Source organism: Thalassophryne amazonica, chromosome 7, assembly GCF_902500255.1.
Source record: "Thalassophryne amazonica chromosome 7, fThaAma1.1, whole genome shotgun sequence".
Taxonomy (NCBI): domain Eukaryota; kingdom Metazoa; phylum Chordata; class Actinopteri; order Batrachoidiformes; family Batrachoididae; genus Thalassophryne; species Thalassophryne amazonica.
Window position 1 is genome coordinate 62020316 of NC_047109.1, and position 1153433 is coordinate 63173748.

At 42.1% G+C, this 1153433-nt stretch overlaps 7 protein-coding genes, 3 long non-coding RNA genes and 1 other non-coding gene across 18 annotated transcripts in view; 5 read left to right on the forward strand and 6 right to left on the reverse strand.

Annotated features, from left to right (window-relative positions):
- Nucleotides 1-21824, forward strand: part of LOC117514026 (glucocorticoid-induced transcript 1 protein) — a 114636-nt gene extending 92812 nt beyond the window's left edge. For all 3 annotated transcript variants that reach the window (XM_034174307.1, XM_034174308.1, XM_034174306.1), the window contains exons 6-8: nt 7006-7195; nt 13209-13329; nt 21448-21824. In XM_034174307.1, the coding sequence (XP_034030198.1) occupies nt 7006-7195; nt 13209-13329; nt 21448-21787 (651 nt within the window). In that variant the 3' untranslated portion in view covers nt 21788-21824. The remainder of the gene's footprint in view (nt 1-7005; nt 7196-13208; nt 13330-21447) is intronic.
- LOC117514028 lies at nt 17509-24105 on the reverse strand. Its single transcript, XR_004561776.1, has 3 exons — nt 23811-24105; nt 23294-23301; nt 17509-17521 (listed from the first exon to the last, which is right to left on the reverse strand). It is a non-coding gene; the product is annotated as an uncharacterized LOC117514028 (long non-coding RNA).
- A 1686-nt stretch (nt 24106-25791) lies between these two features.
- Nucleotides 25792-67167, reverse strand: ica1 (islet cell autoantigen 1). Of its 2 annotated transcripts, none has more exons than XM_034174310.1 (13): nt 67049-67167; nt 63166-63192; nt 62881-63052; nt 60595-60667; nt 59819-59942; nt 45465-45663; nt 36197-36322; nt 35878-35976; nt 35696-35793; nt 35497-35543; nt 35018-35263; nt 27521-27610; nt 25792-27324 (listed from the first exon to the last, which is right to left on the reverse strand). In XM_034174310.1, exons 2-13 carry the CDS (start codon nt 63180-63182, stop codon nt 27203-27205), a joined length of 1413 nt encoding a protein of 470 aa, XP_034030201.1. In that variant the 5' UTR covers nt 63183-63192; nt 67049-67167; the 3' UTR covers nt 25792-27202. The 2 variants fall into 2 exon arrangements, with proteins under 2 accessions (XP_034030201.1, XP_034030200.1); XM_034174309.1 differs by having other exon boundaries at nt 35018-35284; nt 67049-67166.
- A 67965-nt stretch (nt 67168-135132) lies between these two features.
- Nucleotides 135133-182656, reverse strand: LOC117514030 (neurexophilin-1). Its single transcript, XM_034174311.1, has 3 exons — nt 182388-182656; nt 151746-152555; nt 135133-135143 (listed from the first exon to the last, which is right to left on the reverse strand). Exons 1-2 carry the CDS (start codon nt 182466-182468, stop codon nt 151752-151754), a joined length of 885 nt encoding a protein of 294 aa, XP_034030202.1. The 5' UTR covers nt 182469-182656; the 3' UTR covers nt 135133-135143; nt 151746-151751.
- Nucleotides 182657-327446: 144790 nt separating this feature from the next.
- On the reverse strand, nt 327447-929484 carry LOC117514031 (thrombospondin type-1 domain-containing protein 7A). 5 transcript variants are annotated; one of them, XM_034174317.1, is made up of 31 exons: nt 928725-929483; nt 750811-751645; nt 720552-720800; nt 711536-711720; nt 697115-697183; nt 676223-676378; nt 672716-672919; nt 633013-633207; nt 625899-626145; nt 574514-574629; nt 573310-573445; nt 568014-568117; nt 562373-562567; nt 560147-560413; nt 523566-523744; nt 523009-523014; nt 522428-522561; nt 507936-508089; nt 504959-505100; nt 464748-464863; nt 464076-464193; nt 452715-452860; nt 449606-449780; nt 391711-391884; nt 378309-378417; nt 373161-373239; nt 360622-360835; nt 358639-358726; nt 352642-353094; nt 332107-332111; nt 327447-327457 (listed from the first exon to the last, which is right to left on the reverse strand). In XM_034174317.1, the coding sequence occupies exons 1-29, from the start codon at nt 928873-928875 to the stop codon at nt 353004-353006; spliced, it is 5034 nt and encodes a 1677-aa protein (XP_034030208.1). In that variant the 5' UTR covers nt 928876-929483; the 3' UTR covers nt 327447-327457; nt 332107-332111; nt 352642-353003. The 5 variants fall into 5 exon arrangements, with proteins under 5 accessions (XP_034030208.1, XP_034030207.1, XP_034030203.1 ...); XM_034174316.1 differs by lacking the exons at nt 358639-358726; nt 523009-523014 and having other exon boundaries at nt 373161-373242; nt 378319-378417; nt 522428-522566; ... (1 more) ...; nt 697115-697180; nt 928725-929484; XM_034174312.1 differs by lacking the exons at nt 358639-358726; nt 523009-523014 and having other exon boundaries at nt 373161-373242; nt 378319-378417; nt 522428-522566; nt 523565-523744.
- On the forward strand, nt 360934-373977 carry LOC117514035. The gene is made up of 4 exons (XR_004561778.1): nt 360934-361069; nt 365127-365129; nt 366913-366922; nt 373966-373977. It is a non-coding gene; the product is annotated as an uncharacterized LOC117514035 (long non-coding RNA).
- On the forward strand, nt 481879-491913 carry LOC117514034. The gene is made up of 3 exons (XR_004561777.1): nt 481879-481889; nt 482336-482339; nt 491832-491913. It is a non-coding gene; the product is annotated as an uncharacterized LOC117514034 (long non-coding RNA).
- Nucleotides 929485-1078928: 149444 nt separating the features above from the next.
- trnag-gcc lies at nt 1078929-1079000 on the reverse strand. The gene has a single exon. It is a non-coding gene; the product is annotated as a tRNA-Gly (tRNA).
- Nucleotides 1079001-1103283: 24283 nt separating this feature from the next.
- Nucleotides 1103284-1126768, forward strand: tmem106ba (transmembrane protein 106Ba). The gene is made up of 8 exons (XM_034174318.1): nt 1103284-1103432; nt 1105322-1105532; nt 1114430-1114493; nt 1114644-1114803; nt 1116066-1116206; nt 1116570-1116619; nt 1116699-1116752; nt 1124243-1126768. Exons 2-8 carry the CDS (start codon nt 1105334-1105336, stop codon nt 1124361-1124363), a joined length of 789 nt encoding a protein of 262 aa, XP_034030209.1. The 5' UTR covers nt 1103284-1103432; nt 1105322-1105333; the 3' UTR covers nt 1124364-1126768.
- Nucleotides 1126769-1137034: 10266 nt separating this feature from the next.
- Nucleotides 1137035-1142996, forward strand: LOC117514033 (von Willebrand factor D and EGF domains). The gene is given in 7 exon segments (XM_034174319.1): nt 1137035-1138544; nt 1139411-1139433; nt 1139436-1139521; nt 1141202-1141263; nt 1141266-1141295; nt 1142259-1142354; nt 1142469-1142996. Coding segments are annotated over 7 exon segments (621 nt in total). The 5' UTR covers nt 1137035-1138333; the 3' UTR covers nt 1142582-1142996.
- Nucleotides 1142997-1152016: 9020 nt separating this feature from the next.
- Nucleotides 1152017-1153433, reverse strand: part of LOC117513304 (carcinoembryonic antigen-related cell adhesion molecule 6-like) — a 4045-nt gene continuing 2628 nt past the window's right edge. Inside the window, exons 4-5 of the mRNA XM_034173545.1 lie at nt 1152412-1152660; nt 1152017-1152242 (exon numbers count right to left, since the gene is read on the reverse strand). Coding sequence (XP_034029436.1) covers nt 1152160-1152242; nt 1152412-1152660 — 332 coding nt within the window. The 3' untranslated portion in view covers nt 1152017-1152159. The remainder of the gene's footprint in view (nt 1152243-1152411; nt 1152661-1153433) is intronic.

Below are 1153433 nucleotides of genomic sequence, written 5' to 3' on the forward strand. Positions count from 1 at the left end.
AAGCTACGACCTGACAAATAAGAGATGAACCACGCTAGAACAGTCCCTGACAAACCAACCGAATTGCGTAGTCTTGTTTGCAGGATTTTATGATGGAGAGGTCTAATAGGACTAGAACGGTGCATTTTCCACAATCCGCAGACATCAGAATATCACTAGATACTTTGAGTAGGGTGGTTTCCATAGAGTGATGCCTGCGGAAACCAGACTGATAGGTGTCAAACATGTTGGAAGTCACTAAGAAGGAAATTAGCTGATCATAAACCACCTTCTCCAAGACTTTGGACAGGAATGGAAGTTTGGAGATAGGTCAGAAGTTTTTCAGATCATAAGGGTCCAGATTAGACTTTTTGAGAAGTGGTTCCACAAATGCATGTTTAAAAGAGCTGGGAAAAACACCAGAAGACAGGGAGACATTTATCAACTTGGTAACCCAGGGGCCAATAACATCAAACACATTAACAAGGAGTCTACACGGTAGAACATCAGAAGGACACACAGAGGGCTTCATCCTGGTTATCAAAGCTGAGACATCAGCCTGTGTTACAGGATTAAAAGAGGACCATGTACGAGGAGCAGGCTCAACAACATCAGGGACACTGTATGTGTGCAAAGCCACTTTGACACTGTGATTCCACTTTTAACTTTGTGTTTGTCCATTATTGACTACAAAATCAATCTTTTGAGAGCTGGCGTTGTGCTTAAATGGTTGTTTTGCGCACGAGTCATTGTGTTAGTGCGCACACACAGCGGACCTCAATCTAATCCATTAACAAGAAATTAAATCTATCATAGACATACTTTTACAGCTAGGAATGAACATGCAACTGTTTTACCAAGCTATAAAAACATTAAAAATAGTTACCTTTAAGTTGTTCCAAAATACGTTCTTCATGGAGCAGGAGAGAGAGGGGAAAAAAGCATCCAGATGAAACGGTCTTCTGTGATTCCAGAAGTGATTAGAGGTGTATTCAATGTCCAAGGTTTGACAGAAAATGATTCATCCTCTACAAAATAATTATTTTATATACAGTGTCCGGCGCACAGAGCAGGTGGAATTGTGTATGCAAGATGGCTGAAGCTAAATTTTGAACATCTTGAAATTAGCGCCACGCTCAGAGATGAGCCTCGTTAACCGAAGATACTGCCTCTAAGAGCCTCTCAGAGCCACTATTCTCCCACGATAGTTGAAGAAATCCTCTCATAGCAAAAAACATGCTGCATGGCTCATTATTCATCCTTCATGATTTGGTGAGACCAGGGCTTTACAATGTGAGTGGTGGATACATGGAGCAGCTTCCGGCAGGATGTAGTAATATACTGGGCCAGGGAACCCAGATTTAGCAGGGGCATCCCAGTGGTGCCACCAAAAACCATCACTTCAGTTTTCTTGTCATGAAAATTTAAACAATTCAAAGCCATACAGACTTTTGTGTCATCAAGACACCTGGCTAATAAAATGACTGTGTGCATCATTCTTTTTAATAGGCACATACATCTGACAGTCATCCTCATAACAGTGGAAAGGAATACCATGCTTCCTAATTATAGAACAGAATGGAGAGAAAGAGAGAAAAGGAGATGGCCTAGACCAGTGCTTTGTGGGACCTCAGATGAGAGCGGAGCAGAGGAAGACACAGTCACCACAACTGACACAGAATGTTCAGTCTGCCAAGTACGACCTGAACCACTCCAGTAGGGATGTGAATCGTACAACTCACGATTCAATTCGATTCCCATACTTGGGGTGACGATTCGATTCAGAATCGATTTTTCGATTCAAAGAGCTCTGAGAAATAGTTATATTACTTAAAAAATGTTTATGTTTAAGCTACAGCCACTGAACTCTGCAGCGCACAAGTGTTTGAAGCACGACGGACACCCCCCCCCACGGGGACACTGTAGTACAGAAGCCGTTGCCTGACAAACAGTACACGCAGCGAGTAAGCAAGATTATGTTTAAAAAATGCTTTTAAAAATCGATTCTTGGACATTTTGGATCAATTCAGAATCGTAATAAATAAGAATCGCGATTCGGACGTGAATCAATTTTTTTTTTTTTTTTCCCCGACACCCTTACACTCCAGTGCTATGCCCCTGATGCCCACCCACTGCTCCAAGCGAGAGATCAGGATTTCATGGTCCACTGTGTCAGATGTAGCACAAGAATAACACAGTCACCAGAGTCTGTAGCTATAAAAATATCATTAAAACTCTTAATAGAGCTGACTCTGTGCTGTGCAGGGTTTTAAAACTGGATTGGAAAACCTCAAGAATGCTGTGTTCGTCCAAAAACGCCATTAATTGACTGTAAACTATCTTAAGGATTTTATAAAGAAAAGGCACATTGGAGATAGGCCTGAAATCGGCAAGAACTGCAGGATCTAGCCCAGGCTTTTTAATTAGAGGTCTCACTGCTGCCTGTTTAAAATTTTCAGGGACCACACCTGAGGACAGACTGCTGTTAATAACTGCAAGAACATGTGGTGCTACAGTGTGGGAAAACCTGTTTAAATAGTCAAGGAGGGACAGCATCATTTTGAGAACCTGGGGGCTACAAATGGCCAACAGTCACCTCTAAAAAGGACAGTCACAAGCTCAAACTGGTCAAAGACAGCAGAGCAGGGGACAGAGATTGTGGGGTCATAAGCAGAGGGTGAAATAAGAGCCCTACAACCCTTGGCAAAAATTATGGAATCACTGGCCTCGGAGGATGTTCATTCAGTTAATTTTGTAGAAAAAAAGCAGATCACAGACATGACACAAAACAAAAGTCATTTCGAATGGCAACTATCTGGCTTTAAGAAACACTATAAGAAATCAAGAAAAAAAATTGTGGCAGTCAGTAAAGATGTTGGTTGTTCACAGTCAGCTGTGTCTAAACTCTGGACCAAATACAGACAACATGGGAAGGTTGTTAAAGGCAAACATACTGGTAGACCAAGGAAGACATCAAAGCTTCAAGACAGAAAAGTTAAAGCAATAACTCTCAAAAATCGAAAATGCACAACAAAACAAATGAGGAACGAATGGGAGGAAACTGGAGTCAACGTCTGTGACCGAACTTTAAGAAACCGCCTAAAGGAAATGGGATTTACATACAGAAAAGCTAAACGAAAGCCATCATTAACACCTAAACAGAAAAAAACAAGGTTACAATGGGCTAAGGAAAAGCAATTGTGGACTGTGGATGACGGGATGAAAGTCATATTCAGTGATGAAGCTCGAATCTGCATTGGGCAAGGTGATGATGCTGGAACTTTTGTTTGGTGCTGTTCCAATGAGATTTATAAAGATGACTGCCTGACTGCCTGAAGAGAACATGTAAATTTCCACAGTCATTGATGATATGGGGCTACATGTCAGGTAAAGGCACTGGGGAGATGGCTGTCATTACATCATCAGTAAATGCACAAGTTTACGTTGATATTTTGGACACTTTTCTTATCCCATCAATTGAAAGGATGTTTGGGGATGATGAAATCATTTTTCAAGATGATAATGCATCTTGCCATAGAGCAAAAACTGTGAAAACATTCCTTGCAAAAAGACACATAGGGTCAATGTCATGGCCCGCAAATAGTCCGGATCTTAATCCAATTGAAAATCTTTGGTAGAAGTTGAAGAAAATGGTCCATGACAAGGCTCCAACCTGCAAAGCTGATCTGGCAACAGCAATCAGAGAAAGTTGGAGCCAGATTGATGAAGAGTACTGTTTGTCACTCATTAAGTCCATGCCTCAGAGACTGCAAGCTGTTATAAAAGCCAGAGGTGGTGCAACAAAATACTAGTGATGTGTTGGAGCGTTCTTTTGTTTTTCATGATTCCATAATTTTTCCTCAGAATTGAGTGATTCCATATTTTTTTCCCTCTGCTTGGTCTAAAAAAGTAACCGTTACTGACTGCCACAATTTTTTTCCTGATTTCTTATAGTGTTTCTTAAAGCCAGAAAGTTGCCATTTGAAATGACTTTAGTTTTGTGTCATGTCTGTGATCTGCTTTTTTTCTACAAAATTAAACAACTAAATGAACATCCTCCGAGGCCGGTGATTCCATAATTTTTGCCAGGGGTTGTAATAGAAATGAGCTTGTCAATAAAAAAGTGAAAGTTTTCACAGACAGCAGGGGAGGTCTCCATACAAACAGTCTGCGGGGCATTAAGAGCAGAGTCGATAGTCTTGAACAAAACAGTTTGACAGAATATCAGATAAATGCTTTCTTTTAGCATTTTTCACAGTTGCTTGATAATGACGCCAGCAGTCCCTTAGCATTTGAAAAGGTGCCTGCACTATGTCCTTGTTCCACTTGAGTTCAGCTCTATGGCACTTGCGTCTAACAGCACGAGTCATGTCATTTAGCCAGGGCTCAGATTTAGTTTTAGGCCGCCTGATTTTTAAAGGCACCACAGCATCTAAAACAGTCTGGCAGGTGGAGTGAATCCATGAGCTCAGCTCCTCTGTACTACACACAAACTCAGGAATGACACAGTTGTGATTAAGAGGCTGAGAACTGAACCACAGTGGAAGAGTTAATGATCTGAGCAGCAGTGGCAGGTTTAACTGTATTACAGGACAGAGCAACCTCAAATAATACAGGCATGTGATCAGAAAACACTGCATCACACGTTTCTAAGGTAACAACGGGCAAACCGTCACCCGGTTTGATAAAGTGTTCTAATCTTTTAGTCTACTAAACTTACTTAGTCCACTACGGTTAGTCACTACCGAGCTAGCATTTACCTGGCAGGAACGCAACAGGTCCACAGCGTTAGCTGTCCAGGGAGCCTGACACAGAGGCTGCAGGTTGCGGTGATTGACCCTGCGGCAGCATGGATGAGGACAGTTGGAGCCGTGGGGAACACCCCCACCAGGCTGACGACAGGTGTCAAACAGGAGTCAACAGGGCATAGCAAGTGCCGGGGAATAGAGGCTAGACACCACACCAAACTCAGACAAAGAAGTGCTCACCAGCTGACCGCTGCATTTACTCTGGCAGCGGGTGCACTTACGGCGAAGAGGTAGAGCCGAGGTGCGACACACACACAGCAATGACAGATGGCAGGCCGCACATACTGGCGCCATCTTGGTCCAGTTGACTTGTGCTCTGACTGTGAAATACTCTTGTGCAAGAAACAGAAAGCTAATGTGGCTGGCTTTGTGCAAGCCCAGTCACACGGTGAAGGAACTACTTTGAGTTGCTTTTTGTTTTTGTTGGACAAAAGTTATTTTTACATCTGCAAAATGAGTTCCTTGGCAGCTGATGTCTGCAAAGTTCTGCAAAGTTTGTGTGTTTTCAAAATTTTGAGCGGAGATGAGGCAGAGACTGCGGAGGCTGTTTACTACTTTGTGTTGTGCTTGTTTTTGTTTTTTTTTTTGTTTTGTTTTTTGGACACGATTGGACATCACAGGGCGTGAGATCAGACATCACAGCCCCACAGTAGCTGCGCACGATCAGACACCACAGCCGCATGGGGCTGCTGTGCAGTACGGTTGCAGATGTGAGTGCGATCTGCTTCTCATGTGCCGTTCTCGGGGGAGTCTGCATGTCCAGGATGCCATAAACACCACCATGACGTATATACAACCCCTGGCAAAAATTATGGAATCACCGGCCTCAGAGGATGTTCATTCAGTTGTTTAATTTTGTAGAAAAAAAGCAGATCACAGACATGACACAAAACTAAAGTCATTTCAAATGGCAACTTTCTGGCTTTAAGAAACACTATAAGAAATCAAGAAAAAAAGATTGTGGCAGTCAGTAACGGTTACTTTTTTAGACCAAGCAGAGGAAAAAAATATGGAATCACTCAATTCTGAGGAAAAAATTATGGAATCACCCTGTAAATTTTCATCCCCCAAATTAACACCTGCATCAAATCAGATCTGCTCATTGACATTGACCCTATGCCATGACATTGACCCTATGTGTCTTTTTGCAAGGAATGTTTTTGCAGTTTTTGCTCTATGGCAAGATGCATTATCATCTTGAAAAATGGTCTACCAGTATGTTTGCCTTTAACAACCTTCCCATGTTGTTTGTATTTGGTCCAGAGTTTAGACACAGCTGACTGTGAACAACCAACATCTTTTGCAACATTGCGTGATGATTTACTCTCTTTTAAGAGTTTGATAATCCTCTCCTTTGTTTCAATTGACATCTCTCGTGTTGGAGCCATGATTCATGTCAGTCCACTTGGTGCAACAGCTCTCCAAGGTGTGTTCACTCCTTTTTAGATGCAGACTAATGAGCAGATCTGATATGATGCAGGTGTTAGTTTTGGGGATGAAAATTTACAGGGTGATTCCATAATTTTTTCCTCAGAATTGAGTGATTCCATATTTTTTTCCTCTGCTTGGTCTAAAAAAGTAACCGTTACTGACTGCCACAATCTTTTTTTCGTGATTTCTTATAGTGTTTCTTAAAGCCAGAAAGTTGCCATTTGAAATGACTTTAGTTTTGTGTCATGTCTGTGATCTGCTTTTTTTCTACAAAATTAAACAACTGAATGAACATCCTCCGAGGCCGGTGATTCCATAATTTTTGCCAGGGGTTGTACAGTAGGTAATATGCAGTACACATTACCGGAGGCACTGTGGGTCAGCCTGACTCAGTCTGGGCAAGTTCTTGCTAATGCTGTCCAGCAGCTCCGTGCCACAATCGGTACATGCCAGCAGGATTTGATGTGCCTGACCATGGCGAATTTCCCTCGAACGTGATCAGACCATTTGAAATGCTAGTTTGATGCCATCAGAACATTTAATACACAGTCAGATTGCGGTTAGACTGCACATCAACTGCCGTTGATTATAGAAAACTCAGCCCCCTTTGCACACTGAGGCACTAAACAGCAGCCCTAGTATGTAGATTTTTTTTTAACAGGAACAATTCAAAAGTTTTCATATTTCCAAAAGTCATGGCCTCTTTCTACGCATCACCACATTACCATGTTAAGGCCCATTTACACTAATGACCATCCTTCACCTCCTCCCCACTCTGACCTTACAGGCTATGGATGTGTTGGATGGCCGCCGTGCACCCTTCCCTCCACATCGCTGCAGCAACAACGGGGAAACGCGTGACACAGACACACAGGCCCCTTCCAGTGGTGAGTCCAGCCCATCGCCCCGCCCCTGCAGCTCAGACCATCTTCACTCCCATGATGGAAGCCCATGCTCTGCAGAAGAAATCGACAAAGGTGCTCATCTTTTATTTGACAAAGTCCTGTTGTTCACATTCTGCTTTTGTGATGCAGCATAAAATGTTCAGTTTTCAGCCTGATGTAGATTTGACATTAGACACCACCCCCACCCCATCATACTAGTCACTTGCATCCATCCATCCATCCACCCATTTTCTGTACCCACTTACTCCAGTTAAGGTTCACGTGGAGATGTTGATGGCTCGGCCCTCTTCAACCAAAGTCATCTTGTGGTTTTCTCTTGGCCCTTTTCTTGGCCACTCCAGTGATTTTGCAGAGTGAACATCCTGCAGATACAACCCCTGGCAAAAATTATGTAATCACCGGCCTCGGAGGATGTTCATTCAGTTGTTTATTTTTGTAGAAAAAAAGCAGATCACAGACATGACACAAAACTAAAGTCATTTCAAATGGCAACTTTCTGGCTTTAAGAAACACTATAAGAAATCAGGAAAAAAAATTGTGGCAGTCAGTAACGGTTACTTTTTTAGACCAAGCAGAGGGAAAAAAATATGGAATCACTCAGTTCTGAGGAAAAAATTATGGAATCATGAAAAACAAAAGAACGCTCCAACACATCACTAGTATTTTGTTGCAGCACCTCTGGCTTTTATAACAGCTTGCAGTCTCTGAGGCATGGACTTAATGAGTGACAAACAGTACTCTTCATCAGTCTGGCTCCAACTTTCTCTGATTGCTGTTGCCAGATCAGCTTTGTAGGTTGGAGCCTTGTCATGGACCATTTTCTTCAACTTCCACCAAAGATTTTCAATTGGATTAAGATCCAGACTATTTGCAGGCCATGACGTTGACCCTATGTGTCTTTTTGCAAGGAATGTTTTCACAGTTTTTGCTCTATGGCAAGATGCATTATCATCTTGAAAAATGATTTCATCATCCCCAAACATCCTTTCAATTGATGGGATAAGAAAAGTGTCCAAAATATCAACGTAAACTTGTGCATTTATTGATGATGTAATGACAGCCATCTCCCCAGTGCCTTTACCTGACATGCAGCCCCATATCATCAATGACTGTGGAAATTTACATGTTCTCTTCAGGCAGTCATCTTTATAAATCTCATTGGAACGGCACCAAACAAAAGTTCCAGCATCGTCACCTTGCCCAATGCAGATTCGAGATTCATCACTGAATACGACTTTCATCCAGTCATCCACAGTCCACGATTGCTTTTCCTTAGCCCATTGTAACCTTGTTTTTTTCTGTTTAGGTGTTAATGATGGCTTTTGTTTAGCTTTTCTGTATGTAAATCCCATTTCCTTTAGGCGGTTTCTTACAGTTCGGTCACAGACGTTGACTCCAGTTTCCTCCCATTCGTTCCTCATTTGTTTTGTTGTGCATTTTCAATTTTTGAGACATATTGCTTTAAGCTTTCTGTCTTGACGCTTTGATGTCTTCCTTGGTCTACCAGTATGTTTGCCTTTAACAACCTTCCCATGTTGTTTGTATTTGGTCCAGAGTTTAGACACAGCTGACTGTGAACAACCAACATCTTTTGCAACATTGCGTGATGATTTACCCTCTTTTAAGAGTTTGATAATCCTCTCCTTTGTTTTAATTGACATCTCTCATGTTTGAGCCATGATTCATGTCAGTCCACTTGGTGCAACAGCTCTCCAAGGTGTGATCACTCCTTTTTAGATGCAGACTAACGAGCAGATCTGATTTGATGCAGGTGTTAGTTTTGGGGATGAAAATTTACAGGGTGATTCCATCATTTATTCCTCAGAATTGAGTGAGTCCATATTTTTTTCCCTCTGCTTGGTCTAAAAAAGTAACCGTTACTGACTGCCACAATTTTTTTCCTGATTTCTTATAGTGTTTCTTAAAGCCAGAAAGTTGCCATTTGAAATGACTTTAGTTTTGTGTCATGTCTGTGATCTGCTTTTTTTCTACAAAATTAAACAACTGAATGAACATCCTCCGAGGCCAGTGATTCCATAATTATTGCCAGGGATTGTACAACTGCGGAGAAGGATATTCTTTCACCAAAACAGATCCAGGCTTGCATCTCAGACGTACCTTCTGGTAGTTTGTAGCTAAACTTTCAGGTCTTCTTGTTAAGAAAATCCTCCTCTATACCACTTCATCTTCAAGCTGTATAACGTGATACAAAATGCAAAATCTGTACTGTGCACAATTTCTCCAATCACAGCCACATAAGCTTATAAATTCTTGTGAGTTGTCTGGGTGTCTTTCTTCACTCTTCTCCTTCTTGCACATTCAAGTCAGTTTTTGAGAACTCTCTACTCCACACAGATTTACCATAGAGTGCCATACTGTTTGTATTTCTTCGTAATTTATGTAAATGCAATCCAAGACATATTCAGTGGCAGCTTTACTTCAGAGAGCCTCTTCCACAACTTCCACAAAAGACTCCAAGTTGTCATTGATTTTAAAGGGGACAACACATGGTAATAAGAACAGGCGTATGTAAACTTTAATCAGGATCATTTGGATTATTTCTATTGTCATTATGATTTAAAAAGAGAAAACTGTTGTTTGACAGTAAATGGCTTCACCCAACTGCTAACTATGAGTGGAAAAAAGTGTCTGTGTTAGCATTCATGTTCTCTGCAAAATAGGCAAAAAATAATAATAAAAATTCTGCCACTGTATGTAGACTTTTGAGCGTTACTATGTCCTGACATTTTAAGTTTAACTTAAATACCATTTCCTGAAAAAAACGTTTTTATAAAACATGAAATAAAGTCAGTCTTTCTTGACTTCAATGCACACTAATACTTGTTTTATAAAAAATAAAATAAACACATCTTTCTTTACCTCATATTTAACTGTTGACAGCATTGTAACAGTAAAACTTTCAATTTATAATCTACATTGTTTATAAATGTAACAATTAAATTATTTCTAAACATTTTAGTTGTTGAAATTGTTATTGTTGTTATTATTATTATTATAAGTAGTAGTATTGGGGAAAAAAATGTCTTCACAAGTGGATCTTTAATCTAGGGGTGTTGTGGGGGCCGCGACTCCTGCCCCATGCCCCCTTTCTGTCTGGATTCATCCCCCGGTTTGCTGTCTGAGCAGGAAGAATGGATGACGTGTGTTTATGCAGAAAGCACAAACAGATTGACAGATAAGAAAGTTTTATCACATTTGTTTACGTCATGTCCTCAGAAAAAGACTTTTAAGCACATTTAGTTGGAAAAACAGTGTTCGTATATGCGAACATGTCGCAGGTCTTCAACTGTTTTCAGCGAGGACACTCGCAGAGCAGCACACAGTTTTCAAGGAAAAAGCTTAAAAATGTCTTAGGAACTCAGTGCAAGTGTGCTGCCGTCACCATGCTTTGAGAGACGACAACTGTGTTTTTTTGTTGTTTTTTTTTTTTGTAGTTTGGAGCTCCTCTGCCTATGTGCCAGTTTTAATGCGGCGATCGACCCACGCTATCTCTGCAATTGACCGGTTGGACACCCCTGATTTATACTGAATAAAAATACTAAATAATAGTAACGTGCAGTGACTTAGAGAATCTGATTACTGATTTGGAAATATTAACACATTCCACTACTCATTACTGGGAAAAAAACAAAACAAAAAAGGTCAGATTAGAGTAATGCATTACCGGCATCCCTGCTCTTCAGCATGTCATGCCCATAGCTTGGCTTCACATACAGTGGGGAAAATAAGCATTTGACCCCCTGTCAGTTTTGCAGGTTTTCCCACCTATACAAGTATTTGACCCCCGAGAAAAACAGAGCATAACAATTGGTACAGAAACATTTGTCTGCCATTACAGAGGTCAGACATTTCCTGTAGTTCTTGACCAAGTTTTCACACACTGCGACAGGGATTTTGGTCCACTCCTCCATACAGATCTTCTCCAAATCTTTCAGGTTTGGAGTTTCAGCTCCCTCCAAAGATTTTCTATTGAGTTCAGGTCTGGAGACTGGCCAGGCCACTCCAGGACCTTGAAATGCTTCTTACGGAGCCCCTCCTTAGTTGCCCTGGATGTGTGTTTGGGGTCATTGTTATGCTGGAAGACCCAGCCATGACGCATCTTCAATGCTGTTATTGAGAGAAGGAGGTTGTTTGCCAAAATCTCGCAGTACATAACCCCATCCATCCTCCCTTCAATACGGTGCAGTTGTTCTGTCCCCTTTGCAGAAGAGCACCCCCCAGAGTATGATGTTTCCACCCCCATGCTTCATGGCTGGGATGGTTTTCTTGGGGTTGTTCTCATCCTCTAAACATGGTAAGTGGAGTTGATTCCAAAAAGCTCTATTTTGGGCTAATCTGACCACATGACCTTCTCCCTTGCCTCCTCTGGGTCATCCAGATGGTCACTGGTGAACTTCAAACGGGCCTGGACATGTGTTGGCTTGAGCAGGGGGACCTTGCTGCCCTGCAGGATTTTAAACCATGACAGCATCATGTGTTACTAATGTAATCTTTGTGACTGTGGTCCCAGCTCTCTTCAGGTCATTGACCATTGTCTTCCTGTGTAGTTCTGAGCTTTCTCAGAATCATCCTTACCCCACAAAGTGAGATCTTCCATGGAATCCCAGACCGAGGGAGATTGACAGTCATTTTGTGTTTTTTATACTTTCTAATAAATAATCATAACAGTTGTTGTCTTCTTGCCTGTTGTCCTGTAGTCCATCCTAGCCTTGTGCAGGTCTACAGTTTTGTCCGTGGTGTCCTTAGACAGCTCTTTGGTCTTGGCTATGGTGGACATGTTGGAGTGTGATTGATTGTGTGAACAGGTGTCTTTTATACAGGTAATGAGTTCAAACAGGTGCATTTAATACATTTAAGAGTGCAGAATAAGAGGACTTCTTAAAGAAAAATTAACAGGTCTGTGAGAGCCAGAATTCTTGCTGGCTGGTAGGGGGGGTCAAATACTTATTTTATGCAATAAAATGCAAATTAAGTATTTAAAAATCATACAATGTGATTTTCTGGCCTTTTTTTTTTAGATTCTGTCTCTCACAGTTGAAGTGTACCTACGATATAAATTACAGACCTCTCCATTCTTTGTAGGTGGGAAAACCTGCAAAACTGACAGGGGGTCAAATATTTATTTTTCCCACTGTAGGTGTCTTCTAATAGTTACACAGGTAACTTTATACCTTCTTTGATCACCCTGGAGCTAATCACTGGCTGGGTTTTTGCCATTCTGGCTATTCTTCAGTCTATTTGAATGGAGGTTTTCTATTTTCTTCCACATCTTTCTGGCTTTGGTTGCTATTTTAAAGCATTTCAGATCATTTTAGCTGAGCAACCTGTTATTTTTTGCAGTTCTTGTTACGTTTCCCCCTCTCCAATCAACTTTTTAATCAAACTATGCCATTCTTCTGAACAATGTCTGGAATTACCCATTTTATTCAGATTTTAGAGAGAAATCACACATTTGCTGCCTTCATCCTTAAATAAGGGCCACCAGTAAGAATGTAATAGGGGTCACAGAAAGAAAAATGCAGACACTGCTATTTTATTATTGATTTATTTTTTTGAACAGCATAATATTTGTTTTTCTTCACTTTCTATAAAGTAATAACAAATTTGATTAATTTTTCTTCATGTTTTGATTTGGAATACAAAGTACAGTGTTCCCAATGCTTTTGCATGTATGGAAATAAAAATTATTTTAAGGATTTTGAGCTTTACTCACTTTTTTAAACACACTATTATTTTGAACACAACTGTATGTCTTTATCTCTTGACAATAGGTGTTGTTTTCCTTTGTGGATCACTGGAGCTGGTCACAGTTGTCCACACTGCCAGTTAAAATAATGTCACTCACTTGTTCCCACTGTCACCGGGTGCATATGTGTCAAGTAGCATCAGGGTCATTTCACTGATGATCAGTACAACCCCCCCAAAAAACATTCTCAACATATATCATAGATAGTAACTGTACACTTACAACATGATATCCTGTAAAATGTCTGTTACTGCTATTCTGTGATTTTGTGTTTTCCAGTCACAAGTAAAGCCATATTACCACTCTAATCTATTTCAGACAGTGTGTGCAGTTCTCCACTTCCAAAATTTGCCACTTCTCCTAAACCTAACAACAGCTACATGTTCAAACGGGAGCCTCCAGAGGGTTGTGAGAGGGTGAAAGTGTTTGAGGAGTTGGTGTAAGTACTTTATAATATATATATATATACACACACACACACACACACACACACACACCTTGTACATACATACAGCGGGTAAAATAAATACTGAACATGTCACCATTTTTCTCAGGAAATATTTTAACCTTTATTTAACCAGATTAGTCCCATTGAGATTGAGACATGGGCAGTTATAAAGTTTCCAATTCACCTAACCTGCATGTCTTTAACCCTCTGGAGTCTTGGGTATTATTGGGCATTTTTTACTACTTTTGGTTTTTGCTCCATACAAAACCACAATTTTCTCAGCAACCAAATTACTTGGATTGAGGATCATTGATAAGATAAGACTTTATTGATCTCACAGTGGAGAAATTCACGTTACGTCAGCTCTTAAAAAAAACACACAAGATGGGTGCGAGTAGAGGAAAATGTGCATCGAACAGCGTGTGCAAGGATAAGCAATAATAATAATAGTACTTGTAACAATACAATAAAATAAGACAGTGAGGTAGAAATAGAATATATATATATATATATATATATATATATATATATACACACACACACAAGTACATAAGCATACATAAACATGATTGGAATTGAAAAAGACAGGAGCATCTTAGTGGAATTTAGATGTGATAAGGTGACATTAGTGCTGGGATTTGTAATCGAGTTGTTATTGCACATGATTTGTGGACATATTATTACATGTGATTATTTCACAGTGTTATTGTATAGTCTGACAGCAGCAGGGAGGAACGACCTGTGGTGTCGTTCCTTCTTGCACTGAGGGTGCCACAGCCTGTCACTGAACGAGCTGCTCAGCTCCACTACAGTCCAGTGCAGAGGGTGAGAGGAGTTGTCCATGATGGATTTGAACTTGGCTAACACCCTCCTCTCAGCCACCTCCTCCAGACAGTCCAGAGGACAGCCTAGGACAGAGCTGGATTTCCTGACCAGCTTATTCAGTCTCTTTCTCTCCCACTCTGTGCTGCCTGGGGCCCAACAGATGACAGCATAGAGGAGAGCAGAGGCCACAACAGAGTCGTCGAAGGTCTTAAGCAGAGGCCTGCTCACTCCAAAGGATCTCAGTCTCCTCAGGAGGTGAAGGCGACTCTGGCCTTTCTTGTACAGGGCATCAGTGTTGTGAGTCCAGTCCAGTTTGTTGTTGAGGTGAACACCCAGGTATTTGAAACTATCCACGGTCTCTATGTTCTCCCCCTGGATGTTCACCGGTGGGTGAGGTGGTGGTTTCCTCCTGAAGTCGATCACCATCTCCTTCGTCTTACAGGTGTTGAGACACAAGTGATTGCGCTCACACCAGTCCACAAAGTCTGTGATGACCGACCGGTACTCCAGCTTGTTCCCCTCAGACACACGACCCACAATGGCGAAGTCATCAGAGAACTGCTGGAGATGGCAGCTGTCCATGTTGTAGGTGAAGTCCAAGGTGTAAAGGGTGAAGAGGAAAGGCGAGAGGACGGTGCCCTGGGGGGCCCCAGTGCTGCACCTTACCACCTCAGACTGACAGCCGCTCAGCCGCACGTACTGTGGGCGGTCAGTGAGGTAGTCGATGGTCCAGGCGGCAAGATGTCCATCCACACCTGCGTCCTCCAGCTTCTTCCACAGCAGCGCCGGTCTGATGGTTTTTTTACTTGTTGGCTGTCACATACAGAGATGGAAGGAAAGTCCTGTTCGCAAAGCGCGTGCGCACACACACACACACACACACAAGCACAGCCACATGGGGTTTGTGGGTTGTCATCAACCACATGTGGAGTTGGTGATTTGGATTGGTTAGCGCCTGAGTTTTATACCAGTGGCAAACACCCCTTTCTCCTGCTGCAGATTCAAGATTAGTTTATTTGCCATTTGTAGTTAAAAAAAAAAAAAAAAACACATAGGAAATGATTGTGCAAAAAGCTCAGTGCATCACACACAAAGAAAACATTAGATAGACGTGGAACAAATAATCACATAAGACACATTGACACTGTGAAATGCGAAGTACAGAGATCAAGTTAAGTTAAGATCAGATAAATAAATAAAATAAGGTGCTGTAGTCAGGCTTAAAGTGCACTGTTCAGGCTGATCATAGCTTGTGGGAAGAAGCTCCTTGCATGACGAGAGGTCTTACACCTAATAGAGCGGTACCTTCTTCCAGAGGGAAGAAGCTCGAACATGTCTCTTCCAGGGTGGCCAGAAAGATCATTTATGATCTGAAAAGCTCGATTTAAGACTCTACTTTTGTACAGAGCCTCCAGCACAGGCAGGTCACAGTTCACACTTTTGTTTTGTTTTTTTTGGCCGAGCGGACCACCTTATATAGCGCTCTCTTGTCTTTGGCAGTAATGTTTCCAAACCAGACAGTGATAGAGCTAACAAGAAGACTTTCAATAGTGGACCCATAAAAATTCACAAGGATTTTAGAGTTCATGGTGAATTCTCTAAGTTTCCGCAAGAAGAAGAGACGCTGACGAGCCTTTTTGACAATATTTGTGGTGTTTTTGTTCCAACTGAGATCATTAGACAACGTCAGCCCAAGAAATTTACATTCTTCCACAATTTCAACTTTAGAGTCCTCAATAACAAGAGGTGAATGGCTGTTATTTTGACCGAAGTCAACAAGTTCAGAAGTTTTAGAAGTGTTCAGGAGCAGATTATTTTCTTTGCTCCAATCCACAACTTTCTGTACCCCTGCTCTGTAGCAGGAATCATCATTTGCACTGATCAACCCAATGATAGTTGTGTCATCAGCGTATTTAACTATGTGATTACTGTCATGGGAAGCCACACAGTCGTGAGTGTACAGTGTAAAAAGAATGGGACTAAGGATACATCCTTGAGGGGAACCAGTGCTCACAAACATTTCATCAGAAAGACGGCCATTAATTTTCACTCTCTGAGATCTGTTGGTTAAAAAAACTAAAAATCCACTTACAAATGGCATCACCCAAACCAAGAGTCTTAAGTTTTTGAACAAGTCTGGATGGAACAAGAGTTAAAAGCCGAACTGTAATCAATGAACAACATTCTAGCATAAGTATTACTAGAGTCCAGGTGGCTATAAATACAGTTCAAGGCAAAGGAGATTGCGTCCTCAACACTCCTGTTCTGTCTGTATGCAAACTGGAGCGGGTCCACAGACACTGGGATCTGGCCTTTAATAAAATCCAGCACCAGACGTTCAAAGCATTTCATTAAAACAGAAGTGAGTGCCACCGGTCTATAATCATTCAAACATGTCACAGGTGTTTTTTTTGGCACTGGAATGATGATAGATTTCTTAAAACTTTCTGGGACAGTACAATTCCTGAGTGACATATTAAAAAGATCCATAAGAAGAGGAGCCAATTGCTCCGAGCATAGTTTGAGGACACGAGGAGGGACATTATCAGGGCGAGGGGCCTTACGAATCTTGGTCCTAGATAGGGCACGCTGCACATCCTCCTGCCTCACAGTCAAACTGCTGTAATCCAAGCTTTCAGGGAAAACAACAGGCTCAAGATCAGCAGACTTGAAACGACAATAGAAATTAAAATTATGGAATCACCGGCCTCGGAGGATGTTCATTCAGTTGTTTAATTTTGTAGGAAAAAAAGCAGATCACAGACATGACACAAAACTAAAGTCATTTCAAATGGCAACTTTCTGGCTTTAAGAAACACTATAAGAAATCAGGAAAAATAATTGTGGCAGTCAGTAACGGTTACTTTTTTAGACCAAGCAGAGGGGAAAAAAATATGGACTCACTCAATTCTGAGGAATAAATTATGGAATCACCCTGTAAATTTTCATCCCCAAAAATAACACCTGCATCAAATCAGATCTGCTCGTTAGTCTGCATCTAAAAAGGAGTGATCACACCTTGGAGAGCTGTTGCACCAAGTGGACTGACATGAATCATGGCTCCAACACGAGAGATGTCAATTGAAACAAAGGAGAGGATTGTCAAACTCTTAAGAGTGTAAATCATCACGCAATGTTGCAAAAGATGTTGGTTGTTCACAGTCAGCTGTGTCTAAACTCTGGACCAAATACAAACAACATGGGAAGGTTGTTAAAGGCAAACATACTGGTAGACCAAGGAAGACATCAAAGCGTCAAGACAGAAAACTTAAAGCAATATGTCTCAAAAATCGAAAATGCACAACAAAACAAATGAGGAACGAATGGGAGGAAACTGGAGTCAACATCTGTGACCAAACTGTAAGAAACCGCCTAAAGAAAATGGGATTTACATACAGAAAAGCTAAACGAAAGCCATCATTAACACCTAAACAGAAAAAAACAAGCTTACAATGGGCTAAGGAAAAGCAATTGTGGACTGTGGATGACTAGATGAAAGTCGTATTCGGTGATGAATCTCGAATCTGCATTGGGCAAGGTGATGGTGCTGGAACTTTTGTTTGGTGCCGTTCCAGTGAGATTTATAAAGATGACTGCCTGAAGAGAACGTAAATTTCCACAGTCATTGATGATATGGGGCTGCATGTCAGGTAAAGGCACTGGGGAGATGGCTGTCATTACATCATCAATAAATGCACAAGTTTACATTGATATTTTGGACACTTTTCTTATCCCATCAATTGAAAGGATGTTTGTGGATGATGAAATCATTTTTCAAGATGATAATGCATCTTGCCATAGAGCAAAAACTGTGAAAACATTCCTTGCAAAAAGACACATAGGGTCAATGTCATGGCCTGCAAATAGTCCAGATCTTAATCCAATTGAAAATCTTTGGTGGAAGTTGAAGAAAATGGTCCATGACAAGGCTCCAACCTGCAAAGCTGATCTGGCAACAGCAATCAGAGAAAGTTGGAGCCAGATTGATGAAGAGTACTGTTTGTCACTCATTAAGTCCATGCCTCAGAGACTGCAAGCTGTTATAAAAGCCAGAGGTGGTGCAACAAAATACTAGTGGTGTTGGAGCGTTCTTTTGTTTTTCATGATTCCATAATTTTTTTCCTCAGAATTGAGTGATTCCATATTTTTTCCCTCTGCTTGGTCTAAAAAAGTTTTTCCTGATTTCTTATAGTGTTTCTTAAAGCCAGAAAGTTGCCATTTGAAATGACTTTAGTTTTGTGTCATGTCTGTGATCTGCTTTTTTTTCTACAAAATTAAGCAACTAAATGAACATCCTCCGAGGCCAGTAATTCCATAATTTTTGCCAGGGGTTGTATTCAGATCATTAGGCAAGGCCTGGTCAGTGGATACTATGTTCCCTGCTTTAGGTTTCCATGAAGTGATGGAATTGAGTCCTTTCCACATCAGCCGGGGGTTATCCTCTTTAAAGTAGTCTTCCATCCTTTCTCCATATGACCGTTTGGCCACTTTAATTGACCGCTCAAGAGAATATCTGGATTGTCTGTAAGCAGTAATGTCCCCAGATTTAAATGCTGAATTTTGTTCCTTCATCTTCATTCTAACATCTGAATTGAACCACGGGTTCTGACTATTGTATACTTTAATGACCTTCTTTGGGATACAACAGTCAGTGCAAAAGTTTATGTAATCAGTCACCGACTCACAGTATTCATTCAGATTATCAGACTGAAAAACAGACCAGTCTGTAGCGTCAAAGCAGTCCTGTAGTTTTAGACTGCCCTCTTGTGACCAGCATTGTACAGTGCGTGCTGTATGTTTGACCTGTATGCTCCTTTGAGTGTAAGAGGGGAGCAGGAGGACTGAAGAGTGGTCTGATTTCCCAAAAGCAGGTCTAAGACTTGATTTATATGCTGCCTTTAAGTTACTGTAGCAGGGGTCAAGAGTTTGATGAGAGAGTCTTTTTTCTTCCCAGCCTGCTCTCTCCTGCAGTAGAATGAGGAAATCACTCAGTTTTGCTGCGGGTGTCTGCAAAACGCACAGCAAATATGAGAACATTGTCCAGGCAAAAAAGTCTCTCAGAAATTATTAATCATAATTCAAGTCATATTTGGCCTATTAACAAAATTTAAAAAGTGGTGTACAGGTTGAATTCAACACATTCAACACACAGTCAAACAGAGACTCAAAGTGGAGCAGATTGTGTGCTACGTCCGCTTAATTAGGTCATGTGACTTTTGACGTGGAGGCATGTCAGTGGACTCCAGAGGGTTAAATCTGGGAGGAAACCGGAGCACCTGGAAGAAACCCACCCAAACACGTGCAGAACATGCAAACTCCACGCAGAGAGGGCACAGGCGAGAATCAAACCCATGACCTTCTTGCTGTGAGGCAACAGTGCTAACCACTAAGCCACTGTGGTAAAGGTAAACAGATGTTGGTAACAACCCAAGTAATCCATAGATGCAAAGAAACAAATATGTATAAAAATTAAGTTGTGTGTAATAAAATGCAATGAGACAGAGAAAAAATATTGAACACACTTGCTGAAATTTATTTAATACTTCATATTAAATAATGGCTGGTAATGACAACTTAAAGATGCGTCCTGTATGAAGAAAATAGTTACATGCATTGCTCAGGTGTGATTCATGGCCCATTCTTCCACAAAAACAGTCTTCAAATCTTGAAGGTTCCGTGGACCTGTTTTGTGATCTTGACTTATATTTCTTTCCATAGATTTTCTGTTGGATTCTAGTCAGTTGATTGGCTGGGCCATTTGAGCAGCTTTGTTTTCATTCTCTGAAACCAATTGAGAGTTTCCTTGACTGTGTATTTGGGATCATTGTCTTGCTGAAATGTCCATCCTCATTTAATTTTCATCATCCTGGTAGATTTTTTTTTTTTTCAAGAATGTCTTTGTACTTTTTTCCATTCATCCTTCCTTCAGTTATATGAACTTTGCCATTGCCAGATGCTGAAAAACAGCCCCACACCATGATTTTCCCACCTCCAAACTTCAGTGTTGGTATGGTGTTTTTAGGGTGATGTGTAGTGCCATTTATGGTGTGTATTATGGCATCCAAAAAGTTAAATTTTGGTCTCATCTCACCAGACTATATTCTCCCAGTATTTTACAGGCTTGTCTAAACGCTGTGCAGTAAACTTTAAATGAGCTTCAACATGCTTTTTCTTCTAGTGGAGTCTTGCATGGTGAGCAGACATGGTGGTTGAGTGCATTACTTATTGTTTTCTTCAAAATAATTGAACCTCCCAATTCTGTGTCTCTCTAAAGTGGTCCTTGGCTCTTGGACAACACTTCTGATAATTGTTTTCACTCCTCTGTCAGAAATCTTGTGAAGAGCACCTGGTCATGGTCAGTTTATAGTGAAATGATGTTCCTTCCACATTCAGATTATGGCCCTCACAGTGCTCACTGGAACATTCAGAAATTTAGAAATCCTTCTGTGCTATCAGTATGCTTTACAACAGTAAGGTTGCAAAGATCTTGAAAAAGTTCTTAGCTTTTACCCATCATGAGATGTTTCTTATGTGACACCTTGGTAATGAGACACCTTTTTATAGGCCATCAGTTGGGACTGAACCAGCTGATATTAATGTGCACTGACAAGGGACAGGACTGGCTTATAATTACTAATAGATTTCTGCTGGTGCCTTGGCTTTCCATGTCTTTTTGTGCCTACCTTTCTTCAGGTGTCAGTACTTTTTCCTGTGTCATTTCACATTACACATAATTTCACATTACACATAATTTATAGATATCTATAGATTTCTTTTTATGTATGGATCAATTGGGTTGTTACTAACATCTCGTAGAACATTTCATGTCAGTAGCATCTTCAGGGATATATTTACTGAGAAAAATGGTGACATGTTTAATATTTATTTACCCACTGTCTGTGTGTGTGTGTATGTATGTATATATATATATATATATATATATATATATATATATATATATATATATATATATATATATATATATATATATATATATATATATATATATATATATATATATAATATACACACACACCTGGCTATGCATCGGTTTGATCTTGCGCATTTTCATAATAGAAGTGAAAATTAATTGACGAGAAAGACACACATTGCACTTTATTTGGTCTTTGTGAACTTGTTGCATAACACTGTCCATGCTAACAAAGTTATTTACATTGGGGTTCTGGCAGCTGTCAGGGCAAACAGCTTAGTGGGATCAACAGTCAAAGCAGCCTTATAGATGGAAAAGAAGCAAATAATGATCTTGGCTTCTTTTGCCTTCAGGTCTCACAAATCAAAAGGCTTCCCTCTCTTCTCATGCCCTGACAAAAACAAGGTAAACTTCATTCCCAGAGGTTCTGCATTCTGCCCTGTCAAACTCCTTTGCTCCTCCCTCTTCTCACCCATCTCCTCATCATCATGCTCCTCCGCCAGTCTTGGTCTCCATGGCAATGACAACCTGGGGCCTCAGGTGACCCCAGCACTGCCCAGTGCATCTCCACCAACCTTTATGGTACCTACTGACCGGAGCACAACCTCAACCACAGGCATAAGCACAGACAGCCAGGGCCCTGATCCAGATTTGGGAAAAGATGGCTCAGCAAAACTACTTCTTACCAGCTAGTCTTTAAGTATACATGACCAAACCACCTAAAGTGAAAGAATTTGAACTAGTCAGTCAGTATGGTTTTATTAAAAACAAAAAATAAATAAAATTATTTGCACTCCATTAACTCACATTAGCCAGCAGAGTGTCCAAGGTCTAGAAATGATGAACAGAATGGAGGATAGTGGTACCAGTTTCCTGCTGCACGTTTGTTTGATTCCATTGTTTGTGTTATAGAGCTTTGATATTTTTTGTCTTTGAGAGTGTGACCTTGGACACAGCCTTCCCTCGCCCATCACTAACCTAGTGATCTGGGGCCTCATGTACAAAGTGTGTGTATGCACACAAACCTGGCGTACACCCATCTCCACATCCACGTGCAGATGTATCAAAAGTGACATGAGCATGGAAATGTGCGGTGCATCACGCAGACGTCCTGGCTGGCATACGCACGTTTCTACAGCTATTGTGCCATCTCCGACATGTAAAGGTGACGCAGGGAACCGTTAATAGTGTGAAAACAAGAAATCATCAGAGTGATGTGCACATCAGAGACACACTGATGAGCATTTAACACACCCACGTGTTTGCAGTTATATGGATGGATATAAAAGCATGCGCAAAGTGATGCATGAAATGGCACTAACAATGGCTGCGTTAGTGTTGTTAGAGGACCTTGCAAATGGTGCAATCCAATGTGAGCGTGTATTCGGGGAACACGAGGACTTGCTTCAAAATGAGGATAATTGACTCTGAAACCGATTTTGATTACCAAGGCCACAGTTACTGGAGTTGCACACAGAACTGCCGTCGGCCCAAAGCGCAATATGGCGAGGAACCAGGGGTTGTCTGTGCCTACACAGATGCTGAGCACGCAGGGCTTCCTGGCATCATGGGCATTCCAGCATGAGCTGGCTTATCGATCAAGAGTGTGCCAGTCAACCTTACGCCGAGCCACCAGCTGTGTGGAATGCAGTCATCTGAATGTCATCCAGGTAGATTCCAACATGACAGCGCATTTTGCAGCGAGAGCCGGTTTCCCAAATGTAATCGGAGCTATTAACTGCACACATTTTGCTATAAAGGCGCCATCACATGATGAATTTGTTTTTGTTAATAGGAAACATTTTCATTCTGTCAATGTTCAAACCATATGTGATGTGCAAATGTGCATCAGGCAGCTGGCACGGTGAGCCATGGGGGGGCTGCTTGCGTTAAAACAGTTTATTCATGTAATTGTTCTGAACGAAAACCAGACCGTACACATTTGGGCATGTTTTATTGTTATTATTAATGTCTTTTTTTATTTTTGCTTGATGGTGAGCTGCAGAGCTTCTTAACAGGCTTCCTGTGCTCAGTATTTGTCAATAAATGTGTGTAAATTGTGAATGTCACACTGTCAACAGAGGCGCGCCTCACCTTTTTAACATAAGTGTGTGCGCTGTCCTGTATGTCGGCCTCACACACTCACTCTCCGTAGCTCCCATTTTTCCAGTTTCATGATTAATCCGTTTAACAGTGTACCGGATAAACTGTCCCTGCATGTCTCCACGTAATTTCCAGTCATCTATAGTATAATTTCTATTCTGTTTTCATGTTGTCTGATGTGATGTCGCGGGGAATCCCTGCTCCAAGGTCTTATTTACATGAAATTGCATATTTAAATAGGGCGTGGCCAGGGAGGAGTTTGGTTCCACACTCACTTCCACGTTCAGTGGGATGTACAAACGGAACGTGCGTGAATTCATGCCTACGCACACTTTCATACATCTGAATATATTTGTGCTTACGCCAGATTCAGGGATTTGGCATAGAAAGTCCTCTTTGTACATGAGGCCCCTGCTCTATACTGTGACAGCACCCATCACAGAAATACCTTTGCTCTCTTTTAACTAGAACAGAATGAGAAATTATCATTATGTAGTTTTTAAAAGAAATCCAAAATTGTCATGACAACTTCAAGAGAATCGTGTTCAGTTTTCTTTCTAACCATCTTATTAGATGTTCATTGTTCCACTAGCTAACATCTAAAGTCTTATACATGGTTGTTTCATATTAATACACTGATGGCTGCTGCCAGAATATTGACCCAAATTTGTATTTGTACTTTAGAATATAACAGCCCATGCAAACCCAGTCTGTGCTCATGTTCAGACTCCACCCACCAACCTTACATACAAGCCCAGAGTTAGATCTGCCTTAAACTCCAATCATCATTAACTCTTGGGAATGATCAGCTGTTTTACAGTCAGCTACAAAGCACACAACATTCACAAGGCATAGGCCTTGGTTTATTGTCCCACAGCACCCAAAACATTATCTCAGGTCACGTGAAATCGACTTACTTGGACTGCGTTGCTCTTGCCCAGTGTTTGACTTTCTCACAGAGAAAGATATTCCAGTCTTTCCAGTCCATGCTTTCCTCTGGATGGACATTTATTCAAGACTGAACTGATTCATGTTACAGCTTGTGACAGATGACTTTTTTTTCTTTCATTAACCTGTTCAGCTTAGGCTTTCAGGTGCTACGACACATTCCAGAGAACGCTGTTGCTTCAGTCAGCTGCAGGTTCTCATAAACTAAACTAGCCACATAAGCTTCACCGTTCCATATACAGCGGTAGCAGATTAGCATCGTGTCCACGCATTTCTTAAGCAAGTACCAAAGCAAATCATAAACAAAGGTAATACCCGTCATGTATATTGGGGGAAGAAACACGTTTGTGCAATGTTAGTGTCAGAGAAACAGCTGAAAAATTAGTGTCTCCAGACATGTCCACTAATTACTAAACCAACACTTAGCACTTAGCTGTGTATGAGATAATCAGTATTTATGTTTGAGAGCCATCTTGAAGTTATAACAATCAAAACTTTGCTTTAAAAGTAAAGGTACACTAGCATTTGTGACAAAAACCAAGATAGGTATAATTGTGCTTCTACATGTCACCCACATAAGATTATCATGATCTATAAAAAGAAATGAAGTGACCTGGCAGACTCTGAATAGAACAATTATGCTTTTCATTCCAAAAGTATGAACTCTTTATACAGTATACATAAATATGAACATATGAATGCATTCCACTCAAATTAAGTTGAACTATTATTTTGCTAGCAGCGCCTAGAAGTTTAAATTGTTTCTGATTTTATTCACGTTCATTGTGCTGTTAAGAAATGGTTACCCTGTTTGGCAAAAATGAGTCAACGCTCTTGTGTTTTATGCATTTTATGTAGATCTTGTCTGTTTTTCAATAAAGCAAATATACATTTGGACTGGTGTGCAGTCTTATTTTTACAGGCTGTGAGTAGCAAGAGTTTTCATTCACACAAAAATTCCAGTGGAAGTAAAGGAAACCAATGTATCTGAAGACAAATGATACAAGGCTGAGTTACAAAATAAATTTTGTATTCAAAAGACTGAGATGAGTTGGTCATTTGTGAAGATATTAAGACATTTACTTTGGTATGTATTGATGTATATAGCACTGTAATCACCATTACTAATATGAGATTATGGCATAGGTTTGGTTAGAAAGAAATGCATGGGAAACTCCATGCATTACTAGGTGTTTACAGCAGCTGGCATTCTTACTATCAAGATGTTTCACCACTCGTCTGAGTGACCTATTCAGATAAAAAGACCAAATTTGGTGGTATCCCCACTGTGCCCCTGTGTGTGTGTTGGGGGATCTCTTGATTTGTTAGTCTACTTTGTCTCCAGAGGATCAGTGGGTGTTTTCACTGACTGATAATTTCACACACATGGCTTCTTTCACGCCCCTCTCGGTCTGCGTGTGACTTTCATTTTTTGAGATGAAGGGGAACTTAATTTAGTCCTGACCTGAGGTGTTGCTCCTTCTGTGCTGGGCCATTTTTGCAGTAGATATTTACCAGTAGTTTCTCTATTGTAATGGCCCTCACTTCACCAAACTTTATGCTTCCTGTGGTATTTGACCCTTAGGGTGCATGAGAATCCACTGCAGTGTGTTATTGGGTTTGAAGCCATCCAGTACTCTGTTTTCCAAAGATCACGTTCTTGGATATTCTAGCCAAATATGGGACTAGCAAGATTCTTAATCTGGTCATGAACTTGTCATCTGTTCCTTTGCTGCAGCTATCTGAAAATTTTAGAAATACCCAATGTGGATATCCAGAAACGACTCTATAATTCCAAATTCATATGACCATTTTCACCCAGGTGGCATTCTGTCCCAGTCATTCCAAGCTTATGGTGTAGTGTATGAGAGGAATCAAATGAGATGTTTGTTTGGCTGTGTGCAAATTTCCTTTAGATCGCTATGTTGATGTTCTCACAATAATTTGTGGGCACTGCAGTCCAGGAAGTTCAAGATTTCTTTATGTTGGGAATTCGATGATGCTATCCATTTCACTCAAGTCCTACACTTCCTGAATTTTGGCATCACTGACACGTCTGAAGCATGACTTTGACTCAAACAAATCAGTTATATGATAGGAAAGCATATAAGAAAAAAAATCACTGGGATGTGTGGCAAAACGTCTTAAAGACAAGTACAATTGCAGTTTAGAAAACTTCTAGATATGGCCTACCTGGATTACCGAGAATCTTAATAGACAGATGCATACAATATTGTTGCCTATGAAAGTGAAACATCTAAATAATAAATCGATTCAAACCATTAATGAAGAATCTCAATAATATAGATTTAAAAAAAATCAATGGATAACAAATCATGCAACATGCAATAAATGTATATTTCTAAGTTTAAAAGTCTTAGCTTGGAATTGTACTGTATACAAATGTGAGCACTAGCAAACAAATAAAAACACACTGGTTGTAGCCGTGGCTGAAGAAAGACAACCTCAGGTTGCAGTTAGTGCACTCTTCCAGATGTCAGGAGACCCATCCATTGTTGAGGATTTGACTGCAACTTACTTTTTACACTATTTAAGAAAAATATGTGAGCCATTATACTGCTGTCCTTTCCTTCCACTCTCACTTCTTAGAGTAGTTTGACCTGTTTCAGCCTTCACTAAGAATCAGAAATAAAGCTTGTGTGCAACAACAAACAAAGGCAAACCATACTGAGGTATCCATGCTAAACCTGAAAACTGAACTCCATGAACTTGTTGGCAAGCTGAGCAGCATTGTCCTGTCAGTGTTTACTTTCTTTGACTGTGGAAAGAGGTGCTGATGACTTAGTTATATTGGCGTAATGCTGCCACCTTAAGAGAAAAAACCTGGTCAGGTTCTTATTTGTTCAAGTCACCCCCCGGCCCCAAAATGCTTCTATGATAAATACCAGTTTATCTTGTTCCAATTAGTCTCTCACTGTGGTATAACAAACTTTCAGATATTTCTCACAAGACCCAGATTTTCTTTTTTCCATTTAAACTTTGTCATGTAATGATGCCAGTCCCCATTTTAAGAGTTCAGTTGACACACAGGAAGAACTATGCATTGTGAAGTTCGTGCTCTTTGTCAGTTTTGCCCACTGCATCGGGATTGGACAGGGGATCCAAATCAGCAAATAAGTTGAACCATGCAGAGAGGTCTTTGGAAGTCCTTGCCATGTCTGTAAAACAAGTTAAATGTCACAAGACATACTACATGTTAATAAAATACAAAAGCCTCCATTTGCGTGGGAAAGAATTGCATCTTGCTGAGGTCCCTAATCATTAATGGAAAAACACCCCATGAGAGCTTCAAAATACATTTCAGTTCATGAGTCAGTATTTTCAATTGTTTTACATGTTTTACTTTGATCTTACCTTTAATGGCTGGTCTAGATGAATTCCGATTGGTTCCTGATGAGTGTTCTGTTGCGTGGGAGACTGGGTGTGGAATGTTCCTGGTCCACTCTTTAAAAAAAAGAAATACAACTGACTTGTACTAATTGGAAAGGAACATTAAATGTACCAAACATGAAAGAATAAACAGTTTTTTACACACTTAAGTCATGTAGAAACACACATGCTGCAATTATCACAGCATCACTGTAAATTACATACAATGCTGTTGGTTCCATAAACCACCCAACTACTTTGAGCTTTTGGTAAAAGGGAATTTTTTTAGTTTTTGTACTTTCAAGAAAATGCATCATGCAGCAACATCAGGATACTTTTGGGGATTTATTTCCCTTGATTTCAGCTTTGTATCAGTGTTTTTCATTTTGACTGTGTAGTTAGTCATTAAAATTCCACAAGGCTCTTTTCAGGATTTGACTCTGGGGCGTGGGGTGGTCTGCTCCTGGTTAAAATGATCAACTGTTTTTTGCACACCCTTGTGCCTTTTCAAATTATATTGCACTTAAGGACATGGTCCTGGTATGCTGTAATATTTTGATATACTGGTATTCAAATTTGCTTTGTGCTCCTTCAGCACTTTAAATTGCTTAACACTTTCTGTCTGTTGTAAATATTGACACAGTTCAGCTTGATTCTGATAATGGTTGCTTGGACAACACTGTCGTTTCTGATAACTGTGTCCTTATCTTAACTGTGAGTTCAGGTTGCACAACAAACTTGCAGAAAAACTATAGTAGGTTTAAATTTATTCTACCCCAGCTTTTCTTAAGTTCAGTTAGAATTACATGTGCGTCATCGACTAACTGAACAATATAAGCCCTGGTACCACCAAATAATGAACAATGAGTATTGACCCACCTAGCATTTGTTTTTTTTTTGGGGGGGGGGGGGGGGGGGGTACAAGTTCATTTATTCAACAAACGTGGGAGAATAGTGGCTCTTAGAGGCAGAATATTCAGCTAACAAGGCTCATCTCTGAGCGTGGTGCTAATTTCAAGAAGTTCAAAATTTAGCAACAACAGCGTGGGGCAGTTTGTGTACAGGTTACTACGAAGACAAATGAGGATTTTAGAGGCATGTTTGTGCTGAGGACAAGGCTGTTAAAAGCCCATTATCCGAGCACGTGGCGGCTACGAGAACCGGACTGGCTATTTTAGACAGGCTCAGCCCTCTTTTGCACTACAATCCCACCTGCTTTGTGCGCCGGACGCTGTATATAAAATAATTATTTTGTAGCAGATTAATCATTTTCTGTCAGAGTTTAGATGCTGAAAACACTTCTAATCCTTTCTGGATTCACAGAGGACTGTTCCACCGGGACCCTTTTTTTTTCCCTGTCTCTCTCTCGTGTGCTCCATGAGGTGGAGAACGGATTTGGAACAGCCTAAAAGTAATTATTTGCTATGTTTACATTGTATGAGCTTGGTAAAACAGTTGCATGTTCATTCCTTCTTTATAAGCAGCTGTAAAAGTATGTTTATGATAGGTTTAACATTATAATGGATCACATAAGTGCCGCTGTGTGATCCATTATAATGTGTGTCATTATTCAAATAATCACTGAAATTTCTGGCAAATCCATACATGGCTCGTTATTCATGGCTTTATTATTCGGTGGGACCGAGGCTTTACCTGCTAATGACCCCATAGACCCAATTCTTCCTTGATCAGATCTGATATTTATGCTGACAAAGTGCTGGACTCATTTATTTTTCAAATACTCTACTTCATCACTGGCTGGCTGTTTTGACCACCTGTATGAGGCTGATCCTCATCCCAGGCTGTTGGACATCTCTAGTATCGAGGGCCTGGTGGCTGATCCTCCAGTCAGCTGTGAACCACGATTCGCAGTGAGATGTCAAAGGTGGGGAAACAGCTGCGTGTGTGTGGTTGGGTTGGGGGGGGGGGGGGGGGGGTGTTGTAGGCTCTGTGCTGTCACATTTTCCAGGCAGTTGGAGATGTTGAAAAGTGTGGGAGAAGGTACTGTATCATTCCAACAGACCGGAACATAGGACTTGTCCCTCTCTGAAACCGTGATTGTCTGGATTGCAGCAGCAACAGGTGTATTACACTGCTTTCTGTGTTGGGCAAGGGTTACAGTTAATGGGATACAGTGCCAGCAGCCTGGTTTCACACCGAACAAGTCAACCACTGCTCACATCTGAGCTCCGAGTACTCATTGAACACAAGCTTGAATATCAACAGGACTTCTTTGCAGCCTATGCAGACTTTCACTGAGTGTTTTACATACTTGGTTGATTACGCTGATTTGGGGGACATTCTGAGAATTCACAAGATCCCCAGTAAGTTGCTGTAACATCAAAGCCAGCGTATAGCCAGTGAATTCTGGTGTTAAGTAGGGATGTGTCCTGGCTCCTGCTCTGTTTAGTGTTTGCACGGATGTGGCAGTGGATAAGGTTGTGGAATCTTGTTGTGGGTGCCTTTGTTGGTGAGGATAGGTTTGCTGTAGGGACGATACTATGATCTTTGTGGAATCCTTTGAAAAGCTGAGTGAGGAGTCAGTGTCTGGTTTGCGATCATGATGAAAATCCAGGCTTTCAATGACTTCTTGGACTCAAGTCATCAGAAGTGTAGTAGTTTCTGGTGAAAGTTTCAAACTTGAGAGATTCACATCACTGCAATGACATTCAGGTCTTTGAGAGGTCAGCCTTTGTGGTTGTGAAACATCTGAGAAGCCCTCTCGGAATTATGAGGCTGCCAGACAAAGGTGTTTGGCAATGGCTGTATCTTCACAGGAGAATGGAGGTCCAAGTCTTCAAGGTCATGGTGCCTCTAGCCTCTTACTTTATGCTCATAAGGCTTGGATTCAAACTAGTCACCAAACCCTATAGCTACAAACAGCAGAAAGCAACATAGGCAGAGCGATGACTTAGATCAGAGTGGGCGTTTTGCAGTGGTGAGACAATGGTCGCTCAGCTGCCAGCAAGGTGGGGCCAAAATAGACCAGAAATCTGTTTGATGCAAATACTGAGGGACGCGACAGCCACTGCTAATTGGAGTAAAAAAGGCTGCGTGACATCAGTTGGTTGTTCGCTCAAACACAATATATCAAAATAATGTAATTCACCCTAAACAGCTGTGCTTCTGTATAAATTAACATTTCTCATATATTTTGTAAAAGAGCAAGAAATAAACACTTCCACATCTAAAAAGTTGTTTTTTGAATCAGATAATACCTCTGACATGATTTACAAGACATTGTACAGAGATGTAGCAGGCGCGTCCCTCAAGCGGCGAAGCTTGTTGCTGTCATTTGCAGCTAAAGTAACCGTAGGATATGACGTTGACTGACTGCCTTTAGCTCCAGGGCCCGGTTTCATAAAGCGGTCTAATCTTCTTTAGTTGACTCAACTCAGTCAACTAATCTTTTGACATTAGTTGTTGCACAAAGCACTTAGTAGGCTAAAGTTTTACGTTAACAGACTAAAGTTTTTAAACTGCTACAGAGGAGGCTAATTTTATTTTATTCAGCAAAACCTCAGTGCCTTCCTTACCTCAAAAATGGCAGCTATCATGGACCACCACTTGATGTAAGAGGAAGGAAGGCTAGCAAGTGTTCCGGGACTGGGATAATCCATTTTTCTGCCTGTCACAGTCCACTCCTGCCTATTTTTTTTTGGGGGGGGGGGGCATTGTGGAAATGCGCTCTGTTCTCAAAACAGTACATGGACCCAGGACCTGTTGCTGCTGTTCTCTAGATTTTGAAAGAAATCCAGTTGATGAATTGAAAGAGTGTAACCATGTTTTCTCATTATTGGATTACTGAAGTGCATAAACTGATGCATCCCGGCCACAGACTGGCTCATGCACACGCAATGGCTCATTCAGCCATTTTGATCACCTATTGCACAGGCGGTGTGGGCTGTGTGTATCATTTCACCACACACTCACACACAGATTAGATTACCTGTTCTGAGCACACACATCCACCCGCCCATTCGATCACCTGTTGTAAGCGGGCACAGGCGATGTGGGCTGTGTGGATCATGCAGTCACATGCACGCTTGCGGGTTTCGATTACCTGTTCTGAGAACACACACCTCCACCAGTTCGATCACCTGTTGTCAGCACGTACATGCGCTGCGTGGATCATGCAGCCACACACATGCGCTACAACTTGTTTAAAAACTGCATACTTTCTGCGTCCAGTGCTCTACACAGAAAAAATTTAACAAGTTTAATTTCTTGTGTCCGCCTCGCATACCCCTCAGCATACTGCTGCATAGGGGAGCAAAAACCTGGCGTAGAGCTGCATAACTCCACGTAGTTGATACGCCACAATACGCAACTCTACGTTGACCCTGGTATGAAAGGGGCTTAAGTCTATTTTAGATGATCAGTGTGGACCCTCTTTCTCTTAAAAGGCTTCATTTTACTCTGAATGCCGCATTGTTGACAGTTGTAGCTTCTGGTGCTACATTGATTAGCTTTTACATGGCTTATGCGCATGTTCTTCTGTTTTTGTCTGGGGATGTTACAGCACCACACATGCAGCTAGTCTGCTGTGTCAGCCTGATCCCATCAGATCTCAAGCTAAGCAGTGCAGGATCTGGTTAATACTTGGATGGGAGACCTCTTAGGAACACCAGTGGATGCATGTGTTTCTTCAGGTGAAACTGGAGTTGCGTCAGGAAAGGCATCCGGCGTAAAACCTGTACCAAATACCGATGCGGATCTGGCTGTTTCTGCTGTGGCGACCCCAAACAAAAACGGGAGCAGTCAAATGGACAACAATGTTACAGCACCACACACAGGCCTGGCATATGTACAACATTAAACAGACCTTCGAGATGCAGAATTTGCCTCAAACATTTTTTGTAATCGAATTATTCGAGTTGCTTCACTAATCGTTTCAGCCCCAGACATGGTAGCTCCACACATCCACCACCAAGCGAGGAGGAAGAACACCCTGCCAGCCCTTCTTCAGGTTTTGATTGCACTGAGGTTTTACGCCTGTGGGACCTTTCAGCAAGTTGTCGGCGACACCATCCATGTCTCCAAGTCGACCGTGTGCCAAACTTGGCCATGGTTGTAGCAGATGACCAACCAGGAAGTAAACAAAACTTGTGCACTGGAGGTGTTTCTAGGCAAGAGCACTCGCGAGGCTGCTTATGCCAATGAAAATCGTCAACTAATGTTAGATGGCTAATCTACAAGTTTAGGCTAATGTTGGGCAAATAAGTAAGTTTAGTAGACGAAAAGATTAGACAGCTGTACGAAACCGGGCCCAGGTGTCTCTGGATGCCGTGACTGGCAGTGCCAAGCAAGCTCCCAGAGCTGACTTTCCTTAATGAAAGCAACTCAGGAAGATGCATTTATTACTTTTTATATGTATTTTTAAAACTTTTCACTTGCATCTGCTTGGTTTGTTAGCGCACCAATTTTCATGCAACTTGATGAGAAGGTTGTGTCTAACATGGAATGTTTGTGTGGATGTACAAAAATCAATAAATGGGGGAGGGGTGAAAAACATTTCTAGACATCTAGGAGGGAAAAAAAACTTGAGACATTATCCATTTCGCTCATGAAGAAGTTTGTGGTTGAGTCCGGTAGTTTCAAATATGTATGAAGTGAGGGAAAACGTCTGTGCAATTTAATATATGCAGATACTGCAGTCATTCGTTTGCTCTCAATCATTCAACACGTGCAGCTGTTGACCTAAAGTGAAGTTGTGTTTCTCTAATTTTTGCGTGGGGTTACACCCGTTTAGTCATTTATCTATATTATAATGGCCGAGTGGCCTCTTGTGTGTGTGCATGCGTGTGCATGGCTTTGATCACGCAGAAACCGGTGAGAGCTGACATTTGCCGTTTGGTATGCTTCTGTATTTTGGGTCAAGGATGATCACTACGAAAACAGAAAGTTGATAGGACTAATTTTTTTGGAAAAATTAGCAATTACTGCTAAACAGTAAAAATGGACATTGTGCTGCATTGTACCATGGGAGTTGTGTGTTTTGGGGGTTGTAAATGTTATTGTTGTTCATGTTAGGTTAACAGTGTTGTTAGTGTTATTGATTTATTGTGTTTTTGTAGTGCAACTGGTTTAGTCAGTTTACTTAAGTGTCATGTTGTCGTTACCATGAGTGAAAAGAGTATTGTTTTTGATGTCTTCCACCACTGTCTGTGTGTGTGTGTAGCGGCTGCACTCTGCGTTGTGTTGTTCTTGACTCCGCCCATTCGCTCCCCTCGGGACGCGAACTCACGAGCTCCGGCATGGGAGTCGGACTCTCTAACCAGAAGGCTAAAACCCAGGGCTCTGGCCTTGTGACCAGAGAATCCTTTTGAGCTGTTGGGAGTGAGGTTTACTAACTACATCTGCACAGCAACACCTGCTGGCCTCCGTTACACTCACCCCCCTAAACTCACTCCCATCCGGGTACACGGCACCATTATAGCGGCTGCACTCTGCGTTGTGTTGGTATTGACTCCGCCCATTCGCTCCCCTCGGGACGCGAACTCACGAGCTCCGGCATGGGAGTCGGACTCTCTAACCAGAAGGCCAAAACCCAGGGCTCTGGCCTTGTGACCAGAGAATCCTTTTGAGCTGTTGGGAGTGAGGTTTACTAACTACATCTGCACAGCGACACCTGCTGGCCTCCGTTACACTCACCCCCCTAAACTCACTCCCATCCGGGTACACGGCACCATTGTAGCGGCTGCACTCTGCGTTGTTGTTCTTGACTCCGCCCATTCGCTCCCCTCGGGACGCGAACTCACGAGCTCCGGCATGGGAGGCGGACTCTCTAACCAGAAGGCTAAAACCCAGGGCTCTGGCCTTGTGACCAGAGAATCCTTTTGAGCTGTTGGGAGTGAGGTTTACTAACTACATCTGCACAGCGACACCTGCTGGCCTCCGTTACATGTGCGTATGTAAAAATTAAAAGCATAATTTTTACATCATTTTGATGTACTTCAAAAATTCAACATAACTCCAGCTCATCTACTCATTTTGTATGATTTCAGTTATGACAATATCTAAGCTCTAGCTACTATGACTCCTGGACATAATGAGAAGCTTGACTATCTGGGAGGGACTCAGTAAAGCCGCTGCTTCTCCACATCAAAGGGATCCAGCTGAGATGGTTCGGGCATCTGGTGAAGATGTCCCCTAGTAGTCTCCCTGGAGAGGTCTTCCAGGCATGTACAACTGGGAAGACGAAGGCCAAGCACATGCTCAAAAGATTATATTTCCCAGCTGGCTTTGGAACACCTCGAGATTCCCCGGGAAGAGTTACGGGACTTGGCTGAGGATAGGGAAGTGTGGTATGAACTGCTTGGTCTGCTGCCACCGCAACTGAATGAATGTGACAAATGGTGAATTTATCACGTTTGTATCACAAAATTGTGCAACTATATAAGTTTTCTAGACAAATTTAAACATGACCCAGGGCACGGGTGCACATACAGACACGCACAGATCAGCTAGTGCATCCCTGACCTGAGAGGGAAGACTGTAGATTATTTAAATTTTGGTCCAGCAGCTGAGATGGTAGAAAGAAGGCCCTTTCTGTTTGTGGGCCATCCTCTGGACCTCCTCCATCGGACACCGCACTTGTTCCCTCTTCTCTCTGCCCGAACACTTCTGTCCACTCCAGAGAAAATTCATCCTCGTCCATCGACACACTGCCCAGGATCTCACTCAGTAAGGCCATGCTGTCCTTCTCTTCTTGCAACTCTGGAGCAGCTGAGAGAGCATCACTGTTTGCTAGAAAGACCACAAGGAGCAAAAATGAATAATTACTTAATGCTGGATTATTTCCTGTTCAGTTAGTCTCTTATCTGTATCGTATTTTAACTCACAGGGATTCTGATGATTATAGTATAATTCTAAGCAAAGCCAGTTAATCTGCAAGAATAAAAATGTGATATGGATAGGGCACAGGCTTAACAGCGTTGTATTTTTTTAATTTTTTTTACCTTCTGCAGGCTGACTGTCACAGTTTTCATTTGTCAGTGAGATGAGTCTGTAAATATGGCAAAGAGAAGATTGGTTGCAACACATGCACATGAGGCAACAGGTGTGTGAAAATGCAACAAGTTCTGTATTGTTCAGCATTTGTACATTTGGAATGCAATGAGGTTTGTGTAACTGTGTACAGATCACGCATATCCTCACTGGTCAGCTGTGGTCTCAGCTTGCTGTATTTCCATCTCTGTTTTTATTTTCTTCTTGCCTTTCTTCTTAACCAGCTTGTCCATGGGATCCTGCAGGCTCTGCAGGATTATCAGTTATTGCTTATTTCTTCCAGATGTACAACATAGACTGACAAAACTCAAGAGGCCAAGATCCTCTCTGACCTTCAGTGTGGAGAACTCATAATGCTGACAGCCCTTGAAGCTCTCATGAATGGCTGCCATAGTGTGGGATGTCTTCTCCCAGAAGTGCAAAAGTGTTGTCTGGAAATCATGGAAAAACAACTTAGGATGCATCTTTAGCTGTTTGTAGTAGCGGCTCACCTAAACCATGTTTTCGTTATGAGCAGTGGCTGCTCGTGTTGGCCTGAAATAAAATTGTTCAGCAGTTGTTGTGTATAGCTTGGAGTTTTCTGCCTTCCTGGCTCGGCCACGTGTTGAAGCCATCAAACAGCCTGTTTGGGCTCAGTGTTGCTGGCTTTACCTGGTATGTGGTTAACACGTGAGAGAAGAGGTTGCATCGACTGGCTCCCAGCAGGTCGACCTTTTGGCAGACATCATTTTTCAGTTTGTCGAACCTTCCTTTGGTAGTGCGCACCTGAGCTTGAACCTGAGATAAATCAAATGCAGATAAACACAGTTTCAAGTGTGGATTGTGAAAACGCTGCAGCTCCAGTTTGTATCTGTGTGAGGAAACATGTTTGGTTCTGTCCCTTGTACTTAAGGCTTTAGAACCACTATGAGATGGTGTGTGCTGCCCTCTAGGGAGTATTTTGGTAGTTTGTTGCTTTACATGCATTTGTGATCCTGGGTATTTTTTGCATGTAACTTTGTCGTATATTCAAAGGATCCTTTTAATGCTGTCTTGTTAAATTTCTGGTATTACTGGTTTTATTTGGCTCGGAGAAAAACCACAAAGGATAGCGCAGAATAAACAATGTCAAATGTTTCACAAAGACAGTAATGTATTGAGTCTGTGTCTACTGCTCGGCATTGTGGGACAGGCTAGACTGTGTCATTTCAAACTGCTTTTATAGGCGCGTGTCGTAGAATTTCGAACGTCTGATATTCTTCCCAGGCTATCTTTGGTTACAAGAGTTGGACGACTGTCCCTGAATCTGTCACTCAGTGCGACATGAGACCACCTTTAGGAGCCATGACCAACAAAAACGCCACCTTTCTTTCATGATGCTAGTCTTTCGTCTGGGACAGCCAAAAATCACACAGTGTATACCGGGCTGTAATACCATTATTTGATAGGACAATTAGGCTTTTCAGGACTATCCAGTATTCCGTTTACTTGTAGAATGCTCAACAACAATGGTGCATAATGGCGGATCCTCACCTCCCCCAATCATTCCCACAATGCAACACCAGGCTCATTTGTTTACAGAAGTGACACCATAACGGGTTAGGCCCATTACACTGAGGAAGCTGACCCTTGGTTTATAGTGCTGATAAATTTATGATTCACTGTTTCTCTGCTGTTTTCTTGGGCTGGAAACTTAACAAGACTGCATTATAGTCTGTGATGGTAGTGGTTAAGCATTGGGCTTAAAACCAGAGGATCCTCTGTTCAAACCTCAGCCTGACCGGAAACTCGCAAAGGACCCTTGGGCAGGGTCCTTAATCCCTATGTTGCCCCTGGTGTGTAGTGAGCGCTTTGTATGGCAGCACCCTGGCATCGGTGTGTGAGTCTGTTTGTGTGAATGGGTGAATGTAAGGCGTAATTGTAAAGCGCTTTGAGTGTCTGATGCAGATGGAAAAGCACTATATAAATGCAGTCCATTTACCATTTAAAGTGGCACTCAGAGTGTGTATGAGGTATGCCGTCCTCCTTGGGAGATATGACTCATGATGATATGAGCATTTCACTGACTTTCACGTGCTGTGACTGAACATTCGGCAATAAATCAGGCGAAAGTTAAGTAGGTTTATCCAGTGCTGTATCCACAAATGAAATAATGGCTGAAGGTTTATCAAGAATTTGCTTAGCTGACCTGTGACCTTGAAAAGTGAGTCAAGGTCAGCCATATGCAAATATATGTGAGGTCATCACCATAGACTGTATATACACTGTCATCACGTGAGCCATCTATATACCAATCCAGTGAACTTGCTATTATACTCAACAAAAATATAAACGCAACACTTTTGGTTTTGCTCCCATTTTATATGAGATGAACTCAAAGATCTAAAACTTTTTCCACATACACAATATCACCATTTCCCTCAAATATTGTTCACAAACCAGTCGAAATCTGTGACAGTGAGCACTTCTTCTTTGCTGAGATAATTCATCCCACCTCACAGGTGTGCCATATCAAGATGCTGATTAGACACCATGATTAGTGCACAGGTGTGCCTTAGACTGTCCACAATAAAAGGCCACTCTGAAAGGTGCAGTTTTGTTTTATTGGGGGGGGGGGGGGGGATACCAGTCAGTATCTGGTGTGACCACCATTTGCCTCATGCAGTGCAACACATCTCCTTCGTATAGAGTTGATCAGGTTGTCAATTGTGGCCTGTGAAATGTTGTTCCACTCCTCTTCAATGGCTGTGCGAAGTTGCTGGATATTAGCAGGAACTGGTACACGCTGTCGTATACGCCGGTCCAGAGCATCCCAAACATGCTCAATGGGTGACATGTCCGGTGAGTATGCCGGCCATGCAAGAACTGGGACATTTTCAGCTTCCAAGAATTGTGTACAGATCCTTGCAACATGGGGCGTGCATTATCCTGCTGCAACATGAGGTGATGTTCTTGGATGTATGGCACAACAATGGACCTCAGGATCTCGTCACGGTATCTCTGTGCATTCAAAATGCCATCAATAAAATGCACCTGTGTTCTTCGTCCATAACAGATGCCTGCCCATACCATAACCCCACCACCACCATGGGCCACTCCATCCACAACCATTGACATCAGAAAACCGCTCACCCACACGACGCCACACACGCTGTCTGCCATCTGCCCTGAACAGTGTGAACCGGGATTCATCCGTGAAGAGAACACCTCTCCAACGTGCCAAACCCCAGCAAATGTGAGCATTTGCCCACTCAAGTCAGTTACGACGACGAACTGGAGTCAGGTCGAGACCCCGATGAGGACGACGAGCATGCAGATGAGCTTCCCTGAGATGGTTTCTGACAGTTTGTGCAGAAATTCTTTGGTTATGCAAACTGATTGTTTCAGCAGCTGTCCGAGTGGCTGGTCTCAAACGATCTTGGAGGTGAACATGCTGGATGTGGAGGTCCTGGGCTGGTATGGTTAAACGTGGTCTGCGGTTGTGAGGCTGGTTGGATGTACTGCCAAATTCTCTGAAACACCTTTGGAGACGGCTTATGGTAGAGAAATGAACATTCAATACACGAGCAACAGCTCTGGTTGACATTCCTGCTGTCAGCATGCCAGTTGCACGCTCCCTCAAATCTTACGACATCTGTGGCATTGTGCTGTGTGATAAAACTGCACATTTCAGAGTGGCCTTTTATTGTGGGCAGTCTAAGGCACACCTGTGCACTAATCATGGTGTCTAATCAGCATCTTGATATGGCACACCTGTGAGGTGGGATGGATTAGACTGCCCCTCCCTGAGCCTGGTTCTGCTGGAGGTTTCTTCCTGTTAAAAGGGAGTTTTTCCTTCCCACTGTAGCCAAGTGCTTGCTCACAGGGGGTCGTTTTGACCGTTGGGGTTTTACATAATTATTGTATGGCCTTGCCTTACAATATAAAGCGCCTTGGGGCAACTGTTTGTTGTGATTTGGCGCTATATAAAAAAATTGATTGATTGATTGATTATCTCAGCAAAGGAGAAGTGCTCACTATCACAGATTTAGACTGGTTTGTGAAGAATATTTGAGGGAAATGGAGATATTGTGTATGTGGAAAAAGTTTTAGATCTTAGAGTTCATCTCATACAAAATGGGAGCAAAACCAAAAGTGTTGCATTTATATTTCTGTTGTGTATTTGTTCGCAAGTTATGTTCAAGAATTTCCTGAGTTGACATCTATGACCTTGAAAAGCAGGTCAGGGCAACCCATATGCACTCATCTGAGGTCTTCAGAGGGATCTGTCATGTTCACAAGCTGTCTGACAGATTAATAGTGTATACATGTATTTGGTTTACAGACATGTAAGCTACAACCCCAATTTCAATGAAGTTGGGACGTTGTGTAAAATGTAAATAAAAACAAATACAATGACTTGCAAATCCTCTTCAACCTATATTCAACTGAATGCACCACAGAGACAAGCTATTTAATGTTCAAACTGACAAACTTTGTTTTTGTGCATATATATTTGCTCATTATGAAATGGATGCCTGCAACACATTTCAAAAAAGCTGGGACAGTGGTATGTTTACCACTGTGTTACATCGCCTTTCCTTCTAACAACACTCAATAAGCATTTGGGACCTGAGGACACTAATTGTTGAAGCTTTGTAGGTGGAATTCTTTTCCATTCTTGCTTGATGTCTCCATTGTCGTATGTTGCGCGTCATAATGCACCACACATTTTCAATGGGCGACAGGTCTGGACTGCAGGCAGGCCAGTCTAGTACCTGCACTCTTTTACTACGAAGCCACGCTGTTGTATCACGTGCAGAATGTGGCTTGGCATTGTCTTGCTGAAATAAGCAGAGACGTCCCTGAAAAAGACATTGCTTGGATGGCAGCATGTGTTGCTCTAAAACCTGGATGTACCTTTCAGCATTGATGTGCCATCACAGATGTGTAAGTTGCCCATGCCATGGGCACTAACATACCCCCATACCGTCACAGATGCTGGCTTTTGAACTATGCGCTGGTAATAATCTGGATGGTCTTTTTCCTCTTTTGTCTGGAGGACATGATGTCCATGATTTACAAAAACAATTTGAAATGTGGACTCATCACACCACAGCACACACTTTTCCACTTTGCATCTGTCCATTTCAAATGAGCCTGGGCCCATAGAAGGTGACGGCGTTTCTGGATGTTGTTGATTTATGGCTTTCGCTTTGCAAGGTAGAGTTTTAACTTGCATTTGTTGATGTAGTGACAAACTGTGTTAACTGACAATGGTTTTCTGAAGTGTTCCTGAGCCCACACGGTAAGATCCTTTACACAATTATGTTGGTTTGTAATGCAGTGCCGTCTGAAGGATCACGAAGGTCACGGGCATTCAATGTTGGTTTTCGGCCTTGCCGCTTACGTGTTGAAAGTTCTCCAGATTCTCTGAATCTTCTGATTATATTATGGACTGGAGATGAAGGAATCACTAAATTCCTTGCAATTGAACATTGAGAAACATTGTTCTTAAACTGTTGGACTATTCTTTTCATGCAGTTGTTCACAAAATGGTGATCCTCGCCCCATCTTTGCTTGTAAATGGCTAAGACTTTTGGGGATGCTCCTTTTATACCCAGTCATGACACTCACCTGTTTTCAATTAACCTGTTCACCTGTGGAATGTTCCAAACAGGTGTTCTTTGAGCATTCATCAACTTCCCCAGTCTTTTGTTGCCCCTGTCCCAGCTTTTTTGAAATGTGTTGCAGGCATCCATTTCAAAATGAGCAAATATTTGCACAAAAACAACAAAGTTTATCAGTTTGAACATTAAATATCTTGTCTTTGTGGTGTATTCAATTGAATATAGGTTGAAGAGGATTTGCAAATCGTATTTTGTTTTTATTTATATTTCACACAATGTTCCAACTTCATTGGAATTTGGGTTGTAGTAATAGCTTGTTCATGGGGCTTTCAAACTGAGTTGATTGGAATAAGGTCAATAAAGACAAAGCAGAGACAGAAGAGCCACTCTGCCCTCCTCTGATTGCACTCCTGTGGATTCTTTTTTTTTTTCTTTTTTTTGCTCGTTATATATTGTATGATATGCATTTTATTTTTGTCTCAGGCAGAATTTACCACAGCTCTAATCTGCTCCCACACATTTTTTTCTCATCATTTGTCAAACCATTGTTGACAATTCCAAAAATTGTTTTGCTTCCACTTTGTTGATTTCTGTGCCCAACAGTTTTGAGTGTTTTTTTTCTTTGCCTTTTTTCTCCATGTTGCTGAACAGATATTAGTGACAGTTCTGCAAGCGCTGAAGGAAAGGTTTAAGATAATAAATGGTAATTTAGGGCAGTTCTTTACTTGCACCAGCATGGTGTTTTAGAACAGGTCTAATTTATAAAGGCAGAATATGTACAAGTGTGTACAACAAGGGCACAAACATTTGATAATATTGTTTTTTAAACATGTAAATTTTCTTAATTTGAATGTGTTTAGGTTTTCTAAACATAGTTGGTAAACTGGGGTTGTTCGTTTCTTCAGTCAAATTCTGACAAGGCTGAGATGATAGTCATTGGTCCTGAGACACACAGACACCAATTTGATTAGCTAATGTTAATGTTGGATTTGTGTGTTATTCATCAGTGATGAAGCAAAAAATCCCAGGGTGACCTTTGACAGCACATTGTCCTTTGACCAACACACGAGCGGATTTTCAGCGATTGCTTTCTTTCACTTCTGTGTTATTGGAAAGATTCTGATAGATTGTGCTCAGGAGCTCATAGAGGTGTTTATGGACATTTTTATCTTTTCACTTTCCAAAACTGTGATGCCTGTTTGTCTCAAGATGTCCATGATCATTCCGGTGCCCAAACATTCAGCTGTGGGAAGCATGAATGACTATCGTCCTGTGGCACTCACCCAGATAGTCATGAAATGCTTTGTACGGCTGGTTTTGACTCTCATAAAGGACACTATAAACATCAATGGGGACCCCCATCACTATGTTTTACAGGAGGAATCTGTCTGTATCACAGTGTCAGCTGTTGTCGACTCGCCTGTCATCTACATGGATAGCAGGGAATTCATGTATCAAGCTGTTCTTCCTGGATTTTAGTTCCCATTATTGTGCAGTCTTTAGTCACATAATTGTTAATACTGCAATGAAAACTTTGATGTTTTTACAAACAGCCTACAGTCTGTCAAGATCCATGGCCTATCATCTTACACCAGCACACCTGTCCTGAGGCCCCTGCTGTTCACACTGCTAAAATATGATTGCTCTGCAAGGTACCTAAGGAATCATACAGTGATGTTTGCAGATGACACAGCTGTACCAGGACTGATCTCCAACAACAATGACTCTGTACAGTCAGGAGGTGGAAGAACTTGTGAACTGATGCAGAGCAAACAATATCTGCATCAATGTTGAAGATTAAAGAGATGGCTGTGGACTTAAGGAGGACACCCCCGCCTCCCACTTCATCGGAGGAGCAGCTGTGGAGATGATGTCCACCTCCAAATACCTGGGCCTGCACATCTCCAGTGACTTCACATGGGCCACCAACAAAGCCAGCATTATAAGGAAAGCACACTCATGTCTGTACTTTTTCAGGAGGCTAAAGCAGCCAGCCTCAGTCCTGGTGTACTGGCCTCTTTTGACTTGTGGTGGAGAGCATAATGACATCCTCCACCACTGTTTGGCATGGGAACTGTTCTGCAGCTGACAACAAGGTACTGCAACGGGAGGCTAAGACTGCTTAAAAAACAATCAAGCAGCCTCCCTTCCTTGGATGACATTTATGTCAGCAGGTGTAGACGCAGAGGGCCATCTCTCATGTAAGACCCCACCCACCTTGTACAACACGCCTCTCCCCTCAGGCAGGAGGCTGCCCAGCTTCAAAGCCAGAACAATGAGATGAAAGTGCATCTTCTTACAAGAGGCTGATGAACTGTCCTCTGCACTTGTACTGCTGCAGTGTCCATCTAGTGGTCCCCTGTCTGAGCATGTGGTGTGTGGACCCCAGTCACATTATGATGAGCTTTGCCACTTGTGATGAACTGTGGGTCCCTTTGCCACTCTGGATTTTTTTTATCTGGATGCTTAGTTTTATAATCTCTGTTTTGCACATACTTTATTTATTTGATCTTTGTTATCGTTATTATTTGTATTGTTGTTAATATGGCTAAAAGAGATGGGTTTTTTTTTCCTCTGATTCTGGCCTAATTTATAATTTAAATCATTTCATTTATATGGCGCCAAATCACAACAAAGCTGCCTCAAGGTGCTTCACACAAGTAAGGACTAACCATACCAACCCCTACAGCAAGCACACAGGCGACAGTGGTAAGGACAGTGGTCTGCTTGAGGTTTTCTTCCTCAAGATACAGCTGAGGGAGTTTTTTTCCATACTGCTGTTGCCTACACGCTTGCTCGGAGTGGGTAAAGTTCGATTTTACCATTATGAATCACCTTGTGGGCAACTTATGTTGTGATTTGGCGCTGCAAAAATAAATTGAAATTTAAACTGAATTTAATAGTTGTCTAACATTGTATCCTTTTTGAAAATTACCGTACTCATGCATTGGAATCTCGAGGGAGTTCCGCACGATATTCTGCCTGAAAAGGGGGTGGGCCAGTGCACGAGCACGGCCAATATTACGTTTGTCGGTACGCCCATTTCACTACATCAGATTTCCTCAAAAATAAAAAATAAGTGACAAATAACTCACTCCTTTGTGTCCATTTTTGTCCTTTACACATCATTTCCTGATTTCTGTGTTCCTGGTCAGCTAACATCTGTCGGAAAGTTGTGTATATGCTCAAAACGTCAGAGCGGACATCAGACAGAACTTTCACGATGATTGCACATCATAGCTTGCCAGTGGACATCCAGATGATGTTCAGCTGCTTTCTAATGTCTGCAGCAGAAAAACCGTCACAGCAGAATTCCTAAAGCGGCAGACTGCAGAAGGTGACGTGAAGGGCGGCCATTTTTCAATTATAATGACACGGACAATAACTTACTTCATAGAAGCCTTCTGCACAGCATTATATTAAAACAGGAAACCGTGGCTCTGCTGGGAACATAAAAACGTAACTTTTTGTGAGGTTATGAATGATTTCCTTTCTGAAATATCACATTGTTATTCCTAGCTGTTTAAAGCCAGGCGACTCTCTGCAATTAAATAATGTCTCTTTTTTCCTCATTGTTAAAACTACATCCATTTGCAACAACAGGAGGTGGAATATTTCCCATCAACCTCTCACTTAAAACAATGGAACATCCAGTTTGTCCTGCTGCTGAATGCTGACATGTGAAGGCAGATTTATCGGTGAGTTATCAGTTTATCTTCTGTTTGCTTCCAAAACCATTGCACACTCGCAGTCAGTGTTTGTTTACTCATTCCATCAAAGCCTGGAATCCACTGAAAACTGATGCATTCGATGACTTTTGCAACCAAACAAAATATTAATTCAGTCCCTTCTAATCAGTTTACTCAATCCATCATATACTCTCAGACTGCAAACTTTCAAATTGACATCATTGTCATACGACTACTACCAGCGCACACTGATGAAGTTGTCACAGGTAAGACATGAAAGAGATGAGGAAAAACATCATGAAAAGTCATTATTTTTTGCTGTTCACAATATGTTAGCGTTACAAAATTAATTTATTTTAGGATGGGCGTTTAATAGACTTTAATAAAGAAAATAATTTAATTTCAGGTGGGTATTTAACCAACTTTAAAAAAAAAAAAAAAAAAAAAAGTGGGGGGAGGCTAATGCTCAGCCAGGGGCAGTCCAGCGCACCAATAAGAAAACTTAATATTTCAAAATCAATGTTTTACTGACATACTAATTAAGAAAATAAAACATCTATAATCCACATTATACAGAAACACTCTGGTGCCGAAGAATTTTGCTTAATTCCAGCTATTTCTGTGATATAATCCTTGACAAACCTTGCGGAATTTCTCCATCTGTTTATGTGTGTCAGGATCTAGTTCGTGGGAAACATCCTTCATCCAAAGCAGGGCTCCACGGTACTCTGTCCTGGACTGTTCCATCCGATTTACTGTTAGCCACGTGTCCGAGATAGCTCGATAGCGAAATGTTTCAACCTCTTGGTACAGGCGGAACAGTGGATTCCGCAGAGCTAACCTGCAGGATACAGCATTAATTCAGGATTACAATCCTGCATGTGACAACTTCACCTAAAATGAATCATGAACAGATTTGTTTTTGCATGAAAAGCCATTGGCAACTGTAAATGTTTTCCTCTGTGTATTTGTGATGTTTGCGGTGGTAAAACATCTTTTCGAAAACCAGTAGCCTCTAAACCTTCTCAGTCCATCATTTATGCAATAGTTATTCATAATAGCATGAAAGTTATGTTGAGGATCAAACAAGTCACATCAAAATATTTTCAAATATTTTATCAGTGATCACACTTATTCAGATTTATCATAATTATAAATGTCACATAATAATATCTAACATAAATATGTTGCACAGTGTACAGCAGTGTCACTAACATTCAGCATTTAAAAGTTCTGTCTGACTTTTCTTGCTGAGGGTTACTTGGTCAAATGGGACATTCTTGGCTTACATGATATGAAGTGATAAAATTTCTGTTTATTTTCTAGTGCTGCAGCAGTTTTAATATCAACTATAGACTAGTCATAAGGCACTTGACACTTGCACGAATTTAGTTCCCGCACTACAACACAATTTGTCATGCCAATGTGCCCCACTTTGTTCTGCTTGACGCCACGCTATATAATCCTTTCGTAGCCAATGATAGAGGAAATCTGAGCTCAGATTCAGTACCCCAAAATTTGCCTAAATCGGATCTCAGTCCATGCAAGAAATTTTTTTTGACCAGTGTAGTGTATTATGTTATGTTAAATTATGTTTATTATAGATGTAATATCCCGTCATAATCATTAAGATGCCTTGCATGCACTGACAGTGTTTTCGAATAGGTTGCACAATGTTTATGACTAGTTCACAAAATTAATGATGCGTGGCAAAAGTTTTGAACATTTCAAAATTTGCTTTGCACACTCGCATGCAGCTGCAAACAGTCCACACACAATTTACAACCTTTTACAATGAATAACAGCAATGGACAAACGCTGACGAGTAGAGAGTCCTTTGTGGAAAGAGCTGCAAGAATGAGAAGGGCTTAAAGATCCATCAAACAAAGATGAAATATAAGGAGCATCTGCAAGTACCCCAATGCACAGGTTTAGCACCTGGTGAGACAGAGGAGGAGCTGGGCCAGGAAGCACCCCACAGAGCCCAGAGCCTCCAAGTGGTGAGAACAGTCCCTCCAAACAGGCAGTCTGAGAAGAGAAGGATCAGATAGCCCCAAGCCTCTAAAACAGCAGAGTGGCAGAAGTTTGATGAGGATGCAGACAAGGTGCTGGATGTAACAGCCAAAGTGGATGTTGAGCGTAGGCTTCAGACTATGACGACCATCATAGTGAGCATGGCTGCTGAGAGGTTTGGTGTTGAGAGGAAAGGGCAGCCAAGTAGCCTTACACCAAGAACCAGAGGGCAGTTAAAATCTACAACATCAGGAAAGAACTGAAAGCCCTGAAGAAACAGCACAAGGCAGCCAGTGACGAGGAGCGTGTGCCACTGGCAAAGCTCCATCTCATTCTCAGGAAGAGTCTCCTAATCCTGCGCAGAGCAGAACAACACAGGAGATGGCAGTGGGAGAGGGCTAGGGAGTAGGCTACTTTCATCAACACCCCATTCGGCTTCATGAAGGGGCTCCTCAGACAGAAACGCGGTGGAGGCCTGGCCTGCTCAAAGGAGGAAGTCAACAAATACCTCCACGACACCTTCAGTGACCCCAACCGAGACCAAGAGCTAGGACAGTGGAAGGCTGTCATAACACCACCAGAGCCTGCTGAGGCCTTTGATCTGAGGGAGCCACTCCTGAAAGAAATTCAGGAGGTAGTGCAGACAGCAAGGTCCAGGTCAGCCCCAGGACCAAGCGAAACACCCTACAAGGTCTATAAGCACTGTCCCAAGTTGCTACACTGGCTCTGGAAGATCTTGAGGGTCATCTGGAGAAGGGGGGAAGCCAGCGCAGCAGTGGCGGTTTGTAGAGGGTGTGTGGATCCCTAAAGAGCAGAACTCCAAGAACATCAGCCAGTTCAGAATAATCTCGCTCCTCATTGTCAAAGGGAAGATTTTCTTCAGCATTGTAGCTAAGTGACTGGCTGATATCCTCCTCAAGAACGGATACGTAGACACCTCCGTGTAGAAAGGCGGCATCCCCGGGGTACTAGGATGCTTACAACACTGGTGTGGTCACAGAGCTCCTCAGAGAGGCAAGGGAGAATAAGGGTAATCTGGTGGTGCTGTGGCTAGATCTGGCCAATGCCTATGGCTCAATGCCCCACAAGCTGGTCCTTGAAACCCTGAAGAGGCACCATGTTCCAGCTGCAGTAAGAGACCTCTTCCTACTTTACTACGGTGACTTCAGCCTGAGGGTCTGAGCAGGATCAACAATATCTGAGTGGCACAGATTGGACATGGGAATCATCACAGGCTGCACCATCTCAGTGATCCTGTTCGCTCTGGCGATGAACATGATAGTGAAATCTGCAGACCCAGAGTGCAGAGGTCCCAAGTCTTTGTGTGGGATCTGCCAACCGCCAGTCCATGCCTTCATGGATGACCTGACAGTGACCACCAGGCCATCCTGGCAGATGGATCTTGATGGGGCTGGAGAGGCTAATGGGATGGGCCAGGATGTAATTCAAGCCTGCAAAATCAAGATCCTTGGTCTTGAAAAAGGGCAGAGTGGCAGACAAGTTCCACTTCTCTATTGCAGGAACACCGATCCCTACCATCTCTGAGAAGCCGATAGAGCTTGGGAAAGTTCTTCGATAGCAGCCTCAGGGATACAGCCTCCATCAAGAACAACTGCAAGGACCTAGATGGATGGCTGAAGGTTGTGGACAAGACTGGCCTTCCAGGAAAATTCAAGGCGTGGATTTATCAGCACAGGATTCTGCCAAGGATACTGTGGCCTCTGCTCCTCTATGAGTTCCCGATCATTACCATCTCAGATCTGGAAAGGAGAGTCAGTCGCTACTTGAGGAGATGGTTAGGGCTGCCGAGGAGCTTGAGCAACATCGCCCTCTATGGAAATACCTGCAAACTGTCACTCCCCTTGAAATCCATGGACGAGAAGTCCAAGGTCTTGCGTGTAAGAGAGGTGCTGCAATTCCATGAGTCAGCGGACCCAAAAGTATCCGGGGCAAGAGTAGCAGTCAAGACTGGCAGGAAATGGAGAGTGGAGGTGGCAGTGGAGCAGGCAGAGTCTCGACTACAGCACAGAGTCCTGGTGGGAACAGTGGCCAGAGGCACGGCCAGACTAGGGGCTACTGCACCCCCGCTCCCCTTTTTAACAAGGCTCTGAGACAGGAGAGGAGGCAACTAGTCCAGAATGACGTGAGAGCAGTGGTGGAGGAGGAGAGATGCAGCAGAGCAGTGGGAATGAGACAGCAAGGCACCTGGACGGGATGGGAGCATGTTGCGGAGAGGAAGATCTCGTGGACTGACCCCTGGTGGGCAGAGCCACACCGCATCAAGTTCTTGGCCCAGGCTGTCTATGATGTACTTCCCAACCCATCCAACCTGCACTGCTGGGGTTTGGTTGAGACACCAGCATGCCCCCTTTGCCAGAGAAAGGGGACCCTTGAGCACATACTCAGTTACTGCCAAAAAGCTCTGGGGGAAGTCAGATATCGATAGCGTCACGATCAGGTGCTCAAGACCATTGCAGAGAGCATTTGTAGTGGCATTGCCAACTTTTGGAGGTCAGAGCCCACAAAGAAAGCCATCAACTTAATCAGAGCTGGGGAGAAACCAAAAACAACATCAAGAGCAACATCAGGGCTTCTCAACACTGCACAGGACTGGCAGCTGTCACTGGACCTGGGCAGCCAACTCAAGTTCCCCCAGCATGTTGCTAAGACCACCCTCAGACCTGACATCATTCTGGTGTCAGAGGCAATGAAGAATGTTGTCATGCTGGAGCTCACTGTAGCGTGGGAAGAATGAATGGGAGAGGCCTTTGAGCGGAAGAGGGAGAAGTATGACAGCCTAGTCAGCAACTGCCACAGACAAGGCCGGAAGGCTAGGTGCTTGCCTGTGGAGGTAGAGTGCAGAGGCTTTGCCGGACAGTCTCTGTACAGGGCCCACACAGCACTCGGCATCATAGGAGAGAGGAGGAGGGGGGCCATCCATAACAACACAGAGGCAGCAGAGAAAGCCTCAAGGTGGCTCTGGATAAAGAGGGCGGATCTGTGGTCGAGTGCTGCTAGGGCACAAGTTGAGGTCTGATCAACCTCAGCTGGGTCGCCTGAGAGAGGGTGTCTGATGTTCGAAAGACCTGAAACACCCACTGACCTCAGGTACATCACTGATGATGTGCCCTAGCTATGGCAAGATTGCGTGCCAGTGCGGGAATCAAATTTATGCAAGTGTCAAGGTGCCTATAGACTGTGTACTTCCACCAAGAGTCAACAGTCCTCTGTTTTTCTTTCCTTAAGGCTTTTGGATTTTTCAACTTGGGCACTAAAGATGTTTTTGGGTTAAACATTTCATTCTGAACATAAAGTATATTAATCCATCCCGTAGTGAATTAAAATGCGAGATAGGGGCTCATTCTTCTGTTTACCACAGGCACAAGCCCCTCATTGACAAGCCATTTTTAATGACTTAGTGTAGTGTGACGTCAGTAAAACAGAAGAAGGCTAAGACGAGCCATTAACTGTGGTATCAGTCATTTCGAAAACTTTCTTTACATTTACTGAGATAAACATGCAGATGTGTATCTCCATCATGATCCTCTCCATGTTATCAAACGCTAATTGGGGAATAACCCTGTTGTGTCTGATGATTTGCGGACATTAATGCCTTTATTTTATGGTTGCAAATTGAGTTTTAGTAAAACGGATATTTGTGACCATAATCCAGCATTAGCATCCCCAAATCATCGGACACAAGGGGACTATTCCCATTATAATCCAATTCCATCGTTTACATGGTTTATTTTTCTGTAAGTAATTCAGTCAGCGAAGCTTACCGTAGCAACAGCGTCTTCATACCAAACTAGAAATTCTGTGAGCAGACCCACAGATTTCTCCATCTCGTCAACTGCGTTGAGTTAAATCCAGGGGAAAATCCATCAATCAATCCAGTTAAATCCATGCATTTCGGCATCATCGTCGCACATTCAGTTTCTCTCGCTCTCAGCTGACAGTGCCATTATTGACACCTGCGTAACAATGCGGTCAGGACACGGAGTAATACATCAAATGTGAAACGGTTGAATATTTTGCCAGCGTCACAGTGATATTCTATAGTCTGAAATTTCAAATGATTAACAAATCAGATTTGCGGAACAAATGTAGTAGGATTAGAATTATATTTTCACATATATAGTGACAACAAGAAGTGGTTTATTATGAAGTTTCTAGTTTGCTCCACAACCTTACATTTTTTAACTGTTTAGCCTGTAATGGTGTTTGAATTCTAAATCAATAGTGGACCAACTGAAATAGATTTTGTCCCAAGTGACAGGTTTAACCGAAAACATTATATATATATAATGTTTATTTTTCATTCATCAGACTGCTGGTTGGCTCTCACTGCGGTATTGTATCACTTCCTGTTCCGGAGCACAGCTGTGTTTTGCTGTATCTGTTAGCTGTTTAATCTGCGCAGTTAGATTTATCTAGTTAACTAGATAACGATTTGTTTCACAGTGTAATCTTCACGTGCCTTAACTAAAGCACTCCCTCTGCTGAATCACCTCTAAATTATTTACACATTATTCACTTTGCGTGTTTTTAGGAATCCGCTAGCTTAGCGCCGCTACTAGCTCTTAGCCGGTTTAGCATGGCGGCTTCTCCTGTCTCTCCTGCACTTTTCTGCTCTGGGTGTGAAATGTTTAGTTATTCCTCGGCCTCCTTTAGCAGTAATGGTACTTGTAATAAGTGTAGCTTATTCGTATCTTTGGAGGCCAGGCTGGGCGAATTGGAGACTCTGCTCCGCACCTTGGAAAATCCTACAGCTAGCCAGGCCCCTGTAGTCGGTGCGGACCAAGGTAGCTTAGCTGCCGTTAGTGCCCTCCCGGCAGATCCCGAGCAGCTGGGAAAGCAGGCCGACTGGGTGAGGAGGAGGAAGCGTAGCCCTAAACAGAAGCCCCGTGTACACCGCCAACCCGTTCACATCTCTAACCGTTTTTCCCCACTCGGCGACACACCCACTGAGGGTCAGACTCTGGTTATTGGCGACTCTGTTTTGAGAAATGTGAAGTTAGCGACACCAGCAACCATAGTCAATTGTCTTCCGGGGCCAGAGCAGGTGACATTGAAGGAAATTTGAAACTGCTGGCTAAGGCTAAGTGTAAATTTGGTAAGATTGTAATTCACGTCGGCAGTAATAACACCCGGTTACGCCAATCGGAGGTCACTAAAATTAATATTGAATCGGTGTGTAACTTTGCAAAAACAATGTCGGACTCTGTAGTTTTCTCTGGGCCCCTCCCCAATCGGACCGGGAGTGACATGTTTAGCCGCATGTTCTCCTTGAATTGCTGGCTGTCTGAGTGGTGTCCAAAAAATAAGGTGGGCTTCACAGATAATTGGCAAAGCTTCTGGGGAAAACCTGGTCTTGTTAGGAGAGACGGCATCCATCCCACTTTGGATGGAGCAGCTCTCATTTCTAGAAATCTGGCCAATTTTCTTAAATCCTCCAAACCGTGACTATCCAGGGTTGGGACCAGGAAGCAGAGTTGTAGTCTTACACACCTCTCTGCAGCTTCTCTCCCCCTGCCATCCCCTCATTACCCCATCCCCGTAGAGACGGTGCCTGCTCCCAGACCACCAACAACCAGTAAAAATCTATTTAAGCATAAAAATTCAAAAAGAAAAAATAATATAGCACCTTCAACTGCACCACAGACTAAAACAGTTAAATGTGGTCTATTAAACATTAGGTCTCTCTCTTCTAAGTCCCTGTTAGTAAATGATATAATAATGGATCAACATATTGATTTATTCTGCCTTACAGAAACCTGGTTACAGCAGGATGAATATGTTAGTTTAAATGAGTCAACACCCCCGAGTCACACTAACTGCCAGAATGCTCGTAGCACGGGCCGAGGCGGAGGATTAGCAGCAATCTTCCACTCCAGCTTATTAATTAATCAAAAACCCAGACAGAGCTTTAATTCATTTGAAAGCTTGTCTCTTAGTCTTGTCCATCCAAATTGGAAGTCCCAAAAACCAGTTTTATTTGTTGTTATCTATTGTCCTCCTGGTTGTTACTGTGAGTTTCTCTGTGAATTTTCGGACCTTTTGTCTGACTTAGTGCTTAGCTCAGATAATTATAGTGGGCGATTTTAACATCCACACAGATGCTGAGAATGACAGCCTCAACACGGCATTTAATCTATTGTTAGACTCGATTGGCTTTGCTCAAAATGTAAATGAGTCCACCCACCACTTTAATCATATCTTAGATCTTGTTCTGACTTATGGTATGGAAATTGAAGACTTAACAGTATTCCCTGAAAACCCCCTTCTGTCTGATCATTTCTTAATAAATTTACATTTACTCTGATGGACTACCCAGTAGTGGGGAATAAGTTTCATTACACTAGAAGTCTTTCAGAAAGCGCTGTAATTAGGTTTAAGGATATGATTCCTTCTTTATGTTCTCCAATGCCATATACCAACACAGGGCAGAGTAGCTACCTAAACTCTGTGAGTGAGATAGATTATCTTGTCAATAGCTTTATATCCTCATTGAGGACAACTTTGGATGCTGTAGCTCCTCTGAAAAGAGAGCCTTAAATCAGAAGTGCCTGACTCCGTGGTATAACTCACAAACTTGCAGCTTAAAGCAGATAACCTGTAAGTTGGAGAGGAAATGGCGTCTCACTAATTTAGAAGATCTTCACTTAGCCTGGAAAAAGAGTCTGTTGCTCTATAAAAAAGCCCTCCGTAAAGCTAGGACATCTTACTACTCATCACTAATTGAAGAAAATAAGAACAACCCCAGGTTTCTTTTCAGCACTGTAGCCAGGCTGACAAAGAGTCAGAGCTCTAATGAGCCGAGTATTCCTTTAACTTTAACTAGTAATGACTTCATGACTTTCTTTGCTAATAAAATTTTAACTATTAGAGAAAAAATTACTCATAACCATCCCAAAGACATATCGTTATCTTTGGCTGCTTTCAGTGATGCCGGTATTTGGTTAGACTCTTTCTCTCCGATTGTTCTGTCTGAATTATTTTCATTAGTTACTTCATCCAAACCATCAACATGTCTATTAGACCCCATTCCTAAAAGGCTGCTCAAGGAAGCCCTACCATTATTAATGCTTCGATCTTAAATATGATCAATCTATCTTTATTAGTTGGCTATGTACCACAAGCTTTTAAGGTGGCAGTAATTAAACCATTACTTAAAAAGCCATCACTTGACCCAGCTATCTTAGCTAATTATAGGCCAATCTCCAACCTTCCTTTTCTCTCAAAAATTCTTGAAAGGGTAGTTGTAAAACAGCTAACTGATCATCTGCAGAGGAATGGTCTATTTGAAGAGTTTCAGTCAGGTTTTAGAATTCATCATAGTACAGAAACAGCATTAGTGAAGGTTACAAATGATCTTCTTATGGCCTCAGACAGTGGACTCATCTCTGTGCTTGTTCTGTTAGACCTCAGTGCTGCTTTTGATACTGTTGACCATAAAATTTTATTACAGAGATTAGAGCATGCCATAGGTATTAAAGGCACTGCGCTGTGGTGGTTTGAATCATATTTATCTAATAGATTACAATTTGTTCATGTAAATGGGGAATCTTCTTCACAGACCAAGGTTAATTATGGAGTTCCACAAGGTTCTGTGCTAGGACCAATTTTATTCACTTTATACATGCTTCCCTTAGGCAGTATTATTAGACGGCATTGCTTAAATTTTCATTGTTACGCAGATGATACCCAGCTTTATCTATCCATGAAGCCAGAGGACACACACCAATTAGCTAAACTGCAGGATTGTCTTACAGACATAAAGACATGGATGACCTCTAATTTCCTGCTTTTAAACTCAGATAAAACTGAAGTTATTGTACTTGGCCCCACAAATCTTAGAAACATGGTGTCTAACCAGATCCTTACTCATTACCCTGAGTATGGCATTACCCTGACCTCTAGTAATATTGTGAGAAATCTTGGAGTCATTTTTGATCAGGATATGTCATTCAATGTGCATATTAAACAAATATGTAGGACTGCTTTTTTGCATTTACGCAATATCTCTAAAATTAGAAAGGTCTTGTCTCAGAGTGATGCTGAAAAACTAATTCATGCATTTATTTCCTCTAGGCTGGACTATTGTAATTCATTATTATCAGGTTGTCCTAAAAGTTCCCTGAAAAGCCTTCAGTTAATTCAAAATGCTGCAGCTAGAGTACTAACGGGGACTAGAAGGAGAGAGCATATCTCACCCATATTGGCCTCTCTTCATTGGCTTCCTGTTAATTCTAGAATAGAATTTAAAATTCTTCTTCTTATAAGGTTTTGAATAATCAGGTCCCATCTTATCTTAGGGACCTCATAGTACCATATCACCACAATAGAGCGCTTCGCTCTCAGACTGCAGGCTTACTTGTAGTTCCTAGGGTTTGTAAGAGTAGAATGGGAGGCAGAGCCTTCAGCTTTCAGGCTCCTCTCCTGTGGAACCAGCTCCCAATTCAGATCAGGGAGACAGACACCCTCTCTACTTTTAAGATTAGGCTTAAAACTTTCCTTTTTGCTAAAGCTTATAGTTAGGGCTGGATCAGGTGACCCTGAACCATCCCTTAGTTATGCTGCTATAGACTTAGACTGCTGGGGGGTTCCCATGATGCACTGAGTGTTTCTTTCTCTTTTTGCTCTGTATGCACCACTCTGCATTTAATCATTAGTGATTGATCTCTGCTCCCCTCCACAGCATGTCTTTTTCCTGGTTCTCTCCCTTAGCCCCAACCAGTTCCACTGCCCCTCCCTGAGCCTGGTTCTGCTGGAGGTTTCTTACTGTTAAAAGGGAGTTTTTCCTTCCCACTGTCGCCAAGTGCTTGCTCACAGGGGGTCGTTTTGACCGTTGGGGTTTTTACATAATTATTGTATGGCCTTGCCTTACAATATAAAGCGCCTTGGGGCAACTATTTGTTGTGATTTGGCGCTATATAAATAAAATTGATTGATTGATTGGTTGACCTTAAAAGCCTGTGGTACATAGCCAACTAATAAAGATAGATTGATCATATTTAAGATCGAAGCATTAATTAATGGTAGGGCTTCCTTGAGCAGCCTGGTAGGAATGGGGTCTAATAGACATGTTGATGGTTTGGAGGAAGTAACTAATGAAAATAACTCAGACAGACAATCTGAGAGAAAGAGTCTAACCAAATACCGGCATCACTGAAAGCAGCCAAAGATAACGATATGTCTTTGGGATGGTTATGAGTAATTTTTTCTCTAATAGTTAGAATTTTATTAGCAAAGAAAGTCATGAAGTCATTACTAGTTAAAGTTAAAGGAATACTCGGCTCAATAGAGCTCTGACTCTTTGTCAGCCTGGCTACAGTGCTGAAAAGAAACCTGGGGTTGTTCTTATTTTCTTCAATTAGTAGTAAGATGTCCTAGCTTTACGGAGGGCTTTTTTATAGAGCAACAGACTCTTTTTCCAGGCTAAGTGAAGATCTTCTAAATTAGTGAGACGCCTTTTCCTCTCCAACTTACGGGTTATCTGCTTTAAGCTGCGAGTTTGTGAGTTATACCACGGAGTCAGGCACTTCTGATTTAAGGCTCTCTTTTTCAGAGGAGCTACAGCATCCAAAGTTGTCTTCAATGAGGATGTAAAACTATTGACGAGATACTCTATCTCACTCACAGAGTTTAGGTAGCTACTCTGCACTGTGCTGGTATATGGCATTAGAGAACATAAAGAAGGAATCATATCCTTAAACCTAGTTACAGCGCTTTCTGAAAGACTTCTAGTGTAATGAAACTTACTCCCCACTGCTGGGTAGTCCATCAGAGTAAATGTAAATGTTATTAAGAAATGATCAGACAGAAGGGAGTTTTCAGGGAATACTGTTAAGTCTTCAATTTCCATACCATAAGTCAGAACAAGATCTAAGATATGATTAAAGTGGTGGGTGGACTCATTTACATTTGAGCAAAGCCAATTGAGTCTAATAATAGATTAAATGCAGTGTTGAGGCTGTCATTCTCAGCATCTGTGTGGATGTTAAAATCGCCCACTATAATTATCTTATCTGAGCTAAGCACTAAATCAGACAAAAGGTCTGAAAATTCACAGAGAAACTCACAGTAACGACCAGGTGGACGATAGATAATAACAAATAAATTGGGACTTCCAATTTGGATGGACAAGACTAAGAGTCAAGCTTTCAAATGAATTAAAGCTCTGTCTGGGTTTTGGATTAATTAATAAGGTGGAATGGAAGATTGCTGCTAATCCTCCGCCTCGGTCCGTGCTACGAGCGTTCTGGCAGTTAGTGTGACTCGGGGTTGTTGACTCATTTAAACTAACATATTCATCCTGCTGTAACCAGGTTTCTGTAAGGCAGAATAAATCAATATGTTGATCAATTATTATATCATTTACTAACAGGGACTTAGAAGAGAGAGATCTAATGTTTAATAGACCACATTTAACTGTTTTAGTCTGTGGTGCAGTTGAAGGTGCTATATTATTTTTTCTTTTTGAATTTTTATGCTTAAATAGATTTTTTACTGGTTGTTGGTGGTCTGAGAGCAGGCACCGTCTCTACGGGGATGGGGTAATGAGGGGATGGCAGGGGGAGAGAAGCTGCAGAGAGGTGTGTAAGACTAGAACTCTGCTTCCTGGTCCCAACCCTGGATAGTCACGGTTTGGAGGATTTAAGAAAATTGGCCAGATTTCTAGAAATGAGAGCTGCTCCATCCAAAGTGGGATGGATGCTGTCTCTCCTAACAAGACCAGGTTTTCCCCAGAAGCTTTGCCAATTATCTATGAAGCCCACCTCATTTTTTGGACACCACTCAGACAGCCAGCAATTCAGGGAGAACATGCGGCTAAACATGTCACTCCTGGTCCGATTGGGGAGGGGCCCAGAGAAAACTACAGAGTCCGACATTGTTTTTGCAAAGTTACACACCGATTCAATGTTAACTTTAGTGACCTCCGATTGGCGTAACCGGGTGTCATTACCGCCGACGTGAATTACAATCTTACCAAATTTACGCTTAGCCTTAGCCAGCAGTTTCAAATTTCCTTCAATGTCGCCTGCTCTGGCCCCCGGAAGACAATTGACTATGGTTGCTGGTGTCGCTATCTTCACATTTCTCAAAACAGAGTCGCCAATAACCAGAGTTTGATCCTCAGCGGGTGTGTCGCCGAGTGGGGAAAAACGGTTAGAGATGTGAACGGGTTGGCGGTGTACACGGGGCTTCTGTTTAGGACTACGCTTCCTCCTCACAGTCACCCAGTCGGCCTGCTTTCCCGGCTGCTCGAGATCTGCTGGAAGGGAACTAACGGCGGCTAAGCTACCTTGGTCCGCACCGACTACAGGGGCCTGGCTAGCTGTAGAATTTTCCACGGTGCGGAGCCGAATCTCCAATTCGCCCAGCCTGGCCTCCAAAGCTACGAATAAGCTACACTTATTACAAGTACCATTACTGCTAAAGGAGGCCGAGGAATAACTAAACATTTCACACCCAGAGCAGAAAAGTGCGGGAGAGACAGGAGAAGCCGCCATGCTAAATCGGCTAAGTGCTAGTAGCTGCGCTAAGCTAGCGGATTCCTAAAAACACACAAAGTGAATAATGTGCAAATAATTTAGAGGTCATTCAGCAGACGGAGTGCTTTAGTTAAGGCACGTGAAGATTACACTGTGAAACAAATCGTTATCTAGATCAATCTAACTGCGCAGATTAAACAGCTAACAGATACAGCAAAACACCGCTGTGCTCTGGAACAGGAAGTGATACAATACTGCCGTGAGAGCCAACCACCAGTAGAGAGTATGTGTATATATATATATATATATATATATATATATATATACACATTTAAAAACCCTGAAGTTTGTTTTTAAAGGTTATGTTCAAAATTAGCTGAAAAACATTAAGGTGATGCATCCTGAAATAATCCTTTTTTAAAGAGTCAATCTGTTTCTGTACCTGTTGCTTTAAATATAAAGGCACTGCTGCTTGCTATGCCCTGGACCCTTCAGGGGGAATTCAATGGTAGGTGGAGGGTGGACTGTCTCAGCGGGTGTGTTCTGAGAGAGTGCTGATGGTATATTCCCTATATGCTTCAGAAATATCAAAACATTTTAGGCTGACATTTTATTTACAATATTTCAATTTATTCATGTAGTCACAGAATGGTGTGAATTTGAGAATGCTTAACATTAATCCCTTACTAATATTTCCATGTGAAAGATGCAGAAGGATAACATTATACAAATAATGGATGGTAAGGAGAAAAGTTATACTGGACAAGGCGTAGCCGAGTCCAATATAACTTTTCTTCATCCAGTATTTCTCTATATTGGACAACTTGCCATCCATCGTTATGTTCTCCACCCCCCTCCCAAATTAAGCAAACAACAAAGAGTCAAGTAAATTAGATCAATTTATTTTGTTGTGAACAGCATATGAATGCTTCTAAAACGTCAGTAGCGTGCTTGTCTACCTTCTTAGTGTTTTTGGCATCCTTGGAGTTCAATATTTCCACCAGTTCCTCCTCTGTGAACTCAGCAAACCTCGCTGGCGGACGATTTTCTGCTGTTGTTGACATGTTTGTTGCCATTTTTTCCAACCAGCGTCTGTCAGCTAGTTCCTGACCTACGTATGCCGTGCTCTGATTGGCTAGCTGTTGGCAGTAAGCTCTAACGCTATTGGTGAGTGGGAACCGATCCAATAGAACTTTTGATCCTAGCCTTTTTGGATCCTTTAGGATCCAACATAACTTTCTGGTGCCAAGCATACCAAAATACAGGTAAATGATCGACAGAAAGGCTAATCTGTGACTGGCTATTTCAATCTGAGTGGAGAACATATATATATATATATATATATATATATATATATATCTCCTACTAACACACAAACAAATTAGCCCCAAAACACAAGCTTTTTGGTGGATGCAATTACACTTCCTGGGGGTGTTACAAAGATGTAGCGCTCATGTTTTACACTGACATTGGAACATTGCTTACCTCTGTTGCGAGGAGAAGCACAGTGCTTTCCCCGTGGCCTGCATGATCTTCCCAGCTCTGGTTTTATCCTGCGAGCCCTGACAGCGCAGGAACTGACCCAACTCATTCTCCTCTTGGGAAAGAACTGCACAATACACATGGTCATTGTTGTCAGGAGATCCATTGTCCTTGAATAAACTTTAGAGTATACAACTTGAAATTCTGCCAAGTGCATGTTTATATACAGAACAAAACTTCCAACACAACTCTGTGATGTCATCTTGATGGCCAAGTAGTGCTCGTGCAACCTACTGCTCTGACATTTCACCAGTGAGCATGCTAATTACCTTTGTTGTAATTTCGATATTACCATACCATCACATAATTTGTGTCAAGATGATCCAAATCAGTAGTGAATGTGAATCATCTTCTCGGTATTCATTCATGAATTTTTTTTAAAGGAAAGGCCAATGACCAAAACCATGGACAAACGGAAGAACATCAATGAATTATATTCATTGCAACATCTACTGAAAGTACTACTTTATTATTAGCAACATAAATTAAGAGATGTTCATATGTATTGAAAGGATCATTATGCAAAATCAATATGTTATATTCCTGACTCAGTGTGTTGGCATGTTTGTACTTTTGGGGATTTTTTGTTTGCTGAACCCCACCCGGTAGTTTTATGTGGTGAGCGAACTCTTCTACTGTTGCTCTTGGAGGATTTGCTCGGTATAATTTTCATTCATGGCAATCATCAGTATTTGCACAGTACATATGGTGAAACGTACAGCAGATCCTTCTTTGGTACTGCTCGATCACCTTCAGCAGCTCCATACATGTCCTCTGGATGGAATGAAAGACCTGCAGAGAGGGTTAAAATGAATGCAAACACACACACACACACACACAAAAAGTCTGAAAAATATCTAACGGCAGTCGACGTGCTGTCTGACTGCATTCTAAACAATCGGATGGCATGAAATCGGTATTTGTGACATTCAGATCGCGTCCGGGGATACGTTCGGTACGTTTCCACCAAGTCGATCCCTGGCCGAATGTCCTGAATGTGCCTGAACGCACCACGAGTGCATGGCAAGTGCTGCTGGATTATTTCCTGATGAACCGCAATCGTACGACTTGTAAGTGCATTCTTATTGTTCTTACTGCAGTCTGGCAGCTGTTCAGGTACTCTAATGCCGCGTTCACACCGGGCGCGACGCGAGCAACAGCAGCGACAGGTTGCCATGTAATCCCTATGGAACGACGCGTTTTGGCGCCAAGTCACGCAGCGTGACGCAATGGATGCGAATGAAGTGACGCGAGTGAAGCGATTTTGAGCGATTGGCACATTTGTGGTGCGATATTGCGTCGCGCCACGTTGCATTGCCCTCCTCCCCAAGTTGAAAAATCTGAACTTTTTCGTCTTGTCGCACCGCGATGACCAATCAGGGACTGAATATGTAGTGACGTGGAGATGTCTGAAGTTTGACTGAAGATGTGAACATGTCCTGTCTCTGGTAGCAGCCTGTGAGCAGGACTTATGTCTCTTTTGTCCTTTATTTCACAATTACGACAGAGTTTTTGGAGCGAGCAGCAGCCCCACTGCAGGGGGAGTGGAGTTTCTTTCTCTTTTTATTTTACATGCGCGTGCGAGCGAATCGTCCATGGAGATTATTTTACTTATTAACTACACAGATGTATAATAAAACAAATGGTGACTGGTTTCTAAACACAATTATGACAGAGTTTTTTGAGGAAGAGCGAGGAGCAGCCCCACAGCAGGGGGAGCGGAGTTTCTTTCTTTTTTTTTTTAATTGTTTACATGTGCGCGCGTGAACAGGACAGGAGGTCCTCAAACTGGTTCCCGCAGAGGTGGAAGGACCACTGAAAGCAGCCGTCATCCAGACGCAGCTCCTGCAGCAAATAATGATACTCCCCAAATTGGGAACGTCTCATGACGTTTGTCAGCTTTCCGCAACAACTCGCTCCGTGTGATCAGGGTCAGTCATGTTAACTTGACTGACAACCGGAGCCGGCGAGCGGAATGGAAGCTCCTCCTATTTGATGACGCACCGGGGCGAATTTTCGCAGCAAAAGCAGAGCGACACACCGGGCGACAGAGGCGCGTCCGTCGCCACGCAACCCCCGCGAATTTGTGGTGTCTGGTCGCGCCCGGTGTGAACGCAGCATAACAGTGTTCCACCTACAGTTGTATTGTGTTCGGATGCTCAGGCATGTGCACATATCAGTTGGAGCGGGTCAGAGCCCATCCTGGGTTTACGGCTGTCCTCCGCAATTCTTATTCTCTCCCAAATTTTGGCACAAATTTCTTTTTTTTTTTTTTTTTGACGTTCCACCTGATTCAGCTTGGCTCTTGCTCATTCGTACGAAGTGTGATGGGGCCTTTCATAAATTTCTCCTGAAATCTCCCTCGGTTGTCTGTAGTGGCTTTCTCTTGCCGCGGTTAATTGCAGAAACAACTTTCTTCAGTCTCTGGAGGATCGGATTCCCACCCACCGAGAAATGCGTGTGCTTAGCTCAGCACAGAAACGATACAGCGCACACTTACTAATCTGAATGATCTCAAAGATGCATAGCCAAGATTATCTCCATTACAAGTTTTTTTTTTTCCCTGTGGAAAAAGGCCAAATATTAAGCATTTTACAGACATTGGATATAAAACCTGTAAATACATGCAATTTACTGAATTAGTTACAAGGTAATATCTCCTAGAAGCAAGTTAGTTGGAACTTACCTCTATCAGATCCTTTTTCTTGACTTTTAAACTTGCAATTCTGCACTTTAACCATCTTATTAGTTCTGCTATTGTTGCTGCCTCAAATGGTGAGTTAATAACAGCTCCAGGTACATCTTCTTCTGGGTCCAAAATTGGCTTAAAAGTACCACATCTCTTTCTTTACAATCACAGACAACGGCTGTAGGCATTAAGACTATCCCATGATGCATAATATGAGGGCTACTTCCAGGCATGCACACTGACATGTGCAATCCCCTGATTTTTTTTTTGTGTGATCTGACCGAAGTCTACATGAAATTCCTAATCTAGTCCTCACCTCCAGTTTGGCATCCAGGTCTGCGTCTGATGCCACCACATGTTCATCCTCTTTCTTCCCAGTGACTTTGATGAGTGTCTGTTTGGTTTTCCAGTACCTCTGCTGGAACTTATTTACCACTGATGAGTCTTGGCTGTGGATAAAGCGGTCCAGATTGTCCCGGGAGTAGCCGCTGCAACAGCACAAGTTAGATCAATCCTGTTACTGCTGCTCTGGAGAACAAACATCCCTAGATAAAGCCAGTGAGCAGAGTCAGGAATCTGTGGACACAGCTGGTGTACTTACAAATTTCCTCCATCCATCTTTGAAGGCCTGTGGATGGAACACAGCAAATTACAGCAAAGCCGTATTGAGCAATACAGTAAAGGAAATTGGGGTCAGATGTAGCTTTTTTTTTTTTTTTTTTTAATGCTATGATCTTTTTGTAATCAATGGATGACCTGATTGTGGCACTTGAGAAGTAGTGGGAGGAATGGTCAAATTTGTTGAGAAATTAATTTAATCTGGCAGTATATCATTCATGGCTTTGGGACCTCTGCCTTTAAGACTGAGAGATGTCTTTGAAGAACTTATCAAGTCATCATAAAGTCTCTGAACAGAGGTGTTTGGCGTTGCCAATACCTTTGTAAGAGAATGAAGGTCCAAGTCTTTGTAATTCTGGAAGTACCAGGACCTTAATGTGGCTGTGAGATGTGGGCACCATTCACTGACCTAAGGCATCAACTGGATGTCTTTGGCATCAGGTCTCTCCAGAACATCCTTGGGTACTGATGGAATGACGGCATTCTGCTTGCATTTTGAGGGGACATAAGCAATGACATTATAGCCATGTGACACTATTCAGGCGGTATAGATGACTTGTTTGCCTCTCTGGGTGGTTGCCATCCAGGACCCAGGGTGGTTCCGTATTGTGATGAATGCTGTGACCCATGGCGCCAGCGCATGCTCCCAGACCTGCCTGACCTCATTTTTCTCAGCCAGATAAAACGTTTTTCTATTACTACATCCTGTATTGCATAACATGTACTGCATGGTGATACAAAGATGCTATATCACAAGCAGAGACACACATACAGTAGCACGCGCACATACACATTTACAGCTGAACTAAACAGGAACAGCCAAAAGAAACAAACTACTATAATGATGCTCTATAAAATGAAGGTGTGCTCCTTTAAAGGACTCTACTTTCAAAGAGTGCACAATGTCCAAGGACTGATGGAGCAGCCACAGAAATGACAAAATAGAAAAATTTCCATACTTCAATTAATTTACTCGCATTAAGTTAATACTTTAATAATTGCGGCAGCACATGTGGCCACTGGAAAAAGCCAGATGATGTTTTCTCTCTCAGTAAACAAAATCTATTCTGTGGTTAATAAATGTATTTCAGTGTTTTTATTAGCCACATTAGCACTGTGCCAAATCTCTGTCAGAGATTTGGCACAGTGCACACATACTGTGTGTGCATACACTAATCAAATGTGGAAATAATTCTATCTTTTGCACACAGCATTATTATTTACTTCTCTCTTAAATTGGAGCTCTGCATCAGCCACAGATGGGACAACATGTGCAGCATTGCACACCGTACTCTCCTGCTCGTGTTTCGCTGCGTGGAACAGGTGCACACTGTAATAAAGCTGTGCACTGCAGTTTTAAGACCTTTCTGCTTTGCACTGATGCAGTGCTGTGTTACACTGATCAGGCACAAGCGCATCATATCATACATCAGCCACTGTCCCCAACTTCAAAGACTCAAATTTAAATGTGAAGAGCAGGCGAGTGAGTGTTGAGCATACCGAGTGTGTAGGGCATGTCGCACGAGCGCCTATCACAGGTCCATGCTCATGGGACTGGCAACTGTGCGCATGGAGGAAGAATACTCACTAAGATGATTTTCTTCTTGGTGAGATTCTTCTGCATGCTCACATTTTATGGCTTTTTGGTGTGTGATTTCGATACTAAATTATATCCCTGTATTAGTAATAATACATATGTTCCACTGAGTTTGTGAACCGGAGCAACGTGGGATGTTTTTTTTTTTTTTTTTGGCCAAGATGTCGTAGCTGTTAAACGGTTATCGAAAGCAACACTCTCCATAGCTGGCAATCAGTTCACCCTATTGCGGTTTCAAATTCTGAAACCGCAATCTTGTGAGATCTCACAAGATCTCAGAGACGTGGCTTTCACTGTGGGATGTATATTAAAGGATTATTATCGATTGGTATATATTGGATATATACCAAGTGAGTTCTGTACTGGAGTACATTCATGTTTAACTTGGTTTTTCTAATCGTGCTTTTAGCTTCCTGGTTTGTACATGCCGATAACTGCGGGAAATCTCACTCCCATAAAGTCCTTGGTGGACTGCCTTCTATCATTGAGAAGTTGGATGTCTAGTAACTTCCTACTTTTAAACTTTGATAAGACTGCAATGATGGTTCTTCGTCCAGCGAGACATCAGCATCAGTTTGACCAGCTGGCGCTCAGCCTGGGTTCCTGTGTCATACAGCATACGGACAAAATGAGGAACCTTGGGGTAATTTTTGATCCCACGTTGTCTTTTGACCTCCACATCAGGGATGTTACTAGGACTGCTTTTTCCCAGCTGAGAAATATAGTGAGGATCCGCCCCATCCTGTCCATGGCTGATGCTGAGGCCCTGATTCATGCTTTTGTTTCTTCTAGACTAGATTATTGTAATGTTCTATTTTCAGGGTTAGCACAGTCCAGCATTAGGGGTCTTCAGCTGGTTCAGAACACTGCCGCCAGACTTCTGACACGTAGCAGAAGGTCTGAACATATCACACCCATTTTGGCATCTTGGCACTGGCTCCCTGTCTCTGTGAGAGCAGATTTTAAGGTTTTGTTATTGACTTATAAGGTTGTTCATGGACTGGCGCCATCTTATCTTGCTGATCTGGTGGAACTCTACGTGCCGGCCAGGGCTTTGCGGTCACAGGATGCGGGACTTCTCTGTGTTCCCAGGGTGAAGAAGAAGTCAGCAGGTCAAAGAGCCTTTTCATATCGAGCACCCACCCTGTGCAACAGTCTTCCTGCGACCGTGAGGCAGTCTGAGTCTGTGGACATTTTTAAGTCAACACTCAAAACCTATTTTTATTCTCTTTCTTATGGATAGTTTTTATTTTTGTTTTTTTCTTTTACTTCTGTTTTTATTTATGTATTTGAATTTCTTGTTCATTTTTAATTATTTATTCAATTTTATGTTGACTTGTTTTATGTAAAGCGCCTTGAGACGGCTTTTGCTGTGATTTGGTTCATTATAAGATAATTAAATTAAATTAAATTGTAATGAAAATGTGCGTTGCGACGGATTGTCATGGTAACTGGTCTGGATATGGAAAATACCAACCGGTAATCAGTCAATCAGTGCGTGTAGCGTTGCAACCGTATAATAATGTATTACTGTATACATTATATATATAATTTTATTATTATTATGGTTTTACTTTATTAAGAATATGATTGACATTTCTGGAAGCCTCTTTGGTGTCAGAACAAGGTTCAAAATCTCTGTCAGTTGCCAAATAACCGGAATTTAGTTAGCTGGTTTAAAATAAAAATATAGGTTTGAGTATATTTTTTGTAAAATACACAAAATGTTGGTTGCCGGCTTCTGGAAATCTTGCGCAGTGGCACCATTCTAATGTGATCCAGATTCGCAAAATGTGCGAAACACATACATTATTTTTTATTTTACTGTGAGTTTTTGGACTGAAGTTAACTGAACCTGCTCTCCCTTAAAGCAAAGTCATAATAAGGTGTGACAGTTTATTTGCATTTGCATTTCCCCACAAGTGGCTCCTCTGCAGGATGATTTAATAATCAAACATTTTCCCCACAGCTCGTCACGACTCTCGCTTTAATGTGACGCCATTGTACCACAACAGTAACAAAGACGCAGTGAAGATGCATAATAATAATAATAATAATAACAATAATAATAATAAAATAGAAGCGAATGAAACAGTGAAGTTACATATTTGTGTCAAGACTTTAGGGTTATTCTGCGCGCTGCAGAAGAATCAACAACCTGACTCATGGTTTGGAAACGTTTCTGTTTTCAGCTCACAACAGAGACCACAAACGCCGAAATGTTAAAATAAAAAAACGTGAAATAAGCCGCAGCCTGTTACAGACGTACCTCGCTGTGATGAGTGCAGAAAATGTTGTTTTATTGTGTATCCGTGGCGGCACGGAGGCAGGCAGACCGCAGCACCGTGTTTACACAGCTGCTGCAAACCAGCGCCGCATCCGGGTCACACACCGGTGACGTCACTCAGCCTGCGCTCGCTTCTGTACGCGGTTTAAAATTTGATATCGATATGTATGTGAAGCACATCGAAACAAAAATATGACATGATTAAAGTCCTCATTATTTTAGCATTTTGCTGAAAGTAAATTACGTGATCATAAGCATAAACTTACATTAATTCAATTTAAAAGTTGTGACCCTGAAAGCTCGACGTTTTTTTTTTTTTTATTTTCACAAAACTGAAATTTAAACCAAAAACTAAATTTAGTTTCTACTGAAATCCAAGCATTAATACTTAAGGCAAAGCCTTGACCGAACATTGAGGTAGGTTGATGAAAATATATTGTGTCGATTGTATGCTCAAAATTGCTTGGATGCAGGTCTTTGAGATGAAGGTATTTTAAATAGACTGACAGGATTTATTAATGATAAGCTATTGTAGGCTTTAATGGTACACATGAGTTTATTAATGGTATTCATGAAAATATCACTGCTAAGTAGAATATGAAGAACAGAAACTTCTATATTCTCAAGATCAGTAGATTTATCAAATGATCAATGTAATTTACAGCAACAGTAAATAATATGTTTATGTCGCCGACATTAATGAGCAAAGCTCCTTACCATCTTACCATGTCATTTAGATCCTTCAGACTTTTTTTTCCAGTAAAATGGTTCTGGGGAGCATTAGCATGGCTAAAGCTCTTCAGCTGGGGTTTGACTCCCAGACACCCCAACCAGGGCCCTCTTGACCCCCCACCATTTTAAGCATACAAAACACACATACAATAAAGTTAAAACAGCACATAAAAAAAACATGTCATGGCACAACTAGGCATTAAAACCTAGCTTTATTATTATTGTTATTATTTTGGTTTTTGCTCAAATTTAAAAATGTCTGGGCACTACCCACTACCAGTGGTGGCTGCTGAAAAAAAAAAATCTTGGTGGGGCTGGTGTGCCAATAGATTTCCCTGCCTAGTCCAGTACAGGCATTCAAATGAACAGTTGTAAAATTACTACATTTCCACAATAATAATTTAATGTCCATCTCAAAATCAGCAGTTTCACAGTTGACCACTGACATATATTAGGCCTCATTTATACTTTGGAAAGGAACAGTATCAAATACAATGCAACACTCAAGTTCTTGAGCAAGGAACATTTCACCATTTTATACCAATTACACACATAGTACACCAAACTGTACTGCACTGCCATTATCTACAGCCAAACAGATCAGAGGTTTTTCACAGCGACACCCCCTTAACAGAACAGAAAATATCACTAAATTTAGACTTTCAAAATATGGAAAAAGTCCTCAATTGACAAAAGAACATTATGTACTTACTACAATGTTCACACCACCTTCTAAAAAAGAGAGAGAGAGTATGTGTGTGTGATTGAATGAATGATTTTGGGGGGTTATAAGATGAGTGGGGGTCTGGGGGACTGAGTGATTGTATGAAAAGAGAGAAACAGCGTTGTGTAAGAGAAAGAGAGAATGTGTGTGTGAATTAGGACTGAAAGATTAGTCGAGTAACTCGAGTAAATTAGTTGAGTAATTCCAATAATTCGATTACAAAAAATGTTTGAGGCAAATTCTGTGCCTCAAAGCTCCATTTAACATTGTAGTACATATGCCAGGCATGTGTGTGGCGCTGTAACGTCCCCAGAAAACAAAACAAAACAGAAGACTAGAGCATGCGCATAAGCTGTGTAAGAGCTAATCAATGTAGCATCAAAAGCTACAGCTTTCCAACGTGACACAGAATGAAATAAAGCCTTTTAAGAGAAAGAGGATCCACGCTGAAATCATCTGAAGTAGACTGACTGTGCATTTAAAGCGAAGCAGTGTGTTTGCCTATTTAAAAAAAACACACGGTTTGGTCCACTGGCTGCTCTCCGCTCTACGTGCACTTTAAATCAATCAAGTTTATTCAAAAACTGCCTTTATTTATCCGAGATTCGATGTAGAAACGTTTTTCCAATCCTCACACCTTGTCCGTGTTACAACAGTCGCCCCGCTCCAGACTATTCAGCGATGCAGTTTGCACATTTTTTTCTCGCAGACCCAAGTGCAAGTGTGACCACACGCCTCTGTAAAAAAACAAACAAACTCAAAACTCAAACAGATTTGGCTCCATTTCTAAGAAGTGAGTCTGAGAGCTGGTTTTATTTGGCGTTGTGCTGCTTCTTTTCCACCTACCAAACTCCAAGCCAGAGCCGCCTACGTGAGCGCAGCCAGTGTGCGGCAGTTTGTGGTCGCTCCTTTATCCAAGGGTCCCCTCTCACCCCCCACAAACTGTGTCCCAAAGTGTTGGTGCTAATTTTTCATCTTTAAAAGCCGTTTTGGGTGCCATAAAGTCGTTTGAATCGGAACAGGAAATCACCTACTGGCAGAGGGATTCTCGGATGCTAAAAGCAGCTCAAAAATGTGGCATAGCCGTGCCCGAAATTATTTCCACCGTGTGGCGAAAATTATTTACACCGTGCCCGAAATTATTTCCACCGCCGCACCCAAAATTATTTCCAGCGGCGCTTTTCGTCATGTGGTGGAAATAATTTCCGGTACGGTGGAAATAATTTTTGCAGTCTTGGTAATTCTGTGTGTAGGGTGGGGATGATAAACAAAACCTGCAAATTGAAGACAGAATAAAAACGAAAATACAGAAGTTCACGTCGGCACATGTGTTTATCCTGTTTTTTCTCTGTCAGTGTCATATCTACAAAACCTTCGATCAGTCCACTCCTGAAAATAGTGAATGATAAAATATGCCAATTTTCAATAATGAAAATCACCAATATCGAGCAACTATCATGAATGTGAAATAAGGAGATCTTAAACTCCAATCACCTTTAAGTTCCTGCCCGACCGAGGCCGTTCCGTTGTGAATAAATTTAGACGGCCGGCAAAATGGCGCAAGCCGCGTACGATGAAATATCGTCCAGTTCATCTTTGCCAGAGCTGATTTCATCACAGGTTCTGGAACAGATGATGTCATTTGAATTAGTCAGTCAGATAGGAGATCTGGCAAAACATCGCTAGCTGTAAGTTTGCTGGGTCCGGTAAAATGTACACTGCCAAATAAGTAACCCAAACTTCGGTGGGTTTTTTGTTTCTGGCAAAAACAGCAGCACTTTCAGGGCGACCCAAGCCATTAAATTTGACAGTGCTGGTTGGCCAGATATTTATTATTTTTCCTTAGCAACCATAGACAATTGGCCATTTCACTGCACTTCAAGGGGCTCTTTGAGTGATCGCCCAAGAAGAGAAATGATGCATTCTGTTGGTGGAAATGCACTGCTGAATGAGCGTCAGTTGGTGGAAATGTTGTTTTAATAATTCAGAATCCATGTAGGCACATACTATTAAGTAAAACTAAATGACATTAATAATACTTTATATATATATATATATATATATATATATATATATATATATATATATATATAATAATTTTTCCGCTCCACATCTGGGAGGGTAGCGCCCGAGCGCCCCCTAATGGGCCAGCTGCCCCTGCCCACTATTTACTTTGAAATCTGAGACGCGTTTTCGATCTATTGAATCTGATGCACATCCGGTCACTTCGTCTGTGAAGTTTTAGCAATGTGCTTAGCAATGTGGATGACTGATCTGATGTGGAAGCAAACTGGAAGTGACATTGCTGTGACCAAATCTGTTTTTTTTGTTTTTTGTTTGTTTGTTTGCCGCAATTGAATCAGTTCTTCACCCCTGCTATTTATCATGTGACCTTCATGATATATATTACTCTGGAACAAACAGCACAAACAGTGTTGTCAAGGTCAATAAGCAGGGTGTTAAGAGAACATACTTCACCTTCACCCACTATGACAAAAACAGGATGAGATTGTGGCTCACAGCAATTTTCATTGTAAATAATGGCGAAATAATGAGATGCTTGTGTGTTTACATAAAACAAACACAATAACATTGATAAACCCAGATAATATATTCATGAGAGTTTTAGGTACAATATATGAGTTTAACCTTGCAATGTTGATGCTGCTGTCTGTGTCCAGTGGTTTAATTGCAGCGTTATCTGAACATCTCAATGCAGTTCTCAGTGTTGTTTACATCTTACAGAGCAGCAAACTCTAAGATTTTGCAGATTTTGTGAAACCTCAATAGGGCGAATGGTGATTGAACGGATACTGATCTAACGCAGAAGCAAACCGGAAATGACACCGCCGTGACCAATTCTTCTTCTTTCTTTTTTTTTGCTGCAACCAAATCCATTCTAACCCCACACTATTTTAGATCACATTATGTGACTTTCAGTTCTAGAGGTCGTCATGGTGGATGAAGCCGACACTGATCTGACGCGGAAGCAAACCGGAAGTGACTTTTCTGTGACCAAATCTTTTTTTTTGCCATGACCGAATCAGTTGTTCCCCACCCCTGTTTTAGATCATATCATGTGACCTTCGGTTGTAGGGGGTCCTTCATGGTGGATGAGGCGGATACTGATCTGACATGGAAGCAAAGCAGAAGTGACGTTCCCACCACCAGGTCCACATGGAGGACGAGGCGGATACTGAACTGACGTGGAAGCAAACCGAAAGTGACGTTGCTGCGACTAGGTCATCGTGGCAAGTGAAGCAGATGAAGCATGTGAACATTCAAAATGGCAGCACCCTTTGGTTCTAGGAGTCATCATGGCAGATGACACGGATGGCCTAGTTGGATTTATTTATTTTTGTCATCACCCTCAGTCAATGCTTGGTATAATGTCACTTCTTTTTTGGAACATGTTGCAAAATTACAGCTCATGTTAATGAAGAGGACATTATCTGGGGGTAATATTTTCTTTTTAAGACCATCTAAAGTACTGCGTGTGTGCGCAGCATGATGTTTTGAGATTGCCTGTGACTTGACTCACTTGCTTGATGCGTGTTCCCAGGACGTGCACCTGTAGTGGCTGCACTCTGCATTGTTGTTATGACTCCGCCCATTCACCCCCATCGGGGCGCAAACTCACGATCTCCAGCATGGGAGTCTCTCTAACCAGAAGGCTAAAACCCAGGGCTCTGGCCTTATGACCAGAGAATCCTTTTGAGCTGTTGGGAGTGAGATTTACTAACTACATATGCACAGCGACACCTGCTGGCCTCTGTTACATGCGCTAACATCCATAAATCAAGACTTTGAACTGGTTTGTGGAATGAAAACAAAAACTAGAAGCTTTTGGTATTTTGCTAGGAATGAAAATGAAACCAGAAATTTTATATTTTTTATGATCTGGAACAGAACCCTGTATTTTTTTCATTCTTGAAAATGTTTCCGTTTACAATGGCCCGGTGAGGATGTCGAACCCCATTAATGCTCCACACCCAAACAGCTGGTGGAGGTAATTCACTATGTCAGTTTGCAAACCACTTCTGCCTGTCATTTATTCTGGTTGTTGTTGGCAGGATAAAGCACTGCCATCCTGTGTTTCACGCTGAGAAACGCACCCGGAGCAGACAAACAGTGATGGATGTCTTTAAATACATTTATTCGGTCATTATTCTGCTTTTTCTTTTTGTCTTGGTGGATCAAATGGGCTTTATTTTCATTGCAAGCAGAATGCTGGTGGGAATATATTTCTACATTTAAAATAACTTATTTTGTGGGTTTGCACTTGGTCCATTATTTTGGTACCACAGGCTTCTCGTTGAGGCGGACAGCACAGAGCCCTGTCTTTTGAAAATACACAAATACACTGCTTGGTGATTTCGCCCCCTGGTGATGAGAAGCTGTATAGCCACAGAGGCACAAACAAGGCTCCACACAGGTACAAATCGCTGCACAAATGTGTGGTTCTTCCGTGGCAGGAGTGTAGCAAACATCACATGTAAGAACACATCCAATACACACATGGATTTTTTTTTTTACACATTTGTGGATCTGGTTACACATGCACAGATTGAAATACACACGCACAGATTTTTTTTTTTTTACACATTTGTGGATTTGTTCACACACAGAATTTTTTTTTACACATTTGTGGATCTGGTTACACACACATGGATTGAAATACACACACACAGATTTTTTATTTTTATTATTATTTTTTTTTACACATTTGTGGATCTGGTTACACACACAGAGATCGAAATACACATTTGCAAATACTTTTGCTGAAATAATGGCCCCATGTCTCTGCACTTCCATGAAAATGAAACTATTGTCCCACCATAAACTTGACAGGGAAATAGGTCTGTGCATGTGTGATTGTGTCTGTGACCGTGTCAAAATTGAGTATCCATTGCATGATCTGTGTCCAAATACAACTGACAAGTGTCCGAATGCTCGGGATAGACAACATGCCTCCTGTGTTATTGAAATGTTGGTCATGTGTCAGGAAGACAAACCAACAGCCTCAACACATCAGGGGTTCCCAGCACACTGTTGCTGTTATACAGTATGTCGAGAAATGTGCCTTAATTACTGTCACACTGATGATCAGGTGGGTGGGTTCGCACCTTCATTTTCAAGAGGTGGATGGGCCGGTGGTCTGCCTGAATGGATGCCATCCAGGACCCAAAACAGTACTGTAGTGTTGTGAATGCATGATGAACAGCATCAGCAGACATTATATACGTAGACAGGTGATTCTTAGACTACGGGCACTTTTATGTCCCTTGATCATATTTTATGAAAAAAAGAAAAAAGGGGAAATTTCACACTTTTATAGTTATCTTTACAATGAAAGTGTTTGAAGAAATTTGTCCTAGTAGTCTATGATGACTTTTTCACCTTTTTTCAGCATCATTATATGCAAATATTGCCGTTTTGTGCTTGTCCCACACCCAGACTTATGATCTTCAATGATAAAAATGAATAGTAAACAAACGTTTTTTTCTAATGTTTTAAAATATCTCTGAATAAAATCTCAGTAAAATAATCAAAACATAATTGGGGTATTCAATGTCATACAACTGTTGTGAATTTTTTAAACAAAATGTAGTTGTCCCACACTATTGCCGTAATTTCCACCACAACAATAATGTCCCTTTAAAAAGTTTGTATGAAAGATTATGTGGGTAGTTTCTATGGAGATAAACAGTAACATCAGAGCACATGTATATAGCGCCAAATCACAACAAACAGTTGCCCCAAGGCACTTTATATTGTAAGGCAATGGTGTGGTGGAAATTACATTTACAAGGCCAATAGTGCCCGTAGTTAAAGAATCACCCAGACGCCTCATGGACTGCCGCTGTAGAGTTGGCGTATCTTGGATGGGCCACTATTGCGCCCCCAGTGCATTTATTTGTACTGAGAAAGGTATGTCCCCAACTACAACAATCTGTAACTCCCCAAATTTTTACCTGATTTTCCCACAGTTTGGTTTGTTACAAACAGCATAAATTCAGTTATGATAGAGGATGCTGTCACACATTAAAAATATGTACTTTCCTGCTGAAAGACTTTGGGTTATGCTCTTTAACAAAGACATACAGTATGGCATATACATAAATGTATAAATTAATTTTATAGTTTAATAAAGAAACAAGTTTGGATTGGATTGTTCATTTGAATTTATTTCTCTCTCTCTCACTCACACTACACAGGACATCAATTTAATTTTCTCTGCTTTGCTCACCTGGTTTTGTTACAAAGATGAATCAAAAAGACACACATACCCAAGATGTGTAAAACCGTGTGCTGGATCAAGGTGAGACAAATATTAAAGCAAAAATCCTAAAGCAAAAAATAAACAAAATAAAATAAAAAATATTAGACACCTGTAATAAAAAAAAAAATAATTGTTTTGTTTTGTTTTTTGTGCGGATTTTTGCTTTAATATTTGTTACAAAGGTGAACATTTTTTTCAAGGCCAGGAAAAGAAAGATCCAGGTCATTCCAGGGTCTTAAACAACCTTGTTAGGCTTTTGACTCGGGCTGGAGAGCTAACCTTGAAAAAGAACTGTGTTGCACAGCTTCTTGTGTGTGCTGGCACTCTGTAACTCCAGTGGAGTTAATTTTGCGATGTGCTGCAGCCTTACTTTGTGAAATACAGACACCACTCAATTCCAAAGAATTGTGAAACAAAAGATGGAAGTGTGCACAAATGCACTCTTTTTGCCGCATTAACGAAAATTTACTTGAGTTGCTATCCTAGTTGGATGGAAACACAGTTAATGAGAGAGAGTACCAGTTCCTGCTGTAATAACGTTACATGTAAGTACCATTTGTTACCATGACATATTACAAATGGTAAAATAACCAAAATTATTATTCAGTGTTATTTATGAAAGGTAATCCCACGCAGTCTGGTTTCTATACTGCGCCTGTTATTGCAACCGTAAGCAGCACAAAATACCAGCAAATTTGCTCACTCTCCATTAACTCTGGTTGACTGGTGCGAGCCTATTGTGAAGAGACCCATCAATATGGCGGTGACGCTGGATTACGTTGCAGCAAGTTATGAGGCGTCTACGTACATAATGTCTATGAGCACCAGTTCATGCTACCTAACCTCGGCTGATGTTATCTGATGGTGGACAGCAAAAACAACAAAAACTCCTCAATGTGTAAATATTTATGGCTCTGAGAAAGGTCTGATAACTTGTTTGCTCAATAAATTACTATTTAAAAAATATATATTGTTTATTCAGGATGTATCTGTATAAACTAAGATTGCATAATCAAAGCATGTGATGTAATTAAGTTGGGAAAGGAGTTAAACCTTCACTGCACTGCAGTTAAATTTAAAAACAGCTCACTATTATCCAACATAAAGATATTAAGAAATTCATGCCTTAACAGTCATAACTGTAATACAAACAGAAACTGTAATAGCTAATACTCTGAAAGGGATCATTTTGTAAAATGAGGGCATATACAGTGCATCAGAAAACTATTCATGGCTCTTCACTTTTTCCACATTTTATGTTACTCTTATTCCATAATGGAGTAAACTCAGTTTTTCCCTCAAAATTCTGCACACCCCATAATGACAACATGAAAAGTTTATTAAAACAAAAAACTAAGAAATCATATGTACATAAGTTTTATAATTAGGAGCCAAGAACAGTCACTTCAAACCCCAATAGCAGGACAGCCAGGACACAGAAGATGTGTTCCAAAATACAATGTGCTTTAAAGTCCACAGGTTAATCAAAAACTACACAAACTGGAGTAGAGAAATGACAGCAAAAATACACTCAACAAAAATATAAACGCAACACTTTTGGTTTTGCTCCCATTTTGTATGAGATGAACTCAAAGATCTAAAACTTTTTCCACATACACAATATCACCATTTCCCTCAAATATTGTTCACAAACCAGTCTAAATCTGTGATAGTGAGCACTTCTCCTTTGCTGAGATAATCCGTCCCACCTCACAGGTGTGCCATATCAAGATGCTGATTAGACACCATGATTAGTGCACAGGTGTGCCTTAGACTGCCCACAATAAAAGGCCACTCTGAAAGGTGCAGTTTATCACACAGCACAATGCCACAGATGTCGCAAGATTTGAGGGAGCATGCAATTGGCATGCTGACAGCAGGAATGTCAACCAGAGCTGTTGCTCGTGTATTGAATGTTCATTTCTCTACCATAAGCCATCTCCAAAGGCGTTTCAGAGAATTTGGCAGTACATCCAACCAGCCTCACAACCGCAGACCATGTGTAACCACACCAGCCCAGGACCTCCACATCCAGCATGTTCACCTCCAAGATCGTCTGAGACCAGCCACTCGGACAGCTGCTGAAACAATCGGTTTGCGTAACCAAAGAATTTCTGCACAAACTGTCAGAAACCATCTCAGGGAAGCTCATCTGCATGCTCGTCGTCCTCATCGGGGTCTCGACCTGACTCCAGTTCGTCGTCGTAACTGACTTGAGTGGGCAAATGCTCACATTCGCTGGCGTTTGGCACGTTGGAGAAGTGTTCTCATCACGGATGAATCCCGGTTCACACTGTCCAGGGCAGATGGCAGACAGCGTGTGTGGTGTCGTGTGGGTGAGCGGTTTTCTGATGTCAATGTTGTGGATCGAGTGGCTCATGGTGGCGGTGGGGTTATGGTATGGGCAGGCATCTGTTATGGACGAAGAACACCTGTGAGGTGGGATGGATTATCTCAGCAAAGGAGAAGTGCTCACTATCACAGATTTAGACTGGTTTGTGAACAATATTTGAGGGAAATGGTGATATTGTGTATGTGGAAAAAGTTTTAGATCTTTGAGTTCATCTCATACAAAATGGGAGCAAAACCAAAAGTGTTGCGTTTATATTTTTGTTGAGTGTACAATATCCAATCCTAGCTCTGGGTGGAGGAATCATGGGGGAGAGAATGTCAGGAGATTACTCAAAAACAGCTGTAGACAAAAAGAGTGAATAACAAAAATTGGGATACTTATAAACACCTGATATAACGAAGAGAAAACAAGAAACATGACACTGCTAACAGTTGAGACATGTAATGAAAGGTAATGGACCTGCAAAGCAAAGAAAAATGGAGTGGTTTAAATAAACAGACTAATGATCAACAGGTGCAATAACCAGGGCAGACAAGAACATGTGAATAATGAAAGGAACACAAGGTGGCAGCAAACGACATTCATAAAGTGACTGAAAATAAAGCATAACAATGACACATAACAAAAATACACCTCAAGTAATAAAATTCAAACAAAATAACTGATACACTCTCGATACTGATAAACTGATGAACCAAAAGACAAATACAAGTAACCAAAATATAAAATCATTAGGAAGGTGACAAATCGCAGAGAGACACACCCACAAATGAGACACACATGAGTGACAGATGCTGGAGAGATCCACACAACACACACATGCACAAGATTCACACAGGACTCTGACACGAAGCAGGAAGGCAAAACACAATATCACACACCTCAGACAGACAGCAGGGGCACATCCACACACAGACCGGAGAAAGTGTACACCAGGTACAGACATGAACAACAGACATGACACTGGACGGCATGTGTGCGCAAACACACACACATATACAACACAGGACAGCAGGTGCACACGAGTGCGCACACACACATGCAGACAACACAAGGCCGCAGGTGCACACAAACATATAGACACACCCAGATAACACAAGATGGCAGGTGGACACGAACACAGACAGACACGCAGACAACACAGGATGGCATGGGTGCGCAAACACACACACACATACAACACAGGACGGCAGGTGCACACGAATATACACACATGCAGACAACACAGGACGGCATGGGTGCGCAAACACACACACATACAACCCAGGACGGCATGGGTGCGCAAACACACACACATACAACCCAGGACGACATGGGTGCGCAAACACACACACACATACAACACAGGACGGCAGGTGCACACGAATACAGACACATACGCAGACAACACAGCTGACAAGAGGGACATGCACCCAGGAGACATTAACTAACGGGGCAAGCCCACGACACATAGGTGCTCAATACTTTGTTGATACACCTTTGGCAGCAATTACAGCCTCATGTCTTCTTGAATATGATGCCACAAGCTTGGTGCACCTATATTTGGGCAGTTGTACCCATCCCTTTTTGCAGCACCTCTCAAGCGTCATCAGGTTGGATGGGGAGCAGCAGTGCACAGTCATTTTCAGATCTCTCTAGAGATGTTCAATTGGATTCAGGTCTGAGCTCTGGCTGGGCCACTCAAGGACATTCACAAAGTTGGAGCATGAGAAACACATAAGAGTGATGGACTCTATACAACCAGAAACCGAGGAAGGAAAATGGACTGAAAGATTGAAAATAAACAAGAACATTGTGACTTAAACTGGACACAGGTGCAGACTGCAATGCAATGTCAGTTAAAACCTTGATTCCGCTGGATGTCAGAGGAATGTTCAGTGTTAGAAAACAGCAAACTTGTTGCCTTCTTTGGCCACAAGTTGGCACCACTAGGCAAAAGTGCATTAATATGTCAATACAAAGGACAAAAGCACAAGATTGAGTTTGAAATCACACAAGATGTTCCAGCTATACTGGGAGGAGCCACATGTGTGAAACTAGGCATAGTGAAGAGGATGCATGATGTTGGAAAGGAAAATGGCATCCTTAAAGACTATGAGGATCTTTTCACTGGACTAGGTTGCGTACTTGGTCAACATCATATGGGTGATTCTTAGACTACGGGCACTTATTATGTCCTTTGATCATATTTTATGAAAAAAAGAAAAAAGGGGAAATTTCACACTTTTATAGTTCTATAAAAGTGTGAAATTTCCCCTTTTTTCTGTTTTTCATACAATATGATCAAGGGACATAAAAGTGCCCGTAGTCTAAGAATCACCCACATGTATATAGCGCCAAATCACAACAAACAGTTGCCCCAAGGCGCTTTATATTGTAATGCAATGGTATGGTGGAAATTACATTTACAAGGCCAATAGTGCCCGTAGTTAAAGAATCACCCATATACAGATTGACCACACTGTTATGCCTCTCGTGCATGCTCCCAGAAAGATTCCTGTGGCACTCAGAGATGGAGTAATTGAGGAACTACAGCGTATGGAGAAATTGGGAGTGCTAACCAGGCAGATGGAGCCAACACAGTGGGTTAACATTGATTACACCCAAGAAAATTTGGACCCAAAAGACTTAAACCAAGCAATTAAATGGGAGCATCGCCCATTACTCAGAGTAGAGGAGGTTATTTTCCATATGCCAAATGCTAAGTACTTCTCAGTACTAGATGCCAATCAGGGTTTTTGGCAGATAAAACTTGATGATGAAAGCTCAAAGCTCTTCACATTTAATACCCCCATTGGAAGATACAGATTCCTACATTTACCGTTTGGGATCTCATCGGCACCAGAGGTGATTCAGAGGGCGATTGCACTGATGATTGAAGGGCTGGATGGTGGTGTGAACATCTCTGATGACTTACTTGTCTGGGGAGACTGTGACAGAGCACAACCACAGATTGAAGTTGCTGCAGAGAGCAAAAGAGAATAACTTGAAACGGAACAAAAACAAGTGCGTTATCAGGACAAAAGAAATTAAATACATCGGACCCACACTCAGTGCCAGTGGACTGAGACCAGATGAGGAAAAAGTGAGAGCAGTGACACAGCTCCCGGACCCACAGAATAAGCAGGAACCGCTGAGGTTCATGGGGATGATTCAATACCTCGCAAAGTTCATTCCAAACCTGTCAGACATCAGCGCAGCTTTAAGGAAGCTGCTTGAAGGTGACACAGAGTGGCACTGGGAAGAAACACAAAAGAGGTGTTTGGAGCATCTTAAACAGCTGGTCACCAACACTCCAACCCTGAAGTTTTATGATGGTAACAAACCACTGGCACTGTCAATAGATGCCAGCTCAGAAGGCATTGGTGCAGTCATATTGCAGGATGGACAATTGGTAGCTTACGTGTCAAGGGCTCTCGGTGACTGTCAGCTATGTCAGATATGTGCAAATTGTAAAAGAGCTACTCACCATTGTCTATGGATGTGAGAAATTCTATCAGTATGTGTATGGAAAAAAAAAACATTCAGGTTGAGAGTGACCACAAACCACTTGCACCAAGCTCCCATGAGACGTCAGAGAATGCTGCTTAGGCTGCAAAGAACCAGCCTTAATAGTGCAGCAGATAACTGAAACAGTCCTTCACTTGGTGATACAAGCATCAGATTTGGCATGAATGTTCTTCATAAATCAGTGTTTGAGATTAATAAATTGAATAGTTTTGACTGTGTTGAATGCTTGGTTTGCAAAGTACATGTCAAACAATGTCAATGTATATTGGATTCTATGGTATGTGACATATGTTACCCTGAAATGTGACAACTGAGCATAACACATGGTGCAAACTATTCCTTTTTAAAACCCTATTAACTCAACCAATAATTTGCATCACATTTTACAAAGACTGGAGCAAATTTAACTTTTGACTCCTGTACAAACTGAAACTGACCTTTGTCACCATTCTTGCTGTTTTTACCCCATAACTCCATAACATTCAGTCATAAATAATCCAAACTATATCTTTTTGGAATGTCAATGATCAGACAAATAATGTGTTATACTTTTCAATATGATTGGAGTATTTTAAAATTTTGACCCCTGTGTAATTCTTCTTTGACCCCTACCTGGCCGCCATATTGGATTTTCAAGTGGCCCGCACTTTTTTCTCAAACACTGATTTATGAAGAACATTCATACCAAATCTGATGCTTGTATCACCAAGTGAACAATTCTGGCCAAAAATCAAACTCATCTGCTCCACTATAAAGTCACCTATTGACAGGGTCGGACTGGGAACAAATTTCGGCCCTGGCATTTTTCCTCTGGACCAGCCCACTATTGGCCCAACGAATCCACCCCCAAACATGCACACCCACCCGTCCATACCGAACCCCCAATGAACAAATACTATACACCTAAACACCATGAACACACACCTAAAGACACACTTTCACTGTCATTTCACCTTGATCAAAACGCGGACCCGGCGCCACGAGGGGGCGTCCCGATAACATTAAAGGCAATTACATATTTTGACGAAATTACAAGTTTAAATGACTATATATATAAAAAACATCATGAGGTTTATGTCACAGAAATCCTACTTTACAATCACACTGCAGTCATTGTTAAATCATTTCCTTTTGCATTTATAATAAACACTTGTATTTATTTAGTGTTTGTTTTTCTGGTTGAAATAAGATATAAATAATCTACCAGACTTAAAAAAATATACAAGTTTCCATGTTATTTTGTCTAAAAATAAATGTCTGAGGTTCCTTATGTTAAACAAGAAATTATCTAATCTGAAATAACAGGTGGTTTTAATTTACAGATGAAAGGTTTCTAAATAACCATTTATTGATTTATTTACCTATTTTAATTACAAGTGTTCTAAACTTTTTTTTAACAGTAATCAGAAATTTTGAGGTAACAACAACAAAAAAACATTTCCAATGATTTTTCTTCAGAAAACTGCTCTCTAAATGAGCAGTCCTGTCACACGTTAATGTTTTGTACAGATCAGTGATTTCTGCACCAATCAGATTGGTCCAATCCATTTTGTACAGATCAGTGGTTTCTGCACCAATCGGATTGGTCCAATCCATTTTGTAGAGATCAGTGGTTTCTGCCACGAGTCTTCCGTGTTTTGGCCCGACGCGTCGTTCCTATTGGACAATGTGAAGGTACGTCACAACTCAGAGTGTCGAAAGTTGGCGCATCTCATCTCGACAGAACACCGGCTGTGTGGTATGCAGGAGATCACTTGACCGAGCGTCTATACGTTCAAATAATAATTTTAAAAAATACTGTCATCACTCTTCACTCTTAGTCAGTCTCTTACAACGGTGCAGCGTAAATACACGAGCTTTCCAGGAGCACACGTCTCCTCAGGTGTGCACTATTTTCTTTGGGGAGGGGGGCGCCCCCTCCCCTGTGATAAACTCATCGCCCCCTTAATATATTTTTTTTTCTGGCGCCGGGTCTGACAAAACGGAAGCAAATGCACACAAGCGGAAAAAAGTTTTTGTGTCTCCAAAGTGTGTGAGTGAGTGAGAGAGAGAGAGAGAGAGAGAGAGAGAGGGGTAATGTGTAACCACTGCTAGGATTCACACAGCAGCAAATTAAGGAGCTGAAGTCCGTAGCTGTTGCATTTAAAGATTAACAAAAGTAAAGCACAGTTAATTAAGATAAAAGAAATGATTCCAACCTTGTATCAGTAGAAGAGCGGAGAGAAGTCCAGGCGCCGAGGACTCAATCCATTCACAGGGGTGGGAGCGGCCGCCTGCTCTTCCTGCAATCTGATTGGCCACCCTGTACGCTTCTTCATTGTCATTGGCTGTTGGTCATGTCAATCATTGTGCTTGATGTAAGTCTCCGTTGTGTGATCAAATGGAAACAAAACTGAAACCTAGAATAAGACTGTGCCGTGTATGAAACACTACAGAACTTTTATTCTGACACAAATGCAGGAAGTGGCTCTGCAGCTGCGCTGATTAAATGCTGTAGCTTCACCGATCACGGACTTTCTTCGTCTATATTTCCATAATCTCTATAAATATGGGAGGGCCGGCCCACACACGTCTAAACGTGCAGCGGCCCACCGGGCAAATGCCCAAAATCACAGATTATCAGTCCGAGCCTGCCTATCGACCAGGCGAGGAACTGCACATTGCAGATGCACTGAGTCGAGTGTTCCTCAATGAGAAGAATGAAGAGCTGCTGGAGAAAGATGACACATCATCTACCCGTGTGAGACAAAACACTGTACAAGTTCAGGGTAGCAACAGCGGACGACACCGAAATGCAATTACTGAAAGACATTACATTAAGAGGTTGGTCGAAAGAAAAAAGTTAAGTACCAAAAGAAATTCAACCCTACTGAACATTTAGAGATGAAATCACACACATCTGGGCTGATGTTCAAAGCAGCAAAGCTCATTGTTCCAAATCAGCTGAGACAAGATATGCTAAATAAATCCATGAATCACACTTAGGAAATTGATAAGTGCAAAGAAAGAGCCAGAGATGGTTTGTATTGGTCACACACACGTCTACACACATTGAAGAGATGGTGTCACAGTGTCCCACTTGCAATGAGAACCGTAACAGCAACCCAAGAAAGCCGCTACTCTCACACCCTGTAGCAGAGAGACGGTGGGAGAAAGTAGGGACGCATCTCTATCACTTCAAAGGATTTGAGTTTCTGCTTTGTGTTGATTATTATAAGTTCCCAGAAAAGCAAAGTTGAAAGACGCCACCAGTAGTAGTGTATTAGTTGCACTGAAATCAATGTTTGCAAGGCGTGGCATTCCTGATGTTGTCATTTCTGTCATCAGTACGCCCATGCTGAGTTCAAATGCTCAGTCAAATGGTCAAGCAGAGAAGGACAGAGGATTAAAAATCTGCTAAAATCAGAAGTAAATGGTGACTCCCACATTTCACTACTGGAGTATCACACCACATCGCTGGAAGGAGTAGGATTATCACCAGCCCAGATAATAAAAGACGACGGCTAAAAGGGAAACTGTCAATTTCAGCCTCACTCCTTACTCCCGAAGGTGCTGGCCGAGTACACAGTCAGCTGAAAGAAAAGCAGGAGAAACTAAAACTATACTTTGACAGACAAACCAAGACACTGTCTTACCTGCAGGCAGGAGAAAATGTCAGGGTGCAAAAAGGAGGAACCTGGCAGCCAGCGTGACTCTGACACATACATGACCAACCGCAATCTGTTGTGGTTCGTACACCTGATGCGAGACTGTACAGCGGAAACAGAAAGTATCTGCAGAAAAATGATGAGAAAACCTTTCATGTCACAGATGCACAGGACCTCAACCTGAAGACTCGATTGAAACCCTGCGACACAAATGACAGGCACGAAAAACACACACGTTCATCTGAGCAAACTGTCACTGCAGACAGAAAAGAGACACCGAATGAACAATCTGATACACTCTCATATCCAACCAGATCTGGTGTCACTGACTGAACGGTCCCCCATAAAAACTGGTCCACCCTGCCTTCACTGTGCCTTCACCGCGCATGCCTCTGAGACTGACTCTGAGTCTGACTCTCTGAGTCTGACTCTCTACACCCAAAGCAATCAAAGGGAATAATGTGATTATTAACCATCAGATGACAAATTAAAAACCTCTTAGAATAGATTAAGTAAATGCATAAGTTAGTGAATGTATATTGTTCTACTTGTTATGATTTCAGAGATGTTGAAGTACATGGTTCTCTAAATGACAGCTATTTTCACAGTAGATGCAAACTTTTCAGTGTGTAAAATGTTTGGGTACATTTTATGTTGGTAAAGTGTTTATGTTTAATAAGACAAGTTCTCACAAGTAAAGTCAACAAAGTAACTGACTCTCATGCACATTAAAAAATGCATAAAAAAGGGGGTGTAATGTAATAGGCTTGTGAGCCTTAGAGGTACCTGTAGGTGTGGCGCATTGCGGAAAAATGTGTTATGGCTGTGAATTATGTAGATGAACAGTAAAGTTACATTTATAAATGAAGTCCATGGTCAAGCCTCATCAATATAACAGCACTGGTGCATGTTCCTAGACTTGACTTGACTTGACTTGGACTGGGATGATCCCAGGATACACACAGATAGCATGAAGCACAGACCTGGAGTACAATCCTGGTCTATATATTGGTAGTCCATCACCTATCCCACACAGCCACCTGTAGTCCATAGGCCAAGCAGGTTTGCGGTACCACTTACGGTGACGAAACAACACTTAAAATCCAGCCTCAGTGCACCATGGCCGACACAAAAATGTATGATAGCCATTCCAGGGTAGTAGTTATAGAAAGGTAGGGGTCAATGAAGAATTACACAGAGGTCAAAATGTAAAAATACTCCAATCATGTTAAAAACTATATCACATTATTTGTCTGATTACCAAGATTCCAAAAACTTATAGTTTGGACTATCAATGTTTGACTGTTAAAGGGTAAAAACAGCAAAAATAGTGACAAAGGTCAGTTTCAGTTTATACAGGGGTCAAAAGTTAAAGTTGCTCCAATTTCAGTAAAGAATTATGCAAATTGTTTGGGTTAATAGGGTTCTAAAAGGGAATAGTTTACACCATCTGTCATGCTTAGTTATCATGTTACAGGGTAACATATGCCACATGGTGGCATATGGTGCCACATGGCCTCTACTGGTGGTTGGCTCTCACTGCGGTATTGTATCACTTCCTGTTCCGGAGCACAGCGGTGTTTTTCTGTATCTGTTAGCTGTTTAATCTGCGCAGTTAGATTGATCTAGTTATCTAGATTACGATTTGTTTCCCAGTGTAATCTTTACGTGCCTTAACTAAAGCACTCCTTCTGCTGAATCACCTCTAAATTATTTACACATTATTCACTTTGCGTGTTTTTAGGAATCCGCTAGCTTAGCGTAGCTACTAGCTCTTAGCCGATTTAGCATGGCGGCTTCTCCTGTCTCTCCCGCACTTTTCTGCTCTGGGTGTGAAATGTTTAGTTATTCCTCGGCCTCCTTTAGCAGTAATGGTACTTGTAATAAGTGTAGCTTATTCGTAGCTTTGGAGGCCAGGCTGGGCGAATTGGAGACTCGGCTCCGCACCGTGGAAAATTCTACAGCTAGCCAGGCCCCTGTAGTCGGTGCGGACCAAGGTAGCTTAGCCGCCGTTAGTTCCCCCCTGGCAGATCCCGAGCAGCCGGGAAAGCAGGCTGACTGGGTGACTGTGAGGAGGAAGCGTAGCCCTAAACAGAAGCCCCGTGTACACTGCCAACCCGTTCACATTTCTAACCGTTTTTCCCCACTCGACGACACACCCGCCGAGGATCAAACTCTGGTTATTGGCGACTCTGTTTTGAGAAATGTGAAGTTAGCGACACCAGCAACCATAGTCAATTGTCTTCCGGGGGCCAGAGCAGGCGACATTGAAGGAAATTTGAAACTGCTGGTTAAGGCTAAGCGTAAATTTGGTAAGATTGTAATTCACGTCGGCAGTAATGACACCCGGTTACGCCAATCAGAGGTCACTAAAATTAACATTAAATCGGTGTGTAACTTTGCAAAAACATTGTCGGACTCTGTAGTTTTCTCTGGGCCCCTCCCCAATCAGACTGGGAGTGACATGTTTAGCCGCATGTTCTCCTTGAATTGCTGGCTGTCTGAGTGGTGTCCAAAAAATGAGGTGGGCTTCATAGATAATTGGCAAAGCTTCTGGGGAAAACCTGGTCTTGTTAGGAGAGACGGCATCCATCCCACTTTGGATGGAGCAGCTCTCATTTCTAGAAATCTGGCTAATTTTCTTAAATCCTCCAAACCGTGACTATCCAGGGTTGGGACCAGGAAGCAGAGTTGTAGTCTTACACACCTCTCTGCAGCTTCTCTCCCCCTGCCATCCCCTCATTACCCCATCCCCGTAGAGACGGTGCCTGCTCCCAGACTACCAATAACCAGCAAAAGTCTATTAAGCATAAAAATTCAAAAAGAAAAAATAATATAGCACCTTCAACTGCACCACAGACTAAAACAGTTAAATGTGGTCTATTAAACATTAGGTCTCTCTCTTCTAAGTCCCTGTTGGTAAATGATATAATAATTGATCAACATATTGATTTATTCTGCCTAACAGAAACCTGGTTACAGCAGGATGAATATGTTAGTTTAAATGAGTCAACACCCCCGAGTCACACTAACTGTCAGAATGCTCGTAGCACGGGCCGGGGCGGTGGATTAGCAGCAATCTTCCTTCCAGCTTATTAATTAATCAAAAACCCAGACAGAGCTTTAATTCATTTGAAAGCTTGTCTCTTAGTCTTGTCCATCCAAATTGGAAGTCCCAAAAACCAGTTTTATTTGTTATTATCTATCGTCCACCTGGTCGTTACTGTGAGTTTCTCTGTGAATTTTCAGACCTTTTGTCTGACTTAGTGCTAGCTCAGATAAGATAATTATAGTGGGCGATTTTAACATCCACACAGATGCTGAGAATGACAGCCTCAACACTGCATTTAATCTATTATTAGACTCTATTGGCTTTGCTCAAAAAGTAAATGAGTCCACCCACCACTTTAATCATATCTTAGATCTTGTTCTGACTTATGGTATGGAAATAGAAGACTTAACAGTATTCCCTGAAAACTCCCTTCTGTCTGATCATTTTTTAATAACATTTACATTTACTCTGATGGACTACCCAGCAGTAGGGAATAAGTTTCATTACACTAGAAGTCTTTCAGAAAGCGCTGTAACTAGGTTTAAGGATATGATTCCTTCTTTATGTTCTCTAATGCCATATAACAACACAGTGCAGAGTAGCTACTAAACTCTGTAAGGGAGATAGAGTATCTCGTCAATAGTTTTACATCCTCATTGAAGACAACTTTGGATGCTGTAGCTCCTCTGAAAAAGAGAGCTTTAAATCAGAAGTGTCTGACTCCATGGTATAACTCTCAAACTCGTAGCTTAAAGCAGATAACCCGTAAGTTGGAGAGGAAATGGCGTCTCACTAATTTAGAAGATCTTCACTTAGCCTGGAAAAAGAGTCTGTTGCTCTATAAAAAAAGCCCTCCGTAAAGCTAGGACATCTTTCTACTCATCACTAATTGAAGAAAATAAGAACAACCCCAGGTTTCTTTTCAGCACTGTAGCCAGGCTGACAAAGAGTCAGAGCTCTATTGAGCTGAGTATTCCATTATCTTTAACTAGTAATGAGTTCATGACTTTCTTTGCTAACAAAATTTTAACTATTAGAGAAAAAATTACTCATAACCATCCCAAAGACGTATCGTTATCTTTGGCTGCTTTCAGTGATGCCGGTATTTGGTTAGACTCTTTCTCTCCGATTGTTCTGTCTGAGTTATTTTCATTAGTTACTTCATCCAAACCATCAACATGTTTATTAGACCCCATTCCTACCAGGCTGCTCAAGGAAGCCCTACCATTATTTAATGCTTCGATCTTAAATATGATCAATCTATCTTTGTTAGTTGGCTATGTACCACAGGCTTTTAAGGTGGCAGTAATTAAACCATTACTTAAAAAGCCATCACTTGACCCAGCTATCTTAGCTAATTATAGGCCAATCTCCAACCTTCCTTTTCTCTCAAAATTCTTGAAAGGGTAGTTGTAAAACAGCTAACTGATCATCTGCAGAGGAATGGTCTATTTGAAGAGTTTCAGTCAGGTTTTAGAATTCATCATAGTACAGAAACAGCATTAGTGAAGGTTACAAATGATCTTCTTATGGCCTCGGACAGTGGACTCATCTCTGTGCTTGTTCTGTTAGACCTCAGTGCTGCTTTTGATACTGTTGACCATAAATTTTATTACAGAGATTAGAGCATGCCATAGGTATTAAAGGCACTGCACTGCGGTGGTTTGAATCATATTTATCTAATAGATTACAATTTGTTCATGTAAATGGGGAATCTTCTTCACAGACTAAAGTTAATTATGGAGTTCCACAAGGTTCTGTGCTAGGACCAATTTTATTCACTTTATATATGCTTCCCTTAGGCAGTATTATTAGACGGTCTTGCTTAAATTTTCATTGTTACGCAGATGATACCCAGCTTTATCTATCCATGAAGCCAGAGGACACACACCAATTAGCTAAACTGCAGGATTGTCTTACAGACATAAAGACATGGATGACCTCTAATTTCCTGCTTTTAAACTCAGATAAAACTGAAGTTATTGTACTTGGCCCCACAAATCTTAGAAACATGGTGTCTAACCAGATCCTTACTCTGGATGGCATTACCCTGACCTCTAGTAATACTGTGAGAAATCTTGGAGTCATTTTGATCAGGATATGTCATTCAAAGCGCATATTAAACAAATATGTAGGACTGCTTTTTTGCATTTACGCAATATCTCTAAAATCAGAAAGGTCTTGTCTCAGAGTGATGCTGAAAAACTAATTCATGCATTATTTCCTCTAGGCTGGACTATTGTAATTCATTATTATCAGGTTGTCCTAAAAGTTCCCTAAAAAGCCTTCAGTTAATTCAAAATGCTGCAGCTAGAGTGCTGACGGGGACTAGGAGAGCATATCTCACCCATATTGGCCTCTCTTCATTGGCTTCCTGTTAATTCTAGAATAGAATTTAAAATTCTTCTTCTTACTTATAAGGTTTTGAATAATCAGGTCCCATCTTATCTTAGGGACCTCGTAGTACCATATCACCCAATAGAGCGCTTCGCTCTCAGACTGCAGGCTTACTTGTAGTTCCTAGGGTTTGTAAGAGTAGAATGGGAGGCAGAGCCTTCAGCTTTCAGGCTCCTCTCCTGTGGAACCAGCTCCCAATTCAGATCAGGGAGACAGACACCCTCTCTACTTTTAAGATTAGGCTTAAAACTTTCCTTTTTGCTAAAGCTTATAGTTAGGGCTGGATCAGGTGACCCTGAACCATCCCTTAGTTATGCTGCTATAGACGTAGACTGCTGGGGGGTTCCCATGATGCACTGTTTCTTTCTCTTTTTGCTCTGTATGCACCACTCTGCATTTAATCATTAGTGATCGATCTCTGCTTCCCCTCCACAGCATGTCTTTTTCCTGGTTCTCTCCCTCAGCCCCAACCAGTCCCAGCAGAAGACTGCCCCTCCCTGAGCCTGGTTCTGCTGGAGGTTTCTTCCTGTTAAAAGGGAGTTTTTCCTTCCCACTGTAGCCAAGTGCTTGCTCACAGGGGGTCGTTTTGACCGTTGGGGTTTTACATCATTATTGTATGGCCTTGCCTTACAATATAAAGCGCCTTGGGGCAACTGTTTGTTGTGATTTGGCGCTATATAAAAAAAAAAATTGATTGAATTGATTGATTGACATGTCATAGAATCTAATGCACATCGACCTTGTTTGACCTTTACTTTGGAGACCAAACATTCAACACAGTCAAAACTATTTCATTTATTAATCGTTTTATTTCAACCAATAATTTGCAGAATTTTTTTTTTTCTGAAATTGGAGCAACTTTAACTTTTGACCCCTGTTCAAACTGAAACTGACCTTTGTCACCATTTTTGCAGTTTTTACCCCATAACTCCAGAACATTCAGTCATAGATAGTACAAACTATACCTTTTTGAAATTGTTATGATCAGAAAAATAATGTGGTATAGTTTTTAACATTATCGGAGCATTTTTACATTTTGACCTCTGTGTAATTCTTCATTGACCCCTACCTGGCTATAGCTACCACCCTGGAATGGTTATCATACATTTTTGTGTAGGCCATGTTACAAGTGTCGTTCCTAGACTGTGCCACATAAGTGTCACCTTATGTGGTACAGATTAGGTCAAAATTGATGACTGGCTCACAGATTACTGCTCTTTTTGCAAATGTACACAATCCAAAATTTGCAGAGCTGCTTAGTTCTGCACGTGACCATAGGGTGGCAGTGTAGCACAAAGAAAGGTAGCACTCTCTCCTCTGTTTAGGGCCCCGGAGCTTTCATCTGCTGGCTTCAATTTATTTCATCACACTGTACTGCAGTTGCTTTAATAGCATGTTCATTTTGTTGTCACCTAAAGGGAGTTTCTTGTCATGCTCCAAATTGATGTACCTGTTTGTAGCCTTGGACAGTATTTGTGCTGCATGCTCACAAGATGTGCACGTGCATCTGCAGTATTCATTTCACACAGGTTTATAGCTCACCACACAGATTCATTTAAACATAGAATTATGGGTTTATTTCTGGAAAGAGACTTTTTGGTCTTATCTTAATTTGATTATCAGGAAGCATCAAAGCCTTTGATCCTTGCACAACCTGAAGTCACATGCCAAACAGCATGGTCTGTTTCCACCTATGTGCCATATGCATACATGCATATGTCCATAACATACCCTAACCCACCCCGGTAATATTGCTCTCTGTCAAATATCTGATTTCCAAAAAGAAATTCTTCAGCATACTATGGCTAAACACAAATGTCTGAATCACCTCAAGGCTTTGGATGAGAGACAGAATTTCCTCTTGGAGGATACAATCTCCATTAAGACAGATGTCCTTCACCCCATCTGATCCTCCTCCTTCACTTACTGACCTTATCTTCAGCTCAAAGATGGTATCTAACCAATTTGACTTTACTTAAATAAAACAGGAAAACAATTAGGCTCTCAAATTAAGTGATGTTGTTTAGGGTTAATTCAATCAGGACAGAGTCAGAGAAATTCCCTTCCGATATTGATCAGGAACATGCATCACTGTTGACTTTGTCTGACATTTGCTTGTGTTTTAATGTCCTGTCATTCCTTTGAGATTCCTCACAGTCAAACAGGGATTTTGTTCATATTTCGCAGTTGTTACCTGTAGACCAGGAAAAGCTCAAATGGCCGACGCACAGACTCACAAGATGAACCCAAACTTGGGTGCTTTTGAACGTGGCATCATTACAGGAGGTTGAAACCTTTTGAAAGAAATGACCCCAAAAATTGCTCAATTGACTTTTCCCATCTGCAGTTATGTGCAATGATGGGGAACCATAACATTTACATTTGCACCACTCCAATATGATCCCTTGCTCTGTGTTTTTGACAGCGGCCATTGCTCAAAACAGGTCACAGGATCAAAAGGGTCTTTGCCTGGAGGAGACACTGAGTGGACCCTTTCTATTTCTGCAGCCAAGTGGTGTCCCCCCCCCCCCCCCCCCTTGCCCTCTCTCTCCCTCTCTCTTTCTCTCTCTCTCTCTCTCTCTCTCTCTCTCACCGCTAACTTGCTGGAACACATTTAGATCCTGAGTAAACTCCTCAGTGCCCACTCATCACTCTGGTGGCTGTTTGAAGATTACTACGCTCAGAGACATCCTCACTGGGCATCCAGGGAGCTTAGAGGCCAAAAATCCATATCCCTTACCCTTCATGGAATTCTCCATGCACTTCACATGCTGAATACAGCCCCGCTGCAGCAGCCACTCATGGTCGAGGAACTACTGCAGCCGGAGGCCGAGATAGATGGATGACATGTCTCAACGAATGTGGAGGAAGCTGGATTTAAAAAATAAGTTATACTCCCGATAGATTCTCCAAAGCACGCTCATTAGCATTAGAAATCTTTGTGGTTGTTATTGCGAATGTATGCACGCTATTCCGATCAGTCCATTTTCAAAATCATAACAGTCAGAAGACGTTTACTGAAAATATGGGCTGTAGGATTCAGAAATGACTCGCAGCTACAAACCCATTCCACCAGGAGTCACAGTGATGGATTTCTCAGACACATTAATGTCATGTTAAAAATCATAAATAAGCGCACTTCCTTGATTTAGTAATCTGCATGAACAAGTAAAATGTAAAGTTCAGCTGTTGTGGCTGAAGGAACTGCTGGGATTTGCTTTTTCCTCCTCAAGGCAACAGTCTTAACTCTGTTAGTGTGATGAGCTACAACCCATGTAATAGCTTGGGAGTTTGTCTCGTCACAAACGAGAATAATAAGAAAAAAGTAATCTCAAACACACATATTCCAATATGAAAGAACTCTTGTCCTAAAGCATTCTTTTAAAATGTTCAAAAATTAGAAGAGAGAAGTAAGTACCTTAGACAGTGACACATTTTTGTGTTATTGCCTGTGTACACCACAACAATGGAAGTGAAATAAAACATGTTCTTGTAGTGCAGACAATTAATTTTAATAAAATATAACAGGTTTAACAAAAATATTGCAGTAACTGTTTAGGAAAATAGTCATTTTTTTAAATGTACACATTCTCTTTATTTCAGAGGCCATAAATATGAACAAACGAAATATAAGCACTGTTGTTCTGACAATTTTACAGTCAGTTTTCATTTTCAATATGTACGGAGCTGACTATCATGCTAACTGAAAAGCTTGGTGAATGTGAAACTAAACAAATACACTGTTAACACAAATCAAACTAACTGGACACCAAGCTAACAGAAAAGCTAGGTGTAAAACAATGAATATGCAGTTTACATAAACAAACTAATATGAAGTCTAGCATCAAAGAGAATGTAGTGCCAAGAGGGTGAAGCTCAGTAGAACGCCCCGTAGCAACAGATTCCTCCCAAGGCTTCATTCTGCCGCCGCCATGTTGGACTGTTTAAACCCGTCAGATCCACACAGTCTGTGGTCAGACTGCATGATGTGGTTGACGAAAGAAGCCAAGATCACCACAGCTGCTACAAATGGGAACTCTTTTTGTTTTTTCCACATACTTTGACACTTTGAATAAGTAAGATATGTACATTTAGGCAGCCTTAACATGTTCATAACATGTAATGAGCCCCCAACACCACAGTCAAACCAAACTATCAGTGTGTACACATCCATAAAATGATGTTTAGAGAAACTGCACTGTGAAACTTTCTCAGAAATCAAAAGACATCGAAATATTACGCTTTACTTTGCGTTTGTGTTGCTTTGCGTTAGCTTGACATGTCGAATATGTGGTCATTAAGTGCTGTTCAGGCCTCATATTTCTGTCTGAACCCGACCCAACGCAACACTGGTTAATGTCTCTATTACATTCTAAACAAATCCCTGGCCATGGAACAGGAAGAATTGCTGTCAGACCCTGTATTTCGTTTATTTTTAATTAACAAAATTAAGTTTGCATCATTTGAGGCAGACCTGTTGGCAGCACGCAGAGTAAAGTAATTTTTTAATCCGACCTGTTGGCCTTCTTCTCCTGGAGTAACCACAGCCTGACAAAAACTTATCCACATAAGATGTTTGGGACGAAGACGACTGTAAATAGTTTAATTCCTTATTGTGGAAATGCTTGTGAATAACTGCAGAGTTTTAAGAAGTCCCTCGGTGTTTGCTCCAGGTGCATTTCTCAGTTGCCAACAAGAAGAAAAAGCTCTTTATTTATGAAAGCTTAGTCTTTTCTGGAACTTCCACAGCGCCGCCAGTGGCTGTTGTCTAAAATGCATTGGCGCGTCGCCTCTTGGTACTACACTCTCTTTGGTAAAATGACAGAAATCTAGTGTAATTCATCTAAATCAAAGTAAATATAAATGTAACTTCACATGAACAAACTGACCAGTAAGCATACAGTAGTGTTCAGAATAATAGTAGTGCCATGTGAGTAAAAAGATTAATCCAGGTTTGAGTATATTTCTTATTGTTACATGGGAAAACAAGGTACCAGTAGATTCAGTAGATTCTCACAATCCAACAAGACAAGCATTCATGATATGCACACTCTTAAGGCTATAAAATTGGGCTATTAGTAAAAAAAGTAGAAAAGGGGGTGTTCACAATAATAGTAGTGTGACATTCAGTCAGTGATTCATCAGTTTTGTGGAACAAACAGGTTGTGAATCAGGTGTCCCTATTTAAGGATGAAGCCCCAGCACTGTTGAACATGCTTTTCTCTTTGAAAGCCTGAGGAAAATGGGACGTTCAGACATTGTTCAGAAGAACAGTGTAGTTTGATTTAAAGTTGATTGGAGAGGGGAAAACTTATGCGCAGGTGCAAAAAATTATAGGCTGTTCATCTACAATGATCTCCAAGCTTTAAATGGACAAAAAAAACCCAGAGACGCGTTGGAAGAAGAAATGGAAAACAACATCAAATGGATAGAAGAATAACCAGAATGGCAACGGCCTCACCCATTGATCATCTCCAGGATGAACAAAGACAATCTGGAGTGACCTGTAAGTGCTGTGACAGTTAGAAGATGCCTGTGTGAAGCTAATTTATTTGCAAGAATCCCCGCAAAGTCCCTCTGTTAAATAAAAGACGTTGCAGAAGAGGTTACAATTTGCCAAAGAACACATCAACTGGCCTAAAGAGCACATGGAGGAATATTTTGTGGACTGATGAGAGTAAAATTGTTCTTTTTGGGTCCAAGGGCTGCAGACCAGTTTGTGGACGACCCCCAAACTCTGAATTCAAGCCACAGTTTCACAGTGAAGACAGTGAGGCATGGTGGTGCAAGCATCATGATATGGGCATGTTTCTCCTACTATGGTTGTTGGGCCTATATATCGCATACCACGTATCATGGATCAGTTTGGATATGTCAAATACTTGAAGAGGTCATGTTGCCTTATGCTGAAGAGGACATGCCTTGAAATGGGTGTTCAGCAAGACAATGACCCCAAGCACACTAGTAAACGAGCAAACTCTTGGTTCCAAACCAACAAAATTAATGCCTCGCAGATGTGAAGAAATCATGAAAAACTGTGGTTATACAACTAAATACTAGTTTAGTGATTCACAGGATTGTTAAAAAAGCAGTTTGAACATAATAGTTTTGAATTTGTAGCGTCAACAGCAGATGCTACTATTACTGTGAACACCCCCTTTTCTACTTTTTTACTAATAGCCCAATTTCATAGCCTTAAGAGTGTGCATATCATGAATGCTTGGTCTTGTTGGATTTGTGAGAATCTACTGAATCTACTGGTACCTTGTTTCCCATGTAACAATAAGAAATATACTCAGAACCTGGATTAATCTTTTTAGTCACCTAGCACTGCTATTATTCTGAACACTACTGTAACAATATAAAGGAAAACTGAAATGCTAACTGTATCTAAATCCAAAGGAAAATACAGTAAAACAAACACAAAACTAACAGTATATGAAGTGAGTGTAGCATACAGTATAATCTAACTGAAAAGCTACATGTAGCAAAGTGAAACACCAACTGAACTGGACATAAACCTAATTGAACATAAAACAAATTGGAAAGCTCAGTGAATTTCAAGCTAATTTCATATGAGGCTAACTGACTGCAATGCTAACACAGGTGGGGGACACAGATGTAGGAAGAAGTGAGGAACAAGTTGTTTTTATTACCAACTTTTCTGAGGAACTTTGTTTCATTATTTAGATGAGTGTTAGCCTGCAACATGTTGAGCTTTGGCTTCGGTGTGAATGTCCTTGGTCAGTAAGGGGCTGGACTGTGACCCAACACTCCCGGTCTGTGACCCGTATCAGCGTACTGCAGCTCTCTCCCTGCTGTTCAGCATGCTCCGTGTCGCAGAGCGCTGAGGGCACAGCATGTCACTGAGCTGGCACGAGACGGAACCCCTTCAAGGTTACTCTTTGATTTAATGTTGATGCATTTTTTAAAACTGCATCATCCTTCTCTCTCTTGCCATCACGCCTAGTCCATCTCTGTCACAAACACTGGCTGTGCATCTCACCTTTAGCTGTGAAAGCACCAGGAGAGGTTGTTGAAGAAATAAATCAAAAGGAAAATAAGCCACAGTTCAGTTCGAGACAGACCTGATTGTTTTACTGGCCAGCCTGCATTAAAGGCAGGACAGCAATGTAAACCTTCCCATATACTTACTAGGACACGGGAACATGGTCTACTCATCATTTCAACGGCTTATTTTGTAGGTACTTAATATTAATATGAAGTAAAAAGCTCTGATATTTGTAGATTAAATAGCTATTTGCCCCCCTTTTCTGTGCTGATTTTTATTCAAGGCAGTGTTCTTTTTAGTGATAAAATAAAATAAAGGAAGTGGCTGTTTGTACGTCACCATATTAACAGCGTTCGTACGTATAGTGGAGCCTTGTTATGGTTATGAGTTATGGTAATGCTTAGGGATTGTGGTTAATGTAGTTTAGGGATCCATGTATCAATTTGGCACTGTAGTCTCGTTTGAGGGTGGGTGATAAAGAGTTTAAATTAAAGAGCACATGACGCCAAAAAAAATATACTTCTGGGGACAGCCTCGTTATCGCCCATTCACTCGTGTCCCCATCAGAAACATGGCAGTTTCTATGAATTTTTGGGCAGATTACATGGCAAACAAAGTGAAAATGCAAAGAAAAGGTGGAGATGTGGTAGAAAGTGGACATTCGTTGCGGTTTGTTTATAGCCCAGAGCTCAAACATGTTGAGGTGGTTGTGAAGGCGAGAGACCACAGCTACTCTGTCCTCTTTCAACTCATTATTAAATCTCGCTACAACTTACCGACACAACCGTTCCCATTTGCCTTGTCTTCTCTTCTCCACTGGGAACTGAAAAAAAAAAAATCATGTTTCATAACTGCTTTGGTTATTGCGAAAACAAAACAGTACAACATCTTTCCGTGTGAAGTGATGCTGCGTTTGTGTTGTGCAATGAATTGAACTTGTTACCTGTTTAAAAGACACCTGTCCACACACAATCAATCACGCTTCAACCTATCCACCATGGCCAAGACCAAAGAGCTGTCTAAGGACACCAGGGACAAACTGTAGACCTGCACAAGGCTGGGATAGCAGTCAATTACTGTTCACATTCTCTGTTAGCTTTAGGCTGTCTGGTGGTTTCAAACCATCCATTATCATGTCACTTTTAATGCACTTCACTCCTTGTAGTTTGGATACTCACAGTAGACGTTTGTTCATTGAGTGATCATGGTAATCATAATATTTATGAATTTGTATAGCACCATCAAACAAATACGCAATGCGTCACACGGTAAAATTACAGAACAAATTTACAGTTAAAAATAATTGCAAAATGCAACAATATAAATTGAGTTAATAAAACCAGGAATAGGAATTATATTTTAAAAAATCAGAACATCATAGTTAACAATTCCTAATGTTAAAGATGATAGAGAGCCAAGAACAACAAAGTCTTGAGTCTAGGTTTAAAGACCTCAGTTCAGTTCAACTGAAAACTTTAATTCTGTGAGGTATTTCCCCCGATGCAATCATGAAAGGGAAAGGTTCTACCACCTGCTGTTTACTTCCAAACCTTAGGGAGATACATCAGGCTGGTCACCTGAGATCACAGGGTACAAACTCAACTCAAAACCCAGCTGTGTCAGCCACATAAGATGGAAACAACCAGTTAAAACTCAGGCTGCCATATCTTCAATCATCTGCAGACGTCTTTCCATAGTAGAACAGAAAATAGGCCCACCTTTGCAATAATCATGTTGTTTAATCAGCTTCTTGATATACCACACCTTCGATAGATGATCTTAGCAAAGGTGACATGCTTATTAAAATGGATATTAAATAATCTTTGATGAAACTTTGAGAGAAATAAACCCTTTATGTGCAAAAGAAGTCTTCAATCTATAAGTAATTAAAAATTGGAGCAAAACCAAAAAAAGTGTTGTGTTTATGTTTTTGTTGAGTGCATATCTGCAAGTCATCTACATAACAGTGGAAGTCAATCCTGTGGTATGTATAATCTTATCAAGAGGTCCAGTGTTAAGTGAGGATACAGTGAACCCAAAAGAGAGCCTTGGGGTACCCCATACTTCCTTACTGAACACGCAGATTATTTCTCATTAAGTATAATACACACACTGATATTGACATGAGAAGATCTCAGCCATGAAGGTACCTGACCATCATTTCTCTCCAACAGCATATAGTGATCTGTTGTGGGCTGTTTGGCTGGCTTGGTTTTTGTTTTCTGTTTCTCCCACCAGGTGGTATGCATTCAGGACTGAGTGGCTGAGCATTAGGACCTCACCTGAACACCTGAGGCTTGTTTCACGTGCAGGTCATCAGGACTCACAGCTGTGGTGTATTCTGTCTTGATCAGAGATTGCTGCATTTAAACCTTGAATGCACAGTGTGTGATTGCCAGAGACCCGACCTTGTGAGCAGACATGTGAGATCGACGTCAGGAGAACAATCTCACCATCACGGACGCAGAGACCGCTCCAGGTTTGACGCCACAGTCTGTGAAGGAGGATTGGGTGAGGTCTCACGCTCTTCAGCATACTTCCTGAGGTAATTTGGTTTTGGTGACTTTTATGAAGTAATGACTGGATTTGGTGTCCCTCACACCTTGTTGTATCGAGCTGTCACGTTATGCTAATTGTCTAATCAGCTTCTGCTGCAGTGGAGATTTGAACTGAGTTGTTCCGTGCCTGCAGGTTGAGAAGCTGATGTATAGATTTAAGCCAGGAAGTGTTTGCTGATTGCGTGCACCTTTGAGTTGTGTCTCTCTGTGTGGAGTTGGACTCACCTCCATGTTTTCTTTCTTCACAGACTTGGTTTGTCGCGGCCACCTGGGGGGTGTCGGCGGGGTCCCTGGGTCCGAACTGCTGTGGCTCCGGACCGTTTGCGCTGTTGAGAGCGCGCCGTGTTTCCACCTCACCAGACCGCGGACTTTTTAGTTGTTTAGCACTTCACTCACTGTTATGTTTATTAAATTCTGTTACCTTTTGAACCGTGCTTTGCTTATTTTATGCTGGGTCTTGTCAAACGCTGGGTTGGTGCTCCGACCGTGTCCGAAACATAACAGTGATCAACCGTATACTGGGACTTAGCTCCAGCAATAGCAACACCAAAGTGGATCATTCACCACTTTAGTGAGTGCAGTCTCTGTGGAATGATGTACTTTAATTGCCAATTTCAAAGGCTCAAAAAGATTATTATCAGACAAGTCTTGTTTTCTACTGCCGGCGCATTAAAGATATAGAGTTGGTAGTCCTGGAGAGCTAGCAAGAGAGCTAGGAAGATTTGAAAATAGCACCTCCTCCAGGTTCCACCCCCTCCCCTACCCCGTCAGTGCTCCCTCCGAAGCCACGCCCCCCACAAATCTGACTGTGGGACTCAGCGGGGCAGAGAAGAGCTGACTAAAGGCCCTGACACGAACATGTCTTTGATTCACGCAGTAGCATGCACGTCATCGTGATGATCCCACCTGCTGTGATAACAGCTGGACACCATTTTTTGTTCTAACGGCTGTCAGGTGCTCTGTGCTGGATGCTGTGTATATAAAATAATTATTTTGTGTCAGATTAATCATTTTGTCTGCAAATTGGCTGTTGAAAATGGCTGTAATCACTTCCTGAATCACAGAGGGCTGCTCCAGCTTCAGCCATTCACGCACGCGTGCCTAACAAGCTGCAGAAAGCATTTTGAGCTGTCTAAAAAGGTAATTATTTGTCATATTTACATTGTCATGGCTTGGTAAAAGAGTTGTGCGTTCTCTCCTTGTGTGCAGCTGTTAAAGTATGTTTATAACAGATTTAACTTCTTGTTATAATTGTTCAGACAAGCTGCACTCTGATGCGATCTGCTGACGCACCTCTTGCTCTTTACTCCATTTGACGAGCTAGACATCATGTTGGCGATTAGATCGTGCCACAAGGAGGAAAGAACACACAACTGTTTTACCAAGCCATGACAATGTAAACATGACAAATAGTTACCTTTTTTGACGGCTCAAAATGCTTTCTGCAGCTTGTTAGACGCGCGCATGCACACGGTTGAAGCTGGAGCAGTCCTCTGTGATTCAGGAAGTGATTACAGCCGTTTTCAATAGCCAATTTGCAGAGAAAATGATTAATCTGACATGGCACAATCCGGTGGAAGTGGTAGTTTTGGCTGTTTCCCTCTGCCATTGTACCGAAGTGAACTTCTTTGGTGAAACGAGATGAGTGTGCACACAGAGGAGGGAGGGACAGAGGAGGGCATTGAGCCTTGTGACTTGAGCAGGAAGAACTAGACATAAAGGCATCTCATTGTTTTTTTGTTTTTTTTGAGAGCGCACCGCGGGGCTTATACTGGTCGGAGTTTTATTGAACCTACAGCTGCTACAGACATCTGATTTTTTTTTTTTTTGTTCCTTTTTCTGAATACATAATGTATTGACTACTGTTAGGATAGATGGAATATTTCACCCAATATAACAAAAGTGTTTCTGAACAGAGTTACCTACCCTAGCCTTAATGCCACCAACTGGACAGGAGTGTGTACCATGACTTTGTCTTCTATCCTGCCACGCATTCAACTAGCATTACGAGGTAATTATGAGTAGTAAAATACCATAATCATCACATTCCCCCTTTATTTGAAATGAATACTACTATAATGCTGCACTAATTGGAATTGATGAGCCATTTAAAAATTACATTGGTTATTACATTATTCAGATTAGATTGCAAGTAGGTTTATTTTTCTTAACTCCTGATCACTTTCCAAGTACAGGTATATGCATTGGACTGACTTTAATTTGTTTGCAGTGTGCTCTGTGCAAGTGTATGATCTGGGAAAATGCAACTATCAGATCAGGACTCAGTATTGGCTGATACTCAGTATTAAATGACTCAGATTTGGATTGGGGCAAAAGAATTTGATCACAGTACCCCTATTGGAAACACTTTAGAATTGATTCTGGCCCAAGGTGTAGATGTTTGCACTTTGAAGTGTGTCCTCTTTCTTTCTTTTATCCTCCAATCATTTGACATGCAAGTGCCAGAGGATGGAACATCTATGGCTTTACTGAAAGTTAGAGTCACTACACTGAAGGTAGCACGATTGTTTAACTGACTATAAAGATGCTTTGTCAGCTGCAAGGAGAGCCTAAAATTGTCAGTTAATTAGTAATAATAATGACAACTCCAGATCATTGTTCAAAACATTGTCAAATCTTAGGAGGGACCAGAAATCAGAAACCTATCTAAATGTTTCAGATGATGATTTTTTTTGTAAACAGTAAAAATAAAATAACCCAACCTCCTTTAGCCTTTGCCATGCCAAATACCATATATACATATATCATATTTTTAATTTATGACCATTTACTATCTACATACATCAGGTTTTCATATAAGTACCATTCAGCAGTTATACATGTCATTTATACATGCATTAATCTGGAGTATATGTGTGTTTCCTGAATCTGGCATGACAGGTATGTATGAGCCCATTGTACATTAAGAGGTAGAAGAAATTTAAGACATCTTTACGACAATGTTCTTGCATGAGACTCGTGTCCTTTGATTTGCAGTGAGTGTATGTATTATAAGGAAAATCATCGAGTGTTCAGTAATGAAGTATGGGGAACACCATGGTTCTCTTTGAGTCCACTGCTACTCTCACTTAACACTCGAGTGCGATGGCTAAGATAGCCCACTTTCACTTGTGAACATTGTAATGTAACCAGTAGCCACTCCCATGCCCCACCCACACCCTCTCCCTGACTGCAGCCATCTCTCCTTCTTCCCTCAGGCCCCCCTCTCCCAAGACATCACAGCAGCAGCCCCCCTCCTCCTTCTTTCCCACCTCAACACATCCTCCTCCATACATCACTGTGGAGCAGGTCAGAGGACAGCTGAGGAAGCTGCATCCCAGGAAAGCTGCAGGCCAGGACAAGGTGTGTCCCTGATTGCTGATGACCTGTGCAGCTGAACTGGGAGAACAACTACAACGTATCTTCAATCTTAGCCTGCAGCTAGGGAGAGTGCCCACCCTCTGGAAGACATCATGCTTCGTTCTAGTTCCTAAGAAGAACTGGCCCAGCAAGCTGAATAACTTCTGACTACTGACACTCACTTCACACCTGATGAAGGTGTTGGAGTGGCTCTTCCTTGGCCTACTCAGACACCAGGTGCAATGTGCCCAGGACTGTCTACAGTTTGCATACCGGGCAGGTGTTGGTGTGAAGGATGCCATCCTTGATGTGCTACACTGAGCCCACGTGAACGTGGATAAGGGAAACAGCACAGTGAGGATTTTCTTCCTGGACTTCCTGAGCACCTTCAACACCATCCATCCCCTTGTGCTTCAGGACAAACTGAACAGGATGCAGGTGGACCCCTGCCTGGTCTGTTGTGAAAGTGTAGTGACACGGACCCACAACAGGGGGCGCAAATGAATGGTCAATAGATGAGCCAAAAAGTAACAATTTAATGTTGTGAAATGTGCACAACGAAATACAGACAATCTCAGAATATAATTACAGTCAAATCACAAAGGTGACGTGTGGGCAGGCTCGAGGATAGAAGACGTCTGTCCTGAGAAGAGCCGGAACCACACGATTTCCGCCGCCACCGAACCTGGTGAATACTGGAGCCGCCAAGTCCCGAATTCCCAGGTGATCACTGTCCCCGACTGTCGGATCTGGTACTGAGTGATCCCTCAGAGGAAAAGAGTGCCATCCTGCACTCACTCAGCCTCCACAGGAAGAGGGGCCGGTACTCCTGCAAACACTCACAATATACAGCTTATAAGTAACACAAATGGTTGAGGATATTACCTCCAATGAAGTACGATATCTCGGCAACGAGGTGGAGATGACGTCTGGTCTTTATGGAGTGAGATGATGTTGAGTAGATGAGTGACAGCTGTCAAGAGATAATGAGTGACAGCTGTCACCCCCGGCTGTGACCGTGGCGGCAGCGCCCTCTCGTGCCTGAAGCCCGCACTTCAGGCAGGGCGCCTACTGGTGGTGGGCCAGCAGTACCTCCTCTTCTGGCGGCCCACACACAACAGGACCCCCCCCTCAACGGGCGCCTCCTGGCGCCCGACCAGGCTTGTTCGGGTGACGGTGGTAGAAGTCGGCCAGGAGGGCCGGATCCAGGATGAAGCTCCTCTTCACCCAGGAGCGTTCTTCGGGTCCATACCCCTCCCAGTCCACCAAGTACTGGAACCCCCGGCCCATCCAACGGACATCCAGGAGCCGGCGCACCGTCCAAGCCGGCTCCCCGTCGATGATCCGAGCAGGAGGCAGCGCCGGTCCGGGAGCACAGAGGGGTGAGGTGTGGTGAGGCTTGATTCGTGACACGTGAAAAACCGGATGGATCCGCAGTGAAGCCGGGAGTTGGAGCTTCACTGCGGCAGGACTGAGGACTTTGAGGATCTTGAATGGTCCGATATATCTGTCCTGAAGTTTCGGGGAGTCCACCTGGAGGGGGATGTCCTTTGTGGAAAGCCACACCTCCTGCCCGGGCTGGTAAGCAGGGGCCAGGGATCGCCGGCGGTCTGCATGGGTCTTCGCCCTTGTCCGGGCCTTCAACAAGGCAGAACGGGCGGAGCGCCACACCCGACGGCACTTCCGCAGGTGGGCCTGGACCGAGGGCACACCGACCTCTCCCTCCACCATGGGAAACAACGGGGGCTGATACCCCAAACACACCTCAAATGGGGAGAGGCCGGTGGCAGAGGACACCTGGCTGTTATGCGCATACTCGATCCAGGCCAGATGTTTACTCCAGGCCGTCGGGTGTGCGGACGTCACACAGCGTAGAGCTTGCTCCAATTCCTGATTGGCCCGTTCTGCCTGTCCATTGGTCTGCGGATGATACCCGGACGAGAGGCTCACAGTAGCCCCCAGTTCCCAGCAGAAGCTCCTCCAGACGTGTGAGGAGAACTGGGGACCACGATCTGAGACGATGTCGGTGGGTATCCCATGCAGACGGACGACGTGGTGGACCAGGAGGTCTGCTGTCTCCTTGGCTGTTGGGAGCTTCGGGAGGGCCATGAAGTGGGCCGCCTTCGAGAATCGGTCCACTATCGTGAAGATGGTGGTGTTGCCCTGGGACAGCGGGAGGCCCGTGACGAAATCCAGGCCGATGTGGGACCAGGGGCGATGAGGCACAGGTAATGGCTGGAGAAGTCCTTGGGACCTTTTATGGTCTGCCTTGCCCCTGGCACAGGTGGTGCAGGCCTGGATGTACTCCCGGACGTCGGCCTCCATAGACGCCCACCAGAAGCGCTGCCGGACAACTGCCACGGTCCTTCGCACCCCTGGATGACAGGAGAGCTTGGAACCATGACAGAAGTCCAAGACTGCAGCTCTGGCCTCTGGTGGGACGTACAACCGGTTCTTCGGACCTGTTCCTGGGTCCGGGCTCCGTGCCAGGGCCTCCCGGACGATCTTCTCCACGTCCCAGGTGAGGGTGGCCACGATAGTGGACTCAGGCAGGATGGGCTCCGGTGGATCCGACATTGCAGTCTTGACCTCCTCTTCGTGTACCCGGGACAAGGCATCCGTCCTCTGGTTCTTGGTCCCGGGGCGATAGGTGATCCGGAAGTCAAAACGCCCGAAGAACAGTGACCAGCGGGCTTGCCTGGGGTTCAGCCGCTTGGCGGTCCTGATATACTCCAGGTTCCGATGGTCAGTGAAAACCGTGAACGGCACAGACGCTCCCTCCAACAGGTGTCTCCACTCCTCAAGAGCCTCTTTCACCGCAAGGAGTTCTCGATTGCCGACGTCATAGTTCCGTTCAGCCGGGGTCAACCTGCGTGAAAAGTAGGCACACGGGTGAAGAACCTTATCGGTCTCTCCGCTCTGGGATAGCACGGCTCCTATCCCTGAGTCAGAGGCATCCACTTCAACCACGAACTGGCAGCTAGGGTCGGGCTGCACCAAAACTGGCGCAGTAGAGAACCGTCGTTTCAACTCCTTGAACGCGGCTTCGCACCGATCCGACCAGGTGAAGGGGACTTTTGGAGAGGTCAGGGCTGTCAGGGGGCTAACTACCTGACTGTAGCCCTTACTGAACCTCCTATAGAAATTAGCGAAGCCGAGGAACTGTTGCAGCTTCCTACGGCTTGTTGGTTGGGGCCAATCTCTCACCGCCGCAACCTTGGCCGGATCAGGGGCGACAGAGTTAGAGGAGATGATAAACCCCAGGAAGGACAAAGACGTGCGGTGAAACTCGCACTTCTCGCCCTTCACAAACAGTCGGTTCTCTAATAACCGCTGCAGGACCTGACGTACATGCTGGACATGGGTCTCAGGATCCGGAGAAAAGATGAGAATATCGTCCAGATATACGAAGACGAATCGGTGCAGGAAGTCCCGCAAGACGTCGTTAACCAAGGCTTGGAACGTCGCGGGGGCGTTGGTGAGGCCGAACGGCATGACCAGGTACTCAAAGTGACCTAACGGGGTGTTAAATGCCGTCTTCCATTCGTCTCCCTTCCGGATCCGAACCAGGTGATACGCATTTCTAAGATCCAGCTTAGTAAAGATTTTGGCTCCATGCAGGGGGGTGAACACTGAATCCAACAATGGCAACGGGTATCGGTTGCGAACCGTAATCTCATTCAGCCCCCTGTAATCAATGCATGGATGGAGTCCGCCATCTTTCTTGCCCACAAAAAAGAAACCTGCCCCCATCGGGGAGGTGGAGTTCCGGATCAGCCCGGCAGCTAATGAGTCCCGGATGTAGGTCTCCATTGATTCGCGCTCAGGTCGTGAGAGGTTGTACAGCCTGCTGGACGGGAACTCAGCGCCTGGAACCAAATCAATGGCACAATCGTACGGACGGTGCGGGGGAAGGGTGAGTGCCAGATCCTTGCTGAAGACGTCAGCAAGATCATGGTACTCAACCGGCACTGCCGTCAGATTGGGAGGGACTTTGACCTCCTCCTTAGCCTGTAAACCGGGAGGAACCGAGGATCCTAAACACACCCGATGGCAGGTTTCGCTCCACTGAACCACCACCAGACGGCCAATCAATCCGGGGATTGTGCTTCAACATCCATGGAAAGCCCAAAATCACGCGGGAGGTAGAAGGAGTTACAAAAAACTCAATCTCCTCCCGATGGTTTCCAGACACCACCAGAGTTACTGGTTGTGTCTTGTGTGTGATTAAAGGGAGGAGGGTGCCATCTAGTGCCCGCAACTGCAATGGCGAAGGAAGCGCCACCAGAGGGAGCCCTACCTCTCTTGCCCATCTGCTGTCTAGCAAATTCCCTTCTGACCCCGTGTCCACCAGTGCTGGGGCTTGAAGGGTTAAATCCCCGCTCAGGATTGTAACTGGGAGTCGTGTGGCAATCTGTGTGTGTCTCACGTGAATGTTTTGACCCCCCCTTAGCCCAGTCTCTGAGGGCGGTTGTTGTTGTGGCCGTTTGGGGCAGTTTTTGTGTGTGTGCTCCTTTGAGCTGCAGAGAAAACACTCCCCGCGGATCAGCCTCCTCATTTTGGCCCTGTGCGTTTCCCTAACAACGTCAGCAGGGGGAGCTGTTGCCCCACAGAGTGCTGCGGCTGTGGAGCGTGGGGAGGGCGGCCCCTTTTCGAACCCGGAAGGGAGAGGGACGGCGCGTATCCGGCCACGTCCTTCGCCTCGCTCCCGACGGCGTTCCTCCAACCGATTGTCTAACCGTATAACGAGATCGATAAGCCCTTCTAAATCCCGCGGTTCCTCCTTAGCTACCTGATGCTCCTTCAGGACCAACGACAGTCCGTTTATGAAGGCGGCGCGGAGCGCAATGTCATTCCAGCCGGACCTCGCAGCCGCGATGCGGAAGTTGACTGCATATTCGGCTGCACACCGGCTCCCCTGTCACATTGACAGCAGCATTGTTGAAGCGGTCTCTCCTCTGTTAGGGTGATCAAACACTGTTCTGAACTCCCCCACAAACCCAGTGTATGCTGATAACAACCGTGAGTTCTGTTCCAAGAGCGCCGTAGCCCAGGCGCATGCCTTACCCCGAAGCAGAGCAATCACATAAGCTATTTTACTAGCATCTGACGCGTACATGACGGGACGTTGTGCGAAGACGAGCGAACACTGCATGAGAAAGTCCGCGCACGTCTCCACACAACCTCCGTACGGCTCAGGAGGGCTTATGTATGCTTCAGGGGATGGTGGGAGGGGTTGATGAACCACCACTGGAACGTTCATCTCCTGCACAGGGTCGGCAGGAGGAGGAGCTGCAGCAGCGCCCTGAGCGCTCGCCGCCACCTGCGCGGAGAGAGCCTCCACCCTGCGGTTCAGGAGGATGTTTTGCTCGGTCATTTGATCCAACCGAGTCGTAAAGGCGGTGAGAATGTGCTGCAGCTCAACAATCACGCCTCCTGCAGACGCCTGTGCTCCCTGCTCTCCCATTGGTCGTTCAACAGCCAGGTGACGCCCCTCGGAGTCCATGACGCTGGCCGAGATATCCTGTTGTGAAAGTGTAGTGACACGGACCCACAACAGGGGGCGCAAATGAACGGTCAATAGATGAGCCAAAAAGTAACAATTTAATGTTGTGAAATGTGCACAACGAAATACAGACAATCTCAGAATATAATTACAGTCAAATCACAAAGGTGACGTGTGGGCAGGCTCGAGGATAGAAGACGTCTGTCCTGAGAAGAGCCGGAACCGCACAATTTCCGCCACCACCGAACCTGGTGAATACTGGAGCCGCCAAGTCCTGAATTCCCAGGTGATCACCGTCCCCGACTGTCGGATCTGGTACTGAGTGATCCCTCAGAGGAAAAGAGTGCCGTCCTGCACTCACTCAGCCTCCACAGGAAGAGGGGCCGGTACTCCTGCAAACACTCACAATATACAGCTTATAAGTAACACAAATGGCTGAGGATATTACCTCCAATGAAGTACGATATCTCGGCAACGAGGTGGAGATGACGTCTGGTCTTTATGGAGTGAGATGATGTTGAGTAGATGGGTGACAGCTGTCAAGAGATAATGAGTGACAGGATACATACACAAGGTGTGTTGTGTGTGTGCTGATAAGTGCTGGTTACCAGGGGAGGGGTATACAATTAACGTTTTACCCCCGAACCCCCCCGGCAGTTTCCTCTCCCAGCAGGCCCACGAACGCAGTGGAGGCAGCGCACGGAGCCACACGGAGCTATACGGAGCCACACAGGGCCGGAGCTATGCGGAGCCCTAAGGACACGCCGAAAGCCTCCCTCACGTTTTAAATTATTTATGTTTTTGCCTTCTAGCCCTTGCCTTTTAATTGAACATTTTAGCAGGTTTATATATATATGTATGTATATATATATATATATATATATATATATATATATATATATATATATATATATATATATATGCGTGTATTTGTTTATGGATATTTTTTATGGTATTTTTGTTGTAATAAATATGTTAAACTTTTATTCTCTGGGTTTTAACTCACTGCTCACCCCAGTGTTTTGAACCTGTGTGCTTTTAACTGGGTCCTAGTTCCTTCACTAAGTGGTGTTGTCGACAACAATTTTAATATATTTCTTTTCCTTTGCTCTTAATTATTCTTAATACCCCAACTCGGCCACACTATGCCAGTCACCCTCTGCACACCGTCATCAGCAACCAGAAGAGCCTCTTCAGCCACAGACTGCTCCTCCCCAAGTGCAGGACAACCAGACTGAAAAACTGCTTTGTCCCTCAGGCCATCAGACTGTACAACTCCTCAGTCAGGGGGAGGAGGAGTAACAGGAAGACAGAGGATGGGAAAGAGAGGAACAGTATTAGCCAGTAAACCAGTATTCTGGTATTTACTTTTTGCAAATTGTTTCTTTCTTCTACTTTTGATACTCAGTATGCTCTTACCCCGTGTACTACTGTCCTATGCTGCTGGAACATTAATTTCCCTGAGGGAGTCTTTCCAAGGGATTAATAGAATTCTATCTAATCTAATGTAATCTAATCTATGTAATCTAATGATTACACCCAGGCCCGGATCCAGACTGGTTTGGACTGATGCAGTTGCATCGGTCAATTTTTTTTATGCATCGTTCGTCATCGGTAAAAAAAAAAAAACTTGAATAATCCCGAACGTGTCCCCGCGGTGACCACAGCTTTTCTGTGGTTTTCATGTCAACCTATAGTCCGTAAATTATAAGGATTTTTCCGAGTTTCAGAGTCATACGGACGTACAAATAAAGTCGGATATTTAGGGTTTGGTCTGCAGCGGCTCTGTAATCAACTGTTTCTGCAGCGCGGCTCCACTTTGAAGCCGTGAACCATTGAAGCAATGCTTCGATCTACTAGCTCGTTGGTTCTTTGATTCGCTGCTCTTCAGAAACAGCAAGTCCGCTTCTTAACCCCTCTCAAAGCCATTTAAATACTGTGAGTCACTTTTGTGTGGATTAAAGTCACTAACTGGGACTCTTGTCTTGTTGCTGTCAAGAAACGAGAATTGTCCTCTGTTCAGTTGTCACAGCTCGAAACGCTGTGCGGCTCTCTGCTGAGACAAAGTCCAGTCGGAAAAACTTCAAAACGAATTGCCTCTTTAAATAAAGTTGTAATACAGACAAGAAACTACAATCGACTAAAATGTTTTTTCCTCCCAAAATGAGATGTGCTGTATTTCTTTACAAATTACATCCTGAAGTGAAGCACAGCAGCTGTAAGAGCTCAGCTCAGATACATGGAAACACTTTCATGCCAATAATGTCTGAAAGGAAATGCTTTTGACAAAAACTACAGATTTTGTTTATTCCTATTTATGTCCAGAGATCAAGGATCCACCATGTAAATTTTATTATGTCCAAAGTTTAAGGATCCAGTGACAATTTCATATGTATTTACTTTAAGACTCAATAAAATGTTCAATTTCAATTCAATTTCAATTTAACTGCCTGTGAAGTGCCAAATCACAACAAAATCTAAATATACCAAAACAAATACATCACAATTGTACACATATCACAATGGTGATATGTGTACAATGTAACTGTCTGTATCTCGATATATTATTATTAAGAATATATGCAGTCATATTTTTATTGATTTTATCAATTGAAAAAAAATCACATATAGATTCAGGTATAATTGAAAGATTTTGGCAATAAATTTGATCCTGTTTACAGTCAATTTTTGTTATAGTGTTTTTTTAGGACATCATATTTATACAAATGAGAAGTGTTCACTATGGTCCATGAAATATAATAAATATATTAAAAGAAGTGTGACAGTGTATGCTGCACACGAATAAAAGAATGAGGATTATTGAATCAATCAATCAATTAATCAATCAATTTTTTATATAGCGACAAATCACAACAAACAGTTGCCCCAAGGCGCTTTATATTGTAAGGCAAGGCCATACAATAATTATGTAAAACCCCAACGGTCAAAACGACCCCCTGTGAGCAAGCACTTGGCTACAGTGGGAAGGAAAAACTCCCTTTTAACAGGAAGAAACCTCCAGCAGAACCAGGCTCAGGGAGGGGCAGTCTTCTGCTGGGACTGGTTGGGGCTGAGGGAGAGAACCAGGAAAAAGACATGCTGTGGAGGGGAGCAGAGATCGATCACTAATGATTAAATGCAGAGTAGTGCATACAGAGCAAAAAGAGAAAGAAACAGTGCATCATGGGAACCCCCCAGCAGTCTACGTCTATAGCAGCATAACTAAGGGATGGTTCAGGGTCACCTGATCCAGCCCTAACTATAAGCTTTAGCAAAAAGGAAAGTTTTAAGCCTAATCTTAAAAGTAGAGAGGGTGTCTGTCTCCCTGATCTGAATTGGGAGCTGGTTCCACAGGAGAGGAGCCTGAAAGCTGAAGACTCTGCCTCCCATTCTACTCTTACAAACCCTAGGAACTACAAGTAAGCCTGCAGTCTGAGAGCGAAGCGCTCTATTGGGGTGATATGGTACTACGAGGTCCCTAAGATAAGATGGGACCTGATTATTCAAAACCTTATAAGTAAGAAGAAGAAATTTAAATTCTATTCTAGAATTAACAGGAAGCCAATGAAGAGAAGCCAATATGGGTGAGATATGCTCTCTCCTTCTAGTCCCCGTTAGTACTCTAGCTGCAGCATTTTGAATTAACTGAAGGCTTTTTAGGGAACTTTAGGACAACCTGATAATAATGAATTACAATAGTCCAGCCTAGAGGAAATAAATGCATGAATTAGTTTTTCAGCATCACTCTGAGACAAGACCTTTCTGATTTTAGAGATATTGCATAAATGCAAAAAAGCAGTCCTACATATTTGTTTAATATGCGCTTTGAATGACATATCCTGATCAAAAATGACTCCAAGATTTCTCACAGTATTACTAGAGGTCAGGGTAATGCCATCCAGAGTAAGGATCTGGTTAGACACCATGTTTCTAAGATTTGTGGGGCCAAGTACAATAACTTCAGTTTTATCTGAGTTTAAAAGCAGGAAATTAGAGGTCATCCATGTCTTTATGTCTGTAAGACAATCCTGCAGTTTAGCTAATTGGTGTGTGTCCTCTGGCTTCATGGATAGATAAAGCTGGGTATCATCTGCATAACAATGAAAATTTAAGCAATACCGTCTAATAATACTGCCTAAGGGAAGCATGAATAAAGTGAATAAAATTGGTCCTAGCACAGAACCTTGTGGAACTCCATAATTAACTTTAGTCTGTGAAGAAGATTCCCCATTTACATGAACAAATTGTAATCTATTAGACAAATATGATTCAAACCACCGCAGCGCAGTGCCTTTAATACCTATGGCATGCTCTAATCTCTGTAATAAAATTTTATGGTCAACAGTATCAAAAGCAGCACTGAGGTCTAACAGAACAAGCACAGAGATGAGTCCACTGTCCGAGGCCATAAGAAGATCATTTGTAACCTTCACTAATGCTGTTTCTGTACTATGATGAATTCTAAAACCTGACTGAAACTCTTCAAATAGACCATTCCTCTGCAGATGATCAGTTAGCTGTTTTACAACTACCCTTTCAAGAATTTTTGAGAGAAAAGGAAGGTTGGAGATTGGCCTATAATTAGCTAAGATAGCTGGGTCAAGTGATGGCTTTTTAAGTAATGGTTTAATTACTGCCACCTTAAAAGCCTGTGGTACATAGCCAACTAACAAAGATAGATTGATCATATTTAAGATCGAAGCATTAAATAATGGTAGGGCTTCCTTGAGCAGCCTGGTAGGAATGGGGTCTAATAAACATGTTGACTAAAGAAAACTAAAGAAAATAACTCAGACAGAACAATCGGAGAGAAAGAGTCTAACCAAATACCGGCATCACTGAAAGCAGCCAAAGATAACGATACGTCTTTGGGATGGTTATGAGTAATTTTTCTCTAATAGTTAAAATTTTGTTAGCAAAGAAAGTCATGAAGTCATTACTAGTTAAAGTTAATGGAATACTCAGCTCAATAGAGCTCTGACTCTTTGTCAGCCTGGCTACAGTGCTGAAAAGAAACCTGGGGTTGTTCTTATTTTCTTCAATTAGTAATGAGTAGAAAGATGTCCTAGCTTTACGGAGGGCTTTTTTTTTTATAGAGCAACAGACTCTTTTTCCAGGCTAAGTGAAGATCTTCTAAATTAGTGAGACGCCATTTCCTCTCCAACTTACAGGTTGTCTGCTTTAATCTACGAGTTTGTGAGTTATACCACAGAGTCAGGCACTTCTGATTTAAAGCTCTCTTTTTCAGAGGAGCTACAGCATCCAAAGTTGTCTTCAATGAGGATGTAAAACTTGACGAGATACTCTATCTCACTTACAGAGTTTAGGTAGCTACTCTGCACTGTGTTGGTATATGGCATTAGAGAACATAAAGAAGGAATCATATCCTTAAACCTAGTTACAGCGCTTTCTGAAAGACTTCTAGTGTAATGAAACTTATTCCCCACTGCTGGGTAGTCCATCAGAGTAAATGTAAATGTTATTAAGAAATGATCAGACAGAAGGGAGTTTTCAGGGAATACTGTTAAGTCTTCTATTTCCATACCATAAGTCAGAACAAGATCTAAGATATGATTAAAGTGGTGGGTGGACTCATTTACTTTTTGAGCAAAGCCAATAGAGTCTAATAATAGATTAAATGCAGTGTTGAGGCTGTCATTCTCAGCATCTGTGTGGATGTTAAAATCGCCCACTATAATTATCTTATCTGAGCTAAGCACTAAGTCAGACAAAAGGTCTGAAAATTCACAGAGAAACTCACAGTAACGACCAGGTGGACGATAGATAATAACAAATAAAACTGGTTTTTGGGACTTCCAATTTGGATGGACAAGACTAAGAGTCAAGCTTTCAAATGAATTAAAGCTCTGTCTGGGTTTTTGATTAATTAATAAGCTGGAATGGAAGATTGCTGCTAATCCTCCGCCCCGGCCTGTGCTACGAGCGTTCTGACAGTTAGTGTGACTCGGGGGTGTTGACTCATTTAAACTAACATATTCATCCTGCTGTAACCAGGTTTCTGTAAGGCAGAATAAATCAATATGTTGATCAAATATTATATCATTTACCAACAGGGACTTAGAAGAGAGAGACCTAATGTTTAATAGACCACATTTAACTGTTTTAGTCTGTGGTGCAGTTGAAGGTGCTATATTATTTTTTCTTTTTGAATTTTTATGCTTAAATAGATTTTTGCTGGTTATTGGTGGTCTGGGAGCAGACACCGTCTCTACGGGGATGGGGTAATGAGGGGATGGCAGGGGGAGAAAAGCTGCAGAGAGGTGTGTAAGACTACAACTCTGCTTCCTGGTCCCAACCCTGGATAGTCACGGTTTGGAGGATTTAAGAAAATTGGCCAGATTTCTAGAAATGAGAGCTGCTCCATCCAAAGTGGGATGGATGCCGTCTCTCCTAACAAGACCAGGTTTTCCCCAGAAGCTTTGCCAATTATCTGTGAAGCCCATCTCATTTTTTCATTTATTCATGAATAACAAGATGCGTACGATTTTTATTTTATCATTGGACAAAAATGCATCTGTCAGATTTTCATTCTGGATCCAGCCCTGACACCTACTACCTGACATAATCATTGACAGCCCAGAGCCCAGGTGAGGAATACTTACCAAGTTGTAAGCATTTTTGTAAAAAAAAAAAAATTAAATACACCATGTAATCAAAGCGGTGATTTGTAGACTGTAAATAAACTACAGCACTCAGAGTGTGCTCTTGTTCAGTCTTTTAAAAGTGCTGTAAGATTATGCTAAAGCTATCAAACTTGCCTGCCACGATATGATACAACATGTGACACTTCATGATATTCCCAGAATGTTAGGTGCATTAATTGGCCCAGTCAGCTCGATCACTCGCTGGAATAAAGTGGCGAGTGCTCCATTGAGAAATACAGCTCAGATTCCCAGCACTAACCCATGTGCAAAGAAATACAGCATTTTACAACGGAAAATTAATCAGCAGGTTTTTGTCCTTTGTTACACTAACAATATATATGTTATAAATGCCAACCAGGCTACATTACATTCAACTGCAAGATCCTTAGAACCAAGTATCTGCTCGAGGAGTGATGGTGGCCTCCATACGGGCTTATTTGAGAGTATTTGTTTAATTTTATGATAACGAAGAGCACAAACCATTTTTTTTATTGTACCAGGTTTTCTGTTGGTCACCAATATGAAGTCCAGCAGTGCTCAGCTTGGCGATGATAAAGCCACTTTAAGCCATATGATCCAGCTCATGCCCTGTGGTCTGAGGCTGCAGATTTACTCCGTGTTTCTTGGGTTAAACAAGTGCCAATGCAACGGGATAATCTGCCAGTAGATGTCAAAAAGACAAGTTGTTTTTCTGTTGTATATAGTCAATATATATAATTTTTGTAAACTTTATTAATTTTAAGTTTGCACTGTGTGTATAATCAGTTTGACTGCGTCTCTTTTTGATTTTTACTGCACTGTTTTAATGTGTTGTACTTTGATATTTCACAGGATGTATTACCCTGAGAGTGCTATACAGATAATGTTATTAATATGAGTAGTAGTAGTAGTAGTTTTAGTATTAGTGGTAGTGGTAGTTTTAGTATTAGTGCAATAGTGGACAAAGTTACAGACATAAAAACTTCAATGATATTAGTGAAGACTAAGGAGGTTTCCAAGGCCAGAGAGAAAAGATACACATGATGACACAGAAATCCATCTTCAGCTCTTGTAGTATAGTTTTGGCAACATGTCACAGGTTTCTGCAGACTGTATCAGCTTTTTTTAAATTTTTTTTTTTTTTTTTTACTGTTTCATGGTTGTTTTGCATAACTGCAAATTTTATGTTTTTCCTGTCTGCCAAAAATCTCTCTTTTGGACTCAGAACACAAGCCCTTGTTCACTCTTTTCCACATTGCTTGTGGCTCTGGCATTTCGATATGACAGATAGAGATTCAAAGGTTTATAAGACTTTATATGACTTTTTTTTTCTTTTTTAATCTCCCTAGGCCAGTGTCATCCCCAGGGCATCAAGTCTTGATGCACTGTCAGAGCCCTCAGTGTTACTCACTTTGAATAAGACCTTCTGCAACTGCACAGTACTGTTCAGCTTTTGAAGTTGACACTCAGCCTAGGCTCGTGTGTCATACATCACAGTGACAAAGTGAGGAACCTTGGGGTAATTTTTGATCCTTCGTTGTCCTTTGACCTCCACATTAGAAATATTACAAGGACTGCTTTCTTCCACCTGCAAAATATAGCGAAGATTCGTCCCATCCTGTCAATGGCTGATGCTGAGACCCTGATCCATGCATTTATCTCTTCTAGATTGGACTACTGCAATGTTCTATTTTCTGGTTTACTGCAGTCTAGCATTAGGGCTCTCCAATTGGTTCAAAATGCTGCAGCCAGACTTTTGACACGAAGCAGAAAGTACAACCACATTACACCCATTTTGGCATCTCTTCACTGGCTTCCTGTCTCAGTGAGATCAGATTTTAAGGTTCTGCTACTAACCTATAAAATTATTCATGGACTGGCACCTCCCTACCTAGCTGACCTAATTAAACCTTACGTACCGGCCCGGGCTTTACGTTCTCAGGGTGCAGGACTACTTTGTGTCCCTCGGGTGAATAAGAAGTCTGCGGGTCACAGAGCTTTCTCTTATCATGCTCCTGTTCTGTGGAATGTGGAATCTCCCTGTGTCAATAAAACAGTCAGATTCTGTGGAGACTTTCAAGTCCAGACTTAAGATGCACTTCTTTTCCCTTTCGTATGGCTAGCAGTTTTGTTTTACGCTTTTTACTTTTTTAATTCATTTTTTAGTAAACAGAGCATGTCACGGCCTCAACTTTACCTAAATTCTGGGTCTTTTAGTGAAGCTTAAGGCTAGTGGTAGGCGATCACCTTAGTATTTCTTCTGTTTTTCTTGTTGATTAATGCTGGCAAATTATACACTATTTTTTGTCTTTCTGATGCCTGATTCTGTTTTTTCTCTGTGTTTAAGGTGCAGCTCCATCCAGTGATGGGAGTTGTATTTGTGTTGGCGACCCTCCTGTCCTGTGCACCAACAGCATTTCTTGTATATTCGTCTGTGAATTGTTCTGTAGTTTATGTTTGTAGCATGGCCCAAGCAGAGTGTCACCCTTTTGAGTCTGGTCTGCTTGAGGTTTCTTCCTCAGAGGGAGTTTTTCCTTACCACTGTTGCTCTGGGGGTTGGTAAGGTTAAACCTTACCTGTGTGAAGCGCCTTGAGGCAACTCTGTTGTGATTTGGCGCTATATAAATGAAAATAAATTGAAAATTGAAACTGAAATTGAAGTTGACCGGTCCTTGGCAATTTTACAATTGTCATGCTATTTAGTGACATTGAATGAATGAATGAATTTATTCAGCACACACACACGTCACAAAAAAATCTCATCAAACAAAAACAAAAAAACTCAACAATTTCAGTTTTGTGCAGCCGAAAGCGTGCAGGCAGAAGCAAAAGCTTATGAACACCCACCCCTTTTATATATGTACACACTCATAACAACAAATACCAAAAAACAAACAAACAAACAAAAAAACCAACCACAGACAATATAGATTAACTAAAATGTCTTAGCACAACAGAGCAAACAATAGTGCACAATGAAAAACAATAACAAACTCAGTTAACCTAATTCTTCATAGTATAACAATTAATTATATTGTTTTTATAAAGTATTTTAAGCCAACTAAGGTACCAGATCATTTAATGCTATCAGAACAGTTATTCCAAATATTTACACTTTTTACAGAAACACAATGACTTTTTACAGTAGTTCGAGTCTTTAATTTATCAAATACTAATGTTCCTCTCAAAATTTAGTTGGACTCCCTCATTTTGAACAGATCCTGCACATGTTGAGGCAAAAGTTTATTTTTAACTTTATAGATGATTTGTATCATGATATAATCAACCAAGTCCCAGAATTTCAAAATGTGTAAACAGACAAATAGTGGGTTTGTTGGCTCATGATATGGTTTACTGCTAACTCTTATAGCTTTCTTTTGTAATACAAATATTAGATTTGGATTTGTTTTATATGTGTTTCCCCAAACCTCAATGCAATAGGTCATATATGGAACAAATAATCAATGATATAACGTATATCATCGGCAAACAAAATACTGACTGAACCCTGGGGCACCCCACATGTAATCGTTAAAAATTCAGAAAAAAACTCAGTGACTTGGAAATTTTTTACGGAAGTGTATTGCATTCACTGGATAAAAAAAAAAAAAAAAAAAAATAGACCACTGATCTCGTAATTTCGAGATAAGATCTCGTAATCGAGATCTTATCTCGAAAGAGATCTTATCTCGAAATTACGAGATCAGTGGTCTATTTTTTTTTCTTTCTCATAATTACGAGAAAAGATCTCGTAATTACGAGATCAGGTGTCTCCAGCTTCTCCGTATGCGCGCTTCCTCAATGATAAGCGGGCATGATGGCGCTGTCGCAATTAATCTGCTGTTACCACCTTCTCGGTCTGAGACACTGGGAAATACTGATATTTCTTCAAAATGAGGATGATATTAATATTAGTATGTCAACACTGCAGGCATCTCAAGTCGTTGGGATTGTTCCGGCGGAAAGCCCAGTCTGATGTGCTGGACGTCGCTCTCTTTCTTACGTACGGAAGCTCTGAGCTGCCAAGCCCTAATATATATTTGGCTCAGTATCATGCACTTACGTGAAAATTTTCATCTTATAACGTGATATTTATCATGTTATAACATGATACTTATCACGTTATTTTGTCATATGAAATTATCATGTTATTTCATAATGTGGTATTTTCACATTATAACGAGAAATTATCACATTATAACAAGAAATTATGCTCCACGTCGCTGTAATTATGAGATCAAGCTATTGTTTTTATTTATTTATTTTCTGTGTGTGTGTGTGTGTGTGTGTGTGTGTGTGTAATCGCTTCCGTACTTCCAGTCCAAGCGTGAGAATGCCCGAGTCATAATCGAAAATAGGCCAATTTGTAACCTCTGACACTGCATTGTGATCCACACCACGGCGCGCACAAAGTGTGGATTTCCCACTAAACTGTTGCTGGATGAATGAAACTCCTCCAGTGAGGCGAGGCACAGCTCGGGCACACAGACTGGCATGTGCCCGGGTGGGAGTGAGCCCCGCTGTGTCCCTCAGTGGTCGGTGGGTCTGTGTGAGTGAAAGCTGGAAGTCGCCCCGTGCTCCTACCTGGACATTCATCCAGGAGCACTTTAGGGGAAAAATCCACACTTTGTGTTTGATTATAATGTGTTATCATCGGCTGAGCTCAGCTCACTTCTGTGCTGAGGGATTGGAAGTATGGAAGTATATACATAAAACTATTTAGACACCTGATCTCTTCTCATAATTACGAGATCAGGATCTCGTAATTACGAGAAAAGATCTCGTAATTATGAGATATTTTCTCATAATTATGAGATCCTGATGTCGTAATTACGAGAAAAGATCTCATAGTGGTCAAAAAAAATTTTATCCAGTGAATGCAATACGCTTCCGTAATTTTTTGTATCTTTCCTCAGACTTATGCTTTTCAACAACCTTTTCATAGCTTGCAGTGTATCTTTATTTTCTGTTGCATCGCTTGTTGCATTTGCTATAAAAGGTTACTCACCTCAAGCTGGACCACTCAAATACAGGTGGATTTTATGCTGGAAAATCAGACAGTTGACATGAAGGAAGAATTGGCTAAAACCATCTGGCTGTACCAGTGACTTTGTAGTTATGTTGTGTTAAATGGGATAAATACTTAAGCATAAGGTCTGCTTCCAAGAGGCTAAAGACCTTCATTACCTGCTGTTGGAAATTAAACTGCTTTTGTAACCTTGAACATTTGGAGATATTATTATTATTTTTTGGAGGTGTATGAGAGCACAAAAATGTCCCATTCAGTTGAACCAAACATTACAAGGACTTTAAGTTGCCAGCTCTGGAGTACAAAGTCAGCGTAATGTCCAGTTCTTCAGCTGTTTAAATTGCATAGGCCACTGTCTGGGAGATTTACTGTGGACCAATTTGCTGATTGTGTTTCATGTGACTACCATGAAACTGGAACATCAGCAACATCTGATGGTGACCAAGAAGGGTCATTTACTTGAAATTGCCAGTGGAAATGTCTAACTAGACGGGACATGAAATTCAGCAACCTCTGTTGGTAAACATCAGTGCAAATATCATTTTCACAAATTTTGAGTCCTCATCTGCTCCCTGCACACTCTAACCAGGTGCCACGTCTCACCTAAACCAACCAACAGGAGTATTTCCAGTATTATTGGTGGGCACAGATAACCAAAAAATTAGCTTTAATAACAGATAATCAGATAACTGAAAAGTTATCTTTGATAAAGTTAAAACAATAAACCACCCAAAAATGTATCATAAGTTACAGATAACCGATAAATTCCAGTATTGTCTCTGTTACACTTGCAACTACTAACAAGCTGATTTTGAGTTTTAACACCACGATCGCTTCTGAAAGCATCAAAGGCGACCACAGACCCAAACAATAAGCTTACACCTCTGTCTTTGAACATCTTGCCCCCTGCTGGAAACTCCAGTTTACTACATGGCTTCCAGCACAGAAGCAACTGCGAGGCACAACAAAGCTCAACTCTCTACCCAATCACAGCACTGCTGTCAGGCCGAGGTCTTTGAAAATAAAGCAGTGCTGAGTTATGGTTTGGTATATAAATAAAATGAATACTGATAGAATAACTCCATTAATGTCAATTCTGTCATTTGTGCAAAGTTAAGCTATAACATATATCTTTTAATGTTGAATAATGCACTAATTCTGAAGTTCTGTAACAAACACAGACGGATGGAATTCTGGGTAAAATGTGCCTCTGCTCACTGATTGGTTGATTCATTCTACGTAAACCAACATGTTAATGTGAGGTGTGTCGTGTGTTGGTGTTTACAGATAAATGTGCTTTTGTAAAATATGCCAAAAAAAAGTCATTTTCAAAAAAAAAAAAGAAAAGCCAAGTTGTAATTAGATAACCATCTGATATAACCGGTGTCACAATAAATAGAACACTGCCATGATCTACTGGTGCCAGTGCGAGTTTTGGCCCTTTTTCAGTTGATTTTTCATTGGTGTGAGAATTTTTTGGATTGCACCGAGTTTCAGGTTAATTACGCGTCCTGCATCGTTTAGTATACGTGAAATAACGAGCTGCGTTTAACATCTCACGACCACCTCTCGCACTGTGCCTGTGTAAACACCGCAGACCTGTCTTGTAATGTTTTTTGTTTGTTTGTTTTGTTTTTTTAACTTTGATGTCTCCCATCGAGAGTTTTTGTAAATTAAGTTTGAAAAAAAGCTTCTGTTTACGTTTTGCTTCTGGAAACACAAGTCCGACATGTGGTTTTTGAATGTAGAATGTGTGTGAGAACATAAATCGTGTGCTCTGAACTTTTACACCGTGCTGTTCTGTCGTACAGCTGACCTGGAACCGAGTACTGTGATTGAAAATATCAGCCCAGCTTCAGTTTGAATACTGCCATGAACACTACTGTAGGGTAATCTCAGTACGTCCACGACATGAAAAATGCATTTGAGACACTCTGATCAGGCTCCACGGATAACAGCATTAAACTCTAGTACCTAAAACTCTTGTGAATATATTCTCTGGGTTTATAGACGTTATTGTGTTTGCGTTTATTAAATTCCACACATCTTAAACGTAGCAGAGTAGCAGCAGACACAGATTATCTGGAATTTTGTTTTGGCAAGTCTCTACTGCCATCTAGAGACTTGAGATTACCCTATTCTACCCATAAGGCACTGGGACACAGCATGTCTACACTAAAACCTTAAAAATTAGCACATTACTTTAAAACTAAAACATATATGTATATACGTATGTATATGTATATACGTGCGTGCAAATTCGCCGAGTCGTCACGGAAATGACTCGGCGAATCTGTGTGCGCCGCGACAGGAAAAACACCTCCGTGTTGAAAACCATTTGTAAAATTCAGGGAGCTTTTGATGGCTTTCAACAAGTGAGTAACTGAGAAATTGTTTAACAGCTTGGGCATGTTCCAACTTGCCCGTTAAGGTTTCCAACGGAGGTGTTTTTCCTGTCGCGACCCCCCGCGGTCGGGTCCGGCCCGACATGTGACTCTGCCCGCACGTTCTTTCATTACAAAATGTGCGTTAACAATGGAATGTCCGAATAAACTCCTCATGCCGACTTCTTCTGAAAGTTCTCTGTTCTCTGACGACTTACTGGGTCAACAGAGCCTGAAATGTGGAAGTTTTCAACTTGAAATGGCGAGACGCTGCCGCCTCAAAGCGCAGATCGTCGTCAGGCACCATGGGCCGTCCTTACGGCGACACTACCAGACCAAAATCTCTCATCAGCCGTTAAAATGTTTTACCAAAAACCAGCTGAATTTATCGAATGGTGTCCACTCAGTTGTGCCTTACAGTTTTGAAAAAATTTTGATCAAACAAAGCAGCAGTCTCTGAGCCATTCCTAAACAATGAAAACATCGATGAGAGGGTGGACGACTCCTCACTCAAAGACTGCCCACAGGTGAATGACGTAACCGACAGGCGTGAAAAAACTCTCGCATGCCCACGAGGGTTCAAGCATGTCTGATGTAATCACACGTGATTCAAATCCATATGGTTTTTGAAAAAAATAATAAGGTCGGATACTTTTCTAATAGACCTCGTATATGCCTCTGGAGGACTTGGGTGATATTGCCATTGTATCAGTATGCGGTTAAAAGAAATGAGGTTTTTTTTTTTTGGTGACCAGTTCTTTGCCTGCAGAGGACAGAGCAGTTTCTTCCAGAAGCAGCTCTCCTCTTTTTGCAGAGAGCAGAACTACACATCTGCTACAAAACATTTAACAGGTAGGTGTTCAACTGATTTTACAGTTTATAAGAGTTTATAGCTGTTCAGCTTTGTTTACCACGTTATCGGTCTAAAAATTATCGGACAAAAATTTTACGTAAGATACGAATTAGTCCGATAATGGTTTTCAAAGTTATCTGAAAAGAAAATCAGATAATAAAAACATTATCTTCGATAATTATCAGATTATAGGAACTGTGCCCACCACTGTCCAGTATACAGAGAGAAATCATCTGACATCAACAAGCTCCTGTTGTGTGCTGCATGTGTGAAATGACAATACCCAGAGCACCATTTATCAGCAAAATAAATACATATTGCCTTCTAAACGTGCAAGCAGATGATGTCATTAACATAAAAATTTTGCATGGGATTAAATCTCTGTGGTGTGATGATTTCTGGATGAGACTGTGTTGTTGGTTCCTCACCTCTGTTTATTTATTTTAGTGTTTGTGGTTACATTTACTGCACAAATCACTTTTTGTGGGTTAAAAAAACGTGTCTTTTTTAATGGGGGGAAAAAAACCTAGATTAGTTTTGCAACTCAAGGCTTGTTTTCACTCTCCTGTTGTTGCATGGCTGCGTTGCTTCTGGCCAAAGCAAAGAAGAGCATAATGGGTAATATAGTGATGCAGAGGCTTTTTGATGCGCACCTCTGCAAACTCATTCCAGTGCATCATCTCTGCTGCACGATGGGCTTTAACTGAAAAATGTAATGGATGAAATTGAGGAGCTCTGTTTACATCAAACATCAAGATGGAAGTCAGACAGAAATAAGATGCAATGAGGAATAAGACGAGGATAAGAGGCTGAAAACTTTTAGCTACTTCTTCTGGACATCAGCACCGCCCCACTGGGGAACTGTACAGGTAAATAGACATACACCTGTCTGCCCACATCAGTAAAAGGCTTGAGTTGCCTCATTAGGTTAAAGATAGGCAAGACTTAAGTTAAGATTAGTTTAAACTTAATGTTAGTGACAGTAATGCTTGGAGTATTTCTTCTCTTGTTTTTGAAAATGTTCCATTTTAAATATTTTCCTGCATATACTCATGCTGAAATAGCATCAACACTATAAGCAACAGCTGGACCTGAAATGACCAATACTGTTTGAAATCAGAAGTACATCACAAACCCTACACTGTTAAAAGTGTAACATGCAGTTGTTCATTCGAACTAAAAACTGTCATTTAAAACAAGATAAAAATATTGATTTGATTGTGAAACTTATTTTCTTTACAATTAGTGACATCAAGTTTGATTTGAATTGAACTAAACATATATTTAATGGACTCAAAACAAAATTTTGTAGTTCGCTCAATTGCTTTCTTCTTCTTTATGACCTGCAATTAATATTTTTAGTTTGACTCAAATGTGAATTGCGCCTGCACATTGCACTGGTCTCATTTGCCGTCGGGGAGCCGGCCAGACGTGGATGCACTGGGTGGATTTCGTCCATCAATAAACGTAAGTAGCAAAGCTGTTGCTGATAATTAAAGTTTAAGTGTTTTGTATTGTCAGAATTGCAAAAATAATAGCTATATTTAAGTTAGCTACATCAATTTATTAATTTGATTCACTAACAAAAACATTGATAATTTGGTTCAAGGCAAAGAATTTAGATTGAGTCAATTGAAATATTGTTTACATCAACATAAAATAATCAGGTCATAAGGAGTTAAATAATTTAGATTCTGTGAAATGAAATAATTTAGATTATGTGAAGTCAAATATATTAGATCTGATATCTGAACATCAATTTTTTTTAGTTTAAGCAGGGTTATACTTTTTCCAGTGCATGTAGTTCATTCGCCGCATTTGTCCAATAACGCATGATGTAAAGGAAAAAAACATGCATATGTTGCACAGTTCTATAAGTTGTATTTATTTTTGAAACATGGTACTATTTTTTTCATGCAACAACAAGAAAAATGGATTTAATTGGCACATTATTTATTTACAATGCAAACACCATGATAACAAGCAGAGGCTAATGGGGCTAATTTATGCTTTTTGTAGCAGGCACAAAGAACTCTAAGCAAACTGCTTCTTGTGGACAGTGGCTTTGTTCAGAGGTAATCTTGCAGGTGTTTACTTCACTAAATGTAATTTAAAAACTCCTATACATTTTTTAAAAACAATAGTCTTACCTTAGCCTAACTGCCCTTTGTATTGTCCCACAAAGTGCCAACAAGTGGAGTGTCAAATAGTGTGAAAGTTATATTCTCTGTTTTATTCAAGAGCAAGGTCTTTCAGTTGGAAAGCATGATTCATTTCACTCATTCTTTAAGACATAAGACTTCCTCCTCATTCAGATCTTATGTGGTTGGCATCTAGCTTAATGGTACATTATCACTACCTTCTGCTCTGGAGTGTGAATAACTGTACCTCTTTCAGATCAGTATACACAGACTATGTTTACATGCCGTTAATATTTGGGTTAAGGTCAATATTCCGGTTTCTGAATCATTAGGAATAACCCGTTTACATGCTTAAGCAGACAGAGTTACTCCTGTATACATGGCCATTGGTATCATTTGGGATATCCCCATCTAAACAGCGACGCATGTCTTCCACCGGTGCTTGATTTGGTCTGGCGTTCGTGCAAATCCTGCTTCGTGTAATCCTGCTTCGTGTAAAACCCCTCACTACACACTTTATACACTTTTCTCAAACAGGCATTAACATTTTCTCACTTTTCTCTCCTGTGTAAACACTCTTTTTTCTTCTGTGCAAGAAGATTCTAAACAGACACACGCAGAACACAATGCGTGTGCTCTCCCTTCGCTCTCTGCCTCGATCCGGGGGTACGGATGCGGGACCCGCAAAGAATCCAAGTCATGGCCATGGAGCTCTGCAGCTGAGGTTACCGAGACCCTGCGGCGCTGTGGATTTTTCCGCAAATGCCGGAGTGGTCCGCATCAAAACAGCGAGTGTAGTCTCTGGACCTGTTGCCAGAGTTGACGCAGCTCCACACAGCAGAGAGGGGGGTGGTGTGAGTGGCCCGCTGTGGCGTTTACTGAGCCCGCAGACTCAGTAAGCGCATCGGAGGCAGTGAGAGCAATCGCAGTGTTGCCGACCGGTGACGCGACCGGCCCGCCTGATACGGACGCAGAACACAATGTGCTGTTTAGATCTGTTTCTGTAGTGTCCGGTGTGTTGCGCGCGCCGCATACAAGTAGTTGCCATACTCAAAAGACGTATAGGACATGTGCAGAACACAAAATAATGTTCCTTTCTATTCCGATGTGCGTTTACATGACCTGATATTCGGGTTAGAAAAGGAGTAACCCAGGGGTCTTATTCGGGTTTTTAAAAAACGGAATATGAGCATATTCGAGTTTTTGCGGGTGTTTACATGGCCGTGCGCACCCGGGTTATTGCTAATTCAGCACTTTTCCATCTGCATCAGACGCTCAAAGCGCTTTACACATCAATGCCTCACATTCACCCCGATGTCAGGGTGCTGCAATGCAAGGCGCCCACTACACACCAGGAGCAACTAGGGCTTTTAAGGACCTTGCCCAAGGGCCCTTAGTGATTTTCTGGTCAGGCTGGGATTTGAATCGAGGATCCTCTGGTCTCAAGCCCAACGCTTATCCACTAGAACATCACCTTCCTGGCATGCACATAACTGGCACTCATCGTGCTTGTGCGTGCTAAAAATAAATTATTCAAAATATAAGTTACTGAACCAGCAAAACAAATAAAAAGACTGGGACTCATAGTTTGGAAAATACACTATGCTGTGGTCCTTTGTAGCGGATAGAAGGTCGGGTCTGTTGTGTCTCTGGGGATGGTGGAGGGCCACATTACCCGCATGCAGGGGCTAATATGCAAGTCAGGGTGCAGCTGCCACTGCTGTCATAATAACCTCACTCTTCATGTTAGTAATATTTTCATGAGGTGATGTTCCCTTTGTTGTCACCTCTCACTCCTGTTTCAGAATTTGCAAAAAGGCTGTTATCACCATACTCACTCAAATATGTGCAGATGATCAGAAAAAAGCAGTTAACTGAAATGAAATGTGAGCTCTTCAGACATGTGAACATTAGCCTTTGTGTGGTGTGACAGTCTATAATGGATAGAGATTCTGATAAAGATCTGATAAGTCACAACATGACAAAGAGCTGTGTTTGCGAGCTGTATAATCCTCTTATATCTGTCATTTTGAAACACACACAGACCTTTGCCATCATCGTGTGTGGTTTGATAAAACTACTGTATTTTCAGGTGTGTAAGTTTCACTGGTGTGTAAGTCACACTTTTTTTCTGTATTATCAGCGCTTTAATTTCAGATTTTTGTGATTTTTTTGTCATGCATTTGTTATTATTGGTATTTATTCTTTTATTATTTGAGTTTATTTTGTTCCTGTGAAAGTTCTATATCAACTGCTATAAGTATTATTATTTTTAAAAAACAAATGTGATTTTTCAGTAAGTTGCAGTACTTCCAAAACTAGTTTAAAAAAACCCCTGTGACGTATGCTCCTAAAAATACAGTACTTCTCACTAAAGTTAAAAATGACATTTTGGGTGGTGTTATACAAAAACTACAAAACACATTTGTACAGAGGGTACAACGCTTCCAAATTAAGACAACACAAGCAAACACGATAACAGGTGGGTAACTTTTTTAAAAAGTTTCGAAAATGACAAAATGCTTGCAAACTCAGAGAACATGAACAAATATAACCTGCAATACATGCAACAATTTAATATCATAATGTGTCTGCTGCAAATTCACACAAAGAACCGATGCTCTGAAAGTAGCTACAACATAACAGAAGTGCTGGTATCACAAAAAGAGGTTTCTGCATGGATGACTTTAAAAGACCATTTAGTGCATTGGGACACTCTGTTAGTGTGTAGGCTCTCAGTTGTCCAGGTGGTTTCCATAGTAGAGAAGCTTGAATCTTCAACTGGACTGGGTTGCTTGACGCGAGGACGTTTCGCTTCAAATCGCAGAAGCTTCCTCAGCTAAAATTCTTGCTCTGGAAGTCTGACTTCTGTCTGACTCTTGTAGAGAAGAATAAAACAGAAGCCAACAAAAGCTGGAGTTTTAAACCTAACCAGACCCCTTCTACTGAGAGGCTGACTGCTATAGGCTAGTGACTAAACAATAGCTCTAATTAGCAACTATTGTGCTCTAGTTAGCACACCTAATGACAGGACAGCTGTCCCTCTAATGATGGAATGGATGCCTTTCTGATGGCTCCCTTGATGACATGAATGACTCATTACCATGAACAAAAGACTGAAACTCCTTTGACCTGAGTACCCCATTGTAAACAGGGGATAAAGTGTGTCTCAGACCCCCTCCCCGGTTAAGGCTGGGTTTCAAACGTTTCACAAAGAATGCTTCCTTGACCCCTCTCTCAAACCATTTCTTCTCTCTGGCTAATATTTTAACTTCCTTGTGCTCAAACGTGTGGTTAGTGTCTTTAAGGTGCAGATGAACCGCAGACTGAGGTCCACTGGTGCCCTCTCTGCGGTGCTGGTATAGCCTTTTGTGTAAAGGTTGCTTCGTTTCAGCAGTTTCAGCTTCGTTTTAGCATACTCCTGCTAAATAAGGGAGAGACACTCCTCTTCTTCTTGTCTCCGTCTCCTGTCTGTCTGGTCTCTTTGTTCTCTGGGACTTCTGCACTTTGTCCAGGGACCATCGTGGGTACCCACATACTGTGAGGGCTTTCTGGACACGTTGTTGTTCTTTAGCCCTTCCCTCTGCAGTTGTGGGCACCTGTAGGGCTGTGTTAAACACAGAGTAGGGGAAAAACTACAGAGGATCTTCAGACAGCACAAAATCCCAGTTTACTTTAAACTGGTTAACACCTTGAGACAGAAATTAGTTCACCCTGAGGACATGATCCCTAGTTACAAACAGAGCAATGTAGTGTATTCTATCAGATGTCAGGAAAACTGTAACGAACACTACATAGGTGAAACGAAGCAACCTTTACACAAAAGGCTATACCAGCACCGCAGAGAGGGTGCCAGTGGACCTCAGTCTGCGGTTCATCTCCACCTTAAAGACACTAACCACACGTTTGAGGACAAGGAAGTTAAAATATTAGCCAGAGAGAAGAAATGGTTTGAGAGAGGGGTCAAGGAGGCATTCTTTGTGTTTGGGGAGGGGGTCTGAGACACACTTTATCCCCTGTTTACAATGGGGTACTCAGGTTAAAGGAGTTTCAGTCTTTTGTTCATGGTAATGAGTCATTCACGTCATCAAGGGAGCCATCAGAAAGGCATCCATCCCATCATTAGAGGGACAGCTGTCCTGTCATTAGGTGTGCTAACTAGAGCACAATAGTTGCTAATTAGAGCTATTGTTTAGTCACTAGCCTATAGCAGTCAGCCTCTCAGTAGGATTGGTCTGGTTAGGTTTAAAACTCCAGCTTTTCAATCAATCAATCAATTTTTTTATATAGCGCCAAATCACAACAAACAGTTGCCCCAAGGCGCTTTATATTGTAAGGCAAGGCCATACAATAATTATGTAAAACCCCAACGGTCAAAACGACCCCCTGTGAGCAAGCACTTGGCTACAGTTGTTGGCTTCTGTTTTATTCTTCTCTACAAGAGTCAGACAGAAGTCAGACTTCCAGAGCAAGAATTTTAGCTGAGGAAGCTTCTGCGATTTGAAGCAAAATGTTCTCGCGTCAAGCAACCCAGTCCAGTCGAAGATTCAAGCTTCTCTACGACACTCTGTTAGCTTTATCTCTACTTGAGTAAAGCTGAGTAAATTTATTTATTTGATTTATTGATAATTTTACACATAATTATTGATTTATTTATTTCAGCATTTTGTTTGTTATGTGTCGACGCGGGTTGAGGAGCGGACCTGCGTCAGACAGAACCCAGCGCTACAAATAACCAGAAAAGCGGTTCCAAAAACAATATATTTATTACACCCACTGTGCATAAAAGGTGTAAAAACAAAAATAGCGTCCTTCTGGTGGAGTGACTGTTGGCACGCTCTCCAGCGCCCGCAAGGATCAAAGCCCGGCGCTCCTGGACTCACTACCACCGCCAAACACCCCCCAGGTGGACACGACAAACTGACTCTCTGTGAAGCAAAGAAGAGGTGAGGTAAGTCAGCAGTTACAACAATATCTTTCAAAAGACACACGCTATCAGCAACACATTCAGGTCTGTATCTTTTTTAACTTTATGCAAATGAGCAGCTTCTCACAACAGGTGGAGGATCACTTATCCGCACGCCACAGCAGTGAGAAGCAAGCTGCACAATTCTCATCACAATTCAAGTATACTGTGTAACAAAACACCAAGTTACTATCAACAATTAATCAAACACTTAATCACCTTTGATGTGTGCTGACGCCATGTGTCCTCACCCTTCCTTGCTTCACGGGCTCGATGTGTCAAACCCAGGCGCGGTCCTCAGCGTCTCACAAACGAACATCACAAGGTCGAGTTCCCGGCAGTTCTGCTTGAATCACACATGACTTAAATGCAGAACGCCATCCAATTATCTGCTTCAGCTGAAAGTCTTTAAGGTTGCATGTGAGCACCCGTCACAGGTGCTACACATGATGTTGATAAGGGTGAGGACTCTTCAGCCAGCACCCTCTCCACAGACAAATCAGTTTCCATGCCACCTGAAGAGCAAAGAAAAGAAAAGAACACCAAAATATCCAGCCACACCCCCCAACACACAACATTGTTGTTGCATTTGCAGGCAGAAGCCTCATTATTTGCAAAATGTCTGAGCACTTTGTAACATGTCATCAAATTAAATTGTTGCATATGCTGCCTGCAGGTTATATTTGTTTGTTCTTTGTGGTTGCAGGTGGGTTTTGTTTTTTGCTTGTGTTTTTAAAGCATTTTCTGCATTTGCTAATGTTCTCTTAATTTGCTAATGTCTTAATTTGGAAGTATTTTGACCTTGATTGGCAACTGTGGATTTACTGTCTTATCAGTCAGAAGTGTGTGAGCTCCTTAGAAGTAAATTATTGGTAAAATACTGAAGCTGATTTTGGAAGCAGAAAACAGAATATTTACAGAGGAATCTTTCAAATGGTGATACAAGCACCAAATTCAGCACAAATAGACATTACTCGTGGCCACTTAAATTTTCAATAGTCAGCCAGGTAGGGGTCAACTGAAGAATTAGAATTCAACCCCATAAAAAACAATCAAACATTAGGTTATCATCCTTGACATCAGAAAAAAGTGATGAGTGTTTTTTTTCTTAGAAAAAGGTAGCTACATACAATAACATTTTAAACCTGAAAAATGACACATGCAGCACCTGCATACCAAGTGAGGAACTGAAAATATCAGCTTTTTTTAAAAATAAGTCTTGTTTCCTTGTTGAAAACAGTCAGTGTACTGCACGCTAGTAGTCTGCTAAACATGCATACTGTGTGTGAGTGAGACGGAGCAACTAACTGCGTGGTTGTTAATGACAACAAACTGCATGTTCCGGGCCTGGCTTCGTCCGTCTTTGGCCAAAGCATACTCACCACCTAGTGAATGTGCCGGTTCTTGCATCAGCTGTACTGCAGTGTGTACTGTAATGTGTTTTTCAACCTGGAAATTTGTTTTCTGACATGTAAATTTGGTTTGCACTTCCCAGCCAGCACATGCACGCACAGAGGTGTTTACATTTTTATTTTAATCTTGTCACTATTGTATTTTTTGGTTCTTCACTAATGGTTTGCATCACTCTAATGTAGTCTACTCATATTCTAAATGTTCTATAATAATGTGAAATGATGTTGACTCCCTCTGAAAGGGAGACCAATCCAATGCAGGTTACCTCTCCAGCCAAGACGGGTACGCATTTACAGCTGGGTGGACTGAAACAATGCAGATGAAGTGCCTTGCACAAGGACACAGACAGGTAGCACAAGCGGGATTCGAACCCAGGTCTACATATTGACAGGTCAGCTCCTCATTCACAGTTACCTGTTCCATTTTCAAAATCCATAAATAATTGGACACATAAGAATTATTATTAAAACAATAAGTAACAGTAAACAATATTGGGAAAACTGCACAGTGCAACTTATGTCTGTTGCACCACCATTCATACCATCATGCTTCAAGGGGGGCAAAGAAGGATTTTATTACAAGAAAACAGACCAAATCTAGGCTCAGTTCTCCTCTGTGAATTCTGGTAAACTGCAGCAGAAATTTCATATTTTCTTTTGAAGAAAATCCTGTTCCACTCCAACATGAAGCTGTATAACTAGATATGTAAATCACAGCTGTGCTGTATATAAAATGGCTACAATTCTTAAATGGTAAATATGTTTTTTTTTTAAACCTCTTGAATTAACGCTGAAACTCTATACTACAAGTGCATCATGACTGTTTCCTTCCACCTCCGTCATGGTGCCGTACAGAGGTAAAATTACCAGAGGTGTCAAATCTGCCTTCAGAAAGTAAAAACCCTCCCATGTGTTGCTTCTACCTGTGCACCAAAAACAGGTGATCTCAATAATTACCTCATCCACCTGCCTGAAGAGCTGAACTAATTACAATCAGCTGGTTTATTGGGAAGATGGAACAAATATGTAGCTGGACTTTTACTTTCTGAAGATGGATTTGACACCTCTGAAAATTACACAATTTATGTCAATGTTCAGATACTTATGGACCCAACTGTAACTACTCTATTTAATAGTTTAATCTAGTACAATGCATATTATAATGAAGACCGTAATAGAAAGGAACAGGACATTGGCCGCTATCAGCCATTACTCACTGCCATCACATTAGATGTTAGACTAACATCCATTAGTACCATTAGCCCACAGTCCTCTGCTTTTCAGTCTGTCCTAAATGTACGGCCTTTTTAAAAGCATCGCAGTATAGTCTCAATTTCCACCAGTTTTCAAACAAAATTTTGTGTATCAAACATAATGTAAGCAGCAGGACAGGATTAAATAGAGCATAAAGTTAATTTGTTGTTGCCACAATGCATTCGATTCATACAGCTTTAATAGTATTGTTCATTTTGCTGCATATTTAGGGGCGAAGTGTTCGTACCTGGTTATGTCTGGGGGGCATTAAGTCTGACTAATGAAATGACTCTATCCTCTGTGGTGTTTTAATCTATTCACTGGGAAGGTAATTGAGGAGCCCACAGTATGTGCATTAAGACAGCTCCAAAGGACAGCTGTCACTAAAGCAATTATAATGACAAAGGTTAATTAATTCTCTCACTTTTTACCTGATACCAGACATTCACAATAACTGAGTTTTCATTTCCAGAGGAGTAATGGTGTTTTTCAGGAGAGTAATTTATTTGTTATTTTAAAAAACAACACAACGACCATTTTCTGATAGAGCTTTTTAACGTCAGTACCTCACACAAAGTGACACTTTGCGATGGGTTCACTTCCAGATTTGTAATGATATGATCTGAAATGACAATTTGTTGGATTTCTAAAATGGATACTTGCTGGAATCTTATTCCATGCTGCAGGTTTGGTCGGTCAGAAGTCACTTGAGATTTGTTTTTTTTTGTTTGTTTGTTTGTTTTTTACAAATTCATTTCAGACCTCATGTTTTATACCTATAGGACAAGTGCACTTTTTTTTTTTTACAACCTGACTGATGTTCAGCCGTCAGCAACCAATTGGCCTCTGGGTGCTTGACTCTCATTCAGCGATTTCACTTTACAGGAGAAATCCCAATTCCTACAAATTGCTGCAATGAAAATACATGGGCATCAGTGGGACACCTAGAGTTCTAAATGAACTCAAACCACCTTTTCAAACCCTTAGAACTGCACAGGGTCATTATTAACATCTTCATTTAATTAATATTTACATGGCATGGCAGCATGTGTTGCTGATGATCTTATGAAATTTTGTTGGGGATGTTGACTTTGTGACAGATACTTGGGGAGACTCTATGTTGCTTTTTTTCTGGCAGAAAAGTGCCAAGAGGGCACACAGAAGTGCTTCATCTCAACACATTCTTTAAAAAAGCAATCGTCCTGGGATTTGCTTCTACAGTATGACAACAATAAACAGCTAACAATTAACTTATAATGTGTATGCGATAAAAGCACTTACCCTCAGCAGGAACATAGCAGCTGCAAACACAGATGAGCTTTTTTGTATGTATTTTGATAGATTTTTTGTGTGACGTATCAATTGTCTGTAGACAGAAATGACAAAAACAACCTTCTACTTCTGTTTTCTTGGTTGTCAGGGTGATGAATTTAACCCCATCTGATTGGTTGCAGCAGACACAGCAATGGCATAACCAACTCCTTTCTGATCACTTCAGAGATTTTCAACTGAAAGAGCTCAGAGCAGCTGCACAAAAAAGACAGAGTGCAATGAAATGAAATGGGACTGGTGTCCTATCCAGGAGAGTCCTAGACTCTCATCTTCTTCATGCTGTGGAATCTGGATGTAAGCATCGGTGTCTCAGGATTTAGTTATTCTATTATGAGCATATGACAGGTTTTTATAACTTTTGTGACAGCCGCTCTGCTCACTCTCAACCATTCTTTCATAAACTCATTTTATCATAAAAGGATTCCTCGCAAATGAGGCATTCGTCAAAGATGAGTAGACACTCAGAGGTTTGACTGTGAATGTAGCAAGAAACAGTCCAAAGCTAAATGTGATCCTTCTAGCTTTTCAAGCAGATGCTCCCCCTTTGGCTGGTAGAGCGTAATTCTCATAAGCAAGACGTTAGGAGACCAACTCCTACCAGAAGCAATATATTCGCTTGGTTACATAACAATTATTTTAATATGATTATGGTTGTAAAAATGTGAACTTATTCTTTAAACCTAATATCTAAGGAAACATCTATGATTAGAAAAATGAAGCTCTTCTTTTTTCCAGCATATCTGGGGTCAAGCGGAAGAAAAGAACACATAATAATTACCATGCCACCCACCTCAGACAACATGAGCAGAACCAGAGAACTTTCTAATCCACCTAAATGTCAGCACAGCCTTCACAGCCCTCCCTCCGTGTGGCTCTCCACAGACTGCCAAAAGGCCAGTGGTTAGTCATCTGTTTACTGCTGCAGCTGCTGGGTGTCATTGGGACTCTGAAGGAGAAATCCCATGATTCTCTTTGCCATTTCTGACAGCTCCTGCCCAGACCACATTAATCAGGGATTGTGGGTGAGCTGAGGGACAGACAGCAGGCACAGACCAGGATGACTGAACTGAGGGAGAAGATCTGGGCCCAAAGATAACTTAAACACTGAGACTCTACTGGGTCACGATGATGTTTCCTTGCACAAACAGAGCTTGTTAAATGGACATCTTCTCTGAGGGAATAAGGTAACATATTCACTCAGTAAAAATTTTATACACACAGTGAAACACATATTTTTAGTATTTTTAAATACTGTGCTGGACAAGTAATAAAATTGGAAGTAGATGTTCAAATGTGAGGCATTAAACTCCTCTACTGACCAGTCTCCTCCATATGCACAAACCCAGTGCTTTGAGAAATGGGAGAAAAACACAAAGAAAGAAAGAAGCAAGCAAATATTGCAGTCAAATGTTTGGTTTGGCTTAAGTTTGTTTTTCATTCTACCACCATAAAATCTCAAAAAATAAAAACTGTAAAAGCAACATGGAATCAAAACCACATAAAACAACCGTTGACGATTAAAAACATGAAATAAAAACAAGCAAAACTTACATGTGGCCAAGTTTCAGACCCTCATTGACCAAACATTCATAACACAGCTACTGTTTGACTTTCAGTCTAGAAAAAAAACAAAAACCTGGAAGCTAGCTGGAAGATTAGTTTTGGGGATACACACACACACACACACACACACACACACACACACACACACACACACACACACACACACACACACACACACACACACACACACACACACACACACACACACACACACACACACACACACACACACACGACATGTCTAACACATTAAATACCCTAAAACGCCATAAGCGTCAGTTTTTTCTGGACTACTCTGTATGTCTCAGTCTCAGCAAAATTTCAAAGCATAACTTAAGCACATCTTAAAAGAACTAAGTAATTATACGTATATATGAAAATATTTGAGTTGACTTATTGAACACCTTAGCAGGGATCGTGGCCATGTGGTTAGTGCTCTTGGTTTCGGTGCAGAAGGCTCTCGGTTCAAACCCCACCCCTGCCACATTTCCCCATGTAATGTGGAGTTGTGCCAGGAAGAACATCCAATGTAAAACGTGACAGTTCAACATACAGATCCGCCTCAGATCTGCTGTGGCGACCTTGAGTGAAAAATAAATGAGCAGCTAAAGGAACTTACTTACTTAATGAACACTTTAATTTAATTGTAATCATGAGGTACAAGTAGCATATCATCAAAACTCTTAAGTTCTAGGAGCAAGTGACATTTAAGTTCATGAACTCAAAAATTTTGTGGCAGTTGATTGCCTCAATATTTTTGAGTTCTGCTAACTTGTTCGGCTGTACAGTGCAACAGGAAGAAACCTCAAGCAGACTAGACTCAGTGGGATGACCAGCTGCTTTGGCCATACTACCAATAACTTGTTTGACCTTTACCTTGGAGACCAAACATTCAACACAGTCAAAACTATTCCATTTATTAATCATTTTATTTCATCCAATAATTTGCATCATTTTGTACTGAAATTGAAGCAACTTTAAATTTTGACCCCTGTACAAACTGAAATTGACCTTTGTCACCATTTTTGCTGTTTTTACCCCATAACTCCGGACCATTCCAACACAGATAGTCCAAACTATACCTTTTTGGAATCGTTATGATCAGACAAGTAATGTGATAGTGTTTTCAGGATGATTGGAGCATTTTAAAAGTTTGACCTCTGTGTAATTCTTCATTGACCCCTACCTAGCTAGAGCTACCACCCTGGGATGGCTATCATGCATTTTTGTGTAGGCCATGATACACTGAGGCTGGATTCAAAGCGTTGTTTATTCCCCTTTAATGGTACCGATTTGGTCAAAATTGATGAGTGGCTCATGGACTACCTGTAGCCCTCACATGCCCCATTCCTGGAAGGATCTCGGAGGATGGCTGATGGATGGACCGAAGGCTCTATGATGCTCCAAACTGCGATGTCAGCGCCCAGGTCCTGGTTACTGGTTGCCCTTCTCCTCATCAGCAACTTGACCTCGGACAGAGAACAAAGCAGAAATCAGTCAGCCAGAAGAGTAACAATCAACTAACAAACAGTGCGAACATGTTTTCCTGCACAGAGTCCTCTTCAATAACATTCCCAGAATTTATATGTGAAGAGACAGAGTTGTTCTCTGCCATTAAAGGCAGCTATTGAAGTTGGAGGGAAAGACATTGATTCAGTACAACTAAATCTGTGTTCATTATAAGACAGAGAGAACAGATTAGTTTTTAATATGGATTTAAATAACTCCACGGAATCAGACTGTTTTATATCAGTGGGCAGACTATTCCACAGAAAAGATGTACAATAAGAAAAAGCTCTGTGACTTCTTTACCTTTGGAACACACAGTAATCCTGCATCCTTAGAACGCAGGCCGTGTGCTGGCATATGCTGTTTAATTAGATCTGCTACAATGGGAGGCACCCATTCAGGGTCTCCACAGTAGAACCAGCACAGATCTGCATTGGGATTTGTCAGAAGTTTTACACCAGATGCTCTTCTTGTCATATTTCTAGTTTTAGCTGGAGAAACACACACAGCCCCATGTCATCCAAAGAGGTCTCCCATCCAAGTAACAGCCACCACCCACTCTGCTGAGTTTCTGACAGGATCAGATTTAGACAGAGCAAAGTAGCTGCAGTGAAAAACCAAGAATAATATGGTCAGACTTTCATCTTCTGTCTAGAATTCACTCATTTGGATCCTTTGAAGACCTTTGATGCTTGTTTGTGGCAAGCCAGAAAATAAGACATTACAATAATCAATTCTAGATGAAACAAAGGCATAAGACATTGTTTCTGCATCCGCCATAGATATAATAGGGCAGATCTTTGTGAAATTATGTAGATGACAATAAGAATTCTTTGTCATTTCTTTCATGAGCTCTAATGATCCACCATATCAAAAGATCCCACACCTAATATCCTTTATTTTTTTCAAAGTACTTCAAAAATTGTATTGGGCAGTAAATGCAAACAACTTGTGGATGATTACGCTTGAAGACATTTGGCCACAGTATCAAATAGGAGTTTTGGATTATGCTTATTTTGCTGATTAGATCATAATAATAATAATAGTAATTATAAGCCCTCTTTGCAGATGATAATGCATGTTTTTACTCTAATAAAAACTTCTCATTTTGAGCTACGCCATTTACACTCCAGACTCCAACACTTACACTTGAGATGTGGTAGGTGTTTGTTAATCCAAGGCATTTCCAAGCTGATATGGAGCAATTTTGCAGTAAGTGGAGCAATCGAAACCAATAGATTAGTCTGCCTTGTATTCAGGCTAGATGAACTAATGTGATGCTTAGATGATGTGCTGGCATCTAGTCTCACTGGGCAAGATAATGATACTTCCAACCTAATAATTGAAGGATTCGAAACTGCCGACATTAGAGAGGCCATATCAGTATCTGAAATGGTAATACTATGAGCCAGGTCCATATCCAAAGAATTACCACTGCACTATTTTGATCCTTGGACAAAATCCAAACATTTCTAAAACACCCAAAAACACTTTGTTCGGGGATCCAAAGGCTTATTAACATGATGGTTAAAATTGGCAACAAACAAGATCTTATTAGCATGAGTCGCCAAATCATGAAATAGATCACTGAATTTCTGAAAGAATTTGGAATAACGGCCAGAAGGCCTATGACAAAATAATACAACTGACGTCCGATTGACCATTGCTCCTAGCGGCCTGAGAATTGAGCATGCCAGTAAGCCATTAAAAAAAAGGTTTTAGATTACATCTGCCTTGTTTAGTACCATGGGCAAAATGAGTAAACATGTACGCAGATGGACAAACTTTAATTAAAGACAGGTGTCCATTTGGTTGCAACCACATTTCATATAACTGGGAGGATAACATAAAAAGGCTGTTCCAAAATTATAATAGTTATCAGCAATTCAAAGCATGTCTGCTTGAAATCTGATGTCACTGATTGATGGTCCATATTATATATTGCAATTGATAAGATTTCGGTGTCCTTACTGTCGTCTTCATCTCCAGTTTAATCCACATTGGTTGCTATTGTAATGAAAGTCACACTTGGCATGTGTCAGACACATGATGGCTGTTCAGTGTCTGAATGCTGCAACTGCAGAGCTCTGACTCCTGGGAATATAATAAAATCTCTTGATTTTATGTGTATTCATGTAATTTATATTTATTAGTTTATATATTAAAAAATGACACAAGGTGTGCTGGTAGATGACAGCTTGTTCAGCCAAACAAACCATTATAAAAAACATGCATGCACATACATAAAAGTTCACACTGAATGTGCACTTTAAAAGTCATGTCCAAAACAGTCACTCAAAATGCAATGTGTAGTAAAAGGCTTTAACAAAGACAGATGATGTGGATATACTCAGCAGCAGCCAAAACGCTACCATGCAAATATATGCTTGCAAGACTCCTGCGCGTGATGCATGCGCATGTTTGACATGATGTGTAGTGTGTTTCAGGTGGGATGAGTCATCTGAGTTTACTTTTTGGAGGTGATTTACAGATTAATTTAGACTTGTATGTGTCTGCGAGTGTTTTTACTTTCTGTCAATCAGCTGCTCAGAAGGTAACAAAAGGAGAGTCACCACAGATCTTTTTGCATAACCCCACAGAGGGAGCTTTACGTACCTGACGTGAAAAGTCATAGACGTAACAAAACACAGTCGGAATCCAATCTGAGCAATTAGACCAAAACAGATTTGCAAAAATCCAATTTGAATCACATTTGAAACTACTGTCAGATCCTGCACACGCTCCTTATACAGTCGCGTACCAGCTCTCCTTCACAAGGGTCCGACCCTCGAACTCCCTACGGGTATCACCCGGCGGGGCCGCTCAAAGGCTGGTTAAGCTGATGGTGAGGAGATTCGTCTAGCTGCTCACTGCCTCCATCCGGACATCCACCCTGCTGAAGCTGGACTTGCACCCCGGTTGAATAGCCTCCACTGGAACCAGGATACAAGCCAGCCACGTCCGTTAACGGCAGCTCTCACTCTAATGGATCAGGGCTCTTGGAAAGCTAGAATTATGTTTTAGCGGTCCGTACAAGGGACCTCAGGGATGTGTTTATTTTCGTTAACCCAGATCAACCTTTAAGAGCGGTTTGATGTTGTACACCCAATGTACTTCATTTTTACACCTTAAGGAGATTTAATAATCCAATGTCCAGAATCGGCACTTTAACTGCAGTATAGGAATTTATTGCAGAATATGCAAGTGCAGATAACATAGTTACAATGGATTATATTTCAAATGATAATACAAAACTGATTAGAATATAATTAGAAATTTGATTGGCAGATAATCATTTAATTCTAACACACTAACCTAATCACTCACTTTAATGGGGATTGACCTAATCTCCTAAAAGTCCTTTTGAGGTGAGAGTATGAGGATCTGAGATCGTGCTCCCTGGCCATGGGATTTTGATCTCGGCTGCGAATGAGGTTTGAAATGGATTTGGAAAAATGGATGACATGCGATTTTTGACTGTCCAGACCTGCAGCATGGAATCAGATTCAAATGGGACATTCACATAAATCGGGTATTTGCCGGCAGTCTGCACAAGGACCTACTGGATTTGCCAGATAAAACATTGGAACCAGGAATTGCCTTTTTTTTTGGATGTGTTGCGAGATCTGCTTGTGCAAATTGATCACTTATGAGGTGAGAGTATGAGGATCTGAGATCGTGCTCCCTGGCCATGGGATCTTGATCTCGGTTGCGAATGAGGTTTGAAATGGATTTGGAAAAATGGATGACATGCGATTTTTGACTGTCCAGACCTGCAGCATGGAATCAGATTCAAATGGGACATTCACATAAATCAGGTATTTGCCGGCAGTCTGCACAAGGACTTACTGGATTTGCCAGATAAAACATTGGAACCAGGAATTGCCTTTTTTTTTGGATGTGTTGCGAGATCTGCTTGTGCAAATTGATCACTTATGATATTATCCAAAGTGTTAATGAGCACTAACTTTTTATAACATGAACCTCTAAAGGTTTTATGAGTGCGCTGATGGGGACAGGACGCACTCTCAGTATGAGACATTTCCCTCCCTTTCACACATTACCATCACCATAGTTGTCTTGCCTCAGTTTCATCTATTGGATTCCACACTCACATTAGGTGTCTCTCATCATCTGCTCCACGGTGATGTGGTACACTTAAAAATACATAATTTCTATTCAGTATTAGAACGACATACGAGGTCTATTAGAAAAGTACCCGACCTTATTATTTTTTTCAAAAACCATATGGATTTGAATCACGTGTGATTGCGTCAGACAAGCTTGAACCTTCGGGCGCATGCGTGAGTTTTTTCACGCCTGTCGGTTGCATCATTTGCCTGTGAGCAGGCTTTGAGTGAGGAGTGGTCCAGCCCCCTCGTCGTTGTTTCATTGCCAGGAAATGGCGGAATGATTTGGGCTTTTTTTCCATCAGAATTTTTTCAGAAACTGTTAGAGACTGGCAGCTGGAAACCATTAGAAAAGTTTATCTGGCTTTCGGTGAAAATGTTACGGGCTTAGTAGAGAATAAGGAGTGTTACTGTCGCTTTAAGGACGGCCCCGAGTGGCTGTGGGGTGCGCTGCACTCCGAAGCCGCCATTGACAGGCTGAACGAGCATTTCATTTCTAAACGGATGGCTGTCTGGATCCGTGACCATCGTGTGCACTTTCTCTGGTTATCACAAGAGCTGGACATCAACCATTTTCCGGCAGATTTCACTTTTAACAAGAGATTTTGTCATGGAAAGCCGAGCGGAGGCTTTGCGCGTCACGATGGATTCGCTACTGGAGCGAGACAAAACCACCTCCGTTTTGGTCTCACAGGACGGCTTTGAGATGGCGTTCAGACAGCTGTCGGTGGTTTTTCCATTGAGTGATTATCCGAGAAATTGTGGATGAGCCTGGACATGCCAGAACATGTCCTGTGAGGCTTCATCACGGTGTTGCTGTGCGCCATGCGGCACCGCCGCGACGCGCGAAGCCTCTGCTCCTCTTTCCATGACAAAAACTCCTGTAACAGTGGAATGTGCCATTCATTTCCAAACTGGACGCTGTGTTTTATCCGGGACGTCGTCTGACTAGCACAGGAATTGTGAAAAGACGTGGACATCAGCACTTTTTCGGCACATTGAGACAGACGTGCAGAGGAATTCCGCACGTCGCGGCGGTGCCGCATGGCGCAAAGCAACGCCGTGATGAAGCCTCACAGGATATGTTCTGGCATGTCCAGGCACATCCACAATTTCTCAGATAATCACTCGATGGAAAAACCACCGACAGCTGTCTGAACGCCATCTCAAAGCCGTCCTGTGAGACCAAAACGGAGGTGGTTTTGTCTCGCTCCAGTAGCGAATCCATCGTGACGCGCGAAGCCTCCGCTCGGCTTTCCATGACAAAATCTCTTGTTAAAAGTGAAATCTGCCGGAAAATGGTTGATGTCCAGCTCTTGTGATAACCAGAGAAATGGTACACGATGGTCACGGATCCATACAGCCATCTGTTTAGAAATGAAATGGTCATTCAGCCTGTCGATGGCGGCTTTGGAGCGCGGTGCGCCCCACAGCTGCTGGGGGCCGTCCTTAAAGCGACAGTAACACTCCTTATTCTCTACTAAGCCCGTAACATTTTCACCAAAAGCCAGATAAATTTTTCTAATGGTTTCCAGCTGCCAGTCTCTAACAGTTTCTGAAAAAATTCTGATGGAAAAAAAGCCCAAATCATTCCGCCATTTCCTGGCAATGAAACAACGACGAGGGGGCTGGACCACTCCCCACTCAAAGCCTGCTCACAGGCGAATGACGCACCCGACAGGCGTGAAAAAACTCACGCATGCGCATGAGGGTTCAAGCTTGTCTGACGCGATCACACGTGATTCAAATCCATATGGTTTTTGAAAAAAATAATAAGGTCGGATACTTTTCTAATAGACCTCGTATATGTTTTTGTTGCTAAAGCTATGTAACTTTTTTAGAAGGGTCTGACAATTTATAACGTAACACTAATAAACACGTTTTTTCTTGCATGGAGTTTTTCAAAAGATTTTGGGTAATTTGGGGGCGCTGAATCCGAATCTGGTGTTAGTTTTTTGCCAATCACATCACGTTTTTGAGATTTGAAAACATATTTTTCGTCTCAAGCATTGAAGCAAAAGCTGCAGTCTCTTCAGGGCCATAAACTTTATTACGGCTCTTGTTCACATTTCGTGAAGCTGGTTTGAAAACTATGCTTTTTAAGCTGCTTTTGTGTGTGATTAGTGGTGTCAAACTCATGAGTGAATGAGCAACTTTTGCAAAATCCATCAATATAGAACATGCAGACTGCAAAGAAACATGATATGATAGAGGAAATCTGAGCTCTGATTTGGATTCAGCACCCCAAAATTACCCTAAATCAGTTCTCAATGTCCATGCAGTGTAATCATTTAATGAGATTTCAGTACGACATGATTTAATGTTTCATTATTGATTGAATGTCAGAAACTCTGTTTACATTGTCATGTACCAGGAAGTACACCTGAAGAGATGAATTTATATATTTCTAAACAACCACCAGCACTGAACACAGCCATGGAGAGCTACTCTGGGAACTCAGCTGAGCTGTGCCAAGTTGTACACGGTGTGAAACGGCATCGAAATCTGCCAGGTGTGAGAGCGGCTTTACAACTATATTTCCATGTGTAATTTCTCATGCATATCCACAATTTGTCATGATTGTACTTTTTCAAAATCCTCTGCTGAACATTTCGAAGCACATTTGAAATATGAGTTCCTCGTGAATACATATTAACCTGATTTGCTGGAACACAAATTTGGACAGGTCGATTACAGGGTTGATGTGGGATCTTGAGGACTGGATCACTTGCTCCAGTATGTGTCAGTGAGCCCGTTTAAATACACACTAAAAACCGATCATTATCTGATTACTGGAGTTATCGGATTATTCAAGTGGCCATGTTATCCGCAAAATGTGTTATCCTTTATTGGCTAACAAGTGTTATCTATTATGAGAAATCTGATTCACACATCTCATTTTCTCCCCAGTACGCCAATTTCTTTGGTACATGCATACCATTAATCTAATTTTATTTTGTTCTTTTACATCTGCGCATGTGTAAAAGCAATTGGGACTCACATTTCCAGAGGTACAGCAGGATGCACTGTTGTTTCGTCTGGGCTCATAACATCCTTCTTCAAAGTTCCATGAATGCTGTCCGAGACATTCTGAAGTTTTTTTCTCCATTGTGCGGCTGTGAATTCCTTGAGCACCACTCTCACCTATCAGTCCTTACTCTAAACATGGATCCAGCTGGCTCCCTTACATTGGACAGAGTCCTTTGACAGTCCGTTATGCATCCCAAAAATTTGTCAGGATGCACAAGGGATGCAAAAAACACCTTTATGTGTTGTTTCCGCATTCTAAACAGCAAATTTCTTGGCGATCTATGTGGTTTATAGATATATATGCCGGATTTGAGTGGAGTTTGCCATGATCTGAAAGCACAACGTCATATTTCCCCACTTTTCGTATGACGAGACATCAAACAACTCTGCCGCAGCTCCTCGCTGAGACGAGCGTGAGCGCTGTCTTTTTCAACTCAGTGTGTGTGTGTGTGTGTGTGTTAGCAAAAACCTTAATATGTGTTTATGATCCATGTGATAACTGATGGCATTTTAGCTCACTGAAATAGTGTATAATATGACCCCTTTAAAATGCCGTTTTAATAATGTTTTAAAATTTGAGTAGTATATTAGTTTGGACATTTCTGTGTTCAGATTCTGGCAAATTTTAAGTTTGTTCATGTTTTCTTTTTTTTTTGTTAAAATGTGATCAGTTCAGATATTACATTTGACCTGCAAGATATCAAGATGCTGCAGAAAAAGCTGATCGCCGTTGTTCTGAGTCCTTATGGATTATCTCACCATCACTAAGTGCATCTTTACATCTGATGCACAATAACACATTGAAGGTTCCTTCAGATGACACCAGCTAGTGCACAAATTTGTGCATGTTTACACTTGTAAGATTTTGTGCATAATGAGGCGGCATTGTCTCAGCCGCTTTAATTCTGTGAAGCAGAACAAACTCTCCCTGGCACATTTGGGTAGGGGTGGAGACGTATCAGAGTCACTTTATTGAGATGAAAGAACTGGCCCAAACAGCAAACGGAGACATTAGTCATTCCTTCTTCTCGCTGACAGAAACATGCTCTCAATTTACGAGTCAGGTGCTTCCAGTGGTTTCTGCCAGCCTTGTTCCTGCACATCATAAATTCCTCTTTATGCTCAACCATCCCACAGGCACGCCCCTCTATTCTTTGACCCGCCTTGTCGCAAAATACACCCCGTGTCGACATATTGAATGTCATCCCGGCTGCCATTAACAGTTACTGTGCTACATATGCCGTCGTGCACTCTCTGGAAAAGCACTGAATTTAAATAGACAGCAGTGATTGCACCCCTAGGTGCACATTTGTACTTTTTACAGGTTTTCTGTCGGCACTTTAATTTATTCTTTCAGTGATGTTGACTCTACAGAGCTCTCACTTACGTTGTGCTCATTTCCTCTAAACGTTTCATGTAGAGCCACTGGCTCCCAATTTATGTAATGAAGGTTTAATAGCCAATTGAAACATCCAATATCATTAGCAGCCAGTGTTACCCTGTGCAGAATATGGCTTTTTGATAACGAGAGGTGAAACTGTTTGATAGAAGAAATGCATGATTTGCACCTGCTGTTTAGTGCCAAGAACTTGTACATTTTAACCATATCTGTTCTCTTTCTGTCTCTTAAAATGATAAGTTCAGGGAGTTAGCTGCTTTATTTTGCCTTTGTCTCATTTTTCCATTTGTCAGAAACAGCTTTAATTCGTGAAGGATGATAACTGCAGGGTGTACAGACATTGTTTTGCCGTTACCAGGGCACTGTGGCTGTCATAATTCCTAAGCTTTGGACAAACTCATTAAATTTTTTTGAACTTTGATGCACCAGTTCACTCAAAACAGCAATATACGTGTCTGCTCCCTACTAGATGGTTAATGGATGTGGTTGTTACTGAGAGAAACAATCCATTTCCACACAGAAATGTACTAAATCAGAGAAATAAACAATTTTCTTTTGAGCTGTTTAACAACAGTTACGTACTAAAGCTCAAATTACCCAGTCAGAACTCCACCCAACACTGCAGAAAGGATCTGATATGATTGTATCTGAAGCAGACACTTCTTCATTCTCTCTCTGGTTTTGTCAACATACTGTATGTTTGATTTTGAAGTTGTATGTAACTTTAAATTTGCTTGTCTTTTTGTTTCATTTCCAAAGTCGAGGTCTGGTGACCATCAAGGCCTGAAATATATTTGTTTTTGTAAGTGTGCCCAATGAGCTCCCCATTTCCTGATTGGTGTCTTTTCATTCTCTCCTGGTTGCTCCCATAGTCCAAAATATATGCCGACTGACGCAAACATAACTATAGAGGTGGGACCATAATAGGATGGGTCTACCTATGACACCTTATTTGATGGGAGAGTCTCTAACCTCTCTGTAACCCTTAATGAGATAAGTGGATGGGACTTGAACTTTTGCATAAAACCGGATGTCAATGTGTCTTCCAGTAGTCTGAATCATATCTCTAGAATTTATCTGGATGATCCTTTTTGCTATCCAGGTAAGTTTGTCTTCATATATCTATGGTTTAAACAAACAAACAACAACCAGTCAATCAATCAATCAATTTTATTTATATAGCGCCAAATCACAACAAACAGTTGCCCCAAGGCGCTTTATATTGTAAGGCAAGGCCATACAATAATTACATAAAAACCCCAACGGTCAAAATGACCCCCTGTGAGCAAGCACTTGGCGACAGTGGGAAGGAAAAACTCCCTTTTAACAGGAAGAAACCTCCAGCAGACTGTAGCAGAGACTGTTTTTAACAGGCTGTGTTCACAGTGAACATGCACATGCACTTAGTTTTCTCACAGTGGACAGCGGTTGCTGCCTTTACTGTGACTGCATCAAAATGAACAGTTATCACTTAATTTATTAGATTTTTCACAGTTATATCAATGACAACACTTATAAATGTGCACAAAACTGAGCATCCAGCAGAGACTAACATGCTGTGTGAAGAAATCAAGTGCATACCCATGTCTTCTTCTATGGCTGTCAACGGCAGCTGGCATCATTATTGTTGCATTGCTGCCACCTTCTGCACCAGTCTGTTATAGCAGTATTAAGTCCTCTCGATGAGTCCAGTGTCCTTCAAGTCTTTTAAAAGCTAACACTTCCCCCTCCCACTTGACAATATGTCTAAAATACTTCCTACAGAAACTTCTTTCAGACCTATTCTTCTAAATTCTGAGAGAAGCGCTTGCCTTTCTCTGGAATATTTATTACATGAGAACATGCTGCACTGTGTCTGGCTATGAACATTCCAAACATAGTCCATCCTGATGCTTGAAGAGAGTACTGTTCAAGAAAGTATGGCCAATTCTCTGTCTAGCAAAAGTGACTTCATCGTTTCTTTTCCACCCCTTTCTTCTACAACTATTTACTGAATCTGTCACTCTACTAGCTATTGAAAATAAATGCCTACCCTTAGTCTCCTGCCATTGTGTTAATTTCCCTCCATATAATACACTTGCCTTCTGCTTTGAAAAGATTGATACTGATGTTTACGAGGTCTGTCCATAAAGTATAGGTCCTTTTTATTTTTTTCAAAAACTATATGGATTTCATTCATATGTTTTTACGTCAGACATGCTTGAACCCTCGTGCGCATGCGTGAGTTTTTCCACGCCTGTCGGTGACGTCATTCGCCTGTGAGCACTCCTTGTGGGAGGAGTCATCCAGCCCCTCGTCGGAATTCCTTTGTCTGAGAAGTTGCTGAGAGACTGACGCTTTGTTTGATCAAAATTTTTTCTAAACCTGTGAGACACATCGAAGTGGACACGGTTCGAAAAATTAAGCTGGTTTTCAGTGAAAATTTTAACGGCTGATGAGAGATTTTGAGCTGATACTGTCGCTTTAAGGACTTCCCACGGTGCGAGACGTCGCTCAGCGCTCTCAGGCGGCGTCATCAGCCTGTTTCAAGCTGAAAACCTCCACATTTCAGGCTCTATTGATCCAGGACGTCGTGGGAGAACAGAGAAGTTTCAGAAGAAGTCGGTTTCAGCATTTTATCCGGATATTCCACTGTTAAAGGAGATTTTTTTAATGAAAGACGTGCGGACGGGTCCGCGCATCGGCTCGCAGCCGCCGCGACGCTCCGCCACAGGAAAAACACCTCTGTTGGAAGCCTTAAGGACAAGTTGGAACATGTCCAGCTGTTAAACAATTTCTCATATACTCACTCCACTGAAAGCCATCAAAAGCCGCCAGGATTTTACAAATGGTTATCAACACGGAGGTGTTTTTCCTGTGCCGCCGCACCGCATCGGCTGCGTCCCGACGCGCGGACCCGTCCGCACGTCTTTCATTAAAAAAATCTCCTTTAACAGTGGAATATCCGGATAAAATGCTGAAACCGACTTCTTCTGAAACTTCTCTGTTCTCTCACGACGTCCTGGATCAATAGAGCCTGAAATGTGGAGGTTTTCAGCTTGAAACAGGCTGATGACGCCGCCTGAGAGCGCTGAGCGACGTCTCGCACCGTGGGAAGTCCTTAAAGCGACAGTATCACCTCAAAATCTCTCATCAGCCGTTAAAATTTTCACTGAAAACCAGCTTAATTTTTCGAATCATGTCCACTTCGATGTGTCTCACAGGTTTAGAAAAAAATTTGATCAAACAAAGCGCCAGTCTCTCAGCAACTTCTGAGACAAAGGAATTCCGACGAGGGGCTGGACGACTCCTCCCACAAGGAGTGCTCACAGGCGAATGACGTCACCGACAGGCATGGAAAAACTCACGCATGCGCACGAGGGTTCAAGCATGACTGACGTAAAAACATATGAATGAAATCCATATAGTTTTTGAAAAAAATAAAAAGGACCTATACTTTATGGACAGCCCTTGTATGTTTTCATTTGTCACAGCTTTTGTGGCTAACCTATCCACCTTCTCATTTGTTGGGATACCTATATGCGATGGAACCCACAACAATGTTATCTCAACCCCTTTCCCTGACACATCCCTAATCGCCAAAAGAATGTCGTAAATGAGGTCTTGCTGACTCCTGGATGAACATGTCCCAATACTATTGATAGCTGACAGTCAATTCAGTGTGCACTGTTTTGCACTGCATTTTGTTAAATGTATTTAAGTAATGTCACTGTGTGTGCGTGTTTGTGTGTGTCTCGGTGGGGGAGAGGGGCACCGTGTCATGGTGGGTGCGCTGTATATTTTCCTGCTTTTTTGTCCTTTGCCAATCATACCTTTGGGCACTATATCGCACCATTAGGAGCTATATGGCACCAGCTATATGGAGCAATAAGGTAATATGTAGCACCAAAGGTGGTTCCCCTGTGATTTTAAGCCAAAATAAATAATAAATATACGGCGCATCCGGAAAGTATTCACGGCGCTTCACTTTTTCCACATTTTATGTTACAGCCTTATTCCAAAATGGATGAAATTCATTTTTTCCCCTCAAAATTCTCCACACAATACCCCATAATGACAATGTGAAAAACTTTTCTTTTTTAGATTTTTGCAAATTTATTAAAAAAACAAACAAACAAAACAAAACTAAGAAATCACATGTACGTAAGCATCCACACCTGTTAGAGCTTGAGAGGTGCTGCAAAGAGGAATGGACAGAACTACCTAAAGATAGGTGTGCCAAGCTTGTGGCAAGAAGACTTGAGGCTGTAATTGCTGCCAAAGGTGCATCAACAAAGTACTGAGCAAAGGGTGTGAATACTTATGTACATGTGATTTCTTAGTTCTTTTTATTAGGACGCCAAGGGTGTAATAAAATCATCTGTCTGTCTTCTAGCAAGATTACATCTAAACTACTGCACAGATTTTTATGGAATTTTCACCACAGTTAGATATTAGAACAAGGAAGACTCCATTAAATTCTGGAGGTGATCTGGATCCAGATTCTGGATCAAGTTTCACTTTATATTGGCTTTGAAGGATTACACAAAAACTACCTCTCACCAAATTTGCACCACAGATTGATATAGGGCATGGAAGACTCCACTGAATTTTGGAGGTGATCCAGACCTGGATTGGCAGATGTCAGAAATCTCTGATTGCTCCTGTTTTTTAATAAATTTGCAAAACAACAAAAACCCCAAACTATTTTCATGCTGTCATTATGGGGTATTGTGAGTAGAAAAAAAAAAATTTACTCCATTTTGGAATAAGGCTGTAACATAAAAAAATGTGGAAAAAGTGAAGCACTATGAATACTTTAAGGAAGCACTGTACATTTTAGTGCTATTTTCCACCATTTGCTTTTTTTGTGTGTGTGATCTATTTCTCCATGTGTAAGGTTTTTTTTTTAATCTTAATTTTAAGTTGGCATCAGTATGCTGCTCTTTTTTTGAGGAGGATGTAAAGATATGAGTATCATTTAAATATCTAAGGTGGAACTGTGCAGCTGAAAAGAAGCAGAGTTATGTTTATTTTAAAGGTAGCAGTGCAGAAAATGATGTGCATCTCAGTCTTAACTGAAGGTTTTATTTACAGTATTGCAGCAAATATTTGCTTAAATTCGATTCTGATGGGAGTCTCCACAGACATGACTTACCAAGCACCATCAGATACCTCAAAACTTCTAACACAACACAGAATTAAAACAGAAGTATTGTTATTCCACTTTTCCTCCCACAACAATCGAGACTTGATGAAGATTGTTTGTGGCAGCTGCAGTAATAAGAAAATATCGATGGACGTCATTTCGTTGTTTACCACAGTAGGTTCATGCATAGACATGGATGTGATTCCAACAACACTATCAGAGAGGTATATTCACTGGAACAATCCCACTGCAGAGAACACCATTCAAAACATGTCTGCTTATTCCATTACGCCCTCTAATGCACACTGACAGATTCATCTTATTTGCATTGACATTTACGTGTTTGCAATGATTACCAGAGACTGATTGAAAAAGACAGAAAGCAAGATTGAGATGGAAATGCACTATCAAAAAAACAAAAACAACAACAACAAAAAAACTAAATTAGCAAGAGAAAACATTAATAAAATTCTTTTCTGGTCCTTGTGTGGGATCCACTGTATTTACATAAATACAATCAGTACATTTTATGTCTGGCTGTCAATGTTAGAAGCTATGCATATAATACGAGTATTGCAAGCCAATAAATGCTCTCATAAAGACCTTGATCTGCTCATTGGAGCAGTATCAGCCTCACGACAAGGACATGTTAATTGTAATAATGCCTGTCAACACTTCAGCGTGGAAGTGTCTCTTCTCTATATTTGTTCAAAAATCTGACATTAGTCAGGACCCCGTGCCCTGTCTCTACATTTTTTTTTTAACTTCAACTCGTGATCACCCAGTGGGAAGATAGGGGGTGTCACTGTGGTAGTTGTAGTCTGGACACACCTTCTGCACCAGCTTGTAGTCAGTGCTGTAGAAGGTAATGAAGATGCAGATGACTTTGAAGGGTTTGGAGCACAGCCAGGAAACGTGGCTCTGGGTCTGCTCCTGGGGACAGCTCTGCGATGGGTCGTGGGCACACAGTGAGTTCCTGGTGCCCTTCTCCACCTTCTCGTACTCCACCCTGCAGTTGAACAGCTTGGTGTCTTTGGACTCCAGAGCTGTCTGCTGCTGCTGCTGAAGCTGGTGATGGTGGTAGTACTGCTGGTGGCGCTGCTGGTGGACTTGGAACTCCACAGCTTTGGTCGGTGGAACGAGCCCCACAGACACATTGCCCTGGCCAGTGGAGTTATGGCGGAAATAGACACTAAATGTCCCGTTGCCATGATCCACAATTTTTCCTGTGATGAGAAGGTTGAGCTTCACTGTCTTGATGTTGGAATGAAAGTCACCCCAACCAAACATCTTCTTAAACTTGCCAGTCTTGACGATGGGCCTCCGTTTTGTCCTGGACCGAGGGTCATGGGGGTTTGAAGTGTTGTAAAGCCAGTTCCAGTGTTCCTGTTTGGAGAACCCATCTGCATCATCATAGTTCAGGTCCAAAGAGGTGATATTTTCTTTGGTGTAATGGCTCTGAGACAACAGGCGGCTGAAGGAGAAGGCCTTGCTGCTTTCAGTCCAGTAGGTCTTCACTTTTGGTTTTGAGCTTTCCCTCAAGTCTGAGCTTCTTGAAGTTGAAGATTCAGCACTGGTAACCTACACAAACAAAGAAAATGACCAAAAGTTAATATAGCAGTAGAAACCACTCCACATGCAGACCACTGAGGGTACAGAATCATCTACAGTTACCTCTGTTTGAATTATACTGTGGTGATTTTGGAAGAATATTTAAACTGTCTCTGCTAAGAGCAGGAGCTTGCACAAAAATAAACACAAGTGAGCCAGATTGACCCTCAGTTATGGCCTAATTAAATTTTCCAGAATTGCCCACATTTGATGTACAGCAGTGCACAAAAAATTATTATTTTAAAATAAAATTATTACTGGTCAACACTATTTTTCTTGCATAGAGTGTTTTCAACAGATTTTGGGTAATATGGGGGCACTAAATCCAAATTGGGTGTTAGATTTTGCCAGTCACATTACATTTTTGAGATATGAAAACATATTTCTTGTTTCGCATTGAAGCAAAACCTGTGGTGTCGCACACCTCTTCAGCACCATAAACGATATTACGGCTCTTGTTCACATTTCGCGAACCTGGTTTAAAAACTATGCTTTTGAAGCTGCTTTTGTGCATGATTAGTGGCATCAAACTCATGAGTGAATGAGCAACTTTTGTGTAATCCATCAATATGAAACATGCAGATTGCAAAACAATGTGATGTGATAGAGGAAATCTGAGCTCAGATTCAGCACCCCAAAGAAATGCAAGAAAAAAAATCTTTTTTTTTTTTTTTTGTTGTTGTTGACCAGTGATGATGATGATGTTGATGATGATTACTGTTATTAATATGCATATGTCACGGACATGAATGAGCGAAGCTCGTCAGCATCTCACCATGTCATTTAGGATCTTCAGACTTTATTTTGAGTAAATGCTTCAGGGGACCCAGACCCCCCGCCTTTTTAAGCATTTTTCTTTATTTGCCTCTCACATGCCTGGAAAAGCTCCTCGCCATCTAACCATGTCATTTAGGTCCTTAAGACTTTTTTCAGTAAAATGGTTCTTGGGAGCATGAGCCTGACTAAAACCTTTTAACTTTTAGGGGAGCTCCCCCCCCACACCCCCACCTTTTCCTTAAACATTTTCCATATTTTGCCTTTCAGCTTCTAGAGGGGCTCTTCCCCCCATACTCCACCTTTTTAAGCATTTTTCTTTTTTTTACTTTTCAGCTGACCCCCTAATTACAGCCCTCTTAACCCCCTGCCACTTTAAGCATTTTTTTTTTAATGTAGATGTAAATTAATAAAATTCAAAGTTTTCAGCTAGTTGACAATAGGGCTGTATAATATGGCCAAATTATCATATCTCAATATTGTCATATAAATTGTCATGTAAATGTAACTTGTGTACATGCTATCCATATTCTTGAGCCGCTTAGGTGGGTAAGGAGAGTTCCCATTGGATAAAAAAACTTTTCAACCTACCATCCCTGGTTCTCAAGAACAGGCGCCTAAGTGGCTCTACTATTTTTTTTTTAATAAGATATTTAGGTGTATCTTAGTAAACACGAGTAGAGTTCCACCTTAGATTTGGAATGTATAATAGAAGATATACCTTACTGAATTTTCATATCAATATGATATACAATATGACTATGATTTGACACAAAGTGCAGCAACAGTGAAAATTAAACATTCTTAAACAAAACAGTAATAATACCACACTCATTTTACACTCATCATAAGGTTAGGATACTGTGCCCTCAACAAGTATTGGAACACTTGGAATTTCACACATTTTAATTTGTTTATGCCATTTTAAATACAAGAAATACAAAAAAAAATAAATAATTAAAATTTATAAAATTATCTTCCTCAAACTCAGACTGAAAGCAAATCTCTAAAACTTGATAATAGCTGTAAATAATAATCAGTTTTATTGCCAGTTTTCTTTAGACAAGTCAGGGGATGGAGGCATGAACATTTCCAAGGCACTGAATATGTCTTGGACTTTATTTACATCAATTATGAAGAAATACAAAAGTTTCTTTCACCAAAACATCAAATCTAGGCTTTCATCTCAAATGTACTTTCTGTCAAATTGGAGCTGAACTTTCAGGTCTTCTTTTTAAGAAAATCCTCCTCTACACCACTTCATCAGGAAGCTGGATTTTATGTTTTTAATTAATTTATATCAAGTTGAAGAGATTTGCTTTCAGTTTTAGTTAAAGAAGATAATTTTAGAAAAAAAAATCTATTTGAAATGGAATAAACAAATTAAAATGTGTGAAATACCAAGTGTTCCAATACTGTTGAGGGCAATTGAGAAACACTGAGGAGCAGCATCTTACATCTCATATATAGTGCAGCAGATAGAATATTTAGAGTGGAATCCTGCAAATGGTGATACAAACATCAAATTTGGCACAAATAATCCATAGACATGAACTCTTTTGAAAAAATCTGATTGGCCACTTGAATTTTCAATAGGCAGCCAGGTAGGGGTCAAATGAAGAATTACACAGTGGTCTAAATCAGATGATTGGAGCATCTTTTAATTTAGACTCTAAATTAAAAGATGCTCCAATCATATAGAAAACTACACCACATTATTTGCCTGATCATAAAGATTCCAAAAAAGGTATAGTTTGGACAATCTGAGACTGAATGTTATGGAGTTATGAGGTAAAAGCAGCAAGAATGGTGACAAAGGTCAGTTTCAGTTTGTACAGGGGTCAAAAGTTAAAGTTGCTCCATTAAATTTGCTCCAGCTGTATTTGTGCTGAATTTGATGTTTGTATCACCATCTGAAGGATTGTTTCAGTTATCTGCTGCACTAATAAGCCAACAGAGCATGAACCAGCTGCTGTCTGTTAGCTTAAACATGTGTATATAAGGCAACCTGAATTAAAGGAGAAATGCTGCTTTGAACAACCTGGACCTCATTTCTGGCATAAAATATGGTCGTTTACTCACCAATATAAGTTTGGTGTCATTAGAAGTCCTTACTTCAAATGACATGTTCAGTTCAAATCAAATCAAATCAATTTTATTTATATAGCGCCAAATCACAACAAACAGTTGCCCCAAGGCGCTTTATATTGTAAGGCAAAGCCATACAATAATTACGGAAAAACCCCAACGGTCAAAACGACCCCCTGTGAGCAAGCACTTGGCGACAGTGGGAAGGAAAAACTCCCTTTTAACAGGAAGAAACCTCCAGCAGAACCAGGCTCAGAGAGGGGCAGTCTTCTGCTGGGACTGGTTGGGGCTGAGGGAGAGAATCAGGAAAAAGACATGCTGTGGAGGGGAGCCGAGATCAATCACTAATGATTAAATGCAGAGTGGTGCATACAGAGCAAAAAGAGAAAGAAACACACAGTGCATCATGGGAACCCCCCAGCAGTCTAAGTCTATAGCAGCATAACTAAGGGATGGTTCAGGGTCACCTGATCCAGCCCTAACTATAAGCTTTAGCAAAAAGGAAAGTTTTAAGCCTAATCTTAAAAGTAGAGAGGATGTCTGTCTCCCTGATCTGAATTGGGAGCTGGTTCCACAGGAGAGGAGCCTGAAAGCTGAAGGCTCTGCCTCCCATTCTACTCTTAAAACCCTAGGAACTACAAGTAAGCCTGCAGTCTGAGAGCGAAGCGCTCTATTGGGGTGATATGGTACTATGAGGTCCCTAAGATAAGATGGGACCTGATTATTCAAAACCTTATAAGTAAGAATAAGAGTTTTAAATTCTATTCTAGAATTAACAGGAAGCCAATGAAGAGAAGCCAATATGGGTGAAATATGCTCTCTCCTTCTAGTCCCCGTCAGTACTCTAGCTGCAGCATTTTGACTTAACTGAAGGCTTTTCAGGGAACTTTTAGGACAACCTGATAATAATGAATTACAATAGTCCAGCCTAGAGGAAATAAATGCACGAATTAGTTTTTCAGCATCACTCTGAGACAAGACCTTTCTAATTTTAGAGATATTGCGCAAATGCAAAAAAGCAGTCCTACATATTTGTTTAATATGCACATTGAATGACATATCCTGATCAAAAATGACTCCAAGATTTCTCACAGTATTACTAGAGGTCAGGGTAATGCCATCCAGAGTAAGGATCTGGTTAGACACCATGTTTCTAAGATTTGTGGGAATGACAGCCTCAACACTGCATTTAATCTATTGTTAGACTCGACTGGCTTTGCTCAAAATGTAAATGAGTCCACCCACCACTTTAATCATACCTTAGATCTTGTTCTGACTTATGGTATGGAAATTGAAGACTTAACAGTATTCCCTGAAAACCCCTTTCTGTCTGATCAAATCAGGAGCAAACATTTTTTTTCTTCTGCTAAGGTGGATTAGAACTTTTTGTGGTACACAGCACAAACTACTGGACAGGAGGAACCTCGCAGTCAATGTGACTCATTTGAAAATACAGCTTTTTCAACCAGACGTGTGGTGCTGTGACATGTCAATCATCTGTGTCCAATCAGATTTCGAGAGAGTACAGTGAAACCCCGGCCTTGTCTCTAGCTCCACCCATGCCAGGAAGTGTTTGACATTTGAACATTTCCTGTTTCACTGTGACTGATAAATTGGCACTTCTTTTTTGAGTGTGAGCTTGCCACTGAGTTCCCTCGAGATTCCATGGGATCTCGTCTGTCAATCCAGGAATTGTTTGACATTTGAACATTTCCTGTTTTACTGTGGACTTGAAAATTGGCACTTCCTGTTTAGGATGCTCCGTACCATGAGTGAGCTTTGTGCCGCTGCGCAACGCTTTGCTCATATTATTACTTTTGATATTTTCTTTTATTGAGAGTTCAGGGGGAGTCAAAGCAGCTACATGGTCAAATATATATATGAACTAAAATCATAACTTCTTTGGAAAACTATACACCACTTTTCTCCAGCTTTATGTTTTTAGTGCAGTTCATTTGACTGAATTTTATGCTGCAGAATAAGAAAGAAAGTTTAGATGCTAAGATTAAACCTTTAACATTTGGTGTGGATCTCCATTCAATAACACTACATAACCATATGTTGCTATTTGCATTTTGTTCATGCAGTAACTCAGAGAATTAATAAGATCTATAGCACATGCTGCTCTTACAGTGTGCGAAACATCTTGTGCAGTGTGTCTTAATCAAGATTAAAGGTAATCCTGCCATGCATCGAGATGAATGAAGCACTTCTTTGGTGCCAACATGATCTAACACCAGACTATTACCTGTTGAATGTGCCCTGAATGGATGATTGATGATTCATTTTATCTCTGTCCTCTAACAATCACACAGATGAGAGTGAGCTAAGATTCTCTGTGCAACCCGCTGAGCTCCGTGACAGTGATGTCCAAACCCGGCCCGAGGAATGCGACAGCAGATCTATCTGGCTGAAGCGTTTACATTTTGTACCTTGGCCCCGATCAATACTCTGAAAATAAAGGCTTGTCTCATTCACAAAGTTCACTGAGTGACATTGGGCTACTGTAGGCCAGGCTAAGTGTGTGGCATTTTATGCATTTTGGCTTCGGATTGGAGGACTTTGAGAAGATGGCCTCAGGTTGTTTTTGAAGAGAACACGATGATGAATCACTTAATGTGAACGTGCCGTTAGTGACACGGACAATGTCAGCTTTGCAGCTGTTAGAGCTCTCCCTTCGAATTCAGCACCATATCCGTGAGTGCTTTTTATAATTAATGCGACATGATATGCAAAGACACATTGGAGACTTTTGGAGACAGTTGTCATTCAAATCTTTGAGGCTACTTATCTTTACACACACTATAAAACTATGTTTGCATTGAAATATGAAGCAGTCAGGTAGTTTTCCTGTGCACCGAGGCAGTTAAACTGTATTAATGAACATCTCTTTTTGTCTCCCAGAAACAAAAGTGTCTGTCATGCTGCCCAACCGGTGATGTATTGTAATAAGATAAAGTGCGTGTGCGGAGAAGGAAGGATTCCTATTCAGGATTTATTGCGCCTATTATAGTCCAGCATAAAGCTCCTTAGGATGTAAAAGTTCAGTGAAACAGTTTCTTATAGACTGCCAGCCAAGCAGCTCGAAACTGGATTAAGGTGACAGTTCAGTCTTCATTCTTGGGTTTAAGAATAGTTCCTGTTTCATCATGTTTTTGTGGCTGATGTTCATTAGTACCTCAGGCACAAACATTTGGAGGAGTATTGTCATATCCACTTGTCATAAATCAAGCTTTGCCTTTCAAATTCCTCATGTTTGAGCACATCTGGTAATTAAAGATGCACAATATGCACAACAGCTCAATATGTGGTGTTTTGATCTACCGCTTTATAACAAAGGTCAAAGAAAATGACGTTAATACTTTTAGAAAACAAAAAAACATAAAACCAAGTTATATTTATTTCAAGTCATATCAGGTCAGTTAGAGGAGAATGTGCTGTAACTGCACTGTGCAGCATCTCTGAGGGGTGACACTGGAGCACCATACTATCACACTCATGCTTTTGAACTGGGTGAATGTTTCTGTGGCAGTGGGACTACAAATCCTACAAACAACCTTGTGGGGTACTTTTCTGCAGGCTGGATTATATCAAATAAATACTACCTAACTATAAATATACAGTATATGCATAAAAATACAATGACAAATTCCAGTTGTTTGCAGTCTGTATAACAAATATCTATGATCTACAACAAATATTTATATATATTATCTACTGAAAATATATATGCATAAAAATATGTGACAAATACCAAATGTTTACAATAAATACGAGGTCTGTTAGAAAAGTATCGGACCTTTTTATTTTTTTGCAAAAACCTGATGGATTTGAATCGTGTGCTTGCATGAGCAAACCTTGAACCTTCGTACGCATGCGTGAACTTCATTTCCTGGTAAGCAGCATTTGTGTGAGGTGTGTGTCGTGCGCTCGGCGGATTTTCATTGCAAGGAAAAAGATGGAACGACTGGAGCAGCGCAGCATCAAATTTTGCCAGAAACTGGGCGGCAGCCAGGTGGAAACCATTCGGATGATTCAGACAGCTTTTGGTGACTTTTCAGTCATGTGACTATCACAGCATGTCCTGTGAGACTTCAACACGGAGGTGCTTTTGCTCCGCTGTCAGCAGCAGCACGAATTTCACCGCCACTCTTTTCATGGCCAAATCTTCTGTCACAATGGAATGTGCCGAAAAGTGCTGATGTCCACCTCTTCCGCAATTTTTCGGATAGTCACACGACGGTCCCGCATCACCACAGCGTTCACTTTGCAAATGATCTGGTCATTTCAGCATGTTGATGGCCGACCGGAGCGTGGCTTGCTCTTCACCGTTGTGCGGACGTCTTTAAACTGGTTGTATTGCTCCTTAATCTGTGTGACGCCCATAGCATCGTCACCGAAAGCCATCTGAATCATCCGAATGGTTTCCACCTGGCTGTCGCCCAATTTCTGGCAAAATTTGATGCGGCGCTGCTCCAGTCGTTCCCCCATTTTCCTTGCAATGAAAATCCGCTGAGCGCACAACACACACCTCACACAAAGGCTGCTTACCAGTAAATGATGCAGTCGACAGGCGTGAAAAAATTCACGCATGCGCACGAAGGTTCAAGGTTTGCTCATGCAAGCACACGTGATTCAAATCCATCAGGTTTTTGCAAAAAATAAAAAGGTCCAATACTTTTCTAACAGACCTCGTATATATCGATGACAGATATTCTATGAAAAGTAGCATTTATCGTATCACAGAAACAAATATGTATCACTGGCAAATATCTATCATTTGTGGCAAATATTTATAGTGAAGTATCTGTCATTTACAATATGTACCATTGACATCTATTGGAAATATTTATCACTGACACATAAATTTGTCAGTATCTTCTGTAAATATTTTAACAAATATTTCATATATGGCAAACATTTATGATTGACAAAAATCTCCTGTATAAAAAGTATTTACCACTGGAGCCTATTGCCGTAGTTGTTGGGTGAGAGGTGGGGTCGACCCTGGACAGGCTGCCAGTCTCCAGGGGCGTCGGACTGGGGGGGCATTAAATACATTTTTGTGTTGCATGTCATTAATGTCCAGACAGTTCATGTTGTAAAGAATATATAATCAGAATGAATGTATAAATGTTGTGAAACATAATTCTGCTCTAACAATAATATTGAAAGATCTCTGAGGGCCCTTCCTACCCCTGCACAGTTGTGCAATGTTTAGTCCAGGCGCACAGGCGGCACACTGCACCCACTGAACTCTACACTATGTGGCTGCACCACACGCACACATCCCAAACAGGAGCTCACAGAAAGAGGAGGTGTTTAGTAGTGCTGAAACAACTAATCGATTTAATCAATTATTAAAATAGTTGTCAACTAATTTAGTCATTGATTAGTTGTTAAATAACTTTGTTTTACCTCAAATGTTTCGTTTCTTCCATATAAATCAACCGTTTCTACAGTGCGGCTTTGCTTTGAACCTTGAACCAGTCGAAGCAATGATTCGCAGATCGAAGCAGCTTTGTTGATTCATTCATTTTTTATCCCACTTTATCTTACTTTTCCCCACTAAAACCCAAAGAGCATATGTCTGTGAGTAATATTTACCTTTTTATGTTAATCTGACCTGTTCTGGTCTTCTGAAACAGTTGATAGATGTATTTTTAAAGCCATCACTTGACCCAGCTATCTCAGCTAATTATAGGCCAATCTCCAACCTTCCTTTTCTCTCAAAAATTCTTGAAAGGGTAGTTGTAAAACAGCTATCTGATCATCTGCAGAGGAATGGTTTATTTGAAGAGTTTCAGTCAGGTTTCAGAATTCATCATAGTACAGAAACAGCATTAGTGAAGGTTGCAAATGATCATCTTATGGCCTCAGACAGTGAACTCATCTCTGTGCTCGTCCTGTTAGACCTCAATGCTGCTTTTGATACTGTTGACCATAAAATTTTATTACAGAGATTAGAGCATGCCATAGGTATTAAAGGCACTGCGCTGCAGTGGTTTGAATCATATTTATCTAATAGATTACAATTTGTTCATGTAAATGGGGAGTCTTCTTCACAGACTAAGGTTAATTATGGAGTTCCACAAGGTTCTGTGCTAGGACCAATTTTATTCACTTTATACATGCTTCCCTTAGGCAGTATTATTAGAAAGCATTGCTTAAATTTTCATTGTTATGCAGATGATACCCAGCTTTATCTATCCATGAAGCCAGAGGACACACACCAATTAGTTAAACTGCAGGAATGTCTTACAGACATAAAGACATGGATGACCTCTAATTTCCTGCTTTTAAATTCAGATAAAACTGAAGTTATTGTACTTGGCCCCACAAATCTTAGAAACATGGTGTCTAACCAGATCCTTACTCTGGATGGCATTACCCTGACCTCTAGTAATACTGTGAGAAATCTTGGAGTCATTTTTGATCAGGATATGTCCTTCAATGCGCATATTAAGCAAATATGTAGGACTGTTTTTTGCATTTGCGCAATATCTCTAAAATTAGAAAGGTCTTGTCTCAGAGTGATGCTGAAAAACTAATTCATGCATTTATTTCCTCTAGGCTGGACTATTGTAATTCATTATTATCAGGTTGTCCTAAAAGTTCCCTGAAAAGCCTTCAGTTAATTCAAAATGCTGCAGCTAGAGTACTGACGGGGACTAGAAGGAGAGAGCATATTTCACCCATATGGCCTCTCTTCATTGGCTTCCTGTTAATTCTAGAATAGAATTTAAAATTCTTCTTCTTACTTATAAGGTTTTGAATAATCAGGTCCCATCTTATCTTAGGGACCTCATATTACCATATCACCCCAATAGAGCGCTTCGCTCTCAGACTGCAGGCTTACTTGTAGTTCCTAGGGTTTTTAAGAGTAGAATGGGAGGCAGAGCCTTCAGCTTTCAGGCTCCTCTCCTATGGAACCAGCTCCCAATTCGGATCAGGGAGACAGACACCCTCTCTACTTTTAAGATTAGGCTTAAAACTTTCCTTTTTGCCAAAGCTTATAGTTAGGGCTGGATCAGGTGATCCTGAACCATCCCTTAGTGTGCTGCTATAGACTTAGACTGCTGGGGGGTTCCCATGATGCACTGAGTGTTTCTTTCTCTTTTGCTCTGTATGCACCACTCTGCATTTAATCATTAGTGATTGATCTCTGCTCTCTTCCACAGCATGTCTTTTTCCTGATTCTCTCCCCTCAGCCCCAACCAGTCCCAGCAGAAGACTACCCCTCCCTGAGCCTGGTTCTGCTGGAGGTTTCTTCCTGTTAAAGGGAGTTTTTCCTTCCCACTGTCGCCAAGTGCTTGCTCACAGGGGGTCGTTTTGACCGTTGGGGTTTTTCCGTAATTATTGTATGGCTTTGCCTTACAATATAAAGCGCCTTGGGGCAACTGTTTGTTGTGATTTGGCGCTATATAAAAAAAATTGATTTCATTTCATTTTATAACATAAAAACGGGACACATGCTAACACGTTAGCATGTCTATGGCGTTTTCAATGTTAAAAGTTAGCATTAAGCGGTTGCAGCTGTCAGCACATTTGTGTGCTGAAAGAGTCAAATATATTACAAATTGTAATATTTTTTAATTTATTTTTTATTTATATATTAGTAATAATAGCAACAACAATAACAGTAATAATAACCAGTAATGCTACAATACAATTTTAGAGAAAGAAACAAAAGAACCTGATTAAACACAACAGAAAAGATAAATCCAATTAACAATGAACATAAATAAATACATATAGAAATAAATAACTGTTTCCTGTGAACACATAGTGACTCTTAAACCTCCACTTCACCCCTGTTTTATTTAAGTTTAATGACAATTTGTTTAGGTCAAACCACATCTAAGCTGTGTTTTTACACAACAAAAAATAAAATGCAGTTAACTGCACATTTGTGTCTTTTTTCATGAAAATATGTTTTTGAAGATCACATATTACACTTTAGTCAGGTCTTTAAAAAGGTCTTTCATGGACTCTTGCTGTAATATGTTGTCAGTGGTTGAGATACTTGCTGTAGGCATCTAAAAATGCTCATAATCGGGTGAAACCTGATGGAAATTTCTTTTTGGTGTGTCGTAATGTATATGTGCAAAATAAAACACTACTCCAGGTATGTTTTTGACGAGAATATAACATCATAACTTTGTTACAAGCTCAAACGATGATGTTGCATGATAAATGACTTTTAATAATAACTCACTTAAAGAAATAATGGCAAAAAATAATCGACTGATGAACTGATTACTAAAATAATCGTTAGTTGCAGCCCTAGTGTTTAGGCTGAAATAAAATATGTCTTTCCTAAAAAAATCAAAGTCCGGATTTAAAAAAAGAAGAGAAAAAAAGGACAGGGAAAGAAAACTAAATGAGGGAAAGCAGCTGCTAACCAAATTCTTTGAAAAGAGAGGTGAGCTTGAAAGCTAGCTATATTGAGTTGGGGAGTCTGGGGGACCAAATTGCACCATTTGGTCCTCCAGACCCCCCAACTCAATATTGCTCCCCCAACTTTAAAAAGGGTTCTGACTCCCAGGTGTGATCTAAGGTATACATGATTTAGACCTGGTTTGACGACACATTAGAAATTTGGTGTTTGCGTTATAGACGTCCGTCCTAGTCGAACCGGAACCACCCAGATTTCCTCTGCCACCGAAACCCAGAAGTACTGGAACCGCCAAGTCCCGAATTCCCAGGTGGCCACTGCCTTCGCTCGTCGGATCCGGTACTGCTGGCGGGAAAGAACACAAACACACAGGTTGGGATGCGACCGCACCCAGTAGATGAGAGGGGCAAGCCGCCTCCACCTCTTGTCACAATAAGCAGGAAGGTGAGTACTTATCCGATCACTCGGCTTTCGGTAGTCAGCTGTCCTGAAAGGTTTAACAAGTATTATAGGATTATACTTAAATAAGCTGCAGAGAAGATTACCTTAGGCTCAAGGCGATATCTCGGCACTGAGGTGGAGACGCTGTCCTGCTGATATACCTCCGTCCTGAGTGCAGTCAGCTGTGTCCAGTAATGGGTGACAGCTGTCACCCTGGCAGCCTTCGTTGGCGGCAGCGCCCTCTGGTGCCTGGAGCTGTAAGTGTATATGTGGTGTGTGTGTGGGGGGGGGGGGGGGGGGGGGGGGGGGGGGGGGGGGTCTTCAATATGGCTAGTACTTAGGGCCCAGAATTTGGTGCTACGCCCCTGCCAGTCTCTCACAGGGCTGACACACACATAGGCAGACAAACACATTCATGCACTCACTCACACCTAAATATCATATTTGTTTTATCAGTTTGTTTGTAGCTTAACATCCAATTGCAAAACAAACAAAAACATGATAATAATTAAATACAACACATGTAATGTACACAGAATTTTCATATTGTTTCTTCAGATTTCCCTGACAGTCCAATGACTTTTCCTGTATACTGCAAATGCAACCAACAAAATATAACTACAAGAAACAAACAAATGACCAAACCAATCTCGAAAGTCTAACGTGTATTTGATTTCTAGCACTGATATTGCATATTTTTTTCTACATCTTATTTTATAACTATATAGATTATTAAAGCATATTTTCAAAGAACAAACTAGAAGGAGTTACAACATTGTTCAGCCAATATTTATATTAGGAATGAAGAGGTAAAGCTGAAGTTATTATTATTATGATTATTATTATTAAATGAAACTGGAATTTTTGGTCAAATTGATGCCTTTGTATGAGATTTAATTAAGTTAGATGTGTGCAACAAGGTGCTGAGATAGGCTCCATCTCCCCTGTGAACCTTAACTGGCACAAACAGGTTTTGAAAATGAATGAAAATAAATGAATTAATGTTTATAGTGGGCAGTACGGTGGCTTGGTGGATAGCACTGTTGCCTCACAGCAAGAAGGTCATGGGATCGATTCCCACCTGTGGCCCTGCAACAGACTGGAGTCCTGTCCAGGGTGCACCCCGCCTCACACCTATGACTGCTGGGATAGGCTCCAGTTTGTAGTATGAACAAATAATAATTGTTTAACTGACCTAAAACACAAACTCTTATTCTGAAATGTTCTTCAAAGTGTGGCTCTCTAAAGCTGCCCTCCCTCAGCTGGGTTCCAGAGTCTTGAAACCACATACCAGAGGTATTTGCAAGTACGTAGTTTTGATCTGCTTTAGATGACTGTCAGATAAGCTGTCAGATAATATGTGTCCGCCATTTATATATGTAGATGTAAAGAATATTTCCTAAGCAGTGTAAATCTGAACAGGTTTAGAGTCAAGATTGGTAAATTTGATCACTTTGTCAACCACAAACTCAGAACACACACTGAGTGAGATGTTTTTTTTTAAACCCCGGATGTTGTAATTTCATTCTATCAGCGATTTCTCCACAATAATCTAACGGTAAATTATGCAGCAGATAACATGCATATCGAGTCATCATCAGAACTGATTGTTTGGATTGAGGGAAGTTGCTCTGTTGTCATTGGAGTTATGGCCCCAATCTATGACATGCAATTAGCTTTCATCTAAAGCACCTGACAGTTGGTGGATTAGTGCACATTCACAGAGACCCCACTTGGCGGATTAGAACCCAACCTGTAATCCAGCCCTGAGAGATTAGGCAGATCAGAGGCAAGCCAAATGACTGCACCAACAGTCAGATTTACCTCTGACGTGCTTCAGAAACATGCATTTGATGACTGTATGTGACTGTAACATACTGCAGAGAGACACAAGGGGACAACTGTCAAATAAAAGACAGAAAACATGGTGTACTAGTCAATAGTCATCCTTTGATAATGCTGGATTGACAGTGTAGGGCTTGTAGAGCTAAAATGAACATGGGTAGGTTGGATTAGTTTCTCTCAGGCAGTTTGTATGTCTCCATTTTAAAAGACCATATAACACCAACAAACTAATTTAAGTCTCGCCGTGGAACAATCGACCAGCTCTTCACTCTCACAAGGATCCCGGAGGGGGGCCTGGGAGTATGCCCATCCAGTCTACATGTGTTTTCTGGACTTGGAGAAGACGTATGTTCGGGTACCCTGGGACGTGCTGTGGAAGATGCTGTGGGAGTATGGAGTGAGGGGGGTCCCTTTTCAGGGCCATCCAATTTCTGTACTCACAAAGCGAGAGCTGTGTTCAGGTCTTCGGAAGTAAGTCGGACTCGTTTCTGGTGGGGGTTGGCCTCCTCCAGGGCTGCACCTTGTTGCCATCCTGCTTGTGATATTCATGGACTGGATACCGAGGCGTAGTCGGGAGGAGGAGGGTCTTCAGGTTGGTGGGCTCAGGGTCTCATCATTGCTTTTTGCAGATGATGCGATCCTGTTGGCTTCATCAACTGGTGACCTCCAACACTCACTGGGTCGGTTCACAGCCGAGTGTGGAGCAGCTGGGATGAGGATCAGCACCTCTAAATCTGAGGCCATGGTTCGCAGCAGGAAACCGATGGACTGCCTACTTCAGGTAAGGAATGAGGTCTTTCTTGTCCCAATTAGTAATTCAGGGTCTTGTTCACGAGTGAGGGGAGAATGGAGCGTGACAATGGCTGGAGAATTTGTGTATTCGCTCTACCATACTGTTGTGATGAAAAGGGAGTTGAGCCAAAAGATGAAGCTCTCGATCTACCTACTATTCCTACTCTCACCTATGGTCATGAGGGTTGGGTCATGACTGAAAGTACTAGATCCTCAGGAGGAGTGAGAATCTCAGTCAATCGTGAGGAGCTCAAGTAAAGCTGCTGCTCCTTTGTGTTGAAAGGAGCCAGCTGAGGTGGTTCGGGCATCTGGTACCTCCTGGGCACCTTCCTAGGGAGGTTTTCCAGGCATGTTCAGCTGGGAGGAGTCCCCGGGGAAGACCCAGTACTAGTTGGAGAGATTATATTTCCACACTGGCCTAGGAATGCCTCAGGATCCCCCAGTCAGAGGTGATTCATGTGGCCCAGGAAAGGGAAGTTTGGGGTACCCTGCTGAAGCTGTTGCCCCTGCGACCTGATCCCAGATAAGCGGTTGAAGATGCTGAGTGAACTATGATGCACCAGATGATTCGGAAAAGCAGCTTTGTTCCATAGAAGTGTTGGCCACTCAGCTGGAGGAGGCACCCGCCTTCACTTGAGTGAACATTTTAAAATAGGAACTGCGTGGCAAAACATAATCCCCACTACTACATCACCAAATACTTTATTTTTGCCTTTCTTCTTTACCTCCATCAGCTGTCAGAGGAAGGCAGAGATTATGTGACTGCCCCTATTTTTTTTTAAATATGATTACTCTAAAAGTGACTTTCAGATTACAATAAAATTTTACAGATGGGCTGTCTATGGGTTGAGGAACAGTTGAGCAAATGTTCATGGTGGCATAGTCTTTTTCATTTTCATCTCACTTCAGTATTTTTTAACATGACAAAATACTGTTTTCCTTGTATCTCATTCTTTAATATTTTGGCAATATGATGTCTGATGATGATAAAAGTCAGACTTCTGACTGCCATAATCTGTTGCTTGGCAGCGTTTAAGAATAACTGGTCATATTCTAATCTTTTCAGAAGTCAAATATGGGTCACCAGGAGTTGTACAATAGGAAAAAAAAAATCCCCATACCCAGTGTGGTGATGCATCCAAAAAAGGTCACTCCTAAATAACCAGATTGTGTTACTTCTAAATGGAAATAAGGTTCTGCCTGGAGGGGGGCATCTCACTGGCTTAGTGGATAATTTGCACAAAGCAAGCATATGTCACACAAGTCTAACATGAGTCATTTCAGACTTAAATTTTGCTTTTGGTAGCTTTTACATATGTGACTTTGAACATATTAACAATGAAACTAAACCCCGACTAATACGTATTTTTTTTGGCAGACCGATACAGTTAACAATATTATGGAGTAAAAAATTCATGATACCAATACATCTGCTGTTATATAACGGCTGAGTGGATCCTTGTCATTTGATTGGTGCTTTCTATGTCACATGACATGGATTAATTCATCTGATTTGTGTTGCATTGCATTTAGAGTGCAGTTTGGTTCCATTTAGAGTGCAAATTTGGTTCCATACGTTTGGTACCATTGCACACTGCACACACACGCAGACATGCACGTGTGCACACACAACGTGTGCCCGTACGCACACACAAAACAAATCCACTGCGCTGTCTGGAGGCTGTTAGCAGGAAGAAAGAATGAAAAGCTGGACTAATTTCTGAAGAGATTTTTTTTTGCACTGCACTGAGGATGTACACAGTCTTTTTTTGGTAGTACACGCGCGCACAAGCGCCGACCTAGTTGCGTTTGTGTGGGTGCGCGCACGGGGGGCAACAACTCTGACTATGATTTGATTGAGCTAACTGACACTGCTAATTCTTGTAACACAAACACATACACACACACACAAAATCCACTCCGCTGTAAGCCATCTGGATGCACGAAGTGCTGTTCAGATGAAAAGCTGACATGATTTTTGGCTGGACTGAGGAACTACACAAAGTCTTTTTTTAATGGAAGTCCGAAGTCAGTGCACAGCATCACTGGACTACACGTCAGAATTTGTACTTTAGCAGTGGAACACCAAAATGTAAGTCCCTTTTCTGTTCTTTAGAAATTAATAAAATATCAAATGACAAGGATCTATTTTAGCCGTTATATAAAAGAAATAATGAATGTTTTTGCATTCTTTCAATGGAACAAATATTTAATTCGGTGAAAGCTGGAACAAACCATTCAACTCAGCTTTGCCTCGTTGAACGGAATGTTGCAGCTTTCACCTCATGAAATATTTGTACCATTGAACTCATAAACATTCATTATTGGTATAATATATACATTAAAAATGGCAATGATTACGAACACTTCCTTATCAAACCCTTATGACAAAGAAATGCAATTGCGGTTTGGTGTTTTACAGTTTCAACATTAAGTTTATTATAAATAACTATAAATATAACCAATGACAAACCAACGTACTCCACTTTGTCTTCACTCGGATTGGCAGTCACTGTGTCGCATTGCTCAGCATTTGCATAAAATAGACAAGAGACAACCACTTGTCTCTTGTTGCTGGAAAACACTTACTGACTGAAAATGAACGGCAGCTGATCACTTCATCTAATGTCCCTTGCAGCTAATGTGATCAAAGGGTGATGGGGGTCTCATTCAACACTCTTTGCTGGACAAACTATGCAGTGGCAATTTTCTAACAGTTTTCTAATTTCTGGAAGTGGTGATGGACTGGTTGTCTGCCTGGGTGGTAGCACCGGGTGAAGGTAGCAGCACCCGGTGCAATTCTATTGCATGGTGGATTTGGTGACCCCAGCGTATATTCTCACACCTGACCTGACCTGATATGAAAATGTGTTGACCACTATTTCAGACAAATGTTTTTTGTTTTGATGAAAATCAATTAATTATGTTTGAACCAGTCCTGCCAACCAACCAACCAACCAACCAACCAACCAATAACAAACACTTGAGGTATTGTTATGGCTTATACAATTTTTAAGTTTCATGAACCTGCAAATTTATTTTCCTATCACATAGCTTCTGACAAATGTTGAAAGAAAGAAAGAAAGAAAAGTCAAGCGCATGCAGTTTAAAGTGGTGAACAAAGTATATGTGGCTGTGGGAAAGGAGCAAAAATTTGATCTTTAAGTGCTGCAGACCCTGAAATAATTTCATTAGTTTGGGTTTTAATGTAATGTCAGAGTAAATGTCATCCTGACAGCAGATAAATTCTTCAGTTTCAGGTCAGAACACCAGCTCAGATTTTACAGAAAAGAACAAGATACAGATTATCAACAGCTTTTTGTGAGCAGCTGTATAAACAGTTAGTGATTTATAATTGGCAAACTATATTAAACTGAACATTTTCTTTGGAAGATATTCAAACATATCTCAGCTTTCATTTCACTGCTCAGACTTTTCTCAACTTTTCCACCAGAAATTTGTTATGCAGTAGTCTCCCACCCTAACCCCATTAAGGCACCTGTTAATATTATTCCAAAGCCGCGTATATGAAGCAGAATTCCTCGACAAGATAACACAAACGGCGCGGAGCGTACACGAGTCCTTTAAGAAACCACTCTCAGATTGCCAGATGCAGCATATTGGCATTTGGTCAACGTTAAATGCTATCTACTCTTGGCAAGGCTGTGATAAGGTGCAGGCGTCCGCTCTTTGAAAACAGCCAGATAAACAACCCCGACTTCCCTCGGGAGTTCGGAGGATATTCTATGGGATGGACCCCCCGAATAGCTGACAAATTCTACCTTTAATAGAAGCGGCACGGAAGGCAGATGACTGCGTGTTGGGTTTATACACAAAACCTTGCGAGGGAAGAATGAGAGTGTGTCAGCTTTCATTTAGCTGAAAGCTGCAGCTGCTGTACGCTGGGAGGATTTGTGAGTGTGACAGTTTTGGTTTAACAGAGTTAGAATTGAAAGCGAGCAGGCTGATAAAAGATGTCGGCCCGCCTACTACTTTACAATCTTGATAGAGTTCAGATTAACATCAGGAATGAGTCATTTTTGGTCGGCGCCGATCCAGTGCAAAACCCAGTTTGACAAACAGCACTTTAGAGTTTCACTCTTTATATATATATTTTACTTGAAACTTAAAATGAATCACTTAGAGCAAAGGTCTAATACTGATGGCCTGAGGGCCAGACACTATGTCGTATTACCTCACCATCCTCGCACAACAATTTTCTATCTTGGTGTTTTGTTCTGCTAACATTTGAATACCCACAGAAACAAAATATTTGATGGGCTTGTAGGACAACCTTGTAAGTGTAGCGCCTCCTAAACTGTGGATGTCGATCAGATGCCACACAGTGGTAGTACATCATATGAATTTATTTATTTATTTATTTATTTGGCACACACAAGGCAGAACAGCAAAAAAAAAAAAAAAAAAAAAAAAAAAAAAAAATACAAAGAAAGAAAATAATCCCACCATGCACCCATGTGTCCAAAAGGGTATAGGCAGAAGCAAAAGCTTGTGAACGCCTACCCCTTTAACCAAAAATAAAAACTATACATATGTATATAAAATTATACATATAGTCATCATAACTAATACACTACTACTATACACTGATCCATGAGTTTGAAGCAAGCAGCAGTGCACCAAAAAACAAAACAGAATCAATAAACCTAATTTAGCATGCTGTAGCAAGTAATCAAATAATTTTTATAGAGCCTTTTAAAAGCAACCAAACTACTGAGTGATTTTATGTTCTCCAGATAATTATTCCAAATATTTACACCTTTAACAGAAATACAGTGACTTTTTGTGGTAGTTTGAATCTTTGATTTCTGAAATAATAATGTTCCTCGTAAATTATAACTGGAGTCCCTCATTTTAAACAGGTCCTGGACACGTTGTGGCAGAAGTCTATTTTTCACTTTGAACATAATTTGTATCATGATGTAATCAATCAAGTCACAAAATTTCAAAGTATACAAACAGACAAACAAAGGATTAGTTGGCTCACAATAAGGTTTCTTACTGATTGTATTAGCTTTCCTTTGAAGTAAAAATAGAGGATTTGTCTTAGTTTTGTAGGTGTTTCCCCAAACTTTAATACAGTAGGTCATGTATGGAACAAGTAATAATACAATAACATGCTTTTGGAGGGCGGTATGCATTTTCAAGAGGCCCGACGTACACACCCAGTCGCCCAAACGAGGGCGAATAGCTGTCATTTTGGGCGATGGGATGGACGGAGGGACTCAGAAAATGCATACCGCACGACAACAGCATGTTATTTGCATTATTATCACTTTTTACTGAGATACACAACACGTAACCATACATAAAAAGTTGGCGGCTCACATAACTTCTGCCTTGTCACCTGGCGCGTGCGCTGCTGTTCAAATTCAGCAGTGCGTCCTCATCAAGCTGGCTGCTTTAGCTGCTGTTCATTGTCGTACTATCCATGAGAAAATCATCCGGAATATCCATACTGGGACCAAAACACACTTCTCGCCTTTTCATGTTTTCTTCTGCGGACTGTTTTTTTTTTCCCCTCTGCGGACAGTTCTTGGGCTGTGCGCGCTATGACGTCATTTGTTTACACACAGCAGGCGGGTATAGCCAGATACCGTCGACGTAAATCTATGATACCGGCCTAGCAACGCCCCGGCAAGGTGATAATAATGAATAATATAAGGTAACTAATGAGCGTTGGGGAAGGAAGTCTTGTGCTTTATACAATATGGCAAGTGCCATATCTCTCCAGGTGCTCCGGCTTCCTCCCACATCCAAAGACATGCAGATTAGATGGATTGGAAACTTTAAAATTGTCCGTAGGTGTGCATGCAGGTGTGAATGTGTTTGTTTGTCTATATGTAGCCCTGTGACAGACTGGCGTTCTGTCCTGTGTGCACCCCGCCTCACACCCTATGACTGCTGGGATACATTCCAGCCCCCCCCACCCCCCATCCCACCCATGACCCTTAACTGGAGTAAGTGGTTGGAGATGACTGAGTGAGTGTTGATACTGATTTCACAAGTGCAACTCTTCTAAATCGTGTTATGGATTTCAATGAAAACTAGAAGCACTCGGGGAGCGCAAACCTCTGCAAAGGCCATAGGGTCACTGACGTCACATGGAATATCCTTTGGCAAAGAGACATTCCACGTCATTTCACGCATCTACCGTCATGTTTCAGATTCAGTGGTTAAACACTTAGATCTGTATTTATAAAGAGAAACTGCATGAACTACACGTTTTTTATTTTTATTTTCTAATAAGTTTATTCAGTGAGGAGAAACAAATGCTAAATTATTGTTGTGTCGTAACTTAATTTTTGTTCAGCCTTTGTGACCTGTCTTCATGAAGTTAGATGCAAAAATGTTGAAACTGGCCCTATCCTGCAATGATAAAGAATCCGTAAAATAATTACTGGATCCGGATCATGTTCTGGATCATTACCAAAATTTTATGACTTCTAAATTAGGCCAAGTTACACCCCTGGTAAAATTTCATTGAAATCCATTGAGGATTTTTTGAGTAATCCTGCTAACAAACCAACCAACCAACAAACAAACGGACGCGACTGAAAACATAACCTCCTTGGCGGAGGTAATTAATGAAATGGTAGAACACCTTATGAACAGTGTTGCCACAGTTACTTTGAAAAGTTACTTTATTATTTACTTTTTACAGTTACATTTTACAGTTACTTCATGCAGTTATTTTATTAGCAGCTGTGGACAACTTCTTGGCAGCTGCTGAATGTAACTTATAAAGTAATTTGTAATCTAACTTTTATTGATTAAATACTCAGAAAAGTACTTAATCAGAGTAATTATTATTTACTTTGCTGATTAGTTACTATGCTGATTACGCAATCTTAAGAGTAACCAAGTTACATTACTAGTTATCTTATTAGTTACATTCTTGGCAGCTGCTGAATGTAACTAATAAAGTAACTCGTAATCTAACTTGGTGATTTTTTTATTGATTAAATATTCAGAAAAGTACTTAATCAGAGTAATTATTAGTTACTTTGCTGATTAGTTACTTTGCTGATTACTCAATCTTAAGAGTAACCAAGTTAGATTACTAGTTATCTTATTAGTTACATTATTTATGAGTTACAAATTGTCAGCAGCTGCTAATAAAGTAACTGCATAAGGTAACTAAAAAAGGAACTAATAAAGTAACTTTCAAAGTAACTGGCAACACTGCTTATGAAGATGCGCATGAAGGATAATAATTTCTCTCCATTTTTTATAAAAGGGAGGCAAGTGGAATTTCCTCCACCTTGTTAATTCAGGTGTTACTTTATAACCTTAGTCAATAATAGGTTGCATCTGGGGAGTTGGTGCTGACATTTTTCTGTCAGTGATGCAGAGAAAAATTGGAATTGTACTTCAATCAAACATAGATGGAGAAAAGACAATATTGTATTGTATCATATTTCTGTTTGTCATTATCTCATGAAAACACTCAACGCTAAATGCTTACAATTTAAATTGTTTAAACAGTCATCAATGGTGAAATGCATTTATGACATCACATGGGAGGCTTTACAGCATCACTGATATTGTGCTTTGCTGGAGAACGTTTACACAAAATATGATTACTGTGTATGCCCATACTTTAATAAAATACTTTTTCCTTTCAGATCACCCCCCAGCATCCCTTCCCTGAGAGGACAGAACGTTGCCCGTGGCCCTCGGATAATTTGAGACTGCTGTCTTACAGACTTAACGTGTGGCAGCTATTAGCAGTTAGAGCTTCACCCCAAGGACATGTGGATGCCGTGGCATCAAACCTGTGACCTGCTGGATATGAGACACTTACTCTAACCTCTAGCTACACCTCCAAGTATCTTATTCTAATTTATGACTCTGAGCCACCACGGCCATGCATGAATCACATCCTGCAAGGCAGCTCAAGTACAGGAAAGTATTCAGAGTAAGACAGAACAGATATGGTGGTTTATGTGTTGTCCTCTTTGATGCCGATCGGCTTTTCTGTTCCTTCAGACCATTTTATCAGTCAGCCTTGATGGAAAAACAAGGGCGCTCACTCACGCCAACTTCTTTCCTCAGGGAAATTCCACATTTTCAGCCCTTACTTGCTGCATTTTTTCCCATCTCAGGATCGATGTCTGTGCCCAAACCACTACTATTTTTCTCATGAACACAGAGAAAAGCCCAATTCATACCATTATAATATACAAATATCTCTTAGACCAATTAAATTTTACTTAGGTAGTGCGTCACTATTTTCCATGCCCATGCTATAACATTCGCTGACGTCACTTGAGCTGTTAGAGCCCTGTGATTAGCGTAATAAAGTATTTTGCTAAATAGACAAGTCTACCACTACAAGTTCCAACCAACTAAGATCACTTTTTATTACAGAATTTGATCTTAGAAATTGAGATGGAGAGCTGTAAACACACACAAGTCTGTCCAATGTCACGATAGGCTGATATAGAACACCATATCTGAAGATGAATCATATAATATATATCATCGGCATAAATCATCAGCGTTCATTTATTTGTCTGTCTGTCTGTTAGCAGGATTATGTCAAAACTACTACACAGATTTTGATGACATTAAACCACAGATAGATATTAGACCATGGAAGACTTCATTAAATTTTGGAGCTGATCCGGATCCAGATTCTGGATCAAGATTTCACTTTATATAGACTTTGAAGGATTACGTCAAGCAAACAAACAAACAAACAAACAAACAAAACTACTTCAAGGATTCTCACCAAATTTGCACCACTCATAGATATTAGGCCATGGAAAACACCATTAAAAGTTCGGCAGTGATCCGGATTCACTTTATATAGGCTTTGAAGGATTGCATCAAACAAACAAACGAACAAAAACAAACAAAACTACTTCAAGGATTCTCACCAAATTTGCACCACTCATAGATATTAGGCCATGGAAAACACCATTAAAAGTTCGGCAGTGATCCGGATTCACTTTATATAGGCTTTGAAGGATTGCATCAAACAAACAAACGAACAAAAACAAACAAAACTACTTCAAGGATTCTCACCAAATTTGCACCACTCATAGATATTAGGCCATGGAAAACACCATTAAAAGTTTGGAGGTGATCCGGATTCTGGGTCAAGGTTTCACTTTATATAGGCTTTTAATGATTACATCAAAACTACTAAACGGATTCTCACCAAATTTACACCACAGAAACATATTAGGCCATGGAAGACTCCACTGAATTTTGGAGGTGATCTGGATCCAGATTCTGGATCAGAATTTCAATTTGTACGCTTCACTTTGTCAGATTTTGAGGATTACGTCATAACTACTTAACAGATTTTCACCAAATTTTCACCACACATTGGTGTTAGGCCTTGAGTTGATCTGGATCCAGATCCAGATTCAGGATCAGGTCTACCACAATCTACCACTTTGTAGATTTTTAAGGGTTACGTCATGGATATGACGTGATGTAAAACCAAGATCAGGAAGACACTATTTTGTTTCAGCTTGTGAATTAAATATCAGATTGCAACATCTTGATCAGTTGGACCATTCTGGATCAGCATGCAATCATTGGATTGTGTTGTGGAATCCGGAGCCAGGTAAAGTCCATGTCATGATGTGAATCACTGATCTTTTGTTTTGAGTCCTTGTCAAACCTTGGCGGACATCAGAAATCTGAGATTACTCTTGTTTGAACATGAAATACTGATCTAGATCATTTTGTATGGTTGTCTATGTATGAATTTTGTCTGTAATTGGTGTTAAACGCAACATGTTAAAAATGACATGTTATGTCTTCAAGCCAGACGTAACAAATGCTTTTTGGTCTTGAGGTAGAATTGTTATTTGGGGTGAAAGATATCCGGGGTTCATTTCCCCATATGTGTTATGGTCCAGCAAGACATAACAAATGAATGGAAATACACAGAATGACACATTTCAAATAATTTATTTATGTATCACTAAAATACAAAATGTAAATAAATAGTAAGAAGTGGAGAGTCTCAGCTGTAGAGAAAACTGCTGACCCTTTTATAACTGAACCTGAAGAAATGGACCCAAGTGCCCCCACTCAGCCAATCAGCTGATCTCTCCTCACGGCAGCTGAACACAAGCCTATCAGAGCAGTTAGAGACTGCAGGGCCATTACACACATCACCTTAATAGTAAAGAATATGAATATTTTTAGAGTCTGAATCTGGATCACGCTGAGCATAGCAGATAACTGAGTGAAGGTGACACCCTAGCTTATGCAAAATATTGATGTCAATTTAGTCAGTGTGGGCCAGCTGGGTGGCTTAGAGGTTAGCACTGTTGCCTCACAGCAAGAAGGTCCTGTGATCACATCCCACCTGACCCTTTCTGTGTGGAGTTTGCATGTTTTCTCCATATTTGTGTGGGTTCACTCCTGGTCCTCCGGCTTCTTCCCACTTACAAACACAAGCAGGTTATAGGTGAATTGGAAACTTTAAATTGAGAGGTGTGTATGTGTTTGTCTGTCTATATATGGCCCTGTGATAGAATGTAGCGGCCTGTCCAAGGTGTACCCTGCCTCTTGACCGTTGACCACTGGCATAGGCTCCAACTCCCTGTGATCCTTAACAGGAACAGGTGTGGAGAATGAATGAATCAGTGTGAACAGACATACACTGAAAAGAAATTGGAATAATATTTACTTGAAAAAACTTAGGAAAGTTTTTTTTCACTCAGAAATTCCAAGTAAATTTTATAAGGGGAATTCTTAAGTAAATTTTACTTGCATATATTAGTTTTTCAAAAAGAATAACTCAAGTAACATTTAGTAGCAATCATCAATTCAATATTTATTTAATATATCCAATTTGTATCTGCATGTTGATTTGGCACAAATTCTACACGGGATGCCCTTCCTGATGCACCTACACATTACATGGAGAAATGTGGCAATGGTGGGGTTTGAACCGGGAACCTTTTGCACTGAAACCAAGTGCACTAATCACTTGGCCACCACCCCTGTGCTGAGTACATATAAGTACTTTTGGCTCCTCCCTTGTTTTCACTCAGGGTTGCCACAGCAGATCTTGGATCATTAGTTCATGAATGTGTTCATTATAAAACAACCATCGATGAATCTTGATGCATCTTTTTTCTAAACAGAATTTCTTTTGTCTCACTGTCTGACAAATTTAAGTATTTTTTTATAATCCATAATAGGCAGAGGTGAAGCCAAGTGGTTAATGTGCTTAGTTTCAGTCCGGAAGGTTCCTGGTTCAAACCCCCACCCCTGCCACATTTCTCCATGTAATGTCGAGGTGCATCAGGAAGGGCACCCAGCGTAGAATTTTTGCCAAATCAACATGCAGATCCAAATTGGATCTGCTGTGAAAACAAGGGGAACAGCTGAAAAGTTTTAGTTTTAATGAATAAAGAGAGAGTAAAATACAATGAAAATATTGAATTGGTGATTGCTCGTAAATGTTACTTGAGTTAGCCATTTAGAAAAACTAAGAAAAATTTACTTAAGAATTCTCCTTGTAAAATTTACTTGGAATTTCTGAGTGGAAAAAAAAAAAAAAAACTTTCCTAGGTTTTTAAAGCAAATAACACTCCAGATTTTTTCAGTGTACAAATGGAATACCCCCCCCCCCTTCAAAAAACAAACAAACAACAACAACAAAAAAAACAGAATCATGCCATAATGTGTGTGTTATGGGGGTATGATGCAAATTTGCAATATTTACATGTACCTGAATGGTGGGCTGTGCACCATTTAAAAAAAAATTGTACGGTGCCAATATTGATTATAAATTATATTGTCATGTTCACATTTGTTTTTAATGTGATAGTGCAAAATGCAGTGTAATAAATTCAGGCAGAATGTCAGTCAATTGTTGAATATATATTTTTTCTACAGGCAGATCAGGTAGCTCAGTGGATTAAAGTGTTGGCCTACCAATATTCAATTTGACTTCTGGTCTTGCTACCTGTCTGTGTCCTTGGACAAGACACTTAATTTGCATTGTCACAGTTTACCCAACTGTACACAGGCTCTGGTTTTGGCTGGCAAAGTAACCTGTGATGGATTGGCGACCCGTCCAAATGGAGTTTTAGACTCTCATCGGCTTCACGTTACAGAATTTGCATTTATGTAGGTCTTACTGTGTTGTTTTTTTTCTGTATTAGTATGAGGAAACGTGACAGGAATCTACCATGATTAGAAGTCAGAACCATACCGAGACCTTGAAATTGTGATTTGTACCAAAATATGAGGGAGGTGAGCTATACTGTCCCGCTGTGTTCATACTGCAGGATATTCTAACCAGTGTATGGTGACACGTTCCATTTTACGAGGGCTGTCCGTAAAGTATAGGTCCTTTTTATTTTTTTCAAAAACTATATGGATTTCATTCATATGTTTTTACGTCAGACATGCTTGAACCCTCGTGCGCATGCGTGAGTTTTTCCACGCCTGTCGGTGACGTCATTCGCCTGTGAGCACTCCTTGTGGGAGGAGTCATCGGAATTCCTTTGTCTGAGAAGTTGCTGAGAGACTGGCGCGTTGTTTGATCAAAATTTTTTCTAAACCTGTGAGACACATCGAAGTGGACACGGTTCGAAAAATTAAGCTGGTTTTCAGTGAAACTTTTAACGGCTGATGAGAGATTTTGAGGTGATTCTGTCGCTTTAAGGACTTTTCACGGTGCGAGACGTCGCGCAGCGCTCTCAGGCGGCGTCATCAGCCTGTTTCGAGCTTAAAACCTCCACATTTCAGGCTCTATTGATCCAGGACGTCGTGAGAGAACAGAGAAGTTTCAGAAGAAGTCGGTTTCAGCGTTTTATCCGGATATTCCACTGTTAAAGGAGATTTTTTTAATGAAAGACGTGCGGGCGGATTGCAGCGTCGGCTCGCAGCCGCCGCGACGCTCCGTCACAGGAAAAACACCTCTGCTGGAAGCCTTAAGGACAAGTTGGAACATCTCCAGCTGATAAACAATTTCTCATATACTCACTCCACTGAAAGCCATCAAAAGCCAACTGGATTTTAACAAATGGTTATCAACACGGAGGTGTTTTTCCTGTGCCGCCGCGCTGCGTCGGCTGCGTCCCGACGCGCGGACCCGTCCGCACGTCTTTCATTAAAAAAATCTCCTTTAACAGTGGAATATCCGGATAAAATGCTGAAACCGACTTCTTCTGAAACGTCTCTGTTCTCTCACGACGTCCTGGATCAATAGAGCCTGAAATGTGGAGGTTTTAAGCTTGAAACAGGCTGATGACGCCGCCTGAGAGCGCTGCGCGACGTCTCGCACCGTGAAAAGTCCTTAAAGCGACAGAATCACCTCAAAATCTCTCATCAGCTGTTAAAATTTTCACTGAAAACCAGCTTAATTTTTCGAACCATGTCCACTTCGATGTGTCTCACAGGTTTAGAAAAAATTTTGATCAAACAAAGCGCCAGTCTCTCAGCAACTTCTCAGACAAAGGAATTCCAACGAGGGGCTGGACGACTCCTCCCACAAGGAGTGCTCACAGGCGAATGACGTCACCGACAGGCGTGGAAAAACTCACGCATGCGCACGAGGGTTCAAGCATGTCTGACGTAAAAACATATGAATGAAATCCATATCGTTTTTGAAAAAAATAAAAAGGACCGTTACTTTACGGACAGCCCTCGTAGTTCACAGACCTAAATTTGTTGAAAAATAAATTGCGTGTTAAGCAAAAAGTTATTGTTGGGAAGTAAAGAATAACATGACATGAAGTGTCATCTTGTTTGCTGAGACAAAACTGGCTTGAATTGAGAACTCTGGACTTTCAGCTGTTTTAAACCAGATACTTTGACTGTTCTTCTATGTTGGGGGGGGGGGGGCATGGATTTCAGTGGTCTTAACCGAGCCTGAAGTGTGTTTTCCCCCACAGAGTCCACTGATGCAGTTTTTAAAGAATATTTTCAAAGTGGGCACTTGGGATATGATTGTTGTCATAGTCAATTACAGTGAATTTAACTTGCCTCGCTTCGTGAGGTCCCCCGTAGTTGAGCTGATGGATCAACTCAAGAGAATTTGATACCCTCTAAGAGCAAGGTCTATACCCTCTTACTGATATCAAAGTGTTACCTGGAGGGAGTCGGAGATGATGACAAATCACAAAGTGTGTCAGGACATCACAGGCAGCTGCAGATGGAGTCCAACCCTATCACTGCACCACTACTGACAGACCAGGGCACAATTAATACCATGACTTCTGAGGAGGATAAATATTGTATGCAGACAGACTGCAGGATATTAGCGCAGCACAGTTTAAAGGAAGAAGGAAAAAAAATCCTAGCCACCAGTTTTTCAACTTACCCACAGGAAAAATGCATAATCAAATTATTTCACACACGACTTGGTTCAAAGGCGGCCAAAATAAATCTGTGAGGTTCCCATGGGTCTGTCAATCTGTTGAAGGAGCTCCAGGCGAAAGCTTAGGATGCACCGGGTACAAAACAATTATGATCATCCCATTAAAGCATAGCGAAGCAATTTGGCAACCCAGTCTGGTAACACGGTCACATCAAGTGATGCTATAAGATCAGTGAGTACTATTATGATGCTATACTTTAAAAAAATAATAGTCATAGACTTGACATGTTTCTACATTGTCACAATCAGGGATTCTGCGACTTTACTTCAAGAATCAAAGGATTCTGATGTTCCTTCAAACTCAAAAGGCTCAGCAATGTTTTAGAAAAAGAGGAGAGAAATGATTACTGTGGTTAGTCAGCTGTGAAATTGAGTTTATGGTTTTCAAGACGCTGAATTCAGTTCGATAATGGGTATTAAGTCGTAGAGAATAATTAATAGTAATTTACTTCTTTCCATCACTATGCAAATTAAACACAGATAACACCGCAGGAGCTTTTTAAGGACAGTCAAGTTTGGGTGGATTAAATTTATGGATTTTTTTTTTTTGGGGGGGGTGGCTCATGCTCAGCCATGATTGCTTTGTTGACACGTTTATCAGTGGGTGAGGGGTTACAGTCTCCCGGAGGATTAAAGCAATTGGGTTGTCACAAAGTGTCAAGGCACTGAGTTTTTAGGAGCATTCTGCTGTGTTTGTCATAATGGGCCCAGGCTGTTCTGTCAAACGTCTTATTGAAGTGTAAACAGGAGAAAGGAGAGAAATGCAAAGCACAAGAAGTGCACGGATGGAGCTCTCCAGGGAGGCTGTGTGTCACCTCGGGGAGCACCTTTGGATCTGGAAAGACTTGGGTTAAGGGAAGGATCAGCTTCTAATGCAGCTGGAAGACGTCATAAACAGAATTTAAAAACAGGCTGACAATAAAACAATAAAGTGATCCAGTACTTAATGCATCAGCAAAACATTGGAGATGTCCTTGATCGATCTCAAACAAACATCTCCACATTTCTTGGAGAATTTAAAGAGGGGGTAAAACTGCCTTATGCACAGACGCATCAGAAGTGACATTGAACTCACCAGAGAGATGATTGACAGCAGCAGGGCAGCAGCCCACAGACATGTGGTCTTCATGCTTCTTCGTGGAGCGTCTCCCCTCATGTCAGCCTGCGCTTGATCTTCTCACCCGCTCATCAACAACCGAACGTCTGCTCCACTGGAGACAATTCTGAGATATTAGCTGCACAACTTGAGCACAAAGAAAGAGCGAGCGAGCGAGTCCAGAGGCAGCAGAGCAGAAACGAGTCTGATGGAGCTCATTCAGGAGGACCAGTCGTCTGCTGGGCTGAAGACAGACGTGTTTGTACATCTAAGTGTCAGTGTGGTGGGATGTCTTATACAGAGAGAGAGTGAGAGAGAGAGAGGGAGAGAGAGAGAGAGGGAGAGACAGAGAGAGAGAGCAGAGGAGCAGTTTGACATTGTGGACTTTTCAGGAGCAACTTTTTCTTTCACAGTGTCAGGGGCTGACATCTAGTGGTGTTCAACTGCAGTGGATATTTTTAAGACTGATTCACAATCTGGGATCCACAAAAACAAAATCTTTACTGGCAACAGCATAATACAGTCTGCAACATCACCATTAGATGGCACTAAACTCTCCACATGTTCACTTTAAATATTTGTACCTCTGCCAACGAAGTTGGTGGGGGTAATGTTTTTGCCCCTGTTTGCCTGTTTGTAAGCAACCTGGAGCCCACAATTTCTCATATATTGTTATGAAATTATGACTGAAGATTCATATCCTGATAGGCAAGGTCAAAGGGCAAAGTCAGGAAAAATCTGGAAAATTGAAGAAACCCCTGAACGAATTTTCATAAATTTGTAACTGTCACAAAAGATCAAATTTCTTTCATATTTGAAAGCTTTATGTAGGATGGTATTCTTTATTGACTGATAAAGTTTGATCGGGATCTGATCCAGTTTACAGATTTTGTGGCCATTTAAATTTAACATTGAAAACCCAGTTTAATGTATATTTTACATTATATCTTAAACATGTGTAACAGGGTCAGTTATGCAGCAACAATGTGTGTATACAAAAATATGCTGTACATTAGTTATTGGTATAATTACACAAAATCTGTGTAACCTTGATTTTATTTTTATTCATTTATTTTAGCTAATACCTGACAGGTTGGGCCTCCAGGTCAGTATGTGGAACTTCAATATGCACCTGTCCCCTTACGTTCACATTTTAATGTGACACCGCTCTCTATAAGTATCGTTTTCGCGCCTTTCCTCTCCCCTTTTGTTACTGATGTCCGAGGGAGAGGTAAGTCGTCTTGCACTCGGGAGGGAATTTCTGTTTTAGCCTTGGTTAATTGCATTTTTTAAGTTTATCGGCTAGTTTAGGTTTGTTATAAAGTACCTACGATATGCTGAAACATATCTGTGTCATTTGTGTAGGGGCATGTTGTGTTGAAGCCACTGACTGGAGGATTTTTATTTTTTATTTCATTGTTTGTCAGTTATGTTATATCCTGTTAAATGATTTAATGTATTATTTGCCCTTTTGTTACTGATGTCCGAGGGAGAGGGGCATGTTGTGTTGAAGCCACTGACTGGAGGATTTTTATTTTTTATTTCATTGTTTGTCAGAAATTAAATGGAGACGACCTCCGAAGATACCCACGTCTGAGACTCTTCTTCAAACACAACGCAGAGTCAGTCACTACCGGTTACACATGGTGCCGTTACGACCCCTTGAATCTCCGATCAGCGTCCGTCTGGTCCCCGGGGTGTGGCTGCTGACACCTGGCTCCTCCCTGTTCATCTCTGCCTCGGAGAGCTGCGCTCGCTCCCGCGGGCGCGCGAGGTAGAATGGCCAGTTAACGAGCTCGTTGTGGACGCACTCGCGCACAGTTCTGGAGTGTGGCTTTTGTTCTTTTTCTTTTTTCTTTCTCCGTGTTTGATTTCATTTTGGTCTGTGCTGGTGACAGTGCTGTGACCAGCCATAATTGAGACAGAGAAAAAAACGGGAAAAAATGGAGTGAATGTTAAAAAAAAAAGGGAAAAACGCCCTGAGAAAACAGGTTAATGGCATTACATTTTGTATTGATCAAGTATTTGGTGAACTGAGCCTGTTTTACATAAGTTTTAAAGTTTTAGATGATTTTTTTTTTTCATCCTTTACAGGTGATTGTGTGCATGTGCATTTTAGTTGCATTTTGGGGGGATTTAATGCTCTTACTTGTGCTGGCCTGATGTTGAATTGTGCATAGCTGTTATAGTGCGCCTTAAGTTCAAGGTGTTTATTTTATCTTTTTTTTTTTCCTTTTTGCCAGTATTGCACTTATTGCCATTTTTGTTTAGCTGTTTGTGTTGTCAGGGGTGGAAATTTTCAAGGCTTGTGATATGGATGAACGTAATGTCACATTTGGGGTGGGGAGGGGCCAACAGGTTGCTGGTAGGGGTTGGTTGATGTCCCCTGGTGTTCCCAAATATACAGCTGATCAGACAGTTGACCCACCTTTGACCCCCACTGCTAGTTCCACGCCAATTACCCAGCCAGACCCCAATCCCACACGAGTCATATCTGTTGATTATTTTGGAGACATGATTACAAATTTGTCCAAACAAATTGGGGAAAATATCTCAGCCAGCCTTAACACTACGCACCAGTCTAGTACCATCCAGCCTCAGTCTCCCACTACAAGTCAGTCATCCAGTGATGCTGGTCTGTCACAGTTGAAAGTTGTTGTGCAGTCAGATGTTAAAGTTCCACCTTACTTCAGGGGTGATCATGCTGATGTGTTCTCTGTTCATGAATGGGAGGACATGATGAGATGTTACCTGAATAGGGTGAAATGTGACACTCATGCTGAAATGGTTGACCTGATAATGTCGAGACTTACAGGCAAAGCTATGGATGTGGTGAAGGTGTCGTTCCGTAGCTGTCCTGAACTGAGTTCAGCTGACCTGCCCACAGCTGTGTTTGATATATTGAAATGTAACTTTAGTGAGTTGTCATACTCTAACTTGCCCATGAAAGATTTTTACAGCACTGTTCCCCGTGCTGGTGAGAGTGTTATGGACTATTGGATCCGCCTTAACAAGTCAATTGATGCTGCTGATGAGTGTCTCCGGAGGAAAGGTATATCTGTGGAGGACCCCAGTGCTGAGGTGGTCTTGATGTTCATTAATCATTGTCCTGATCCCAGGCTTGCCATGTCATTCCAACTGAAGGCGCCTGAGCAGTGGACTGCAGCTGAGGTTCAAGAGCATCTGGATGCTCACATGAGAAATATGAGAGTCAGCAGCCCAGTCCCAACACACAGTGGGTTTGTCAGCCTACAGTCAAAGCCCTGTAGCAGATTCTTTTCACCCTCTTGATTTTAGCGTGTCCCAGGCTGCTTTGGTAGCACAGCAGCCAAAGTTCCCTCCTAACTCTTTACCGGCCTCTGCCCTGGCCTGCTGCCAGCCCCAGTCAAACAATGTAATAGTGAATTCCCATGAGCCTGTTTCTTGATCCCTATCTCCTGCTGTGTCTGACCCGGTTTATGCTGCCGTAGGCTCACCTTCTAACAACTCTGGTGTTCAACAGGTTGTGGCTATGTTTGGTAAAGTTCTGTCTTTGTGCAATGCTTCTCTTGCAACGAATCAAAAGCCAGTCAGCCATCAGCCAGTCAGTCGTCCAGCCCACCGTCAAGCTGGTCAACCACGTATCCCGCAGGTTTCTGAGCCCTTTGCATGCAAGGTCTGTGGCTCCAGGGACCACTCTACCCATGCACACTGTAGGCTTTACAGATTGTGCCTCAACTGTTTCAGTCCTGGTCACATAAGAAGTCAGTGCCTGTGAGTCTCTCTTTCCCCAGCCATGCCACCACCTTCTCCCACCAATGCTGATTTAAACTAACCCGCCTGTGTAGTGAGAGGGGTAACATGGGCGGTGCTGGTGACACCCTCACTGTGGATAATGACTTGCAATCGCTCTATGTGAACAGTTGTAGTAAATTTCCTGATGACAAAACAGTTATTGTCGTGGGTTCACATAAAGTAGAAGGAGCTAGTGACTTGTTTTATGCTCCAGTGTCTGTCGGGGGTCAGTCTAGCTTGAGAGGGATGCTTGATTCAGGGAGCATGTCATGCACTCTGTGTAGAGGCAGAGTCCAAGCTTGGAGCTGCTGGTGCTCTTCCTAGTCCTCAACCTGTGCCTGACATGGTGGTCCTTGTTGGCTGCGGTGGCCTAACAACACAACCCAGTTGTATCTATGACCTGGAAATTGAGGTTTATGGGTCCAAATTCGTTGTGCCGACTTTCCTTGTCCCGGGACAGAGAGACGAGTTCATCATTGGCAGCAATGTCATTAGGCCAGTAATACAGAGGATGAAGTCTGATGATAAATACTGGGAGATTATCCACTCCAACACTTCAGACCCTGAGTGTGAGCAGTTCCTTCAGTTGCTCAGCTGCATTACTTGTTGGTCTGGTCCAGAACTGCCTGACAGAGTTGGTACTGTCAAGCTGCGGCAGGCAGTCACTCTTGCACCACAGATGGAGTATCTGGTGTGGGGAAAGTTACCCAGTGGTGCTCCTGTGTCACCTGGGAGCACTATCATTGTGGAGCCCACCTCTTCTCGTTCAGCTCCTAAAGACATCATTGTTGGTCGGGTTGTAGCACCCATGTGGGGAGATCGTTGCGTCCCGATGAAGGTCCTTAACCCAACAATGAGACCCGTAACACTGCGCTGCAATGCAAAAGTGGCAGATGTTTCCTTGTGTGGCAGTGGAGGACCTCCCCCTTTCCCAGGGTGTGAGTAGGCCACAGACCTGTCAGTCAACGGACTCTAACCCCAAATCAGATGCCAACTCTACCCCCTTTCAGAGGCTTAAGGACTGTGGATTGGCAGACATCAACCTTGAGGGCTGTGAGGTGTCAGATGAATGGAAAGAGCAGATAGCTGAACTTGTGCTTACTTACCAGGATGTCTTTTCTAAAGACAAGCTGGACTGCGGGGAAGCAAAGGAGATTGTCCACCGAATTCACCTCACTGATGATCGCCCCTTCAGGCTTCCCTATCGCCGTGTCCCTCCAGCACACTATCATAAACTGAGAGAGGTGCTGTCTGAGATGGAGTTGAAGGGAATTATCAGTAAGTCAGTCAGTGAATATGCTTCTCCGCTGGTCCTTGTCTGGAAGAAGTCAGGGGAATTGAGGATCTGCACTGACTTTCGCTGGCTTAATGTCAAAACTGTCAAGGACGCCCATCCACTGCCTCACCAGGCCGACTGTCTTGCTGCCCTTGGTGGTAACGCCTTTTTCAGCACCATGGACCTCACATCGGGGTTCTACAACATCCCTCTCCATGAGTCTGACACGGCCTTTACGACACCCTTAGGCCTGTACGAGTACAACAGACTTCCCCAGGGCTTATGCAACAGTCCTGCATTATTTATGCGGATGATGATCAGCGTGTTCGGTGACTTGAACTTCTCCAGCCTCCTCTGTTATCTGGGCGACCTACTCGTCTTTGCTCCATCCGAGGAGGAAGCCCTGAAACGGCTGGAGGTGGTCTTCTTGCGTCTCAGAGCCAACAACCTGAAGCTGGTGCAGAAGAAGTGCTACTTCTTACGCAGATCTGTGAGGTTTCTTGGCCATATGGTGGACAGTAATGGTGTCTCAGTCGATGAGGAGAAAGTGAAGGCTATCTCTGCTTTCAGGAGGGCGGACCTCATGAATAATGATGGCCGCACCCCATCTCAGCGGAGTGTCTAGTCCTTCCTTGGGATCGTGCTGTATTATCAGCACTTCATTCCTGACTGTTCTTCCATCGCCAAGCCACTCTACACCTTGACTGCAGGGCAGAAGAGGAGGGCTAAAAGCTCCTTTGGTCGGAGGCGGGCTGGCACCTTCCGAGAACTGACTCCTCAAGATTAGACTCCCGCCTGTGAGAAAGCATTTGAAGATTTGAAAAGTGCACTCATCAACAGTGTGGTGTTGGCACACCCAGACTTTGATAGGCCTTTCATTCTCTCCACCGATGCTTCCTTTGATGGTCTGGGTGCGGTTCTGTCACAGGTGTCTGCTGGTGAGAAGGCAAGACCTATTGCCTTTGCGAGTAAAACTCTGTCGCAGTCAAGCCAACTATCCTGCTCACAGACTGGAATTTTTGGCTCTGAAGTGGGTGGTTTGTGATAAGTTTAGCCACTGGCTCAAGGGTCACAGGTTCACTGTTTGGTCTGTCAATAATCCCCTCACATATATCTTAACAAAGCCAAAACTTGGTGCATGTGAGCAGCGGTGGGTCTCCAAGCTGGCTCCATATTCATTTGAGATCAAACACATTCCCAGCAGGCTGAATGTGGTGGCAGATGCCCTCAGCAGAGATCCATTTGTGAAGCCTTTGAGGCAGCAGCTGTTGAGCGAACCTTACTCGGAGCTGCTAGACCAGGTGTGTGATGTCAGTGATGGGTGTGTGCAGGATGCCTTCCGTCTCACTTGCCAGCCACAGTCACTGATGGGTCCCTCTCACTCTTCTGCTGTTGAAGGCTCAATGTCCGAAGAGGATTTCTCCTCACTCCTCTCCTCTTTAGACGAATGGGACTCTGCTCCCAGGCAACGTGCGGCCTCCATGGCTGACCACCTCACCACCCTGAGACCTCCTGGCCAAGACATGTTGCCCTCCTTGTCTCTTGCTGAGCTTCAGTCACACCAGCAGCAGGACCCAGTCATCTCAAGAGTCACTCACTACGTTGACAGGAAACGGAGACCTTCCAGGCGTGAACGCTGCAATGAGACTCCTCCAACTCTGAGATTGCTGAAGCAATGGGATACGTAAAACTGCTTTGTTATTGTGGTTTCATGTTGCTATATTGTGCCCTTTTCTTTCTTACTCACTCACCTCGTCGGCCTGTGTGTGTGGTGTATACGGCACCTCATCTTGTCTGTAGAGTACTGTGAGTTCTTGCTAGGCGCCAATCATTGCTCACATTCTCTTATCCTTTCAATAGGAAGCTCATATTGCTGGTTCATGTCGTTCAGTTATTTTCTTGATGGCCAGGTTGCTTATGTGGATTATTTGTTACCCAGAATGTGTGTAATTCTAGGGGGGTGAGTGTAACAGGGTCAGTTATGCAGCAACAATGTGTGTATGCAAAAATATGCTGTACATTAGTTATTGGTATAATTACACAATCTGTGTAACCTTGATTTTATTTTTATTCATTTATTTTAGCTAATACCTGACAGGTTGGGCCTCCAGGTAGTATGTGGAACTTCAGTATGCACCTGTCCCCTTACGTTCACATTTTAATGTGACATCGCCCTCTATAAGTAGCGTTTTCGCACCTTTCCTCTCCCCTTTTGTTACTGATGTCCGAGGGAGAGGTAAGTCGTCTTGCACTCGGGAGGGAATTTCTGTTTTAGCCTTGGTTAATTGCATTTTTTTTAAGTTTATCAGCTAGTTTAGGTTTGTTATAAAGTACCTACGATATGCTGAAACATATGTCATTTGTGTAGGGGCATGTTGTGTTGAAGCCACTGACTGGAGGATTTTTATTTTTTATTTCATTGTTTGTCAGTTATGTTATATCCTGTTAAATGATTTAATGTATTATTTGCCCTTTTGTTACTGATGTCCAAGGGAGAGGGGCATGTTGTGTTGAAGCCACTGACTGGAGGATTTTTATTTTTTATTTCATTGTTTGTCAGAAATTAAATGGAGACGACCTCCGAAGATACCCACGTCTGAGACTCTTCTTCAAACACAACGCAGAGTCAGTCACTACCGGTTACACATGTCCCAATCACTCTCATATTTGAAAGTGAGGTGCAGACTGGCACTCACTGTCTCCTGACAAAGTTTGATCTCGATCTGATCCAGATTGTGGATTTTGTGGCCATTTGAATTTAACATTGAAAATGTTATGGTTAGAGGTCCGGACAGGACCGGTACAGGTGATGGAATCAAACGCTGGGAGCAAGAACCAGAGCAGGTTGTGAACGAGAAGTGCTTTATTAACAATAATAAATAACTGAGGTGCTGAGCTGGAGAAAGCCTGCTGAGCAGAGACGGGGCCTACCGCGTGCTGGGTAATCGGGAGAGTCGGGAGTTTTCCCGGTGGGCTGGTCCAACCTGGGGCCGTTGTGAGGGGGTGTTAATATATGCATACATATATGACCACCACTGTTAGGCTACACAGCAAGACACTTGGGCTGCTGTATCTTAAAGAGAAGACATTAAGTGTTATAAATGTTTTACTATCATGAAAATTCACAAGAAAATAACTTTAGACTGCTATTTTTGCAGCGCTGTTATCTTTTCCAGGTAGGGACATACCATTACACGTTTAACACCCCTATGCATTCATTACAGTTAGTTCAGTCCATTCAAGCCCTGTGCGCTCAGATGGGACTTGCGCTACTAGCAAGTATAGGAGGAGTGGCCCGTGAGTGAAAAGATGGACAGAAAAAAGCCAGGTGGAGCTGAAAAAGCTAGATTAAGAAAAAAAAAGCTTTGGAGGAAGATGCTGCCAAGTGTGCAAAGCTCAGATATTTTTTCAAGAAGACAGAGTGAAGAGGGAAATGGTAAATAGGGCCAGGCAGAACAGGCTACGTGCCTGTTGATGCCAGGATGTCAGCCGTATCAACATTTGTAGTACAGTACCACCTCTTCCAGCTACTTAGACTTCACTGACTTAAGCTGGGCATACACTGTACAATATTTTCAATCGTTGTACTTAGCTCCAGCTCAAACTTTACATGAGATCACTGTTTCCTCTCTCCGGTGTTTGCACATGCACAGTGCGCGACGTAATCAGCGCGTAGACACCTGTAGCACTGCTTCAACAGCGCAGAACCCTCATGAGTCACGACGGCTGACCAAAATATCAAACAGGTTTGATTTTCATCCGACCATATGATTCCCCATCGGGAGGTGGTCATGAGATTTTAAATGCAGCTCGTTACTCCATGTAGACCCACGACGCAGGATGCACGATTAAGCTCAAACTCGGCGAGATCCAAAAAAATTCTCGCACGAGTGAAAAATCGGCTGAAAAAGGGCCAAAAATTGCACAGTGTAAGCCCAGGTGGTGCACTGGTGAGTTAACAGTACCATTCTTGTTTTAACTAACTTTTTCTTTCTATTATAAGCCACCCAATTTTCACAGTCAGTCAGCACATAAATGCTGGATTTAAATGCCACAGCAGAACTCTTATCCTTGTGCGCTGGCGGTTTGTGGGTCGGTTGGATATGAAACTCCCGGGCTGAAAAATGCTCCCAGCACCCCCCTGGACCGGGCCCACATATTGTGGTGGGTGTTCGGGAGCTGCAGTGCACACAGGGCCAGACTTGGGAGTCTGAGAATGAGCTGGAGTATATGGAGCTGGAACCGGAGCCAGGTGGCATGCAGAGAGCCGAGGAATTAGGAGGACGGAGGCGAACAGAGGTGAGTGATTGCACTCATAACACTGGAAGCCGTTAACCACAAACAATTCACTGTAAGCAGGAACGTTCACACTTCATGAAGATCAGATGCTGCGTGTCTTATGATGCAGTTTCAATTAAGCAGAACCTGGCTTTAGAAACAACTCGGAAAGTTCTTAGTTGTCCTGCATCAGAGCTCATACAGTTCTTGGAAAACAGTTCTTGGAATTAGTTCTTGAATACAGTTCTTAGTCACACACAGTTACAAACAGGAGCAACGTGAGAGCGGGACCTCAGAGACATGCAGGAACTTAGCTGAACGTTGGCAGAGCTACGCGCTCTGAGGCAGAGAGCAGATGAGTTCCAAAGTGACGTAGTTCAGAGACTGCCGTGGGAGCCAGGAGCAGGCAGTGTGAGAGCTGTGCAGGAAAGCTCTGGAAACACCAAAAGATCAACAAGCTCGAATATGGAAATTAGAGATGGCCAGGTTACCTTGAAATGAGCTGCAGAAAGCTCAGATGTCAGAGTGAATTGAAGCGTCAGCGTAGACAAGGTCATGGATTTCTCATGGAAGGCTCATGGATTATCATGGAAATTCACGGAAGACTCTCGCTCATCGGTGTCACCGAAGACGGACTGAGCTCAGAGCCGGGGTTTAAGTACTCAGCTCCTGATCCAGAGCATCAGCTGTGAGGAGAAGATGAGCTGCAGGTGTTCGTTACCTCTGCAGCGCACCCTCTAGAGGGAAAACAGCACGAGGTTATAAATGGCAAGGACAAAGGCAGACCATGACAGTACCCACCCTCAAAGGGTGCCTCCTGGCCACTAAACGGGGCAGTACGGAACCACCCACAGTCCATGGCAGAGAACACAGAGGCCGTGCAACTATACAGAGTCCATGATGGAACCCCAGGGACTGAGTCAAGCGACTCTTCTAAGCTCACGGCGGAGAACACGGAGGCCGTGCAACTATTAGGAGTCCAAAAAAAAAAAACAATCCTGTTTGGAGGTTAGGTCAGCTGAATGAATGAGGTCCAGGGTCCAGAATTACAGACAGTCTACAGGAATGAAAGTTCACATGAGGTTACGGTGGAGTCCGAAAAAAAAAAAACAGCCCACACTAAGAAATACACTGCAGCACTCACCAGCCAATGTCTCAACTCATCAGGACCCCCAAACAAAACATAAACTGGTCTGGGAACCGGGGACATAAACCAGGAAACTGCTACATTTTTTATTTTTTAAGAAACTAAAGACAGAAAAATGCGGACCTAGAATTAATGCCACGATTACTGCGAGGGTCTCTGGGGAAAAAACAAAAGAACACTGCATCAAAAAAAAAAAAAAACTGCACACGTTTCTACACGACCAGCATAAGGTTCTGAAAGACCAACATATGGCTCGGAAGCTGGACTAACTGATGTGGATGAGGGAACTACTTACATGGCGGATGGAGACACAGAAGCCGGTGTGGCGGAGGAGTCCGAGAGTTGTGCAGCTAGCTGAGTGAGCTGTGTGATGCGAGTGTCTGACTGGGTGAATTGAGCAGCGAGTTGTGAAATGAGTGTGTCAGAGTGTGAAACCTGGGCTGAAAGTTTCTGAACTCGGTGCCCAATGGAATCCATGGATTGCTGTATTTCTCCCAGGAATCTACCTTGAAGGCTGAGAGCCTGCTGGACTGGTTCTACTCCCGCTGAGTCCATATTTATGGCCAGAGTCTTCTGTTATGGTTAGCAGTCCGGACGGGGCCGGTACAGGTGATGGACTCAAACGCTGGGCGCAAGAACCAGAACAGGTTGTGAACAAAAAGAGCTTTATTTACAACACTAAATAACAGGTGCTGAGCTGGAGGAAGCCTGCTGAGCCGAGACTGGGCCCACATATAGTGGTGGAAGTTTTGGAGCCGCAGTGCACACAGGGCCAGACTTGGGAGTCTGAGAACGAGCTGGAGTCCTGGAGTATATGGAGCTGGAACTGGAGCCAGGTGGGATGCAGAGAGCCGAGGATGGAGGAGAACAGAGGTGAGTGATTGCATGTATGTTTTACATAATATCTTATCCGAACGTGCCCCAATCACTCTCATATTTGGAAGTGAGGTGTAGACAGGCGCTCACTATCGCCTGACAAAGTTTGATCCGGATCTGATCCAGATTGTGGATTTTGTGGACATTTAAATTTAACATTGAAAACCTCATTTAATGTATATTTTACATTATATCTTAATCAAACACGCCTCAATCACTCTCATTTGTGACAATGAGGTGAAAACTGGCACTCTCAATGAACAGACTAAGTTTGATCCACATCTGATCTGTATTGCGGATTTAGCAGATATTTGATTGAAAAGCTGTTTTGATCTATATTTTTTGTATTATATTTTAGTTTATGAAAAGCAATTTCTAACAGGACTTTGTCCTTGAAAATGTTTTCCAAGGTAAAAATTTGTAATTGTAAATGGAAACTAATGTTGGTGGAGGGTTGCGCTCTACAAGTGCAGTCCTCTAGTTTTGATATTGTAACACAGCTATTTTGGTTTATGACAATTTTGTGTTACACAGAAGTCACCTCTTATCCCCTCAGGGGTCAGTGTTGGTGCTGGAGCCTATCCCAGCATGCACTGGGTGAGAGGCAGGGGGCATAGTGGGTGGCGTGCCACTTTTGTAATCATATTGGCATTTTTAACAAAAAGATGAAAGTATTTGAAAGCTCATTTAGTGAACATTAACTTCTAATTATAGTAGGCAGGCATAGTATAAATGATTAAAACATTTTTTAAAATATGAGAACAAATTAACACTTACAGAGACGAACACGAATGGGAAGCCGAACGTATTTTCTTGCAGTCACATTAAGGACTGACTATGTGAATTTTTGAAAGACTGTTGTCATAGCTACCTTGTAATTGTGGTGCTAATTTACACAAATATGTAAACGGTACAACTGAAAGGTTGAACAGTTTAATAATATAAAGTACTGGGTAGCAACCTGATGTCAAATAACATATGAGCAGACAGGGACAGAAATTTTGTAATTTTGCCTCTGTACACCACCACAATGGAGTTAAAAGGAAACAGTGAAGATGAACTTGCAATGTGGACTTAATTCAAGGTGTTTACAAAAATACTGCATAAACTATTTAGGAATTATGGCCATTTTACAGTCCATATACAGTCCATCCATTGTAAGAGCCCATAGGTCATCGTCATGGCTATCCCTCTGTCTCTTGATTCATTCTCAGACAGGATGGTGGACGCGGCGATGACTGAACAGGCCCAGTCTTGATGTGCACTGTTTCTTACAGATGTTGCACATGGTTACAGCGGGAAGCTTCTGTGGCCAGGATCTTGCTCTTTCTTTCCTCTTTCTCCCTGTATTGTTCATTCATATTTTTTTGAAGACTTCGACTCCAGTGTGGATCATTGCTTGCCAGCTGGCTCTGCCCCTTATGTGTTCTTCCCAGGTCTTCCAGTCGATGGAACAGCTCTTGAGGTTGTGCTTCATAAGGTTATTGTAACATTTCTTCTACCCTACTCTGGACCATTTTTCTATGCTCAGCTGAGAATAGAAGATCTGCTTGGGACGTTGGCCATCATCCATAGTAACGACGTGTCCCACCCACCGAAGCTGGTGCTTGATGATGACACACTCAATGCTCTGGGGCTTGGCTTCAGCCAGGACTCTCATGTTGGTATAGTAGGCTTCCCACCGGATGCAGAGGATACTCCTTGGGCAGCTTTGGTGGAATTACTTGAGGGTCTTCCACAGTTAGACTTGTCTCCTTTCTGCTTGTAGATGGTGACAGTCATTGAGTCTTTCAGGTCTTGTGGGTATTTCTTCTTGAGTCCAGATTTTGACGATGAGTTGGTGAGTTGGAGAAAGGGACCTCATTCTTTAACAACCTCAATGGAAATGTTGGTTTCCGCAGGTACGTTGTTGTTTTCATGGCTTTGAGGGTGACGAGTTTCTTTGAGAGATGGGGTTCGGCTAAGTTCATCATCTTGTGTTGGTAAACGACTAGCATTTCCTCCTCCACAACTGGGTTAGTGTTCAGGAGGTCTTCAAAGGTTTCTTTCCATTGAGCACTGATGCCATCTCTGGCCTCCTTCTGGCTCAGACCATTTTTGCTTCGAAGAGGTGCTTGTCCTTGGGTGGAGGAGCCATAGATTTCTTTGGTGGCACTGAAAAACTTCTATCATTCTGTCTGCGAAGGCTTGGATTTCAGCAGCCTTGTTGAAAGGTGATGTAAGACAGTGATAAACATACCACTGTATCAGCTTTTTTGAAATGTATTGCAGGCATCCATTTTAAATTAAGCAAATATTTGCAAAAAACAAATCTCTGCTTTCTGCTTTAACCTTCAAGTCCCTACTTCACCACACTGTGAATTCCTCAAATTATATTGGATACTGGATCTATTGGACTACTATTGGATTTACCATGGAATTGATCAGCTGGTCGCTGAACGCTATTGACACCATTTTTTCGACAAGAAGGTCAGAACCGGGGGATCCTACCTGCCCAGATGGAACGTATCCTGCATATGTTCTCGATTCCTGGAGCTCTTGGCGTGTGGCATGCTTGGCGCCTTTCTCCGTTGAGGACGTCAAGGATTTATTCATTTTTGGTCTTATGGTAGCAGGGCTGTTACTTTTTGGCCTATGTGCTGCCCTGATCTACCGGAAAATTGGCAAGACGGTGGCATCAAGAACCATGGCCCCTCGCTTGTCCGTCATGATTAACAAGTTTGGCAAGGCAGTGCATTCTCAGACTGCGATGACTCTTGAACTCAGACGCAAATTGGATGACATCTTGAAGCAGATGCGTGCCTTGCAGTTGAAGTTGAAGGTTTCGGAGGCCGGTGAATATTCTTAATTCATAATTGGGAATATTCATAATTGGGATTTAGTTATTCAAGTGAGCCTGAAGGCCTGTATCGAGCCTGAAGGACAAATTGCCCACTGTTTACCTCCAGAGGAATTTATTCAGGCCTTGGTGAGATTATTCGGCTCCATTCTTATCTCAACCCACAAAGACAATAAACTGACAGACTTACACATGGACAAGACTGAAGCATGCTCCATTTTTCCCTTCCTGCTCCACCCATCACACACCCCATCCCGGCCACCGCTCACGCCACCCCTTCCCCTGTGGGGGCTGCGCGGTTTTTAGCTGTGGCAGGTCCCCGTTCCCCCCAAGCTGGCGGCAGCACGACTCCGGTTGCAGCGGCTACCACACACTCACATCGCCTCAATTTGGAAAACTGACTGTTTCAAGTTTAGTGCACATAAACAATGTCAAATGTATATGTGTTGTCTTAATTCTGATGAGTGCCATTATTACGGTAAACAAGTAATAACTGTGGATTAATTGCTGTTTGTCTGTGGAATGTGAGTGTGGAAATCCCGTTGTTGTAATTCATTCATTCATCTTCTACCGCTTAGTCCAGTTATGGGTTGCGGGGGGCTGGGGCCTATCCCAGCAGTCATAGAGCGCAAGGCGGGGTACACCCAGGACAGACGCCAGTCTGTCGCAGGGCTACAAACAGACAAACAAACACAGACACACCCACACACCTATGGACAATTTCCAATCCACCTAACCCGCAGGGGGTCACGACAGGAAAAACACCTCCGTTGGAAACCTTAACGAGTAAGTTGGAACATGCCCAAGCTGTTAAACAATTTCTCAGTTACTCACTTGTTGAAAGCCATCAAAAGCCACCTGAATTTTACAAATGGTTTTCAACACGGAGGTGTTTTTCCTGTCGCGGCGCACACAGATTTGCCGAGTCGTCACGGAAACGACTCGGCGAATTTGCGCGCACGTCTTTCATTAAAAAATGTCCTTAAACAGTGGAATGTCCGCATAAAGTCCTCATGCTGGCCTCTTCTGAATGAATCTTCTCTGTTCTCTCACGATGTCCTGGGTGAATTAAGCCTTAAATAAGGATGTTTTCAGGTCGAAACAGGCCGACGACGGCGCCTGGAAGCGCTGCACGACGTCCCGCTCCGTGGGAAGTCCTTACACCGACAGAAACACCCCATAATCTCTCATCAGCCATTAAACCTTTCACCGAAAACCACCTTAATTTCTCGAATAGTGTCCACTCGGATATTCCTCACAGATCCAGAAAAAATTTTGATAAAGCAACGCGCGCCGTCTCAAGCAGCGTGTGAAACAAAGGAATTCAGCCGAGAGGGCAGGACCACATCTCACTCAAGGCCTGCCCACAAGGAAATGACATCACTGACACGCGTGAAAAAACTCACGCATGCGCACGAGGGTTCAAGCATGATTGGTGTAATCGCACGTCACTCAAATCCATATAGTTAAAAAAAAATAAAAGGGTCGGTTTATTATCTAATAGACCTCGTAAACTGTTTAGTGTTTCTTTATATTTAAAGAAATATTTTTATTTGTCCCAATCAGGAACATTTGCCGTGCAGACAACCAAACTTCCATTGATGAGCTGAACACCATGAAGTCCAGTCGAAAGAAAACATCTCTGCTCTTCAAAATAGGACAAAAGTGTCTTCAGCAACACCACCAGAGTTCAAAGCTGCAGAAGAGACCTTCATCTGGTCCTGAGAATCCAACATAAAATCACCTGCTTCTAAACAAAAGACTCTTTCAACAGCAACTATTTTATTATTTTTTAAAAAGCTGTTTCGTTTTATATTTTAACAATAAATGAACGGATCATTAAAAATGTCCACGAATCAAAGTCCAAAGACATTTGCACAAGTAGAAGCTCTCCACTTATTGTGCTCAAATTCATATTTTAGAAATGACTCTGTCCTGATAACAACATTAAAGGCACTTACATATTTTGATGAAATTACAAGTTGAAATGACCATTAAAAAAAATGAGGTTTATGTCACAGAAATCCTACTTTACAATCACACTGCAGTCATTGTTAAATTATTTCCTGTTGCATTTATATTAAACATTTGTATTTATTTACAGTGTCTGTTTTTCTGGTTGAAATGAGATATAAATAATCTACCAGACTTAAAAAAAAATGTTCAAATTTCCATGTTAGTTTGTCTAAAAATGTATGTCTGAGGTTCCTTATATTAAGAAATTATCTAATCTGAAATAACAGGTGGTTTTAATTTACAGATGAAAGGTTTCTAACGATCCATTTATTGATTTTATTTAGCTATTTTAATTACAAGTGTTCTAAACTTTTTTTTTAACAGTAATCAGAAATTCTGAGGGAACAAACAACAAAAAACATTTGAAGGATTTTTCTTCAGAAAACTGCTCCATAAATGAGCAGTCCTGTGACACGTATGTTTCTGCACAGATCAGTGGTTTCTGTACTGACCCATTTTGTAGAGATCAGTGGTTTCTGCACCAATCCGTTTTGTAGAGATCAGTGGTTTCTACACCGATCCATTTTGTAGAGATCAGTGGTTTCTGCCACTAGTCTTCCGTGTTTTGGCCCGACGCATCGTTCCTATTGGACAACGCAAAGGTACGTCACAGCTCAGAGCATCGAAAGTTGGATTGGATTGAACTTTGCTGACAAGCGGCAATGCGCGCTCCCGTCAGAAGTGTCGGTTTAGCTCGGCTTTTGATGCGACGCTTCTGATAATTAATGTAAATAATGTAATAAAATAATAAAGTAATAAAATAATGCTTTTTAGACCGATTTTTGACGCATCTGACGTATTCAGTGTGAAAGGCCTATTACCCCTCAAACATGTTAGGTCATGCTAAAAAAGAAAGACTGATACAGAGTTTTTAACAAAACATGGACAACTAAGTACAAACCCCAATTCCAATGAAGTTGTAACATTTTGCACAATAGTAGACAAGCTTGAATCTTCGACTGGACTGGGTTGCTTGACGTGAGGACGTTTCGCTCCAAATCGCAGAAGCTTCCTCAGCTAAAATTCTTGCTCTGGTAGTCTGACTGGTAGAGTCAGACTACCAGAGCAAGTAGTAGTAGTAGTAGTAGTAGGGGACAGCAAGTCCTGTCCCCTTTGCAGAAGAGCACCCCCAGAGTATGATGTTTCCACCCCCATGCTTCAAGGTTGGGATGGTTTTCTTGGGGTTGTTCTCATCCTCTAAACATGGTAAGTGGAGTTGATTCCAAAAAGCTCTATTCTGGTCTCATCTGACCACATGACCTTTTCCCATGCCTCCTCTGGATTATCCAGATGGTCACTGGTGAATTTCAAACAGGCCTGGACATGTGCTGGCTTGAGCAGGGGGACCTCACTGCCCTGCAGGATTTTAAACCATGACACCATCATGTGTTACTAATGTAATCTTTGTGACTGTGGTCCCAGCTCTCTTCAGGTCATTGACCAGGTCCTCCTGTGTAGTTCTGAGCTTTCTCAGAATCATCCTTACCCTACATAGTGAGATCTTGCATGGAATCCCAGACCGAGGGAGATTGACAGTCATCTTGTTTCTTCCACTTTCTAATAAATAATCATAACAGTTGTTGTCTTCTACCAAGCTGCTTGCCTGTTGCCTGTAGTCCATCCCAGCCTTGTGCGGGTCTACAGTTTTGTCCCTGGTATCCTTAGACAGCTCTTTGGTCTTGGCTATGGTGGACAGGTTGGAGTGTGATTGATTGAGTGTGTGAACAGCGGTCTTTTATACAGTTAACAAGTTCAAACAGGTGCAGTTAATACAGGTAAAGAGTGCAGAATAAGAGGGCTTCTTAAAGAAAAATTAACAGGTCTGTGTGAGCCAGAATTCTTGCTGGTTGGTAGGTGTTCAAATATTTATTTGCAGCAGTAACATACAAATAAATTATTAAAAAATCATACATTGTGCTTTCCGGATTTTTTTTTTTTTTTTAGATTATGTCTCTCACATTGGACATGCAACTAAGATGAAAATTTCAGACCCCTCCATGATTTCTAAGTGGGAGAACTTGCAAAATCGCAGGGTGTTCAAATACTTATTTTCCTCACTGTATATATATATATATATATATATATATATATATATATACACACACACGAGGTCTGTTCAAAAAGTATCAGACCTTTTTATTTTTTTTCAAAAACCGTATGGATTCGAATCACGTGTGCTTGCATGAGCCAACCTTGAACCTTCGTGTGCATGTGAGATTTTTCACGCCTGTCGGTTGCGTCATTCGGCTGTGAGCAGGCTTTGAGTGAGCACTGGTCCTCCCCCTCGTTGGATTTTCATTTTGAGGAAAATGTCTGAACGATTGGAGCAGCGCTGAATCAAATTTTTCTAGAAACTGTGAGAGACAGCCAGGTGGAAACCATTCGGAAGATTCAAATGGCTTTCGGTGGCTTTTCAGTTGAGTGAGTATCCGAGGAATTGTGTAAGAGCTGGACATGTCACAACATGTCCTGTGAGACTTCCAACTTCCGCACGTCTTTCATTACAAAATCTCCTGTAACAGTGGAATGTGCTGATGTCCACCTCTTCTGCAATTTCTCTGGTAGTCAGACGACGTGCCGGATCAACACAGCATTCACTTTGGAAATGATCTGGTCGTTTCAGCCTGTCGATGGCCGCTCGGAGTGCGGCGCACCCTCTGCCATTGTGCGCCGTCTTTAAACTGGTTGTAACACTCCTTAATCTGTGTGATGCCCATAGGATCGTCACAGAAAGCCTTCTGAATCTTCCGAATGGTTTCCACCTGGCTGTCTCTCACAGTTTCTGGAAAAATTTGATGCAGCAAAGCTCCAAATCATTCCACCTCGCAATGAAAATCCAACGAGAGGGGAGGACCAGTGCTCACACAAAGCCTGCTCACAGGCGAATGATGCAACCGACGGGCGTGAAAAAAATCACGCATGCGCACGAAGGTTCAAGGTTGGCTCATGCAAGCACACATATTCAAATCCATATGGTTTTTGAAAAAAATAAAAAGGTCTGATACTTTTTGGACAGACCTCGTGTGTGTGTGTGTGTATATGTATGTATGTATATATATATATATATGTATATATATATATATATATATATATACACACACACACACACTGTGAGCAACCTTAGCGATTTTCCAGTCTGGCTGCGTTTTGAACCGAGGATCCTCTGATCTCAAGCCCAACGTTTAACCACGAGACCATCACTTCACATTCATGATCAGTTAACGTTATTTCTAGATGACTCAGTGATTTGTTGGCAACACGGTGACTTCGTGGTTAGCACTACTGACCTGGGTTTTCCTCAGACCTGGTGCTTTGTATCTGGAGCTTCCATGTTCTCTCTGTGTTTCCATGGATTTCCTTTGGGTGCTCTGACTTCCTTCCACTTCCAAATACATGCAGATTAATTTAATTTGTTACTTTAAACTGACTCCAGATGTGAATGAGTTTTTCTGTCTGTGTGTGTTGGCACTGCTATAGACTGGCAGCCTCTCCAGAGTGAACCCCACCTCTGGCCCAATGACTGCTGGGACTGGTTCTAGTCCTCATGACTGTTAACTGGAAGAAGGCAGTTTAGACAATGGATGGAGTGATGGATGGATGAGTGATTTGTCACAATGAAGAGTGATTTTTAAGGAAATGTTTTTGTTTTTTAACCTGCTTCCAATTAGTAGGTCAATAATCATGTTTATATTAAATTACTGTATTTATATTTTAACTCTTCTTAAATATGTTTACTTGGTTTTATTTATGTGCATTTTTTTTCTATTAGGTTTTTGGTATTATAATGCATTCTAATCCAATAACATTTTTTCCACAGATACAGAATTACTGTTTCACATTTGATGGATTTTCACATTTGATAGATTTGATTTGGAGTGACACTGCCTCACGGTAAACCTCACTGAATTATCGACAGAAAACTAAACCGTGCAAATGATGGAATTGGATCAGAATGGAAATAACCCCCTTGTGTTTGATGATTTGCTGACGTTCATGCTTGTTATATGGTCGCAAATATCCGTTTTACTAGCTCTGCTAACACGTCGCTGGGAAAGCTCAATTTGCGACCATATAAACCAGCATGAACATCCGCAAATCATCAGACACAAGAGGTTATTCCCTAATTGAACATGTTTAATACATTTATTGTTGTTATTATTATTAACTCCAGAATGGAGTGTTATGACCCTGCGGTCATATTAGTGTGTGGTGCATAGGTGTGTTTACCCTCCCCACCTAGGTGAGGTGCTGTTCATTCAGTGTGCTGTGTGTGTCTTTTTTTTTCCCCCAGATGAGCTCCTTACAGATGGCACCAGCTGATTGGCCCAGTAATGGAGGCACCCACTATAAAAGGAAAGCAGAACCCAACTTCAAGGGCTCCATGTTCTTCCTGCTCCCAACCAGATGCTGTGTGTGTTTGAGGACAATTTGATTTTGAAAATCTTTTTTTGTAAATATTTTAACTATTTGTTTAGAAAAGCAGTCCAAACCGTCTTTACCTTTTGACCCCTGTACAAACTGAAATTGACCTTTGTCACCATTCTTGCCATTTTTACCCCAAAACTCCATAACATTCAGTCATAGATAGCCCAAAATATACCTTTTTGGAATCTTTATAATCAGACAAGTAACATGATGTAGTTTTCAATGGCCGCCTATTGAAAATTCAAGTGGGCAGTCATTTTTTTTTTAAAGTGTAGTGTCTAAGCTGTATTTGTGCTGAATTTGATGCTTGTATCACCATTTGAAGGATTGTTTCAGTTATCTGCTGCATGAATAAGCCAACAGAGCATGAACCTGCTGCTGTCTGTTCGCTTAAACGTGTATATAAGGTAACCCAAATTAAAGGAGAAATGCTGCTTTTAACAACCTGGACCTCATTTCTGGCATAAAATATGGTCGTTTACTCAACAATATAAGTTTGGTATGATTAGAAGTCCATAGTTCAAACGATGTGTTCAGTTCATATCTGAGGTAAATATTTTTCTTCTTCTGCTAAGGTGGATTAGAACTTTTTGTGGTACACAGCACAAACTACTGGACAGGAGGAACCTAGCAGTCAATGTGACTCACTAATTTCAAAATGCAGCTCTTTCAACCAGATGTGCGGTGGCGTGACATGTCAATCATCTGTGTCAAATCAGATTTCAGGGGTGTCCAGTGAAACACTGGCCTCCGCTCTAGCTCCACCCATGCCAGGAAGTGTTCAACATTTGACATTTCCTGTTTCACGTTGACTGAAAATTTGGCACTTCCAATGTGTTGTAAGCCTGTATGCTTTGTTTGTTGTTATTAATAAAAAAAAGAAAAAAATTGGCACTTCCTGTTTTAGTGTGAGCTTGCCACTGAGTTCCAGCGAGATTCCATGGGATCTCGTCTGTCAATCCAGGAAGTGTTTGACATTTGAACATTGCCAAATTTTGAATCCACAATAAATGTGGATTCAAAATTTGGCACTTCCTGTTTAGGAGTCCAAGCCCAAAGAATACAGGATGAGAGTCCACCTCTTTGGAGCGGCCTCATCCCCAGGATGTGCCAATTATGGCATGAAGTATCTCGCTAACCAGAATCAGAGCGAATACCCTTTAGTAGCAGACTTAATCCGAAAAAACTTTTATGTTGATGATGGCATCAAAAGCCTCGCACCTGCCGATGCGGCCATCAAGTTGGTGGAAGTAGCTCAAGCTGTGTGTGCTAAGGGAAAATTACGCCTTCATAAATTCATCTCAAACAACCGAGAGGTTCTGGATTCAGTCTGCGAAAGCGAGACAGCCAATGGAGTAAAAGATGTGGATCTCCCATTCCAAACAGTACTCGGAGTGCGATGGAATGTAGAGACAAACACTTTCTCCTTTAAGGTCTTACTGGCTGAGAAACCAATGACACAGCGTGGCATCCTTTCAACTGTAGCATCTGTTTATGACCCCACTGGGGTTTCTGGCTTCATTTCTTCTCTCAGGAAAGCAAGTACTTCAGCAGATGTGTTGGAAAGGCATTGGCTGGGATGAATCACTTCCAGAAGAGTTGAATCCAAGGTGGGAGTGCTGGGTCAATGACCTTAAGAACCTGGAACTGATTCAAATCCCAAGATGTTACTCACCTGAGAACTTTGGAACCATCCTGAGAACGGAGCTGCATCATTTCTCAGATGCTAGCAGTCAAGGCTATGGTCAGTGCACATACATAAGATTTGTGAGCGAAGAAAAGGTACATTGCGCCCTGGTAGTGGGCAAAGCAAGGGTGTCACCCACAAAGGTAGTTACAATTCCCCAACTAGAGTTATCTGCTGCAGTGATCTCTGCCGCTGTGAGCAGTATGCTGAGAGAGGAATTAGAGCTCACTGTTGATGAAGAGCACTTTTGGACAGACTCACAAGTAGTCCTGGGTTATGTCAGCAACGAAGCACAATGGTTTCATGTCTTTGTGGCAAATCGAGTCCAGAGAATTCGTGAAACAACCAATCCACAACAGTGGAATTATGCTGACACCAGTGAGAACCCTGCTGATCATGCTTCAAGAGGACTGACTGTATCAGAGCTCATCAATTCGAACTGGTTCCAAGGACCCAAGTTCCTATGGCAAAGAGCTTGATATCAAGCAAGGAACGGCAGGGCTGATGGTGGGAGACCCTGAGGTCAAGTCAACACAGGTGCTGAACACATTGGCTGTAAAGCATGACCGCTTTCTGGAGTGACTCTCACGGTTCTCAAAATGGACCACTGCTGTGAATGTTGTGGCTCGTATCCAACGATTGGCTGAGAGGCCTAGGAAGAAAGAATCTCCAAATGTGGAAGAAAGAAGGTGAGCTTCATTTATGCTCATCAAGCTTGTGCAGCAAGACTTCTTCAAAGAAGAGCTGCTCATCCTGAGCCAGAAACCAAGAATGCTGTCACACAATAATCCAATGTACAACCTTGACCCAGAGCTCCATGATGGCATACTCAGAGTCGGAGGATGTTTGAGGAAAGCATCCTCACCTTTTGATGTGAGGCACCCAATAATCCTGCCAAGCAAAGGTCATGTAACACGCCTCATTCTCAGCCATTACCATCAAAAGACACAGCACCAAGGAAGAGGGCAAACCCTCAATGAAATTAGAGCCAATGGTTACTGGATCCTTGGAGGAAGTAAAGCTGAGAAGAGAATGCGCCTTCTGCAGAAAGGCTTGAAGGCCCACAGAACAGCAAAGGATGGCAGATCTTCCTATAGGTTGCATCGAACCAGCGCCACCATTTTCTTTCTGTGGCATGGACTGTTTTGGTCCCTTTTTCACCAAACAGGGCCACGATGAACAAAACCGGTACGGTCTTCTATTTACATGTCTCTGTTCCAGAGCGGTACACATAGAAATGCTCGAAGACCTGACAACTAATGTCTTCATCAATGGCTTAAGATGTTTCGTAGCCATCCGAGGGGCAGTGAGACAAACAAGATCAGATAAGGGATCAAACTTTGTTGGTGCACAGAACGAACTAAGGAAAGCCCTTCAAGAACTTGATGAAGAGAGAATTGCAGCAGTTCTGGTGGAAAGACAATGTCTGCATGAATGTTCCAGATACAAGTCACGTTGGAGGTGTCTGGGAGAGGCAAATACGTACAGTGAGGAATGTATTGAGTTCAGTACTTGCACAGAGCGCTGGAAGATTGGATGATGCCTCTCTCAGGGCATTCTTTTACGAGACCATGTCCATCATAAACAACCGTCCACTCACTGTAGGCAGTATGAATGACCCCAAAAGCCTTGAACCATTAACCCCAAACCATCTGCTCACAATGAAATCCTCTATCCCACTGCCCCCACCTGGCAAATTTATTAGAGAAGACTTATATGCCAGGAAAAGATGGAGGCGGGTGCAGTATCTATCAGAGCAGTTTTGGTGCAGATGGAAAAGAGAGTATCTTGCTGGGATCACTCTCAGGCAGAAGTGGCACATCCCAAAACGGAACATACAAGTTGATGACATCGTTATCGTTCAAGAAGATGTGCCTCGCAATGAGTAAGCTGGGAAGGGTTGTGAATGTGTGTAAAGATGACGATGGACTCGTCCGCAAGGTTACCATACAGTTAGGCGAGCGAAAGCTGAGGAAAGGAGAGCGCAAGCCATCTGTTGTTGAACGTCCAATCCAGAAGTTAGTTGTCTTAGTCAAAAAGGAGCTAAACTCCTAATCTCAAGATAGAAGCTTTATGAGCGCACAGTAGTGAAATTACCATTGATTTATTCAGTTAAGCGTGTGTCAGGCCTAATGTTTGTGTAAGTCATAAATCAAATGGTAATTGATGGGAGTGTAAATGACACCACCGACTTTTATTTTGATAAATGAGTTCCCTCGGATGTTGTGCACGCAAGCGGAAGCAGTTCAGATGGCGCAAACGATAAAAAGGAGGGACAGAAGCTAGAGAAAACAGAACGTGAAAGAGTTTATTATTCTACTGCTGGTCAAGGGCGCACACATTAAAAAAAACAAACAAAAAAAAACCTTTCTTTGTCCTGTTGTGAGTTCTGTGTGATGTTACATACTGAGTGTTTTGAGGTGTGAATCGCTAATTAGCATAACAGTGCTTCGTTTGCATTCAGTGCATTGCTGTGTATGAGCCAGCTAGCACTTTATCACAGTGCTTTTCTTGAGATGATCGTTCGTGCTCTATTGAATGTTTCTTTTCTTACAGTGCACCTTAATTGATTGACATACGGTCTTAATGTTTTAAGCCTGTTTTCTCTCAACATAAATATTCACTCAAACTTTATTTTCTCACTCTTTAGTGTTCACAGTGTTCAATGAAGAAATACAACTTGTCAAGAAAATAAATGCACTTTATTGACATCAGTATGGATTGTGGACTCAATGATTGACCAGGAAGTAGTTACAGTGAGGAAATGGAAGACAACAGGTACAGTATAAGCGAAGTGCGCAACGCATCTGCGCATGTGTGGGCCACACATGGTCAGAAATTCCAGCTACCAAACTCAGACCCCTCCCATTGGATTTCGTATACAGTAGCATTAGCGGACTACAAAAGTTAAGGCTTACAGGGATTGTTTCAAAGGCTTTAAGCGACGCATATAATAATGACTGGTGCGCATTGTGCTATTTTCAACTGCTCGAACGGATTTTATCGGCTTGAAAGGTGGCTGAAAACACACGAATGCAAGGCCCTGCCAAGTCCACCCAAAGATGGAATGAAGAAGAAATGTGGCTGTAAACCTCCCTTCATTCTCTACAATTTCCCCACCAGACGGACGTAAAAGATGGACTAAAACTGTAAGTTTCTTGCGCAAATCTATTTTGTTAATATCATGAAACCGTGTCGAATTAATGTGGTTAATGGTGCGGTTTTCGTGTATCGGCTTATGACTGTAATGTCGCACCACTGACTGTAAAATGACACAGACTACGTAGCTCTACATATGTTTAAAATAGATCTAATGGAAAACATTCAAACATAAAATTGATTTAAGCTGCAGACCAATATACAGAGCCTGCCTGGGGACATGACGGTAATTTTTTTTGGGCCCAGATTATTGCGTTCCCACGCAATATAGCGTTCCTGCGCAATATTATTGCGTTCCCTCGTAATAGTTTTTGTGTTCCCTCGCAATAACCTTATATCATATTACAGCTCATGTTTATCAGAGCCCACAGAGAGTGAAATCAGGTGTGGGGTGAGACGGAACGCAATGCGCGCGCAGACATCAACAGGATTCACAAGAGGACGGTAAAAAAAGAAAAGCATAAATGTTCATAAGCCACTAACAGGTGTTGGTGTAAGTTTCTTGCACACATCTATTTTGTTAATGTCATGAAACTGTGCCGAATTAATGTGGTTAATGGTGCCGTTTTCGTGTATCGGCTTATGACTGTAATGTTGCGCCACTGACTGTAAAATGACACAGACTACGTAGCTCTACATATGTTTAAAATAGATCTAATGGAAAACATTCAAACATAAAATTTACTTAAGCTGCAGACCCATATACGGAGCCTGCCTGGGGACATGGCGGTAATTTTTTTTTGGCCCAAATTATTGCGTTCGCACGCAATATAGCGTTCCCCCGCAATATTATTGCGTTCCCTCGTAATAACCTTATATCATATTACAGCTCATGTCTATCAGAGCCCACAGAGAGTGAAATCGGGTGCGGGGTGAGACAATGCAATGCGCGTGCAGACATCAACAGAATTCACGAGAGGACGGTAAAAAAGAAAAGCATAAACGTTCATAAGGCACTAAAAGGTGTTGCTACTTACTACCACTGTTGTATAAATCTATATTTCATACGGAGTCTTAGAGCTGTGCAAGTTGTAGCAACTTACACAGCTCATCTCTTGTGAATCCTGTTGCTGTCTGCTGCATCTGTGTGCGTGTGCATGCATATGCGTTCAGTCCCCCCCCACCTGATTCCACTCACTGTGTGCTCTGATAGGCATGAGCTTTAATATGATATTGGGTTATTGCGAGGGAACGCAAGAATCTGGGCCCCAAAAAATAAAAATAAATAACCATGTCCACAGGCAGGCTCCGTACCTATAGTGTTCAGATTTCTGATTAACAACTCGTACTTTGCATGTCAACCGCCGACTGCCCCAGACAGGCAAACCAGCAAAGCCTTGGGAGCCAACAAAGAATAACAATTTGTTCTGAACATTTCCTTGGTGGAGCACCTTCAAGTATCCAGATCCATGCTTGAATCTAGGTATGCATTAAATATTTCTTAAAAGTTATCTGAGGCAAACAGACCTACAGTCAGACTTGTTTTGTCACATTCCCATAAATGTATACAGGAATAATTTTCTCATTTTTTACAGGTTATCATAATATTCGCAGTCTAAGCAGCTCTAAGAAGCGAAAAGCACCCACAGTCAGAACAACTCCAACCCCAGCACCTCTAAGCAAGCGGCTGCATCCGGAAGACCTTGGTGAGTGCATCAAAATGTGTAATTTAAAATTTTAATTTAAATTTAAATTAAAAATTTAAAAAAAGCTCTAACTTAAAAAATAAAGGAAATTTTTAAATTACACATTAAAAATTTCCTTTTTATTTTTTAAGTTAGAGCTGTAACAGAATTTTTTTGGACTGATAACATCAGCATTATGGATGTGGATGTGTGAAACTGTTTTTCAGCAACAAGTAATAGTTACTTGACAACATTTTGTCTCTGGGGAACAAGCATGCTTATGTTTTCACCACAAATTTATGGTGAATTGATAGACTTTTTTGTCTCTTGGGCACAACTATATGTTATAGTTGTTACTCATCAAGTTATGGTGAATTGACAGTATCCGATTATTCTCTGGGGGGACAACTATACGTTAAAGTTGTTAACATTTCTGTCAATCATATGTTCACTGTTAATTTCTTTTTCCAATCTAACTTTTCTTTCCCAGAATCGACACTCCAGGAAATCCAGCAAGAGCCAGAGAACTTGTTTTTCATGGATCACAACTACACGCAGCAAGAGAATAAACCTGCATCTGGGTCCGAACATGATCCTGAGTGCACGCCCAAGTGTGAATCAGTGCGTGAGCCTAAACATGGGGTTGAGTCTGCCACGGACGATGCATGTCAAGCATGTGCTACGAAACAAATTGAAATTGATCAACTAGCTGCTAAGGTTAAAGTCTTGACAATTAAGTCTAAGCAAAACTACAACAGATGAGATAGTTTGATAAACACGGATTCTAAAGTGCGGTGACACACTGGGCTGGAAACTTGTGATGTGTTCAATACAATGATGGAATTTTTGACACCCAAGGCTAGTCGTATGCGTTATTGGGAGGGCCCGAAAAGAGTTCTTGCAAGTAAGATTAGGAGATACAAGAAAACCCCAACAAAATCAGGACCAAAAAGGAAATTGTCTGTTAAAGAAGAGTTTCTAATGGTGCTTATGAAGTTGAGGGTGAGTCTAAAAAATAAGTTGCTTGCTGCCATTTTTAACACAACGGAGTCCAGTTGTTCTCGAGTGATATACACATGGGTTAGGTTCCTGGCACATGAGTTGAAGAATCTCGTATTCTGGCCTGGAAAAGAACACATCAAACAGATGATGCCAGCAGCCCTTGCACATGCATACCCCAACCTGTGCTGCATAATAGACTGCAGCGAAACCTTCCTGGAGACACCACGTGACCTTAAACTCCAGTCTGCAACTTGGTCTGATTACAAGCACAGTAACACTTTGAAATACCTAGTAGCCATAGCCCCTAATGGGCATATTTCATTCATTTCACAGGCATGGGGAGGGAGAACTACAGATAGATTCATAGTTCAAAATTCTAAATTTCTGGACCTGATTGAACCGTATGATATGGTCATGGCTGATCGTGGTTTTCCTATACAGGAAGACTTGCTATTCAGGAGGGCATCTCTTGTAATACCACCAGCCAGTTCAGGAAAAGATCAGATGTGCAAAACAAATGTGGCAAAAACCAAAAAAATAGCCAACACATGCATACATGTTGAACGGGACATCAATCGATTAAAGTGGTTTAAAATCATTAGCAGAAAAGTCCCCATCACTACGGCATATCTGTTTGATGACATACTGCTCATCTGTGCAGCTCTGTGTAACCCTCTCCCTGAAAACTCTCATTTCACAATGTGTTAAGCTAATTAATATTTTTTTCAATTTTATAGTTCCATAGTCTTCTACAGGCTGTACTGGCCTCTGAAAAGCCATACAATGATTATTTTAAAAGGGGACTATTACATTAGGCCACACTCTTTCATTTTCTACTTCACAGGCCAATTTGTAACTGCATGTCACTTTGCAATACTGATTTGTACTTTGTAGTAAGGTTAAATACATTTTGTACACATGGTTATTTCATAAGGATGTTGCTTAAATAAATGTACATTATGCAATACAGGTGTGCCTTGCAGTTACTAAACTATTATGTACGGTCTCAAGAAACCATACGCTTGCATGTTCTCTGAAAAAATTCAGTTAAAACATAAATAAAACAGTCTAACTTAATGGGTTTTAAATGCTCCAGTTCAGGTTAAGTTGAACACTTCTTTACAGATAGTAAATAAGTGGACTTGTAATAAGGATGACTCAGGTTACAACCAGTACTGTGGAAATAATTGATTCTTTTTTATTCAACAGTGGTAAAATATTTTATATTAAACTGTGTAATATGTTGTACATCACTTATTGCTTATGAACTATTTTGCTTACAATATTTCCAGACGTATTTTTTAAAAAACAACTCGTCATTGTATTATTTGTTTCAAACAGTAATTATATAACATTGCATACACAACAGATCGCAGTCTTGTAGTAAGTCATGAGTTCAATCGCTGTAATATTATTTTTGAAACCACATTTCTAATTACAAATACACAAGTTCTTGGTTGTGAAAATGGTGAAAATTCTACAAGATTGAGAGACAGAGTTCCCCCCCCCCCCAAAAAAACCCTCTGTAAAGAACACGTTATGTTTTTGTAACAGGAGCTGGAGCCACAACATGTCTGAAGTAGAACTCTGATGCCTGAAAGGCTTCATGCCAGAGCTCCTCCTTGAAAGGAATCCTTTCAATATGAATGTCTTGTCCAAGATAAATAAAATCACACCAAAACCTCTTGGTCACTCCCATTTGTACTTGCACTTGGGTGAAGTACTTGTGGTTTGTTTTCAGTTTACCATCCTTAAAGTAGTCTAACTCCATTTCTGAGACAGTCTTGCCAGCTTGTTTGTGTGGACACTTAACCTCCAAAATGCCCAATCCACAGCAGTCACATGACACTAGTCTGTCCAGTGAAGCTGCAATGAAACATGCATCTGGCAATAAGAAAATTCCACATTTTTCGACTTTCATGTTTTGGTGAAACTGTTTCTGGGAAGCAATGTAGCAGTCCACAGCTGCAGGTTCAGTTTTCCGAGCATATTTGAGCTGGATGATGTCTGGGTTTAGTTGTTTTTTCCCCCAAATGGTATTTTTAGAGATTCAGAAACCAGTGCATTTAGGCTCCTGTGTCCAGTCAAGACACTGTGTGCATTAGATGCAGTGACTCTCCGCTGTCTGTTTAGAAACCGCAATTCTGAGGTAGTCTGGTCTTGTGTTGCCTCTTGGAGTGCATTTACTTCTTGCAATGAGTACACTGGCAGCTGCTGAAACATTTCAGAGGCTGAGCTGTACTGTTTGGCAAGCTCAGGGAGGGTGAGTGGCAAAGGAGGTTCTGATTCAACCTCAACAGTGTGTGCAACATTGACATCAGTTTCTGGTGTGTATGTCGGTTCAACATCTGCTAGTGCATACTGAAATGCAGTGGCCCAAGTACATACAGGGTACAAAACTGCTGCTATCTCATCCAGATCTGGGCTTTCACAGTCCTTCGAACTCCTCACAGGAGAAAGAGAGCCCTAGATGCCTTAGCAGCTTCTGCGGACTTGGTGGAATTAGGTTTCCTGAAATGAGGTTTTACAAAAAACATGTCCTGGCACTGTACATTCTCAAGGTTCTTTAGAGCAGGTGCATTCCACACATTGGGTTTCGAAGTGCAAGGGATGACATTACCAGTAGTTAGACCATTCTGCCAGGCATAATCCACTTTGAAGAGCAGCGCAGCTACATGACTACATGTTGCACCCAAACTGGAAAACATCTTAAGTTGCTCATTAATTACACATATACAAATATAAATACCATATTAGAAAATGTGTATGTATTACTTGCATGCATTTATAGTTTTTTGAAGTCCATACCTTTGTTGAACAAAGGTATGGACAGACCAGGGTTAGGAAAGAATCACGAGTTTCTTTAAAAATAATGAAAATCTTTTATTTGATCAGATTAAATATGTTTTTTTGGAGTTTGGATTAGCTTTAATATGTGAACTGAACACTATGTTATGTGTCGGACGCAGCTCGGAGAACCGACCAGCGTTTGAAGGACCCAGTATGAAATAAGCAGAGCACGGTACAAAGGCTAACTGAATTTAATACATAACAGTGATAATATAACAACAAAAAGGTGCGGCCTGGCGTGGTGCGCTCCCCAGCAGCGCTAACGGTCCGGAGCCAGAAGCTGTTTCGGACCCAAGGACCCCGCCACGACAACCCCCAGGTGGCCGCAACAACCGAGTCTGTGAAAGAAGGAACCATTATGTGAGTCCACCTCTACACACAGAACACTTAAAGGTTGTACAAACAGCAAACACTTCCTGGCTTGATTACTGATCAGCTTCCCAACCTGCAGGCATGGAACATCCCGTTCACAAAACTCCACTGCAGTGGAAGCTGATACATGACTAACAAACAGCTCAATACAATAAGGTGTGAGGGACACCACATTTACTGACTGTATAACTGTTAGTCACAAAATCTAACGTACCTCAGGAAGTGTGCTGACGAGCGTGAGACCTCACCCCCTCCTCTTTCACAGACTGTGCATCAAACCTGGACGTTCTCAGCATCCGCTGCTGATGAGATGGCTCCCGAGACGACGATCTCACCCGTCTGGTCACAAGGTCGAGTCTCTGGCAAATACACACTGTGCACTCCAGTCTTAAATGCCAACATGTTCCAATCCATCCAGATGCACCACAGCTGTGAGTCCTGACGAGTCGCAGGTGATCAGGGTGAGGTCCTGACAGCCTCAGCAACACAGCCACTCAGTCCCAAACGCACGCCACCTGGGAGGAAAACCAAAAAACAGAAACAAACCGGCAGCCAGGCCCCCCCAGCCATATAACACACTAGAAGGGAAATTACTTTGTATACTGCACAGAAAATGATAACATTACCTTTGGTCTGTACCTGGTCATTTTTTTGTTCTATTAGATTTTTACAGGTTAATAAAAAGCTGAACAATGTACTTACCCAGCAAAACATGAACAATATGCACTGCAAATTGCCCCAGTCTTCTTCTGGAAACACACCCATAACTTATGTGGCACTGCTCTGACGTTTTGTGAAGGTGTGCATGTTGTCTTCAGCACACAAAGGTCTGGATAAGCATCTCGGTAGAACACTTGTATCCATGACTCTTGTGACGTGAAATAACTGAATGCCTTCCCTAAAGAAAAAAACAAAGATAAACTCAATTTAAATGTCAAATCAATGTGGGTAGATGGTTCTACTGAAAAAGGCTCACAGTCAACTAAACACATCTAAATCACAACTAAAAAGATTTTGTTTCCTGTCCACCTCCCCATTGACACATAAAGGATTGTGTTTTGAAAATTTATTTCAATGCTTAGTTTAAATTTTTCTTTTGTTTTCACATTAAAAAGCAAAGATTTCAGTAAATAAAAAATAATTTCCTTGATCCCTCACTACTTAGATTTACCTTTATTATCCACTGGACAGGAAGCATTCTAGTCATAATGTCCACAAGCCAAAAAGTCCACAGCCAGAACGACCAAAAATACACCAAAACATCCACGAGATGTGTTGAAATTACATGAACACGTATACTCTCTTATTACTGCAAAAATGTTATCTTGTCAGACATTAACGTAATAAAATTGTTGAGTACTGTATGATAGGTGTGTTGCTGTTCTGTGATGTGTGAAAGCACAAAGAAAGGGATTTTGACTGAAAATAATTCTATAATTCCTACATGCCTTATGTGAAACGGTAATAAATAATTATATTCTATTACCAGGAATTTTGACTGAAAATAATGGTTGTCTGTTTTATTGCATGTATTTCCACAGGTCACTATTTTATCAAAATTGTATAATTTCTACATGCCTTATGTGAAAATGTAACAGTAGACTGTGGACATTTTGGTTTGTGGACTTTTTGACTGTGGAGCTTATGACCAGCACCCAACAGGAAACAAATTTCTGTTTAGGGATGCGTGGCCTCTGACATATTTTTATTATTAGAGAGTGTAATAGTGACATGCTTTAAATTTCTTTTTAGAGATGCGTGGCCTCTGACATATTTTTATTAATAGAGAGTGTAATATTGACATGCTTTATAAACAAACTGCATGCATGCACATATTGTATGTCTGTCTACTTATCAAAACAAACGTGACACCAAAGAGGTTATATGTGAGACCCACCTTCTTTGTAGTCATTCTGAAGCCGGTGGAGTAGCGATCTCTCATCCCTGCTTAGCAAATATTCTGCAATATCGGCTAACATGCACGGCGGCCACAGTTTCAGACCCTGGACTTCGCCGAACCATCCGTCGGTTGCATTCAAGTGGTCAGAAATGTGTTTGTCTCCATCTATCAACAAGGACCGGTAATCTTTTTCAACAGTAGCTCTCTCTTCCTCCTTTGTCAGCAACAACGGCAGTTTCTGTACCGATGCAGCATACGCGAGGGCAGCCAGCTCGTCTTTCCTTTTCTCTCTACTGCCGTACTCAGTCCTGGTTGTAACAGGCAATCCGTGGAGCTTACAAAAACGCTTTAAATCGTTCAACTTTCCAGCGGTGGAAATGATCCAATCATAGCACTCCTCGCTGCTTTCCGCCATCTTAGAATGTGGGTTGGTAGTGGAAAAATTTAGCGTTCCCATAATGCACCGCGCGGCCCGAGATGCGCACTTCGCTTATTAGTTCAGGCCCGAAGTGGCAGGCCAAGAAAAATCTCAGATAAGCTGAAGCGAAGGATGGTGAGAACAGTCATAGTCAACCCACAGACCTGCTCCAAAGACGTACAACATGATCTTGCAGCAGATGTGCATCACAGTGCCTCTGTGCATCGTTCAACTATACAGTACACTTTGCACAAAGAGATGCTGTATGATGCTGTAATGCAGAGGAAGCCTTTTCTCCGTACACGTCATAAACAGAGTTGTTTGAGGTATGCTAAAGCACATTTGGACAAGCCAGCTTCATTTTGGAATAAGGTGCTGTGGACTGATGAAACTAAAATTGAGTTATTTGGACATAAGGGGCGGTAGGAAGCCAGGGTACAGTGGATCAGAAATGTTGTTTTGTGGCAGCATAAACACATTATGCATAGGTTTAGGTCATTCTATTGTGATTTAATACAGCAAGTTATTGTTAATAAGGCTGTGTTATTTATGTCTCCCCAAGTGTAATTTACAAGTGTTTACAATCAATTTTAAAATGTTTGATTCACTGTGCCCCAGACACTAATTCACAGGGAACAGTAAATCAACTTCGAATATAATAAAAAAACACGATTATAAAGATTTCTTCAAAATTATTAAATATATGCTGATGCATATGCAAACTATAATCCAGCAAACCAGATATGTAATGTGTGAATGTCTTATATAGGGATACAGTATAAATCCTTCAGAAACTATTATAAATACAACTGTCATAATTTCTGTTCAAACATGAAAACAGTTGTTTATATACACAAATTATAGAAATAATTCATGGAAAAATAATGAATAAGGTTCAACAAGTAATATTTGTCATCCACAAATGGTTCGGGTGGGGGGAAGGAGCAGGATTAGTAGGGTGGTCCCGGAAAACAAACTGAAAAATATTAACCACTGCCGCCCTGGCCCCTGTTTTTTTTTTTTTTTGGACGTGTGAGTGACATTTGAGCCATGGACTAGATCCATTAGTTCATTAACAGAAGATTTTGTTACATCTGCCTCAGGTTGCATTCTTGAGACATTCAACGTCAACATGGACGTCCCTCATCAAGGACCCCTCAGAGGGGAGGATGACCATCATTCCAGTCGTCACAACAGGTCCTGGATAACATTTTGCTGAGCGAGGAGTTGCACCTATCCAGGGTTATATTCAGATTCTAACGAAGGATGAACAGCAGCGCCAATACCTTCTCCAAGTTGTTGAGTAGCATCGAGGTCAATTCACGGAGGTGAAGAAAACTGGAACCAAACGCCACTCCCCATGACTGTTTGTTTTCACCAAATAGGTGGACAGTGACAGTGATGCTGGTAATGCGTTACTTAGTAATGTGTTACCCCCCCAACAACACCCCTAGATTAAAGGTCAGTTTTGAAACCTTTTTTTACTACAACTACTAATACTACTTATAATAATAATAATTTTGACAAGTAAAATGTTTAGAGAGAATTTAAATGTTAGAAAATGTTAGAAAGAATTTAATACTTACATTTATAAACAATGTAGGTTAGAAATTGCAAGTTTTACTGTTACAGTGCTGTCAGCAGTTAAATATGAGGTCAAGAAAGAGGTCTTTATTTTACTTTTTATAAAACAAATATTTATTTTCATTGATGTCAAGAAAGGGTGACTATAAAGTGAGTTTTGGCAAAACAAGTATCATTGTCATGTTGAGGTGGCAGAGGGTTGTTGTCTGCAGCTGAGGAAAGTAACTAAAAAAGTAACTAGTAATCTAACTTAGTTACTTTTACAATTGAGTAATCAGTAAAGTAACTAAGTTACTTTTTCAAGGAGTAATCAGTAATTGGATTACTTTTTCAAAGTAACTGTGGCAACACTGGACAGTGACATGTCACTTGTTTATCTCTCCTGTATGGTCAGTTAAAGGAGAAAGGATTGTTGTTTCAATTTATATTTCATTTGTGAACAGGTACATTACTCTTGATAGTTTCACTGATATGCTCAACAACTGCAATTTCTACACCATGTGCGGCAGTGGTTAGAATAGCTGTATTGAAATAAAATTTTGCACAAAATGTTTTCTCATCAAGATGAACAATTTTGTCAGGAAGCACCTAAAGAAAGTCACATTTTTATTTTTGGCATTCTGTAGAGGGCCACCCTAAGGATTAGGTTATGGTTAAGGTTAGGGTGGGGGTAGGAGTAGGGTTAGTGAGTTTTAAAAAACCCAGTCATGAAAATTTGACCTCATTTCGTGAGGGGAGCACGAAAAAACCCCAAAACAAACAACATGAGACTGGGCTATCTATCTATCTTTTCCTATCTATCTATCTAGGGCATGGGTTAAAGCAATACATTTTCATCTGACTGAATTTTTTTCTTGGCAAAAATCAATGCCAGCAATTCCCTAAAATGTGGCATAGTGGGGGCTCACACTCTTTTTTTCCTAAAAAAAATGACCAATAAACACATTATACAGCATACAAATCTATTCTAAATAGCCTCTAAGGAGAGACAGGACAAAGCATTAAAAAGAACACAATACCTGAACATAAAGGTACATAAACGGGTGGTGGGGGGCAGGGTGTAGTCTTGATTCTGGAGGTGCTCCCCCAGAAATTTTATAAAAGTGCAAGTCAGATTTTGTATATTCTGGTGAATTTTAATGGGTATGAAGCCCTCTGAAACAAATAAAAGTGACTTCAAAGTGTGAAGTAAAAACACAGTATTGATTATAGGGGGTCTGGAGGTGCTCCCCCAGAAATGTTTTAAAGAGCAAGTCAAATTTTGTATATTCTAGTGAATTTTAATGAGTATGAAGTCCTCTGAAACGAAGAAAACTCACTTCAAACTGTCAAGTAAAAATTCTTTGTCTTCTGTAATATTTTGGTTGGTTCTAATCCAGTAAATGTGCCAAAAGGGTGCTGTGTTGCTGGCTGTACAGTCAATAAAATACAAAATTAGGGCCTAAAGCAACTGACAACGTTGTTCTGCTGTGCACAAAGTAACAGTCACCAGTTTTGAAAATGAATGCGCACTGAGAAACTCAAAACTGGCTTATTCACATTTAATCAGTAAAATGCTCTCCCTCGTAAAACAAACTAGGGCTGCAATTAACGATTATTTTAGTAATCGATTAATCTTTTTTTTTTTTTTTTTTTTTTTTTTTTTTAACTTACGTGTGAGTTTTGCAGCCGATCTGCTCTGTGTAAGCCTGATCCTATCAGATCTCAGAAGCTAAGCAGTGCGGGGCCTGGTTAGTACTTGGATGGGAGACCACTTTGGAACACCAGCGGCTGTGTGTGTTTCTCCAGGTTACACTGGAGTTGCATCAGGAAGGGCATCCGGCGTAAAACTTGTGCCAAATGCCTATGCGGATCTGGCTATATCTGCTGTGGCGACCCCATACAAAATGGGAGCAGCCAAATGGACAACAACAACTTACATGTGTTTTGACATTATTTCTTTAAGTGAGTTATTATTAAAAGGCCTTTATCACAAAACATCAACGTTTAAGCTTCTAACAAAGTTACGATGTTATATTCTCATCAAAAACATACCTGGAGTAGTATTTTGTTTTATTTTGCACATACATACATCACCGACACACCACAAAGAGATTTCCATCAGGTTTCACCCGATTATGAGCATTTTTAGATGCCTGCAGCAACTATCTCAACCACTGACAACATATTACAGCAAGAGTCCACAAAAAGTATTTTAAAAGCCAGACTAAAGTGTAATATGTGATCTTTAATAAGGTATTTTTATGAAAAAAGACACAAATGTGCAGTTTACTGCATTTTATTTTTTTCTTGTGTAAAAACACAGCTTAGATGTGGTTTAACCAAAACAAATTGTCATTAAACTTAAATAAAACAGGGATGAAGTGGAGGTGTAAGAGTCAGGTGTTCACAGGAAACATTATTTATTTATGTTCATTGTTAGTTGGTTTTACCTTTTCTGTTGTGTTTTGTTTTATCAGGTTCTTTTTGTCTGTTTCTCTAAAATTGTATTGTAGCATTATTATTATTAGTATTACTTTTGTTGTTGTTGCTATTATTGTTATTAATATATAAATAAAATAAATAAAAAAAATATTACAATTTGTAATACATTTGACTCTTTTACGACAACAAACGCTGAGCCATTAATTATACAGAATTGCACACAAACTGTGCTGAGATGCAAACAGCTTAATGCTAACTTTAACATTGAAAATGCCATAGACATGCTAACGCCTTGGCATCGGTCCCGTTTTTAAGTTATAAAATACATTTATCAACTGTTTCAGAAGACAATAACAGGTCGGTTTAACATAAATATTACTCACAGACATATGCTCTTTAGGGTTTTAGCGGGGCAAAACTAAGATAAAGCGAAATAAAACAACGAACCATCGAAGTAGTGAGTCGGATCAATGCTTCATTGGTTCAAAGCAAAGCCACACCCCGCTCTATTTGGGGAAGGTCTGTCAATGTTCCCACAAAGACAGGGAGAAGAAGACCCATGGCCCATGGCAAGCAGTAAAAACAGCGGAGAGGAGTGAAAATTCACACAGTCCCTTCCTTCGCCGTGCGGCGCCATACTCGCTGACATTGCTGCTGCTTTGATTAGCACAGAATGGAACGTTGCTTTGACAATGAGAGTATCATATTTCGGCCCCAAAACACGCATGACACCACGTGCGCGCGCGTATGTGTGGTTAAATTTTCCAAATGATGGAAATCCGTTGTAGTGATGGAGAACTTTAACCCATGATTTAGGGTGTCTCAAAAAAAATAAAAAAATAAAAAATATTTTGAGCACAGAAACACCAATCAATATTTTCAATAGCATATAATTTTTCTCCCCAATGCACAGTTTTTAGTTCAGTCTTTCCTTTTTGATGTTTTAACCCTTTATCTTTTACGACACATGTTGCACAGAACTCAACAAGTTTTTTTCTCTGAATTAAGGTCAACTGTGGCATTTGTCCTGGACTTTAATGTCTTGCAGAACAAATTTTAGGGTTCCTGAAATGAAAAAAGCACCATTATTTCCAAGTAAAAACTTTTCCTGCTATTCATATTTCAGAGTACTTTTGGGTACAGTTTTTGAGACACCCTGTGTGTGTGTGTGTGTGTGTGTGTGTGTGTACTCAGGCTACTTGTAGATAATATGACATGAGTCTATAGTGCAAAATCTGATAGTTTTGCACATATTTACCTTCATTTGGCCACCCAGTACACAAGGGCTTTCATGAAAATAGAAGTGAAAAATATGAACAATCAGCTTTATTAGTACTACAGTAATCTCATGAAACAGTGACTATGTTTACATACCGTTAATATTCCGGTTAAGGTCAAAATTCCGGTTTCTGAATCATTAGGAATAACCCTAACTCTGTCTGCTTACATGCTTAAGCAGACAGAGTTACTCCTGTATACATGGTCATTGGTATAATTTGGAATATTCCCATCTAAACAGCGACGCATGTCTTCCACCAGTGCTTGATTTGGTCTGGCGTTCGTGCTAATCCTGCTTCGTGTCATCCTGCTTCGTGTAAAACCCCTCACTACACACTTTATACACTTTTCTCAAACAGGCATTAACATTTTCTCACTTTTCTCTCCTATGTAAACACTCTCTTTTTTTCTTCTGGGCGAGAAGATTATAACAGACACATGCAAAATACAATGCGCATGCTCTCCCTTCTCTCACTGCCTCTGGGGGTACGGTTGCGGGACCTGCAACGAGTCCAAGTCATGGCCATGGAGCTCTGCGGCTGCGGTATACCGAGACCCTGCAGTGCTGTGGATTTTTTCCGCAAGAAATCTATCCTTGCGGGCTGCCTCCGCATCAAAACAGCGAGCGTAGTCTCTGGACCTGTTGCCAGAGTGGGCGCAGCTACGCACAGCAGAGAGGGGGCGGTGTGAGTGGCATTTACCAAGCCCGCAGACTTAGTAAGCGCATCCGAGGCAGAGCAATCACGGTGATGCCGACCGTTGCTGCGACCGGCCCGCCTGATAAGGACGCAGAACACAATGCTCTGTTTATCTCTGCTTCTGTGGTGTCCGGTGGGTTGAGCGCGCCGCGTACAAGTAATTGCCGTACTCAAAAGACCAAGATTCCTTGCAGATAGGACATGCGCAGAACACAAAATAATGTTCCTTTCTATGGGGATATCCTGATGCGCATTTATATGACCTGATATTCGGGTTAGAAATATTCGGTTAAAAACCGGAATATGAGCATATTCGGGTTTTTGCAGGTGTTTACATGGCCATGCGCAACCAGGTTATTGCTAATATTCCGGTTATGAAAGGGTTATTGGCTGCATGTAAACGTAGTCACAATTACAGATTAAGGATAGAGTAACAATATTAAAGACAGCTCATGAATGAAAGTAAAAACAATGCATGCAAAACAGTTGATGAAAAGACAAATGACAGCTACTAAAATAATAATTTCAATAATATTAGCTAGAAAAAAATGTAAGCGCTATTTGCTCACAATGTAACAACAACAAAGGGAGATGCTGGTGGTATTTAATACAGCAAAATACATCATATGATATTTGGATATATTTGTGTCCCACTACTTTCTTTGTATAGATAATTGAATAAATTATATGCAGGAAAAATAAACAAACAATGCATTCTCAAACAAGTATGCTTCTAAGAAAAGCTATATTGCACAGATTCCTGGCAGGTCTTCAAAAAAAAAAAAAAGAAAGAAAAGACAGAAAACTAGTTCAGCAACAATGTCAAGACATAAATTTCTATGTGATAATCTCATACACACTTTTGTCAAAATCAACTACGTGCCTTGCAACATCTCGCATGTATGGCAGCATACTGGGGATCATGTTGAGCATCTGTGTCAGATGTAAATGGTAAATCGAGTGCATTTATATAGTGCTTTTCCATCTGCATCAGATACTCAAAGCGCTTTACAAATAATGCCTCAAGTTCACCCCGAAGGACAAAGGATCCTCTGATCCATTTGGTCCAAAATGTAGTTCATTTATTGATTGATTTCAAGCAGCATCTGGGGGGGTGTCAGTCCAGTTATACATGAATAAAAAAAGAGAAACATAAAACGCATCCATGCATTTGTAAATACAGTGGTCCCTCGCTATAACGCGGTTCACCTTTCACGGCCTCACAGTTTCGCATATTTTTTTTAGTGCAATTTTGCATGCTTTTTTTTTTTTTTAACAGCGCATTGTGTTCTGTGTCCTTATCAGGCGAGCCGGTCGCGGCACCGGTCACCGCGATTGCTCTCACTGCCTCCGATGCGCTTACTGAGTCTGCGGGCTCGGTAAACGCAGCAGCGGGCCACTCACACCTCCATCCTGTCTGCTGTGTGGAGCTGCGCCAAATCTGGCAACATGTCCAGAGACTACGCTTGCTGTTTTGATGCGGATGTTGACTGCAGCCGCAGAGCTCCGTGGCCACCGAGAGAGGACTTGGATTCTTTGCGGGTCCCGCATCTGTACTTCCGGAGGCAGCGAGCGAAGGGAGAGTTCTGTGTGTGTCTGTTTAGAATCTTCTCGCCCAGAAGAAAAAAGAGTGTTTACACAGGAGAGAAAAGTGAGAAAATGTTAATGCATGTTTGAGAAAAGTGTATAAATTGTGTAGTGAGGGGTTTTACAGCCTCAAAACATCTATAATAATTGCAAAAAATAGCGCTGACTACTTCGCGGATTTCGCTTATCGCGGGTTATTTTTAGAACGTAACTCCCACGATAAACGAGAGACCACTGTACATCATACATGTATCAGACATACAGCTGCCAGGTGTGACTGTGAAATGAAACATGTAGATGTACATGTTGACACATAATACAGGGTAGGTGGACTAACTAACCTGTTCTGACTTGGAAATGTTTATAGTTACCAATAACACATCAAAACCAAAAGAAATTGAAAGGATAATCAGGGTGAGGTGAAAGGGTCAACCTTTTCATACAAACCTCTACAGCTCTGTGAAGACGTTTAGTCAAGTCTTCATGTTTGGAAGCATTAATTGGATTTTTTTCTGTAACCATAACTGATTTATTTATTAATTTACTTTTTCTTTTACCCTGAAGATGGATTAGAAAATGTCTGGCATATACATACACACATTCTGCATACAAATTAACAAACTAATACATTTATAATGCTGTTAACGTTTTTTTTTTTTTAGAAAATAACATATCTCTGATTATTTTTTCATCTTTTTATTTTTTCAACATTACACAGAAGTACAGAACTTTTTTTTAAAATGTCATTCCCAAGCTGTCATTTAATTGGGATAGTAACTTTATCCAGTCACAAGAAGCAAGCTGCCAGTTTAATTGCTGTCACCATGACAACAGATCCTGCAGTTTCCCATTACATTGAAAAAGTTTCTCATGAAACTATACTTTGTGTGTGTGTGTGTGTGCGCGTGTGTGTGTGTTACAGGATGTTTTTCACATTATTGCTACGTCTCAAATTATTTAGCTTGAAAGGCCTCTTATGTGCAAAATCTGTTGTCCACCATCCTCAAATGCAGTTATTTTAGATGGATCAATACACCACTTCTGTGTCTATTATTATTAATACAGTTGATATTGAAGTTGTTGTTGTGATCGTGTTTGGGGGGCATTTGCAAATTTTGATAACTGTTTTGAGGACACCTGGAGACCTACTGTATTTTGCATGCTGAAAGGTTAATAAACAAAAATCAGTTTTTCTTGGAATGTATTCCAGAATACTTAAAGCGGATGTGACAGTTAAAAACAACATAGTCTTATTACATGTAACAAAGGTTATATAATTCAGTCAACCTAAGCGTTTTGGGAAAATGGACGCGATTCTCCCATTATATATAACATTTGAATGTCCCGCCACTGAAAAATGTGCACGCCCCATGACCAGCTTCCTGCTGAGCACCAAGCCTAAAATACGTCACTACGTGTAGACTGTATTGGCTTGCGCGCCTGGCGGCTGTTGTTTACACTTTTTTTAGCGGTAGAAACTTTGATTAAACACAGCTCTCAGGGACTTGTTTGTCGATATGCCTGACCAGTGTGTCACAGCATATTGCACAAACACAAGGGCGAAAGGTTTAAGCCTTTTCAAGTCCCGGCAGATTGATCGAAAGCTGCAGTGTTGTGTGATGCACGAAATGTCCAGCTGCCGCTCGCTCCGTTCGCACACACGCATTTGCTCCAGACACTTTCCTCTACTGTCTCCAGGTTCTCATCGCTCACAGGAACATCTAAAATGTCAACCCCAAATAATATGATCACAATAATCTTGAAATGGTCAAGGAACGTACGTAGTAAACACGGCGGCGGCATGTAAACACGGCGGCGGCATGTAAACACGACGGCGGCATGTTCACTGTTGTTTTTGGCGATCCCTTTTGAAATTTTCGCAGTTTATTTCCTATTCTTTCATGAAAATAACGTAACTAAACACGGATTAATGCAATGCCAGGCACTCGAAAACGGCAAAAGCCCGACTGTAATGACGGTGGTCCGCAAGTAATAGCTACACTATCACGGCTCTGGAACAATAACAAAGGCAGTAAACAGATGCTCAAATCAAAAATGCTATACAGTGGTCCCTCGCTATAATGCGGTTCACCTTTCGTGGCCTCGCAGTTTTGTGGATTTTTTTGGTGCAATTTTGCATGCTTTTTTTTTTTTTTTTTAACAGCGCATTGTGTTCTGCGTCCTTATCAGGTGGGCCGGTCGCGGCACCAGTCGGCATCACCGCGATTGCTCTCACTGCTTCCGATGCCTCCGGGCCACTCACACTGCCCTCCTGTCTGCTGTGTGGAGCTGCGCCAAATCTGGTGTATAAAGTGTGTAGTGAGGGGTTTTACAGCCTTAAAACATCTATAATAATTGCAAAAAATAGCGCTGACTACTTCGCGGATTTCGCTTATCGCGGGTTATTTTTAGAATGTAACTCCCACGATAAATGAGGGACCACTATAATTAGAGTGTTATAAACAGCAACAACAAAAATCAAAGCCTCCCTTGCCATTCCGTATTCTGCAGCCTTTCAAAATCCACCAGAATTGGCACGTCTCTTGCCTCTGCTTCGGCTCTGCCATAAACACCATCGGCATTATTTTCGCTGCCAGAATGCTCCTGTTTTGAATGTTCGTCCAAAAGATATGGTTCCAATCTGTAGGGTGTAATCACTGCTGCGACATCCTCAGGATCTGAGTCAGAAATAATTCACACTTGAAGAGGAGTCAGAAAAGTTCTTGATCTCGTCACTGTCCATGCTGAGGTCCATCTGTTCCTGTTGTTAAGTTGACAAAGACGGGACTCTACACGCTGTGACATCATGGCATCACGTGACCGCTGATGGAACACTACCAGCGCACTTTCCAAGAAACACACTTTTGAGAAACTGTACAAACTTTATTTCTCAGGGATAATAATTAAAACCACTTTCAACTTACTATACTGTATGTATATTTTGATATTTATATCAGTTTTACCTAATATTTTATATCCACTTTAAAGTACTTATAACTTTTTCACTCATTTCATTATGATGGGTAATAGGTAGATGGATGATGGGTAGTATGTCCCTGGTGGCGTAACTGGTGAACAAAAGGTGGAGACAAAAAAGCGCCAAAACAGGCAAAAGGTGACAACTTTTTCATGTGGAATCTTACCAAATTGGTCCTTCTGTCATAATCACGCACAGCGGCTGACTGTGTGCTGAATGCTGCACAACGTAGAGGTGAAAATATGGCCACAAATCTCAAGTAGCCCACACACATATTGCGCGAGCGTCAGACATGCAGCGCAGCACACACGTGAAAGTTGAGCGGCACTGGCACAGCCTTTGCAGGTGCAAGGATTTGCATGTGAATGCCGCATGGCACTCTCATGAATGTTGACGTTCACTTGCGCGGCTGAAAAGATGACACACTTGTGCTCACAGTGCTCAGGATGGCTGAGGACTATTACATTGTTATTATGTAAAAGAGGCTATGAACAAAGGCACTGTTAATAAAATAAAATAATGATTTAATAATAATAAAAAAATACAAGAAGAGAAGTGTGGACAGCCATCCACAGACTTACAGAATGATGTCCAGGAGCTGTGTCTCTCAACTTCAACTTCCACTGACATCCTCACAAACAATGAAAATAAATATAATAAATCCTTCCACATTCTCCCACTGGCCCTCAGTACACGAGGGTTGTCACAGGCCTGGCCACATTAGACTTATTTCCACTGAAGAAAAAATAAATGAACAGAAAACAAATAAATGAAAACATAAAAACACAATAAATCTGGATTGTGCGACTCCTCCGTGACCAGACAGAATGCATCCAGCAGGCTGATGCATGTGCACAGTTAAGCCACGCATAAAAATTCCATTGGATGTCACAGCTCCTCCAGGGTCAGACAGAACACGTGGGCTCCATGGGTCCTTGGAAGCACGTCAATAAAAATAGAATAAAAGAATGAAGCTGGCGCACTTTCATCATCCTCATGCCCTACACAGGTGGCATCCAGGACACTGTCCACTTGTGCACGGAGGTCATCACCAGCACCACTAAACATATTTCCACTGTGGTCCTCGTACGTTCATGTTGTTCTCAAGACCAGGCACCTAAGTGGCTCTACTCTTTTCTGCTCTTCTGTTGTACTCTTCCTTTTTAGATATTTAAGTATACCTTAGTATACTAGCATAGTTCCACCTTAGAATTGGAATATAATATATAAGATATACCTTACTGAATTTTCATGTACATGACGTGCATGTGTACGTGTTGGCCCGGCTGCAGAGCCAGGTGGCTGGAGGCTCCTGGACTCGTTCAGCCACTTCCAGAAAAGCTGTTCTTCTCCGATCATATAAAACAAAAAGTGTGTGTGTCAACACCTCACAAGTTGTCCCACATGTTCCGCACATTCTGAGTCACATGGAGAGGGTGTACAAGATGGCCACCTGGAGATTTGGTGAGGAACTTTGTTGTGCAAATTTCCCGGACTGTTCAAAAATCAGACAAAACGTGGCCTCCACCCAAAACTCAGGTGAGGAGATAGCGAAGGGCTGCGACTGTTGCACAAAATTGTATGAATTCCATCGCAGATGCTGTTCACAAGCTTTCGCAGCCCAGTGAAATGCTACAGTGAGAAGGATTACACAAATTCTTATATCTCCACAGCCCCAAACTCTTCTGTCCACACATTTATTAGTGTTATAAAAATTTTTACAGGCATAATATATTTCAATATGTCTCATCCCCAGCATGCGATGAAATAAATTAAAATTTGAATAAATCATTTTAATAAATTAAAATAAATCACACAAAAATGCCTGATGTAAGCCCTTTCATTGGAATAGTCTTTGAATGGAACATTTTTAAATTACTTATCATGAGGAAAGTCTCCACGTTTACCAACACAAACCTCAGTTTTATGTAGAAATGTGTTTCTTGGTTACACAAGCTATTTTGGGAGAACATTTTTCTTTTTAGAATGGACCCTTTTTAGCAGCAAAGAGGGTGCAGGATTTCTTTGCAGCCACTGACTCCAGCAGTGGCTGCAAACTCATCCCACCTGCTCAAAGTGATGTTAATCAGTGAAATCACCTGCCGAAGTCAGTGGCTGCAAAGAAAATCTGCACCCTCTTGGCCCTTTCTGGAATATTTTGGACACCACTGCTTTAGACAGACGTCATGATGCTGCTTATTTTGTCCTCCAACGTGCGTGCCTACCATGCACAAGTTGACAGATAGCTAAACAGTCAGTATAGTGCAGCAGATAAGTGAATATTTACTGAGGGATCCTTCAAATGGTGATGCAAGCACCAAATTTGGCACACATACTCCTTAGACAATACTCTTTTAAAAATGCCTGGTACCCACGTGAACTTTCAATAGGCGGCCAAGATGGGGTCAATTGAAGTATTACACAGGGTCAAAATTTAAAAATGCTCCAATCATATTGAAAGGTATTCCATTTTATTTGTCTGATCATAAAGATTCCAAAAAGGTAGTATAGTTTGGACTAGCTGTGAATGAATGTTCCGGAGTTATGGGGTAAAAACAGCAAGAACAGTGACAACGGTCAATTTCAATTTGTACAGGGGTCAAAAGTTAAAGTTGCTCCAATTTTGGTAAAAAGTGATGCAAATTATTAGTTGGGTGAATACAAAAGCACATTTATCTGTAAACACCAACACACGACACACGTCACATTAACGTGTTGGTTTACATAATGAACGACTGAACCAATCAGTGTTTAGCAGAGGCACTTTTACCCAGAATCCTTTGCGATCTGTCTGTGTTTGTTACAAAACCTCAGAATTAGTGCATTATTCAACATTAAAAGATATATGTTATATTTTAACTTTGTACAAATGACAGAATTGACATTAATGGAGTTATTCTATCAGTATTCACACCAAACCATAAGTCAGCATGACTTTATTTTCCAAGACCTCCGCCTGACTGGAGCATTGTGATCAGTAGAGAGCTGGGCTTTGTGGCTGCGCTTAGCTTGCTTCTGTGCTGTAAGTTGTGTAGTAAACAAGAGCTTCCAGCAGGGGACAGGATATTAAAACATTGAAGTGCGGGCTCATTGTTTGGGTCTTTTATCGCTTTTGATGCTTCCAAAAGCAATTGTGGTGTTCAAATTCAGTTTAACAGTAGTTGCAAATGTACCAGAGACAATACTGGAATTTATCGGTTATTGGTTATCTGTAACTTCCGATACATTTTTGGGTGGTTTATCGGTTTATCTTTATCAAAGATAAATTTTCAGTTATCTGATTATCTGTTATCAAAGTTAATTTTTTGGTTATCTGTGCCCACCACTGCATTTCAACATATATAACTATGAGATACAATGTTCAAATTGTTCCAGATAACATGAGCAGTTAAATCTAGTTGAAAGAAATGACCAAATCTTATCATATCAGAGTCTTATGGGCCTGACATGTTCATTCATAGTCAGTGTCACTGTCTGTGACATCAGCATAATCGGAATCATCGCTTTCACTTTCTGTATCACTGTCATAGTTAGATGCCACATCTTCTTGCTGGCTACAAATCTCCTGTAGGTCATACCGTCATCTGCCATCACCCATCCATGACCCTGAGCTGGAGATGGAACAGTAGGATTTGTTTGTGCTTGCGGTTATGGGATCTCTATCCCAACAATAAACTTCATCAACATCAACTGCTCATTGAATCGCTTAATCTTCTACCACTAGCTAAGCGACGGGAAGACACTGTGTTGACCTGCGCTCGTATAGGTCATTCACACTTGACACATGCATATTTAGTTGCAGCGGGCGCCCTGCCTTATTGTTTATCATGTAACTGCATACTTACAGTGAAATATGTCCTGCTTGAATGTGTTGATTTTGCTCACATTCGGATGAATTTTTATGACGTCCCTGATCTTAAGACATTGTTTATAGATGTTTCACATTCCCGCATTATAAGTTTTCTTAAGCTGCGTTAGGGTCTTACGACAAGGAGGCAGAGCAGACATACAACCCCAATTCCAATGAAGTTGGGACGATGTGAAAATGTAAATAAAAACAGAATACAATGATTTGCAAATCCTCTTCAACCTATATTCAATTGAATAGACCACAAAGACAAGATATTTAATGTTCAAACTGATAAACTTTATTGTTTTTGTGCATACACCCTGAGGCTTCATTTTGAAATGGATGCCTGCAACATGTTTCAAAAAAGCTGGGACAGTGTGTTACATCACCTTTCCTTCTAACAACACTCAATAAGTGTTTGGGAACTGAGGACACTAATGGCTGAAGTTTTGTAGGTGGAATTCTTTCCCATTCTTGCTTGATGTATGACTTCAATTGTTCCAACAGTCCGTTGTTGTATTTTGCGCTTCATAATGCGCCACACATTTTCAATGGGCGACAGGTCTGGACTGCAGGCAGGCCAGTCTATTACCCGTACCCTTTTACTACGAAGCCATGCTGTTGTAACATGTGTAGAATGTGGCTTGGCATTGTCTTGCTGAAAAAAGCAGGGACGTCCCTGAAAAAGACATTGCTTGGATGGCAGCATATGTTGCTCCAAAACCTGGATGTACCTTTCAGCATTGATGGTGCCATCACAGATGTGTAAGTTGCCCATGCCATGGGCACTAATACACCCCCATACTATCACAGATGCTGGCTTTTGAACTTTGTGCTGGTAACAATCTGGATGGTCATTTTTCTCTTTTGTTCGGAGGACACAACGTCCATGATTTCCAAAAACCAATTTGAAATGTGGACTCATCATATCCCTTTTTTTTTTTCGTGCTCCCGTGATGAAATGAGTCAAAGTTTGGTGACAGGGTTTTTTTAAACTCACTATTACTAACCTTACTCCTACCCCCGACCCTAACCTTAACCATAACCTAATCTTACTTTTTCCTCTTTTGTCAGGAGGACACGACGTCCATGTTTTCCAAAAACAGTTTGAAATGTGGACTCATCAGACCACAGCACACTTTTCCACTTTGTGTCTGTCCATTTCAAATGACTTTGGGCCCAGACAAGGCAGTGGCATTTCTGGATGTTGTTGATGTATGGCTTTCCCTTTCCATGGTAGAGTTTTAACTTACACTTGTAGATGTAGCAACGAACTGTAACTGACAATGGTTTTCTGAAGTGTTCCTGAGCCCACGCGGTAAGATCCTTTACACAATGATGTTGGTTTTTAATGCACTGCCACCTGAGGGATCAAAGGTCACGGGCATTCAGTGTTGGTTTTTGGCCTTGCCGCTTACGTGTAGAAAGTTCTCCAGATTCTCTGCATCTTCTGATTATATTATGGACTGTAGATGATGGAATCCCTAAATCCTTGCAATTGAACACAGAAACATTGTTTTTTTTTAACATGAAAAAAAGATTTTTTATTCTTGCAAAATTATATATATATATATATATATATATATATATATATATATATATATATATATATATATAAACAACTAACAAATCACGTATTCCTAAGTATTCACACCCTTTGTTCAATACTTTGTTGATGCACCTTTAGTGGCAATGACAACCTTAAGTTTTCTTGAATATGATGCCACAAGATTGGCGCATAAATTGTCCAATCAGCTCTCCGAGGCTCAGATTAAAATCACTGTATGTTAGTTTACATTTACACTCTGTCTCACGGTGTTACAGTAACTTTAATCTGAGCCTCAGGGAGCACATCGGACACTTTGTTTAGATTTACACTCTGTCACACGGTGTTAAAAGTGCTCTCTGAGGCTCAGATTAAAGTTACTTTGTGTAGATTTATTTTACAAAACAACAGATAGCACAATCATACAACATGACAGAAACACAAGAAATACAGGGATACAGAAGGTATATGGAGGAATGTGCATGTGTGTAGCGTGTGTGTGTGCGTGTGTGTGCACAGAGTAAGTACAGGAGTGTTATTTCACAACAAATTTAGCATCTGGGAGAATAAACAATTAATAACAGATCATAAATGTGCAGAAAATAGGGACAAACAATAACAGGCCCTTGGCAACAGATATAAATAAAAATAAAGGCAAGAGGACAAAGACAACATGACAACATAAAACGAAACAGGCAATAACGAGCACTGGCAACAACGGTAATATAAAAAAATAAATGCAAGAGGATCATAACTGTCAATAAAGTTACGGTCCTTTTTATTTTTTTCAAAAACTATATGGATTTCATTCATATGTTTTTACGTCAGACATGCTTGAACCCTCGTGCGCATGCGTGAGTTTTTCCACGCCTGTCGGTGACGTCATTCGCCTGTGAGCACTCCTGTGGGAGGAGTCGTCCAGCCCCTCGTCGGAATTCCTTTGTCTGAGAAGTTGCTGAGAGACTGGCGCGTTGTTTGATCAAAATTTTTTCTAAACCTGTGAGACACATCGAAGTGGACATGGTTCGAAAAATTAAGATGGTTTTCAGTGAAAATTTTAACAGCTGATGAGAGATTTTGAGGTGATTCTGTCGCTTTAAGGACTTTTCACGGTGTGAGACGTCGCTCAGCGCTCTCAGGCGGCGTCATCAGCCTGTTCAAGCTGAAAACCTCCACATTTCAGGCTCTACTGATCCAGGACGTCGTGAGAGAACAGAGAAGTTTCAGAAGAAGTCGGTTTCAGCATTTTATCCGGATATTCCACTGTTAAAGGAGATTTTTTTAATGAAAGACGTGCGGACGGATCCGCGCGTCGGGACGCAGCCGACGCGGTGCGGCGGCACAGGAAAAACACCTCCGTGTTGATAACCATTTGTAAAATCCAGGCGGCTTTTGATGGCTTTCAGTGGAGTGTGTATATGAGAAATTGTTTAACAGGCAGGACATGTTCCAACTTGTCCTTAAGGCTTTCAACAGAGGTGTTTTTCCTGTGGCGGAGCGTCGCGGCGGCTGCGTCCCGACGCGCGGACCCGTCCGCACGTCTTTCATTAAAAAAATCTCCTTTAACAGTGGAATATCCGGATAAAATGCTGAAACCAACTTCTTCTGAAACTTCTCTGTTCTCTCACGACGTCCTGGATCACCTCAAAATCTCTCATCAGCCGTTAAAATTTTCACTGAAAACCAGCTTAATTTTTCGAACCGTGTCCACTTCGATGTGTCTCACAGGTTTAGAAAAAATTTTGATCAAACAACGCGCCAGTCTCTCAGCAACTTCTCAGACAAAGGAATTCCGACGAGGGGCTGGACGACTCCTCCCACAAGGCGTGCTCACAGGCGAATGACGTCACCGACAGGCGTGGAAAAACTCACGCATGTGCACGAGGGTTCAAGCATGTCTGACGTAAAAACATATGAATGAAATCCATATAGTTTTTGAAAAAAATAAAAAGGACCGTAACTTTATTGACAGCCCTCGTATATATATATGTACACATACATACATACATACCCTCACACACACACACACATATATAAGAAACTTTGTTCTTAAACCTTTGAACTATTTTTTCATGCAGTTGTTCACAAAGTGGTGATCCTCACCCCATCTTTGCTTGTGAACAGCTGAGCCTTTTGGGGATGCTCCTTTTATACCCAATCATGACACTCACCTATTTCCAATTACGTGTTCTTTGAGCATTCATCAACTTTCCCAGTGTTTTGTTGCCCCGTCCCAACTTTTTTGAAAATTGAATATAGGTTGAAGAGGATTTGTAAATCATTGTATTCTGTTTTTATTTACATTTTACACATCGTCCCAACTTCATTGGAATTGGGGTTGTATCTATATTGTATCATCATTCTAGAATTGTCTATGAGTAAAACACTGCAAAACCTTATAGCTTTGGACATGTCACAGAGAAGGTAAATGCATTTTCTTAGTAAATTTCACTGTATATGATATGTGCCATGAACGTGTTCAACACAAGGCAAACAGCATCCAAGTCAGTAGTTCATCATTCAGTCAATACTTCGCCTTTCACCATAGTTTTGGTCTTAAATGAAAGCTAATGATTTGTAGTTGTAATATTAGTGCTTAATCTAGGCGCTGATATTTCAGTTTTTATTACAAAAAAAACTACTCATAAAATTTGACATTTTTTGGTCCAGGTAAGGGATGTGTATTGGACTGTAAGCCATATAGAGAAGTGTCATTTTATGTTACAGAAATGAGATGGGTATCATATTAAAGTAGAGAAAATGGGCTTTTTAGAAATATATAGACGGATATGGCTGATATTATATGTATAGGTATTTAAAGAAGGTGATAAACTGCAAAAATTCAGCCCACGTACAGCACTCACGAGTAGCTTTTAACCTTTAGGTGAATATTGCGCCAAAAGGTACAACAGGAATGAGTTATTTTCCTGTTACCACTCAAATTTCCAATAAGGACATTATAGAGGTTGAAAACAACCAAGTGGCATTTTGTTGTTGGGGGGTGTAGCATGGTAGGCTATCTCAGCTCCCGGTCTATAATTGCAGGTTGAATAATGAGCCAGACAAGGGGAATAAAGTTCAGTCTTCTTTACTCTGTCTTGGACACAGCTTCTGAATTACTGAATCTGTGAAACTAATCAGAAAATAAAATTTCACTGTAGCATAATTAGCCCCTTTGTTAGTACAAATAACGTAATTCTCATACAGAGACACAGCAAATCACATAAATAAAGTCAGAAGATAAAAAACAAAATCCTGAGTGAGACTGGTAAATAAATCACTTCATAGCTACAACATATAACCTGACAACACGGCAAAGCTAATGGGGTGAACTGCTTATGTTACGCAGCATCACAAAGTGTACAAAAATACACAATACTCAGAAACACTGAATCATTAAACTTAGATTAACGACATTACTTACAAGCAATGCTTCTAGAAGGCGTCAAACAAGCAGATGGTTCAAGAATGCACAGGCATTAAAATGCTCTCCAGTGTATCTAAACCAAGTGGCTGAACAGGAAGTTGACTCAAGACCACCTGACCACTCTCAGCCAATGAACTGGTGGCTTCTTACAGACCAGGAACTGTGCTGCTATGTTAAAAATGACCACCGGATGTCACTATAAAACCAGAACAATTTTCTTACTGTTACCATTACACTGCTGCAGTGAAGGACGCGGGTGTTTACAGCCCGAACTAACACATCACCGAGACCGAGCAGTGAAATTACAGGAAATAACCTCTTAGCAGAGACGCTTGTGGTGTTTAATCATTTCAAGTACTTTGAGTCGCTCCTTTTATGTCTTTTTTGGCTAACATCTTGTTGGCCTCCATCGGGTTGAGTGAAACACCCCGTTAAGGCCGGTGTAGAAGACAGAGATGGCTCTTCTCTGGCTGCCTCTGAACACTCGGCCCCCGTGCTTTTCTGCTTGTCCCTAAAACGCTGAGTATCCAGAGGTTTAGGATGATGGTCTGTACGTTGCCAAAAGTCACCATGGAGAAGAGCAGGAGGGAGAGCAAAATCCCCACAGAAAGGTTTGGATTCATTCTCTCAATCCTCATCCAGGTTTGGATTCAAATCTCTTTTCCACTCTTGAACAAAGGGAGGCATTTTTGTTTGCTTGCTTGATTCAGAGGCCTGTATTGAGGGATAGATCGATGCTGTGTGTGTGTGTGTGTGTGTGTGTGTGTGTGTGTGTGTGTGTGTGTGTGTGTGTATATATATATATATATATATATATATATATATATATATATATATATATATATATATATGAATAAAACGCTTGTTTTTGTATTTCTTGTGTCCCTTTACCTGATGTGGAAGTGTTGAGTAAAGCTAAGACCTCCAGTGCAGAGGCACTGATAACTGCATCACAGCTACGCTGGGCTGGGCATGTCCGATGCATGTCTGACTCCAGACTCCCTATAATGGTCTTCTATGGAGAGCTTTGTGATGGAAAGGGGAGGCAAGGAGGGCAAAAACTTTGCCTCAAAGATGTTTTGAAGAGACACATGAAGAACAGAGGAATTAGTCGTGACACATGGGAGCAAGCTGCTGATGTCAAGCACAACTGGAGAGCATTGGTGAGGAGGTCAATAAGAAGCATCAAGGATAAACGGCTCAAGGAATACCAACGAGCCTATGAAAGACGACAGGCAACTGCAACATTATCTGGACACGCATGTAATGCTTGTGGACGGCTCTGTCGCTCACGTGCAGGCCTTGCGGCTTATCTGAGAGCATGCAGTAAATAAATACCTCCTTCCATAACAGTCAATCGAAACCAATAGACTGCCGAAGACTATATCCCTGCACAATAAAATCACCAGTGTAAAACTAACACTGACAGTGTTAAATTAACACTGACAGTGAACAATAAAGTAGGGCCACATATGTTCACTGTCAGTGTTAATTTAACGCTGGTGATTTTACTGTGTGTATTGGTTGTTGACAGAGTGTACACATGGGAAGACTCTGCGTCCAGGACAGCTTGGTTTCCAGTACAGTGAGGTGTTCATCCCACTTACATTTGTATACTGTAGATCTTGATCCCCAATATACAAGTGCTAGTACTTGGCGATGTGCAAACTGTCAGAGGAGCAAGGATTATGGGCCGTGTGTATGATCCAGCAGTTACCCGAGTGGCAGGCAGTATGGGCCATCTTCATCCTCTGCACCACAGCAGCCTCAACCAGATTGTCCCTTTTGTGTGACAGTTCATGATGCGTTCTGTACGGCCGGTTGAATGTCTGTGGCTCCTTGTCATACTCCTCAACAGCATTCCAGGCTTTAAGGACCTTGTTCCTCTCCTCAGTTGTTGGAGAGAGCTTGTCATCTGTCAGGTCAGTCTCCATCAGCATAGAGCAGAATCTTTCCAGCTGTTCAAAACCAGCAAGAAAATTTGCACTGCAAGCGTCCTCCTGTTGCAGGGAAATACAAGTGCATTACGTTCACTGTGGGTTTTCTTTCCAGTAACAGTTACACTGACTGTAATTCATTCTTGCAGACACAAAGCTACTCACAGAGCCAGAGGGTGAACAGTGGTGGTCACTTCACAGGTGACTGTGATGTGAGGCAGCACAGCATCCAGGACATCACCATGTGTTTCTTCATCACTTAGGTATACCTCATCTGGATCAGGATGCCTGAGTTGTATCACTTCTTCCTCTGGTCCTTCTCCATCTTCAGGAACACCTTGAAGTAAAAAGGGCCCAGATTCACCTGGCCTTCTCTTCTTCTCTTTGGATGCTGCTAGGACTGCCTGCTGACAGTGCAGAGGGGCTTCCAGGTTCACTACAGGACTTGCCATCTTCATGTGATTCTGTACTTGTTACATAGTACAGAAAATAAATATGAATAAGAAATACACCTGAGTTACACACAATTATAAGACAGACAGAAAAAAAGGAGACTTGAAGCTTCATTTATTCTTGCCCAAGTACATGTGGGACTCACCTCATGTTTGACAATGTATTAAATAATGAAAGTTTTTTTTTTTTTTTAAAGGCAAGAGACTTTAAGCTTCATTTATTCTTGCCCAAATTCTTATGGGCGTCATGTTATATTTCTAGCTTTGCGCATGTTTTATTCCAACATGATGAAGGTGAGAAATATGTAAAAATTGTGTTCATCCATGATGTAATAAATACAAGATAAAACGCAGAAAAAAAGGAAGAGAGTATATTTATGGGCCTCACGGCGATAAAAAAAAAAAAAAACACTTATTAAAAACTCTTGTATATTCAGGATAAAAGATTATAAAAGATGTAAATTAAAGGCATTTTTCATTCAAACGCAAAGAGAAAATACTTCTGGTAAGCCACAACGTAATAAATCATCCATGACAAAAGATGATAAAACATTCATTCTACTGTAAAAAGACAAAACACTGACAAAAGATGAGACAACATGTATTCTACCATAAAAGATAAAATGCTGAAAAAGATGATCAAACATTCAAGATTATAATGAATAATAATAATAATAATAATTAATAATAATAATAATAATAATAATTAATATCATTATTGGAAAGAAAATGTAGTGGAATGGATTGTTCTGCTCTTCCTCCACAAGAGGGCAGCACTAAACCGTGATGACGAGGCGCATTCTGGAACACAAACGTCTAATATCCATGCATTCATCCATTTTCTATACCCCTTCCTCCAGTTAAGGGTCATGGGTGGCTGGAGCCCATCCCAGCAGTGGGGGCCACAAGCAAAATGGACTTGGAGGCCCCCCTACGCCTCAGTACCCCGCCCCGTCTGCCCAAAGCCTATACAAACCACAGCATAGACACACTGTTTAAGGTCACACTTTATATCAATAAAATATTTGTTTGGCAGTGCATTTGAACATTTGCAAAACCCCCACCACCATCCCATAATAACCAACATATTAAAGGAGTGCAAATTGTGTACTAGTAACTACAAAATCCAAAATACTTCAAAAAATGTGTGCAGTAACTAAATCAAACATACTTTAAAAATGTTATTAAGAATAAGTTATTATCAAAAGTAATATTTAAATGTGAACAGGTATAATCTGTTAACAAGGGGGAGGACATATCATCAATATTATGTTTGTTTGTCTACGTGAGTCCTTGGGTGTTATGCTCATAAGAGTCCAGCAGAGGGTGAGGTGAAACCAAGGAAGTGGTTCAGTCGGTTACTTTTTGGGAAACTCAGTTCAGAGTGGACACCCAGGTAACACACAACGTAAATGCAATGTTGCTGGAAGGTTGCCGACAACGTTGTAGCAACATGAATTTGTAGACTCCCCACAACGTTGCTGACAACACTGCAGCAACGTTGTGGGGAGTCTACAAATTCACGTTGCTACAATGTTGCAACACAATGTCGCTGCAACTTCTGTGCAACGTTCAGACAACGTTGTGCCAGTGTCAAATTGTTAGCTGGGCATTAATCATTTATGAAGATACAACACTGTTAATGTAACACAGCCAGGCAGGTAGCTAACATAAACATTATATTTTGTTTTTTCCCTTACTCTTCCTTTCTCTTCTTTCTTTTCTGGGTTCCTGACAGATAACTCCGCTTTATGATTGCTGAAGTCTTGTATTTTGTCGGTGTCCCAAGTTCAGTATGAACTAGTACTTGTTGAGATGAGCTCCACCGTGCAACTGCCTGGGGCCCCCGAGGCAATTGATTGGTTGCTTGCTTTGTTACAATGAGCCTGCCCAGTAGTCATAGGGTGTAAGGCGGGGTACACACTGGACAGGACATCAGTCTGTCACAAGGCCAATGTCATATATTAATATTAAATATACTAATGTACTTATTTCTGTTTAGGTCATCATCTTATAAGTGTTATTAGACTGTTGGTTTGTACATTAAAATTGAAAAAGTATTCATAAAAACTTAAAATGGCTTAAATTCAATACAAATGCAATGATGATATAACTTTGTAGATTTGATATCATAACGTCTGCAGACTTTTGAGCAATATAAAGAAGCGTTAACACTTGCACGCATTTTGGCTCCGCACTCTTGTGCACTTCTTACTGGCAATGCCACCCACTGTGCTCCCAACACTTTGTGCGCTGGACGCTGAGTATATAAAATAATTATTTTGTGGTGGTTTAATCATTTTCTTTGGCTGTTGAAAACACCTCTAATCGCTTCCGGAATCACAGAGGACCGTTCCAGTTTTTTTTTGTCTCTCTCTCTCGTGTGCTCCTCATGAGGTTGAGAATGCATTTGGAATTATTTGTAATGTTTATATTGCAATAGCTTAGTAAAACAGTTGCATGCTCATTCCTTCTCATGAGTAGCTGTAGACACAATCACTCGGACTCACGCAGTGTTTTTTTAATTGTTTGCACAATGTTCACGTGATGTTCACATAATTAATGTGTAACAAAGATTTTGAACGTTTCAGAGTTTACTTTGCGCACTTGCATGAAGCCGCGGACAGTTTACAATGGTTTGTGACAAGTTTACTCTCTTGCATGGCAGGGTGCGTGCAAGTGCGCCAATCAAATTTGTGCAAGTGTCAAGGTGCCTTTGTGTTTATCATAGCATGTGTGCTTATTAGGGTTGCCAATTCCCTTAAATGAAAACAAGGAACACTTATGTGCTTAGTCAGCCAACCTGCAGGTGACCTTTACCCAGACAGGCCGGCTGAAAAATTTGAACTTTTTTTAAATTTTCGATTTTCCACACTACTTGAGCTATTTAGGGGCAGAGTGTTTCAAGTCCTATCCATTCCATCCCATAATCATAAGGAAATGCAATGGCTTCAAATGCAATAGGCTTATACTAAGGGCCCTGTCCCACTGGCGTTTAGGAGGATTTGTGCATGAAATGAGGAGACAAAAGCTGAGCGTCCGCAACAAAGGTGGGCGGAAATAACAAATGTCCCAGGGTGGATCAGCGAATACATGAGGAAGAAAAGCGGATATAACAGGGAACAGAAGTGAAGGCGACCACAGAGGCGCCCCCATGAGGGGCACAGCGGCCGTGATGCACTCGCTTCATCCATGCCCACTCTGTCTGCATGCGCGACATACCATTTGCGACCGTGATGTGGCCGTGCTGGGCACACGTCATATCTGTTTTTCACGCTGTCCCGGTCCACCGCCAAGCCGCGCCAACCCGTCGGTTGCGGATATCAGCGGATGACAGGGGATATGCAGCACGTTGGTTGTGTATGTCCTGCGTATGTCTTCAGTATGTGTTCAGGCAGTGATGCGGATCTCATCCGCAGCCAGGATTTTTGAGCCGCTCAAAAATCCTGGCTGCGGACATGCGTGCCTCTGCGGATGATCACTGACGTGTTTTTATGGCGGCCGACTCATACAGGAATGTTACACGGTTATTGCGGTTGTTTGGCGAATGTGGGCCACTTTTTTGCGCATTCCATCTGCAAATCCTCCTAAACGTCAGTGGGACAGGGGTTAAAATGCCACATTCTGTTTAAATCAGTTTTGTTTTTGAGTGGAAAGCATGACAGCCAATCAGAGTAGAGCTGAACTGTGATGTCAGTGGCTAGTCTCTCCAAAATCACTTTGTTTTGTGTGTTTATACATGTTTCTGCTATATTATATAAAAACTAGCCATAAATAAACACTTCTCAAACTGAAAATACTGTTTTTGGAACCGAATAACACCTCTGAACTTACTTACAAGCCATTTTGCAGATGTTAGCATGGTGACATCACAGTCTGGTAGCTAGCTGCAAAACTCTGTTTTGTTTGTGTGTAAATATCCTCTTTGCCATATATTATGTAAAAGCTAACAAAAAATAAACACTTCTAAAACTGAAAATGTTGTGATGACACCTCTGGAGTCATTTACAAGACATTTTGCAGATGTTAGCGTGGTGACATCACAGTCTGGTAGCTAGCTGCAAAACTCTGTTTTGTTTGTGTGTAAATATCCTCTTTGCCATATATTATGTAAAAGCTAACAAAAAATAAACACTTCTAAAACTGAAAATGTTGTGATGACACCTCTGGAGTCATTTACAAGACATTTTGCAGATGTTAGCGTGGTGACATCACAGTCTGGTAGCTAGCTGCAAAACTCTGTTTTGTTTGTGTGTAAATATCCTCTTTGCCATATATTATGTAAAAGCTAACAAAAAATAAATACTTCTAAAACTGAAAATGTTGTGATGACACCTCTGGAGTCATTTACAAGACATTTTGCAGATGTTAGCGTGCATGCTAACTCCGCTAACTCAAAGGTAAATTGTATACTTATACATGCTTATACTTGTATGTATATTAATCATCATCCATTGTGTTTGCTTATTAAATTAGATGAATCATATTAATAAATTATTTTCAGCCATGAAATGCTGAAATTCATTGCACTTTCCCATATGGCCAAACCTCTCTATTAGGGAAAGGATTACAAAATACCTTACTTTTTTATACATACCATATCTGCCTCTGGAGTTGCCCCGATTTTCTTTAAAAGAAGACCTGAAAGTTCAGATACAATTTACCCAAAGGTACATCTGAGATGCAAGCCTAGATTTGATGCTTTGGTTAAAGAAAATCCTCCTCTATACCACTTCATCATGAAGCTGTATAACTGCAGAACATGCATTATGCACAATTTCTCCAATCGCAGCCACATAAGCCTATAACGTCTGCAGGGTAGCCTGGGTGTCTGTCCTCACTCATCTCCTTCTTGCACAATCACTCAGTTTTTGAGAAATGTCTACTCCATGCAGATTTGCCATAGATTGCCATACTGTTTGTATTTCTTCATTGATGTAAATAAAGTCCAAAACATATTCAGTGACTTGAAAATGTTCTTGTATCCATCCTTTAACCAGTCTGAAGAAAACTGGCAAAAAATTGATTATTTACAGGTTTTACACCAAAGACTTCTATTACTTATACAACCCAATCTTGACTTTTTTTTATTTTAAATTAATTTATACTTTATATTAATTAATACTTATTTATTCCATTTCAAATACAATTTTTTTTCTAAAATGATCTTCCTTAACTAAAACTGATTAAGTGGTGTAGAGGAGGATTTTCGTAAAAAGAAGACCTGAAAGTTCAGCTACAATTTGCCAGAAAGTACATTTGAGATGAAAGCCTAGATTTGATGTTTTGGTGAAAGAAACTTTTGTATTTCTTCATAATTGATGTAAATAAAGTCCGAGACATATTCAGTGACTTGGAAATGTTCATGTTTCCATCCCCTGACTTGTCTGAAGGAAACTGGCAATAAAACTATTATTTACAGGTTTTATCAAGTTTTAGAGATTTACTTTCAGCTTGAGTTTGAGGAAGATAATTTTAGAAATTTTTATTCTTTATTTTTTTTTTGTCTTTCTTGTATTTAACAAGAAAGGCATAATAAACTAAAATGTGTGAAATTCCAAGTGTTCCAATACTTTTGGAGGGCACTTTTGGAGGGCACAGTATCCTAACCAGTGTTGCCACAGTTACTTTGAAAAAGTAATCCAATTACTGATTACTCCTTGAAAAAGTAACTTAGTTACTTTACTGATTACTCAGTTGTAAAAGTAACTAAGTTAGATTACTAGTTACTTTTTTAGTTACTTTCCCCAGCTGTCGACAACAACCCTCTGCCACCTCAACATGACAATGATACTTGTTTAGCCAAAACTCGCTTTATAGTCACCCTTTCTTGACTTCAGTGAAAATAACTACTTGTTTTATAAAAAGTAAAATAAAGACCTCTTTCTTGATCTCATATTTAACTGTTGACAGCACTGTAACAGTAAAACTTGCAATTTAGCCTACATTGCTTATAAATGTAACTATTAAATTCTTTCTAACATTTTTCTAACATTTAAATTCTCTCTAAACATTTTACTTGTCGAAATTATTATCATTATAAGTAGTATTAGTAGTTGTAGTAAAAAAAAAGGCTTCAAAACTGGACCTTTAATCTAGGGGTGTTGTGGGGGGGGGGCACATCCTTGCCCCACGCCCCCATTCCATCTGGATTCGCCCCTGCTTTGGTGGTTGAGCACAAAGAATGGATAACATTTATTTATGCAGAAAACATGACCAGATTTACAGGTAAGAAAGTTTTATATATATATATATATATATATATATATATACGGAGCGGCTCAGCTCAGAATTCTAAATAAAGGAGAAAAAAACATAAAAATGTCTTTGTAAAGCTCAGTGCAGGTGTGCTGTTGTCACCGTGCTTTAAGAGGTGAGGACGAGCTGCTGCAGAAAACCGCAGATGAAAAGCTCACAGCTCGCTTAAAGTGGGCAGTTCAGTCGAACCCCGACCTCCTGCCCACGGAACAAGTTTAATGCTGCTATTGACCCCCAATGCAAAAATAATAGTAACGCACAGTGACTTGGAGAAGTAACTTTAATCTGATTACTGATTTGGAAAGATTAACGCGTTAGATTACTCGTTACTAAAAAAAGTGGTCAGATTAGAGTAACGTGTTACCAAGTAATGCGTTACTGGCATCACTGATCCTAACCTTATGATGAGTGAAAAATGAGTGTGGTATTACTGTTTTGTTTAAGAATGTTTAATTTTCACTGTTGCTGCACTTTGTGTCAAATCATAGTCATATCGTATATCATATTGCTATGACAATACTGAAATACAATATTTTGGACATATTCAATCAATCAATTTTATTTATATAGCACCAAATCACAACAAACAGTTGCCCCAAGGCGCTTTATATTGTAAGGCAAGGCCATACAATAATTATGTAAAACCCCCAATGGTCAAAACGACCCACTGTGAGCAAGCACTTGGAGACAGTGGGAAGGAAAAACTCCCTTTTAACAGGAAGAAACCTCCAGCAGAACCAGGCTTAGGGAGGGGCAGTCTTCTGCTGGGACTGGTTGGGGCTGAGGGAGAGAACCAGGAAAAAGACATGCTGTGGAGGAGAGCAGAGACCAATCACTAATGATTAAATGCAGAGTGGTGCATACAGAGCAAAAAGAGAAAGAAACACTCAGTGCATCATGGGAACCCCCCAGCAGTCTAAGTCTATAGCAGCATAACTAAGGGATGGTTCAGGGTCACCTGATCCAGCCCTAACTATAAGCTTTAGCAAAAAGGAAAGTTTTAAGCCTAATCTTAAAAGTAGAGAGGGTGTCTGTCTCCCTGATCCGAATTGGGAGCTGGTTCCACAGGAGAGGAGCCTGAAAGCTGAAGGCTCTGCCTCCCATTCTACTCTTACAAACCCTAGGAACTACAAGTAAGCCTGCAGTCTGAGAGCGAAGCGCTCTATTGGGGTGATATGGTACTATGAGGTCCCTAAAATAAGATGGGACCTGATTATTCAAAACCTTATAAGTAAGAAGAAGAATTTTAAATTCTATTCTAGAATTAACAGGAAGCCAATGAAGAGAGGCCAATATGGGTGAGATATGCTCTCTCCTTCTAGTCCCCGTTAGTACTCTAGCTGCAGCATTTTGAATTAACTGAAGGCTTTTCAGGGAACTTTTAGGACAACCTGATAATAATGAATTACAATAGTCCAGCCTAGAGGAAATAAATGCATGAATTGGTTTTTCAGCATCACTCTGAGACAAGACCTTTCTAATTTTAGAGATATTGCGTAAATGCAAAAAAGCAGTCCTACATATTTGTTTAATATGCGCTTTGAATGACATATCCTGATCAAAAATGACTCCAAGATTTCTCACAGTATTACTAGAGGTCAGGGTAATGACATCCAGAGTAAGGATCTGGTTAGACACCAAGTTTCTAAGATTTGTGGGGCCAAGTACAATAACTTCAGTTTTATCTGAGTTTAAAAGCAGGAAATTAGAGGTCATCCATGTCTTTATGTCTGTAAGACAATCCTGCAGTTTAGCTAATTGGTGTGTGTCCTCTGGCTTCATGGATAGATAAAGCTGGGTATCATCTGCGTAACAATGAAAATTTAAGCAATGCCGTCTAATAATACTGCCTAAGGGAAGCATGTATAAAGTGAATAAAATTGGTCCTAGCACAGAACCTTGTGGAACTCCATAATTAACCTTAGTCTGTGAAGAAGATTCCCCATTTACATGAACAAATTGTAATCTATTAGATAAATATGATTCAAACCACCGCAGCGCAGTGCCTTTAATACCTATGGCATGCTCTAATCTCTGTAATAAAATTTATGGTCAACAGTATCAAAAGCAGCACTGAGGTCTAACAGAACAAGCACAGAGATGAGTCCACTGTCTGAGGCCATAAGAAGATCATTTGTAACCTTCACTAATGCTGTTTCTGTACTATGATGAATTCTAAAACCTGACTGAAACTCTTCAAATAGACCATTCCTCTGCAGATGATCAGTTAGCTCTTTCACAACTACCCTTTCAAGAATTTTTGAGAGAAAAGGAAGGTTGGAGATTGGCCTATAATTAGCTAAGATAGCTGGGTCAAGTGATGGCTTTTTAAGTAATGGTTTAATTACTGCCACCTTAAAAGCCTGTGGTACATAGCCAACTAATAAAGATAGATTGATCATATTTAAGATTGAAGCATTAAATAATGGTAGGGCTTCCTTGAGCAGCCTGGTAGGAATGGGGTCTAATAGACATGTTGATGGTTTGGATGAAGTAACTAATGAAAATAACTCAGACAGAACAATCTGAGAGAAAGAGTCTAACCAAATATCGGCATCACTGAAAGCAGCCAAAGATAACGATACGTCTTTGGGATGGTTATGAGTAATTTTTTCTCTAATAGTTAAAATTTTATTAGCAAAGAAAGTCATGAAGTCATTACTAGTTAAAGGAATAATCGGCTCAATAGAGCTCTGACTCTTTGTCAGCCTGGCTACAGTGCTGAAAAGAAACCTGGGGTTGTTCTTATTTTCTTCAATTAGTGATGAGTAGTAAGATGTCCTAGCTTTACGGAGGGCTTTTTTTTATAGAGCAACAGACTCTTTTTCCAGGCTAAGTGAAGATCTTCTAAATTAGTGAGACGCCATTTCCTCTCCAACTTACGGGTTATCTGCTTTAAGCTGCGAGTTTGTGAGTTATACCACAGAGTCAGGCACTTCTGATTTAAAGCTCTCTTTTTCAGAGGAGCTACAGCACCCAAAGTTGTCTTCAATGAGGATGTAAAACTATTGACGAGATACTCTATCTCACTTACAGAGTTTAGGTAGCTACTCTGCACTGTGTTGGTATATGGCATTAGAGAACATAAAGAAGGAATCAAATCCTTAAACCTAGTTACAGCGCTTTCTGAAAGACTTCTAGTGTAATGAAACTTATTCCCCACTGCTGGGTAGTCCATCAGAGTAAATGTAAATGTTATTAAGAAATGATCAGACAGAAGGGAGTTTTCAGGGAATACTGTTAAGTCTTCAATTTCCATACCATAAGTCAGAACAAGATCTAAGATATGATTAAAGTGGTGGGTGGACTCATTTACATTTTGAGCAAAGCCAATTGAGTCTAATAATAGATTAAATGCAGTGTTGAGGCTGTCATTCTCAGCATCTGTGTGGATTTTAAAATTGCCCACTATAATTATCTTATCTGAGCTAAGCACTAAGTCAGACAAAAGTTCTGAAAATTCACAGAGAAACTCACAGTAACGACCAGGAGGACAATAGATAACAACAAATAAAACTGGTTTTTGGGACTTCCAATTTGGATGGACAAGACTAAGAGTCAAGCTTTCAAATGAATTAAAGCTCTGTCTGGGTTTTTGATTAATTAATAAGCTGGAATGGAAGATTGCTGCTAATCCTCCGCCTCGGCCTGTGCTACGAGCGTTCTGGCAGTTAGTGTGACTCGGGGGTGTTGACTCATTTAAACTAACATATTCATCCTGCTGTAACCAGGTTTCTGTAAGGCAGAATAAATCAATATGTTGATCAATTATTATATCATTTACTAACAGGGACTTAGAAGAGAGAGACCTAATGTTTAATAGACCACATTTAACTGTTTTAGTCTGTGGTGCAGCTGAAGGTGCTATATTATTTTTTCTTTTTGAATTTTTATGCTTAAATAGATTTTTGCTGGTTATTGGTGGTCTGGGAGCAGGCACCGTCTCTACGGGGATGGGGTAATGAGGGGGTGGCAGGGGGAGAGAAGCTGCAGAGAGGTGTGTAAGACTACAACTCTGCTTCCTGGTCCCAACCCTGGATAGTCACGGTTTGGAGGATTTAAGAAAATTGGCCAGATTTCTAGAAATGAGAGCTGCTCCATCCAAAGTGGGATGGATGGTGTCTCTCCTAACAAGACCAGGTTTTCCCCAGAAGCTTTGCCAATTATCTATGAAGCCCACCTCATTTTTTGGACACCACTCAGACAGCCAGCAATTCAAGGAGAACATGCGGCTAAACATGTCACTCCCGGTCCGATTGGGGAGGGGCCCAGAGAAAACTACAGAGTCCGACATATTGTACAAGCTCTGTCCATAAAGTATCGTACCTTTTTATTTTTTTCAAAAAGTATATGGATTTCATTCACATGTTTTTACGTCAGACATGCTTGAACCCTCGTGCGCATGCGTGAGTCTTTCCACGCCTGTCGGTGACGTCATTCGCCTGTGAGTACGCCTTGTGGAAGGAGTGGTCCCGCCCCCTCGTCGGATTTTCATTGTCTGGAAATGGCGGAATGAAAAGGACTTTTTTTCCATCAGAATTTTTTCAGAAGCTGTTAGAGACTGGCACCTAGAAACCATTCGAAAAATTTATCTGGCTTTCAGTGAAAATTTTACGGGCTTCACAGAGAATAAGGACTTTAACTACAGCTTTAAGGACCCCTTTAAGGACGGTCGGTGCGCCGCGCTGCGAGCTGCGACGATGCGGCACAAACCACTGGATCATTTCTAAGCTGATGGCTCTGTGGATACGAGACCATCGTGTGCTCTTTCTCTGGTTATCACAAGACCTGGACATCAACCATTTTCCGGCAGATTTCACTTTTAACAAGAGATTTTGTCATGGAAAGCCGCGCGGAGGCTTCGCGCGTCACGACCGATTCGCTGATGAAGCGAGACAAAGGAACACTTCCGTTTCGGAGTGTTAGAGGACAAGTTGGGACATGTCTATCTCGGCTTTCAGTGCTTACCAGTCGAGTGAGTATAAAAGAACTTGTGGAGAGCAGGATTCGGCTTCAGATTGTAATGAATTTTTAATAAAGATTGTAAACCACTTCATATGAACATTACTCTCAGTTGTTTTTATGACCAATTTCTAATTTGTGGGGGCGGGGGTGAAGAAAGGTCAGCAAACACAATACGGTCCTGGACCCACAAGGTACTTTTAACAAATGACATTGAAAATTTGTAGTAAAAACACAATTAGCCAATAAGCCGGCTTTCTAAAACATTTGAAGCAATGTTAACTTCTTTTCATGGAAGTTTACAGTTCACTCACATAGATCATAACTTTTTTCAGCAGTTCACTCAAAAAATAAGAAACTGTCACTGTGTCTTCTTGGTAGAACCACTTTAAAAGGATCGTCCAGCCAGAGAGAATGTGGACGCTGGAAGTTTTTCCCGAATATCTGCTGATATTGAGACAATAATGAAGCAGTGTAGAGAAGAACTTTAATCTGGATCAGCGCGAGCTACAGGACAGTCTGTTGAGATGCAAAACTCCAACTTCACTTGGTCCATGGTTCTGTTGACCCAGTATGCAGTGACTAAATCAAAACATCAGGCCGTCCCTCCTGAAGAGATCCATCTGGTCCAAAGAGAGGATCAGTGTGTTGGGACTGTTTGGTGTCTGTTGCCAACACTGACTCCACCAGCTGAGGTCATTCTGTGTGCAAACTAGACGACTGTTACATGAATGAGGCAGACTTACGCTGGATGATGATGGTATTCTGAATCACAAAACAGCTGTGAGCACTTAACTTGCATTTTGCACAAGTTATACGTCATGATGAAGCAGTTTTGAGGATATTTTTTTTTTTCGTTTAAAGGCTTGAACGTTCAGCTCCAGTTTGCCAGAAGGCACATGTGAACTCCAAGCTCAGATTTGATCTGTTTTGTTCTTTGAAAATCCTCTGCTGCACTCCCATCATGGACCTGAGAGTGGTGATGCAACATGCAAACTTGCAGTGTGCACATTTTTTTCCATTCGCAATGACAGAAGTCCAGAACTTCTTCAGGGTTGTCTGGGTGTCTTGGTGGCTTTCCTCACTTGTCTCCTTCTTGCACAATGACTCAGTTTTTGAGAATGACCTACTTAGCACAGATTTTCCACACAGTTTGTATTTCTTAATGACTGATTTAAATGAAGTTCAAGACACATTCAGTGACTTGGAAAGGTTCTTGTATCCATCCCCACTTGTTTGAAGAAAACTGGCTGTCAAAGTGAAGATTTACTTTTTACAATAAAGGATGTGATTACTTATGCAATTCATCATTTTGGCTTTGATATTTCTATTTCATTTATGACATGTTGCAGAGATGAGTTTTCACTGAGTTTAAAGGGCATCATTTCAGAAATTTTTGCAGATAGAAGTCAGATTTTTTTAAATTCTAACATTCCATACATGTAACTTGAAATTTTTGTTAAATTGTAGACGTCTGTGTGTCAGGATGGTACCTGGGACAAAGCTAACCAAACTCCACATACTGTGTTTGTGACAGTTTCCTGGTCAGCGTCTGTTGAAGCCTAAATCTATGTTCGTTAAGCCCTGGCCAAAGACCACTGTGACATTTTGTTAAAAAAAAACAACAACAAAAAAAAAAACACAACAACAACACACACAACTTAGCTGCAGAATGTATTTGAGTCAGATGAAAAAACACATTTTAGTTATTTCTTAAATTTATTTGAAAACACAGCTAAACAAACATAATAACTTTATAAAAGTGGTTTAATTTACATTTCATTCATATATTATTTGTATAAAAACAAGAATAAAAATTGATAATCTATTTTAACAGTTCAAAATGAAATAATTTTCATCTTGGCAGGGAGGTGTGGTGTTTAAAATATCCAGTGCCATTGACATAGCTGTCCACAAGCTGTGAGGAGACAGAAAGACAACAAAGGGAAAGGTGTCAGTGTATTTCTATAATAAAGCTGAAACACTGATCAGACACATGAACAATCAAGTGCAACAAAAACATCCCAAATGGGATCTAATCCCACTAATAACACATGTTGTCACGTGTGCACATAGAACAGATGTGGCTGTGGGAAATCCAAAGTCTGAATTCAAAATCACATTAAAAGCATTGTGTAAACGCAGCCAGAAAGAGCATGTGGATTCATCGAACACTCACCTTTTGCACGTAGACATTGGCCACCACGGCAAGGGGAGCGACCAAACTGTGACAGGCCGGACACTCGGACTGCTCTGAATCCAAGAGAGCATCTTGGATACCTGTGAAGGAGACAAAAAAAAAAAGTTTCAGCTGAAGTCTGAAGTGTGACGACTCATAAGTACACTGGGGATCAAAAAGTGCCTGCAGTTAAATACAAATCAAAGTGCTTATTTCCACACCACACATGACATCAGCAGCTTTAACTGCTCTGATTAACTGATTCCATCTGCTCAAAGTGGTGGAACTTTGGGATTTTTCTTTGATAAACAACTTGCACATTTTGCGGAGTTGAGGATGAATTTGTGTGAGGGGCACCGACTCTGTTCTTACCTGTTTGGTGGGACAGTCTCTGATGTGGTGACCGCGTTGTCCACAACGATAACAGACGTAGGAGTCTGGCAGAGGAGGAGCGACCTGCTGGTAACTATGAAGGAGAAGAAAAGAGCAAAGGTCAAAGGCGAATTGTAATTTCATCAGACGAGAGGAAATATTTTTGTCAACGACCATTTTTTTCATGACGAAGATGAGACGAGGGCGATACTACATCAGTGTTCTAAAACACTGACAGACGAAGTTAACACGCGTTATTGTTGACGTAAAAAGACAAGACTAAAATGCTCCGCATGAAATAAAAACTGAAATAAAAGCCATGCAACTTGTCAAAAATAAATAAATAATAAATATTCTGCAGAGTTAATCCATCTGATGCCAAATATGTAATGAAAAATGGTTTGCATTTACACTCTGTCACATGGTGTTAAAGTGTCTGATCAGCTCCCTGAGGTTCAGATTAAAGATATTGTGTGTAGATTTTTGAACACAGCAGCAAACACTGCATCCATTCTACATCATTTTTTAAACATTATTTATGTCTAATATTTAACAAATGACATTAAATGTAAAAAATAATGAAATATGAAGTCTGTGTCATATTGAAATGAAATTGGCTCAAGTTGTGGCTCTTACAATAGCTAAAAACATGAGAAATCTTAAATGGGCTTTTATTTTATTATGCTTTGCTTTGACAAATTTCCAGCCAATTTTGAACATGCCAATAGAATAATTACATCCAACAAATGTTTGATTTCAAAACACCCGTATCCCTACAGCACTGTGGATTTACAAGAAAACCAAATGTCTGATTGTATCTGACAGGAAGCCTTACAGATTTAAAATATCAGGGAAAAACACCACAAACTTTCAACAATTCAACAAATGTATTTTATCAGGTCATGATAAAATACAGTGTTTGAGATATGTGAAACACTATATTGACTGAAATGGTAATCAGAAAAAAAAATCTAATGTATGCTTTATGAAAAAGACTAAAATGTCTCACCTGAAACTACACTAAAATTAACAGACTTTTAGTCGACTATAACATGACGGAATACAAATGTATGTGAATCACTGAATATGACTAAAACTAATAAGGACAGTTGACACAAGACAGACTAAATTAAAAAACAGTTGACAAAAATAACATTAAAGGTGACAAACTATAGTCCACCAGGGTGGTGATGAAAGAATGAATATACAGGATGTATGAAAGTGAAAAAGCAAGGACAGAGTTCTGACACACAGCTGCGGATGAAGGATGATACGTGAAATCTAAACAGAAGTGACTCACTGTGTGGACCCGTAGCAGGAGTAAGACACTAGGACTTTAATTTTTTCTTCCTCCGTCATGTCCTCAGTGAAATTCTGAAAGAGAACACACGAATGTTAACTTCATAACAAAGAAATATTTATCCTCGAATTTTAGCAAGTAAGCAGTGGTGCAGGACAAAACGTGCAGTGGGACTGGGTTTGGTTCCTTACTGGTTCAAAGGGTCCGAGTGGTTCCTGGATTTGCTTGGCATCACTGATTGCACTGAAACACACAAAAACAAATAATTTACAACCAAGACGCTTCATGGTTCTGCAACACTAATGCACACAGTTCAGGAAATTTTTCCATGTATGTGTTCCATAAAGAGTCGACATTGACATTGCAGTCACAGAGCGCTTGCAGAGAAATGCTAAAGTCTGCTCACAGTTCACCAAACTGTTCAATATCCTTGTCATATTTAAAATCTGATGGGGAGATTCTGACCATATTTATAAGAACTGACATGAATTGTCTTCATTGTTCAGTCACAAGTCACGTTTGGCCCCACCTCCTTTCATGTGGACATGGTTATCGCGGTGTCTGGAGTTAAATTTTGAAGAAAAAAGACTAGCTGACATTGATTGAGGGCACTCTGACCATTCACGTGTCGGGACGAAGCTGCAATGGTGTTAGGTCTTCCACCATTCAGAAGATTCAGATGGCTTTCAGTGGCTTTTTAGTCGAGTGAGTATCCAAGAAATTGTGGAGAGCTGGGCATGTCACAACATGTCCCGTGAGACTTCCAACACGGACTTGCTTTTGTTCTCCGCCATTGCGGCTTCGTCCTCACGCGCGAATGCCTCCGCACGTCTTTCATTACAAAATCTCCTGTAACAATGGAATCTGACGAAAATGGCTGATTGTCCACCTTTTCTGCCATTTCTCTGGTAGTCACACGATGTCCTGGATCAACACAGCCTTCACTTTGGAAATGATGTGGTCATTTCAGCCTGTCGATGGCCGCTCGAAGCACGGCGCGCCCTCAGCCGCTGTGGGCCATCTTTAATCCGGTTATAATGCTCCTTAATCTGTGTGATGCCCATAGGATTTTCACCGAAAGCCATCTGAATTTTCCGAATGGTTTCCACCTGGCTGTCTCACACAGTTTCTTGAAAAATTTGATGCAGCACTGCTCCAGCCGTTCAGACATTTTCCTGACAATGAAAATCCGATGAGGGGGTGGACCAGTGCTCACGGAAAGCGTGCTCACAGGCGAATGACGCAACCGAAAAGGCGTGAAAAAACTCATGCATGCGGACGAAGGTTCAAGCTTGGCTGATGCAATCACACGATTCAAATCCATATAGTTTTTGCAAAAAATAAAAAGGTCCGATACTTTTCTCACAGACCTCGTATGTTGCAGGAATATGGTGAGATTGCATCAGTAACGAGCATATCGGTTGTCTTTAGCTCTTTGGTTCTGAGCGCCTCACATTCACATTTCACATCACTTTTCTGAGGAGTGGGAAACACTGACTTCCATATACAGTGAGCTCCACCTAAAGCTGATGTAGTATAACGTTATTCCCTTTACATTATTGTTTTATTTAGTTACTGAGTGAGCGAACAGTTAAAAAGCATCATGCAGTCAATACATTGGCCTACAAACCCAGTCACCTTAACTACGTAGCTTGTAGATTGGTGAAAAACAAACATGCTAAAGAACTTTGCAACGTTATGCTGCGTTTACACATAACGACGACAAGTCACGAATGCCACGAAGTATACATTCTTGGCCGCTGATCACGAATGTGATGATTCAGGGCAGAGGCGTCAGGTGTCCTCAGGAACTGCTGCAACCTCTTACCACATGTTATGATTAATGGCATGTGTTGCTGGAGAATTATCAGGAACCATTCCGCACAGTCAAGAATAGTGTTCCGTGTTGTTGCACGCTATTGCGCGCTTTTGCGCGTAACAGCGCATCATTAAGTTCTGTCACGTTGTGAACGAGGTGAATTGTCTCCACTCACACACACACACACACACACACACACACACACACACACACACACACACACACACACACACACACACACACACACACATATTTATCCAACCAAATTCAGATTGCTCCAGTTTTTCAGAAGAACTTTGTGACTGCGTGCATAGTTGGGCTCTGTGCCATGGAGTGGCCAGAGACGAGGAGGAGGAGGACAGAGCCGGATGTGTGGCTTCATGCGGGTCTCGTCTCACGTATTTTCCCAAACATCAGGCACATGCAGCAGGTGGAACACCTGCAGGAGCGCGCTGAGGAGCACTGATATTAGACTTTTAGCCAATTTGGTGTCAGCAATCAAACTGAATGCGATGCAGCACAGGATTTAATTGTGCACACGCTTCTTCCTCTGCCGGACTGGAGGAGGTGCAGAGATGTCTGGCTGCACGCGAATCTCCTCTCGCTCCTCTGGCTCAGACTCGTTCTCCCGCTCATCGGTTACAACAGCAGGTGGAACACCTGCAGGAGCGTCCTGAGGAGCTTCAGCAGGAACTGTGGAACAACACTTGGAGCCGAGTTTAATTGTGCGCACGTGACAGAAAACTGATCTGTCATGGCGCGCAGTGAAATGTGACACCGCATTACAAGTCGTGTCAAAACCTGACAGTTTCCGTGTCACTTCGTAATAATGCGTGACAGTTTGGGCTCCAAGAACCATCACAGGAACCACTACGAACGTTGTCACGTTCTATTAAGGATCAATACTCATCAAGACGGATCAACAGGCTTAGTTGCGACCTCCACGATGTGAGACAAAATGAGGGTGGTGTGTGACATTTGTGGAAGATTTTTTGACAGGCAAAAACATGCTCCACGAATATCAACAATATCACGCATCAACACGCACTATTAAGAAACCTATTCAGATGCGTTAAGTCACATTAAGAATGTCAGGAATGTGTCATGAATGACAGAAAAATGACATTCGTAACGTGTCTTGGTTATGTGTAAATGCACCTTTAACATACTCTTTTTAAGTGTCCAGGCTGTATACTTTTATCTTGATCCAACAAAGTTTAATGGTTAAAAAGGAAACAGCAGCAAATAAATTAAAAACATTAGTTACATGTTGCGCTTTCTGCTTGAGGAGGCGTGGCCTTGAATGGAGATTCTGAAAGCCATCCTGGATCTTGCACTGATCAGACTGTTGTTTGTGGAAGCTGAAAGAGATGAAGAAAGAAAGTATTTTAACATATTTAGGGATGATATTATTCATCCCTTAATATAAATTTACATAAAAATATACAAATTATACAAAACAATTTTGTTTGTATTTATTTTGGCACCACCACCAGTCCCAGATGGCCAATCAAAAGCCACTGAGTGGGTATTTAGTATTTCAGATATAAACCAGTAAACCGGTGTCCTTAAGTGTTAACAAATGGTTTCCAGAGCCTGAAAGAATTTCTCACATTTATGACTGAGTGAATTTCTCCAGTGGTACAATGTATTTACGACTAAAATTTAAATATTTGTCAGATTAATTTATTTTACAGAATCAAACAGACAGAGATTTGGTTTAAAGTAAACACATTGTTTTCTCGGAATCTCTTGAATCACAGAATGAATTTATTTCCAGAACCTTTGGATCAAATGTGCTTTGGCAACAGCTGTCTGGCAACAATGTCCAAAGGTATAAATGAGTGAAAAACATTATTATTTTTTTTTCATGTGGAGAAATGGAATATTTTGCTCATAAAATCCCATTGTACATCTTCAGGATGAAATGGGAACACATAGCATGTTCCCAAACCAGTTTCAAATACTGATTAAATCAAATCAGGATTTTTAAAAAATGATTCTTATTCTTTTACAACAGTGAATAAGCTAAAAACAACAACAAAAAAAAACCTTAGACCTTCCTATAAATTAATTGTTAAACAGTTTGTCACAGATGTTTAGCATGTAGATTGACAGTAAACAGCTTTAAAACATTAGTTCAGCAAAGCCATGATTTGGACATAGTGAAGTCAATATATTTTGTATTTTCTGAATTTTAAAGATTAACTGATAAGTGGTTAGCTTAAAAAAGGAGTTAGGAAAATAACATAATAAAAAAATTCAAAAATGGTTCTTACCAGATCGTTCACAAAAAATAAAGCTTTCTACTTCTCAGACAAAAACAATTTACGACTGAATTCAATATCAACTGAACTTCAACTGACAGCTCCTGCAACTCCTTGTGCTCCAAACACAAAGTGGCTGCTGCTATGATACGGCGTGACGACGTAAGAGCGCCTAACGTTTTTTTTTTTAAGCGAGGGGAGGGGGAGCAAGAGAGCAAGCCAGGCAGTGCGGCCGCCATATTGGGAAGGACTCAGCAGTTGGCGAGAGCGGCAGCCATCTTGGTAAGGGCACTGCTTTGAGGTCATACTATTGAGATCAAACACACACATAAAGCAAAGCTAAAATCAAATTCGCAAATGTATAAATTTACAAATGTAATTCAATTAATTGGCAATGATTGAAAACTTTATAAACATAGTTTGCAAAATAAAATAAAAAAGACCTCAGATATATCCAGTATAATCTGAACTCTCTATTTATACCAGGACATTAAATTACTGCTCAAAATTTTGAATTACATTGAAAAAGTGCTGAAATAACATTATCATTGCTTTTTCATGACTATGACTAACAGTTGCAGAATGCTCATGTCTGTGAGTAACTTTAAATTAAATATATGACAATGAAATAAAACCAATACAGTGTGCAATGTATATTACATTGTTACATTGCCCCCCCACAATCTCACACACACACACACACACACACACACACACACACACACACACACACACACACACACACACACACACACACACACACACACACACACACACACACACACACACACACACACACACACACACACACACACACACACACACAACAAACTCATCACAGTCTGCACACTCCCTCTGCACTTCACATTTTCACCTTTATGGTCACTTTGATAACACCAGGCAGAATTTTACTGAACTTATTGTGATGCTTTGCAGCTTGTTAATCATCTCCTCTGTGAAAAAGACATTCAAATATAATTTCATTGCACTGCAGACATTCAGTTCACAGACTGAGTGTTGGGATGTGGAAACCAGTGACTTGGATGCTTTTGTTAATTCACATAAAAATTAACAAAGGCACAAGTGAAAAGTTTGATTTTAAACTGCACGTCCTATGAAGTTGAAATACTCTGTTGTGAGAAAATTTATTAGTTCAATAAAGTTACTTTTAACATTTAAACTTAGACAAGATTTATCCAACAAATGAGTTTTTAAAACAGATATGTAAAATGGATGTACAGTAGTGTTCAGAATAATAGTAGTGCCATGTGACTAAAAAGATTAATCCAGGTTTTGAGTATATTTCTTATTGTTACATGGGAAACAAGGTACCAGTAGATTCAGTAGATTCTCACAAATCCAACAAGACCAAGCATTCATGATATGCACACTCTTAAGGCTATGAAATTGGGCTATTAGTAAAAAAAAAAAGTAGAAAAGGGGTTCTTCACAATAATAGTAGTGTGGCATTCAGTCACTGAGTTTGTCAGTTTTGTGGAACAAACAGGTGTGAATCAGGTGTCCCCCTATGTAAGGATGAAGCCAGCACCTGTTGAACATGCTTTTCTCTTTGAAAGCCTGAGGAAAATGGGACATTCAAGACATTGTTCAGAAGACCAGCGTAGTTTGATTAAAAGTTGATTGTAGAGGGGAAAACTTATACGCAGGTGCAAAAAATTATAGGCTGTTCATCTACAATGATCTCCAATGCTTTAAAATGGAAAACCAGAGAGACGTGGAAGAAAACGGAAAACAACCATCAAAATGATAGAAGAATAACCAGAATGGCAAAGGCTCACCCATTGATCAGCTCCAGGATGATCAAAGACAGTCTGGAGTTACCTGTAAGTGCTGTGACAGTTAGAAGACACCTGTGTGAAGCTAATTTATTTGCAAGAACAGCAGATGCTACTATTATTGTGAACACCCCCCTTTTCTATATATATATTTTTTTTTTTACTAACAGCCCAATTTCATAGCCTTAAGAGTGTGCATATCATGAATGCTTGGTCTTGTTGGATTTGTGAGAATCTACTGAATCTACTGGTACCTTGTTTCCCATGTAACAATAAGAAATATACTCAAAACCTGGATTAATCTTTTTAGTCACATAGCACTACTATTCTGAACACTACTGTATGCAACTGTGGCTTTTGTGAGATTGGAGCTGAAGACCTGGACCAACTTTTCTTTTTGTGTGAAATAGTGCAAAACGTTTGATTTGACCTTAAACAATGGATTGTCTTAAAAGGAATTTGAATTGGCTGCCCTTTTTTGCACTCGGGGTCGCCACAGCAAATCCAAGATGGATCTGTATGTTGAATTGGCACAGGTTTTACGCCGGATGCCCTTCCTGACACAACTCCACATTACATGGAGAAATGTGGCAGGGGTGTGATTTGAACCTGGAACCTTCTGCACTGAAACCAGTGCGCTAACCACTTAGCCACCACCCCTGCACATTTGTAAATAATATACATTATTATATGGCTATTATATGGCCTCTGTTTTTTTTGTACTAACACCTCGGTCTGATATTTCCCCGTACAGACCTCTCACTCTGTTAATAATCCTTTAGTATGTAGCTTATGTTCTTTTATTTATTTCATGTGCAGCTATTTGAAGATTTTGTACAGAACTAGTTTTGTTTGTATTTGATTCATAAATGAATAATTAAAAAAAAAAAAGCTTCATGAAGGAGTTAAGATGTGTAATACCACCTGCTGGATCTGACTGCTCATTAAACTTCCATAAACCTTCAGAAAACAAATAATAATAAGTAAATAAATAGCATGTGTTTAGCATAACACATCCACCACTGGTCTATGACACTGTTTCATGGCCTCATCTCCCTGATCCAGATTGTCTTTCTCGTGCCAAATTAAAACTCTTAAATAGACAAGATAAACAGCTGCTATGATCCATGCGGTCAAGATCATCGAGGGACAAGATTTACTCTAATGGAACATGTGGAGTTATTGCCTGCTTATGAGCATCAGTGTTACTCTGTCCTTGAGTCAGAGGAGTAAAGCTAAACACACACACACACACACACACACACTGGACAGTGTTGGTTAAAACACAACTGTGCACAGATGACAAGCCAGATCCATTCGAGATTTTCTGAGGCAAATAATCAGAAAATCTTTCATATAAAGATACCTCAAATACAAAACACATTAAAATACACATTCAAAAGAGATGATGCATGATGCTTCTGTCATCAATAATCCGTATTACAATACAGACACTCGTCAGGGACTGACAACAGTGGCAGCTGGTTTATAATTTTTGGCACATTCAGCCAGAGCACAAAATACGTAGTACACTTTTTTTTTTTTTTTGTCCAGTTTGAGCACTGAATCAACCTATTTGAAGAACCTCATAGGACAGAAGCCTACCCCCCCACACACACACACAGGTAGAGACAGAAAATGTAAAATCAATATGAAAACTTTAATGTTGCTGAAACATTGGCAACACAAATCTTTAATAAACACAAACACAACAACTGGGACATTTGTTCACTGCCTGCTGGAAGGTTGCACTACGAATACAGGAACTTTGCTCTCCTTTCTTTTTGTCTGGGAGATGAAAGAAAAACTCAGTGGGAAAAACTTTACAAGTTTCTGACTGAAGTCAGTCGTCTCAGTTAGCAGCTTCTTGTCCATTCAACCGATCCTGGGTCACGTACACAATGGCAAAGCAAGATGTGGATGGTGTTGATTTAGCGAGTTCACGGGCAGTTATGATGATAGGTTCTCCCAAGTTGAGAGGGTTATCTAGAGGAGGTGTAGCACCTATGATGGACTTCTGCTGTGCCCCGATGTTGTTGTTGTTGTTGTCCATACTTCACGAAATGTGTTTACACTGTGAGTGCTGAGCTCCTGACACAGGAACTCTGCTCAAACTGACCTCTTGCGTGAGTTACGGACCACAAGACGGCACGAGATTCACAGCTGCGAAACGCTGAATAAGCAGCTGTAAGAGATCCACAGCAACACCACAGGATTTGAAGTCTTCCTTGCTGCTGATGAGACTAAACTCTGCTTCTGAGCTTCAGATTCACTTTTGACATGCTACTCTGTGCATCCTCATTGAACACCATGTTGTCCTCAACAAAACCGTTCACCCTGCAGCAAGATGGAGCTGACGAGGTGGTCTGTGAAGGAGAAGCGTTCCTCAGTGTGTCCCAGTGTGGTATCACAGACAAAGAGACAGACAAAAACAAGATGATGTTGAGATGAAATATTCAGATCAGATCACCACATACTATACAGTGAGGAAAATAAGTATTTGAACACGCTGCGATTTTGCAAGTTCTCCCACTTACAAATCATGGAGGGGTCTGAAATTTTCATCTTTGGTGCATGTCCACTGTGAGAGACATAATCTAAAAAAAAAAAAAAAAATCCAGAAATCACAATGTATGATTTTTTTAATAATTTATTTGTATGTTATTGCTGCAAATAAGTATTTGAACACCTGTGAAAATCAATGTTAATATTTGGTACAGTAGCCTTTGTTTGCAATTACAGAGGTCAAACGTTTCCTGTAGTTTTTCACCAGGTTTGCACACAATGCAGCAGGGATTTTGGTCCACTCCTTACAGATCTTCTCTAGATCTTTCAGGCTTAGAGTTTCAGCTCCCTCCAAAGATTTTCTATTGAGTTCAGGTCTGGAGACTGGCCAGGCCACACCAGGACCTTGAAATGCTTCTTACGGAGCCCCTCCTTAGTAGCCCTGGCTGTGTGTTTGGGGTCATTGTCATGCTGGAAGACCCAGCCATGACCCATCTTCAATGCTCTTACTGAGGGAAGGAGGTTGTTTGCCAAAATCTCACAATACATGACCCCATCCATCCTCCCTTCAATACGGTACAGTCGTCCTGTCCCCTTTGCAGAAGAGCACCCCCAGAGTATGATGTTTCCACACCCATGCTTCACGGTTGGGATGGTTTTCTTGGGGTTGTTCTCATCCTCTACACAAAAAGTTCTATTCTGGTCTCATCTGACCACATGACCTTCTCCCATGCCTCCTCTAGATCATTCAGATGGCAACTGGTGAACTTCAAACGGGCCTGGACATGTGCTGACTTGAGCTGGGGGACCTTGCTGCCCTGCAGGATTTTAAACCATGACAGCATCATGTCTTACTAATGTAATCTTTGTGACTGTGGTCCCAGCTCTCTTCAGGTCATTGACCTCCTGTGTAGTTCTGAGCTTTCTCAGAATCATCCTTACCCCACAAAGTGAGAACTTGCATGGAATCCCAGACCAAGGGAGATTGACAGTCATCTTGTGTTTCTTCCACTTTCTAATAAATAATCATAACAGTTGTTGTCGTCTACCAAGCTGCTTGCCTGTTGTCCTGTAGTCCATCCCAGCCTTGTGCAGATCTACAGTTTTGTCCCTGGTGTCTTTAGACAGCTCTTTGGTCTTGGCTATGGTGGACAGGTTGGAGTGTGATTGATTGAGTGTGTGAACAGGTGTCAAGTTCAAACAGGTGCAGTTAATACAGGTAAAGAGTGCAGAATAAGAGGCCTTCTTAAAGAAAAATTAACAGGTCTGTGTGAGCCAGAATTCTTCCTGGTTGGTAGGTGTTCAAATACTTATTTGCAACAGTAACATACTAATAAATTATTTAAAAAAAATCATACATTGTGATTTCTGGATTTTTTTTTTTTTTTTAGATTATGTTTCTCACAGTGGACATGCTCCTAAGATGAAAATTTCAGACACCTCCATGATTTCTAAGTGGGAGAACTTGCAAAACCGCAGGGTGTTCAAATACTTATTTTCCTCACTGTAGTTGTAGCAACAGTACAAGGTGGTGAAGGCAGCTCCGATTTTACACGTATTGCATACGATTCCTGCTTCGTGTGCAATTCAGCCACATTCATACTATGTGTGAAGGGGTCCTATATGTGTTTCTCCAGTGATTTTAAACAAGCAGGCAGCTGTTGATTGATGAGATATAATGTGAAGACGCTCAGGCTGAACTCAAACCCGAACCCTAAACTCAAACTGAAAGCAAATCTCTACAACTTGATATAAATTAATGATAAATATAAAATCCAGCTTGTTGTGTGGGCCGCTGAAGAGGAGGTACTGCTGGCCCACCACCACAAGATGGCGCCCTGCTTGAAGTGCGGGCTTCAAGCACGAGAGGGCGTCGGAGCAACCAGGAGTGACAGCTGTCACTCATCATCCGTCCCAGCTGTCACTCATCCACTACTCATCACCACCACGATAAAGGCCGGACTGCAACTCCACCTCCCTGCCGAGAAATCAGCTACCATTCAGGTAACTTTCTCTGCTGACTCAAATCATTGAGTGATAACCTGAACTTCTTTTGCAGCCGTTATCCTGTGGTGTTCTGCCTTATCTGTGGGATTGGCGTTTGGTGTGATCAGCGACGGCTTCGCCTCACACCCCAAACCAAGATAAGTGGTTAAACAGGAGCTGCACGAGTGTGTGATTGGAGGTGGAGGTTCTCCCTCCTTTACTGAACACTGACTGTGGGATTACTGAGTGTGCGAACTCACACTCATCAGGACTGTCTCTGTTTTCTGCCAGCAGTACCGGGTCTGACTGCTGAAGACAGCGGTCACCTGGGGCGCAGGGCTTGGCGGCTCCGGTGTTCTTCAGCTCCGTTGGTGGTGGAAGCTGTGTGGGGATCCAGCTCTTCTCTCGCCAGGCGTCTTCTATCGTCGAGCCTGCCCACACGTCACCTGGTGTATGATTGACAGTCCACCATATTGTTATTGTCTGTACGTCGTTGTGCGATTCACAACATTAAATTGTTACTTTTGGCTTATCCATTGTCCGTTCATTACCGCCCCCTGTTGTGGGTCCGTGTCACGTCACTTTCACAACAGGATTTCTCGGCCAGCGTCATGGATCCCGAGGGGCGTCAACCATCGCTTGAACAGCCAATGGAAGAGCGAGGTGCACGGGCGCCAGCAGGAGGCGTGTTGGGTGAGCTGCAGCACATCTTAACCGCCTTTACCGCTCGCTTGGACTTAGTTACCGAGCAGAGCAGTGTTCTCAATCGTAGGATAGAGGCTCTCACCGCCCAGGTGCGGGCGCGTGCTCAGGGCGCTGCTGCAGCACCTCCTCCTGCTGACCGTGTGCCAGAAACAGACATTCTGCTGGTCGTTCAATGAACCCCCCCACCGTCCCCTGAAGCATACATAAGCCCTCCGGAGCCGTATGGAGGCTGTGTGGAGACGTGTGCGGACTTCTTGATGCAGTGCTCGCTCGTCTTTTCACAGCGTCCCGTCATGTACGCAGCAGACGCCAGCCGGGTGGCTTATGTGATCAATTTGCTTCGAGGAGAGGCACACGCCTGGGCTACGGCGCTTTGGGAGCAGAATTCACGGCTCCTAATGGTTTATACTGAGTTTGTGAGGGAGTTCCGACAGGTGTTCGACCACCCTCATAGAGGCGAGACCACTTCAAGTGTGCTGCTGTCGATACAGCAGGGGCGTCGGAGCGCAGCGAAGTATGCAGTCGACTTCCGCATCGCGGCAGCGCGAGCCGGCTGGAATGCTGTTGCGCTCCGCGCCGCCTTTGTAAACGGACTGTCTCTGGTCCTTAAGGAGCACCTGGTGGCGAAGGATGAGCCGCGGGATTTAGATGGGCTTATCGACCTGGTTATACGGTTAGACAACCGATTAACGGAACACCGACGGCAGTGAGACGAGAGGCGTGGACAAGTACACGCCGTCCCTCTTCCTCCCGGGTCTGAAAGGGAGCCGACTTCCCCACGCTCCACTGCCAAGGCTCTCCACGTGACAACAGCTCCCCCTGCTGACGTTGCTATGGAGACGAGCAGGGCCAAAAAACGATCAGATCAGAGACAAAGGAGGCTGATCTGTGGAGAGTGTTTTCTCCGCAGCTCTACTGAGCACACACAGAGAGAATGCCCCAAACGGTCAAAACAGCAGCACTCGTCCTTAGAGACTGGGCTAACACCCACGTGGGGAAACCCCGACGATCTGCATGAATCCCAGTCACGATCCTGAGTGGGGATCTAACCCTTTATGCCCCAGCACTGGTGGACACGTGGTCGGAGGGGAATCTGCTGGATAGCAGTTGGGCAAAGGAGGTTGGGCTCCCTCTAGTGGCCTTACCGTCACCATTGTCGGTGCGGGCACTAGATGGCACCCTTCTTCCACTAATCACACACCAGACTCAGCCAGTGACATTGGTGGTGTCTGGGAATCACAGGGAGGAGATTGTGTTTTATGTAACACCTTCTACCTCCCGAGTGATTTTGGGTTTTCCATGGGTGTTAAAACACAATCCCCGGATTGATTGGCCGTCTGGGGTTGTGGTTCAGTGGAGCGAAACCTGCCACCAGGAGTGTTTAGGATCCTCGGTTCCACCCGGTGTGACAGCTAAGGAGGAGGTTTTAGTCCCCCCCAATCTGGCGGCGGTGCCAGCTGAGTACCACGACCTTGCTGACGTCTTCAGCAAGGATCTGGCACTCACGCTGCCCCCGCACCGTCCATACGATTGTGCCATTGATTTGATACCGGGCGCTGAGTACCCGTCCAGCAGGCTGTACAACCTCTCACGTCCGGAATGCGAATCAATGGAGACCTACATCCGGGACTCGTTAGCTGCCGGGTTGATCCGGAACTCCACCTCCCCGATGGGTGCTGGTTTCTTTTTTGTGGGCAAGAAGGACGGCGGACTCCGTCCATGCATTGATTACAGAGGGCTGAACGAGATCACGGTTCGCAACCGATATCCGTTACCTCTGTTGGATTCAGTGTTCACGCCCCTGCATGGAGCCCAAATTTTCAAGAAATTGGATCTTAGGAATGCTTATCACCTGGTTCGGATCTGGGAGGGAGACGAGTGGAAGACGGCATTTAACACCCCGTTAGGTCACTTTGAGTACCTGGTCATGCCGTTCGGCCTCACCAATGCGCCCGCGACGTTCCAAGCATTGGTTAATGACGTCTTGCGGGACTTCCTGCATCGGTTTGTCTTCGTATATCTAGACGATATACTCATCTTTTCTCCGGATCCTGAGACCCATGTCAAGCATGTACGTCAGGTCCTACAGCGGTTGTTGGAGAACCGGCTGTTTGTGAAGGGCGAGAAGTGTGAGTTCCACCACACTTCTTTGTCCTTCTTGGGGTTCATCATCTCCTCCAACTCCGTCGCCCCTGATCCGGCCAAGGTTGCGGCGGTGAGAGATTGGCCCCAACCAACGAACCGTAGGAAACTACAACAGTTCCTCGGTTTTGCAAATTTCTACCGGAGGTTCATCAAGGGCTACAGTCAGGTAGTTAGCCCCCTGACAGCCCTGACCTCCACAAAAGTCCCCTTCACCTGGTCGGATCGGTGCGAAGCCGCGTTTAGGGAGTTGAAACGCCGGTTCTCGACTGCACCGGTTCTGGTGCAGCCCGATCCCAAGCGCCAGTTTGTTGTTGAAGTGGATGCCTCTGACTCAGGGATAGGAGCCGTGCTATCCCAGAGCGGGGAGTCCGACAAGGTTCTCCATCCATGTGCCTACTTTTCCCGCAGGTTGACCCCAGCTGAACGGAACTATGACGTCGGCAATCGGGAACTTCTTGCAGTGAAGGAGGCTCTTGAGGAGTGGAGACACCTGTTGGAGGGAGCATCGGTACCATTTACGGTTTTCACGGACCATCGGAACCTGGAGTACATCCGGACCGCGAAGCGTCTGAACCCCAGGCAAGCCTGCTGGTTGCTGTTCTTCGGGCGTTTTGACTTCCGGATCACCTACCGCCCCGGGACAAAGAACCAACGATCTGACGCCCTGTCCCAGGTGCACGAAGAGGAGGTCAAGACCGAGCTGTCAGACCCCCCTGAAACCATCATCCCCGAGTCCACTGTCGTGGCCGCCCTTACCTGGGACGTGGAGAAGACCGTCCGGGAGGCCCTGACACGGAGCCCAGACCCGGGGACCGGTCCGAAGAACAAACTGTACGTCCCACCAGAGGCCAGGGCTGCGGTCCTTGACTTCTGTCACGGTTCCAAGCTCTCCTGTCACCCAGGAGTGCGAAGGACCGTGGCAGTGGTCCGGCAGCGCTTCTGGTGGGCGTCTATGGAAGCCGACATCCGGGAGTATGTCCAGGCCTTCACCACCTGTGCCAGGGGCAAAGCCGACCACCACAAGGCCCAAGGCCTCCTCCAGCCTCTGCCTGTGCCTCGTCGCCCCTGGTCTCATATCGGCCTGGACTTTGTCACGGGCCTCCCGCCGTCCCAGGGAAACACCACCATCTTAACGATAGTGGACCGGTTCTCCAAGGCGGCCCACTTCGTGGCCCTCCGGAAGCTCCCGACGGCCCAGGAGACTGCAGACCTCCTGGTCCACCACGTCGTGCGTCTGCATGGGATTCCATCAGACATTGTCTCGGATCGTGGTCCTCAGTTCTCCTCCCAGGTCTGGCGGAGTTTCTGTAGGGAACTGGGGGCCACCGTCAGTCTCTCGTCTGGGTACCACCCCCAGACAAACGGGCAGGCAGAGCGGACTAACCAGGAACTGGAGCAGGCCCTCCGTTGCGTGACCTCCGTGCACCCGACGACCTGGAGTGACCATCTGGCCTGGATCGAGTACGTTCATAACAGCCAAGTCTCATCTGCCACCGGCCTCTCCCCATTTGAAGTGTGTTTGGGGTACCAGCCCCCATTGTTCCCACTAGTGGAGGGAGAGGTCGGGGTGCCCTCGGTCCAGGCCTATCTGAGAAGGTGCCGTCGGGTGTGGCGTACCGCCCGCTCTGCCCTGCTCAAAGCCCGGACGAGGGCCAAGAACCATGCAGACCGCCGGCGTGCCCCGGCCCCTGCGTATCAGCCTGGGCAGGAGGTTTGGCTTTCCACGAAGGACATTCCCCTGCAAGTGGAATCCCAAAAGTTGAAGGACAGATACATTGGACCTTTCCCCATCCTCAAAGTCCTCAGTCCAGCCGCAGTGAAGCTGAAGCTGCCAGCTTCACTGCGGATCCACCCGGTTTCCATGTGTCACACATCAAACCTCACCACGTTTCACCCCTCTGTACCCCCGGACCGGCGCCGCCTCCTGCCCGGATCATCGACGGGGAGCCGGCTTGGACTGTGCGCCGGCTCCTGGATGTCCGTCGGAAGGGCCGGGGGTTCCAGTATTTGGTGGACTGGGAGGGGTATGGACCCGAAGAACGCTCCTGGGTGAAGAGGAGCTTCATCCTGGACCCGGCCTTCCTGGCCGACTTCTACCGGCGGCACCCGGACAAGCCTGGTCGAGTGCCAGGAGGCGCCCGTTGAGGGGGGGGTCCTGTTGTGTGGGCCGCTGAAGAGGAGGTATTGCTGGCCCACCACCACAAGATGGCGCCCTGCTTGAAGTGCGGGCTTCAAGCACGAGAGGGCGTCAGAGCAACCAGGAGTGACAGCTATCACTCATCATCCGTACCAGCTGTCACTCATCCACTACTCATCACCACCACGATAAAGGCCGGACTGCAACTCCACCTCCCCGCCGAGAAATCAGCTACCATTCAGGTAACTTTCTCTGCTGACTCATATCATTGAGTGATAACCTGAACTTTTTTTGCAGCCGTTATCCTGTGGTGTTCTGCCTTATCTGTGGGATTGGCATTTGGTGTGATCAGCGACGGCTTCGCCTCACACCCCAAACCAAGATAAGTGGTTAAACAGGAGCTGCACGAGTGTGTGATTGGAGGTGGAGGTTCTCCCTCCTTTACTGAACACTGACTGTGGGATTACTGAGTGTGCGAACTCACACTCATCAGGACTGTCTCTGTTTTCTGCCAGCAGTACCGGGTCTGACTGCTGAAGACAGCGGCCACCTGGGGCGCAGGGCTTGGCGGCTCCGGTGTTCTTCAGCTCCGTTGGTGGTGGAAGCTGTGTGGGGATCCAGCTCTTCTCTCGCCAGGCGTCTTCTATCGTCGAGCCTGCCCACACGTCACCTGGTGTATGATTGACAGTCCATCATATTGTTATTGTCTGTACGTCGTTGTGCGATTCACAACATTAAATTGTTACTTTTGTGTTATCCATTGTCCGTTCATTACCGCCCCCTGTTGTGGGTCCGTGTCACGTCACTTTCACAACACAGCTTCCTGATTAAGTGGTGTAGAGGAGGATTTTCTTAAACCTGAAAGTTCAGCTACAATTTGCCACAAAGTACATCTGAGATGCAAGCCTAGATTTGATGTTTTGGTGAAAGAAATTTTTGAATTTCTTCATAATTGATGTAAATAAAGTCCAAGACATATTCAGTGATTTGGAAATGTTCATGTTTCCATCCCCTGACTTGTCTCAGAGATTGTCCCACAACCAGTAGTATTTTGGGGTCTACCTCACCGTCCACTCGGTCCCAGTTCGCAGTGGATGCTCCTGACCTGGGTCCGTAGGGTCTTCATCTTGGGGTGGGGGTCTTTAGCTCAGAGTCCACTCGGTGTGGCTGGTAGTGGAGGGCTGTGTCTGTTTGTTTGGGGTATTTTACTGTATGTACAATGACAACAATAAGGGCCACTTTACACATATTGCAAAGCTTGGACAAAGTGCACACTTAGTGCATATGTTGCCGGAATCGTGTACAAACCGTGTATTGTCATCCCTGCCTCCAATGCCTCGTACACCTGTTGCTACAACTATTTGCCCACACAAGCGCCTGAAATACAAAGTGTGCGCTGTGTGAACCAATTGCACCCTTTCACTGCAGGTGCCAGCCAAATTCCAGGTGACACGCACGAACACCTAGCACCGTTTGCATGGCACTTAGAGAATGCGTGGCCAGTTGCACTTTTGGCAGACGACCACTGTCGTACTGCTGTGAAATTTGTCTAAGTTTCCCACAAGTGTGACTTTGCAAACACACACACTGATATGTAGGTGTGTGCGCTCCACTCACAGGAAGCGTGGCTTCCGACAGAAGCAGCTGTGGTGATCTGTCATTCTGGACATTCCAGCTACACAACACCTACTGTGTTTGGACAGTCATGGACAAACAACTGTCCACTGTGAAGTGCATGTGTCTGATTGTGGTATCTACATTAACATAAATAAAAACATATCGCCGTGGTGGCGACAAGCTACAGCAAGCAAGCACGTGCACGGAGATCAGATCAGAACATGCAGGGGGTGATCTGACCGTCACGTCACCCATGTGAGCTCTGTTCCACATGACGCGGTGTCTGGGCTATGGTGCAACGTCCACAAGACACACGCTTTGGACAGAACACGCGCGGCCGACTGGATGCACCTGACCAGTAGATGTGCACATGATCAGAGCACACTGCTTCTCATACATGTCATTTCATGACTGTATGTCTGTGACCATGGGTCATCACCAGAGGAACAGATGGATCATATTTGTATTGCTCGCTTGATAAATGCAGTGTTTTTATATGGTGTGGGATTTAATTTTTTTTTGTAATACTTCCATGTCCTTCCTAATATGAAGCAGATTTCTGCAGCTTTCAAAGAACAGCTCCGTAGCTCAGTGGTAAAGTCTCTGACTGCAGATCAGAGATTTTGAAAGGCGTGAGTACACTCACCACTGCAGCTTCTGCCGATCTTGGTGGCTGTGGCCTCCTTCTGCTTCAGCTTCTTCTTCCTGTTGAGCAAGTTTCAGCTGCTCTTGTTGTACAGGCAGGAGTGTTTCCTGCTGTCACTCCAGCAGCCTGTCCAGCTCATTTTCTGTGAAGTGGAAAAGGTCCTCATCCTGGGACCTCTTTTTCAGTGTCCCTCTCATAGGCACCTCTGAATAGAAGCTACCCAAGCAGCCAGATGATGGTTGGAGCAGCTTCATACTTCCTGAGGAGGATGAAGTCTCACAAACTGCAGAGATCCTACAAAATACAACACACAGAGAGATGGACAGAGGCAGAAAACAGAAAGAATGAATTATATCTGACAGATATGAATCAGAGATCATCAAACATGGAGAGAGCAGAAGAAACAGACTCTTTGTAAGAACCGTCCACTTCCAGGCTGCCATAACCAAAGTCACTTTCACGGTTTCACTTCTTCATGTCTCAGTGGAAAAGCCTCATGATCAGACCATTATGAGGCACCACAGCTGCTTTCACACGAGAAATGCTCTGGAGAGCCGACCTCAGCCAGCAGCCAGAGTGGAACTACAGCCTCAGACAACTCTCTGAGTGACTCTGATTCCTCAACTTTCATGACAGAAGATGAAGCAAACCCTGAGGCAGCCTTAATACATGAGATATCTTCTAATGATCTCAGCTAGTCAGTCTAACATGTATTTTATGAACCCCTTTCTGCAGTCAGGAATCTGCACGCAAAGGACCAGAACCATATTTTACCTGCCCCCATGTCCTTCTGTGTAGGTGGTGGACCTTCAGCAGTGGGCTCAAAGTTGCTCTAGAAAGGGCACACAGAGTGCACGTTTTGACCAGCTACATCACTGGATGGTTTCACTCACTAACTCCTCCCTCTGACCTCTGTGGGTCTACAGCAGGTTCATTGGTGCTGTACGTGATCAGCTTGAGTCCACCTGGGCCTCATGCAAATCAGCCCATCAACCAGACTGACAAACTCCCCTCCAAAGCCTGGTACCAGCAAGGGCCTCCAGTGTCCCCCGGGTTCTGCAACATTATTTAGCTGATCCTTGATCATTTTCAAGGCTGAGGAACACACAGAGGGTTAGAGTGGAACCACTGCTGTTTGACATAAAAGAAGAATCAGCTGATCAGGTAAGTTCTTTATTCCACTGCAATAAGTTCCTGTCCTATCTTCAGACAGCCTGCAAATTTTATTTTGAGTCTCAAAATGATCTTCTGGATGGTCACACAACTATTCAGATCAAACCTTGAAGAATAACAAGAAAATAAACAACCACCACTGTTCAGCCCATTTCAGCTTCTGTTATGTCGTTCTTCTTATTCCTTGTTGTGCAATCAGCGACCGGTGCTACGCAATGAAAATACTTACTTTTCTATTCTTAATTTTTGCATATATGTTTGCAGACTGCGCTAATATTGAGGGAAACACAGGACAGTTCTTCAGCTGTGGGCATACCAACACCTGGGCCGTTCTGGTGTGTACATCTAGATTCTGGTTCAACTATTGACATGTAGCCAAAACTCTGTGAACAGAAGTGTTAAGAAACTGGGCATCCCTGATAGCCACATAGTTCTGATGGTGGATAGTCGACTAGTCAATGTTTATTTTTGCAATTAGTCGACTTGTGGGATCATACGTAAAATGCAGCTTATCACATTTTATTGATACCATTATTGATTCCGCTTATCAATCCAATTCCTTATCAGTTCCCTTATCGATACCTCCTTTGAATTTTCTGTGTGCTACAAGTAGGCTTTACAGGTTTTCTATGTCAACAACATTTTATTGAGTCTTGTAGTAAATAAATATGAAATTGGGCACTGGATCCTTGATCTCTAGACATAGATAGAAAAAAATCTGCAGTTTTTATCAAAAGCATTTCCTTTCAGACATTAACGGCATAGATGTCTCCCCATACATCTGAGCTGAGCTCAGCTGGCTGCTGGAGTCTGCAGGTCTGCAGCTATACAGTCTTGGGCTGCTGCACGTCAGCCAGGACGTCTCATTTTGGGAAGAAAAAAACCCCCATTTTGATCGATAACAGTTTATTGTTTGTAATAAAACATTTGGAAAGAGGTGTTATTTGATTTAAACGACAATTCGCTTTGAAGTTATTAATTCTGAGGGGACTCTATCTTTCTAACTTGACTCGGCGTCGCAGCGTTTGGAGCAACGGAACGGAGGACGATTCTCTTTCTCTCTCACAACAAAACTGGAGTCCCAGTTAGTCACTTTAATCCGCACAAAAGTGACTCATGATTGACATATTTTAATGGCTTTGAGAGGGGATAAGAAGCAGAGTTCCTGCTTCTGAAGAGCAAAGATCCAACGAAGCAGCAGATCGAAGCACTGCTTCATTGGTTCAAGATTCAAAGCAAATGACTCGTCAACTGCTAAATTAGTTGTCGACGGTTTCAGTAGTCGACGTAGTCGTGACTAGTCGACTAGTCGTTGCAGCCCTATTGTCTTTAACTACAAAATGTCAATTTTATTGAGAAAGATAATCAACAATGTGTGCCATGAATGTACTACTTTTAAATTGACAATAGCAGATGATTTAAACAACACACATCTAATGTGAGTTTGCAACAACGCAAAAATGGTGATGATGTGCCACCACCAAGCAGCCGCATGTTTGGGCAGCTCTATAAAAGCTGATATGAGTGTTACTGTGTGTTCGGCACAAGCTGACCTCTGCTGGTGTTGTCCTCTGCTGAGGACATAGATGAGGCATCTCTGAACCCAGAGTTCTTCATCTTCTTGGCGGGATGGACAGTCTCAGGGCCCCCCCATGTGTCGACCAGCTCACTGTGAGGACAGATGGTGGAGGATCCAGCTGTGTTCTCACTCTGCAACACAAAACAGTGGAACATCATTGCTGACTGCAGCATCCAACTGCAGCTCTGACAGCACAAAATAACATTTTTATCAAATCCCACCCCAGAGTTATGCACATCCAACATACCCTGTTACTAATGTGCACTGTATTTAAAGTTTACTGAAGCAAAGCTGCATGTATTGCAGTCGTCTAACTGTCATGATGTATTTCGTGGATCATCATGAAGGAAAGATTAAGGTCTTAACATTTCACAGACAAATCATAATTTGGGAGCAGAATTTAGAAGATTCATCCCACTTGTTATCATCTCGACATAACGGTCGGGGGATTAGTTTATTGAGAAATTGTCAGATATGTTGTACAGTTTCACTTGCACGTCATAAACAGTATATGTACAACAGTTTAAGGTTAAAGGGGAACAACCTAACTCATGGACCTTAGTTTTTATACTTTGGGGGTAATTCTAATGGTTAAATGACTTGTTTTGAGGAGAATGGGGGTTCTCTTTCCCCTATCAGGCTCTCATAGCAGAAAATCAGCCTTGAAACTTCAGAGACACTGGCCCAGAGTCATGTGAATGAGAGTCTCGGGTCTTGCAAGAAACAGGAACTGCTTTACAACACGAGAACAACAACAATACACACACGCTCCCCTGTTGAGTAGTGGTTGTGTGATACAGCAAGATTTGGTATCAATCTGATACCAAGTAAATACAGGGTCAACATCACCAATATCAATAGTGATACTTTTTAATAATTAAAGGAGGATGCATCATCAAATTGCTAATTCTGAATAAATGGACTGCATTTATATAGCGCTTTTCCATCTGCATCAGACGCTCAAAGCGCTTTACAATTATGCCTCACATTCACCCCAATGTTAGGGTGCTGCCATACAAGGCACTCACTACACACCGGGAGCAATAGGGGATTAAAGGCCTTGCCCAAGGGCCCTGAGTGATGCTCACTACACACCGGGAGCAATAGGGGATTAAAGGCCTTGCCCAAGGGCCCTGAGTGATTTTCCAGTTAGGCGGGGATTTGAACCCATGATCTTCTGGACTCAAGCCCAACACCTTAACCACTAGACCATCACCTCCCCTACATGGCCATTAAGGGTTCATGGCCATTAAGGGTTTTTCTGATTTCTCCTTTGGATTATTAATTACTTAAAGCCCAGGACAGAATTTGGGCAAAGTTTATATGTAAATAAGAAATACTTTATATCATAATAAAAGTTTTTGTTTAGAAATAACAGAACAGTAATAAAAAAATTATTGCCATACATTGTCATGCCTGGATTTTTCATCACTAAACAAAGTGCACAAAATTATCACTTGGAACCAATTTAAACTTTTTTTTAGGTAGAGTGTTGAGAAACTACAATACAAACATTTCTCCCTTCATTACAATGCTTTTCTGGATTTTTTTCTTCAATGAACAAAGTGTACAAAATTATCACTCCACAACAAATGTCATAAAACAAGTAAATTTTCAAGCAGAATGTGTGTTCAGGAAATACAATCCATCCATACTATTTCAGAAAAACACATTCATATTGGACTGTTACTGTTCTTTCACGATATTTATCTAAACATTTGACTTCAGGAATTTGTGGTTTTCTAACAACTGATAGTGTCCTAACATTAACAAAAATAAAATATGATACAAGGAAAGCTGCACCTAAAACACGAAGTCCCTTTGACTACTTCTTTGTTTGCACTCGGGGTCACTAAAGCAAGTCCGAGGTGGATATGCATGTTGAATTGTCACAAGTTTAACACTGGATGCCCTTCCTGACAGAACTCCACATTACAAGGAGGAGTGTGGCAGGGGCGGGGGTTTGAACTAGGAACCACTGAAACCAATCACTTGGTTCAGTCCCAACTGATGGCCTATAAAAACCTGTCACACAAGAAAAATTTCAGGAGTAAAAGCTAAAAGCTCTTTCAAGATCTTTGAAACCTAATTGTTGCAAAACATACTGACGACCTTGGTTACAGAAGTTTTTCTAAACTTCTGAATGGTCCAGTGAGCACTGTGGGGGTCATAATCTGAAAGTGGAAAGAACATCATTTCGCCATAAACCAGCCATGACCAGGTGCTCCTTGCAAGATTTCAGACAGGGGACTGAAAAAAAAAAAATCATCAGAAGAGTTGTCCAAGAGGTGGAACTAAGTGAGGCACTCAACTACCATGGACTGTATGTACGCTCACCACACAAGACTCCATTGCTGAAGAAAAAGCATGATTTAGCTTGTTGTAAGTTTGCTGAACAACATTTAGACAAGTTGTTACAGCACATATTGTCGCAGGGCATATATTGTCGCCACAACAATATATGCTGACGTTCATGGCCCCACTGTGGCACATATGGTCACCAGGGACCATATGTGCCAGGTGTATTACTACATACAATCCACTTAACCAGCCATGAACATTGGCACATATTGTCACCGATATGCCGCTGCTCCCGTTTTGCTTGAGGTCGACACAGCGGATACAGCCAGAGCCGCATTGGTATTTGACACAGGTTTTAAGCTGGATACCCTTCCTGATGCAACTCCAGTTTTACCTAGAGAAACACACACAGCCGCCGGTGTTCCAAAGAGGTCTCCCATTCAATTTTCAATTTTTCAAATCATTTTCATTTATATAGCGCCAAATCACAACAAGGTTGCCTTAAGGCATTTCACACAAGTAAGGTCTAACCATACCAACCCCCAGAGCAACAGCGTTAAGGAAAAACTCCCTCTGAGGAAGAAACCTCAAGCAGACCAGGCGCAAAGGGGTGACCCTCTGCTTGGGCCATGCTACAGACACAAATTACAGAACAATTCACAAAACGAACATACAGGAAATGTTGCCGGTGCACAGGACAGGAGGGTTTCCGAAACAGACACCACATCCATCTCTGGATGGAGTTGCACCTCAAACAGAGAGAAAAGAAAAATAAGCAGAATCAAGCATCAGAAAGACAACAAATACAGTTTAATTTGTCAGCATTAAACAACAAGAAAAACAGAAGAAATACTAAGGGGATCACTGGCCACTAGCCCTAAGTAGTGTTGCAGCTATCAATTATTTTAGTAATCGAGTATTCTATCAATTGTTCTGTGATTAATCGGGTAATCAGATAAAAAGTACTTCTGCATTTTTAAACAACATCAATTGTCCAGGGATCTCACTAAGCAATGGCACAATGTCTCTGCGCCAAAATCCTAGTAAATCAGAAGAGACACACACATCCAAGATGTGTAAAGAAGGTGTACTGGATCAAAAAAGAGACAAATATCAAAGCAAAAAACCGCACAACCTGAGCGCTCCCATGCAAAAAGCTTTATTTGGACACAAATAGCAAAATAGCTGCACCAAAATCTTGACATTTTTCTGAAATTGTGATGGGATGTGGTTTCTGTTTTGTTTTTTCTTGTATTTTTTTTAAGATTGGTGGACTGGATCCCAGCGTTTTTTTAATCCCTCTTTCGCTGCAATTCAGCAGATGCATTTCAGCTGGATGTTGAACGTGCAAGTCTTGCAGTCAGTTTTTTATTATTTTATTTAAGTAACCGCGTTTGTGAAGTGCTGTGTGTTTTGTGCAAAAATTAAAAAGTGAAACACTCAGTGCGAGTCTGAACAAAACACAGAAGAAAGAGTGTACTTTTGCTGAGACTATTTTTCAGAAACTGTTTGTCAGTGTAGCCAGGGACGGAGCTGTGACTCGTCCAGCCTCTCACACCGAGCAGAGAGAGAAACAGCAGCCGGCCGCCCATTCAATAGTCACTCCCCTGTATTTTTTAAAAATAAACAAACACACAGCTTTACTTTATATGCACAGTCAGTCTATTTCAGATCATCAACGTGGACCCGCTTTCTCTTAAAAGGCTTAATTTTACTCTGTGTGTCACATTGGAAAGCAGTAGCTTTAGGCGCTAATTTGATTAGCATTTACACGGCTTATAGGCGTCTCCTAGTCTTCTTCTGTTTTTTTCTGGGGATGTTACAGCGACACACACAGGCCTGCCATATGTACTACGAAGCTTCGAGGCACAAAATTAGCCTTGAACATTTTTTGTAATTGAATTATTCGAGTTACTTGACTAATCGTTTCGTTCTAGCCCTAAGCCTCACTAAAAGACCCAGAAATTAGATAAAGTTGAGGCTGCGGCATGCACTGTTTCCTAATAAAATTAATTCAAAGAGTAAAAAGCATAGTAACATACTATGCCAGTGTGCTAGCTATACAAAAGGGAAAATAAGTGCGTCTTAAGTCTGGACTTGAAAGTCTCTACAGAATCTGACTGTTTTATTGATGCAGGGAGATCACTCCACAGAACAGGGGCACGATAAGAGAAAGCTCTGTGACCTGCAGACTTTTTATTCACCCTAGGGACACTAAGTAGTCCTGCACCCTAAGAACGCAAAGTCTTTGCTGGGACGTAGGGTTTACAGTGAGGAAAATAAGTATTTGAACACCCTGAGATTTTCCAAGTCCCACTTAGAAATCATGGAGGGGTCTGAAATTTTCATCTTAGGTGCATGTTCACTGTGAGAGACATAATCTAAAAAAAAAAAAAAAAAAAAATCCGGAAATCACAATGTATGATTTTTTAATAATTTATTTTTATGTTACTGCTGCAAATAAGTATTTGAACACCTGTGAAAATCAATATTAATATTTGGTACAGTAGCCTTTGCAATTATAGAGGTCAAACGTTTCCTGTAGTTTTTCACCAGGTTTGCACACATAGCAGCAGGGATTTTGGTCCACTCCTGCATACAGATCTCCAAATCTTTCAGGTTTGGAGTTTCAGCTCCCTCCAAAGATTTTCTATTGAATTCAGGTCTGGAGACTGGCCAGGCCAATCCAGGACCTTGAAATGCTTCTTATGGAGCCCCTCCTTAGTTGCTCTGGCTGTGTGTTTGGGGTCATTGTCATGCTGGAAGACTCAGCCATGACCCATTTTCAATGCTCTTACTGAGGGAAGGAAGTTGTTTGCCAAAATCTCGCAATACATGACCCCATCCATCCTCCCTTCAATACGGTGCAGTCGTCCTGTCCCTTTTGCAGAAGAGCACCGCCCGAGTATGATGTTTCCACCCCCATGCTTCACGGTTGGGATGGTTTTCTTGGGGTTGTTCTCATCCTCAAAACATGGTAAGTGGAGTTGATTGCAAAAAGCTCTATTCTGCTCTCATCTGACCACATGACCTTCTCCCATACCTCCTCTGGATCATCCAGATGGTCACTGGTGAACTTTAAATGGGCCTGGACTTGTGCTGGCTTGAGCAGGAGGACCTTGCTGCCCTGCAGGATTTTAAACCATGACATCATCATGTGTTACCAATGTAATGTTTGTGACTGTGGTCCCAGCTCTCTTCAGGTCATTGACCAGGTCATCCTGTGTAGTTCTGCGCTTTCTCAGAATCATCCTTACCCCACAAAGTGAGATCTTGCATGGAATCCCAGACCAAGGGAGATTGACAGTCATTTTGTGTTTCTTCCACTTTCTAATAAATAATCATAACAGTTGTTGTCTTCTACCAAGCTGCTTGCCTGTTGTCCTGTAGTCCATCCCAGCCTTGTGCAGGTCTACAGTTTTGTCCCTGGTGTCCCTAGACAGCTCTTTGGTGTTGCTATGGTGGACAGGTTGGAGTGTGATTGCTTGAGTGTGTGAACAGGTGTCTTTTATACAGGTAACCAGTTCAAACAGGTGCAATTGATACAGGTAAAGAGTGCAGAATAAGAGGGCTTCTTAAAGAAAAATTAACAGGTCTGTGTGAGCCAGAATTCTTGCTGGTTGGTAGGGGATCAAATACTTATTTGCAGCAGTAACATACAAATAAATTATTAAAAAATCATACATTGTGATTTCCTCCACACCTGGATCGGGATGTCTGGGCGGCTTTGCTTGAGCTGCTGCCCCTGTGACCCGACTTCGGATAAAGCGGAAGAAAATGGATGGATGGATGGATGGATGGATGGATGGATGGACATTGTGATTTCCGGATTTTTTTTTTAGATTATGTCTCTCACAGTGGACATGCACCTAAGATGAAAATTTCAGACCCCTCCATGATTTCTAAGTGGGAGAACTTGCAAAATCGCAGGGTGTTCAAATACTTATTTTCCTCACTGTATCAATGATCCAAAGAAAGGTGAGGAATCAGCCCAGAACTGCACGGGAGGAGCTGGTCAATGACCTGAAGAGAGCTGGCACCACTGTTTCCAAGGTTACTGTTTCCAAGCCAAAGAAGTTGTTCGATTTTTCTGAAACCATACTGCTGTTCATTAAGTATATGATGTTTTTCTATAAAATCGTTCAGCCTCTTCACAAATATTTTTTCCAGAATTTTAGAAAACTGTGGTAACAAAGAGATTGGCCTATAATTTGAAAAAACATGTTTATCACCAGATTTAAACAATGGTATCACCTTAGCAATGTTCATTCTGGAGGGAAATTTCCCAGTCACGAGTGGCAGGTTACAAATATATGTTAAGGGTTTGATTATACAGTCAATAATGTTCTTAATCAAAACCATATCAAAGCTATCAATGTCAGTGGATTTTTTCCCATAATTTTATGAACTATGTTAAAAATTTCTTTTTCATCAGTTTCTCTAATAAACATTGAATCCTGAATTTTATTAATTAATTTATGAGGTCTGTCCAAAAAGTAACGGGCCTTTTTATTTTTTCAAAAACTATATGGATTTGAATCATGTGCACTTGCATCAGCCAAGCTTGAACCTTCGTGCGCATCCGTGAGTTTTTTTCGCGCCTGTCGGTTGCGTCATTCACCTGTGGGCAGGCTTTGAGTGAGCACTGGTCCAGCCCCCTCGTCGGATTTTCATTGTCAGGGAAATGGCTGAGCGACTGCCGCTTTGCTCCATGAAAATTTTTTCAGAAACTGTGTGAGACAGCCAGGTGGAAACCATTCGGAAAATTCAGATGGCTTTCGGTGAAGATTCTATCGGCGTCACACAGATTAAGGACCATTACAACCGGATTAAAGACGGCCCAGCGCTCCGAGCGGCCATCAACAGGCTGAAACGACCAGGGCGCGCTTGGAAACCATTCGGAAGATTCAGACGGCTTTTGGCGGCTTTTCAGTCGAGTGAGTATCTGAGAAATTGTGTAACAGCTGGGCATGCCACAACATGTCCTGTGAGACTTCCAACACGGAGGTGTGTTTTATTGTGCGCCATGAGCGGCTCCATCCTGACGTGCGAATTCCTACGCACGTCTTTCATTACAAAATCTCCTGTAACAGTGGAATGTGCTGCAAAAGTGCTGATGTCCACATTTTCTGCCATTTCTCTGGTAGTCACACAACGTCCCGGATCAACACAGCCTTCACTTTGGAAATGATCTGGTCGTTTCAGCCTGTCGATGGCCGCTCGGAGCGCAGCACGCCCTCCGCCGGTGTGGGCCGTCTTTAATCTGGTTGTAATGGTCCTTAATCTGTGTGACGCCGATAGAATCTTCACCGAAAGCCATCTGAATTTTCCGAATGGTTTCCACCTGGCTGTCTCACTCAGTTTCTGAAAACATTTTCATGGAGCAAAGCGACAGTCGCTCAGCCATTTCCCTGACAATGAAAATCCGATGAGGGGGCTGGACCAGTGCTCACTCAAAGCCTGCCCACAGGCGAATGACGCAACCGACAGGCGTGAAAAAACTCACGCATGCTCACGAAGGTTCAAGCTTGGCTGATGCAAGCGCACATGATTCGAATCCATATCGTTTTTGAAAGGTCAGTTACTTTTGGACAGACGTCGTACAGTTGTCGATAGAACAACACTTTGCCGTAGTTACAATTGAGTTTGATAAATTTTTACCAACATTAACAAAATAATCATTAAAATAATCAGCAATAATTTTATATCCTTTTACAATTTTATCAGAGTCTATATAAAAGTAAGATGGATAATCTTTAACAACTTTTTTCTTTTTAATGATTTCACGCAAGAGCTTCCAGGTTCCCCTAATGTGAGTTTTATTTTTCTCCAACAAATCGCAGTAATACTGCTTCTTACACAATTGCATAATGTTTGTTAATTTATTTTTATATGTCTTATATTTCCTATTGGCTTCATTAGTTCTAAATTTTAAAAACTGCTTATACAATAAATTTTTCTTTTTACATGCATTCAGGAGTCCCTTTGTTACCCAAGGTTTATCAGTCCTTTGCGTATCTCAGGTGTTAGGCACCCACGGACAATGTTTATCATACAGATTAGATACAATAGAAATAAATGATGAAGGTAATCTCAAAAACGTGCCCAGGGGGTGCTATATAAAGGGAGAAAAGCAGGGGGCCTAAGACATACCCCTGTGGAACCTCAAATTTCATGTCATTAAGATTGGAGGTACTGTTATTTTACAAAACACAGTGAGAATGACTGGTCAGGTATGACATCAACCATGCAAGGACATTTCCAGTAATCCTAAAATGATTCTCTAGGCTATCGAGTAGAATATGATGATCCATAGTATCAAACGCAGCACTGAGATCTAACAGCACCAGAACTGTAGTGGTGTCCGAATCCATTGCAAGCAGAAGATCATTCACCACTTTAGTGAGAGCCGTCTCTGTGGAATGATAAAAGCAGACTGCAGTGGCTCAAAAAGATTATTCTCAGTAAGGTAGTCCACAAGGTGCCGTGAAACCAATTTTTTTCCAGAATTTTAGTGCAAAATGACAGATTTGATATCGGCCTATAGTTTTTCAATACACTAGGGTCAAGATTACATTTCTTAAGTCAGGGTTTAATCACTGCAGATTTTAAACATTTAGGTACAGATCCAGAAGTTAATGAGAGATTAATAATTTCCAGTAGAGTCGGCCCAAGAGTGGGCCACAGATACTTAAACAGTTTTGTTGGTATAGGATCAAATAAGCAGGTTGTGCTTTTTGTAGATGTTGTGAATTTTGTCAGCACATCTAGTGAGACACTATCAAATTATGTAAATCTAGGTAATACCTCAGTAATGGCACCCACCTCAATAGCAGGGTGTAGTGGGTGGGTTAAGGCATGCCGGGATATGTTTAACCTAATGTCTTCTACAAGTATTTTCTTCTCAAAGTAATCCAGGAAATCTTGTGGTATAAAAGCAGACTAAACTACAGGTGGTTGTCCATGAATAAGTGTTGCCACTGTGTTGAACAAGAACTTTGAGTTATGCTTGTTTTTGTTGATCAAATCAGAGTAATCGGTCCACTTTGTAGCCAGTAATGCATGCTTATAGTTTCAGATAGCATCACGCCACGCAAGGTGGAATACTCTAATTTTGAACTACGCCATTTACATTCTAGACCTCTAGCCTCATGCTTGAGGTCACGAAAGTAGTCATTGAACCAAGGTGACTGTGTTTTGGGGGGCATGGTTTTAACAAAGGTGGCGCAATTATGTCCAGTGTTGTTTTGAGCACTGAGTTTAAACTATCCACTAGATTGTCTACTGATTAGACATTTGCCAAACGTGAAGCTATCAGACAGTCTAGCTTTGAGGTCAGTCGTAGTTGAGGAGTTGATGATAAATAAGGTTGTTGTTCCACTAGACACGGCAACAAAACTGTAAACCTAATAAGCGAGTGATCAGAGACCACTAAAGCAAGAGGCATAATGTCAATATTCATGACAGCAATACCACGTGCGAGAACCAAATCCAGGGTATTTCCACTAATGTGTGTCGAGTCCTGAATCCATTGCTGAAAACCGTAATGCATCCACAATTTTCATAAATGATTTGCAGACTGGATCAGAAGGCTTATTTATATGAATGTTAAAGTCACCAGCAATCAGAAAGTTATCTGCACTCATTGACAAGTTAGAGATGAATGCACAAAATTCATCTAAGAATTCAGAGTACGGGCCAGGAGACCTATATACAGTGACAAAGTAATATGGCTGATTTGTATTCTTCTGACCTTGGCAATACGTAGCATTGGGGCAAAGCAGAGAATCAGATGCTCAAACGAGTTATATTTGTGACCCCCAACAGCTAATAAGCTAAACCTACATTTATAAATAAGAGCAACATCCCCGCCTTGCTTCGCATCACGAGGGATGTGACTAAATGTGTACGTCGGTGGGCAGGCCTCATTTAAGAGGAGGACAGCTGTAGGTTTAATCTAGGTTTAACATAACCCAATCATATCTAAGTGATGATCCATAATTAGCTCATTAATCAACAATGATTTTTGAGGATAGTGATCTTATGTTAATGAGACCCAGACTAAGGACCTCAGTGGGGTTGATGGTTGGACTGTTTGGGTTTAGGTGTGGTTCCAGAGTAGCATATATATGATGCCTGGAAGTGGATTTAGGTTTGAGACATTCCACACAAGTTGTAGGTAGCAGACACGAAATCTTTGATATTGGAACAGCCAACGGGCTATCCTCAATTTCAAGATCATCCAATGTAGTAATGGGTATTAAGTTTACAAAGCATATCCTTCTGTGATTTTTATTGACACGTCTACGGAAGCAGACCACAGTCTCAACTTGTTGAATTTTCCTCCCTGGCAGATAAACTGCACTATCACCATAGTGGATTTTCTGCACTAATTCCCCCACTAAGCTAATGGATTCCACACCCATATTTGTCATGAACCTTGCAGAATCTGTAATCACCTGCTCCATGGCCTGCTGTGAAATCCTAATGTTACCCTCCCTGTAGAGCTCTATCTATGTTTACAGACAAGATGACAGCCCCTTCCCCTGTAGGGTGAAGGCTGTCTGGCATCAGCAAGCCATGGCAGCCCCAGAACGAAGGCCAGTTATCAATAAAACTAAAGCCTTGCTGCCTACAAAACTGTGCCAGCCACCTATTCAACTATGTCAGCCTGCTAAATGCCTCATCATTACCCCGGAAGGGGAGGGAACCAGAGAATATTAATTGATGCTGACGCATCTTTCTGGCAAGGTCACAAGTCCTCTCTATGTCCCTTTATGTCACCTCTGAGTGCTTCATCCTGAGATCATTGGTGCCGACGTGAATATCTACGTGACTGTATCTCATGCCATGTTCCTTAGTCTGTCTACCCTTCTGGAGCGTCAGCACCCTAAGATGGGAAGCAATGTCGGGAGCCGGCCCGCCTGATAAGGATGCAGAACACAATGCGCTGCTAAAAAAAAGAAGCATGCAAAATTGCACTAAAAAAATCCACGAAACTGTGAGGCCGCGAAAGGTTATAGCGTTATAGCGAGGGATCACTGTACATGTAATTTGGTCATTTTTCAAAGGGGTCAGACTCGTCAAAAAAAATCAATTTAATGTACAATGGCTCAGTTCAGGTCAGCTTGTTGTAAAAATCTCATCGTTTCAGGCAGTGAGAGCTATCAGCTGGCTGTTAGAAGCAAGTTAAGGCCCCCTGAAACAAGCATGCCTTTGACTCACGCACTAGCATGACCTGTGTCACGCTGGAGAATAATTTCGTCTTTAACAGGTGCAGAACACTGATCTCTATATAATACTGGATCGCTCATTGCCCAATATTTTTGAAGCAAACCGGCTGCCATATTACCACTCCAGTGTCCTGCTCCTCTTTTCTGTTGATCTTTAATGAGGCACATGCAACTTTATTCTTTGTAATTAAAAAAAAAATCTTCATGTGCATCTATGAACTGTGCAAATCGCCAGATCAAAGGCTGTGGACGAACATTTCACCTCACAGGTGAAATGTTCGTCATATGACTGAAATGGGAAGTAATGAACAATAATTTGAAGAGTTCTCCCCCTTATTCCAGCATAGACAAAGATAATAAGAATAACTAGGACTGCAAGCAGTCATATACGGGCCCTCATTCCGCGCGACCGCCTACCCAGGCCAGTGGGTGCTATTGTGACCACATGTGGGCATGTGCATGCAGGGGCAACCACTCATCACACAGTTAAAATTTTAAACAAATCACACAATGCATCAAGGAGTTATGACATGTTGATTGTTCATCCACTAGGGGGCGCTCAGTGTACAAACAGAGGGGCTGGGTGTGTTCAGGGGCCAACCGTCATCATACATGTGAAGTTTCAAGTCAATCAGGCAAAGCAAGAAGGAGTTATCATGACTTGATGTTCCATGGCAAAGGGTGAAAATGGCGGCACCATAGCGGCCACACCCTTCAACATAGAGAAAACCTTTCGATAACTTTTGGTCAGTATCATCTTTGGATGCTGTCAAAGAAATTGGAAGTGCATTGGACAAAATCCCTAGGAGGAGTTCGTTTAAATACAACATGTGGAAATCATTTCAAAATGATAAGAAAATTCAAAATGGCCGACTTCCTGTTTGGAGTAGACTCATGGTGTAAGAGACTTTTTTGTACGTCTATGCAACACACACTTGTGTACCAATTTTCATCTCCCTACTCCAAAAAAACCCCTATGGGGAGGGGTTTTTGAAAGTTTCAAGCGGGCGCTATTGAGGCATTTTGCCCCGCTCATGGGCGACGCCCCTATGAATTGTAAGAGGTTGTCGTGCTCGACCTGTGTATGAATTTTCATGATGATGTGACAAAATTAAAGCCGTCAAAAGGAAGAATGTAATTTCATGGCGAATGGGCAATATTCGGCACGCCACCACACAGACACCTTTACTCGTAACTTCACGGTGTTCATTGCCTACGTTCACCAATTTGTTCTGCATGTTTTAGAAGTGGAATGAAGTTGATTGGGTTAAGTATGTGACATCAGGACCTCTTAAAGTAAAAATAGGACCTTTCCCGCCACCACCGGGGGCGCTATGGCGCAGGTGGGAACTTAAGATATGTAGACGTTCAGGGCGGAGCCCTCATTATGTCCAGCAAGTTTGAAGGATCTACGATGAAGTATGTGGGCGTGACAGCCGTTCGAAGTGAAATGGTGTGCTCCGAAAAGCTTGCCAAAGTTTGATGACCCGTGGCAGCCACGCCTTTTGACTTAATTAGAATCTTTTGTTAAATTTTGATCACCATTGTGTTGTGATGATTTTGACCAAATTTGAAGACGATCGGATGAAATCCCTAGGACGAGTTCGTTCAAATGTAAGTAGTGGAAATGGCCAAAAATGGCAAAAATGTGCTCAAAATCGAAACTTTAAATCAAAAAGGCCGACTTCCTGTCGATATTTCACCATGACAGTAAGAGACTTTTTTGTGCGTCCTGGCATGGTAAATATGTGTACCGAATTTCGTGAGGCTACGACGAAAAAAGCCCAATGCGGAGGGGTTTTTGAAAATTTCTATGGGGCGCTATTTCGAGATTTCGCTGCGACCATGTGCGAAGCCCCTAAAATATCGAATTTCGGATCCGGCCGGACGACTTTGGAAAGTTTGGTGAGTTTTTGAGTATGTGAAGAGGCCGAAATTTCGATTTCAAAAGTGAGAATAATAATAATAATAAATAATAATAATAATAATAATAATAAACAGCGCAATTACAATAGGGTCCTCGTAGGACGTTGCCTACTCGGGCCCTAATAAGTAGCTTATTAACTCAACGTGTTAGGCTGAAGCTCATCAAGCTGTGTGTAATAAATGTCAATGCAGAGAAAACCAACTCTCCCGTAACTACTGAAGTGGTGTTTTATTCTTTTAGTGCAACTATTTAAAAAAAATCCACTATTTCTGTATTATCCATCATGATTTTTGCTATCCATTTAACAAAAATCAATAAAAAAAAATCAATCAATCACACTCCAACCTGTCCACCATAGCCAAGACCAAAGAGCTGTCTAAGGACACCAGGGACAAAACTGTAGGCCTGTACAAGGCTGGGATGGACTACAGGACAACAGACAAGCAGCTTGGTAGAAGACAACAACTGTTATGATTATTTATTAGAAAGTGGAAGAAACACAATCTCCCTCGGTCTGGGATTCCATGCAAGATCTCACTTTGTGGGGTAAGGATGATTCTGAGAAAGCTCAGAACTACACAGGAGGACCTGGTCAATGACCTGAAGAGAGCTGGGACCACAGTCACAAAGATTACATTAGTAACACATGATGCTGTCATGGTTTAAAATCCTGCAGGGCAGCAAGGTCCCCCTGCTCAAGCCAGCACATGTCCAGGCCCGTTTGAAGTTCACCAGTGACCATCTGGATGATCCACAGGAGGCATGGGAGAAGGTCATGTAGTCACATGAGACCAGAATAGAGCTTTTTGGAATCAACTCCACTTACCATGTTTAGAGGATGAGAACAACCCCAAGAAAACCATCCCAACCGTGAAGCATGGGGGTGGAAACATGATACTCTGGTGGTGCTCTTCTGCAAAGGGGACAGGACAACTGCACCGTATTGAAGGGAGGATGGATGGGGTCATGTATTGTGAGATTTTGGCAAACAACCTCCTTCCCTCAGTAAGAGCATTGAAGATGGGTCATGGCTGGGTCTTCCAGCATGACAATGACCCCAAACACACAGCCAGGGCTACTAAGGAGGGGCTCCGTAAGAAGCATTTCAAGGTCCTGGAGTGGCCTGGCCAGTCTCTAAGACCTGAACTCAATAGAAAATCTTTGGAAGGAGTTGAAACTCCAAACCTGAAAGATATGGAGAAGATCTTTATGGAGGAGTTCAGCAAAATCCCTGCTGCAGTGTGTGCAAACCTGGTGAGTAACTATAGGGAACGTCAATGTTAATACTTGGTACAGTAGCCTTTGTTTGCAATTACAGAGGTCAAATGTTTCCTATAGTTATTCACCAGGTTTTCACACACTGCAGCAGGGATTTTGGTCCACTCCTCCATACAGATCTTCTCCAAATCTTTCAGGTTTGGAGTTTCAGCTCCCCCCAAAGATGATTGATTGAGTGTTTGAACAGACATCTTTTATACAGGTAACAACTTCAAACAGGTGCAATTGATACAGGTAAAGAGTGCAGAATAAGAGGGCTTCTATATGAACACTGATGTTGGAACGCGTACTGATGATCTTCAAAGTGCCTTCTGTCGGTAGTGAGCTGCAATATGCTGCACACACATGGTGGGACTCCTTTTATACTCACTCCTGGTTTGTGTCACACGCTAGTCAGGAGTGATTAGCACGTGCTGACCATGTGCCTCACAATGGTGGCTCCTACTCCTTGCTTACTGAAGTGAATATTTACAAGTCACACATACTACTCTTTCCCAAACCTTCACCCTGATTCTTGCGGCACGACTGTGAGTGACCATACCCACCTGTGTGTGTGTCCAGAATATGTAAGATGGGTTGTGAGTGATGCTTTTTGGAGTCAGCAGCTGACTGCAGTGACACATGAATTAAACAGCTGTGCACACCTGATCACCAACTGCGCCAGTTGGTGATTCTCAGGTCAGGTGGAACGATCATTGATGGGAAGTAAACAGTGCAAAAAAAGAGAGAGCGAGAGAGAGAGAGAAAAAAAAGGTAAATATGTGCGGCCTTGAACAAATTATTCTTCAAGGCCGAACAAGACATCCAAATCCTGGCCTCGAGACCTCCAGCACTGTTCGTGACACGGGCAGCACACGGTTTGGATGACATAACAGAAGCAGAGAGAAAACATTAAAAATTCACTCCTCCGTGGTCATCTCAGGGCCCAGATGGGATCGTTCCTCTTCAGTCACAGCCAATGATTGCTCCTCTCTGGTGTGTTGGCCAGAGCGTTAATAATAATAACAATAATAATAACTTCTTTTGTTGTCATTGTATATACAGTAAAAGACCCCAAACAAACACACACAGCGCTCCACTACCATCCACATCTGAGCTAAAGACGCTCTGAGAGACGGAGACGCTGAGCTGTCTCTCAACGTGACCACGCCACCAAACTTGCAGAACGTCATGGCTTAAAAAAAATCTTAAACTGAGTTAGAAACAAGTTCACACCCCCATACAGTCATGGAGGAGAAATCTATCAATAGAGACCAAAGGCTTTTTTTGCACAAGGCTGTAAACGTGTACATTTCAGCTCAAAGGTTTTATTTTTGCACATGAAAGTGCTCTGTTTTTGAGCCACAGTCAAGCGGCCAGTCAAGGAACTGCATTTCCAGGAAGGCTTCATCCAACACCATCAAAGTTTACTGCTCGTCTGTGACCTGTGTAAGCACATGTGACATATTGAGTGTGTTTCTCATTTCAGAAAAAGAGAAAAAGACATCCAACACAACATCATTGCAAGATGAAGACCCTACGGACCCAGGTCAGGAGCATCCATTGTGGACTGGGACCGAGTACACAGGGAGGTAGACCCCAAAAAACTACTGGTTGTGGGACAATCTCTGCTTCATATTGTTACACATACAGCTGAAGGAGAGCCCCAGCACAGGTAATGCAGAACATAAGAGGTGTGTGCACGGCAAATCAGGTTTGATCAGTCAGAAAGGCCAAGACATTGCATTTAAAAATATAATTCAATGAAAGCCTCTTGTAACACTACACAAATCAAGATAGTGAAAATAAATTATTTTGTTTGCTGCCAGAATGCTGAGAACAGAGACTCTTGAAGTGTAAATTTGATGAAAATGGGCTTTTCAGGGAAGATTTTGCAGCGTGGTTTGAACCACGAACCATAGTTTATGTTACAACAAATTCTTCACCAAATTTCTCCTAAACCTTCAACCATTTGAATCCCCCCCCCCCCTTCATTTTTTGATTATTGTAACTTTGGCCTCAGATTTTATTCTGTCTTGCATTTTAAAAAATGTCATCTATCTATCTAGGCTACAAATCTGTCTAGGCTAAAGCTGTAGGACCCCTGGTGAGTGGACTCACTGTTTGACATAAGTCACCTTGTCTTGGGCTGTATGTCTGTATACCACTTTGGCAGGATCCCAACAGCATTCTCCACAGAGAAACGTGCCAAATGGCTTAAATGATGAAGCTGATATTCCCTCACAATGCACGTTTTAGTCCTCATCTCAGTCTCTCTGTGTAACCGCTCATTTGACACAGTGTCGTTCCAGTGGTACCCAAGGATCCTCCAAGGAGTGTTGTGGCTGGGGTGCCTGGCGTGCCTGGCTGGCTTTTGTTTGTCTTCTGTTTTCTGTCTTTTGTTTTTCCTTCCAGGTGGTACGCGTTTAGGACTGAGTGGCTGTGTGGCTGATTCATCAGGACCTCACCCTGATCACCTGAGGCTGATCATGTGCAGCTCGTCAGGACTCACAGCTGTGGTGCATCTACACGGATTGGAGCATGGTGGCATTTAAGTCTGGAGTACACAGTTTGTATTTGCCAGAGACTCGACCTTGTGACCAGACGGGTGAGATCGTCGTCTTGAGAGCCATCTCATCATTATGGATGCAGAGAACGTCCAGGTTTGATGCCATGGTCTGTGAAAGGGGAGGGGGTGAGGTCTCACGCTCGTCAGCACACTTCCTGAGGTACGTCAGGTTTTGTGACTAACATTTGTACAGTCAGTAAATGTGGTGTCCCTCACACCTTATTATATTCAGCTGTTATGTTGGTCGTTTAATCAGCTTCCACTGCAGTGAGTAATGTGAACGGGGTGTTCCATGCCTGCAGGGTGGGAAGCTGATTAGTGATTAAGCCAGGAAGTGTTTGCTGTTTGTGTACACCTTTGAGCGGTCTCTCTGTGTGTGGAGTGTGGACTCACATGATGATTTCTTCTTTCACAGACTCGGTTTGTCGCGGCCACCTGGGGGGTGTCGGCGGGGTCCTTGGGTCCGAACTGTTTCTGGCTCCGGACCGTTTGTGCAGCTGGGAGCGCACCGTATATCCACCTCGCCAGTCCGCGCACTAATTTGTTATACTTTTGCATCGCACTGTTATGTCATTAAATTTTGTTATCCTTTGTACCGTGCTCTGCTTATTTCATACTGGGTCCTTCAAACGCTGGTCGGTTCTCCGTCCTGCGTCCAACACATAACAAGGAGACTGAGTACCAAAGACATCAAATTGTCCCCTTCAGTAAGTGGTTAGCATCCACGTCTCAACCGTACAGAAAGACAGGTAGCACCATGGCCCCAAATACTTGGACCTTTGTTCTGCTGCAAAGATATCATTCCCACCTGCGTCCAGTGGCGTCATGACTCCATGAGCTCTTCCAAGGTGTCTCTGAATCTCAGAGGCTGAAGACCAAGACACATGAATGTGACTGCTGAAATAAGTAAATACAAGGTGCTTGTAAAAAAATATGCAATGGTATTTTAACAAACAAATGATTTTGTCATTTGGTGGGGAGGTGTAGGAACCCTCTTGAGCATATCTGAATTTTTCTCATCTGGAGAGCACATCAGACATGAGCACAACTCCAAAGAGTAAACACCTGTGCTGCACCTCCATCAGATTTTAACATGACGGAACGACTTGAGGTGGAGACGTTTGACAGAGGATTTGCACATGCGTAGAGCTCATTGAGGCTTTTCTGGCCAATCACAACACTCCAGCAATTCATTAGGCCTCTCGCTCTGATATGACTCTCTCTAATGTTTGGCTGTTCAAAATGACTCTTAAAGGGACTCATTTTAAGACATCATGCAGAACACGATGGTCCAGCTGGTTACCATTCCAAAAGAGGACATGCAGAAATGTAAGTTCTGCCAGCAAGACTCAGGTTTCAGCTTCCCTCACATTCACTATTTGATAACACATGAGACCCGTTTTCAAATACTATCATTTTCGGCTGCCCAAAATGCTGTTTGCATGTGGATGAAATGCCAAAATGTGACAAAACCTATGCAGGTACATCTAAATCTGTTCCTGTGTGGATGGGGCCTAAGGGAATTGCATGCATGTTAATTTTACTGGTGGGCTATATAGGAGCATAATATGTACATGTTGCAGATATGAACGAGCGAAGAGCTTCAGCATCTTACTATGTCATTTAGGTCCTTCACACTTTTTTTTTGAGCAAATGCTTCAGGGGGGCATTAGCATGGCTAATTTTGCACTAGGCATAAGGTTAGGATACTGTGCCCTCCAAAAGTATTGGAACGCTTGGTATTTCACACATTTTAATTTGTTTATGCCATTATAAATACAAGAACTACAAAAAATATAAAGAATAAAATTATAAAATTATCTTCCTCAAACTCAAACTGAAAACAAATCACTAAAACCTGATAATACCTGTAAATAATAATCAGTTTTATGGCCAGTTTTCTTCAGACAAGTCAGGGGATGGAAACATGAACATTTCCAAGTCACTGAATATGTCTTGGACTTTGTTAGATCAATTATGAAGAAATACAAAAATTTCTTTCACCAAAACATCAAATCTAGACTTTCATCTCAAATGTACTTTATGGCAAATTGTAGCTGTACTACCGTGTCTTCTTTTTAAGAAAATCCTCCTCTACACCACTTCATCAGGAAGCTGCATTTTATATTTTTAATTAATTTATATCAAGTTGTAGAATTTTGCTTTCAGTTTGAGTTTAAGGAAGATAACTTTAGATTTATTTATCTGAAGTTGTGTCACTGGTGTGTCACTCAGACAGCAAAATTAAGAGGTTATTTAAAAATAAGTCCTTCAGAGAGCAAAATTAAGAGGTTACACAGGTTTTATACAGAACAGAGGAGGAGTAAATTACCTGTGTTTCTTTCAGCCTGAGCATCTTCACGTTATATCTCATGAATCAACAGGTGCCTGCTCGTTTAAAATCGCTGGAGAAACACGTATCAATAAGGCAACCAGAATTAAAGGAGAAATGCTGCTTTTAACAACCTGGACCTCATTTCTTGCATAAAATACGGTCGTTTACTCACCAATACATCTTTGGTGTCATTATGAGTCCATGGTTCAAACGACGTGTTCAGTTCAAATCTGAGTCAAATGCTTTTCTTCTTCTACTAAAGTGGATTAGAACTTTTTTGTGGTACACAACACCAACTACTGGACAGGAGGAACCTAGCAGTCAATATGTGTCACTGATTTCAAAATGCAGCTCTTTTCAACCAGACTTGCGGTGCCGTGACATGTCAATCATCTATGTCCAGTCAGATTTCAGGGGAGTCCAGTGCAAACTTGGCCTCTGCTTTAGCTCTGCCCATGCCAGGAAGTGTTAAACATTTGGCATTTCCTGTTTCACTGTGGACTCAAAATTTGGTATTTGCTGTTTCAGTCTCAACTTACCACCGAATTCCCGCGAGATCACATGAGATGTCAGCTCGTGGGATCCAGGAAGTGTTTAACATTTGACATTTCCTTTATCATTGTGGACTCAAAATTTGGCACTTCCTGTTTGGGACTCCATGTACCATGAGCAAGCTTTGCGCTGTTGCGTGTCGCTTCGCTCATATTAACCATGTTTGAACTGTTGAAATGCTTTAAAATCCCTTGTCAGCAATTCTAAGGCTGCATACTGTTAAACTCTGGCTTTACATTTGTGGCACTCAGCAACTCTCGCTTTGAGCAGATGCTTCAGGATCTTGAGTCATAATATTAGCTCACATCACATGCTGTCCCACACGGGTATTACACACCACAAGTGGCACAACATTTCAGTTTCTAGCTGCATTGATCTTTTGAACTACTACTTTTACAGTGGATTCTTGGGTTACATTGGCAGCATCTAGTCATGAGGTTTTGACTCAGAGTTTCCGTGGTATTATCCTCTGGATGCCAGTCATTTTCTTTAGTTTAATGAACCTATATTGTAGTTGGATGGTGCCCATACTGCCACATATGCTCTCCTGCAGTGCTGGATAATTGACTTACTATAAGGCCCAACCACAGAGCCGTATATAAGAACTAGAGAGTGCAGTTGCAATGCTGCCTACGTAATGTGTATGAGAATGAGCCACCATTTACAAACTGGGTAAAATATTGACGAAGTGCCCGGATGTGAAATATATTTGTGTGTATTTTCAGTGCAGAAGTAAATACGGAAGTGAACACACATGGAAAAAAGGATATCGAGCCGGTAAAATTAAATTACCTTAAATTATGTAAGGAAAGTATCAAACTTACCCTGACACCCACACATTCTGAAATATTAGTGTTGAAAGTTTACACGGATCTAATCTGTTCCAGCTTCCAAATTCTGCAGACATGACAAGGTACAGTATCGTGATACACACAATCCAGACTATGCACACAGGCCCCAGTAGTTTCATACAGTAAATCCATTTTTGTATCGTGCTGAATTAATTCACCTTTGAGGAAAATTCCATTCCAGGTGGTTTCTAAATCCTCAGACTGGGTACAGGTGTTGTGAAAGTGTAGTGACACGGACCCACAACAGGGGGCGCAAATGAACGGCCAATAGATGAGCCAAAAAGTAACAATTTAATGTTGTGAAATGTGCACAACAAAATACAGACAATCTCAGAATATAATTACAGTCAATCCACAAAGGTGACGTGTGGGCAGGCTCGAGGATAGAAGACGTCTGTCCTGAGAAGAGCTGGAACCACACGATTTCCACCGCCACAGAACCTGGTGAATACTGGAGCCGCCAAGTCCCGAATTCCCAGGTGATCACCGTCCCCGACTGTCGGATCTGGTACTGCTGGCGAGAACAAAGACAGTCAAGTGTAGGTGTGTGCACACCCAGTAACAACAACGGTGGGAATGCCACCTCCACCTCTCACTCAATATGTGTTGCAGCGATCCCTCAGAGGAAAAGGAGTGCCGTCCTGCACAGCCTCCACAAACAAAGGACCGGTACTCCTGCAAACACTCACAATAGACAGATTCAGAAAATACCACAAAGGCTGAGGATATTACCTCCAACGAAGTACGATATCTCGGCGATGAGGTGGAGATGACGTCTGGGTTTTATGGACTGCGATGATGAAGAATGAGTGACAGCTGTCAGGAGTTAATGAGTGACAGCTGTCACTCCCGGCTGTGTCCGTGGCGGCAGCGCCCTCTCGTGCCTGAAGCCCGCACTTCAGGCAGGGCGCCCTTTGGTGGTGGGCCAGCAGTACCCTCCTCTTCTGGCGGCCCACACAACCGGACCCCCCCCCTCAACAGGCGCCTCCTGGCGCCTGACCAGGCTTATCTGGGTGTCGACGGTAGAAATCGGTCAGGGGGGCCGGATCCAGGATGAAGCTCCTCTTCACCCAGGAGCGTTCTTCGGGGCCATACCCCTCCCAGTCCACCAAATACTGGAACCCCCGGTCCATTCGACGGACGTCCAGGAGCCAGCGCACTGTCCAAGCCGGCTCCCCGTCAATGATCCGGGCAGGAGGCGGTGCCGGACCGGGAGCACAGAGGGGTGAGGTGTGGTGAGGCTTGATTCTGGACACATGAAAAACCGGGTGGATCCGCAGTGAAGCTGGGAGTCGGAGCTTCACTGCGGCAGGACTGAGGATTTTGTGGATCTTGAATGGTCCAATGTAACGGTCCTTCAACTTAGGGGAGTCCACTTGGAGGGGGATGTCCTTCGTGGACAGCCACACCTCCTGCTGGTAAGCAGGGGCCGGGGATCGCCGGCGGTCCGCATGGGTCTTCGCCCTCGTCCGGGCCTTCAACAAGGCAGAACGGGCGGAGCGCCACACCCGACGGCACTTCCGCAGGTGGGCCTGGACCGAGGGCACACCGACCTCTCCCTCCACCATGGGAAACAATGGGGGCTGATACCCCAAACACACCTCAAACGGTGAGAGGCCGGTGGCAGAGGACACCTGGCTGTTATGTGCATACTCGATCCAGGCCAGATGTTCACTCCAGGCCGTCGGGTGTGCGGACGTTACGCAGCGCAGGGCTTGCTCCAATTCCTGATTGGCCCGTTCTGCCTGTCCATTGGTCTGCGGGTGATACCCGGACGAGAGGCTCACAGTGGCCCCCAGTTCCCGGCAGAAGCTCCTCCAGACGTGTGAGGAGAACTGGGGACCACGATCAGAGACGATGTTGGTGGGTATCCCATGCAGACGGACGACGTGGTGGACCAGGAGGTCTGCTGTCTCCTGGGCTGTTGGGAGCTTCGGGAGGGCCACGAAGTGGGCCGCCTTGGAGAATCGGTCCACTATCGTGAAGATGGTGGTGTTGCCCTGGGACGGCGGGAGGCCCGTGATGAAATCCAGGCCGATATGGGACCAGGGGCGATGAGGCACAGGAAGTGGCTGGAGAAGCCCTTGGGACCTCTTGTGGTCTGCCTTGCCCCTGGCACAGGTGGTGCAGGCCTGGATGTACTCCCGGACGTCGGCCTCCATAGACGCCCACCAGAAGCGCTGCCGGACAACTGCCACGGCCCTTCACACCCCTGGATGACAGGAGAGCTTGGAACCGTGACAGAAGTCCAAGACTGCAGCTCTGGCCTCTGGTGGGACGTATAGACGGTTCTTCTGACCGGTTCCGGGGTCTGGGCTCCGTGCCAGGGCCTCCCGGACGGTCTTCTCCACGTCCCAGGTGAGGGTGGCCACGATAGTGGACTCCGGAATGATGGGCACCGGTGGATCCGACAGCACCGTTTTGACTTCGTCTTCAGGTACCCGGGACAAGGCATCCGATCTCTGGTTCTTGGTCCCGGGGCGATAGGTGATCCGGAAGTCAAAACGTCCGAAGAACAGTGACCAGCGGGCTTGCCTGGGGTTCAGCCGCTTGGCGGCCCTGATATACTCCAGGTTCCGATGGTCAGTGAAAACCGTGAACGGCACAGACGCTCCCTCCAACAGGTGTCTCCACTCCTCAAGAGCCTCTTTCACCGCAAGGAGTTCTCAATTGCCGACGTCATAGTTCCGTTCAGCTGGGGTCAACCTGCGAGAAAAGTAGGCACACGGGTGAAGAACCTTATCGGTCTCTCCGCTCTGGGATAGCACGGCTCCTATCCCTGAGTCAGAGGCGTCCACTTCAACCACGAACTGGCGGCTAGGGTCGGGCTGCACCAAAACTGGCGCAGTAGAGAACCGTCGTTTCAACTCCTTGAACGCGGCTTCGCACCGATCTGACCAGGTGAAGGGGACTTTTGGAGAGGTCAGGGCTGTCAGGGGGCTAACTACCTGACTGTAGCCCTTAATGAACCTCCTATAGAAATTAGCGAAGCCAAGGAACTGTTGCAGCTTCCTACGGCTTGTTGGTTGGGGCCAATCTCTCACCGCCGCAACCTTGGCCGGATCAGGGGCGACGGAGTTAGAGGAGATGATAAACCCCAGGAAGGACAAAGACTTGCGGTGAAACTCGCACTTCTCGCCCTTCACAAACAGTCGGTTCTCTAATAACCGCTGCAGGACCTGATGTACATGCTGGACATGGGTCTCAGGATCCGGAGAAAAGATGAGAATATCGTCCAGATATACGAAGACGAATCGGTGCAGGAAGTCCCGCAAGACGTCGTTAACCAAGGCTTGGAACGTCGCGGGGGCGTTGGTGAGGCCGAACGGCATGACCAGGTACTCAAAGTGACCTAACAGGGTGTTAAATGTCGTCTTCCATTCGTCTCCCTTCCGGATCCGAACCAGGTGATACGCATTTCTAAGATCCAGCTTAGTAAAGATTTTGGCTCCATGCAAGGGGGTGAACACGGAATCCAACAATGGCAACAGGTATTGGTTGCGAACCGTAATCTCATTCAGCCCCCTGTAATCAATGCATGGACGGAGTCCGCCATCTTTCTTGCCCACAAAAAAGAAACCTGCCCCCATCGGGGAGGTGGAGTTCCGGATCAGCCCGGCAGCTAATGAGTCCCGGATGTAGGTCTCCATTGATTCGCGCTCAGGTCATGAGAGGTTGTACAGCCTGCTGGACGGGAACTCAGCGCCTGGAATCAAATCAATGGCACAATCATACGGACGGTGCAGGGGAAGGGTGAGTGCCAGATCCTTGCTGAAGACGTCAGCAAGATCGTGGTACTCAACCGACACTGCCGTCAGATTGGGAGGGACTTTGACCTCCTCCTTAGCCTGTAAACCGGGAGGAACCGAGGATCCTAAACACACCCAATGGCAGGTTTCGCTCCACTGAACCACCACCCCAGACGGCCAATCAATCCAGGGATTGTGCTTCAACATCCATGGGAAGCGCAAAATCACGCGGGAGGTAGAAGGAGTTACAAAAAACTCAATCTCCTCCCGATGGTTTCCAGACACCACCAGAGTTACTGGTTGTATCTTGTGTGTGATTAAAGGGAGGAGGGTGCCATCTAGTGCCCGCACCTGCAATGGTGAAGGAAGCACCACCAGAGGGAGCCCTACCTCCCTTGCCCATCTGCTGTCTAGCAGATTCCCTTCTGACCCCGTGTCCACCAGTGCTGGGGCTTGAAGGGTTAAATCCCCGCTCAGGATTGTAACTGGGAGTCGTGTGGCAATCTGTGTGTGTCTCACGTGAATGTTTTGACCCCCCTTAGCCCAGTCTCTGAGGGCGGTTGTTGTTGTGGCCGTTTGGGGCAGTTTTTCTGTGTGTGCTCCTTTGAGCTGCAGAGAAAATACTCCCCGCGGATCAGCCTCCTCATTTTGGCCCTGTGCGTTTCCCTAACAACGTCAGCAGGGGGAGCTGTTGCCCCACAGAGCGCTGCGGCTGTGGAGCGTGGGGAGGGCGGCCCCTTTTCGAACCCGGAAGGGAGAGGGGTGGCGCGTATCCGGCCACGTCCTTCGCCTCGCTCCCGACGGCGTTCCTCCAACCGATTGTCTAACCGTATAACGAGATCGATAAGCCATCTAAATCCCGCGGTTCCTCCTTAGCTACCAGATGCTCCTTCAGGACCAACGACAGTCCGTTTATGAAGGCGGCGCGGAGCGCAACGTTATTCCAGCCGGACCTCGCAGCCGCGATGCGGAAGTCGACTGCATATTCTTCGGCTGCACACTGGCGCCCCTGTCGCATTGACAGCAGCATTGTTGAAGCGGTTCTCTCCTCTGTAGGGTGATCAAACACTGTTCTGAACTCCCCCACAAACCCAGTGTATGCTGATAACAACCGTGAGTTCTGTTCCCAGAGCGCCGTAGCCGACGCGTGCCTTACCCCGAAGCAGAGCAATCACATAAGCTATTTTACTAGCATCTGACGCGTACATGACGGGACATTGTGCGAAGACCGAGTGAACACTGCATGAGAAAGTCCCGCGCACGTCTCCACACAACCTCCGTACGGCTCAGGAGGGCTTATGTATGCTTCAGGGGATGGTGGGAGGGGTTGTTGAAACCACCACTGGAACGTTCATATCCTGCACAGGGGTCGGCAGGAGGAGGAGCTGCAGCAGCGCCCTGAGCGCTCGCCGCCACCTGCGCGGAGAGAGCCTCCACCCTGCGGTTCAGGAGGATGTTTTGCCTCGGTCATTTGATCCCAACCGAGCCGTAAAGGCGGTGAGAATGTGCTGCAGCTCACCAATCACGCCTCCTGCAGATGCCATGCGCTCCCTGCTCTCCATTGGTCGTTCAACAGCTGGGTGACGCCCCTCGGAGTCCCATGACGCTGGCCGAGATATCCTGTGTGAAAGTGTAGTGACACGGACCCACAACAGGGGGCGCAAATGAATGGCCAATAGATGAGCCAAAAAGTAACAATTTAATGTTGTGAAATGTGCACAACGAAATACAGACAATCTCAGAATATAATTACAGTCAATCCACAAAGGTGACGTGTGGGCAGGCTCGAGGATAGAAGACGTCTGTCCTGAGAAGATCTGGAACCACACGATTTCCACCGCCACAGAACCTGGTGATACTGGAGCCGCCAAGTCCCGAATTCCCAGGTGATCACCGTCCCCGACTGTCGGATCTGTACTGCTGTCGAGAACAAAGAAGTCAAGTGTAGGTGTGTGCACACCCAGTAACAACAACGGTGGGAATGCCACCTCCACCTCTCACTCAATATGTGTTGCAGCGATCCCTCAGAGGAAAAGAGTGCCGTCCTGCACAGCCTCCACAAACGAAGGACCGGTACTCTGCAACACTCACAATAGACAGATTCAGAAAATACCACAAAGGCTGAGGATATTACCTCCACGAAGTACGATATCTCGGCGATGAGGTGGAGATGACGTCTGGGTTTTATGGAGTGCAATGATGAAGAATGAGTGACAGCTGTCAGGAGTTAATGAGTGACAGCTGTCACTCCCGGCTGTGTCCGTGGCGGCAGTGCCCTCTCGTGCCTGAAGCCCGCACTTCAGGCAGGGCGCCCTTTGGTGGTGGGCCAGCAGTACCTCCTCTTCTGGCGGCCCACACAACAACAGGCCCTTCAAAAGTTACAGTAAAAATCCAATAATCAATTCCTTTGCGGATGATCAGTGGCAGTTCTACAGTAAAATAATCCCTGGGCGAGACCCCCTCCAAGGGCTCCCCCCCCCCCGCCAAAAAACCCCACAAAATTTTATGCAAACAGCCATTTTTTAAATTATTTTATTATTTTTAATATTTTAGATGTACACCTGAAATTGCAAATGCAGTTGACATCAAAAGACCACAGGCGAGAATATATCTCTGATACAAAAGATCCATAAATTGTGAATTTGAATCATTTTTAATTTCAATTTATTTCCTTTATATAAACATGCCCTTACATGATAAATCTCTGCCATTAGACTCTACATTAATCTGTCTTTCAGGAAGGAACAATTAGCTCCTTGGTTACTGCCTCGAATTCTATACTTGGCACACTTTTATGACTGGTTAAACTATGCTTTGTCACAAAATAGAGTGGCAAATGTTTATCTTTGAAACGATCTACAGAGATGAAATTTCATTGGCTAATTACGGGACCCAACATTAACCCAAATGATGGATATAAAGAATAATCGTGTAACAGTTTTGTTGCAAAGTACAATTTTTATTGTGAAATTAGATCTCGTGTTTGTGGTATAACAAATGTGTTAAACCACCAGTTAACATTCGCTCTTCATTCATGACATGGGCATCATAATCATACAGAGAGAACACAGTTGCATATCTTTATCCTTTGCTTGTTTCTCCTTTTCTACTTTTATTTTGTCCTGAATTGGGAACCTGATGGCATTGACCTTTTTCTGTCCATGTTTATTTGGCACTCGAAATTCAACAGATTTCCCATCCCCGCCATACTCACCACCAGAAGTCAAGACTAAACCAGTTCACCTGGGCAAGCACATAATTGTTTTGAATCACCCATTTTTATTAGCAATTTCACACAACACAGAAAAACACGCAGGATTTATAGGCCTGTCGTTAAAATATTAGGAATGAGATGTGCGTTATTTGGAAGGAAGTCGAGGTGCAACTGACTTCCACACACTAATTCCATCCCCCGTCCCCCCTCCTTCCATTAGAAAAACCCAAAGGTGAACTGTCCCCCGTGCTGCACACCCCTCCTCTCCCCTTTCTTTCCCCTTTCTCACTGCTTCTGTGCACTCTCAGTAGGCAGGGGTGCCTGCAGCTGCAGGGGGCACCAATTTCACACACAATGATATGATACTGATACATAATAGAAGGCCGTTTTGCAGCACAGATGATTATTATTATTTTTTTAAGTGAGCATGTCACTCCCATGTGTTATGAAAAAAATGCAGCGCCAGGCAGCTGCTCGGTTCGCCTAAGCTGTGGGTGATCAGGCCCAATTGCTACATATTTGAACCAGGGCCAAGAATCGGCAGCGTGAGATCTGGTAACAAATGAAATGAAGTTGAAATATGTTGGGTTCATCCTGTTTGCAACAAAACAGAAGACAAAGTAAATGTCAGGATCACTGTCTTTGCTTTCTTTTTTCCATTTTCCATATCATTGCAACTTTTTCTGATTTGGGGTTTTATGAGCTGAGATCTCTCTCTCTCTCTCTCTCTCTCTCTCTCTCTCTCTCTCTCTCTCTCTCTCTCTCTCTCCTCTCCTCTCTCTCTCTCTCTCTCTCTCTCTCTCTCTCTCTCTCTATGTGTACTTCATAGAATGACTTGTTTTATATTTTGGAAGTGAAATGTTGCCTGTATATAGTACGACATGTGATGATGTGATCTGAACATTTCATCTCAACATCATCTTGTTTTTGTCATCACCACACTCATGAGGCCATGGTGTGTGACAGTCTCTTGTCCAGACTCTGCAGAATATCAGAGGTGCTTCTCCACGTTAAAACGGATCCAAACATTTAGGAGAAACACCGTGACCCAGGATAGGCTGAATGGACAAGAAGCTGCTGACTGAGACGACTGACTTCAGTCAGAAACTCAGTGGAAAATTTTTCCCAGATAAAGGAGAGCAAAGTTCCTGTATTCATAGAGCAAACTTCCAGCAGCCAGTGAACAAATGTCCCAGTTGTGTTTATAGCCTGGGTCCCACTGAATAATGAGCCACGCAGTCTGTTTTTTTTTTTTTTTGCTGTGTGAGGTATTGTGGGAGTTTTGTGGCTCTGAGTGGCTCTTGGAGGCATTATCTTCAGTTAACGAGGCTCCTCTCTGAGTGTGGCACTAATTTCAAGATGTTCAAAATTTAGCAACAACAGTGTGGCGCAGTTTGTGTACGAGTTACTACGATGATTATAGAGGCATATGCGTGGCAGTTGCGGGACTATAGATGCTCCTTATCTGAACTACCTGGAGCCTATGTGGGCTAGCATGCTTCACTATATCTCGTATTTGCCCCGCCCAAACCTCACATGGGCCAGGATAGAGCACATATTACCCACGCATTGCACACATGTGGCGGTTCCTCGTAGGTGTGGTGCATCGGCCATGATGTGCCACATAGAGCCACGCCGGATCCACGCAGGCACCATGTAGCTAACAGATACAGCAAAACACCGCTGTGCTCCGGAACAGGAAATTATACAATACCGCAGTGAGAGCCAACCACCAGTAGAGGCAAGCCTACTTACACCTACGCTTGTACTACGTACAAGACTACGAGAAGGATGGTTGGAAAAAAAACAACCCAGAAAAGTGGAACCTGTGCAACAGGTGCAGCTTCACCTCCATCACCTGTGCCATCCAAGCCTGGTTCCCCAGCGCTAACGTCGGAGGAAGCCCCCGAGATGACCGTGGATGTCTCGTTCAGGCCCACCCCAGCAGCTGGGCAGCCAAGCCGGACTCAGGAGGAGCGGGAGTGTGGGGGTGCCAAACCCAAGAAAGAGAAGGCATCCGTTATTCTGCCGGGGGAAACGCGGCTAAGTTGGCTGACTGGTGGCGCGGTGCAGCCTACTTGTACAACAGGCGGGACGTGCGGTACCACCACATTGAGTGGAAGAGGGCCGAGATAGGCAAGAAAGCGCAGGAGCATGGGCCTGACGTGAGTCTGGCATTACCGTGCTTTTGTATTTTTTTTTTGTTGTTTTCTAATGTTTTGCAGCGTGTTTTCACACATCACTACACACCCATGCGTGTCTCATTATTCATGGATTATTATTCTGTGGGACCCAGGCTTCATTCTTCGAATAATCACTACACACCCATGCGTGTCTCATTATTCATCCTTCATTATTCGCTGGGACCCAGGCTTATGTTTATTTAAGATTTGTGTTGCCAATGTTTCAGCAACATTAAAGTGTTCACGTTGATTTGACATTTCTGTGTGTGTGCGGTTGGAGGGAGGCTTCTGTCCTATGAGGTTGTTCCAGTAGTTTGATTCAGTGTTCAAACTGGAGAAAAAAGTATACTATTTTGTGCTTTGGCTGAATGTACCAAAAATTATAAACCAGCTGCTACTGTTGTCAGTCCCTGACGAGTGTCTGTATATGTATCCATGTAATATTGGATTATTGATGACAGAGCATCATGGATCATCTCTTTTGAATGTGTATTTTAATGTGTTTTGTATCTCAGGTATCTTTATATGAAAGATTTTCTGATTATTTGGCTCAGAAGACAAGTTGGTATGTCTTCCTACTGTCTTCTTCACAGAAATGATTAACAAGCTGCACAGCATCACAGTAATTTAGTAATATTCTCTCTGCTGTTATGAAAGTGACCATAAAGGTGAAAATGTGGAGTGCAGAGGGATTGTGCAGACTGACGAGTTGTTGCGTGTGTGTGTGTGTGTGTGTTGTGTGTGTGTGTGTGTGTGTGTGTGTGTGTGTGTGGTGTGTGTGTGTGTGTGTGTGTGTGTGTGTGTTATATGTTGGGGTGGGGGCAAGGTAATAATGCAATATTGCATACAATTGTGTGAAGCACACTCCACATATATTGCACACTGTATTGGTTTTATTTCATTGTCATATATTTAATTTAAAGTGATTCACAGGCATGACCTTTCTGCAACTGTTAGTCATAGGCATGAAAAACCAACGATAACATTATTTTAGCACTTTTTCAATGTAATTCAAAATTTTGAGCAGTCATTTAATGTCCTGGCATAAATGGAGAGTTCAGATTACACTGGACATATCTGAGGTCTTTGTTATTTTATTTTGCAAACTATGTTAATAAAGGTTTCAGTCTTTACCAATGAATTGAATTACATTTGTAAATTTATACATTTGTGAATTTGATTTTAGCTTTGCTTTATATATGTGTGTGTGTATGCATGTGTTCGTGGTTGAATTCAATAGTATGACTTCACAGCACTGCCCTTACCAAAATGGCCGCTGCTCTCTCCAACTGCCGATTCTTTCTCAATATGGCCACCGCGAGCTCTCCTTAGAGTGCTCCCCCCTCCCCTCTCTTAAAAAAAAAAAAGTTAGGCGCTCTTACCATCATGCCATATCGTAGCAGCACGTCCAGCAGCGCAAGGAGTTGCAGGAGCCATCAGTTGAAATTCAGTTGATCTTAAATTCAGTCGTAAATTGTTTTTGTCTGAGAAGTAGAAAGCTTTATTTGTGTGAACGATCTGGTAAGAACCGTTTTTGTATGTTTTTATTTTATTTCATTTAGCTAACCCCTCTTTAAGCTAACACTTCTTATCAGTTAATCTTTAAAATTCAGAAAACACAAAATATATTGACTTCACTATGTCCAAATCATGGCTTTGCTGAACTAATATTTTTAAAGTGGGGTATTGTAGATCTGCATACTAAACATCTGTGACAAGCTCTTTAACAATTAATTCATTCAAACTAAGTTTTTTTTTTTTTTTTTTTTTAGCTTGCTCACTGTTGTAAAAGAATAAGAATTATTAAAAAAAAAAAAAAATCCTGACTTGATTTAATCAGTATTTGAAACCGGTTTGGGAACATAATCTGTGTTCCCATTTAGTCCTGAAGATGTAACAATGGATTTATGACCAAAATATTCATTTTATCAACATGATTTTTTTTTAACCTTCATTTTTACCTTTGGACATTGTTGCCAGACAGCTGCTGTCTAAGCACTTTACATCCAAAGCTTCTGAAAAATACATAAATTAATTCTGTGATTCAAGAGATGCCCAAAAACAATCTGTTTACTTTGTTATGTAAATCAAATGGCTGTCGGTTTGATTCTGTAAAATAAAGTAATGTGACAAATATTTTAATTTTAGTCACAAATACATTCCACCACTGGAGAAATTCCTTCAGGCTCTGGAAATCATTTGTTGACACTTGGACACTGGTTTACTGGTTTATATCTGAAATACTCAATATGCACTCAATGGATTTTGATTAGCCATCTGGGATTGGGGGTGGTGCCAACACAAATAAAACTGTTATGGATAATTTGTATATTTATATGTGAACACATTTCACTTCCTCAAAGGCCCAGGATTACGACAAAAAACTGTGATATGCAGAATGAAAACTGCTTCATCACAGACACAACACAACCACAATGAAAGTGATAAACCCTTTTGAAAATACTTTGTAGTGCCACAATAAGTCCTGCTCAGTGTGTTACTGAAGCAGCATTTTTGTAAAGTTCAAAGATTGCACAGTTTATTTTTGATACATTAAAACATTTTTGTAATTGCTTTTAATAATAAATAATTATAACATTTTTGTTCATTGATTTTAAATTTCTGATATCTAATATTTGCACGCTGTGCACCTTGCAAATGACATTTACAAAAAAAAAAATCATGCATGCAATTAAATGTGATTATTTAGATTAAATTACAAGCATTGTGATTAATTATTAAAATATTTTTTTTAAATTTTATATATATAATAAATACCTGTGTATCAGTTGCCATTAAGTGAGTGTTTGTGGAAATCATTTCATAGAATTAACTTTGATGTTGTTACTAGTTTGGGGACCTCATTATGTTATAATTACAATAATGTTCATTTTTGACATCGAACTGATCCACTGAATAATCCCTAAATATGTTGAAACACTTTCTATCTTCATCTCTTTCAGCCTCCACAAACAACAGTCTGATCAGTGCAAGATCCAGGATGGCTTTCAGAATCCCCATTCAAGGCCACGCCTCCTCAAGCAGGAAGCGCAACATGTAACTAATGTTTTTCATTTATTTGCTGATGTTTCTTTTTTAAACCATTAAACTTTGTTGGATCTAGATAAAAGTATACAGCCTGGACACTTTAAAAGAATATCTGAACATTGCAAAGTTCTTTAACATGTTTGCTTTTCATCAAGCTACAAGCTACGTAGTTAAGCTAACTGGGTTTGTTGGCCATTGTATTGACTTGATGATGCTTTTTAATCATTAGCTCACTCAGTAACTAAATAAAACAATAATTATGTGAAGGGAATAACGTTATACTGCATCAGCTTTAGGTGGAACTTACTGCAAACTATATGGTAGTTAGTACCACCCCATCAAAAAAAAGTGACATGCTTTGCCTCTGTGACCCAGATAAGCAGCTGCAAACGAATGAATGAATGTATTGCGCTGAACAATGTGTTGTCGCTCAAAAAGAACGAAAGATAACTGATGTGCTTGTTATTTATGCAATCTTGCAAAGCTTGGTCATTAATTCAAAAAACTATTTTTTCCCAGAAAAATATAAAAGTATTTTTCATATTAAAGCATGTCCAAAAACTTGGATCACTCAGCTTCCTTGATGGTCAGTGTCGACTCTTTAAAACATGGAAAGATTTCCTGAACTGTGTGCTTTAGTGTTGCAGAACCATGAAGCGTCTCAGTTGTAAATGATTTGTTTTTGTGTGTTTCAGTGCGATCAGTGATACCAAGCAAATCCAGGAACCACTCGGACCCTTTGAACCAGTAAGGAACCAAACCCAGTCCCACTGCACCTTTTTTCCAGCACCACCTCTTATTTGCTAGGTTAAATATTTGTTTGTTATGAAGTTAACATTCGTGTGTTCTCTTTCAGAATTTCACTGATGACATGACCAAGGAGGAAAGAATTAAAGCTCTGGTCTCTTATTACTGCTACGGGTCCACACAGTGAGTCACTTCTGTTTAGATTTCACGTCTTGTCCTTCATCCACAGCTGTGTGTCAGAACTCTGTCCCTGCTTTTTCACTTTCACACATTCTGTATATTCATTCTTTCATTTCATTACCACCCTGGTGGATGAAAGTTTGTCACCTTTGACCTTTGCTCTTTTCTTCTCCTCCATAGTTACCAGCAGGTCACTCCTCCTCTGCCAGACTCCTACGTCTGTTATCGTTGTGGACAACGCGGTCACCACATCAGAGACTGTCCCACCAAACAGGTAAGAACAGAGTCGGTGCCCCTCACACAAATTCATCCTCAACTCCACAAAATGTGCAAGTTGTTTATCAAAGAAAATCCCAAAGTTCCAACAATATTCCACTGTAATTCTCATCCTGCCATCATTCTAATAAGTGGCTCCAAAGTGCTGCTGTGCAGCAAATCATCTAATAAACACACTATGGATTGATGTTTCATACGTTCATGCTGAGCATTGAAGCCACACCCTCGAGTCAGGATGTGTGTGGAATCACTGCTTCTTCTGTTTGATGGAAAACTTCCTGGAGCTGAAAGAATTTGTCAAACAACATAAAAACAATCACTGATTGTTTTATTGTTGTTTTGTTAACAATTCCAAACAGTTAAATGTTCCTTCACGTGAGCATTTGTTCATTTTTCTTTTATTTGAACTGTTTGGAGCAGATTTAATCTGTTCACACTGAGGACAGACAGATTTAAACTCTAAAGCAGCAGCAGAATGTCTTAAAGGGGCTTTAATCTGCTCCTTTATCTGCTTCCTGGAGACCAGAGACAATCTTTGGCCCAAATGTTTGTCAGCAGTCAGCAGTTCTGCTCTGATTTTGCACAAACACACAGAAAGAAATCGGCGAGGTCGTCACATCAAATGTCATGTGTTCGCTCGTCGTCACCTTCAGGAAAACCATCATCTGATGCTGTGAAGAGTGTGGGATAAAACATATTGTGTATGTTTGTGTGTGTGTGTGTCTGCAGTGAGGCCTCCTTTCCTTCCACAGGTCCCACCCACCCCACAGAAGAAAGAGGAGCCCATACCTGAGCTACTCTGCTGTCCCATCTGCCGTGAGCTGCTGCGAGAGGCAGCGATCGTGCCGTGCTGCGGAAGGACCTTCTGTGACCACTGTGAGTGTGTGCAGCACAACGCACTGATCCTGACACACACACACACACACACACACACACGTTCACAGTGGACCAACAACGCTTCAGTTCAAACTCCAAAACAATCACAGTGTGGATCCACAAGATCATTAGTTTGTTACAACATTTCAAGACATTTTAATTGACCTTGTTTGCACTCATCAGTGTTGTCTCCAACACTGTCACGGGGCCTTTTGGCTTTGGCTTTTTGGCCTTTTGACATTGACATTTAAAGCTTCCTTCTTCTCAAGAAAATTCAGGTCACTTTAATGGCACATGGAATTTTGTTCCTTATATGTTCAAACAGTTTGCCTGCTTTGTGTGACCACGCCACATCATGAAGCTCATATGAGTTGATGGTAAACAGAAAAAAATCTTAACAATGAAAGCATGAATCGTTGAACAATATGACCTATAAAAGGTGCAGATGTATTCGCCCTATTGCCGTTTCAAATCCCGCAAACCTCGGAGAGGTCGCCGTTCCGCGAGATCTCAGTAACATTGAGATCTGCACTGAGACGCTCTGATCACGCTGCACTTTAACCGCTGCACACAGACAACACCATTAACATCGCAACATAAAACTATTTTTATATTTTGCCTAAAACTCTCATGAATATATTCTCTGGGTTTATAGATGTTGTTATTGTGTTTGTTTTATGTAAACATGAGAGAATCACAGGCTGTCTCTCCGTTATTTTCAGTGGGAGCTGCTGTGAGCTACGCTCGCTTCCTGTTCATGTCGTTCTGGGGGAAAGTGAAGTTTGCTCTTTAACGTCTTGATTATTGTTCTTTACAACACTGTTTGTCCTCTTTGTTCCAGACTAATATATGTAATATGTCTGAAATTCGGTTTGCGTTTATTAAATTCCACGCAGATTAAACGCAGCAGACACAGATTATTTGTTATAATTGTTTTAGCAAGTTTTCAGGGTATCATGCATGCGGCCTCTTATTAATGTGATGAAATGCATAAAAATACATTTTTGTAGTATAATATTAATTTACAATTGTCATTATGTCGATTCTCTATATGTTGTTTGACTGCAGCGTCTCTCTGGCGCGCAAGGGATTATGGGATACGCCAATAGGGCGAAAATGATAGTGACTCAACAGAAATGTACTGTTGTGTGTCTTTCTTTGTAGATTTTATATATTTCAAACAAAATATTGAAGTTTTTCTTAATTATTGTCAAAGGCTTCTGTTATTTACATTTTGTGGTTATAAACAATAAAATGCATTAAAGTGGTGGCCAAATGATTATTGCGCTTGGTTCCAGTGCAGAAGGTTACCAGTTCCAACCCCACCTCCATGTAATGTGGAGCTGCATCAGGAAGGGCATCTGGTGTAAAAATCTGTGCCAGTTCAACATGCAGATGTACCTGTTATTTGCTGTGGTGACCCTAAGTGCAAACAAGAGAACAGCCAACGTGACTTACTAGTCCACCACTTATGTTTTGATAAATATTGTCACTTGTTCACATCATGTTGTCTGTCACATGTTGGTCACATGATTCCTGCTGGAATAAAGTTTATTCAGATCAGTTTCCAGCTCTGCACATAGTTTGCAGAATATGTGATCTAAACTTGATTCATTCTTGATTTTTGATTTAATTTAACCTCAGACGTTAAGAATATGAGCAAATTTCTGCACAACTGCAAAGACTGCAACTTGAATTCGACATATTTATAATCTGATAGGAAGTTAATCAACAGGAGTCTCATTTATCAACCGTTCGTGCGCATAGATTTGTGCATGAACCGTGCATGCTAATATTTCTCTCCAACGTGTGGAGTTTATCAACTTGTACTTGTTTTTAGAAATGTGTTCATGCGTATATACAGCTTTGACGATGTGAACACACAGCATCTAGTGGTAGAACAGGGAAACTGCATCTAGAAACCATTGCTGTCATCACAGTATGAAACCTCAGACATATATCCTTTTTTCCTTAAATTAATGAGGACACATTTAGTATTGATGTTGTGAGAAGCAGACCACCTGTGTGAACAAAACAGCAGCTTTTGAGCTCAGCAACAAACATCTCGATCTCCGCCTGCCACAACAATGCCTGAATCAAATAGTTTCCCTCCTGCAATTTTATACAAAAAATGGGCCCATGTTATTTTTCTGCTAAAATTTTATTAGGAGAGATTTTATCTTAATAAAGACAGCAGCATGGTGACATCACAGGAGCACACAGGATTCTGGGGCAACTCTAACATTAAGTCATTGTGTACTTATTCTATTAAATGGATAGTTTTGTGCCGGTGTTGCTGACCAAACGGTCCCCACTAAAAATCGGTCCGCCCTGCCTTCACTGCACATGCGTCATTAGCCGCAGTTCACGGATTATCACCTTGTTTCTGTTTAAAACTGCACTCCAGTCATCATCTATCTCAGCGACAGATATCTGAAGCTGATGTACAACAATGATTTCGACATAAATTCAGCATTATTTCATCATAACAGTCAAAGGAAACAGAGCGCTGCAGCTACACGTGCTGCTAGCTGATGCGTTCACTGCGTGAAGGTCATTTCAGAGCATCACAGAGTATTGCCTCGTTTCTGCATAAAATGGCCTAGTTTCTGCTGAAAAATTAACTTTAGAATGATTTAAGAGGTTTTACCTTGTCATCTGATGGTTAATAATCCCATTAATCCATTTGATCGCTTTGGGTGAAGAGACTCTGTCTTAGACGAGCGGCTGAGCTCCGAAATGATGCATGCGCAGTGGAGGCGGGGCGGACCGTTTGGTTTGCGACACCGGTTCTTGCGGTGAATCTGTGAAAGGTCAAAGCTTGTTCAAATTATGTCCATAAGTAACTTATGTCTAAATTAAGAGACAGCATGACACCATGATGAATGGTTGTTATGGATAGTTGGATTAAAAACTACTGGGGGACTCACTGTCACCACCTAGTGTTGCCTGTTGCTACATTTGCAGTATCTTTGTCATCCCACTGCCGTAACCACGTCAGTCTCCCTTTCACAAAAGTTGATTTGCTTTGCACTCTTTGCTGTTACTCTGGTGAGGAATACAAACAAGGTGCATAAGTAATCACACCCTTTATTGTAAAAAGTAAATCTGGGGATGGATACAAGAACCTTTGCAAGTCACTGAATGTGTCTTGAACTTCATTTAAACCAGTCATTAATAAATACAAACTGTGTGGAAAATCTGTGCTAAGTAGGTTATTCTCAAAAACTGAGTCATTGTGCAAGAAGGAAACGAATGAGGAAAGCCACCAAGACACCCACCCAACCCTGAAGAAGTTCTGGACTTCTGTCGCTGCATGTTGCATCACCACCCTCAGCTCCATGGTGGAGCGCAGCAGAGAAGGATTTTCAAACAACCAGACAGATCAAATCTGGGCTTGGAGTTCCCATGTGCCTACTGCCAAACTGCAGCTGAACTTTCAAGTCTTCATTTTCAAGAAAATCCTCAAAACCGCTTCATCATGACGTATAAATGGTGGTGCAAAATGCAAGTTGAGGTCTCACAGCTGTGTTGAGATACAGAATACCATCATCAGCCAGTGCAAGTCTGCCTCATTCATGTAACAGTCAACTAGTTTGCACACTGAATGATGTCAGTTGGTGGAGTCAGTGTTTGTCACCAGACACCAAACATTCAATCCCACATGATCGTTCTGATTTAGTCATGATTTAGTCATTGCATCCTGTGTCAGCAGAACCATGGACCATGTGATGTTGACGTTTTGCACCTCAACAGACTGTCCTGTAGCTCACATTGATCCAGATGAAAGTTCTTCTAGACACTGCTTCATATTTGGCATTTGGGAAAGACTTCCAGCATCCACATTCTCTCTGCCTGGATGGTCCTTAAAGTGGTGGGAAATCTGCCATTTTGCTTTTAACAGCACACAAGTGAGCTGATTATTACAGTGCAAAAGGAGCCAATCAGATATTCTCTAAATTTTTCACATATAACCTGCTTAAGAGTGAGGAATTCTTATTCTTCAGAATGAAAGTGGTCATTCTGCCAAGAACACAGTGACACTTTATTTTTTGAGCGAACTGCTGAAAACAGTTATGATCTATGTTACCTGAGTGAACTGCAAACTTCTGATAAAAAAAGTTAATGTTGCTTCACGAGAATGCACGAGAAAACTGGCTTCTACGGTAAATATTTTTTTCCTGCAAAGTTTCAATATTGTTTGTTAAAGGTACCTTGTGGGTCCAGCTCTGTATTGTGTTTGCCAACTTTCTTTAACACCTCTGACAAACTTACAAATTGATCATAAACACAACTGAATGAAAAGTTCTTCTGAAGTGGGTTACAATCTTTAATGAAAGTTCATTACGATCTAAAGCTGAATCCTGCTTTCAGCATCCAGGTGTACATAGGTGGACATGGTATTCTAATACCTGTGGTGTTGTCAAGGAGATTGACCATGTCTTCGTGGAAAGATGTTGCAGAATTCTGAAGAACTGTAGAGTCGACAGAAGTGCCCAGTTTGTGAATTCTTGACTGTGGAAAACCCCTCGTCACATCACTCTTGACATTATTTGTTACTTTTACGTTACTCAGAAACAGACTATAGCTAAACCTTTAAAGGGTATATCACTAGTAAATAAAATGTCAAATGAGAAGACTATTCAAAATAAATAAAGATTTATGAAAACATTGATGTATTGCATTTTATTTTTTGGTGCCATATGTCCTGAAAAATTCAGCCATAAACTTTGGGAATTTAGGCTGATTTCACCTGCTGCTGACAAATGCTCAGAAACATCAAGCTGTGAGCTTTGATGTCATGTATGGTAACGCCCCCTCCAGGCCCTCTATTTAAATGTATGGGGAAAACAGTGAAAGTGTTTTGTAGAGTTTGACAGTGAATGCATCAGAATGGTTAAACTCTGTGTTTTATGGCGTTGCATTAAAACAAAAAGTTGGTTAATTAGGTGGACAGGTTTTCCAAAGATAATATTTTGAGGAGGAAAGTGAGAGTTTTTAATTTTTTTTTATAGTGCATCTCATACAAACAGCACAAGTGAAGCCCAGCACAGTGTGAGAATGGTCTTCAAAACATGGATTTAACCACAGATTGTATCCTTTCCTTTCTGGTTGCCATCAGAAATTCATAACAAAGCCTGTTTTTCTTCTCCTGAAAGTGTAGAATCAGCCGTGTTTGTGCTGCAGTGTCACGTCGTGCTATGCTAAACTAAACTGCTATGTGCAGGACACTGACCAGACTCACTGAGGAAACCGCTTCTGTGATCATAGAATGGGACACAACGTGACAACAAGTGGCCGCTTGTAACAAGAGCGCCAAAGTCGCAGACCGAACGGTCCGCCCTGCTTCCACTGCGCATGCACCATTTCGGAGCTCAGCCGCTCGTCTGAGACAGAGTCTCTTCACCCAAAGCGATCAAATGGATTAATGGGATTATTAACCATCAGATGACAAGGTAAAACCTCTTAAATCATTCTAATGTCAGTTTTAAGCAAAAAAGGAGGCGATACTCTGTGACACTTTGAAATGACCGACCAAGCTGAGCTAAACCGATGACTAAGCTAAGCTACCTGAAGCCTGTGAGTCTGGTGGAGCAACACTGTTTTCCTGTGGACAAAAGACAGCAGCACCACACAGTGGAACAATAATTCTACATGGCTCTGTATGTGAACACAGCAGGAGGGAAATCAGAGACACCACCTTCACAGTATGCAATTATTATTGTTATTCAGTCTTATTGAGATAAATGCAAGGTTGTTGATTTTTTTTGTTTTTTGTTAATATACCTTAGGTAAGAAAGAGGTGGAGACGTCGGAATGTTGATCACAAAATACAAGAATTTGAATTGAAAGCCAAATCAAAGCCATATTAAAACCATATTACATTCGGAGACCAAAAACAAACAAACAAACAAACAAACAAACAAAAAAAAACAACCTAGATTGACTGTGTGTACTGTAGTAAGTTATGAAGTGGACACAGGTGGAGTGACCTTCAGGCAGCACCTGATGTTACATCACATTTATGGCTAAACGAAACTCTGAATCTGTGTGCATTTTTCAGATGCTGTATGGCAAATTTTAGTTTTATCAGCTATATCAGGAGTTACACAATTGAAGAGTTTGAAGTAGCTACCAAATGCCTTTTTTAATGATAGTGCTGATTGGAGTGTGATATGCCCTTTAACCCATGTGTACTGCACACAACAAATTCCTGCTGTTGTAACCCTACGGTCACATTAGCTACAGTAAAAGTGTCAGAGGCAAAGCAGTAATGTGCCATTCATTTTCAGTCGAAGTGGCCGTTTCATAGCGGCAAGGGATAATGGTCACACTCCCGCCAGTGACAGGAGGCCAAAATAGACGTAAAGTCTATTTCATTCAAATACTGAGCAATGTGACACAGCCAGTCAGAGTGAATAGGCAGCATGATGTCAGCTGCTTGTTGGCTTGAACAAAATAATCCAAGATGGTGGAATACATGCCAAAACAGGTGTGCTTTTATATGAATCTTTCATATATGTATAGTGTGCTTGTTTGCAGTGCCCAATGCCCACACAATGGAGCTGCATCAGGAAGGGGCATCTGGCATAAAAATTGGAAGGGGCTTTAGTGGACTTCAAGTGGAGAAAGCGATGGTGTCTTGCTAATTGGGAAGTAAAAGCTGTAACCTCCATTTGTGTAGAGCAGTGTTGCCACAGTAACTTTGAAAAGTTACTTTATTAGTTACTTTATAAAGTTTAAGTGATTAACATCACTTTGAGCAGATGGGATGAGTTCAATAGTGAAATCACCTGCTGGAGTCAGTGGGTGCAAAGAAAACCTGCTGCCTCTTGGCCCTTTCTGGAGTACTTTGGACACCATACAGTTACTTCATTAGCAGCTGTGGACAACTTGTCGGCAGCTGCTGAATGTAATTAATGAAGTAACTACAAATCTAAATTGGTTATTTTTAAAATTGAGTACTCAGAAAAGTAACTATTAGTTACTTTGCTTATAATTTACTCAATCTTAACCAAGTTAGATTACTAGTTACCTTATTAGTTACATTACTTATTAATTACAAGTTTTTGGGACCTGCAAATAAAGTAACTGCATAAAGCTGCCTATGACGGAACTGTATAAAGTAACTAAAAAGGTAACTTTTCAAAGTAATTGTGGCAACACTGGTGTAGAGGTGTATCACTTGTAAGGGCTAGAGCAGGGGTGGGCAGGCAGTCTTTCTCAGAGGGCCACATGAGTAACATAAAATATTGTGGAGGACTGGACCAACAGACTGAACTCAGTTATGGTCAATATTCATTTTGTCTCTTATAAGGAAAAAAAAAAGCAAATTGTTTGACAAGCTGCAACTGGTAGGAGTACATTTTATGATTAAGCAATGATAAAAGGAAGTAGGCTTAGTAAAAACAGCAACATTATATAATTTATTCTGGTTCAATTCCCCAAAAAACAATAGTGAACAAAATGTGTCAGTCAGCTTTATACAAAGTGCTGTTACATTCTATTTGTTGTCTAATCACCTCATTTGCTGTTTTCAGATCTTTTTTCCTTGTTCAGTGAGACAAATCTAGTCCCCGTTGGGCTTGAACAAGTGTATTAAATTCAGGTTGAATGTTTGAAGTGGACATGTGAAGGACAGCTGAGAGATGATCACCAGTAAAAGAGAGGATCTATACCTGGATTTGTTAAACTTCATCATTTAGAATATTTGCTCACGTATGTAGGAAAAGCCAAAGAGAACAAACATCCTCTGATCATGTCTCCTCACAGTGGTGGCTGGTAAAAAAAGAAAAATCCTGGTGGGGCTGCTGTGCCAATAGAGTTCCCTGCCTAGTCCAGTACAGGCATTCAAATGAACAGTCAGAAAATTACTACAATTCCACAATAATCATTTAATGTCCTTCTCAAAATCAGCAGTTTCACAGATAAAGTTGACCATTTACAGCTATATTAGGCCTCATTTATACTTTGGAAAGGAACAGTATCAAATACAGTACAACACTCATTTCATCATTTGACACCAATTACACACATAGTACAGCAAACTGTACTGCACTGCCATTATCTTCAACCAAACAGATCAGGGGTTTCACAATGACACCCCCTGAGCAGAATAGAAAACATCACCAAATTTAGACTCTTTCAAAATATGGAAAATGGTATAACGGAAAATTTTAGTGGTTTTGATACCGTGGCTTTTTCATACCGTGGTATACCGTGAAACCGGTTATCAGTCCATGTTAGGGTGGTCCCGAAAAACAAACTTCAACTTTTTCAAGGTGCTTGTTCGTTTTTTGGTTCCTTTAGGGGTAAAAATAAATTGAGTGAAATTTCACGAGATTTGAAAAAATATTAACCACTGCCGCCTGGCCCCTGTTTTCTTTTCTTTTTTTTTTGTGACGTGTGAGTGACATTTTGAGCTATGGACTAGATCCATTAGTTCATTAACAGAAGATTTTGTTACATCTGCTTCAGGTTGCACTCTTGAGACATTCAACGTCAACATGGACGTCCTCATCAAGGACCCCTCAGAGGGGGAGGATGACCCATCATTCCAGTCGTCACAACAGGTCCTGGATAATATTTTGCTGTGCGAGGAGTTGCACCTATCGAGGATTATAATCAGATCCTAATGAAGGATGAACAGCAGCGCCAATACCTTCTGCAAGTTGTTGAGTAGCATTGAGGTCAATTCACGGAGGTGAAGAAAACTGGAACCAAACGCCACTCCCCATGACTGTTTGTTTTCACCAAATAGGTGGACAGTGACAGTGATGCTGGTAACGTGTTACTTAGTTATGGGTGATTCTTTAACTATGGGCACTATTGGCCTTGTAAATGTAATTTCCACCACACCATTGCCTTACAATATAAAGCGCCTTGGGGCAACTGTTTGTTGTGATTTACATGTGCTATACACATGTGCTCTGATGTCACTGTTTATCTCCATAGAAACTACCGAAACAGTCTTTCATACAAACTGTTTAAAGGGACATTACAGTGTTGTGGTGGAAATTACGGCAATAGTGTGGGACAACTACATTTTGTTTAAAAAAATCACAACAGTTGTATGACATTGAATACCCCAATTATGTTTTGATTATTTTACTGATATTTTATTCAGAGATATTTTAAAACATTAGAAAAAACGTTTCTTTACCATTCATTTTTATCATTGAAGATCAAAAGTCTGTGTGTGGGACAAGCAGAAAACGGCAATATTTGCATATAATGATGCTGAAAAAAGGTGAAAAAGTCATCATAGACTACTAGAACAAATTTCTTAACACACTTTCATTGTAAAGATAACTATAAAAGTGTGAAATTTCCCCTTTTTTTCTGTTTTTCATACAATATGATCAAAGGACATAATAAGTGCCCGTAGTCTAAGAATCACCCTTATGCGTTACCCCCCCCCCCCCCCCACAACACCCCTAGATTAAAGGTCCAGTTTTCAAGCCTTTTGTTTTACTATAACTACTAATACTACTTATAATAATAATAATTTCGACCAGTAAAATGTTACGGAGAATTTAAATGTTAGAAAAATGTTAGAAAGAATTTAATAGTTACATTTAGAAACAATGTAGGTTAGAAATGGCAAATTTTACTGTTACAGTGCTGTCAACAGTTAAATATGAGGTCAAGAAAGAGGTCTTTATTTTACTTTTTATAAAACAAGTATTTATTCTCATTGAAGTCAAGAAAGGGTGACTATAAAGTGAGTTTTGGCAAAACAAGTATCATTGTCATGTTGAGGTGGCAGAGGGTTGTTGTCGGCAGCTGAGGAAAGTAACTAAAAAAGTAACTAGTAATCTAACTTAGTTACTTTTACAATTGAGTAATCAGTAAAGTAACTAAGTTACTTTTTCAAGGAGCAATCAGTAATCAGTAATTGGATTACTTTTTCAAAGTAACTGTGGCAACACTGGACAGTGACATGTCATACTTGTTTATCTCTCCTGTATGGTCAGTTAAAGGAGAAAGGATTGTTGTTTCAATTTATATTTCATTTGTGAACAGGTACATTACGCTTGATAGTTTCACTGATATGCTCAACAACTGCAATTTCTACGCCACGTGCGGCAGTGGTTAGAATAGTTGTATTGAAATAAAATTTTGCACAAAACGTTTTCTCATCAAGATGAACAATTTTGTCAGGAAGCACCTAAAGAAAGTCACATTTTTATTTTTGGCATACTGTAGAGGGCCACCCTAGACCATGTCTAGAGCTGTCAAACAGTCAAATCCACAGCCGAGACTTGATCCAGAAAACTTTTCTACTAATCCTCACACCTTGTTCCGGTTACAACAGTTGTTCCGCTCCGAACTATTCAGTGAATGTTTTTTCATTCTTTCAATGGAACGAATTCGCCTCATTGAATGGAACATTCCATCTTTCACCTCATGAAATATTTGTACCATTGAACTCATAAACATTCATTATTTACATACGAGTGGTGAGGTTGCAGACTGCATTATACTGTCGCCAGTAAAGATTTTGTTTTTCATCATATTTTCGCTTCTTTGACATTAGGGCAACCAGCAGACAGCAGATCAGGGAGGAACCAGTCCTGTTGCAAAATGCAAAAGGTGGCGCATGTACAGTGAGGAAATTAAGTATTTGAACACGCTGCGATTTTGCAAGTTCTCCCACTCAGAAATCATGGAGGGGTCTGAAATTTTCATCTTAGGTGCATGTCTACTGTGAGAGACAATCTAAAAAAAAAAAAAAAATAAAATTCCGGAAATCACAATGTATGATTTTTTTTAATCATTTATTTGTATGTTACTGCTGCAAATAAGTATTTGACCCCCTACCAACCAGCAAGAATTCTGGCTCACACAGACCTGTTCATTTTTCTTTAAGAACCCTCTTATTCTGCACTCTTTACCTGTATTAATTGCACCTGTTTGAACTTGTTACCTGTATAAAAGACACCTGTTCACACAATCAATCACATTCCAACCTGTCCACCATAGCCAAGACCAAAGAGCTGTCTAAGGACACCAGGGACAAAGCAAGGTCCTCCTGCTCAAGCCAACACAAGTCCAGGCCCGTTTGATGTTCACCAGTGACTATCTGGATGATCCAGAACTTCAACTTCAACATCATCAGCTTCACTTACCATGTTTATAGGATGAGAACAACCCCAAGAAAACCATCCCAATCGTGAAGCATGGGGGTGGAAACATCATACTCTGGGGGTGCTCTTCTGCAAAGGGGACAGGATGACTGCACCGTATTGAAGGGAGGATGGATGGGGTCATGTATTGCGAGATTTTGGCAAACAACCTCCTTCCCTTAGTAAGAGCATTGAAGATGGGTCATGGCTGGGTCTTCCAGCATGACAATGACCCCAAACACACAGCCAGGGCAACTAAAGAGGGGCTCTGTAAGAAGCATTTCAAGGTCCTGGGGTGGCCTGGCCAGTCTCCAGACCTGAACTCAATAGAAAATCTTTGGAGGGAGCTGAAACTCCAAACCTGAAAGATTTGGAGAAGATCTGTATGAAGGAGTGGACCAAAATCCCTGCTGCAGTGTGTGCAAACCTGGTGAAAAACTAGAGGAAATGGTTGACCTCTAATTGCAAACAAAGGCTACTGTACCAAATATTAACATTGATTTTCACAGGTGTTCAAATACTTATTTGCAGCAATAACATACAAATAAATTATAAAAAAAAATGTGATTTCCGGATTTTTTTTTAGATTATGTCTCTCACAGTGGACATGCACCTAAGATGTCATAGTCTCTACAAAAATGTCATTTAGTTTTAGTCATAAATTAATCATTTAGTCTAGTTTCGGTTGACTATTTATTGTAAGCTTTTAGTCAACTAAAGCTCCTGTAGATTTTAGTCAAGACTATGATGACTAAATATACTGTCAAAATTATCATTGGCAGCAGTGCAACATGGTGGCCTCCATGAGGGGGCCGCTCCCACGTAGATGTGAAGGGCTCATTGTAAGTTTATGTTAACATGTATTTATTGTTGCAGGTAATACACAATACATGTAAAATGCTAGAATACATACTAAAGATGGCTATCAATGAGATATGCCACTTCTGAGAGTAAACTTTCTTAAATCCTACATACTGTGGCTTTAAAAAGCATGTTTTTGTGGCTTTGTGTCATCTTACTTGGAATAAGTGAGAAATAAATTAAAAAGCACAACAAGCTGTGTTGTTCATATGGCACCTTAAAAACAGTGATAACGTTTCCTTGAACCCACCAACTTATATATAATAAAAAAAAATTGAGCACACACACCCCCCCCCCCCCCCATTTGTCTTTGGTTCATCCACAGAAAAGAAAAGTTCTAATCAATTTTGATCATCCAGGAATTACATTATTATGACTTTATTTAACATTTATCATTTTGAGAACCTCAGAGCTGACAAAAGCTCAGGACATCTAGGGTGTGTTTGTGTGTGTGTGTATGTGTGGTGGGGGGGATCCCAGATTGTGAATCAGTCTTAAAAATGTCCACTGCAGCTGAAAACCACTAGATGTCAGCACCCGACACTGTGAAGGAAAAAGTTGCTTCTGAAATGTCAACCTGCTCCTCTGTTGTCTCTCTGTCTGTCTGTCTCTCCCTCTCTCTCTCTCTCTCCCTCTCTCTCGCTCTGTCACTCTCTCTCTGTATAAGACATCCCTCCACACTGACACTTAGATGTACAAACACGTCCGTCTTCAGCCCAGCAGACGACTGGTCCTCCTGAATGAGCTCCATCAGACTCGTTTCTGCTCTGCTGCCTCTGGACTTGCTCGCTCTGTTTGTGCTCAAGTTGTGCAGCTAATATCTCAGAATTGTCTCCGGTGGAGCAGACGTTCGATCATTGATGAGCGGGTGAGAAGATCAAGTGCAGGCTGACATGAGGGGAGACGCTCCACCAATAAGCATGAAGACCACATGTCTGTGGGCTGCTGCCCTGCTGCTGTCAGTCATCTCTCTGGTGAGTTCAATGTCACTTCTGATGCGTCTGTGCATGAGGCAGTTTTACCCCCTCTTTAAATTCTTCAAGAACTGTAGAGATGTTTGTGTGAGATCGATCAAGGACATCTCCAATGTTTTGCTGATGCATTAAGTACTGGATCACTTTATTGTTTTATTGTCAGCCTGTTTTGAAATTCCGTTTCTGACATCTTCCACCTGCATTAGAAACTGATCCTTCCATTAACCCAAGTCTTTCCAAATTTCCAAATCAATACGACATTTGACAGAACAGCCTGAGCCCATTATGACAAACACACCAGAATGCAACTCAAACAGACTGAGACTCAAACTCACTTTATTGTCACTCAGTCCTTACAGGCAGAACGAAATGCAGTTTCTCCAGGTCTTGGTGTAGTTAACTAGTGACAATTTAACCTAACCTTAATCTAAACTTTTACAATGTACAATATACTCACCCCTGTGGCCATAGAATATGTATACAAGGCACAGGGTCGGCAGCAGCAGCGTTAGAGCATTAAGAAAAGTGATAATGTGCATGTCAGTGCAATGTTCACAGCTCGGTGGTGGATGTTGAACTGTTCAACAGTCTGACAGCTTTCAGGTAGAAGCTGTTTCTCAGTCTGGACGTTGTTGCCCCGATGCTGCGCAGCCTCCTTCCAGAGGGAAGGGGTGTGAACAGACTGTGTGCAGGGTGGGTGGAATCTCGGACACTCTCCACTGCACAGCTGTAGAAGGCCCTGAGGACGTCTGTGTTCAGTCTGGCCCTTCCCAATTTCCTCAAAAAATAGAGGCGTTGGTGGGCTTTCTTGATGACAGCCGTGGTGTTTGTGTGCCAGGTGAGAGTGTTGGAGAGGTGGACTCCAAGGTACCTGATGGAGGAGACGATCTCCACCGCTGCTCCACTGATGTAGAGGGGGGAGGGGGTGGTGGGGGCTGACCTGCAGAAGTCAACAACTATCTCCTTGGTCTTCTGGGTATTGAGGATGAGGTTGTTTGTTCCACACCACCGTGTCAGGTTCTCCACTTCTTGCCTGTACGCTGTCTCGTCCCCTTGGCTAATGAGCCCGATCACTGCTGTGTCATCTGCAAACTTAACAAGATTATTCTCGTGTTGGGCTCTGCAGTCGAAAGTCATCAATGTGTACAGCAGTGGACGGAGCACACAACCCTGGGGCGAGCCGGTGTTCAGGATGATGGTGGAGGATGAGGTGGTGTTGATCCTAACACTCTGTGGCCTCCCAGTCAGGAAGTCCAGGACCCAGTTGCGCAGTGCTGAGGGGGCTCCTAGTTCAGCCAGCTTGGAAACCAGTTTCTGCGGGATGATGGTGTTAAACGCAGAAATGAAGTCCAGGAACAGCAGCCTCGCATAAGAGTCCTTGTTCTCTGTGTGAGAGAAGGCATCTGCTGTGGACCGGTTTTGCCTGTACGCGTACTGGTGCTCGTCTACAGTCATATCAATGGTCTGCTTCAGGCACCTCATCACCAGCCTCTCAAAGCACTTTATGGTGATGGGGGTGAGTGCAAGTGGCCTGTAGTCGTTGACACAGGATGGTGCAGAGGTCTTTGGCACAGGGATGATCTTTGATGTCTTGAGGCACAGTGGAACTCTGGCTTGGGACAGAGAGGTGTTGAATATATCTGCCAGTATCTCAGACAGCTGGTGTGCACAATCTTTTAGGACCCTCCCTGGTAGTCTGTCAGGGCCCGGGGCCTTTCAGGGGTTGATCCTCTGCAGCACATTCCTCACCTCAGGTGTAGTGATGTGGCTGACTGCGGGGTCTTTGGGGGAGGGAGGGATTCGGGAGGGGGTGGTGGTGTTGGACGCCTCAAAACACGCAACAAAGGCGTTCAGAGTGTCCGGGAGCGCTAGGTCTGCAGAGCACTGTGCTACATTGTTTTTGTAGACTGTGATGCATTTGATGCCCCTCCACATGCTCCGTGGGCCGTTGGATTGGAGGTGGCCTTGAACCTTGAGGGCATATGTGGACTTAGCTCTTTTTATTTCCACCGACAGGTTCCTTCTGGCTGCTCTGAGTGCTCCTGCATCGCTGTCTTGGAATGCAGCATCACAAATTTTCAGTAGGGAGCGCTCCTTTCTGGTCGTCCAGGGTTTCTGGTTTGGCCTGATGGTGATGGTCTTGGAGGTGGTCACATTGTCTAGCTGTGCACAGTCGATGAGTATTCCTCCAGGTCCACACTGCTCCCCATTTTTGCAGCTGTGCTGAACATTTGCCAGTCGGTGGTCTCAAAGCAGTCTTGAAGCATGGACACAGCATCAGTTGGCCACACAGAGATGGTCTTTGTGATGGTGTCCCTGCTTTTCGACACTGTAAGTAAGCAGGAAGCATGAGGAGTGAGATGTGGTCTGAGGTGCCTGAGATGGGGGCGGGGGGCTGCTCTGTAAGCTTCACGTATGTGAATGCTGCTGTGTAAGCTTCATGTAAGTGGCTCCTGTTCACGTGAGCAGGAGCCATCCCCCCCAAAAAAATCCAGAAATTTAAACCACAGAAACGTGACTGTCCTTAAAAAGTTCCTGTGGTGTTATCTCTGTTATTTATTTTTGCATAATGATGGAAGGAAGTCAATTACTGTCAATTATTCTCTACAACTTAATACCCATGATCAAATTTAATTCAGTGTCTTGAAAACCATAAACAACAACAATTTCACAGCTGACTAACCGCAAATAATCATTTTATAATTTATCCTTTATTTAACCAGGTTGGTGTCTATGTGTTCTGTCCACTGTCACTGTGGTTATGACATTCCCCCAGTCTCAGGTTCATCATGTCTTATGGGTCTGTTTGTGTCTTTATGTGTTAGGGTTTTCATGTTGTGCACTCCTATCTTTTTGAGTCCATATGTCTTTACGTGTGTTCTGGGACTGACTTTTTGATTACTGTTTTCTTCATATGGCAGTTTTGGTTTTTGATTTCCTTCTTGTTTATTTTGAGTATTCTCGTCAGTGTCACCTTGGCTGCACCTGCACTTTTGTACCACGGTTGTTTTGCATTTTGTTTCTTGATGTGTATTTTGGTTGTATGTCATTGTTATGCTTTATTTTTCAGTCACCTGTTGATGTCTTAGTTTGCTGCCCCTTGTGCTCCTTTAATTATCTTGTGGTTCTGTCTGCCCTGATTATTGCACCTGTTGTTCATTAGTCTGTTTATTTAAACGTCTCCCTCGTCACTTTTGGTTGCAGGTCAATTGTATCTTTCTGGTGATTGTTGTTTGAGATCATGTTCAGTGTTAGACATTTCCCTGTAGCGCCTCGTTTTTAAGTATTTTCTGTGTTTCCTGTCCCTGTGATATTTTGGCTTTTGTTATTCCACGACTCTTGGTTCGCTTGCAGTTTGTCAAGTTGTCTCTGTACCCTGTTTGATTTTTGCATCCCTACATCTGTGTCCTGCATCTGGGGTTCTTTGACTTTGCTCCAGGCTCGTTACCATAACATGCTGAGTCTTTCGAGTTTGAAGGAACATCAGAATCCTTTGATTCTTAAAGTAATGTCACAGAATCCCTGATTGTGACAATGTAGAAACACATCAAGTCTATGACTAATATTTTTTTTTAAAGTATAGCATCATAATAGTACTCACTGATCTTATAGCATCACTTGATGTGACAATGTTACAAGACTGGGTTGCCAAATTGCTTCGCTATGCTTTAATGGGATGATCATAATTGTTTCGTACCCGGTGCATATTGTAAGCTTTCACCTGGAGCTCCTTCAACAGATTGACAAACCCATGGGAACCTCACAAACTTATTTTGGCTCTCCTTTGAACCAAGTCGTATGTGAAATAATTTGATTATGCATTTTTCCTCTGGGTAAGTTGAAAAACTGGTGGCTAGGATTTTTTTTCCTTCTTCCTTTAAACTGCGCTGCTCTAATATCCTGCAGTCTGTCTGCATACAGTATTTATCCTCCTCAGAAGTCATGGTATTAATTGTGTCCTGGTCTGTCAGTAGTGCTGCAGTGATAGGGTTGGACTCCATCTGCAGCTGCCTGTGATGTCCTGACACACTTTGTGATTTGTCATCATCTCTGACTCCCTCCAGGTAACACTTTGATATCAGTAAGAGGGTATTATATAGACCTCACTCTTAGAGGGTATCAAATTCTCTTAAGTTGATCCATCAGCTCAACTACGGGGGACCTCACAACGCGAGGCAAGTTAAATTCACTGTAATTGACTGTGACAACAATCACATCCCAAGTGCCCACTTTGAAAATGTTCTTTAAAAACTACATCAGTAGATTTTGTGGGGGGGAAACATACGTCAGACTTGGTTAAGACCAGTAAATTCCATGCCCCCAACATGGAATTGCATTTTGGTTACAAAATAAATTATTTGAAACACTTCATTCTGTGTATTTCCATTATGTCTTGCTGGACATAACACATATGGGGAATCCTACCTCAAGACCAAAACCATTTGTTATGTTTGGCTTGAAGACATATGATAATCACAGGGCTCTAACAGCTCAAGTGACGTCACCGAATGTTTTAGCATGGGCATGAAAAATAGTGACGCACTATCTAAGTAAAATTTAATTGGTCTAAGAGATATTTGTATAATATAATGGTATGAATTGGGCTTTTCTCTGTGTTCATGAGAAAAATAGTTTGGGCACAAACATTGATCCTGAGATGGGAAAAATGCAGCAAGTAAGGGCTGAAAATGTGGAATTTCCCTGAGGAAAGAAGTTGGAGTGAGTGAGTGCCCTTGTTTTTCCATCAAGGCTGATTGATAAAATGGTCTGAAGGAAAAGAAAAGCGGATCGGCATCAAAGAGGACAACACATAAACCACCATATCTGCTCTGTCTTACTCGGAATACTTTCCTGTACTTGAGCTGCCTTCCAGGATGTGATTCATGCATGGGCGTGGTGGCTCAGAGTCATAAATTAGAATAAGATACTTGGAGGTGTAGCTAGAGGTTAGAGTAAGTGTCTCATATCCAGCAGGTCACAGGTTTGATGCCACGGTATCCACATGTCCTTGGGGTGAAGCTCTAACTGCTAATAGCTGCCACACGTTAAGTCTGTAAGACAGCGGTCTCAAATTATCTGTGGGCCATGGGCAACGTTCTGTCCTCTCAGGGAGGGGATGCTGGGGGGTGATCTGAAAGGAAAAATATTTCATGGTGTGGATATATGGCATACGGCATATAGTATATGGAAATACACAGGAAATTTTGCTGAATAAAATTTACTCTGCTGGGATAACATTTGGTCCCGAACTAAATAGAGTGAAATACGAGGTCTGTGAGAAAAGTATCTGACCTTTTTATTTTTTTCAAAAACTATATGGATTTGAATCATGTACACTTGCATCAGACAAGCTTGAACCTTCGTGTGCATGCGTGACTTTTTTCACGCCTGTCGGTTGCGTCATTCGCCTGTGGGCAGGCTTTGAGTGAGCACTGGTCCACCCCCCTTGTCGGATTTTTATTGTCAGTGAAATGGCTGAGAGGCTGCCGCTTTTCTCCATGAATTTTTTTTCAGAAACCGTTAGAGACAGCCAGTTGGAAACCATTCGAAAGATTCAGATGGATTTTGGTGAAGATTCTGTCGGTATCACATGGATTAAGGACCATTAAAACTGGATTAAAAACGGCCCACGGTGGCGGAGGGCGCACCGCGCCCTGAGCGGCCATCAACAGGCTGGAACGAGCAGATCACTTCCAAATTTAAGGCTCTGTTGATGCAGGACGTCGTGTGATTAGCAGAGAAGTTTCAGAAGAGGTCGGGATCAGCACTTTATCGGCACATTCCACTGTTAAAGGAGATTTTGTAATGAAAGACGTGCGGATGGATTCGCGGGTCGGGATGCAGCCGCTCACAGCCGCTGGACAAACAACACCTCCGTCTTGGAAGTCTCACAGGACAAGTTGGAACATGCCCAGCTGTTAAACAATTTCTCGGAAACTCACTCGACTGAAAAGCCATCAAAAGCCGTCTGAATCTTCTGAATGGTTTCCAACACGGAGGTGTTTTTTTTTTTTGTTGCGCGCAATGAGCCAACGCGCGAAATCCTCCACACGTCTTTCATTACATAATCTCCTGTAACAGTGGAATGTGCCACAAAAGTGCTATGTCCAGCTCTCTTGCCATTTCTGTGGTAGTCACACGATGTCCCGGATCAACACAGCGTTCAGTTTAGAAATGATCTGGTCGTTCCAGCCTGTCGATGGCCGCTCGGTGCGCCGCGCGCCCTCCGCCGCTGTGGGCCATCTTTAAAAAGGTTTTAACACTCCTTAATCCGTGTGACGCCAACAGAACCTTCACCGAAATCCATCTGAATCTTTCGAATGGTTTCCAACTGGCTGTCTCTAACAGTTTCTGAAAAAAAATTCATGGAGCAAAGCGGCAGCCTCTTAGCCATTTCACTGACAATAAAAATCCGACGAGGGGGGTGGACCAGTGCTCACTCAAAGCCTGCCCACAGGCGAATGACGCAACTGACAGGCGTGAAAAAACTCATGCATGCGCACGAAGGTTCAAGCTTGTCTGATGCAAGCGCACATGATTCAAATCCATATAGTTTTTGAAAAAAATAAAAAGGTCGGATAGTTTTCTCACAGACCTTGTATACTCTACCACAGGGTTAAATCAACTCTTATTGGAGTAAAACCACTTGCATTGACTGGACGGTATCGAGGACCGAACGGTCCACCCTAAAATTCTGTCAGCCCTGCCTTCACTGCGCATGTGCCATCAGCCGCGGTTCATTGATTAACAGTGGCGGCTGGTGAAAAAAAATCTTGGTGGAGCTGGTGTGCCAATAGATTTCCCTGCCTAGTCCAGTACAGGCATTCAAATGAACAGTCGGAAAATTACAATTCCGCAATAATCAATTCTTATCATATACCTATAAATGATATGCTAATATGATTGGATAAAACACTAAAGAATAAATAGCAATACACCCTTTTCATGAACAGGTAATATTTTTCACACCACCCGAGTAATCAGCCAATCCGGACAGTGGAGCGGCACCACGACGAAGAGGCGCAGTCAGAGGAACTGGTGAGTCACTTAACAGTGGTGGGCACACTTCCGATAATCCGATAACAGATCATTATCGGATTATCTTTTTAGATAAATTTAGAAACCATCATCGGACTAATTATCTTCCGATGAATTACCGTCCCATAACGTACTAAACTAAGCTGAACAGTGAAAAACATTTTCAAAACTGTTAAAGCTGTTGAAACCTACCTGTTAAAAGTTTCTTAATAAGCATGTTCTACCCTCTGCAAACAGAAACCACTCTATTGTCTATAAGCAAAGGCGAACCGGTCACCAAAAAAAAGAGCCATTTCCTTTAACACCATACTAATATAATTGCAATGTCACCAAGTCATCCAGAGGCATACATGTTTAACGTATGGTTCAAATTTTAACCACTCATTTTAGACAAGTTATTTAAAATTATTGTCATGTCTGAAGTTTATAAAGTGCAAATATCAGGTATATGTTTTTGTTTTAAAGTAATGTGCTAATTTTTAAGGTTTTGTGAGCACATGTTGTGCCAGGCAGCAATGCATTATGGGTAGCATAAGGTAATCTCAGACGTTCACGACAGGACAAATGCATTTCAGACACTCTGTTCACAGATAACAGCATTAAACTCTAGTGCCTAAAACTCTCGTGAATATATTCTCTGGGTTTATAGACGTTAGTGTATTTGTGTTTGTTAAATTCCATGCATCTTAAATGTAGCAGACACGGATTATCTGGAATTTTGTTTGACATTTTTTCAAGGCGGCTACTGCCATCTACTGGCCAGGAATGTTCATGGCAGTATTAAATGTCTGGGTACCTGGCTGCTCTCAAAGTGTTGGTATTGTCCATTGTCCAGGCGCTTTTTGTGTGCATATATTTGTTAACTTTGTATTCTAAAACTACGGTTAGAAGTAATTCCAACTCTTTATCGGTCCACACAAACGAGGTTGGCGCCATGTTTTTAGTTTTTGTGGAAGTGACGACAAGGGAATAAGGCTCCTGATTGGATAGAATTTTAATCAGTACCGCCACCCAAAGGTTTGGCAGACTAATTACAACACATTTATATGGTTTGATGTGGATGGATTTTTTTTAAACGACGTAGTGTGGATGAAGTTTTTTCCCCAAACTGAAAGGGTAAGACATTCGGTTTTACAAATACCCGACAACGTGTGTACATGGCCTTATGTCTGTGAAAGGCACTATATAAATAAATTTACTTACTTACTTACTAATATTGAGTGCACGTTTTACAACATCATAAAAGTTTTAAAACATGCAATTGCGATAGACACTTCCAGGGCTCCGTAAAAATGCCTGTTTTTACGAATAAAAATGGAATATTTTACAAAAGCACATTTATCTTTAAACTAACACACGACACACGTCACATTAACGTGTTGGTTTACATAATGGATTACTGAACCAATCACTGTTTAGCACTTTTACCCAGAATGCTTTGCGGTCTGTGTTTGTTACAAAACCTCAGAATTAGTGCCTTATTCAACATTAAAAGATATATGTTATATTTTAACTTTGTACAAATGACAGAATTGACATTAATGGAGTTATTCTATCAGTATTTTCAAAAAACCATAAGATAGTATGACTTTATTTTTCAAGACCTCCGCCTGACTGGAGTGTTGAAATTGATAAAGAGCTGGCCTTATGGCTGTTCTCAGTGTGCCTCTGTGATGTGAGCGCTGTTGTAAACAAGAGCTTCCAGCAGCGGCAGAATGTTGAAAGAAAAATGATTATGATTAGTAAAGAGTTGATTTCGTGGGTGCTCTCAGGATTTGTCTGTGCTGTTTCCTGCAGGAGGCAGCATAGTCAAACATTCTTGATTATTCTTTAGGTCTTTTACTGCTTTAGACGCTTTCAAAAACGATTGTGTTAAAAATCAATTTCAGCTCTTTAGTAACTGCAAATGTCCCATAGACAACACCGGAATTTATCGATTATCTGTAACTTCCGATACATTTTTGGGTGGTTTATCGGTTTATCTTTATCAAAGATAACTTTTCAGTTATCTGTTATCAAAGTTAATTTTTTGGTTATCTGTGCCCACCACTGACTATTAATAATTTCTTACGTGTCCAACCTCGTAGATTGATCGTTAAAATTGAATTCGTTAGTTCTAAAAGCCATTATAATTATTTATAGGAATACGTTCTTTTTTTCTACTAAGGTTTGAACTTTGAGTGTTTACACAGGAGAGAAAAGTGAGAAAATGTTAATGCCTGTTTGAGAAAAGTGTATAAAGTGTGTAGTGAGGGGTTTTACAGCCTTAAAACATCTACGTATAATAAACTGTAAAAAATAACGCTGACTACTTCGCGGATTTCACCTATCGCGGGTTATTTTTAGAACGTAACTCCCTTTCGCGGCCTCGCAGTTTTGCAGATTTTTTTTTTTGTGCAATTTTGCATGCTTTTTTTTTTTTTTTTTAACAGCACATTGTGTTCTGCGTCCTTATCAGGCAGGCTGGTCACGGCATCGCAATTGCTTTCACTGCCTCCGATGCGCTTACTGAGTCTGCGGGCTCGGTTAGCGCCACAGCGGGCGACTCACACCGCCCACCTGTCTGCTGTGCCGAGCTGCATCCAACTCCAGCACTAGGTCCAGAGACTACTCTCGCTGTTTTGATGTGCAGCGCCCACTGCATGGTCTCGGTAACTGCAGAGCTCCTTGGCCATGACTTGGATTCTTTGCGGGTCCCGCATCCGTACCCCCGGAGGCAGTGAGCGAAGGGAGAGCACGTGCATTGAGTTCTGCATGCATTTATCATTTATAGGTATATGATGAAATCGTTATCAAGTTGTTTTACAGTTATCAAGGTGAACAACTTGATAACTGATAATATCCTTCTCAAAATCAACAGTTTCACAGATAAAGTTAACCATTTACAGCTATATTAGGCCTCTTTTATAATTTGGAAAAGAATAGTATCAAATACAGTACAACACTCAAATTCTTGAGCAAGGAACATTTCACCATAGTACACCAAACTGTACTGCACTGCCATTATCTTCAGTCAAACAGATCATAGGGTTCACAATGATACCCCCTGAACAGAATAGAAAACATCACCAAACCTGATCAAAAGACAAAACAAGACAGGACATGCAGGCTGGAAAGTGAAATACATTCAACAATCTGGCAGCGAGCTGTGAGACTGTGAGGGCTTAAATACCTGGTGGTGTAATTAGTGGAACAATATGCAGGTGTCACTGAAAGTTCTGGAGGCGGGTGTAACTAGTGAACAAAGATTACGCATGGTGCAAGATAGTGAAGGCAGGAAAACACAGAGTGGAATGATGAAAGAGACAAAGACACGTGAGCGGGTGCAATTGTGGAAGTGGATGAAAACACAGAGCAGACAGAAACAAAGAGAGAGACAAAGAGACAATGGCAGGTGCAGTGATGTGGAATGGGAACACATGATTCAAAACCCGAAGACAGAATAAAATGCAACTATGAACTCGACCAGGACAGAGCATGAACATGAGAACTAAAAGTGGACCAAAATATAATAAGTACAAACACAAGATTACATGAGAACTGAAAACAAAACCTGACATTATAGCATAACTGAAATAACAAATGAATTGAGCAAAATAAACAAGTGATAAACTAAAGATCAAAAAGACAAACTGGCTGAACAAAACTAGAATGGAACTGAACAATGGCTAAAGTATGAAAAGTAACAAAGAAACAAAGTGACAAAGCAAGATGGAACAGAATAAACACATCCAGTGACTACAGAATAGTACAATAAATAAAATGAGATACTGAAGGTAAATAATAACAAAAACCTGTGACTAAAGCATAATACAAAAATGTAATAAACAGAACTAAACTAAGACTGGAGTAACTAAGTGCACTGAATAAAGAGAATGTTTGAACCAACTTTAATAAGTGTTACAATTTGTAAAAACCTGAATGAATTAAGTTGTTTGAACTTAAGTTATTCAGGTTTTTACAAATTGTAACACTATTTTAAGTTTTAAGTTTTAAGTCAAACATTCTCTTTTTTCAGTGTGACCAAGAGTGAACAAATACAAAGATGAACAGAAACAAAACCAATGATAACATGAGCATGACAAGACATGGATAAAACACAGAAGGCTCAGAATACAAACATGGATACGAGTCCATACCTATGACAGACGGTCCTAAGGGCTGGATCATGACAGCTGCATACGATGTCTGTAGCGATTGATGGGAGATATGACTAAAAATGTCATGATATATTTTCTATATTAAATTGGTATTGACATATATCATGAGACATAATTTAACAATAATGGTGCCAGTTTGAAAATGATCCTGTTAAAGACAGAAATGCTAAAATACCAGAGGGTTCATAGTTGAGCTGTTGACCTTTATTGTATTTTTTATTTTTGGAAGTGCTTTGTATATAAAGTTAGAAAGTGTTACAAAAAAGTGTTGCACTTGTTAAAATAATAATAATTAATTATTATTATTAACAACTGCAAGTTGTATTTGTGAGAAATTCCTTCCTTCCTTACTTAAAACTCAAAAACTGTGAAACACTCAAAATCAATTTTTTTATACATTAGTACTGGGAGGTCAAAGCTCTGCATGCCAAAATAAATAAATAAATAAATAAATAAATAAATAAATAAATAAAATTTAAAAAATCATCCATTATTGACATTTATAAATGCCTTTTTTTTTTTCCATCTTTTTTTTGAAAAGTGAATTTTGGGGGTTTCAAATAGGAAATGTACCAGAAGCCCTGAAATGCTCACAGCACCCTCAAGATGGCAAAATAAGCTACTCAAATGCACAGCAAAGTCTCACCAATTTATTCATATGAAAACTTATCCGGTTGTTAAGCTCTGACATAACGCATCACGTGAAAAACTGTTTCTGGGTCCAAAGACCTGCGAGTTTACAATTAAAGTTACGTCTGTATGATCCTTTTAAGGATCTACAGTTTAAGTTTAGTTTATGTTTACAGTGTGCGCAAACCTCCGTCCCGCCGTTCTCCACCTCCACCTCCGTTAACCGCATTCGTTTTCTAAGGTAAGAAACTCTTAATAAAACTTTTTTTCCTTTTAATTTATATATTTTATTATGCACAGGTAAAATATACATGTCTGTTTGTTCATAAAAAAAAAAATACTACAATAAACAGGATGTTAAAGTGCAAACTTCACTTTCCTCCCAAACGACATGAACAGCAAGTGATCGCAGCTCACAGCAACTCCCATTGAAAATAACGGAGAAATAACCTGAGCTTCTGGCATTTTTACATAAAACAAATGCAATAACATGTAAAAACCCAGTTAATATATCCAGGAGAGTTTTAGGCACAATATACAGTACAAAGAGTTTTATGTTGCGATGTTAATGCTGTTGTCCGTATGCAACAGTTTAAGTGCAGCCTGATCAGAGCGTTTCAGTGCAGTTCTCAATGTTAATGGCAGCGCACCTTTTTTGTTTGGAGCCGGAAGTTGAAAATCACATGATGCGTTACATCACACTTAACATCTGGATAGCTTTTGGTAAAAATAAGATGGGCTGACAGCCAAAAGTCAACTTACAGTTGTGTCCCTTGCCTGTATGGAAATCTTACTTATTATTGTTATTATTATTATTACTGTAGCAGTAAAGCATATATAGGGCTTCTACTATTAAAATTCAGGCTGTTTCTTCTTGCGTATTGGTCAATGGCGTCATCGGTGTGTGGAAAAGATATGCCAAACTCTGCTCACACAACAGTCTCCATGTATTTTGTTGCACTGCTGCAAGCATCAGCATGACTGTAACCTAAGTCAGAATTTCAATACATCCACTTGGGGAATGATTCACAATATTAATACCAGCATTTTGGCATCAAAATTAATCCTATATCTTGAAAATAACCCCCCACCCCTTGAATGTAACAAAGTATGGTCTATTTTCAATTATCAGGCTATTCCGCCATGTGTAAAGTTTGCCCATGCTCTTCAAAAACTTTATAAACACAATTCTTTCACAAAGGTTTTATTTCAGTCACACTGTGTGAATAACAGAACTTAGGAGGATGCCATGCTCTTCAAAAACTTTAAAAACATAAACCACTGTCAAATTCTTTAGCCTGAGATCTTGTTTTTGACTTGGTTATGACACTTGATTTACTACAACTTGCCATGCTGTGACTTGAAATTACATGTGTAATTGCATGATCACTGTAATAATATCAGTACTTACACTCAACAAAAATATAAACGCAACACTTTTGGTTTTGCTCCCATTTTGTATGAGATGAACTCAAAGATCTAAAACTTTTTCCACATACACAATATCACCATTTCTCTCAAATATTGTTCACAAACCAGTCTAAATCTGTGATAGTGAGCACTTCTCCTTTGCTGAGATAATCCATCCCACCTGTGCCATACCAAGATGCTGATTAGACACCATGATTAGTGCACAGGTGTGCCTTAGACTGTCCACAATAAAAGGCCACTCTGAAAGGTGTAGTTTTATCACACAGCACAATGCCACAGATGTCGCAAGATTTGAGGGAGCGTGCAATTGGCATGCTGACAGCAGGAATGTCAACCAGAGCTGTTGCTTGTGTATTGAATGTTCATGTCTCTACCATAAGCCATCTCCAAAGTTGTTTCAGAGAATTTGGCAGTACATCCAACCAGCCTCACAACCGCAGACCACGTGTAACCACACCAGCCCAGGACCTCCACATCCAGCATGTTCACCTCAAAGATCGTCTGAGACCAGCCACTCGGACAGCTGCTGAAACAATCGGTTTGCATAACCAAAGAATTTCTGCACAAACTGTCAGAAGCCGTCTCTGGGAAGCTCATCTGCATGCTCGTCTTCCTCATCGGGGTCTTGACCTGACTCCAGTTCGTCGTCGTAACCAACTTGAGTGGGCAAATGCTCACATTCGCTGGCGCTTGGCACGTTGGAGAGGTGTTCTCTTCACGGATGATGCGAAGGAGATGTGTTGCACTGCATGAGGCAAATGGTGGTCACACCAGATACTGACTGGTATCCCTTTCAGAGTGGCCTTTTATTGTGGGCAGTCTAAGGCACACCTGTGCACTAATCATGGTGTCTAATCAGCATCTTGATATGGCACACCTGTGAGGTGGGATGGATTATCTGAGCAAAGGAGAAGTGCTCACTATCACAGATTTCGACTGGTTTGTGAACAATATTTGAGGGAAATGGTGATACTGTGTATATGGAAAAAGTTTTAGATCTTTGAGTTCATCTCATACAAAATGGGAGCAAAACCAAAAGTGTTGCGTTTATATTTTTGTTGAGTATATGTAGCTTTTGTGACTTCTCTAAAACAAGTACTACCAAGTCAGGAGCATTATATATCATAAACCTGAATGTTGTGTTCACTGCAGGGTTCATCAAAACTAATCATGAAGTCAAAACAATTACATTCTAATATTTTGAAAGATGTTAAAATTACAGTATATATTGCAGTTTTCTTTTTTGCATAGGGTGGGGCTTTTTGTCATGGTAGACACCCACTTCCTATATGAAATATCTCCCAAATTACACAATGCACAATCTCTGAAGTGGATGTAAGCATATTTGGGGAAAAAAAAATTTTCTACCATTACCACCTCCTGCTACTAAGATAACCTTTTTTGTCAATAATTTCCTCAGCTTTGGAGAATGATGCAAGCTTACTTTCACAGTTGCTTTTCTGTGCCCCTCGGCCCCCCCCCCCCCCCCCCCCTCGCTACACATGACATCGGCACCCGGTTGGCTTAGTTGTTTGTTGGGAGCTCCTGGGGCGTGCACACTAACATTCCCATGTCTTGTAAATCACTTCAGAGCTGTTATCTGGTTACAAAAACATCATTTCTAATTTTAGAAGTGTTTATTTTTTGCTAACTTCTACAAAACATATGAGAAGCATATTAGACTCATATAGAAACACAAATGTTTCAAAGTATTTTCATTTATGTGAAATCATTTTGTTTGAGCAAACAACAAGCTGCCTATTCACTTGGATTGGCAGTCGCCGTGTCGCATTGCTCAGTATTTGCATAAAATGGACTTCAAGTCAGACCGACTGTTGTCTTTTGCCACTGCAAAATGCACACTCTGAAATTGAATAAGCAAGTCGTCACGTCCTGTCGCATGCAACCCATGTGACCGTAGCTTTATCTATGAATAGACTGCATTTATATAGCGCTTTCCATTTGCATCAGACGCTCAAAGTGCTTTACAATAATGCCTCACATTCACCTCAGTGTCAGGCTGCTGCCATGCAAGGTGCCCACTACATACCGGGAGCAACTAGGGGATTAAGGACCTTGCCCAAGGGCCCTTAGTGATTTTCTGGTCAGGCTGGGATTTGAACCAACAATATTCTGGTCTCAAGCCCAATGCTTAACCACTAACCATCACCAACCACCTTAACCATCACCTCCTTTAGGAAGGTGATGGTCCTCTCTCTCTCTCTCTCTCTCAGTTTTAAGCTTGCAATTTGATGTTAACCTCAGAGACAAAACTCAACTATTTAGCACCACCTAGAGGATCTGGTGTATATAAGCATCAACCAATGAGCTGTACAGAGCTTGAAGGCACTTTTTCTGCTATATTCTGTCATAGATACAAACATTTTCCCATTTAATTTAAATAGAGTTAATCCAGAGATTCTTCTGTTTCTTTGTTTTTTCCCACTCTTTCTTTGTCTTTGGTGGTGCATGGAGGCTGGACAGCTTGAATGCATCGCTGAAGATCAAAAATCCTAAGAAGGTAGTTGTCTAGAAGAGCGACAAGATAAACACCTTCATGAGGATGTCACCTAAAAAAGTCAACCAGAAGATGGAGGCGAATAAAGAGAAGTGCACGGCACAAGTGGAAGCTCAGACTGAGAAATTCAAAGATAAGGTAAAGTTACAGCGGTGCATGTCACATTCATATTTAATGCTGAGGAATCTCAAATCACTAACGATAGACGTGTGAGTCTTGTCTTTTAAATGATGCTAACAGAGGAAGAAGTGAAAGAGAACAGGAAGGTGGTAGAAGAAGAGGATCTGATTTGTTACTCATCGTTGGCAAAGATTTGCTATATTCTTTCCTTCTTGATGGTGTTTGTTGTGTAAAATGTGAATATATTTTTCAGTCACCATTAATAATCATGTGTTACATTTGTTGTCTATAGGTGGATGTTTGTCCGGGACCCTTAACTGGAGTAAGCAGTTGACAATGACTGAGTGAGTGAGGTTGACATTTGTTCTCTTCTGGATTTGTCTTTGTCAGCTGGCATTTTGTGGTTATGGAATTTCATTTGTGGGTTTTATGTTGGAGGATCATTCATTGAAGGCTGTGGTTAGATTTTAATCGTTTCTGTTATGATGTGTGAGGAATTGCTCAAATTTTAATTTTAATTTACTTTTACATTTAATGAAATATAATGAGGTCATATTGTGCCAATGGAACATTACTTAACTCATTGAGTGCCAGCCATTTTCAAAGTTCAGAACATCCCAGTGCCAGGATTTCTTCAGCATTTGAGTATTTTTTCAAGACCCATAGAAAATTGAGTTCTATGTCCATGTCAACAACAAACATACCACAAGAAAAGAAAAGAGAAGAAAAGAAAGGGGCTCAGTGATGCGTCTTTGGTGCGGGGCGTTACTATCGGAAAAGACGCGTTTTAGAGTCAGTGGCATCGAGTGAGTTAAAAACGTAAAGCTGTACTGCCTTTCAAATTTCACAAAACTGACAAAATTTAGTTTCTACTGAAATACAAGCATTATAATATTGGTTTGTTTTTGAAATGTGTTTCGAAATTATAGCTCATTTTAATGATGACAGCACAATTATGTGGGGGGAATTCCATCCATCCATCCATCCATCCATTTTCTTCCGCTTGCCACAGGGTGTGCACGCTAAGATCCATAAGATGTCTTGTAAATCACTTCAGAGGTATTATCTGGTTACAAAAACAGCATTTGTAGATTTAGAAGTCATCATTTCTTTTAAACCTTTCCAAAGTGTATATGAAACATATTGGATTTATACCAAAGTAAACAGTTTTGGAGCGTTTTCTGCCATGTTGGATTGTTTAATTTGCGCGAGCAGCCAGCACAGATGACCATGCATCTCTACTCTGATTGGCTGTTGCCATGTGCTTCACAGCATTGGCTGTTGCCATGTGCTTCCCAGCATCACTCATGTAAGTTGGGGGAAACCCCGACGTAATCTGTGATGTCACAATCACAGACGTGATGTGTCGCTGCCATAGGTAGTTCAAACATGTTCTGTTCTTTTGAAAGTTTCCCCATTCAGGAGAACCATTATTTTTTTAGACAACATGAATTTTGATGATATTGGCAATGTCATATTATGAATCCCCTATTTAAAGGCTGATACATAAAATGATAGTGGTGCCAAAGAAATTTTAAATGTGGTCAGAATTTTATCATAAATATAACCAAAATCTCACAATTAGGCCCCATGAAAAAACATTAGTTTATCATCCTTCTTGTTGTTGTCCATGCGGCTGCTCCTGTTTTGTTTGGGGTCACCAAAGCGGATAGAACCAGATCTGCATTGGTATTTGGCACAAATGCCGGATGCCCTTCCTGACGCAACACCAGTGTTACCTGGAGAAACAGACCGGCTGCTTAGTTTATCATCCTTGACATCAGAAAAAAGTGATGAGGGCGGGCAGTTTTTATTTTTTCTTATAAACAGGTACATATCCACAGCAGTACAGAGTGAGGGGTGGTGATGCCTGATGAGCTGGCAGAAGGAATTATTTGAGCCGTCGTATGCATTGTTCATCCTATCTTCTTCCTGCAATGTGACCTGATGCATGTTCCAGATGGAGATGCTGAACATTGGTGGAATGCTGCGGACAAGCAGTGGTGGCGAAGGGGCTCCAGGCTGTACTGGTCCTTCCTGAACACGCCGGAAGGTTCCGCTTGCGTACACTGAATCGAAGTAGTCGATGAAGTCCTCCATCCCGTCTGGTGTGTGCTCCTTCAGATAAGCCATGCCATCTTACACCTTGTCTTCTGGAAGGATGACCAGCCCATCAAGCATCCCACAGAAGTGATATTTAATGTTTTATGTAATATAACAGGCTTTATATATATATATATATATATATATATACACGTATATATATATATATATATACACTCAACAAAAATATAAACGCAACACTTTTGGTTTTGCTCCCATTTTGTATGAGATGAACTCAAAGATCTAAAACTTTTTCCACATACACAATATCACCATTTCCCTCAAATATTGTTCACAAACCAGTCTAAATCTGTGATAGTGAGCACTTCTCCTTTGCTGAGATAATCCATCCCACCTCACAGGTGTGCCATATCAAGATGCTGATTAGACACCATGATTAGTGCACAGGTGTGCCTTAGACTGTCCACAATAAAAGGCCACTCTGAAAGGTGCAGTTTTATCACACAGCACAATGCCACAGATGTCGCAGGATTTGAGGGAGCGTGCAATTGGCATGCTGACAGCAGGAATGTCAACCAGAGCTGTTGCTCGTGTATTGAATGTTCATTTCTCTACCATAAGCCGTCTCCAAAGGTGTTTCAGAGAATTTGGCAGTACATCCAACCAGCCTCACAACCGCAGACCACACCAGCCCAGGACCTCCACATCCAGCATGTTCACCTCCAAGATCGTCTGAGACCAGCCACTCGGACAGCTGCTGAAACAATCGGTTTGCATAACCAAAGAATTTCTGCACAAACTGTCAGAAACCGTCTCAGGGAAGCTCATCTGCATGCTCGTCGTCCTCATTGGGGTCTCGACCTGACTCCAGTTCGTCGTTGTAACCGACTTGAGTGGGCAAATGCTCACATTTGCTGGCGTTTGGCACGTTGGAGAGGTGTTCTCTTCACGGATGAATCCTGGTTCACACTGTCCAGGGCAGATGGCAGACAGCGTGTGTGGCGTCGTGTGGGTGAGCGGTTTTCTGATGTCAATGTTGTGGATCGAGTGGCCCATGGTGGCGGTGGGGTTATGGTATGGGCAGGTGTCTGTTATGGACGAAGAACACAGGTGCATTTTATTGATGGCATTTTGAATGCACAGAGATACCGTGACGAGATCCTGAGGCCCATTGTTGTGCCATACATCCAAGATCTGTTGTATGGCTGGCTGGGGGGCCTGGCTGCCTTTTTGTTTTTCCTTCCAGGTGGCTTGCATTTGGGACTGAGTGGCTGTGTTGCTGAGGTTATCAGGACCTCACCCTGATCACCTGCGGCTCGTCAGGACTCACAGCTGTGGTGCATCTATATGGATTGGAACATGGTGGCATTTAAGACTGGAGTATACAGTGTGTATTTGCCAGAGACTCGACCTTGTGACCAGACGGGTGAGATCGTCGTCTCGGGAGCCATCTCATCATCAGTGGATGCAGAGAACGTCCAGGGTTTGATGCACGGTCTGTGAAAGAGGAGGGGGTGAGGTCTCACGCTCGTCAGCACACTTCCTGAGGTACGTTAGATTTTGTGACTAACGTTTATACAGTCAGTAAATGTGGTGTCCCTCACACCTTATTATATTGAGCTGTACGTTAGTCAAGTATCGGCTTCCACTGCAGTGGAGTTTTGTGAACTGGATGTTCCATGCCTGCAGGTTGGGAAGTTGATTAGTAATTAAGCCAGGAAGTGTTTGCTGTTTATGTACACCTTTGAGTGGTCTCTCTGTGTGTAGAGTGTGGACTCACATAATGGTTCCTTCTTTCACAGACTCGGTTTGTTGCGGCCACCTGGGGGGTGTCGGCGGGGTCCTTGGGTCCGAACGGCTTCTGGCTCCGGACCGTTAGCACTGCTGGGAGCGCACCGTATCACCACCACACCAGACCGCACACTCTTTTGTTGTTTTGTATCACATCACTGTTATGTATTAAATTCAGTTAGCCTTTGTACCATGCTCTGCTTATTTCATACTGGGTCCTTCAAACGCTGGTCGGTTCTCCGAGCTGCGTCCGACACATAACAGTAGTCTCTGGCCAAACATCACGGACCCAGCGGTAGCAGAGACGGTAACGCGCCGGGAAGGCGGCAGCAGACGTTCAGTAGTTATCCGGATCAGTTGCGGGTGCTCTCCGCCCGGATGGTGTGTGTTTGAGACCCATTGCTGAATACTGATTTGTGCTCTCTTGCAGCCGTGTTCCTGTGTTGTGCCTTAAACGTGGGTCGTGGTGGAGTGTGACTGGCGACGGCTTCGCGTCACGCTCCGACCGGATAAGAGGTTTAAACGGGAGCTGCAAGAGTGTGTCTGTAATGGGTGCACGCACACGGCGGAGCTCTGTGGCACGGGTCGCTGAGCTTCCTGTGTTACAGTTGTAGCCCCGTTTCCCCGGATAAAGATAACTACTGCGTCTGTTGTATCAGCTCCGGCGTTATTTAGTTGAGCACATTTTGGTTGTGTGTTGCACACAGCTGCGCACGGAGATGCAGCTCGTTTGTTTTTTGTCACCAAAGGGGTTTTTTTTCATTGTTAGCACTTTGGCTCCCTCTTTTGGTGACTTAGTCACATTACCGTTAAGCTCTTAAGTTAGAACAGGTGTGTTCGATTTGTTTGAGCTTAACGGTATACGTCACTGATTTGTTTTGTGTTAGTTCATTTCGTGTGGGTGTTTTTTGAGTTGGTTTTTGTGTGGGATTTATTTTTTTCTTTTCCACTGTTTGTGTCTGGGGTTGTGACCCTGCAGCCTGTCTAAGAAAAAAAAAAAAAAAAAAAAAAGACCCAAACAACTGTATGTTGGTCTGTTAGTCTTTCTTTTTATTTCTTTTTGTTTCACCTCCCCAGGGTTTGATGGGACGGTCCCCTGGGGGGTGATGGGGTGGTACTTGGGTCTTTTTTTCTTTTTTTTTGTTTGTTTTTGTTATGCCCTCTCTTCTCCTCTGACTCCAGCCGGGTGAGCCGTAGTGTCGGCGTTGCTGGAGGGGTGCAGTTTGGTTGTGCTGGGCATTTCCCAGGTAGCCTCTGCACCCGGGAGGGGGAGGGGGGGTTTGGGGTATTTTCTTTTTCTTCCCTCTCTTCTCCTCTGGCTCCAGCCGGGTGAGCCGTAGTGTCGGCGTTGCTGGAGTGGTGCAGTTTGGTTATACTGGGCGTTTCCCGGGTAACCTCTGCACCTGGGGGGGGGGGTGTTTTTTGATTCCCTGTTCCACCTCCGGCTTCAGCACGCCTTTGGCCGTCTGCCATCGGCGTGGCTGAGGTTTGGGGCAGTGGGATATACCCGCAGCTAGTGGCTGGTGTAGAAGTCGGAGGAGTGGCGCCGTTTGTGCCGTTTGCCATAACCGCTGTTCCACTCCTCCCGGTTGGCTTCTGGGGTATAGTCACGGTTGGTGACACTGGACGTGCTTCCAGTTTCCACTGCGCCAAGGGGGTGGGGTTGGGGTTGTTTTGTTTGTATGTTTTTTTTTTCTCTCTTCTTGTTTTTCCCCCCAGTTTCCGCCCTCAGGGTTTGACTGTGGTGTCCTCTGGGGGGGAAAGGGCTGTGGGTCCATCTAGCCATAGACGGCCGGGGCTGGGTCCGTTGGTCATGAGGGGAGGCATCTCCTGGGGTTGACGAGTGGTCCTCTGGGAGGCGCTGGGAGTCCCCGTGGGTGACGTTGGATCCCAGAGGGACCTCGGCTGTGGTTATTACTCCTGGAGCTGGCGGGAAGTCCTCTCGGGGGTATTGGTCCCTACATGTCGTTTGGGGGGGGGGGGGGTTTAGCACTTTTATTTGTAAGCTTAAGTTTGGGGTTTTTCTTTTCTCCTCTTCCCGGGGTTTGATGGGACGGTCCCCTGGGGAGGGGGGGTGTTTTGGTTGTTTGTGTTTGTCTTTTTGTTTTATGACTAAAGACCGAACATGGTTGGATAAAGGCTGACCGCACAGGTTTAAGAACTCCTGGCCACACCTGTGCTAAGTGACTGACTGAAACAAAGGCAAGGATGCAGCCAGAGGAGAGGACATCAACCATTCTGTTGGAAGACGAATGCAGATGCGGTTTCCAGCCATGGTCCCTGGAGGGGGGTGTTTCTCCTGGGCCAGGTTTGTGTGGTCGCCGGGAGGCTTCCCGTGAGGGTGGGGTACTGTTGTATGGCTGGGGGGCCTGGCTGCCTTTTTGTTTCTGTCTTTTGTTTTTCCTTCCAGGTGGCTTGCATTTGGGACTGAGTGGCTGTGTTGCTGAGGTTATCAGGACCTCACCCTGATCACCTGCGGCTCGTCAGGACTCACAGCTGTGGTGCATCTATATGGATTGGAACATGGTGGCATTTACGACTGGAGTATACAGTGTGTATTTGCCAGAGACTCGACCTTGTGACCAGACGGGTGAGATCGTCGTCTCGGGAGCCATCTCATCATCAGTGGATGCAGAGAACGTCCAGGGTTTGATGCACGGTCTGTGAAAGAGGAGGGGGTGAGGTCTCACGCTCGTCAGCACACTTCCTGAGGTACGTTAGATTTTGTGACTAACGTTTATACAGTCAGTAAATGTGGTGTCCCTCACACCTTATTATATTGAGCTGTACGTTAGTCATGTATCAGCTTCCACTGCAGTGGAGTTTTGTGAACTGGATGTTCCATGCCTGCAGGTTGGGAAGCTGATTAGTAATTAAGCCAGGAAGTGTTTGCTGTTTATGTACACCTTTGAGTGGTCTCTCTGTGTGTAGAGTGTGGACTCACATAATAGTTCCTTCTTTCACAGACTCGGTTTGTTGCGGCCACCTGGGGGGTGTCGGCGGGGTCCTTGGGTCCGAACGGCTTCTGGCTCCGGACCGTTAGCGCTGCTGGGAGCGCACCGTATCACCACCACACCAGACCGCACACTCTTTTGTTGTTTTGTATCACATCACTGTTATGTATTAAATTCAGTTAGCCTTTGTACCGTGCTCTGCTTATTTCATACTGGGTCCTTCAAATGCTGGTCGGTTCTCCGAGCTGCGTCCGACACATAACAAGAACATCACCTCATGTTGCAGCAGGATAATGCATGCCCCATGTTGCAAAGATCTGTACACAATTCTTGGAAGCTGAAAATGTCCCAATTCGTGCATGGCCGGCATACTCACCGGACATGTCACCCATTGAGCATGTTTGGGATGCTCTGGACCGGCGTATACGACAGCGTGTACCAGTTCCTGCCAATATCCAGCAACTTCGCACAGCCATTGAAGAGGAGTGGACCAACATTCCACAGGCCACAATTGACAACCTGATCAACTCTATGCGAAGGAGATGTGTTGTACTGCATGAGGCAAATGGTGGTCACACCAGATACTGACTGGTATCCCCCCCCAATAAAACAAAACTGCACCTTTCAGAGTGGCCTTTTATTGTGGACAGTCTAAGGCACACCTGTGCACTAATCATGGTGTCTAATCAGCATCTTGATATGGTACACCTGTAAGGTGGGATGGATTATCTCAGCAAAGGAGAAGTGCTCACTATCACAGATTTAGACTGGTTTGTGAACAATATTTGAGGGAAATGGTGATATTGTGTATGTGGAAAAAGTTTTAGATCTTTGAGTTCATCTCATACAAAATGGGAGCAAAATCAATCAATCAATCAATCAATTTTATTTATATAGCGCCAAATCACAACAAACAGTTGCCCCAAGGCACTTTATATTGTAAGGCAAGGCCATACAGTAATTACGTAAAAACCCCAATGGTCAAAACGACCCCCTGTGAGCAAGCACTTGGCGACAGTGGGAAGGAAAAACTCCCTTTTAACAGGAAGAAACCTCCAGCAGAACCAGGCTCAGGGAGGGGCAGTCTTCTGCTGGGACTGGTTGGGGCTGAGGGAGAGAACCAGGAAAAAGACATGCTGTGGAGGGGAGCAGAGATCAATCACTAATGATTAAATGCAGAGTGGTGCATACAGAGCAAAAAGAGAAAGAAACACTCAGTGCATCATGGGAACCCCCCAGCAGTCTAAGTCTATAGCAGCATAACTAAGGGATGGTTCAGGGTCACCCGATCCAGCCCTAACTATAAGCTTTAGCAAAAAGGAAAGTTTTAAGCCTAATCTTAAAAGTAGAGAGGGTGTCTGTCTCCCTGATCCGAATTGGGAGCTGGTTCCACAGGAGAGGAGCCTGAAAGCTGAAGGCTCTGCCTCCCATTCTACTCTTACAAACCCTAGGAACTACAAGTAAGCCTGCAGTCTGAGAGTGAAGCGCTCTATTGGGGTGATATGCGCTTTGAATGACATATCCTGATCAAAATGACTCCAAGATTTCTCACAGTATTACTAGAGGTCAGGGTAATGCCATCCAGAGTAAGGATCTGGTTAGACACCATGTTTCTAAGATTTGTGGGGCCAAGTACAATAACTTCAGTTTTATCTGAGTTTAAAAGCAGGAAATTAGAGGTCATCCATGTCCTTATGTCTGTAAGACAATCCTGCAGTTTAGCTAATTGGTGTGTGTCCTCTGGCTTCATGGATAGATAAAGCTGGGTATCATCTGCGTAACAATGAAAATTTAAGCAATGCCGTCTAATAATACTGCCTAAGGGAAGCATGTATAAAGTGAATAAAATTGGTCCTAGCACAGAACCTTGTGGAACTCCATAATTAACCTTAGTCTGTGAAGAAGATTCCCCATTTACATGAACAAATTGTAATCTATTAGATAAATATGATTCAAACCACCGCAGCGCAGTGCCTTTAATACCTATGGCATGCTCTAATCTCTGTAATAAAATTTTATGGTCAACAGTATCAAAAGCAGCACTGAGGTCTAACAGAACAAACACAGAGAAGAGTCCACTGTCTGAGGCCATAAGAAGATCATTTGTAACCTTCACTAATGCTGTTTCTGTACTATGATGAATTCTAAAACCTGACTGAAACTCTTCAAATAGACCATTCCTGGTCTGTTTTAGCTGTTTAGCTGTTTTACAACTACCCTTTCAAGCAAAAACAAAAGTGTTGCGTTTATATTTTTGTTAAGTGTGTGTGTGTATATATATATATATATATATATATATATATATATATATATATATATATATATATATATATATATATATATATATATATGATAATGTGAGATAAGTCTAATGTGATATGTAAATGGTTGAGTATAATAAACAAAATAAACATTTTGTGATGTGAGCTTTTGTCTGTGCACCCACTTCGGTTGGTTGAGTCCAGGAATTCATTTAAATCCTGGATTTTAGTCTTGATCCAGGACAATCAAACCAAATCACTGATTCCTCTTTCAGCTTCTCAACAGCTGCAATCAGAGTATCCATTCACTTTGTAAAGATCACAGCATTATCCGCAAAGTCAAGGCCAGTCCACCTTTCCTTGCCAGCAAAGGCACCTAAGTTGTTGGTTTCCGGAACCCTACCAAGGACCGAGTCCAAGAAAGCACTGAACATTGTGGGAACCAGAACATCCCTGACAAAGCAAGTTTTCTCCTGGAAAAATTCTGTCCATAAACAGGAATAGACTTTGTCTAAACTTTAATAATTTTTAAGACACCTGGTAATGCACATTGGCTTTATGAAAAACTATAATTGCACGACTCATTTAGGATAAATATTTCCAAAGTACAGAAAAACACCCAAGCTTCTTGTCTGTATGGCACATGGTGTTTATCTTTGCTGACACCTAGTGGTGATTATTCATCATTGGGATCACCCCTGGATGGGTTAGTCGTTCCCCTTAACCAGTACTGAGATCTTTTCTGTGATTCAACAACCATCACTTAGTAGAGGAGGTGGATTATAACACCATCTGTCCCCCATCTACAGTGCAGTCCTGAAATCCCTTCCCAGGTCCAGTCAGTTCAGTCGCCCTTTTTCAAGCTCCAAAGAAGATTCATATTTATTTTAATCCTATTTAATGTCACCTGATATTTGACTCAATCCATAAAATATATGAAAAAGTATTATATTGTAATTAAATTATAATTCCAATATGAAATATTTGAACAAATTAGGTACATTAATGTGACTGAAAATACTAGTAAATGCTGTTTTAAATTTAAAAAATGATCAAAGTTATATACAGAGAACTTTGTAATTAAATTTTTATTTTGAAGTTTACACTGAAATATTTACATATTATGTACATTCATACATATCAATAATTATCTTTGGATTTTAACTCTCAAGAATAGTGTTCCCAGTGGCCTTTACATTCCCTCCTCTTTTTTTTTTTTTTAAATATAATAATAAACATCAACAAAAACAAAGAAAAAATAAAAATAAACAGGCAAATGAAAATATTAAGGGAGTAGCAGTAGAACAGTGGGTGTCATTATGTTGTTCCTTTTCAAATGTTCATGAAGTCCGTCCATGGTTTCCAGTGGCCCTCAAATTTGTTGTGGTTGTGTCTCAATGCAAATGTCAGTTTTTCCATCTGAGCAATGTCTTTGACAATATCTGTCCATTCTTCTGTGGTGGGTAATTTATCAGACATCCACTTCCTAGTTATTGTTTTCTTACAAGCAACCAACATATTCCACATATATTTTTTACAAATTCCCATAACACAATCAGGCCTTTTCCCTAAAAACATTAAAATTCAAAATTTAAAGGAGTCATTCCTAAGACTTTGTCAATAGTGCTCTTAATGTTTACAATAGTTTGGGACAACTCCAAAAAACATGATGGTGTCGAGCTTTTTTCATCCCACATATCCTCCAACATGATGTGTTGGAGGATATGAACCTCTTTGTGCTGGTGTTTTAAAGAAACGAATCACCCCTTCCATGCAAATTCCCTCCAAGTGACTGATGATGTACTTTTCCATAAAATGTCTAGGACTTTAGACCATTCGTCCATGTTCAATTCAAAATTACCTTCTTTTCCCCATTTTTCTTTAACATACATAGTGTTTTCACCTTTGATGTTTTGCAACTCATTATATAAATTTGAGACTAGTTTATCATTTGGAAGTGATTTATAAGATTTGAGTTAAATTGTTATAATTCAACATAGTGGTGTATAAGCATCTAGTTTGTTCATTTTGTCTACGTAGTGACAAATTTGTAAGAATCTATAGAAATCTTTGTTGTCAAGGTTTTATGTCTGTTTTAGATCTTGAAAGCTTTGCAGGCAGCCTTTACTGTATAAATCATCAAATTTTACTAACCCCCTTCCAATCCATGCCTTAAGGTTTTTGTCAGTCTTTGATGGGGTGAAGTCTTTGTCATATGCTATCCACCTAATCCTTAAACAAGTTTCATTCCAAGTCCTAAGTGCCGATTCTGTTCAAGTATTAATTTTATTCAAAAGATCTACATTTCCTATTACAGCCTGTATGGGAATATTATTTTGATATTCTATTTCTTTCCATTTAGCTACATATGATGGATTGCAAATGTCAATCAGTTGGTTTATTTGAGCTGCTCTGTAGTAATTTGTAACATTTGGAGTTTTTCCTTACCGCTGTTGCTCTGGGGGTTAGTAAGGTTAGAACTTACCTGTGTGAAGCGCCTTGAAGCAACTCTGTTGTGATCTGGCCCCTCCCTGAGCCTGGTTCTGCTGGAGGTTTCTTCCTGTTAAAAGGGAGGTTTTCCTTCCCACTGTAGAGAAGCTTGAATCTTCGACTGGACTGGGTTGCTTGACGCGAGGACGTTTTGCTTCAAATCGCAGAAGCTTCCTCAGCTAAAATTCTTGCTCTGGTGGTCTGACTTCTGTCTTGACTCTTGTAGAGAAGAATAATCAAAAAGTCACAAAAGCTGGAGCTTTAAACCTAACCAGACCCCTCCTACCGAGAGGCAGACTGCTATAGGCTAGTGACTAACCAATAGCTCTAATTAGCACCTATTGTGCTCTAGTTAGCACCCTCCTAATTACAGGGCACCTGCTTCCTTCCCACTGTCACCAAGTGTTTGCTCATAGGGGGTCGTTTTGACCGTTGGGGTTTTTCTGTAATTATTGTATGGCTTTTGCCTTACAATATAAAGCGCATTGGGGCAACTGTTTGTTGTGATTTGGCGCTATATAAATAAAATTGATTTGATTTGGCGCTATATAAATGAAAATATATTGAAAAAATTGAAATTGAAAAATTTGGAATCGAGAGGCCCCCTTTATTTTTTGGCCAATTGTAAAGTTTTATATTTAATCTTGGGCTTCTTCACCTGTCATATAAATCTAGAAAATAATTATCTATTTCTTGAAACAGTGTTTGGAGGTTCTGCAGGTACCATCTGAAATAAGTATAATAATTTAGGCAGTACAATCATCATTATTGCTTCGATCCTTTGCATAATGCCAAGGAAAGGAACCAGGTTCCACCTGTCTAAATCACTTTTAATTTTAGTCATAAGTGGGTCATAGTTAGCCGGAATTAGATCGTTCATGTCTTTTGGAATAATAATTCCCAGGTGGGAAATTGATTCCATCCCACAATTTATTTTGAAATGTTTCTTAATGGACTCATCAGGTATATAATTGAAGGCTATCACTTGGGATTTATGAGAATTTCATTTGTAGCCTGAAACTGTGCCAAATTCTATTAAGGTTTTATGTCGTTCTGGGAGGGATTCATAGGGTCTTGCCATGTAAATCAAAACATCGTCTGCAAAGAGGGCTATCTTCTGGTCTATGTTATTTACTGTCACACCATGTATTCTGGGGTTCTGTCTGATTGACTGTGCCAAAGCCTCAATAAACATACTAAAGAGAAGTGGTGAGAGATTACATCCCTGTCTACAGCCCTATTCAATTTTTAGAGCATCTGACAGGCCTTCAACGTAAAAATAAAGTTGCATTTATGTCACCTGTGGCAGGGACCCTTGCAGTTCATGTCATCCTCACAGCAGTTGGAAAGTTTCTGCAGAACACAGCATCCTGATACACAATATATGGAGTTTAAAAGAATCTGAGTAATCGGGGTAATCTTCCTCCCATAATTCCTGAAGAAGTCTTTCACAGGTGCCAGGTCTGACCCACTATCTCCTCTCCATCCTTTGTCCCAGACACATATCCCGATTCTTGATAAGCTGCAAAGCTTCACCACACAAGGCAAGACGCCTTCTCCATATCAAATAAGAAAACAAAAATAGAATTAACTGTGAAAAAGTTCTGAGTTGGTTTCACTGTGCAGTGTTGTTATAAAAATGTTATTAAAATTTGTAACCCCCCTCCAATACATGCAATACAGACTCAATGGCTCTAAGACATATTGGGTTTCTGCTCTGTTGTAACATACAGTGTAAACACAGTTGTGATACAGTATATAGTATATGGCTAGCTTTTGTGTCAGCAGTTCCAGAACATAATTTCACAGAAACTGACTTGATAAAGTGATAAATATATATAATTATAGATAATATATATTTCAGTCTTTCTTTTATTACATCTTGGGGTGCATTTGAAAGTCAGTCATGTATTTTTTTGAAAATAATTTTGGCATCTAGTCAATACTCTCTTGGATTAGCTTGGACGTGTCAGTTTGATTGCAGTGTTGAGGTTGTTTTTTTTTTTGTCATAACAGTACTCCTTCTGCATTTTGTGCAGAGTGGAGTAGAACCCCAGGTTTGGGGTTAGGGTTACTATATTAATAAAGGTGTTATATGTGTACAAACATAATTTTAGGACTTTGAGGATGCTTAATATGAAACTCTATTCATGTTTCCTCTGTATATGTTGCACAATATGACCCCTACAATGAGATTTGTTCTCCAAAGCAGGTAAAGAAAAATGTCAAAAAAAGACTTCAGAGTCCATAAAGTAATCTTTGTGTTTACAACCGTTCATCTTTTATTAGTCAGTAGTTCTTCCACACATACAAACACCCTGTACAAAATGGCCAAGCCTTCCACTGTTTTCTTGTTTCTCTTTTTTACAACATACAGCTTGCATCATGATAACAACAATCAGCAATATCTTACACCCACTGTGCAACAGTCAAACTAAACATTTTCTGTGCAATACAAAATAAATATACACATAGTTAAATTTGTTCCAAAAAATAAAAAAATTGCCGTTATTTACAAATCCAAAAACAAACAAAAGGTAAACATTCTCCACACCATTTTGCTTTAGCGTGTTAAAGCAGGTTTTGTTACTGTTAATACGTTGTGTTTGTACAGATTGTTAGAGAGCACCTACGATGTTAGCTATTACAGGAAGCTTCAAAAGTTCATCTTTTGCAATGAATTCTGCTTCAGTGATGCTCGCTATGTGAGACTTGACAGTGCTCGCAAGATGTTTAGTCCTGAAAAGTGGTATTACAGGACTGTTAGTACTTATATATTTGTAAGTAAGGCAGAAATGGAAGTAAATTGGTTTGTTTTGAATCACTGCTAAGTTTCCCACAATGATTTAGTGGAGGTAAAAAGAGACATTTATTGTTCAACAGTATATATATAAATTTATCTTGTTTTTTTCAAAAGCATGAAGTGAGCAACAATTTGTAGGTGAGAAACGTTTGGGTTCATTTCTTAAATTTAGCAAATGTTTTAGCTAAAGCTGACAGGTCTTCATGTGAAAAGCCTTGAAATTGACCAAATTGATGCTCAGTCCTTGTAAGCTTCAGAGCACCGCCCCCCCCAATCCGATTCCATAGTTAAGCCTTCACTTGCATCTGGTCAAAAATAAAGTTAAAACACCAGACGAAGTCTACAAACCACAAAAGGTATCAGACCACAACCAAAAATCAGTTGTGAGAAAGAAAATCTATACATGTATTTACTTTGGATTCACACCTGTTTGGTAGAACGTGACATGTGGAAACACAGTCCTGTTGCTGTGGTTTTACTTTGAGTGGGCTTCAGTCCTCACGTCGATTCCGCTTCGTGGATTCGTCTGGAAGAGGCAGTGCTGTATGGCAATAGAACTTAGAAGTCACATGTGCATATCATGCTGCACTAATATAGTGCAATGTAACAAAACAAGGGCGGAGGCAGGCAGCAGTTCCAACAATGGGCTACTCCTCCATCAGCATCACTTTATCCCCCAACACAGGCCTCTGAATCAAGCACGAAAACAAAAATTCCTCCCTTTGATCAAGAGTGGAAAAGAGATTTGAGTCCAAACCCGATGAGGATTGAGAGAATGAATCCAAACCTTTTTTTTTTTTTTTTTTTTTTTAATGGGGATTGTGCTCCCCCTCCTCCTCATGGTGACTTTTGGCAACGTACAAACCGTCATCCTAAACCTCTGGATACTCAGCGTTTTCGGGACAAGCAGAAAAGCACGAGAGCCGAGTTTTCAGAGGCAGCCAGAGAAGAGCCGTCTCTGTCTTCTACATCGGCCTAACAGGGCGTTTCACTCAACACGATGGAGGTCAACAAGACGTTAGCCAAAAACAAACGAACAAACAAAAAAAGGAGCGACTCAAAGTACTTGAAATGGTTTAAACACCACAAGTGTCTCTGGTAAGAGGTTATTTCCTGTAATTTCACTGCTTGGTCTCGGTGACGTGTCCGTTCCGGCTGCAAACACGCGCGTCCTTCACTTGCAGCGGCATCGTGACGTCTGTCTAAAAGCATGTCCTGGACGACTACATGTCAGTGTCTCCGTCGTAGGCCAGGGTCAGAGGTTTTAGTCGATTGTTTTGCTGCCTCTGTCTCTGAGGTCTCTTTGGCTTTTTGCTGTGTGATAAAACAGAATCACAGTCAGAAAAAAAAAAAAAATCTGGAAAAAAGCCCCATCCCGACTATAAATAGTTTTCTCCTGACAGACTTTTGTTAAACTGCGTTTTTCTTGAAGTTATTCTGTTTTAGCCCTCTGACGTCTGTTGGTGGTGTTATTTAACACCAACCCTCTTGGCTGCTAAGAAAAGTCATTTCCAAGAAGAAAAAGCTTGCTCTCCCAAAATAACTTGTGTAACCAAGAAACACATTTCTACTTAAAACTGAGGTTTGTCTTGGTGAACAAGAAGACTTTCCTCATGATAGGTTGTTGTAAAAGTAATAATATCAAAATGTTCAATTCAAAGACCTTCCAATGAAAGAGCTTACATCAAGGAAACTGTCTGGTGATTTTTTTTTTATTTCATTTCATGCTGGGAATGAGACATAGTGAAATATGGCCAAATAATTTTATAGAACTAATAAATGTGTGGACAGAAGAACCTTGGGGCTGTAGCGATGTAAGAAAGCTGTTATAAGTACTGTAAGTGTTTTGGAATCCAAAATAACGTGACTCAGTCACATTAATGTTTCAGCATGTAAAATACAGTAGGTCCCCAGGTGTCTTATAAACAGTCATCAAAATTGCAGCCCCCCCCCCCCAAACAGCAGGAACAACACCAACAACAACGTCAGTATCTACTGTAATAATAATAATAATTGACACAGACATGATGTATTGATCCATGTGAAATAACTGCATAGAGGTGAGTGTGGGACTTTGAGGATCGTGGACAACAGATTTTTCACATAAGACCACTTTCAAGCTACATAATTTGAGCAATAATGTGAAAAACATCCTGTAAAAACACACACACGAGAAATCTTTCTTATTATAACGGGAAACTGCAGGATCTGTTGTCATGGTGACAGCAATTAAACAGGCGGATCGCTCCTTGTGACTGGATAAAGTTACTATCCTAATTAAATGACAGGTTTTAAAAAAAGAATTCTGTACTTCTGTGTAATGATGAAAAATAATGAGATATGTTCGTTTCCAAACAGCCGTTAACAGCATTAAATGTATTAGTTTGTTAATTTGCATGCAGAATTTGTGTAAGTACATGCCAGACGTTTTGTAACCCAGCTTCAGGGTAAAAGAAGAAAAAAAAAAAAAATCAGTTATGCTCACAAGTCCAATGAATACGTTTGCTGAAATGCCCTCAAAAAGCTGCAGAGGTTTTCACTTGTGCCATAAGAACCTCTGGAAAACTGACAAGCTGGAATGTGCTGGAAAGAAGGTGAAGACAATCAGAAGAGCAGCCAGGAGAGTTTTCTTTGGATAATCTCCGCAAAGGAATAAAGACATGCCAATGAAAAACAGCAAATAAATTCTACTCCCACGAAAAGCAGCAATTCTTTTCTCTGTGGCCTTTGGTAAATTAGTCAACAAATCTGGACACACTTCCTGTTATTTCCTGGTGTGTATTTAATGTATAAGGATCAGGTGATCTACATAAAGCTGAATACAGAAAAATGTATATGTAGCTGAAAAAGGATGGTGATATTAAAATAATAATAATAGTAATAATAATAGTAATATTGGTGGAAATTTAGTGGAATGGGTTGTCCTGCTCTTCCTCCACCAGAGGGCAGCACTAAGCCATAATCATGAGCAGCTTTCTGGAACACAGAAATGTCTAATATCCATCTATCCATCCATTTTCTATACCCGCTTACCCAGTTAAGGGTCATGGGGGACTGGAGCCTATACCAGCAGTCACAGGGCATGAGGCAGCCACACCTTGGACAAGAATCTTGTCAGCAAACTGACAGCCAAAGTAGGTGTTGTATGGCGTTATCTGATTGGTCGTTATCGATAGAAGGCGTCGCTCGATTGGCTAGTGCTACGCTGCATGCAGGGTGTACTCGGCTCCACCAGCGGTCAACTCCGCATGTGGTACAGCTCAGAAAGTGGCGAATGGGCCAATCAGAAGTTGGCAAAATCACATACCATATAATAATTTAAAATGTACAACGTATTCATAAAAACTTAAAATGGTTTAACTCCAGTACAAATGCAGTGCTGATATAAATGGAGATTTGATATCATAATGTCTGCAGACTTTTGAGCGATATTATGTTTATCATTGCATGTGTGCTTAAGGTGAATAGCTACATGCTAATGTTCAGAATGTCAGAGTGCTGAATCACACTTCCTGGTCAAAGGACTCAGATTTGATTACCACATGCCCCAAATGGAATAGGTCTTACACATATTTTTGGAGAAAGCAACTATTATTTGGGCCACTTCACATTCACATAGAAATACTTGAATAGTGAAGCCACAAGCTAGCACTAAATCTGATGCTTGGTCCTGCCTGTGTTTTCTATATCAACAACATTTAATTGAGTTTTAAAGTAAATAAATATGAAATTGGTCACTGGATCCTTGATCTCTGGACTTAAATAAAATCTACATTGTGGATATTTTATCTTTGGACAAATAAAAATAAATACAATCTGTAGTTGTTGTCAAAAGCACTTCCTGTCAGACATTAATGGCATGAATGTCACTCCATACCTCTGAGCTGAGCTCAGCCAGCTACATGTCAGCATCAGTGTAATTCATAAAAAAACAAAAACAAAACAAAACAAAACAAAAAAACACAGAACGTCCCATTTTGGGAGGAAAACACATTTTTTCTATTGTAGTTAATTGTTTGTATTAGAACATTTGGAAAGCGGTGTCATTTGATTTAAAATGGTGATTCGCTTTGAAGTTATTTATTCTGACTAACTTTACTCGGCAGAGAGCAGCACAGCTATGGAGCTGTGCGAACGGAACAGAGGACAATTCTTGTTTCTTGCCTGCAACAACACAAGAGTCCCAGTTAGTGACTTTAATCCGCACAAAAATGACTCACGATTGACATTTTTAAATGGCTATCGGAAGGGTTACGAAGTGGAGTTGCCCTTTCTGAAAACCAGTGAAGCAATGAACCAATGAAGCAGTGGGTCGGTGCACTGCTTCGCTGTTTCAAGCTTCAAGAACAGCCGCTGCAGAAGCGGTTGATTACACACCTGCTGCAGGGTCTGCAATCAACGTAGAGAAATGATCATTTTCCTGACAAACACCCTCAAAAACAGCGGCTGCTCTGAAGGATCGATAAGGGATTTGTTAAGCAAAAAGGCTATTGATGTCGGTGGATCAAATCATTCCGTGCCATTTCCAGTTTGCGGCTTCGTTTACTAATCCCATCTGCTCATCTCATCTGCTGTTAATCAGTGAAATCACCTGATGGAGTTGGTGGTTACAAAGAAACCTGCACCCTCTTTGTCCTTTCTGGAATCAGGTCGACACCTATGGATGCCTGAACACGTTCCTGTCTTAAAAGTTTGAACCGCCTAGCTGCTAAAAGCGCTAACACTGTTAGCATGTAGCATGAAGTCCGACAAGAATTTCACTCGGCAGAAATGTTGCAACAGAGAGTCTTAGATGATCCGGTAGGATGTTTCACCTCACAATAAGATATTATTTCAGGCATTTGTTACAAAATACTACAAGACAATAAACAGCCCTCCACAACGGAGCTGACTCTGAACTGAAGACGAGACATGGAGACGCTGAGCTCAGCTGCTGTCACTCAAAGTGACCACGCCCCCAAATTTACAGAACTGTATGGCTTAAAATATCTTTAAGTTAGAAAAAAAAATCACTCCTATATAGTTGTCACGGATGAGGAAACTATTTATAGAGAACAAGGCCATTTTATATTGTACCATGCTGTAAACGTGTTTATTTCTGCTGTAAAGTTGGACATTTTAACATTGAGTCCTATGGGAATGTGCTCTCTTTTGGAGCCAGCCTCAAGCGGCCAGTCAAGGAACTGCACTTCTGCGTTGGCTTCATCTGATGCCCTTGGGGTTTGCCAATTGGTATGCGCTAGCCATGCTAAGTTTTAGCTACCTATCACGGCTAAACCACGAGAATGGCTCGCCATGCTAATTTATGGTAATAGTACGAGGTCTGTCCGTAAACTATAGGTCCTTTTTATTTTTTGTAAAAACCATATGGATTTGAATCACGTGTGATTGCATCAGCCAAGGTTGAACCCTCGTGCGCATGCGTGAGTTTCCCCACGCCTGTCGGTGACGTCATTCGCAAGAGACCGGAGTTGTGGGCCGGAGGAAATTGGCGCCTCCACCACGACAACGCGCCAGCTCATTCCTCTCATTTAATTCAGACTTATTTGACCAAAAACCAGACTCCGGTGGTTCAACAGGCGCCTTACTCCCCTGACATGGCCCCTTGTGACTTTTGGCTCTTCCCAAAACTTAAAATACCATTAAAAGGAACCCGATTTGAGACAAGAGAGGACATTATGGCTGCGATGACGGCGGAGCTGCGCGCCATCCTGAAAAAGGCATTTTTGGAATGCTTTCAACAGTGGCGACAACGCTGGGAGAAGTGTGTGGAGTCCCAAGGAGAGTACTTCGAGGGTGATTAGGTTTCCAACCCTCCAGGTAAGCCAGTTTTTTTTTCCCAGCCAATGGTCCGATACTTTTCGGACAGACCTCGTATATTGAAGAATGTAAAAGACCTTTTCAAATTAATAAACACATGATCACTTTGTGTTTTACAACCAATGCATGATTTCAGCATGTTAATAACAACTTTAATAATTTATAAATAATTAATTTTAATAATGATTTGTATTACACTTTGATTTTAGCTTGTTAATTTTCATTTACTGAATTATACACATCACAAAATAAACAGGTTTCAAGATTTGCCTTAAAAGATTCAACTGAAGTGTTGTTTTTAAAGCTTAGTCTTCAACTTTAAAATATTTGATGTTTAGAAACTTATGATTATTACTATTATTGTATAGTACTGTACACACAACTAATTGAGTGTACATTTACTTAAAGAATCCATTCAGGATTAAAAACTTGGTAAAAGTTGTGGCACTCTGTGGTATAAACAAATCTTTTTTTTCTTTCGAACTAAACAGGGTTAAACACTATGATGTGGTCTAGACCTTCTAAAAGTCTCTACGGGGACTACAAACTGTTGGGTGGTTTGGTCTCACCTGCACCAGCAGCCTCGCTCAGAGAATTGGACAGGATGTGTGGCATTATGAGAGAGGTCACAGCGAAAGGCCAAAGACTGCAGGTGCTTAAATAGGAGAGGGTTTTTCTTTTGAGGGGATGGGACAGTCTTCCACTTCCTCATTACATGGTGCTTTGAGCCGACTCTTTGCAATGCGGACAGGTGTAAATGGTCTGAGTGTTTAGGGCCCGTCCGACCACCGTTCCATTAGCGGCAAACTCTTGGGCTTTAAGGGATTGATGCACCATGGCACAGTAGCTGCTGCTCTTGCAAAGACAAGGCATGAAGGAAGCAACCAAAAAAAAAAAGGGTGAAAAAAGGACAAACAGTGATATGAGGGGGGCGAGGATCCGTCAAATGAAATCAGGCAGGGAAAACTGAGGATGGTGCGTTTGATTTTCATGAATGATGAAGAGCATGATGATAAAAAGGGGGAAGCGTCAACTCACCAAGCTAGGTATATCATAGACACTATGAATATGAGGAGCACAAATGCTCCGGCTGCTACACCGTACACCCACATCTTCAGCTTCCCATCTGTGGAGGAGGAGGCGGGAGTTTGTCAGTCTGCTTCAACACGGCACCAGCAGCCACCACAAGCTGCACTCATTCATTTTGTTAAAGCTTGACAAAGCGATTATCTTGTTCAAAAGGCACAAACATGTTGTAGCACTACTCTAATGAAGTCTAAGAACAGGGAGGATGAGGCACTCGCACTTTAACACTACAGGGACGACATGATGGCTGCTCCTGACAGACGTGAACTCAAAGTGATCTGTGCTCCTGCATCCCAAATGTTTTGCCGTCATGTAGCATCAGTCATAACGCTCTGAGCAGATGCAGCTCGCAAAATGTTAATGCATCAGCGGGTCACATCAGGTAGCAGAGATCACACATGCATCTGAGCAGTTTCTGCAAACACCTTCATGCATTATCAAATAGAAATATGTTAAATATTAACGTAAGTTAGTTGTCTTGTTTTTGAGTTTGAGCTTCACTGCAAAGACGCCACAAATGATGGCTTTGTAAAAAAAATGAAACAAACCAAAAACTCAGGGGCTTCACAAATAAATTTGACACAAGCCCTTCTGATACATACAACGGCGTTCACATTGAATTTTTTTTTTCCTTTTTAGACTTTGAGAAAGTCCTAATATTATGGGAATAAAGTCGTAATTTCATGAGAAAAAAGCTTGTCATTTTCTGAGAAAAACCTTGTAATATTACGAGAATAAAGTTGTAATATTACGAGAATAAAGTTATAATTTTATGAGTAAAAGCTCGTAATATTACGAGAATTAAGTCATAATATTACAAGAATAAAGTCGTATTTATACGAGAAGCAATAACCCTGCAGACTATGGTTCCAGCCATCTCCTCCTCCACGAAAGAGGCGATTTTGCGAGCTACTAATCGCCAGAACTACAGGCGAAGTCCGTGTGGTTCCTCCTATGGAATAAACACATTTTCTTGGATATTCTTTTCAAAGTTCTGATACTAATGATAATGTGGTGCAGATGGTCCAAAAGATGAAGTATTTCTTTCTTTTAAAAAACCAACACTGAAGTACAACTTCACAAAGAACTCCACAGTTTTTTCTCTCATAAAATATCTTTATTCTCATAATATTACAACTTTATTCTTGTAATATTCCAACTTTATACTCATAATATTACAAGTTTTTCTCATAAAATTATGACTTTATTCTCGTAATATTACAAGTTATTCTCGAAGTCTAAAAACTCAATTTGGCCCCAAAACACCATTGTAGATACAGTATTTTGTGTCTGACGGACCTGTAAATTTTTTAAAAATTTTGTCAAGGTGGGCTTGAAAGCCTACAGCCAGCGTAGACCCCAGTTATCTTGATTTCCTCTCTAACTGCTATATAAATGTATATTGTATAATTTAGAGGTAAAATAACACTGTCACACTAACATTTGCCAAAATGAGTAAACATCTGTTTATTGCTCACTTGTTTAAGTGGTTTTTATAATTCAGAGCTGAACGCTAGAAGGATGCAGTGCTGTGCAAATGTTTAAACCAAGTTGGAATTTTGACAAAAATGTGGTATTGGCCTTTTTTTGCCTTCCTCAGCAAGTTAACAAAAATAGTGTAGCTTAAAATGTCCAAACATTATTATTTGAAGTTGAAAACTCTGCTTTCAAAATAAATAACTAATTGTGTGTAGGTGCATTGACAATTATATAACCACAAAAAGTTTAACAAAAAGTGTTTCATTATTTCCTTTTATATTCATTATTGAAGGTTTTAGGGATATGAATGTGACTAAAACTTTGCACAGTACTACACGTTCTTGGGACGAGAACATGAAAGTGGGTTGCTGCAGGTGGGTGCTGTGAGACAAATAAAATCTTGTCTGTTTTTTGCAATAAAAGCTACTTTGTCCTGGTGGTGTCATGTGATTCGACCTGGTCCGTAGGGCTGCAGGTACCAGGTCCGACCATTGCGTCCAGGTTGGATGGTTGCAGGCTGGGTAGGGTTAATGGCACGGCTGGTTTTCACATCTGCCTTCTTGTCCCCTGCGGTGGGGATCTCCAGGATCGGGATTGGGGCGCACTGGTCCAACCTCCCAATAGATGACAGTACCTCTGTGTATCCCTCCTCACATATGCACACTCCATCCTGTAGGGGGCAGTGTAGAATTATGTTTAGTTTGAGCTGCTTGTACAGTTCCCCCAAGAATATTGGTACACATTGACGCAGGCAAATTGATGTAGATAGGTTATATGGCAGGGGCAGATCTGGGGTGGGGGGTTTCATGGACCGAATGCTGTTTCTGAACCTTCTATTCAGCAACAAGTGACTCAGGTAGATTCATAGGTACCACACCATGATTCAGCAAGGTGTAGCAAAGTTGTTCATTTTTTAACCAGACATTTCAAATATTCTCTGTTACTTGTCATCAACACTTCATCACATTCAAGACTGTGCAATACAAGTTCAAATGAAAAAAAAAAAGTTAATTATCTTTTCTCTGTGGTTGTATTTTGTGGTAAAATATGCACCAAAATTTAGGAAATGGCACCTAAAAATCCAAAATTTTCCCACACCCTTTACAAAATCCTCCCTCTGCCCCTGGATGGAGAGGTGCAGACTTTGATTTGATAGTGTAGGCTAGCAGAAACCTGTCACTGATTGTTTCAAGGTCAATCCCTACAAAAGCAGGTCGAGCTCTCTTATTCATACTATCTCAATCTAGAAAAAAAGCATCTGCTTCTAGAAAAACCAAAGCATGTTGACGACCTGTTGGCCTCATCTTGATACACTGCATTTTCTACATGAACTGTGTATGGGGTTTATGTACAAATATTTATGTATTTCATCCTGGATGAAAACCTGCTGCAGAGCGCTCTTGACCTCAGACTGGGGTGACGATTCATCTTTCAGCAATGACAATGACCCTAAGAACACAGCCAAGATGTCAAAGAAGTGGCTTCAGGACAACCCTGTGAATGACCTTGAGTGGCCCAGCCAGAGCCCAGACCTGAATCCGACCTGAACACCTCTGGAGAGATCTGAAAATGGCTGTGAACTGACGCTCTCCATCCAACCCGATGGAGCTTGAGAGATGCTGCAAAGAGAAATGGGCAAAACTGCCCAAAGATAGGCGCACTAAGATTGTGGCATCATATTCTGGAAGACTTGAGACTGTAATTGCTGCCAAAGGTGCTTCAACAAAGTACTGAGCAAATGATGTGAATACACAGTAAAATTAGCAGTGTAAAACTAACACTGACAGTGTTAAATTAACACTGCCAGTGTACATATGGTTCTACTTTTGTTGTGTGGGCCGCTGAAGAGGAGGTACTGCTGGCCCACCACCACCAGAGGGCACCCTGCCTGGAGTGCGGGCTCCAGGCACCAGAGGGCGCTGCCATCTCACAGGAGCAGCCCGGGTGACAGCTGTCACCCACGGACAAGCCTGTTACCAATCATCTGATCCGCAGCGGTATATCTGCAAGACGTCATCTCCACTTCTCTGCCAAGATATCGCTCTACCAAGGAGGGTAACGATCTCAGCTGACTGTGTTGATTCTCTGACAGGAATATCTATTGCTTGTGTGTGTTGGACAGCAGATATTCTGTTTCTTTTTTCAACGAGAGGGGGAGGTGGCATTCCCACCATACGTGTTGCTGGGTGCACCCGCACCCCAATCTAACTGTTTTTGTTCCTCGCCAGCAAGTACCAGATCCGACAAGCGGAGGCAGTGGCCACCTGGGTGTTCGGGACTTGGCGGCTCCAGTATTCCCGGGGTTCGGTGGCGGAGGAATCGTGTGGTTCCGGTTCTGCTTTGGACGGACGTCTCTTATCTTCGAGCCTGGCCCACACGTCACCCTTGTAATTGACTGACTGTTAAATTTCACATTCGCCGTGTTTGGTTGTGTTTTTTCACAACAGTAAAGTGTTGTTATTTGACTTCCTTCATTGTCCGTTCATTTGCGCCCCTGTTGTGGGTCCGTGTTCCTACACTTTCACAACAGGATATCTCGGCCAGCGTCATGGACCCCGAGGGGCATCAACCGGCTGTTGAACGGCCAATGGAAGAACCGGGCGCACAGGCGTCTGCAGGAGGAATGATCGGTGAGTTGCAGCGAATCCTCACCGCCTTTACGGCTCGGTTGGATCTAATGACCGAGCAGAACGTCCTCCTTAACCGCAGGGTGGAGGCTCTCGCCGCTCAGGTGGTAGCGCGCCCTCAGGGCGCTGCTGCGGCTCTCCCTCCTGTCGATCCTGTGCGCAACGTTGACATTCCACAGGTCGTTCAACGACCCCTCCCACCTTCCCCTGAAGCATACATAAGCCGTCCAGAGCCATACGGGGGTTGTGTGGAGACGTGCGCGGACTTTCTTATGCAGTGTTCGCCTCGTCTTCGCACAACGTCCCGTCATGTACGCGACTGATGCTAGTAAGGTAGCTTATGTGATTAATCTGCTTCGCGGTAAGGCACGCGCTTGGGCTACAGCGCTCTGGGAGCAAAATTCACGGCTCCTTCAGACATATGATGGTTTGTGAGGAGTTCAGAACAGTGTTCGATCACCCAAATAGAGGAGAGACCGCTTCAGCCGTGCTGCTGTCAATGAGACAGGGGCGCCGGAGCGCAGCTGCTTATGCAGTCGACTTCCGCATCGCGGCGGCGAGGTCCGGCTGGAATAGCACTGCCCTCCGTGCCGCCTTCGTAAACGGACTGTCGTTGGTCCTGAAGGAGCTCCTGGTGGCTAAGGACGAAACCGCGGGATTAGACGGCTTATTGATGTGGTTATACGATTAGACAATCGGTTAGAAGAACGCCGTCGTGAACGAGATGAAAGGCGTGGCCGGGCACGCGCCGTCCCTCTCCCTTCCGGTTCCAACCGAGCTCCGCCCTCCCCACGCTCCACGGCCTCTACGCTCCGTGTGGTTACAGCTCCCCCTGCTGATGAAGCTATGGACACGAGCAGGGCCACATTTAAACCCCGGATAGACAGAGGAGGCTGGTCCGCGGAGCGTGCTTGTTTGTGGCTCGATAGAGCATCAAGTGAGGGACTGCCCCCGAGCGGTTAAACAACCAACGCCCGCCCCTAGAAACTGGGCTAGGGTGGGCCAAGACATTCACGTGGGACACACCCATATTGCCACACGACTCCCGGTTACAATCCTTTATGAGGATTTAACCCTTCAGGCCCCAGCACTGGTGGACACAGGGCTCAGAAGGGATTTGCTAGACAGCAAATGGGCCAGGGAGGCAGGGCTCCCTCTGGTGGCACTTACTTCACCTGTGCAAGTACGGGCACTAGATGGCTCCCTACTCCCTTTAATCACACATAAGACACCTCCCGTAACTCTGGTGGTGTCAGGGAACCACCGGGAGGAGATCGGTTTTTTGTGACTCCTGCCACCTCCCGCGTGATTCTAGGGTTCCCCTGGATGTTAAAACACAATCCCCGGATCGATTGGCCGTCCGGGGTAGTGGTTCAGTGGAGCGAGACCTGCCATCGGGTATGTTTAGTTTCCTCGGTTCCTCCCGGTTCCCAGGCTAAGGAGGAGGTCAGAGTCCCGCCCAATCTCGGGACAGTGCCGGTGGAGTACCATGACCTTGTTGGACGTGTTCAGGCAAGGATCTGGCGCTCACCCTTCCCCCCGCGCCGCCCGTACGATTGTGCCATTGATTTGGTTCCAGGCGTTGAGTTCCCGTCCAGCAGGCTGTACAACCTCTCACGACCTGAGCGCGAATCAATGGAGACCTACATCCGGGACTCTCTAGCTGCCGGGTTGATCCGGAATTCCACCTCCCCGATGGGTGCAGGTTCTTTTTTGTGGGGAAAAAGGATGGCGGACTACGTCCATGCATTGATTACAGGGGGCTGAACGAAATCACGGTTCGTAACCGATACCATTGCCCTTGTTGGATTCAGTATTCACGCCCCTGCATGGAGCCAAATGTTCACTAAACTAGATCTTAGAAATGCGTATCACCTGGTTCGGATCCAGAAGGGAGACGAGTGGAAGACGGCATTTAACACCCCCTTAGGTCATTTTGAGTACTGGTCATGCCGTTCGGTCTTACAAACGCCCCCGCGACGTTCCAAGCATTGGTTAATGATGTCTTGCGGGATTTCCTGCACCGATTCATCTTCGTATATCTGGACGATATACTCATCTTTTCTCCCGGATCCTGAGACTCATGTCCGGCATGTACGTCAGGTCCTGCAGCGGTTGTTGGAGAACCGGCTGTTTGTGAAGGCGAGAAGTGCGAGTTCCACCGCACTTCTTGTCCTTCCTGGGGTTTATCATCTCCCCTAACTCCGTCGCTCCTGATCCGGCCAAGGTCGCGGCGGTGAGAGGACTGGCCCCAAACCCACCAGCCGTAGGAAGCTGCAACAGTTCCTCGGCTTTGCTAATTTCTACAGGAGGTTCATTAAGGGCTACAGTCAGGTAGTTAGCCCCCTGACCAGCCCTGACCTCACCAAAAGTCCCCTTCACCTGGTCGGATCGTTGCGATGCCAGCGTTCAAGGAGTTGAAACGGCGCTTCTCGTCTGCACCACGTTCTGGTGCAGCCCGATCCTAGTCGCCAGTTAGTGGTTGAAGTGGACGCCTCGGAATCAGGGGATAGGAGCGGTGCTTTCCCAGAGCGGGAAGACCGATAAGGTCCTTCCCCAGTGTGCCTATTTTTCCCCGCAGGTTGGCCCCGGTCCGAACGGAACTATGACGTCGGCAATCGAGAACTCCTTGCGGTGAAAGAGGCTCTTGAAGAGTGGAGACATCTGTTGGATGGAACGTCCGTGCCATTCACGGTTTTCACGGACCACCGGAACCTGGAGTATATCAGGACCGCCAAGCGGCTGAACCCCAGGCAAGCCCGCTGGTCACTGTTATTCGGCCGTTTTGACTTCCGGATCACCTACCGTCCCGGGACCAAAAACCAGAGATCAGATGCCTTGTCCCGGGTACATGAAGATGAAGTCAAAGCGGAGTTGTCGGATCCACCGGAACCCATCATCCCGGAGTCCACTATCGTGGCCACCCTCACCTGGGAGTAGAGAGAACCGGCCGGGAGGCCCTGGCACGAAGCCCGGACCCCGGAATGGGCTGAAGAACAGACTCTACGTCCCACCAGAGGCTAGGGCTGCAGTCCTGGACTTCTGTCACGGCTCCAAGCTCTCCTGTCATCCAGGGGTGCGAAGAACTGTGGCAGTTGTCCGGCAGCGCTTCTGGTGGGCGTCCCTAGAGGCTGACGTCTGGGATTATATCCAGGCCTGCACCACCTGCGCCAGGGGCAAGGCTGATCATCGCAGGGCTTCGGGACTGCTCCAGCCGCTGCCCGTGCCTCATCGCCCCTGGTCACACATCGGCCTGGATTTTGTCATGGGCCTCCCGCCGTCCCAGGGCAACACCACCATCCTCACAATAGTGGACCGATTCTCCAAGGCGGCCCACTTCGTGGCCCTCCCGAAGCTCCCGACGGCCCAGGAGACAGCGGACCTCCTGGTCCACCACGTCGTCCGGCTGCATGGGATTCCAACAGACATTGTCTCCGATCGCGGTCCCCAGTTCTCCTCGGCAAGTCTGGAGGAGCTTCTGCCGGGAACTGGGGGCCACGGTGAGTCTCTTATCCGGGTATCATCCCAGACCAACGGGCAAGCAGAACGGGCCAATCAGGAGGTGGAACAGGCCCTGCGTTGCGTGACAGCCGCACACCCGGTGGCCTGGAGTACTCATTTGGCCTGGATCGAGTACGCCCATAACAGCCAGGTGTCGTCAGCCACCGGCCTCTCCCCTTTCGAGGTGTGTCTGGGGTACCAGCCTCCTTTGTTTCCGGTGGTTGAGGGAGAGGTTGGTGTGCCCTCGGTCCAGGCCCACCTGCGGAAGTGCCGTCGGGTGTGGCGTGCCGCCCATTCTGCTTTGCTGAGGGCCCGGATGAGGACGAAGGCCCATGCAGACCGTCGGCGGACCCCGGCTCCTACGTATCGGCCAGGGCAGGAAGTGTGGTTGTCAACTAAGGACATTCCCCTCCAAGTGGTCTCCCCTAAATTGCAGGATCGGTATATCGGTCCGTTTAGGATCCTCAAGGTCATCAGTCCAGCCGCAGTGAGGCTTCAGCTTCCGGCCTCACTGCGGATCCATCCTGTTTTCCATGTGTCCCGACTTAAGCCACATCACACTTCACCCCTCTGTACTCCGGGTCCGGCACCACCTCCTGCCCAGATCATCGATGGCGAGCCGGCTTGGAGTGTGCGCCGGCTTTTGGATGTCCGAAGGATGGGCCGGGGCTTCCAGTATTTGGTGGACTGGAGGGGTATGGCCCCGAAGAACGCTCCTGGGTGAAGAGGAGCTTCATCCTGGACCCGGCCCTCCTGGCCCGATTTCTACCGCCCGCCACCCGGACAAGCCTGGTCGGGCGCCAGGAGGCGCCCGTTGAGGGGGGGGTCCTGTTGTGTGGGCCGCTGAAGAGGAGGTACTGCTGGCCCACCACCACCAGAGGGCACCCTGCCTGGAGTGCGGGCTCCAGGCACCAGAGGGCGCTGCCATCTCACAGGAGCAGCCGGGGTGACAGCTGTCACCCACGACAGCTGTTACCAATCATCTGATCCGCAGCGGTATATCTGCAAGACGTCATCTCCACTTCTCTGCCGAGATATCGCTCTACCAAGGAGGTAACGATCTCAGCTGACTGTGTTGATTCTCTGACAGGGATATCTATTGCTTGTGTGTGTTGGACAGCAGATATTCTGTTTCTTTTTTCGACGAGAGGTGGAGGTGGCATTCCCACCATACGTGTTGCTGGGTGCACACGCACCCACATCTAACTGTTTTTGTTCCTCGCCAGCAGTACCAGATCCGACAAGCGGAGGCAGTGGCCACCTGGGTGTTCGGGACTTGGCGGCTCCAGTATTCCCGGGGTTCGGTGGCGGAGGAAATCGTGTGGTTCCGGTTCTGCTTTGGACGGACGTCTCTTATCTTCGAGCCTGCCACACGTCACCCTTGTAATTGACTGACTGTTAAATTTCACATTCGCCGTGTTGGTTGTGTTTTTCACAACAGTAAAGTGTTGTTATTTGACTTCCTCATTGTCCGTTCATTTGCACCCCTGTTGTGGGTCCGTGTTCCTACACTTTCACAACAACTTGTCCAGACTGGGACTATATGTTCCACTGTCAGTGTTAATTTAACAGTGGGGATTTTACTGTGTACTTATGTACATGTGATTTCTTAGTTTTATTTTTAATAAATGTTGTCATTATTGGGTGTTGTGTGCAGAATTCTGAGAGGAAAAATTAATTTACTCTATTTTATAAAATTAAGCCGCTGTGAAAACTTTCCGGATGCACCGTATGTACACACACACACGCACACACAACACACACAACACAACACACACCACACACACACACACACAACACACACACACACACACACACACACACACACACACACACACACACACACACACACACACACTTTTTATGCCAAACAAGGAAAAAAGGTCACCTGAGATGTCCGAGTTAGGCTGTCTGATGCGACGTGGCACTTCAGAAAGTGTTTTATTTATTTAACTGCCAACTATGTAGTATGATTCTCCAGAAAAATAAAATATATAAACAAAATATTTGGTTTTTGTAAATATGACTCATGATATAATGTATACAAGTGTATTACTGACCTTTTTGTCATAGTGTAGTGCTACTAAACGTAAACAAAAACCACAATATATTATAATACTGAATCACAACAGTTGTAGAATGGCATTTCTTAAGAATCGTGATGCCAATCGGGAGGTTAGGGTCTAGTCTCTTTAATTATGTAGACCAAATGTTGATTTTCTTTGTTGTTGTTGTGTTTTTATTTATTTATTTATTTATTTATTGGCTGATTCATTATGATATGATATAAAAGCACAGCTGATGCTGATGAACCATAAATAAACAAATAAAAAGAAAAAGCTGCTGGGGGTGGGGAGTAATAAATATTGTCCATGTTCATGGCCAATCATACTCAAATTAGAAACTGCCTGAGAGTACATTTCATTTTAGACCATTAGAATGGTCTTGTGGTGAAAGCCAGTGATGTTCAAATTCAAAACTAATTTGACATGAACTCATTTGGGATGTTGAATTTTACCAGCTAAAACTTTAAAACATGCACCAACTGTAATAACATTTAGTAATACCTAAAATGGAACGATATTCTGAAGGGTGACATTTGGTATAAAAAGTATTCATGATTGGGCTGGTTTTGAATGTAGGACTTTCAGTTGACACATGGTAAGATTCTGATTTTTAGTGAGATACAGCATCTGAAGACTTGTTCCAGCACAGCGGTACTCATAAAAGATCTTAAAGTGCTGCTCTTCCACACTCACGTTCATCCTGCCAGACCCTGTGACCATACAGGGTCAAAGGGTTCTTCCTCTTCACACACGTCTCTCAGCAATACCAACCACTTCACTACACACCCACCCGTCACTGCTCAATCAAATCCAATACAGGTTTTATTCTCTGGTATTGAAATAGATGCAGATACAGCAGCTGCTGTGTCTTCTGATGAAAACAGATTTTGATTCTGATTCAGTTCTGCTGAGTGACAGCTTGAAAAACATGGGGCTTTACGAGTTTATCTTCTTGCTGTCATTTTTATTCCAGCTGGATTAAAAACTTAATTTTAGCAGCGGTGTGCCACAGTGAGCTCACACTCTGGCATTCATCAAGAGGACATGTGCTTTCAGTTATGTCCTTATGTTGTTTGTATTCAGTTTAAATTGTTGTTATTGTAAAATTCTGTCTCCAAACTCTGTTTCGACTCCACGAGATTTGTTTTTCATTACTTGCACCAAAGAGGTTGTGTGTAGATATAAAGTATGTTTGTCTATGGAAAACCATCAGCTCTGTCGTGAAGATCTATAGCACACGGTCTAAGGAGCATAGGTTAAGTCAGGGGTAGGCAACCTGTTCCAGAAAGAGCCATGAGGGTGCAGGTTTTCTTTGCAGCCACTGACTCCACCAGGTGATTTTACTGATTAATATCACTTTGAGCAGATGGAATCAGTTAATCAGTGAAATCACCTGGTGGAGTCAGTGGCTGCAAAGAAAACCTGCACCCTCATGGCTTTTTCTGGAACAGGTTGCCTACCCCTGGGTTAAGTGAACTTGGGGTATGTCCATCTCCACTTTGCTATAGATGTTGAGTAATCTGTATTGTGATCTATGTAACGTGAGGCACAAAGGGGTTGCAAGTAGTATGAGTATGTTTGTGCATAGCATAAAAGATTCACAGATTCAGATTCATAGCATGAAAAGGTCAGATTGGTCAGTATTTTGGCAGCAGGTGCAAAAAGGTTTTGTGGCATGTCCACGGTCTATTGCTATTGAGAGGTTGTAAAAACAGAGGACAAATATGGCGAACAGGTGCAAAGTAGTTGGATTTCCAATATCCATGAGGCACAACCATGCTGTAGTCCTGCACTATATTCAACCAATCAGAGTGGCACCTGTCTTTCCCTTTAAACCAGACTTCACCAGATATAGAATTCTGTGGTATGAGAAAGCAGACTTAAATGACCCGAGGTGAAGCAATTAAGCAGTCAGGTTATTCATTCATTTTCTGTTCTTCCATCCATCTTCTATACTCGCTACTCCAATTAAGGGCCACGGGGGCTGGAACCTATCCTAGCAGTCATAGGGCATAAGGGCGGGGTACATCTTGGACAGTTTGCCAGTCTATTGCAGGGAGGGCACACCCAGGTAAAGTTTTGTATTTTTCCATTTCTGTTTTGTATGTTTGGTTGTCTTCAATTAGTTTTCATTGTGTATGCTACAGACCCCAGCTGGTGGGAAAAGCTGAGGAGGTGCCCACGTTTCACCTGGCTGAGACAGACAGGTTACTTTTCAGAGGTGGGGATGGACCGGATGTCTGCCTTCGACCCAAGGTGGTTCCATGGTGTGGTGGATGCTGAAAACATGCGGCACCAGTGATTTTCCCACACGTGTCCCGATCTTTGTGTATTAGGGCACATAATAGTGGGGCTGTGAGACTGAACACTTCACTTTATAACCTCACATCACTGATGCTGCATGCCAGCTGCATAGGTAGGGCCCCTTCACACATAGTATGAATAGGTACAGTCAGGATGGCTTACAGTGGAAACAACCCATATGAGCGAACAACGAAAACATTGTGCCAATGGGCAGGCGTGCACAATGCCGCTGCGACAGTTCATGCATGCAGGAACACAGTGCGAAGCATCTGTGCGATGTGCGATGATACATGCCACCCACTTTGAACCTGCACTTTCCAAAAGCTCTGATTGCCAGCCAGAAACTTTACCACTGAGCTACCATCACTGGCCTGTAATCTGTGCAGAAAAATGCCTGAAATCAACAAGGACACGGAGGAAGTGCACTGTGTCCAGCTGCTGCAGCCCAGCGCAAAGGCGAAAGATGTTTAATATATTTCCACATGAGGACAGCAGGCAGAGACACGCGCCTCATGGAGGAATGTTGTAAGTTCATGTCCTTCCAAACACAGAATGTGTCCACCAACTGAGACGTCCAGAAGCAGAGATCTTTACAACCACAGCTGTGAGCGGACACGTGTGGATTTTTGCAAAGCCACACTCCCGGGCACTTAAACAATTCACATCCAGCTCGACAGTGATTGTCTGCTGACTGTTTTCATGAGATAGTGAGAATGACCCACATTGTTGAAGTGCCAAGTGAGCAGTGTTAGATGTTCATGCGTGTCAGCTGGAATTTGGCCGACACTTGCCGCGAGAGGGTTCGATGGGCTCTCACAGCGCACACTCTGTCTTTCAGCTGCTGGGCGTGCGCAAATAGTTGTAGCAACAGGGTGTACGAGGTGTTGGAGGCAGCTACGATTTTACAGGTGTTGCATACGATTCCTGCTTCATGCTCACTTCGACCAAATTCGCACTATGTGTGAAGGGGCCCTGAGTGAGGTGCCATATCTTAACCTGTGGCTGGAGGTGCTTTTTTCACCATAGAACAATACTGTTTAACAGACGCGAATGTTAAAATGCAAATACTAGTACAATGTCACAACTTTCAACATGGCTGCATATTAAAATTGTGGAAAATAGAGTCCTGAGTAATCCACATTCCCTCTTAAGAGTTTTGGTGCATCTCTGTTTTGATGATGGACTAAAATGCAGGTTTTCTGACAGTTAGACGATCTGCACACAACACCCCAAAGAATGTGAAGCACTGACATGATGCGGAAAGGTGAAGTTTTGTCCTTTTCCCTCTGAATGTTTACTTTATGTGCTTTAAACTGCTGTTTTCAATTCATATTGTTTGAATAATGCGCAGTATGCAGCACATAGCAGGGAAAATGCGCTCTCAGCCACTTCAGATCAGGAGTTGGGTGGGTCTGTGACACAATCACTTTCTGCTGCTTCATGACAGCATTGCACCATTGTCTCTGACCACACCTCATTTAATCACCAATAGCCCATGGGTGCACAGATGAGCTCAAATAACTTCAGTAAAAACAGACATTGGGTGGACAACTGCACTATCTGCTTAGGTGTTGGTAGATGATATGCCAAGGAAGTGAGGACAGATTGTCAAACCTTGTTCTTGGAGCTGGTGATTTGGAGGCAGGAACGTGATTAGATTTTGGGGTGATCCTGATTCAATTACATTTTTTAAAGATGTGTTTGCTCCTTGGATAAGGCAGGCAAGTGAAAGCTGGCTGTTTAGCTCTACGGCAGATTTTCAGATTACTACAAAGAGAAGGAAGCCCTCATTTTGAGACTGTAAAACAAAAGGCATGTTTGTATGGTCACAGAATATGCAAAAAAAGAAAAAAAAAAGAAAAAGAAAAAAGAAACTGAATATTTGTAGCCCAATTTGTTAACATGCCTAATAAATGCACCCCCTTAAAATCCAGCTCTTTATTGGGATCTGCACAATTGAAAAATATCACATACTGTGAATACCTGATTGTTTTTATGATGATCTATGTATTAATTCCCACAAAATTGACAGAAATCTGCAAAACCATCCCTTATTGGCACATAAAATTTTTGAATTATTTGGCAAAACAACAAACAAAAAAACATATGTAAAATGATACAGAATATAAAAATTGCAGAGAATAGCACAATAAGGCATTAAATGTATTTAAATTGTGGTCCTGGAAGAAAGTGAAAAGGAAAAAAAAAAATCCACCCCTTTAATCACATTTGGTCCAAAAATTTATTATTTCCTCCTTGTGGCCCATATCCCACCCTTCCACCAAGATTCACAAAATAACTGTTTGAGTAATCTTGACCAGCAGACACAAACAGCACTGAAAGGATGACCTCCATAGGACAGGCAATTAAACATTTCCATGACAACACTCATTTGTCCAACAGCAAAAAAGTGCAGCCAGTCATACAAACATCAATGCTTTCTGACTCAGTATTCATCGCTTTTGTTTGAAGACACTATAGCCAAAGGGCAGCTCACCTCACTGCAGAAAGACTTTGGCATCAGACAGGGAGGGTCACAGGAGCTGTTGTCCACTGGAGTATTCACAGGAGGACGCCTCCTGTGAGACAAGGCACAAACAAACATTCCTGCATCATGCTGCACGCAATATTTCAAAGCACTGTGGTGATCAAAGCTCAGACAGACAGTCATGCCATCATCGTGTTTTCTCTTTTGTTGTCTTCTCTTTTCTGACCTTAGAAGAATGACCTTTCAAATAAAAATGTTATCTGTGGTTTTATTAAATGATTTTACACTCACCTATTTTTTAAATTAACCCTCTGGGGTCCGGGGCATTTCTGGACAGTTCACTCACCTGGCATAAATTTCATTATTGCTGTCAACAGCTCTCCCTGTATCCCACAATCAAGTTTTCTATCTCTTTTTCAGGACAACCTGTGCTTTCAGATATATATATAGTATATATATATAATATAGATCTATATAATATATAATATATATATATAATATATATATAATATATTTGTTGTGTTTTATAAGTGTAATAAAGGTTTACAATCAAAATATGCAAGGAAAAATAAAGCGAAAAATAATTTTCCACACATTTATTCAAAACACACAGCAAACTACTCGTATAATAAATACTGTTTGACACTTTATAAGGTAACGGGACGTCTTCTATGAAAGACTGTACAACAAAAAGGTTCAAACAATAAACACAAATGCACATTTTGAACAATATATACAAAATGGTCTGTGCGTTTTGTTGTCCATTGATATGGAAAACAGTTCTTTACACAGAGAAAGCAACAGAGTTATCCAGTAACATTCACATGCAAAGTAGTGGAGCAATCCTGATAGTTACACTCTTTGTTTGAGCACGTGAGATTGTCATCAGAGGCTCTCCGTCTGCTTTCAGTGATTGCTGTGCGTAATGGCGCAGGGCGCTTTGGAGCCCAATAGTATGTAGTCATTGGAGCACCCAGGGGGCTATTCAAACGGGCCAACTAGTAACATATCACTCCTGAAAACAATCTTTGGCTTTTCAGATGAGATAAATGTGACGGTGAACCAATTCCGAATGGACACTCACATTGCGCACGTCATCACACAGCTTCTATAAGGAGTATAAAGATGGCCGATGGTTGGCTCGAAAGTCAGCGGAGTTAACTTTTCAGCAAAAAAAAAAAAAAAAAAAAAGTAAGTTTCTATCTCATATCATTAAAAAGTTATTTATAATTTAGTAAGCTTGGTCTTAGCCGTCGTATATACGATGGCGTCGGTCCCAGAGGGTTAAGTATCTCTAACTGCAGTCTTCTGAAACTAAATTTGATGCACAACAACAAATTCAGATGCTATTCTAAGAATATCAGTTTGAAATTAGACCTTTGTTTTCAGGCAGTGTTATGTTTCTGCTGCATTCCTGTTGAGACTGCCTCTTGCATAAATGTGATCCCACTGACTGATTCAAAATCACTACCTTTTAGTTTCTTATTTAAGAAACAAACTCAGCCTCAATGCCATCAGTATGTGCTTTGTGCATGAGTGGGTGTGTAAAAGTAAGTCTGTATAGGTTCCTGAGGCCCACTGGTGTCATAGCAGCTGCACAATTGCTGCCTTTGGAATAGTAGGTTGTGGGTTCAAACCCACTCAGTACACATATGGAGGAACGGTCCATAGCCTAGACCCCTCCCACCCCAGGCTACCCCCCAGCCTACCTCAGAATGAGAACCAACATAAATATAGCCATACCGGCTCGGCCGCCGCTTGGGTTAACATGGTCTGTGTCAGCTGTTGACAAACCAGGACACAAAAAATCATTATATTTCACTGTTTTGCAAAGAAGCATAGCCAACAGACCAAGAATAGCAAATTGACAGCTGCACAAGCACTGAGACTGATTCTTGATGTCCAGAGTGAGGATGAAAACAGATTGTTACAAAGGATGACTGATGGGTTCATTGAGATTTGTGTTAAAGTACTGGCATATTTGCTAGTCACCGGTTCTTCTATATTTGATGCTACACTTTCCTACCATATTTGTCACTAAAGTAGCTTGGTCGCTGGAGGGTTAAAATGGGTAGATTTGTGTTTGTGCTTTGCATTCTGATTGTAATAAGACTATTCTAGCACTATTCTTGCCTATACTTGAGTGAATTTAGCATTTCTTTTCGATTAAAAATGGTGATGTCAGCACTGAAGGTCACAGCCTGCACAGTCCTCAAAAATCTAAATGATGTGTGGTGTTGTAATGCATAATGTAGAGCACCACAGTGAACAATGTGATAATTTCATGTTCATGTACATTTATAGGATGAGTTCAATCATCAATCAATCAATTTATTTATTATAGCGCCAAATCACAACAAACAGTTGCCCCAAGGCGCTTTATATTGTAAGGCAAGGCCATACAATAATTACGTAAAACCCCAATGGTCAAACGACCCCCTGTGAGCAAGCACTTGGCGACAGTGGGAAGGAAAAAACTCCCTTTTAACAGGAAGAAACCTCCAGCAGAACCAGGCTCAGGGAGGGGGCAGTCTTCTGCTGGGACTGGTTGGGGCTGAGGGAGAGAACCAGGAAAAAGACATGCTGTGGAGGGGAGCAGAGATCAATCACTAATGATTAAATGCAGAGTGTGCATACAGAGCAAAAAGAGAAAGAAACACTCAGTGCATCATGGGAATCCCCCAGCAGTCTAAGTCTATAGCAGCATAACCTAAGGGATGGTTCAGGGTCACCTGACCAGCCCTAACTATAAGCTTTAGCAAAAAGGAAAGTTTTAAGCCTAATCTTAAAAGTAGAGAGGGTGTCTGTCTCCCTGATCCGAATTGGGAGCTGGTTCCACAGGAGAGGAGCCTGAAAGCTGAAGGCTCTGCTCCCATTCTACTCTTACAAACCCTAGGAACTACAAGTAAGCCTGCAGTCTGAGAGCGAAGCACTCTATTGGGGTGATATGGTACTATGAGGTCCCTAAGATAAGATGGGATCTGATTATTCAAGACCTTATAAGTAAGAAGAAGAATTTTAAATTCTATTCTAGAATTAACAGGAAGCCAATGAAGAGAGGCCAATATGGGTGAGATATGCTCTCTCCTTCTAGTCCCCGTCAGTACTCTAGCTGCAGCATTTTGAGTTAACTGAAGGCTTTTCAGGGAACTTTAGGACAACTGATAATGGCTTATCATCTGCGTAACAAATGAAAATTTAAGCAATGGCGTCTAATAATACTGCCTAAGGGAAGCATGTATAAAGTGAATAAAATTGGTCCTAGCACAGAACCTTGTGGACCTCCATAATTAACCTTAGTCTGTGAAGAAGATTCCCCATTTACATGAACAAATTGTAATCTATTAGATAAATATGATTCAAACCACCACAGCGCAGTGCCTTTATACCTACGGCATGCTCTAATCTCTGTAATAAATTTATGGTCAACAGTATCAAAAGCAGCACTGAGGTCTAACAGAACAAGCACAGAGATGAGTCCACTGTCTGAGGCCATAAAAGATCATTTGTAACCTTCACTAATGCTGTTTCTGTACTATGATGAATTCTAAAACCTGACTGAAACTCTTCAAATAGACCATTCTCTGCAGATGATCAGTTAGCTGTTTTACAACTACCCTTTCAGAATTTTTGAGAGAAAAGGAAGGTTGGAGATTGGCCTATAATTAGCTAAGATAGCTGGGTCATGTGATGGGCTTTTTAAGTAATGGTTTAATTACTGCCCACCTTAAAAGCCTGTGGTACATAGCCAACTAATAAAGATAGATTGATCATATTTAAGATCGAAGCATTAAATAATGGTAGGGCTTCCTTGAGCAGCCTGGTAGGAAATGGGGTCTAATAGACATGTTGATGGTTTGGATGAAGTAACTATGAAAATAACTCAGACAGAACAATCTGAGAGAAAGAGTCTACACCAACTGGCATCACTGAAAGCAGCCAAAGATAACGATACGTCTTTGGGATGGTTATGAGTAATTTTTTCTCTAATAGTTAAAATTTTATAGCAAAGAAAGTCATGAAGTCATTACTAGTTAAAGTTAAAGGAATACTCGGCTCAATAGAGCTCGACTCTGTCAGCCTGGCTACAGTGCTGAAAAGAAACCTGGGGGTTGTTCTTATTTTCTTCAATTAGTGATGAGTAGTAAGATGTCCTAGCTTTACGGAGGGCTTTTTTTTATAGAGCAACAGACTCTTTTTCCAGGCTAAGTGAAGATCTTCTAAATTAGTGAGACGCCATTTCGTCTCCAAATTACGGTTTATCTGCTTTAAGCTGCGAGTTTGTGAGTTATACCATGGAGTCAGGCACTTCTGATTTAAAGCTCTCTTTTTCAGAGGAGCTACAGCATCCAAAGTTATCTTAATTATCTTATCTGAGCTAAGCACTAAGTCAGACAAAGTTCTGAAAATTCACAGAGAACTCACAGTAACGACCAGGAGGACGATAGATAACAACAAATAAAACTGGTTTTGGGGACTTCCAATTTGGATGGACAAGACTAAGAGTCAAGCTTTCAAATGAATTAAAGCTCTGTCTGGGTTTTTGATTAATTAATAAGCTGGAATGGAAGATTGCTGCTACTCCTCCGCCTCGGCCCATGCTACGAGCGTTCTGGCAGTTAGTGTGACTCGGGGGTGTTGACTCATTTAAACTAACATATTCATCCTGCTGTAACCAGTTTCTGTAAGGCAGATAAATCAATATGTTGATCATTATTATATATTTACTAACAGGGACTTAGAAGAGAGAGACCTAATGTTTAATAGACCACATTTACTGTTTTAGTCTGTGGTGCAGTTGAAGGTGCTATATTATTTTTTCTTTTGAATTTTATGCTTAATAGATTTTTGCTGGTATTGGTGGTCTGGGAGCAGGTACCGTCTCTACGGGGATGGGGTAATGAGGGGATGGCAGGGGGAGAGAAGCTGCAGAGAGGTGTGTAAGACTACAACTCTGCTTCCTGGTCCCAACCCTGGATAGTCACGGTTTGGAGGATTTAAGAAAATTGGCCAGATTTCTAGAAATGAGAGCTGCTCCATCCAAAGTGGGATGGATGCCGTCTCTCCTAACAAGACCAGGTTTTCCCCAGAAGCTTTGCCAATTATCTATGAAGCCCACCTTTTTGACAAAATGATCATTCGAGCACAAAAACCCACAGTTCCTCACCAGTAACATTAAGCCCATCGGAACGTTGGCACCAGATGGAGGGGCGGTTGGAGTTTAACTGAGTGCTGCTGACCCACTTGTACTCGTAACATTCGCCACCTGATACAAACAACAAACAACAACAAACAAATAAATAGAGTCTGCAATGAAAACCAATAACTGCATAAGTGTGGAGTTAATAAAAAAAAACACAACTCTTGGCAAGGATCATGTAGAAGACGTTCAAATAGCTATTTGAACAAACAGAAGAAAAGAAATCACAAGTCTAAGACAAAATGTTCGTTCAGTAGCTAAACATTTTGATTTTGTGATACATACATGAACAAAATGGGAGCACCCAAAAGAAACAGGTATTTGAATTAATAACATATTGTTTCCCAGAAGAGAAAAATTCTGCAATCATTCAATGATGAGTAAACATTCTTAGAATGATTAATACTTTGTCAGGCCAGACGTGCACCAGCAGGCGGGTTGTGACCACAGTTTAGAGCGTTCACTCTAGTCAAACAGAGCAGACGTTGGCGTGATCCAGACTACAGCATGTGTCTATGAGACAAATATGTCGAGGCGCATCACAGATAAACTGCACCAGCATGTGACTGTGTGTGCTGTATAGTGTGTTATCCTATACACACGGTGGTACCATGCACGTGTTGCCGCAGACGCGGACATTTTGTGGCAGATGTGTCCTCCGTCCGCTTTGAAAAACAGCTCTACAGTTCAGCACCAAGGACAGCTCCCACAAGAGTGACACCAAAAAGGAAGACAGACTTATTAATCTGTTCCATATTCACACTGCCGTCGCACAACAGTGTTGCCACCATCATACATATGTGTGCATCAGTGCCTTTCACAAATATACGAGGTCTATTAGAAAAGTATCCGACCTTATTATTTTTTTCCAAAACCATATGGATTTGAATCACGTGTGATTGCGTCAGACAAGCTTGAACCCTCATGCGCATGCGTGAGTTTTTCCACGCCTTTCGGTTGCGTCATTCGCCTGTGAGCAGGCTTTGAGTGAGGAGTGGCCCAGCCCCCTTGTCGGATTTTCATTGCCAGGAAATGGCAGAATGAATTGGGCTTTTTTTCCCATCAGAATTTTTTCAGAAACTGTTAGAGACTGGCAGCTGGAAACCATTAAAAAAATTTATCTGGCTTTCGGTGAAAATGTTACGGGCCTGGTAGAGAATAAGGAGTGTTACTGTTGCTTTAAGGATGGCCCCCAGCGGCTGTGGGGCGCGCCGCGCTCCGAAGCCGCCATTGACAGGCTGAACGACCATTTCATTTCTAAATGGATGGCTGTCTGGATCCGTGACCATCGTGTGCCATTTCTCTGGTTATCACAAGAGCTGGACATCAACCATTTTCCGGCAGATTTCACTTTTAACAAGAATGTAATGATTCCATAATTTGTTGCCAGGCATGGTATGTTATAAAAGCATGTAGTTATATCATGTCAGTATCAACACCTCTGCACACAGTACTTCATTCCAGTGTATTATTATTCAGTAAAACCATGACTTAATGACTTTGTATCAATGCTATTAGACTGTGACTGTATCAACATGGCAAATATTTCCTGGTGAAATTTTGTAAGGCCAATTATTGCCCAAACCATTTGTCAAGTAAAAATGAACAGTTTTAACCTTGAATAAAGAGAGATCCATTCTCCACAGAGCTGCATACACTGACTGCTTCATTCAAGTTCTTTCTTGCAGCATCACAGGATTATTCATCTCTGAATAGAAACACTTCCACCTTCATATTCTTCATTGTTCCTTTTTTAATGCTGCAGTACAGCCCATGCGTCATTTCTTTCCCATGTACACATCTATCACTCACTCAGTCATTCCTTTCCCTTCTGCACTTCCCACCTTTTATGAGCAGGTTGGAAATTTAACTTCTGTCAAACGTATCAGAGCTTTAGTCACTTAACATTTAACTGAATAGTTTTCATGGTGTAAAAGTACATTTCAGGTTATTGTTCAATGATTTGACTTTTTTCTTTTTACACTGCTATTTTAGCTCTGCATTAAAAGCAACAATAGGCTTTAAGTGGGAGAACTCAAATGATTTCTGTGGCTACTCTTATGCTGTCATCAGCAGTTTCTTCAAAATCTAAATCTTGGCTATTTATTAGCATTTCAGTGGTAATGGTTATGTTTACATTGATAAGTGAGCAGTACATTACTTCATGGTTGGATTTGAAGTCACGTAAAGTTTTATTATGCTAAGCTACTAAAATACGTTTGGTCACTGTATTGAATGTGCCATTGTTATGGTCAGATTCCCTGAAAGTGAGTCTCTCACAATGCATCGCACACCTTATAGGACATGTCGCACCAAATCATAACAATTTAGATTTCAGCTGTTCATGACCATACAACGATACATTGGGATTACTTTGTTAAGAATGCTGTATACTTTGAAACCGGTCATGGAATTGAACAAACAGCTACGGACACTGCTGAAAACAAAGCACTTGAGAGTACCGAGTGTTTCCGACAGCGGTGACGTAGCTTTGAAGAAAACGTCCCAGCGCACACTTGAATGGAATGTAGCTGCTAATGTCAAAGACCTGAGCCACAAATTAATTTCAAAGTTTACATAGTATGATGTCGTGTTATGACGACTTGTTTTTACGTGATAACTGTTAATTTTGATGCAGTCACGGTAAAAGCAGCAGCTGTGAGAAGATTTAGTACACTGGCACAGCCATTAGTCATAAACACAGTCTGTTAAAAACAATCTCCGCTCCAGGCTCAGCTTTGCTCATGCTTATAAGTGTTGTCATCAGTACTGTACAAAAATGAAAAATCTAAAAAAATCCATCTGTGTGATCAGATAGCCTGTGAAAAACAATGTCGTGGAGACAGCCGCAGAACAGTGTGCAGCTTGGTCCACGATAATCCTCATACACGGATCGCTAGCCAAAGAACATGTCCAAGTCCACTATAAGTCCTGACACATGGATCACCCACAATCGCCAGCCAGAGAACATGTCCAGATCCACTATAAGTTCTCATACATGATCACCTGAGATCACGGGTCGGACACTAATGTCTGACTGCAGCTGCGCTGTCAGCTCCTCAAGTTGTCTCATGATTCTGGTGTATTAAATAGAAAGTCCATTATCTCCTAAAAATAAGGTCTTCCGACTTTTTCCAATGTAGAAATACACCTGCATTTTCAACCCATCTGTAAAAGTGGCAGTCCACATCCATGTTCACAGCAGCAGCAAAACAGCATCCTGGGACACAAACAGCAGTGTCACCACGTTAGGTGAAAAAATTAAGAGTTTTGGGGCAAAGTGTGTCCTCTCTTGTCTATATATCCTCTGTAATTCTGAGCCATCACTTTCAAATGAAAGCTCAGAAGCTTTGTTATTGGACATAGCACTCTGTCAGTCATCAGGACATTTCTGCTTTTTCTAAAATGTACATCACACACCGAGAAATGCCAAGAATTGCTGACTAACACGTTTTCTGGAAATGCTCAGAGTGAGAGGAATAATTACCAATAAATACATCAGCGACCACTAATTATTAGCGCATGTGTGCGGAGAGACTTACAATCATAAATACTTTGATGTTGTGTTGCTAACTTTGATGCTAAACAATGTGCAACATGTCCTTTAATGAAAGTGAAGGGAAAAACAAACACAGTATGATGAATAGGATGAACAGGACTGAACAGACATAGTGGAGTTAAACTACGGTAAAAAACAAAAAACTGTAGTCACAGGGCTGGTGACTAAAGGGCCATAGGGTGCCACCCCCCTCCAACTATTGAGGTGGAAAATATACTACACCATAACTAATAAGAAATAAGTATAGTTTACTCAAAGTCAGAGTATGCAAGTGTGCCCTCTTAAAATCAGTACTACCTGCTGCTACTGACTGTAGCACTATTGGACTTCCATGCAACAGTGTAACAAGGATGACATCTTCAGAAATGCAGCAATGATTTGTTTTTAGTTTGTAGCTAACGTAGGGGATGACAAAAGGGAACTACTGTACATACGGGACATCAACTGATTCTCTCATAGTCTACTCCAGCCACATGGGTTGAGCTTTGGGATTTCTCGTGCCTCACTCACCGATCTGATATCAGTTACATACAGTAGTGTTCAGAATAATAGTAGTGCTATGTGACTAAAAAGATTGATCCAGGTTTTGAGTATATTTCTTATTGTTACATGGGAAACAAGGTACCAGTAGATTCAGTAGATTCTCACAAATCCAACAAGACCAAGCATTCATGATATGCACACTCTTAAGGCTATGAAATTGGGCTATTAGTAAAAAAAAGTAGAAAAGGGGGGTGTTCACAATAATAGTAGTGTGGCATTCAGTCAGTGAGTTCGTCAATTTTGTGGAACAAACAGGTGTGAATCAGGTGTCCCTTATTTAAGGATGAAGCCAGCACCTGTTGACATGCGTTTCTCTTTGACAGCCTGAGGAAAATGGGACGTTCCAAGACATTGTTCAGAAGAATCAAATGAAATCAAATCAACTTTATTTATATAGCGCCAAATCACAACAAACAGCTGCCCCAAGGCGCTTTATTTGTAAGGCAAGGCCATACAATAATTACGGAAAAAGCCTGAAAGCTGAAGGCTCTGCCTCCCATTCTACTCTTACAAACCCTAGGAATTACAAGTAAAGCCTGCAGTCTGAGAGCAAAGCGCTCTATTGGGGTATATGGTACTATGAGGTCCCTAAGATAAGATGGGACCTGATTATTCAAACCTAATAAGTAAGAAGAAGAATTGTAAATTCTATTCTAGAATTAACAGGAAGCCAATGAAGAGAGGCCAATATGGGTGAGATATGCTCTCTCCTTCTAGTCCCTGTCAGTACTCTAGCTGCAGCATTTTGAATTAACTGAAGGCTTTTCAGGGAACTTTTAGGACAACCTGATAATAATGAATTACAATAGTCCAGCCTAGAGGAAATAAATGCATGAATTAGTTTTTTCAGCATCACTCTGAGACAAGACCTTTCTAATTTTAAAGATATTGCGCAAATGCAAAAAAGCAGTCCTACATATTTGTTTAATATGCGCATTGAATGACATATCCTGATCAAAAATGACTCCAAGATTTCTCACAGTATTACTAGAGGTCAGGGTAATGCCATCCAGAGTAAGGATCTGGTTAGACACCATGTTTCTAAGATTTGTGGGGCCAAGTACAATAACTTCAGTTTATCTGAGTTTAAAGCAGGAAATTAGAGGTCATCCATGTCTTTATGTCTGTAAGACAATCCTGCAGTTTAGCTATTGGTGTGTGTCCTCTGGCTTCATGGATAGATAAAGCTGGGTATCATCTGCGTAACAATGAAAATTTAAGCAATGCTGTCTAATAATACTGCCTAAGGGAAACATGTATAAAGTGAATAAAATTGATCCTAGCACAGACCTTGTGGAACTCCATATTAACCTTAGTTTGTGAAGAAGATTCCCCATTTACATGAAAAAATTGCAATCTATTAGATAAATATGATTCAAACCACCGCAGCGCAGTGCCTTTAATACCTATGGCATGCTCTAATCTCTGTAATAAATTTTATGGTCAACAGTATCAAAAGCAGCACTGAGGTCTAACAGAACAAGCACAGAGATGAGTCCACTGTCTGAGGCCATAAGAAGATCATTTGTAACTTCACTAATGCTGTTCTGTACTATGATGGATTCTAAAACCTGACTGAAACTCTTCAAATAGACCATTCCTCTGCAGATGATCAGTTAGCTGTTTTACAACTACCCTTTCAAGAATTTTTGAGAGAAAAGGAAGGTTGGAGATTGGCCTATAATTAGCTAAGATAGCTGGGTCAAGTGATGGCTTTTAAGTAATGGTTTAATTACTGCCACCTTAAACGCCAGTGGTACATAGCCAACTAATAAAGATAGACTGATCATATTTAAGATCGAAGCATTAATTAATGGTAGGGCTTCCTTGAGCAGCCTGGTAGGAATGGGGTCTAATAGACATGTTGATGGTTTGGAGGAAGTAACTAATGAAAATAACTCAGACAGAACAATCGGAGAGAAGAGTCTAACCAAATACCGCATCACTGAAAGCAGCCAAAGATAACGATATGTCTTTGGGATGGTTATGAGTAATTTTTTCTCTAATAGTTAGAATTTTATTAGCAAAGAAGTCATGAAGTCATTACTAGTTAAAGTTAAAGGAATACTCGGCTCAATAGAGCTCTGACTCTTTGTCAGCCTGGCTACAGTGTTGAAAAGAAACCTGGGGTTGTTCTTATTTTCTTCAATTAGTGATGAGTAGTAAGATGTCCTAGCTTTACGGAGGGCTTTTTTATAGAGCAACAGACTCTTTTTCCAGGCTAAGTGAAGATCTTCTAAATTAGTGAGACGCCATTTCCTCTCCAACGTACGGGTTATCTGCTTTAAGCTGCGAGTTGTGAGTTATACCACGGAGTCAGGCACTTCTGATTTAAGGCTCTCTTTTTCAGAGGAGCTACAGCATCCAAAGTTGTCTTCAATGAGGATGTAAAACTATTGACGAGATACTCTATCTCACTCACAGAGTTTAGGTAGCTACTCTGCACTGTGTTGGTATATGGCATTAGAAGACATAAAGAAGGAATCATATCCTTAAACCTAGTTACAGCGCTTTCTGAAAGACTTCTAGTGTAATGAAACTTATTCCCCACTGCTGGGTAGTCCATCAGAGTAAATGTAAATGTTATTAAGAATGATCAGACAGAAGGGAGTTTTCAGGGAATACTGTTAAGTCTTCATTTCCATACCATAAGTCAGAACAAGATCTAAGATATGATTAAAGTGGTGGGTGACTCATTTACATTTTGAGCAAAGCCAATTGAGTCTAATAATAGATTAAATGCAGTGTTGAGGCTGTCATTCTCAGCATCTGTGTGGATGTTAAAAATCGCCCACTATAATTATCTTATCTGAGGTAAGCACTAAGTCAGACAAAAGGTCTGAAAATTCACAGAGAAACTCACAGTAACGACCAGGTGGACGATAGATAATAATAATAATAATAATAATAATAATAATAATAATAATAACAAACAAATAAAACTGGTTTTGGGACGTCCAATTTGGATGGACAAGACTAAGAGTCAAGCTTTCAAATGAATTAAAGCTCTGTCTGGGTTTTTGATTAATTAATAAGCTGGAATGGAAGATTGCTGCTAATCCTCCGCCTCGGCCCGTGCTACGAGCGTTCTGGCAGTTAGTGTGACTCGGGGGTGTTGACTCATTTAAACTAACATATTCATCCTGCTGTAACCAGGTTTCTGTAAGGCAGAATAAATCAATATGTTGATCAATTATTATATCATTTACTAACAGGGACTTAGAAGAGAGAGACCTAATGTTTAATAGACCACATTTAACTGTTTTAGTCTGAACAGCGTAGTTTGATTAAAAAGTTGATTGGCAAGGGGAAAACTTATACGCAGGTGCAAAAAATTATAGGCTGTTCATCTACAATGATCTTCAATGCTTAAAATGGAGATAAAAAAAAACAGAGATGTGTGGAAGAAAAATGGAAAACAACCATCAAAATGGATAGAAGAATAACCAGAATGGCAAAGGCTCACCCATTGATCAGCTCCAGGATGATCAATGTCTGGAGTTACCTGTAAGTGCTGTGACAGTTAGAAGACACCTGTGTGAAGCTAATTTATTTGCAAGAAATCCCACGCAAAGTCTCTCTGTTAAATAAAAGACATGCAGAATAGGTTACAATTTGCCAAAGAACACATCAACTGGCCTAAAGAGAATGGAGGAATATTTTGTGGACTGTTGAGAGTAAAATTGTTCTTTTTGGGTCCAAGGGCCGCAGACAGACAGTTTGTGAGATGACCCCCAAACTCTGAATTCAAGCCACAGTTCACAGTGAAGACAGTGAAGCATGGTGGTGCAAGCATCATGATATGGGCATGTTTCTCCTACTATGGTGTTGGGCCTATATATCGCATACCAGGTATCATGGATCAGTTTGGATATGTCAAAATACTTGAAGAGGTCATATTGCCTTATGCTGAAGAGTACATGCCCTTGAAATGGGTGTTTCAACAAGACAATGACCACAAGCACACTAGTAACCAGCAAAATCTTGGTTCCAACCACAAAATGAATGCCTCGCAGATCTGAAGAAATCATGAAAAACTGTGGTTATACAACTAAATACTAGTTTAGTGATTCACAGGATTGCTAAAAAAGCAGTTTGAACATAATAGTTTTCAGGCTTGGGGAGTAACGGAATACATGTAACGGCGTTACGTAATTAGGATACAAAAAAAGGTAACTGTATTCCGCTACAGTTACAGAAAAAAAGACGTATTCAGATTACAGATATATTTAGTAAAAATGGGGATTAGTTCGCAGGATTACAATTTAATGCATTTTATACACTCAACAAAATATAAACGCAACACTTTTGGTTTTGCTCCCATTTTGTATGAGATGAACTCAAAGATCTAAAACTTTTGAACATACACAATATCACCATTTCCCTCAAATATTGTTCACAAACCAGTCTAAATCTGTGATAGTGAGCACTTCTCCTTTGCTGAGATAATCCATCCCACCTCACAGGTGTGCCATATCAAGATGCGATTAGACACCATGATTAGTGCACAGGTGTGCCTTAGACTGTCCACAATAAAAGGCCACTCTAAAAGGTGCAGTTTTGTTTTATTGGGGGGGGGGGGATACCAGTCAGTATCTGGTGTGACCACCATTTGCCTCATGCAGTGCAACACATCTCCTTCGCATAGAGTTGATCAGGTTGTCAATTGTGGCCTGTGGAATGTTGGTCCACTCCTCTTCAATGGCTGTGCGAAGTTGCTGGAATTGGCAGGAACTGGTACACACTGTCGTATACACAGTCCAGAGCATCCCAAACATGCTCAATGGGTGACATGTCCGGTGAGTATGCCGGCCATGCAAGAACTGGGACATTTTCAGCTTCCAAGAATTGTGTACAGATCCTTGCAACATGGGGCCATGCATTATTCTGCTGCAAACATGAGGTGATGTTCTTGGATGTATGGCACAACAATGGGCCTCAGGATCTCGTCACGGTAATCTCTGTGCATTCAAAATGCCATCAATAAAATGCACCTGTGTTCTTCGTCCATAACAGACGCCTGCCCATACCATAACCCCACCGCCACCATGGGCCACTCGATCCACAACACTGACATCAGAAAACCGCTCACCCACACACGCTGTCTGCCATCTGCCCAGTGTGACAGTGACAGACACAACAGTGTGAACCGAGATTCATCCGTGAAGAGAACACCTCTCCAACGTGCCAAACGGCAGCAAATGTGAGCATTTGCCCACTCAAGTCGGTTACGACGACGAACTGGAGTCAGGTCGAGACCCCGATGAGGACGACGAGCATGCAGATGAGCTTCCCTGAGATGGTTTCTGGCAGTTTGTGCAGAAATTCTTTGGTTATGCAAAACCGATTGTTTCAGCAGCTGTCCGAGTGGCTGGTCTCAGACGATCTTGGAGGTGAACATGCTGGATGTGGAGGTCCTGGGCTGGTGTGGTTACACGTGGTCTGTGGTTGTGAGGCTGGTTGGATGTACTGCCAAATTCTCTGAAACGCCTTTGGAGACGGCTTATGGTAGAGAAATGACATTCAATACACGAGCAACAGCTCTGGTTGACATTCCTGCTGTCAGCATGCCAACTGCACGCTCCCTCAAATCTTGCGACATCTGTGGCATTGTGCTGTGTGATAAAACTGCACCTTTCAGAGTGGCCTTTTATTGTGGGCAGATAAAGAAAGAGAAATATTCCCAAATGCAGACATCATAATGTTTGTCTTGATCTTAGCTTCCTTTTACTGGACAAAACTGTACTAGAAAATGAATCTTCCTGAGTGTTCTGATGTGGCACAAAAAGAGGAAAAAAGCATGTAAGCATAAACAAAGAACATTACAGTAATTTGCATTCGACAATATACTTTTACTGAATTATGGCAATAAAGTATGTAACAGAAATATACATGAAAATGTGTATTCATAGTATTTACCAAGGCTTAAATTTGCTTCCATAGAGAAATGCACTCAAACAAGTGTAGCATTTGCTGCCTGTTAAACCATGTGCATCCAACACAACACTCACACATTGTATCATTCTTCCAGTGTGAATGATTTGTAAGGCAGAAAAGATGCATAAATTAGGATACAATACAGTGTTCAACTGGGACACAACTCTGGATTTCCTCTCCCCCCCTTGACTGGGCCCACTCCTTCCCCAGTGGCTTGAGTGATGCTATGAAACCGGGTCAGGGCAGTGAAAACTGCTGTGAGGCTGTATACAGTAGCCAGACAGGAGGTAGGAAGAAAGAGGGAGAGGAAGCGCGGGAGGCAAAGGGTAAAGTGATGGAGGGTGACTGTGGCTGCTGTACAGACTGAGCCTATGGCTGCGGTAGTGGTGCTGGTGTTGATTCACACTCCGTGGCTCGCTGTGCCTCCTGTAGCCTGACTAATGTGCCTGGGGATCCACACAGATCACAACAGTAAATGGGAATAAGGGTTTCCACCGTTTGTGGATCTGACTCACATTTCCCTTTTGGGAGAGCACCAACTGACCCAGTGAACAGTAAAGAATAACAAAGTAACACCACCAGTAACCAGTTCAACTCAATCCTCAAACAGCAGCTGTGACCTTTATTTTCTGTGAGAGCCACAAAAGTATTTAGTTCTAACTTCCCCATTTTTTAATGATGTATATTTCATCATAGTGCAGTAAGAATTGTCACTATTTTCAGCTTTGACAATGATGCTTCTCACTTTAACATTTACTAAATGCAAAATAAGATACGAGGCCAAAAGAGAAAAACTGCTGGTGTTTCAAAACAAACAATTAGAATATGATTTGTTGACTGAATAAAACAGAATTAACTAATCAACACTCATTTAACAATTTTCAGCCACTGCGGCTCGAATAGTAGAGCAGGTTGTATGAAAATTAAAAGGTTGATGGGTTTGACAGTGCCAAAACCTGATATCTCTGTGAAGAGAAGTAAGGCTGAGATGATAAATATCATACTCGCCAGCCAGACTTTGCAGGACAACAGTGAAACCCCTGAACTGAGTCTGGAATCAGCAGCAGCAGATCCCTTATGCGTCAACAGGCTACTTCCTCCAAACTTATGCTATTCAGTGATGCGGTGATGAAAGTTGCAAGCCGTGATAACAAATGTCTAGTTTCAGTTCCCAGTGTGGCCTTTCTCCAATTTTATAATTACTTCTGTGGGGACCAAGGAAACATTCAAGGCATAAGGTAGCCAGGGAAGTTAGTGACCTTAACGTTAGTCCAGTGAATGCATGTTATGTCTAAGAGTAGTCTCACAGAACATTTAGAAAGACTGGGAAAGAAAAAACAATTTAATTAAAGAATAAAAATAATTTGTGATAAAGTAAAGCTAAGAAAATGGGAAGTAGTACCCTAAAGATTAGAGGGCGGACTTGGTACCAGAGAGTCTAGGTTCCATTTTATTCAGATAGCAAATGACTACTGTGCCCTTAACAAGGTCCTTCATTCTCAACTTGCTCCCAGTGTGTTCCTGAGTGCCTCACATGGCAGCATCCTAACACTGGTGTGTGATTGTGTGTGAATGGGTGAATAAACATCACCATTGTAAAGTACATCTACTAACCAAGATCATACTTGTCAAATATGTGGGTGAAGAAAATTAAAAATGAATTATTTTGGGCTGCCTGACTGCTGCAATTAAATCAATAAAGACAAAAAGTTAATCAGACAAAGACACATAGCTTCTGAAAAATAGGCTAGTATTTAGCACTGAATGTAGTTAAAATGAAGTCTCATGCAAGCAGTGGCAGAGTGACAGACTGCCAAAGAGATGAAGATACCCGGACAACTGTTAGAAAAAATAGACAGTATTCTGAGTAGTAATACTGATAGAGAGAGGCCGTTACATATTACATATTACATAGACTTTGTTGCACACCACTGTTGAGGGGCAGGCTTGGCCTGGGACCCACCAGATGCCATAAATGTGATACTGATGTGGGTACATATGTTTTGGAAATATGTAAAGATACAAAAGATTGGGAAGAACTGAAGGATGAAGTCGCTTCCCTTTATTGAGCATGATTTGGAGCAAAACCTGGATGTACCTTTCAGCATTGATGGTGCCATCACCGATGTGTAAGTTGCCCATGCCATGGACACTAACACACCCCCATACCATCATCACAGATGCTGGCTTTTGAACTTTGCACTGGTAACAGTCTGGATGGTGTTTTTCCTCTTTGGTCCAGAGGACATGACCTCCATGATTTCCAAAAACAATCTGAAATGTGGACTCATCAGACCACAGCACACTTTTCCACTTTGCATCTGTCCATTTCAAATGAGCTCGGGCCCAGAGAAGGCGGTGGCATTTCTGGATGTTGTTGATATATAGCTTTCGCTTTGCATGGTAGAGTTTTAACTTGCACTTGTAGATGTAGCGACAAACTGTGTTAACTGACAATGGTTTTCTGAAGTGTTCCTGAGCCCACGTGGTAAGATCCTTTACACAATGATGTCAGTTTTAATGCAGTGCCGCCTGAGGGATCGAAGGTCATGGGCATTCAATGTTGGTTCAGCCTTGCCACTTACGTGTAGAAGGTTCTCCAGATTCTTTGAATCTTCTGATTATATTATGGACTGTAGATGATGGAATCCCTAAATTCCTTGCAACTGAACATTGAGAAACATTGTTCTTAAACTGTTGGACTATTTTTTCATGCAGTTGTTCACAAAGTGGTAATCCTCGCCGCATCTTTGCTTGTGAATGACAGCCTTTTGGGGATGCTCCTTTTATACCCAATCATGACACTCGCCTGTTTCCAATTAGGTGTTCTTTGAGCATTCATCAACTTTCCCAGTCTTTTGTCGCCCAACTTTTTTGAAATGTGTTGCAGGCATCCATTTCAAAATGAGCAATACATTTTACACAATGTCCAAACTTCACTGGAATTGGGGCTGTACCACCTCTGGAAAAACTGACCTACACCCTTCATGATAATATTAAGGGTTTTGTCAAAACATGGCAACCACTTCTGGAGTAAGTGGACCCAGATGGACTGAACTTTGTCTTACCTAATTAACAACATGGAAAATGCAATATGGGAATCATTATGTCAGCCTGGCTGTGTGTGGATCTTGCCGGTTATATTAGTTTTTGTTTCTCCCTTTTATTACAATTTAATGTATTGTTTCTGCTCAGTGTGTCCTGCTGCACTTTGTTTGAAAAAATGTTCAAAAAAATGGTTCTATAATTGCATTGAACTGACAGATACATACATTGTCTGTCAGAACCTCAATAAAATAAAATAAAAAATGCAGTCTCACCAGTGCAGGTCTGAGACTCCCACACCTGATCCGGACAGAGCTGCAGGTTTTCGGGTTCCTGGGCCAACACAGCTCGTGAGCGGACCTGTACTGAGCCAAAGTCCACACCCACCTCTTTCAAACAGATGCTCACACAAGGGCTCCAGTCTGACCACTCCATCAGGTAGCATTCACCTGTAAAGGTAAAAAGATCAGACATATCACCATCACTGTAAATGGCTTTTGAAGACATAACACCTTAAACCTTTTCCCAGAGGACTGTGAACTGTCATAATGAGTGCCTTTTATGGTGTCTGTCTACCTACAACAGAAACTCTTAAACTGACTCTTACGTGCAACCATGCAAACATTTAATTTGTTCAACTGAAATATTTGAAATTGATATCAATCTAAACTCTGTTCAGTGGCACTTGTTTTGAAATTATATATAAATAACACTCAGATCTGGTCCATGGCCACATGGCAGATCTTTTAGTTTCTTGTGTGCAGGCTCAGATCCTCAGACTGGCCACTCTGGTCATTTACAGTTTATGAATAAGGTAACCAACCTTTGGGCATCTGTGTCTCTTTTTTTAAAAGACCTCTCCCAGAAGCTGTGACTGACAGGGTCATAAAATTATACATTTATGTTTCACATTCTCGTTTACGTTAGTTGTGCCCTCTCTCTCTGTTGTGGTGCGTAAATAATTGTTGAAACTCAGGGTGTCCATATGTTGATCATCATTTCACTATGATTTGTGTGTATATATGTGGAACAGGTGGCTCTGGGACATAGGACTGGGACTGCCAACCTCTAGAGTAGACTCAGACTAGTGTCCCTTTAATGCTACAGTATCTGTGATGGGCCTCAAGGCCTGTATAGGACTTCTACTTATGTTTCTATGCTGTCTTTTGGACAGCTAAACACATGCAATTTAAATGTCATCTTTTGTTCTGCAGCAGTCTTTCCATCAGTAAGGTAAAGTTTAGGAAATTCATAAATTCTCTGACATTAGAAGGGGAGGTGATGGTCTAGTGGTTAAGTGTTGGGCTTGAGACCAGAGGATGCTCGGTTCAAATCCCAGCCTGACTGGAAAATTACTAAGGGCCCTCGGGCAAGGTCCTTAATCTCAGAGTTGCTCCTGGTGTATAGTGAGTACCTTCTATGGCAGCACCTTCACATTGGGGTGAATGTGAGGTGTTATTTTTAAAGCGCTTTGAGCGTCTGATGCAGATGGAAAAGTGCTATATAAATGCAGTCCATTTAGTCCATTTCTTTTGATTCTACCTATCATTTTCCAATTTTGGCATTGTTCAGGATCTGTATATGGATTCAGGAACTTTTAATTTTACAGTATATTACACAAAAAAGTTGGTATTTCTTCAACTTCAATATATATATATATATATATATATATATATATATATATATATAAATGAGCCATTGCATGTATTCAGCTGAAAATATATGTAATTGCCACCCATGTTGTCTTCAATTTCATGGATGTTTACATCAGTGAAACTGCAGTAAGTAAGAGTAGATAATGAATTTTGTTTTTTAAAGTTGTGTTTGAAAAAGAGAAAAAAAAATTGCTAACGTTCTTTCATAATGAAATATGGTTATTAGCTCGATATGGAGTAGCCATTTAACATTTAAAATGTTTCATAGTGACAATCTAATTATATTACAGATATTTGAAAGAATGGCCTAAACATGAAAATGTTAACAGTATTAAAAGAATAAGATCTAGTGGGGTCCACAATGACCCCGGGTGTACAGATTAGTACGTTCACGTGTACTGATGAGGGTTAAACATTTCAATCAGAATAAGAAAAGCTAATACAAAGCTCTCGACATATCTAAACCAGAGCTCTAGTTATATCCCATATGATATCAAACAAGTGCAGGCTATATTCAAATACTGATACACCACTATTCAGTACAACTGTACACTGAGGAAAAAGAGTCAACTCTAGGAAATACAACAAACACAAACCAGAAAAAAATGTTTGCACTCTCATCAGAGTCACTTGTTTGGACAGAGGTAATGAGTCGCTGTTGTAAATCCCAGTGCATAATTCAAAGACTGTTCAACCTCAGCAGAGGACCTCTCTCTCTGGTTGCCCTTCTAGTTCATGTACTATAGTGAACTAGGTACTGCAGTACCTAAAGCTAGCACTGAAATCACCTCAGCAGTTCCTGAAGGTACTTCACAATAAAAGCATTTGAATATAAAAGTGATGGCGCAGAGGTTAGAGATGTGAACTTGTGACCAGAAAGTCATAACTTTAATCCCCTACACATCCAGGGAAATGTGGATAAGGAAGGTTAAATGCAATTCATTTAGGTTGTTTAATATGGTCTTTAATGTCCAAGTTGTTCCTGGTGTGCAGCTCAGCCTGACATTACTGTTTGAATGGGTGAATCTGAGCATCTGCCACAGATGGAAAAGTTGCTTCTGTACGTAAATACAGTCCATTTATAATGTGAACGTCTTCATTTTGGAATCAGAAAAGCTGGTTATAGTATGCACTGCAGATCCCATACTTTACCAAACATTGACATTCATCATTCATTTTCAAAACTCGTTTACTCCAGTCTTCGGTCACAGGGTGCAGAAACCTATCCCAGTAGTCATAGGGCAAGAAGATACACCCTGGACAGGATGACAGGCTTTTGCAGGGCCAACTACAACCCCTGGCAAAAATTATGGAATCACCGGCCTTGGAGGATGTTCATTCTGTTGTTTAATTTTGTAGAAAAAAAGCAGATCACAGACATGACACAAAACTAAAGTCATTTCAAATGGAACTTTCTGGCTTTAAGAAACACTATAAGAAATCAAGAAAAAAAGATTGTGGCAGTCAGTAATGGTTACTTTTTTAGACCAAGCAGAGGAAAAAAATATGGACTCACTCAATTCTGAGGAATAAATTATGGAATCACCCTGTAAATTTCCATCCCTCAAACTAAAACCTGCATCAAATCAGATCTGCTCGTTGACCCTATGTCATGAAATTGACCCTATGTGTCTTTTTGCAAGGAATGTTTTCACAGTTTTTGCTCTATGGCAAGATGCATTATCTTCTTGAAAAATGATTTCATCATCCTCAAACATCAGAAAAGTGTCCAAAATATCAATGTAAACTTGTGCATTTATTGATGATGTAATGACAGCCATCTCCCCAGTGCCTTTACATGACATGCAGCCCCATATCATCAATGACTGTGGAAATTTACATGTTCTCTTCAGGCAGTCATCTTTATAAATCTCATTGGAACGGCACCAAACAAAAGTTCCAGCATCATCACCTTGCCCAATGCAGATTCGAGATTCATCACTGAATATGACTTTCATCCAGTCATCCACAGTCCACGATTGCTTTTCTTTAGCCCATTGTAACCTTGTTTTTTTCTGTTTAGGTGTTAATGATGGCTTTCGTTTAGCTTTTCTGTATGTAAATCCCATTTCCTTTAGGCGGTTTCTTACAGTTCGGTCACAGACGTTGACTCCAGTTTCCTCCCATTCGTTCCTCATTTGTTTTGTTGTGCATTTTCCATTTTTGAGACATATTGCTTTAAGTTTTCTGTCTTGATGCTTTGATGTCTTCCTTGGTCTACCAGTATGTTTGCCTTTAACAACCTTCCCATGTTGTTTGTATTTGGTCCAGAGTTTAGACACAACTGACTGTGAACAACCAACATCTTTCCAACATTGTGTGATGATTTACCCTCTTTTAAGAGTTTGATAATCCTCTCCTTTGTTTCAATTGACAGCTCTCGTGTTGGAGCCATGATTCATGTCAGTCCACTTGGTGCAACAGCTCTCCAAGGTGTGATCACTCCTTTTTAGATGCAGACTAACAAGCAGATGTGATTTGATGCAGGTGTTAGTTTTGGGGATGAAAGTTTAGAGGGGTGATTCCATAATTTATTCCTCAGAATTGAGTGAGTCCATATTTTTTCCTCTGCTTGGTCTAAAAAAGTAACCGTTACTGACTACCACAATCTTTTTTTCTTGATTTCTTATAGTGTTTCTTAAAGCCAGAAAGTTGCCATTTGAAATTACTTTAGTTTTGTGTCATGTCTGTGATCTGCTTTTTTTCTACAAAATTAAACAACTGAATGAACATCCTCCAAGGCCGGTGATTCCATAATTTTTGCCAGGGGTTGTATACAGGCAGAGAAACGCATTCACACATGCGTGCACAGCTACGGACAATGTAGAGTAATCAATTCACCTGCATGTCCTTGGAAGTGGGAGGAAGTTGGACCACCTGGAGGGAAAGCACACAAACAATGGAGAGAACATACAAACTCCTCACAGAAAGGGCCTGGAGGGACATGATCCCACATCCCTCTTGGTGTGAGGACAAGAGTGCTAACCACTAAGCCACTGTGCTGCCCAAACACTGACACTTAAAGTGAATATTGTTTTAATTGTGAGTTGCTTCTCTTAAACATACAGGTGTGATAAACATCAAAGATGCTTAGCTACAAGCAGAAACTGCTGGAGCTACGAGGATATGATGGTGTTACAGTGCAGCAAGATTCTCCCTGTGCCAGTGGTCCTTTATGAGAGGGCGGTCTGAGCTTCAACAATGTTGAGAACCCTTCTGCATCTTCAGCAGGTGCCTCAGACTCACTAGCGTTTCAGCCCTTATGCTGCACGGCTGAGTGGAGCAGGGAAATGATGGTTGACCTTCACCTGCAGATGAGTTCCAGCTTTGGGCTCTCTTCAACCACAGGTGTCTTGAGCTAGTCTCAGCTGCCAGGGCTATTTCCCTGATGGCCTTTCTTCATGTGCTTCAGTTATAAGCTGTGCTTTTGCAGGAAATAGCGCACAGATATTGCTGGAAAACCTCGGGAGCCCACTTCGATGGGAAAAATGTTTGTGTGAGTTTGCATAGAACATCATAGGTATTTTAAAATCTTTCATAGGGGACCGTGCTTCAGTTTGGGTTGCTTTTGATCACAGATGACAACTACACCTGATCAAACAGAGCACACATCAAATGGTGGCAAAGCATGAAACACTGTGCAAACCTGACAAAATTCCAAGATGCTCTAGGTACAACTTAAACACGCCTGGAATGTCCACCCAAAACAACATGACAGTACTTTGTTGTACAAAAAAACAAACAAACAAACAAAAAAAAAAACAGTCTGTGCTGCAGATGGCTGTTTGAAAAAGCAATGCTGCAGCAGTTTGGCAAAATAAGTTGGACTCCCTCGTTATTTCGGACAGGTCTTCCAGTGCTCTTCTATCTCTAACATCTAATGAGTTTATTTCTTCCAAAATGAGATCCAGCCCAGCTGGCAAACCTTGGTCATTCTTGTACATGTTGTGACATGTTAAATAAGAGGTTAGAAATGTGTGACTTGAAAAGGGGTTGATGTTGTTGTTTAACAATATTGTAATAGAAAAAGACAACAATCAATGTAACCAAAGTAGCGTAATATTTATGAAATAGACTCTAAACTGATGGGCTTTCTTTTGGAAGCAATAAGGAACAATAATCAGAGATACTAACACTGAAAATTCCAGTTCTTTATTTAAACTGTTCAAAAATACATGGCAATATAAATTTGGGATGTTGATGCCCCTTTTTCTTCTTAAGGAAATGTGGATTATTTTGAATAATCTTTGGAGTGGTGATTGACTTTGAGCTTTTGTATATGTACACAGCTACAGTCAGGTGCCCAGCAGGGACCAACTCCAGATGTGGAGGCACTGCCTTGGTCAAGAGCAGAGAAAGGAACAGACACTAAATAAGCATGTTTTTGATTGTGTAAGGAAACTGGAGTGCCTGGAGGAAACCCACACTGACACAGGGAGAACTCTACACAGAAAGGGAGGAAAGTGATCCCACGACCTCCTAAAAATGCTCAAATGACCCACATTTCATGGAGAGAAATTCGACGTACCATTGGTTTGAGGTTGATGATTGTATAAAGAAGTGGAGTTCGTTGAGGGCCAAATTAATCCATAAAAAGATGCTATTCTTGCTGTAAATTGCTTGAAGATGCGATGGAGAACTTTAAAAAGGGTCACCCGCATGTCTATGTCATTGCATAGCCATGGAGTTGGAAAGGCATAAATCAGGCTTTAGGATTTTAAAAGGTACCACTCCGCAGTGGACTTAGAAAAAAGAGTAATGGGCCTTTCACACTGAACACGTCAGAAGCGTCAAATGCGTCAAAAATCGGTCTAAAAAGCATTATTTTCAATGAGACGCATTGGTTTTTAGATGCGTCAGAAGCATCGCGTCAAAAGCCGAGCTAAAGCGACGCTTTTGACGGGAGTGCGCATTGCAGTTTGTCGGCAGGCTGACGCGGTCAGAGTTCAACCCAATCCAACTTTTGACACTCTGAGCTGTGACGTACCTTCGCACTGTCCAACAGGAACGAAACATCGGGCCAAAACACGGAAGACTAGTGGCAGAAACCACGGATCTGTACAAAACAGAAATGTGTCACAGGACTGCTGTTTTCTGAAGAAAAATCCTTGGAAATGTTTTTTTGTTGTTGTTGTTTGTTACCTCAAAATTTCTGATTACTGTTGAAAAAGGGTTTAGAACACTTGTAATTAAGACAGCTAAATAAATCAATAAATTGTTCTTTATAAACCTTTCATCTGTAAATTAAAACCACTTGTTATTTCAGATTAGATAATTTCTTGTTTAACATAAGGAACCTCGGACATTTATTTTTAGACAAATAAAATAACATGGAAATTTGTACATTATTTTAAGTCTGGTAGATTATTTATATCTCATTTCAACCAGAAAAACAGACACTGTAAATAAATACAAATGTTTATTATAAATGCAACAGGAAATAATTTAACAATGACTGCAGTGTGATTGTAAAGTAGGATTTCTGTGACATAAACCTCATGATGATTTTTTATATAGTCATTTCAACTTGTAATTTTGTCAAAATATGTAATTGCCTTTAATGTTGTTATCAGGACAGAGTCAATTCTAAAATATGAATTTGAGCACAATAAGTGGAGAGCTTCTACTTTTTTCAGATTGTGGAAACAGCCAGAGTGTGACGTAGCAATCTCCGCCCCTTGCAGCTTCCGAAGCGAAGCGTCTGACGTCACGCGCCAGATGCGTCGGAAACGCATCCAACAAATTGGAAGGTGTTGACGGACTGGCCTGATGTGTAATCCAAATGTAATCCTTTTTTAATGCACATAATGCCTGGCGCTTATTTAAAGCAGGTCTTTATTTTTTGCAGATGAAGTTTTGACTTGGGCATTAAATGAGGCAGGTCCCGATTCAAGGTCAGGCGTTTAATCAAGGAAATACGTAAGCCTAATTAGAGCTGGAGATTCCCCATAGATTGTTTGGCATCTCCTGACTGTAACTAATCCATTACATACAGTGAGGAAAATAAGTATTTGACCCCCTGTCAATTTTGCAGGTTTTCCCGCCTACAAAGAATGGAGAGGTCTGTAATTTTATCGTAGGTACTCTTCAACTGTGAGAGACAGAATCTTAAAAAAAAAAAAAAATCCAGTAAAACACATTGTATGATTTTTAAATAATTAATTTGCATTTTATTGCATAAAATACCCCCTTGAAAACGACCTTAACATGGTACAGAAACATTTGTCTGCCATTACAGAGGTCAGACATTTTCTGTAGTTTTTCACCAGGTTTGCACACACTGCAACAGGGATTTTGGTCCACTCCTCCATACAGATCTTCTCCAAATCTTTCAGGTTTGGAGTTTCAGCTCCCTCCAAAGATTTTCTATTGAGTTCAGGTCTGGAGACTGGCCAGGCCACTCCAGGACCTTGAAATGCTTCTTACGGAGCCCCTCCTTAGTTGCTCTGGCTGTGTGTTTGGGGTCATTGTCATGCTGGAAGACCCAGCCATGACCCATCTTCAATGCTCTTACTGAGGGAAGGCGGTTGTTTGCCAAAGTCTTGCAATACATAACCCCATCCACCCTCTGTTCAATACGGTGCAGTCGTCCTGTCCCCTTTGCAGAAGAGCACCCCCAGAGTATGATGTTTCCACCCCCATGCTTCACGGTTGGGATGGTTTTCTTGGGGTTGTTCTCATCCTCTAAACATGGTAAAGGGAGTTGATTCCAAAAAGCTCTATTTTGGTGTCATCTGACCACATGACCTTCTCCCACGCCTCCTCTGGATCATCCAGATGGTCACTGGTGAACTTCAAACAGGCCTGGACATGTGCTGGCTTGTGCAGGGGGACCTTGCTGCCCTGCAGGATTTTAAACCATGACAGCATCATGTGTTACTAATGTAATCTTTGTGACTGTGGTCCCAGCTCTCTTCAGGTCACTGACCAGGTCCTCCTGTGTAGTTCTGAGCTTTCTCAGAATCATCCTTAAGCCACAAAGTGAGATCTTGCATGGAATCCCAGACCGAGGGAGATTGACAGTCATCTTGTGTTTCTTCCACTTTCTAATAAATAATCATAACAGTTGTTGTCTTCTACCAAGCTGCTTGCCCATTGTCCTGTAGTCCATCCCAGCCTTGTGCAGGTCTACAGTTTTGTCCCTGGTGTCCTTAGACAGCTCTTTGCTCTTGGCTATGGTGGACAGGTTGGAGTGTGATTGATTGATTGTGTGAACAGGTGTCTTTTATACAGGTAAAAAGTTCAAACAGGTGCAATTAATACAGCTAAAGAGTGCAGAATAAGAGGACTTCTTAAAGAAAAATTAACTGGTCTGTGACAGCCAGAATTCTTGCTGGTTGGTAGGGGGTCAAATACTTATTTTACGCAATAAAATGCAAATAAATTATTAAAAACCATACAATGTGATTTTCTGGATTTTGTTTTTAGATTCTGTCTCTCACAGTTGAAGTGTACCTACGATAAAAATTACAGACCTCTCCATTCTTTGTAGGTGGGAAAACCTGCAAAACTGACAGGAGGCCAAATACTTATTTTCCCCACTGTACATAAGGGATTTTGTCTGTTTTATACATAACAGACTGTGATAATGAACAAAATTCACTAGTCCACAAATATTACATATGAGTTTTACTGTATATGTGTTTAAGAAAAATCAGACATATTTTTAAAATGCTGCAGCAGCTGCAAAATAACACACAGTGACAGAGACAACACAAAAGACAAAAACACAAACAATTAAAAGATCAAGACAGAGTACCTGCCCCAAAACAGCTTAAAAGGTTGTGAAAATGAATTCAATTCCCTACTAATATAACCCATGATTCAAAAGCAATATAAATAATGCATTAAATACCTGTGTAAAGAGTACAAAATCAAATAAATAAATGTGAACCATCGACTTCCTCACCAACAGACCACAGTATGTGAGGCTTTGTGACTGTGTGTCTGATGTGGTAGTATGTAGCACGAAGGCTACAGTAGTCTCTCCTTTCGTCTTCATGCTGTACACATCAGACTTCAGTCAACACATGTACAAGATGTCACCTCCAGACGTTATTGGATGACACAGCGTCTGAGGGTAACGATCTGGAGTACAGGGAGGTCATCACCAACTTTGTGGCCTGGTGTGAATGGAACCACCTGTGCATCAACGTCAGCAAGACAAAGGAAGTGGTGATTGAGTTCAGAAGGAAGGCTCCTTAGTTTGTGACGTCACGCAATCCCATGCTTGACGTCACATGGGATTGCAGGATTGATGACTGCAGACCGCAGGGTGCTGGACTGACCGTGAAGTGCCATGCCTGAAGCTGATACAGCACACTGCAGTATATGTTTGGAATGGACTCTGCCGCGGGATCAGGCCCACTGATGGCATGAGGAATGCTGGATGACCCCTGCCCGTGGAATGAATGCCTGCATGGACTTCTCATCAAATGCTGCATGTTCCTCATTGACTTGGGACGTCTCAAGGATTTTGTACGTCCCAAAGTCACCAGCCTTGCCGTCACCATAGACAGCGATTTTAAATTTGATAAACAAATCAATGGTGTTTTGAAATCATGCTTTTATCATCTTCGTCTTCTATCAAAGGTAAAACCGTTTTTATCTTTTAACCTTTTTGAACAAGTTGTACACTCTTTTATTTCAAGTTGTCTGGACTACTGTAACGCACTTTATTTCGGCATCAGCCAACGGGCTCTTTCCCGTTTGCAGTTAGTCTAGAACGCTGCAGCGCGACTTTTAACAGGGGCCTGGAAGCGTGATCACATAACCCCAATTCTTGCATCTTTGCACTGGCTTCCTATTAATTTTAGAATTGATTTGAAGATTTTATTGTTTGTTTTTAAAGCTTTGAATGGAATGGCCCCTCAATACATCATTGACTTCCTACAAATTTACTCTCCGGAGCATGCTCTGACCACGAGCTGGAAATGGCCCTAAGACAAAACTTAAAACCAGGGGGGACAGGGCTTTCCCTGTGGCTGGCCCAGACTTTGGAACGCTCTGCCCCTCCATGTCTGAACAGCCCCCACAGTGGAATGTTTTAAGTCTCATCTGAAGACCCACTTTTATTCTCTGGTTTTTAACACTGCCTGAGTTGGTGGTCCTGTTTTATTTTTATTTTGGTAGATTTTATTGGTTTTATCTTTTGTATGCTGTATGAATTTATTTATCTTGCATATTCTACTTATTTTTATTGTTAATTTTCTTATTTTTAATTTATTTCTTGACTATTGGGGTTTTATCTATCGTGATTCCATGTGCAGCCCTTTGGAACGTCTTGTTGTAAATGTGCTATATAAATAAAGTGGATTGGATTGGATGTTTTGTTATGTTCTGTAAACTTTGCTAAAACCTTGTAACTGTTAGAATGGCCTAAGCAGTGGGTCACCCCTCTGACTCTGGTCTGCGCTTGAGGTTTCTTCATCAATATCAGAGGGAGTTTTTATGACCACTGTCGCCTGTGTGCTTGCTCTAGGGGTTGGTAAGGTTCAACCTTACTGTGTGAAGCGCCTTGAGGCAGCTTTGTTGTGATTTGACACTGTATAAACAAAATAAATTGAACCGATTGTGCCTGTGAACATCCAGGGCTTAGACATAGAGATTGTGGAGAAGTACAGTTACCAGGGTGTTCACCTTCACAACAAACCTGGACACACAACACACATGTCCTGTACAAGAAGGGCCAAAGTTGTCTTCACCTGCTGAGGGGACTGAGGTCCTTTGCCATGTGCAGGACACTGCTGAAAACCTATTATAACTCTGTGGTGGCATCAGCCACACTTTATGCTGTGGTCTGCTGGGCTGTGGAAGTTCTGAGAGGGACAGGAAGAGACTCAGCAAATTGGTCAGAAGGGTAAGCTCTGTCCTGGAATGTATGTACTCTGGACCCCATAGAGGTGGTGAGTGAGAGGAGAATGTTCACTAAACTGACAAATTATGGACAACCCCTCTTATCTTCTACATGAGACTGTTGGAGCCTTAAGCAGCTCCTTCAGTAATAGACTGCTGCACCCTGGGTGGAAAACAGAACGTCTCCGCTGGTCAATTTATTCCAACTGCAGTCAGACTGTATAATATCTCAAAATGGTTTTCGCACCATAACCACCTGCTGATTTTGCACTTTTAATTCCATCTTCCATCACCTTTTGTGCTTCATTACATGCACAACTGTTCAACTTATCCTGTGCAATAATTTTACCATACCTACTGTATATATACTTATACATATAGCATACACACAACGCACTTATATTCTGTTTTTTCATATAATCTGTTCACTTAGTATTTATGCACCCACCAGCAAACACTGCAAAATACTTTAGTCACCTTTCTTTAATATAAATATTTTTCTTTTCTTTACTACTGCACGACTCTTGCTGCTGCAACAAGCGATTTTCCCCACTGTGAGATCAATAAAGTTGATCTTATCTTAAAATACAAATGCAAGAGTAAAGTGCCAAATCAGTGGGAGAGCCTATTGAGGTGCATCTGTTACTTTAGTGAGTCGTGTGATCGGTGCTGGGATGAGTGAGATTTAAAGATGATTATTTTTGCACCTGACTTAACATCTGCCTGAAGGAAAGTCAGAGAACAAAGTCAGAAACAGAATGTGTGATGGATCATTTAAGATCCCGTGTGCCAGCTTAATTGTGGAACCGTCATAGATGGTCTGAACTTTCATGTTCTCGATTTTTGATTTGAACTGCACAGTGAGAGTGCCGCACTGTGCTGCCATGCTGTATCTGATAATACTTTCAAGCACAGCAGAGTGAAATGTTAGCACGATGGGAGCGCTCACACCAAACAACCTGAGTCTGCAAAGGAAATACAGCTTTTGAGCCAACCTCCCACACACAAATTCCACGTGGGCACTCCATTTTAGACAAAACTTTCTTCACTCACATCCACAGAAGCCCTATAATTCTTTGAAAGCTGTCATTGTCTTGGTGGCTTTCCTCATGAGTCTTCTTCCAGCATGTTCACTTCATTTTTGAGAATTGCCTTCTTGACAAGATTACATTACCATAGTGTTTTACCATTGATGTTACTAATGTTCAAAACATATTCATACTCCCTGCATCCATCCATTCCCTTGTCTTTAGAAACTGGCAATAAAGTGATGATTGGTCTTTGTTTCAACTTTTTTGGAGCGTGTTGCAGGGCTGAAATGAACGCATACTAAGAAATGAAATGAAGGTGACCAATAGAAGAATCACTGTAGTTCCTCAAATTTATTTATTTAATTTTGGCATTTTTCAAGTTGTCCCAAATTTTTCTGATTTTCTGTTGTAAAACAAGTGTTAATTTCATCAGACAAGACAAAATATATTCGTCAACAACAATTTTTCTTCATGGCGACGACGATGACACTGCGTCAATGATGAAATTAATATGCTTTACTGCAAAAAGATGAGACAAAAATGTTTGAAAAAAACAAAAAACAAAAAAAACAACTGTAATAAAATATCTCTCCATCTACAAGTTCTATGCTTTGAAAACTTTCCAAAATTGGGTTGCATTCTGCAGAGTTTGAGCTGACACCATTCTGATGCAAAATCAATCAGGCTAGATGCAATATATAAAATGTATCACAGGCACATTTGAGAATGTGCAGGACATCCAAGTTTTTAAATAATATTTCCATTTTGCTTGATTCTCCTTGCTGCTGATAGCTCCTCCGTCTCCTGTCTGCAGGAGTGGCGGTGGGTCATCCTGCCGTGTTTGAGCATAGATCTGTAAAGGCCACTAGAGTGGACACCATCCTCCAGAAAGTTTGATTAACTTACATTTTCTTATGAACTAGGAACCTAAAAGCCAAACAATTGTGTTTAATAACTGCGCATTTAAGTAGACAACTGCACTACTTACATTACGTCATGGGACCAGTAAAAATAGAACAATGCTAAAATACCATCGCTCATATGTACATGTACCTTTTTAACAGCGTATGCAAGAGGGTGTGCATGTGCACATACATGAGCTTTTGAAAACAAGCTGAAGTTACCTTTGACCACATGTGATGCACTTCCACGCTGATGTCTGCGGGATGTGTTGTAAATCACTCAAGAGGTTTCAGTTTTAGTCATGTTTATTTCTCACTAGCTTTTACATACTATGAGAACATGTTAGATTACACGAAATACAGTGGTTTTTGGAGCAGATTTCGCCATGTTGGATTAGCAGCCAGAGAGAGACGAAGCAATTGACATGCCTCTTTAGTCTGACTGACTGTCCGCCCCCACTCCCCCAAAAGTGAATTTGCATAACTAATTGCATAAAAAACCCATCTCTTAAAATAGGTCAAGGTTAGCCAACTCTGAACTTGCCCAAGGTCTGTGTCCAAGAATGCCCTGTGAATGTGAAGACTCTGGCAGTAACAGGACTGGACTTATGCTGAGTACAGACAGACGGACCGACAGACAGACGGACGCAAAGCCTTCGCAATACCCAATAACCATATTTTGATGGCCTCTGGTAAAAATAAATAACATGCTGCAAAGTAGAAATTCAACTGACGCGAATTACAAACATTTAAAGAAAAAAAGTTTACATTTACACTCTGTCTCATGGTGTTAAAGTGTCTGATCACTGGATACACATGCTGGAATAGATGATTTCTGTAACAGATGCTGAATGGACTCTGCTGCAAGAACAGAGGAACTGCTTGAGGTTTCTTCCTCAATATCAGAGAGTTTTTCCTTACCACTTTTGCCTGTGTACTTGTTCTAGGGGTTAGTAAGGTTAGACCTGACTTGCGTGAAGTGCACTGAGGCAGCTTTGTTGTGATTTGATGCTATATCAACTAAATAAATTGAAATTGATCAGCTCTTTGAGGGTCAGATTCAAGCTATTGGGCCTAATGGGCCCAATGTTGCGCACTTGTGGCGTAAATTTACGTCGTAAATTTGAAATACACCAAAGTCGCCGTGACATGTATCCAGCAGTGCGCACCTGCCCATTTCTGGCGTACGCCTGACGTGATCTTGATAAATGCGGCGGGTGGAAACGATCGTAATTATAATAAACATGCCCATAAATATTCAGACTCCGCTTCAGACACACCCTCATTTTACGACATGGAAGCCGGGAAGACGGCAATGAAAAAGAACTCCACCAATCACGACGCATGCCAATAGAGCGTCAAAAGCGGCTGTCGTATCAATTGTTTTGTAGTATATAATCAATAAAGTGTTACAGTGTTCCCTCGTTTATCACTGGAGTTACGTTCTAAAAAAATAGCCCGTAATACGCGAAACCGCGACATAGTCAGCGTTATTTTTTACAATTATTATAGACGTTTCAAAGCTGTAAAACCCCTCACTACACAGTTTATACACTTTCTCAATCAGACATGAACATTTTCTCACTTTTCTCTCTTGTGTATACACTCTCAAAGTTCAAACCTTAGTAGGAAAATAATACCAAACTGTTTCAGGCCAAAACATTTGTTTGAGAAATAAAAATAGAACGTTTTCCTATAAATAATTATGATGGCATTTAGAACTAACGAATTCATTTTAACTATCAATGAACGAGGTTGGACACATAAGAAATTATTAATAGTGACTCACCAGTATTTCACAGATCGCTCCTCTGCGTCCTGGCGCTGCGCCTTTTCCCACTCACACCTGGCTACAGCAGGTGTTTGTTTCCGTGTGACAAACACAGTTATGAGTAGTTGTTGGTGCTCTTTTCTCTTCTGGGCAACAAGATTCTTATAAACAGATACGCAGAACACAGAACACTGTAAAAAAAAAAAAAAGGCATGCAAAACTGGACTAAATACTCCGCGAGACTCAGAGGCCAGGACAGGTGAACGGCGTTATAGCGAGGGACCACTGTATTCTCTTTTCACATGTCAATAATTCTTGATCAATCAATCAATCAATCAATTTTTTTATATAGCGCCAAATCACAACAAACAGTTGCCCCAAGGTGCTTTATATTGTAAGGCAAGGCCATACAATAATTATGTAAAACCCCAACGGTCAAAAACGACCCCCCCTGTGAGCAAGCACTTGGCTACAGTGGCAAGGAAAACTCCCTTTTAACAGGAAGAAACCTCCAGCAGAACCAGGCTCAGGGAGGGGCAGTCTTCTGCTGGGACTGGTTGGGGCTGAGGGAGAGAACCGGGAAAAAAGACATGCTGTGGAGGGGAGCAGAGATCGATCCTAATGATTAAATGCAGAGTGGTGCATACAGAGCAAAAAGAAATGAAACAGTGCATCATGAGTCTACGTCTATGGCAGCATAACTAAGGGATGGTTCAGGGTCACCTGATCCAGCCCTAACTATAAGCTTTAGCAAAAAGGAAAGTTTTAAGCCTAATCTTAAAAGTAGAGAGGGTGTCTGTCTCCCTGATCTGAATTGGGAGCTGGTTCCACAGGAGAGGAGCCTGAAAGCTGAAGGCTCTGCCTCCCATTCTACTCTTACAAACCCTAGGAACTACAAGTAAGCCTGCAGTCTGAGAGCGAAGCGCTCTATTGGGTGATATGGTACTACGAGGTCCCTAAGATAAGATGGGACCTGATTATTCAAAACCTTATAAGTAAGAAGAAGAATTTTAATTCTATTCTAGAAGTTAACAGGAAGCCAATGAAGAGAGGCCATATGGGTGAGATATGCTCTCTCCTTCTAGTCCCCGTCAGTACTCTAGCTGCAGCATTTTGAATTAACTGAAGGCTTTTTAGGGAACTTTTAGGACAACCTGGATAATAATGAATTACAATAGTCCAGCCTAGAGGAAATAATGCATGAATTAGTTTTTCAGCATCACTCTGAGACAAGACCTTTCTGATTTTAGAGATATTGCGTAAATGCAAAAAAGCAGTCCTACATATTTGTTTATATGCGCTTGAATGACATATCCTGATCAAAAATGACTCCAAGATTTCTCACAGTATTACTAGAGGTCAGGGTAATGCCATCCAGAGTAAGGATCTGGTTAGACACATGTTTCTAAGATTTGTGGGGCCAAGTACAATACTTCAGTTTTAGGTCATCCTAGTCTTTATGTCTGTAAGACAATCCTGCAGTTTAGCTAATTGGTGTGTGTCTCTGGCTTCATGGATAGATAAAGCTGGGTATCATCTGCGTAACAATGAAAATTAGCAATACCGTCTAATAATACCGCCTAAGGGAAGCATGTATAAAGTGAATAAAATTGGTCCTAGCACAGAACCTTGTGGAAACTCCATAATTAACTTTAGTCTGTGAAGAAGATTCCCCATTTACATGAACAAATTGTAATCTATTAGACAAATATGATTCAAACCACCGCAGCGCAGTGCCTTTAATACCTATGGCATGCTCTAATCTCTGTAATAAAATTTTATGGTCAACAGTATCAAAAGCATATCATATCTTGATGTGGATATTTGCTCGCTCAATTAATAAGGACACGCCTAATCTGTCAGATTTCTTTATTTTTTAAATGTATTTCTGTATTCATTTTATTGTGACAACCGAATGGAGACGACAAAACCTGGTTGCACCACGGGCGAATAAGGGAAGGACGAAACTACAGTTTTATTATCAATTTCATTGTCTAAAACGATCACACCACATGAGGGTTAAGCTCACTTTCTTTGCAGTCAGCGCTGTGGCCCACAGATCGTGCTCCATAACAATCCCGCAAAGGTTGGGATGTGTATTGATTATTATGTAGTATTAATCAGGAAAGTGTTATTTATGTAACATATGCATTGATTTGTATAATGGCACTGTTTATCATGTTGATCATCTTCATTTTTATGTGGATTCCGCGCTGGTTCATTTTGGTGTATAATTTACGTCCACCTCTCGACCTGGTGTATATTTTCAGCGCAGCGTATGCCAACGACCACATTGATAATGCCAAGTAACGCAGTAATTGGTCCAGTAATGGTTTTAAGTTATCTAAAAAGTTAATCTGATAATCAAACATTATCTTTGATAATTATCTGTTATCGGACTATTGGAACTGTGCCCACCACTGCATCCATCCAATATCAATGTGTTTTAGCTTATTTGTGACAAATAAAATCAAATCAATTTTATTTATATAGCGCCAAATCACAACAAACAGTTGCCCAAGGCGCTTTATATTGTAAGGCAAAGCCATACAATAATTACGGAAAAACCCCACAGTCAAAACGACCCCCTGTGAGCAAGCACTTGGCGACAGTGGGAAGGAAAAACTCCCTTTTAACAGGAAGAAACCTCCAGCAGAACCAGGCTCAGGGAGGGGCAACTCTTCTGCTGGGACTGGTTAGGGCTGAGGAGAGAACCAGGAAAAAGACATGCTGTGGAGGGGGAGCAGAGATCAATCACTATGATTAAATGCAGAGTGGTGCATACAGAGCAAAAAGAGGAAAGAAACAGTGCATCACGGGAACCCCCCAGCAGTCTAAGTCTATAGCAGACTCCAAGATTCTCACAGTATTACTAGAGGACCGGTAATGCCATCCAGAGTAAGGATCTGGTTAGACACCATGTTCTAAGATTGTGGGGCCAAGTACAATAACTTCAGTTTATCTGAGTTAAAAGCAGGAAATTAGAGGTCATCCATGTCTTATGTCTGTAAGACAATCCTGCAGTTTAGCTAACTGGTGTGTGTCCTCTGGCTTCATGGATAGATAAAGCTGGGTAACATCTGCGTAACAATGAACATTTAAGCAATGCTGTCTAATAATACTGCCTAAGGGAAACATGTATAAAGTGAATAAAATAGGTCCTAGCACATAACCTTGTGGAACACCATAATTAACCTTAGTTTGTGAAGAAGATTCCCCATTTACATGAACAAATTGTAATCTATTAGATAAATATGATTCAAACCACTGCAGCGCAGTGCCTTTAATACCTATGGCATGCTCTAATCTCTGTAATACATTTTATGGTCAACAGTATCAAAAGCAGCACTGAGGTCTAACAGAACAAGCACAGAGATGAGTCCACTGTCTGAGGCCAAAAGAAGATCATTTGTAACCTTCACTAATGCTGTTTCTGTACTATGATTAATTCTAAAACCTGACTGAAACTCTTCAAATAGACCATTCCTCTGCAGATGATCAATTAGCTGTTTTACAACTACCCTTTCAAGAATTTTTGAGAGAAAGGAAGGTTGGAGATTGCCTATAATTAGCTAAGATAGCTGGGTCAAGTGATGGCTTTTAAGTAATGGTTTAATTACTGCCACCTTAAAGGCCTGTGGTACATAGCCAGCTAATAAAGATAGATTGCTCATATTTAAGATCGAAGCATTAATTAATGGTAGGGCTTCCTTGAGCAGCCTGGTAGGAATGGCGTCTAATAGACATGTTGATGGTTTGGAGGAAGTAACTAATGAAAATAAGTCAGACAGAACAATCGGAGAGAAAGAGTCTAACCAACTTACGGGTTATCTGCTTTAAGCTGCGAGTTTGTGAGTTATACGACGGAGTCAGGCACTTCTAATTTAAGGCTCTCTTTTTCAGAGGAGCTACAGCATCCAAAGTTGTCTTCAATGAGGATGTAAAACTATTGACGAGATACTCTATCTCACTCACGGAGTTTAGGTAGCTACTCTGCATCGTGTTGGTATATGACATTAGAGAACATAAAGAAGGAATCATATCCTTAAACCTAGTTACAGCACTTTCTGAAAGACTTCTAGTGTAATGAAACTTATTCCCCACTGCTGGGTAGTCCATCAGAGTAAATGTAAATGTTATTAAGAAATGATCAGACAGAAGGGAGTTTTCAGGAATACTGTTAAGTCTTCAATTTCCATACCATAAGTCAGAACAAGATCTAAGATATGATTAAAGTGGTGGGTGGACTCATTTACATTTTGAGCAAAGCCAATTGAGTCTAATAATAGATTAAATGCAGTGTTGAGGCTGTCATTCTCAGCATCTATGTGGATGTTAAAATCGCCCGCTATAATTATCTTATCTGAGCTAAGCACTAAGTCAGACAAAAGGTCTGAAAATTCACAGAGAAACTCACAGTAACGACCAGGTGGATGATAGATAATAACAAATAAAACTGGTTTTTGGGACTTCCAATTTGGATGGACAAGACTAAGAGTCAAGCTTTCAAATGAATAAAGCTCTGTCTGGGTTTTGGATTAATTAATAAGCTGGAATGAAGACTGCTGCTAATCCTCCGCCTCGGCCCGTGCTACGAGCGTTCTGGCAGTTAGTGTGACTCGGGGGTGTTGACTCATTTAAACTACATATTCATCCTGCTGTAACCAGGTTTCTGTAAGGCAGAATAAATCAATATGTTGATCAATTATTATATCATTTACTAACAGGGACTTAGAAGAGAGAGACCTAATGTTTAACAGACCACATTTAACTGTTTTAGTCTGTGGTGCAGTTGAAGGTGCTATATTATTTTTTCTTTTGAATTTTTATGCTTAATAGATTTTTACTGGTTATTGGTGGTCTGGGAGCAGGCACCGTCTCTACGGGGATGGGGGTAATGAGGGGGAGAGAAGCTGCAGAGAGGTGTGTAAGACTACAAACTCTGCTTCCTGGTCCCAAACCTGGATAGTCACGGTTTGGAGGATTTAAGAAAATTGGCCAGATTTCTAGAAATGAGAGCTGCTCCATCCAAAGTGGGATGGATGCCGTCTCTCCTAACAAGACCAGGTTTTCCCCAGAAGCTTTGCCAATTATCTATGAAGCCCACCTCATTTTTTGGACACCACTCAGACAGCCAGCAATTCAAGGAGAACATGCGGCTAAACATGTCCACTCCCGGTCCGATTGGGGAGGGGCCCCAGAGAAAACTACAGAGTCCGACATTGTTTTTCAAAGTTACACACCGATTCAATGTTAATTTTAGTGACCTCCGATTGGCGTAACCGGGTGTCATTACTGCCGACGTGAATTACAATCTTACTAAATTTACGCTTAGCCTTAGCCAGCAGTTTCAAATTACCTTCAATGTCACCTGCTCTGGCCCCCGGAAGACAATTGACTATGGTTGCTGGTGTCGCTAACTTTACATTTCTCAAAACAGAGTCGCCAATAACCAGAGTTTGATCCTCGGCGGGTGTGTCGCCGAGTGGGGAAAAATGGTTAGAAATGTGAACGGGTTGGCGGTGTACACGGGGCTTCTGTTTAGGGCTACGCTTCCTCCTCACAGTCACCCAGTCGGCCTGCTTTCCCAGCTGCTCGGGATCTGCTGGAAGGGAACTAACGGCGGCTAAGCTACCTTGGTCCGCACCGACTACAGGGGCCTGGAATTTTCCACGGTGCGGAGCCGAGTCTCCAATTCACCCAGCCTGGCCTCCAAAGCTATGAATAAGCTACACTTATTACAAGTACCATTACTGCTAAAGGAGGCCGAGGAATAACTAAACATTTCACACCCAGAGCAGAAAAGTGCGGGAGAGACAGGACAAGCCGCCATGCTAAACCGGCTAAGAGCTAGTAGCTGCGCTAAGCTAGCGGATTCCTAAAAACACACAAAGTGAATAATGTGTGAATAATTTAGAGGTGATTCAGCAGAGGGAGTGCTTAGTTAAGGCACGTGAAGATTACACTGTGAAACAAATCGTTATCTAGTTAACTAGATCAATCTAACTGCGCAGATTAAACAGCTAACAGATAGAGCAAAACACTGCTGTGCTCCGGAACAGGAAGTGATACAATACCGCAGTGAGAGCCAACCACCAGTAGAGGCAAGCAAGAGACTGAAATCAACAAATATATAACAATGTTATTTTATTCTGCTTTGCTTAAACAAATTTTGCAAACAGAATAATTAGATCCAACAAATGTTTCATTTAAAAAACCTGCATCCCTACAGCATTGAAGATAAGAAAACCAACTGTTTAATTGTATCTGACAGGAAGCCTTGCAGATTTAAAATATCAGGGAAAAACACCACAAACCTTCAATAATTCAACAAGTGTATTTTGTCAGGTCAGGGTAGTATTTGAGATGTGTCAAACACTATTGACTGAAATGGTAATCAGAAAAAAAAAATCGAATGTGTGTTTTATCAAAAAGGCTAAAATGTTTTGGCTGAAACAAGACTAAAATACATTCAGCTCTCTTTTGACTAAAATTAACTTTTAGTCGAATAAATAAAAATGGCATGTGAATGACAAACTAAAAATGACATGTGAGAAAAGACTAAATTAATACTATTGTAAACAAATATCCAAACAAAAGAATAAAGCTCAGTTTACACACACACACACACACACACACACACACACACACACACACACACACACACACACACACACACAAAAAACCCAATTCCAATGAAGTTGTGGGTGACGTGTAAAATGTAAGTAAAAACAGAATACAATGATGTGCAAATCCTCTTGAATTCTATTCAACTGAATACACCACAAAAGACAAAATATTAATGTTCAAACTGATAGACTTTTTTGTTTTTGTGCAAATATTTGCTTATTTTGAAATGGATGCCTGCAACACGTTTTGAAAAAGTTGGGACGGGGCAACAAAAGACTGTGAAAGCTGATGAACGCTCAAACACCACGTAACTGGAAACAGGTGAGTGTCATGATTGAGTATAAAAAGGAGCATCCCCAAAAGATTCAGCCATTCACAAGATGGGGCAAGGATCACCACTTTGTGAACAACTGCGTGAAAAAAAGTCTAAGTTTAAGAACAATGTTTTTCAATGTTCAATCGCAATAAATTTAGTGATTCCATCATCTACAGTCCATAATATAATCACAAGATTCAGAGAATCTGGAGAACTTTCCACATGTAAGCGGCAAGGCCGAAAACCAACATTGAATGCCCGTGACCTTCGATCCCTCAGGCGGCACTGCATTAAAACCCGAGATCATTGTCTAAAGGATCTTACCGCGTAGGCTCAGGAACACTTCAGAAAACCATTGTCAGTTAACACAGTTCGTCACTACATCTACAAGTACAAGTTAAAACTCTACCATGCAAAGCGAAAGCCATACATCAACAAAATCCAAAAATGGCGCCACCTTCTCTGGGCCTGAGCTCATTTGAAATGGACAGACGCAAAGTGGAACAGTGTGCTGTGGTCTGATGAGTTAAGATTTCAAATTGTTTTTGGGAATCATGGACGTGTCCAGATTGTTACCAGAGCAAACTTCAAAAGCCAGCATCTGTGATGTGTGGGGGTGTGTTAGTGCCCATGGCATAGGCAACTTACATGTCTGTGATGGCACAATTAATGCTGAAAGGTACATCCAGGTTTTGGAGCAACACATGCTACCATCCAAGTAACGCATTTTTCAGGGACATCCCTGCTTATTTCAGCAAGACAATGCCAAGCCACATTCTGCACGTGTTACAACAGTGTGGCTTCATAGTAAAAGAGTGCAGGTATTAGACTGGCCTACCTGCAGTCCAGACCTGTCACCCACTGAAAATGTGTGGTGCATTATGAAGCACAAAATACGACAACTTAGACCCCGGACTGTTGAACAACTGAAGTTGTACTTCAAGCAAGAATGGGAAAGAATTTCAACTACAAAGCTTTGTGTCCTCAGTTCCCAAACGCTTATCAAGTGTTGCTAGAAGGAAAGGTGATGTAACACAGTGGTAAACATACCACTGTCCCACCTTTTGAAACGTATTGAAGGCATCCATTTCAAAATGAGCAAGTATTTGCACAAAAACAATAAAGTTTATCAGTTTGAACATGAAATATCTTGTCTTTGTGGTGTATTCAGTTGAATATAGGTTGAAGAGGATTTGCATATCATTGTATTCTGTGGCACAGGAAAGGGAAGCCTGGGGTCCCCTGTTGCAGCTGTTGCCCCTGCGATCTGAACCCGGAAAAGTGGTTGAAGATGAGTGAGTAAGTGGATTCTGTTTTTATTTACATTTTACACAATGTCCCAACTTCACTGGAATTGGGGTTTATATATACAGTGGTCCCTCGTTTATCGCGGGAGTTACGTTCTAAAAATAACCCTCAATAGGCGAAATCCGTGAAGTAGTCCGTTATTTTTTACAATTATTATAGACGTTTTAAGGCTGTAAAACTCCTCACTACACACTATATACACTTTTCTCAAACAGGCATTAACATTTTCTTACCGGCAGATTTCACTTTTAACAAGAGATTTTGTCATGGAAAGCCGCGTGGAGGCTTCGCGCATCACGACGGATTCGCTGATGGAGCGAGACAAAGAACACCTCCGTTTTGGAGTGTCAGAGGACAAGTTGGGACATGTCTATCTCGGCTTTCAGTGGTTTACCAGTCGAGTCAGTATAAGAGAAATTGTGGAGAGCTGGGCATGTTCCAACTTGTCCTTTGACATTCCAAAACGGAGGTGTTCTTTGTCTCGCTCCATCAGCGAATCCGTCGTGACGAGCGAAGCCTCTGCACGGCTTTCCATGACAAAATCTCTTGTTAAAAGTGAAATCTGCTGGAAAATGGCTGATGTCCAGCTCTTGTGATAACCAGAGAAATTGCACACGACGGTCCCGGATCGACACAGACATCCGTTTAGAAATGATCTGGTGGTTCGTGCCTGTCGATCGTGGCGCGCCGTGCGCCATTGTGGGCCGTCCTTAAAGCGGTAGTTAACACTCCTTAATCTCTGTGAAGCCCATAAAATTTTCACCGAAAGCCATGTCAAATTTCCAAATGGTTTCCAGCTGCCTGTCTCTAACAGTTTCTGAAAAAATTCTGATGGAACAAAGCCCAAATAATTCCGCCATTTCCTCGCAATGAAAAAACGACAAGAGGGGTGGACCAGTGCTCACGCAAAGCCTGCCCACAGGCGAATGACGCAACCGACAGGTGTGAAAAAACTCACGCATGCGCACGAAGGTTCAAGCTTGGCTGACGTAAAAACATATGAATCAAATCCATATACTTTTTGCATAAAATAAAAAGGTCCGATACTTTTCTCACAGACCTCATATATATATATATATATATATATATATATATATATATATATATATATATATATATATATATTATATATATATATATATATATATATATATATATATATATACACACACACACCTTTATGAACTGTTATCTTTATTCCTTCATTTTACAAAGGTCAAATATATTTTGAAACTCCACACAAATTTTATTTGGGTGATAGGGTAAACAAAAAAAAAATTATATTAGAGATTGTAGACCCCCTTGTCTTTGTAAAGAAAAGTCATGTCCGATTTCAAATGAGTTGAAGCTCTATTGATTAGAAATGATATTGACATTAGGAATGCAAAAAGCAACAACAAGCCTACAATATGAAATACATACTATAAAAGAAAGAAAATGGCTCCTCAAGGAAAAGCTTTTTGTAACAGCTTTATATGTCCTGCTGAATGGCAGAGGGGATTGCTAGCATATAAATTCCTAGCAATTAGGAGGGCAAACAGGCCGGATGGAGTCAGTTAGCAAAATTTTCCATCATTTGTATTCAGAGAGGACCAAAGAACTTCCATTTTAGGCCAAGTTGGTATCTCTTTAACATAATAAATTGCAGTTATTCTTTATGTTAGTTTCAATATGAATGCTGTTGCTTGTTCTGTCTTCCAACATGTTCATTGTCATTTTGCATATTATTTGTATTACATTTTTATAATTACATGTTTGTTTGAAATGTATTTTTCTAATGTTGATTGTATATTCACTTGCTAATTCAAAATGTATTTGTATGTCTGATTCCCAAAATGCAACCTCCAATGCGATTTATTACATAGTAATAAACTTTATTTTCAGATGAAGCCTGCAGCTGTTTAGAAGGCAACACCTGTCTGTCTGTTTTTACTGGAAAACAACATCAAATCCAGGTGCTGACATGCTGTCTGTCACAAAATCCAACAACTGCTCAGCTCCCGTGTTTAAAGTGATAATCCGATCCATGAGATTCTCTCTGGTGCTGGGCTTATATCAAACTCTTCTCACCACTGCTTAGACATGAGCTGTCAGTCAAAGAGGTCAAAAAGATGCCATAGCATCTTTTTTCTTTGCACTGTCAAGAAACAAAAACCTTTGGAACTATAGAAGTCACCACTGTTGATATTCAACTACTGTCAACAATTCTGACATATGTGCCTAAAAAGATTTCTCATTAATAAGACCTGCCATGCTGAATGGTGTCATTTGCAAAGAGCATATATTAAAGGTTTTATAAGCTGTGCAAACAACCGAGTCATCATTGGGTTATATTAATCAGCGACAGAGCAGCAAAACTCTTTTCATATGAAAATATCATGGATTATGACTTTAAAGACAGGTAGCTCTGCACACAGACACAGCTCAGAGTGTATAATGTGGTGGAGAAAACGTCTATCACTCAAGGCAAAAAGAATGTTTGTAACATACAGAAGTCACATTATTTTACTTTCCACACTACCAACAAAAGAACTTGGAGGATTTAAATAAAACCATATATCTATGTTTGACACAGATGTTACCCCACATGGTTGTACATTATATCATACAATTCCCAATAAATGTCCAGCTCAGCATAAAAACTGATCACCAAAATTATAGCTGAAATTAAATAATTAAGATGTGCTTGTGACTATTAGCATTAAATGAAGAGGTTTAACAACAAATCAAAACATATCACATTAACCAGGTACTATGTTCATTTTCATAAGCAATGCTTCCATATTGAGAAGAAAAATCAAACTACATCGAATCCTTAGATTTCGTAGCGTGACACAGATAAGAGTCTGTGAATTCCCCTGGATGGGATTGAACCCCTTGAATTAAAGCTAACAGTCAACACTACAAGCACATTTTGATTGTTTCATTTCAGGTCCGTTGTGGTGGTGCACAGAGGAAAGCATACAATACTTACATAGATATATCTCACTGGGGTGACCCATGTTGTGTGTGCATATATAGTACACTAACAAGATTTGGATGGAAGCAGCCACCAACTGGCATATGGCACAAGCTTGTTTTCAGCTTTGTTTTACTCTGTACCTGATTTTTCTTTCGTGCCAAATATCGCAGTGTTAAAGAAATGAGACTAAATAATTAAATGGAAATCACAGCCACATGTTCAACTGCATCTTTGACAGCAATTACAGCCTCAAGTCTTCTTGAATATGATGCCACAAGCTTGGTACGCCTATCTTTGGGCAGTTTTGCCCATTCCTCTTTGCAACACCTCTCAGGCTCCATCAGGTTGGATGGAGTGTATTGGTGCACAGTAACGTCCAGATCTCTCCAGAGATGCTCAATAGGTTTCAGGTCTGAGCTCTGGCTGGGCCACTCGAGGATATTTACAGAGTTGTCTTGAAGTCACTCTTGATATCTTGGCTGTGTGCTTAGAGTCATTGTCCTGCTGAAAGATGAATCCTTGCTCCAGTCTGAGTTCAAGAGCGCTCTGGAGCAGGTTTTCATCCAGGATGTCTCTGGATATTGCTACATTCATCTTTCTTTCAATCCTGACTAGTCCTCCAGTTCTGCCACTGAAAAACATCCCCACAGCATGATGCTGTCACCACATGCTTCATTGTAGGATGTGCCTGGTTTCCTCCGAACATGACACCTGGCATTCATGCCAAAGAGTACAATCTTTGTCTAATCAGACCAGAGAATTTTGATTTCTATGTCTGAGAGGCCCTGCAGGTGCCTTTTGGCAAACTCCAAGGGGGCTGCAATGTGCCTTTAACTAAGGAGTGGCTTCCTTTGTGGCCACGCTATCATACAGGCATGATTGTTGGATTGCTGCAGAGATGGTTAACCTTCTGGAAGGTGCTCCTCTCTCCACAGAGGAATGCTGGAGCTCTGACAGAGTGACCATCTGGTTCGTGGTTCTCCCTCAATCGTGCAGTTTAGACGGGCAGCCAGCTCTAAGAAAGAGTCCTGGTGGATCATAACTTCTTCCATTTATGGATGATAGAGGCCACTGTGCTCACTGGGATCTTCAAAGCAGCAGAAATGCTTCTGTACCCTTCCCCAGATCTGTACGCCACATAATATTCTCTTAGAGTTCTACAGACAATTCCTTTGACTTCATACTTGGTTTGTACTCTGACATGCAATATTAACTGTGGGACCATACATGTAGACAGGTTGTGCCTTTCCAAATATGTTCAGTGGAAACAGAATCAACTGAACTCATTTGAGCTTCATGTCCAAGGCTGTGAATACTTATGTACGTGATTTCTTAGTTTTTAATAAATTTACAAAATCTTTTTTTCACAGTGTCATTATGGGGTATTGTGTGTAGAATTTTGAGGAAAAGAAATTTAATCCATTTTGGAATAAAGCTGTAACACAATAAAATGTCGAAAAGGTGAAGCAGTGTAAATGCTTTCCATATGCACTGTAAGTGGCTCTGAAAGTGGTAGGCCTGTTGGTGCTCAATGAGTTGATTTTAGTATTCAACAAGCCCCTGATCTGTGACTTAAAAAAAAAATAAATAAATAAAATCTCTTGAATTAATGCTAAAAGGTCAACACTACACGCACATCTTCCATTTCATTCCATTGTGATGGTGAACAGCTATGCATTTACAAAAGTTCAGTAAATGTCCAAATACCTGACTATATATATCAATATTCAGATAAATTTTTACCTTGGCCTGTGATCTTGCCTTTTAACTGATTTTTCTCAAAGTGAAATAAATTTGTCCTTGGCTGCCCCTCAAACATTTTACCAGCTTTGTTTCAAATCAGACTGAAACTCTTTAGGCACTATCTTGAGCATCTACGGTGCACAGTTTAAAATGCAAAACAAAAACAGTCTTATGGTTTTCAGCAAAAGTCAGATTTAACACGATATGCAGAGCAGTCTCAAACACGAGGTATTACATGTACCCAAAACCATACACAGGAAAGACACAAACTATTATTTAGAACTATTGACAGCGGCAGAGCGAGTAGAAGCATAAATGTTCATCATATTCAAAAGTCTTGGAAATAACCAGCAGTAACAGACATGAGCCAATATAAGTGTAACCCTAGTCCCACGTAGCTATAGTTATCTAGAGTGGGTAGTACAATGGGATCGGGCCTGAGTTCGTTGATGAACTGTTTTATGTTTTATTACCCTTTAAGGTACCTCCCTTCAAGTTTTACTAAATCTTGATCTCTGAGTTTTCCTACTAAAATTAATAAGGACACCATACAACGGTAGTTTAAATACAATAATCCTTGTGCAGGCATTTATTTACACAACTTGAAGAAGAAAAAAAAACTTTTGGTAAAGTAAAAATAATATAAACAAAACTAAAAATGTTATAACCGAAAATGTGCAAGTTGAACTGAGGTTTCTTCTGCTTTCAAGTTTTTTTCTTTAGTATACAAAAAAAAAAAAATCTTTTACACATTTATATGAGATAACATTATCTTCCTGTTCTTGAGCTGCGCTAATATAAAGTGACCTGTCTTTCTTTATAAAAAATATATATATATAAAAAATATATATATATAAAAATATATATATATAAAAAAACCCTCAATAACTCCAAATCTTCAGTGGGCCCACACACACACTCAATTTTTACTCCTTAATCAAAAGTTGCAGGCCTGAGTTGAAGCTAGGGTGCGATGGGGCCTAAAACTTTATGGCCGCTTCACTCCGACACAAGCAGAACAAAAAAAAAAAGCACGTGCAGTTCAGTTGATTCACTTAATACTCACAAATCCCAAATGAATTGATAGGGGAGCTAACAGTCACCAGGGCAATGGCAGTAAGACCGGAGCAGCTAGTACCAGGAACCACCGGAGCTGTCGGGACCTCAGGAACCACCAGGAAGAATGAGCACGAAACAGCACCAGGAAAACAGCAGAGTCCATCCACTGGGAAGACTGGGAAAACCGCTCCAAACCTCTCTCTCTCTCGTCTCCTTTAAGCATATTAACTCAGTTGAGTCACAATACCAACACTTATTTCGTGATGAAATACGTGAAATCTGTTTCAACTAGCAAGCATTTCAATACTACAGGAACAGTATGGTATCAAGGCACATGTTCATGGTATGCTACGCTAATTAGCAGACCGCTAACTAACACCACACATGAATTATCACTATAACTGTTCGTTACAACACAGAACGAATGGCACATGGTTTTTCTTTACCTTTAAGTTACAAACAAGTTATTATCAGGCCCACGAGTAGTCGACCGTGCAGATAAAACTTGAAGAACGCTCTGTTACACACCGATTGACTCTTTCCCTCCGACCCTCAGTACGTCTAAAAAAAAAACGACACTCTGGCTCACGTCACTTGTTCTGCCCCTTTTTAGGAAAAACTTGGGATTGGCTGTTACTTCAGTAAAATCCAATAGCAATACTTAAAACAAACTGACTGACATTAAATTGTTAACAGGTTAGATTGCACAGACCTTTTGCTCAAACAAACTCATATTCTCCTAAGTTCGGGATTTTAAAGGACCATGGCACATTTTAGAAATGTGTAGCTTAACTTTTAAACAGTACATATGTTATTTATGCAAATGTATCTAATGCACCTTCTAACCAGTTTTAATATCATGAACTTTTGGTGTATCCTACAACTATTTACATATGTTACTGGTTACTGATTTTATATACTGTAGTCAGTGACTTTAGACAGGGCTACACCCTCCCCCTTCTGAATGTGTAGATGTCCTCATCACACTTTTTCTCACTTCGACATGTGCTCTTTCGTTTGTTCCCTGACATCCTTTTGGACGTTCTAGGATTTTGTCTCAGTTCAGGGCCAGTTTGATCTGGTGGGTTTAGCTTGAGTTGAATGACCATACCATGATGCATTATGGTCACTGGCTCACTAGATGGGTAACCAGGTTTGTCATAGGTCAATCTAATGGCTGGTTTTGGTTCTCTCTGAGATCTTCGGACAGCGAAGGACTTTTCACTCCCACTTCTTGTACTTTTAACTGATCTTTCACTTCTGACTTGGGTTGAAAAGGGTGAGCTTGCTCTCCCTTCTGAAACCTGATCTTCTACCAAATCATAATTTGTCTCTTGGTCATCAGAATCCATCACAGCAGATGTATCATCTATGGAAGATCCTTCACTCTCTGATTCTATAACTGGTTGAATTTCCTCCTCTTCAGAGCCTTCACTGTCTTCTCCAGAGCTTTCCTCCTCTTCAGAGCTTCCACGGTTCTCATTCTCTCGTGACTCTTGCTTTGGTGATGCGTTTTGTTTCCTGACCTCATCCACAACAAAACCTTGAGGATTCTGGACAGTATCAAATTCTGTATCTGTTGACACTGTCACTTTCTTCAACTGGATCAGTAAGCTTAGTTCTTGGACATGGCCGGGGATGTTGTGATCTGGTGACAGGTCTCTGAGTCGTTCCTGCAACATCTGGGGGGTTAGACATCCTGACCAAGTAACCTATGGGCAATAGATGGTCTCGATGCAAGGTTTTGACTACTCCTGGACCATGTTCTGGTTTAACCTTGTACACTGGCAGGTTAGACAATTTCTCCGCAACAACATACGGTGTCGATTTCCAACGATCTTGTAACTTATGCTTGCCTTTTTGTCCAACATTCTGAACGAGGACTCTGTCACCTTTCTCCAAAGGTAAATCTCTCACTCGATGGTCATAGTAGGCTTTGTTTCGCAGATGACTTTTGGTGGCGGCATCAGATGCCAATTGGTATCCTTTCTGTAACTCTTTCCTCATTCTGGCAATGTATTGCTGGTAGGAGGATTCACTTTCACCATTTGGTGAAATTCCAAAACAGATGTCAATGGGGAGCCTTGCTTCTCTTCCAAACATGAGACAATATGGTGAGTATCCAGTGGCATCATTTTTTGTACAATTGTACGCATGTACCAGGTAGGTGATATGCTGACTCCAGCATTGTTTCTTTACTGTGTCCAGGGTACCAAGCATTGCCAGGAGAGTTCGATTGAATCTTTCTGGTTGTGCGTCACTTTGCGGGTGGTAGGGGGATGTTCGTGACTTTCGTACTCCCAGCATGGACAAAAGCTCCTTGATAAGTCGACTCTCAAAGTCTCTGCCCTGATCAGAGTGTATCCGTGCAGGCAGACCGTAGTGCACAAAATACTTTTCCCACAGTACTTTTGCAACGGTGACAGCTCTTTGGTCCTTGGTGGGAAATGCCTGTGCATACCGTGTGTAGTGATCAGTCACTACTAACACATTAGCAACGCCTTTGAAATCTGGCTCTATCTGTAGAAAGTCAATACAGACTAGATCCAAGGGGCCATTACTGGTTATTTGGTTCAAGGGCGAGGCACGCTGTGGGAGGGTCTTTCTAGAAATACATCTCCCACAGGTTTGAATGTACTGCGCTACCTCAGCTGCCAGCCGGGGCCAGTAAAACCGGTCTTTGATCAGTTCAGTACTTCTTTCCACTCCCAGGTGTCCACACTCATCATGCAAGGATCTTAGCACCATAGGTCGGTATCTTTTTGGCAAGATGAGCTGTCTGATTGGTTTTCCACATGGTCTTTCTTTTACTCTGTAGAGCAATCCATCCTTTGACTCCAGTTTGCGGCTTTCGCGGAGAAGCAGAACAGTCTCAGGTGAGTCATTCTTAGAGCGACTCAAACCTTTATTGCTTTCGATTGCTCTCTTTAAGGGTCCAATGGTTGGGTCCATATCTTGTGAGGTCTGGATGTCCTTTGAGCTCAGTTGGTCAAGAGTGGTTATACTGAGGTTGACTGGGAACACATACGCTTCAGGTATTACTGTAGCAGGAGCTCCTAACTGATCAACAAATCTGTCAGTTACAACTGCTTCATCTCTGTTACAGGCTCGTTTGCAAAGGACTTTAATGCCATCAGGTGGAACATTAATCCATTCTTTGTCCTCTTCTGGTGCATACTGTCGAGACAGCAAGTCCGCATCGATGTTATGTCGACCAGGGCGATACTGGATGCTGAAATCGTATGTGGCTAGAGCAGCTAGCCAGCGATGCCCAACTGCGCTGAGCTTTGCTGAGGTCAACACATACGTTAATGGGTTGTTGTCAGTTCTTACAATAAACTTTGCACCGTACAAGTAATCATGGAATTTGTCCACAACTGCCCACTTTAGTGCCAAAAATTCCAGTTGGTGGACTGGGTAGTTGTGCTCTGAGTCTTTAAGCTTTCGACTTGCAAAAGCTACTGGCCTAAGTCCCTCAGGGTACTCCTGGTTCAGGACAGCACCAAGGCCATTCATACTGGCGTCCACATGCAAGATGTACGTTTTTGTGGGGTCAGCAAATGCTAACACTGGGGCATTCATCAGACAGTCACGGATTCTCTCAAAAGCATGCTGACAGGCTTGTGTCCACCGTTCTCCAAAGGGCTCTGATGCTTTTAGGTAGACTTTGTTTTGGCCCATGCTCTTCTTGGATTTGGGATCTTCCAAGTGGGTTCATAACCTTTGGTGAGCTCGGAGAGGGGACGGACAATGGCGAGTAGTTTGCAATAAACCTGCGGTAATAACTGCAAAATCCAAGGAATGACCTGAGAGGTTTCAAGTGAGTAGGTGCTTTCCAGTGTTTCACCACTTCCACTTTTTCTGGATCAGTGGCTATACCATTCATGGAGACAATGTGGCCGATGTACTTCACTTGAGGCTGACAGAATTGGCATTTGTCAATGGAAACTTTCAAGCCAATCTCCTCTAATCTGTCCAACACCTTGAGGAGACGCCGCTCATGCTCTTCAAGCGTTTTGCCAAAGACGATGATATCATCCAAGTACACAATGACTTCCAGGAGATGCATGTCGCCAACAGCTTTCTCCATCAAGCATTGAAATGTTGCAGGGGCTCCAGTAATTCCCTGTGGCATGCGTTCAAACTGATAGAACCCGAGGGGACAAATGAATGCTGTCTTTTCTTTGTCCTCTTCGGCCATCTGTATCTGGTAGTAGCCACTACGCAGATCTAATACAGAGAACCATTTACTGCCAGATAAAGAGTCCAAGGCATCATCAATGCGTGGCATTGTGTACTGGTCTGGTGTAGTGCGGTTGTTGAGTGTTCTGTAATCAATACAGATTCTTATAGTCCCATTCTTTTCCGTACTACAACGATTGGGGAGGCATAGGGGCTACGGGACTCTGTTATAATTCCAGCGGCCAGCAACTGTTGTATGTGCCGCCTCACATCGTCAATGTCTGCTGGGGCTACTCTTCTTGATCTTTCTCTGAACGGTCTGGTGTCATGCAGGCGTATGTGGTGCTCGACTCCTTTGGCCAAACCAACATCCACTCATGTAGTGAGAAAACGTTCCGCCTCTCAGCCAATTTCTGCTTAAGCCGGCTCTTCCACTCCTCGGGGATAGGGGAATCTCCAAAATCGAAAGGCTTGGGTCTACAGTCTCAGCTATGCAGTCAGATGGGTGGATTGCGGTAACTGTGTCAACAGTATACATTTCAGCAACGACAGTTCCCACTGGTATGGAAGTTGTCTTTTTGGACTCATTCTGAATGAGCACAGTGAAACTGTTACTGTCTATGTCAGCATCTGGAAGCACTCCGGGGTGAACCAGCACACCTGCTGGGAGTGGCTGGGCAGTGGAGGCGTCAATCAACACCAAATCTTTAGAGGGGGCTGCATATCTGTCTAATTTGCATGTTGCGTAATACTTTGCACCTGAGGGATGGACAGCGGATCGGGTCCTTTCCATTTGATCTGGCCCAGAACTTCCTCCTTTTCCAGCTTGTCTTTAACTAGCTCCTCTTGTTCTCTGACTGAGCATATACAGACTGATTCTCATTGAGTGAACAGCATTCTTGTTGCTCTCTATCTTCACAATTTCCCATAAACGACGGAACAGAGATGTATTGGTGCCAACAAGCACAGGAGTTTGCTGCGGGTAGTTGGGCTCACAACAAATCAATGCGAGTACTTCTACTTTCCCAGACACGCCAGTGATCTCCTCAGTAAACTCCATCTCTACCACAACATAGCCTTTATAAGGAAATTCTGTGTCGGAGAGGCCCCAGAGTCCAAGTCTAGAGAAAGGTACTATTGGAACATCTGTCAAGTGCTCGTTATACCAGCTTTCGAAGATGATAGTCACATTGGACCCACTGTCAATGAGAGCGTCGCAAGGTACATCATTCCTTTGATGGTATAAATGAATGATGGGCCCACAAGACCCTCAGGTAGGTCAGTGTCATTTTCTGGGACTTCAACCTTGCGGATCCTAGCCACACATTGCTCTTCTGCAGTGGGCTCTGGCTTCCCTTTGGTGGGATCAGGTGCTCTTCGCAACGAACGTATAAGCTTACTTATGACTTTCTGGGGGTTCTCTGGCCCAGTACATCTCGTAGCTATATGACCATTTTCTCCACACCTGTAACAGAAATATTCATCGCAGTCTTTGGGAGAGGTTTCTTTGAACAGCGCAGACTTGTAACTGGGGCTGATTTGTTTTGGCTGGGCTGTGTCCTGTGTTCTCGCTGGGGGGCCGAGGTGTATTTCACTGCCATTACACTCATTTTGTTTCTAGTGCTTTCACTTGTTTCTTAGTGACTGTGGTTCACCCTGTGTCTCAGTTTTCAGTTTCTTTTTTTCTTTCGGACTCTTGCAATGCCAATCGGACAGAGACTGAGGTTGTGGATGGTTTCTTTCCTCCAACAGCTCTCTCAACTCTTTAATCTGAGCTCGTAGTTCATCCTTAGAGGCTGAATCAGGTTCTTTCTCCTTTTGCATGTGAATGGTACGTACACGCTGATGGCGCATAGGTGTAATTTGACTTTGTCTAACTGACTGGCGACTTTCCTCTTCAATCACTTCTCGCAGCAGATTCAAGAATGTAGGGGGGTTATCTCTCCGCTCCCTTATTTTCAATTGAAGCAGCATGAGGTCTGAGGTGGATCCTTTTATGAGCTGCTCTACTCGGGCTTTGTTAGCATCACTAACAGATAACCCACCTCTCTGCACACTTTGACAAGAGACCTCTCCAATCTTCGCAGGAAATCAGACATGCACTCACCAGGCTGTTGGTGGAGAGCTCTGAATGACAAATAGAGTTCCTCTCCTGACTCTGCTGTACCAAAAATGCTATCTATGGCCTCTATGTAGTCATGGGGACTAGCATCAGGTTGAGTCATACGCACTGCTTGAATGATCTCCAAGGCGGGCCCTTTGAGACTTTCCAGTATTCGCCTTCGTTTCTCTTTATTAGAGCATTCACCTTCATCTACTAGAAGTGAGGCTTTCTCCAACCAGCTGTCTAGTGACTCTTCTCCAGTAGGGGTGGGACTGATACCAGAAAATGTCCTTAAACATCTGTAAGAGTGGTTGTCGGGCGGTTTGTTCGTTCTGACCATTATATCACCAACTGCACGGATGATGGCCTCAGGATTACTGTTCTCTTCTCTAACGGTGCTCAAACCCTGGATATCTTCTAAGGTTTTCCCTTCCTTCTGTAAAAATGCACGTAGCTTTTCTTCAAACTCATCCAACTGGGGCTCAGTATAATACACTGCTTTCCATCCACTTCCACCACTTATCGGCGTTATTTCTGGGGGAATCTTGGTGGGGTCTACCACTTCACGACATTCACATAACACCATTACAGACTGTAATGAAGGGTTAAAATTTTTCCCCTAACTACAACTTTTCCCAGGGTTTGATAGACTCTGCTGTTTCTTTTATCTCTTCTTTGGTTACACCTTCAGGCACTCCATATAACAGGAGGGCATGTCTTATGTCTACTGATTCTCCTTTGCAACCAATTAACCAACTCATTTTGGGATGGACTGCTCATTTGGTTTGCCATCATTGCTATGGTTACAGTTCTTGCAGCACGTTATAACTGTAATATTGCCTTAAAGGTTGTGGGGTCCAGCTACTTTTGACTGAGAAATATTTTAATTTATTCTAATGCAATCCCTGCGGTGCCTCCATTTATGTACCCTAGTCCCACGTAGCTATAGTTATCTAGAGTGGGTAGTACAATGGGAATCGGGCCTGAGTTCGTTGATGAACTGTTTATGTTTTATTACCCTTTAAGGTACCTCCCTTCAAGTTTACTAAATCTTGATCTCGGAGTTTTCCTACTAAAATTAATAAGGACACCATACAACGGTAGTTTAAATACAATAATCCTTGTGCAGACATTTATTTACACAACTTGAAGAAGAAAAAAAAACTTTTGGTAAAGTAAAAAATAATAAACAAACTAAATGTTATAACCGAAAATGTGCAAGTTGAACTGAGGTTCTTCTGCTTTCAAGTTTTTTTCATTAGTATACAACAAAAAAAAAAAATCTTTTACACATTTAATATGAGATAACATTATCTTCCTGTTCTTGAGCTGCGCTAATATAAAGGACCTGTCCTTCTTTATAAAAAATATATATATATATAAAAAAAAATATATATAAAAATATATATATATAAATATATGATATAAAAAAAACCTCAATAACTCCAAATCTTCAGTGGGCCCACACACACACTCAATTGTTACTCCTTAATCAAAAGTTGCAGGCCTGAGTTGAAGCTAGGGTGCGATGGGGCCTAAAACTTATGGCCGCTTCACTCCGACACAAGCAGAAACAAAAAAAAAGCACGTGCAGTTCAGTTGATTCACTTAATACTCACAAATCCCAAATGAATTGATAGGGGAGCTAACAGTCACCAGGGCAATGGCAGTAAGACCGGAGCAGCTAGTACCAGGAACCACCGGAGCTGTCGGGACCTCAGGAACCACCAGGAAGAATGAGCACGAAACAGCACCAGGAAAACAGCAGAGTCCATCCACTGGGAAGACTGGGAAAACCGCTCCAAACCTCTCTCTCCCTCGTCTCCTTTAAGCATATTAACTCAGTTGAGTCACAATACCACACTTATTTCGTGATGAAATACGTGAAATCTGTTTCAACTAGCAAGCATTTCAATACTACAGGAACAGTATGTATCAAGGCACATGTCATGGTATGCTACGCTAATTAGCAGACCGCTACTAACCACCACACATGAATTATCACTATAACTGTTCGTTACAACACAGAACGAATGGCACATGGTTTTCTTTACCTTTAAGTTACAAACAAGTATTATCAGCCCACGAGTAGTCAACCGTGCGATAAAACTTGAAGAACGCTCTTTACACACCGATTGACTCTTTCCCTCCGACCCTCAGTACGTCTAAAAAAAAAATGACACTGGCCACGGCACTTGTTCTGCCCCTTTGTAGAAAAAACTTGGGATGTGGCTTGTTACTTCAGTAAAATCCAATAGCAATACTTAAAACAAACTGACTGACATTAAATTGTTAACAGTTAGATTGCACAGACCTTTTGCTCAACAAACTCTATTCTCCTAAGTTCGGATTTTAAAGGACCATGGCACATTTTAGAAATGTGTACTTAACTTTTAAACGTACATATGTTATTTATGCAAATGTATCTAATGGCACCTTCGTAACCAGTTTTAATATCATGAACTTTGGTGTATCCTACAACTATTTACAGATGTTACTGGTTACTGATTTTATATACTGTAGTCAGGTGACTTTAGACAGGGCTACATAAGGAACCCACAAACCGACATGGTGAAAAACACAGGCTTAAATACACAGAGGAACTAATGAACAAATGACTGACAGGTGTGGGAAAATTACTAACGCTGGGGAGTGACACAGGAAGAAGTTCCTGTGTCCAGACAATCCATCCAATGAAAGACTTGTTAGCAGGCTTTTAATGAGCCTTTCATTAGATTCAGGTGTGTTGGAGCAGGGAGACAACTAAGAGTGTCGAAAGGGTAGCTCTCGAGGACCGAACTTGGGCACCCCCTGGTCTACAGCTTGGTGTTGGATGTCTGCCTGTCTGCCTTACCCTCTGACCTCCCCTGGTGATGGTTCCTAGTGTTGTCTGTGTCTAAGTGTCTGTGAGGCTTCATTCACGAAGACCAACCCAGAAAGACACAGACCGTGATACAGACATGCGCACAACAGACAAGCCTTTTGCTATTAGTGGAGCAGATAAGGGGAAAAAATCTTTCAAATCTGGAAGCAAGCACCAAAATTGCATGGGTAATACATCTTGGGCCACTTATTTGAAAAAAAATGTTAGCCACTTGAAATTTCAAAATGGCACCATTTTCAAGATGGCTGCCATGTCGAGTATACGAAACACCTTTTTTGCTATAGAATTGGAATCCCTGGACAGATTTGGATGATTTTAGTATTGAATCCTATGTTTTGTGACCATGGGGAATTTGATTTCATAGCTCTAAATTCATTTGAGGGCTTCATTGTACCAATTTTAACCAAAAAAAGTTGAAAAAATACAGACAAACCATAGAATATTTCAACAAAACATTTATTATGTAACGTATGCCAATACAAAAGGTATGTTCACATTTAGTATGAACAGTGAGGATGTTTGGATATTAAATTCTAATTCTAATTGAGAAACATGATAAGAAAGGATAATGTCCATAGCACATGTGTCATCAGTCCAAATCACAGCATGTCAATGCAGGTGCGTTCAATAAGTTTTGAGACTTTTTTCTTAAAGACAGTTTTTCCCAGGACAAGCACAAAACTTCAGCTGCAATTAACTTGTTGCATCATTCCAACAATTTCTGGAGGTCTTCATGTGTGAACATGTCGATGACCCTCACCACATCCTCTTTTATTCACTCATTGGTTTCAAAACTGCCTGAGGATTTCCTTAAGCTTGGGAAACAACCAAAAGTCACACAGAGCTAGGTTTTGACTGTAGAGATGGTGTAGAACCGTCTTGATGCCAATCCCAGTCAAATATTTGGAAAGATGGATGGAATTATGGACTGGTGCATTGTCATGGTGGAAATGCCACCAGCTGGATTTTGAAGAGTGCTGGCCATTCCTGATGAATTCTCTTTTGGAACTCCCTCAAGAACTCTCATAGTACTCATTGTTGACTGTTTGTCCAGAGGGAAACCATTCGAATCAAATGCCTCCACTGGAACCAATAAAGACAGCTGTGATGAGCATAGTTTAGTAGGATCCAATTAACATCCATGTATAGCCATATCTTTCAACTTAGATTGACCAAAAATGGAATGGCATCTCATTATACATCTGTTAATAACATATATCTAAATTACCATAGTATCAATTCAATTTTATTTATATATCGCCAAATCACAACAAACAGTTGCCCCAAGGCGCTTTATATTGTAAGGCAAAGCCATACAATAATTACGGAAAAACCCCAACGGTCAAAACGACCCCCTGTGAGCAAGCACTTGGCGACAGTTGAAGGAAAAACTCCCTTTTAACAGGAAGAAACCTCCAGCAGAACCAGGCTCAGGGAGGGGCAGTCTTCTGCTGGGACTGGTTGGGGCTGAGTGAGAGAACCAGGAAAAAGACATGCTGTGGAGGGGAGCAGAGATCAATCACTAATGATTAAATGCAGAGTGGTGCATACAGAGCAAAAAGAGAAAGAAACACTCAGTGCACCTGATCCAGCCCTAACTATAAGCTTTAGCAAAAAGGAAAGTTTTAAGCCTAATCTTAAAAGTAGAGAGGGTGTCTGTCTCCCTGATCCGAATTGGGAGCTGGTTTCACAGGAGAGGAGCCTGAAAGCTGAAGGCTCTGCCTCCCATTCTACTCTTAAAAACCCTAGGAACTACAAGTAAGCCTGCAGTCTGCAGTCTATTGGGGTGATATGGTACTATGAGGTCCCTAAGATAAGATGGGACCTGATTATTCAAAACCTTATAAGTAAGAAGAAGAATTTTAAATTCTATTCTAGAATTAACAGGAAACCAATGAAGAGAGGCCAATATGGGTGAAATATGCTCTCTCCTTCTAGTCCCCGTCAGTACTCTAGTTGCAGCATTTTGAATTAACTGAAGGCTTTTCAGGGAACTTTTAGGACAACCTGATAATAATGAATTACAATAGTCCAGCTTAGAGGAAATAAATGCATGAATTAGTTTTTCAGCATCACTCTGAGACAAGACCTTTCTAATTTTAGAGATATTGCGCAAATGCAAAAAAGCAGTCCTACATATTTGTTTAATATGCACATTGAATGAAATATCCTGATCAAAATGACTCCAAGATTTCTCACAGTATTACTAGAGGTCAGGGTAATGCCATCCAGAGTAAGGATCTGGTTAGACACCATGTTTCTAAGATTTGTGGGGCCAAGTACAATAACTTCAGTTTTATCTGAGTTTAAAAACAGGAAATTAGAGGTCATCCATGTCTTTATGTGTCCTCTGGCTTCATGGATAGATAAAGCTGGGTATCATCTGCGTAACAATGAAAATTTAAGCAATGCTGTCTAATAATACTGCCTAAGGGAAGCATGTATAAAGTGAATAAAATTGGTCCTAGCACAGAACCTTGTGGAACTCCATAATTAACCTTAGTCTGTGAAGAAGATTCCCCATTTACATGAACAAATTGTAATCTGTTAGATAAATATGATTCAAACCACCGCAGCACAGTGCCTTTAATACCCATGGCATGCTCTAATCTCTGTAATAAAGTTTTCATTCATTTTCAATCATTTGTAACCTTCACTAATGCTGTTTCTGTACTATGATGAATTCTAAAACCTGACTGAAACTCTTCAAATAGACCATTCCTCTGCAGATGATCAGTTAGCTGTTTTACAACTACCCTTTCAAGACTTTTTGAGAGAAAAGGAAGGTTGGCGATTGGCCTATAATTAGCTAAGATAGCTGGGTCAAGTGATGGCTTTTTAAGTAATGGTTTAATTACTGCCACCTTAAAAGCCTGTGGTACATAGCCAACTGATAAAGATAGATTGATCATATTTAAGATCGAAGCATTAATTAATGGTAGGGCTTCCTTGAGCAGCCTGGTAGGAATGGGGTCTAATAGACATGTTGATGGTTTGGAGGAAGTAACTAATGAAAATAACTCAGACAGAACAATCAGAGAGAAAGAGTCTAACCAAATACCGGCATCACTGAAAGCAGCCAAAGATAACGATATGTCTTTGGGATGGTTATGAGTAATTTTTTCTCTAAGTTAAAATTTTATTAGCAAAGAAAGTCATGAAGTCATTACTAGTTAAAGTTAAAGGACTACTCGGCTCAGTAGAGCTCTGACTCTGTCAGCCTGGCTACAGTGCTGAAAAGAAACCTGGGGTTGTTCTTATTTTCTTCAATTAGTGATGAGTAGTAAGATGTCCTAGCTTTACGGAGGGCTTTTTTTATAGAGCAACAGACTCTTTCCAGGCTAAGTGAAGTTCTTCTAAATTAGTGAGATGCCATTTCCTCTCCAACTTACGGGTTATCTGCTTTAAGCTGCGAGTTTGTGAGTTATACCATGAAGTCAGGCACTTCTGATTTAAGGCTTTCTTTTTCAGAGGAGCTACAGCATCCAAAGTTGTCCTCAATGAGGATGTAAAACTATTGACGAGATAATCTATCTCACTCACAGAGTTTAGGTAGCTACTCTGCCCTGTGTTGGTATATGGCATTGGAGAACATAAAGAAGGAATCATATCCTTAAACCTAGTTACAGCGCTTTCTGAAAGACTTCTACTGTAATGAAACTTATTCCCCACTGCTGGGTAGTCCATCAGAGTAAATGTAAATGTTATTAATAAATGATCAGGCAGAAGGGGTTTTCAGGGAATACTGTTAAGTCTTCAATTTCCATACGGGGACTAGCAGGAGAGAGCATATCTCACCCGTGTAGGCCTCTCTTCATTGGCTTCCTGTTAATTCTAGAATAGAATTTAAAATTCTTCTTCTTACTTATAAGGTTTTGAATAATCAGGTCCCATCTTATCTTAGGGACCTCGTAGTACCATATTACCCCATTAGAGCGCTTCGCTCTCAGACTGCGGGCTTACTTGTGTTCCTAGGGTTTGTAAGAGTAGAATGGGAGGCAGAGCCTTCAGCTTTCAGGCTCCTCTCCTGTGGAACCAGCTCCCAATTCAGATCAGGGAGACAGATACCCTCTCTACTTTTAAGATTAGGCTTAAAACTTTCCTTTTCACTAAGGCTTATAGTTAGGGCTGGATCGGGTGACCCTGGACCATCCCTTGGTTATGTTGCTTTAGACGTAGACTGTGGGGGGGTTCCCATGATGCACTGTTTCTTTCTCTTTTTGCTCCGTTGGGGTTTTTCATAATTATTGTATGGCCTTGCCTTACAATGTGGAGCGCCTTGGGGCAACTGTTTGTTGTGATTTGGCGCTATATAAGAAAAAAAGTTGATTGATTGATTGATTGATACCATAAGTCAGAACAAGATCTAAGATATGATTAAAGTGGTGGGTGGACTCATTTACATTTTGAGCAAAGCCAATCGAGTCTAATAATAGATTAAATGCTGTGTTGAGACTGTCATTCTCAGCATCTGTGTGGATGTTAAAATCGCCCACTATAATTATCTTATCTGAGCTAAGCACTAAGTCAGACAAAAGGTCCGAAAATTCACAGAGAACTCACAGTAACGACCGGTGGACATAGCTAACACAAATAAAACTGTTTTTTGGGACTTGGATTGACAAGACTAAGAGTCAACCTTTCAAATGAATTAAAGCTCTGTCTGGGTTTTTGATTAATTAATAAGCTGGAGGGAAGATTGCTGGCTAATCCTCCACCTCGGCCCGTGCTACGAGCATTCTGATAGTTAGTGTGACTGGTATGGGATGATTACAACTTCTCCTGTGGGATGATTACAACTTCTCCTATGGGATGATTACAACTTCTCCTGTGAAAAAAGTCTCACACCTTAGTTGAATACACCTCGTATATGTGCTAATGCAAGTCTACATGGAACTCTTGGAATTATTGGAACTCTTATACATCACATCTACAAATTGCACAGTCCAGTACAGGTCAGACCAAAGCGGACATTTGCATCGCCTAAGGCATTCTGATTTGCATCCACACTTGGTCAGTTGCTGACAGCTCTCTGCAGTAGGTGGAAGCTCAGTCCAGAAGATCTGCCAGAGATCAGCTTCCTCAGTCCAGCCCCAGTCGGCAGGACTCTGTGTTTCTGGCTGCCATACCAATGACTGACCCCATATGCAGCCTGCGTGGTAGGCAGCGCGCTTCACATGCTGCAGTAGAGCTGCTCGAGTAGGAGGAATTGCCTCATATGGTCTCTGCTTCCAAAGCAAACATGTCTAACCTAGCATAATCTACAACCATCAGCTGTACTGGATCTGTCATACACCATGACCACAAACCTCTGCAAGGTCTTGAGGTCAGCATCTTCTACTGCTGGTGGGTACTGGCTGAGTTTCCTGAAGACATCAGAAGCCTCCTCACACACACCCAGGTTTGCCAAGCAGTCTTCTTCCCCCTTCCCATGGAATGCCGAGACAACATCGCAGCCAGTGAAGGCATGGAAGAAGAGAATTCCTTTGGTCTTCTCCTGTGCAAGGGAGTGGCAGAGGTCATGTACTGGAATCCACCTAGTTTTCTGTACTTGGCAAAGGCAATCCACAGCTGCTGAAGACCATCTCCTGGAGAGTTGGCAGAATACTCACTGCTACAACCAGAACATCTGGTCCAGGACTTGCTGCCCTTCTACTGCTGCGTGCTTGGCATGCACAAATATCCGGGTGTCGGCTTCTTTCATGGCTACATGGAGTCATCTCAGCCAGTAGATGGGGTGGCTGCTGACAGCATCATCTTCTTTGGTCACAATGAACAGGTTTGGAGCTGCCATCTGTGCAATCTTGTCAGCCAGGAAGTTCAACAACTCTGTTTTTGGTGTCATTGTCTCAGAGGAAGTTCTGCCAGTTTGAGGGGACTTGGGCCATTCTCTGTCACCCTGCGTCTGACTCCCCGTCCTCGCTTTGACCTAGCTTCAGCTTTCAGACTCGATGGCTGGTACACATCAAACACAATGTCTACAAAGTGATTTTTGGTAGAGGGATGGTGGCCATCTGAAAAAACAGCCACCATCTTGATTTTCAAGTGCTAACGTTTTTTTCAAAGAGTAACCCCCAATGAGTATTTGTACCAATTTTGATGCTTGCTTCCGGAAGTGAAAGATTCCTGTGAAAAAAATGCCCTTATCTGCTCCACTATATGTTCTGGAGTGTATAAACAGAGCAAAATGTGGGCAGAGTTTATAAAGGGGTGGGGTTGTCTTGTTCAATATGCATGGGTTTTTGTAGACATATCATGAAATCAACCAGAGTGTCTACTGTCAAACCAGAGAGCTAGGTACACAGTGCTGGTGGCACTGAAGAAATGCAAATGAAAGTCATGGAGAGGTATTAATTGAGTAAAAACAGATCCAGATGCAAGGAGTCCAACTGAAAAAGAGATCATGTGTGGTTTTATTTTTTTAATACATCCTGTCCTTTGTTTTATCAGGCACTTTCCCCACAGCTTTCACAGGACAGTGACAGTCACTCAGTGGTAAAGTTTCTGCCTGGAATGAGAGCTTTTGGAAGGTGCGGGTTCGATTCCCTTGGGTGGCATGTCATTTTTATTTTTTTTATTTTCACAGCAGCTGTGTGATGTGGAAAGCTGCTGTGAAAAGCTGCTGTGTTCCCATGTACATGGAAACAGTCGCAGCATGTATTTTTTTATTTTTTCTTCACAGCAGTAACCACATTGCACAGCTGCTGGCACTGTGTTCCTGCGTGCACAAACTGTTGCACCGGCATTGTGCACGCCTGCCCATCGGTGCAATGTTTCGTCACTGCCATAAGTCATCCTGGAGTTGTACGTATTCGCACTATGTGTGAAGGGGCCCTTAACCCCTTAACGCCTATTGTCGCATATATGCTACAATATTTGACTCAAATATGCAACATACCAAATTGACCAGTATGCCTGTTGTCGCAAATTTGCAACATAACCAGTATTATTATTATTATAACATTATAACATAAATTATTACCAAATACCAAAATTACTATTTATTTTTGTGCAAAGTGAAATTAATATGTCAACATTATTGACCATCTACTTAAAGGCAAAAACACACACAAAACATTTTTTATATACAGCTATATAAATTCAGGCGTTAACAATGAATTGTAAACAACAAGTAAAGAAAATGATTTTTTGTGATTAATATTTTGTGTGTTGGGCTTTACAGGACAGAAAAATAGTTCTTCAAACTGTCAATCAGCTGTAATACTGAAATGAAAAATGGATGAAATGACTTGTTTTTCAAGGCAGTGTTATCTGTTTGCCATCTTGTCAAATACAAGTTTATTTTTTGTTATCGCACCCCCTCACATGATTTAGATTAATTGGGCCTCTTTTTCATGTTGGGTTTATCGCTGGCGGTATGTGTACATTTTAATCAGCCTGCTGTTTAGTGCACAAACAGAACAAATTGAATTGCAGGGTCACAGCTTTCACTCTAAATCACATCTCTATTTCACTCAAGCAGCAGGTGGTCCAAATAGTTTGTGTTTGTGAATAAAAGAGAAAACAGTCCTTGACAGCGGTGCCTCTGGCTCGGCGAGTCAATAAGCACCATAAACAGGTAAGCAGTGTTCTCTGGCGGGAGACCTGAGAGCAATTGGTGTGTTGACTGCTGCACTGGTGAAAGTTGTGTGTGCTTGGGAAAAGCACAGGGAGCTTAAAATGATTATACCATAAATTCTCTCAGAGTAGCTACCTCAGCTCCACATATTGGAGACAGGGTTATTACGAAAATCTTCTTTAAGGAAAGATGATTTACAGTGTTTGAGATTCCTCCCTGGTTTCTGAGGGCACATTAGCAGTTTTTCCACAGCATAAGCAGACGAGTCATATAAAAGTCAAAGGGAGAGAGAAAAAGGAAAGTGAAACTCCTATTTTGCTGTTTTAATTGAAAAGAGAGTACAGCAAAAAAAAAAAAAAAAAAAGAGAGGCAAATATAACAGCATAAAACAAAGCAAAAATAGCAAGACATACGTCCCAAGCTGCCCGTAGAGCACAATTCAGCAGCTTTAATGATTTACCACATGGGTAGAGTGCTCTCTGAGGCACTAAATATTATGCACTTAAAATGGCAAAGACATCATTATGAGTGGCTATAATTTAGTCCAGTTATGCTTGCTTTAAGAAAGCTACAAGTTCTGATTTTATAGGTCACGTATCATGATGCTCAAAGCTAACTTACCATCGACTGTGCAAAATCATTTTGAACTGATATAAAGTAGAGATCTGCTACCACAAAATGTTTGTTACAAAAATCGACAAAAATGAACAAACTGCTAATCATTTTAAAATGTTACATTATAGGCTTTTTATATTCAGTAATTAGCTTAGTGTGGTCAATATGCTTGAAAACTCAGCATTATTGGGATTGGGCTTTTAGGTTTGAAAAACAAATCAATACAATTGTAAAATCTATTTTTTTTTCTTCTACCTCAGGGTAATACAGTGGGTCCTTGGATAGCAGTCTTGCCTCATAGCAAAAAGGTCTTGGGTTTGAGTCCACTCATGAGTTTCATGCACACTGGAATCATGCTCCTTTCTCTACCCTTGACCAAGGCACTGTGTATAGATCTGGAATTGGCCCCTGGGTGCCGGTCAGAGGTTTGCCCACTACTCCTAGTGGTAGGATTTTGTCTCACTGGAATTTTGAAGGGTTAAACGCACAGGACAAATTTTGTTGTGTATACAAGGTCTATTAGAAAAGAAACCGACCTTTTTATTTTTTCAAAAACTATACGGATTTGAATCACGTGTGATTACATCAGACAAGCTTGAACCCTCGTGGGCATGCGTGAGTTTTTTCATGCCTGTCGGTTGCGTCATTCGCCTGTGGGCAGGCTTTGAGTGAGGAGTGGTCCACCCCTCCCGTCTAGTTTTTCATTGTTTAGGAATGGCTCAGAGACTGCCGCTCTTGCATGCCCACGAGGGTTCAAGCTTGTCTGATGTAATCGCACGTGATTCAAATCCATATAGTTTTTGAAAAAAATAATAAGGTTGGATACTTTTCTAATAGACCTCATAAAATGACAATAAAGGCCTTTCTTCAGAAGTAAGTTCTCTGTAGGTCCTGTTGCCCATTGGCACTGGTGTTTAGTGGACAAGAGTTTACCACACAGTTTACTTCTCCAGGCAAGGCTTTTACCTGTTTGCTGTTTGGTGGATCTGGGCAATGCATATGAAGTGTCTTGTCCAAGAACACAAACAGATAGCATGACTGGGAATCAAACCCAGGTCCACAGATTGGTAACCCAACTGACCAACCTGTTCGCTCATTCTAACTCAAGACCATCACTAAAATCAAAGAGCTTCTTTCATTTGCAGATGCAAAAAAAAAAAAAAAAAAGGCTTCTGTGCATTTATATCCTCAAGGCTTGCATCCTGCTGGAATATACATATACATCCTTGTTGGAATATACAAGCTGCGCCTGCCTGTAGCTTGTCTAAAATGCCACTGCCATGCTGCTGAGTGGGGCAAAAAAAAACAAACAAAAAAGTGTCACATTACAACTGTCATGGGCTCACTGCTATCTTTGTGTGCAGTTAAGAATTTAATTCAAGATTCCCATGTTTGTTTACAAAAGCACTTTGTGGTCACACTCCATCTTCCACTCATGGTCAGCGTTACTGGCGCCTTTGAATTTTAAAGGCAGAATTTGAAAGATGTTCAGGAATTAATGCAAAAGAACAGTTTTTTTTTAAATAATGAGAATATTTTTAAAAAAATCATCAAATTACTAAACAAGAACAAAATGAGTTACATAGATTGAAATAAAAAATCCAGACATAAAATGTATTTGTAACACAACTGTTACAAATACAGTACGCCCCTTGGATGACAGAGCCTCCTCTTATTGTACAGCTGCCCTGTGGACTAGAAATAAAAGTTAGATTCCAAAGAGACATTCAAGTCCAGACTAAAGACACATCTATTCTCCCTCTCATATGACTAGCACACTGGTGTAGAATAGATTTATCCTTCCTCTCCCTTTAATTTTTTATATAACGGCTGAGTGGATCCTTGTCATTTGATTGGTGCCTTGTATGTCACGTGGCATGGATGACCACCGCCCATACATACCGTGGGCGCACACACTAGAGCAGGGGTAGGCAACCTGTTCCAGAAAGAGCCATGCGGGTGCAGGTTTTCTTTGCAGCCACTGACTCCACCAGGTGATTTCACTGATTAACTGATTCCATCTGCTCAAAGTGATATTAATCAGTAAAATCACCTGGTGGAGTCAGCGGCTGCAAAGAAAACCTGCACCCTCATGGCTCTTTCTGGAAGAGGTTGCCTACCCCTGCACTAGAGGGTGCGACATTTAGCTAAACATGACAGAGTTTGGTTTGCTGACAAACGACGATTTGAAAGAGCTAATTGACAGTACTAATTCTTCTAACACAATAAACCAAATCCACTACACCGTAAGCCATCTGGAGGCGTGAAGAGCTGTTAGGATGAAGTTAGGATGAAAAGATGAACAAATTTCTGACGCACTTTTTTGCTTAGTGAGAAAAGCAGACGGCAGTCTGTATATGAAGTCGGTGCATGACATCACGGACTACATCGTCAGAATGTTTTTTTGCAAGTTGACTAAGAACAATTTTGGACTCCTATTTAAAGTTCGTGCTGGACTGTTGACATCAAAGCAATGCACTCCAAAATGTAAGTCCTTTTTCTGTTGTTTATAAATAAATAAAATATCAAATGGCAAGGCTCTACTTTCACCGTTATATAAAACAAATAATGACTGTTTTTCATGTTTTCAATGGAACAAATATTTCATGAGGTTTGCCTCGTTGAATGGCACATTGCATATTTCACCTCATGAAACATTCGTACCATTGAACTCCTAAACATTCATCCATCCATCCATTTTCTTCTGCTTTATCCGGAGTCGGGTCGCGGGGGCAGCTGCTCAAGCAAAGCCGCCCAGACCTCCGGATCCACACACACCTCCCCCAGCTCCTCCGGGGGAACCCCAAGGCGTTCCCAAGCCAGCCGAGAGATGTAGTACCTCCAGCGTGTCCTGGGTCTTCCCCGGGGCCTTCTCCCAATAGGACATGCCCGGAACACCTCTCCAGCGAGGCGTCCAGGGGGCATCCGGAAAAGATGCCTGAGCCACCTCAACTGACTCCTTTCGACGTGGAGGAGCAGCGGCTCGACTCCGAGCTCCTCCTGAGTGACCGAGCTCCTCACCCTATCACTAAGGGAGCGCCCAGCCACCCTGCAGAGGAAACTCATCTCGGCCGCTTGTACTCGCGATCTCGTTTTTTCGGTCATGAGCCAAATCTCATGACCATAGGTGAGGATCGGAACGTAGATCAAGAGCTTTGCCACCCTACTCAGCTCTCTGTTCACCACGACGGTCCGATACAGTGACCGCATCACTGCAGATGCTGCACCGATCCGTCTATCGATCTCACGCTCCATCCGTCCCTCACTCGTGAACAAGACCCCGAGATACTTAAACTCCTCCACTTGAGGCAAGGACACTCCACCGACCTGAAGAGGGCAAAGCACCTTTTTCCGGTCGAGAACCATGCCCTCAGATTTGGAGGTGCTGATTTTCATCCCGGATGCTTCACACTCAGCTGCAAACCGCCCCAGTGCACGCTGAAGGTCCTGATTTGACGAAGCCAACAGAATCACAAACAGCAGAGACGAGATTCTGTGGTTCCCAAACCAGACGCCCTCTACACCCTGGCTGCGCCTAGAAATTCTGTCCATAAAAATAATGAACAGAACTGGTGACAAAGGGCAGCCCTGGCGGAGGCCATCGTGCACTGAAAACAGGTTTGACTTACTACCGGCAATGCGAACCAAGCTCCCTGCTGTGGTCGTACAGGGACCGGATAGCCCTTAGCAAAGGACCCCGGACCCCATACTCCCAGAGCACTCCCCACAGGGTGCCCCGAGGGACATGGTCAAATGCTTCTCTCCAGAGCCACAAACACATGTGGACTGGATGAGCGAACTCCCATGAACCCTTGAGCACCCGATGGAGCGTGTAGAGCTGGTCCAGTGTGCCGCGACCAGGACGAAAACCACACTGCTCCTCCTGAATCCGAGGTTCGACCATCAGTCGAATTCTCCTCTCCAGTACTCTGGAATAGACCTTACCGGGGAGGCTGAGGAGTGTGATCCCCCTATAGTTGGAACACACCCCCCAGAGGCGTGTCAGCCAAGACAGCCCACAACATCCAGAGACTTAAGGTACTCAGGACGGATTTCATCCACCCCAGGAGCCTTGCTACCGAGGAGCTTTCAAACCACCTTGGTGACTTCGGCTGGGTAATGGATGAGTCTGCCTCTGAGTCCCCAGTCTTTGCTTCCTCTTTGGAAGACGTGACGATGGGATTGAGGAGATCCTCGAAGTACTCCTTCCACCGCCCGACAACATCCCCAGTCAGGGTCAACAGCTCCCCACCTGCTTCCGCCTCCTGAGGCGTCGGACGGTTTGCCAGAATCTCTTCGAGGCCGACCGATAGTCTTCCTCCATGGCCTCCCCGAACTCCTCCCAGACTTGAGTTTTTGCCTCTGTGACCACACGGGCTGAGGCACGCTTGGCCTGCCGGTACCTGTCAGCTGCCTCTGGGGTCCCACCTACCAACAAAGATAAGTAGGACTCCTTCTTCAGCTTGACAGCATCCCTTACTTCCGGTGTCCACCACCGGGATTGGGGATTGCCGCCGCGACAGGCACCAGAGACCTTGTGACCACAGCTACGAGCGGCTGCATCGACAATGGAGGTGGAGAACATGGTCCACTCGGACTCCATGTCTCCAACCTCCCCCGGGATCTGGGAGAAGCTCTTCTGGAGGTGGGAGTTAAAGACCTCGCTGACAGAGGGTTTCCGCCAGTCATTCCCAGCAGACCCTCATGATACGTTTGGGCCTGCCAGGTCTGACCGGCTTCCTCCCCTCCCAGCAGATCCAACTCATCACCCGGTGGTGATCGGTCAACAGCTCTGCCCCTCTCTTCACTCGAGTGTCCCAGACACGTGGCCGAAGGTCAGATGATACTACAGATGAGACTACAAAGTCGATCATCGACTTCCGGCTCAGGGTGTCCTGGTGCCATGTGCACTTATGGACATCCTTGTGCTCAAACATGGTGTGACTAGCACAGAAAGTCCAACAACTGAACACCACTCGGGTTCAGATCGGGGAGGCCGTGCTTCCCGATCACCCCCCTCCAGGTCTCACTGTCGCCGCCCACGCGGGCGTTGAAATCCCCCAGGAGACAATGGAGTCCCCAGTCGGAGCGGTATCTAGTACCCCTCCCAGGGACTCCAGGAAGGTCGGGTACTCTGCACTGCTGCTTGGCCCGTAGTCCGAGACAATGGTGAGAGACCTGTCCCCGACCTGAAGGCGTAGGGACGCGACCCTCTCATTCACCGGAGTGAACTCCAACACATGGCGACTGAGCTGGGGAGCAATAAGCAATGCGACCCCAGCTCTCCGCCTCTCCCCGTGGGCAACGCCAGGAAAAATGAAGTGTCCAGCCCCTCTCCAGGAGTTGGGTACCAGAGCCCAAGCTGTGCGTGGAGGTGAGCCTGACTATCTCTAGTCGGTATCTCTCAACCTCCCGCACAAGCTCAGGCTCCTTCCCCACCAGTGAGGTGACATTCCACGTCCAACAGCCAGGGGCCATGAGCATGGACCGGGCTGCCGGACCACCCGCCCCTTGACCGCCACCCAGTCCTCTCTGCACCCAACCCCCCATGCCCCCCTCTGCAGGTGGTGAACCCACATGAGGGTGGCATTCATTATTTGTATAATATTAACAATGGAACAGGTCTCAGTCTCACTATATCTAAAGTCTGTGCCTGTTAGTGAAGCACAGGGCTAGCTGCTGACGACCGTCTTAGTAATTTCTCTGCTTCTCTGTTGACTTACTGCTGGTGAACTAATGCCTTAGGTGCAGTTATTTCAGCCAACTGATTCTGCTCTTTTGCTCTCTGTGCATGGCACCTGCGAGACCTTTAATGGATGCTGGCCCTGCAGCCCAGATATTCGACTGAGGCCTTACACTTCCAAGACTTACCTATTCGACTGCCTAATGATCCATGATGGACTGTTCTTATTCCAGCTAAGGGACTTTAGTTCCTCTTCTGTTTTTGTTTTCTGTTCTTTTTTTGTCAGGAAATTCTTGCAAGATTTGTTAAAAAAATAAATAAATCTTTTAACTGTTAGAATAGCCTAAGCAATGGGTCATCCCTCTGAGTGTGGTCTGCTTGAAATTTCTTCCGCATTATCTTAAGAGGGAGTTTTTCCTCACGACTTTCACCTGTGTGCTTGGGAGGTTGGTAATTTTAGACCTTACTCTCTGAAGCACCTTGAAGTAGCAATGTTGTGATTTGGCACCATATAAACAAAATAAATTGAACTGAAATTGAATTTAGACCCTTAATTGTAGTAAGCTGGTATAGGAAATAAATGGATGGATTTGAATTTACAGCAAAACCTCAATTTCACAGCTAGTTTTGTTTGACACATCACGGGATGAACATTTCCAAGCTCCTGAAAATGTCTTGGAAGCTAACCAAGTGATGACTGGATTTTTTTGGGGGGGCCTTAGTTTCTGCAGGCTTTCATTGACCTCTTGGACCTGGCCAAAATGGTGAACTTGTAAAGGCATTCACTTATTTCAGCAGTGCCATTCATGTCTCTGGGTCCCCAGCGTTTGAGAAGGAGAGAACCCTGTAAAGACCTCATGGAGTCATGAGGTCAATTGTTGTTTGGTGATGCTGATATCTTTGCAGGAGAATGAAGGACCAAGTCTTGAGGTTCCTGGTGCTTACCGTCTTAGGGCAGTATCTCACAGGGCTGCTCCAGCTTGTGAACAGCATCCGTGAGGGATTTTGTGAAATTTCACATGACTTTAAGGGGGTTTTGTATTCTCCTCATGTGAGTTGCAGTGTCGCTCTCAAGTTGTTTGAATTTTGAACAAACCAAAAATTTTGCAGTGACAAATCTTTTCTCTAAATAATCACAGAATCCTCATGGACATTGCGACCCTTTCTCATGTAGTTTCCATGAATCAGAAAGAAAGAAGTCAGATTGTGTTATCCTCGGCACTTGTGGAGAGGTAGCCATTCCACAGCATCAAGGAGGCTTCCAGAGGATCCCGGAGCCCATGCGTGAGTCAAGGAGCATTTCAAGCAGATCCCACAGCCTGGCCATCATTCTGTAAGTCGTGAGTCCACAGTCCATACTTTTCTTCCTTTTGTTTAAAATTATTCTTTATTATTTGTTAATATTTCATTATTTATTTTTATTAGGGCAGTGGCTAGACTTGCTTGGAGTTGATCTAGAATGGAGAAGTAAGGTACCTCCTTCCCTCCACCAGCCTTGGTGTACAACTTAGGCAAGTTTTAATACCCTTGGCCTCCCTTGGCCATGGATACGACCTGGCTACACTCTTTTCAGCGGTTCTGCAAGTCAACTTAGCAGCATTTCCCCACAACTTGGCAGCTCTGTTAGTCAGGCTTAAAGTTCCCAACGGTAGAACACTTGGTAGATGGGCAGCAACTCTACTGGCTGTATGCGAGCAAGACCTGCACAACCTGTAGGCACCATCTGAAAAGCCTAGAAAAGTACAATCAACATTGCCTTCTCAAAATCCTAGGTACCAAAGGGCAAGATAGACATACAAATGTTAAGCTGTTGGACGGAGCAAACATTACCAGCATTGAAACCATGGCTGTCTATAATCAGCTGCGTTGGACAGGCACATTCTTAATGATCAAGCAACTTTTATATTCTTAGTTATAATATAGCAAAAGGATACAGGGTAGTCAATGCAAACATTTTAAAGACAATCTCAAGTATAATTTAAAGAGATGTGGTATTGATGGAGGAAAAGTGGGAAGCTCTACCCACAGAACATTCCGTCTGGAGACATGTAGGTAGGCAATGGCACTGAACATTATGAGGCAAGTCTTTGCCAAGATGCTATGAAGAGAGAGAGACATGGAAAGTGCGGGAAAACAGTGCCTTCTTGCTGAAACCACGACCAGCTGTCCAGTATGCCGCACAATATGTCAATTGAGGATTGGCCTCATCAGTCACCTATGGGCCCACAAATAGGAGGACAATCCTACTTGTTTCAGTTGATCGCCAATGATGAGGACTTATTTTTATCTTATTTATAGTGCCTTTTCATTTGTGCCTACAGTCGGGGGAACTTTCACAGAGTCTTTTCATATAATTGCAAAATAATAACGTGTCATCATTTCAGTCATGTGTGGTACTCAACATCCATTAGAGTGCCTTTCCTTTCCTTTCCCTATATCTATGCAATCATTTGAGATTCCTATGTCACGACTGAGACAAAGAGATGACTGAGCCTTCCCTGTTTTGGCCCCTGTACTGTGGTTCAGCATGCCCTAGGTAATTAAACAACACTCCTCCATTCACATATTCAAGTTTGTATTAAAAACTCATTTTTATTTTTTTAACAAATGAACCCTCCTGCAACACCTAGCTATTCCAGATAACATGCTACTGATGTCACTTTGTGTGGGACTTTTTATTTATTTATTTTTAGCTCTAGTTGTTTTAAAGGTGCTACAAAAATCTATTATTCTGAGCTATAAAGCGAGACTCTTGATTTACCAGTCGATTTTACACTCCTATCCCTCACTTATGGTCACAAACTGTGGGTAATGACGGAAAGAACAAGGTCACGGATACAAGCAGTGAAAATGAGATTCCTCTGTCGGGTATCTGGCCTTACACTCAGGGGCAGGGTGAGAAGCATCGGAGTAGAGCCACTGCTTCTTTGTTTTGAAAGGAGACAACTGAGGTGGTTTGGGCACCTGGTGAGGATGCCCCTGCTTCTCTCCCTAGGAGGACTTCCAGGCACATCCAACAGGGACAAGGCTCTAGGGAAGGGCCAGGACACACTGGAGGAACATGCATTTCCTATCTGGCTTAGAAACACCTCATAATCCCCCAAGAAGAGTTAGAAGACTTGGCTGAGAAGAGGAAAGTTTGGAATAAGCTGCTTGGTCAGCTGCCACTGCAACCTGGACCCGGACAAACGGCAAAAAATGAATGCATGTATGTTTGAGCTGCACCTTATTTTCTCCTGACCCCATGTCACAACTACTGGATATCAACTTAAGAAACGCAACTCGTATAACTCTGGTCCATCATTCTTGACTTATCAACTCCATCTGCTTGTCCATTGTCGTGTTGGCACAATTACCAGTTCAGGCAGGTTGCATTAAGTCTGTATTTTTGTGCTATCAAATCATCCTCAGCATACCTGTTTGATGAATATGCAAAGTGTATGACACAGGAGAGGTGCAAGAGAGTGGGATTTAAAAATTTACAAGAAGCAAGGCACTGAGAGGTTTTGCTACTTTGATGAAATTTGTGACATAGTGCTGAAACCATACTCACATATATTCTTAGTACAGGTAGTGTTCAGAATAATAGTAGTGCTATGTGACTAAAAAGTTTAATCCAGGTTTTGAGTATAGTTTCTTATTGTTACATGGGAAACAAGGTACCAGTAGATTCAGTAGATTCTCACAAATCCAACAAGACCAAGCATTCATGATATGCACACTCTTATGGCTATGAAATTGGGCTCTTAGTAAAAAAAAGTAGAAAAGGGGGTGTTCACAATAATAGTAGCATCTGCTGTTGATGCTACAAACTCAAAACTATTATGTTCAAACTGCTTTTTTAGCAATCCTGTGAATCACTAAACTAGTATTTAGTTGTATAACCACAGTTTTTCATGATTTCTTCACATCTGCGAGGCATTAATTTTGTTGGTTTGGAACCAAGAGTTTGCACGTTTACTAGTGTGCTTGGGGTCATTGTCTTGTTGAAACACCCATTTCAAGGGCATGTCCTCTTCAGCATAAGGCAACATGACCTCTTCAAGTATTTTGACATATCCAAACTGATCCATGATACCTGGTATGCGATATCTCTGTTTTTTGGTCCATTTTAAAGCATTGGAGATCATTGTAGATGAACAGCCTACAATTTTTTGCACCTGCGTATAAGTTTTCCCCTCTCCAATCAACTTTTAATCAAACTACGCTGTTCTTCGTAGGAAGAACACAGACCTGTTCTTCAATGTCTTGAACGTCCCATTTTCCTCAGGCTTTCAAAGAGAAAAGCATGTTCAACAGGTGCTGGCTTCATCCTTAAATAGGGAACACCTGATTCACACCTGTTTTTTCCACAAAATTGCTGAACTCACTGACTGAACGCCACGCTACTATTATTGTGAACACCCCCTTTTCTACTGTTTTTTTTTTTTACTAATAACCCAATTTCATAGCCTTAAGAGTGTGCATATCATGAATGCTTGGTCTTATTGGATTTGTGAGAATCTACTGAATCTACTGGTACCTTGTTTCCCATGTAACAATAAGACATATACTCAAAACCTGGATTAATCTTTTTAGTCACATAACACTACTATTATTCTGAACACTACTGTATATATATATATTATATAAACATTTCCAGATGAAAGGGGAGAATGAACAAACTGACATAAACACAAATCTCTCACAGACTGATCTAGAAAAGTGTTTGTTCCATGACTCATCCGAGATGCTTGAGCTAATTTCTATCAAACTTTCTGAATGTAGTTTGACCCCTGATGTACCCTTCAGGGGTGTTTTGACAAAGGTCAAGTTCATTAACACATTCAGTTATGTGGCAGAGTTCATCTAGAACAAAATGCAAGGTGCACAGCTGTAAGAGGCAGACTGAATTTCATTTGGTGCTTATGGCTCGTTACGTGCAAAATCCTCATTAACATGTGCAAAATCCTCACTGACATGCTGCTGTCTACCCACTATCGACTGCACAATTACTCTTAGTAAATCACCCACAAAATTGTATCCACACCAACATGAAAATGTTGGGATTGCCCACGCAATTTAGCACCTATTAACTATGATCTCAGCCCCTACATGTCCCTAAAACCGATAAATTGCGACTGCCTTCTTTGCAGAATGACATCTGTGCTCAGGAACTTCAGCAGGTTTTGCATTGTATCCGAGAATCACAATGGCTGAAGCCCCCCCCACGCCCCTAACACTCACCTTTCGTGAGGCATCCACACAAGTTGTTTTTGATCATTTGGTTGCCTGGATTTGTTCAAATACATCTGCAGTGAATCTTGGGGTTCTTGCCAGCGCAGTTGAGCATAGGGGGCCCCTATGCTGTGATTTGGGCCCCTATGCTGTGATTTAAACCAGCATAGGGGGGCTTTTCTGTTTTTTTTTTTTTTAAAGGACATGTCGCATGTTATTTAACATGCCACTTAGCAACACAAAGTGGTCTTCAAAATGCAGAAAATAGTGTGTCAAAGGGTTAAAATTTCAATATTTTCTTGGGGGGATGCCCCGGACTCTCCTACAATAGTCATGCCTGCAACACTCATTGCGCGCCTTTGCCCCACTAAGTTCTCTCCTATGCTGTGAAAAAATCCTGGTGAGAACCCTGAATCTGTTCCTAATACAGCTGCACTCTGATTTAAAACTGTGTCCAGTGATGCACCATTGGCGGTGAATCCAATCTAATCTTAACCCATGGGCGTATCTGTCAAAGCCTCTATAATGACAATAAAGTTATAAAATAAACATATATCCTGATAGTGTTTCTCTTCCCTCCAGGGTTTTAACATTTCATTGTGTTGTTGCTAAGACAGCACACTCAGTCCATAATTTCCCATATTTTGCTAAGCAATTGAAGGCAGCATTATTACCTGGGCAGGGGAGGGTGCAGGCCTCCTTTAGCATGATCTGCTTGTCTCCACTGACAGCTAACTCCAGGCTGCTGCACAGCTCCTCATCCACCAAGCTGCTCTCACCGTCGCTGGAGCCGTCAGAAACAAAGCAGGACAGGTTCCTGTATCGCGTGCCATGTCCACACACCACACTCTGAAGTGGACAGGAGCACCACAGAGGGATCAGGAGGAGTTAACACAGTGAGAGAGCAGCTACACAGATCAGCCAGCACAACCACAGAATACAGATCAGGTTTGACTATACAACAGTACATTTTGTTGACCGGTAATTACAGACACACAACAGTCAATATACATTTTGTACGCTGATGAGGTGAAACAATGAAACCACTCTAGTGAGTGCAAAGCTCACTGCCATGAGGATACTGTATCAGTGGGGAAGGTATAGTCCAAAACAGTCTAACACCCAAGTCACCACATTTTGATGCAAATGGCTCATTTTGACAGAATGCCAACCTGTGACGACTTGGGTATCTCCACTGCACCACTGTGTGACGTGCTGGGAAATGCTAAACCTAACCCTAACCACAACGCTAACCATCACCCAACCATAACAAAACATACATGAATGATCCCTGATGACATGGAAGTGAAGATAGATAGATACTTTATTAATCCCAAAGGAAATTGTGTGGCGGTCTGCCACTCCCATTCTCACAAGTAAAAGTTAACAGATATTAAAAGTACATATAAAAAATAGATAACGTACATATATATAAAAAAAATGTAACAATAAATAAAACAAAAATGTAGCAATAAATATAAAACACAAACAAATCAAAGTGAAATGAGTTAAGGCACTAGAGATGATGCTTGGGACATTTCCGTCTCACTTCTCCTGCTCCTGGCTGAAGTGGCTGCATGATACAGCCTGATGGCACGAGGGACAAAAGAGTTCTTCAGTCTCTCAGTGGAGCACCTCAGAGAGAGGAATCTGTTGCTCACAGAGCTTTTTGGGTGGGAGAAGACCGAGTTCATGGGGTGGCTCAGATTGGACAGGATCTCCCTGATCTTGGAGAGCATTGGGGAGCTCCATCACCTTCTCCACAGATTCCAGCCCGACTTCTTAATGAGCCGGTTCAGCCTCAGAATGTCCTTTTTCTTAGTACTGCCCCTCCAACACACAACACCATAAAAAGGACACTGGAAACAATGGACTGATAAAACATGTACTAAAGGAGATTGTTCTGGCAAATGCTGCTTTACTACAAGATAACATTTCAAGGTACGTGACAGCTGATGCCAGAATGTAGACACCAACTCATGAAACTGGCAGTGTCTAAGTTTATTACAGGCCCCTTCACACATAACACAATTAAAGCCGACTAGCGCACGAAGAAGGAATTGCATGCCATTTGTGAAAAATCGGAGCTGCAACGCTTCGTACAACTGTCGCTACAATTATTCGCACACACCAGCGGCTGAAAGAGTGTGCACTGTGAGAGCCCATTCGATCCCTCTCATGGCAGGTGTAAGCCAAATTCCAGGTGACACACACAAACATCCAATACCGCTCGCTTGACAACTTAGAAAATGTGTGGCCATTCGCGCTGTCAACACGAAAATAGTGTGCAGATGATCACTTTCAGACTGGATGTGGAATTTGTCTAAGTGCACCCACGAGTGTGGCATTGCAAAAAGTATCGCATGTGGTTCGCCCCCCCCAAACACATGTGGCGTGCAGGGATCTAGATCAGTCTGTGAGGGATTCTCTCTTTTTTCTTTTTTCTTTTTTGCCAAGTGGGCCATTTATATCTTCAAAGGTTCACTTTTTTAATTGCTTTGGTTCAAATCTCTGCAAGTATTGATCTCAGCTAAACAATATAGTTGATAAATTGTTACCTTTGTAGCTGAAACAGGTGGCTGAAATCATTAACCCCTTATTATTTTCACCTACATCCCTGTCTGACGTAGATGAAACTAATAAGGGGTTAATGATTTCATCCACCTGTTTCAGCTACAAAGGAAACAATTTTGTATTTTTACCCGAGGCCAGAATGTGGCCATCGGGTATTGCGAAGATTTTTCATCCGTCCATCTGTCTGTACTCAACATAACTCCAGTCCTATTACTGCCAAGTTCTTCAAATTCACATGGAGCATTCTTGGGACACAGACTTTAGACATGTTCAAAGATGGCTAACCTTGACCTATTCTAAGGGATCAAAAGGTCACATTCTTTCTTTCATTAATTACATGCTCATACAGCCAAGGGTATTTTAGCATTGCACTATATTTTATTTTGTACACCTGCATCCCTGTCTAACAGACATATCTCAAGAACCAATGGATAGATTTCACTTAAATAACATTTTTACCAAGGACTGATTCCATTAACGTTTGAGGTTTATGGGTCAAGGATTAAAGTCACAGCGCAAGGTCAAACGTTGAGCCCAAAGCAACTAGACAAATGGAAGTTTCCACAGACTTGTAACTCCTGACCAATAGTTAATATTGGATATGAATGGGAAGTCAAAAGTGAACTTTAAAAAAGATTTGACCCTTTCTCACTACTGAACATGAGAACAAAGTCATCTGAGTTTAAAATATAACAATGCATTTGACTTTGAGTAGCCTTATACAATCAAGGTCAAACAATATCTGACAGCTTATTATGGTTAAATGTGCAAGACAGGGCCATAGTTACTACAGAATATGAGTAGAAGGTCACATGCGGGCTTTCAAAATACAATATGCCACTGTATTTCAACTTGAGTGGTTTTGGAGACTGAAATCACAGTAACTCAAACTCTAACCACATACAGAAGGTAAATGTGCCCAATACAGCCTTTTTTATTACTGAGCATGAATGCAAAGTAATTTGGGGTTTAAAATATATCAATGAATTTGACCTTGAGTAGCCTTGAAGGTCACAATCAAGGTTAAGCAATGTTTGATAGCTTATTATGACAAAATAGTAAGAGATAGGGTCATGGTCAGCATTGAACATAGGAGTTTGGAACATGTGAGTTTTCAGACAGCGATCACATAGCAAGGGCTTTGTATTTGTTCAAGATTCCTGTGTAGCTAATGCTTCTGTCCTACAGCATCATGTTTTATTGACAGACCTCCACTCGACACTCTGACCAGGCGCTGTACTGCCAACGGTAGCAGGGTCTGACAGGACATGGTTTCCACTGCTCCATCTGTGAAGGGCACGGTCGCCCGTCACCCTGCGATGCCTGAACCACCGAACGCCAACGCCACATCTTCCCTGGAATAAACACACAGGAAGCACATCGTCACTCATGACAACACAACATGATATTCCATTTGATGTTCAAACGTCTTGGTCTGTCCCTTTAAGTTAAATCTCATTTTTGGGAAAAATAAAGAATAATTCCTTTCCTTGTGCAAAGTGTCTTCATATTTTCTAAATAATAAACTAAAAGCAAACACATTTGTCACACAAAGTGACCATTTGCGGTGAGTGCACCACAGTCTTTCACTGAGTGTGTAAACAGCTCACTTAAACTTTAAATGCTTGTGTTCGTGTTTGTTTTCAGTGCCTCAGATTAATCTTACTGTGTGAAACTGCGCTGCACTTAGCAGAGCAGAATGTTTTAAATAGCCTGAAGTGCTTCTGCTGCCTGTTTTGGAGCATTTTGATTGGTTCTTGGTCCACTTGAGTATAAAGGGGTTTTTTCCCCCATCGTAATCAGTGATCTGTCTCTAAATAAACGGAACACATAAGAGCAGGTGGCATCTCATGAGACTGTGATTTGTTGAAAGAGTAGAATTGATGCAATGAGTGAGCTAAAACAGCCACCACGGAACAACCGCCACTGGAATAAGAGCACACACGTCCGCTTGCTCACTCAAATAGAAATTTATTACCTGTCTGATGTTCTTTCATACAGTGTGCCTCACCTTCAGGGGTGGCTGTAGCCATTTAGGTGTCATGGGTGGCATTGGGCTCTGCACAGCACTTTGTTTGTTGTTGTTTCAGTTGTGATTGTTCTAAGGTGCTTTATAAATAAAGCTGAGTTGAGATATAGAAAATTACCATTCCAGATCTGAACTAAAATTACAAAATAATAAATTAACTCATCTTTAATCTGCTCATCAGGGCCTGAAAAAAACAAAACAACTTTCTCTTGTCGTGTACAGAACCCGGGAGAGGTCACTTAATGTGATTTTTTTTTCTGGCCATGATAATTTGTGCGCATGTTTTCCTTTAATTGAGCCCTCGAATTAATAAAACGAGTGCACGTTTTCCTTTCGTTCAAAATGAACTCCATAATATGACCTAAATTGTCATCCTCACGATGGGGAGATGCTTAATTCGCCCTCAGCATCCTTTTTAATGTGCTTAAACTCCAGATGATGTCATGCTGGGCAACTGGAGTTCTCTGTATGTCCTTGTGCGCCCAAACCATTATGATATACCCTGACCACATCCATTTCTAATAGGGAAATGTATCACACTGTCGCCTGGTTTGTTGACTAATAGACCAACATTTATGTGTCACGACAATAAAGAGTGCACATTTTACAAATTGTGGCCACGTTTAAGTAGATCGTGGCTTTGTTTTACTCAAACAATGCTTAAAATGTGCGCACAACATAATAAAACGTGCACACAATATAACAAAACGTGCGCACAATACAATAAAACATGCGCACGTTCTCTCCACATGCAAAACATTTTGCGATGACACTTCCAGGGCTCCGTAGTCGTGAGACACCACTGGAATTATTTCACATTGCATCTTTATAAATGTGTGACTTTTTTAACCAAACATAACACAAACCAACCTTTTGACCCACAGTCATACTATAAATATTCAAACACAAAAAGTATCCTGCTGACACACAGTCCTGCAATGAAATGCTGATTTTTGGGTGAACCTTGTTTTGGCGTACCACCAAACTTTTTTTTGCAGTTCTGATATCCTTGGGTGGTGCATATGAAGATCCTGGGTAATGCCCCTCTTGTACCCTTTGTTGTGTGTTGGGGGGTGTGGCTGGATGTTTTGGTGTTCTTTTCTTTTCTTTGCTCTTCAGGTGGCATGGAAACTGATTTGTCTGTGGAGAAGGTGCTGGCTGAAGAGTCCTCACCCTCATCAACATCATGTGTAGCACCTGTGACTGGTGCTCATATGCAACCTTAAAGACTTTCAGCTGAAGCAGATAATTGGATGGCGTTCTGCATTTAAGTCATGTGTGATTCAAGCAGAACTGCCGGGAACTCGACCTTGTGATGTCCGTTTGTGAGACGCTGAGGGCCGTGCCTGGGTTTGACACATCGAGCCCGTGAAGCAAGGAAGGGTGAGGACACTTGTTGTCAGCACACATTAAAGGTGATTAAGTGTTTGACTAATTGTTGATAGTAACTTGGTGTTTTGTTACGCAGTATACTGGAATTGTGATGAGAATTGTGCAGTTTGCTTCTCACTGCTGTGGCGTGCAGGATAAGTGATCCTCCACTTGTTGTGAGAAGCTGCTCATTTGCATAAAGTTAAAAAATACAGACCTGAATGTGTTGCTGATAGCGTGTCTTTTTTTAAAAATTTTTTTTGATATTTATTTCATTCATTTAAAAGAAAAACAGAAAAGCAAAAAAACAAAAGCACCACAATACCAGAATGAAAAGGAGCAGAAAGAAGAACAAGTCTTATGATTTCTGCCCCTTTTAACAATACAATCTTTCAATATACAGCATCATAGTCAACATTATTTAACAGATTGCATTTCTTTAACTTGTCACATACCACTGACCCATTTCATAATTATGACCATTAGTTAATATATTACATCACTGATAGGTTACATTTAAACTTAAGACACTCCAAACATTATTAAGTTTACTTTTTTTTTTTTTGACTTTCTTGCAGCCCACTGACTTACTTCATAGTTTCATACTTACTTAATACATCTAATTTAATATGTTTTTTAAATAATTTAAGCAACCTTAATTCTTTAATTTCTTTATTAAGATTGTTCCATAATTGACACCATTTACTGCAATACTCCTTTCCTTTACTTTGGTTCTAAATCTTGGTTTTTTAAAGACTTCTATTCCTTTCAATTTATAACTACTTACTCTTTTTTCAAACATATTTTGAATGTTTGTTGGTAAAGTATTTTTATTAACTTGGTACATCATTTGTAATATTTTCAAATCGACTAAATCATGAAATTTAAGTACCCTATACTTAATAAACAATGGATTAGATGGATCTCTAAAACCACTGTTACTAATCACTTTTAAAGCTCTTTTCTGCAAAATAAATAAAGGTTGTATATAGGTTGTATATGTTGATCCCCAGATTTCTACACAGTAAGTTAAATATGGGACAATCAATGAATTGTACAATGTTAATAAACCATAACTATTTAATGAATATTTTACTTTATGCAAAACAGCAATGGCTTTCGCTATTTTTCCTTTTATGTAATTTATGTGACTTCCATGTAAGATCTTCATCAATCATGACTCCTAAAAATGTCATTTCTTTTACCCTTTGTATATCCATTCCATCTATTTGTAATGACACATTATTTTTTTTTGCTCTATCATTAAACAATATGAAATTTGTCTTATTAATATTTAGTGACAATCTGTTTATATCAAACCAATGTTTAACTTTTTCCAACTCTGTATTTATCACTTGTGCTACTTCCTGTATATCTGATCCAGAGTAAAACAGCGTTGTATCATCAGCAAATAAAATGCTGCCAAGCACATTGGATACATTCACAAAATCATTGATATACAAAATAAACAGTTTGGGTCCAAGTACCGATCCTTGTGGTACTCCATAAATAATGTTACACAATTCTGATTTGGTATTATTTATCTGAACAAACTGTTTTCTATTTTCTAAGTAGCTTTTTACCCACTGATGTGCAACACCTCTTATTCCATATTGTTGTAACTTGTGGAGCAATCTTGAGTGGTCTATAACATCAAAAGCCTTTTTCAGGTCAATAAAAATACTTACAAAATAATCCTTATTATCTATTGTTGATATTTTCTCTATTAGTTCCATAATTGCCATAGCTGTCGAATGTTTTGTTCTGAATCCATACTGAGCATTATTTAAAATACGATGTTTCTCAATAAATTTATCCAATCTTGTTACAAAAACTTTTTCCATAATTTTAGAAAACTGTGGAAGCAATGATACTGGCCTGAAAGATATTGTTGTAACTGCTGACTTACCTCACCTCTTCTTTGCTTCACAGAGAGTCAGTTTGTCGTGTCCACCTGGGGGGTGTTTGTCTGGTGGTTGTGGGTCCAGGAACGCCGGGCTTCTATCCTTTTGGGCGCTTAAGAGCGTGCCAACAGTCACTCCACCAGAAGGACATTGTTTCAGTTTTGTACACATTATTATGCACAGGTGAAAAATAAATTGTTTCTGTTGTTGGAACCGCTTTCTGGTTATTTTTAGCGCTGGGTTCTGTCTGACGCAGGTCCGCTCCTCAACTCGCGTCGACACATAACACCCTTGGGAAATTTGCATAATATGCAAATGAAGTCGGCCATTACAGAAAATCTGTTATCCATGGATTAAGATGTTAAATAATGGAATAATGAAGGGGAAACTTATTTGCGCTCTATGGAACGATTACCAAAAGATATTCTGAACCATTTCATGAAAGGCCATCACGTAATGAGGCACAAGCCTGGATTGTGGAATGCAATTTGGTCAGATATGTACATTGAAAGTACATTTATGCGTTATGGTCATAGCGCTGGGGGCATCATCGGCATTACACTGAAACCATCTGCCTTGAAGAAGTGGGCTTTCAGCATGCATATCTGCTCAAAGTTAGAAGAAGATGTTACCGAGATGACAAGTAGTAACAAGGAGACAGAAGTCATAACACACAAAGAAGAAAAACCGTCTCGAATTTGAGCTGATAACCAGGATCGAGCCAAAATTAAAGACAAACTTCAATTGTCCATAGATCCTTTGGATTCATCAGACCATCCAGATGGCATAGTCAATATTGTGACTGGACTTATTGCTCCATCTGTTGTGAACGTAGAGCAGGCCTTAGAAATAGGAACAGCCCAGATGGTTTCTTTCGAGAATTCTCTGCCCGACAGATTCAATGGACCAATTAGCAAGGAGGTGGTCACAATGAATACAACAAAAAAGTCGATAAAGGTGGGAGGCAAAGATGTCTACGATGTGAATCTAATATATTCAAGGGTGTTGGGCATTCAGCAATCTTGTGACATTGATTTCACAGATGTACTTAGACATGAACTTGCACCATTGCCAACCTCAATGTTTAAAGACACTGGCGATATGCACACTGCCACTGGAAAATCCTCTTTGAAAAAGAAACTTAAAGTTACTCTGTCTTCACTTCATGTACATGATGCCCAGGTAACTATCATTGATGGCTGTGCTATTCTCTGGTGCATACATTGGCCTTGCAAGGGAACTGTGCAGGATTACATTGACAATTTCTGTACCTTTGTGATCAACAAAACAAAGGTTTCAGATGTCTATGTTGTGTTTGATTGCTACTATGAGTACAATATTAAAAGTGTCACAAGATCAAATCGGTCAGGTCAAACTGCTAGCCGACGCCATCGCCTCAACTTCACAAGTCCTCTTCCCCCACAGAAAGTGGTTCTCACTGTAGTGGAGAATAAAACTCAGATAATTGATCTCATTTGTGCAGAACTAGTGAGGAAGGAGCTGTGCGGTCCCCACAAACTTGTGGTTACTGGAAAGGATTCCAAACCAGTTGAAGTCACCAAAGATGTGCTGGGAGAGGTCGGATTTGGAAACATTTCATGAAGAGGCTGATGTGATAATGGTGCAGCAGATGGCTAGATTGGCACAATCTGGGGTTAAAAGTATTTCAGTTGTGTCTGACAATACAGATGTATTCATCTTACTGTTGCATTATTATGCAGATCTTCACCTCACATGCAACCTTACAACGGAAGCAACGGGAAGTGACCGAACAGTCACCGATATTGCAGAAACTGTTAAGGAACATTCACACATAGTAGCCAACTTGCTCGCCATGCACTGCTTGTCTGGCTGTAACACTGTAGCCCAACTGTTTGGGATAGGCAAAGGATCAGCTTTGAAAACCTTGAAGGCAGGACATTCTCTTACCAAGCTTGGATACCTGCATATTCCACTGGCAGAAGTGATTGCAGAGGCTACAGTGTTCATGGCACAGTGCTATGGATCAAACAAGGAATTTATGTCTGATGTTAGAGTGGAATTGTGGTCAAAGAAGACGTCGAAAAAACGTGTGACATCAGCACCTGATCTGAAATGCCTTCCACCCACAATGGAAGCATTTGCACAAAATGTCAGCAGGGTTCACCTTCAGGCTGCAATTTGGAGATCAGTGTTATCACCACACCCGCCAAGCAATGAGGTTACACAGTATGGCTGGAGTAAGGATGAACATTCTAAGACTCTCATACCTGTTACAACCCCCTCAGATGTTGCACTAGCACCACCATATGTTCTGAAAATGATCAGGTGTGGTTGTGCATCAGATGAACCAAGTCAAAATGCACAGTGTGGATGTAAAGCTGCTCATCTACCATATACATTCTTCTGTACATGTCATGGTCAGCCAAATGTCTGTAGGAATCCGTTTAACAAACAGAGGAAGCTGATGAAGGCTCTGTTAATGATGATGATATTCTCAGCCCTTAGACTGGCAGAAAGAGCTGAATTATTTACCCAGAATTCCAATTCAACTTTCTTGTAACTTTTGACACTGAATTACTTTTCCCTCAGCAAACACATATTTGAAACAGTGGTTGAATTTACTTATCTTGTGATCAGTTTGGAAATGGCTTTATCTTAATCCCTCATCCTTGAAAGGATAGGTGTAGATAGACTCTGTTTTTACTATTTTACCTTGTATAATAAAAGTGCCATAACGAATGAATTAAATTTTGGTAATTAATGCCTTCATTTACATGATTTGCATATGCAAATTAACACTAGATTAACAAAGAAATTGCATTTTTGTAACCAAACCCAATAGGCCTGGATATATGCATTGTTATTGTGTTTATATCATTTCCGTTCATGTATATATGGACAAATAAACAGTAATTTTGCATAATGTTGGTACTAATTTGCATAATTTTGCATATGCAAAACACCTGATCATTTCGGAAATTGGTTTATCTGTACCGCAAACCCTGAAAACATGGGTATAAACACCATTTTTATTCTGTTAGCTAGTATATTACCCGAATTACTGCCGAAAAAAGAAATTTTGGTAATGGCTGCCTTCATTTGCATGTTATGCAAATTGCCCAAGGGTGCTAGAGGGGCATTACCCAGACTGGTTAAAGACACCCCCTATAAATTTCAGAACTGCAAAAAAACTTTGGTGGTACGCCAAAACAAGGTTATGTCACATACCGCAGGACTAAGACAGATAAATGAAGGTATCCTCCGGCTCGTTTAGCCTTTCTTAAAATGTATTTTGTTCCTCGTGATTTAGCAGGTTTGTTGTTGTGCCTCGTTTTCCCTCAGGAGCAGCAAGATGTGATGGGACAGAATGAATTATGTGAAATTGTAGAACAAGTAATTTGGCAACAGAAGAAAAAAACCCTGCTTTTTCTTAAATATGTCTTCTCTTTTCTGGACAAACACCTAAGCGCAGGAAGTGCCAAAATTGGGAGCTTTGATTAAAAAGAAAAAACATATGTAAGTTGTCCAAGTACGTTACTGAGTTCCTGCTGAGCTTGCAGGTTATTTCTCAGCTGCAGTGTGCTTCAGCGCTTTGGTGTGCAGTCACACGTGCACTCCATACAGACAACCATGGGAGTACTTTTTAAATCTTTTACGTCTCTGCTGGCATGTCCAGATCTGCAGGCTCTCATTAGCACCTCGCTCATGCATGCACACTGAGAAACTGCTGTGTTGTCAACTGCAGATGTCAAACAGATTCTGTTGATTTTCTATATTTAATGCCTAGAACAATAAGGAATTATTGTTCTTTGATTTGTCATTTACTGTTTGAAGAAAATATTCCAAAACATTTATGGAGCTGTATGCAAAGGTTGGTGTGTACTTTTATTACATATTTGGGCTTAACAAATGCTTGATAAATTGAGGAATCATGATTTTCCATATTCACGTGCCATTTATCTGAACTAAAATGTTGGTAATTGTCATCGTAGAATTTTGCTTGTGTTTGCATTTGCCTTCTGTCTTTTTGTTCTTATACCCATTGCAGGTCAAAACTTGATGTGTGGACGAGTCAAGTCCAGAATTCTCCTTAAAAGATTTGTATTGGCAAAATGTCATATCTATTGGGGTCAAAGATCAAAATTTAGATTTTTCACTTCTACGTCCACCACACCTTGCACACATATTTAGGTGGGTTCTGACACTGCCCAAGTGAGATCAAATTTTCCCAAAATTAATTATTAGGGTCATGTTCATTAAGTCAAAATTTTAAATTTTCACTTTGATTCAACACTAGTGTTTGATCCTGCAAAGAGAGGGTGTGCAAAAATAAATAGGTAAATAAATAAATAAATAAATAAATAAAGCCTGTTTGGCTCACTATAGAAATATGTATCAAAAAAAAAAAAGTTTCACGACGTGTGACATCACATGTCATGACAGTCAACACTAACTGTGCAATGACAGTCAGTTTCTGCTTTTGTTGGTAGAGCTAACAGTATAATACTAAGCAGATCTCATTATACAACATCATAAGTATTACTGCAAACACGACAGATAAACGGCGATTTTATGCTGTTTATCAAACCAATGATTGCAAATGACAACAACACTGATGATAAAACAGACAAATTATTTCAAAATCAATGGGCACTTTCTGTTCTTGTCACAGTTTTTATTATGAGAGGGTAATTAAGCTGCTACAAAACCACTATCGAGTTTGGTGCGCCACAAACCAGAACCTGCTTTTGAAAGTCTGAGATTTGAATGAGACTTTGAAATGTTGGAACCCAGAATCATAATTTGTGCTGGCAGCTCTCAAATGAGCTAGCCATTGCACATTATCAAATCTGACTTACCAAAGTATAAAATGTTCAAATTTCAGAAAAAAAAAAATACTGCTTGCAGTGTTTTATAAAACAAGACTGAATAGTACAAATACACTCCTTTGATTTAATTATTACTTATTATTGGTAGCAGTAACACACGCTAGCTAACTAGCCTAACACATTCATGAATGTAATTCTAAATACACATCAGTCATTGACACTAATGGCACTGCAACAAGTCTAGATGGGTACAGTGTCATTTTCTGGGGATCAAGCAGAGTTGACCTTGTAGATAGAATGATGAGTTACTATTGCATGAATGGCTGTACAAAGAAGTGGACACTGCGGATGCTAATGCACTTCACGGATATGGCTTTAGCCAGCGGCTGGCTACTGTACCACAAAGACCTCATCGTACGTGGCACAGCAAACAGGAAAATCATGTAGTTCCTTGAATTTTGAATGTAAGTAGCCAGGACCTTCTTGGCTCAGCATGACAATGACAACTCTGAACTTTTAGAGCAGGAAGATGACCAGGAAGTCCAAGGGAAAAGGCATCCAGTAAAGGCAGTGCCCCATGTGTCAGTCCACAGGCAGGATAATGCACATATGCCAGAGATGGTGACCATGAAAAATGTAGCGCGCTGCAGAGCAAAAGGCTACTCCGGGAAAACTCAAGTGCAGTGTATTACATGCAAGGTGTTCCTCTGCTTACAGGCAGATTGCAACTGTTACAGAGCCTTTCACACATAGATGCAAACATTTTCCCATGGGTGGAAAAAAACTTTGAAGAAGCAGTTTTGGAGTGAAAGAGAATTCTGCCTTGTCCAGCGAATTGAAATTAACAGTTTGAAACGGTAACAATGCAAAATGTTGTTGTTTGTTGTTGCACCTATTATATGAGCCAATTTGCATTATTGTTTCTCATGTTTTTGCACTCAGGACTAATGCTGGTGTGTTCAGACAACAAATAGAGTTTTCCACATAATTACTCAATTGTCACTTTATTGTGTTTTACTGGAATTTAAAATGAATGTCCACATATATGGGCATCATTTTTCTCAGAAACTACATAATGTCAAAAGATAAATCTTTTTTTTTTTTTTTTTACACTCATCACATCCCAATAACCCCAAATAGTAAAGAGAAATTAAAAATGCTTGCCATACAATAGTCCAGGTCTTAGGAGGTTAATCTTATTTGATGCAGTAGTCACAGCTTTAACACACAAATTGATGGTATTTAGGTGTTATCAGTGAATATCATTGTTGTGTTCCAATATTATTTTTATGTTTAATCTTCATTTGATTTTGTTTGCATCTAACTGGTGGATTGCCATGGTGATAGCTGATGCATTGTGTCAGACTGCTGTCATGTGCACCTTGCAGTCATGTTGTGTGCGTTTTACTAAATAAGTTGTACACTTTTCATCCAAATACATACTGTTGGATCCTCTTACAAAACATGCTATCAAGTTAAAAATAATATTAAAAAAACAAGAGCAATCAGAGATTTCTGACGTCTGCCAATCTGGATCCAGATCACCTCCAAAATTCAGTGGAGTCTTCCATTCCTAATATCTATCTGTCGTGCAAATTTGGTGAGAATCAGTGAAGTAGTATTGACGTAATCCTACAAAGCATATATAAAGTGAAATCTTGATGGAGAATCTGGATCCAGACGACCTCTAAAATTCAGTGGCATCTTTCATGTCCTAATTTATGTCTGTGGTGCAAATTTGATGAGAATCCGTGAAGTAGTTTTGACGTAATCCTTCAAAATGTATATCAAGTGAAATCTTGATCCATAATCTGGTTCCCTCCAAAATGTAGTGGAGTCTTCCATGCCCTAATACCTATCTGTCGGGCAAATTTGGTGAGAATCCGTGAAGTAGTTTTGACGTAATCCTTGAAAGTGTATATCAAGTGAAATCTTGATCCATAATCTGGTTCCCTCCAAAATGTAGTCGAGTCTTCCATGCCCTAATATCTATCTGCCATGCAAATTTGGCAAGAATCCGTGAAGTAGTTTTGACGTAATCCTTCAAATCCTATATAAAGTGAAATCTTGATCCAGAATCCGGATCACCTCTAAAATTCAGTTGAGTCTTCCATGTCCTAATTTCTGTATGTGCTGCAAATTTGGTGAGAATCCATGAAGTAGTTTTAACGTAATCCTTCAAAGCCTAAATAAAGTGAAATCTTTATCCAGAATCGGGATCAACTCCAAAATTTAATGGCGTCTTCCATGGCATAATATCTATCTGTGGTGAAAGTTTTGTCAAAATCTGTGCCGTAGTTTTGACATAATCCTGCTAACAGACAGACAGACAAATAAATAAACGCAGATGATTTTATTACATCCTTGTTGGACGTAAAAATCTCCAATAATATCAAACAAATAGGGTCAGTTCATGGGCTTTTTTTGGGTCAGTACAAAATATTTCTAGTCCTACCTTCCAGACCACAGGTCTGAGAACACTCTGACCAGGATGACCACTCCGACAGCTGACAGTTGACGGGACACTCGACCACACAGGTGATGTTCATCTGCCACTTCTTGTCCAAATTCAGCTGCAGAACGTACAATAGTTAAAGATGGACTAATCCACTGATCGAACAGCTGCAACACACTCAATTCCATCTGCTGCAGCCAGATGGTACCATGACCTATCAGCACTACATATCCCAGAAGCCTTTGCTCTGGCAGGTAAACAGAATGGTGCTGGGCATCATCCGGCCATCGAGTAGGAACACTGAAGCTGCTCTGGAAGCCATTATAACATCATTTGTTTGTGTGAATGAGTCAGATGATGAAGTGGGCCAGAGGTTAAATAGCTGTGGGGACGACTGTGGTGCAGCCCGCCGGCTATAATTATACACAGCTCAGACACATTATGAATGAATGAAGCAAAGACAACAATCTCTGAACACTGCTGAATATTTCATGTAGCTACGGGCCTAATAGCACAGGAAAGACGTGGTAATGTATTATAATGAGTAAAATGATTAAGTCATTCAGAAAAATGTGGATGTCAAAGAAAGACAGTGAAAAGCACATCATCTGAGAAGAATGATGAAAGGAAGGAAGCACAAAAGGAGACAGCAGGTGTTTTTCCTCATCTCACCTCTTCACAGAATTTCAGATCGACTGATTTGCTGTCACTGCGAACGCAGTCAAGCATCCGTGTCTTGATGCCGCTCCCACACACAGCGTTAGGACTTAGCTGACATGTGCTCCAGTCTGTAGGGAAACAATATTTTTACATTTACATTGCTGACAACTGATCTTCATAAAACTGCAAACATTAATGCAACGCTTAGTGAATAATTACTAACACAGCAGAGGCTTGTGGGTAAGGCCAATTTAATTACAATGTACAAGGTCTGTTAGTAAACTATCCAACCTTTTTATTTTTTTTTCAAAAACTATATGGCTTTGAATCACGTGTGATTGCATCAGCCAAGCTTGAACCTTTGTGCGCATGCGTGAGTTTTTTCACGCCTGTCGGTTGCGTTATTCACCTGTGGGCAGGCTTCGAGTGAGCACTGGTCCACACCCCGCGTCGGATTTTCATTGTCAGGAAAATGGCTGAGTGATTGGAACAGCGCTGAATCAAATTTTTCCAGAAACTGCGCTGAAAATATACACCAGGTCGAGAGGTGGTGTAAATATACACCAAATTGAACCAGCGCTGGAATCCACATAAAAATGAAGATGATCAACATGATAAACAGTGCCATTATACAAATCAATGCATATGTTACATAAATAACACTTTCCTGATTATACTACATAATAATTAATACAAATCCCGCTTTTGCACGATCCGTGGCTACAGCGCTGACTGCAAAGAAAGCGCTGCTCGCCTTTTTCTCCAGACGTCGAGCCTGGAGCCAGAGCAGCGCTGAGCTTACTTCATGTGGTGTGATCGTTTTAGACAATGAAATTGATAAAAACAACTGTAGTGTTGTCATTCCCTTCGCCCGTGCTGCAACCAGGTTTTGTCGCCTCCATTCGTTTGTCACAATACAATAAATAAAGAGGTATATTTTAAAAATAAAGAAATCTGACAGATAATGAGTGTCTTATTGAGCGAGCAAATATCCACATGTCAAGAATTATTGACGTGAAAAGAAAATACAGTGGTCCCTCGCTATAACGCGGTTCACCTGTCGTGGCCTCGGAGTCTCACTGGGTATTTAGTCCAATTTTGCATGCCCTTTTTTTTTTACAGTGTTCTGTGTTCTGCGTATCTGCTTATAAAAATCTTCTCGCCCAGAAGAGAAAAGAGCGCCAACAACTACTCATAACTGTATGTCACTCGGAAACACACACCTACTGCAGCGAGATGTGAGTGGGAAAAGGCGCAGCGGCGCCGCACGACGAAGAGGCCCAATCTGTGACATACTGGCGAGTCACTATTAATAATTTCTTATGTGTCCGACCTCGTTCGTTGATCGTTAAAATTAAATTCGTTAGTTCTAAATGCCATCATAATTATTTATAGGAATACGTTCTATTTTTGTTTCTCAAACAAATGTTTGGGCCTGAAAACAGTTTTTCCTACTAAGGTTTGGACTTTGAGAGTGTTTACACACGAGAGAAAAGTGAGAGAATGTTCATGCCTGATTGTGAAGGTGTATAAAGTGTGTTTATAGGGGTTTTACAGCTTTGAAACGTCTATAATAATTGTAAAAAATGACGCTGACTACGTCGCGGTTTCGCGTATTACGGGCTATTTTTTAGAACGTAACTCCAGCGATAAACGAGGGAACACTGTAACACTTTATTGATCATACTACAAAACAATTGATGCGACGGCCGCTTTTGACGCTCTATTGGCATGCGTCGTGATTGGTGGAGTTCTTTTTCTTTGCTGTCTTCCCGGCTTCCATGTCGTAACTGAAACCAAGAGCTCTAACCACTTGGCCACCACTCATACTATACCTCATCACAATACTAATACACCTAAAATTTGTCAGTTCCAATATTACACATCTAGAATTCCAAAAATGAACATTATCAGACTCCTTCCAGTCATCTTTTTAAAAGCGCATATGACCTTGCCTTTATAATACTCACCTGTCAGTCTGAGGAGTACATGTTTAACACTTTTAGCAAATATTTGCCAGCCTTCAGCTGGATGCTGCTGTTGATTTTAGCACCCAGGGTGCAAGGAGGGTAGGAGAGTGGAGAGAGGGAGGCATGGTATAATGGCAGAAGGAAGAGAAAGGAGACAAGGTTGTATTGAAGTCATGCATTTCACTCTTTTTTTGACATCTGTAGGTTGAGGTATTTCCAGGACAATGTGGCGAGACAAAGCTTGTCACATTGTTCAAATACTTCAGCTGTCACAATGTCCTCACATTTCAAAAGGAATAAATTCACTGTGCAGGGAAACAAGTGCAGTGTACCTTACGGCCCCTTCACACAGGACGAATAAGTACAAATCAGGGTGAATCAGGGCGGAACAGCTTGTACAACCCCAATTCCAATGAAGTTGGGACATTGTGTGAATATTAATTGCACCTGTTTGAACTTGTTACCTGTATAAAAGACACCTGTTCACACACTCAATCACACTCCAACCTGTCAACCATAGCCAAGACCAAAGAGCTGTCTAAGGACACCAGGGACAAAACTGTGGACCTGCACAAGGCTGGGATGGACTACAGGACAACAGGCAAGCAGCTTGGTAGAAGACAACAAGTGTTATGATTATTTATTAGAAAGTGGAAGAAACACAAGATGACTGTTAATCTCCCTCAACCTGGGATTCCATGCAAGATCTCACTTTGTGGGGTAAGGATCATTCTGAGAAAGCTCAGAACTACACAGGAGGACCCGGCCAATGACCTGAAGAGAGCTGGGACCACAGTCACAAAGATTACATTAGTAACACATGATCCTGTCATGGTTTAAAATCCTGCAGGGCAGCAAGGTCCCCCTGCTCAAGCCAGCACATGTCCAGGCCCGTTTGAAGTTCACCAGTGACCATCTGGATGATCCAGAGGAGGCAAGGGAGAAGGTCATGTGGTCAGATGAGACCAGAATAGAGCTTTTTGGAATCAGCTCTACTTACCATGTTTAGAGGATGAGAACAACCCCAAGAAAACCATCCCAACTGTGAAGCATGGGGGTGGAAACATCATACTCTGGGGGTGCTCTTCTGCAAAGGGGACAGGACGACTGCACCGTATTGAAGGGAGGATGGATGGGGTCATGTATTGCGAGATTTTGGCAAACAACCTCCTTCCCTCAGTAAAAGCATTGAAGATGGGTCATGGCTGGGTCTTCCAGCATGACAATGACCCCAAACACACAGCCAGGGCAAATAAGGAGGGGCTCCATAAGAAGCATTTCAAGGTCCTGGAGTGGCCTGGCCATTCTCCAGACCTGAACTCAATAGAAAATCTTTGGAGGGAGCTGAAACTCCAAACCTGAAAGATTTGGAGAAGATCTGTATGGAGGAGTGGACCAAAATCCCTGCTGCAGTGTGTGAAAACCTGGTGAAAAACTACAGGAAACATTTGACCTCTGTAACTGCAAACAAAGGCTACTGTACCAAATATTAACATTGATTTCCACACGGGTTGAAATACTTATTTGCAGCAGTAACATACAAATAAATTATATATATATATATATATATATATATATATATATATATAAATCATACATTGTGATTTCCGGATTTTTTTTTTTTTTTTTTTAGATTATCTCTCTAGTATTCCATCTACAAAGCTTCAACAATTTAGTGTCCTCAGTTCCCACACGCTTATTGAGTGTTGTTAGAAGGAAAGGTGATGTAACACATACCACTGTCCCAGCTTTTTTGAAACATGTTGCAGGTATCCATTTCAAAATGAGCAAATATTTGCACAAAAACAATAAAGTTTATGAGTTTGAACATTAAATATCTTGTCTTTGTGGTGTATTCAATTGAATATAGGTTGAAGAGGATTTGCAAATCATTGTATTCTGTTTTCATTTACATTTTACACAGTGTCCAAACTTCATTGGAACTGGGGTTGTATGAGTGAACGATGAAAACATTGAGCCGACGTGCAGGTGTGAACAATCTCACTGCAATGGTTTTGCATGAAATCGTTGCAGCAGGAGCACAGTGCGAGGGGTTGGTAATGTTAGACATTACTTGTTTGAAACACCTTGAGGCAACTTTGTTGTAATTTGGTGACATAAATGAAAATAAATTGAAGCCAGGGTGTAGAGGGGAACCACGGAATCTCGTCTCTGCTGTTTGCGGACGATGTGGTTCTGTTGGCTTCATCAAATCAGGACCTTCAGCGTGCACTGGGGCGGTTTGCAGCCGAGTGTGAAGCGTCCGGGATGAAAATCAGCACCTCCAAATCCGAGGCCATGGTTCTCGACCGGAAAAAGGTGCTTTGCCCTCTTCAGGTCGGTGGAGTGTCCTTGCCTCAAGTGGAGGAGTTTAAGTATCTCGGGGTCTTGTTTGTGAGGGACGGATGGAGCGTGAGATCGATAGACGGATCGGTGCAGCATCTGCAGTGATGCGGTCGCTGTATCGGACCGTCGTGGTGAAGAGAGAGCTGAGTAGGGGGTCAAAGCTCTCGATTTACGTTCCGATCCTCACCTATGGTCATGAGATTTGGCTCATAACCGAAAGAATGAGATCGCGAGTACAAGCGGCCGAGATGAGTTTCCTCCGCAGGGTGGCTGGGCGCTCCCTTAGAGATAGGGTGAGGAGATCGGTCACTCGGGAGGAGCTCGGAGTCGAGCCGCTGCTCCTCCACATTGAAAGGAGTCAGTTGAGGTGGCTCGGGAATCTTTTCCGGATGCCCCTTGGACGCCTCGCTGGAGAGGTGTTCCGGGCACGTCCCACTGGGAGGAGGCCCCGGGGAAGACCCAGGACATGCTGGAGGGATTACATCTCTCAGCTGGCTTGGGAACGCCTTGGGGTTCCCCCGGAGGAGCTGGAGGAGGTGTGTGTGGATCGGGAGGTCTGGGCGGCTTTGCTTGAGCTGCTGCCCCCGCGACCCGACTCCGGATAAAGCAGAAGAAAATGGATGGATGGATGGATGAAATTGATATTGAGCAGCTGCAGCATGTGTAACCACATCCCGCAGCTGCTGTGAAAAAAAGACATGCCACCCACTGGATTCGAACCTGGAATTTACAAAAGTTCTGATTGCCAGCCAGAAACTTTACCACTGCATTACCATCACTGACCTGTAAAAGGTGTGGAAAAATGCCTGAAATCAACAAAGACAAACTTTTTTTTTTTAAAGAGAAAAAAACACCATAACTGACCAAATTGTGTTTGTTACAGCGTTTTTGTGTTGATATATTACTGAAAGTGGCGTATTTGTCACACTGTTGGCTTGTCATATAGTCCTGCGGCACGCAACACACAGGACACACATGTCCTGTCAGGCAGATGTGACATTCAGATCTCCTGCTGCGTGTCCACATGAACTGACGGTCCATTTCAGCTGGGAGCCTGGGACAGCCTGTCAATGTGTGCGTTCTCCAGCCGATCGTAAAAGTGATTTATGTTTTCATGTATTTCCACGTGAGGACAGCAAGCACACGCACGCTTGTCTGTCAAAACACGGTACGTGTTCTGCAGCTGTGACATCCAGGACCAGAGTTGGCAACAGCCACTGCTGTTGGCAGCCAGCCATGCCCCATTCAGCGCACAGACCAAGGTGTCATTCTGTAATCAGATGAGAGGCGGGCGCAAACCACATGCACGTGGTGGGGGGAGGGGCGGGGGAGCGGGGCAGAGCGTGCAAAACACATGCACACATGTTGTGGGGGGAGCTGACACTCTGGCATGCCACATGTATACTTGGAAACTCCAAAGTCGTGGGGGCACTTAGACAAAGTGATCGTCAGATGACTGTTTTTGTGCTAATAGTGTGAATGGCCACACATTTTCTAAGTACCAAGCAAGCGGTGTTAGATGTTCGTGTGTGTCACCTGGGATCTGGCTGACACCAGAAGGGAGGGGTCAAAAGGGCTCTCACAGTGCACATTCAGTCTTTCGGCCGCGGGTATGCACAAATAGTTGTAGCAACAGGTGTACGAGGCATTGGAGGCAGCTCCGATTTTACACACATTGCATACAATTCCTACTTCATGCCCAATTCGACCACATTCGTACTATGTGTGGAGGGGCCCTTAACATTTGAAGTGCAAACAGAAGAAAAGAAAATGTCACTCCATATAGCCCCATGTTGTTTTATATACACTGTTAAGATGAAGGGTGTGACTGAATGGTGAGGCAAAGAAGTTGGGTTGAAGTTTCTTGTGACCTCTCTTAAACATAAAGAGCTCTTACCAGTTTTGGATGTTGAACTCAACTTTACAACTCAACTTGTAAAGTTGAGTTCAACATCCAAAACTTGTAAGAGCTCTTTATGTTAAGAGAGGTAGCAAGTGGACATAACTAAACACAGCTGCAATGTTTTAGAGTATATGTGTAGTCATATGACATATTTTCCACAAAGCATAATACCTTAAAATTTAATAGTCTTTTGTTTGGGTCAGACATCAATTCTTCACCACGTTTTGCAATAAACAGTCCAATTTCTACAATGTAATATAATATAATATTGTACAAATAATGAATGTTTGAGACTTGGCTTTGCCTTGTTGAATGGTTTGTTCCAGCTTTCACCAAAATAAATATTCATTCCATTGAAAGAATGTAAACACATTCATTATTTTTTTTTTTTTATAAAACAGCTAAAATACAACCCCAATTCCAATGAAGTTGGGACATTGTGTAAAATGTAAATTAAAAACAGAATACAATGATTTGTAAATCCTCTTCAGCCTATATTCAATTGAAGACACCACAAAGACAAGATAGTTAATGTTCAAACTGATAAACTTTATTGTTTTTGTGCAAATATTTGCTCATTTTGAAATGGATGCCTGCAACACGTTTCAAAAACCTGGGATAGTGGTATATTTACCACTGTGTTACATCACCTTTCCTTGGGAACTGAGGACACTAATTGTTGAAGCTTTGTAGATGGAATTCTTTCCCATTCTTGCTTGATGTACACCTTCACTTGTTCAATAGTCTGGGGTCTCCGTTGTCGTATTTTGCGCTTCATAATGCGCCACACATTTTCAATGAGCGACAGGTCTGGACTGCAGGCAGGCAAGTCTAGTACCCGCACTCTTTTACTACGAAGCCACACTGTTGTAACGTGCAGAATGTTGCGTGGCATTGTCTTGCTGAAATAAGCAGGGACGTCCCTGAAAAAGACGTTGCTTGGATGGCAGCATGTGTTGCTCCAAAACCTGGATGTTCCTTTCTTCATTGATGGTGCCATGGCCACTAACACATCCCCATACCTTCACAGATGCTGGCTTTTGAACTTTGCGCTGGTAACAATCTGAATGGTCTTTTTCCTCTTTTGTCCAGAGGACACAATGTCCATGATTTCCAAAAACAATTTGAAACGTGGATTCAACAGACCACAGCACACTTTTCCACTTTGCGTCTGTTCTTTTCAAATGAGCTCAGACCCAGAGAAGGCAGCGGCACTTCTGGATGTTGTTGATGTATGGCTTTACTTGCATGGTAGAATTTTAACTTTCACTTGTAGATGCAGCGAAGAATTGTGTTAAGTGACAATGGTTTTCTGAAGTGTTCTTGAGCCCACGTGGTAAGATCCTTTACACAATGATGTCGGTTTTTAATGCAGTGCTGCCTGAGGGATCGAAAGTCACGGGCGTTCAATGTTGGTTTTTGGCCTTGCCTGTCATGGTTTAGTCCCCAAAGAAGGCAGGTTTGGACCCCAAATGCAGGTAACCAAAAGACACAAGAGATGATGGCAAATATACACTTACTTATTGAACTCCAGAATAATAGTGAACATCAAATCCAAGAAACATCCAAAAATTTGAAAAAAACAGGACAGACTCCAAAAGACAAAAATGTTCACCAAAAATCTCAAACCCAATGTGACTGAGATCAAAAAGCAAACTGCAGGATAATAAGCAACTCAAGACTACTGTCAAAAAGGGAGACAGTGAGGATGAAAACAAAACTCTTCTAAAAGCCAAACTGCAAGTGGTTGAAAAGACTAACAAAGTTACAACCAAATGACTAGAATCAACTGTCAAAAAGGACAGTGTGAATTACTTACTAAGAGCTGAAGCAGGACATGTGGAGGAGAACCTGGATGAAACATCTAATCAACCGGCAACTAACAAACACAAGGGCGTGGCTTATAAAGCCAAAACCAAATTACACACAGCTGAGAATAATGACCTGAACCAAGGGCGCAAGTGGAAGGAAACCAATGAGTGGACAAGAAACAATTAACACAAACAGTCTGAGAAAATAAAACCTGAACATGAATAAACTAACATGGTAGAGAACAAAATCCAATCACTGTAAGGAGAAACAAAAAGACATGAAAACCCTGGAAGACTTAAACACAAGATGCATGAGGGGGCGGGGCCCCTCGCATAGCTGTCAAATACCGCTCGGCAGAGAACTAATTGCGGCTACACTAGGAGCAACAAGAGAAAGTTTAACTAACAAACAACCCACATCACAGACGAACATATAAGAAAGATCAGAACCGGGGGGAACATGACAGGTGTTGCGCACAACTGGCTCACTCGCACACATATGTGTGTCAGTGGTGAAACTCGTGTTCATCACACCTACGCCACCTATGCCAGCACGCACAGAGAAAGCGGTACAACGGAGGGATGGCAGTCTCATTCACACTTGTACCTACAAAAGACAGGCACCAGGAAACACATGCATCCACATTCTCTCACAAACGCACGCTAACACACATCCACACATGCACCCATTGGATACAAGCACACACACACATCCACATTCTCTGACACAAGCACCCACAGACAACGAGAGGAAAAGCCTTAGAACAAAGCCCCATAACCCAGCCCACAGGCCCCGACCACAACACTTGCCGCTTACATGTAGAAAGTTCTCCAGATTCTCTGAATCTTCTGATTATATTATGGCCTGTAGATGATGGAATCCCTAAATTCCTTGCAATTGAACATTGAGAAACATTGTTCTTAAACTGTTGGACTATTTTTTCACGCAGTTGTTCACAAAGTGGTGATCCCCGGCCCTTCTTTGCTTGAGAACAGCTGAGCCTTTTGGGGATGCTCCTTTTATATCCTCACCTGTTTCCAATTAACCTGTTCACCTGTGGAATTTTCCAAACAGGTGTTCTTTGAGCATTCATCAACTTTCCCAGTCTTTTGTTGCCCCTGCCCCAGCTTTTTTGAAATGTGTTGCAGGCATGCATTTCAAAATGAGCAAATATTTTCACAAAAATAAAAAAGTCTATCAGTTTGAACATTAAATATCTTATATTTGTGGTATATTCAATTGAATATAGGTTGAAGAGGATTTGCAAATCATTGTGTTCTGTTTTATTTACATTTCACACAATGCCCCAACTTCACTGGAATTGGGGTTGTACAAGCTGTTCCGCCGTGTGTGTGTGTTACAAGAATTAGCAGCGTCAGTTAGCTCAAGCAAATCATGTCTCGGCAGACTCGTTGTCCCGTGTACATCCTCAGTGCAGCGAAAAAAATCATGTCAGAAATTAGTCCAGCTTTTCATTCCAACTTTCTGCCAACAGCCTCCATATAGTGCAGTGGATTTGTTTTGTGTGTGCGCACACATGTGGGTGCGTGTGCGTGCACGAGGATGTATGCGTGTGTGTGTGCACCTGTGCAGAGTGCAATGGTACCAAACGTATGGAATCAAATTTGCACTCTAAATGGAACGAAACTGCATTTTAAATGCAATGCAACACAAATGGGATGAATTAATCCATGTCATGTGACATACAAAGCACCAATCAAATGACAAGGATCCACTCAGCCGTTTTATATAATATAATATTTTTGCATTTGTATCTTCTAACTGCATGTATCATCTAACTCTGGCAAATATCTATCATTTTTGGCGACTGGGCATGGACGTCGGGCCTCTGAAAATGCATACCGCCCTCCAAAAGCATGTTATTGTATTAATATAATATTTTTGCAGTTCTGAATGTAAATGTACTCTTGGCCTGGCAAAGAAACATTTACATTACCTTTTGTAAAATCATAACTGCAATGTTTAATTTATATATGATGGTAGGCTGAAAGGTTTTGCTTCCTATGGCATGAATTCATTAACAAGCAAGCTACTCACATGAATCACATATCTGCTTAAAGGTTGCAATGTTCTCTGTCAAGCAGTGTCACTAACTTTCTAAGTAGACACCTTCCCTTTTATGTGGTCACTCCCTTCTCTTCCCTTCCCTCCACTTCACCATCCTGTTGGGGAAGAAATCACGTGTCTTCTCGCCTAAAATCTGAACCGATGCAATGCATCCTGTGTTTTCTTGACTCATACGTGGACAAACATCATCATTCTGAAAAACTGTATCGTTTCCAGGATGACCCTTGTTGAAGCGTGCATGCAGGTTTTCCAAAGTGCCCAAAGTGGTACTTTATCAAGACCAACCTCAAAATGTAACATCATTTTGTACAGTGAGAAGATCATATCCTATTATGCATCTTCATTTTCCAGGCAGATTTGACACATCTGATCATTTTTGGGCCAGATCAGATAAAGGGGTGGGGCCAGTATAAAAAAAAACAAAAAACTGTTATTCTTTGATAGAAGTAGTGTATGAATACTATTAAGGTGCTTACACTTATTTAAAGTTAGGTAAATTAGTATTTGGACACTGACACTAATTTTTATTATTTTGCCTCTGTTCATCACATCAGTGGAAATGAAATAAAACAATCAAGTTGTGCTTTCATCTTTAATTCATGGGATAAAAAAAAAATAAAAAATAAAAAATCACATTAACCATTAGAGCAATTACAGCCCTTTTTATACACAGTCTCTCCCTTTGAAGAGGGTAAAAGCATTTGGACAAACTACATAAGTATTATTAACTATCACTTTTACAACCAGTGTTCTTGAAATGACTCAGTGGATAGATATATGAATATTTATACGTCACTGAACAGAGCTTAGATGTTGTTAACATTGGTAATTAAGAAATATAAACAGAATGCAGGGCTCTCCCCAGAAATTTAGAGCACGATGGTGCTAGAGGTTAGGCATGGGGGGGGGGGTCCTGGAGGGAGAAGTCCTCCCTTCATCGAGGAGAAGCCTTTTTTAAATACCAATGGAAGCCATTTCCTGCAACTTCAGCTTTACATCTTCTCTAAGACTACAAACTGAGGCCTTGTCCATATGGAAACGGATGCAATCTTTTTCTTTGTCATTCTCAAAAACTGTTCCAAGAACACGCCACCATTTCAAGAAATGTCTGCACACACACACACACACACACACACACACACACACACACACACACACACACACACACACACACACACACACAAATCCACTGAAAATGGCATAGTATATAGACCAGGCCTGCATGTGGCGCTATAACGCTGCCACAAAAAATGGAGAACACGTGGAGCATGCACATATACGTGTAAGGAGCTAATCAATGAAGCAGCAGAAATGAGAACTTTAAAAAGTTGGCACACTGAGTGAATATGAAAACTTTAAATCTGACCTGTTGTGCTCTTTCAGCTGGATTCATCGTCACAGCTGAAAACCTCTGTCCACATAACACACCCTTCTTTTGGAAGACAGCATCTGGAAATGGTTTAATTCCTTAGTGTGGAAATTGCTTGTGAATAAATCCAGGATGGAGGTGTTTTTAAAAAGTCTCTGTGTTTATTTTTCCTCTTGATTTTTGCCATTGATGCTAGAGGACTGGAACCTGACAGATGAGCAGTCTGCTCTGGGTCTACTTCTCAACAGGAGCGAGAGGAAACTAGTACTTGCCCCAACACCAAGAAGTAAAAGTAACTTATTTTAAAAGCTGAATGTCTTTTTTGCAATTATTTTATTAGTGTCCCTTTGGTTATGCCAGAATTCACCACAGCCATTCTTTGTCTCTTCAGCATTCTGCTTCTGCATGCTGTCCATTATGAGCGACTGAAACCGGTAAAATTCATTACAAAAAACATTTTTTGTTGTTATTATATGATGTTTTGTGGCCATGTCTGAGGTTAGAGAGCTGGGTCTATGAGACGTAGAAACTTCGCAAGATGATGCCACTTCAAGACATTTCACAGGAAAACAATGGCGGTGAGGAAAATGAAGACACATGGCAAAGCGATGAATTACCTGAGAATACACCCAGGATCAGCTGCTTGGACTAAGAGACTCTATGTATAGTGGGCCGGGTCCCCACTACACTGAGCACCTGGACATACAAAGGAGACAGAGAGGCTGCAGAGGCAGCCGGATGAAGTGGAGAAGGACTTCTATTCCGTCTGTGATCATGGGCAATGTCATTTCTCTCCGCAAAAAGACAGAGGAGCTAGCAGCACGAACCTGTTTCCAGAGGCTGTATAGGGGCTGCAGTCTCATGTGCTTCACGGAGATGTGGTTGGATGAACATGTACCGGACTCTGTTACTGACATGGACGGCTTCACACTTGTCCACGCAGACAGGACGTGGGAAGAAAAGAGGGGGGCTCGCTGTTTATGTGAGTGAGAGATGGTGTAATGCAGCTCATGTTCACGTGAAGGATCAGATCTGCTCCTCATACGTGGAGGTACTCACGGTGACCATGAGGCCGTACTATCTCCCACGGGAGTTTGGGAGTGTGATTGTGCTCTGCGTGTATATTCCTCCCTCTGCAGATGCCACCACTGCCTGTGAGCGAATTCACAGTGCAGTGACACGGCTGCAGACACAACACCGCCGCGCTCTCCTCCTCATCACTGGGGAATTTAACCGCACCTCCCTCTCCGCCACCCTCCCTACGTTCACCCAGTACATCACGTGTAAAACCAGGAACAATAGAATACTGGACCTTTTCTATGCTAATGTGGAGGACGCTTACACCTCTGCCCCCCTCCCCCCACTCAGACGCTCGGATCACAACCTCGTCTACCTGCTCCCCCAATACACACCCAGGGTGAGAAGAGAGCCAGTGCAGAGAAGGTCAGTGAAACTCTGGACTGAAGAGGTCACTGAGAGGCTGAGGGACTGTTTCAGAACCACAGACTGGAGCATGTTTCAAAACTCTCACGTTCAGACATCAACGGCCTGACCCAGTGTGTCACTGACTACGTGAACTTCTGTGTGGAGAGCACTGTGCCTACCCGGAGGGTACGGTGCTTTCCCAACAACCACCCCTGGGTGACACCCGAGCTGAAGATCCTGATGAACCAGAAGAAGAAGGCTTTCAACTCGGGAGACAGAGAGGAGCAGCGTAGAGTTCAACAGGAACTCCAGTGGCGGATCCGGCAGACAAGAAGGAGTATGGAAGGAAGACGGAGGAGCAGTTGGCCCAGAATAACATCAGGGACATGTGGAGATGCCTCAAGACTGCCTCTGGATTTGGACAGGGTGCCAGCAGGACTGCAGATGGAGATTCTCAGTTTGCAGAGGAGCTAAACAGTAACTTTAACCATTTTGGCTCCTCCACACCTGCCCCCCTGCCTGCTCCCGGCTCTCCACATGTCTCCAGCAGCCAGCCCTCCAGCCACTCTGACCCCCCACCTTCTTCCCCCTGACCACCTCCACTGCACCCCAGACCTTGTCCCTCCTCTCCCCGGACTGTAATCAGCACCAACCCACCACAGGTCACACCTCAGCTCCCCCCTCCCTCCCCCTCACTGTAACTCATGAGGTGAGAAGCCAGCTCCTGCGGCTGAAGCAGAGGAAAGCAGCAGAACCTGATGAGATCTCCCCGAGGCTGCTGAGGACCTGTGCAGATGAGCTCTGTGAGGTCCTCAGCCACATCTTCGGCAAGAGCCTCAGCCTGGGGGTGGTCCCCACCCTGTGGAAGACCTCCTGTGTGGTTCCGGTTCCCAAAACACCGCATGCCAAGGAACCAGCCCACTACAGACCAGTTGCCCTGACCACCCCCCTCATGAAGACAATGGAGTGGCTCGTCCTGTCTCACCTCCGCACCGCGGTGAGTGACATCCTGGACCCACTGCAGTTCGCCTACAGGCACAACATCGCTGTCATCTACCTGCTGCAGCAGGCGCTCACCCACCTGGAGACCGGTGGGAGCGCTGTGAGAGTCATGTTCTTTCATTTCTCCAGTGCTTTCAACACCATCAGACCGGCACTGCTGCGGGGGAAGCTGGAAGATGCAGGTATGGATGGACATCTCGCCGCCTGGACCATCGACTACCTCACTGACTGCCCGCAGTACGTGCGGCTGCGCAGCTGTCAGTCTGAGGTGGTAAGGTGCAGCACCGGGGCCCCCCAGGGCACCGACCTCTTGCCTTTCCTCTTCACCCTTTACACCTCAGACTTCACCTACAACACAGACAGCTGCCATCTCCAGCAGTTCTCTGATGACTCCATCATTGTGGGTCATGTGTCTGAGGGGAATGAGCTGGAGTACCGGTCGGTCATCACGGACTTTGTGGACTGGTGTGAGCGCAACCACTTGTGTCTCAATACCAGTAAGACGAAGGAGATGGTGATCGACTTCAAGAGGAAACCACCACCTCACTCACCAGTGAACATCCACGGGGAGAACATAGAGACTGTGGACAGTTTTAAATATCTGGGTGTTCACCTCAACAACAAACTGGACTGGACTCACAACACTGACACCCTGTACAAAAAACACCAGAGTTGCCTCCACCTCCTGAGGAGACTGAGATCCTTTGGAGTGATCAGACCTCTGCTTAAGACTTTCTATGACTGTGTTGTAGCCTCTGCTCTCCTCTATACTGTCGTCTGTTGGGCCACGGGCAGCACAGAGCGGGATAGAAAGAGACTGAACAAACTGGTCAGGAAGTCCAGCTCTGTCCTGGGCTGTCCTCTGGACTCCATGGAGGAGGTGGCTGAGAGGAGGGTGTTAACCAAGCTCAAATCCATCATGAACAACTCCTCTCACCCTCTGCACCGGACTGTAGTGGAGCTGAGCAGCTCCTTCAGTGACAGACTGAGGGACCCTCAGTGCAAGAAGGAACGATACCGCAGGTCGTTCCTCCCTGCTGCTGTCAGACTGTAAAATCTTCTTCTTTGTCTTTCGGCTGTTCCCGTTAGGGGTCGCCACAGCAGATCAATCGTTTCCATCTCACCCTGTCCTCTGTATCTTCCTCTGTCACACCAACCACCTGCATGTCCTCTCTCAGCACATCCATGAACCTCCTCTTTGGTCTCCCTCTTCTCCTCCTGCCTGGTGGCTCCATCCTCAGCATCCTTCTCCCTATATACACTGGGTCCCTCCTCTGCACATGTCCAAACCATCTCAATCTCGCCTCTCTGACTTTGTCTCCAAACCGTCCCACCTGAGCTGTCCCTCTGATATGTTCATTCCTAATCTTGTCCATTCTTGTCACTCCCAAAGAGAATCTCAACATCTTCAGCTCTGCCACCTCCAGCTCTGCCTCCTGTCTTTTTGTTAGTGCCACCGTCTCTAAACCATACAACATAGCTGGTCTCACTACTGTTTTGTAAACTTTCCCCTTTATTCTTGCTGATATTCTTTGGTCACAAATCACTCCTGCCACCTTTCTCCACCCTGCCTGCACGCTCTTCTTCACCTATCTACCATACTCTCCATTACTTTGAACAGTTGACCCCAAATATTTAAACTCATCTACTTTCACCACTTCTACTCCTTGTAACTGCACTATTCCACTGGGCTCCCTCGCATTCACACACATGTACTCAGTCTTGCTTCTACTGACTTTCATTCCCCTTCTCTCCAAAGCATATCTCCACTTCTCCAGACTAGACTCAACTTGCTATCTACTCTCACTACAGATCACAATGTCATCTGCAAACATCATAGTCCATGGGGACTCCTGTCTGATCTCATCCGTCAACCTGTCCATCACCACTGCAAACAAGAAAGGACTCAGAGCTGATCCTTGGTGTAATCCCACCTCCACCTTGAATGAGTCTGTCATTCCGACTGCGCATCTCACCGCTGTCACACTATTCTTGTACATGTCCTGCACTACCCTAAAATACTTCTCTGCCACTCCAGACTTCCTCATACAATACCACAACTCTTCTCTTGGCACCCTATCATAAGCTTTTTCTAAGTCCACAAACACACAATGTAACTCTTTCTGTCCTTCTCTGTACTTTTCCAACAGTATTCTCAGAGCAAACATTGCATCTGTAGTGCTCTTTCTCGGCATGAAACCATATTGCTGCTCACAGATCTTCACCTGTTTTCTAAGACTAGCTTCTACTACTCTTTCCCATAACTTCATGCTGTGGCTGATCAGCTTTATGCCTCTGTAGTTACTGCAGCTCTGCACATCACCCTTGTTCTTGAAAATAGGAACCAGCACACTTCGTCTCCACTCCTCAGGCATGCTCTCACTTTCCAAGATTTTATTAAACAATCTGGTTAGAAACTCTACTGCCATCTCTCCTAGACATTTCCATGCCTCCACTGGAATGTCATCTGGACCGACTGCCTTTCCACTCTTCATCCTCTTCATTTGCTTGCTTGCCTCTACTGGTGGTTGGCTCTCACTGCGGTATTGTATCACTTCCTGTTCCGGAGCACAGCGGTGTTTTTCTGTATCTGTTAGCTGTTTAATCTGCGCAGTTAGATTGATCTAGTTATCTAGATTACGATTTGTTTCCCAGTGTAATCTTTACGTGCCTTAACTAAAGCACTCCTTCTGCTGAATCACCTCTAAATTATTTACACATTATTCACTTTGCGTGTTTTTAGGAATCCGCTAGCTTAGCGTAGCTACTAGCTCTTAGCCGATTTAGCATGGCGGCTTCTCCTGTCTCTCCCGCACTTTTCTGCTCTGGGTGTGAAATGTTTAGTTATTCCTCGGCCTCCTTTAGCAGTAATGGTACTTGTAATAAGTGTAGCTTATTCGTAGATTTGGAGGCCAGGCTGGGCGAATTGGAGACTCGGCTCCGCACCGTGGAAAATTCTACAGCTAGCCAGGCCCCTGTAGTCGGTGCGGACCAAGGTAGCTTAGCCGCCGTTAGTTCCCCCCTGGCAGATCCCGAGCAGCCGGGAAAGCAGGCTGACTGGGTGACTGTGAGGAGGAAGCGTAGCCCTAAACAGAAGCCCCGTGTACACCGCCAACCCGTTCACATTTCTAACCGTTTTTCCCCACTCGACGACACACCCGCCGAGGATCAAACTCTGGTTATTGGCGACTCTGTTTTGAGAAATGTGAAGTTAGCGACACCAGCAACCATAGTCAATTGTCTTCCGGGGGCCAGAGCAGGCGACATTGAAGGAAATTTGAAACTGCTGGTTAAGGCTAAGCGTAAATTTGGTAAGATTGTAATTCACGTCGGCAGTAATGACACCCGGTTACGCCAATCGGAGGTCACTAAAATTAACATTAAATCGGTGTGTAACTTTGCAAAAACAATGTCGGACTCTGTAGTTTTCTCTGGGCCCCTCCCCAATCAGACCGGGAGTGACATGTTTAGCCGCATGTTCTCCTTGAATTGCTGGCTGTCTGAGTGGTGTCCAAAAAATGAGGTGGGCTTCATAGATAATTGGCAAAGCTTCTGGGGAAAACCTGGTCTTGTTAGGAGAGACGGCATCCATCCCACTTTGGATGGAGCAGCTCTCATTTCTAGAAATCTGGCTAATTTTCTTAAATCCTCCAAACCGTGACTATCCAGGGTTGGGACCAGGAAGCAGAGTTGTAGTCTTACACACCTCTCTGCAGCTTCACTCCCCCTGCCATCCCCTCATTACCCCATCCCCGTAGAGACGGTGCCTGCTCCCAGACTACCAATAACCAGCAAAAATCTATTTAAGCATAAAAATTCAAAAGAAAAAATAATATAGCACCTTCAACTGCACCACAGACTAAAACAGTTAAATGTGGTCTATTAAACATTAGGTCTCTCTCTTCTAAGTTCCTGTTGGTAAATGATATAATAATTGATCAACATATTGATTTATTCTGCCTAACAGAAACCTGGTTACAGCAGGATGAATATGTTAGTTTAAATGAGTCAACACCCCCGAGTCACACTAACTGTCAGAATGCTCGTAGCACGGGCCGGGGCGGTGGATTAGCAGCAATCTTCCATTCCAGCTTATTAATTAATCAAAAACCCAGACAGAGCTTTAATTCATTTGAAAGCTTGTCTCTTAGTCTTGTCCATCCAAATTGGAAGTCCCAAAAACCAGTTTTATTTGTTATTATCTATCGTCCACCTGGTCGTTACTGTGAGTTTCTCTGTGAATTTTCAGACCTTTTGTCTGACTTAGTGCTTAGCTCAGATAAGATAATTATAGTGGGCGATTTTAACATCCACACAGATGCTGAGAATGACAGCCTCAACACTGCATTTAATCTATTATTAGACTCTATTGGCTTTGCTCAAAAAGTAATGAGTCCACCCACCACTTTAATCATATCTTAGATCTTGTTCTGACTTATGGTATGGAAATAGAAGACTTAACAGTATTCCCTGAAAACTCCCTTCTGTCTGATCATTTTTTAATAACATTTACATTTACTCTGATGGACTACCCAGCAGTAGGGAATAAGTTTCATTACACTAGAAGTCTTTCAGAAAGCGCTGTAACTAGGTTTAAGGATATGATTCCTTCTTTATGTTCTCTAATGCCATATAACAACACAGTGCAGAATAGCTACCTAAACTCTGTAAGGGAGATAGAGTATCTCGTCAATAGTTTTACATCCTCATTGAAGACAGCTTTGGATGCTGTAGCTCCTCTGAAAAAGAGAGCTTTAAATCAGAAGTGTCTGACTCCATGGTATAACTCTCAAACTCGTAGCTTAAAGCAGATAACCCGTAAGTTGGAGAGGAAATGGCGTCTCACTAATTTAGAAGATCTTCACTTAGCCTGGAAAAAGAGTCTGTTGCTCTATAAAAAAGCCCTCCGTAAAGCTAGGACATCTTTCTACTCATCACTAATTGAAGAAAATAAGAACAACCCCAGGTTTCTTTTCAGCACTGTAGCCAGGCTGACAAAGAGTCAGAGCTCTATTGAGCTGAGTATTCCATTAACTTTAACTAGTAATGAGTTCATGACTTTCTTTGCTAACAAAATTTTAACTATTAGAGAAAAAATTACTCATAACCATCCCAAAGACGTATCGTTATCTTTGGCTGCTTTCAGTGATGCCGGTATTTGGTTAGACTCTTTCTCTCCGATTGTTCTGTCTGAGTTATTTTCATTAGTTACTTCATCCAAACCATCAACATGTTTATTAGACCCCATTCCTACCAGGCTGCTCAAGGAAGCCCTACCATTATTTAATGCTTCGATCTTAAATATGATCAATCTATCTTTGTTAGTTGGCTATGTACCACAGGCTTTTAAGGTGGCAGTAATTAAACCATTACTTAAAAAGCCATCACTTGACCCAGCTATCTTAGCTAATTATAGGCCAATCTCCAACCTTCCTTTTCTCTCAAAAATTCTTGAAAGGGTAGTTGTAAAACAGCTAACTGATCATCTGCAGAGGAATGGTCTATTTGAAGAGGTTCAGTCAGGTTTTAGAATTCATCATAGTACAGAAACAGCATTAGTGAAGGTTACAAATGATCTTCTTATGGCCTCGGACAGTGGACTCATCTCTGTGCTTGTTCTGTTAGACCTCAGTGCTGCTTTTGATACTGTTGACCATAAAATTTTATTACAGAGATTAGAGCATGCCATAGGTATTAAAGGCACTGCGCTGCGGTGGTTTGAATCATATTTGTCTAATAGATTACAATTTGTTCATGTAAATGGGGAATCTTCTTCACAGACTAAAGTTAATTATGGAGTTCCACAAGGTTCTGTGCTAGGACCAATTTTATTCACTTTATATATGCTTCCCTTAGGCAGTATTATTAGACGGTATTGCTTAAATTTTCATTGTTACGCAGATGATACCCAGCTTTATCTATCCATGAAGCCAGACGACACACACCAATTAGCTAAACTGCAGGATTGTCTTACAGACATAAAGACATGGATGACCTCTAATTTCCTGCTTTTAAACTCAGATAAAACTGAAGTTATTGTACTTGGCCCCACAAATCTTAGAAACATGGTGTCTAACCAGATCCTTACTCTGGATGGCATTACCCTGACCTCTAGTAATACTGTGAGAAATCTTGGAGTCATTTTTGATCAGGATATGTCATTCAAAGCGCATATTAAACAAATATGTAGGACTGCTTTTTTGCATTTACGCAATATCTCTAAAATCAGAAAGGTCTTGTCTCAGAGTGATGCTGAAAAACTAATTCATGCATTTATTTCCTCTAGGCTGGACTATTGTAATTCATTATTATCAGGTTGTCCTAAAAGTTCCCTAAAAAGCCTTCAGTTAATTCAAAATGCTGCAGCTAGAGTGCTGACGGGGACTAGAAGGAGAGAGCATATCTCACCCATATTGGCCTCTCTTCATTGGCTTCCTGTTAATTCTAGAATAGAATTTAAAATTCTTCTTCTTACTTATAAGGTTTTGAATAATCAGGTCCCATCTTATCTTAGGGACCTCGTAGTACCATATCACCCCAATAGAGCGCTTCGCTCTCAGACTGCAGGCTTACTTGTAGTTCCTAGGGTTTGTAAGAGTAGAATGGGAGGCAGAGCCTTCAGCTTTCAGGCTCCTCTCCTGTGGAACCAGCTCCCAATTCAGATCAGGGAGACAGACACCCTCTCTACTTTTAAGATTAGGCTTAAAACTTTCCTTTTTGCTAAAGCTTATAGTTAGGGCTGGATCAGGTGACCCTGAACCATCCCTTAGTTATGCTGCTATAGACGTAGACTGCTGGGGGGTTCCCATGATGCACTGTTTCTTTCTCTTTTTGCTCTGTATGCACCACTCTGCATTTAATCATTAGTGATCGATCTCTGCTCCCCTCCACAGCATGTCTTTTTCCTGGTTCTCTCCCTCAGCCCCAACCAGTCCCAGCAGAAGACTGCCCCTCCCTGAGCCTGGTTCTGCTGGAGGTTTCTTCCTGTTAAAAGGGAGTTTTTCCTTCCCACTGTAGCCAAGTGCTTGCTCACAGGGGGGTCGTTTTGACCGTTGGGGTTTTACATCATTATTGTATGGCCTTGCCTTACAATATAAAGCACCTTGGGGCAACTGTTTGTTGTGATTTGGCGCTATATAAAAAAAAAATTGATTGATTGATTGATTGATAGCAGCCCTCACTTCTTCCTTGCTAATCTCTTGTACTTCCTGATTTACTCTCACCACATCATCCAGCCTTTTCTCTCACTCATTTTCTTTATTCATCAACTATGCAAAATATTCCCTCCACCTTCTCAGCACACACTCCTCACTTGTCAGCACATTACCATGTGCATCTTTTACCACCCTAACCTGCTGCACATCCTTTCCAGCTCTGTCCCTTTGTCTGGCCAATCGGTACAAGTCATTTTCTCCTTCCTTACTATTCAACTTCTTGTACAGCTCGCAATATGCCTTTTCCTTTGATTTGCCACTTCTCTTTTCGCCTTACGCCGCATCTCCTTGTACTCCTGTCTACTTTCTTCATCTCTCCGACTATCCCAAAACTTTTTCGCCAACCTCTTTCTCCTTATGCTTTCCTGGACCTCTTCATTCCACCACCAAGTCTTCTTGTCTTCCTTCCACTGTCCAGATGTCATACCCAGTACTGTCCTAGCTGTCTCCCTCACCACATCTGCAGTACTTTTCCAGTTGTCCAAAATTGCTTCCCCTCCAACCAGTGCTTCTCTCACCTGCTCGCTAAATTTCACACAACAGTCTTCCTCCTTCAGCTTCCACCATCTGATCCTTTGTTGAGCTCTCACTCTCTTCTTCTTCTTCTTTACCTCTAAAGTCATCCTACAAACAACCATCCTGTGCTGTCTAGTGACACTCTCTCCTGCTACCACCTTACAGTCTCTGATTTCTTTTAGCTTGCATCTCCTATAAAGAATGTAGTCCACCTGTGTGCACCTTTCTCCACTCTTATATGTTACCCTGTGCTCCTCCCTTTTCTTAAAGTAGGTATTCACCACAGCCATTTCCATCCTTTTTGCAAAATCAACTACCATCTGTCCTTCCCCATTCCTATCTTTGATACCATATCTACCCATTACTTCCTCATCACCTCTGTTCCCTTCACCAACATGCCCATTGACATCTGCTCCTATCACCACTCTTTCATGCTTGGGCACACTTTCCACCACCTCATCTAACACACTCCAGAAATCTTTTTTCTCCTTCATCTCACAACCAACCTGTGGGGCATATGCACTGATGATATTCATCATCACCCCTTCAATTTCCAACTTCACACTCATCACCCTGTCAGACACTCGCTTAACCTCCAACACACTGTTAACATACTCTTCCTTTAAAATGACCCTAACACCATTTCTCTTCCTGTCCACACCATGGTACAACAACTTGTACCCACCGCCGATGCTCCTGCTCTTACTTCCCTTCCACTTGGTCTCTTGCACACACAATATGTTTACCTTTCTCCTCTCCATCATATCAGCCAGCTCTCTCCCTTTACCAGTCATACTACCAACATTCAAAGTCCCCACTCTCATTTCCACCCTTCTAGTTTTCTTCTTCTCCCGCTGTTCGTGGCAACGTTTTCCTCCTCTTCTTCGTCGTCTTCATCCAGCAGTAGCCCAATTTCCACCGGCACCCTGTTGGGCAATAGCACCGGTGGCGGACGTTGTTAACCCGGGCCGCGACCGATCCGGTATGGGAATTCGATTCTGAGTCTGCATAGTTCGGTTGGCTTGTTTTACGCCGGATGCCCTTCCTGACGCAACCCTCCTCATTTATCCGGGCTTTGGACCGGCACTCAGAATGTACTGGCTGCACACCCCATGTGGCTGAGTTCAGACTGTAAAATAACACTGTGAAATAACCATATGCAAGAATATGTCCACAAATAATGTGCAATAATAATCTGTCTATAAATCATGTGCAGTAACAACTTGTTTACTAATTCCAGCACTAGTGTCACCTTATCACATCTAAACTCCACTACACATATTGTAAATAAGATGCTCCTATTTTTAATTCCAATCATGTTTATATATGCATATATACTTATATCTATGTATATATATATTATTTCTACCTCATTTTCTTATTTTATTGTATTGTTACAAGTATTATTATTATTGCTTATCTTTGCACACGCTGTTTGATGCACATTTTCTTCTACTCGCACTCATCTTGTGTGTTTATTAAGAGCTGACGTAACGTGAATTTCTCCACTGAGAGATTAATAAAGTCTTATCTTATCTTATCTTATATGGAAAGGAAACACTCTACATCTGAAAATCAGCATGATGGCACTGAGAATGTAGCATGACAGGGCAGTGCCATTATTCCGTTACTTAGGGAAAGTCCTGGAATGGTACTGCATTGTCAATCTGCATGAATAGTGCAGCAGATATCTGAACAATCCTCCAAATGGTGTTAGAAGCACAAACACCAGCAGAAATACTCCTTAGACATTACTCTTTTGAATAAACTGATTGGCCACTTGAATTTTCACTAGGCAGCCAGGTAGGGGTCAATTGAAGAATTACACAGGGGTCAAAATTACAAGATGCTCCATTCATATTGAAAACTATACCACATTATTTGTCTGGTCATAAATATTCCAAAAAAGGTATAGTTTGGACTATCTATGACTGAATGTTCTGGAGTTATGGTGTAAAAACAGCAAGAATGGTGACAAAGGTCAATTTCAGTTTGTACAGGGGTCAAAAGTTAAAGCTTCTCCAATTTGAGTAAAAGTGATGCAAATTATTGGTTGAATTAATAGGATTAATAAATTGAATAATTTTGACTGTGCTGAATGTTTAGTCTGCAAAGTAAAGGACAAACAATGTCAACGTCCATTGGATTCTATGACATGTGACATATATTACCCCATAACAAGTTAACTAAGCTGACACATGGTGCAAACTATTCCTTTTTAAAACCCTATGCCGAATTTGGTGCTTCTATCACCATTTGCAGGATTCCTCTGTAAATGTCCTGTTATCTGCTGCACTGGAAGAAGGTATTTCTCAAAACCTGAGTGATTGTTCATGAAGTTGACAAGTGGAGGAAGCCACTCTGAAAGAGTTATAGACTTCTGTGGCTGTGACTGTAGAAAGTGTGCAAATCGCAACTTTTGTCGGTCGCACCCGTTTCATGGTGAAAGAACACTGAGAAGAATTGTCATACAAAAAAAATACATCAAATCTCAGCTCACATTGCCCAAAATAGGAGATTCAACAGTCCTTGCCTGTATGTATCAGAACCCAAAATTTCAGAGAAAATTAGTTAAGGGACATTATTGTGGATGCACTCACTGGCTGACTCCATTAATCCTGTGCTTGCCCTGCTAATCGCAATGAAAAATTGACTGTGTTAAATGTGGCTTTAGTATCCGATCATTAATAGATTTCCAGAAAAGGGCTGTATCAGACTGTTAAGAGACTTCCACAGATGACTGTCTTTTGTATTATGTCTCCTCTGGGAAACCGCCTCATGCTCTGAGCGCCAATAAGACAAATGGAACATCCTTCATAATGGCACAGGTGATCAATTTCCAGGATACTCAAGAGAAAAGGAGCATATGAGAAATCAGATAAGAAAGCTGAGATGTAATTTGGTAGTGACCATGGAAGGAGACAGTCACACTACATTCTGTGCTTTGCAGGATTTTCCACTTCTTACTTTTCTCTGGTCATAGAGCAATGTGTAGGATTTAGGGGTGTTTCTTATCAGAATCAGAATACAACATTCTTAACCTTCCCTGCATTAATGTATAATTATCTGCAATCAATGTACTTCATATGCACATGGGAGTGGGCCCTCTCATGGAGGCCACCATGTTGCACCACCGTGCAATACTGCTGCCCAAAACGAACAAATTTACTCTACCTTTTACATTTTGCATCATGGCCGGAAGACTAAAAGAAAAAGAAGATGAATCCGTGGTTGCTCTCCTCGTACACTGTCACCGTCTATTGTTGCTATTGCAGCCAAACAAGTTTGAAAATCCTACTTTTTGTGAAATAGAGGATGATCTACGAGGTTTGTCCATAAAGTATTGTACCTTTTTATTTTTTTTTTAAACTATATGGATTTGATTCATATGTTTTCACGTCAGACAAGCTTGAACCCTTGTGTGCATGCGTGAGTTTTTCCACGCCTGTCGGTGACGTCATTTGCCTGTGAGCACGCCTTGTGGAAGGAGTGGTCCCGCCCCGTCGTCGGATTTTCATTGTCTGGAAATGGCGGAATGATTTGGGGTTTTATTCCATCAGAATTTTTTCAGAAGCTGTTAGAGACTGGCACCTGGAAACTATTCGAAAAATTTATCTGGCTTTCGGTGAAAATTTTACGGGCTTCACAGAGAATAAGGTCTGTTAGTACAGCTTTAAGGACCCCTTTAAGGACGCTCAGCGCGCCGCGCTCTGAGCTGCGACGACACGGCACAAGCCACCGGACCATTTCTGAGCTGATGGCTCTGTGGATACAAGACCGTCGTGTGCTCTTTCTCTGGTTATCACAAGAGCTGGACATCAGCCATTTTCCAGCAGATTTCACTTTTAACAAGAGATTTTGTCATGGAAAGCTGCGCGGAGGCTTCGCGCGTCACGACCGATTCCCTTTGGAAGCGAGACAAAGGAACACCTCCGTTTCGGCGTGTCAGAGGACAGGTTTGGACATGTCTATCTCGGCTTTCAATGCTTACCAGTCCAGTAAGTATCAGTGAAATTGTGGAGAGCTGGACATGTCCAAACTTGTCCTCTGACACGCCGAAACGGAGGTGTTCCTTTGTCTCGCTTCTAAAGCGAATCTCCAGTCTCTAACAGCTTCTGAAAAATTCTGATGGAAAAAAACCCCCAAATCATTCCGCCATTTCCAGACAATGAAAATCCGATGACGGGGCGGGACCACTCCTTCCACAAGGCGTGCTCACAGGCAAATGACATCACCGACAGGCATGGAAAAACTCACGCATGCGCACAATGGTTCAAGCTTGTCTGACGTCAAAACATATGAATCAAATCCATATAGTTTAAAAAATAAATAAAAGGTATGATACTTTATGGACAGACCTCGTATATTGGACTTCAGAAGGTCCGGGCCCACTCTGCAGCCAGTCTCCATTGAGGGGGTCGATGTGGAGGTGGTCCAGACTTACAAATATCTGGGGACACTTATGGACGATAGGTTGGATTGGTCAGCCAATACTGACACCCTCTACAGGAAGGGACAGAGCAGACTGTACTTCCTGAGGAGGTTAGGGTCCTTCAGGATCTGCCATAAACTCCTTCGAATGTTCTACCAGTCTGTGGTAGCCAGTGTCCTCTTCTCTGTGGTGGTCTGCTGGGGGGGAGCAGCATGAAGAGGAGGGACGCCGGACGACTGGACAGGCTGGTGAGGAAAGCTGGTTTAGTGCTGGGAACAGAGCTGGAGACACTAACATCAGTGGCAGAGAGAAGGACCCTCTGTAAACTGCTGGTCATCATGGACAATGTTGAGCACCCTCTGCACAGCGCCATCATCAGGCAGAGGAACTTATTCAGCGGCAGACTGCTGTCCCAGTCCTGCCACATGGACAGATTCAGGAAGTCTTTTGTCCCTCAGGCCATCAGACTGTTCAACTCTTCCCATCTCAGTAAGAAATAATCCTGTGACACATCTGTTTGACCTTTTATTGCTTTCTTTTGCACTACCAACACTGTTTACACTGCTTACTTCTTTGCACAACCTACACTGTTCACATTGTGTACTGTTTACATCTGTGCTACCTCCTCACTACTGCACTACTACATTTACTCCTCCGTCATATTCTCTGAGACTGGATGCTGCACTTTATTTTATTTTCAGTTAGTAGCTTTTATTGATTAGTCCATTTTTCGTTTATTTACTTAACCCCATTTTGTGTGTCTGGTGCAATGTGTGTGTGTTGTCTAATGTGTACCCTTGATCGATCGATCAATCAATCAATCAATCAATCAATCAATCAATCAATCAATCAATCTATCTATCTATCTATCTATCTATCTATCTATCTATCTATCTATCTATCTATCTATCGCGTATCACACGTGAAGTTAAGGGAGCATTAACTCCACAGTGATACATCAAGGTTCGGTTTCATAAAGCAATATAATCTTTCAGTCTATTAAACTTAGTCGACTATAGTTAGTCATCCCAACATTATTCATCTAATCACTGTTTCATATCGACGGCTAAACTTGTAGATTGGCTGCCTTACATTAGTTGACAGTTTTCATGGGCATAACGGCCTTGTGCGTGTCGTTGCCAAGAGACAGCTCCAATGGGTGACAGTTTTGTTTACTTCTAGGTTGGTTGTTGTCATGAAGTATCCAGCCTTTGCTTCATTAACTGGCTTTATTAGCATTTATGGACCCATACAAACTGCTGCTGAGCACTTAGCCTAGCAGTTTCACTCTTCAATTTCTTCTTCTAAACTTCCATCAATCCTTTTTGTGCACACAACACTGCTCTGTGTAACAGCAACGCCCGGTGGCTAATGTGAGAACTGTCACAAACACATCAAGATTGTTGTCATCTGCTACAACGATGGCCAAAAATGGAGGAAGTTCTCCTTTTGAAGGAATACAAGTGACGTAGAAGTGCTCTTGTGTGTTTTATCAAATGATGGTACATGATAGCCACCATTTTTTGTGGTAGGACACTGTCAGAGTGTTCCATGATGCATATTACAAAATGGCTGAGGCAGTGTCCTTGTGTTTGGCACAACTATCTGATCCTTTTATAGCTGTCTAATTGATAAAACTATCTGATCCTTTTATAGCTGTCTCATTGATAAAACTATCTGATCTTTTGATAGCTGTCTAATAGGGAATAATGGGACACTCTGATTTATTGCGTGACACGCAGACATACAGTATAAGATTTTTACATATAGCCTTAACGCAACATGAGCAGACACCCGCTTATAACTGCCTACTTCACGTTTGCAGCCAATCACATAGCCGCTGATCCACAACAGGCTAAGGACCACCCACATGGGGCTGGCTGGAGGAATAAAAGTTAGCATAGAGAGGAAATCTATACTGTAAATGCTAACATACAAATTAAGTATGATAAGTTAACCAAACTCAGTTTTCATCAACCTGTTATGAACACTCATTTTAAATAAGTAAGGAGTACTTTGAGATTGGAAGACATTTTACTTGATGTATCCCATTTAAGCTATATTAGAAAAATGTATTTTTCGTACCCAGTGTTCTTCGAGGCGTTCTTTCAGACATGCAGAGATCTGCCTCATTTACTTTAATCATTCCCGCCTGCACACGTACATGGTGAGCCCATGTTTGGACTACCAGTGCTCTCTCCAACCTGTTTTTCACTCATTGTTGATAAACTGTCCGGAATTAGTTTGGTTTAGAAATCAAAACCATAAGTCAAAACTGCTTTGCTTTTAATGTCTTCTGCCACACATCTGTGCTGTTCCATGTTGAAAGTAAATGACTTTTCCTTACAGCAGTGGACAGGGTGCTCAAAGACAGAAGCTCTGACTTGTTGTTTGTGTTGGGTTTGTGAGCGCCTTTGTTTTTACTCAGAAGCTTTGGTGGTGCTTAAATGCAAAACTGGCTTGCAGTGATGGGCACACTTCCGATAATCCGATAACAGATAATTATCGAAGATAATGTTTTCATTATGGGATTATCTTTTTAGATAAATTTAAAAACCATCATCGGACTAATTATCTTCCGATGAATTACCGTCCGATAACGTACTAAACTAAGCTGAACAGTGAAAAACATTTTTAAAACTGTTAAAGCTGTTGAGACCTACCTGTTAAAAGTTTCCTAATAGACATGTTGTATGTTGTCTATCCTCTGCAATCAGAAACCACTCTATTGTCTGTAAGCAAAGGAAAACTGGTGACCAAAAAAAAAAAAAAGTCATTTCTGTTATGTGCAGACGCAGGTTGAGGAGCGGACCAACATCTGACCGAACCCAGCACTAAATAACCAGAAAGCGGTTCCACAAACAAAACGGTTTTATTTCCCCTCCAGTGCAATAATTAGTGTACAACATAAATATTTGGTTTGTCTGGCGGAGTGAAGGACGGTGCGCTCTCCAGCGCCCAAAAGGATCGAAGCCTCGGCGCTTCTGGACTCAGATTCACCGCCAAACACCCCCCCAGGTGGACACGACAAACTGACTCTGTGAAGGATGGAAAAAGGTGAGGTAAGTCAACAGAGCTACAGCAAGTATCCTTCAGAGGCACACACTATCAGCAACACATTCAGGTCTGAATTTAAGCTTTATGTAAATGAGCAGCTTCTCACAACAGGTGGAGGATCATCAGTCCGTAGTACACCACGGCAGTGAGAAGCAAACTGCACAATTCTCATCAATGTTCAAATATACTGCGTAACAGAATGCCAAATTACTATTAACGATCATTCAGACAATAATCACCTCTGATGTGTGCTGACAGCATGTGTCCCTCACCCGTCCTCCTTCACAGGCATGATGTGTCAAACCCTGGCGCGGTCCTCAGCGTCTCACAAACAAACGTCACAAGGTCGAGTTCCCGGCAATTCTGCTTGAACCACTCATGGCTTAAATGCAGAACGCCATCTCATTATCTGCTTCAGCTGAAAGTCTTTAAGTTTGCACGTGAGCATCATCCACAGGTGCTGCGAGTCAGTAGGTCTGCATGTGAACATCCTCCACAGGTGCAGCTAATAATGCTGATGAGAGTGAAGGACTCTTCTGCCAGCACCTTCTCCACAGACAAAAACCAGTTTGCATACCACCTGGAGAGCAAAGAAAAGAAAACAACACAAAAACATCCAGCCAAACCCCCCCCCAACACACAACAATTTCTTTTAACACCATACTAATATAATCGCAATGTCACCATGTCATCCAGAGGCATACATGTTTAACTTATGGTTCAAATTTTAACCACTCATTTTAGACAAGTTATTTAAAATTATTGTCATGTCTGAAGTTTATAAAGTGAAAATATGTTTCAATATGTTCAATATGTTTTCGTTTTAAAGTAATTTTTAAGGTTTTGTGAGCACATGCTGTGCCAGGCAGCAATGCATTATGGGTAGCATAAGGTAATCTCAGACGTTCACGACAGGACAAATGCATTTCAGACACTCTGTTCAGGGTCCACAGATAACAGCATTAAACTCTAGTGCCTAAAACTCTTGTGAATATATTCTCTGGGTTTATAGACGTTAGTGTATTTGCGTTTGTTAAATTCCACGCATCTTAAATGTAGCAGACACAGATTATCTGGAATTTTGTTTGACATTTTTTCAAGGCCGCTACTGCCATCTACTGGCCAGGAGTGTTCATGGCAGTATTAAATGTCTGGGTACATGGCTGCTCTCAAAGTGTTGGTATTGTCCATTGTCCAGGCGCTTTCTGTGTGCATATATGTTAACTTTGTATTCTAAAACTACGGTTAGAAATAATTCCGACTCCTTATCGGTCCACACGAACGAGGTTGGCGCCATGTTTTTAGTTTTTGTGGAAGTGACGACAAGGGAATAAGGCTCCTGATTGGATAGAATTTTAATCAGTACCGCCACCCAAACCCAAGGTTTGGCAGACTAATTACAACACATTTATACGGTTCGATGTGGATGGATTTTTTTTTAAACGACGTAGGTTGGATGAAGTTTTTTCCCCAAACTGAAAGGGTAAGATATTCGGTTTTACAAATACCCGACAACGTGTGTACATGGCCTTATGTCTGTGAAAGGCACTATATAAATAAATTTACTTACTTACTTACTAATATTGAGTGCATGTTTTACAACATCATAAAAGTTTTAAAACATGCAACTGCGATGACACTTCCAGGGCTCCGTAAAAATGCCTGTTTTTACAAATAAAAATGGAATATTTTACAAAAGCACATTTATCTTTAAACCAACACACGACACACGTCACATTAACGTGTTGGTTTACATAATGGATTACTGAACCAATCACTGTTTAGCACTTTTACCCAGAATGCTTTGTGGTCTGTGTTTGTTACAAAACCTCAGAATTAGTGCCTTATTCAACATTAAAAGATATATGTTATATTTTAACTTTGTACAAATGACAGAATTGACATTAATGGAGTTATTCTATCAGTATTTTTAAAAAACCATAAGTTAGTATGACTTTATTTTTCAAGACCTCCGCCTGACCGGAGTGTTGAAATTGATAAGGAGTTGGCCTTATGGCTGCTCTTGGTGTGCGTCTGTGGTGGGAGTACTGTTGTAAACAAGAGCTTCCAGCAGGAGCAGAATGTTGAAAGAAAAATGATTATGATTAGCAAAGAGTTGATTTTGTGGGTGCTCAGGATTTGTCTGTGCTGCTTCCTGCAGGAGGCAGCATGGTCAAACATTCTTGCTTATTCTTTAGGTCTTTTACCGCTTTTGATGCTTTCAAAAGCGATCGTGTTAAAAATCTATTTCAGCTCTTTAGTAACTGCAAATTTCCCATAGACAACACTGGAATTTATCGGTTATCGATTATCTGTAACTTCCGATACATTTTTGGGTGGTTTATCGGTTTATCTTTATCAAAGATAATTTTTCAGTTATCTTATTATCTGTTATCGAAGTTAATTTTTTGGTTATCTGTGCCCACCACTGCTGGCTTGTCAGTAGCTGACAGTGTACCGGAGTCAATACTAAAAGTTAGCGGTTAGCTGTAGCTTCCACTGTAGCGTCGTTAACCTGAATATGAATGAATGAGCAAAACTAAAGAGAATTAAGCTGTCACTTGAGTACTGGATGCTCACAATAAATACGTTACTGTAATCTAATTTATTTCAGTACTGTAAACGCAAAATAAACAAGTCTAGGTTTTTAAGTTTGAGTACTGCTAAATCAAAATGAACAAGTTACTATTATCCAGTTATTTAAATAAATTTTAGTACTGTACACTCACAATAATTAAGTCAATCAAATCTGATTAATTTAAGCCCTATCCCTATCATCCATTTCCCAGTCATTTACCATAATGCTGTAATTCTTTCAAGCCAACTCTTCACACAGGCTGTTTTAATTCAGGGCTGCATCTTTTGAAGGATGTGTTCTACAAATCCAAGACCATGGCGCTAAAGGTTTCAGATGGTCTTGCCCATGGAGCATTTTGCAATTGCATCATTAGCTTATCCCGACCCTTTGCCCTGTCACCTAGCAACCTTGAAAGCTGCACGTGACAAGCTATCATAGTGAGCATAAGCCATAGATAAGTAATAATTTTTTAATACTTATTTATACTTTATTTATAAACATTATTTGTTTATAATTATAAATTTTGAGCTTTTGGGTTGTCCTTTTGCTACTTCTTTTATTTACCAACTGTTTCATCATGGAAAAAAAAAGCGTAATGACTCTTGCAATTGTTTAGGCTGTGAAGGATGCAGCTGTTGTATCCTTTGTTTTCAGGGGAAAGAAGGCTGCATTTATCAGCTGAATTCCAAGCAACCTTCAGAATGAGACAGCCTAGTCATGCCACTGTGATGCATGCAGTCAACAAATGCAGCCTTCACTGTAAGGGGTGGCACTATTTTGCAAAATTAAATGTTGCGTTGTATTGCCCCCTTAAAAATATAGGGACGGTTATGATGAACAAGAAAATTCATATCATTGACCAATTGATGTAGTTTAACCTGCTTGCCCCCTGAATATGCTCAAGATACTTTTTCCTTTCCGAAATGGAATGACCTTTTTCGCCTCATGAAGGACGGACCAACACATTCAGAAATGAACCACTATGGACATAAATGCTCATATTATTCAGACCTCACAATATCTACAATGTTCCTGTAATATTATTTTGTGTGTGATAAAAGAAAATGCTAAAAAAAAAAAAAAAAAAAAAAAAAAAAGCTTTCTTTATTGGTTTACAGGTCTTTGTCATTGTCATTTTTAACTCCAAAATGCTGCCTGATTTGGGGTTTTTGACTTCAGGGTGTATATACGGGGGGGTAGACTAGATCATTTGGTCAATGATTTGCATTGTCTTGTTCATAACTGTCTCTGTATTTTTAAAGGGGTATTTCCAAATATTTGTGCTAAAACCAACCCCTATGCACAGGAAGTGACCACTGAATTGGGACATAGCCACAATTTGTTGTTAATTAAAGTAAGTTTCCACATGATCAGCTTAGTCATCACTTCAGAGTTCTGTCTCTGTCACCAAAGAAGCCAGAATATGTACAGAAAACTAAATCATGACAGGTAACAGCATAATGTAATCTGCAACCTCACCACTAGATGACACTGAACCCTACACATTATAGCTTTAAGTTGCTCCAACATTCTCCATCAACAAAATCTTCCTTTAATTGACATTTTCTGAAATAGAGAGGACTTAAAGGCAGCATCAATACAATGCTTTCAGAACATGAACACCAGCAGAACTATTCATTACTGTAAGAGGCTGATCTTGTGCTGTGAAGTGAAACCACTACATTGTATTCCAGTCCTCCAGAGGCAGCTCATTTAAAAACCTCAGCGTGTGCTGTGGTTTAATAACACTGTGCAGCAATATCAAGCCTGAGGTATCACTCCTGAAGTGTGCCACCTTCTGACAAAGATGAGCGACTTTTCTTTCTTTCTTATTATTTATTTATTTTTAGTTGCAGCAAGCTCTTTGCAGGCTCAACTTGGGAAATTGTCTTGTTCTGCTGAGAAGCTTTGTGGCACTCTGGGGACTAAAAGAGGGAGATTGCTTGAAGAAAAGGGCAGAAAAAAAGCAGAAATGGTGACAGAAGGTGTAGCTCCTATGGTCTCAGCATCAACAATGAAAAAGGAGCTTTTCCTCCCAATAATCACTGCATATATTATGTACATGTACACTGGGAAGCCTGTAAGTGAACCCAGTGCAAATTATATGCTCACAGTAAACCAACAAAGACTACATGAGAGGGAAAACACAGAAAAGGGGGCAAAATGGTAAAAAAAAGTAGGACAGCACACCAAATCCAATGAAATATAAGAACACTGCCTTGTAATGAAAATTTCTGAATAAGCAGCATAGAAAAGATGAAAGAGCTTTCTGTTGGAGGTACGATATCCTGCAGATCCGAGAGGAAGGAAGTTGGAAAGGAAGTCAGCTCACATTTCTGAGTAGCTCTGGAAATCTTTCTGCTTAAAGTACTACTTCTTCATATCTCATGAGTTTAAAAAAATGTGATTTTTGCTTTTTAAATCAGGGAAAGAAGCTGTCTTGCCAAAAATGGAGACAGAGCAGAATACTAATTTATGAAGCTGTTTCAGTTTTGGGCCAGAGTGCAATCTGGATGTGGGAGCGCAAGACTGGTAGCAGCACAAACCATATTATATATATATATATATATATATATATATATATATATATATATATATATATATATATATATATATATATATATATATATATATACACACACACACACACACACACACTGGACAAACCCCCTTGATGTCACCTGTAGGTTTTTTTTGAAGAGCAGTTTTGAAACTCAAATGTGGCAGCACCAGATGTCACCATCTTGGTAACACCTGACGCTGCCTAAGTCCCAGCCAACCCACAAATGGGTAACTCGGTGGACAAGAGCAATGTAACCTGGGCAGCATGAATAAAGTCCAAACACACCCCCATTCCAGATTTAGGAAACAAGATCAAGCTAACAGGTTAACATTGGTTTTGGCATTTTAGGTGGTGATGAATTTCATGACGGGTGGCTTGGGTGCGGGTATTTCAATTTCAATTAAATTTATTTTGATTTATATAGCGCCAAATCACAACAAAGTTGTGTCATGGCGCTTCACACAAGTAAGGTCTAACCTTACCAACCCCTACAGCAAGCACACAGGCGACAATGGTAAGGAAAAACTCCCTCTGATGATTTGAGGAAGAAACCTCAAGCAGACCAGACTCAAAGGGGTGACCCCTCTGCTTGGGCCATGCTACGACACACTTCACAATACAACTATACAGGAAATTTTTGTATTAAAAATTACTATTATTAAAAATTATATTCAGCTTTTTGCCTCAGTAACCATGGTGTAACAGTGGCGCTATGAGGGGCAAATGAGAAGTTTTGTGCCTGACCCTGAAAAAATAGGGTGTGGTGCTCCATTAATTACATTCTGAGAATCTAACATTTCTCGAGTATGTGTGAAGTTTTGACTCAATGGGTGCAACACTGAGAAATGTTGCTATCTGGTTGAGCTGGATACAAAACAATCCAGCTTCAATCCAATGTGTACTTTTCAGATTCAGAAAAAACTTACCCGTCTCGAGTGGGATTCGGGCCGAATCCTGACTCAAGCCAGATTGCCATCTCCAGTCTTAATGGGGTTTTAATGGGTCTGCAAGTTGGAGCTTGATTGGGAGAGGACATGGACCTCCAGAAACCTAAATATACACTGTCAATTTTTTTGTTAAACTGAAGACTGTGACATTTACATGGGTGTTCAATGTGGTCACAGTAAGTCCCTGACCACCTGAGGACATAGTTTAGCTAATTGGATCAAGATCTGTCCTCAGCGTATTTCGGGTACATTTTACATCTGTTCTGTCATGTGGTCAAACACTATCCAATAACCATAAATATATTTTAATGCCAGGTATAAATGGTACACCAGACTATTATAGTCAATCAATCAATCAATCAATTTTTTTATATAGCGCCAAATCACAACAAACAGTTGCCCCAAGGCGCTTTATATTGCAAGGCAAGGCCATACAATAATTATGTAAAACCCCAACGGTCAAAACGACCCCCTGTGAGCAAGCACTTGGCTACAGTGGCAAGGAAAAACTCCCTTTTAACAGGAAGAAACCTCCAGCAGAACCAGGCTCAGGGAGGGGCAGTCTTCTGCTGGGACTGGTTGGGGCTGAGGGAGAGAACCAGGAAAAAGACATGCTGTGGAGGGGAGCAGAGATCGATCACTAATGATTAAATGCAGAGTGGTGCATACAGAGCAAAAAGAGAAAGAAACAGTGCATCATGGGAACCCCCCAGCAGTCTACGTCTATAGCAGCATAACTAAGGGATGGTTCAGGGTCACCTGATCCAGCCCTAACTATAAGCTTTAGCAAAAAGGAAAGTTTTAAGCCTAATCTTAAAAGTAGAGAGGGTGTCTGTCTCCCTGATCTGAATTGGGAGCTGGTTCCACAGGAGAGGAGCCTGAAAGCTGAAGGCTCTGCCTCCCATTCTACTCTTACAAACCCTAGGAACTACAAGTAAGCCTGCAGTCTGAGAGCGAAGCGCTCTATTGGGGTGATATGGTACTACGAGGTCCCTAAGATAAGATGGGACCTGATTATTCAAAACCTTATAAGTAAGAAGAAGAATTTTAAATTCTATTCTAGAATTAACAGGAAGCCAATGAAGAGAGGTCAATATGGGTGAGATATGCTCTCTCCTTCTAGTCCCCGTTAGTGCTCTAGCTGCAGCATTTTGAATTAACTGAAGGCTTTTTAGGGAACTTTTAGGACAACCTGATAATAATGAATTACAATAGTCCAGCCTAGAGGAAATAAATGCATGAATTTGTTTTTCAGCATCACTCTGAGACAAGACCTTTCTGATTTTAGAGATATTGCGTAAATGCAAAAAAGCAGTCCTACATATTTGTTTAACATGCGCTTTGAATGACATATCCTGATCAAAAATGACTCCAAGATTTCTCACAGTATTACTAGAGGCCAGGGTAATGCCATCCAGAGTAAGGATCTGGTTAGACACCATGTTTCTAAGATTTGTGGGGCCAAGTACAATAACTTCTGTTTTATCTGAGTTTAAAAGCAGGAAATTAGAGGTCATCCATGTCTTTATGTCTGTAAGACAATCCTGCAGTTTAGCTAATTGGTGTGTGTCCTCTGGACAATAGTGTCAATCCATATGTGTTTCTGCTTGAATTATGAAGAAAGATACATTTAAGAAGAAACAAAAATATTTTCACCACAAAGCTGCTTTTGAGCAAGGCACTAACCCACAGCAGGTTAACATACAACTGTTTGAACTGCACAGGCCCCTTCTCTGTTATGATTCTATAGTTTGATGTAACTTAAAGAAGTCTTGTGAGTGGAAGTGAAAGAGCCCAAGGAGCATTACCTCACTGTAGTAATTACATAACACAAGCTTTGACAACACCTTCAGGTTCTGTTTAATTGCTTTTCTCGAAAACACAAGTGTGACAGCAATGCTGAAAAAAAGATGAAGCGCTTGTTCTGCCCATCTTTCAAACAGATGATTAATCCACTCTGATAAGAAGAATAGATAATGTCATGCAGAAAACCTCAGCTTGCACAGTAAAAGTTATATTCATGATATTTCAATTAAAGACGAGCATGGTGCCTTTGCAGAAACCCAAAACAAGAAACACGTACTGTTATTTTCTAAAAGTAATTGGCTCTTTTTGTGACCAAATGGTGAAGAGCAGCAGTGGACACAGCTAAAATAAAACTTAGCATCAATAACTACTAATCCTCAAAGTGAAAAGTTAACTGTGAAAATGTAAATTAATAAACCACATAAAATAAATAAATAAAAATGAGCTGAAGGTACTGCGGACCACTAAATGTTAATTGTATATTTGGACTGGATTTTAGGCATTACAACAGACCTAAAGAGCAGAAATCTATCTAATAAGATACAACTCTATGTATATATGTATATATATATATATATGTGTGTGTGTGTGTGTGTGTGTCCGTCCCTCTCCTGTCCAAACGGCCCCTTGGAATTGAGCCATACTTGGTACACATACACTTTGACATATGTGAAGTGACATGGACTATTGAGCATCTTAGTAGCAGTAGTAGTAGTAGGTAAGGGCAGAGACACTTTTGCGACCCCAAGGTCGCCATAACTGCCCGGTGTTGGAGTTTCACCCAAGTACCCCCTTATGCTAAATATGAATGAAATTTGTCAGCTGCTTCTTGAGACATTGCGCTAAAAAGGGTGGCAATGACAATATATTGAATATGTCGCTGTGACCTTGAAAGGAACTCCAAGGTGACCGTCATTGACTAGTGTCGGGGGATCATCCAAGTACACGCTTATGCTAAATATGAATGAAATTTGTCAGCTGGTTCTTGAGACATTGTGCTAAAAAGGGTGGCAATGACAATACATTGAATATCTCACTGTGACCTTGAAATTGACCCCAAGGTCACCGTATTTGACTGGTGATGGGGGATCATCGAAGTACACCCTTATGCTAAATATGAATAAAATTGGGCAACTGGTTCTTGAGATATTACGCAAACAATTGAAAACGGACAGACATACTAATTGCTGTATCCCCCCATATTTCTTATTGGAGGGATAATAAATTACATTTAACAGTAGTTTCCATTCAACATGCAGATTTTTTTCAGTACAGAAAGCATCAAACTAAGAAGAAATATTCAGGAATAAAATTACACAAGAGAAACAATTTTAATAACAAAACTTTGTTGGTGACACCCAGTCAGTAGCAGCAAGATTAAATATAAAAGATAAAATAAATAAAAATAAAATATAACCACAATAATTTGCAGTGGCTTGAACTCCTGTTCCTCCATTTCCTTCAGGTGATGCTTGATCCCTTCGTGTAAAGTGTCTATTTCACCCAGCGGACTACAGCTCCGGCAGAAACAAACATGCATGAGTTTACAAAGCGGCTACTCATTCATGAACATATTAGTAATATAAAATTCTATTTGTACGTAGTAGCACAGCAGTGTTTGGGTAAAGGTTATGGTAAGGACAGTTGGTGGTCTGGTTGGGGATAGGAGCTAGGTTCAGGGTTAAGGTTATGTTTAAAATTAGGTTTTGTGGTTTGGGGAATTAGTCTGGGTCCTGTTTTGTTTTTCTTCCCTCCTTCCTGTGTTTTCCTGCCAGTGGAGCTGATCAGCAACAACACCTATGGCTGCGGCACACCTGCACCAAATTAGCGGTGCGCCGGCGCCTACTTAAGTCTCAGCTGAACAGAAGGACGCTGCCAGATAATTCCATTTCAAGGAGTGTTAATACTGGCCTCCAGTTGTATTCTGTGTCTTCTTGAAAGAATTTGTGACCTGTGTTTTTTTTTTCCCTAGCTTTGGAGTGAATTCTAATTTTGTGTTTGTTCTTGTGGAGTCCACAGCCACCACCAGTTCTACTAGCCTGCCTGGTTTCCCTGCACCTGCAGCCTGTCCTCCAGTGTCTCTGTCACCTGGTCTCCGTCATTCGCAGCATGACTATGGGACTGTTGAGTTAAGACGTAACACATCACGTGATAAATCTGTTTCCGGGTCCAAACAAAACACTAATGGTTATGTAAATTGATGAGATTCATTTCATAAATAGTCAGTACAGCCGCTACAGTATCAGCAATCAAAACAAAAAGGCCAGGGTAGGGGGCCTACCTGATCAATTGTAGCCACTCCTGTTTCTGTTTGTCATTGGCTGGGAATCTATAAAACGACAGCTCCGGTGATGTTTCCAACCTATTGAGTCGGTCGCACATCCGGGAACTCCGGGAACTGCCCGTGAGGTCTTAGCTTCGAAAGAAGTGCAGCTGATGCAGACGACCAACGACCACAAACAGCTGACAAAGCGCGCATTTTTTGTGTTTGGACCCAGAAGTTGAAAATCACATGATGCGTTAAGTCACAATTAACAACCGAAATTGGTTGTCCAGCAGTATTATAATAAACCATTTTTCTTTAACACCTGCCTTGCAGCATCTTGAGTTTGCTTCTAGTTTCCTGTACTACCACAACAGTGAGATGTCATGGCCTAAGTCATAGGGATTCAGACTTCTAAACCATTGTCATGGGTTTACATCCCAATCATGTGAGAGACTTAGTTTTTCTTCAAGAATGAAATGATTGTGGTAAAGTTAGAAAGATGGATCATTCAACTATTTTGGAACCACAGAAAGTGTTTAAGATTATATGTTCAAAAGGTAATTTGGCCCAACACAAGAATGCAAAGCAAGTAAAGGTGTGTGCATCACATGACCCAGACTGACCAATCAGAAGCATTACATACAAATAAAATGTTGCATTATTAATATGGCTACAAATGGATAGCCTCTGCCATGCATTTACTAGTTTAGGAATGTTTTTGATGGTTAAACTTTGTTTAAAAATGCTTGCTGAATTAAAGTTAATGTAACTAAACTTTGTGGAAGCTTACTGGTGTTCAAAGCTAGCTGAAAGGCAAATCTGCTAATGAAAATGTTAGGTTTGCTAATTAGCTGTGATTGATTAGCTTGACTGTGTGCACCCCTGACAATAAGCTTATGAAATACACCTGTCTGGGGTATTTTGCGTACCTGTGATGTTGTAGAAGTAGTTGAAACAGTTGAGATTCAGGCTGCAGGGCTCATGGTCAGTCGTGTTGGGACATTGCCTCCCTGCACTGGGGGAGCGGAGGATGTACGCCGTCCGCACTCGATTACTGGTTCTAGTACACGGCTGAAAGAGAAATATCCAAATAAAAAAGCTGCAACTTATACAAAAAAAGTAGTTACTGATACAAAGGGAATAAAACAAATCCCACTTTGTTTGCACAAAGCTTCTATTGCATTTGTTAAAATCAATTACACTATGGGAATTTGTCTACTTTTGGATATTTTTGTAGGTTTACTATCTCCCTGAAGTGAAACTTTCATCTTCATTCTCATTTCCCTTCTGTCTTGGAATTCCCAAAACAAGATGTTTGTACATTATCTTCCCCGCAGCACAACTGAAATGGATGTTCAATGATACATGACCTGCACGTAGAGGGAGACTTGTGGGAAAATGACAGTCTTTTGAATAACTTCAGCAATGCCACAATGAATAAAACATGCGAGTGGCTCCGCCGGTGCCACTGCAGACTGCATGTTGAGGTTGGAATTGTGGGAAGTTTGTGTTTCTAACACTTTGGGACTTTGGTGAGGGTGCTGCTATGAGAACAGCAAGTGAATCCACAGCAGTTAAAATAGCTTTTCTACCATTGAAGCAGAGGTGTCAGAGGCAGAAAAGTTGAACACAATGTTCTGACACCTTAAATGTTTTTTTTTTTAGAAAACGAAAGGCGGAAGAAAGACATTGTTAATGCAGCAGCCTGCAAGTCGGTGCTTTCTAACTATGATTTAATTCCACTCAGTGTCTCTTAATCAAAATCCATTAATTATTTCCACATTTCAAAGTAGGTTGTCATGTAATACAAGATCACTTTACTGTACACTTTGAAGCTGAAATAAATGAATATTCATGAATAGAATAGAATATTTATTGTCATTGTAACATGTACAATGAAATTAAAAATGCTTGTTGTACATGTTAACAATGACAATAAAGATAAGCTAAATTTGTAGTTTGCAGTATCGATCATCTTTTCAAGGGAAAATTGTTACATTAGTGTTTTCTGAATGTATGTACTTCAATATTCTCTCTGTTAGTGATTATGTGGAAATGATTATTAAACTCTGGGTGTAATAGCTTGAAGATTGCAACTACAGTACATCACAAAAAATGCTAATTTGGTACTGTGCTCATGAGATTCTTATCAAAAATCGCTTCCCTTCCTGCTTAATCACAATCAGTACAACGTGACAGAGGTTATATAGAAACTTCACACAGTATGGGCCCTATCTTACACCCGGGACAAAGTGGCGCACAGCAAAGTGGAAGTGTCATTGGTAGTGTACAATTGATGCATCAAGTGCCCAAGTCATGTAAACACCAAGTATAACTATGCTCATATGTGCATCCATGGGTGTGCAGTTCTAAAAATGTGTGGTCAGGTGCACTGCACATGCATTGCCAGTGTGTGGCAGCAGAAAGCAATTTCACTTTTGACAAGCATAAACTTGGTCTAAAGTCAAGCACACAGTTTTCCCTCGTATTTTGAAGACACAGCAAGTCAATACCTCATGTAGGTAGGTTCATGATGTGTATACACTGTGCCTGTACACACACAGGGGTGCACATTAGCGATGCATACTCCCATAATACTGAATTGAAAACAACAATTAAAAGCAAAATCAAAATGAAATATTACGCAATGCTAATAAAATACTTGTATTTAAGGCCATGGTTCTCAGCAGGAAACTGATGGATTGACTACCCCGTGTAGGGAATGCAGTCTTGCCCCAAGTGAAGGAGTTCAAGTACCTCAGGGTCTTGTTCACAAGTGAGGGGACAATGGAACATGGGATTGGCCGAAAAATCGGTGCAGAAGAGGCGGTATTACATTTGCTCTGCCGTAATGTTGTGACAAGAAGGGAACTGAGCCACAACGCAAAGCTCTCGCTCTACTGATCAATCTTCATTCCAACTCTCACCTATGGTCATGAGGGTTGGGTCATGACTGAAAGATCTAGATCGCGGGTACAAGTGGCCGAAATGGGTTTCCTCAGTAGGGTGGCTGGTGTCTCCCTTGGAGATAAGGTGAAAAGCTCGGTCATCCGTGGTGAGCTCGGAGTAGAGCCAATACTCCTTCACGTTGAGATGAGCCAGCTGAGGTGGTTCGGACATCTGGTAAGGATGCCCCCTGGGTGCGGTGTTTCAGGCATGTCCATCTGGGAGGAGACCCCGGGGAAAATCCAGGACGAGATGGAGAGATTATATCTTCACACTGGCCTGGGAATGCCTCTGTATCCGCAGAAAGAAGTGGTTAATGTGGCCTGGGAAAGGGAAATTTGGGGTCCCTATATTTGTTGCCAGTGCAATGAAATGCTGTATGATAAAACTGTAAATTTTAGAGTGGCCTTTTATTGTGGCCAGCCTAAGGCAAACCTGTGCAATAATCATGCTGTCTAATTAGCATCTTGATATGCCACACCTGTGAGGTGAGATTATCTCGGCAAAGGAGAAGTGCTCACTAACACAGATTTAGACAGATTTGTGAACAATATTTGAGAGAAATAGGTCTTTTTTGTAGACAGAAAATGTTTTAGATCTTTGATTTCAGCTCATGAAAAAAGGGAACAAAAACAAAAGTGCTGCATTTATATTTATGTTCAGCGTAGTAATGCGAAGTTGGGTATGCCCCAAATGCACTTGTACTGTGCATTGTTGACTGCATACCATAAATCATCTAGCTAGGGTCCCATTTCTCCTTTGTTCCTCCACAATGCTTGAAAAAGAACCTGTTGACAAAGATCCATGCACTGCAGATTTGAGCTCTTGAGCTATACAGAAACTATTTCGGAGGATTAAAGGAAAACGGAGACAAGAGCCAATTAATTTTAAAGGAATTCTATCAGTCTGCTTTGTGCAAGTTACTAAGCTGCTGCTTTCTGATCCGGGTTCAGCTCTCACCATGCTGCAGCGACTCCAGGGGCCCCAGTCATTAAGGACACAATCCTCCGGGCAAGGTAACCGGCTCTCCCTGGCCCCGAGAGGCATCTCCTCCGGGTCACACAGGTAGTCCTCCACGGCCTCTGATGGCCCATCTATCGTGTTGAGCATGCACCTGTGGGATCAGTGCAAGCATATAATAAATTCAACATTAAAGCTAAGACTGCTGCTCATACAGGACTAAGTGATAATAACTGAAGACATACACTCAATGAAATACAAACTGCAGTTGCAGTAAGTGAGTGGAAAAAAAAAGATGTTTTAATACTTTTCAAATGAATTCTCCAACTATAGTGTTTTATCAGCACTTTGACTAGCAAATAGAAATGGGGATGACCGTTTCTCACACACACACACACACACACACACACACACACACACACACACACACACACACACACACACACACACACACACACACACACACACACACACACACACACACACACACACACACACACACACCTTCAACAGCTTAGTCCAATTAAGGGTCACGGGGGGCTGGAGCCTATCCTAGCAGTCATAGGGTGTGAGGCGGGTCTGTCACAGGGCCACATATAGACAAACAAACACATCCACACCCGCGCACACACATACAGACAATTTAAAGTTCCCAGTCCACCTAACCCGAGTGTCTTTGGATGTAGGAGGAAGCCGGAGCACCCGGAGAGAACCCAAGCAAACATGGGGTGAACACGCAAACTCCACATAGAAAGGCCACAGATAGGAATCAAACCCATCACTTTCTCGCTGTGAGGCAACAATGCTAACCACTAAGCCACCGTGGTGCTGGGATGGCCATTTCTTGTTAGAATAATCATTGTATTGATGGAGACTTTTACTTTGAAGGGTGAACACAAGTAATTCCTGTGTAATGAATTTCACTTCAGTGGCATAGATGTTGGTGGGCAGAAATCAATCACACCTCATCAAAGTAAAGAAGGATTTTCTCAAAAAAAAACTTCCCTCGGTATGCCTCATGGTTACACTGGTGTTGAAATGAGCAAAAGTTGCGTTATTCCAGCTTTCTCCAATCACTATGCACAGTTTCCGCAGCCACAGCCACAGATGGCTGTAACTCCTTCAAAGTTGCCATGGGTGGCTTCCCTCACTCATCTCCTTCTTGCACGTTCACTCGGTTTTTGAGAACTATCCAAGAATGGAACATATTTGCAAGGCAACTATGGAAATCCGGAGCATGCTGAAGACTTATGGAAGCATCATATGGACAAAATCTGGGGAATGTTTTTTGCACAGTGACTGATCTGGCATTGCTGGCTGACTCACCAATTATATTCCATTTACTGAGGATTTGCTCTTCACCATTTGGATGTCTTTTGGGCCATTGATAGTTACAACCATTGGACTCTATATGTACATGGTTGCTTGCTTGTTGTGCTTTGTTTTATTTATTATATAGTTATTGTTAGCGTGGTCAAAGCAGATGGTCACCCCATTGAATCAGGTTTGCTGGAGGTTTCTTAAAAAAATTAAAACACCTGAGGGAGTTTTTCCTTACCACCTTATTTGTGTGTGAAATGCCTTGTGGCAATTTAACTTGTGATTTAGCAATTGTATAAATAAATTGAACAGATAATTGACAAAAACCAAAATGAAGTATTTACTCCAGACCGATTTACCATACAGTACCATATTGTTTGAATTCCTTAATGACTGATTTAAATGAAGTCCAAGACATACTCAGCAACTTAGGGCCCCTTCACACAGAGTACGAATGTGGTCGAATTGCGCATGAATTGCGCAAGAAGCAGAAATCATATGCAATACGTGTAAAACCGTAGCTGCCTCCAACACCTCGTACACCTGTTGCTACAACTATTTGTGCACACCAACAGCTGAAAGACAGAGTGTGCGCTGTGAGAGACCATTCAACCCCTCTCGAGGCAGGTGTCAGCCAAATTCCAGGTGACACACACGAACATCCACACCGCTTGCGTGGCACTTAGAAAATGTGTGGCCATTTGTGCTATTAGCATGAAAACAGTCAGCAGGATCACTTTCGTGCTGGTGGTGAAATTTGTCTAAGTTTCCCCCATGACTGTGGAGTTGCCAAGTACACATGTGGTGGGCCACAGTGTTGGCTCCCCCCCCAACACGTGTGTGCATGTGGTTCACGCGCCCCCCGCAGGTGAGACGCCTTTCACATCATCACAGAGTGACACCTTGGTCTGTGCGCTGAATGGATGGGGGTGTGGCTGGCAGTCTCTGGTCCTGGACCTCACAGCTGCAGAACATGTACCGTGTTTTGAAGGACACATGCATGTGTGTGCTTGCTGTCCTCTCGTGGACATACATAAAAACATATATCGCTTTTACGACAGGCTGGAGAGTGCGCGCATTGACAGGCTGTCCCAGGCTCGCAAATGAAATGGATCATCAATTCATGTGGATGCAACCCACAGGAAAAATATTTATTATAAATATAAATGAATTCCATTTTCTGTGTGTGTGACCTAAAATGTGTCTGTCATGTAACGTCATCACGCACGTACTGCGTACAGCCAATCATGCGCTTCGGTTGAGTATGTAAGTTCTCCGCTTCCTCCCACTGCAGATGCGGGGAGAGGAAGTTAGTGTATGGCTCCTACAGGTATGCTTCGGTAATTTTTAATCTTATTTAAATTATTTTTGTACATTTTTATTAAGTTACATGCCTCTTTCAGGCCTTGGACTATATCTGCCTCTAGAACATCGGGTTTCGCGGTGAGGGATCTCTGAGAGGAATTGGTGAGTCTGTTTGTTGGTGCTATGGTTAGCATGTTGCTTAGCTGGGTGTTAGCTGCGCCCATTCAAAGCGGTGTATTTTAATACTAACTGTAGCCAAAGTTTATAGGATGTGTTTACATGCTGCATCGGCTAAATCTCTGAATGTTTACATATTGTTACTTTACTATGCATTTTTCTTTTATTAATGGAGATGTTGTGAATGTGTACACTGAACTGGAATGACATTGGTGAAGAAGCTAGTTAGTAGTATTTGTTTAGTGATCTGTGGTCCTGTTGTTTACATGTAGGCCAGGTCCTTTTGGGTACCCCATGATGGCGAGCTGAGCCCGAACCTGAAATAGCAACAACTTAAAGAACTTTTCCAATCCATCAGTGCGGTAGGAGGCTGGATGGCCTAACCTCTCCCACTCTCATTTGTGCAGGTTTTTATTGCACAACCTTGAAGACTGCGTTGAATTGTGCCACGCATATGAATTATTACTTTTGCACAAATTCTGTGCTCTGGACTCTTGCGATTTTGCACAAATTAAAACTGGTGCTTATGGACTTTTAGAAAGAAATGCACTTTACTGTCAGAATGGCGGATTTATTGGAAAATGCAGTGAACTTTATTTTGTATTGCTGTTGATTGATATTGTGTTGGAAGACATTTTGTGATCTACGAATGAACTATAACACCAGTGCACTTGGTAATGAAAGAGCTGTGTGAAACCTGGGTAACATGTCTGAACTATTCAATGTTTGTTAGTATAATATCTGCAGAATTGTAAATATTGTAAATATATTCTTGCACTCTCAATAATAAGGCAACAGCCACTAAAAGAAGGTATTTGTCACTCTCTTTATTTCATTGCATCGCACCTCCCAGAGTCGAGTCTATAACTTCTGATATTGGCCTATCAGTTCTATTAAATTTTTCCATTTCCTTTTTCCCCTGTAGCATTATATAATCATATCTGCTACATAAGAGAAAACATGGCAATTAGCCAGCCAGGAGGTTGATTGCAGTGAAGTAAATTGTGGTTACATTCAGGCTCACCAATTTTTAAACATGGACTTGTTGGAGTCTCTAGGTATAAAAATACCAAATGCAGTGTTGGTCAGCGGCGTTCCAAAATATGATGCTGATGAAGTTGAAGATTTTCTCCTTCAGTTTGGTGCCATTGAGCGTTCTTTACCGATAAACTCACCAGATTCTGAATTTCATAATATGATGATTGTTGAGTTTAAAACTGGTTCAGCTTTTGAATCACTGGGTCCTATTCTGCCGTATAAATTTAAGCCTAAAGATAATGAATATTGCATTAAAAATTTGTCTAAAATTTATGCTGCTAATATTGGGTGCTCAAAGACTAAGACTTATTTTGCTGACTAAAAGCAAGTAGCAAAATTGTCTGGTCAAGATTTTTCAGAAGTTTTACAAGTACTGATGACCCAAATCAATGAAGCTATGGCTGAGCTCCACACTGGAAAAGCTGAAGACGCCAAAGATAAAGATCTCACTTCACTGGAAAACAAAATGACTGCTTCCTTCACTCCAGAACAGCATGAAATGGCTGCTGCTTCTTCCGCACCTTTACCTTCAACATATTTGGGTATGAGTGCAACAGAAAGACATGCAATAAATCTACCTCTGCTGATTTGAATCTGCCACAAATTCAAAAATATGTTGTGGAGCATGTAATGAAAAGTGATGATATTAACATCCGTGCATCTCACAGACTGCGTATGTTTTCTGGAAGAGTTCCTAGACCGCCGCATGAGATGGATTATGACACGTGGCGCTCCGGTGTGGATCTGAGTTTAAAGGATCCAGCCATTTCTGAACTTCAAAGAGCCAGGCTCATCCTTGAGAGCCTTTTGCCACCAGCAGCTGATATTGTAAAGCACCTCAGTCAGGACTTGCCTGCAGAGATGTACATACAACATCTTGATTCAGCCTATATGACTGTACAGGATGGAGAGGAGCTTTTTGTGAAGTTTATGGACATACTGCAAGATTTAGGTGAAAAACCATCTGTTTATTTACAATGACTGCAAGTAGCCCTGAATCTGGCTGTCAAGCAAGGAGGTGTGAAGCCCAGTGAGGTGAACAAGAATTTGCTTAGTCAATTTTGCAGGGGATGCTGGGATAACGGTCTTATCTCTGAGCTCCAGCTCAAGCAGAAAAAAACAAACCCGCCTTCATTTGCTGAACTGCTGCTCCTGTTAAGAACTGAGGAAGACCGTGAAGCAAATAAAGCTCTCAGGATGAAGCAACACCTGGGAACATCTAAGCAGAGAGTGACTGCTCAGGCCCAGTTCGCAATTGAAGAGGAGAAAGGAGTTTCTGCGACTCTGTTGTCCCTCACAAAGCAAATGGCTGACATACAGAAACAACTTGCTGCTCTAACCGCTTCCCAGCCTCACCATTCCCGTGCTTCAGTTGAAAAGCCACAATATAAACAAAGAACTGCTCTAAATAAAAATGCTTCACCCTCCAGCCCAAAGCCTGGGTTCTGTTTCCGTTGTGGAGAAGATGGACATATTAGACCTCAGTGTGAAAACAGTCCTAATCCAGCACTTGTAAATGAAAAACGAAAACAGTTCAGTGAAAAGAAACAGAAGTGGCAGAAATGCAATTCAAACTCCACTGAACATTTAAACTAAATCCAGTTCCTGTAGTGGGACATACAGGAGCTGTGCTGGATCCATATCGTCCCGCAAAGATTATTCACTGCGCAGACCAACAAATCCATCCTGGATCAACCATAAAGTTGCCTTGTGGGTTAGTTGGGTCAAGGTGCACAGCAGAAGTGGAGATTGCAGGTCATATTCACCGATGCCTGCTTGACACAGGTTCACAAGTCACTACTGTACCTGTGTCATTTTATAATGAACATCTTTATGAGCAACCGATTCAGCCTCTTCAAGATCTCCTACAAATTGAAGGTGCTGCAGGTCAAACAGTCCCATATCTTGGCTTTGTTGAAATTCCTGTTAAATTTCCCAAAGACTTTGTTGGTGATGAACTTGAAATAGCCACACTAGCATTAGTGGTTCCAGACACACATCCTAATTGTCCCAACAGCATTCTCGTTGGCATGAATACTTTGGAGCCACTGTATGAGCAGTATCTTAATAAACATTTAGCATTCCAGCCCAGTGCTCATGGTTATGGAGCTGTGTTGAAGATACTCCAGCTGTTGCACCAGAAGGACAATGGCGACGTGGGAGTTGTGAGGCTCCAAAGCAAAGTCCCGGTGTGTGTTCCGGCCGGCCGCACTGTTGTCATCGAAGGCTCTGCAAAGGTCCCTCCCTCATTGTCCAGCTTAAGTGTCCTCCTACAACATCCTGCCTGGCAGTTTATTCGTCAGCAGTTATGTTATTACTCTCCCAGCTCTATTGCCGCACAAGGTTCCAGTGGTTATTTCCAACAAGTCTGAGCAAGACACCTACATTCCACCGCACAGTGTCATCGCAGATCTTACAACTCATTATTGTATTTTATCTGAACAGCGTGTGACCCATTCATCGGTTACAAAAACACCATCTAGTTTGAATTTTAATTTTGGTGAATCCCCACTGCCGTTTGAATGGAAGAAGAGGGTCACGGAAAAGTTGAATGATATTTCGGAGGTCTTTTCCCATCATGACCTGGACTTTGGCTGCACAACGGCTGTTAAACACCGTATCCCACTTCATGACAATACACCATTCAAACAACGCGCCCGGCCAATCCATCCACAAGACATTGAAGCTGTCCAACGTCATTTGCGTGAGCTTCTGGAAGCTGGAGTAATAAGGGAATCATCATCTCCCTTTGCTTCTCCTCTTGTGGTGGTGAGAAAGAAAAATGGTGAAGTCCGAAAGTGCATCGATTATCGCAAGTTAAATCTTCAGACAATTAAAGATGCCTACCCGTTACCTAACTTGGAAGAATCATTTTCAGCTCTAACTGGTTCAAAGTGGTTTTCGGTACTTGACCTGAAGTCTGGCTAATACCAGATCCAGATGGAAGAGGACGATAAGCCAAAGACCGCTTTTGTCACTCCCCTTGGCTTCTGGGAGTTTAACTAGATGCCCCAGGGTGTTACCAATGCACCAAGTACATTTCAGCATTTGATGGAACGGTGTATGAGGGATCTCCATCTGAAGGAAGTACTGGTGTTCCTCGATGATTTAATAATTTTTTCTAAGACACTGGAGGAGCATGAGCAAAGGCTGTTGAGAGTCCTCAACCGCTTGAGAGAGTATGGGCTGAAGTTGTCCCCAGCGAAATGCTGTTTCGTTCAAACATCTGTTCGTTATTTGGGCCACATTGTTTTGGAAAAAGGAGTGCAAACAGATCCAGAGAAAATAAATACCATCAAAACCTGGCCAATTCCACAAACATTGAAGCAACTCCGATCATTCTTGGGATTTGCAGGATATTATCGTCGTTTCATCAAGGACTATTCCATTACAGCTAAACCACTGAATGATTTGACTCATGGTTATCCATCTGTTCGCAAGTCAAAAAATCGGAAGCTTCACAAACTATCTACTTACAGTTTGAATCAGCCGTTTGGTGAGAGATGGACTCAAACGTGTCAAAATGCATTTGAAACGTTAATTGGAAAGCTTATCACTGCCCCAGTTCTTGGTTTTGCAGACCCCTCTCGCCCATATATTGTCCATACGGATGCTAGTGTGATGGGACTTGGTGCTGCCTTGTATCAGGAGCAAGAAGGAAATTTGAGGGTTATAGCCTACGCCAGCCGTGGACTATCGCAGAGTGAGAGTCATTACCCAGCCCACAAGCTGGAATTTCTCGCCCTTAAATGGAGTGTCACCGAGAAATTCCAGGATTATTTGTACGGAGCTGAGTTTACGGTAGTGACTGACAGCAATCTGCTGACGTACATTCTCACAACAGCTAAACTGGATGCGACTGGACATCGCTGGTTGGCATACTCCTTCAAGCTGCTTTATCGGGCTGGTAAACAAAACTATGACACCGATGCTCTCTCTCGACGCCCTCACCCGTGTTCCTCTGATCAATCTTTACAAGACCATGAATTCATCAACCAATTTGTTTCCCGCCACACGGCGGATTCCACTGCTGTCTCACAAGAGATCGGAAGTGCCATCTGCCAGAGTCACCTTGTTCGGGCTGTTTGTCCAGATGACCAAGATCAGCCAGGTCTCACTCTTTTTGAATCCCAGTCAATGACAACTGATATCATTTCTGACTATTTCGGTTCTGAAGACCTCCACCAGCTCCCACTCATTCCAGCACTTGACATCAAGGAGAAACAACTTGCCGACTCTTGCATTCGAGAGCTTATCCATCAGCTACAAACAGGGGAGAAGATCCCACCGACCGCAAGGGCTGAGCTCCCAGAACTCCCACTTTTGTTGCGAGAATGGTCCAGGTTGGAGTTGGTGAATGGAGTTTTGTACCGGCGGAGACGAGACAATGACAATCTCTTATATCAACTCATTCTCCCAAAAGAACTGCGACCCTTGGTCTTGAAAAGTCTCCACAATGACATGGGCCATATGGGAATTGAACGTACACTTGATCTTGTGCGTACAAGATTCTTTTGGCCCAAAATGGCAATGGATGTGGAGAGGAAAATTAAGACTTGTGGCCGATGTGTTCGCCGAAAGGCTTTGCCGGAGAGAGCTGCACCACTTGTTACTATTAAAACATCACGACCACTTCAGCTCCTGTGTATGGATTTCCTTAGCCTTGAACCTGATTCCAGCAACACTCGAGATATCTTAGTCCTTACTGACCACTTTACAAAATTTGCCGTTGCCATACCCACACCCAATCAAAAAGCAAGAACTGTTGCAAAATGTCTGTGGGAAAATTACATCGTTTACTATGGCATCCCAGAGCGGATCCATACCAACCAAGGACAAGATTTTGAGTCAAAATAAATCAAAGAACTTTGTGAAGTTGCAGGAATTCAGAAAAGTAGGACGACGTCATATCATCCTCAAGGGAATCCAGTGGAGTGTTTTAATCGCACACTGCTGGCAATGTTGGGAACATTGGAACAGAAACAGAAGAGCAAATGGAAAGATCATGTAAAACCACTGGTCCACGCATATAACTGTACTAAGAACGAGGTTACGGGATACACCCCGTATGAACTAATGTTTGGTAGAACACCTCGGTTGCCTGTGGACATAGCTTTTAACCTTCCCGTGCATGAAGCCAGACAGAAAAATCATTCTCAGTATGTCAAGTCTCTGAAATTAAGATTGGAAGAAAGCTTCAAAATTGCTGCTAGCAATGCTGTGAAATCTGCTGACCGGAATAAAGCTCGTTTTGATAAACGTTTGATACCATCTGCACTGGAACCAGGAGATCGTGTGTTGGTGCGAAATGTCCGCCTTCGCGGGAAACATAAGTTGTCCGATAAATGGGAAGAAGTGGTTTATATCCTGGTCCATCGAGCTGGAGATCTGCCAGTTTATAAAGTAAAACCCGAAAGTGGTAATGGACCTATGCGGACTTTGCACCGTGACCTCCTCCTTCCATGTGAATTTTTTACAGACAGTGGTGAGAACCTGTCATCTTCTGAATATTTAACTGTCCGTTGACCGGGAACTCATCGGGAAAGAAGTAATCAAGAGCCTTCTACAGACCCTCCTGCTGAGGATGAGGATTCAGAGAATTTTGTCACATTCAACTTTGGTTCACCCACCTTGCATTTTGAAGTAGAAAAACTTCATAATTCTGATCCATCTATTGAAGGTGCGAACCAAAGTACGCTATCTAAGTCTCAAATTGAAACTGAAGAACAGAGAGAACAAAAATCCATCATGTCTGATGCTCTACCGTCAGTCGTAGAGTCCAGCAGTGAGCAGTCTGAATCTGAGAACTTACCTGAACTTGAAGAAATATCCACCAAAATACTTACTGAAGACCTTGTCAGTTCCATTGAAATTCTTCATGAAGAATCCAGTCCGGTTGAGGCACTTGAAACTGACACTGACATAGTTGACGTTTTACTCAGACGTTCACAACGACAAAGAGCACCTCCGCAACGACTCCAATATTCCTCTCGTGGTAACCCGTTGATTTCCGTCGTCCAATCCATGTTACATAGTCTGTCCGATGAATTAGGTGTTACAACTACCAAGGACACTAATTGTATTTTGTCCGTTCACGTTGTCTAATTTTTACATGCAACGGGACGTGCATGATTTTAGGCGGGGAGGATGTAACCCACAGGAAAATATTTATTATAAATATAAATTAATTCCATTTTTTGTGTGTGTGACCTAAAATGTGTCTGTCATGTAACGTCATCACGCACGTACTGCGTACAGCCAATCATGCGCTTCGGTTGAGTATGTAAGTTCTCCGCTTCCTCCCACTGCAGATGCGGGGAGAGGAAGTTAGTGTATGGCTCCTACAGGTATGCTTCGGTAATTTTTAATCTTATTTAAATTATTTTTGTACATTTTTATTAAGTTACATGCCTCTTTCAGGCCTTGGACTATATCTGCCTCTAGAACATCGGGTTTCGCGGGGAGGGATCTCTGAGAGGAATTGGTGAGTCTGTTTGTTGGTGCTATGGTTAGCATGTTGCTTAGCTGGGTGTTAGCTGCGCCCATTCAAAGCGGTGTATTTTAATAATAACTGTAGCCAAAGTTTATAGGATGTGTTTACAAGCCGCATCGGCTAAATGTCTGAATGTTTACATATTGTTACTTTACTATGCATTTTTCTTTTATTAATGGAGATGTTGTGAATGTGTACACTGAACTGGAATGACATTGGTGAAGAAGCTAGCTAGTAGTATTTGTTTAGTGATCTGTGGTCCTGTTGTTTACATGTAGGCCAGGTCCTTTTGGGTACCCCATGATGGCGAGCTGAGCCCGAACCTGAAATAGTAACAACTTAAAGAACTTTTCCAATCCATCAGTGCGGTAGGAGGCTGGATGGCCTAACCTCTCCCACTCTCATTTGTGCGGGTTTTTATTGCACAACCTTGAAGACTGCGTTAAATTGTGCCGCGCATATAAATTATTACTTTTGCACAAATTCTGTGCTCTGGACTCTTGCGATTTTGCACAAATTAAAACTGGTGCTTATGGACTTTTAGAAAGAAATGCACTTTACTGTCAGAATGGCGGATTTATTGGAAAATGCAGTGAACTTTATTTTGTATTGCTGTTGATTGATACTGTGGTGGAAGATATTTTGTGATCTACGAATGAACTATAACACCAGTGCACTTGGTAATGAAAGAGCTGTGTGAAACCTGGGTAACATGTCTGAACTATTCAATGTTTGTTAGTATAATATCTGCAGAATTGTAAATATTGTAAATATATTCTTGCACTCTCAATAATAAAGCAATAGCCACTAAAAGAAGGTATTTGTCACTCTCTTTATTTCATTGCATCGCACCTCCCAGAGTCGAGTCTATAACTTCTGATATTGGCCTATCAGTTCTATAAAATTTTTCCATTTCCTTTTTCCCCTGTAGCATTATATAATCATATCTGCTACATGGACACGCAGCAGGTGATCTGAATGTCACCTGTGTCTGACAGACACACGTGTCCTGTGAGCGGCGTGCTGCAGGACTATATGACAAGCCAACAGTGCAACAAATACACCACTTTCAGTCACGTATCAGCAGAAATACACCGTAACAAATGCTGTTTGGTTAGTTATCATGGCGCTTTTTCTCTTTTTTAAAAAATATGTTTATGTCCTTGTTGATTTCAGGCATTTTTCAGCACCTTTTATAGGACAGCGATGGTTGCACAGTAATAAAGTTTCTGGCTGGCAATCAGAGCTTTTGTAAATTGCAAGTTCGAATCCCGTGGGTGGCATGTATTTTTATTTTTTTACAGCAGCTGTGTGATGTGGTTACACATACTCCAGCTCCTTGCACTGTGTTTCTGCTGTGACAGTTTCGTGCAGGCTCATGTACGACACTGTCGCAGGCACAAAACCGTTGCAGTGGGTTTGTTCACGCTTGCCCATCGGCTCGATGTTCTCATATGAGCTGTTCCTCCGTGATTCGCCGTAATTTGTACTTATTCATACTATGTGTGAAGGGGCCCTTAGAAATGTTCATGTATCCATTCCCTGATTTGTCTAAAGAAAAATGGCTGTAAAAGTGGTGATTTGCATTCACTATAATGCTATATTTTGCTGGTTCAATTACTTATGGCATCTGAAAATGGGGTGACTATGTATGCACATGGATGCAATTCTTAATGGTTAATGAAATATTTTGTTAAATCCCTTGGATTAAAACTGAAAATTTATACTACAAGCACATAGTTATTGTTTCAATTCACATCTATTTCCATGGTATACAGAGGGAAAAATACAAAACAAAAAAGATGCCACTGTCCCAACAACCAGATTGACTGGCTAACAAGAGCCCAGCAACTACCCCGCTTTGGAAGGTCTTTAGGTACCACTGGAATGATTTTGTGTCAAGCAGACAGTTACTTAGGGAGACTCAGATCAGGAGCATCACTTGCACTTTGAAGGAACATCAGCTACAACATTCTGGCTCCATGTAGCATGCTTTTCTCTGCGTGGTCCAGCGCAGACACCCATGTATCATCTGAGTGTGGTAGATGGTTACTTTTGGGGGATGGGGATAGACTAGTTGTTTGCCTGGATGATTGACATGTGGGATCGAAGGTGGTTTCACAATGTGGAGGATGAAGTGACAGTCACATACTCTCAAACTCCATCTGACCTGCTCCTCATTTTCTTTCTGTTACTGAAATGGGAGCTCTTTTCAACAAGCTGTCACACTGACTATGCATCACTGTTTATCACTTTAAAACTTTATACAAAATCATTTATTGAAAATAATTTAAATGCATAAAAAGTTCTTAACCTTTATAAAAAGAGAAACAGGAGCAATATAGCTGATATGTGAAATTTCAACAGTGTATATTTTGTCAACAATGTAGATTTTATTGTTTTTGTACCACTCAAGAATAATAAAGGTCAATAAATTGTCATTTGAGCTGCTCACAGCACTGCAATATGACATTTAGAAAATAAATGCCGAAATGCCCCGTTACACAGCAGAACACACAGACAAAAGTCTTCAGTGGAACTACTTTCCACAGACAAGAGTCCCTCTAAAACTGTTGACATTGTGTTCTTTTGGCGTAACAGGGAAAGTCTCTCAGGAAAGAGATATGAATGTTGAATTGTTTTAAATGTCATTTTTTTATTGCTGCAAAGCACAACACACAAAACTCCATCACTCCTTAATCTGCTGGGATGCCAGCAGGAATGTCAGAGAGTCAGAGACATAAAGCCAGCATAACTTTCATAGCTATGGGAAGAAGACGTAAGACCTATCCAGGTCCTGGCACTTATTGGTGCTGGAGTTTCTCCCCAGACTCTGTAGTGTGAAATAGATGAGAGATGATCCCACTCCATCACAAGTTGCTTCTCCAGCTAAGGCCAGTACCCATTTACAGTGCACTGAGACAAAGCAGATAAAGTGTCTTGCATCTTACATGCAGGCACAGGGTGCAAAGAGGTTGGACTTATTTGCTTGATTAGTCATGGGTGTCCTTTGGACACAACATAAGTACCAGAACTTGCTACACTGCTACTTAGAGAGTTGAGCATGAGCCTTCTGAAAAGTTAATGCTCTGCACCAAAGCATCATAACAAGCTAGCATATAGAAGCCGCCAAGCTCCCTGAGGTGAAGCAGTGAAGCAGTATGGTAAAGCTTTAGATTTGTCCATTTTTATTTGCTTCCATTTTCTTTGATGGTTTTGGTCAGTTAAGTTTCCTTTTGTATGCATGCAGAGTGTATGTACATTGTGAACCAGCTTATGGGATTCACATCTGGATATTCCGCCAATAGCTTGATAGATAACAGGATGGTATTTACTATACCCTGGTTAATGCACTTTGGGGACATTCTGAATGTTGTTGGAATGTTCCATGACGCATGCCCAAATGTCCTCAGACCACTTAATGTTCCAAACTGGATTTGACCAGACTGCTTTACATACAGTCATGACGCACACCCAAATGTCATCATTTTTGTGCAGTCTAAACTGATAAAACCAAGTGTTTCATATCTGTCTGGGACAAACCAGGGCACCTGATTGAACTTTCTGTTATTGCTTATCATGCTGACACAAACACATTCATCACAAAGTTTTGATATGGCACATGCTGCTTGAACCAACAATGCAATCTCATCACTCGCTTAACATGTCAATGCACCAGTATTTGGAGCCAATCACATAGCTCCACTGATACACACACAGGGCAAAGACCACTCACCTGGGGACAGGTGGATTCGGGAATAAGAACAGCTGAACCCTAATGTTGAGGCTGTGACATTTTGCTTCTGGAAGACCCCAGCGCTTTCTTAGTAACTCTGTTATCAGTGTAGGCATCTCTTAATCCGACATCTGTTTTTGAAGTCCATCTCCTGTCAGTTACTGATTTTGTTCACCACATAAACTACCAGGTGGGGTTCAGGCAGACAGAAAAACCCCAACAATGTTGTTGCTGATCTTTCCTATTATAGTACAAACACTTTCCTTGTTCATTTTTGCTGAATACCAATTGGCAAGCCATGTAAATTATATTCAAGGACTTAAAATCAACATCAAAGCAATATTTACTAAGAGGCCAGACATTTGATATGTGGTATGATGAAATGTCTTCATAAATCAAACATGGAGATGGCTTGATTCATACCTGACTTTTCTGGTCTGGACACCTTCCCCACAGTTCTCTTTTAAATCCACATTGCTGACCTTCCACACACTCCAGGGTTCGGCCACCCACACATACTGATTGCAGTCGCTCTGACACGGCACAACTTCATACACCTGAGGACAGCAAAATCTTCTATTACGATTAAAACTGTTGGAGCAGCAAGCTGTTATTTTTCCTCACTTACAAGTAACACCAGTGGGGTCCAACAAAATCATAACCGTCACACTATAGTTGTGCACAAATATAAGAGTCACTGCTATGAAGTGGTTATTGCAATTTATATATTTCCACTTTGAACAGCTTCCTCTTAACTGGCAAACTTAGGTTTTGCTTGGTCAACAGTTTTTCTTTGGGTTTCTGAGGTTTAATGAGATTCATTTTTGCCTTAAGAGCAGCTTTGCCTTTGAGAGATGTCTGTATAAGTAAAACTCCATTCTGCCGGCGCATCTTGTTTACTTACAGTCAGGATATTGTACATCTATTTGTCAGTGACCCGCTGACATGAGTGATGCTTAACATCTGTGACTACATTTCAAATGGCTGAGCAGAGCAGGTCTTACCTGGGCCTGGAGCAGTGAGTCATATCCAGCAAGCATTGGGGTGGGTTAAAAAGAGACAGATGGATTAATGAGCACAAGCTAACTGTTCATATAGTGCATAATTTATGATTAATGCAACATTTGAGAGGCCATAATCAGAAAAGCCTCTGGCATAAATACCCGTGTGAACTTAGCAGATACATACGACCAAGCACAGATCAACACAGGCTTAATCTGCATCTGCTGATCCTCCAAGGTCTGGAAAGCATTTCATTTTTGCAAATCAAGGCACCCTTAAGGAATGAACTGATGCACATCAGGGCATAAATGTAGTGGATGGAATCCATTTATAACATCCGCTACTTTTTCTTTTTTTGCACAGTCTGCGCTCAGCAATAAATGAGTCTTACAATAATGAGAGGGCCGGTAAAAGAAAGCTCAGTGCTCTCAAGTTTATCATTCATTAATAATTTAGCTTCAGTGTCTGATGCTTCTAATGTGTATCGCACTTGTAAGAAGCACACATCTTGCAGAATGAGTCATTCAAGCTCACGCTTAGCGCCGAGGAGAGGCAGTACCTGATTAATGTGGTCCAGTTTGGGGCAGGGTCGACCTCCGTTGTAAGGCTTTTCGCGTAGCCATTTGGAGCGAACTTTCACTCCTGTGCCGCAGGACTTGCTACAGCGCGACCAGTTTGACCATTCACTGAGTTTACAATCTGAAGGACAGGGGATGATGCATGCCTCCTCGATGTAGCCTGAAAGCAAGAACAGACAGAAAGGAGATGATCCACTCAATGAAACACATCATTATGGCAGTGTCAGAAAAAAGAGGCAGTCCTGCATACACCAACTGAAGACTCTATCTAGACCAGTGGTGTCCAAAACTATGCCAGAAAGGGCTGAGAGGGTGTAGGTTTTCCTTGCAGCCACTGATTTCAGCAGGTGATTTCACTGATGAACAGCCCTTTGAACAGGTGGAATGAGTTCATCAGTGAAATCACCTGCTGGAGTGAGTGGCTACAAGGAAAACCTGCACCCGCTCAGCCCTTTCTGGAATAGTTTGGACACCACTGGTCTAGAGAATGACTGTAATTGCTCAGTGTTACTGGTACACAGAAACTGCACTATGTACAGTCCAGCTTTAATATTACTACACACATGCTCTTTGCTATTGCATTAGTAGTTATTATATAACGGCTGAGTGGATCCTTGTCATTTGATTGGTGCTTTGTATGTCACATGACATGGATGAATTCATCCCATTTGTGTTGCATTGCATTTAGAGTGCAGTTTGGTTCCATTTAGAGTGCACATTTGGTTCCATACGTTTGGTACCATTGTACTCTGCACGCACACACGCACACACGTCCTCGTGCACGCATGCACACGTAATCATGCATGCGCATGCGCCCACACACACGCGCGCATGCACACACAAAACAAATCCACTGTGCGACTCTCCCAAGACATAATTTGATTGCGCTAACTGACGCTGCTAATTCTTGTAAGACACACATACACACACACACAGACACAAACAAATCCACTGTGCTGTCCGGAGGCTATTAGCAGGAAGAAAGAAAGAAAAGCTGGACTCATTTCTGACGTGATTTTTTTTCACTACACTGAGGACGTACACAGTCGACTGAGCCGGTTGCATGTGTGTGCGTGCGCAGGGGGGACAAAGACATGATGATTTGATTGAGCTAACTGACGCTGCTAATTCTTGTAACATACATAGATACACACACAAAATCCACTGTAAGCCATCTGGATACATGAAGAACTGTTCACATGAAACGCTGACGTTATTTTTGGCTGGACTGAGGAACTACACAAAGTCTTTTTTTATGGAAGTCCGAAGTCAGTGCACAGCATCACTGGACAACACGTTACAGTGGAACACTAAAATGTAAGTCCCTTTTCTGTTGTTTATAAATGAATAAAATATCAAATGACAAGGATCTATTTTAAAGAATGAATGTTTTTATATTCTTTCAATGGAACAAATATTTCATTCGGTGAAAGCTGGAACAAACCATTCAACGAGGCAAAGCTGAGTTGAATGGTTTGTTCCAGCTTTCACCTTATGAAATATTGGTACCATTGAACTCATAAACATTCATTATTTGTATATTATATAATGGCTGAGTGGCTCCTTATCATTTGATTGGTGGCCTGTATGCCATGTGACATGGATTATTTGTACCATTTGCCATTCTGTTCTATTGACCGTGCAATAGTTCTTTTTAGCGTGCAAGTTTGGTACTATAGAAAATGTGCTATTGCACGGCACAACCACCGCACATGCTCACACTAGTGGGGGGCAGCGTTTAGCTAAACATGGCGGAGTTTGTTTTGCTGGCAGGTGATGATTTGTAGGAGCTAATTGATAGTGCTAATTCTTCTAACACACACACACACACACAAAAAAACAAATCCACCACACTGTAAGCTGTCTGGAGGCATGAAGACCTGTTAGGATGAAGAGGATGAAGTTAAGATGAAAAGCTGGACATTTTTCGCTGGAGCGAGGAAAGCAGACGGCAGTCTGTACACAAATTCAGTGGACAGCATCACGGACTACTAAGAACAATTCTGGACTCCTATTTAAAGTTCGTGTTGGACTGATAAGCACCAGTAACAAACACCAAAATCAAAGTCCCTTTTCTGTTGTTTATAAATGAATAAAATATCAGAGCTATTTTAGCCATTATATAAAACAAATAATGAATGTTTTTCCATTCTTTCAAAGAAACGAATATTTAATTCAGTGAAAGCTGGAACAAACCATTCAACTCAGCTTTGCCTCGTTGAATGGTACATTCCATCTTTCTCTTCATGAAATATTTGTACCATTGAACTCATAAACATTCATTATTTGTATATTAATGTGCTATTGAGTAAGGCTTCAAGTAATGAAGTCTTTGGTGAAGGCACTGGCTTGCAGGATACAACATTTCAATGCTATTCTGTTTGAGGTTTTTTTCCATTGGATAAGTTATTGTTTATAGCCAGTGCATTGTGGCTAGAAGTCCCTAGCTATGTTGCAGGTCCTAGCCGTATGTTACTAGTGCCGGCTCATGACACACTTGGGTTCTGCAACTACAAGATCCAAACATAGTACAGTCTTTGAGATGGATGTTGCACTGCTTTTAGTGTTTGATCAGTTTTGATGAGCAATCTGAATTGAAGTTAATTAGCTTCCGATATACACTCTGCCCATCCTCTTTGACTTTTCTATAGTGAAGGTACAATTTTGACTGTTACCCGCCTTTCATCTTTGACATTGTTGTGACGTTAGCATGCATGGTAGCTAATGTTACCCAGGCTGCTCCAACCCTGCTCCTGGAAGACACCTGCCCACCATATTTTACAATTCTCCAGACTCCAGCTACAGCTAATTAACTCAGTCAGGTGTGCTCAGCTCTATTAGAGCAGGTAGACATGGAAAATATGCAGGGCAGGTGCCCTCCAGGAGCAGGGTTGGAGCAACCTAATGTAAACAGTCATGTTGTTACATTAATGCATGACAATAGAATGACCAGCACTGGGGACCAAAGTTGCTGGTGGCCTTAACACACTCAACAGATTTGTATGGGATCAGGTACTTTTAACCCTGAATGTCGATTCAAAAGGTGCAGCACAATTTTAAAGAGCAGTTCTGAGGGTTGAGTGCAGAAATTCTCACAATCTGTATGTCTTGGTTTCATGTTACTCATCAAAGCCTTATATGAGCAAATTCAACTCTGGAAAAACTTGTTCTGGATTTCCATGTCACATGTCACAGAAATCCATATCTTGAATCCTGCTTACTCAGTAAGGAACAGCCACTGAGCCAGGCTGTGCTTTGCAGATGTCCACGTGGTCTGTGAGATGAACATATTGTTTTCCAGGAGAAAAATAATGTGCTATGTTTTTCATTTGAACATATTCATTTTTCACTGAACATAAATTGCACTCATGATGTGAAAGCAAACAAATAAAAAACATTGTTTCTGATTAAATTGTTTTGCTGTTGTCCACTACATATAGTTAACATTGGGAAGCACAACACATCATGTTTGGATGCCTGAAAGCACTACCCTCTACCTTATCCTCACAGCAAACTATAATTGCTCGTAAAACAAATCAATCAATCAATCAATCAATCAATCAATCAATAAATAATGCTACTGAAAAGCCCTGAACAATTTTTGTACTACTTTCATGTTCTGCTTTTGAGGCTCTCCATATATTAATTGCCAGTGTCAAGTGACTTTTGGTGATGACTGAATGTCTTTGGATCTACACAAGCAAATGGAGATGGCCAAGGGGACGCCCACATTTCAGTTAATGTTGGCAGACAGATGGCTACTTTTGAGAGGACGGGATAGATCTGTTGTCTGGTTGGTTGACCTTTTTGTCAGGACTATGCACTTTGGTTTTGTTTGCAAGGAATTCCTCCTTGAAAAGGTGGTGCCCACCCACCCCTTGGTTTCACAATGTTGCATGTACGGTGCATCCAGAAAGTATTCACAGCGCTGCACTTTTCCACATTTTATGTTACACCCCTATTCCAAAATAGATGAAATTCATTTTCCTCAAACTTCTACTGACAATACCCCACAATGGCCATGTGAAAAAAAGTTTTAGTGAGATTTTTGCAAATTTATAAAAAAAAAAAATAAGAAGTAGAAATCTTATGTACATAAGTCTTCACAGACTTTGCCATGAAGCTCAAAATTGAGCTCAGGTGCATCCTGTTTCCACTGATCATCCTTGAGATGTTTCTACAGCTTAATTGTAGTCCACCTGGGGTAGATTCAGTTGATTGGACATGATTTGGAAGGCACACACTTGTCTACATATAAAGTCCCACAGTTGATAGTGCATGTCAGAGCACAAACCAAGCATGAAGTCAAAGGAATTGTCTGTAGACCTCTGAAACATGATTGTCTTGAGGAACAGATCTTGGAAAGGGTACAGAAACATTTCTGCTGCTTTGACGGTCCCATCTCTGCTTTGACGGACAACCATCTCTGCAGCAATCCACCAATCAGGCCTGTATGGTAGAGTGGCCAGACAGAAGCCACTCCTTAGTAAAAGGAACATGGCAGCCCGCCTGGAGTTTGCCAAGAGGCACCTGAAGGACTCTCAGACAAAGAGAAACAAAACTGTCTATCAGGCTGGATGGTCAGGAATTGTTGGACACAAATGCACGGTTCGAACAAATAGCTCTGTTTTTTAGAAGGCTTTACTGAAGTGGTTAGCACAGGTCAGCACACAAGTTGGCAGTCAAAGAAAAGCAGCAGTACAAAAATCATCAGGCAAAAAGTCGTGGTCGTTGCAACAGACTGGATGTCAGGAATACACAAGGAGGCAGGCAGAACTATGGAATGCAAGTACAGAGCTGGAATGAAGGCACAAGGCACGACAAACTGGCGAGGAACTAACACACCCAGTGAGCCTATATAACCCCAGGTGATAATCAGCAAATCAGAAACAGGTGTGCATGGAAAGCACCAGAACAAGGACATGGCCAGAGAGAGGGAAACAGCTATCACAAAGAACCAAGAGAAAGGCAAGAGAACCAGAGACAGACAGACCCAAGCAAAGCTCAGCGAATAAACAAACAAAAGAGAATAAACAAACAAAAACAATGAAATACAAAAAATAAACAGATCAAAAGAAAGAAATAAAAACAGATAACCAAACAAAACTCAAACCCTGACAATGTCTGATCTGATGAGACACAGATTAAACTCTTTGATGTGAATGACAGGTATCATGTTTGGAGGAAACCAGGTGCCGCTCCCCACCTAGTCAATCCCATCTCTACAGTGAACAATATTGGTTTCAGCATCCTGTTGTGGGGATATTTTTCAGTGGCAGGCACTAGAAGACTAGTCAGGAATGAGGAAAGATGACTGCAGACATCCTGGATGAAAACCTGCTCCAGAGCGCTCTTGACCTCAGACTGGGGCGACAGTTCATCTTTCAGCAGGAAAATGACCCTACGCACACAGCCAAGATATCAAAGGAGTGGCTTCAGGACAACTCTGTGAATGTCCTTGAGTGGCCCAGCCAGAGCCCAGACCTGAATCCGATTGAACATCTCTGGAGAGATCTGAAAATGGCTGTGCACCGACACTCCCCATCCAACCTGATGGAGCTTGAGGGGTGCTGCAAAGAGGAATGGACAAAACTGCCCAAAGATAGGTGCATCAAGCTTGTGGGATCATATTCAAGAAGATTTGAGACTGTAATTACTGCCAAAGGTGCATCAACAAAGTATTGAGCAAAGGGTGTCAATTCCTGTGTATATGTAATTTCTTAAGTTTTTTTTATTTTTATTAAATTTGCAAAAAATTCAATAAATATTTTTTCATGTTGTCATTATGGAGTGTTGTGAGTAAAAGTTTGATGGAAAAAATGAATTTACTTCATTTTGTAATAATGTCAGGGCATGGCACAAATTGAGTGGACACAAATGCGAACTCTCACAGCAGATGCAGTTAGAATAAGGTTTAATGATAGTAACAGGCAGAGATTTGGTACACGGATGTTCCAGCAGTGAAGCAAAGGTACAGACAGACGTAAGGCTGAGGCTTGGTCGAAAAAACAGGCTGAGGTCAAAATACACGGCGTGGTGGCAATCAGAGGCAGAGACAAAAAATGTGGTCAAAGGCAAAACAAGGTCAAATACCAGCAGGCAGATCAACAAGCAAAACAAGGCAGGACGTGAGATCTGGAAAATGGTAAATGGACTGCATTTATATAGCGCTTTTCCATCTGCATCAGACGCTCAAAGCGCTTTACAATTATGCCTCACATTCACCCCGATGTCAGGGTGCTGCCATACAAGGCGCTCACTACACACCGGGAGCAATAGGGGATTAAAGGCCTTGCCCAAGGACGACTCTGAGTGATTTTCCAGTCAGGCGAGGATTTGAACCCATGATCTTCTGGACTCAAGCCCAACACCTTAACCACTAGACCATCACCTCCCCTGTGAAATACATTCGACAACTGAGTGAGGGACTGTGAGACTGTGAGGGCTTATATAACTGGTGATGTAATTAGTGCAACAAGACACAGGTGTCGTGAAGGTTCTGGAAGGGGGCGTGACCAGGGAAAACAAAGGTAAGTGCAAGAGAATGAAGGCAGGAAGACACAGAGTGAAGTGATGAAAGAGACAAAGACACGTGAGCAAGTGCAAGAGTGGGAGTGAACGAAAATACAAAGCAGACAGAAAAGAGTGAGACAAAGACACAATGGCTGGTGTAGTGAGTGAACACAAACAAATGAGGATGATGTGAGAACAGAGCTAAAACAGAATATGATACTAGGGGACCAGGACAGAGCAAGAATCATGGGAACTAAAAGCAGACCAAGATATAATAAGTACAAAAGAAAAACTACATGAGAACTGATCAGAAAATCAATACTGAAGCAAAACTCAACAGGAACTGACTAATTAACAGAAAGCAAAACCCAATATAAAAGCACAACAGAAATGAGAACAGCCGATAAACAAAAATGATGACTATAGAATAGTGCAATAAATAAAAGAACTAACTGATGAGCAATAAGTGACAAACAGAACATAATCAGAAGAAACATTTGAAGATAAATAATAACCAAAACCTGTGACTAGGGTATAATACAAAAATGTGATAAACAGAACTAAGCTAAGAATATAAGATGTTCAAAAGAAAACTGAACTGGTGACCAAAGCATAATACAAGAAACGAAGTAAACAGAATCAAACTAAGACTGGAGGGACTAAGTGACCAAGAGTGAACTAATGATAACATATAACAAAGCATGGATAAAACACAGAAGGCACAGAATACAAATGTGGATACAGATCCATACTAATAACAGATGGCCTGAAAGGGGCCAGATCATGACAAATAAGGCTGTAACATAATAAAATGTGGAAAAAGTGAAGCGCTGTGAAAACCTTCCAGATGCGCTGTATGGTATATCTGCCTGGCAACATAATTCTACCTGAAATATTTGCAAATTCATTGTTACCAGGTAATTTTATGTTTTCAGTTCTTGCCAGATAGCAGTGTACAGGCTATGTTGGTGATGTCTGATGGATGACTGAGATAAGTGAATGTCTCTACAAGTTAAATACTTTCACTGCATACAGATACACTTCTGATGGCTGAGTCCAAGAAATCCCTGAAAGCCTGGATCTTCGTCTTGATCCAGGACAGTTGCAAACCCAGATACCCCGATTCCTCACTCAGATTCTCAAATGCTGCAATCAGAGCATCCATTGATGCTGCAAAGATCACAGCATCGTCCACAAAATTCAAGGCAAGTAAAGTAACACCCCTATTCCATAGGGCGCCATTTGACTACGATCATCCATGAGCCAAAAAAAGTATAAACAGGATGAAACGGCTTAATCTGGTTTATAAAGTGCCAACTCGGTGTCGTCGATTGAACGGTCCACCCTACAGCCGCATGTCTGAGTCTGACTCTCTACACCCAAAGCGATCAAAGGGAATAATGTGATTTTTAACCATCATATGACAAAGTAAAACCTCTCAAATCATTCTAAATGTTGTGTGGGCCGCTGAAGAGGAGGTACTGCTGGCCCACCACCACCAGAGGGCGCCCTGCCTGGAGTGCGGGCTCCAGGTACCAGAGGGCGCTGCCGCCTTATGGGAGCAGCCTGGGTGACAGCTGTCACCCATCACTGGACACAGCTGTTCCACTCAGCACAGAGGTATATCAGGAGGACGGCGTCTCCACCTCAGTGCCGAGATATCGCCTTTAGACTGAGGTAACGTTCTCTGCATTTATATTCTGACTAACTAGCTAAAAGATTTGTTAAACCTTTTCAGGACAGCTGATTACTGTAAGCTAAATTGCTTGGATAAGTACTCACCTGCCTGCCATATTGTGACTAGAGGTGGAGGCGGCTTCTCCCCTCTCCGTTACTGGGTGCTGTCGCATCCACGCCTGTGTTGTTGCTCTCTCCCGCCAGCAGTACCGGATCCGACGAGCGGAGGCAGTGGCCACCTGGGAATTCGGGACTTGGCGGTTCCAGTATTTCCAGGGTTCGGTGGCAGAGGAGATCTGGGTGGTTTCGGTTCGACTGAGACGGACGTCTCCTACCTTCGAGCCTGCCCACACGACACCAGCGGATTCGACCCCAAATTGTGATTGTTGTATTCATTGTGCTCGTTTCACAATAGTAAACCTTGTTATTCACCTTCCTCCATTGTCCGTTCATTGCGCCCCCTGTTGTGGGTCCGTGTTCCTACACTTTCACAACACTAAAGTCACTTTGAAGCAGAAACGACACCATTTTATGCAGAACCAAGACGGTAATTGGTGAGTCACTACTGACTCTGAAATGACATATGCGAAGTGAAGGCAGGACAGTCCGATTTTTAGGGGGGACTGTTCAGTCGGTGACACCAGCAACGCACCTGAAACCAAAAGTAAGGTGCTACACCCTCGGCCAGAACTGCAACAAACACTGCTTTGGCTTCAAAATTTTACCTTGATGGAGCATGATCAAACAATTTGCAAGCTGTACTCATCATGTTTGAACATGATTGAAACACCCAGAAGATAGTGTTACATCACTTTCTGGTTTCATTAGCTGCCAACCTCGCTTTGTTTTTGGCTAGAAATAACACCTTTCTCATATGTTATGTAAAAGCTAGTGAGAAATAAACACTACTAAATCTGAAAATGCTGTTTTTGGAACCTATTAACACCTCTGAACTGATTTACAAGACAATTCATGGATGTTAGCGTGCATGCTAACGTCCCCTAACTCAAAGCTAACTTCTTACAGAGTTAAATTTGTCTCATTAATACCTGCAGATGCACAGACGGTGATCTACAAATATTCCTTGATTTGCACAACTTCCCCGCTTCTCAAAAGCTCATATATTTGCACACGCAAGGCCTCCTGCAGATGCCGTTAAAACGTAAATATTGTTTTTGATTGATTGATGGATAGAGGTGTTTTATTGATCATGTACAAATTGTATGTAAGACAATAGGATCTAATGCAATTAATTAAACAACTGCAAATTATAAAGAACACAACCCTCATACGGCCAAGGGTATTTTAGCGTTGTGTTATATTTAAAAATGTGCTTATGAAAACATGGTTGCGCTCTGATTTGACATACTAATGTCAAAAACATTCTAGCCAACTGTAAGAGCAGTATAAAATATTCACCAAAACTTCACAAACTAATCTAAAAGCACTTACTGTTATTCAGCTCAGTGGAATGAAAATGGGGCTTGTAAAGGCCCAGTTTTATAGACCGTTATATACAGTATAAGTATCAGAATCCAGTAAAACATTGGCGGGGACTTGCAGAGCTTCATTATTTCAATCTGTTTTTCCTCAGCTCATGGTGCCGTTACACAGTCAACAGCGTTTCTGCTTGTTTTGCTTGTTTATTTCATCATCTGTGGGCAGTAATTTTCTCAGTTGTGCTGCACAAAGGCAAAGATTCAGCCAGATGGTGAAAGAGAATATTCTGCTGACCCTTTGGCTCTGCCCTTTATGCTGTTTGCTTGTTCACCACACATTTTTAGTGTAACATCACTGGTGGTGAATCAGTTTAGTTTTTGATTAACAAAATCAATGAGGTAAACATCTACACGCTTCCATGTCTCTCGTCTAGTTTCCTCCACATGGCCTGAATTTCACTGAGGCGTGTGGTGTTGCAGTGACTGACAGCTTTGCTGAACACATCCTCCCACAATTTTAAACAACAAGCGTGCCACAAATCGCACATCTGTCAATAAGACTCTTGACAAATCTCTTTGGCTAGTGTAGTTGTATTTTCTCACTTTTTTGACACTGGAGAAGTCTTGCTGAGAACATAGTTTCTTCTGCCACACTATCATGCTTCACACTGAGGGGCAACAACTCTTCAATGCTGGCCAATCAATTCATTACCAGACTCATATCAGTGATGCCACTGCCTTCAAACAGCAGGAGTGTCAAAGGCACAGCAAAAACAAACAAACAAAAAGTTCTGCCTAGCTCAGCTGATACAATGCAGTTTTGTCTATTTGTGTCACTAAAGAATGAAGAACAAATTCCACAGTCGAGCAGAGAGTATGGTGATTGCCTTTTTCACAAATGCTCTTCTTGTTGGAATTTACTTATCATAAACTCTATATATACACTAGGCAAACCCCTCACTGTAGGTTTTCTTATGAGCTGGTTTGACGCCGAAATGAATCTGTTCCAAACGTCACCATATTGGCAGTGTTCTGACCCCGCCTAACTCTTGGTCAACCCATAAACGAGTAAAGAGGAGGAGTGTGGGCAAGAACAAGATAACCTGGACAGGACAAATTAAGCCTGAATATGCTCCCATCTTGTACTTACAAAACAAGCAGAAGCTAACAGGCTATTATTGGTGTAGGTGTTTTATTCAAGCATATTTTTTGCAGCTTGGGTGGTAGTTTCCATAACTGGTGACTTGGGTGTAGTTATTAAAAATTATGACTGGCATACTGCATTGCACTGCAATTTCTGCTCAACCTTTTTTTTTTTTTAGAAGTGTCAATATCGAAATACAAGCTTTGAGTGTGATCATGCTTTTGTTGTAGCTGGCCCCAAACTGGAACAAGTTATCCCTTGATTTATGTACAATTATCATATGGCTACGACGCTACGCGCGCTCTAATCGGCTGATTTCCGGTCTGATGTATTTCCATATCAGACCATTACCATGACAATCAGTCCCGGAGCACGTATCAGATTTGCGACTTTGTTTACAATTTTCACGGCGCAAAATAAAACAAAGCAAAAAGTGAACAAAGAAAATGGAGGAATTAACAGCAAGCGAGCTTGAAGTGGATGTGCAAAATGAAATGTAACGAGATGAAAACACAGCTCCGAACAGTCAAGAACAGATTGAAAACTTTGTTACAAACCAGAAGGCTAAAAATACAATTAGATAAAAAGCCAAGTTGGACATTTTAATGCAATTCAATTTAATTTAATTTATACAGTACCAAATCACAACAGAGTTGCCCCAAGGCGCTTCACACAAGTAAGGTCCAACCTTACCAACCCCCAGAGTAACAGTGGTAAGGAAAAACTCCCTCTGAGGAAGAAACCTCAAGCAGACCAGACTCAAAGGGGTGACCCTCTGCTTGGGCCATGCTGCAAACATAAATTCCAGAACATTTCACAAAATGAATATACAGGAAATGCTGTTGGTGTACAGGACAGGAGGATCGCCAGCACAAATACAACTCCCATCTCTGGATGGAGCTTCACCTTAAACAGAGAGAAAAACAGAATCAGGCATCAGAAAGACAAGAAATACAGTATAATTTGCCAGCATTAAACAACAAGAAAACAGAAGAAATACTAAAGTGATTGCTGGCCACTAGCCCCAAGCTTCACTAAAAGACCCAGAATTTAGGTAAAGTTGAGGCCGCGGCACGCTCCGTTTCCTAATAAAATGAATTAAAAGAGTAAAAAGCGTAAAACAAAACTATACCAGTATGCTAGCCATACGAAAGGGAAAATAAGTGAGTCTTAAGTCTGGACTTGAAACTCCCCCAGAATCTGACTGTTTAATTGATGCATGGAGATCATTCCACAGAGCAGGGGCATGATAAGAGAAAGCTCTATGACCTGGAGACTTCTTATACACCCTAGGAACACAAAGTAGACCTGCACCCTGAGAATGCAAAGCCCGGGCCGGTACGTAAGGTTTAATTAGGTCAGCTAGGTAGGGAGGTGCCTGTCCATGAACAATTTCATAGACTAGTAGCAGAACCTTAAAATCTGATCTCAATGGGGCAGGAAGCCAGTGAAGGGGTCCCAAAATGGGTGTAATGTGGTCGAACTTTCTGCTTTGTGTCAAAAGTCTGGCTGCAGTATTTTGAACCAATTGGAGAGCCCTAATGCTATACCGCGGTAAACCAGAAAATAGAACATTGCAGTAGTCCAATCTAGAAGAGATAAATGCATGGATCCGGGTCTCAGCATCAGCCATAGACAGGATGGGACAAATATTCACTATATTTTGCAGGTGGAAGAAAGCAGTCCTCGTAATATTTCTAATGTGGAGGTCAAAGGACAATGTAGGGTCAAAAATTACCCCAAGGTTCCTCACTTTGTCAGTGTGATGTATGACACACGAGCCTAGGCTAAGCGTTAACTGGTCAAATTGATGCCGATGTCTCACTGGACCAAGAACCATCATTTCAGTCTTGTCAGAGTTTAAAAGTAGGAAGTTTCTAGACATCCAACTTCTCACTGATGCAAGGCAATCTTCTAAGGATTTCATATGAACGAGATTACTAGCAGTTATCTGCATGTATAACTGAGTATTATCAGCATAGCAGTGAAAGGTAATCCCAAAACGCCACAATATGTACCCAAGGGGTGCTATATAAAGGGAGAAAAGCAAAGGGCCTAAGACGGACCCCTGTGGAACCCCAAATTTCATGTCACTAAGGTTAGAGGTAGTGTTACTGTACAAAACACAGTGAGAACGACTGGTCAGGTATGACGTCAGCCATGCAAGGGCACTCCCAGTAATCCCAAAATGATTTTCCAGCCTATCAAGTAGAATATGATGATCCACAGTATCAAATGCAGCACTGAGATCTAACAGCACCAGAAGCGTAGTGGTGTCCGAATCCATTGTAAGCAGAAGATCATTCACCACTTTAGTGAGAGCCGTCCCTGTGGAATGATATTTTCTAAGAGCAGACTGCAGTGGCTCAAAGAGATTATTCTCAGTAAGACAGTCTACGAGTTGCCGTGACACCACTTTTTCCAGAATTTTAGAGCAAAATGAAAGATTTGATATCGGCCGATAGTTTTTCAATACACTAGGGTCAAGATTAGGTTTCTTAAGTAATGGTTTAATCACTGCAGATCTGAAACATTTAGGAACAGATCCAGAAGTTAAAGAAAGATTAATAATTTCCAGCACAGTCGGCCTAAGAGTGGGCCACAAGTCCTTAAACATTTTTGTTGGTATAGGATCAAATAAACAGGTTGTGCTTTTTGTTGACATTACGAGTTTCATCAGCATGCCTAGAGAGATACTATCAAATTCTATAAATCTAGGTAATAACTCAGTATTGGTGTACACCTCAATAGCAGGGTGTAGTGGCTGGGTTAAGCCATGCTGGGATATGTTTAAACTAATGTCTTCTATTTTCTTCTCAAAGTAATCCAGGAAATCTTGTGCTGTAAAAGGAGAGTGAACTACAGGTGGTTGTCCATGAATAAGTGTTGCCACCATGTCGAACAAGAACTTTGAGTTATGCTTGTTGGACATAAACACACTCCATAAATATCTAAACAGCATCGGAAAAAAAAACAAAAAAAAAACAGATTGAAAGCTTTAATTTTTTTAATGTTTATTTAACCAAGTTAGTCCCATTGAGATCGAGATCTCTTTTGCAAGGGAGACCTGAACAATTCTAAAGTTTCCAATTCACCTAACCAGCATTTCTTTAAATGTGGGGGGAAGCCGGAGCACCTGGAGAGAAACCACAAAAACACGGGGAGAACATGCAAATGCCACACAGAAAGGCAACAGGTGGGAATCGATCCCTTGACCTGCTGTGAGGTGAGGCAACAGTGCTAAATGCGAATCCACCATGGTGCTGAAAGCTAATGATCTTGACCATCTGCTAAGCAAGTTCTTTGTGGTGGTAAAGAAAGCGAACTGGTCTGACTACAATCCCAACACCATCAGCAGCTTTCATATTCGGCATGTACGGGAATATCAGACCTCTGTGTTTTGTTTTGGGTTTTTTTTGCATTTTGCGGGTGAGGAGCCCTGTCACTCGGGAGGAGCTCGGAGTCGAGCCTCTGCTCCTCCATGTCGAAAGGAGCCAGCTGAGGTGGCTCGGGCATCTTTTTCGGATGCCCCCTGGGCCTCTCTAGAGAGGTGTTCCGGGCATGTCCCATTGGGAGGAGGCCCCGGGTTGACCCAGGACACGCTGGAGGGACTACGTCTCGCAGCTGGCTTGGGAACGCCTCGGGGTTCCCCTAGAGGAGCAGGGGGAGGTGTGTGTGGATCGGGAAGTCTGGGTGGCTTTGCTTGAGCTGCTGCCCCCGCGACCCGACCTCGGATGAAGTGGAAGAAAATGGATGGATGGATGATTGCTGTTCTGTGTGTATTAGCTGTGTCTGTCGTCTTTCTGTTTCCATTTTGCACACTATTTTTTTTTCAGTTTATTTTCAATTTCAGTTGGAATTGAAGGTTGACCATGTTTTTTCGACTCAATGCACACATGTAGTGCAACAATTTGCCCCTCAAATGTTAAACTGTGAAATTCAGTTTCCCAGTGTGTCCTTGGAATCTTGTCACTGTATTTTAACCAGTATGGGTCAATATCTTAAACTCTTTCCAGAAAAGGAGAATCTAGTTCAGACTGAAGGGCAGCATGGTGGCTTAGTGGTTAGCACTGGTGCCTCACAGGGAGAAGGTCATGGGTTCAATTCACACCTGTGGCCTTTCTGTGTGGAGTTTGCATGTTCTCCCCGTGTTTGCGTGGGTTTCCTCCGGGGGCTCCGGTTTCCTCCCACATCCAAAAACATGCGGGTTAGGTGGATTGGAATCTTTAAATAGTCCGAGCGTGTGGGTGTGTCTGTGTTTGTTTGTGGCCCTGTGACAGACTGGCGTCCTGTCCTGGGTGTACCCCGCCTCACGCTGTATGACTGCTGGGATAGGCTCCAGCCTCCCGTGACCCTTAATTGGAGCAAGCGGTTGAAGATGAGAGAGAGAGAGTTCAGACTGAAACAGTAAAAATTTAAAGAAAATACAGGTTTAAGATTGCTGTACAGTAATCAAAGTGCAACAACATTTTACATCTGATAAGTCTCCAGGCTCGTATGTCATTCAGCCATCAGAGCCCACAAGAACTCAAAACACTACAAACAGTTGGTGGGCTGAGAACATCGTTACAGCTAGGTAAGAATGAGATCTGCCTGAACATCTATTTCTGTTTGTCATCAGCAGAATAATCATTTGATCCAACTAATTTCAAGCAGACTGATAAATAAAACTCTTTTTTTTATTTAAAGTGTGCACTGAAAAAAAAAGTCTGTTGGATTTATCTGATTGGATTCTGATCATTTACAACTGATGCACATATTTTAGTCATGTTTCCTTTTTCAGTGTGGGAATAAAACTGCAGAAGATAGACTAAGATAGCATGTTATGAAAGAAAATGAAAAAAAGTGTGATCTTGTTACTTCCTTTATGTTTCTATACCATTCAAACCCACATTCTGAGATTTAATTAGGTTGTCCTGTGGACACAGTTTCTCTTGAGTTCTGCTTTGACTGCCTGATTTAATGCCCGCTATTCATTCTTGCACTGGGGACTGTAAATTAATTACATTTGAATTTGTTGTTGCTGTAATATTGTTAAATGACATTTTTAAAGTATATTTTTCAGGTTTTATTGCCTTTATTATGCAAAATCTTTTTCTTCTCCTTCCGGCTGCTCCCATTAGGGGTCGCCACAGCATATCAATCATCTCCATCTCACCCTGTCCTCTGTATCTTCCTCTGTCACAATAACCCCCTGCATGTCCTCCCTCAACACATCCATTAACCTTCTCTTTCGTCTCCCTCTTCTTCTCCTCCTCAGCATCCTTCTCCTGTATACGCTGGGTCCCTCCTCTGCATATGTCCAAACCACCTCAATCTTGCGTCTCTGATTTTGCCTCCAAACCGTTCCACCTGAGCTGTCCCTCTGATGTTCATTCCTAATTCTGTTCATTCTCTTCACCCCCAAAGAGAATCACAAAATCTTCAGCACTGCCACCTTCAGCTCTGCCTCCTGTCTGTTAGTGCTACTGTCTATGAGCTGCATAACATTACTGGTCTCACTACTGTCTTGTAGATTTTCATCTTCACTCTTGCAGATATCCCTCAATCACAAATCACTCCTGCCACCTTTCTCCACCCTGCCTGCACTCTCTTCTTCACCTCTCTACCACACTCTCCATTACTTTGGGCAGCTGACCCAAAGTATTTACACTCATCTACTTTCACCACTTGTAACCACACTATTCCGCTGGGCTCCCTTTCATTCACATTCATGTACTCAGTCTTGCTCTGACTGACTTTCATTCCCCTTCTCTCCAGAGCATATCTCCACCTCATCAGGTTAGGCTCAACCTGCTCTCTACACTCACTACAGATCACAATGTCATCTGCAAACATCATAGTCCATGGAGACTCCTGTCTGATCTCATCCGTTAACCTGTCCATCGCTACTGTGAACACGAAAGGACTCAGAGCTGATCCTTGGTGTAATCCCACCTCCACCTTGAATGAATCATTCCTACTTCCTCATACAATACCAAAACTCTTGGCACCCTGTCATAAGGTTTCTCTAAATCCACAAACACATAATGTAACTCCTTCTGACCTTGTCGATACTTCTCCATCAGTAGTCTCAGAGCAAATATTGCATCTGTTTTGCTCTTTCTCAGCATGAAACCATATCTCCAGTCACAGATCTTCACCAGTTTTCTATGTTTAGCTTCAATGCTGTTTCCCATAACTTCATGCTCTGGCTGATCAGCTTAATGCCTCTGTAGTTACTGCAACTTTGTACATCACCCTTGTTTTTAAAAATAGAAACCAGCACACTTCATCTCCACTGCCTAGGCATCCTCTTACTTTCCAAGATTTTATTAAATCTGTTGCACTTCCTGATTTACTCTCTCCACATCATCCAGCCTTTTCACACTCTCATTTTCTTTATTCATCAGCTCTTCAAAATTCTAAGCACAGGCTGATGGACTGACAGACAGATTCTTTAAAACAGATCCTTTATCCTTTAAAAAGCAGACTGGACAATGAAATCAGTCCAGGTTCAGCTCTTGTTCAAATAAGACAATTATTAAAGGGGTTGTATTAAAAAAAAAAAAAAAAGACCATATTTTCCAGAGTCACAGTTTTTTGTTTTTGTTTTTTATACTAGTTTTGGAGGCCCTGCAACTTATACTCCAGTGCGACTTATATACCAAAAATTCACAAGTTTGTTATTAATAACAGTAATTATACTTTCCTAAGAATCAAAGTGCTAAACAAAATAAACTCCAATAATAAAAGAATAAATGTCAGTAATAAAATATACACTACAACAATGCACAAAATCCCAAATTAAAGACCTCATAACACCAGACTGAACAGTCCAGTGTGATTTATACTCCAGTGCAACTTATGTATGTTTTTTTCCTCTTCAAGAGGCATTTTTTGACAGGTGTGACTTATACTTAAGTAAGTATAAGTCATATCACGAATCGTCAGCAGTACATTTATATAAACAGAATAAATTCGGATTGTAGAGAGGTTAAATGTGGAGTGCCACAAGGATTAGTTTTAGGGCCTTTGCTTTTTCTTTTGTTTATTAATGACATATCTGAAGCTTCTAAAATGCTAAATTTTTTGTTGTTTGCTGATGATACCAGTATATATTATTCAGGAAGTAATCTGTTGGAAATAACAGAAGTAATAGGGAAAGAAATGATAAAAGTGAGAAATTGGTTTAATGAAAATAAGTTGGCTTTAAACTGGGATAAAACAAACCATATGCTATTTGGCAGTCGAAGGAAGAATGATGATGTGAAAATTACCATTGATGGAGTTAATATCGAAAGAGTTAATGAAGTTAAGTTTCTTGTTGTTGTGCTGGATGAGAAATTAAGTTGGAAAGCCCACATAGGCTACATAACAAAGAAAGTTAATAAAAGCATTGGTATTTTATTTAGAGTAAAGAATTTGTTTGAATGTAATTTGTTGTATGTGTTGTATTGCTCAGTGATTCTCACATACTGCAGTTATTGTGCTGAGGTCTGGGGAAATGCATATAACAGTACCACTAAGCCATTATTTTTGCGACAAAAGAGAGCCATTAGAATAGTCAACAGAAAAGGTTACAGAGAACATACTAACAATCTGTTTATTGCAGACAATCAGTTAAAATTTAAAGACTTTGTTGACTTAAAAATTGCACTTATTTTGTGGAAAGCTAAGCGTGGTATTTTGCCAGATGAAGTCCAGAGTTTGTTTAGTTTTGTTACACAGGCCGTTTGCCATAGAAGAAAATATAACTTTCACGTTAAGTACTCACGAACTACTGTGAAACAGAAGTGTCCCTCTGTGTACGAAGTTAGGCTTTGGAATGCACTGACTGAAGAAATTAAATGTTGTACAAAAGTTCAAAAAAATGTATAAGGATAAAACTATGAGAGAATTCATTAAACTCAAAGAAAAATGAATGCAGCTGCTAAAATGTAAGAGTTATGTCATTGTTGATGTTTATTTGAGGTTTGGTGACTGACAAGGAGATGGTGCTGGGATTGAAATTGTGGAAGTTTATGGATGTTTTTATGAATTTATGTTATAAGGGACAATGTTTACAATATTTATCTTCTGTTGTTCCTTGTTCATGGAAATTTTTGTTCATGAATGAATAAAGTAAAGTAATACTCCAGTGTGACTCTGGAAAATACGGTAATGCAATCATACTCAAAAATGAAAGAAAAAAAAAAAAACATTGTCAAGATGACAGAACAACTCTGCCTGACACAGCTCTCTTCCTCACTGGATTAAAGCACTGTGTGTCACTTTTGAAGAAGGGAGCAAGTACTGTGTCCAACAAATATTAATGTGCTTTTAACCTTTTAAACATCATTTATGACCAACACATAACATAAAATTATATGAAATATAACAGAAATTTGAAATATGAAATTTGCATCATATTCATCAAATTTAAATTAAACTGCCCCAGGCTGTGGATCTTAGAGTAGATTACAAAACATTACAAATCTTGAGTTGCTATAATTTCTTCAGCTTCACACAGGCCCACTGATGTGTGAGAAGGGCACATCACAATGTATCAAATGGCCCCTTACTTCAAGCACTGAGGGGCTATTAACCGATACTGTTCTTTTAAAATATGAGTTGCTGCTTTCTGGTTTGTTGCAAAGTCCTGCCCCCAGCACTACTTGATTTGTTTGACATCCCAAATTTAGCCTGTCAGTGTTGAAGGTGCTGTCCGACAGACTGGCATAGAGCAGCACTGTGCAGACTGGAGCTGCTTCAGCTATACAGTAAAATTCACCTAAACCATCATTGTATACTTACACTCACTGGACAAATGCAAAAGTCCCAATGCTTCTGTATGATTTTCCATGTAATAAACATGGTATATACTGGATTTTGTACAACAGATTTTCACTCACATCGGACAAACGTCCCATCCTATCCCAATGTATTTGTTGACATTGTGCGTTGTATTGTGGACTACTTTTCCAACGAGTGGTGTCTGGTGGTGTCAGGAAATCACCGGGAGGAGATCGAGCTTTTTGTGACTCCTGCTACCTCCCGTGTGATTTTAGGGTTTTCCCCTGGATGTTAAAACACAATCCCCGGATCGATTGGCCGTCCGGGGTAGTGGTTCAGTGGAGCGAGACCTGCCATCGGGTATGTTTAGGTTCCTCGGTTCCTCCCGGTTCCCAGGCTAAGGAGGAGGTCAGAGTCCCGCCCAATCTAGGGACGGTGCCGGTGGAGTACCATGACCTTGTGGATGTGTTCAGTAAGGATCTGGCGCTCACCCTTCCCCCCCCACCGTCCGTACGATTGTGCCATTGATTTGGTTCCAGGCGTTGAGTTCCCGTCCAGCAGGTTGTACAACCTCTCACGACCTGAACGCGAATCAATGGAGACCTACATCCGGGACTCTTTAGCTGCCGGGTTGATCCGGAATTCCACTTCCTCGATGGGTGCAGGTTTCTTTTTTGTGGGAAAAAAGGATGGCGGACTACGTCCATGCATTGATTACAGGGGGCTGAACGAAATCACGGTTCGTAATCGATACCCATTGCCCTTGTTGGATTCAGTGTTCACGCCCCTGCATGGAGCCCAAATGTTCACCAAGCTCGATCTTAGGAATGCGTATCACCTGGTTCGGATCCGGAAGGGAGACGAGTGGAAGACGGCATTTAACACCCCGTTAGGTCACTTTGAGTACCTGGTCATGCCGTTCGGTCTTACAAACGCCCCCGCAACGTTCCAAGCATTGGTTAATGATGTCTTGTGGGATTTCCTGCACCGATTCGTCTTCGTATATCTGGATGACATACTCATCTTTTCTCCGGATCCTGAGACCCATGTCCGGCATGTACGTCAGGTCCTGTAGCGGTTATTAGAGAACCGGCTGTTTGTGAAGGGCGAGAAGTGCGAGTTTCACCGCACTTCTTTGTCCTGGGGTTTATCATCTCCCCTAACTCCGTCGCTCCTGATCCGGCCAAGGTCGCGGCGGTGAGAGACTGGCCCCAACCCACCAGCAATAGGAAGCTGCAACAGTTCCTCGGCTTTGCTAATTTTTACAGGAGGTTCATTAAGGGCTACAGTCAGGTAGTTAGCCCCCTGACAGCCCTGACCTCACCAAAAGTCCCCTTCACCTGGTCGGATCGTTGCGATGCCGCGTTCAAGGAGTTGAAACGGCGCTTCTCGTCTGCACCCATTCTGGTGCAGCCCGATCCTAGTCGCCAGTTAGTGGTTGAAGTGGACGCCTCGGACTCAGGGAAGAACAGACTCTATGTCCCACCAGAAGCTAGGGCTGCAGTCCTGGACTTCTTCACGTCGTCCGGCTGCATGGGATCCTAACAGACATCGTCTCCGATCGCGGTCCCCAGTTCTCCTCGCAAGTCTGGAGGACCTTCTGCCGGGAACTGGGGGCCACGGTGAGTGTCTCATCCGGGTATCATCCCCAGACCAACGGGCAAGCAGAACGGGCCAATCAGGAGGTGGAGCAGGCCCTGCGTTGCGTGACAGCCGCGCACCCGGCGGCCTGGAGTACCCATCTGGCCTGGATCGAGTATGCCCATAACAGCCAGGTGTCGTCAGCCACCGGCCTCTCCCCTTTCGAGGTGTGTCTGGGGTACCAACCTCCTTTGTTTCCGGTGGTTGAGGGAGAGGTCGGTGTGCCCTCGGTCCAGGCCCACCTACGGAAGTGCCGTCGGGTGTGGCGTGCCGCCCGTTCTGCCTTGCTGAGGGCCCGGATGAGGACGAAGGCCCATGCAGACCGTCGGCGGACCCCAGCCCCTACGTACCGGCCAGGGCAGGCAGTGTGGTTGTCTACTAAGGACATTCCCCTTCAAGTGGACTCCCCTAAACTGCAGGACCGGTATATCGGTCCGTTTAAGATCATCAAGGTACTCAGTCCAGCCGCAGTGAGGCTTCAGCTTCCGGCCTCACTGCGGATCCATCCCGTTTTCCACGTGTCCCGGATCAAGCCCCATCACACCTCACCCCTCTGTACTCCGGGTCCGGCACCACCTCCTGCCCGGATCATCGATGGCGAGCCGGCTTGGACTGTGCGCCGGCTCTTAGATGTCCGTAGGATGGGCCGGGGCTTCCAGTATTTGGTGGACTGGGAGGGGTACGGACCTGAAGAATGCTCCTGGGTGAAGAGGAGCTTCATCCAGGACCCGGCCCTCCTGGCCGATTTCTACCGCCGCCACCCGGACAAGCCTGGTCGGGCACCAGGAGGTGCCCGTTGAGGGGGGGGTCCTCTTGTGTGGGCCGCTGAAGAGGAGGTACTGCTGGCCCACCACCACCAGAGGGCACCCTGCCTGGAGTGCGGGCTCCAGGCACCAGAGGGCGCTGCCGCCTCACAGGAGCAGCCGGGGTGACAGCTGACACTCATCACCCATGACAGCTGTCACCACTCATCGGATCAGCATCGGTATATCAGCAAGACGTCATCTCCACCTCTTTGCCGAGATATCGTTCTACCTGGAAGGTAACGTACCTCAGCTGACTGTTTGACAGTATTCTTTTGTGACTTTGTGTGTGACAAACCAATGAGAACTGCTTTAGATCAGAGCCCTATGTGTGGCTGTGAACCCTCTCCATAGCCTGACGGGCACCTGCTAAATGACTGTGGGCTGTGATTAGACATTTTTACATTTTCATTCCTTCCTCTACTGTCATATTTTAATAGTTTTTGCAGTGCACACACCGATTACATCTCAATTATGGATCAAATACTAATGGCAGAAAAGTCCGCAGATATGACAAATGGTAAAGATGCTCAAATGACCTGCAATTCATGGAGACAATTTTACATAGCATACCATTGGCTTGGAGGTTGACGATTGTATAAAGAAGTGGAGCTAGTGGAGGGACAGAAAAAGCTCCTGTTCCTGTGGAAAACTGCAGCCACGCCCACCAACATGACAGAAAACTTTAAAGGGTCATGCGCACGTCAACATCATTGCATCTCCACAGATGTGTAAGTAGGCCCATTACATGGGTACTAACACACCCCCATACCATTACAGATGTTGGCTTTTGAACTTTGCACTGGTAACAGTCTGGATGGTCTTTTTCCTCTTTTGTCTGGAGGACACGACAAATTGAAATGTGGACTCATCAGACCACAGCACACTTTTCCACTCTGCATATGTCCAGGGATTGAAGGTCAAGGTCATTCAATGTTGGTTTTTGGCCTTGCCGCTTACGTGTAGAAAGTTCTCCAGATTCTCTGAATCTTCTGATTATATTATGGACTGTAGATGATAGAATCCCTAAATTCCTTGCAATTGAACATTGAAAAACATTGTTCTTAAACTGTTGGACTATTTTTTCATGCAGTTGTTCGCAAAGTGGTGATCCTCGCCCCATCTTTGCTTGTGAACGGCTGAGCCTTTTGGGGATGCTCCTTTTATACCCAGTCATGACACTCACAATTAGTGTCCTCAGTTCCCAAATGCTTATTGAGTGTTGTTAGAATGAAAGGTGATGTAACAAAGTGGTAAACATACCACTGTCCCAGCATTTTTGAAATGTGTTGCAGGCATCCATTTCAAAATGAGCAATTATTTGCACAAAACAATAAAGATTATCAGTTTGAACATTCAATATCTTGTCTTTATGTGTATTCAGTTGAATATAGGTTGAAGAGAATTTGCAAATCATTATATTCTGTTTTTATTTACAATTCACACAACATCCCAACTTCATTGGAATTGAGGTTGTAATCTTTTTAATGCACATAATGTCCAACGCTTGTTTAAGGCAGGTGTTTAATTTTGTCAGACAAGTTTTGACCTGGCCATAAAATGAGGCAGACCCTATTCAAGGTCAGGCATTTAATCAAGAAAATATGTAAGCCTAATTGGTGCAAGGTCAGGCATTTAATCAAGAAAATATGTAAGCCTAATTGGTGCAAGGTCAGGCATTTAATCAAGGTTAAATTTTAAGAATGAGTATCATTTGAAAATCCATATGGAGTGACCTATATCACCTATCAAGTTGCTTGTAGGCATTTTTGCTAATCACAAGGTCCTGGAGGCCACTGTTACTTCTTGCTGGAGGATACTGAAAGAAATACATGAAACTCAGCCACTTACGATTAAAGCAGTGCTATTATGAGCCATGCAACAAAGTCTGCGTGAGCCCATCAACCTGTCACCCAGAAACCACACAATTAAACTAACCCGACAGTCTATTGATTGCTAAAGTTTTTTATGCTCCCTTTCACTCAGTGTACAGACCACTGGAGCCAGAGCTGGCATCGTCTTGCGCCAAGAGTCTTAAGCAAGATGAATACTTACCGACATGAAAGTCAAAGCTGGCTCAGTTGAAAAAAAGACAGTTGAGAGGGGATGCTGCTAAATATCCCCAAAATAAGCAGGAAGGTTTCTTAATGCTAATATGATTGGATAATAAAACGCTTCCTTAATCCAGGCAAGGCTTAAGAGCATGTGACATTATGACACAGCTAAAGCCCTAGTGACATATCAGTCACGCCCACATACCTCAAGAGACAAGAGTTCCTGACCTCTCTGCACTGCACAGCTTAAGCTCAGATCGACGTCTGTTCTTCAGCCCATTAAGCATAGTCTGTGTAATCAGCTTGGTCACCGTTGACCTTTGACTGTCAATCCCGCAGTCATGTTCAGTGAGTTCATAGATTGTGCTCAGTCGTCATTCAGTGTGTTCAGACCTTACATCAACATCTACCCCCCTTCTATTGATGATACTACCTGAGCTGACAGACAGCACAAATGCTGCAGAACCTCTTCTTGCAGTTCACCTGGACTACAAGGGTAGGCTGAAAAGTTCTAAGGCTCACTAAGACTCACCCTTGTATAGTTCACATGGTAAAAGCATATAAATTAAAAGATGATGCCACAACTGCAGGAAGCTATCTTTGTCATCTTTTCAGAGCTTATAGAGTCATGGGGTCACTGGACAGAGGTGTGATCTTTGCAGAAGAACAAAGGTCCAAGCATTTGGTGTAGTGGTTCCAACTGGTGTCCCATGAAGGTAGTGCAGATGGGCCATGAGAGGTCATTAAAGTTAAATTTTAAAAAACATTATTCCTTTAAAATGGCCTGCAAATATCTGATTATTTAAAAAATGTAGTCAGAAGAAATAAAACAAGGCCATGGTATTTAAATTATGTTATTCTTTATTTATATGACATAGTTTAACAAACTGTATATATTGAAACACATCTGATAGTGCTAAGCAATGTGGAAGTATAAATGCACCCAGGATCGATGTTGGCAGAAGAGGTGAGAGAAGCGAAACCATCACACTGTTCACAACAGACGCAAACTACATACTCACTGCTAATGAGTGCCAAAAATACTCAGAACTAATCAGATTTTTTTGTCAACCATTCAGTATAATTGCCATAACAGAAACTTGGCTTGCAGAGGGTGATGAAACAAACTATGGGTTGGAGGGTTATGAATTCAATTATCTGAATAAACGAAACAGAGGAGGAGGAGTGGCTTTGTATGTTGACAAAAGGATTAACTACAAAATTAAAGATCAGATGACTATGGCTGTGGAAAATCTTTTGGAATCCATCACAATCAAAACAGGTATGGAAAAAGGTAAAAATAGAATTATTAGCTGCATATATAGAGCTCCAAGAGTTTCAAAACTGGACAGAGAAGTTTTTTGACAGATGTGTTATAAGCGAGTATTTATCTGTGGAGATTTAAACATTTATCTCTTTAACTCGTATCAGCATAAAGTGACAGAGGATTTCATTAATACTATGTACAGTTTAAATCTATATCCAAAAATTACTAAGCCTTCAAGAATCACTTCACATTCAGCTACTCTCATTGATAATGTACTTACAAATGATATTGATACTGAAACATTAAGTGGCTTATTAATTAATTATATTAGTGACCATTTACCAATTTTTATAGTAACTGATCTGAATTTCAATAAAAAAAATGTACTGAGAAAATACAATTTTGTAGGCGCCTGCAATCTGAAGAATCTATCACTACCTTAAAAAATGATTTACTTTTACAAGATTGGAATCTGATTTATGAGAAGCAAGATGTGAATTTAGCATATTCCGAATTTGAAAACATATTTCTCAATACATACAACAAAAACTGTCCAATTATAAAGTATAATAAAAATAACCCATGGATAACAAATGGTCTTCAAAAGGCTTGTAAGAAGAAAAATATGCTATACAGAGAATTCATTAAAAGTAAATTGAGAGGCAGCGATTAAATATAAGGATTATAAAAATAAACTGACTATTATGCAGAACTGTAAAAAAAATCACACTTTAGAAAAATACTAAACGATAATAAAAACATCATAAAGGAAACATGGAAAATACTGAATAGTATTATTGCAAATAAACCCAAATCAAATAACTACCCAACATGCTTTACTTATAACAATAAAGAATAATATAACATGAGTCAAGTAGTGAATAGCTTGAATAAATTTTTTGCTAATGTTGAGCCAGATCAGGCAGCTGAAATCCCACACAGCCCATGGGAAAATCAGCAATTAATCACCAGGAATCCGCACACAATGTTTCTTGGCCCAGTAGATGAAATTATTAATGTAGTTAGTACATGTAAAAGTAAAAAGTAGATGGATCATAATGAGGTACATAGGTCCTTAGTAAAGCAAATAATTACTGCAATTGCAAAACCATTATCATATATTTTTTATAAATCATTTCAAACTGGAATTGTTCCTAACGGCATGAAAGTGGCAAAAGCAATCAGTTTAAAAAGCAATATAAAGACATGATGTTTTCAAGATATGTATCTGCTGAAGAAGGATGAGTTTTGTGTGTTGCCAATTGTAAATGTAAATTTGTAAATGTAACTTTGTAAATGTAAATATGTTTGGTAGCATTCGGATTTTGTCTTTTAAGCTGAAGAGTTTTAAGTGGTTGAAAATGGGAGTGGGAATAGATGGGTTTTTTTACTTCCCCCCACTCTTTTGGGCTAGATAATTTTATTTTTGGTTAAAGGGGTAGGCGTTAATAAGCTTTGCTTCTGCCTATACCCTTTCAGTCACATGGATGCATTGTTAATCCATTTTTTTTTTTCTTCGTTGTAAGTTTTTTTTTGGACTGTGTGTGCTGAATAAATTCATTATTCATAAATACCTTCTTCAAGTGTAGAAGAACACGGTACAAGGTTTTTTCACCCTAGATTTTACTATACTTTCAGATATTCCCATTTTAAGATACTTTTTATAGTATAATTCACGTGTTGCATTTAAAAATGTTCACATCAACCTCAGCACTCAGAATGTGTGTCACATATTTGTCTAGAACACTGTAGGTAGCAATATTTTGGCTCAAAATCTGAAAAAATTAAAAGCATTTTTCAGAAATTTTTCAAATCTTCATTCAAAATACACCTTTATGCATGTGAATGAACTGTTTTGGTGTTAGGAATGGATTTCCCAAAGTCTTTGGCTCACAAATTAATAGAATATTTGAAGCAAGTTACATATCAATGGAAATAAAAATGAAAATTCCTCATCAAATTACTCATCAGATCCACCAAGATGTTTTTGGTCTTCCCAGAAATGTCCACAAATATCCATCAATGGATGAAAAGTGGAAAGGCTGTCATTTAGCCAGAGAGAGAGAGAGAGAGAGACAGACAGACAGACAGACAGACAGACAGACAGACAGACAGACAGACAGATAGACAGGCCCATGTGACCGTCTTCGGGCTCTAGGATTGACTGTGAGGCAGACATCATCGACAACAGGGATGGAAACTACAGGTGACACTCTGTAGTTCCAAGAAGTAGATGAATGAAGTCTCTGTGATGTTCAGTCAGATGATTTATTAATAGAAACGTAAAAAAACAAAACAAAAAAGAGCTGGATGCGTCAGCGCGTACATAAACCTCAGGGGGTTAAAGGGAAGGACAGGTGCCACTGTGACTGGCTGATTTTAGATCTGGACTGCAAAACACCAAAGACTAATGAACACAGTAAACCAAACTGTTTTGTGCACAATTCCAGTATTTCCTGCAAAGTATGTTTAGACGTGCTTCAAATGGCCTTCCACCCTCTGTGTGAGTCCTTTTTGCATCTGCCATCAAAATTTTGAACTTGTGGTTTTATATAGGAGATATTTTCAATGGCTACTTCGAGGAAGTGTTTAAAGATACACCTATGATACTACTAACTATGACATCTATATTATAATAGCCAAGTGGCCTTTGTATGTGTGCATGCAGGCCTGCGTGTGTATGGCTTTGATCACGCAAAAACTGGAGAGAGCTGACATTTGCCATTTGGTATGCTTATGCATTTTGGGTCAAGGATGAATGCTGCAAAAATGGAAAGTTGATGGGACAAATAATTTTGGAGAAATTAGCAATTTTAGCTAACCAGTAAACAATGGGCATTGTGCTGTGATGCATCATGGGAGTTCGGGGTTTGGGGGTTGTAAATGTTGTTTTTGTGGTTCATGTTAGTTTAACTGTATTGTTAGTGTTATTGATTTATTGTGTTTTTGTAGTTCAGTTGGTTTAGTCAGTATAGTTAAGTGTCATGTTGCTGTTACCATGAGTTCAAGTTCAAGTAGTTTTATTGTCATTTCAACCATATGCACAGTGAAACGAAATGTTCCTCCAGGACCAAAGGTGCTACAAAGAATATCATTAGTTTATCATGATAAACAATAATAAATACAGGTTAGCAGTAAAGTGCGGTTGTGACCATTTTTTATAAATGAAAAGCATAGCAGCAGTTATTGACCATAACATTGCACTCTTAAAAGATGAGATTGTGTGTGTGTGTGTGTGTGTGTGTGTGTGTGTGTGTGTGTGTGTGTGTGTGTGTGTGTGTGTGTGTGTGTGTGTGTGTGTGTGTGTGTGTGTGTGTGTGTGTGTGTTCAGTCCAGTCACTGAAATATATATGACTGTTCAGACCAGACTCTGATTGTTGAGGAGTCTGATTATTTGGGGAAAGATGCTGTTGCACAGTCTGGACGTGAGGGCCCGGATGCTTTGGTACCTTTTTCCAGACGGTAGGAGGGTGAAGAGTGAGTGTGAGGGGTGTGTATGATCATCCACAATACTGGTTGCTTTGCGGATGCAGCGTGTGGTGTAAATGTCTGTGATGGTGGGAATAGAGACACCGCTGATCTTCTCAGCCATCCTCACTACTCGCTGCAGGGAGTTGCGATCCGATACGGTGCAGTTCCCAAACCAGGCAGTGATACAGCTGCTCAGGATGCTCTTGATGGTTCCTCTGTAGAATGTGGTGAGGATGGGAGGTGGGAGATGTGCCTTCTTCAGCCTTCGCAGGAAGTAGAGACGCTGCTGGGCTTATTTGGTTATGGTGCTAGTGTTGAGGGACCAGGTGAGATCCTCTGCCAGGTGAACTCCAAGAAACTTGGTGTTCTTGACAATCTCCACAGCAGAGCCATCAATGTGCAGTGGAGAGTGATCACGCCTTGTCCTTCTGAAGTCAACAACCATCTCTTTGGTCTTGTCTACGTTCAGAGACAGGTTGTTGGTTCTGCACCAGTCCATTAACCGTAGCACTTCCTCTCTGTATACTGACTCGTCATTCTTGCTGATGAGACCCACCACAATCGTATCATCTGCAAACTTGATGATGTAGTTAAGTGTCATGCTCCCGGGACCATAAGTGAAAAATGTTGTGCTTTTAATGTCTTCCGCTACAGCGTCTGTCAAATTTAAAAGCATCTGCTTACGACAGGATACAGAAAAGACAAAAAGCTCTGTGTGCGTGCATGCAATATTGATCAAGCAGAAACTGGGGACAGCTGATATCTGCCATTTGGTATGTTATATATTTTGGGTCAAGGATGAACGGTGCTAATACCGAACGTTGATAGGACTAATATTTTTAGAGAAGCTACATATATTGAATGACAATGAAACTGAACAATGGCTATTGATATTTACATTCTGGACTCACACGCCAATTCAGGAGGGGGTGGTAAATTATCTAAATATTAGTTGTAAAAGTGCTAGTGCATGTGTGCATGATTTTATTTATTAAGCACAGTGTAAGAAGACGGGAAAGGAAAAAAGGACAGAAACACAAAGGACAAGTGAATAATGGCCACATATTTGTAATAAAAGAACAATGTATACTATCTACATTATAATAACTAAGTGGCTTCTGTGTGCGTGTATGCATGTGTGAGTGCATATGGCTTCAATCACGGAGGAACTGGGGAGAGCTGACATTTGCTGTTTGGTATGCTTATGTATTTTGAGTCAAGGATGAATGCTGCGAAAATGGAAAGTTTATAAGACCAATGTTTTTGGAGAAAACATTAATGATGATTATTATTATTATTGCAAATGCATAAGAACATTAGTAGGAATGTGCATGAAGTATAGTTTTTACCTTTTAATGGTTTATCACATGAAATGTGTCAAGAGAATATACTGATATGAAGCAATATATTAATTTTATCTTTGGCCATGAAATGTCAAAGTCAGTGGAATAACTGTTTGGAACCAAGCTGGATAAAATACGATGGAATGGGTTGCGTTTTGGACAGAACTGATCAAATATCAAGGCCACACAGAACTATTATTGTGTCATGACAAAGAATTAATTTGTATGAATCTGTGTCCAACAGGAAAGGGGCCAATGTTGCACCCACTGAGTGTCTTTTCCAGTTATATTCACTGAGTGAAAAAGTAACCAAAATTGATGGTAATTGGATTAAATTTTGCCCTCAATGAGTTCACAGACCAACCACAGTTTTAGTCACTAGGCTGAGCTGGTGTACCATTTTGCTTGATCGGTATTGTCATAAAATTAGATTCTCAAATTGTCAATCATAACTTTACCTTGATTATGGTAAAAGGACAATAATAGTAATTAGATACATTTGTTGCTGATTGTAATTATTGCTGTGAAGTAAGATAATCAGGAATATGCCATTTGGGTGCCATTGTACTTCTTGTGGTGTTGATTATTAGCTCAATGTGAATGTAGCCAAGTTGAACACTGATCATTTGTGCAATTTAAAAAATTATATATATATATATATATATATATATATATATATATATATATATATATATATCATGCGCATTCTTGAATAAGAGAGCTCATTTATAGAGAACAGTTGCACATAATGACACTCCAAAAATTAAGTGTTATCTCCCATGATAAGATTTGCTCCCTGTCACAGAGGAACGAGGCAGAAAAGTGAGCAACAGCACAATGCTTAGATCAACGTGCACTTTCATAGATAATCCCATTTTCTGCCGATGTCTGTGGAATACAGAGATAAGGGTGGCACGGTTTGCCTGATCACCATCATAGCCAGGGGCACTGTGTCAGCTGCAGAGTGGTGGAAGGACTGCGACTCCTCCTCTATCAAGATCAAAAACTATGATGGCCTGAGATGAAGAGAACGGCAGAAAAAATGATGAAAGAGAGCGGCAGGAAGAGTGGAGAAAGAACAACTGAGGGGGGAGGATATTTAAAGATATCTGTGAGATTCCTATGCAGCGCCGCCAATCCTCATCAATGTGTTTTTGTTTACGAGTCAGGGAGCACTCTTTTTCTAAAAATGATCTTGCAGCTGAATGCATGGGTGCACCCATAGGTGTAAAAATACACACAATGCGTCCTTGTCACACCCACACCCAGATTAACTGATGCATATGCAAAACTGTGACTCACTCAGGAAACAAAAACCATGTTTACATATGCACAGTGCTGATATATTCATTTGAACATATCCTACATTCAATTTCACAACAAGTTTTTGAGCCCACGTTCTTTGCATGAAGTGTTTTGGCTCTAAGATAGACCTTAAGATGAGGAGACAAATGAATTTGACGGCAACACGCCAGAAAAACACAGACTTCAGTGAAAATCTGGATTCAAAATGAGTCACAAGCCTCCACAGGAAGGGCTTTCACATGTGCACAAACACAAACCTCCATTCCAGATGAATATTTAACAGTTTATCCCCACATGTGCAGGGTTCTATATCAGTATATTTTTACCTAAACCCAACAAAGCTGTGGCTAGAGAGGAAAAGCAAGTCAGATTTGTTTTATCCAGCTCCGCAAGACTTGTATCTCCAAGTTTTAACCGTCTGGGGTCCGAGGGCATTTTTTTGGACAGTTCACTCGCCTGGCGTAAATGTTTTATTGTTGCTGTTAACAGCTCTCCCTGCATCTCACAATCAAGTTTTATGTCTCTTTTTTTAGGACAACCTGTGCTTTCAGAATATATATGTTTTTGTTGTGTTTTATAAGTGTAATAAAGGTTTACAAACAAAAATAAGAAAGAAAAAAGAGAAGCGGAAAATAATTTTCCACACACATTTATTCAAAACACACAGCAAACTATAATAAACAGTTGTTTTGACACTTTATAAAGGTAATTTGTGTGAAAGACTGTGCAACAAAAAGGTTCAAACAATAAACACAAATGCACATTTTGAACAATATATACAAAATGGTCTATGCATTTTTTTTTGTCTTCATCTCAAAGCAATTTCTGTCTGATATTACACAAAGGTTACAACACAAACTTCTACTTCGACTGTGTTTTGGAGTGTTCTGTGCTGCTCCTAAAGCAACTTTCACATGAGATTGTCATCAGAGGTTCTCCGTCTGCTTTCACTGATTGCTGTGCGTAATGGCGCAGGCGCATGGAGACCAATAGTATGTACTCATTGGAGCACCCAGGGGGCTATTCAAACAGGCCAACTAGTAATATATCACTCCTGAAAACGATCTTTGGCTTTTCACGTGAGGTAAATCTGCCCTACAATTGGATTTTGTAAAACCATGTGACGGTGAACCAATTCCGATTGGACACTCACATTGCGCACGTCATCACACAGCTTCTATGAGGAGTACAAAGATGGCCGATGGCTGGCTCGAAGGTTTGCTGAGTTAACTTTTCAGCAAAAAAAGAGTAAGTTTCTATCTCATATCATTAAAAGTTATTTATAATTTAGTAAAGCTTGGTCTTAGCCGTCATATACGACGGCGTCGGCCCCAGAAGGTTAAATGAGATTTGTGTCAGATCTGCAGACGCGCATAAAGGAAAACTTTTTGTATCATTTTCACAGCTTTGGTGTAATTTAGAATTACTGAGATCTAATGCCTAGTCTATACTGGCAAACCTGACCAAACTTTTGTTTGCAAACATTACCAAACACCGCGTTTGCTTATGTTTGGCTTGGGCGTCCATACTATGAAACAGTACCAAACATTACTAAACAAATGTTTGGTAATGTTTTCCAATGTTTTGTACTTTCCCTCTAAAAATGATCAGAAACAATGGCAAAATTCAAGAGAGAAGTCATCAGGGCATCTGCAGCAGTAATATGTGTAATTGCTGTGGAACGTCGCCGCCGCCAAAAACAACACAAGCCTCGCTTGTAGTGCAGATCCTGGATTAAGAAAAGACACAAGTATGGGGCCTACAATTGCCTTCTTAAAGAAATACAGTCCTCAGACAAACCAAGTTATAAGAACTTTCTGAGGATGGATGAGGCATCTTTCAAGGAACTCCTTCAGAAGGTGGAGCCACTGATACAAAAGCAAGACACACACTTGATTATGATGTTGTATAGGATGGATGTTTCTCATATTCCTCAATTAAATTTTGTATCTCTTCAAATCCCCACACTCTTTCCTTCTTGGAGGCTGCCATTTTGTCCAACTAACTATCACCAGCTCTTCTCTGATTGGCTGTTTGTTGGCAAACATGTTTTCAAGAATGAACATGTCCAAACTTTTGCAAACTAGTTTGGTGGTGTTTGGCAATACATCCACACTACCAAACTCGGGCAAACTTTTCATGGCAAGTTTGGTGGTGTTTGCAAACAAATGTTTGCTAGTGTAGACTAGGCTTAATAGCTTAAAGGTGCAGGTGGTGCAAAACACCAGACCACCTGTGACAGCAAAATTTATAGCGCTAGAAAAAAAGCCACATGTGTATCAGCAAATGTGAAGTCATAGAGATCTTTTTCTTTTGCACAGCCAGAAAGAGATGTTTCTTCTCAAATTCATTATTACAGGTGTACAAATCTTGCACTTGAAATTAAGAAAAATCATACATTCACAATTTTGCAATACTTGCTGCAATAAATATAGTGTAAAACACATTCACACACCAGGATCAAAATATAGTGTTGAGAGACCCAGATGTTCTTTGGAAAGAGATGTGCCATTAAGTAAGTCATGTGTGTTTGACTGAAACTGGAAAGGCCAACTTACCATGACCACATAGTGACTGAAGGAATGTCATCTGTACAAACTTTCAGGAACAAAATTATTGAAAAGTTTTTAAGAAAATCTGTGGACAACTTCTTTTTACCCTTCTGGGGGAGCATGAGGCCTATAAAACATACAAGGTCAATGAAAATATTTGTGTAGGTTGGTATTGATTAAATGACACATATGCAGAATTACAGGAAAAAAATGTTTTTCAACAATAAATTGAGAAGTGTGCAATATGTCAATTATTGGCTGTATTGCCATGGGGGGGAAGATTAGAATGATTCAAGGACAGTGAAGTTGTTCTTCCCTATGGGCAGATTCCAAAAAATCTTTATGAAAAATTAGAGAAAAAGGTATTCAACAGATTTTTTGAAATAATAATTTCAATTTGAATAATAATTTCAATTTTCAATAATTTCAATTTGCAGCCGTATAACCAGCATGAACGTCTGCAAATCATCAGACACAACAGGGTTATTCCCTAATACTAGTATTATTTTACATGAATTTGTGTAATTATAAGCCAATTAATTTCCTCATTCACAAGGGAGATGGCGTGTACACAAATGTGGGAAATCTGTGAGCTAGTCAGCCAGTCAACTAGAGTTGTGTTGCCAAATTCATCTATGGGCAAGTCCACAGTCTGGAGCACATATCGTATGCATCCTTGGTGTTTGACAGTTTAAGTTGTCAAAATGCTGTTCATACTTTGTTGTGCCATTACCTCTGCAATAACAACTCCCACTGCAAACACAGACACAGCCTCCACTGCTGCCACTTGCTTAGCATTTAAGTCACTGGTGTACACCAAACAATGGAAGACAAAAGGACAAAAGAACGGGCTGGAGAAATTGCCTGAGCAGGCAGTGTTGTCAGATTTGTACAACAATAGAGCCCTTTGTACAATCCCAAAATGTACAGTACTTTTGGCACATCTTCATAATCCACACTGTTATAATTGAGAGCCAGTGTAAATATTGAATTTTTAAAAGTATGGCAGTAGTGTCAAAGAGATAATTGATCCAGGATCTTATCTAACAACCAGAACATGTCCTAAGGTCATGAAACAGCGCTGGCATCATGCGATGACAACATGTTGGTGGGCAGCACAGTTTGAAGTATATCTTTTTGGAAACTGTTGCTCTGGAGACACCACTGTCTGTTTAAAAGTGTGATTGTGTGCATGATTCATTGGCTGTTCCATGGTTTTGCTCAGGGTTGCCACAGCAGATCTACATAGTATGGCACATGTATTATGCAGGATGCAATTACTGGCACACAGAGCTGGTCCTATCCTCTCAGGGACCTGAAGCAAAACTCTGCTAAGGAGCCCACCTACCTGACTGATCAAAAATTGAATCCATTTGCAATGACATCATTAACATTGTGCTGAAAAGTAAAAACCATTTGTGAGCAGTGAGCTGACCAGTTACATTTTGACATTAAATCAGGGCTGTAAAATGAAAATTGTAAAATCCAAGAAAAATTTACAAGGGGTCTGGGGAGGCGCAGCTAAATTAATTTTGTATCTAATGATACATTTTCAGCATCTCCTGGAAGAAAAAAATCTCAAAAGAAGTGCAGATTTAAATGACCCTAGAATAGATTCAACCTTTCATTTGAACTGTAAACGATAATGTTCATCATTGATAACGAAGTGTTCTATGAGGGACATGTAACCAGCCAATTACTTTATAATGTCTCTTATTAGGTTGCACCTACGATGTGACTATATATATATATATATATATATATGCCACTGTATCAATTTTATTGTATCAATCAATTTTACGCAAGGTGGCTGAAAATGATAAGCACGGAAAGTCAAAGCTATGCCAGGACGTTGGTCATAAAAGAACCCACCTGACATTTACAGGCATTTTTATGTTTTTCTTTACTCTTTCATGTAATCTAAAATAAGCTAAAACTGAAGTTACTTTGAGCCTTGTGATGTACTACTGTGATGTACACACACTGTAGCAGTTTGTAAAACTGCCAATTACTTGTAGTAATTTAAGTCAACTCAATGATAATAACAGTCGAGCCATAAAAAATATTTATCTAATTAAAAATTATTTCGAACACATAATAAATATGTTATTCAGTCTACAGTGACATTATGACTTTTTCCATGGTGTTTTTGTGACTTCATCTTGATGACAAATGAGAAGCTGATTGATATGAGCTTTGAGTCACTTCTTTAACCCTATTTGTTGGATATCCTGGAAAAAGTGCTTTTTATTTCATAGTGCCTTTGTGATGCTATCATATAATAACACATATAACACATATAATTTGACTACACTGTCAAATGATTCATACAGGCTTTGCATTGGATCTAAATGCAGAAAACATGTTTTTAACGCTACATTTTTGACCACCTTGACCTTTGACCAGTCTGCTCCAACGGTCATCTGGAGATACTCACCCAAGGAATGCTCCTACCAAGATTTGCAAAAATTTGCTCACCCAACTCCAAGTTATTTTGTACACAGACAGACTACAATACGCTGCACTCCAACAGACAGCGGTGCAGGTAACAAAGCCACAACATGGTAACAAAACCACAAAGACACATGTGTGTTCCTACCATGACTGTTGCAGCGTGAGGTCTCCACTAGCCTGTTGTCCTGGTCGTAACACACCATGGCCTGGTAGCGGTAGCCCTGACCACACTCCTTAATGTCTCCTTGTACCTTCATTCCCAGGATGTTCTCCACCCTGCTTCCCTCAGGCAGGATGCAGTCCGACCAGTTGCCCACCGGCTGGGCATTGTACTTGTCACAGGGACAGTACTGGGTCTCGCTCAGAGGGTACATCTGCGTATTCTTACATTTGTCTTTCTTCTTACTCCTCCCTAACAGCAGAAAATCCAAAAAAAGGAGACGATTATTTTGAGGAAGGTGAGTCACCATAACTCCTGCTGTTGGTGGATTTGTTAAGTCTGAAGTTTAAATTTCATTGTGACATACTGGAGCAAATTTTAAGGCTGAGGCTGTTAGTCAATTAGTTATAAATCAGTAATCCACAATCTTGATCCAAATTGGGCTCTTACACAGCAATATGTGTTAAAAGAGCTCTATTACTGAAACAGTTTTTAATATTCAGATATGTGAAGCAAGCCTTGATCAAAGAGAAGAAACATTTTTGAAGCATTCATTAGGAGCGGTTTCCTGTGACAGCAACAGATTTAACTTCGGATGGCTTTCTTCCAGTTCATTCCCCCAGCACATCCTCTCACTTCACCTGTCAGTGTCCTCATAATGGTGCTCTGAGTGCACGTCACCATGGCTTTTCCACTAAAATTATATTAAAAATCCTCTTAGGTGAACTTATCCCGCTGAGTGACCATAGCTGTTTTTAGCTGATTGCATCTTAGCAGAATGCTGCTGTGCAGCGCACTATAATTTCTCTGTCAAGGTCAGAGCTACACAACAGGCATCAGAAGACCAATAATATTTTCTTCAAACTAATCATCCAAATTAATGTCTTTACTTGAAGCCACATGTTGACTTGAGAAAAGGTTGCAACGATTGAAATTAAAAGACATGAATGGCTACCGGCGGCATATTATGCCCATTTTCTAATGAACCACTACAAGTCTACAAGAAAACAATCTACACTGAAGAGAAATGAACATCCCTCAGGCATTGAGAAGTCATTTTAGAAGCGTTGTACAATTTGTCAGTAAAGCATATTTAATGCGCCCACCAAGGATGTAATAAGATCATCAACATTTATTTATTTATTTGTCTGTCTGTCTGTTAGCAGGATTACGTTAAAACTACTGCACAAATTTTGACGGCATTTTCACCACAAATAGATATTAGGGCATGGAAGACTCCATTAAATTTTGGAGGTGATCAGATCCGGATGCTGGATCAAGATTTTACTTTATATAGGCTTTGAAGAATTACGTCAAAACTACTGCACAGATTCTCACCACATTTGCACCACAGATAGATATTAGGCCAAGACTCCACTGAATTTGGAGGTGATCTGGATCAGGATTGGCGGATGTCAGAAATCTTATTAAAATTATGTTGGAGGATTTTCTTCCCAAACAAGATGGTCCAGAATTTAGAATAAATAACAATAATTAATTGTTTACTGAATGCATAATAACAACAAAAGAATTATATAATTATGTTTATTAGTAATTGATATTTGATTGAATCAACTCAGTGTCTTGATCACTGGTTTAGTTGAGGGTCTGCCTGCTTGCAAAACCAACTAAAACACACAACCCTGGTTATGGTATTGTTTAGACATACGTAGTACCAAGCACCAGTGGAAATATGACATGAAGCATTTTTTTGCCTGCACTCTTCAAATGGAGTTTCGAGACACTCTACGTTAGATTGTTGGATAGGTGAGCATGACACTGTTAAATGAAATTCAACTTCCACATCAAAGAGATTGAAAAAAAAGCCAATTTGCTCACTTTTTTCACAGTTTGAAGTTGAGTTTTTACTGCATATTGCTCAGTAATCTCTTGTGGCAGTTCATTAATGCCTTACAACGCTCTTGTCCTTTTGATTTTATGACTTTGACACTGGGAAAATGTACGGGGACACTGATGGATAACAACTGCTGAGGACTCAGATTTCAATCCCACATCTGACAAGAAGCACACAAACAGATTTATAACAGTGTGTTTCGTTTTATGGCTCATCTCTTGGAGCTTGGCCCATAAACATTACCCTCTAAATTGCCCGGTGCCTCACTAACACTTAAACTACAATGCAAATAACCTTGTGTGAAAAGGACTGAAACAGCACTGTATTGTTGGTGCTGTGCTGCTGTGCATCCTTACCGATCAATGCCCTCTTTCTTGTGCGGACCCCGGCACAGTCAGCTGTGCAGGAGGAGAACTTAGACCAGTTGGTCAGCTGGCAGTCATCCTGACAGGGGAGCTGACAGTGTTGAGTGATGGCAGGCATCGCCTTGGCGAATTTCAGACACTCGCCGATGTCAGCCTGCGTCCCGTCCAGCTGACGACACGACACAGCTGGAAGAATCAGAGGAAGTCAGGGCAAGAAGGCTTCATTAGCAGGACTAAGAGAGCTCTCAGAGGTTTGGTGTCTTGTGATTCACCACACTGATTGCTAGTCATAGAAGGTACTGCAAAATACCAGACAACATGGCAATAAAATAGGAAACAATGAGCTTTATTACATCAGACAGACAGTTTATGACCTTCTGGTGGGCTCAGGATGAACAGAGCAAACACACCGTACATACAAATGCAGCTCAATTTGGTTTGAAGCTCCACAAGTCAATTTGTGTTGACTTGCATCATTCCGTGTCTTATACTTTCAATAGAAGGTATCACTGGAGTAGCTGCAAATTGCATTTTCTTCAGGTACAGATGTTCTGCAGGGCCAAAGAGAAATCAATCTCTAAACACATTTGTGCAGAACCCCTGAGGGCAGCTATGATTGTTTTGGTTTGGTGTGCGAAGTCAGGTTTTATAAGGTCTGTGTGTGTGTGTGTGTGTGTGTTTGTGTTTGTGAAAAGCGAGATCAACTATGTGACAATATCAGCAATGACAATCAGTAGCCATTAGCTTTTTTCCCCCTCTAAAGCACAACTAATTTATTACAGAGTCCACGACATTACCGATTTTGTCCAAGTTAAAGCTACAGTGTATAAGATTTAGTGTCATCTGTGGGTGAAGTTACAGATTGCATTATGCCATTATCTGTCTTGTTTAACAAAACATCCTGTTTTCCCAGGAATGTCCTGTTTTCAAGTCCTGTCCTGGCCTTCCTGGGATTTTTTTAGAAAGTTATGAAAATGTCCTGGTTTTCATGTTTTTCATTGCGCCATTTCATCATACTCATCTTCAACCATTTTTTCAGGTTCAGGTCACAGGGGCAACAGCATCAGCAGGGGACCCCAAGCTTCCCATTCCCATGCCACATTGACCACCTCTGACTGGGGGATCCTGAGGTGTTCCCAGGGCAATGTGGAGATATAATCTCTCCGCCTAGTCCTGGGTCTTCCCCAGGGTCTCCTCCCAGATGGACATGCCTGGAACACCTCCCTAGAGAGGTGCCCAGAAGGCATCCTTACCAGATGCCCGAACCACCTCAGCTGGCTCCTTTCAATGCGAAGGAGCAGCGACTCCACTCCGAGCTCCCCACGGATGACCGAACTTCTCACCCTATCTCTTCTCACCCTCCTGAGGAAGCCCATTTTGACCGCTTGTACCTGCGATCTAGTTCTTTCGGTCGTGGCTCAACCCTCATGACCACAGGTGAGAGTTGGAGCAAAGATTGACCAGTAGATCGAGAGCTTCGCCTTTTGGCTCAGCTCCCTTTCTGCGCCACTTCAATTTCAATTTATTTCATTTATAAAGTGCCAAATCACAACAAAGTTGCCTCAAGGCGCTTCACACAAGTAAGGTCTAACCTTACAACCCCCAGAGCAAGCACACAAGTGACAATGGTAAGGAAAAAAACTCTCTTTTATGATTTGAGGAAGATACCTCAAGCAGACCAAACTCAAAGGGGTGACCCTCTGCTTGGGCCATGCTACAGACACAATTTACAAAACAATTCACAAAACAACTTGACATATTACATTGAGTAAACTTTGAGTATCACATGAGTGTCCTGGTTTTTGGTAATCAAAATATGGTCACCCTAGTTGACAGTGTTTTGGGGAGAAACCACTCATTTCTCTTCTTTTTCTTGTGAAAAGCAGAGGACTCATTCTTATCTTATGAAAACATATTGATTTATTGAACTGATGATTATGAATGCTAATAAACATCCCAAAATCCTACAAACTGCACCTTTAAAGGCCAAAATATTTTGTTCAGTAAAAAGTGTCATAAGTGTGAAAACCAGTGTAAGAAGGCTTGCATATCAAGTGCTGTATGCTATTAAATTAAATTACTGAATGTTGTTGAGGAAATGTATGATGGTTTAGTTTAAACTACAATAGTGTTTTGGCAATAACTTTTCAAGGCACATTTAATTCAATTTAGAGATCGGTGTGCTTTTGTGCCTAGGATTTGAAAACCCATGACATGTACGCTGGGAGATGTAATACGTGAACAGAGACAAATGCGTCCACTTGCTCAACTTCAATTACTCAATAATTCACTACATTTGAGCTGGCGGTGTGAATGGGCCTGGCTGTTGAAAGTGCACTGCAACTGCTGTTGGAGGACTTTGGATTGCACGTGGACTTTGGCCGACTGTGGGTCGATTGGCCATTGAGGTGCCATTCACCCTCATTTGCCCAGCAGCGTGAAGGCTGGCTCGATCGTGAGTTTCGGCCAGGAATCAATGTGGCCAAACATTTTTTACAGCCCAACTGCATTCTGAATGGTCCGACTTGCGTCCGACTTGCCATACGAATGTTGCAACTGCAGTTAGATGGCAATACGACCTCATCTCAACCACCGTTCGATTGGGTTTGCAATGCGAGTGCACTGTGACTGTGGTGTGTATGTGCTGTGGCTGAACAGTTGTGCTGACTGCTGTATGAGGCATTCCAACCTGGTCTCATGGCAAGTCGTGATTCAGCAACACGAAATATACATTAATCTATTGGTTCGTGATATTATGATGAAAAGCGCCTCATTTTCATCACGGCAGCACAGATTCATTCTCATTCATTCCGTGATGGCTGCACGAAATTAAAAGTGAAGCGGGGGGGTTGGGGTGGTTATGGTTAGGGTTGGGGGAAGGAGTAGGGTTAGGTTATGGCTAAGGTTAGGGTTGGGGGTAGGAGTAGGGTTAGTAATAGTGAGTTAAAAAATTTTTGATTAAAAAAAACATGAGACTAGGCTGGCCATTCGAATGTGTGAAGAGGTCTAAACTATCGTCGTCTCTCAAAGCGCAGTGATGACAGCACACTTGCACTGAGCTTTACACATTTTTATGCTTTTTTTTAAACTCTGGGCCGGTCTGTGTGTCCTCGCTAAAAACAGCTGATCTGTGACGCGTTAACAACAAACACTAACGCTTTTTCTTCTGCCCAAATGCATTTAAAGTCTCTTTCTGAGGACGACACAAGATAAAACATGCCAATAAAACTTTACCTGTCAATCTGGTTGTGCTACACCTTATCCATTCTTCGTGCTCAGTGTTCAGTGTTCGTGTTCAGTGTGTGTGTGTGTGGGGGGGGGGGGTATGGCTCCCCACAACACCCCTATTTAAAGGTTCACTTTTGAAGGCAATTTTTCATACTACTGCTACTAATACTACTTAATAATAATAATTCAATAACTAAATGTTCAGAAAGAATTTAAATGTTAAAAAAATGTGAGAAAGAATTAAATAGTTACATTTATAAACAATGTAGGTACTGTCAACAGTTAAATATGAGATCAAGAAAGCTGTCTTTATTTTATGTTTTATAAAACAAGCTTTTATGTTCACTGAAGTCAAGTTGTAAAGTGAATATTGGTAAACGGGTCATCACTTTCATGTTGAGTTGGCAGGGGGGTGTTGTCGGCAGCTGCTGAAAGTAACTGAAAGTAACTCGTAATCTAACTTAGTTACTTTTAAAATTGGGTAATCAGTAAAGTAACTAAGTTACTTTTTCAAGGAATAATTAGTAATTGGATTATTTTTTCAAAGTAACTGTGGCATCACTGGCCATCACACAGTTGAAATGTGTCCTGTGGTCAGACAAATTAGTATTCCAGATCTTTTTCTGTGTGCTCAAGACTGTTTTCAGCAACAAGTTCAAAAGCCAGGCTCTGTCATGTTATGGGGTTGTGTCACTGCCACTGGCAAAGGCCATTTACACTTTTGTGATTGCAGCATTAATGCAGAAAAGGACCATGAGATTTTAGACAAGCAACTTATGCTGCTTCAAAACATCTTTTCCATGGACATCCATGGATTTGTCAATACAATGCAAAACCACTTTCTATGGACATTACAAAAGCATTGCTGCAGATGAATAGGGTAAGAGTACTGGACTGGCTTGCCTGCAGTCCTGACTTGTTCCCAATAGGGAATATTTAGAGAACTTTGACACACAAAATATGACAATGATGAACCTGTACTTTTGCACACTTTAAGATAATGGCAACCTTACAAAGTGGTAAATGTTTTTATTTCCCAATTTTTTTTTTCAAATGTCTCACAGGCTTTAAATGCAGGAATAGATGTGTATTAACAAATTAAATGAAGTTGACCAGAAAGCAGCAAACATGAAATATGTTGCATTCATACTGTCTACAAAGACAGTATGAATGTTTGTTTGTTCGTGTACGAGTGATTTTTGTTAAGCATATGTGTGTCAAATAAGTTCAATTCAGTTCAATTCAAAAGAAATAAAAGTCAAAGTAAATGCAAGAATCACAGCTTTTTTTGGGGGGGGGGGGGGGGTGGTATTTGCATTTTCCATACATCCCAATTTTCCTGATTTAGGGTTGTTGGTGGATTCCAAAAGTGCTCTGGAAATGTCAGCCAGAGGTCAATCATTTGGGTGAAGTTCAAGGTCATTAGGGACAAATGTCAGCTTGTCAGATAGACTTTATTATCTCTACGCCCACATGTACAACTATTACCTAGTTCACTGAAAAGATACAACCAATAACATGAATAAATTTGCATAGTATTATATTGAATGTTCTGTATATATACAGTAAGTCTGCAAATACAAAGCCAGCGATGTAGGCACTAATAGTCACTGCATGCAACATAATGAAACTGATTATTTCATGTGACCTGTTGAAATTGGATTTTTATTAAAGCCTCCCAGAAGTGCATGATGCAGCCACCATCCAAAAATGTGGAAATGTGTTTTAATAGAGGGAGAACCACAGTTTGTCCAAAGTATTTATCACTTATTGTTTGATTAAAATGCACAAACAAGAGGTTATGCTGTCATGTGATATTGGCAAGGTACTTTATCTTGTAAGTAAGTAAGTCCCTTTGGCTGCTCCCTTGTTTGCACTCGGGGTCGCCACAGCAAATCCAAGGTGGATCTGCATGTTGAATTGGCACAGGTTTTACGCCGGATGCCCTTCCTGATGCAACTCCACATTACATGGAGAAATGTGGCAGGGGTGGATTTTGAACCCGGAACCTTCTGCACTGAAACCAAGCGCATTAACCACTTGGCCACCACCCCTGCAAGGTACTTTATCTTGTCACAAATTTAAACAAGAGATGGTCTGTTAAAACTGCATGACAAGAGTCTGTGGTATAGAAAGCAGCAGTCATGAAATCTCAACTGTCATATGTTTTTCAAGCTGCCTGGTGAGTGTGAACATATTTTCTTTACAAACCCAAAGATTATTACAAAGTGGGGAATTATTATAATAAATAAATAATTTTTTTAAAAGCTCAAAATCTTATCTTCAGTTTGGGTAGTGTGTTGGGTTTGGTGAAACTGGACTTTTTTATAAAACTTTCTGTAAGCTCCCTGGTGACTGGATTCCAAATGTACCACAATTTTCAACAAATATATTTGCCTTCTACCTCTGGTTTGAAGTCCAGGTCCACAGGTCTCCTGAGCCCCAGGACTATCTTGTCTTAAAAACCATGGGACCAGCTGGCACTTCCTCCATTTGTGGGTCTTCCACCTGGAATGAATCAGGATAGTTCAGCCACATCAAATGTACTCAAGACACCACACCCCTTTCTCTGCACTATGTAATACAGTATGCTAGTTTTATAGTATAGTTTCTGTGAATTTTCCATCAGTTTTGCACTCAAGACAAACCCGGATATGAGAAACTAGTTTTTAATCATCTTGATGCCAAGTAAATTAAAATATATACAGTTACTGTTTTTGCTTGATAACTTCACTTCCATGCCCTTTATCACTATTCTTGTAATTATTAAAACATAAGCTTTCATTCATTCATTATCTGCCTCATAACTGGGTTCCCGGTGGCAGCAAACTGAAGAAGATCCAAGGGTGTAGGCCAAAGGCATGCGACAAGACACTGTGAAAGGAGGTCAATTCTGATCTCTACAACATCTTGGAAGGGATCAGAGGCACCACCATGAAGAAGTTGGAAAAAATGGGTGATCTAATCTATGCCGATGGAGAGGAATGGTTTGGAGTGGTCAAAGGCAAACGAGCTACTCGGCTAATTCCCATTAAGTCCAGAAGGCAGACAGAAATAGACCGCCTAGTCAGAGCGAGGAGGCAGCTGAAGAAGCAATGGAGGAAGGCCACAGAGGAGGAGAAGGAGGGGAGAGGCCTGCTTTAGGAACACTGAGGAGAACTGAAAACCTTCCAAGAAAGCGCAGAAAGAAGGAGCAAACAACTTCACGCTTCTACAAAGGTCCCTTCAAGTTTGTGAAGACTCTATTCATGAAAGAGAAGAACAGAAGTCCCTCAATGTCAAAGGCTGACTTGGAAGAACACCTGAAAGAATCCTGCACAGATGACCGACACCAGGAAGAAGTCATGCTCCCACCTGACATGCCACCAGTTAATCCACCAGATCACGAACTAGATCTCAGTCCATCCAGGTGAAGTGGGCAAAACTGTGCATAGAGCAAGGGCCACATTATCTCCATGTCCCAACGGGATTCCATACAGGCTCTACAAAAGCGCACCAGATGTTCTGCAATTCCTCTGGAAGCTGATGCGAGTTGTGTGGCAAAAGAAGGAGATACCAATGTCCTGGTGGAAAGCCGGAAGGATCCTTATCCCTAAGGAAAAGGACTCATCGGAGATCGGCCAGTTCTGCCAGATCAGTCTTCTAAATGTCGAGGGAAGAATCTTCTTCAGCGTGGTCACCCACAGGTTGGCAGGTTACCTGCAAAGAAATGGTCTGATTGACACATCAATACAGGAAATATGCATATCAGGCTTCTCCAGGTGTGTGGAACATGCCAGTGTCATCTGGCATCAGACGAGGTCACCAAGAAGGAGGACACAGATCTCCATCTGGTGTTCCTGGAGCTCGCAAATGCTTTTGGCTCAGTCCCTCACAACCTCCTGTGGACAGCCTTTGACTACTTCAGAGTCCCGGCAGCTCTCACATCCCTCATCAAGGCCTACTTCCCAGACATCCAGCTGTGTTTGACAACAGCAGGGTACACTACAGCATGGCAACACCTGGAAGTGGGACTCACGGCTGGTTGCACCATCTTCCCACTGGCCTTTACTCTTGCCATGGAGGTCATCATCTGGGTCTCTCTATGTGTCGTTGGTGGACAGCGGAGAAGACCAGGGCTGAGGCTGCCACCGGTGAGAGCCTATATGGACAACCTCACAACACTCACCACGACCAAGGCCTGCACTGTATGGCTACTTAGAAAGCTCCAAGGAACCATAGAATTGACTCACATGAAGCGCAATCCGAGCAATTCCGGTAGCATCTCCATTGTCAAGGGAAGACTGTCAGACCACTGCTTTCACATTGCCAAGGAACCCATTGCAATGGTTTCTAAGAAGCCAGTGAAGAGCCTAGGTCAGTGGTATGACGCCTACCTCAAAGACAAAGAGCAAGTACAGCAGCTCAGGAAGGAGGTAGCTAGTGGCCTGGAGAACATCGATAGAACCCTGCTTCCTGGCAAGTTGAAGCTCTGATGTATGCAGTATGGACTACTCCCATGTCTTCTGTGGCCTCTTACCTTATATGAAGTCCCACTCTCAATGGTGGAAAAGCTGGAGAAACTGGTTAGCTCATACATAAGGAAGTGGCTTGGCCTTCCCAGGTGCTTATTGGACTATATGGCAAAAGGATGTTACACCTGCCCATTTCCAGCCTGGCAGAGGAGTACAAGTGTGTCAAAGTCAGACTAGAGATAATTCTACTGGATTTGAGTGATCTAGCTGTAGTCCAAACTGCCTCCACCCTGAACACCGGGAGGAAAAATGGTAAATGGACTGCATTTATATAGCGCTTTTCCCTCTGCATCACATGCTAAAGCGTCTTGAGGAATGTCAAAGGACAAGAGTGAACACCCTTCCTCCCTCGCATCCCATTGGGAATTAGCACAATTTGTCCAGGAGGGCAAGGGGTAAGCTACCATCGCCACCATAAGTCTAGATACTGGGCAGCTGGGCAGAGCACTGGACTGGAAGGTGTAGGCAGACTTGGACAAGAAACTCTGCTTTCCAGCTGAGATGGCAGTTACCAACTTGCGATCAGACCTTGTTCTGTGGTCAGCCTTGCTGAAGCTCTTCTACTTCATTGAGCTCACAGTGCCCTGGGAGAGTGCAGTGGAGGAGGCCTATGAATGAAAGAAGCTGAGGTATACAGAACTTGCAGCCGACATGCAACAACATGGCTGGAAGGCGAAGATATTCCCAGTGGCAGGAGGCTGCAGAGGTTCCATAGCCATCTCAACATCCAGGCTACTCAGGCGTACTCAGGCTACTCAGAGTGCGAGGGAAGGTCCACAGGCAGGCAGTCAAAGACCTCTCCAGGGCTGCTGAGAAGGGGAGCCAGTGGCTGTGGATGAAGAGAAATGACTCTATCTGGGCCTTCAAATGAGTTAATGGCATCTAGGGAGTGAACCTGGGATGCTGGGATTCACTGCTGAACCCTCTGGAAGTGCCATGGGCCTATCAGTAAAACACTTAATAAGGAGGGTGCCCACTTGACAACCCAAAGGATGCCATCACCCAATTGGCTACCCCACAGAGTCTCATTGGTGCCTCAAGTAATTTTTGAGGAATAGTAACATCTTGTCCTATGCAACAGATCTGAGCTCAGCCCACATGTCCCTATCTTCAGCCAAGTCATTTAACACTTCCTGGGGGATCCTGAGGCATTCCTAATCCAGCTGGGAAATATAAACCCTGCAGCATGTCCTGGGTCTTCCCCGGAGCCTCCTCCCAGTTGGATGTGTCATGATAATGAGAGAGCATCCTCACCAGATTCCAGAATCACCTCAGCTGTGAGGTTTCAATGCAAAGGCTTTGCTCCCAGTCCATCCTGGATAGCCAAGCTTTCCACCTGAGTGTTCCACATCTGACTGTCATGTATAACTATTAAGACTCCACTAATGATGTTATCAATAGATTGAAGGTGACTTCACATAATGTTTTAAAGGGTTCATTCTTCTGAGGCATAAAATAATATTGTAATAAGAGAATCTTTCATATCCAAGACAGGTAGAAATTTAGTGAAAACATGTCCATATTTAATATGGTGAACCAGAGTTGACTTGGAAGCATTTATTGATGACCAAAAGTTCACTGACATTAGCTGTACATGATGCTGGGAGCTGGTTTCACATTTTCTACAACCTGTGAGTGAGGAGTCATATAGTGGACATTGTCTGGTATCAAGACTATGATCCAGGGTTTCAGTGCCTTCTTGGGCTCAGCTATCGGCACAGTTTCTGTATGTGGTGAGGGTGTTGAAGTCTTTAGGAGATTCACATACCTCAGCAGTGACATTTAAGTCAGTGGGAGCTTATGCTATGTGATGTAAAATGTTGAAGTCACTGGACAGAGGTGACTGGTGCTTGCTGGAGGACAGAGTTCTAAATTTTCAGAGTCTTAGTGCACTAGTTCCTTGTAAGACTTAGACACTAACCAATGCCTTATGACAATGACTGGATATCTTTGGCTCTATGTATTTCTGAAGAATCCTTTGGTACTGCTGTAATTATGTTTTTATCAGATGGGCAGTTCCTTCAGGTGATGGACATGATTCAAATTATACAGATGGTGGCATACAGTAGCATCACTTCTGACCCTAAAACCATGTAGCACATCTTATCAAACACAGTCCAACACACAGGTGCCTTACTGCTGAGAGAGTCCAGTGACTACACCAGGCTAATGGGACACCCACATAACACCTAGATTTGGAAGATAGGTGATTATGTTTGGGAATTGCTAAAATTTCACCGGCCTGGTGACATCACACAAGGACAAAGTGCTGTTAAAAAAAAAGAGATACTGTGTTTGGACATATGTCATTGTGTCTGTTGGCCTCATAAAAAATGTACTGTGGCAGTTCAGGCACAAAGCTGCCATTTTTTCCTCAGTCTTTCTCACTGATAAAACACATGCTTTCTTTTCACATTATCATTTCTATAACCCTCCAAGCTTTTTTTGCACTAACCTTGACTTTAAATTCCTCCAAACATGCAGGTCAGCACCTTACATGACATTCTTGGCACTGGTGCATAAGTGAATGTGAGAAAGGATTGTTAAGCAGTGTTATAGTGCCTTTATGCTTTGCCTTAGCCTTAGGGTGCCTTTAGGCTTATTTTTACAGGCCTTGGCCTTGCTTTTGCATACTTTGGCCTTGACTTTACTCTTCCATGCCTTTGCCTTACCCTTGAGGGTTCAAAGCCTTGGTCTTCTCAATAAAATTTAAGGCATTTTTAAGGCATATGAAATTCTGCAATTTTTTCCGAGTACCATGTTCATACCAAGTCACATCTGTCCAAAAATACAACATGAATAGTAAAAAAGATATATAACTCACACTGGTCTATAAGTCACAGTTGTTATTTTTGTTCATTATTTATTTAAAAACCAAACAATGCATTCATAATCAGAAGCAAATGGACTAATTAATGTTATACTAGGCACAAAAGGTTCATAGTAAACTGCTTTTTGTGGCCACTAAACAGACAATCATAGGTGAGGTAAATGTGCAATGCAATTAAACATTTGAAAATGTGGGCCATTTATAATGCAAACACTGTAAGTAAGCAGAAGCTAACAGGCTAATTCATGTTATTCTACCAGCCACAAAAATCTGAGCGTAAACTGCATTGATCAGATGTTTTGAACTGGGATGGCTTGCTTTTAACTTAGCCAATCTATAGTTAATGTAGCATTTACCTGAAGCCTGGACAGATTTTAGGGATCTCACAGTCCTTCTCCTCCTCCAGTACCTCAGGACAGTCTTGACCTCCATTGGATGGCAGCTGGATGATAAGACGCTTCCTTCTTTGCTTTTGCCTCATAGTGTTACCAGCTGACACACACACACACACACACACACACACACACACACACACACACACACACACACACACACACACACACACACACACACACACACACACACACACACACAACAATTATTTGATTTAAAAAAAAAATCATGTGAAAGCATTCAAATGACAAGCAAGGCAAATTATCTAATCAGCCTTTAAGAACAGACTTGGAGATGACTACTGCCAAATACAATCGGAGGTATACTGGGAAAAAGTAGTAAAAAAAGATCAAGAAACTGTTGACGTGCTAAAAATGATGTAGCAAATTTCAGAATTGACTTTGAATGTACTTTTACTACTTAGAGTACATATGTGGCAATGCCCTGAAGTTGTTTATGATCAAATGATCCTCCAAATTGTCCTGATCTGAACCTTTAAGTCGGGGTGGTATAGAATCCAATGCATAAGGTAAAGATATTAACTGCACTAAAATTAAAATGCATGACCACAGTGTGCTTGGATCAAAGAGATTTATGCACATCCATCACATGAAAAGATGATCTAACTATGAATTTGCACCATAAATCAATTTAATTCTTTTGTCACTACTTGAACAAAGCCAGTGTGACAAAGGTGACCTCATCTTGGCAACATTTTTCATTCACAGCAAGACAACATCAACAGCACAACAAACGTATCGACACTTGTATCCATGGGCGAGTTGTCTTCCCAGGGACACTAACAGAGGTCGCCCAGAGGTTGTCGAGCATGTCAATCTGTCAAATTAATTATCTGTAACGAGACGTAAGTGCAAGTCGGCAGACTGAATTCTCGATGGGCAGTAATATGTCACTAAGAGCAGCAGTTCACCCGTGTAGTTTCCTTGCAGTATATAGAACCTTAACTTTTTTGTCTAGTTCTTAACTGTAATAACAAGCATCATGTAAAATGACACTAAATGCATTACAGAAATCTAGCAAACCATTTTAAAAAAACATTGAAGTTATTCAAAAAGCCTACTGTTACTTTCTTCCAGTGATCTGGAACAGAGGGTAACATTACTACAAATAAGCTTTACAGGCAGATTTATTTTTTTATTTTTGTACCTGCATCACACGTAACAGGGCAGGGCGTCCAGTCACTGAAAGGGGTCATGGTACAGTCTTTCTTACAGAGCAGCTGACAGGGCCGGACTGCACTAGGACGAGGTCCATCTGGACACCTAGAAAATAAAAACACACACAGAGGGGCTGCAGAGGAAAGGTGGTGGAAATGCATTACACATCTTCAAAAATACAACACATATGTGAATATTTCACCTAAAAGAACAAACAACAGAATAAGTTTGTACAGCAGCAATAATTGAGTGGGAGACACAGATATCACTCGTATATGAAATTCGCTTCAGCTTTTGTGTTATGTGGTTATAATGTGGTAGTCCTAAAGTCATATGTAGGGTCTGTGGCCCATTGGTGCCAGTGTTTATCCTCAGATAGCATAGCATGAAGTGGATGAGAGTCTATGACTCCCTATAGATTGGACGCCAGTCTATCACAGATGAATTTCCGGGCCAAGACCATTTCCTATTTACAGATGCGTGGACTGGGACAGCGCAGATGAAATGTCTTGAGTGGGACAACTGATATGTAATGTGGTAGTGACCATTGTGAACTGGAAAAGAAGGAGACTGGATGTGAGTAGGTTATAATCAAGGTAATCTAATACATGTTCCAATCCTTGAATCTTGGCTTTCAAGTTCCAGGTAACTGTGATCTCAAATCATCTGGTGATGCAATAAAACCTGCTTGTGAAGTAACAAAATAAAATAACCCTGCAAGCTTTTTATTTCATGTTAATTAGTATTTTCTCTGTAGACATTAATTACATTTTGATGTTGTTTTTTGGGCACATTTCCACCTACAAGAGGTAACAATTTAAATATTAATAGGTAAATCTGAAAAGGAATCTCAACAAAAATCTCAACAAAACACATCCCCATAATTCACTATCTCATAAGCGTTCAGTTGGGTTCGGTATATCTTCCGTACACAATGAATCAGATCAGTAAACAGTCTTTCCAGAATTGTATTATTATTGTTATTATTATTATAATACATTTATACACTTGATATTTTCTGTTTAAAGATTTTGCTTTGCTTGAATGCCTTTATAACTTCCTTTTGCTTTAAATTCAAATGCCTTTGTATGTTTTTGTAAAGCAACATGAATGGCCTTTGTGTCTGACTGTCGGTATGAAAGTTTACCTTAGCTATAACACCTCAAAGAAGCCAGAATGTTTCAACAACATTCTGTATATATATAATTAGTGGACACTTGCATCCTAAACTTGTGTTCACAGTTGCACATGAGATCATATTTATTTAAGACTAATACATTACTACGATATGACAGAAATATTTTTTTACGCCTGTCTTTAACAAAATTAAAGATTTTGTTAAAGACAGGCGTAATTCAACAAAATTGTTGAATTTTGTTAAAATTCAACAATGAAAATTGTTGAATTTTCATTTGCTATAACAGTATGGAACGACTTGAGACAAGGTATTGCATCAAATTTTCCCAAAGCTTTATGATACCCAAGCAGAACCCATTATCAAGATTCAGCAGGCTCATGATGATGATGATGATGCCTTGAGCATAACACAAATAAAAGAGAGGTATAACCGTTTCAGAAATGGGAGCACATCATTGGAGAGTGAATCATGTTCCGCTAGGCCATCCACAAGCCAAAACAACCAAGTGATGGACAGAATACGGACTTTGTCATGGATGGCTGTCATGTCATCATCCAAGGACTTGTGGAGGAGGTGGGGTTAAGCACAGGTTCCGTATACTTCATTTTCATGGAGGATTTGAGCTTGTGGAGAGCGTCAGTGAGACTTTTACCAAAGCTGCTGATGGTGGAGCAGAAGCAACTGCTGCAATGTGCAAACAGCAAAAACCGACTTCTTAAACACTGTTGTCACTAGTGACGAGACATGGGTTTACAGGTACGACCCAGAAACCAAATTTCAGTCATCACAATGGAAACATCCAATATCACAGAGGCCAAAGAAAACACAGCAGGTGTGCAGCAATGTCAAAGTCACGTTGACAGTTTTCTTTGCCTCCCATGGAGTGGTGCATCATGAGTATGCACCAGGAGGCCAAAGTATAAATAGTACAACTGCCAGGCTCCCTACTCTCCTGTCATGGCTCCCTTTGATTTTTGGCTGGTCCCCAGGATCAAAACGATACTAAAAGGGACTCGATTTGAGTTGAAAGAAAACATCATATAGAATGCGACAGCCCATCTGGACACCATTCCAAAAGAGGCCTTCCACAAATGTTTTCAGCAATGGCAGAACCGCTGGGAAAAGTGTGTGCAGTCCCAAGGAGACTACTTCGAACATGATTAGGAATTCAGACCCACAGGTGAGTAGCTGTGTTTTTTGCAGCCAAAGGTTAGATACTTTTTGAATGCACCTTGTATTTTTAAATAAAAACAATATTCCTGTCATACTTTTAATCAGATTTATTCACAAATATAAGCTATTTAGCAGATTTGAATGATTTTCTGAACTGTTTGGAAAATGAAATGTACATAATGCTTTTACACAGCATTACAACTGAGAAAATATATCTTGCACATGTAAAATATAAAGTCTCAAACAAATAATAAATAAATAAGCCTAGTGCCTCTCTCTCCCCTTGGCTTTAACCTTTGACAGGAGGTCAAACTATGGCTTCATAAACAGATGTTTGGATAATAATCAGTCATTTAAATATTAATGGTCCACTGTGCACTGTGCAGGACCGGGGTGGCTGCGTAACTTGACTGCAGTATCCTCAGAGTCAGGTTTCATGTTGCTAAGAACGGTCCCTCTCTTCAGGGCGTCCAGTACTTGTGAGCATGGTGTTATTGAGGAAGTGATAGGTAGCCTCATAGGCACAACGTAACAATGTGACACAAGGTGTGATTTATTTTTAATATATATAGAGTGTGATCACTCTTGAGGGCAAAAAAATACTCTGGTGCCTTCAGCCAAATCTATGGTCCTCAGGGCTGAGTGAGGGCAGCTGATGGATGCAGCAAGGGAGCATTTCTAGCACTCGTTTTCTGATGTTCATGTCTTCATAGACATAGGGTGGGGAGATGGTGGTTAAGTGGTTTAAGTGGTGGGCTTGTAATCCTCGGTTCAAATCCCTGCTAGACTGGAAAATCATTCAGGGCCTTTGGTTCTATGAGGCATCACTGTAAAGCAATTTGACCATAAAATTGCTATATAAATGCAGACCACTTACAAAAAACACGTCTTGCTCCAGGACACTTCAAGATGACACAAAGGGCCCAGTGTTGATGATCTGTAGTGCACAGTTTAAGGGCCCCATCACAATTAAACAAAGGCCACACACCATGTCACCATGCACCGGGGGTGTGGTCAAAATCGCTAACTGTGCCATTTTCAAGTCCTTGCCCTGTCCTGATTACATCCCTGCCATATTCTCACAGTGTCCAACATGTTCTTCATTAATTTCTTACCATGCACAGGAGCAGAGGCATAAAATGTGCAATTCCTTCTTACAATGTTCTTACTACGTACAAACAGTTGCATCACACACTCGCTTGCCACATTCTCGCTGCATCTGTCCTGTCCTTATCGATACTGCATCAGGTGTTGTGCCTTTTCATTCATTCTGCAAGCTTTTGTGTCCACGTGTACAATCTCCTGTCTTTATTATAAACACACACTCCAATGTGCTTCGTGTGGGCAGGCACACATGCTTTGGGACAAACCTCGATTTGTACAAGAGATGGGGAGAATGCTTGTGTGTGGGTTATTTTGGCTGCGTATAAACACACACTTAACTATTCCCTGTACTTGTGGGCACGTGAGCGCACATGCTTTGAGGTCAACCTGGATTCCACAGGTGATGGGAAGATTTTTTTTCCCTTCTGACAATCCATGGACAGTGATCAGCACATTTCTTTCAGTCTGCAGACGGGTACTGTAAAAGCCTGTCTGTACCACACTGGTACTGCGGTAGTGAAGTCCCTACTAGGGTTGATTAAATTGTCCTCATTACAGTTGTTAATACATCCTTATTTACCTCTGAAGGGCCTTTTACACTGAGCGCACAAATGCAGCACGCATGGCTGTAAAACCCATTATTTTCAAATAGAAGCACTGCGCAAACGCCATGTTGCGGCGCTACGCCTGACCGGAAAATCACTAAGGGCCCTTGGGCAAGGTCCTTAATCCCCTGGTTGCTCCCGGTGTGTAGTGGGTGCCTTGCATGGCAACAGCCTGACATTGGGGTGAATGTGAGGCACTGATGTGTAAAGCGCTTTGAGTGTCTGATGCTATATAAATGCAGTCCATTTACCATTTATGTGCAAAAACCAGACTTGCACAATGCTCCATTGGGAGCACACACCGCTGCTTGACAACAACCTCACTGCAGTCAAAGTTCAACTCTATGTAACTTTCAATGCTACACGCTGTGATGCAGTTTCACATGTCCACTAGAAATGAGGCATCAGGCCAAGTTTTCTAAAGAAAATCCTTACAAATGTTTTCTTTTTCTTTTGACTCTAGATTAATTTCTGATTACTGCACATTTTGAAATAAATAAAAAAAAAACATTTCTTACATTAGTAAACTTGAAATTAAAATGGTTTTAAGCCTTTGATGCACAACATATGCACACAACCTTCTAATGCACAACATGGGCCAAAAATGACCCACATTCAATTTCCCAGGTTATTTCAAACTGACTGAATTTTTTTGTTCTATCTTTTGAAATCAATTTATTTTATAATTGAATATTCCAAGTATTCTGTAAATATTTTGCTTTTGATTCCCACCAATCATTATTTAAACATTTCCTTCCATACTTCCATACAAAAATAGAGTTTATACATCAAGTTTGCACACATGGCTCAAAATGACCTATTCATCCAAGTGTGATTTAAAATTAAATGACTTAATACTATAATAATAATAATAATAATAATAATTTGTTTCAAGTAATTACTTTAGCAGTGAGAGGGACCAAACGTGTATGTATTTAATATTTGCAACATGTTTATCTCATTTTGTCACGTGTTACCTGTTATCACGGCTGTTGAACTGAACTGTATCTGTAGTTTAACAATTGTAAACTGGTGAAATGTGACCAAACAAAATAAAATATAATTGAACACATCACTTGTGCACAAACTGCCATGGAGGAACCATTTCGACATGGCAAATATTGCCATAAACCGACACAGTCGGGAGGAAAAGAGGCGTGCCCAGGCGTGGCCAGCCGTGGTCTGAACACATCCGACCTGCCTCGTGCACACCTGCAGGATGCCGCCCAAACATATTTCATACAACATTCAGATGACACAGACTGCTGTCAGACGCACTGACATTGGAGCTGTCACTCACCCACTTACTCACCCACGCAATCAAATCTCCACTCGTCCTCACATTCCCAGCACTAAACTGACCTCTCATCGGTGTGTGTCTCACATGACGGAGTGCGCACGTTTACATGCGTAGAACAGGTGATACGAGTGATGAGTGTGTGTCCACTCAGCTGCACGCGTGTTTACAATGGCTGAACGAGCCGTTACCTGTTCAGGTGATCAAAGCAGTGTGTGAGTGTGTGGCCAAAATGTTCGCTCAGCTGCATGTATATGTGTTCATAAACACTGTACCAGCCACTCCGTGTGCGGACGCAAGCAGAGGAGCTGTCCAGAGTGCACAAACAGGTTGACAGCTGTCAGTGATTGCCTGCTGTTGTACAGTCCAGTGAAAAATCCCTTGAGGTGTTTGATCAGTACTTGCATTGCTAGATTTTATTCATTCAGCTGGACTCCATAACTGCTGTTGGACTGTGCTGGCAGTGCGCCCAACTTCCCACATGTGCGTAACGTTCAGATGCAGCCACTGTACTTTCTCTTTTCTCTTTTTTAAACTCTTTTTTGTTGTCATTTTACTTGATAAGTATCTTAACACAACTGTAGTTGAATTATCCTTGTGGGATGGCACTTCACATGGGATTTATTTATACGAGAGATGGATTATGCTTTTGTCATCTGATCGACACTGTCAGCACACAGCGCAGCCAAGTGAAAGGGACTTGACCAGCTGTTTGCACTGCGCTGTGGAACGCGGGGTACCAGAGGTGAGTTACATGTTTATTTATGTCATCATGTGCTGGGCAAACATTTCCACACCCTACCTGGTACAGACTTAGGAGGTGTACGTGTAAATAATACCTGCGTTACAGCTGTGACATCCCATTCAGCTGCGTTGCGGGGAGCTGCACCAAGCCTCTGACATGTGCACAGTGCCACATATATGTTATTACATAACATTTCCTTCGCCCTCACTGGCCGAGGTCCAGTGGAGGTGGACAAATGTGGCACAGCATGTCAGCAGGCTTCGCTGTGACCGATCGATCTCGGCTTCATCAACCACAATCAGATCATCTTAGATGCTGTATTGATGCTGTCAGAATATGTAAATTGTGGTTAGATGGTCATCACCTTATACATGGACCGCCGTCGGATAGGTGCCCCATCTCGACAGCGTCCAGAGAGTTTTGAACATGTACGTCACACTCGAGGCCGCCGGCCGATTTTGACCAACTGTGGCAACTTCCGCAGATGGCGGTCAGAATGTTTTGGAACTGAAATCCAACACTTTTCAGATGTGCGCCGATTCATAATTCTGACACCACTCTGCGTGATTACGGCTATGTGTGATGGGGGTATAAGAGTTAGTGCTTCTTGTACACAGCCCTGGTGCACTGGCAACACCAACTGCTGACTTTTCTGTTTTTGGAAACTGGGCAGATCACACAACTCTTTCTCTTCCTTTGGATCTCCCGTCGGATGTCCTCTTGTGGTTGTGATTTGTTTTTTGATTTTTTTTTTAACCCACATCTTCCCATTGCCTCAATAATATGCTTTTGGAGTTTAGGCGTGCCCAGGTGCTGTTTGCCCAGCTACTTGATTTAATAGCCAGCATACAATGTTTACGCCACCCATATAACCAGGGTGTGATGCAGTGAAGTTGGTGCACTCAAAAAACTGATGAATTCAATTCAATTATGAACAGGATTTCCAGCTAATAAATATATGTAGCCCCAACCCAAATAAAGTGCATCCATGCAAGATAATTTGTCTTCAGCCCAGGCAAAATTATAATCTTTTTTTTTTTTTTTACACATTTTACAAACGTCATGTCTTGACAGTAGCAAGGCTCCCATTTTGACTTAAATGGGAACTGGTTGGTAATTCATGCAGATACAGTTTGTCCACAGTAGGTTCTGTGATTAATGATATGTGCACAACTTAATCATCTTAATGGGAGGGAGATTATTAATTTAATTTAGTTGGGACTGTAGATAGAAATCATCCCCATAATTAAATTGAGTTCATCCAGTGAGTCATTTATTTGAGTGATACACTCAAAAAATTGACTCAATGGATTGTATTCCACCTAATAAATATATGTAGTTCCAACTAAATTAAATTACATTATCTTGCATGGATGTGTTTTATTTGAGTCAGGGCTACATATATTTATTACATGGAAATCCTGCACATAATTTAATTGAGTTCATCCAAAGAGCCATTTTTTGAGTGTGTAGGCATTGAGGATGGCAACATCCAGAGACCATGTACCAGAGAACCATGGGTTACCTTGAGGTTCTCCGCTTATATGAGTAGTTGCTAATCATCTAATCCGTTGTGTCCACTCCTTTTGTATTGTTGCAGTACTGGATCACTTCTGTTTTCTCCTTCTGACTGTTGTCATCCACTGCTTTGTGATCATGCATAGTGTTCAGGAGGACAAGCGTCTTTGTCTTCTTCTACACATACCTCACAATGGTCATGTTGGCATCGAATCCAAATTTGGCATTGAATCCGAATTCCAAATTCTCCTGTGATTTAGATGGATTCATGATAGCTGAGCTTGTAGAGAAGAATGATATTATTTAATTTTTTTTTTTTTGTTTTTTGAGTGAATGTTCCCTCATCAGTTGCCTCAGTGCATGGGTTGGACTCACTCATCAGGTTTTACAGCACCAACATTACCTTCAGCTGCTGTACGGATTTCATTTACAGCTGTGTTTGTGATGCATGTGAACTGTTCTTCCCTCATTAAACTTGGAGAATTACCACTATCCATTTAACTGATTAATAATTAGATTTATTGTCTGACTGTGTGTACTCTGATCTCACTCTGTGGAACTTGGCAAAATTGCTGGAGGCTGAAATAACTGATCTGTTTAGGTGAATCTAAGTAATAGCTAAAAGATGGATAAAAATGAATAGTTGTGACAATTTTGTCTTGTTTTGTATTGTTTTTAACTCTCTCTTCTGCACTGAGGAGAAAGAACACCACCCTTAGCATCCATATGGTCTTTTTAGATTCTAGTCTGAACAAAATCTTGGTCAAAGGCCTTTTAAGCCTCACTATTTCTTGGGGGTCTGTATTTCCAGAAAGCTAGTACAGTAGTGATATTTGTGCAAGAGTGTGTGTGAGTGTGTGTGTGTGTGGGGGGGGGGGGGGGTGTGGGCAGGACTCATGCACTGACCATGCATGTGCAGTTGGTGCAGTGATGGAGACAATGAATAGAATAACGCCAAATGTATTTAGTCACCAAGATTTGATGGAAAAATACCACCAACTCTGGCTGTGGGTGCAGCAACTGCGGACCATGACACCACTTGTCATCAAAAATTTTACATTTTTGACTTTGACTACATGCTGCATTGACAAGGACAAACAGGAAGTTATTTCATCTTTACTGGAGTGAAAAGATGGGCAGCAAGAGATGGATTATTTAAGTGCGGAGTCCTGGTTTACACATAACGACGACAAGTCACGAATGACACGAAGTATACATTCTTGGCCGCTGATCACAAATGTGATGATTCGGTGCAGAAGTGTCAGGTGCCCCCAGGAACTGTTAGGACCTGTTAAGACGCGTTAGGATTAATGGCACGTGTCACTGGCAAATTATTACGAGCCATTATGCACGGTCAAGAATATTGTCCCGCGCTATGGCGCGCAGCAACGCAATGTTATGTTCTGTCACAATCTGTCAGGAATGTTTTGAATTTGGCGAATTGTCTCCACACACCACAACATATTCTACCGTATACAAATGACATTCGTAGCACATCTTGCTTATGTGTAAACACACCATTAATAAGGTAAATGTGATATTACAGAGCAGAATCACAAAAAAGGCCTTTTAAGCTACCATCAGAACCAGAGCTTCCTGTTTGAATATAATGCTGTGCAAAATGCTAAATCTGTTGTATCATTCAGTTTAGCAAATTACTGTTAATATTCTTAATACTGAAAAATGACTGTGCCTCACATCATCATTAACAGTCTTCTGCTGTAGATGACAGGAATTCCACTGATCATGATCACCAATATGATGTTTGTTTGTTTTTTTCTACTGCCAACAGGTGAATACAGCATTATGTTGTAAGAAATGTGCTGCCATCCAATCATTTATTGCCATCCAGGACCCAAGGTGGTTCAGTGGTGTCGTGGGTGTGGCAAACCGCGCCAGTGCATGCTCCCAGATTTGACTAGAATTTTTTAATGTCAAAAGATTTCATTAAAACTGTTAATTTGGTTGTGTTGTTTGGTTTAAATGACAAGTACAACTGAATATTATCTGTGTAACAGTGATACAAAATACCTTTAAGGTGCTCAACTAACTGTCCAATAGGAAGCTTACAGTATACAGGGCAATCAAAAATAGGACCAAGGACAGAACCTTGCAGCACACCACAAAACAGAGTTTTAGATGATTATGCAAAACTGCCTCCAGAAATGACAAACACTCCTATGAAAGAGGTAGGAGGAAACCAACTGCAAGGCCGACCCACTGCTCAAGTGTAACCATGAAGATATGGAGAGCTGCAGTACTGAGCTCCAATAGCAACAGTGACCTATACTGATTTGCTTTTTTTTAACCTCCCAGTGCACATAGGAGCAAGTGCATGGCAGCAGAGAATTTAAATCTAAAGAACTAACAGGTTTTAAAATAACTGAATGATTAGTTAATTTATGTGGCCAATATGTAAGAAGTAAATAGTGTTTGGACAGATACACCAAACTTCAAAACTTTTCTTTATGTTACACATAATAACTGAGCTTACAGTAAGTTTTCAATGTCTGTTTTTCCTTCAGTTTTATTATATGGGGTGTTTGCATTTTGGCATTTCACTATTTAACACCTTTATGTTTATTGCAGTCATTTCTCAGTTTTATTCTCCCGTCTTTGCTTGTCATGTTTTCCTACTTGCATTAAGAATGCAATATTTATTTCTTTGAAGACACTTGTTCTTTTCTTTAGTCCCGTCATTTATCACTGTGCAAATAAGCAGCAGGAAAATGAACAAAGCCACTCAGCAGAGAAATGTTTTTTTTTTTTTTGTTTTTTACTGCCTGATTCCAGACAATGCCCCAATCTCATAATGTTCTTTAAATGTCACGATTTGCAGGGAAGACAAGAAGGTGCGCAGTGGCCCTGGGAGCTTATCCCTCAGCACAACATTAGGATGAACAGCCCGGCTAATGCTTATGTTTTGCTTGTTGCTATTAGCATGTTGACTAATCTGTTCGGTGAGAGCGCTGGTTTGAAAACAGAGCAGATGGCTGCACGGGATGAAGAGAGGAGAGTCAAAGTAAAGAACTCTCAGTAGTTTTAAGGGAATGCAGAAAAACAAAACAAGGTCTGGTGGGGAAAGATAAGGCCTAATTAATGTGATTACCCAAAATTACCAATGACAAAGCAAGACCATTGTATGTTTAATTCAGTGTAAAGCTGCTGCGGTTTTTCAAGGACCCTTACAGCAGCATCTTTGGACTGTGTTTCAAAGGCTTTTGGGAACTGTCCGTCAAAAATAGTAAATAAACACGTTAGAAAACACACTGCAGATGTGTCTGACTGGGTGTAATAGAGACAAACTTCATAACCATGAATCATTCAGCTGTCTTATTCGTGAAAATCCACAGCATCACTGTGATTATACAAATGCAGATGTGGGGTCCATTCACCACTCAGGCTGCCAGAATCAATAAGCACACACTGTTTTTTTTCACACAACACCTTTCTCGAAAAGACGACAGCAGACCTAGCCTAAAGCGCTGACATATTTGTCTCTGTTGTGTCTCTCTGTGTCAGGTGGGCTTTGACACTCACTATATGTGTATGTGTGTGTTTGTGGCATGCGCCCGGTGATGTTTACCGCTTCAGGCTGTGTGAGGAGGACAGCTCTGATCCATCTGTGAATGAGATGGGGCCCATCTGCATATGCAGGGTACATGTGGCTATGTTTGTTTGTTCTGTTCAGCACCCACAGGTGGCATGATCAAAAATACCTGGCAGGTAGGTTGCGCCAGATGCAGACACATAGAGCAGAAATAACAACCATATCAAGTCTCTCCTCATTAATGACTAGCAAATGCCACATTATAGCTTGGGGGAGGTGATGGTCTTGTGGTTAAAGTGTTGGGCCTGAGACCAGAGGATCCTCAGTTCAAATCCCAGCCTGACTGGAAAATCATTAAGGGACATTTGGGCAAGGTCCTTCATCTCCTAGTTGCTCCTGGTGTGTAGTGAGTACCTTGTATGGCAGTACCCTCACATCGGGGTGAATGTGTGTAAAGCGCTTTGAGCGTCTGATGCAAATGGAAAAGCTAAATGCTATATAAATGCAGTCCATTTACCATTTATAGGTACACATAGCCAGCAGACTATTAGCACCGAGTTTCCCACATTGCTTTGGGTGGGGGCGGGAGTTAAGGGAGCGTAAGTCATATGAGCATAGCTGACAGAGTTTTATTAAACTTGAACTCTTGGCTTATTACCAGAGGAGCCTCTCAGCCTCTCTCTTCCTATCAGACTGGAAAATCTCAAAGGCCCTTGGGCAAGGTCCTTAATCACTTAATAAGTGCAGTTGAGAACCTTGCATGGCAGCATCCTATCATTAGTGTGTGTGTGTGCTTGTGTGCATGTGAGTAAGAAAGAGAGAATGTGAGGCGTCATTGAGAAGCACTTTGATCATCTGCATCAGATTGATATTCGTCTTTGAATGCATTCCCTTTAACCCTGACTAGTACACACTCATCATATTCTATAGACATCAAACACAAGGTGCCTTTTACACAAACTCCTGAACTAAAACCCCCACCACTAACAGTGTCACATTAACCATCTGGGGTCCAGGGACTGGCATGTCCAGGTCATGTTACCATACCTTTAGAAATTCCACTTTTAAAGTACTTGCATATAGTATAAAGTCTATGTTTTGCACATCAAAATATTCAGAACACGCTCAGCTTTCTGAATGTGAAACATATATTTGTCTGGAACAGTGTGTACAAGATTTAATTTTGACTCTAAAACTGATAATATAAAATGTATTTAAATCTTGAGCGCCTTGGGGCAACTGTTTGTTGTGATTTGGCGCTATATAAGAAAAAAGTTGATTGATTGATTGATTGATCTTTAGTGAATATACACCTTTATCCACTTGGACAAGCTGTATGAAGGTATGGCAGAATTGAAAACATGTCCTTGCACCCCAGAGGTTTAGGACATTAACAAAGGGTCAATTGTCAAATCAGTTACAGTAGTCGTACAGCATATAGTGTGCAGCAATATTTCTCAACTGTGGTCCTCAGGAGGCAAAGTAGTGCACATTTTCTTTTTCTCTCTGCTCTCCCACAAATAATGAGCCAAATCAGGTGTGTTCCATTATTCAGCAAGCTGTTAACTGGCTGAACATACCTGACTGACTGGATGTAGTCTGAGTGGATAAGGGAAAAAAACAGAAATCATGCAGTACTTAGGTCCCAAGGATCAGGATTGGGAAACAGTGGTATGCAGTATACAGATAATTAGCGTGGCAGTGTGTGTATATGGTCCCATTAAAAATAGTGACAAATCAACCCAAACATACTGTAAATTTATTATATTAGAACTGATCACTTTTGGGCAGGGTGGTATCCAAATGGTTAGTGTACTTGCTTCCAAAACAGAAGGTTCCTGAGTTCAAGACCACCCATATCCATTCTCTGTGTAATGTGGAGTTAGGTCAGGAAGGGCATCCCATGGAATAACTGTGCCAGATCCATATGCATATCAATAGCGAATCTGCACTGGTTGACCCCAAGCAAAAAGTAAGAAGTTGTACAAACATTTTAGTATTGATCAACTTGATTGAAAATGCTAATAAAGCAATTTTAACGCTACAATAGCGTAATTGTGGCAAGCTATAACCCTGCTCCAAGAATAATGTACACATGTGGCTCACCTAGGCTCCACAAAAAGACTTTCTTGGAGTTATCTACCACTTTGTTAGACAATCATGATCTGCTCTAGTGTACACCAGAGTGGCCACACCCTACTGTGGCTTACCATTGTACAAAATGCCATTGTGAACTTCTTAACTGCCAAACAACATCAATCTAAGGACAGTGAATGAGGGAATTAAGAATGTCCTTCAGATCTGTGCCTGAAAACCAGAGATAACACCCATGTTCTGGCTCACTAACACCCAGAACAAGTGCATCAGTGGCCTGAACCTGCTATCCTGGTGGGAAGCCAGCACCAATGTGTCACCATCGCCCACTGCAGCACTTCACTGACAAAGGCCAGATAGTTCACCTAGGATCACAACTGTGCCAATGCTTCTACCAGGCACAAGACAACTGTCATGAAGTTCCCAGTGCTGGCACACCCCAGTAGGGCTGGTGTCTGATCATTGTGGAGACTGATGCCAGCAATGTATGGTGTGGGACTGTGTTCATCCATCATGGGAAGACAGAAGAAGCTGTGGTAGCTGACTTTACCTGCATCGTGAGAGGGCTGAGAGAGACTATTACATCATCCAGTGAGAACTACTGGCTATATTTAGCACCAAGTATTAATTGGTGCTTTAGTAATAACTGGTTGGATAGCCAATATTCCTCTGAATGGACCATACTTCCTTGGCCTGTGTTTTGCACTGTAATCCAGATAGCTTGGTGGCTGGATGCAATGCAAAAGTATGACTTTGATATCCAGCACTGATCCAGGAGACAGCAAGGCCAGGCAGGCAAACTCTCCTTGCAGGCCTTCGTGGTGTTGGTGTATCACTATTAGGGCTCACCCCAGAAACTTAGAGCATGATGGCGCTAGAGGTCAGGCGCAGGGGGCTGCTGCCCTCCAGACCCCCATCATTGGAGAGAAGCGCTAACATTTTGCCTTTTTCAAATACCAAAAGCCATTTCCTGCAACTTCAGCTTTACATGTTATCTAAAATTACAAACTAAGGCCTTATCCACATGGAAATGGATACAATCTTTTTTACTTGTCATTTTAAAAAGTGTTCCGTAAACACATGGTACTATATATGCCAGGCGTATATGTACTGCTGTAGCGCTCCCACAAAAAATGGAGAAGACATGGAACATGTGCGTAACCTTTGTAAGGAACCAGTCAATGTAGCAGCAGAAGCTAGAACTTCACAAAGCAGCACACAGAGTAAAAAAAAAAAGGCTTTGAAGAGAAAGAGGGTTCATGCTGACCATTTGAAATAGACTCTCTGTGTATTTTAAGCAGTGTGTTTGAGTTTTTTTTTTTTTTTTTTAACACGGCACTGTGTGTTGGTCCACTGGCTGTTCTACACCTTACAGATGAAGTGAAAGGATGTGCACTTTCAGTAAATCAAGTTGAACTATTCAAAAAAATGCCTTGATTCAGATCAGTTTTCATGTGTTCATCAACAGGGTGCACAACAGATTTATCAATGCGGCTTTTGCAGAAAAGCTGCACTCCACAGCACAGTTTTTCACAGGCTGTGTTAATGCACACACGCAGCCCTCCATTGATAGCCAAGCTCCATTGGTGCTAAGACCCACCATGATGGCAGAGCACCATTGTGCCATTGCTTAGGGAGAGCCCTCATTATTGTACATGTCAGGAGAAGTGAGAAAGCAAAACACCATGGTGGCCACCCTTCAAGCTGACTGCAAAAGACACAGGTGGCTACCATGCACACCACAGCAGCTGAGACAGGAGTAACAGAAAGACACATCCCTGGCATGAGTGAAAGAGTTGCTGGAGTTGAAATGTCGACAGCATTGGGCTGAGGTGTCAGAAACAGGTGTTGAAGGCTGGTTTTACTGATGGTGGCTGGCAGCTGTATGAGGAAGTGACATCCTGCAGCTGTTGGTTCGAAGACCAATCCATCCCTAAGTACTTCAGATGACTCATGGCATGATGGTGGCCTGACACTGTGGAAATGCTAAAATGCTCCATTGCCTAAGGGGACAGTTTTATTTGGTGAGATCATGGACTCCTGTAACTGCTATGTCCTTGTGGCTATGGATTACTTCACAGTGTGGCCTGAGGGCTGTACAGTGGAATCCACAATGTCACCATCATCTCAGAGAGCATGGTAGTGGACATGCTGAGCTCCACATTGACCAGAAGCAAGACTTGGAGTCCCAGATCTTTTGGGGATGACCTGCACAACGTCTCTACATCCCACAGCAACAGACAGGTACAGCATTTTAATCAGACTCGAGCAACCTACCTTGGAAAACACAGCCAGCATTAACTCTTTAATGTTCAGCTCAACATTGTGGTAGAGCATGTTGATACCTACAGAGTGTCCCAAATAAGTGCCATAAAATCATTTGACTCTAACTCTGCAACAGCTAATTTGAAATTTGTTTGTTTGTTTTTTTCAGTCATCTGATGTAGTTTGAGACTGATCTAATGAGGATGCCACTTACAATCGAGCAAAAGGGGAAACTGGTGGAATTCTACTTTGAGACCAAATCGACTGTGCAAACCCAATGACAATATCAACATAATTTTGCAGCTGCAAAAGCTCCAGACAAAAAGACAATATGGAGGATTGTAAAGAAGTTAGAAGAATTATCCTTGGTTATTTTGACGTCAACTGGGATGACAAACAAGAAAGGAAAAAACTTAACGGAAAATTTTAGCCTCGAACAGCTAATAGACAAACAAACCAGACTGATTACTAAATCACAAACAAGAATAGACCTTTTATTTACAAATAAGCCTGTTAGAATTGCAAAGACATATAATTTTCTTACTGGCATTTCAGATCACAATTGCATATTTTTGTCTAGGAAGCTCACCAATTCAAGATTTTCAAGATTACTTAAAACCTCCTCTCCCTCCTATGTTAATGTAATACCAAAAAATCAATAGCAAAATTTTAGTGAAGCAATAAACTCTCATATCATGTACCATAGACACTAGCAGTGATTTTTTTTTATTAACAAAATCAAAAATGTAATATCTGCTTTTACTAGGAAGTTCAACTTCAGGGTCAAGAAAGGTCAAAACAACTCACATGGTTAGATCAAACTTAAGCAGCTTAAGCTCTATCTGAAAACTCGACTGCTCACTAAAATTCACTCATCTGTGGAACAAAGTTATTCAAACTTTTAAGGAAAGCCAAAGCCAATTTTTTCATCTCAGTTATTGAGGATTCAAAGGGTAATGGGAAGAAAGTTTGGCAGACACTAAATAAATTATTTGGTAAAAATAGCAAATATGACAATAACACTTTTGAGTTAGATATTGATAATGTTCTGGAGAAGGATCCTAAAAAAATAGCAAATACTTTGAATGACTACTTTTTAATTAGTGTGCTCAATATAACAAATCAGTTTTCCCCCCACTTCTGTTGCACCTTGTTTTCTAAACTGTGACCATCCCATTTTTCAACTGGACAAAATAACTGAAGACAAAGTATTAAAAATTATTAAAGGACTTAAATGTTCCAAAGCCAAATATGTACATGGTACTGATACCAACTTTATAAAAACAGTCCCAACAGCCTGGAAAGTTGCTTCAGTGACTCTCAATTTTTTATTATTTTCATTATACATAAAGGACCTTCCAGAGGTATGCTGTGATCTCAATGCTCAAATGTATGCAGATGATGCAGTCATTTACACCTATGGTTCTACAACTGATATAATATCTTACAAACTTACCAATATTTTAAACAAGGTACAAGACTGGCTTAATGATAACTGCCTTATGCTTAACACAACTAAAACAGTTTGTATGACATTTTCAAAAATACCAGTAGAGCAGAACAGTCTCAAAGTGTTGATAGGTGGACAGGTACTTGAAACAGTATCCCATTTCAAGTACCTTGGAATCATCTTGGACCCTAATCTTTCCTTCAAAAACATGTGAAAAAGTTGTCAATGCTGTAAAATTTAACCTTCAAAACTTTAAACAAATCAGGCTTTGTATTTCGACTGATGCTGCTAGATCGTACCTTCATTGTATGATCCTATCTCATATTGAATATTGGTGCACAATATGGTCATTTGCTGGTATGAAAGTACTAAAACCTTTAGAGCAACTTTATAAAAAAAACATCAAAGTGTTTGCCAAAAAGCCATATTCCACTCATTACTGTGAAATTCTAGAGAAATACCATCTTTTAAGTTTTAACAATTTTATAATTTTTAAGTGTGCTTGTCTCATCTACAAAACTCTCCATGGGCCTAGCCCCTCCTCCTCTGGAGGAATTTAATAGACATAGAGATTGTAACCTCAGGACTAGGTCTGTTTCTAGAGGGGGCTGTGAGGTGCCCTTTAGAATTGCCACAGGACAAAACACCATTTTTGGGAATGGTTGTACAAACTGGATCAGCCTTCCAACAACTATACGAGACAGTCCCACCCTGAGTGTTTTTAAAAATGAGCTTACAAAATGGCTCAAAAACAATCAAACCTGTCAACACAAGTGAGATGTATTGTACATAATTTAATGTTTTGTATTTATTGTAATTATTGTTTGTTGTTGTGTGTCTGAATACTACAGATGGAAAGCAGCTTTTAGATAAATCATATTTACACTATGGCATGAAAATGTACAGTGTTCATGAATGTACATTGTCCTCATCAAATAAACAATAAAGAAAAGAAAAGAAGAAAGAAGTTTCAAACTGATAGAACTGTTCACAATGTTAACAAAGGAAGATCTGGCTGAACCTGAGAAGCAGTGCACATATTGAGCACATCTTGTGAATGCCAAAACTCTTACAAACTGAGGTGAAATAAGAAATAAACACCAGAGATAAAACTCCCTGAGATATGCTTTAAGATGACATATGACAGATATCAGTATCCAAAAGTACATCGATTTTTTATGGCTTTATTTTTGTGGCGCTTTTTTTGGGACACCCTGTATTATATTCTGTTGAAAAATGGGCTGGGACCACTAACTGCCTCAGTTTCTGTGGTGGTACATTAATGTAGTGTAGGATTCCAGCTGGAACTCTGTTCATCCAGGATGTGCACAAGTTTGAGATCACTGAATGGAAATGAAATGAATTATTTTGCCTGCAGGTGGTGAAGTCAGTCTGAGAGATTGCACTAGTGTTGCATGTAACTGCATCCAAGTGAAGCGTGGGCTTCCCCTTGGCCTTCTCAAGCCATTGGGGTCCTGCAGTTAGTGCATGACTTTATACTGTATGTCAGACTCAGAACAATGCTAGACTGCCTCAAAAACGGGCCTTCAACCAACCCAGTCTCACTGCAAGTCATGATTCAGCAGCATGGAATATACATTAATCTACTGGTTCGTGATATTGCGATGAAAAGCGCCTCATTTTCATCACAGCAGCACAAATTCATTCTAATTCATTCCGTTATGGCTGCACGAAATTAAAAGTGAAGCGGGGGGGGGGGGGGGGGGTGGTTATGGTTAGGGTGGGGGCTAGGAGTAAGATTACGTTATGGTTAAGATTAGGGTTGGGGGTAGGAGTAGGGTTAGTAAGAGTGAGTTAAAAAAAAAAACGTAATGAAAATTTGACTCATTTCATGACGGAGCATGGAAAAAAACAACAACAACAACAAAAAAACAAAACGTGAAACTGGGATGCTTCAACACTTAGTGTCAGGTGAAAGTTTTTGAGCCTGAGGACAGAGTGTGAGTTTATATCCGTCCCACAAGAACTCTGCAGCCAGTGGCAGGGGCTGGTTGAGAGATGACCTGGCTGTTGCACATTATGTAACGGGTTGGTCTGCCAGCTGGGGTTGCATAGTGGTACTGCTCCTGGACACAAAGTCACAAAGGCTACTTCTTTTACGTTCATTTCACTTGTAAGAAAACAATAACTCAGGTTGTTGCTGGTGTGGTCGGTAAGCATTGTTCTGTTCTGCAGTTTTAATGAACAGGGCCCATTCATTGTTCATATAGAGGATGATTAAAGTTACTTACAAGACCTGTCCTGAACATCTGAGTGGGTATTTACTCATTTACTGCTTTAACATTTGCATGTAGCACTGGTGCTATCCAATGGGATGGAAATCCTTACTATGTTTAATTTTTTTTTTTGACATTTTTTCATAGACAATGTCAGGATGAATATGAATACTATTACATTTAGACACTATCACACTTGAGATTAAATATATAGATATTGTATAAGTATTCACTCTTGTGTTACAGTATGTGTGAATAAAAGACTATAATAAATAACTATTACACAAAACTCTATCCTGTTTTCCCAATTTCCAAGCTAGTGACAAAATCAGAATGTTTTACCTGAAAAGACAGATGATGTTCGTAGTGTTTGACAACGTTGACCAGTAAAGAATGCACCACAGTGCAGCGTGCGCAACATGCACTGAGAAAAGGTGATGACATGAATGTGATCAGATGATTTCAGAGACTAGATCTGCAATATGTGATCAAAGACTATGTAACAATAGTTCAAGTGTTACTGTCAAATTTATGCCGCTTCTATTTTGGGAGAACCTTATCAAACCGAGGCCATCTGCAGGATATGAAAAGTGCACAGCACAGCACAAATCTAAACATAACATTTTTTTAAAAAGCTCAGCTAAAGGATGATTGATGGATTTAAAAAAATTATTGTACATCCTTCAATGTAGAGCTGGGTGGATGCACATCACCACACAGTTGTTGCACATCAGCACATTCATATGGAACAGCACTTTAGCACTGTCATGTGGTATTGAGCTGGATGAATGTTTTTACAAGAAAGTTAAGTACGAATCATGACTGACTGGCAAATCATAATTGTTTGATCATACCTACAAGTTTCCACCTGCAGTTCAAGTCTCAGTTCATTTTTTTGTTTTGTTTTGTTTTGCTATGAGTAATCATACTGTATACGAGGGCTGTCAATAAAGTAACGGTCCTTTTTATTTTTTTCAAAAACGATATGGATTTCATTCATATGTTTTTACGTCAGACATGCTTGAACCCTCGTGCGCATGCGTGAGTTTTTCCACGCCTGTCGGTGACGTCATTCGCCTGTGAGCACTCCTTGTGGGAGGAGTCATCCAGCCCCTCGTCGGAATTCCTTTGTCTGAGAAGTTGCTGAGAGACTGGCGCGTTGTTTGATCAAAATTTTTTCTAAACCTGTGAGACACATCGAAGTGGACACGGTTCGAAAAATTAAGCTGGTTTTCAGTGAAAATTTTAACGGCTGATGAGAGATTTTGAGGTAATTCTGTCGCTTTAAGGACTTCCCACGGTGCGAGACGTCGCTCAGCGCTCTCAGCCGCCGTTGTCAGCCTGTTCAAGCTGAAAACCTCCACATTTCAGGCTCTATTGATCCAGGACGTCGTGAGAGAACAGAGAAGTTTCAGAAGAAGTCGGTTTCAGCATTTTATCCGGATATTCCACTGTTAAAGGAGATTTTTTTAATGAAAGACTTGCGGACGGGTCCGCGCGTCGCTCCGCCACAGGAAAAACACCTCTGTTGAAAGCCTTAAGGACAAGTTGGAACATGTCCTGCTGTTAAACAATTTCTCATATACTCACTCCACTGAAAGCCATCAAAAGCCGCCTGGATTTTACAAATGGTTATCAACACGGAGGTGTTTTTCCTGTGCCGCCGCACCGCGTCGGCTGCGTCCCGACGCGCGGACCCGTCCGCACGTCTTTCATTAAAAAAATCTCCTTTAACAGTGGAATATCCGGATAAAATGCTGAAACCGACTTCTTCTGAAACTTCTCTGTTCTCTCACGATGTCCTGGATCAATAGAGCCTGAAATGTGGAGGTTTTCAGCTTGAACAGGCTGACGACGGCGGCTGAGAGCGCTGAGCGACGTCTCGCACCGTGGGAAGTCCTTAAAGCGACAGAATCACCTCAAAATCTCTCATCAGCCGTTAAAATTTTCACTGAAAACCAGCTTAATTTTTCGAACCGTGTCCACTTCGATGTGTCTCACAGGTTTAGAAAAAATTTTGATCAAACAACGTGCCAGTCTCTCAGCAACTTCTCAGACAAAGGAATTCCGACGAGGGGCTGGACGACTCCTCCCACAAGGAGTGCTCACAGGCGAATGACGTCACCGACAGGTGTGGAAAAACTCACGCATGCGCACGAGGGTTCACGCAAGTCTGACGTAAAAACATATGAATGAAATCCATATAGTTTTTGAAAAAAATAAAAAGGACCGTTGCTTTATTGACAGACCTCGTATCTTTGAATATCATGTGTGCATGTTTGTGCTTGCTCTGGGCTAGAACAGGAACTTTTACAATCAGCTATATATTTCTTTTTGCAGTGAGGTGAACATCAAACTGTGGGTTCATGACACATTACTGCACCAATTTTTTTAAAACATCATGAGGAGATTACAATAGGATACTGTCGCAGAGCCAGGGAAGTCTTTTCAGCACCACGGACAGCTCCACTGTACATATAATGCAGGTTACAGAATCTATTGTTGGGTTGCACTTGCAGGAGTTTTCATATTATTTATGTACCTCCAGGCAGCAGAAAACATGCACCATATTCACACCCACCATTATTTTCGTGCAACCCAAACTGCAGTTGGCATTTTTACTTTTTTACATTTGGTTCATTTAAGTTCAGTCAGAGCATACTTTAACATCCCAAACAGCTTAAGACTTAAGACAAATCTACTTTTAAAATAACAGGTTTGCTAGGTTAAGGGTTTTTTTATATAAAGGGTAGGTTGAATTAGTATTACACATATTTCCATCCTTTTGCAAGTTATGCCTGGTATGCCAGTTGAGTAACGGTGTCACCATCCCACACAAAACCAACCGAGTACATCCATCCTCCCACAAGGGCTGATCCTCTCTTACCACACATGGACAAGAAGCATGGTTCATGTTGAAGCATTGATTCTCTTACATGCTGCTTTCATAAATGATTAACCACTTTAAAGTCATTTAAGTCCCCCTTGCTCCCCCTCCAAAAAATGCCAAAATTGCCCTATTACAAGTTTCTTATAAAATCACATCATTCACCTTTTCAGTGAGCAAGTGAAAACCACTTACTGTCTTTAAAAGACAATAAATTTGTCATCCAAAAGTAACCCATAGAGAGACAATGACAAAAAGTAACATTTTCACCTTGAGCCTTTTTAAGAGCCTGTTATTTTAAAGCTACATTTTGGGAAAGTGTAGTGACACGGACCCACAACAGGGGGCGCAAATGAACGGTCAATAGATGAGCCAAAATATAACAATTTAATGTTGTGAATGTGCACAACGAACATACAGACAATCTCAGAATATCATAACAGTCAATACACAAAGGTGACGTGTGGGCAGGCTCGAGGATAGAAGACGTCCGTCCCAAGAAGAGCCGGAACCACACGATTTCCGCCGCCCCAGAACCTGGTGAATACTGGAGCCGCCAAGTCCCGAATTCCCAGGTGATCACCGTCCCCGACTGTCGGATCTGGTACTGCTGGCGAAGAACAAAGACAGTCAAGTGTGGGTGTGTGTACACCCAGTAACAACAACGGTGGGAATGCCACCTCCACCTCTCACTCAGAATGCTGAGGTATTTACAGTGATCCCTCAGAGGAAAAGAGTGCCGTCCTGCACTCACTCAGCCTCCACAAGAAGAGGGACCAGTACTCCTGCAAACACTCACAATATACAGCTTATTAGAAACACAAATGGCTGAGGATATTACCTCCAATGAAGTATGATATCTCAGCAACGAGGTGGAGATGACGTCTGGTCTTTATGGAGTGAGATGAGTAGATGGGTGACAGCTGTCAAGAGGTAATGAGCGACAGTTGTCACCCCCGGCTGTGTCCATGGCGGCAGCGCCCTCTCGTGCCTGAAGCCCGCACTTCAGGCAGGGCGCCCTCTGGTGGTGGGCCAGCAGTACCTCCTCTTCTGGCGGCCCACACAACAGGACCCCCCCCCCTCAATGGGCGCCTCCTGGTGCCCGACCGGGTTTGTCGGGGTGTCGGCGGTAGAAGTCGGCCAGGAGGGCCGGATCCAGGATGAAGCTCCTCTTCACCCAGGAGCGTTCTTCGCGTCCATACCCCTCCCAGTCCACCAAGTACTGGAACCCCCGACCCATCCGACGGACGTCCAGGAGCCGGCGCACCGTCCAAGCCGGCCCCCCGTCGATGATCCGAGCAGGAGGGGGCGCCGGTCCGGGAGCACAGAGGGGTGAGGTGTGATGAGGTTTGAGACGTGACACGTGGAAAACCGGATGGATCCGCAGTGAAGCCGGGAGTTGGAGCTTCACTGCGGCAGGACTGAGGACTTTGAGGATCTTGAAGGGGCCAATGTACCTGTCCTGGAGTTTCGGGGAGTCCACCTGGAGGGGGATGTCCTTCGTGGAAAGCCACACCTCCTGCCCGGGCTGGTAAGCAGGGGCCGGGGATCGCCGGCGGTCTGCATGGGTCTTCGCCCTCGTCCGGGCCTTCAACAAGGCAGAGCGGGCGGAGCGCCACACCCGACGGCACTTCCGCAGGTGGGCCTGGACCGAGGGCACACCGACCTCTCCCTCCACCACGGGAAACAATGGGGGCTGATACCCCAAACACACCTCAAATGGGGAGAGGCCGGTGGCCGAAGACACCTGGCTGTTATGCGCATACTCGATCCAGGCCAGATGGTTACTCCAGGCCATCGGGTGCGCGGATGTGACGCAGCGGAGGGTCTGTTCCAGTTCCTGGTTGACCCGCTCTGCCTGTCCGTTCGTCTGTGGATGGTACCCGGACGAGAGGCTCACGGTGGCCCCCAGTTCCCTGCAGAAGCTCCTCCAGACGTGCGAGGAGAACTGGGGACCACGATCTGAGATGATGTCGGAGGGTATCCCATGCAGACGGACAACGTGGTGGACCAGGAGGTCTGCGTCTCCTGGGCTGTTGGGAGCTTCGGGAGGGCCACGAAGTGGGCCACCTTGGAGAAACGGTCCACTATCGTGAAGATGGTGGTGTTGCCCTGGGACGGCGGGGGCCCGTGACAAAATCCAGGCCGATGTGGGACCAGGGGCGATGAGGCACCGGCAGAGGCTGGAGGAGTCCTTGGGCCTTTGTGTGTACTGCCTTGCCTCTGGCACAGGTGGTGCAGGCCTGGATATATTCCCGGACGTCTGCCTCCATAGACGCCCACCAGAAGTGCTGCCGGACAACTGCCACGGTCCTTCGCACCCCTGGATGACAGGAGAGCTTGGAACCATGACAGAAGTCCAAGACTGCAGCTCTGGCCTCTGGTGGGACGTACAGACGGTTCTTCGGACCTGTTCCTGGGTCCGGGCTCTGTGCCAGGGCCTCCCGGACGGTCTTCTCCACGTCCCAGGTGAGGATGGCCACGATAGTGGACTCAGGCAGGATGGGCTCCGGTGGATCCGACAGTGCAGTTTTGACCTCCTCTTCGTGTACCCGGGACAAGGCATCCGACCTCTGGTTCTTGGTCCCGGGGCGATAGGTGATCCGGAAGTCAAAACGCCCGAAGAACAGTGACCAGCGGGCTTGCCTGGGGTTCAGCCGCTTGGCGGTCCTGATATACTCCAGGTTCCGATGGTCAGTGAAAACCGTGAATGGCACAGACGCTCCCTCCAACAGGTGTCTCCACTCCTCAAGAGCCTCTTTCACCGCAAGGAGTTCTCGATTGCCGACGTCATAGTTCCGTTCAGCCGGGGTCAACCTGCGTGAAAAGTAGGCACATGGGTGAAGTACCTTATCGGTCTCTCCGCTCTGGGACAGCACGGCTCCTATCCCTGAGTCAGAGGCGTCCACTTCAACCATGAACTGGCGGCTAGGGTCGGGCTGCACCAAAACTGGCGCAGTAGAGAACCGTCGTTTCAACTCCTTGAACGCGGCTTCGCACCGATCCGACCAGGTGAAGGGGACTTTTGGAGAGGTCAGGGCTGTCAGGGGGCTAACTACCTGACTGTAGCCCTTAATGAACCTCCTATAGAAATTAGCGAAGCCGAGGAACTGTTGCAGCTTCCTACGGCTTGTTGGTTGGGGCCAATCTCTCACCGCCGCAACCTTGGCCGGATAGGGGCGACGGAGTTAGAGGAGATGATAAACCCCAGGAAGGACAAAGACGTGCGGTGAAACTCGCACTTCTCGCCCTTCACAAACAGTCGGTTCTCTAACAACCGCTGCAGGACCTGACGTACATGCTGGACATGGGTCTCAGGATCCGGAGAAAAGATGAGAATATCGTCCAGATATACGAAGACGAATCGGTGCAGGAAGTCCCGCAAGACGTCGTTAACCAAGGCTTGGAACGTCGCGGGGGCATTGGTGAGGCCGAACGGCATGACCAGGTACTCAAAGTGACCTAATGGGGTGTTCAATGCCGTCTTCCATTCGTCTCCCTTCCGGATCCGAACCAGGTGATACGCATTTCTAAGATCCAGCTTAGTAAAGATTTTGGCTCCATGCAGGGGGGTGAACACGGAATCTAACAATGGCAACGGGTATCGGTTGCGAACCGTAATCTCATTCAGCCCCCTGTAATCAATACATGGACGAAGTCCGCCATCTTTCTTGCCCACAAAAAAGAAACCTGCCCCCATCGGGGAGGTGGAGTTCCGGATCAGCCCGGCAGCTAATGAGTCCCGGATGTAGGTCTCCATTGATTCGCGCTCAGGTCGTGAGAGGTTGTACAGCCTGCTGGACGGGAACTCAGCGCCTGGAACCAAATCAATGGCACAATCGTACGGACGGTGCGGGGGAAGGGTGAGTGCCAGATCCTTACTGAAGACGTCAGCAAGATCGTGGTACTCAACCGGCACTGCCGTCAGATTGGGAGGGACTTTGACCTCCTCCTTAGCCTGTGAACCGGGAGGAACCGAGGATCCTAAACACCCCCGATGGCAGGTTTCGCTCCACTGAACCACCACCCCAGACGGCCAATCTATCCGGGGATTGTGCTTCAACATCCATGGGATGCCCAAAATCACGCGGGAGGTAGAAGGAGTTACAAAAAACTCAATCTCCTCCCGGTGGTTTACAGACACCACCAGAGTTACTGGTTGTGTCTTGTGTGTGAGTAAAGGGAGGAGGGTGCCATCTAGTGCCCGCACCTGCAACGGCGAAGGAAGCGCCACCAGAGGGAGCCCTACCTCCCTTGCCCATCTGCTGTCTAGCAGATTCCCTTCTGACCCCGTGTCCACCAGTGCTCAGGCTTGAAGGGTTAAATCCCCGCTCAGGATTGTGACTGGGAGTCGTGTGGCAATTTGTGTGTGTCTCACTTGAATGTTTTGACCCCCCTTAGCCCAGTCTCTAAGGGCGAGTGTTGTCGTTTTGGCCGTTTGGGGCAGTTTTTCTGTGTGTGCTCAGTTGAGCTGCAGAGAAAACACTCTCCACGGATCAGCCTCCCCATTTTGGCCCTGTGCATTTCCCTAACAACGTCAGCAGGGGGAGCTGTTGCCCCACAAAGCGCTGCGGCTGTGGAGCGTGGGGAGGGCGGCCCCTTTTCGAACCCGGAAGGGAGAGGGGCGGCGCGTATCCAGTCACGTCCTTCGCCTCGCTCCCGACGGCGTTCCTCCAACCGATTGTCTAACCGTATAACGAGATCGATAAGCCCATCTAAATCCCACGGTTCCTCCTTAGCTACCAGCTGCTCCTTCAGAACCAACGACAGTCCGTTTATGAAGGCGGCGCGGAGCGCAACGTTATTCCAGCCGGACCTCGCAGCCGCGATGCGGAAGTTGACTGCATAAGCGGCTGCGCTCTCGCGTCCCTGTCTCATTGACAGCAGCACGGTTGAAGCGGTCTCTCCTCTGTTAGGGTGATCAAACACTGTTCTGAACTCCCCCACAAACCCAGTGTATGCTGATAACAACCGTGAGTTCTGTTCCCAGAGCGCCGTAGCCCAGGCGCGTGCTTTACCCCGAAGCAGAGCAAACACATAAGCTATTTTACTAGCATCTGACGCGTACATGACGGGACGTTGTGCGAAGATGAGCGAACACTGCATAAGAAAATCCACGCACGTCTCCACACAACCTCCGTACGGCTCAGGAGGGCTTATGTATGCTTCAGGGGATGGTGGGAGGGGTTGTTGAACCACCACTGGAACGTTTATATCCTGCACAGGGTCGGCAGGAGGACGAGCTGCAGCAGCGCCCTGAGCGCTCGCCGCCATCTGTGCGGAGAGAGCCTCCACCCTGCGGTTCAGGAGGATGTTTTGCTCAGTCATTTGATCCAACCGAGCCGTAAAGGCGGTGAGAATGTGCTGCAGCTCACCAATCACGTCTCCTGCAGACGCCTGCGCTCCCTGCTCTCCCATTGGTCGTTCAACAGCCGGGTGACGCCCCTCGGAGTCCATGACGCTGGCCGAGATATCCTGTTGGGAAAGTGTAGTGACACGGACCCACAACAGGGGGCGCAAATGAACGGTCAATAGATGAGCCAAAATATAACAATTTAATGTTGTGAATGTGCACAACGAACATACAGACAATCTCAGAATATCATAACAGTCAATACACAAAGGTGACGTGTGGGCAGGCTCGAGGATAGAAGACGTCCGTCCCAAGAAGAGCCGGAACCACACGATTTCCGCCGCCCCAGAACCTGGTGAATACTGGAGCCGCCAAGTCCCGAATTCCCAGGTGATCACCGTCCCCGACTGTCAGATCTGGTACTGCTGGCGAAGAACAAAGACAGTCAAGTGTGGGTGTGTGTACACCCAGTAACAACAACGGTGGGAATGCCACCTCCACCTCTCACTCAGAATGCTGAGGTATTTACAGTGATCCCTCAGAGGAAAAGAGTACCGTCCTGCACTCACTCAGCCTCCACAAGAAGAGGGACCAGTACTCCTGCAAACACTCACAATATACAGCTTATTAGAAACACAAATGGCTGAGGATATTACCTCCAATGAAGTATGATATCTCGGCAACGAGGTGGAGATGACGTCTGGTCTTTATGGAGTGAGATGAGTAGATGGGTGACAGCTGTCAAGAGGTAATGAGTGACAGCTGTCACCCCCGGCTGTGTCCATGGCGGCAGCGCCCTCTCGTGCCTGAAGCCCGCACTTCAGGCAGGGCGCCCTCTGGTGGTGGGCCAGCAGTACCTCCTCTTCTGGCGGCCCACACAACACTACAGTTTGTATGATGTATTATCATATACCTATAAATGATACGCCAATATGATTGGATAAAACACTAAAGAATAAATAGCGATACACCCTTGTGATATTTTTCGCAGACTGGTAATCTTTTTCATACCACCCAAGTAAAACCCACAAAATGAATGTCACCTTGGTAATCAGCCAATCTATGCATATGTTGTGACGTCATGGCACGTGTGATTGTTGTTGTTTACTCAGACAACACGATGGCCACCGACAAGGGTGGACGCCCTCAGCAATTTGCCTTACATTCATGGCTTTTTACACCCTTCAGAAAACCATACAACATTTAACATTTATAGGTATATGATAAAATTGTTATCAAGTTGTTCACCAATGAATTTGGCTTTATACACCTTGAAGAAAACCATACACCCTGAGGCCGAAGATATATGATAATATCATATACCTATAAATGATACGCCAATATGATTGGATAAAACACTAAAGAATAAATAGGTTTCAGCATTTTATCTGGATATTCCACTGTTAAAGGATATTTTTTTAATGAAAGACGTGCGGACGGGTCCGCGCGTCGGGACGCAGCCGACGCGGTGCGGCGGCACAGGAAAAACACCTCCGTGTTGATAACCATTTGTTAAAATCCAGTTGGCTTTTGATGGCTTTCAGTGGAGTGAGTATATGAGAAATTGTTTATCAGCTGGAGATGTTCCAACTTGTCCTCAAGGCTTCCAACAGAGGTGTTTTTCCTGTGGTGGAGCGTCGCGGCGGCTGCGAGCCGACGCTGCAATCCGCCCGCACGTCTTTCATTAAAAAAATCTCCTTTAACAGTGGAATATCCGGATAAAATGCTGAAACCGACTTCTTCTGAAGCTTCTCTGTTCTCTCACGACGTCCTGGATCAATAGAGCCTGAAATGTGGAGGTTTTAAGCTTGAAACAGGCTGATGACACCGCCTGAGAGCGCTGCGCGACGTCTCACACCGTGAAAAGTCCTTAAAGCGACAGAATCACCTCAAAATCTCTCATCAGCTGTTAAAATTTTCACTGAAGACCAGCTTAATTTTTCGAACCATGTCCACTTCGATGTGTCTCACAGGTTTAGAAAAAATTTTGATCAAACAAAGCGCCAGTCTCTCAGCAACTTCTGAGACAAAGGAATTCCGACGAGGGGCTGGACGACTCCTCCCACAAGGAGTGATCACAGGCGAATGACGTCACCGACAGGCATGGAAAAACTCACGCATGCGCACGAGGGTTCAAGCATGTCTGACGTAAAAACATATGAATGAAATCCATATAGTTTTTGAAAAAAATAAAAAGGACCTATACTTTACGGACAGCCCTCGTACAAGTTAGCCTTTCAGTTAGCAGTTTAATCATTACCAAAGCTAACTTTTCGATCAGCTGTGCCCACCACTGGTTGCAGGTAAGTATACACTAATGAACCAATTTCTATGAATGCTATTTTTACTTTATGCTAATAAATACCCCTAAATCTTACACAATGTAGCTTTACGTGGAAAAGAATTGTCATTTACCCCTCCCTCTCTCCCTCTGGAGTGGAGGTGGAGGTGGATATCTTCTTTTCACAAACTCTGCACATATGTCACTCAGAATAAGGACTGGCTCCACTCGGCATATCTCCACATAGGAATTCTTGCTTTTCTCTGACATATTTTACATAGTTATGAAGTTTGCTTCTCCAAGAGTTTGTATCTGCACACAAATGGAACTGGGGACACTGAGGAAGTTTTGACATAAAACCTCAAACATATGTAGCTGTGCAATTTGATGAACTGTTTTGTGTAATGTTGCCCAATTAAAGATTCATTACTACAGACATAAGTACTTTAATTAGGCATTTTTTCCCCTTTGTTGACCTTAAAGATTTCATGAGGCAAGTATTCACCTAGGGCAGCAAGGTTTAACATGTGCTGCCATGTGCTGAACACGTTGAATGCATGAACACAGAGAACACAAATACAATGTATAGCACAAGTAGCAATTAAATTTAATATTGTGTCACGCCCGTGTTTGGACCCAAAATGCAAACTCTCGGACTACTGGATGTAGAAGTACTCATGGTCTTTAATTCAGGCTCTGGTTCGGTACACAGGTGATTAGTCGGCGAGGCAGAAGCACAAACAGGGTCAGGCAAAAACGCAGTCATGGGCAAGCAGGGTTCAAAGGCACGAGCAGACACAGACATCATGGGCAAGGCAAAAGGCGCAGTCAAAAAACACAAGGCAGGATCTGGATACACGGCAAAAACAGGACTAGATACAGAGCTGGTGAGTGTACAAAGACAACAAACGAGCAAGGGTGTGGTGGCTGGGTGGAGATTAAATAAGACAGGAGTTAACTAAGTGCACATGAAGGAACAATCAAGAAGGGGGCGTGGCTGAACAGAGATAGGCATGAGACAAGATAGTGAAGGCAGGAAGACAAAGTGGGGTGATGAAACAGACAAAGATGTGTGAGCAGGTGCAAGAGCGGGAGTGAGTGAAAGAAGACAAAGCAGACAGAGTTAAAGTGAGAGAAAAACATGACAGGTGCAGGATGTGAAGTGAACATAACTAACTGGGCATGAGACATGTTAAGTGCACATAAATAACAGGGTGTGAGACAAGGACATGAAAGCAGGTGCAGGATGTGAAGTGGGAACAAGAGGCAAAAACAAAACTGAATCATATTTCCGTGAACAGGAATCAGACATGAACAAGAGACTAGACTAAACATGAACTGGCGAGACAGACTTAATCAAGACAGAAAAGCAGACCGGAGATAAACTAGATAAAACTGCTCAGAGAATAATAAGAAATTAAACACCATGACAGAACTAATACTGAAACAGGCAGACATAAACTCTAAATAGAAAAGAAACAAAACAAAGTGCAAACAGAAATGAGAACAGCATAAATGAGCAAATGATAACTAAATAATCAACTATGAAAACACACATTAATAGAAAGGAACTGAGACATGATCTGAATATAAATGTAACAAGGAAAGTGACAAAGCAAAATTAGAACATAGAATAAACACATGATGAAAGTAACAAAAACAGAACTGAGAATAACCATATGATGAAAATAATATGACTAGTGAATAGTAACAAGAACAAAGTGACAAGAAAAACTTGACAGAATAAATCATGATGAAAATAAATTGTAATAAATCAAAGCTGCAGCAGACGGGAAACCATGAAAAGAGGAAAATCAAGGGCTTAGCGCCCTGACCGCGCCCAGTCCCTGACATATTGTGTCTATTCCAAATTCACATGACACACTCAAAAACACAGATGTGCTACAAAATCTCCACAACAGAGGGCTTTTACTGACAGGCTGTTCAGCGCAATGTGGTGTGTTGCATTTTACCTGGTTGGCATAGCAGATTAACTTTAATGATTTACTTTATTGATAATTTTACTCTTAAGGTAGCTATATTTTCATATTTGTTTTGATTTTTTTTAATATGTGTATGTCGCAGAATGAACAAGCGAAGCTCTTCAGCATCTCACCATGTCATTTAGGTCCTTCAGACATTTGAGCAAATGCTTCAGGGGAGCATTAGCATAGCTAAAACTTTCAGTTCCAACCCCGCCTTTTTAAGCATTTTTTCCCCTATCTGCATATATAGTAATGGTAAATGCCACACTGACAGAACCATTTATTAACATTAATACACATATATGCAATTTATGCTTGCAAGACAGAAGGTATGTAGTGCATGAGTGAACGTGGCGTGCGTGTGACCCCCATCTGCCCTTCCCGATCAGCCTACAACATCCTACTCAAAGCCAACCAACAACTTCTATCAGGAAGGGCCAACCACCAAAACAACACAAAGACAGACAAGAACTAGAGACAAGTCGTGAAGACAGTAACTGTGACGTGAAACACTGAGGAGACGGGGCCCCAACCATACAACATACCAGGACAAAAAACCACACATGAACAAGTAATGACAGCAACGGTCTGTTGTCTAATTAGTGAGCATCCATACACTAATCTAGGACACCAGAGTCTTGAGAGCACCCAAAACGGAATTGTCGTGATGGCCACAAACACACAACCATCCACACACAGAGACCCATATCACAGCTAAATATCCGATCACTACTGTGGCTGGTGTGTTGGGCCAAGACAAAAGTACAGAACCTTACCATATGACATGGACCACTCCGGCATGTCAGAAGCCACACGGCTGACTGCAAGCCACAACGGAAATGGGTCCAGGATACAGAGCCCCAGGAGAAACCAGGAGAAAAAGGGCAGCGGAAGGGCACAGGGGCCCAGAAGGGCAGCCACCAAAGCCACCCAGGCAGCACGATGGACCAACAGAGGAACGGCCCGGCTGCACCAGAATGCACCCCCCGCACGGAGGCACAGGAAGCAACCCCATACCCAAGGGAAGCATGCAGGGCTCCGGCATGGGCCCACCAAAAGGGGGGGCTCCGGAACCACACCACCCGGGCCACGGTCCCCGAAGGGTGGAGCGAGCGGCAGTGGCTAAAAGGGGGGCAAAGGAGCCACTGCAACTGAACCCAAAGTGCATTTTTCTTTTTTTGCCTTTCAGCTTCTGACCCCCTGCCACTTTAAGCATTTTTTTCATGTAGATGTAAATTAATATTCAAAGTTTTCTTGTAGTTGACAGGAGGGCTGTACAATATAGCCAAATTATTGTATCTCAATATTGTCTTCAATGAGTATGATATACGATATGACTATGATTTCAAACAAAGTGCAGCAACAGTGAAAATTAAACATTCTTAAACAAGTCAGGGGATGGAAAAATGAATATTTCCAAGTCACTGAATATGTCTTGGACTTTATTTACAGATAATTTTAGATTTATTTATCTAAAGTTATGTCACTGGTGTGTCACTCAGACAGCAAAATTAAAAGGTTATTTAAAAGTACATCCTTCAGAGAGCAAAACTAAGATGTTACACAGGTTTTATACAGAACAGAGGAAGAGTAAATTACCTATATTTCTTTCAGCCTGAGTGTCTTCTGTCAGGGCTGAGCGGAGGCAAGGCACAGACAGAGGCTGGACACAAATGCACGCTCTCAAATAGGACGTAAAAAAGGATGGTCTTTATTAAAGCAGGGGCGAGACAGAGGACGTGGTCAAAAACTAGCAGGGTCAGTACACGAGCAAACTGGGTTTTCCGAGCTGAGGCAAAAGCAGGGTACACAGAGCAGAATCAAAACACGGCAAGAGCAAAAACAGAACGAGCCAAAGCACTGGTAAGTGATGGACATCATCAACAAACGAGCAGTGAGGGAGTGAACAGACCCAGTTTAAATAAGGAAGGCGGTGACAGGAAAACAAGGTGCACGTGAGGAAGAAGGATCTGGAAAGGGGGTGTGGCTGGCAAATGAGGAACAGGTGCAAGAGGGTGAGGGAGGAAAACGCAATGCAGACAAACCAAAAGAATTAAGTGACTGGAAAATTAACAGAGAAAAATAAGACGTGCTTAAGGCAGACAATAATAAATGTGAGCAAAACAAAAGGGGAAAAAACCAGGAGATAATGTGACTAAGCAAAGTGGAAAACCAGGAGCTCAATAATAATAAACACAAAACTGGAACAGAACTGACACTGAATAAAATATAGAAATAAATGCAATGACAATACAAAATACTAATAAGAAATAAATCACAAAGAACATAATCAGATACTAAACACTGAAGATGAACAATAAGCAAAACCTGTGACTAAGCATAATGTAAAGAATGTGAAAAGCTAAACTAATACATACATGACTAATAAAATAAAAGATAACCAAGAATGAAACTAGTGACAAAGAAAAGCAATGCATGACTAAACCAAAAGTGCAATACATGAGAACCAAGACCGGAAACACAGAATAACACATAAACATGAATAATAAGACACAGACAAGAATGAAAATAATCAAGCAGCCAAACATAAAAACAAAGTCAAGAATGGACTGAACTGGAAGAAAAGAAAAGGGGACGAAGACAGGAACCCAAATAGGACAGAAGTATGACAGGCTTCACGTTATAGCTCATGAATCAACAGCTGCCTGCTCATTTAAAAAAATCACTGGAGACACATGCATATATAAAGGCAACTCGAATAAAAAAGAGAAATGCCGCTTTTAACAACCTGGAGCTCATTTCTGGCATAAAATAAAGGTGGCTTACTCACCAATACAAATAACTTTGGTGTCATTATTGGTCCGTGGTTCAAATGATGTGTTCAGTGCAAATCTAAGTAAACACTAAATCTAAGTAAACACTAAACATTTTTCTTCTTTTTTTGTTACTGTTGAGTTTGTGTGCCAAATAAATTCATTAATTAATTCATTCATTCATTCATTCTTCTACTAAGGTGGATTAGAACTTTTTGTGGTACACAGCACTCACTACTGTACAGGAGGAACATAGCAGTCAGTATGTGTCACTGATTTCAAAAGGCAGCTCTTTTCAACCAGACGTGTGGTGCTGTGAAATGTCAATCATGTGTCCAATCAGATTTCAGGGGAGTCCAGTGAAACCCTGGCCTCCGCTCTAGCTCCACTCATGCCAGGAAGTGTTCAACATTTGACATTTCCTGTTTCACTGTGTAGTCAAAATTTGGCATTTCCTGTTTCAGTCTCAACTTACCGTTCAATTCCTGCGATATCCCATGAGATCTGTTCTTGTGGGATCCAGGAAGTGTTCAACATTTGACATTTCCTGTTTCACTGTGGACTTAAAATTTGGCCCTTCCTGTTTCAGTGTGAACTTGCCACTGTATTCCTGTGAGATTCAATGAGATCTCATCTGTTAATCCAGGAAGTGTTCATCCAGGAAGTGTTTGACATTTCCTGTTTTACTGTGGACTCAACATTTGGCACTTCCTGTTTGGGACTCAGTGGACCACGATTATTTGTCAGAAGTCAGTAAAAGTCTTCTGGGCAGAAACTTCTGCTCGTATTGAGATTACTTCCATTCTGATGTGGGATGCATTGTCTGAATTTACATTACACACAGTATCAAATTAAATTGTATTGTGCTGCAGATTATACTTGATTGTGTCCTGTCTTTGCAGAATTTTTCCAATCTGCAATACCTTTTTGATGCATCTAACTGTTGCAGAATCGATGCAGTTTTTTTTTTTTTGTGCTGTTTTGTTCTGCATTTGACAGTGTTCTTTGGAATTGCTGGTGCCTCAACCACCACAAGTGTTGGTTTGAACCAGGAACCTAGCACACCACAACCAAGCACACAAACCACTTATCCACCACCTCCACTTTAACAGATGTTTATTTTTGGCTGTATCTCCCCAAATAACGCCAAGTACTGGAATTCGCTAGAGCAAAAGAAATTTAAAGGTGAATAATTGTGTCTGTGTATTGCAGGTTTGAAAGCAACATGCTAACTGTTGCAGAATTGCAAACATGCATGAATCTGACCCAAAGTAACTTCCTGTAAGCTGTGTGGTGTATGCATATTTTATTTTCATTCAATGATCTTCTTTAAGATAGAAAATGCCATGATTAAACATTAATTGACCATGGCCTATTTATAAAGAAAGAAAACTACACACAGAAGCACCATTCACACTGACATAAAGACTGCACTGACAAGAAGCCTCTGAATGCAGCAAGACATACTTGAGAGCTCTGGAGCTTTCCGCGGTGCTGTCAGCAAAAGTACACAATTGCACCGCTGTTGACATATGGCCCACTGTTCCACCTCTGTGGTACCACTATGACACATATCTTTCATTTCCCCCCCGGCGCCACTCACCCACAATTAATCAGAAAGTAATGTTTTTTTACTCAGCCTGTCTGACCTGCAGGTTATCCACAGGGTCCACAGATATATCTACAATCTGTGAAACTCTAATACAGATACAAGGAATGGACACTGAGTCTATTTACAACAGCAGGGTAATTGAAATTAATATAATCAAAATAATCTTTATCATGGAGGGATTTCTAGGGCAGTGACACTTGATCCAGGCTTGTGCCACGCACTTTGCAACTCCCATGAAATAGAAGACAAACCATTTTAAAGGCAGATTTATTTTTGATTTGGAAAATGTTCAATATTTTCAGTTAAAATGTGTGTGCTTGTTTAATTCTGTGCAAACCTAGAAGTGGCTGATTGAATTTCATTTTGCGCTTAAGATCATTAACACGTGCAAGATCCTTATTTACATACTGCTGTTTATCAGAATCAGAATGTCTTTATTGTCATTGTTTTCTTAAAAACCATACAACAAAATCTGGCATGCTACTCCTGCAAGGTGCCATAAGTTAAAAACACATCCTCCACACATACAATCAGTCTTCCACATTCCATCAATCATATATGACTCCTAAAATAAATTAATGAATAATAAATAAATAAATACCCTTCATAAATATAGCAGCTAAAGCTATTATAGATAAAGTAAGTCCTTTCAGTTTCTCCCTTGTTTCACTTGGGGTCACCACAGCAGATCTAAGGTGGATTTGCATGTTGATTTGGCACATGTTTTATGACAGATGCCCTTCCTGATGCAACTCCACATTACATGGAGAATGGGCAGGGGTGGCCTTGACTTTGCATGTTGTGAATTTGAGTTCAATCATGTGGAATTAGTATCAGTGCTCCCCATTTTTTTTTTTTTTTGCCTCCTTGCTCTCGGCCGAGACGGTCGCATTTTTCTCTTCTCCCTCCCTCCTTATCTTTCCTGCTTCTGTGGCGTGTTGTCTGTGAGGCTGCCAGCTTTGCTCTTCTGGAAACAGCAAAGTGGTTAAAGTGGTCTCTGAATGCAACTGACACTATTTTTTCTACAAGACACTCGGGAGCGGAGGACCCGACCTGTCCTGCCGGGACACGTGATGGGTTATGTGATGGACAGTTGGAGGAAATGGCAGGTCATGTGCCTTTACACGCTGTCTGTGGAGGACGTCGAAGATGTGTATATATTTGGCATGGTGGTGACCGGGTTCCTGCTGTGTGGAGCGGGCATAGCGCTGGTTTACTGGAAAATTAAGAAAGTGGAAGCGGCAATAATTGGCCCGTCCAGGCTGCCCCACATGATTGATTCGATTGGAAGGGCAGTGTCATCTCTGGTAGGATGGCTGCACTGGAAAACCGCATTGATCGTCAATAATGACCACATCTCCTCTCCTAATTCAGATGTATTGGAAGCCACTCTGTCTCAGACTGTGGAATCTTTCAGGCGTCTGCTAATCTGGATTTTCATTCGGCTTCCCAAAACACAGCTGCACTTCAAGGCCGCTGTGATAAAAACATCCTGGAGAAGAACAATGCTCATGCCTCATTCCCCCTGGTCTTCACCCGCCCTCAGCTTCTCCAGCTCTAATGTTGACTGTGGACAGTGGACTGTTCAGAGCTGGGCCCTTCCTCCCTCCAGAACGGACGAACAAGGGCACTGATGGCGCCTAAAGGCGGCCTCCAGGTGTTCTGTCTGATAACTGGACTCTTACAAATCTCGGTCGTCGTCTCTTGTCCTGTTGTTGTGTGTGATCATTGTTCATTGTGCTGATGGGTTTTTTCCTGCATTGCTGCTGCATGATTCAATGCAGCAGCAATGAAGGTTTTTCTTTCCCAAGTTTTACCTTGTGTGTGCTTTTTATATGTGTTCATGTACCGGGCCGGCTTATGTGTGTTGTTTGTGTGTGTCGTCTGTCGTCATGAGGCCGGTCATGGTTTGCTCAGCCCTGCTGTTGACCTAAGGCAGGACATAGATCTGGAGCTGGTCCCCGGGCGCCTAAAGGCGACTTCTGCTCCTAACTGGCAATTAGGATGGGTTAAATGCAGTAAACACATTTCATTGTGCAGGGAACATGTTCCTTTGTGCATATGACAATAAAATTCTTTTGAATCCTTTGAATCCTTTGAATCCTTGAAACGCCATCAACATGTCAAATGTGCCACAAGAGGAGCAAATACACTGGACAACGTTTACACCAATACTAAGCAAAGCTACAGGGCCAGACCTGCACCACATATAGGCAAGTCAGACCACATGTCTCTGCAACTCATCCCTGCATCTACCTCCCTCTGGAAATCCACCCCCACCACCATTAAGACAGTCAAAACATGGCCAGATGGTGCTTCTCAGCAGCTGCAGGACTGCTTCAACAGCAATGACTGGGACATCTTTGAGGATGAGGACCTGGATGTGTTTACAGACACTGTACTGTGTTACATTAAGAACTCTGTAGATATGGTCACAGTGGAAAAACACATACAGATTTACCCCAATCAGAAACCCTGGATGTCCAGGGAGGTGAAGCAGCTGTTTAAGGAGAGAAACTCCACCTTCAATGCTGGTAATAGGGCTCTCTACAGCACAGCCTGCTCCAACCTGAAGAGAGGCATCAGGAAGGCCAAGGAGGTTTTCAGGAGGAGGATCGATGACTACCTGCTAACAACAACAGCAGGTAGGCATGGATGGTGGTCCAGCACCTCAACAAATATAAACCCGGCATCAGAGCTGCTGAAGGTGATGCTGCATTGGCAGAAGAGTTCAATCTCTTCTTTGCTCGCTTTGAGACTGTGACACCAGGAACAGCTATTGCTCCAGCAGCCTGGAGTAACTTCACAGTGGGGGAGCACGAGGTAAGGTGCACACTGAGGGGTGTCAACCCATGCATAGCAACAGGCCTTGACGCCGTCTTCGGATGGGTGCTGAAAGACTGTGCAGACCAGCTTGCTGGGATTTTCACCAAAATCTTCAACTGGTCCATGACACAGTCTGCTGTCCTGTCATGCCTGAAGACCTCCACTATAGTCCCCCTATCCAAGAAATCCCCCATAACCAGCCTCAATGACTATGGGCCTGTTGCACTACACCAATGGTGATGAAGTCTTTTGAAAAACTGGTTAGAAGTCACATGTCATTCATAACCCCCACTCAAGACCCATACTAATTCGCTTACAAGGGCAGCAGGTCAACAGAGGATGCTGTGACTGCTGCCCTCCACACCATGCTGACCCACCTGGAGCAACAGGGTAACTATGCCCGTCTTTTCTTTGTGGATTATAGTTCAGTATTCAACACCATCCTCCCCCATGGCCTTGTGAGGAAACTACTGAACCTTGGTCAAGGTCATTCCACGTCTTTGGATTATGGACTTTCTGTCAGATCAGGATTGGCCCCCAACATATCCACAGCTGTCACACTCAGCACTGGTTACCTCTCAAGCCTGTATTATGAGCCCGCTGCTTTTGACTCTACACCTCTGGCTGCACCCCTATCCACACCAGCAACACCTTCATTAAGTATGCGGATGACACCACAGTAGTAGGCCATATCACTGGAGGAGATGAGTCCACCTAATGGGATGAGGTGGAACAGCTGATGGGGTGGTGTAAAGAAAATAACCTGCTTCTGAACACACCCCAAACCAAGGAGCTAATCATAGACTTCAGGAGAAATAAAACAGACATTCAGCCCATTGTCATTGTGGGGACCTGTGTGGAAAGGGTCAGGGACTTCCGTTTCCTGGGAGTCCACATAAATGAGAAACTGACCTGGGACAAGAACACCACACACTTTGTAAAGAAGGCACAGCAAAGACTCCACTTTCTGAGAATCCTCAGGAAAAATAACATAAACCAGTGATTGCTCGTGTCTTTTTACCACTCTACCATGGACAACATCATCACATACTGCCTCTGTATGTGGTTTGCCATCTGCACAGGGACAAACAGGAAAGAGCTCCAGAGGGTTACCAAAATGGCAGAGAAGATCACTGGGTGTCCTCTACCCACACCGGGGGACCTTATGGCTCTCATTGTTTCAGGAGAACCAACACCATCCTAAAGGACTCATCCCAACCTTGGTCAACCTCTGTTTGAGCTCCTGCCATCAGCCAGACGGTACAGAGCCATTAGAGCAAGTACAAATAGATTGAAAACCAGTTTCTACCCAACTGCTGTTAGAGCTGTGAATGTCACTGGAACCAAAATAGTCAGGTTACATGCCACACTTGAAATGAGTTCAGTATTTATAGTAGAGAAGCTTGAATCTTCGACTGGACTGGGTTGCTTGACGTGAGTACGTACTTGCTTCAAGCAACCCAGTCCAGTCGAAGATTCAAGCTTCTCTACTATGGAAACCACCTGGACAACTGAGAGCCTTCACAGAAACAAGTGTGTATTTGTTTATGTGCAATATCCATTGCCACTGAAATATCCACAATTTTCTTTTGTTAATTTTGCACTCTGTACATACTTCTTTCATTCAGTTAAATGTTATGTTTATTTTTCTTTTCTTTTCCAGACCTTTCAAGTCTGCATGTGGTTTACTCAGGTTGCACTGAAAGTTGGGTGACCATATTTTGATTTCCAAAAAACAAGACACTCGGCCCAGCAATGAGATACTCTAATGATATTCGAAGTTTACTCAATTTAATGGCCCAATGAAAACAATGAAAACCAGGACATTTTCACAACTTTCAAAAAAAAAACAAAAAACCTCAGGATAGCCAGGACAGGACGTGAAAACAGTACATGTCCTGTGAAAACAGAACGTTTGATCACCATAACTGAAAGGCTTGAACCTTACCTTTCGTTGTACTTGTTATAATGACTATGAAGAATCTGTATCTGTATTTAAGTTGTGTATTGTTGTTGAGAAGAAGCTATGGTTGAGATTGTTAGTCCAGTTTTGAGTGATCAGTAGTGCCTGTGTGAGGGCAATAGGTCAGATAGACAGTGTCCTTGATGAGTGCAGTACTTGATGATGGCTGAGGCTCTACAGAGGAAGCGGGTGTTAGCAATCTCTTCCAGGGAGGGGAGAGCACAGCCAATTATTTTTTGAGTTGTCTTTATTACCCTCTGCAGAGCTTCCTGTCTCCTGCTGAACAGCCAAACTGTAATGCAGTACACCAAGAGGCCAGGACACTCGATGCCAGTGATGTTCATTCAAACCATTCTTTTTCAACAGGTTCAAGAATTGCAGATATTGCTGTGTTTTTCCTACAGCAGCTGAGGTTTTGAAGAGGAACTATGCAACTCTGGTCAGTTTTTAGCTGTTTTGCCTGGTTTTTTTTTTGTTTTGTTTTTTTGTTTTTTTCTTCTCTAGTAAGATTCCCTGTAGCTCGGGAGTACATGTTGTAAAAACTCACTGACACCCCTGCCCCCTGACCTCTTGTTCCGCTGCCCATGTGTATTTTTCAACGGAGCTGTCATGTCTGTGGAGTCATGTTAAGAAAATGACAGTACATAGGAATACATAGAGAACAGAGAATCCATCTCAATATACTTATGAGAGCAGCACCATGAATGCCAGGTTTGTATCCATTTTGCACGCTTCTTCACGACAGCATTTTTTTTTCCTTCTTTTCCAGCTCTGCCATAAAAATGACCAGGTAAGGAATAAATCCTTCATTGGCTTCTTCTTATAGCTGCCAGCTCGCCAGTGCCTTGACAGGGGGCATGTATGTGTTGTTGTGCATTACTCCCAAAAATCAAGGTAAAAATGATGCTTAGTTCTTTAACAGACCAGGTCAGGTTTCAGAAATGTAGCCTGATAAATTTGAAGTTTCACACCCATTCAACAAATTCCCTGTCTACAAGTAGTGTGTGGAGTCTGTGCTGTGCCTCCTGAAATCAGAGAAGAGTTCTATGTGTTGTGGCTGGGGTGCCTGGCGTGCCTGGCTGGCTTTTGTTTGTCTTCTGTTTCTGTCTTTTGTTTTTCCTTCCAGGTGGCATGCGTTTAGGACTGAGTGGCTGTGTGGCTGAGTTATCAGGACCTCACCCTGATCACCTGAGGCTGATCATGTGCAGCTCGTCAGGACTCACAGCTGTGGTGCAGCTACACGGATTGGAACATGGTGGCATTTAAATCTGGAGTACACAGTGTGTATTTGCCAGAGACTCGACCTTGTGACCAGACGGGTGAGATCGTCGTCTCGAGAGCCATCTCATCATCAGTGGATGCAGAGAACGTCCAGGTTTGATGCATGGTCTGTGAAAGAGGAGGGGGTGAGGTCTCACGCTCGTCAGCACACTTCCTGAGGTACGTTACGGTTTGTGACTAACATTAGTACAGTCAGTAAATGTGGTGTCCCTCACACCTTATTATATTGAGCTGTTATGTTAGTCGTTTATTCAGCTTCCACTGCAGTGGATAATGTGAACTGGGTGTTCCATGCCTGCAGGGTGGGAAACTGATTAGTGATTAAGCCGGGAAGTGTTTGCTGTTTATGTACACCTTTGAGTGGTCTCTCTGTGTGTGGAGTGTGGACTCACATGATGGTTTCTTCTTTCACAGACTTGGTTTGTCGCGGCCACCTGGGGGGCGTCGGCGGGGTCCTTGGGTCCGAACTGGTTCTGGCTCCGGACCGTTTGTGCTGCTAGGAGCGCACCACGCCAGACCACGCACTTATTTGTTTGTATTATCACATCACTGTTATGTTATTAAATTTTGTTATCCTTTGTACTGTGCTCTGCTTATTTCATACTGGGTCCTTCAAACGCTGGTCGGTTCTCCGCCCTGCGTCCAACACATAACACTATGGGGTCGTTGGGTTTTAATGTCAAATTGTTGGCACATCTACTACATCATCTCACCACCCATTGTCATTTGCATACTTATTGGAAGTAAATCACTCACAAAACACTCTTCAAACAACTGTGCAACATTTTAGTTCTCGTTATATAGGATTTTGGTCAATCAGGCCCTTGTGTTAGGGTATGGTCTGAGTTTGGGTTTTTGAGTGTTCTCTGTGTCTTTTTTGTGAGTCCTTGTCACCTGTCATGTTCTGTCTCACGGTTGCATGTGTGTGTAGGTATATGTGAATGCGTATTTCTGTGTCCCGTGTCCTTTGTTGGTCCTGTATGCATGCGGCCCTGATGTCCTTCTGTCTGCATCAGTTGTCATGTCTGTGTCATGTGTGAGGATAGGTGAGGGTGCATGCTCTGTGCCTGGAGTGTGGGCACCCTCCCCCCATTTCTGGGTGTGTGTTCGTACATGTCCAAGTCCTATGTGCGAGTGTGTGTCTACCTTCCTTGTCATTCCTGAGCGTGCGTGTCTGGGTATGACTCCCACTCGCATGTCCCAAGTCTTGTGCGTGTATGGAGGGGACCCTCTCTGGCTGTTGGTCATGTGTGGTTGTGGACCTGTCATTTGTCGTGTTTGCTTCTGGGTGTGGGTGTGTTGTTTAAGATGTCTGTTTTTGGGCCATTATGTTTTCCCCGCTCTCTGGTCTTTATATTTTGTGCTGTTTTGGTTCTTTCTGTAGTTCTTAGGACTGTCTTATTATTACTTTGTTCCAGTTTGAGTCCCACGTGTATATCTGTGTGTAATCATAACACTAGATTTCAGGTCTGTTGTTCTGTTCATTGTTGTTCCACATTTGAGTTATTTATCTGTGATTCGATTGTCTGTATGTTCCATGTTGGATTTTGCAGTTTGTGCACTTTTTGTTTTGGTTTGTCATTTCATGATTTGGTGTTATTTTTCACAGTTTTTGAGTTGTCCATTTATTTTTAATCTCTGTGCATTCCTTTATCTTTCCCACATGTCCCGGCTTTTCCATTGGCCATTGTTGCACCTGTTGTTAATCAGTTGAGTATTTAAGCCTCTTCCTCCTCATTGTTAGTTGCTGGTTGATTACGTTTCCCAGTGTCATCACGTCAGTTTCAGCTCATCGTCTCCTGCCTCATGCACCGTCCATCTGCACCTGGTTGTCGTTGTCAGTAAGTTTATACCTAGCTGTCGGTTTTGGATGGCACACCTAGACTGTGTGGTTTTTGGTTCTTTGTCACGTGGGATGCTCCTGTCACTATTGTATTATCACTGTCACCTTGGAACACTAAACACTTTGTTTTTTTGCACTTAACCATTTGTGTCCTGGCTGCCGTGCATTGTGGGGTCCACTCCCTGCTCCGAGTGGTTCAAACTGTAACGCCTTGGTGTTTTAATTCCAGTTAACTGTTTAACCTTTCACAAGTGCTCCTTGCACTACATCAAGGGTCACCAACCCTGTTCCTGGAGGGCACCTGCCCTGCACGTTTTCCACTTCTGCCTACTCAAGTCACACCTGATTTTTTTTAAAGTCGTGTTTTCCAGCTCTTGATTGGCTGAACACACCTGATACAGTTAACTGCCTGGGAGTGGAACAGGGAGAGTTAGAAAACACGTAGGATAGGTGCCCTCCACAAACAGGGTTGGTGGCCCCTGCACTACATTATCCCAGTTCAATAACAATAACCGCCTTCTCAGTTTAACAGATGAGTTGGTCATTAATGTGAATAGCTGGGTTTGATTTAATATTAAACACTTACCACAGATTTCATGTAGAAAACTTGTTTTTTCTCTACTCATTACTGACGCATCATTAGTGATGCTGTTACGTTTTCCCCCTTATGGCAACATAATGGAAGGAAATCGACCTAAACGCCTTTTGTCAGTTACTAAGTGTTTTTACTCTCTATGCTGCTGCCTCCTAACTCTGCAAAACTGTTTTTTTTTTTGTTTTTTTTGTCATTCCAACTCCATCAGTTTGTCTTTAAAATTAAAATAGAGGTGATTAAAAAAAATCTTGTCTTTCAACTGTTTCCTCCAATCTGGTAAGTGGTGCTGCTGTGTCTGGGTCAGCTGCTGAAAGAGCCACTGCTGAAGTAGACATTAATTTTTCTTTTATTACAGGGTGTTCACTGTGAAACCCATTTGCGTTGTACACAGCATGCTTTCACCATTTGAATAATTGATATGCTTGTCCTTCCCTCATCACCCATCTACATACATTTGGGATGTGGGCGGCTCTGTAGTTTGAGTTATCCTTGACGCAAATTTGAAAACACACAACCACAATGCTGGAAAACATAAAGGAAATTTTATTATTTTGGCCACACTGAATGAAGAATGCTTCACTCACTCTGCTCTAACACTGTGTTTACCTCAGTAGGCTGTTTTCAGTCTGTGCAGTCTTAACAGCTAACCACAAACATCTTGTCTCTCATCTGCCTTGTGATTAAACCACCCAGAAGTATCAATCCCATTTAATTACCGTCATTATCATCAATGAAAAATTACGGGCACTGAAAACATCAGGGTTAATTAGGCTTTCAGGGACACAGATTATTTATTTATCCGTGGTTGCCTGCAAAGTAAAGATATGAACTGGGAGCTGTCTTCCTGTAGAATTTGATCAGCCCTGTTCTTGTGTTCTTGTTTTTTCTTCTGTGAATCTGTTTTCTTTCCCGCTGTCACTTTCTTCCCCAACACTGTTGTCTTTCTCATCTATGTGCCCTTCTGCTTTTCTCTGTTTAATGTCTCCTGTTATAGATGTCACATGCACCACAGGAGCACTGATGTCTTTGAAGGAAAAACATAAAAACAAAACAAACCAAAAAAATTCATTTCATGTTATTTGCAGCAGTTTCAGATAAATTCATGTTTTGTTTGGGAATGTCTCGTCAGTTTAATGTTTTAAGTCTTGGTGGTATGAGTACTCATCCAACAGGTGCTCACAAATCATCATCTGACCAAGCAACAGGATCAAAGTGTAATTTTACAGTGTGTGATGTGGGAGTGTTTGTCGTGGGAGTATATATATATATATATATATATATATATATATATATATATATATATATATATATATATGTGACGAGAAATTTCCCTCTGCTTATTTGCACTGAAATATTGCTGTGTTGCTACCAGCATCATTTTGCTTCAGCAGTCATGTTCTGAAGGATCAGAGAGTTTTGTCTTAAAAAAGGAAGATGTGTGTGTGTGTGTGTGTGTGTGTGTGTGTGTGTGTGTGTGTGTGTGTGTGTGTGTGTGTGTGTGTGTGTGTGTGTGTACCTGGCCAAATAATGACTACGAGGTCTGTCAATAAAGTAACGGTCCTTTTTAGTTTTTTCAAAAACTATATGGATTTCATTCATATGTTTTTACGTCAGACATGCTTGAACCCTCGTGCGCATGCGTGAGTTTTTCCACGCCTGTCGGTTACGTCATTCGCCTGTGAGCATGCCTTGGGAAGGAGTGGTCCCGCCCCCTCGTCGGATTTTCATTGTCTGGAAATGGCGGAATGAAAAGGACTTTTTTTCCATCAGAATTTTTTCAGAAGCTGTTAGAAACTGGCACCTTCGAAAAATTTATCTGGCTTTCGGTGAAAATTTTACGGGCTTCACAGAGAGTAAGGACTGTTACGACAGCTTTAAGGACCCCTTTAAGGACGCTCGGCACGCCGTGCTCCGAGCTGCGACGACGCGGCACAAGCCACCGGACCATTTCTAAACGGATGGCTCTGTGGATATGAGACCGTCGTGTGCTCTTTCTCTGGTTATCACAAGAGCTGGACATCAGCCATGTTCCGGCAGATTTCACTTTTAACAAGAGATTTTGTCATGGAAAGCCGCGCGGAGGCTTCGCGCGTAAAGACCGATTTGCTTTGGAAGCGAGACAAAGGAACACCTCCGTTTCGGCGTGTCAGAGGACAAGTTTGGACATGTCCAGCTCTCCACAATTTTTCTGATACTTACTGGACTGGTAAGCATTGAAAGCCGAGATAGGCCCTCTTTAGGACCCTAAAGACTTGGATTTCCTTCTCCTGCAAAGATACAGTGGCTTGCAAAAGTATTCAGCCCCTTGGTATTTCACATATTTTAATTTGTTTATGGCATTTCAAATACAAAAAGTAAACCAGGCTTCTCAATATAAAAATTTCTAAAATTATCTTTCTTAAACTCAACTGAAAACAAATCTCTACAACCTGACATAAATTAATTAAAAATATAAAAGCCAAGATGATGGGTTGCATAAGTAATCAGCCCCTTTGGTATAATACCTGTAAATAATCAGTTTTATTGCCAGTTTTCTTCAGACAAGTCAGGGGATGGATACATGAACATTTCTAAGTCACTGAATATGTCTTGAACTTTATTTACATCAGTTATGAAGAAATACAAACAGTATGGAACTCTCTGGTAAATCTATGTGGAGTAGACAGTTCTCAAAAACTCAGTGACTGTGCAAGAATGAGAAGAGTGAGGAAAACCACCAAGACACCCAGACAACCCAGAAGAAGTTACAGGCTTCTGTGGCTGTGATTCGAGAAATTTTGCACAGTGCAAGTTTTGATTTTATATCCCCAGTTATACAGCTTCATGATGAAGTGGAGCAGAGGAGGATTTTCTTACAAAGAAGACCTGAAAGTTCACCTACAATTTGCCAGAAGGTACATTTGAGATGCAAGCCAAGATTAGATGTTTCAGTGAAAGAAGACCCTCGTCTATACCACTTCATCATGAAGCTGTATAACTGGAGATACAAAACACAGAATTTGCACTGTGCACAATTTGTCCAATCACAGCCACAGAAGCCTGTAACTTCTTCTGGGTTGTCTGGATGTCTTGGTGGCTTTCCTCACTGTTCTCCTTCTTGCACAGTCACTCAGTTTTTGAGAACTGTCTACTCCACACAGATTTACCACAGAGTGCCATAGTGTTTGTATTTCTTCATAGCTGAAATAAATAAAGTTCAAGACACATTCAGTGACGTGGAAATGTTCATGTATCCATCTCCTGACTTGTCTGAAGAAAACTGGCAATTAGCTGATTATTTATAGGTATTATACCAAAGGGGCTGATTACTTATGCAGCCCATCATCTTGGCTTTTATATTTTTAAGTATTTTATATCAAGTTGTAGAGATTTGTTTTCAGTTTGAGTCTAAGGAAGATCACTTTAGAAATTTTTATATTGAGAAGCATAATTTACTTTTTGTTTTTAAAATGCCATTAACAAATTAAAATATGTGAAATACCAAGGGGCTGAATACTTTTGCAACCCACTGTATCAGCATCACCAAACACTTCTGTCCAGTGACCTCATGACTCCTTTTCTTTTTCCGAGGCATCTCTCAGACTCAAAGACTGAGGGCCCATAGTCAGAAAATTCAATTTATAGATAAATGAATGTCAATGATACTTTAACACTTTCTGCATAAAAAATACAGTTCTGATGGCTGAGTCCAGTAAGTCATTGAAATCCTTGATCTTACTCACAAACCCAAACACTTTGATTCCTTACTCAGTGCATCCATTATTCTGCAATGATCACAGCATCATCTGCAAAGTCAAGGTCAGTAAACGTTTCCTCACCAACCTAAGCCAATGTTTTCTAAAACCCTGCAGCTTAGCTTACAGGTAATGCAGAGAAAATGCAGCACATGCAAGAGCAAGAAACTGCAGCAGCCTCAACCCAGAATGGAGTCCTATCAGCCAGACGTAAGGGCTGCACTGGTCACTGCACTGTACACAAGCCAAGTATGAATGTTGATTTTCACTGACGATGATATCAGAGGAATCCCTGTTCTGCCGCAAATTCTACTGTGGCCTTAAAAATTATTTTATTAGCTATAAAACTGATGAGCAGGAGCACATGGCATATCAGAACAAGTGAGAAAGTCAGAGGCTCAACAAAATTACATGATAATGTGTAAATATCTGCTGTAGTACCAAAGAGACATTACTGATTACTTACAAGAAAATACAAACATTATAATTTAGTTCATTATTATTATTATTAATATGCATGAGCAACGAGCTTCAGCATGTCACCATGCCATTTAGGTCCTTCAGACTTTTTATTTGAGTAAATGATTCAGTGGAGCATTAGCATGCCTAAAACCTTAAAGCTTCTGGGGGGCTCCACCCCACAGAGCCCCCAAATTACAGTTCTCTTAACCCACTGCCACATTAAGCATTTTCTTTAATGTAGATGTAAATTAATAATCAAAGTTTTCAGCTAGTTGACAGTAGGGCTGTACAATTTGGCCAAATTATCATTTCTCAATATTTTCATATCAGTATGATAAACGATATGACTATGATTTCACACAAAGTGCAGCAATAGTGAAAGTTAAATGTTCTTAAACAAAACCATAATAATACCACGCTCATTTTGCACTCATCATAAGGTTAGGATACAGTGCCCTCCAAAAGTATTGGAACACTTGGTATTTCACACTTTCTAATTTGTTTATGCCATTTCAAATACAAGAAATACAAAAAAATATCAAGACTAAAAAATTCTAAAATTGTCTTCCTCAAACTAGAACTGAAGGCAAATCTCTAAAACTTGATAAAACCTGTAAATAATAATCAGTTGTATTGCCAGTTTTCTTCAGACGAGTCAGGGGATGGAAACATGAACATTTCCAAGTCACTAAATAGTTCTTGGACTATATTTACATCAATTATGAAGAAATACAAAGGTTTCTCTCACCAAAACATAAAATCTAGGCTTGCATCTCAGATGTACTTTCTGGCAAATTGTAGCTGAACATTCAGGTCTTCTTTTTAATGTTGCCTTATGCTGAAGAGAACATGACCTTGAAATGGGTGTTTCAACAAGACAATGACCCCAAGCACACTAGTAAATGAGCAAAATCTTGGTTCCAAACCAAGAAAATTAATGCCTCGCAGATGTGAAGAAATCATGAAAAACTGTGGTTATACAACTAAATACTAGTTTAGTGATTCACAGGATTGCTAAAAAAGCAGTTTGAACATAATAGTTTTGAGTTTGTAGCGTCAGCAGATGCTAGTATTATTGTGAACACCCCCTTTTCTACTGTTTTTTTACTAATAGTCCAATTTCATAGCCTTAAGAGTGTGCATATCATGAATGCTTGGTCTTGTTAGATTTGTGAGAATCTACTGAATCTACTGGTACCTTGTTTCCCATGTAACAATAAGAAATATACTCAAAACCTGGATTAATCTTTTTAGTCACATAGCACTACTATTATTCTGAACACTACTGTATGTAAGGCACATATGAAATGAACTTCATTTATACAACACTTTTCCGCTTGAATCAGAAATGCTTTACACTAAGGCATCACACTCAACCATTCACACACACCAATTCAGTGTGCTGCCATACAAGGCACTCAAGTATGCACTGGGAGGACCTCAGTGGGAATAAAGACCTTGCCCCTTTCGTGATTTGCTGTTGTAATGGGGAGTTGAGGATCCTCTGGTCCCAATCCCATTGTTTTAAGCACTAGACCATCAACCTCTCACCTGAGTGTCACATTGTTTATTTAGCATAACACATTTCTGCACTTTAGACCTGGTTTTGGGTGGTCTAAGGTGAAACCTTCCTTCTTGTGATAGACGATATCAGCATACCACTTTTGCACCTGATACACATGAGATCAAGTAGGTGAGCATGAGGGTGCTGGGTTTAAAAATTGCAACTGCATTGGCTGGAAACTAGCAAAGTCCAAAAAGGCAAAAACACAAGGAGACAGTTTGATATATTAATTAATATATATGTTAGCACTGTTGGATCACAGTAAGATAGTCAAGGGATCACTTCCTACTTGGTCCATTCTGTCTGGACTTTGTGTGGGTTCCCTCGGAATGCTGCAGCTTCCTCACACTTCCAAAGACATGCAGGTTAGATAAACTTGTGACTCTAAACTTACTGTAAGTGTGAATGAGAGTGTGAAAGTGTTTGTCTGTCTCTCCATTGTGTACCTTGCCTCTTGCCCAGTGTCTTCTGGGACAGGCTCCAGCCCTCCATGATCATTAATTGGAATTAGAGTGCATAGAAAATGAATGAATGAATGTTACCACTGTTAGTACTGTGGAATGGGTAGCTCAGTGCATAAGGAATTGGTCCACCAGTATGTGCAGTATGTCCAGTCCTACTCATGCTATCTGTCTGTACACTTGGACTAGACATTTAATTGGCATTGTCTAAGTGCGCCCAGCGGTAAATGGGTACCGGTCTTGGCATGAGAAGTAACCTGCATCAGACTGGTGGATCTGCATCCAACATCTTCTTCACACTGTTAGCACTAATTGGCAAGCAGCTTGGCGACACTGATGGTGCAACAGTTACGATATGTTAATTCTATAGCCAAACCATTGGTTATGATTACCACCATCCAGTCCACAAAAATATGTCAATCAAATACATAAACCAAAGGTAGCTTATTAGCCTTAGCTTAGCATTGCTTGTTTGGGAACTGTGAGATCAGGTCATGTTTGGCTTAATTCGTTCTGCCCAGGTCACACTGGTGTTGCCTATCTAAAGATGCATCAAAATGTAAAAAAATAAACTTACTTCTTGGGTGGCACCTGTCCCACATTGACTCGAACGCAGATGACCTTGCGAGTCTGCAGTCCCATAGAGCAGGGACCATCACGAATGTTGGTGGCACCAAAGGAAGTGGATATGTTTAGGACAGAAGAAGACGGATCTTCAGTGCAAGGTCCCCATGGCCCCGTCTGCCAGTGGTACACTGTACAGGCATGTTCATTGCAGTTCCTGACCTCTTGAAGAGCACTGATGTTTGGACAAAGGGCACCACCTAAAAACACCGAAGCACAGTGATGCTGATTAGTACCTTCAACAAAACACATTTTAATTCCCAACTCTCCCATCAGTCTCAATAATATGCAAATAAATGCCTCAAGCAACTCTAAAATCTAACTAGGTCACCCACTCCCCAGAAAATACATTTGGTGTGATTGTCAAGTGATTGTCAAGTGTTCAACGCGTTGTTGTTGTTGACATATTGGGTTAACAATAGCATAATGAGATAATGTCCCAGAAAATGTTTGTGCACCCCAGAACTTTTACATTAGATTTTTTTTATCATGACATGAAGAAAAAAGAAAAGAAAAAAAAAAAATCAGGCTTCTTTATATTTAAATTTCTAAAATAATGCCTGCTAAACTCGCACTGAAAATGCAACATGACATAAATTAAATAACATTCTAAATGTCCAAAGAATGAGCTGCATAACTATGGAAACCTTAATTATAACAAACACAAAATCATTATTTTTACAGCCCCATTTCTACTATCATTATCCTATAACACACACACGCACACACACACACACACACACACACACACACACACACACACACACACACACACACACACACACACACACCCCTTTAACTGCATATAGATGTGTCTGCATGTTTAGTAAATGTGTTCATCTGATCCATCATCTATTGTTAAGAGTACACAGCACAAGGAATTTTAATCAGGCAGGTGGCTATTACCAGCAACAACATTTTGTGATACTGGGTGGCGGGGTAGCACATGGGCCAAGGAAGAACAATTTTTGGAACAGATGAAGATAATTGAACAGGTCTGGGAGAATGTGCCCGTGTTGGATGGTAACTATCCGAGCAGCTGTCCATCAAACCTGCTCAAAAGTAAACATCTAAGTGCTGCAACCAGGTGAAACATGAGCATCCTGTTGGCCTTGACAGTCTGCTTATGCAGCTGAAGACTGAGGCACGTATGCGGATCACACCCAGAGAAATAGTCCACATGGCCAAAATGTTAGAGTTGACATTCCCTCACAGTGCAAGTAATACTCCTCATCTGAGTCTGCGGAAGTAACCAATCTTTGACACAAAGTCATTCAACTGATACTCAATCTCATGAAGAGAGTTGGTGCTAGTGCTGGTACAATTTAGGCCACGAGTTACTGTCCAAGTCTTTAAAAATAAAGTTGTAATGTCAACACATCCAGCATTTTGTATTTTGACTTCTTTCCACTAGCAGCACCATAGCTTATTCTCATAAAAAATAATAGTAAAACATGAAAAATTGGTGCACAAAAAAATCTAAACTACTCGTATGTATTTTTTTTTGTACATATCCCGCATATTTAGGTGATGATATCACCAACAATAAAGATGATGGAGCAATCCAAGTGAAAAAAAACTGTAAAATAGTGTTTTATGTATTTTATTACTATTGTACTTCTAACTCTAAACTTCCACCTAAGCCTAAGGGCCTGGTCACGTGGCACATGGTGATAGCTGAACAACAGATAAAAACAAAAAAAAAGTCACAAATTGTTGAGAAAAGGTGGATGAATGATCCTACACCTTCCCCATCACTAAAAACCTGCAAAACAAGAGTGCAAAAAGGAACACAACAAAACCGAAACTAACACAAGAAAAACGAAGTGAACGTCAACCTCAACGCTTTAAATAAAGTCAAAACGTAACATTCACAATGACGTGACCGACAGCGGGTATGAGACCGAGCACAGCTAGCCTTGTCCTCATGTCTGCAGTACTTGCAGGGGCAGGATTTGGTTGTCTTCACAACAGGTGAGAGATGCTGCTTGCCTTCAAACAATAACAAAAACAACAGCAACGTGTGTGCACACAGGCCAGTCACAAACGGTTAGAACGTGCGTAGTTAAAGTAGTTGATAAAACATTCTTGCCGCTATTGTTTCTATATGACAACATTGCTTTTTGTCCCACACATGGACGAGTCATCAGTGATACGAGGATGTTACTCGCAGCTTGTCGGCGCTTTGGTTATTGATCCGATCAGATATCGTCAATGTTTGTGCCAGACGTCGGACTTGGGAGGCTGGATGAAGTTGGACGACAGTCAAATGGAAAACTGACATCACAGAAACTATGAAAACGATGAGGAATCATCAAGGCAGAAAAGGAATATGGATGAATGGAAGTTGTCGTCGGGATTCGTTCACATTTTTCAACAGTTTGAAAATTCTGACAAAGCGCCAGCTACAGGAACCAAGCTGGGCAACGGTTAAACGATGCCGAAAGTCAATGTTAGTCCTGATTTCTTGTTTCGTTTGGACTTTAGTGCCCTTTGCTTGTGCCGTATAACCGGGGCTTAACTTTAACCAAAATGCAAACGTGTTTCACTGAACATCAAATCTGACATGCACAATGTGCATGTGTACGGGAATTCTTGAGTTTATGCACAAACTCTAACCCTTAATTTTTCGTATTGTATTATACAAAATGTCTAATGAGAATATCCTGCACACACTTGATGGGCTCACTGGTCCTCACCTGTACCTATCAGCTCCAAGAATTTCAGAACTGAATATGGAGATTTTGCTGATCCGCCTACTAACTGACTGACTGACTCCATTAATCCTGTGCTTGCTCTGCTAATCGTAGGGAATTTGTTACCTGCTGACAGCTTCAATGTGTGCTTTCTAGAGTAACTTGTAATAAGAAGCTCAACATAAATATCAAACCATATGCATTAGGAACAGTTAACATATGTCCTCGCGCTTATGGAAGGATTTTTGTTTTCTTCATGCCTATGACAGGATTCCAAATGATTGATGACTTCTACAACCCACCAATCACAAACGCAATGCATTACTTTGGTGTGTACAACCACAATCTACAGCATTTTCTAAATCCATCCCATTGGTATCTTTCTCTCGCTTTGTTGCCCTCTCATTTCTCGTGTGAGACGGCAGTCATTCAGCCGTTGTGTTGATGCACTGCGAGTGCCCGCTTCGTGGTTGAGTAATTGCCAACACTTAGAGCTTTCAGCAAAGACCGAGAATCAGTGCGAGGTGTGAGTCCTTCACACCTGTATTTCCCTGCCTGGGTTGACAGAGAGCCAGTTTCATAATGAGCGGCAAAGCGCAAACAGGCTGAATCACAGAATGCCAACTCAGACAAATGTCACCCTAATGCTAACTGAGAGTGACTTCCTCTCTGCAGACTGCTCCATGCCAGCTCAGTAAAGCTGCATCCAGCACACATAACACAGTGCCTCAAATGAGCCAGAGCTGTTGCAGAACAGTGACCTACAAAAAGCTTTGTGCTGAACAACCAGCAAAACAGGAAACGGGCTTAAGCACAAATGGGGCGGGGACTCAGCATGTTTGAGTTACCCAACTATATTCAGGTTTGCAGGATGAAACATACTGGAGCATTTGTTATTCTGCCCACATCTTAAAATGACACCATTCAACAAAATGATGGGTGGTAAACACTGAAAGGCATTTAGATGTCAAAATGTCCCACCATAATCACCGTGGCATTAAATGAAACCTGTTATGCTAAAAAGGGTATTAAATAAGCTAATTAATGTATTAATGAGCACATATTTCTCTGTCAACATGTTGGTGTTGCATGTAAATGGGAAATGTGTATACAAAAACATTACAGAATTCTCAGGGTTTCAACATCTTCCCCCATTAATATTCAAAACAGTAGAGTCTAAATCTGGCAAGGACCGCCAAATCGAGATAATCTAGTCTAGAGGGGGAATCTATGGTAAAGAGACAAAGCTGCACAGGTGTATCTATACAGAGCAACTCTCTTCCTCCCCTCCAAAAAACCCATATATATATATATATATATATATATATATATATATATATATATATATATATATACACACACAGTATATATGGGTATACGGTAGAGCCTGTTCACAATGAGGTACACACAAGCACATACTTAAAAACACGTGAAATTCAACCATCAACCACATCCCAGCTCTACGAATACTCCTTAAATGCAAGAGTGGATAAATTGTTTGGGCTGCTCTGTGGACATCTTGAGAATGCACACAATCCCCAATAAGCTGTGTCAAAGCCAGACTATACACAGGCACTGTGAGTGCTGTGTAGAATGGAAGCAGAGTCTCTGATTTCTTTTGTTTGGACCCCTACATAGTATAGAAGAAGTATAGTATATATAACCCTTATGACGAAGAAACATAATCGAGCCTATATAGCTTATACATGAACTTTATTATCAATCCCTATAAATATAATCAACAACCAACCAACACACATCACGCTACCGTCACTCCACAGTCACTCACAGTCACAGATTGGCAGGTGCTGTGTCTTATCATTCAGTATTTGCATGAAATAGACTTCTCCTCTATTTTGGCCCCTCCTAGCTGTTGGCACAGTGTCTATTTGCAACCTGCTATTTGTCGACTGCTGCTGTAAAACACCCACTATGATTGAAACTGAACAGTAGTTGGTCATTTTGCCTCTGCCACTCGCAGCTAATGTGACCAAGGGGTGATGGGAGTCCCAGCCATGCTTGCCAGCATTATGAGCTCTGTAATCAGACCGCCCCCCTGTTGGACACACTATGTAATGACACAATTTATACATCCAAAATAACAAGTTTTCATATCAGCAAAAATAACACAGATACATTTGTGAAAGGCTCACTCTGGCCAATAATATTGACCATTCAATGTATGTGTCTGGCTCTAGAAATGTTTTCTGGTTTTTCAGATCCCCCGTACAGTTTCAAGATCAAATCCAGTCCCTGAATAATGTCAGAATGAGCTCTCATTATGAAATCTAATGATACTGTGCCATTTCCTTGTATCTTTAACACAATTGTAATATTTTTAACCACCAACATGATCATGATCACTAATTCAACTAAATGCTCAAATGTTTACCAAAAAGTTCCAGAAACTTCAACACCTGTGACAGACCTTTAACAAATGCAATTATGTGATAAATTAACATGGTAGGTGTGACATACAAAACACAAATGAACAAAACTGCTGATTATTTTGCACTACTAACACACCATCTGTCACCCGGTGCAAAGCACTGCAGAGAACAACACAAGTGCTGCTGGTAGTGTACAACCGACACACTTGTGGATTTCATTCCCAATGCCCTAGTCTTTTAAACTGCAAATCTACTTGCACTTGTCTGCATAACCTTGTCCTCATTGGTCTATAGATAAGGTTTGGACAAGGGCAGTGCAGGTGGATTAGGATCATATAAAAAGTAGAAAGCGACTGTTCCATAGGCCAGTAAAAATTTGATTTAAAGTCCAGCACAATGTATTTGGAGTATTTAAAAGTGTGCAACATTCACATATGCCTTACATGATGGCTTCAGCACATCCATACACCGTGCTTGTAAACATGTGCATGTGGACAGTGCAACTCAATTTAAAACATAATAAAAAAAGTACAAAATTTTAATAACCCTGGTTTGTACTATATTTTTATGTTACTTTTCTTCCTCCCCAGGTTGGCTAATAGACAGCCCCAGAATGGCACTGAGTATGGCAGATGCTTTGTAGAAATTGTGTAGTCGGATGGGGGACTGTTTCAGTTTTCACAGGGGTAAGCACATTAAACATGAATTGAACATAAAATGTACAATAACGATCATACATCAGTAAAAAACACATCGGAACTCATGTTTTGAGACAAAAATTAATCAGAAACAATTATCACACACTCTACCTGTAACAGATAAAGGTACTCCTCCACTCCATAACTGTGCTAAAATGAATTAATTATTAATGTGCCAAATTTTCAGTTTGAGTCTGAGCAAACAGTTTTTATCTTCCCATTCAAAGCGCTGCAGGCAATGCACCTCCTTGGGGAATTGTCCTTCCATTTTGGTTTTTGCCTTTAAAACCCCTCTCTAATGTGCATGCAACATGGACTGACAGCTGTCCGTGAAGACAGTCCACAATAATGAGAATGAATAGCAGTGGATGCAGTAAGTGGCAATCCAAGTTTCAGAGCAATCACGACCCTTGCAACATAACAGGTTGTGTATGATATTGTATGGAAAGTTAAGTGCAATAGTCTATATCTATATATATATATATATATATATATATTCCGTACCGGAACCTTATCATATATTTCATTTTGCAAAACCTTGAATGGGTTTGTGCTGTCCACATCACTTTTTCCTGTGCATCAGTCCCTAAGTGTGCACACAAGTTTGTTCTCTGAATACCAATGTATCAGATACTGGGAAATGTGAGTTTTAAAGGGCATGAAATATGATATTCTGCTTTGTTTCATGGTATGACCAAAATATAGTCTGCATGCTGCACCCTAGTTTGTGCTCAGATTTGACACTGCAATGTGGAGTTATACATGCACCAAAAGCACTTGTGCTATGCACCTTTGACAGGGCAACACAGATCGTCAAGATAGGGCCCTATAGCTATTTTACACATTGACAAATGCGGCTGAATCTAATGGCCGAATAAATTCTAAGAGCTACGAGCAAACATGTGTTACCCTCCATCACTGTGATCCATGCCACTACCATCGTGGTAACTGTGAGGAAAACACACATCCAGATGACACACAACAAAAAACATTGACAAGGAGACACATAAACACAGAGATTTAAAGAGGAAAGAACAAGTGCATGCAGGGAAAAGATCTTAGCACAGATTAAAAAAAGTGTCAGGCAAGGAGACAGACTGAAAAGAAATAATCATCCACACAGATAAGGAGGCTGTTTGAGATAAGGACAATGCACATTCAGACAAGTGTGAAATCCAGACATTCAGTGAGTGACAGTAAAGGATGACTTAAAAGGCCATGATGAAGCTAGTGATCAGGCCTCACCTGCATTTATTCCACACAGCATGGTGCAGCAGACTCACCTTCTCCAGCATTGTATGCCAGAATGGAACGGGTCCTCATCTGTTTTCCCTCAATAGTCTTACTGGAGCAAGTCTGCGAACAAGTGGACCATAGAGTCCAACCACTGAGAACACAGTCCCTTGAGCAAGGCATTTCACAGGGCACAGGCGCTGGAGCTGGAGATGATGAACACAGACTTCTATCCACCTCTTCACCTGAAATAAACCACAGAATCTACTGAGGGAGGAAGGTCAGCTCATTTGAAGTTGCACTTTAATGTAAAAATCATAGACGATGTGCAAAGATGGAGGGAAAAACAGCTCCTTACAATGAAATGCTAAGAAACAGATAAAAGGAAAAGACAATTTTAAAATAGATTTTCTTGAAATTTAATCAGCTTTTCCAACTTTTTGTTTAATTGTTTATAGAAACACACAAACAGACACAAACATAACTATCACAAACTCCCTTCTTGCTTTGTGGAAGAAATTGGGATAAAATATCCTCCTTGCCCTCGTAGCTGGAGCAGAATAGGTTATTAAGGACTTGACAAAGGGTCAAAATGAAAAGTTCATGAACAACCTACTGTTTTGAAATCCATGATAAGGTGGTTGTGCCACAATATCTGTCTTTGAGATGACTCAGTGTTTAAACAGTTATTAGCTGGCAAGAGGCCACCAAGAACCTGCATTCAGCAACAAGCCTTCATAAAGTGCATGATAAAAGGTGGATGCAGTAGGTGCGTACGAGGTCTGTCCATAAAGTATAGATCCTTTTTATTTTTTCAAAAACTATATGGATTTAATTCATATGTTTTTACGTCAGACATGCTTGAACCCTCGTGCGCATGAGTAAGTTTTTCCACGCCTGTCGGTGACGTCATTCGCCTGTGAGCACTCCTTGTGGGAGGAGTCGTCCAGCCCCTCGTCGGAATTCCTTTGTCTGGGAAGTTGCTGAGAGACTGGCGCTTTGTTTGATCAAAATTTTTTCTAAACCTGTGAGACACATCGAAGTGGACACGGTTCGAAAAATTAAGCTGGTTTTCAGTGAAAATTTTAACAGCTGATGAGAGATTTTGAGGTGATACTGTCGCTTTAAGGACTTCCCACAGTGCGAGACGTCGTGCAGCACTCCCAGGCGCCGTCGTCAGCCTGTTTCAAGCTGAAAACCTCCACATTTCAGGCTCTATTGATCCAGGACGTCGTGAGAGAACAGAGAAGTTTCAGAAGAAGTCGGTTTCAGCATTTTATCCGGATATTCCACTGTTAAAGGAGATTTTTTTAATGAAAGACGTGCGGACCCGTCCGCACGTCGGGACGCAGCCGGCGCGGTGCGGCAGCACAGGAAAAACACCTCCGTGTTGATAACCATTTGTAAAATCCAGGCGGCTTTTGATGGCTTTCAGTGGAGTGAGTATATGAGAAATTGTTTAACAGCTGGACATGTTCCAAGTTGTCCTTAAGGCTTCCAACAGAGGTGTTTTTCCTGTGGCGGAGCGTCGCGGCGGCCGCGTGCCGACGCTGCAATCCGCCCGGACGTCTTTCATTAAAAATCTCCTTTAACAGTGGAATATCCAGATAAAATGCTGAAACCGACTTCTTCTGAAACTTCTCTGTTCTCTCACGACGTCCTGGATCAATAGAGCCTGAAATGTGGAGGTTTTCAGCTTGAAACAGGCTGATGACGGCGCCTGAGAGCGCTGCATTTTTCAAACCGTGTCCACTTCGATGTGTCTCACAGGTTTAGAAAAAATTTTGATCAAACAAAGCGCCAGTCTCTCAGCAACTTCTCAGACAAAGGAATTCCGACGAGGGGCTGGACGAGTATATACGAGGTCTCTTAGATAATAAACCGACCCTTTTATTTTATTTTTTAACTATATGGATTTGAATGACATGCGATTACACCAATCATGCTTGAACCCTCGTGCGCATGCGTGAGTTTTTTCACGCGTGTTGGTGACGTCATTTCCCTGTGGGCAGGCCTTGAGTGAGATGTGGTCCCGCCCTCTCGGCTGAATTCCTTTGTTTCACACGCTGCTCCAGACGGCGCGCGTTGCTTTATCAAAATTTTTTCTGGACCTGTGAGGAATATCCGAGTGGACACTATTCGAGAAATTAAGCTGGTTTTCTGTGAAAAGTTTAACGGCTGATGAGAGATTATGGGGTGTTTCTGTCGGTGTAAGGACTTCCCACGGAGCGGGACGTCGCGCAGCGCTTCCAGGCGACGTTGTCTGGCTGTTTCGAGCTGAAATCATCCTAATTTAAGGTTCTGTTGACCCAGGACGTCGTGAGAGAACAGAGAAGATTCAGAAGAGGCCGGCATGAGGAGTTTATGTGGACATTCCACTGTTAAAGGTCATTTTGTAATGAAAGAACGTGCGCGCAAATTCGCCGAGTCGTTTCTGTGACGACGACGCAAATCTGTGTGCGCCGCGACCAGAAAAACACCTCCGTGTTGAAAACCATTTGTAAAATTCAGGCGGCTTTTGATGGCTTTCAACAAGTGAGTAACTGAGAAATTGTTTAACAGCTTGGACATGTTCCAACTTGCCCGTTAAGATTTCCAATAGAGGTGTTTTTCCTGCCGCAACCCCCCGCGGTCGGGTCCAGCCTGACATGCGACTCTGCCCGCACGTTCTTTCATTACAAAATGACCGTTAACAATGGAATGTCCGAATAAACTCCTCATGCCGACTTCTTCTGAAAGTTCTCTGTTCTCTGATGACTTACTGCGTCAACAGAGCCTGAAATGTGGAAGTTTTCAACTTGAAACGGCGAGACGCTGCCGCCTCGAAGCGCAGATCGCCGTCAGGCGCCGTGGACCGTCCTTAAAGCGACAGTTACAGACCAAAATCTCTCATCAGCCGTTAAAATTTTTACCGAAAACCAGCTGAATTTATTGAATGGTGTCCACTCAGTTGTGCCTTACAGTTTTGAAAAAATTTTTATCAAACAAAGCAACAGTCTCTGAGCCATTCCTAAACAATGAAAAAAATCGACGAGCGTGTGGACGACTCCTCACTCAAAGACTGCCCACAGGCGAATGACGTAACCGACAGGCGTGAAAAAACTCTTGCATGCCCACGAGGGTTCAAGCATGTCTGATGTAATCACGTGATTCAAATCCATATGGTTTTTGAAAAAATAATAAGGTCGGATACTTTTCTAATAGACCTCGTGTATATATATATATATATATATATATATTTATATATATATATATATATAATCATTAAACAACAAGCCATGCATTATACGGTTTGAATGCATGACGCGGAGCGGAGTGGTGTTACTCCGCGAAGTGCATTCAAATCAAATCAAATCAATTTTATTTATATAGCGCCAAATCACAACAAACAGTTGCCCCAAAGCACTTTATATTGTAAGGCAAAACCCATACAATAATTACAGAAAAACCCCAACGGTCAAAACGACCCCCTATGAGCAAGCACTTGGCGACAGTGGGAAGGAAAAACTCCCTTTTAACAGGAAGAAACCTCCAGCAGAACCAGGCTCAGGGAGGGGCAGTCTTCTGCTGGGACTGGTTGGGGCTGAGGGGAGAGAATCAAGAAAAAGACATGCTGTGGAAGAGAGCAGAGATCAATCACCAATGATTAAAAGCAGAGTGGTGCATACAGAGCAAAAAGAGGTGAATAAAAAGAAACACTGGGTGCATCATGGGAAACCCCCCAGCAGTCTAACTCTATAGCAGCATAACTAAGGGATGGTTCAGGGTCACCTGATCCAGCCCTAACTATAAGTTTTTTCAAAAAGGAAAGTTTTAAGCTTAATCTTAAAAGTAGAGAGGGTGTCTGTCTCCCTAATCCGAATTGGGAGCTGGTTCCACAGGAGAGGAGCCTGAAAGCTGAAGGCTCTGCCTCCCTTTCTACTCTTACAAAGCCTAGGAACTACAAGTAAGCCTGCAGTCAGAGCGAAGCGCTCTATTGGGGTGATATGGTACTAAGAGGTCCCTAAGATAAGATGGGACCTGATTATTCAAAACCTTCTAAGTAAGAAGAAGAATTTTAAGCTCTGTTCTGGAATTAACAGGGAGCCAATGAAGAGAGGCCAATATGGGTGAAATATGCTCTCTCCTTCTAGTCCCTGTCAGTACTCTAGCTGCAGCATTTTGAATTAACTTAAGGCTTTTCAGGGAACTTTTAGGACAACCTGATAATAATGAATTACAATAGTCCAGCCTAGAAGAAATAAATGCATGAATTACCTTTTCAGCATCACTCTGAGACAAGACCTTTCTAATTTTAGAGATATTGCGCAAATGCAAAAAAGCAGTCCTACATATTTGCTTAATATGCGCATTGAAGGACATATCCTGATCAAAAATGTCTCCAAGATTTCTCACAGTATTACTGGAGGTCAGGGTAATGCCATCCAGAGTAAGGATCTGGTTAGACACCATGTTTCTAAGATTTGTGGGACCAAGTATAATAACTTCAGTTTTATCTGAGTTTAAAAGCAGGAAATTAGAGGTCATCCATGTCTGTATGTCTGAAAGACATTCCTGCAGTTTAACTAATTGGTGTGTGTCCTCTGGCTTCATGGATAGATAAAGCTGGGTATCATCTGCATAACAATGAAAATTTAAGCAATGCTTTCTAATAATACTGCCTAAGGGAAGCATGTATAAAGTGAATAAAATTGGTCCTAGCACAGAACCTTGTGGAACTCCATAATTAACTTTAGTCTGTGAAGAAGACTCCCCATTTACATGAACAAATTGTAATCTATTAGATAAATATGATTCAAACCACTGCAGTGCAGTGCCTTTAATACCTATGGCATGCTCTAATCTCTGTAATAAAATTTTATGGTCAACAGTATCAAAAGCTGCACTGAGGTCTAACAGGACAAGCACAGAGATGAGTCCACTGTCTGAGGCCATAAGAAGATCATTTGTAACCTTCACTAATGCTGTTTCTGTACTATGATGAATTCTGAAACCTGACTGAAACTCTTCAAATAGACCATTCCTCTGCAGATGGTCAGTTAGCTGTTTTACAAATACCCTTTCAAGAATTTTTGAGAGAAAAGGAAGGTTGGAGATTGGCCTATAATTAGCTAAGATAGCTGGATCAAGTGATGGCTTTTTAAGTAATGGTTTAATTACTGCCACCTTAAAAGCCTGTGGTACATAGCCAACTAATAAAGATAGATTGATCATATTTAAAATCGAAGCATTAACTAATGGTAGGGCTTCCTTGAGCAGCCTGGTAGGAATGGGGACTTGTGTAATAAAAATGTTATTGTGCTGTTTTGCACCTGTCTTAAAGTAACCCTGAGAATGTATTTGTTATTTAATTTTGTTTTAGCACTCTGGGGTCAGTCTGAACTGGGAGCGAAGAGCTGGATGTACTTGTTACACTGATAGCACGACTTTGTTTTCGTAACCACTAACGACTGGGAGTGAAGCATGCTGGGATCATTCTGAACTGGGAGTGAAGAACTGCTTTTATTATATCTTTGAAATAACTTTCAGATGCCTGTTGATTAAAGAAATTATGTGCGCCAGGGAGGTTGAGTTGGCCACTCACCCTCCCTTCGCGGACACACTAGAAAAGAGGGAGTAGAACCATGCTTCAACAGAGTCTGCTGCGGGTTAACGTACGAACGCCCAGCCGGTTGACAGGCGCACTCTGCTGAAGGTGTTGGCTCTCCACCTTAAAGGCGTCACGGTAAGAGAAAAATGCGCTGCAACCACTTGTGTTTGATGTAACTGCTTTTGTGGGGAATAAATATACGCCTTTTTATTCTAGCAAAATGCAGTCTGTGTGATCATTTCTGTGTGCCGATCTGACCGAACCTTGTGTTTCAAAACATTTTTGGCGTTGTCGGCAGGATACGGTTACGCTCAGACTACACACAGAAATGTCTTGCTTTAGATTGGGAAAGAGAGATGCGGAGGTGGCATCTCAGCAGGAGTCTTGCTTTAGATTGGGAAAGAGAGATGCGGAGGTGGCATCTCAGCAGGAAGAAGTGGTCCCGGGGTGGGATGGGATCACTTTTAAGGAAATAGGCCAGCTTCTACGGCGACGTGGGGGATGCCCTGGGCCGTGGACTGGAGCGATTCCCACCGCGACTCCGCCAGTTTTATGTGAAATGTTAAAACGGGTGGAGGTTAAAGAGAAAGCTCCGTTGGGAGGTATTCATGAAATGATGTGGATTTGTGCAGAAGCCTGGAAAGAGCGGGTTTTAACTTTAGATACAGTCCGCTCATCAGAATGTGCTAAATCACAAAAGGTGACAAGATTAGAACAACAAGTGAAGCAATTGGAAATTCAAGCCGAAGAAATAGACGGTGTACCAACTTCCTTCTTGGCTGAAAAATGTAAACAAAAAGGATTGAAAGTGACTTGTGTGTCAGGGATGCGCCCTGATATGTTTGAATTGGCCTCATTGTTGAAAGAAATTGTGCAGGGAGAAAAAGGAGTGAAACCTAGTGCCCCTCCCCTACAGGAGGAGGAGGAGGAGGACTCTGATGATGATCAGCTGCAAATAGCTGCAGTCCGGAAAGGAAAGAAAGACAAAAAGAAGGGGAAAAATAAAGAAAGGCGTTCTTGGAGCTTTGACCCTTGCGAGGAAGATTAGGATGATGGTCAAACTCTTGTGGCCCGCCGAGAATTAAAACAATGGTTCACAAGTGATATTAGACCCCATGTGTGATTGGAAATATTTTGGAAAAAATCAGTTCAAGTCACCTCGGCTTTAGTGGACACAGGAGCGGAGGCCTCATTGATTCATGGAAATCCAGAGAAAATGAAGGGACCTATAGTTCCCTTAACTGGATTAGGCGGACAATTGGTGTATGGAAAAAATATATCGATACCGCTTAAAATTGGAAATATGCCAATTAAAGTGTACACTGTAATAGTGACTCCAATTAATGAATGGATAATTGGCATGGATATTTTAGCTGGAATGACTTTGCATTTAGAACAGGGTAAATTTCAATTTGGGATAGCAAACATAAGAATGATTCTGGTGGGAAAAGTAAAAATGAAACCTTTTCCCATTCCAGAGGCTACATGTGTGATTAATCAGAAACAATATCGTATTCCTGGAGGACAAGCAGAAATTACTGCAACCATAAAAGACTACTTGGAGGCAGGAGTTTTGAAACCAGTGACAACAAAATGGAATAATCCATTGTGGCCAGTCCGTAAATCGGATGGTACATGGAGAATGACTGTAGACTTTAGAGGTCTAAATAAACATACACCGGCTTTGACTTCAGCTGTACCTGATGCTGTGAGTATAATTGAACGAGTGCAACATCATAGTGGTACGTGGTATGCTGTTATAGATTTGGCCAATGCATTCTTTACCATACCAATCCCAGAGGATAGGATGGAACAGTTTGCATTTACGTGGGAAGGACGGCAATATACATTCACAAGATTGCCACAAGGATATTTACACAGTCCCACTATTTGTCATAGAGTGGTGGCGGAGCATTTGGAACAGTTCCAGGTTCCAATGAGAATGATGATCTCACATTACATTGATGACATTATGCTTCAAGAAGATACAGAAGCAGAAGTAGTGGAATATCTACCGAAATTAGTGACTCATATGAAATCATTTGGCTGGGAAATTAATCCAGCAAAGATTCAGGGACCAGCTCAAACAGTGAAATTCTTAGGAATAGTTTGGAATAAAGGAGAGAGGGAAATCACACAAAAAGCTAAAGAGAAAATAGCTAACTTTCCAGTACCTCACAGTAAGACAGATGCACAACGATATATTGGTTTATTTGGATTTTGGAGACATCATATTCCACATTTAGGACAGATTTTGCAGCCTTTATATCGATGCACTAGAAAGAAAGAAGCGTTTGTATGGGGAGAGGAACAACAATGCTCATTTGATATGGCAAAGGAAGCCATACAGCAGGCTGTGTCCTTAGGAAAAATGCAATCAGGACCAGTAGAACTTCAAGTGTCTGCTCTAAATGATTATGCTAATTGGAGCTTATGGCAAAAACAAAACAGGATACGAAAACCTTTAGGATTCTGGTCGAGAAAACTCCCGGACGCAGGTATGCGTTATACACCTTTTGAAAAACAGCTTTTAGCATGCTATTGGGCGTTGATTGAAACTGAATCACAAACGGTGGGACATGAAGTAATGATGAGGACACAGATACCTATTCTCTCATGGGTGATGAGTAATCCCACCACTCACCGAATAGGGACAGCTCAGGAGGCTAGTGTAATAAAATGGAAATGGTATGTGTCAGAGCGTGTAAAACCAGGTGAAAAAGGGGTGTCATTGCTGCATGAACAAGTAGCTGATGCTCCTGAGGAAGATGAGGAACCTTTTGAAGTTCAACCATTGGAGGAATTTCCTGTTAAAGCAGGAAAAAGGTGGGATGATTTGTTAGATGATGAGAAAAGTCGAGCATGGTTTACTGATGGTTCCTGTCAATATCAAGCAGGAAAAAGGCAATGGAAAGCAGGAGCTTTTAATCCACAATTAGGTCAGTCTCTGGAAGAATTAGGAGAAGGAAAAGCAGTCAGTGGGCGGAGTTGAAGGCCGTGCATATGGTGGTCATGCAGGGAGGACCACAGGGCCTCCATATTTATACAGACTCATGGTCAGTGACCCAAGGACTACTTACCTGGATGCCTACATGGCATGCCACTAATTGGAAAATACATTCTAAAGAAGTTTGGGGAAGAGAATTGTGGGAAGACATTTAGGAAAAGGCTAAAACAATTCCTATTACTGTGACGCATGTAGATGCACACACTAATGGACAAGACTCAGAAGCTTTATATAATAAAGCTGCAGATCAATTAGTAAAAGTAATGATTGAATTAAGACAATCCAGCCCAGGATTGGCTAGATGGGCTCATGTCAAAGCAGGATATTGGGGGGTTCAAGGTACCCTAAAATGGGCCAGAGATCGAGGTATTGATCTAAAATTGGATGATGTGAAAACAGCAATCACTGAGTGTGAACAATGTCAACACCACCGGAAGGGTGTTCCTCAACATTTGCATGGGCAGTTAAATCGTGGAAAAAGTCCTGGTCAAATTTGGCAGTTAGATTTTATTGGACCACTGCCCATGTCTAAGGGATGTAGACATGCATGCACTGCTGTAGATACATTTTCTGGGGTCTTGGTAGTGCATCCATGTAAATTTGCAAATCAAATGGCCACACTTAAGTGTTTAAAAATAATACAGCAGTATTATGGTTTGCCAGTACAGATTCAAACTGATAATGGCACTCACTTTACAGGAAATAAAGTGAAAGAGTGGGCCCAAGAACATCATGTTGAATGGATTTATCATATTCCCTATTACCCGCAAGCGGCGGGGTTAATAGAGCGAATGAACGGGCTTCTTAAAGAGACCCTACGGAAGCTGTCAAAAGATCGCACTATGCGACAATGGAAACAGGATTTGACCACTGCTGTGGATCAGCTGAACAATCGACCTTTAGGGTCAGGATCCACACCCTTGATAAGAATGATTTCAGGAGAAATGATAGAGCATACTACAGAAAGCATCAAAATGTGGAAAATTGATCCACAAGCGGAATTAAGGACATTGACAACCGTTCAGGGCTAGGTTTACAGTGTCCAAAAGGGACATATGGGCATGTCCTGCCACGTAGTGGTCTATCACTCAAAGGGCTAACTATTCAAGCCGGAGTGATAGATGCAGATTATCAAGGTGAGATTGGAGTGGTTTGTAGATTGTTTGGAGAACAACCCCTGATATTGAACAAAGGGGACAAAATTGCTAATAATTAAACCCTGTGAAATGGGGTTGGTACAGGAGATACCAAAACCCGTAGTAATAACTACACGAGGAACACAAGGTTTTGGTTCCTCAGATCAAGCAGGTGCCAAAGTTTGGGTGAAACAACCTAATGGACCGCCTAAGGCGGCAGAAATTATAGCTCAAGGGAATGATGCAACTGTTAGTATACTCTATCAGGGTGAAGAAAAATGGGTAAATGTGCCTGTATCAAAGTGTTATGTAAGAGAAGACTAATCGTTGTCATTCTACCCGTAGTTACACTTGTGTTGTCTAGGCTCGGATTGATGCCCTGCTGGGAGTTGCTGATCGGGCGATCGAGGACCACAAGAGGCGGGCGTCGCTATGGCAACCAGTGGAAGCCCCGGGATTGGAGGTGTCGGCTGCTGGGTCATACTCCTCCTTGTAGGTGGTGCCATGGTCTCCGGTTGTTGGGGAATGACGGAAGGACATCAAGTGAGAGAAGTCCAACCACGAGTGGAGCTCGTCTGGAGAAATCTCACTAAAACAAGTCAACAGGACAATTTTACTTGTGCCACAAGCAACAGTGAAGACAAAGGTATACTGGCAAGTTACCTTTCCAAAAATTCCAATTTGCAGAAGACGTCGAAGGGCGTGGTATGACACTCTATTAGGAGGAACAGGAACTGTCCTGGGGGTGTCGAATACAGTAGATAATGAGGTAACTAGAACAATGCTATCTAATACTGGACAATATTCGTCTCAAGCGCTCCATCAGGTTGGAGAGTGGTTACCAACCACATTGGTGGGGCAATTACAAAATGCTAATTTATGGCAAAAAAGTTTTCAATGGCAATTGAAATTATGGAATGAAACTTATGATGCATTTAAAAATATTTCGCATATGGGAAATTGGACAGCATGTACATTACAAACCATTCATGCAGAGGCTCAAAAGGAAAGATTTCAGCGAATAGTTACTACAGGGAACTATCATGATTGGAGAAGGATTTGGAACATTAGCAACACCTTATGGTTAAAGCTACATCCAGAATATACACAATGTAATGAAACAGTATGTACTGGGTATTGGACCCAGTACAATGTGACACAACCAAAGGTTGTTTGTAAATATCAAGTGTTACCTGTGATAACGACTAATGGCTATTGGTTCTTGCATATGGATGGAGAGTGGTTAGAACCAAAAACTAATACGACTTTTGATACCAAAATGTGTGACAAAACAGATAAAGGTATGGCCTGTGTGCTGCAAACGGGATATGCCAATCCATGTCTAACCGACTCAGAGGTTGTACTTTGTGACTGGACTAGGGAAACACCAAGAGAAATGTTGTGGCAGATCGGCCCACATGCTCTGTGTGTTGCAACAATGAAAATAATTCACAAGTACCTTCGGTTCCGTTTACTGGCTGCCTGAACAATGTGCACTTATGGCATTGGGGAGACCGGACGTATCGTTTGACTAATTATTCTGTATCAAGTCGGCTGACTTCGGTACAATGGGATGTATTGCATTCCCCATGGAGTCTTTCCCTGGAGCGTTTCAAATGCGCATTGGAACAATCTACGGAAATTCAGCAATTAATAGAGTCACATACGTCCAACATCTCCAGTCTCATGGTGTCTACATTGATAGCTAGTGACCGGGTAAAACATGTGGCAAAATTAGTACAGCAAGCATCAGCACATCATTGGTGGGATATCTTTTCAGGGATGTCTGTCATTGCCAGGAGTACCTTAGTGCCACCTTTGATATAGCAATATGTGTGATGACTTTTTGTAACACTTTTATCTATGTTACGTTTAAGGCGAAAGGTGGAATGGGTAATAGTTCAACGAATGCGATGAAATTGACACTGTTAATTCATGATCCTTTTGGAGTAAACCAATATAATGTTACATTAGACCCCACAACATCGGGTTTTGTATGAGTATATTGTTTGGGACAGGTATAATCACGACTATATTACTCAAAATTTTGTTTGTGAATCACTAGAAGAAATGTGGGAAATGCTATGGCAGGACATAATCGTTGGAATAGGCTGGAGCCCAGCCTTACCTGAATCTGTTGGTGGTTACATAAATTGACTGGTGCAAAACACCAAGAGTGGAATGTGTAATAAAAATGTTATTGTGCTGTTTTGCACCTGTCTTAAAGTAACCCTGAGAATGTATTTGTTATTTAATTTTGTTTTAGCACTCTGGGGTCAGTCTGAACTGGGAGCGAAGAGCTGGATGTACTTGTTACACTGATAGCACGACTTTGTTTTCGTAACCACTAACGACTGGGAGTGAAGCATGCTGGGATCATTCTGAACTGGGAGTGAAGAACTGCTTTTATTATATCTTTGAAATAACTTTCAGATGCCTGTTGATTAAAGAAATTATGTGCGCCAGGGAGGTTGAGTTGGCCACTCACCCTCCCTTCGCGGACACACTAGAAAAGAGGGAGTAGAACCATGCTTCAACAGAGTCTGCTGCGGGTTAACGTACGAACGCCCAGCCGGTTGACAGGCGCACTCTGCTGAAGGTGTTGGCTCTCCACCTTAAAGGCGTCACGGTAAGAGAAAAATGCGCTGCAACCACTTGTGTTTGATGTAACTGCTTTTGTGGGGAATAAATATACGCCTTTTTATTCTAGCAAAATGCAGTCTGTGTGATCATTTCTGTGTGCCGATCTGACCGAACCTTGTGTTTCAAAACAGGACTATTAGACATGTTGATGGTTTGGAGGAAGTAACTTATGAAAATAACTCAGAACAATCAGAGAGAAAGACTCTAGCCAAATACCAGCATTACTGAAGGCAGCCGAACATAAAGATATGTCTTTGGGATGGTTATGAATAATTCTAATAGTTAAAATTTTATTTGCAAATAAAGTCATGAAGTCATTACTAGTTAAAGTTAAAGGAATACTTGGCTCAAAGAGCTCTGACTCTTTGTCAGCCTGGCTACAGTGCTGAAAACAAACCTGGGGTTGTTCTTATTTGTTTCAATTAGTGATGAATAGTAAGATGTCCTAGCTTTACGGAGGGCTTTTTTATAGAGCAACAGACTCTTTGTCCAGGCTAAATGAAGATCTTCTAAATTAGTGAGACGCCATTTCTTCTCCAGCTTACGGGTTATGTGCTTTAAGCTGCGAGTTTGTGGGTTATACCAAGGAGTCAAGCATTTCTGATTTAAGGCTCTCTTTTTCAGAGGAGCTACAGCATCCAAAGTTGTGCTCAATGAGAATGTAAAGCTATTGACGAGATAATCTATCTCACTCACAGAGTTTAGGTAGCTACTCTGCACTGTGTTGGTATATGGCATTGAAGAACATAACAAAGAAGGAATCATATTCTTAAACCTAGTTACAGCACTTTCAGAAAGACTTCTACTGTAATGAAACTTATTCCGCACTGCTGGGTAGTCCATTAAAGTAAATGTAAATGTTATTAAGAAATGATCAGACAACAGGGGTTTTCAGGGAATACTGTTAAGTCTTCAATTTCTATGCCATATGTCAGAACAAGATCTAAAGTGTGGTTAAAATGGTGGGTGGGCTCATTTACATTTTGAGCAAAGCCAACTGAATCTAATAATAGATTAAATGCAGTGTTGAGGCTGTCATTCTCAGCATCTATGTGGATGTTAAAATCACCCACTATAATTATCTTATCTGAGCTAAGCACTAAGTCAGACAAATGGTCTGAAAATTCACAGAGAAACTCACAGTAACAATCAGGTGGACGATAGATAATAACAAATAAAACTGGTTTTTGAGACTTCCAATTTGGATGGACAAGACTAAGAGTCAAGCTTTCAAATGAATTAAAGCTCTGTCTGGGTCTTTGATCAATTAATAAGCTGGAGTGGAAGATTGCTGCTAATCCTCATCCTTGACCCATGCTTTGAGCATTCTGACAGTTAGTGTGACTCGGGGGTGTTGACTCATTTAAACTAACATAATTATCCTGCTGTAACCAGGTTTCTGTAAGGCAGAATAAATCAATATGTTGATCAATTATTATATCATTTACTAACAGGGACTTAGAAGAGAGAGACCTAATATTTAATAAACCACATTTAACTGTTTTAGTCTGTGGTGCAGTTGAAGGTGCTATATTATTTTTTCTTTTTGAATTTTTATGCTTAAATAGATTTTTACTGGTTATTGGTGGTCTAGGAGCAGGCACTGTCTCTACAGGGATGGGGTATTGGGGGGATGGCAGGGGGAGAGAACCTGCAGAAAGGTGTGTAAGACTACAACTCTGCTTCCTGGTCCCAACCCTGGATAGTGGGTTAGAGGGTTTAATAAAATTGGCCAGATTTCTAGAGATGAGAGCTGCTCCATCCAAAGTGGGATGGATGCCCTCTCTCCTAACAAGACCAGGTTTTCCCCAGAAACTTTGCCAATTATCTATGAAGCCCACCTCATTTCTTGGACACCACTCAGACAGCCAGCAATTCAAGGAGAACACGTGGCTAAACATGTCACTCCCGGTCCGATTGGGGAGGGGCCCAGAGAAAACTACAGAGTCCGACATTGTTTGTCAAACTGTATAATGCACGGCTTCTCATTGTTTAATCCGCTTATACCATGGTCCAACACAGTGAGCTAACACACAAATATTTATTTAAGTTAACAGAACTTGATAAAAATGTGTGAGTGTCTGGGACTATTTTATGCCAGTCTCAAGATATTTTGGTTCTGATGCACTTACTGAGTCTGCGGGCTCGCGCCGCAGCGGGCCACTCACACCGCCCCCCTCTCTGCTGTGTTGAGCTGCGGCCAACTCTGGCAACAGGTCCAGAAACTACACTCGCTGTTTTGATGCAGAGCCCGCAAGGATAAAACTGTTCTTCAATCTTGTCCAGTTCATCTGATGTTAAATTTTGACGCCGTTGCTTTTGCTGTTCTTCTTCCACCATTCGGAAGATTCAGACGGCTTTCAGTGGCTTTTCAGTCGTGTGACTATCCGAGAAATTGTGGAAGAGCTGGGCATGTCACAACATGTCCTGTGAGGCTTCAACACGGTGGCGCTTTTGCTGCGCCATCTGCTTCGTGCCAAAACCATCGGCATGAATTTCACTGCAACTCTTTTCATGGCAAAATCTTCTTTCACAGTGGAATGTGCCAAAAAAGTGCTGATGTCCACCTCTTCCACAATTTCTCGGCTAGTCACACGACGGTCCCGCATCACCACAGCGTTCACTCTGGAAATGATCCGGTCATTTCAGCATGTTGATGGCCAACCGGAGCCCGGCTCGCTCTCCACCGTTGTGCGGCCGTCTTTAAACTGGTTGTACCGCTCCTTAATCTGTGTGATGCCCATAGGATCGTCACCGAAAGCCGTCTGTAACTTCCGAATGGTTTCCACCTGGCTGTCGCCCAGTTTCTGGCAAAATTTGATGCAGTCGCGCTGCTCCAGTCGTTCCTCCATTTCCTTGCAAAGAAAAAACGACGAGAGACTCCACCCATCCTCACACAAAGGCTGCTTACAAGCAAATGACGCAATCGACAGGCATGAAAAAACTCACGCATGCGCACGAAGGTTCAAGGTTGGCTCATGGAAGCACATGTGATTCAAATCCATCAGGTTTTTGAAAAAAATAAAAAAGTTGGATACTTTTCTAACAGACCTCGTATATATATATATATATATATATATATATATATATATATATATATATATATATATATACACACACACACAAGCAGTGCATCTAGACAGTACTCACAGAGCTTCACTTTTTTCATATTTTGTTATGTTGCATATGTACATAAGTATTCACACCCTTTGCTCAATGCTTTGTTGATGCACCTTTGGCAGCAATTGAAGCCTCATGTCTTCTTGAAAATGATGCTTGGAGCACCTATCTTTGGGCAGTTTTGTCCATTCCTCTTTGCAGCACCTCTGAAGCTCCATCAGGTTGGATGGGGAGCGTCAGTGCACAGCCATTTTCAGATCTCTCCAGAGATGTTCAATCAGATTCAGGTCTGAACTCTGGTTGGGCCACTCAAGGACATTCACAGAGTTGTCCTGAAGCCACTCATTTGATATCTTGGCTGTGTTCTTAGGGTCATTGTCCTGCTGAAAGATGAACCATCGCCCCAGTCTGAGGTCAAGAGTGCTCTGGTGCAGGTTTTCATCCAGGATGTCTGTACATTTCTGAATTCATCTTTCCCTCAATCCTGACTAGTCTCCCAGTTCCTGCCACTGAAAAACATCCCCACAGCATGATGCTGCCACCACCATGCTTCACTGTAGGGATGGTGCCTTCTTCCTCCAAACATGATGCCTGGCATTCACACCAAAGTGTTCAATCTTTGTCTCATCAGAATACAGAATTTTGTTTCTCAGGGTCTCAGCGTCCTTCAGGTGCCTTTTGGCAAAACTCCAGGTGGGCTGCCATGTGCCTTTTACTAAGGAGTGGCTTCCATCTGGCCACTCTACCATACAGGCCTAATTGGAGGATTGCTGCAGAGATGGTTGTCCTTATGGAAGGTTCTTCCCTCTACTTCTCCCTTGATCGCTCAATTTAGACAGGCAGCAAGCTCCAGGAAGAGTCCTGGTGGATCTGAACTTCTTCCATTTACAGATGATGGAGGCCACTGTGCTCATTGGGACCTTCAAAGCAGCAGAAATGTTTATGTACACTTCCTCAGATTTGTGCCTGTCTCATGGCATGTTGTGATTCAGCAGCATGAAATGTACATTAATCTACTGGTTACGGGGAGAACATGCAAACTCCACAGAAAGGCCACAGGTGGGAATCGATCACATGACCTTCTTGCTATGAGGCAACCACTAAGCCGCCGGATAGGTGAACTGTAATTCTTTAACTGACCATGAATGTAATTGCGAGTGTGAATGGGTCTGTCTATAGACCGCAATAGCCTGCCTTCCTGTCCAAAGTGTACCCTGCATCACGCCCTATGACTGCTGGGATAGGCTCCAGCCCCCCTGAGACCTATAAATGGAGTTAAATTATAGAGGCATCAGTGGTGGGCACAGCTAACCAAAAAAATTAGCTTCGATAACAGATAATAAGCTAACTGAAAAGTTATCTTTTATAAAGCTAAACCAATAAACCACCCATAAATTTATCGGAAGCTACAGAGAACCAATAACTTCCAGTATTGTCTCCGGTACACTTGCAACTACTAACAAGCTGATTTTGAGTTTTAACACCACGATCGCTTCTGCTAGCATCAAAGGCGACAACAGACCCAAACAATGATTCAGAATTTCTGTCTTTGTGTGCCCTGCGCACTGCTGGAAGTTCCTGTTTACTACATGGCTTCCAGCAGCGAAGCAGTTGAGAGGAGCAGCGAAGCTCAACTTTCTACTCACTAACAGTGTTGCCATGAGGCAGAGGTCTTCAAAAATAAAGCAGTGCTGACTTATGGTTTGGTTTATAAATAAAATTAATACTGACAGAATAACTCCATTAATGTCAATTCTGTCATTTGTACAAAGTTAAAAAAAGTCCCTTCGGCTGCTCCCTTGTTTGCACTCGGGGTCGCTACAGCAAATCCAAGGTGGATATGCATGTTTAATTGGCTCAGGTTTTACGCCGGATGCCCTTCCTGATGCAATTCCACATTACATGGAGAAATGTGGCAGGTGTGGGATTTGAACCCGGAGCCTTCTGAACTGAAACCAAGTGCATTAACCACTTGGCCACCACTCCTGCTATTTGTACAAAGTTAAAATATAACATATATTTTTTAATGTCGAAGTTTTGTAACAAACACAGACCAATGCCGAAGGGATTATGGGTAAAATGTGCCTCCGCTAACACTGATTGGTTGACACATTCATTCTATGTAAACTAACACATTAATGTGAGGTGTGTTGTGTGTTGGTGTTTACAAATAAATGTGCTTTTGTAAAATATGCCATTTTTTTATTTGTAAAAAAAGGCATTTTCAAAAAAAAAAAAAAGCCAAGTTGTAATTAGATAAGTGTCTGATATAACCAGTATCAAAATAAATACAACACTGCCAACTACTGGTGCCCAGACGCTCAGTACTCAAGCTGGGCTTACACTGTGCAAGTTTTGGCCATTTTTCAGCTGATTTTTCACTCGTGCGAGAATTTTTTAGATCTCACCGAGTTTCAGCTTAATCACGCATCCTGCATCGTGCAGTATACAGTGGAGTAAAAAAGTATTTAGTCAGTCCCTGATTGTGCAAGTTCTCCTACTTAGAAAGTTGAGAGAGGTCTGCAATTTTCAACATAAGTACACTTCAAAATTTTTAAACCAGGTTCATGAAATGTGAACAAGAGCTGTAATATCGTTACGAGAAATATGTTTTCATATTTTCATATCTGAAAAACATAATGTACAGTGGGGCAAAACAGTATTTAGTCAGCCCCTGATTGTGCAAGTACTCTGACTTAGGAAGATGAGAGAGGTATGTAATTTTCAACATAGGTACACTTCAACTATGAGAGACAAAATGAGAAAAAAATTCCAGAAAATCACATTGTAGGATTTTTAAAGAATTTATTTGTAAATGATGGTGGAAAATAAGTATTAGGTCACCCACAGACCTGTAACTTCTTCTTTGAGAAGCTCTTCTGTCCTCCAACCTGTATTAATGCACCTGTTAGAACTTGTTATCTGTATAAAAGACACCTATCCACAGCCTCAAACAGTCAGACTCCAAACTCAACTATGGCCAAGACCAAAGAGCTGTTGAAGGACACCAGGAAGAAAATTGTGGATGTGCACCAGGCTGGGAAGAGTGAATCTACAATAGTCAAGGAGGTTGGTGTGAATAAATCAACTGTGGGAGCAAGCGTAAGAAAATGGAAGACATACAAGACCATTGATAATCTCCCTCGATCTGGGGCTCCACGCAAGATGTCATCTCGTGGGGTCAAAATGATCATGAGAACAGTGAGCAAAAATCCCAGAACTACACGGAGGGACCTGATGAATGACCTGCAGAGAGCTGGGACCAAAGTAACAAAGGCTACACACTATGCAGAGAGGGACTCAAATCCTGCAGTGCCAGGCGTGTCCCCCTGCTTAAGCCAGTATGTGTCCAGGCCCATCTGAAGTTTGCCAGAGAGCATATGGATGATCCAGAAGAGGACTGGGAGAATATCATGTGGTCAGATGAAATCAAAATAGAACTTTTTAGTAAAAACTCAACTGGTGAAGACTTACAGGAAACGTTTGACCTCTGTCATTGCCAACAAAGATCATGTTACAAAGTATTGAGTTGAACTTTTGCTATTGACCAAATACTTATTTTCCACCAAAATTTACAAATAAACTCTTTAAAAATCCTACAATGTGATTTTCTGGATTTTTTTTCTCATTTTGTCTCTCACAGTTGAAGTGTACCTATGATGAAAATTGCAGACCTCTCAGACTGACTAAATACTTTTTTGCTCCACTGTACATGGAGTAACGAGCTGCATTTAACCTCTCACGACCACCTCCTGATCGGATGGCTGAATGAAAATCAAACCTGTTTGATATCATGGTCAGCCGTCATGAGGGTATCCTGCTGCTGAACGCTACAAATGTCCAACCTCTCGCACTGTGCATGTGCAAACACTGATGCGGAATTGGAGAGAGCATAAACAGTGATCATCTCTTTGGGAGAGCAGCTTCTATTTCTTTTTCCTCCTTTCTTCAACTCATGTAAAGTCTTATATTGTTTTTTTTTGTGTGTTAAAACGCTCATGTCTCCCATCAAGAGTTTTGGTAAAAATAAGAAATATAAATAAAGTTTGAAAAAAAGTTTCTGTTTACATCTTGCTTCTGGAAACACTAGGCTGATGTGTGGTTTTTGAACGTACAATGTGAGCAGTCAGATCACATCAGAGCATCGGGCCATATAGTGTGAGAACATAAATCGTGCGCTCTGAACTTTTACATCATGCGATTTTATCATACAGTTTGAGCTGGAGCCGACTACAATGAGTGAAAATATTGTAGTGTCTGCCCAGCTTTAAGGTGAATACTGCCATGAACACTACTGGCCAGTAGATGGCAGTAGAGACCATGAAAACTTGCAAAAACAAAATTCCAGATAATCCGTGTCTGCTACGTTTAAGATGCATGGAATTTAATAAATGCCAACTGAATTTCAGACATCTTATATAAATTACTCTGGAACAAAGACAACAGACAGTGTCTGACATAAGCAGGAGGATGTTAAAGAGCAAACAGGAATCGATTGCAATGATTTCAATTGAAAATAATGGAGGAGCAACCTGGGCTTCTTCTGACATTTTTACATAAAACCAACAAGCACATAAATGCATTGTCTAAAAAAAGAAAAAAAAGCCCTGTGATAACTGACCAAACATCTTTTGGTACGGTGTATTTCTGCTGATACGTGACTGAAAGTGGCGTATTTGTCATACTGTTGGATTGTCCTGGTCCTGCGTTGCACCGCTCACAGTCCTCATGGCCCAACACGCGTGTCCTGTAAGATGTGACATTCAGATTGCCTGCTGCGTATCCAAATGAACTAATGGTCCATTTTTATTTATTTCCACACAAGCACACACACGTGCGTGTCCATCAAAACACGGGATGTGTGCTGCAGCTGTGATGTCCAGAACTGGAGATGTCTCAACAGCTATGGGCTGCTAGCCACGCCCCCTGTCCTGTCAGCACACAGTGACATCTTGGTCTGTGCGCTTTCAGGCTCCTCTCCTCTGGAACCAGCTCCCAATTCGGATCAGGGAGACAGACACCCTCTCTACTTTTAAGATTAGGTTTAAAACTTTCCTTTTTGCTAAAGCTTATAGTTAGGGCTGGATCAGGTGACCCTGAACCATCCCTTAGTTATGCTGCTATAGACTTAGACTGCTGGGGGGTTCCCATGATGCACTGAGTGTTTCTTTCTCTTTTTGCTCTGTCTGCACCACTCTGCATTTAATCATTAGTGACTGATCTCTGCTCCCCTCCACAGCATGTCTTTTTCCTGATTCTCTCCCTCAGCCCCAACCAGTCCCAGCAGAAGACTGCCCCTGCCTGAGCCTGGTTCTGCTGGAGGTTTCTTCCTGTTAAAAGGGAGTTTTTCCTTCCCACTGTCGCCAAGTGCTTGCTCACAGGGGGTCATTTTGACCGTTGGGGTTTTTCCGTAATTATTGTATGGCTTTGCCTTACAATATAAAGCGCCTTGGGGCAACTGTTTGTTGTGATTTGGCGCTATATAAATAAAATAGATTTGATTTGATTGGATGAGAGATGCCTCCCCTGAACCACACGTCTACATGTTGGGGGGATTGGGGTTGAGCGGGGGGAGCGTGTGTTGTGGGGGGAGCCAACACTCTGGCACGCCACATGTGCAACTTCACACTCGTGGGGCTCTTAGACAAATTTCACTGCCAGCTCAACAGTCATTGTCTGGTGACTGTTGTCATGTTAATAGTACAGATGACCACACATTTTCTAAGTGCCAAACAAGTGGTGTTAGATGTTTGTGTGTGTCACCTGGAATTTGGCTGACACCTGCTGCGAGAGGGATCAGTGGGTTTGCACAGCGCACACTGGCTTTCAGCTGCTGGTGTGTGCAAACAGATGTAGCAACAGGTGTACGAGACAGCTACTGTATGATTTTACACATTTTGCACACGATTCCTGCTTCATGCACACTTTATGTGCAAATCAACCAAATTTGCACTATGTGTGAAGGGGCCCGTACTGATGCACCGTTTGTCAGAAATCAGCAAAAGGAACATGGAGGAGTAGACCAACAAACAGCGAAGAAAACATAACTTTGATTGACCATTGCCAAATTTGAACTTGCTAGGCAATTCCAGAACCCACTTCCACATGTGAGCCAATTTTGGTGCAAATCAGAGATAAAAATACATTTCCACCTTTGACCCCAATTACTTTTACCCCAGCGATTGATGTTTAACAAATTTGATCTTGGTAAGGCAATTCCAGAACCCACCTACATATGTATCCCAAGTTTGATGCCAGGTAGAGGGAAACTCAAATTTTAACCACTGATCGCAATGACCTTGACCTTTGCAAAAACAAACACTTTAAAGGCAACTCTGGGTTCTGTCTTCATCTGAATACCAATATAGGTGATAATCTGGCTGCAGAGGTGGTAAGGTGGTTCAGTGGTTAGCACTGGTGCCTCACAACAAGAAGGTTGTGGGATCACTTCCTGCCCTTCCTGTGTGGAGTCTGCATGTTCTCCCTGTGTCTGTTTGGATTTCCTCTGGGCACTCCGGTTTCCTCCCACAATCAAAACATGCTTCTTTAGGGTCTGCTCTTTTCTCTGCCCTTGACAAAGGCAGCGTCTCTACATCTGGAGTTAGTCCCTGGACACTGGACTGTCGCTGCCCACTGTTCCTAGTGGTTGGATTGTGTTTCTAACTGTAATTTAGATGGGTTAAATGCAGAGGACAAATCTCATTAGACTTCATTGTCGTATTGTATGTACAGCCCAGTCTCACGTTTTTTTCATGCTCCCCTGACGAAATTAGTCAAATTTTCGTGACAGGGCTTTTTTTTACTCACTATTCCTAACCCTACTCCTACCCCCGACCCTAATCTTAACCATAATCTAATCCTACTCCTTCCCCTCACCCTAACCATAACCACCCCCTGACCCCCCGCTTCACTTTTAATTTCGTGCAGCCATCACGGAATGAATTAGAATTAATTTGAGCTTCCATGACGAAAATGAGGTGCTTTTCGTTACAATATCATGAACCAATAGATTAATGTATATTTCGTGCTGTTGAATCACGACTTGCCATGAGACTGGGTTGGTATGTATTTACAATGACAATAAAGGCTCTTCTTCAATGACCTGGGCATGATTGTTCAGTGTATAAAGAGACCACAATACAATATCTTGACTTGCCCAGTCACGAGTCAAAATCCCAGACATTTTAAATGAAATGTCTGGGATTTTCTAATTTTAGAGTCATTCATTTTTTTCTTGATTTATCACTTAATATTATGTTATTTTCCATATTATGTTAGATGATGATTTTCTGTCACTCCACAATTAGAGTTCCATTATACTTAAACTGTTGTGAAAGTGTAGGAACACGGACCCACAACAGGGGGCGCAAATGAACGGACAATGGAGGAAGTCAAATAACAACTCTTTACTGTTGTGAATAAGCACAACAAACATGGCGAATTACAATAATAGAAAAGAAGTCAATTCACAAAATGTGTCACGTGGGCAGGCTCGAAGATAAGAGACGTCTGTCCAAAGCAGAACCGGAACCACACGATTTCCTCCGCCACCGAACCCCGGGAATACTGGAGCCGCCAAGTCCCGAACTCCCAGGTGGCCACTGCCTCCGCTTGTCGGATCTGGTACTGCTGGCGAGGAACAAAAACAGTTAGATGTGGGTGCGTTTGCACCCAGTAACACGTATGGTGGGAAAACACCTCCACCTCTCGTCGGAAGAAAACAACACAATATCTGTTATCCAAACACACAAAGCAACAGGTATTCCTGTCAGGAAGACAATATAGTCGGCTGAGAACGTTACCTCCTCGGTAGAGCGATATCTCGGCGAAGAGGTGGAAATGTCGTCTTGCTGATATACCACTGATGATCAGATGATTTGTGACAGCTGTCATAGGTGATAAGTGACAGCTGTCACCCCGGCTGCTCTTGTGAGGCGGCAGCGCCCTCTGGTGCCTGGAGCCCGCACTCCAGGCAGGGTGCCCTCTGGTGGTGGTGGGCCAGCAGTACCTCCTCTTCAGCGGCCCACACAACATAAACTATATTTAAAGCAAAGTCATACTCATTGCTGGCCTCTATTTTATGGAGTGTTGCTTTGTTTCCTCACTTTTCAAAGCTATAGTTATCAGGGTCTATGACACAAAATGGCTAGACACAAATGCAAAGCTCAGACACAGATAGGTTACATTTAACAGCTTTTACTGAAGGTACTGGCAGGGTTCGGTACACAAGAAGGCAGTCTAAAATCAGCAACAGTATCAGAAAATTAGGCAAAAGTGTGGTCCAAAAAGCAAGCAGGCAGTTCAAAAACACAGCAGGGCAATCAAGACAAAACTCAGAAGAAACTGGCTGGAACCGAAGGTGATAAGGCACAACGATCTGGCAGGGAAAGAGTGAACAAGTTGAGGCTTAAATACAGAGAGGTAGAAGATGAGGAACAGGTGTGAGGGAAAGATCCAGGGTGTGGGTGTTTAAAGACAGAGGGAAACACCCACCACCAAGCACCAAGTGACAGACAAGAGAAAGCGGTGAAGCAGAAACCCAAGCCTTAAAATAACAGAAAAACATCACACAAGACATTGTAATCCCAATCCTGAGAAATAGTGCCATTTAAAGCATTAATCACAATTACTATTTCACAGCTTCTTCAAATATAATCTTTTATGCTGGCGTGCATTATTGTGCGCTACCTTTGTTGAATTGCTGAAAATGTCTGTTGATCAACCAAATAAATTAAAAATTGTAAACACTGTCAAAGTCTGTACAAAGAGTGGATAAAATGAACAGCCATGTGTCTTAACTGATGATGTGATGTTGAGCACAAAGCCGGTTTGTTGCTGCAGAGAGACTAAACTGTTTTCTTCACAACAACTTACAAACAATCAGCACAAGTAGAAGTGAGAAAAATAACTATGGTATTTTCTGGAATATTTCGTTAACTAGCTTGGGAGGTCCTGTGACTTATACTCCGGTGTGACTTATATGCAAAAATAAATAAATAAATAAATCACACACTTGTTATTAATAATAACAACAATAATAACTCTGACAATTAATATCACACTTTCCCAGGAATCAATGCACTAGACAATGTAAACTCGTCAATGTAAATAATAAATCACAATAATAAAAAGTATACTACAACAAACAATACACACAAATCCCAAATTAAAGAGGTGATAATACAGAAAAAGGTGAAATTTAAACTCCAGTGTGATTTATACTGAGGTGTGACTTATACTCTAGAAAATACAGTAATTTTACGAAAATTTACTATTTTTAACTATATTTAAAACTATATTTGCTTTACCTGTGTTGCATTACCAGCAAGTAAGTAAGTGAAAGTGGAGAAGTCATGTGGTAAATAATATTTAATTAAAGTTGGATGAAAACGTACAAATAATTTACAGGCCAGGCATCAGAACTCGTCTTCAAATATATTGTTGGTAGTTTTTTAATATATCCCCATCCATTCATTCTACATTTATTACATTTCATTATGTGACATTAAATGGTAAATGGACTGCATTTGTATAAGGCTTTTCCATCTGTATCAGAAGCTCAAAGCACATTCTCACACACACACACACACACACACCAATGTCAGGGAAACATTAATTACGTTCAGTTTGTTTATTTCTTTTGGCTGATCTTTTTTTTTTTTTTTTTCTGGTACAACTAAACAGTTTTTATGCCTGAAACTATGTAAACATAGGTTTTCCAAACAATAGCTGTCACCAGTCATGTTTGATTTGCCAAGTGTTCTACGCCAAGCTACTTGTTCTGTCCTGGGTATATTTGTCCATAAATGGACTATCTCTTAGGGACATGTAAAAAGAGCATATTGTCTCCAGGAGGGTGTCTTTGACATTTTGTCTTTCGCCTTTTTTGGTCTTCGTCTTTTGTCAACTTCTTTTTGCCTTTGTCTTTCGTCTCTGTTTTTTTGTTTGTTTTTTGTCCTTTTGATATATCAGATCATGTTATCTGTTTTCTTCATGTCACACACATTTGAGCAATTAAAAACAAGACCACAGTTGTCCTTTTGTCACCAAAATATTTACGTACATCACACCGAAAATTTATGTCATGCAATGAAATGTAATAAATGAATAATGAATGGATGTATATATGAAAAAATGAACAACAATATCACTTCCACACCAGTGTTGTTACAACACTTCCAACGAGCCTGGATTAAAGGTTCCTTAAGTAACAGTAACTAGAGACATTCGTCACGAAATGCCCTGCGCGCAGTACTATTTTCCATGTAAAGTGCAGTAATATGTACATGTGTGGGGTAGGTATTTGGTTGAACCCTCATGTGTTTGATGCAAACTGGGATACACAGTGGAAAAATTGGAGACTGACATTATATTTATTTAGAGGATGTGGCCAACAGTGACTATAAAAAGTTGGTAGCCTTCAAACAAGTGCAACTATTGTTAATTTTTTAAAAGTAAGTCAAGGTCACCGGCCTTCGAACCAATGTGAAGTACTCCTCCAAGGCAAGTACCCACCAAATATGAAGTTTCTGCGAGCAATAGGTGCCGAGGTACATTGCGGTGAACAAATTTCAGGCGAAGGATTTGACAGTTGTGACCACTGGTGACCAGGAAAAGTAGGTCAAGGTTACCACCCTTCAAACCCATGCAAAGTACTCCTCCAAGGCATGTACCCACCAACTATGAAGTTTCTGCAAGCAATAGTGACCTTGAAAAGTAGGTCAAGGTCACCGGCCTTTGAACCCACCAAATGTGAAGTTTCTGTAAGCAATAGGTGCCGAGCTACGTTGCGGCGAAGGACTGGACAGTTGTGACCATTGGTGACCTTGAAAAGTAGGTCAAGGTCACCGGCCTTTGAAACCAAGTGAAATACTCCTCCAAGGTATGTACCCACCAAATATGAAGTTTTTGCAAGCAATAGGTGCCGAGGTATATTGCGGCGATCAAATTTCAGGTGAATGATTTGACAGTTGTGACCACTGGTGACCTTGAAAAGTAGGTCAAGGCCACTGACCTTCAAACCCATGCAAAGTACTCCTCCAAGGCATGTACCCATCAAAGATGAAGTTTCTGTGAGCAATAGGTGCTGAGCTACGTTGCGGAAAAGGATTTGGCATTTGTGACCATTGTGACCTTCAAAAGTAGGTCAAGGTCACTGGCCTCTGAACCCATGTGACGTACTCCTCCAAGGCATGTACCCACCAAATATGAAGTTTTTGCGAGCAATAGGTGCCGAGCTACGTTGCGGCGAACGAATTGTGGCCGGACGGCCGGACGGACAACTCGGATGCTATATGCCTGGGGCATAAAAACTGCAGCTTATCTGGATGTGAAGTTCTGGAGTCTGAGACATACAGGTCAGCACCAGTGATGTTCCTATTTTGGGCCAGAATGGTATCTTGTAACATGCACAATAAACATAAATAAAAGACAGAAAGACCTATTAAGTGGTTTGTGAAGCATCCTTGTTAATACCAAGGTCCTGGTAAGACCACTCTTAACCGTTTTAAGTTACAATGATTATGACCCTTTAATGGATTAGCTGTTGAATAGTCTCACTCGGCTGAAGGCCGTTTCTACATGGAAGTGGCACTGAACTTGGAAGAAGCAATGTATTTTCACACACACTGAATGCAATATTGATAAGCTCCTAGCATCAGCTGAGAGTGGAAAATAAAGCCCCACAATTTATCTGTGACGTGCCATGTGCCACAGTATTTTTCTTTCTGCAAACACCCAGGAAAATGTCACCCTTTCAATGGCTGACTTTCCAATTTCAAGCAGGGAAGAATCACCTGAACTTCAAACGCAAAAGTGGGTCCGACTTTGCATTAAGATGTCACTCTGACAGATTTGTGGGGAACCAATCACAACTGAACTGAGAAGGCATGAAAATAAGAAGTGACATCAGAGCCCTGCCATTTTCAGGCTAACATCAAGAAAAAATGAATGAACACAACAGCCATTGTGAGAGGAAAACCTGCACAGACAAGAAACATCTATAAATGGACAGACGGTCAGCATGGGGAACATCAACAGCCAGTTCCAATAACATTTGTATCGACCTTCGCTTGGTGTCTCGGGCCAGGCTGTGTGGCCTTTTCTTTTATGATTGGGACACACTCAAATAAAATATACAGCTGACATTGCAGTGAAAAAGCTCTGGAGCGAAAAGCGCAGTGCGAACCCAAACAGAACAAATCAATTTTCATCCGATGGGGGAGTGAAGGTGGGGGAGATCAATCAAACAAAGTCACAGGGGAAAAAATAAGAGAACGGCGCAGAGTATCTGTTTCTGCAGTACCAGAGGAGTATTCACAGGGCTTCTGCTGCTCATTCATGCCGTCTGATTTACAGGAGATCATATCAAGTTCTCCACTGGGGAATACATCAAAAAAGTTACCCCACTGAATCATAAAATAAAGATTTAGTGAGCACATTTGGGTGATAAATGGACTGCATTTATACAGCGCTTTTGCATCTGCATCAAAAGCTTAAAGTGCTTTACAATTATGCCTCACATTCACCCTTTCACACACACACACACACACACACACACACACACACACACTGATGTCAGGGTGCTGCCATGCAAGGTGCTCACTACACACCGCGAGCAACTAGGGGATCAAGGACCTTGCCCAAGGGCCCTTTTCCAGTCTGGCTGGGTTTTGAACCAAGAATCCTCAGGTCGGAAGCCCAACGCTTAACCACTAGACCATCACCTCCACCCTGTTTGAGATCCCTACAGCAGCAGCACTTTCTACAATTACATCCTGAAGTAGAGCACCACGCTTGTAGAGCATAAACCTCTGTCAACACTAGTTTACAATTCCACGCATTTTTACCTTGGAAAAATTTTTCAAGGTCAACGTTCCTTCAGAAGTGAGTTTCATAAGATAAATTAGATGTGATCAAATGTCGAGTATGTATTTAGTTCATGCACTTGAATCGAAGTTGTTTTTGTGGTGGGTTTTTTTTTTGTGACTTTTTCAGTTTCTGAATTCTTTTTCAGATATTTTTACACAACATTGGTTATCTTTGCTATGCACAATGTGTCGCTACTTTTTGGCAGTTGGTTTCTGACTGATAACTGGAATATAGACAAACAGGCATTGGAACCTCAGTTCAATTTTGGTGGTGTAGGTGAATCCATAACAGAAAAATGAGAGTGATTGAGGCACTTTTGATTGTGATATAATGCAAAATGTACACCAAATGGGCTTAGTGTAATGCCCCCTTTAATGTTGGGAAAGTGTAGTGACACGGACCCACAACAGGGGGCGTAAATGAACGGACAATGGAGGAAGTCAAATATGAACACTTTACTGTTGTGAATAGCACAACTCAACACAGTAGATTACAGAATAGGTGCAAAAATCAATTAACAAAGGTGTCGTGTGGGCAGGCTCGAGGATAGAAGACGCCTGTCCTTAGAAGAACCGGAACCACACGATTTCCTCCGCCACCGAACCTGGAAAATACTGGAGCCGCCAAGTTCCGAGTCCCCAGGTGACCACCGTCTCCGCGTGTCGGATCTGGTATTGCTGGCGAGGAACAGAAACAATCAGATGTGGGTGTGTGAACACCCAGTAACACTTATGGTGGATATTCCACCTCCACCTCTAACACAGTAAGAGACTGAGGGCTACTTAGGTTGACATGCGTCACTCGTCACGTTTCCCCAAACGTAGCGTCCCATTATCAGTAGGCTCCTCAGGAACTCCTGCAACAACTCAGAGAATTACGTGTTTTTAGAATAACAACGGCTGAGAGTATTACCTCCTTAGGTAGATGATATCTCGGCAACGAGGTGGAGATGACGTCCGGTCTTTATGGAGTGAGATGATGTAGTGTAGATGGGTGACAGCTGTCAAGAGATAATGAGTGACAGCTGTCACCCCCGGCTGTGTCCGTGGTGGCAGCGCCCTCTCGTGCCTGAAGCCCGCACTTCAGGCAGGGCGCCTTCTGGTGGTGGGCCAGCAGTACCTCCTCTTCTGGCGGCCCACACAACATTTAACCCATTTTTCCCCACTGGCAACAATTGTTGCTGAAGTTTATCACTGTCATTTTCTACTCACAATGAAAAATCTCAAAGGTACTAATGCAACTTTTTCCACTTTAAAAAAAAAAAAAAAAAAAAAAAAAATCTCAGCATAAACGGGTTAACATCAATGACAATGACAGCTTGAAGTCTTTTGTGGTAGTTGTGGACTAGCGGATCTTTATGTTCTCTGATGGTAAAGCTGCCCATTCTTCTTGGCAAAAAGTTCCTGTGAATTCCTGGGCTGTCAAGCATGAACTGCACATTTGAGATCTCCCCAGAGTGGCTCAATGATACTGAGGTCAGGAGACTGAGATGGCAGCTCCAGCACCTACACTTTATTCTGCTGTAGCCAACGACAGGTCGACTTGGCCTTGTGTTTTTGATCATTGTCATGTTGGAACATCCAGGTATGTCCCATGCACAGCTTCCAGGCTGATGAGTGCAAATTCTCCTCCAGTATTTTCTCATAACATGATGCATTCATCCAGGCATGAATTGTGATCAAGTTTCCTGTTCCTTTGTAGCTCACACATCCCCAAAACATCAGTGATCCACCTCCATGCTTCACAGTAGGAATGGTGTACCTTTCATCAACAGCCTTGCTGACTCCTCTCCAAATGTAATGTTTATGGTTGTGGACAAAAAAGTTGGTGTATTGTAAACGGGATACTTTGTGGCATTTGCGTAGTAATGGCTTTCTTCTGGCGACTCGATCATGCAGCACACTTTTCTTCAAATGCCTCGTTATTGTGCATCTTGAAACAGTCACACCAGAGTCCTGTATTTCAGCTGAAGTTATTTATGGATTTTTCTTTGCATCCGAACAATTTTCCTGGTAGTTGTTGCTGAAATTTTTGTTGGTCTACCTGACCGTGATTTAGTTCCAACACAATCCCTCATTTTCCACTTCTTAATTAGAGTTTGAACACTGCTGATTGGCATTCTCAGTCCCTTGGACATCTTTTTATATCCGTTTCCTGTTTTATACAGTTCAGTTATCATTTCTTTGGCAATTATTTTTCTTTCCCTGTGACTCAGACACCAGAAATGTCAGTGTAGCACTGGATGAAAGATGCAAGGGTCTGTCATGAGCCCAGAACCTCACTGACCTTTTATACACATACACTGATTACAAGCAAACAAATGACAGGTGAGGATGGTTACCTTTTGTAGCCATTCAAACCTGTTTGTGTCAACTTGTGTGCATGCAATCAGGCCAAAATCAGCAGGGTATGTAAACACAGTTGTTTGACAATAAATGGCTTCCCACAACCAATAAGCATGAGTGAAAAAAGTTTTTGTTGTCATATTGTTTTCATATTCTCTGAAAAATGGACAAAAAAGTCAAAAATTCTCCCAGGGTATGTAAGCTTTTGAGCACAACTGTAATTCTCTCAAATATGAAAGATAATGGATTTTTTTGACAGTTAAGAATTTTTGAAAATTAATTAAAAGGATGGGATTTTTCCTGACTTTGACCTTTGACCTATGACCTTGAAAACTGAATCAGTTTCTGCCTATCAGGATATGAATCCTCTGTAAAAATTTCATAATGATATATGAAAAATTGTGGGTTCCAGGCTGTTCACAAACAGACAGACGAACAGGGGTGACAGACAAACAGGGTGAAAACATGACCACATAATACATAAACACAAAGGAAAAACCACTGAGAAATTCAATATTTTTGATGCAGCTTATTTTCATCCAACATTTCTCCACCAGCTGAAGGTTACAGTATGGAAGGTGATTGGGGCCCCAACACTTCCAAATTAAGACAACACCAGCAAAAGCAGGACAACACAAATGGAAAGAATATCAGCATCAATTCAACATGATGTAGTTGTGTTAAAAAGCCTTTTGTAATTTGAAAAACACCCACAAACATAAAATTAAATCATTGCACATGCTGTGGTTTATATTTCTTTGTTCTGTGTTTGCAAGTGCTTTTTTAAAAAATTTGCAAGATATTTTTAATGCAGGTGTAATTCCAGAAAGCATCTCTGCCCCAACGTTTTGGATATTAAAGATTTACAATAGCAAAAAGCAGCAGTAGGAGTCAGGAGCAGCAATGGGTACAAGATAGTCCCAAGACAACGGGCCACTGAGGATTGACGTAATTAAGTGAGAGTAAGGTTTAATTGTGAGGAAGAGAGGGAGAGCTCTATTAGAGCAACAGTATGAGAGACAGGTGTGCAATGGGGAATCAAGCATTAAAAGTAGGAATGCACCCATCCACATTTTTTCACTTCCAATCTGATCCCGATACCTAAATATGGATACCTGCAGATAATGATATTATTTTGATACCAGAGCTCTGTTTGCTTTAATATTATTAATATCCTTACTGCTGAGTTTATATAAGGATATTTTGTATCCCCAGTTATACAGTTTCATGGTTAAGCGGGGTAGAGGAGGGTTTTCTTAAAACAAAGACCTGAAAATTCAGCTACAATTTGCCAGAAGGTACATCTAAGATACAAGCCTAGATTTGATGTTTTGGTGAAAGAATTAAGTACTTTCAGTTATTGTTGGGTCAGTGGCTGAAGTTTCATCTTTTGAACACCAGATGGCACACCCAGCCCCGAGTACATGTACCGTTTTTAGGATGAAAATCTATTTAAGCATAAAAATTCAAAAAGAAAAAATAATATAGCACCTTCAACTGCACCACAGACTAAAACAGTTAAATGTGGTCTATTAAACATTAGGTCTCTCTCTTCTAAGTCCCTGTTGGTAAATGATATAATAATTGATCAACATATTGATTTATTCTGCCTAACAGAAACCTGGTTACAGCAGGATGAATATGTTAGTTTAAATGAGTCAACACCCCCGAGTCACACTAACTGTCAGAATGCTCGTAGCACGGGCCGGGGTGGAGGATTAGCAGCAATCTTCCATTCCAGCTTATTAATTAATCCAAAACCCAGACAGAGCTTTAATTCATTTGAAAGCTTGTCTCTTAGTCTTGTCCATCCAAATTGGAAGTCCCAAAAAACAGTTTTATTTGTTATTATCTATCGTCCACCTGGTCGTTACTGTGAGTTTCTCTGTGAATTTTCAGACCTTTTGTCTGACTTAGTGCTTAGCTCAGATAAGATAATTATAGTGGGCGATTTTAACATCCACACAGATGCTGAGAATGACAGCCTCAACACTGCATTTAATCTATTATTAGACTCTATTGGCTTTGCTCAAAAAGTAAATGAGTCACCCACCACTTTAATCATATCTTAGATCTTGTTCTGACTTATGGTATGGAAATAGAAGACTTAACAGTATTCCCTGAAAACTCCCTTCTGTCTGATCATTTCTTAATAACATTTACATTTACTCTGATGGACTACCCAGCAGTGGGGAATAAGTTTCATTACACTAGAAGTCTTTCAGAAAGCGCTGTAACTAGGTTTAAGGATATGATTCCTTCTTTATGTTCTCTAATGCCATATACCAACACAGTGCAGAGTAGCTACCTAAACTCTGTAAGGGAGATAGAGTATCTCGTCAATAGTTTTACATCCTCATTGAAGACAACTTTGGATGCTGTAGCTCCTCTGAAAAAGAGAGCTTTAAATCAGAAGTGTCTGACTCCGTGGTATAACTCACAAACTCGTAGCTTAAAGCAGATAACCCGTAAGTTGGAGAGGAAATGGCGTCTCACTAATTTAGAAGATCTTCACTTAGCCTGGAAAAAGAGTCTGTTGCTCTATAAAAAAGCCCTCCGTAAAGCTAGGACATCTTTCTACTCATCACTAATTGAAGAAAATAAGAACAACCCCAGGTTTCTTTTCAGCACTGTAGCCAGGCTGACAAAGAGTCAGAGCTCTATTGAGCTGAGTATTCCATTAACTTTAACTAGTAATGACTTCATGACTTTCTTTGCTAACAAAATTTTAACTATTAGAGAAAAATTACTCATAACCATCCCAAAGACGTATCGTTATCTTTGGCTGCTTTCAGTGATGCCGGTATTTGGTTAGACTCTTTCTCTCCGATTGTTCTGTCTGAGTTATTCTCATTAGTTACTTCATCCAAACCATCAACATGTTTATTAGACCCCATTCCTACCAGGCTGCTCAAGGAAGCCCTACCATTATTTAATGCTTCGATCTTAAATATGATCAATCTATCTTTGTTAGTTGGCTATGTACCACAGGCTTTTAAGGTGGCAGTAATTAAACCATTACTTAAAAAGCCATCACTTGACCCAGCTATCTTAGCTAATTATAGGCCAATCTCCAACCTTCCTTTTCTCTCAAAAATTCTTGAAAGGGTAGTTGTAAAACAGCTAACTGATCATCTGCAGAGGAATGGTCTATTTGAAGAGTTTCAGTCAGGTTTTAGAATTCATCATAGTACAGAAACAGCATTAGTGAAGGTTACAAATGATCTTCTTATGGCCTCGGACAGTGGACTCATCTCTGTGCTTGTTCTGTTAGACCTCAGTGCTGCTTTTGATACTGTTGACCATAAAATTTTATTACAGAGATTAGAGCATGCCATAGGTATTAAAGGCACTGCGCTGCGGTGGTTTGAATCATATTTGTCTAATAGATTACAATTTGTTCATGTAAATGGGGAATCTTCTTCACAGACTAAAGTTAATTATGGAGTTCCACAAGGTTCTGTGCTAGGACCAATTTTATTTACTTTATACATGCTTCCCTTAGGCAGTATTATTAGACGGTATTGCTTAAATTTTCATTGTTACGCAGATGATACCCAGCTTTATCTATCCATGAAGCCAGAGGACACACACCAATTAGCTAAACTGCAGGATTGTCTTACAGACATAAAGACATGGATGACCTCTAATTTCCTGCTTTTAAACTCAGATAAAACTGAAGTTATTGTACTTGGCCCCACAAATCTTAGAAACATGGTGTCTAACCAGATCCTTACTCTGGATGGCATTACCCTGACCTCTAGTAATACTGTGAGAAATCTTGGAGTCATTTTTGATCAGGATATGTCATTCAAAGCGCATATTAAACAAATATGTAGGACTGCTTTTTTGCATTTACGCAATATCTCTAAAATCAGAAAGGTCTTGTCTCAGAGTGATGCTGAAAAACTAATTCATGCATTTATTTCCTCTAGGCTGGACTATTGTAATTCATTATTATCAGGTTGTCCTAAAAGTTCCCTAAAAAGCCTTCAGTTAATTCAAAATGCTGCAGCTAGAGTACTGACGGGGACTAGAAGGAGAGAGCATATCTCACCCATATTGGCCTCTCTTCATTGGCTTCCTGTTAATTCTAGAATAGAATTTAAAATTCTTCTTCTTACTTATAAGGTTTTGAATAATCAGGTCCCATCTTATCTTAGGGACCTCGTAGTACCATATCACCCCAATAGAGCGCTTCGCTCTCAGACTGCAGGCTTACTTGTAGTTCCTAGGGTTTGTAAGAGTAGAATGGGAGGCAGAGCCTTCAGCTTTCAGGCTCCTCTCCTGTGGAACCAGCTCCCAATTCAGATCAGGGAGACAGACACCCTCTCTACTTTTAAGATTAGGCTTAAAACTTTCCTTTTTGCTAAAGCTTATAGTTAGGGCTGGATCAGGTGACCCTGAACCATCCCTTAGTTATGCTGCTATAGACGTAGACTGCTGGGGGGTTCCCATGATGCACTGTTTCTTTCTCTTTTTGCTCTGTATGCACCACTCTGCATTTAATCATTAGTGATCGATCTCTGCTCCCCTCCACAGCATGTCTTTTTCTTGGTTCTCTCCCTCAGCCCCAACCAGTCCCAGCAGAAGACTGCCCCTCCCTGAGCCTGGTTCTGCTGGAGGTTTCTTCCTGTTAAAAGGGAGTTTTTCCTTCCCACTGTAGCCAAGTGCTTGCTCACAGGGGGTCGTTTTGACCGTTGGGGTTTTACATAATTATTGTATGGCCTTGCCTTACAATATAAAGCGCCTTGGGGCAACTGTTTGTTGTGATTTGGCGCTATATAAAAAAATTGATTGATTGATTGATTGATTGATGAATTTCAAAAATGCAACAAGAAACCATCAAAACATTAATAAAAATACTTAATTTGCTCATATTTGGAGTCAGTTTGGGTCCGTCTGGGTAAATCGTCACATCATTCCGGCCACCTCCTTTTGTCTTTCTGGTCCCGGCTAAAAAAGAAAAATCCTTGTGCTGTTTAATTTGGCACTTTTTCAAATGTTTAAGTTCGCTGTAAAGTAGGTCATGATAGAGCTTTTGCCTCTCAGTTTAACGGCTTTGCAAACATTGCACGTTGCTGTCTTGCTTTGTGGTGTTTAATGTAAAATAAAATTGTTGTGATGAAAATTATCAGCTACAGGACTGCTTAAATTTTGCCTGCTAGCTGGCTGCAAACTGTGGAAGGGATTTCCTGAATGGAGGTGTGTCTCATTACCCCGCATGTCATTTACACACGCCTCTGTTCAGGGAATTCATTCCGCATTGCACAGCCAGTGAGCAGAGCAGCCAGCAGGGAAACCCTTTTGGAGACTTTTCAGCAGAAAACACACACACACAGACAGACGCTCCTGGATCGGAAATCACTGCAGGTTGGAAAAGAATTTTCCGATCCGTAAATTATGTTGGTATCGGAATCCAGTACCGATAGTGGACTGGATCGGTCTCATCCCTAATTAAAAGAAAGGCTTTGAATCAGAATTTTTTTTCCCCACTGTTTCATTCTGAACAGAAACTGTATTTATTGTTTCTGGTTTTAGGTTCTGCGCCAAAAGTGATGTTCCTGAACCAGTTACTAACAATCCAAGTCAGCTGTGGTACACTGAAAACACTGTATATGTCCTGTATGTGGCACTGTAACGCTCCCACGAAAAACAGAAGACTACAATACACTGTTCTGTAGCAGGCAACAGAAGTGGGACACTGACTAAAATAAAGTCTTTTAAGAGGAAGAGGGTGCATGCTGATCATCTGAAATAGACTTGCTGTGTATTTAATGTGAAGTAGTGTGTTTGGGTATTTTTGCAGGGGTGGTGGCCAAGTGGTTAATGCGCTTGGTTTCAGTTCAGAAGGTTCCGGGTTCAAATCCCACCCCTGCCACATTTCTCCATGTAATGTGGAGTTGCGTCAGGAAGGGCATCCGGCGTAAAACTTGTGCCAATTCAACATGCAGATCCACCTTGGATTTGCTGTGGCGACCCCAACTGCAAACAAGGGAGCAGCCGAAGGGACTTAAGTGTGTTTGGGTATTTTTAAAAGACACTGCGCCATTCACACACTGAGTAAATATAAAGTCTTAATCTGACCTGTTGGTGGTAATCTGACCTGTCGCTGGTTTCAGTGGGATTCATCGTCACAGCCTGATAAGATGTCCTCATTTTGGAAGACCATGTCTTGGAAATATTTTAATTCCTTATCGTGGAAATTATTGAAGAACCACAGCGTTTTTAAAGAAGTCCCTTGTCACAGTGCTCCATTCAGACATCTGTGCACAGTACAACAGCACAAGTGTTACTAGTTTCCACCCAACGTAGTTTTTGTTTTCATGTCCACTGCCCACCTTCCATGCTCAGCTGTGTAACAACCAGCATCTTAGTCTTCCAATGAGGCACAATCACATGCACTGGTGGCACATTGGTATTGTGATGCGTTAGAAAGCAACCTCATCACAGACTTCCAAAACCTGGTCTAAAGTTCAGCATGCTAAAGTTCATAGATTTACGCTAGTTATATAGCATAATATTTGGATACATTTTACATAGGCGGTTTCATGATGCACTTACACTTGCTTGTACCTGCAGGGATGCCCACTGAAACTCAAATGGTAATAAAAATAAAAGTGACATAACAGGAAAAACTAATGGAAACAGACTAAATTTTAATAACTCTGGTATGTAACAACAGAGTGGCATCCTGTCTGGGGTGTGCCCTGCCTCAGGCCCTATGGCTGCTGGGATAGACATAATTAGAGTAAGTGGGTATAGGAAATGGGTCGATGGATGGTTTGTAACATTCTTATTCTGGTTTTCTTTCACCCTGGGTTTGTCAGTGGGTAGGACCAAAACAGCAGGATATGGAGGAGACTGTGTTTTCAGAAGAGGCTTCACTTTAGGGCAGGGGTGGGCAATCGTGTGCCATGAAGGGCCGAAGCACTGCAGGTTTTCCTTGCTACCAATCACCTCAGCAGGTGATTTCATTAATGTTCAGGTGTTTCAGCAGGTGATTTCATTGACAACCAGGTGTTTATGTTCAAGGGAGAAGCTCATCAGCAACCCACCTGCTGAGGTGATTGGTTGCAAGGAAAACCTGCAGCGTCTCGGCCCTCGTTGCCCACCCCTGCTTTAGGGAGATGTGGTGGTGGTGGTGGAGTGTTTCTCCCCCTTTCCTTGCCTATAAACATTTTTATTTAGAGTTTGCCATCTAAGTAGCAATGTGCGAGTTGGTGTTGCACCTGTCTCTTCAAGTGAAAAACTAATGATAGTGTGATTGATTTATTTCACGTCATGTCCAATACATGCTAATGACTAATTAAGAGATCAGACACAACCCCTTTGTGCACCCTGCTTCTCAAAACATACTGGAAATAGCAACGTAAAGTTAGCTGAGCCCAAAATGCACTTGCACTATCAGCTGTTGATTGTGTGCCATAGATCTTCAAGTTAAGGCCTATAGACAACAAAGAAGCCCTGATAAAACTCAAATCTTTGTTTAATGATGACCCAAACAGTTTGGATGCAGTCAGTCGTTAATTTCTTGAGTGTGAAACCAGACTGCTCTGATAGGTGAGCATGAACCAGCTGAATCCTGTAGGGAATGATGCAAGAACCTGTTCCTGCACAGAGAATCTGTATGTAGATATATAGATATGGGTAGGTGTATATGTATATAAGTGACTGTGTATATGTATGTATATATTTATGTTTGTAAAGTATATACGTATGTATATAGGTATATATGGCACAGCCCAAGCAGAGGGTCACCCCCAAGAGCCTGGTCTGCTTGCGGTTTCTTCCTTATAGGGAGTTTTTCCTCACCACAGTTGCCTAGTGCTCGCTCTGGGGGTTGGTAAGGTTAGTCCTTACTGGCGTAAAGTGCCTTGATTCGACTTTCTTGTGATCTGGTACTATATAAATATAATTATAAGTGAATAGTATATTGATGTGTATGTCTGTGTGTCAACATGTAGTAGTGAATTTGTATTTATGTAAATATGACTGATTAGAATTGTTGGACTTGTACTAGCAGGGGTGGGCGCTAATAAGCTTTGCTTCAGCCCACACCCTTTCGGACTCACTAGTTTTGTCTGTGTTTGTTTGTGGAATTGATCATTTTTTTCTATTTGAATATTTTGTGTGCCTAATAAAAAACTTTGTCACATTAAAAAAAAAAAGAAAAAGAAAAAAAAAAAAGAACAGTGAAATACCCCTGTAGTTGTAGCAAACCAAATAATCACCCTGTTGAGTGGGTCAGCAATGCCTTTCTTTCAGAAAATGTTATAAATATTCCTATGAAATGCATGGAGGACAGCACCCCCCTCCCCCCCACCCCCTGCATTAAAAAGTCAAGCCTGATTTCAGCAGATCTCATCAGCTTTCCTGGATTCAGTTGTTCCACCACCTTGGGAATCTCACTTACACATAGGTGAAGACTGTCAACAGAAATTAAAAAAAAATAAACCTTAAACAGCTAACACAGGGGTATTCAACTCATTCCAGAAAGAGTTGAGACGGTGCAAGTGCAGATTTTCTTTGTACCCACCCACTCCACCAGGTGATTTCACTGATTAACATCACTTTGAGCAGATGGAGTCAGTTAATCAGAGTGGGTGGGTACAAGGAAAACCTGCACCCTCTCGGCCTTTTCTGGAACGAGTTGAATACCCCTGAGCTAACAGCTCAACGGAGATATCCGTAAGAACCATGTTACTGCATTGCAGTGACATGAGGCAAAAATTTGGACCCATTAAATAAATTAATTCAAATATCTGTGGAAGTAGAAATACCAATGGATCTTGTGAGAAAGCTGGTGTTTTAACGACAAATAAGGCTAAGTTAATGATTTATGATATGAATGAGCTTGACTGAAATAGATAGATGGTATTGCAAAATACAAATGAAGCAACCGTCGCAGATAAGGAAACCAGCTCAACAATTGCGGTAAACTAACAGGTTATGAATACAACTAATATTTGTGCTCATCATATTCATTCAGGACAATACTGACATCAGTTTGAACAATGGTACGCCTTTCCTTTGGCTCACCATTGCTGTTGATGCACTGGACCTGTGGGAGCTGTGTGCCTGGGCCGCACAGTCTGCCATCCTCAGGAATGCACTGATCCAAACTGACCACCCGCCAATTGTAACAGCTGGGTTCATCACAAGGCACCGCCTCCACCAAGTGTGGACAGTTTCCAGGCCCTCCTGTCGGCTCATTGGTGATCTGCCGTTTTCTCAGTTTAAAACCTGCACAATAAAAGGAAAAAACTCACATATCTTGGGAAATTTGCTGTTGAGCGATGATAAGATTTCACTCATCTCTTTCATACATAATTAGCTTTCTTTGGTTTGATGGCTCATTAATGTTGGTGGAACATTAGGTCCTTGCAGAAGTTTCAGTCCCACGTGGAGATTAATCCTGCCATTTGGAATCCTGTTTTTCTCTATCTTGTTCTCTTGTGAGCTATTACTTTGAGTCAGAATGCAAACATTTGTACAGTAGTGTTCAGAATAATAGTAGTGCTATGTGAATAAAAAGATTAATCCAGGTTTTGATTATATTTCTTATTGTTACATGGGAAACAAGGTACCAGTAGATTCAATAGATTCTCACAAATCCAACAAGACCAAGCATTCATGATATGCACACTCTTAAGGCTATGAAACTGGGCTATTAGTAAAAAAAAAAAAAAAAAAAAGTAGAAAAGGGGGTGTTCACAATAATAGTAGTGTGGCATTCAGTCAGTGAGTTTGTCAATTTTGTGGAACAAACAGGTGTGAATCCTATTTAAGGATGAAGCCAGCACCTGTTGAACATGCTTTTCTCTTTGAAAGCCTGAGGAAAATGGGACGTTCAAGACATTGATCAGAAGAACAGCGTAGTTTGACTAAAAAATTGATTGGAGAGGGGAAAACTTATACGCAGGTGCAAAAAAAGTATAGGCTGTTCATCTACAATGATCTCCAATGCTTTAAAATGGACAAAAAAAAAAAAAAAAAACCAGACGCGTGGAAGAAAACGGAAAACAACCATCAAAATGGATAGAAGAATAACCAGAATGGCATGAACAAAAACAATCTGGAGTGACCTGTAAGTGCTGTGACAGTTAGAAGATGCCTGTGCGAAGCTAATTTATTTGCAAGAATCCCCTGCAAAGTCCCTCTGTCAAATAAAATACATGTGCAGAAGAGGTTACAATTTGCCAAACAACACATCAACTGGCCTAAAGAGAAATGGAGGAATATTTTGTGGACTGATGAGAGTAAAATTGTTCTTTTTGGGTCCAAGGGCCACAGACAGTTTGTGAGATGACCCCCAAACTCTGAATTCAAGCCACAGTTCACAGTGAAGACAGTGAAGCATGGTGGTGCAAGCATCATGATATGGGCATGTTTCTCCTACTATGGTGTTGGGCCTTTATATCGCATACCAGGTATCATGGATCAGTTTGGATATGTCAAAATACTTGAAGAGGTCATGTTGCCTTATGCTGAAGAGGACATGCCCTTGAAATGCGTGTTTCAACAAGACAATGACCCCAACCACACTAGTAAACAAGCAAAATCTTGGTTCCAAACCAACAAAATTAATGCCTCGCAGATGTGAAGAAAAACTGTGGTTATACAATTTAATACTAGATTAGTGATTCACAGGATTGCTAAAAAAGCAGTTTGAGCATAATAGTTTTGAGTTTGTAGCGTCAACAGCAGATGCTACTGTTATTGTGAACACCCCCTTTTCTACTTTTTTTTTTTTACTAATAGCCCAATTTCATAGCCTTAAGAGTGTGCATATCATGAATGCTTGGTCTTGTTGGATTTGTGAGAATCTACTGAATCTACTGGTACCTTGTTTCCCATGTAACAATAAGAAATATACTCAAAACCTGGATTAATCTTTTTAGTCACATAGCACTACTATTATTCTGAACACTCCTGTATGCATGTATAATAATAATAATAATAATAATAATAATAATACAAAACACCTTACGCATCTATGTGTGGTTCCTCAAAACTCGAATATATTGCTGACAATAATTATTCATAATTCATGAACTTGTATTTTAGTATACACAGTGCATGTGTCAGCTCTCTGATTACTTTCATTATCATTATGTTACACAGTAAATTTTTCTGAGTAAAATTTACTCTGCCGGGATAACATTTGGTCCCAGTCTAAATAGAGTAAAATATACTCTATTATAGAGTGAAATCAGCTCAACCGTCTTGTCAAATCAAGTGTTTCTACTCCAAGAGTTGATTTTACACTGAGATAGAGTTGATTTAGCACTGTGATAGAGCATATTTAACTGTGTTTGGACTGGGACCAAATGTTACCCCAGCAGAGTAAATTTTACTCTGCAAAATTTACTGTGTAGCTAAGCTGACATCAATTATGGACAACCCCTCTCACCCCTTACGTGAGACTGTGGGAGCCTTAAGCAGCTCCTTCAGTAATAGACTGTTCCACCCTCAGTGCAAAACAGGTCATTTATTCCAACTGCAGTCAGACCATAATCACTTGCTGAATTTGCTACTACATGTACCATCACCTTTTGTGCTTTATTACATGCACAACTGTGCAATCTATCCTGTGCACTACTTTTTCCATATCTGTACATACTTATACTGACTATGTTCTATTTTTGATGTAATCTGTTCACATCAATATTTATGCACCCACCAGCAAACATTGCGATGTACTTTAGTCACTTTTCTTTCATGTAAATATTTTTATTTTTCTTTAATACTGTATGACTCTTGCTGCTGCAACAAGTGATTTTCCCTGCTGTGGGATCAATAAAGTTCATCTTATCTTATTTTATGTGAATGTGTATATTAAGGTTGAAGTATTATTGTAAAGATGACAGTATTGCACATACATGCAATGAAGATGATACACAGAGAAAAAGAATACCATTTATTATATATTTCTTACTTCACATTATCCCTATAAAATAAATAAAGCAAATAAAGTAAAAGGTCAGACAATAGACAGTAATCATGAAATTTCTCCTGGGTCGTTTTTCCTAGGAGGTTGTTGCAGTTACTACTGTTGAGTCATACACATTTTTTCCAGCAAGTTTATATGCTGCAGGATCCAAGAAGCTAACTTGATGTTTCCTTAGAAACAGTCATATTCCTAAGAAATAACTTGTGTCTGTGCCTGTTGCTTTACATGCAAACGAGCTGGAAAAGGAGTAAACATATGACCTTCCTTGATAGAGTGTGTGTCACAAAAGTGTACAGTGTATTATTTCAGGCCTGCTGTGTTTGCACAGAAAAAGAACGATAGATAAATTTACTGGTTTCTAAAAATCAGATTTTGTAGACCCAGAAATATCATGATGCACATAAGTTCCAGAGAGTGAGTAAGAGAAAATGGCTTCATTGATAAATAATACCACCAGTGGCATGAGATCATAGTTATTAGTTTTTTCTTTTTCCTAAATTTTCCTGTTCAAAATACTTCTACTTTTAGAAAAATAAAATACAATGTGGCACATTTTCATTATTAGGCAATCCATATCTGCCATGTCTTTGTACCTTTCTTTGCACCTTGTTCCTCACAGTTCTCAAAGGTGCATGGACCCCAGGCTCCCCATGGTGACACATGGCAGTCAGTCGGACAGGGAATGTGGCACAGCTGGGACCTGTTGGGGATCAGACCCTCACACAGCCTGTTTTCCACTGGGTGGGATGCTGAGTGAATAGGGAAAAAGACACTTAAAATTAATATATCCTTGTTAGAATAGATGAATGATACATAGGCCATGGTCATGTCATACCTCACTAGCCATGAAAATCATCCTGCAACACTGTCCACTGACTCTTAACTGAGACAAACAAAAGCCTACAACTGGACAACAGAGACAAAGTTTCATATCCGTTCACCGAGTTGTAATGTCTGCGTTCCTTATTAAAATCCCTGTTGATGTGTCTGCACAAACTACCACTGAGGAGCACGCAGTAGATATATGAAGCTGGAATGCTATCATTGTACAGGACACAGCTCTGTGACAATGACGCAGAATACATTTGGAGAGATCTACTGAACCATGCCACAATAAATAAATGTGATGAATGCAGCTGCCAGAGATTTTACATTTATGCATTCACATGTCAACACAAGAGTCCCATTAAAGAAATGTGCCTTCTGCAGCTACAGTAAGTAGGTATTTGTTTTATCTGATACTAAAAATTAGATATTTAAAGAAAGTATGAGAATAAAGATGGAGGAGAAACAATAGTCTCTGACCAGACTGAAGCAGTGGTCGTAACTGGTGAACCTTATGTTTTCATGTTGTCCTTCTAAGTAAGTGGAGTCATTCATTTTATATATATATATATATATATATATAGATATATATATAGATATATAGATATAGAGATATAGAGAGAGAGAGAGAGAGAGAGAGAGAGAGAGAGAGAGAGAGAGAGAGAGAGAGAGATCTATATACAGAGCTTAATTTGAGAGGGAGCAAGCCGGAGCGCGCGTCCGAACCTCTGACGTTGGCTCCACCAGCTATTTATCCCTTTATCTACGGCGATGGTGCCCACGCCATATTTTCCATATGCGTATTTTTTTTAACCGTACCTCCGCCATAGTTTGTCCAATCCGAATGATTCAAAGGGCATTGTAAAGCTAACACCAAGGGCTTTCCAATGATATATGGTGTATTACGGTAAACATAGCCTGTGATGTCATAACGCAGAGGAAAATCACAGAAGTTTCACAGTAGTGCGCCGCTGATTCTCATTACCGTACGTTCTCATGTAAGCCCTCAATCTGAAAAATTTCAACACTGACAGCAAGCCAAGAACCCGTGCTCTCCAACAGTATGCTATATGTTGCATATATTATGGTAAAGTGCGTTCAGTGACTTTTGAAATGAGGGAAAAGTATGAAAAAGAGCGCAAAAGTGGCAGAAAAGTACAGAGACAGACAGCAAACATAAATGTAGTAATTTTTGAGGAAAAGGCAGGGTGTTAGTGTCATTTGTGAAGGTGTGTGTGCGTGTTTGTGTGGGTGTGCAGTTTATTTTAAGTGTGACGCACAGCATTGTTCGCAAGAAACCCCCCCCCGCCCTTCTTTTTTTTCTGCACCGGAGCCACCCATCCTCTGCGCTCCGGGACCTCCCACTTTACAAATTAAGCACTTATATATATATACACACTCAAAAAACCCAACATCGGTGTTGCTGGTTTTCATGTTACATGAACAAAAGTCTAACATGTTGCTTCTACGAAAGTACCAGCCCTGCTACCATAAGACCAAATATGAATAAATCCTCGATGTCCTCAACGGAGTAAGGCGCCAAGCATGCAAAATGCTAAGACCCCCAGGAGTTGAGAACATAGCCCGCAGGATATGTTCCATCTGGGGAGGTAGGATCCCCCGGTCCTGACCTTCTTGTAGAAAAGATGGTGTCAATAGCGTTCAGAAACCAGCTGATCAATTCCATGGTTAATCCAATAGTAGTCCAATAGAACCAGTATCCAATATAATTTGAAGAATTCACAGTCTGGTGAAGTAGGGACTTGAAGGTTAAAGCAGAGAGCAGAGATAAGGGAGAGTGGAGGAGATGCGACTGCCCTCGTCGGAGTCCCAAGCTGACCTAAATGTAAATTTGTTGGGTCGACATGATGAATTGCGTTACTGTTACTTAATTACCATGGGTAAGGCCAACTACACTTGAAAAGATAAATACAAAAAAAAAAAAAACAACAACAAAAAAAACAGTAAGTCCCTTTGGCTGCTCCAAGGTGGATCCGCATAAATTGTGCTGATCCAACCCAGCAAAGTTAAGCTGATATGTAACTGTACTATTTTAAAAGTAGTTGTAAGCACTTACAGGGCAGGAGTGAGTGGCCAAGTGGTTAGTGCACTTGCTATCAGTACAAAAGGTTCCCGGTTCAATCACACCCCTGCCACATTTCTCCATGAAAATTCAGTAAGGTATATCTTATATATTATATTCCAATTCTAAGGTGGAACTATGTCAGTATACAAAGGTATCTAAATATCTAAAAAGGAAGAGTAAAATAGGAGAGTAGAAAAGAGTAGAGTAGAGCCATTTAGGTGCCTGGTCTTGAGAACCAGGGATGGTAGGTTAAAAAGCTTTTTCATCCCATGGGAACTCCCCCTACCCACCCAAGCAGCTCAAAAAAAGGGTATATATAATATAATAAGTAATAAGACATAAGAAGGACAAGACATCACAGGAGAGGATTGTAGTATAGGCAACTAGTATGTAGACTAGTAGTAAAATCAAATATAGTTAGTAGGCTAAGCTATAGAAGCAGAAGCTGTGAATGTGTGAGTGTACTGGTATCTATCTAAAGTAACTCTGTTAGCATACTATAGGAAAATAAAAAGTATAATCATTATGCTATCAAATGGAAACCTAAGAACATAGGTACTATATGTTGAGAAGGAACACATAAACTGATGAATCATTAAAAATCTACACCATGTAAAATAGAATTATAAATGCCAAAAAAAAGCTAGTGGAAGAGCTAAATTAGCCGTGAATAAGCCAACAGTACCCAGCAAGCTAACACGATAAACAAAAACGGTAATTAGTGTATAAAGTATAATAGCGTAGTTAAACCTACAGTAACGGTATTAACAAATACATATGGAGTATACAGTGTGTATTTGCCAGAGACTCGACCTTGTGACCAGACGGGTGAGATCGTCGTCTCGGGAGCCATCTCATCATCAGTAGATGCAGAGAATGTCCAGGGTTTGATGCACGGTCTGTGAAAGAGGAGGGGGTGAGGTCTCACGCTCGTCAGCACACTTCCTGAGGTACGTTAGATTTTGTGACTAACATTTATACAGTCAGTAAATGTGGTGTCCCTCACACCTTTTTATATTGAGCTGTATGTTAGTCATGTATCGGCTTCCACTGCAGTGGAGTTTTGTGAACTGGATGTTCCATGCCTGCAGGTTGGGAAGCTGATTAGTAATCAAGCCAGGAAGTGTTGCTGTTTGTACACCTTTAAGTGTTCTCTCTGTGTGTAGAGTGTGGACTCACATTATGGTTCCTTCTTTCACAGACTCGGTTTGTTGCGGCCACCTGGGGGGTGTCGGCGGGGTCCTTGGGTCCGAACAGCTTCTGGCTCCGGACCGTTAGCGCTGCTGGGAGCGCACCACGCCAGACCGCACTTTCTTTTGTATTTTTTGTATCACTGTTATGTATTAAATTCAGTTAGCCTTTGAACCGTGCTCTGCTTATTTCATACTGGGTCCTTCAAACGCTGGTCGGTTCTCCGAGCTGCGTCCGACACAACAGTAGTCTCTGGCCAAACATCACGGACCCAGCGGTAGCAGAGACGGTAACGCGCCGGGAAGGCGGCAGCAGACGTTCAGAAGTTATCCGGATCAGTTGCGGGTGCTCTCCGCCCGGATGGTGCGCGTTGGAGAACTCATTACCGAATACTGATTTGAGCGCTCATGCAGCCGTGTTCCTGTGTTTGTGCCTTATCCGAGGGTCGTGGTGGAGTGTGACTGGCGACGGCTTCGCGTCACGCTCCGACCGGATAAGAGGTTTAAAGGGGAGCTGCAAGAGTGTGTCTGTAATGGGTGCATGCGCACGGCGGAGCTCTGTGGCACGGGTCGCTGAGCTTCCTGTTGTTACAGTTGTAGCCCCGTTTCCCCGGATGAAGATAACTACTGCGTCTGTTGTGTCAGCTCCGGTGTTATTTAGTTGAATCACATTTTTGGTTGTGTGTTGCTCACAGCTGCGCACAGAAAAGCAGCTCGTTTGTTTTCTCTGTCACCAAAGGGGGTTCTTTATTTTTAGCACTCTGGCTCCCTCTGTTGGTGACCGAGTCACATTACCGTCAAGCTCTTAAGTTGGAACAGGTGTGTTCCATTTGTTTGAGCTTGACGGTATAAATCACTTATTTGTTTTGTGTTAGTTCATTTTGTGTGGGTGTTTTTTGAGTTGGTTTTTGTGTGGGATTTTATTTTTTGTTTTTCACTATTTAGTGTCTGGGGTTGTGACCCTGCAGTTCTGCCAAAAAAAAAAAAGGACCCAAGCAACCTTATGTCAGTCTGTTAGTCTTTCTTTTTGTTTTTTTTTTCAGTTTCACCTCCCAGGGTTTGATGGGACGGTCCCCTGGGGGGTCATGGGGGGGGGGGGGGGTATTTGGGTTGTTGTTTTTTCTTTCTTTTTTTTTGTTTTGTTTTTTGTTATGCCCTCTCTTCTCCTCTGACTCCAGCCGTGTGAGCCGTAGTGTCGGCGTTGCTGGAGTGGTGCAGTTAGGTTGTGCTGGGCGTTTTCCAGGTAACCTCTGCACCCGGGAGGGGAGGGGGGGGTTTGGGGTATTTTCTTTTTGTTCCCTCTCTTCTCCTTTGGCTCCAGCCATGTGAGCTGTAGTGTCGGCGTTGCTGGAGTGGTGTAGTGTGGTTATGCTGGGCGTTTCCCAGGTAACCTCTGCACCTGGGGGGGGGGTGTTTTCCCCCCAGTTTCCGCCCTCAGGGTTTGACTGTGGTGTCCTCTGGGGGGGAAAGGGCTGTGGGTCCATCTAGCCATAGACGGCCGGGGCTGGGTCCGTTGGTCATGAGGGGAGGCGTCTCCTGGGGTTGACGAGTGGTCCTCTGGGAGTCGCTGGGAGTCCCCGTGGGTGACGTTGGATCCCAGAGGGACCTCGGCTGTGGTTATTACTCCTGGAGCTGGCGGGAAGTCCTCTGGGGGGTGTTGGTCCCTACATGTCGTTTGGGGGGGGGGGTGTTTTAGCGCTTTTATTTGTAGGCTTAAGTTTGGGGTTTTTCTTTTCTCCTCATCCCGGGGTTTGATGGGACGGTCCCCTGGGGAGGGGGGGGGGGGGTGGTTTGGTTGTTTGTGTTTGTCTTTTTTGTTTTATGACTAATGACCGCACATGGTTGGATAAAGGCTGACCGCACAGGTTTAAGAACTCCTGGCCACACCTGTGCTAAGTGACTGACTGAAACAAAGGCAAGGATGCAGCCAGAGGTGAGGACATCAACCATTCTATTGGAAGACGAATGCAGATGCGGTTTCCAGCCATGGTCCCTGGAGGGGGGTGTTTCTCCTGGGCCAGGTTTGTGTGGTCGCCGGGAGGCTTCCCGTGAGGGTGGGGTACTGTTGTATGGCTGGGGGGCCTGGCTGCCTTTTTGTTTCTGTCTTTTGTTTTTCCTTCCAGGTGGCTTGCATTTGGGACTGAGTGGCTGTGTTGCTGAGGTTATCAGGACCTCACCCTGATCACCTGTGGCTCGTCATGACTCACAGCTGAGGTGCATCTATATGGATTGGAACATGGTGGCATTTAAGACTGGAGTATACAGTGTGTATTTGCCAGAGACTCGACCTTGTGACCAGACGGGTGAGATCGTCGTCTCGGGAGCCATCTCATCATCAGTGGATGCAGAGAACGTCCAGGGTTTGATGCACGGTCTGTGAAAGAGGAGGGGGTGAGGTCTCACGCTCGTCAGCACACTTCCTGAGGTACGTTAGATTTTGTGACTAACATTTATACAGTCAGTAAATGTGGTGTCCCTCACACCTTTTTATATTGAGCTGTATGTTAGTCATGTATCGGCTTCCACTGCAGTGGAGTTTTGTGAACTGGATGTTCCATGCCTGCAGGTTGGGAAGCTGATTAGTAATCAAGCCAGGAAGTGTTTGCTGTTTATGTACACCTTTAAGTGTTCTCTCTGTGTGTAGAGTGTGGACTCACATAATGGTTCCTTCTTTCACAGACTCGGTTTGTTGCGGCCACCTGGGGGGTGTCGGCGGGGTCCTTGGGTCCGAACAGCTTCTGGCTCCGGACCGTTAGCGCTGCTGGGAGCGCACCACGCCAGACCGCACTTTCTTTTGTATTTTTTGTATCACTGTTATGTATTAAATTCAGTTAGCCTTTGTACCGTGCTCTGCTTATTTCATACTGGGTCCTTCAAACGCTGGTCGGTTCTCCGAGCTGCGTCCGACACATAACACATGCATGCTTTTTGTGAGTGTTGTCCTCTTTCTGCACATTATAAGAGATGCAAACCTTTAGTAAACCAGGCCTGTATATGTTACTAAAAGTAGCATATAATATGTGTTGTGTTTTTTTAACCGAGCAAGAAAGTAGCATTTATGACAAACATATTTTAACTTTGAACCCTGTCATTCTTTAATTGACCCCTACCTGGCTGCCTATTGAAAATTCAAGTGGCTAATCTGCTTCTTCCAAAGAGTAATGTCTGAGTATTTTTGCTGAATTTGGCGCTTCTATCACCATTTGCAGGATTGTTTCAGTTATCTGCTGCACTATTGAAGCAACTTTAACTTTTGACCCCTGCACAAACTGAAATAGACCTCTGTCACAATTTTTGCTGTTTTTACCTCATAACTCCATAACATACAGTCATAGATAGTTCATACTATACCTTTTTAGAATCATTATGATCAGACAAATAATGTGGTATAGTTTTCAACGTGATTGGAGCATTTTTAAATTTTGACCTCTGTGGAACCCTTCATTGACCCCTACCTGGTTACAGTTACCACTCTGGGATGGCTATCATAGATTTTTGAGTGTGTGGTACAGATTAAGTCAAAATTGATGACTGACTCGTGAACTATAATGTGGAATCATACATTAGAATGTTGTTGTAAATTATTAATGTTGTGAGCACAAATTACTAATGCATGGCCATGAATTATTATTATTCAATGATAATCAGATATTATTCTGTGACAATCTATAATTAGTGGGTGGCCATCACTTGTTAATTCTTGGCCACAAGCTCTGAATGCATGGGCATGAGTTAGGCCCAACGTATTAATGATTGTCTATGAATTATTAATGTGGAGCCAGAAGCTATTTATCAGTGGCCAAGAATTTCTAATGTATAACCATATGTTATTAATGTGTGGCTACAAGTTGTTCATGGACACCATGCCCTCACTGCATACACACATCGGATGATTGAAAAGTTTTGTGTCTGACCAAGACAGAAACCAAAACTGAATTAATATAATGCTTTAATTTTCACCATAATCCCAGTGTTGGCCCAAACATTTTTCCAGCGTCATTGCAGTGCCTTAATACCGTTCTCATATAAGTCCCTTTGGATGCCACCTTGTTTCCATTCAGAGTCACCACAGCAGATCTGAGATGGATCTGCTTATTGATTTGGCCCATGTTTTACACCAGATACCCTTCCTGATGCAGGTCCACATTACTTGGATGTGGGGTTTGAACAGGGAGCATTCTCCACTGAAACCCAGTGCAGTAACCACTCGCCACCACCACCATTCACATAGAAGGTCTTATTCTGGAGCTAAAGGAAGTCATCCACTGCAGATATGACATCATTAACCATATTATAATGAGTTCCAGCGAGATGCCTTTTCACGTTGGGAAACAGATAGAAGTCTAAAGCAGTCAAAACAGAACAAGCAGAAGAAGGTCAAAGCCACATTCATGAATGGTAGCAATTGCAATGGCTGACGTTGTGGACCAGAGCATTGTCCTTGTTGTGGTGGTGCAGCCCAGGCACTCTATCTCATTGCAACCGTTTTTGCTGCTGCTGCTGTTTGAGCATCAACTCCACCTACATTAGGCCTGTGTACCCTCATCTCTATCTGCCTGCACCCTGACTGTTTTGACCCCGAAATGTGACCCTGAGTTCTGCTTCGTCCTTTTGTGTTGCCTGAATTGTTTGGATTCCCTTGTTCTGACCTCTGGCCTGACTGTTGCCTGCCACACCCTGCCTGACAATTCAAGTGAGTAATGAGCGCCTTGGGGCAACTGTTTGTTGTGATTTGGCGCTATACAAGAAAAAAGTTGATTGATTGATTGATTGATTAATCTTTTTATTGCTTAGTCCCAATTGCAGTGAAGCAGATTATTATTGATTGTAGAACTACCCACAAGCCCACACATTTGGTGAAAAGGAGTAACCTTTTCTTGTGCAGAGGCTTGCCACTCAGTGGCTCCCTGAAAAGTGTGGCTCAGCCCTCAGCCCCTGCCTGTCTCCAACCATTGTCTGCACATTTCAAGTCCATTTGCATCTGGTCAATAATCCTACTGCTTGTGTTCTGTGATCTGCTTTTGGGTTGTCCTAGCATTATCATTACAATACGATCAAGCCAATATGAACAGTGCAGACACAGACACTGTGCAGAAGGCCTTAGTCAGTCAGGGAGCTCTTGTGAGCCAACATGAACAATCCCTCAGGGAGGTCATGGGTGGTCTTCAGTCTCTGGTAGATCATGTCAACCAGCTTGAATTCCAGGTTGAGATGATCTTGGACAACCTCACTCACTCCATGCCTGACAATCCATTCCTACCTCCATGAGCTGACACGCCTCCTCGGACCCCAGTCTTTCCATTCTGTGAACCACATCCTGGTATGGGACCTCGTGGTCACCTCTTCATCCCAGATTCCGTCCGTTTCCAAGTCTTACAGTAGGGCTACTCCTCTGATATAGCATGTCATTAAATTTCAATTTATTTTATTTATATAGCACCAAATCACAAGACACCTCAAGGCACTTCACGTAAGTAAGGTCTAACCTTACCAACCCCTAGAGCAAGCACACAGACGACACTGGTAACGAAAAACATCCTCTGATGATTTGAGGAAGAAACCTCAAGCAGACCAGACTCAAAGGGCTGACCCTCTGTTTAGGCCATGCTACCAACACAATTGACAATACAGATATACAGCTAATAAGATACTATCAAATTCTCAACCCAGTCTCACGGCAAGTCGTGATTCAGCAGCAGGAAATATACATTAATCTATTGGTTTATGATATTGTGATGAAAAGCACCTCATTTTCGTCACGGCAGCATAAAATCATTCTAATTCATGGCAGTGCAAAATTAAAAGTTAAGCGGGGGGGGGGGGGGGGGTTGGGGTGGTTATGGTTAGGGTGGGGGGAAGGAGTAGGATTAGGTTATGGTTAAGGTTAGACTTGGGGATACAGTCTGCTAGAGCATGCAGGTCTGGTAGATGAGCAGTTTTTTTAATAACTGCTGCTGCCTTTGCAATCCTGCTGTTTATCTCTGCATCAATGGAGAGTGAGTTAGAAATGGTTGACCTAAGGTAAGTGAAGTGCTCCTCGACTTCCAAACTATACCCATCAATGTCAATGTTATGGGGAGCAACTGTGCCCTCTGCCATGCTGTTTGTCTTCTTTAGATTTATGGTCAGTCCAATCCAAGTTGAAAGCCTTGGTCGGGTCGATGAAGGCAATGTAGAGTGGCATTTGCTGCTCTTGACACTTCTCCTTCAGCTGGCATATTGAAAAGATCATGTCCACGTTAGACCTCTCAGCTCGAAAGCCACACTGGGACTCTGGGTAAACATGCTAGGCCAAGGTCTGTAGGTGCGATAAGGCAACACAGGTGAAGGCCTTCTTAACGGCGCTGAGAAGATCAATGCCTCCGTAATTATTGCAGCTGCTTCTGTCTCCTTTGTTCTTATACAAGGTGACGATGCTCGCACCTCGCATGTCCTGGGAAATGTCCACGAGGGAGTGATCCGTATCGCAGTCTGCACTATGGTAGCTGCGGGTGAGGAGAACACTGGCAAGGTCTGCACACTTGCTGATGACTAGATCCAACTGGTGCCAGTGGCAGGACAACAGGTGTCTCCAATACATCTGGTGGATATCCTTGCATTTGAAGAAGGTGTTGGTCCACTGTTGCCCATGAAGCAGGTCCCCCCTCTCAATGCTGTCACTGTGGTCCAAAGGAAAGGCAGAAGTCAATGCAGCTTGGCAGTGGCAGTGTCAAAAGTGCAGAAGTTTAGCAACAGACCACCTTAGGGACTCCGACTCCTCATTTTTTCTTGAGGTTTATTCCTGAATGACTTGTCCAAGACTGGATATAACCACAAGGCAGTGGAGGTTTGAGAACAGAGTTTCCATCCTCTAGATGAACTGCCTTCCTAGGCTGACAAGTTCCATCTACCTGAAGCAACTGGTTTTGAGGCACCAGGGACCTGCCTTCACCCTTTCTTCTATCAGTAGAAGCATTTCCACAAGCCTTAGAAGCTAAGCCATCCAAGCAAACCAGAAGGTGAACTTGTTTGCCAGAGTCCATTTGAGACTCACGCCATATGGGAGCACTTTTTAGGTAGTGGGAGCTTGTCCCCACTACCACCCCAGGCTGTAACAACCATGGAACCAAAGGGCTCAAAGGACTAACAATAGGTATATCCAAGGGAGAAAACCAGTTCAGATTTTGCAGTGGCGAGTGTGATTGGGGTACCGCATCCGGGTACCAAGCACCTGGTGACTTCCGCCGCCTAACCATGATCCGATAGCTATCATCCACAGCCATTGTTTCTAGGCTAATGCTAATGGGCATGTTAGTCGGCCCAGCACTAACCTCGTCTGGAGTGCCCGTAACATCTAACTCCACTGAACTAAGAAGCTGTTCTAGGTTACGGACATGGCTCTTTAAAAGAGCCACCCTGTCTGCCAGCATCATGCAGGTTTAATGTAAAGTGTAAAGTAGTGTACTTTGTGCACCAGAAAATCCAAGAGTGTAACCAAGCTAGTGCAAGCTAACCACTAACAAAATGCTAACCACTCCTAATATTCACACAGGAGTAAAATAATGAGCTACAATTCACAGCAGTTACACTGAAAAACAGAAGTATTTGACTGGTAACAGTAACAAAAGAAATGAAAAGAAAGGAGTGATTACAAAAAAGTGCAGCTGACCTAGTGCAAGCTAACCACTAACGAAACACTAACCACTCCTAAGATTCATAAGAGGAGAAATTTAGTTAAATAAGATTCACAATAGATGCACTTAAAAACTAAAAGAAGTGTTAAACAGAAATAGAAGAAATGAATACATCCTTGTAGTGATTAGAAGGGCATCAATTCAGCACACAGTCCATCTGAAACAAGATGCCAGATCTGTGAAGTGTCATCCTGAAAGTGCTCGAAGCTTGTCCTTTCTTAAGAGTCATTTATGGTGGCCCACTATGGAGAGTGACATCCAATGCTGCCTCGACCTTCTGTGCACGAGGAAAGGCTTCACAAATGGCCCCTGCTGCCCTGCTCTTCCCACTCTGGATTCCAAGTCAACCCTGATCACATATCACCAAGGATTTTATTACTGGTCTGCTCCCCTCCCAATGTCACTGCCATCCTAACGATCACTGACCAGTTCTCCAAGGCAGTTCATTTCATTGCCCTTCCTAAGCTCCGATCTGCCCAAGAGACATCAGGCCTACTAACAACCTGTGATTTCAGACTCCATGAAATCCTCTCTGATATTTTATCTAATTGGAGCCCCCAATTCATATCCCAGGTGTGGGGGGACTTTTTGTAGTGCTGTTGATGCCACTGACAGTTTGTCCTCTGAATTCCACATCCAGACAAATAGAAAAACGGAGAGTGCAAACCAAGACTTTGAAGAAGCTTTGTGCTGTGTCTGTCAGAACAACCTGCCCTCATGGAGGACTCATCTCCTTTGGGTGGAATATGCCCATAAACCACTGACAAGCTCAGCCACAGGGTTGTCCCCCTATGAATGTTTCCTGGGTTACCAGCCTCCACTCTTGAGTGACCTAGAGATAGAGGTCTCCATTCCTCCGTTCAGGTCCATCTACATTGCAGTCACAGGATATGGAGGTCAGTCCAGTCAGTACTGCTTAGGTCAGTGGATTGATCTGATGGGTGGCTGACAGGTGTCGCATCCCTGTTCCTCAGTACCAGCCTGGGCAGCAGGCTTGGCTGTCCACTGTGGACATTCCTCTCAGATCTGAGTCCAGGAAGCTTGCTCTCCACTACAATGGACCTTTCCCCATCCGGTCGGTTCCCCATCCCTTTGCCGTTCACGTGCAGCTTGAGCCTTCTATGATGTTCAATCCTATTTTCTACTTTTCACACTTGAAGTCAGTCCAGACTAGCCTGTCGTGCCCTGCATTCTAGGACCATCCTCCCAGCCCAACTCGAGGATGGGCTTCCCGCCTTTATGGTGTGATGGGTATTAGACATTCATTACCGGGGTTGTAGCCTTCAGTACCTGGTCGACTGGGGGATTCTGGTCCTGAGGGGTGTTTTTGGATCCCTTGTCGCCTCTTCTTTTACTCCGCTGTGGTCCAGGCTTTCTATCGTGCCTATCCACTCTGACCTGGTCACTCACCAGGGTTTCGTGTTGGCGGAGGTGTACTGTGGTGGTGCTACCTCCCAGGCACTCTCACTAACTCAGTGCGACTCCCGCAGTTGTCTTAAAAGGGAAGTACAATTGGTCACATTGATGGTCTGTCCCATGTGGAGATAGTCCACCATTATGATCCCCTCAGCATCCCAGAAGACAGAGGTCATGACCTTTCCAGCAAATGAGACAGTGTTGGCTTTCTTTGGTTGGGAGAGAACCTACATTTCCATTGCTTTGACTGTTGATTGAACTCCAGTTCAAAGTGATGGACCCAGGTCTTGTCCATGGTCACAAATTGTCACAAATAGTTATTTGGATCTGCCTCAAAATGCCAAAGATTTTGCCTGGATATCTGGAACCTCATGCATTTCTGATTGACCGTGAGAAGCCTTGGGAGCCATTGTACTGAAAGCGCCATCATTCGCAGTTCTTCTGTCAGAAGCAAATGACACTCACATACTCTTTTGTCAGCGAGGAACATATCATGGATCTTCTGAATCATATTGGTCAAGGTGGCAGTTCTGGGTCTTCCTGATATTGCTCTGTCTTTGATGCTTGTTCTGCCCTCTTGACTTCAGCTAGCCAGTGTTTAACTGTAGCATAACACGGAACATCCCCTAATGTGATTACCATGTCCTGATGATCTCCTTTGAAGACATCCCCTTTTTTTGTGAGATTCTGAATCACAGCACACCCACCAGCTTTGTCCATTTTGCCAACCTGACACACCCCTCTCACCTCACTGAAATATTGTGTCTGCAATATTGCACCCAGTGAGTCAAAATTTCACACATTCTCAAGAGAAATGTTGGTTTCTCAGAGTGCAAAAGATGGAGAACCACACCCTGCCTGTTAATCTTGACTCTGAACTGTACTTTTGTGCCAGGGCAGAATGACTGTACAGCATACATCATGAATGAATTAAAAAAATATATTTTGGATCTTCTCTCATCCACACAGGGTCAAAATTGAACATACATGCTCAAATATATACATGTACCCAACTAATAATTGGTTAAATGTCTCTTAGGAAACTATACCTTCGACCAGACATTTTGGTAGCCATCAGCAAGCTTCTGGAATAAATTCTTATGCTTAGCTTGGGTTCATTTGTTATACATCATACGGACAAAGTGAGGAATCTTGGGGTAATTTTTAATCCTATGTTGTCTTTTGACCTCCATATTAGAGACATTACGAGAACTGCTTTCTTCCATTTGCAAAATATAATGAAGATGTCCATGGCTGATGCTAAAACTTTGATACATGCATTTGTTTCTTCAAGACTGGACTATGGAATGCTCTATTTTCTGGTTTGCGGCAGTCCAGCATTAGGGGTCTTCAACTGGTTTAAAATGCTGCTGCCAGGCTTTTGACTTGAGGCAGAAAGTTTGACCATATTACACCCATTTTGGTATACCTTCACTGGCTTCCTGATGCTGCAAGATCAGATCTTAAGGTTCTGTTATTGGCTTTTAAAATTGTTCATGGACTTGCACCACCCTATCTGGCTTACCTGGTCAAGCCCTACGTACCAGCTCGGGTCCTGCGCTTGCAGGGTGCAGGACTTTTGGGTGTTTCTAGAGTGAATAAATAGTCTGCCGGTCACAGAGCTTTCTCCTGCCATGCCCCAGCTCTGTGGAATGATCTCCTGGCACATATACGGCAGTCAGATAATGTGGAGACTTTTAAATTGAGACTGAAAACCTATTTGTTTTCCTTGTTTCATCATTAGTTTTATTGTGTTATTATGTGTTTTTATTCTTGTCCTCTTTTATGTTTTGTCTTTTTTATTGTGTTATTAGCTTGTTATTCAATTTTTTCTGTTTTTGTATTGTGTTGTGTAAAGCACCTTGAGGCAATTATGAGTTGGTGTAATTGAAATGATTAAATTGATTTGATTTGATTCTGGCTGGATATTTGACCACTTGTCTTGGCAGAATTGGTAAAAATTAAGTCAAATTGGTTGGTTTCCTGGCAAGGACCCAGGTTTTAAGCATAGTGCAACATTTTTCTACACTTGTTTGTTACAATGTATCATGAAAGCTTGTCCTCCATTTTCCAGACATTTACACTCTTTTAATATACACATATTCCCAGAAAAAAAGGCTCCTTACATGTTCATCCTGCATTTTTAGAAGACAGCAACAGATTGAAGTCATAAAATTGGAGACTTGAATCTTAACACTGTCACAACAAAAACCTTTTGAAATGTAAAAAATCTTCTTGCAAATACATTGAAAATCAAATACTTAGCTTGCTGAGTTGCCCACATCAGTTTAACCCGCATCTTTTATTTATTTATTTTTTCCCATAATACATCACTTGCTTTGTGAATACAAAACTGAGCACCAACACAGTCTTGGTCACTATGTGATAAAGAAAATATTTTTCTATTTTGTGCTGCAGTACGAGTCGATTTGTGCTTTTATATACCAAACTGAGAACTGTGAAAAATATCCCTAATGTGAGTGTGGCTTTCAGGCTGTGATGGTGAAAAATGTTTCACTTGATATTCATATTTTCTTTGTAAGAAAAGAATATTTTTCACACAGTTGCTTCAAAGCTTCCATTTTCATGTTTTTAAGAAACAACCCATTTCTATTGTTGCTTTAAAGGCAAACAAACTGTTGTTTACCTGATCTCTTCTGTATTCTGTCTGTGTGTCACAAAGTGTACAGACACGCTCAGTGGATCTATGGATTTCTGTGACATATGTAATAAGCTAAAATGGGCCTTCATTTTGCTTGTAGCAGGGCACTTACACAAGAAGCCAAGAATTGCATGACTTTGTGCATGAAACCCAATGCAACACTGCTATTCCACAGGACACCATTCTATTACGATCCCCCACCATCCAGAAAAAGCACAAAAATGGGATGAAATGGCTTACTTCAACATGCTCCTATCAGATTGGCTTATAAATTGAAGACAAGGCAACCCAGTCGAAAATGAAAGTGAAGCTGCGCCTGGCTGCATTCTCAGGTAGAAGTGCAACAAACGCCACTTTGCTTCAAATTTTTATCCCGATGGAGCACAATCAAGTTTCAAGCTGTACTCACTAGGACTACCCTCTTTAAAGATGTTTGAACATGACTGAAGCTGTTATGATTACAAACATCCACAAGTGATGCCGATTTGTCGAATTGGGATGAAATTTTTTAACAGTTCGAAAATTTCATCTCAATTTTAAAACTGGTGTTGATGACGGCCATAACTAAATTGTATACCAAGTTTATTTAAGATTAACCAAAGATGGATCAAGGAGTTATCGTGATGCTTCAGAACACACACCTGTTATTCTTTGGAATAGGGGTACAGTTGTGCTCAAAAGTTTACATACCATGGCAGAATATTAAATTTTGGCCATTTTTCAGAGAATATGAATGATAACACAAAAACCTTTTCTTCACTTGTGGTTAGTGGTTGGTTGAAGCCATTTATTGTCAAACACTGATCAAAAGTTTACATACCCCTGTTCTTAATGCCATGCATTGCCCCTTTTAATATCAATGACAGCTTGGAGTCTTTTGTGGTACTTGTGGACGAGGCTTTCTAATGGTAAAACTGCCACTGAATATGTCTTGGACTGTATTTACATCAGTTATGAAGAAATAGAAACAGTATGGCACTCTATGGTAAATCTGCATGGAGCAGACAGTTCTCAAATACTGAGTGACTTTTTAAGGAGAAGAGTGAGGAAAGGCTCTAGCCCCCATGGGTCAGTGATAACTATTTTCATAATAGTTTAATAAGCAGTTTGGCGGATTTTGAACTGCTTTTGTCATAGAAACCCTCAGCTATGTCTGGCAGCACTGATGATGATCATGCTTGAGTACTGGTCAAAGAACATGATCAAGTTTGTCAATCAAAAAAAATCTTAAGACCCACAATGCTTGCCACATTTAATAATTCACCAAAATCTATGGCACCAAAAGATATGTATATGTATGCTGGAATGGGGCTCAAAAATATTGTTAACTACAAAAGGGTTACCCTGCAGAAAAAGTTTGGGAACCACTGGTCTTATTAGCATGTCATCATTATGGTATTTTCTTTAGTATTAGAGCAGATGATAAAAGGAAAATCATGCAAATATGTATAAAAGCATTAAATATGACACAATAGATGTTCGTTGCAAATTTGATCAATTGGCCACTCAAAAATCCAAGATGGTGGCTATTTTGCAAGATACCCAACAACATGAACTGTAGAATTATGATGTTCCCCCCTTTAGGGCCCCTTCACACATAGTGCAAATTTGGTCGAAGTGCGCACGAAGCAGGAATCATATGCAAAATGTGTAAATTCGTAACTGCCTCGAACGCCTTGTACACCTGTTGCGACAACTATTTGCACACACCAGCGGCTGAAAGACAGAGTGTGCGCTGTCCATCGGACCCTCTCGCGACATGTGTTGGCCAAATTCCAGCTGACACGCACGAACATCTAACACCGCTTGTGTGGCACAAACATCTAACAACGCTTGTGTAGCACTTAGAAAATGTGTGGCCATTTGCACTATCATCAGGAAAACAGTCAGGAGACAGTCACTGTTGAGCTGGCAGTAAAATTTGTCTAAGTGCCTCACGAATGTGGCTTTGCAAAACAGCAACACACATGTGACGTGCCAGGGTATCAGTTCCCCCCGCACACATGTGCCGTTCGTGTGAATCGCACGTGTGTTGTGCTCCCCATCCATAAACATGTGGTGCTGGGGGGGGGGGAGCACACTTGCATGAGCTGCTGATATATGGATGTAAAGATCATGTGTTGCCGTGTGCGCTGAACTGACGGGGTGCGTTGGATCTCTGGTTCTGGACGTCACGGCTGGGAAACACGTATTGTGTTTGGATGGGCATGAACTTTCAACTGTTCACTGTGACATGCATGTGTCTGCTTGCTGTCTTAACGTGGACATACATAAAAACATATATCGCTGTTGCAACGGGCTGCGGCGAGTGCTTGCACAGTGTGCACATTGACAGGCTGCCCCAGGTGACAATGGACCATCAGATCATAACACACAGCGGGCGATCTGACTGTCACGTCACCCACGTGAGCTCTGTTCCACATGGACACGTGTGCAGGGCCGGCTGGACACACCGGACCAGTAGATGTGGACATGATCACAGCACACTGTTCCATTCATGTCATTTCATGACTGTACATCTGTGACCACATGGGTCATCTACAGAGGAACAGACGGTTCATACTTGATAAGAGGGTTTTTTATGGTGTGTGGTTTTATTTTTTTTAAATGCGTCCATCTTATTGATTTCAGGCATTTTCCCGCACTGTTTACAGGCCAGTGATAGTAGCGCAGTGGTAAGGTTTCTGGCTGGCAATCAGTAAAGTGCAGGTTTGAATCCCGTGGGTGGCATATGTATTTTTTTTTCCCCACAGCAGTGGCAAGATGTGGTTCCACACGGTCCAGCTGGTTTTTATTTTTTATTTATTCCACAGCAGCAGCACAATGTGGTTCCACATGTACCGGCTGGTTTTAATTATTTTTATTTATTCCACAGCAGCGGCACAATGTGGTTCCACATGTACCAGCTGTTTTTTTTGTTTTTTTTTATTCCACAGCAGCGGTGCAATGTGGTTACACATGCTCCAGTTGCTCGTACTGTTTGTGCACGAGCATGCACAAAACCTTCGCAGCTGGATTGTACATGCCTGCCCATTGGCACAACATTTTTGTGGTTCGCTAATTCAAACTGTTTCGCGCTGTTTCTCCATAATTCGTCCAATGTAATTTTCAACAATTGTAATTGTTGAAGTATTTAGAACAAGCAAATTAATATTAATTTAAATTAGAGATGACTTGCTATCATAATTGGAAGCCTAAAAGTACCTTTGCTATGGCTTTTTGTAAAGTTATAGATGAATAAACACTAAATATGTTGAAAAAGATTTATTTCCTGAGCTCTCTCCTCTCTCTAATGCAAACATTTAGTATGCAATTGCTACACCTTGTTGATGTAATATGTAAATTAAAAAAAAAAATCTTGGAATCCCAAAGGCAGAATAATAGATCTACAGAAATTGCTTCCATTTATCATGATGAGTGGAGACTTTAATGCCATAAGAGAACCTTGACATTGCATTTGAACAATAAATGAACAATGAAGAAGAAATACTGCTGTCTAAATGAAGACCCTGGTGCTAACAGTACTGAACTCATAAAATGCCTATTTTGACAAAATCAAATCCAAAAATATCATGGAGTCATCAAATCACCCATTAAAAGTTCTCTGTTTTAAGGTACTGCAAAGTAATTCTTGATATTTTAAGTGTCTGCAGGCAGGATATTAACATTTTGAAACCTCACCGATTTTAACATAGAGGCATTTTTGTACTTGAACATTTTGCACCTGGCTAGGACGCTGATACTCCTGGCATAAAAAATGAGAACGAACTCCATCACTTATGACTTAGAAAGCTATTTATTTAGACAAAAATTTTGTCTGGAGTAAATACAGTGGCTTGCCAAAGTATTTGGCCCATTGCATTGCTTTTCACATATTTGAATATGTTTATGCCATTTCAAATACAAAAAGCAAATCAGGCTTTTCAATATAAAAATTTCTAAAATGATTTTCCTTAAACTCAAACTGAAAGCAAATCTCTACAAATTGATCTAAATTAATTAAAAATATAAAAGCCAAGGATGATAGGTTGCATAAGTAATGGGCCCCTTTGGTATAATACCTATAAATACTCAACTTTATTGCCAGTTTTCTTCAGACAAGTCAGGGGATGGATACATGAGCATTTCCAAGTCACTGAATATGTTTTGAATTTTATTTACATCAATTATAAAGAAATACAAACAGTATGGCACTCTATGGTAAATCTGTGTGGAGTAGACAGTTCTCAAAAACTGATTGACTGAGCAAGAAGAAGAGTGAGGAAAGACACCAAGACACCCAGACAACCCAGAAGAAGTTTCAGGCTTCTCTGGCTGTGATTGGAGAAATTGTGCACAATGCATGTTTTGCATTTTAGAGGAGGGTTTATTATTTATTAAAAAGAAGACCTGAAAGTTCAGCTACAATTTGCCAGAAGGTACATCTGACATGGAAGCCTAGATTTAATGCTTTGGTAAAAGAAAATCCACCTCTATACCACTGTATCTCTAAAAGCCAACACCACATGAAAATTGGTTTCTCACATACAGCTGTGGCAGCCATCTTGAAAAATGGCTGTCATGATGGATTTTAAAGTAGTCAAACAATCAGAATGTTTAAATATAGCCTAGGGAACACAAATTTCAGTGCTTTTATCCACAATGAACCTCATTGCTCCACTATAATAGTCGCATCAGAGAAGAAGTACAACCTCTTAAGAAATGTTAGTGGAAGATGAAAAACCCACATATACCAGAGTATAAGTCATGTACTATTGTACTATTTGTTATTGTTTATTGCTTAAATTCCTGTGAAAGTTCTGGACAAATAGTCATTATAATTATTATCATTAATAAGGAATGTGTGATTTTTTTCGTATATAAGACTTACCAAACTAGTAAAAAAATACCTAACATATACAGTACTATAAAAAATGTGGTATATGCACTTTTAAGTTGGTGAGTAACAAGATGTTAGCATTTATTGATTTATTCCACAATGAATAGATTAGACTTATCTAAGCATCTGAACAAAAACAAATCACTCTAATCCGCACCTTCAAGTTTCTTGTGCAATATCTGTAAACCATGTGCAATATTCCTGTGCAATATGATTCCACAGTTGTATATGTTTCACGTTTTACATTACTTAGTCCACATTTCATTTTATTTTACCTTATGTTTATATTCGTTGTACACATACTCTGAATAATTTACTGTTAAATTTCACTCTCTTTTATTTGGCTAAAAATTACTTGCACCATGGAACGCACCTTTTTGGAGTTGCACTCAAATCTCGTTGTAATGCAAATTACAATAATGATAAAGGAAATTCTGATTCTGATTCTAAGCAATTCATTCACTCACTTCATTTTACAATTTTCCTAAGGCCTAGGAATGCTTTTTGCTCAATTTCACCTCTTTAATATCATTGTAAATGTAAAGCATTGCAGTGGTGAAACAATCCAGTAAATTGTGGTTCAAATCAATGTAATAATGATTATCTTTTGACTTTTTTATTATGGTCCATTGTTGAATAGAGGGAAGAGAAGGGTAAGAGAAGAAAAGAGGGATGTATTCTATTAGGAGACCGTGCAGGCAGAAAGCAGCAGGATACGCTCTGGCATGATTATCAGCCTGATGGCAACACCTACCTGTAATCTGGAAGGTGATGGAGAGGAGAGGGGGGATGCTGGGCTTCTGCTGTCTTTGGGTCTGACCTGCTGCAATTACAGAGAAGATAGTGCTATTAGCTACGCACTCACCAGGGAGGCGCTATCAAGGTAACGCAGACAAATGGGAAGCGGCACACCAGAGACAGGCACAGAAACCAAAGCAAGGACAACATGGGACAAAGAGAACATGGAATCAAAACTGTTTTATTTTCTACAGTTAGATGCTTAAAAAAATTATGAAATATGTCTTTAATTGCTGCTATTCTGAAAAACAATTTAAGCATATATTTGTTGTTTTATTTTAGCACAAACAAATGAAAGCCAGAACTAAAGCTTACACATTCAAAAAATGACTGTAGTGCCAGAAAACATGAAATGTGGTAAATCAATTGAATTTCAATGTTTTCATCTGATGTAGAGAGCCAAAGTGCTTTACAATGATGCCTTATATTCACCAATTCTCACACAAGCACCCACCCATCAGTGACATGTAAAGCTGGGCTTATACTGTGTTTTGGCCCCTCTTCAGCTGATTTTTCACTCATGCGAGAATTTTTTGGATTGTGCAGAGTTTCAGCTTAATCGCGCGTCCTGCATCGTGTACGTAGTATACATGGAGTAACGAGTTGCGTTTCACCTCTCATGCCCACCTCCCGATCGGCAACCGTATGGCTGGATGAAAATCAAACCTGTTTGATATTCTGGTCGGCTCTCGTGAGGGTATCACACTGTTGAAGCAGCACTACAAGCGTCAACGAGCTGATGTGCAAACACCGGAGAGAGCATAAACAGTGATCATCTCTTTGGAAGAGCAGCTTCTGTTGCCTTTTTCCCCCTTCAACTCATGTAAAGTCTTGTATTGTGTGTTTTTTTTTTTTTGTAAAAATAAGAAATGTAAATGAAGTTTGAAAAAAAAAAAAGAAAAAAGTTTCTGTTTACGTTTTGCTTCCAGAAACACGAGTCCGACGTGTGGTTTTTGAACGTACGTGAGTAGTCAGATCGCATCAGAGCATCGGGCTGTATAGTGTGAGAACATAAATCGTCCGCTCTGAACTTTTACACCCTGCGGTTTTGTCGTGCAGTTTGAGCTGGAGCCGAGTACAACGATTGAAAATATTGTACAGTGTCTGCCCAGTTTAAGTCTCTGATATGCATGCCAGGGGCAAATTGGGGATTAAAAACATTGCTGAAGGGTACTTTTCCAATCTGACAGAGAATAAAACAAGTCTACCTCTTCCACCACCAGCCCACTGCCTTTTCACATAAATTATTTCTTGATGGTGGTTCAAAAAAAACAGATTCAAAGAGGGAGCAAACCCATTTTGGAGCATGTCTGAGCTCAGATGAAGAGGCAGGAAGCATCACCGCAAAGCTGAATACTGGTGCAAAAGGGTTGGAAATCAATGTGCAGTTGTGTCAGGAAGGGCATCCGGTGTAAAACCTGTGCCAATTCAACACGCAGATCCACCTTGGATTTACTGTGGCGACCACAAGTGCAAACAAGGGAGCAGCTCTAAAACTAGCTCATCTTTTCCTCAGTAGCAGTGACCAGCGAATTTGGCCCGGTGTTGAATAAGCCACTTGCTTAGTGGTGGAATGACCCTGTATATTTGCCTGAGTGTGGGAGGTGAGGACCATGAAATGTTCTGTATCCTTCTGAGGAGATTTCTGTAGCAGCCATCCACACATTTGTGGTATTAAGCGTCCAGGTTTCTGAACCATACATCAAAACTGGTTCTATGACCGTCCTGAATAGATCAATTTTAAGCTCATTTGGGATATCTGATCGCCAGATTTGGTCCATCTTATTACAGGATACCCATGCCTGTGCCTTGTGGGTCTTAAAGTCCTTCCCAGAATCCAGAATCCATGAGCCTAGGTTTGAAGTCGTCACCATGCTTGTTTGACACAGATTTAACAGGGATGAAGAAAGAGTTACTTGGAGGAGAAATAAATTCTGTCTTTCTATTAATAGAGAATCGATGGAATGTCACAGAGACTTCATTCAGCCACTTCCAGAAACGACACAGTGTCACATCTTGTTTCAGTCCCTGTGGTAGACAGTGTTTGATTCACAGCCATTTCTCAAAGCTGAAGAAGGTCACATGGGTTTGTGTCTCTCACTATTACAATTTGATATACACTACTTGGTAGTATACTAAAAGTAAGTACCTTAAAACAGGAATTACTGAAATGACGGTAAAACTGAGAAAATAATCCTGGCCCCAAGACAGTTAACAGATTACACATTGCACATTGCCTGCATGAGGGAAGTGTCCCACACATTGTGGCTGCCTAACCCTAGCCCTACCACTGGTGGTATGCCGAGTCAACCGAATAAACTCATTTTTATGCCGTAATTAAGTCAGCTGCTGTATTTCAAATAAGATGAAGGCTAACTCAACAACTTTTCATTGAATCAATACAAACAAGCAAACAAATATTAAATCCTTCATTATGAAGGATTTAATGGCTTTGACACTTAAACACCACGCTCTGCTGAAAGCAAAGCAAAAATGTCAGAATCAGCAAACGAAGCAAAATTAAGCAATGCTTCTAATAATAATAATTTTATATATATATATATATATATATATATATATATATATAGTATACCACCATCTTGCAGTACTCCATACAGTATATATACAGTATACAGTACATATTTCATATTTAAGCTATTTTTGTCTCTAAACAATGTTTGTTTTTGTTTCTACAATGCCAATAAAGACTATTCTATTCTATTTTGAAATGAAATTCAATGTAAATATGATAGTAAAGAATTTTTTTGTAGTTCCTTCCATTTTACTCAGGGTCATCACAGAAGATCCAGTATGGATTCAGATGTTGATTTGGAACAGCTTTTAAGCTGGATACATCCCCAGATGTACATGGGGAATGGGGCACAGCTAGTCTTGGTCCAGGATCTGTTTTGCTGGATGCCAAGCATGCTCAGATGACAATTAAAAGCTATTTTCACTTCTAGAATTGTCAGTTTTTAAAAGTCAAGTTTATGTCTTTCTAAATAAACTCACTCCTAATTTACTCATTGCACCTTAAAAGACTTTAAAGTCAATCTGCTTGTCAAATAATGTCTAAGATGAGCAAAAAGTCAATTCTGACTGAGTTTGATGAGTGATGGTTTCAAGATACACATGTAGATCCAGCTGAGAAACTGATCACCATTCCCTGTTCTCGCATGTGTGATTAGATGAGGAAGTGCTGCGTGACATGATTTTGGCTGTGATACTGATCTCAGGTCAGTATCACAGCCAATCTTCCATAAAGATTAAGGTTAGCTTTTGATAGGTGGTGAGCTGATTCCTGATCTTTCTCCCAGGGGTGTCTTCCACCGATTTGCATTCTGAGATTTATGCAAGTGACTGGGCAAATTGAGAGCAGCAGTTGCAGCAATCTTTAATAAGAGTCTGCTTCTCCATCTCAGTGGTATCCTGGGAGATTACCCCCAATCACAACCCCTCCCCCCCACACACACGCAATGAAGGGAGAAGAAATCCTGCACAGAGAAGATAAGAACTTTGAGCATGTGTGTACTTGAGTGTGCACACAAACACATTCTGCACACATACAAGTATATGTACCAGAATATCAGAATACCTGAATATATCTCCAGAACCAAACAATTTCACACTGTCTCACTCACACACACATGCATCCCACATTGAACCAATTAACCTCTATGAGAAGAGAGAAATTACAACATCAGAAAGTATAGAGTCATGCTATTATATGATTTAAAACTGGTAATTAAAGTATTATTGAAAAATTCATATTCTTAGAGGCAGTGTCTCAGGGCCCCTTCACACATAGTGCGAAGTTTGGACGAAGTGCACACTTAGTGTGCATGATGCAGGAATTGTGTGCAAACCGTGTAATGTCGTCCCTGCCTCCAACACCTCGTACACCTGTTACTACAACTATTTGTGGACACAAGCGCCTGAAAGACAAAGTGTGCACTGTGCAAACCCATCGTACCCTCTTGCGGCAGGTGCTGGCCAAATTCAGGTTGCACTCTTGGCACGACAACAGACTGCAGACGACCACTGTCGTACTGCTGTGAAATTTGTTCCAACGATTGTGACTTTATTTTAACTGTTGATTCTGGTCATTCTTTGTTTTAATCCTTTTAGATTTAATGGCAGCGTTTGACACAGTTGACCATACAATTCTGCTGTTGCGCCTTGAAAACCATGTTGGCATTAAAGGTACTGCCTTACGTTGGTTTATATCCTATTTGGAAAATTGGTCGTTTGCTGTGCGCCTTGGCCATTATTCGTCTGATGTTGCCCCACTTAAATGCGGAGTACCACAGGGTTCCATTTTGGGCCCTTTACTGTTTTCTCTGTATATGCTGCCACTCGAGTCAGTTTTTAGAAAATATAATATTTCTTTTCACTGCTTTGCAGATGAAATGCAAATTTATCTTCCGCTGTATCCGGGCAGAGACAATTTTAAACTTTTGAGTAATTGTTTGAAGGAAGTGAAGGACTGGATGACCCATAACTGTCTTAATCTGAATGACTCTAAAACCGAGATTGTTTTATTTGGGAACTCATTTAATGCCACTGCTCTGGGCTCGCTGAGTAATCACTGCCACCAGTTTTTAAGGAATCTTGATGTCATCTTTGACAGTTCTTTTAAATTTGAAAAGCAAATTAACTCTGTAATCAAGTCTAGCTTTTTCAGCTTCGTCTCCTGGGTAAAGTTAAACCCTATTTGCCTCGAGCTGACTTGGAGAGAGTGATTCATGCTTTTATCACCTGTCATTTGGACTATTGTAATTCCCTGTACTGTGGGCTAGATCAAACATCCATTTATCGTCTGCAACTGGTCCAAAATGCTACAGCGCGGTTGCTTACAGGCACCAGAAAGCGGGACCACATAACTCCTGTACTGGCCTCTCTGCACTGGCTTCCAGTCAGTTACAGGATTCATTTTAAGTTGTTGTTGTTGGTTTTTAAATGTTTAAATGGATTGGCTCCCTCCTACCTCTCTGAGCTTCTGTTGGTTCAGGCTCCAGGTAGAACTATGAGATCGGCCAATCAACTGACTCTGGAAGTCCCGAGATCCCGGTTGAAAACCAGGGGAGACCGTGCATTTTCAGTGGCGGCTCCGAGACTCTGGAATGGGCTTCCTTTGAATGTTCGTATGGCCCTGTCTTTAAACATCTTCAAGTCTTTGTTAAAAACTCACTTGTTTGCTCTGGCCTTCGACTCAAGCTAGTCGATTTCTGATTTGGTTGTGATCATCATTTTACTCATTTTGTTCATGTTGTGTTTTTTTATTAGTACTATTATTATCTTTTGGGTGTGTGCAGCACTTTGGGCAGTATTTCTGTATTAAATGTGTTATATAAATAAATTTGACATTGACATTATCTTTGCAAACACACACAATGGCATGTGGGTGTGTGCTCCACTCATGGGAGGCATGGCTTCCAACAGAAGCAGCTGTGGTGATCTGTCATTCTGGACATTCCAGCTACATAACACCTACTGTGTTTGGACAGTCATGGACTAACAGCTGTCCACTGTGAGGCGCGTGTGTCTGATTGCTGTATTTATGTAAACATAAATAAACACATATATCGCCGTGGTGGCGACAAGTTGCAGCAACCGAGCGCGTGCACAGAGTGGACATTGACAGCCCCCCAGATTGAAATGGACCATCAGATCAGAACACGCAACGGGCGATCTGAACATCACGTCACCCACGTGAGGTCTGTTCCACATGACGCGGTGTCTGTGCTGTGGCGCACCATCCACAAGACATGAGTGTCGGGCAGAATGCACACGGCCGACTCGACGCACCTGACCAGTAGATGTGGACATGATCAGAGCACACTGCTTCTCATACATGTCATTTCATGACTGTATGTCTGTGACCATGGGTCATCACCAGAGGAACAGACGGATCATATTTGTATTGCTCACTTGATAAATGCGGTGTTTTTATATGGTGTGGGATTTTAATATATATATATTTTTTGTAATACTTCCATGTCCTTCCTGATATGAGGCAGCTTCCCGCAGCTTTCAAAGAACAGCTCCGTACCTCAGTGGTAAAGTCTCTGACTGGGAATGAGAGGTTTTGAAAGGCACAAGGTCGCGTCCTGGATGGTGTGTTTTTTCTTTTTTTTTTTTTTTATTTATTTCACATAAGCAGTGCGATGTGGTTCCACAGGTAACAGCTGGTTTTTATTTCGGCGCAATGTTTTGTGGGCTAATTTCGAACTGTTCCGCACAGTTTTGTTGTTTTCGTCCAAATGCCGTCCAAACTATGTGTGAAGGGGCCATCAGCATGGTTAAACTGTGTACTAGAATGTTGTCCGTGGGGATCCATGGGCTCCAGACTGGGTAGTGTTTGTAAAATAGATATCTAATATTTTCAAGGGTGTTTTTAGAACTGTAGACCTCGACAGTTTTCAGAAGAAATACTCAGTCCTTTTTTTTCCTGTTAATTACATTTTTGCTGTTGTTAATTTATTGTCTTAATATACTTATAACTTGTTTAGGTTCTTGTTGTCATATCTTCTATTTTGTAATTTGATTTTTAAATGGACCACAATGGAAATAAGTGTTTTCACTTTCTAACATATTTACAAATATATTATGTACTTACATTGAACTTACTAAATAAAATCACACACGAATGCTTTTATATAATATGCATATGTCGCGGACATGAATGAGCGAAGCTCGTCAGCATCTCACCATGTCATTTAGGTCCTTCAGACTTTATTTTGAGTAAATGCTTCAGCAGAGCATTAGCATAGCAAAAACATCCCCCCCCCCACCCAGACCCCCGCCTTTTTAAGCATTTTTTTTTTTATTTGCCTCTCACATGCCTGGAAAAGCTCCTCGCCATCTAACCATGTCATTTAGGTCCTTCAGACTTTTTTTTCAGTAAAATGGTTCTTGGGAACATGAGCATGACTAGAACCTTTCAGCTTCTGGGGGAGCTCTGCCCCCAGACCCCTGCCTTTTTAAGCATTTTCCTTATTTTGCCTTTCAGCTTGTGGTGGAGCTCTGCCCCCCATACTCTCCACATGTTTAAGCATTTTTCTTTTTTTGCTTTTCAGCTGACCCCCCTAATTACAGCCCCCCTGCCACTTTAAGCATTTTTTATTGTACAAGGTCTGTTAGAAAACTACCCGACCTTTTTATTTTTTTGCAAAAACTATATGGATTTGAATCATGTGCACTTGCATCAGCCAAGCTTGAACCTTCGTGCGCATGCGTGAGTTTTTTCACGCCTGTCGGTTGCGTCATTCGTCTGTGAGCACGCTTTGAGTGAGCAGTGGTCCACCCCCCGAGTCGGATTTTTATTGTGAGGAAAATGTCTGAACGATTTGGAGCTTTGCTGCATCAAATTTTTCCAGAAACTGTGAGAGACAGCCAGGCGGAAACCATTCGGAAGATTCAGACGGCTTTCAGGGATGATTCTATGGGGATCACACAGATTAAGGAGTGTTACAACCGGTTTAAAGACGGCGCACGATGGCGGAGGGCGCACCGCGCTCCAAGCGGTGATTGACAGGCTGAAACGACCAGATCATTTCCAAACTGAACGCTGTGTTGATATGGAACGTCGTCTGACTACTACAGAAATGGCAGAAGAGGAGGACATACCACTTTTTTGGCACATTCCATTGTTACAGGAGTTTTTGTCATGGAAAGAGGAGTGGAGGAATTCGCCACGAAGCTGATAATGCCGCGGGACAAAAGCACCTCCGTGTTGGTCTCACAGGACATGTTGTAACATGCCCAGCTCTTGCACCATTCGGAAGATTCAGACGGCTTTCGGTGGCTTTTCAGTCGTGTGACTATCCGAGAAATTGTGGACGAGCTGGACATGCCACAACATGTCCTGTGAGGCTTCATCACGGCGTTGCTTTTTGTCCCGCGCCATTAGCGGCTCCGTCACGACGCGCGAATTCCTCCGCACGTCTTTTCATGACAAAAACTCCCGTAACAGTGGAATGTGCCAAAAAAGTGGTATGTCCACCTCTTCTGCCATTTCTGTAGTAGTCAGACAACGTCCCGGATCAACACAGTGTTCAGTTTGGAAATGATCTGGTCGTTTCAGCCTGTCGATCGCCGCTCGGAGCGCGGTGCACCATCCGCCATTGTGTGCCGTCTTTAACCCGGTTGTAACACTCCTTAATCTGTGTGATCCCCATAGAATCGTCCCTGAAAGCTGTCTGAATCTTCCGAATGGTGTCCACCTGGCTGTCTCTCACAGTTTCTGAAAAAAATTGATGCAGCAAAGCTCCAAATCGTTCAGACATTTTTCTCACAATAAAAATCCGACGAGGGGGGTGGACCACTGCTCACTCAAAGCGTGCTCACAGGCGAATGACGCAACCGACAGGCGTGAAAAACCATGCGCACGAAGGTTCAAGCTTGGCTGATGCAAGTGCACATGATTCAAATCTATATAGTTTTTGCAAAAAATAAAAAGGTCGGATAGTTTTCTAACAGACCTCGTAGATGTAAACTAGAAGCACTTGGAGAGACTTATTCCACATCGTTTCATGCATCTACCGTCATGTTTCAGATTTAGTGGTTAACCCTCTGAGGTCCGAGGGCATTTTTTTGGACAGTTCACTCACCTGGCATACATGTTTTATTATTGCTGTTAACAGCTCTCCCTGCATCCCACAGTTTTATGTCTCTTTTTTCAGGACAACCTGTACTTTCAAAATATGTATGCTATAGTTGTGTTTTATAAGTGTAATAAAGGTTTACAATCAGAAATAAGAAAGGAAAAAGCAGAAAATAATTTTCCACACACATTTATTCAAAACACACAGGAAACTATAATAAACTAGTAACATATCACTCCTAATAACAATCTTTGGTGTGTCACGTGAGGTGAATCTGTCCTACGATTGGATTTTGGAAAACCATGTGACAGTGAACCAATTCCGATTGGACACTCACATTGCTCACGTCATCACACAGCTTCTATGAGGAGTACAAAGATGGTGGACGGTGGTTCGAAAGTCCGCAGAGTTAACTTTTCAGCAAAAAAAAAAAAAAGTACGTTTCTATCTCATATCATTAAAAAGTTATTTATATCTTAGTAAAGCTTGGTCTCAGCCGTCGTATATGACGGCATCGGCCCCAGGGGTTTAAAACCTTAGATCTTCAGCAAATGCATTTATAAAGAGAAACTGAATGAACTACACAAGTTTTTTTTCTAATAAAAAGTTTATTCAATGAGGAGAAACAAAAAATTACTGGATCCGGATCGTGTTCCGGATCATTACCAAAATTTAATGACTTCTAAGTTAGGCCAAGATACAGCCCTGGTAAAAATTTCATTGAAATCCGTTGAGGATTTTTGAGTAATCCTGCTAACCAACCAACCAACAAACAAACGGACATGACCGAAAACATAACTTCCTTGGCGGAGTTAATTAATATTCAATGTTTTCAGCTAGTATGACTGACAGTAGGGCTGTACAATATGGCCAAATTATCAAATCTCAATATTGTCATATAAATTGTCATGTAAATGTCACTAATATGTGTGAATTTGCTGTCCATATTCTTGAGCTGCTTAGGTGGGTAGGGAAAGTTCCCATGGGATAAAAAGCTTTTCAACCTACCATCCCTGGTTCTCAAGACCAGGCACCCAAGTGGCTCTACTCTCTTGCTCTCTTTTTTCTTAAAGATACTTATAAAGATATGTATAATAAAAGATATATCTTACTGAATTTTCATATCAATATGATATATGATATGATTATGATTCGATGCAAAGTGCAGCAACAGTGAAAATTAAACATTCTTAAACAAAACAGCAATAATACCACACTAATTTTGCACTCATCATAAGGTTAGGATACTGTGCCCTCCAAAAGTACTGGAACACTTGGAATTTCACACATTTTAATAAACAAAAAATAAATAATAAAATTTTCTAAAATTATCTTCCTCAAACAAACTCAAACTGAAAGCAAATCTCTAAAACATGATACAACCTGTAAATAATAATCAGTTTTATTGACAGTTTTCTTTAGACAAGTCAGGGGATGGAAACATGATAAGTGGTGAGAATGATAAATGATAAGAATGGTGACAAAGGTCAGTTTCAGTTTGTACAGGGGTCAAAAGTTAAAGTTGCTCCATTAATTTTGCTCCAGCTGTATTTGTGCTGAATTTTATGCTTGTATCACCATTTGAAGGATTGTCTCAGTTATCTGCTGCACTAATAAGCCAACAGAACCACCTGTTGTCTGTTAGTTTAAACATGTTTGCACTCTTAAACAGTTAACAGACAAACATGGCAACCTGAATTGAAGGAGAAATGCTGCTTTTAACAACCTGGACCTCATTTCTGGCATAAAATACAGTCGTTTACTTACCAATATAAGTTTGGTGTCATTAGAAGTCCATAGTTCAAACGACGTGTTCAGTTCAAATCGGAAGCAAATATTTTTCTTCTTTTACTAAGGTGAATAAGAACTTTTTGTGGTACACAGCACAAACTACTGTACAGGAGGAACCTAGCAGTCAGTGTGACTCACTGATGTGAAAATGCAGGTCTTTCAACCAGACGTGTGGTGCCATGACATGTCAATCATCTGTGTCCAATCAGATTTCAGGAGAGTCCAGTGAAACCCTGGCTTCTGCTCTAGCTCCACCCATGTCAGGAAGTGTTTGACATTTGAACATTTCCTGTTTCACTGTGACTGATAAATTGGCACTTCGTGTTTGAGTGTGAGCTTGCCACTGAGTTCCCGTGAGATTCCATGGGATCTCATCTGTCAATCCAGAAAGTGTTTGACATTTGAACATTTCCTGTTTTACTGTGGATTTAAAAATTGGCACTTCCTGTTTAGGATGCCCTGTACCATGAGTGAGCTTTGCGCCGCTGCGCGACGCTTCACTCTTTTTATTTTTTTCAAAAACCATATGGATTTGAATCACTAAGGTTTGAACTTTGAGAGTGTTTACACACGAGAGAAAAGTGAGAAAATGTTAATGCCTGTTTGAGAAAAGTATATAAAGTGTGTAGTGAGGGGTTTTACAGCTTTAAAACGTCTATAATAATTGTAAAAAAATAACGCTGACTACTTCGCGGATTTTGCCTATTGCGGGCTATTTTTAGAACGTAACTCCTGCAATAAACGAGGGACACCTGTATTGTTCAAATTCAGCTAGAAGTCCTTGTAAATTCCTTTTCAGTCCTCTGCATTTATGAATATGGAATTTACCAAACAATATTAAAAGGTTGGGTTGATAATGTGTTCAATGATCTCTCCCATTTTTTTTCTCCCTACATCTGTCATGACATCAGAATATACAAATAATATGCCAATCAGCCGATGACATCATTTAGCAACTTCTGCTGACTTTTAGAACAACCAATAGCTACTTTTCTTACTGAGGAGTTGGCAACACTGTTAATCCGTCCATCTTCCATGTAGGACATTGAATGCATTGTCACTGACCACTGCTTTATTTCATCCGTATTCCATTTTCTAGGGCAAAAACATTCATAGATTCCAAATCTGCCATCACATTTGTGCCAGCTATTATGGTTCGGGCCGTACGGCCCCATTTTGATGTCGAAAATAGTGCTCAGGCAAACCACTCCACCCCCACCCCCCAAAAAATGCATAAAAGCAGTATAGTTTTGTAAAAGCATTGTTTCTTAATTATTGCAAACAAATGTCAGCATGTTTTCATTTCACTCTCATTCCAGTCTTGCCTTGAATTTCGTGCATTCTCATAATTTATTATAATCTGTCATTCCCATCATACTTCACTATACACTAGGTGGTGCTGTTACTGCTGCAAATGTCTTTTACTGCCACCTGGTGATGTGATAGATAGATTTTATTGACAACTTCATAACATAATCAGAAAAAAAAGTTACATCAATTTTCATTACAATACAGAGTCAGTCATTTCATAATTATTAGGATTTTAAAAAAAGATGAAGTTTAACCTTCTTAAATAAGGGCTCAGTGTGTCTGTTATAGCTGCTACTTCAAAATGCTTTGAAAGCTTTCTTTTGGAAGCTAATACGTTGTCTCAGTACACTGCTGCACACTTTCCCAGGTCAAGGACTCACAATTAGTACACTCTTTCTTCACCATCCGAAGGACGGGTATTTTGCTAGTATCTGATAAGATTATCTTTACAGCCATCACAATAGTTGGGGCTTCCTTAAGCTTGTTGAAAGGGGAAGATCAGGTCAAAAATAATTATCTTACATAATTATCTTGCCATGTGAACCAGGCATTTGTCTACAAGTACAGCCACCAAGGCAGACAGCTCTTTTTCCTGTACTACTACCACCAAGGAGTCAGAATGTCTGGATTTGTGACTGTCCGGGATCATCACCAAGAATTAATTATCAATTTTTTTTAAAAGATTCATTAACTCCAGCAATGGAGAAAAAGGTAATGAGATGTACACATATCACATGGCTATGACAGTTACAGCCCTGCTACAGACTGGAGTTCTGTCCAGGGTGTACACCCCCTTCTCCCCATGCCCCATGACTGCTGGGATAGATTCCACCCCCACACACCCCGCAGACCCTTAATTGGAAAAAGCAGTTATAGAAAATGGATAGATAGATAGAAGTAACAGTTAGATGGCTAATTTCATAAATAAAAGATGGACGAGTGATCCGCCTTTGTTGTTGCCAAATAGGACTTGTGATTCCATAGCGTGATGGGGGTGGCTAGATTCGATGCCAGCACATGCTCACCAGACCTGGCCTCATTGGAATTATATGTTGTAAGTAATCATAAAAGAAGTAAACTGTGCAAATTTAGGTCTTGGGCTTTTGTGTTAAATTACAGGTCTACTACTGGATACCTAAATTTTATAGCTTTTTTTTTTTTTTTTTGGAATCAGAATTTCTCTCATGCGATGCAAATGCCATGTCTGAGGAAAACATGCAGAGGCTTCATTGCCAGCAATGTTTTTCTATGACCAAATATTGAAATATTGAAATTCTCCATTGTTTTGCAGTAGCCAAATTGCTTTGCTTGTATTAAACAGAACATGCATTTAACTAACTGAAGGTAAATCTAGAGACCAAAACACATTGAAAACAGGCATGGAAAACGACGACAGACTAGAACAGCACCTGCAGGGAAGAAACGCAAACTCTGGAAAGGTCTACTATTTCCAGACTTCATGCAGACTGCAAAGCCTGTACAACCAAGTATTCAAAATAAATTGCTAATCTAAGTGGACCGTGCAGACGAATCACAGCAACATGCCAGGTCTGCCATGCCTGAGTTGTTTAGTTTGGAAGTAGCTGAAATGCTGCATGATATCATGGGATTTGACCACTTATGGGAACAGCTGCTCCCGTTGTGCAATATATACACAGCATAACTTCACATGGGAAAATGGTGTACATTTTTGTTTTTGGCTGTAATCACCGAAGCAGTTGCGAAAAGTGCAGGTTTTTTGGTTTCCAGTGGAGAAAGGAGGGCAAGGCAAATGTGAAAGGTTGTGTAAGTGTTAGCCTACACAGTTAACCAGAGTAGCTGTGTTTGTTCGCCTGCAAAAATCACCTCGACACGTTTCCGCTCCGGGTCATTAACAAACTGCAACACATGTCCATTTTCCACCGCATCATCACTTTTTCTTTGCATTTTCACTTTGCGTGTAATTTGCCCAAAAACTCAGAGAAAGTGACATGTTTCTCTCCCTGAAAGGAGAGAAATTACTTCATATGCGTCATATTTTACCCCTTTATTGCCGTCCTAAAACGAGACTGTGGTGCCCAATTGTGGCCATGAGCCCTGACAAAATAACTACATGGAATGTGAACAGTAACAGAACTTAAGTTTCATTTCTTGGGTGCAACTATGGTCATGGCAGTGCTTAAAAACTGAACAACAAACATCTGTACTAGAATTCTGCATCCTAATCCCCTTATTGTGCAGTTATCCATGGTTTGTATTGTATTCTGAGTAGTTTTTGATATAATTCCTTTATTATTTGTAGACTTTGGGGCTGCAGAAAGAAGAATGACATTCAGCATTTGCGCTGAATGTGCATAAAGAGAAAGAGAGAGACAGTACGGGAGGTGATGGTCTTGTGGTTAAAGCATTGAGCTTGAGACCAGAGGATCCTCGGTTCAAATCCCAGCATAACCCTTGGGCAAGGTCCTTAATCCCCTAGTTGCTCCCGGTGTGTAGTGAGTACCTTGTATGACAGCACCCTCACACTGGGGTGAATGTGAGGCATTATTTGTAAAGCGCTTTGAGCATCTGATACAGATGGGAAAGTGCTATATAAATGCAGTCAGTTTACCATTTAGTCCATTTAGAGATGAAGAAAACATGCAGACCAACAACCATATTTAGGCTCAACATTTATTTTTCCTTTTCACCTTTTTCCTTGTCTCTGAGGTTGTTGAGGTACAATAGGAGCTCCGCATTGGCTTGGACACAATAAACCTCTCTGGTCTGCATGCCTCCCCCACACAGCCCTGTTAGGTTGCTCCGCCGACGGTCCTGTTGGCTGAGCAGAAGGTCGACTCGACAGTCACTCCACTCTGTGGTTCTCCACGTGTAACTGGAAAAGAAGAGGACACGGAAGAGGAGAGCTGAAAGGCAGGAGGGAAAGATGTGTGTGGGTGTAATGTCATGTCAGAGTGCAGCTCTAAGTATAGTACATTCAAAATGTGCTGGAACAAATTTTGTTTGCTCACTTCCTTGTAAACCACTCTTCACCCTTCACTTTAACGTGCCAGCAAGAATTGTAAGTGATACACCAGACAGTAAAAACCCATTTGCAGTAACGCTTGGAAGAGTTTGTAAAAAAAGGTTGAGTGCTGAAGTGGTGGATAATGTTGCCAGATTTGTTAAATTGCTTGTCTTCTGTATGATGAATTTCACTGGCCGCCCAGTGAAGGACGAAGAGGTTACAAAGAGCCAATCGGTGGTGCTCATTTATCCTCCATTTACATACTTAAATATATCTGTGAATTAGACCAGGCACAGCACCAGCGCATACTCCCAGACAAAGCAGAGACACAGCAGTTTATTTACTTTGTCGATGATTTCTAAGTAAGCTATATTTTCATGTTTTACTATTCAGCCTTTTCTTGTGGAAAATTTGCAGTCAAACGTATGACAAAAGTCACTCACAAAACTTTGTATATATGTGTTTATATTTTTTGTATAAAATTCATACACATTGCACATATTTTCCACCAGAAGGCACTGATGACATCACCAACACAAAGCTGGTGGACAATCTGAGTGACAGCAATAAGTGGTTAGTTATCTTTTGCTAATTATTATTATTATTATTATAACCCAGTGTCGCTGTCCTAACAGTCCCCCCTAAAAAATCGGTCCACCCTGCTGTCACTGCGCATGCATCATTTCGGTGCATCAGCAGTGTGATTTCTGAGCGTTGGCAGCAATTCACCGATTATCACCTCGTTTCTCCTTAAAACTGCACTCCAGTCATCATCTATCTCAGCGACAGATATCTGAAGCTTTTGTACAACAATCATTTCCACATAAATTCAGCATTATTTCATAATAAAAGACAAGGGGTCATTCAGAGCACCACAGCAGCACGTCTGAGTCTGATGTGCTGCTGTACCTAGTACATCATTTCGGAGCATCAGCAGCATTTCAACCGTTATCGCCTTGTTTCTGCTTAAAACTGACTTTAGAATGATTTAAGAGGTTTTAATTTGTTATCTGTGGTTAATAATAACATTATTCCCTTTGATTGCTTTGGGTGTAGAGAGTCAGACTCAGAGTCCTTGTCAGACGCATGCGCAGGGGGTTGGTACTGGGGGGTTGGCGGCTGCTGGGGGGATGGAGGCTGTGGTCTCCGTGGGATGGGCCCCGCTCTCGCTCGGGCGGTCTCCTGATCATGGGCTTTCGGGTGGGATCCGGGGTGAGGGGCCCTGCTGGCTGCGCTGGGGGCCTGGCTGTTGGGGGGCCTTGTGCTCTTCCTGGCCCCAGGGTTGGGCCTCGCCTCTTGTCTGGCTCGGTGGTTCCTAACTTGTGCTTTGGATTCGGTTGCGGTGGCTCCTTTGATCCCCGTCCTTGCCGCCGCTCGCTCCTGCCCTCGGGGGCCTTGGCCCTGGTGGTGTGGTTCTGGGGCTCCCCCTATTGGTGGGCCTATGCCGGCACCCTGTGCACTTCCCTTGGGTATGGGGCTGCTCTCTGCACCTCTGTGGGGAGGGGTGGTGTCGAGGGTGCGTTCCGGCGCCATCGGGCTGCTCCCCTGTTGGTTTGCTGTACTGCCCGGTGGCTCTGGGGGCTGCCTTTCCTGGCCCCTGTGCACTTCCGCTGCCCCTTTTCTCCTGGTTCCCCCGGGGCACTGCGTCCTGGACCCACTTCCGTCGGTGCTCGCAGCCGGCCACAGTTAAAAATACATAAATAAATAATAATAATAAAAAACCTAGAGACAGTTAAACTGCCCACCTTACATTAAGCTCTGTATCACACATTGATTGCAGCATTTACATATGTGCTGTTATTCTGTTTTTTTTTTCCCCTACGCTGACATTTAAATGCTTCACATTGCAGAACATCATGTGTTCCACAGCTGATCAGCACCATGGACAGCTCATCTGAAAAAACTCCTAGCATAGACTGTACATCCTTATACAATTACACTCAACAAAAATATAAACGCAACACTTTTGGTTTTGCTCCCATTTTGTATGAGATGAACTCAAAGATCTAAAACTTTTTCCACATACACAATATCACCATTTCCCTCAAATATTGTTCACAAACCAGTCTAAATCTGTGATAGCGAGCACTTCTCCTTTGCTGAGATAATCCATCCCACCTCACAGGTGTGCCATATCAAGATGCTGATTAGACACCACGATTAGTGCACAGGTGTGCCTTAGACTGTCCACAATAAAAGGCCACTCTGAAAGGTGCAGTTTAGTTTTATTGGGGGGGGGGGGGATACCAGTCAGTATCTGGTGTGACCACCATTTGCCTCATGCAGTGCAACACATCTCCTTTGCATAGAGTTGATCAGGTTGTCAATTGTGGCCTGTGGAATGTTGGTCCACTCCTCTTCAATGGCTGTGCGAAGTTGCTGGATATTGGCAGGAACTGGTACACGCTGTCGTATACGCCGGTCCAGAGCATCCCAATCATGCTCAATGGGTCCAGTGAGTATGTCGGCCATGCAAGAACTGGGACATTTTCAGCTTCCAAGTACTGTGTACAGATCCTTGCAACATGGGGCCATGCATTATCCCGCTGCAACATGAGGTGATGTTCTTGGATTGGCACAACAATGGGCCTCAGGATCTCGTCACGGTATCTCTGTGCATTCAAAATGCCATCAATAAAATGCACCTGTTTTCTTTGTCCATAACAGACGCCTGCCCATACCATAACCCCACCGCCACCATGGGCCACTCGATCCACAACATTGACATCAGAAAACCGCTCACCCACACGATGCCACACACGCTGTCTGCCATCTGCCCTGAACAGTGTGAACCGGGATTCATCCGTGAAGAGAAGACCTTTCCAGCGTGCCAAACGCCAGCGAATGTGAGCATTTGCCCACTCAAGTCGGTTATGACGACGAACTGGAGTCAGGTCGAGACCCCGATGAGGATGACGAGCATGCAGATGAGCTTCCCTGAGACGGTTTCTGACAGTTTGTGCAGAAATTCTTTGGTTATGCAAACCGATTGTTTCAGCAGCTGTCCGAGTGGCTGGTCTCAGACGATCTTGGAGGTGAACCGCTGGATGTGGAGGTCCTGGGCTGGTGTGGTTACACGTGGTCTGCGGTTGTGAGGCTGGTTGGATGTACTGCCAAATTCTCTGAAACGCCTTTGGAGATGGTTTATGGTAGAGAAATGAACATTCAATACATGAGCAACAGCTCTGGTTGACATTCCTGCTGTCAGCATGCCAATTGCACGCTCCCTCAAATCTTGCGACATCTGTGGCATTGTGCTGTGTGATAAAACTGCACCTTTCAGAGTGGCCTTTTATTGTGGGCAGTCTAAGGCACACCTGTGCACTAATCATGGTGTCTAATCAGCATCTTGATATGGCACACCTGTGAGGTGGGATGGATTATCTCAGCAAAGGAAAAGTGCTCACTATCACAGATTTAGACTGGTTTGTGAATAATATTTGAGGGAAATGGTGATATTGTGTATGTGGAAAAAGTTTTAGATCTTTGAGTTCATCTCATACAAAATGGGAGCAAAACCAAAAGTGTTGCGTTTATATTTTTGTTGAGTGTGTATATATACACGAGGTCTATTAGAAAAGAAACCAACCTTTTTATTTTTTTTAAAAACTACATGGATTTGAATCACGTGCGATTACGTCAGACAAGCTTGAACCCTCGTGCGCATGCGTGAGTTTTTTCACACCTGTCGGTTGCGTCATTCGCCTGTGGGCAGGCTTTGAGTGAGCACTGGTCCACCCCCTCGTCGGAATTCCTTTGTCTGACTTCTTCCTGAGAGACTGGCGCTTTGCTTGATCAAAATTTTTTCAGAAACTGTGAGACACATCCAAGTGGACACCATTCGAGAAATTCAGATGGTTTTCTGTGAAAATTTTAACGGCTGATGAGAGATTATGGAGTGTTACTGTCGCTTTAAGGACTGCCCACGGAGCCGGACGGCGCGCCGCGCCCCGAGCCGCCGTCATCAGCCTGTTTCAAGCTGAAAACTTCCAAATTTAAGTCTCTGTTGACCCAGGATGTCGTGAGAGAACAGAGAAGTTTCAGAAGAGCTCGGGATCAGCAGTTTATCCGGACATTCCACTGTTAAAGGAGATTTTGTAATGAAAGACGTGTGGACGGATTCGCGCGTCGGCACCCAGCCGCTCATCGCGCGGCGCCACAGCAAAACACCTCTGTTGGAAGCATTACAGGACAAGTTTGAACATGCCCAGCTGTTAAACAATTTCTCGGATACTCACTCGACTGAAAGCCATCGAAAACCGCCTGAATCTTACAAATGGTTATCAACACGGAGGTGTTTTGCTGTGGCGCCGCGCCATGAGCGGCTGGGTGCCAACACGCGAATCCGTCCGGCTCCATGGGCAGTCCTTAAAGCAACAGTAACACTACATAATCTCTCATCAGCCGTTAAAATTTTCACCGAAAACCGTCTGAATTTCTCGAATGGTGTCCACTTGGATGTGTCTCACAGTTTCTGAAAAAATTTTGATCAAGCAAAGCGCCAGTCTCTCAGGAAGAAGTCCGACAAAGGAATTCCAACGAGGGGGGTGGACCAGTGCTCACTCAAAGCCTGCCCACAGGCGAATGACGCAACCGACAGGCGTGAAAAAACTCACGCATGCACACGAGGGTTCAAGCTTGTCTGACATAATCGCACGTGATTCAAATCCATATAGTTTTTTTTTTTAAATAAAAAGGTCGGTTTCTTTTGTAACAGACCTCGTATATATATAAAGCTCCGACAAGCTGCACATAACATCCTTGTGTCGCTGATGACTCGTCCATGTGTGGGACGAAAAACAGCGCTTTCATACAGAAACAATTGTGGCAAGAATGTTTTATCAACTACTGGAACTACGAGGGCTGTCCATAAAGTATAGGTCCTTTTTATTTTTTTCAAAAACTATATGGATTTCATTCATATGTTTTTACGTCAGACATGCTTGAACCCTCGTGCGCATACGTGAGTTTTTCCACGCCTGTCGGTGACGTCATTCGCCTGTGAGCACTCCTTGTGGGAGGAGTCCTCCAGCCCCTCATCGGAATTCCTTTGTCTGAGAAGTTGCTGAGAGACTGGTGCTTTGTTTGATCAAAATTTTTTCTAAACCTGTGAGACACATCGAAGTGGACACGGTTCGAAAAATTAAGCTGGTTTTCGGTGAAAATTTTAACGGCTGATGAGAGATTTTGAGGCGATACTGTCGCTTTAAGGACTTCCCACGGTGCGAGATGTCATGCAGCGCTCTCAGGCGCCATCGTCAGCCTGTTTCAAGCTGAAAACCTCCACATTTCAGGCTCTATTGATCCAGGACGTCGTGAGAGAACAGAGAAGTTTCAGAAGAAGTCGGTTTCAGCATTTTATCCGGATATTCCACTGTTAAAGGAGATTTTTTTAATGAAAGACGTGCGGACGGGTCCGCGCGTCGGGACGCAGCCGGCGCAGTGCGGCGGCACAGGAAAAACACCTCCGTGTTGATAACCATTTGTAAAATCAAGGCGGCTTTTGATGGCTTTCAGTGGAGTGAGTATATGAGAAATTGTTTAACAGCTGGACATGTTCCAACTTGTCCATAAGGCTTCCAACAGAGGTGTTTTTCCTGTGGCGGAGTGTCGCGGCGGCTGCGAGCCGACGCTGCAATCCGCCCGCACGTCTTTCATTAAAAAAATCTCCTTTAACAGTGGAATATCCGGATAAAATGCTGAAACTGACTTCTTCTGAAACTTCTCTGTTCTCTCACGACATCCTGGATCAATAGAGCCTGAAATGTGGAGGTTTTCAGCTTGAAACAGGCTGACGACGGCGCCTGAGAGCGCTGCGCGACATCTCGCACCGTGGGAAGTCCTTAAAGCGACAGTATCACCTCAAAATCTCTCATCAGCCGTTAAAATTTTCACGAAAACCAGCTTAATTTTTCGAACCGTGACCACTTCGATGTGTCTCACAGGTTTAGAAAAAATTTTGATCAAACAAAGCGCCAGTCTCTCAGCAACTTCTCAGACAAAGGAATTCTGACGAGGGGCTGGACGACTCCTCCCACAAGGAGTGCTCACAGGCGAATGACGTCACCGACAGTCGTGGAAAAACTCACGCATGCGCATTAGGGTTCAAGCATGTCTGACGTAAAAACATATGAATGAAATCCATATAGTTTTTGAATAAAATAAAAAGGACTTATACTTTATGAACAGCCCTCGTATTTACGCACGTTACAACCATTTGAGACCTGCGTGTGCACTCACGCTGCTGTCAAGACAACCAGACCCCACACCTACTGGGCTGGCTATGCTCGGGCTCATACCTGCTGTCAGTCGTGTCATCGTGAATGTTTTGGTTTTTTTTTATTTCATTTAAAGTGTCAAGGTCTACGTTTGCTTCGTTTTTCTTGCATTAGTTTTGGTTTTGTTCCTTTCCTTTTTGTGCTCTTGATTTGCAGGCTTTTCGGTTATGGGAGAAGTGCAGGATTATTCGTCCACCTTTTCTTGATTTGTGACTTTGTGACTTTTTTCCTTCATTCAGCTATGCCCTGTAAATGAGGCTTAAGACATTAGAAAATAATTAGCAAATAATTCACTTCCCGTACAGTTGTCATAGAGGCAGAATCTATTGAAAGACACCAAACCCGTTTTTGTGTACCGGGCTGTAAACATGTTTATTTATATATATATATATATATATATATATATAAATTAATCAAAATAATAATATATATAAAACCTCATTACTAACCCTCAATTGCTCACATCCCAGCTTCTTTTGCAAAGTGTTGTAGGTCTGAAATGTAGGATTGGATGTATATAAATAAATGAAATGAAGGTGACCACACAACACATGTAATATCTTGTGTTCATACCGTCTACAATAAAACCGAAGTCAAGCTAAATGTAAGGGTCCTTGCAGGACTTTTTTTCTTTACATTTTCCATACTGCCCCAACATTTCTGATTTGAGGTTGTACATGTCATGTGTCAATGTGAAATCTGTCCATCTTCCTCCCAAAGTATACGTCTCAGAAAAGGTTTGTAGTATTTTGTACTTCAGATTTTTCCAGATAACACTAACAGTGTCATGGTCATTCAATCTGCCACTTTCTGTTTTATTATGATGTTCCCTCCTCATTTCTGTGGCTTTCTTCTTGTGTTCTCCAGCACCGGTCCCTTGTTACCCTGATTACATCCCCAGTGTATTAATTAAAGTCTCTCTCTCTCTCTCTCTCTCTCTCTCTCTCTCTCTCTCTCTCTCTCTCTCTCTCTCTCTCTCTCTCTCTGTCTAGTTTCAGAATATCTTGTGTATCATACCAAGTCTACCAGCATCTTTTTTGTTCTAGTGCCCAGTATGGTGTTCTCCTGTGTTTGGACCTCCCGCTTGCAAAACAGACCTGCTTGAGTGTCTTTTCTGTATGGGAGCTGGTTGTTTCCTGGACTGCTTATTTTGTGTGTTTGATCTTTGTCTGTCCCAGCCTCAGAATAAAGAACTTTGTAATTGCCTGCTGCCTGTTTCTCTGCTCAGGGATCCCCAGTTGTACTCCAGTCATTACAATTAGTGTTAAAAACATACGTGTCCAACCTGTTCATTTTACACTTTGAAAAGTGTGTACATAAATACATTTTTTGTTGTATTAAATTTAGGCAAAGGCTATTCGCCTTACCTTACCTTACAAAGGCTAATGTCTTACCTTATTTGCCCAACTGTGATTGTGTATTTGACACATTTTGTGCATCGAAACTATGTTTTTTACACCACTTTTTTAAGGCTCTATTGCGGCATGAAAAGCTGTGTATTTTTGATACATTTAATGGCGGCATCTTTAATTACTGCGAAACAAAAACACCACAATGGATGAGAGCAGACAAACTTCATAAGTATTTTGAATGGAAGCCTGTTAATGACAACAAAACGGTTTTTATGAACAAAATGCTGCTTGTTGCCTGTAAGATGGTGTTAGTTTGACACAGTTCCTTGGGTGTGACGAGCCAAACAGAACCACTTTAGATCACAGCCCCTTCGTGGACTGCAAACCCTCCCACAGCCAGTGAAAAATATCCGCCCCCCGCGTTGAAACCGGAAGTGAACTTATAAGTGCACTTATTGGTCGGTTGTGGTTGGGCGCATATGCTCACGTATTTACTTTATTGAACCAACGGTTGGGTGTATAGCCACTCCTTTAAATTTAACAACCTCAGAGTTAATTACGTAACACTGGAAATTGTGCTGTGTAGAACATCAATTATGGTGAACACAAACAATAAGATTCAGCTGTTTTTATGAGCACAGTCTTAACAAGCTCATTTCTCTTTCTGTCTTCACAATTAGCTCAGTGGGATAAAGAGCTGGCCTGCCAATTTGAAACCTGACTTCAAATCCCACTCATACTGTTTTTCTGTGTCTTTGGACAAGACATTTAATCCACATTGTGTCTGTCCACCTGGCCGGGTACTGGCTTTGTCTTGGAAGGAACCTACATCAAACTGGCGTCCTATTCTGCAGGAGTTAAAAGCTTTTAGCTCCGGAATTCAGAGATAAGTACTGCCAGCAATGTGCCTCGGGGCCTATGTAGGACTTACTTCTCTCTATGCACAGTGTGTCACCATTGTTAGCCTAGGCATTGTAAAACAAGTCAACATTGTCATTTAAATTACAAATCCTCCTGCACCCTCTGTGTTGGGTTTACACTCTGCCCCCAGTTATTAAGAGGAACTCACGTGGCACAGGGCGGCACGTCATCCCCCTGAGGTTCACACGAATCTGTCTCTTCCAGAGGGGGGCACTCTGCCCCCTCACCCACAGGGAACTGCACCACTTGTCTGCTCCGGGTGCGATTGCCTCTTGGGAACACAGGGTCGATGCAGGCTTTCGAGCAGGGGCCCCAGTCCGTCCACCCGGTTACCTGGCAATCCTTGGGGAGGACACAGGACTGGACCGTTAGTGGTAGATCCCTTGGTGTGCACAGGCTGCAAGAAAGGATTTAAAAGCCAGTGGATAATGGGTTAGCAAGGTGATTTCATCAGCTTGTATCAATCTTCACACATATTTCAAAATCAGCTAAAACATTAAACCCCTCTCACACAGAAGGTGTGTGCATGGTGTTTATAGATGCACTCAGTACTCATCACTCTCCACCATAAACATGTTACTACTCACCACACACACACACACACACACACACCATGGTTGGTGGCACTTTCAATGGTGTGGCGAGTGTTTTGGACTTGTTCAAAACACTCACCACTCAACTTCACCCGGAGTCGCCCTTTACACGCCACTAAGTCACCATGCACACACCTTACACACGCCATCTGTGTGACAGGCTGAAAGTATCAGGTTATTCAAAAACTCCAAATCCATGATAAAATGGAAGAAAACAGAGGCAAAGTTGATAAAACACTGACAAAGAAGCAGCAGAAAATGGAAAGGCATGCCAATGGTTGCCACTAACATGTCACGCACACGCCTTCTTGTGAGAGTCGCTTTAGGGGTATGATCACACCGTGCATCCACTCAACCTTGTTCTTACTGTGTTCCAGTGACCACATCCCGGGAAAAAATATTCCTTAACACTAGGAGAATACTATTAACAGTAATATTACTTATCATATACCTATAAATGATACGCCAATATGATTGAATAAAACACCAAAGAATAAATATCAATACACCCTTTTCGCGGACAGGTAATATTTTTCATACCACCCGAGTAATCAGCCAATTTGGACAGCGGAGCGGCGCCACGACAAAGAGGCGCGGTCAGAGGAACTTGAAATACTGGTGAGTCACTATTAATAATTTCTTACATGTCCAACCTCGTAGGTTGACCGTTAAAATTAAATTTGTTAGTTCTAAAAGCCATCATAATTATTTATAGGAAAACGTCCTATTTTTTTCTACTAAGGTTTGACCTTTGAGTGTTTACACAGGAGAGAAAAGTGAGAAAATGTTCATGCCTGTTTGAAAAAGTGTATAAAGTGTGTAGTGAGGGGTTTTACAGCCTTAAAACATCTATAATAATTGTAAAAAATAATGCTGACTACTTCGCAGATTTTGCCTATCGCGTGTTATTTCTGGAACGTAACTCCCGCGATAAACGAGGGACCACTGTATATGATAAAATCATTATCAAGTTGTTCACCAATGAATATGGCTTTTTACACCCTGAAGAGAACCATACAACATTTGTAATTTATAGGTAAATGATAAAATCGTTATCAAGTTGTTCACCAGTGAATATGGCTTTTTACACCCTGAAGAAAACCATACAACATTTATAATTTATAGGTATATGATAAAATCGTTATCAAGTTGTTCACCAATGAATATGGCTTTTTACACCCTGAAGAAAACCATACAACATTTGTAATTTATAGGTATATGATAAAATCGTTATCAAGTTGTTCACCAATGAATATGGGTTTTTACACCCTTCAGAAAACCATACACCCTGAGGCCGAAGGCCGAAGGTGTAAAAAGCCATATTCATTGGTGAACAACTTGATAACTGATATTATTTATTTTGTTGGCTACGTTTTGCCAACCTACCTTTCTTGTTTTTGCATGGTTTTGTGGTATTACCTAATTTACTGATAGCTTTATAACAAAACATTTAGCAATGATTTGGTGTACATTTGTGGCCTGCGTTTCACTCTTCGTGAACTGTGATTACAGTGTCCGGAATCAGAATGTATACCACTCTAGTCAGTTGCCATAGATGCATAGAGATGCAATAATCTCAGGTGACTGAATGCAGCCAATGTAATTCAATTCTCATTAGGGTTCAAAGAACAGTACAAAGAGGACATGGTGTCCTTTGGACTGGGACAATACACATCCTGAAGTGATATGATATGGATCACAATATGATATGTTGCAATTCTTAATGATGAAGGCTGATGAATAATAGGCAGCACGGTGGATTAGTGGTTAGCACTGTTGCCTCACAGCGAGAAGGTCGTGAGTTCAATTCCCGTGGCCTTTCTGTGTGGAGTTTGCATGTTCTCCCCGTGTTTCCGTGGGTTTCCTCCGGGTGCGCCGTTTTCCTCCCACATCCAAAGACATGCGGGTTAGGTGGATTGGACTCTTTAAAATTGTCCGTAGGTGTGTGTGGGTGTGTCTGTGTTTGTTTGTCTATTTGTGGCCCTGCGACAGACTGGCGTCCTGTCCTGGGTGTACCCCGCCTCACGCTCTATGACTGCTGGGATAGGCTCCAGCCCCCCGCAACACTTAATTAGACTAAGCGGTAGAAGATGTATGTATGATGAATAATAATTAAAAAAAAAAAACATTGCGAGATGATACCAGAGTATAATGGCGCTGTGATGATGTATAACGGCACGTCACACAAGCTGCACTTTATTAATATACTCAACAAAAATATAAACGCAACACTTTTGGTTTTGCTCCCATTTTGTATGAGATGAACTCAAAGATCTAAAACTTTTTCCACATACACAATATCACCATTTCCCTCAAATATTGTTCACAAACCAGTCTAAATCTGTGATAGTGAGCACTTCTCCTTTGCTGAGATAATCCATCCCACCTCACAGGTGTGCCATATCAAGATGCTGATTAGACACCATGATTAGTGCACAGGTGTGCCTTAGACTGCCCACAGTAAAAGGCTACTCTGAAAGGTGCAGTTTTGTTTTATTGGGGGGGATACCAGTCAGTATCTGGTGTGACCACCATTTGCCTCATGCAGTGTAACACATCTCCTTCGCATCATCTGTGAAGAGAACACCTCTCCAACGTGCCAAATGCCAGTGAATGTGAGCATTTGCCCACTCAAGTCGGTTACGACGACGAACTGGAGTCAGGTCGAGACCCCGATAAGGACGACGAGCATGCAGATGAGCTTCCCTGAGACGGTTTCTGACAATTTGTGCAGAAATTCTTTGGTTATGCAAACCGATTGTTCCAGCAGCTGTCCGAGTGGCTGGTCTCAGATGATCTTGGAGGTGAACATGCTGGATGTGGAGGTCCTGGGCTGGTGTGGTTAAACGTGGTCTGCGGTTGTGAGGCTGGTTGGATGTACTGCCAAATTCTCTGAAACACCTTTGGAGACGGCTTATGGTAGAGAAATGAACATTCAATACACGAGCAACAGCTCTGGTTGACATTCCTGCTGTCAGCATGCTAATTGCAGGCTCCCTCAAATCTTGCGACATCTGTGGCATTGTGCTGTGTGATAAAACTGCACCTTTCAGAGTGGCCTTTTATTGTGGGCAGTCTAAGGCACACCTGTGCACTAATCATGGTGTCTAATCAGCATCTTGATATGGCACACCTGTGAGGTGGGATGGATTATCTCAGCAAAGGAGAAGTGCTCACTATCACAGATTTAGACTGGTTTGTGAACAATATTTGAGGGAAACGGTGATATTGTGTATGTGGAAAAAGTTTTAGATCTTTGAGTTCATCTCATACAAAATGGGAGCAAAACCAAAAGTGGTACAATGTTAGATCATTTCTTTTTCCTTAGAAGTTACTTGTCATGGCCATTATAAGAACTCAGTGTGCAAAGCTGCCTCAAAGCAACAGTTTATAGTCTTTGAACAAGTCAGAGGAGCATTTATGTGACACAATAAGTGGTGTGCTAAGCTTCACTTTAAGTTCTCTGCTCTTGACTTGTGTCATATTTTGTCATTAACAACTCTTCAGCAGTACATGCTGCATAATCATTTTTCCATTATGAATGAAACAGCACTCACATGGTATGGCACAAATATCCTTCAGTCCATCACCACAACCAACGCAAACTTTGATCAATCATTCCTTTTCATCTTTTGATCATCGAGCTAGTATTTAGACGTAATGGATATGCCATCCTATTTGGGTCTTTCCGAATCATTAGGAATTTGCTCCAACTAAAGCCAACTGCTTTTTGCTCCTCGGTCTAGATGTCTTTCCCCTTGAGGCAATGCAGCTGACGAGCTATTAGTGCTAATTACAGCTCTGCTTCATTTAGAAACCTCTCATTTAGACATTGCCATCACACTTCACCTCCAGCAAATTAGACTTTTGGTATAAACGACCAAATACGTCAGCTGTGTTTTTGCAGATTAAAACACCTTTGCAGTGTCTGAAGTGCTGCTGAAGCGACACTGTGTGTGTGTGTGTGTGTGTGTGTGTGTGTGTGTGTGTGTGTGTGTGTGTGTGGGTGGGGTGGTGGTGGGGGTCATGGTTTGTTTTCCTGCCAAACCTGCCTGCGCTCATTTTGCTCAAGAGAAAAACAGTGAGTGATTTTCAGAGTAAATGTGAAGCAATGACAATAACGTCTCATTTTCGTGCCTCCTATGATGCTTCTTGTGTTTTATAAAGCTTTTAATGCAGCCAATGACCCATTTTTGTTGAAACTGGATATCTGTCTATCTATCTATTTGCCCTATGAGTGCTGGAACCCATTCCAGCAGTCATAGGGCAAGATTAGATCAGATTAGATAGAATTTTATTAATCCCTTGTGAAGATTCCCTCAGGGAAACTGAGGTTCCAGCAGCATTGTATAGCAGCACACAGGGTAAGAAGCACACAGAGTATCAAAAGTGAAAGCAAAAAGGAAAAACAGTTTGCGATATAAATACACAATATAAATACCAGACATACTGATCAATACTGGTTTTCTGGCTACTACTGTTCCTCTCCTTCCCATCCTCTGTCTTCCTGTTACTCCTCCTCCCCCTGAATGAGGAGTTGTACAGTCTGATGGCCCGAGGGTCAAAGGAGTTTTTCAGTCTGTTGGACCTGCACTTGGGAAGGAGCAGTCTGTGGCTGAAGAGGCTCCTCTGGTTGCTGATGATGGTGTGCAGAGGGTGACTGGCATTGTCTATAATGTCCAGCAGTTTGTCCAGTGTTCTAGGCCGGGCAGGAAGCCAGTCTTTTGCAGGACCACATATAGAATGTTGATTGCCTCTCTAACCTTTTGGCATCAGTAACATCAAACCATGGATGGATCCTGTCAAGCATAACTTTGCACAGCTTTGTGTTGGGTCTATGATGAGGTGTTAAATGTGTTGGAGCAGCACTATCTGGCTGACCATTTGCCTCTCTACTCACTTATGAAGTCAATCAGATCAGATCAGATGTGTTTGATTGTTGCAAGGACTAAGTTTAAGCAAAGGGGTGACTGAATATTCCCTGCTTTTACCCTCCAATCACCAAAATAGGTCATGTTTTGCCAGTGGTCATTTCCTATAGTTTGCTGATAGCAGACATAGTAATCTTCCATATTAATCAGTTTCAAACTTTCTATGATTTCATTGAGTACTATGTCTGTCTTATAATTGTTTAGTCATGGTTCTCTTACATTTTTTTTTTCTGTTTAGCATATCTGCTTGCTCTATTGGGCACTTTTGTCAGCATGTGTTGTAAAATATCCTTTGTAAATTAATTTATTGTGAGTTGAGTCATGGCATTTTAACATTTTTGCTCTCATTACTAAAAAAGGTCCCACTGAAATGGTCTAAAAACCTGATTCTATTTCGGACAAGCGATTAAACCAGCTCTTCCATGACTTCAGAGCCTTGGAGGAAGTAATTGCTTCAGAGGCACAGACAAAAACATAATTAAGGCACCCTGCAGAACATTCTGTTATATTCCGGGGCGGATCAAGATTTCAAAAGGTCATGATGCAAACCTGATTAAAATGTAATACTCAGCAATGACGTTCGTGAATCTTGGTTCTCCATCCCTGAGAATGCAAAATGCCTGAGAAGAGTTTTTGGACTCATGAGGCCACCATACAGAGGTGTTTGGCCATGCTGATACCTTTGTAGGAAACAGTCCAAGTCTTTTGGATTCTGGTGCTTCCTGTCGATCTGTATGGTTATGAGACTGGGACAGTAACCACTGACTTAAGATGACAACTAGAAGCCTTTGGTATTAGGTCTCTCTGGTTGGATCTTTATGGTTGAGTGTGTACAGGATTTTCTGCTTTTGGATCCCGGTAGTTTAATGTAGTGAGTGAACTTGAAGACTCAGAGACTGACATGACATGGACTTCGAAAACCAGATGTTGTCTTGAAAAGATGCCTTCACTGAATGAACAGAGTCATCATGACAGCGTTGGACTCTTGCAGCAAACGTTCCACCAAATGTTGCATACAGGAACCCCAATATTAGGTTAACCTGCCTTTTTTTAAGTCTGCTCTCGGCCCATCCCCAAGTGGGCGGGCCGTTGCCCTGTGCGTGGATCAGTAGAGCTATGTGATTGGTTGAAAAGTGCTGCATTTGACATTTTTATATGCCAATGACCTGCTCGTGTTGTTTATCTGAAATGGTGTGTGTCATATGAAAAATTTTATGTGTGTGGCGTAATAAGCAAAGAACAGTATGCATCATGGCCTGTCGCTCCAGAGGAGATATGAAGTTATGAAATAGTCCGAAGGACAAGGTCATAAACACACTGTCCAACAGGTGACCCTTAAATGACTTCATGTCAGATGAGTGGTTACTCAGGGAGACTCAGATGAAAAGTATAACTTGCATTGTGAGGGAACATCGGGTACGGCATTTTTAGCACACTTTTGGGATTTGGAGATGGAGCATTTTGTCTCCCTGCTTGCCATCCAGGGCTACTACTAAAGTACACTGCATGATCCCAGACTTAATCAGACCTGAACATGACACTGCATTATGTCAAATAACCCTCTGTAAGGATATGGCCCATTTGAGTCATGGAAGCCAGGCCCAATGACAGATGTACATCAAACAAAATTGGAAATGAAGGGCACAAGCTGATGAGAGAATCTGGCTCGGATGTGACTGGGTTATCGCTTCACTGGAAAATTTGTTCCACTTTTCTGAAAGTGGGAAAAAACAACTATGAATATTTTAAAACAAGAAATAAACAAGTCCAGGATTAATATTTATGTTCCTAAGGGCATATGAGTTGTTTTCAGAGTTCCTTTGAAATATTTGATCCCACTCACTGCTGAGAGCTTGGCACTAGTATAGCATTAATGAGTAGGTTTAGTACATAATTGATCTGAGAGTACAGTGGCATGTGACACATATATGATATGAATGGGAGCTTGCTCCAGTGACACCGTCATTGATTCTTTTCACAAGATCAGAGAACATCCAAATTTCCAGGGATCAGCTGTGACATTTTAAGCTACTGTCAGTCGAGGAAAATGTATCCGGCAGATAAACTGCTTCTTTAAAAAAACAAGCTTCAGTTTCAGTCATATATCAAACACCAGATGGTGTTTATTACAAATTGCATCGATAGATTTTAAGAGGAAAAGCTGAAGTTACAAAAGCACAATAAAATTGATGGATCTGTGTGGTTCCAGGGACGTGCTGAGGTGATCTGTTTTTTTTTTAATAGATGATCATAAAAACAAGTTTATGGATGCAATTCTGATCCTTTTGTTTGTTAACTTGTTGCTACTGTCTAAAACAGCTGTGCGTGTGATATTAAAACTGCTCCTACACAGACTGATGCAAACAAATGGCATAATTAATGAAGTCTGCCTGTTTCATATGGGCAGAGCTGATCTGATGTCTGCTTCATTTCTCAGCGGCCTCCAAAGCACTTCTCTGGTCAAAAGCTATATTCAAACATCAATGCCAGGAATGAAGATATCCACTCTGACATGCTTTATACACACATATTATAATAAATGCTTTACAACTCTACACAATATTACATGAACCCATTAAAGACATTTGTGATATCTGCTCTATTTAGTGCTTCAGTAAATAGTAATTGCACAAAATGCTGTACAGCTGTAGTGGAAAAACGTTTTGTAGTGGAAAAATGTTTAGTAATTTATCATTACAAAATACTGAAGCAGTAGTCAGCTTACCCCCCCCCCCCCCCCAAAAAAAAAAAAAAATTAATAATAATAATAACTGAGAAGGCACTCAAATAATGCAAACCTTCATCAAGGCCCCACATTCACCTTTAATGTTAAGTTTCAAATCAAACTGAAATCTTCACCCACTCTAGTGGATCGCTCATATCCAACAATACAATCTGGCAACCCAATCCGCATCAAAGTACACCTATGCACAAACAACAGTCTTTGATCCTGATCATTTATCTTGGAAGATGCAGGAGTGGTGGTCAAGCATCTTAGTGTGTTTGGTTCCTGTGTGGAAGGTTGCTGGTTCAAACCCACCCCAGCCCATTCTCCTAGTAAAATGAAGTTGTGTCAGGAAGGGCATCCCGTGTAAAACCAAACAAACATGCAGACCCACTCCAGATCTGCTGTGACAACTCAGAGTGAAAACAAAGAAGCAGCCCAAGGGAGTTACTATTGATCTTTGAAGATGATGTTCCACCCTGATCGCTGACTTTTCATTCCCACCTTCAGTTTGACATTTAGTCCTGATCCTCACCTTTGACTTTGATTGTTTTTATGTTTTTTTTTTTTTATATTAATCTTTGAATGTGACCAAAGGCCAGCAGGTAGGATCCACCTCTTGATTGTTAACACTGCTATTCTCAGACATGAACTTCTGTGGACCGGCCAGCCAACCTCCTAATCCAGCTGTGAATTCCGGTGGGCCTGAAGGCCCAACTCCTGCACCTGCTATCAACTTCTGTGGGCCAGCCAGTTGACTGATTGACATTGCAGGAGACTCCAATGGTCCATCCGCCCATGCGCCTGGCCTCATCGCGGGCTCGAGCCAGCTACACGGCACTCCACCTGGCTCAGCCAATGTCTTCTGCTGGCCACCCAGGCATCCACCGGACTCGACACGGACCTTCTGGCGGCCGTAGGGTCACCCAGTAGACATAGTCTGGGACTTTGGGGGTCTGATCCGTTGGCCCCAGGCTTTGACTGTTGGCTCTGGTTGGTCACCAAACCAGTCAAGGATTTTGAACTCTGTGCTCTACCACCTATTAAGTTGTGATGTATACAATAGTGTTTCAGTGGGTTGTTTTTCTTTGTCCTGGGGCTTTTGGGGTTGTTTTCCGCCTTTCGGCTCCCTGCTTCCCTCTCGTGTCAGGTTTTCTGTGGGGTTCAGGGGTTGTTTTTGGTTTCTGTGTTTGGGTTTTTTTTTTCCCAGTTCTCTTTGGTTTTTCCACCTTCTTTTTTTGGTGGTGGTGGTGGTGGGTGGGGGGGGGGGTTGTTTTGTGCCACTGGAACAAGTACTTGGGGGGCGGGTACTGTGGCAATTCTGCCCATCGGTCCGTTTGGCCGTAGTTTGTAATTTCTTTTTACATGTTTTTGAGTTTTCATCTGTCCATTTGTTGTCTGTATGATCTGACTTTGTCTCATGTCTCCCGTATGTGTGTGGGTGTGTCCCCTCTTGGTTTGTTTTGTGCACTTCTCCCAGCCTCTCTCATGTGGGTGCGTATGTATGTGTGTGGGTGGGTCTCCTCCAGCCTGCTGTGTGCACTTCCCCCTGCCACCGGTGTGTATGTGTGTGAGCGTGTCCCCCAGGTGTACTTGTCTCCTCACATTCTGCGTGTGTGCCTTGCACATTGCTCCATTCATCTGCTGTGTCTTCTGTGTTTCCTACCCTCTATGCTTGTTGACCATCAGTTTTCGTTTATGTGTCAGTCATCTGCCGGCTTTGTGTGTGCATGGTTTATTTCTTTGTTCTACATCCTTGTTCCCAGGTTGACGCAGGTTTTTGGTATTGATCATAATTTTGATTTGATTATCATTTATATATATTTACCTCAATGTTTTATTTGTTTTTGTTTGTGGTTTGCATTCAGTCAATTCTGTGGTTGTCATTGATTTATATGTTTGTATTTCTCTTCTGCCGTTGTTGGTTATTATTTATTTTCAACTCAGCCTTGTGATCCATGTTATTATTTGATCACTGGTTAGTGTCTGTTCTGTTATTCTATATTCTTGTGTTTGATTATTGTAATTCATTATTATCAGGTTGTCCTAAAAGTTCCCTGAAAAGCCTTCAGTTAATTCAAAATGCTGCAGCTAGAGTACTAACGGGGACTAGAAGGAGAGAGCATATCTCACCCATATTAGCCTCTCTTCATTGGCTTCCTGTTAATTCTAGAATAGAATTTAAAATTCTTCTTCTTACTTATAAGGTTTTGAATAATCAGGTCCCATCTTATCTTAGGGACCTCATAGTACCATATCACCCCAATAGAGCGCTTTGCTCTCAGACTGCAGGCTTACTTGAAGTTCCTAGGGTTTGTAAGAGTAGAATGGGAGGCAGAGCCTTCAGCTTTCAGGCTCCTCTCCTGTGGAACCAGCTCCCAATTCAGATCAGGGAGACAGACACCCTCTCTACTTTTAAGATTAGGCTTAAAACTTTCCTTTTTGCTAAAGCTTATAGTTAGGGCTGGATCAGGTGACCCTGAACCATCCCTTAGTTATGCTGCTATACGAGGTCTGTCCATAAAGTATAGGTCCTTTTTATTTTTTTCAAAACACCTCCGTGTTGATAACCATTTGTAAAATCCAGGCGGCTTTTGATGGCTTTCAGTGGAGTGAGTATATGAGAAACTGTTTAACAGCTGGACATGTTCCAACTTGTCCTTAAGGCTTCCAACAGAGGTGTTTTTCCTGTGGCGGAGCGCCGCGGCGGCTGCGAGCCGACGCTGCAATCCGCCCGCACATCTTTCATTAAAAAAATCTCCTTTAACAGTGGAATATCCGGATAAAATGCTGAAACCGACTTCTTCTGAAACTTCTCTGTTCTCTCACGACGTCCTGGATCAATAGAGCCTGAAATGTGGAGGTTTTCAGCTTGAAACAGGCTGATGATGGCGCCTGAGAGCGCTGCGCGACGTCTCGCACCGTGGGAAGTCCTTAAAGTGACAGTATCACCTCAAAATCTCTCATCAGACATTAAAATTTTCACTGAAAACCAGCTTAATTTTTCGAACCGTGTCCACTTCGATGTGTCTCACAGGTTTAGAAAAAATTTTGATCAAACAAAGCGCCAGTCTCTCAGCAACTTCTCAGACAAAGGAATTCCGACGAGGGGTTGGATGACTCCTCCCACAAGGAGTGCTCACAGGCGAATGACGTCACCGACAGGCGTGGAAAAACTCACGCATGCGCACGAGGGTTCAAGCATGTCTGACGTTAAAACATATGAATGAAATCATATAGTTTTTGAAAAAAATTAAAAGGACCTATACTTTATGGACAGACCTCGTAGACTTAGACTGCTGGGGGGGTTCCCATGATGCACTGAGTGTTTCTTTCTCTTTTTGCTCTGTATGCACCACTCTGCATTTAATCATTAGTGATTGATCTCTGCTCCCCTCCACATCATGTCTTTTTCCTGGTTCTCTTCCTCAGCCCCAACCAGTCCCAGCAGAAGACTGCCCCTCCCTGAGCTTGGTTCTGTTGAAGGTTTCTTCCTGTTAAAAGGGAGTTTTTCCTTCTGTTAAAGATTTTGTATATATGTTATCACTGTTAAACATTTGTACATTTGTCTTCTTTCTCATGAGAACGGTGTTGTGCTGTTTTGCACTTCACCCTGAGAATGTACGTGTTATTCAACCTTGTTTTAGCTTTGTCTTCTTTCTCATGAGAACGGTGTTGTGCTGTTTTGCACTTCACCCTGAGAATGTACGTGTTATTCAACCTTGTTTTAGCTTTGTCTTCTTTCTCATGAGAACGGTGTTGTGCTGTTTTGCACTTCACCCTGAGAATGTACGTGTTATTCAACCTTGTTTTAGCTTTGTCTTCTTTCTCATGAGAACGGTGTTGTGCTGTTTTGCACCTGTCTTAACGCAATCCTGAGAATTCAATTTTGTTTTAGCACTCTGGGGTCAATCTGAGCTGGGAATGAAGGGCTGGATGTACTTATTATTATAATATAACTTTGTTTTCGCAGCCTCTAATGACTGGGAGTAAGAGAACGTTTTGACTGTTGTGATGTGGTGCTTAGTGTGAAGGAGTGTGAAGGACAGGACACGTCAGGCAGATGCAGAACAGCTGATAACTGCAACAGACGAACGAGATGTGCTGACCTGTGTCAAAAGAACGAGGGTTTCTGGACCCCACGGACAGTCCTTGTTATGCTACTTTTCTTTTTTGAATTGGGATTATTATTAAAAGCCATGAGCACGGGACATGATAATAAGGATCACATCCGCAGATTGCAGAGACCAAAAAGAAGTAACGAAGACCCCAGTCCGATAATAAATGCCACAGTACATAGCTGTGATGGGAATAATGCGTACCGATTTGGTGTACAAGCCTGCATTCCTAGAAATACTTCTGTGATCATCTCTGTACCATATAGTGCTCTTACCCATGGAATGCCGGATGGTGACAGAGGGACTAATTATGGAAATAGTTTCTCATGGTATATGACCAACGATCAACAAGATAGGAGATGGGAAACGTTGGTAGCCGATGAATGGAGTAGATGGACACCAAGATGGGCACAAACCGAGTGGGCTAAGTACCAGAGTCAAATTCTCAAAATGTATCAAACAGATGATAAGCTGTCTATAGTGGTGAATACCACAGAAAAAGGAACCATATTCCCACCTGATATAGAGGGAGACTGTTGGTTGTTCCTCCTTTGGGTATACAAACAAGGAAAAGATCCGTATTTCCATTTTTTTCCTCTGTGAAACAGATAGAGTACAGCAACCAATATTGACCGAATTAAGTACGTCAAAGGGGGTGTCCATACAAGCAAAGGGGGTGCCCATACAAGCAAAGGGGGTGTCCGTACAAGGCACAAAAGACATGAAGGCAGATGACTGGTTCCTAGTAACTACAGGAATTAGTGGACAAAATAACAATTGGCTTTTAATGGCAGAACAAGCAGGACTAGCAGCAAAGAAGGACTGTGTTGTATGTATGGGACCCAGACCTATATTACAGGTAATACCGGCAGCATTACCCAAAGACTGTCTACTGACTGCTATGACGCAGACATACATTGCGGCAAACAACAATTGTTCTAAGTGGGACAAGATCTATCCAGTGACCAAATTGACTAAGATTAAACCTTTATTCTCAAGCAAAGTTGGGCATGCTAACCATACATGTGTACACTTGACAGGGACAAGTAAGACTTTGGGTAGCTTAAACCACACCGCCTGGTGTAAGAATGTGGTCCATAGTACTCCCACATTCAAACCTGTCGGGAGGAGTGACGTATGGTGGTGGTGTGGGGATAACAGAATCTTTGACAGACTGCCACGAAATGTGTCAGGTTATTGTGCATTAATATCATTATTGTTACCAGTTGAAGCCATACCCATGACCCCTGAAGACGTTACGACATATGCAGCCTCTCTTATTCCTGAAGATTGGCAGAAAGGCATAGCCAGACATAGAGTAAAAAGAGATTGGAAAGGAGTGGGAAATCCAACATATATTGACGCAATAGGAGTCCCCAGGGGAGTGCCTGACGAGTATAAACTGGTTGATCAAATAGCAGATGGATTCGAATCTTCCATCTGTTGGTGGTGTTCAATTAATAAAAACGTGGACAGAATAAACTACATCCACTACAATGTACAGAAATTAGGAAATTGGACTGAGGAAGGATTTAAGGCTGTCCATTCACAGTTAGAAGCCACGTCCCTTATGGCCTTCCAGAATCGTATTGCTCTGGATATGTTGTTGGCAGAGAAAGGAGGTGTTTGTGCCATGTTCGGAGAACAATGCTGCACATTCATTCCCAACAACACGGCTGCAGACGGCAGTCTCACTCAAGCCATTGACGGGCTGAGGACGTTGAACAGGAAGATGAAAGAGCACAGTGGAGTAAACACCGAAGGCTGGGATTGGTGGCTGGAAGGGATGGGAAAATGGAGGTCTTTGATTTCTTCACTATTAGTGTCTATAGCAGTATTTGCTGCAATTCTAACATTGTGTGGATGTTGTTGTATTCCATGTCTCCGAGGCCTTGTAAATAGAATGATAACCACAGCAATAAGTCCAGGACCAGGAGGGGGTCCGGCATCATATCCACTTCTGGGGACAGACGACGACGAGGAGGACGATGGCTCTCCTGACCTGTACCCAGACCAATGGAAGTATGATGACCCAGACACCGATGATGGTGACAATGACGACATCACCTCTGGGGTGTAAGCCTATAGAGAGAACATACCATGATGAACCTCTTAGTGAAAATCTCAAAAAGAAGTGCTAAGCTGAGTGATGCCTACTGTATGTTTAACAGGCGATAAACAGGAGGGGAATGTTAAAGATTTTGTATATATGTTATCACTGTTAAACATTTGTACATTTGTCTTCTTTCTCATGAGAACGGTGTTGTGCTGTTTTGCACTTCACCCTGAGAATGTACGTGTTATTCAACCTTGTTTTAGCTTTGTCTTCTTTCTCATGAGAACGGTGTTGTGCTGTTTTGCACTTCACCCTGAGAATGTACGTGTTATTCAACCTTGTTTTAGCTTTGTCTTCTTTCTCATGAGAACGGTGTTGTGCTGTTTTGCACTTCACCCTGAGAATGTACGTGTTATTCAACCTTGTTTTAGCTTTGTCTTCTTTCTCATGAGAACGGTGTTGTGCTGTTTTGCACCTGTCTTAACGCAATCCTGAGAATTCAATTTTGTTTTAGCACTCTGGGGTCAATCTGAGCTGGGAATGAAGGGCTGGATGTACTTATTATTATAATATAACTTTGTTTTCGCAGCCTCTAACGACTGGGAGTAAGAGAACGTTTTGACTGTTGTGATGTGGTGCTTAGTGTGAAGGAGTGTGAAGGACAGGACATGTCAGGCAGATGCAGAACAGCTGATAACTGCAACAGACGAACGAGATGTGCTGACCTGTGTAAAAGAAAGTGTTCTTCCTTACAGCTGCACTTATTGACGTATGCGTTTATGTTACGGGAAGAAACTTGTCTTGCGTCATCACCCCCACCCTTAGGACAAGTTTTTTGTTTATGTGATGAGGGCGTCTCTTAATAAAAAGAGCGGAAAAGCAGGCCAGACTTTAGTGTAGCCTTGGTGTACAGCCTGACTGCACTCCGCGCGTAAAATTTGACTTTCTGTCTCACTGGTGTTTCTTGACTCTGTTTGTCTTGTTAAAGGTTTTAAAAATGTTTGGAGGAGAAAATACCCAACACCTTCCCACTGTCGCCAAGTGCTTGCTCACAGGGGGTTGTTTTGACCATTGGGGTTTTTCCGTAATTATTGTATGGCCTTTCTCCATGTAACGTGGAGTTGTGTCAGGAAGGGCATCCGGCGTAAAACCTGTGCCAATTCAACACGCAGATCCACTTTGGATTTGCTGTGGCGACCCCAAGTGCAAACAAGGGAGCAGCCGAAGGGACTTACTATTGTATGGCCTTGCCTTACAATATAAAGCGCCTTGGGGCAGCTGTTTGTTGTGATTTGGCGCTATATAAATAAAATTGATTTGATTTTGATTTGATTTGATTCTTTCATGTGTGTTCTTTAGTTCCGCCCCTGTGGTTGTCACACACCTGTTGTCAATTCCACCTTTGTAATTTAAACACTTCTTTGTTGGACAGTTAGTTCCTGGTTCATTGTGGATGTCTAACTGTGTCTTGCTCCTTGCCTCGGTTCCGTGTTATTCTGTGTGTAAGTACCAGCTCCCAGTGTTTACTTCCTTGTAGTCCTTAGTACCTCTTGCTTGGGTTTTGATTGCTTTCCTTGCAGTCTCCTAAGTCTTTGTGCTTCACTGTGTTTATGTATATTTTTGGGACAGTTTCACCTCTGCACATTTAAAAATTAATTGTTACAATCAATCACTTTGATTGAGATACATCCCACATGTCCTTGCTGCCTGCAAATTGGGTTCCTTTTTTTTGACTCAGTCAAAAGCCATAACAAGAAGACATTCTTTTTTGTCTCTGACAGCCAATTAGAAAAAAAAAATCCTCAGTTTGTAGTCATTGAAAGGCTGGCTATACACTTTCGGTTTGTCTGAAGCTAAAAAATTAGAGCTGTTCATAATGAAACTTCCCTGCAAAAAAGAAAGTCCCTTTGGCTGCACCCTTGTTCTCATTTGGGCTCATCACAGTAGATCCAAGGTGGACCTGCATGTTGATTTTGCACACGTTTTACGCCAGATGCCCTTCCTGACACAACATCACATTACATGAGGAAATGTGGCAGGGGTGGGGTTTGAACCGGGAACCTTCTGCACTATTCCCTATTCCATCAATTCAACAGCTGACCTGTTTTTCCAGGTAATTTCGTTTTAGTGTCTGTGCAAAAAAAAAAAAAAGCATAGATTGATCTGGAAAGGTTTGCTAGTTGTGTTCTTCAGCTGAAAAAAAAGTTGCACATTCAGCTGAATTGCAATCATGTTGAGATGTTGAGCACACAACACAAATAATCATCTAACATGGATTTATTCAACACTTAAATTATTCTGGTTAACATATGAGGTATTAGAAAAAAATATGTTCTTGGAATTTAAAGGACACTGAGGAAGGCACCGTTCCTCAAGTTCAAACTCAGTGGTGAGCCAAGCCAGCTTGGATGATCTGGCATATAAACACTGGAAGAGTCAACACACAAAGCGATGCTTTCTGGAAAATAAACCTTGCAAGGTAAATTAGTTTAAAAGATTACTGAACAGTGACAGAGTGTTATGATGATGAATTACGACAAGAGGATGATTACACTTATTAAGGAAAGGAGGAGAAATCTGTGCCATAAAGGAGGGCAGTGGTGATACATCATGGCCTGCACAGAACTCAGTCAGCTTTTTGGATCAAACACACAACAGTTGGTGCTGTAGTTGTAAAACATGCCAGCCATTGGATTCCACAGCAGTGCTTTTGCTGCCATGAGTGTGATATTTTGCAACAGCTATTGGAAGATTTAGAAGTAATGAAGTGGCAAAGCTTAATTAAAGTGTGTGTGTGTGTGTGTGTGTGTGTGTGTGTGTGTGTGTGTGTGTGTGTGTGTGTGTGTGTGTGTGTGTGTGTGTGTGTGTGTGTGTGTGTGTGTGTGTGTGTGTGTGAGAGACCAAACATGGTGATTTCTACTCTCAATGTGGTGGATGTATTTTGCCACAGGACCAGTTCAAAGATCCATATGGTGTGAGAAGGTTCTGTTACTTATTGTCTTATATGTAAACAAGACAGTTCTGCCAAACTCATCAAAAATATAAATGGAAAACCTGTTTGAATTCCTGTTTTTCATGAGTTGAAGTAAAAGCTCTGTGAGTTCTTCCATGCACACAAATTGTTTAAACTCTTTCACTTTTGTTCACAAATGTATTAAAATCCATGTTGAAGAGCACGTCACTTTTCTCAAGATAATCCATCCACCTAACAAGGGTGGTATATCAGGATGTTGATTAAACAGCATGATTACTGCACAGATATATTTTGGATTGGTTACAATAAAAGCCCACTCTTAAATATGCATGAGACCTAGAAAAAAGACCTTTATTAGGTGAAGAAGCCAAATGTAGTGCACTTAGTGATGCCTTTTACCCGGATCGTTATTCTGTCCACCGTAGTTTTGCAAACGTGCCAGACCAGAAATGTATAATTTTAAATAGCACAAATAAAAAATAATAATACAATAACATGCTTTTGGAGGGCGGTATGCATTTTCAAGAGGTCCAACGTCCATGCCCAGTAGCCCAAAATGACAGCTATTCGCCCGAGTTAGACGAGGGTGAATAGCTGTCATTGCGGGCGACATGTGTGATATTTACTTCTTCACAAACAAAATTGCTTCATTCTCATTAATACTCAAATGTACTCCCACAAGCCCATCTATAGCAGAATAGTGATGGTAGGTGATAGCTTTATGAAGCGTTTGCTGTTTTTTATGAGTCCACGAGATGCAATCTCTTCACGAAAAGGGTTCATAGCACACTTCACTTCAGTTTGATTTGAACCTTTTTTTTTTTTTTTAACAAGAATCTATCTTGTGGGATCCAGGGATGCTTACTCGCCGTCTTTGGATGGTTTTCCGTCTTTTTGTAAATTCTTGCCATCTAAAACAAATGCAGGTGTTATGGGGGCCGCTGAAGAGCAGGTACTGCTGGCCCACAACCACCAGAGGGCGCCCTGCTTGGAGTGCGGGCTCCAAGCACGAGAGGGCGCCAGACCCAGAAGAAGTGACAGCTGTCACTCATCGCACCAGCTGTCACTCATCATCATCACCATAAAGGCCGGACTGCAACTCCACCTCCTCGCCGAGAAATCGACTACCATTGGAAAGGTAATTTCTCTGCTGACAGACACTTTGTGTGTATAACCTGAACTTCTGTTGCAGCCGTTTTCCTGGAGTGTTTCCTTGTCTGAGGGATTGGCGTTTGGTGTGACAGCGACGGCTTCGCCTCACATCCCAACCCAGATAAGTGGTTAAACCAGGAGCTGTACGAGTGTGTGATTGGAGGTGGAGGTGCTCCCTCCTAACTGTGTTTGGACTGTGGATTACTGAGTGTGCGGACTCACACTCATACATCTTATCTCTGCTTTCTGCCAGCAGTACCAGGGTCGACAGCCGAAGACAGAGGCCACCTGGGGACTCGGGACTTGGCGGCTCCGGTGTTCTTCAGACCGTTGGTGGTGGAAGCCGTGTGGGACGCGGCTTCTCTCTTGTCGGGGGTCTTCTATCTTCGAGCCTGCCCACACCTCACCTGGTGTTAATTGACTGTGCAAATTCTGTGAATTTAGTTGTGTATTATCACAACATTAAATTGTTACTTTTTGGCTTACTCATTGTCCGTTCATTTGCGCCCCCTGTTGTGGGTCCATGCTACGACACCTTCACAACAGGATTTCTCGGCCAATCGTCATGGACTCCGAGGGGCGTCAACCCGAGTTTGAACGGCCAATGGAAGAGCCAGGAGCGCAGGCGTCAGCGGGAGGCGTGTTGAGTGAGCTGCAGCAAATCTTAACCGCCTTCACGGCTCGGCTGGATTTAGTGGCCGAGCAGAATGTTCTCCTTAACCGGAGGGTGGAGGCTCTCACCGCCAGGGTGGAAGCGCGCGATCAGGGCGCTGCTGCAGCCACTCCTCTGGCTGGTCCTGGGCCTGTAACAGACGTTCCACTGGTCGTTCAATGACCCCCCCCCCCCACCGTCCCCTGAAGCATACATAAGCCCTCCGGAACCGTACGGAGGCTGTGTTGAGACGTGCGCAGATTTCCTCATGCAGTGTTCGCTCGTCTTTTCACAGCGTCCTGTCATGTACGAGTCAGACGCCAGCCGGGTGGCTTATGTTATTAGTCTGCTTCGAGGAGAGGCACGCGCCTGGGCTACGGCGCTTTGGGAGCAGAATTCACGGCTCCTAACGTCTTATGCTGAGTTTATACGGGAGTTCAAACAAGTTTTTGACCATCCCAACAGAGGCGAGACCGCTTCGAGCGTGCTGCTGTCAATGAGACAGGGGCGCCGCAGCGCAGCCGAGTATGCAGTCGACGTCCGCATCGCGGCAGCGAGGTCCGGCTGGAATAACGTTGCGCTCTGCGCCGCCTTCGTAAATGGACTGTCTCTGATCCTAAAGGAGCACCTGCTGGCTAAGGAGGAACCGCGGGATTTTGACGGGCTTGTCGATTTGGTTATACGCTTAGACAACCGTTTGAATGAGCATCGTCGGGAGCAGGCCGGGAGGCGTGACTGGGCATGAGCCGTCCCTCCCCCTTCCGGTTCCGAAAGGGTGACGTCGTCCCCACGCTTCACTGCCAGAGAGCTCCGTGTGGCTACAGCTCCCCCTGCTGAGGAGGCTATGGACACGAGCAGGGCCAAAATAAAAACAAACGTCAGACAAAGGAGGCTGGCCCGTGGGGAATGTTTTGTCTGCGGCTCTTGTGAGCATATGCAGAGGGACTGCCCCAAAACGGTCAAACTACAACGCCCGTCCTTAGAGACTGGGCTAAGGGTGGGTCATAACACGCACGCAGGGAAACCCCGCAAAGCTGCACGAATCCCAGTAACGATCCTTTGTGGGGATTTAACCCTTCACGCCCCAGCACTGGTAGACACGGGGTCGGAAGGGAATCTGCTAGATAGCAGAGGGGCAAAGGAAGTAGGGCTCTCCCTGGTGGCTCTGCCGGCACCATTGCAGGTGAGAGCACTAGATGGCACCCTGCTTCCATTAATCACACATCAGACACAGCCAGTGACTTTGGTTGTGTCTGGAAATCACAGGGAGGAGATAGTGTTCCATGTAACACCTTCTACCTCCCGAGTGATTTTGGGATTTCCATGGATGGTGAAGCACAATCCCCGGATAGATTGGCCGTCCGGGGTTGTGACGCAGTGGAGCGAAACCTGCCACTGGGAGTGTTTAGGATCCTCGGTTCCTCCCGGCACGACGGCTAATGAGGAGGTTAAAGTCCCTTCCAATCTATAGGCGGTGCCAAAGGAGTACCATGATCTGGCTGACGTTTTCAGCAAAGATCTGGCGCTCACTCTTCCCCCGCACCGACCGTACGATTGTGCCATCGATTTGGTCCCGGGCGCTGAGTACCCGTCCAGTAGGTTGTACAACCTCTCACGTCCGGAACGCGAATCAATGGAGACCTACATCCAGGATTCTTTAGCTGCCGGGCTGATCCGGAACTCCACCTCCCCGATGGGTGCTGGTTTCTTTTTTGTGGGTAAAAAGGACGGCGGACTCCGTCCATGCATTGATTACAGAGGGCTGAACGAAATCACGGTTCGCAACCGATACCCGTTACCTCTGTTGGATTCAGTGTTCACGCCCCTGCATGGAGCCCAAATTTTCAGAAAATTGGATCTTATAAACGCAGTACCACCTGGTTCGGATCCGGAAGGGAGACGAATGGAAGACGGCATTCAACACCCCGTTAGGTCACTTTGAGTACCTGGTCATGCCGTTCGGCCTCACTAACGCCCCCGCGACGTTCCAAGCTTTGGTAAATGACGTCTTGCGGGACTTCCTGCATCGGTTCATCTTCGTATATCTGGACGATATACTCATCTTTTCCCCGGACCCTGAGACCCATGTCCAGCATGTACGTCAGGTCCTACAGCGGTTGTTGGAGAACCGGCTGTTTGTGAAGGGCGAGAAGTGCGAGTTCCACCGCACTTCTTTGTCCTTCCTGGGGTTCATCATCTCCTCCAACTCCGTCGCCCCTGATCCGGCCAAGGTTGCGGCGGTGAGAGATTGGCCCCAACCAACAAGCTGCAGGAAACTACAGCAGTTCCTCTGCTTTGCAAATTTCTACAGGAGGTTCATTAAAGGTTACAGTCAGGTAGTTAGCCCCCTGACTGCCCTGACCTCCACCAAGGTCCCCTTCACCTGGTCAGATCGGTGCGAAGCCGCGTTCCAGGAGTTGAAACGCCGGTTCTCGACTGCACCAGTTCTGGTGCAGCCTGATCCTGATCGCCAGTACTTAGTGGAAGTGGACGCCTCTGACTCAGGGATAGGAGCCGTGCTGTCCCAGAGCGTGGAGGCTGATAAGGTTCTCCATCCTTGTGCCTATTTTTCCCGCAGGTTGACCCCAGCTGAACGGAACTATGACGTCGGCAATCGGGAGCTCCTCGCAGTGAAGGAGGCTCTTGAAGAGTGGAGACACCTGCTGGAGGGGGCATCGTTGCCCTTCACGGTTTTCACGGACCATCGGAACCTGGAGTACATCCGGACCGCCAAGCGGCTGAACCCCAGGCAAGCCCGCTGGTCTCTGTTCTTCGGGCGCTTTGACTTCCGGATCACGTACCGCCCCGGGACCAAGAACCAAAAATCAGATGCATTGTCCCAGGTGCACGAAGAAGAAGCCAAAGCGGGGCTGTCGAACCCCACCGAGACCATCATCCCCGAGTCCACTGTCGTGGCCACCCTCACCTGGGACGTGGAGAAGACCATCCGGGAGGCCCTGGCAAGGAGCCCGGACCCGGGGACCGGCCCCAAGAACAGACTGTACGTCCCACCAGAGGCAAGAGCTGCCGTATTGGACTTCTGTCACGGGTCCAAGCCGTCCTGTCACCCCGGAGTGCGTAGGACCGTGGCAGTAGTCCAGCAGCGCTTCTGGTGGGCGTCCCTGGAAACCGACGTCCGGGACTACGTCCAGGCCTGTACCATCTGCGCCAAGGCAGACCATCGGAGGACTTCGGGACTCCTCCAACCCCTGCCGGTGCCTCATCGCCCCTGGTCTCACATCGGCCTGGACTTCATCACGGGCTTCCCGCCGTCCCAGGGCAACACCGTAATTCTCACGATAGTGGACCGGTTCTCCAAGGCGGCCCACTTCGTGGCCCTCCCGAAGCTCCCGACGGCCCAGGAGACGGCAGACCTCCTGGTCCACCATGTCATGCGGCTGCATGGGATACCATCAGACATCGTTTCAGATCGTGGTCCCCAGTTCTCTTCACAGGTGTGGAAGAGTTTCTGTAAGGAGCTGGGGGCCACCGTGAGTCTCTCGTCCGGGTACCACCCCCAGACAAACGGCCAGGCAGAGCGGGCCAACCAGGAGCTGGAGCAGGTCCTTCGATGCGTCACCTCCGTGCACCCGGCAGCCTGGAGTCACCATCTGGCCTGGACCGAGTATGCCCATAACAGCCAAGTTTCGTCTGCTACCGGCCTCTCCCCTTTTGAGGCATGTTTGGGGTACCAGCCCCTATTGTTCCCGCTGGTGGAGGGAGAGGTCGGTGTGCCCACGGTCCAGGCCCACCTCAGGAGGTGCCGCCGGGTGTGGCGGACCGCCCGCTCTGCCCTGTTGAAGGCCTGGGCGAGGGCCAAGACCCATGCGGACCGCCGGCGTTCCCCGGCCCCCACATACCAGCCCGGGCAGGAGGTGTGGCTTTCAACAAAGGACATCCCTCTTTGTGTGGACTATCCCTAAGTTGAAGGACAGATACATTGGACCATTTACAATCCTCAAAATCATCAACCCGGCCGCAGTGAAGCTCCAACTCCCAGCTTCACTGCGGATCCACCCTGTATTCCACGTGTCCTGTATCAAGCCACACCACACCTCGCCCCTCTGTGCACCTGGACCTACGCCGCCTCCTGCCCGGCTCATCGACGGGGAGCCTGCTTGGACAGTCCGCAGGCTCCTGGACGTCCGTCGTAAGGGCCGGGGGTTCCAATATCTGGTGGACTGGGAGGGGTATGGACCTGAAGAACGCTCCTGGGTGAAGAGGAGCTTCATCCTGGACCCGGCCCTCCTGGCCGATTTCTACAAACGACACCCGGACAAGCCAGGTCGGGCGCCAGGAGGTGCCCGTTGAGGGGGGGGTCCTGTTATGTGGGCCGCTGAAGAGGAGGTACTGCTGGCCCACCACCACCAGAGGGCGCCCTGCTTGGAGTGCGGGCTCCAAGCATGAGAGGGCGCCAGACCCAGAAGAAGTGACAGCTGTCACTCATCGCACCAGCTGTCACTCATCATCATCACCATAAAGGCCGGACTGCAACTCCACCTCCTCGCCGAGAAATCGACTACCATTGGAAAGGTAATTTCTCTGCTGACAGACACTTTGTGTGTATAACCTGAACTTCTGTTGCAGCCATTTTCCTGGAGTGTTTCCTTGTCTGAGGGATTGGCGTTTGGTGTGACAGCGACGGCTTCGCCTCACATCCCAACCCAGATAAGTGGTTAAACCAGGAGCTGTACGAGTGTGTGATTGGAGGTGGAGGTGCTCCCTCCTAACTGTGTTTGGACTGTGGATTACTGAGTGTGCGGACTCACACTCATACATCTTATCTCTGCTTTCTGCCAGCAGTACCAGGGTCGACAGCCGAAGACAGAGGCCACCTGGGGACTCGGGACTTGGCGGCTCCGGTGTTCTTCAGACCGTTGGTGGTGGAAGCCGTGAGAAATTTAACAGCTGTTCCAGGTCCAAATTTAGTCCAAAGAATGCACCAGAATGCACCACAGAGCACTTGTATTCTCAAAATTTATCCCCCCCCCCTCAGCTTTCCAAACACCTATAGCATTTGGGGTAACATTTGCTGTCTTGAATATTATAGATGAATCACATTGCTGTCTTTTTTTTTTCTCCTAAGCATCCATGGGGATCTGAAGCAACAGCAAATACTTTCGTCATTTTGCAGTCAATACTACTGGGTCTGTACCTCTGTACCTCAAAGCATCGCCAAACACTCCACATACTTTCTCAGATGATTCTCATTCTCAAAGGCCAAGGACATTGAGACCTGAATGTCACTGCCGAGACAAGTGAATGTCTGCACAAGTTAAAAGTTTCACCACATACAGAAACACTTCTGTCCACGAAGACTTGGAAAGCCTATGATCTTTTAAGAATATGAAGCAACAGCAATTTTAATGAAACAGTGAAAAATAACTTCAATGAAACTGTTAAGAACTTATTAAATGCAAATTACTTGCAAATTGAAATTTGGAACTCAGCTAATTTCATGCTGTGTAATGTTTATGGTGTCTTCTTGTGAGATCTCCTGTCTTCCCTGTTGATGTCAAACCTCCTTTCTCCAAATAAAGGTGCCACATGAATTCGAGGTCGACACATATTCAGGGAAATAAGCCAAGTGCTCTGCAGTATCATATTTTCAGTCAAAGGGTGCTGTTTTAAAATCCAGTGCAATAATACTTGTAATAAGTGCAAGTATTCGAATGGGTGTGTCATCTGGTGTTCAACAGGTGAAACATCAGGCACTGACCTAATGGCACTGTGTACAAATACATGTATACAATTAACAAGATTTATATTATTCTTTTACAGTTGCATGTGTTTCAGCATTCTATAGAGCTAATTTCTTGGAGAGAGAGAGAGAGAGAGAGAGAGAGTGAGAGAGATGGAGAGACAGAAAGAGAGACACAGCGCTGTCTTTTCTTGATAAAGTCTGTGCTTTTTTGCAAGACCTGCCAATTCTCTCTTCTCCGCGTCAAATGAAATCCAACTTATGAACTGAAATCATGTAAGCCAGGTTTTCTGATTATTGAATTAGTGAAGTGCATGTAAATGCCAGAGATCAGATTATTACAGCTATATGATTACTAACAGTTATCTGAGTATTATGATCATGTAAATGTGCTCCGCTACGGGGAGGTCAACTCAAGAGGGGAGCTCATCTCCCCTGATCTGGCTGTAAAAAATAAAAAAATAAAATAAAAAAATCACAGGTTATCTGAACTTTCAGGTCTTCTTTTTAAGAAAATTTATACTACTTCATCATGAAGCTGTATAACTGGGGATACAAAATATCCTCATATAAAATCAACAATAATGACAATAATAATATAATATTAAAGCAAACAGAGCTCTGGTAAAAGAATAGTATCTTATTGGTAGATATCCAAATTCAGGTATCAGGATCAGATCAGAAGTGAAGTAATGTGGATTGATGTATCCCTAATCCTGACTGCTGACCAATCCACCATAATCACTGACCTTTCATAGTGTCCTTTCATCTGGATTCTTAGCTTTGATCCTAACAGTGGTAGGCACAGCTAACCAAAAAGTTAGCTTCGATAACTGGTAATCAGCTAACTGAAAAGTTATCTTTAACACTAAACTGATAAACTGCCTAAAAATTTATCGGAAGAAAAGATAACCAGCAACTTTAAATTTTGTCTCCCATACGCTCTCAGCTACTAAAAAGCTGATTTTGAGTTTAAACACCGCCAAAGCTTCTAATAGAACCAACAGCGATCACAACCCCAAACAGCCAATTAGCCAGCGCTTCTGTCTTTGTGCGTGCTTCCCCCTGCTGTAGAAAAGCATTGTTTACCCTGACAGGATACAGTGATCCCGCGATGAGGCAGAGGTCTTGAAATGGAAAGCAGGTTTGAATTATGGTTTTGCTTTAAAAATAAAATTATTCAGGATAGAATAACTACATTCTCTTAAAATGTACAAAATGATATATAACATATCTGTTAATTTTAAAATAATGCACTAATTCTCAAGATTTCAACATTAACACACAGATACAGATGCACAGATACCCAGAGGGGATTATGGGTAACTGTAATACTGTACAACACAGAATAGAAGATGCTCAAAAAGTGGAGAACTAGTCTGGTGTTTCATTCACAGAGGCCGTGGAAAGGTTGATACATACATAAAAGTTAAAAAGCCACCAAGTGCAGTGAAAAACAAAACTGAAATAAGTAAAGGTCATAATAATACAGTACAATATTTCACATTGCTACTTGCAAAATGTGATTATTTTCTTTCCTGTTTTTGTCAATCTGACTAACCGCTCAGAGAAACAGCTGAATGGAAACTAAAAACAATGTGGAAAAAAATACAGAAATATATTGGTATTATTGAAATCCCTGTGAATAAATTCACATTATCTGAAATTCCTCAAAATTAAAATATTTAAAATATATATTTTAGTACATTTTTTAATTAAACAAATGAAGTATATAAAATACCTCAAATAACAACATACCATAACTATTTCGGTAGGCTTTTTTATTCATAGTATTTATGAAATTATGAGATGATAAATAAAATGCACTTTATTATGATCACAGCCAATAAATTTGGCTATCATCTGTTGAATCATTAGTCTTTCCTTTGAGCAATTATTGGGAAAATACTGAGAAACATGTTCCAAGGTCCTTCTAACTTACATATTGAATCCAGTTGCAGTTCATCATTGGTAAATGCCATTGTGTTGCAGCACAGTTTCCTTAATTTAGCATAGTTACAGTCTTTATACAATATGTTGTATAATTGTCTTGGCACTAGCTTGGCGTTAGGTGTGATGTGATGGCACTGTAATGTCAAGGTGCTGACATTGCACCTATAATTAGCATGAGCTGAGTGCCTCTATTTTGAGCAATGAGCTTTATAATATGCTTAAAAACATACTTGTGCTGGCTGAGGACCTGAGCAAGGGGAGCAAATTAAAACAGCAACTCAATCGTTTACATGTCTTGAAAAATTGCATTACATTACACACATCCAATGGGCTAACGTTAGCATGAAACTCCCTAGTGTCACATAATGTGAGGCAAACAGGTGTCAAAGTAGACTGAAAACACACTGGACTTGGTGACATCACCAGTTTTATATAGAGACCCAGAACAGCTGATATAAAGAAGCCTGAACAGACCCATCTCTTCAAGTCCAAACCAGCTAACAAGGCTAACCTCGGTTCAAGTTATTAAATCAGATTTTTGGGGACTGTGTGGTGGTTCTCTTAACAATTTGCTTAAGTTATGAGCTGCTTATTTTCTCAGTAACATTAAGTAGACCTAGCGGATGAAGCTACCAATAGCTGCTAAAAGTGCTAACATCATTAGCATACAAAATTAGATGAGAGTTTCACTTGGCACAAAATTTGCAGCATAGATGTCTCAGAATGTCCATTAGGATGTTTCACCACACAACAAGTCATATTATTCCAGTTGCGTTGCCATAAAATACCCCAAACAAATAGACACAGCCCTCCACAACAGCGAGTAGCTGCATCTAGTGGACTTGTACCGTCCAGTTACGGCTGGACGGTATGAAAGGTGGAGACGCTGGGCGTACCTGCTGTCACTCAAAACAACCACGGCCACAATTATACAGAACTTTATGGCTTAAAACATCTTAAACTAAGAAGTTAGAAAAAAAACTCACCCCCATACAGTTGTCATAGAGGAGGAAACATGTATAGAGACCAAAACTGCATTTTGTAAACATGTTGGAAACATGTTTATTTCTGTTCTTAAGTTGGACATTTTAACACAGAGTCCTATGGGAATATGCTCTGTTTTGAAGCCTCAAGGGGCCAATCAAGAAACTGCAATTTTTTTTTTAATTCCAGGAGGGTGGCAAACAATGCCATCCAAGTTTACTGCGTGGGTGTCACATAATGATATCCGAACGGGTTAACATTAGCATGAATATCCACAAGTTTCACATAATGTGATGCTACTGGTCTTCACATAACACAATGCTAATGGCCCAACTTCAGCACGAGCTGCCTCCATTTTGAGCAGTGGGATTTAATGTGCTTTGAAAAAAAAGCGTACTTAAAGTTACAACATTGCTTAGAAAAATCTTACTGCCTTTCGTAAATTAATTTTACATGTTGCCTAAAAAAAAAAAAAAACACACACGCACACACAACACACACTGTAACTGTGTGGTTTTTGAGTTTGCTGGACAGACTAAATAGCACAGACACATACACATTTGGGCCTTAGAGAATTTTGGTATAGACTGAAGAAATGAAAAGGTGACAGGTGCACTGTTTGGAGTTTTATTTTGCTGTATTTTCCTCCTTGGTTTCCATTTTTGTTTTCTGCCTCTGATGTTTTCTAGAGAGATTTCTAGCAAGAAGCAATCATCTATATACCTGTGAAATTAAAATCCCAAAAAGTGACTTAACTTGAATTGACCAAATACGTAACCCATTCACTCACTCATCTTCAACCGCTTAGTCCAATCAAGGGTTGTGGGGGGCTGGAGCCTATCCCAACAGTCATAGTGCGCGAGGCAGTGTATACCCAGGACAGGACGCCAGTCTACACAGGGCCACAAACAGACAAACAAACACAACCACACCCACTCGCACACCTACAGACAAGGTAAAGATTCCAATCCACCTAACCCGCATGTCTTTGGATGTGTGTGTGGGGGGGGGGACCGGAGCACCGGAGGAAACCCACGCAAACACGGGGAGAACATGCAAACTCTACACAGAAAGGCCACAGGTGGGAACTGAACCCATGACCTTCTCGCTGTGTGCAAAAGTGCGAACCACTAAGCCATTGTGCTGCCCAAATACATAACCACTGAAAGTTATTCATTATAAGAAATTTCAAAGTCATTTCATTTATTTTTGCATTGTTGCACACAAAAACATCGATACCGCAATACTACCATCACCACCAACAGCAATAAGAAGAAGAATGTAAAAAGAATGTAGCAATTAATAAAATGCATAATATGTATTTGCACTTTATTTGTACAAACTCACAAGTTTCGAAATTCCCATCATTTCTTGTTAAGGAGTTGTGGTCTAAAATTTCAATAATAAAATCCAGCTTCAAAAATAAGAAAGTAACTTTCATGCAAATGTATTTTTCCATATTTATTCACTCTTTTTTTCATTAATGTATTCCAACAAAGGAAATCTGCAAAGGTACTCATTTTGTGCAGAAACACATAAACAATATCTTTAGATTTGTGGAGACTAGACATCTCCAGTATCATCCTGTAGCTGTTTGATAAGACTTTTAATTTGCATGCAGTAATTACTGATTAATGATTTTATGCATTTTGAATTGTATATCAAAATTAGCAACACTGTGCAATCATTCCAATAAAGTTGGTGCCAGTAATGCACTCTAATCTGCCAGCTGCCATTAAAACTAACAGAAGCAGAAGGTGGCACCAACACACCTCACTGTTGTACAGGGAGGGAATGTGGACTGTTTGTGGAAAACGTTCACAAACTTCGCTTACAATGAACAAAATTTAAAACATTAATACATAATTCCCCAATTCCTATCTGTATTAAGGGGAATATTAACATTGGTTGGGAATATTCAGAGGTAAGAACATCTTAGGTTTTTGTTTTCTCCAAAATATGCTAAAAACAGTTTTGTTGTACTGAACCTTTGACATTCCTAGAAAATCGGCTTAGAAGAGGAACAAACTTGTGTATTAATGTTTCAATATTTATTGTCAAAGTGTAACTTATTGGCTTCACAACAAAAGCTTGACAGTTGAGAGCAACACTAGATTTGTTTATGTTTTGCTGAAAGGCATCATTACACAGCCATTCAAAAGCGGAAGACAAATCCCAGAAAATGGCCTCAATATAAAAATAAGCCACACAAAATCATGGCTAAGATTGGTTCCATGTCATAAAATTAGTTTTTGTGCCATTTCCACCCTTGGAAGCTGTCATGAAATATGCTGTGTTAGTCATGCCTCATCACTCTGACAGCACAGCAGTGACAAAGACGCTGCTGACAAACAACCTTCTCTACTTATCACCTCCTGATAGCAAGAAATAAATATCAGGAAAGATAAGTTGTGCATCTTTTGAGTCATCAAAAACCCACTGACCTAAGGACCAGGACACCCGAGGATGAAAGATACACATAAATGATGGTTTGCTTTTCATGACATGCATTGTCCATATAATATTTCTAAGAAAAAAGTGAATTGCCATGAAAATTTTGCTACTCACATGCGTGCCACTGTGCTCCCATTGCGATGTATGCAGGTCACATCACGGGTTTGGTAGCCCACCTGGATGTCCCAAAATGGACTCTCTTGCCGGTTTAAGCGGTTCCTGGTTCGTTTCTTCTGTATAAGCTCTCTGGTCTCAGGATCTTTGACTCCACTTCTCTCCCTGAGTCCCTGCCCTTTGCCTTTCCTACGCTTGACTTGGCGTACTGGCCGAGTCTGTGGGAGTGTGCAAGGGCTCCATGGCCCAACCATAAGGCTGTACAAGCTTTCTGGACCTGTGCAAGGCCCTGGTTTGCAAGACTGGAACTCAGTTAGGTTCGGACATATGGCGCCTCCAAAAACCGGAGGAACAAGGACACTACGGACCCTGTTCCTCAGGCCTGTTCCACACGTTTTAGAGCAGGATGTCCATGGTGAATACTCAGAAACCACACAATCCTGAGGGCAAGGGATCAAACATGCCTGCTCCAAGCGAGGTTTTGGCTCAAAGTACTCACAGATGGCGTCATCTGCTGCCGACCCATCTGACTTCAGTATGCAACCCACCTCTCGATACTGAATGCCCTCCTCTCCTCCACTGCATATAAATGGCCTCGGTACCCCAAAGGTCCTTGAAGACACAGGCACACATTCATTCCAGGCGCCCAATTTCCAGTCATAAAGGTCCTTGTGCCAGTCACAAACATGGAAACAATTTCTCTGGTTGGAAGGACGTTGGCCCTGATCACAATTGGTGTGAAGTGTTGTCCAGCCCTCCACATGGGCACACCAGACTGCTCTGCTTTGGCTGCCACCTGGACCACAGTCAATGCCCATGCATCTTCCCCATGGACCTGAGAAAGGAAGAAACAAGCTAAAATTAAACTGGAAAAAGCATACCAAAAACAACAACAAAAGAAGATATACCTTTACTTTGCTCTTTCGATTATGGAGGTGGACAGGGATTATGTCTCCAAAGGTTTTAAATCAAGTCAGTCTGCTTGCCTGAATTGGGAGCAGGTTTAGGATTTGCAATGCTAAGACTTGGGTCACTTTAGGAAAAAGTGACAAGTCACTCAAAATTGACTGCTATCTGATCAACAGCATCATTCAAACATTTTTGTATGCCGTCATAACAGAAATTCAAATACAAGCAACCACTACATTCTGTACGCCAACTGCTTATCCTCAAAGAAATAGGAGATGTAATTTACACAAACCCATTTAAGGCAGGTGCAGTCTGGTTTATCTGAATGAATGAGTAGCAGAACACACAATTATCAAGCATTTTATAAAGATAACATATACACTTTGAAAGATCTCAGATATAGTGAGATGAAAAAATGTCATAAAATATCTACAGTCAGCTTGTGTTCATCAATACATTAAATATGTGTTCTATAACAATGAATTGTTCAAGTCTATTAATCAACCTCAGATTAGTCCATCTGGTCTCACAGCAAAGTCAAATGCATCATAAAACAACACAGCACAAATAGACTGTCATTTATGAGTATTATGTGGATCACTGAAAGAGACACTAAGGCATACACATTGCCATATGCATACTAATAAAACCAAGCATAATGAAATTATAGATTTTCATCACTGCCATTTTAGATGCTCTTTTGGAAGCCCTGCTGTCACTGTAAAAACCTTTTTAAGACAGCCGCGTTTTCCACTGTTGCTTGTTTTTCGGGTGGGGATACATGGCAAAGCATTGCTCATCCGTTGAGCAAAATTGTAGATTATGCATAGTTTATAAAATATTCTAACATATTACAGTGGGTGCAGGTGCAGTTGTCAGTGGTAATCTCTGCAAGGATTTGCAATCTGGTACAAAAGGATGTGGAAAGTGACAGATTTTTGTAATTTTCCCTTTGTACACTACCGCCACCACAATGGAGACTAAATGTAACAATCACAAAGTGCTTCTAGTGTAGGCTTGCAGCTTTAATTCAAAAAGTGTGGTGTGGGTGGGTGGTTGTTGGGGGAGGGGAAGGTTAAAAAAATTATACAATTAACCATTTTTGAATACAACCACTTTTTTATACATAATTCTGTCAATTTTAAAGGTTGTACGTAATTGACATATCAGGATTATTTTTTAGAACACAAATCATCAGTTGTATAGACAATTTTCTTCAGGTGATAGATACAAGAACATTTGCAAGACTTCATTTACATCAGTGAAAAACAAACAGTATAGTGCTGTATGGTAAACCTGTCTGGAGTAGGCAGCCCTCAAAATTTAGTGACTGTGCAAATAGACTAGTGAGGGAAGCCACCAAGACACCCATACAACTCTGAATGAGTTACTGCCTTCTGTGGCTGTGACTGTAGAAACTCCACATTGTGCAAGTTTTGTGTCTTCTATCACAAGTTATACAGTACGACTGCATTTTAGGGCCACATTTATTTATTTAATTTTTTAGACCTTGAGAATAAAGTCATAATATTACGAGAATAAAGTCAGAATTTTAAGACTTCAAGAATAAAGTCGGAATTTTACAAGAAAAAAACTTGTAATATTACCAGAAAAAACTTGTAATATTACGAGAATAAAGTCGTAATATTACCAGAATAAAGTCGGAATTTTAGGAGAATAAAATAAATAGAATAAAGACATAATTTCATGAGAGGAAAACCTCTGCAGAGAGAATTGTCACAGAGGCTGTTTTGTGTGCTGTCACTATTTCATTTCTGGAATCAAGCTTTTTTTTTTCTCTTTCTTTGTTCTTGTAAAATTATGACTTTATTGTAATATTATGACTTTTTTCTGGTAATATTACGACTTTATTCTCGAAGTCTTAAAAAAAAAAAAAACAACGTGGACCTAAAACGCTGTTGTAATACAACTTGGTAAAGTGACACTGGGAAGAATTTTCTTAAACAGATGTGAAATTTCAGCTGCAGTTTGCCAGAAGGCACATGGGAGATGATACCCTAGATTTAATATGCTCTGTTGAATGAAAATCCTTCTCTGCTCCACTCCACCATGAAGCTACACACACACACACACACACACACACACACATATATATATATATATATATATATATATATATACACACACACACACACGAGGTCTGTTAGAAAAGTATCCAACCTTTTTATTTTTTCAAAAACCTGATGGATTTGAATCACGTGTGCTTGCATGAGCCAACCTTGAACCTTCGTGTGCATGCCTTAATTTTTTCACGCCTGTCGATTGCGTCATTTGCTTGTAAGCAGCCTTTGTGTGAGGATGGGTGGAGTTTCTCGGCGTTTTTTCATTCCAAGGAAAAAGACGTAACGACTGGATTTCAATTTCTTGGATAGTCACACGACTGAAAAGCCACCGAAAGCCGTCTGAATCTTCCAAATGGTGGAAGAGGTGGGCATGTCACAACATTTCCTGTGAGGCTTCAACACGAAGGCGCTTTTGCTCCGCCATCAGCTTCGTGCACAAGCCATCGGCATGAATTTCGCTGCAACTCTTCATGGCAAAATCTTCTTTCACAGTGGAATGTGCCGAAAAAGTGCTGATGTCCACCTCTTCTGCAATTTCTAGGATAGTCACACGACGGTCCCACATCAGAAGATGAACTATACAAGAAATACTCAGAAGGTTATTGCCTGCATCTTTGGAAATTAAGGGTCCTTAGTTTTTGCCCCTAAACAGCGCAAGTTGACAAAAATGAGTCAGCGAGGAAAATGATGCAAGTCTATTTGCACAGACCTGAGTTTAGAGTTGGAGGTTTCATGCACATTAAAGTAAGACTGAGCAAGTTTAGTCATGAATAAAAAAGTAAATCCCTTCGGCTGGTCCCTTGTTTTGCACTCGGGGTCGCCACAGCAAATCCAAGGTGGTTTTGCATGTTGAATTGGCACAGGTTTTACGCCGGATGCCCTTCCTGATGCAACTCCACATTACATGGAGAAATGTGGCAGGGGTGGGATTTGAACCCGGAACCTTCTGCACTGAAACCAAGAGCATTAACCACTTGGCCACCACCCATACAATTGCGTTGTAGATATAAACTTGTGTTTCTTTGATTATTTAATATGTATTCTTGTGACGTATGTGGAGAAAACGTTCCGTCGGTAAAAGCATATGTTTTGCATTGCAAACTGCACCGCAATGAACCCCGACGTGTTTTCAAATGTGTTGGAACAAGTTGTAAGCAGGTCTTTTCTGGATATGCAGCTTTAAAGTCGCACTTCTATCACCACCACAACAATACACCAACAGCTACTCAGGATACGACTTTAACGCCATTAACATGCACCATCTCACTTTGTGAACATCAGTGTGAGGGAACTAAATCGTTGGTTGTTCACTTAAAGGAGCACATAGCAGAAGGGCGTCATGTAGCTTGCCCAGTGAGAGGATGCAAAAGTGTGTTCACTGCAAAACACCTTTTACCTCTCACATGTCCAGAAAGCACAGACATTGGTCAGAAAATGTGATTTGTCCATCAATCAGAGATACACAGTGTGAGAGTCCCACTACAAGTGCAACCACACAGGGAGCTGCCAATGTGTCAGATGCTGAAGACACTGTTTGGGGATGGGTCTAATTTCAGTGACCTGTATCTGAGAAATATATGTATGTTTTACATAAAACTACAGGGACAACATCTTTTTACAGTGTCTACTATTCATAACATTGTTGAAGAAATACAGAATATACACAAGCTGGGACAGACATATACTTTGAATTAACTAAACTTACTTCTAAAAGATATGTCAGCTTCAGATGAAGAGATTGTAAAAATCCATGACACAATTAAACAATCTGACTTGTTTACAGCTTGCCACACAGGGCCCATGAGAACTGCTTACTCAAGAGCCCAGTGCTTTAAAGACATGTTCAAATATGTGGAGGCCCAAAAAATGTTGGGCAGAGATGAAAACAGGACAGAGAGGTGTGCCTATTATATTCCTGTGCTCGACACTTTAAAGGGTAAGCTGGAGTCCAGTTTTTGGCAGGGCCTCATGTCAGTGGATCCTAATGATGTTTCCAAAACAGATGTTCTCTCTGACAGTTGTGATGGTAAGGTGTTTATGTCAAACACATTTTTTCAGGAAAATCCAAACTGTCTCAAGCTGGTTTTATACCAGAATGCGTTCGAAGTTGTGAACCCGTTAGGTTCTGCAAAAAAGAATCACAAGGTTTTGGCTGTGTACTTCTCTCTACTCAACATGCCCCCCCCCCCATGTGCGATCAAATGTTGACCACATGCAGCTGGTTTTGTTGTGTAGAGAGAAAGATTTTAAGGAATTTGGCCATGCCAAGGTTTTTTCTGAACTGCTTACTGATCTGAAACAACTGGAGGAAAATGGGATAACAATGGGAGATGAACTTAAGGTAAGGGGAGCTCTCTACTGCATTGCTGGCGACAACTTAGGCTCTCACACAATTGGCGATTTCATAGAAAATTTCAGTTCATCTGAGTACTTCTGCAGATATTGTCTGATTTCTCGAACTGAATTTCAGGGTGCTGATCCTAACATCTGTGGACTGCAGCAGACTCCAGAAAGGTACAGATCTGCCATCGAACAGCTGGAGACAGAGGATGCCTCGCACGTCTCCTAAACATCTTCAAACGTGTTGATGCACATAAACGCAAACAAGTTCTGGATGCTCTTCTCAAGCAGCAAACTGAAAGAGGTCATTCGACTGGTTGCTCAGAAGAAGTCATACAGATGGTGCTTCTTTTACTGGCTCATTTTGATGAGAAGGAAGAGCATCTGTTCCATTTTGTCGAGAAGACAACCCTTGCTGAGGAGGTTCAGATGGAGACTGTTCCACCAACACCCTGCCTTATTGTGTGAGGTAAGTAAACCAAACAAACCTGCAAGCTTTCTCTACCGTTGTACCAACACCCATTTGTATTCTTGGCTTATTTACTTTCATGTTATCTTGCATATGGAGCTAAATCAAGGCCAAACGTTTTGTAATCTGAAAATAAAAAAGATTGAAAAAATACATTTTGAAAATGAAAATTAAAGTTTTGTTCTTGAATTTTATAATCACTTAAAAAGTATTATCAAAATAAAAATAAGTGTAAGATTATTTTTCAGTTTAAATACATTTTTGATTCAGCTCTGTAATTTTTTTTGATCAAATAATTTATTTTCATTCATATTTCTTTTTTTCACCTTCAGATCTTTTTTTCACTTTCAGATCTTATTTTTTTCAGTTTCAAACTTTTGGCCCTGTTCTGGCGTGAGAGGGCGTGGCTTCAATTGAGAGGGGCGTGGAATTGTGAGTGACAGGAGAGCAATCAGTCCTCACATGATGTTGCTTTCAGGAAACGTGGGTACTTTGATAGATAATGACTTAACACTTTCTCTCCACTGTGTTGTCTTGATACCTGTAAATAAAGTGATGCTAAAGATGTCTATTACAAATAATTCTAGACCACTCTTGGTCATTTTTGATGTTTAAAAACTGGAAAATATGCAAGATTGTAAAGTTTAACACCTATACCTAAAAAAAAACTGATGTGTCCCAAATCCACACAAGACCGTGAATGCAGCGCAGCATCGCCGCATGAAAATGAAGCAGGTCGCTCATTTTACAGGCTGCAGTGAAGTGACTCAGCAGATCTGAAGGAAGCTTAAATATGGACCAAGCAGCAGAACCAAGCAGACCGCCCATAAATCCAAAGCCACCCGGAAGAGCGCTCCGGCTACCGGCGGTGTGAAGAAGCCTCACCGTTACAGGCCCGGCACCGTGGCACTCTGCCGCTACCAGAAATCCACCGAGCTGCTGATCCACAAGCTGCCCTTCCAGCACCTTGTAAGAGAAATCCCTCAGGACTTCAAGACCGACCTCCGCTTTCAGAGCTCTGCTGTGATGCTCTGCAGGATGCCGGTGAGGTTGACCTGGTCGGCAGCTTGTGGATCAGCAACTCGTTGGATTTCTGGTGGCGGTGGATCTCTCTCAGCGCCTCGGTGCCGCGCCTGTAACGGTGGGGCTTCTAAACACCGTCGGTAGCCGGAGCACTCTTCCGTGCGGCTTTGGATTTACGGGCGGTCAACTTTGTTACATCGTCATTAAATTCACTATCTGGTACAACATACGGATCCATTGAACCAACTGTTACGCATCGATCACAATAAACAGCTTTATCTCGAGGGTTTAAAGCCTCGTAATAAGCTTTCATTCTCTCTATTTTCTTTCACGCGCCAGCCACGTAAATAAACGATGGAGATGGGAGCAGAGTCATTATCTATCAAAGTACCCACGTTTCCTGAATGCAGCATCATGAGGACTGATTGCTCTCCTGTCACTCACAATTCCACGCCCCTCTCAATCGAAGCCACACCAGAACGGGGCCAAAAGTTTGAAACTGAAAAAATAAGATCTGAAAGTGAAAAAAAGATCTGAAGGTGAAAAAAAAAAGAAATATGAATGAAAATAAATTATTTGATCAAAAAAAATTACAGAGCTGAATCAAAAATTTATTTAAACTGAAAAATATATATCTTACACTTATTTTTTATTTTGATAATACTTTTTAAATTATTATAAAATTCAAGAACAAAACTTTAATTTTCAGTTTCAAAATTTATTTTTTCAATCTTTTCTTATTTTCAGATTACAAAACTTTTGGCCTTGATTTAGCTCCATACTTGCAGCCCACTTTATGACTCATCCTGTATTGAAATAAGTACCATTGAATTTCTGTTTATGGCTGATATTGAAGCCCTTGTCATTAAAGTTTTGTTTTTATTCATTTTATTTACTCTTAGGGTCCTCCTGCTTTGCTGCTGAGGCATTTATGTTGAGCATCGACAAAGAGGTTGTCAACAACTTCATCACTTCCTTCACATCTGCTATCTGCCTGCTGTTTGGCAGTTACTACTGCTTCAACATACACTACACAGTAGAACTACGGTCTACAATGGAGTTCCTCCAACAGTAAAATTTCTTTCTTTTTATAATATCAGAAAATGCAATTTATTTGATGTCCCACCTGAGGTTCATTTTCTTTCTTTCTTAAAGGTGTTTCTTTTCAATAAATCCTGAGAAAGGCACCAAAGTCGAGTGGAATAATAAGAAGAAAGTGTTCTCAGTTAATCCCAGGGTCCTCACTCTGATCTCAGACCTTGCTGACCATGAGTGGACCTACCAGTGATGCTGAAGGATGATATTATAAAAGGTACACTGCATGTTATATACACTGCGGATATTTTGTTGTTAGAGTTAAATTTCTGAAAGTTTTACAAAATGTATAGTTTCAAAGTTAAACTGTCTGGTACAGTTTGTACATGTTTGACTTTACTGCACTGGTTTTGTACTTTAAACAAGTTGAGGTAAACTTGCTGTACATGTTCGACTTTATTGCACTGGTTTTGTACTTTAAACAAGTTGAGGTAAACTTGCTGTACATGTTAGACTTTACTGCACTGGTTTTGTACTTTAAACAAATTGAGTTAAACTTGCTAGTTCCAGGATTGTCTTAAAATGTGTAAGCATCAGGGTGAGTAGATAATGATGGAATGCCCTTTTAATGTGAACTATTCACTTAAGTAAAACTTAAATAATGCATAATTCATAATGAACTACTGCATGAAATAATGAAGGACTCCTGATTAATTCCTTTTGAAAAACTTAATGTGTTTTTTCCAAACGTAATAGATCATTAATCAAGGGTTGTTAGTTCAGTTACTTCATATGTTTATTGATATTTGACAAGATTAGCTTAATTATTTTCTGTTTTTGTTTTGTATAAAAGTTTATGGACATCTTAATTTCCCTTAAAACATTTAAGGGAATAGACCATATTTTGGGGGGATTTACAACACAGTGGTTGAAATATGTTATGATCAGATATTTTTAAGCTCAACATTGTGTTGCAGACCGTGCCAATAAATGGTTGATTGAATGTAAAGGACACTCATTCGCTAACAAAATAATACCATCAGTTGTCCAACAAATTCTATTAGGCCTAATGCCATAAAGATGCAGGTGTTGTCCATAAACCTTTATACTACAGAAATCAAGCTGATCTCATCAAATATCAATTGACATATGAAATACCTGTGAATTAATAATCCTTACTTGATGATCTATTAAGTGTGATCACATACAGTCATAGTGACTTCATAATCTGTTAACTGTGAGCAACATTAAATAATTATCCATCTTTTGGTAGTGCATGTAGTAATTCATCATGAATTATGCATTAAACATTCCTTAAGTATGACTTGTACCCCTCAAGTGAACTGTTACCTTTATCAATTCCTTATAGTCACAGAGATATTATATTTTTTAGCTTTATGATGCAATATTTGAAACTTTTGCTCCCCTTCAAGGATAATTTTATTTTGATAATGTGAAAATGAAACACTATGTACAATGATATCAATTTGTGGTTAGATTTGTACCAGAACAATGCACTTAAATGTTATCAAATTAAGTTTGAAGGATTCTTGGCAAATTGTCTGTTAAAGTTTGTAAGTAAAAGGTCTGTTCAGCTATTACACTGTTTGAAATTGGAACAGTCTCAAAGTGAACTTCTGAACATTTTTTACATGATGTTCTTGTTCATAGATATCTTGTGATATGCAAAACTTCAAATATTTGTTACTTACAACCTCACAATTATCAAATAAAGTTTATGTTTTTGAAACGTTTAAGGTGGTTATTTTTTGTGACTGTTTTGGTACATTAAGTAATTTGACAATATTAATTCATGCTCTTTGTTTTAAGTTTACAGAACAGAATGAATGACAAAGAATACACTCTTGTCTGTCAAGTTCTGGATCCTCTGACAACAGTGGAAATGCTAATTTAGCTGAATATTTAAAGTATATATATTTTTTAAGAAATATGCACATCTGATCTTTTTTATATTATGTTCTCGATTCTACTCTGAAGCATACTTTACTTCACTACATTTATCTAACATCTTTTGTTAGATTTTTGTATTTTGATGGATTTTAGTACTAATTATACAGTTAAAGAACATGTTTCATGGTACAAATCTTTTTGCTTAGTATTTAGGTTAAAGAGGTCTTTCAGTGTTTTTTACAGTAAAATATGTGGAAAAAAACATGTTTAACCATAAAAACAGCAGCATTGGTACCCATTGCTATTACTAACAGACATCGAATTACTGTAATTTTTACAGGGATGAACGAATAAAGACAGTGAGACAGTACACCAAAATTAGACAAAAGAGCAACAAGAAAGATAAGCAAGGATGAATATATAGATTTGTACCTGTAACATTTCATGGTAAGGGGGAGTACTGGTTCCAAAAAATGCATTTAACCCAGCCTGGAGATTCAACTGGACCATTGCAATTCAATATCTATGGATGTTTTTGGTTATGATGATACTTATTGCTGATTTTGCACAGTGCCACTATAGTCATGGATAAGACAAGACCAAGACAAGCCCTAAGTGCTACCACTTGGAGAAATGTATTTCCAAGATGTCTGTCACTTTTTTTAATCAACTGTATAACTTATGAATGCCTTCAACTAATTCATTCCAAAGTTTATATGTGTAATCACGTATTATCATCAAATTAGTTTTAGGGGCATCTGTCAATCAAGAGTTTTAACGCAGCGCCACGTCCAGCAGTGTACATTATATCATTGCTGAGGGCCCCTTCACACAAAGTGCAAGTAAGTACAACTCAGGGTGACTCACAGCGAAACAGCTCGTATGAACGAACCATGAAACATCGTGCTCATGGGCAGGTGTGCACGATGCCAGTGCAGGAACACAGTGCGAGCTGCTGCAGCTGCTCGCACTGTGTTCCATGGGTCGTGCTGCACCACATCGCACCCCTGATGGAGGAAAATAAAATAAAAACCAGCTCTACAATTAGTGAATATCACTGGGTTGATATAAATAATACATAAAAAGGGATGCAATACAGATGCCCCGGGTTAAATAAAAAGAAAAAATACCACAGGATTCAAACCCACACAGCCTGATTACCAGATGGAAACTTTACCACTGCACTACAGTCACTGTCTTGTAACAGGAGCATGAAATGGCTAAAATCAACATGCAGATAAACGGAATTTCTAAAAAAAAAAAAAAAAAAGCGCTGTGACATGTGGGGGGGGTGAAACACACATACACATGTGTTGGGAGGGAACACGTGGGAGCGTGTGAAACACACACACACGACATGTTGTGGGGGTAGCCGACACTCTGGCATGCCATATTTGCATTCGGCAACTTCACAGTCGTGGTGCACTTAGACAAATTTCACTGCCAGCTCGACAATGATTGTCTGCTGACTGTTGTCATGTTAATAGTGCAAATGGCCACACATTTTCTAAGTGCTAAATGAGCAGTATTAGATGTTCGTGTGTGTCACCTGGAATTTGGCCGATACCTGCTGTGAGAAGGTTCGATGGGCTCTCACAGCACACACTAGCGATTAGCGAGTACACAGCTGTCTGTATCTGTTCAACCATCTAAATTATTTGTATCCGTATCTGTACTCGTAGTGGGCGTGGTTTAGCCCGAAATGGCTAGGGCTTAAATCAGTACATTATTTTAAGTCTGAAATTGATTGGATTTTTTTGATATGGGTTTTTGATCACAATAGTAAAGGAATTATTTTACAGAACTTTTTTTTATAAACTCAGAACATGAATATGTTTTTGATCACAATAGTAAAGGAATTATTTTACAGAACAAGTTTTTTTTGTGAACTCAGAACATGAATATTCTTAACAGAACAGCCTCAGAATTGACATTCATTGTAGTAGGAAATTATGAACTACTAAGTATGCATGAACAATAGTTGTCATACTCAGTGCAACTTCTATTTTTTAATTTTCTGATCAAACTGTGATTTTTTTTTTCTATTATTTATTTATTTTTACTACCTAACGTTCTTGGCATTTTTTCCACACAAAGTCAAACAATATTGATTAAGGTGTGTGTGTGTCTCTGTGTGCATGTGTGTGTGATTGAGTGACTGTGTGAGAGGGAGAGAAAGAGGTTGTTCGACTGACCAATTTATTTTTATGAACTGCAGTGAGAAAGTGTCAGAGAAAGTGCATGCAGCCATATTCAATAAAAATATTAATATAGGCTACTTTGTGTGTTCAGCTATATGTGTGTATGTGTGTAAGTGGTCTGTAAGACTGTTTATTTTTTAATGATCTGTGTGAACTTGGTGATTCATGCAAACATCCGGTGTTGGCAAACAGGGAAATATGTCAGCCTTGTTCACTGTATTCTTCTCAAAAGTACATATATATCTTAGAGCAAACAAATGGTAAACAAAAAAAAACCCGACCAGAGTGAAGGCAGTGACCGACGCGACATGAGCCTTTGTCAGCTCTGTCTTGTCAAATGCACCACGTACGATATGAAACAAGTTCACCAAGTAACTGTAAATATCATACAAACCGTAAAAGAGGCGAGTTGAAGAAAACAGGTAGAATCAAGCCAAGCACAGAGAGAGAGATCCTGTCTGTGTGTGTGAGAGAAGCTGCAGACAGACGTGTCTGTGTAGAGAGGGGCGGGCGCTGTGTGTGACTGGCCAATCACAGAACGTGAAGACATTAGGTTAGCCAATGAGAATTTTACTTCAGCACGAGCACAGATATTGATGAGTTTTATTCATATCATGCTCGTACTCGTCAAAAATACTTTATCCATACCGGATACTCATCTGAAACGAGTATCCGGCTCAACCCTAGCACACACTCTTTCAGCTGCTAGTGTGCGCAAATAGTTGTAGCAACAGGTGTATGAGGCAGCTATGATTTTGCACGTTTTGCATACGATTCCTGCTTTATGCGCACTTTATGCACAAATCAACCAAATTCACACCATGAGTGAAGGAGCCCTCAACAACGACAATGATCTCTGTTTGATTTATACAAAACATGTACGCATAATAATCATATACTACACTTCCCAAACCTATGAACTTTTGGGCAGTATAGCATTGCAGTTGGTTTCTTACTGTACACATAAATGTTTCAGTTACTCCTGGCTGCAATGCGCTGTCCAGAGTTGCATTGTTGAAACAAAGTATAATTTCCACATTGTGTTGATCAGTGCAAGTGTTCACTGCATAAAAACCGTTAAACCTTCTCCAGATGTTCAGTGCAAATTTTAGGGCCCCTTCACGCATAACACGAAAGTTGCGGAAACTGGAAGACAATCCACGAACCAAAAACAACATGGGGAACCACAAAACATTCCACCTGCTGTCGGGAGGAACGCACGTTCGGACAGGCAACGGTTTTGTGCATGCATGTGTTTACACACAGGAAGACAGTGTGAATATGTGGAAATTAAAAACACCAAAATTTATAATACTTAATTCCTGTTATAAAGACCCGATTTCACCTCCACCTAGAAATACCCCAGGAAGTAATGAAATGATGTGGATTACTGTTCTTCCTTGCATGTTTTACATGAATTACCTGATGCAGTCCTCTCACAAAAAGCCGGCCCTCGTGTCGTCAACACATCAGCAGTGTACAAATGTGATCTGTGTTTTAATTATTACAATGTAGAAGCATCCTATGGGGTGAATTCCTGCATGGCACGATATTCAGCAGCTTTGCGGTGTGATGACACGACAGTCAGCTGAAGCAATATGTTTTAATTTATTCCCACACGAGGACAGCATGCCAACGTCCGCTCTTCACGCTGTAGTTATGCGACTTCATATCCTACAAGACACTACAGGTGTTTCAGAGCTGTGACTTGTGAGCACAGATATTTGAACAGCTGCACGTTGCAGGGGGACACACCCACCTCTATCAGCGGACCTCAGCAGACCTCACAGAAAAAAGGCTCACTCTCTGTTGCTTTGTTCTGTGATTTTAATTTCATGTATGTATTATTATGTGTTTGTCCTACATCTGTCTGATGTCTGTTATAATGTGACACCTTGCATGCACGGTCACATCCATCTGTCAGTCAATCTGCAGTCAGCTGACAGGCACCGTACGTCTACAGCAAAGTGATCACACAAGAATGAGTTCATGCCCCTTATTTGTTTGATTTAATTTCCACTCTTTTTGTCTCTCATGTAAACTGCAATTTACATGGTGGAAGTGGCATCAGCCGGACAGGCAGCTTCACATCAAGGCGCTCGCTCAGGCCCTGCACGATCTTCTTGAGAGTGTGAGCGCCCACACACACATGTTCACTGCATGTTCTCCACAAGCCATTTGTGTTGGGGGGGATGACACACTCCACATGCCATTTGTGTGTGTGTTTGGGGGGGGGGGGGTCAGCACAGTCACACCCATGTGTGTTGCTAGGTTGCTAGGTTACTAGGTTACGCCACTTCCGTGTGGCACTTACACACTTTTCACAGACAGGACAAATGTGATCGCCTGCAAACATACTATTGTACCAGGTGCGCAAATAGCCCCACCTTTCTAAGTGTGCAGCGAGTGGTGTTAGATGTTCATGTATGACACCTGGAATTTGGCTGACACCTGCCGAGATGGGGATCAAATGAACACATGCAGGGCATTCGCTGTCTTTCGGCCGCTTGTGTGTGCGAATGGTTGCGGTGACAGGTGTACGAGGCATTTGAGGTGGCTCCGATTTTTCACGAATGGCATGCAATTCCTACTTCCTGCGCTAGTTGGCTTCAATTGTGTTATGTGTGAAGGGGCCCTTGCTGTATGTAAGTGCAGGTCTGTCTTGCAATATTTTCACATGCACAGGTTCTAATTTTCAGATTTTTCATATGAACAGTGTAGCTAAATTTATTTAAAATTTCAAGTCAGTCAGCTAATCTGAGCTGGTAGTTCCAGAAACATATGCTTATTAACCGAGAGTTACTGTGCTCTCATTGAGTTATGTAAAGCCTTTTGATTCTGCAAGGGAAAGGAAATCCTACTAAATTGGGCAGCTTCACATTTCACCGTGCATTAACCTCTTGGGTAATTGGTAATATTAGTATGTGGTCTGGTGTTGATTAGTACGTGAGCGGGCCTTGGACAGCAGGGGCTGACTCATGCTGATCCCATCCGCAGTCTTGTCTGGTGGAAAGGCAGGAGCACATTTCCGGCCGTGATTGCCTCTGATGAGGCAGTTTGTAGCCTCATGTGCAATTTCAGCTGCTGATACGGTCGATAGATTTGTCTTCAATCACATGGTGGAGGCACTTCAAAGCGTTTTATACACAACTTTTATACATGGTTGTTTAGTCTTCACTATATCTGCACACTAAATCTAAATCACCACAGACAATGTTTGTGGCTCTGTGGTGATATGGTAATTCATTTGCTCAAATTCACATTAAATTGTGTGTGTATATACTTACAGTGGCATGCACAGGTTCTGGAACCCTCAAGTTTGTATAAGTTTATTTTTTTTAAACATGAAATTAAAATAATTCAGACTTCTCTGAATTAAAATATCTCAAATTATACTCTCTAAATGCAAAGTCAAAATAAATAAAAGGACATCATTTAAATCAAAATATCAAACCAACATTAACAGAATACATACAGCTAACTTCTCACTTTTGCAACCAGTTTTTGTTAGTCATTGAATGACTACGGTACATCACTAAATATTCTTGCAGTTAATTTCCATCAATCATCAAGTATAGTTAAATTGTTTATAACTCAAACACAGAATGGCCAGACATGAAGGTGAGGGAAGCCACAAAAACAAGTATGATGACTCTGATGGAGTTATAGACATCGACAACTGTGGATGAAAAGACTGCATATCATGCAACTTTGTCTGTTGCATCACCAGTTACACAGCTTTACGGAGTGAAGCAGAGAAGGATTTTCAAAAATGTAAAATTTCAGCTACAGTTTGTCTATCTAGATAGATAGATAGATGCAAGAAGTGCAATGTTTCAATGGGTTTAATAACACTGGTCAACATGATTTTTCTTGCATTGAGTATTTCAATTGATTTTTGGGGCAGTGAATCTGAATATGGTGTTAGTTTTGCCAGTTACACTGGGATAAAAATTATTTAGTCAGTCCCTGATTGTGCAAGTTATCCTACTTAGAAAGATGAGAGAGGTCTGTAATTTTCAACATAGGTACACTTCAACTATGAGAGACAACATGAGAAAAAAAAATCCAGGAAATAATATTGTGGGATTTTTAAATAATTTATTTGTAAATTATGGTGGAAAATAAGTATTTGGTCAATAACAAAAGTTCAACTCAGTACTTTGTAATATAATCTTTGTTGGCAATGACAGAGGTCAAACATTTCCTGTAAGTCTTCACCACGTTTGCACACACTGTGGCTGGTATTTTGGCCCATACCTCCATGCAGATCTCCTCTAGACCAGTGATGTTTTGGGGCTGTCGCTGGGCAACATGGACTTTCAACTCCCTCAACAAATTTTCTGTGGGGTTGAGGTCTGGAGACTGGCTAGGCCTCTACAGGACCTTGAAATGCTTTTTATGGAGCCACTCCTTTGTTGCCCGAGCAGTGTGTTTGGGATCACTGTCATGCTGGAAGACCCAGCCACGTTGCATCTTCAATGCTCTCACTGATGGAAGGAGGTTTTGGCTTAAAATCTCATGATACATGGCCCTGTTCATTCTTCCCTTAACACAGATCAGTCACCTGTCCCCTTTGCAGGTCATTCATCAGGTCCCTCCGTGTAGTTCTGGGATTTTGTTTACGTGTTCTCATGATCATTTTGACCCCACGGGATGACATCTTGTGTGAAGCCCCAGATCGAGGAAGATTATCAGTGGTCTTGTATGTCCTCCATTTTCTTACAATTGCTCCCACAGATGAATTATTTACACCAACCTGCTTGACTATTATAGATTCACCCTTCCCAGCCTGGTGCAGGTCTACAATGTTCTTCCTGGTGTCCTTCAACAGCTCTTTGGTCTTGGCCATGGTTGAGTTTGGACTCTGACTGTTTGAGGCTGTGGATAGGTGTCTTTTATACAGATAACGAGTTCCAACAGGTGCCATTAATACAGGTAACAGGTGGAGGACACAAGAGCTTCTTAAAGAAGACGTTACAGGTCTGTGACAGCCAGAAATCTTGCTTGTTTGTGGGTGACCAAATACTTATTTTCCACCATAATTTACAAATAAATGTTTTAAAAATCCTACAATTTGATTTCCTGGATTTTTTTTCTCATTTTGTCTCTCATAGTTGAAGTGTACCTATGTTGAAAATTACAGACCTCTCTCATCTTCCTAAGTCAGAGAATTGCACAATCAGGGGCTGAATAAATACTTTTTTGCCCCACTGTACATTATGTTTTTGAGATATGAAAACATATCTCATATTTTTGAGATATGAAAACATATTTCTCGTAACGATATTACAGCTCTTGTTCACATTTCGCGAACCTGGTGTGAATGAGCAGCTTTTGCATAATCCATCAATAGGGAACATGCAGATTACAAAAAAATGTGATGTGATAGAGGGAATCTGATATCAGATTCAGCACCCCAAAATTACCCTAAATCAGTTCTCAAAGTCCATGCAAGAAATTTTTTGTTGTTGTTGTTGTTGTTAAGGGCCCCTTCACACAGTGCAAATTTGGTTGAATTGCGCATGAAGTGCGTATGAAACAGGAATCGTATGCAAAATCGTGTAAAACTGTAGCTGCCTCTAATGCCTCATACACCTGTTGCTAGAAATATTTGCGCACACCAGTGGCTGAAAAACAGAGTGTGCGCTGTGAGAGCCCATCGAACCCTCTTGCAGCAGGTGTTGGCCAAATTCCAGGTGACACACACAAACATCTAACACTGCCCATTTGGCACTTAGAAAATGTGTGGCCATTTGCACTATTAGTATGACAACAGTCAGCAGACGATCACTGTTGAGCTGGATGTGAAATTTGTCTGTCCCCATGTAGGGTGGCTTTGCAAATAGACACAGTGACACATTGGTGTGTGCGCTGAACTGACAGGGGTTGTGGCCGCCGACTGAGCGGCTGTGGAGATCTATGGTTCTGGAAGTCACGGCTGGGGAACACGTACTGTGTTTGGATGTACATGACCTAACAACTGCCCACTGTGATGCGCATGTGTCTGCTTGCTGTCATCACATGGACATACATAAAAACATATCACTGTTGCAATGGGCTGCACATTGACAGGCTACCCCAGGTGAAATGAACCATCAGATCATAACATGCAGCGGGCGATCTGAATGTCATGTCACCCATGTGAACTCTTCCACATGACGCGGTGTCTGTCCTGTGGCACGCCATCCACAAGACACGCGTGTCAGCAGGACACGCTGCCAGCAGATGTGGAGATGATTAGAGCACACTGCTTCTCATTCATGTCATTTCATGACTATGTCTGTGACCATGAGTCATCTACAGAGGAACAGACAGATCATACTTGTATAGCCCGCATGATAAGAGGGATTCAAAAAAATGCAGTGTTTTTATAGGGTGTGTGGTTGTATTTTTCTTAAATACATCCATGTCCTTCTTGATATCAGGCATTTTCCCGTACCTTTTACAGGACACTGATGGTAGCTCAGTGGTAACATTTCTGGCTGGCAATCAGAGCTTTTGGAAAGTGCCAGTTCAAATCCCATAGGTGGCATGTATTTTTTTTCATGATGTGGTTACACATGGCGCAGTTGCTTGCACTGTGTTCCCGCGTGCACGAAAGCATTGCAGCGCCATCGTTCACGCCTGCCCGTTGGCTCAATGTTTGCGTGGTTCGCACATATGAGCTGTTCTGCCGTGAGTCGCCCTGATTTGTACTTATTCGCACTATGTGTGAAGGGGCCCTAACCAGTGTAATATTTTCTGAAACCAGTCCTCCAAGGTGTCAATAAAATCTTAATGATTTTGACTTACCCGTAACTTATTTATAATCACCTGAGGGTGAGTTTTCAACTGGAAAATTATAGTTTAGGAAGTGTAGTAAAAAAATGTTCATCCAAAATTTGCAGTATAATCAGTTCATTTCCCTTGTCTCAAATAAACTGCCCTGTGCCTCACCCAGTTATTCTTCATACAAGACATGTTATCTTTTTCAAGAGCTATCTAGCACACCCAAAACACTCAGTGTCTCTCAAAGTCACTATGTTATTAAAAAAACAAAAAAACACAAGTCCAAATAAGTAATGGTGCCAGTGCTTATTCCTTTTCAAACTTTCACTCCCTGGTCTCTGCAAGTACAATATTAGCCTGCTTTCTTAAATAAAATATCTGAATATATTTTAAAGTTGACATATGTCATATCTTATGTGGCCTATGTTTGCAACTATTTGCAGGTTTTTCCCATTTTTAATGTACACATGTGAAACCTTGTTTTATTCCTTGTGAATAATGAATAAGCATAGTAGCCTGCAGCTACATTTTCAATATTGCATGTAGTCTGACAGCATCATTTGACATTCTGAAGAAAAAAGTGTGTTTTCATCTCCATTTATCAGATCATTAGCAGTATGCATTCACAAAATGATCAATTACTGTGACTTTGCATCATCTTGTGTCTTGAAAATTTCCTGAACTGAATTTTACAGTGAAAATTATTGCTGTAATATTACAGCCTGAATACCAGCTTCATATCCAGCATGTAAACCATGTTACAAGAAGTTACTTCTGGTGGCCACGTCTACAGCAAAATTAAGTTTGCAGACACAGGCCTTGGAATACAAGATTTGCATGTTGGTAACACTGGATACATTCAAGCATTTGCAAATTCTTATGCTCACTTGTACAGATGTGCATATATAGTACTGTATACAGCTTAGAGCTGAGCAGTTTAAATGGAAATTCACCTTCATTTTAGATTAAGAGAGCAACAGCAGTGTTATTTCTGTCTTTTTATTATTATTATAGCTGATATTGAATTTGTATCATAGACTCTATGTGACCAGTGGAAACAACTAAGACCAACACGTTACAACCTAATAATAAAAGTATTTTTATGTTAATGTAATATTTCAGAAATACAAGATTTTCCTTGATCAGCATGAATATGGTGGATTATGCATTTGCTAGCAGAAATATACAATAATGATTGAACAAAGTTCTGGCTAACAGATGCCTAATGACAGTTGTCATTTATTTTTCTATATTATGTTTGAGGGCTTATGTGAATCCTCCAAGCACAACTTGGAAACCAAACCAAATTTTCATGGATTCTTATTACCTGCAATTGATTTGTGACTGTGGAAGTGTTTTGCATGTAACCTATGGAGAGAGGGAGGGGACATATCTTCACATAATAATGTAACTGTGTTTAATCACTAAAAAAAAAAAAAGACATTCTATGGAGGCCCTGAAATTGATTGGGCTGATGCTTGACCCTGGATACCGGAAGGTAATACAGATTTGAGTGTAAGGTCCCCCTGGATGGGACACCAGTCCATCACAGGTTCGTCCTCCAGCCAAGGCTGGTAACCATTTTCCAGATGACTGAACAGGAACAATGCAGATGAAGTGAGCAGTCCAAGACCTTACTGAGAATCAAACCCAGGTTGATATATTGGTAATCATACTGCAAGGACAATATACACTTTACTGGGTACACTTTGATAGTACCAGCTGCAGAACAGCCTTAACTATGGCAATTCTTTGTGGCAGGAAAGGTCAAAGCTTTCATACGGATTACACCGAATTCTGACCCTGCCATCTAAATATTGCGGCAGAAATTAAGGCTTATCGGACCAGCAAACATTTCCCAGGTGCCCACCTGTACCATCAGTTTCAGGTTCTTTGCTAAAATAAGTGGGACCCAGTATTGCCTATGTCTGCAATCTATTTGTTTGGAGGTTCAACGTGTTGTGTGTTCAGAATTGCTGTTCGGCATGTTTTGGTTGAAACAAGTGACCATATGAATTACTGGTCCCATTCCTCTCTGACCTCTTCCATCAACAAGGTGTTTTTGGCTACCATTTACTGGATGTTTCTTCTTTTTCAGACCATCTTTAAAAATGGTTGTCTGTGAATATTCCAGGAGCTCAACAAGTCTGAAATACTTAATCCCCCATTGAGCACCAACAATTATACCATATTCCAAGTCACAATTATCTTTCACCTCCTTTCCAGTGCTTGGTTTGACCTCCTGCAGATCCTCTTGACCATGTGTAAATGTCTAAATTAATTGAATTTCTGCTGGTTGATTAAATAATTGCTTGCGTGAGCAGTTCAAAATGCATGCCTCATAAATGGCCAGTGAGAGTAATTTATCTTTTCCTTCCTTCCAGTTCATCCATAGAAAAAAACAACCAAAAAAAGAAGGTACTTAGAAGGTGAGGCTTAAAGAGGTCGACACCACTGCTCTAAAAAGAGAGGTCAGGCATTTTAAAATTTTTGTTTCTTCTCATAATGAATAAACAAGTAAGCAAAAGCTACAAACCTACACATTTTGTTCAAAGAAATACTCACTGCAAAAATCCTCAACCAGTGTTTGGCCCCACAATGTGGACTTTAGCTTGGAATAACATATCTGCAGTGTGCAATCAGTGCAGCCGTGGTGATAGCCTTATCTATGTTTTGGCCTCGAGTGTCCATTTAATGAACATCTTCTTTGTCCCAGCAGGGTCACATTCACTAATGAATGGGTCACGGTGTTGCTCTTTTGGCTTGTGTGTTTATTATTTCTCAAATCCATACCATCTCAGTATCCAAGGAAGAGCTCATCTCTAGGCCAGGGTCAGGGATCATCTCACAATCTGCTCCTCGTCTGAAGCTTTGCCCACATTGTTAAAGCAAGCAGATGTGTCTTGACTTCAAATCAGCCTCACTGTCATTTAATAAGGTCAAAGACAGAGGAACAATTTTGCCTCAGTTAGGAAAATAAAGTTAGAGTAAAGTACTGCAGGGTGGGCGAACTGTTTCAAAAGGTAAGTAAGCCCTTAAAGTGGTTCAAACTCAGCTCTGCTTAAAATTTTAGAAAAAAATGCAACTGTATGGTTTGAGGTGTCTGGACTGGATAATAAGGTTGGAGTTACTCCTGCTCTCAGTTTTATCACACAATACAATGCCACAGATGTCACAGGTTTTGAGGGAGCGCGCAGTTGGCATACTGACTGCAGGAATGCCCACCAGAGCTGTTGCCAGTGAATTAAATGTTCATTTCTCTACCATAAGCCGCCTCCAAAGGCGTTACAGAGAATTTGGCAGTACATCCAACCGACCTCACAACCGCAGACAACGTGTAACCACACCAGCCCAGGACCTCCACATGCATACAGCATGTTCACCTCCAGCATCGTCTGAGACCAGCTACCCAGACAGCTGCTGCAAAAATCGGTTTGCAGAACCAAAGAATTTATGCACAAACTGTCAGAAACCGTCTCAGGGAAGCTCATCTGCATGCTCGTCATTGTCTTTGGGGTCTGCACCTGACTGCAGTTTGTCATTGTAACTGACTTGAGTGGGCAAATGCTCACAGTTGATGGTGTCTGGCTGCTGATCAACTCTATGCAAAGGAGATGTGTTGTGCGTGAGGCAAATGGTGGTCACACCAGATACTGACTGGTTTTTCTGATCCCCCAGACCCCCCCCCCCCAACCATAAAGCAAAACTGCACATTTCAGGGTGGCCTTTTACTATGGCCAGCCTAAGGCACACCTGTGCAATAATCACGCTGTCTAATCAGCATCTTTTTATGTCACACCTGTGAAGCGGGATGGATTATCTCGGCAAAGGCAACGTGCTCACTAACACAGATTTAGACAGAATTGTGAACAATATTTGAGAGAAAAGAGAAATAGGTCTTTTGTGTATGTAGAAAATGTTTTAGATCTTTGAGTTCAGCTCATGAAAAATGGGAGCAAAAACAAAAGTGTTGCGTTCATAATTTTGGTCTGTGTATTTATTTTGCTGTTATTGTTGGCAATATTCTTGTAATATATTCATGCAAATAAAACAAATTGAGAGAGCGAGAGAGAGACTGACCTTCTCAATGGTTGTGTTATATTTCTTTTCCATCATTGTGTTGAAGTGAGATTGGCCTGGTAGGTAGTTATCATGGTTTTCTGCTTGATCATCTCTATGAAACCTTGATTACCAACCATGGACAGGAGTCTCATGTCAGTCACCAACATATTCAATTTTGCTTTAGTTCGGATGTTTGCTTGCCAAGGTGTGCATGTTGTTGGCTTGGTAACAAAGTCGTCCATTGAAGAGGAACATATTTTTTAGCACTGTAACGTAGCATTATAAAACATTAGCATTATCACGTCCTATTCAAACATGACATTGCTTTTATAATGTTCCAGCAAACCCATAACATACAGTATGTGTGCTAAGGCTAATGAAATCATCATCGTTAATGTTAACGTTTACAGCTATCAATATAAGTAAGTAGCTCACTATAGACGTTAATATTAGCGGCTAACTGTCCCACTTCTTCAGCATCTGAATCAGCCACAATGTGTTTCCTTCTTAGATGCTACAGCATCATTGTTGTACTGCCGTAGAGGCAGGTTCTACCTTGTGGATTTTGCATTGCAAGTTTGTCTTTAATTTGGTGAAAATGCTCCCAAACTGCTACAGTGACAGTTTTGAGAGAAAAAACAAAGCTTAAAAAAAATGATGATGTTGATTATTAAATTAGTCACAGATGATTTTGATAGTCGACGTAATTGCGACTGGTCAACTAAATGTGGCAGCCCTGACCCCAATGAAGCTTATTTCATGATTTATGGGATTTAAATGGGTTTCCAAGGGTACTTTGACACTTATCATGATAGATTGTGGTTTGCAGACATTTCAGTTTGGCTTAAAGGGGTTTGAAAGTTGTCCTGGAGAAGTGGTCAAGGCCAGAACATCTGGTCTGTTCAAGAGATGTGTTCTAGGTCAAGATCAGATTGAATTATGTTACTTTCAAAGCCATGGTTAGTCTCCTCCTCTTTGTAATTCCCCTTGATTTGTGCAGTTATATGCTGTGGGTTCATCGCAGAAGATTTAGAGTTGAGGGAGAGTTGATGAGTATTATACATGTTAGTCAGTGATTGTTTTGTGATAGAGCATTTGTTTGTTCCTTTTGTTTGCTCATTGTTCACAACTTCACAGTAGCAGCTTTTCAGATCCACTGGTCTGTGAGCAGGGTTGGGTAGGATTACTTGCCCAACCTTGTCTGTGAGTGAGTGTGAATATGTTTGTTTGTCTATAAGTGGCCCTGCGACAGACTGGAGTCCTGTCCGAGGTGTACCCCGCCTCACGCCCTGTGACTGCTGGGTTAGGCTCCACCCCTGTCATCCTTAATTGGAGTAAGTGGTTATAGAACATGGATGGATGGATGAATGAATGGATGGTTTTCACTTAATAATTACCCCTTGTGGATAACTTCATAAACACTACTGTTAATTGTACTTAATTACGGTTGATTGCATGTTTTTAATTTACAACATAAGCTAGTCTAAAGCAGGAAAGCTCCAAAGTGTATTTTTTGCAAACCTTTGTTATTTTGCTAAGCAATGCTAATTTAATTGTAGTCTTGGGAAATTAGTTCATGGTTTCTGTCATGAAAAAAAATAAATAAAATCTCTCCCCTTCTGGGGAACTGCTTAATCAATACACTCAAGAATAGCTGATGAAAATTGCTGACCTTTTCAAAACTGAGATTAGAGCCACTCGTCTAAAGGATTCCGTGAAATGTGTCCGAAAGGTTAATCTGTGTGAAGAGGAGGTTCTGGTTTGAGGGTAAGGATTTGTCAAGCACACCTGTATTATCAATAAGATCATTTTCAAAGAGGAAAAACAACAACTGATGCTGCAGCTGATACATTAAAATTGAAACAACACAAAGTTGTGGATTGAAAGAAAGAAACACAGAAGTGAACAAGTAAAGGTAGAATAAGATCACAAATAAAAATTAGACAGTGGCTACAGACGACACAATGCCTGTGATTTACTGATCATAATCATGATCATGTGACAACGTGCTGTTTCTGAGTTTCTATGGATACAGCCAATTTGTTAAGTTTAACTTTTACCCTAAACATTAACTCTAACCTAAATCCGGATCCACGGGAGTTGAAATTGCTCCCAAGCATATCAATGTTTCTTATAGGTTTCTATGAGTATTATTTTTTGAACTGTACCTGCAGAATCCATCTTTTGGAATATATCTTCTGTACTTCTATACACTTTAACAAAATTCACTGTAGAAGGTAATATGATTGATAGTAGTTTGGCTTGTTCTGGATTTAATGTTTCCAGTAATGTGATTCCTCCCAACATTTACTAAGGAAGATCCAAACATGGTTTCTCATATGTTTGGGCACCTGGCAGATTCAAAACATTGGTCTGATAATGAAGGTACTTTGTTACTGCAATGTATTTTTTTAATAGCAAGGCCCATAAGGCCAGTACAGCTTTAATGCCACAAGATTACAAGGCTATGAAACAAGGCAGCAATGTTAAAGGCATATGAACAGGATCCTGATGTATATGGACAGATTTTAACAATTGGGGGGAAAAAATTCTATCTAATAAAGGTTTTACAGGGGGTATTCTTATAGATATTTGCTTTCTACATACAGTCAGGTAATGGTCAAGTGGTTCAAGCAGTAGGTTCGTAACCAAAAGATCCTTGGTTAAAATCCCCATCACACTGGAAAAACATTACGTACAATTCCTGGTGTGCAGTTTGGTGCTTTGCATGGCTGCACCCGGACAACAGTATGTGAATAGGTTAATATGAGCTATTGCTGTAAAGTGCTTTGCGCATGAATGCATTATTTAAATGCAGTCCATTTTCTGTTCTGCATCTGAGGTTGCTTCCTTTGACCAGTTGTATAACATCATTTCACTTGAGCACTTTAACAAAAAGCTGTGCCTAGCTACTTTGCAACTTAGGTCAATCAATGAAAAGTTAAGCCCCCTAATGAAGCGGCAGTGCTTGCTGATGAAATTGTGCTCACACCCAAACATCTTTTTGGTGGGCTTTTCCAAAACAAATTTCATTCCTAATATATTAGTGAGGACAATTAGTCAGTTTTAGAGTTTTTATATTCATCGTACATTTTGAAGTGTAGCCCCAATAAAACTTGCAGTTATTGCCTACTTAATGTTCATGAGATAAATCATAAACCATAAATCATAACAGATTACTTCTTCTGGTTACCATTTTTAAAGCAAGTGTGACTAATGCGACCTCTCCTTTAAAGATGCAGAATAAAGGTTGTGTGCAGTTGAAGTTACTTATACTTTATTCCTTTCTAAAGATTTTATTTTTTCCTGTCATAATTTTCAGGGATTCTGGTAATTTAAGTACTTTTTGTTAGGGAGTCAGTCTTGACTGTTTTTCCTCAGTCAGACACACAAACCTATGCTCTTATTGTAGGACTGGGTTAAAATGCCATCATCATCCTGGTTCAAAAAGTAGAAAGGTCAGTATACATCCAGAAACGCTCTTGGTGCTTATATCACTCTTGGCAATAATTTTACAGGAGAGCATATGCAGTCTGATACAAAATCATCTGATGTTACATCAAACTTTTAAATTCTATCTACTGTAAAGCCATAGCTTTTAGATTTTCTGGAGCTGCACATGTTCTCCATGTTCTGTAACCAAGTTGAAAGCTTCAATGATCTCTGATGAAGCCCAACTGGATCCTGGAATAATATGGCTTGCTGTATGGTGAAATGTCCTAAGAGATCATCTAAGATGCCCCTGCTGCAAAATTTGCACTGAGTGAAACTCATCTTATTTAATATTGCATGCTAATGGCGTTGACACTTTTAGCAGCTATCCGTAGCCTGAGATGACCAGATCTTTGTCAGGTCCAGTGTTGTCAACTTGGCGACTTTCTCGCTAAATCTGGCAACTTTCCAAACCCTCTTGATGAATTATTTTCTCAAAACTGACTAGTGAAGTGTTACGACCCAGAGGGACACAACATATTTACTGAGACACACACAACTAAGGAAAGAGTCAAATAGTCAATTTTTATTGATTATTAAATTATTCTTCGTTCTTCTTGATTGATTTCATTTAGTTAGACTCCTCTGTTAATGTTACATGAAAGAACCCTTACCTCCCCGTGTCCCAAAAAGAATCCAAAAGTTACAAATGAAAGTTGGGGCCTGGAAGGCCAGCTAAACAGAAACAACAGGTGCAGCAGTGGGCCAACCCCATACAGCGCCGTAGAAGCTGCTGTAAACACCAGCCTAACGAAAAAAGCAAAAACCCCTAAACCCAATCAAAAGAAAAGTGAAAACAAGACAGCCGGTCCCACCAGGCCCAAAAGAGGAAAAAAATCCAGAAGTAAAACTACTAAAAACTACCCACACAGGACAAGCTCAGGCCTAAAGATATGGCCTGCATCCTTCTGCTCCTTTACTGTCTACTCTGGCCATCGGTTAGACATTTGAATATTTGTTTATCTACTGTGTCAGCCTTCTGCCTCATTGTAACTCTAGTTACATATATTTGTTATCTATAAGGTGTCTATCAACCAGATATCCAGCTACTTATCACCTATCTTCTTTTTCTTCTCAACAGGGTTCTCACTAGGATTTTTTTTTTTGACAGTGTAAGGGTGAGGCTACTGTAAGCCATGTCAGGGGTTCATAGATAGCAGCCCAACTGTCACAAGCTGAATTAATGTGGCTGTTACGTAGTTTGAAAAACAGAGTAATGGCTCGCATTATAGCATCATCTTCACATGTAACAATTAAATGGGCTGTTATGTTGAAATGTTCTGGCATGAAAGATCCCAGCCAGTTTATATCTGTGTTTGGAATTATCAGAACAGTCAAATACGAGGTCTGTTATAAAACCATATGGATTTGAATCACGTGTGATTGCATCAGCCAAGCTTGAACCTTTGTGCGCATGCATGAGTTTTTTCACGCCTGTCGGTTGCGTCATTCACCTGTGAGCAGGCTTTGAGTGAACACTGGTCCTCCCACCTCGTCGGATTTTCATTGTGAGGAAAATGTCTGAAGGGCTGGAGCAGCAATGCATTAAATTTTTCCAGAAACTGTGAGAGACAGCCAGGTGGAAACCATTCGGAAAATTCAGATGGCTTTCAGGGACGATTTTATGGGCATCACACAGATTAAGGAGTGTTACAGCCGGTTTAAAGACGGCGCACAATGGCGGAGGGCGCGCCGCGCTCCAAGCGGCGATTGACAGGCTGAAATGACCAGATCATTTCAAAACTGAATGCTGTTTTGATCCGGGATGTCGTCTGACTACCAGAGAAATGGCAGAAAAGGTGGACATCAGCAATTTTCTGGCACATTCCACTGTTAAAGGAGATTTTGTCATGAAAACAAGAGCAGAAGAATTCGCCACGGAGCTGCTAATGGCGCGGAATGAAAGCACCTCCGTGTTGGTCTCACAGGACATGGTGGCATGCCCAGATCTTCGACAATTTCTCGGATACTCACTCAACTGAAAAGCCACCCAAAGCCGTCTGAATCTTCCGAATGGTGGAAGAGCTGGGCATGTCCCGTGAGACTTCCAACACGGAGGTGCTTTTTGTTCTGTGCCATTAGCGACTCCGTCCTGACGCGCGAATTCCACCGCACGTCTTTCATTACAAAATATCCTGTAGTCAGACGACGTCCCGGATCAACACAGCCTTCACTTTGGAAATGATCTGGTCATTTCAGCCTGTCGATGGCCGCTCGAAGTGCGGCGCGCTCTCACCAGCTGTGGGCGGTTTTTAATCTGGTTGTAATGCTCCTTAATCTGCATGATGCCCATAAGATCTTCACTGAAAGCCATCTGAATTTTCCGAATGGTTTCCACCTGGCTGTCTCTCACAGTTTCTGAAAAAATTTTGATGTAGCAAAGCAGCAGTCGCTCAGCCATTTTCCTGACAATGAAAATCCGCCGAGGGGGCTGGACCGCTCCTCCCACAAAGTATGCTCACAGGCGAATGACGCAACCGACAGGCGTGAAAAAACTCACACATGCGCACGAAGGTTCAAGCTTGGCTGATGCAATCACACGTGATTCAAATCCATATGGTTTTTGCAAAAAATAAAAAGGTTGGATAGTTTTCTAACAGACCTCATATCTAACTTTATGTCTTGGTTATTTGCAAGTTGTACAATAGTACAACTGATTCCAATACAATCCTGGAGATCAAATGTTAGTACTCTTACCAGTTGTTAAAACACCACGACAAGCTACATTTTTGGTGCCTGTTCTGTTCTTGAACTATCTGTATTGAAATGCCCAACAAAAGAAAATCCACCAGAATTCTGTCAGATATATATATATATTTAAAAGGCAGGGGTTCTGGGGGTGCGGAGGTCCGCCAGAAGCTGAAAGGTTTGAGCCATGTTCATTTACTCAAAAAAAGTCTGAAGGACCTAAATGACATGGTGAGATGGTGAAGAGCTTCGTTAGTCATGTCTGAAACATATATATATATATTAGAATCTAGGGTCAATTATATGATGTAAACAGTATTACTAAGTTCTTTGACTTTGCTTGGCTATCCTGATGTCTCCTGACTATTATGTATGATTCTACATGTAGGCCTTGCAGTGACCTTTGTGAAGTTAATGCTGTTGCAAAACCAGATCCATATTCTCTTTCCTGAATGGAGAGTTCAGGAGGCCAAGTGAGGCAATAAATGATGCTAGCAATTTTGTCCTTTGAAAGGCTATTGGCAGGTTCCTGTTTTTAAAATGCTAAACAGGTCTTTACTTTTAAGAGTCCTAAACAGGTGTATTCATACACCGTCATACCAGGTGGCCCTCAAACCACAGCACAGTGCACCAGCCACATTTCAGTGACTAATGAATACAGCTGAAACAGCTGTGCATGGTTGTCCATAGTGTCTCGACAATGTGGAAAAACAATAATAAAAAAAGGTAAAGTAAGCACCTTCAGCTTCTCCCTTGTTCTCTCCCCCCACCAATAAGGGTGACCACAGCAGAGCCGAGGTGGATTCTCATGTTGATTTGAAGTTTTACGCTAGATGCCGCCATGGCTTGCTGATGCCGGCCGGCCCCCACCGTACAGGGGAAGGCGCCGCCATCTTGTCTGCGAACATAGATAGAGCTCTACAGGGAGGATAACATTAGCAATTTACAGCAGGCCATGGAGCAGGTGATTAGAGACCCTGCAAGGCTTATGACAAATGTGTGTGTGGAATCCATTATGTTAGCGGGGAAATTAGTGCAGAAAATCCACTATGGTGATAGTGCAGTTTATCTGCCAGGAAGGGAAATTCAACAAGTCGAGACTATGGCCTGCTTCCGTAGACGTGTCCATAAAAAAAAAATCACAGAGGGATATGCTTTGTAAACTTAATACTCATTACTACATTGGATGATGCTGAAAATGAGGATGGCCCGTTGGCTGTTCCAGCAATATCAAAGATTTCGTGTCTGCTACCTACAACACGCGTGGAATGTCTCAAACCTACTTCTCGGCATCTTATATAGGCTACTCTGGAACCACCCCTAAATCCAAACAGTTCAAATGTCAACCCCACTGAGGTCCTCAGTCTGGGTCTTATTAACAGAAGATCACTATCCTCAAAATCATTGTTGATTTGATCATTACTTAGATATGATAGGGTTATGTGAAACCTGGCTTAAACCTACAGCTGTCCTCCCCTTAAATGAGGCCTGCCCACCAGCATATACATTTAGTCACGTCCCTCATGATGCGAAGCAAGGCAGGGGTGTTGCTCTTATTTATAAATCTAGGTAGCTTATTAGCTTTTGGGGTCACAAATATAACTTTGAGCATCTGATTCTCCGCTCTGCTCAGGATATTACACATTGCCAAGGTCAGAAGAATAAAAATCAGCTGTATTACTTTGTCACTGTGTATAGGCCTACTGGCCCATATTCTGAATTCTTAGATGAATTTGGTGCATTTATCTCTAAATTGTCAACTAGTGCAGATAACATTCTGATCACTGGTGACTTTAACGTTCATATAAATAAGCCTTCTGATCCCCTCTGCAAATCATTCATGGAAATTGTGGATGCAATAGGATTTCAGAAATGCATTCGGGACTCGACGCACATTAGTGGAAATACCCTGGATCTGGTTCTCACATGTGGTATTGCTGTCATGAATACTGACACCTTGCCTCTTACATCAGTGGTCTCTGATCACTCACTTATTAAGTTTACAGTTTCGCTGCCATGTTTAGTGGAACAAAAACCTTATATATCACTACAGCAATGCATCAACTCCTCAACTAAGACTGAACTTGAAGCTAGACTGTCTGATGTCTTAGCTTCACATTTGACAAATACCCAATCAGCAGACAGTCTTTTAGATAGTTTAAACTCAGTGCTCAAAACTACACTCGACTAAGGATGGGTATCGAGAAACAGTTCCTTTCGGGTACCGTTAAGAAATGATTCGATCCACTGACATCAATAACCTTTTTGCTTAACGATTCCCTTATTGGTCCTTCAGAATGGCTGTTGTTTTTGGGGGTGTTTGTCAGGAAAATGATCATTTCTCTACATTGATTACAAACCCTGCAGCGGGTCTGTAATCAACTTTTCTGCAGCGCGGCTTTGCTCTGAACCTTGAACCAATCGAAGCAGTGATTCGCAGATTGAAGCAGTGCTTCGATCCATTGCTTCATTGATTCATTTTTTCCTTTCACTTTATCTTAATTTTCCCCCACTAAAGCCCTAAAGAGCATATGTCTGTGAGTATTATTTACCTTTTTTATGTTAAACCGACCTGTTATGGTGTTCTGAAACAGTTGATACGAGGTCTGTCCGTAAAGTATCGTACCTTTTTATTTTTTTCAAAAACTATATGGATTTCATTCATATGTTTTTACGTCAGACATGCTTGAACCCTCGTGCGCATGCGTGAGTTTTTCCACGCCTGTCGGTGACGTCATTTGCCTGTGAGCACGCCTTGTGGAAGGAGTGGTCCCGCCCCCTCGTCGGATTTTCATTGTCTGGAAATGGCGGAATGAAAAGGACTTTTTTTCCATCAGAATTTTTTCAGAAGCTGTTAGAGACTGGCACCTGGAAACCATTCGAAAAATTTATCTGGCTTTCAGTGAAAATTTTACGGGCTTCACAGAGAATAAGGACTTTAACTACAGGTTTAAGGACCCCTTTAAAGGACGGTCGGTGCGCCGCGCTGCGAGGATGCGGCACAAACCACTGGATCATTTCTAAGCTGATGGCTCTGTGGATACGAGACCATCGTGTGCTCTTTCTCTGGTTATCACAAGACCTGGACATCAGCCATTTTCCGGCAGATTTCACTTTTAACAAGAGATTTTGTCATGGAAAGCCGCGCGGAGGCTTCGCGCGTCACGACCGATTCGCTGATGAAGCGAGACAAAGGAACACCTCCGTTTCGGAGTGTTAGAGGACAAGTTGGGACATGCCTATCTCGGCTTTCAGTGCTTACCAGTCGAGTGAGTATAAAAGAACTTGTGGAGAGCTGGACATCTGCCGGAAAATGGCTGATGTCCAGGTCTTGTGATAACCAGAGAAAGAGCACATGACGGTCTCGTATCCACAGAGCCATCAGCTTAGAAATGATCCAGTGGTTTGTGCCGCATCGTCACAGCTCGCAGCGCGACGCACCGACCGTCCTTTAAAGGGGTCCTTAAACCTGTAGTTAAAGTCCTTATTCTCTGTGAAGCCCGTAAAATTTTCACTGAAAGCCAGATAAATTTTTCGAATGGTTTCCAGGTGCCAGTCTCTAACAGCTTCTGAAAAAATTCTGATGGAAAAAAAGTCCTTTTCATTCCGCCATTTCCAGACAATGAAAATCCGACGAGGGGGCGGGACCACTCCTTCCACAAGGCGTGCTCACAGGCGAATGACGTCACCGACAGGCGTGGAAAAACTCACGCATGCGCACGAGGGTTCAAGCATGTCTGACGTAAAAACATATGAATGAAATCCATATAGTTTTTGAAAAAAATAAAAAGGTACGATACTTTACGGACAGACCTCGTAGATGTATTTTGTAACTTAAAAATGGGACAGATGCTAACGCGTTAGCATGTCTAAGGCATTTTCAATATTAAAGTTAGCATTAAGCAGCTGCAGCTGTCAACATGTTTGGGTGCAATTGTTTTCTGTATAATAAGCATTTGTTGTCGTAAAAGAGTCAAATGTATTACAAATTGTAATATTTTTAAAATTTATTTTTGTTTATTTGTTTATTTTTGTTTGGAGGTGCTGTTTTAAAATCAGCAGCTCTAAATCCGAGGCCATGGTTCTCGACCGGAAAAAGGTGCTTTGCCCTCTTCAGGTCGGTGGAGTGTCCTTGCCTCAAGTGGAGGAGCTTAAGTATCTTGGGGTCTTGTTCACGAGTGAGGGACGGATGGAGCGTGAGATCGATAGACGGATTGGTGCAGCATCTGCAGTGATGCGATTGCTGTATCGGACCGTCTTGGTGAAGAGAGAGCTGAGTAGGGGGGCAAAGCTCTTGATTTACCGATTGATCTACGCTCCGATCCTCACCTATGGTCATGAGATTTGGCTCATGACCGAAAGAATGAGATCGTGAGTACAAGCGGCCGAGATGAGTTTCCTCCGCAGGGTGGCTGGGCGCTCCCTTAGAGATAGGGTGAGGAGCTCGGTCACTCGGGAGGAGCTCGGAGTCGAGCCGCTGCTCCTCCACATCGAAAGGAGTCAGTTGAGGTGGCTCGGGCATCTTTTCCGGATGCCCCCTGGATGCCTCGCTGGAGAGGTGTTCCGGGCATGTCCCATTGGGAACGCCTTGGGGTTCCCTCGGAGGAGAAGGGGGAGGTGTGTATGGATGGGGAAGTCTGGGCGGCCTTGCTTGAGCTGCTTCCCCCGCGACCCGACTCCGGATAAAGCGGAAGAATGGGATTACTGGGAGTGCCCTTGCATGGCTGACATAATACTTGACCAGTCGTTCTCACTGTGTTTTGTACAGTAACACTACCTCTAACCTTAGTGAGATGAAATTTGGGGTTCCACAGGGGTCCGTCTTAGGCCCACTGCTTTTCTCACTTTATATAGCACCCCTTGGGCACATATTGCGGCATTTTGGGATTACCTTTCACTGCTATGCTGATGATACTCAGTTATACATACCGATAACTGCCGATAATCTCGTTCACATAAAATCCTTAGAAGATTGCCTTGCATCAGTGAGAAGTTGGATGTCTAGAAACTTCCTACTTTCAAATTCTGATAAGACTGAAATGATAGTAGAGAAGCTTGAATCTTCGACTGGACTGGGTTGCTTGACGTGAGGACGTTTCGCTTCAAATCGCAGAAGCTTCCTCAGCTAAAATTCTTGCTCTGATGGTCTGACTTCTGTCTTGACTCTTGTAGAGAAGAATAATCAAGAAGTCACAAAAGCTGGAGTTTTAAACCTAACCAGACCCCTCCTACCGAGAGGCAGACTGCTATAGGCTGGTGACTAAACAATAGCTCTAATTAGCATCTATTGTGTTCTAGTTAACACCCTCCTAATGACAGGGCAGCTGTCCCTCTCCTGATGGCTCCCTTGACGACTCTGCTGATGACGTGAATGACTCATTACCATGAACAAAAGACCGAAACTGCTTTGACCTGAGTACCCCATTATAAACAGGGGATAAAGCATGTCTCAGACCCCCTCCCCGGTTAAGGTTAGGTTTCAAACGTTTCATAAAGAATACCTCCTTGACCCCTCTCTCAAACCATTTCTTCTCTCTGGCTAATATTTTAACTTCCTTGTCCTCAAACGTGTGGTTAGTGTCTTCAAGGTGGAGATGAACTGCAGACTGAGGTCCACTGGCGCCCTTTCTGCGGTGCTGGTATAGCCTTTTGTAAAGGTTGCTTAGTCTCACCTATGTAGTGTTCATTACAGTTTTCCTGACATCTGATAGAATACACTACATTGCTCTGTTTGTAACTAGGAATGCTGTCCTTAGGGTGAACTAATTTCTGTCTCAAGGTGTTAACCGGTTTAAAGTAAACTGGGATTTTGTGCTGTCTGAAGATCCTCTGTAGTTTTTCCCCTACTCCTGCTAAATAAGGGAGAGACACTGTTCTTCTTGTCTTCGTCTCCTGTCTATCTGGTCTCTTTGTTCTGTGGGACTTCTGCACTTTGTCCAGGGACCATCGTGGGTACCCACATACTGTGAGGGCTTTCCGGACAAGTTGTTGTTCTTTAGCCCTTCCCTCTGCAGTTGTGGGCACCTGTAGGGCTCAACACAGAGCCCTACAGGTGCAAGAACAAAGAGACTCTGCTGATGACGTGAATGACTCATTCACGTCATCAGGGAGCCATCAGGAGAGGGACAGCTGCCCTGTCATTAGGAGGGTGTTAACTAGAGCACAATAGGTGCTAATTAGAGCTATTGTTTAGTCACCAGCCTATAGCAGTCTGCCTCTCGGTAGGAGGGGTCTGGTTAGGTTTAAAACTCCAGCGTTTGTGACTTCTTGATTATTCTTCTCTACAAGAGTCAAGACAGAAGTCAGACCACCAGAGCAAGAATTTTAGCTGAGGAAGCTTCTGCGATTTGAAGCGAAACGTCCTCGCGTCAAGCAACCCAGTCCAGTCGAAGATTCAAGCTTCTCTACTATGGAAACCACCTGGACAACTAAGACCCTACACAGAAAGACTGAAATGATGGTTCTTGGTCCAGTGAGACATCGGCATCAATTTGACCAGTTAATGCTCAGCCTAGGCTCGTGTGTCATACATCACAGACAAAGTGAGGAATCTTGGGGTAATTTTTGATCCTACATTGTCCTTTGACCTCCACATTAGAAATATTACGAAGACTGCTCTCTTCCACCTGCGAAATATAGCAAAAGATCCATCCCATCCTGTCAATGGCTGATGCTCAGACCCTGATCCATATGTTTATCTCTTCTAGATTGGAATACTGCAATGTTCTATTTTCTGGTTTACCACAGTCTAGCATTAGGGGTCTCCAATTGGTTAAAAATACTGCAGCCAGACTTTTGACACAAAGCAGAAAGTTCGACCACATTACACCCATTTTGGGACCCCTTCACTGGCTTCCTGCCCCAGTGAGATCAGATTTTAAGGTTCTGCTACTATAAAATTTTTCACGGACTGGCACCTCCCTACTTAGCTGACCTAATTAAACCTTGCGTACCGACCCGGGCTTTGCATTCTCAGGGTGGAGGACGACTTTGTGTTCCTAGGGTGAATAAGAAGTCTGCAGGTCATAGAGCTTTCTCTTATCATGCCCCTGTTCTGTGGAATGATCTCCCTGCGTCAATTAAACAGTCAGATTCTGTGGAGACTTAAGACACAATTATTTTCCCTTTCATATGGCTAGCATACTGGTATAGCTTTGTTTTATGCTTTTTACTCTTTTAATTCATTTTATTCGTAAAGGGAGTGTGCCGCAGCCTCAACTTTACTTAAATTCTGGGTCTTTTAGTGAAGCTTAGGGCTAGTGGCCTGCGATCACCTTAGTATTTATTCTGTTTTTCTTGTTGATTAATGCTGGCAAATTATACAGTATTTCTCATCTTTCTGATGCCTGATTATGTTTTTTCCCTCTGTTTATGGTGCAGCTCCATCCAGAGATGGGAGTTGTATTTGTGCTGGTGACCCTCCTCTCCTGTGCACCAACAGAATTTCCTGTATATTCGTTTTGTGAATTGTTCTTTGAATTGTTCTGTAATTTATGTCTGCAGCATGGCCCAAGCAGAGGGTCACCCCTTTGAGTCTGGTCTGCTTGCGATTTCTTCCTTAGAGGGGTTTTTTCCTTACCACTGTTGCTCTGGGGGTTAGTAAGGTTCGACCTTACTTGTGTGAAGTGCCTTGAGGCAACTCTGTTGTGATTTGGCGCTATATAAATGAAAATAAATTGAAATTGAAATTGATGTCCTCAACACAACTACATATTACATGGACAATAGGCGGGGTGGATTTGAAATGGCAACCTTCTGCACTGGAAGAAAGTGCCCTCAACCACATGGCCATCATCCCTGCAAATTGGGGGAAAAAGATGTGGTAGGTAAATTTGAGTTTGGTTTTCTTCTATTAGCTACACTACTACATAAAAAGGGCCATGCAGCCTGGTGACTTACTGTCAGAACAGGTGTACAGAGGGCTGAGTGGGAGAGGAACCAAGATCTTGCTGAGCAACTAGCTAGGAGGAAGGAGTGACAGTAGCAGCCTCAGCAGGCATCACAGTACACGTTCAACAAATGCAGCAGAGATTGTCACTCACACATTGGACTGATACGTCATTCGCGCAGGTGCAGATAGAAACAAAAGACAAAAATTTCCTGTATATTTGTATTGTCAAGTGTGTCGGTAGCATGGCCCAAGCAGTGGGTCACCCCTTTGAGTCTGGTCTGCTTGAGGTTTCTTCCTCAAATCATCAGAGGGAGTTTTTCCTTACCACTGTCACCTGTGTGCTTGCTCAGTGGGTTGGTAAGGTTAGACTTTAGTTGTGGCAGCTTTGTTGTGATTTGTTGTTATACTGTATAAATAAAATAAATTAAAACTGACTTGAAAAAGGAAAAAGTGTAAAAAACAAAAAAAACAAAAAAAAAAAAAAACAAAACAGAAAAGCAAAAAACAAATTGAACGCTCCACCATCGTCTCCTGTAAATGGGCGGATGCTGGGAGGACTACATGAAAATGTAATTCCTTGATTTAGCTGATTATTACAATTTTTTTTGTGGCAGTGTTTTCTTTGGTAGTAGCATCACTGACAATCTTACTCAAGGCTGGGGCAAAGTCGCCAAAGTGTCAGGCAGCTTTTAATAAAGTAAAAGAACAGTTATGTTCCCTTCCAGCTACCTCCCCTATCCAAGACACGCAGGTTAGGTGGATTGGACACTTTAAATTGTCTATAGGTGTGCGTGCAGGTGTGAATGTGTTTGTTTCTCTATATGTGGCCCTGCGACAGACTGGCGTCCTGTCCAGGGTGTACCCCGCCTCGCGCTCTATACTGCTGGGATAGGCTCCAGCTCTCTGCAACCCTTAATTGGACTAAGCAGTTGAAGATGAGTGAGTGAGTGGTCATCAAGTATGACAAAGTTGAGCAACTTCTCGGTCATCCCTTGAGCTTTCACTTTGTCTGGTGGAAGTTTACCTTGTTTTGGATCGATTCCAGATGTGATTCCTGCTGTCTCCTTTCATCTATCCGCCCCTGGCTAAAAAATCCCTGTGCTCTTTAATGTGATGCTTTTTCAAATGTTTGATTAGGTTTGCTGTATTGTAAGTCACAATGGAGCTTCTGCCTCTTAGTACAACGGCCTTGCAAACATTGCATGTTGCTGTCTTGCTTTGCGGTGCTTCTAGTGTAAAATATTTCCATGCAGCGGACATGTTGTGATGAAAAGTTGGTTAGCCATACTGCTGCTATATGCTCGCCTGCTAGCTGGCTGAAAACTGTGGAAGTGATTTCCTGAAGGGAGGGGTGTCTCATTACTCCACGTCTCATTGAGACACCCCTCCATTCATGTTATCCACTGCACATTTTGCAGCCAGCTAGCAGTGCAGCCAGCAGGAGGTTTCAGCAAAAAACACACAGACAGACCTGACTCCTGGATCAGAAATCTCCAGAGACTGGATCGGAAATTTCCAATACTTGACCTATGTTGGTATTGGAAACCATTAGAGATATTGGATCAGATCAGCCCCATCTTATGCAAAGGTGAAAATTGGACTCAGTTCCTGAACATTTCTGTTATTTCAAAGTTTTTAAACTCTGCTTCTCCAAAATAAACAGAAATAAATTGAAAAAATATAATGCAGTGCTAAAATACTCTTGGCCTTATGAGCATGTAACTTTTAATGGCATCTGCAGGAGGGTGTGCATGTGCGCATACATGAGCTTTTGAAAAGATCCAAAGTTACTGCACTGACGCCCGCGAGATGTATTGTAAATCACTCCAGAAGTGTTATCAGGTTACAAAACAACATTTTTAGTTTTGGAAGTATTTATTTCTTGCTAGCTTTTACAAAATATATGAAAAATATGTTATAATTACACAGAAATGCAACGGTTAGGGAGTGAATTCCCCCATGTGTGATGCGCATTCATGCTGACGTCCGCGAGATGTCTTTCAAATCACTCCAGAGGTGTTATCAGGTTACAAAAACAGCGTTTTCAGTTTCATTCGTGTCTATTTCTCGCTAGCCTTTACATAATACATGAGAAACATGTTAGATTTACACAGAAACACAGTGGTTTCAGAGCGATTCCGCCATGTTGGATTAGCAGCCAGAGAGAGACCAGCCAGTGACATCACGGTACCAATCTACTCTGATTGACTGTCACCACCACCCCACTCCCCACCACCAAAAAAAGAGAATTTCCATTATTTTTATGCTATGATGATTCATAGCATAAAATAGGAAACAGATTGTGACCTTTTGACCTCTTAAATAGGTCAAGGTTATCAGTTTTTGAACTTGTCCAAAGTCTGTGTCCCAAGAATGTTCTCTGTGATTTTGAAGACCCTGACAGTAACAGGACTGGACTTATGCTGAGTACAGACAGATGGACGGACAGACAGACAGACAGACAGATGAATGCAAAGCCTTCACAATACCGGATGGCCATATTTTGATGGCCTCGGGTAATGAGTTTCTGTGTGTTCAACCATACATGTAGGATCACAGTTTATACCAAATTAAACACAAGAGCCACACTGGGGAAATGACATGTTCGCATAGCCTGTGGGAGAAATACAGTAAGTATTTCCATGTTGAACATGTCGTGTTAAGCTACATTAAACTCAGCACATGTGCTTGTTTGCCAAGAGCTAAAAAAACAAACCAAATCTGATGTTCAAGAACAAAACACTAAGCACATTGTTATTGTGTTTAAAGAACGACCAGCTATAAATACTCTTCCCAGACATCACAGCATGATTTATGCAACAGTAAGGTCAACAGATCACTATCTAGGACCAAGTGGACGTTAACCGTTTAGTTTAATGGGTCACACTGTGCATCATCAGAAAATGAGCCAAAGTTAAAGGAGAATGTAAAAGACCAGAGGCTAATACTTAACATCTGAAGGAATACTTTGAGCAGCTTAGCATTCAGGAGTGATTGTTAACCCCGGTCTGCGTTCAGTGCGATCAGTCAGTGCTCTCGGCTCCGCAACACTAAGCCACAATGACTAAAGAGCTGTGCTCGCTCTTGATCTAAATTCATTAACTGTAACACCACAACTGTGCTCGCGTGGCTTGAAGGAGCTTCAGTGATGACTCTTATTCATGACATCCTGCACAAAGAGCCAAAAGTAACTAACTGCAAGACAGGATTTCAAAAATTCCATATTGAAGAGTCATTTGTTATCTTCGTTGCTCTCTCTACTGGAACATTTGACACCACGACAACAGTGACAGGATGACGTCTGACTTCCACATTTCACAGACCCTCACCACCCTGTCAGTTCCCTGCATCCAAACAACAATCATTTGAATGACATTTTTTGGCCCAGTAGATTCAGATGGATCACTCAGCCTGGATTATATTAGGCCCCATGTCTATATCCAAACACACATGGGGCCTAATACACTACATCATCAACATGTCCACATTGATCATATATCCTCAGTGCTGGCATCTCTCCATTGTGCCTGGACATATGAGGGCAAATTTTAAAGTTTTTGTTGAGTTATAAGATTTTGCATGGCTGTGTGCGCTATCCTCTATAGCCAGTTTGATTCAGCCATACATGCCAGTGAGTGTCTTGAGATCACAGGGGGGCAGCTTGCCGGAAGAAATCAACAGGTGGTTGATCACTTGCATTTCGTGCACTGTGGCTATGGAACAAATTGCAGGTGAAGATTAGGCAGTCGGGTTCTACTGACATTTTTAAATCGAGATTAAAAAACACCTTTTTTCTTGGCTGCCAACAGTTGTTGGTGGGAAATGATTATTTCTTTGTGTCTTAATGCAGTTTTTATGTAATTTATTTTAAATTATTTAACTTTTTATTAACAAGTGATAGTGTGCTTTTTTGTGCATTTTTGTTTGTTTGTCTGTGAAGCACTTTGTTGTTGCGGTTAAAGTGCTATACAAATACTGTAAAATTACTATTATTATACAGCTTTCTTCCTGGCAGAAAGGCACTGAGAGTGCCCACAAATGGTTCATCTCAGCCATTTCAGGATTGTCAGATGGTGACAAAAAACATGCACTGGGATTTGTTTCTACAGCAACATAAACACCTAATGACTATGTTATAATGTCCGGTGATATAAAGTACTAACCAGGAAGAAACAAGCATCTGTCAGATCTGCTATCATTTGAGGTTTTTTTTTTTTTGTCTTCATTGTCATTGCTATTAAGTGACAAATTAGCAACAATAAACCTCCTGGTTTCCTGAAGACATGAAGTAGTGACATCACAGTAACTTTCTGAAATATTGAGGGATTTTTAAATTGTAAGTGCTCAGAGCAGCTGCACATGGACCATCCCTCTGAGCTTCACAATCTAAATAACATATGATCTGTCTGTGGAATTTTTTACAGGATGAGTAGAACTTCGTGAAAGATGTGCATTGCCGTGGTTACAGAGAATACAGCAACTGTGGAAATATAAAATAAAATCTAAAAGTAGATTCATATGATTTTATTATCCTTAAATATTTTATTTTTTATTTAATCTTTATTTAACCAGGTTAGTCCCATTGAGATCAAGATCTTTTTTTTTTTACAAGCGACACATGGACAATTTTGTTAAAATTTCTAAGAGCTTTCTTTTATCCTGCCCCTGTTCTGTGGAATGATCTCCCTGCGTCAATAAACCAGTCAGATTCTGACATAGTATGTTACTGTGCTTTTCACCCTTTTAAATTCATTTTATTAGGAAAAGGAGCAAGCCGTAGCCTCAACTGTTATCTAAAGTCTGAGTTTTTTAGTGAAGCTTAGGGCTAGTGGCCGGCGATCACCTTAGTATTTCTTCTTTTTTTCTTGTTGCTTAATGCTGACAAATTATACTGTATTTGTTGTCTTTCTGATGTCTGATTCTGTTTTTTTCTCTGTTTGAGGTGCAGCTCCATCCAGAGATGGGTGTGCAGTCTACTTCTGCAACCCTCCTGTCCTGTGCACTGGAAAAACTTCCTGTATATTCATTTTGTAAATTGTATTGTCAAGTGTGTCTGTTGTGTGGGCCGCTGAAGAGGAGGTACTGCTGGCCCACCACCACCTGATGGCGCCCTGCTTGGAGTGCGGGCTTCAAGCACGAGAGGGCGCCGGAGCCACTGGGAGTGACAGCTGTCACTCATCCTAGAAGGAGAGAGCATATCTCACCCATATTGGCCTCTCTTCATTGGCTTCCTGTTAATTCTAGAATAGAATTTAAAATTCTTCTTCTTACTTATAAGGTTTTGAATAATCAGGTCCCATCTTATCTTAGGGACCTCGTAGTACGATATCACCCCAATAGAGCGCTTCGCTCTCAGACTGCAGGCTTACTTGTAGTTCCTAGGGTTTGTAAGAGTAGAATGGGAGGCAGAGCCTTCAGCTTTCAGGCTCCTCTCCTGTGGAACCAGCTCCCAATTCAGATCAGGGAGACAGACACCCTCTCTACTTTTAAGATTAGGCTTAAAACTTTCCTTTTTGCTAAAGCTTATAGTTAGGGCTGGATCAGGTGACCCTGAACCATCCCTTAATTATGCTGCTATAGACGTAGACTGCTGGGGGGTTCCCATGATGCACTGTTTCTTTCTCTTTTTGCTCTGTATGCACCACTCTGCATTTAATCATTAGTGATCGATCTCTGCTCCCCTCCGCAGCATGTCTTTTTCCTGGTTCTCTCCCTCAGCCCCAACCAGTCCCAGCAGAAGACTGCCCCTCCCTGAGCCTGGTTCTGCTGGAGGTTTCTTCCTGTTAAAAGGGAGTTTTTCCTTCCCACTGTAGCCAAGTGCTTGCTCACAGGGGGTCGTTTTGACCGTTGGGGTTTTACATAATTATTGTATGGCCTTGCCTTACAATATAAAGCGCCTTGGGGCAACTGTTTGTTGTGATTTGGCGCTATATAAAAAAATTGATTGATTGATTGATTGATCCTCAGCACCAGCTGTCACTCATTCATCTCATCACCATCACCATAAAGGCCGGACTGCAACTCCACCTCCTCGCCGAGAAATCAACTACCAATCAGGTAACTTTCTCTGCTGACTCAAAACATTGAGTAATAATCTGTGCTTCTTTGTAGCCGTTTTCCTGTGGTGTGTCCTTATCTGTGGGATTGGCGTTTGGTGTGATCAGCGACGGCTTCGCGTCACACTCCAACCAGATAAGTGGTTAGACAGGAGCTGCACGAGTGTGTGATTGGAGGTGGAGGTTCTCCCTCCTTTACTGAATACAGACTGTGGGATTACTGAGTGTGCGACCTCACACTCATCTGGACTGTCTCTGTTCTCTGCCAGCAGTACCGGGTCTGACTGCTGAAGACAGCGGCCACCTGGGGCACAGGGCTTGGCGGCTCCGGTGTTCTTCAGCTCAGTTGGCGGTGGAAGCTGTGTGGATCCGGCTTTTCTCTCGCCAGGCGTCTTCTATCGTCGAGCCTGCCCACACGTCACCTGGTGTATGATTGACAGTCACTGTATTGTTATTGTCTGTACGTCGTTGTGTGATTCACAACATTAAATTGTTACTTTTTGGCTTATCCATTGTCCGTTCATTAACGCCCCCTGTTGTGGGTCCGTGTCACGACACTTTCACAACAGGATTTCTCGGCCAGAGTCATGGATCCTGAGGGGCATCAACCATCGCTTGAACAGCCAATGGGAGAGCGAGGTGCACAGGTGCCAGCAGGAGGCGTGTTGGGTGAGCTGCAGCACATCTTAACCGCCTTTACCGCTCAGTTGGACTTAATTACCGAGCAGACCAGTGTTCTCAATCGTAGGATGGAGGCTCTCACCGCCCAGGTGGAAGCGCGTGCTCAGGGCGCTGCTGCAGCACCTCCTCCTGCTGACCGTGTGCCAGAAACAGACATTCCGCTGGTCGTTCAACGAACCCCCCCACCTTTCCCTGAAGCATACATAAGTCCTCCGGAGCTGTACGGAGGCTGTGTGGAGACGTGCGCGGACTTCTTGATGCAGTGCTCGCTCGTCTTTTCACAGCGTCCCGTCATGTATGCAGCAGACGCCAGCCGGGTGGCTTATGTGATCAATTTGCTTCGAGGAGAGGCACGCGCCTGGGCTACAGCGCTTTGGGAGCAGAATTCACGGCTCCTAACGGTTTATACTGAGTTTGTGAGGGAGTTCCGACAGGTGTTCGACCTAACCCTAACCCTAACCCTAACCCTGCATGGAGCCCAAATTTTCACGAAATTGGATCTTAGGAATGCTTATCACCTGGTTCGGATCCGGGAGGGAGACGAGTGGAAGACGGCATTTAACACCCCGTTAGGTCACTTTGAGTACCTGGTCATGCCGTTCGGCCTCACCAATGCGCCCGCAACGTTCCAAGCATTGGTTAATGACGTCTTGCGGGACTTCCTGCATCGGTTTGTCTTCGTATATCTAGACGATATACTCATCTTTTCTCCGGATCCTGAGACCCATGTCAAGCATGTACGTCAGGTCCTACAGCGGTTGTTGGAGAACCGGCTGTTTGTGAAGGGCGAGAAGTGTGAGTTCCACCGCACTTCTTTGTCCTTCTTGGGGTTCATCATCTCCTCCAACTCCGTTGCCCCTGATCCGGCCAAGGTTGCGGCGGTGAGAGATTGGCCCCAACCAACGAACCGTAGGAAACTACAACAGTTCCTCGGTTTTGCAAATTTCTACCGGAGGTTCATCAAGGACAACAGTCAGGTAGTTAGCCCCCTGACAGCCCTGACCTCCACAAAAGTCCCCTTCACCTGGTTGGATCGGTGCGAAGCCGTGTTTAGGGAGTTGAAACGCCGGTTCTCGACTGCACCGGTTCTGGTGCAGCCCGATCCCAAGCGCCAGTTTGTTGTTGAAGTGGATGCCTCTGACTCAGGGATAGGAGCCGTGCTGTCCCAGAGCGGGGAGTCCGACAAGGTTCTCCATCCATGTGCCTACTTTTCCCGCAGGTTGACCCCAGCTGAACGGAACTATGACGTCGGCAATCGGGAACTTCTTGCGGTGAAGGAGGCTCTTGAGGAGTGGAGACACCTGTTGGAGGGAGCATCGGTACCATTTACGGTTTTCACGGACCATCGAAACCTGGAGTACATCCGGACCGCGGAGTGTCTGAACCCCAGGCAAGCCCGCTGGTTGCTGTCCTTCAGGCGTTTTGACTTCCGGATCACCTACCGCCCCAGGACAAAGAACCAACGATCTGACGCCCTGTCCCGGGTGCACGAAGAGGAGGTCAAGACCGAGCTGTCAGACCCCCCTGAAACCATCATCCCCGAGTCCACTGTCGTGGCCGCCCTTACCTGGGACGTGGAGAAGACCGTCCGGGAGTCCCTGACACGGAGCCCGGACCCGGGGACAGGTCCGAAGAACAAACTGTACGTCCCACCAGAGGCCAGGGCTGCGGTCCTTGACTTCTGTCACGGTTCCAAGCTCTCCTGTCACCCAGGGGTGCGAAGGACCCTGGCAGTGGTCCGGCAGCGCTTCTGGTGGGCGTCTATGGAAGCCGACGTCCGGGAGTATGTCCAGGCCTGCACCACCTGTGCCAGGGGCAAAGCTGACCATCACAAGGCCCAAGGCCTCCTCCAGCCTCTGCCTGTGCCTCATCGCCCCTGGTCTCATATCGGCCTGGACTTTGTCACGGGCCTCCCGCCGTCCCAGGGCAACACCATCATCTTAACGATAGTGGACTGGTTCTCCAAGGCGGCCCACTTCGTGGCCCTCCTGAAGCTCCCAACGGCCCAGGAGACTGCAGACCTCCTGGTCCACCACGTCGTGCGTCTGCATGGGATTCCATCAGACATTGTCTTGGATCGTGGTCCTCAGTTCTCCTCCCAGGTCTGGAGGAGTTTCTGCAGGGAACTGGGGGCCACCGTCAGTCTCTCGTCTGGGTACCACCCCCAGACGAACGGGCAGGCAGAGCGGACTAACCAGGAACTGGAGCAGGCCCTCCGCTGCGTGACCGCCACGCACCCGACGGCCTGGAGTGACCATCTGGCCTGGATCGAGTACGCTCATAATAGCCAAGTCTCATCTGCCACTGGCCTCTCCCCGTTTGAGGTGTGTTTGGGGTACCAGCCCCCATTGTTTCCACTGGTGGAGGGAGAGGTCGGGGTGCCCTCGGTCCAGGCCCATCTGAGGAAGTGCCGTCGGGTGTGGCGTACCGCCCGCTCTGCCCTGCTCAGAGCCCGGACGAGGGCTAAGGCCCATGCAGACCTCCGGCGTTCCCCGGCCCCTGCATACTAGCCCGGGCAGGCGGTTTGGTTATCCACAAAGGACATACCTCTGCAAACGGAATCCCAGAAGGTGAAGGACAGATTTATAGGACCCTTCACCATCGTGAAGGTCCTCAGTCCAGCCGCAGTGAAGCTGAAGCTGCCAGCTTCACTGCGGATACATCCAGTGTTCCATGTCTCCAGACTCAAACCCTGCCACACCTCTCCCCTCTGTGCCCCCGGACCGGCGCCGCCGCCTGCCCGGATCATCGACGGGGAGCCGGCTTGGACTGTGCGCCGACTCCTGGACGTTCGTCGAAAGGGCCGGGGGTTCCAGTATTTGGTGGACTGGGAAGGATATGGACCCGAAGAACGCTCCTGGGTGAAGAGGAGCTTCATCCTGGACCTGGCCCTCCTGGCCGAATTCTACGCCCGGCACCCGGACAAGCCTGGTCGGGCGCCAGGAGGCGCCCGTTGAGGGGGGGGTCCCGTTGTGTGGGCCGCTGAAGAGGAGGTACTGCTGGCCCACCACCACCAGATGGCGCCCTGCTTGGAGTGCGGGCTTCAAGCACGAGAGGGCGCCGGAGCCACTGGGAGTGACAGCTGTCACTCATCCTCAGCACCAGCTGTCACTCATTCATCTCATCACCATCACCATAAAGGCCGGACTGCAACTCCACCTCCTCGCCGAGAAATCATCTACCAATCAGGTAACTTTCTCTGCTGACTCAAAACATTGAGTAATAATCTGTGCTTCTTTGCAGCCGTTGTCCTGTGGTGTGTCCTTATCTGTGGGATTGGTGTTTGGTGTGATCAGCGATGGCTTCGCTTCACACTCCAACCAGATAAGTGGTTAGACACGAGCTGCACGAGTGTGTGATTGGAGGTGGAGGTTCTCCCTCCTTTACTGAATACAGACTGTGGGATTACTGAGTGTGCGACCTCACACTCATCTGGACTGTCTCTGTTCTCTGCCAGCAGTACCGGGTCTGACTGCTGAAGACAGTGGCCATCTGGGGCGCAGGGCTTGGCGGCTCCGGTGTTCTTCAGCTCCGTTGGCGGTGGAAGCTGTGTGGATCCGGCTTTTCTCTCGCCAGGCGTCTTCTATCGTCGAGCCTGCCCACACGTCACCTGGTGTATGATTGACAGTCACTGTATTGTTATTGTCTGTACGTCGTTGTGTGATTCACAACATTAAATTGTTACTTTTTGGCTTATCCATTGTCCGTTCATTAACGCCCCCTGTTGTGGGTCCGTGTCACGACACTTTCACAACAGTGTCGGTAGCATGGCCCAAGCAGAGGGTCGCCCCTTTGAGTCTGGTCTGCTTGCAGTTTCTTCCTCAAATCAGAGGGAGTTTTTCCTTACCACTGTCACCTGTATGCTTGCGCTGGGGCTTGGTAAGGTTAGACCTTACATGTGTGAAGTGCCTTGAGGCAACTTTGTTGTGATTTGGTGCTATATAAATGAAAATAAACTGAAATTTTCAATAATCTTTCTATATGTTAGATTGGAAACAGTTTTTGTTCCCCCTTTTTTCAATAACAAGCTCAAATACAACAAATTCACTCTGGATACATGTTACTGGCAGAAACAGTCCCATAAGTGGTCTTGATATGTATTAAGAGCAAAAAGGAAGCCACATATAAATGTGTAAAAAAAAACTTTCCTAAATTGTCCATTTTAAAATATTTGAGCATGAGAAAAAAAAAAATTGTCTGATAATGTACCATGTTGCTGCAGGCCTCTGCAGAGTTAATCTAACAAGGGTATAAAGTCTATAAAACAGTAAATCAGCAGTTCTAAAGGCACATGAAGTGGTTCCTGAGGCATATATACAACGTGGATTTTGGTTACACATTTCGGTCTTTGGTGATCTGTATCAGGTTGTTTTATTTGATCATTTGTGTAACGTTAGTGTACTTGAGCAGTTGAAACAGGCGTTGCCTGACTATATTGCCACTTGTGCCAATAAATGAAAATTTAAGACTCCCAGTGACGCAGTAGTGCTTGCTGATGAAATTATGCTTATGCTGTACGCACAGGCTTATTTTTGGTAATATGTTTTAATGGGGACTCTGTTTCCAAAGATATTGTTTGAGGGAAAAACAAGTCAGATTTAAGGGCCTTTTCATAACAAAATCATTGTACAATAAAACCAGCAAAGACCACAATAAACCTCTCTATTTATTGAAGAAACTTTTAGTATGAAATTAACTTATATATATATATATATATATATATATATATATATATATATATATATATATATATATATATATATATATATATATATATATATATATTACACACACATGCATGGCTGTTAAATAACACACTGCAATGTAACACTTTGCTTTTGGGCTTCTGCTTTCACTACGGCTCTGGTCCCACTGAATAATGAATGATGAATAATGAGCCACGTTCCATGTTTTTGGTATGAGTGGAGTTATTCAACAAATGTGGGAGAATAGTGGCTCTTAGAGGCAGAATATCCGGCTAAAGAGGTTCATCTCTGAGTGCGGTGCTAATTTTAAGAAGTTCAAAATTTAGCAAAAACAGCATGGGCCACTTTGTGTACAGGTTACTCTGAGGACAAACGAGGACGTTAGAGGCATGTTTGTGGTGAGTAAAAGGCTGTTAGAAGCCCATTGCCCAAGTACCTAGCAGCTACGAGGACAGGACAGGCTATTTTGGCTCCGCACTGTCGTGCACTTTGTCGTAATCCCACTCGCTTTGTGCAGTGGACGCTGTATATAAAATAATTATTTCGTAGTGGATTAATAATTTTCTCTTACAAAACACCTGTTGAAAACACCTCTATTTGCTTCCAAAATCACAGAGGACCATTTCAGCTGTCGCTTTCTCTTTCTCCTGTGCTTCATGAGGTGGAGAACGTATTTGGAACAGTCTAAAGGAAATTATGTGTATTGTTTACATTGTAATGGCTTGGTAAAACAGTTGCATGTTCATTCCTTCTTATGAGTAGCTGTAAAAGTATGTTCATAATAGAGTTATCATCTCATTATAATCAATCATATGAGCTATGCCATGATGCGGTGCGCTGACGCTATCACTCATAATCAGTGTTTTTTAAGTGTTTGCGCAATGTTCATATATGTGGCTCATTATTCGAAAAATCACAGAAATTTCCTACAAATCCATATGTGGCTCATTATTCATGGCTTTATTATTCAGTGTATCAGGGCTTTACACTATAACTCCATCGTTGATCCAGAGCCCTTCACCTCTGTGGCAGATTGTATTGCTCTCATACATACTTTCTCACTTTCATTATCCATTGTTTGACCTACAGTTACTGACCCACACTGCCTCTAACTGTTCCCTAACAATTGCTCCAACACTTTCTCACTCCCAACTTGTCACATAGACATTTTGTCAAAATGCTATTACTGTTGGGAATGAGACTGTGTTGTACCTGACCACACCTTATTGAGCATAAGTGCAGTTGGCAAATGCACTGATTAGAAACTTGTATTGACATTCGTAGAGTGCTGTGGAGTGTTATCCACCAAGCACCCCTTCTCTGTGAGTGGTTTATTGAACTATTTTGCTTTATATTTTTGTGGATTTTATGAGCTGAACAAAGATGTGATTATCTGTAAATAAATTTCACACCATGTCAAAGGGAAATCCATTCATGTTTTTCATATGAAAAACTATATAGCATGAAAGCTGGTTTGTGTTTTGATTCAGGTAGCATTCTCACCATGCTGAGCTGTACAATTGTCCACTTGGAAATTCCAACTGTTCAGGCCAACCATGGTAAACTTTGAAAAAAAAATATCCATAATAATAATTACCTCCGCCAAGGAGGTTAGGTTTTCGGTCGCGTTTGTTTGTTTGTGTGTCTGTTTGTCAGCAGGATAACTCAAAAGGTTTTGAATGGATTTTGATGAAATTTTGTGGAGTGGTTGGAAATGACAAGAGGAACAAGTGATTAAATTTTAGTGGTGATCCGGATCACGATCCAGATCCAGGAAGTTTTTAAAGGATTCTTCACATTGCGGGATAGGGGGGATTTTGACATTCTAGTTTCTAACTCCACAAAAACAAGGCAGAAAGGCTTGAAAAAAAATTAGGGTGTTATATCAAACAACAAAGTTTGGTGATGATCGGATCTGGATTCTGGATCTGGTGATCCAGAATATGCAAAAGTATAGGGAAAATAGAAAATGTGTCAGTGTGAGGTGACAAATGAAGCTAGAGATGCACAACTAACACCAAATTGTAGCTCAATCTGTACTGATTCAGTAAGGTGTCATCAGATTTGATGTAGCTTCAAATGTTATGGAGCTAGATCCAGAAGAAAACTGCCATTACCGAAAAATTGTTTTTATACAATAACTTTTGAACTAATAAAGACATAAAAGTGATTCCAAGTTCTAGTGGTATGTTTTCATGGTCAAGGATGTCAAATATAAAGGAAAGAAAAGTGTATGTATCATAGTTTTGGTTGTAACACTGAATTGTTGAATAGATCACTGTGCCAAGGAGGGAATCTCTTTAGGGTCAGTAACCCTATGACCTTGTTTAGAGAAGTGTTTCATAAATGTTAAAAAATTCATATATTTGCAGTTTAGTTGAATAATAAATTGAATTTTGTCTCTTATTTGTTTTTGTCTATAAGCACATGCAATATCAATATCAGTGCCTAGATGAGAGTAACTTCTGGGAAAGGTGCAAGTGGCAATAAACTGTGATGCCAAGCGCTAAGGATACATGCTATTCAGTCACAGCAGATGAAACTTTTTTTTACTACTGAGCAAACATCACTGTTAGACTTTTTTAGGTTCAATGAATCCACGGCGTCTAGATGTTATGGCACCAGTGACCCCATGGCCTTGGCGGAGGTTTGCACTCTCTGAGTGCTTCTACTTTATTTGTATAACACTTTCACAATGTATGCTTCAAATTATCCATTTTAGTAAAAAGCAAAAATAACCAAAGAAACAACAACAAAAAAGAAGATTAAAACAATAAAGAATGTTTCTAAAAGTTTACTTAACCCATTTATGCCCGAATTTTTTTTATAAATAATAAAAGTAAGTCCCTTCGGCTGCTCCCTTGTTTGCACTCGGGGTCGCCACAGCAAATCCAAGGTGGATCTGCATGTTGAATTGGCACAGGTTTTACGCCGGATGCCCTTCCTGACGCAACTCCACATTACATGGAGAAATGTGGCAGGGGTGGGATTTGAACCTGGAACCTTCTGCACTGAAACCAAGTGCATTAACCACTTGGCCACCACCCCTGGAAAAGGTTGCATTAGTACCTCTGAGATTTTTTATTGTGAGTAGAAAATGACAGTGATACACTTGCCAGTGGGGCAAAATGGGTTAAAATACTATGAATCAAATTAACGCCCCCTTTTGGTCCTACCGCCCAGTAATGCAGCATCCTGTATTTATACATTATTTATGATGAATGAAGTGAAGTCATACAGTCATTGTACACACATTTACACCTGATAGCGTCTCACCACGACCTCGGCCCTTTCTGTTTGTGTCCACTTAGTAGTATCTTTTCTTTTGATGACTTGTTGACAACAATCTGAGCTGACAGGCCCGTGGATGCCTTGCCTAAAGGAGCGTGATAGTCTGGCAAAGGGTGAGTGGGATGAAGGAACTTTTGTTGCCACATGGAGTGTCAGAGACACAACGAATCTGCCCTGTGGATGAAAGCTGCTGGTCTGTGATACGCTGCACCAGCAGGTTTTACAATATCACAATCTGTTCAAGGCGCTTCACTGTGAGCGCAAATGCCACAGCAACAATGAGACGCACACAGCAGGGATGCTTGTTTTCCCCCTGGATTCTTCTAGTCAGGGTGTGGCATTTTATCTCCATCTCAGTCACAAACTGTGGCTGTTACTATTTGCAGCTATTCAAAGCCAAATACAACAAAGGCACAATGACATATTATTGTGCAGACTGAGCTCAGACTAGGTGTCAGTGTGGAAGCCTGCCTTCAGTGTGACATCCAGTTTAGAATGTGGTCTCCATCTATGGAATGCAGGAGTACTTACACCATCCAAAACCAAAACTGAGTGATTTCATGTATATGGTGATTGTTCTGAAATTGAAGATTTGTTGATGACTGTCACTTGCATTGTGAGGGAATGTCAACAACAACATTTTGTCTAGGTGGTGAGTATCTCTGTGCAGAATCTAGTGCACAGGTGCATCAGTGTTGAGGACCCCAGCTAAGTGTCTGGAGATGGCCAAGGGGATGTCCATATTTAATTTGGTTGCAGCAGACAGATTGTGACGTTCAAGAGTTGGGGATGGACTGGTTGTCTGCCTTGGTGGTTGCCATCCAGGACCCAAGGTGGTGGTGCCATGGTGTGGTGGATACCAAAATGAGCAACACTATCACATGCTGGCTGACCTGACCTGAGGGTTTGTGGCTTTGTACTGGACACAAGCAACATATCTGCTAGTACATATTCCTTAATTATTCCTTAATTCTGGCTTTACTTTCACATTCTCTTGTATTTGTCTGCGGTTACTAGCCTAAAGGCTTAATCACTCACACCAGTGGTCATGAAGTGTTTTGAAAAACTGGTTAGAAGTCACATCATGTCATTCATAACCCCCACTCAAGACTCATACCAGTTCTCTTACAAGGCAAGAGATCAACAGAGGATGCCATGACCACCACCCTCCACACCATGCTGACCCACCTGGAGCCCCTCCCCCATGACCTCGTGAGGAAACTGCTGAACCTCGGTCTATCTCATTCAACATGTCTTTGGATTATGGACTTTCTGTCAGATTGCTCACAGAGAGTCAGGATTGGCCCCCAACATATCCACAGCTCTCACGCTCAGTACCGGTTCCCCTCCAGGCTGCGTGCTGAGCCCACTGCTATTGACTCTCTATACCTCTGACTGCACCCCTATCCACACCATCAACACCTTCATTAAGTATGTGGATGACACCACAGTGGTAGGCTGTATCACTGGAGGAGATGAGTCCACCTTCCTGGATGAGGTGGAACAGTTGACGGTGTGGTGTGGTGAGAAAATAACCTGCTCTTGAACACATCCAAAACCAAGGAGCTAATCATAGACTTAGAGACACAAAACAGACATTCAGCGCATTTTTATTGTGGGGACCTGTGTGCAAAGGGTCAGGGACTCGTGTTTCCTGGGAGTCCACATAGATGAGAAACTGACCTGGGACAGGAACACCACACACGTGGTAAAGAAGGCACAGCAAAGACTCCACTTTCTGAAAAAAAACACAAAACCAGAGATTTCTCGTGTCCTTTTACCTCTTCGCTATGGAGAGCATCCTCACATACTGCCTCTGTACGTGGTTTGCAACTGCACAGTGGCAAACAGGAAAGAGCTCCAGAGGGTAACCAAAATGGCAAAGATCACCCACACTCGGGACCTCCATGGCTTTTACTGTTTCAGGACAGCCAACACCATCATCCCACTCACCCCACCCGGGCCACTCCCTGCCATCAGGCAGATGGTATAGGGCCATTAAAGCAAGTACAAATAGACTGAAAAACAGTTTCAACACAACTGCTGTTAGAGCTATGAATGTCACTGGAACCAAAATAGCCAGATCACAGGCCACACTTGAAATGAGTGCAATATTTGTTGATGTGCAATATCCACTGTCACTGAAATATCCACAGTTTTGTATATACTTTTCTTTTTTTATACGCAAACTATTTTTTGCTACTACATTCCTACAATTTTGTTTCTTTTTTTAATTTGCACTCTGGAAACACCTCTTTCATGCTGTCAAATTTGGTTTATTTTTCTTTTCTTCTCCAGACCTTTCAGGTTTGCGCAAGGTTTACTCAGGATTACATGTGTACTGAAAGGCTTGTACCTTACCTCTTGTTTGTACATGTTACAATGACAATAAAGAAGCTGTATCTGTAGGGCCACTAAGCTTTTTTAAGATTCAAGGCATAAAAATAATTTTCACTGGCACCACTATAATTTTATTTATTACCCTTCAAGTGAGGGATTCATAATATAGCATCACCGGTGCAATCAACATTCACATTGTCTAGAATTTTTTTTTTAATATATATTTTTAAAATAAAAAGTTCCCCTGAAGGGAAAAAATTTCAAAAGAGCAGATGGCCTTGAACTACTTAGGGCAGCAACAGTTGAGACCATAGTTGAGACTGACAGTGATGTAATAGGTCACGTGGGGGCCTCCCCAGATGTTCACAAAGTGTTATTGGAAGGACATGATTGCAGCCAATCAGAGTAGAGAGGTACAGTGATGTCACTGGCTGGTCTCTCTTAGGCTCCTAATCCAACATGGCGGAAAATCCTCTGAAACCGCTGTGTTTCTATGTAAATCGAACATGTTTCTCATATATTGTGTAAAAGCTACCAAGGAATAAATACTTCTAAACTAAAAATGCTGTGTTTGTAACCTGATAACACCTCTGGACTGATTGCAAGGCATTTCACTATCATTCTCGGCCCCGGCTCGGGGTTTAGGTCTTAGCTCTTGGGGTATTTCCTTTGTGATTTTCTGGTTTTCTTTTCATTAGTTCATACTTCATCATGTTAGACTCAGTTTGGTTCTGTTTATTGTTTTGCTGTGTTTACTATTTAGTCACTGGTTTCATTCGGCACCTCATTATTTAGTTTGCAGTCATTCAGTTAGTCGCTGCTTTTCCTTGTGTTACACTTTCGTCACTGGTTCTTTGCTTATCATTTATTGCTTGTTTTTGTATTTGTTCACTCATGGTCCTTTAGGTTTCTTTAGTCTTAGTTTAGTTCTGATGATCACATTTATTATATAATGCTTAATCACAGGTTTTTGTTATTATTTACCTTTGGTGTTACTTATCAGATTATGTTTCATTTGTCGTTTATTGCATTATTCAGTAGTCACCGGTTTTGTTTTCTGTTCATCACTTATTCTGTATTTAACCAATAGTTTGTTTTGCCATTTTTATTGTATTCACTTTTCTGTACCTGTCAGTTACAGTTCCATTCAAGTTTTAGCTCTAATCATTAGTTTTCTTGTTTCCCCTTTTTGACTTGTCATGTTAGTTCTTAGGTTTGCCCCTTTTTGTTTTGCTCACATTAATTATTTGTATGTCTTAAACATGTCATGTTTCTCACAGTTAGTTTTTCTGTCACTCACTTCTCTTGCCTTGCTTCCCTCTTCTTTGTTCACTAAACCACACCTCTTTCCAGAACCTTCCACAAACCTGCTTCTAATCACCCTGATTAGTTTGCTCATTTTTTGCTTATTTAAACTCTCACAGTTCCACAGCTCACTGCCTGACTGTTGACTGTTAACTTTCTCGCCTCTCGTTCTCGTGCTGTTTGCTCTTGTGTATTTTTTGACCTTGCTTGTGTACTCTGACCTCCACCTCGCTGTTACTCTGAACTCAGCCTGTTTTTTGACCCTGCCTCTGTTTGCCTGCTTTGTTCCTCAACACTGTATGTACGAACCCTGCCTGGTTTATGGACCTGGTTTAAAGTCTCAGCCTGCACCATGTCTGCTACCTCTGCCTGTACGCTTGACCTCTTATGTACCGAACCTCATGCCTGTGTAACAGATAAAGCCTTTTATCCATCAAAACCAACTATGCTTGTGAGTCTGCATTGGCCTCCACCTGTTACCTGTGTCAAGCCACCTCACACCCTGACATTCACAAGCATTTGCATCACATCAAGATAACTTCCGGTCTCTTCAAAAGCTTATGCGTGCACACACACACACGCTCTTCTGCAGACGGCATCAAAAAGAAAAGAAAATATTCATTATGGAATTCCCCCAAGAAAAATATTAAAATGATCTGAAATTTTACAAGATGTTTCAAAAATAAATTGACATTACAATGCTTGGATTTCAGGAGAAACAAAATTTTGTTGGTTTAGTGAAATATGGGTGGCCCTCTAGCTTTAACTTGTTAACTGATGCTAATGTACGCCACATTTAAGACCACTCAAACTGATCGTTTATCATGGCTAATCAGTGCCTGATAGGCCCAAGGTTACTGTTAGACATTTAAAATGGATAAACCACATGTGGTCAGATAGTATACTATATGTAACTTATAATTTAACCTTGAGTGATCTTGAACATATTCAAAGTCCGACCCAAGATACTGTAATGAGACAGAATGTACTTTCCCCACTGATACAGTATCACAATGGTGGCAGAATTTGCACTCTACACTGCCCTTATCCAGTCCTTCATTCCAGGTAAATCATGAGGGAGTTCACTACTGTTTTTGTGCTGATATTGTAATGTACTAGACTAATATTACACTCTTCCAACCCAATAGTTAACATTCATTTCCTACTGCAATCCCCTTGAACATCAATATCCAGCATGTGCATGTTGTAATTTGATCAGATTTTGTATTGTGCGGATTAATCTCATGCTGTGTGTATTTTCTTGATAGTAGATGCTGAAGTAGAGGGAAAAATATGAATGAATTCATGTCAGGGTCATGTCTGGATTATGTGTTTATTAGAAATTAAATGAAAGACACGGAGGGGTTTATTTTTCTTTTGGTGGTGTTTTATTTTTACTGCAGAGGATCTACATGGAGAGTTTTTTATTTATTTTTTATTTTTTTTGGACAAGTGCCACTGTTGCTTCAGGGGCACGGTGGTTTGATGATGTAGCTGTCACTTTATTAAGATAAATTTTCCAATCACACTGTGAGATCTCCCGCCCTCCGGAGTGCCAGATTCGAGGATTAGATTACCGCCTCCCACAATGCATCATGCTTTACATCACAATTGAATAGGAAGGCAATATCACTGCAGGCATGCTTCCTGAGAAAGGCTTGTTTAAAATTAGCTCTGCGGGTCTGCAACAAATAACACATCTTTGTGACTCCAGCATATACTTCAGCTAATTAAAAATAAATAAATAAATACCATATCGTAAACAAACAGTATCAGTTAATATAATCATTATGATTTATTTTTGTGTTCCAGTTGGACTGACTTCAAATTTATCTGATTGGGTTGGTGATTAACAAATAAAAAAAATCTTTCTGGAGGAAGGCAGTGTACACAGCAGTCCCATGGAAAATAATGGAATATGTCATAATAAATCAGATTACATGAGATATTCAGTAAGATGCAATTTTTACAATTCAATCCACACTGATTTTATTCTAGAAAAGCCTGCACGTCTCTTTTTTAAGAATGTCTCGTAGCAATTTCATTGTTTACGTGTTATGATTAACTACTGTTAAACCTGAGTCTTGCCAGATAAATTAACAGCAGGCGCCAGGTTAGGATGAGAATATTTTCATTTCATTTGTGTCACAAAATCTTGGAATGGCAAAACAATCACAGTCACAGAAGAGACTTTTTACTGTAAAAATGTAAAATCTTACCAAGCATATCTCTATTTTTTTTTTACCTGAGGCGAAAATGTGGCCATCGGGTATTGCAAAGACCTTGCGTGCATTTGTCCGTCTGTCTGTCTGTCCATCTATCTGTGCTCAGCATAGGTCCAGTCCTATTACTGCCAGGGTCTTCAAATTCACAGGGAGCATTTTTGGGTCACAGACAGTGAAAAGGTCAAATTCTGTTTCCTATTGTTATGCTCATACAAATATGAGCATAAAAATGGGGAAAAAAATAACTACAGAAAACAAGTAACTACAGAAGTACAGAGAACCGTCGGAACCTCCAGGACTTTTGTAAAATCAGTGTGTAAAAAAATTACATAAAGGTATAAAAAAGCACACATCATACAAATACAACAATAATAAATAAGCATGATTGATACCACTGGTAAAAAAAAAAATTATATAATTTTAATTAATTTATTTCATTTATATGAAATAAATTAACTTTGATGTGCCAAATCACATCAAAGTTGCTTTAAGGCACATCACACAAGTAAGGGCTAACCTTACCAACCCCCAGAGCAAACACACAGGTGACAGTGGTAAAGAAAAATTCCATCTGATGATGTGAGGAAGAAACCTCAAGCAGAACAGATCCAAAGGGGCGACCCTCTGCTTGGACCATGCTACAGACACAATTTGCAAAACAATTCACAAAACAAATACAGGAAATGTTGCCAGTGCACAGGACAGGAGGGTTGCAGAACTAGACACCACACCCATCTCTGGATGGAGCCGCACCTCAAACAGAGAGAGAAAAATTTAAAAGAAAAAAAAAAACAGAATCAAGCATCAGAAAGACAACAAAAAGTATAATTTTGTCAGCATGAAGCAACAAGAAAAACAGAAATACTAAGGTGATCGCCGGCCACTAGCTCTAAGCTTTACTAAAAGACTAGACTTTAGATAAAGTTGAGGCTGCAGCACGCTCCGTTTCCTAATAAAATGAATTTAAAAGAGCAAACATGGACTTTGACAACTGATTTAGGGTACTTTTGGGGTGCTGAATCCAAATCTCAGCTCAGATTTCTTCTATCACATCACGTTTTTTTTGCAAACTGAGTGTTCTGTATTGATGGATTGCACAAAAGTTTCTCATTCACTCACGAGTTTGATGCCACTAATCATGTACAAAAGCAGCTTCAAATCATAGTTTTTAAACCAGGTTTGCAAAATATGAACAAAAGCCGTAATATCGTTTATGACGCCGAACAGGTGTGCGAGACTGCAGCTTTTGCTTCAAGGTTGATATGAGAAATATGTTTTCAGATCTCAACAACATGATGTGATTGACAAAAACTAACACCAGATTGGGATTCAGTGCCCCAAATGATCCAAAATCCATTGAAAAACTCCATGCGAGAAAAATCATGTTGACCAGTGTACTTGCATAGAAGTTTATTTTACATTTAGAATCTCTTTTTTTCTGACAAAGTTTTCCCTCGTCTCGTCTGGCAATGAAGTTGCAGGAAATGGCTTCCATTGGTATTTACAAAAAGGCAAAGTACTACAGCTTCTTCGCCGTTTGAATAAAAATAAGTAAATCCTTGAGTGGGACCCCCACCCCATTTGCATGCAACCATTCTGGGGAGAGCCCTGAACATGTCCTGAATTATATATCTTCATCTTCCTTTTTTGGCATTCATGTTGCTTTAGACAATGTTTTTTCATCATTTGTCACTGTCACTATCACTGACATTATTTATCCAATGGTTTATTCATGTTTTTGCCTTAATATATGGTGAAAACATAGGCAGTAATTAAAATTGTACCCATTCTTAATGATGTGAACCACTTGTTACTCAGAGTGATGGGACAGGGAGGAGAGGCGAGCGTTACGTGTTTTACAAACAATACAGCAGCTTAAAATTCAGCATCACTTGGTGTCTCCACTGCTGTGTGTGAGAATTCATTATCAGAAATGAGGAATATCTACACTAAACACTTACGCACCACATATCATGTGCGTAAGATTTGGCTGGTTGAAGCAAGTGTTTGAGAAAGATCCACAAGTACAGTGTAGGGTTGCCATGGTTAGTCGACTAGTCACGATTACGGTGACTGTCAAAATCATCTGCACCTAACTTAATAATCGATATCATTGTTTATTTTTTTTTAAGCTTTGTTGTTTTTTTTCTCAAAACTGCCGCTGTACCGTCTGCTGCCTTTCTGTCATTGATGCATATGTGTAGTCGGGTCATCCGTGATGTCACCGGAAAAGTTATGCCCAAACAGTATCATGACTTGCCAGCAACGGAGCATTTTAGCAAAATAAAATAAAAAAATGTGCAATGCAAAATCTGCAAGGCAGAACCTGGTTTCCACGGCAGTACAACATTGATGCAGGAGCATCTGAGAAGGAAGCACGTTGTGGCTGATTCTGACAAAGAGGGACAGTTAGCCGCTATTATATAATGGTTGAGTGGATCCTTGTCATTTGATTGGTGCTTTGTATGTCACATGACATGGATTAATTCATCCCATTTGTGTTGCATTGCATTTAGAGTGCAGTTTGGTTCCATTTAGAGTGCAAATTTGGTTCCATACGTTTGGTACCATTGCACTCTGCACACATACACGTGCGCATGTGCACACACATGCTTATGCATGCACACAAAACACACGTGCGTGTGCGCATGCACACAGAACATATCCACTGTGCTGCCTGGAGGCTGTGAGCAGAAAGAGAGAAAGACAAACTGGACTCATTTCTGACGTTTTTTTTTTTTTTTTTTTTGCTGCACTGAGGACATACACAGTTGACCGAGCCAGTTGCGTGTGCGCACGCACGGGGGACAATGACACAATGATTTGATTGAACTTACTGACGCTGCTACACACACACAAAATCCACTCCGCTGTAAGTCGCCTGGATGCATGAAGACCTGTTCGCATCAAATGCTGATGTGATTTTTGGCTGGACTGAGGAACTACACAAAGTCTTTTTTTTTTAATGGAAGTCTGAAGTCAGTGCACAGCATCAACGGACTACACATTACAATTTGGACTTTAGCAGCAGTGGGACACCAAAATATAAGTCCCTTTTCTGTTTATAAATATATAAAATATCAAATGACAAGGATCTCTTTTAGCCATTATATAAATCAAATAATGAATGTTTTTACATTCTTCGCCTTCGACTTTGTTACCAAGACAACATGCAGACCTCGGCAAGCAAATATCCTAACTGAAGCAACATGTTGGTGACCTAGGGATGGGTACTGATAAGATTTTATTGATATCAATGCATTATTGATTCTGCTTATCGATACGATTCCTTATCGATTCCCTTATCGATCCTTCTTGTGAATTTTGTACTAAAAGTAGGCTTTACAGGTTTTCTATGTATTTCATTCAGTCTTAAAGTAAATAAATATGAAACTGGTCACTGTATCCTTGATCTCTGGACATAAATAAAAATAAACAAAATGGCGCTTCGCTTTGAATTTATTAATTCTGACTGGATTCTATTGTTCTAACTTGACTCGGCAGAGAGCCATGCAGCGTTTGGAGCTGTGTGAACAGAACAGAGGACGATTCTCGTTTCTTTCTCGCAACAAGACAGGAGTCCCAGTTAGTAACATTAAAAGTTCCCATTGGGTTTTCGCAGGACGGTTCGTTCCAGCCCATGGACCAGTACTGGTCACCAGCCTGGGGGTTGGGGAGCACTGTCCCACTTCACCCCAACTTTGGGTCAGTTTTTTTTTTTTTTTTGGTGCCCAGCTAACCTGGGGAGGAAGGTAACCAACATAAGAATATAATAAAAACTGCAGTTATTAAAGTTATATGATTTTCTATTATCATTGCATTGATAACTTTGTTTTCAGTTCAGTTTCATGGTACTATACTGTGTTAATAAATCTGCCTGTGTGCAGAATGTATGCACACGATGAGCCCACCTATGTGAGGCTATCAGAAAATTGTGTGATTGACCACCCCTTGTTTATAGACTGTGGACAGACACACAGACGAGTGCAAGTAGACTTGAAATTGCATGAAAATGGGTGCTGGGCATGAAAACAACTACTACTGTTGCACACTACTTGCAAAACTTTCCCTTCCTGCATCATACACTGCCTTGTAGAGGATGGAAGTTAGGTGCCCTAAGAATATTTGACCTTTGTGAATATTTGGAACAACTACTGTTTTGCAAAACTGAGAATTGGTATTTGTACAAAAATTTGACTTTTTAATTTGTTAGATGAAAGATTCTCTCTTGTAATAGAATTCAAACTTTCATGCATTGTTTTTTGTAGAGCAGGTGTCTCTGTGTGATTGGTAGAAGACAGCTTGCAAATGAAGGAAACTGACTCCCTCCTACTAAAACAAAGTCTACAAGTGGAATTTAGTGGGTGCCTGGTAAGTCAGAAAAAGATATTTATATAACGCCTTTCAAGAATGAAATCAGAAAGTGCTTTATGAATCAAAACAATAATTTAAACAGATTACTACAGAAATTAAACCACAACAAAAGCAAGCCTGTATAGATGGGTCTTGAGTTTCGTTTTCAAAAATGTTTCGAAATGTTTCAGCAGTCTCGACAGATCTCAAGTCAAAGAGAAATGCTTTCCGTTTTGAGGTCCACAATATCTAAAGCTCCTTTTGTTTGAAGTCTAGACTGAGAACCCACCACCAGGTTTTGGTCAGAAGACCTGAGAGACCTGTGCTTTAAATATGGATGCAGATGTTCACTGATATACAGTAGTGTTCAGAGTAATAGTAGTGCTATGTGACTAAAAAGATTAATCCAGGTTTTGAGTATATTTCTTATTGTTACATGGGAAACAAGGTACCAGTAGATTCAGTAGGAGAAACATGCCCATATCATGATGCTTGCACCACCATGCTTCACTGTCTTCACTGTGAACTGTGGCTTGAATTCAGAGTTTGGGGGTCGTCTCACATACTGTCTGTGGCCCTTGGACCCAAAAAGAACAATTTTACTCTCATCAGTCCACAAAATATTCCTCCATTTCTCTTTAGGCCAGTTGATGTGTTCTTTGGCAAATTGTAACCTCTTCTGCACGTCTTATTTAACAGAGGGATTTTGCGGGGGATTCTTGCAAATAAATTAGCTTTGATCATCCTGGAGCTGATCAGTGTGTGAGCCTTTGCCATTCTGGTTATTCTTCTATCCATTTTGATGGTTGTTTTCTGTTTTCTTCCACGCGTCTCTGTTTTTTTTTTTGTCCATTTTAAAGCATTGGAGATCATTGTAGATGAACAGCCTATAATTTTTTGCACCTGCGTATAGGTTTTCCCCTCTCCAATCAGCTTTTTAATCAAACTATGCTGTTCTTCTGAACAATGTCTTGAATGTCCAATTTTCCTCAGGCTTTCAAAGAGAAAAGCATGTTCAACAGGTGCTGGCTTCATCCTTAAATAGGGGACACCTGTTTCACACCTGTTTGTTCCACAAAATGGATGAACTCACTGACTGAATGCCACACTACTATTATTGTGAACACACCCTTTTCTACTTTTTTTTTTACTAATAGCCCAATTTCATAGCCTTAAGAGTGTGAATATCATGAATGCTTGGTCTTGTTGGATTTGTGAGAATCTACTGAATCTACTGGTACCTTGTTTCCCATGTAACAATAAGAAATATACTCAAAACCTGGATTAATCTTTTTAGTCACATAGCACTACTATTATTCTGAACACTACTGTAGAAAGGCATTTGACCATAGTGAGCTCTGAAAGTGATCACCAACATTTTGTACTGAAGTCTCCACATTACAGGAAGCCAGTGAAAAGACGACAAAGTAGGTGTCACACGAGCCGTCAGAAGCCTTGAAGCCACATTGTACATTTTTAAGTGATCCAGAGAAAACTTGTTGAGGCAAAAGAAGAATGAAATATAATCATCCACACATGACAAAATGAATACATGAATGATCATTTTCAATTTAGATCAAGGCACAACATGACTGAAGCAGGCAAAAGGGGAAAAGTAGTTTGTGCAAGACAACTAACAAGTTTATCAAAGCTGAAACACTGGTCAAATTGAACACAAATTTGAATTGTCAAATGAACTAATGATGACAAAGAGGCAAGATCCTCAATGACGATGGGAACAAAACTATCCAGACCACAAATAAAAACATTAGATTTGCTGTATTAAGTAACAGGTAAATAGCAGCCATCCATTTCTTTATAACATTAATGCCGTGCTAAAGAATAGATAATTTTGCTATATTCTGACAGATATGAGATGTATAGCTGGATATCATCTGCGCTGCAATAATATGAGCCACTTTTAAAGGTACTCCAAATCCATTCAAGTGGAAGAAAATACAAGGCAAACAGAATAGGTCCCAGATAGAACCTATAGGTGATTAAGTCTATGGTATACACATGGATTGTGTTGGGAAAGTGTAGTGACACGGACCCACAACAGGGGGCGTAAATGAACGGACAATAGAAGGAGTTAAATTAGAACACTTTACTGTTGTGAATGTCACAACCACACACAGCAGATTATAGAATGAATACAAGTCAATTAATTAAGGTGTCGTGTGGGCAGGCTCGACGATAGGAGACGCCCGTCTGGAGACGAACCGGAACCACACGATTTCCACCGCCACCGAACCCGAGGGATACTGGAGCCGCCAAGTCCCGAAGTCCCCAGGTGGCCACCGTCTCAGCGTGTCGGATCTGGTACTGCTGGCGGAGAACAAAAACAGTCAAGTGTGGGTGTGTGTACACCCCGTAACAATAATGGTGGGAATTCCACCTCCACCTCCGAAAATATGAACACAGTCTTTTACAGAACCTGAACAGTCACTTGTCTCACTGATCGTGAAGGGTGCGATCCGTCACCCTGTCGTTACCGACCAGCTCAGCTTCTCGCTGACACAAACGACTGAAACCTCCTGTACAAAGATCAGAAACACACAGTGCAGTACGGCACAGATTAAGGCTGAGAATGTTACCTCTCGCAGAAGTCGATATCTCGGCAATGTGGTGGAGGTGTCATCCTGCTTTTATCCCAGGTGAGATGCAGATGATCGGTGACAGCTGTCATAGTTGATGAGTGACAGCTGTCACATCGGCTGTTCCTGTAGGCGGCAGCGCCCTCTCGTGCCTGAAGCCCACACTTCAGGCAGGGCCCCCTCTGGTGGTGGGCCAGCAGTACCTCCTCTTCTGGCGGCCCACACAATAGGACCCCCCCCTCAACGGGCGCCTCCTGGCGCCCGACCAGGCTTGTCCGGGTGGCGTCGGTAAAAATCGGCCAGGAGGGCCGGGTCCAGGATGAAGCTCCTCTTCACCCAGGAGCGTTCTTCGGGTCCATATCCTTCCCAGTCCACCAAATATTGAAAGCCCTGGCCCATTCAACGGACGTCCAAGAGCCGGCGTACTGTCCAAGCCGGCTCCCCGTCGATAATACGGGCAGGAGGCTGCGCCAGACCGGGTGCACAGAGGGGTGAGGTGTGATGTGGTTTCAACCTGGAGACGTGAAAGACTGGATGGATCCGCAGTGAGGCCGGGAGTTGGAGCCTCACTGCAGTGGGACTGAGGACCTTGAGGATGCGGAACGGCCCTATGTAATGGTCTTTCAACTTCGAGGAAGCCACTTGGAGAGGTATGTCCTTGGTTGATAGCCATACCTCCTGCCCGGGCTGGTATGCGGGGGCCGGGGACCGTCGACGGTCTGCATGGGCTTTTGCCCTCGTCCGGGCCCTCAACAAGGCCGAACGGGCAGTGCGCCACACCCAACGGCATCTCCGCAGGTGGGCCTGGACCGAGGGCACACCGACCTCTCCCTCCACCACAGGAAACAAAGGGGGTTGGTACCCAAGACACACCTCAAACGGGGAGAGGCCGGTGGCAGAGGACACTTGGCTGTTATGCGCGTACTCGATCCAGGCCAGGTGTTCACTCCAAGCCGTCGGGTGTGCGGATGTTGTACAACGCAGGGCCTGCTCCAACTCTTGATTGGCCCGTTCGGCCTGTCCGTTAGTCTGAGGGTGATACCCAGACGAGAGGCTCACGGTGGCCCCCAGTTCCCGGCAGAAACTCCTCCACACCTGCGAGGAGAACTGGGGACCGCGATCCGAAACAATGTCTGTAGGTATCCCATGCAGCCGGACGACATGGTGGACCAGGAGATCCGCCATCTCCTGGGCCGATGGGAGCTTCGGGAGGGCCACGAAGTGGGCTGCCGTGGAGAACCGGTCCACTATCGTGAGGATGGTGGTGTGCCCCCGGGACAGCGGGAGGCCCGTGACAAAATCCAGACCGATGTGGGACCAGGGGCGACGAGGCACAGGAAGTGGCTGCAGGAGTCCCTGTGCCTTCTGGTGGTCCGCCTTGCCCCTGGTGCAGGTGGTGCAGGCCTGGATATAAGCCCAGACGTCAGCCTCCAGAGACACCCACCAGAAGCGCTGCCGGACCACTGCCACGGTCCTACGCACCCCTGGGTGGCAGGAGAGCTTGGACCCGTGACAGAAGTCCAGGACGGCAGCTCTGGCTTCTGGTGGGATGTACAATCTGTTTCTCGGTCCTGTTCCGGGATCCGGGCTCCGTGCCAGGGCCTCCCGGACGGTCTTCTCCACGTCGCAGGTAAGGGTAGCCATGATAGTGGACTCCGGTAAGATGGGTTCTGGTGGATCCGACAGCTCGGTCTTGACTTCATGTTCGTGCACCCGGGACAGGGCATCCGTTTTTGGTCCCGGGGCGGTAAGTGATCCGGAAGTCAAAACGGCCGAAAAACAGTGACCAGCGGGCTTGCCTGGGGTTCAGTCGGCGGTCCTGATATACTCCAGGTTCCGGTGGTCAGTAAAAACCGTGAAAGGCACTGACGCTCCCTCCAGCAGGTGTCTCCACTCCTCAAGAGCCTCTTTCACCACAAGGAGCTCTCGATTGCCCACATCATAGTTCCGCTCTGCTGGGGTCAACCTGCGGGAGAAATAGGCACACGGGTGAAGAACCTTAATGGTCTCTCCGCTCTGGGATAGCATGGCTCCTATCCCTGAGTCAGAGGCGTCCACCTCAACCACAAACTGGCGACTAGGATCGGGCTGCACCAAGACAGGTGCAGTCGAGAAGCGCTGTTTCAACTCCCTGAACGCAGCATCGCACTATACCCCTTATTGAACCTCCTGTAAAAATTTGCAAAGCCGAGGAACTGTTGCAGCTTCCTACGGCTCGTAGGTTGGGGCCAGTCTCTCACCGCTGCGACCTTGGCTGGATCCGGAGCGACGGAGTTGGAGGAGATGATAAACCCCAGGAAGGACAAAGAGGTGCGGTGAAACTCACACTTCTCGCCCTTCACAAACAGCCGGTTCTCCAACAACCGCTGCAGGACCTGACGTACATGCCGTACATGGGTCTCAGGATCCGGAGAAAAGATGAGTATATCGTCCAGATATACGAAGATGAATCAGTGCAGGAAGTCCCGCAAGACGTCATTAACCAAAGCTTGGAACATCGCGGGGGTGTTTGTGAGGCCGAACGGCATGACCAGGTACTCAAAATGACCTAACGGGGTGTTGAATGCCGTCTTCCATTCGTCTCCCTTCCGGACCCGAACTAGGTGATATGCGTTCCTAAGATCCAGCTTTGTGAATATTTTGGCTCCATGCAGGGGGGTGAACACTGAATCCAACAAAGGCAACGGGTATCGGTTGCGAACCGTGATCTCGTTCAGCCCCCGGTAATCAATGCATGGACGAAAACCGCCATCTTTTTTGCCCACAAAAAGAAACCTGCTCCCATCGGGGAGGTGGAGTTACGGATCAGCCTGGCAGCTAAGGAGTCCCGGATGTAGGTCTCCATCGATTCGCGCTCAGGTCGGGAGAGGTTCTACAGCCTGCTGGACGGGAACTCCACGCCTGGCAACAAATCGATGGCACAATCGTACGGACGGTGCGGGGGAAGGGTGAGTGCCCGATCCTTGCTAAAAACGTCAGCAAGATCGTGGTACTCAACCGGCACCGCCGACAGATTGGGGGGAACTTTGACCTGCTCCTTAGCCTGGGAACCGGGAGGAACCGAGGATCCCAAACACACCCGATGGCAGGTCTCGCTCCACTGTACCACCACCCCGGACGGCCAATCAATCCGGGGATTGTGTTTTAGCATCCAGGGGAACCCCAGAATCACACGGGAGGTAGAGGGAGTCACAAAAACTCAATCTCCTCCCTATGATTCCCTGACACTACCAGAGTTACTGGTAGTGTCCTGTGTGTGATTAAAGGGAGTAGGGTGCCATCTAGTGCTTGCACCTGCAATGGCGAAGGAAGCGCCACCAGAGGGAGCCCTACCTCCCTGGCCCATCTGCTGTCTAGCAGATTCCCTTCTGACCCTGTGTCTACCAGTGCTGGGGCCTGAAGGGTTAAATCCCAGCTAAGGATTGTAACTGGGAGCCGTGTGGAAATGTGTGTGTGTCCCACGTGAATTTCTTGGCCCACCCTAAGCCCAGTTTCTAGGGGCGGGCGTTGGTGTTTAACCGTTCGGGGCAATTACTCAATTACTCAAAACACGCCCCGCGGGGAAGCCTCCTCTGTCTATTCGGTGGTCTGAATGTGGCCCTGCTCGTGTCCATAGCTTCGTCAGCAGGGGGAGCTGTCGCCACACAGGACGTAGAGGCCAGGGAGCGTGGGAAGGGCGGACCTTTTTCGGAACCGGAAGGAAGAGGGACGGCGCGCGCCCGGCCACGCCCTTCGTCTCGTTCCCGACGGCGTTCTTCCAACCGATTGTCTAACCGTATAACAAGATCGATAAGCCCATCTAATTCCCGCGGTTCATCCTTGGCCACCAGGTGCTCCTTCAGGACCGATGACAGTCCGTTTACAAAGGCGGCGCGGAGCGCAGCATTATTCCAGCCGGACCTCGCAGCCGCGATGCGTATGTCGACTGCATAAGCGGCTGCGCTCCGGCGTCCCTGTCTCATTGACAGCAGCACAGTTGAAGCGGTCTCTCCCCTGTTAGGGTGATCAAACACAGTCTTGAACTCCCTCACAAACCCAGTGTACGTGTGAAGGAGCTGTGAATTGAAGCCAAAAATAAATTGAAGCCAAAATAAATAAAAAATAAAAATAAATACATAAAATGAAGCTGCCACTGCTTGGAACCACCCACCCACCAGGATTATCATAGGGGTTGTGTGCAAAGATTTCCTTGGCAGACCACGATATGAAGCTTGTTGTGCTAATTCCAGGCTGCAGGAAAAGTTCGTTGCACTCTGTTAGCAGTCAAGAAATGAATTCCACTGCATTTCTTTGTTTCAGTTCATTAAAACCCTAGTGATGCAACACTGACAGAAAACAACTAATCAGCTAAGGTTTGTGGCCCTGAAATTAGTGAAGTGCAGGCCCACTTTCCTGAACCTACAGGGAATCTGTCTTGGACTGACATTCAGCAGTAGTGTGGAGGTAGGAGGTGTTGGACAGAGAAAACGGATATGAAGGCCAAGATTTATTCAGAGCATGCACACACACACACACACACACACACACACACACACACACACACACACACACACACACACACACACACACACACAAGACCGACAGGCCGTGTTGTACCATCACACCGACCCACTGCCTTCTGCTCGCTCTTTTTCATGCTTGCCTTCATTTTATGCCATGTAGAAGTGCATGATGAAAACAAAAAATAAGAAGGTGTAATTAGAGCAAAACCTTTGAATTTTATAACCATGTCTTCAAATTGCAATCAGAAATGTTGCTTTGTTTCACCTTTTCTTTTAAATGTTTCATTAAATGTTATGGTGTAAAAACATATTCCTAGATATTTTTCTTCCCTTGGCTGCTTGAGTAAAACAGGTTATGCACTGCTGTGTAGAAAAAATAAATCCACAAAATGTACATACTATAGCATTTAGGGTTGTACTGATAAGATATTTTGGATTGTTACTGGTCCAATACTGGTCAGAATTAGTTATAAGATGTGGAAAAGGGTCTTGGATTGGTATCTGTATTGGCAGATACTGAAGGTTCCATATCTGTGTTGTATTAGACTATGAAAAAGTCACAGTGTGCTTTCCATAATAACATTTGCACATTGAATTACAGTAAAAAAGCAGAACAAACCAAATCACAGTATAGTTAACTTTGTGTGCAGAAAGGGTAATCAGCCTAAAGAATGACCTGTTCCTTCTGCAAACATGTCTTTAATTTATTCATTGCAGAGACTAAGGTCATGTGAAGGTATCTGGTAATGCCTTGCGTGATTTCTTTATAATGACTTCTTTTTGGCTGGGATGGTTCACACAGAGTTAAATGTGTTCCTTGCACGGATGTTCTGCTGCTTGTGCTCAGCAGAGTAATGAGACATTTCCAGCCATCTCAGCTACAAAATTGACAGCGTCACTGGCTGAAGGTCCACTGGGAGGTCTTGTTAGGATGTTGGGATATAATTGCACAATATGTTGGCAGGCAGGAATAAAAAAGAAAGGGCAAGGTACGAGTAATATTTTAGCATTGAGTGGGTGATTTGCCAATATTTCTGTTTAGGCATTTCTCGCCTTTTGAATAATTATGTTCTGTCAAGTAATAGACAGATACTTATGGAACCCTATGTTACACCTGACACAAAGCAGCACACAGAGTACTTTCTACAAGTGTCACTGCTCATTTCCAACATATGCAGTTGCAGCTTTTTTCATCCCCCGCTCATATTCATTAAATTACAGATGGACTTGCATTTATTTGTGCACCTGTGCATGTATTGGTGCTAAAATGAGGTGTTGTCAGGAGCATTGTTGGTGCATTTGCATCATGAGGCAGCAGAAAGAGATTACACCATAAACTAACAACAGATCAAAAGTCCTTCACAAAAGCTGCAAGTGGAAGAGCAGAAGATGAGGTTCACCGTTTCGCATCAGCACTGACAGAATCCAAGGGCGTAGGTTTGGTCTCAGCTTTGGTAGGGACAATACCACCCCCCCCCCCGCCCACCACCACCACCACCCCCTAACCCACTCATACCATTAGACGCACAAGTACAGCATAATACATAACATATGACGACATAATGCTGAATAATTTAACACTTTATTTACATTATTAAGTGTGTAGGCAGACAAACAAATAGCTTAAATAACAAAATTGCACCCAAAATCACGAATCTATTCTATAGGCCTACACCTGAGAGAACAAGACAACAAAAAAAATACTTGTGGAGCTAACAAAAAAAAAAACGTTTTTGCAACCAAGATGTATAATCTATTCTCTTCATCAATAATGCAGTTGTAGGTATCTGGCAACAAAAAAAGGGCTTTACAATGATATACGAGGTCTATTAGAAAAGTATCCAACCTTATTATTTTTTTCAAAAACCATATGGATTTGAATCACGTGTGATTACATCAGACATGCTTGAACCCTCGTGGGCATGCGAGAGGTTTTTCATGCCTGTCGGTTACGTCATTCGCCTGTGGGCAGTCTTTGAGTGAGGAGTCGCCCACCCTCTCGTCGATTTTTTTCATTGTTTACGAATGGCTCAGAGACTGCTGCTTTGTTTGAGAAAAATTTTTTCAAAACTGTAAGGCACAACTGAGTGGACACCATTCGATAAATTCAGCTGGTTTTCGGTAAAAATTTTAACGGCTGATGAGAGATTTTGGTCTGGTAGTGTCGCCGTAAAGACGGCCCACGGTGCCTGACGGCGATCTGCGCTTCGAGGCGGCAGCGTCTCACCGTTTCAAGTTGAAAACTTCCACATTTCAGGCACTGTTGACCCAGTAAGTCGTCAGAGAACAGAGAACTTTCAGAAGAAGTCGGCATGAGGAGTTTATTCGGACATTCCATTGTTAACGGACATTTTGTAATGAAAGAACGTGTGGGCAGAGTCGCATGTCGGGCCGGACCCGACCGCGGGGGGTCGCGACAGGAACAACACCTCCGTTGGAAACCTTAACGGACAAGTTGGAACATGCCCAAGCTGTTAAACAATTTCTCAGTTACTCACTTGTTGAAAGCCATCAAAAGCCGCCTGAATTTTACAAATGGTTTTCAACACGGAGGTGTTTTTCCTGTTGCGGCGCACACAGATTCGCCGAGTCGTCACGGAAACGACTCGGCGAATTTGCGCACACATCTTTCATTAAAAAACGTCCTTAAACAGTGGAATGTCCGCATAAAGTCCTCATGCCGGCCTCTTCTGAATCTTCTCTGTTCTCTCACGACGTCCTGGGTGAATTAAGCCTTAAATTAGGATGTTTTCAGCTCGAAACAGGCCGACGACGGCGCCTGGAAGAGCTGCGCGACGTCCTGCTCCGTGGGAAGTCCTTACACCGACAAACACCCCATAATCTCTCATCAGCCGTTAAACTTTTCACCGAAAACAGCTTAATTTCTCGAATAGTGTCCACTCGGATATTCCTCACAGGTCCAGAAAAAATTTTGATAAAGCAACGCGCTCTGTCTCGAGCAGCGTGTGAAACAAAGGAATTCAGCCGAGAGGGCGGGACCACATCTCACTCAAGGCCTGCCCACAGGGAAATGACTTCACCGACACGCGTGAAAAAACTCACGCATGCGCACGAGGGTTCAAGCATGATTGGTGTAATCGCATGTCATTCAAATCCATATAGTTAATAAACCGACCCTTTTATTTTTTTTTTAATCTAATAGACCTCGTATATGGTGTATTACGGTAAACGTAAGCCTGTGATGTCATAACGCAGAGGAAAAACATGGAAGTTTCACACTAGTGCGCCGCTGATTCTCATTACCGTAAGTTCTCATGTAAGCCCTCACGCTGAAAAATTTCAACACTGACAGCAAGCCAAGAACCCGTGGTTTCCAACAGTATGCTATATGTTGCATATATTACGGTAAAGTGCGTTCGGTGACTTTTGAAACGAGGGAAAAGTATGAAAAAGAGCGCAAAAGTGACAGAAAAGTACAGAGACAGACAGCAAACATAAATGTAGTAATTTCTGAGGAAAAGGCAGGGTGTTAGTGTCATTTTTGAAGGTGTGTGTGCGTGTTTGTGTGGGTGTGCAGTTTATTGTAAGTGTGGCGCACAGCATTGTTCGCAAGCCCCCGCCCTTCTTGTTTTTCTGCACCGGAGCAGTGTTGCCAGATATGAAATATGAAACTATCGTACCAAAACCTCAAAATTATCATATTTTGGGAGAAATTATCGTACACAAACAAAACGCATACAACGTAGCTATTTTAGCGTTTTTGTTTTTTTATTTACAAAGAATTTTATGTCACATTTTTAAACAGTAATTATAGTAATGGTGAAACTATGGCACAACAAGAACGCAAATGCACAAGCAAATGCACTACCAGACTAGAAAGATTTTTTTTTTTCTGTGAAGGGACACAAACGTGTTAATTACCAGACTAGAAAGAGTCGAATTCAACCTCGAGGTCGCTGTCGTCATCCGATGCCATGGCCACTTGTGCAGATTTTGTTGAACACAGAAAAAAATGTTGACACCTCCATAAGGAACTTGAACTTTTTTTTATTCTTCTTGTATATCTCTTTGCTCTTGTGTTTTGTTCGTTTGTTACTGCATTTGTTGAAATAAAGTTTCGAAAAAAAAAAAAGATGTTGGTTGGGGAATCTTCCTGTCACGGTAAAGATTGGATGGGAACTCATTACTTTGTATGGAGAGGGGGCGGGCTTTCAAATGACTGTCCCGGTCGCCCAAAGCCAGCATTTGATGCCGCCTGAGTGCAACACCTGCAAAATGATTCTTGGGTGTCAGAGAGAGATGCGTGTTTGGGCAACCAACTGAAATTATCGTACATATTGGATTTTTTCCCCATTATTGATCGTACATCGTACAGAGGGCAAAACTATCGTACAAATACGATAATTATCGTACATCTGGCAACACTGCACCGGAGCCACCCATCCTCTGCGCTCTGGGACCTCCCACTTTACAAATTAAGCACTGCCTGCCACGAGATGCGCTTTGTTTACGTCCATGTGAGAAGAACGTGAGCTAATGAAATTGCAACATGGTAACCCTGTCACTCTGGCACGTCGAAAACACAAAACGTGACGACTAAAATTATAGTATCGAGTTCGCAAAAAAATAGTGAATGATTTTGTTATATAAAAAAAATTCTAAATATTGGTAGGGACTATTTTGCCATCCCAAAATATTGGTTGTGACTTGTCCCTATGGTCCATATGCAAACCTACGCCCCTGACAGAATCACTTGGAGAGACAAACTCGAGTTGTATTACAGCTGAATGTGAGTCTTCAGTGCTGATGAGTCTACTTGGGAAACAGTTGAACTCCAGAACCTACGGGTATTGGTGGCACCTAGTGGGGGGAGGGAGGGAGGTTGAAGATGCATCAGGGTGGAAATGAAAACAGGGAATACCCTATTTTAACAAGTTACAGTTGTGTTCAAAAGTTTACATACCCTGGCATTTTTCAGAAAATATGAATGATAACACAAAAACTTTTTTCACTTATGGTTAGTGGTTTTGTGACTCCATTTATTGTCAAACAACTGTGTTCACTCTTTTAAAATCATAATGACAACAGAAACTATGCAAATGATAAAAGGTTTACATACTCATATTCCTAATACTGTCTATTGCCCCCTTTAACATCACTGACATCTTGGCGTCTTTTGTGGTAATTGTAGATGAGGCTCTTTGATGGTGAAGCTGCTACTGAATATGTCTTGCACTTTATTTACATCAGTTATGAAGAAAAACAAACAGCATGGCACTTTATGTTAAATCTGTATGGAGTAGACAGTTCTCAAAAACTGAGTGACTGTGCAAGAAGAAGAATGAAGAAAGCCACCAAGACATCCAGACAACCTAGAAGAAGTTATAGGCTTATGTGGCTTTGACTGGAGAAATTGTGCACAGTGCAAACTTTGTATTTTGTATCACCAGTTCTACCGCTTCATGATGAAGTGGTATAGAGGAGGATTTTCTTAAATAGAAGACCTGAAAGTTTAGCTACAAATTGCCAGAAGATATATCTGAGATGCAAGCCTAGATATGATCTGTTTTGGTGAAAGAATATGCTTCTCCGCTCTACTCCACTATGACGCTAAGAGTGGTGATACTCCATCATGTGTAAGTGGGATTATGCTTTTATGTTGCACTGAGACATGTGCAGTCTATTGTGGAGCTTTTGAACTTCAAAATTTTCTAGCAGGATATTGGCCCCTTATTGGAGTTGGAGATGCATAAGGGTTGAAGTGACAACTGGGGCATGTCTTATTTCAGTGACTGATCTGACATCAACACAATTTGTGGCTTCCTAATGTACAGTCCATTTAATGAGAATTCTAACTTTTAACTTCTGGTTGTCTTTTCGACCATCTCTCACTGTGAACACTGGACTTAGCTGCAACAATTGTCATTGCATGTTCTGACAATTCTGGGCTGTGCTTTGTCCTGATTTCTTAATATGACTAAGATAGTCAACCCACAGAGTCTGGTCTGCTTGAGGTTTCATCCTATGAAACACCTGAAGGAGATTTCCTTACCACTCCTACCAACATACTTGCTCATGAGTGGGTAAGGTCTACACTTTGATCATGTGTAGCCCATTGTGATGACAAATGTTGTGATTTGGTGTTGTATAAATGAATTAAAATGAAGTAAATTACACACTTTATATATGCACATATGGAGAAAACTGTTGATACCCCTATATTTTAATGTATGGTCATAAATTAATGCACACATACACATCTTCAACCGTTTAGTCCAGTTAAGGGTCGCGGGGTGCTGGAGCCTATCCCAGCAGTCATAGAGCGTGAGGCAGGGTACACCCAGGACAGGATGCCAGTCTAGGGCCACAAACAGACAAACAAACACATTCACAGTCACACCCACTCGCACACCTACGGACAATTCAAAGATTCCAATCCACCGAACCCACATGTCTTTGGAAGTGGGAGGAAACTGGAGCACCCAGAGGAAACCCACGCAAACACGCGGAAAACATGTAAACTTCACACAGAAAGGCCACAGGCGGGAAATGAACCCATGACCTTCTCGCTGTGAGGCAACAGTGCTAACCACTAAGCCACCATGCTGCCGAAATAAATGCAAACCAAACAATTTTGTTCCATCAAAATATTAAAAAAATGTCCAAAGTTATTTGCCAACAAGAACAAAACAAAAGGCTTTCATAAAGTGAAAACAAAAATCCTGACATAAAGTGCATCTATTGTCCGTTGCACCACCACTCACAGTCTCATAGTGAAGTGGCGCAGAGAAGGATTTTCATACAACAAAACAGGCCATATCTAGGCTTGCACCTCTCATGTACCTTCTGGCAAACTGTAATGGGAAATTTCACATATTCTTTTTAAGAAAATTCTCTGTGCCACTTCATGAGTACAAATGGTGATGCAAAATTCAAAACTTGCACTATTCACAATTTGTCCAGTCTCAGCCACAGAAGCCTATAACTTCTTCAGGGTTGTCTGGGTGTCTTGGTGGCTTTCCTCACTTACATCCTTCTTGCAAGGTCCCTACATTTTTAGAGAACTGTCTGCTCCACATAGATTTCCCCTACAATACCATAGTGCTTGTATTCTTAAAGATTGATGTAAATGACATCCAAGACATATTCAGTGACTTGCAAATGTTCATGTATCCATCCCGACTTGTATAATGAAAACTGGAAGTAAAAGTGATGGTTTCCTGTAAATTTATCAAGGGGTGCAAATAATTGTGCTCAGCATACTTTTTATGTCAGGATTTTTGTTTTCATCTTATGAAAGAATTTTGTTTTGTTCTTGTCGACAAATAATTTTAAAAATATTTTGTTGAAACAAAATTGCTTTGTTTGTATTTGTTTCTGACCATATATTAAAATGTGTACATACCAACAATTTTGTCTGTAATATATATATATATATATATATATATATATATATATATATATATATATATATATATATATATATATATATATATATAAAGAATCTGTGTTGATAGTTTGATATTGAAACAGGTATACACCAATGTGGATTTTACAGCTGCTTCCATTTGGTACTTCTAATCCACGTAGGAGAAAAACAAACTTTTTCCACATTTTATGTTACAGCCTTATTCAAAAGTGGATTAATTTTTTTTTCTTTAAAATTCTACACATAACACACCATAATGACAACATGAAAAAAGTTTTTTTTTTTTTTTTTTTTTTTTTTTGTTTTTTTGCAAATTTGTTAAAAAAAAAGTATTTCAGGAGAAATCCATTATATGAGACACTATCATATTCACTAAGGATATCTGTACCCTATTCCAGTTCCAAGTCAGTGGTTCACAAAATCTTTCAAGACCACTTAGCAAGAAAAGGTCATGGTCCTCCTCCCCTTTATGATTATGTTATAACCTTAATCTAAAATGGATGAAATTGTTTTTTCCCCTCAAAATTTTACTCACAACACCCCATAATGACAACAGTTTGTTTGAATTTTTTTTGCAAATTTATTAAAAATAAAAAAACTAAGAAATCACATGTACATAAGTATTCACAGCCTTTGCTCAACACTTTGTCGATGGACCTTTGTCAGCAACTACAGCCTCAAGTCTTCTTGAATATGATGCCATACGTTTGGCGCACCTGTCTTTGGGTAGTTTGGCTATTCCTCTTTGCAGCACCTCTCAAGCTCCATCAGGGTGGATGGGGAGTGATGGTGCACAGCCATTTTTGAAATCTCTCCAGAGATGTTCAATGAGATTCAGGTCTGGGCTCTGGCTGGGCCACTCAAGAACATTCACAGAGTTGTCCTGAAAACACTCCTTTGACATCTTGGCTGTGTGCTTTGTCCTGCTGAAAGATGAACAGTCGCCCCAGTCTGAGGTCAAGAGCGCTCTGGAGCAGGATTTCATCCAAGATGTCTCTGTACATTGCTGCATTCATCTATCAACCCTGACTAGTCTCCCAGTTTCTGCCACTGAAAAACATCCCCACAGCATGATGCTGCCACCACCATGCTCCACTGTAGGGATGGTGCCTGGTTTCCTCCAAATATGATGCCTGGCATTCACACCAAAGAGTTAAATTTTTGTCTCATCAGACCAGAGAATTTTGTTTCTCATGGTCTGAGAGACCTTCAGGTACCTTTGGCAAACTCCAGGTGGGCTGCCATGGTCCTTTTACTAAGGAGTGGCTTCCATCGGGCCACTCTGCCATTCAGGCCGGATTGGTGGATTACTGAGATGGTTGTCCTTCTGGAAAGTTCTCTCTCCACAGGCGAATACTGGAACTCTGACAGAGTGACCATCAGGTTCTTGGTCACCTTCCTGTCTAAGGCCTTTCACCCTCGATTGCTCAGTTGAGAAGTGTGGTCAGCTGTAGAAAGTCCTGGTGGATCCAAACTTTTTACATTTATGGATGATGGAGGCCACTGTGCTTTTTGGGACCTTCAAAGCAGCAGAAATGTTTCTGTACTGTTCCCAAGATTTATGAATTGAGACAATCTTGTCTCAGAGGTTGACAGACAATTCCTTTGACTTCATGCTTGGTTTGTGCTCTGACATGCACTGTCAACTGTGGGACCGTCGAAATAGACAGTTGTGTGCCTTTCCAAATCATGTCCAATCAACTGAACTTACGCCATCTCAGCACAATTTTGAGCTTCTAGTGCAGCAGATAACAGAATATCTACAGCTGAATCCTTCAAATGGTGATACAAGCACCAAATTTGGCAAAAGTACACCTTAGATATTACTCTTTAGAAAAAAAAAAACGATGGGCCACTTGAATTTTCAATAGGGGGCCATGTAAATCAAATCAAATCAATTTTATTTATATAACGCCAAATCACAACAAACAGTTGCCCCAAGGCGCTTTATATTGTAAGGCAAGGCCATACAATAATTACGGAAAAACCCCAACGGTCAAAACGACCCCCTGTGAGCAAGCACTTGGCAACAGTGGGAAGGAAAAACTCCCTTTTAACAGGAAGAAACCTCCAGCAGAACCAGGCTCAGGGAGGTGCAGTCTTCTGCTGGGACTGGTTGGGGCCAATTAGGGGTCAATTGAAGAATTACATAGGGGTCAAAATATAAAAATGCTCCAGTCATATTGAAAATTATACCACATTATTTGTCTGATTGTAAAGATTCCAAAAAGGTATAGTTTGGACTATCTATGACTGAATTCTATAGAGTTATGGGGTAAAAACAACAACAATGGTGACAAAGTTCAGTTTCAGTTTGTACAGGGGTCAAAAGTTAGAGTTGCTCCAATTTTGCTCAAAGGTGATGCAATTTATTGGTTGAGTTAATAGGGCTTCATAAAGGAACAGTTTGGACCATGTATCATGCTTAGTTATCACGTTATGGGGTAACCTGTTGGGAAGGTGTAGCACGGACCCACAACAGGGGGCGCAAAGGAACGGACAATGAATAAGCCAATAAGTAACAATTTAATGTTGTGACAACACGCAACTAAACACACAAGATATGTATAGTCAATTAACACCAGGTGACGTGTGGGCAGGCTCGAAGATAGAAGACCCCCGACGAGAGATGAGCCGTGTCCCACACGGCTTCCACCACCAACGGCCTGAAGAACACCGGAGTCCCCAGGTGGCCTCTGTCTTCGGCTGTCGACCCTGGTACTGCTGGCAGAAAACAAAGACAGGTTGGATGAGTGTGAATTCGCACACTCAGTAATCCACAGTCTGCACTCAGTTAGGAGGGAGCACCTCCACCTCCAATCACACACTCGTGCAGCTCCTGTTTAACCACTTATCTGGTTTGGGGTGTGAGGCGAAGCCGTCGCTGATCGCACCAAATGCCAATCCCACAGATAAGGACACGACACAGGAAAACGGCTGCAAAGAAGTTCAGATTATTACTTTGTAAGTCAGTAGAGAAGTTACCTCTTCGGTAGTTGATTTCTCGGCGGGGAGGTGGAGTTGCAGTCCGGCTTATGTAGTGGTGTTAAAGAGTGACAGCTGGTGCGATGAGTGACAGCTGTCACTTCTTCTCGGTCTGGCGCCCTTTCGTGCTTGGAGCCCGCACTCCAAGCAGGGCGCCCTCTGGTGGTGGTGGGCCAGCAGTACCTCCTCTTCAGCGGCCCACATAACATAACATACAGTATGTCACATGTCATAGAATTCAATGGACGTCAACATTATTTGACCTTTACTTTAGAGACCAAGCATTGAGCACAGTCAAAACTATTCCATTTATTAATCCAAGTAGCTCAATAAACAATTTGCACCATTTTTTACTAAAATTGGAGCAACTTTAAATTTTGACCCCTGTACAAACTGAAATTAACCTTTGTCACCATTTTTAAGGTTTTTACCCCATGACATTCAGTCATAGATAGTCCAAACTATACCTTTTTGGAATCTTTATAATCAGACAAATAAAGTGGTATAGCTTCCAATATGATTGGAGCATTATATTTTAAAAACCTGTGCCAATTCTATTGACCCCTACGTGGCCGCCTATTGATAATTCAAGTGGCCCGTCGGTTTTTTCAAAAGCGCAATGTCTAAGGAGAATTTGTGCTGGATTTGGTGCTTGTATTACCATGTGAAGTATTGCTTCAGTTATTTGCTGCATTATTCCTGGCAAAGGCTGTGAATATGTATGTACATGTGATTTCTTAGTTTTTAAAATTAATAAATCTGCAAAAATCTAAAAAAAAACATCACATTGTCATTATGGAGTATTGTTTGTAGAATTTTGAGGAAAAAAATGAATTTCATTTTAGAATAAGGCTGTAACATAACAAAATTGTGGAAAAAGTGAAGTGCTGTGAATACTTTCCAGATGCACTGTATGCCTCTTTGTAAAGAAACTGTGAAACAGCTGCAGTGCAGTTGAGTGATTACTATAAAACATGTCAGGCTTCCTCACTCCCCTGGTAGTGTGACGATTCCAACTGCCAAGAATAGATCTAAAGATTGACAGCTGCCTCTCCCATAGGACACCAGCCTCTCGCTTGCTCTAATTTGTGCCGATGCCTACGCATGTGGAGGTGTGAGCGCATAATTCCCAACAGACTTGAGCACACTTGTCACAGCCAGTTAGTATGTCTTGATTGAGAGAATGGAATTGGTTTCACGTGCATATTCTATCCAAGTTCTATGTGTCATATGTGCACATACGTCTGTCATAACCCTTTGTTCTGATACTCATTTATGCATGCTTAAGTCTTGAGGTTTAGCGTAACCTCTTCTCCTCCTGCTTTAAAGTGTACAGTAGTAGCAGATCTTCCATACAGATGCCGTAGATGAAGAAATAACAGAACCAGCACAATGCCAACTCTGCAACTATGAAGAAAACCTCTGAATAATTCATGACTGCTGCTGCATGCTTCATATGTGCCAAAGAATAAGAGTGATACACTCTCTGTGGCTTCCCTGCAAGATAAAGGCAGCTCAGGGTACAGTGCATTGATGATATTGTCTTCTTCTCACAGAAGTGGTGGATAACTGTCAAACTATGGCAGAAGATGAAGGATTTCTCTGCAGTGTGTCTGAATTGTCCTGCCGAAGATAATCAAAAACAAAAAACTCCTACCATGAACATCAACATGCACCATGAAGTTTTCAGTCAATTCGCCTCAATTTAGTTCATTTAAAGACACTGAAGCGGCGCCTGTGCTCGCTGCACTGCAGTTGAACGGAGTAGTTAACCTTCATTGTGAGGCTATTTCTGGATTTCAATGAACCGCCACTACGACTCAAACAGTGCATTGCCTGGCAGGTGTTGAGAGCTCCGAGGTTTTCTGTTCCACGTGACATCGTGCTGACAAGTGGCATTGCACCTAATCAAATCAAGAGACAGAAATGAATACAAGAAGAAGAAGACACCTGGGTGCCAAAGCTGTTAATGTGGAGTGGACGTGATGAAACTGATCTCAGTTTCAGTTTGTTTCCAACGTATGGAGCCCAGATCCCGCTCCCTGGTCTTCTGATCTCTTCTTTGCACCTTCCCCTCTTGATAATTGGCTAGATGGGAGAGATTATAGCGCCCCTGGGAGACGGTTGCTAGGATATTGAAGGCAGTCACAGTTCAGACATGGCCTGGCCATTTCTTGTGTCTCTTTATTGTCATAAAGGTATCTCCATTTGATAATCTGAATACTGTTGATGGCTGTTATAGCAACTGTTTTTCCTGCCTGTTATAATTTATAAAGGTGCTGACACATAATCAAAGAACAGCTGAATCATTACAAACACAAAAGGACGTTGTATGACATATTAACATCCTTCTGAGTCCTTTGAGAAAAGTCTGATGATGGCTTGCAGTGAGTTAGCAGACTGTTTCAACAAGGATATCGTCTAAAAAGCTCCTCAAAGACATAATTTACTCCAGGTAACAATATGACCAGAGGGCAAATCAATAACAGCAAGTGGATGTTTGTAGACATCAGCACAGGCATAAATATCCGTCCAACATCAAGCACCAGTGTGCTGTTCCACAGCGGCAGCTTTAGTGTGCTTTTGGAATTACTCAACTGCATGAGCAATTGGAAAGCTGCCATTAGTTCCATATGACCACTACTGCCATGTGCTTGGACACATATGCTTGGAGTAAACTAGGACAGAACGAGTAATGTTTGCTGTAAGCAAGAAACTACATCTGCACAGCGACACCTGCTGGCCTCCGTTACATAAACTCAATTAAAATGAGTGAATGGAATGCACTGGAAATACATCATCAAAACTTTAAATGCACTTAAAGGAACTGAGTTGTTATGACAACAATTCATTTTGGAGTTAGTTTAATTAATGGAAATGAGTGACTATAACCTTTTTCAAAGTTTGAGTTACATTAACTTAATTATTGTATTAAACTGGACTGTTCGGTTTAACAGTGCAAAAGTCAAGTTTGAATGTGTGTATCAAGGTGCCTGTATGATCCCCAATGGGGCAACTTGTTGTACGAAGTGCACCCAAGACATATCTGACCTTTCTGTTGTTCCGTGGAAATAAATGCAGCATGCAAGGTGTCATTTGGTGGGGAAGTGTAGGGAACCTTCTTGTACATGCGTGAATTTTTTCTAGTCCACAGCAGACGTCATACATGAGCACAAAGCCAGAGTGCAGACATGTACTGTGCCTCTATCAGATTTTAAGACGACGGAACGACTTCAGCCATCCACAAGCTGAAATTACCAAGTGATTAAGAGAATATGAACTTTGGTCACGAATGACCATCATGTCACCAAACAAGGACTTGCGGAGGATATAGAGATTAACACAAGCTCCATTTTAATGGCAGATTTGGGCATGTGTAGAGTGTCAATGAAATTCATATCAAAGCAGCTGATGACAGAGGAGAAGCAAATGCATTTGCAAGTCCTGCATCCACTCATTCTGATCATCTGATTCAGACTTTTGTGGCCAAATCGAACACTCCTGTGATTCCTCAGATTCCCTACTCTCACACACATTTCTCCCAGTGCTTCTGCCATTGATAGAAGCATTTCTGAAAGTCCTCTTTGGAATGGTGTCCAGCTGGGGCATTGTGTTCTGCATGATGTCTTCTCATGACTCAAATAGAGTCCCTTTTAGTGTCACGTTGAACAGCCAAAAATTAGAATTGGCCATATCAGTAGAGTAGGGAGCCCGACAAATTACAGGAGTGCTGCAATTGGCAAAAAAAGTTTGTGACGGTATCACAAAAATAATGCATTAAATTACTTTTTTGTGATGCCATCACAAAATGGTGTGAGATTGGCTTGCATATGGAGAAAAACAAATTCAGACTCTCATTCAAACCTACAGTCAATTTAAAGTTTCCAATTCACCTTACCTGGATGCCTTTAGAAGTGGGAGGAAGTTGGAGCACTTTGAGGGAACCCACACGAACATGGGGAGGACATGCAAAATCCACAGCTGTTCCCAAGCAGGAAGACCTTGCTGCTGTGAGGCAGCAGTGCTAACCACTAAGTCACCATGCCATCCCCATCCAACCTTTAGTTCATAAATGAATAATCTAGACTGTCTTTCTGTAGGAAAAGTCCCATAAAGTTTGACGAGAGGGTGTGGATGTGTTGCTCTGAAAATCAGGCATAATGAAGTGCAGAGCTGGCGCATTGATATTTTCCATCAGCAGAAAGTATTTGCAGCTCAAAAAGTAAGTCCAATATAGGTTCTGAGGTCCACTAATGCCCATGCTTATCCCTGGAAACTGTAGCAGTAGTGCTAAAGTCAACAAGCAAACTATTCCTGCTAGTTAATGCTAACATACAAATTAAATAACATTACAATTTGACTGAATGGAAATACTGGTGCACAGACTTCAAATATGGCCCATTAGTAAAATTAGCTGCACAGTAAGCCATATCGTCTCAGATATTTGCAATAAAATGGTCAGGGGCAGATGGGGCTGTCTACAGCAGTTAGGTAGGTAGCTTTTTGGCTTAAACTATTGTCTTCATTTGTCGGCAACTGAGATTGCTGCTTGATTGCCGGCCATCATTGAAATGTGTTTTAGAGAATGCAGAAACGCAAACCAAGTGAGAAGATGTGACACTGAAGTGGATGGTGTACTGATGCCCCCATTTGTTTAAAAGCACATATAGATTAGAGGCTTTTTTGGGGGGGTAGGGGGTGGGGGGGCACCTGCACAGTACATGCATTTCATTACATAGAAATCATTTGATCATCCTACTTACTTCCTATCATCTCATTCTGTGAGATAACACAAAGTGACATCACAAGGAATATTATTATGCATAAATGAGCCACCCGCTGCCCCAGTTTCTCCATAAATTAGCAGTCAAAAAGAACAAAGCTTTCAACAAACAGCAATGTGATACTGAAGTCTTTTCTGCTGGCTGCAGAACAAGAAGTGCTCATGGACAGTTCATAGTGAGATGAGAGTGGGGATATCACCACCAGACAGATCAGGTAGAGCAGGAAGTCCAAGGTGATGGAGCTCATGCACACCCACAGAGCTGTGATCTCTGCGGGGGGGACACAAAGACTGCCACCCTCCAGCTGAAGGCACTAAACGAGCACACCACTCTCTGCTCCTGTCCATTGATTTCACTGCTGTGCCACTCCAGGTGAACATGATCGAAACGGTACAGGAGAAGGGGGGGCCCACTGAGCATGTCATCGCAAGTGCACAAACATGCACACACCCAAAACACAGCAAAGAAATACACAGGGGAGATGGGTACAGATATATGGGTGATTCTTTAACTACGGGCACTATTGGCCTTGTAAATGTAATTTCCACCACACCATTGCCTTACAATATAAAGCGCCTTGGGGCAACTGTTTGTTGTGATTTGGCGCTATATACATGTGCTCTGATGTCACTGTTTATCTGTATAGAAACTACCCAAACAATCTTTCATACAAACTGTTTAAAGGGACATTACAGTGTTGTGGTGGAAATTACGGCAATAGTGTGGGACAACTACATTTTGTTTAAAAAAATCACAACAGTTGTATGACATTGAATACCCCAATTATGTTTTGATTATTTTACTGATATTTTATTCAGAGATATTTTAAAACATTAGAAAAAACGTTTCTTTACCATTCATTTTTATCATTGAAGATCAAAAGTCTGGGTGTGGGACAAGCACAAAACGGCAATATTTGCATATAATGATGCTGAAAAAAAGGTGAAAAAGTCATCATAGACTACTAGAACAAATTTCTTAACACACTTTCATTGTAAAGATAACTATAAAAGTGTGAAATTTCCCATTTTTTCTTTTTTTCATACAATATGATCAAAGGACATAATAAGTGCCCGTAGTCTAAGAATCACCCATGTATGTGCATAGAACAAGTGATCCAAGCAGCATGTGAGTGTGTGGCCAGATGAAATGGTCACTCAGCTGTGTGCGTGTGTTCATAATAGCTGAATGAGCTGCTGTGCGTGCGTGCGTGCCTGTGTGCGTAGATCAGGTGATCAAACCAGCATGAGAGTGTGTGGCCGAAATGTTTGTGTTCATAATGGCTGTACGAGTCACTCCACATGCTGTCCATCCAGAGGGCACACAAAAAGGCTGACAACTGTCAGTAATCGCCTGTTGCTGTACAGTCCAGTGAAAAATCCCTTGGATCAATATACACTTGCATTGCTTGATTTTGTTCGTCCGGCTGGACTCCACATTTGCCGCTGAACTGTGCTGGCATTGCGCCAACTTCTCACATGTGCGCAACATTCTTCAGACACAGCCAGCAAAATTTTTCTTCTCTCTTTCTTTTATCTCTTTTTTGCAGCCATTTTACTTGATACACATCTTAACACAACTGTAGTCGGATTATCAGTGCAGGACGGCGCTTCGGATGTGATTTATTGATGCTGAGATGGATTATGCATTTTGGAGCCGATCGATGTTGCAGCACAAAAGGGGGTGAAAGGGACATCACCAGCGGTCTACACCAGTGTTCCCTCTAAGCTGCGTGCGTGCGCAATTGCGTACTGCTCGCACATTCTCAGCGCACAAGAAAATCTATGCAGTGCATGATATAAAATTCAATAATAACATTATTTTCCGCACCATTTTGCAGTGTAACTCCGTGAGTGACAGGTGTCCAGCCAATGATAAGTTCACTTACGCTACGCAGCCAATAACGGCATTGTCCGTGCTTGTGTACGTGCCCTGCCCAAACGCCTCCGTGGCGCTGTGCAGGTTAGCTACGTCACAAGAGTGTGGTGGCATTAAGAAGAGATGCAAATGCTGCATCTGAATGCTGCTGGAATTGTACGAAGACTCAAAATGGGAAAGGGGATTGGTACATTATTGCAGGAGAGCGCAAAAGACAGAGAAAAGGAAGGAGCTTTCACACACACACAAAAAAATCTGACCCTGAGTAAGTTAAAGTTCTCATTGACGATATTTTACATGCCATTAAAATGAATGCATCAATGCTGCCAGCTCAATAAATCCAGGATCACATGGCAAAGTATGTGAGTGTACAAGAAAGCTGGCGAAGCAAAAACTATGCCTTTGAATTTGTGAACTCAATCAATGAGATAGTGCAGAATAAGACTGTGCAGTGTTAAAAATGCAACCTGGCATACCCTGATAGCAGATGAGAGCACAGATACAGTAGTTTTCAGAATAATAGTAGTGCTATGTGACTAAAAAGATTAATCCAGGTTTTGAGTATATTTCTTATTGTTACATGGGAAACAAGGTACCAGTAGATTCAGTAGATTCTCATAAATCCAGAAAGACCAATCATTCATGATATGCACACTCTTATGGCTATGAAATTGGGCTATTAGTAAAAAAAAAGTAGAAAAGGGGGTGTTCACAATAATAATAGTAGCATCTGCTGTTGATGCTACAAACTCAAAACTGTTATGTTCAAACTGCTTTTTTAGCAATCCTGTGAATCACTAAACTAGTATTTAATTGTATAACCACAGTTTTTCATGATTTCTTCACATCTGCGAGGCATTAATTTTGTTGGTTTGGAACCAAGATTTTGCACGTTTACTAGTGTGCTTGGGGTCACTGTCTTGTTGAAACACCCATTTCAAGGGCATGCCCTCTTCAACATAAGGAAACATAACCTCTTCAAGTATTTTGACATATCCAAACTGATCCATGATACCTGGTATGCGATATATAGGCCCAACACCATAGTAGGAGAAACATGCCCATATCATGATGCTTGCACCACCATGCTTCACTGCTTCACTGTGAACTGTAGCTTGAATTCAGAGTTTGGGGGTCGTCTCACAAACTGTCTGTGGCCCTTGGACCCAAAAAGAACAATTTTACTCTCATCAGTCCACAAAATATTCCTCCATTTCTCTTCAGGCCAGTTGATGTGTTCTTTGGCAAATTGTAACCTCTTCTGCACGTCTTTTATTTAACAGAGGGACTTTGCGGGGGATTCTTGCAAAAAAATTAGCTTCACACAGGCATCTTCTAACTGTCACAGCACTTACAGGTAACTCCAGACTGTCTTTGATCATCCTGGAGCTGATCAATGGGTGAGCCTTTGCCATTCTGGTTATTCTTCTATCCATTTTGATGGTTGTTTTCCATTTTCTTCTATGCATCTCTGGTTTTTTTGTCCATTTTAAAGAATTGGAGATCATTGTAGATGAACAGCCTATAATTTTATACACGCATATATATACACACCTGCGTATAAGTTTTCCCCTCTCCAATCAACTTTTTAATCAAACTATGCTGTTCTTCTGAACAATGTCTTGAATGTCCCATTTTCCTCAGGCTTTCAAAGAGAAAAGCATGTTCAACAGGTGCTGGCTTCATCCTTAAATAGGGGACACCTGATTCACACCTATTTGTTCCACAAAAGTGACGAACTCACTGACTGAATGCCACACTACTATTATTGTGAACACCCCCTTTTCTACTTTTTTTACTAATAGCCCAATTTCATAGCCTTAAGAGTGTGCATATCATGAATGCTTGGTCTTGTTGGATTTGTGAGAATCTACTGGTACCTTGTTTCCCATGTAACAATAAGAAATATACTCAAAACCTGGATTAATCTTTTTATAGTCACACAGCACTACTATTATTCTGAACACTACTGTATAACAATACACAAAATGCTAGTCATATATATTAAATACAGGGAGGAAAATTATGTCATCTATAAAACTGTGTTTGGTGGCATCATCCAGCTGACAGCATGCACTGCTAAGGATATTGTGCAGGTAATAATTTAGTTTTACTCCAAACATTGAGTGGACATGCAGAGAATGGAGATGTGGAAACTCTTCTTAGAATGGTATATTTCACTTTCTCTCAGCCCACTGTGAAGAGGGGCAGAATGGAGTATCTAGCAAAGATTCTTGATGAAGATATGCTGTCATTCAGGCTTCTGAACGAAGTGCGATGGCTGTCACTGCACCAAGCTGTGAATGCTGTTCTGACGAACTACACTGTGCTTGAAGAATACTGCAAAAGAGAATTCACTGATAACAGAGATCCAGTGGCAAAGTTCTGCTACAAAAAGCTGAGTGATTCAAAGTTCAAGGTCTGCTTTGGGAGATATTTTGGGTGAGCTAGCACAACTCTGCCTCTCTTTACAAAGATGCAACCTGACTGTGATGGAAGAGCACTGCTTTGCTAGTGCAAAGACTGAGAAGTTGCATTCTCAATACTTGAAGGAGAAGGATGTCCAGTGGAGTGACCGTGTCAAAGAGGCAATGGGGACCTCATCAGCTGATGGCAGAAATACTCCTGAGATGACACTTTTTATTAGTAAGCTCTGTGATCACATGGATGCTTGTTTTCTGGAGGATGAATTAAAGGAGTGGTCTGCATTTGACATAGAAGCACTGAGCTCAGACATTAGTTTTGACTATGGATCAGCAGACATTACTACACTGGCAAAGACATATGAGGCCATTCTCCACCACCCACAGTCTGTGGAGGCCATGAATAGTCAATATGTTGAATTCAAGTACAATATTGGTCTGCACTGCATTGTGGAATGCAGAGTTGCATGTTTATTTAGGTTGTCATGGGCTCAGTTCTACATCATACCTGCTGCAGACTTAGGAGGTGAACATGTAATAATATGTGTATTACAGTGGTGACCAGTGGCGGCTGGTGAAAAACAGTCTTGGTGGGGCTGCTGTGCCAATAGATTCCCTTGCCTTGTCCAGTACAGGCATTCAAGTGAACACTCGGAAAATTACTACAATTCCACAATAATCATTTCATGTCCTTCTTAAAATCAGCAGTTTTACAGATAAAGTTAACCATTTACAGCTATATTAGGCCCCATTTCTACTTTGGAAAGGAACAGTATCAAATACAACACTCAAGTTCTTGAGCAAAGAACATTTCACCATTTGACACCAATTACACACATAGTACACCAAACTGTACTGCACTGCCATTATCTTCAGACAAACAGATCCTGGGGTTCACAATGACACCGACCTTAACAAAATAGAAAATATCACCAAATTTACACTCTTTCAAAATATGGAAAAATTCTTCTATTGACAAAAGAACATTATGTACATACTACAATGTTCACACCACCTTCAGAGAGAGAGAGAAAATGTTTGTGTGAGTGAGTGAGAGAGCGCGCGCGTGTGAGAGAGAGAGAGAGAGAGAGAGAGAGAGAGAGAGTGTGTGTGTGTGTGTGTGTGTGAGAGCCAGAGAAAATTAAGGTCATATTTTGCATGAACATTACTGAGTGGAATGGAGGCAAACTAAAGAAGCTTGAAAAACTTAAATTAAATAACTTGACTAACTAATAACACCAAAACCTTTAAATTAAAATTGGTTAAAATTAATTAACAGTGTAGAGGACAAAGCAAATTAAGTATACAAAACCACTTAATTAAATGCGTTGCTAAACTTAGACTATAAGTGTCTTGTGTGTACTCAGTGGCTGAGTTAGAATTTCTTTAAAAAAACATGCGAATTACTATTTTAGGGTTTTGTTTTGTTTTTAAACTGAGCAAATCATTTGTTTTAGAGTGTGGAATACTCCAAAGAATATTTCACTTCTGTAAACTGATCCTCATAACGTGTAAAGTGAAATCAAAATACCAGCATGGCTGCAGCTTTGAACACTGTTACAAACAGCCCCGGCCTCCCCTATTACCATTATAACTGGTCTGCTGTCCCAAAAAAGATCACAGCTTTGACCCCTAAAACAAACCAAAAAAACATCACTCATTCGTTTTATCTTAAATTTTCATCCTTGTTTCCACACCAGGAGCAACATTCGGGAATAAATCCGAGAAGCTCGTCAGCTCACCTGAGCTGAAGTGGATCCAGAGGAGTCAGAGGTGGATGCGCTCCTTTCCACCCCGCAGTAAAGAGCGCAGATCAGCAGCCTCCGTGACGTGTGCGCGCCGATAGTGTGAATGAAGCCTGACACGGTTTATAACGAGTCAGACAAACGTCTCTCCTCCAACCGGGATGTGCAACTGTCATTAAACCACGAGAAAGATCTGATGTGCGCACCTCCATGCGCCTCCAAAAGGATCCCCGCCAAACTTTGGTGTCATTGATTTGATTAGTTTAAACCTCCGAAGAGTTCTTCAACTTACTCCAGCAAAACACACGGAGACAAAATAAAAATAAATAAATATAACCCAAACGTCGTCATCACCATCATCTCTTCCTGACTGACTGACAGCAGCAGCTGCAGCGTCACGTATATCACTGACTGTAGCGATCTAACGTTCCCGCATTTTTGTAGCAAGGGCTAAAATTCCGGCGCCCCAAAGCCATTAATTTTGGCAATGTTGATTTGCCAAATATTTATTAATTTTCCCTCGTAACTACATACAATTGGTTATTTCGCTGCACTTCAAGGCCGCTTTGAATGACCGCCCAAGACGAAGAATGATACGTTTTCTGCTTCTGTCGGTGGAAATGCACTGTTGAATGAGAGTCAGTTGGAGGATGTGTTGTTTTAATCATTCATATTACATGCAGGCACATACTATTAAGTAAAACTGACACTGATAATACTTTTTAAATATATTTATATTATGACTTTTCCCCTCCACATCTAGGAGGGCAGCGCCCTAGCGCCCCCTATGGGCCAGCCGCCACTGGTGGTGACATCCCATTCAACTGCGTTGCGGGGCGCTGCACCAAGCCTCTGATGAGCGCATGTTGTTACATATCAACATTTCTTTGCCCTCCCTGGCCGGGGTCCAGTGGAGGTGGACAAACATGGCACAACATGCCGGCAGGTTTTGCCATGTCCAATCCATCACAGAGCTCAATCAAACGCGATCAGATCACTTTAAATGTTGTTATGACACTGACAGAGTAGACTGAGTTTAGATGACGCACAAACTGCACATAGACCACCATCAGATGTGCATCCCATCTCGATGGCGCCAAGAGTGTTTTGAATATGTGCAACACACTCGGGACAATTGAGCGAATGGGACCAAATATGTAGACTGCTCAAAGACTGCCGTCTGCACTTCATTTCTTCCCGATTGAGGCCGGATGTGTCATTCTGACGCCATTTGGCCTCAATCCACGTATGTGTGACAGGTTTTAAGCATTAGATATTTTACCAGGGTATACACAACATTTTCAGTTAAATTATGTGTATGTCACACCTGGCCATGTACATCGTGTCAACCCAGTCTCACCGCAAGCCGTGATTCAGCAGCACAAAATATACATTAATCTATTGGTTCTTGATATTGTGACGAAAAGCGCCTCATTTTCGTCACGGCAACACAAATTCATTCTAATTCATTCCGTGATGGCTGTACGAAATCAAAAGTGAAGTGGGGGGTCGGGGTGGTTATGGTTAGGGTGGGGGGTAGGAGTAGGGTTAGTAATAGTGAGTTAAAAAAAAAACGTGTCATGAAAATTTGACTCATTCCGTCACAGGAGCATGAAAAAAAATGTGAGACTGGGCTGCTCCATCAGTCTGTGCATAAACGAAGTGGTAACATGGCTGCAGCTGCAGCTTCACTTATCTCCATTGCAACAGTACAGACAATGATGTATCCAGATCTCTAATGCAGCTTCGTGAGGCCCATCTGTTTAGGAGCAAAGGAGCAAGCAGTCATGACTGAAGGTAGCATCTATCCGAGCACACATGGCAACAGGAAAGAGCGGGCATTTTTCAGTTTATTTGTTTGTGTTGTGTGCCTGCATGTGCAGCCCCACCAATCATCACTGCAATAACCTTCTGTGCATTCTGGGTTGAATGTAGGTTAGTGGTGATGCACCAGATGTGTCTCACTGATATGTTGTTTGATGTGCAGATGCTGTCTACATGGCTACAGAATAGCTGCATATTTTTACACTAATTGCTGAATTTGTAATTTTAATCTGTAAAAACTCCAGACTAAGTAAACACTACAGTTCAGTGATTAGAATACTTGCTTTAAATTCTGCGTTGCAAATATACAAATGGCACATTAAAGATCAGCCTTTTACATCCTGGAGAAGGTTCCCTTCCTGAGACACTTTGAATATTTATAAGTGGTCGCTTCCTGGATGAGCAAACATGAGCATAGATTCATATCATCAGGGTTCTCTTATACCAACACTATAATATACATATAGTACAAATACATTTAAGGCACGCCCGCCAGCACATTACTATTTAAGCAGTGCTAAATCTCTGCTGGTTGTGATGAATAAAAGGATTTATCTTGTAACCAGGCAGTAGATTTGTACACAGGTAGTCAGATAACGAGGCAGAGGTATCAGACAGGGTACAGGCTGGGTCGTGGTCAAAAATACGAGCTGAGGTCATACCAACGGCGTCGAGGAGTATCGCAGGCAAAAACAGAGGCAGAGTCAAAATACAAGCTGAGTTCAGGATTAAGGCAAAGTGGAGGTCAGAGCAAACACGCAAGGTCAAAATACTGAGGAGCAAACAAGACATGAACTGAACTGAACTGAACTGAACTGAGCTGAGCTGAACTGAAGGCAAGAGAGTAAACATAGTCAACAATCAGGCAGTGAGCTGTGAAACTGGGAGGGCTTAAATAAGGAGCAAACTAATCAAGGTCATGTAAAGCAGGTGTGTGGAAGTTTGTGGAAGGGGGTGTGACTGTGGAAGACAAAGATTGTGCAAAGTGCAAGATAGTGAAGGACAGAAAACACAGAGTAGAGTGATGAAAGAGACAAAGACACGTGAGCAGGTGCAAGAGCGGGAGTGGATGAAAACACAGAGCAGAAAGAGTCATAGTGAGAGACGAAGACACAAGAGCTGGTGCAGGGGGCAATCAAATAAGAACTAACGTGATGAGTCAACAGTGGAAATAAGAAAACTAATGATTATAACTAAACTTGAATGGAAATGATATGATGAATGATGATTTTATGATGAATGTTTGATGTGTTTTTTTAAGTTTTGGGGCTTCGGCAGCTCATGCAAGTCAAATTTCCGTTTTACGGACAATAAAGTTTTATCTTATCTGATATAGATAAGATAAGATAAAACTTCATTTCACAGAGAATAATTGATGAACAGAGAACAAAACCGGTGGCTGCAGAATAATACAATGAATAACTGACATGATAAACGATAACAGAAAATAAAACCCAAGAATAACAGAACGCAACCCGACACTAAGACACTGAAGATAAATAATTACAAAAACCTGTGATTAAAGCATAATACAATAAATGTGATAAACAGAACTAAACTAAGCCTAAAGTAACTTAAAGGACCCAGAGTGAAAGAATACAATAACCGACTACAAAATGCAATAAACAGAAACAAACTGAGATTTACATGAGAAAGTATAAACATATGAAAAACAAAATCAGAAAATCAGAGGAAATTACACAAGGACTAGGACCTAAACTATGAGCCGGGGCTGAGCATGACAACTGGAAACTTTGAATTGACCTTAGGTGTGAGTGAGATGGTGAATGAGCTTGTCTATTGGCCCTAAACTGGCAGCCTATCCAGGGTGTACCCCGCCTCTCACCCCGTGTCCACTGAGACAGGCTCCAGATCCCCGTGACCCTTCATTAGAATAAGTGGGTTTAGAAATTGAATGAATTAATACATTTTAGCGCAAACCTGGATGCTGGGTACAAAGTGGATGAAATATGACACCGACTTAGACATGGGTGTGTTGTTGGCATAACATGAAATAAACCAATTAGCGTGTCATCTGTCATTCTCGTTAAGAGCTCAGGTTTGATTGAATCTGGTGGTGGAATCTTTGCTATGTAGAGGACAACCACAGAAGTAAGAGATTTTCTGGCAAACAATATTATCTGCATGCGCAGAGCCTGGTAGTACGCAATCAGCAGGCAAAAGAGATATAACACTGGAAGTGTTGTGACTGTTATGACAGTTGGAATAACACTCACTATTGTCTAACTCACTATGATTATAGGGTGCAGGGTTTTTGTTGTTTTTTTCTTCAGCTGGCCTTTGAGAGCTCTAATTTGAATCAGCTTTAGGAACATTGTATGCTAGTGCCCTAAATCTCATACTAAAAACATAAGATTTAGTAACCATACTTGTCTGCCACATGCAAGCAAATGAATCAGTTTGGGCCACTCCAGCTGGAAATTTGAACACAACAGACCTGGATTCAGTTTGAATTATGTACTATAGCTATCAGGCATGTCAACATGTGTAAGTGGATCCAAGGGGACTTCATGATCCTGAATTATTCAATTTGTCAAAGTGTGAAATGCGTGGAGAAAAAAAATATAGATTTTTATATACAATAGGATGACAAACTGTAAACTACAGAGAAATGATTAATCTGTGTTATACTGTTGTTATACTGGTGATTGCTTGTCTTTTACTATGCTGATGCTGTTACTTTTTGTGTTTTCACTCTTAATATATATTTTCTAATTTGGTTCTCCGATTGGGTAATTTGGCTCTCCTTGGGTTGCTTATAGGATGGACTTCTCTTTCTTTATGATTCATTTATCCATGCTGGGTTAGGGTAGGCTCTTCACTTCTCTGTTTCCCACCAATTAAAAACTGTACTGTGACTATATTTAAACAAAACTGCTGGAGTTCCACATATTCTAGTATGCACTTCAACAATAAATTAGTTTATTAGTTTATAGTAAATTAGTTTATATATGGAATTATTAGAATGCAGAGAACACTATATGGACAGCATTTAATGATACACCAAGCTGTTGACCATGGTGGAAAACACTGGAAAATGGGATGAGAACATCCAAGCTTTTAGGACCTTTCATGCAGCGTTACCCTCGACAATCCACCCAAATATCTATTCAGAACAATGTAGCGCAGTTAGGTATCTGTAAAATATTTGCAGTCATTTCTAAATAGTATACTCAGAAACATTTTGAGGGGGACAAGAGTTGATAATGGTAAAGAAGTTTCTCTGAAAGGTTTTCAAGGTTAGTCAACTTGATTTCAACAAGTTAGCTTTCTTTAGAGATAACGCAAAAATAAATAAATAAATAAATAAATAAATAAAATAAAAATCTAAATTGATTTTATTCAGGTATTTTCAGGTAAACTGCAGACTTTATTTTTCCAGATATTAACCCATTTATGCTCAGATTTTTATTGTGAGTAGAAAATGACAATGATACACTTCGGCAACAATTGTTGCCAGTGGTGTAAAAGGGGTTAAAATATCTAGAGGATGTCTGCAGGATGGATATCGGAGACATGAGGAAACAGACTTTTTGATAGGATGAAGTTGGAGAGAGTTTGGGATAGAGGCCACACAGATACGGAGAATGACGATAGATAGGACAAACTTTCAGCATCTACTGGATACAGTAGACACACCCGAAGTAGTAAAGGGAACACGATGATGCTGATGACTTATGGAAAAACTAGTGCACTGTTCATGGAAGTCCACAAGAATGATAAGTGGACATAGTTTCAAACAGATACAATGCTGATGCAGGTCATATGATGCAATTTTTTTTAATGATTTTGGGGGGGGTTGGGAGATCACACTTTTTTCACATATCTCACCCAAAATCTATTATTTTTACATGATGCTCTGGACAGATGAACAAAGCGCTGTGCACAGAAGGGTTGAATCTGCAAGGGTATCAACATATGATTTTTTTATCATATACGAGGGGAGGCTGAAAAGTTCTAAGGCTCACTATGATACAGTTAATGCATTAACTGTATCATAGTGAGCCTTAGAACCTTTCAGCCTACCCTCATAGGTATTGGCAAATGGTAAATAAAAGGTAAATGGACTGCATTTATATCACGCTTTTTCCATCTGCATCAGCAGTTTACACATCAATGCCTCACATTCACCTCGATGTGAGGCTGCTGCCATGCATGGCGTTCACACCGGCAGCAACTAGGGGATTAAGGACCTTGCCCAAGGGCCCTTAGTGATTTTCTGGTCAGGCTGGAATTTGAACTGAGGATCCTCTGGTCTCAAGCCCAACGTTTTAACCACTAGACCACCACTTCCCCAGTCTTTATTGTAGTTGTCCTCACTGTCTTCTTCGTTGTCATCATTGTCTTTGCCGTCTTCCTCATCGTCTTCTCCATCGCTCCCATCTTCTTCTTCTCTTTGTCATCTTTGCCATCTTCTTCATCGTCATGTTCTTCTTCATCTTGTCGTCATCGTCTTCGTTGTCATCATCTTCATTGTCATGTTCATCTTCATCATCTTCTCTTTGTTGTCTTTGCCATCTTCATTGTCATGTTCTTCATCTCATCATCATCGTCTTCGTTGTCGTCATCTTCATTGTCATGTTCATCTTCATCATCTTCTCATCGTCTTCATCTCATCATTATTGTCATCTTCTTCATCTTGGCAATTATAATAATTGGCAAATCTCGACATTACCTAATTGTATTCAAATTTAATTTAATTTTGGTGTTAATTTGGTACAAGTACATGGCTGCCATCAGTAAAAAACAACAACAACAACAACAACAACAAAAAATCAACTCCAATGTGGACAGATTGGATTTTGGCATTTGTTTACAGAATTGATAAATTGAATTAAATGGATTAAACTGCAGCTAAATTAGCATTCAAACTGGAAATGCAACATTTGCTACAAAAGCTAAAGCACATCAAAACGTTCATTATTTAAAAATAAAAAAAATAAATTCCACATGAAAGAGAGCGTAGGCAGAATTTCTTCTTTTGGATTTGGAATTCTTCTTTGGCCAGCTGTGTTAGCAGGGGTTCTTCAGTAGCTTTGTATTTTGTAGTTATGTCCTTTGACAGCCTTGAGTCACTTTTAAAGGCATCCCTGCCAGTTCAAGGATCAAAGCAGCTCAATAGCTGCTCTGGACCATCATTTTAAATGCAGTGTCTTTTTTTTTTTTTTTTTTTTTTTGTGAGTCAAACACTATTCTTCAATAATTTCCTCAGAAACTGCAATGAGATTGAATCAATCTGAATAAGTGAGATTAAGTGATGTGAGCTTTCTTTTGACTTTGGCTTTTGGAAAATAAATTGAAAAAATGAATCCAGTTTTTGGTTGTCATCCATTGGTGATGCTCTATTTACTCAGCAGGATACCTACTTTAAGAATAAAATTCTGATTTTGGATCTCAGAATGAATTAACAGGAAAAAAGATCAAACTTGACTGCTATGAAACAGCATTGCCTCACACGCCAGCGTAGTGTCTTTGAAGCATGCTTGATGGTGGCAGCTTAAAAGTCGGCCCATTCTTTTCACAAACAGATTTTCACACACAAATCTGGCGATAGTGGCAATATTGCTGACAAATTAAACCTGACAGATGGGAATAAATTTCAGATGAGACTGAAGAACAGTCTTCACACTCATCCCTAAAGCTATGCAGGAAAACCCCACTGCTGGAAATATATGATCAGCCGTCAATAAGGAGAGGAGCTCTGACTTTATCAATCACAGCATTTGGCAGCGAGTACACCAAAGGGAAGTCTTTATTACTTCTCTCCCTTGAGTATGCTGCTCCATCCGGATGAGCTGCATTCATTTTCACAGTGGGTCTCTGTTGTCTGTGCTTCTCTCTCGCTCTTTCACACCCATTCCATCATCTCAAATCTCTTAGGCTTTTTCCCCCTTCAGCTTTCTTTCCCGCTCATATGTTTCTGTTCTTTCTTTCACTTTCCCTTTATAAACAAAAGTATCCCATTGGGGGTCAGCCAATACGTGAGAAGCATCAGGAATGTGCTCTGATGAGAGCATCATAACGTCAAGCACCACTAAAGGTTAACACTGTCGATTTTCATGCTGAAAACTGAAGCCTTTGATGAGAGACTATTGTTTTTAATGAAACGCTTGTGCAGTCAAGAACATCAGATGGCAGCAGAGTATACATAGTTAGCTCCATAAGTACTTGGACAGTGAAACAATTTTGTTTTTTTGTTTTTTTTTTTTCAGGGGGGCGGGGGTTCCCTCTGTACACCACAACAGTTGAGCTGAAATGAGTCAAGATGGTAATTACAGTATTAAATTCCTCCCTCATATATCCATCTGACTTGTCTCTCCCCAACCCCGAAAATAAAGACACCTCTCTCACAATATGGCCACCAACATTATGTACATCAGTCAGTAAATGGACTGCATTTACATAGCAGTTTCCATCTGCATCAGAAGCTCAAAGCTCTTTACAATGATGACTCATATTCACCCATTCACACAGACACATTCATACACTGATGTCAGGGTGCTGCCATGCAAGGCACTCACTGCGTGCCCTCTGGGGTCCGAGGGCATTTTTTAGACAGTTCACTTGCCTGGCATAAAGGTTTTATTATTGCTGTTAAAAGCTCACCCTGCATCCCTCAATCAAGTAGTATGTCTCTTTTTTTTTCAGGACAACATGTACTTGACGAGGATTCAGGAGGAGCAGTGTGGTTTTCGTCCTGGTCGCGGCACACTGGACCAGCTCTACACGCTCCATCGGGTGCTCGAGGGTTCATGGGAGTTCGCCCAACCAGTCCACATGTGTTTTGTGGATCTGGAGAAGGCGTTCAACTGTGTCCCTCGGGGCACCCTGTGGGGAGTGCTCCGGGAGTACGGGGTCTGGGGTCCTTTGCTAAGGGCTATCCGGTCCCTGTACGACCGTAGCAGGAGCTTGGTTCACATTGCCGGTAGTAAGTCAAACCTGTTTCCAGTGCACGTTGGCCTCCGCCAGGGCTGCCCTTTGTCACCGGTTCTGTTCATTATTTTTATGGACAGAATTTCTAGGCGCAGCCAGGGTGTAGAGGGGGTCTGATTTGGGAACCACAGAATCTCGTCTCTGCTGTTTGCGGATGATGTAGTTCTGTTGGCTTCGTCAAATCATGACCTTCAGCGTGCACTGGGGTGGTTTGCAGCCTGGTGTGAAGCGTCCAGGATGAAAATCAGCACCTCCAGATCCGAGGCCATGGTTCTTGACCGGAAAAAGGTGCTTTGCCCTCTTCAGGTGGGTGGAGTGTCCTTGCCTCAAGTGGAGGAGTTTAAGTATCTCGGGGTCTTGTTCACGAGTGAGGGACGGATGGAGCGTGAGATCGATAGATGGATCGGTGCAGCATCTGCAGTGGGTTTTGGGTCATGACCGAAAGAACGAGATTGCGAGTACAAGCGGCCGAGATGAGTTTCCTCCACAGGGTGGCTGGGCGCTCCCTTAGAGATAGGGTGAGGAGCTCGGTCACTCGGGAGGAGCTCGGAGTCGAGCCGCTGCTCCTCCACGTCGAAAGGAGTCAGTTGAGGTGTCTCGGGGATCTTTTCCGGATGTCCCCTGGACGCCTTGCTGGAGAGGTGTTCCGGGCACATCCCATTGGGAGGAGGCCCCGGGGAAGACCCAGGACACGCTGGAGGGACTACATCTCTCGGCTGGCATGGGAACGCCTTGGGGTTCACCCGGAGGAGCTGGGGGAGGTGTGTGTGGATCGGGAGGTCTGGGCGGCTTTGCTTGAGCTGCTGCCCCCGCGACCCCACTCCGGATAAAGCAGAAGAAAATGGATGGATGGAACCTGTACTTTCTGAATATATATGCTATAGTGGTGTTTTATAAGTGTGATAAAGGTTTACAATCAGAAATAAGAAAGCAAAAAATAAAGAGGGAAATAATTTTCACACTCCTTTATTCAAAACCAGTGGTGGGCACAATTCCGATAATCCAATAACAGATAATTATCGAAGATAATGTTTTCATTATCGGATTATGTTTTTAGATGAATTTAAAAACCATCATCGGAGTAATCATCTTCGGATGAATTATCGTCTGATAACTTTTAGACCAATAACGTACTAAACTAAGCTGAACAGTGAAAAACAGTTTTAAAACTGTTAAAACCTACCTGTTAAAAGTTTCCTAAAAAACATGTTTTATCCTCTGCAAACAGAAACCACTCTATCATCTGTAAGCAAAGGAGAAATGGTGACCAAAAAAAAGTAATTTCCTTTAACACCATACTAATATAATTGCAATGTCACCAAGTCATCCAGAGGCATACATGTTTAACTTATGGTTCAAATTTTAACCACTCATTTTAGATAAGTTATTTAAAATTATTGTCATGTCTGAAGTTTATAAAGTGAAAATATCAGATGTATGTTTTTGTTTTAAAGTAATGTGCTAATTTTTAAGGTTTTATGAGCACATGCTGTGCCAGGCAGCAATGCATTATGGGTAGCATAAGGTAATTTCAGACGTTCACGACAGGACAAATGCATTTCAGACACTCTGTTCAGGGTCCACAGATAACAGCATTAAACTCTAGTGCCTAAAACTCTCGTGAATATATTCTCTGGGTTTATAGACGTTAGTGTATTTGCGTTTGTTAAATTCCACGCATCTTAAATGTAGCAGACATGGATTATCTGGAATTTTGTTTGACAGTTTTTCAAGGCCGCTACTGCCATCTACTGGCCAGGAGTGTTCATGGCAGTATTAAACATCTGGGTACATGGCTGCTCTCAAAGTGTTGGTATTGTCCATTGTCCAGGCGCTTTTTGTGTGCATATATTTGTTAACTTTGATTCTAAAAGTACGGTTAGAAGTAATTCCGACTCCTTATCGGTCCACACGAACGAGGTTGGCGCCATGTTTTTGTTTTTGTGGAAGTGACGACAAGAGAATAAGGCTCCTGATTGGATAGAATTTTAATCAGTACCGCCACCCAAAGGTTTGGCAGACTAATTACAACACATTTATATGGTTCGATGTGGATGGATTATTTTTTTTTAAACGACGTAGTGTGGATGAAGTTTTTTCCCCAAACTGAAAGGGTAAGATATTCGGTTTTACAAATACCCGACAACGTGTGTACATGGCCTTATGTCTGTGAAAGGCACTATATAAATAAATTTACTTACTTACTTACTAATATTGAGTGCACGTTTCACAACATCATAAAAGTTTTAAAACATGCAATTGCGATGACACTTCCAGGGCTCTGTAAAAATGCCTGTTTTTACAAATAAAAATGGAATATTTTACAAAAGCACATTTATCTATAAACCAACACACGACACACGTCACATTAACGTGTTTGTTTACATAATGGATTACTGAACCAATCACTGTTTAGCACTTTTACCCAGAATGCTTTGCGGTCTGTGTTTGTTACAAAACCTCAGAATTAGTGCCTTATTCAACATTAAAAGATATATGTTATATTTAACTTTGTACAAATGACAGAATTAACATTAATGGAGTTATTCTATCAGTATTTAAAAAAAAAACACAAGTTAGTATGACTTTATTTTTCAAGACCTCTGCCTGATGGGAGTGTTGAAATTGATAGAAAGTTGGCCTTATGGCTGCGTGTGTGCCTCTGTTGTGGGAGCGATGTTGTAAATAAGTGTTTCCAGCAGGGGCAGAATGTTGAAAAAAAAATGATTATGATTAGTAAAGAGTTGATTTAGTGGGTGCTCTCAGGATTTGTTTGTGCTGCTTCCTGCAGGGGGCAGCATGGTCAAACATTCTTGCTTCTTCTTTAGGTCTTTCACCGCTTTTGATGTTTTCAAAAGCGATAGCGATTGTGTTAAAAATCAATTTTAGCTCTTTAGTAACTGCAAATATCCCATAGACAACACCGGAGTTTATCGGTTATCTGTAACTTCCGATACATTTTTGGGTGGTTTATCGGTTTATCTTTATCAAAGATAACTTTTCAGTTATCTTATTATCTATTATCGAAGTAAATTTTTTGGTTATCTGTGCCCACCACTGTTCAAAACACACAGCAAACTATAATAAACACCTATTTTGACCCTTTATAAAGGTAGTTTAGGATGTTGTGCAAAATAAAGGTTCTAATAATAAACACAAATCCACCTTTTTACCAATATATACAAAATGGTCTATGCGTTTTGTTGGTCTTCATGCCACATCTCAAAGCAATTTCTTTCTGCTATTATGCAAAGGCCCACATCACAAACTTTGCACTTCCATGGAGATAACTTTTCTTCTTGGAATGTGTTCCTGCACTGTAAACAACCTATCTTCACAGTTTGAGGCTCTGCTCACACCCCCCCTTCCATTCATATGCATAAATGGCACTTTACACATGAGAGCGAGAGAGACTTATTCAACAATATTCACGGGCCAAGTAGTGAATCATCTCTTCTACTGTCACTCTTTGGTCCACCACGTGAGATTGTCTGAGGTCCTCTTAAGGTGGTATTAGGTATGGGGTAATTATGTGAATCAAGCTTGTTCGTGTGTATGCAGCACACAGGTTGATTTTTGCGTATCTGTTCTTGTTGAGGATAACAATACACTGGTTTCTCTTTCAGTCTTCTTTTGGTGTACATCTGGGCTATCTGATGAGGGCAGTGGAATGGTTTCTCCCTTGTTCTTCACCCTTTCCTTCCATGGGTAAGTTTTCTCGTGCAATTTTGCCACAATGTCTTGTCCTAGCCTGTCATTTTGTTACTGTGAGTATTTCCTCCTAAGTATTTTTCCAAGTTATCACTAATCTGGGTTTGACCACTGCTCCCTTTTGACCCTGTTTGAACCTCACATCTTCAATCTTTTCTTGGGGAATGTTTTGGAATTTGTAACCTTTGTTGGATTTTTTTCAGCCAAAATAAATTTAAGTTTTTTTCCCCCCCTTATTGTTTTAACAGCTCCTGTGAATCTTTTCTGTTCCATTGTAGACTGCTGCATCATGTTTGGGCTACCTTTTGGTTTTAAGTTGATTTTTAGTTTTTTTGTTTGTTTGTTTTTTTAGTTTTTTTTTTATCTAACCTTTATTTAAACAGGAATAATCCCATTGAGATTCATAATCTCTTTTGCAGGGGGATCCTGGCCAAGAGAGCAGAACGGTAGTTCCACATAAAGTACACACTTGAAATAACAACAAAACAAACATAAAAAGGGTTAAAACAGTTTGGCAAATCACATCATTACATTATAATCACCAGCAGTGTTCAGTAAGAGGACATGTGCATGCAGTAGTCAAAAAGTCCTTGATCCTAGCTTTCAAATCTTCCATACTTGGGAGATAGTCCAATTTAAGATGACTCTGTCATTTATACCAGGACAAGGGTGTGAATGCTTTGAAGGCACTTTCCCCAAAGACAGTCCATGTACAAGGAATAGTGTACATTATCACTATCGAGCCTGAGACTACAGCTTTTGATGTTGACTTGAGGAGCCAACAGAGAACATAAATAAGGAGCCAAGTCGCACAGGATGGCCTTATAAAGAAAACAATACCAGTGTTCCCATCTACGATTGTGCAGAGAAGGCCATTGATACGAAAGTTGCCTGAGTCAGTCTTTTTCTCACCTTAAAGGAGAAACAGCTTTTGTTTCTATAGCAGAAACCCAGTTTATCCCTGAGTTTCTTTGTAAGACACTCAGTATGGTATTTAAAAGACAGATTTTCATCCAAGTAAAATCCCAAGTATTTATAGACTGAACCTCATTCGATCACTTTCTCCTTTTGTGTAACAATCTGACAAACATCATCTATCTTCAGTGATTTTGAAAAGCACATCATTTTAGTTTTGTCAGAACTGAGCACAAGTCTTAACTGATTAAGATTACTCTGATTAGCATTAAAACCAGATTGTAGCTTTTTTGTGGCACTTGCTAATGATAAAGCAGAACAATACAAAATGAAAAAAAATGAAATAAAAATGAAATTTGGCATCAGTTACGTTTTGACACAAGACATATAAATAGCAAATAAAATTGGACCCATTATGGACCCCTGGGGGACACCATTTTGAGTCAACAAAAATTGACCTTTGGCCTCTGCAGTGGCATCTACTGCATTTAGTGTCAAAGTACACTGACAGGAGGATTATTTTTGTTTGGACTCTTGCTGCTCCATCTGGTAGTCAAGACGATCACCACAGAACCAGTCTAAAAATATGTTCACTTGCAGATGGAGAGCTTGTGATATAGCAAGTCTTGCACTGTTGGAAACATTTGCTGAGTTATTTTGTTGTATTTTGTTCTCTATTTCACTTTTGGGTCTAGTCATGCCTTTGCTAAGACAACAAAACAAGAAATTAAGGAATGCTGCAAATTCAAAAAAAGGTTTTTTTAAAAAGCTTTTTGGATGTTGATGGAAATAGCACACAATAAGGAGGTCAAGATTCATTAGCTATCAATTAAAACTGACCATTTGAACCCAACTGAGTTGGGTGTTACTGCTTGAGTCACATTTATTTCGTAAAAGGTTTTATCAATCCGCAGAACATGTACAATAGCACTGTGGTATTGGAATTTTGACTACCACTGTATATGGTATTGGAATTTTGACTACCACTGTATCGAATGAGGTTTGATTCCAGGTCTGTGCTTCAAGCTGTATAACTGCATCTTTTGACAAGATGTTTTAACTGCATTGTCCCAGTTCACCCAGCTATGAATTTGTTCTGGGCTGACGACGTAATCTGCCAAAGACTTGCATCCTGTCAAGGGATATTCATAAACTCACATCCAATTAATGCAATATCCAGGGATACGCATTGGTCCAATGGCCCTTGGGACCTTCACAGGACTTCTTACTACTTTTCCAGTCCAGTGTGTTGGTTCAAATACTTGCACAGTCAGATGAGAGTGATAGCAAATAAAACATACAGATCAGATGATTGCCTTCACACATAGGCTACTTCCAAGACGTCCAACTTGGGCTAAAGCCATGCATAAACACAACAGCAGATTGTGGCTTTCATGGAAAAAGTAAAACTTGAATTAAACAGCCCTGGTGTGAGACCTGAGTGTACTAGGGTATTCACTTCCCTGAAATGTGTTCCCCAAACACATCTCATACCATCCTGTTCCATTTCCCTCTCATTGTCTCATGATTATAATTTTGCAAATTTCAAAGTGTGTGGAAGGGTTGCTGAATCTGACCCATTTTCATTTTCAAAAGGTGGAGATCATTCTAGTCCTACACATAGTCCTTATTTATATGTACATAAAAAAGGAACAAGAAAATGTATCATGGAAGACCAAGCCCTCCATGGGATGTACCATTGACAGATAGACGAAGTGGTTGACATCAAGAAGTCCTACCAGTGGCTAGGAAGGCCGGCTTTAAGGACAGCACAGAGGCTCTGATCATGGCAGGAACAAGTCCTATAGGCACCAGATCCATAGAGGCAGCAGTCGACTACGGCCAACAGGACCCAAGTTGAAGGCTGTGCAAATGTGCCCCAGAGACAGTCCAGCACATAGCAGTAGGATGCAAGCTGGGACAGCATACACTGAGAGGCATAACCAATTGTTGGGAACAGTGTACATGAATATCTGTGCCACAACCACGGACAGTGGTTGAGAACAACAGGGCTGAGGTCCTGTGAGAAAAGCAGTTGATGGCCAACTAACCAGACATAGTGGTGCTTGACAAGTGAAAGAAGACAGCAGTTGTGATTGATGTGGCAATCACAGCTGATAGCAACATTAGAAAGAAGGAACACGAGAAAATCAGAAGTACCAAGGGCTAAAGGAACAATTGCAGCAGATGTGGAAGGCAAAAAGAATCCAGGCACAACACCAGAGGTCTCTGACCAGAAGACTGCAGTCCATGGAATAGCTAAGATATTTCAATTTCAATTTATTTTCATTTATATAGCACCAAATCACAACAGAGTTGCCTCAAAGCGCTTCACACAGGTAAGATCTAACCTTACCAACCCACAGAGCAACAGTGGTAAGGAAAAAGTCCCTCTGAGGAAGAAACCTCAAGCAGACCAGACTCAAAGGGATGACCGTCTGCTTGGGCCATGCTACAAAACATAAATTACAGAACAATTCACAGAACAATTCACGGACGAATATACAAGAAATGCTATTGGCGCACAGGACAGGAGGGTCGCCAACACGAACACAACTCCCATCTCTGGATGGAGCTGCACCTTAAACAGAGAGAAAAAACAGAATCAGGCATCAGAAAGACAAGAAATACTGTATAATTTGTCAGCATTAAACAACAAGAAAAACAGAGAAATACTAAGGTGATCGCCGGCCGCTAGCCCTAAACTTCACTAAAAGACCAAGAATTTAGGTAAAGTTGAGGCCGCGGCCCACTCCAATTACTAATAAAATGAATTAAAAGAGTAAAAAGCGTAAAACAAAACTGTATGCTAGCCATATGAAAGGGAAAATAAGTGCGTCTTAAGTCTGGACTTGAAAGTCTCCACAGAATCTGACTGTTTTAGTGACGCAGGGAGATCATTCCACAGAACAGGGGCACAATAAGAGAAAGCTCTGTGACCCGCAGACTTCTTATTCACCTTAGGGACACAAAGTAGTCCTGCACCCTGAGAACGTAAAGCCCGGGCCGGTAAGATACTGCGTAGAACCCTCAAACTCCCAGAGAACCAAGGCCCACCCACCCATTTCAGGGAAGTAGGTGGGGATGAGAGGGATATCTATACAGTGAGGAAAATAAGTATTTGAACACCCTGCGATTTTGCAAATTCTCCCACTTAGAAATCATGGAGGGGTCTTAGGTGCATGTCCACTGTGAGAGACATAATCTAAAAAAAATAAAATAAAAAAAATAAAAAATCCGGAAATCACAATGTATGATTTTTTTAAATAATTTATTTGTATGTTACTGCTGCAAATAAGTATTTGATCCCTTACCAACCAGCAAGAATTCTGGCTCACACAGACCTGTTAATTTTTCTTTAAGAAGCCCTCTTATTCTGCACTCTTTACCTGTATTAATTGCACCTGTTTGAACTTGTTACCTGTATAAAAGACACCTGTTCACACACTCAATCAATCACACTCCAACCTGTCCACCATAGCCAAGACCAAAGAGCTGTCCAAAGACACCAGGAACAAAACTGTAGACCTGCACAAGGTTGGGATGGACGACAGGACAACAGGCAAGCAGCTTGGTAGAAGACAACAACTGTTATGATTATTTATTAGAAAGTGGAAGAAACACAAGATGACTGTCAATCTCCCTCGGTCTGAGATTCCATGCAAGATCTCACTTTGTGGGGTAATGATGATTCTGAGAAAGCTCAGAACTACACAGGAGGACCTGGTCAATGACCTGAAGAGAGCTGGGACCACAGTCACAAAGATTACATTAGTAACACATGATGCTGTCATGGTTTAAAATCCTGCAGGGCAGCAAGGTCCCCCAGCTCAAGCCAGCACATGTCCAGGCCTGTTTAAAGTTCACCAGTGACCATCTGTATGATCCAGAGGAGGCATGGGAGAAGGTCATGTGGTCAGATGAGATCAGAATAGAGCTTTTTGGAATCAACTCCTCTTACCATGTTTAGAGGATGAGAACAACCCCAAGAAAACCATCCCAACCATGATGCATGAGGGCGGAAACATCATACTCGGGGTGCAAAGGGGACAGGACGACTGCACCGTATTGAAGGGAGGATGGATGGGGTGATGTATTGTGAGATTTTGGCAAACAACCTCCTTCCCTCAGTAAGAGCACTGAAGATGGGTCATGGCTGGGTCTTCCAGCATGACAATGACCCCAAACACACAGCCCAGGGCAACAAAGGAGGGGCTCTGTAAGAAGCATTTCAAGGTCCTGGAGTGGCCTGGCCAGTCTCCAGACCTGAACTTAATAGAAAATCTTTGGAGGGAACTGAAACTCCAAACCTGAAACCTGAAATTTGGAGAAGATCTGTATGGAGGAGTGGACCAAAATCCCTGCTGCAGTGTGTGCAAACCTGGTGAAAAACTACAGAAAACATCTGACCTCTGTAATTGCAAACAAAGTCTACTGTACCAAATATTAACATTGATTTTCACAGGTGTTGAAATACTTATTTGCAGCAGTAACATACAAATAAATTATTAAAAAATTCATACATTGTGATTTACAGATTTTTTTTTTTAGATTATGTCTCTCACAGTGGACATGCACCTAAGATGAAAATTTCAGACCCGTCCATGATTTCTAAGTGGGAGAACTTGCAAAATCGCAGGGTGTTCAAATACTTATTTTCCTCACTGTATACATACACTGCTCAAAAAATAAATAAAATAAAATAAAATAAAATAAAGGAACACTTTGAGAACACATCAGATCTCAATAGAAAAAAAATATCTTGCTGGATATCTTTCCTGATATGGACTGGGTAATGTGTTAGGAACAAAATGATGTCACATCATTTGATGGAAATGAAAATTGCAACCTACAGAGGACTGGATTCAAATACACCTCGAATATCAAAGAGGAAAAAATGATGCAGGCAAGATTTTGCCAAAATTTTATTGCAGCAACTCAGAATGGTGCTTAGTAGTTTGTATGGCACCCATGTGCTTCTATGCATACCTGACAACATTGGAGCATGCTTCCTTTGAGACACTGGATGGTGTCCTGGGGGATGTCCTTCCAAATCTGGACCAGGGCATTACTTAGTTACTGAACAGTCTGGGGTGCAACCTGGTTGTGTCGAATGTACAGAAACATAATGCCCCAAAGGTGTTCTATTGGATTTAGGTCCGGTGAGTGTGGGGTCCAGTCAATGCTATCACTTCCTTCATCTGCCAGTAACTGCCTGCATACTCTTGCCACATGAGGCCAGGCATTGTTGTGCACCAGGAGGAACTCTGGACCCACCGCAGGATTGAAGGGTCTGATAATGGCTCCAAGGATTTCATCCCGATATCTATTAGTAGTCATGGTGTCGTTGTCTAGCCTGTAGAGGTCTGTCCATCCAGCCAGGGATATGCCTCCCTAGACCATCACTGACCCACCACCAAACCAGTCATGATGAATGATCTTGCAGGCAATGTTCTCCACGGCATCTCCAGATCCTTTCATGTCTGTTGAGGTTGAACATCTGTGAAAAGCTCAGGGTGTCAGTAGTGGACCTGCACATTCTGGTGTTCCATGGAAAATGCCAGTTGAGCTCCATGGTGCTGGCCAGTGAGCACAGGGTCCACTACAGGACGTCAGGCCCTCAGGCCAACCCCATGAAGTCTGTTTTTGATTGTCTGGTCAGAGACGTTCACACCAGTGGCCTGCTGGAGATAATTTTGTTGTGCTCTCGCAGTGTTCCTCATGTTCCTCCTTGTACAAAGGAGCAGATAGCCAAATGCAAAACTAGTGTAAAATCAGTCAGAAAAAGATGAGAAGGAAAGAATGCCAGTGGCCTCCACCTGTAAAACCATTCCTGTTTTGGGTGTTGCCTCATTGTTGCCCCTCTAGTGCACCTGTTAATTTTATTAACACCAAAGCACCTGACACTGATTACCACCCCCTCTACTACTTAAGTGACCAGATCAATTGACCAGAAGTTGCACTGACTTGATGCAATAAAGTGTTGATTAAAATGTGTTCCATTAATTTATGTATAATACATACCATTACTGAATGATACAAGACTTGGCACTACAACGGCACAAGGAATTTGTAATTAGGAGATTTGATTGTTTTGGACACAAAACCTAATCATATTACTTGGGTAGTATTATGTCTGTTTCATTGCAGAATTCCATGTACACATTTATTGAATATGTACAGTAGTGTTCAGAATAATAGTAGTGTTATGTGAGTAAAAAGATTGATCCAGGTTTTGGGTATATTTCTTATTGTTACATGGGAAACAAGGTACCAGTAGATTCAGTAGATTCTCACAAATCCAACAAGACCAAGCATTCATGGTATGCACACTCTTAAGGCTATGAAATTGGGCTATTAGTAAAAAAAAAGTAGAAAAGGGGGTGTTCACAATAACAGTAGTGTGGCATTCAGTCAGTGAGTTTGTCAATTTTGTGGAACAAACAGGTGTGAATCAGGTGTCCCCTATTTAAGGATGAAGCCAGCACCTGTTGAACATGCTTTTCTCTTTGAAAGCCTGAGGAAAATGGGATGTTCAACACATTGTTCAGAAGAACAGCATAGTTTGATTAAAAAGTTTATTGGAGTGGGGAAAACTTATACGCAGGTGCAAAAAATTATAGGCTGTTCATCTACAATGATCTCCAATGCTTTAAAATGGACAAAAAAACCAGAGACACGTGGAAGAAAATGGAAAACAACCATCAAAATAGATAGAAGAATAACCAGATTGGCAAAGGCTCACCCATTGATCAGCTCAATCAGCTGATCAAAGACAGTCTGGAATTGCCTGTAAGTGCTGTGACAGTTAGAAGATGCCTGTGTGAAGCTAATTTATTTGCAAGAATCCCCCGCAAAGTCCTTAGTTAAATAAAAGACATGTGCAGAAGAGGTTACAATTTGCCAAAGAACACATCAACTGGGCTAAAGAGAAATGGAGGAATAGTTTGTGGACTGATGAGAGTAAAATTGTTCTTTTTGGGTCCAAGGGCCGCAGACAGTTTGTGAGATAACCCCTAAACTCTGAATTCAAGCCACAGTTCACAGTCAAGACAGTGAAGCACGGTGGTGCAAGCATCATGATATGGGCATGTTTCTCCTACTATGGTGTTGGGCCTATATATCGCATACCAGGTATCATGGATCAGTTTGGATATGTCCAAATACTTGAAGAGGTCATGTTGCCTTATACTGAAGAGGACATGCCCTTGAAATGGGTGTTTCAACAAGACAATGACCCCAAGCACACTAGTAAACGAGCAAAATCTTGGTTCCTAACCAACAAAATTAATGCCTTGCAGATGTGAAGAAATCATGAAAAACTGGTTATACAACTAAATACTAGTTTAGTGATTCACAGGATTGCTAAAAAAAGCAGTTTGAACATAATAGTTTTGAGTTTGTAGCATCAACAGCAGATGCTACTATTATTGTGAACACCCCCTTTTCTACTTTTTTTTTTTTTTTACTAATAGCCCAATTTCATAGCCTTAAGAGTGTGCATATCATGAATGCTTGGTCTTGCTGGATTTGTGAGAATCTACTGAATCTACTGGTACCTTGTTTCCCATGTAACAATAAACCTGGATTAATCTTTTTAGTCACATAGCACTACTATTATTCTGAACACTAATGTACATCATTTTTAACATTGACCATGTGACCTCTGGTACTGCAGAATAACAGCAAAGTTTGAAGATTTTGTCCTTGGGATGGAGTCAAAGTTTACCAATATTTTATTGTCCCTGCGGTGAGAGGAATTCTATCACGGCACAATTTTGAGGGTGGATATTGAATATTCTCAGCAACAGAAATAGCATGTCTCCTCGTTCCCATTGTTTTTCTGCATTTAATCATCTAGTGGTTACACTAACTCCATCTCATCCTCTGCATTCTCCCAACACCTAAACAGTCAAACGCTGCAGGGTCTTCAGGCTGCAGTCTTAACCACTGGAGACCCGATTGTCAAATTGACAGACTGCAAACAGAGCAGGCTTTAATGATGTTAATAAGTCCAAAATTAACAGTAGACAAAAGGAAGATTTCCTCAGAAATGAGTCCCTTCAAGTAGTGTGCGAAAGGCGCGCACAGCTCAGCTGACAGCTGTTACCAAGTTCCCACGCTGGTGTGATTGTGTTCTGCTGTGATTTGCATTTGTGCACGGTGGACTATTTTTAAGGAGGTGGATATAACAGAAAATATTGAAAAGGAAAAACGGATCACACAAAGGGTGCGTCCACACAAACGTGCACATCGAGCATGCTAGACCACACGTGTCGGTTGAGTTTGTCTGCCTTTTTAACTGGAGGGTTCACCAGCAGGCCACAACAGCAGCAATGACCTACATTTCATGCACACTTGCACAGGGGTAGACACACACATGCCAGAATTTCTGCTGCATTTTCATTTCAGGCATGGCGGAAACACTTTTGAAACATTTCAATCAAAGCAGAAAGCCGGACCAAAGTAATTCTTTGTGGAAGAGTGCTTATTTGTCCAAACAGACTGACCAAGAAGAAATGACCAATTATTATATGTGACCTATTTCTGATTCTTAATAATATGATAGTTTACATTAAGGCTTTGTGGGATTGGTGTTCAGCTACCAAAATGTATGTAGATCAGACTTCAGGCTACTTGTGTGTTATTGGAAAGCTTCAGGTGCATCATCTTGTTTCCTTCAGCTGTACATGGCTACCAGCCTTGGGGAGTTCCTCTTCACACATATGGAAAGGCCTCAGGGCCTGTGCAGGAATTGCTTTCTTGCACTGTAATATGCAGATACACTTTATGTATTGTTTATTTACATATTAATTTTGTGTTTAAACAGTGTTGCCACAGTTACTTTGAAAAAGTAATCCAATTACTGATTACTATTATTATTATTAATCCAATTACTGATTACTGATTGCTCCTTGAAAAAGTAACTTAGTTAATTTACTGCTTACTCAGTTTTTGAAAGTAACTAAGTTAGATTGCTAGTTACTTTATTAGTTACATCTGGAAGCTGCAGACAACAACCCCTCTGCCACTTCAACATGAAAATGATAACCAGTTTTGCCAATAGTCACTTTATTGGAAGTGAGTTTTAATCTGGAAGTGCACATATTTCCTGACATTTGAAGTTGAACTTAAATACTGTTTCCTGAAAAAAAAAGTTTTTGTAAAACATGAAAGTCAGTCTTTTCTTGACTTCAATGAACATAAATACTACCTATTTTATAAAAAATAAAAACAGTCTTTCTTGACCTCATATTTAACTGTCGACAGCACTGAAACAGTAAAATGTACAGTTCATAATCTACATTGTTTACAAATGTAACAGTTAAATTCTTTGCAACATTGAAATTCTTTTAAAACATTTTAGTTGTTGAAATTATTCATTATTATCATTATAAGTCCCTCATGCGACTTATAATGATAAGTGATAATCATTATCATGATAATGATAAGTCCCTCCCCACAGGAGGGACTTATCATTATAAGGGTTCACCACCTCCAGAGGGGGCCATGGGGGTCGGGTGCAGAGAGGATTGGGTGGCGGTCGAGGGCGGGTGGCCCGGCGGCCCGGTCCATGCTCACAGCCCCTGGCTGTTGGGACATGGAATGTCACCTCGCTAGGGGGGAAGGAGCCTGAGCTTGTGCGGGAGGTTGAGAGATACCGACTAGAGATAGTCGGGCTCACCTCCACACACAGCTTGGGCTCTGGTACCCAACTCCTGGAGAGGGGCTGGACGCTTCATTTTTCTGGCGTTGCCCACGGGGAGAGGCGGAGAGCTGGGGTCGCATTGCTTATTGCTGCCCAGCTCAGTTGCCATGTGTTGGAGTTCATTCCGGTGAACGAGAGGGTCGCGTCCCTATGCCTTCGGGTCGGGGGCAGGTCTCTCACCTGTCAGGAAAGATGACTTTAAGCTTGCTTTCAGCTTGTTTTCATCTTGGAATATAATACGAGCCATGGAATTAATATACATGCTGTTGGATTAAACTGCACAGTTTTTGGTACCTTCCAGGAGTAAGTGAGGTCATACCGGACTTTTCCATTGCAAATGGGGAGGCCCACGGAATGAACTCGGTGGTGAAGACGAGGGAATATGTCTAAGAATGATTCTAACATGACAAGTATGATCAAATGAAGTATTAATGTGTTAAAATTAAGAGTTGATTAGAAAAAGTATTTTACGAATAAGTGAAATGAATGATTATATGAGTTGTTTTTCATAAAGAGTGCAGAGTCAGAGAAAAAGAGGAAGTGAAGAAGATGTCGCAAGCAGGGCAAGAAAAGCTGATGTTAAATAACTGATCAAATGATTAAGATGTTGTAAAAATTAAATGAATAATAAGGAATGAAAATGTTTGTATATGATCATATGAATTGTTTTTATGTGAAAGAGAGTTGTAATGAAATGATTGAATATGATTGATGTGATTTTGAAGAAATGATTTAAAAGAATGAATTCTCAGAAAAGCTGAAGTGTTAACAGAAAAGGGGAACTTGAGAAATAAGTTACTGGTTCCTTTTCTCTCAAAAATTCTTGAAAGGGTAGTTGTAAAACAGCTAACTGATCATCTGCAGAGGAATGGTCTATTTGAAGAGTTTCAGTCAGGTTTTAGAATTCATCATAGTACAGAAACAGCATTAGTGAAGGTTACAAATGATCTTCTTATGGCCTTGGACAGTGGACTCATCTCTGTGCTTGTTCTGTTAGACCTCAGTGCTGCTTTTGATACTGTTGACCATAAAATTTTATTACAGAGATTAGAGCATGCCATAGGTATTAAAGGCACTGCGCTGCGGTGGTTTGAATCATATTTGTCTAATAGATTACAATTTGTTCATGTAAATGGGGAATCTTCTTCACAGACTAAAGTTAATTATGGAGTTCCACAAGGTTCTGTGCTAGGACCAATTTTATTCACTTTATATATGCTTCCCTTAGGCAGTATTATTAGACGGTATTGCTTAAATTTTCATTGTTACGCAGATGATACCCAGCTTTATCTATCCATGAAGCCAGAGGACACACACCAATTAGCTAAACTGCAGGATTGTCTTACAGACATAAAGACATGGATGACCTCTAATTTCCTGCTTTTAAACTCAGATAAAACTGAAGTTATTGTACTTGGCCCCACAAATCTTAGAAACATGGTGTCTAACCAGATCCTTACTCTGGATGGCATTACCCTGACCTCTAGTAATACTGTGAGAAATCTTGGAGTCATTTTTGATCAGGATATGTCATTCAAAGCGCATATTAAACAAATATGTAGGACTGCTTTTTTGCATTTACGCAATATCTCTAAAATCAGAAAGGTCTTGTCTCAGAGTGATGCTGAAAAACTAATTCATGCATTTATTTCCTCTAGGCTGGACTATTGTAATTCATTATTATCAGGTTGTCCTAAAAGTTCCCTAAAAAGCCTTCAGTTAATTCAAAATGCTGCAGCTAGAGTACTGACGGGGACTAGAAGGAGAGAGCATATCTCACCTATATTGGCCTCTCTTCATTGGCTTCCTGTTAATTCTAGAATAGAATTTAAAATTCTTCTTCTTACTTATAAGGTTTTGAATAATCAGGTCCCATCTTATCTTAGGGACCTCGTAGTACCATATCACCCCAATAGAGCGCTTCGCTCTCAGACTGCAGGCTTACTTGTAGTTCCTAGGGTTTGTAAGAGTAGAATGGGAGGCAGAGCCTTCAGCTTTCAGGCTCCTCTCCTGTGGAACCAGCTCCCAATTCAGATCAGGGAGACAGACACCCTCTCTACTTTTAAGATTAGGCTTAAAACTTTCCTTTTTGCTAAAGCTTATAGTTAGGGCTGGATCAGGTGACCCTGAACCATCCCTTAGTTATGCTGCTATAGACGTAGACTGCTGGGGGGTTCCCATGATGCACTGTTTCTTTCTCTTTTTGCTCTGTATGCACCACTCTGCATTTAATCATTAGTGATCGATCTCTGCTCCCCTCCACAGCATGTCTTTTTCCTGGTTCTCTCCCTCAGCCCCAAACAGTCCCAGCAGAAGACTGCCCCTCCCTGAGCCTGGTTCTGCTGGAGGTTTCTTCCTGTTAAAAGGGAGTTTTTCCTTCCCACTGTAGCCAAGTGCTTGCTCACAGGGGGTCGTTTTGACCGTTGGGGTTTTACATAATTATTGTATGGCCTTGCCTTACAATATAAAGCGCCTTGGGGCAACTGTTTGTTGTGATTTGGCGCTATATAAAAAAAATTGATTGATTGATTGATTGGTAGGGGCTGTGGGGATTTCCAGTAAAGCAGAAGGAGAAGGGAGGAGGTTTTGAGTCAACAGCGTCCCCATGGTAACCAAGATCATCTGAGGACGACTGGAGTCAAGAACATATATAACCTGTTGAAACACCAGAAAACGGGGTTATTCAACCAGGGAGAGGTGCTGTTGCCACTACTCCCCTGCTACGAGGAGATCACAAGACTTGACCATCTTGTGAGCAGCAATTGGAATCGTGGAGTGAGAGGACTGGAGCCATAAAAGATCATTTGAGAGAGTTTTCAACTCCAACTCAGGCCGTCCAGTCACGGAGTAGCAGAACAATGGAGAATAACCACTGGCCTTAAGTCTGAGTGGGGAATGTTCAACGATTTCTCTCTCAAGGAACATCACAGCATACCAGAATGGATTAGATCAACTTTTGGTTGATTGAAGACGGAATAAATTCTTATGTGGATTAACTTCCTGAAGGATTACAATATCACACCAGGATCGTGGTCAGCTAACGATTAATAGCTGATGAAGAGGAAATCAAGTTCATCAAGCTGGGGACCCTAACCTCAAAAACCTCCTTCCCTTACTCCTAGAAAAAATTGTTAAGAAGTCAATCCAGTCCCAGTCAAAGTAAGATCAGTCAGAATTATTGGATTAAAAACAAAAATCTCTGCCAATCATTATTCTAATTATACTTGAATTACTGTTGTGAAATTATCACCATATAACCTATGTTGATTATGTTATTGGCACTTGCAAAACCTGCAATAAATTTCCAAGCATGCAGTTAAAGTGTTAAGGCTCGGACATTGGATTATTGATGCTTCTTAAGGTGTAAAAGTTAAAGTTTATTGGGTGTACAACATCAAAAGGCTCTAAAAGGTCAGTCTGGTTTTTTAATGAAAATAACACATCCTGGGGACTCGCTGTACGAGTCACTAAATTTAAAATCTAGCAACATTCCAAGAGCCCTGATCCATAAGAGGAGAGCTGCCGTTAACGGGCGTGGCCGGTTCGTATCCTGGTTCCTGAGAAGGCTATTCGGCCGGGGTGCGAGATCAGCTTCAGTGGGGTGGACGTCCGGATGGAGGCAGTGAGCAGCTAGACGAATCTCCTCGCCACCAGCTTGAACAGCCTTTGTGCAGCCCTGTCGGGTAATACCCGTGGAAACACGAAGGTCGGACCCCAGAGACGGAGAGCTGGTTTTGTACACAAACACACTCATCGGAGGGTGAGCGTGTGCCGTGTATCTAAAAAGCGGGATCTGACACACCGTTGTCTCGGCCTACGGGTCGAGCAGCAGTGCAGAGTACCCAATCTCCCTGGAGTCCCTGGGAGGGGTACTAGATAGCGCTCCGACTGGGGACTGTTGGGAAGGTGTCGTAGCACGGACCCACAACAGGGGGCGCAAATGAACGGACAATGAATAAGCCAAAAAGTAACAATTTAATGTTGTGATAATACACAACTAAATACACAGAATTTGCAAAGTCAATTGACACCAGGTGACGTGTGGGCAGGCTCGAAGATAGAAGACCCCCGACGAGAGAGAAGCCGCGTCCCACACGGCTTCCACCACCAACGGTCTGAAGAACACCGGAGCCGCCAAGTCCCGAGTCCCCAGGTGGCCTCTGTCTTCGGCTGTCGACCCTGGTACTGCTCTTCAGTAGTTGATTTCTCGGCGAGGAGGTGGAGTTGCAGTCCGGCCTTTATGGTGATGATGATGATGAACGAGTGACAGCTGGTGCAGAGGCTGAATGACAGCTGTCACTTCTTCTGGGTCTGGCGCCCTCTCGTGCTTGGAGCCCGCACTCCAAGCAGGGCGCCCTCTGGTGGCGGTGGGCCAGCAGTACCTCCTCTTCAGCGGCCCACATAACAGGGACTCCATTGTTGTCCTGGGGGATTTCAACGCCCACATGGGCAGCGACAGTGAGACCTGGAGGGGGGGATCGGGAAGCACGGCCTCCCCGATCTGAACCCGAGTGGTGTTCAGGTGTTGGACTTCTGTGCTAGTCACAGTTTGTCCATCACGAACACCATGTTCGAGCACAAGGGTGTCCATAAGTGCACATGGCACCAGGACACCCTGAGCCGGAGGTCGATGATCGACTTTGTAGTCGTATCATCTGACCTTCAGCCACGTGTCTCGGACACTCAAGTGAAAAGAGGGGCAGAGCTGTCGACCAATCACCACCTGGTGGTGAGTTGGATCCACTGGGAGGGGAGGAAGCCGGTCAGACCTGGCAGGCCCAAACGTATTGTGAGGGTCTGCTGGGAATGACTGGCGGAACCCTCTGTCAGCGAGGTCTTCAACTCCCACCTCCGGGAGAGCTTTTCCTAGATCCCAGGGGAGGTTGGAGACATGAGGTCCGAGTGGACCATGTTCTCCACCTCCATTGTCGATGCGGCCGCTCATAGCTGTAGTCACAAGGTCTCTGGTGCCTGTCGCGGCGGCAATCCCCGAACCCGGTGGTGGACACCGGAAGTAAGGGATGCCATCAAGCTGAAGAAGGAGTCCTACTTATCTTTGTTGGTAGGTGGGACCCCGGAGGCAGCTGACAGGTACTGGCAGGCCAAGCATGCCACAGCCCGTATGGTCACAGAGGCAAAAACTCGGGTCTGGGAGGAGTTCGGAGAGGCCATGGAGGAGGACTCAGTCGGCCTTGAAGAGATTCTGGCAAACCGTCCGACGCCTCAGGAGGCGGAAGCAGGTGGGGAGCTGTTGACCCTGACTGGGGATGTTGTCGGGCCGTGGAAGGAGTACTTCAATGATCTCCTCAATCCCATCGTCACATCTTCCGAAGAGGAAGCAGAGACTGGGGACACAGAGGTGGACTCATCCATTACCCAGGCCGAAGTCACCGAGGTGGTTAGAAAGCTCCTCGGTGGCAAGGTTCCTGGGGTGGATGAAATCCATCCTGAGTACCTTAAGTCTCTGGATGTTGTGGGACTGTCTTGGCTGACACGCCTCTGCAACATCGCATGGCGATCGGGGACAGTGCCTCTGGATTGGCAGACCGGGGTGGTGGTCCCTCTGTTTAAGAAGAGGGACCAGAGGGTGTGTTCCAACTATAGGGGGATCACACTCCTCAGCCTCCCCGGTAAGGTCTATTCCAGAGTACTGGAGAGGAGTATTCGACCGATGGTCGAACCTCAGATTCAGGAGGAGCAGTGTGGTTTTCGTCCTTGTCGCGGCACACTGGACCAGCTCTACACGCTCCATCGGGTGCTCGAGGGTTCATGGGAGTTCGCCCAACCAGTCCACATGTGTTTTGTGGATCTGGAGAAGGCGTTTGATCGTGTCCCTCGGGGCACCCTCTGGGGAGTGCTCCGGGAGTACGGGGTCTGGGGTCCTTTGTTAAGGGCTATCCGGTCCCTGTATGACCGCAGCAGGAGCTTGGTTCGCATTGCCAGTAGTAAGTCAAACCTGTTTCCAGTGCACACTGGCCTGCGCCAGGGCTGCCCTTTGTCACTGGTTCTGTTCATTATTTTTATGGACAGAATTTCTAGGCGCAGCCAGGGTGTAGAGGGGGTCTGGTTTGAGAACCACAGAATCTCGTCTCTGCTGTTTGCGGACGATGTGGTTCTGTTGGCTTCATCAAATCATGACCTTCAGCGTGCACTGGGGTGGTTTGCAGCCGAGTGTGAAGCGTCTGGGATGAAAATCAGCACCTCCAAATCCAAGGCCATGGTTCTCGACCGGAAAAAGGTGCTTTGCCCTCTTCAGGGCGGTGGAGTGTCCTTGCCTCAAGTGGAGGAGTTTAAGTATCTCAGGGTCTTGTTCACGAGTGAGGGATGGATGGAGCGTGAGATCGATAGATGGATCGGTGCAGCATCTGCAGTGATGCGGTCGCTGTATCGGACCGTCGTGGTGAAGAGAGAGCTGAGTAGGGGGGCAAAGCTCTCGATTTACTGATCGATCTACGTTCCGATCCTCACCTATGGTCATGAGATTTGGCTCATGACCGAAAGAACGAGATTGCGAGTACAAGCGGCCAAGATGAGTTTCCTCCGCAGGGTGGCTGGGTGCTCCCTTAGAGATAGGGTGAGGAGCTCGGTCACTCGGGAGGAGCTTGGAGTCGAGCCGCTGCTCCTCCAAGTCGAAAGGAGTCAGTTGAGGTGGCTCAGACATCTTTTCCGGATGCCCCCTGGACGCCTCGCTGGAGAGGTGTTCCGGGCATGTCCCATTGGGAGGAGGCCCTGGGTAAGACCCAGGACACGCTGGAGGGACTACATCTCTCGGCTGGCTTGGGAATGCCTTGAGGTTCCCCCGGAGGAGCTGGGGGAGGTGTGTGTGTGGATCGGGAGGTCTGGGTGACTTTGCTTGAGCTGCTGCCCCCGCAACCCGACTCCGGATAAAGTGGAAGAAAATGGATGGATGGATGGATGGATGGATCATTATAAGTAGTAGCAGTAGTATGAAAAAATGTCTTCAAAAGTGGACCTTTAATCTAAGGGTGTTGTGGGGAGCTGTGACACCCCCCCCCCCCCCCCCCACACACACACACCCTTTCCAGTTGGATTCACTTCTGGTTCACTTCTTTGCTTGTCTGAGCTGGAAGAATGGATAACGTGCATTTAAGCAGGAAGCACAACCAGATTGACAGGTAAGAAATTTTTATCGCATTTTTTACATCATGTCGTCCTCAGAAACAGAGTTTAGGTGCATTTGGGTGGAAAAAGAGCATTAGTATTTGTTGCTAATGTGTCGTGGGTCTTCAGCTGTTGTTAGCTAGGACACTCACAAAGCGGCACAGAATTTTAAAGAAAATAAAAAGCATAAATAAAAATGTTTTTGTAAAGCTCAGTGCAGGTGTGCTGCCATCACACCTGTGAGACGACAATTGTTTTTTTCAACTCGGAGCTGCTGCGCAAAACAGTAGATGAACAGCTTGCAGCATCAATTGCTAAATGTAGGCAAAGTGGACAGTTCAGCCAAACCCCCAAACTCCCCTGCCCACGGGCCAGTTTTAATGCTGCGATCAATCCACACTATCTCATGTGATCATGATGAAAGTATTGAGCAGCCCTGATTTATACTCTATAAAAACACAAAATAATAGTAATGCACAGGGCGGCACAGTGATATAGTGGTTAGCACTGTTGCCTCACAGCAAGAAGGTCATGGGTTCAATTCCCACCTGTGGCCTTTCTGTTTGGAGTTTGTGTGTTCTCCCTGTGTTTGTGTGGGTTCTCTCCGGGTGCTCCAGCTTCTTCCCACATCCAAAAGACACTCAGGTTCGGTGGATTGGATACTTTAAATTGTCCGTAGGTGTGAATGTGTTTGTTTGTCTATATGTAACCCTCGACAGGGCGTACCCCGCCTCACGCTCTATGACTGCTGGGATAGGTTCCAGTCCCCCGCTCCCCTTAATTGAACCCTTAACTGAACAATAACAAATCACTCTAATCCGCACCTTTCAAGTTTCTTGTGCAATATCTGTAAACCATGTGCAATTTTCCCGTGCAATATGATTCCACAGTTGTATATAATTCTCATTTTACATTTTACTTGGTCCACATTTTATTTTCTTTTATTTTACCTTATGTTTAAATTAGTTGTACATATTCTCTGAATAATTTACTGTTAAATTTCACTATCTTTTATATTGGCTAAAAATTACTCGCACCACAGAAAACACCTTTTTGGAGTCGCACTCAAATCTCGTTGTAATGCAAATTACAATGACAATAAAGGTGATTCTGATTCTAATTGGAGTAAGCGGTTGATGATGAGTGAGTGAGTGAGTGAGTAATACACAGTGACTTAGATAAGTAATTTTAATCTGATTACTGATTTGGAAATATTTATGCGTTAGATTGCTGTTACTGAAAAAGTGGTCAGATTAGAGTAATGAATTAGTAAGTAACACAGTACCGGCATCCCTATATATAACATCTAGAGAAATACACAACGAAACTGAATTAAAAACAGCTAACAAACCACATGATAGTAAACAGTAATGGATTTCACAACAGGTCATACAGTGGGATTGGTGTTGGACTACCAACCATATCATGTGATTTGAACAAGACATCTGCATCATCCCAGTTCATCAAGTTGTAAACGGTACCGGCCATAGTGCTACAGTAACTGGTGTCACATCCCAGCCCAGTCTCACATGTTTTTTTTTTTTTTTTCGGTGCTACTGTCACGAAATGAGTCAAATTTTCGTGACGAGGTTTTTTTTTAACTCACTATTACTAACCCTACTCCTACCCCCTACCCTAACCTTAACCATAATGTAATCCTACTCCTTCCCCCCACTCTAACCATAACCACCACCACCCGACCTTTTAATTTCGTGCAGCCATCACGGAATGAATTTAATGAATTCGTGCTGCCGTGACGAAAATAAGGTGCTTTTCGCCACAATATCACGAACCAATAGATTAATGTATATTTTGTGCTGCTGAATCACGACTTGCCATGAGACCAGGTTGCGCATCCAGTGGGAGTCGTACAGTCTCATCTGCTTCACGCTACTGTATCTGGAAATAGGCATGGGCACCAATGGGCATCAGGTGCTCTATAGTACTTACTTTGTCTACAAATAGAAAAATACAAAAATATTACCTTACTGCTTCAGCTTAGAGAGCTGTGGTGGCTGCTCTTTACTCAGATGCTATGACCAGATGGTACCAGTCTTTTTTTTTTTTTCTCTGGCTTGCCACACTGGGAGTTAGCAAATTTGGCAAGTTCTACACTGAGTGATGCACACTCATGGCTCATGGTGTTCCCAAGCAGTTGGGTGCACTTGGGTTCTTAAAGGGAACAAAAGATGGCACTTTGGTTTAGTTCATGTTACTCCCAAATACAGTTATTTTGTGCCCTACATCTAACTTCGTGCTCAGATTATGCAACCTCTGGACATACCCAAAATGTACCGTTTATGTAACGTTTTTAGGGGTGGCTTTTTCATTTGGACAATTTGGGGAAAGGAGGGATTTGTTTGTTTGTTTTTTTATGTGAGTCTTCCGCTGTTCCAGTGCTGCTTCTGAATGTCATTGTCCCATAAAATCCCACCTATTCTTGTGCTATTTCAGCAAGGTTGAAAAATCAAACCACTCATCTCTCACACGCTCATGTAAAATCAATATTTTTTGACAAAACGGGGCTTTCAATACATCTCTATGTGTTCCGGGTGCACGCAGCACTTTACGTGTTTATGTTATCCGCAGTGGGCTGTGACATCCATCGGTGCTGTGTTCAAACCCAGAGAAGCTCAGAGATTCTGTCCTCCAGCTCGGGGAAAAATGCCTTCTTCACATTCTATGTCTAATTAGTTAAATTAGCAGCACTGCACATCAGCAGAAATGTCTGGTGATTTCAGCTGAGCTATGATAGGCTAAACAGCTGATCCATATTTGTCTCCGAGGTAATTTCATGAAAGTATTCTTTCTGGAAGCAGGGGCTTTTTTTCAGTGCCTGGTCTTTCCCAGCTTATTGACTCAGCACACGTCACATTGTGTCAAGTAGGTGGCGGCACAGTTTGATTAAGTACAGACATGATGTCCGTTTTTTTTTTTCTTCACTCTGCTTGGTTTCTGCCATTGGTGAGTGCTGACCACACAAACCATTTGTTCAACAACAGCACCAGATCAGAAGGATTAAATGTTTTTTAAATTACATTATCAGCATGCCCACAGCCCAGATTATGTGGTTAAAACAGCCTCATTAATGTTTCCTCCTGCTTAGCGAGACATGCTGGTAAGGACATGTTAAATACTTTTTGTACCAAAGTAACATGCTTTAATAACTGTCAATGATTTATCTCAACTGTGAGAGTTTGTGCATTTATCATTAATTAACAGTCTTAGGCGTATCGACAACCTTACATCATTTAAAAATGTTTGCTTCATGATGTTTCTCATCTGGATTTTAATGTTCAGTGAACAGATATAAAAAAATAAAATGGTCTTGGATTCAATATGACAATTATTAAATATTGTATTTTTAGTAATTATCATATTGTTAAAAAATCACATTTACGTAACATGCATGGCAGCACTCTGACATGTATGTGTTAGTGAGAGAGAGCATGTGAGGCATCATTGTAAAGCCCTTTCAGCTTCTGATTCAGATGGAAAAGTGTAATATAAATGCGGGACCATTTACGGCAGTTAATGTTTTATACATTATAATATTTCTGTAATTGAGTGTTTTTTCTTCATTGTTTTGTTGTTTGAGATCCATTGTACATGCTTTGTGATTTGAGGGGTGGTGTTTTCATAAAAAAATTCCCATATGTGACTAAATGTGATTAATTTAATTAATGGCAGACTTTGTAATTAATTACATTATTATTTTTTAATCGCTTGACAGCATTAGTTATTATTTCCAATGCTTATCATCACGGTATAACAGTAGCACACAGCCATCCTGGAACACTTTGCAAACATGTCATTTTAGTGAGATACCAACTACGAACTTGTCCCTAATTTCCTGTGTTTGGTTGTTTTTTTTTATTTTATTGTTTTGTTTTTTGGTGTCCTACCACTCTACACATGCTGCCGGTCAGTGAGATAGTACCCTGTTAGCAGCACCAAAAATGTCTTTGGTGATTTCATCCTATGTTACATTTTAGCAATATCAACATAGAACCCAAAGCGCAGGCAGCGATCAAAATGGAGGTGAGGTGCAAACACAAGGTGATTTATTAATCCAAAACACGTTAATAACAGTCTGCAAGCAAAGTGAGGGCCACAGGGGTTCAAGAGTCCAAAATCAAACACTCCACTAAATCCAACATGAAGGGAAGGAGGGATGAACAAACACCAAAACTAAATACAGCAGTTGCAGGAGGTAACAAAGGATCTCAGAGCACTCACACATGAAAAATCCCAGCAGGGACCAATGCGAAGAAACCAGCAAATCAAATGAATACGGAAGAGGTGCTACTTAATACAAAACCTACTAATAAACAAATGAATGACAGGTGTGTGACAAGTCAAAGGTCACATACCAAACTAACAACAAAAAAGGTGACTAAAAACGAAACAGACATCTAAACGTAAGTAGAGGCAAAGCATGACCATAACAAAACATACCTAAAAAGAAGAAAAAACCACAAAACCAAAATACAGATCCGACACTACATGACGCAAAAAACTAGAAGCACTCAGAGAGAGCAAACCTCGGCCAAGGCCATGGGGTCACTGACGCCATAACATCTACACGCTGTGGAATCATTGAACCTAAAAGTCTAACGATGTTTGCTCAGTAGTAAAAAAAAAGTTTCATCTGCTGTGACTGGATAGCATGTATCCTTAGCACTTGGCATCACAGTTTATTGCAACTTGCACCTTCCCAGAAGCTACTGTCATCTGAGCACTGATATTGATATTGCATGTGCTTATAGACAAAACAAATAAGAGACAAATTCAATTTATTATTCAACTAAACTGCAAATATATGAATTATTTAACATTTATGAAACACTAAACAAGGCCATAGAGTCACTGACCCTAAAGAGATTCCCTCCTTGTCACAGTGATCTATTTCTTTTTGTCTCTTTCTCTAAAATTGTATATAATAATCATTAGATTATTAATATATAAACAAAAATAAATGTAAGAAATATTACAATTTGAAAACAAATGCACCCAAACGTGATGACAGCTGCAACTGCTTAATGCTAACTTTTAACATTGAAAATGCCGTAGACATGCTAACGCGTTAGCTTCGGGATCTGGATCGTGATCCAGATCACCACTAAAATTTAATCACTTGTTCCGCTTGTCATTTCCAACCACTCCACAAAATTTCAACAAAATAAATTTAAGAAATATTACAATTTGAAAACAAATGCACCTGAATGTGATGACAGCTGCAAATGCTTAATGCTAACTTTTAACATTGAAAATGCCATAGACATGCTAACGCATTAGCATCGGGATCCGGATCGTGATCCGGATCACCACTAAAATTTAATCACTTGTTCCTCTTGTCATTTCCAACCACTCCACAAAATTTCATCAAAATCCGTTAAAAACTTTTTGAGTTATCCTGCTGACAGACAGACCAACAAACAAACAAACGCGACCGAAAACATAACCTCCTTTGCGGAGGTAACAAACATAGAACTCAAAAGTGAACAAAGTCCAACAGTGGAAAAAAAAACTGACATGAAGACTAACACATAGAAAGAGGCAATCAAAAGTCAAAATCCAATAAGAACTGAACAAAACCCAAAAAATAAATCAAGGAACACAAGCACAAAATCAATGTGGAACTCAACAGTGAACAGAGTGCAAACCAGGGGACAACACAAGATAAAGAAACACAAAGAAGCGGGAAACATAATGACACCTCAAACAGAGGACTGATCACAGAAACAAAGAACAAACAGACCACACGGACAAACTTTCTTCCATAGCTTTCCACATGTAACTTATGTAGCTAGAGGGTAAATCTTCTGTTATGTGCTGCCATCTTGCATGAGTTAATCAGTGAAAACAAATTGATGCAATTTCCTTGCATAATGTACATACTGAATGGCTAGCCTTAATCAGTATTAAAAAAGTTCCCTACCCCCCCCAAGAAATTCTTCAGGAGCCGCCACTGGGTGCTTTACCAGATCCTCAAGACAGAGTCCACTACTATTTGAAAAGCGGGTTTTAGCTATTTGGAACAATATAATCCCAACAAATTGCTATTCCTTCTGCTAATTCTTGAAATAACTGTTGCTGGGTTGCATATTTTTATCATCTTGGGCTCAGTTTATTTATTAACACGGTGTATAATTACTGCAGTTTTTTTTTTTTGTTTGTTTGTTTTATCTTGTTTACAAAATGTATTTGCATATTTGCACTTCGATTAAAGAGCAAATTCACCCACTGTGTGTATCAGAATACACCAGTTTTTACAACATAAAGTGCTACTGCTTTTTTTTTTAGGATAAATTGTGCAATGCCAGTATTTTACAATTCCATATGTTACACAACCTCTACAGTACAGTTAATGTAAAACAAACAATTCAGAGGACAAATCAACAATTTCACAAAAATATGAAAAAAAAAAAACAAATAATTGTTCCTGCAACTACAAATCTATTTCAATAAAAGTCAACTGCAAACGACTACATAATTAACTGTCTGACGGCTTTACAACTTTATATTAACTACGATGTCAACCCTTCTAGTCAATTCTATGGTCACAAGTAGTGGGGCAGAGGCTTTGACATATTCGCAATCATCATATTATCTCTGTTACCATGGCTACAGCTGTCAGCAGCTTACCAATGGGAAAGTGGATGTGTGGACACAGAGGAGGTGGCTTGAGGCTTGACTGACAGCGGTGACAGCTTTATAATTCGTTTGGTTGGCTTCCTCAGAAACACCACATACACACATGCTAATTGCTAAAGCAGGTGTGCTCGGTGGAGAGAGGGGCCTGCTCGCCTGTTCGCTCCAAGGCACTGACAGATGACAAAAACCTCTAATGACACACTGTTTCACAGAGGCGAGGGTCCTCGTACAGAGGGATGTGGGTTGTGTTATTTCATTATTCTTATTTCACCTGCTGCTGAGGAGCAAGACAGGAACCTGATAAATGCATGATGTATGGTCCAATAATACAGAGCAAGCTGTGTTGAATCCCAACTCGTTGACGCTGAGTGACACAAATGTCGCTAATATGCCAGGGAGAATAAGATAGAAATTGTTAACAGCCATAACAGATATTTGCCTTCATACTCTTTATCACTGAATTAGAGTCAGGTGATGTCTTTTTCCTCGAAAATAAAAAACCTTGTCCCTGCTTCAATTGCCCTGTGTGGCTTAACTTTAAGGGTATGTTGCTGAAACTGGCAAGTCTAAAACATTAAAAAAACTAGCTTCGTAACAACTACCTTTTTAAGCACATGTGATGTATATTACTTGTACTCATATAAAGTTGGGCTTATTTGACCAAATATGGTAACAGCTGTCATATTCCAAGTTATTGTTTCAGTTTTCAGTGTTATCTTAGTTGAGCATTAGCATTACCAGGCTAACCATGCTAGCTTGGTCAGAGGCTTTAACTGTGAAACCACCATACAGTAATGTCAAATATTTACCTCCGCCAAGGAGGTTATGTTTTCGGTTGCATCCGTTTTGTTTGTTGGTTGGTTGGTTTGTTAGCAGATTACTCAAAAATCCTCAATGGATTTCATGAAATTTTACCAGGGGTGTATCTTGGCCTATCTTAGAAGTCTTACATTTTGGTAATGATCTGGAACATGATCCGGATCCAGGTCATTTTTTTAGGATTCTTTATCAATGCAGGATAGGGCTAAATTCAACATTTTTCATTTAACGTCATGAAGACGGCCACAAAGGCTGAACAAAATTTAATGCTACGTTTACACCATAACACGACAAGTCACGAATGCCACGAAGTATACATTCTTGGCCGATGATCACGAATGTGATGATTTGGGGCAGAGGCATCAGTGATGTCCTCAGAACTGCTGCAACCTGTTTACCACAACGTTACGATTAATGGCACATGTTGCCAGAGAATTATCAGGAACCATTACGCACTGTCAAGAATAGTGTTCCGCTGTGTTACGCGCTATCGCGCACTATTGCGCGTAACAGCGCTCGTTAAGTTCTGTCATGTTGTGAACGAGGTGAATTGTCTCCACACCACACCCATATTCATCCAACTTGATTCAGATCGCTCCAGTTTTTCAGAAGAACTTTGTGACTGCATGCGTAGTTGGGCTCTGTGCCATGGAGTGGCGCAGAGAAGAGGAGAGGACAGAGCCGGATGTGTGGCTTCATGCGGCTCTCGTCTGGCGCATTTCCCCAACATCAGGCACATGCAGCAGTGGAACACCTGCATGAGCGCGCTGAAGAGCACTGAAATTTGACTTTTAGCCGACTTGGTGTCAGCAATCAAACAATGTTGTGCAGCGCAGGGTTTAATTGTGCACACGCTCTTCATCCACCGAACTGGAGGGAGGTGCAGAGGATGTCTGGCTGCACGTGAGTCGTCCTCTCGCTCCTCTGGTTGCTCAGACTCATTCTCCCGCTCAGCGTTTACAGCAGGTGGAACACCTGCAGGAGAGTCCTGAGGAGCTTCAGCAGGAACTGTGGGCCGACATTTGAAGCCGAGTTTAATTGTGCGCACAATGACAGAAAACTGATTCGTCGTGGTGCTCAGTGAATGTGACGCCGCGTTACAAGTTGTGTCAAAACTTGACAGTTTCCGTGTCACTTCGTAATAACGCGTGACAGTTTGGGCTCCAAGAACCATCACAGGAACCACTATGAACGTTGCACTTCTATTAAGGATCAAAACTCATCAAGACGGATCAATACGCGCAGTTGCGACCTCCACGACGTGAGACGAAATGAGGACGGTGTGTGACATTCGTGGAAGATTTTTTGACAGGCAAAAACATGTTCCACAAATATCAAGAATATCACGCACCAACACGCACTATTAAGAAACCTATTCAGATGCGCTAAATCACATTAAGAATGTCAGGAATGTGTCACAAATGACAGAAAAATGACATTCGTAACACGTCTTGCTTATGTGTAAACGCACCTTAAGTTGACACAACAATAATTTAGCATTTGTTTCTCCTCACTGAATAAACTTATTACAAAATTTAAAAAAAAAAAAACTTGTGTAGTTCATAGCAGGTTTCTCTTTATAAATACATTTGCTGAAGATCTAAGGGTTTAAACCCTCTGGGGTCAACAGCCATCGTATACGACGGCTGAGACCAAGCTTACTAAATTATAAATAACTTCTTAATGATATGAATAGAAGCTTACTTTTTTTTGTTGTTGAAAGTTTAACTCCGCAGACTTTCGAGCCACCATCCACCATCTTTATACTCCTCATAGAAGCTGTGTGATGACGTGAGCAATGTGAGTGTCCAATTGGAATCAGTTCACTGTCACATTGTTTTCCAAAATCCATCGTAGGACAGATTCACCTCAACGTGACACACCAAAGATTGTTTTTAGGAATGATGTGTACTAGTTTATTATAGTTTGCGGTGTGTTTCGAATAAATGTGTGGAAAAGTATTTCCCCGCTTTACTTTTTCCTTTCTTATTTCTGATTGTAAACCTTTATTACACTTTAAACCTTTATTACACAACTGTAGCATTTATATTTTGAAAATACAGGTTATCCTGAAAAAAGAGACATAAAACTTGATTGTAGGATGCAGGGAGAGATGTTAACAGCAATATAAAACATTTATGCCAGGTGAGTGACTGTCCAAAAAATGCCCTCGGACCCCAGAGGGTTAACCACGAATCTGAAAACATGACCGGTAGAATGCGTGAAATGACGTGGAATAAGTCTCTTTGCCAAAGGGTATTCCATGTGAGGTCAGTGACCCTATGGCCTTGGCGGAGGTTTGCGCTCTCCAAGTGCTTCTAGTTCCATAATAATTTCCATGATTTTCCTTTATAAATCATTGGTTGTCTGGATCAGAAATTTTAGTTAAATATATCAATTAGCAGAGAAACACAGTGATCGTTGAGAAGTGAAATGAAGTTTATAGGATTTACAAAAAGTGTGCAATAATTCTTTAAACAAAATTAGGCAGGTGCATAAATTTGGGCACCCCAACAGAAAAAATACATCAATATTTACTAGATCCTCCTTTTGCAGAAATAACAGCCTCTAAATGCTTCCTATAGCTTCCAGTGAGAGTCTGTATTCTGGTTGAAGGTATTTTGAACTATTTTTCTTAACAAAACATCTCAGGTTTGTTGTTTTCCGAGCATGGACAGCCTGCTTAATATTACACCACAGTTTTTCAATAATATTCAGGTCTGGGGACTGAGAACCTGGCTTAAACCTACAGTTGTTCTTCCCCTAAATGAAGCGTGCCCGCCGGCATACACATTTAGTCATGTTTCCCATGGTATGAAGCAAGGCGGGGGTATTGCTTTATTTATAAATCTAGGTTACGTTAGTAACTGTTGGGGATCACAAGTATAGGATCGTTTGAAACATCTGATTCTCCTCTCTGCCCATGATGTTACATTGTTTGGGGCAGAAGTATGGACATCAGTCATGTTATTTTGTCATTGTTTATAGGCCCCCTGGCCCATATTCTGAATTCCTGGATGAATTTGGTGAGTTTATTTCTAACTTGTCAACTAGTGCTGATAACATTTTGATTATGGGTGATTTTAACATTCTTATGAATCAGACCTCTGATCCCCTCTGTAAATCATTTAGGGAGATTGTAGATGCATTGGGACTTGGGACTGCGGTGTATTCAGGGCTTGACACATATTAGTGGTAATACCCTGGATTTGGTTCTGGTACATGGTATTGCTGTCATGAATATTGGTATACTGCCCTTTGCATCGGTGGTCTCTGACCATTCACTTATTAAGTTTACATTTACATTACCGCATTTAGTGGAGCAACAACCTGGCCTATTACTGCAGCGATGCATTAAACCTTCAACTAGGACTGAAATTGAAGCCAGATTGCCTGGTTTTCTAGCTTCAACTTTGCAGAATGCTCAATCAGTGGACAGTCTGGTGGATGGTTTGAATTCGGTACTCAAAACTACACTTGCCTTCCAAAAGTGAATTTGCCTTGGTTTAATGGTTACTTGCGGGACCTCAGGCAGAAGGCTAGAGGTCTGGAACAGAAGTGCGTAGCTCTAAATAGAGGTGTTCCACTCTGCATGGCATGATGCAGTTGCAGAGTATAAGCATGTACTATGGACTACAAAGCAGGCTTACAATTTGGATTTGATCAGTAAAAATAAGCACACTCAAATTTTTGTTTGATACTGTAGCATTTCTTATCCATGGTCGGTCACCTGTGAGTCCTTCTCCATTTATAGCTCAAGACTTCTTAGAGTACTTTGAGAACAAATAGAAAACATTAGATTGAGCATATCTAAACATGCTTTGGCTCAATCACTGCACCCTGCTGTGGAGGTGGGTGTTAATGAGGTGACACCTAGATTTACAGAATTTGATACTATTTCACTAGACACGCTGGCAAAGCTCGATACGTCTACAAAAAGCACAACCTACCCATTTGATCCTATACCAACAAAATTGTTTAAGGACCTGTGGCCCATTCTTGGGCCGACTGTGCTGGAATTGTTAATCTTTCATGAGCTCTGGTTATGTTCCTGGGTGTTTTAAATCTGCAGTGATTAAACCATTGCTTAGAATCTGGTCTTGACCCTGGTGTATTGAATAATTACAGCTGATATCAAATCTGTCATCTGTTCTAAAATTCTGGAAAAAGTGGTCTCACGGCAGCTTGGTGACCATATTACTGAGCATGAATCTTTTTGAGCCACTTCAGTCTGCTTTGAGAAACATCACTCCACAGAACAGCGCATACCAGAGTGGTGAATGATTTTCTGTGTGCAATGGATTCAGACACCACAATGGTTTTGGTGCTTTTGGATCTTAGTGCTGCGTTTGATACTGTGGATCATCGTGTTTTGCTTGATAGGCTGGAAAATTACTTTGGGATTACTGGACGTGTTCTTGCTTGGCTGACATCATACTTGTCCAGTCGTTCTTATTGTGTTGTGTATAATAACACTACTTCTGGCCTTGGTAAAATGAAATTTGGGGTTCCATAGGGGTCTGTGTTAGGCCCCTTGCTTTTATCACTTTATATAGCGTCCCTTGGGCATATTCTGCAGCATTACGGGATTGCCTTTCATTGTTATGCTGATGATACTCAGTTGTAAATGCCAGTAACTGCTGGTAATCTTGCCTATATAAAAGCCTTAGAAGATTGCCTTATATCTGTGAGAAGTTGGTTGTCTAGCAATTTCCTACTCTTGAATTCTGATAAGACTGAAATGATGGTTCTTGGTCCAGCCAGACATCGGCATCATTTTGACCAGCTGGCACTTAATTTGGGTTTGTGTGTTGTGTGTTGTCGTGTGTGTTGTGTGTTGGAGTACTTTTCGATCCTACATTGTCTTTTGGCCCCCACATTAGAGACATTACGAGGACTGCCTTCTTCCATCTGCGAAATGTGGCGAGGATTCGTCCCATCCTGTCTATGGCTGATGCTGAGACTTTGATACATGCGTTTATTTCTTCCAGACTGGATTATTGTAATGCTTTACTTTCTGGCCTGCCGCAGTCTAGCATTCGAGGACTTCAATTGGTACAGAATGCCGCTGCCAGACTTTTGACACAAAGTAGAAGGTTTGACCACATTCTGGCATCCCTTCATTGGCTACCGGTTTCTGCCAGATCAGATTTTAAAGTTTTATTGTTGGTTTATAAAATTGTTCACAGACTGGCACCTTCCTACCTGGCAGACTTGGTTAAGCCCTACGTACCTGCGCGGCCCTTGTGTTCGCAGGGCGCAGGGCTTCTGTGTGTTCTGAGGATGAACAAGAAGTCTGTGGGTATAGAGCCTTCTCCTACTGTGGTCTGACTCTTTGGAACAATCTACCTGCTGTTATTAGGCAGTCTGACACGGTGGAGACTTTCAAATCAAGACTGAAGACCCACTTTTTTAGACCGTCTTATCATTAATTTAATTTGTTTTTGTGTTTGCTTTGTAATTTCTTTTATTCTACTGTGTTTTATCTTTTATTGTGCTTTTCTTGCTTTTAATTTTGATTTTAAATTCATTTGTGTTGTTATGAATTGTGTGAAGCGCCTTGGTACGACTTTGTCGTGAGTTGGTGCTATATAAATTAATAATTTGAAATAAATTGAATTAAAATTGAGATGTCCATTCCAGAATGTTGTACTTGTTCCCCTGCATGAATGCCTTAGTAGTTCTTGAGCAGTGTTTAGGGTCGTCTTGTTGAAATAACTAAATAGAGAACCGTCAAACATTCCACCTGCTGATGGGAGGGGCACACGGTTGGACAAGCGTGCATGAATAATCAGGTCCCATCTTATCTTAGGGACCTCGTAGTACCATATCACCCTAATAGAGCGCTTCGCTCTCAGACTGCAGGCTTACTTGTAGTTCCTAGGGTTTGTAAGAGTAGAATGGGAGGCAGAGCCTTCAGCTTTCAGGCTCCTCTCCTGTGGAACCAGCTCCCAATTCAGATCAGGGAGACAGATACCCTCTCTACTTTTAAGATTAGGCTTAAAACTTTCCTTTTCGCTAAGGCTTATAGTTAGGGCTGGATCGGGTGACCCTGGACTATCCCTTGGTTATGCTGCTTTAGACGTAGACTGTGGGGGGGTTCCCATGATGCACTGTTTCTTTCTCTTTTTGCTCTGTATGCATCACTCCGCATTTAATCATTGGTGATCGATCTCTGCCCCCCTCCACAGCATGTCTTTTTCCTGGTTCTTTCCCTCAGCCCCAACCAGTCTCAGCAGAAGACTGCCCCTCCCTGAGCCTGGTTCTGCTGGAGGTTTCTTCCTGTTAAGAGGGAGTTTTTCCTTCCCACTGTTGCCAAGTGCTTGCTCACAGGGGGTCGTTTTGACCGTTGGGGTTTTTCATAATTATTGTATGGCCTTGCCATACAATAATAATAAAGCGCCTTGGGGCAACTGTTTGTTGTGATTTGGCGCTATATAAAAAAAAAGTTGATTGATTGATTGATTGATGATACTGCAGTGACGGTTTCCTGCATGCTCGTGTTTGTGCGCACGAACACAGTGCGAGCACGTGGAAAGTCGCACACACAACAGTGGAGCAAAAAAATTAAAAACACCACAATTTATAATACTTTATTCCTGTTATAAAGAGCAGAGATTGCCTCCGCCTAGACGTACACCAGGAAGTAATGAAATAACGTGGATTACTGTTCTTCGTTTTGTTTTACATGAATTACCTGATGCACTCGTCTCATGAAAACATCACCCAGGTTCTCGTGCCATGAAGAGCTGGGTACCATGTCATGAAAGGCCGGCTCCCGTGTCATGAACACATCAGCTGGCATGGTCTATCCAGTGTGCAGTGATCCACTGGTGACTCGCTGGTGACCGCGTTGCAAATGTGATATGTGTTTTAATTATTACAATGTGGGGAAATCCCACAGACAGACGTGCCTTGTGGTGATTTTCTGCATGGCACGATATTCACCAGTGTTGCAGTGCGCTGACGCGGCGGTCAGCTGAAGTGATATGTGTTAATTTATTTCCGCTTGAGGACAGCAAGCTGACATCCGCGCCTCACAGTGAAGTTATGCGAGGTCATACTCTACAAGCCACTACATGTGTTCTCCAGCTGTGACTTGTGAGCACAGATATCTGAGCAGCTGCATGTCACAGGGACACGCCCACCTTTGTCTGTGGACGTGGTCAGCTCACAAAAGAAAAGGGTCACTCCGTTTCTTTATTCTGTAATTTTTAGTTTATGTATGCATTATTATTTTTTTTTTTGTCCTGCATCTGTCTGATGTCTGTTTTTAATTTAACACCTTGCGTGCACGGTCAGGTCCAGCTGACAGCCGGTGGTCAGTGGACAGGCAACGTATGTCCACAGCAAAACGTATGAGCAAAGCGATCACAAATGAATGAGGTCACGCCTTCACCCTTAAATGGACTGCATTTATATGGCACTTTTCCATCTCCATCAGACGCTCAAAGTGCTTTACAAATAATGCCTCACATTTACCCCGAAGTGAGGCTGCTGCCATACAAGGCGCTCACTACACACCCGGGGCAATAGGGGATTACAGACCTTGCCCAAAGGCCCTTAGTGATTTTCCAGTCAGGCTGGGATTTGAACCAAGGATCTTCTGGTCTCAAGCCCAACGCCTTAACCACTAGACCGTCACCTCCCCTTATTTATTTACCATCACCCTTATTTGTTTTATTAATCTCCACTCTTTCTGTCTGTCATGTAAATTACAATTTATGTGGTGGAAGTGACATCAGCCTGCCCGGCCGACTTCACACCTTGCCGTGCACTCAAACGTTGGTCGGCCCTCATCTGATGAGGGCATCAGTGGCCAACCACACATCTGTATTGAGTTGCAGTGCACATCGGTCAGCTGTTCCAGCAGCGCACTACGCTGGACAGCGACTGGACTCCGGGGCCCTCAGCCACAGCTGACAATTGAATTCATTGTGTGTGTGTGTGTGTGTGTGTGTGTGTGTGTGTTGGGGGGGCGGGCGAGACACTCCACAAGCCATTTGTGTTTGTGGGGGGGGGGTCGGCAAAGTCACACCCATGTGTTGCTAGGTTACGCCACACTTGTGTTGCACTTAGACAATTTTCACAAACAGTTCGAGTGTGGTCATCTGCTCTTTACTCTCGTACCAGGAGCGTGACGAGCCCCACCTTTTCTAAGTGTCCAGCGAGAGGTGTTGGATGTTCATGTGTGGCACCTGGAATTTGGCCAACACCTGCTGAGAGGGGGTCAAATGGGCACTCGCAGGGCACTCGTTGTCCGCTAGTGTGCGCAAATGGTTGTGGCAACAGCTGTACGAGGCTGTCCGATTTTCACGAGTAGCATGCAATTCCTCCTTGCTGCGCCAGTCGGCTTCAATCATGTTATGTGTGAAGAGGGTATAAAACAGGAAGCACCAGGACACAAAAGAGTTGGACTTTTGTTCTATTTCAAACATATTGGCATTGCCATTGTTGTAATATTCATTGAATATATTCTTAATAGTAAGAGCTGCACCTCATACCACAGTAATACAGACAAGGGAACATAAAAAAAAAACCCTTTGGACACTATATTAAAGATTGTGAATATAGAAAACTTATTCATGTGCATTTTAAATTTTATACATAAATTCAGGGTTGCGGATAATTCCGACCTGGACTGTATCTATTTTTCACAACGGTAAGTTGTGCTTGTCCAGATAAACTGCTATCTCTACGGGGAAACGTTCCATGTCCTAAAACCCAAGAACCACTAAAGTGTGAGATTTAAATTTTTTTGCATGAGGTATATTGTATACCTAAAGACTTGCATGCAAATTTTCATTTATTTCTGATTATTCTCAGTCACATTTTTGGTGTTTTATTACACATAATTACAACAGAGCTCTAGAGAAATGAATGGCACTGCTTTCATCATACAGTAAACTCTACTGCCTATTCTTAAATAAATAATGCTTATTTCCTGCACAAGTGTTTTACTATGGGTTAAGGGCTGACAGTCAATATATCAACTTAGGGCAATTTACTTGCCTTCAACAGAAAACTAATTATTGACAGGTAAAACCGTGTTAATCCTTCAGACAGGCTCTGTAGTTCTCATGAATCACATCAGGGTATTTTCAGTGCACAGCACAAAAGCAAAATCACAATAAAAAAAATCTTCAGGTTTTGGCTTTGCTCTTTTTTAAACTGTAGGAATATACGTATTATAAAGTAGTTGTTTTTTCTCTGCTGCAGTCAGAGGAAAAATAACATTACATAACAGTCACAGATATTAATTTCTCAAGTGAAAAATAAGGCCACATGACATCCGATATTTTCAGTGGAGCAACATTTTTCCTGTCTGGAAAAATCTGTGTTTCATCATTTTTTACTGTGAACACCAACACATGACAACCTCCTTCTCTGAGGGTTGTTGAAAGTCATTCTGGGAAACAAGAAATCAAACTGCACCAGAAGGAAGAGGCAGATTGAAGGAAAGCAGGTCACCCAGAAAAGTAAACTGCAGCACACACACATGCACACACACACACACACACACACACACACACACACACACACACACACACACACACACACACACACACACACACACACACACACACACACACACACACACACACACACACACACACACACACACACGCGTGCGCGCACACACACACACACGCATGAATGAACGAACAAAACTTCTGCAGATTGTTGACAGTATGAGATGTTCTAAAACTAAGAGTTTTTTTATTTTGATGAGAAAAGCCTGAATCTCATAGCAGCATGCCCTCCAAGAACTTCTGGCATGGCTGTGATTCTGCAAAACTTAACAGTTCTCATCATGAGTTTGTGACACTAGCCAGAAAAAGCGTAAATGTCTGCAGCACAGGGCAATTTTTCACTGCTTCCAGGAGGAAGTGGCGCTATTCTTCCCCTTCCCTTTGTGCAGCCGCTGGCATTGTAATTCGAGCTCTTTCACAAAAATGAACCCAGAATGTAAACACAGGGGTGATGGATGACATTTTCAAAAGCTTTGTCTTGCAATTATTTGTGGTTCAAATGCTTCCAGCACCTTCGACATCTCTCAGCCATTTTTCTTTGATGTCCTTAATTTCCTGCTTTGGAGTTTCTGGATTAGTTTTGTCCAGCAGGTAATAAAGAGACTTGCATTTATCTACAACTTGTCAATTCAGAAAGCTGCTTTTATTTGCCCAAGCTGCAACTTTGTTTGATGATAATTCTGCACATAGTGAATATCACTGGTTTCTTGATGAATTTAAAGCCTAAAGTTTGTGATAAATGACCTATACCTGTGTAATGTGGGAAAGGAAAATGTGTGAGAGGAGTGAGATGACATATAACAGACGTTAAGATCATCAGCTTAACCAGAATGATAACTGAAGTTATATTAATGGGGCCACTTTGCATGACTAATGTATGATGAGAAATATGTTACCTCATATCACTCAATTTCTTCTCAATATAGTCCAAGAAATCTTGAACTGGCAAACAACCAATGGATGATGGCATTTCTATACATTTGATGCCCATGCATGGACTAACTTAAGTCCATGCAAACGTGGTTATTAATTATATGAATGGAATTTTTCCTTAATGTTGTTCAGACTCACCTTACAAAGATTTGCTTGTGACAGGAATCATTCTTAAAAACAGAATGATCCCTGTCACAAGTACTTATTCAGTACTTTCAGTGCAGGGATGACCAATCTGTATTTTGTGGTTGGGGAGAGCAGGGTAAGTGGGGGTCTCTGGCATCATTTATTAGTCCAGCTGCCGATGGAAAGAAGTTGCTTTGTGTCTTGAGATTTTGGTCCTGATGGACCTCAGCCTCTTTCCAGAGGGGAGGGTGACAAAGCATTTGTGTCCTGAGTGGGAAGGATCAGCCACAATCTTCCTTGCTCGCCTCGGGGCTACTACTATGTTGTTTTATTTATTTTTTAATTTGTGCTCTGAACATACCCCTTTCATTTGGTAAAATTTTATGTTTATCTTTCTTTTCTTCTGCAGACCTTTCAAGCTTGCGCGTGGTTCACTCAGGTTTATAACAGTTTGTATTTACGCTGAAAGGCTTGCACCTTAACTTCTGTTGTACTGGTTACAATGACAATAAAAAAATCTGTATATGTGTTTAGTTCTGGACATGGGACCTGCCTCTGCAGGCCCCTTGTTGTAAGCTTACTCCACAGTTAATTGCTCCTTTCCCAATATCTCAGGTTATCAGTAATCCCGCCGTTTGTCTTGTAGTGGCCCATTCCTCTTGTGTGCACCCCAGAACTTCATATTATGTGGGTGAACCCTATTAAGTTGAGTCTCCTGTTTCCTCTGGTTGGTGCCACTCCCCCTACCCAAATACTGGATGGATCTCCAGCTTTTACTGTCATGTGCTTCTGACTGTGCTCTCTCAGGGTAGTGGTAAGGTTATGGCCCTGAAGAGTGTTTGGAGCCAGTTACATCATTAACCTCTCTCTTATCGATGCCTTTTATCATGACCATCTTGAAGTGCTTAGGTCAGGACGTCCACTGATGTCCCTTTTGGAGGTACCGTCATGGTTCACATTCTTGTGTTAAGTTTACCGGTCATTATTATTATTATTATTATTATTATTGATTTTGTGCATTTATTTTGGTGGTCCTGCTCCTACTGCATGTCATTGCTTTTACTTACTGGTACCAAAGGTACAAGTAACTGCTTTGCTGACCGTGTCATTACTGCACTTTACTGGCCATCCAACTTGTCTGTCCTGAACCCCCCTGAGAGAATCTATGTGGTATTGTCAAGAGGAAATTGAGAGAGACTCGGCCAAAAATAGAGATGAGCTGAAGGCCTCTATCTAAACAATGTTGACTTCTATAACACCTCAGCAACACAGCAGACTGATCTCCATGCCACATTGCATTGCTGTATTAATTTGTGCAAAATAAACCTCAGTCGAGTATTAACTGCATAAATGAACATGTTTTCTGTTGTGATAAATCTTTTTTTGGGGGGGTGGGGGGTGAGTTGATCTTATGAAACATTATATTTTGAGATTTTTTTTTTTTTTGAGCTATTGGCTGTAATTATCCAAATTAAAATGAATTTAAAAAGTGTAACTAAAATTTTTATATTTTCAGTTATATGTAATGAGTTCAGAATATATAATTTTTTATACTTTTTAAAGTAAATGACAAAAATACTGAACCGTTTTTATGATATTTTACCTTTTTTGAGATGCACGTATGCATGTTTATACAGTGGGATACGTTGACTTTTTTGGCTGGCATCTGTTAAGTAGGTCTTGTTTGTTTGCAGGTGATTTACCTGTTGCTAATCACAGGGCCCTGGTAGCCAATAAGGCCACTGTTGCTTATATTTCTATCCTTTCTGATTTTAAATGGAAATAAGAGATTCAGTAATACATTCCTGCGTGTCTGTAAGAAGGTTGCAGTGACAGGCACAGACACTGAGGAGAGAGGTCATACGTGCCGTGATGAATTACTGTAGCCGAGTTTCACCTGGCTGTTTGCTCCTTAATGAGCCCTCTTTGGGGCGTTGACTGCAACATCAGAAAAGGACAGCTCAGCACTGATACTGTCCTTACCTGCTCTGTGCACAGTATCTCTAGTGCTTACGTTAAATCCGATTGCATGCTGCAACAGTCAACAATAGCCCACATGATCCAAGTAAGACAAAAGGTTATCTGCATAGGAGAGGTAGACTTGTGTCACAACCAGAATGGGAAATTAAGTGGCAACAGGGAGGAAATAACTAGGAAAAGTATATATATATATATATATATATATATATATATATATATATATATATATATATATATATATATATATATATATATATATATATATATCCAACTGGGCAAAACGTGCAATCTATGTGATGTGCTGCAGCTAATTGAAGTATGGAAACTTAAAATAAGAAAATTGGTCTTTTCCAGTTGCTGGTACTCTGTACCACTACATGCTCGATCATGTCCAGAAAAGTGTGCCAGAATGTTGTAGCTAAAATTCCCTCAAGTAATTCCGTAAAGTTAGTAGCTAATCCTAACTACAAAGTGCAGAAGTGTTTGTGGCAGACCACACAAACTAGAGCCATGATTATTATCTCACAAAGACAACATGTTCTGAAATATTCTAAATTTAAATGGCAGAATTTGACCTGAAGACCAGTTTGAACAAGAAGCAGTTGGAAAAATGCTATAAAAAATTCAGTGCAAGTTTACTGTTGTCAGTGTAAACTTGCAACAGTAAATGTCATAAGCAATACACTAGCAAACATACAGGAAAATAATTCATGTTTTTATTTTTAATTTAGTTCATTGCTGTGTGATTTCATTTGCAGCCAGTCTGCTCTGTGTAAGTCTGATCCTGTCAGATCTCAGAAGGTAAGCAGTGTGGGGCCTGGTTAGTACTTGGATGGGAGACCTCTTTGGAACACCAGGGGCTGTGTGTGTTTCTCCAGGTAACACTGGAGTTGCGTCAGGAAGGGCATCCAGTGTAAAACTTGTGCTAAATACCAATGCAGGTCTGGCTGTATCTGCTATGACGACCCCGAACAAATGGGAGCAGCGCAAAGAAGAAGAAAAACTCTGTGATTTAATTTGATAATCAAGCTTCAGTAAATCTGCAGGATCCACCACAGGTTCCTGGACATCATTGCTCCTACACACCAGTTTTATGAATGCTGTGCCACACAGCTGCAACATCTCTGACTTTTTTCCAAGGGAGCATGGGCATTCATCAGGGATGTGTTCTGACTTCCTCACTATTCAGTGATTGCATGGGTTAGGTGTTGTGTAGGGTTGTGGAAACCAGCAACTTAGGTGCCTTTGTTGGGAAGGAAAGATATGCTCACCATGATTTTGCAGACAATGCTATGAGCATCGCTGAATCAATGCATACCCTGATTGCAACTTTTGAGAAGCTGAGTGAGGAGCTGGAGTATCTGTGTTTGCAGGTGTCCAGGATAAAGATGCAGCTCCAGGCTGTCAGTGACTCCCGGGACTGAGCCATCATAAGTTTAGCTGTATGCAATGAAACCATTGACCTTGTATGGAGACTCACTTATAGTAGTAGTATAGTAGTGAGTTTTAGGAAGAGCTTATGAAGTCATGTGGGCACTATATAGAAGTGTTTGTACGCTTGCAAAGGTATCATCAGCATTGCCAAAGATCCAAGTCTTTCATTCCGGGTGTGTCCTGTCTTACTCTATGATTGTGAAACTTAGACTCTAACCACTGTCCTAAAGCAGCGTCAGGATGTCTTTGGTACTTGGTCTCCTTGGAGGATCCTTGCAATTACTTAGGGAAAATCAGACAAGGAGTATCACTTGCATTGTAAGAGAACATCAGCTATGACATTTTGGCCATGTGGTGCATTTCTGTGGGTGTGATCCAGCACACGGGTGCCTCTGTGTTGGGGACCTATCAACTCCAAAAACAATGGGGACGTCCACTTTGTCCTAGCTCTAGCAGATAGACCATTACATTCTAGAGGTGGGGATAGGCCAGTTGTCTCCCTATGTGGTTGCCATTCAGTACTAGTGCAGCAGATAAGAGAATATTTAGAGGGGAATCCTGCAAATGGTGATAAAAGCATCAAATTTGGCGAAAATACTCCTCAGACAATCCTCTTTTGAAAAAAAAAACAAACGATTGGCCACTTGTATTTTCAGTTGGCGTTCAGGTAGATGTCAATTGAAGAATTACACAGGAGTCAAAATTAAAAGATGCCTCAATCATATTGAAACCTATGCCACATTACTTGCCTGATCATAAAGATTCCAAAAAGGTATGGTTTGGACGGTCTGTAACTGAATTCTATGGAGTTATGGGATAAAAACAGCAAGAATGGTGATAAAGGTTAGTGTCGGTTTGTACAGGGGTCAAAAGTTAAAGTTGCTCCAATTTTGGTAAAAAGTGATGCAAATTACTAGTTCAGTTAACACAGTTTTAAAAGGAATAGTTTGGATCATGTATCATCCTTTCTTATCACGTTACAGGGTAACATATGTCACATGTCAGAATCCAATAGACGTAGACCTTGTTTGACCTTTACTTTGGAGACCAAGCATTCAACACTGTCAACACTATTCCATTTATTAATCCTATTAGCTCAACCAATAATTTGCATCACTTTTTACCAAAATTGGAGCAACTTTAACTTTTGACCCCTGTACAAAATGAAACTGACATTTGTCAACATTCTTGCTGTTTTTATCCCATAACTCCATAGAATTCAGTCACAGATAGTCCAAACTATACCTTTTTGGAATCTTTATGATCAGGCAAATAATGTGGAATATTTTTCAATATGATTGGAGCATCTTTTAATTTTGACCTGTGTAATTGTTGACCTACCTGACCACCGATTGAAAAGTCAAGTGGCCAATTGGTTTTTTCAAAAGAGGAGTTTCTAAGGAGTATTTCTGCCGAATTTGATGCTTTTATCATGATTTGCATGATTGTTTCAGTTATCTGCTGAACTATACACAAGTGTGGTGGATGAAACAATATGGCACATCTGCATCCTACCAGACTTGATCTGATTTAAATCAAGTGTTGAGTTGTGCTCTAAATGTATCTGCCAGTTTTTTTTTTTATTTGATTGTAAATCATGAATATTGATGGATATTACAGAACGAGTCTGACAAGGACATATGTACACCCCTTGGAACTTATCATAAGAAAACAGACAGCTATGCGATGTAAAGATGGCAAAGCATCATTTCTTAAAATATACAGAAAGGGAGAAAAGGAAAATGCATCAAAGTGTTAAAGTGATTTAAAATGGATTTTAACTTTGGGTCTGCCTTTAAAATTTGATCAACTCTTCCCTGACACATCTCTCATTTTGACAAACTTTAAATGGACTGGCACCTCCCTACCTAGCTGACCTAGTTAAACCCTACGTACAGGCCCGAGCTTTGTGTTCTCAGGGTGCAGGACTACTTTGTGTCCCTAGGGTGAATAAAAAGTCTGTGGGTCATAGAGCTTTCTCTTATCGTGCCCCCGTTCTGTGGAATGATCTCCCTGCATCAATAAAACAGTCAGATTCTGTAGAGACTTTCAAGTCCAGACATAAGACGCACTTATTCTCCTTTTTGAATGAGTAGACAGATGCGATCACATAACCTCCACCATCCTGTCAGTTGGCAGTGCAAATAATACCGTCAGCCTAGACCTTGAAATTGATATTTCCTTTACAAGTTGCAGATTAATATTCACCACCTGACCTTTGCTGCTGGTGAAACATTGCATTAAGTCAATGAATGAAAATTCATTCCTGCTCAGTTTGCTGTGAATCTGAGCAAAATAACAGCAGTAGATAAACAGATGGACACGGGTGAGCAGTGACCACAAAGATGCAACAACAAATATTCTACCCTCACATTGGTTGTGTGCTGCAGGCAAGAGGAGTTAGTGAGGCCGATCATCCTATTGGGATATGGGGACACGGTCAGCCCTGCCCTGCCCGGGGCTGTCAACTGCCCTCGCTCTAATCCACCATCTTGTCACTGCTGGTTAGCCACCCACTCTATCTCTCTCCCTCAGCCATTATATATTTCAGTCTTATTACCCGCATACTTGTGTTAAACTCCTATCATGGCGCTCTCTTGCCCTAAACTCCTTTGTATGGATTTTTGAAGCCTATAAATCCTCCCTGCCTCCTCTTTCTTTCCTGCCCTCTTCATTATATGTGTCTGTCAAACTTTATTCTTTTGTAGGAATTTTTTAATGCCCCCTTTCTGTACTGCTGTTTGCAATTGGAGGTATACCTTCTAAGAATGGTAAGACTTGAAAAGGACATGAAGTCCAGCACCAGTTGCAATAAATGATATACAGTGTAGAACAAGTCAAATATATTACCATGTTTACCAGTCATTTCTTCCATCCATCCATCCATCCATTTTCTTCCGCTTTATCCGGAGTCGGGTCACGGGGGCAGCAGCTCAAGCAAAACCGCCCAGACCTCCTGATCAACACACACCTCCAAGAGCTCCTCCGGGCAAATCCCAAGGCGTTCCCAAGCCAGCTGAGAGACGTAGTCCCTCCAGCGTGTCCTGGGTATTCCCCTGGGCCTCCTCCCAATGGGACGTGCCTGGAACACCTCTCCAGCGAGGCATCCAGGGGGCATCTGGAAAAGATACCCGAGCCACCTCAACTGACTCCTTTCGACGTGGAGGAGCAGCGGCTCGACTCCGAGCTCCTCCCGCGTGACCGAGCTCCTCACCCTATCTCTAAGGGAGCACCCAGCCACCAATCATTTCTTACAAAAAAAAAACCAAAAAAAAAAAAACAATCACACTGCGCTTGATATATACTCTAGAGATGGGCGATACCGGAAATTTTGGTATTGATCCAATACCAAGTACATACAGGCCCAGTATCGCCGATATTGATACTGATACTTTTTCATATTTAAGCTTCATAGATTCAAAGCATCCAAAAGACCCAGGATAGAATTTCGCCAAACATTGTACGTGACAACAAAATACTTTATTATCACAATCAACATTTTTGTTTAAAAAATATCACTCAACACAACTTAAAACAAAATCTCCTGAGGTAGAGGACTGCTCCCTGTTGTGTGACACAGCGCAGCGCTGCTCTTACAGACAGTGAGTAGACTTTGATGAATCTGTGTGCAACAGTCAGTGCGTGCGAGAGAGAAAAAAGCTTGAGTATCGATCTTTTTACACGAGGATCGTTCAGTATCAATACCAGCGTTGGTATCGATATTATCAATATTAGGATCGATCCGCCCACCTCTAATATACTCATATTCACCTGCCCTGACTTTTGTTTAATATTACCATGTACCTGAACAAACTGTATCCAACAATTCCCTGTGATGTGTCCCTATATCACAAATTTTTGAACAGCTTTAAAACTTTCCTGATAACTCAAAATGACCTACAGTGCAACATCACTTTTACCACCATTTATTACCTATTACACCCCATGTCAGGCCTCGATTGGGGATTTTGCACCACAAACGTAGCCAGTAGTGTCAAAAATCTGCAATGGGAGACTGGCTTAACACATGGAAGACTTGGTCCTTGGCTGTCCTGCAAAGATATCAGCATTACCAAACACCTCTGTCCAATAGTGCTGTATAACAAAATTGCATTGTAAATGGAATTTAAATCCTGGATTTCTGGAGATGCTATTCATGAAGGTATTTTTAACATTGTGAGTTATGATGTTTTACAAATCAGCTGATATTCTCTTCATTGCTTGTCTATGTCTGCTTGTCTTGGCTTTCAGTAACAACAACAAAAAAAGTGGTTATGGTAGGTTCAAATCTGCAGTAGTTTACACACATTTGGCTTGATTTTCCGGCCATATTTTAGTTTATTATTTTTAGTATACCAGCTTACAAACTAGACAGCACATTGAGTACACCCAAAATGTTATGGTCAATAGAGAAAATGTGCTGATTGATGCTCAGGGTCTATCCACTGTTCACTGGACAGCCAGCGGGTGACATGAAGGCTTATCAACATGACTGCAGGATAGAATAGTGTGTATTTACTCCCTAGAGGCTTATCCATCTCCACACTTTTATTAGGATAGCATCGGAGGCTCTTTTCAGTTAAATGTCACTGCTTTCTTCAATAATGTCACCATTTTGCTGAATGCACTGAAGCTTCATCATTGGATTTTGTGGTAGTGGATTACTCATTTTGAATGCTCATGCTTGAACAGTAAAGTGTTTCTGCACCATTATTACAGGTTTGTGTTGCAAAATGGGACTGAGTACATATTCAAATGCTTTTTTTTAAATTAGGATATCAGGATCATTAGGATATAACTTTCTGATACAGTAGTGTTCAGAATAATAGTAGTGCTATGTGACTAAAAAGATTAATCCAGGTTTTGAGTATATTTCTTATTGTTACATGGGAAACAAGGTACCAGTAGATTCAATAGATACTCACAAATCCAACAAGACCAAGCATTCATGATATGCACACTCTTAAGGCTATGAAATTGGGCTATTAGTAAAAAAAAGTAGAAAAGGGGGTGTTCACAATAACAGTAGTGTGGCATTCAGTCAGTGAGTTCGTCAATTTTGTGGAACAAACAGGTGTGAATCAGGTGTCCCCTATTTAAGGATGAAGCCAGCACCTGTTGAACATGCTTTTCTCTTTGAAAGCCTGAGGAAAATGGGACGTTCAAGACATTGTGCAGAAGACCAGCGTAGTTTGATTAAAAAGTTGATTGGAGAGGGGAAAACTTATAGGCAGGTGCAAAAAATTATAGGCTGTTCATCTACAATGATCTCCAATGTTTTAAATTGGACAAAAAAACAGAGATGCATGGAAGAAAACGGAAAACAACCATCAAAATAGATAGAAGAATAACCAGAATGGCAAAGGCTCACCCATTGATCAGCTCCAGGATGATCAAAGACAGTCTGGAGTTACCTGTAAGTGCTATGACAGTTAGAAGACACCTGTGTGAAGCTAATTTATTTGCAAGAATCCCCCGAGGTTACAGTTTGCCAAAGAACACATCAACTGACCTAAAGAGAAATGGAGGAATATTTTGTGGACTGATGAGAGTAAAATTGTTCTTTTTGGGTCCAAGGGTCGCAGACAGTTTGTGAGACGACCCCCAAACTCTGAATTCAAGCAACAGTTCACAGTGACGACAGTGAAGCATGGTGGTGCAAGCATCATGATATGGGCATGTTTCTCCTACTGTGGTGTTGGGCCTATATATCTCATACCAGGTATCATGGATCAGTTTGGATATGTCAAAATACTTGAAGAGGTCATGTGCCTTATGCTGAAGAGGACATGCCCTTGAAATGGGTGTTTCAACAAGACAAGAGACCCCAAGCACACTAGTAAACGAGCAAAATCTTGGTTCCAAACCAACAGTATTAATGCCTCGCAGATGTGAAGAAATCATGAAAAACTGTGGTTATACAACTATATTCATATATTCCCAATACACAGGATTGCTAAAAAAGCAGTTTGAACATAATAGTTTTGAGTTTGTAGCATCAACTGCAGATACTACTATTATTGTGAACACCCCCTTTTCTACTTTTTTTACTAATAGCCCAGTTTCATAGCCTTAAGAGTGTGCATATCATGAATGCTTGGTCTTGTTGGATTTGTGAGAATCTACTGAATCTACTGGTACCTTGTTTCCCATGTAACAATAAGAAATATACTCAAAACCTGGATTAGTCTTTTTAGTCACATAGCACTACTATTATTCTGAACACTACTGTACATCATTGCCAATCTTGAACAAACACGGTATACGTAGTAGTTAGGGCAGCCGTCGGCACCAGATTTGAAATTGGAATCAAATTTTTGAGCTGCTCAAAAACTTCATCCCAATTCTCGAAATTGTTGATAGTGGTTACTTCCAGGTGTTTGTAGTCTTAACAGCTTTGGTCATGTATGAATGGCTTTAAAAGGGGTAGTCCTAGTGAGTACAGCTTGAAATGTGTTTGATTGTACTCCATCAGGGTAAAAGTTTGAAGCTGAAGCAACGTTTGTTGTGATTCTGGCTGAGCACGCAGCTCCTTTTCTTTGGTTTTCATGCAGGTTGAAAGGCCAGCACTTAATAAAACAGCCAGTTGCCAGGTCTGCGCTTTATAGGACAGCCAGCTATGCGCTCTATAAGGCAGCCTGTAGGAGGCAAGCCAGATTAAGCCATTTCATCCCACTTTGGCACTTTTTTGGGAATGGGTGATCATTGTAGAATGGCGTCCTGTGGAACAGCGGTGTTAAATGGCCTTGGCTGGAGGAATAACTAGCACTGAAGCAAGCTGTGAGGCAACACCATGCTGTCCATAATCAGATTTAAAGTAGATAAATCAAAGCCACTATACCCGTGATGCATTCATGTGTCATGAAAATGCATACGAGGTCTGTCAATAAAGTAACGGTCCTTTTTATTTTTTTCAAAAACTATATGGATTTCATTCATATGTTTTTACGTCAGACATGCTTGAACCCTCGTGCGCATGCGTGAGTTTTTCCACGCCTGTCGGTGACGTCATTCGCCTGTGAGCACTCCTTGTGGGAGGAGTCGTCCAGCCCCTCGTCGGAATTCCTTTGTCTGAGAAGTTGCTGAGAGACTGGCGCGTTGTTTGATCAAACTTTTTTCTAAACCTGTGAGACACATCGAAGTGGACACGGTTCGAAAAATTAAGCTGGTTTTCAGTGAAAATTTTAACGGCTGATGAGAGATTTTGAGGTGATTCTGTCGCTTTAAGGACTTTTCACGGTGCGAGACGTCGCGCAGCGCTCTCAGGCGGCGTCATCAGCCTGTTCAAGCTGAAAACCTCCACATTTCAGGCTCTATTGATCCAGGACGTCGTGAGAGAACAGAGAAGTTTCAGAAGAAGTTGGTTTCAGCATTTTATCCGGATATTCCACTGTTAAAGGAGATTTTTTTAATGAAAGACGTGCGGACGGATCCGCGCGTCAGGACGCAGCCGATGCGGTGCGTCGGCACAGGAAAAACACCTCCGTGTTGATAACCATTTGTAAAATCCAGGCGGCTTTTGATGGCTTTCAGTGGAGTGAGTATATGAGAAATTGTTTAACAGGCAGGACATGTTCCAACTTGTCCTTAAGGCTTTCAACAGAGGTGTTTTTCCTGTGGCGGAGCGTCGCGGCGGCTGCGTCCCGACGCGCGGATCCGTCCGCACGTCTTTCATTAAAAAAATCTCCTTTAACAGTGGAATATCCGGATAAAATGCTGAAACCAACTTCTTCTGAAACTTCTCTGTTCTCTCACGACGTCCTGGATCAATAGAGCCTGAAATGTGGAGGTTTTCAGCTTGAACAGGCTGATGATGCCGCCTGGGAGCGCTGCGCGACGTCTCGCACCGTGAAATGTCCTTAAAGCGACAGAATCACCTCAAAATCTCTCATCAGCCGTTAAAATTTTCACTGAAAACCAGCTTAATTTTTCAAACCATGTCCACTTCGATGTGTCTCACAGGTTTAGAAAAAATTTTGATCAAACAACGCGCCAGTCTCTCAGCAACTTCTCAGAAAAAGGAATTCCGACGAGGGGCTGGACGACTCCTCCCACAAGGAGTGCTCACAGGCGAATGACGTCACCGACAGGTGTGGAAAAACTCACGCATGCGCACGAGGGTTCAAGCATGTCTGACGTAAAAACATATGAATGAAATCCATATAGTTTTTGAAAAAAATAAAAAGGACCGTTACTTTATTGACAGCCCTCGTATACTAATAATGTAGCTGCATGATGCAGTTTCTCATCATGTGACATAAAACATTTAAATATGGTCAAGGAAAAAACAGTGACAATCCTCATGTAAGTTAAAACAAAATTGGCATTTTTCTCCCTGCAATAAGCAGCCTGACCCTGAGAGCACAATTCAAAAAAATTTAACGAACAATACCACCATCAAATTTTTTCTGTCAGTCCCCACCTGCAGTCATTTATGGGAGACGTCTATTTGTGATCTTCAGTCTTACACTAGAGAAAGACAGCAGACCAACCCATGCCCGCTTTGACATCAACAAGAATAATGACAATCCCACATTGTCATGCTGTCACTTTTCTCAAAATGATGAAAGGCATTGTCACAAATATACAAGTTATTAATAATCTCACAAAACCATGAACTAAATGGGTCCCAGACTTTGATGCTGCTCGTTAATATTAACGAGCAGCATCAATATTAACTGCCGAATAATATTAAATAGCAGATTAAACTTGATTTAAACATGAAAACACAATTAGCAAAATTAGTGCTGTGAGGTGATTAAAAAAGTAATCTAATTAATTACAATCATGTAGAATTTTGGGGGGAAATATTCCCCCTCCAGTTGCAAAGCACATACAAAGTAAAAATGGGGTTCGATTTTAATGTACAAAAATAATCTAGGCAATCTATAAACTTTGCAAAAAATAGTGCATTATGAACACACTGAACATAATTTATTGCTGCACTATGAAATGCATTTTTAAACATTTTTATTACATCATTCATGGTTGCGGTGGTGTGTGTGTGTGTGTGTGTGTGTGTGTGTGTGTGTGTGTGTGTGTGTGTGTGTGTGTGTGTGTGTGTGTGTGTGTGTGTTTCACGTTCCATATCCTGAGCAACTGAGAAAGTGTGTGTTTGGGTTTTGTGGGGGCTTTTAATAATCTGAGGCACAATTAGAGAATCTGGGGATAGGCTATTTCTGTTACATATGTCACAGAGATTTGAAACTAGCTGTGTCAGTCATAAATGATGCTTAAATCAGTTGATCATCTGTGAAAACACTCATTGAATTATGGGACTTTGAAGAGCTTGAGCATTAAATATCAAACACATGAAAAGGTAAAAGATAGAGAATTGTGATTTGGCACACTATGACCCCTTTAATAATTAACTTAGTGGATCCAAGACCATTTAATTGTCAAATCTGCTCCTTGAACATTTAAATCTGGATGCATGAATGAAGCATTTTTACATTGTTTCAAACCTGTACGAGCTCACTGTGGCTGTTTAATTAATGACCGCAAAACCTACCACTACCTTTTACAAAAAAAAACTAAAAACTGCCCGCATATCGATGACAGTTTCTTTCGTAAATAAATTAAGAGGTGTTACACTTACATGTGCTGCTACAGAAAATATTAACAAGGCGGTTTTCATTCCTCATACAAGAGAACAACATCAAGTTAATCCATGCGCTGTGGATGTACAAAACTGTACAAAAGTGTTCAAAAGCACTCACATGTTAATCAAATAAACAGCGGGTTCTGGGCAGGATTGACAAAATGCATGAGTTCCAAGCGTTCAGTGTCCTGGTGGTTCATCTTTTAGTGTATAGTTATGAGTAGCGAGGGGTGTGTAACACATTACATTTATCTGTAATGCAGTAATACTGCTGTTGCAAGTTCAGTAATCAGACTATAGTTCTTCAGATAGTGCACCAAAACTACTGAGTGTCTCTGAAGGCAGCATGAAGATGCAGCTTGAGAGCACAAGTTAGCTGGCAACTGTGTTTACGCTCACAACAATGCTGAGAGAACACAAGACGGTGCACGATTCTGTGAAAAATAGGTCATATAAAGCTGGAGGTGAAACATGTGGATTAAGCAACTTCCTTTATTTCCATGCTGTTTTTCTGCACATACAACTCCTGTTGGTTACTTTTTTAGGTAGACGTACCTCGCTTTAATAACTGTCAGAAATCAATGCACGTGTGTCTGACTGTGTGTGTGCTCGCCACATTTTGCCAATAGTTTTTGCAGCAAAACACTCCATAGGCTTTAACAATGATAATTTAAACACAGTCACATAAAAAAACAGATATCCAGACAAACAGAAAGAAAAAGAGACACATAGACACACAGAAAGGAGCGGCTACTGTTTTATACGTGTGGTGCACATAGTTTTAAAGTTTGGCCTGTTTCTGAGTAATGCAAAAGAAACAAGCAATGTAACTACTAATGTAAAAAGTTACTTCCCAAAGGCAGTAAAGACGTAAAGTAAGGTATACATTACTTTTTTTGAGTAACGACCCCAACACTGGTTAGGGGACTTGGATGCTAATCAGTGACTTAAAGGACACGTCTCACATTTTTAACATCTCAGCAAGACAACATAAAAGTACCCATGATTGTAAGTGTCTCCGCACACGTGCTAATAATTTGTGATCTCTGATGTATTTTATTCCTCTCACTCTGAGCGTTAGCAGGTGCATTTCTGGAAAAACGTCTCACTCTGCAATTCTTGGCATTTTTTAGCGTGTGACGTCCTTATTAGCAAAACAGAAACATCCAAATGACTAACAGACACAGGGAAACGAACCTGCTCCATCTGAAAATGAAGCTTCTGAGCTGCCGTTCGAAAGTGATGGCTCGGATTTACAGAGAGGAGATGACACGCTTCACCCTGAAACTCTTAACTTTTTCAGAATGTCGGATTTTGGAACCTAAAGTGTGGTGCCGTGCTGTTTGTGTGGATGCTGGTTTACTGAAGCTGTCAACATGGACATGGTGACATCTGACACTGTTTTTAACAGACTGCCTGGACACAAAGATGGATTTGTTACATTGGAAAAAGTCAGAATACATTAATTCCAGGAATTAATGGATGCTATTTTACATGCCACAATCAAGGCAGGGCTGCAGCCGATTTCTATTTTCTTTTTTTTTTTTACTTTGAGATTGAATTTGGAGCTTGAATGTGTGTATGTATGTGTATTGCAAAGCTCGCTGTGTGTGAGTGTGTGTGTGTGTGTGTACGTGTGTGTGTGTGTGTGTGCGCACGCGCATGCACTGTGCAGCTGACAAGACGCTTGTTTTCTCCCGGCAGCAAATGTATTTTTTTTTTTTTTTTAGATTTTATTGGTAACAATACTCATAATTAATCTTGCACAAAACTGATCCTGCAGCAGAGATGGTTACTGACAGGCTGTGTTTATGACTCATGGCTGTGCAGGTGCACATAAACCTTCTTGGAGCCGCAGCTTTTACTGTGACTACATCAAAATTAAGTTATCCCTTAAAAATGAGTCATCATAACATGATATCACACTTATGTCAAATTCGGAATTAATCTGTGCCTCAGTTGTTAACGTTAGCAGCAAATTCCATTGAAGCGCACACTGGGACGCTTCTAGTAGTAACGTCACTTGTCGGAAACACCTAAGTACTCACGAGTACTTTGTTTTTGGACGTCTCCATGCCTGTTTGTTGCGAATGCCGTATACTTTGAAAGCAGTCATGGAAGTGCACAAAGTAATCCCGGTGGATCATTGAATGGTCACTAACAGCCTAAGTCTAAATTGTTAGGATTTTGGTGCGACATGTCCTTTAAGGCTTGTATGAAAGAGCAGATGTCTTCGGTGTGATAGCAGCTCTGTGGACAATCTTTGGGTACCTTTACAATTGGAAGACTCGGGTGAGGTGTATTACTTGCATAATGAGGGAACATTAGCTGAGGCGTTTTGGCCATATGTATGCAGGTGCCTCAATGCTGAGAACCCCAGCAACCGGAAAAGGCCAAAGGGATTCCCACGTATCTGCCTGGGTGGCTGCCAATTTGAACTTAGGACAGTTCTGTAGTGTAGTGTTTGGGGGATTTTGTACAACCCCTGGCAATAATTATGGAATCACCGGCCTCGGAGGATGTTCATTCAGTTGTTTAATTTTGTAGAAAAAAAGCAGATCACAGACATGACACAAAACTAAAGTCATTTTAAATGGCAATTTTCTGGCTTTAAGAAACACTATAAGAAATCAGGAAAAAAAAATTGTGTGATGAAATCATTTTTCAAGATGATAATGCATCTTGCCATAGATCAAAAACTGTGAAAACATTCCTTGCAAAAAGACACATAGGGTCAATGTCATGGCCTGCAAATAGTCCGGATCTTAATCCAATTGAAAATCTTTGGTGGAAGTTGAAGAAAATGGTCCATGACAAGGCTCCAACCTGCAAAGCTGATCTGGCAACAGCAATCAGAGAAAGTTGGAGCCAGATTGATGAAGAGTACTGTTTGTCACTCATTAAGTTCATGCCTCAGAGACTGCAAGCTGTTATAAAAGCCAGAGGTGGTGCAACAAAATACTAGTGATGTGTTGGAGCGTTCTTTTGTTTTTCATGATTCCATAATTTCTTCCTCAGAATTGAGTGATTCCATTTTTTTTTCCCTCTGCTTGGTCTAAAAAAGTAACTGTTACTGACTGCCACAATTTTTTTTCTTCCTGATTTCTTATAGTGTTTCTTAAAGCCAGAAAGTTGCCATTTGAAATGACTTTAGTTTTGTGTCATGTCTGTAATCTGCTTTTTTTCTACAAAATTAAACAACTGAATGAACATCCTCCGAGGCCGGTGATTCCATAATTTTTGCCAGGGGTTGTATTAGTGTTTGATTTTCCTGTTCTCTGTCACTGAGCTGTGCTCTGGTTTGAACAGGCCTTGTCTGACTGAGACTAGGTCTCATAAGAAACTTTAGCGTCTACACCATTTTCAAGGTGAAGGTTTAATTAAGCAGCAGTTCATCTATGACAGAAAACCATGAAAACAATCTATTTGCAAACCACTAACTTTTCAAATATGAATTTAGATTTGGTTTGTTGGCGTGTGTGTGTGTGTGTGTGTTTTCTCTAAAGCCCTGAAAATCAGACCTAAAGTGTAGTCGTCATGGAGGTTCCACAAAAGGCTCAGCTGCCAAGTTCACAAGATGCTCAAGATGTACATATACATTTAAATGAACAAATTAAATTTAACATGCCATTTAGCATACAGTTCATTAAACGAATAAGAAATATTAATGGTAAAAAAAATAGACAGGGAAATTTATTTGAATTCATTCATCCATTATTTTCTGTCAATTATCCAGGTCCAGGTCTCGGTAGCAGTAGACCAGACAGCTCGTCCCACGCTTCCCTACCCTCAGCTAAGTTCTTGAACTCTTTCCGTGGAATCCCGAAGTGTTCCAAAGCATTTGAAAAATGTAATCCCTCAAATGCCAAATTTTATTAATCTAATGAAAGCATTTACAGTGCATCCAGAAAGTATTCACTATCCTTCAGTTTTTTTCTACATTTTGTTATGTTACAGCCTTATTCTAAAATGGATGAAATTCATCTTTTCCCACAAAATTCTACTCACAATACCCCATGATGACAACATGAAAAAGTTTTTTTTTTGTAAATTTCGGAAATTCATTTAAAATAAAAAAAACAAACAAGAAATCACGTGTACATAAGTATTCACAGCATTGCACAATACTTAGTTGATGCATCTTTGGCAGCAATTACAGCTTCAAGTCTTCTTGAATATGATGCAAACTGAATTTACCCCAGGTGGACTCCGATGAGTGGAAACAGGATGCACCTGAGCTCAATTTTGAGCTTCATGGCAAAGGCTGAAAATATTTATGCACATGTGATGTCTTAGTTTTTTAATTTTTTACAAAATTTGCAAAAATCTCAAAACTTTTCATATTGTCATTATGGGGTATTGTGTGTAGAATTCTGAGGAAAAAAAATTAATTTCATTCATTTTGAAATAAGGCTATAACATGAAAAAATGTGGGAAAACTGATGCACTGTGATGCACTGTATGTTGTTGGCTTTGCACAAATAAACTGAATTGAATGGAAGACCTACACCAGAGCTTAATTTGGTGAATAAAACCAAACAATTTCTGAGGCATTCTAACTTTAGGAATTATATTTTTTCAAGATGAGGATGGACTAGATCAGGAATGAATATATCAGAAGGACAGTACAGGTAGGATGGTGTGGAGACAAAGTCAGAGAGGCGAGATTGAGATGGTTTGGATGTGCAGAGGAGAGACCCGGGATACCGTGTATAGGGAGAAGGATGCTGAGGATGGAGTCACCAGGCAGGAGAAGAGGGAGGCCAAACAGGAGGATTATGGATGTGCTGAGGGAGGCCATGTAGGCAGTTGGTGTGAAAGAGGAAGATGCAGAGGACAGGGTGACATGGAAATGATTGAGCCATGGTCACCACTAATGGCAGCAGCTGAAAGAAGTAATAGTGATGTGATTATCAAATGTTAAGTTATTTAAAATCTATAACACCAACCAATTTTATTATGGCTTCACTGCCATAACTGTCAAGATTTTCTTTTGCAGATTTAATAAACCTTAAAATATCTGTCTAATGAAAGGATTTATCCAGGTCACAGTCATGTGACTGAGCATAGCAACACTATGAGTGAGCATAGCAACACAGTGACAAAGTGGACTATTCCAGTAACGATCATGAGAGTGAGATATTTTTAAATATGGCAAGACATTACTGTGTTCCTGGATGTCCTGCTATTAGGTGTTGACTGCACTGAGCCATATTCAACAGGCACCACTGTGCATGTCTGTGGAGATTCTAACTCATCCAGGTCATGGTATCCAAGTAGGTTGCTAGGTTAACTGGGCTTGTTTATTTCCTTAAAGACATTTCACTTCATCCAGAAAAAGATTCATCAAGTCCAGCTGGAGTAGTGAGAGACTAAATATTTAGTGTCTTCTGTGGGGTTACTGATGTCAAATTGATGTAATGAAAGAGGTTAAGAGTCTTTGGTAGCATGAGTGACCTCACAGAAGATAAATGAACCAAAGATATTATGTTTTGTGTGGTCGGCTTAACTGACTTTGTTAATTATCACATTCATTCCTACAACCATATCTGCAGAGCAGGTAGCTGAGTACAACCCCTGGCAAAAATTATGGAATCATCGGCCTCGGAGGATGTTCATTCAGTTGTTTAATTTTGTAGAAAAAAGGCAGATCACAGACATGACACAAAACTAAAGTCATTTCAAATGGCAACTTTCTGGCTTTAAGAAACACTATAAGAAATCAGGAAAAAAAAATTGTGGCAGTCAGTAACGGTTACTTTTTTAGACCAGCAGAGGGAAAAAATATGGAATCACTCAATTCTGATGAATAAATTATGGAATCACCCTGTAAATTTTCATCCCCAAAACTAACACCTGCATCAAATCAGATCTGCTCGTTAGTCTGCATCTAAAAAGGAGTGATCACACCTTGGAGAGCTGTTGCACCAAGTGGACTGACATGAATCATGGCTCCAACACGAGAGATGTCAATTGAAACAAAGGAGAGGATTATCAAACTCTTAAAAGAGGGTAAATCATCACGCAATGTTGCAAAAGATGTTGGTTGTTCACAGTCAGCTGTGTCTAAACTCTGGACCAAATACAAACAACATGGGAAGGTTGTTAAAGGCAAACATACTGGTAGACCAAGGAAGACATCAAAGCGTCAAGACAGAAAACTTAAAGCAATATGTCTCAAAAATCGAAAATTCACAACAAAACAAATTAGGAACGAATGGGAGGAAACTGGAGTCAACGTCTGTGACCGAACTGTAAGAAACCGCCTAAAGGAAATGCGATTTACATACAGAAAAGCTAAACAAAAGCCATCATTAACACCTAAACAGAAAAAAACAAGGTTACAATGGGCTAAGGAAAAGCAATTGTGGACTGTGGATGACTGGATGAAAGTCATATTCAGTGATGAATCTCGAATCTGCATTGGGCAAGGTGATGATCCTGGAACTTTTGTTTGGTGCCGTTCCAATGAGATTTATAAAGATGACTGCCTGAAGAGAACATGTAAATTTCCACAGTCATTGATGATATGGGGCTGCATGTCAGGTAAAGGCACTGGGGAGATGGCTGTCATTACATCATCAATAAATGCACAAGTTTACGTTGATATTTTGGACACTTTTCTTATCCCATCAATTGAAAGGATGTTTGGGGATGATGAAATCATCTTGCCATAGAGCAAAAACTGTGAAAACATTCCTTGCAAAAAGACACATAGGGTCAATGTCATGGCCTGCAAATAGTCCGGATCTTAATCCAATTGAAAATCTTTGGTGGAAGTTGAAGAAAATGGTCCATGACAAGGCTCCAACCTGCAAAGCTGATCTGGCAACAGCAATCAGAGAAAGTTGGAGCTAGATTGATGAAGAGTACTGTTTGTCACTCATTAAGTCCATGCCTCAGAGACAGCAAGCTGTTACAAAAGCCAGAGGTGGTGCAACAAAATACTAGTGATGTGTTGGAGCGTTCTTTTGTTCAGACTGGTGTCTTGTCCAAACTCTCATCTGCTTCATGCCATGCAGTCCACAGATAAACTCATGGCCCACATGGATTTAGTTCCCCCTGCATTAAAGGATTGCAACACTTTCTAAAAAAGTTGGGACAGGGGCAGTTTTTTCTAAATATAAGGATTACAGACATTTTTCTTGAGATAGGTCAGGGGATGGATACATGAACATTTCCAAGTCACTGAATATGTCTTGGACTTCATTTACATCAATCATTAATAAATACAGAGTTTAGTACTGTATAGTAAATCTGTGTCAAGTAGGTAGTTCTACTCGAAAGACTTTGGAGGTAGTTGATCATTTTAATACATCAAGATAAGGTAAAGAATGTTTTAATAGCCTTGCTGTAAAATATTTAGCATAGGTCCCCATCATGGTAGAGACTCAAGTTGAGATAATCAAAAATCCTGGTGATGAAAAAGCAGTCTGAGTCTACTCCAGGCAGTAGACAGGGCAAAGCCCAAAGAGTGGCAGTGGGGTGGAGGAGAGGTGATCAGTGATCTGTAACCAGCAAGAGATGAGTGAGCGCACTGACGTTTCGCAGAATGTGTGTAGTTCCTGTTGGTTGAGAGCTGATGCTGCCTCGGCCCCTCTAGTCTCTTGCTCTATGTAGGAGGCAGGTTCAGTGCTGTTCTCTGTGTGGGAGTGCTATAAGTGGACCCCTATGCATAGATCACACTGGAAGGTGCAAAATACAGTCTTACTGACTTGTGAGAAGAGCTCAAAGGTCGTTAACAGGATATCAGTCCACCCTGGTGACAGTGTCTCTGAGGGTTTTGACAGGAGAATAGTCAGAAGGGCAGACAAGGCCCAAAAACATGAGGTACAGCAACAATAAATCAAACATAAGGAAACACTACACGTAATGGAGAGAAGAAAGCAACAAAACACAAACATTCAAGCAAGAGATTGAGAGACAAAGAGGGGTTTAAGTACACTGGGAATTTATTACAAATAGGAGGCAGCTGTGGGCAATTAGCACTTGGAAGACCAAGGACTGGTCAAATGACCAATCTACCTCTAAAGGCCCACAGGATGGTCAAATGACCAAGATCCCCTGTGGAGAGCTACTTCTGTTATGTAAACAAGGAAGTCTCAGAACACCTCAGGGGAGGGGCTGACTTGGCTAGCCACATTCTTGTGTTTGCATATTTAATGTCTGAAAGGGCTGCTGATTTGTGCTTAGGTGGATAAATAACTTTACCCAGGGGGGAGAGATGAAATTTTGTTTTCTGAATTGTATTGAAATGTACCAAAAAACACACCAAAAGAAAACTTTTTCTGAATTGTATTGAAATGTACCAAAAAGCACACCAAAAGAAAACTTTGTTTTCTGAATTGTATTGAAATGTACCAAAAAACACACCAAAAGAAAACTTTTGTTTTCGGAATTGTATTGAAATGTACCAAAAAACACACCAAAAGAAAACTTTGTTTTCTGGATTTTATTGAAATGTACCAAAATGTACCAAAAAACACACCAGAAAACCAAAATATATAAAATAGGTACAGGTTACAGTCACTCACAATGACTAACAGTCCCCACACTGCCATGGAAGGTCTTTTCTGCATTTGCCACAAGTATACCTGTTGCATTTCAATACAATTCAGAAAACAAAATTTCATCTTTCCCCCAGGGTAAAGTTATTTATCCACCTAAGCAATAATCAGCAGCCCTTTCAGCTAAGCAGGCACTTCTTCTTCTTCTTCTTTGTCTTTTGGCTGTTCCCGTTAGGGGTCGCCACAACAGATCAATCGTTTCCATCTCACCCTGTCCTCTGTATCTTCCTCTGTCACACCAACCACCTGCATGTCCTCCCTCAGCACATCCATAAACCTCCTCTTTGTCCTCCCTCTTCTCCTCCTGCCTGGTGGATCCATCCTCAGCATCCTTCTCCCTATATACCCTGGGTCCCTCCTCTGCACATGTCCAAACCATCTCAATCTTGCCTCTCTGACTTTGTCTCCAAACCGTCCCACCTGAGCTGTGCCTCTGATATGTTCATTCCTAATCTTGTTCATTCTTGTCACTCCCAAAGAGAATCTCAACATCTTCAGCTCTGCCACCTCCAGCTCTGCCTCCTGTCTTTTTGTTAGTGCCACTGTCTCTAAACCATACAACATAGCTGGTCTCACTACTGTTTTGTAAACTTTCCCCTTTACTCTTGCTGATATTCTTCGGTCACCTTTCTCCACCCACTCCACCCTGCCTGCACTCTCTTCTTCACCTCTCTACCACACTCTCCATTACTTTGAACAGTTGACCCCAAATATTTAAACTCATCTACTTTCACCACTTCTACTCCTTGTAACTGCACTATTCCACTGGGCTCCCTCTCATTCACACACATGTACTCAGTCTTGCTTCTACTGACTTTCATTCCCCTTCTCTCCAAAGCATATCTCCACTTCTCCAGACTAGACTCAACTTGCTCTCTACTCTCACTACAGATCACAATGTCATCTGCAAACATCATAGTCCATGGGGACTCCTGTCTGATCTCATCCGTCAACCTGTCAATCACCACTGCAAACAAGAAAGGACTCAGAGCTGATCCTTGATGTAATCTCACCTCCACCTTGAATGAGTCTGTCATTCCGACTGCACATCTCATGCAAACACAAGAATGTGGCTAGCCAAGTCAGCCCCTCCCCTGAGGTGTTCTGAGACTTCCTTGTTTACATAACAGAAGTAGCTCTCCACGGGGGATCTTGGGGTCATTTGACTCTCCGTGAACTTTACAGGTAGAAGAGAAAAGCTTGGACCTCCCAGTGTTAGCTGAATGAGATGCAGCTGGGGAAGAGACACAGGAAGAAAGTCACAAACACATAATAGAAACCAGCTCAGGATGAACACTAGAGGGTAGCAGAGGACAAGGACATATAGAAATGAAAACCCACAGGGGACCCCAAATAATATCAACACACAGGTACTGTCAGACAGAGGATAAGGACAGATAGAATTATTACAAGGAGGAGCTGCAGCAGTGAACCAGCCAGGTGAAGCAAAGCAACATCATTATTCCATCCAGAAAGTCTGGAATAAATGAAACTGGTTAACTTACCTTTTTATTCCAAAATATGAATATATAAGCTAAAGCGTACTGATCATATTTGTGTTCAATCACTCTCCCCGTATGACATCAGTCCACTCTGCATGTGAGTTTAGGCAGACAATGCCACCAACTAATCATAAAAGTTGTCTTTTTTAATGAATTAGAGTAAGATTTCATGGATAGAATGGTTGCTGAGTTGGGATGCTGTCTGCAGTGATTTTTAAATCTGTCCAGAGTCAGATTTCATGACATGCACGAAATTAAACAAACTTAACATTGAAAAATATTAAAGATGGTCTGGCACAACACGTAAAACAAACAAAAAACACTTAATGTGTGGCACAGTAAATTGACCTAATGTGAAAGAAGAGGTGTAATCCAATTTAAAAACATTTAATGAAAAAACAAAGTTTACATTTACTCTCTGTCTCATGGTGCTCTAGCACCTGATGGCAGCTTTGTGCTGCTCATGAGATAAGAGGCAAATGGACTGCATTTATACTACACTTTTCCATCAATATCAGAAGCTTAAATCGTTAAGGGTGCCCTGACAATTGCACAACTTTGATCCGCGCACTTGCATGCACATCGTCATGATGATCCCACCCATTGTGTTCACTGGTGGATGCCATGCTTTGTTCCACTGGCTGCCACATGTTGTGCGTGCACGCTGCGAACATAAAATAATGATTTTGTAGTGGATTAATCATTTTCTCTTCAAGTTGGCCATTGAAAACACCTCTAATCATTTCTGGAATCACAGTGCACTGTTCCAGCTGGAGCTTTTCTCGTGTGCATGCGCTGAATGAGGTGAAGAAAGCATTTGGAGCCGTCTAAAAAGGTAATTATTTGTCATGCATGTTATTACATGTTATTACATGTTATTTCCTTCTTGTGTGCAGCTGTAAAAGTATGTTTGTGATAGATTTAACATCTCATTATAATCGTTCAGATGAGCTGTGCTGTGACACAATCACTCACACTGTTCACGTCTTCTTTACTTGACTTAATGATAGAGGTGGGCGATACTGGGAATTTTGGTATTGATCCGATACCAAGTAAATACAGGCCCAGTATCGCCGATACCGATACTTTTTCATATTTAAGCTTCATAGATCCAAAGGATCCAAAAGACCTAGGATAGAATTTCGCCAAACATTGTACGTGACAACAAAATACTTTGTCACAATCAACATTTTTGTTTAAAAAAAATCACTCAACATAACTTAAAACAAAATCTCCTGAGGTAGAGAGCTGACAAACCACAATACAAGGGTGCGCTGCTTCGTGTTGTGTGACAGCGCAGCGCTCCTCTTACAGACAGAGATAGACTTTGATGAATCTGCGTGCACAGCAGTCAGTGCGTGCGGGAGAGAAAAAAAGCTTGAGTATCGATCTTTTTACACGAGGATCGTTCAGTATCAATACCAGCGTTGGTATTGATATTATCGATATTAGGATCGATCCGCCCACCTCTACTTGATGAGCTGTGTGTGCCATCTCGCGTACCATCAAGCATCAACGTGCATCAACACATAGTGTTGGTGAGTAGATTGCGCAATGTTCACAGCCATTTCACATTTGTTGCACAACTTTGATGCATGAGAGATTCTTTGAAATGTTTAAAATTCTCTTTGCGCACTTGCACACGGCAGCGCACATCTCACATTCAGTCTACACCGGTTCACAGCTCGTTCACTCATCAGTATGACACACTGCGTACAGGTGCGTGAATCAAAGTTGTGCAAGTGTCAGGGGGCTTTAACCCTAACCCATTCACACATACCACAGTCAGGGTGCTGCCATGCAAGGCACTTACCACACACTGGGAGCAACTTGGGGATTTACGACCTTGCCCAAGCTCATCAGCAAACACACCTGCTGAGGTGATTGGTTGCAAGGAAAACTTGCACTGTCTTGGGCCTCATTTCCCACCCCTGCACTTGACCAGACAGAAACCCATGCAAACACCGGGGAAACGCTCTCCCTGTGTTGAAAAGATATAATTGCATTTTTTATACACTATTATCATTATCATTAACAATTTGCCAGAAGGCATATGGGAAACCCAAACTTAAATTCGATCTGTTTTCTTGTTTTACAGTCCTTCTCTACTCAACTCCAGCATGAACCTGTGAATGGGGATGCAACAGGTAGATGTTGCTCCACTGGATTGGTTGCCTGACTGGATGGTTACCATCAGGATCCAAGGTGGTTCTATGGATGCGGCAATCTGCGGCACTAGGGCCCTCAGACTTAATGCATATTAACAAATGAAATGAAACCGACTGCACAAAACATAAAATATCTTGGGTTTATACTGTGTATAATAGTGTCAGAACGTTCTCTCATTTGGGGTGGTATGTTAAAAGCTATATATGATTGTGTCACCAAAAAAGATGCCCACTCAAGTCTGAAAATGGAAAACCTTAATATATGTCTATTTGACCAATTTTAAAGGACTGTATAATAAACCAGATAACATCTACGAGGTCTGTTAGAAAAGTATTGGACCTTTATATTTTTTGCAAAAACCTGATGGATTTGAATCATGTGTGCTTGCATGAGCAAACCTTGAACCTTCGTGCGCATGCGTGAACTTTTTCACGCCTGTCGATTGCATCATTTTCTGGTAAGCAGCCTTTGTGTGGGACGTGTGTCGTGCGCTCGGTGGATTTTCATTTCAAGGAAAAAGACGGAACGACAGGAGCAGCACCACATCAAATTTTGCCAGAAACTGGGCGACAGCCAGGTGGAAACTATTTGGATGATTCAGACGGCTTTGGTGACGATGCTATGGGCATCACACAGATTAAGGAGCGGTACAACCGGTTTAAAGACGTCTGCACAACGGTGGAGAGCGAGCCACACTCCGGGCGGCCATCAACATGCTGAAATGACCAGATCATTTGCAAAGTGAACGCTGTGGAGATGCAGGACCGTCGTGTGACTATCCGAGAAATTGCGGAAGAGGTGGACATCAGCACTTTTTCTGCACATTCTACTGTGACAGAAGATTTGGCCATGAAAAGAGTGGCTGTGAAATTCATGCTGCTGCTGACGGCGGCGCAAAAGCGCCTCCGTGTTGAAGTCTCACAGGACATGCTGTGACATGCCCACCTCTTCCACAATTTCTCGGATAGTCACACGACTGAAAAGTCACCGAAAGCTGTCTGAATCATCCGAATGGTTTCCACCTGGCTGTCGCCCAGTTTCTGGCAAAATTTGATGCGGCGCTGCTCCAGTCGTTCCGTCTTTTTTCTTGAAATGAAAATCCGGCGAGCGCACAACACACACCTCACACAAAGGCTGCTTACCAGAAAATGATGCAATCGTCAGGCGTGAAAAAGTTCACGCATGCGCACGAAGGTTCAAGGTTGGCTCATGCAAGCACACGTGATTCAAATCCATCAGGTTTTTGGAAAAAATAAAAAGGTCCGATACTTTTCTAACAGACCTCTTATATTTTTTTCCAGGAAATTGAATAAGAGCAATTCCCAAAGAGGTACCAACCCCACTTGACTCCATAGTTAATAGCATGCATGTAAAATACTGAAATAACTTTGATTTAAAAAAAAATGTACTGGATGTGTCCTTTGGATTTTCTTTTGACCAATGTCTACCCGACCTGCAGAAACAGGGATGGCAAATGGCAATCTAGTCAGCCACATATCTGACATTTGGCTTCATTTTTTGAGAGCCACTGAAGCGTCCATTTGTATTTAAAGTCAGTGGGACGACACACTCCACTTAGATTCCCAGTGAGCCAAAAATGAAAACAAAAACACTGTCACGCTGATTTACAACAAAACCCACATAGTCCTGAGTGAAAAAAGAAAATAAAAAAAAAAATGCCAAGGATTTTATATGGATGGTAATCTATATGCATGGCCTAAATTTTTCACCGTTGCTAAGGAATTTAAAGAGGGACCAGCCAATTGGTTTCCACGCTCTTTGTAGCCTCAAGGTGCTATATGCTAATGAGGGTCACGTGTTGTATGTGGTGTACGTGTTGAAATACAGTCATTAAAAGGGAATTTCCAAGTGATATGTATCTCTCTGTCTCACACACACACACACACACACACACACACACACACACACACACACACACACACACACACACACACACACACACACACACACACACACACACACACACACACACACACACACACACACAAAACTGCTTTACCATTCGACGTGTGTTTGTTTCTGGCTCAGTTCAAGTTACCGTATTTGTCTGACACCATACAGACCTGCAAGTATTAGCACACAGCCATTTAAGGCCAAGGATTTTCAGGGTGTACAGAGAGAGCAGAAACTAATTGAAACCTTTGGCAATGAGTTAGGTCGGTGCTGAGGTGAGTTGAGGACATTAATCAATCAAAGGAATTGTTTCAGCATCTTGTAGTATCAGAAACAGGGCTACTACACAAAGTCATTAATGGCGAGAGAGAGAGAGAGAGAGAGAGAGAGAGAGAGAGAGAGAGAGCAGTAACTGCAGCAGTCATTATTTAGCCTCGTCAAAAGTCAAAAAAGTGAAGAGATACAGAATTTTGAGCAGCTAATGTCGTGTCTGCAGGAATGGCTGTGGATCCTTGTCATTGGTGGCCTCTATGTCACGTGACATGGATTATTCATGCTATTTGCCGTTGCGTTTCATTGACCATGCAATAGTTGTTTTTAGCGTGCAATTTTGGTGCTATATGCCCTGACCACTGCGCATGATCACACCACTGGGGGCGGCATTTAGCTAAACATGGCGGGGTTTGTTTTGCTGGTGGATGACGATTTCAAGGAGCTAACTGACGCTGCTAATTCTTCTAACACACACACACAAAAAAAAACCAAATCCACTACGCCGTAAGCCGTCTGGAGACATGAAGAGCTGTTAGGATAAAGAGGATAAAGTTAGGATGAAAAACCGGACAAATTTCTGAAGCGATTTTTCGCTGGACTGAGGAGAGCAGATGGCAGTCTGTACAAGAAGTCAGTGGACAGCATCACGGACTACTGAGAACAATTTTGGACTCCTATTTAAAGTTTGTGTTGGACTGTTAAGCACTCGTGAAGAACACCTAAATGTAATAATAAAATATCAAATGGCAAGGATCTGTTTTCGCCATTATATAAAACAAATAATGAATGTTTTTTCCATTCTTTCAATGGAACAAATATTTAATGAGGTGAAAGATGGAACATTCATTAGTGTATAATTACCTGCAACAATAAATTGGTGTGTTTTCATGAGTTTAGAATGAGTCTTTTGTATCTTCATTGGAATGGGCCCCTCATGGAGGCGACCATGTAGCACCGCCATATTTATACAATAGCCCTAAGGCAGGGGTGCCCAAGTTCGGTCCTCGAGATCTACCTTCCTGACACTCTTAGTTGTCTCCCTTTTCCAATACACCTGAATCCAATGAAAGGCTCATTAAAAGCCTGCTAACGAGTCTTTCATTGGATTCAGGTGTGTTGGACAGGGAGACAACTAAGCGTGTCAGGAAGGTAGCTCTCGAGGACCGAACTTGGGCACCCCTGCCCTAAGGGGACATGTATAGTACTTTGCTTTTCAGATTTTTGCAGCATGGATGGAAGACTGAAGAAAAACAAAGAGGAATCAGTGGTTGCTCCCCTATAAACTATCTGCTAGTTCTGAGTATAAGCTAACAAGTTTGAGAACCTTCATTTTTGTGAATTAGAGCATCATACATCTCACTTATGACAAAAGAAGGCTAGAGAGCATGAATCCGCATCACCAAAGAAGTGAAAACATGAAGGGAAACAAAATTATGGCCACAGATGGCATAATACATCCTGCAACCTCACCACTAGATGACACTAAATCCTACACACTGTAGCTTTAGCAGTCAAAGAATTGATCAAAGAACAGACTGAAGTGGGCCTCAGATGGTACAGTTGTCACCAGCAGACACAAGACAGTGTTGTCTTTCAGAGCCTATAGAACACTGAACAACAACAACAACAAAAAAAATATGAGGTACCACACCAGGAGTCCTGAAAGTACAAATGTCTCAACTGACATTTCTACTCTTTTTAAGTACACTGGCATATTATAGTGACAACATTTTGCACCAGTCACAGCAAACAAAGAACAGGTCATACAAATGTGTAATAGCAAATAAAAGCAAATTTTTCCAAAGGACTGACATGAGATAAATCCTGGTTGCATCTCCCTCAAGGCTCTATATTAGCACTCAGCATGTCTCATGTTGTCACTTTGGCTGAAGGCATTTTGCTTTATTAATGATCTTGACATGGTGTACTGAACTTGTGAACCCGTCACACACGGTCTCTTCCTCAATTTCCTGAACGACCTGTTCAGCGGATCTGCCGCAATAGCAGGTGATTGTTGGAGAGCCACTAACAATCCTGAGTGAGGGTGACATCCTTCACTGCTCGAGCCTGCGTGAAGGGAGGAAAGCATTCGTCTAACAATGGCCTGTCAGTGCTCGTCGCACTGTCTCTGTGCATTGAAAGGTGACATCAGCAGGACGCGGTGACACACAGCAGTGTATTCACAGTGCCAAAAGTTGCAGTGGTCCTTATTGTATCATTCTGCATAGAATAATCCTCTACAGGATCTAGGAGAGGTCACACTGAAAATATACCAATGTTTGATCAGATACACATGATTATGAAGACAATCAGATACTAAACATACTTAAAATACATTTAGGTGCATAAATGTATTCTTCTGCTGTAGCGACATTTAATACCAAAGGCATGTCAGAAAAAGGGCCCATTTGTCATGAATGGGCAAAATGTAAAATGTGTATTGTTTGACAACAACTCCATAAAACAATGGATCAAAGTAGAAAATTGGAGGTATTTCACAAGGTGGGTGGGGGTGGGGGTGGTGGAGGAAATGTTCCATGAACTACAAAATTATGATGTGTGCATTGTGCTTAAAAAACATTTATGTCTACAACAACAATCAAAATCACATTATGCACTTCAAAATCCAGATATTTATTCACTCCACTCAAGAAAAATTGCACCAGAAGAGGAAATTGTAGATTTTGGGGCCATTCATGCCCAACATTAAATAAGGATACAGGACTAGTGAGTGTCAGAGCAACAATCCAGGATGAGACGAGGAGCATTCATGAATACATCAGAAAGATGGTCCCCCGAGATCAGCTGCTACAAGAATGCCTCAGGCAGGTGAATAAATATGGTGATAAGGAACAGGAGAAGGAGATATCATGGAAGATCAAGCCCCTCCATGGGTTATACCATCGACAGGTAGTGGAAGTGGCTGACATCAAGAAGACCTACCAGTGGCTGGAAAAGGCGGGCCTAAAGGACAGCACAGAGACTCTGATCATGGCAGCACAAGAACAATCCCTAAGCACCAGATCCATCAAGGCAGCAGTCTACCACAGCTGACAGAACCCATGTTACAGGGTGTGCATATGTGCCCCAGAGACAGCCCAGCACGCAGTGGCAGGATGGAAGATGCAAGATGGGACAGCATAACCTGAGAGGCACAACCAAGTGTCGGGAATTGTGTACAGGAAAACTTGTGCCACATACAGATTAGAAGTCCCCAAGTCCCAATGGAAGATGCCACCAAAGGTGGTTGAGAACAACAGGGCTAAGGTGCTGTGGGACTTCAAATTCCAGGCAGACAAGCAGCTGCTGGCGAACAAACCACACAGTGTTGGTTGACAAAGGAAACAAAAAGTCAGTTGTGATCGATGTGGCAATCCCAGCTAACAGCAACATCAGAAAGAAGGAGCACAAGAAAACAGAAGTACCAATGGCTGAAGAAGCAACTGGAGCAGATGTGGAAGGTAAAGTCCAAAGTGGTCCCAGTGGTAATAGAAGCAATGGGAGCTGTAACCTGGAAAATGGAAGAGTGGCTACAGCAGATTCCAGGCACAACATCAGAGGTCTCTGTCCAGAAGAGTGTAGTCCTAGGAATAGGTAAGATACTGCGCCAAACCCTCAAAACCTCAAACTCCCAGGCCTCTGGTAGATGCTTAAGGAATACACCCCCCACCCCACCCCACCCACCCCCCAGAGGTGTGTGAAACAGATTTTTTTGTATGTATGCGTATGTATGTGTGTGTATATACAGTGAGGAAAATAAGTATTTTGATCCACTGTTAATTTTGCAAGTTTTCCCACCTACAAAGAATAGAGAGGTCTGTAATTGTTATCGTAGGTACACTTGAACTGTGAGAGATAGAATCTAAAAAAAAAAAAACCCTGCAGAAAATCACATTGTATGATTTTAAATAATTAATTTGCATTTTATTGCATGAAATAAGTATTTGATCACCTACCAACCAGCAAGAATTCTGGCTCTCACAGACCCAATAGTTTTTTCTTTAAGAAGCCCTCCTGTTCTGCACTTTTTTTACCTGTATTAATTGCACCTATTTGAACTTGTTACCTGTATAAAAGACACCTGTCCACACACTCAATCAATCACACTCCAACCTGACCACCATGGCCAAGACCAAAGAGCTGTCTAAGGACAACAGGGACAAAATTGTAGACCTGCACAAGGCTGAGATGGACTACAGGACAACAGGCAAGCAGCTTGGTGAGAAGGCAACAACTGTTGGCACAATTATTAGAAAATGGAAGAAACACAATGATGAATGATGAAAGATGGGTCATGGCTGGGACCGAAACACACAGCCAGGGCAACAAAGGAGTGACTCCGTAAGAAGCATTTCACAGCCCTGGAGTGGCCTAGCCAGTCTCCAGACCTGAACACAATAGAAAATCCTTGGAGGGAGCTGAAACCTGAAAGATATGAAGAAGATCTGTATGGAGGAGTGGACCAAAATCCCTGCTATAGTGTGCAAATCTGTTCAAGAACTACAGGAAACATAGTACTAGGGGAGCTACGACCACTACCTTTGCAACCCCCCCGCCAGGACTAAACCAAACCAACTGTTTTAAGTTCCTTAGATGACCCTAAAACACAATCAGGATGTTCCCAAAAATAAAAACTGGCCTCAAGTCAGTTATCCAAGATGGCTGCCAAAATGTTTTTTTTTTTTTCTTCACTAAAACACCTCACACAACATATAAACAATTTAAATATCACAGCAATTCATTGCAGGTCACAGCAAACTCATTTGTGCCTAAACTAAATTCATTCATGGGTTTAAGATTCAAAATGGCGTCTAAAATGGCCACCAATAGACCCTTATCATTAAAATACAGAGTACGAACAAACAATAGACTTGAAATCATGACAGAAATCATTGGTGTTTTAGTGAAAAAACTCTATTTTGGCAGTCATCTTGGATGCCATCTTGGATAACTGGCTTGAGGCCAGTTTTTTTTTTATTATTATTTTTGGGAACATCCTAATTGTGTTTTGGGGTCATCTAAGGAACCTAAAAAAGTTGGTTTTGTTTAGTCCTGGGGGAGAGGGGGTGCAAAGGTACTGGTCATAGCTCCCCTAGTATAGGACCTCTACAATTGGCAACAAAGGTTTCTGTACCAAATATTAAGGCCTGTTTTTCTATTTCATCAAATACTTATTTCATGTAATAAAATGCAAATTAATTATTTAAAAATCCTACAATGTGAATTTTCTTTTTAGATTATGTCTCTCACAGTTGAAGTGTACCTAACTCAGCCACATGGGGTGTGCAGCCAGTACATTCTGAGTGCCGGTCCAAAGCCCGGATAAATGAGGAGGGTTGCGTCAGGAAGGGCATCCGGCGTAAAACAAGCCAACCCAACTATGCAGACTCAGAATCGAATTCCCATACCGGATCAGTCGCGGCCTGGGTTAACAACGTCCGCCACTGGTGCTATTGCCCAACAGGGTGCCGGTGGAAATTGGGCTACTGCTGGGCAAAGACGACAAAGAAGAGGAGGAAAATGTTGCCACGAACAGCGGGAGAAGAAGAAAACTAGAAGGGTGGAAATGAGAGTGGGGACTTTGAATGTTGGTAGTATGACTGGTAAAGGGAGAGAGCTGGCTGATATGATGGAGAGGAGAAAGGTAGACATATTGTGTGTGCAAGAGACCAAGTGGAAGGGAACTAAGAGCAGGAGCATCGGCGGTGGGTACAAGTTGTTGTACCATGGTGAGGACAGGAAGAGAAATGGTGTTGGGGTCATTTTAAAGGAAGAGTATGTTAAAAGTGTGTTGGAGGTTAAGCAAGTGTCTGACAGGGTGATGAGTGTGAAGTTGGAAATTGAAGTGGTGATGATGAATATCATCAGTGCATATGCCCCACAGGTAGGTTGTGAGATGAAGGAGAAAGAAGATTTCTGGAGTGTGTTAGATGAGGTGGTGGAGAGTGTGCCCAAGCATGAAACAGTGGTGATAGGAGCAGACTTCAATGGGCATGTTGGTGAAGGGAACAGAGGTGATGAGGAAGTAATGGGTAGATATGGTATCAAGGATAGGAATGGGGAAGGACAGATGGTAGTTGATTTTGCAAAAAGGATGGAAATGGCTGTGGTGAATACCTACTTTAAGAAAAGGGAGGAGCACAGGGTAACATATAAGAGTGGAGGAAGGTGCACACAGGTGGACTACATTCTTTATAAGAGATGCAAGCTAAAAGAAATCACAGACTGTAAGGTGGTAGCAGGAGAGAGTGTCACTAGAGAGCATAGGATGGTTGTTTGTAGGATGACTTTAGAGGTAAAGAAGAAGAAGAGAGTGAGAGCTCAACAAAGGATCAGATGGTGGAAGCTGAAGGAGGAAGACTGTTGTGTGAAATTTAGCGAGCAGGTGAGAGAAGCACTAGTTGGAGGGGAAGCAATTTTGGACAACTGGAAAAGTACTGCAGATGTGGTGAGGGAGACAGCTAGGGCAGTACTGGGTATGACATCTGGACAGTGGAAGGAAGACAAGGAGACTTGGTGGTAGAATGAAGAGGTCCAGGAAAGCATAAGGAGAAAGAGGTTGGCGAAAAAGTTTTGGGATAGTCGGAGAGATGAAGAAAGTAGACAGGAGTACAAGGAGATGCGGCGTAAGGCGAGAAGAGAAGTGGCAAAAGCAAAGGAAAAGGCATATTGCGAGCTGTACAAGAAGTTGAATAGTAAGGAAGGAGAAAAGGACTCGTATCGATTGGCCAGACAAAGGGACAGAGCTGGAAAGGATGTGCAGCAGGTTAGGGTGGTAAAAGATGCACATGGTAATGTGCTGACAAGTGAGGAGTGTGTGCTGAGAAGGTGGAGGGAATATTTTGCAGAGTTGATGAATAAAGAAAATGAGCGAGAGAAAAGGCTGGATGATGTAGTGAGAGTAAATCAGGAAGTAAAAGAGATTAGCAAGGAAGAAGTGAGGGCTGCTATGAAGAGGATGAAGAGTGGAAAGGCAGTTGGTCCAGATGACATTCCAATGGAGGCATGGAAATGTCTAGGAGACATGGCAGTAGAGTTTCTAACCAGATTGTTTAATAAAATCTTGGAAAGTGAGAGGATGCCTGAGGAGTGGAGACAAAGTGTGCTGGTTCCTATTTTCAAGAACAAGGGTGATGTGCAGAGCTGCAGTAACTACAGAGGCATAAAGCTGATCAGCCACAGCATGAAGTTATGGGAAAGAGTAGTAGAAGCTAGGCTTAGAAAACAGGTGAAGATCTGTGAGCAGCAATATGGTTTCATGCCGAGAAAGAGCACTACAGATGCAATGTTTGCTCTGAGAATACTGTTGGAAAAGTACAGAGAAGGACAGAAAGAGTTACACTGTGTGTTTGTGGACTTAGAAAAAGCTTATGATAGGGTGCCAAGAGAAGAGTTGTGGCATTGTATGAGGAAGTCTGTAGTGGCAGAGAAGTATGTTAGGGTAGTGCAGGACGTACAAGAATAGTGTGACAGAGGTGAGATGCGCAGTCGGAATGACAGACCCATTCAAGGTGGAGGTGGGATTAAACCAAGGATCAGCTCTGAGTCCTTTCTTGTTTGCAGTGGTGATGGACAGGTTGACAGATGAGATCAGACAGGAGTCCCCATGGACTATGATGTTTGCAGATGACATTGTGATCTGTAGTGAGAGTAGAGAGCAAGTTGAGTCTAGTCTGGAGAAGTGGAGATATGCTTTGGAGAGAAGGGGAATGAAAGTCAGTAGAAGCAAGACTGAGTACATGTGTGTGAATGAGAGGGAGCCCAGTGGAATAGTGCAGTTACAAGGAGTAGAAGTGGTGAAAGTAGATGAGTTTAAATATTTGGGGTCAACTGTTCAAAGTAATGGAGAGTGTGGTAGAGAGGTGAAGAAGAGAGTGCAGGCAGGGTGGAGTGGGTGGAGAAAGGTGGCAGGAGTGATTTGTGACCGAAGAATATCAGCAAGAGTGAAGGGGAAAGTTTACAAAACAGTAGTGAGACCAGCTATGTTGTATGGTTTAGAGACAGTGGCACTAACAAAAAGACAGGAGGCAGAGCTGGAGGTGGCAGAGCTGAAGATGTTGAGATTCTCTTTGGGAGTGACAAGAATGAACAATATTAGGAATGAACATATCAGAGGGACAGCTCAGGTGGGACGGTTTGGAGACAAAGTCAGAGAGGCGAGATTGAGATGGTTTGGACATGTGCAGAGGAGGGACCCAGGGTATATAGGGAGAAGGATGCTGAGGATGGAGCCACCAGGCAGGAGGAGAAGAGGGAGACCAAAGAGGAGGTTCATGGATGTGCTGAGGGAGGACATGCAGGTGGTTGGTGTGACAGAGGAAGATACAGAGGACAGGGTGAGATGGAAACGATTGATCTGCTGTGGCGACCCCTAACGGGAACAGCCGAAAGACAAAGAAGAAGACAGTTGAAGTGTACCTCCAATAACAAACAAACAAACAAATAAACAAACAAAAAACAAACACAAAACAGACCTCTCCATTCTTTGTAGGTGGGAAAACTTGAAAAATCAACAGTGGATCAAATACTTATTTGCCTCAGTGTATGTGTGTATGTATATGTGTGTGAAACTGATCTGGTTGAATTAAGACGAGTGAGCTGTATTACTGTAGCTGTCTGAAAAAGCGGATAATACGACCCCTTTTAAAACTTTAAGCAGTAAAGCATATGATGAGCCATTTTCTGTGTGGTGTGTAACAGGTGGCGAATCAGAATCCCGTTTGATTTAGTGCCATTGTTTTGCTTTAATTTGATGCCCTCACTTAACTTTGTTCCTGGCCATCTGGAAAGGACACACATTTTAAATAGGAGCTTGTGTTTGCTTGTTTTTGATATTCTGCATACACCATCATAAACACACACATATACACTGGGCAGTGCTTGGCATAATTAGCTGAATAATGTTAAGGGGACAGGTGAATAACAGGGACACTGGGGATATATAAACAAAGAAATAAAATTCTACTTTGTGATGCGACACTGTAGGTGAAACAGGACCAGAATTTTCTTGCATAAATCTTAACAAATAGATATTCTGTGTCTGAGTTCAAATTTGGACATGAGATCTGCATCTGAAATCAACGTGACAAATGATTTGGTACCTGGGGACAGCACTTCAAAGAAAGTGTATTTTGGTGTCTCTTTTTAGTAATATTTTTGGAAACATCACCACCTATTTTGTGCACAAAAAAACAGCGCGCATCCTCATCAAGAACACACAAAGTCACACACAGTGCATGCTTAGATAGCAGAAAGTTGCTTTTTATCCACCATCATGCACACTCATCCCTGTCACGAGTAACAATAACAATAAGAGGAATGGTGTGATCGTGATTACGTGTGTTATGTGTGTACTTCTGTGCATTACTTTTAACCTGGACTTCTTTGTTCTCAAGGCAAATGCACCTTGGGTGTATCAGCATGTTCGTCCTTAAATGGAGTTCAAAATTTGGCGAAGCCTGTGTTGACGTGTGTGTGTGTGTGTGTGTGTGTGAGACCATGACACAAGCTCAAGTTGTTACTCGTGTGCAGGTCAGCACCATGCACAGATGCTCCTGACATCAAGATGTAACTGTGCAAATGTCGCTTTGAATAATGCCGTCTGCAAACTGCATTGACGGAAATGTCAGGCAGGCATGTTAGGTTTTGAGAGCTCAAACCTGGCAACCTTGTCGCTCCAGTAAGTCTAATGAAGCATTACATAATTGGAGACTCACCTGTTGTATGTGTGTGTGTGCACCTGTGTGGTTGTATATCTGTATAGACATAAAAAATTAACACAGATTACAACAGTATTTGTTAACCCCTTTGCCATGGTTTTGTAATTTTGACATGCCTTGCCCTTGGTGTCATAATGTTGCTGTGGATTATTTTGTTTGGAAATTAGAAACGGCTCTGCCTCTGAAAAGAATTCCTTGCTAAATGCATTATAAATGCCATTGTGAAGAGCAGAGGGAGTTGCAGAGGAAGGAGTGCATATGGATGGCATTTACAAGGTGGCAAAAAAAGAAGAAGTGCGAAAATAGGTTTTGAGCATGAGTCAAAGTCTGCAATCTTTGGAAGGCGTAAAAAAACTGACGAGTGCCATCACCACCCTCATCATCGCCACCATCCTCACCTCACGGTGGCTATAATGGCTCTTATTTTTTTTTCTCCTGTTATCCTCGCTGTCACCTTCAGAAATATCACCCGTGTGCGTCTGGCTGAGCCCGCTGTCTCTTATCTGCCTCATTTGAATGCAACTCTCAAAGCGAATAATAAATAAATAAATAAATAACCATGTTGAACTGTCTCACCTTCCAAAACAGATACATCACACTTTCACAGAAGGCAATAAAAGCAATGCAAGCCGAGTTCCCAACAGTTTTGAAGACAGGCACAGTATTTCAGCTCCGCTCATCAATATGCAAAACATCAGAGCATTACTTGCCACAAGAATATTCCCTGCACTGCACACACTGCAAAATGTACACAAATATCACATTATGTCTCTGCATGTTTGTTTGTTTATTTATTTATTTTTATAAAGAAAACAAGCCTTGATTGAACAGGGAAAAGTATGCAGCTCTTTTTGCCGACATAATCACATTTTGATGAAAAGCATTATCGGATTCAAAGCACCAAAATGCCTTTTGTGATTTTAATACTCTGCAGGCAATTGTCAGACTAAAGAGGAAGAGAGAGCCAGAGAGAGAACTCCGGGGCTGAAATCAATGCGCTACCTTTTATTGGGTAAGAAGTCAACAATCTCACAACAGTGGATTACATTTCAAAGCTCCAAGCCTAGTGCCTTCCAGTAGAGCAGCTTGCACAGTGTGGGAGAAAGGTGTTGTAGCGTGGGAGCGAGGAGTGTTCACTGTGACCTACAGGAGGGTATATGTAGGTTAACTTAGTCCCTCGATCTGCCTGCAGTACTTGCTCTGCCTTTCTCTTTCTCTTCTGCTCCCTTGGCTGGTTTTCCTGGATTGTTAAATCCCTGCTGCTTTAATCTCCTTACTCAGCTACATCCTCTTTAAAGATGCACAACCACATGAGCGACGTGGGATACATCAAATAGGGACTGGTGCTGGGCATGGTGCGGCAGAACAAGCGGAATTGGGGATCTGAGTAGACAGAGACTTATTAGTAAAATTTGCAAGCGAGAAAGAGGAGCGCGTCTTAAGCTTTTGAACTTTTGTTCTCCTTGAGGATTATTGGATCGAATAGAAACTGGTAGTTTAATCTGGACATTTCCCAAATGATTGTAAAAAAAAAAAAGACATCAAGAGATCGAGTGTATATTAGCAAATGCAAGGGTCACACACTGTGGACTACCCAATGCTGACTTATTATACTTTGTTTGTATAGCTTATATGTAGCACTACTGAAATACACAGCTAACACATAAATGCACAAAATACTCCAGCAGCTAATCAGTATACAAATCTAGTACATGCCTATGTTTCTGTTACCTTCAGCTAAACACATTTGATGCTGATCCATAGTGCATCAAATATTTCTTCCTTCCCTTTATCATTGGGAAGTTGGGGATCAGAAAGACACTTGGGCACTCAGCAGAATTTGGGCATTGACACCCCCACCCCCTAGCTAAAAGACAACCACATATTTTTCATGAGCTCAACTCACTTCCCTTCCCTCATCAATTACTACTGTGCACAAATGTCAATAAATCATCAGCAAACAGGAGCACACAGCACCCCAAGATTCAAGAAGCTGATCATTTCAAATGAAGATCATGGCTGTGCTAAATGCCATGTGGAATTGGTATGACAAGAATGAAATTTCTGGGTCATTCTTCATCTTTTAAGTTCACTAGCTCTAGGTCGTACACAGGAGCTCAAGCAAGAAATAAGATGAATAAAATCTGCAACAACTGTGATTACCAGATGTGGTCATGGCAATTACAGTAAGCCAATTTGTTTGCTTTCTTTTAATCTCAGTTTCTGGAAAAACAAAAATAGGAAGTCAGATAACACAACCAAACATGCAGTTTCTCTATTAACAGCCTCTTTGTGTAAAATACATCAAACCATACCTGTTTCCCAGAAGTAGACAGACCTTCCGTCCTCTGTCTGGGCGTGAGCCTTCCACAAGCCACAAAACAGCAGCAATGTCACCAAAAGGCACCAGCTGCTCTCTGTGCTTTTCCGGAAGGTGCTTGGAACCACCCTCCACCCCAGCTCCATGGTCCAACGCAGGATCACAGTTAATCCACTCAGCTCAGAAGCACAGCAAAGGCAACATAAATAAATGTCAATAAAAATCACACAGCAGTCCAGAAAGGAGCGAGAAGACACGCATGCTTTCAGTTTGAGGGTGTGTAAAGGTAAGAGGGGGCGAGTGTCCTGCTAGAGTTGGGCTCCGGTCTTCTGAAGGGCAGACAGAGTTGTTTGTCCTTGTTTGTTTTCCTCCTAAGTTGGCAGGACAGCTCCCACGGGGAGGCGGTCAGAGCTGCAGATGAATGGCACAGCCTCCTTCCTCCATCGCATCCGCTCCCACTGTTGCTGCCTCTGTCCTCTGGCTGTGGAGCAGTGACAGTGGGTGAGTGTCTGCAGTGTTGTTCTCCTCCCTCCTCTCTCTCTCTCTTTCTCACTCACTCACTCTCTTGCTCTTCGTCTCCCATTCGCTCACTCTCATTTGATCTTCCTGTGCCACCCTGCACTCTCTCCTTCTCCTCCAGCTTTCTTTTTCTGTTTTTCTCTGCTGCCCTCATCTGCTTCTACATCTCTCATGTTCTCCTTATTATTACCCTCTGCATCTCTGGCGTGCTCACTTTCTGTCTCCCCTTCTATCTCTCCTTTTATCTCCTTCCTAAGGCATGAGGATGGATATGTGTATTTTATCCTCTTCTACTTGTCATCTGTGTGCAGTGTTAGGAAAGCGACCGAAAAGCGGTGAGGAGATCCTGTAAGCACTGTTCTCAGGATCAGACACAGAGAGAAAGGACGGAGGGAAGCGGGTGCTGATGGGGGATGCAAGGAAAAGCATCCTCCAGAGGAGGGGTGATGATGAGGGAGAATGAGGGAGGGAGTGTTTGGAGGACTGGGAAAGGGTTGCAAAAGTGAAATGGAGGAGACACAATGAGTATTTAAAGTAATCCTCTTAACATGGTCATATTAAAAATATGTATATGGGCGCTGTGCATTCTCTATCACAGATTGTGATTTCAAAACCCTGAGCCAAATGGTAGCAGCCCAGATCACAGGCATACTGAGAGAAACCAGTGGGTGTTCTGACAAAATGGGATAAATCAATTTTTGTTGTTGTTGTTGTTTTGTTTTTTTGGCTGTGATTCCCCATTTGTGTTCAGGCATGAGCTTGAAGTGTTTAGCTTTAGGTTAAGTGCTCGTGGCTGACAAACACACCCCTTACTCCACAGGCAATCTTTCAGCTGCAGCTATTCATTTATTTCAAAATCCTCTTTTGCGTGGGATGCGCCTCATGTATCAGTGGTTTTTGGAGCAAGAGAGAGAGAGGGAGAGAGAGAGAGAGAGAGAGAGAGAGAGAGGGAGGGAGAAAGAGAGAGCAAGAAGACCTGAGGGGTAGAATGTCACCAGTAGAGACTTCAAAAACGTAGAAGAATCAAACTCTCCCTGCAATGGCTCCATACTCGTGATGGGAAGAGTTGTTCAGTTTTAGGAGTCATCTCTGTGTTACTTTCACTTAAAAGATAGATAGATAGATAGATAGATAGATAGATAGATAGATAGATAGATAGATAGATAGATAGATAGATAGATAGATAGCTTTTATTATCATTGTCATTACAACAAGATTTCCGCACTCACATTCCACATACAAACAGCAATTATTCCACAATTATTACTTGTTTACCGTAATAACACACATCAGAATTAGGACAACACATATACATTTGACATTGTTTATGTGCACTAAACTTGAAACAGTCCGTTTTCCAAATTGAGGCGATCTGAGTGTGTTGGTAGCCGCCGCAACTGCAGTCGCACCGCCTGCCAGCTTGGGAAGAACGGGGGCCTGCCGCAAAACATTTGTTCATTTCGTTTGTCTTCACTGACAAGCTCTTTGATCTCCTTTGTCGTTATTTCACGATGTTTCTCTGTGATGCATGGCTCCCTTTTGATTGATTTTGGCTCATTCTCTTGCTTGTTTATTCCAATTTCCTGCTAATCAACTCATCAACACAACTTCTGGCTCCTCATATCAGCTGATTTAGCCCACTTTTCATAAAAAAATAAAATCCTGCTCCTTGAATGAGTCCACTGAGCTCAATACTAGTCCTCATATCAGGTCATTTAGCTCACTGTTTGCCACAACTTCCTGAACATCTGATGACTTAATTTAACTCACCTTTTTCGTAACACGGTGCTCCTGGGATCAGTTCATTTAGCTCACGGTTCATTACAACTTCCCCCTCGCAGATGAGTTCATTAAGCTAATTTTTATCACTTTATTTCAATGATCATCATGTTGTTGTTCATCTGGTCAGTTAATTCGTCATTCATCCCAACATGTTGCTTCTTAGATCAGTTCATTTTGTTCATAATCATCATGAATTCCTGCTGCTTTGCTCAGTTAATTTAGTTCTGTGTTCATCATGAGGTCTTGCTTTTGAAATCAGACCATTTAGATCATCATTCATCACAACCTGCTGCCCCAAAGTTCAATTAGCAAATCATAGACCCCTTTCCATTCTGGGCGTGGTTACCCAAGATTCCTTGTGTGCCTCCATGTTGTAAGGCAGAAAACATAAACACTGAGCAAGTGCCGGTTGAGCCGTGAAGCCCTAGTTATCTCTAAAGGGAGACAATGGCTAATTCATGCATGGTGTTCAGGTGTCCAAACCATGAAAATGCAGGCAAGAGGTCACTAAAATGTTTTGACAACCCAAATCATTACACATCGAGGAGAAACGACAGAGGAGCTCTCAAGAGAGAGAGAGAGTGACACTGGCTGTAGTTAGCTCGGTTCAATGGAGAAAATTTCAACCCTGAACCGAGCAAACGTATTGCAAAGTGTGCTCTCAGCATTTGGTCTCAGGTAAGTGTTTTTGGTAGTGTTGGGACGACTAATGAAAATCATTATTTGACTAGTCGGGTACCATTAGTCATCAACTACTCGGCGACTAAATTTGACATTGAATGAATTAAGCCCATTTTGAATCTTCATAGTGAAACTCAAATGTGACATTTATTTTAACAAATTCTGAGCACAAAATCACAAATACAAAAAAACAGCATTAGCATGAAGACCATACCTGCATTCATTTACTAGGCATAGACTGCCCATTTGAGCTGACTAATTCACCTGCCAAGGTTTACACACTTACTTCACTGAGTGAAGGAAGCTCACTCAGCTCACTGGCAGCTCCAGCAGGTCTATTCTTTTAAGGGTTAAATGAACTTAATAAAATCCAGCCTGAGGAGGAGCTGACACTCATCCTCCAGCAGCACCAGGTGAGATCCACCTTGAAGCGTATCGACACCACCAAAGCAGCTGGACCAGATGGGGTGACACGCCGTCTACTCTCGACCTTCGCTGACCAGCTGGCTGGGGTGTTCACGGACATCTTAACCTCTTCCTACAATAAGTTGCTGTACCCACCTGCCTTACATGGACTACTGTTGTTCCTGTGCCCAAAAAACCTGCCGTCACAGTCCTCATTGACTATCTCCCACTTGCCCTCACCCTAATCATTATGAAGTGCTTTGAGAGGATGGTGTACACATCAAAAACAGCATCCTTGCAGAACTGGACAGCCATCAGTTTGCATACCAGATGAACAGATATACAGAGGATGCAGTCTCCATTGTACTTCACACAGCCCTGGCCCAACTGGAGCAGCCAAACACATATGTCAGGATGCTCTTTGCAGATTTTAGCAGTGCATTTAATACTGTAATCCCTCATAAACTGGTCCATAAACTCACCAACCTTGGACTCTCCACCTCACTCTGTTTATGGGTTATGAATTTCCTGACCAACAGAGCTCAGAAGGTCAGGATGGGGAATCTGACATCTGGCACCATAACCATGAACACAGGCACACCACAGAGGTGTGTGCTCAGTCAAGCACTCTTCACTCTTCACCCAGGAATCTGTCCCCACTCACTCCTCCAACACCCTGATAAAGTTTGCTGACAACACTATGGTGGTAGGCCTTATCAGGGACAATAATGAGACCTGGTACAGGGAGGAAGTCAGACACCTGATAGAGTGGTGTGCAGACAATGACCTAGTTCACAATACCACCAAAACCAAGAAGGTATTATCATAGACTTCAGGAGGACCAGGAAAGTCTCACAGCCCCCACATCAGCTGAATAAAGTTGGAGAGGGTGAAGTCAATCAGGTTCCTTGGCACCTACATCACCAAGGATCTCACATGGACATTACACACCCACAAGCTGGAGAAAAAGCACAGCAGATGAAGCAGGATGGTCTGGCTCCGCAGCTGCTCAGGAACGTCTACAGAAGCACCATTGAGAGCATTCTCTGCCAGGGTTGCACAGTGTGATACAGCAGCTGTAAGGCAGAGGACAGAAAAGATCTGTCCCAGGTGGTGAAGACAGCACAGGAGATTGTAGACTCTGTGGATGGTGAGTGCTTGCAGAGGAAAGCATGTCCTGCCTGCAAGGACAACAGCCACCCGGGACATTCTCTGTTTGCTTCTCACCTGTTGAGGAAGAGGTAACATACTATAAGAATACAGACTAATAGGCTAAGGAACAGCTTTTTCCTAAGAGCTGTAGCCTCCATCACCCCACCTCGTCCCCCTCCCACAAACACAAATTTAGACATTAACATTCATCAACATACGTGTAACAAATAATACAGTCTGTTTACATGTGTAACACTATTCTACCTTACTAAGCATTAATAATTAATAATTTATTAAGTACTTTTTTCTCTTTTTTTGCTATTTTAAGAATGTCTTGTCATCCTGTTTTTTGTGTATAGCTGTTTGGAAAGTGCCACCAGAATTTCATTGCAGAAATGTAATTACAAAAAACATCTATTCTATTCTAGTCTATCCTATTCTATTTCAAAAGTTTAAATTTCCATGACAAAAAGTCATGTCCAAACTCCAGTCACAAGCTTCTACCTCATATGGATCGATACGATCAATCGCCTTTTAGTTTCTCCTTGTAGTGAGCAAATGTTACTTGATCCAAAGAATTGCTGTAGCATGTGTGGGTCATTGAAGTGAAAGCATTCCGCTTCCGCTTTTGTCTGCAGCGGGTTGCCCGACAACATGGAGCTGCGTGATGCATCATGAGTAATCACACCCAGAATGGAAAGGTGTCTATTCCTTCCATGTTCTTGTTCAATAGATAAGTTTATTTTGTTGTTTCTTCTTCCTGTGCATACTTCTTAAACTTCTTACTCCTTTGATTAATTCCTTTACTTCCTTCTTCAACCTGATGTACTGCTCCTCATTGATCATCACAATGTCTTGCTCTTTGGATGACTTAATTTAGATAATCCGTCATCTCAATTTCCAATCATCAGATCAGTTCATTTAGTTCATTGCCCAACATGACTTCCTACTCCTCCTATCACATCATTTAGTTGGTCATTCATCATAAGCCCTCCTCCTTGGATCAATTCCTTTGCTTCATCTTTCATTTTGACTTCCTGATCTTGGATCAGTTCTTTGTTCTCTTTATCTCCTCTACACAATTGCCATGTCTCAGTATGACAGCAGATTCTCAGAGTTGAACGATTTGTCTCATTTCGTGATTGAGTCTGAAATATTGTGCAAATAAAAAGAAGCCAAGCAAGCAAATGTCTGACAGTGAGGACTCAGATCTTATCTACTTTTCAAGTTGCTCACTGACAAAAAGTCAACACTACTGCATAAGACCAAATATTTAGTGGATCTGATAAGTTGTAAACTAAAGAAAGCTGAATGAGTGGAAGTTTCGTTTACGAATTTAAAGTGAAGGTAATGGTTGTATCGTGCAAATAAAGAACATGTCCAGCACAGCTTCTCCCTTCACTATACTCAAGTGTGTTACACTGAAACAACATTCAACTACAAGAACACAATGTGATTGTCGTGTAGATTTTTCACCATTTTGGAATTTTAATCATTTTTAAACACAGTCTCTCTGTTTTCAGAGGCTATAGGTAACTGGACAAATTAAATATCAGGATTGTTGTTAATACAAATCAGCCAGTTTTGTTTGTTTTTTTGTAACAAGTCAGGGGATGGAGAATGAATTCGTATTTCCACATCTCTGAATGCGTCTCGAATTTCATTTACATCAATCATTAAAAATATCAACTCAGTGTTGAACACAACTGCTCAATTACGCTCACCTATTTCACATTGCACCAATCAGAGCTTGGTTTATACACTTAGTATGCTCAAGCAATCAGGCAATGCCTTGTTTTGTGTGTCTGTTAATAGCCTGGAAGCCTTTGATTCCATCTGTGTAAAAGTCTGTTTGCTTTACAACCTATATGTGTGCACCTTTGTTTTATTGCCTTTCCTGGTGTCTGCTGTTTCTTTGCTCAGGCAAATTTCTCTGTTGATTCCCTTGATCAGCTTGGTTTATATTTGATTTGTTTGCTCAGTCTTGCTGGAGGGATAATTTTTCACATCTGGCATGGGGACATCTTGGGTTGCTCCAACAAGCGTTGCAGAAAGTAAAAAAAAAAAAAAAAGAGAGTCTGTAGAAGTATGTAAAAGTGGAAACTTCCACTGTGCACACAGACTGCATTCCAATTCCAGTACTCTGCAAGACTTCCAGAATACACTGAATGAAATAGTGACGTCTATTGTATTATTATGAGTTAACCTTGTTTTAGACGTATTAGTGTTACTGTGCAGTCCTCTATAACAGCTGTAGAAACTTGTGGATTTGTAGAATCAAAAGCCTGTTTGTCCCCAGAGGGCTTCCCAAAAAGGAACAAGGCTTCAAACTATGTAGATGGAGCATGTACCACTACAACCCACAAACAAACAAGACAATTACAGCTTCAAATGATAGTGAGGATGTTTTTACTATCTAAATGCTACCTAAATGTATTAATTACTTTAAAATGGTAGCTGCCGTTGCAAATAAAATTGTCCTTGTTAAATAATGCTGGAAAAAAATAGAGATTTTGAAATTAAAACATGCAAATCCCTTGGAAGATTTTGAAACATAATTCCAGTTCAGTTAGCATACAGTGCATCCAGAAAGTATTCACAGTATTCACTTTTTCCACATTTTTTACCTGAGGCCAAAATATGGCCATCGGTATTGCGAAGGCTTTGTGGCCATCCATCCGTCATGACCTCTTAAAATAGGTCAAGGTTAGCCATCTTGTCCAAGGTTTGTGTCCCAAGAATGGTCCCTGTGAATTTTAAGACCCTGGCAGTAATAGGACTGGAGCACAGACAGATGGACAGACAGATAGATGGATGGACAGATGCACAGATGCACTGACAGATGGATGCAAAGCCTTCACAATACCCAATGTCCATATTTTGATAACCTCGGGTAAGAACTAAGAAATCACATGTACGTATTCACGCTCATTGCCATGAAGCTCAAAACTGAGCTCAGGTGCATCCAATGGTCACTCTGTCAGAGCTCCACCATTCCTCGGTGGAGAGAGGAGAACCTTTCAGAAGGACAACCATCTCTGCAGCAATCCACCAATCAGGCCTGTAAGGTAGAGTGGCAAGACAGCACATGGCAGCCCACCTGGAGTTTACCAAAAGGCACCTGAAGGACTCTCAGACCATGAGAAACAAAATGATCTGGTCTGATGAGACAAAGATTGAGCTCTTTGGCATGAATGCCAGGCATCATGTTGGGAGGAAACAAGGCACTGCTCATCAGCCAATACCATCATTACAGTGAAGGATGGTGGTGGCAGCATCATGCTGTGGGGATGTTTTTCAGCGGCAGGAACTGGGAGACTAGTCAGGATTGAGGGAGAGATGAATGCAGCAATGTACAGAGACGTCCTGGATGAAAACCTGCTCCAAAGTGCACTTGACCTCAGACTGTGGCAATGGTTTATCTTTAAACAGGATCATAATGCTAAGCACACAGCCAAGAAATCAAAGGAGTGGCTTCAGGACAACTGTGAATGTCCTTGAGTGGTCCAGCCAGAGCCCAGACCTGAATCAAACTGAACATCTCTGGAGAGGTTTGAAAATGGCTGTGCACTGACATTCCCCATCCAACCTGATGTAGGTTGAGAGGTGCTGCAAAGACGAATGGACAAAACTGCCCAAAGATAGGTGCACCAAGCTTGTGTTGTCATATACAAGAAAACCTGGGCTGTAATTGCCGCCAAAGTGGCATCAACAAAGAATTGAGTAAAGGTGTGAATACTTATGTACATGGGATTTAGAAGATTTTTATTTTTAATAAATTTGCAAAAATTTCAAAAACCTTTTTCATGTTTTCATTATGGGGTGTTGTGAGTAGAATTTTGAGGGAAAAAATGAATTTACTCCATGTTGGAATAAGGCTACAACATAAAAAATGTGGACAAAATGAAGCGTTGTGAAGACTTTGAGCTACTGCATGTCTGAATGTTGGAATGACTTCAAATTAAGAACTATATCAATCTATTCAGACTTCTGTATGTAAACACTTCTTGACAGCTTTTAAACTCACAGTGAAAGCTAATCTCTGCAATATGACATAAATTAAAATATAAAAGCCGCATCAGTAATTGTACCACTGAGTGCAGCTTGAGTAAATCAGCAGTTTTACACCGAGTTTTCTTGAGACAAGTCAGGGGATGGATGCATGAACATTTCTAAATCACGTAATATTTCTTGGAGGACTTTTACATCAATCATTAAGAAATAAAAACAGCATGATTCTGTGAATGCGACTGGAGAAATTGTGCATAGTGCAAGTTTTGCATTTTGCATCACCATTCCTAGCTTCAGGGGAGCAGAGAAGGATTTTCATGCAACAACACAACATCAGTCCTAGGCTGTTATCTCCCGTGTGCCTTCTGGTAAACTGCACATGAACTTTAAAGCATTCTTATTCAGAAAATCCTCCTCTGTATCACTTTGTCATGAAGCCTTTTGTAACTGGTGATGCAAAATGGAAAACTTGCCTGATGCACAATTTCTCCCATCGCAACCACAGAATCCTATAGCTTCTTCTGTTGGCCTTCCTCATGAGTGTCCTTCTCATATGGTTGCTCAGTTTTTAATAACTGTCTCTTCCAGGCAGATGTGCTATACAGTACCATGCAGTTTGTATTTTGTTTTTAATGATTGATGTAAATTATGTCCAAGACATGTTCATTTGATATCATTCCAACATTCAGATGTGTAAAAGCTCAGGTTCAATGCTTTTTCTTTTCACTATATGTCTGGATATTGACAAAAGTCATCTTATTGTGTGCCTCTACATACAGTGGCTTGCAAAAGTATTCAGCCCCTTGGTATTTCACATATTTTAATTTGTTAATGGCATTTCAAAAAAGTAAACCAGGCTTCTCAATATAAAATTTATTTATATTAAGAAGAAAATTATCTTCCTTAAACTCAAACTAAAAGTAAATCGCTACAACCTGATATAAACTTATTAAAAATATAAAAGCCAAGATGATGGGTTGCATAAGTAATGGGCAGTTTTCTTCAGACGAGTCAATGGATGAATACATGAACATTTCCAAGTCACTGATCAGTTATTAAAAAAAATGCAAACAGTATGGCACTCTATGGTAAATCTGTGTGGAGTAGTCAGTTCTCAAGAACTGAGTGACTGTGCAAGAAGGAGAAGAGTGGGCAAAGCCACCAAGACACCCAGACAACCCAGAAGACGTTACAGGCTTCTGTGGCTGTGATTGGAGAAATTGTGCACAGTGCAAGTTTTGGATTTTATATCCTCAGTTATACAGCTTCATGATGAAGTGGAACAGAGGAGGATTTTCTTAAAAAGAAGATCTGAAAGTTCACCTACAATTTGCCAGAAGGTACATCTGAGATGCAAGCCTAGATTAGATGTTTTAGTGAAAGAAGACCCTCGTCTACACCAAGATAATTTTAGAAATGTTTATATCGAGAAGCCTGATTTACTTTTTGTATTTGAAACACCATAAACAAATTAAAATGCGTGAAATACCAGGGGGCTGAATACTTTTGAAAGCCACTGTATTAGATCAGAGTTAAAAGATAATATTAGTTTATAGTGCAGACTGGAGTATAAGGGTATCTACATCCAAATCAGCTAAAATAAATCAGTAAAAATTGAAGAGTGTGGCACATGTTGGAGCAGTATGTCTCATGGCCGATTTGCTATTTTGCTAACTTCATTTTTCCTTATACAATTAATAATAATAATAATGATAATAATAATAACTTCACATATCCTGTGGAGTGCCATGATGCTTACCACGCTACACAGACTAAACACAGTTTTACTTTTACACATACCGCTTTAGAAACAACGTGTGCAGTCACAGCACATAAATGTCAAATACATCTTTCAACCAATCACATAACTTTACTGATCCACAACGGCCCGCCCATCTGGGTGTGGTGCTGGAGAGCAGGCAGAAAAGGCAGGCAGAGCGCTGTGTGGTCAGCTTGCAAGCTGAAATATACTCAACAAAAATATAAACGCAACACTTTTGGTTTTGCTCCCATTTTGTATGAGATGAACTCAAAGATCTAAAACTTTTTCCACATACACAATATCACCATTTCCCTCAAATATTGTTCACAAACCAGTCTAAATCTGTGATAGTGAGCACTTCTCCTTTGCTGAGATAATCCATCCCACCTCACAGGTGTGCCATATCAAGATGCTGATCAGACACCATGATTAGTGCACAGGTGTGCCTTAGACTGCCCACAATAAAAGGCCACTCTGAAAGGTGCAGTTTTGTTTTATTGGGGGGGATACCAGTCAGTATCTGGTGTGACCACCATTTGCCTCATGCAGTGCAACACATCTCCTTTGCATCATCCGTGAAGAGAACACCTCTCCAACGTGCCAAACGCCAGCGAATGTGAGCATTTGCCCACTCAAGTCGGTTACGACGACGAACTGGAGTCAGGTCGAGACCCCGATGAGGACGACGAGCATGCAGATGAGCTTCCCTGAGACGGTTTCTGACAGTTTGTGCAGAAATTCTTTGGTTATGCAAACCGATTGTTTCAGCAGCTGTCCGAGTGGCTGGTCTCAGACGATCTTGGAGGTGAACATGCTGGATGTGGAGGTCCTGGGCTGGTGTGGTTACACGTGGTCTGCGGTTGTGAGGCTGGTTGGATGTACTGCCAAATTCTCTGAAACGCCTTGGAGACGGCTTATGGTAGAGAAATGAACATTCAATACACGAGCAACAGCTCTGGTTGACATTCCTGCTGTCAGCATGCCAATTGCACGCTCCCTCAAATCTTGCGACATCTGTGGCATTGTGCTGTGTGATAAAACTGCACCTTTCAGAGTGGCCTTTTATTGTGGGCAGTCTAAGGCACACCTGTGCACTAATCATGATGTCTAATCAGCATCTTGGTATGGCACACCTGTGAGGTGGGATGGATTATCTCAGCAAAGGAGAAGTGCTCACTATCACAGATTTAGACTGGTTTGTGAACAATATTTGAGAGAAATGGTGATATTGTGTATGTGAAAAAAGTTTTAGATCTTTGAGTTCATCTCATACAAAATGGGAGCAAAACCAAAAGTGTTGCGTTTATATTTTTGTTGAGTCTCTGTTTAGTGAAGGCATCTTTTCAATACACCATTGTTGCGTTAAGTTTTTCAATTTTTTTGACCAGAGTGACTCCAAGAATGACAGAAAACAGACTTCAATTTTAGATGTTGTATTGAATAGATGCTTTCACTCAACAGTTCATCTCTACCTCAGCCTGCAAGCTGAGCACACACACACACACACACACACACACACACACACACACACACACACACACACACACACACACACACACACACACACACACACACACACACACACACACACACACACACACTCTGCCCTTCTCTACACCCTGCACTCCAGCCCCACCCCCAAATGGGCAGGCCATTTCCCCTCAATGCGGATGAGTGAATTATGTGTTTATGGTTGAAAGATGTTGCATTTAGACCTTTATCTGCAGAGTCTGTGCATGTTTTAAACGGTATGTATAAAAGTAAAACTGTGTTTTGTCCGTGTGGCGTGATAAGCAGAACATATGCATCATGGCACACAACATTATCTGTATAAAGAGATATGAAGTTATTAGTACTATTATTATATATTATTATTATTAGTATTATATCAAGTTAGCAAAGTAGCAAACTGCTCAAACACCATCTAAAATTAAAGTCTTTTTCCTATCAGTTTTTGAAAAATCGAGAAAAACCACCCGACAAACCACATGGGACTGCAGGTTATCCTAAAAAAAAAAGAGTTGTGGTGGTGGTGGTGGCCAAGATTGTGTCTTGTCACAGCTGTGTTTGTGATTTTCAGGTATGAACCTCTTGGAGCAGCCCAGATGTGGAGTGTCCAGGTGGTGACCTTCAGTTACATTCCTGTAATTTCCGATGCTGCCATTTTCTCTTGAGCATGAATTTGCTTGATTCGATTTCGGCAACTCCAAGTCTGAGAGTTGGAGTGGATGATGGTGAGATTACATTCACTAGGGACATTAAAATAAGAGTTTGTGTGTCTGCAGTTACAAAGGTATTTAGTTAAGATGAAGACACACCTGAATTTGAACTCCAGTGATCTGTCTGTCTGTACACATTTTTTTTTGTCGGTGCAATATCATAAAAGCTATTAAAGAGGTGTTTATTCATTTTGTTTGTATAATCTGTGCCACTAGGAGAAATGGAGCATAAAATTACATTTAATTTTATGAATTTTGATTCTTTTCAAATTATAGTCATATCAAAGAGGTACAATGTACCTCAGTCATTATGAAATACAATCAGCATGGTATTGGATGGTAAATGTGTCTGGAGTAAGCAGTTCTCCAAACACAACCATGACAACAATGATAGAGTTACAGTAAAGACTTGGTCTGTGAAAGGATAAACTGTGTCGTCTAACTTTTTCTGGGGTACTACTAGCTACAGCGTAATGGTGGAGTGGTACAGAGGAGGGTTAGGGTTAGATATCACAGAGATCAAATCTAGTCTCCAGTCTCTCATGTGCCTCCAGTTCATGAAATTTCAAATCTTCCTGTGAAGAAAATTCTCTGTGCCACTCTGTCATGAAACTGTTTAAACGGTTGAATCATAGATAAAGGTCTACACTACAAGCAAGTCTTCATTGTTTCATTTCTGCTCCATTGTGGTGGTGAACACACACACACACACACACACACACACACACACACACACACACACACACACACACACACACACACACACACACACACACACACACACACACACACACACACATACACACGTGTCACTGTCCAAATATTCCATTTATTTTCTATTTATGACAGTTATTCAGTGCCAAATCACAACAAAGCTGCCTCAAGGCACTTTACAGTGATAACAGTGGTGCAGATATACCCCCCTAGATGATATTGAGGAAGAAACCTGAATCAGACCAGACTCAGAGGTGTGATCCACTGCTTAGGCCATTCTAACAGTTGCAAGGTTTTTAAAAAGTTTTTAGAATTAAATCATTTAGACATCTTCTGCATCAGCTTCAGGCATGGCATCTTGAAATCAGTCCAGCATCCTGTTGTCCACAGATGCCACTGCCATGCACTTCCCTCCACACTTCAGACAGAGAGAAAAAGAGCAGAATCACTCAGCTGGAAAAACCACACCTAAGGTATAAATCATCAGCATTAAATCGACAGGAAAGTAGAGAAAATACTAAGGTGATCGCCAGCCGTTAGCTGCACTAACAGACCCAGAATTAGCGTGACCAGATGTCTCACTTTGTGTCCCAAATTTAGATGGTTTCCAGCATTGTTATTGACAGTCAGCCTTCAGTTTTGAAATGTGTGTTTTAAAAATGCATGTTTTAAACAAGCATTTTTACTGGACTGCACCCCTAATGCTGGACTACGGTAAACCAGGAAATAAAACGTTGCAGTTGTCCACTCTAGAAGAGTAAAATTCATGAATCAGGGTCTCTGCATCAGCCATGGACAGCATGAGACAAACCTCCGCTATGTTTTGTGAGTGAAAGAAAGCAGTCCTCATAATATCTATAATGTGGAGGTCAAAGGACAACGTGGGATCAAAAATCACCCCAAGGTTCCTCACTTTGTCAGTGTGATGTATGACACACGAGCCTGGGGTAAACGTTAGCTGGTCAAACTGAGGCCAATGTCTCACTGAACCAAGAACCATCATTTCGGTCTTGTCCGAGTTTAAAAATAAGAAATTGCTGGAGATCCAGCTTTTCGCTGACGCAAGCCAATCTAAGCATTTTAATTGTATGAGATTACGAGCAGTTATCGGCATGTACAACTGAATATCATCAGCATAGTAATGAAAGGTAATCCCAAAATGCCATAATACATGCCCAAGGGGTGCTATATAAAGGGAGAAAAACAGGGGGCCTAAGAAGGACAGCCTGTGGGATCCCATATCTCATGTCATCAAGGTTCGAGGTAGGGTTGTTATAAAAGACAGTGAGAATGACTGCTTAGGTATGATGCCAACCATGCATGGACATTCTCAGTAATTCCAAAAAGATTTTCCAACCTGCCAAGTAGAATACCAGCCCAGTCTCATGTTTTTTTTTCATGCTCCCATCATGAAATGAGTCAAATTTTCATGACAGGTTTTTTTTTTTAACTCACTATTACTAACCCTACTCCTGCCCCCAACCCTAACCTCAACCATAACCTAACCCTACTCCTTCCCCCAACCCTAACCATAACCACCCCCAGCTCCCCCCGCTTCACTTTTAATTTTATGCAGCCATCACGGAATGAATTAGAATGAATTTGTGCTGCTGTGACAAAAATGAGGCGCTTTTCGTCACAATATCACGAAACAATAGATTAATGTATATTTCGTGCTGCTGAATCACGATTTGCCATGAGACCAGGTTGAGAATACCATGCTCCACCATATCAAAAGCAGCACGAAAATCTAACAGCATCAGAGCCGTAGTGGTGTCTGAATCCATTGCAAGCAGAATGTCATTTAGCACTTTACTGAGAGCTGTCTCTGTGGAATGACATGTTCTAAATGCAGACAGCAGTGGCTCAAACAGATTATTTTCAGTAAGGTGGTCTGTGTGCTATGGTTAGAGGTCCGGATAGAACCGGACTGGTTCAGGCGATGGACTCAAATGCTGGGAGCAATGACAAGAACAAGTGTGAATGAAAGGAGATTTATTTACAATAACAAATAACAAATGATTAAATATGCTGAAGCTGGAGATGGTGCCAGCAGAGCCAAGACAGGGCCCGCTTGTAGCGGTGGAAAGTCGGGAGCTGCAGTGCAACCGGAGCCAGGCTTGGGAGTTAGATAGTGGGTTGAAATCCAGGACAGATGGGACAGGAACCAGAGCCAGGTGGAACGCACAGAGCCGAGGACGGAAGAATGTTCTGAGAAGACGAGGAGAACAAAGGTGAGTGAATACACTCGTAATACTGGAAGCCTTTAACAACACAATGTTCACAAGAGGCTTAAAGCAGGAATGTTCACAGTTCAGGACTTGTTAACAGTTCAGGAATTGTTCACAGTTCAGTTCAATTAAGCTTGACTTGGCTTCAGAAATGACTTGGAATGTCTTAGTAGTTTTGCATAACAGTTCATACAGTTCTTGGAAATGCACAGTCACTGACAGGAGCAGAATGAGAGGCAGAATCTCACAAACTCAGAGACAGCAGGAACGATGCAGAGCAGCACGCTCTGAGGCAGAGTGCAGATAAGCAGCGGCACAGCTGTGAGTTCCAAAGTGATGTTGTAGTGCAGGTAGTGGAGACGTTGCAGCATGGAAGCTGTGCAGGAAGGCATCTGGAAACACCAAAGGTCAAAGTACTCTATTGCACCTTTGAGAGGAGCTATGGAAAAGCTCAGAAGTTGCACTCAGGGCATCTCTGGGAAATCTCTCAGAAGTCAGAGCACATGGAAGTAGCGGCATGGAAGCCTGGTATGACGAGGTTAAATCACGGTAGAATCTGGGTAGAATCTGGCAAAACCTGAGCTCAAAGCTGGGGTTTAAGTAACCCACTCATGATCAGGAGTTCATGAATCTCAGGTGCGAGGGGATGATGAGTTTCTGGTGCACCTCAGTTCTGCAGTGCGCCACCTGGAGGGAAAACAGACAAATAACACACAAGAGGAGAGAAAGGGAGGGGAGAGAGGCAGACAAAAGGCAGCACACAACAGTACCCCCCCTCTCCCCCAACGGGAGCCTCCTGGTGATTTACCAGGTCAGTGAGTCTGTAAAACTCCTGTATGAGAGAGTGGTCCAGGATCAGATTGCTCTTCACCCAAGAGCACTCTTCTGGGCCATACCCCTCCCATTCCACCAAATACTGATACCTCCAACCCCTGCGTCAGCCGTCCAGGATGCGGTTGATGGTCCAGGCGCGATGGCCATCGATGATCTGGGCAGGAGGAGGCAAGGGTCCAGGTGGACAGAGATCACTTGTGGTTACAGGTTTGAATCGGGACACATGAAAGACTGGATGAATCTGTAGGAGTGGAGGCAGATACAGCCGGACTGCTGTCGTATTTACCATTCAGTCGACAACAAAAGGACCAATGAATCTACGACCCAGTTTCAGAGATTTGGTTTGCAGAGGAATATCTTTGGAGGATAACCAAACCTCCAGCCCCAGCTGGTAGTTAGGGGCCGGGGTTCTGTGTCAGTCTGCATGGCTACGAGTCTGGGCCTGGGTCCTCAGGAGAGTGGAACGGACTTGTTTCCACAACTGACGGCACTTCTGAAAATGATTTTGGACAGATGGAAATGAGATCTCCTCTTCTTGAGCGGGGAACAGTGGTAGTTGGTAGCCTAGGGAGCCTTCAAAGGCAGAGAGACCAGTAGCAGAGAAAACGACTTTTGTGGGCATATTCCACCCACGGGAGGTGGAGACACCAGTCTGTCTGGTGTGATAAGGAGATACATCGGTGGACTGATTCCAGATCTTGATTAGTCTGCTCCGCTTGACCATTGGTTTCAGGATGGAATCCAGAGGAAAGGATGACCAAGGCACCCAGGAGAGCAAAAAAGCATATCCAGACTTGTGAGGTGAACTGGGGACCTCGGTCGGAGATAATGTCCTGTGGTATGTCATGCAGCCGGACAATATGATGGACTAGGAGCTCCGCTGTCTCCTGGGCTGAAGGCAGCTTCTTCAGAGCCAGAAAGTGGGCTGCCTTTGTGAAGCAGTCCACGGCCTTGAGGACGGTGGTGTTCCCATGGGAAGGAGGAAGGCCTGTGACAAATCCAGCCCGATGTCAGACCACGGACTTCCGGGAACAGGAAGTGGCTGCAGGTGTCCAGTGGGAGGACGGTGTGGAATTTTGCCTCTGGCACAGATTGCACAGGCTTGAATATATTCTCTGATGTCAACTTGACTGGAGGGCCACTGGAAGCACCAGCTGGTGAGATCCAAGGTCCGGAGTAAACCAGGATGGCAGGCCAACTTGCAAGCATGGAAAAACTGGATTACAGCGCACCAGTGTTGCAGACCGAACGGTTCCCCTACAAATCGGTCCCTCCTGATGACACGGTTCAAGGATTAACACTTTGTTTCTGCTTCAAACTGCACACCTGTCATCATCTATCTCAGTGACAGATATCTGAAGCTTTTGTACAACAATCATTTCCACATAAATTCAGCATTGTTTCATAATAAAAGGTGGCGGAAGTGATCAGAGCACTGCAGCTAAATGAGCTGCTAGCTAATGTGTTCACTGCACATTAGACATTTCAAAGTGTCATGGAATTTTGCCTCCTTTCTGCTTAAAACTGACTTTAGAATAATTTAAGAGGTTTTACCTTTATCATCTGATAGTTAATAATCCTGTTAATCCATTTGATCACTTTGGATGAAGAAACTCCATCTCAGACGTGTTGCTGTGGTCCAAAATGACGCATGCGCAGATGCAAAAGGTAGACCGATTTTTAGGGGCAGACCATTTGGTCTGCTACACCGGGCTTCTAGTGGCACGAAGGTTCATCCAGGGGTCCCCCACTGGGATCCGGATGGCGAGCCAGAGCCTTCTGAACGATCTTCTCAATTTCCCATGTAAGTGCCCCCACGACCATGGACCAAGGGAGTATGAGGTCCAGGGACCCTGTAGGGGTAGGTGAGTGAGACTGTCGGGAAAGGGCATCTGGTTTCCCATTCCTCTTCCCTGGGTGGTAAGTTATGGAAAACTTAAACCTCCCAAAGAACAGTGCCCACCTGACTTGCCAGGAGTTGAGTTGTTTTGCTGATCTGATATAGTCAAGTTTTTGTGTGGTCTGTCTCTGCTCTGACAGAGCTTCTTTGACTGCCAACAATTCCCAGTTGCCCACATCATAGTTCTTCTCGGCTGGAGTCAGGCGCCAAGATTAGAAGGCTACTTGTAAATTCAGTGCAGTAATAGACATATTTCGGTTGCTGTTTAAGGGTTCAAAGTGTGTGAAAAAAGCAGCAGCTTTTAGCTCATAAATGACGGTATATCTAATACCGAGATAAACTGTGACTTCTAATACTGTGTTTTACTGTTTTTGAAAGATGATGACAGTTTTGGGGTTTTATTATTTTTTTTATTCATTCATTTTTTCTGTGTTCTTTGTGTTTGTGATCCTTGAATTTACCCAGCAGTCCCTGCGGCACTTAAAGTGAAACTGTTTTATCAAAAGGCGACAGTGTAATCTGATGTGACCCCATCTGAATCAATAATAATAGTTATCGGTTTTTGGTTATCTGTAATAAAGATACATTTTTAGCAGTTTATTGGTTTTGCGTAATAAAAGATAATTTTTCAGTTATCTAATGGTTAATGGTTAATGGTTATCAAAGCTAACTTTTTGGTTAGCTGTGCCCACCACTGTCCTACGCCTATATCTGATGCATCCACCTCCACTATGAATTGGCATTCAGGATCTGGCTGGGTGAGAATGGGTGCTGAGGAGAAGTGCCGCTTCAGAAGACAGAAAGCAGAGTCAGCTTGTGGGGAGCATTGAAAGGGGACTTTTGAGGATGTGAGTGCAGTGAGAAGAGCGATGACCTGACTATACCTGCGGATGAATCGACGGTAGAAATTTGCAAACCCAAGGAATTACTGCATTTGTTTGTGGGACGATGGAAAGGGCCAGTCAGTAACAGCCTTAACTTTCACAGGATCTGGTTTGATATGGTTCAGAGAGACTATGAACCCGAGGAAAGACACTGTGTCACGGTTGAATTCACATTTCTCAGCCTTAACAAAGCGACGGTTATCGAAGAGTCGCTGGAGGACTAACCAAATATGCCAAGTGTGTGAAACAGGATCAGGAGAAAAAATCAGGATGTCATTGAAATAGACAAAAAGGAACCGGTTCAGAAAATCAATCAATCAATCAATCAATTTTTTTTATATAGCGCCAAATCACAACAAACAGTTGCCCCAAGGCGCTTTATATTGTAAGGCAAGGCCATACAATAATTATGTAAAACCCCAACGGTCAAAACGACCCCCTGTGAGCAAGCACTTGGCTACAGTGGGAAGGAAAAACTCCCTTTTAACAGGAAGAAACCTCCAGCAGAACCAGGCTCAGGGAGGGGCAGTCTTCTGCTGGGACTGGTTGGGGCTGAGGGAGAGAACCACGAAAAAGACATGCTGTGGAGGGGAGCAGAGATCGATCACTAATGATTAAATGCAGAGTGGTGCATACAGAGCAAAAAGAGAAAGAAACAGTGCATCATGGGAACCCCCCAGCAGTCTACGTCTATAGCAGCATAACTAAGGGATGGTTCAGGGTCACCTGATCCAGCCCTAACTATAAGCTTTAGCAAAAAGGAAAGTTTTAAGCCTAATCTTAAAAGTAGAGAGGGTGTCTGTCTCCCTGATCTGAATTGGGAGCTGGTTCCACAGGAGAGGAGCCTGAAAGCTGAAGGCTCTGCCTCCCATTCTATTCCTACAAACCCTAGGAACTACAAGTAAGCCTGCAGTCTGAGAGCGAAGCGCTCTATTGGGGTGATATGGTACTACGAGGTCCCTAAGATAAGATGGGACCTGATTATTCAAAACCTTATAAGTAAGAAGAAGAATTTTAAATTCTATTCTAGAATTAACAGGAAGCCAATGAAGAGAGGTCAATATGGGTGAGATATGCTCTCTCCTTCTAGTCCCCGTTAGTACTCTAGCTGCAGCATTTTGAATTAACTGAAGGCTTTTTAGGGAACTTTTAGGACAACCTGATAATAATGAATTACAATAGTCCAGCCTAGAGGAAATAAATGCATGAATTTGTTTTTCAGCATCACTCTGAGACAAGACCTTTCTAATTTTAGAGATATTGCGTAAATGCAAAAAAGCAGTCCTACATATTTGTTTAATATGCGCTTTGAATGACATATCCTGATCAAAAATGACTCCAAGATTTCTCACAGTATTACTAGAGGTCAGGGTAATGCCATCCAGAGTAAGGATCTGGTTAGACACCATGTTTCTAAGATTTGTGGGGCCAAGTACAATAACTTCAGTTTTATCTGAGTTTAAAAGCAGGAAATTAGAGGTCATCCATGTCTTTATGTCTGTAAGACAATCCTGCAGTTTAGCTAATTGGTGTGTGTCCTCTGGCTTCATGGATAGATAAAGCTGGGTATCATCTGCGTAACAATGAAAATTTAAGCAATACCATCTAATAATACTGCCTAAGGGAAGCATGTATAAAGTGAATAAAATTGGTCCTAGCACAGAACCTTGTGGAACTCCATAATTAACTTTAGTCTGTGAAGAAGATTCCCCATTTACATGAACAAATTGTAATCTATTAGACAAATATGATTCAAACCACCGCAGCGCAGTGCCTTTAATACCTATGGCATGCTCTAATCTCTGTAATAAAATTTTATGGTCAACAGTATCAAAAGCAGCACTGAGGTCCAACAGAACAAGCACAGAGATGAGTCCACTGTCCGAGGCCATAAGAAGATCATTTGTAACCTTCACTAATGCTGTTTCTGTACTATGATGAATTCTAAAACCTGACTGAAACTCTTCAAATAGACCATTCCTCTGCAGATGATCAGTTAGCTGTTTTACAACTACCCTTTCAAGAATGTTTGAGAGAAAAGGAAGGAAAAATCACGAAGGATGTCATTCACCAATGCCTGGAATGTAGCTGGGGCATTGGTGAGGCCGAATGCCATCGCAAGGTACTCAAATTGGCCCAATGGCGTGTTGAAGGCCGTTTTCCACTCGTCCCAAAAAATTAGATGACTTCCCAATGGTTACCAGAAACAACAAGGGTGAGTGGTTCATTCTGATGGGTTACTGACGTAAGTGGGGTTCCGTCCAAAGAAAACACAGAAAGAGGAACAGGAAGAGGCATGACAGGAATTTGAGCTTTGGCAACAACTTTCTGGTCTAGAAAGTTGCCCTCCACGCCAGTGTCCACGAGTGCAAAAAGAGAGGTTGACGAATTCTAATTATAATTCTGATGTATAAAGCACTTTGAGCGTCTGATGCAGATAGAAAAGCGCTATATAAATGCAGTCCATTTACCATTTAAAAACTAACCGAAATGTTAGACAGGTGACAGAAATAAGAGAAACGATTACAACCTTGTATTATTCAGAAGAGTGTCGTTAAAGCCAGCAGTCCACCTGGGAGAAAGCTGCCGGGTCAATAACGTCCAAATACATAAGGACCTTACTGTATACTGTAAATAAAGTATATTGACGAAATGACTTTTACTTCTGTGCAACAGACAGCAGAGCTCTTATTGCAGTACCAAGATTCCCCATGTCTATTTCACACGCTGTGTGAGCTGATTTACTTTGTGCAGCAATAAGACACTGAAGTGAAACAATACAACACAATAATGAAATACAATAATAATGAAATCATTGTTTCAATCACCCACAACCACTGCATCCTCCATCTTCCAGCAACCTAACATTATTTAAAACTGTCTCTCTGCGACTTTAAACTTATAATGAAGACTGGGATGACAGACACAATAAAAATTGTCTTTGTTTAGTTTCGTCAAGATTTAATAGGTTTGTGGCACTGCTGATTTGGTAGTGTTAAACATATTCATAATATTTTACTTTGTTTTTTCCATGGTATGATTTTTATTGTGTTTGTATAGACATTGACTCTGAATGTGTTCAGGGAGAGGTTGACAAGACAGGTATGCAGATTTACTACAGCTGGGTGAAATGAAACTACAGCTGGATTTATCACTGAAGATGGTTACAGAGAAAATGGGTGCACCTTAACCAGGGCTGTCAAAGTTAACGCAATAATAATGCATTAACGTAAACTCCTTTTAATGCCACTAATTTTGTTCGAGCATGATCAAGGGCCCCTTCACACATAACACGATGTAAGCCGACAAGTGCACGAAGGAGGAATTGCATGCTATCCATGAAAAATCAGAGCTGCCTCCAACGCCTCATACACGTGTCGCTACAACTATTCGCGCACACCAGCAGCTGAAAGACAGAGAGTGCCCACTGAGAGCTCATTCGAACCCTCTCGCGACAGGTCTCAGCCAAATTCGAGGTGACACACACAAACATTAACACCACTCGCCTCACCCTTAGAAAAATGTGTGGCCATTCACACTGTTAGCACAAAAACAGTGAGCAGGCGATCACTTTCGAGCTGGATGTGAAATTTTTCTAAGTGCCGAAGTGTGGTGTTGCAAAAAGCAACACACGTGGTGCATGCGTCTTGCATGTGTGCGCATGTGTCCTCCCTGCTCCCCCTACACATGTGGCGTGTGGGGGAGGGCACACTTGCATAAATTATATACAGTGGTGGGCACAGCTAACCAAAATGTTAGCTTCGATAACCATTAATCAGATAACTGAAAAGTTATCTTTTATGATGGTAAACTGATAACTTTTCGTATTGATGTGAACATGGCCACATCAGATTACACTGTCGGCTTCTGATAAACCAGTTTCACTTTAAGCATCGCAGGGGCACAAGGATCACAAACACACAACAATGCAGGAAAAATGAATAAATAAAAAACAAAACCCCAAACACTGTCATCTTTCAAAAGCAGTAAAACACAGTATTAGATATCATAGTTTATCTTGGTATTAGATACACCGTCATTTACAAGCTAAAAGCTGCCGCTTTTTTCACATGCTTTGAACCCTGTGGCTTAAACAACCGAAATATGTCCATTAATGTATTGACTGGCAGAATAAAATACACGTAGTAAATATAAATTCTTACCTGTTAGTTTCAGTGAGATTCATCTGAAAAACTAACTGACCTGAGATTATCCAAAACAGTCTAAACGGTGAAGAAACATCTGTACACAACTGTGCAGTGAGAGCTCCTCTCGCCCACCGAGTCTTGGCAATACAACAGCCACAAAGAAATAATATAAAATAATGTTAAAATTAGTCTGTTTTGTTTTTGTGTCGAGCGTATGATAATGCTTCTTCTTCTTCTTTCAGATCCTGGCTGACCGCCGGGCTGGTGAGTGATCTCTGAGATTCTACAAAACCTTAACTCCTGGCAGCCATAGTCATTTCTTTAGATGTGATGAAGTAATCCAGTGTCCTTTAGATATTTAAATAATTCTTTTTGCTGATGTGTGATGGGTTTTGCAGCAGATTTCCAAGGGACAAGGGACAGAAGCACTGTAACGTCCAAAGTGAACCTGAACTACGCTACCCACAATGCTCCCTGTGTCGACCAGCCAATTACATTTTGTGCTTAATGATGACGTCATCAGCAAGCAACAGCCAGTCTGCCATAAATAAACACACAACAGATGGACTAAAATGTTTGATTTTAAGGTTTACAAACGTTTTTGACCGTTAAACTTTGCTCACTTTACCAGCAAAAACAAAATGTTATTGGACTGAAAGTTATCAGAACTAAATTTACCGGAAGATAATTGGTTCGATGATGGTTTTAAAACTTATCTGAAAAGCTAATCTGCTAGCAAAAATATTAGCTTTGATAATTATCTGCTATCGGATTAGCTACACATGCGAGGCCGGACAGCCAGGTCAGAGCATACACAGCACGGGGAGGTGCCTCCCAGCTGCTGACCAGAGACACAAATGACGGCTCAGTGCACAGGGTGTGTCACATTACAAACACAGGCACCACAGCCAGGACAGGTATATTAAAAAGTACTACACTACCTACACATACAGTTACATAACAAATAACTAAAACATAATGATCACATAACAGAGAGTGATGTGTTGTGTGTGCGCTGAACTGACAGGGGGGCATTTCTGCTGACAGCAGTTGCTGTTGAGATCTCTGGTTCTGGACGCCCCAACTGGGGAACACATACCGTATTTTGAAGGACATGAAATTACAACTGTCCACTGTGACACGCGTGTGTCTGCTTGCTGTCCTAACTTGGACATACATAAAAACGTATATCGCTGTTGCGACGGGCTGCAGCAAGTGAGCGCATGGCATGCACACTGACAGGCTGCCCAGGTGAAACGGAGGGTCAGATCATAGCATGCAGCGGGCGATCTGAATGTTACGTCACCCACGTGAGCTCTGTTCTACATGACGCAGTGTCTGTCCTGCGGTGTGCTGTTGACAGGACGTGTCTGGCCGGACACGAGTGCAGGGCGGGCTGCACACACCGGGCCAACAGATGTGGGCATGATAAGAGCGAACTACTTCATTTCTGTCATTTCATGACTGTACGTCTGTGACCATGGGTCATTTACAGAGGAACAGACGGATCCTACTTGTATTGTTCGTTCCATAAGAGGGATTCAATTCAGTGCAATGTTTTATGGTGTGTGGTTACATTTGTTGATTTCAGCCATTTTACGCACCTTTTATAGGACAGCAATGGTAGCACAGTGGTAAAGTTTCTGGCTGGCAGTCAGAGCTTTTGTAAATTGCAGGTTCGAATCTCATGGGTGGCATGTATTTTTTTTTCCACAGCAGCTGTGTGGTGTGGTTGCACATGCTCTAGCTGCTTGCACTGTTTCGTGCACACTCGTGCACGAAACTGTCACAGCGGGATTGTTCACGCATGCACAACCACGTGTCCCTCCCGATGTCGGCTTGATGTTTTCGTGGTTCGCTCACACGAGGTGTTTAGCTGTGATTCGCCCTGATTTGTACTTTTTCGTACTATGTGTGAAGGGGTCCTAAGAGACGCATCTTCTGTGATCAGGAAGTCTTGCAGCAGTGTGTGGATGGCAGCAGAAATAGACCTCTTTAAGTAGGAATGCCTGATCAACGCATTTTTTTTTTTTGTCTCTATATTAATTAAACCTGAGTCACCAAATAAGTGCCGGCTCATCGTGTGCTTTGTCATAAGCCCAGTGCCCACTCTTCATACAGTACTCATCTCACTCTGTTTCATAAGTATGGTGGGATAACAAGCTAAACGCTCCCACAGTGAAAGGACACCAAGTCTGTTTCTGGTCATATTACTCTCCTCCCAGCCAGTTGCTTCCCTGCCGTTGCGTGGTTAAGTCCTGTTTACACAGACAGTACAGAGGTACAGAGCCAGAGAGTGGTGTCTCAAGGGCCCTGCCCCAGGTCCAGTTTGAAGACATTTTAAAGAGTGTTTTACATACAACAACAAAAAACAATAATAATGAAAATGAGAATAAGAATACGAATAATGACAAAAACTATTTTTAAGAACAAGTACATCATTCAGTCATTATTACTCTAAGAGTCCCAGTTTAACTACTACATATCTACATGAGTGATACGGATAACACAATAAAAATATTGATGGACTTAATTTTTTAAAAAATATACAATGATTATAAACATTAGGAAGCAGCTTGGCTTGAATATAAAATGTACACTTAATTTGCAATTAATCATGATTACGAGGTTTATTAGAAAACTAACCAGCAGTTTTATAAAAAAAAAAAAAACTATATGGATTTGAATCACGTGCGATTACACCAGACATGCTTGAACCCTCGTGTGCATGCATGAATTTTTTCACGCGTGTCGGTGACGTCATCCGCCTGTGGGCAGGCTTTGAGTGAGCACTGGTCCAGCCCTCTCGGCTGAAATCCTTTGTCTGAGACGCTGCTGGAGACAGCGCGCGTTGCTTTACCAAATTTTTTTTCAGGACCTGTGAAGGATATCCGAGTGGACACTATTCGAGAAATTCAGCTGGTTCTCCGTGAAAAGGTTAACGGCTGATGAGAGATTGTGGAGTTTCTTTCGCTTTAAGGACAGCTCACAAAGCAGATCGGCGCAGCGTGGTCGGAGGTGGCGTCCATCTGGCTGTTTCGAGCTGAAAACATCCTAATTTAAGGCTCTGTTCACCCAGGTCATCGTCAGAGAACAGAGAAGTTTCAGAAGAAGTCGGCATGAGGAGTTTATGCGGACATTCCACTGTTAAAGGAGATTTTGTAATGAAAGAACGTGCGGGCAAATTCGCCGAGTCGGTTCCGTGACGCCGCAGGAAATCCATCTGCGCCACGACAGGAAAAACACCTCCATGTTAAAAACCATTTGTAAAATTCAGGCGGCTTTTGATGGCTTTCAACAAGTGAGTATCTGAGAAATTGTTTAACAGCTGGCCATGTTCCAACTTGTCCGTTAAGGTTTCCAATGGAGGTGTTTTTCCTGTCGCGACCCCCCGCGGTCGGGTCCGGCCCGACATGCGAATCTGTCCGCACGTTCTTTCATTACAAAATCTCCTTTAACAGTGGAATGTCCGCATAAACTCCTCATGCCGACTTCTTCTGAAACTTCTCTGTTCTCTGACGACGACCTGGGTGAACAGAGCCTGAAATGTGGAAGTTTTCAGCTTGAAACAGCGAGACGACGCTGCCTCAGAGCGCAGATCGCCATCAGGCGCCGTGGGCCGTCCTTAAAGCGACACTTACACACCAAAATCTCTCATCAGCCGTTAAAATTTTTACCGAAAACCAGCTGAATTTATCGAATGATGTCCACTCAGTTGTGCCTTACAGTTTTTGAAAAAAAATTTATCAAACAAAGCAGCAGTCTCTGAGCCATTCCTAAACAATGAAAAAATCGATGAGAGGGTGGGCGACTCCTCACTCAAAGACTGCCCACAGGCGAATGATGTAACCGACAGGCGTGAAAAAACTCTTGCATGCCCACGAGGGTTCAAGCATGTCTGATGTAATCACACGTGATTCAAATCCATATGGTTTTTGAAAAAAATAATGTCGGATACTTTTCTAATAGACCTCGTAGTTGTGAACTATCGGCAATCATGTGATAGTGGCGATTAAAAATGTTTGGAAATTGACAGCCCTGACAATAGATCATAAAAAGTTCTTAATGTGTGCAACTATAGACAAGTATTCAAATCTATCAATCAACTGTGAAATAGTTCAAGAACATAAACAAATAATTACTATAAATGTGAAGTATTATGATTAATTTGATTGCTTCTTCTGTCAAAATGCTGTTCTTTTCAGGAACATTTTGATCACATAATGGAACATGCAGTATTTTTGTATTTCTATCCATACATCCATGATACGAATGCACATTTTACCAGGATCATACAGAACTGAAAGTTCTATTACAATATGTGCACAACACCTGCATTGCTGTTGGTGAGTTGAGACCACAACACAGAAGATCAAACATATTCAAAACTTATCTCGTATGACCGCTGCCATATTTCCCACATTACATCACAATGTGCACTGAATTGTGTTGCAGTGACATTACTACAAGCAGAGAGAAACATGCAGGAACACACACAGAGACATTTGCATCAGAGCAAAACAGGAGCAGCAAAAAAGAAGCAAACATAATGATGCACACCCACTTGTGGTCAAACTACATGTCAGACTTCCATAAAGAATTTTTTGTGAGGAGGAGATTCAGGATTCTGTTGTTGAAAGAATTTTTCAAAACAGAAAACGTCAGCACGTTTTAATGGCTTGACTTCTGATATGCACACATGGAAGTGTCCACAGAGTACTGCAGTGCCATAGAGAGCACAAGCTAGGAAAAAAAAGTATTGTAATTTTATTGTGTGACATATAATTTATTCCAACACTTTGGCTCATTTGTGAGCATGAGATAAATATGTAAATACTTTCCCAAATGGCAGTGCAAGCTGCCGGGTGGAAAAGGTGAGGTACGAGCTCACACATGCCTCTCCCTGGACAAACAAAATTTATTCTCTTCTATTTCCAGGGTTATAAAGAAGTCAGCAGGTTTTTCGAGCCTTTGCTTACCGTGCGTGCACCGACACTGTGGGACAGTTTGCCTGTTGACTTTAGAAAGTCTACTTCACTCGATTCTTATTGATTGATATTAGCTGTTTTTATTTTTAATTGTATTTGCCATTTAGGGATGCACGGTGGTGTCATGTGCCCTACGATCTACACTTTTGCCTCTGAACTTTTTCACAGTTGATTGGAAAGTATAACCTATAGAGATATATTCTGTGGAGCAGGTATCTGAGTGGATAAGGAGCTGGCCTGCTGATATATGGGCGTGGGCTTGAATCCTGCTCATGCTACATGTCTGTGCCCTTGGACAAGACAATCTGCATTGTGTCAGTCCACCCAGTTGTAAACGGGTACTGGCCTTGACTGGGGAAGTAACCTGTGCTGGACTGACATCCCATCATAGCACTGACTCTCATACCCTTGACACTACAAAATCTGAAGATAAGCACTGGCACCAATGGGACTTAGGGCAGATATCGGCTCACTTCTAATCCGCCTCTACCCTAACCTTAACCGAAAAGATGAAGAAACGGCACCAGTAGCACGGTATGATGCCACTGCCATGAAAGTCAAAACGATGCCACTTGATCACATCTTCCAGCTGGCAATATCTCTAGTGCAGGAAAAGCAGATTGCTTCTAATTGTTCCGGTGCTCCGGAAAGATAGCCACTCCATTTTCTGAGCTACCTCTGAGTCTTATCGTCATGGAGGTGATTGCTATGTGGACATTGTTACCAGATCTCTGTCTGTTTTACACAACTGTTTGTGTGTTTGTGGTACACCCATCATTCTGGGTCGGTGCGGTTATCCTTGGCTCATTTCAGAGTCCCACGAATGTCAGGTTAATGTCAGACCAGGTCTGTCTTTTTAGCATTTTTTGTGTCAATGTCATGGCAGGGACAGAAGTTGTAGGATCCATTTAGGCTTAGTTCTAAGGTATCGTATCTTAACTGCTGATTGGAAATGATACCAGATAGTGCATTCACTAAGACCAAAAGCACAGATTGAATAAACATTATTTTGATTTTAATAACTGATTTCAGATTATTCAACTGAGAATCATGATTCATTAAAAAATCCCACCCCTACGATAAGCCTGGAAGTGATATTGTGACTCTTCATCTCAAATACAGCTCAGTTAAACACACACTGACATAGTCCTTATTATATGCTTAGAACCAATCAATTGGGAGCACATGATGTGCCCGGTGAGTACATAGAAGAGACATAATGTAGACAAAGAAAAAGTTTTTAGATCTTAGGATAAGATTTTACAAACTTTTGTGGACCTTTTCACACTTGAAATACACTCAACAAAAATATAAACGCAACACTTTTGGTTTTGCTCCCATTTTGTATGAGATGAACTCAAAGATCTAAAACTTTTTCCACATACACAATATCACCATTTCCCTCAAATATTGTTCACAAACCAGTCTAAATCTGTGATAGTGAGCACTTCTCCTTTGCTGAGATAATCCATCCCACCTCACAGGTGTGCCATATCAAGATGCTGATTAGACACCATGATTAGTGCACAGGTGTGCCTTAGACTGCCCACAATAAAAGGCCACTCTGAAAGGTGCAGTTTTATCACACAGCACAATGCCACAGATGTTGCAAGATTTGAGGGAGCGTGCAATTGGCATGTTGACAGCAGGAATGTCAACCAGAGCTGTTTCACTGAATCTAACAGGGGCAGAGGGTATCGGTTGCGAACCGTGATTTAGTTCAGCCCACTGTAATCAATGCATGGACGGAGTCCACCGTCTTTCTTGCCCACAAAAAAGAAACCAGCACCCATCGGGGAGGTGGAGTTCCAGATCAGCCCGGCAGCTAATGAGTCCCGGATGTAGGTCTCCATTGATTCGCGTTCAGGACGTGAGAGGTTGCCTGCTGGACGGGTACTCAACACCCGGGATCAAATCAATGGCACAATCGTACGGACGGTGCGGGGGAAGGGTGAGCGCCAGATCCTTGCTGAAAACGTCAGCAAGATCGTGGTACTCACTTGGCACCGCCGTCAGATTGGGGGGACTTTGACCTCCTCACTAGCTGTCACACCAGGCGGAACCGAGGATCCGAGACATTGCCGGTGGCAGGTTTCGCTCCACTGAGCCACAACCCCAGATGGCCAATCAATCCGGGATTGTGCTTTATCATCCAAGGATAACCCAAAATCACACGGGAGGTAGAAGGTGTGACATAAAACACAATCTCCTCCCTGTGACACCACCAGCAGATTCCCTTCCGACCCCGTGTTTACCAGTGCTGGGGCGTGAAGGGTCAGATCCCCACTCAGGATCGTAACTGGGATGCGTGCAGATTTACAGGATTTCCCCGCGTGCGTATTATGGCCCACCCTTAGCCCAGCTTCTAAGGGCGGGCGTTGTCATTTAACCGTTTGGGGCAGTTCCTCTGTAGATGCTCACTCAAGCCACAGAAAAAACACTCCCCGCGGACTAGCCTCCGTTGTCTGAGCTTTGTATTGACTTTAGCCCTGCTCGTGTCCATAGCTTCATCAGCAGGGGGAGCTGTTGCCACACGAGAGTCACGGGCTGTGGAGCGTTGGGAAGACGGCACCCTTTCGGACCTGGAAGGAAGAGGGACGGCTCGTGCCTGGCCACGCCCCCCGCCCTGCTCCCGACGGTGTTCCTCTAATCGGTTATGTAATCGTATAACCAGATCAACAAGCCCATCGAAATCCCGCGGTTCATCCTTAGCCAGTAGATGCTCCTTCAGGACCGGAGACAGTCCGTTTACGAAGGCGGCACGGAGTGCAACGTTGTTCCAGCTGGACCTCGCTGCCGCGATGCGGAAGTCGACTGCGTACCCCGCTGCACTCCGACGCCCCTGTCTGATTGACAGCAGCAAGTTTGATGCAGATTCGCCTCTATGGGGGTGATCAAAAACCTGCTTGAACTCCCTCACAAACCCAGTATACGTCGTTAGGAGCTGTGAATTCTGCTCCCAGAGCGCCGTAGCCCAGGCGCGTGCCTCTCCTCGAAGCAAGTTTATTACGTAAGCCACCCGGCTGGCGTCTGACTCGTACATGACGGGATGCTGTGAAAAGATGAGCGAGCACTGCATTAACAAGTCCGCGCACATCTTGACACAGCCTCCGTACGGCTCTGGAGGGCTTATGTAAGCTTCAGGGGATGGTGGGGGGGTTCGTTGAACGACCAGCGGAATGTCTGTCTCAGGCCTCCGGTCAGCAGGAGGAGGTGCTGCAGCAGCTCCCTGAGCCTGCGCTTCCACCTGGGCGGTGAGAGCCTCCATCCTCCGATTGAGAATCACATTCTGCTCTGTGACTAAGTCCAGCCGAGCAGTGAAAGCGGTCAAGATTTGCTGCAGCTCACCTAACACGCCTCCTGCTGACGCCTGTGCACCTTGCTCTTCCATTGGCTGTTCAAGCAATGGTTGATGCCCCTCGGGATCCATGACGCTGGCCGAGAAATCCTGTTGTGAAGGTGTAGGAACACAGACCCACAACAGGGGCGTTAAATGAACGGAGCCAAACAGTAACAGTTTAATGTTGTGAAGTGCACAACGGAATACAGACAAATACAGTTTTGCTACCACAGACAATTAAATGTTGAGTGACGTGTGGGCAGGCTTAAGGATAGGAGACGTCCGTCCTGAACCCAGCCGGATCCCACACGGCCTTCACTGCCAACGGATCTGAAGAACAACGGAGCCGCCAAGTCCTGGAGCCCGAGGTGGCCACCGTCTCCAGCTGTGAGACGGTACTGCTGGCAGAGAACAGAAACAGTTTTGATGAGTGTGAGTTCGCACACTCAGTAATTCCACCGTCTGTGTTCTTATGGGAGGGAGCACCTCCACCTCCAATCACACACTTGTGCAGCTCCTGTCTAACCACTTATCTGGTTGGAGTGTGAAGCGAAGCCGTCGCTGATCACACCAAACGCCAATCCAGCAGATAAGGCACACCACAGGAAAGCGGCTGCAAAAAGAGTTCAGACTATGACACAGTTTTAGATACAGCAGAGAAAATTACCTCCAAGGTAGCTGATTTCTCGGCGGGGAGGTGGAGTTGCAGTCCGGCCTTTATGGTGGTGGTGATGTGATGTGGATGAGTGACAGCTGGTGCTGATGACGAGTGACAGCTGTCACTCCCGGTTGCTATGACGCCCTCTCGTGCTGAAGCCCGCACTTCAAGCAGGGCGCCATCTGGTGGTGGTGGGCCAGCAGTACCTCCTCTTCAGCGGCCCACACAACACTGTTGCTCGTGTATTGAATGTTCATGTCTCTACCATAAGCCGTCTCCAAAGGCGTTTCACAGAATTTGGCAGTACATCCAACCAGCCTCACAACCGCAGACCACGTGTAACCACACCAGCCCAGGACCTCCACATCCAGCATGTTCACCTCCAAGATCATCTGAGACCAGCCACTCGGACAGCTGCTGAAACAATTGGTTTGCATAACCAAAGAATTTCTGCACAAACTGTCAGAAACTGTCTCAGGGAAGCTCATCTGCATGCTCGTCGTCCTCATCGGGGTCTCGACCTGACTTCAGTTCGTCGTCGTAACCAACTTCAGTGGGCAAATGCTCACATTCACAGGCGCTTGGCACGTTGGAGAGGTGTTCTCTTCACGGATGAATCCCAGTTCACACTGTCCAGGGCAGATGGCAGACAGCGTGTGTGGCGTCGTGTGGGTGAACGGTTTTCTGATGTCAGTGTTGTGGATCAAGTGGCCCATGGTGGTGGTGGGGTTATGGTATGGGCAGGCGTCTGTTATGGACGAAGAACACAGGTGCATTTTATTGATGGCATTTTGAATGCACAGAGATACCGTGACGAGATCCTGAGGCCCATTGTTGTGCCATACATCCAAGAACATCACCTCATGTTGCAGCAGGATAATGCCCTTCCCATGTTGCAAGGATCTGTACACAATTCTTGGAAGCTGAAAATGTCCCAGTTCTTGCATGGCCGGCATACTCACCGGACATGTCACCCATTGAGCATGTTTGGGATGTTCTGGACCGGCGTATATGACAGCGTGTACCAGTTCCTGCTAATATCCAGCAACTTCGCACAGCCATTGAAGAGGAGTGGACCAACATTCCACAGGCCACAATTGACAACCTGATCAACTCTATGTGAAGGAGATGTGTTGCACTGCATGAGGCAAATGGTGGTCACACCAGATACTGACTGGTATCCCCCTCAATAAAACAAAACTGCACCTTTCAGAGTGGCCTTTTATTGTGGGCAGTCTAAGGCACACCTGTGCACTAATCATGGTGTCTAATCAGCATCTTGATATGGCACACCTGTGAGGTGGGATGGATTATCTCAGCAAAGGAGAAGTGCTCACTATCACAGATTTAGACTGGTTTGTGAACAATATTTGAGGGAAATGGTGATATTGTGTATGTGGAAAAAGTTTTAGATCTTAGAGTTCATCTCATACAAAATGGGAGCAAAACCAAAAGTGTTGCGTTTATATTTTTGTTGAGTATACATATTGCTATTCCAAAGTTTCTCATTTTTCATTTCACTTCCTATAAAATTTGACATATAATTTTTGGGGGGTAGGGCAGCAGAACATTGTCACTTTGTGAGGTCAGAACATTAACCCAGTTGTTGCAGCGGTAAGGAAGATGAGTTGCTTGCTCCTTCCAACAGAACACCAAGTCACATCCATCAAATGGACAAACACCATGTACTCAGTTTTCCAGCCTGTTGTAGCCTTCCACTTCACTTTCTACCCTGACCTCACATGTATTTGTCACTTCTTGATTGAGTCTGACTTGTATCCCTTAAAATTCTACAATGACTGACTGGTCTTCTGTGTGAGAGAGATTGCATTTTTTGCAGTCTTGTTTGATTTCATTATAATGACTTCTGTTCATAGGTACTCCACCTCAGCAGATAAAAAAACATTTAAAAAAGACAAGAAAGGCCACTCTGAGAGTACAACAACTGATCCTTATATTAGACACTGATTCATGCAAATTCATTATTTGTGTTTTTCCATAATATGAGGGGAAACTGAGAAGCTTTGAGCCTGACCCAGAAAAAGTCGGGAGTGGTTCTCCATTTTTTGCATTCTGAGAAACCAACATCACTGGGTGCAATATTTCAGGTGCAATATTTCAACCATAATATTTCAACTTGGCACACATATACTTGACATACGGGGCGTGACACCAACTATTGATCACTTTGGTAGTGGTAGTAGTTAAGGGGAGAGACAGCTTTCTGCTGTGGAATTGATCCAAACCTGGCACACATATACTTTGCCATGCAGGGAGTGACACAGGCTATTGAGCACTTTAGTAGTAGTAGTAGTTAAGGAGAAAGACATGTCTGTGCTGCAGAATTGGCAGGGGTCATGGGGGGGTGGGCTGGAGTCTATCTTAGCAGCCATAGTGCGTGAGGCGAGGTACACAGTCAAATAATGAATGTTTATGAGTTTGCCTCGCTGAATGATATGTTCCACCTTTCACCAAATTAAATATTCGTTCCATTGAAAGAATGCAAAAACATTCATTATTTGTTTTATATAACAGCTAAAATCGATCCTTGTCATTTGATATTTGATATTTTGTTCATTTATAAACAACAGAAAAGGGTCTTACATTTTGGCGTTCCACTGCTGCTAAAGTCCAAATTGTAATGTGTAGTCCAGTGATGCTGTGCACTGACTTCGGACTTCCATAAAAAAAGAGTTTGTGTAGTTCCTCAGTCCAGCCAAAAATCACGCCAGCTTTTCAGCTTTTCATCTGAACAGCTCTTCATGTGTCCAGACGGCTTACAGCAGAGTTCATTTTGTGTGTGTGCATATGTGTGTGTGTGTGTGTTACAAGAATTAGCACCATCAGTTAGCTCAATCAAATTATCGTCTCGCTTGTGTTGTCGTCCCGTGTGTGTGCATGTGCATGCTCACACAACCAGGTCGGCACTTGTGCATATGTATACTACTACTACAAAAAAAGACATCCTCAGTGCAGCGAAAAAAAAAATCACATCAGAAATTAGTCCAGCTTTTCATTCTAACTTCCTGCTAACAGCCTCCAGACAGCACAGTGGATTCATTTTGTGTGTGCGTGCGCGCGTGCATGTGTGCACATGCATGTGTGTAGGTGCGTGTTTGTAGATGTGTGTGTGTGTGTGTGTGTGTGTGTGTGTGTGTGTGTGTGTGTGTGTGTGTGTGTGTGTGTGTGTGTGTGTGTGTGTGTGTTTGCGCAGAGTACAATGGTACTAAATGTATGGAACCAGATTGCACTCTAAATGCAATGCAAGGATCAAATGACAAGGATCCACTCAGCCGTTATATAATGAATTCTATGTGCAAGTGAGAAAAGGTAAGAGAGCGTTTTAGTGAACATGTGTGCATTTTGCATGGCTTCCGGCTGCACTAATGGGGGTTACAGAAAAACGAGTGTTAGCTACTGTGGGGTACTGCTGAAAAATGAGGAAAGGCTTGGGCAGTGGTTAAGCGCAATTGAACTAAAGGACCCGCCTGCTAACAGACTGTCAAGTGTGTAGCGACCATTTTGAGTGGGCCTGCTATGAAAGAGTTTTCTGAGCTGAGCTTATGGGTTCAAAACCAAAAACTTGTTGAAAGACACTGCAGTCCCAACATTATTTGACTTCAGTAAGTGTGTAAATGCGGGGTGAGCCACAGTCAGCGTGAACCCCGGAAACAGGATCCTGGTCAAGAAGACCAAAGCCAGCTGTCACTGTGAGCGCAGAGACAACCGAGAACAGAGGAGGTCTTTGCAGGAGGTGAGTTTCAAAAGTAAACTATTTATCAGTCAAACTGAGGACATGATATAAATTCAAATATTAAGTCTTAATCTTACCTGTTCGTTTCAATCAGATTCATCATCACAGCATGGCAAAACATATCGACATAAAGCATCTTGATTTTGTAAAACATCTGAAATTTGTTCCTTGCCGTGGCTGAAGAAATGCACCATTTTAAAAGAAGTCCCTTTATTTTCAGCCTGAACAGAGAACGCCGGTGTTTTGTTCCACAACAAGAAAATTATCTTATTTAAAAAACTGAAAGAGTCACTGTGCCACATTCATTCACGTCAGCATGACGGGCATCAGTCAGCTCTTCCCGACAATATAAGTCCCATGATCCGCAAAGACGAAAATAAAATAAAATTTACAAATGGTAAATTACTCTGGTTTCTGTGTGGAGGTGCAGAGCTTATGGCTTCCTGTTGTACAACCCCTGGCAAAAATTATGGAATCACCGGCCTCAGAGGATGTTCATTCAGTTGTTTAATTTTGTAGAAAAAAAAGCAGATCACAGACATGACACAAAACTAAAGTCATTTCAAATGGCAACTTTCTGGCTTTAAGAAACACTATAAGAAATCAAGAAAAAAGATTGTGGCAGTCAGTAACGGTTCCTTTTTTAGACCAAGCAGAGGAAAAAAATATGGAATCACTCAATTCTGAGGAAAAAATTATGGAATCACCCTGTAAATTTTCATCCCCCAAATTAACACCTGCATCAAATCAGATCTGCTCTTTGACATTGACCCTATGCCATGACATTGACCCTATGTGTCTTTTTGCAAGGAATGTTTTTGCAGTTTTTGTTCTATGGCAAGATGCATTATCATCTTGAAAAATGATTTCATCATCCCCAAACATCCTTTCAATTGTCCAAAATATCAACATAAACTTGTGCATTTATTGATGATGTAATGACAGCCATCTCCCCAGTGCCTTTACCTGACATGCAGCCCCATATCATCAATGACTGTGGAAATTTACATGTTCTCTTCAGGCAGTCATCTTTATAAATCTCATTGGAACAGCACCAAACAAAAGTTCCAGCATCATCACCTTGCCCAATGCAGATTCGAGATTCATCACTGAATATGACTTTCATCCAGGCATCCACAGTCCACGATTGCTTTTCCTTAGCCCATTATAACCTTGTTTTTTTCTGTTTAGGTGTTAATGATGCCTTTCGTTTAGCTTTTCTGTATGTAAATCCCATTTCCTTTAGGCGGTTTCTTACATTTCGGTCACAGACGTTGACTCCAGTTTCCTCCCATTCGTTCCTCATTTGTTTTGTTGTGCATTTTCGATTTTTGAGACATACTGCTTTAAGTTTTCTGTCTTGATGCTTTGATGTCTTCCTTGGTCTACCAGTATGTTTGCCTTTAACAACCTTCCCATGTTGTTTGTATTTGGTCCAGAGTTTAGACACAGCTGACTGTGAACAACCAACAGCTTTTGCAACATTGCGTGATGATTTACCCTCTTTTAAGAGTTTGATAATCCTCTCCTTTGTTTCAATTGACATCTCTCGTGTTGGAGCCATGATTCATGTCAGTCCACTTGGTGCAACAGCTCTCCAAGGTGTGTTCACTCCTTTTTAGATGCAGACTAACGAGCAGATCTGATGTGATGCAGGTGTTAGTTTTGGGGATGAAAATTTACAGGGTGATTCCATAATTTTTTCCTCAGAATTGAGTGATTCCATATTTTTTTTCCCTCTGCTTGGTCTAAAAAAGTAACCGTTACTGACTGCCACAATCTTTTTTTCTTGATTTCTTATAGTGTTTCTTAAAGCCAGAAAGTTGCCATTTGAAATGACTTTAGTTTTGTGTCATGTCTGTGATCTGCTTTTTTTTCTGCAAAATTAAACAACTGAATGAACATCCTCCGAGGCCGGTGATTCCATAATTTTTGCCAGGGGTTGTATTGTAAACACAGTTCCCCATACACATATGTCACACTTCCAGTTTGAATGCAGTGCCTCTTGCGGTGATTTATTTTTAGCAAATTTGTTTAGCCTGATAATTATTAATAGAAAATGCAAATTTTACTGTAAAAAATAACTGTAAAAATTTGTTTTATTTAACAAATAACAAAAAAGAGGTCCCTTTTAAAGTTTCCAATTCACCTAACCTGCATGTCTTTGGAAGTAAGACAAAGCGAGGCACCTGGAGGGAACCCACACAAACATGCGGAGAACATGCAATGTCTGGAGAGAAAGGTCCAGGTGGGAAGCAATCCTACAACCTTTTTGCTGGGAAGCAACTGTGCTAACCACTAAACCCACATCTAGACACAATAAGGTCCAGTGCATCTGGAAAGCATTCACAGCGATTCACTTTGTCCACATTTTGTAATGTTACAGTGTTGTTCCAAAATGGATAATAGTAGGAAATAATTTAATTTGATTTAATTTATTTTAATTTAATAGCACCAAATCGCAACAAAGCTGCCTCAGGCACAATGCATAAGTAAGGTCTAACCTTACCAAAACCTAGAGTAAGCACACAGGCAACAGTGGCAAGGAAATACTCCCTCTGACAATGTTGAGGAAGAAATCTCAAGCAGACCAGACTCAAAGGGGTGACCCTCTGCTTGGGCCATGCTACAAACACACGAGACAAATATATAGGAACATTTTTTTTACAGGTTTTTACATAACTCTCTTGTTATGTTGAAATAACTTTAGTTAAGATGAATTAACTTTTAAAAGCTATGAAAATTGTTACATCACTGTGAGTGCAGGACAACTTTGTGAATGTTCTCGAGTGGCCCAGCCAGAGCCCAGACCTAATTTGATTGAACAGCTCTGGAAAGATCTGAAAATGGCTGTGCACGACGCTCCCCATCCAACCTGATGGAGCTTGAGAGGTGCTGCAAATAGGAATGGGAAAAATTGCCCAAAGATAGGTGCACCAAGATTTTTGCATCATATTCAAGATGAGTTGAATTTAGTCAATTTTGGACTAAGGCTGTAACATAGCAAATTGTGGAAAAAGCAAAGTGCTGTGAATACTTTCTGGATGCACTATAAATAATAACTAAGTGCCCCCTATGGTGGCCAGATGTGACTACATGCGAAAGGTATAATTAAAGTATTATGAAAGAATGCTCAGAAAGCAACCACAGTGATCTAAATTAGAGTGCTTTAATTGAGAGAGTGGCAACATGACGAGTAAAAAAAAAAAACAATCATGTGACTCATGGTGCTATCTTGGTTCCAAAATAGCATTCACCGTTAATCTGTCTGAATGGAAATCCAACGATTTTATTTATTTATTTGCTGAAAATGATACAGCAAGGCCTTCAAGATGTACAGATTCCCTTAAGATCAGAACAGAAGAAACATTTAGGAAAATAAAGTCAGCTGTGTGGGATGGAAGCTGACATCATCGTCAAAGCTTTGAGAGGTAAATTTATTGTTCAGTCCCATGTACAGTAAAACTCACCTAAACCATCATCGTATAAACCAGATATTCGCAGTAACTGAACAAAAAAAGTCTCAATGTTTTTGTCTTGTTTTCCAAGTAATAAACACCGTATATAATGGATTTTGTATAACAGATTTTTCACTCACATCGGATAAAATGTCCTGTCCAATCGCAATGTATTTCCATTAAAAACCCCAAGCAGTCTGGACGTGCACAGTAACAGAGGTACAAATTAAAGTTCAGTGCTCTGACACTCGCTGTTTTGAGTAAAGTGGGACCAGAGTCATTTCTGTGATTAAAAGCCCGACCATTTATTTTTCACACTGTGCTCAGACTCAGACCAGCAGCCTGGATCTGGATTTGACACTTTTCTGCTTTCACTGCTTTGTCTGCCATCATATTATAATAGTTTTTACAGTGCGTGCGCTGATTACAAATGAATCAGAAAAGTCCGAAACTTTACAGCACAAAGTCAGTAAAAGAGGAAATTGCACAACTTGCCTTTGATGTAGAGGTGATGATTGTTGAAAGAAAAGCTTGTTGACGGTCAAAGTAGTCCAGAGTAAAGCATAATCCAGAGACGGAGAAATTTAAAACTGTCACACACGTCATTGCATGACACGGAGTTACAGCTGTGCAGCTGCATAAATCAGGCTTTAAATTAATTAAATAAATTATCATAAATTGTACATTTATGTAAATTTGATAGCTTAACTATTTTTATATTTATTTTGATAGCACCTGTACCTGGATGTGTTGCCACATGTGGTTAAATGAATTTAAAAATGTTGAAAACATAAAAGGTTCTTTCAGTAGTTCAGTGCAGTTGGAACCAAAATGGCGCACTGTTCTGAGTTGACACCACTCTCTCAATTAAGGCACACTAGTTTAAATGGCCCAAAACAAAATATTCCCTATAGTTACTGAAATATGGGTCAGTGTCATCCTCCTCCCTCATCCTTACCCCCACCCACACAAGAATACACTCAGGAACAGGGAGACAACAGCTGCATTTTCAATTAATTAAAAAACAGGAGAAAAATAAAGTGTGAAGAATTGCCCCCATGTCAGATCCCTGCCTACAACTCACATCAGCATACGCCTTACTGGCTGTTGATAAGAAAGCTTCTATAGTGTGCTCTGCCGAACACACTTTCCGTGTATTAACCTAAAAGCACACAATGGTGGAGGAGGTGTGAGAACACAATCACTTCTCCTACAAAAATATCTGAGGTCTAACAAACACTGTGGGATCCTGTTTTTATGCTCTGGTAAGTTTCAAAGTTGATATTAAGACTTTGGAACAGCAGCAACATCACAGGAGTACTTATTGTCCTTGATTTAATTTTTATTTCTGACAGTGCTCAGTAAACTGTAAACAACTTATGCTTCCAGGTATGACAAAAAGATTTGGCATACTAAAATTTCCTTCAGAGCAGGAAAACAATACAACAAAGACACATGTATCATGATTTTAAATATAGAGTTATTAGGTGATCTGACCTACATAGTCACAAGTTATCATTTTGGCATTTGCAAAATTAAATTCTTTACATTTATAATTTTTAGAAATAAGTGAAAGTAACTGTTTCAGCAGTAATGCATCACTGAGCTGGCTGTACAAAATGCATGCACATTTCCTTCTTCAAAGTGTTGGTTTCTGTGATTTTGGTGAAGGGGCTGGACTCTGAATCAAGCAAAACAACTGAAAACCTGAGAAGAATTACAGTAAGTTTCCATTGTAGTGTCGTGATTCACATTTTTAATTCTCCTTGTGCTTTTAGTTTAGCAGTTCTGTTCCTACTGTATGCTGTTGGCTTTATTATGTTCCAAGGCCCACTGTTTTTCCGTTTCGTGTGCATGCTTATTTCCAGAGTAATTGGGTTATACACTATTTAACGATCACAAATCCTTCACATCACTGCCAGATTGTCCCATATGTATGCCTGCTTTCTCACTTTTGTTCCCAGTGTTTTGATCTTTAATTACTGATCTCCCTTGCCTTCCTGCTACTTCTGAGTTGAGTCTGTCATCTTTGGATTCCTGTATAGTATGTTTGAATTCTCTTTACTGACCTATTGCAAACAAAATTGAATTGAATTCTCCTTTTCCACCTGCTCTCACAAACATTGTTTTGAACTGATAATCCATGTAACAGACCCATGCCTGTATTACTGATAACAATCTTGGTTGTTCATGCGCAGACACCAATTATAATGCACCCTTACAATTAACTATTGTTTCTGTCACAGGTCCCGCTTAGCAGTAAATAAAGACTCTGAAGTTTTAATCTCTATCATTTTCTGCTCTGGGGTCTCCAGTTGTGGGTCAAACATTACATATGACAGTGTTAAATTTAATGCAGAATAGTTTTTTTTAATCACTGAAAAATACAGGCTTTTTTCCCCTGAAATACAGAATTGCCATACTAAAAACTGTCACAGAAAAGTCCTTTGGTTTTGGCTGATGATCTGCTACAGATTGCCTCTCCACAAAGTGTGGTCCTGCTCAAGGTTTCTTCCTCTCACCATCGTCACTATGTGTTTCTCTTGGGAAAATGTTGAGTTTCTGTAAATTCTGCACTTTCGAACTGCTCTTTATGTAAATGTATGGGAGATAACCTTGACTTTTTACAAGGGAAACACAAGAACTGTGAAAACAGCAAGGACAGTATGGGTAAACTACTTATAATGTCACTGCTGAAGTCACCCCCACCCCAAACTAGGGATGTTACAAGAACTGATACTTCAACTCCAAGTCTGGACCAAAATTCTGAAAATGTATTGGTACTCGTTTATCTACAATATCAGAAGTATTGTAGGTACTGAGGATGCAACTCTTCAATAACTGCTGTTAAGCCGTGGTCACAACCCGCCGTACTTGCACGTGTGTGCAGTCTACTTGCAAAAACGTGGGCTAAATTTGGAGATCCGTACTTCGTAAGTACTGCCTCAGTACGAATTTAGGAGCACACAGACACACACAGACACGCCGTAGAGGTTTTAGTGCATGCAGAACTTTCGCTGTGGTCAGGCTGCGGATTCACCAGCAGTACATATGACGCACGCTGTGAGTACTGCCTCAGTACGGATTCAAAGCAGCACATTTTCATTCAATTACTATTGAATTAACCAAATCCGTACGTAGGCAGTACGGATTACGGCCTTCACCACATACTATGGAGGCTGACAGACTTGCATGCACAATGCACTTGAACTCACTTGAACTTGGACTTTATTTCCAAACGTCAGCAACACGCACTCCACAGCGTCAGTCTGTTAACTAGCTGTAACTTTTCGAGGCAAGTAAACACTCGTACAACTGATCGCTGCAGGCTGGACATGCTCATGCATCGCCGACGCCGAAAAACACCTGCCGCTCCGGTACTGCTCATAAAAAAGAAAAGCTGACCCCACACACACACACTGCTTTATTGTCAACTCTCTTTATCGTTACACTCCTAGAGACGTGCGTTGAACGTACTCCCTCCCTCCTCTTGCTACTGCCTCCGTACGTTTTCACAAAAACGTAGTGGCCGTGGCATCCGCAGAAAACGTACGGCGAAAAAAAACACACAGTGGGTTGTGTCCGGGGCTTTAAATACCAAGTATCGAAAACCAACTACAAAGAGAACTGCTTCTTCAACAACAGCTTTGGTCTGAGTTGTGAAAAATAGCACTTTGTTTTTAAAATGGATGACCAAGGCGTAATAACTGTTTTACTAAAGCTGTTCACAAGGAGGGGCATTGGGCATTTCAGATCAAATGGCACATTAAATTTACCGAAGCACCTAAGAGACAGAAATTCAGATCTCTTAAAAAAAAAAAAATTAAGGTGCGTTTAATTCATGTTATCAATGTCTTATTAGCCATGCTAATGCAATGTAACAACATAACAATACAATGTAACTACATCCTGAAACAGTTTTGGTATCTATGACTGGTTTCCCCCTCTGACTCACAGCTGTGGTTGCTCAGAGGTCACTAGCTTTGGCGGCTGTGGAGATCAGTGTTTATTGTTTTTGAGCACTTCATTAAAATATTAGTAATAATATGGATTTTTGTGTGGTGAAATATCCTAAAGGATCATTGAAGATGTCTATACTCCAGTATTTGCATTCAGTGAAATTATCATCTTATTTAATTTTGGGTGTGAACAGTGTCATTACATTTAGCACCTAGTGGTAGCTTCATGACATTAGGTCAAGTTGATAATCCACAATTTCTGAGTAAATATATAAGCGAGTCCTAATTTTTAATGCCCACACCAAAGCAATCCATTATGAGAACCACTGCACAGTCCGCAAAAATATGATTTAATAAACACCCAAACGAAGGTTAGCCTGTTAGCTTAGCTTGGATTTGGACTTAAAGATGGGGGCGTGTTCTGGCTTTATTTGTTCCACAAAGGTAGTGTGCTGTTTTGTCCACACTCCACCTCTTGTTAAATATGGTCTAGTCATGACATAAGCAGAGTAAGTGCTGCCAACATTGCAACACCCGGAGCAACAATTTTTGGACTTCAAAGCGGCTTTTCTGGATCTCGATAGAAACAGTGTTTCAATCTGGCATTCATTCAGCCCAAATATGTCATGAATCAGCAGTTTGTTCTACCTTGCTAGTTTAACCCCTGCATTCTGTTGTTCTCACTCACTGTCGCTGCAACTGAGGATGCAAACTCACAATCTCCAGCATGGGAGGCAGGTGCTCTTACCAGGAGGCTAAAACCCATGGGATCTTACATCTGTGGCCAGAGCGTCTTTTGGTGTCAGGGAGTGAGGTTTACTGACTATCATATACACAGTGATTCCTGCGGGCCTCCATCACACTAACACATAAAGTGCAATCAGAGATGTCTAACCATGAAAAACATAGGTAACTACAGTATTGCTCAGAATAATAGTAGTGCTATGTGACTAAAAAGATTAATCCAGGTTTTGAGCATATTTCTTATTGTTACATGGGAAACAAGGTACCAGTAGATTCAGTAGATTCTCACAAATCCAACAAGACCAAGCATTCATGATATGCACACTCTTAAGGCTATGAAATTGGGCTATTAGTAAAAAAAAGTAGAAAAGGGGGTGTTCACAATAACAGTAGCATATGCTGTTGATGCTACAAACTCAAAACTATTATGTTCAAACTGCTTTTTTAACAATCGTGTGAATCACTAAACTAGTATTTAGTTGTATAACCACAGTTTTTCATGATTTCTTCACATCTGCGAGCCATTACTTTTGTTGGTTTGGAACCAAGATTTTGCTGGTTTACTAGTGTGCTTGGGGTCATTGTCTTGTTGAAACACCCATTTCAAGGGCATGTCCTCTTCAGCATAAGGCAACATGACCTCTTCAAGTATTTTGACATATCCAAACTGATCCATGATACCTGGTATGCGATATACGAGGTCTGTTATAAAACTATCCGACTTTTTATTTTTTGCAAAAAACATATGGATTTGTGTTGTGAAAGTGTCGTGATACGGACCCACAACAGGGGGCGTAAATGAACGGACAATGGATAAGCCAAAAGTAACAATTTAATGTTGTGAATCACACAACGACGTACAGACAATAACAATATAGTGACTGTCAATCATACACCAGGTGACGTGTGGGCAGGCTCGACGATAGAAGACGCCTGGCGAGAGAAGAGCCAGATCCACACAGCTTCCACTGCCAACGGAGCTGAAGAACACTGGAGCCGCCAAGCCCTGCGCCCCAGGTGGCCGCTGTCTTCAGCAGTCAGACCCGGTACTGCTGGCAGAGAACAGAGACAGTCCTGATGAGTGTGAGGTCGCACACTCAGTAATCCCACAGTCTGTATTCAGTTAGGAGGGAGAACCTCCACCTCCAATCACACACTCGTGCAGCTCCTGTCTAACCACTTATCTGGTTGGGGTGTGAAGCGAAGCCGTCGCTGATCACACCAAACGCCAATCCCACAGATAAGGACACACCACAGGAAAACGGCTGCAAAGAAGTTCAGATTATTACTCCATGTTTTGAGTCAGCAGAGAAAATTACCTGATTGGTAGTTGATTTCTCGGCGAGGAGGTGGAGTCGCAGTCCGGCCTTTATGGAGATGGTGATGAGTTGGCTGAGTGACAGCTGGTGCTGATGAAGAGTGACAGCTGTCACTCCCAGTGGCTCCGGCGCCCTCTCGTGCTTGAAGCCCGCACTCCAAGCAGGGCGCCATCTGGTGGTGGTGGGCCAGCAGTACCTCCTCTTCAGCGGCCCACACAACAGATTTGAATCATTTGTGATTGCATCAGCCAAGCTTGAACCTGCGTGCGCATGCATGAGTTTTTCACGCCTGTTGGTTGCATCATTCGCCTGTGAGCACGATTTGTGGGAGCAGTGGTCCAGCCCCCTCGGCGGATTTTCATTGTCAGGAAAGTGGCTGAGCGACTGCCGCTTTGCTGCATCAAAATGTTTTCAGAAACTGTGAGAGACAGCCAGGTGGAAACCATTCGGAAAATTCAGATGGTTTTCGGTGAAGATCTTATGGGCATCATACAGATTAAGGAGCATTACAACCGGATTAAAGATGGCCCACAGCGGCTGAGGGCCCGCCGCGCTTCGAGCGGCCATCGACAGGCTGAAACGACCATATCATTTCCAAAGTAAAGGCTGTGTTGATCTGGGACATCGTCTGACTACCAGAGAAATGGCAAGAGAGGTGGACATAGCACTTTTTTGGCACATTACACTGTTACAGGAGATTTTGTAATGAAAGACGTGCGGCAGAATTCACACGTCAGGACGGAGCCGCGTAATGGCACACAACAAAAAGCACCTCCGTGTTGGAAGTCTCATGGGACATGCCCAGCTCTTCCACCATTCGGAAGATTCAGACGGCTGGGTGGCTTTTCAGTCGAGTGAGTATCCGAGAAATTGTCGAAGAGCTGGGCATGTCACATGTCCTGTGAGACCAACACGGAGGTGCTTTTCGTTACTGCTCGTCGCTGCTCACAGGCAAATGACGCAACTGACAGGTGTGAAAAAACTCACGCATCGCACGAAGGTTCAAGTTTGGCTGATACAATCACAACATGATTCAAATTCATAAGGTTATTGCAAAAAATAAAAAGGTCGGATAGTTTTCTAACAGACCTCGTATAGGCCCAACACCATAGTAGGAGAAACATGGCCATATCATGATGCTTGCACCACCATGCTTCACTGTCTTCACTGTGAACTGTTGCTTGAATTCAGAGTTTAGGGGACATCTCACAAACCGTCTGTGTCCCTTGGACCCAAAAGGAACAGTTTTACTCTCATCAGTCCACAAAATATTCCTCCATTTCTCTTTAGGCCAGTTGATGTGATCTTTGGCAAATTGTAACCTCTTCTGCACGTCTTTTATTTAACAGTGGGACTTTGTGGGGGATTCTTGCAAATAAATTAGCTTCACACAGGCATCTTCTAACTGTCACAGCACTTACAGGTAACTCCAGACTGTCTTTGATCATCCTGGAGCTGATCAATGGGTGAGCCTTTGCCATTCTGGTTATTCTTCTTGTTATGTGTCGGACGCAGCCCGGAGAACCGACCAGCGTTTGAAGGACCCAGTATAAAATAAGCAGAGCACGGTACAAAGGATAACAGAGTTTAATAAACATAACAGTGATGTGATAATATAACAAAAGAGTGCGCGGTCTGGCGTGGTGGATTACGGTGCGCTCCCAGCAGCACTAACGGTCCGGAGCCAGAAGCAATTCAGACCCAAGGACCCCGCCGACACCCCCCAGGTGGCCGCGACAAACTGAGTCTGTGAATGAAGAAATCATCATGTGAGTCCACACTCCACACACAGAGAGACCACTCAAAGGTGTACAAACAGCAAACACTTCCTGGCTTAATTACTAATCAGCTTCCCACCCTGCAGGCATGGAACAACCTGTTCACAAACTCACTGCAGTGGAAGCTGATTAAAACGACTAACATAACAGCTCAATATAATAAGGTGAGAGGGACACCACATTTACTGACTGTACAAATGTTAGTCACAAAACCTGACGTACCTCAGGAAGTGTGCTGACGAGCGTGAGACCTCACCCTCTCCTCTTTCACAGACCATGCATCAAACCTGGACGTTCTCTGCATCCACTGATGATGAGATGGCTCTCGAGACGACGATCTCACCCGTCTGGTCACAAGGTCGAGTCTCTGGCAAATACACACTGTGTACTCCAGACTTAAATGCCACCATGTTCCAATCCGTGTAGATGCACCACAGCTGTGAGTCCTGACGAGCCGCAGGCGATCAGGGTGAGGTCCTGATAACTCAGCCACACAGTCCTAAATGCGCACCACCTGGAAGGAAAACCAAAAGACAGAAACAGAAGACAAACAAAAGCCAGCCAGGCACGCCAGCCACAACACTTCTATCCATTTTGATGGTTGTTTTCCGTTTTCTTCCACGCGTCTCTGGTTTTTTGTCCATTTTAACGCATTGGAGATCATTGTAGATGAACAGCCTATAATTTTTTGCACCTGCGTATAAGTTTTCCCCTCTCCAATCAACTTTTAAATCAAACTACCTGTTCTTCTGAACAATGTCTTGAACGATACCATTTTCCTCAGGCTTTCAAAGAGAAAAGCATGTTCAACAGGTGCTGGCTTCATCCTTAAATAGGGGACACCTGATTCACACCTGTTTGTTCCACAAAATTGACAAACTCACTGACTGAATGCCACACTACTATTATTGTGAACACCCCCTTTTCTACTTTTTTACTAATAGCCCAATTTCATAGCCTTAAGAGTGTGCATATCATGAATGCTTGGTCTTGTTGGATTTGTGAGAATCTACTGAATCTACTGGTACCTTGTTTCCCATGTAACAATAAGAAATATACTCAAAACCTGGATTAATCTTTTTAGTCACATAGCACTACTATTATTCTGAACACTACTATATGTCTGTATTTTCAGTTTCAATTATTTTCATTTATATCACGCTAAATCACAACAAAGTTGCCTCAAAGTGCTTCACAGAAGAAAGGTCTAACCTTACCAAGCTCCAGAGCAAGCACACAAGCAACACTGGTAAAGAAAAACTCTGATGATTTGAGGAAGAAACCTCAAGCTGACCAGACTCAAAGGAGTGACCCTCTGCTTGGGTCATGCTACTGACACAATTTACAAAGCAATTTACAAAATTAATAAACAGGAAATGTTGCTGGTGCACAGGACAGGAGGGTTACAGAAACAGACACCACACCCATCTCTGGATGGAGCCGCACCTCAAACAGAGAGAAAAAAAACAGAATCAGGCAACAAATACAGTATAATTTGTCAGCATTAAGCAACAAGAAAAACAGAAGAAATAATAAGGTGATCGCTGGCCACTAGCCCTAAGATTCACTAAAAGACCCAGAATTTAGGTAAAGTTGAGGCCGCGGCCTGCTCTGTTTCCTAATAAAATGAATTTCAAAGAGTAAAATGCATAGTAAAATACTATGCCAGCATGCTAGCCATATGAAAGGGAAAATAAGTGCGACTTAAGTCTGGACTTGAAAAGCTCCACAGAATCTGACTGTTTTATTGACGCATGGAGATCATCCCACAGAACAGGGGCACGATAAGAGAAAGCTCTGTGACCTGCAGACTCTGTATTCACCCTAGGGACACTAAGTAGTCCTGCACCCTGAAAATGCAAAGCCCGGGCTGGTATGTAGGGTTTAATTAGGTCAGCTAGGTAGGGAGCTGCCAATCCATGAACAATTTAATAGGCTAGTAGCAGAACCTTAAAATCTGATCTCACAGGGACAGGAAACCAGTGAAGAGATGGGCAAATTGGGTGTAATGTGGTCAAACCTTCTGCTTTGTGTCAAAAGTCTGGCAGCAGCATTTTGAACCAATTGGAGACCCCTAATGCGGGAGTGCAGTAAACCAGAAAATAGAACATTGCAGTTGTCTAATCTAGAAGAGACAAATGCATGAATCAGGGTCTCAGCATCAGTCATAGACAGGATGGGATGAATCTTTGCTATATTTCGCAGGTAGAACAAAGCAGTCCTTGTAATATTTCTAATGTGGAGGTCCATGGACAAAGCAGGATCAAAAATTATCCCAAGGTTCTTCACTTTGTCAATGTGATGTATGACACACACGCCTAGTCTAAGCATCAAATTGATGCCGATGTCTCACTGGACCAAGAACCATCATTTCAGTCTTATCAGAGTTTAAAAGTAGGAAGTTGTTAGACATCCAGCTTTTCACTGATGTATACGTTTTGTATGCCAAAATTGCTTCAGTAAAAGCTTCTTCACTTGAAAACTGTCTTTTCCTTCTTGTTTCGGTTGCTCCCATAAGGGGTCGGTGCAGCAGATTTTCTTTATCATGATGTTTACTGGTCATATATTGTAAATTCTAACACATTACTGTAATATTAAAACTCATTTGTTCTGGCTCCTTTAGTAAGCAATATTATGGTGAGGTAAACATCAAAGATGCTTTGCCACAAACTACAACTGCAGCCAAGGAAAGTTGACAACTACAACTGCAGCTTCTCACCCTGGATATAGCCTTTTTGACCGCCTACCCTCAGGCAGGAGGAAACAGTCCCTTCGGACCAGAACCTCCCACCATAAGAACAGTTTTTTCCCCTCTGCCATTAGCCTCCTCAACCAGAACCTTTACAACTCTACATTGTTGCTATCACCACCATTTATTGATCTTAGCTCATACATTCTGTACATTTTGTAACATTGTTATAGTGTAAAGTTTTATTATATATTACTTGTTTTACTGCTCTTTTTTTAATGTTAGCACCAAGTACCACAGCAATTTCCTAATGTTATGAAGTGTTCACTCATATGGCAATAAGACTTTTCTGATTCTGATTCTGAAAACTGTAATGCAGGTTGTCATCTGAGATGGTATTCCTTGGAGCCACACTTCAGAAACCCTTCCACATCGACAGCAGGCATTTCAGGTTCACAGCTGTTTCACCCCTTAACCTGTACACCTCGCCTGAGTGGGCAGCGAAGACTGACTAGGCTTCGCCTGTGGAAGGGCTCCAGCTGTGGGCTTTCTTTAGCCACAGCCATCTTGAGCTGGACTCGGCTGCTGTGGCTATATCCCTGGTGGCTTTCTTCAATTGTTTAGACTCCAGGCCCATCCTCTGGAGGAAGAAGTGCACAGACTTTGCAGGAACCTGCGGCAGCCGACTTCAATAGGAAAGATGGTTGCATGCCATCCTTTTTGAACGGCTCCATCCATCATGTCCTGGTACATAGCTAACTTCACTTGGTGAGATATGTCCAGCCTTTCTTCCCAGGGCACTGTGAGCTCTACCGCTATGATGGTTTTTGTGCTCCTGGACAGCAAGACCATGTCTGGTCGAAGTGAGGTCACAGCCACGTCCTGTGGGAAGACAAGCTTCCTCTTCAAATCCACACTCAGCTCTCAATCGGAGGCGCGTTGCAGGGTGGAGGGTAGGTTTTTACCTGCCGTGCTAGACTTACGAGCAATTTCCCCTTCTTGCATCAATTTTATGGCTTCAGGCAAGTGGGCTTGCTTGTTGTTGGCTTTGACCCGTTGCTTCTCCACCCATTTGGCGACTTCCGCAACAACCTTTCGTGCCTCCATCTGTAGCGCCCTTCTCCCATCGCCTTTGGGCAACCCGTCAGGATGTGGTTCAGTGTGCAGGTGGCTGCTCCACATTGGTTGCAAGATGGGCCTTTCTCTCTGCCCCACATCTTCAAATTACTTGGTGTGGGCAACAAATCGGCTACAGACCGAGATGAAAACTCAACTTTCCTTGGTTAGTTTGCCACATCTCCTTCCAAGACAACAGCCACTCCTGTGCCTGATCCCACTGCATCCATTAACCCTGGGAGACAAGATGGATCGCTTTCACCTGCTGATCCTCCATTTCTGCCTCACGGACTCTTTTCACCACAAGACCTCTTTTGGCTTGAGCATCGGCTCTGCACCACCTACCCTTGCTGTAGTGACCGAGGCCCAGCCGACCTTGACATACCATGCCCACAATTTCCTGATGTTTCCAGTAGGCTCCTACATCTGCCACAGCTTGTTGGGGCTTCCACTTCCTGCCGCATTTGATGTTCTTGCTTGTGTGCCAGACTCTCCCATCTTCTGACAAAAGGAGTGTGCTGACTGCCCTTGCCTTAGTGGCTTTGAACTCCTACTTTCAAAATGCTGAGGCTCTGCAACTTTTCAGGATGGAACTGTAGGTCTGACCATGTCGCCATCTTTTCCAGTGCGCTCAGTATATACTGTGTCCCCTGGATTGATGGAGTCATCACAGTCACATTGAAACATGAAACAGACAACGGAAATGGTGCATCCCGCCATGATGCCTTTTTCAAGCTTCTGCCGTTTGGTAGCGGTGCTTCCCACAGTGAACCTCATTCACAGCACGCCCATATACGACATGACCAACTCGACTACCTCTGCTTGGCATCCCTTCATTGGCTTCCGGTGTCTTTAAGATCAGACTTTAAGGTGTTGTTACTGGCCGACAAAATTGTTCACAGACTGGCACCTCCTTACCTGGCCGACCTGGTTGTATGGAGTGAGTGGACCAAAATCCCTGTTGCAGTGTGTGAAAACTTGGTCAAGAACTACAGGAAACGTCTGACCTCTGTAATGGCAGAGATGTTGGGGAAAGTGTAGTGACACGGACCCACAACAGGGCGCAAATGAACGGTCAATAGATGAGCAAAAAGGTAACAATTTAATGTTGTGAATGTGCACAACGATTATACAGACAATCACAGAATCTGATAGCAGTCAATACACAAAGGTGACGTGTGGGCAGGCTCGAGGATAGAAGACGTCTGTCCTGAGAAGAGCCGGAACCACACGATTTCCACCGCCACAGAACCCGGTGAATACTGGAGCTGCCAAGTCCCAAATTCCCAGGTGATCACCGTCCCCGACTGTCGGATCTGGTACTGCTGGCGAGGAGCACAAACAGTGAGATGTGGGTGTGTGCACACCCAGTAACAAAACAGTCAGAAGGTGGAAAGTCACCTCCACCTCTACTCAAACACTCGTGCAGCTCCTGTTAAACCATTTATCTGGATTGGGTGTGAAGCGTAGCCGTCGCTGTTCACACCAAACGCCAATCCAGCTGATAAGGCACACCACAGGAAAACGGCTGCAAAAGAGTTCAGACTATTATTTAAGTTTAAGTCAGCAGAGAAATTACCTTCACAGGTAGATGATATCTCGGCAGCGAGGTGGAGATGACGTCCGGCTTTTATGGAGTGGATTGATGAAGTGGAGATGGGTGACAGCTGTCATGAGTTGATGAGTGACAGCTGTCAACCCCGGCTGTGTCCATGGCGGCAGCGCCCTCTCATGCCTGAAGCCTGCACTTCAGGCAGTGGTGGTGGGCCAGCAGTACCTCCTCTTCTGGCGGCCCACACAACAAGAGAAATGTTTCTGTACCAATTGTTAAGCTCTGTTTTTCTAGGGGGTCAAATACTTATTTCATGCAATAAAATGCAAATTAATTATTTAAAATGGATAGGGGCACTGTGGCACCTCCTTACCTGGCTGACCTGGTTGAGCCCTATGTACCGGCTTGGGTCCTGCGTTCACAGGGTGCTGGTCTACTGTATGTCCCTTGGGTGAAAAAAAGTCAGCGGGTTACAGAGCATTTTCTCACCATGCCCCAACTCTGGAACAATCTGCCTGTGCAGATCCGTAAATCGGACTCTGAGGAGACTTTTAAGTCTAGACTGAAGATACATTTTTGTCCTTGTTTTATCACTCGTATTTCATGTTATTGCGTGTCTTCTTTTATCCTTTTTACTTATTTATGCTTTAATTTTTTATTATGTTTTTAATCTTTTAATTCATTTTGTTCTGCTTTTTTAAATGATGTTTGTGAAGTGCCTTGAGGCGACCTTGTCACGATTTGGCGCTATATAAATTAATAAATTTAAATTTGAATTTTAATCATGACATCCCTACCCCAAAGTTATTTTTAAGGGCTAGGGTAGGATAACATGCTAGTTAGGGTTATGGGTAAAGACTACCTACATCACTCACTAAATGTTGAGAAGAAATATTCTCCGTGGCTTCCTGTCCATGTGTCATAATATTAGTCATGGCCTATTTCTTTGAGTGTGAAACTGTCTTATTAACACAATCATCAGATCCAGGAAAATGAAATGGAAAAGGAGAAGAGCGATTTGTGCACTTCAAAGTAACTTCATACCGCAGATAATTTCACATGAAATTCAGTGCTTTATAAAATCATCTAGGCTTCAGTGAGCGATATTAACAGAATGGGGTATAGATGGGGAGGCCAGAAGGTGATGACTCCTTTTATGAAGCACTTAAACTATTAATGCATTTTATGCCATGACTTAAACAAAGAGATATCAGTTTCACCAAACTTACTGTTGTTGTCAAAGATGCCTGTAACAGCTGTAAACTGCCATTCCCCCTGCTCCCCACTGCTGCGATAACAACCATCTCAAAAACCTCCTAACCTGATTCTGATATGATTTGACAGGCAAAGATGTGAATGTGCAAGCGAGGTATGGTGAGGCCCCCATGTGTTTCAGTGGTATGCGTGTTTGTATGTAAAACCCATTATACCATGAATGTGTCATTGTTACACTTCTTAGCTGTGCTTTAAAGCATTTAGTCTCACCGTACACACTACAATTACACGATTTGAGATGTTTAAACTCTGCTCGGACTGCAGGTGTCAAATATTTTCAGAACTCTGCGTGTGTGTGTGTGTGTGTGTGTGTGTGTGTGTGTGTGTGTGTGTGTGTGTGTGTGTGTGTGTGTGTGTGTGTGTGTGTGTGTGTGTGTGTGTGTGTGTGTGTGTATACAGTGGGGAAAATAAGTATTTGACCCCTTGTCAGTTTTGCAGGTTTTTCCACCTACAAAAAATGGAGAGGTCTGTAATTTTTATCATAGGTACACTTCAACTGTGAGAGACAGAATCTAAAAAAAACCCAGAAAATCATATTGTATGATTTTTAAATAATTAATTTGCATTTTATTGCATGAAATAAGTATTTGAACCACTAAAGAATTCTGTCTCTCACAGACCTGTTAATTTTTCTTTAAGAAGCCCTCTTATTCTGCATTCTTTACCTGTATTAATTGCACCTGTTTGAACTTGTTACCTGTATAAAAAGACGCCTGTTCACACACTCAATCAATCACACTCCAACTGGTCCACCATAGCCAAGACCAAAGAGCTGTCTAAGGACACCAGGGACAAAACTGTAGACCTGCAAAAGGCTGGGGTGGACTACAGGACAACAGGCAAGAAGACAACAACTGTTATGATTATTTATTAGAAAGTGGAAGAAACACAAGATGACTGTCAATCTCCCTTGGTCTGGGATTCCATGCAAGAGCTCACTTTGTGGGGTAAGGATGATTCTGAGAAAGCTCAGAACTACACAGATGGACCTGGTCAATGACCTGAAGAGAGCTGGGACCACAGTCACAAAGATTACATTAGTAACACATGATGCTGTCATGGTTTAAAATCCTGCAGGGCAGCAAGGTCCCCCTGCTAAAGCCAGCACATGTCCAGGCCCGTTTGAAGTTCACCAGTGACCGTCTGGATGATCCAGAGGAGGCATAGGAGAAGGTCATGTGGTCAGATGAGACCAAAATAGAGCTTTTTGGAATCAGCTCCACTTACCATGTTTAGAGGATGAGAACAACCCCAAGAAAACCATCCCAACCATGAAGCATGGGGGTGGAAACTTCATACTCTGGGGTGCTTTTCTGGAAAGGGGACAGGACAACTGCACCGTATTGAAGGGAGGATGGATGGGGTCATGTATTGCGAGATTTTGGCAAACAACCTCCTTCCCTCAGTAAGAGCATTGAAGATGGGTCATGGCTGGGTCTTCCAGCATGACAATGACCCCAAACACACAGCCAGGGCAACTAAGGAGGGGCTCCGTAAGAAGCATTTCAAGGTCCTGGAGTTGCCTGGCCAGTCTCCAGACCTGAACTCAACAGAAAATCTTTGGAGGGAGCTGAAACTCCAAACCTGAAAGATTTGGAGAAGATCTGTATGGAGGAGTGGACCAAAATTCCTGTTGCAGTGTGTGAAAACTTGGTCAAGAACTATAGGAAACGTCTGACCTCTGTAATGGCACAGAAAATGTTTCTGTACCAATTGTTAAGCTCTTTTTTTCTAGGGGGTCAAATACTTATTTCATGCAATAAAATGCAAATTAATTATTTAAAAATCATACAATGTGATTATCTGGATTTTTTTTTTAGATGCTGTCTCTCACAGTTGAAGTATACCTACGATAAAATTTACAGACCTCTCCAGTCTTTGTAGGTGGGAAAACCTGCAAAACTGACAGGGGATCAAATACTTATTTTCCACACTATATATATATATATATATTCCAAAATGGATGAAATTCATTTTTTCCTCAAACTTCTACACACAATTACCCCGTAATGACAATGTGAAAGAAAAATTTTCTTGAGATTTTGCCAATGAATTCAAAATTTAAAAAAATAAGAAATCACATGCACATAAGTACTCACAACCTTTGCTATGAAGCTCAAAATTGAACTCAGGTACATCCTGCTTGTGGTCGTGAGGTATGTATAGTCATGCTGTATAGGATTGTCTGGACAGGTGAGTTTTGAGTCTGGATTTGAAGAGGGGAAGGGAATCAATGTTGAGGAGGTCAGGTGGGAGTGAATTCCAGAGCTGGGGAGCAGAGCGGCTGAAGGCTCTGCCCCCCATGGTAACAAGACAGGAGGAGGGGAGAGTGAGCTGGAGAGAGGAGGAGGAGCGTAGACAGTGAGAGGGAGTAACTATGTGAAGGAGATCGGAGATGTATTGTGGAGCAAGGTTATGGATAGCTTTGTAAGTGGTGATGAGAATTTTGAAATTAATCCGTTGTTTTATTGGGAACCAGTGGAGTTGTTGCAGAATGGGAGTGATGTGGTGGGTGTCCTGGTGATGATCCGTGCTGCAGAGTTTTGAAGGAGCTGCAGTTTCTGGAGGGATTTGCTGGGGAGGCCAAAGAGAAGAGAGTTGCAGTAGTCAAGCAGGGAGGTGACAAGACTGTGGACGAGGATGGCAGTGGTGTAAGGAGTGAGGGAAGGATGGAGACGAGCGATATTGCAGAGGTGGAAGTAGACAGAGCGGGTGATGTTATTGATGTGGGAGTGAAAGAAAAGGGTGCTGTCGAGGATGACGCCCAGACTCTTGACCTGAGGGGAAGGGGAGGACAGTGGAGTCATTGATAGAGATAGGAAACCTGTTGGATTTGGAGATAGTGGAACACGTGCCTACAAGGAGGACTTCAGTTTTGGAGCTATTGAGTTTGAGAAAGTTGGAGGAGAACCAGGTGTTGAGTTCCTGTAAACAGAGGGTGAGGGAGGGAGGAGAAATTGATGAAGAAGGAGTAGTAGAGAGGTAGAGCTGGGTGTCATCCGCAGAACAGTGGAAGTGAATATTGTATTTATGGTGGATGGAACCAAGAGGGAGAATGTAGATAATAAAGAGAAGGGGCCCCAGGACAGAGCCCTGAGGCACACCGGCAGAAACAGGGAAAGGGATAGATTTGTGAGATTTGAGCTGAACAAACTGAGTACGGTTGGAGAGATAGGAAGTGAACCAGGAGAGAGGAGTGTTAGATACCAGCCTCCCAGAGACCAACACCGAGGTGGTTTTGTGCCGCGTCAAGAGCGGCACGGTGTCGCGTCCCTCGGCTTCTTTTTCCATGAAAAAAAAACCTCCTGTAACAGTGGAATGTGCCGGAAAAAGTGCTGATGTCCACATCTTCTGCCTTTTTGTGAAAGTCAGACGAGGTCCCGGATCAACAAAGCTTTCACGTTGGAAATGATCTGGTTGTTTGTGCGGGGTGTCAGGCTGTCCATCGGCGCTGGGAGCGTGCTGCGCTCTCAGCAGTTGTGGGCCGTCCTTAAAGGGGCAGTAACACTCCTTAATCTGTTTAATCCCCATAAAATCGGCCCTGAAAGCCATATTAATTTTTCGAACGGTGTCCACCTGGAGGTCTCTTACAGTTTCTGGAAAAAAATTGATGCAGCAAAGATCCAAATTGTTCACAATAAAAGTAGACGAGAGGGGTAGACCACACCTCACTCAAAGCCTGCTCACAGGCGAATGAAGCAACCGACAGGCATGAAAAAACTCACACATGCGCACGAGGGTTCAAGCTTGGCTGACACAATCACACGTGATTCAAATCCATATGGTTTTTGAAAAAAATAATAAGGTCGGATACTTTTCTAACAGACCTCGTATGATGATAGTGTCTCATATAATGGATTTCTCCTGAATTACACATGGATGATGAATGTCAAAGTTCATAACACTGAACAAGTCCTGTTTGTCAAGAGTATAAAAAACTGAGGAAATGAATATACTTTTTCAAGAACATTTGAAAAGAATAAAAAATTTAATAAATTTGGGACTGGTCTATAATTAGTCAATAATTCAAGATCAAGGTTGGGTTTCTTCATACGTTCAGTGACTGCAGATTTAAATTATGTAGGACAGCAGCTCTTGTAAGTGACAAATTCATAATATTATATTAGTAACATTCCAATGTCCTGATGGCCACAAATCCTTAAACACTTTAGCTGGCAGGAAATCAGACAAGTGGTGTTTTTGGCATCATCCACAATTTTTAACAGCATATTCAAAGATTGTTTAAAAAAACCCTGTAAATCTCAGTTTTCTGTCAGCATTAACAACTACCATAATTATAGGGTCTTTCAGCATCACGTGAGGTTTCCTGAGATAGTTTTCTCTTAATATCCTTGATTTTCTTGTCAAATTAATCCAAGACATTTTGGGCTGTGAATGGTGAACAGCTTGCAGGTCGTTTCCCTTGAATAAGTTTGGCCTCGGTGTTAAACAGGAATTATGCATTATGCTTGTTTTTTACTACTTCCATCAGCATATTAAGCCCTTTTAACAACAAATAATGCATGTTTATAACTTAATATGGTAGGCAACATGAAAAACAAGGTTGGGAAGAATAATGAAATCATTCACTGACTAGTACCAGTGGTCATCTTCCCAAACCTACAAGTTGATGGCTAAACTTGACAATAAATGAATAAGGTCAAATCTAAGCAGTGGAACCCTAAAAATATTTTTTACAACAAAACCATCAAACAACAAGTTGAAAAGATGGCATTAACACACTGGACTTTGGTTCCTTATTCTTCACTTTCAGGCTCATTTCTGAAAGATGACTTTTGATTCCTCATACCTGTGCCACAGATTTTCAAACTCTTTCCTGGAAATTGAAACTGTATGACTAGTGTTTAGATAAGATTAGATGATAACTGATCCTTATTCTCTGCAATAGATTATGTACTGGAAACAAACTGAAACTGAAAATAACAGTCTTAGAGTGTCCTTCACAAGACACTGTTGGATGGAATGTTCCATGACGCCTATCCTCAGGCCTCTTAATGTTACAGACTGGATTTGACCTGATTGCTTTGCGTGCGGCTCTGACGCATCCCCAAGAATGTCATCATTTGTGGATGGTCTAAACTGATAAACCTAAGGTCTTCATATCTTTATCTGGGACAGCGGTGCCATGAAATGTTCTGTTCTTTGCTTATCACACTGACACAAACACAGTCATCACAGCTTTGATATAACACATACAGCTTCACGGTCACCCGCTTACAATGTCAAACGCAACACTCTTCAACCAATCACATAGCTCCACTGATCCATACGGCAGTGCAAGGCCCACCGACCTGGGGATAGACCGAGTGCAGGCTTAAAAAGCAGCCTAATCTTAATGTCAAGGCTCTTGACGTTTTGTTTCAAGACCCCAGCGCTGACTTAGATGACTCTGTTCTTCAGTGTAGGCATGTTTTCAATACAACTGCTTTTGAAGTCCATCCCCTGTCAGTCTTTGAGTCTTTGAGTTCACTCACCACATAAAACTACCGGGAGGGGATCAACAGACAGAAAATCCCCTACAACACCATGACAAAATGAGGCAGTGGAAATGTGACATGGCCCGGAGGAAGCCCGGGGCTCCCAACTGGAGCCAGGCCTCTTGACTGTTGTTTGTGCGTATGCACCAAACAGCAGTTAGCAGTATTCGGCCATCTTAGAATCCCTGAATGGAGTCCTGTATGGTGGAGGACTCCATTGTCGTGCTGGGGGACTTCAACAAACACGTGTGCAATGCCAGAGACACCTGGAGAGGCATGATTGGGAGAAACAGCCTCTCTGATCTAAACCCGAATGGTCATTTGTTATTGGACTGTCCATAACGAACACCATGTTCGAACATAAGGATACTCAGAATTGTACATGGTCACAGAGCACCCTATGCCGAAGATCAATGATCAATTTTGTGATAGCATCATTTGATCTGAGGCCACATGTTCTGGACACTCGGGTGAAGAGAGGGCCTGAGCTGTCAACTGATCACCATCGAGTGGTGAGTTGGATCAGAGGGTGGGGGAGAACTTGGGACAGACCTGGTAAGCTCAAACAGATAGTGTGGGTGAACTGGGAATATCTAGAGGAGCCCACTGTCTGACTGATCTTCAACTCACACCTCTGGCGGAGTTTTTCTAGCATCCCTGTGGAGGTTGGGGGCATTGAACCAGAATGGGCAATGTTCAAAGCTTCCATTGCTGGAACTGCAGAGGCAAGTTGTGGCCTGAAGGTCTTAGGTGGCTCAAGGGGCAGCCACTCTCGAACACCGTGGTGGACATTGGTGGTCAGGGAAGCTGTCTGACTGAAGAAGGAGTCCTTCTGGGATATGTTATCTCTGAAGACTCTGGAGGCAGTTGCAAGGTAGTGACAGGCCTGATGGGCAGCAGCCTGTGCTGTGGGGGGAGGCAAAGCAGTGGGTATAGGAGGAGTTCGGAGTAACTATGGAGAAGGGCTTTCAGTCGTCACCAAGGTGCTTCTGTCAGACAGTGAGGCACCCCAGGAGGGGAAAATGGGAAACCATCCAATGTGTCTACAGTAAGGATGGGACTCTGTTGACCTCAGGTGAGGATATAATCCAGCGCTGGAAGGAACACTTTAAGGAACTTCTGCATCAGACTGAAGCACCCATAGTACACAGTAAAATCACCAGTGTTAAATTAGCACTGACAGTGAACATATGATCCCACTCTTACCAGAATAGGACCATATGTACACTGGCAGTATTAATTTAACACTGCCAATGTTAGTTTTACACTGGTAATTTTACCGAGGCAGAGCTGGAAGCTGATGGGGGATTATCATCAATTTCCCTGGTGGAAGTCACTGAGGTAGTCCAACAACTCCACAGTGGCAAGGACCCAGGGGCTGATGGGATCAGTCCAGAAATGCTGAAGGCTCTGGGTGTGGATGGACTGTCTTGGATGAGACATCTCTTCAACATTGCATTGAGGTCTGGGACAGTGCCTAGTGCCAAAAAAGGGGGCCAGAGAGTGTGTGCCAATTACTGGCAAAATTACAGGGGCATCACACTACTCAGCCTCCCTGGTAAAGTCTACTCCAGGGTGCTGGAAAGGAGGGTTCAGATGATTTCATTTCATTTGTTTATTTAAAAGGGACAGCACATATTGATGAACACATAAAATGTAAATATGTTAGATTATAGCCGTGGGCTAATTTCCATCTGTAGTCCCTGACAGTCAGTCCTCTGATTGAAGAGGAACAATGCAAGTTCTGTCCCGGTGGTGGAACAACTGACCAGCTCTTCATTCTCACAAGAATCCTGGAGGGTGCCTGGGAGTATGGCCATCCAGTCTACATGTGTTTTGAAGACTTGAAGAAGGCGTATGTTCAGCTACCCCGGGAGATACTGTGGGAGGTGCTGCGGGAGTATGGAGTGAGGGCGTCCTTTCTCAGGGCCAGCCAATCTCTGTACTCACAAAGCGAGAGCTGTGTTCAGGTGCTTGGGAGTAAGTCAGACTTGTTTCTGGTGGTGCTTGGCCTCCGCCAAAATTCATGGTCGGATATCGAGGCGTAGTCAGGAGGGTTTCCTGTTTGGTGGGCTCAGGGTCTCATCACTGCTTTTTGCAGATGATGTGATTCTGTTTGCTTCATTGGCCTGTGACCTCTAACATTCACTGGATCGGTTCACAGCCGAGTGTGAAGTGGCTGGGATGGGGATCAGCATCTCTAAATCTGAGACCATGGTTCTCAGCAGGAAACCAATGGATTGTCTACTCTGTGTAGGGAATGCGGTCTTGCCCCAAGTGAAGTACCTTGGGGTCTTGTTCACAAGTGAGGGAATAATGGAGCACGAGATTGGCTGGAGAATCAGTGCAGTGGGGGTAGTATTGCATTCGCTCTACCGTACTGTTCTGCTGTGAACCACACCTGATTTTAAGACTGGGTGCACAAGTACATTTAGCATTTTAAAGAAGGTCATGTAACAACAGCAGCAGGTTGGCTTAGTGGTTAGCACTGTTGTCTCACAGCAACTTTAAGGAAAGTTTAAATTTGACCGTAGGCGTTTCAATATGTTTGTTTGTTTATATGTGGCCCTGCGATAGACTGAGCATCCTGACCAGGGTGTACCCCATTTCATTTGACTGCTATTTGACTGCTGGGATCGGCTCCAGCAAAGTGACCCTTAGTTGGAGTAAGCGGGTATTGAAAATGATGTCAGTGTGAACACTTTTTACTATGATAACTGTTGGTATAGTGATCATGAACATTAAGTGATGCTGTCAGTTAACATGTTAATCTATGATCAGTATTCACTGAATTTCTTGTGTTTACATCAGTATGAAATTACTGACTTGCAATTTTTGTGTGATTCTGTGAATTTTAACAAAATGTCATCGACAAACTCAGGACATCGACCTTATCGTCAGTTTTTAAATGTTCAAAATCTTGAATTAAAACCAAATTTATTTGATCTCAATCTTTTCTAAGGATATAAACCCATATTCTATAGCTGATACAACTTGTCTAAGGCAGTGGCAGCATGGTAAGTGATGTAGCCCAGAATTCATAGAATTGGCACCTCCTCCAGAGGGTTCCCAAAATATTCCCAGAGCAGATGGGATATTTAATCTATGAAAGGTACATATGTCTCGAAAGGATATCATAATATGTAACATTACAATGTCCCATTGATATTACAGTATAATTAATCAATTGTTACCTCTTCAGCATGCTCCTTGCAACATGAAAAAGCAGCAGTTGCACTCTGAGTTCCTTGTGGATGTCAAAGCTCCTCATCCTGTCTGTAAATGTGAGTCCATCCAACCTGCAAAGCCATTTCATCTCAACTGCTAACGTCTGTCAAATCATTCTTTGGGTCACTACCCAAACTGCATGAGCACATTGCAGGGCTGGAATGTAAGACTGTAGTGTAAATTGAGAGCTTCACTTTCTGGATCACTTCGCTAGGACCACAGGATTGCCCTTGGGTCTTAAATAAGCAACAAAAAGCATTTTTTTTTTTTTTTATGTTTTTTTGGGGGGTGTGTGTGTGGGGGGGGGGACACTGTTTTGCAGTCATCACAATCTGTTTTACTGGAACATTTGTGTTTGATAAAGATTCTTATGGTGAAATAGGATTAAAGAAACAGAAGAACAATGACCCGAAACCTATTAACAAGGAAATTCATAATGGTGTCATTCTTATGTTTTTGTTGTTCTTGTTTAGTGCACTATGTGGGTATTTAAGGCAGTTCTCACAATTTGCAGAAAAACGCACAAAAACATAATGCATAAAAACTAAATATGTATATGTTTTGATTGGATTTTTGTTCTCTTTCTCTTTCAGTCGAATTCTTACATATCACACATTTTCCTCTGTTGGGAGGCTGATTCGACATCACTGACAAGATAGCGGACCACCTCAGAGAGAAAAATGAGGCAAATCATCTTATATTTACTATTAGTGATATTCTAACCCTATTCCTAATGTTAGCCATAATCATATATAAATATACTCAACAAAAATATAAACGCAACACTTTTGGTTTTGCTCCCATTTTGTATGAGATGAACTCAAAGATCTAAAACTTTTTCCACATACACAATATCACCATTTCCCTCAAATATTGTTCACAAACCAGTCTAAATCTGTGATAGTGAGCACTTCTCCGTTGCTGAGATAATCCATGCCACCTCACAGGTGTGCCATATCAGGATGCTGATTAGACACCATGATTAGTGCACAGGTGTGCCTTAGACTGCCCACAATAAAAGGCCACTCTGAAAGGTGCAGTTTTGTTTTATTGGGGGGGATACCAGTCAGTATCTGGTGTGACCACCATTTGCCTCATGCAGTGCAACACATCTCCTTCGCATGGAGTTGATCAGGTTGTCAATTGTGGCCTGTGGAATGTTGGTCCACTCCTCTTCAATGGCTGTGCGAAGTTGCTGGATATTGGCAGGAACTGGTACACGCTGTCGTATACGCCGGTCCAGAGCATCCCAAACATGCTCAATGGGTGACATGTCCGGTGAGTATGCCGGCCATGCAAGAACTGGGACATTTTCAGCTTCCAAGAATTGTGTATAGATCCTTGCAACATGGGAAGGGCATTATCCTGCTGCAACATGAGGTGATGTTCTTGGATGTATGGCACAACAATGGGCCTCAGGATCTCGTCACGGTATCTCTGTGCATTCAAAATGCCATCAATAAAATGCACCCGTGTTCTTCGTCCATAACAGACGCCTGCCCATACCATAACCCCACCGCCACCATGGGCCACTCGATCCACAACATTGACATCAGAAAACCGCTCACCCACACGACACCACACACGCTGTCTGCCATCTGCCCTGGACAGTGTGAACCGGGATTCATTCGTGAAGAGAACACCTCTCCAACATGCCAAACGCCAGTGAATGTGAGCATTTGCCCACTCAAGTCGGTTACGACGACGAACTGGAGTCAGGTCGAGACCCCGATGAGGACGACGAGCATGCAGATGAGCTTCCCTGAGATGGTCGCTGACAGTTTGTGCAGAAATTCTTTGGTTATGCAAACCGATTGTTTCAGCAGCTGTCCGAGTGGCTGGTCTCAGACGATCTTGGAGGTGAACATGCTGGATGTGGAGGTCCTGGGCTGGTGTGGTTACACGTGGTCTACGGTTGTGAGGCTGGTTGGATGTACTGCCAAATTCTCTGAAACGCCTTTGGAGACGGCTTATGGTAGAGATATGAACATTCAATACAGGAGCAACAGCTCTGGTTGACATTCCTGCTGTCAGCATGCCAATTGCACGCTCCCTCAAATCTTGCGACATCTGTGGCATTGTGCTATGTGATAAAACTGCACCTTCCAGAGTGGCCTTTTATTGTGGGCAGTCTAAGACACACCTGTGCACTAATCATGGTGTCTAATCTGCATCTTGATATGGCACACCTGTGAGGTGGGATGGATTAACTCAGCAAAGGAGAAGTGCTCACTATCACAGATGTAGACTGGTTTGTGAACAATATTTGAGGGAAACGGTATTATTGTGTATGTGGAAAAAGTTTTAGATCTTTGAGTTCATCTCATACAAAATGGGAGCAAAACCAAAAGTGTTGCATTTATATTTTTGTTGAGTGTATGTACAGTATATAAAATATGGATGAAATTGTTACCACTATATTTTATGGACACATTCTAATATATGATCAAAAATAAATGCAAACAAATGAAATGAAATGAATAAATGAAAGACGTGCGGAGGCATTTGCGCGTCGGGATGAAGCTGCAATGGCGTTAGGTCTTCCACCATTCAGAATATTTAGACGGCTTTCGGTGGCTTTTTAGTCGAGTGAGTATCCGAGAAATTGTGGAGAGCTGGGCATGTCACAACATGTCCCATGAGACTTCCAACACGGACTTGCTTTTGTTCTCCACCATTGCGGCTTCGTCCCGACGCGCGAATGCCTCCACACGTCTTTCATTACAAAATCTCCTGTAACAGTGGAATCTGACGAAAAATGGCTGATGTCCACCTTTTCTGCCATTTCTCTAGTCACACGACGTCCCGGATCAACACAGCCTTCACGTTAGAAATGATCCGGTGATTTCAGCCTGTCGATGGCCGCTCAAAGTGCGGCGCGCCCTCAGCTGCTGTGGGCTGTCTTTAATCCGGTTGTAATGCTCCTTAATCTGTGTGATGCCCATAGGATTTTCACCGAAAGCCATCTGAATTTTCCGAATGGTTTCCACCTGGCTGTCTCACACAGTTTCTTGAAAAATTTGATGCAGCGCTGCTCCAGCCGTTCAGACATTTTCCTGACAATGAAAATCCGACGAGGGGGCTGGACCACTGCTCACTCAAAGCCTGCCCACAGGTGAATGACGCAACCGACAGGCGTGAAAAAAACTCACGCATGCGCACAAAGGGTCAAGCTTGGCTGATGCAAGCGCACATGATTCAAATCCATATAGTTTTTGCAAAAAATAAAAAGGTCCGATACTTTTCTAACAGACCTCGTATATATATCCTGAAAACTTTACACACAATACCCCATAATGACAATGTGAAAATGTATTTTGATATTTGCAAATTTATTAAAAATTAAAAACTAAGATATCACGTGTACATAAGTTTTCACAACCCTTGCCATGAAGCTCAAAATTGAGCTCAGGTGCATCGTGTTTCCACTGATCATCCTTGAGCTTAATTGTAGTCCACTTGGGGTAAATTCAGTTGACTGGACATGATTTGGTAAGGTGTCTACATATAAGGTCCCACAGTTGACAGTGCATGTCAGAGAACAAACCAAACATGAAGACAAAGGAAAGACAGGATTCTGGGGAATCTTGGAAAGGGTTTGAAGGTGCTGCTTTGAAGGTCCCACTTAACACAATCGCCTCCATCATCGTAAATGGTGTTGTGTGGGCCGCCAGAAGAGGAGGTACTGCTGGCCCACCGCCCGAGGGCGCCCTGCCTGAAGTGCGGGCTTCAGGCACGAGAGGGCGCTGCCGCCACGGACACAGCCGGGGGTGACAGCTGTCACTCATCATCTCATGACAGCTGTCACCCATCTACACTTCATCATGCTACTCCATAAAACCCGGACGTCATCTCCACCTCGTTGCCGAGATATCTTCGACCTGTGAAGGTAAACTGCTCAGCCGTTTGTTTTGTCTTTCACAGACAGTTTTTTGCTTTTGTGTTGTTTGCAGTCGGTTCTGTGAGTGCTTGCAGCTGGAGGCTGGGTTTGTGGTACGTGGAGGGCTGACGTCTTCACTCCCCATGCCAAACTTTGATAAGTACTCACTAACACTGCACGTGCCAGGGTTCTGGATTTGAGGTGGAGGTGGAATCTCCACCTTTGTTGTTACTGGGTGTACACACAACCACATCTTATTGTCTCTGCTCCTCGCCAGCAGTACCAGATCCGACATTCGGAGACGGTGGCCACCTGGGGACTCGGGACTTGGCGGCTCCAGTATTCTCCAGGTTCGGTGGTGGAGGAAATCGTGTGGTTCCGGTTCTTCTCAGGACAGACGTCTTCTATCCTCGAGCCTGCCCACACGTCACCTTTGTGATTGACTGTTTGCAAAATTTTATATTCCTCTGTATCGTGGTTGTGCTCATTCACGACAATAAAGTGTTCATATTCGACTCTTTCATTGTCCGTTCATTTACGCCCCCTGTTGTGGGTCCGTGTCACTACACTTTCCCAACAGGATATCTCGGCCAACGTCATGGATCCCGAGGGGCGTCACCCATCTGTTGAACAGCCAATGGAAGAGCAGGGTGCACAGGCGTCTGCAGGAGGCGTCCTCACCGCCTTTACCGCTTGGTTGGATCTGATGACCGAGCAAAACGTCATCCTTAATCGCAGGATGGAGGCTCTCACCGCACAGGTGGAAGCGCGCGCTCAGAGCGCTGCTGCGGCTCCTCCTCCTGCCGACCCGGTGCAGGATATAAACGTTCCACTGGTCGTTCAACGAACCCCCCCACCATCCCCTGAAGCATACATAAGTCCCCCAGAGCCATACGGAGGTTGTGTGGAGACGTGCGCAGACTTTCTTATGCAGTGTTCGCTCGTCTTTGCACACTGTCCCGTAATGTACGTGTCTGATGCCAGTAAGGTGGCTTATGTAATTAACTTGCTTTGTGGTGAGGCACGCGCTTGGGCTACGGCGCTTTGGGAGCAAAATTCACGGCTCCTTACCACTTATACTGGGTTTGTGAGGGAGTTCAGAACAGTTTTTGATCACCCTAACAGAGGAGAGACTGCTTCAACAGTGCTGCTGTCAATGAGACAGGGGACGCTGGAGCGCAGCCGAATATGCAGTCGACTTCCGCATCGCGGCTGCGAGGTCTGGCTGGAATAACGTTGTGCTCCGCACCGCCTTCATAAACGGACTGTCGTCGGTCCTGAAGGAGCACCTGGTAGCGAAGGAAGAACCGCGAGAGTGAGAGCCAACCCTCTACTGGTGGTTGGCTCTCACTGCGGTATTGTATCACTTCCTGTTCCGGAGCACAGCGGTGTTTTTCTGTATCTGTTAGCTGTTTAATCTGCGCAGTTAGATTGATCTAGTTATCTAGATTACGATTTGTTTCCCAGTGTAATCTTTATGTGCCTTAACTAAAGCACTCCTTCTGCTGAATCACCTCTAAATTATTTACACATTATTCACTTTGCGTGTTTTTAGGAATCCGCTAGCTTAGCGTAGCTACTAGCTCTTAGCCGATTTAGCAAGGCGGCTTCTCCTGTCTCTCCCGCACTTTTCTGCTCTGGGTGTGAAATGTTTAGTTATTCCTCGGCCTCCTTTAGCAGTAACGGTAATTGTAGTAAGTGTAGCTTATTCATAGCTTTGGAGGCCAGGCTGGGCGAATTGGAGACTCGGCTCCGCACCGTGGAAAATTCTACAGCTAGCCAGGACCCTGTAGTCGGTGCGGACCAAGGTAGCTTAGCCGCCGTTAGTTCCCCCCTGGCAGATCCCGAGCAGCCGGGAAAGCAGGCCGACTGGGTGACTGTGAGGAGGAAGCGTAGCCCTAAACAGAAGCCCCGTGTACACCGCCAACCCATTCACATCTCTAACCGTTTTTCCCCACTCAACGACACACCCGCTGAGGATCAAACTCTGGTTATTGGCGACTCTGTTTTGAGAAATGTGAAGTTAGCGACACCAGCAACCATAGTTAATTGTCTTCCGGGGACCAGAGCAGGCGACATTGAAGGAAATTTGAAATTGCTGGCTAAGGCTAAGCGTAAATTTGTCGGCAGTAATGACACCCGGTTACGCCAATCGGAGGTCACTAAAATTAACATTAAATCGGTGTGTAACTTTGCAAAAACAATGTCGGACTCTGTAGTTTTCTCTGGGCCCCTCCCCAATCAGACCGGGAGTGACATGTTTAGCCGCATGTTCTCCTTGAATTGCTGGCTGTCTGAGTGGTGTCCAAAAAATGAGGTGGGCTTCATAGATAATTGGCAAAGCTTCTGGGGAAAACCTGGTCTTGTTAGGAGAGACGGCATCCATCCCACTTTGGATGGAGCAGCTCTCATTTCTAGAAATCTGGCCAGTTTTCTTAAATCCTCCAAACCGTGACTATCCAGGGTTGGGACCAGGAAGCAGAGTTGTAGTCTTACACACCTCTCTGCAGCTTCTCTCCCCCTGCCATCCCCTCATTACCCCATCCCCGTAGAGACGGTGCCTGCTCCCAGACTACCAATAACCAGCAAAAATCTATTTAAGCATAAAAATTCAAAAAGAAAAAATAATATAGCACCTTCAACTGCACCACAGACTAAAACAGTTAAATGTGGTCTATTAAACATTAGGTCTCTCTCTTCTATGTCCCTGTTGGTAAATGATATAATAATTGATCAACATATTGATTTATTCTGCCTTACAGAAACCTGGTTACACCAGGATGAATATGTTAGTTTAAATGAGTCAACACCCCCGAGTCACACTAACTGTCAGAATGCTCGTAGCACAGGCCGGGGCGGAGGATTAGCAGCAATCTTCCATTCCAGCTTATTAATTAATCAAAAACCCAGACAGAGCTTTAATTCATTTGAAAGCTTGACTCTTAGTCTTGTCCATCCAAATTGGAAGTCCCAAAAACCAGTTTTATTTGTTATTATCTATCGTCCACCTGGTCGTTACTGTGAGTTTCTCTGTGAATTTTCAGACCTTTTGTCTGACTTAGTGCTTAGCTCAGATAAGATAATTATAGTGGGCGATTTTACCATCCATACAGATGCTGAGAATGACAGCCTCAACACTGCATTTAATCTATTATTAGACTCTATTGGCTTTGCTCAAAAAGTAAATGAGTCCACCCACCACTTTAATCATATCTTAGATCTTGTTCTGACTTATGGTATGGAAATAGAAGACTTAACAGTATTCCCTGAAAACTCCCTTCTGTCTGATCATTTCTTAATAACATTTACATTTACTCTGATGGACTACCCAGCAGTGGGGAATAAGTTTCATTACACTAGAAGTCTTTCAGAAATCGCTGTAACTCGGTTTAAGGATATGATTCCTTCTTTATGTTCTCTAATGCCATATCCCAACACAGTGCAGAGTAGCTACCTAAACTCTGTAAGTGAGATAGAGTATCTCGTCAATAGTTTTACATCCTCATTGAAGACAACTTTGGATGCTGTAGCTCCTCTGAAAAAGAGAGCTTTAAATCAGAAGTGCCTGACTCCGTGGTATAACTCACAAACTCGTAGTTTAAAGCAGATAATCCGTAAGTTGGAGAGGAAATGGCGTCTCACTAATTTAGAAGATCTTCACTTAGCCTGGAAAAAGAGTCTGTTGCTCTATAAAAAAGCCCTCCGTAAAGCTAGGACATCTTTCTACTCATCACTAATTGAAGAAAATAAGAACAACCCCAGGTTTCTTTTCAGCACTGTAGCCAGGCTGACAAAGAGTCAGAGCTCTATTGAGCTGAGTATTCCATTACCTTTAACTAGTAATGACTTCATGACTTTCTTTGCTAACAAAATTTTAACTATTAGAGAAAAAATTACTCATAACCATCCCAAAGACGTATCGTTATCTTTGGCTGCTTTCAGTGATGCCGGTATTTGGTTAGACTCTTTCTCTCCGATTGTTCTCTCTGAGTTATTTTCATTAGTTACTTCATCCAAACCATCAACATGTTTATTAGACCGCATTCCTACCAGGCTGCTCAAGGAAGCCCTACCATTATTTAATGCTTCGATCTTAAATATGATCAATCTATCTTTGTTAGTTGGCTATGTACCACAGGCTTTTAAGGTGGCAGTAATTAAACCATTACTTAAAAAGCCATCACTTGACCCAGCTATCTTAGCTAATTATAGGCCAATCTCCAACCTTCCTTTTCTCTCAAAAATTCTTGAAAGGGTAGTTGTAAAACAGCTAACTGATCATCTGCAGAGGAATGGTCTATTTGAAGAGTTTCAGTCAGGTTTTAGAATTCATCATAGTACAGAAACAGCATTAGTGAAGGTTACAAATGATCTTCTTATGGCCTCGGACAGTGGACTCATCTCTGTGCTTGTTCTGTTAGACCTCAGTGCTGCTTTTGATACTGTTGACCATAAAATTTTATTACAGAGATTAGAGCATGCCATAGGTATTAAAGGCACTGCGCTGCGGTGGTTTGAATCATATTTGTCTAATAGATTACAATTTGTTCATGTAAATGGGGAATCTTCTTCACAGACTAAAGTTAATTATGGAGTTCCACAAGGTTCTGTGCTAGGACCAATTTTATTCACTTTATACATGCTTCCCTTAGGCAGTATTATTAGACGGTATTGCTTAAATTTTCATTGTTACGCAGATGATACCCAGCTTTATCTATCCATGAAGCCAGAGGACACACACCAATTAGCTAAACTGCAGGATTGTCTTACAGACATAAAGACATGGATGACCTCTAATTTCCTGCTTTTAAACTCAGATAAAACTGAAGTTATTGTATTTGGCCCCACAAATCTTAGAAACATGGTGTCTAACCAGATCCTTACTCTGGATGGCATTACCCTGACCTCTAGTAATACTGTGAGAAATCTTGGAGTCATTTTTGATCAGGATATGTCATTCAAAGCGCATATTAAACAAATATGTAGGACTGCTTTTTTGCATTTACGCAATATCTCTAAAATCAGAAAGGTCTTGTCTCAGAGTGATGCTGAAAAACTAATTCATGCATTTATTTCCTCTAGGCTGGACTATTGTAATTCATTACTATCAGGTTGTCCTAAAAGTTCCCTAAAAAGCCTTCAGTTAATTCAAAATGCTGCAGCTAGAGTACTGACGGGGACTAGAAGGAGAGAGCATATCTCACCCATATTGGCCTCTCTTCATTGGCTTCCTGTTAATTCTAGAATAGAATTTAAAATTCTTCTTCTTACTTATAAGGTTTTGAATAATCAGGTCCCATCTTATCTTAGGGACCTTGTAGTACCATATCACCCCAATAGAGCGCTTCGCTCTCAGACTGCAGGCTTACTTGTAGTTCCTAGGGTTTGTAAGAGTAGAATGGGAGGCAGAGCCTTCAGCTTTCAGGCTCCTCTCCTGTGGAACCAGCTCCCAATTCAGATCAGGGAGACAGACACCCTCTCTACTTTTAAGATTAGGCTTAAAACTTTCCTTTTTGCTAAAGCTTATAGTTAGGGCTGGATCAGGTGACCCTGAACCATCCCTTAGTTATGCTGCTATAGACGTAGACTGCTGGGGGGTTCCCATGATGCATTGTTTCTTTCTCTTTTTGCTCTGTATGCACCACTCTGCATTTAATCATTAGTGATTGATCTCTGCTCCCCTCCACAGCATGTCTTTTTCCTGGTTCTCTCCCTCAGCCCCAACCAGTCCCAGCAGAAGACTGCCCCTCCCTGAGCCTGGTTCTGCTGGAGGTTTCTTCCTGTTAAAAGGGAGTTTTTCCTTCCCACTGTAGCCAAGTGCTTGCTCACAGGGGGTCGTTTTGACCGTTGGGGTTTTACATAATTATTGTATGGCCTTGCCTTACAATATAAAGTGCCTTGGGGCAACTGTTTGTTGTGATTTGGCGCTATATAAAAAAATTGATTGATTGATTGATTGATTGATCTCGTTATACGGTTAGACAATCGGTTGGAGGAATGCCGTTGGGAGCGAGACGAGGGATGTGGCCGGGCACGCGCTGTCCCTCTCCCTTCCGGGTCCGAAAAGGTTCCGCCCTCCCCACGCTCCACAGACTCAATGCTCCGTGTGGCTACAGCTCCCCCTGCTGACGAAGCTATGGACACGAGCAGGGCCACATTTTGACCACCTAACAGACAGAGGAGGCTGGCCCGCGGGGAGTGCTTTGTCTGCGGCTCGAGTGAGCATCTGCAGAGAGACTGCCCCAAGCGGTTAAACACCAACGCCCGCCCTTAGAAACTGGGCCAAGACATTCACGTGGGACACACACATATTTCCACACGACTCCCAGTTACAATCCTGAGCGGGGATTTAACCCTTCAAGCCCCAGCACTGGTGGACACGGGGTCAGAAGGGAATCTGCTAGACAGCAGATGGGCTAGGGAGGTAGGGCTCCCTCTGGTGGCACTTCCTTCGCCATTGCAGGTGCGGGCACTAGATGGCACCCTTCTCCCTTTAATCACACACAAGACACAACCTGTAACTCTGGTGGTGTCTGGAAATCCTCGGGAGGAAATCGAGATTTTGTGACTCCTTCTACCTCCCGCATGATTTTGGGTTTCCCGTGGATGTTGAAACACAATCCCCGGATTGATTGGCCGTCTGGGGTGGTGGTTCAGTGGAGCGAAACCTGCCATCGGATGTGTTTAGGTTCCTCGGTTCATCCCGGTTTACAGGCTAAAGAGGAGGTCAAAGTTCCTCCCAATCTGGCGGCGGTGCCGGTTGAGTACCACGATCTTGCTGACGTCTTCAGCAAGGCTCTGGCACTCACCCTTCCCCCGCACTGTCCGTACGATTGTGCCATTGATTTGATTCCAGGCGTGGAGTTCCCGTCCAGCAGGCTGTACAACCTCTCACGACCTGAGCACGAATCGATGGAGACCTACATCCGGGACTCATTAGCTGCCGGGCTGATCCGGAATTCCACCTCCCCGATGGGTGCAGGTTTCTTTTTTGTGGGCAAGAAAGATGGCGGACTCCGTCCATGCATTGATTACAGGGGGCTGAATGAAATCACGGTTCGTAATCGATACCCATTGCCCTTGCTAGATTCCATGTTCACCCCCCTGCATGGAGCCAAAATCTTTACAAAGTTGGATCTTAGGAATGCGTATCACCTGGTTCGGGTCCGGAAGGGAGACGAGTGGAAGATGGCATTTAACACCCCTTTAGGTCATTTTGAGTACCTGGTCATGCCGTTCGGCCTCACTAACGCCCCCGCAACGTTCCAAGCTTTGGTTAATGACACCTTGCGGGACTTCCTGCACCGATTCATCTTCGTATATCTGGACGATATACTCATCTTTTCTCCAGACCCTGAGACTCATGTCCAGCATGTACGTCAGGTCCTGCAGCGGTTGATGGAGAACTGGCTGTTTGTGAAGGGCGAGAAGTGCGAGTTCCATCGCGCTTCTTTGTCCTTCCTGGGGTTTATCATCTCCTCCAACTCCGTCGCCCCTGATCCGGCCAAGGTTGCGGCGGTGAGAGATTGGCCCCAACCAACAAGCCGTAGGAAGCTGCAACTGTTCCTCGGCTTTGCAAATTTCTACAGGAGGTTCATTAAGGGCTACAGTCAGGTAGTTAGCCCCCTGACAGCCCTGACCTCTCCAAAAGTCCCCTTCACCTGGTCGGATCGGTGCGAAGCCGCGTTCAAGGAGTTGAAATGATGGTTCTCGACTGCACCAGTTCTGGTGCAGCCCGACCCTAGCCACTAGTTTGTGGTTGAAGTGGACGCCTCTGACTCAGGGATAGGAGCCGTGCTATCCCAGAGCGGAGAGACTGATAAGGTTCTTCACCCGTGTGCCTACTTTTCTCGCAGATTGACCCCGGCTGAACGGAACTATGACGTCGGCAATCGAGAACTCCTTGCGGTGAAAGAGGCTCTTGAGGAGTGGAGACACCTGTTGGAGGGAGTGTCTGTGCCATTCACGGTTTTCACTGACCATCGGAACCTGGAGTATATCAGGACCGCCAAGCGGCTGAACCCCAGGCAAGCCCGCTGGTCACTGTTCTTCGGACGTTTTGACTTTCAGATCACCTATCGCCCCGGGACCAAGAACCAGAGATCGGATGCCTTGTCCCGGGTACATGAAGACGAAGTCAAAACTGCTGTCGGATCCACCGGAGCCCATCATTCCGGAGTCCACTATCGTGGCCACCCTCACCTGGGACGTGGAGAAGACCGTCCGGGAGGCCCTGACACGGAGCCCAGACCCGGGGACAGGTCCGAAGGACAAGTTGTACATCCCACCAGAGGCCAGGGCTGCGGTCCTAGACTTCTGTCACGGTTCCAAGCTCTCCTGTCATCCAGGGGTGTCAAGGACCGTGGCGGTTGTCCGGCAGCGCTTCTGGTGGGCGTCTATGGAGGCCGACGTCTGGGAGTACATCCAGGCCTGCACCACCTGTACCAGGGGCAAGGCAGACCACAGGAGGTCCCAAGGACTGCTCCAGCCGCTTCCTGTGCCTCATCGCCCCTGGTCTCACATCGGCCTGGATTTCGTCACAGGCCTCCCCCCGTACCAGGGCAACACCACCATCCTCACGATAGTGGATTGATTCTCCAAGGTGGCCCACTTCGTGGCCCTCCCGAAGCTCCCAACGGCCCAGGAGACAGCGGACCTCCTGGTCCACCACGTCGTCCATCTGCATGGGATACCAACTGACGTAGTCTCGGATCGTGGTCTCCAGTTTTCCTCTCAAGTCTGGAGGAGTTTCTGCAGAGAACTGGGGGCCACCGTGAGCCTCTCGTCCGGGTACCACCCACAGACGAACGGACAGACAGAAAGGGCCAACCAAGAGTTGGAACAGGCCTTCCGCTGTGTGACATCCGCGCACCCGATGGCCTGGAGTACCCATCTGGCCTGGATTGAGTATGCACATAACAGCCAGGTGTCTTCTGCCACTGGCCTCTCCCCATTTGAGGTGTGTCTAGGGTACCAGCCCCCATTGTTTCCCGTGGTGGAGGGAGAGGTCGGTGTGCCCTTGGTCCAGGCCCACCTGCGGAGGTGCCGTCGGGTGTGGCGTACCGCCCGTTCTGCCTTGTTGAAGGCCCGGACGAGGGCTAAGGCCCATGCAGACCGCCGGCGGTCCCCGGCCCCTGCATACCAGGCTGGGCAGGAGGTGTGGTTATTGACGAAGGACATCCCCCTCCAAGTGGACTCCCCTAAGTTGATGGACAGGTTCATCAGACCATTCAAAATCCTCAAGATCCTCAGCCCTGCTGCAGTGAAGCTGGGAGTTGGAGCTTCACTGCGGATCCATCCTGTTTTCCATGTGTCCAGACTGAAACCATACCACACCTCACCCCTCTGTGCTCCCGGTCCGGCACCGCCTCCTGCCCGGATCATTGACGGGGAGCCGGCCTGGACAGTGCGCCGGCTCCTGGACATCCGTCGAATGGGCCGGGGGTTCCAGTATTTGGTGGACTGGGAGGGGTATGGACCCGAAGAACGCTACTAGGTGAAGAGGAGCTTCATCCTGGACCCGGCCCTCCTGGCCGATTTCTACCACCGACACCCCGATAAACCTGGTCGGGCGCCAGGAGGCGCCCGTTGAGGGGGGGGGGGGTCCTGTTGTGTGGGCCGCCAGAAAAGGAGGTACTGCTGGCCCACCGCCAGAGGGAGCCCTGCCTGAAGTGAGGGCTTCAGGCACGAGAGGGTGCTGCCGCCACGGACATAGCCGGGGGTGACAGCTGTCACTCATCATCTCATGACAGCTGTCACCCATCTACACTTCATCATGCTACTCCATAAAACCCGGACGTCATCTCCACCTCGTTGCCGAGATATCTTCGACCTGTGAAGGTAAACTGCTCAGCCGTTTGTTTTGTCTTTCACAGACAGTTTTTTGCTTTTGTGTTGTTTGCAGTTGGTTCTGTGAGTGCTTGCAGCTGGAGGCTGAGTTTGTGGTACGTGGAGGGCTGACGTCTTCGCTCCCCACACCAAACGTTGATAAGTACTCACTAACACTGCACGTGCCAGGGTTCTGGATTTGAGGTGGAGGTGGAATCTCCACCTTTGTTGTTACTGGGTGTACACACAACCACATCTTATTGTCTCTGCTCCTCGCCAGCAGTACCAGATCCGACATTCGGAGACGGTGGCCACCTGGGGACTCGGGACTTGGCGGCTCCAGTATTCTCCAGGTTCGGTGGTGGAGGAAATCGTGTGGTTCCGGTTCTTCTCAGGACAGACGTCTTCTATCCTCGAGCCTGCCCACACGTCACCTTTGTGATTGACTGTTTGCAAAATTTTATATTCCTCTGTATTGTGGTTGTGCTCATTCACGACAGTAAAGTGTTCATATTCGACTCTTTCATTGTCCGTTCATTTACGCCCCTGTTGTGGGTCCATGTCACTACACTTTCCCAACAAATGGAAGAAGTTGGGAAGAAGGCGTTTCTACAGCTTAATTGGAGTCCACCTGGGGTAAATCCTGTTGATTGCACATGATTTGGAAAAGCACACACCTGTTTAAATATAAGGTCCCACAGTTGACCTGCATGTCAGAGCACAAACCAAGCATGAAGTCAAGGGAATTGTCTATAGACCTCCAAGACATTTCTGCTGCTTTGAATGTCCCAGTGAGGACAGTGGCCTCCATCATCCATAAATGGGAGACATTCAGATGCACCAGGACTCTTCCTCGAGCTAGCCGCCCATCTAAACTGAGCGACTGGGGAGAAGGGCCTTAGTCAAGGAGGTGACCAAGAACCTGATGGTTATGCTGTCAGAGCGCCACCATTCCTCTGTTGAGAGAGAAGAACCTTCCAGAAGAACAACCATCTCTGCAGCAATTCACCAATCAGGCCTGTACAGTAGATTGGCCAGATGAAAACCAGTCCTTTGTAAAAGGCACATGGCAGCCCGTGCTGAAATTTGACTCATCAGACCAGAGAAATCCTTCAGCTGCTTTATGGCAAAGATTGAACTCTTTGGCGTGAATGCCAGGCGTCATGTTGGGAGGAAACCAGGCACCATCCCTACAGTGAAGCACGGTGGTGGCAGCAACATGCTGTGGAGATGTTTTTCAGTGGCAGGAACTGGGAGACTAGTCAGGATTGAGGGAAAGATGAATGCAGCAATGTACAAAGACATCCTGGATGAAAACCTGCTCCAGAGCGCTCTTGACCTCAGACTGTGGTTCATCCTTCAGCAGGACAATGATCCTAAGCACAAAGCCAAGATATCAAAGGAGTGGCTACAGGACAACTCTGTGAATGACCTTGAGTGGCCCAGCCAGAGCCCAGACCTGAATCTGATTGAACATCTCTGGAGAGATCTGAAAATGGCTTTTGCAAAGAGGAATGGGCAAAACTGCCCAAAGATAGTTGCGCCAAGCTTGAGGCATCATATTTGAGGCTGTAATTGCTGCCAAAGGTGCATCAACAAAGTCCTGAGCAAATGATATGAATACTTATATACATGTGATTTCTTGTTTTTTTTTTTGTTTTTTGTTTTTTTAATAAATTTGAAAAACATTTAAAAAAAAGTTTATCATGTTGTCATTATGAGGTGTTGTGAGTAGACGTTTGAAGGAAAAATACTCCACTTTGGATGAATAGTGAAAGTGACATAACAAAATGTGGAAAAAGTGAAGCGCTGTAAATACTTTCCGGATGCACGGCGTGCAATCAACATATTTACTCTAATTTTCATTTTCTGCTTTACTTTTGCAATGGCTTAGTGGTTAGCAGTGTTGCCTCACAGCAAGAAGGTCATGGGATCGATTCCCAAGTGCGGACTATCTGTGTGGATTTTGCATGTTCTCCCCATGATTCCCTCCAAGTGCTCCAGCTTTCTCCCACATCCAAAGATATGCAGGTTAGGTGGACTGGAAACTTTGAACTGTCCGTAGGTGTGAATGTGTTTGTTTGTCTATATGTGGCTCTGCGACAGACTGGTGTCCTGTCCAGGGTGTACCCTGGGATAGGCTCCAGCTCCCCGTGACCCTTAATTGGAGTAAGCAGTCAAAGATGAGTGAGTGAGGGAGGGAGCTTTACTTTTGCTATGTAATTAATTATTTTTAGCACACAATGATGCACAACATTTTGACATTTGTTTTTGTCCGTACACCTTTGTATGACAGTGTGAGTGTCTGAATTGTAATGCACTCTCATATCATAGAAATTGAAAAGGTTTTCGTAATGTGGTTATTACTTTTGCCCCCTTTTCATTTTAGAGAAAATTAGAACCCAGATTGTGAATCAAACCATAATAACAACTGGATAAGTGCACTGTTTGAGTCACACCACTGTGGCCTCTGATATCTACAGCCACTGTTGTGCGCACAGATCCAATTACCAAAAACTCTCTTTGGGTTTAAGAATGCCAAACACGAGCAGACGGCCTGCTTCACATCAGTGCTGCCCTATCCATGTCCTGTCCTTACCTCTTACTGATCAAGATGTAATTTAGTGAATTAAAAGGTGATCAAGGAGATTAGATTAACTGCAGACTGCCACATCCCATTGCCATGGTAACACACTGACAGTTTCTCAGACAGTATGTTACTGGATTCCCTTTTGTGGTGGTATAATCTATCAGCAACAGCATTTTAAGATTCTAACTTTCCTTTCTCTATCTAAAAGTGTTCTTCTTTAGTACCATTTACATTCTGCAAGAGTGAACTCAATATGGACCACATTTATCTTACTTACTAGATTTGAAAGCTCCCCAGAATATGACTTAGTATGTGTCAAAATATCCACAGGGCTGTTACCTCCACTTGTGAGATAATAAAGACAAAATGAGATGTGTATAGTACTGTATAAAGCAAGCTGTTCTTGCTTTTTTCTTTCCCAGGAAAAACACATTATTGTAGATGTTTTACACAAAAAAATAAAATGCATTATTCAAATAAAGAGAGAACAAATAGCCAGAATACTTTTTTGTTTATATGAAGTGACAACAAATTGCATTATGCACACACTTCATGTCATCGAGCATATAGCTAACAGTTTGAGCGTAACGCCCCACCATGTGTTTGTCAATTTCAATTTCAATTTCTTTTCATTTATATAGCGCCAAATCACAACAGAGTTGCCTCAATGCGCTTCACACAGGTAAGGTCTAACCTTACCAGCCCCCAGATCAACAGTGGTAAGGAAAAACTCTCTTTGAGGAAGAAACCTCAAGCAGACCAGACTCAAAGGGGTGACCCTCTGCTTGGGCCATGCTATAAACATAAATTCCAAAACAATTCACAGAACAATTCACGGAAGAATATACAAGAAATGCTATTGGCACACAGTACAGGAGGGTCGCCAACACAAATACAACTCCCATCTCTGGATGGAGCTGCACCTTAAACAGACAGAAAAGACAGAATCAGGCATCAGAAAGACAAAAAATACTGTATAATTTGCCAGCATTAAACAACAAGAAAAACAGAAGAAATACTAAAGGTGATTGTTGGCCACTAGCCCTAAACTTCACTAAAGGACCCACAATTTAGGTAAAGTTGAGGCTGCGGCCCACTCCAATTACTAATAAAATGAATTAAAGAGTAAAAAGCGTAAAACAAAACTGTATCAGTATGCTAGCCATATGAAAGGGAAAATAAGTGCGTCTTAAGTCTGGACTTGAAAGTCTCCACAGAATCTGACTGTTTTATTGACGCAGGAAGATCATTCCACAGAACAGGGGCACGATAAGAGAAAGCTCTGTGACCCGCAGTCTTCTTATTCACCTTAGGGACACAAAGTAGTCCTGCACCCTGAGAACGTGAAGCTCGGGCCGGTAGGTAAGGTTTAATTAGGTCAGCTAGGTAGGGAGGTGGCAGTCCATGAATAATTTTATAGGTTAGTAGCAGAACCTTAAAATCTGATCTCACTGGGACAGGAAGCCAGTGAAGGGATGCCAAAATGTGGTCAAACTTTCTACTTCCTGTCAAAAGTCTGGCTGCACCATTTTGAACCAATAGGAGAGCTGTAATGCTAGACTGCGGTAAACCAGAAAATAGAACATTGCAGTAGTCCAATCTAGAAGAGATAAATTTATGGATCAGGGTCTCAGCATCAGCCATAGACAGGATGGGACAAATCTTCGCTATATCTCGCAGGTGGAAGAAAGCAGTCCTAGTAATATTTCTAATGTGGAGGCCAAAGGACAATGAAGGATCAAAAATTACCCCAAGGTTCCTCACTTTGTCAGTGTGATGTATGACACACGAGCCTAGGCTGAGCGTTAACTGGTTTAACTGACATCACAAAGAGTTATGTTTGTGATGTCATAAGGCCAAAATTCTAAAGAACAAGATAAAGGGAAAACCTACAGTTGACCGAACATATTTACCAAAGCCAAAAAAGTTTCTTCCAAATGTTATGCCAGGAAAAAAATGTGTTGAGTCAATGACAATGTCAACTTAAATGCCATATTAAGGTATTTAGAAATATTACTGATCATTAGGTTTTTCATTGTAAGATATTGTCTACTATATTTTTAACCACTGTTATATTTTCATTGGGACAAAGCTTTACATTACTATAAATTTATTCAGCTGTTACTCCAAAATCAACATAAAAGTGTTTGCAGTTGATGAATAAGACAAACACTGGGGCATTTGGGTGAATGTTTTCGGGTCGGATAAGTCAAAAATGGAATTGTTTAGTCAGAGTGATACAATTTTTGTTATTTTGTTTGTACAACACCACAGTGGAGTTGAAATGAAACAAGATGTGATTCAAGATCACACTTTCAGTTTTAATTCAGAAAGTTCAATGATGTCCAAATACACATAAACTATGATGAATTTGCACACACACACACACACATATATATACGAGGGCTGTCAATAAAGTATAGGTCCTTTTTATTTTTTTCAAAACTTATATGGATTTCATTCATATGTTTTTACGTCAGACATGCTTGAACCCTCGTGCGCATGCGTGAGTTTTTCCACGCCTGTCGGTGACGTCATTCGCCTGTGAGCACTCCAGCTTTGCCTTTGGTAAACTCAGATGTTGTCTCTGGTCTCAATGTGGCATCTGACTTACCGCCAAATTTAAATTATATCAGACAGTTGTGCTCCCTACCTTATTGTATTGATGTGAGCCTCAGTGTCCCTACCAAGGACACCTTAAACAACTAGATAGGAAACTCCAACAGTAGCATCTACAGGCCTTAACCTAATCTGGTAATACAAAGTACCCAACGCAGAATTTTCTCCAGGGCGGACATGCTTTCAGTATCTTCCATTGTCCTGGATGTGCAACTGCACTGCACAGGCCATGTGGTCTTATGAAGGATGGATGCCTGCCAAAGGATATTCCTGTACAGGCAGCTTTCTGCAGATATTGCAGTACAAAGATGTGATGCATAACAACCTAAAGAAGGCTGGCATACCAACTAACACCTGGGAAAATATGGCACAAACTGGAATGTACGGAAAAATGCAGTTGATAGGGTTGTGGAGGGCCTAGCAGAGGCTTACTGGGAATGCCACCACTGAAAGGTCCACTCATCAACCTGACCACACTGGAATCTGCATGCGCAGCTTCTGTGGCCAAGCCTGCCACTCTGGCCTTACTGCCACTTGCACAAACATGGCCGTGTACCCCAACCTGGAAGACAGAGAGAGAGGGAGGGAGAGGGAGAGGGAGATGGTGTTTTTTGTTTGCTTTTAGTAGTACTGTTCCAGGGGGAACATTTTTGAAAAACACACTTCCAGAGACAGGATACCACAAGTAATGCTGGCATAAACAATACACAGTCACATTTTTCAGTAATATTGACATAAACAATACACAGTCACATTTTTCAGTAATATTGACATAAACAATACACAGTCATATTTTCCACCCAGGAGAATTGTGTGTTATATTTGGTAGTTAAATAATTAAAGTGCTTTTTCTTTTCTTTTTTGTATTTTTATTTTTAATCAAGAAAATTAACACAAAAAGAGAAAAATAACCTAACAGAGAAGCTTAATACCAGTCACCACCTGAACTTTATAATAAAAAATGGAAGGAAAATAGGAGAGCGGGGTGCCAGTTGCTGGAATAAATATGTTTTCATGATTATTCTGTAGCTTCAAATAAAATCTGATCTTATATGCTTTACATATGTTTTGTCAGTCAATTTGGCCCAGATCCAATACAAATTATCTTTCTGCACTTTAAGGGAGAATGACACCTTGAACATTATATGAATCTCATGCACCTGTAAAATGCTTTTTCAAGTAAACTGTTGTAAATCTTTCACAACCCACAGACATGGCTGCAAAAAAAGTGGTTAAAAAAGTTCCATTATATTTGGGTGAAGTCTGCCACAGCCAAAGATATTATATATGAATATTAGAGTCCACACTCCCAATGCTGCCTACTAAACGTGAACGTGCCTTCATGGACAGCGACATGACACCTCGTAACCGGGCAAAATATTGACAAAGTTCTGGGATGTTAATGCATTTTCAATAGGGATTCACAACTGAACACACTCAGAAAAACACTTGCAAATGTGTTATAATGCCATTCTGACCTGGATATCGAGCCAGTAAAATTAATTAATAGTAAATTATGTCAGGAAAGTATTAAACTTACTCTGACACCCACACATTTCAAAATATTAGTGTTGAAAGTTACACGGATCTGCACTGTTAAGCTGTGCTGCTAAGATGCGCTGCTGCAGCTGCTGCTGTGTTTAATGTAACGTGGCTCCTAAAACCATTACAGTACAATTTTATATATATATATGTATGTATGTATGTTATATTTTTACACAAGTATCCTCTATTGACTGAGTTTCAGTCATGAAGTCAGTGTTGTGTATGTGCACATCTCTGTGTGTGAGTGGTGTGTGTAAATGAAGAGTTAATCGTCCGTGTCCTCAGACGACACAGGCACGGGCAGGAAACATACACCTGTTTATCAACCAAATGTCACGGACAAAGTGACAAGAATGACCAAAACCACTTACTTATGGAAGGAAATATTGTCTTCCTTCTTCCTCTGTTTGTGGGATTACCAACATGCATGTGCAGCTTTCCGGGATATTCCACCTTTTTCTTGACGAGACCAATTGAACTTCTATGCGCGCTGCCTCCTGACTTGTCTGGAATTCAAATAGTGACTACGCCTCCTTGCCAGTGTCGCAGACCAAATGGTCCACTCCTAAAAATCGGTCCACCTTTTGCATCTGTGCCTGCGTCATTACATACCACAGCAGCACGTCGGAGTCTATTCACCTAAAGCAATCAAATGGATTAATGGGATTATTAACCATCAGATGATAAAGGTAAAACCTCTTAAATCATTCTAAAGTCAGTTTTAAGCAGAAACGAGGCCGTTTTAAGCAGAAACTCTATGAAATTCCATGACACTTTGACATGACAGACGCACAGTGAACGCATCAGCTAGCAGCTCGTTTAGCTGTGGCGCTTTGATCGCTTCCACCGCCTGTGATGAAATAATGCTGAATTTATGTGGAAATGATTGTTGTATAAAAGCTTCAGATATCTGTCGCTTCGATAGATGATGACTGGAGTACAGTTTGAAGCAGAAACGAGGTGATAATCCGTGAACCACGTCATCACAGGGGACCGATTTTTAGGGGGACCGTTCGGTCTGCGACACGGGGACATGGCTCAGTGCGAGTGTGGACTCTAGTACTCATATATAACCTCTTTGGCCACAGCACATCAGACAGTAGAACTCTTCTTGTTATCTTGGATTATTATTTTTTTTTCCTGCTCTGTGTGAAAATTGGATTCAGAGCTGAATGCTGCAATCAGGGCACTTTGAGCCAAACAGCCACAGCAAGCCTGGACTCCCCACCTTGGAGCAGTCAGCATTTAGCTCACAAATGGTCAGCTCATCTCAGCTGTTTCACATACACATAAAGATTCAGCCCAGTTCTTCACTATTGCATTGCCTGGTTGTTTCTCCTTAAAGTACATATTTATCAGTGCTCAATTTGATCTCTGGGGAAATTTCCCCCACTCTCCTTGAAATAGTGGTGACGTCCTGTAATACTAAAATTAGGTGCACAACACCTTCACTGTCTGCTCTGCTCAAAGAAAGCAGTGCTACATTCTTTCCAACTCATGTATAAACAAGTAAATTTGAATTGTACTGGATCTGCACTGGGCAGCACGGTGGCGTAGTGGTTAGCACTGCTGCCTCACAGTGACAAGTTCCTGGGATCGCTTCCCACCTGGTTCTTTCTGTGTGGATTTCTCTGCAGAGTATTAGAGTGCCATAATGAGGACAAAACAGGAAAAAACCCAGTATTGCAATTTCACTGTGTGCGCGTGACATAAAATTAATTCCCACAGTGTGAGCATGAGGTACGTAAATATGTAAATACCTTTCCAAAATGGCAGTGTATGCTGGCATTGGAAAGGGTGAGGTCCCAGCTCACACATGCATGTCTCTCTCTGGACAAACAAAATCTGTTCTTCTGTATTCCCAGGGTTAAAAAGAATGGTAAATGGTAAATGGACTGCATTTATATAGCGCTTTTCCATCTGCATCAGACGCTCAAAGCGCTTTACAATCATGCCTCACATTCACCCCGATGTCAGGGTGCTGCCATACAAGGTGCTCACTACACACCGGGAGCAATAGGGGATTAAAGGCCTTGCCCAAGGGCCCTTAGTGATTTTCCAGTCAGGCGGGGATTTGAGCCCATGATCTTCTGGACTCAAGCCCAACACCTTAACCACTAGACCATCACCTCCCCTAAAAAGAAGTCAGCAGGTTTTAGAGTCTTACCGTGCTCCCACACTTTGGAACATTTTGTCTGTTGACATAAGAAAGTCTACTTCTACTTCACCACTTGTGTGGAGTTTGCATGTCCTCCTTGTGTGTACAAGGGTTCCCTTCAGGTGCTCCGGTTTTCTCACACTTCCAAATAAATGCAGGTTAAGTGAACTGGAAACTTGAAATTGACAGTAAGTGTTAATGTGTTTCTCTGCCTACATGTGGCCCTGTGATGGACTGGCTGACTATCCAGGGTGTACTACACATCCACTGGTGTGCCTTGATTGGAGAGTGGCGTCAACTCAGAACATGGCGCCATTTTGGGTTCAACTGCGCTGAACTACTGAACGGAGCTTTTATGTTTTTAACATTTTTTAAAATAATTTAACCACATACAGCAACACATCCAGGTACAGGTGCTATCAGAATAAATATAAAAATAGATAAGCTATCAAATGTACATAAATGTACAATTTATGATGATTTATTTAATTAATTTAAAGCCTGATTTATGCAGCTGCTGCTCTTTAACTCTGTGTCATGCAATGACGGATCTCTGGATTATGCTTTATTCTGGACTAATTTGACCCTCAACAAGCTTTTCTTTCTACAATCATCACCTCCAAATCAAAGGTAAGCTGAACATTTTCTTCTTTTACGGACTTGGTGCTGTAAATGTGCAGACTTTTCTGATCCATTTATCAGCATGCGCTATATAATATGATGGCAGACGAAGGATTAAAAGCAGAAAAGTGTCAAATCACAGCTTTTTGTGTTTGATTTAACAGGTGCACTTCAGGCTTCAGGTCCGAGTCTGAACACTGTTTGAAAAACTAAACGGTCGGACTTTTAATCACAGAAATTACTCCGACCCCACTTTCCACAAATCGTTGAGTGTCAGAGCGCTAAATTTTAATTTGTACCTCTGCACGTCCAGACTGCTCAGAGTTTTTAATGGAAATACATTGTGATCGGACGGGACATTTTATCTGATGTGAGCGAAAAATCCACTGTACAAAATCCGTTATATACGGTGTTTATAACATGGAAAACAATACAAAGACTTTGGGACTTTGGGACTTATGATGACGGTTTAGGTGAGTTTTACTATACATGGGACTGCACAATAAATTTACCTCGCAAAGCTTTGATGATGATGTCGGGATCCATCCTACAAAGCTGACTTTATTTTCTGAAATTTTTCTTCTGTTTGGATCTGAAGGGAATATGTACATCTTGAAGCCCTTACTGTGACTGTGCATCCAAATGCACAACAACCTGGCATTTGCAGCAAATAAATAAATAAAATAGCTGGATTTACATGCAGACACTTTAACAGCCAACGCTACTTTTGCCCCAAGATGGCATCATGAGTCATGTGACAGATTTGTTGTCATGTCGCATGGAATGAGCGAGCATAGAAATTGAATGAATGAATAATATCAACATCAATAATCACAATAATTTAGAATGCAAATGAAAATTTACACATTTTCCATTAAGAAAAATTGGTGAATCTGATTAGAAATGTGACACAGTGGATTAGTGATTAGCACTGATGCCACACAGCAAAAAGGTTCTGGGATCGCTTCCTACCTGGGACGTTCTGTGTAGAGTTTACATGTTCTCCCTGTGTTTACATGGGTTCCCTCTGGGTGCACCTACTTCCAAAGACATGCATGTTAGATGAATTGTAAACATCAAGTTATGTCAGTGTGAATGTGTTTGTCTGTCGAATGTGGCCCTGTGATAGCCTGGGTGTTCCCTGCCTCTTGCCGTACGTCTGCTGGGAAAGGCTCCAGCCCCCTGTGACCCTTGATTAAAGTAAGTGGGTTTAGAAAATGAATGATTAGAAATTCAGTCAGATTAACATGAGTACTTCAGTCCTTTTATCTATAAAGGGATATCTCAACCTTTTCTAATGTCACAAAGTCACAAAAAGTCCTCAAGAGATTTTCCAACGTGAGAATAAGGGGAACAACTACTGAGAAATTGCATCTCGTCTTTTTAAGAAAGTCTTTCTCTGTGTCATTCCACCACCACGCTGTAAACTGGTGATGCAACAGTTAAATTTGCCCTGTGCTCAGTTTCTCCAATCACAACCACAAACCCTGAGAACTCCTTCAGAGCTGTCATGGGTGTCTTGATGGCTCCCTTCACTTGTCTCCTTGCACAAGCACTTAGTTTTTGAGAACTGCCTCCTTTCAGACACTTTCACCACACAGTACCATACTGTTTGTATTTCTTAAAGATTTTTGTAAATTAACTCCAAGATATACATTTTCACTGACTTGGAAATATTCATTCATCTATCCCCTGACTTGTCTCAAGAAAACTGGATGATTTAGTTATACAGTACTTACAGGTATATATGCATGCCTTTCCTTTTTTTTTCTTTCTTTTTTTGCCTTTTGTATTTTTATTTCATTTATGTCATGTGTAGAGATTAGATTTCATTGTAAATTTGATAAAGAGCATTATTTTACTAAGCTATTGTTATTTTATGTCATTACAAAATTCAAACGGAAACACTCAAGGGTAACTAAAGTTTTTGGCAGCACTGTAAATGATACCTCTGGTTTCACTGATCAGAATGATTCCTTTCTGACTGCATTTAATTCAAACTGAATTTGAGATTAGGAAAACTGTGACAGTGCAGTGATGGTACAGCATTGTTATCTTCCTCCTGTGTGTACTGTGTATCCATGTGTGAACAAACCAACCATGATGAAAAAGTTGTATGTTATTTAAGGATAAGGTAGATTAACACTAAACACAATTGATCAAATGTCAGAACCACACAGAACCACATATTAAGGAATCACTGCATCACAAAGAATTAAGTTGCATAAATTTGTGTCTAATGTGTGGGTGTTTGCGCTCCACTGGTGTCCCTTCTTATTTAATGATTTTTATATTTATTTATTTATTTATTTATTTTATTTTTTTGTATTTCATAGGCTAAATGATCAACTGCAAAAAGCTCAATAAAATTTATAGCTTTTCAACTCCTACAGCTCGACAGCCTGAAAGCTTGTGTATCAAATAGTTAGTGGTGTGGCTGGGTTTCTTTTTCTTCTTCCATAACTGTATTCAAATTAAGCTCTAGTTCATCCCTGAAGGTACATGAAATATGAAAAAAAATGCATTAGGAGAAAGTTGCAGAATCTTTCCGCTAGTCTCCTAAGGTAGGGTGACCATATTTTGATTACCGAAAACCAGGACACTCAGCCGGCAATGAGGTAGCAGGTACTAATCAGCAGAACCGGAACGGTTGGCAGAACCACAGTAACTACATTTACATGCAGCCAATAACCCTTTCATAACCGGAATATTTACAATAAACCGGTTGCGCACGGCCATGTAAACACCCGCAAAAACCCAAATATGCTCATATTCCGGTTTTTAAAAACCCAAATAAGACCCCTGGGTTACTCCTTTTCTAACCCAATATCAGGTCATATAAACGCGCATCGGGATATCCCCATAGAAAGGAACATTATTTTGTGTTCTGCGCATGTCCTATCCGCAAGGAATCTTGGTGTTTTGAGTACGGCAACTACTTGTATGCGGCGTGCACAACCCAATGGACACCACAGAAGCAGATGTAAACAGCTCATTGTGTTCTGTGTCCTTATCAGGCGGGCCGGTCACGGCACCGGTCGGCATCACTGCAATTGCTCTCACTGCCTCCGATGCGCTTACTGAGTCTGCGGGCTCGGTAAACGCCGCAGCGGGCCACTCACACCACCCTCCTCTCTGCTGTGCGGAGCAGAAAAAAGAGAGTGTTTACACAGGAGAGAAAAGTGAGAAAATGTTAATGCCTGTTTGAGAAAAGTGTATAAAGTGTGTAGTGAGGGGTTTTACAGCCTTAAAACATCTATAATAATTGTAAAAACTAACGCTGACTACTTTGCGGATTTCGCCAATTGCAGGGTATTTTTAGAACGTAACTCCTGCGATAAACGAGGGACCACTGTACTTCATTAGTATCGTGAAAGACATGAATATAATGTCTTTTATTGATGGTAGAAAGTACTGAGATAGCGACATTTACAAGAAGGTGGCTGAAAAGTCACGCAAGACAGGATTTGCACAAATGCCAGACCAAATCAAGCACTGGTGGAAGACGTTTGTCGCTGTTTAGATGGGGATATTCCAAATGATACCAGTGACCATGTATACAGGAGTAACTCTGTCTGCTTAAGCATGTAAATGGGTTATTCCTAATGATTCAGAAACCGGAATATTGACCTTAACCCGAATATTGACGGCATGTAAACGTAGTCAATGATAATACAGTTGATGGAATGATTGACAGAACAGCACCTTACTACGCCCCCTACTCTCAATATATTGATAACCAATCTCAAGATAATGTAATAAAATGTTATCATGCAAAGCAGATAGTCCCAACGTCATGTTCAAAGCACAAACATATTTCTTTTTTGTCCCAATTAGCACTAATCGCCGGAATAGCAGATCGCCATACTGGAAAATTTACCCTCACTAACACTAGATGACACCATACAAGCTCCCGTTCTGCCATTCTGTCGCTGTTCTGACAAGAGTATAGTAGCTAAATAACGATTATTTTAATGGTGAGACCTGATCATCTCATCATTACTTGCTTTGGGTGTAATATAAGCAAAAACAACCCATTCTGCCAATTACCAGCTGTTCCGGTTCCATTCTGCCTATAGTTCTGGTCAGTAGTAGCTCCCCAATGAGATACACAAATGATACTCAAAGTTTACTCAGAGATGAAAAACAATGAAAACCAGGACATTTTCCTCACTTTCCAAAAAAAAAAAAAAAAAAAGAAAACTCACAAAGACCAGGACAGAACATGAAAACAGGACATACAATGTTTGGTCACCCTACCGAAGGCTAGTATCTCACTGGGCTGAGAATGTTGGAGAGCAGTTGGAGACATACAATCAAGACAAAAAAACAAATTAGAACCAATTTTTCAGTTGGAACGTCGCTGAATTGGAGCACATGATGCCCACATGTTGGTCGAGTGTTACATGGACTGGTGGTGAAAATAGGTTAAGTTCTCCGCATACCTTTCACTGCTCATACAGCCTTTGTAGGTGCAAGGATTTCCACATGAATGCCATGTGGCACTCTCACAGGTATCAACACCACTTGTGTGTGGGGGGGGGGGGGGGGGGGGATTCTTTAACTACGGGCACTATTGGCCTTGTAAATGTAATTTCCACCACACCACTGCCTTACAATATAAAGCGCCTTGGGGCAACTGTTTGTTGTGATTTGGCGCTATATACATGTGCTCTGATGTCACTGTTTATCTCCATAGAAACTACCCAAACAATCTTTCATACAAACTGTTTAAAGGGACATTACAGTGTTGTGGTGGAAATTACGGCAATAGTGTGGGACAACTACATTTTGTTTAAAAAAATCACAACAGTTGTATGACATTGAATACCCCAATTATGATTTGATTATTTTACTGATATTTTATTCAGAGATATTTTAAAACATTAGAAAAAATGTTTTTTTTACCATTCATTTTTATCATTGAAGATCAAAAGTCTGGGTGTGGGACAAGCACAAAACGGCAATATTTGCATATAATGATCCTGAAAAAAGGTGAAAAAGTCATCATAGACTACTAGAACAAATTTCTTAAAACACTTTCATTGTAAAGATAACTATAAAAGTGTGAAATTTCCCTTTTTTCTGTTTTTCATACAATATGATCAAAGGACATAATAAGTGCCCGTAGTCTAAGAATCACCCGTATATGAATGCAAGGCATCATTGTAAAGCCCTCTGACCTTCTGATTCAGATAGAAAAACACTATATAAATGCAGTCTGCTGTTATTATGTGAAAAGAGCCTGTGGAAATACCTCAGACTGTTGATGCAAGTTTTTAGTTTGTTCAAAATTCAACCGACATGAGAGCGACACCCTGCAAGGAGAATGCAAACCCCCAAGAAAGTCATATGAAATGTCATCAAACCCCTTACGGATGCTCTTCCCAAACTGTCATGGCCCAGTGAGATACTAGCCTAACATAATATGTCTGCTTTCCCATTTGTATTGACACAGTAACACTCTAGTTTTGCCAAGCGAGGTTTATGCTTATCTTTTTCAAGTGCCCAATGGCTTTAAATGACTGTGACTCAGTTGGTAGAGCAAGTTACCTATTTATTGAAATGCTGGTGGTTTGAGTTCCAATTCTGTGTCAAAATTGCTCCTTCAGCAAAGGAGGAGAGAAGCTTAAAGTTCCTGAGGTACAAGAAGGGGGAAGCAACAGTGTGTGGCAATTTAAGAACTTGACAGGGGAATGTACAAGCTTCTGTATATTAGATCTGACACAGTTTTGAAGAACAATTTACGAATGACATTTACTGAGAAAAACAAGAGAATACACCCAGTTAAACTTACTGAGAAATTCTGTGTGCAAATTGTTACCAAAAGTTTTTAAAAGTCAGTTTTACTCCAAATTTGTTTCAGTGTACTACCACTGTACTAGCACAGTGTTGTTTGTGTAGGCCCATGGTATGCACACAACCTCTCCAATGCTTTTTTTTTTTTTTTTTTGTCTGCTTTCTGAAAATGACATATTTTAAAATTTCCCAGAATCTTCAACTAGATTCTAGGAAATATTAATATCGGCCACCCTGACCCAATATTAATTCCTGCCGTATTTGATAATTGGTGAGATGGCATATCTGTTGTGAGGCTGGGGGGGCCTGGCTGCCTTTTGTTTCTGTCTTCTGTCCTGTCTTTTGTTTTTCCTTCCAGGTGGTACGCGTTTAGGACCTCACCCTGATCACCTGAGGCTGATCAAGTGCAGCTCGTCAGGACTCACAGCTGTGGTGCATCTACACGGATTGGAGCATGGTGGCATTTAAGTCTGGAGTACACAGTGTGTATTTGCCAGAGACTCGACCTTGTGACCAGACGGGTGAGATCGTCGTCTCGAGAGCCATCTCATCATCAGTGGATGCAGAGAACGTCCAGGTTTGATGCATGGTCTGTGAAAGAGGAGGGGGTGAGGTCTCACGCTCGTCAGCACACTTCCTGAGGTACGTTAGGTTTTGTGACTAACATTTATACAGTCAGTAAATGTGGTGTCCCTCACACCTTATTGTATTGAGCTGTTATGTTAGTCGTTTAATCAGCTTCCACTGCAGTTGAGTTTGTGAACAGGGTGTTCCATGCCTGCAGGGTGGGAAGCTGATTAGTAATTAAGCCAGGAAGTGTTTGCTGTTTGTGAACACCTTTGAGCGGTCTCTCTGTGTGTGGAGTGTGGACTCACATAATGATTTCTTCTTTCACAGACTCGGTTTGTCGCGGCCACCTGGGGGGTGTCGGCGGGGTCCTTGGGTCCGAACAGTTTCTGGCTCCGGACCGTTAGTGCTGCTGGGAGCACACCGTTTCACCACCACGCCAGACCGTGCACTCTTTTGTTATATTTTCCACATCACTGTTATGTAATTAAATTTAGTTATCCTTTGTACCGTGCTCTGCTTATTTCATACTGGGTCCTTCAAACGCTGGTCGGTTCTCCGGGCTGCGTCCGACACATAACAGTAGTCTCTGGCCAAACATCACGGACCCAGCGGTAGCAGAGACGGTGCCGCGCCGGGAAGGCGGCAGCAGACGTTCAGAAGGTATCCGGATCAGTTGCGGGTGCTCTCTGCCCGGATGGTGCGTGTTTGAGAACCCATTACTGAATACTGATTTGAGCGCTCTTGCAGCCGTGTTCCTGTGTTGTGCCTTATCCGTGGGTCGTGGTGGAGTGTGACTGGCGACGGCTTCGCGTCACACTTCGACCGGATAAGAGGTTTAAACGGGAGCTGCATGAGTGGGTCTGTAATGGGTGAACGCGCACGGCGGAGCTCTGTGGCACGGGTCGCTGTGCTTCCTGTGTTACTGTTGTAGCCCCGTTTCCCCGGGTAAAGATAGCTACTGCGTCTGTTGTTCAGCTCCGGCGTAATTTAGTTGAATCACATTTTGGTTGTGTGTTTGCACACAGCTGCGCACAGAAAAGCAGCATGAGTTGGTTTCTGTTACCAAAGGGGGTTTTTCATTTTCAGCACACTGGCTCCCTCTGTTGGTGACTGAGTCACAGTACCGTTAATGCTCTTGAGATGGAACAGGTGTGTTCCCTTTGTTTGAGCTTAACGGTATGAGTCACTTATTAGTTTTGTGTTGGTTCATTTATTTGTGGGTGTTTTTTGAGTTGGTTTTTGTGTGGGATTTTCTTCACTATTAGTGCTCTGGGGTCGTGACCCTGCAGTTCTGTCTGGAGCATAAAGGACCCAAGTCACTGTATGTTAGTCTGTTAGTCTTTCTTTTTATTTCTTTTGGTTTCACCTCCCAGGGTTTGATGGGACGGTCCTCTGGGGGGTGATGGGGGGGTAACTGGGTTGTTTTTTTTTTCTTTTTTCTTTTTTTTGTTTTTGTTATGCCCTCTCTTCTCCTCTGGCTCCAGCCGTGTGAGCCGTGCGTGTCGGCGTTGCTGGAGTGGTGCAGTTTGGTTATGCTGGCCGTTTCCCAGGTAACCTCTGCACCCGGGAGGGGGGGGGGGGGTTTGGGGTATTTTTTTTTTTATTCCCTCTCTTCTCCTCTGGCTCCAGCTGTGTGAGCCATAGGTTGTCGGCGTTGCTGGAGTGGTGCAGTTTGGTTATGCTGGGCGTTTTCCTGTTAACTTCTGCACCTGGGAGGGGAGGGGGGGGTTTGTTGTTTTTTTTTTTGTTGATTCCCTGTTCCACCTCCGGCTTCAGCGCGCCTTTGAGCCATCTGCCATTGGCGTGGCTGAGGTTTGGGGCAGTGGAATATACCCGCAGCTGGTGGCTGGTTTGGAAGTCAGAGGGGTGGCGCCGTTTTGTGCCGTCTGCCATAACCGCTGTTCCACTCCTCCCGGTGGACTTCTGGGGTATAGTCATGGTTGGTGACGCTGGACATGCTTCCAGTTTCCACTGCGCCGAGGGGGTGGGACTGGGGTTGTTTTGTTTGTTTGTTTGTTTTTTTCTCTCCTTTTGTTTTTCCCCCCAGTTTCTGCCCTCAGGGTGTGACTGTGGTGTCCTCTGGGGGGGAAAGGACTGTGGGGCCATCTAGCCATAGACGGCCGGGGCTGGGTCCGTTGGTCATGAGGGGGGGGCGTCTCCTGGGGTTGATGGAACGGTCCTCTGGGAGGCGCTGGGAGTCCCCGTGGGTGACTTTGGATCCCAGAGGGACCTCGGCTGTGGTTATTACTCCTGGAGCTGGCAGGATGTCCTCTGGGGGGTGTTGGTCCCTACATGTCGTCGGGGGGGGGGGGGTGTTAGCATTTTTATTTGCAAGCTTAAGTTTGGGTTGTTTTTCTTTTCTCCTCTTCCCGGGGTTTGATGGGACGGTCCTCTGGGGGGGGGGGGGGGGGTGTTAGCGTTTTTATTTGCAAGCTTAAGTTTGGGTTGTTTTTCTTTTCTCCCCTTCCCGGGGTTTGATGGAACGGTCCTCTGGGGGGGTGGGGGGGGGGTGGTTTGGTTGTTTGTGTTTGTCTTTTTTGTTTTATGACTAATCAGACTTTACACATGGTTGGACAAGGGCTGACCGCACAGGTTTAAGAACTCCTGGCCACACCTGTGCTGATTGACTGACAGAAACAAAGGCAAAGATGCAGCCAGAGGAGAAGACATCAACCGTTCTGTTAGATGAAGATTCTGTTGGAAGATGAATGCAGATACGGTTTCCAGCCATAGGCCCTGGAGGGGGGTGTTTCTCTTGGGCCAGGTTTGTGTGGTCGCCAGGAGGCTTCCCGTGAGGGTGGGGTGCTGTTGTGAGGCTGGGGGGGCCTGGCTGCCTTTTGTTTCTGTCTTCTGTGCTGTCTTTTGTTTTTCCTTCCAGGTGGTACGCGTTTAGGACTGAGTGGCTGTGTGGCTGAGTTTTCAGGACCTCACCCTGATCACCTGAGGCTGATCAAGTGCAGCTCGTCAGGACTCACAGCTGTGGTGCATCTACACGGATTGGAGCATGGTGGCATTTAAGTCTGGAGTACACAGTGTGTATTTGCCAGAGACTCGACCTTGTGACCAGACGGGTGAGATCGTTGTCTCGAGAGCCATCTCATCATCAGTGGATGCAGAGAACGTCCAGGTTTGATGCATGGTCTGTGAAAGAGGAGGGGGTGAGGTCTCACGCTCGTCAGCACACTTCCTGAGGTACGTTAGGTTTTGTGACTAACATTTATACAGTCAGTAAATGTGGTGTCCCTCATACCTTATTGTATTGAGCTGTTATGTTAGTCGTTTAATCAGCTTCCACTGCAGTTGAGTTTGTGAACAGGGTGTTCCATGCCTGCAGGGTGGGAAGCTGATTAGTAATTAAGCCAGGAAGTGTTTGCTGTTTGTGAACACCTTTGAGCGGTCTCTCTGTGTGTGGAGTGTGGACTCACATGATGATTTCTTCTTTCACAGACTCGGTTTGTCGGGGCCACCTGGGGGGTGTCGGCGGGGTCCTTGGGTCCGAACAGTTTCTGGCTCCGGACCGTTAGTGCTGCTGGGAGCACACCGTTTCACCACCACGCCAGACCGCGCAGTCTTTTGTTATATTTTCCACATCACTGTTATGTAATTAAATTTAGTTATGCTTTGTACCGTGCTCTGCTTATTTCATACTGGGTCCTTCAAACGCTGGTTGGTTCTCCGGGCTGCGTCCGACACATAACAATATCACCACTTCTTTGAATTAATGCAATCTGAATATCTGAATATAAAACTGCAGGATTAATTTTCAGACTAGTATGTTTTGATAATTAAGCAAACATATAAAAAGCAACATCAGGATGAGCCACAATTACTTTGATTGCCTAGAATGAAGGGTTAATGTTACCATGGGCAGTGTTGCTATGCTGCCAGCCTGCCTGATGCTGGATCTCAAATTTTTATTCCTGTAGGCATTAAAGCTATTGACCTGACCTTCAGGGTGTTTAAAGGTCATCAGCAAGTTCAGAGAAGCACAGTACATGTGGAGGAGGAATACAAAAATCTGAATAAATATGACAAACAGTGCAACACTGCCAGGAATAGATCTAACACTGCACACCAAATGCAATAGTCGCACCTTTTTCCCCCTCATTTAAGGTGTGTCTGCAATCCAAGCATCTTCATCCTGGGAGAGGAAAGCTCTGTCCCCATGCTGGTGTCAGTGTCCATGATGAATGGATGGTGAACATCAGTCAGGACTGGAGCTTGGGAGTCGGTTACTGTGCATCAGGTGAACACAGTTGCCATCCCAGCCATTTTACTGTCCCAAATTTTTTTATTTTAATTTATGTTGCAGGCCTGATTGAACTGAAATTGGCCTTAAAGAATATGAAATATACTGTGTTCACACTATTTGCAATGAAATAAAAGTCAAAGTAAACATAAGGATCACTGCGTTTGTTTGTTGTTGCATCTTCCATATTGTCTCTGTGTTTTCTGCTTTGGGATTGTAACAATTCAAGGCATTAAGCCATATTTTTCCCAGGGGTCTTTGAAGTCTCATCCCAACTAAGAGTGAATGCCTCTTGTGGTTGCCACAATATTATTAAATCAGGGGAGACATTACAGGAACTTAAAAACACCTGAAAATTCAAATAATGGATGCGGCCCATAGCCTAATGCTGCAGATATCTGCACACATGCAATTCCAAACTGCTGCAGCAACACCTTTCAGTTCCTGCATGACGATAATGAAACACTAGTACGGAAACCAGTGCGAAAAACAAAAGATGTCACATTTTTAGCCTCACATGCTGAGCAGAGAATTAGTTAACAGACACCAAAAAGTTCTAAATTAGGTCAATTCTTGAGATACAGTAGAATTTGTTTTGCTTTTTCCTGGTCTTTCTACATATGTTCCTCTGGCTAGTTATTTGTGAACCATCTCCACTGTTCAAAATACAGCAATTCACTAATAATGCCTGCTGTGCTAAGATGACATTCTCCAAGAACAGGATGGGAAATAACAATCAGCTTGTTATAAGAAACTCGTATCATACACAGTTTCTGGCAGGCACCAGTTGCAAAAGCTAGGTGGTGGACTTATGGTACATATCACCAGTCTGCCAACGCTGCCCAACATTAAGAAAGAGGACAAGAAGCAACACCTTAGTTTTAAAATCCCATTCATTGAAAATACACGGAATTTAAACTTTCAACAAAGTAAATTAAACAATCCTGACAACTTTGTCTTATCTTAATAAGACAAAGTTGTCATCTCCAAATGTGACATCTCCAATCTCAAGTCAGTGTCATTGTACAACCCCAAGTCAGAAAAAAAAGGCAGGACAGTATGGAAACAAACAACATGTGATTCTTCATTTACTTTGTGTTGTGGTTTATATCCCTGCTGTCTGTCCCCTGTGTTGTTTTTTTTTGTTTGTTTTGTTTTGTTTTTTGTTTTTTTGTAGTATCTAATGGTGTGTTCTCAGTTTTAGCTAAAATTGTTTTCTCTGATTTCATAATTATTTCTGGGTTCATCCTTTAATATTTCTAGTCCTGGTTTATTCTTTACATGTGTATCCAGTTTCAGTGTTGCGTCAAAGTTTTACTGAGGTTTGGGTTTATTTCTAAATGTCCTGCTTTTGTTTTATTCTATAGGTTTGTCAGTTTCACCCTACTTCCTGTTTTACTTTGAAACAGTCTTTTCTGGTCTTGTTTGCTTTGCTTTCTTCCTATTTACTCACGCCTGAATTCACTCAGCCATCAGTGCACCTGCCATCTATTGTAATGACTTCCCAGTCTATTTAAACCCTGCTTACCAGTTTCTTGGTTGCTGTTATATTAGTTGTTTTTGCCCTAGCATTTTTGTGTGTTTGTCCTTTTTGTGTCTGCTATCAAACTAGGGCTCAATATGTTTCTAAATGCCATAAAAATAAAGACAAATTCAACACACCAGCAGCTAAACTCTCCTTCTCAGTTGGTGGAAGAAAACTGCATGCATGTGATTTGGATTTTGGTAACATTATATGATGTGAAAAGAACGGTTTGATGTCAAAACTGATGTGATCACCACTGGCTCGTCTAAAAGTTGAATCAAACGTCTGCTGCATGAGGGATTCTTGGGATTATTTGATAGACTCCCTGCTGCAGTCCATAAGGTCAATAAAGTGTCACAGCACTGCCTGTGAAGAGCGCTGGTTCAATTCCTGAAAGCCCTGCAGAATACCACACCTCTGATTGGTTTCTGCTGTCCACCACACACAGCAATTTTTCTCTTCTTTCCTTTTGGTCAGGCATTTATCTTCACTGTAAAAATACATTTTCATGAGGTATTTCTTCATGCTCTGATGACACATAATAGTGCAACTTCAGTTTCAGCTGTGATATGCCAGCAAAACTGAACTTCTGAGAAGCTGTGCCCTTTGGCCTTTTCCAAACAGTTACAAACGTGTTTTTAATCAATGTTTCTACACCTAAACTGCTAAATTCCCATAGCATTTTCAGAAAATGAAGCAGTCTTGTAGTCTTCTTCTAATTTTGTTCACTTAACAGCAGACATCACTCATTTACAAACTGTATATTCAATTTGCTCTGCATACGTTTCTGAATCGTGCATTATGCATGCATGTGTGCATGCATTACAGCTGATTCTGCGATTCATTTCTCTATGCTTGCTTTTCACACCCTTTTTTTTCTGTATAAAATATTTAGTGAGTAAAATAGTAGAAGCAAATCCTTCTCTTGGGTCATTCCATGATACAAGAGTCAGCTAAAAGTTGAGATGAAGCTGCAGAACACAGACTGAATAAATTTTAACATGCATTTTTCACATCCTTTGAATAACTATTCACACAGAACAACTGCCACCACTGATCCTGTTGGTTCGTTTGTTTGTTCATTTATTCATTTTCTACACCTTCTTATTCCAACGAAGGGTTATGAGGGAGCTGGAACCTACAGTGGAGTAAAAAAGTATTTAGTCAGTCCCTAATTGTGCAAGTTCTTCTACTTAGAAAGATGAGAGAGGTCTGTAATTTTCATCATAGGTACACTTCAACTATGAGAGACAAAATTAGAAAAAAAAAAAAAAAATCCAGGAAATCACATTGTAGGATTTTTAAAGAATTTATTTGTAAATTATGGTTACAGAGTTCAAACGCATGTTACAGAGGTCAAACGTTTCCTGTAAGTCTTCACCAGGTTTGCACACACTGTAGCTGGTATTTTGGCCCATTCCTCCATGCAGATCTCCTCTAGAGCAGTGATGTTTTGGGGCTGTTGCTGGGCAACACGGACTTTCAACTACCTCAACAAATTTTCTATGGGGTTGAGGTCTGGAGACTGGCTAGGCCGTTCCAGGACCTTGAAATGCTTTTTACGGAACCACTCCTCCGTTGCCCGAGCGGTGTGTTTGGGATCATTGTCATGCTGGAAGACCCAGCCACGTTGCATCTTCAAAGCTCTCACTGATGGAAGGAGGTTTTGGCTTAAAATCTCACAATACGTGGCCACATTCATTCTTCCCTTTACACGGATCAGTCGTCCTGTCCCCTTTGCAGAAAAACAGCCCCAAAGCATGTTATTTCCACCCCAATGCTTCACAGTAGGTATGGTGTTCTTGGGATGCAACTCAGCATTCATCTTCCTGCAAACATGACTAGTTGAGTTTTTACTAAAAAGTTCTATTTTGGTTTCATCTGACCACATGATATTCTCCCAGTCCTCTTCTGGATCATCCATATGCTCTCTGGCAAACTTCAGATGGGCCTGGACACATACTGGCTTAAGCAGGGGGACACGTCTGGCACTACAGGATTTGAGTCCCTCTGTGCATAGTGTGTAGCCTTTGTTACTTTGGTCCCAGCTCTCTGCAGGTCATTCATTAGGTCCCTCCATGTAGTTCTGGGATTTTTGTTCACCATTCTCGTGATCATTTTTACCCAATGGGATGACATCTTGCGTGGAGCCCCAGATCAAGGGAGATTATCAATGTTCTTGTATGTCTTCCATTTTCTTACAATTGCTCCCACAGTTGATTTATTCACACCAACCTGCTTGACTATTGTAGATTCACTCTTCCCAGCCTGGTGCACATCTACAATTTTCTTCCTGGTGTCCTTCGACAGCTCTTTGGTCTTGGCCATGGTTGAGTTTGGTGTCTGACTGTTTGAGGCTGTGGACAGGTGTCTTTTATACAGATAACGAGTTCCAGCAGGTGCCAGTAATACAGGTAACAGGTGGAGGACAGAAGAGCTTCTTAAAGAAGATGTTAGAGGTGTGTGAGAGCCAGAAATCTTGCTTGTTTGTGGGTGACCAAATACTTATTTTCCACCATAATTTACAAATAAATTCTTTAAAAATCCTACAATGTGATTTCCTGGAATTTCTTTCTCATTTTGTCTCTCATAGTTGAAGTGTACCTATGTTGAAATTTACAGACCTCTCTCATCTTTCTAAGTAGGAGAACTTGCACAACCGGGGCTGACTAAATACTTTTTTGCCCCACTGTATCCCAGCAGTCATTGGGTGAGATGCAGGGTACATCCTGGACAGGGGGTGGTAAAGTAGATCACCCACTGTAGAGATGGCCAGTGTTGTTTTGTCTTTGAGTGTGATTGGAGAAATTGTGCACAGTGCAGATTTTGCATTTTGCATCACCACTCTAGCTTCACAGTGGAGTAGAGTGGAGGCGGATATTCTTTCATGAAATCAAATCTAGGCTTGCATCTCAGATGTATCTTCTGGCAATTTGTAGCTAACCTTTCAAGTCTTCTTTTTAAGAAAATCTTCCTCGATACCACTTCATCATGAAGCTGTGTAAGCCTAGATTTAATCTGTTTTGGTGAAAAAATATCCTTTAAGTGTTAATGGGGAGTTAAGGTCAAGTCTTGGAGCATGCACTCATGCCGGGAGTGTCCACATCAAACACAACACAGAACTGCCCTGGATGACATCTAACCAGGGAGATAACAGTCCATCTCCACCTCACGAAAGTAGCCATGTATCTGCCACAGCCAGGTGGTACATGGGCATTCCACTGGCCTTTTCATTTGAGGTCCCCAGCACTGAGACATCTGTGCACTATATGCTGGTATTTGGTTAGACTCTTTCTCTCTGATTGTTCTGTCTGAGTTATTTTCATTAGTCACTTCCTCCAAACCATCAACATGTCTATTAGACCCCATTCCTACCAGGCTGCTCAAGGAAGCCCTACCGTTAATTAATGCTTCAATCTTAAATATGATCAGTCTATCTTTATTAGTTGGCTATGTACCACAGGCTTTTAAGGTGGCAGTAATTAAACCATTACTTAAAAAGCCATCACTTGACCCAGCTATTTTAGCTAATTATAGGCCAATCTCCAACCTTCCTTTTCTCTCAAAAATTCTTGAAAGGGTAGTTGTAAAACAGCTAACTGATCATCTGCAGAGGAATGGACTATTTCTGGGGTGGCCAAGTTCGGTCCTCGAGAGCCACATTCCTGACACTCTTAGTTGTCTCCCTGGTACAACACACCTGAATCCAATGAAAGGCTCATTAAAAGTCTGCTAACGAGTCTTTCATTGGATTCAGGCGTTTTGGAGCAGGGCGACAACTAAGAGTGTCAGGAATGTGGCTCTCGAGGACCGAACATGGCCACCCCTGGTCTATTTGAAGAGTTTCAGTCAGGTTTCAGAATTCATCATAGTACAGAAACAGCATTAGTGAAGGTTACAAATGATCTTCTTATGGCCTCAGTGGACTCATCTCTGTGCTCGTCCTGTTAGACCTCAGTGCAGCTTTTGATACTGTTGACCATTAAAATTTTATTACAGAGAAAAGAAAAGAAAAGCATGCCATAGGTATTAAAGGCACTGCGCTGCAGTGGTTTGAATCATATTTATCTAATAGATTACAATTTGTTCATGTAAATGGGGAGGCTTCTTCACGGACTAAGGTTAATTATGGAGTTCCACAAGGTTCTGTGCTAGGCCCGATTTTATTCACTTTATACATGCTTCCCTTAGGCAGTATTATTAGAAAGCATTGCTTAAATTTTCATTGTTACGCAGATGATACCCAGCTTTATCTATCCATGAAGCCAGAGGACACACACCAATTAGTTAAACTGCAGGAATGTCTTTCAGACATAAAGACATGGATGACCTCTAATTTCCTGCTTTTAAATTCAGATAAAACTGAAGTTATTGTACTTGGCCCCACAAATCTTAGAAACATGGTGTCTAACCAGATCCTTACTCTGGATGGCATTACCCTGAACTCCAGTAATACTGTGAGAAATCTTGGAGTCATTTTTGATAAGGATATGTCCTTCAATGCACATATTAAGCAAATATGTAGGATTGCTTTTTTGCATTTGCGTAATATCTCTAAAATTAGAAAGGTCTTGTCTCAGAGTGATGCTGAAAAGCTAATTCATGCATTTATTTCTTCTAGGCTGGACTATTGTAATTCATTATTATCAGGTTGTCCTAAAAGTTCCCTGAAAAGCCTTCAGTTAATTAAAAATGCTACAGCTAGAGTACTGACAGGGACTAGAAGGAGAGAGCATATTTCACCCATATTGGCTTCTCTTCATTGGCTCCCTGTTAATTCCAGAATAGAATTTAAAATTCTTCTTCTTACTTGTAAGGTTTTGAATAATCAGGTCCCATCTTATCTTAGGGACCTCATAGTACCATATCACCCCAATAGAGCGCTTCGCTCTCAGACTGCAGGCTTACTTGTAGTTCCTAGGGATTGTAAGAGTAGAATGGGAGGCAGAGCCTTCAGCTTTCAGGCTCCTCTCCTGTGGAACCAGCTCCCAATTCGGATTAGGGAGACAGACACCCTCTCTACTTTTAAGATTAAGCTTAAAACTTTCCTTTTTGAAAAAGCTTATAGTTAGGGCTGGATCAGGTGAACCTGAACCATCCCTTAGTTATGCTGCTATAGACTTAGACTGCTGGGGAGTTTCCCATGATGCACCCAGTGTTTCTTTTTATTCACCTCTTTTTGCTCTGTATGCACCACTCTGCTTTTAATCTTTGGTGATTGATCTCTGCTCTCTTCCACAGCATGTCTTTTTCCTGATTCTCTCCCCTCAGCCCCAACCAGTCCCAGCAGAAGACTGCCCCTCCCTGAGCCTGGTTCTGCTGGAGGTTTCTTCCTGTTAAAAGGGAGTTTTCCTTCCCACTGTCGCCAAGTGCTTGCTCATAGGGGGTCATTTTGACCGTTTGGGTTTTTCTGTAATTATTGTATGGCTTTTGCCTTACAATATAAAGCACCTTGGGGCAACTGTTTGTTGTGATTTGGCGCTATATAAATACAACTGATTTGATTAGATCAAACAGAGAAGCTCAGTCCATTGCCAAAATATCATTGCTAACATTATGTTACAATGGAATTGGTATGACCCAAATGAGTGGCATTTGACACTTATTTGAGAAATATACTCCTGCTAGAATCAACAGACCCATGTAGGCTTGAAGGTCTACCAGGTATAATTCTCTCCAGGTGTCCCCAAATACAGGCCTCTCCAGGTTTGTCATCTCTGTCACCTGCCCATGGCTCAGAGGACAGTCACAAGGTGGAGACACAAACGAGAGGATCAGAGAAATAGAAGTATTTATTTACAACAGTTTTAAGTCAATAAATTAAAAAGTGCAAAGATGTGCAGCTGTGCAAACAGGGCGCTCTGTTACCGGCCGGCGCAGCGAGACGTCCTAGAAAGAGGGAGAGAGACAAATGAATTAGTTGGGCCCACTTAAATAAGAGACAGGGACACCGGGCCCAGGTGCCCCTGATTATGGGCCCGCCCCGCTACAGGACGGCGGGGCGTGACATCTCCAATATAATTTCCTCAATGGACTCTGGTAAAGAGTTGGAAGCTGGACTTGATATCATCCACACGAGATGTTGCATACACAGTAAATAACCAGTGTTAAATTAACACTGACAGTGAACATATGGTCCCACTCTGACCAGAGTAGGACCATATGTACACTGGTAGTGACAGTACAAAAGCTTCAGATATCTGGCTTTGAGATAGATGATGACTGGAGTGCAGTTTTAAGCAGAAATGAGGTTTTAATCCATGAACTGTGGCTAATGACGCTTGCACAGTGAAGGCAGGGTGAACCGATTTTTAGGGGGGACCATTCAGTCGGGTGACACTAGTTCTTGATGCGGGCCAATTTTGGCATGCGGGCGGGGATGATTAAGCAAATGTTTGTTTGATTTTTGTTGTTGTTGTTTATTATGGGGCCTTAACCCGTTTATGCCCAGATTTATTTATTTTTTTTATAAGTGGAAAAAGTTGCATTACTACCTTTTTATTGAGTAGAAAATGACAGTGATACACTTCGCAACAATTTTGGCCAGTGGGGCAAAACGGGTTAATATATTTGTAAAATTTCCCACAACTATAAACATGTCTTGTCATACCGCAGGTCGTTCCTCCCTGCTGCTGTCAGACTGTACAATAACACTGTGAATAACCATATGCAATAATATGTCCACAAATCATGTGAAATATTAATATGTCCACAAATCATGTGCAATAACAACTCATTTACAAATCCCAGCACTAATGTCGCCTTATCACATCTAAATTCCGCTAAATAAGACACCCCTCTTTTTATTCAATTCCAATCATGTTTATATATGCATATGTACTTATATATATATAGTGTGTGTGTGTGTGTGTGTGTGTGTGTGTGTGTGTGTGTGTGTGTGTGTGTGTGTGTGTGTGTGTGTGTGTGTGTGTGTGTGTGTGTGTGTCTGTCTATATATATATAATATACAATAATAGTAGCATCTGCTGTTGATGCTACAAACTCAAAACTATTATGTTCAAACTGCTTTTTTAGCAATCCTGTGAATCACTAAACTAGTATTTAGTTGAATAACCACAGTTTTTCATGATTTCTTCACATCTGCGAGGCATTAATTTTGTTGGTTTGGAACCAAGATTTTGCTTGTTGACTAGTGTGCTTGGGGTCATTGTCTTGTTGAAACACCCATTTCAAGGGCATGTCCTCTTCAGCATGAGGCAACATGACCTCTTCAAGTATTTTGACATATCCAAACTGATCCATCATACCTGGTATGCGATATATAGGCCCAACACCATAGTAGGAGAAACATGCCCATATCATGATGCTTGCACCACCATGCTTCACTGTCTTCACTGTGAACTGTGGCTTGAATTCAGAGTTTGGGGGTCGTCTCACAAACTGTCTGCGACCCTTGGACCCAAAAGGAACAATTTTTGTTATGTGTAGGATGCAGGACGGAGAACCGACCAGCGTTTGAAGGACCCAGTATGAAATAAGCAGAGCACGGTACAAAGGATAACTGAATTTAATAACATAACAGTGATGTGCTACAATATAACAAATGAGTGCGCGGTCTGGCGTGGTGGAATGACGGTGTGCTCCCAGCAGCACAAACGGTCCGGAGCCAGAAACAGTTCGGACCCAAGGACCCCTGCCGACACCCCCCAGGTGGCCGCGACAAACCGAGTCTGTGAAAGAAGAAACCATTATGTGAGTCCACACTCCACACACAGAGAGACCACTCAAAGGTGTACATAAACAGCAAACACTTCCTGGCTTAATCACTAATCAGCTTCCCACCCTGCAGGCATGGAACACCCAGTTCACATTCTTCACTGCAGTGGAAGCTGATTAAACGACTAACATAACAGCTCAATACAATAAGGTGTGAGGGACACCACATTTACTGACTGTACTAATGTTAGTCACAAAACCTAACGTACCTCAGGAAGTGTGCTGACGAGCGTGAGACCTCACCCACTCCTCTTTCACAGACCATGCATCAAACCTGGTACGGTCTCTGCATCCATGATGATGAGATGGCTCTCGAGACGACGATCTCACCCGTCTGGTCACAAGGTCGAGTCTCTGGCAAATACACACTGTGTACTCCAGACTTAAATGCCACCATGCCCCAATCCATGTAGATGCACCACAGCTGTGAGTCCTGATGAGCTGCACATGACCAGCCTCAGGTGATCAGGGTGAGGTCCTGATAGCTCAGCCACACAGCGACTCAGTCTTGAATGCAAGCCACCTGGAAGGAAAAACAAAAGACAGAACAGAAGACAGAAACAAAAGGCAGCCAGGCACCCCCAGCCATACAACAGCACCCCACCCTCACGGGAAGCCTCCCGGCGACCACACAAACCTGGCCCAGGAGAAACACCCCCCTCCAGGTACCATGGCTGGAAACCGTATCTGCATTCATCTTCCAACAGAATCTTCATCTAACAGAACGGTTGACATCTTCTCCTCTGACTGCATCTTTGCCCTTGTTTCTGTCAGTCAATTTGCACAGGTGTGGCCAGGAGTTCTTGAACCTGTGCGGTCAGCCTTTGTCCAACCATGTTTAAAGTCTGATTAGTCATAAAACAAAAAAGACAAACACAAACAACCAAACCACCCCCCCCCCCCACCCTCCCCAGAGGACCGTCCCATCAAACCCCGGGAAGAGGAGAAAAGAAAAACAACCCAAACTTAAGCTTGCAAATAAAAAAAACGCTAACACCCCCCCCCCCCCCCCGACAACATGTAGGGACCAACACCCCCCAGAGGACATCCCGCCAGCTCCAGGAGTAATAACCACAGCCGAGGTCCCTCTGGGATCCAAAGTCACCCACAGGGACTCCCAGCGCCTCCCATAGGACCGTTCCATCAAACCCCAGGAGACGCCTCCCCTCATGACCAACGGACCCAGCCCCGGCCGTCTATGGCTAGATGGACCCACAGCCCTTTCCCCCCCAGAGGACACCACAGTCACACCCTGAGGGCGGAAACTGGGGGGAAAAACAAAAGGAAAAAAAACATACAAACAAAACAACCCCAACCCCACCCCCTCGGCGCAGTGGAAACTGGAAGCACATCCAGCGTCACCAACCATGACTATACCCCAGATGTCAACCGGGAGGAGTGGAACAGCGGTAATGGCAGACGGCACAAAACGGCGCCACCCCTCCGACTTCCAAACCAGCCACCAGCTGCGGGTATATTCCACTGCCCCAAACCTCAGCCATGCCGATGGCAGACGGCTCAACGGCGCGCTGAAGCCGGAGGTGGAACAGGGAATCAACAAAAAGAAAAAAACAACAACACCCCGAACCCCCCCCCCCCCCCCCAGGTGCAGAGGTTACCTGGGAAATGCCCAGCATAACCAAACTGCACCACTCCAGCAACGCCGACACGTACGGCTCACACGGCTGGAGCCAGAGGAGAAGGAGAGGGCATAACAAAAACAAAAAAAAAGAAAAAAGAAAAAAAAACAACCCAATTACCCCCCCATCACCCCCCAGAGGACCGTCCCATCAAACCCTGGGAGGTGAAACCAAAAGAAATAAAAAGAAAGACAAACAGACTAACATAAAGTTAACTGGGTCCTTTCAATGCTCCAGACAGACTGCAGGGTCATGACCCCAGAACACTAATAGTGTAAAACATCCCACACAAAAACCAACTCAAAAAACACCCATAAAAAATGAACCAACACAAAACTAATCAGTGACTTATACCGTTAAGCTCAAACAAATGGAACACACCTGTTCCACCTTAAGAGCATTAACGGTAATGTGACTCAGTCACCAACAGAGGGAGCCAAAGTGCTGAAAATAAAAACCCCTTTGGTAACAGAGAAAACAACTCATGCTGCTTTTCCTGTGCGCAGCTATGTGTAACACACAACCGAATTGTGCTTCAACTAAATTACGCCGGAGCTGACACAACAGACGCAGTAGTTATCTTCACCCGGGGAAACGGGGCTACAACTGTAACACAGGAAGCACAGCGACCCGTGCCACAGAGCTCCGCCGTGCGCGTTCACCCATTACAGACACACTCATGCAGCTCCCGTTTAACCTCTTATCCGGTCGGAGTGTGACGCGAAGCCGTCGCTATTCACACTCCACAACAACCCACGGATAAGGCACAACACAGGAACACGGCTGCAAGAGAGCTCAAATCAGTATTCGATAATGGGTTCTCCAACACGCACCATCCGGGCGGAGAGCACCCGCAACTGATCCGGATAACTTCTGAACATCTGTTGCCGCCTTCCCGGCGCGGTACCGCCTCTGCTACCGCTGGGTCCGTGATGTATGGCCAGAGACTACTGTTATGTGTAGGACGCAGGACGGAGAACCAACCAGCGTTTGAAGGACCCAGTATGAAATAAGCAGAGCACGGTACAAAGGATAACTGAATTTAATAACATAACAGTGATGTGCTACAATATAACAAATGAGTGCGCGGTCTGGCGTGGTGGAATGACAGTGTGCTCCCAGCAGCACAAACGGTCCGGAGCCAGAAACAGTTCAGACCCAAGGACCCCGCCGACACCCCCCAGGTGGCCGCGACAAACCGAGTCTGTGAAAGAAGAAACCATTATGTGAGTCCACACTCCACACACAGAGAGACCACTCAAAGGTGTACATAAACAGCAAACACTTCCTGGCTTAATCACTAATCAGCTTCCCACCCTGCAGGCATGGAACACCCAGTTCACATTCTTCTCTGCAGTGGAGCTGATTAAACGACTAACATAACAGCTCAATACAATAAGGTGTGAGGGACACCACATTTACTGACTGTACTAATGTTAGTCACAAAACCTAACGTACCTCAGGAAGTGTGCTGACGAGCGTGAGACCTCACCCCCTCCTCTTTCACAGACCATGCATCAAACCTGGTACGGTCTCTGCATCCATGATGATGAGATGGCTCTCGAGACGACGATCTCACGCGTCTGGTCACAAGGTCGAGTCTCTGGCAAATACACACTGTGTACTCCAGACTTAAATGCCACCATGCCTCAATCCATGTAGATGCACCACAGCTGTGAGTCCTGACGAGCTGCACATGACCAGCCTCAGGTGATCAGGGTGAGGTCCTGATAGCTCAGCCACACAGCCACTCAGTCCTGAATGCAAGCCACCTGGAAGGAAAAACAAAAGACAGAACAGAAGACAGAAACAAAAGGCAGCCAGGCACCCCCAGCCATACAACAAATTTTACTCTCATCAGTCCACAAAATATTCCTCCATTTCTCTTTAGGCCAGTTGATGTGTTCTTTGGCAAAATGTAACCTCTTCTGCACGTCTTTTATTTAACAGAGGGCCTTTGCGGGGGATTCTTGCAAATAAATTAGCTTCACACAGGCGTCTTCTAACTGTCACAGCACTTACAGGTAACTCCAGACTGTCTTTGATCATCCTGGAGCTGATCAATGGGTGAGCCATTGCCATTCTGGTTATTCTTCTATCCATTTTGATGGTTGTTTTCCATTTTCTTCCACGCGTCTCTGGTTTTTTTGTCCATTTTAAAGCATTGGAGATCATTGTAGATGAACAGCCTATAAAGCCGGGTTCACACGGCAGGATAATTAGGCCGATATTGGACCCAATCTTCTCCTTCCGACAATCTTAAGGATGCCCTGACAATCGTGATGATGATAAAGATAATCTTATCAGATATTCCTGTCATGTGTGGTGTGTTCAGAGCGCTCTGATCTGTTCAGAAGGGCGTCAGGAGCGCTCTGATCGCAAATCGGGGATATTCAACATGTTGGATTTTTTTGGCCCGATATGGTAGTGTGTGTTGTATCCTCCGACCACAAACGTGCACACAGCCTGCTGAATGTGATGTTCAGCCAATCAGAAAGTGAGGTGACGGACGTACGGAGCGGAAAATAAAATCAAAACAGCTGTTCTGACTTACCAAAAATGTCCGGTGGTGGCGCTGTCTCCACTCCTTAAAAGAACGCCTTTTCTTTTTCTTTTTGTATTGTTTTTCCCTCTGTTTTAAATAGTCCACAAAGTATCTCTGTTTGTTTACTCTGAAGTCACGTTTAATCTTGAGAGATTTTGCGAGATTTCCTGTCTGAGCTGTGAATGTCCGTGTGTGAAATCTGTTCGTGTGTGGTGGTGTTCTTACCGTGTGGCTGAACACCACACACTGTACGACCAAACCTGTTAGATCCATGATTTTTTATCTTCACGTGTGTGGTCTCTCAGGTTTTGGAAACCTAAACATAATTTTAAAATCCTGTCGTGTGAATCAGGCTTAAATTTTTGCACCTGTGTATAGGTTTTCCCCTCTCCAATCAACTTTTTAATCAAACTACACTGTTCTTCTGAACAATGTCTTGAATGTTCCATTTTCCTCAGGCTTTTAAAGAGAAAAGCATGTTCAACAGGTGCTGGCTTCATCCTTACATAGGGGACACCTGATTCACACCTGTTTGTTCCACAAAATTGACAAACTCACTGACTGAATGCCACACTGCTATTATTGTGAACACCCCCTTTTCTACTTTTTTTTTACTAATAGCCCAATTTCATAGCCTTAGAGTGTGCATATCATAAATGCTTGTTCTTGTTGGATTTGTGAGAATTGACTGAATCTACTGGTACCTTGTTTCCCATGTAACAATAAGAAATGTACTCAAAACCTGCATTAATCTTTTTAGTCACATAGCACTACTATTATTCTGAACACTACTGTGTGTATATATACACGAGGGCTGTCAATAAAGTAATGGTCCTTTTTATTTTTTTCAAAAACTATATGGATTTCATTCATATGTTTTTACGTCAGACATGCTTGAACCCTCGTGCGCATGCGTGAGTTTTTCCACGCCTGTCGGTGACGTCATTCGCCTGTGAGCACTCCTTGTGGGAGGAGTCGTCCAGCCCCTCGTCGGAATTCCTTTGTCTGAGAAGTTGCTGAGAGACTGGCGCGTTGTTTGATCAAAATTTTTTCTAAACCTGTGAGTTCCCTAAAAAGCCTTCAGTTAATTCAAAATGCTACAGCTAGAGTACTGACGGGGACTGGAAGGAGAGAGCATATCTCACCCATATTGGCCTCTCTTCATTGGCTTCCTGTTAATTCTAGAATAGAATTTAAAATTCTTCTTCTTACTTATAAGGTTTTGAATAATCAGGTCCCATCTTATCTTAGGGACCTCGTAGTACCATATCACCCCAATAGAGCGCTTCGCTCTCAGACTGCAGGCTTACTTGTAGTTCCTAGGGTTTGTAAGAGTAGAATGGGAGGCAGAGCCTTCAGCTTTCAGGCTCCTCTCCTGTGGAACCAGCTCCCAATTCAGATCAGGGAGACAGACACCCTCTCTACTTTTAAGATTAGGCTTAAAACTTTCCTTTTTGCTAAAGCTTATAGTTAGGGCTGGATCAGGTGACCCTGAACCATCCCTTAGTTATGCTGCTATAGACGTAGACTGCTGGGGGGTTCCCATGATGCACTGTTTCTTTCTCTTTTTGCTCTGTATGCACCACTCTGCATTTAATCATTAGTGATCGATCTCTGCTCCCCTCCACAGCATGTCTTTTTCCTGGTTCTCTCCCTCAGCCCCAACCAGTCCCAGCAGAAGACTGCCCCTCCCTGAGCCTAGTTCTGCTGGAGGTTTCTTCCTGTTAAAAGGGAGTTTTTCCTTCCCACTGTAGCCAAGTGCTTGCTCACAGGGGGTCGTTTTGACCGTTGGGGTTTTACATAATTATTGTATGGCCTTGCCTTACAATATAAAGCGCCTTGGGGCAACTGTTTGTTGTGATTTGGCGCTATATAAAAAAAATTGATTGATTGATTGATTGACTTTTCACGGTGCGAGACGTCGCTCAGCGCTCTCAGGCGGCGTCATCAGCCTGTTCAAGCTGAAAACCTCCACATTTCAGGCTCTATTGATCCAGGACGTCGTGAGAGAACAGAGAAGTTTCAGAAGAAGTCGGTTTCAGCATTTTATCCGGATATTCCACTGTTAAAGGAGATTTTTTTTAATGAAAGACGTGCGGACGGATCCGCGCATCGGGACGCAGCCGACGCGGTGCGGCGGCACAGGAAAAACACCTCCGTGTTGATAACCATTTGTAAAATCCAGGCGGCTTTTAATGGCTTTCAGTGGAGTGACATGTTCCAACTTGTCCTTAAGGCTTTCAACAGAGGTGTTTTTCCTGTGGCGGAGCGTCGCGGCGGCTGCGTCCCGACGCGCGGACCCGTCCGCACGTCTTTCATTACAAAAATCTCCTTTAACAGTGGAATATCCGGATAAAATGCTGAAACCGACTTCTTCTGAAACTTCTCTGTTCTCTCACGATGTCCTGGATCAATAGAGCCTGAAATGTGGAGGTTTTCAGCTTGAACAGGCTGATGACGCCGCCTGAGAGCGCTGCGCGACGTCTCGCACCGTGAAAAGTCCTTAAAGCGACAGAATCACCTCAAAATCTCTCATCAGCCGTTAAAATTTTCACTGAAAACCAGCTTAATTTTTCGAACCTGTCCACTTCGATGTGTCTCACAGGTTTACAAAAAATTTTGATCAAACAACGCGCCAGGCTCTCAGCAACTTCTCAGACAAAGGAATTCCGACGAGGGGCTGGACGACTCCTCCCACAAGGCGTGCTCACAGGCGAATGACGTCACCGACAGGCGTGGAAAAACTCACGCATGCGCACAAGGGTTCAAGCATGTCTGACGTAAAAACATATGAATGAAATCCATATAGTTTTTGAAAAAAATAAAAAGGACCGTAACTTTATTGACAGCCCTCGTATATATATATACGAGGTCTATTAGAAAAGTATCCGACCTTATTATTTTTTTCAAAAACCATATGGATTTGAATCTCATGTGATTACATCAGACATGCTTGAACCCTCTTGGCATGCGAGAGTTTTTTCACGCCTGTCGGTTATGTCATTCGCCTGTGGGCAGTCTTTGAGTGAGGAGTGGCCCACCCTCTCATCGATTTTTTTCATTGTTTAGGAATGGCTCAGAGACTGCTGCTTTGTTTGATAAAATTTTTTTCAAAACTGTAAGGCACAACTGACTGGACACCATTCGATAAATTCAGCTGGTTTTCGTTGAAAATTTTAACGGCTGATGAGAGATTTTGGTCTGGTAGTGTCGCTTTAAGGACGGCCCACGGTGCCTGACGGCGATCTGCGCTCTGAGGCGGCGTCATCTCGCTGTTTCAAGTTGAAAACTTCCACATTTCAGGCTCTGTTCACCCAGGTCGTCGTCAGAGAACAGAGAAGTTTCAGAAGAAGTCGGCATGAGCAGTTTATGCAGACATTCCACTGTTAAAGGTAATTTTGTAATGAAAGAACGTGCGGGCAGAGTCGCATGTCGGGCCGCACCCGACCGCGGGGGGTCGCGACAGGAAAAACACCTCCGTTGGAAAACTTAACGGGCAAGTTGGAACATGCCCAGCTGTTAACCAATTTCTCAGTTACTCACTTGTTGAAAGCCATCAAAAGCCACCTAAATTTTACAAATGGTTTTCAACACGGAGGTGTTTTTCCTGTCGCGGCGCAGACAGATTTACGGCGTCGTCACGGAAACGACTCGGCGAATTTGCGCGCACGTTCTTTCATTACAAAATGACCTTTAACAGTGGAATGTCCGCATAAACTCCTCATGCCGGCCTCTTCTGAATCTTCTCTGTTCTCTCACGACGTCCTGGGTCAACAGAGCCTTAAATTAGGATGATTTCAGCTCGAAACAGCCAGACGACGTTGCCTGGGAGAGCTGCGCGACGTCCCGCTCTGTGGGAAGTCCTTAAAGCGACAGAAACACCCCATAATCTCTCATCAGCTGTTAAACTTTTCACCGAAAACCAGCTAAATTTCTCGAATAGTGTCCACTCGGATAACCCTCACAGGTCCAGAAAAACATTTGATAAAGCAACGCGCGCCGTCTCGAGCAGCGTCTCAAACAAAGGAATTCAGCCGAGAGGGCTGGACCAGTGCTCACTCAAAGCCTGCCCACAGGGAAATGACGTCACCGACGCGTGAAAAAACTCATGCATGCGCACGAGGGTTCAAGCATGATTGGTGTAATCGCATGTCATTCAAATCCATATAGTTTTTTTTATATAAAACTGCCGGTTAGTTTTATAAGATACCTCATATATATATATATATATACATATTGTACTGTTACAAGTATTATTTTTATTGCTTATCCTTGCACACGCTGTTTGATGCACATTTTCCTCTACTTGCACCCATCTTGTGTGTGTTTTTTTAAGAGCTGACGTAACGTGAATTTCTCCACTGTGAGATCAATAAAGTCTTATCTTGTATATAAAAGGGTGTAATAATGTTAGGAAAACATTCTAGAATCATTTCTAATAACCATAACCTAAATATAACAAATATATAATGTTACCAAAATGTTATGTGTTAGTTGGGAAGTTACATACCACACATCTTATGCAATTATGTTTTTTTATGATGTGTAATGACTGTAGTGACACAAAACTAAAATGATGCAATATGTCTGAACTACACACAAGGTATCCTTAAAGGGGGGGAGGGGGGGGTGCATACTTAAATATACCATATAATACTACGACACTGGCTGAAATATTTCAAGGCAATAATCTAGATGAACATTGATTATTTTTATGTTTGGAACAAGTTGACACCAAACAGCTACAACTCAGAATATCCACTACAGTGGAGTTTTACACATTCTCTCTGAAGCTGTGCCTCCAGTTTGAAGTGCTGACACCTGAAGTAGACTGACGTGTCCTCCACCACCGCTCTTTCCCTCTTATCGGGGACACACAGGCAGCTTCCTCACAGAGCACCAAGGCCAATTTTAACTGGCCTCTTCCAACTACAGGGCTGGGGATTTTTCACGTGCATCACTGAAATCCAAATTGAATTAGTCCGTTCTGTGTGTGACACAACTATTGGTGCTGTGAGTTGCAGTAACAATAGAGGATATTAAGATTAATGAACAGGGACTACTGCATCAACAAGCAAGCCAGGACAGGAAGCTGACGGCTGTGCCCTTTGGCCATGTGGCAACCATGTCCAAGAACTCACAAGTAGTAAGATTCTACAGTGAACAGTGAAGTTTTTTTTTTTTTTTTCAATCTACAGTACATTTTCTCCTGTTATGCTGCAGTCACATATTGACTGTGTGTGACAGACTGAGAACTAAATGTTCTAATCATTTCATGTACTTATTAAAACTACAGGTAATAGAAATTCCCAAAATAATTCCCAAAATAATAACTTTCTAGACTCTTTGAGAAACTGTCTTGTATCAAGATTAACATCCAAGCTTTAAAATATTCCCTGGACTCAGCCATTAGTTGTGTATCTACCTGATCAAACAGTTAAAGTTGTTAATAGACTCCATTATCTGCATTGATGACTCTGGAAGCTCTGCAGATGAGGTTGAAAGATGGCAGGAAATAGCTGATGGAGTCATGAGTTCACTGTAGAGAAATATACAATGAAGCCAATACCTTTGCAGGAGGACAATGTTCCAGTCTTCAGGGGCCTGCCTTTATACGCTGATTTTATATGGATATGAGACCTGGGCCTGATTTCATAAAGCAGTCTAATCTTGTTTAGTTGAATAAACTCACTTAGCGTCAAAAGAATTGGTCAACTATTTGTTGCACAAAGCAGTCGGCTAAAGTTTCGTGTTACCCGACTGAGGTTTTTAGCCTGGTACAGAGGAGGCTAGTCTTATTTTAGTTGTCAAAACTTCAGTGTCTTACCTCAAAAAATGGTGGCTATCATGTACCACCACTTGATGGAACATGTAGCAGCCCTACATCGGTCGTATTCCTTCAAAAGGAGAGCTTCCTCTGCAGCACTGTCATGATGTGTTTGTGACAGTTCTCACACAAGCCACCAGGTGTTGCCGTTACGCTGAGCAACGTTGTGTACACAAAAAGGTTTGACAGAAGTGTAGAAGAAGAAACTAAAGAGAGAAATCACTAGGCAAAGAGCTAAGCACGTCATTCTGCAGTATGTATGGGTCTGTAAATGTTAATAAAGCCAGTAAACAAAACAACGGCAACACAGTTCATAACAACCAACCCTGAAGTAAACAAATCTGTCACACATTGGAGCCGTTATGCCCTCAAAACCACCGACTAACGTAAGATAGCTAATCTACAAGTTTAACAGTCGATGTGAAACAGTGATTAGACAGATAATGTTGGACCACTAACTGTAGTCAACTAAGAAAGTTTAGTAGACTGAAAGATTAGACTGCTTTATGAAACCGGGCCGTGGGCTCTCATTTATCAACCATCTGCATGCAAATATTTGTACGTCTGAACATTTATACACAGTGTGGAATTTACCAACTTGTATTCATACTTAGGAATGTGTGTAAATATACACACAGCTCTGACCATACATGTCCACGGCATCTAATGGCAGAACAATGAAACTGCAGCTCCAAAGCATTGCAGTCACTGATTTCTATTTACTCACTAGATGGAGGACTGCGGTGATCCACTCATTCGCTGGCTGTTGCCAGAGTGCTGCCATCTTGGATAGCGTTTGTCAAACAGACATAAATAGAAATCAATGCAGGCATGATCAATGTTTTCAAGAGAGTTTCACCATAAATCTGCATTTTCTGTGCTGTGCTGTTACATTTATTCAAACTCAGTCCAACATTTGTACAGCCACTATTTGTCAAAACAAATACAGAAGTGAATCAGACTACGAGGTCTATTAGAAAAGTATCCGACCTTATTATTTTTTTCAAAAACCATATGGATTTGAATCACGTGTGATTGCGTCAGACAAGCTTGAACCCTCGTGCGCATGCATGAGTTTTTCCACGCCTGTTGGTTGCATCATTTGCCTGTGAGCAGGCTTTGAGTGAGGAGTGGTTCAGCCCCCTCGTCGGATTTTCATTGTCAGGAAATGGCGGAATGATTTGGGCTTTTTTTTCCATCAGAATTTTTTCAGAAACTGTTAGAGACTGGCAGCTGGAAACCATTAGAAAAATTTATCTGGTTTTCGGTGAAAATGTTACGGGCTTGGTAGAGAATAAGGAGTGTTACTGTCGCTTTAAGGACGGCCCCCACTGGCTGTGGGGCACGCCGGCTCCGAAGCCGCCATTGACAGGCTGAACGACCATTTCATTTCTAAACGGATGGCTGTCTGGATCCGTGACCGTCGTGTGCCATTTCTCTGGTTATCACAAGAGCTGGACGTCAACCATTTTCCGGCAGATTTCACTTTTAACAAGAGATTTTGTCATGGAAAGCCGAGCGGAGGTTTCGCGCGTCACGATGGATTCGCTACTGGAGTGAGACAAAACCACCTCCGTTTTGGTGTCACAGGACGGCTTTGAGATGGCGTTCAGACAGCTGTCGGTGGTTTTTCCATCAAGTGATTATCCGAGAAATTGTGGATGTGCCTGGACATGCCAGAACATGTCCCGTGAGGCTTCATCACGGCGTTGCTGTGCGCCATGTGGCACTGTCGCAACGCACGGAATTCCTCCGCACGTCTGTCTTAATGTGCCGAAAAAGTGCTGATGTCCACGTGTTTTCACAATTCCTGTGCTAGTCAGACGACGTCTCGGATAAAACATAGCGTCCAGTTTGGAAATGAACGGCACATTCCACTGTTACAGGAGTTTTTGTCATGGAAAGAGGAGCGGAGGCTTCACGCGTCGCGGTGGTGCTGCATGGCGCACAGCAACGCCGTGATGAAGCCTCACGGGACATGTTCTGGCATGTCCAGGCACATCCACAATTTCTTGGATATTCACTCGATGGAAAAACCACCGACAGCTGTCTGAACGCCATCTCAAAGCCGTCCTGTGAGACCAAAACGGAGGTGGTTTTGTCTCACTCCAGTAGCGAATCCATTGTGATGCGCAAAGCCTCTGCTCGGCTTTCCGTGACAAAATCTCTTGTTAAAAGTGAAATCTACCGGAAAATGATTGATGTCCAGCTCTTGTGATAACCAGAAAAAGTGCACACAATGGTCCGGCTCCACAGAGCCATCCGTTTAGAAATGATCCGGTGTTTTGTGGCTCTCGATGGTGGCACGGAGCGCGGCGCACCGAGCGTCCTTAAAGCCATCCTTAAAGCTGTAGTAACAGTCCTTATTCTCTGTGAAGCCCTTAAAATTTTCACCGAAAGCCAGAAATTTTTTTCGAATGGTTTCCAGGTGCCAGTCTCTAACAGTTTCTGAAAAGATTCTGATGGAAAAAAAAGCCCAAATCATTCCGCCATTTCCTGACAATGAAAATCCGCCGAGGGGGTGGACCACTCCTCACTCAAAGCCTGCTCACAGGCGAATGACGCAACCAACAGGCGTGGAAAAACTCACGCATGCGCACGAGGGTTCAAGCTTGTCTGACGCAATCACACGTGATTCAAAACTATATGGATTTTGAAAAAATAATTAGGTCGGATACTTTTCTAATAGACCTCATATTTTCATAATAGACTAGTCCATTCCATAAATTATGAATTTGTTGTCCCAGTCCAGATGTTGGGAAGTAAGATATAAAATAGAAATAGAATCAGTTTGTTAAACACACTATGTCTACCATGACGCCAGATACTAGTCTGATCCTTAATTAATTTCATTATGAAGTTAAAGCTGGGAAATAATCAGGCATGAAAGTAAGAGCTTTTCACGCTCGCATCATATTAAAGACATTAATATTAAAGACTGCTCTTAACCCACCTGTGGCACCGCTTTTAGGGAACACTTCTCCGTTAAAATTTCAAATAAAATGAAACAGTCATGCCAGCCAGGGTGAAAGTAAAATTATTCAATAATTTCTGGACCAAGTTGAAAGAAATCTGAAAATACTACACTGGAATATGGTGTATATCATAGAGAAAGTACTCATTATTGTATATTCATATATTACTAGAATATACAATGTCAAAGATGGTTAGTGACTGTCACCCACCAAATTGAGAGAAAAAACATTTCCAATCTATGAATTTGCTCTTACTGAATATCTCAGGATGGAAAACCTGATGTGAAGAAAATACCCAAAGCTAATTAAAAAGGGATAAATTAAGACTTGTGAAAGTGAGATTTCTAATTGAATCGCTAAACGAATGGTGCGGCATTTATCACGACAAAGTATTCAGGCAGTAAAACTGAAGTTGCTACTTTACAGAATACAGATCGACACCAAAAAATCATATTCTCTAATGTTGTTTCAAAAATTTAATCATTTCCCCACATCATTAATATTACATATAATACACACTTATGAAAGCTCACTCCACAATCCTGTGTCAGTTTGTTGCTGCACAAAACAGCATTTTCAGATCACTTTCACCCAAGTTTAAGTCAACGCATCATTGATTTCTATTTAATCTAATGACTGACAATGCGTAATAACGCAACGCAAGATGGCGGCTACCTGGCAACGGCTCAGGGGCTGCATCCTGTTGTGAAAGTGTAATGACACGGACCCACAACAGGGGGCGTAAATGAACGGACAATAGATGAGCCAAAAATACAACACTTTACTGTTGTGAAGCGTGCACAACGAAATACAGACAAATACAGAATTTGGACAGAGTCAAATGTACTAAGGTGACGTGTGGGCAGGCTTGAGGATAGAAGACGTCCGTCCAGAGAAGAGCCGGATCCCACATGATTTCCACTGCCACCGAGCCCGGAGAATACTGGAGCCGCCAAGTTCCGAGTCCCCAGGTGGCCACCGTCTCCGGCTGTCGGATCTGGTACTGCTGGCAGGAAGCAGACAGAAACAGTTCTGTGTGGGTGTGTGTACACCCAGCAAATACAAGTAGCGACAGTTCCTTAATGGTGGGTAAGACACCTCCACCTCCAAAACAGGAACACAATAACGAGTAACAGTAGCACCTACTGAATACGGCTGAGAATATACCTCCAAAGGCAAACGATATCTCGGCAGCGGGGTGGAGATGTCTTCCAGCTTATATGGAGTGGTTGATGAGTTGATGATTGGTGACAGCTGTCAGTCTCGGCTGTCCTGTGAGGCGGCAGCGCCCTCTCGTGCCTGAAGCCCGCACTCCAGGCAGGGCGCCCTCTGAATGGTGGGCCAGCAGGACCTCCTCTTCAGCGGACCACACAACACATCCGCCATCTAGTAGATTAAATAGAACTTAATGATTGCAGTCACAGCATGGAACCACATACATACATTCTTTATTTTCTCAAATGAATAAGTACACAGTAATTATGTTAGACGTGTAACCTCATTTGTGTCAAAACCTACAAAATACACCTGTGTGAACTAAACAGCAGCTTTTGACCATCAACAAGCATATTGATCTCTGCCTGCTACGACAAGGCAGAAAGAAAATGCAGTGCAGGGGACATTTTTTACCATCTGTTTTGTCTTGAAAAAGGCATGTCTGCCACTTCACATGCAAATGGGACACCCAAAATTTCAAAAATTTAATTATTGCCACAAGAAACAGTTAAGTTGTGCTTTGTGCCTTGTACAATAACATTAATAGCTCATGAGCTAATTAATGTTATTATTCGAGGTTTCTGATTTTAAACCTAACCAGACCCCTTCTACTGAGAGGCAGACTGCTATAGGCTAGTGACTAAACAATAGCTCTAATTAGCAACTATTGTGCTCTAGTTACTAGAGCACAATAGGAGGAGGGGTCTGGTTAGGTTTAAAACTCCAGTTTTTGTGGCTTCTGTTTATTCTTCTCTACAAGAGTCAAGACAGAAGTCAAACTACCAGAGCAAGAATTTTAGCTGAGGAAGCTTCGGCGATTTGAAGCGAAACATCCTTGCATCAAGCAACCCAGTCCAGTCAAAGAGTCACGCTTCTCTACTATTTTTGAAGAGATGTAACTAATATTCCAGTGCAACTTCTGGAAAATATGAAATGGCTGCTTTCTAGTGGAGGAGTTGCACCACTGTTCTACCTTGGTCGTTGCCACTCAGGAACCCAGGTGTTTTATGAAGGTCTGGGAATCAATGCAGAACATCAAAAATGACAAACCACATGTTGGTTATTTGCAGAGATTCTTTCCTCTGTGTGCTCCATTTGGGAGGAAATACCAGAAACCCACACAGACATGACAATCAAATGCAAACTCCACGTGAAATCAGCCCAGCTGGGACCAACCCAGGGACCTTCTTGCAGTGAGGTGGCAGCACTAAAGCACTCCATCATCGCATCATAAACTGAGTTGATGAGAGAGAATTTTGAAACTTACTGGCAGAGCAGATGTGTGAAACAATAATTGCACGTTATGGTAAAAGTACCCAGTTTTGCACAAATATTGTTTGATACCTTTTTTTTTTATTATTATTATATCATGTCATGCTTATCTTGGATAACAAAAACAGAAAAACAAAATAGCAGTTAGGCCATTCTAGAATATTTTGCTTTTATTTCTACATATATGTCATAGAGACACAAATGAGGTGTCATGTTTTTGTTTTGTTTGTTTGTTTGTTTGTTTTAGGTTTGTTTTAGATTTTCTTACACTGAAAAAATAAAATACTTGAACCAACTTAATTGAATAGTATCAATTGGTAACACCTAAATGAATTAAGTTCTTTGAAATTAAGTTAATAAATTAGATTAACACATGGTAATCTAATGTATTAAATTAATTTCAAAGTACTTAATTCATTTAGGTGTTACCAGTTGAACCAATTCAATTAACTTCGTTATTTTTTTTCAGTGGACATGCTGAATGCATTCAAACCACCATTACATTAGCGTGGGCGGGGCATGGGGGCGATGATGGCCTAGCTCTTAAGCGGTGAGCAGGCAAATTAGGACCCTGGGACAAGGTCCTTAACCCACAGCTTGGGACTCCAGCGAGGGCGGTCGCATCTCCTCCTCTCTCCTCTATCTCTGCTCCAACCTTCAAAGTCCCTACTTCACCAGACTGTGAATTCTTCAAACTATATTGGATTAACTATGGAATTGATCAGCTGGTCTCTGAACGCTATTGACACCATTTTCTACAAGAAGATCAGGGCCGGGGGACCCTGCATGCTCAGATAGAATTTACCCTGTGGGCTATGTTCTCGATGCATGGGAGACGTGGCATTTTGCATGCTTTGTGCCATTCTCTGTGGAAGACGTCAAGGATTTATTCATATTTGGTTTTATAGTAGGAGGGCTGGTACTTATTGGCTTATGTGCTGCCCTGACCTACCGTAAAATTGGCAAGACGGCTGCTGCCAAACCACGACCCCTCACTTGTCCGTCGTGATTAATGAGTTGGACAAGGCGATGCATTCTCAGACTGCGTGAACCCTTGAACTCAGATGCAAATTGAATAACATCTTGGAGCAAATGCGTACCTTGCAGGGGAAGGTGAAAGATTTCAGAGACCATAATAATTCATAAACTGGGATCTGGTTTGTTCATGTGAAGCTGTAAAAGTGTTTTCACTGCTCAGCCACAAACACGGCAGGCTTATCAGCCCTTGAAGGACAAAATGCCCCAGTGTTTCCTCCAGAAGAATCTCTACGGCCTTGGGGAATATTGGCTGCCTCCTTAACTCTCTAACTCCAGACACAAGGACAGATACAGACTCACACATGGACAAAGACTGAAGCATGCTCCACCTCCCCCTGCCTCCTCTCCTGCCCCCATCACACACCCCATCCCAGCTACCGCTCAAGCCACTCCTTCTCCCCTCCGGGGGCTGCGCCATTTTAGCTGCGGCAGGCCCCCCCCCAAGCTGACGGCAGCGCGACTCACGTTGCTGCGGCCTTCACCTACTTTCCCTCAATTCGAATGACGGACTGCTTCAAGTTCAGAGCACATAAACAATGTCAAATCAATCAATCAATCAATCAGTTTTTTTTTTTATATAGCGCCAAATCACAACAAACAGTTGCCCCAAGGCGCTTTATATTGTAAGGCAAGGCCATACAATAATTATGTAAACCCCCAACGGTCAAAACGACCCCCTGTGAGCAAGCACTTGGCTACAGTGGGAAGGAAAAACTCCCTTTTAACAGGAAGAAACCTCCAGCAGAACCAGGCTCAGGGAGGGGCAGTCTTCTGCTGGGACTGGTTGGGGCTGAGGGAGAGAACCACGAAAAAGACATGCTGTGGAGGGGAGCAGAGATCGATCACTAATGATTAAATGCAGAGTGGTGCATACAGAGCAAAAAGAGAAAGAAACAGTGCATCATGGGAACCCCCCAGCAGTCTACGTCTATAGCAGCATAACTAAGGGATGGTTCAGGGTCACCTGATCCAGCCCTAACTATAAGCTTTAGCAAAAAGGAAAGTTTTAAGCCTAATCTTAAAAGTAGAGAGGGTGTCTGTCTCCCTGATCTGAATTGGGAGCTGGTTCCACAGGAGAGGAGCCTGAAAGCTGAAGGCTCTGCCTCCCATTCTACTCTTACAAACCCTAGGAACTACAAGTAAGCCTGCAGTCTGAGAGCGAAGTGCTCTATTGGGGTGATATGGTACTACGAGGTCCCTAAGATAAGATGGGACCTGATTATTCAAAACCTTATAAGTAAGAAGAAGAATTTTAAATTCTATTCTAGAATTAACAGGAAGCCAATGAAGAGAGGCCAATATGGGTGAGATATGCTCTCTCCTTCTAGTCCCCGTCAGTACTCTAGCTGCAGCATTTTGAATTAACTGAAGGCTTTTTAGGGAACTTTTAGGACAACCTGATAATAATGAATTACAATAGTCCAGCCTAGAGGAAATAAATGCATGAATTAGTTTTTCAGCATCACTCTGAGACAAGACCTTTGTGATTTTAGAGATATTGCGTAAATGCAAAAAAGCAGTCCTACATATTTGTTTAATATGCGCTTTGAATGACATATCCTGATCAAAAATGACTCCAAGATTTCTCACAGTATTACTAGAGGTCAGGGTAATGCCATCCAGAGTAAGGATCTGGTTAGACACCATGTTTCTAAGATTTGTGGGGCCAAGTACAATAACTTCAGTTTTATCTGAGTTTAAAAGCAGGAAATTAGAGGTCATCCATGTCTTTATGTCTGTAAGACAATCCTGCAGTTTAGCTAATTGGTGTGTGTCCTCTGGCTTCATGGATAGATAAAGCTGGGTATCATCTGCGTAACAATGAAAATTTAAGCAATACCGTCTAATAATACTGCCTAAGGGAAGCATGTATAAAGTGAATAAAATTGGTCCTAGCACAGAACCTTGTGGAACTCCATAATTAACTTTAGTCTGTGAAGAAGATTCCCCATTTACATGAACAAATTGTAATCTATTAGACAAATATGATTCAAACCACCGCAGCGCAGTGCCTTTAATACCTATGGCATGCTCTAATCTCTGTAATAAAATTTTATGGTCAACAGTATCAAAAGCAGCACTGAGGTCTAACAGAACAAGCACAGAGATGAGTCCACTGTCCGAGGCCATAAGAAGATCATTTGTAACCTTCACTAATGCTGTTTCTGTACTATGATGAATTCTAAAACCTGACTGAAACTCTTCAAATAGACCATTCCTCTGCAGATGATCAGTTAGCTGTTTTACAACTACCCTTTCAAGATTTTTTGAGAGAAAAGGAAGGTTGGAGATTGGCCTATAATTAGCTAAGATAGCTGGGTCAAGTGATGGCTTTTTAAGTAATGGTTTAATTACTGCCACCTTAAAAGCCTGTGGTACATAGCCAACTAACAAAGATAGATTGATCATATTTAAGATCGAAGCATTAAATAATGGTAGGGCTTCCTTGAGCAGCCTGGTAGGAATGGGGTCTAATAAACATGTTGATGGTTTGGATGAAGTAACTAATGAAAATAACTCAGACAGAACAATCGGAGAGAAAGAGTCTAACCAAATACCGGCATCACTGAAAGCAGCCAAAGATAACGATACGTCTTTGGGATGGTTATGAGTAATTTTTTCTCTAATAGTTAAAATTTTGTTAGCAAAGAAAGTCATGAAGTCATTACTAGTTAAAGTTAATGGAATACTCAGCTCAATAGAGCTCTGACTCTTTGTCAGCCTGGCTACAGTGCTGAAAAGAAACCTGGGGTTGTTCTTATTTTCTTCAATTAGTGATGAGTAGAAAGATGTCCTAGCTTTACGGAGGACTTTTTTATAGAGCAACAGACTCTTTTTCCAGGCTAAGTGAAGATCTTCTAAATTAGTGAGACGCCATTTCCTCTCCAACTTACGGGTTATCTGCTTTAAGCTATGAGTTTGTGAGTTATACCACGGAGTCAGACACTTCTGATTTAAAGCTCTCTTTTTCAGAGGAGCTACAGCATCCAAAGTTGTCTTCAATGAGGATGTAAAACTATTGACAAGATACTCTATCTCACTTACAGAGTTTAGGTAGCTACTCTGCACTGTGTTGGTATATGGCATTAGAGAACATAAAGAAGGAATCATATCCTTAAACCTAGTTACAGCGCTTTCTGAAAGACTTCTAGTGTAATGAAACTTATTCCCCACTGCTGGGTAGTCCATCAGAGTAAATGTAAATGTTATTAAGAAATGATCAGACAGAAGGGAGTTTTCAGGGAATACTGTTAAGTCTTCCATTTCCATACCATAAGTCAGAACAAGATCTAAGATATGATTAAAGTGGTGGGTGGACTCATTTACTTTTTGAGCAAAGCCAATAGAGTCTAATAATAGATTAAATGCAGTGTTGAGGCTGTCATTCTCAGCATCTGTGTGGATGTTAAAATCGCCCACTATAATTATCTTATCTGAGCTAAGCACTAAGTCAGACAAAAGGTCTGAAAATTCACAGAGAAACTCACAGTAACGACCAGGTGGACGATAGATAATAACAAATAAAACTGGTTTTTGGGACTTCCAATTTGGATGGACAAGACTAAGAGACAAGCTTTCAAATGAATTAAAGTTCTGTCTGGGTTTTTGATTAATTAATAAGCTGGAATGGAAGATTGCTGCTAATCCTCCGCCCCGGCCCGTGCTACGAGCATTCTGACAGTTAGTGTGACTCGGGGGTGTTGACTCATTTAAACTAACATATTCATCCTGGTGTAACCAGGTTTCTGTAAGGCAGAATAAATCAATATGTTGATCAATTATTATATCATTTACCAACAGGGACTTAGAAGAGAGAGACCTAATGTTTAATAGACCACATTTAACTGTTTTAGTCTGTGGTGCAGTTGAAGGTGCTATATTATTTTTTCTTTTTGAATTTTTATGCTTAAATAGATTTTTGCTGGTTATTGGTGGTCTGGGAGCAGGCACCGTCTCTACGGGGATGGGGTAATGAGGGGATGGCAGGGGGAGAGAAGCTGCAGAGAGGTGTGTAAGACTACAACTCTGCTTCCTGGTCCCAACCCTGGATAGTCACAGTTTGGAGGATTTAAGAAAATTGGCCAGATTTCTAGAAATGAGAGCTGCTCCATCCAAAGTGGGATGGATGCCGTCTCTCCTAACAAGACCAGGTTTTCCCCAGAAGCTTTGCCAATTATCTATGAAGCCCACCTCATTTTTTGGACACCACTCAGACAGCCAGCAATTCAAGGAGAACATGCGGCTAAACATGTCACTCCCGGTCCGATTGGGGAGGGGCCCAGAGAAAACTACAGAGTCTGACATTGTTTTTGCAAAGTTACACACCGATTTAATGTTAATTTTAGTGACCTCCGATTGGTGTAACCGGGTGTCATTACTGCCGACGTGAATTACAATCTTACCAAATTTACACTTAGCCTTAACCAGCAGTTTCAAATTTCCTTCAATGTCGCCTGCTCTGGCCCCCGGAAGACAATTGACTATGGTTGCTGGTGTCGCTAACTTCACATTTCTCAAAACAGAGTCGCCAATAACCAGAGTTTGATCCTCGGCGGGTGTGTCGTCGAGTGGGGAAAAACGGTTAGAGATGTGAACGGGTTGGCGGTGTACACGGGGCTTCTGTTTAGGGCTACGCTTCCTCCTCACAGTCACCCAGTCGGCCTGCTTGGGATCTGCCAGGGGGTAACTAACGGCGGCTAAGCTACCTTGGTCCGCACCGACTACAGGGGCCTGGCTAGCTGTAGAATTTTCCACGGTGCAGAGCCGAGTCTCCAATTCGCCCAGCCTGGCCTCCAAAGCTACGAATAAGCTACACTTATTACAAGTACCGTTACTGCTAAAGGAGGCTGAGGAATAACTAAACATTTTACACCCAGAGCAGAAAAGTGCGGGAGAGACAGGAGAAGCCGCCATGCTAAATCGGCTAAGAGCTAGTAGCTACGCTAAGCTAGCGGATTCCTAAAAACACGCAAAGTGAATAATGTGTAAATAATTTAGAGGTGATTCAGCAGAAGGAGTGCTTTAGTTAAGGCACGTAAAGATTACACTGGGAAACAAATGTCAAATGTATATGTGTTGTCTTTAATTTTGATGTGTGGCATTATTATGGTAAACAAGTAATAATTGTGGATTAATTGCTGCATTCTGAGGCAACTGGAGTGTAAACGTAACTTTGTTGTTGTTGCATTTGTAATGACAATGATAATAATAATAAATCTGTCATCTCTGTCTCATCTCTAGTTGGCACCTTGCATGGCAGCACCCTGACATCTGTGTGTGTGTGTGTGTGTGTGTGTGTGTGTGTGTGTGTGTGTGTGTGTGTGTGTGTGTGTGTGTGTGTGTGTGTGTGTGTGTGTGTGTGTGTGTGTGTGTGTGTGTGTGTGTGTGTGTGTGAATGTGAGGCAACATTGTAAAGCATTTTGAGCTTCTGATTCAGATGGAAAAGCTCTACATAGATGCAGTCCATTTACCTTTTTTTTATATTGATTTAAAAAATGGGGATAAAGACCTTAGAAAGATATCGCTTTAATTCTCTAATAAACAATGTACTTTCAACATAGTGGTATTTTACACATATATCCTGCTATATGAGTTAGTTACACTTGAACAGCTCATAGTGCATCACTCCAGAGGGCAACAACCGCTCACCTGCCCTTCAAAGAGTTGACATGAAGGTGGGTGTGTTGTTTCCCCTGTGTACAATATGGAAATCGGTGGGAGTGATTATGAAAATTTTAATTAAAATGATGTAACAATGGAAGGGAAATGTGCCTGCACCCAGGTCCAGACAAAGGTCCTGGACTAATGTCTATGATGATGATTGAGCGTGACCACGGGTGCGCACAAGGAGACTGCAGGGCACGACAAAGTGCTGACATACCACAAAAGCCATGTAAACCAAAACAATCGTGCATGACTCTTTGACAGCATGAGTTGTGCTGTCATCACAGCCACGCAGAGACAGAAATTCCTCAAGAAATTCCTCAAAAAGAAATTCCTCAAAATACCGTATCTCACAATGTTATGAAAATCAATCCAGGAGTGACCACTGATACCTGGATCAGGCCCAAAACTGAATCAGCCCTTTGTTGGACCAAATCCCGTAGCACCATAAATTTTCATTAAAATCTGTTAAACAATTCAAGTTATCTACAGACAGACAGCATGGTGGAAAAAGTGACTAAGCTTGCTTCCTAACAAGAATCCCTGTTCCATCTCCTTGTCCATCTGGAATTTCATCAGGAAAGACATCTGGTATAAAATCTGTGTCAAATCAGCATTTGAATCTGCTGTGGTGACCTTGGGCAGAAACAGCCAAATCCAAAGAGAGATTGACCACATCTGTAAAACTTCCATGCAAACATTAAGATCTAATGATGCTCCATCTGGATGGATGGATGGATGGATGGATGGATGGATGGATGGATGGATGGATGGATGGATGGATGGATGGATGGATGGATGGATGGATGGATGGATGGATAGCTTTATTATCATTGTCATTACAACAATGAGATTGCCACACTCACATTCCACAGACAAACAGCAATTAATCCACAATTATTACTTGTTTACCGTAATAATGGCACACATCAGAATTAAGACAACACATATACATTTGACATTGTTTATGTGCACTAAACTTGAAACAGTCTGTTTTCCAAATTGAGGCGAAGTGAGTGTGTGGTAGCCGCTGCAACCGGAGTTGCGCCGCCTGCCAGCTTGGGAAGAACAGGGGCCTGCCAGAGGGGGGGCAGGAAGAGAGGTGAAAGGGAAAAACTAGAGCATGCTTCAGTCCATGTGTAAGTCTGTCATTTTATTGTCTTTGTGGGTTGAGATAAGAATGGAGCTGAATAATCTCACCAAGGCCTGAATAAATTCCTCTGGAGGTAAACAGTGGGCAATTTGTCCTTGAGGCTAGATAAGCCTGGAGTGTTGTAGCTGAGCAGTGAAAAACACTTTTAACAGTTCTACTTGAACAGCCAAATCCCAATTATGAATTTAGAATATTCCCAATTATGAATGAAGAATATTCACCAGCCTCCAAAACCTTCAGCTTCAACTGCAAGGCATGCATCAGCTCCAAGGTGTCATCCAATTTGCGTCTGAGTTCAAGAATCAATGCAGTCTGAGAATGCACTGCCTTGCCAACCTCGTTAATCATGACGGACAAGCGAGGGCCCGTGGTTCTTGATGCCGCCATCTTGCCAAATTTCCGGTAGATCAGGGCAGCACATAAGCCAAAAAGTACTAGCCCTGCCATGAGACCAAAAATGAATAAATCATCGACTTCCTCAATGGAGAAAGGCGCCAAGCATGCAAAATGCCAAGACCCCCAGGAGTCGAGGACATAGCCCGCAGGATACGTTCCATCTGGGGAGGTAGGATCCCCCGGTCCTGACCTTCTTGTAGAAAAAATGGTGTCAATAGCGTTCAGAGACCAGCTGATCAATTCCATGGTTAATCCAATAGTAGTCCAATAGATCCAGAATCCAATATAGTTTTGAGGAATTCACAGTCTGGTGAAGTAGGGACTTGAAGGTTAAAGGCAGAGAGATAAGGGAGAGTGGAGGAGATGCGACCGCCCTCGTCGGAGGGCAGAGCATTAGCTTGGGACTCTGACAAGCTCTGCATCTTCCTCCAAATCAATTCAGCAGTTCCTCATACTCCCGTCACACATAGCCGGAATCACGCAGAATGGCATCAGAATTATGAATCGGCGCACATCCGAAAAGTCTTGGATTTCAGTTCCAAAATGTTCTGACAGCCATCTGTGGAAATCCACACAGTTGGTAAAAATCAGCCGACGAGTGTGATGCACATGTTTAAAACCCTCCGACGCCATCGAGATGGGACACCTATCCATCGGCGGTCCATCTGAGGACCATCTGACTACAATTTACATATTCAGATGGCGGAAAAGCAGGATCTGAAATGATTTGAGCACATACGAGGGAACCTTGAGATGGGTCTAGCACGGTATGCCTGTCGGTTTGACCTGCACATGCCACTTATAAAAATGCCATCCCAGAGCGCAAAGAAACTATTTAAATGTATGTGGCATGCTTCATAATGATAATAATTATGAATTATTATCATGTACAGTGAATGTGAACAGCCGCTATCAAACTGAAAGCTCTGTGCACATGCCGCCGCAAATCTGAACATGCTGTTATATCCACAATAGACCTTACAGTACAGATATTTTGTCCATTCCTTCCCATGGGTGACATAAAAAACGTGAACCATTGTCTCCATCATATCTGTATATAATATGGGCAGCTGCGCCTCTCTATGGTGCACAGTCCATGGTGCACAGTAACACGTCATTGCATGCGTCAGGCTCAGAGCTGAATGGATCTTATGTTGTAATAAATGATTATCTTATAACTCTGTAGGAGATATGACATGGAACTGTTGTGCCAGGCCGTGACAGCATTAATAAATATGAATCTCACCTCCAACAGTGGTCCAGGAGTGTTTCACAGCACAGACGTAGATGTGAAGCTGAAACCGGCAGCCTGTGGTTAAAATCCTCTCACCCAAAATAAAAATTAAATCCCATGTGGTAATCAAACCATTGCGGTGTCCAGAGTTGCACTGTGCTCCTGAAGTGAGCAAAAAAGAAATTAAAGTTTGCTGGAAATGCTCCGTCTGATGCAGTGGACAGCATGGCCCAGTACCAGCAAACTTTCAGCGAAGCTGTCCAGTAGCACTACACACGCGCGCGCGTGGCTCATATATACAGTAGTGTTCAGAATAATAGTAGTGCTATGTGACTAAAAAATTAATCCAGATTTTGAATATATTTCTTATTGTTACATGGGAAACAAGGTACCAGTAGATTCAGTAGATTCTCACAAATCCAACAAGACCAAGGATTCATGATATGCACACTCTTAAGGCTATGAAATTGGGCTATTAGTAAAAAAAAAGTGGAAAAGGGTGTGTTCACAATAATAGTAGTGTGGCATTCAGTCAGTGAGTTCGTCAATTTTGTGGAACAAACAGGTGTGAATCAGGTGTCCCCTATTTAAGGATGAAGCCAGCACCTGTTGAACATGCTTTTCTCTTTGAAAGCCTGAGGAAAATGGGACGTTCAAGACATTGTTCAGAAGAACAGTGTAGTTTGATTAAAAAGTTGATTGGAGAGGGGAAACTTATACGCAAGTGCAAAAAATTATAGGCTGTTCATCTACAATGATCTCCAATGCTTTAAAATGGACAAAAAAAACAGAGATGCATGGAAGAAAACGGAAAACAACCATCAAAATGGATAGAAGAATAACCAGAATGGCAAAGGCTCTCCCATTGATCAGCTCCAGTATGATCAAAGACAGTCTGGAGTTACCTGTAAGTGCTGTGACAGTTAGAAGACACCTGTGTGAAGCTAATTTATTTGCAAGAATCCCCTGCAAAGTCCCTCTGTTAAATAAAAGACATGTGCAGAAGAGGTTACAATTTGCCAAAGAACACATCAACTGGCCTAAAGAGAAATGGAGGAATATTTTGTGGACTGATGAGAGATTGTTCTTTTTGGGTCCAAGGGCTGCAGACAGTTTGTGAGACGACCCCTAAACTCTGAATTCAAGCCACAGTTCACAGTGAAGACAGTGAAGCATGGTGGTGCAAGCGTCATGATATAGGCATGTTTCTCCTACTATGGTGTTGGGCCTATGTATTGCATACCAGGTATCATGGATCAGTTTGGATATGTCAAAATACTTGAAGAGGTCATGTTGCCTTATGCTGAAGAGGACATTCCCTTGAAATGGGTGTTTCAACAAGACAATGACCCCAAGTACACTAGTAAACGAGCAAAATCTTGGTACCAAACCAACAAAATTAATGTTTTGAAGTGGCCTGCCTAATCCCCGGACCTAAATCCAATTTAGAACTTGTGGGGTGACATCAAAAAAGCTGTTTCTGAAGCAAAACCAAGAAATGTGAATGAATTGTGGAATGTTGTTAAAGAATCTTGGAGTGGAATAACAGCTGAAAGGTGCCACAAGTTGGTTGACTCCATGCCTCGCAGATGTGAAGAAATCATGAAAAACTGTGGTTATACAACTAAATACTAGTTTAGTGATTCACAGGATTGCTAAAAAAGCAGTTTGAACATAATAGTTTTGAGTTTGTAGCATCAACAGCAGATGCTACTATTATTGTGAACAACCCTTTTCTACTTTTTTTACTAATAGCCCAATTTCATAGCCTTACGAGTGTGCATATCATGAATGCTTGGTCTTGTTGGATTTGTGAGAATCTACTGAATCTACTGGTACCTTGTTTCCCATGTAACAATAAGAAATATACTCAAAACCTGGATTAATCTTTTTAGTCACATAGCACTACTATTATTCTGAACACTAATGTATACACACACACAGACACACGGCTGAGTGATAATTGCAGCCCCACACATATGCGCTGCGCAGGAACACAGCGCTCCCTCCCGCTCGGGTCCCATGTTTGCCATCCAGGCATTTGGACATCAGACAGTCTGCGGCGCCTTTTACGGCCATCTGACAGCAGTCTGTGTCATCTACGTGTTATCTACATGCGCTTTGGATGCCATCGTGCAGGTGTGGACGAGGTATTCCGGATGTGTTCCGACACTGCTGACCGTGCCTATTTTCCTCCCGACTGCATCGGATTATGGCAGTATTTGCCATGTCGGGTATGGTTCCTCCACATTCTTGCTATGTGTGACGGGGGCTTTATATCACCTCCCAAACTTTCACCAAATGTTACTGAAATCCATCAAACTTTTTGAATTACCTTGTCCTCAGAGAAAGGCAAATAAAGCAGACAGAAAACTTTACCTCAAGCTGGTCTACACAGTGCCCATGTTTTTCCAAGTGTTGGCATGATACACAGAGAGGCAAGCATATTTCACCAAAACTTGACAGAATGGAGAAATGGAGAAACAACATCAAAAGTAGTGAACAAAAAAATATACCTGAACACCTTTGTATCTTCTGTCGGTACATCATCTCTCAGGTGATGTACAGACAGAAGATATCCAAACCACTTGTTGGTGGGCGATGGGGTACAGACATCAGGTAATCAGACCAACTGGTGGTAGGAGGTGAGGTTATATTCCACTGTAGCTAAGATAAGGGCCCCTTCACACATAGTGCGAAGTTTGGACGAAGTGCACACTTAGTGCGCATGACGCAGGAATCGTGTGCAAACCATGTAATGTTGTCCCTGCCTCCAAAGCCTTGTACACCTGTTGCTACAACTATTTGCGCACACAAGCACCTGAAAGACAAAGCATGCACTGTGCAAACCCATCGCACCCTCGCGCAGCAGGTGCCAGCCAAACACCGCTCGCATTAAAAAATGCGTGGCTAGTCGCACTCTTGGTACGACAACAGACTGCAGACAATCACTTTCATACTCACAGAGACATTTGTCTAAGTCCCACACGAGTGTGGCTTTGGTATTTGCGCTGAGATGACAGGAGGTGTGTCCTCCCACTGAAGCGGCTGTGGAAATCTGGATCTGGACATTCCAGCTGGACACGACGTACTGCGTTTGGACAGACATGGACAAACAACTCCCCACTGTGATGCACATGTGTCCGTTTGCTGTTATCAAGTGGACATAAATAAAAACATATATCACTGTGGCGACATGCTGCAGTGAGCGAGCGTGCGCACAGCATGCATATGGACAGGCTGCTCCCAGGTTGAAATGGACCATCAGATCAGAACACGCAGCAGGCATTCTCACTGTCACATCACCCACGTGAGCTCTGTTCCACATGACACGGTGTCCTGCGTCGTGTCGTCCACAAGACGTGGGCGTGGCCGGTTGGAGACACACCAGCGGATGTGGAGATGAATGAGACAAGCGAACTGCTTCTCATTCATGTCATTTCATGACTGTATGTCTGTGACCATGGGTCATTTACAGAGAAACAGACAGATCATATTTGTATTGCTCGCTTGATAAATGCCATGTTTTTATATGGCGTATGTTTTTAATTTTTTTGTAATACTTCCATGTCCTTCCTGATATGAGGCAGATTCCCACAGCTTTCAAAGAACAGCTCGGTAGATCAGTGGTAAAGTGTCTGACTGGCAATCAAAGCTTTTGGACGGCACAATTTCGCATCCAGTGGGTTGTATGTTTTTTTTTTCTTTTTTTTCCACATAAGCGGCACAACATGGTTCCATGGGTACCAGCTGTTTATTTATTTATTTTATTATTATTATATTCCACATAAGCGGCGCAATGTGGTCCCACAGGTACCGGCTTGTTTTTTATATTTCCTCCACATAAGCAGCACGATGTGCCGCAGCTGGCACTGTGTGTTCCTGCCCAAAAGACACCAAAGGCACGAACTCTCACACCAGGTTCGTGCACGCTTGCCCATTGGCGCATTGTTTCGTAGTGCACTAATTTCGAACTGTTTCACGCTGTTTCGCCATTTTAGTCCAAATGCCATCCAAACTTCGCACTGTGTGTAAAGGTGCCGGCCATAACCAAAGCATTGATAGGCTAGAACTCTGAATGGGACTGTACAGATAGTACTACCCCTCTTACTGTAGATGCAAACACCTGTTTTCTTGCTGAAGTGCTTCCTGATTTGACAGAACATCCACTTGCTACAAATAGTTTCAGTACGTATATATTTAGGAGTCACTAAATTATATTAGTAGTTCAGAATTTGCACACTTGACCCCTCTGTTGAAGATCATCGGTGCATTACAGGTTATTCATTTTATTAGCCACATTCCTAGTGGAATTTTCCCCTCAGCTCTCCAGGAACTGAGGATGTAGAGGGGTCATAGAGAAGAATTAAGTCTTGTACAAGTCCAGAAGCACATCAGACTGGCGCTTATAATCAAATTCCGTTGCAGAGTAAAAGTCTACAACTCCCCCTGGACAGGACGCCAGTTCATCACAGGTTACTTTCCAAGAAAGGCCAACAGAGTGCAAATTATGCAATGACAGTCTGGTCCTTACCAATCAGTTAAGCAATATTAGGCAAATAGGGATGTATAGCTACTATTAGTTAGATCATGTTAGGTAAGGCAAATGTTAGCATTAGCTACTTAAAGTACAATTTTAAGGTAAATAGTTCATCACTGATCCACAGACACAATCTAATTCAGAACTTCTGCAGTTAACAAAGTAAAGTGTACTTAACAAGCTTGATGACTATACTTACACAAACTGACTCCCTCAGTTTGTGCCACACATTGTATTGCACTTATGGGAGTGAGGCAGGCAGACAAGAGTTTCAAGTAAGATTAAGAAATGGTATGGGCCACTTTAGGGGTGTAATATTCACAAGTACAGTTAAGAAGGATCTATAAGTGTTTTGACCTCTTCCTAGGGAGTTCAGGTCTTAATGAAAGGCATCACCTCTCGATATACAGTGAGGAAAATAAGTATTTGAACACCCTGCAATTTTGCAAGTTCTCCCACTTAGAATTCATGGAGGGGTCTGAAATTTTCATCTTAGGTGCATGTCCACTGTGAGAGACATAATCTAAAAGAAAAAAAAACAAAACCTGGAAATCACAATGTATGATTTTTTTTAAAATAATTTATTTGTATGTTACTGCTGCAAATAAGTATTTCAACACCTGTGAAAATCAATGTTAATATTTGGTACAGTAGCCTTTGTTTGCAATTACAGAGGTCAAACGTTTCCTGTAGTTTTTCATACACTGCAGCAGGAATTTTGGTCCACTCCTCCATACAGAGCTTCTTCAAATCTTTCAGGTTTGGAGTTTCAGCTCCCTCCAAAGATTTTCTATTGAGTTCAGGTCTGGAGACTGGCCAGGCCACTCCAGGACCTTGAAATGCTTCTTACAGAGCCCCTCCTTAGTTGCCCTAGCTGTATGTTTGGGGTCATTGTCATGCTGGAAGACCCAGCCATGACCCATCTGTTTGTTCACCCATTCAATGCTCTTACTGAGGGAAGGAGGTTGTTTGCCAAAATCTCGCAATACATGACCCCATCCATCCTCCCTTCAATACGGTACAGTCGTCCTGTCCCCTTTGCAGAAGAGCACCCCCAGAGTATCATGTTTCCACCCCCATGCTTCATGGTTGGGATAGTTTTCTTAGGGTTGTTCTCATCCTCTAAACATGGTAAGTGGAGTTGATTCCAAAAAGCTCTATTCTGGTCTCATCTGACCACATGACCTTCTCCCATGCCTCCTCTGGATCATCCAGATGGTCACTGGTGAACTTCAAACGGGCCTGGACATGTGCTGGCTTGAGCAGGGGGATCTTGCTGCCCTGCAGGATATTAAACCATGACAGCATCATGTGTTACTAATGTAATCTTTGTGACTATGGTCCCAGCTCTCTTCAGGTCATTGACCAGGTCCTCCTGTGTAGTTCTGAGCTTTCTCAGAATCATCCTTACCCCACAAAGTGAGATCTTGCATGGAATCCCAGACCGAGGGAGATTGACAGTCATCTTGTGTTTTTTCCACTTTCTAATAAATAATCATAACAGTTGTTGTCTTCTACCAAGCTGCTTGCCTGTTGTCCTGTAGTCCATCCCAGCCTTGTGCAGGTCTACAGTTTTGTCCCTGGTGTCCTTAGACAGCTCTTTGGTCTTGCCTATGATAGACAGGTTGGAGTGTGATTGATTGAGTGTGTGAACAGGTGTCTTTTATACAGGTAATAAGTTCAAACAGGTGCAATTAATACAGGTAAAGAGTGCAGAATAAGAGGACTTCTTAAAGAAAAATTAACAGGTCTGTGTGAGCCAGAATTCTTGCTGGTTGGTAGGTGTTCAAATACTTATTTGCAGCACTAACATACAAATAAATTATTAAACAATCATACATTGTGAGTTCCAGAAATTTTTTTTTTTTTTTTTTTTTAGATTATGTCTCTCACAGTGGACATGCACCTAAGATGAAAATTTCATATCCCTCCATGATTTCTAAGTGGGAGAACTTGCAAAATCGCAGGGTGTTCAAATACTTATATTCCTCACTGTATATCCAAATAATACTCGCACCAAGTTTCAAGGACATCCATACAGCTGTCTTTGAGCTATCTTGTCCACACTTTGACACACATCCACAGAAATTATGTGATCGGGGTGGGTATTAAACCTCCAGTACCCCTTGCAATTTGAACCATGGAGGCTGGTTGCCATTTACAGCTGGGTGGACTGGGACAATTGCAGATAAAGTGTCTCATCAAAAGACAGAAATAGGTTGCATGACTGGGAATCAAACCCAGATGTCCATATTGGTCATCCACCCTTGCCCCACTGATCTACCTGCTCTGCATGGAGTCATAGATCACATAAACCTATTAACAATCTGGGGTTTGTTCATGAACATGAACGTCTACAGTATGGATTTCTTGAGTGTTGCTTAGTCACATATGACAGCACACTGCCATCTTGTGGCTGATGGAAAGTACTGCCATGTGCTGCTGTCAGAATCCCTGCAGAGTGGAGCATGACTTTGGAGAAACACTTTATAAGTCAATATACTTAGCAGACTGACCTCTGACGACCCATCCATTTAATGATCTTTTTGCTTTAGTGCTCTTAGTGCGACCAGTTGAATGCTTGAAATATATTAACAGAAATAATTAATGTGACAGCAATGCATTCCTTATTGATTTACACCCCCCACCTCCAACGCTCATTCGCTTGAAATGGTCTGCAGTCAGCATCTTAACTGTCTTTAAGCTGTTTCCATCAGCTGACAAAGGTCAGGGGTCTGTGACTGTCACATGTACAACACGTCACATGGTTTCAATCCCTGACTGATAATAAAAATATAAAAGCCAAGATGATGGGTTGCATAACCCTTTCATATAACACACATAAATAGTTTTATGGTCAGTTTTCTTCAGACAAGTCAGGGGATGGATACATGAACATTTCCAAGTCACTGAATATGCTTTGTATTTTATTTACATCAGTTATGAAGAAATACTTTTCACTGCTATGCTGATGATACTCAATTGTACATGCAGATAACTGCTGGTAATCTCATACACATCAAGATTTTAGAGCATTGCCTGGCTTCTGTGAAAAACTGGATGCCTTCTAGAAATTTCTTACTTTTAAATTTGGAGAAGACTGAAGTGATGGTGCTTGGTTCAGCAAGACATCAACATCAGTTTGACCATCTTAACTTAGGGCCCCTCCACACATAGTACAAAAGTGGTTGAATTGCGCATGAAGTAGGAATTGTATGCAATACGTGTAAAATCGTAGCTGCCTCCAATGTCTCATACACCTGTTGCTGCAACTATTTGCGCACACCAGCGGTTGAAAGACAGAGTGTGGCTGTGAAAGCCCATTCGACCCCTCCACCTGCCGCGAAGGTGTCGGGCAAATTCCAGGTGACACACACTAAGATCTAACACCGCTCATTTGGCATTTAGAAAATGTGTGGCCAATCGCACTGTTAGCAAGAAAACAGTCAGCAGACGATCACTGTTGAGCTGGATGTGAAATTTGTCTAAGTGGCCCCACGACTGTGGAGTTGACAAGTGCATATGTGGTGTGCCAGAGTGTCGGCTCCCCCCACAACATGTGTATGTGTGTTTCGAGCAACCCCCCGCTTCCCCCAACATGTGTGTGCTTGTGGTTCACCCCCTGCTGGCGAGGCACCTCTCATCTGATCACAGAGTGACATCTTGGTCTGTGCGCTGACATGACAGGGGGCGTGGCTGGCTGCCAACAGCTGTTCAGACATCTCCAGTTGTGGACGTCATAACTGCAGAACACTTACTACATTTTGACGGACACGCGTGTGTGTGTGTGCTTTCTGACATCACGTGGAAATACATAAAATCGTATATCGCTTTTGGCTGGAGAAACAGACCGTCAGTTCATGTGGACACGCAGCAGGTGATCTGAATGTCACGTATGTCTGACAGGACACGTGTGTAGGGCCGTGAGGGCTCTGAGCAGCGAGCCGTGGGACAAGCCAACAGTGTGACAAATACATTACTTTCAGTCACGTATCAGCAGAAATACGGCGTAACAAACACCGTTTGGTGAGTTATCGTAGAGTTTTTTTTCTCTCTTTTTTTTTTTAAATACATATATCTGCTTGTTAATTTTAGCCATTTCACGCTCCTGTTAAAAGACAGTGATTGTGGCTCAGTGGTAAAGTTTCTGTCTGGTAATCAGAGTTCATGGGTTCAAATGCTGTGAGTAGCATTTATTTTTTATTTTAAGCAGGGTTATTTAACCGTGGGGTTCTGTATTGCGTCCCCGTTTATCTATTATTTATATCAACCCATTGATATTCACTAATTACACAGCTGGTTTTTATTTTATTTTCCTCCACATCAGCAGTGCAATGTGGTTTAGCTGCTCACACTGTGTTCCTGCTTGCACAACACCGTCGCGTGCACGACACTGTTGCACCGGGATTGTGCACACCTGCCCATCAGCTCGATATTTTTGTGGTTCGCTTGTACGAGCTGTTCTGCCATGAGTCACCCAGATTTGTGCTTATTTGTACTATGTGTGAAGGGGCCCTAAGACTCATGTGTCATACATCGATCACACTGACAACGTGAGGAACCTTGGGGTGATTTTTGATCCCACATTTTCCTTTTGACCTACACATCAGAAAAATCAGTAGGACTGCTTTCTTCTACCTTATAACATCACAAAGATTCATCCCATCAGCCATAGGTTGCCATCAGGTTGATGCAGAGACTCTGATCCATGAATTTGTCTCTTCTAGACTACAATGTCCTATTCTCTGGCTTACTGCAGTCCAGCATTAGGGGTCTCCCATTGGTTCAAAATGCTGCTGCCAGAATTGTGACTAGGAGCATAAAGTTTTGATCACATTACACCAATTTTGGCCTCCATTCATTGGATTCCTGTCTCTGTGTGGTCTGATTTTAAGGTTCTTTTATTACAGTAAAACTCACCTAAGCCATCATCGTAAAAACCGGATACTCATACTCACCGGACAAAAGCAAAAGTCCCAGTGTTTTTGTATGGTTTTCCATGTAATAAATGCTCTGGTATATACCGGCTTTTGTATAACAGATTTTTGCTCACATTAGACAAAAGTCTCACCCTGTTGTAATGTATTTCCATTAAAAACTCCTTGCATGTAACTGACAGAGCAGTCTAGGTGTCCCCAGTCACAACTAAGGTATGAAATAAAGGTCAGCACTGACACTAGCTGATTTGAGGAAAGTGGGTCCCGCATTTCCTTGATTAAAAGCCTGGGCGTTTATTTTTTTCAAACTGTGCTCAGACCCAGCACCTAAATGAGGCAGGCCTTTATTCAAGGACCGTGATTAACAAAATGGTGCCTGCACTGTAATATGGTATTAAGTTTCACACAGATATCCATGGGTGTGGCAAACCAAAGATCAGAACCCTCTGCATGCCTGCAAACCCTCTCTGCAGCCTGACGTGAACCTGCAAAACAACAGAGATTGCAAGGGCTGTGATTTATCACTTTTCAGTTTTCACTCCTTCCTCTCCAGTCATGTAGTGTACCCGCTAATTACATTTCGATCATGGATCAAATACATTTGTCAGAAAAGTCCACAAATATGACTAACTTTACACACAGAGTTTGAAAAAGATGCTTAAATGACCCTCAATTCATGGAGAGAAATTGCACGTACTCTTGTTTTGATAGTTGACTCTATAAAGAAGTGGATCTCGTTGAGGGACAAATTGATCTAGAAAAAGCTGCTGTTCCTGCAGCAAACTGCATTTGGACACAGTGGAGAACTTGAAAAGGGTCACACATATGTCAGCGTCATTGCATGGCCATGGAGTTATGGAGTTGTAGAAGCAGTTTAAGTCTGATGTTGCTTCAGTTCTCCTGGCATCATAATCCTAGAACTGGACTGCACAGTTTTTAGCCATTTTAGTTTGTATATGTGATTTTAAATTTTAGTTTGTGCATGTTTTTTTCCCGAATTTAGGGAGATGTTGCCACCTTTGGGTGCTCAGTGTGATGCCTACTGGCATTACTTAGCATGGCTGTAGATGTAGAAGCATAAATGAGGCTTTAGGACATCAAAGTACCACTCCACAGCAGCCTTACAGAAAAGAGTGACTCGACTAAATGTAATCTTCTTAATGCACATAATGTCTGGTGCCAGGCCCGGCGCCAGAAAAAAAATATTAAGGGGGCGATGAGTTTATCACAGGGGACGGGGTCGCCCCCCCCCCCAAAAAAAGTGCGCACTGGAGGGTACGTGCCTCTGAGCGTGCGTAATGAATAGGGTGCACTCCAAGAAAGCTCGTGTATTTAGGCTACACCGTTGTAAGAGACTGACTGAGTAAGAGTAGAGTGATGACAGTATTTTTTTAATTATTATTTGAACGTATAGACCCTCAGTCAAGTGATCTCCTGCATACCACAAAACCAAACCAACAACTGATCTGAGAAACGACACGAGACAGAAGATTAACCCCACATACAGCCCTCCATCACAAGCACAAACACAGCGCAACTGGGCATGACAGTCACACAACGGGTCAAAGATAAACCTTTCATGTAGATATACAGTGGTCCCTCATTTATCGCGGGAGTTACGTTCTAAAAATAGCCCGCAATAGGCGAAATCCGCGAAGTAGACAGCGTTATTTTTTACAATTATTATAGACGTTTTAAGGCTGTAAAACCCCTCACTACACACTTTATACACTTTTCTCAAACAGGCATTAACATTTTCTCACTTTTCTCTCGTGTGTAAACACTCTCAAAGTTCAAACCTTAGTAGAAAAATAAGACCAGTTTTCAGGCCCAAACATTTGAGAAATAAAAATAGAACATTTTCCTATAAATAATTATGATGGCTTTTAGAACTAATGAATTTAATTTTAACTATCAACCTACGAGGTTGGACACATAAGAAATTAATAGTGACTGACCAGTATTTCACAGTTCCACTGTCGCGCCTTTTTCCACTGAGTCAAACCTCACTGCAGGTGTCTTCTTCCGAGTGAAGAACACAGTTATGGGTAGTTGTTGGTGCTCTTTTTTCTTCTGGGTGAGAAGATTCTTATAAACAGACACGCAGAACACAATGCGCGTACTCTCCCTTCGCAGTACCGTAACAGATGTCCCGTCATCTCAACAGAACACCGGCCTGCTTGATGAGGATGCACAGCACAATGCGCTATTAAAAAAAAAAAAAAAAAAAGCATGCAAAATTGGACTAAAAAAATCCACGAAACTGCGAAGCGCTATATTTTCCAGTATTTCTTTTTCTTTCTTTTTTCTTTTTATTTTTGACAACTCTCACATCCGTGGCGCCGGGTCCGTCTGGTGCTTATTTAAGGCAGGCATTTATTTTTTCAGATGTTTTTGACCCAGTCATTAAATGATGCAGGTCCCGATATATATATATATATATATATATATATATATATATATATATATATATATATATATATATATATATATATATATATATATATAACTGTTGCCTTACAGCGAGAAGGTCATGGGTTCAATACCCACCTGTGGTCTTTCTGTGTGGAGTTTGCATTTTCTCCCCATGTTTGCATGGGTTTCCTCTGGATGCTCCGGTTTCCTCCCACATCCAAAGACATGCAGGTTAAGTGGATTAGAATCTTTAAATTGACCATAGGTGTGCGAGTGGGTGTGAATGTGTTTGTTCTTCTGTTTGTGTCACTGCGACAGACTGGTGTCCTGTCCTGGGTGTACCCCGCCTCGCGCTCTATGACTGCTGGGATAGGATCCAGCCCCCTGTGACCCTTGATTGGACTAAATGGTTGAAGATGTGTGTGGGTGTGTGTGTGTGTGTGTGTGTGTGTGTGTGTGTGTGTGTGTGTGTGTGTGTGTGTGTGTGTGTGTGTGTGTGTGTGTGTGTGTGTGTATCGCAGATTTTGTCCATTTTTGATTATAACAGACACAATTCACATGTCCATCTGAATCCATAAAATATGAGTTTTACTGTAATTTCTAAAATTATTCATGACTTAGTGCCACCCTACCTAGCTGACAATCACACGCTACTGGCCCATGTTCTCCATGCTCTGCATTCTCAAGGTGCAGGACTACTTTGCGTCTTTAAGGTTAAAAAAAAGTCGGCAGGCCACAGATCCTTCTTTTATCATATGCCTGTGTTGTGGAATTCTCTCCCCGTGGAGATAAAACAGTCAGAGTCAGTGGACATTCAACTCCAGACATTCAGTTACGGGCTTTGAATGTCTGAACATTCAAGTCTAGACTAAAAATGCATCTGTTCTCCCTCTAGCATGGCTAGCATACTGGTGCAGTATGTAACTATGTTTCTTCTACTTTTAATTCATGTTATTAGCAGTGGAACAAGTCTCGGTCTCACTACATGTAAATTCTAGATCTGTTAGTGAAGCACATGGTTAGCTGCTGGCAACCACCTTAGTAATTTCTCTGCTAGCCTGTTGATTTACTGCTGGTCAATTAATGCCTCAGGTGCAGTTATTTCCATCCGACTGATTCTGCTCTTTTTCTCTCTGTCCGAGGCACTGATGAGCTCTTCACTGGATGCTGGCCCTGCACCCCAAGGTGCCGGACTGACCTCAGGATGCCCTGCCTGCTCGTGATCTGGAGGCATCGGCTGCAGCTCATGGACCATCTTACTGACTTTACTTGAGCCACTGCAGTCTACATCTACAATGCACCATTCTGTGTACACAGCTCTTACTAGAGTGGCACTGACGAGACCTTCTTTGGATGCTGTCCCTGCACCCCAGGGTGCCGGACTGACCACAGGGTGCCCTGTCTATTGCACCTATGACTGCACAGTGGTGGGCACAGCTAACCAAAAAAATAGCTTCAATAACAGATAATGAGCTAACTGAAAAGTTACTTTTATAAAGCTAAACCGATAGACCACTCAAAAATTTATCGGAAGCTACAGATAACCGATAACTTCCAGTATTGTCTCCAGTACACTTGCAACTACTAACAAGCTGACTGAGTTTTAACACCACAATTGCATCTGGTAACATCAAAGGTGACCACAGACCCAAACAATGGTCAGCACTTGTGCCTTTTTGCACCCTGCCCACTGCTGGATGCTCCTGTGTACTACATGGCTCCCAGCAAGAAAACCCAGTTGAAAGGAGCAGATAAGCTCAACTCTTAACTCAATAACAGTGTTGCCATGAGGTGGGAGGTCTTGGAAAATAAAGCAGTGCTGACTTATGGTTTGATTCATAAATAAAATTAATATTGATAGAATAACTCCATTAATGTCAGTTCTGTCATTTGTACAAAGTTAAAATATAACATATATCTTATAATGTTGAATAATGCACTAATTCTGAAGTTTTGTAATAAACACAGACAGATAGCAAAGGATTATGGGTAAAATGTGCCTCCGCTAAAACTGATTGATTGACTCATTCATTCTATGTAAACCAACACATTAATGTGAGGTGTGTCGTGTATTGGTGTTTACAGATAAATGTGCTTTTCTAAAATATGCCATTTTTTTATTTGTAAAACTACAAGCACTCAGAGAGTGCAAACCTCCGCCAAGGCCATGGGGTCACTGACGCCATAACATCTACATGCCGTGGAATCATTGAATCTAAAAAAGTCTAACAATAATGTTTGCTCAGTAGTAATAAAAGTTTCATCTGCTGTGACTGCATAGCATGTATCCTTAGCGCTTGGCATCACAGTTTATTGCCACTTGCACCTTTCCCAGAAGCTATTGTCATCTGAGCACTGATACTGATATTGCATGTGCTTATAGACAAAAACAAATAAGAGAAAAAATTCAACTTATTATTCAACTAAACTGCAAATATATAAATTTTTTTAACATTTATGAAACACTTCTCTAAACAAGGCCATAGGGTCACTGACCCTAAAGAGATTCCCTCCTTGGCACAGTGATCTATTCAACAATTCAGTGTTACAACCAAAACTATGATACATACACTTTTCTTTCCTTTATATTTGACATCCTTGACCATGAAAACATACCACTAGAACTTGGAATCACTTTTATGTCTTTATTAGTTCAAAAGTTATTGTATAAAAACGATTTTTCGGTAATGGCGGTTTTCTTCTGGATCTAGCTCCATAACATTTGAAGCTACATCAAATCTGATGACACCTTACTGAATCAGTACAGATTCAGCTACAATTATGTGTTAGCTGTGCATTTCTGATCGGATGATCGGATCCAGAATCCAGATCCAATCATCCGATCATCACCAAACTTTGTTGTTTGATAGAACATTTGACTATGTTACACCCTAATTTTTTTTCAAGCCTTTTTGCCTTGTTTTTGTGGAGTTAGAAACTAGAATGTCAAAATTCCCCCTATCCCGCAATGGTGAAGAATCCTTTAAAAAATTCCTGGATCCGGATCATGATCCGGATCACCACTAAAATTTAATCACTTGTTCCTCTTGTCATTTCCAACCACTCCACAAAATTTCATCAAAATCCGTTCAAAATCTTTTGAGTTATCCTGCTGACAAACAGACAGAAAAACAAACAAACACGACCGAAAACATAACCTCCTTGGCGGAGGTAAAAAAGGCATTTTCAAAAAAAAAAAAAAAAAAATCCAAGCTGTAATTAGATAACCGTCTGATATATCCGGTGTCAAAATAAATAGAACACTGCCAACTACTGGATGCTCAGTACTAGGGTGAATACTGCCTTTAACACTACTGGCCAGTAGATGGCAGTAGAGACCATGAAAACTTGTCAAAACAAAATTCTAGATAATCCGTGTCTGCTACGTGTAAGATGCGTGGAATTTAATAAACGCAAACTGAATTTCAGACTTCTTATATATTAGGGTGGTTCAAAAAAATAAAAGTTGGAAATTCATTACTCTCACCCCTTCATTTTATGATGCTTTGGGAAAAAAGAAAGCCTGCCAAATATTTTTGTCATACATTAATATTTAGAGGTAGCACATCATAGCTGAAGGTTGTAAATATATCAGTTATCGCTGCCCGGGTGCCCGTGTAATAGGTTATCCATTATCCAGTATCTAATCACATCACTTATAAAGAGGATAGAAGTTAACCACCTGAGTGTAACTAAAGTATAATTTTATATTCAATTTAAAACTATACCTGGGTTTAAATATTTCTCACAAACAACATACTTTCAAAAATGTTATTTTAGGCTACAAGCTGAAACTTTTGCTTCAATTCACAGCTTCTTTTCTTTCAGATCTTTGGTGATGGTGAATCTAACATGAGATAAATGTAAAAAGAGACACTTGCTGACTTAACATTAACCATTAACTGGAAACTTCAGTAAAACATGTCAGCTACTAGAAGTAGAACATTTGTATACCTTATTGGTTTCACCGACTGAAATAAAGGGAAACAAATTGCCCTCAAATGGGCAAATACTCAAGGTATTTTTCTTCAAACACACTGATTTGAAGAAAACTGTCCATGATGCTGCTGTGACCTCTATAGACATGGCAATTCCTTTTTGGGAGAGAGCTAGAATCCCACTGAAGGCAAAGCAGCATCTGATCACAAAGTTAGAAAAGGTGTTCGGAAAATGGAAAACATTGAAAAAGACCAAGAATCGCAATACAGACAAGCAGAAGAAAGATGAAACAGTGTTTTGTGAATCTTTGGAGGACTTGTTTGACATGGCACATCAGGATGTCCTAACAATGATAAAGTTTGAAGATGACAGACAGTTCCTACTTGCTCAGCGAGAGAAAGGTAGAGGAAGCATGACAGGCATAGATAAAATACAAACTGCCAAAGAACAAAGAGCAGAAAAAAGGAAAGCTGCAGAAGCAAAATACAAAGAGAAACTGGAGGAGTCTGGACCATCTAATGTCTCACTACCTGACACTGTCTCCAGCCAGAGTGAAGAGAACACAGAAAGTCCAGATGAAGAATTTTTTTATGCCAGTGCTACAAAAAGCCAGTAAAATTAAAGCTGTTGTAACACCAGGACTTGCAGCAGCATTGGATAGGACCAAAACAACAGACAGAAGTGCCACCTATATTCTGACTGAAACGGCAGCAAGTCTTGGTCATGATGCAAGCAACTTAAATATCATTATCATGTAAAGGTTGTTCTCTTGTTCTCTTATGTTACACAGCTGTATAATTGGTTCTTGTGCTGATTCATACATTTTTGAATATTAAGTACTGCAAGACATAAAGAATATTATTGTTTGGAGCTAGATCAAAATATATGTGGAAATATATAAAGCATAGACTTATTTAAATTTATCAATAATGAAACAGTATTTCATCAATAAAATGAAAATGCAATGTTTGATTGTTACAAAATCTTCGCTACCCCAGTATGTAGGTATTGTAGGGGCATGATACATGTACGAGAAGAACTGCATCTCACAATTCATCTTTTAGTGTTAACTATTTTATGGGATATGAAAAGATTTGATTTTCCAATGTATTGCCATAATTTCTGTCCTGACATATCAATATTAAACTGACAGAAATAATTTGGAAATATCTGTAAATGACCATACTATATGACAAAGTTATTGCCAGCAAAATCTTTAAGGGCTGTGTGCTACCAGTAAAAATTATTAGAGTTTTATGAAATTGTACATGATGTGTTTTTATGTTAGGTACAACACATTTAGAGGCAACAGACAGTGTTTGACATAAGCAGGACTCTAATAGCAAACAGGAATCGATTGCTATGATTCCAGTTGAAAACAACCTGAGCTGCTTCTGGCATTTTAACATAAAACAAACACAATAACAACGTCTATTAAACCCAGAGAATATATTCATGAGAGTTGTAGGCACAATATACAAAGAGTTTAACACTGTTGTCCCTGTGGAGCCTGATCAGAGTGTCTCAAATGCATTTCTTCTGTCGTGAATGTACTGAGGTACCCGTAATGCACCTGGACACAGCATGTCCACACTAAAACCTTCAAAATTATGTTAAAATTTTAACCATAAGTTAAAAATGTATGTCTCTGGATGACTTGGGTGATATTGCCAGCTACCAGTATGGGGTCAAAAGAAATTAGCTTTTTTCTTTTTTGTGACCTGTTTTTCTTTGCCTGCAGAAGATAGAACGGTTTCTTCTATAACCAGCTGTTTACAGAGAACAGAACTGTGCATCTACTATAAAACATTTAACAGGTAGGTATTTAACTGATTTTAGATTTCACAGATATTTGTAACTATTCAGCTTTGTTTACCACGTCTGTAAAAATATGTTAGCGGTCTAAAAATTATCGGACCTCGGAAGATAATTAGTCCGATGACGGTTTTCAAAGCTATCTGAAAAGCTAATCCGATAATGAAAACATTATCTTCGATGATTAGCGGAACTGTGCCCACTACTGTGACTGCATGCCTTTTATCTCAATAACGGTCTCTGTCTTTGTTACTGTTTCTGTTTTCTGTTTCGTTTGTTTGTAAAATTTTGTAAAAACCTTGTACAACCCCAATTCCAATGAAGTTGGGACGTTGTGTAAAATGTAAATAAAAACAGAATACAATGATTTGCAAATCCTCTTCAACCTATATTCAATTGAATACACCACAAAGACAAGATATTTAATGTTCAAAGTGATAAACTTTATTGTTTTTTTGTGTAAATATTTGCTCATTTTGAGGAACGATCCTCGTGTAAAAAGATCAATTCTCAAGCTTTTTTTCTCTCCCGCATGCACTGACTGCTGCACACACAGATTCATCAAAGTCTACTCTGTCTGTAAGAGCAGCACTGCACTGTCACACAACAGCAGCAGTGCACCCTTGTATTGTGATTTGTCAGCCATCTACCTAAGGAGATTTTGTTTTAAGTTGTGTTGAGTGATATTTTTTTAAACAAAAATGTTGACTGTGATAATAAAGTGTTGTTTTGTTGTCATATACAATGTTTGGCAAAATTCTATCCTAGGTCTTTTGGATCCTTTGGATCTATGAAGCTTAAATATGAAAAACTATCAGTATCGGCGATACTGGGCCTGTATTTTTCTTGATATCGGATCAATACCAAAATCCCCCCCCCCCCCCCCAAAAAAAAAAAAAAAAAAAAAAAAAAAAATATATATATATATATATATATATATATATATATATATATATATATATATATATATATATATATATATATATATTAGCTTCTTGAAAGCCTGGGTGGAGCTGGGGGGAGAGAGTTCAATAATCTCACAGTCTGGTAAATTAAGCTCTTTGTGAGTCTGGTGGTGCGGGACCAGAGGCTCCTGTACCTCTTCCCGGAGGGCAGAGTGCTAAACAGATTGTGTGCGGGATGGCATGCATCACCCACAATTGTGGTTGCTGTTAAGGATTTTATATATATATATATATGTTATCACTGTTAAACATTTGTACCTTCGTCTTCTTTCTTATGAAAACGGTGTTGTGCTGTTTGCACTTCACCCTGAGAATGTATGTGTTATTCAACCTTGTTTTAGCTTTGTCTTCTTTCTCATGAGAACGGTGTTGTGCTGTTTTGCACCTGTCTTAACCAAGCCTGAGAATTCAATTTTGTTTTAGCACTCTGGGGTCAATCTGAACTGGGAATGAAGGACTGGATGTACTTATTGTTATAACATAACTTTGTTTTCGTAGCCGCTAACGACTGGGAGTAAAAGAACTGAAGGTTGAATTTTGACTGATTGTGATGCTTAGTGTTCCAGGCAGATGCAAAACAGCTGATAACTGCAACAGACGAACGAGATGTGCTGACCTGAAGTGTTCTTCCTTACAGCTGCACTTGACGTATGCGTTTATGTTATGGGAAGAAACTTGTCTTGCGTCATTACCCCCACCCTTAGGACAAGTTTCTTGTTTATGTGATGAGGGCGTCTCTTAATAAAAAGAGCGGAAAAGCAGGCCAGACTTTAGTGTAGCCTTGGTGTACAGCCTGGCCGCACTCCGCGCGTAATATTTGACTTTCTGTCTCACTGGTGTTTCTTGACTCTGTTTGTCTTGTTAAAGGTTTTAAAAATGTTTGGAGGAGAAAATACCCAACATTGACTGGGGGCTCGTCCGGGATTTGAACCCGGGACCTCTCGCATGGCAGGCGAGAATTCTACCACTGAACCACCATGCGTACAGGCTGTTGTTGCAGCCTCTATGGCTGTTCAAAGTAGCAGTAATGTTGTTCTATTCCATCAGTTGACACTGAAAGTTCCACATGCAGTTTCTGCACTTCTGTTGCAGACAAACATGAGCCTTTTGTCCCCAGCAAGACATCTTTCGTGTATGTCCTTGCTATTATCACAACCACACCTTACGGTAGAGCGCTGTACAACATTGAATCCATCCACATTGATACCCTTACCTGAGGATGGTGAGCCGCACAATTGTCTTGATGTAGCTACGGTCTGTACGAAAGCACGTCCAGACCTCCAGGACACACCCATCCCAAACAGTACAATTGTGTATGTGGATGGTTCTTCCACTAAAAACGCTTATGGACAAACACAATCTGGATATGCTGTTGTCACAAATTCAGAAGTATTGGATTCTGCTTCATTGCCATCCTCATTTTCAGCACAAGCAGCTGAATTAGTTGCTTTAACTGCAGCTTGCTATCTGTTTAAAGGTACGGCTGTATCAATTTATACAGACAGCCAGTACGCTTTCAGTACGCTGTGAAATTGCCTAACCAAATTGCTATATGCAAATGTGCGGCTCACACCAAAGGCTCTGACAGTGTTTCAAAAGGAAATGACGTTGCTGACAAAACCGCAAAGGCGGCAACAGCTCTTTCTATTTTTCTCCTATATGACACCCCTCCGGATATGACCACAAAAGAAACCCATGGGCAGCTATTATGAGCCATGGCGTGACGCATGTCTCATCAGGGGGTATGATATCGCAATTGCAATCTATTTTTTTGTCTTTATGGGTTCGATGCATATGCAAAACAGCATTGTAGAGCATGCATGATATGTGCAAAACACAACTCACAAGGCAATTTAAGACCCCAAAGAGGCAAATTTCCAACACCACAATATCCCTTTCAAGTGATTCATATGGATTATATACAGCTGAGTAAACATGAAGGGAAGGAATTTTGTTTAGTCATAATTGATGCCTTCTCAAAATGGGTAGAATTGTTCCCTACAAAACATGCAGGTGCACTTACAGTGGCTAAGGCATTGTGCAAAGACATCATTCCATGATTTGGAATACCAGAAACAGTCTATTCAGATAATGGAGCGCATTTTGTTAATACAATAGTGCAATACGTAGGAGAAGCGCTACAGGTCAATCTCAAAAATCATTGTGCTTATCAACCACACAGTGCCGGATTAGTGGAAAGGACAAAGGGCACATAAAAGGGCGCAATAAAAATAAGATTAAGGAAATGTATAGAAGAGACAAAACAAACCTGGATTGAATGTTGGACCTAGTAAAATTGTATATGAGAATAACACCAACACCATCAGGGTTAACACCATTTGAGATACTTTATGGACGACCATATCGTCTACCAATTTTGACATGGATACTAAAACAGCAGATGAGGAACAAACATTAGCAAATTTTATGAAAAAGACATTAACACAGAAAGAGATAACTTAAACACATTTACTGCCGAATAATTTTGATCTTCCACAGGACGGCCTTCCGGTAGTCTAGCCAGGAGACTGGGTGTTCATCAGAGTCCAGTCCTCGTTGGGAAGGTCTATACCGAGTGCTGTTAACAACACCAACTGCAGTAAAGATAGCGGAGAGATCAACGTGGATACATCACTGTAAGATACAGCGTGTGTTGGCGGCCTCCACAGTGTAAGGGGAAGTCTGGCTACAAAGGGAGTCTATTTAATTAGCAATAGATTGTCTCAATGCCAGTGAAGCAGGGAGATCCTTGCACTATTAGGTGAGGTGGTTAACAACACTGTATCCTAGCAATCATGACTGAACTACAGCAGACCCCGGAGCGGCGTGCTCAGCGCCGCCGCTGCCGGACTGTTGGTAGGGCAGCCGGTTGTGTTGTGATCTTAGTGTGTTTCGTGCTCCTCGGATTCCTGGCCTGGTGGTTGACCCAAGAATTGCAGCTCACTGTGGACCGAGCCAGAGAACAACGCAAGCAACATCAGAAGAGGTTTATTCATAATGTGAACGAGACAGATGGACACCCTCATATATACCATACTAATATGTGGTACAGATATGTTCATTTATTGGCTATGGAATTACGTTACTAATTGTTATGTTTGTTCGCAAATACCTATATCCTCAACACACCCAGCTCTGACAGCTAAACCGTACCCTGCTAGGGTGACAGAATGTCTTATCATACGGATACATAATCAAACTGTATTTCGGGGGCAGCAGTTCTCAGCAAATCTGATAAGATGTAACACCACTTGCCTCAGTGCAACCACTTATATGATAGGGATTTCAACAGAGGACGTACAAGCGTGCCCAAGTGCTGCTCCATTGACTAGACTGAAGGGAAACGCAAAAATATCATCACGTTAAATTGTCATCACAACGGCCATTCCCAATTTGCTTTTACGGGACAGGGAATAAAAATGTAGGTAAAATTAAGAAACGTCTGTGTACCCAAACGTATGTTTTATCAAATAATTTAAGCCTAACCAAAACATAATATGTGGATGGTACTTATCTTCATCACATTGGATGGGGATGTAATTATACAGGCTCCTGTCCATGGGGAACGGATGAATCATGTGCTTATGTTAGTAAGTTTTGCTACCACCTGTAAATGGTACTCCGGTGTATGATGACATCTATTGGCTTTATGGTTCCAGACTGTACATGAGTCTCCCACCAAATTGGGGTGGTGTGTGTGCACCTACCCAGGTGACTGACCATACATATGTGGTAGGACCTCCACAGAGAAGAATGGCAGCACCAGACGGAGGAGATTGATATACCCAGATGTGTTACCACATAATCACATGTGGGGCTCGGATGTACTAAAGGACCAAAAAATTGTGGTCTGTAGGAGATAAAATAGCACATTCATTGTTCCCCTGGATAGGAGTGGGGAAAAAATTCATTAATGATTGAAACTCTGAATTATTGATTGGGTCTGTTCATGAATGTAACTAAAAAAAAAATAGTAGCAGCTCAAAACACTGAAATAGATGCTTTACGTACCATGGTGATGCAAAATCACATGGTTTTAGACTTGCTTACTGGTTCACAGGGAGGAGTTTGTGTTCTGCTGAACACAACATGCTGTACTTTCATCCCAGACTCCATTCATTCAGTGGATATGCAGGACGCATTGGAGGAGCTGAATGAACTTCGTGATGCAATGCATAAAGACACCCTAGCCGTGAACCGGTGGAATCCCTGGTCCTGGTTGACTTCAGGACCATGTTGGCAGTTACTATTGAAAATGGTGACACCAGTTATTATAGTCCTAATTCTGATTGGACTTTGCATGTGTTGTGTGATCCCTTATATCAAAACAATGGTTGGCAAAATGGTGTCAAATACATTTGTACAGTGTAATCTGGCCTTCCAACAAACTATGCCAAAATATCAAGCATTGAAACAGTCAGACCTTAGTGGAGAAAACTGTAATGACTGTACTGAGAATTATGATGATATTGAAAAGCTCACAACTCCAGTTCAAGCTTGAACTGTTGACGTGATGAGTTAACACACTCTTAGCCTATGAAGCTTTAGCTGAAAAAGTAATAAGACAAGTGGTGTAGTCGAATAATACAGAAAAAACAGTTCATTTATACCAGTCGGTAGGAGTGATGTATGGTGGTGGTGTGGTGATAACAGAATCTTTGATAGACTGCCACGAAATGTGTCAGGTTATTGTGCATTAATATCATTATTGTTACCCATGACCCCTGAAGACGTTACGACATATGCAGCCTCTCTTATTCCTGAGGATTGGCAGAAAGGCATAGCCAGACATAGAGTAAAAAGAGATTGGAAAGGAGTAGGAAATCCAACATATATTGACGCAATAGGAGTCCCCAGAGGAGTGCCTGACGAGTATAAACTGGTTGATCAAATAGCAGCTGGATTCGAATCTTCCATCTGTTGGTGGTGTTTAATTAATAAAAACGTGGACAGAATAGATTAAGTTAATAAACTAACTAACTAAGCTGGGGGATGCCTACTGTATGTTTAACAGGTGATAAACAGGTGGGAAATGTTAAGGATTTTATATATATATATATATGTTATCACTGTTAAACATTTGTACCTTCGTCTTCTTTCTTATGAAAACGGTGTTGTGCTGTTTGCACTTCACCCTGAGAATGTATGTGTTATTCAACCTTGTTTTAGCTTTGTCTTCTTTCTCATGAGAACGGTGTTGTGCTGTTTTGCACCTGTCTTAACCAAGCCTGAGAATTCAATTTTGTTTTAGCACTCTGGGGTCAATCTGAACTGGGAATGAAGGACTGGATGTACTTATTGTTATAACATAACTTTGTTTTCGTAGCCGCTAACGACTGGGAGTAAAAGAACTGAAGGTTGAATTTTGACTGATTGTGATGCTTAGTGTTCCAGGCAGATGCAAAACAGCTGATAACTGCAACAGACGAACGAGATGTGCTGACCTGAAGTGTTCTTCCTTACAGCTGCACTTGACGTATGCGTTTATGTTATGGGAAGAAACTTGTCTTGCGTCATTACCCCCACCCTTAGGACAAGTTTCTTGTTTATGTGATGAGGGCGTCTCTTAATAAAAAGAGCGGAAAAGCAGGCCAGACTTTAGTGTAGCCTTGGTGTACAGCCTGGCCGCACTCCGCGCGTAATATTTGACTTTCTGTCTCACTGGTGTTTCTTGACTCTGTTTGTCTTGTTAAAGGTTTTAAAAATGTTTGGAGGAGAAAATACCCAACAGTTGCTTTGCGGGTGAGGTGGGTGGTGTATATGTCTTGCAGAGAGGGGAGTGAGGCACCAGTGATCCTTCCAGCTGCATTCACTGCAGGGCTTTCCCATTGTAGTCAGTGCAGCTTCCGCCCCACACAGTGATGCAGCTGGAAAGGATGCTCTCAATGTTGCCATGGTAGAAGGTGCTCATGATGGTTGATGGAGCACTTGCCCGCTTTGCCCGAGTTTGCACAGGAAGTAGAGTTTGCCAGTGATGCAGTGTTGGTGGTCCAGGACAGGTGCTCACTGCTGTGCACCCCCAGGAATTTGGTGCTGCTCACTCTCTCCACAGCAGCACCCTCTATGGTCACTGGCAGGTGTTGGGTGTGACCTTTCAGGAAGTTAACAACAATTTCCTTGGTCTTGCTGACATTCAGCAGGAGGTTGTTGTTTCTGCACCACGTGGTTAGAAGGTTGACCTCTTCCCTGTAATGAGTCTCATCGCCTTTGGTGATGAGCCCCACCAGAGTTGTGTCATCCACAAGCTAAGAGTGGTGGATTTGGGGCTCTGATGGAATGAGTGGAGAAACCCATGAATTCTGGGTGTGCAGTGCTTCTGGACGTGAACAGAAGACGAACAGATATTGCACGAATAAAAATAAAGCCTACCGGGTGTACACTGTCAAGCTATGAACAAATATAAAACTGTAAACAAACAAGCAGTCACCTCTGATGTCCACTCAAAGTTTTGAGCATGCACAAAACTTTCCAACAGGCTCACCGGACATCAGTTGACAAGGAACACATTTAACAAATGAGAAAAGGATTTGTCATGGTCAGATGTTTGTTAGTAAGGTTATTATGCAAAACATAATGTAAAAACATCAAGCAGTTTAACATGTGGAAACTTTAGATCCTCAAGCTAACTGTAGAATATTTCTAGTGATATTATTCCATTATTTTAATTTTGTGCTAGTCTTTTGTTCTATACCTGTATGAGAAAACCTAATGGAACTGTACTGTGACATGACGTGTACCATGACCTTGAAACTGAACTGTGCCTTTGCCACATTACACCCCGAGTATTCAATCATTTTTCTGTGTTAATGTCAATATTCTAGTTAAGGACAATGTAATACATTTTCTCAGCAAGCTAATGTCGGGTGAAGCTTTGTTTTAAACAAGGATTCCCCTTGTCCGCACCAGTTCTAAGTCAGCTGTTGTTGTTGTTTTCCCATTCGGCTCCCATTTGTTCGGAGTCGTCACAGCGGCTACAGCCAGATCCGCATTGGTATTTGGCACAAGTTTTACGCCGGATGCCCTTCATTACGCAACTCCAGAGTAACCTGGAGAAACACACACACAGCCGCTGGTGTTCCAAAGAGATCTCTCACCCAAGTACTAACCAGGCCTCGCATTGCTTGGCTTCTGAGGTCTGAGGGGCTCAGGCTGACACAGAGATGCTAATGTCGGCCAGTAGTTGTGTTAAATCAGATATTATGTTTTGTAACCAAAAATTCCTCAGACACTGATGCGATGTCTACTTAAAAACATCCATTTTCAGGTCTTCTAGTACCTGCTTATTTAAATGGAAAAGAGCTGCTCGTTGAGAAGGACCATCCCACAGTCTTACTCCCAGATACCTGGTGGATGTGTCATGCTGGCTCGGTGGGCATCTCACAGACCAAATATACGAGGGCTGTCAATAAAATATAGGTCCTTTTTATTTTTTTCAAAAACTATATGGATTTCATTCATATGTTTTTACGTCAGACATGCTTGAACCCTCGTGCGCATGCGTGAGTTTTTCCACGCCTGTCGGTGACGTCATTCGCCTGTGAGCACTCCTTGTGGGAGGAGTCGTCCAGCCCCTCGTCGGAATTCCTTTGTCTGAGAAGTTGCTGAGAGACTGGCGCTTTGTTTGATCAAAATTTTTTCTAAACCTGTGAGACACATCGAAGTGGACACGGTTCGAAAAATTAAGCTGGTTTTCGGTGAAAATTTTAACGGCTGATGAGAGATTTTGAGGTGATACTGTCGCTTTAAGGACTTCCCACAGTGCGAGACGTCGCGCAGCGCTCTCAGGCGCCGTCGTCAGCCTGTTCCAAGCTGAAAACCTCCACATTTCAGGCTCTATTGATCCAGGACGTCATGAGAGAACAGAGAAGTTTCAGAAGAAGTCGGTTTCAGCATTTTATCCGGATATTCCACTGTTAAAGGAGATTTTTTTTTGTTAATGAAAGACGTGCGTGCGGATTGCAGCGTCGGCTCGCAGCCGCCGCAACGCTCCGCCACAGGAAAAACACCTCCGTTGGAAGCCTTAAGGACAAGTTGGAACATGTCCAGCTGTTAAACAATTTCTCATATACTCACTCCACTGAAAGCCATCAAAAGCCGCCTGGATTTTACAAATGGTTTCCTGTGCCGCCGCACCCCGCTGGCTGCGTCCCGACGTGCGGACCCGTCCGCACGTCTTTCATTAAAAAAATCTCCTTTAACAGTGGAATATCCGGATAAAATGCTGAAACCGACTTCTTCTGAAACTTCTCTGTTCTCTCACGACGTCCTGGATCAATAGAGCCTGAAATGTGGAGGTTTTCAGCTTGAAACAGGCTGACGACGGCGCCTGAGAGCGCTGCGCGACATCTCGCACCGTGGGAAGTCCTTAAAGCGACACTATCACCTCAAAATCTCTCATCAGCCGTTAAAATTTTCACAGAAAACCAGCTTAATTTTTCGAACTGTGTCCTCTTCGATGTGTCTCACAGGTTTAGAAAAAATTTTGATCAAACAAAGCGCCAGTCTCTCAGCAACTTCTCAGACAAAGGAATTCCGACGAGGGGCTGGACGACTCCTCCCACAAGGAGTGCTCACAGGCGAATGACGTCACCGACAGGCGTGGAAAAACTCACGCATGCGCACGAGGGTTCAAGCATGTCTGACGTAAAAACATATGAATGAAATCCATATAGTTTTTGAAAAAAAATAAAAAGGACCTATACTTTATGGACAGACCTCGTATGTCAAGGAAGTCTAAAACAAGCATTTTCAGGTCAAAAATTAGCTTATAGTGGCATAGTATCTTAATGCACATAAATAAAACTGCATGGCATTAACAATGATTAATGTGAGACCACAACCATATTTAACTGTAAATGGCAGAACAAAAACCTGACTAGTACTCAATCTGACCCCTTTAAATAACCATCCCTCTTGTTTTAAAAAAAAAAAATACACAACAGTATATATTCAGGTTACGTTTTATTTCCAGTTATATTTACTTGTATGTTTATTTATTAGTGGAATGTTGGGGCGTACACCCCTGTGAACATGAATGTCATGGCAGTTTTTGGCAGCCAATGATTCCTTTAGTGCTCTTTTTCTGGGACAGAAGGATGGTACCTAATTATTCATTATTAATCCCATTATTAAATTTACATGAAGCCCATGTGTGTGCGTCGCCACAGAGCGTGAGCTTTCCCAACGTGTTGCTGTCACTAATCTGTATTATTTTGAGATCTGTGGTCGCTGTCCAATCGGAAGAGAAAGGGGCGTTCCCGTCGGTTCGTGGCAGTGAACGCCTATCTCGTGTTGCCAGGTCCGATTATTAAAAGCGACTTTAGATTGCAGCTGTGGCTCTTTATGCTTAATTGTTCTCAAGTTAGGAATAGCACTTACTGACCTCTGTCCAAATAATAATGAGGAAACTCCATCTCAGTTGTCTAAATTCCTCACATAAAAGTCTTGGTCAGTACTTTAAATGATCTTTTGGATTATTCAACCTGGTTCAAAGCCAATAGATTATCGTTAAATATAAAAAAGTCAAATTTTTTGTTATTTGCTCGCAATAAAAAAATGTAATCATGGTTTAATTAAAATTTGAATTGATAATGAAATAATATCTAGGGTCTCATCTACATGTTTTTGGGTGTGTGGATAGATGAGAAACTGTCTTGGAGAGAACATATTGATCATGTTTGTAAAAAATAAAAAATAAAATAACCAAGTCAATAGGAATTATAAACAAAAGATATTTAGTACATCACAAATGTCTTTTAACATTATATTATAGTTTAGTTTATCCATATTTAAGTTATTGTAACATTGTATGGGGAAGTACCTTTGCAACTTATATAAACAAAATATTTCTTCTAACAGAAAAGGTTTGTTTGAATAGTTACTCATTCAAAACCTTGTGCTCCAAGTGCACCTCTGTTTTTTTAAATTGCAGCTCATAAATATGTTCTTGATCTGCACGTTTGTTTTCAGAGCTCTCTATGATATTCAGCGGCATTCCTTCATTAAATATTATTTTGTGCATAACCATCAAATTCATAATTAGCCGACCAGGCAGGCTGCACATTTGCATTTACCTTTGCATAGAGCGACTCATTATCAGCATCACATCAGATATCATGGCGTTAAATCTTGGAATGATACGGTCCATCTTGTAAATCCTAAGAGTGGTGGATTTGGGGCTCTTATGGAATGAGTGGAGAAACCCCCAAATTCTGGGTGTGCAGTGCTTCTGGACGTGAACAGAAGATGAACAGATAATTCACAAATAAAAATAAAGCCTACCGGGTGTACACTGTCAAGCTACGAACAAATATAAAACTGTAAACAAACAAGCAGTCACCTCTGATGTCCACTCAAAGTTTTGAGCATGCACAAAACTTTCCAATAGACTCACCAGACATCAGTTGACAAGGAACACATTTAACAAATGAGAAAAGGATTTGTCATGGTCAGATGTTGAAAATTTATATAGTATATATATATATATATATATATATATATATATATATATATATATATATATATATATATATATATATATATATATATATATATATATATAAAAGTGGACTAAAATCAAAGATCCTGCAGGAGTATTTACAATGACTTGTTATAATCTGGATAAAATGGTGTAATTCTGTTGTATTCTGTTGTTATGTTTGCTTTGTTCTGGAGTGGATTCTCTATAAGCCTTTTTGGGCTTCCACCACTCCCTTGCAGATCACTTTGTTTTGTCTCTCTTTCTCTCTTTTATTGTTTTATGTATATAGATTTTTTGTATGAGTTTTATTTTGTGCTAAATAAACAAATCAAATAAAAAAAATCAATCATTACAACAAAAGAAATACAGAGTTGACACAAATTTGTGGGGATTTGAAAAATAACTTTCAAAGTTGCAAAAAATGCCATGTATTTGCTTGAATTACATTACTTTTGCCAACAGATACAGATATAGGTTTAGAAGGCTTTTCCCTTTCTGCAACAAAACTTTAGCCTAAATATACCATTTATTTTTACTGCCTTTGCATGAACCATCACAAACATTAAGAACATTGTTGATGATTCATTGATAATTGTCTGTGAAATGATTGGGTTGCACTGCAAACCTATAAAATGTGGTTTAATCCTAAAAGGTATTATTTAATATAAATTCCAATAGTTTTGTTTTGAAACTTGCCGTTTGGAAGTGTCAAATGAGGCCTTAAATGACATTCTAATGAAGAAAAAATCTATTAATAAAGAAACACCAAGGGAGTAACTTTGATTTTGATATTGGTGGGGACACAAAAGTGCTCCAAGACAAAGATTTTTTTTTTTTTTTTTGCATTACCAATCATAAGTTCATGTCATGCAGATGTTATACGTTAACGAGCCATCCCAATGGTTAGGGAGCTGGTCTTTCAATCACATGGTTGCAGGCTCAAATCCTAACCTTACCTGTCTTTACACCTCCATCCATGACTAGAGTGACCTTGAGCAAAGCAACTAACCCAACATTGCTCCAGCTATACATTTAAATTTAATTCATCGAGGATGGATATTTAACACGAAGTATTACAATGACCCTATCTGCTAGTGTTGTGACGTTCGTGAATAGGGATGGGTATTGATAATGTTGTGTGGGCCGCTGAAGAGGAGGTACTGCTGGCCCACCACCACCAGATGGCGCCCTGCTTGGAGTGCGGGCTTCAAGCACAAGAGGGCGCCAGAGCCACTGGGAGTGACAGCCGTCACTCATCCTCAACACCAGCTGTCACTCATTCATCTCATCACCATCACCATAAAGGCCGGACGGCAACTCCACCTCCTCGCCGAGAAATCTTCTACGATTAGAGGTAACTTTCTCTGCTGTGATATCGTTGTCTAAATATATATTGTTCTGTGTGCAGTTGCATGCCCGGGAAGACCCAGGAGAGGGACAAACGGGAGCTGCACAAGTAAAGACGTTTCCTGGAGGTGGAGGTTATCCCTCCCGGAGGAATCACTAATAAAGGTTGCTGGGTGTGAGGACTCACACTCACCACCTTCTGTTTCTGTCTGCCAGCAGTACCAGGGCCGACAACAGAGGACAGAGACCACCTGGGGACTCAGGGCTTGGCGGCTTCGGTGTTCTTCAGGCTGTTGGTGGTAGAAGCGGTGTGGGCCCCGGCTCTTCGTTCATCCGAGGTCTCCTATCTTCAAGCCTGCCCGCAGTCCTCCTGTGTATGATTGGCATTACTCTTGTTTATATTCTGTTGTGTTCTTTCGCAACATTAAATTGTTACTCCTTCTCTTATCCATTGTCCGTTCATTTGCGCCCCCTGTTGTGGGTCCGTGTTACGACACTTTCCCAACAGGATTTCTCGGCCATTCGTCATGGATCCCGAGGGGCGTCAACCACAGCTTGAACAGCCAATGGGAGAACAAGGAGCGCAGGCGTCAGCAGGAGGCGTGGTAAGTGATCTGCAGCAAATCCTTACCGCTTTCACTGCTCAGTTACAGCTAGTAACCGAGCAAAATGCAATCCTCAATCAGAGGATGGAGGCTCTCACCGCCAGAGTGGAAGCACGCGAGTCGAGCGTCGCTGCAGTGTCTCCTCCTGCTGGCCCGGGGCCTAATGTAGATGTTCCACTGGCCGTTCAACTACCCCCCCACCGTCCCCTGAAGCTTACATAAGTCCTCCCGAACCGTACGGGGGCTGTGTGGAAACGTGCGCAGACTTCCTGATGCAGTGTTCGCTCGTTTTTGCACAGCGTCCAGTCATGTACGCAGCAGACGCCACCCGGGTGGCTTATGTAATTAATCTGCTTCGAGGTGAGGCACGCGCTTGGGCTACAGCGCTCTGGGAACAGCAGTCATGGCTTCTGACGTCATACGCTGGGTTTATACGGGAATTCAAACAGGTGTTTGATCATCCCAACAGAGGCGAGACCGCCTCGACCGTGCTACTGTCACTGAGACAGGGGCGTCGGAGCGCAGCTGATTACGCTGTCGACTTCCGCATCGCGGCTGCGAGGTCGGGTTGGAATGACGTTGCGCTCCGCGCTGCCTTCATAAGCGGACTGTCTCCAGTACTGAAGGAGCATTTACTGGCTAAGGACGAACCGCAGACTTTCGACGGGCTTGTCACTCTGGTTATACGCTTAGACAACCGCTTGAATGAACACCGTTGGGAGCAGGCCGGGGAGCGTGGCCGGGCACAAGCCGTCCCTCTCTCTTCCGGGTCTGAAAGGGTGACGTCGTCCCCACGCTCCACTGCCAGTGGGCTCCGTGTGGCAACAGCTCCCCCTGCTGACGAAGCTATGGACACGAGCAGGGCCAAAGTGACATCTGATATCAGACAAAGGAGACTGGCCCGCGGGGAATGTTTTTACTGTGGCTCATGTGAACACATATTAAAAGACTGCCCCAAACTGTCAAACACCAACGCCCGTCCTTAGAAACTGGGCTAAGGGTGGGCCATAACATGTGCACGGGGAAACCCCGCAAATCAGCACGAATCCCAGTGATAATCCTGAGTGGGGATTTAACCCTTCACGCCCCAGCACTGGTGGACACGGGGTCCGAAGGGAATCTGTTGGATAGCAGATGGGCAAAGGAAGTGGGGCTCCCTCTAGTGGCTCTGCCTTCGCCTTTGAAGGTACGGGCACTAGATGGCACTCTACTCCCACTAATCACACACCGGACCCAGCCTGTGACCCTGGTTGTGTCTGGGAATCACCGGGAGGAGATAGTGTTTTACGTGACACCTTCTACCTCCCGAGTGATTTTGGGTTTTCCTTGGATGGTGAAGCACAATCCCCGGATCGATTGGCCGTCTGGGGCCGTGGTGCAGTGGAGCGAAACCTGCCACCGGGAGTGTTTAGGATCCTCGGTTCCTCCCGGGATCACGGCTAAGGAGGAGGTTAAAATCCCTCCCAATCTGACGGCGGTGCCTGGGGAGTACCATGATCTGGCTGACGTCTTCAGCAAAGATCTGGCGCTCACTCTTCCACCGCACCGACCGTACGATTGTGCCATTGATTTGATTCCGGACGTTGAGTACCCGTCCAGTAGACTGTACAACCTCTCACGTCCGGAACGCGAATCAATGGAGACCTACATCCGGGACTCCTTGGCCGCCGGGTTGATCCGGAACTCCACCTCCCCGATGGGTGCTGGTTTCTTTTTTGTGGGCAAGAAAGACGGCGGACTCCGTCCATGCATCGATTACAGGGGATTGAACGAGATCACGGTTCGCAATCGATACCCATTGCCCCTCTTGGATTCGGTGTTCACACCCCTGCATGGAGCCAAAATATTCATCAAACTCGATCTTAGGAATGCGTACCACCTAGTTCGGATCCGGAAGGGAGACGAATGGAAGACGGCATTTAACACCCCGTTAGGTCATTTTGAGTACCTGGTCATGCCGTTTTGTCTCACCAATGCGCCCGCGACGTTCCAAGCATTGGTTAACGACGTCTTGCGGGACTTCCTGCATCGGTTTGTCTTCGTATATCTGGATGATATACTCATCTTTTCCCCGGATCCTGAGACCCATGTCCGGCATGTACGTCAGGTCCTACAGCGGTTGTTAGAAAACCGGCTGTTTGTGAAGGGCGAGAAGTGTGAGTTCCACCGCACTTCTTTGTCCTTCTTGGGGTTTATCATCTCCTCCAACTCCGTCGCTCCGGATCCGGCCAAGGTTGCGGCGGTGAGGGATTGGCCCCAACCAAAAAGCCGTAGGAAGCTGCAACAGTTCCTCGGCTTTGCAAACTTCTACAGGAGGTTCATTAAGGGTTACAGTCAGGTTGTTAGCCCCCTGACCGCCCTGACCTCCACCAAAGTCCCCTTCACCTGGTCAGACCGGTGCGAAGCCGCGTTTAAGGAGTTGAAACGCCGATTTTCGTCTGCGCCAGTTCTGGTGCAGCCTGATCCTACTCGCCAGTTTGTAGTGGAGGTGGACGCCTCAGACTCAGGAATAGGAGCCGTGCTGTCCCAGAGCGGGGAGTCCGATAAGGTTCTCCATCCTTGTGCCTACTATTCCCGCAGGTTGACCCCCGCTGAACGGAATTATGACGTGGGCAATCGAGAACTCCTCGCGGTGAAGGAGGCTCTGGAAGAGTGGAGACACCTGTTGGAGGGAGCTACGGGGCCTTTCACGGTTTTTACGGACCACCGGAACCTGGAGTACATCCGGACCGCCAAGCGGCTGAACCCCAGGCAAGCCCGCTGGTCCCTGTTCTTCGCGCGCTTTGACTTCCGGATCACCTACCGCCCCGGGACCAGGAATCAACGATCCGATGCATTGTCCCGGGTGCACGAAGAGGAGGCCAAGGCCGAGTTGTCGGACCCCATCGACACCATCCTTCCCGAGTCCACTGTCGTGGCCACCCTCACCTGGGACGTGGAGGAGATCGTCCGGGAGGCCCAGGCAAAGAACCCGGACCCGGGAGACGGTCCGAAGAACAGACTCTACGTCCCACCAGAGGCTAGGGCTGCCGTCTTGGACTTCTGCCACGGATCCAAGCTCTCCTGTCATCCCGGAGTGCGTAGGACCGTGGCGGTAGTCCAGCAGCGCTTCTGGTGGGCGTCACTGGAAGCCGACGTCCGGGACTACGTCCAGGCCTGCACCACCTGTGCCAGGGGCAAGGCGGACCATCACAAGACCAGGGGTCTACTCCAACCCCTGCCTGTGCCTCATCGCCCCTGGTCCCACATCGGCCTGGACTTCGTCACGGGCCTCCCGCCGTCCCAGGGCAACACCGCCATACTGACGATAGTGGACCGGTTCTCCAAGGCGGCCCACTTCGTGGCCCTCCCGAAGCTCCCGACGGCCCAGGAGACGGCAGACCTCCTGGTCCACCACGTCGTGCGTCTGCATGGGATACCGTCGGACATCGTCTCGGATCGTGGTCCCCAGTTTTCCTCACAAGTCTGGAGGAGTTTTTGTAAGGAGCTGGGGGCCACCGTACGTCTCTCGTCCGGGTATCACCCACAGACGAACGGCCAGGCAGAGCGGGCGAACCAGGACCTTGAACAGGCTCTTCGTTGTGTCACCTCCGCGCACCCGGCGGCCTGGAGTAACCATCTGGCCTGGATCGAGTACGCTCACAACAGCCAAGTATCTTCTGCCACCGGCCTCTCCCCCTTTGAAGCGTGTCTGGGCTACCAGCCCCCGTTATTCCCACTTGTGGAGGGAGAGGTCGGGGTACCCTTGGTCCAGGCCCACCTGCGGAGGTGCCGCCGGGTGTGGCGGACCGCCCGCTCTGCCCTGTTGCAGGCCCGGACGAGGGCCAAGGCCCATGCAGATCGCCGGCGTTCCCCCGCCCCTGCATACCAACCGGGGCAGGAGGTGTGGTTATCCACCAAGGACATCCCGCTCCAGGTGACATCCCACAAACTAAGGGACTGTTTCATCGGGCCATTCCCCATCGCCAAGGTCCTCAGTCCGGCCGCAGTGAAGCTGACACTCCCGGCTTCACTGCGGATCCATCCGGTTTTTCATGTTTCTAAACTCAAGCCATACCACACCTCACCACTCTGCACCCCTGGACCCGACCCACCTCCTGCCCGGATCATCGACGGGGAGCCAGCATGGACTGTTCGTCGGCTCCTGGACGTCCGTCGGAAGGGTCGGGGTTTTCAGTACTTGGTGGACTGGGAGGGTTACGGACCCGAAGAACGCTCCTGGGTGAAGAGGAGCTTCATCCTGGACCCGGCCCTTCTGGTCGATTTCCACCACCGACACCCGGACAAGCCTGGTCGGGCGCCAGGAGGCGCCCGTTGAGGGGGGGGTCCTGTTGTGTGGGCCGCTGAAGAGGAGGTACTGCTGGCCCACCACCACCAGATGGCGCCCTGCTTGGAGTGTGGGCTTCAAGCACAAGAGGGCGCCAGAGCCAACACCAGCTGTCACTCATTCATCTCATCACCATCACCATAAAGGCCGGACGGCAACTCCACCTCCTCGCCGAGAAATCTTCTACGATTAGAGGTAACTTTCTCTGCTGTGATATCGTTGTCTAAATATATATTGTTCTGTGTGCAGTTGCATGCCCGGGAAGACCCAGGAGAGGGACAAACGGGAGCTGCACAAGTAAAGACGTTTCCTGGAGGTGGAGGTTATCCCTCCCGGAGGAATCACTAATAAAGGTTGCTGGGTGTGAGGACTCACACTCCACCAGTGTTCGATCACCCAAATAGAGGAGAGACCGCTTCAGCCGTGCTGCTGTCAATGAGACAGGGGCGCCGGAGCGCAGCTGCCTATGCAGTCGACTTCCGCATCGCGGCTGCGAGGTCCGGCTGGAATAGCACTGCCCTCCGCGCCGCCTTTGTAAACGGACTGTCATTGGTTCTAAAGGAGCACCTGGTGGCTAAGGATGAACCGCGGGATTTAGACGGGCTTATCGATCTCGTCATACGATTAGACAATCGGTTAGAAGAACGCCGTCGGGAATGAGATGAAGGGCGTGGCCGGGCACGCGCCGTCCCTCTCCCTTCCGGTTCCGATCGCGTTCCGCCCTCCCCACGCTCCACGGCCCCCGCGCCATGTGTGGTCACAGCTCCCCCTGCTGACGAAGCTATGGACACGAGCAGGGCCACATTTAGGGCACCAGATAGACAGAGGAGGCTGGCCCGCGGAGCGTGTTTTGTTTGTGGCTCGATAGAGCATCAGCTAAGAGACTGCCCCGAGCGGTTAAAACACCAACGCCCGCCCCTAGAAACTGGGCTAGGGGTGGGCCGAGACATTCACGTGGGACACACCCACATCGCCACACGACTCCCAGTTACAATCCTTTATGAGGATTTAACCCTGAAGGCCCCAGCACTGGTGGACACGGGCTCTGAAGGGAATTTGCTAGACAGCAAATGGGCCAGGGAGATAGGGCTCCCTCTGGTGGCGCTTACCTCGCCTCTGCAGGTGCGGGCACTAGATGGCTCCCTACTCCCTCCAATCACTCACAAGACACCACCAGTAACCCTGGTGGTGTCGGGAAATCACCGGGAGGAGATCGAGTTTTTTGTAACTCCGACCATTCTGATTCTGGGGTTCCCTTGGATGTTGAAACACAATCCCCGGATCGATTGGCCGTCCGGGGTAGTGGTTCAGTGGAGCGAGACCTGCCATCGGGTATGTTTAGGTTCCTCGGTTCCTCCCGGTTCCCAGGCCAGGGAGGAGGTCAGAGCCCCACCCAATCTAGGGACGGTGCCGGTGCAGTACCATGACCTTGCGGAGGTGTTTCACAAGGATCTGGCGCTCACCATTCCCCCGCACCGCCCGTATGATTGTGCCATTGATTTGGTTCCAGGCGTTGAGTTTCCGTCCAGCAGGCTGTACAACCTCTCACGACCTGAGCGCGAATCAATGGAGACCTACATCCGGGACTCTTTGGCTGCCGGGTTGATCCGGAATTCCACCTCCCCGATGGGTGCGGGTTTCTTTTTTGTGGGGAAAAAAGATGGCGGACTACGTCCATGCATTGATTACAGGGGGCTGAACGAAATCACGGTTCGTAACCGATACCCCTTACCCTTGTTGGATTCTGTGTTCACGCCCCTGCATGGAGCCAAGATATTCACCAAGCTTGACCTTAGAAATGCGTATCACCTGGTTCGGATCCGGAAGGGAGACGAGTGGAAGACGGCATTTAACACCCCGTTAGGTCACTTTGAGTACCTGGTCATGGCGTTCGGTCTTACAAACGCTCCCGCGACGTTCCAAGCATTAGTTAATGACGTCTTGCGGGACTTCCTGCACCGATTCGTCTTCGTATATCTGGACGATATACTCATCTTTTCTCCAGATCCTGAGACTCATGTCCGGCATGTACGTCAGGTCCTGCAGCGGTTGTTGGAGAACCGGCTGTTTGTGAAGGGCGAGAAGTGCGAGTTTCACCGCACTTCTTTGTCCTTCCTGGGGTTTATCATTTCCCCTAACTCCGTCACTCCTGATCCGGCCAAGGTTGCGGCGGTGAGAGACTGGCCCCAACCCACTAGCCGTAGGAAGCTGCAACAGTTCCTCGGCTTTGCTAATTTCTACAGGAGGTTCATTAAGGGCTATAGTCAGGTAGCTAGCCCCCTGACAGCCCTGACCTCACCAAAAGTCCCCTTCACCTGGTCGGATCGTTGCGATGCCGCGTTCAAGGAGTTGAAACGGCGCTTCTCGTCTGCACCTGTTCTGGTGCAGCCCGATCCTAGTCGCCAGTTGGTGGTTGAAGTGGACGCCTCGGACTCAGGGATAGGAGCCGTGCTCTCCCAGAGTGGGAAGGTCCTTCACCCGTGTGCCTATTTTTCCCGCAGGTTGACCCCGGCCGAACGGAACTATGACGTCGGCAATCGAGAACTCCTTGCGGTGAAAGAGGCTCTTGAAGAGTGGAGACATCTGTTGGAGGGAACGACCGTGCCATTCACGGTTTTCACTGACCACCGGAACCTGGAGTATATCAGGACCGCCAAGCGGCTGAATCCCAGGCAAGCCCGCTGGTCACTGTTCTTCGGCCGTTTTGACTTCCGGATCACCTACCGTCCTGGGACCAAAAATCAGAGATCGGATGCCTTGTCCCGGGTACATGAAGACGAAGTCAAAATGGAGTTGTCGGATCCACCGGAACCCATCATCCCGGAGTCCGCTATCGTGGCCACCCTCACCTGGGACGTGGAGAGAACCATCCGGGAGGCCCTGGCACAAAGCCCGGACCCCGGAACCGGGCCGAAGAACAAACTATACGTCCCACCAGAAGCTAGGGCTGCAGTCCTGGACTTCTGTCACGGCTCTAAGCTCTCCTGTCATCCAGGGGTGCGAAGAACCGTGGCAGTTGTCCGGCAGCGCTTCTGGTGGGCGTCCCTGGAAGCCGACGTCCGGGATTATATCCAGGCCTGTACCACCTGCGCCAGGGGCAAGGCCGACCATCGCAAGGTATCGGGATTGCTACAGCCGCTGCCCGTGCCTCATCGCCCCTGGTCTCACATCGGCCTGGATTTTGTCACGGGCCTCCCGCCGTCCCAGGGCAACACCGTCATCCTCACGATAGTGGACCGATTCTCCAAGGCGGCCCACTTCGTGGCCCTCCCGAAACTCCCAACGGCCCAGGAGACAGCGGACCTCCTGGTCCACCACGTCGTCCAGCTGCATGGGATTCCAACAGACATCGTCTCCGATCATGGTCCCCAGTTCTCCTCACATGTCTGGAGGAGCTTCTGCCGGGAACTGGGGGCCACGGTCAGTCTCTCTTCTGGGTATCATCCCCAAACCAACGGGCAAGCAGAACGGGCCAACCAAGAGATGGAGCAGACCCTGCGTTGCGTGACAGCCGCGCACCCGGCGGCCTGGAGTACCCATCTGGCCTGGATCGAGTATGCCCACAACAGCCAAGTGTCGTCAGCCACCGGCCTCTCCCCTTTTGAGGTGTGCCTAGGGTATCAGCCCCCGTTGTTTCCGGTGGTTGAGGGAGAGGTCGGTGTGCCCTCGGTCCAGGCCCACCTGCGGAAGTGCCGTCGGGTGTGGCGAGCCGCCCGTTCTGCTTTGCTGAAGGCCCGGAGGAGGACAAAGGCCCATGCAGACCGACGGCGGACCCCGGCCCCTACGTATCGTCCAGGGCAGGAAGTGTGGTTGTCTACCAAGGACATTCCCCTGCAAGTGGACTCCCCTAAACTCCAGGAACGATACATAGGACCCTTCAAAATTCTCAAGGTCATCAGTCCAGCCGCAGTGAGGCTGCAGCTTCCGGCCTCGCTGCGGATCCATCCCGTCTTTCACGTGTCATGAATCAAACCACATCACACCTCACTCCTTTGTACTCCGGGTCCGGCACTACCTCCTGCCCGGATCATCGATGGCGAGCCGGCTTGGACTGTGCGCCGGCTCTTGGATGTCCGACGGATGGGCCGGGGCTTCCAGTATCTGGTGGACTGGGAGGGGTACGGCCCCGAAGAACGCTCCTGGGTGAAGAAGAGCTTCATCCTGGACCCGGCCCTCCTGGCCGACTTCTACCGCCGCCACCCGGACAAGCCTGGTCGGGCGCCAGGAGGCGCCCGTTGAGGGGGGGGTCCTGTTGTGTGGGCCGCTGAAGAGGAGGTACTGCTGGCCCACCACCACCAAAGGGCGCCCTGCCTGGAGTGCGGGCTCCAGGCACCAGAGGGCGCTGCCGCCTAACAGGAGCAGCCAGGGTGACAGCTGACGCTCATCATCCTTGACAGCTGTCACCACTCAACAGGATCAGCATTGGTATATCAGCCAGACGACATCTCCACCTCTTTGCCGAGATATCATTCTACCTTGAAGGTAACGTACCTCAGCTGGTTGTGAGATAATAACCCTTTGTTGCTTGAGCGTTTTTTTGAACTCTTTATTCGACGAGAGGAGGAGGTGGTTTTCCACCGTACGTTTTGCTGGGTGCACACGCACCCACTTCTGTGTTTGCTCCTCGCCAGCAGTACCAGATCCGACACGCGGAGGCAGTGGCCACCTGGGAGTTCGGGACTTGGCGGCTCCAGTATTCCCGGGGTTCGGTGGCGGAGGAAATCGTGTGGTTCCGGTTCGACTTCGGACTGATGTCTCCTATCTTCGAGCCTGCCCACATGACATCTTGTATTTGACTCACTATTGTAATTTGTTGTTGTTGTTGTGCATTTTCACAACAGTAAAGTGTTGTATTTGGCTTTATCCATTGTCCATTCATTTGCGCCCCCTGTTGTGGGTCCGTGCTCCTACACTTTCCCCAACAGCTTTACAGGTTTTCTATGTATTTCACTGAGTCTTAAAGTAAATAAATATGAAATTGGTTACTGTATCCTTGATCTCTGGACATAAATAAAAATAAACAAAACAGTGTTTCGCTTTGAAGTTATTAATTCCGACTGGACTCTATCGTTCTAACTTGACTTGGCAGAGAGCTGTGCAGCGTTTGGAGCTGTGTGAACAGAACAGAGGACGATTCACATTTCTTTCTCGCAACAAGACAGGAGTCCCAGTTAGTAACTTTAATCCGCACAAAAGTGACTCATGATTGACATATTCAGGGATGAAAGTGACGAAAAACAAAAAAAGCTGAAACTCAAAATTACCCCCCAACACCACCTGCACAAAAATGAATTCTAGAAGCTGTAAAATGCAATCTGGGACTATTCCAGACAATAAACTGCAGTGAGTGCAGCATCCATTTAGTGAGAAAAAAAAACAACTTTCCTTATTAAAATTCATTCCAGTAGTATTCTGCTACTTCTAGGATGCAGCAGTTTTCTAGCTTGGCAGAAAGTTCTGGATGAAATCACTGAAGAAATTAACAAACTGAAAATATGGTTTGACCGAAAAAAATTGTCATTAAACTTAAATAAGACAGGGATGAAATGGAGGTGTGAGAGTCACTAGGTCTTCACAGGAAACACTTATTTATTTATTTATATATGTATGTATGTATGTATTTATGTATGTTCATTGTTAGTTGGTTTTATATTTTCTGTTGTGTTTCTATTCAAGTTCTTTTTGTCTCTTTCTCTAAAACTGTATATAATAAGTATATATTGTATATAATAATCATTAGATTATAATATATAAACAAAAATGAATTTAAAAAATATTACAATTTGAAAACAAATGCACCCGAACTTGATGACAGCTGCAACTGCTTAATGCTAACTTTTAACATTGAAAATGGCACAGACATGCTAACGTGTTAGCATCGCTCCCGTTTTTAAGTTATAAAATATATCTATCAACTGTTTCAGAAGACCATAACAGGTCGGTTTAACATAAAAAAAGGTAAGTAATACTCACAGACGTATGTTCTTTAGGGTTTTAGCGGGGGGAAATTAAGCGAAAGAAAGAAAGAATAAACAAAGCAATCGAAGCACTGTTTCAATCTGCGAACCACTGCTTCGATTGGTTCAAGGTTCAAAGCAAAGCCGCGCTGCAGAAAAGTTGATTACGAACCCGCTGCAGGGTCTGTAATCAATGTAGAGAAATGATCGTTTTCCTGACAAACACCCCCCAAAATAACGGCGACTCTGAAGGACCAATAACAGAATCGTTAAGCAAAAAGCTTATTGATGTCGGTGGATCGAATCATTTCTTAACGATACCTGAAAGGAACCGGTTCTCGATACCCATCCCTATTCGTGAATGAATCGATTCCCGTTTGTCTGTCTGTTATTGTGTCTGCCCGCGCAGTCTTTTAATAAGTTCCCTGCAACTGTGCAGTAGCCTAGCTCTAACAATGCGTCCTGCCACGTTGCTAAAACCTGCCTAGTGCCTAAAGAGCAGAAGAAGCCTAATGCTTTTAAGAAGGGTTTCCATTCATGAAAGGGATTTTGCTTAGTTTTTAAAGCTTGACGGAGACCCTGCACTTACATTCCTGACTGTGAAGAATGAACGAATTTCTCGTTTCTTGGGAGGGGGGCGTCAGCCATTACCAAATATCACTGAAGTCTAGCTCAAGAGAGAGAGATAGGGGCGGGGGGGACGGGGGTCGATGGGCGGTCGCGGCCACTGTGGGAAGTGTGCTGCTTGGAGTGACAAGTGGGATAGCCAACCAACAAGTTAGCGAGAAATGGGTAGCAAATCAGCAGTGTTGCCACAGTTACTTTGAAAAAGTAATCCTATTACTGATTACTGATTCCTCCTTGAAAAAGTAACTTAGTTACTTTACTGATTACTCAATTGGAAAAGTAACTAAGTTAGATTACTAGTTACTTTTTTAGTTACTTTCCCCAGCTGCCGACAACAACCCTCTGCCACCTCAACATGATAATGATACTTGTTTTGCCAAAACTCACTTTATAGTCACCCTTTCTTGGCTTCAATGAAAATAAATACTTGTTTTATAAAAAGTAAAATAAAGACCTCTTTCTTGACCTCATATTTAACTGTTGACAGCACTGTAACAGTAAAACTTGCAATTTCAAACCTACATTGTTTATAAATGTAACTATTAAATTCATTCTAACATTTTTCATCTGGATTCGCCCCTGCTTTGGTGTTGAGCACAAAGAATGGATAACATTTATTTATGCAGAAAACATGACCAGATTTACAGGTAAGAAAGTTTTATTGCGTTTTCACATCATGTGGTCCTCAGGAAGAGTGTTTATGTGCATTTCAGTGGAAAATAGTGTTAGTTGTTGACGCATCGCGGAGTATCAGCTGTTTTTAGCAGCAGATACGGAGCGGCTCGGAGAAAAAAAAGCATAAAAATGTCTTTGTAAAGCTCAGTGCAGGTGTGCTGTTGTCACTGTGCTTTAAGAGGTGAGGACGAGTCGTAGGTGTTGCAGAAAAACGCGGATGAAAAGCTCACAGCTCGCTTAATGTGGGCAGTGCAGTCAAACCTCGACCTCCTGCCCACAGACCAAGTTTAATGCTGCGATCGACCCACAATGCAAAAATAATAGTAACGCACAGTGACATGGAGAAGTAACTTTAATCTGATTACTGATTTAGAAAGATTAACGCGTTAGATTACTCGTTACTAAAAAAAAGTGGTCAGATTAGACCGGCGTCACTGCTAATCAGACAAGGATATCTACGTTAAAGAGGGGGGCTTAGAGCGGTGGCATACATTTAACCCTTTATGTGCCATAATAATGGAGGACAGCGGTTTTATTGGTCGTGATTACACAGTAGGGGGCTGAATATTGGTAGGGACGTGACCCTAGCGTCCCTACACAAAATTACGCCCTAGACAAACACTTTTTGTACCACCTATTTCTGTGCATTTACATGCACACACACCTTTGGAACATAACGCTTTGTTCAGTTTAATTAAAATGTATTTAATAAGATAGAAGGCAATTGGTTAAAATACAGGTTGGTTTAAATGACCCGTTGGATCTTGACGCAGATATGTGTTCAACAAAGTGACCCTGTTTTTTTTGGGGGGGGGGGGGGTCTCTCACAAACTAGAGGTGGGCAATACCAGGAATTTTGGTATTGATCCAATACCAAGTACATACAGGCCCAGTATCGCCGATATCGATACTGATACCAATATTTTTTTTTATATTTAAGCTTCATAGATGCAAAGGATCCAAAAGACCTAGGATAGAATTTCGCCAAACATTGTACATGACAACAAAATACTTTATTATCACAACCAACATTTTTGTTTAAAAAAAAAATCACTCAACACAACTTAAAAAAAAAATCTCCTGACAAACCACAATACAAGGGTGCGCTGCTCCGTGTTGTGTGACACAGAGCAGCGCTGCTCTTATAGACAGAGAGTACATTTTCATGAATCTGCATGCGCAGCAGTCAGTGTGTGCGGGAGAGAAAAAAAGCTTGAGTATCGATCTTTTTACACGAGGATCGTTCAATATCAATCAATATTAGGCTCGATCCGCCTCTATCACAAACGTAGTCGCTTGTTTTGCCTTGTGAGATCTGGCAACACTGCTGCTGCGTCAATCATAACAAACGACGCCGTTAAACCGATGGCAAGAGTCTGACTAAAACACACTACAGGTAAGATGTTTCTTTATAACAGGGGCTGGTTAAAATGACTGCATTTTATTTTCCGTGTAACAAAGAGCAGAACAATACACACAGTGACCGTGGACTTGTTTTGTTTGTCAGCGCAGAGCGAATGTGGAGCTGCGCGCATAAATCAGTGGAGTAATACCGTGGGGATTAGAAAATAGACCGTGCGTTTGTTCGTTTTAAAATGCAAACCTACGTCTTTTCTTCCTGGGTTCGATTGTACGCTGTGTTCTTATGTGAGGCTCGTCAGCTGAGCAGCATGGCGGCCTGCTCCATCATCTGTGATGACGCCATAGAGAAAAGCACCCTGCCTGTTGGGTCGTGCTGTTGACGTCATCGGTTTTTGTTTGTCCCCCATGCTGGGCATCATTAAAGTTTGGATGTAGGAACTAGGAGTCACCCTGTCCATATGTCTCAACCGCTTTACGGTTTACAGTGGTATCACTGACGTTGAATACATGCGCGCGCACACATTAGTATTATGATTTCTAGTTGCTAGGGGCTGTGTTCACCCCCTAGCAACAACATGGGATTTTATTTTTTTTTTTTTTTTTCATGGAAATTGTTTTCTGCAGGCATTACAGTTATGACAGCTGAGAAGGCCTTGGGGTTTAGATTTACTGTTTCTGTCTGTATTTACGTGCAGAACATCAACTGCAAATCTTTGTCTAAGATTTTTATGTCCATTTTGGAGTAAGGGCTTCCTCCTTGGCTGATGGGCCTTGGTGATGGGTGTTCATTTTGACATGTTTCTACTTTATGCCTCTAACTCTTACAGCTGTTCCTTATTTGTGATTATGTGGTTATGACAGGCGTTTCAGACCATTTATTCACACTCACTTTTGAGATCATGGTCTCAAAATTCTGGTATTTTTGTATAATAGACACCAGTTTCTTGTGGCGCATCATGGTGAATCTTTAGGACATGGCCCTAAAGGAGGGACCTGACTTGTGGAGGTGTACTTGTGCAGAGGTGAGAGTAGAATTAGGGTATGCCTGCATTACCTTGTTTCAAGGAATAAAATCGTAAATGACTCACATTTAAGATGGTTAGCTTAAAAACATTTCAGAGAATCACTACTTTATTACTTTGGCATATTTAAGTAATTTGTTTGCAGTGTCAAACAGCTGAAAATGACAACAGTGTTATCACCATCTTGAAGCTGTTACATTTACAGAATAAAAAAATTAAAAACAAAAGCACCAGGGAATAGCACAGAAAAAAAGAGCTCTGAGAACATTAAAGCTACTTGTTGTAGAAAGTTTCAGTATAATCAGAATTATATTGAGACCATTATATGTCTGAATATTACTGTGATGATTAGATGTGAGCCATTTAGATGTAATTTAAACTATTAGCCTCCTTTCCATCAAACAACAATGAAATAAGGTCCCATTGACTTTAACAGCCAAACTTGTGTATTAACTGTGTAAAGAGCACCCCCAGAGAAAATGGACAAACATTATTATAGTGCTACTATAATCACACACACACACACACACACACACACACACACACACACACACACACACACATATATATATATATATATATATATATATGTATATGTATGTATGTATTATGTGTGTGTATATATATGTACTCTCTTGCTTAATAGGAATTAAAATATTATACGACTGTGCAAAATTAAAAAAAAAAAGTAATTGAAGCCACAGTTAGAAGTGACACTCTGGAGTAGCAATAAAAAAACAGTGAACTAGCTGCAGTGTGTTCTCTCCATGGTGATTTTTCCTGGATGCTGTCCAGGACCAATTTTACATTCAGATGAACTCTTGGAACGTGGTTACTCAGAAAATCCTGCTACACCTATTTTGGCACTTCCTCTTCATGTCGTCTTTTCTGTTTCTTACAGACAGCTGCAGCTATGGGCAAGTCCCAGTCACACTTGGCAAAACAGAATGATGATATTAAGGATGCACTGACAACTTCTACTGAGTATAAAGACAACCAGAGTGATGATGATGGAAAGAATGGAGACGTATCCCACTTCCCCTATGTGGAGTTTACTGGGCGGGACAGTGTGACATGCCCCACGTGCCAGGGCACCGGCAGAATTCCACGTGGTAATATGTTTAGGAATGATCACTGTAACTATAACAAGTGTGAAGTCCATCATTTTTAATGTTGCATGGCTCCCGAAAAGTATTCACAGCCCTTCACTTTTTTCACATTTTGTTATGTTACAGCCTTATTCCAAAATGGATTAAATTAATTTTTTCCTCAAAATCCTACACACAATACCCCAAAAAAGTGAAAAAAATTGAGATTTTTGCAAATTTATTGAAAATAAAAACTAAGAAATCACATGTACATAAGTATTCACATGTTTGCCATGAAGCTCGAAATTGAGCTTATGTTTCTACAGCTTAATTGGAGTCCACCTGAGGTGAATTCAGTTGATTGCACATGATTTGGAAAGGCACACACCTGTCTACATATAAGGTCCCACACTTGACAGTACATGTCAGAGCACAAACCAAGCATGAAGTCAAAGGAATTGTCTGTAGACCTCCGAGACAGGATTGTCTGGTGGCACCAATCTGTGGATGGTACAGAGACATTTCTGCTGCCTTGAAGGTCCCAGTGAGCACAGAGGCCTTATCATCCATAAATGGAAGAAGTCTGGCTCCACCAGGACTCTTCCTAGAGCTGGCCACCTGTCTAAACTGAGCGATTGGGGAGAAGGGCCTTAGTCAGGGAGGTGACCAAGAACCTGATGGTCACTCTCTCAGAGCTCCAGCATTCCTCTGTAGAGAGAGGAAAACCTTCCAGAAGGACAACCATCTCTGCAGCAATCCACAAATCAGGCCTTTATGGTAGAGTGGCCAGATGGAAGCCACTCCTTAGTAAAATGCACCTGAAAGACTCTCAGACCATAAGAAACAAAATTCTCTTGTCTGATGAGAGAAAGATTGAACTCTTTGACATGAATGCCAGGCATCATCTTTGGAGGGAACCAGACACCTCCCCTACAGTGAAGCATGGTGGTGGCAGCATTTTGCTGTGGGGATGTTTTTCAGTGGCAAGAGCTGGGAGAATCGTCAAGATTGAGGGATAGATGAATGCAGCAATGTACAACCCCTGGCAAAAATTATGGAATCACCGGCCTCGGAGGATGTTCATTCAGTTGTTTAATTTTGTAGGAAAAAAGCAGATCACAGACATGACACAAAACTAAAGTCATTTCAAATGGCAAATTTCTGGCTTTAAGAAACACTATAAGAAATCAGGAAAAAAAATTGTGGCAGTCAGTAACGGTTATTTTTTTAGACCAAGCAGAGGGAAAAAAATATGGAATCACTCAATTCTGAGGAAGAAATTATGGAATCATGAAAAACAAAAGAACGCTCCAACACATCAGTAGTATTTTGTTGCACCACCTCTGGCTTTTATAACAGCTTGCAGTCTCTGAGGCATGGACTTAATGAGTGACAAACAGTACTCTTCATCAATCTGGCTCCAACTTTCTCTGATTGTTGTTGCCAGATCAGCTTTGCAGGTTGGAGCCTTGTCATGGACTATTTTCTTCAACTTCCACCAAAGATTTTCAATTGGATTAAGATCCGGACTATTTGCAGGCCAGGACATTGACCCTATGTGTCTTTTTGCAAGGAATGTTTTCACAGTTTTTGCTCTGTGGCAAGATGCATTATCATCTTGATAAATGATTTCATCAAACATCCTTTCAATTGATGGGATAAGAAAAGTGTCCAAAATATCAACGTAAACTTGTGCATTTATTGATGATGTAATGACAGCCATCTCCCCAGTGCCTTTACCTGACATGCAGCCCCATATCATCAGTGACTGTGGAAATTTACATGTTCTCTTCAGGCAGTCATCTTTATAAATCTCATTGGAACGGCACCAAACAAAAGTTCCAGCATCATCACCTTGCCCAATGCAGATTTGAGATTCATCACTGAATATGACTTTCATCCAGTCATCCACAGTCCACGATTGCTTTTCCTTAGCCCATTGTAACCTTGTTTTTTCTGTTTAGGTGTTAATGATGGCTTTCGTTTAGCTTTTCTGTATGTAAATCCCATTTCCTTTAGGCGGTTTCTTACAGTTCGGTCACAGACGTTGACTCCAGTTTCCTCCCATTCGTTCCTCATTTGTTTTGTTGTGCATTTTCGATTTTTGAGACATACTGCTTTAAGTTTTCTGTCTTGATGCTTTGATGTCTTCCTTGGTCTACCAGTATGTTTGCCTTTAACAACCTTCCCATGTTGTTTGTATTTGGTCCAGAGTTTAGACACAGCTGACTGTGAACAACCAACAGCTTTTGCAACATTGCGTGATGATTTACCCTCTTTTAAGAGTTTGATAATCCTCTCCTTTGTTTCAATTGACATCTCTCGTGTTGGAGCCATGATTCATGTCAGTCCACTTGGTGCAACAGCTCTCCAAGGTGTGATCACTCCTTTTTAGATGCAGACGAATGAGCAGATCTGATTTGAAGCAGGTGTTAGTTTTGGGGATGAAAATTTACAGGGTGATTCCATAATTTATTCCTCAGAATTGAGTGAGTCCATATTTTTTTCCCTCTACTTGGTCTAAAAAAGTTACCGTTACTGACTGCCACAATTTTTTTTTTTTCTTGATTTCTTATAGTGTTTCTTAAAGCCAGAAAGTTGCCATTTGAAATGACTTTAGTTTTGTGTCATGTCTGTGATCTGCTTTTTTTCTACAAAATTAAACAACTGAATGAACATCCTCCGAGGCCGGTGATTCCATAATTTTTGCCAGGGGTTGTACAAAGATATCCTGGATGAAAACTCCAGGGCGCTCTTGACCTCAGACTAGGGCGATGGTTCAAGATATCAAAGGAGTGTCTTCAGGACGACTCTGTGAAACGTCCTTGAGTGACCCAGCCAGAGCCCAGGCCTGAATCCGATTGAACATCTCTGGAGAGATCTGAAAATGGCTTTGCACCGAAGCTCCCCATCCAACCTGATGGAGCTTGAGAGGTGCTGGCTGCTAAGAGGAATGGGCAAAACTGCCCAAAGATAGGTGCACCAAGCTTGTGGCATCATATTCAAGAAGACGTGAGGCTGCAATTGCTGCCAAAGGTGCATCAACAAAGCATTGAGCACAGGGTATGAATACTTACATACATGTGATTTCTTAGATTTTATTTTAATAAATTTGCAAAAATAAAAAATAAAAAAAATTCATGTCATTATGGGGTGTTGTGAGTAGAATTTTGAAGGGCTTATTTTACTTTTTTTGGAATAAGGCATAAGAAAATGTGGAACAAGTGAAGCGCTGTGAATACCTTCTGCACTGTAATGCCTGAACATTCTACAATATGATGTCCATAATCTACAGAAAACGTGGTGGTGTTTGCCACACCTAAACAGCATGTGATGTTTTTTTGGCCATATGCAGCTCTGCCCACTGCAGAGTTGTTATAATGTAAATTCCAAAATGACAAAACTGCCACAAATGTCAGTGCTGTGTTCAACAGCTCTGTGTCATTCAGACAATTTGTTTCAAGAGTAAATACATACAACAGATGGGTTAATTTACAAGGTGGTGCAACAAAAAATACCTTGTTCTGTCTGTCTGATGCTAACACTATAAAGAATAAGGGGAGTGCAGATGTTGTTGATATGTGACATTTAAGTTACACTCAACAAAAATATAAACGCAACACTTTTGGTTTTGCTCCCATTTTGTATGAGATGAACTCAAAGATCTAAAACATTTTCCACATACACAATATCATCATTTTCCTCAAATATTGTTCACAAACCAGTCTAAATCTGTGGTAGTGAGCACTTCTCCTTTGCTGAGATAATCCATCCCACCTCACAGGTGTGCCATATCAAGATGCTGATTAGACGCCATGATTAGTGCACAGGTGTGCCTTAGACTGCCCACAATAAAAGGCCACTCTGAAAGGTGCAGTTTTATCACGCAGCACAATGCCACAGATGTCGCAAGATTTGAGGGAGCGTGCAATTGGCATGCTGACAGCAGGAATGTCAACCAGAGCTGTTGCTCGTGTATTGAATGTTCAATTCTCTACCATAAGCCGTCTCCAAAGGCGTTTCAGAGAATTTGGCAGTACATCCAACCAGCCTCACAACCGCAGACCACGTGTAACCACACCAGCCCAGGACCTCCACATCCAGCATGTTCACCTCCAAGATCGTCTGAGATCAGCCACTCGGACAGCTGCTGAAACAATCGGTTTGCATAACCAAAGAATTTCTGCACAAACTGTCAGAAACCGTCTCAGGGAAGCTCGTCTGCATGCTCATCGTCCTCATCGGGGTCTCGACCTGACTCCAGTTCGTCGGCGCAACTTCGCACAGCCATTGAAGAGGAGTGGACCAACATTCCACAGGCCACAATTGACAACCTGATCAACTCTATGCGAAGGAGATGTGTTGCACTGCATGAGGCAAATGGTGGTCACACAAGATACTGAGTGGTATCCCCCCCCCCCCCCCCCAATAAAACAAAACTGCACCTTTCAGAGTGGCCTTTTATTGTGGGCAGTCTAAGGCACACCTGTGCACTAATCATGATGTCTAATCAGCATCTTGATATGGCACACCTGTGAGGTGGGATGGATTATCTCAGCAAAGGAGAAGTGCTCACTATCACAGATTTAGACTGGTTTGTGAACAATATTTGAGGGAAATGGTGATATTGTGTATGTGGATAAAGTTTTAGATCTTTGAGTTCATCTCATACAAAATGGGAAAAAAACCAAAAGTGTTGCTTTTATATTTTTGTTGAGTATAGTTAAGCTGTCCATATTACTCATCAGTGTTGGTGCCCACAAACATAGGCTGCCTTCAGTGGATGTTTTTGGTTTAAACTTGCCACTGTTCCTGCCCTGAGTCCTCTTGTTTCAATACAAAATAGCAAACATTGCATGCTTAGCAGTGAGAAACCCTCAGGTGATAAGTAATTGAGTGGTGAATGAATACCTGCATGTTTTCCCAGAAAAAGTAGGTCAAGATACTACCAATGTTCAGTTTGCTTCTTCTCCACCTAAACATGCATCACTGACATTACTTTGACATGCTGTATTTTGTTCAAGTGATATTGTGTATGTAATTATTGACCAAGTTGAATTTGTGAAGGTCTGACCCATTCAAAGATGCGGAAGTGACAGCAAAATGACAGACATTTCTTGGCCTGTTCGAGTGATATTTGGTTTATGTCGTTACTGACCAAGTTGATCTATTTCCCTGAAAAAGTAAGGCAGTGTAAACAGTCGTCAGTAGTCCTCTCATCTATAGCAACAACAGAACAATCATTTAATCTGTTATTGTCTACTAAAAGAAATCAACTGTTATTAAATCAACTATTTTGACAATCTATTAATTGTGTTGAATCCAATTTTATCTTCTTAAATGTGAATTTTCTGTTTATTTTACTGTCTTCTTCTATCTGGCAGTAAATGGAACAAGGCATTTGAAGGCATCATATTGGGCTTGATTTTCTTGATTTATCATGAAAATAATCATTTGTTGTAGCCATACTCTTATCCATCCTATGATTTATTATTGAGATCAAAATTAACTTGTATGGAGTGACAAATGTCTCCTCATTGTGAAGTGGTTTTTATAACTAATAACTGCACAAGAAATCATCCTGATGATTTTGTTCCAATGCGTTTCCACAGCCAAGGCATCTGTCCTTTAAAATGCATTATGTGAATGAACACGCAGAGAGTTATGTGCGTTTTTGTGCCCTGCAGTTATGTGATGAAGGCTTGATTGTCTACCCACGGTTAAAAAGAAATCGTCAGGCATCAGAGCCTTTACCTACCGTGCTTCTACTTTGTTGAACAGTTTGATTGTACTTGGAAAGCCCACTTCCTCTGACTCTGTTAAAGCTAATTTTGAAATGTATTTACTTTCTACTGTCTATAATTAGTTTTATGGTTCACCTTTTTTTTAATTATATGTGCTGGTCTGTACATTTCAGATGTACATAATATTTTAGTTTTAACTGTTCGTATGGATATTATTTTGTTTTATTGTTGTGATTTTGCGCACTTTTTAATTTTTTTTTCACTTGAAGTGCTATAGAAATAAATTAAAATTAAAAAATAATAAATGCCATCATTTTGTAATTCACCTAATTTAAAGGGGCATATTGGCCTTACGTGTGTGGTTCGGTGATTTTGTGTGTGTTTAATTTTTTAACACACACAAATTTTTTAGTTGGTACATATGTGTTTGTTGTTGTTTTTTTTGTTTTGTTTTGTTTTTTGAGGATAGCCATAGATGTGCATGTGTGCATGTCCTCAGTGGCTCATGTGGCTCTGTATGTGTCCACAGTAGTAGCTTTCTGCAGGCATAAGTCGGCACCTCACTCAACGGAAAACTACACAACCACAGACATAAGGTCCTTTATGGTGTATATATTTGTAATAACATACTTACAGATGAGCCAGTCAGTCATGTTAACATTAGCCATATCGTTACTGTTAGTTACTGACTTCTAAAACATGACATCATTTCCAAGACACATGAACGATTGATTGCGTCAACCATGAATCACTGCTTTAAGGTGGTTTTCTTGGTCAGGTTGTCAGCCACAGTCTGAAAATAAACTTAACACTTAGTTAAATACTAATAAAACTTTGTGTTAATCGGTGGATCCCAGACTAGCATTAGAAGTGTGGACCCACACCTACTGTATCAGAGTGTGTGTGGTGTCCTGGCATTAATTATTCTAAGTAAATACAGAATGTCAAACAATAAAATAATGTACTGATAATATCTCAGCTATGAAACAGCATAAGTTAAAACTTTGCTACAAGTACTTTTTGGAGACCTTAACAAATATAAATGCCCAATTTTGACAGTACCTGCTTGTTTTTTTTTTGTTTGTTTTGTAAGTTTCCATAATTTCATAATCATTGTTTTGATTTGAAGCATCATGGTTCACAAAGGAACAGTAACTAATGTAATGTGGTCACTGTTTTTGTTTTATCTTTCCTATTATGCATTTTAAACAAAGGGTATTTCTGCTTGTGAGGATAAATTGATAAGACCTTTCACATTTTGCACCTGATAGATCCAAAAAGCAACTGTGTTTTGCTTGATGTAATTAATATACCACAGACCTGTCTGCCACCTGTGGCATATGTCTGTACTTATTAGGGAGAATAATTTTAAAAGAAGTGGTGTCTACCAGAACTAGGCTTTGCAAATGAAAAACTCAAGAACAACCTCATTTCAAGCTTCATTTAACTTCAAAACCACATGTTGAGTGAGACAGAGACCAAAGGAAAAAGTCTGCACTGACTACATTCAAATGAAATGCTTTCTAAGGGATCGATGAACTTATGACTGTTATTTGAGTCTTAGAGCATAACTGCTGTTAAACAACCAAAGTGATTTCTTTGTGTGGAAACAGTTGTGTCTCACAGACCTCATTTACTGTGTAATTAGTTCAACCATCTCCCTTGCTCTGTTTTTCTATCATGGCTAAATTCATACAACACCTTTCCATTCTGTTGCGTGCAGATATGAATGTTATTTGTGTGTTAGGATGTAACCACTGTGAAGCAATCAGAAAATAATCGCTTGTTTCTCTGATTTAATACAGTTTTTTTCTGAAATGTCTGTCACTCATAACCACACCTGCTTCAAATATATCAGTCTTGCATCCACTAACCATCCAGCAGGTGGCGGATATCTCTGAGATATTATATTATTATTATTATATTACATAGGCAAAAGAAAGCAAACAAAGTATCACAAGCAACTGCCTGTATCTTAATTCTGTCTGTTCTATCTATTCTAAACTATATAGTCTGTCTGCTCACTGCATTTTCCAGGGTAAATGCCTGTGATGTTAGAAAGTCTAGGAACACCATATATATATGCTACCTGCTGGACTTGTCTGGGCTTGTGGCAGCCTCTAATCTTATCACATACATGATTGACCTTAGGACCAGATATATTTTTGAAGTTACTTGTAGCATGAAATAAGCTTGATCTGTCAAGTTCCTTTCTTTTCCAGAGCCTTGGCCTGGTAGCCAGCAAGGGCACCACTGAATGATTAGTTAAGAGTTTACAAATGTGAGCCTGACTAAAGTATGTTATACAGCTGTGTGACAAATTGCAGGAAAATTCCAAACAAATGAGTTGGAGAAGTGCTAAAAAAAAAATGCCCTGCACAATGGGTCATGGCACCAGGGATCACTGAATGGATGCCTTCAGAGTCACCAGATCTCAACCCAGTTGAATGCCTATGGAAGATTTTGGACTTAGATGATGGTTTCCACCATCATCATCAAAACACCAAATATGGGGAAAATGTTTTGGAAGAATCGTATTAAGTATTTTCTGTGGAAAATAGCCTGGAGTTCCTCTGAAACTCCAGCAGAATTTGAGAAACCTGTGAGGTCAGTGCCAATGTGCAGTGAAGCTGCTGTGGTGGAGCATGGTGACTCCACACTTTACTGAAATGTTTTATATTGGTTTTTCCTTTTAATCTCCCATTGCCTGTGTGATGGCATGTTGAAATAGTGGCCAGAAAGTTGCCATTTGAAATGACTTTAGTTTTGTGTCATGTCTATGATCTGCTTTTTTTTTCTACAAACTGAATGAACATCCTCCGAGGCCGGTGATTCCATAATTTTTGCCAGGGGTTGTATGTGTCCAGTCCACAAGCGCTTTCATGCCATCACAACTTTATAATAACCAGACACTGCAGCATTTCAAATGTAATACTAGAGAATGTTCAACTATGAATGAAGGCAGCAAAGTGAGATCTGTGAACTTTCAGGTCTACAAAGAATCATTTGATTAAAACATTTTGGTTCTAATCAAAATTTATGAATTAAAAAGCCATCTTTGTGTGATTGCTGAGATTGGGTATACTACAGCTGTATAAAGTACACAACGTAGAACATATCCCTTGTAAAGTCACATAAAACTTAAACTTATTTTTTATTTTGTGTTTTATTTAACAGGTCAAGAGAATCAGCTTGTGGCTCTAATTCCATATAGCGACCAAAGGCTCAGGCCAAGCAGAACGTAAGTCTGCACTCGGTACTCCTTTATCTGTAAGCGAATGAACCGGGTTAGCGGTCTGTATGATGAAACCTAATGAAAACACAGACGTGATGAACTTTGAAGTCATCTGCTGGCTCCAGGGTCATACTATGTATGTTTCTTCTCTTGCAGAAAGCTGTATGTCACAATATCTGTTGCCCTTTGCCTGATGCTTTGTGGCCTGGCTGTGTTCTTCCTATTCCCTCGCTCTGTTGATGTTTCCTATGTGGGAGTGAAGTCTGCCTTCGTTTCCTACGACACGGATAAACGAATTGTCTATCTCAACATTACGGTAAGATCAAGCCATGAATCTCCTCTGACTTTAAACAGGCCAATACCCTCAAAGTGTTACCCCAAGAGAAAACATTACTTAAATCTTTGAAATCAAGATTTGCTAAAATGGTTCCTTTTACTAGCAAAGGAGAGTGATTTCTAAAAATAAAAAAATACTAGTTTGGACCAAAGGTTAGATTAATCTGCAGTCATATGTAGGGATGGGTATTGATAAGATTTTATCTATCGATTCCGCTTATCGACCCGATTCCTTATCTTGTGAATTTTCTGTGTACTAAAAGTAGGCTTTACAGGTTTTCTATGTCAACAACATTTTATTGATTCTTAAAGTAATAAATAATAAATAAAATATAATAAAATAAATATAAATAAAATAAATATGAAATTGGTCACTGGATCCTTAAACTCTGGACATAATAAACTCTACATGGTGGATCCTTGATCTCTGGACATAAATAGAAATAAACAAAATCTGTAGTTTTTTGTCAAAAGCATTTCCTTTCAGACATTATTGGCATGAATGTCTTTCCATACCTCTGAGCTGAGCTCTTGCAGCTGGCTGCGCAGCACGTCAGGATGTAATTCATAAAGAATGCAGGGCGCTCATTTTGGGAGGAAAAAAATATTTTAGACGATTGTAGTTTATTGTTTGTATTATAGTGTTTGGAAAGAGGTGTCATTTTATTTAAAGCAGCAATTCATTTTGAAGTTATTAATTCTGACCAGACTCTGTCTGGGCAGAGAGCCATGAAGCGTTTGGAGCTGCGCCAACGGAACGGAAGACGATTCTCATTTCTTGACTGCAACAAGACAAGAGTCCCAGTTAGTTACTTTAATCCACACAAAAGTGACTCACAATTGATATATTTTAATGGCTTTGAGAGTGGTTAAGAAGCAGACTTGCCGCTTCTGAAGAGCAGCATATCAAAGAACCAATGAGCCAGCAGATCTAAGCACTGCTTTATTGGTTCACTCTTCAAAGTGGAGTCGCGCTGCAGAAGCAGTTGATTACAGAGCCGCTGCAAGTTCTGTAATCAACATAGAGGAATGATCATTTTCCCGACAAACGCCCTCAAAAATAACGGCCACTCTGAAGGACCGATAAGGGAATCGTTAAGCAAAAAGACTATTAATATCGGTGGATCGAATAATTTCTTAACGATACCCGAAAAGAACTGGTTCTTGATACCCAGCCCTAGTCATATGTCACGTTTCCCTTTATCATTAAAAGTCTCACACCTGTTATTGTGTTTCATCCAGAACACTCTGAACATCACCAATAATAACTACTATGCCATATCAGTGACCAACATCACGGCACAAGTACAGTTCTCGAAGACGGTGATAGGCAAGGCCAAGTACAACAATAACACTGTGATCGTACCTCTTGATGAACAGCAGGTGAGTTCAAGTACTTAAGTCTTACTGTTTACTACACCCAAAGCAGTCTGTGTGGTTTCATCGTTTCTGCTGGAGAGGAAATGGCATTTACAGAATGAACAATAAAAGTTCTAATTTGTGTTACCAACTGTAAAATGCACCAGATTCCTGATTGTGTTGTTACCGTTACACAGCTCAACTCGTACTCATTATGTGACAATGAAAATGTTTCAACAAAACATCCAAATCGGACCAAAAAAAATGCTTTTAAGTCCGTTTTTGCTTCATTGTGTTTAAGTCTTGTGACATTACAGACCTTGGGGCCAAAACAGAAATTTGGGAAAATGTGTGCTTTGAGTCTAATAATTGTATTGTTTTTTCCAGATTGACTACACTGTTCCGACCACCATTGCTGACGAAATGAGTTATATCTTGTAAGTATCTTGCATCTAATAATGAGGTGTTTGCTGATGTTTCAGTTGCTTAAATTCATAATTCACTTTTGTCTTACAGTGACTACTGCACCCTGTCAACAATTAAAGTGCACAACATAGTTGTCATGATGCAGTAAGTATGGCTTTTTGTTCAGCTTTTCTTCCACAACAGAGCAGTTTTACAATAGTTTGTCTGATTATAGAAGAGCAGCTACACTCTGATGGACTAATACAGAATTGCAATAAATTTACCAGGATTTTCCAGTTGTGTATTAGCTTGAAATGAGCTTCAAGAGGTTTGTGTGCACATTTTTGAGAGCAGTGGCCAGTAGACTTGGTAGTGTGGTTGACAGCTCTGCCATGTAGTGCTGATGTCTCAGATTCTGCTCATTCTGCTCACTTCAAAGTAAAAGCATTTTAACATCAGACCAGCAGCAGCCTCAGTCAGACCACAGGAAAGAGCTTTATTGTGAAGGGCTAAGGCTGTTGTTAGTATGTTAACAGGGATAAGATAACATTAAGACTTCAGCCATGGCACTATTAAATCAAGAAGTCCTTTAGATTTAGATTGTGCCACGTGTCACCACATCAGCCGCACTACAGCACGGGCCTGGGTCTTGATTAGGGAACACCCATGCAGACGCACAGTCCATCCTCAGCGCAGTGAAGTTGTTTGGAATGTAAAAATGTTTTTCTGTTTTCTTTAAACCCTCAGTTCTCTAAAGCAGTGTCTTTGTAATATCTGACTGAGCACATTTGTGAGTAGAATGGATCATTGTACTCAAAATTCACAGCGAGCAAGTCGGTGTGATGGTGACATTTCTGTCATGAGACTGGTGCAGAACTTGGAAAAACCAGAAGATGGACAATTTTGTTAGTTTCTTTGTGTAAATTGCTCTTCTCTAAGTGAAGACATGATGACATTTGGATAATTTTGTCAATAAGGGCTGACGACAAATTCAGCAAAATGCAAAAGTTATTTCTACGCTGTACTTTTACCATTGTGTCTTGCCTCCTGCAGTATGTCATTGCCACAGGCGAACCCCTGTTGTGTGCTACGCATGTGACTGAGCAACTCCAGACATTGTGCAGTCCTGATTCTCAGGATATTGTTAGGGGGTTCATATGAATAAAACACTTATTATTCTGCAGCCAGCAGTAATAGTACAAGCTAATCTGTATTTGAGATTTTAATTAAAAGGCTGCACAGTGCTGCACTTTCAGTGATTCCTAAATACACAAATATGGTCCCGTGACAGGGGATACTGGCTACATCTTTGTCTCATTTAATAGAATTTTGCTTTGCATAAGCTTCTGTGCTATTATGAGTCATCTTTTGTGTGGGCATTTTCTGCTCCGTGCTCTCGCATAGTTTCACACACTCATAGCGATGTGCTGCCCAGAACAATAGGTGCATAGTTCTGTGGTATGTTCAGACCGGTGGTCGCAATTAATCCGCTGCAAAGGCCCAAGGAGGTGCAGCGTTTCACTGCAACCAAACCAGTCGGTTTCAATGCTACTACAATAAGTAGAGCAAAGGAATCACCTGCTGACATGATGAGTTGGGCTGGAAACCTGAAAATCTGTTGGCCCAATATGGGGTGTAGTTTGAGTCCCGTGGCTTGGAGTGACAGGAAAAACAAGGGTCTTTTACTGCCTTGCTCATTTTCAAATCTACTGTGATGACCAAACTGTAAATTTAGAGAAAAATACAATGCAAAATCTTAACATGTCTAATTTGTACTAAGACTAGCTAATCTACACTTCTCCTGGTATCCGTCTGTCTGCAGGAGACGATAGTGTAGAGTCCACTTTGTTTGTTTTTTATCTTTTTCATTTTTATCTATTTTTTTACACTTTAAATTTTTTTTTTTTTTTTTCGTTTTTTATTTAATATGGACATAACATTCACATTGGACAAACCAGATGCAGTGTTTTAAGTATTATAGCAAAATATGCTAATTTTCAACACCTGTCCATAGCACCAAATCACAGCAAAGCTGCCCCTCAAGGCACCTCACACAAGTGAGGTGTAAGGAAAAACTCTTGATTTGAGGAAGAAACCTCAAGCAGACCAGACTCAAAGGCGGCGACCCTCTGCTTCGGCCATGCTACCGACACACTTAATAATACAAATATTAGGGGTGTCGGAAAAAATCGATTCACGTCTGAATCGCGATTCTTAATTTATTACGATTCTGAATCGATCCAAAATGTCCAAGAATCGATTTTTAAAAAGCATTTTATTAAACATTTCCTTGCTTACTCACTGCATGTACTGTTTGTCAGGCAACGGCTTCCCTACTACAGCGTCTCCGCGAGGGGCGGTGGGGTCCGTCGTGCTTCAAACATTTGTGAGCTGAAGCTTAGCATGGCGGATGAATAGCTAATTCAGCCAGCACCGTCTTTGCTGAAGGCAAATGTTTGGGCGCATTTTGGATTTTATTATTGACTGCTTGACATGACTTATGCAGTGTGCAAAATCTGCAAAATGAAAGTTAAGTACTTCGGAAACACTTCAAATCCGCAAACCCACATGCTACGTCATCACCCGGAGCTAAAAGGAGCGGAGCAGCGGTCTCTGCCGACTACTGACCAGCGCTTCGCTAAACTGCCAGTCAACTCCAAACGAGCAAAGCAGATAAGTAAATTTACATCTTTAGAATCACTTGATTAACCTTGTAAAGCTGCATTTTCTTAAACATAAACATTTTTTAAGTAATATAACTATTTCTCAGAGCTCTTTGAATCGAAAATCGATTCTGAATCGAATCGTCACCCCAAGAATCGGAATCGAATTGAATCGTGAGTTGCTGTACGGTTCACATCCCTAACAAATATAGAGGAAATTTTGGGAGTCCATGCTGGTGTCCGGGGCGGAAGGCCTGCAGACATTGTCTTTTCTTCGTCGCAGTACACATAGAGCAGAGATTGTCACTCCCGCGTTTTATAAAGATAAAAAAATTTTATAAGATAAAACATTTTTTTATTTAAAAATGTTAAGCGAGTCATGGAAATGCCTTGTTTTGAGTCACATCTGTGAAGAAATGAGCTTTTTTGACTTTGCTGCATTGTTTGTAAAAGTTGTGATATAAAATATTGCTTAAAAATGAGTTTTCTCAGCTAATTTCAAGAAATCTTAAAAAAAATCTTAAAAAAGCAAAGGCAGTGGTGTCAGACACCATGTGAAATTCTGCTTGAAGAGGTGGTGGGCTGATGCATGAGCACAGCCAGTATTACATTACATACACAAATTTTTTCATCGTTCATTAAATGTGTTCCTTGTCATTTGACATCAGCTGATGTCAGGTGAGTCTGTCAGAAAATTGTGTGCACACTCAAAACTTTGAGTGGACATCAGACAGAGAACTTTCCCGATGGTTGGACATTTGTTGTGTCCTGTACTTGGTCGGAGATTGCCCGTGGACATCCAGTTGGCGTTATGCTGCTTCCTCATGTTGGCAGCATAAAAACCGTCGGAGCAGGATTCTACCTGCAGCAGCAGACCGCAGGAGGTGACTGCAGGAGGTCATTCTTCAATCTTAAGTTGACATCCAGACGCGCTGCACACCAGCAGTCGGTATTTGTCCACTCATTCCATCAGAGCCCAAAATCCACGAAAACGGATGCAGTAGACGATTTTTGCTACCGGACAAATTATTAATTAAATCCATTCTGATCATTTTGTCAATCCGTCACAGTGTGTACAGCAACTCTTGGACTGCAAATGTTCTAATTCACATCACCGTCATGCCACCGCTGATTACATCACCACAAGAAAGATGTGAAACAGACAACTAAAACATTGTGAAATCTTTTTGCTTTTTACTATGTATTGGGGCAACAAAATTTATTTTAGAGTGGGTGTTTAAAAAATTTTCATTAAGAAAAATAATCTCGGGTGGATGTTGAACAAAGGAGCCTTTCCTCAGGGGAACACCCTGGACAGGACAGGACACAGGGTCACATAGAGACAGACAAAATTCATTCACACCCACAGGCACACACCTATGGTCAGTTCAAAGTGGCCCAGGTGGGAAGCGATCCAACAGCCTTCTTTCTGTGAACAGTGCTAACCACTAAGACACTGTACTGCCTAGGGCGTAATTTTGGGTAGGGACGCTAGGGTCACATCCCTACCAATATTCAGCCCCCTGCTGTGTAATCACGACCAATAAAACCGTTGTCCTCCATTATTATGGCACATAAAGGGTTAAATGTATGCCACTGCTTGAAGCCCCCCTCTTTAACGTAGATATCCTTGTCTGATTAGCAGTGATGCCGGTCTAATCTGACCACTTTTTTTAGTAATGAGTAATCTAACGCGTTAATCTTTCCAAATCAGTAATCAGATTAAAGTTACTTCTCCAAGTCACTGTGCGTTACTATTAGTTTTTCATTATGGGTCGATAGCAGCATTAAACTTGGTCTGTGGGCAGGAGGTCGGGGTTCGACTGAACTACACACTTTAAGCGAGCTGTGAGCTTTTCATCCGCGTTTTTCTGCAACAGCTTATTAAAAGACTGCGCGGGCGGACACAATAACAGACAGACAAACGGGAATCGATTCATTCACGAATAGGGATGGGTATCGAGAACCAGTTCCTTTCGGGTATCGTTAAGAAATGATTCAATCCACCGACATCAATAAGCTTTTTGCTTAACGATTCTGTTATCGGTCCTTCAGAGTCGCTGTTATTTTGGGGGGTGTTTGTCAGGAAAATGATCATTTCTCTACATTGATTACAGACCCTGCAGCGGGTCCGTAATCAACTTTTCTGCAGCGCAGCTTTGAACCTTGAACCAATCGAAGCAGTGGTTCGCAGATTGAAACAGTGCTTCGATTGCTTCATTTATTCTTTCTTTCTTTCGCTTAATTTTCCCCCGCTAAAACCCTAAAGAACATACGTCTGTGAGTATTATTGACCTTTTTTATGTTAAACCGACCTGTTATGGTCTTCTGAAACAGTTGATAGATGTATTTTATAACTTAAAAACGGGATGCGATGCTAACGCGTTACCATGTCTATGGCATTTTCAATGTTAAAAGTTAGCATTAAGCAGTTGCAGCTGTCATCACGTTTGGGTGCATTTGTTTTCAAATTGTAATATTTTTTAAATTTATTTTGGTTTATATATTATAATCTAATGATTATTATATACAATATATACGAGGTCTATTAGAAAAGTATCCAACCTTATTATTTTTTTCAAAAACCATATGGATTTGAATCACGTGTGATTGCGTCAGACAAGCTTGAACCCTCGTGCGCATGCGTGAGTTTTTCCACGCCTGTCGGTTGCGTCATTCGCCTGTGAGCAGGCTTTGAGTGAGGAGTGGTCCAGTCCCCTCGTCGTTGTTTCATTGCCAGGAAATGGCGGAATGATTTGGGCTTTTTTTCCATCAAAATTTTTTCAGAAACTGTTAGAGATTGGCAGCTGTAAACCATTAGAAAAATTTATCTGGCTTTCGGTGAAAATGTTACGGGCTTGGTAGAGAATAAGGAGTGTTACTGTCGCTTTAAGGACGGCCCCCAGCGGCTGTGGGGCGCGCCGCGCTCAGAAGCCGCCATCGACAGGCTGAACGACCATTTCATTTCTAAACGGATGGCTGTCTGGATCCGTGACCATCGTGTGCCATTTCTCTGGTTATCACAAGAGCTGGACATCAACCATTTTCCAGCATATTTCACTTTTAACAAGAGATTTTGTCATGGAAAGAGGAGCGGAGGCTTTGCGCGTCGCAGCAGTGCCGCATGGCGCAAAGCAACGCCGTGATGAAGCCTCACAGGACATGTTCTGGCATGTCCAGGCACATCCACAATTTCTCGGATAATCACTCGATGGAAAAACCACCGACAGCTGTCTGAACGCCATCTCAAATCCGTCCTGTGAGACCAAAATGGAGGTGGTTTTGTCTCACTCCAGTAGCGAATCCATCATGCCTCCGCTCGCCTTTCCATATTTATTTACTTTAAGGCTCAATGAAATACATAGAAAACCTGTAAAGCCTACTTTTAGTACAAAATTCATGAGGTATCGATAAGGAATTGGATCGATAAGCAGAATCAATAATGGCATCGATATTGATAAAATCTTATCAATACCCATCCCTATTCAGGAACGTCACAACACTAGCAGATAGGGTCATTGCAATACTTCGTGTTAAATATCCATCCTCGATGAATTCAACTTAAATGTATAGCTGGAGCAATGTTGGGTTAGTTGCTTTGCTCAAGGTCACTCCAGTCATAGATGGAGGTGTAAAGAGAGGTAAGGTTGGGATTTGAGCCTACAACCCTGTGATTGAAAGACCAACTCCCTAACCATTGGGATGGCTCGTTAACCTATAACGTCTGCATGACATGAACTTATGATTGGTAATGCAAAAAAAAAATCTTTGTCTTGGAGCACTTTTGTGTCCCCACCATTATCAAAATCAAAGTTACTCCCTTGCGTACCGCCATATTCTGACATGATTATGGGTGATTCTTAGACTACGGGCACTTATTATGTCCTTTGATCATATTGTATGAAAACAGAAAAAAGGGGAAATTTCACACTTTTATAGTTATCTTTACAATGAAACTGTGTTAAGAAATTTGTTCTAGTAGTCTATGATGACTTTTTCACCTTTTTTCAGCATCATTATATGCAAATATTGCCGTTTTATGCTTGTCCCACACCCAGACTTTTGATCTTCAATGATAAAAATGAATGGTAAAGAAACATTTTTTCTAATGTTTTAAAATATCTCTGAATAAAATATCAGTAAAATAATCAAAACATAATTGGGGTATTCAATGTCATACAACTGTTGTGATTTTTTTTTAAACAAAATGTAGTTGTCCCACACTATTGCCGTAATTTCCACAACACTGTAATGTCCCTTTAAAGTTTGTATGAAAGATTGTTTGGGTAGTTTCTATGGAGATAAACAGTGACATCAGAGCACATGTATATAGCGCCAAATCACAACAAACAGTTGCCCCAAGGCGCTTTATATTGTAAGGCAATGGTGTGGTGGAAATTACATTTACAAGGCCAATAGTGCCCGTAGTTAAAGAATCACCTTTATATAAAATTCATACTTGTTATTTAGCTCAAGCAGAGTATTTTATATACAGTAGATGTCATTAGTTCCACTCTTTGAGCCATCATTGGGCACTGTTCTGTTTGTTATGTAATGATTTGAAAAGTTTAGCCTTGATACACATGAGATATTGTTATCAACTTATATCGTAGCTAAAATAATCATTATCATTTCTGTTGCTGTCAACAATGTAGCAATTTCATCTCTAAATAATCCAGAATCTACCTCTCTGGTGCTTTTATTAAGATGTTTATCATTTACTTAGTAAAAGCCAGCATGATAAAGTGTTGACAGACAGCTGGATCATTTTTAGCTACTGAGTAAAAAGCCACTTCTATTTATATTTTATTCATCAGTACTGTAAAACTGTGTGAAGTTGTTGCACTTTGATATAACACATTATCAGAGAAATAACTGGGGAATTGCTCATGAGTTGCTGAACTTTGAACTAGCAGTATTCAGAAAACATTTGTCTCACATTGTTTGGATACAGTTGATGTAGCAGTTGTTTCTGATTGTGTTTTTCCTCAGGGTGACTGTGACAGCAGCGTACTTCGGCCATGCGGAGCAGGTTTCCCAGGAGGTGTATCAGTATGTAGACTGTGGTGGAAACACCACCTCCTTACATGGACATGTGAATATTTACCAATAAGAAAAAATAATGCAGGCATTGAATTGTGTTCTGACTGAGGTACTCATGACTGCTACAAGGAAATCTTTGCTGATGCAGGGGTTTAGCCAGATTGGAACTGTTGGGTGTTTCAGCAACCCCAAACCAAGCCTACAATGGTGAAGACTGAAGTGTTGTTGGAACACTCCATACTAGGGACTAAAAATATCCAATTATTTAATAGTTTATGTCTATACCTGTTAGATACCCATACCATCAGTGTCTATGTTGTCTAAACTATAATGAGACATAGGCATTGTTGAATTCATTGTGAGAGATTTAAAAAAAATCTTAAAAGAAGAACCTGGATAAATGAGTGAAGAAACACATCAAACCTGTCAGGCACAAGGGGTGATTGTGTGGTTTGACAAGTATGAAAATGATTTGAATCATGCTATGACCTTCAGTCATGAGAGCTTAACACAACTGGAACACCTATAGGTTATTCAGGAATCCAGGATCAGATTCAGGATCTGCCATCCTTGTCAAAACACCAAACAAGGAGATATTATTTGGAAGAATGGAGTTCTGTTCCTCTAGTAGAGTTCCATAGACTTGTAATTTGGAAATTGAAGTATATAATATAATGTTTAACTATTTTTGGACACATGCATGGGGTCAGAACTCTGCTGGCTGATTGCGCCATCCTTCTTCAGCTAATCCTGGTTACACCCCTGTTAGTGGCAGCAACACATTTTTTTTAAATTAATCATCATCGGTTGTGTATTCCTGAATTTCTCTGTCACTTTAACCATTTTCAAGTCATATCAGGTTTACAGTTTGTCAGTGAAACCTACAATTGGTGGTTGGGTCTGTCAAATATGTTGTTGGAGTACACAAGCATAGCCAGAATTTAACAGGAATTGTCTGGAGGCTTGTTGTCCTTTCCTACCCTGGTGCCAACAGAATAGACATTATAGTTTTAATTTACCATTCCTCATGATCAGCTGCATCACATTTATGTGGATATTGCTAAGAAGTTAAACTTGTAATGTTTTCAGATATAACCCACTCTAGTGATGAAATTAAACCTACATAATAGGAAGAGTGTTGTATGAGAGCGGCACTCTTCCAAACGCACTTTTTAAATGCTTTTCATGAAAATTCCACTAAAACATGATGTAATGGTGGTTCTTATTAAACTGTTATGTATGGATACCACTCAGTAGTTCTTAACCACTTCATTAGCTTCTTTTCTTGCTTGAGTTTGTTGTTTTGTTTCAAAAAACCTAATTGTTGATATTTATTAGTGCAATAGATAGCATATAATTGAAATTCTATTCTATATTAACATGTTTTTGAGTGATGCTTGTGTCAGTGATTTTTTTTTCTTAGATCTCCAGATCATACAGTTTGATTTTGATTACTGTAGAAAAGTCAATTTTGATTTGACCATTTTTGGGAGAGATTGTCAGTGTGGACGATTCTGGACGATGATTTCTTCTTCCGCCTTGGTGGGCGCATATGTGCTGTGTATAAATTCCTGCCCAATCTGAACCGGCGGTGAGAATCTAAAGAGTCCCATCTAAAACTTAAAATCGTCAGGAATATTCGTCGTCACACAGAATCGTCCGTCCTCATCGCTGATCTGCAGCAGCCAGAGAAGGAAGAAGAAAATCCCGAACCCATTCCAGATTAAATCACCATTCAGGAAGGAATCACACTTCAAATGGTCAAAACTATTGTAAGCTGATTTTAAGTTTTGTTTTTTGTTGTTGTTGTTTTTTTTCTCAACTTCATTAACTCACGGTTTCAGATAAATCGCGGTCCAGTTTTGTGGACCCAACTCAAGTGAGTTAACGGGGCTCAGCTGTATTTCTCAGCATGTGAGGCTTGACACACAGCAGCATGGCCAACTAATGTGTACACATCACCCTCTGTATACAAATTCCGGTTATTTTGGGGCCTTCTCATGAAGTTACATATGACTACTGTGACCATGGCAATATATATACAGAATATATTTAATGGGTAATTTAAATAATATTGTCACTGAAGAAGAAAGATATATTTAAAAGGGAATATTTTTAATATTGTGGGAAATGCAGTTGTGTGACAGTATACTTATACTGACTTACTACAGTAACAGTTACACTCAAGAATAATATTTTCAGTGGGAGCATCTTCCTTTTACTGAGATTGTCTTTTTTCAAGCAATGGTGTCAGTGTGTTGTCAGTGTTGATACTATTTTAATTCTTTCTGCATCTTTGAATACAAATTCACTACTGTATTTGAAATTTGAGTTCATTATTAGTTTCTGTTTTCGCTCCTATCACGTCATCTTGGAATGGCAAAAACCAGCAGTGATGCAAAATGTGTTACAATATTATTTCACTATTTTTAAAAGCAACATTGAATATGTCTAGTAAAAAAATGTCTGACAGTTGATGCGTTTAACTTGGAATAATGATTCTTTAACTGTGTTGTCAAACTGTTTTTGCTATTTGCTGTATCTTTCTTACTGCATACTTATTACACTTAGTCGTCTCAGATAATCAAACACAATTTGAAATGTGATGAGGAATTTATATAAATACAAATAAAGTGAATCGTAACAGTGAGACGTCTTCTCAGGAATGCCCCCAAAAAATCCTTCAGTCCTGCACGAGAGACATGGAAAAATGTTGTTTTTATGATAGATTTTTGGGATAATATGTAAAGAGCTGTACACAGCGGCTTTGTTTGAAAGGCATTGGTGCTCGTGATGAGCATTTTACATGAATACTGTCGTAGTCATACATGCGGCCGTGATGTTCTGGAGATGCTTTGCTGCTTCACAGCTATGCTTTGCAATAATAGAGTGTTCCATTGGCTTGCGACCAGAAAGTTCTAAATGAAAATGTTCAGATCGTCAGTACGTGATCTAAAGTCTCAGAACTGGCTAAATGCCTCAACAAAGTAAAAGTTCTGGAGTTGGCTAGTCAAAAGCGTCCCAACTTGAACCCAGTGAGATTGGTGCTGGAGCAAGACCTTGAACAGCTAGTTCGTATTTAAACACCTTCCAAGGTGGCTAAAATTCCTCTACAACTATGTGATGTCAAGGTGTTTAGTTGCAGTTGCTGCTTCAATTGTAACTGCCACTTATCATAATTAGCCATTTACTTTTTCCTGTGAGCAGTTTGGTGTTGGACATTTTTCCTTTAAAGAAATTTATTACAAAAGGCATTCTGTGTTTTGTCCCAGGTTATTTGAAATGCATGAATATCTGAGCCGACTGTGACAGAAACAGGCAAAAATGTTCTCATGACAGTAATTGTAACCTTTCTCACCTTTTATTTGTGATCACAGATGATTAAAAAAAGCAATTAATTATAACATTACGTTACACATAGTGTACATGCTAATGTTCATCCTTTAAACGTGTGTTGTTTTCATGCATGAAGTTGAAATAAAACTTTTTGAAGTTTGTTGGTGTACTTGCAATAATCTCTCTAAACTCTGGGAGGCGCTGGTAATCTACAAAAGACTGGATCAGGGCAGAGACAAAAATATTAGTGTTTGCTGGATCGTTGCAACTTCAAAAAGATGACAATAAATGCTTATAATAAAACAATTCAATAATGCACAAAAATCCCAAAATAAATAGCTCACAATACAGGAAAAAAGGTGCAACTTACATACTTTTTTTTTTCTAATTATTAAGAGGCATTTTTCTGGCTGGGCTGACTTATACTCTGGAAAATATGGTAATATTTGATTAATATGCTTACAGTTTATTTTCAATGACCTGAATGTCATTAAAATATATATACTTCTCTTATTTCACTTTAGGCTTTATATAAGTCGGCCACATGTTCCTTCCATCCCAGCATATTAAATTTACTCTGGTTCCCAATATGATTGAAAACCTGACTCCCAGCATTTTTTAAGGCAAATTATGTCACCATACAATAATTTGACCCCATTTGCATCCTGGATATTGCTATAATTTGTATCTCTGCAATACATACAATCATGTACAGGGACATCCTATGACAGAACATCAGTTATACAAGCATATCTATTAATATTCTGCTTCAGACAGAACTTCCCAGTTCAGTCTAGGGGTGCAACTATTGATAATATTCGCCTGACTAAGTATCTCTTCAGCCGCCAGAGATAAAGCAACTGGAATATGATCTTCATCTGTCAAGTTATAACACACATTCATATCACTGATAGCACTGTCAAAGGCTTCTGTAGACACAACATGGCCGAACCAGGATTCAGAACCCCAAGAGTCACTGACATAGAGGTAACATACAACAAGAAGAAATTATGAGATTGTGATCATAACAGAAGTTAAGCATATGTTTGGCAAATAAGGAATTGTCTGGATCCTTCAGGTTTGCATTCCAGTCACCTATCAATACCACAGCAGTAGAGTCAAATTCCTCAATTAAAGCACTCAGAACATCCAAATCCTCCAAGTACATGTCTTCATTTTCACTACACTGATGAGACAGACATGAATTAATAATAATAATTCAATTTACTCAATTCAGTGTGTTTTTATTTTATATAGCGCCAAATCGCAACAAAGCTGCCTCAAGGTGCTTCGCGCAAGCAAGGTCTAACCTTACCAACCCCTAGAGCAAGCATGCAGGTGACAGTGGTGAGGAAAAACTCACCACTGTTGATAATGATTTTTTTTTTTTTTAGCACAGATTTCAACTTGTATAGCAACACACCAGTTTAAGTTGAGATGCAGAGGCTTAATTTATCTGAGTTGCTAAAGACAAAGAATGCCCCCCCCCCCCAAACAATACAAAACTCCATCCTTGAGGTCAGTTGATGAAGCTCAGGCACCATGGAAAAGTCTGTGTAAGTTATTTAGATTATGCAGGTCCTGCTTACTGTACTATGTTTCCTGGATACAAATAATGTTATTGCTGTCCAACGCGTACACCAGATCCTGTCGAAGATCAAGGTCTCTTGCAACTATGGTAGCAAAAAAGGACTTTAGACTGTCAGAGGCTGTTTGTGGAAATAAAGTCAAGAAATTAACAGATTAAATAGCAGGCTTTTAATTTGAGGCCTCAAAGACACATGCAATAGTCAAAATCAGAACAGCGGGATTTTGAATAAGTGTGTGCCCAGAGCATTTCTGGGGGTGCCCTTTTGTACATTCAGAGAAAGATGGGGGCACAGCAAGCAGACACGTAATACATTTAAACTTTTCTCATGAAAACACTCGCTGAACAATGAATGTTATCACAGTTTATAATGAGGAAAAGGGGAGGACCCCGAGTAGACTGCATGCTCCTCTAGCTGCAAGGTCACATGGAGGCATCTTCAACACAGGGATAGAGAGTTTAGATGCAAAAGTTTCAGACTATCTGTAAGACACTGAATTAATAATTTTGACACTACCCAACCTTGGGGACACCTCTGCTCTTGTAATTTAGATGTAGTTTGCTGACCATTGAAAGTGTTGTTAACCCTGACCACCCTCGGTAACAATGACATCATCTCTCACGTCGTTCATCATACTAGGTAGGCCTGTCAACCCCTGAGCTTGCGACGGTCTGCGTGATGATAAATTTTGCAATAAATCAGTCACAATTGACTAGCCAGCTGAAGGTAACCCAGAATTGGATTAGCTATTGGCACGCTCGCTAAAAGTACACAAGCACAAGGCAACCTTCACCACTGAAGAGAACCCACTGCTATCTGATGCCATACACAGGACTCTAAAGCCAGCTGGTTGCCTGTTTGATACATTTGTGACGTTCCCTTCTTTCTGACAAAATAGTGCTTACTGTAGTATTTCATTCTTAAACCATTATTGTGCAATTTTCTTATGATACACCCTAGGAGTGCTATTGCTGTGTTACTCTGTGCAGACTTTGTAGACCCTGAACTGAGAAGCACATTGTGTCTCCAGAGTATCACGGTATGTTCACATCTGTTGTAATCATTAAACCTCTACTTCCTGTCTCAGATCCTAACTCCACTGAAATACATGCACAATCCCTTTGTCTGTTGTACTTCACGTGCACAAGATGAGTTATGTGTAAAGGGATGGACATGTATATAATCAAACTATAATACAGATATAGATCATATCAAGTTTGTAGAAGTATTCATGTACTCGTGCATTTATATATTTGCACATATTTTAAATAACGCCTTTTTTTGCAGTTACAACCAATTGGTGGTCTGGTTCATTTTGGCAATATTCTTTTGCCTCAGCTCTCAGATCTGCATTTAAATTCAGTATGTCTGGCAACTGAGTGGACCAGAGGGCACCAAATCACTCTCAACTCTGATCACGTGATATGGAATTGTCTTGGAAAAACAACTTTTGTGGTGACTGAGTGTGAAGTGGAGCAGAAGCAGCACTCAACTAATGAGTGCTTCCCAGCTCTTTTGGTATCATTTTTGTGTTCTGTCTTTTTGGGTCTGTGTAGGGGAGCTGTGTTTTAGAGCCACTGAATTATGGCTGGGTCTGTTATTGGTCCATTAATCGTCCGATCTCTACTGGGTCATTCTACCGTACAAGATTAACTCAGATTACAGTGACTATAAAAAGTAGTCGCACACAGTTGTGCTTTCACATGTTTTTATCGTACTGTACCTTTATAAGTCATTTTTTTTATTCATTTATTTTATTATTTATTTTGCTAGTTTTCCCAGGAATCAACACACTAAACAAAACAAAACTCCAATCATTTAAGAATAAAATTACACTACAGCACTGCATGAAAATCCCAAATTAAAGAGGTGATTTTAAAAAAATGCAAAGTAAAACAGTTCCCAGTGCTGTGGGCCAGTAATCCATGTTCATCTGCAAAAAAATAAATAAAAAAAAAACAACATCCAATATGTTGTCCAGCGCAACATATTTCATCTCACATAATCCATCTTACTTATTTTTTGAATGTAAAAGTCCTTATAATAAGTAACAGCACATGCTGTGTTGTGCACATGTGCACTTGAGCTCGTCTGTTTTTGAACCCACTCCCAGGGAAATGCTGTGTTAACAAGCAAGTTCCACATACAGAAAAAGTGCAATTTATACTCCAGTGTGACTTATATGTTTTGTTTTGTTTTTCCTCTGTTCAATTTTTATTTTTATTTATTTATTTATTGCTGTGTCTTATACTCTACTGCAACTCATACGGGAAAATATGGTAATTTCTCTGTGTTTACTGTTGTATTAGTTCCATCCTTGAGCAAGGTCTTGATGATCGTGAGTTGCTAGTTTCATCACAATCCTTGAAGTCCTTGTGTTGTATTTACATACACTACTTTTTAGAGAGTCAGTCCCTTTTGTGGCCACAGTTAGAATCGAAATACACCCAACTTCGAATGTGTTTCACACAAAGTTTCTGATCTTCATCTCCGTGGTGGCCACAATTGGAATCAAAACATGCACAACATCGTACTTGCATGAGGTCTTGTGACCTTGTATACAAAGATATCTCATATACATCACCCCCCCCCCCCCACACACACACACACGTTTGTCTGTCTGTAATTGTGAGGACAACTCATAGACATAATGCATTCCATAGCCCCTAACCCGAACCTTAATCCTTACAGAGAAATGCCTAACTCTAATCTTAAGAAAAACTTAATTCTAATCCAAACCCAAAACCAAGTCCTAACCCTCACACAGCCCTTTTGACATTGTGAGGACCAGCCAAAATGTCCTTACAGTGATGGTTTAAAACAAAAGTTGGTCCACGCAAGTATACAAAAACGTGTACACAGAGACACACTCACTCATTCACTTCAGCAGACAACTGCAAACACAAAGGGAGTCCAGCAATTCCAAGACTTGCTTTGGTTTGGTGACACAGATTAAAAAAAAAAAAAAAACAGGCCAGAAGCAGAACTCATTTATAATTCATGATTACGGTAAAAACATCTAATTGCTATTTTATTGCAGACACTGTTTGACAGCTTATTAAGGGTGACTTATGTAGTAATAGTTTGGAGTTTTTGGTACACAGAATTTGAGTACGTTTTGCCTGTATTTTGTAGATATGCCATTGTTATAGGCAATCTGTGTCAGAATACATTGAAGAAAGAAAAATGACTTAAATATGTACATTGGTTGCATATGATCAAAATGTGTCCAAATAACATAATTTTTCTGATGTGTCTCAAATTAGGAAAATAAGAATGTGTTATTTGGACAGATTCTGATCATGCAAATATATGTACTTATGTCTCCATATACATTTCTACACGCTTTACTTTTTCTTGTCCCCCCCCACCCCCCCATTAATATTATTATATTTAAGTAAATATTGGAGGGGTGGGTACAAATAGTTATACCTAACAGCTAACGTTAGCTTATCTAGCCGGCCTTAGCAACGTTCATTGTAGCTTACAAAATAGTTGGTTCTTTTGTGTTTGATAACCCACATTCATTCATACTTTTGCCACAATTATTTTATATGTATTTGTTAATACCGTTACTGTAGGTTTAACTACTCTATTATACTTTATACACTAATTACCGTTTTTGTTTATCGTGTTAGCTTGCTGAGTACGGTTGGCTTATTCACGGCTAATTTAGCTCTTCTACCATAACTAGCTTATTTTTACCATTTATAATTCTATTTTACATGGTGTAGATTTTTAATGATTCATCAGTTTATGTGTTCCTCTAAAGACATCAACATATAGTACCTAAGTTCTTAGGTTTCCATTTGATAGCATAATGATTATACTTTTTATTTTCTTATAGTATGCTAACAGAGTTACTGTGTCAAACTGATTCCAGAAAGGGCCAAGAGGGTGCAGGTTTTCTTTGTAACCACCAACTCCAGCAGGTGATTTCACTGATGAACATCACTTTGAGCAGATGGGAAGAGTTCATCAGTGAAATCACCTGGTGGAGTTGGTGGTTACAAAGAAAACCTGCACCCTCTTGGCCCTTTCTGGAATCAGTTTGACACCTATGCGATAGATACAGTAGTGTCAGAATAATAGTAGTGCTATTGTGACTAAAAAGATTAATCCAGGTTTTGAGTATATTTCTTATTGTTACATGGGAAACAAGGTACCAGTAGATTCAGTAGATTCTCACCAATCCAACAAGACTAAGCATTCATGATATGCACACTCTTAAGGCTATGAAATTGGTTCTATTAGTTAAAAAAAAAGTAGAAAGGGGTGTTCACAATAATAGCAGCATCTGCTGTTGACTCTACAAACTCAAGCCATTATGTTCAAACTGCTTTTTAGCAATCCTGTGAATCATTAAACTAGTATTTAGTTGTATAACCACAGTTTTTCATGATTTCTTCACATGCAAGGCATGGAGTCAACCAACTTGTGGCACCTTTCAGCTGTTATTCCACTCCAAGATTCTTAACAACATTCCACAATTCATTCACATTTACACAAGTATTTGACATATCCAAACTGATCCATGATACCTGGTATGAGATATATAGGCCCAACACCATAGTAGGAGAAACATGCCCCACAACATGATGCTTGCACCACCATGCTTCACTGTCTTCACTGTGAACTGTGGCTTGAATTCAGAGTTTGGGGGTCTCCACAAACTGTCTGTGGCCCTTGGACCCAAAAAGAACAATTTTACTCTCATCAGTCCACAAAATATTCCTCCATTTCTCTTTAGGCCAGTTGATGTGTTCTTTGGCAAATTGTAACGTCTTCTGCACGTCTTTTATTTAACAGAGGGACTTTGTGGGGGATTCTTGCAAAAAAATTAGCTTCACACAGGCATCTTCTGTCACGGCACTTACAGGTAACTCCAGACTGTCTTTGATCATCCTGGAGCTGATCAATGGGTGAGCCTTTGCCATTCTGGTTATTCTTCTATCCATTTTGATGGTTGTTTTCTGTTTTCTTCCACGCGTCTGTTTTTTTTTTTTTTTGTCCATTTTAAAGCATTGGAGATCATTGTAGATGAACAGCCTATAATTTTTTGCACCTGCATATACGTTTTCCCCTCTCCAATCAGCTTTTAATCAAACTACGCTGTTCTTCTGAACAATGTCTTGAATGTCCCATTTTCCTCAGGCTTTCAAAGAGAAAGCATGTTCAACAGGTGCTGGCTTCATCCTTAAATAGGTGACACCTGATTCACACCTGTTTGTTCCACAAAATTGATGAACTCACTGACTGAATGCCACACTACTATTGTGAACACCCCCTTTTCTACTTTTTTTTTACTAATATCCCAATTTCATAGCCTTAAGAGTGTGCATATCATGAATGTTTGGTCTTGTTGGATTTGTGAGAATCTACTGAATTTACTGGTACCTTGTTTCCCATGTAACAATAAGAAATATACTCAAAACCTGGATTAATCCTTTTAGTCACATAGCACTACTATTATTCTGAACACTACTGTACCAGTACACTCACACACTCACAGCTTCTGATTCTACAGCTATAGGCCTACTAACTATATTTGATTTCACTACTAGTCTACATACTAATTACCTTTACTACAATCTTCTCCTGTGATGTCTTATCCTTCTTATGTCTTATTACTTATTATATTATATATAGCTTTTTCTTGAGCTGTTTGGGTGGGTAGGGAGAGTTCCCATGGGATAAAAAAGCTTTTTAACCTACCATCCCTGGTTCTCAAGACCAGGCACCTAAGTGACTCTACTTTACTCTTTTCTACTCTCCCATTTTACTCTTCCTTTTTAGATATTTAGATATACCTTTGTATACTGACATAGTAACACCTTAGAACTGGAATATAATATATAAGATATACCTTACTGAATTTTCATGTGCAACCAATGCACATATTTAAATCATGTAAATCCAATAAACCTTATTTTTTTTTCCCCACTGTACAGTATTTTAAAAGAAAACTGTAGTGTGCAGAAAGCAGTTCGTTTTCAGGCAGCTAAGGTTTTGAGCAGAAGTATCAGCCATATCCACAGCTGATTTGTGTTTTTTCCATTACAGCAGACCTTCCTCTCAGCCGACAAATCATATAGGCCTAACGTTTCCTCTCACACGGAAATGGCTTTACCACATGGAGTCTGCATAAACCTTCACCTTAAATCAGGTCTTGCATTCTGAAAATGGTGCGTGGCTGGATGCACAGAGGAATTTGTTTTTGCTCAGACATGAGCTGTAACTGCTGCTGATGAACATGCAAACATACATACATTAGATACAGTTTTACATGTAGAATTGTATCAGATGGTATCCAGGCACCATTAAAAACAACAGATGTTTCATACTGTTTTCACCATTATCACATTTTAAATTAACAGCAATACTTTAACATTGTGGTTTAAAAAATCCCTTGTTTGTATTTTTTGTTATTATTGGTATTGTACACATGGTTTGAACTGACACAATTAAACACATCCCAAAAAGAGGTAAAAACAACAGCTTGGAGGGTTCAACACATTTAACTATCCTTCTTACCACTAACTGCAAATATTACAATGTATTTCTCATATTCATACTGCAAACAAATTTATATGATTTCAGACACCCATACCATTTTTAACCTTACTTGAACCTCTTGTCCGCTGTCCTCACTCCCATAATTTGGCTCATTACCTCCTCCAAGGAGGTTATGCTTTCGGTCGCGTTGGTTGATTTGTTAGCAGGATTACTCAAAAAATCCTCAACGGAGTTCAATGAAATTTTTACCAGGGGTGTATTTTGGCCTAACTTAGAAGTCATTAAATTTTGGTAATGATCCGGAACACGATCCGGATCCAGTATTTTTTTTAAGGATTCTTTATCATTGCAGGATAGGGCCAATTTCAACAGTTTTGCATCTAACTTCATGAAGATGGGTCACAAAGGCTGAACAATAATTAAGTTACGACACAACAATAATTTTGCATTTGTTTCTCCTCACTGAATAAACTTATTAGAAAATAAAAAAAACTTGTGTAGTTCGTGCAGTTTCTCTTTATAAATACATTTGCTGAGATCCTAGGGTTTTAACCATGAATCTGATACGTGACGGTAGATGCGTGAAACGACGTGGAATAAGTCTCTTTGCCAAGGGTATTCCATGTGACGACAGTGAGCCTATGGCCTTGGCGGAGGTTTGCGCTCTCCGTGTGTTTTTAATTTGAATCTATGGTCCAGTGTGTGGCATAAGCCAAAGGAAATGCCATAGGTTAATGTGTGCAGCTGTCTGGCTTGTTTAATATATACAAATAATGAATATTTGTATATTATATTCGGTGAAAGCTAGGTCGTGCCATTCAGCTCGGCTTCGCCATTAAGTTCGGCTTTGTTGAATGGAACTTTCCATCTTTCACCTCATGAAATATTCATACAATTGAAAGAATGTAAAAACAGCATCATAAAAAACACAGATTGAAAGCTTACCAGCTAATGACCAGACCATCTTTTTTTTTTCCGGACCATCTGTTAGCAAGTTCTTCAATATCTATATATATATATATATATATATATATATATATATACTATATAGATATATATATAATATATATATATATATAGCAATATCTTATATTAATGTCGCTTGCTTGGCCTTGTACAGGATTATCAGACCTGGTGTACTGTTAATAATCCTTTAATACAGTATTACCAATACTTGTATACAATAAATTTGTACAAACATGCCTTTTACAAAGTTTGCCATGACAACTTGGGGGCTCCATAAAATTTCTATAAACTGGTAGCAAAGAAAAAAAACAACAATGTACCAGTTCTTCTCTTTGGCTTGCGCATAAACAAGAACACAGCCATGTTTGGAGCATGTTTATTTCCTGTTAATAGGCAGAAAATATCTCACTGCGGACAACAAGACCTGGCATGGTAACACTTCATTGCTGTCCAAACAAATATGGCAACTGTGCTGCCTATGCCTTGTTTCTTGGTCTATATAAGTTGCATTTGTTTTGAAACAGTGCGATTGCTTCATGCAACAAGAAGCAAACATACCTTTGGAGCTAAATGTGTGCATGATTACAAACACTTTGAAACCTGCTAAACATTTATAAAACATTACAGACAGCCTTACCTTAGCCTAGCTGTCTGCCTCACTGGCTGTTCCACAAAGTGCAAACAAGTGACTTCTGAGTAGGATAGGTTATTACTGTTACATATGAATGCCACCTTCTGCTCTGGAGTGTTAATCACAGTGCCACTTTAAGACAGTATTCAGGAGCAGCTACTCACAGGTGTAACTAGGTGCCATCTTGTGGTCACAAACAATATTGCAATATTTCTTTACATAAGTCACTTTGAAATATAAAGTCACAAGAAAAGCGAAACATGTGTGGTGGGGGGCAACCTATGGTCCAAAAAGTACAGTAATTTGCCATCTGAGTGTACATGTGGGTATAGGTCATATATATGACATCTATTATGCATCTCTCTCTGTCTGTCTCTTGAATGTGTTTGTGTGTGGCCCATAATCATCACAAATTCCTTTGACATGGTGTTTACAGCTTATTGAGTTGCAAAAATCAGCACTTGCTGTGAATTTTCATGTCTGGCCCTGTATAGGTTTTGCTTTATCAGCATAACCTGATTAATTTTAATCCCTCATGGATAACTTTAATCAGACACTATAGCATGACATTTTACACCGGTTCTATTTTTCTGGCACAATGTAAGTACTTAAAAGCAAACTAACTACACTCTAAAAAATGAACTGCTGTCTCAACAAGAAAAAGTGATGTAACAATTTGCATAGATTTTTTTAAAGTTACTTCAACTTAACTGCAAAGTATTGTGGCATTAACTCAGTTGACAGATGAATTAACGAAGTTGAAATAACTTTTAAAAATCTATGCAAACTGTTACATCATTTTTTCTCGTTGAGACAGCAGTTCCGTTTTTAGAGTGTAGTTTACATGGTGATTACTGCTTTGCTGAATCCAGTTTGTCAGCAGTTTGGGTTTCTCTCCCCGCCCAGCCTCCTCTGCTCCTCCTGGGGTATTTGGTGTCCAACAGTGAAGTGGATTTTCTCCTTTCACAGCTCCATTCCATTTGAAACAGACAACAAGTAGCCATGGGTTTTATGGTTGCAGTCTCCACAGTTTTGCTTTGCTTGCTGGCTGGCCTTTGCTCTGCAGGTTCCGACGCACCTCGAGGAGTGGCTGTTGGGTTCGTGTTTGACCCTAAAGCTCAGTGTGACCCGCCATGCAAACACGCGGGAATCTGCATCCGCAACAACACGTGCTTCTGCTCCAGGGGTTACGACGGAGAGACCTGCCAGTATGGTGATGTGACAAACCTTCTATCTGCTATTTCAGCTCCATTCCAAATTGGGAAATGCCTCTTTCCTGTAATTATTTAAACAGTAAACATTTTATATATGTACGTGTGTGTGTGTGTGTGTGTGTGTGTGTGTGTGTGTGTGTGTCTACTTAAAGGGGTCAGATTACAGAATTTTTGAATAACACAAAAACCTTTTTTTTTCACTCATGGTTGTGTGAAGACATTTATTGCCAAACAACTGTGCTTACTCTTTCTAAATCATAATGACAACAGAAACTACCCAAATGGCCTGATCAAAAGTTTATATATTCCATTGATTAATACCGTGTTTTGCCCTCTTTAACATCAATGACAGCTTGGAGTCTTTTGTGGTAGCTGAAATGGAAATAAATTAAATTATTTCCTATTACTTTTTACTCTTTATTTTACTTTGTCTTTTAAAAAAAAATCAGCCAGGGTATGTAAACGTTTGACGTTAAATGACCCCTCTTTTAACCATGTCTTTCTCTTCACTAACATGTTTGAACATACATGATTTTGAAGTGGTGTTGATAAAAAAAAATAAAAAAAAATCCCTTTGTTTTATCACAGTAGCTTCACCTCTTGGTTTCTACATGTAAATTAATTTAATCTAGTTAGAAATTCATGCATCACCCATGAGCCAAATCAGTTTATGAACCTCCAATAAAATATCTTCATTTGATGTATTTTATTGTCTTTAAATTTAATTTGAACTTAATGAAATGTGTTTTTTTTTTTTTCTCAACATGATTATTGCCATAGATATTAAATGTGATGAGAAATGGAAATGGCCACAGTGTTCTGTTAAAAGTAATGACATTTTCCTTTCTGTCCCATGTGAATGCAGCCAGTTGTTATCCCAAATGTAAGATGGAGGAGGAGGTGTCTTCGCCCTGGGAAAATGTAGATGTCCTCCTGGATTTGGGAGGAAAATTTTTGTCATAAAGGTAAAATGTCAATTCCCAGTGGTATGATAAAAACATATTAGGAATTATATCATTCAAAATTGTGCAATTTGCTGTATGATTTTTGGAGAGCAGTTCAACCTTTTTGCCAGGATTTGTCTTGGTTCAGGGTGGAAATCTAGCTTTGTGCATTTAGCCAGTATGTATTCAGTATCACCAGCATGTGGAGTACATTGTTATACAAATAATTAATGTTCATTCGTGCAATCGTAACAATATTTCATGAGGTGAAAGATGCATCATCCATCATGCTTTCCATTGCACGAATGAAGACATTCATTAGTTTTATATAACGCCTAAAACAGATCCTTATATTTGATTTTGTTAATTTATAAAGAAGAGAAAAGGGACTTATGCCCTTCCCACTCCTACAGTGTCCACCAAAGCTCGGTAGCCAGACCGAGATGCCCCATCTCACACAGGTGTCACCTGACGGAGCCTGATGTGCCCCAGTGGCCCCTCGCAAGCCTCAAGCTGTGGTGGGGCCAAGCCGGACTGAGCAGCTCTGCCTCTGTCAAACACTGCTGTCTTAGGACTCACCCCCCGCCGCCAACTTGCTCTCGAGCCCCCTCAGTGAATCCAGCCTTCCTGTCCGTTACCCAGCTAGTCTGGCCACTGTATCGACCCACTGTTTGTTTTTAAGCTGAGCACCATCACCGCTAGTGTGAGTGCATGGTGGTTGTGGCATACAATGGTACAAAACGTATGGACTAAAATTTGCCCGATAAATGGAACACAATGGCAAATAGGGCAAATGATCAATATCGTGTGACTTACAAACCACCAATCAAATGACAAGGATCTATTTAGGGGTCACATAATGCATGTTATACAAGAGAGCTGTATTAAAATGTAAACCAAACTACTGCAGTGTAGTGTACTTTGTGTGATGATAGATAGATTACATGGCTGCAAGATCTCAACCTACAGATGGATTTCTATAAAACTTTAATTTCTAGTTCTCTCATACTGTAGTCCTTTTTTTACTGCCTGACTTGTGAGTGGGCTCTCCAGGCCCTGTGTAATGCATCTGCTTACACGTGCAACATTCGCACATATCATGGAAAAGAAAGAAGCTTGGTGTCCCACAGGGATACAACGTGAGTACATTTGAGTTGATCTATTCACTGTGCTACAGGTCAAATCAAGATTTGACAACAGGTTTTGGCTCAGTTTACAGCTGAAACATGTCTTAGTAAACTGCAACTCTGGAAAAACACACACACTGAATCAAATTTATAGGGTGCATTTCCAATAAGAGTTTATTTTCCCCTAGAATATTATACTATAGGTACATACTGAATATATCTTGTCATGTTATTACCATAACCTGAAAAACAGTGCATATATTTGTATTAGTATAGTATTCTCACATTTATTAAAAAGGTATACATAAAATATTGAACATTTTGAGTCATAATGATCAGGTAAAAAATATTCAGTTATTATGGGTGTACGCAGTCAGACCCCCTAAGTTTCTTGCAGATCAACCCCCCCCAACACCCTTAAAAAGTTAAATCAAGAAAAAGAAATTTCACTTGCAGCCATGATATGACCTTAAATGACTAGATTGATCAATAAAGTTTTATTAATTTTGTCAGTAAGGCAAGAAGGATTTGAGCACAGATGAACTGATGTGTGTGTCTGTCCCCTGTCTTTGGCAGTGACGTGTGAGGAGGATGCTGGAATGGGGGAGAATGCAGTGCTGTCAATGGAGTAACCAAGTGCATATGCCCTCAAGCTGGACTGGCTCCAAATGCCAAGAGGGTCTGTAAATAGTACCATGTCATTAACATCAAAGACAAATCACCATAAAACCAGAAGCTCAACTGTAAAAATAACAACAAAAAAAAAAAAAGAAAAAAAAACTGAGTCACTTCTGAGACTCCTGACTCAGTTTGCATTCACCATGGGTTATAACGTTTAATTCAGTCCAGAAATACAGTGGCTGGCAAGTGCAACAACACTTTTACAAATGGCAGAACACCTTTACCAGAAGTCCCAAAACAAATTACAAATGACAGATTCTGGCGGAAGGGATTGTCTGTCATTTGGTACATTCCCCTTTCGTCAGAATCTGTCATTTGTTAATTTGTTTCGGGATTTGTAAAAGTGTTCTGCTGCTTGTAAAATTTATTTTGGGACTTGTAAAAGTGCTCTGCTGTTTGTAAAATTTATTTGGGACTTGTAAAAGTGCTCTGCTGTTTGTAAATTTGTTTCGGGACTTCTAAAAGTGTTGTGCCATTTGTAAATTTCTTTTGGGACTTGTACAAGTGTTCTGCTGTTTGTAAATTTGTTTCAGGATTTGTAAGTGTTCTGCCATTTGTAAATTTGTTTTGGGACTTGTAAAAGTGTTCTGTTGTTTGTAAATTTGTTTCAGGACTTGTAAAAGTGTTCTGCTATTTGTAATTTTGATTTGCATTTCCCAGCCACCATACAAAACCATTAATTTAGTAGTAAACATCAATGATGTTTGGCATTTATAGGTTGTCTGTCTGGGCATATTTGACATTTTGCAGTTTAAATTAGGCGACGCTGATGTGAGCAAACAAATAACCTCATTTGTTCAGGTAAACATAAGTTTGCAAAGCAGAAGAAAGACAGTTTTCCAGTAACTTGCACTGGCTACAGGTGAACAGCCATTTGAAGTTTTCTCAATGGTTATTTACTCGGCCTTGATAGGGCTGAGGGTGCTCCTCGCATGCTGAGTGTCTGTGCTTTGTTCCACAGCAATTTGTCCACAGGGCTGTAGGAACGGGGGAATCTGTGTTGCTCCAGGAATCTGCAGCTGTCCAGAGGGATGGCTGGGAGGTGCCTGTCACACTGGTGAGTTTAAACGAGGCTCACAAATTAATACGCCATGTTTCTCTTACCAGACGTGATTCTCTGTCAGGTTTTACATGTGATTTTGTTGTATTTTTCTTTTCTTTTTCTTTGTAGCTGTCTGCAGTCAGCCCTGCCTGAATGGAGGGAAGTGTATTTCTCCCAACAAATGTCGCTGTCGCTCCCCCTACACCGGATCTCACTGTGAGGACAGGAAAAAGTCCCACTAGTGTGATCGTGACAGGTCAAACATCAGACACACCCAAATGGTGACCTTATGCTTGAATATAGTTCAGTTTTTGGTTTACATTGGGAGATTTAATTTTTTTTTCTCGATGTAATGTTCGATCACAAACATTGAATGTTATCTAAATGTATGTTATGTATTGTAATTAGTGACATTAAATGAATAACTCTGTAATCTGCATGACTGTGTAATTAAAATATTTACCAGCCTTGGTTAGGGGAACCTGCAGCACACTGACTCCCTGTCCAAGGTGAGTTGTAGTTCTGTCTACTTGAAGTAACAGTATCCGGGTATAAGCACTAACACCAATGGATCTCGGTGCAGTCTTGTCACATGACAGCATGACCAGCAGTTGGACATTTTAAGAACATTATTAAGGCTTGAATAGATGCTTTTCAGTAAATTGTGGCCAGCCGTGCTTAGAATCTGGTAGCTTCACACCATCTTGTGGACCACAGGTGTGTATACATTTGTTTTGCTTTTAAAGTGCTTTCAAATGTGCCATAAATATGACAAATACGAGGTCTGTTAGAAAAGTATCGGAACTTTTTTATTTTTTTCAAAAACCTGATGGATTTGAATCACGTGTGCTTGCATGAGCAAACCTTGAACCTTCGTGCGCATGCGTGATTTTTTCACGCCTGTCGGTTGCGTCATTTGCTTGTAAGCAGCCGTTGTGTGAGGATGGGTGTAGTCTCTGACCGTTTTTTCTTTGCAAGGAAATGGCGGAACAACTGGAGCAGCGCGACTGCATCAAATTTAGCTAGAAACTGGGCCACAGCCAGGTGGAAACCATTCGGATTATTCAGACGGCTTTCGGTGACGATCCTCTGGGCATCACACAGATTAAGGAGCAGTCCAATCGGTTTAAAGATGTCCGCACAACGGTGGAGGGCGCGCCGCGCTCCAATCGGCATCAACACGCTGAAACGACTGGATCATTTCCAAAGTGAACACTGTGGTGATGTGGGACCGTCGTGTGATTATCCGAAAAATTGCGGAAGAGGTGGACATCAGCACTTTTTCAGCACATTCCACTGTGAAATAAATTTGCCATGAAAAAGTGGCGGCGAATTCATCGGCACGAAGCTGATGGTGCAGCAACAGCGCCTCCGTGATGAAGCCTCACAGGACATGTTGTGGCATGTCCACCTCAGCCACAATTTCTCGGATAGTCACACGACTGAAAAGCCACCGAAAGCCGTCTGAATCTTCCGAATGTGCAAGAGCTGGAAGAAGAAGAAGAAGCTGCAATTCAGTTATAGTACTATCATGGTATTCTTCTTCTGATTCTACTAGGGGCAGAGGATTTGTTTTACCCCTTATAAGCAGCAAATTTACCAGATTCAACATTAAGGCACAGGAATCAGTTCCCTCATATTTGGAAGCTGTTTGATCACACTGTCAGAACTTAAACAGCACAGCAAACAGAAAGACAACGTCACTCTCAATGAGTGACTTAAAGTGAGTCACTCAGAGTACCGCCTTGGCAAAAGTAATTTGAAATACTTTATCTGTTTTTCCAAGTTAGAGGGTGCAGTGGCAGCCACAGCATTCTTTACAAATGACCTGCATCTTGTCAGGTTTCCCATCTTTTGTTTTTTTTTTAAAAGCCAGAATAATTCCAAACGCAGATTTAAATGTTTTACGTGCATCAAAAATCTCCTGAAACTGCATGTGCCATTGTCATGAGAATTTTGAAATAGATTTGTTGCAGTAGAAATGTGCTTTGCTTTCAGGCTTCCATCCATGGTGCAGTCAATGTGATTTCATCCATCAATTGAATCGATGCATACTGAATTAATCGATACACTCGCGTCGCGCACATTTGTATCTACCAATTTGTGTCGATTAATCTCTACATCCCTAGTGTGTGTGTATGTATGTGTATATATATATATATATATCTATATATATATATATATATATATATATATATATATATATATATATATATATATATATATATATATATGTATAGTATACACTCATCAGCCACTTTAGGCACACCTTGCGAGTACTGGGTTGGACCTCCTTTGCCTTCAGAACTGCCCTAATTCTTTGTGGCATAGATTCAACAAGGTGTTGGAAATACTCCTCAGAGATGTTGTCCATATTGGCATGATGGCATCACACACTCAACCATTAAACCAGTCTGCCCATTCTCCTCTGAATTCTGAAATGCTCAGACCAGCCCATCTGGCACCAACAACCATGCCAAGTCACTTAAATCTCCTTTCTTCCCCATTCGGTTTGAACTTCAGCAAGTTGTCTTTATCACATCTATATGCCTAAATGCATTGTGTTGCTGCTATGTGATTGGCTGATCAGCTATTTGTGTGAAGAAGCAATTGAACAAGTGTACTTAATAAGTATGTTTGGCAATACCGGACTTTTTCCCTTTGGTACCACTATCATGTCTTGACAAGTAGAAAGTAGTTTTGAAATAAACCCTCATATTTGAGAAGTTGTCCCTTTTGTTATAACTGTTGTGAAGGTGCTATCTTCTTGAGGATTCATTTAAAAACTTTGGGTTTCTCATTTATGCTGTGGTATTTAGTTTCTGTTGTTGTTTTCAACCTTGGTCAGGACTCTGCAATAAACAAGAGACAAAATACTTTACTGTCTCAGACTTTCTGTTCTTTGCAACAAATTGTACATGTACATCTGCAAAAATTTGAATGTCATGAGTATTTTGTGTCTGTCGTTTCAGCAAGCAAAAATCTATGTATATTTTACACACATTATGTACATATAAACTAAAATACATTTTAAAATGTTCATTATTACGACCTGCACAATATATATACATATATATATATATATATATATATATATATAGATATATATATATATATATATATATATATATATATTATATATATATATATATATATATATATATGCGTGTGTGAGTGTGTGTATATGTGGTATGTAAAAGTTTGGGCACCATGATGATTTCCATGATTTTCCTTTATAAATCATTGGCTGTTTGGATCAGCAATTTCAGTTAAATATATCATATAGCAGACAAACACAGTGATATTTCAGAAGTGAAATGAAGTTTATAGGATTTACAGACATAATTCTTTAAACAAAATTAGGCAGGTGCATAAATTTGGGTACCCCAACAGAAAAAAAAATACATCAATATTCAGTAGATCCCCCTTTTGCAGAAATAACAGCCTTTAAACACTTCCTATAGCTTCCAGTTAGAGTCTGGATTCTGGTTGAAGGTATTTTGGACCATTCTTCTTTACAAAACATCTCAGGTTTGTTGGTTTCCGAGCATGGGCAGCCCACTTAAAATCACACCACAGATTTTCAATAATCTTCAGGTCTGGGGCCTGAGATGGCCATTCCAGAATGTTGTTCTTGTTCCTCTGTATGAATGCCTTAGGAGATTTGAAGCAGTGTTTAGGGTCGTTGTCTTGTTGAAAGATCCAGCCTCAGCACAACTTCAACTTTGTCACTGATTGATGAACACTGTTCTCAAGAATCTGCTATATGGACTGGAATCCATGTGACCCTCAACTTTAGCAAGATTCCCAGTACCTGCACTGCCCACACAGCCCCACAGCATGATGGAACCACATCCAAATTTTACTGTTGGTAGCAACTGTTTTTCTTGGAATGCTGTCTTTTTCCGCCATGCATACTGCCATTGTTATGTCCAAATAACTCAACTCCTTCCCACTGTAGCCAAGTGCTTGCTCACAGGGGGTCGTTTTGACCGTTGGGGTTTTACATAATTATTGTATGGCCTTGCCTTACAATATAAAGCGCCTTGGGGCAACTGTTTGTTGTGATTTGGCGCTATATAAAAAAATTGATTGATTGATTGATTGTAGTTTCATTATTCCACAACACCTTATTCCAAAATGAAGCTGGCTTGTCGCAAATGTGCTTTGGCATACCTCAAGCGACTCTGTTTGTGATGTGTATGCAGAAAAGGGTTCATCTGCATTACAGCATCGCACAGCATCTCTTTGTGCAAAGTGCGCTGTATAGTTGAATGATGCACAGAGACACTAGCTGCAGCAAGATCATGTCGTAGGTCTTTGAAGCAGGGTTGACTATGACTGTTTTCACCATCCTTCGCTTCAGCATATCTGAGATTTTTCTTGGCCTGCCACTTCAGGCCTTAACTAGTACTGTGCCTGCGGTCTTCCATTTCCTCACTATGTTCCTCACAGTGGAAACTGACAGCTGAAATCTCTGACATAGCTTTTTGTATCCTTCCACTAAACCATGATGTTGAACAATCTTTATTTTCAGGTCATTTGAGAGTTGTTTAGAGGCTCCCATGTTGCCACTCATTAGAAGAGATGCAAAGAGGAGACACATTTGTTAATGGCCACCTTAAATACCCTTTCTCATGATTGGATTCACCTGTGTAAGGAGGTCAAGGGTCAATAAGCTTACCAAACAAATTTTGTGTTCCAATAATTAGTGCTTAATGTATTCAAAAAATAAAATGACAAGGGTGCCCAAATTTATCCACCTGCCTAATTTTGTTAAAATAATTATTACACACATTCTGTAAATACTATAAACTTAATTTCACTTCTCAAATATCAGTGTGTTCATCTGCTATATGATATATTTAACAGAAATTTCTGATCCAGACAACCAATGATTTATAAAGGAAAATCTTGAAAATTATCAGGGGTGCCCAAACCTTTGCATACAACTATATATATATATACAGTGAGGAAAATAAGTATTTGAACACCCTGCGATTTTGCAAGTTCTCTCACTTAGATATCATGGAGGGGTCTGAAATTTTCATCTTAGGTGCATGTCTACTGTGAGAGACATAATCTAAAAAAAACAAAATCCGGAAATCACAATGAATGATTTTTTTTAAATAATTTATTTGTATGTTACTGCTGCAAATAAGTATTTGAACACCTGTGAAAATCAATGTTAATATTTGGTACAGTAGCCTTTGTTTGCAATTACAGCGGTCAAACGTTTCCTGTAGTTTTTCACCAGGTTTGCACACACTGCAGCAGGGATTTTGGCCCATTCCTCCTCACAGATCTTCTCTAGATCAGCCAGGTTACTGGGCTGTTGCTGAGAAACACGGAGTTTGAGCTCCCTCCAAAGATTTTCTATTGGGTTTAGGTCTGGAGACTGGTTAGGCCACTCCAGAACCTTGATATGCTTCTTATGGAGCCACTCCTTGGTTATCCTGGCTGTGTGCTTCGGGTCATTGTCATGTTAGAAGACCCATCCATGACCCATCTTCAATGCTCTGAGGGAAGGAGGTTGTTCCCCAAAATCTTGCAATACGTGGCCCTGGTCATCCTCTCCTTAATACAGTGCAGTCGTCCTGTCCCATGTGCAGAAGCATGATGCTTCCACCACCATGCTTCACAGTAGGGACGGTGTTTTTGGGGTGGTACTCAGCATTCTTCTTCATCCAAACACGGCAAGTGGAATTAAGACCAAAAGGTTCTATTTTGGTCTCATCTGACCACATAACTTTCTCCCAAGACTCCTCTGGATCAGCCAAATGGTTATGGGCAAACTTAAGACGGGCCTGGACGTGTGCTGATTTAAGCAGGGGAACCTTCCGTGCCATGCATGATTTTAACCCATGACGTCTTAGTGTATTACCTACAGTAACCTTGGAAACAGTGGTGCCAGCTCTCTTCAGGTCATTGATCAGCTCCTCCCGTGCAGTTCTGGGCTGATTCCTCACCTTTCTTAGGATCACTGATACGCCACAAGGTGGGATCTTGCATGGAGCCCCAGTCCGAGGGAGATTGACAGTCATGTTTAGCTTCTTCCATTTTCTAATAATTGCTCAAACAGTTGATCTTTTTTCACCAAGCTGCTTGGCAATTGCCCCGTAGACCTTTCCAGCCTTGTGGAGGTCTACAATTTTGTCTCTGGTGTCTTTGGACAGCTCTTTGGTCTTAGCCATGTCAGTAGTTAGAGTCTTACTGATTGTGTGGGGTGGACAGGTGTCTTTATGCAGCTAACGACCTCAAATAGGTGCTTCTAATTTGGAATAATAAGTGGAGTGGAGATGGACTTTTTAGAGGCGGCCCTTTGAGGGCCAGAATTTTTACTGATTGGCAGGTGTTGAAATACTTATTTGTAGCAGTAACATCCAAACATAGCGATACATGACGATATATATACGTGTGTGTATATATATATAATATATATAGCGAGAGAGACAGAGTGTATCTCAAACTGCTTGAAAGATTCATGGTATTTATACTGTATTAATTGTGACTACAAGTGAAATATTCTGTCTGGTTCAGTACTCACAACCACAATCATGGGGAAGACTGCTGACTTGACAGTTGTCCAGAAGACACTCATTGGCACCCTCTATAAGGAGGAAATAGGAACCTGCCTTGGTGGTGGATGTAATTAGGGAATAACCCTGTTGTGTCTGTTGATTTGCGGACGTTCATGTTGGATTTGATCCATTTTACCAACTCCACTAACGTGTCGCCAGGAAAACTCAATTTGCGACTGAAATCCAGCATGAACATCTGCAAATCATCAGACACAACAGGGTTATTCCCATTCTAATTCAATTCCATCATTTGCACAGTTAATTTTTCTGTAAGTAATTTGGTCGGCGAATCGTTGTGAAAAGGTGTGGTCGGCACGTCAAAGCATTTGTAATGTGTTTGTAATGTGTGCACTGAGCTGCCATCCAGCTGGTATTGTGCTGCAATCAGCTGACAGGCCCCTCCCTGTGCTGCGTGCAATCAGACCTGGCTGTCTGGCCCCCATGTAATCAGATCTGTACATACATATAAGCATTTTATGCAACACATGCGACACACGCACCACATGTGTGTGGCTTTTTGTTACTCCACAGTCATGGGGCACTTATACAAATTTCACATCCAGCTCTACACTGACTGTCTACTGACTGTTGTCATGCCGAGTGCAAATGGCCACACATTTTTTAAGTGCCAAACCAGCGGTGTTAGATGTTCGTGCGTGTCAGCTGGAATTTGGCTGACACCTGCCACAAGAGGGTTCGATGGGTTCACACAGCGCACACGCTGTCTTTCAGCCGCTGGTGTGTGCTAATAATTGTAGCAACAGGTGTGTGAGGTGTTGGAAGCAGCTACGATTTACATGTATTGCGTACAATTCCTGCTTCATGCGCACTTCATGCGCAATTTGACCAAGTTCCCACTATGAGGCCCCGACATCTGTATAATAAAGCGGTCAGAGTGCGGAGTTATACATCAAATGTGAAACGGTCGAATATTTTGCCACCATCTACTCGATATTTTATGGTCTGAAATCTCAAACCATTAACCAATCAGATTTGTGGAACAAATGTAACTGGATTAGAATCTGTGATGAACTGGCATACCCTGGAGACTCTCATCTGCCTCATGCTACAGAATCCAGGCTTTAGTCTACATAAGAATATTTAGCTCATTTACAATTATTAGAAAATTCAGCTGCTCATCTTTTGACATGGACCAGAAAGACAGCTCACGCTACACCATTTTAAAGTTCTGGATTGGCTTTCTGTTAGTTTTAAAATTGATTTTAACATTATTTTCTTGGCTTATAAAACTCTTAAAAGGCCTATCTATTTATCAGATTTGCTTTTGGCCTGTGAGCCCTTTAGAACTCTAAGGTTTCCTGGTGCTGGCCTCTTCATTGTTCCCAAGTCAATACTAAAACTCATGGTGAGGCAGCTTTTATGTTATGGTGCATGTTTGTGGAACAGCCTGCCTGAGGACCTGAGAGGGCGGAGAACTAAAGACCTATCTGTTTAGCCTGGCTTTTAATTAAATTTTACCTTTCACTACTTTTTAATGAATTTTAATGAATGCTGTTTTTAGCATAGAACTACTGCTCTGTGTGTGTGTGTGTGTGTGTGTGTGTGTGTGTGTGTGTGTGTGTGTGTGTGTGTGTGTGTGGTGTGTGTGGTGTGTGTGTGTGTGTGTATTGGTATGGTGAGGATGGTTGGGGTTGGGCTGAGTCTGCGGTGCTATTTTATTGTGAAAGTACTTTATGTTGCATTTTATTTGTATGAAAAGTGCTAGAGAAATAATGATTAATGTATTTATTTATTAAGCATATTTTAGTTTTGCTAAATTTTCATAACAATTGTTCATTTTGTGACAAAAACACCAAATTTGGCAAACATATTCTAAAGTAATGTTTATTTTCAGATGTCCTAGAGCTGACCTCTAATGACCTACAGGAGTCAATGAAGAAATTCACAGGGGTCAATGTTACAAAGGTCAAATGTTAAAGTTGTTCCAATTTTGAAAAAAGTGATGCAAATGATTGGCTGAGTTAATGGGGTTTTAAAAAGGAATAATTAGCACCATCTGTCATTAGTTTTCATATTACGGGGTAACATATATCACATAGAATCCAATGGATGTCAACCTTGTTTGAACTTTACTTTGGAGACCAAACATTCAACCAAGACAAAACTATTCCATTTATTAATCCCATTAGGTCAACCAATAATTTGCATCACTTTATTACCAAATTGGCACAACTTTAACTTTTGACCCCTGTACAAACTGAAATTGACCTTTGTCATCATTTTGCTGTTTAACTCCATAACATTTAGTCAAGGATAGTCTAAATTATACCTTTTTGGAATCAATATGATCAGACAAATAATATGGTATACCTTTCAATATGATTGGAACACTTTTAAATTTTGACCCCTGTGTAATTCTTCATTGACCCCTGTAGGTCATTACAGGTTCAGCTCCAGGATACCGCCACATCTGAAAATAAGCATTAGTTAATCCTCTCCCTCCCAACTCTTCTGTACTTTGCTGCATGGTGAAACCGTCTGATAAGACCGATGATTAAGTTGTGCACATATCATTCAAACTGTATCTACATGAATTACCTACCAATTCCCATTTAAGTCAAAATGGGAGCCTTGGTACTGTCAAGACATGATGTTTGTAAAATGTGTAAAAAAGATTATAATTTTGCCCGAGCTGAAGAGGATTAATTTAGAATATGTGTGCCAAATTTCATGCTTTAGTAACAAAAAATGCACAATCATTTTGCCTATCTGCTGCACTAATAGGCCTCAGGGCAAACTTGGGACCAGTTTCTTCTTCTGACACGTTTTCATGTATGACTATATGAAACCACCTACTCATCTCACAAACCCTACGCACAAACATGAGTGTTGGTGGAGTTACTCCAAAACAAACAAAAAAAAACAACTGGACGCTTGGTGGAAAATTGACAACTGCATCAACTGACATTGAGCAATGACACTTGGGTTGGACTCTATGCCATTTGGTGTAAGATAAAAGATATGTTTAACATATACGAGAAGCCTATTTATTTTACAGTGTGATATATTTTCACCATTAAATCTAAAGGAACCACTATATCAAAGGAACAATAACATCTTTACTGTAGACGCCAACATTCAAACAATTTATTTACTCTATCATAAACAAAATGTGTCACATGGGGAAGAATTTAAAAACAATACAAGTAATTTAGACATTTGGCATTTAAACAATATTAATAAATGGAGTATGAATCACCAGCAATCACATTAGTTTGTCACTTGTCCAATTCCATTAACCCTCTACTCAGCAAACTGATTACCAGCAGTGAAATCGACCAGCAAGGGGCAGCAGAAGAGGCTGAAGGAGGAAAAAAAAAAAAACAGACTGAAATGTCAGTTGGGGTTGAAACATAGCATATATAGCATTATTATGGAATATAAACACACCAAAATAATGTTTCAATGATTAAATGACTTTCCTAAATTATTTGATGTACAGTACATGATACTGAAAAGTGAATTCTCACCTCTCAGATTCATGACAGTGGAGTTTTCCAGCTGAGTGATGAATTTTTTGGCGGTGCAGGTGTAATCCCCGGTGTTTTCAGTCGTCATCGACTCTATGACATACAAGGAGGCATTGACTTGAGTGTCATTGCCGTTAAACATCCAGCTGAAATTTGCAGGTGGGACCGAGGCTGCTATGCACTGCAGCGCCACTCTGTGGCCAGTCAGAGCTGTTGAAGGGCCATTAATTGATATGTTATGCGGTCCAACTGTAATAAAGAGAAACAGATAGTACTATGTAACTGCCACCATAAATACACAATATTACTGCAGCATCTGCATACTGACCCAACTAAGCTGATCTGACTAATTTCAGTGAAAACAATTACAACACACAATTTTATGCCTGCCTGCCAAGAGTATTATGTCATTTTTCCTGAACTGGCAGTCATTTGATCTTAATGTTGATATCAAAATATTTGTATGGTATAATTTTGTAGCATATGTGTTGCCATGGTAAATGCCAAAAACAACAAAACCACATCATTATGCAGATTTCAGTTTAACTACTGATGCCTGACAAGCAGATCTCATTCTTAACTTAATCAGACACCCCAAGTTTTCTCCAAGAAAACATTTTTTTTTTGTTTAAATTAACAAATATGGTTTCTTGGATATTTGGACAATGAAATTACCTGCAACTGTGCCACAGTAATCACAAGCTAGAACATACGCGATTACAATTGACTGGTTATATTACAAATTGTCCTTGTTATATCTCCGTTACCGCTGATGGCAGATTTTAAGCATAAATCACAGACTCCAAGATTCTGTTTTTTACAAGTAAATTTTTTTTTCCAGAAAATGGCCAGAAATACCAATTTTGACCTTTGACCCCAAAATTGCTCATTGTAGTGTACAGCAGTGATAACAGAAACCAGATATTGGTGTTGACATCTATTTATGTCGAACTGAATTTGAAGTTTGAATATTCAGCTAAAAATGACTAGAAATGGTTTTGGGAGTGAAATTACTCTGAGAC

What these genes read in the sequence shown, in the direction of transcription:
- ica1 (XM_034174309.1), bottom strand. An exon ending in TGCTTCTCCTCGCAACAGAG is followed by an intron (nt 45,664 to 59,818) that starts GTAAGCAATGTT and finishes TGTATCCTGCAG; the next exon opens with GTTAGCTCTGCGGAATCCAC. An exon ending in GCTGAGACCACAGCTGACCA is followed by an intron (nt 35,544 to 35,695) that starts GTGAGGATATGC and finishes CCATATTTACAG; the next exon opens with ACTCATCTCACTGACAAATG.
- LOC117514030 (XM_034174311.1), bottom strand. Translation starts at nt 182,468, where the DNA reads ATGAGGGGAGACGCTCCACGAAGAAGCATGAAGACCACATGTCTGTGG. An exon ending in TGCTGTCAATCATCTCTCTG is followed by an intron (nt 152,556 to 182,387) that starts GTGAGTTCAATG and finishes TTGTTTGTGTAG; the next exon opens with GTTACCAGTGCTGAATCTTC.
- LOC117514031 (XM_034174317.1), bottom strand. Translation starts at nt 928,875, where the DNA reads ATGGAGCTGGGGTGGAGGGTGGTTCCAAGCACCTTCCGGAAAAGCACA. An exon ending in GGACAGGTGCCACCCAAGAA is followed by an intron (nt 574,630 to 625,898) that starts GTAAGTTTATTT and finishes TTTATTTTCTAG; the next exon opens with GTGTCCAGATGGACCTCGTC. An exon ending in CAAAGTCTTTCTGCAGTGAG is followed by an intron (nt 360,836 to 373,160) that starts GTGAGCTGCCCT and finishes TGCCCCCTACAG; the next exon opens with GATGGAGTGTGCATATGTGA.
- tmem106ba (XM_034174318.1), top strand. Translation starts at nt 1,105,334, where the DNA reads ATGGGCAAGTCCCAGTCACACTTGGCAAAACAGAATGATGATATTAAG. An exon ending in AGGCTCAGGCCAAGCAGAAC is followed by an intron (nt 1,114,494 to 1,114,643) that starts GTAAGTCTGCAC and finishes CTTCTCTTGCAG; the next exon opens with AAAGCTGTATGTCACAATAT. An exon ending in TTGTCTATCTCAACATTACG is followed by an intron (nt 1,114,804 to 1,116,065) that starts GTAAGATCAAGC and finishes TGTTTCATCCAG; the next exon opens with AACACTCTGAACATCACCAA.